The 1,086,604-nt window shown below is 43.0% G+C and overlaps 9 protein-coding genes, 1 long non-coding RNA gene and 1 pseudogene across 12 annotated transcripts; 7 read left to right on the forward strand and 4 right to left on the reverse strand.

Moving 5' to 3' along the window:
* Positions 1 to 138,231: 138,231 nt before the first annotated feature.
* Positions 138,232 to 138,369, reverse strand: LOC132574523 (U2 spliceosomal RNA; annotated as a pseudogene).
* Positions 138,370 to 242,437: 104,068 nt separating this feature from the next.
* Positions 242,438 to 243,161, forward strand: LOC132573382 (uncharacterized). Its single transcript, XR_009555534.1, has 2 exons — positions 242,438 to 242,692; positions 242,970 to 243,161. It is a non-coding gene; the product is annotated as an uncharacterized LOC132573382 (long non-coding RNA).
* Positions 243,162 to 380,311: 137,150 nt separating this feature from the next.
* Positions 380,312 to 952,200, forward strand: GYG1 (glycogenin 1). Of its 2 annotated transcripts, XM_060242323.1 has the most exons (9): positions 380,312 to 380,318; positions 924,400 to 924,430; positions 930,646 to 930,781; positions 935,608 to 935,782; positions 937,760 to 937,922; positions 945,333 to 945,459; positions 949,626 to 949,845; positions 951,093 to 951,143; positions 951,377 to 952,200. In XM_060242323.1, exons 2-9 carry the CDS (start codon positions 924,424 to 924,426, stop codon positions 951,560 to 951,562), a joined length of 1,065 nt encoding a protein of 354 aa, XP_060098306.1. In that variant the 5' UTR covers positions 380,312 to 380,318; positions 924,400 to 924,423; the 3' UTR covers positions 951,563 to 952,200. The 2 variants fall into 2 exon arrangements, with proteins under 2 accessions (XP_060098306.1, XP_060098308.1); XM_060242325.1 differs by lacking the exon at positions 951,093 to 951,143.
* Positions 684,728 to 744,533, forward strand: AGTR1 (angiotensin II receptor type 1). Its single transcript, XM_060242319.1, has 2 exons — positions 684,728 to 684,762; positions 742,595 to 744,533. The coding sequence occupies exon 2, from the start codon at positions 742,644 to 742,646 to the stop codon at positions 743,718 to 743,720; it is 1,077 nt and encodes a 358-aa protein (XP_060098302.1). The 5' UTR covers positions 684,728 to 684,762; positions 742,595 to 742,643; the 3' UTR covers positions 743,721 to 744,533.
* CPB1 (carboxypeptidase B1) lies at positions 788,220 to 829,100 on the forward strand. The gene is made up of 11 exons (XM_060242320.1): positions 788,220 to 788,467; positions 788,556 to 788,631; positions 792,576 to 792,700; positions 796,428 to 796,527; positions 796,774 to 796,875; positions 800,737 to 800,838; positions 803,790 to 803,900; positions 805,114 to 805,204; positions 810,783 to 810,985; positions 827,753 to 827,837; positions 828,874 to 829,100. Exons 1-11 carry the CDS (start codon positions 788,385 to 788,387, stop codon positions 829,059 to 829,061), a joined length of 1,266 nt encoding a protein of 421 aa, XP_060098303.1. The 5' UTR covers positions 788,220 to 788,384; the 3' UTR covers positions 829,062 to 829,100.
* On the forward strand, positions 832,681 to 849,994 carry LOC132574126 (mast cell carboxypeptidase A-like). Its single transcript, XM_060242321.1, has 11 exons — positions 832,681 to 832,768; positions 833,044 to 833,119; positions 834,552 to 834,676; positions 837,416 to 837,518; positions 837,651 to 837,752; positions 838,179 to 838,280; positions 840,860 to 840,970; positions 842,000 to 842,090; positions 844,642 to 844,844; positions 847,838 to 847,922; positions 849,646 to 849,994. Exons 1-11 carry the CDS (start codon positions 832,695 to 832,697, stop codon positions 849,831 to 849,833), a joined length of 1,260 nt encoding a protein of 419 aa, XP_060098304.1. The 5' UTR covers positions 832,681 to 832,694; the 3' UTR covers positions 849,834 to 849,994.
* On the forward strand, positions 853,966 to 871,365 carry LOC132574338 (mast cell carboxypeptidase A-like). The gene is made up of 12 exons (XM_060242701.1): positions 853,966 to 854,093; positions 857,054 to 857,200; positions 857,287 to 857,362; positions 859,268 to 859,392; positions 859,602 to 859,704; positions 861,321 to 861,422; positions 862,056 to 862,157; positions 863,047 to 863,157; positions 865,389 to 865,482; positions 867,975 to 868,177; positions 869,747 to 869,831; positions 871,139 to 871,365. Exons 1-12 carry the CDS (start codon positions 853,966 to 853,968, stop codon positions 871,324 to 871,326), a joined length of 1,464 nt encoding a protein of 487 aa, XP_060098684.1. The 3' UTR covers positions 871,327 to 871,365.
* A 2,778-nt stretch (positions 952,201 to 954,978) lies between the features above and the next one.
* HLTF (helicase like transcription factor) lies at positions 954,979 to 992,630 on the reverse strand. Its single transcript, XM_060242322.1, has 25 exons — positions 992,290 to 992,630; positions 989,202 to 989,391; positions 987,688 to 987,854; positions 987,435 to 987,568; positions 986,577 to 986,674; positions 985,767 to 985,841; positions 985,387 to 985,578; positions 985,208 to 985,300; positions 984,129 to 984,162; positions 982,949 to 983,015; positions 980,042 to 980,127; positions 979,906 to 979,947; positions 976,831 to 976,914; positions 975,923 to 976,017; positions 974,398 to 974,541; positions 972,958 to 973,096; positions 970,369 to 970,504; positions 969,956 to 970,135; positions 968,617 to 968,741; positions 967,807 to 967,985; positions 963,310 to 963,426; positions 958,707 to 958,819; positions 958,311 to 958,491; positions 956,483 to 956,563; positions 954,979 to 955,714 (listed from the first exon to the last, which is right to left on the reverse strand). The coding sequence occupies exons 1-25, from the start codon at positions 992,307 to 992,309 to the stop codon at positions 955,571 to 955,573; spliced, it is 2,916 nt and encodes a 971-aa protein (XP_060098305.1). The 5' UTR covers positions 992,310 to 992,630; the 3' UTR covers positions 954,979 to 955,570.
* Positions 992,631 to 993,684: 1,054 nt separating this feature from the next.
* HPS3 (HPS3 biogenesis of lysosomal organelles complex 2 subunit 1) lies at positions 993,685 to 1,029,102 on the forward strand. The gene is made up of 17 exons (XM_060242328.1): positions 993,685 to 994,089; positions 1,000,926 to 1,001,420; positions 1,002,745 to 1,002,922; positions 1,004,749 to 1,004,837; positions 1,005,379 to 1,005,571; positions 1,006,933 to 1,007,014; positions 1,007,780 to 1,007,934; positions 1,009,703 to 1,009,808; positions 1,009,926 to 1,010,107; positions 1,011,621 to 1,011,801; positions 1,013,009 to 1,013,239; positions 1,017,068 to 1,017,253; positions 1,018,467 to 1,018,655; positions 1,024,418 to 1,024,525; positions 1,025,426 to 1,025,632; positions 1,027,374 to 1,027,464; positions 1,027,694 to 1,029,102. The coding sequence occupies exons 1-17, from the start codon at positions 993,867 to 993,869 to the stop codon at positions 1,027,819 to 1,027,821; spliced, it is 3,024 nt and encodes a 1,007-aa protein (XP_060098311.1). The 5' UTR covers positions 993,685 to 993,866; the 3' UTR covers positions 1,027,822 to 1,029,102.
* Positions 1,028,600 to 1,065,745, reverse strand: CP (ceruloplasmin). 2 transcript variants are annotated; one of them, XM_060242326.1, is made up of 20 exons: positions 1,065,430 to 1,065,745; positions 1,059,291 to 1,059,535; positions 1,058,962 to 1,059,174; positions 1,057,902 to 1,058,075; positions 1,054,979 to 1,055,233; positions 1,053,433 to 1,053,598; positions 1,051,920 to 1,052,059; positions 1,049,988 to 1,050,128; positions 1,049,650 to 1,049,861; positions 1,048,709 to 1,048,862; positions 1,047,036 to 1,047,248; positions 1,042,541 to 1,042,748; positions 1,040,932 to 1,041,071; positions 1,039,383 to 1,039,511; positions 1,036,784 to 1,036,890; positions 1,035,929 to 1,036,145; positions 1,032,800 to 1,032,939; positions 1,030,730 to 1,030,892; positions 1,029,530 to 1,029,606; positions 1,028,600 to 1,028,909 (listed from the first exon to the last, which is right to left on the reverse strand). In XM_060242326.1, exons 1-20 carry the CDS (start codon positions 1,065,582 to 1,065,584, stop codon positions 1,028,868 to 1,028,870), a joined length of 3,291 nt encoding a protein of 1,096 aa, XP_060098309.1. In that variant the 5' UTR covers positions 1,065,585 to 1,065,745; the 3' UTR covers positions 1,028,600 to 1,028,867. The 2 variants fall into 2 exon arrangements, with proteins under 2 accessions (XP_060098309.1, XP_060098310.1); XM_060242327.1 differs by lacking the exon at positions 1,029,530 to 1,029,606.
* A 7,177-nt stretch (positions 1,065,746 to 1,072,922) lies between these two features.
* Positions 1,072,923 to 1,079,608, reverse strand: TM4SF18 (transmembrane 4 L six family member 18). Its single transcript, XM_060242702.1, has 5 exons — positions 1,079,321 to 1,079,608; positions 1,076,985 to 1,077,074; positions 1,075,214 to 1,075,356; positions 1,073,514 to 1,073,694; positions 1,072,923 to 1,072,937 (listed from the first exon to the last, which is right to left on the reverse strand). The coding sequence occupies exons 1-5, from the start codon at positions 1,079,492 to 1,079,494 to the stop codon at positions 1,072,923 to 1,072,925; spliced, it is 603 nt and encodes a 200-aa protein (XP_060098685.1). The 5' UTR covers positions 1,079,495 to 1,079,608.
* Positions 1,079,609 to 1,086,604: the final 6,996 nt, after the last annotated feature.

Here is a 1,086,604-nt window from a genome sequence, read left to right on the forward strand (position 1 = left end):
GCAGAGAACCAGATTGAGCTTTTGTTTTAGTCACTGTACGTGAAATTGCCATGTGGTCTTTTGACATTCATAAAACAGATATCTGAAGAATGTCATCTCTGAGAGCAAGAAGCCATGTGGGAAAAGGGACTGTCCATCTGTCAGCACCCAGCATGTTATGCATAGATATTGTTTAGGGGAAGAATGCCCACATTTTTATCCCCAAATGCAAGAGACAAACTGCTGTGTACAACAGAGACCCTTTTGATATTGCTTGGCAATGGGATTTCTTGACATTAATTTACTCCTGTTCTGAAAGCTATACCAAGGTTTGGAACATGTTCATTGTCACTTTTTGAAAAAAAGAGATATGCAGTAATACAGATATCACTCGGATCAATTATATTTTCAGATTAGGACTGTTCTATTGGGTACAAAATTATTTCAGTTGAACTGGATTGAGGTCTAAACACCTTTGCTGAGGATTGTTTTTCTCCTTTCAGTTCCAGGTGCCTTGTAAAGCTTCATCGTGCCCAGAGGAATGAGCCCTAGAAGCTAAGCCATGGACAAGAGTTTGTGGCCCTTTGGCTCTTAGGCCATGGCTTGTAGCCTGTGCCTTTGGACAAGCTGGCCAGTGAATCCAGGGCTGGCCCAAGATGTACTATAGTTTGTTTTTGTTTGTTTGCTGTGCACTTAGGGTTGCCAGCTCTGAGTTGGGAAATACTTGGAGGTTTTGCAGGTTGTTGTGTATGAGGACTTATATGGGTGAAGATTAATATGGGTGTTCCTGCCTGGGTCATTGGAGCCATTAGAATGAAGCTTGGGGACTTGGGAACAATGGCAGCAGGGTCCAAATCCCTGTTGCCTTGCTCCAATCACGGGCCCCCTGCTGGTTTGAATGACCCAATAATGTGCTTGTATAGGAACCCTGAGTTGTATATAGTTGGATCTTTGGCCCAGTTCTTCAGTCTTGAGTGCAGCCCTATACCGCCGCCCCGAGCCACTTGTTGGGAAGGGCGGGATATAAATAAATAAATAAATAAATAAATAAATAAATAAATAAATAAATAAATAAATAAATAAATACTATGCTGAACCCACTATATTATACAGGTAGAGCCTGCGGAGAGCACAGTTTGGGGAGGGGGAAAAATTTAATGGGATATAATACCATAAAGTCCACCTTCTAATGCAGCTGTTTTCTCCAGGTGAGCTGATCTCTTTCACCAAATATATTTTAGCACGCTGGATTACTCTTTGTAGTACCCCTGACATAAATGAATCCATAAACTAGTGAAAAAAATAATTTTAAGCTATGCTTATTTTGTTTTAGGACTTTTTAGTTATTTAGGATGCTTATATGCTGCCTTTTCAATTCAAATAATTTGCCCATCAACTTTTATCCTCCATTGCAAAAAAAAAAAAAGTCAAATTCAGGTAATTTTTGAGAGAAGTCACTAAACATTATACTTTTGTATGCAATAATGTACAATTATCAATGCAATACTAACAGAACAGACACTTTGCTGCACTATCCATTCAATGCAATCATAGATATTCAAAAGTGATTTTGTTAATGACAAAATTCTTCCAAAGAGAAGCATAAAATATCACTGCTGTTAATCTTGTAGACATCTTTGACTCTGATTGATCACTTTACAATACTGATTCATCATTACATGATACATCTGACATCCCCAGTCCTCAAAGCACTTTTCAACATAAATTGAGCAATTTTCCAGTCTGTGTATACCAGATCTGGATGTCTTATTTGCTGTTTCCCCAGAGTCAACAGCTCCCTGCATGGATTGCCAAATTATACTGCATATATGGGGAGTGTTTACACAAAACTGTTGTTCGTATGTCTTTGGCTTCTCTGAATCATAGCAACTGCAAATAAGGTTGTTGTTTTTTTAAAAAAAAGCTTCAGTTTTGTTTTCCTTATATAATTTTGGAAGGGAGGTTATGAGAGCAGATACATGGTTGGATCCAGCCAGACTTCTCACTTGATCTTGTGCAGTTCTCCTTACTGCCACTCCCAACCCACATGGTGTTTGTCCATGTAGGGACACATTTTTGGCAGTCAGACCTTTCCTTTCTTTTTTCACCAATAGAAAAGCTAGTGGATCCAACCCAGTGATTTCAAGAAACCACCACATTTAGACAGCCAGTTTACTAAGGAATACTTGTTCTTTAAAGGGCCATTTACAATTACACAGCATGACATCCATGGCTATTATTGAGCCTGCCCTCTATGAGAAGCCATAGAAAGTTTAAACTCTTAGCTGTAACCATCATGATGCATATTTGAAACCCAGGATCCTAGTCCCAGGTCAGGCTACCAAGAAGTTGGATGGATTGTAGAAAAGACACAATTACCTACCAAAAGTGTAAGGTTTGTTTTTCATTTTGTGTATGGTATTAAATGTATCATCGAAGCTTTTGGTTACATTAATATGTTTTATTAAATGCATCATACAGAAAACTAGTATATTTTACTCAAATGAAAACAAAACTGGGTCCTGGAAAAGAAAACAGAGGGGGGTAGGTGGGTAGGAACTCCAGGAAATTTGAATACACAGTTACACAGTTCTGTGAATACACAGAGTACACAAAATACAACATACATTTTGTATTGCATTATTGCTTTCAAGACATTAGATATTTTTGCATTTGAAATACCAAGTCCAAATACTACTCCCTTTTAACGACACAGAGAAAAAAGAGGGGAGCAACAAACTGGAGAGCCAGTTTGGTGTAGTGGTTAAGTGTGCGGACTCTTATCTGGGAGAACCGGGTTTGATTCCCCACTCCTCCACTTGCACCTGCTGGAATGGCCTTGGGTCAGCCATAGCTCTGGCAGAGGTTGTCCTTGAGAGGGCAGCTGCTGGGAGAGCCCTCTCCAGCCCCACCCACCTCACAGGGTGTTTGTTGTGGGGGAGGAAGGTAAAGGAGATTGTGAGCCGCTCTGAGACTCTTCGGAGTGGAGGGCGGGATATAAATCCAATATCTTCTTCTTCTTCTTCTTCAAAAACCAAGCTACTCCATGTGATAAGACTCCATTACACAGCATTTTGCTAAGGCCAACCCTATTTCTACCTAATCTACTGCCATATTTTTATCTTTTTAAAAACTTGGTTGGTGGATGTATTATGCAGGCTTCTTTTGTCCATGGTCAACCAGATGTAGAAAATTTATAAGTAACTGAATGGATCTGAAATAATAATCAGTTCTTGGGTGAAGTGAAATATGTTATCCATATTGTTTTGTGTTCCATGCTTCTCTGAGTGGAGAATAGTTCCAGAGATAGCAATGCTTGGACTGGAGAGCACTGAAGGCAAATGTTATTTTTATCATCTGTGAAATTTATATATATATATATATATATATATATATATAAGAGAGAGAGAGAGCACATGTGGAGGAAGAAAGACATTGTTACAGGGCAGTAGATAAACACCTGTGAATTTTATATATATATATATATATATATATATATAGAGAGAGAGAGAGAGAGAGAGAGAGAGAGAGAGAGAGAGAGAGAGAGAGCACATGTGGAGGAAGAAAGATATTATTGCACTGGAGAGCACTGAAGGCAAATGTTATTTTTAATCATCTGTGAATTTTATATATATATATATATATATATATATATATATATATATATATATATATATATAGAGAGAGAGAGAGAGAGAGAGAGAGAGAGAGAGAGAGAGAGAGAGAGAGAGAACATTTGGAGGAAGAAAGATATTGTTACAGGGCAGTAGATAAACACCTCAAAGAGAGAAGCTGCATCCCCTTGGTGCTTTGGCCAACCAGTGGTAGTTGGTTTGCTTCTGTCTTCTCTCTACCATGCACACTGTATGGAGTGGGGGGTCCCCATTGTGTAAAATTGGACTGAAGTCCAATTGGTAAGGACTTGGTAAGGATTTTTCCTCAAATACTGTAGGAATAGTGATGGGGGCCTGGGTACCATGCATCAGTAATCTCAAGGTGGGGTACATTCTGATCAGTATAGGTGGACCTTTCTTGAATACTGCCTAGAATGCAGCATCCAGTTTACTGAAGGAACCCACAGGAAAGAGCCTGCCACCTGGCTAAGAGAGCTTTTCTGGTTTTGAATTAGTTTCTGGGCTCAATCTAAAATCCTGTTTCTTAATCTTGCAGAATGGAAAAGTATTCAATGATTGAAAAAGCTGCATCCATTGACCATGAAGGGAGGACCATTGGATACTTTCAGAAACATAATAAATGTGCATTGCTCAGGCCAGCATTTTCACTGGTAAATTAGCTTTTTTTAAAGTTCTTTTTTATGAGTTTTGGTTTCTTTTTATGGTAGGCCAGTATCTTTCTGTTTCACTGTAATCTGGCTGGCTCTTTTCATGTTTTGTATGGTTTAGCAAAATGTGAGAAAGCAGTCTTAAGATTCCATTTGTAGACTGGATTGTTGGGCTGTAGATTTGTAATTCAACATATTTACAAAATGGGTAGCAATGGAAACTGGCAATAGAGAGGATACATATGGAAAATACTGAGAGGGGAAGAGGTGCCTGTTAAAGAGAGAGCAAAAAATGCAATTATCCTTTATTCCAAAGACTGAATCATTATTATATTTCAGAAAAGTGTAACACTGAATATATGTAAAATGGATACAGTTGACTGCCAGGAAAGTAATGTATTAATGACATCATTGAGATGTGGCTGTGAATATTTATACAAAAAAGAGAATATTAAACCAAATGGTACAACTGAGCATGACCTTGTCAGAAGCATGTCTGAAAATGGAAAATTTGTTGGCAGGAGATGACATTCTCTTGCTGCTTTCCCTCCCTTTTTGCAACTCTTACCAGCTTGAGAGAACCATCCTGTGATTTTGGACAAATGGCTTGCTGCTACCTCTGGTGAGATTTCCGTAGGTTGTTCCAAGATCACTGAAGATCTGGCATCAAGGTGAAGTGGTAGGATGCTTCCCTATAGCTTTTCAAATGGAGCAAGGTCTTGTTATATCTTACGAAACAATCTGCATCCTGACTGTCTTGAGCTGTTGGCTACAGTGATAGTTGGTACCTCATAGTCAGCAATTGCTGGCAGCTTTTTGGGAGAAGGAGGTGTTTCTTCCTTTGTAATCTTGGATTCCTGGCTGCTTTCTCTTCCCTAGGCTATCTGCACAGAACGAGCTCTCATGCAGAGAAGAGCTGGCTTCTGCAGCTAGTAGAACCATGGCTGGGGCTCACTTCGGTGCAAAGAGACCATCTGCTATCACTGTTCTGCACAGGAAATCATCTCTGAATGAAAATAGTTCACACATACACAGTATGCTGCCTCCTGAAGAAAAACGGAGGTACGAGGCAACTGCTGATACACAAGATGCAATATATAATTAAAGATATCCATTGTTCACTTAACAAACAAACAGGTGGGTTGTCCATTGTACAACCATCCTGCAATTTATTTTTAACATATTTTATCTCCCACTTCTCTCTTTTCACACTTAAAATTTTTTGCAACCACATCACCTGAAACATCTAATAAAAGAACCAAGATAACTACTCCAAGAGGAGTAGCAGATACAAGTTATAATGCAGCAGATGCAGAAATGAAATATATTTGTGCTTCAGGTTTAGCCATCTTCTGAAATAAATGAAAAGGTTACAACAAAATGCTAGAAGACAAGGAATGGAGGCTTCTTGGGATGAAGAGAATGGATGAAAAAGCCTTGTCCTGAGTGTCCACCAATCTCACTTTTTGTCATCATGGAAATACAGAGCAGGGTACCAGTGGCTGGTCACAAATCATGGATGAGTTCCTAAGAGTGGAGGTAGTCTTTAAGGTAATGTGATCCTAGCTATCGGGCTTTAAAGGTCTAGAACCAAATTACCACACAATTGATGCAACTGGCATTAGTATAACTGTGACATCCTAGATCCATTGAAGTTTCAAGGCATTCTTCAAAGTTAATGTTATATACTCAAGGTGGAGAGATCTTTTCTGTTCCAGTTGTCTTGTTTTATGTATTTATTTACTTTATTTATAGTCTGTTTCCTCACTGAGATGCAAACTGAATTACATGGTTTAAGTCAACGCAATCAAATGGCATGAAATGTATAATAAGCAATGCCAAAAAGTATTAGAAACAGTGGGTGCTATCACACTGGGAAACTGACATGATAATATCTCGAGGTAAAAAACCCGATTCAGTCAGGTCCGTTTTAGAGGGATCAGATAGCCACTGTTGAAGTGGCAGGATCCCAGCAGCCATCCCTGGTTGCGCATTCACATTGCTAGCATGGCTCAACTACGGACCAATGTGGAAAGGATGTTTAAAAAAAAGAAGTCCCCCGTGTATGTGCTCATGCAGAGAAGTGCACAAGTGCACCTCGGAGAGGGGTTAGGGGGAAAAAAAAACACCCAGCGGTGCTGGAAAAGGCTTGGTGTGATCAAACAACTCTTCCGCTCATGAGTCAAGCCGGGGCATTCAGACAGCAGCCGATTATGCAACCTACATCCAAATCAGGGGGAAGCTACCAGGAAAATCCAGGTAGCTTTTAATGCAGATAGGAGGCGTCTTGGGATGAGGTGAGAAATGGGTGCAGCTCAGAGGGCAGATGTGCTATTGTGATTGTTTAATCCAAATGGAAGGTGTTGCTAGGTTGGCCCAAATCCCTCGTGTGAAAGCACCCAGTATGTCAAACAATGCAGAAAATGATATTGCAAAAGTAGAAAACAATGTAGTAAGAGGAGGATAATACATACAGTAAGAAGACAATACATACTATATGCAGTGGCATAGACTACAGTCTATGGAGACTGTATACGGAGAGCCAGTTTGGTGTAGTGGTTAAGTGTGTGGACTCTTACCTGGGAGAACCGGGTTTGATTCCCCACTCCTCCACTTGCACCTGCTAGCATGGCCTTGGGTCAGCCATCGCTCTGGCAGAGGTTGTCCTTGAAAGGGCAGCGGCTGTGAGAGCCCTCTCCAGCCCCACCCACCTCACAGGGTTTCTGTTGTGGGGGAGGAAGGTAAAGGAGATTGTGAGCTGCTCTGAGACTCTTCGGAGTGGAGGGTGGGATATAAATCCAATATCTTCTTCTTCTTCTACAGTCCTGTTCCCTTCAGAAAAGTGTCTTCCTGAAGTACTACAGAACAACCAGAAACTTGATTCATAAATAAATATATCACCCTGTTCAACTCTGCTCCACGTGTCTCTAAGGACTTCTGGTTTTTCTAGGGCTTAGCAGGAACTGTGCATGTGCATATCATTCATCAGGGATTTGGGATGCCACCAATATTCTCACCCATGCAGAGGTCAGAGCTAGCTTGGACACTAAGTATGACACAAAAAGGTAAAACCACACCAATGGAACTTGTCTAGCTAGTACTCTTCTTCACAGTGGCATAGAGAATAGGCTGCTTTTACTTGATGAGAAAAATATACTGGAAATATGTAATATAAATCTGTGGTCCAAAAGACCTGTATGGAATCACAGATAGCTTGTTTGAAAACTGATGACTTTCCCAAGACTTTTTAATTTTATTTGCCTCCTCCTACTTTTTGTAATGATCATCTTCAAGGTTTATATCTGCAACAAGGTTTCCCCAAGAATGCTGCTGCCATTAAGAAAGTTCAGTTTGTGGTCCTTTTGCTGCTTCTCTACCAGTTATAGGGTTGCCAAATCTGGGTTGGGAAATTCCTGGAGATTTGGGGAGGTTTGCGTTTGGGGAGGGGAGGAGCCTCAGTGGGATATAATGTCATGGAGTCCACCCTCCAAAGCAGCCATTTTCTTCAGGGGGACTAATCTCTGTTGTCTAAAGTTGCCAGCCCCCAGGTCCCAGTGGGTTTCCCCCCACATTTGGGGGCTTTGATCTGCCACTAGCCTGCTGGCTGGCAGGGGGAACCCCACCCCCAAACAGAGATATTGCCACATGATGTCCCCAAAATGATGACATCACTTATTGGTGGCATCATCACACTGGAGGCATCATGCAGTGACACTCTGGTTTTTGGGCAAACTATGATTTTGAAGGTAAAAAACCCATAGAGTTTTGCCCTCCCCCCAAAAAAGCAAAATATTGCATGTGATGTCAACAGTTCCAGATGATGTCATCTGATGTGCAATGTCCTGTCCACACCTGGAGTGCCCCCCACATGACATCAATGTGCCAGACACATCAAGCACTGGCAAAGGTTTTTGGAGGGGGGGAGCCCCCCACTGGCCAGCCCTGAGCAGGTTGGAGGCCCCCAAACTGGGGGAAACGCCATCCCCAATGGGAGGCTGGGAACCCCTTACTTCACTCCCACTTCATTTTGCTGAATGAAGTTACAACATTATAAGTTTCTAGGAGTGTAACTGAAAGAAGCTAAGTGAGATAGTAGATGTCCCCCAGTTTGGGCCAGTAAGCAGCCCATGGTTCCCATGTGCCTCAAAATGTTTTTTTTAAGCTTCTACTCCTAGCTCCAAGATTTATCTACATCACTGGATCCTAACACTTTTTCTTATACTATTAACCCAATTGGGGTAAGAGGATCCTGAAAATCCTCAGAAAAGATAATGCTGCCTTAGGATCCTGTCTTCCTATGGCAATCAGGGGAAATGTTTCAGGCAGTGTGTGTGTTGTGTCTGGCATTCGTCCCGGGAAGTACAGCACAGCACACCTGTGGGTGGTGCCTGGAAGGGACGAATGCAGCTCCGTGGATTAGCCCTGAGATGCGATTTCACGGGGGACCTGAAAGAGACGATCAGTGGTGGGAAGTTTAACTGGCCAGGATTGGACCTGACCAGGAAGAAGGTTGTTCTGGGAAATGTATATAACAGGGGACCCAGCCCCGCCATGTTGTCTTTGTGATGTACTCGCTAATAAAGCATGTTGCCATCTGAACGTCTCCGATATCAGTACATTACACTGGTGATGAGGATGGGATACCGGTGAGCAGAGAACAGCCTCCAGCCACCTGCAAGTCCTGCGATCCGAGCTCTAGTGCTCCTACGGCCGAGGTCATGGCTACTGCTCCCAGGCAAACCCTACCAGCATTCAACGTCACTCGACTTATGGGGATCATGGGTGGACCAGATCAACTACTACATAGAGCTGCACAAAATGGAGGCAGTAGCAGAGAAGAAGGTGCTTCTCCTGATTTCATGTGGGGTGGAGACCATCCAGCTGATGAAGCAACTCATTGCGCCGACCACCCTCGCAAGGACAACCTACGACCAGCTGGTCAAGGCAATGATGAACCACATGGCTCCATAGCCATCCCATCTCACATGTAGGCACGTGTTCTACACGAGACAGCAGAGACAAGCTGAGTCTGCCACCAAGTATTTTGCAGAGCTTGGTGGATTAGCCCTGAGATGCAATTTCACGGGGGACCTGGAAGAGATCCTGCTGGACCGTTTTGCGGTTGGTGTCCGGGAGGAGAAAATGTGCTGAAAGTTGCTAGCATACGAGGACAAAGACATCGACCTCGTGAAAGTGCTCCGATAGGCAACCGCCTTCAAACAGACGCACACCAGCCTTTCTGCGAACCAGGCCACCGCTGCCTTGATCTCGGATGGCTCTGATGAGGAAGGGGCACATCAGCTTCGCTGCCAGCCATGCAGCAGACTGAAAACACAAAACTGATCACGGACAGTGGAGAAGCAGAGCACCAAGTGCGCCAGCTGTGGGGACCCACACGAGTGCCGAGACTGCCCCTACCATAACACGGAATGCAGAAGCTGTGAAAAAGTGGGCCACATGGCCTGAGCTTGCAGGGCCAGACCCAACAGGAGGCCCCAGTCCGCACACCATGACTCGACAGATGCATACACAACAGCCGCAAACAGCATCCAGGTAATGAACTTGCACCAGGACACCCCTGACAAGGTCAAAGTGCAGGTCTTGATTGAGGGGGGTCCCTGCCTGATGGAATTGGACATGGGATCCTCCCTCTCCATTATTTTGGAGGACACCTTCAGTAAACTCTGCCCCCACAACCGGTCGCCCTGTGGCCCGCGGAGTTCATATTGCGGGACTTTCAAAAGAATCCAGTGCAGATTATGGGGTGGGCCAGAGTTAGGGTGGAGTTCAAAAATTTTAAAGGGGACCTGGACATTCTTCTGGTGAAGTGCCAGCTCACAACCCTATTGGGATTGGCTTGGTTTAAGCCCCTGGTCATCAAAATTGTACAATTTCAACCAAGTGTGCCAGGAGTTCCTGGAAGTATTTGATGGGGCTCTGGGAACATACAAGAGGCCACCTATCACATTGCAGCTGGACCCCATGGTTAGGCCCTTAAGACTGAAGGCTCAGTGGGTTCCGTTTGCACTTAAGCCAAAAATCGAAGCCAACCTGGACCACCTCGTGGCCCAGGGGGTGCTAGAGCCTCTCCCATGGCACTTGGGAAACACCCATAGTCACCCCAGTCAAGCCGAATGGGGACGTATGCATCTTTACAGACAACAAATGCACAATTAATAAAGAACTATAGGACCACCCATACCCCGTCCCGGTGGTCAGCCATGTCTTCGCCTCCCTGGCTGGTTTCAAGATTTTTGGCAAGTTGGATTTGGCCCAAGCATACCAACAACTTTCAGTGGATGAGCAAATGGCTAAGGCTCAGACCATCGTTACGCACTGGGGGGCTTTCAAGGTGAGGAGGCTACAATTTGGGGTCAGCGTGGCTCTGGGAATTTTCCAAAGCTTAATGGACTCTCTCCTTAAAGGGATTCCCAGAGAACAACCCTTTTTCGATGATGTTTTGATAGTGGCTCCCGACGCTGCCAGGTTCTGCCACCACCTTCAAAAGGTGCTCCGCCATTTCCAGAATGGGGGTCTCAAGGTGAAGCGGGAGAAGTGCTCGCTTGGGGTGCCAAGGGTGGAGTTCCTGGGGTTTGCAGTGGACGCCACAGGAATTCACCCAACAGTCGACAAGACCAGGACAATAGTACAGGCCTCGGCCCCCACTTGCAGGGCAGAGCTACAGAGTTTTTTGGGACTCCTGAACTTTTACCACTCATTCTTGCCCCACAAAGCAGCCCTGGTTAAACCCCTACACAAACTCCTAGATAAGGGCGCCCCATGGGTCTGGGGAAAATAGCAGGCCGCGGCCTTCCAGATGGTCAAGGACATCTTGGTTTCAGATTAGGTACTTCACCATTTTGACAAATCCCTCCCTGTGATTTTAGCATGTGATCCTTCCCTTATGGAGTGGGTGCTGTCCTGGGCCACCAACTCCCGGCTGGGAGACAGGTCCCCATGGCCTATTACTCTCGCACTTTGACCCAGGCTAAGCGCAACTATGCCAAAATAGATAAGGAAGCATTGGCAATTGTGGCAGGCGCCTACCGTATGGTAGGCGCTTCACGATTGCCACAGACCACAAGCCATTGCTCAGCCTACTCGCCTCAGACCGCCAGACACCGCAGATCCTGTCGCAGCAGGTCCTGCGGTGGAACAGGTCCCTCAACTCATACACCTACAAGCTCGTCTACCACCCCAACAAGGCAATGGGCCACGCAGACGCCCTCAGCCACCTTCCGCTGCTGCAGATGGACCCAGATCCAGCCCTGGCCCACCATGTGATGCTCCTGGAGTCTCTGCCAGAGCGGCCTCTCCATGCAGCGGAGGTAGCCAGGTCCACAGGCAGAGACTGCATCCTTGCACACGTTTCGGACTGGGTGGGGAGGGGTTGGCCCACAGGCAAATTGGATGCTGCATTCAGACCATTTGTTTCCCCCTGGGAAGAACTCTCCTTACACAAAGGGTGTATTCTTTGCGGCAGCAGAGTGGTGGTCCCTCCCCCACTCCGGAAGCAAGTGCTCGAAACCTTGCATGAGACGTACCCAGAGATAGTGCATATGAAAGCTCTGGCTTGGAGCTATGTATGGTGGCTGGGAATGGATTAAGAGATTGAGGGGTGGGTTAGGAGGTGCCTGCCCTGCCAAAAGTCTCAGCCGAATCTGCTCGGTGCCCCCCTTCACTGCTGGGAATCCAATCGGGTGCTGCGGTCCTGGCTACACTTAGACTTTGCAGGGCCATACCGGGGGCAAATACCATATTTGCTGGCGTATAAGACTACTTTTTTGCCCTGAAAAACATGCCTCCAAGTGGGGGGTCGTCTTATACGCCGGGTGCACTTCAGTTGGGATAGACATAGCTGCCCATAGTGGCCTTCCAATGCTCTCCCAGTGCCCATAGTGGCCTCCCGATGCCCGCCCACCTCATTCTACATACCGTCCAGTATCGCACGGTATCCAGCGCAGCCGCAGCGGGTCATCAGCGTGGCTGTGGCGAGCATCAGCAGCGAGACAGGGGTGCCAGCCTTTTCGGCATGACTGGCCTGTTCTGCTCGACGGGAAGCAGCGGTGCTCTGGCCCGCCCCTTTTCTATGCAGAGCTCACACATGCACACTTGTGCACTAGTGCCAGTCACAGGGAGATGCAGGGGTGGGCCGGATGTTCTTTTACCTTTTATTTGGTGTGTGGAAGGTGTGCAGAAGAGGGGGTAGTCTTATACGGTGCGTATATAACAAACTCTATATTTTGAGTGGAAATGTTGGGGGGTCGTCTTATACGACCAGTCGTCTTATACGCCGGCAAATACGGTATTTTTTTTTATTTTGGTGGATGCTTACACGAAGTGGCTGGAGGTCATCCCAGTTGCTTCCACCTCCACCAAGACCACAGTCAGAGCCTTATGGAGGGGTTTTTGCACCCACAGAATCCCTGACACTGTAGTGATGGACAATGGCGCCGTGTTTACCTCCTGGGAGTTCCAGGAATTCCTGAATAGGTACTTCATCCGCCATATACAGTCCACTCCCTTTCACCTGGCCATTAATGGCCAAGCAAAGTGCATGGTTCGCACAACCAAAAAGGCCCTGGGTCGCATAGTCCAAGGGGATTGGGACCACTGACTGTCCGCCTTCCTGTTTGGGAACAGGATCAACCCCAACTCGGCTACGGGCGTAAGCCCTGTCAAGTTACTCATGGGCAGGTGGTTAACCACCCGACTAGATAGGTTACACCCCGACTGGACCCCAGACCTTCACAGCTCCCCCGAGACCAGAGAGGCCACTAGGGGGTTCTTTCCGGGGATCCAGTCTATGCCAAGAACTTTGCGAGTGGGCTGAAGTGGATACCAGCTCATGTGCTGTGGCTCACCAGGTCCCACTCTTATGAGGTCTTGTCGGAAGGGGGGCAGCTCCTCCGCAGACACATAGACCAAATCCGCCACTGCACCCTGCTGGAGGAACCGGCAGGGCCAGGGGAAGTGGGGAACAGGGAGAGAATGGGGCCGCCACAAGAAGCAACCCTGCCAAGCTCACCGGGGTCACTGGCGGAGGAGCCATACAGGGCAGGGGAGGTACCTCCGCAGGGTCAAGACAACGCTCTGCTGACCATGGCCCAAAGTGAGGAACCAGTGGTTACAGAACCCCAGGCAGCAGCCCCAGCTCCCCAGAACGAACCTCAGTGGTCGCTCAGAGAGCAGTGGCCACCCGCTCATTTGAAAGACTATGTATCTTGAACTAGGGGGGAAGGAGTGTTGTGTCTGGCATTCGTCCTGGGAAGTACAGCACAGCGCACTTGTGGGCAGTTCCTGGAAGGGACGAACGCAGCCCCCTTATGACGATCAGTGGCGAGAAGTTTAACTGGCCAGGATTGGACCTGACCAGGAAGAAGGTTGTTCTGGGAAATGTATATAACAGGGGACCCAGCCCCGCCATGTTGTCTTTGTGATGTACTCGCTAATAAAAGCATGTTGCCATCTGAATGTCTCCAATATCAGTACATTACAGTGTGGAACAAACACTCTTTTTACAGCATCCTCACTATCAATGGCAACTAAGAATGTGAATGTGGTGCATGTTCTGGCTGCCATAGCAGAGACTCTCTGGAGAGGTCATTTGCAGCAGCACTTCCATGGCAACCATAACATGTACCAAGAACATGCTCACCTCCAGATTTTTTTTGCTAGAAGTAGTTGCAAGTTGTAAATTGCAACTATAAATGAGTTCTAGCTCCAAGTCACTGGGAATGGGTCATGCAAAATGTGAATTTAGCGCTCAGGTTTCCAAGAAAAGGTATGTGACTGAGAGCTAGTGTCCATACCTCCCCCAAGCACAGGCATCCCTGAAACAGCTGAGTAAATTTAGCTTATTCTTCATGGCAGGTGTGGTATGTTGATCGCCAGGGTATTAAGAAAGATGGGAAGAGTGAGACCCTATTCATGACTGAGATTATTCTGCAGAGAAACCCTAGAAACAACAAAACATAGTAAGAAATCTTAAGTTGCAATAAATATATTTATTTGAAATACCAGCAAAGTCCAGCCAGAAGGATCTGGGGTATGTTTGGTCTCTGAATCATGCATATGTTACAGCAGAGGGTGGGAACTCCACCTGCTCCCAGTCCTGTTCTATTAAAAGCAACTAATCCTCATAAAACTGACCTTTCTGCTTTTTTCCCCCATCTCTAATTTCCTGCATTCCTCACACTCCTCTATTCTCACTTTGCCCCATCCAGTTTGCTTTTGAACGTACTGATTCATAAACAGATGTTATAAATTACCTTTCTTGTCTCTGGTAACTTATCCCACATGCTTATGTCATATTATGAAATAGTTTTCCTTAACCTTGCCATTTGCCTCTGTTTCCCAATGCTCAGAATATACTCTCTTTCTTTCAAGTATTTTTCCCTACATAAAATATAGTACAGATAAATAATGAGAATGTTAATGCAAGCCAGAAGCATGGAAGACCTTGTCCTTCTCCTAGTTATGGGAGCAGAACTTGCCCTCTAGTCAGCCCCATATGAAACATGGAAATATTCAGCTGCAGTGGTCTTTAATCCCTGGAAATATCATAGCCCCTTGTTCTGGATTAAAAGTTGTATATGTGATGAGATCAGACACAGATTTTTTGTAATGAAATGACTATTTTTTTAAACTTTTCAGCAAAAAAAGTCATTTCCTTGTGCAATATTGACATAATTTAGTGGATAACTGTCTCTCTATTGTAAATCATAATTAACTAGTTCCCAACACATCTCTTTGGGACTTAGGGTTGCCAGCCTCCAGGTGGGAGTGCAGAATTCCCAGAATGACAACCGATCACCAGACTACAGATATCAGTTCCCCTGGAAAAAATTGCTTCCTTGGAGGGTAGACGGTATAGCATTATACCCTGTTGAAGTCTCCCCATTCCTCAAGCCCTGCCTTCCCCAGGATCCACCCCCAAATCTCCAGGAATTTCCTAACCCAGAGCTGGCAACCCTCATTTGGATCAAAGTAGATGATTCATTTAAAATTCCACATTTGTAGTTTCTTTGTAAATAGGAACAATCTAGAGAGCTGAACAGGAGAGGGGAGGTGTGAGTTTAATCTTTTTGCCCCTGAGCTGATTTCCTAGCTGCCTTGCAAAGATTGTATTTATTCCATTGGAAAAAAGATACAGGAAAAATACAGAGCACCTTTGTGTTGTCTCTGTGGTACAAACAGAACCATTTCAAGTTAGGGATGCTTGAACACCTGCTGGGTTGGCTCATTTCCCATTCCCCCATGGTGATCAGGTAGCCAATTAATTGACTGTTCACAACCAGTTAGTGTCTATTTGCAGGAACTTACAGCCATCAGAAGTCAACTTCCAGCTGATTAGAGATAAGCTGAAGGTCAGCTTCTCATTACCTTCTGGGGAAATTTTGCTCTATACCAGGGGTGGCCAACAGTAGCTCTCCAGATGTTTTTTGCCTACCACTCATGGCCAATGGCTGGGGCTGATAGGAGTTGTAGGCAAAAAACATCTGGAGAGCTACCATTGGCCACCCCTGCTCTATACCCAACAAATTTTTTAGAACTATGGAATCAGGTCTCAATTCCCAGCTGATCAGGAAGTCTCCCATCCTGAAAACTCTGCTGTCTCCCAGACTTCTTGAGATGCAAGAAATGCAAAGGGGAACAAGTGATTAGAAGCACTGCTGATTGTTCTTCTGTTCTTTTCACTGCAAACTTTCAGTTTATGGTGCTTTCTAGAGTAACAGGATGTCAATTACAGGATTTCCCCAGAAGTAAAGTTAGGTCAGGTGCAACAGCAGCACTTTCTCCCCCCACCCACACTTGACAGTGAAGCAACAGGAAGCATAAATTGCTGGTGGGAGGTCTCTCCCCATAGCAGGAGACCTGGCAACTCTGGTCTCAGCTAATATTTTGATTGCTGCATTCCGTATCAAGAAGGCAAGAGATTACAAGAAATTTGTAGAGCTTTCACTACGAAGTGTGAAGGTCATATTTTCACAGTATTGTACAGGGAGAAGCACCATGACCTCACTACAGATTTAGTATGGAAATCAAAAGAGGTGGTAGGATTAAGAATAATGTAATGTACCAGACTTGGAGACGAGCGTAGGGCAACATAGTTTATTCCATGGTACAATACAAGATGGAGAGGGCGAGCACGCGGGCCGGATCCCGCATATATACAGTTGCCGGACTATTCTCCCTGCTGGCCGGTCCAATGCCGACCAGCCGTATTTCCCGCCACAAGCTGTGATTGGCGGATCGTTGCGCCCAGCGCGGAGGCACCTGGATGTTTCTCAGTTACCTCCGCGGCTGGGGTGGACTGATGTCATTCTGCTGTTGTGGCCATTATGAACTGGTTGCGCTCTGCGAACGCCATACACTACACTCCTCCCCCCTTAGTTAGTGACATAGTCCTGGAGGTAGGCGGGAGGCCGGCGCTCCCGTGTTGAACGCCTAGGAGTTGCTTGTGGTGCCGGGGCTACTTCCGCATCTGGGGTTTCCCTGGGGGTTTGAGCGTTGGTGGGTTGTGGGTCGGGGTCCGAGGGTTGGTCCGCCTCTGCCGGTGTGTGTGGCCGTGGTGCCGGTGCAGGTGTCGTTGGGTGCCCCTCGGACCCTGCCCCCTCCCTCGTTTCCGTGGGTACCTCTGGGAGAGTCCGGCGGCGTAACTGGTCGATGTGCCGGTGTAGGATCTGGCCCCCCTCGGTGGATACCTCGTAGTGGCGGGAGCCCACGACCCGTAGTACCCGCCCGGCTACCCACTCTGGGCCTGAAGCGTAGTTGCGGGCGAACACTGGGTCCCCCGCGAAGAACCCCCTAGCCGCATCTCTGACCTCCGGGGACCCTCGCACGTCGGGGGCTCTGTCGGGGTTTAGCCGATCTAGCCTTGTGGTGAGCTTGCGTCCCATGAGGAGCTCGGCTGGGCTGACCCCGGTGACTGGGTTTGGAATGACCCGGTTGTCGAAGAGGAACGCGGCTAGCCGGTGGTCCCAATCGCCTTGCACTATTCTGCCCAGGGCCTCTTTTGTTGTTCGGACCATCCGCTCGGCCTGGCCGTTGGTGGCCGGGTGGAAGGGAGCTGACTGGATGTGTCTAATGAGGTACCTCTGGAGGAACGCCTGGAAGTCCCCCGAGGTGAACGCTGCCCCGTTGTCCGAGACTATGGTGTCCGGAATACCGTGGGTGCACAGGACCCTGCGTAGTGCTCTAATGGCTGCTGCTGACGAGGTAGACCCTACGGGGATGACCTCTAACCATTTTGTGTATGCATCTACAATGATTAGGAAGATCTGTCCCTGGAACGGCCCGGCAAAATCAATGTGGAGCCGGGACCACGGTTTCCTTGTGGTCTCCCACCGTGTAGCCGGGGCGCTGGGTGGATCCGGCCGCGACTCCTGGCATGTGCTGCATCTCCGGACCCAGTTCTCTATCTCCCCGTCCATCCCCGGCCACCATACGTAGCTCCTGGCCAGGGCCTTCATTCTCACTATGCCTGGGTGTGTTTCGTGGAGTGATTCCAAGACCCGTTTCTGTAGAGGGGGGGGACTACTACCCTGCTCCCCCATAGTAGGCACCCTTTGTGGGCTGCGAGTTCCTCCCTTCGCATTTTGTAGGGTTTGAACTCTTCCCCCATGTCCCCCTCTGGCCACCCCCTCACCACCCAGTCGAGCACCCGTGCTAGGGTTTTGTTTTTTCCGGTGGCTCTAGCCACCTCCGCCGCGTGGAGGGGCTTCTCCGGAAGTGACTCGATCGACATGACCTGGTGTGCTGGGGCTGGATCGGGGCCTGTGTCAGGGAGCGGCAACCGGCTGAGAGCGTCCGCGTGACCCATTGCCTTGCCCGCCCTGTGTACCAGCGTGTAGGTGTACGAGTTGAGGAATTGATTCCACCTCAACACCCTTTGGGACAGGATTTGGGGAGTTTGGCGGTCTGGGGCCAACAGACCCAAAAAGCGGCTTATGGTCTGTCGCTATTGTGAACCGGCGCCCATACAAATAATCGTTGAATTTATGGACCCCCGCTACTATGGCCAGGGCCTCCTTGTCGATTTGTGCATAGTTCCGTTCCGCCGAAGTCAGGGTGCGTGAGTAGTATGCGACCGGGACCTCCCGGCCATCCGGTAACTGGTGCCCCAGGACAGCGCCCACCCCGTACGGCGATGCATTGCATGCCAGGATGACTGGGAGGCGCTCGTCGAAGTGGTGCAGCACCGCGTTGGAGACCAGGACGTCCTTGACTGCCTGGAAGGCGGCGGCTTGCTTCTTCCCCCACACCCATGGAGCTTTTTTGTCCAGTAACCGGTGTAGGGGTTCGGCGAGGGCCGCCTTGTGGGGTATGAACGTGTGGTAGAAATTGAGGACCCCCAAGAAGCTCTGTAGCTCCGCTTTACACGTGGGGGCAGGGGCTTGAACAATGGCCCTAGTCTTTTCCTCGGTCGGGTGGATTCCCTCCGCGTCCACTGCGAATCCCAGGAACTCCACCCGCGGCACCCCCAGCATGCACTTCTCCCTTTTAACTTTTAGTCCAGCGGCTTGAAAACGGCGGAGCACCTCCCGGAGGCGGTTGCGGAACTCCTCGGGGTCCGGGGCGGCGATTAAAACATCGTCGAAAAACGGCTGGACTCCGGGAATCCCTTTAAGGAGAGCATCCATTATACTCTGGAAGATTCCCGGAGCCACGCTGACCCCAAACTGTAACCTGTTCACCCTGAACGCCCCCCTGTGGGTAACTATCGTCTGTGCCTCCGCCGTTTTGGCGTCCACCGGGAGCTGCTGGTAGGCTTGTGCCAGGTCCAACTTCCCGAAAATCTTAGACCCCGCCAGGTCTGCCAGCACGTGGCTGACCACTGGCACCGGGTATGGGTTGTCTTGGAGCGCTTTGTTAATTGTGCACTTGTAATCTGCACATATCCGCACGTCTCCATTTGGTTTGACCGGAGTCACTATGGGGGTCTCCCACATAGCGTAATCGACCGGCTCCAGGACCCCTTGGGCTACTAGGCGGTCCAACTCTGCCTCGATCTTGGGCTTCAAGGCGAAGGGGACCCTCCTTGCCTTGAGCCGGATCGGTCTGACCGTCGGGTCGAGCGGTAGGGAGATGGCCGGGCCCTTGTAACTACCCAGCGACCCATCAAATACGTCGGGGAACTCTCTGCACACCTCCCCGAACCCTCCTGCTGTGGCTGTGCGCGCCACCTCTATTCGGATTCCCAAGGGGCCAAACCATGCAAGACCCAACAGGGTGGTAAGCGGCCGCTTGACCACCAGGATGTCTAGGGGGCCTTTGAAGGACCCCCGCTCCACCAGCACCTGTGCCCACCCCGCTATTTGGACCGGGTTTTGCTGGAAGTCCCGCAATATGAAATTTGCTGGTCGCAGCTGCAGCCCCTGGCCGGGGCGTAGCCTTCTCAGGGTCTCCTCCGCTATTATGGAGATGGAGGAGCCTGAGTCCACTTCCATGGTGCAGGGGGCCCCGTCTATGAGGACCGCCATCGTTATCTTGTTGGGGGTGGTCAGGGGCAAATTCAGTACCTGAAGTAAGGTGGAGGCTGTGGAGTGGGACTCTGCGGCCTCGTGGTGTGCGGTCGGTCGCGGGCGGTTGGGCTTGGCTCGGCAAGCCCGCGCTATGTGGCCGGTCTTCCCGCAGCTTCTGCAGTCCCAGGTCCGGTACTGGCAGTCCCGCCGATCGTGGGGGTCGCCGCAGCTGGCGCATTTCGCCCTTTCGCTGGTGCGCTGACTCGGCCATTCGTGGGCTCGGGGGCGCTGTGGAGCTCGGGCGGCGGGTCCTGCGGCGCGTCACGTCTGGAAGGCTTCTCCCTCGTCCTGGTGCTCGGGGTCCAGCTCCTCGTGGTGGGCGGTCTCGGTCTTGGCCCGGGGAAACGTCCTGGCGGTCCTCTCCCACGCTACCGCCTCGCTGAAGGCGCCCTGGAGGGTGAGCTCTTCTTTGGCGAAGAGCTTCTGCTGGAGCCTTTCGTCGCGGAGGCCCCACGTGAATCGGTCGGCCAGGGTTTCCTCCAGCTGGGGAAAGTTGCAGTTCCCGGCGAGTTTGCGGAGGGCCGCCAAGTAGTCCGCGGCTGACTCTCCTGCGGTCTGGTCCCTTTTGTGAAACATGAATCTGCGAGCCACCCGTGAGGGCTGCGGCAAGAAGTGGCCCGTGAGGAGCCTGATGATCTCCTCGTAGGATTTCTCCGCCAGGCGGGCGGGCGCCCAGAGACCCTTGGCGATCTCGAACGTGGCTGGCCCGCAGACGCTCAGGAGAACATCCCTCTTTGCTCCGGCGTCGGTGATCTTGTTGGCCCGGAGGTAGAACTCGACCCGTTCCGAGTAGGACTCCCAGCCCTCTGGATTTGCAGGGTCGAAGGGCTCGAGGTAGCCGGTGATTCCGCCCTGGTTGGCCATGGTGGCGGCGGCGGTCGTGTCCGGTCGTTCGTTGCCCAAGATCTCCGTCGTAGCCGATGAGGCTAGAATCCCATCCTCGTCGCCACTGTAATGTACCAGACTTGGAGACGAGCGTAGGGCAACATAGTTTATTCCATGGTACAATACAAGATGGAGAGGGCGAGCACGCGGGCCGGATCCCGCATATATACAGTTGCCGGACTATTCTCCCTGCTGGCCGGTCCAATGCCGACCAGCCGTATTTCCCGCCACAAGCTGTGATTGGCGGATCGTTGCGCCCAGCGCGGAGGCACCTGGATGTTTCTCAGTTACCTCCGCGGCTGGGGTGGACTGATGTCATTCTGCTGTTGTGGCCATTATGAACTGGTTGCGCTCTGCGAACGCCATACACTACAAATAAAGTCCAGGCTTTGTGCCTTCTTGACCAGATGGGCAATTATGCTGTCAATAGATACAGAAACCAAGGAAGAATTTGTACATATGGTGGTGCAAAGTCAACAGAACAGGACCACTTGAAGTTCTTTTCTTGGGAGAGGATAGGAGAAAAATGGGGATCTGCAGTGGGAGCAGGGATCAATATAAACCATCTGACTCTTCTGCTGATGAAAAAATACTTTAATTGGTGAAAAATGAAAGTAGCAATCAAGCCAATGAAAGGAAAGCTTGAGAAGAAAAGTTCAGAGTTTGACATACTGAGTTTTGAGATCGCAATGGCACCAGTATTCCCTCTAAACTGAATGAGTTCAAGTTCAAGTTTATTTATATCCCGCCCTTTCCACCGAAGTGGCTCAGGGCGGCTCACAACACATAAAAATCTAACATAATTTGAATTTAAAACATCTTACACAGTTAAAACAGCAGAATAATAAAACATAAAACATATAATGGCGGTCTATCAGAACTACACTCAGCTTCCAATGCCAGTTAATTATAAGCCAGCCGGAAGAGGGCTGTCTTACAGGCCCTGCGGAACTGATCAAGGTCCCACATGAGTTAGTGCACAGATTTTTAGCCTCCAGCTCACACATTTTTTGTCTTTGCTCAGGAAGAATGACCCCAGATCACACTAATTTACGCAGTAGCTCACAACTTTAATGCCAGTAGCTCACAAGACTCTGCTGCTTAGAGGAAACTTTGAATGGCACACCTAAGCAGAAGCTGATCTCATTTTTCATCCAAGATTATTCAGAACCATGTACACCTATGTATACTTTCACCGTTATCTCCTTTTTTGTATTGTTTTGACATATTTTATCTAGCTAGAAAGCCAAATGTTAAATTTTGTTCTTCAGCTGGCAAGCTTGCTTATCATATATTCTTTTCATTGCTTGCTTATCAAATATTCAGTTTAATTGGATTTCACATTAGTTTCCAAGTGGGAATTGCAAAACTGAAGACAGTTTGCAACATAATGTTTCTTTATTAGCTATTCACTTAAGAGTGTATCCCAAGCATATTCTATTAACCTACATTGTCCACCTAATAGTGCACTTTTCTCTTTATGCTGAGTAGAGATAATGGTCACAAAGCAGAGAACTTTTAAACTAGTTTTATTTTGTATAGCAGAGCTTTATATTTCTTTCTCTTGAGAGATGTTTGATTTGTTATAAGGCATGGGTGTTGTATACAATGCAAAATTCAAGGAAGAGTTACAAAGGATACAAAGAAGTATTTGGCCACACTGTGCAAGGAGAGAATGTAGCTCAGTAGTAGACTACAAGTTTTTGCATGCAAAAACCCTCAGATTTGATTTTAGCCTTGTTGGCAAAAGGATCTTGCATAGCAAGGCAAGATAAGGAGTGGCTACCATAATAAGGAGCTGTTACCAACCAGAGCAGACAATGCTGTGCTAGATGGGCCAAAGAGCTGACTCTGTGTAAAACAGCTTCATTTATCAGTACCCTTAAAATAGTTGCCTAGGTGGTCCCTTATATTTGTAGCATGGCTAGTGATTAGTTTCTGGCTATTACAAAAGGCAGCTTTATAACTAGAAAATCCATTAAGCAAAATGACTGAGCCAAAATGTTTGATTAACTAAATTTGTTTCCCTTTTTATTTACCCATATCAGTAAAAATCTCCAAAAACAGGCCTCCCATTTATACATTTAAACATCTACATCATTTTCAACATCAATTTCTAATTAACACATATTCTCCACCCTGTCTTATGGGATAATTTTATGTATAGTTTATAACATTCTTATATCTATATAAGAATATATATATATATATATATATATATATATATATATATATATATATATATATATATATATATATATATATATATATATATATATATATATATATATATATATATATATATATATATTAGGGAGGGACGGTGGCTCAGTGGTAGAGCATCTGCTTGGTAAGCAGAAGGTCCCAGGTTCAATCCCCAGCATTTCCAACTAAAAAGGGTCCAGGCAAATAGGTGTGAAAAACCTCAGCTGGAGACCTTGGAGAGCCGCTGCTAGTCTGAGTAGACAATACTGACTTTGATGGACCGAGGATCTGATTCAGTATAACGCAGCTTTATATATATATATATATATATGCACAGTATAACCTCCAAATAAACTGCACATTAACTGGAACCTAACATTTCCCACTTTTATATTATTTGTTTATTCATTTACACTTCAGGTTTCCTCCCCAATTGGGACTTATGTTATTCCCCTCTTTTCCATTTTATCCTCACAACAGCCCTGTAAATCAGGCTGAGAGTATGACTGGCCTGAAACCACCAGGAAAGCATCCATGGCATAGCAGAGCTTCAAGCTTGGATCTCCCATATCCTTGTCCAGAACTATAACCACTATACAACACTATCTCCCAGGGAGAAAAAAGGCCAAGCCTTCAGTAGATTTGTGCAGAACTGCAGTATGGGGGTGGGGGGAAATGGAAGACTCCCCTCCCAATCCACACAAATTTATTAATCAGTTTGGAGTCATTCTGTATAAGATTGCATTGTCAATTAGATAGATCAAAATGGATAGCTGTGTTAGTCCGTCTATAGCAGGACTAAATTTATGGCAGGATATGAGCTTTCATGAGTCACGCTTCTGGAGAAGTAAACTGTGACTGACAAAAGCTCATACCCTGCCACAAATTTTGTTGTCTTTAAGATGCTAATGGACTCTTGCTCTTTTCTACTGTCAGCCAGGTAAAGGAAGCAACAAAAACATCTCAAAGACCAGCTGGGCTTTTTTGGGAATTTGTTTTTTTTTTTCTCAAGACTTCTCTGTCAAGGAAGGGTAATATCAGCAAAAACACCACCAAGCAGATGTATCTACACTAACAGCTCTCTCTATATACCCACCATGTGTTATATCATATTGTAAAAGGTAGTTAGAGAGTGAAACCTTCTGAAGTTAAGCATGTCTGGAACTGCTCAGCAGAAGACAAGGTTACTAACCTCCATGTTGAGCGTGAAGTTCTCCTGGAACCCCAGAGATCAAATCCTAGGGTTCCAACTCTGGATTGGGAAATTCTTGGAGATTAGTGGTTGGATCCTAGAGATTTCAACCAGCAAGAAGGCGGCTTATAGGTAAGGTTTGACTGGGAGTGTGCAGTTGGTCCCAGGTCACACACCATGCTGTGTGACTGAGTCAAGTTTATGAGCTGGCAGGTTGGATTGGTTCTTTACCAATATTATACAGTACCTATTGCAGGGGTCCCTACACTTTTTGACTGATGGGCACCTTTGGAATTCTAATACACACAAACACAAAATGTCTGCTGCAAGAGACAGAGTAGGGTTGCCAGGTTCCCTCATTGCTCCAGTGGGGGGATTTGAAGGGGTGTTCCAGGAATGGGTGGGGATGTTAAGTGATGTTGTGCAATGCACTGATGTCACTTGAAAATGATGTCATTGCATTGGTAATTTTTGAGCAAAACTCTATGGTAAATTCACCCTCAAACCACAGAGTTTTACCCAAAACCTGGAGCATCCCCACGCAATGTCCCTGACATGATGGCATCACTTTCAGGTGACATCATCATGCTTGGACATTGCACGGCAACACCCCTGCTGGCCAACTGGTTCACAGCAGGTAGAAGCTCCCAAAATTGAGGATCCCCCACTCAGACCTGGGGACTGGCAACCCTAAGATAGAGCCAACTACAAAATGTCAGGGAGTAATGCATAACTCTAATAGTAACACTACAACATTTCAGGCAGAAGCTCTGTTTTACAGGATATCTTTTAAAATGAATGTATTGTTTAACAAAATATTTTCTTGCACAACTTACCTTCAGCCACTCAGTTAAGATCCTTGTGCTGTGGTGGCAGCTACTACTGAAATAAAAATCTGTGCAGGCAATCAGTTCTCCAGTGGCCAGTCAGAAATCCTGCTGGACAAAAGTGTAACCAGGCCACATCCATTTCCTGAAAACACTTGGCAGGCACCAAGAATGCTGTTGGTGGGTGCCATGGCACTCATGGGCACCATATTGGAGACCCCTGGCCTAGTGTTTGTGTTTTATGAATAGTATTAATTCTGCTACTTGACCATTCTGAGAGGAGCAAGCATATTCCAAAAAAATAGCCATTCATGAGGTTATTAGTAAAAGCAAATCTGTGTGTTACAGCCAGGAATGCTTGAACACCTGTCAGTTTGGTTTACATCCTGTTCACCAGTCACATATGGAGATCTGATTTTTCAATGGATGGTTCATCTGTTGGTCAGTCCTTTCAGCAGGTTGCCTTACTGTATTCCTTCCCAACAGTGCAGCACAACATCATTAGCTTTCTGCAGATGCATGTTCTGTTCTCACACAGCACAATTGAGTTCTACTCCCTCCTCCCTTGTTGCTGTTCCACTACTCCTGTAAGCAGAGCATTATTTAAATAGTTAAATCAATCTCAGAACATAGGAAAAAGTCATAAATAAAAGCTGTGTTTAGAAAAAAAAATCTTCCAGGGTTCACCTAAGTAATCTGTAGAGACATTCATGGCTGCAATATGTTTGGACCAGCACTGTTTTTGCATGTGTGGTTTTGGAAATCCCAGGGCAAATCCATTGGGATGGGTTCTGAGTCTTTCAGAGTGAAACAAACACACTGGGTGATCAGCTCATGTCTGATCATCACTGCCAAATACAGTATGATCAACTGCCAAACATGTTTGTGGCAAAATTCATGGCATCCCTAGTTACAGCCACCATGGGCACTCAGCCCATGATGAATTTAACTCCTTTGTTACCCAGCCATGTTAATTAGTACACCACACCAAGCAAGTCAGAGGCATCAGATGATTTTGCCACTCACAGTTCACATCAGAGGCCTTCAGTGGCTGTGCAGCAAAGTTCAAAACATGATTACTCCAGTTCATGCAGTGAGTTTACTGGAGGATGTGGACAGGCAGTGCGAAATCTTACCATGGGGGGTGCTGATTCTGCACAGTGAGGGTAACTTATAAACCAACTAAGTTATTCTCTTTATTGAAACCATTCATTCAAACATAGCAATGATTTTGCAAGGTGAAGACCATATTGTCTCAATATGATTTTACTGTTTTCCTGCCCAATAAATGCAAAAAGTTATTTCACTGGGCCAGTCACATGCCATCATCCTAACCTACCTCACAGGGTTGTACTTAGGATAAAATGGAAGAGAGGAGAACAATGCAAGCCACCTTAGGTCCCCATAGGGAAGAAAACTGGAGTGTAAATGAATTTTTAAAAATCAATACCTTCTCAGTCCACTTTGGTAAATCTGTGTCTCAGCATCCTTTTCCATCTGGAATTTTCCCATTCCACCCTTCCCCCCCCCAAACCCCCCTTCCCCCGCTTTGGTTATCTGGCAGATGTAGAAAGGCGCTGTGTACCAGAAAAACTAACACCATCTGACCAGCCTATTTGCTGAAAATCAGCTGCAGCTGATGTATCTTGGCAGCCTGCTTTATGGTCCAATCTGGGAAAGTGGCTCCTGTTCCACTGTCCCTTAAATGCCACACCTGTCCTATACCAAGGTACTTTTGCCCCAGTGCCAGGTTAGGGGAAGGAGGGAAACGGGATAGGCTGGCAATGGTCCCTTGCAATATTGTGCAGCCTAAACAGAATGATGGTTCTCTCCAGCATCACAATTCTGTGAAAGTCATGGGTGTCTTTGGTGTTTTTGTCAGACAGCAATCTTGCTTTAGTGTCAGCACTGGAAGTCCTTTGACAGGTTTGGACAATCAGCCTCTCCATTAAAAACTGTAACATCATGGAGAGATACCACCATGTAGTGCCTGTTGGCATTAAATGCTGATACGGTAATAGTTGGCATTGTAGCTAGGCACCTATAATCCCATGTTTAGATATTTGCATTTTCCCCCCTTGCAAACAATCTGAATAATGAATCAAATGGTCTCCTCGGTAATTGGATCTTTTTCTGTGTAATTAGCCATTTCCCACCCTGCATTATAATTTTAAGTAGGATGGCTGAATTGAACAACTCACGAAATGAGTCATTATATGAAGGCTTTTAAGGAAGTTATTTCTGGAGGTCTTACTATGGAGGTTCAAATCTGTCTAAATTAAGAGAACTGACAAGCGGCAATCAAGGCTGGAAAATAAAGGTGCTCAGTAAGCAGCCCTATTACAATCAGAGAGAAAGGGGGAAGCAGATCCCTGTCTTGCGCATGGAAGCAGAGGGAATGATGAATACCTTAGGTAACTCGCTCTGTGCAAAATCAATCTTTCACTGTCAATTTTAAATGAACTAATTTGTCTGCAAATCTGCTCAGTCAGTTTGGAAGTATTCTCGGTTCATCCATATTAGCAAATCCTTTAATCTTGACTAGTCCACTGAGTAAGAAATCTAGAAATTTGTTAATATGACTGGACATATGTAGTAGGATAAGAATTGATTCTTTTAATTAGTGTCTACTCAAGTTATAGTGCCTTCTTTTTCCTGAACTATTGACCTACCGATATATAAAAAAGATTACTGTTATGACTAATATACCTTGTGAAGATCAGTTGCTGTTTAACTCTTTCCTGATTGGTCAGCGCTGGACTTTTCCCCCATCACCACCTTTACAGTGATTGTTGAAATGTTGTTTGAACTGCTGATGGTCTCCTGATCATACTGTTTCACCAGCTGGATAGAGATTTCAGTGAATTTGCTTGTAGTCCTTTGATTATGTTTATCAATTATCGCTAAATGCCACTGACCTTCTTTTTGCCCAATTTTATTATTTCTCACTCTTTAAAATTTTTAAGATGATGTATGGTGAATGAATTGGCTGTTATTATGTGTGTTGAAACACTGTTAATATCTTAAAATGCATAATTCCAAGATATTCTTTGTATCTTTTATTTCTTTAGAAGAGTTATATCCTGCACTCTTAAATATTTTCCCCTCAGGATGATTTCTCATCTTACTAGTCAGCAGTAAAACAATCTATCAAAGGATACTAAATGTAAACCAGCATTGATAATTATACTGGATATTTTAAATTGTATCTTCATTTTTAAAAAACTTAAATAATGGCTTTTTTAGAGGCTGCAGCTGAATGAATAATATTTATTTAGTGGTTAGTAGTTTGGACCATGGCTGAGAAGACTAGGATGCCAGGCCAGTGACTGGGTGACTTTGCGAGCTTTAGCTTGGAGAAACGTCGACTGAGGGATGGCACGATAGAGGTTTAAAAGATTATGTATGGGACAGAGAAGGTAGAGAAAGAAGTACATTTCTCCCTTTCTCACTTGTGGACACTCAATGAAATTGCTGAGCAGTAGGGTTAGAATGGATAAAAGGACGTGCTTCTTCACCCAAAGGGTGATTAACACATGGAATTCACTGCCATATGAGGTGATGGTGGCTACAAACATAGCTTCAAGAGGGGATTGGATAAACATATGGTGCAGAGGTCCACCAGTGGCTATTAGTCAGCTTCTATGGTAAAGATCATAAAGATTGGATGGATTCCTTAGGAGCATCACCCAGAAGGGATGTTACATCAAACCCCCCTCAATCTCCACCCAGAAGTGATGTCACATAATCTGCAATGCTCTATGCATTTCCCTGGTCTCTGTGGCTTTTACCATAGAGACTGAGAAGATTACTCTGGTATTGTGGAAAATATGACATCACATCCCCCTAAAACCCTCCTCACCCCAGGCACCCACCCCCAGTTTCCTGGAATTTACTGGCACAGGTCTGGCAACCTGGATGGGGATGGGGAGGTTATTTAACTCTATCACTTTATGCCCTTTTCCTTAGGAAAATTGTTATCTTAAACTGCTCTTTATCTGTATAATTTGCCCAACAGATCAAAGCAGTTTGAAGTTACAGTTTTTGACAGGAAAATGTTGCCACAGAAAAGACCCCAATCCTCTCTCCATGCCCACATTCCACTTGAAATCATAGTCCCAATAGAGGCATTTGTATAAATACACTATTAAGAAAATAATCATGGAACTAGAAAGGAAGTATTCCCTCCACCCAAAGATCATTCCTAAGTAGGGTTGCCAAGCCCAAATCAGGAAATATCTGGGGACTTTGGAGGTAGAGCCAGGAGACTTTGGAGGTGGAGCCAGGAGCAAGGGTATGACAAGCACAATTGAACTCTGAAGGGAGTTTTGGCATTCAGATTTAAAGGGACCATGTTCCTTTTAAATGCCTTCCCTCATTTGTAATAATGAAGGATATGGGCACTTTCCTTGGGGGCTCATAGAATGGACCCCTTGTCAAAAAATTTTAAAACCTGGAGGGTATTTTGAGGAGAGGCACCTGATGCTAGGCTGAAAAATTGGTGTATCTACCTCAAAAAACAGCCCACCCAAAGCCCCAGATACCCACAAATCAATTTTCTACTATACCCTATGGGAATTGGTCTCCATAGGGAACAATGGAGACACAGCAGACATCCCCCCTTGCTTTCTGATGACCCTGAAGTGAGGGAAGGGCCTCCAAACTGGGGGATCCCCTGCCCCCACCTGGTGATTGGCAGCCCTATTCCCAGGCTTGAGGTAGCCTCACATTGTGGTTTGCTAAACTTATGGAAAGGCCAACAGAAGACAGGATAAAGTATAGCACAAGAAGGAACAGAATCTATATCAGGGGGCCAAACTGTGGTTCAGGAGCCACATGTGGCTCTTTTACACATATAGTGTGGCTCTCAAAGCCCGCACCTCCCAGTCACCCACCTTGGAGAAGGCATTTCTCTCTTTAAATCACCTCTCCAAGCCAAGCCAGCCAGTGTGTTAGAGAATGCATTTAAAGTTGCTTTCTTTCCACCTTCCTTCCCCTCCTGGTCTATTTGCCTGTATTCCTTCCTTCCTTCCTTGTGGCTCTCAAAGATCTGACGTTCAAGTCTTGTGGTTCTCAAACATCTGATATTTATTCTATGTGGCTCTTACATTCAGCAAGTTTCGCCACTCCTGATCTATATGAAAGGAGATGAGTTTAGATAATAAAAGCAGTGAGGCTGAGGCATCCTTCAAATACAAGTATATATGAACTCTATTTTTTTGTTCATGTAGAAGATACTTTACAGTTGAGGAACACTGAGACCAAGATCAGCCAGTACATTTGTGACACAGAATTATCAAGCAGAAGTAATAATAGTAAAGTTCCACAGAACATATCTTCAGAGTGCTTTCTCCGCACCAATGGTCAACTGTAGCCTAGGATATTATCATACATTTACAAATAAGGCTTATTTTTTATTTTATTTATTTATTCCGGGATTTATATCCCGCCCTTCCCACGAGTGGCTCAGGGCGGCTTACAACAAACAAATGGTGTATCTCCCAAAGAGATTAAAATGCAAGCACGTCTTATGTATTTAAGCAAATTTATACCCCACCCTCCCCTAACGGGCTCAGGGTGGCTAACAACAGTTAAAAACCACATAGAATATTAAAAAACAATATAAACTAGAATCAATCCACACATTTTAACCTTAAAATTCAAGATGCATGTCAATGTTTCTGAATATCCATATTTGTCCAGTGGGATTGTCAGTGCTGTGAGACATCATCTCCATTCCCTGCTAATGAATGACATCATCTCCATCCCCTGCTACAAAAAAGGATGTGTGCAGTTCACTACTCTCTACACAACAATCGTATCAATTACTTGTTTTCCTCTTCTCTTCCACCAATGCTTCACAAAAACTGAATTGTTCTTTAAAACTTCCCCTGTTCTTGTTATCAAGTTCTCCTTGCCTGATCTCTATTGTCTTTCTAACTTAAGCTGTAGCAAGAAGTCTGTTTCCAACGATAGAACTGCTTTCTGGAACATAAAAATAAAAATACCTCTGAAATGTGTAGAGCAGTTGCCCTTATTATTGCATGCATATTGCAATTTTCTGCCTATGATTCAGGTGAAGGTTGACTGAATATAGGATTGTGCAGTCCTGAATTATTAGGGTTTTGCACACAATGTCTTCCTCCATGTATACAAAATCCACTTCTACTTTCCCCTCCCCTTGCATCTTCCTTGTTGCAACTTCAAAGACACATTTAAAAATTACCAGAACAGTGGAAGAAGGTTCTTTGTGATTTTTAAGTGTTTGTCTTGATGTTTTTTTCAATGTGTGTATCTGAGTCTGGTGTGTGTGAAGCTGAAGAAAGACCTTTCTTTGTCCAGCCCCGTTCTGCCTACATCCTGCATTCATGCAAACTTCTATTGCAGACTCAGCTTACTTCCCCACTTTGTGGTAAAGGAAACAGTGGGTATAATTAAATCTAAACTTGTCTAATTTGCCTGTAACATGGAGGTGTTGGGGAGAAAGAAAACCAGAAGGGGCAAAATCAGCAAATGCAACTGGTTGGCTACTGTGTGAAACGGGATATTGCATTAGATTATTTCCTGGTCTGATCCAGTAGGATCTCTTTTTATGTTCTTGCACTTCATGCTGGTTTGCCCCCCCAGTCGGAATAAAAGGCTGACACAAAATGTTGGGAAACGGGCCACTTTATTAAATTAACAAATTAACGTGGTAAGGGGAACCTAGGACTGGACCAGCCCTGGGGTCTTCCAATGACCCCACCTAGTCCAAACTGGGCAAGCCACCCTGCCCCCAGAATGATCCACATGGATGTGGCTCATGCCGGGCCGGCGAGACCAAACCGTCCTCTCCTCAAACTTCAGCCCAATCACCAGAAAGAGACAAATTTGGGGGCGGCATAAACACGATCAGCATCGTCCAGCATCGAGCCGTAAAGCCCATCTGCCGCCAATGCAGATTGACTTAACTAAACAGGTGCAGAGGCCTGGGTGCTCACCTGCAAGGTATAAACCCCTTGCTCCTTCTGCCACTGACAATGCCAAGCCTCTGCTTAGGCATTGGCGCCCCCGGGTGGCCTAGAGCCGCTCGCAACCCTTGCCGCAGCTCACTTAAAAAGGCCTGATTACCCACATCCGACAGATGGACTCCATCTGGCCGGTACAACTCTCCCATGTCCATCCTAATATCCGAGTGAGGAAGGAAGATACCCAGACCCCCTTCTAAGGCCTTCCGCAGGGCCTGATTCACCTTCTGTCTGGCCCGCTCAATACCCGCAGGGTCCCAGGCGGCCCGCCAGACCCTGCGCGGCAAGATGGCAGACCAAATAAGATGGACCCCCAGCCACCTCCTCACGATGGCCTGGAGATCAGCCACTGACTGCAAGGAAAGGGCCTTCCCCTTCATCAGCCCCAAGTCATTCCCACCAAGGTGAATGACGAGTATGTGGGGCGGAGGACCGACCCTTCCCGAAAACAACAATGGCAGGAGCCCTGGTCACCTCAGCCCCCGATGCCCCTGCCATTCAACCACAGCCCACTCGCTCAGCCCCAACTGGGAACAGCCTGGCGATCTCTTTGCATAATGGGCAGCCCAGAATATCATGCTGTGCCCGCAGATGAGGATCCGCAGCCTCGCCTGCACAGACACCGCACCTGAAATGAGAAAACAGTCAAACACAACTGAACTTCAAATACATGACACACCCCGTCCACCACAACCCCTCTTCTTCTCTAACTCCCTATAAAAAAGACTGAATACATCGACATATTCTCCCCTCAGGATTTTTTCCTGCGTTGCGGGGGTCAAATGATCCCCCAATGGCATTGCTGTCTCTCCAAATGGGAGGGCCAGAAATGGCACAGACCCATAAGGATTCGGGGGTAACTCCAAGCATTCCAACGCATACCGGGCCACCGCGTGGGCTGGGCCATTGACATGTGCCCCCCCATGGGAGCACACCCATTGATGCTGATGATACAGAAGCCCCCTGGGCAGGCTCCGCCCCCAACAATCCAGGGGGGTGGCTGGCCCCAGCCCAACGAGGGGCCCTATGCCCGCCCCGAAACTAAACTACCTGAGGCCCATTATGGCCCGGGCTGTGCCGGGAAAACCCAGTGCCCACCTTGCTTGGTTGGTGTGGTAACCTGCCCCACCCTGCCGGGCCCAGGCAAAGCGCTGTGACCCCATGTTCCCCATGGCCATGTGGGTGCATGCTGTGTCAATGTCGACTTACCATCAACACCTGTCGGTGTCACAGCCACTGCCACTGGTTGAGCGGATTGTTGCCCCTCCTTCACAACCTCCTGCTCCTCACTTCCATCGCCCGTCACCGCATTCTTGCTCGTCCCAGCCACCTGGCTTCGATCGGGTGCCGTCTTCGAACCCGCAGCTTCCTGCAATGTAGAGAGTCTTGCCAGCACCTCGCTTTCAAAAGTAAAGGTGCCCGACCTCCCAGTGGCACTGAGACACCCTGGCCACACTGTGGATGCCCCAGCTGCACCCCCTCTCTCTCTAAGGTGCTTAAACGGTCCATTATTGCCTGGCGCATCTCGCTACCATCCAACTGCTCCTCCCCCGGAGCAGCCGGATGCACCCGTTTTCCAGTACCCTTGGTGAGCTGTTTGCCCTTAGAAGGGCCTTGCCCCTTCTTTGGTCCCATTCCCGCCGCACTCCAGAAACCTACTCCCAGCCGATAAAATGTGAGGCAGGGGGCAGTAGCAGTTAAACCACTCACCCACCCCAAAGAGCCCGCAACACCACCACGGCTCAATAATTTTATATATATATATATATGGGGGGGAGAGGGGGAGGAGAGAAGGTCGTGTGTACCACCTGCCCCACGGCCACCAGCCTCCATGCAACCACCACTGCTGCCGTTCCACCCCACCAGGCAAATGCCCCTACTTCACCCCGCAACCCAGTACCACGCAGGGGCTGCTGCTCTAGGGCAGCCCCCCGCTCTCTCTTTTTACTCCTGCCCCTCCAGGGGCTCACAGCCAACCCTTGCAGCCTCGTGCTGCCCAAAGATGCTCCTTGCCGCGGCTCCACAGGCCGCCGCTGCCACCGAGCGCCCGCTATGCCGCCAAAGGACGATGCTCCCAGACGCCACTCCGCGGCCTGTTGCTGCCGCATGCCTGCCGCCCGAGCCACCAGTCCTCCACTGACGTTGAAGCCTACCCCCGCTCTCAGCCTCAGAAGCCTGATGTGCCGAGAGCCAAAGCAAACTGCACAGTTTGGGCGGAGGCAAGGATATATATAGCCTCCACTCCCCGCCCACTGGCAGGACCCGGATGCCCGGGAAGCTCACTTAGCCTCATCCTTCCGGTGAGGCAAATGCCATCCCCGCGGCGCATAGCCGCTTTTGCGGCCCAGCCAAAGCATGGACAAATTCTCTGTATGCCTCTGCAAACACTCATATAATTATGTCTAACAATATGTAGCATTAAAGAACAGGTGTACATATGGATATTGGAGATAATCGGTGATGCCTATTCTGAGCTTCAGATTTAGTGCCATATTACTATAAAACTGGAGCATGTGGAAGGTCAATTTTTCCCCTGAGACAGGGCTCTCCCAGCAACCACAGGAAAATTGGGGGGGGGGTATGAAAAACAGATATTTTTGATACCTGTTTCAGTCAGAAAATCCCATAACATCTTGAATTGATACATGTATTAAATATATTTCAGATAGATTATCGGCAGTGGGGGGGAGATGGGGAAAAGGCTTCTGAAATGCAGTGGCCAGATTTTAATCTTTGAGCTCATCCTCATTTTCTGACATGTGACAACTGCCCATACTTGATACACCGTTAGTTGAGTCATGCATGACCACTGCAAAACCAAACTGTCTTTAAAATGTAGCAACTGATTGAGTTCTAGCAATAAATTTGTAGCAACAATGCTGATGTAAGGCTGAGGCTTAGTGGTAGAGCATCTTCTGGGTGCTCCAAATGTCCCAGGTACTGTTCTCCAGCATCTTCAGTTAAAAAAGACCAGGCAACAGGGGATGCAGAGCCCCCCCTCCCAATAATTGATTCTATTGTTGAACTGCTCTTACTTGTTAGGAAGTTTCTTCTAATGGCTAATGGGAATCTGCCGTCCTGTAACTTAAACCCATTAGATCTATTCTTGACCCCTGGAGCAGCAGTTTGTTGCCTTTTTTCATGAGACAGCCTTTTGAGTAGCTGAAGAGCACAATCACATCTCCTTTCCATCTCCTCTTCACCAGACTAAACCTACCTGGTTCTTCCAACTTTTCCTTGTATGACTTGTTTGGCAGACCCTTCAGCATCTTGTTGCTTTCTTTTGAACCCATTCCAGTTTATACACTGGACCCAGGTGAGACCAGGCTAGCAGACTAGAGTGTAACGATCATTTCTTTTAATTTGGATACTTTGTGTCTATGAATACAGCTCAAAATAATATTAGTCTGTTGGCAGCTGTATTCAGACTTCCAACTCGTGTTGAGCTTGCATCCAGCTGCAATCCTGAGAATCTTTCCCAGGTGTAATACCACCAAGCCAAGCATCCATCAATATGGATTTATTTTTGTAACATCCGCTACTATTGATACTGGTAAGAGAGGAGAATTTTCAATCACAGAACATACCATGTGGTATTTCGGTATTACTTAGAGCAACGATGGCAACAACAAGCAGCAGCACCGACAGTTTCTAATGTTGGCATTATTGCCAAACCTGCAAACACTCCTCTTGCAGATGGAAGAGCGAACAAAAGATGAATGGCCCACTCTATGAGCTAAGACTTCTTGCTAATTGATCGCATTTCCATTTTAATTAGAAAACGTGCTTGCCGAGTGGGTGGGATCACAAGATGTCATCAGCTCAGCTCTCCTTAATCATCTAAGGTGAATAGAACAGTTGAAGTGCCTGCCCTCTCACCAACTCTGAATGTAGCTTGTTGCTTTGACCCCAGTTTGTTCCATGTACATAGAGAGGTATTTTGTACTACTGCCAAGATGCTTTTAAAATTCTGAGATAAACACATGAAATAAATATTAACCAGCCTGGCGACTTATTTTTTACTGAGCCTCACAGCAAGGCTGTAAGAGCATATCCTCAGAATGCTGCAAAGCACACCCTGATCCACATTGTCTGACCTGCACAAAACTCCACCAATAATGATCTTCTGCCTTTAATTCCATGAAGCATATTGTAGGAGTGTATGTCAATGCAGAGGAAGTGAGCTTGTTTTGGAGAGAAGTATTTCTCTCTCCCTCTCTTCTTCTCCCCAACCCCTTAAAGTGGGCTCCAATGATGGAAAGATGAAGTGGGAGACTGGTAGAGCTCATTCATGATGTTGTGGGAGATGGAGTAGGAAGAAACACAACCCGTTTTCGCACACAGCTTACCACGCGGTCACTTTCCTGTTCTCTCCGCAGCATCCATCGGATTTCCCATTATCTGTGCTGGAGTTACAGGAAGTGCCGCAGCTTTTGTGCAGCAAGCATAAACTGGGTTTTAGCAATTTATGTTTGCTATGTAAAAGCTGCGGCACTTCCTGTAACTTCGGCACAGATAATGGGAAATCCGACGGATGCTGCGGAGAGAACAGGAATGTGACCCCATGGTAAGCTGTGTGCGAAAACGGTCACAATGTCTTCCATGAGGAAAAAATGGAAACTATAAAGTGGCAAACATAATGCCCAAAGCATAATGATATCCTCCTAAACCAACAGAAGTCAGTGGGTTTAGAAAACTACATCTTTGATTAGAATGGCACTGGTATATTCCAAAGTTCCTCTAACAAAGTTTTGGGTTATTGGTCATTCAGCTCTTAGAAGGATATCTAAACAAATAAGAACATTTGATACCTACGCTTTAGATATCAAAATACAGGTATCACATGTTATTGAGAAGTTTCTTGAACGTGTATGAGACTAGCAGATATGAGTTGAGCAATTATTTCCAATGTGATTATTACCAGAGGATGAGGAGAATGTAAAAAATCAAAGCTTTATTTTCATGAGACTGCAATCAATGTCAAGATTCCATTCAACCTGTTTTTATTCCATTCCTCATTGCAGCCCCCCACGTCCACACAGGACCCATGATCCCTGACATAGCATTTTTAGTGGTTAAAAAGGATTTCTTTTGTCAGCCAAAAAGGTAATACTATATGGAAAAACATATTTATGTATATTTGTATGGCTCCCCATTTCTATAACAGGGAGAAAAAAGTTGCTGCAATTTCATGTCAAATGTGCATGGGGCTTCTAAACGTGACCTTTTTACTGTGTGTTCAAATATGTTTTATCAGTATATCTCATTCTCCCATCTGCGGATACTAAAAACCCAGAGACTGGAGCCACAAACACAGATCTTTCTGCAGACATGAGGGGAAAAACCCAGGTTTGGAGAAAAATCTTTTAAAAATTGAGTGGGCATGTTTAAAACCCTCTGTAGCTTTTAAGAAATAAAAGCCCTCACAGTGGCTAGGCAACCTAAGTTGTGTTGCCAAGCTTCAAGCCTTGGTTTTTGTCAGTAAAAGACAGAGGCGAAGGGGCAGAGCTCTTTCCAGGTCTGTTTTGACCTTTGAGGTGGACTCACTGGGTCCAGGCACAGTAGCAACAACCAGGCAACTTGCTACTGTGTGACCTGCATGCTATAGTGATTAGAGTTTCAGATTAGGATCTGGGAGATCCAGTTTCAAATCCTCACTCTGCTGTGAATGCTCACTGGGTGACTTTGGGTCAGTCACACAGTCTCAACCCATCTCACAGGATTGTTGTGAGGAAAAAATGGAGGGGGTAAACTGCTTTAGATCCCCAGTGGGGAGAAAGGCAGGATATAAATGAAATAAATAATAAATATAGCAAAAAAGGGAAATAGTGAGATAAGGGGGATACAGGGGAATGATGTGCCTTCTATAAGCCCTTGATGAGTCTCCACTATGCAACTGGACCTCAGCTCTCTGTCACCAAGTAGCTAGGCCAATATCAGCCAGCACTATGCAACTGTACATGGCTTGGTGACTGCCACAGTGTAATGCTGCCAGAGTTTTCCTGGGGAGAAGATACCAGAGGGATGGAAGCAATGAAAGCTGAAGGGAGTGAAGTAGATGAAGAGATGGGAAGGTGGGAAGAAGAGAATGAAGAGGGAAAACAGAGGGAAGGCTATGGGGATTTTCAGAAAAGGGAAAGAGGAAATAGGAGGAGAGGAGAAAATGAAATTACCCCCAAAAGCCCTTGAAGGTCCCCCACTTGTACATGTATATTTGCTTGTACAGTTGAACTATGGAGTAATTTTCCCCTCAAAAACTTGATACTAAATCATGATGCCTCTTCTGCTCTTCCCTGTCTCTTTCACCTTTACCTGAAATAGAAACTCCCCTGTGATACAGCCCTGTGTGTGTGACTTCCTTTGTGCCTCAGAAGGCATACAAGTAATCGAACACAGTTAGTTACCTTACCAAGAGGAACATCTCTGTCGTAATCAACAAGGATCAGTTTGTTGATATAAACAACACAGAATTACATGTCTTGAGGCTGTTGAAGATTTTGGTCTTTTAGGAACATTTGTCTCTGTTTTATTGAATCAAATGTTTGATTCTCGCCAAGTGTTAACATGAGTTGCTACATGGTTGGAGTCTAGCATCCAAATGGCCTCTATTTGTGGTAGTTATCCAGGTTCCCAGCTAGTTTCCTGCAGGTTTCATCCCAAGCAATCTAAAACCAATTTCCAGTATGGCACCACCACCACAACCTGCATGGGACTGAGATTGGCAAAAAGTGGAGACTTTTCAAAGTGCATCTGCTCTATCCGTGCAGGCTGCCTTGATGGGGCTTGTCAGTACATATTGGCTGTGTGCAGTCAGGCCGAAGATTTCCTACTGGCTGGGGCCCAGTCATTTGCCAGGCTCTCCTTGTCAGGGAGAGTTAAACCAGTCACTGATCCTAATTCTAACACTGTTTGTTGCAGCATTCCAATTTTTAATCGCTACATGACTTGTCAGATTGAATACAAGCTGAATGGATAATTTTTTTTTTTAAAGTCTAATAATAAGTGTGTCCAAAATAGCTTGATCTGTTCCATTACAATTTCCATTACATTTTCATTACTTAAAATGATTATTCAAATATTGTTTGGCTTATTAAAATGTATATGTTGTGTTTGTCCTTCCTGTAACATATATTTATGTTGACTGCTAGGAGCCGGTATGAAGTTTAAATCACAAATAATTTGGGATTTGGGCTATTCCAATGTAGTGGCCTAATTGCTCCACAATCACTCATCTTTACCCTTATATGGACATATGGGCTTGGATCCAACAGTGTTTCTTCAGGTGGGAGGATTTTGACCCATAGGCAGTCACTTTATCAAGTTCAGTTTAGTTTAATTTATTAGATTTATATCGTGCCCTCCCCACCAAAGCAAGCTCAGGGCGGCTAACAAGCCAATAGCCATATAAAAACATACAACATTTTAAAAATAGTAAAACATAAAAAGGTGTTACATAATGATGTTATGATATAGTACAATATTTGATTCCCCACTCCTCCATTTGCAGCTGCTGGAATGGCCTTGGGTCAGCCATAGCTATCGCAGGAGTTGTCCTTGAAAGGGCAGCTACTGTGAGAGCCCTCTCAGCCCCACCTACCTCACAGGGTGTTTGTTGTGGGGAAACTGCTCTGAGTCTCTGATTCAGAGAGAATGGCAGGGTATAAATCTGCAGTCGTTGTGGTATCTAAGATCATCTTCATTTTCACAGTTTCACAGTTTCTTCCAGGGGTCTAGGTGATATTCAATGCAGGCTCTTACTTTGCTGCTCCATCCAGCTCCATGTTCAACAGTTGAATGCAAGATGAAATCAATTCTTCCTCTTGCTGCAGTCCCACATGCACCCTGAAATGCTGCATCTGAGATACAAGGTGGGAAGGTGTTTTCAGCTGCAGTGGGAGGTTGGAGGTGATAAAGTCATACTTTGCAGGCAGAAATGCTCAATTGGATCTGAACCTTAGTCAAGAGGAAGCAGAGGTTCATATATTTTCTTTTTAATCCCTGGGGGATCTTATGAATTCCACCTGCACCATACTACCTGTTGGGTCATATGAAATTCATAGTATAGCTATTTTCATGTCTGTTTAGGTCATTTGAAGCTCAAATCTGTTTTCCCCTTGTCTGTTGTGCTTTTCTGCTTCGTATACCTTTAGTTAAACTTTTCTGTGAAAACTATGAATATTGTTTGACTTCCACTCAATTCTTGTGCTTTCCACAGATCTTGTGAAGGGAAAATATCTACAGACAAGTAAATGACAATAAACTGGTTGAAAAATAGGTAGCAAAGACAGTAACCTGTATAAGGTGAAAAGGGATCTTGAAGGTGTCACCTGCATGAAGCTCTGATGTATGAATGGCCAACAGCAGTTATCATGAGGGCTGCAATTCTGCAGGGCCTGTAAGGTAGAGATGTTCTGCCAGGCTTCAGGTTGAAGACAACAGTGATTCTCTACTGTGGCTGGCACTCTCTCCCTTCCCCCCCCCCCCGCCCAACTTTGATTTGTGTTTTCTCTCTCCTCTGCCCATAAAGTGGCCAGGCAATCCAGAATTTGGGGTGCAAACCTTAGGGACACCATATGTGATCTATTTTTAACTTGTCTTTTTTCAACTTTTATACATTTTGTTATCTGACTTTAATGCTTTTGTATATTTATTTTACAGCTGGATCCCATTGTTGTACATTGCCCAGAGCCTGGCACAAGCTGGGATAGGGCAATTAATAAATCAAATTGTTGATGATGATGATGATGACGACGATGATGATAATTTATAGTTTAGTTTAATTTATTAGATTTATATCGTGCCCTCCCCACCAAAGCAAGCTCAGGGCGGCTAACAAGCCAATAGCCATATAAAAACATACAACATTTTAAAAATAGTAAAACATAAAAAGGTGTTACATAATGATGTTATGATATAGTACAATATTTGATTCCCCACTCCTCCATTTGCAGCTGCTGGAATGGCCTTGGGTCAGCCATAGCTATCGCAGGAGTTGTCCTTGAAAGGGCAGCTACTGTGAGAGCCCTCTCAGCCCCACCTACCTCACAGGGTGTTTGTTGTGGGGAAACTGCTCTGAGTCTCTGATTCAGAGAGAATGGCAGGGTATAAATCTGCAGTCGTTGTGGTATCTAAGATCATCTTCATTTTCACAGTTTCACAGTTTCTTCCAGGGGTCTAGGTGATATTCAATGCAGGCTCTTACTTTGCTGCTCCATCCAGCTCCATGTTCAACAGTTGAATGCAAGATGAAATCAATTCTTCCTCTTGCTGCAGTCCCACATGCACCCTGAAATGCTGCATCTGAGATACAAGGTGGGAAGGTGTTTTCAGCTGCAGTGGGAGGTTGGAGGTGATAAAGTCATACTTTGCAGGCAGAAATGCTCAATTGGATCTGAACCTTAGTCAAGAGGAAGCAGAGGTTCATATATTTTCTTTTTAATCCCTGGGGGATCTTATGAATTCCACCTGCACCATACTACCTGTTGGGTCATATGAAATTCATAGTATAGCTATTTTCATGTCTGTTTAGGTCATTTGAAGCTCAAATCTGTTTTCCCCTTGTCTGTTGTGCTTTTCTGCTTCGTATACCTTTAGTTAAACTTTTCTGTGAAAACTATGAATATTGTTTGACTTCCACTCAATTCTTGTGCTTTCCACAGATCTTGTGAAGGGAAAATATCTACAGACAAGTAAATGACAATAAACTGGTTGAAAAATAGGTAGCAAAGACAGTAACCTGTATAAGGTGAAAAGGGATCTTGAAGGTGTCACCTGCATGAAGCTCTGATGTATGAATGGCCAACAGCAGTTATCATGAGGGCTGCAATTCTGCAGGGCCTGTAAGGTAGAGATGTTCTGCCAGGCTTCAGGTTGAAGACAACAGTGATTCTCTACTGTGGCTGGCACTCTCTCCCTTCCCCCCCCCCCCGCCCAACTTTGATTTGTGTTTTCTCTCTCCTCTGCCCATAAAGTGGCCAGGCAATCCAGAATTTGGGGTGCAAACCTTAGGGACACCATATGTGATCTATTTTTAACTTGTCTTTTTTCAACTTTTATACATTTTGTTATCTGACTTTAATGCTTTTGTATATTTATTTTACAGCTGGATCCCATTGTTGTACATTGCCCAGAGCCTGGCACAAGCTGGGATAGGGCAATTAATAAATCAAATTGTTGATGATGATGATGATGACGACGATGATGATAAATTTTTGGTGGGATTTCAGCCTGATTATTCAAGTGTTTGGGAAGTGACATGGCATGTGATATTTAAATGTGTCTAAAAAAACCACAAGCTCATGACCAGCTGGTGTCACTTCTAACCTAGTTTATCCTAGCCTGCAAACCTCACCCCTTGCCCACTTATGCAGATAAGAGTTTGGCAGATGTAGCCAGCTACCATGGGAGTCTCCTCCACAACTCCACAAACCAATGGGCTGCACCCTTGGGGAATGTGCCTTCTTCATTAGATGCCTCAGTGCTCTTGCCATACCTGCCCCTGCCTATGCACCAGCAACCCTAGTTAGGGCCCTTCCAATCCTTGAGCATAAAGTTTAATTAACTGAGAATATACATGGAAAACAAAATGCCCTCCCTTTCCAAGCCAATTTGAAGGAAGTCCCCCAAATTCCCGTTTCTCCCCCAAATAGTAACTGACTACATGTATGTAAACAGCTGATGAGGTGAACAACTTGAAGAGGGGAGCAATAGGCTTATATATCCACATCTACTTTCTCATTATCAGGGCTAAATAAGGTTCCTGGCTAGGGAGGGATGGGCACAAATTGAAGTACAAATCATGATTTGTGCCTAAAATAGTCAATTTATGGTTCATTCTGAATTGGTTCAGGTACTTGCACTATGCACACCTCGCAAAACAAAGTGGCCTGTTTTTTGGGCGGGTCATCAGTGTTGTTATTGGTGGGGATCCTCATGTGCCATGACATGTCCAGTGTGATGACATCACCTGGAAGTGGCATCATCACACTGGGCATGTTTGTGGCATGCCACTGCTGCCTAGAACTTCCGAACTAAATGAACCAATGAACCGCAATTTGTTCAGAAAATTAAAAGAAAACACAAAATGAACCAAACCACTGATTTGCAAAAACCAATGAACCACAAAATGAAATGAACCATCGTTTTCATGTTCCATGCCCTTCCCTATTCTTAGCATAGCCCTTGGCTTTATGTTACAAGGGCATGGGCAAATATGGCCCAGCTTTTTATTGGAAACAAGCTAGCCACTGTCTTCTGGTGCTTACCCAGAATTACTCCCACTCACACATGATGAGAAAAGCAGCAAATATTCTCTGCCACATGCCCCCCACCACCCCAAACACACACAAGATTATTGGTGTTTTAGTGGCTTCCAGTTTTCCATGCCCATTATCAATAGCAGAGACCAGTGGAACTTTCTATTTTGCAAGTCTCAGCTATGGTCTTTCTCCTCAAGACATTGAATCATGCCCTGGTCTCACTTCAACTTTCTTTTTCTTGTGCTTTGCCTTTCCAGAGGACAAGCAAAAATGAACACAGGCAGGTGAACCATCTGTTGTTTCCCCCCTCTTGTATGCACCTATGAAGTCTCCTGCAGTTGTTTTCTTGACAAAACTGTTAAGTACAACTGTCAGTATGGCAGAGTTGGAGGACCTCTGTTTTACAGTTTGCTGATTTTTGTTCTAGAAAGTGTTGTCTTGGCAATATAAGAACTGAGCATATTACCATTATATTTTAAAATCTTTAATGTCAGACTAGATTATTTAAAAAGTGAAGATTTGTCCCCTTCCAAAATAGCAGCTTGATGCATATGGACTGATGCTCCCATCTACATGACAGAGTGTGGTTAGGGCAGATGTGCCTCATGCGGCAAGTTCCCAGTTGCTGACAAACAGATCAACCTTCAGTAGCCTCTGGGTTCCTGTCTGCAATTGAACTAATTTACAATCCTCATCTGTTGTGTGAATGCAGTGAATTAACATATTGCATGACTCCGGCTTGTGATTGAATGAAGTAAGGGGTAGACACTAAGTTATGGGGAAAGTGTCAATTCACATCACTTACCTTTTTTTTTTCATTATAGTCATGAAAATATCCTCATCCTTTACTTGGAATAAGGAACTCCCCCAGTTTGCTTTGATAGTATCAGAGTTGCTTCATTGTATGAATGTCTCTTAGGAGGATCCTATAATCCCTCCTCCAGCAGTGGCACATCACCTAGCTTCTGGGGGAACTCTGACATAGGAAAAAGGAGTAATTTTGTGGGCTCCATTATCTGTATCTTGTGACATTGCCAGAGGTATGTGTGGGGTCACATATTGTAGTGGCTCCCATGCTGCTAAGGTAATGTTAGAGGGAAGAAGGAGAAGATGAAGAAGATATTGGATTTATATCCCACCCTCCACTCCAAATCTCAGGATCACATTCTGATTCTGCACTCACCTTGGTCCAGGGCAGGCTTATGTTTCTGCGTGGAGCAAGCCGGCGATTTTGCACCAGTTGTTCCACACTGCCATTTTTTTTCAGGTTTACACTGCAGCACAGCAAATCGCGGGTTTGCCCAGTGCAAAATCGCAGTGCAGAGCAACTGGTGCGAAATCACCAGCTTGCTCCACGCGGAAATGGAAGCCTGCTCTGGATGAAGGTGAGTGCAGAATCAGCCTCAAAGTGGCTCACAATCTCCTTTATCTTCCTTCCCCACAACAGACACCCTGTGAGGTGGGTGGGGCTGAGAGGACTCTCACAGCAGCTGCCTTTCAAGGACAACCTCTGTCAGAGCTATGGCTGACCCAAGGCCATCCCACCAGGTGCAGGTGGAGGAGTGGGGAATCAAACCTGGTTCTCCCAGATAAGGGACCGCACACATAACCACTACACCAACTGGAACTCTGACATCCTTCTAAGTGAATGTGCTCAGTGACCTTGGGTCAGTTACAGTTCTCTCAGAGATGTTCTCTCAAGAGCAGTTTCTGTCAGAGCTCTCTCAGCCCCACCTATCTCACAGGGTGTCTTTGTGGGGAGTGGAAAAGAAGGAGATGGTAAGCCTCTTCAAGTGAAGGGTGGTGTATAAATCCAACTTCTTCTTCTTCTTCTGTTTTGTACAGCAGCCACTCTTCTCCCTGATTCCTCCATTCTTCCTGTCTGAGTTGACTAGAAGTTTCTTTAGCCAAGACAGGTATACGCAAAACCATTTTTTTCATCATGGCAGTTCTCTTGCTCAACTTCACCCAGGCAGGCACAGCTTTACCTATTTATTGGAACTAGAGCACATGTAGAAAAAGTGAAAGAAGTCTTTTTGGCCAATAACCCTATTAAAATGGTTACAATGCAGCACCGCAAAAGTATACAAGGTTGCTGTTCAGCGTGAACAGATAGTGAAGCAGGAGAAGTGGTTGCCAGCAACACATGCAGCGCCATTACATTTCCCTCACTGCTTTATCTTCACAGTTAGATATTTCATTTCAGACCACAAACATTGTCTATCCTTCCCCTAGAGCAATTTGAACCACAGTCTCTATGCTGCCCTAAAGTCCTGCTGTTGGTCAAACTTTGATGACCTTGCAGTTGTTTTGATCTTCTTGGCATGGCACTGCCATTTAGACTTGAACTCCCATATCTTGTAGGATGAATCAGAAGCCTGAAGGAAGAAACAGCCCCTGGAGTACTTCTGTCATGCTGCTTCTGTTCATTTCAGTGAGACTCACTGCATTACACCACCACCACCCCCAATTTTCCAGGTATGGATTTAATGGCACCAACACAGGTGAATAAGGGAGAATCAGTAACATCATTTTCTTTGAATAGTGAAATTGAAAGGAATAAGTCCAATTATGTAAGACAGCTCTGGTTACTCTTCCAGGTCAAGCATGGGTTGAGCTGTGGATCAGTTCCCTTGATAGATATGTGCCTCATCCCAACACATCAGAATCAAAATGTGATCTGATGTAGCACTGCAATCAAATACATCAATTAATAACACATTTCAACACATTATATACAATATTTCATATTACACATATAGAACATACATTTCATTTCTAGAGGTGGTGGCAGTAATGAAAAAGTAATATGGCACTGTGATATGGCAAGAGAGGTGCAATCTGGTTGGCTAATACATGAAGGTTTCAAGAGTTACAAATATTTGTGAGAGTATTTGGCAAGATAAATTGGAACAGCTTTTGAAAGCTCCTGAAGAAAGACTTTCAGCCTTATGCTGATGAAATGGAGGGATATTCTGTGGCCTGCAAAGAAGTTTTCTTTCCATGCTGAAATATTCACTATTCACAGTTGGAAGAGAACTGTTTGGGATTGGCGTGAAGGCTAATTTGTATGTGCCGAGGAAGTTAGCAGCAGAGATATAAAGGTAAAGGTAGTCCCCTGTGCAAGCACCAGTCGTTTCCAACCCTGGGGTGACGTCACATCACATCAGTTTCACGGCAGACTTTTTTTAATGGGGTGGTTGGCCATTGCCTTCCCCAGTCATCTACACTTTACCACCAGCAAGATGGGTACTCATTTTACCAACCAAGGAAGGATGGAAGTCTGAGTCAACCTTGAGGCAGCTACCTGAACCCAACTTTCACCAGGATTGAACTCAGGTCGTGAGCAGAGCTTGGACTACAATACTGCAGCTTACTACTCCGAGCCAAGGGGCTCGGAGCAGAGATATACAAGTGACTAAAGGGCCTTCTTTGAACATTTCTAGGATCTTACTTAAAACACACATCTTCTTTCCATGCTTCTATGATCTTGTGCAGAAAGGGAACTTGCACATCTGCACATGATGTGATGATATAGGAGCATTGTATGATCTAAGAAGGTCCATACACTTGTGCATCGTCACTATTTTTATCTTAAACCTCTCACTGTAAGAAGAAAAGGGAATATTAAATAATTTCCTTCCCCCCACCTTGAAGGATGTGTTCTGAGCCTAGATGTATGTGTGTACTGGGAGAGAGAGAGGGAAGGTCTGGTGCTGCTGTGTGTGTCTTTTTTGTGATTTTCCTCTCTATAGAAATTCTAGTATAAATGGAATGTCATGAATACTTCTGCTAATACAGCCATGGTCTGTAAAAACGTTCTTTTATAGTCATACTGAAAACTCTTTGTATATTTGGAAATTATCCATCAAGAAGCAGAAATACCATATGACTTAGATGACTAATCACACAGTATGAACTCCTAATTAGAAGAAGTTTATACTCAAAGTGGCAGTCTCTGTGAACAGCTTCCAAGCAGCCCATATGCTAAAATATGTTTGCATAAACCATCTTATCAAAAACCTTCAGATTATTTTTTTTAAAAAAACCTATGCAAACCCCCACAAGAACAGAAAAAGAAAGTTTTCATTTCAATCAAAGTGAGAACTACAAATAGTTCAACCAGCATTAATTTTATCAAATTACTGGAACATTTCTTAAAATAATCTCTGTTGTTATAAGTTTCTCTCAAAACGGATATTGTCCTCCTTGTCCTGAATCAAAAGCAAGCACACTGGAATTTCCTAAATGAACCGGACAAGTCCTAGGTGAATTAAACATAGATTAATTTCATTACTGAATTTCTTATTTTTGATGTTTTCTGGATCTTACTTTAAATTGAGCCATTTGGTTGTCTGAGTGTTCTTGTTGGATGAAGGACAGACTCTTCCAGGACTGTTCTCCTTTACCATTGTCACTGCCAAAAACCTACATAGCTCTAGTGGTCATTTTCTTTCAGCAATTCATTCCACTCTGTTTACAGAAGTTAGGCACCACAGATGACTATGAAAATGAGTTGAAGGTGGAGCTCTTTCTTTTAAGAAATAGAAAAGGCCCAGCAGGAACTCATTTGCATATTAGGCCACACTCCCTGATGTCACCATTGCTTCACACAGGGCTTTTGTGTAGAAAAAGTCCAGCAGAAACTCATTTGCATATTAGGCCACACCTCCTGACATTGAGCCAGCTGAAACTGCATTCCTGTATGTTCCTGCTAAAAAAAAAGCCCTGGTTGCAGGTAACTGTTTCATTTCAGCCTGTTCAGCTAGGCACACAGATTTCAGTTGATTAATTGGTCATGTTAATAATGTTTTTTTTAAACCCTCTAAAACTGCACCCAATTAATCAGACAGCAGATGTATATATGTTTGTGTGTATTTCTGTGTCATAAAAGCCACAGGTGTAAACATTATCTTGGCGAAGGCATTACTTATATGCGATGTTGGCTGCACATAAGTTCCCAGTAAGAACAAATAACAGCTCCCTGGGGCTATTTCAGTTCATGAAAATGGTCCAGGGGCTGGCTTAAACCCCTTTTTCCATATGTGATATGTTCATAATCAGAAGATGACTTTCATTCCTCTGGAAAGCCTTGAGTATATGTGTGATACAGCCCAGGCTATCCCAATCTGAGCAGATCTCGCAAGCTAACCAAGGTCAGCCCTGGGTTGTACTTGGATGGGAGAACAGAGAGGAATACCAGAGTTGTGATGCAGATCCAGGCAATGGTAAACCACCTTTGAATGTCTCTTGCCTTGAAACCCTACAGGTGTTACTGTAAGTCAGCTAAAACTTGATAGCAACTTGATAGAAAGCCAGTTTCGTGTAGTGGTTAACTGCGTGGACTCTTTTCTGGGAGAACCAGGTTTGATTCCCCACTCCTCCACTTGCACCTGCTGAGATGGCCTTGGGTCAGCCATAGCTTTCATAGAAGCTGTCCTTGAAAGGGCAGCTGCTGTAAAAGCACTCTTAGCCCCACCTACTTCACAGGGTGTTTGTTATGGGGGGGAGGGGAAGGTAGAGGAGATTGTGACTGCTCTGAGACTCTGAGATTCAGAGTATAGGGCGGGATATAAATCCAAAATCTTCTTCTTTTCACCACTAGCACCACCATGTGTGAATCAAAGTGCTTGTGGTCTCATGTGGATTGTCCCATAGTTTATTTGTGCGGCCTTTATCTCATCTTTCACCCAGCACCTCTTCAGCTCACCATGGCAAACCAATTCAGAAGGAAAGGGTAGGCAGAGTTATGCTGTTATTATACAAGATCATACAGTAGTAAGCTATATGAGGAGGAAACAGTGTCTCAGCTGTAGGGTACATGTTTTGCATTTACAACCTCCAGTGTTCTACCTCTGCCATCTTTAACAAGAAGCTTTTGGGAAACTTCCTGAATCTCTGGAGAGCTGCTGTCTCTCAGAGCAGACAGATGAATCTGTAGTCTGACATAGTATGCACTGATGTATTCATAGCTTCTGAAAAGGCATTCACAGAAATTAAGGTTTGGTGATATCTCTTTTGTTTCAGTTTTTCACATACTCTTTTGATCACAGTTGCAGAAGAACTTGGGATAGTACCAGTCTGGGGTTACTTTTGTATTGACTGAGTAACTGAAAATGGATAGGAAAGACTAAAAGAAAAGACTATTAGAGGAATCACTTTTGCCAGTCTCAACACATAACTGCAAGTACCTGAACTTGCCTTAGCTATTCTAGCTCATCTGTTTAACTGTAAAAGAACCCAGGATTAAATGTTCATGCTCAGCAGGGGCTAGAATGGTTCAATGAGAAAAATATTTATTTTATACATTGTGGGTTTGATCTTTTGCTGAGATAAAAAAGAAACCGATCTTACACTCTTTAGCAGTACATTTCCCAGAGTTGCATTACTGCCATCTCTGCGTTTGCAAAAAGCCATAAATTTATATGAACAGTTTGCTGGGCTGTTTTATTAGCTCTTGTGTAAATTAATACATTAAAATGCTAAGATTGTTTCAACTGTTTAGCTTTCATAAAATGCAAGTCAAATCCAAATGGAAATTAACTCTAAGCATTTATGTCTATTTAGCAACACTAGTACCTGCCCAAACACCTTTATCCATCTTGAAGTTGCCGTGGGTTGAGATTGATTATGTCTTTATACAGAAGAGGAGAGGGCATGCCTGGTAAAGGAATGGCTTAATCTTTATTTGCCTAGAGCAGTTGCAAAAATAAGTGAACCAAACAGCCTCCTGTGACTGATTTCTCTTCACTTAAGGCACTTCACCGTTAACACCAAGAATAATTGTTCCCTTTCCCTTTTCAGGCATTGCTTTTCCTTTCACGTGCTACAGCCAAACAATCTTTAAGACAGGAAAAGAAAGGACGATCTGAAACTGCATGCATGGCCAAGCTCTGCCCTAGGATGCAGATTTCAGATCGACTGATGTCAAGGCAAGTTGGCTGAATCAACTGCGAAAAACCATCTTTTCGAAATCTTAACAGGGTGGTTAAAACGCTCCTTGCCATTGAGCACAGGAGAAGAAATTGATTTACTAATTTGTATCTCACCATTTTATTGTCAGAACTACCTCATAAATTAGGTTAGACTGAGACAGAGTGACTGGTCCAAAATTACCCAGTGAGCTTATATATTTCAATTTTATTTTATTTTTCAAATTTATATCCCATCATTCCCACATTGAACGCAGCTTGAGCTGGCTAAAAACAATGTGGAATAACATGATTTAAGCAAGCTAAATACTATATAACACTAACAGCAATGAAGATTAACATAATTTAAAACCAATATAAATAAACAGCAATAAAATCAGTTCAAAATCCTGTAAAAAAGACTGCAATCTGGAGAACCAGGTTTGATCTCCCACTTCTCCACATGAAGTCTGCTGGGTGACCTTGGGCCAGTCAAAGTTTTCTCAGAACTCCCCCAGCCCCACTTACCTCTCAAAGTGACTGTTGTGGGGAGAGGAAGGGAAGGGGATTTTAAATCACTCTGAGACTCTTTAGGGTATAAAAACCAACCCTTCTTCTTCTTCTACAAATTTCTTGGAGATCTGAGCATAAGTCTTCCTGAGTAGGCTGTGGCACACTATCCATTCAAACATGCTAGTTTACAAATTACATGACTAATTTTTGTGAATCATTTGCTTTAATTTCTATTCTGCTTTTCCTAAGGGCTACTTTCATGAAAAACAGTAATATAATTAAAAGAGTAAGAATCCTTGGTTCAATGTGTATGTGCAAAACAGAAATTAAAATTATATGCCACTCATGCTTAATTCTGGTTGTTAAAGGCCAGTCATAACACCAAACTCTTTCTGAACTGCTGGAAAGCACTGTTATTGTGTGAATTTGCCAAGTTGTAACCAAAAAGAGTCGGACTCGACTGTGTGACTGAACAACAACAACCATGGTTGGCATGTAACCATTGTGCTAAGGTGATTGGCCTTGGTGTCAAGGGAACTCTATCAGCTTCCTATACCTGGAAAGCAAAGCACACAAAGAAGCTTTATATTCTTTAAAATTATTGGTCTATCTATATTGAAATTTCAACTTGCAGCAGCTTGCTAAAGTCTCGGACTTAAAAGGGTCTTTTCCCACAACACCTTCTACAGGAACCCCTTAATTATAGATATGATTGAATTTGAAGCCATATGAATTTTTTTAAAATCTGCTTTACAACTGAGTCAATGGTTTTTTTAAAAAAAAAATCAAACATTTTATTCAGAAAATGTTTCAGCATACATATAAGAACCAGTTTAAAATTAATTACCAAGGTAATACAGACGTATTAATAGACATGTTATGAATATTCTATGAAGATATTAGGCACACACATGTAGATTAATGATAAAAGTAAATATCATGGTTTGTAAAGTACAGTGAACGAGAGGAATTTGGTAAGTTGTCAGAAAATGCATTCAACCACACAGGCCACTTGCTCATTAAGCTATTTGTCCTAGATGTTCCTTCATATAGTGAAATCCAATCTGTAACCTTATCAAGGAGTAGTTATATCCATTGAGCTGCATATAGTTCATCAGACCTTTTCTGCTTGACACATGCTACCATTTTGTTCTTCTCAAGACAGTCACCCAAAGCAAGAAGTATATTGAGGCCCTGGTGAGCCAGCATACAAAGATTCTGCACTGTGTTCAGCTGGGTCACAACTTGTGCAGGCATGATCTTAGGGATGTCAGCTTCCAGGTGGGGCCGTCACCTGGGGATCCCCTGGAATTAGATCTCATTTCCAGATTACAAAGATAAATTCTCCTGGAGAACATGGATGCTTTGGAGTGTAGACTCTATGGCATTGCACCTTTCTGGGGCCCCTGTCCTCTCCAGGCTCCATCCCCAAATAACCAGGAGTTTCCCAACCTGGATCTAGTAACTCTACCCCCCACCCCGGTCACTGAAAGACAACCCTACATAAAACTGGGACACTGGTTTAAGTAAACTTTTCAGATGCTTTTTTAAAAAAAGAAAAAAAGCCTAGATGGCACTTAGGGTAGAACTCTGGTGCCCTGCTCAGTGCTTAAAACAGGGAGGGGGAGGTAAAAAGGACAAGGTAACAACTTCTAATATAGCATCCAAAGAAATATCCTCAGTGTTTCTCAGCAGAATTACCTGTTATGAATGCATTTTTATTTCATCAGAACCTAACCTGATAACTGATTTGAGTTAGCAGAACCAAAATGTGAAGAATCCTTGAGCTATGAGAGCTCATCAGTTGTAATAGTGCCTCATCATTTTAGGGTTACATGGAGATAATGAGATAAAAGGGCATTTCTTACTGGCATGCAGTGTGGGAAAGACTTGTTACAATTTGAAAATATGGAACACAGTCAGTCATGCCATCGCTGATTAAAATGTGGAATGAATACAGAAAATTCTTTGAACTCTTTTAGATATCTAAACGAAATGACAGAATGGAACAATAGCTGTAGTTTGTTTCATGGACTGTCAAGATCAATCAATCAATAACCTTTATTGGCATGATATCCAGCATAGCAAGGAACCACTCTATGGCAGGACTGTCAAGATACACACGTGATTATATTATTGTAATATTTAGCATTCTACTATCATTTTGTAGTGTAGGATTCCTGGGAATTGTAGCTCTGCAGACTAGGCATTTTGAGTTCATTCAAGGTCTGTGAAGAGCTGTGGTAGATATGAAGACCTGTATTTGTTCATGCAAATACAAGTCTCTGTATGGAAGAGTTTGGGGTCACTATATTTTGCAGAGGAGGAGTTCATATTTTGAAATACATTCCCCAATGCAAACTTCACTACTCATTGGTGATAAGTAATACAACATTCTGTAAATATCTGTCTGCTTATTTTGCTGAAGAATTATTTGGTGGTTCTGTAGAACTCACTTCACAGACTCTATGGATACAAAACTCATCCCAGGTATCCTGAATGGTAAACTGAGGCACAACCAGAGTAGCAACTGGCCCAATGAAAATAAGGGAGTTTTCTTGTCCTAGCAGAACGATTTGCTCATGGCTACTTGGTTTGTCCAGAGAGGCAAATGAGCCTTCTCAAACATAGCTTGAACATTCTGAGAATATTCAAAATAACTTTCTTAGCTGAAATATTGATATATATGTCAAGGCAGAAACAAAAGTGGAAGGGCTTCTAGCCCCACTTGTGAACCTCCTTTTTTTTTGGCCACTGTGTGACACAGAGTGTTGGACTAGATGGGGCATTGGCCTGATCCAACATGGCTTCTCTTATGTTCTTATGTTTTTAAAACACAGCTATCTCCACACACAGCCCAATAAAGGACAAAACGAGTGGATCATTATTTTGGCTTTGACTGGCAACCAGGCAATGGTAATAGAACCAGAATTAAGAGGGAACAAAATTAAGGGTGATAAGCCCATATTTTCATTCTTCAAGATCATACCAATAGCACTTTTATAATCTGTTTATATGAATCTTGGAAGTTCTCCAAAGAAAGAATTTTTGTGCACTGTGTTTTTCAAGATCTTTCTTCTAGAGAATCTAGAGCAGGGATGACAAACTCATTTATCATGAGGGACAGATTTGACATAAATGAGGAGGCTGGGCCATGTGTGTCATAAAATATAATGCCAGGTAGCACAGATATAAACTTTACAAAGGGCAAAGACAAACACATTTAAATATTTCTAAACTTAAAATAAGACATGCTTAAAACATTAGCACACCTGCAATATTTTGTTTACCAGTCTCTGATAACTGACACCTCTTGCTCTGAAATATTGCATCAAAAACTGGAGACAGTGTCTGAGCTTTAGCAACATTGAGTAAGCTCTTCAGGTGTTGTTCAGGTGTGCATCTGTAAGTTACAGAAATCTCATGATCAATGCTTTGATCCTAAGACCCAGAGGAAAGAAATGGCTGGGCATTGTGAACTTTTATACAAAACTTGCTTCATGTGTTGGTCAAGAACACGTGAAGGCACCATGGCACAGAATGAGGGCTACGTGCTTATTTACAAAACTGTAGTCTTCCCTAGAAAAATAATGGCTGCTCCTATGAGGCAGTGCAGGAACACAGAGACAGCCATGTATAAGTGGTCAATACCAGCCAACTATCTGGGAAGTCTAAGTTCAAAATCCACAATCAATCAAAGGAAAGAAAAATCAAAGGGAATGTGCTGGGTAAACTTGGTCTGGACATACACTCTCAGTCTAATCCTGGCACTGGATCATGAGAGCATGAATATAGAGGAAGGCAAACTCAGTTGCATCCATAGCAAGTCCTACAAAACATACACATTCTGTCCCTCTGTTGCAAGGCAAAAACTCATACCTTGACTAAAACGTTGCTGGTCTTAAAGCTGCTTTCTTTGTATCTCTCCAGTAGAATCTAGGGAACTGGGCAAAGGAGACTCTCCCTCTTTCCCTCCCTCACCAGGGGACAAGGAAGGTAGGAGCCTCAGTCACTAGAAGGAAGAGAGGCTTGGCTCAGTAGCTTTGCAGTGTGATTGATTGAGCCAGACAAACTTAATCACACAGCAGAGCTACAGAGCTGAGCTTCTCTACTGGCTGAGGCTCCTTCTCCCTTTGAGAACAGGGAGGAGGAGGAAGGAAAGAGTGAGGAGAGGCTACTTAGCTCAGCTACCTCATCACAGGAGAGAAAGAAAAAAATGGTGACCAAAAGAAGCAGGCAAGGGAGAAGGAAGCAGACAGTGGCTACTTGCTGATGGGCCTGATTTGAGCCCTTTGGGGAGGGTCGGATCAGGCCCACGGGCCACACGTTTGACACCCCAATCTAAAGAATCAAACTACTTGAACTAGGCTTGGTATGCTAACTACCAGCACATCAAGTATTATAAATACTCCAAGACCTTGAACATAGGAACCACAGGATTCAGGGGTTCTAGAAACTCTACTGCTACTCCAGAACCAAAGCAGAACATGGTTAAGGAATCAAAGATTCAGCAGTTACAACAGAAGTGGGGAGTTTCCATCTTTAAACAGACCTACAGACTAGTTTGTTCAGAAGTTCATTCCTAGAGGACTTGTATGAACTGTCTGGAAATCTGTGGAATTATCTGGAAGCAAGCAGTAAGTAATCTGTGGGTGTCTATGAGGGTCTTTTGACCCCGGAATGTCTGGGAAACTGTGGCACAGTTTATTCAAGGGAATGACTAGAATAGAATGCACAGGAGTAGCTGCTGGCTTGAATCAGCATGCAAAGATAATCTGGAGGAAGGTAATACGGTTCTTGTGAGGCTTACATTTTTATTAATCACTTGTGGTTGCTACTCTGAAGCAGATGTTATAAGTTCTTGTGTCCAAGAGCCTAGTGACCTCTTCATGTACTTGCTGATTCTTTTTTTTTAACCCTTTAAAATCAGACTTTTTTCACATTAGAACTTTGTTTTTATGCTCTCTGGTGCAACAAAAGCAGAGCTAAGCATGACTCTGGGTTAGGTTTCCCAATCCCCAGGTTCCAGCAGGGGATCCCCCAGTAGTACAGGCTTCCCCCCACCTCCACAGTCACCATGTGTTTCTAGAGCTCGGGCAGGTTTAGAAACCTGCAAATAGGTCCATTTTTAAAATGTGTGCTTTTGAAGTTGAGCAGGAAGCAGGAAACAGGAAGCGCTTCATGGGGAAGGGTCAGCAGCAGTTTCGTCAGAGCACAGATCCTCCATTTCTTTTGCTTTCATTGTGATGGCCAGAACACCCTTTGGAGTTCAATTGTACTTGTTCCAACCTTGCTCATGACTCCACCCCAATGTCTCCTGACCCTACCTCCAAAGTCCCCAGATATTTCTTGAATTGGACTTGGCAACCCCACTCTGAGGTTCTTTACTAAAGTGAACAGCTTACTAAATTGAACAGCTTAGTAAGAGTGTTCCTCACTAACGTGAACAGAACCTTATAATAATAATGACAAGAAGAAGAAGAAGAAGAAGAAGAAGAAGAAGAAGAAGAAGAAGAAGAAGAAGAAGAAGAAGAAGAAGAAGAAGAAGAAGAAGAAGAAGATGATGATGATTTAATTTATATCCCGCCCTCCCCGCCAAAGCAGGCTCAGGGCAGCTTACAACATAATATAAAATACAAAGATTACATAATAAAACAACAATCTACAACATTGTACAATTTCCTTAAGATTCCCTTAAAACCATCTAATTAAAACCAACAATTTCCTGTGATCGTACTCGGTGCTACATATAGTTCTCAGCTTGCACCATTACTGTATGTGGGTGAGATATTATAATGTGTTTGCATGGCCTTTACTTGGGCATTTCTTATTGTTAAAAATATAATGGAGTTGGGTTTAACAAACTGGTTCGTTCATGGTTTTGACTTGATCTTACTAAAATCCTGAAAAGAACCTGGGGCATTTTTAACTACTATGAGAAATGGAGTATAGTGTAACACTGGATAGTAATACTATGTGAGCCAGGAGCCTCCTAATTTGGTGTAGTGGTTAAGTGGTTGGACTCTTATCAGAACTGAGTCTGATTCCCCACTTCTCCACATGCAGCTGCTGATGTGACCTTGAATCAGTCACAAGCTCTCACAGAGCTGTTCCTCTCAAGAGCAGAGCTCTCTCAGTGCCACTTACCTCACAGGGTGTCTGTGGTGGGGAGGGGAAGGGAAAGGAGATTGTAAACCACTCTGAGACTCCTTCAGATAGTGAAGGGCAGGGTGTAAATCGAATCTCTCCTCCTCCTCCTCTTACAATTAACAGCCAGCTCACTATGGTGTGCAGGCATCATGCACAGTATTGTATAATGCTAGTGTACATACAGGATACAGCCAAGATGGAGAAAGAAGGGAAGGCCAATGCCTGTCACTTACCATGGAAACTGTTATTTTTAAGGATAGAAACCTATAGAGGAGCAGCTTCATCTATCCATGGGAGTCATGAACTGATCTTAAGTTGCTAGTAACAGTAATTATGAACATAATCAAAGGCCAGAGAAGAAGGCTATGTTGAATTTCAAGCTGATCTCTTTCTACAGTCACAGCTACATTTGCATGGCATCTGTGTAAATATAGTGCAAGTATAATTTTGTTAAATGTAAACCATTTTGAGTTTTTTTGCATTCATGATCGTAATAAAATTATGTTGCGCTAGCCACAGAAAATAGTGTTCAGTTATATTCATGGTAGTTGCTCATCTGCATTCTTTAATAGATGAAAAATTAACTTTCTGTCTATAACTGCATTTTTTTAGTTACAAAGCAGTTCTGAGAGCTGAAAATGAATGTTAATTTAAATTTTCAATTTAGCATTCAGATTAATGAGAGAATACATAAGGGAACAGATAATCCAAGGATATGTATGAAAGGAATACAAAGACGAGAGACAAGGTGTAGACAAGTGTATTGTTCTAGTGAGCCCTGAAAATGAAAATGCTCAAATACAATATGGAAGGAAATGGAAAATCAGAAAAGTGACATACAAATCCAAGAGGTGATATGGTCCTGGTATTGGAAGTTTTATGGTGGGAATGTGCAAGACAGATTGGCGATAATTGGACAGGTAGACTGTTTAGGATGATCAGTGTCTAGTCGGCTTTGAAAGAGAATTACAAGTTCTTTAACAGAAATCTGGCCTTGCTTGTAGGGTTTGTTTTTGTAGGTGGGGATTTAGGAAATCACTTGAGGAGGAAGAACAAACCTACCAAAAAATTAGGTCTGCCAATCACCAATTGAGGGCAGGAGATTTCTTGGTTTGGAAGCCTTCATGGTTATCAGAAAGTGGTGGGGGATGTCCACTGGGCATTCCATTATACCCTATGGAGACAAGCCCCCATAGGGTATAATGGAGAATTGATCTATGTGTATCTGGGACTCTGGGGGGGGGGTTGTTTTTGATGAAGAGGCACCACATGTTCAGCTTAGCATCTGGTGCCTCTCTTCAAACATCTCTCCAAGTTTCAAAAAGATTGGACTAGGAGGTCCAATTCTATGAAACACAAAAGCTTCCATTATTTGTATTTAGGTATTTAAAAGGAATGTGGTCCCTTTAAATGTGATGGCCAGAACTCCCTTTGAAGTTCAGTCATGCTTGTCCCAACCTTGCTCCTGGCTCCACCCCCAAAGTCCCCAGATATTTCCTGAGTCAGATCTGGCAGCCCTACAAGAAGTGGCAATACTCAGAATACAAGCAAACACTGAAGGGAAACTGGAAACCAGGACAAGTTTTTCAATAATGCAATTAATGTTGTTTTACCCCATAGCTGCATAACCATTTGAGAAGGCCTCAGAACAATTTTTGGTTTTCAACTGGAAATGGCAAAAGGAGAACAAAAATAAATAAGTGGTGCTGTGAATGTGCAGTATAAGTGATGCTGAGAAAGAAAAGAAAAATAAACTTGTGCCTAAAAGACAGACAATTATTTCCAAAGGAGAATAGCAACGAAGAAAATACTTGAAAAACTGAAATGTGAAATGAAGAGGAAAGAATGAAGCAATTGTCAAGTAAAAAGTAAAGAAGGTCACAATTAGAAGCTTCAGTACTTAGCAGTGTGAATGGTTGCAGAAAGGAATAAACCATTTGGGATTAATTATGCTCAAACCCCTCTTATTCAGCTCATGTCCTACTTGCTGGTCAAGAGCAGGGAGCCAATTGTTCGGTGAGCTATGTGAACACATCTCAGTGAATTCAGATATGTCTGTTTGCATGATTACACTGATTTCTCACATGATTGGATGACTTTCCCCAACAGCAGGCCCCCTATCCACCTATAAATCCATCTAAAATGTTGCAATCAGTTCTAGTAATCACTTCCTAAATATATACCATGGACAACACAGGCATAAAAAGCATTCTATCCAGAATCAGTCATTGCACCCCCATACGGAATAAAAAGGTAGACAACGTAATTGGGAAAACGGGCCACTTTATTAACTTTAACACAACCTGGCAAGGTAAACTAAAATACGACGAGCCCTGGGGTCACACCTGACCCCGCCAAGTCCTACAAGGGCGAGGCACCCTGCCCCCAGTTGCAGCCATCCAAAATGTGGCTAGAACCGGGCCGGCAGACCAAACATGCCCTCCCTTTACCCCCGCCCCGATACCCAGAAGGGGGCGACCAAAGGGAGGTATGAAACTCGATCCGTATTTCAGGACATTGAGCCGTGAAGCCCATCTGCCTTTCCTGCGGATCGCATGCACAACTCAGGTGCCTAGGCCTGGGTGCTCACTGGCAAGGTCTGAACCCCTTGCAAATTCCGCCAAGTGACCAAATACCTATCTACCTAACAACCACACCACTGCAAGCAGTACAAGGTCGGCGAAAAACACACCACCAACGGCCAATTCAGGTGATAGTGAAAAAATCCCTACCTGGCCCCTAACAAGGCGACCGGTATAATCCTGTACTACTGCGGGGTGGGTGGGCGGGCCAACGACTCCACAAAACTGCGTGGAGAGGGGTGGGGCTGAGGCTTCTTATAGCCCCCGCCCCCGCCCGCACAGAATCCCCGGATGACTGGGAAGGCAGCCCTTTGATCCTGCCGGGGCGGCAAAAGACAGCCCCACGGCGCGCAGCTGTTTTGCGGCGCGGCCAGAGTGGGGCCGAATTGCACCCCCATACGGAATAAAAAGGCAAACAATGTAATTGGGAAAAACGGGCCACTTTATTAACTTTAACACAACCTGGCAAGGTAAACTAAAATAGGACGAGCCCTGGGGTCACACCTGACCCCGCCAAGTCCTACAAGGGCGAGGCACCTTGCCCTTGGTCGCAGCCATCCGAATGTGGCTAGAACCGGGCCGGCAGACCAAACATGCCCTCCCTTTACCCCCACCCCGATACCCAGAAGGGGGCGACCAAAGGGAGGCATGAAACCCAATCCGTATTTCAGGACATTGAGCCGTGAAGCCCATCTGCCTTTCCTGCGGATTGCATGCACAACTCAGGTGCCTAGGCCTGTGTGCTCACTGGCAAGGTCTGAACCCCTTGCAAATTCCGTCACTGCAAACGCCAAGCCTCTGCTTAGGTGTTCGCGACCCCCGGGAGGCCCAAAGCCTCTCGAAGACCTTGCCGCAATTCCAACAAAAAGGCCCGATTTCCCGCATCGGACAGATGCACACCATCTGGCCAATATAACTCAGACCTGTCCACCCTAATATGAGGGTGTGGAAGGAAGGTGCCCAGACCTTCATCCAGGGCCAACCGCAGGGCCCGATTCGCCTTCCTCCTGGCCCGCTTGATCCCAGCCGGGTTCCAAGTGGCACACCAGACTCGGTGAGGCAGAATAGCAAACCAAATGATTCGGACCCTGGGCCACCTCCTCACGATGACCCGCAGGTCCGCGATCACCTGCAAAGACAGGGCCTTCCCCTTCAACAGGCCCAGGTCATTCCCACCGAGGTGGATGACCAATATGTCGGGCGGGGGACAGGTCCTTCCAACAAATAACAATGGCAGCAGCCCAGACCATCTGAGCCTGCGTCGCCCCAGCCAGTCGACCACAGCCCACATGCTCAACCCCAATTGCGAGCTGACCGACAATCTTCTGGCGAAGTGAGCTGCCCAGAAAACCATGCTGCGCCCACATACGAGGATCCTCAGCCTCCCATGACGAGCCACAGCACCTGAGACAACAAAAACATAGTCAGAACAGAACAACAACAAAACCCCTCTTTATGGGAACAACAATGGCCGCACATAGGCCCGATAAGCCATGGACCTCCACCATCCTACCCTTTGAATAGTTGGACCCGGATATCCCATAGTTGCGGCCGTCGACGCCGCCCCAATCCGAAAGGAATGGGTCCCAAACTTAACTCCCCCCAAACCAAGCTTACCCAGTGCATGGGCAGTCACAGTCCAAAATTGGTATTTAGTGAGGGGGGATCCATCCTCATGGCGGAAAAAGGGGCCTTGCGCGGTCCCACGGGCCTTTACATAATCCAATAAGGTTTGAACCGGACACAGCCCAGGTTCTGTACAAGGGCCAAGCCTGATTGTAGTGCCCTTCTGCCGCTGATCCATTTTGGACCGACGTACATGTAGCAAGCCATGCTGTCCTTGAACAAAACGTCATCTCTCTGCAATGTGGTGTCAGATGGGTCACTACACGAAGACTGCACTAGTTCGCTGACCCACAGGGCTCCGAAAAAAGCCGTTAATGCTGCTGCATGGAACAAGACGGCCTCATAATCTGAGCTGCAAACCTCAGGCCAAACACTGCCCAAACCCCTCAAAATAGAAGGAGAAATGGGCTGCCTAGTATCGGCCCTGGCCCCATGTTCCCTATCCCAACCCTCGAGCATCTTCCTGATTCTGAAATTGTCCCCAGCGGCCGGGAAACCCTGGGCCTTACTAAAAAAGGCTAAAGCCGCCAACTGGCCCCGGATAGATTTAACCATCATACACTTAGACTTTTGCAGTACGCAAAACTGCATCAAGTGTGCAACCGGGATGGGCCAAATGTCTCCCAGACCCAAGGAAGTGCGGAATACCTTAAACTGAGAAGCTGTGCAGTCATCAGCCCTCCGAGTGCTTGAGGCCAGTGCTAAGAGGATTGCCCTACCAGCTTTGGCCTGCCAAGCTGCCAACGGTCGGGTGGCATCCGTGACGGGTGAGGCTCTGCCTCCGGGGCCAACAGGCGAAATCGCTCCATCTGCCGGCGAGACAGGGCGTCCACCACCCTGTTATTAACTCCCGGCACATGCTTGGCTAAGAACAATATATTTAACTGGAGGCAACGTAGGGTAAAAACCCTGACCAGGGTCATAACTGGCTTAGATTTAGAAGACAGGGAGTTAACCACATGCACAACGGACAGGTTGTCACACCAAAAATGTACGACCCGGTTAGCCAGCTGTTCCCCCCATATAAAAACTTTCAGTACCATCGGAAAGAATTCAAGGAAGTTCAAATTTCTACAAATGCTGTTGCCCTGCCAGTCTTCAGGCCACTGCTCAGTGCACCACTGTCTCCTAAAAAGGACGCCAAAACCCATGGAGCCGGCAGCATCGGAGGAAATTTGGAGGTCCACTTTGACCTTCATGTCCTCTCTCCAAAAAGACACCCCGTTGAAAACCTCTAAGAACTTCTCCCAAACTTCCAGGTCTCTACGCATGCTCTCAGTTATACGCGCCCTATGGTGCGGCAAACGGAGATTCACCATGGCATCGCAAAGGCGCCGTATAAATGCCCTGCCCGGGGCGACAACTCTGCAGGCGAAGTTTAGATACCCCACCAGCTGCTGCAGCTCAAGGAGTGAAACTTTCCGTTTCGTCTTTAACGCCGCTAACCGCACTCTGAGCTGGTGGACCTTTTCGTCCGGCAACCGGGAGGTCTGCTGCACCGTGTCCAGCTCAATACCTAAAAATGTGATGCAGGTTGCAGGACCCTCCGTCTTCTCATGAGCCAGGGGTACCCCCAGCTCTCCGGCCAGCCGGGTAAAAAGCTCCAGCAGCTGAGCACAGCGCCCCGAACCAGGCGCGCCCGCGAACAAGAAGTCGTCCAAAGAATGCACGACCTCATTGCGGCCCGACTTGTCCCTCACAAGCCACTCCAAAAATGAACTAAAGCGCTCAAAGGCGGCGCAGGACACAGAGCATCCCATTGGCAATGCTCTATCCAAATAAAAATAGCCCTCAAACTGAAAACCTAACAACTCGAAGTCAGCGGGGTGGACCGGCAATAGCCGAAATGCAGACTTGATATCGCATTTTGCCATTTCCGCACCCTGCCCGCAACCCCGTATAACTCTGACCGCCTGATCAAACAATGTGTAATGAACAGAACAGAGGTGGTCGGGGATGCCATCATTCACCGACCCCCCAGAGGGATAAGATAAATGATGGATCAACCTGAACTCCCCCGCGGCCTTTTTAGGAACAACGCCCAATGGGGAGACCGTCAGATTAGGCACTGGCGGGGCTCTGAAAGGACCAAGGACCCGCCCTTCGGCGCATTCCTTCACAATTTTGCTCCTTACCACTTGCTCCATGCCGACAATGGAACGTAAATTGGAGGCCGCGGAGGGGGCCCGAGGCCCCCTGTATGGGATCCGGAAACCAAATGTGAATCCCTCCAACAAATAAATCCTGTCAGCAACCCTTGGATACTTCTCAAGGAATTGCTCAAGAACCCTCAGCCGAATGGGGCTGGGACCCTTTTCCCAGAGGTTGTGAACTGCTGCCACCCCCGGGGCACTTGGGCCCACCTTTCTGCTTTGCCTTGCTGCATGCCGAGAAGGCGTGGGAGCCACCACATAGCAGGCACTCATGTTTAAATTTACATGCCTTCCTAGAACAGACTCCTTGTGAGGTATACTCCCAACACAACAGCCGGGGTTGAACCGGCTGACCCGCCGTGAAGCGGGCTACTGGGGTACTTGTCTGTCTATGAACTAAATGCCTGCTATCCGCCCTGTCCCCGAGGTTGGGCTTAGCCAGGGCCATCAGCTGTAACCACAACTGTTGGTTAATTTGGTCCCACGGCAACAATGGGTTAATGGCCGCCCTCATGCGAAAAGTCTCATCATACTGTAACCAAGCCAGCCCCGCAAAATTGGTATAGGCCCGGTAGATGATGTCACAGTATTGGAACAAGGGGGCGGCCCTACTTGGCTGTGCCCTGGCAATAACCCCTGCGTAGATGAGAAAACCTGGAAGCCAGTTGGCCCAGGTTCTATCTACCTTCCGCCGCCTAAGCTTTTCCTTCTCTTTTTCGTCTAATTCCTCTTTACTCTTCTTTTCAAGCTCCCTGTATAAGAGGCTAAAAACGTCCATGTATTCCCCTCTCAAGATCATCTCCCTTGCTGCAGGAGTGAGGTGGTCCCCCAAAGGCATTGCTGGGTCACCAAACGGGATGGATAACAAGGGGACAGACCCGTATGGGTTGTAAGGATAACCCCACGGGTTGCAAGTCACAGCAGGCCATCCGAATGGATGAGTTACTGGCATTTGGCCACCCCATGGCAGAACTCAGGCGGTTGCCGCTGTTGCTGCAGGCCCCTGAGCGGCCACCGCCCCTCCCGCAACTGGGGGCACCTGACCCCAAGCCATCTGCAAACCCTGCGCTCGCCCCATTGGAAAACTACCCGCCTCCCATGATTGTCCCGGCTGTGCCGGGGGCGGCCACTGCCTGCCCTCGAAGGGCACGGACACTTGTCCAGACCCCCCGGAATGTTGCGGCACACTCGGGCCCCAAACCCCCCAAGGCCAATTTCCTTGATGAGGGGTCCACGCCGCCCTACCTTCTTCCACTGCCGGTGTCACCGCGACGGCCACGGGTTGCGCCGTCTGTTGCTGGTCCTCCCCATCATCCTGGTCGCCGCCCTCGTCACACGGCCCAGCTTCCCTGGCTGCATTGACATCTTGACTATGTGCGTCCCTTGACTTGGCGACCATATTCTCCTGTAAAACAGAAAGCCTAGACAGCAACTCTCTCTCAAAGGTGAGAGTCCCTGACCTTCCGCTGGCACTATGGCACCCAGGCCAGACCGCCTGCGACCCTGACGCACCCTGCTCATCTTCCATCACCCGGACCCTATCTAATATTGCTTGACGCATAATGGTACTATCCAGGTCCTCCCCAGGGGGGGTCAGCATTCCTACGCTTTGCAGCGGCCTTGGTCGGCTGCTTGCCCTTAGAAGGGCCTTGCCCCTTCTTAGGGCCCATAACAAACGCAGGCTGCCCACAGGCAGCTCCCTAGTACTGCACTCTGAGTTGGGGGGGGGGCCGATAGAATCGAACCCCCTATAAACCAACACAGGGGGGGGGGCGTGAAAAAAGAGGGGAAGAGGGGGGTATAAGCACACTCAAATATGAAAACCCACCCTCACTGGTGTCCCTTTTCAAAACCCACGGCCCTCGAACACCCTCGGGTATAGCAGGCCTCAGCCTTTCAAAAAGCCCCACTGGGTCCGCTGCTAACAGCGGTAAAACTCGTCCGCCCTGGCCCCGTAGCCCTGCGAAACGAATCAATGAAAAAAGGGGGGCAGTGCCTGGTCCCCCAGCCGATCCCCGCAAACCCGAACATGCTGTCCCCTGAGGCCTCAGGAGCCGCGCCAAAGCAGGACCACCGCCGCACAGTTCAGGCCGCGGCCGACCGCCTCAACGTCCCAGCTCGCCTTCTAGCCTCGTGGCCAGTCTGCCTCACTCTTCCCGAGCACGCTGGCCTCCGAAGACGCACCAATGCGAGGACCACCGCCGACAAAATGGAATGTGGCCGACAGCCACGCCGTCCCTGCACGCCACCTCAAAGCCTCCCAGCCACACAGGGGCTGACTCAGTCTCCGCCGCCTGTCGAGCCGCCTCCCGGCCCAACCACTGATGACGCAGTTCGTAAGGATCGAGCAGCTGATGCGCTGCTGATCTGCTCCACGACTCCACGAAACTGCGTGGAGAGGGGTGGGGCTGAGGCTTCTTATAGCCCCAGTCCCCGCCCGCACAGAATCCCCGGATGACCGGGAAGGCAGCCCTTTGATCCTGCCAGGGCTGCAAAAGACAGCCCTGCGGCGCGCAGCCGCTTTGCGGCGCGGCCAGAGCGGGGCCGAATTGCATACACATAGTACAGGTGCAAAGACAGGTTTGATTGCTCTATGAAAACTGGCGAATGTAATGACTTGAATGACCATGACACGGGTGGGAAATGCTTCTCCACCTCCTCAGACTGGGCAAAGACAGCCACAAGCTGCAATGACCCACTAGCTATGCAAAAAGCTCTTGCCACACAACTAAACTTCAGAGAAACCTTGCTAGGAAGTCAACCTTGTATAAACAAGGGAGTTTCAACAAGACCTAGTGAGAAGGATCTCAGCAAACATATTTAAGATCAAGAAAATGAAATTACAAATATTTGGGTGACAAAATGGCTGTAAAAACAGTTTCTGGTGTTGTATATTAAAAGGCTTATTACTTCTATGGATAAATTGTTGAAAAAGGATTAGTGGGAACTTTTCCATTGATGAAGTAACAAGAGCAGCATGAATGGAGACAGAAAACAGGAAGTTTTATAGGTTCTGATGGTACACCCATCCTTCCTCTTCCCCCAGAAGATAGTCAGTCTTTCGCAACTATATCAGGTTGTGGACAGCATACTGCTGAATATACCCTGCCTCTAAAAACTTGCTTATTGCATAATTCACATGGTGTACATCTAGACCTGTCTTATGGATTCCTGCAGACCTTGAGTCTTAATACATAAACTGGGTTCAAATCAGGAATTCAATATCACAAGCTAATTATTCTTTGGCAGTTTCTGTTTTGCTGAAAACCAATGAATTATGAACGTCAAAGAACTTCCTGAGCTCAGCAAGCCCCTTAGATCTGACAGTGTGAAAGAAAGAAATTAATGGATCACATGGCAGTGAACTATTTGTTTTTAAATCAAATGAAATAAACAGTGCCTTTTGAATACTTGTTGAATTAAACGGTACAAATCAGAAGCAGAAGTTTTTGTTGTCAAAGGACTTTGATTTCTTTAAAAAGTCACTTTGCATATCATAATAATCAAAGTAGTTACTTCTTGAGTTTGGGTGTGGGAGGAAAAACAAAGAAAGAATTCTTTAGATGTCCACAGTAGGACCTGTTAATTATCTGCCTAGAAAACAGAAGAACCAAACACAGGACACCTGAATTCTTTACCAAAGCTTGAGGGCAAGAATATGAAACTACATCCACTTGAGGAAACCCTTTTCAAACAAACAGGGACAGTACAACAACTGGTACTCAGAAATCCTTAGGCAACCCTGCCTGATAGAAAGATTGGTTAATCCTTCTGACTGGAAGATGCCCCTGTCATGTGCATTGTCCACTGACATTGCAGTACCCTTTTAAGCTTATTAATTTACAGAGCAGCTATACCTTTAAAACAGTGCTATCCTAGGGGGAGGAGCCAATTCATCAGACCTCCCCTTTGTTTAAAGGCACAGGGGAATCCCTTGGATCAGCAAATGGCAATTTTAACAGGTGGCTGACAGACATAGGCGTAAAGTACGTGGGGGTTGGGGGGCTGCAGCCCCCCTTGGATTTTCCCGAGGCTAAGCCCCCGCTGGGCAATCAACACAGGACCTAGGGCTTCAAAGGCATGAATGGGGTGATAAGAGTTGTGTGTGATTTTCCCTCTGAGCTTCAAAGTCAGTGAATGACTTAATGAATGACTTAATGACTTTACAACCCAAGCTCAGCTCCTTAAAAATGCTAATTGAGCTTCTGCTTTTCTTGCCTTGAAAGTTTCATGAGGTGGAAAAGTCAATCAACCAATCAGCCTTGGATAGGGCAGCAATTGTCAAGATAATTGTCAAGATAGGGCAGCAATTGTCAAGATAATAGTGACACTCCTTCCCCCTCCACTTTTAATGCACCAACAGTCAGACTGCAGGCTCTCTTTGGTGGACAGTGTTCCCTCTAAGCTGAGTTAGCATGAGCTAGCTCACAGATTTTTAGCCTCCAGCTCACACATTTTTGTCTTAGCTCAGTAAAAATGGCCCCAGAGCACAATAATTTATGCAGTAACTCACAACTTTAATGCCAGTGTAAGAAAAAGCCCCCTACTTTTCATACACATGGACATCGTGATCACCAGTATGGTTGCCAGGGTGCCTGGAGTTTTGCACACATCTGCTCTAAGAAGTGGACTTTGCCCACAGTTTCTAAGGCTTATGTGGATACTATAAACCTCAGCTTTGCAGCAGCATTCTACATCTCTGGATGGGTGTTAGCCAGAACTACAGACAAGCTTCCAGCTGCTCCTTGTGTGCCCAGTATCGGCCGTTGCAGTGGAAGAAGCCACGCCGCCATGAACTGTACAGGCAAACAGTTTCCAGCCTGTTTCCATGAACCAAAGGCTAACACCACCAGAATCCATCTTGTTTTCCTGACTCCATTACAGCAAAGCAAGAGACTCATGTATCCAACAGCTGCTTCAACTTCTGCTTAAGGCAATCAAGCTTATCTTATGACAGTATCTGTCGCTTTAAGGCTTCTTGGTACTGTTGGCAGGATTATGTAACACTTGCTATACAGGTAATAAAGTGAAAGCATGTGAGTAGCATGTGTAACCCATTAGCCAATAAGGAATGTGATTGGCTGGTGGGGGTATAACAGCAGTAGCCACAATGCTACCTACTGTGGAAAGAACGGAAGGAGAGGAGTGGTATGCTGTTGGATGGACTGATATTGATGGACTGTGTAACTGACTATTCTTTTGGACTGTGTGTACCTGTACTGTTGAACTGGCTGGACTGACTGTAAGTGGACTGACCCCTGGACTGTAACTTGACTTTGCTATTGCCTAAACCCTAATACAATTCTGTTAACTGGCTGTCTGTGAGTGTGTATTCATTAGAACATCAGCTGAGGCTGGGCTGACCAGAATGGTCCTGCGGGACGTTTCCACTACACTCTGTCATCTTAGGCGTGGATCCTGCCAGACCGCCTAAGCCTTTGTCTAACAGAACTCAAGACAAAGACTGGTACCAATAGAAGACTGAAGAGGAGGAAGAACATCTTCACTTAGAGCCAAGTGTCTTTGTATAAACTGGGTGTTGCCTTAGGTAGCAATCTGGCCATCTATTCTCACCTTTTTAGATAAGTTTAATAGTCTTAAGCACATCACCACCCAGTAATTTCCCCCATTCTTTTCCCCAACAGTGATCCTGGAGCCTCCCCCTTGGCTCATTGCTACCTGGACAGCCAATCAGGTAACTAAGGTCAAGTCCACTCATTGGCTAGCTATGAGAGTGCAATCAGGGGTTGCCAATTAACTGGCTATTGGCTACTGCATTAGTCCAGCCCTTGTGGTCACTGCAGAGCCTCCCCTTTTCTGAGGTCATGTACCAGCTGACCACCTGTCATCCACCCCTGTACCTCCCATCCCCTGAGGGTCTAAGGAGGTCTATTTAACCTCTGCCCGAACTTCACTCATGTGTGCATCTAGCAGTACCCCAGTTCCGCTGTCTAGATCCATCCCCAATTCTGGTCACAGTTGAGGGTCCCATTTCCCCCATCCTCTTTCGTCACCATTGGAGCCTTCCTTGAAGACTACAATCGGTAATTATCACCCTGTTTGTCTACCCATGTGTTGTCTCTCTCTCTCTCTCTATTTTTCTTAGGACTGTATGTGTGTTTTGTGAATTTGTGAATTGTCTCTCTCTCTCTCTCTCTCTCTATTTTTCTTAAGACTATGTGTGTTTTGTGAATTACTTGTCTTGTATATAAGCCTATATTTTTCGGGAATAAATTTTAATTGTTTTTACGTAATTAGTGTCCCTGATAAATTTAAGCATTAATTTCTGGACATGGATCCTGTATACATAGGTAAAAAGATCCTGATTAAGCCAGGTGCCCACCTGACAATTCCCCAACCTCGTTTTGAGGGCATTTTGGCTTACACCAGTAGCTCACAACTTTAATGCCAGTAGCTCACAAAGTAGAGTTTTTGCTCACAAGACTCTGCAGCTTATGGAACATTGTTGGTGGCTTCAAAATACTTGCTTGATTCCAATTTATATTTGGGGGGAAAGTAAGATTGAGTGTGGCCATGAAGATCAGAGGCCTTTAAGAACAAAATTTGAGGCCAGTGGCACCTTTAAGAACCAACCAAGTTTTATTCTGGACATCAGCTTTTGTGTGCATGTGCACTGTTTCATTTAGACTGCATGCACACTTATTTTATCTGACATGAGCCTTTTTTTTGCTATTAATCGTTGATCTTATTTATTGTTTTGCTGCTGTTGGTTTTATGATGTGAGCCATTCTGAGCCCATTTTGTGGGTAAGGCAGGATATGTCAAATACATGAAATGAAGAAGAGTCTCAGAGTGGCTCGTAATCTCCTTTACCTTCCTCCCCCACAACAAACACCCTGTGAGGTGGGTGGGGCTGGAGAGAGTTTTCACAGCAGCTGCTCTTTCAAGGACAACCTCTGCCAGAGCTATGGCTGACCCAAGACCATGCTAGCAGGTGCAAGTGGAGGAGTGGGGAATCAAACCTGGTTCTCCCAGATAAGAGTCCGCACACTTAACCACTACATCAAACTGGTTCTCCAGTTTGGCTCTCCAAATGAAAGTTTGATTTCTGTATAAGTGAAAACTGAATGATTTAGGTGTCGAGCCCCGGTATTAGCAGCAGCTTTAAACTGTAGCATATAATGTACTTAACATATAGTTGGTGACAGCCAGTTTGGTGCAGTAGTTAAGTGTGTGGACTCTTATCTGGGAGAACCGGGTTTGATTCCCCACTCCTCCACTTGCAGCTGCTGGAATGGCCTTGGGTCAATCATCACTTTTGTAGGAGTTGTCCTTGAAAGGGCAGCTGCTTTAAGAGCTCTCTTAGCCCAACCTATCTCACAGGGTGTCTGTTGGGGGGGCAGAAGGTAAAGGAGATTGTGCTTAAGGGTCATCAGAAAACAGCAGGGAGAAGGGAAATGTTCCCCTAAAGCTTTTCTGTATTGCCTTTTACTGTCAAATTTGTGACCATTAGTTTGTCCTGTGCACATGATATGTATATTTTCAGATTTTAAAGTGACTATTCTAAAAGTGAATTTCAAAAACAGAACATAGCAGGAGACCTCTGAGATACCACTATTGCCACTGGCCAACTCCCACCTTTTTCTGGGTTTGGCCTGGTCCATGGGCATTGTTGGGTGGGGTGCTCCCCAAATTTATGGGGAGGAAGCTTCTCCATAAATTCATAGGTAGTGATAATGAAGGCCCCTCCCTGTGATGTCACTGACTCCTCCCTATGATGTCACTGGATCAAATGTCTCTGGCAGGGCCCCAATGCCCCCCCCCCCCCGGGGAATTGAAAAGTCTATGCCCCTGCTGACAGAAGGCTCTATCATTCATAGCATTTGGGATGACCACAGCCAGCCTGCTAGAGCAGGCTTGTGTTCTCTGAACTACTGAAAGGGAACAGCAGTGGTCAGGGCAGAAACGTTTTAGGAATGTCACAAAAGGGTTGGGCAGAGAGAAACTAGACCGTGGAGAATGCAAGTGGATGAAGTTGTTGGGTAGGTGGTTAAATGGCTTACACTGTTTGAAGCCAAGGAGAAAAGCACAGAGGTACATATGTTATAAGAAGGATGTGGGAGGAGGTAGTGGTAGAGCAGTGAAGAGAGGGAAATGGTAAAGTCTATTTACTTGCAATTTTTGTAAGGGAGGCCCATGTTTAGGGGAGGGTTGCTTCCCTTTATGGTATTGTGAAATAGCAGCAAGTAGCCCTGAGCTATCCTAGTAATATGAGAAACTAATAATGACAAGCGCTCCAGTGCAACCAAAAAATGTCCCAAGGGGAAAGACAGCAGCACCTTGAGATGGTGGCAGTGCAGTTCTGGAAAGCAAATGTAAGTAGACAACAACCAAAGCAAAGTGGTTCTCTGTAAAGGTCGGTAAGTGCATGTACCAGAGTACAATTAAACTCTTTTGGCCAAAAAAATCCAAAAAACAACGTATTAATTTCAATGGATTTAGAAAGGTACAACTAGTTCGAATTACATTATGAATTACTCTCAGTTGTTTCTGCTGCTTCCCTTTCCTTCTCTTGAACAATACTACAAAAAGGAAACAGCAAGACATCATAATAACAAAAACTTCTGGAGTTTACTAATTGCAAAAAAAGGGGGGGGGGGAGAACAGATGTGAAATATGAACTATAATGATTTAAATTGGATTTCTGTTAGTTAATTTCTTAATGCACATTCCTATTATGCAGCATTCAGATTGATAAAACGTTTCTTTAAAAACATAATTTGGATTTGATTACATGACAAGGCCTCCTTTTGCATTATCAGGTGAATATGTGTGGCATAAATTTAATTCTAGGCCACTGCATGTTGAATCTGCAGTTACTTATATACAAAGAGTATAGTAACATTTTTTTCCCTTTAATACCACCTCTTGTTAACCAAAAGATTCCTGGCTTCTATTCTTTCTTACATTTTCAATGAAATACATCACAAAGCATTGGAAATTGTTGTGAGTTCCATTATTGCCTTTCTCATCAGTGAATTCTTTGGGCCTACAAAAAAAGGCATCATCTGAATGTATTATAGTCAGATTCCTAGCAAATTCTTCAACCCTTTAAAAGAAGTTATCATCTGAATTCATTATACGAAGATTCCAAAAATGTGCACTATTGATGTATTCCTGTATGAGAAGCTTGCAAAGGCACCGCCTGTGCAAAATGCTTGCCCCTTTTTGTCTATAAAGATTCCTGCAGTTTCTTCCCATGGCTTCGGTGACTGCTGGATATTTCTCAAATATCCTACACCATCACAACAATTCTTTCCCAGATTTCTTAGAGATTTCTAATTTGTAACCCTTAGTTACCCAATCCATCCATTATTCTCTTCCTTGGCTCCTCCGCCTTATTTCCACACTAATAGGACGGCTGGAATCCGCCTCTTAAATTAAATCAGTCAAGTCGCCTCCATATAGATTGTTCTGTTCCCACAGATTCTTGATACCTCCCCCCAGAAATTAAGCAGTCCCTTGGACCAAAAATGATCAACATATTATTTTCTCTGATTAAATGAATAATAAGTCTGTCGCTGAACTATTCAGGCTGTTAAACAAATAATAGCAGATGACAAAGCATCTTTTTGTACATACATTAGGGCATTTCTGTTGAAATTGTTTGGAGACTTATTAAAATGTTTCATGTTGCTTTTCCCAGAAGGTAACATCAACAGTTTTTAGCCACTTAAATGTGTCTCTCTTGGATCTTTAATGATTAATAGCAATACAGCTGCAGTTGTTTAAAGCGGCACTGAGTATCTGTGGGGGCACTTGTATTGTCTGGGTGGCTGAATGGCAAAACAAGCTGAAAATCAGACAATATGAAATGAAAACAGACCCACTTCTAGTTCTGCAGTTTGTTACTAACCTCTTGGCCATTTTCAAGTTCTGCCAAATAGTCACGGTTTATCTTTACTCTCAGTGTCTAATGGCACTAATAAGCCATATAATTGCATTAACATCCAAATTTAGAATGCCTGCATCAATACATTTGCCTGTAACTGTGACATTAGATTATCAAAACTCACATCATTTCCCTACTCTCCTGTGCACCAGAAGCCTTTAATAGTCCCAGTCAACTGTACCCTTGATTGAAGAAAGGTACACTCCTTCTATCTGGGATGGTAATCCTTTTCCACCCAGTGCACAGTTTTGGGAAGGACACACATGGAGCTGTGAGGGAGTCGACCCTAGTGATAAATGGGGTGACAGATGTTGCAGCAAGATCGCCCTCACATCCCATAGTCCCAGCCATCTGAACACACATGAAGACACAAAGGCTGGGTACAGACGGGCAGCTCCATGTGTGTGGGAGGCATCGCAAATTGTGTTGCCCCAAAATGGAGCAGACAAATCTCATTCATACACTTCCACATGAGGCATCCGTATATTGTGCGGGGGGGGGGGGGCACTTTGGCATATGCACACAGTTGTTGCCATCCCCTTAGCACAGTTTGGGTTTCCCCCCCCCCCCTTACATTTTAGTGTCCATGTACTTATGTGCTCATGCTCTCCATGGCAGTGATTTCTTTAAAAAAGAATACTGGTGAGTACCTAGAGCAGATCGGCAGATTTACATTGCCAGTCCACCTTGCTTGCAAGCTCCCATGGTCAGATGCCAGGAAACGCAGGAGAGGTGTGGCAGAAGATTTTGCTACCACTTCCCTATTGGTAGCTAATTGATCCATCTCAGAGACGTCAGAGGACAGGGTGAGTGCAAGAGCAGAATGGGCTGCCTGACCTTGACTTTTTAATCCACCTGAAGCAGGGCCTAATTAACAATTAGGCCAAGTAGGTACTGGCCTATGTGCCCCCATGCCTTTAGGGACCCCGGACCAGCTCCCCCTGATTTTCCCCCTGCTTGCAGTCCTCCCAGCCTGCACGTGCAGCCAGCAACTGAGCTGCTCTTTGCCCAACTTGCCTAGTGTGGCTGCTGCTGGCATCATCGCCAAGTTTGCCTCTCTCTGCCTCTCCCCCACAGCTTTGTCAATGGGACTTTTGAGAAGGTGCCTGCAGGCTGCAGTGGGGGCTGTGGGCAGTAGAGTAGGCACTCTGACTCTGAGATAATTTGCAATGCCTCCCCTCGAGATTTTGACTGCCTAGGGGCCTCCACATGGTTTAATCCAGCACTGACCTGAAGAAGGCTTTTCCCCTAGCCCTTCCCTCTTACTTGGTCATTGGTGAAAGACTGATGTGCTTCTGCCTTCCACTGCAAGCACTTTGGCCTGTCAGTCTTCTGGGTCAAGGCCAGGCCACGTGCTTCTTTTCTCTGCTTAGTGGTAGCATCGGTGCCAGTTCAGCCATGCTGGTCTACTTGCCTTCCAACTGGCCTACATGGGGGTCAGTACAGGCACTAGACAATCACTAACCAACTGGGATTTGTCTTGGTGGCTATACTGGCCAATCTGACTATAGTCATAGAATACTTGTGCTGGCAGAGCCTGAAAACTGCTGTTGCTAAGACTATTCTTGCTAGGTCAGTTGAATACATTGTCTAATGGCTTGGTATGGACTTTCTGAATGTGGCCCTATACAGTGATGGCCATGTTAGATGGGGAGAAGCAGACATCAAGCTCCTTTCTCTGCTTGAAATCCATCCAAAACCAACTACTTTTATCACATCCACATGTCACTCATGGGCCTGTAGATTGGAGTAATCCCACCTGCCGGCAAAGTTTATGCTATCACTCTCCTTGGTTGTATAACCTGCAGTTGTTCATCCCTTGAATTCTCCTTCCATGGCTTGCAAATGGAAACATCTTGGCTTTAGCATTATTTAATCCTTTGTGAATGAGTGTCTTTAATGGGTCTCTACATCCAAACCTTTGCAAACATCAGGTTTATTTGCTCTTTTCATCAAAATGTATGTCCCTCATGCATCATGCAGCATCTGAGAGGAATCAGTTGATGCACTGATGTGCCCTTGAATCTCAGAAAGCTTGATATAAAATCCAGAGAATAAGGTAGCATCAGTTTACAGAGAAACTTTCCAGTGGCATTAGTCCAAAACTATGTTATTGGTCAATGAAGCTTATACTTTACTTTCAGGGCCAAGTCTGTCATGCTTGACATGCTGTGTCAGCTGCTTGTTTTTTTTAAAAAAGATGCTGTTGATACAGCTGTGATGAAGCTCTTCTACTCCCCCCCCCCTCATTTCAAGCTTGTATCTAACTGCACAAAAACTGTAGAACTCCCAAAGATGTTTATTGCTTAGCAAACATTGCAAAATAGGTTGAACCTTAAGACTGTGATTTAGGAAGGATGTTTTCCCACAGCTACTCATTCCCTTCCCTGCCCCCATCCTCCTTTATAAAGGGTGGACTATAATGGTTTGGCTTTTCCCTGGCAGATTCATGACTCGATCTTTGCACTGTTTTTAAAAGCTGCTGTTCAGACTCCCTGATCTGATGCAGGTGAGCAGGGGTTTAACTTTTCTACTCCCAGGTGATTTTGCAAATTGAAGCTGTCCTATTTCATGAAGCTTGCATGCTAATGCAAAACAACACCCTCTTCCAAAAAAAGAAGAAGCCATCTTTGCATGTCTTTTTGCCCCCTTTCAAAAATCATTATCAGTGTGGGAGTTTGTTTGCTTTTGATGTAACTGAATGGCGGAATTAGAAGAGTCCAAATACCTTCTTATACCAAACCAGGAGTCTATGTAGCATCCTTTTAAAATACTTTGGTCAAATAAAATTTGACCGTGGAGCTTTCAGTGTCTCTTGGATTTTGACCTCCTTTTGGATCAGCATTATTTTTCTAGAGAACTAAAGAAGAGCCATTCTGGATCAGACCAAAGGCCCATCAAGCCCAGCACTCTGTTCACACAGTGGCCAACCATTGGCATCTAGGAAGTCCACAAGCAGGATGACTGCAGCAGCATGCTCCCCAGCAACTGATATATTCTGCTTCTAGTCCTTGGGGGGTGGGATAGATATGCATCATGACTAGTAGCCATTGTGTCTAGTACCCACTCAGAGTCCCATTCTCTGTGAATATGTCTACTCTCCTTTTAAGTTGGCAGCCATCACCACATCCTGTAAAAGCAAGTTCCACAGCTTGATTATGCACTGTATGAAGAAGGACTTCCTTTTGTCTTTTCTGACTCTCCCTCCTTTCATCCTCAGCTCATGACTTTCAGTTCTAGTATTATGAGAAGAAGAGAAAGGGTTCTCTGTCTGCTTTCTGCACAAAATGGAGCAAAACAGAGAGGAAACAAACATTTGGTGATGTTTCATGCTCTTTGGGTGATACAGGACTGATTCCTGCTCATTCAGAGTTCATTGGTTTTCTTTCTTGTTGCTTCTCATGTTTTTTTTTTCCTTTGATTTTTCCAAGTAACAGCGTAATCCTATGTAGTGATACACCAGTCAAAGTCTGCTGATTTCTGTGAACCCTGCATAGAATTGCACTACACTGAATGTGTGTGTATCCATGAAACCACCAGCTTCCCTATAATTTGGCATGAAAGCAGAAGGGGAAATTGTTCCACCAAGAACAAACATTAAGGATATTCATTCATTCATTCATTCATTCATTCATTCATTCATTCATTCATTCATTCATTCATTCATTCAAGTTTGCTCTATTTTTAAGCAAATTTACAGAAGTAAATACCTCTAACTGCAACATATCTTATTTCCAAGTGTTTGTGTGTGTATAAAATGCTCTCAAGTCATAGCTGATTTATGGCAACCTCAGCAAGGGGCCTTCAAGGCAAATGAGAAGCGGAGATGGTTTGCCATTGCCTTCCTCTACAGAGTCTTTCGTGGTAGTCTCCCTTCCAAATTCCAACCCCGCTTAGCTTCTGAGATCGGATGAGATCAAGTTATACCATGCTGCCTTCCCTTTCTATTTCCAAGTAGGGATGTACATTCTGAAATTCTCAAGCAGAAAATATACATGAAAACCACTCTTTCAGATTGTTACTGTGATTTTCTAGAATAGTAGTACAAATCTGGAATGCTTAGATATTACAACCACCCCTCTCCCCACAACAATTTCATATTGTTTTTTCAGAGTTGGGTGCTTACTGTCATTGCCAGCAGCAGGCATCTTCTTTTACTTCAGTTGTCTTGACTTCCTGAACAATGGCATTGCTCCCTTCCAGATGGATCCTTGTAAGGGACAGGAGACTTCTTTCAGACTGTCACCACTGGAGTCATGTCCCAAAGAAGGAGTTTTTAAGGCGGCCCTCAGATACGGCATTTACCATTGTCCTTTGTTTGTATGTGCCTGCATTGCTGTGTTCCTGCCTGCTTGAAGCATGTGATGTTGCTGTTGATGTTACTCAGAGGCACACTGAACTTTTAGATAGGAATGTATTGAGCTACAGGCTATGGTTTTTTAAGATGGTTTCATTGCCTTCTATATATTATTTTTTTTATTTAATAAGCTTATATTCTGCCTTTTCCCATAAACAGGCTCAAGGCTGATCACAACATATAAAAATAGCAATAAAAACCTACATATATCTTTGGGTCTAGAACTAGTGATCTCACTGTTCCACCCTCTGAATATTTTCCAAAGAATCTTAGGATGATATTTAACAGATTGTACTAATTTTGGGTTTTATATATATATATATATATATACACACTTTCCTGGAAGTAGGACTCATTGACTTGGCTTGAATAGAATTTTGAGTAGGAATCTTCTCTTTCTCTCATTATCTATTCATTTTGTATTTCATGATTCTAGTATTTCAGGCATCAAAGACCACTACAGGCAATGCTGACTTGCCTGGACAACATGTAATCTTCAACCCAAACACTGTCTACCAGCCACAATATCCATTTATGCGATATTTGATATATCCACCCCTTTCCTTTTAAATATAAAAGTGCCTGTAGAATATTGCATACAAAATATGTTTGTGTGGCTACTACAACTATAAGTGCAAGTCATGGAGCTCACTTTTTTCCACCCTCTCCTTTATCCATCTGTTCCCTTTGATTTCCTAAAATCTTATCCTGTAGTCCAGTAGAACAAAGTGGGAGTCCAGTAGCACCTTTAAGACCAACACAGTTTTTATTCAGAAAGTAAGCTTTCCTATGCATGCATACTTCTTCAGACAAAGGAATGAGGTACAGTGAGCAGAACTATATATAGCTGGTGGGCAGTGGTTAAGAATGCAAAGTAGTACAAAGTTAGGATCCAGTGTTCCTGATGGACAAAATGATCATTTGCATAGGAGGCTTCACTAACTAGGGGGGATAATCAGGCAGAAATCCCTCTTCTGCCATCATAGCCTCTTATGTCCATTTGGGAGTGTCCCCTTCCTCACTACATTTCCCCCAGTGCCCCATGGTACCACAAGGCTCCCCAGCATCTGCTTTCAGGGATTCCAAGGGGCCTTCTGAGGGAGGGGGAAAGTAGAGCAATGTTCATTGTCTGTAGGGCATAATACATCAAAAGAAATCAATTTATACTGATCCAGTTTGGTTAAACCATATTTTCAAAACAACACAAAAGAATTTTCACATTTCAAATAAAATTCCTGCCTTCTTTCTCTGTCCAGGACCAAATGAAGTTGTTTGGTTCATGCGGGCATAAAACTGCATATCCTATAACCCCTTTTACTCATACTGATGCTGCACCCATACAGCACCCATTGTGTTGCATATTGACAGCTGCTTGGCTAGTTCATCAGCTTCATAGTGTTGGGATTTAAATTGCCTGAAATCCAAGTGCTTCAATTTACCTGAGGTACAGATCATGTTGACAGTCTAACCATAAGGGTGGAACTAGTCAATTATTATAAACCTTCAGTTTTAAAAGAGGAACAATGAGCATCCTGTAACCTCCTGCCAGGCAAATGGAATTTTTATTATTCAGATAGTGATAACCACACAACTTTCTCAGCAATTCCAAGAATAATAACAAAACAACCACAAGTGCATGATGCTGTCTCTGAGGTGCTTTTAACCTTAATAAGAGCTCCATTAATTTTTCATATTATTGATAAAGCAAATGAAGAAAACTCTATTTTAATGTAAGCTAAACATAAAAAGTCAGCAGATATCAAATGGAAGTAATTTAATCTTGTTTCTGGAGAATGCAATTAAAATAATGCAAATTAGGTTCATGCATAAGTAGGTATGATCAACACAAACATCAACCTCTGTATTGATATTAATATTGACATGCATTTTAATAACCTCTTAGGGGGTTAATTTAATGCCACTATAAAATATTGGTGTTTAATAACATAAAAGCACACAGTGTTACCTCTGGGAGAGACCTCATTCATGAAAATCCTGCAGCCCATTTCAGAGTAATAAACAAGTTGTAGCTTCCCTTCTTCTGCTGTTCAGGAACATTGGTCTCTGTAAATGTCACACAGAAGGGACACACAAACACTGGAAGCTGACTTATACAGAGACGGATCATTGCTTTTGCAAGGGCAATGTTGTCTACTCTGACTGGCAGTTGATCTCAAGGGTCTCAAGCATAGGTCTTTCACATTACCTGCCTACTACTCTTTAACCTGAGATCTGAGGGTTCCACCTGGGACTTTCTGCACTCAAAGCTGATGCTCCAACACTAACTCACAGCCCTGCCCAGCCTCTCTGTAGAAAAGTGAGAGTAAGGAAGTTTAGGGTAGGGACAGAAACTCTACTGTATACTTATGAAATTGTTAACTGTAAACATATATGAAGGTATCTCAACCATGCATTCCCCTGTCACCTGAGGTAACAATTGTCCTAAAGAAAGTGCTGATGTGTTCTATCCATATGCAACAAATACCTAGTCACTTCTGCTTTACAGCCATATGGGTAAACTACTCTATACCAGGGGTGGCCAATGGTAGCTCTCCAGATGTTTTTTGCCTACAACTCCCATCAGCCCCAGTCAGCATGGCCAATGGCTGGGGCTGATGGGAGTTGTAGGCAAAAACATCTGGAGAGCTACTGTTGGCCACCCCTGCTCTATACTATTGCACAATGGGTTAGATCTAATGTATCAACAGAAGGCAGTGATGGTCATGGATCTTTTCCACATTCCTTTCTCCTCAGCATTCCCATACAGTTCCAAAAAATTTGGTTTCTGGAATCACAGGAGCCATGTGGACTAATAGCCATGTGGGAGAGTCAGATGAAGTGTGTGTGTTCGTGGTAGGGGTAATGAAATTGCTCTTCCCATCTCTTTCATCAGCGGAGCTGAAGGATGTGTATGTGATTTGGCCCGTACTCCTTCCTCAGCACAGCCTACCAACACTCATGGCTATTAGTCTATGTGGCTTCTGTAACTCCAGGAATCCACTTTCTCAGGATCAGATGGGGCTACCGAATAAAAGAAAATGTGGGAAAGATTCACAATCCTTGTGTCCAGGGGTAATCTCATCTAACACTTTTTATGCATGGTGCTGGCATAACTGAGTATATAACAGTTTCTTACCCTTACTCCTTTCTTCTTACAACTATTAGCCTTCTGATGCTAAAGTGGTGATGAGGAAGGATGGACTTCATATAACTGGTCCTATATTTAACACTATTATGGTAGTACATTCAGTGCTATCTGACTTCCAGCAAAAACTGACATAGTAGATTTTTATGGCTAAGTGAGGATGAAAACTTTAACAGCATTTCCCCATAGTACAAGGCTGTTATATTCAACGGGCTGCTCTCTGGTACTCTTTTCTAGTCTCAGACAGCCAGTGGCCCTTAAAAGTAGAAGAGAAAGAATGAGTGTGTTCAACAAGGTTCAATCTTCTCCTATTGTACTTTTCAATTTAGTTCTGTTCGGTCCATTTTTTTTTCTGCATTAGGCCCTGTAGTAATCAGCACTGCAAAAAGTTCCCAAGAGCTGACTGGTCTTTTTTTTTCAAAAAATAGATTAACATCTTAGTTCAGTTCCTGGAAACTGACTGATCCCACAATATCTCTTGGTATGGCCATACACAAGAACTTAGCCTAAATCAAACCAATGTGAAATTGTTTAAGAATCGATTTCTGTGATCTTATAGATTGCTGTGAAATCTGAATACAGTAAGTTAGATCCTACCAGCTTTTCTGTTGGTTCAAGATGGAAGAGGAGCTCTTTTCGACCCCACAATTGCTCTGCCAGGGATTGTGGGAACTTCATGGGCAAAATAGCTCACTGGGATGGGGCTGCAGGGAGGAGGAGAATTGAAAGATTGCTCCTCCACCCCCTTGCACAACAGAAGAACTAGTAGAATCCAATACCTATTTATGAATTAACATGTGATTTCTGTATCTCACCTACCCTTAGCTTAAACAATTAGCTTAAACAAATACACTGATTTCCCTGGAAATCCAAGCCTACCAGCTTCTGCTTCAGAGATGCAGCCACATCTATATATTATTTTCCAAGTGTGCATGCTATCTATAGATAGCTAAATCTGCACACTTATTCTACAAACTTGGGTGACCCCCTAGGTTTGCAGAAAAATCTGAAAAGTTTAAAAAAAAATTAAGAAGATTTAAATCCCCCCACCATGCCTTTCTCTTTCCCTTCAAAGCTGTTGGCTGTACCGACATTCTTGTGGCTCTCCAAGCTTGGCCATGGCATCACTGGTGACTGAGAAGCTCTCCAGGCCTAGGGAAGCTCCCAGATGCTGCAGCCGAGACTGGAAGCCTGGATCTCTGAGGCCAGAGTCATGAGGGAAGTCTTGGAGACTGGGAGTTGTGCAGCTCTTGACCTTTGAGGCCGGAGGCAGGGGAGAGAAGCCTCAGAGATTGGGAGTCAAGCAGCTCTCAGTCTCTGAGGCCAGTGTCATGGCCATGAAGGAAGGATTGGAAATCAGGAGCTGTGCAGCTTGCAGTCTCCATGGCCAGTGTGTGTATATGTGTTTGGTGTGAGAAACCTGAGGGATAGGGAGCCAGGCAGCCTCTCAGTCTCCAAGACCAGTTTCATGAGGGATGGCTTGGAGGCTGGGAGCTGCCTGGCTTTCAACCTCCAAAGCCAGTGTTAGAATTACCAATCCCCAGGTGGGGGCAGGGGATCCCCTGGTTTGGAGCCCTCCCCCCACTTCAGGGTCACCAGAAAGCGGGGGTGGGGGAGGGAAATGTCTGCTGGGCACTCCATTGTTCCCTATTGAGACCAATCCCCATAGTTTATAATGGAGAATTGATCTGCAGATATCTGAAGCTCTGGGGGTCTGTTTTTTGAGGTAGAGACACCAAATGTGCAGCATAGCATCCAATGCCTCTCCTCAAAACACTTTCCAAGTTTCAAAAGGATTGGATCAGGGGGTCCAGTTCTATGAGCCCCAAAAAGAAGATGCCTTTATTTTTTATTATTTCCAACAGAGGGAAGGCATTTTAAAGGCGTCTGGTCCCTTTAAATGTGATGGCCAGAAATCCCTTTGGAGTTCAATTATGCTTGTCACAACCTTGCTCTTGGCTCCACTTCGATGTCTCCTGGCCCCACCCCCAAAGTCTCCTAGCTCCATCCCAAAAGTCCCCAGATATTTCTTGAACTGGACCTGGCAACCCCAGCCAGTGTCTGTCTGTGTGTGTGTGTGTGTGTGTGTGTATGTGGATGGGTGTGGGGAGAAGCCTCAGAGCAGCTCTTGATCTCTGAGGCCAGTGTCATGAGGAAAGGCTGGGAAAGTGCAAACTGTATAGCTCTCTCAGTCTCTGAGTCCATGAGAAAACTTATGGTGGTCAGGAACTGTAGAGCTCTAGACTTCCGAGGCCTCTGTGTATGTGTACAAGTTCCTTGCAGGTCTCCACTTTTCTAACATGCGCAAAATGAAAATACTCTACACTTGGCTATTTGTGGGGCTTCTATGATGTTCCTAATTAACTATGGATGTTTTATTTCAAAAAATAGGAATGGCTTTTTATTCTATCTTTTACAGGGATTTGGTAGTTGATTTGGTTGTAATCTACTGTTTCTGTAAATTGACAGCATGCACAACCAACTCTTCAGAAAGAAATGTATGTTGCTTGATATGATGTGAATCTTTAAGAAGCAATATATATAACTAGAGCAATATCCTAAAGGTGTTCATGTCTGAGGCAATGGGTATTAGTAATGACGTGGAATTTTGTAAGAATCTGGCAAATCCTGGATAGCACAGCTGGTAAGTGTGGACATTGCTCATTAGAAGAGTTTTTCTAGCTAATAATATGCCAGAGTCATGACAAAAATACTTATACTTTGTGTCAATCATTTCCCCCCCCCCTTACCAATTTAATAACTCAGATCCATTTGTGAACATTAAATGTAACAAACACAGAAAAAGAACACTTCCATGAAGCTCCAGAAATGTGTGTGGAATGAGAAAGGACATTTTATATATCTTCATTTTTAAGTACTTGGGTCGTGGCTGACGACTGGGGGAGGAGGCAAGGCAATCTGATTCCTTCATTCACCAGAAGTATTCCTTGTTGTAAAGTAATTTATAGACATTACACAAGGATTAAGGGTAGTGGTAAATAGTTGTATGAGAAGAAATATATATTTTTATGAATGAAAGTATGAAAAACTGGGACCCAAGAGAAATTCATGGGGATATTCCTCTACTAATCCTTGTTTCATCTTGTGGCTTCTGGCACATATCTCCAGCCAGCTTTCTCTATCCTTTCCTCCCACTAGGGTTGCCAGCATCCAGGTGGGGCGTAGAGATCTGCTTTTATAACTGATCTCTAGCTGGCAGAGATCAGCTCCCCTGGAAAAAATGGCTGCTTTGAAGGGTGGACTTTATGCATTGTAGCATGCTGAGGCCTCTCCCCTCCCCAAATCTTGCCCTCTCCCAGCTCCAACCCCAAAGTTCCCAGGTATTTTTCAACCCCAACCTGGCAACCCTAGTGTCAGGGTCAGGCCTTCTGTTAGAGATCTGGCCAGCACAGGTGTGGGTGGGAAGCCATTGACACACCAGGAGATATTCAGATACTCTCAAAGGCCATTCCACCAGCCCATGAGGTAAATTAGGCTGAGAATGTGGAACTGGCCCAAGGTCACCCAGTGACTTTCCACATAAGAATGGAAATTTGAGGTTCTAGTCTAAAATTCTAACTATTATACCACAACTTTTCAGAGAGTGATTAAAATGTGGAATTTGCTGCCAGAGGATGTAGTGGTGGCTACAAGAATAAACAGCTTTAAAAGGGATTAGATAGATTCATGGAGGATAAGTCTATCAGTGGCTATTAGCCATGCTGACTGAAGGAAACCTCCACATTCAAAGGACTAAACCTCTGAATCCCAGAGCTAGGAGGTAACATCAGGGGAAGGCCTCAGCCCGTATGCCCTGTTGATGGTAGGGTTGCCAAGTCCCTCCGTTGTTGTGGCAGGGGACTGTTTTCTTCTGGGCGCAAAGCACACAAGGTGCAATGATGTCACTTGGAATAGACACCATCATGCTAGGGATATCATGCCAGGGACACTCAAAAACTCATTATAAAACTCTATGGTACCATAGGGTTTTACCGTGATTCCTAGAGCATTGCACCGGGGAAAGTCTAGGATTCGCAATAAAACTCTATGGTGACATAGAGTTTAATTGCAAGTCCTAGAGAATTTCTGGCATGACATCCCCAGTGTGACGATGTCACTTCCAGGTGACATGATTCTGCCAGGGATGGTGCGCATGATGGGGCTCTTTGGGGGTAGGGATTCCCCACGGCCTGTTCCGTGCTGGCAGGGGCCCTCCAGACTGGGGGATCCCCCGCCCCCAGCGGAAGCTGGCAGCCTTAGTTGTTTGCCCTCCAGAGTAACTGTTTGGTCACTTTGTCAGACAGGATACTGGACTAGATGGACCACTGGTCTTATCCAGCAGGGCTCTTCTTATGTTCTTAATAGCATCTGTGTAGGTGTTTGCTGTTGTTGAATTGTAGCAAGCAGCCAGGCCTATATAAGTCATAGAAGCTGGTGGTTGCGAGTAGTCTAGCAGTTGCCACTGGGCCTAGCCCCAATGTGTCTTCCCTCAAAGGCCAAAATATCCCATAAAAGGTACTCCCCCTCCCTTTTACTGACAGAAACCAAACCTGTTCTTGCTGTCTAGCCACTGAAGAAATATGTTTCTTAAAGCTACAGACACTCTTTTATCATTTGGGAGGGGGTTAAACCCCTCTCGTCTTTTTATTTTTAGATTTCAGATTTTTCTGTAAACCAGAGAGTTCCCCCAAGTTTGGAGAAACAAACCTCTCTTCTTTCCATGTTTCCCCAGTAAAGCTGCCATGTCCTACCTTCTTGTCAGTGGGGGGTGGGAAGAGCTTTCTCAAAGTGCGGAGGCAAGATGACATCATTATGATGTCATGTGGAAGTGACATCATCATGCTGGAGATGTCACTTGGCAATGCTCTGATATTTTGGGTAGAACTCTATGGTAACCAGCTGGCCAGAGGTGGTGAGGAGCATGTGATATCAGGAGATTACCTGCTCCCACCTGGGGGTTTGCAACTCTAGTGCCCAATCTACATATATCAGTATCCACAGATGAGCCCTCATTTGACTATTAGAACACATGATGCTATAAGAGATACTCAAGCAAATGTTGGGCAATTCTGCTCTCAGTTGTGAAGATACACTAGCATTGTGTTTGGGGGAGAGGGGATCTGCTGAGTATAGTAGGTATTTATGCTTTTATTTTAAACATGAATTATAAATAATTCATTTTAGTCATACTTAATATGCACATTATGGCATGGATATTGCCTTACCAATTTGCTATAACTAAGTATGTATTTTGCCGCTTGAGAAAAAAAAAGACTGTTTGGACCCAACAGACAATAATTGAACTTCTCAAGCTTGTGTTAATGCAGCTGCCATGCCCTGAAAATCCATGTGAAATACTGAACATAAATTTAAAAAATGTATGTTGTGTATAATTTGATAGTAGGTTCAAATATTCTTTAAGTAAACAAAGGCACAGGCCTACATTACTCAGTAATGAGCAGAAACATTCCAGATTAGAAATGGAAAAGAGTGCCAACCAGCAGATGTGAGGTTAGTGGCGTTATACCTGAAGATGGGAAGGGTTCAAGTAAGTTTGAGAGTGAGATCAGTCCATTTCTGTAGCTTAATCTAGGCAAAGAGACAAGGCAGGACTCTTAACACCAGCTTTTATTCTTCTTACAGATCCTACTATACTTTCTCCTCCATCTTGCTTTTTCCTCCTTATTCTTCTTTTCCTTTCAGAATTACAAGGGGATTAGACTATACTCCCTAATATGACATACCTCTAAACATCAACACAGAAATAACTTGCAAAACAACTATCAAATACAACACACCCTTATTTAAAATAAAATAAAAAGGAATCACTAACTGCAATAAAATCAGTAACAAAATCCTCAAGTATTTTAGGCAGCCTTCTTTGTATTTTGTGCCTTCTAATCACTGGAGGAACACTGGAGGAAAGAAGGACTGTGAGGTAGGATACAATCAGTATACTGTTTATACTTATCTTGTTTATCTTTAACACATTCAGAAAGAGCTAGATCTGCAGAAAAAAGGAGAGTCTTGGGCAATTAGTTAATCTGGTATTGGCCTTTTATCCTTTTAGAAATTCAAAGGGTAACATACCTGTCATAGAGTGTCAAGTAGTCCTGTAAGCAAATAGTATCTCCTGTAAACTTGCTGGCCATGTTTTTTGCTTGCTTCTTGGCAAGCTGTAGACCAACATAACACCTGTGGGTTCCATGGCTCCTGACAACACCTTTTCTGGAGCCCTTCAATTGTTTTAGAAACTGAACAGAGTCAGATGGGGCTTTTGCCCAGTGGGGCTTCTGATTGGCCACTGCAGATTTGTTAAAAGTTGCTTCAGCACCAGTTGTCATCTCAACGCAAGGATCTTCATTGAAGAAAATATTTTGTACAATATGTTGATTGTAAAAAGGCATCCTGTTAAACAGAGCTTCTATCTGAAATATTGAAGAGTTACTGCTTGAGTTATGTACAACTTGACCCCTTGACATTCTGTGGTTGGACCCACCTCTTATGACAACTATTTTTTAGTTGCATGCACCACCATGATCTGACAAGATTTGGCTTCCCTGGGCTGTCTATGTTAGGACTGCCTTTGCATGTTTTTAAAGAATAAAATGGAGGTCTTTTCTCAGAGTCCACTTGTCTACCATGGACACATTCTGAAGTACATGATTGTATGACTATATGGTTTCTTCTTGTTGCAAGGTGAGCCCTTGATTATGTAAGTCTTCAGTTTATTCAGTGCTTGGCCTTCTGTTATAGATTCTGCTCACTGTGGTTATCTCATCCTCATTGCCAATTTGTTTTGTAGCTTCATGCAGGCAAGGGGACAACACAAGGAAGAATGATTAACATCAGGGTTTATTGTTCAGTTCCTCTTATAGCCCCTGTTCTGATTTCTCTTCCATTTTTATTTTCATCCTCACTCTCTTTCAGTATTGAGGAGCCTAGTCTGCCCCGCAACAGACTACATTCTCTCTAATGGAATACACTCCTAACCATCAACAATTAAATATCTGCTCCCACCATCCTGGCAAGAAGCTCATATGACACTAATATATAAAGATTTTATGCTTCTATGATTCTAATATATGAAAAGAATAATGACCCAATGTTGCCACAATCATATAGACCCATCTCACTGTTAAATGAGAAATATATATATATATATATATATATATATATATATATATATATATATATATATATATATATATATATATTGCTTCAATCATGGCTGATATACTAAAGTAATAAATTTTTAAAGTAATTCATCCTGATCAAAATAGTTTTATACCAAAAAGATATATGAAAGATAACATCAGTTTCATTGTTGATGCATTAGAATTTGTTAAACATAGGGGTAATAAAAAGCAGTCTTTCTTTTCTTAGATGCTAAAAAAAGCCCTCGATAACTTATCTTGGACTTTTCTACAGAAAACACTGCAATACTTTAAGCATGGTTCCAGATTTTTGAATTGGATACAGAACATCTACACTAAATAACATGCAAAAAATGTAATTAATGGGGTTTTGATCAATGGATTTATAATAGAAAAAGGAACCGATCAAGGATGTCATTTTTAGTCATACAGTTAGCAGATCAGCAGTCAGTAAAATAGTTGTGTATCTTTCAATCTTAAGCCCCAATGCATGATGGGAACTGTAGTCCTAGGTCATGTGCTCACAGATGGTTCTGAAACTTACTTGCCCAGGAAAAGCAATTTCCCTTTTTCCAGCAGCAAGCAAGAGGCACAGAGTTAATCTCTTTCTACAGTTAGTCTGATATCCTTTTGTATCCATCATGAATAGGAACTCCTTCATCACCGTCAGGCCTAATGTGAGTTATGGGCAGCCCAATCCAGACATGTGGTGGCCGGCTGCGTCTTAGCTGCCGTGCTGCTAGTAGACTTCCTGAGGACTTTGGCACGCTGGAGCATGGGGAGGGGAGAGGCGTAGCTTGCCATGAGGGAGACGGTTGCCATGGCAACACTGCTGGGAGGCAGCTGGAGGGGAGGGCCAGCCCAACCCCCACATTGGCCAGTCCTGGCGCATGCGCCACAGTCAGGGGTGGGGAGAGGCAGCCCCAGAGCCATTCCCAACCCACACCCAAACAGAGAATGGAGCCAATGATGGGCAGACCATCACAGGCAAAGGAGAGACGTCCCACCAACACAGGGAGGGAACAGGAGTGAGGCTGGGCATGCACACATGAGAAGCCTGGCTTGGTGGCGAGGTGGGGGTGGGGGCAAGACAGGCCCATATGGGACCATGGAGAAGCCATCAATCCCCTCCCACTGTCCCACTGTCAGAGACAAGCAGGCAGACAAGCAAGAAGTACAGAGTGCAGGAGTTTGCTGTCATAGACAGCCACTGGAATGTGTGTCTGGGAGTGAGCAGACCAGCAGCAGACACCCCCCCACCCAGAGACCCCCTGTGTTGCCCTGACACCTCCTGCCATTTCATGGAATACCTCCCCTGGGGGCCGCGGAACTCAGAGTGCGAGTGCATCAGCCGCAGAACTCTGAGTCCACTTCATCAGCCCCCCCTTAGTGCCCTGCACTACCTGTGGGGTCAGGTAGGCTGTCAGCCCAGGCAGGCTAAGGGGAAGCACTCCCCTCCCCTGTCCAGCCACACGGGAGGCAATGTGGTGGCTCATAGACCATTCTCCCCACCCAAAGCAAGTCTGCCCACCCTCTCAGGCATTCCCTCAGAAAGGCCACTGACCGGGGGGGGGGGTTGTCCAGGGAACGAGCAGCAGATGCCAAGCAGGAGAGACCACAGAGGGCACAGCTCAGTCTTTATTTTTCTGGAACAGAGTACAACAGTCTCCCTGACCCATGCTGGGCAGTCTCACTGTGGGCAGGGCTCCATTCCGAGCGGCAAGCAGAAATAGCTGAGGGAGTGGGGGGGGGGGGAGGGCGGTGGAGCAGCACATGTAGAAGCCTCTGTGTTGGAGTCCTACCTGCAAAACGGAGATAGAGATCAAGAGCACCAGCAGGGGTGGCGGCTGGAAGAGCAGGCTGTGTTTCAGCCGGGCACTGTCTTAAAGAGACAGTCTCTGACCCACCTCCCCACAACAGGACAGCTGCCACACACACACACACCATGCCCTGCTGGTTAGGAATGCAGCAGAGGGCAGACCAAGGGTAGGGAGCAGGCGGCAGCACAGGGGAGCGGGATCAGCAAATGCCCCCTGCCGGAGCCCACTGCCTGGTTCAAGTGCCAGAGACGCTCACACACCAAGCAGTTGAGACGCTCACACACCAAGCAGGGGAAGGGAGGCTGAGGGGGCAGTGGAACTTACCCAGGCATGGGTGACAGTCCTTGCATGCAGAGCCTCCGAGAGCCCGGAACCTGTGGAGACCTGAAAACAAGAGCAGTTAGCCCCAGGGGAGAGACCTCTCTCTCCCCCTCACAAGTCAAAGATACTCTCAAAGCAACCGTCCAGTAAATAACCCATCACCAACGTCCCTGCCTGTCCCTCGCTCTAGGTCTGTATGGCCGGAAGCTCGCTGGCAGAACATCCCACCATGCGCTCTTATCCCTAACAACTGAGTTGTGCAAGGCCAGAGTAGAAGTATTTCTAGGAGGGGGGAGACCGCAATTGGGTGCTGCAGAGGGGGCTCATCAGCCCGAGGTGCGAGGAGATTGGCGAGGCAATCATGCCACTCCTTAAGGGGTTTGTGAGCTTCCGCAGCAGCGGAGGCAACCTTTGTTTTTGGTTTCAATGAGTGCCTATGGTTCACACTGCCATTTTTGCCAATGTGAAGTTTCGCCTCTCGGGGGGGGGGGGGGTTGTCATGGGCCAAACTGCTCAGAAAGCTGCCTAAGCCTGGCCACACCCCCAACTCCACACCCCCTCTGCCTGAACTCACTTCCACCCACACTCGGGCGCAGCACTCGGGCGGCCCCCCGCCCATGTACCTCCCCTCCACTGTGGCAGCACTGGTCATACATTGGCGCACACCCTTCCTGTGCCCACGTAGCGGCTTGTCTGCTCCCAAAAGACTTTCTACCCCCCACCCTCTGGATTGTGCTGTGAATCTTGGATGCATGGAGATCAATAAAAAGATGTGAAAATATTAGACTGATTTGTTAGCTGTTAACTTGAAAGAGGTCTAAGCTTTTAAAGATCTCTGCACAGAATATGAAATTTCTGCTTCTAAGGTAAGACAAGATCCTAAAATTGAAGGACTAAAAGTAAAAGGACAAGAGTTGAAAGTAAAGAGTTTAAACTCTTCTCCTGATGATGTGGTCCTTACAATTTCGATCCCCCAACTATCTCTTCAGCATGTAATGGGGCAAATTAACAAATTTGGACTCTTTTCAGATTACAAAATCAACAGGGAAAAAACTAAGATTATTTTAATTTTTTCATTTAAACAAGACAAAGAAGAACAAAATGATACATTATTAAAAGACAATCATATGACAACCTGATCTAAAATACAAAAAGATCTCAAAAGATGGTCTGAACTACAATTATCCTGGCTTGGAAGAATTTCTGCAATAAAACCAATGTATTGCCCCAAATAAACTTTCTGTTACAGATTATTCCAATTTCAATTTCTAAAAAGATTCTGAGACTGGCAAAAACAAATAATGTTAGTGTGGAAAGATAAGGCAAGAATAAGATTTAAAGCACTACAAGATGAGAAGAGAGGTGGTCTAGCAATACCTAATATCAAATTATACTACCAAAGTGCTGGGTTAGTTTGGATATCAGCTTAGATAAAAAATCCCAATGATCCCCAGTTAAACTTTTTGGGTGGTCAAAGAGGACCCATCATTTCCTTTCCACCAACAAAAGAGCTGGTTAGATCCAACTAGGTAGATGATAGATGATGGATGGATGGAAGGACATTCAGACAGTGTCTTCTTAACTGCTTTTGATAGTGAAATACATGGAAGTACCAGCAAGAAAAGTATCAGGCTCTTACTTCCATGTATTTTGAAAGAAAACAGAAACAAAAAAAAATCCATAATTGCTAGCCAAAATGTGGCACACAAATTTGACAGTACCAAATTATGGATGGATTGTATTGCACCTTGAGATCTATATCATTGGTTAGGACTTTTGACACATTTTAAGTTGAACAAATAGTGTTATAAGTTGCAGTGGATCTGACACAGGGCAGAACTGCATTGAAACATAATGGACAAGGCCCACTAAAACAATTTTAGAGCTGAGTGATATGAAGCAGAAAAGCCACAAAGAGAGGAAGAATGCTTTACCCTTTCCCCGCATCCATTGCTTATATTTATGACTCCATTCCAAAGCTGCATTTCTATGGAGTTTTATATGTGCATTTCAAGGGAAGATTATTCATGTGCTTCTTCCTCCTGCTAATAAAGTGTTTTTTTAAACAATTGTTTTGCAGTGCCAGCCTGTGAGGTGAGTTAGTCTGAATCATTTTACAGTGCCAGCAGTTCTGTGAGGTAGGCTAGCTTGTGAGAGAGTGATTGGCCCAAGGACAACCAGCAAGTTTCAATGGCAGAAAGGACTCACAGTAGTAGTTGGATTAGGTCTGGGAGACTCACTCTGGCATTGAAGCTTGCTGGGTGTCCTTGGGCCAATCATTCTCTCACAGGCTAGCCTACCTCACAGAACTGCTGTGAGGATAAAATGGAGAAAAGGGAAATGATTTAAACCATTTTGGTTCCCATTGAGGGGAAAGGCAGAGTACAACTCATCTAAATAAATACATTTCAAATCTCCACTTAATTATCATGCTCACTGAATAGTGTAGTTCTGAGCTTAACTTTAACTATCAAGCCACCAAAAGCCTAGGTCTTCTCCTAACCTATGTCACAGGCTTGTTGTAAGATTAAAATGTTGCTTTCAGCTCTGGAGGATGGAGAAAATGCAATTAAATGAAATGACTGGGGGGAGAATTACATAGTGCTGGGAGAGTATCGGTCATATGAATCTATTCTTAATATTGTTTAATGCTATTATGTTATAGGTATGTTGAACAGTAGTTTCTCATAACCCGCTTCAGGCATGTAATGTAATATGCTCTACATTAACATTCCATTAAGCTGAACAGCATCTTACATTCTTAGCTCTAGCAGATCGAAGGGGAGATGGGCCCTAGGAAACTCAAGCTACCCAGTGGATTTAACCAACAGAACACTGGATCTCAGCCAGATTCTTGAACTCTTTTTTCTCTATGTACTCTGTCTTGTGTTATCTATTTTCTGATAGGTTTGGGGGAAAGTTACATACAGTCACAAGAGATTAACATGAATAAATTCTATGTCCAATGATACTGTAGAATGATTTGAAGACCTTGTTTTGTTGGCATGTAATGCTGACTCTCTCATGAATGAATTATTATATCCTTGTCAAATTTTAAGTATCGTGCTGTTACAAATATTAGTCACACAGAGTGCTATTTAAATGTAACAGAGCAGTAAAGCTTCCTTGTCTATATAAACGTGGATGACCTGATAACATGATACTTAATACTCAGTATCAGTTGGTGTTATGGCAGCCTGTGGAAAAAAGCAGACATATGCAAGTCCAGTAAAAGTTTCCTCAGAGATCGTCAATACCCTGCCAATAGATATACTATGCCTGTCATTTAAGCCAGCTGAGCAGAGTCTTGCTCTCCCTCCCTCCAGTTTTGACATTCCCCCAAGGGGCAGAGCTTTGGAGAACAATCCATTTTAAGTCAAACAGTTATCATGTAAAAGTGAGGATGAGGGGGCGAGAGGAGGGGGTAAGAACATCCATCAGGAAGTGAGTTAAGATCTAGACCCTGAGGTTCAGGAGGGTGAAAGCTACTGAACCAAAGAAATTCTAAAAAGGCACTTTTTTCACTTAAAAATAAGATTAGAAACCAGCTTGTATGAGCCCAACTGTGATTAAAAAAATAAGCCTTTTATAGTTAAGGCAAGGTTTTTTCCCCTCTCTTTTTGTTCTTTGACTTTTCCTCACAGAGAAAGAGGCTATCTTCACTTAATCAGCACGCAAAGAAAGAGTAGCTGAGGCAGCAGCAGCATCATGTGGGTGAAGGTCAGGCCAATTTTCACCCATGTGATGCTGCTTTATCACTCATTGAACAAAGATTAAGGCCTTTCTTTTCTTTATCCTTTTGTGCTTCCCCCCTATTACTTTAACAGATCTGAACAAATCCCAGACATTTCATCCAAAAGTTCTTTTTCCCCCCACTACATTTTGCTCAGATGCTCAGAATTCCACATATGTTGAAATGCTATAACAACATGAGAGGGATATAAAACACCCTATAGACAAGGGAAGAAATGGTGTATAGAAAGATAATAGATGGTAGAACCTGATGCCAACAACCCTGTTTTCATTTAGAAGAAGCAATTCAGGTATTTGAATTGAAATATTAACATACTGCAATGACTGTAAATAGCTCAAAATAAATATAGGGTTGATCTTCTCAAAATGCTACTCCTGCAGTACAGGGGATCCTCAAGAATGGCATGAAGGGCAAATTGGAGGTATGCAGCAGGGAAGGTAAATTGCCAAAAATTACGCCTTCCTCTTCTCTTGGCAGAAAATTTGGTCTGAGTCCAACTCCTGTCTCATTAAGACAATACAGAACAAAAAGGAATGTTCAAGAGATAGTAGATTCTGATGTACTTCTGTTTACAAATGTGTTTAGTAAATTTGGCACATTGCTTATAAACTTGTCTTGCTAAGGATTAGCCCACAGGATTAACTGTGTTGATACCCCAAATCTGTTTTTCTAGAAATAAAACAATAACTGAAATTTGCAGGTCAAGTCCCCCAAGGAAGTGAAAATCTCACCCTCCGTCTCATTGGTGGCTGTAGCTTGCCTCCTCCTTCTGCACATCTCCTCCTCATTTCCTTTTCCTGTTGTCCACCACCACTCTGCTGCCACTTATTCTTCATCATCATCCTTATCTTTGCCACTACCAGTTTTTGATCACCAATTTTGGATTGCTGTAGGGACCAAAATTCTGTCCAAAACTCTGTTGGTGTGGTATTTGTAATATATGTGCATGCACAGCTGTTTCTATGAACTGTGGTTCAAATTAGTTCCTTAGGTCCACATATCACTGAATGACAGTTGTGGCCAACTCATTGCATAAATCTGGCTATCTGTACTGAAGTCAGCCCTCACTAAAGATACAGGGGTGGATCCACCCATCTTCCTAATAGGCTTCCTCCAGGCTAAATAGCCACCCCTAGGACCCAAATCATAGTTTTATTCAGGAACAGAATTATAGATATGGTAATAGAATTCTATTGCCTTTTCACACAACAGTCCATGAAGACTGAATGTGTGTGAGGAACCAGCATTGCACTGGCAAACTTGTCTCCAAGAGATGAGGCTTTACTTGGAAGTGTGTAGAAGTCCTATATGTATGCCATGTGGATGCACCTGTGCTTAGTGAGGGTGGTCTTTAGTGACGCAAAGAATGAAGGCTTGCACACAGCAGTGATAAAACCACTATATACAATTTATTTGTATTTATACAATACTAATTGTTGGGAGCCGCCCTGAGCCACTTGTGGGAAGGGCGGGATATAAATCTTAAATAAATAAAAAATAAATAAAAATTTACACCTCAACTCTCCAAACCGACAGAATGCTCCGCTGCAACTCCACCATACATATTCCACACACAGTAAAGTGTCTCTGTACATTTATACACATCATCCACCCAGGTAACCAATCAGCTTGCTGCTGAGTCATGCTGACATTGTCCAGGCTGATGCAATCTGGCAACCAGCCACCTTCTGTCACTTAGATGATCTACCTGGCAGTTCTGTTACTTTCACTTTTCCCAGCATGTGCATAGAAACTGCTTGGCTTTGATTATAATGGCACCCCTCCTCAGTTTATAAAGCACATAGCTGCAACATATCTAAATATTACATATTACACATGTTCTATAGTAACATTGATACACAGTTTACATTCACATTTGCTTTCATATTTTTACATTGCTTTCAGATATACAATCATCACCATTCAGTTTACTGCCTCTGAGACTCTGTGTTGGCACACATGTTTAGTTCTGTTCTTTAATTACTGTTCCAAGTACATTCTTATCAGTTAGATAGTTTATTAGGATTTGTAGAATCTTTCGGGATCAAGTGCCGTGTTCTACTGGAGAAAGTTTTCCTTCCAGACGTTTCGTTCTCAGCTGCAGAGAACATCCTCAGTGGCGTTGCAGCCGGAGCAGGCGCTCAAACCTTCTTGGCTGCTGTGCATTGAGTGGGGATGCACAGCATCAATGCACAGCAGCCAAGAAGGTCTGAGCGCCTGCTCCGGCTGCAACGCCACTGAGGATGTTCTCCGCAGCTGAGAACGAAATGTCTGGAAGGAAAACTTTCTCCAGTAGAACACGGCACTTGATCCCGAAAGATTCTACAAACCCTAATGATGTTACCAGCCATGAAAACCTGAAACCTTTGAGTTAGATAGTTTACTTAGGTAGCCTCCCCCCGGCTCATCCCTTTTTCTCCTCTAACCGCTCTGCCAGAGCACATACCGTATCATCTGTATTACAGAGGCACACTATTTTTACAGCTTTGAGTTTACACATTGGTTTGACATTCTGAGTTAATTTCTTTAATTAATACATTTGTAGCAGCCAGCATTGTCTTTGGAGCTACATTCTATGCATTAACACTACCGGTCTGCTGGCACATAAAGCCCATTTTCCAGATACCTTATTGAAGCCTCTACCTTTTCAGAACGCTTAGCTTGTGACTCTTCCTCCTCTGTGGAAGAGGTACCATAATCTAGATCCAGTACACTCTGATAACACCTGGGCTCCCCATTAGACAGATAACCTCCATTGGACAGGTAATTTATGTCACTGTCATATCCATACCGTTTAGGTGGTATTCCTTTGTTTTCTCTAGCAGACACTCTGACCTCAGGCGTTTTGCACCTTACAGCTTCAGAGCTTTCCTGCTTTATACTGTCTGAACTGCCAGCACTTTCCTCTCTCTGTTTCAGTGAGGGAGCGTCTCTGTTTACATCACCGTGCCCCTCCTCACTATGTAGAGATAGCTGTAATTCAACACTTTTAGGCATTTTGTTTGCATGGATTCTAGTCCAGTTCTCATCCTCACAGAATGAAGCTGCTCTACTCAGCCTCACCATGCCATGTGAGTCCACAAACCGATATGCTTTCATGCCATTCTGATAGCCCACAAATAATAGCTTTCTGGCTCTGGCTCCCCCTTTCCTCCTCTTGTCCAGAGGAATATTCACCCATGCCTTAGACCCAAAAATCCTAAGGTAGTCAAGGTTTGGCTTTTTTCTATACAGTCCTCTATATGGTATATCATCCAGAGCCTGAGTCCATAATCTAGTAGAGATAAAACAAGCTGTTTTTAATGCTTCTCCCCAATATGCCAATTTCAGTGCACTGTCTGCCAGTAAGGCGTGGCACATGGTTTGGAGGACGCCTCCTCTTCACTCCGCCACGCCGTTTTCAGCTGGAGAGGAGACGTTGGCAACTCTGTGATTAATGCCTTCCTCCTTTAAATAGGTCTCAAAATTTTTACTCAAAAATTCACCTCCCATATCACTTTGGAGAGCTGCTATTTTGCAGTTTAATTGCCTTTGTACCCTTTTTGCCCAATACTGGAAAGTTGGAAATACATCACATTTTTGCTTAATTGCATACCCCCACGCAAAGTGGCTGTAGTCATCTACTATGATTAAACCATATCTATTCTTTGATACACTGGGTGCATATGGCCCCACTACATCTGCATGCACTGATTGGAATGGTCTTACTGACACCCAGTCACTCTTCTTAGCTACTGGAAATGCTTTAGACTTTGCCTCTTTGCATATATTGCAATCAAGGAACACATCACATTTATCAACCTTCTTCCCTTGCAATATAGCCAGTGTTTTATTAATGGTATTGTAGCTTGCGTGTCCCAGACGTCTGTGCAATCGATGAATGCACCTACTGTGGGGTTGCTTATTCCACACTGCCTGTGCCTTTCCCACCGTCTGTTCTAACACATACACATTTTCCTTTAACACACCCTTTGCCAACAGTTTACCTTTTTTCAGTATCTTACAGCCATTAACATCAAAATATACCGTGAAACCAGCTGTTGCTGATATTGAGACGCTTAGCAGGCTCTTCTCCAGAGCTGGCACACAAAGTACATTGTCAAAGGTATAGTTTAGTCCCAGAAAATGCACAGTGCCCTGGCAAAGCATGTCAGCCTCCCAGCCATCAGCTAGGCTTACAGTTTTTTGACTGGCCGGCTTGGTGTCCTGCAACAGCTCCTCCGTGCAGCAAAACATCTGCATTGCTCCAGAGTCTATAATCCACGGCACACTCTGTAGCCCTGAGCCAGTTCTCACTAGAGTTGCTTGCTGTGTCCTTGAAGATGGCTGCCGGCCTCTCCTCTGCTGGGGACAATCCTCCGCAGGTGCCCACCTTGGTTGCAGATATAACATTTTTTCTTTTTCACTTGTAAAGCTCTCTCTGCCTGCCAGCTGGAAACGACTCCCCCAGGTTTCTGCTTCTCCCTGTGGTTGCGGTCAGCCTGCTCTTTGCATTCCAGCTGCCTCTGGTCTTCAGCCAGGAGCTTTCCCATTATATATGGCAAAGTCAGTTTATCTGAATCCTGGCCCTCAAATGCCATTATAAGCATGTCAAATCTCTCATGAAGACAGCTGAGGATTAAGTAGACTTTGTCCTCATCAGGCACAGCTTTCCCCCGCTGCTCTAACTCCTGGAAACACAGAGACATACCATCAAGGTGGTCCCTCATCGACTCCCCGGCCAGCATTCGTTTCCTGCATAGCTTCCGAGTTAGAAATATCAGTGAGCCCGCTGATTTCTGGACATACACGGCCTTGAGGGCTTCCCAAGCCTCCTTCGCTTTCTGGTGCCCGCATACATGCACCAGCTGGTCATCAGACACACTCAAGATGATTGTGGCAAGAGCCTTCTGGTCCTGAATGGTCTCTGCTGGTGTGGGATCCTCGGGAGGAGCAGACACACAGTCCCATAGCCTCTCTCGCTTCAGGAAATGCTCGAGCCTCAACGACCGGGTATTATAGTTGGTGGTAGTCAGTTTATCCACCAGCACAGTAGCTGCTGCTGTAGCCATCCTGCTCAGCCTCGACGTTCAGCCACTACTGGTCCTCTTCTCCAAGACAGCTTCTGGAGCACCTCAGCGTCCTTCTTCACCACCTCTCTCAGAGCTTACAGGTGCGGCAGAAGCGTGCTGGGCCCATAACCCTGTGGATGCACCTGTGCTTAATGAGGGTGGTCTTTAGTGACGCAAAGAATGAAGGCTTGCACACAGCAGTGATAAAACCACTATATACAATTTATTTACACCTCCACTCTCCAAACCGACAGAATGCTCCGCTGCAACTCCACCATACATATCCCACACACATTAAAGTGTCTCTGTACATTTATACACATCATCCACCCAGGTAACCAATCAGCTTGCTGCTGAGTCATGCTGACATTGTCCAGGCTAATGCAATCTGGCAACCAGCCACCTTCTGTCACTTAGATGATCTACCTGGCAGTTCTGTTACTTTCACTTTTCCCAGCATGTGCATAGAAACTGCTTGGCTTTGATTATAATGACATGCCACCACCACCACCCCCCCGTGAGTAATCCTGCATTTTTCCTGACAGCATGGAGAAATGCCTGCATGCATACATTCATAAAGATGAAGCATCTTACACAGCTTTAAGGGGGGGACATGGTGCCTTGGCACTACATTCAGTCGCTATGGAATGTTGTGTGAATAGGGCTACTGTGAAACTATTAAATGTAAGGGTGGCTTTAAAAAAAATACTTGGGAATGCCAGTGGTGTAAACCAGATAAGATTAAGCAATTTTTAAGCTCCACTGAGTAAGAGGTGTTGTGATTTCCTTGTTGCTACTGTAGCTGCCAGTATAGCACAGTGACAATAGGACTTCCACATGGCAGGTTTCCCTGCAGGTTCCCTCATCCCAGTTCTCCATCAGTGACCATTCCCTCTCCTGCATCACCAGAGCCTGTTCAGTTCCTTTTAAATCAACAATTAACTATTATTATAATTAATAATGTAACATTTTGTGTCAGCTTCTCTTCTCAGTTTTTTAAAAAGTAAATTTATGTCTCTGTTTGTAGAGGTGGTATGCTTTCCCCTCTTATATTCACAACAAAATGGTCTCAAGACTTTGGTAAAAAAAAAAATTATGATTGGTTTCAAATGCAACAAATTAAAAGCTTGATGGAAAATGACATAAAATCAGAGGGAATTAGACGAGAACAAACAGAACTGGAAAGGGTCTTGCTAGGTGACAATGAAAAATTGATATCAAAAGTATATAAGTTATTATTGAAATGGTCTACAGAAGAAGTAGTAAAGTCTCAAATGGTCAAATGGGCAATCAGTGTGAACAGAGAAATACAAATGGATGCATGGGAGCACCTCTGGAAGAACTCAATGAAGATATCAACTTGTCAAAGTATTAAAGAGAACTGCTTTAAGATGATGTATAGGTGGTATATGACTCCGAAAAAACTGGCTAAGACAAGTAAGAAAATGTCGGATAGATGTTGGAAATGTAAAAAACATGAAGGTTCTTTCTTCCATATGTGGTGGACATGTGAAAAAGCGAAAGAATTCTGGAAGATGATACAACAAGAAATCTCCAAAATTTTGGGCTATGACTTTAAGAAAACTGCAGAGACGTTTTTACTTGGATTACAATTAGAAAAATTTCCAAAAGAGGACAGGACTCTAATTTGGTACCTCCTATCAGCTGCTAGGACATTATACGCGCAGCTTTGGAAGCAAGAAAAAGTACCAGAGAAATGGGACTGGACCATGAAAGTTTTATCATGGTGTGAAATGGACAAACTAACTAGAACACTAAGAGACTATGATTTAGAGATATTCAAAAGGGAGTGGAGAAAATTTAAAGGATATATGGAGAAAACTTGGAAAGTAAAGAAACATTGGACAATTTTTTAGTAGTAAGAATATATACATTGAACTTTGAGCAGTTAGAAGTGCCTTTAATATTGATTTTTAATTTATAACCTCGGGGAAGTCAACATTGGAGGGAGGGGGGATGGAAATGTCGTATGGGTTAATGCGGGAAAAAAAAATTAAGAAATAGTTAAGTTTTGTAACCATATGCTACCAATAAATTGTTTAAACACAAAGACTTTGGTAAAAAAAAAATGAAAATTCAGGATTCAGAGAATCTGATCCACTGATTGGTGACTCATTATAACAATATAACAGTATCCAGCTGCTGATTTTAAAAGCCCCCTAATGACAGGAGAAAGAAATGGCCACTATGAGAACAGAGGAAGAGAAATAGCTGCCATATGGACAGGACCAGAAATATCCAAACTTTCCCACCCATGTGGCAGTCATCCAGGCTTTCCTGCAATCTTTCCCAAAAATTCATAGTAAAGCAAACTGGGAAGGATCAGAATAAAACAGGGAAATCCCAAGAGGGGTACAAATGTACTTCAAAGCTGTAGAGGAGCAGGAAAACAGCCCCCCTCACAATTGCTTCAAACCCCATGTTGAAGTGTCCATGAAGCGTATGCTTAAATCTCTTCCACGAGGCAGTGACTCTAGGGTCCCAGCCCAAGGCCAGTGCCTCAGCCAAGGGACTACTGCTGCCCCGACACCAGCACTGGCAAGGGCAAGTGCAGCTGCAGCGAGGCTCCTAGTTTCAGCATGTGTGCTACCACTGCCCACCATTGCTCTGCCTCTTGCATCTGTGACGCAAGAGGCAGAGTGACGGCAGGCAGCGGTGTGCAGGCTGAGACTTGGATCCTCACTGCTGCTTCTGAATGGACTATTTCCATCCACTTGGAAGCAAAGGAGAGTGGGAGGGCCCAAACTGGTGCCCTTTCCCCAGCTTGGTACTCCAGGAAGCTGCCTACAGATGCCTAATGGCCTGCTTCTACTGAGACAGAGAAAAAATTCAAAGAGCTTAATTTTTACTAGATAGTGATCATTCCAGGAAATTTAAAATATGGATTTAAAATGATGGATTTATGATAAGGTTTTCAAGTCCCTCCTAGCAACTGTCAGGAGGTGGGGAGAATACTAGCTAGGGTTGCCTGCCTCCAGGTGTGTGTGTGGGGGGGGGGGGGGGGCTGGAGATCCCACTTTTACAACTTATCTCCAGCTAGCAGTGATCAGCTCCCCTGGAGAAAATGGCTGCTTTGAAGGATGGACTCTATGGCTTGTACCATGCCGAGGCTCCTCCCCTCCCTAAACCCTGCCCACTCCCAGAGCTATCCCCAAAGTCTCCCAGTGTTTTCCAACACAGACATGGCAACCCTATTACTGGTAGCGGGGGAGACCTAAGCCAATGTCACAGCAATGTTGCCTGTATTGCAGCAACATCACTTCCAGCACACACCAAAGTGATGACATCACGTTGCTGACAACATGGGATGCTTTGGTACTTGGGCAAAAACTTCATGGTAGACACCTTTTTAATATAGAATTTTTGCCCAAATGTTAGCTTGTCCCATATTAATGGCAACACAATTACCAGTGTGCACCAGAAGTGACATCACTAGTTATGTTACAGTAACATTGCCAGTAAGTCCCTCCCACCAGCTAGCTGATTGGTGTCAGAGGGTGGCTGCTGGAGGCAGGGGTCTGGCATCCCTGATTTATGAGGAAAATATGTTCACATTAGACCACAGGTTTTTTATTATTATTATAAATTTTAACAACATTTCAACCTCAGATTCCAATAGTAATTGTATTTTGGTTTAACAATTCACCAAGCAACTACTTCAAAGCTCTTTTGATTTCAATAGCAGAGACTTAAACACATGCTTCTCTCCCCCATTGAAACCAATTGCTTAAACATGCTCAAAATTGTTTCTAGTGTTTTCATTTAAGAACTACGATTACTGTGTTCACTAACATTATATGAGAGAGTTGCAGGTACAGCTATCAGTTCCAGTATTTATAGGCAGCTCTGTCTTCACATTTACCTGTCTATAGCTGGGTTTTACCCACCTCTTGCCACAATTTCCTATCCCAAGGAACTGAAAAGCAGAAGAAAAAATTGCCTTCACATACTGCTCTAGGAATTTCCCCTAGTCTCTGTGGTAAAGACCATACATACTAGGGACAGCCTACAGAGTTACCTGGAAGTGATATCACATTCTCCCAAAATTTCTTTCTCCCCAGACACCATCCCAAATCATTTGGTGTTTGCTGAGGCAGGAATCCTAGGCACTCTTTATCCACATGAAGGCTGTGATCCTTGCCTTTGTTTATTCCATAGAAATAAAAAGACCCTCCATTACAAGCTAACATTAGGGATAGGCACGAACTGAGAAATAAACTGCAGTTTGAGCATGAATCAGTTTGTTTGGTCGCATCATTCCCAAACCAAAAATGAATTGCATTTTCCCCAAGGTGGTTTTTTGTTTTGTTTTTGTGGTTTTTTCTCCAGACAGCCTGGTACTGATTCAATCAGTTCCTAGGCAATGCTGGGGGTGGATTTGTGAAGAACCTTAGAAACACCCAAAGCAGTTGCTCATGGCTTGATTGGCAGCTCTGTGAGCCAACCAAAGGGCTCCCATTCTGGTCTATGGGAGCAGATTATATACCAGTGTAATATAACACCCTGACTCAGCTGCTTTCACTTTGCAGCACGAAGAGAGAAGAGTTAGTTCAGTAGTTGTTTTCTGCATGGTTGATTTACATGAGGTTTTGAGGGACTCCTTTTCCCTCCCACACATAGTGGGGCAATTTTTTTTAAACACCTCTCTCCAATGGGAAGGAGTTCCTTGCTGTGGTTTCAGGGACCAATATTGAAGCTAGAGCTGAGCTTTCCTGGGAGCACCTGCTTTAGGAGGGGCTATAACTCAGACATCCCAAATTCAATCTTTGCCAAATTTGGAGGGTTAGTGGATGAGCACCTGCTGAAGATGTCCTATGAATTTGGCATCTCTAACTTGCAAGGGAGCTGTTCTACCAAACCAACAAAACTAACCAAACCATGAACCTATTTGAGAAATCAAATTAACCACAAACCATCATGAACCACCATTTTCCCAATTCATGCCCATCTCTAGTTAAGATGTTTTGTGGTCTCTCTCGGCTTGACTTCGCGAACGAAGATTTAAGAAGGGTGCAGTAGTCCACGTCTGCTGCAGGCTCGCTGGTGGCTGACAAGACCAATGCGGGACAGGCAGATCCGGCCACAGTGGCTGCAAGGAAAAGTCTGATATGGGGTTGGTGCTGTAGCAGTGCGATTCTTCCTCAATCTCTTTTTGTCCTCAAGACCAGCTATGCGTGCATTCTCAAAGGAAGAGACAGCCTGGTTCTTCCTCAATCTCCTTTTGTCCTCAAGACCAGCTATGCGTGCGTTCTCAAAGGAAGAGACAGCCTGGTGGATGGTGTGCCTCCATGCTTTGCGATCTGAGGCTAGGTCAGACCACTGGTGATGGTTGATGCGACAGGTGCCAAGGGATTTCTTCAAGGAGTCCTTGTACCTCTTCTTTGGTGCCCCTCTATTTCGATGGCCGGTGGAAGGTTCGCCATACAGAGCAATCTTGGGAATGCGGCGGTTTTCCATCCTAGAAATATGCCCTGCCCAGCACAGCTGCATCTTCAACAGCAGTGCTTCGATGCTTGTAACCTCCGCCCTCTTGAGGACTTCAATGTTGGTCACAAAGTCACTCCAGTGGATGTTGAGGATGGTGCGAAGGCAGCGCTGATGAAAGCACTCAAGGAGTCGCAGGTGATGACGGTATAAAACCCACGATTCGGAGCCGTAGATGAGGGTTGTCATCACAACCGCTTTGTAAACATTGATCTTTGTGCCTTTTTTCAGATGCTTGTTGCTCCACACTCTTTTGTGCAGTCGGCCAAATGCACGATTTGCCTTTGCCAGCCTGTTGTCAATTTCCTTGCCAATCTTGGCATCTGAGGAGATGATGCACCCCAGGTAGCTGAACTGCTGGACTGTCTTCAGAACTGATTCACCCACAGTGATGCAAGGAGGGTGATAGTCTTCCTGGGGTGCAGGCTGGTGGAGAACTTCTGTCTTCTTCAGACTAACTTCTAGGCCGAATAGCTTGGCAGCCTCTGCAAAGCAGGACGTCATATGCTGCAGAGCTGATACCGAGTGGGAGACGAGTGCAGCATCATCAGCAAATAGTAACTCTCGGATGAGTTTTTCCATTGTCTTGGAGTGAGCCTTTAGTCGCCTCAGGTTGAACAGGCTGCCATCAGTGCGCTAGTGGATGTAGACACCATCGTCATCATCTAGATCTACTGTGGCTCTTTGAAGCATCATGCTAAAGAAGATCGTAAAGAGAGTTGGCGCGAGAACGCAGCCTTGCTTTACACCTGTGACTATTGGGAAGGGCTCCGAGAGGTCGTTGCAGTGTCTGACTTGGCCTCGCTGGTCTTCATGTAGCTGGATGATCATGCTGAGGAACCTTGGGGGACATCCTAAACGTTCCAAGATTTGCCACAGGCCTTTCCTGCTAACGGTATCGAAAGCTTTGGTAAGGTCGACAAAAGTCACATATAGACCCTTGTTCTGTTCCCTGCATTTCTCTTGGAGCTGCCTGAGAACAAATACCATGTTGATGGTGCTCCTGTTAGCTCTGAAGCCGCACTGGCTCTCTGGGAGAAGTTCTTCTGCAATGGTGGGCACCAGTCCGTTCAGGAGTATTCTAGCAAGGATTTTGCCTGCGATGGAGAGCAGGGTTATCCCCCGGTAGTTGGAGCAGTCTGACTTTTCTCCTTTGTTCTTGTGTAGAGTGATGATGATTGCATCGCGAAAGTCCTGTGGTAGTTTACCTTGTTCCCAGCAGGTGACAAGTACTTTGTGAAGTGTGCTATGTAGTACTGTGCCCCCATGCTTCCAGATCTCTGGTGGGATTCCATCAACTCCCGCTGCCTTGCCACTTTTCAGTTGCTTGATGGCTTCAACAGTCTCTTCTAGGGTGGGGATCTCATCCAACTCTGTTTTCACTGGTTGAAGTGGGGTGAGGTGGATTGCTGAATTTTGAACTACGCGGTTGGCACTGAAGAGAGCCTGAAAATACTCCGACCACCGGTTCAGTATGGATGCCTTGTCTGTGAGGAGCACTTGGCCGTCTGCACTACGCAAGGGACTCTGAGCCTGATATGATGGGCCATATACTGCCTTCAGGGCTTCGTAGAACCCTCTTAAATCACCAGTGTCTGCACACAGCTGGGTTCTCTCTGCAAGCTTGGTCCACCACTCGTTCTGAATGTCTCGAAGCTTGCGCTGGAGGTTGCTACATGCAGCGCGAAAGATTGCTTTTTTCCCGGGACAGGAGGGCTGAGCAAGATGTGCTTGGTAGGCAGATCTCTTTTTCGTTAGTAATTCTTGGATCTTTTGATTGTTCTCGTCAAACCAGTCCTTGTTTTTCCTTGTGGAGAACCCGAGGACTTCTTCAGAGATCAACAGGATGGTAGTTTTTAGGTGTTCCCAGAGTGCTTCTGGAGAAGGGTCTGTGGGGCAACTGGGGTCCTCAATTCTTGACTGGAGTTCTGCCTGGAAGGCAGCTTTAACTTTGGCTGACTGAAGGCTGCCAACCTGAAGCTTCCTCCGAGGGATACCTCCTCTCCTGGGTGTGGGTTTAAAGTGAAGACGGAGATTGCAGCATACAAGACGATGATCCGTATGACATTCCGCACTGGGCATTACTCGGGTGTGTAAAACATCTCGAAGGTCTCTCTGGCGCACCAGAATGTAGTCGATAAGGTGCCAGTGCTTGGACCGTGGGTGCATCCAGGTTGTCTTCAGGCTGTTCTTCTGCTGAAAGATAGTGTTGGTGATGGTGAGCTGGTGCTCTGTGCAGAATTCTAGCAGGAGGCGCCCGTTATCATTGCAGTTGCCAATGCCGTGTTTGCCAAGTACTCCTTTCCAGGCTTCCGAGTCTTTACCTACTCTGCCATTGAAGTCGCCAAGGATGATCACCTTGTCCTCTGTAGGGGTCTTCCGTACGAGGTTGCGTAGATCAGCATAGAACTTGTTCTTTTCTGCAGGATCTGCTTGAAGGGTTGGGGCATACACACTGAAGAGTGTTGCATGCTGCTTGTTTTGAAGTGGGAGGCGCATGGACATGATGCGATCTGAGTGACCTGTTGGCAGGTTTTCGAGTTTGGAGGCAATGGAGTTCCTGACCATGAAGCCAACGCCAGAAAGGCGGCTCTCAGCCTTTGACTTACCCAACCAGTAGAGGGTATAGCCAGCACCATGTTCTTGAAGACTACCTTCCTCAGGGAAACGGACCTCACTGAGAGCTGCTATGTCAATATTCAACCTGAGAAGTTCGTGGGCAACTAGAGCAGAGCGTCGTTCAGGGCGACCACTGTCTACTGTGTCAAGCATGGTTCTGATGTTCCAACATGCAAGCTTAAGTCTTTGCACACTTTGTGAGGCAGGTGCATGCCTTTTCTTTGTTGTTATTTTTTGACCGCAAGTAAGGATGCCCGTTGACCACGGCTAGCCAACTGGGGTGGGGGAGACAAGCTTTGTTTAGGCCACCTTTTCTAGGCCCCTCTCCATGTGGAGCAAGCAGTGCTGTCCCTAGATAAGGCTGCTTGGTCGTTCAGGGTGCTGCCGAAAGATGCTTTCGTCTCCGGGTCAGCATCAGGCGACCAATACCCTGAACCGCCTACATGCAGGATCGGGACTGTGGCTTCCAGTGGCATCTTCCACCTGCCTTTTCGCCCCTTGCCCATCGCTGCAGGACTTGGTGTGTTGTGGGTTGTGGATGTGGATATGCCCTTCAGGCCTGCGCAGAGGAATTTTTAGGTGAAGCACAGTGTGCGTGGTATTGGCTCCACCCTTTCACCTTGGGGTCATCTGCCATGGCCCAGTAAGCCGGGACGCCGGCAGCGAGTCCTCCAGGTGGTAGGTGTTACATTAACGAGCTCTATCTGCCCGGGTTTGATGTTAGAGTTTTCCTTCTCTTGGCTGGCGAGGTTGGTGAGCCCAGCCTGCCCATCCGGTTATACCGCCGGACATTCAGTCGCACCATGATGTGGCAATCTCTGTGAGAAACGGGGGGGACCAGTGGGAAGGTGTTGCCACGGATGCAGTAATGCAGGAGAGGCCATTGCAGTGACCATATGCCAGGCATAGCCGGACAGTGACCACGCGGCCTTCACTACACCGGGAAGGAGAGGCTACGTATTGCGCATACCCTTTCCCTGGGGGGGGGGCAGGATACCCAAGAGGGAGCCCACCCCTCCCCCCCTTGTGGTGCCACTGCAGTAAACTGAGAGCAGCCAAAATAACTTAAATGAAATGTTTAAAACCAGTTAGCCATGTGTGGAGGTAAATATCATGACTGGCTATTTCACTTGTAACAGTGTCTCCTTATATGATAAAGGCTGGTGCAGAATTGTCAGTGGATCCTACTGACAGACCAATGCTTAACCCACGGACTGGAGTCCAAGTCATTCTTCCAGTGAAAAGATGTTGGTGCATTGGCATAATATCTTTGTATTTGATCCCAAAAGTTGCCACTTCAGCCTAGTGACGGAGAGACTCTGTGCGTTATGTTTTGTATCATGTCTTATCTGACTTTTTTGAGGAATATGGGTCCAGCCTTTGGAAAGCTGAAGGCGTCTAAATGATCCATTGGCCAGCTTTGCTCATGGTTGTATTTCTTATCTAGAAAAGGAGTATGAATCTGAGTAAATCCCATGTGACAGGGTGACTGCTAAGGAATTTTACTTGAGCAGAAGATCAATTAGAAATGACTTAAAGCCAGTCCTTATAGACCATCTTGGCTGGCCCTTCATTAAGCAACAAGACATGACAGGCAGTGCATTTCTGGGCAATTTAGCACACCTCTCAAGGACTTTTAAAGACAAGAGGTTGAAGGTCAAGCAATTTCAGGCACCTGAGAAATGCAAGAACTCTTCAGAAAGGAACTTCCTGAGTTACAAAATTCTATTAACAATGATATTTGTGAATAAAAATAAAACTGCCCTTTAAGGAGTTTTCGTCAGTGCATTGTGACACCATGGACAGTTAATCTCCACAGGCCAAGAGTTCCAAAGCTGTCTTATAAAACTACTATTTTTACACGAGTGACAGGCCTTTTCTGCCAATTGAGGGGTCCCACACTTCTTGTTATGATTTGAGGAACCAAGTTTGTTTAGAACTGTAAACTTTCCCCTCAGGTACATGATGTTCTTAAGGAATAAGCATAAAGGCTTTGGACTTGCTTCAGTGAGGCAAGTTCTGTGATGGGCAAGCAAAACATGGAGATCACTGCAGCTGGGGTTGTTGTAAATAACAAAGAAGATTAATTTATTTACAGGTTGGTTTGAAAGAACAGATCAGCAGCACAGGTCTCTAAATAACCAATAGATAAACTTGGCTAAGGCACATAAATTTAAGCTAATTATGACTTCAGAGCGTGGTTTGCATTCTCTTTAATGCTTACAGGTACAGATAAACTTGCACTGTCTAGCTGCTAGGCTGGATCTTTTCACACACACAAGATTCCACCGACACCAGCCTGCCCTTTCCCAAGAGTCTGACTAAATGGCACAAGGTTTGGTCATCACCAGAGACAGGCCTAACAAACAAGTACCTAAACCTCACCCAAAGGTAGAGCTAATTCACCTTGCCATGTTTCCAGGCACAGCTATCCTTCTAACTCTCTGCTCTTTTGCTGAGGCAAATCCAAACTGTAACTAGCTTCTCCCTGAGACAGATCTGAGTTATGACTGCCCTTTCAACATTCCACCTCTCCTCAAAAGGTAATTGGTTGCTGAAGAAGTACTCACATAGACTCAGAGATGGATGGAACAGCTGAGTGGTTCTTTTTTCCCCCCTTTTGGGGCAGGACAGCTTCCTTTCTGTCACTGCACCATTTTCTACCAAAAGTTTTGGTCACAGTAAGAGATTAGTTCACAATATATGTAAATAGTTGGAATATGTGTCAATGAATTGTTAAAATGAAACCATTTACTTAACCACTATAATGTTGTAAAATGACTTGAAGCCTTTTCTCATAGACTTTGTTTATTTATTTAAAAATATATGCCTTGTCATTCCACAGTTCAATACAGTTTATAGCCAATCAAAATCAGAATATCTGAAAGCTAATAAAGTATATAATCACACAACAGGAAAATGTTTTTAAAAAAATTACTGAATGCCCAATTAAAATCAACAGTCTGAAACAGCAATTAACAGAAATGTAGCTAAAGTAGTTTAACAGAAAACTTGTGAAAATTATGGCAAGTTCATAAAAGGCTAAAGATGCTTCATGTACCTAAACTTCTCAAAAGCGGCATAGGACACTGAGCATCCCATGGGTAGAGCCCTGTCCATGTAAAACTTTCCTTCAAAGGCAAAACCCAAAGGGTCGAAATCATCAGGGTGCACAGGCAAAAGGCGAAAAGCTGGCTTAATGTTGCACTTTGCCATTTCTGCACCCACCACAACCCCGAACCACCTTGACTGCTTGGTCAAAGGAGGTATACCTAACTGAACAGAGAACTTCCGGAATGGAATCGTTCACTGATCCACCCCTGGGGTAAGACAAATGGTGTATCAGGTGGTATTCGCCTGGCGCTTTTTTGGGCACCACCCCTAAGGGAGAAACCCGTAACATGGGCACAGATGGTGTCTCAAAGGGGCCCAAGACCCTTCCCTCTGCACATTCCTTAATTATTTTCTGCTTAACCACGTGCTCCATCCCAACTACCAAACAAAGGTTAGAGGCCATTCAAGGGACCCTAGGTCCCTGATATGTGATCCTAAAACCATAGGTGAAACCATCCATTAAATAGGCCCTATCCGCCAACAGGGAGTAACCCCTCAACAACCACTTAAGTGTCGATGCGCGTAGAGAGACCCAGAGGGTGATGCTTAGCGACGCAAGAATGAAGGCTGTACACAGTAGCTGTAAAACCACTATATACATTTATTTACACCAACTCACTCTCCTGACTGACAATATGCTCCGCTGCACTCCAACTCCTTTAACCCACAATCACCACTGTTACTCTGTACATTTATACATGGGACAGCCAATCAGCAACTTGCTGTGTCATGCTGACTCTGCTTGGCTGATGCAATCCTTCTGGCAGCCAGCCACCAGCTGTCAAGTAGATCATCTACTGCCTCTAGATCTACTTTCTGTTTTGCAGCACATGCTATAAGCTGTCTGTTTACACATAATAGTGACACCCCTCCTCAGGTTATAGCGGTGCTGCCATCCATCCATTACACCATTGTTTATACATATTGATTATTTCTTCACCAATATATTGATTACATAGCTTTCCATATATACATTACAGTTCAGTTACTTTTACAGTTCAGTCGCTTCCATTCTTCCTGGACACACACACATTTTTCTCCGCTTGCCAATTAACCTGCAAGCACATTGTTATCAGTTGGCTCTCTGCCCAGACTGACCATATCTCCTCAGTTGACTCTCTGCCCAGACTGAGCACTCGCCTTATCTTTTTGCTGGCTTGTTTCCCAGACTTGTTCTTAACACAGTACCGTATCTTGTCATTATAAGCGCACATATTTTTTACAGATTTCAGCTTACACATAGCAGTTTTGAAATTGTTACATCTCAGCTCAGTTTTTACAAACAATCATTTTCAGTTACAGCTTAATACATACATTCAAACTGTAAGTTTGTTTAACATTACAGCATTGTTTTTAGCACATATTCATTTGTGCATTGCACCCTTTAATTCAGTTATTGCTTACAGCCTTGCCTTCCAGGCTTTGCTCAGGTGTCTCCTTCCTCTCCAAGACCCATCTCATTCAACAGTTCCAACACACTGGGATATGTTTTAGGGTGGTCATCATACACATAAGTATAACCATTTTCTTCCCTTGTGAAGGAAGTATCCACATGTACCTCTGGTGCACTCACACTGCTTTTTGGCTTTTCATCTGGCAAACTGTTTCCCTTGCCCAGATAATTCACATCAGTATCAAAACCATGTCTTTTGGGCGGCACACCCTTATTTTCCCTTGCAGAGACTCTGACCTCAACCGGCTCCCTTTTTACAGCCTCAGAAGTCTCTTGCTGTTGACTGTTGCCTGCTCTGCTGTCACTGTCTTCCTCCTGCTTCAGTGAGCTTTCTGGCTTTTGCCCCTCCTCACTTGCTAGAGACAGTTGCAGTTTATTTTCCCCAGGCATTTCATTGGCATGAATCTTTGACCAGTTTTCATCCTCGCAAAACGAGGCAGACCTACTCAGCCTTATCAAATCATTATTGTCCACAAACCTCCAGGACTTCATGCCATTTTGGTACCCTATAAACACAAGCTTTCTGGCTTTGGGACCTCCCTTTCTCCTCTTATCCAGAGGGATGTTCACCCAAGCCTTTGAGCCAAATATTCTGAGGTGATCTAGAGATGGCTTTCTCCCATACAGGACCCTGTAGGGTATATCATCTATAGCCTCTGTCCATAAATGGTTGGAAATATAACAGGACACCTTTAAGGCTTCTCCCCAGTACGCCTGCCGTAGACCACTATCTTGCAACAAAGCATGGCAAATACCTTGGAGTACTCCAGCTTTCCGTTCCACAATCCCATTTTCCCACGGAGAGGAAACATTGGCCACCCTGTGCTCTATGCCTTCTTGCCTCAAATAATTGGCAAACTCTTTATTCAGGAACTCACCCCCCTAATCAGTCTGGATTGAGGCAATCTTAGCATTTAACTTTTTCTGCACTCTCTTTGCCCAGTATTTGAAGGTGGCACAGACATCACTTTTGTGTTTAATGGCATATACCCACGCAAACCTGCTGTGGTCATCAACCAAAATTAAGCCAAACCTATTTTTAGAAACACTGGGTGCATACGGCCCCACCAGGTCGGCATGTACTAACTGGAGTGGTCTCTCCGACACACGCACACTCCTTCTGGTTGATGGAACTGCCCTTGATTTGGCTTCTTTACATACATTGCAATCTAAAAAGGCATTGCATTTGTCAACTTTCACTCCCTCTAGTATTTCTAGAGTTTTGTTTATTGTATTATAGCTGGCGTGGCCCAGCCTTCTATGCAGCCTATGAATGCACCTGTTGTGGGGCTGCCTATTCCACACAGTATGAGCTTTTCCCACATTTTGCATGAGCTCATACACATTGGCTCTTAGAGTGCCTTTAGCCAGCTGTTTACCTTGTTTCAAAATTGCACAGCCCTGCTTATCAAATACTACGGTAAACCCAGCTTTTGCCAGAACAGAGACACTTAACAAGTTAGTTTCTAGCTCTGGCACACACAGTACATTTTCAAACCTGTGTTTAAGTCCAGGAAAATAGACTGCACCTTGGCAAAGAACACTAGCTTGCCTCCCATCAGCTAAGCTGACAGTCTTCTGCTCAGCTGGCTTGCAGTCTTCCAGCTCTTCTTCACAGCAGCAGAATATCTGAGTAGCCCCAGAATCCACAACCCAAGGCTGACTCTGCAGTCCCGGACCAGTTCTTACTAGAGTCACCTGGGGAGTCCTTGAAGACTGCTGCCGGCTCTTTCTCTGCTGCTGCTGAGGACAAAATCCTTGTAAATGTCCGAGCTGATTACACCGATAGCAGCGCCTCCTCCGCACCTGCAAGGCTTTTTCCTCCTCTTTGGCTTGCCAGCTGGAACCAGCCCCAACAGACCTCGGCTTCTCTTCTTCCTTGGCTCGAGTCTGCTCTCTCTTGCTTTCCAGCTGCCTCTGCTCTTCAGCCAGGAGTTTGCCGGTCACATAAGGCAAAGTTAGCTTGTCAGCATCCTGCCCTTCAAATGCTAACACCAGCATATCATATCTCTCGTCCAGAGAGCTCAATAAGATGTACACCTTATCTTCGTCAGCCACAGCCTTCCCTCTTGCTTCAAGGACTTGGAAACAATTAGACATACCGTCGAGGTGGTCCCTCATCGACTCCCCGGCCAGCATACATTTCCTGTAGAGCCTCCTCCATAGGGATATCAGCGTGCCGGCTGACTTTTGCACATACACCGCCTTGAGAGCCTCCCAAGCTTCCTTTGCTTTCTGGTGCCCACGGACATGCACCAGCTGGTCGTCTGCAACACTTAGGATGATGTTGGCTAGAGCTTTTTGATCCTTGACGGCCTCTGCCGCTGTGGGATTAGCTGGAGGAGCTGACACACAGTCCCAAAGCCCCTCTTTCTTCAGGAAATGCTCTAACCTCAGCGACCAGGTGTTGTAGTTGGTAGTGGTGAGCTTATCCACCAGCACTGTAGCTGCTGCTGTAGCCATCCTGCTCAGACTCCTTTCAGCCACTGCTGGTCTCACCTCCTAGGCAGCCTCTGGAGCAAGTCAGCTTCCTTTCTTTACCACCTCTCTCTCAGGTCTCAGGTTCTAGGCACAGTGGAAGCGTGCTGGGCCCATAACCCTGTCGATGCGCGTAGAGAGACCCAGAGGGTGATGCTTAGCGACGCAAGAATGAAGGCTGTACACAGTAGCTGTAAAACCACTATATACATTTATTTACACCAACTCACTCTCCTGACTGACAATATGCTCCGCTGCACTCCAACTCCTTTAACCCACAATCACCACTGTTACTCTGTACATTTATACATGGGACAGCCAATCAGCAACTTGCTGTGTCATGCTGACTCTGCTTGGCTGATGCAATCCTTCTGGCAGCCAGCCACCAGCTGTCAAGTAGATCATCTACTGCCTCTAGATCTACTTTCTGTTTTGCAGCACATGCTATAAGCTGTCTGTTTACACATAATAGTGACACCCCTCCTCAGGTTATAGCGGTGCTGCCATCCATCCATTACACCATTGTTTATACATATTGATTATTTCTTCACCAATATATTGATTACATAGCTTTCCATATATACATTACAGTTCAGTTACTTTTACAGTTCAGTCGCTTCCATTCTTCCTGGACACACACACATTTTTCTCCGCTTGCCAATTAACCTGCAAGCACATTGTTATCAGTTGGCTCTCTGCCCAGACTGACCATATCTCCTCAGTTGACTCTCTGCCCAGACTGAGCACTCGCCTTATCTTTTTGCTGGCTTGTTTCCCAGACTTGTTCTTAACACAGTACCGTATCTTGTCATTATAAGCGCACATATTTTTTACAGATTTCAGCTTACACATAGCAGTTTTGAAATTGTTACATCTCAGCTCAGTTTTTACAAACAATCATTTTCAGTTACAGCTTAATACATACATTCAAACTGTAAGTTTGTTTAACATTACAGCATTGTTTTTAGCACATATTCATTTGTGCATTGCACCCTTTAATTCAGTTATTGCTTACAGCCTTGCCTTCCAGGCTTTGCTCAGGTGTCTCCTTCCTCTCCAAGACCCATCTCATTCAACAGTTCCAACACACTGGGATATGTTTTAGGGTGGTCATCATACACATAAGTATAACCATTTTCTTCCCTTGTGAAGGAAGTATCCACATGTACCTCTGGTGCACTCACACTGCTTTTTGGCTTTTCATCTGGCAAACTGTTTCCCTTGCCCAGATAATTCACATCAGTATCAAAACCATGTCTTTTGGGCGGCACACCCTTATTTTCCCTTGCAGAGACTCTGACCTCAACCGGCTCCCTTTTTACAGCCTCAGAAGTCTCTTGCTGTTGACTGTTGCCTGCTCTGCTGTCACTGTCTTCCTCCTGCTTCAGTGAGCTTTCTGGCTTTTGCCCCTCCTCACTTGCTAGAGACAGTTGCAGTTTATTTTCCCCAGGCATTTCATTGGCATGAATCTTTGACCAGTTTTCATCCTCGCAAAACGAGGCAGACCTACTCAGCCTTATCAAATCATTATTGTCCACAAACCTCCAGGACTTCATGCCATTTTGGTACCCTATAAACACAAGCTTTCTGGCTTTGGGACCTCCCTTTCTCCTCTTATCCAGAGGGATGTTCACCCAAGCCTTTGAGCCAAATATTCTGAGGTGATCTAGAGATGGCTTTCTCCCATACAGGACCCTGTAGGGTATATCATCTATAGCCTCTGTCCATAAATGGTTGGAAATATAACAGGACACCTTTAAGGCTTCTCCCCAGTACGCCTGCCGTAGACCACTATCTTGCAACAAAGCATGGCAAATACCTTGGAGTACTCCAGCTTTCCGTTCCACAATCCCATTTTCCCACGGAGAGGAAACATTGGCCACCCTGTGCTCTATGCCTTCTTGCCTCAAATAATTGGCAAACTCTTTATTCAGGAACTCACCCCCCTAATCAGTCTGGATTGAGGCAATCTTAGCATTTAACTTTTTCTGCACTCTCTTTGCCCAGTATTTGAAGGTGGCACAGACATCACTTTTGTGTTTAATGGCATATACCCACGCAAACCTGCTGTGGTCATCAACCAAAATTAAGCCAAACCTATTTTTAGAAACACTGGGTGCATACGGCCCCACCAGGTCGGCATGTACTAACTGGAGTGGTCTCTCCGACACACGCACACTCCTTCTGGTTGATGGAACTGCCCTTGATTTGGCTTCTTTACATACATTGCAATCTAAAAAGGCATTGCATTTGTCAACTTTCACTCCCTCTAGTATTTCTAGAGTTTTGTTTATTGTATTATAGCTGGCGTGGCCCAGCCTTCTATGCAGCCTATGAATGCACCTGTTGTGGGGCTGCCTATTCCACACAGTATGAGCTTTTCCCACATTTTGCATGAGCTCATACACATTGGCTCTTAGAGTGCCTTTAGCCAGCTGTTTACCTTGTTTCAAAATTGCACAGCCCTGCTTATCAAATACTACGGTAAACCCAGCTTTTGCCAGAACAGAGACACTTAACAAGTTAGTTTCTAGCTCTGGCACACACAGTACATTTTCAAACCTGTGTTTAAGTCCAGGAAAATAGACTGCACCTTGGCAAAGAACACTAGCTTGCCTCCCATCAGCTAAGCTGACAGTCTTCTGCTCAGCTGGCTTGCAGTCTTCCAGCTCTTCTTCACAGCAGCAGAATATCTGAGTAGCCCCAGAATCCACAACCCAAGGCTGACTCTGCAGTCCCGGACCAGTTCTTACTAGAGTCACCTGGGGAGTCCTTGAAGACTGCTGCCGGCTCTTTCTCTGCTGCTGCTGAGGACAAAATCCTTGTAAATGTCCGAGCTGATTACACCGATAGCAGCGCCTCCTCCGCACCTGCAAGGCTTTTTCCTCCTCTTTGGCTTGCCAGCTGGAACCAGCCCCAACAGACCTCGGCTTCTCTTCTTCCTTGGCTCGAGTCTGCTCTCTCTTGCTTTCCAGCTGCCTCTGCTCTTCAGCCAGGAGTTTGCCGGTCACATAAGGCAAAGTTAGCTTGTCAGCATCCTGCCCTTCAAATGCTAACACCAGCATATCATATCTCTCGTCCAGAGAGCTCAATAAGATGTACACCTTATCTTCGTCAGCCACAGCCTTCCCTCTTGCTTCAAGGACTTGGAAACAATTAGACATACCGTCGAGGTGGTCCCTCATCGACTCCCCGGCCAGCATACATTTCCTGTAGAGCCTCCTCCATAGGGATATCAGCGTGCCGGCTGACTTTTGCACATACACCGCCTTGAGAGCCTCCCAAGCTTCCTTTGCTTTCTGGTGCCCACGGACATGCACCAGCTGGTCGTCTGCAACACTTAGGATGATGTTGGCTAGAGCTTTTTGATCCTTGACGGCCTCTGCCGCTGTGGGATTAGCTGGAGGAGCTGACACACAGTCCCAAAGCCCCTCTTTCTTCAGGAAATGCTCTAACCTCAGCGACCAGGTGTTGTAGTTGGTAGTGGTGAGCTTATCCACCAGCACTGTAGCTGCTGCTGTAGCCATCCTGCTCAGACTCCTTTCAGCCACTGCTGGTCTCACCTCCTAGGCAGCCTCTGGAGCAAGTCAGCTTCCTTTCTTTACCACCTCTCTCTCAGGTCTCAGGTTCTAGGCACAGTGGAAGCGTGCTGGGCCCATAACCCTGTCGATGCGCGTAGAGAGACCCAGAGGGTGATGCTTAGCGACGCAAGAATGAAGGCTGTACACAGTAGCTGTAAAACCACTATATACATTTATTTACACCAACTCACTCTCCTGACTGACAATATGCTCCGCTGCACTCCAACTCCTTTAACCCACAATCACCACTGTTACTCTGTACATTTATACATGGGACAGCCAATCAGCAACTTGCTGTGTCATGCTGACTCTGCTTGGCTGATGCAATCCTTCTGGCAGCCAGCCACCAGCTGTCAAGTAGATCATCTACTGCCTCTAGATCTACTTTCTGTTTTGCAGCACATGCTATAAGCTGTCTGTTTACACATAATAGTGACACCCCTCCTCAGGTTATAGCGGTGCTGCCATCCATCCATTACACCATTGTTTATACATATTGATTATTTCTTCACCAATATATTGATTACATAGCTTTCCATATATACATTACAGTTCAGTTACTTTTACAGTTCAGTCGCTTCCATTCTTCCTGGACACACACACATTTTTCTCCGCTTGCCAATTAACCTGCAAGCACATTGTTATCAGTTGGCTCTCTGCCCAGACTGACCATATCTCCTCAGTTGACTCTCTGCCCAGACTGAGCACTCGCCTTATCTTTTTGCTGGCTTGTTTCCCAGACTTGTTCTTAACACAGTACCGTATCTTGTCATTATAAGCGCACATATTTTTTACAGATTTCAGCTTACACATAGCAGTTTTGAAATTGTTACATCTCAGCTCAGTTTTTACAAACAATCATTTTCAGTTACAGCTTAATACATACATTCAAACTGTAAGTTTGTTTAACATTACAGCATTGTTTTTAGCACATATTCATTTGTGCATTGCACCCTTTAATTCAGTTATTGCTTACAGCCTTGCCTTCCAGGCTTTGCTCAGGTGTCTCCTTCCTCTCCAAGACCCATCTCATTCAACAGTTCCAACACACTGGGATATGTTTTAGGGTGGTCATCATACACATAAGTATAACCATTTTCTTCCCTTGTGAAGGAAGTATCCACATGTACCTCTGGTGCACTCACACTGCTTTTTGGCTTTTCATCTGGCAAACTGTTTCCCTTGCCCAGATAATTCACATCAGTATCAAAACCATGTCTTTTGGGCGGCACACCCTTATTTTCCCTTGCAGAGACTCTGACCTCAACCGGCTCCCTTTTTACAGCCTCAGAAGTCTCTTGCTGTTGACTGTTGCCTGCTCTGCTGTCACTGTCTTCCTCCTGCTTCAGTGAGCTTTCTGGCTTTTGCCCCTCCTCACTTGCTAGAGACAGTTGCAGTTTATTTTCCCCAGGCATTTCATTGGCATGAATCTTTGACCAGTTTTCATCCTCGCAAAACGAGGCAGACCTACTCAGCCTTATCAAATCATTATTGTCCACAAACCTCCAGGACTTCATGCCATTTTGGTACCCTATAAACACAAGCTTTCTGGCTTTGGGACCTCCCTTTCTCCTCTTATCCAGAGGGATGTTCACCCAAGCCTTTGAGCCAAATATTCTGAGGTGATCTAGAGATGGCTTTCTCCCATACAGGACCCTGTAGGGTATATCATCTATAGCCTCTGTCCATAAATGGTTGGAAATATAACAGGACACCTTTAAGGCTTCTCCCCAGTACGCCTGCCGTAGACCACTATCTTGCAACAAAGCATGGCAAATACCTTGGAGTACTCCAGCTTTCCGTTCCACAATCCCATTTTCCCACGGAGAGGAAACATTGGCCACCCTGTGCTCTATGCCTTCTTGCCTCAAATAATTGGCAAACTCTTTATTCAGGAACTCACCCCCCTAATCAGTCTGGATTGAGGCAATCTTAGCATTTAACTTTTTCTGCACTCTCTTTGCCCAGTATTTGAAGGTGGCACAGACATCACTTTTGTGTTTAATGGCATATACCCACGCAAACCTGCTGTGGTCATCAACCAAAATTAAGCCAAACCTATTTTTAGAAACACTGGGTGCATACGGCCCCACCAGGTCGGCATGTACTAACTGGAGTGGTCTCTCCGACACACGCACACTCCTTCTGGTTGATGGAACTGCCCTTGATTTGGCTTCTTTACATACATTGCAATCTAAAAAGGCATTGCATTTGTCAACTTTCACTCCCTCTAGTATTTCTAGAGTTTTGTTTATTGTATTATAGCTGGCGTGGCCCAGCCTTCTATGCAGCCTATGAATGCACCTGTTGTGGGGCTGCCTATTCCACACAGTATGAGCTTTTCCCACATTTTGCATGAGCTCATACACATTGGCTCTTAGAGTGCCTTTAGCCAGCTGTTTACCTTGTTTCAAAATTGCACAGCCCTGCTTATCAAATACTACGGTAAACCCAGCTTTTGCCAGAACAGAGACACTTAACAAGTTAGTTTCTAGCTCTGGCACACACAGTACATTTTCAAACCTGTGTTTAAGTCCAGGAAAATAGACTGCACCTTGGCAAAGAACACTAGCTTGCCTCCCATCAGCTAAGCTGACAGTCTTCTGCTCAGCTGGCTTGCAGTCTTCCAGCTCTTCTTCACAGCAGCAGAATATCTGAGTAGCCCCAGAATCCACAACCCAAGGCTGACTCTGCAGTCCCGGACCAGTTCTTACTAGAGTCACCTGGGGAGTCCTTGAAGACTGCTGCCGGCTCTTTCTCTGCTGCTGCTGAGGACAAAATCCTTGTAAATGTCCGAGCTGATTACACCGATAGCAGCGCCTCCTCCGCACCTGCAAGGCTTTTTCCTCCTCTTTGGCTTGCCAGCTGGAACCAGCCCCAACAGACCTCGGCTTCTCTTCTTCCTTGGCTCGAGTCTGCTCTCTCTTGCTTTCCAGCTGCCTCTGCTCTTCAGCCAGGAGTTTGCCGGTCACATAAGGCAAAGTTAGCTTGTCAGCATCCTGCCCTTCAAATGCTAACACCAGCATATCATATCTCTCGTCCAGAGAGCTCAATAAGATGTACACCTTATCTTCGTCAGCCACAGCCTTCCCTCTTGCTTCAAGGACTTGGAAACAATTAGACATACCGTCGAGGTGGTCCCTCATCGACTCCCCGGCCAGCATACATTTCCTGTAGAGCCTCCTCCATAGGGATATCAGCGTGCCGGCTGACTTTTGCACATACACCGCCTTGAGAGCCTCCCAAGCTTCCTTTGCTTTCTGGTGCCCACGGACATGCACCAGCTGGTCGTCTGCAACACTTAGGATGATGTTGGCTAGAGCTTTTTGATCCTTGACGGCCTCTGCCGCTGTGGGATTAGCTGGAGGAGCTGACACACAGTCCCAAAGCCCCTCTTTCTTCAGGAAATGCTCTAACCTCAGCGACCAGGTGTTGTAGTTGGTAGTGGTGAGCTTATCCACCAGCACTGTAGCTGCTGCTGTAGCCATCCTGCTCAGACTCCTTTCAGCCACTGCTGGTCTCACCTCCTAGGCAGCCTCTGGAGCAAGTCAGCTTCCTTTCTTTACCACCTCTCTCTCAGGTCTCAGGTTCTAGGCACAGTGGAAGCGTGCTGGGCCCATAACCCTGTCGATGCGCGTAGAGAGACCCAGAGGGTGATGCTTAGCGACGCAAGAATGAAGGCTGTACACAGTAGCTGTAAAACCACTATATACATTTATTTACACCAACTCACTCTCCTGACTGACAATATGCTCCGCTGCACTCCAACTCCTTTAACCCACAATCACCACTGTTACTCTGTACATTTATACATGGGACAGCCAATCAGCAACTTGCTGTGTCATGCTGACTCTGCTTGGCTGATGCAATCCTTCTGGCAGCCAGCCACCAGCTGTCAAGTAGATCATCTACTGCCTCTAGATCTACTTTCTGTTTTGCAGCACATGCTATAAGCTGTCTGTTTACACATAATAGTGACACCCCTCCTCAGGTTATAGCGGTGCTGCCATCCATCCATTACACCATTGTTTATACATATTGATTATTTCTTCACCAATATATTGATTACATAGCTTTCCATATATACATTACAGTTCAGTTACTTTTACAGTTCAGTCGCTTCCATTCTTCCTGGACACACACACATTTTTCTCCGCTTGCCAATTAACCTGCAAGCACATTGTTATCAGTTGGCTCTCTGCCCAGACTGACCATATCTCCTCAGTTGACTCTCTGCCCAGACTGAGCACTCGCCTTATCTTTTTGCTGGCTTGTTTCCCAGACTTGTTCTTAACACAGTACCGTATCTTGTCATTATAAGCGCACATATTTTTTACAGATTTCAGCTTACACATAGCAGTTTTGAAATTGTTACATCTCAGCTCAGTTTTTACAAACAATCATTTTCAGTTACAGCTTAATACATACATTCAAACTGTAAGTTTGTTTAACATTACAGCATTGTTTTTAGCACATATTCATTTGTGCATTGCACCCTTTAATTCAGTTATTGCTTACAGCCTTGCCTTCCAGGCTTTGCTCAGGTGTCTCCTTCCTCTCCAAGACCCATCTCATTCAACAGTTCCAACACACTGGGATATGTTTTAGGGTGGTCATCATACACATAAGTATAACCATTTTCTTCCCTTGTGAAGGAAGTATCCACATGTACCTCTGGTGCACTCACACTGCTTTTTGGCTTTTCATCTGGCAAACTGTTTCCCTTGCCCAGATAATTCACATCAGTATCAAAACCATGTCTTTTGGGCGGCACACCCTTATTTTCCCTTGCAGAGACTCTGACCTCAACCGGCTCCCTTTTTACAGCCTCAGAAGTCTCTTGCTGTTGACTGTTGCCTGCTCTGCTGTCACTGTCTTCCTCCTGCTTCAGTGAGCTTTCTGGCTTTTGCCCCTCCTCACTTGCTAGAGACAGTTGCAGTTTATTTTCCCCAGGCATTTCATTGGCATGAATCTTTGACCAGTTTTCATCCTCGCAAAACGAGGCAGACCTACTCAGCCTTATCAAATCATTATTGTCCACAAACCTCCAGGACTTCATGCCATTTTGGTACCCTATAAACACAAGCTTTCTGGCTTTGGGACCTCCCTTTCTCCTCTTATCCAGAGGGATGTTCACCCAAGCCTTTGAGCCAAATATTCTGAGGTGATCTAGAGATGGCTTTCTCCCATACAGGACCCTGTAGGGTATATCATCTATAGCCTCTGTCCATAAATGGTTGGAAATATAACAGGACACCTTTAAGGCTTCTCCCCAGTACGCCTGCCGTAGACCACTATCTTGCAACAAAGCATGGCAAATACCTTGGAGTACTCCAGCTTTCCGTTCCACAATCCCATTTTCCCACGGAGAGGAAACATTGGCCACCCTGTGCTCTATGCCTTCTTGCCTCAAATAATTGGCAAACTCTTTATTCAGGAACTCACCCCCCTAATCAGTCTGGATTGAGGCAATCTTAGCATTTAACTTTTTCTGCACTCTCTTTGCCCAGTATTTGAAGGTGGCACAGACATCACTTTTGTGTTTAATGGCATATACCCACGCAAACCTGCTGTGGTCATCAACCAAAATTAAGCCAAACCTATTTTTAGAAACACTGGGTGCATACGGCCCCACCAGGTCGGCATGTACTAACTGGAGTGGTCTCTCCGACACACGCACACTCCTTCTGGTTGATGGAACTGCCCTTGATTTGGCTTCTTTACATACATTGCAATCTAAAAAGGCATTGCATTTGTCAACTTTCACTCCCTCTAGTATTTCTAGAGTTTTGTTTATTGTATTATAGCTGGCGTGGCCCAGCCTTCTATGCAGCCTATGAATGCACCTGTTGTGGGGCTGCCTATTCCACACAGTATGAGCTTTTCCCACATTTTGCATGAGCTCATACACATTGGCTCTTAGAGTGCCTTTAGCCAGCTGTTTACCTTGTTTCAAAATTGCACAGCCCTGCTTATCAAATACTACGGTAAACCCAGCTTTTGCCAGAACAGAGACACTTAACAAGTTAGTTTCTAGCTCTGGCACACACAGTACATTTTCAAACCTGTGTTTAAGTCCAGGAAAATAGACTGCACCTTGGCAAAGAACACTAGCTTGCCTCCCATCAGCTAAGCTGACAGTCTTCTGCTCAGCTGGCTTGCAGTCTTCCAGCTCTTCTTCACAGCAGCAGAATATCTGAGTAGCCCCAGAATCCACAACCCAAGGCTGACTCTGCAGTCCCGGACCAGTTCTTACTAGAGTCACCTGGGGAGTCCTTGAAGACTGCTGCCGGCTCTTTCTCTGCTGCTGCTGAGGACAAAATCCTTGTAAATGTCCGAGCTGATTACACCGATAGCAGCGCCTCCTCCGCACCTGCAAGGCTTTTTCCTCCTCTTTGGCTTGCCAGCTGGAACCAGCCCCAACAGACCTCGGCTTCTCTTCTTCCTTGGCTCGAGTCTGCTCTCTCTTGCTTTCCAGCTGCCTCTGCTCTTCAGCCAGGAGTTTGCCGGTCACATAAGGCAAAGTTAGCTTGTCAGCATCCTGCCCTTCAAATGCTAACACCAGCATATCATATCTCTCGTCCAGAGAGCTCAATAAGATGTACACCTTATCTTCGTCAGCCACAGCCTTCCCTCTTGCTTCAAGGACTTGGAAACAATTAGACATACCGTCGAGGTGGTCCCTCATCGACTCCCCGGCCAGCATACATTTCCTGTAGAGCCTCCTCCATAGGGATATCAGCGTGCCGGCTGACTTTTGCACATACACCGCCTTGAGAGCCTCCCAAGCTTCCTTTGCTTTCTGGTGCCCACGGACATGCACCAGCTGGTCGTCTGCAACACTTAGGATGATGTTGGCTAGAGCTTTTTGATCCTTGACGGCCTCTGCCGCTGTGGGATTAGCTGGAGGAGCTGACACACAGTCCCAAAGCCCCTCTTTCTTCAGGAAATGCTCTAACCTCAGCGACCAGGTGTTGTAGTTGGTAGTGGTGAGCTTATCCACCAGCACTGTAGCTGCTGCTGTAGCCATCCTGCTCAGACTCCTTTCAGCCACTGCTGGTCTCACCTCCTAGGCAGCCTCTGGAGCAAGTCAGCTTCCTTTCTTTACCACCTCTCTCTCAGGTCTCAGGTTCTAGGCACAGTGGAAGCGTGCTGGGCCCATAACCCTGTCGATGCGCGTAGAGAGACCCAGAGGGTGATGCTTAGCGACGCAAGAATGAAGGCTGTACACAGTAGCTGTAAAACCACTATATACATTTATTTACACCAACTCACTCTCCTGACTGACAATATGCTCCGCTGCACTCCAACTCCTTTAACCCACAATCACCACTGTTACTCTGTACATTTATACATGGGACAGCCAATCAGCAACTTGCTGTGTCATGCTGACTCTGCTTGGCTGATGCAATCCTTCTGGCAGCCAGCCACCAGCTGTCAAGTAGATCATCTACTGCCTCTAGATCTACTTTCTGTTTTGCAGCACATGCTATAAGCTGTCTGTTTACACATAATAGTGACATTAAGAACCCTCAGTTGTATTGGACTGGGTCCCTTTTCCAGGGGGCTGTTGGTTACCTCCCCCCCCCCCCGCAGGGCACCTCGACCCCAGTTTGGCTTTGGACTTACTACAAGCTGAGAAGGCATGCGACCCCCCACAGAGCGGGCACCCGTGCTTAAATTTGCAGGCCTTCCTGGAACACACGTCTTTAGATGTAAATTCCCAGCATAACAGCCAGGGTTGAACTGACTAGCCCGCAACACTGCGGGCACTTGCGCTATTCTGTTGCCTCTGTACAAGGTGCCCACTGTCAGCTCTATCTCCCAAATTGGGCTTAGCCGGCGACATCAGCTGAAGCCAAAGCTGTTGGTTAATCTGGTCCCACGGAAGCCCTGGGTTAACCGCCACCCTCATCCTAAAGGCCTCATCATACTGCAGCCATGCCGCACCAGCAAAATCAGTATATGCGCGGTGTGCTATATCGCAATATTGAAACAAGGCTGCAGCCCGTAAAGGCTGTACCCTAGCAATTACCCCCACATATATCAAGAAACCTGACAGCCAATTGGACCAAGTCCTATCCACCTTCCTCCGCTTCAGCTTCTCCTTTTCCTTGTCGTCAAGGTCCTCCTTATCCTTCTTTTCCACTTCTCTAAAGAGAAGGCTGAACACATCTACATATTCACCCCTCAAAATCTTATCCCGGGTCGCCACTGCAAGGTGATCACCCAATGGCAACGCCGTATCACCATATGGAAGGATATGGAAGGGGGTGGCTCCATAAGGATTTGGAGGATAATGCCATGTACTCCACTGATAGCCCGGCCAAGCTGCCTGCTGTAACCCCTGTTGCTGCCCCCCCAAGGTAGCACACCTGGGGATGCCTGAGCAACAGCAGTGCCCTGTGATGAGGGCACGGCAACTGTCGGTGATGGGGACTGAGCAGCAGGCCCCACCACACTTGTACCCTGTGACAACGCATAAGGCAACCCCCAGGTCCATGAAGGACCTGCCTGCCCGGGCTGCCCAAAGGCCCCACCTGCCCTGTCTGTGTCACCACTGAACCCGCTGTATTAAGGGGGGCCATCGACTGGACGTGATCCCATGGCCATGCCGGCAACTGGGATTGCACTGGAGACTTACCCGCTCCCAGGGGGGGTTGACAGCCACTGCCACAGCCGGGGCAGGCTGTGCCACTTTCCCTACAGGTCCGTGAGTCACAAGCTCCCCTCCAGCTACATCGCCGGTGTCACCGTTCTCCTCCTGGTCCGGTGCCTGCCGCATGTCCATGCCCACAGTTCCACCCTGCAAAGCAGAAAGACGAGCCAGAACCTCTTTCTCAAAAGTTAACTTGGACGACCGAACTGATGCCCTGCGGCGCCCCTCCCAAGTAGGGGCGCCTGCTGTGCCCCTCTGTTGTTCTAAAGCATCTAACTGGCCAATAATGGCCTGCCGCAGCTGGGCTTCTTCCCCCAAAACCTCTGGGGAACCAGGTTGCTGTGCCCGCTTCTTTGGCTGTTTACCCTTGGAGGGGCCCTGACCCTACTTGGGAGCCATGCCCTAATGGAATACCAGGTCCACTCAAACTGCACCCTGGGTATGGCAAACTTAGCCCGCCTGTGCCTAGCAACTTATGCCCCCCAATAAAATACTGCACACCCGGGGGCAGGAGTCCCAAGCCCAAAGCACCCAGCACCCTGTGCCACTGCCTCATTCCCTCGCCCATGAGCCTGCAAGCAGGAAGAAAAGGGGGGGGGGGAAGGGTTAACAAAGCCCAACCTGAACGGACTGCCCCCAAAGGCCCACCACAACATGGAAGAACCGCGGGGGGGGGGCGAGCCCGATATCCTCAGGTGCCCTCTGACACAGGCACTCCAAAGCCCCCCACTCTTTGCCTAATAAACCATGTGACACAGCAAAAACCGTCGGCGAAAGCCGTCGCCGCCGCAGTCCACTGCCGAAGGAAGCTCCTCGCCCTGATGAACAGCTGATCCGCGCCTCCCCCGGCCGTGCTATAGTTTCACTAACAACGTGGCTCTCCGTCCGAGAGCCGATCAAAGCTACCGAGCCCAGGGAGGGAATGGGGCTTTATAAGCCCCAGTGCTCCTCCCTTGTACACCACTCAGGCTGGGAAACGAAAGTCAGACATCCCTCCTTCCAGGCGGGCAAAGGACGGCCCCCAGCCTAATGCCGGCCTCGCTAGTCCGGCTGGGGAGGGGCCGAAAAGTCCTTACATATGTATTTTCACCTTTTACTGTATTTCTTTTTTGAAATAGTACTTTGGAACAGTGATTGTAATGTAATGCAATATATTTCCCCAACATAACACTGCACCCTACCTCTAAGAAAAGGATGCTGTTAATCCGATGCTTGAGAGGAGATCAATGGAGCATAACAGAGTCTCAGTTTATTATTCTCAACAATTAAGGATAATTTTACACTTTTTACTCCTGTTTTGACATATTTATTGCTATACTCCCCCCCCCCCGCCAATTATATCTAAACTAATGGTGATCTGGTGACCTTATAAACCTAACTTCATATTGCTCTTTGACCTTTGCATATGTCAAAACATCTTCATTAAATTGTATGCTAATTTACTCTTCACCTATGTAGAGGCATCTATCTATATATATGACCTTAACTTCCATTTCAATGTATCTGAGGAAGTGTGTGTGCATATGAAAGCTCATACCATGAATAAAACTTTGATGGTCTTAAAGATGGCACTGGGCTGTAACTTTGTTCAACTATAGTTGTAATTCAGTTGGTGATGGAAGGGCATTCCATATGTGTTCAGTGGCATTTTGTTCTTTCTGATGAGTTTTGATATATAAATTAAGTTGATTCTCTACTGGTTGCTGTTTCTGTTACCTTCACACATTAGGAAGGATAGTGAAGGCAAAGACAAAGGAGATAATCAGCTTTCCTGCCCCAAACATGTCTGTTGCCAATGCATGTGGCAACCTAGCTCCATTCCCTCACTCAGATACAGAATTTTCCCTCCATTTTTTCTTCCTTTCTGACTGAGCAGCCCCTTTATTTTTTTTCTTATCTGAAGATATATGGCTGTCTTACCCTTTCACAATATTGTATTCTAATGCTGGCTCAGCCCAGGAATTTTGAGGGAAGAAACAAGGTCATCCTTTTAATTTAAAGTTCGAAAAATGGCACCTGGGAGACTTTAGAATGTTCAAAAATAAACAAGATATTTTATTCAACATAGAGGGGGGAAAGGTCAGGTGGAATAATGAGGTAAATCATTAATGAACTCTCAGGTAATTTAGTAATTTTGCATTCATATATTTCCAGTGAGTTTAAAGCTTTCCATGAAGTCTTACAATCTTAGATATAAGAGGATTTGATTTCAGTATCTGCTCAAAACTCCAGTTCACTTTCTTGAGTTTAACTGACTCTTCAGGTTTCAGAAGGCAGGTGTATGCTACCAAGTACCCAAATTCCTTCTCTGAACACACCAGGGATCGCCCCACACTTTAGAGCTATCTCCCTTTCAACTGGGCAGGGAATCTCTTCTCTAACTGGAGGATCTGTTTGCCTGGCCCAAGTGGAGGTCTTTACTGATCCATCCACTCCTCCCTGCCAACCTTCCCAGTTCTCTGCAAGTATGAAACTTTCAAATCAGAGCTAAACTTTCCTCAAACAGAGTTAAACTTCCCACAATCAGGGCTGAACTCAAACTGAGTTCTCTTCAGCAGTCAGTTCCCAAGTCTTTCTTCTCAACTTACACTAACCAATCAAATTTCTTTGATTAGTCTGTCACTCAAGGCTCTGTGAGGCATCAACCCTTCACAATCCATTACATGTTTGTACAGCAGTTATGAGTGTTTAAAGTGCAGTCCATCACAGCATACTACAGGGACACACACAAAAGGGGAAAATATGCTTTAAAGTTACTAACAGGAAAGCTGTTGAATAAGTGTCAGCTCTCTTCATAATGCTTCCAAACTTACTGAGTGTGTCAGAGCTTGATTTCAAGCTACAGAGTATCTTCTTTAATTGTTTCTGCTGAAGAATTTTCTGTCATGGTCTCACTGATTCAGATAAAGATATTGCTGCGCCTCAGTGTTCTTTACAGGGCTAAAAGGTGCCCTTTGAGTGCCACAACATTAATATCAAGCATATGTGTAAAATATATGTGTGACTTGCCTTATTTCCCCATGGTTTGCCTCACTGTTTGCATCAACCAGAGCCAATTATTTGCATGCAGCTTTACTTCCTACTTTTACCTAGTAGCATACTTGAGACTGGATTGCATTGTCCTTCCCATTTTCCAACAGACGACAGCCACACATTCGCAGTTTTCAGCTGTGACAAGCTGGAGCAGGCCTATAGCCAGAAAATTCTCAAGAGCGGCACTGGGAGAACTGGTGCGGCATGACATCACAAAATTAAAAATACAGATCCCAGCAGCTTTCATCCCCCCATGGCTGGGTGAGCAAAAGTGATTCTCCAAGCTCAGCCTACAAAAGACAGCTGTCACTGCAAGCAATGTGGTGCACTGGACTGGGGAGATTTGAGAAGTTTTTAAAAAATGCCAGTGGTTTTGACCAACAGACTAGATCGCAGACAGCAAAAGCTCTACCAACCCAGACTTTGGGTCTTTCTGCACAGCCTCCTGGAGCTGCACTTTGGGTGGAGAGCTCCACGCCAGCCCTGCAAGTGACTGGAGTGGCAGAGCGCTTGCACTTTAGACTGGCCCATAAACAAAGGCTTCACCACTCAGCAGCCACTAGCTGAGACTTCACATTTTCTGGACTTGACAGGGGGAGATAGGATTAGTTCCACCCATCATGGCAGCAGACAGCTGCAAGGAGCAGCCTCGATGAGGCACATGCAGTGGCAGCACCATATCTCATAAACAGTCCTCCTCCTTCAAAAAGGAGACCTCTTTCTCCCTCTGCTCAGGTGGAGAAAGAGTTGCTAGTACTTAACCCTAATCTTGTGGGTGGGGGCTTCTTCTGAAAGCCCCCCTGCTTTCAAGAACAGAAAGTCCCCAACAGCCATCTCAGCTTTCACCACAAGACTGACTGGAAAACATGTTATCTGTGATATAAACTTGTGGGGCATGGTTGTAAATGAAGGAGACATGGCCATGAAATGCCCTGCCATGGCTAAGGGCCTGCGCTGAAGGATATGAAGTCATCATCACCATTCCTATAACAAAGAACTCCTTGCTCAGCTCCACTTCACAAAATTTAAGGAGAAAGGTTCTCCTAAAGCTGGGAGATGAGATGAACAGCTTGACTGGCCACTCTGGCCAAGGTGTTTCATCATTATGATTCCATTTATTGAAAAAGTGATAATACCATACAATATCACCTCCTGAGAAAATGGACCTTAAAGCAGTGAATATTTTGGCATTCGGAAAAGTTGATGTAGACAAAGGTTCTCCCATAGGCAGCCGGATGCAAGCAATTTAGGCTTTGTGAAATTAATTCATTCTTAGCAACTTGTTTATATGTAAGTGCTACTGATGCTCATGACCCTTGCTTGGAGACAACTGCATTGGGAAAAAACAGGACATTCCTGGATGCTGCTTTCTTTTAATCACAGTCATGGCCAAATAAGTCCATTAAGTAGAGAAATCTGAAAACACAAATGTAACACAATCCTACAATTTCCTCCCTTTTGTAAAAAGTAAAAACTTAGAAAAGTGTTTTTTTTTTCAAAAATCTAAAAATGTTTAGTTTGGTGAAAGTTCAGTAAATATTGGATAGCAAGAGATAACTAATGAGCACTCATGTATACTAATACAATATAAGGCATTTCTAACTGCTGTTGTATTCTAAACTTGGTCTATTTTTACCTTGAAAACAGGTATAAAAAAATGAAAAGTCTGAATTGGTTAAAAATGAGCATTTTGGTCTTTATTCATTAAGAATTTCAAAAGCATGCTACTAAAGTAACATTTACTTTGGAGGTGTGTAATTTAGTCTCAGCATGCTGCAAGCTGAAGCCTTTGATGTTAGCCAAAGTTGTTTATGAACTGAAAATCCAATATCTTCCAGCAAAATTCTTAAACATGTTGGGTCTCTTTTTGCTCTCTCTGTGAGTAAAAGTGTGTGTGAGAGAGAGATGAGAGGGAGCTATAGCTGAATAGTTTTTAAGTGTTCAGAATAAAAGGCCCAATCATCTATGCAAACAGATACATTTTCCATTGCAATGAAGTAAGATTTTGAAATGGAAAAGCCTCCAAGTAGTAAATTCATGCTACTTCCGCACTGGCCTTCATCTCTGGAATTTTCACCACTGGTCTACTCTTGAGTCTTCATTGCATGTCACTTCCTTGCAGTCACAGGCACTGGCAAGGAATACTGAAATGTCGGGCTTTTTTTGTAGCAGGAACTTCTTTGCATATTAGGCTGCACCCCCCTGATGTAGCCAATCCTCCAAGAGCTTATAGTAGGACCTGTAAGAAGAGTCCTGTAAGCTCTTGGAGGATTGGCTGCATCAGGAGGGTGTAGCCTAATATGCAAAGGAGTTTCTGCCACAAAAAAAGCCTTGGAAAATGCAGTCTGGTTATGTCACAGAAGAGGAAAGTAAATCTGAAGACTGAAGGGAAGAAGAAGAATGTTAATGTTAACATTTGGATGCAGCTGGAAGCTCTTTTCGAGCATCTGAAGGGCTGTTGTGAGAAGGGGAGAGAGCTGTTCCAGTGGGTGGTAGGATAGGTGAGGATAGGACTCACAATAATGGGTTTAAATTACATATGGGAAGATATTGTAGGAATATTAGGGGGGTGGGACTTTTTAACAATAAGGGCAGTTCAGTGGTGGAATCAGTTGCCCAAAGATGTGGTGAGTAAATATTTCTCTTTGATGGTTTCTCAGTGGAGGCTGGATGACCATTTGTCAGGATGCTTTAGGTTACCTTGCATTGTACAGTGGATCATCAGTAGGCCCCTTCTAACTTTTTAATTCTGTGATTCTAGCTAGCATAGTATCTAGTTTCACCCTAACATTCTTAGTAGAATTTTCCAATTTTTTTGGTCCTCTCATTTTATTATCCAAATGCTAAGCCTAACTGATCATGATTTCTTTCATTTCTCCAAGTCTTGCAAAGATTTCTTCTTTTTTTGCTGTGAACTAGTACAGTGCTCTAGTTGTTTTTTTCTTTAAATATATATTTTATTGTTATTATTGATTGTCCATTTCTCTTACACTCTTCTTCTCATTCCATTTAACATATTTCCCCCCATCCCACCCCCCTTAGTCTATACGTCGTCTTCCAGCCAGGGACAAAGGACTCGAAGCTTCCACTGAATGTCTGCCTTCTTTTCTTCTTTTGCCCACTTCAGGTAGATCAGCCACTTCTCCTTAATCCTTGTTCTTCTTTCCTCCCATGACCCTTCTTGAGTCATTATGGCGGCTATGTCTGACTGAACAAAATCAAAAAGATAATCATACCAAATTCTTTCCTTCCATTTACTTTTATCCTCTAGTTGTTGACCCCCTTGCTCTAGTTGTTGACCCCCTTGTTGTTGTTGTTCAGTCACACAGTTGAGTCCGACTCTTTGCGACCCCATGGACAAAGTCACGCCAGACCCTCCTGCCTCACCTCAAATTCATCAGGTGATCAAAGCTCCCTCTAAGTCTTGCAAACAAAAATTCTACTTCATGAGCTACTGGCATTAAAGTTGTGAGCTACTGCATAAATTAGTTTGCTCTGGGGCCATTTTTCCCGAGCTAGGACAAAAAAGACTCAGCTTAGTGGAAACACTGCTGGTGACTACCTATTATCATTTAGGTGCCAGATAAAGTCAGGTCTAGTCACCTAGGCTTTTAATGTCTAATGGAGCCACTCTAAGCAAAGCTACATCCTTTGAAGTTCACTTGTATATCAGTTACTGCTCTGATATTTGTAAAAACAAGACACATTTTAAAATATGAACCATTCTTGGTGTGGAGGCATTTTTGTTGAGCTAGTTGATAACTCCAACTTTATGCATTTTCTTCTCTCCCACTTCAGTGCCATTTCTGTGACTGTCCCTTCTCCCTCTTCAGTAAACTTCTACCTTTTCATCTGTGTCTATTTCCTTGCTTTCTAAAAATAAGTTTGAACACCAGTGCAGCTATCTATACATGTACAGGGCTGAGTGGGTGGAATCTGTTTTGTGGATCTCCCCAAATTCCTTCTCTCTTCTTCACAATAGCTGCAGCTATGGCAATAGCTGTAAGAAGTGGTAGGTGGGTAAAGTAGCCCAGATATCACCATTGCTGCAGGAAAATGGAAAGGGAAACTTGGCTAAAGAACATTGTGTTGATTAAGTGTTCATCTTGCTCTTTCTGGTCTTTCTTGCCTTCCTAGGCTTAGGTTCTTTGACACCCATTGGTCTATGAAGCTTGGTACTAGGGATGGGCATGAACCTGCTGATGAACTAAAGTTCATCATGAATTTTTGGCCAGTTCATGCTTCACAAAGTGGCGGTCATGAACTGAAGAACTGCCATGAACTTCCAAAAATTTTGATGCAGTTCATGAAGAGCAGAAAGCATGAAAAACATTTCAGAGTATAGGGTGGGATATAAATTATTATTATTGTGGTTATTTGTTTGTTTGTTTATATTCTGCCCATTCCCCCATTGGAGCTCCAATATCATCATCATCATCATCATCATCATCATCTTCTTCTTCTTCTTCTTCTTCTTCTTCTTCTTCTTCTTGAACATATGAAGCTGCCTTCTACTGAATCAGACCCTCGGTCCATCAAAGTCAGTATTGTCTACTCAAACTGGCAGCGGCTCTCCAGGGTCTCAAGCTGAGGTTTTTCACACCTCTTTGCCTGGACCCTTTTTAGTTGGAGATGCCAGGGATTGAACCTGGGACCTTCTGCTTACCAAGCAGATGCTCTACCACTGAGCCACCGTCCCTCCCCTTCTTCTTCTTCTAAAGGCTGTGAGGAGCAGAAAGCAAGGGTTTAAATTTTAAATGACTTATGAACCCATATGAACTAGGTCAATTCATGAACTGACCTCCTAGTTTGTTTGGGTTCATGGCTCAGTTCGTGGTTCAGCCATAAACCACAAACTGAACTGCAAAAAATGTTATTCATGCCCATTTCTACTTGATACTGTCTTTAATGATTAACAATACCTGCCTGATGTCTCAATAAGAGGTCTTTCACATTACCTACTACCTGAACTTTTAAGTGGAGATGTCAAGGACTACTCCTTGGACCTCCTACCTACAAAACAGGTGACATCACTAAACCACAGTTCCTCCCTCTAAACAAGTTTTGCAGGGCCTGTAAGAGAACTCTCCTGCCAGGCTTTTAATTGATCCAGCGGGTGTCCCCTGAAATCATTGTTTCCTCCAGCACCTTACTACCTAGGTGCTTAAGTTATGCTGAATACTATCAGCCTATATGTGGCTTTATGACTTGTTGCCAGTGACATGGATCATGGTTTTGATCTAATTTAATAATTTTGTAATCATGATAGTGTTTAGGTTGGATGAGGTTTATTTAATCTTGCTGTAAAGTTTTTAATGTTGTAAACCACCCTGAGTCCGCTTGCGGGATAGGGTGGGGTATAAATAAAAAAATAAATTAAATTATATTAAACAAAAGGGGGTAGGAAGACACCACAGGGAAACAAACCCAAGGACTCTTACTTACAATTCAGGGCTTTTGCCACCTAAGCTATGTTGTCCTGGGAAGTAATTGCTGCCTAATAGCCTTTGTCCCACCACCCAGGACTGAGATCTTTTAGCTGATATAAAGGGGTGAGGTGGTGGGGACAGAATTCTAATGAAAAGAATCGGAAATCAGCTTTCTCACTAGGTAGAAAAAGAAGTCACAAAATATCACAAGCATTTACATTAGTTTTACCACCGTGCTATGATATTAGACCCTCCCCCGTCATTATGTGGTCTCTCTGGGATGATGTGTCATGCAGTTTAAAGAACTGCATCTGGATAGAAAAAAAACTGAAAATCTGCAGAGAATAAGGATGTCCCTGTGTACCAATAGAAGTGTTTCTATCTGCATTAGAGGCACTCAAGATTCAAACTAATGTCTGTATTGGTAGATAAGTGTTCAGACACTTCCTTCATACATCTATTCAATCAAAAAACATTATATCTAGAGATATGAATTCAGTGCCCATACATGTTCTTTTCCAGTATTTCTCAATGATGCTTTCAAGTATCCAATTTTTTATTTTTAAAATGCTAATTTACTCATATCTAAAACCATTTGTTAATTACAAGTGCTTTACCTAACTTTCATTTACTAGCAACATTCAATCTGACAATTTATAATTAAGTTTCCAGCTAATTCTTTATGGATACTGTTAACATGCTCTTTTAATAAACCCAACACATATACTGTAGGCAAAAGCAGGAGCTCATACCCCATCATTTCAGAAATATAGCTACAAGAGCTGGATGTGTTAATGACACCATTTTTGATTCATGGTCTACAAAGAACCATCTTCACATCAGCAAGCAGTGCTCAGGATAGACATTTAATTTGATAATCATTCTCAGTTTGCTCATTAAAAATGCTGATATGCTCAGCCATTTCCTGTCTAATCTTTTTCCCCCCTCCAATTTAACCGAGATAGTGCAACTTCACTATAATCTTCTCTGCTGCTTGCTTCATCACATCACTGACACTGTTGTCACAGATTGGTAAGTTTTCTGTTATTGAATGTTTTCATGCCATGTGTCATCTGTGAAAAATATGGAAGAATTGTTAACTTCAATCAAACATTTTGCATAATATTTTGCTATCAGGAACTTGTCTGGAAACAAGTTTGCTCTTCTGGAGTTCAGCGATATCACTGCAGGATCTTTTTTGTTTAGACCCAAAGTTTTAAGTTTCTGTAATAGACTGCAAGATGTTTCTGAATATTTGCAGGGGGAAAGCACCCATCTGCTTCTGTGGATTTTATCCATCCTCAGAATGGTTTGCTATTATTTTGCCCTTTTTATTGTTTCTTCCAGATTTCTATTGCAGCGCCTTGTGCTGCTTTTATGCTCTGGCATGTTCTTTTAATGGCTTGTTAATTATTTTGGCTTGTTTTTTTAGTGACATGTTCTAATAGCTTTATTTTGTTTTTTAATGTCCATGTTTCAATGGTTTAATTTTTATTGTTTTAATTGTGAGCTATTTCAAGCAGGTCAGTGAAAAGTTGGCATATGATTGGTCCAGCTTAAAGAAACAAATATCTATTATTGTAGCACTTAAATTCTGCAGGCATCTTTCAAAGTATTGGTCCTGACTAAGAAAGTCCCAAATAGTTTGAGACTTGGATTAACTTTTCCTATGTGAAGTTATTCCTATGTCTACCTTCTCAGTTGTTAAGATCTTGGTTGCCTGGTTCTACATGTCTCCAGCTTCTGGGGTGAGAAGGATGGCCATGAGAATCTTCTCTGGTGATTTGGGAAATGACCTAAAAAGCCAGCATAGCAATAAAAACCAAAACTAAAACCAGCATAAGAATAGCACACAGGTAAATCAATGGAAAGAAATATGAAAAGGGACTGGGTCAAAGACATAAATCTTCACAGTGTCAAAAAGCTGAGTCATCTCAGCTGTGGTGAGAGATACCTAGAGTCAAGTAACCAGCACTTCCTCATAAATGCCATATCAATGTGTAGTTTCTTCTCCTCAGAAATTCAAAGCCAATGTCTGACATTTTTGATATGCAGTCATAAAATACAAAGACCAGAATCCCAAATGCTCTGTGTGCTCATGGATGGGGGAAGGAAATTTCTGATGATCACTAAGCTCCTTTCTCTGCTGCAACCCCACATTCCTGATTGCTCCCAATTCTGGAGAGATCCTTGATCCCCTCCCCCGTGGGGCTGCACTGGAAATGAGGTTGGAAAAGTCCCATAGTATGAACAAAACTCCACAAGTGGTTCTTTAGATTCATGTCAATGTATTTGATATAAGTCAAGTGCTATATAAGAAAAAAATGTATGCAAATGTGTCAAATTATTCACAGAATAATTTGGTACCATATCACTGTTACTTCAGTCCAAATTTTTCAGTCCAAGGCAAATCATTATGACTATGCAAAAGCTCTTAAAAGCAGTATTAATTATAGCCATCTCCAGACACCTCTGCAGTGGCACAAATTGCTACTGAAGTAATGTTCTGATTATCAAAACTGTTTTTCCATAGGTGGTTTGACAAATGGTACTATGATGTTATTTTTCCATCTTAGGCGGGCTAGGCAGCTGGCTCCCTTCCTGGAACGCGACGATCTAGCAACGGTGATCCATGCTACGGTCACCTCGAGGTTGGACTACTGCAATGCCCTCTACATGGGGCTGCCCCTGTGTCGAACCCGGAAATTGCAGCTGGTGCAGAACGCCGCCGCCCGGCTGTTATTGGGGCTCCCAAGGTGGGAGCACATTCAGCCGGGACTTCGGGCGCTGCACTGGCTGCCAATATCCTACCGAGTTCGATACAAGGTGCTGGTTATTACCTTTAAAGCCCTATATGGTCTAGGACCTGCCTACCTGAGGGACCGTCTCTCCCCGCATGTTCCCCAGAGAGCACTGAGATCGGGATCTCAAAATCTTTTGGTTGTCCCCGGGCCAAAGGAGGCCCGCTTGAAGATCACAAGAGACCGGGCCTTCTCTGTAATGGCTCCATTTTGGTGGAACCAGCTGCCGGAGGAGGTAAGGGCCCTGCGGGATCTCACCCAATTCCGCAGGGCCTGTAAGACAGTCCTCTTCCGGCTGGCCCACAACTAACGGCCCTGTATACCGACTACCGAATGCTGTATATTGTATACTGAATTTTTACCTGAAGCTGAATGGAGTGTAGCTTTACGACTGCTGGCTGTTTTAATTATGTATAGTTATAACAAATGTTTTATTTTAATTATATATTGTGAATTGTTAATTTAAAGTGTAATTTTATACTTTTATGTTAGTTTTATATATGTTGTAAGCCGCCCTGAGCCACTCGATGGGAAGGGCGGGATATAAATCCCAGATAAATAAATAAATAAATAAATAAATAAAATTTGTGAAATGGATTAATGTAGGTTCCCAAATATGTTGCAGTTATATGTTGTATACTGTAAGATGTACAGAAGCTGAAATATAGATCTGGCTTAGCAATTTTATATATTTTTATTTGCAAGCATTATCCAGCAATATTCAGTACTTCGAAGTCCTGTTGATCTCAGCTAAATGGAATTATTAGCACCATTTCAATGTATGTTTATCCAGCTCTTAACAGTCAATTCTCCTAAAAAAAAAAAAAGGCAAGTCAGGTTTGACTTAACTGCTGAAATGTAATGCTTGCAGTTAGACCTTATTGGATGTTGTAGCTTGGACCATTGGTGCTGTGGAATCAGCATTTTCTGTTTTATCCTTTCTCCAACTCTGGATTTGAAAATAAAATGATCTTTATAAGAACTCCATACAACAACAACAATGCATGCACACAAAAGCTTACATTCTGAATAAAACTTTTGTTGATCTTCACTTGATCTTAGCCAAAAGGCCAAGAAGCGATCTTAAAGGTGCTACTGGACTCCAACATAAGATCATGTTCATGTTCCTTCAAAGAAATATAACTGTCTTTATTTGCCTCCTAAGGATTGGGTGGAGGGGCAGATGCAAATCCCTTGGGAGGTTGTTATATAATTGCAGGGTGGCCACAGAAAAGTCTGCTTCTTGTGTATCTACCAAATGAGCATCAGGAGGTCATCTCCCTGTGATCTTAAATCAATTGCAGGAACATATGGGAAAAGATGATCCTTCAGATACCACAGTCTCAAGACATATAGGGCTTTAAAGGACAAAACCAACACCTTGAATTGGGCTCAGGAGTAGATCAGTAGCCAGTGTAATTGCTGAAGTGTTCAGGGATCTATGCTTTGGCTAGCTGGCCCCATTTAGCAATCTAGTCACAGCATTCTGCACTAGCTGTAGCTTCCAAACACTCTTCAAGGATAACACCAAGCAGAGCACATTGCAGTAGTCCAGTTTAGATGTAACTAAAGCATGGATCACTGTGGATGAAGTTGATGCACCAGTGGGAATAGGACAAATGCACTCCAAGCTACAGTAGGCACCTGGTTTTGTAAGGTAACCGCTGTGTCAAGCAGCATTCTTGGCTTTTCAAGAGACATATAACCCCATCCAAGACAGAGGAGATCTGTCTCTGGCCTGCCTTTCTACTAAGCCAGAGAATCTCTATCTTGTCAGGATTAAGTTTTAGCTTGTTCACCCTCATCCAGCCTATTACTGATTCCAAGCACTGGTTCAAAACATCAACAGCATCCTTGGAATTAGGTGGAGAAGAAAGGTAGAGCTGGATATCATTTACATATTGGTGACATCACATTCTATACCTCCTGAAGACCCTTCCCAGTGGCTTCATATAGATATTAAGTAGCATGGGGGATAATGGCCATGGGACACAACAGGAATCCCCCAACACTTTCTAACACACCCCGCCCCGGACTTTAAACACCATAATGTGGTGTCCCTTAGCCCCAGTGCTGAGAGGCAGTTCAGTAGGACGCTATGGTCAATAGTATCAAAGGCCACTGAGAGATCCTGCAGAACTAGCAGGATCATATCCCCCACAACTAGTTCTCAGTAGGGATCATAAACTAAGGCAACCAAAGCACTCTCTGTTCCAAATTCTGGCCTGAAGCAGAAAATCAGTCTCTTCCAGGAACCCCTGGAGCTGAGACCTTAACTACAAACATGTTCTGCACACTAAAATCCTGCTACAGCAACTGGTGCACGTGGTTCCACAAACAAGACAATCAGCACTACTGGAAAGGGGGATTCATCCTAGCTGCTCTGACTCTCTGGATAAGTGATTCTAAGGATATGCATGATGGCTGCTGATAGAGACTTTTTAACTGTATTTGCAATCTTTGGACCCAAGTCTTAATCTGAAGTACAGAAGTACAGCCCCTAAGATATATTCTGGTATTTTTTAAAGTAAGCAGGAAAGATTTATAAAAGTAAGCACTCCATGTATTTATTTGAACAATACAATTGGCAAGTACAGAACACATGTTTACTGAGTCCAATGTACCTTTGATGGTTTATTTCTGTAACACTTGGCAGACATGTTCTTCCTGAGTGCTGGCAAGATTCATTGGACTGGAAAATAAATAACCATACATCTTTCCGCCAATTTCTCTTAAAGTTAAAACAAGCATTAAAAATTATTCCTCTTCTTACACTAATTGACTTTTCACTGCGTTATATAATCTGAACTAATGATCAAATGTTATATGAAGCAACTTAAATTTCCTATTGATTCAAGGCTAATTCCCATGGTCCTCTTAGCCCACAGCAAATGCTAAATACCAAGCTGGTTGTGTGGAAGCTGACACTAAATTTGGAACAAACCAGGTTTAGATGCCCAAATGTAATTGTCCAGAGTGCTGTGCTTGCACTAACTGGGCGCCCAAATATTACCCATGCAAATTGCAGTGGTTGTTGCAGCTAAACACTAGCTTAGCCCTAACGTTATGGCAGACAACAACAAACATCTGTCCATTTTATGAAGATTCTCTACAGAGCATTTGGTGTTTGTCATGATTTGCAAGAAAAAAGATCATAGAATCAAAAAGTTGGAAGGCACATCCATTTCAACATCTTGCACTAGGATGACCTAAAGCACCCATGACCAGGGCTTTTTTTTAATCAGAAACACACAGGAATGCAGTTCCAGCTGGCTTGATGTCAGGGGGTGAGGCCTAACATGCAAATGAGTTCCTGCTGAGCTTTTTCTACAAAAAAGCCCTATGTGAAACAATGGTGAAATCAGGGAGGTTGGCCTAATATGCAAATGAGTTCCTGCTGAGCATTTTCTACAACAAAAGCCCTGCCCATGACAAATAATCATATAATCTCTGATTAAACACGTTTAAGAAGGGAGAACCCATAGCATCCCTGGACTAATTATTCCACCACTGAACTGCTCTTATTGTTGAAAAGTTTTTCCTAATATGCTGCTGATATCTCTCATAATTTGAACCCATTGTGAGTCCTATCCTTCCCTACCAGCTGAAATAGCAACCTACACTCCTCTAAATAACAGCCCTTCAAATATGTAAAAAGTAATGATATCCTCAATGTCCTCCAGGGTAAACATTCCCAATTCCAGCAGCCTTACGTCATTTAAACCCCTTATCATCCTTGTTGCTCTCCTCTGTACTCACTCTAGAATGTCTATGTTCTTCCTATTAAATAGCTTCCAAAACTGGGCACAGTACTCCAATTGAGGTCTGACCAGTGAAGTATACAATGGTACTATAACATCTTGTGTCCTAGGTGCTATGAATCTGTTGGTATACCCCCTAAAATCAGATTTGCCTTATTCACTGCCAGATCATATAAGCTATTCATACTCAATTTGCAATCTACCAAAATAACAAGATCTCATTCACATACTGTGCTACCCAGAACAGCATGTGTGCACAGCATTTTTACTACCCAGATCCAAAATCTTACGTTTATCTCTATTAAATCACATATTGTTCACATCTGCCCATTTTTTCCAGTGTATCCAAGTCTAATTATATTCTATCTCTATCTTCTGGAGTATTATCTGTCCCACCTAATTTGGTGTCATCTGCAACTTGAGTCCCTTGTCTCAATCTCGTCTAGATCATTGATAAAAAAAAATATTTAAAAGCACTGGGCCCAATATCAAGTCCTGCAGGACCTCACTAAATATTACCCTCCAATGAGACAAGGAGCCATAACTACTACTCTTTGGGTGCAATTATTCAGCCAGCTCCTTATCCATCTAACCATTCTAAAATCTAATCCACACCCCACCAACATGTATTCAAAACATCAGGGGGAACCTTATAAAATACTTACTAAAATCCAAATATGCACTATCCGGTGCATCCCCACAATCTACCATACCAGTTACCCAATCAAAAAAGAAAATGAGATTAGTCTGACAAGACCTATTAGGTCTTGCTAACTACTTCCAGTTTGGTGTAATGGATAAATATGCGGACTCTTATCTGAAAGAACCGGGTTTGATTCCCCATGCCTCCACTTGCACCTGCTGGAATGGCCTTGGGTTAGGGTTGCCAATCCCCAGGTGGGGGCAGGGGATCCCCCTGTTTGGAGACCCTCCCCCCCGCTTCAGGGTCATCAGAAAGCGGGGGGGGGGAGGGAAATGTCTGCTGGGAACTCTATTATTCTCTATGAAGATTTATTCCCACAGAAAATCATGGAGAATTGATCTGCGGGTATCTGGGGCTCTTGGGGGGGGGGCTATTTTTTGGGGTAGAGGCACCAAATTTTCAGTATAGCATCCAGTGCCTCTCCTCAAAATACCCTCAAGTTTCAAAAAGATTGGACCAGGGGGTCCAATTCTATGAGCCCCAAAGGAAGGTGCCCCTATCCTTCATTATTTCCTATGGAAGGAAGGAATTGAAAAGGTGTGCCGTCCCTTTAAATGTGATGGCCAGAACTCCCTTTGTTCAATTATGCTTGTCACAGCCTTGATCTTGGCTCCACCCCAATGTCTCCTGGCTCCACCTCCAAAGTCTCCTGGCTTCACTCCCGAAGTCCCCAGATATTTCTTGAATTGGACTTGGCAACCCTACCTTGGGTTCACCATAGCTCTGGCAGAGGTTGTCCTTGAAAGGGCAGCTGCTGTAAGAGTCCTCTCAGCCCCATCCACCTCACAGGGTGTCTGTTGTTGGGGTGGAAGATAAAGGAGATTGTGAGCCACTCTGAGATTCGGAGATTCGGAGTGGAGGGAGGGATATAAATCCAATGTCATCTTCCTCTTCTAGTTTCAGAGAGCAGCTATGTTGGCCTGCCGCAGAACAGCTAGATTCCAGTCCAGTAGCAACTTAGAGACCAACAAAATTTTTATGATATAAACTTTCAAGAGTCAAAGCTCCTTTCATGAGATATGAGTTGGCATGGAGTTCTCAGAGTTCTTATATCCCAGTCAGATGGTGGGAGGGGTGTTATCAAAATCTCTATGGGTTTACCATAGAGTTTTAGCCAATTCCAAGAGAAGCCCAATCACCAATGTCCCACTAGAGTTGCCAGGTCCAACTTAGAAATTGTCTGGTGACTTTGGGGATGCAGCCAGGAGACTTTCCCATTCCCTAAAAAAAATAAAAATACAGCAGTGCAGTTCTCCTCATTACAGTTTTAATTTCCTGATCCCTCATCAGCTAAACTTCCACTAAATGAAAGTAAACACACACACTCTCACAAAGCAGCCAAAAAAAAAAACAAATTAGCAAGCACACATTTTTGTGATCTCATTGTTTCTGAATATAACCATCTGTTTGTTTTCCTCCAAACAAACAGAGGGACTGAGAGCTTTGACTGCTCGCCCCACCCGCTGCAGCTTTCCTCTTGATGAAATTTAAAGGCACACACATATTTAAAAACACGAACAGTTACAAAGCTCTTCTAAACTTGCCAAGGTTTAAAGGAACATGGTGGCTGTTGGGCCAGGGCTTCTCCCACTGGCCAGCTGGCTGGCAGCAGAAAGGAACCTGAAAAAACTGAGGGATCCCTGCTCAGACTTGGGGACAGGCAAGCCTCAGGTAACAGATACTACCCCCACTTCTCCCACTGGTTCCCAGGCCAGGCCTGGCAACTTTATTGAGGGCAGGCAAGAAGATACTGCCTTGACTTCTGAACATGCTCAGTGCCTTTTTCCTTATGAGAACTCAGGAACTGTTTTTTCTTTTCCTTCTGATCATTGAAACCAGATGAATAAAAATAAGGTTCTTCCCAAAATAAAAATAAGGTTCTTCCAAAAGGAATGTGGGCTCCTTAATGTCATCTAGGCTTCCCAAACCTCCTGCTCTGGCGGGAGACTTCTGGGTTCCCAGCTTCATCTCCCGCTCTCCAAAAATTGGGAAGTGGGGGGGGAGGGGGGGAGAACATACCTGTAGGCTTCATGCTGTTAGCTCCTGAGCAGTTTGTAAAATGTCTGCCCCTTTAAGGCTGGGCAGGAAACAGGAAGGGCTTTGGAAAAGGCCCCTCCCTTTCTTTGCTTTCGTTTTCACAGCAGGTAGAGTTCTCCGGAAGAAGACCCAGTAAGTATTTGTGTGTGTGAGAGAGGGAGGGGGCAGGGAGGGGGGATTCCCTGGTATGGAGGCTCTCCCCCCCTTTAGAAAGCGTGTGGGGGGAGGGAAATGTCTACTAGGCACTCTGTTATTCCCTATGGAGAACGATTCCCATAGGGAATAATAGGGAATTGATCCGTGGGTATTGGGGGCTCTGGGGGGGGCTATTTTTTGAGGTAGAGGCACCAGATTTTTAGTATAGCATCTAGTGCCTCTCCCCAAAATACCCCCCAAGTTTCAAAACGATTGGACCAGAGGGTCCAATTCTATGAGCCCCAAAGACGGTGCCCCTATCCTTAATTATTTCCTATGGAAGAAAGGCATTTTAAAAGGTGAGCTGTCCCTTTAAATGTGATGGCCAGAACTCCCTTGGAGTTCAATTATGCTTGTCACATCCTTGTTCCTGGCTCCACCCCCAATGTCTCCTGGCCCCACCCCCAAAGTCTCCTGGCTCCACCCCCAAAGTCCCCAGATTTTTCTTTAATTGGACTTGGCAACCCTAATGTCATCACTGAAGACAGTGAAATACGGTTTAGAATGAGCCTCAGCTTTCTGTCTACCCTCTTAGCCATTGTTTCCCTCTTAATACATCCATCTTTTCACAGCTTGACAAATTTGCACATGTGAGGAAAAAGCAGAGGAAAGGGCCTGGCTGCTAAGAAAGCTGGTGCTAACTTAAAGCTGAGTTGAAATTCAGAAAGGTTAGGCTTTGCTCAGAATGAACTGAAAATTTCCAGACTCAGGGAGTTTATAATCCTACCTGATCTGTCTCCATCAGTAGTGTGTGGATGTTTAATTGGGAGACTTCATGTTCCAATAAAATAATTGAAAACTGTGGTTTCAGAAGGGAGCTGTGTTGCCTGCCATAGAATAACTAGACATGAGTCCAGTAGAACCCTAGAGACCGATAAGGTTTTCCCAGGATTTGCTTTTGAGAGTCAATGATCCCTTTGTCAAATACTCCCTTCTGATGAAGGGAGCAGTGACACTTAAAAGGTTATACCCCTCAAGCCTTGTTGGTCTCTAGGGTGCTACTGGTCTCAAAATCTAATTGAAACCTGGAAACTCAGTACAGTAGCACAGGTGTGCACTGCACAGCTTATGGCCCAGTAAAATGAACTCAGCCTGTCAGCTATGTATGGTGATCCAGTAGGGTGTATCCCTGGGACTCCAACATGGAACAGGCACGGGCCAAATGCTTGGTAAGCCACAATACATGGTGCGTATGGTTCAAATGGATTACAAGTCACTCCAAGCTGCTTGAGGACATATGTTCAGCATCCCATAGGATTGCACCTCAAAGTCTGAGAAGCAAAGACTTTAGTAGCTGTTCTTCTGTTACATATTCTTGAGCCACCCAAAAATATTTCAGGCTTTTTCAGTAATTAAATGCACGCTTGGTGTCTCACTGCCACCACTTCTTTTCTTTTCTTACACATAGGCAGGATATTCACATTGACAAGGCCTTTTCTTTCTGAAGTAGAGACAATTTAAATATCCTGCTTCTAATCATCCACAGATACTGTGGGTGTGAGTGATGTATATCTGAGATGCTTGTTCACATTTGATGGGCTTCATTGTGCGAGCGAAAATAAAAGCTTAGTTTTAGGACACTAAGGTTTGAGACAGGCACAGGAATTATTCACATTGAATCCCTGAAATATTTATCCTGCTGATGTCCTGTTTAGTATCCACTACTGATGAAAGTGAGTCACAATATACATTTTTCTCCATGATACAATCCATATTCTGTTCCTCCATGTTTTTAATATTTTAAAGCACACCTATCTGAAGATAAAAACATGTCTGCTTTTCCAGGGGAGGGGGGGAGTCCACATCAAAGAAGCCATCAGATAAAGTTGGAAAGCACAGCATTAGCTGCTCTAAGGATAGAACATTCTTCACTCCTGAATCCCTAAACAAAATTAAATAAAATCCAGGATTCCGTCTTGTTTCCAGTGTTGTCAGTAGGAAAACTCCCACTGACTCCAATGTGTGCATGATAAGACCTCAAGGCTTTACAACACTAACAGATACTGTTCAGAGGGATCTCTATGAGACTCCAGACAATTAAAAAGAGAAATTTGCACAGCAGACTCATAAAAGACAGAGAATTGCGGTCCCTAGCTTTTGAAAAAAGAAAATAATGAGCAGATGAAACGTACTTAGAAGATGATTGCCATAAAGATGGAGAGAACTGAGAGGTACTTAGCCAATGCTGATTCTGATATTGCAGAATTTATTCTTTTTTTAAAAAGTTACTTTATTATCAATTACTAATTTAGGGATCTCATTCAACTTAAAAGTATTATTTTAATAATATTATTATTTACTTGGGAGGGGGGAGGTATTTGATAATAAATGTTCCAAGTTCTGAACTCTGCATGCAATGAAGGACTAATAAGGACTTCTTTTCTCCTTCCTGGATAGATACAGGACCCAAACACTGTTCATGGGACTCATACAAACAAGCCCATAACACAGGATTCTGCCTCCCCTTCCCTACACACACATGGTTCTATCCCATGCAAATAATTATATGCCATAAAAGAAAAAAATCTATTTCATTTCCAAAATGACATAAATAAACATAATCATGGCAATGGACTTGCAGCCTCCTTTAGAATTCCAGGCCTTGTTAAATTTCTCCTCCCCATGCATCAATACAAGTCGATGGGGTGTGAACTGGCAGAGACTGACCAAGAGAGAGATCTTGGGGTCATGGTAGATAACTCACTGAAAATGTCAAGACAGTGTGCGATTGCAATAAAAAAGTCCAACACCATGCTGGGAATTATTAGGAAGGGAATTGAAAACAAATCAGCCAGTATCATAATGCCCCTGTATAAATCGATGGTGCAGTCTCATTTGGAATACTGTGTACAATTCTGGTCACTGCACCTCAAAAAGGATATTATAGCACTGGAAAAAGTGCAGAAAAGGGCAACTAGAATGATTACAGGTTTGGAACACTTTCCCTATGAAGAAAGGTTAAAACGCTTGGGGCTCTTTAGCTTGGAGAAACGTCGACTGCGGGGTGACATGATAGAGGTTTACAAGATTATGCATGGGATGGAGAAGGTAGAGAAAGAAGTACTTTTCTCCCTTTCTCACAATACAAGAACTCATGGGCATTCAATGAAATTGCTGAGCAGTCGGGTTAGAATGGATAAAAGGAGGTACTTCTTCACCCAAAGAGTGATTGACATGTGGAATTCACTGCCACAGGAGGTGGTGGCGGCTACAAGCATAGCCAGCTTCAAGAGGAAGTTAGATAAAAATATGGAGCAGAGGTCCATCAGTGGCTATTAGCCACAGTGTGTATATATATAAATTATATATATAAATATATTATATATATATATATATATATATATATATATATATATATATATATATATATATATATATATATATATATATATATATAAATTTTTGACCACTGTGTGGTACAGAGTGTTGGACTGGGTGGGCCATTGGCCTGATCCAACATGGCTTCTCTTATGTTCTTAAGTTCTTATGTTGTGTCTTGACTAGTAATATATACTAGTCAATGAAGGTACACATGGTGGACATGCCACAGACACCTCTTTATTTATCATGTATCAAGAAGTGTCATCTGAAAGTTATGTTCATCCATAACTTGATGCATGGTTGTATGAGCAGTCTGTGGTTATGTGATGTGTCTGCCACAAGCCAAGGGCAGATGGATAGGGTTGCCAAGTCCAATTCAAGAAATATCTGGGGACTTTGGGAGTGGGGCCAGGAGACTTTGGGTGTGGGGCCAGGAGCAAGGTTGGAACAAGTACAATTGAACTCCAAAGGGAGTTCTGGCCATCACATTGAAAGGGACTGCACACCTTTTCAATGCCTTCCCTGCATTAGAAAAAATGAAGGATAGGAGCACCTTCTTTGGGGGCTCATAGAATTGGCTCTCCTACTCCAATCCTTTTGAAACTTTGAGGGTGTTTTGAGAAAAGGCACCAGATGCTAAGCTGCAAATTTGATTCCTCTACCTCAAAGAACATCCCCCCAGAGCCCCAGATACCTGCAGATCAATTCCCCATTATTCCCTATGAGAATCATTCTCCATAGGGAATAATAGAGTGCTCAGTAGACATTTCCCTCTCCCCTGCTTTCTAAAGTGGGGGAGGGCCTCCAAACCGGGGAATCCCCTGCCCCCTCCCTCCCTCTCTCTGGTTCCTCCACAACTTTACTTGCTCTGAAAACAAAAGCAAAACAAATGGAGGGTCTGTGCTCTGATGAAACTGCTGCTGACCCTTCCCCATGAAGCGCTTTCTGTTTCCTGCTCAACTTTAAAGGCACACATTTTAAAAACAGACCTGTTTGCAGGTTTCGGAACCTACCGGAGCTCTAGAGGTACGTGGTGACTGTGGGTACGGGGCTTCTCCCCGCCAGCCAGCTGGCTGGGGGTGGGGGAAAGCCTATAAAACCAGGGGATCCCCCACTGGGACCTGGGGATTGGGAAGCCTATGGATGTTATGTGTATGGCTCCTGAAGCATACTAAAGGCACCCCATTAGTATTGCCAGATCTACTGTTATTACCACAGGAGAAGGGGTTTCAATGTAGAGTCAAAGCAGACAGAATACCAATGAAAAACAATGAGTATACTTCAATCCTTATATATGATTTTTTCTATATACAACTTTAAACCAATGTTTGCTAATATCAGCATCAATTTCTAATTTCTTCCCTCCAGAAAAATTTACAAATTATTAATAAACAATTAGTTCTAATACTTTTCAATAGAGGGATTTTCAGAAATCCTTCTTCCAATAAACAAATTTCATAATGCAGTCCATAACTTCTTGTGAAATTATTTCAAATGGAGGGGCCAAGAAATCCTTGCACCCTTCATAAGACGTCTCCTCTAGATTTCAAGACGTTTCAATACTGGTCTTCTTCAGTTAATCAAGCTGTTAAAATGGGGCCCGATTTCAATAATTTTTACACAGACTCAAAGTTCAAAGCTAAAACAGAACCCAATGATTCTGGAGGGAAGAAAGTGGAAATTGATGTTGATATTTGTATATACTGGCTTAAAGTTATATATAGGATAAATCATATATAAGGATTGAAATATACTCATTCTTTTTCAGTGGTATTCTATCTGCTAGGTCTACTGTTATGGCAGGAGATATTCTGTTGACAGCTCTCACTCCCTACCATCACTCCATTGGCCACCATGAGAAAAAATAAATTTAAAAATCACTGTCAGTGCAATGGTGTTACACCTTGTCCAGGGAAAACCCAGAAGCTACATCTGGCAAGTCCCAGAGTAATGTGACATTATATCTGGGTTTTCCCTGGACATAACACCATCATACTGGCAGCAACTCCTATGTTCTTCAGAGTCCCACCAGTTGCCAATCTCTACACCCTATTAGGCTTGCCAGCTGCAAGTTGGAAGTACCTGGATATCCTGGGGGTGGAGCCTGGAGAGAGCAGTGTTTGGAGAGGGGAGGGACCTCAACTGGGTACAATGTCATACAGTCCACATTACAAAAAAGCCGTTTCTTCAGGGGAACTTATCTTGGTCACCTGAAGATCGATTGTAATAGCTGGGGGTTTCCATGTGCCATCTGGAGGCTAGCAACTCTGCCCATGCTATGTAAAATCTTCTTTCAGGAGCTGCCCATGAACTAAATCTAAATTATTCTGCTGGCAAATAAACAAACTCCCTCAGTTTCTTCTAATTTGCTAGAAAATGAAATTCACTATTACTTTCAATAGAACTTAGAAGTCCTACCATTCATACTACAGTTAATTAAAAGCTGAATTTGTATAAAATATGTAATTTCATGTTTGAGTGATCCTCTTATATCTAAACATACCAGAGACCTTCTTGGCTCCATATCAGTACATTAATAGTACAACCTCCAATAAAGTCACATCCATCTAAGGGCACTTAGAAGCATGCAACTCTGCTTAGGGCTGCACTGTAAGTAAAGTTATATTGTAAGTTATGGTCTGGTCTGCACAGGTTATAAACATATTTTCCCCACAGGAGCGTTTAATGAGCTACCCATTTATCAGTTAATTTTAAAGAAGAACAAGAAGATATATGAGAACCCTGTCTTTAAAATATTTCAGGCTTTATGCCTTTTCTTTTAAAGCTTGGTGTAAAAGAAACTACATACAGTTTGGAGGAAACAGAATTCCTTCACTCTGACATTTTAATCTTCTGCTTTAAATAACATTGTCGCCTGTCCCATCTGAGAACTTATACTTGTCCCAGCATTTTGAGTTATGTTTTTATATGTAGCTGAAAATGATTGGAGCTGGATCACTAAGTGTTCTGGCTTTAAACCAAGCCTGTCATCTAGTGGAGTGCTATGCTATTCCAACTTTAATCCAGAGAACCAGCATGCATTAAAATAAGGCAACACAAATGTAATGCAGCTGTAACTACTCTCACAGAGTTAAAATGCTTAGCAGTATTTCATGGCTGTAATACAACTCTTCTTACTTAATGGGAGGGGGAGATTCCTATGCGTAAAAAGTGTGACAATCAGATTGCCTTTGATAAGACTGGATATAAAAATGACATTGATCGAGTATTTACAACCCCTCCAGGTTATAATAAAATGCTTCCTATGTTATTACTGGATTCCACATCAAAATTGCTATAAAGTTTTGAATCCCACTTAACTAATATCTTGTTTGACACAAGTACAACAAGCAGAGCTCACAGCTGAGAATAGGTTAATGGTTTACAACCATCCTAATTATGCAAGTTTCACATCATGGTGTTTTGTTGTGCAATCTAAATGTCCTCTGAATAGCACGTCTTATGCCCACTGTGTATTGTCTTATATGTATTCAGATTTTCAAAGCAAGAGGCAGCATTGTAAAATAAATAAATGGCATGTGATTCAAATGCCTTTGTCAATAATGCATTGATTATAATGCTCTATAGCATACTTAGAAATCTAATAAATAAAAAAAATGCCAGCTGGATAACTAGAATAATGGTAGGTTAAGTTATTGCACTTGAGGCGAATACATTTAACCTTATTTATGCTGTTGGATTAAGGACATTTTCCCCTGAGGGGGAAAGTATGCTTTATGTCTACACCATCAATGACTGTGTGCATTTCAAGAAAGAAATCAGCTCTGAATACAAATTAAAAAGGAATAGAGAAAACAATTCCCTGGGGACAATTTACATGAATGTTGTTGTTTTCTCTGCAGTACACTTACTTCTATGCAGTCCTCAAGTGGCAGAGATCCACATGGAAATGGAAACATCCATCATTGTCCAAATGTTCACTCTTGTGAATGTGCTTGCCATGTGCCCTGTCATCATGTGGCATCAGGTAAAGCACTGGATCACATGGGCTGGGCTCAGCAACATAGAGCATGGTAAACCTCTTCACAAGGATGAAGTTCATGTAAGTATCTGCCATGGGATGATTGCTCTCTGTCTTTGAAAGAAGTTATGAAATCAATCCACAAGTTAAGATCAGGAGCAATCAGCAGGACTCTGATTGGTTTATGTGCTTTAGATTTCACTAAGCACCTATTCAAATATGTGATTTATGAAACTCTGCTAGAAAACTTAAGCGTCGATGCATTTTTATTTTTTTTTATCAAAAACCAATAGACTGCATGTGCATGTACAGCCTCCAATGGAACATATAATGCTCTCTAGGATTCAGGTTGCGAAAATAACATGGAGGGCAGCTGAAGCCCTTCTGTCTCCTAATAATAGTCCTTATCTGAACTGGGCCCCTGAAGTCCTTGGAAAATTAGTTTCCAGCAGCTGCTATCTGAATGAAGGGAATGAGAGTTGGGTAGGATGGTATCTAGACCCACCTCATTTTTTAAAAAAACTTAACATCTAGCTTGGCCCTGAGTAGCTAAATGGGGATTTGAATCCCAAATCAAGCCTAGCACTTCAAACAATACTGTCACTGGTTTTCCTGAAGAAATAAGGCAACACACTACTTCTTACTTCACTTCCCCATAACATTTTCTGTATTTTTAAGAGTGGGTAATCTCTCATTAAATGCTATTTTCATAGCCCCAGCAGTGCATATGATTACTTTAATAAAAAAGTTAAAAAAACAAACAAACCAGGTCCCAGTTCAAGGATTTGGGGATGGAGATATAGTTTCCCTTTTCTCTCTGAAAAACAGCCTGAGGATTTGCAAGTGGTACTAACAGTACAATCCTAAACAGGCCTACGCCTGCCAAAGCACACTAGAATTTTACTAGAAGACAAAAAACCCAGGGGGAAAACCCAACAGATGGTCTCATGATTTGGTTTCATATGGTGTCTGGATTCATCCAGACTGATGTGAGAATATGGGGAACTGTGGTTAGCTCCCAACAGCCCTCCTCTCATGCATTAGAAAGCATGGGCATGTTAAATTAAGACTCCTTCTGTAAACTGTGTCATAGCGGCAGCAAAGATTTTTTCAGTCTTATATATATTGTGGTCACTTATGACTTAGCAGTTTAAATACAGACAGGTCTTTTTTATAAAAAAAAAAAAACCCTTCATATACTACAGAGTTTGTAATAAAGCCATAATTCTGATTTCTGGTGTCCAAAGGCCACCATATACAAGAATCTCATGATCTGATTCTACTCAGCATCTCTCTCTCTCTCTCCCTCTCTCTCGGCTTGACTTCGCGAACGAAGATTTAAGAAGGGTGCAGTAGTCCACGTCTGCTGCAGGCTCGCTGGTGGCTGACAAGACCAATGCGGGACAGGCAGATCCGGCCATAGTGGCTGCAGGGAAAAGTCTGATTTGGGGTTGGTGCTGTAGCAGTGCGATTCTTCCTCAAATAGGATCATATTAAAAAGGTAACTGGAAGTCTCAGTTTGTTTATTTTTATTTATTCTCTTTTATTTGTATTCTACCCTACCTGTAGAGTGGGCTCAGGGTAGATTAGGAGCTAAAAATATTGTGATAAGCAGGGCTTTTTTTGTAGAAAAAGCCCAGCAGGAACTCATTTGCAAATCTGACCATGCCCCTTGATGTCACCATTGTTTCACACAAGGCTCTTTTGGTAGAAAAAGCCCATCAGGAACTGATTTGCATATTAGGACACACACCCTGACACCAAGCCAGCTGGAATTGCGTTCCTATGTGTTCCTGCTCAAAAAAAGCACTGGTGATAAGAATATAATAGAGTTTAAAATCCATAATTAAAACCAGAATAAGTTTCCATGATAGTAACATGCAGATAAATTTAAAAAACTTCTGAGCAGTATCATAAGATGTTGGGTTCTCAGCTCCAGGACTGGGCTTACAGCAGGGGAGGCCAATGGATGGAGGTTTGGGCACCCCACTGTCTCAACTGAAAGCTGACAGAACAGCTTCATTTTACAGGCCCTGTGGAGTTGCAATAAATCCCACAGGGTCCTGATCTCAAGCAGGAGCTTGTTCCACCAGACTGGGGCCAGGCTCTTGTTGAGGCTAGTCAGACATCCTTCAGGGCAGGGATAGCCAGAAGACGTTAAACAGTTGAACGTAGAGCTCTGCAGGGCACATACAGGAAGAGACAGTCCCTGAGATATGCACTTCCCTGGCTGCATAGGGCTATAAAAGTTGGCACTAGAACTAAGGTTGCCAATCCTCACGCTTTAGGGTCATCAGAAAGTGGGGGGGGGGATGTATGCTGGGCACTCATTATTCCCTATGGAGACCGATTCCATAGGGAATAATAAATTGATCTCTGGGTATCTGGGGCTCTGGGGGGGGGGCTGTTGTTTGAGGTAGAGGCATTGAATTTGCAGCAGAGCATCCAACACCTCTCCTCAAAAGACCCTCCAAGGTTCAGAAAGATTGGACCATACAGTAAAATCCAGTTGGAAAGTGGATTGAAAGTGCATTATTTAGTGCGTGTGATCACAGCATAAGTCAGGTTCAAGAGCAGCCCTGCATAGAACAAGTTACAATAATCAAGCCTGGTAGTGACCATTGTGTGGATCACTGTAGCAAGGAGCTGGGAAGTGAGATAGGGAACTAGTTATTTGACCAGCCAAATGATAAAACGCTGATCTTGCAACTGTAGTAATCTGGGCCTCCATAGAGAGGGGGGGGCAGGCTCTTCATCAGTGTTTCTGGCACCAAAGGTGCCCAATTGTGGGTTGAGAGCCAAATTCCCAATCCCCATGACCCAGGTACAGGACCTCCATCTTTGTTTCTTGTAACTTTTAAAACAAAAAACCTCAATGAGATCAGAAGGGGGAAAGCAATGTTAGCTACTATTAAGCAAGAGACCTTCCATAAGGTTGCCAGCCTCCAGGAAACTTGCTGCTTTGAAGGGTGGTCTCTATGGCATTGTGCCATGCCATGCTGAGGCTTCTCCTCTCCCAAACCCCACCGTCTCCCAGATACACTCCCAAAGTCTCCAGGTATTTTCCAACACAGACCTGGCAACTCTATCTATATCATATTTCATATTGAAAGGACAAATCATCCATATTTTATGAGCTGAATTGTTGTGGTTTTAGCAAACATATGGTCCCCTCATGCACCTGTCAGCTTTTTCCTCTCCTCACTCTGGCTTCACTAGCTATTACTTTTAAAACATTTTAACACTTCTCTATCTGCTGAATAAATGAGAACGATATAACTTTGTAACTCTGAAGCTATGCAAGGGATTTTCATCAAACCAATACAAGAAACACTTCAATGGAACACTTGCATTTAAAAATATTTTAACCTCATTGTGTTAGGTTATTTACCAGCAGGACAGGTGAAACAAAGCATAATTCATTCCTCTAGCCAAACTTATGCTAACTCAACCATTTTCTTCCAGTTTTTTCTTCAAACTGGTTGGACATATAGACATATGAAGCTGCCTTATACGGAATCAGACCCTTGGTCCATCAAAGTCAGTATTGCCTACTCAGACTGGCAGCGGCTCTCCAGGGTCTCAAACTGAGGTTTTTCACACCTATTTGCCTGGACCCTTTTTTGGAGATGCCAGGGATTGAACCCTGCACCTTCTGCTTACCAAGCAGATGCTCTACCACTGAGCCACCGTCCCTCCCCATAGTAATAGTGATAGGGTAAAAAGATGTAAGTTTTATATGGATTTTCCCAACTTCAGGATTTATTATGGCAGAAGACATACCCTGGTCAGATATGGCACTCCAATCAACTGTTATCCATGATCCTTCCAATACCGATGGTTACAGTGTTGTGCAAAAAAGGCATATATATTTCCATGTGCTTGTAGTTTCAGTACATGCAAACATGGCTCTTCAAAAATCTGGTTTTCAATTTGCACAGTGGTTTTTTTTAAAGGGTACAGGTACTCATATGTAAGATTGCACCCATTTCCATCAATTCTCACCTCAGGACTTGGGCAAGCCCCTCCCAAAGGGTCCAGTGACTCCCACTACAAAAAAGCGCCTTCTGTTTGCATGCATTGAAGCTATATATGCATGGAAAATACATACATTGCTCATTTTCACACAACATGGCAACCATACAAAGAGATTCGTGGAAAGTGTGCACTTCCAAGGAAGCCTCCAAAGTGTGTAGTTTTTTAAAGGCACCTAGATCTAGCCCCGTTTGCATGCTGGGCTCCTCTCAGGGAACCCGGCGAGCAAACGCCCAACCCTGCTCCACCTCCCTGTGGCGTGGGGAGGTGAAGCAGGGCTGGATCTGGCCCCATTTGCATGCGAGGCTCCTTTGGGGAGCCCGGCGTGCAAACGCCCTGCTCCACCTCCCCATAGCATGGGGATGCGAAACAGGGCTGGATTTGATCCCGTTTGCATGCCAGGCTCTTTTCAGGGAGCCCGAGGTGCAAACGCCAGGCTGCTCCGCCTCCCCACAGCGCGGGGAAGCTGAGCGGGCCCGCTGTCATGTGAGGAGGGATGCCTAGAGGTGCCCCATAGGCCATGCAGCACCCTAGGCAGTCGCCTACATGGCCTACTTCCACACGCCAGTCCTGCTCCCACTACACATGGCTGGTGTGCCAAAATCCAGTATCTAAACAGAGCTATAGATATGTGGTCATATTTAATTATACCTCTAAGAGTGGTGTGTTCTTCCAGCAAAAGGAACCCTCCTGACACAAGGAGGGTAGTAGTAGTAGAAGAAGAAGAAGAAGAAGAAGAAGAAGAAGAAGAAGAAGAAGAAGAAGAAGAAGAAGAAGAAGAAGAAGAAGAAGAAGAAGAAGAAGAAGAAGAAGAAGAAGAAGATTGGATTTGTACCCCACCCTTCACTCGGAATCGGCTTAAATCTACTTTCTCTTCCCCCTCTCCACAACAGACACCCTGTGAGATAGGTGGGGCTTCGAGAGCTCTTTCAAGAGCTCTTTCAAGAACTACTCTTGAGAGAACAGCTCTTTCAAGAACTGTGACTGATCCAAGATCACTCAGCAGGTGCATGGGGAAGAGTAGGGAATCAAACCTGGTTCTCCCAGATTAGATTCCATGCACTTAGCTAGTACACCAAACTGGCTCTTTGCTGGAAGAACACACTATTCTTAGCCTGAATTCAGATGACCAATTTGAGCCAACATAGGCAAAGTTCCCAGGTGGATTAAAAAAGCAAGGTCAGACAGGCACAGCTGGCTACCCATCCCACTCTCACACTATCTCCATCCTCCAATGTCTCTGAGGCAGATCAAATTCTTCTGCCACACTCCATCCATCTTTCTGAGTGTCTGAACATGGAAGCATACAAGCAAGGCAAATTGGCAGTGTGAACCCACCAATCCACTCAAGGCTCTCACTGGTATTTTTTTTTAATAACTGCAGAGAGTGCATGAGCACATGTCCACATGAGTACATGAACGCATGGCTGCTAAAAATGCAAGGGAAAAAGAGAGACCCAAACTGCACTAAGGGTATGGCAAGCAACCACCATGTGAACGTGCCAAAGTGCCTCCTGCGTGATATAAGGGTGCATTGCTTAGGAACATCTGATCAAGATTTGGCCACTCCATTTTTGGGCGGCATAGTTTGGGACGTCTCTGGTGTGAACAAAGCTGTCTGTACCCAGACAGAGAAGCAGAATCTTATATATATATATATATATATATATATATATATATATATATATATATATATATATATATATATATATATATATATATATATAATTCCCTAATGGTAGTGGCCAAATGGAGCTCTCCTATTGGCTTAGGGGTGCATTCCATGCACTCTATAAACCATTAGCCCATCATGGTTCAGTCAGTGTCTCTGAAGAAGATATTGGATTTATACCTCACCATTCACTTTGAAATTCAGAATCTCAGAGTGGCTTGCAATCTCCTTTACCTTCCTCCCCCACAAAAGACACCCTTTGAGATGGGTGAGGCTGACAGAGCTCTCACAGAAGCTGCCCTTTCAAGGACAACTCTGCGAGAGCTATGGCTAACCTAAGGCCATTCCAGCAGCTGCGAGTGGAGGAGTGGGGAATTAAACCCGATTATCTCAGATAAGAGTCCACACACTTAACCACTACCAAATTGGCTCTCTCTGGCCTCCCATTGGCTGACTCCCCTGCCCCCACCTACTGCAGGTCCAGGAATGTTGAACAAACCACCAAAGCAGTCTTGCTTCAGAAACAGACACATCTCCAATGCTTCTCTGGGTCCTTTCTGTCAACCAGTTTCAGAAAGGGCTGCCACTCTACTACAACTTCACAAAAGGCATTATGGCCACAGACATCTACCACCCCATCAACAGCCCACACAGATAGCCTCCTAGCACATGCAGCCTCCAAAGACCACCAAAATAGCCAGGGAGTCACTGCTGCCACCACAATGCTACTAGGCAGCAAAGCCTGGCCCTACTAGGCAGCAAAGCCTGGCCCTGCCAGGAGTGTTTCCTCAGAGGCCATGGTGGCTGCCTCTTTCCTGTCACTCCCTCTCTTCCTCCTCCCCTCTGCCTTGCCCTAGGACAGATGAGGACTGGGTGAGGCCCTTGCTAGGCAGTAAAGGGAGGACTCTCAGCTGAATATAATGTCATAGAGTCCAGCCTTCAAGGCAGTTATTTTCTCCAGGATGGGGAGAGAAATCTGGAGTTCAGTTGTGATTCCAGGAGATTTTCAGGCTCCACCTGGAGCTTGGCTACCCTAAGCCTGGCAGCATCCTTTGAGTGATTTGATGCCACCTGACTGCCATGACTTAAGTAGATCTGACTGCTTGCTCCTGTTCAGCAGTAACTCCCCCCCATGACGGCCAGTGTGATTTAGCAGTTGCTAACTCCAGGTTGGCAAATTCCTGGTGATTTGAAGGGTGGGACCTCAGACTGGTACCACCCTCTAAATCATGCAATAGACACCACCCTCTAAATCAGCCAATAGGGAACTAATTTTGTCAATCTCCAGGGAAGGGTTGGAGATCACTCAGAATTGTGACTGCTCTTCAGATGGTTTCCCTTGAGCTGAGGGGGGGGTGTGAATGCCTTCACTTGGATGGATGGGAAGACAGCAAGGGAGGCACTTGCCCAGGGCCTCTTTCTAGAGCTCGTTGCTTTTTTCTTCACAACGGGCCTTATTCCTAGTCATAGAATAAGGCCCTATGTACTTTACTCCTGTTGCTGATTATTATGTCATTGGACACAACTGAGCAAAACTCAATCATGTCCAAGTCCTTTTGAAAGTAATAGGTCTTAAATCAGTTTTTTAATGTATCCCAATCAGCTGGGACATAATTAAGTTGTGCCCAATGTATTTAAATACATCCTCTGATAAGAACATAAGAACATAAGAGAAGCCATGTTGGATCAGGCCAATGGCCCATCCAGTCCAACACTCTGTGTCACACAGTGGCAAAAAATTTTATATATACACACACACTGTGGCTAATAGCCACTGATGGACCTGTGCTCCATATTTTTATCTAAACCCCTCTTGAAGGTGGCTATACTTGTGGCCGCCATCACCTCCTGTGGCAGTGAATTCCACATTTTAATTACCCGTTGGGTGAAGAAGTACTTCCTTTTATCCGTTTTAACCTGTCTGCTCAGCAATTTCATCGAATGCCCACGAGTTCTTGTATTGTGAGAAAAGGAGAAAAGTACTTCTTTCTCTACTTTCTCCATCCCATGCATTATCTTGTAAACCTCTATCATGTCACCCCGCAGTCGACGTTTCTCCAAGCTAAAGAGTCCCAAGCGTTTCAACCTTTCTTCATAGGGAAAGTGCTCCAGCCCTTTAATCATTCTAGTTGCCCTTCTCTGGACTTTCTCCAATGCTATAATATCCTTTTTGAGGTGCGGCGACCAGAACTGCACACAGTACTCCAAATGAGACCGCACCATCGATTTATACAGGGGCATTATGATACTGGCTGATTTGTTTTCAATTCCCTTCCTAATAATTCCCAGCATGGCGTTGGCCTTTTTTATTGCAAACGCACACTCTCTTGACATTTTCAGTGAGTTATCTACCACGACCCCAAGATCTCTCTCTTGGTCAGTCTCCGCCAATTCACACCCCATCAACTTGTATTTGTAGCTGGGATTCTTGGCCCCAATGTGCATTACTTTGCACTTGGCCACATTGAACCACATCTGCCACGTTGACGCCCACTCAGCCAGCCTCAACAGATCCCTTTGGAGTTCCTCACAACCCTCTGTGGTTCTCACCAGCCTGAACAATTTAGTGTCATCTGCAAACTTGGCCACTTCACTGCTCACTCCCAACTCTAAATCATTTATGATAAACAGGATCAACAAAGGCCTCTTGCATCATTGTTAAACATGATGCTACTCAGTGTCAGAGGGAATATCCCAATCTGCATTACTGAAAGTGAGGAAGGAGTTTCCCCTTATCAGTGAGCACCGGGAGGCAGTGACGGGTCTGTTGAACTCCTGCTGCAGCTACTGACTGGCTAATGGAAACCGACGTGAGCATGGCGGAGTGATGATGTCACTTGCTGGCACCAGATCCCACTGCCACTCAGAAGCTGTGCATTTGCAATATGCTGCAGCCACTGAAGCTCTGTCATCTCCAGTATTCCCTGTGGCCCATCCTGTGAGCCACTGCTACAATGACAACAACTGAGCATTAACATTATTACATTTTCATACACCTACAGAACAGATTTTCAGATGGCTAACAAATTATGCATAATTCCAACTGGTGCTTTGCTTTTGTTTTCAGTTGTCGCTCAGCCATTCAGACAAATATAACAAAAGAATAGTTGCATTAAAAGATAAGTGAACAATGAAATTGAATACATGTTCCAAGACAGCTGGCAAGTCCCACTCTGTGGTTGCTCAAACTCCAAACAGGAATTCTGATGACAGTAGACAATAAGGCTATCATGTACAGGATGTATCTTAATGCTCAAGAGGAACAGTGTGCTCCTGACACCTCAGTGAAAACAAACTTGTTTCATTTAGATGCTGTTAATTACCATAATGTATACAATCATCATAGACATCTGTTTTCTCTTTTTATCTCTGGCTGACTTCCCCTCCCCTTCGTAGCCAATCAAAATTTAGGGTGAGGGTGAACAACCACATTGCACTTTTTTTTTCTGTGATGGTTCTGAAACACATTTGATCATCAGCTTACCTGAATGAATAATTCTCAGTACATATTTAGGGAGTTGTAAAGTGAACTTTTAACCAACTGCTCTATGGTTCAGAAGAGGGGGGTTATTAAACTGGGAATGCTATTTCCCCCCCACACGGCCTGTGTCTGGTTTGAAAGAGTCAGGGACTGTACTTTGTGACACATGCACTCAGTCAAATTCAGCTGTTTTTTCTCTCCAGATTTTATATTGACTACAAAATATATGTGTCCAAAAGAACAAAGGAGGCAAAAGAAACTCACTTTTCTGCTGGATGGAGGTGTGTGTGGGGGGGGGGGAAGAGGGCTCCTTTTGACTGCTGGAAAGACTGTACTGGGGATTAGGCAAACCTGCATTGACAGGGTCTACAGCGAGGATAGAAATCAGGTGAAACTGATCAGAAAAACTGGTAGGATTTCATCCTAGATATTGACACTATGCAAAATTATACTTCCTTGAAACCATTTGCTGATCTTAGAACACCATACATGGTAGATGCCTTTGCTCTCTTCCACAATTATGAGTGGGTTGCAAAGGGATTGTAATTTTGTGCTTAACAATAACCTGCGAAGTTATAGATTTTTCTTTATGGGGTTTTCCCCTCAGCCATGTTGTCATCTACACCCACCTTTAGCTCTGTTTTTGTCTAAGCGTGGCAGAGTTTGTTTGCATGTGTGAATCAGAAACAATGGCAAAAGAAAAGGAAACTCACAAGGTAGGCAGCAGAGTTCTAGTGCTCTGCTCTTAGATTCAGCTGTAAATCTCTGATATGCGTCAAAAGCACAAAGATGGCAGAATTTGAAGTGATCCCAAGTCCTTAGTACATTAATAATGGCAAGCAAGGCATGCAAGAGCCAAAGGAGATACATATATTTTAATTTAATGTCCCTGCTGAGTCCAACTATGGAAGCACAGCTCATTTCATGTTAATCCATGGCCCATAGCTTCAGGGGGCTTAGATTATTTTTTCATACAGATATCTTTTCTACTACTGCACAGAAAATAAAATAAAAATAATCTGCAACTAATTTATGCTCCACAAGGCTCAACCCACTCAAAGGTAAGGATATAGAAAAGGAGAGGATGAAATGAATGTGTCTGAGCTGTTGTCTATGACCAGGCTCTCTTATCAATACCCAATACCCCAAACCAGATTACAACCATTTAAATCCAGAGCAATTTGCAGGAAAGTCAAAGGAGTTTGGTCAGCAGAAGTGGAGAACAGGATTTGCTCTCACAATGCTAAACTTTGTTCATGCTAAGATAATATTCATAGATCTTTAATAATAATAATAATAATAATAATAATAATAATAATAATAATAATAATAATAATAATAATAATAATAATAATAATAATAATATCATCATCAAAGTGCTTTCTCTGGTTCATGAAACACTGCCGCCTTTAAAAGCAGAGATTTTAATCTTCTGGCCCTTGGTTAACCTTTTACTTCTCTGCTACTTTCTCATTATCCAGGTGTCCTCTTATGGATCCAGGAAAACAGGTTGGGCCTAGTTTTAAGTGTGAAGTAATCCTGTTGCTTCTATATCTGAGAGTGAATGAGCACCAGATTAGATCAGATAAAACACACTTGAGATAAAGTGCACAAGGTGGATTAAACAGGAAAAGAGGATTTAGTGAAGAACATATCCACAACTTTTTTGTTAACATTAAGAATGGTGTCTTTTGTAAGCAACATTTATGGAAACTCAACTGGAGCTTTAAAAGCTATGCCTTTTGTTGCACATTTCTCTGCATACATTTGCTTTGTAGTCTGTAGCTTTAACTTTGGGAGCCATGCTGGGCCATGACTCCTGTTCATTTTGTTTAATGAAAAGCCAGAGATGTACTTTTGCCCACATATCCCTGTTTTTGTTTTCTTTGAAGTTTATTAAGCTATCCAGTAAGATGTGAAGCTCATTAGGCTTTTATTATCCTGAGCAAAAATTAAGCATCTGTTCCCTGGGGAGTGATAAACTGTAAGTGGATATCTGGACTATATCTCCCTATTATTGAAATATTGACTCAATTTGTAATTTACAGTTTCTTGCAAACAGTGACACCATCTACCTACCAAATCTGACAGAAGGTTTGATTTTACTAGTCAGGCAACTGATACCCCAAACATGTGACCTACACTCTGCTGACTGGCTCTTTTTATTCCTAATGGCTCTTTAATTTGATCAGCCAAATTAAATATGAAGCTGTTTTTTGGAGGGGATGACAGATTGACAGGCATGTGGAAAACTCACTGTACAAAGGTGAATCAAGAAAACGCAGAATTGAAATCATTTTAAATGGCCTACATTCTGAAGTGCCACTTGATATTATCAAACTCTTTGATTTTCTTTTCATGTTCTCAAAACATGTGTACTTGCCAGTTCCAACTAAGGGTTTTCAAAGTCTGAAGAGTATGTCTGAAATTGTGCTGAAGGTCAGGAAATAAACACATTCTGGGAATTCATTGGAGAGAAAACAGTTCTTTTTTCTAAAATACAGCTGATCATTCAATAAAGAGGGTAGAGTACACCTTTTAAATTTGGGTTGCCATATGATGATTCTTTAGTTTAAAAGGGCATCTGATTTTTATTTTATAATGCAGCTTCATGGATATAGAAAATATAGTGGGCATGTTCCTGATTTCTGAACTCCACATTCATCACTGCATACTGTAGGAAACCATTAATTCACATGTTTTATCCACATGTTTAAGATCAACCCTGTAACAAGATATAGAACTGTACTTCTTGGCTGATGCATTGCTGCTGCTTGCACATTATCTCCTCTTCCCACAGTATCTCGTCAAGCAACATTTGTTTATTTGATGTTATTTATAGTCTTCCTTTCTCACATGGACATTTATCCAAGTAAGTTTGTGAAACCATTTTGTGCTGTGCAGCTTTATTGCCTGCACATATATGTATGATATGACAGTGTTGCACTGTGAGTTCTCACACCTCTCACACATGTGTACACAGTCGCCATTTGTGTGCATATGTGTGTGGCTGGTCAGTTGCGGGGACCTCACAATGTGATGACATCATGTGGTGCTTCTTGCTATACTAAATATTATGGCAGGCGGGGGAAGAAGATGCTATTGTTTCAGAGGCAACCAAGCCTGGTTGTAATGTGTAGTTTGGGTTCTTATTGCAAATATTCAGAGCTTTTTTTGTAGAAAAAGCCCAGCAGGAACTCATTTGCATATTATGCCACACCCCCAGTGGCAAGCCAGCCGGAACTGCGTTCCTGTGTGTTCCTGCTCAAAAAAAAGCCCTGCAAATGTTAATGTTCAAACTTTCAGGAAACTGTTACATGAATGAACAAATAAGTTATCTCAAGCAAGAATGTTTTAAAAGACCCAATAACAAAATGCGAGTTTAAATTGATTTTAGTAAAAAGCCCTTTAATCAGGCATATAGTTAAATTGGTACTTGTTACTCTTCATTAACAATTAACTGTACTTTCTCAGGAGAAGACTACAAGGGATGGGGGCCACATCTCCATCCTGTGGCTGCTGACACCATTTCAGGAGCATTTGTAGTTTTTTTTTAAAAAAATGCCATGAAGCATCAGTCCAGATCAGGCACGTGGCACAGTGGCCCTGGAAGCATTTGTCCCCCACCCCACACCTTTTTCACATGGTGAAACAGCCATGGGAGCCTGGACCCAAGCCTGCAGTCACTGGTAGCCTGGCTGTTATTCAAGGGGATTCTTATTCTAGTGGATGTGCCATTTTGAATATCTAAATCCAGGTCCTCGACACAAACTGTTGATTGGCTATATTGCTGAACTACAGTTGGATCATCTTGGTAGTGTGTGTAGTAATCTATTTCCACTCACACTTGACCCTTCAGTGGGACCGGACAAGATCATCGATATTTCCAAGATGTAATACATTGCACATTTGTATGCAGCAATTTTTGAACTCTCATAAACATCAATAACATAAAGAGCAAAATTTACCCTACAAATCTGCTAGAAAAGTCCTACAACATCACTTAAAGATCCTAATTTGTGATGATATACTGACATGATAGTCATTCTCCTGCATCCTAACATGAATTTCATGCTGCATCAAGTGTTACGATAGGGTCAGTTTTGTGGAGATGAGAAAATTCCTAATTCCTAATAACTTTCCTTGGGCAAAACTGAGCCAAGAAAGTTAATAACACAAAAATAATGGAATCAATTTGCTGTGTAAGCATGTAGGTATGTCAATAAAACAATGGTTTTCTACAGGGTATTGTTGGAATCATATGTGGAATTTTGAGAAGATGCTGCCAATATATTCCAGCGGATGCATTTGGTCAGTTTATTACTGCTAATGAAAATATATCCTTACCTTCTATGAAAATATACATTCCAGCACATTATGTGTTGTAAACAATATGTCCCAAGGCTATTCCTGACCTTTAACCAATGGGAATGGTATGTCTAGTTGATCTCATCTAAATACACAGCAGGTACAAAGAGATAAATCCATTAGGTTTCAACCTACCACCACACACACCATCAAACTATGCTTCCCTACAGGGAATACTTAACATGTTTGTAGTCTATGATTACATTTACCCAGTGACAAAAATAAAATAAGAGAATGGCACTCACCATTGTGGAACCTTATTTAAAAAAAACTTGTGATGTTGAACAGCTTTTAAAAGTTGCCAATACAAACTGCTACATCAAAGGGGGAAATAAATAATCCACCCTGTTCTATTGCTTGTAAAGTCAGAAGAGGAATTAAATAATTGGCAGGGGTGATCTTAAAATATTTGCAACAATTTCAGTGTCAAAGGTGATTAAATAGGGCTGGCATAGAACATAACATTTTGGCAATTTTAAAGGTACTTAGGGGTTCAATAACAGTTACAAAATTGTTCTGAATTAAGATCACAATTTACTTTTTTTTTCAGTGATGGCCATAGGCCACAGATGTAGTATAGTATGCTAATTCACAATCCTGTTATTTTAATTCAGTAAATCAGGGGGGAAAATACTTCCATGTCAGACAGGTTTTGCTTTTAAAAGTGTTTTTGCACTTGCCTCAGAAAATAGGAGGTCCATCTGCTACTGTCCACAGCCACAATGCTGTATCTGACTGTTGTGTGCCTTGATGTCCTGGAATTAGGACTGGATTGAGCCTCAGTCCTCTGCTAAACCTGTTACTTTAATTTCTATAGTAAATTAGCCTCTACAGCTGAGTCTTTGGTTCTGTTTCCCAAGATGCTTTGGGGCTCAGTTAGTGCTTTAGCCTCTGTGATACAGATTCCCTGGTACATGGCTTTTGCCTTAGAGGATGTTTATATATTCCAGGAGCAGAGCTGGCACTAAGGAGCCAGCGCAAGGGTGGCACCCCAGGCCAGGCACCCCCCCTTGCTTCCTCAGCGAGGGTGAGCTTGGCAGTGGCCACAGCAGGACTTCTGTCATCAGCATGCAAGCACGGTGTCACTCTGCTCCTCGCATCTGTGTTTGGAAGCACAGAAGTGAAGGATGGAGCAACAGCGAGTGAGCAGCATGCATGCACGCTGAGGCTGGAAGGTCTGCAACAGCCACAAAGCATGCTATTTCCCTCACTGAGGAAGCGAGGGCAGGCAGGAGCATTGAAACTGATGCTGTCCTCCCAGAGCCGCACTCCAGGCAGCCGCTTCATGCTGCCTAATGGATGTGTTGGCTCTGTCCAGGTGTGAGTGGTGCCATTCTTGAAGTCTCAACATATAGTTTATCAGTGTTATCCTGACTTTTGTGAAACAATAACTTTAGCCAGGAGTCACAAGTCAGAAAGCAAAATTCCCCCTTGCCAAGCAATGGAATAGTCTGATTTTGGTAAGAGCTCATTCCATTTCTGATTGACAGCCTCTTTGGATCCTAAAGGTATATATCATTATTGGCTGTTTTTCAGAGCTCTTCTTGGCCAACAGCCCCCTTGAGGCCTTAGGGGAGAGCTGGAATATATTCCTGATAAACTTATTCACAAGTGCACTAATTTCCTCTTATATGAGGAATTAGATTTTGAATTAATGTTGTATGCTACATACTAGATTCTTATATATTTAGAAGATTTTTACATTATGATTTTAATTTTTAATAAACAGTTTTAACATTGGAAAAGCCAGGACCAGCACGTGGGAGTCAGCGAGGTAGGCGGCCACCTGTGGTGCCACCTCACTGCGGGGGTGGAGAGTGGGGGCAGGCACCCCTCCCCACTCGTGCCAAGGGAGCTGGCTGGGCAGTGGCTGCATGCTTCTTCCTTCATTCTGAATTACATGGGCAGCCGCTGCCCAGCAAGAACGCTCAGCCTGTCCCTCGCCCAGCCCTCTGCCTCTTCAGAAGGAGCTGGCTGGGCAGCAGCCGCCCACATGCTTCTTCCTTTGTTTCAATTTGGAACAAAGGAAGAAGCACATGGGTGGCTGCTGTCCAGCCAGGTCCTTCTGAAGTGGAGGAGAGGGTTGGGTGAGGGGCGGCCCGAGCGAGAACACTTAGCCCGCCCCTTGCCCAGCCCTCTCCCCCCTTCAGAGGGAGCTGGCTGGGCCAGTAGAGTGCACCATCATGATGACATCACTTTTAGGTGACGTCATCATGCTGTGCGCACTTTATGCATGCGATTAGAGTCCTGGAGGGGCGCAGGATTCTGCCTGGGGTAGTAGAACCCCTAGCACCAGGCCTGGGAACAGTGCTCTCTCAGTCTCTCTCTCTCTCGCTCTCTCCCCCCTCTCTCTCTGGAACTATATTGTCACTGCCAGTCACCTCCCTCCATTTCCGAACCTGGTGGGAATGGGAGCCCTAGGTACTCCTAGGTGTCTTGTACTCCTAAATTCTCTAATGGCTGGACACCAAAAACTGTGGTATTACATTGGAATGAAACTGTGGTATTACATTGGCCTTTCAGCAAGGCCACATTCTCCAATAGTATATAAGGAACAGTGCCACCCCAGGGCATTTTTTTAGCAGGAACACAGTTCCAGCTGGCTTGGCATCAGGGGGTGTGGCCTAATATGCAAATGAGTTCCTGCTGGCTTTTTCTAAAAAAAAGCCCTATGCCACCCTATGCAGAGTTATGTCCATCCAAGTCCTATGAAGTCAATATACTGCTATTCAAGGTGTTACTCTGCTTAGCAATGCACAGTTAAATATTTTGCTAGAAATGTGGATATTATGATTCTGGCTAAATAACCATATCAAATGTTACCCAGGCTCTCCATATTAGAATGTTTACAAAAGAAACAACTGAGTTATGAATTCCATTTTGCATAATTACATGTTTCCATGGGAGTAATTTTAAGTCTTATTTCATACAAGCAACTTCATCAAACACATACCTGCACATGAAAATTACCATGTGAAGGATATGGGAAGTTCAGGTGAGCAGGGAAGTTTTTAATATGCAGAACATTCAGGTTTACAGTCCCCCATCTGCATTGTAAAGTCCTGGAAGAATTTCAACATGTTCTTGAAATAGAATTTATGGTGTGGAACCATCAAGAAGCATTTTGCTGGCCAACCGGATGGGTTGTAGCTATGCTCATTGGTATTTCAGGCTACATGGATTTCACCTTGGGACTTGCGGTGTCTCTGTTGAATGATGCTCCCAATTGTTTCTTTCTCGGTTCCAATTTGGAAGATATGACTATCATAGGGAAGCCTAACTGTTCCCAGAGTAATGGGTGCTATGGTAATGTTGTGGCCGAATAGCTTGGCAGCCTCTGCAAAGCAGGACGTCATATGCTGCAGAGCTGATACCGAGTGGGAGACGAGTGCAGCATCATCAGCAAACAGTAGCTCTCGGATGAGTTTTTCCATTGTCTTGGAGTGGGTACATAGTACATAGATTTGTACATAAGACTTCAGGCTATCTTTTGAAGAAGATAATTAATTTACTATGGTTTAAAGATACATTTATTTACCTGCATCATACAATATGTGAGCAAATACAGTATACTCAATGGGTACAGTATATCAATGGTTTCCTCTCACTATAGTTCTGGTTTTGTCACCTGTACAATGTCCAAGTTGCCACAGTAACCCTAAGAAGTTTTGAAGGGTAGAATGCCTTATGTAAAAAACTTGGGAGCTGATAACTCAAATAGTAGATGAATTTAAACTGCATATGGTCTAAGTGTAAGTAATTTGAGAAACTGACTTTGATAGAGTTGCCATTTTACTATGAAGGATATTCGTTTATAATCTATGTGTATTTTAAAAACTACTGCATGTTCTGTCATAAGTGGTGGGAATTGTTGTTGAGAGAGCATTAGATTGGCATCCTTGTAAAGACCCACCAACCAATTTCTTGATAGAACTGGTGGATATAATTCTAGAGAAGAACTATTTTCAATATTTAGTCAATTTTTATTTTCAAATTAAAGGGCTGTCATGGGATCCAGCTTTGCCCCAAGTGTGATAAATCTTTTTTATGGAATGGTGTACAACATTGCCAATATCATGAGAAAACACTGGCATGTCATCAATGACATACCAGGGTGTGAGCAAGCTCCTGTTATTGGAATAAGGAAAACTAACAATATAAAAGATAGAATAGTTAGCTCTAGAATGGATGAAGGAATGCAGGAAGGTATGCAGGGGAACTTCCCATGTAAGAGATGTTTGGTGTGCACACAATCTCTAGAAATCCAAGAATTTGACTTTCAAGATGGACGTCCACCCTTCATTGTAAAACATTATTCCACCTGTGCTACTAAAAAATGTTATATATTTAATTATTTGTGGATGTGGCCTCTTCTACGTAAGCAACATGAGTTGGTCCCTTAGAGTTTGTATACTTGAACATCGTAGTCGAATTAAAAACAAAGTGGTTGATGCACCTCTCGTAAATCATTTTCTAGAGAAAAATCATGGAATTACTGATTTTCATTTTTTTTGTGTTGTACAAATATGTACAGGGACCCACTAAAGAAGATGTGTAGATTTTCAAGCTGGAACGGGTCCAGAGGGGGATGACGAAGATGGTTAGGGGTCTGGAGACCAGGTCCTATAAAGAAAGATTGAAAGAACTGGGCATGTTTAGCCTGGAGAGGAGGCGGCTGAGAGGTGATATGATCAACATCTTCAAGTACTTGAAGGGCTGTCGTATAGAGGATTGTGTTGAATTATTTTCTGTGGCCACAGAAGGTAGGACCAGAACCAATGGGTTGAAAGTAAATCAAAAGAGTTTCCAGCACAACATTAGAGTGTTTTTGGATTCATAGGCTGAATAGTGTAATCTCGAATGGACTTAATGCAGCATTGGACTTCTCATGTTACTTGTAACAGCATGGTTAAGCTGTCCCTTTAAATGCAGCACCTATTTTTGGATGTTTAAACCATCTTTTTTACAAAATGTATGAATTGAAAAGTGTATGGATAAAACAGTGCATGGATAAAAACATTACTTGTTACAATGCTATAAGTGTTACTTGTAACAGTGTGGTCAAATTGTCCCTTGAAATGTAGCACCTATTTTTGCATGTTTGAAACTGTCAGGGGTGGAATTTTAGCAGGAGCTCCTTTGCATATTAGGCCACACACCCCTAATGTAGCCAATCCTGGAGCTTAAAAAAGAGCCTTGTAAGCTCTTGGAGGACTGGCTACATCAGGTATGTGTGTCCTAATATGCAAAGGAGCTCCTGCTAAAATCCCACCCCTGGAAACTTTTTTTTAAAAAGTGCATGAAATTTAAAAATTGTATGGATAAAAATGACCATTTAAAGAATATTTATACTGATGGTGAATGCATTTAGGAAGTTTTATATTATGCCCTCCTTTTTGTATGCTTTATAAGTGGATGTGCACTTTAATTTTACAACAGGTATTCTTGTTTAAAACCTTAAAATAGCAATGTTTGAGTTGGGTAGATTGCTGTAAACCCAACCAAGTTTTTGTGCTGGTTTGAAAGAACTTTTGGAGACCTATGGGTCCCTTTGTAAAGGAGAATGAGATTGTGTCTTGACTGACTTTGTAATATGTGAGTAAATTTGTATGGTGGGTGTTTAATTATATGTATTTATGTAAGGTGGTGATGGTATTGATGAGTTGATTATTTATTCACAGTTTGATAAATCCCAAGCCTGAAGAAATCTTCATATGAAACAGGAAATTGAAGTTAACAAACCTATCATAACTTTTTTCTGGGATTTGAAGATGATTTTCTACTGTGAAGTTGTCTATGAAGCTTTTTATATTTAGGGTTGCCAATCCCTAGGTGGGGACAGGGGATCCCCTGGTTTGGAGGCCCTCCCCCGACTTCAGGGTCATCAGAAAGCAGGGTGGTGGGGGGGAAATGTCTGCTGGGCACTCCATTATTCCTTATGGAGACCAATTCTCATAGGGAATAATACAGAATTGATCTGCGGGGCTCTGGAGGAGCTGTTTTTTGAGGTAGAAGCACCATATTTTCAGCATAGTATTCAATGCCTCTTCTTAAAACACCCTCCAAGCTTCAAAATGATTGGACCAGGGGGTCCAATTATATGATCCCCCAAAGAAGGTTCGATGGTATAAATCGATGGTGCGGTCTCATTTGGAGTACTGTGTGCAGTTCTGGTCGCCGCACCTCAAAAAGGATATTATAGCATTGGAGAAAGTCCAGAAAAGGGCAACTAGAATGTTTAAAGGGCTGGAACACTTTCCCTATGAAGAAAGGTTGAAACGCTTGGGGCTCTTTAGCTTGGAGAAACGTCGACTGCAGGGTGACATGATAGAGGTTTACAAGATAATGCATGGGATGGAGAAAGTAGAGAAAGAAATACTTTTCTCCCTTTCTCACAATACAAGAACTTGTGGGCATTCGATGAAATTGCTGAGCAGAAAGGTTAAAACGGATAAAAGGAAGTACTTCTTCACCCAAAGGGTGATTAACATGTGGAATTCACTGCCACAGGAGGTGGTGGCGGCCACAAGCATAGCCACCTTCAAGAGGAGGTTAGATAAAAATATGGAGCAGAGGTCCATCAGTGGCTATTAGCCACAGTGTGTGTGTGTGTATATATATATATATAGATATATATATTTGGCCGCTGTGTGACACAGAATGTTGGACTGGATGGGCCATTGGCCTGATCTAACATGGCTTCTCTTATGTTCTTATGTTCCCCTATCCTTTATCATTTCCAGTGGAAGGAAGGCATTTAAAAGGTATGCAGCTTTTTTAAATGTGATGGGCACAACTCCCTTTGGAGTTCAATCATGCTTGTCACAGCCTTGCTCCTGGATCCACCCCAATGTCTCCTGGCTCCACCCCCAAAGTCTCCAGATATTTCTAGAACTGGACTTGGCAACCCTATTTATATTATGTATATTGATTTATAGACACTCTTAGATTAAATTTCTTCTGTTGTTTGTTAATGGCACTTAGTAATTTTTAATCACAGTAGCCTGTTCAGATCATTGGTTGCTCAATCTCTAGGTGGTGGCTGGAAATCTCCTTGGATAGCAGTTGATGTCCAGGAAACCTTTGGAGAAAATGGCTGGTTTGGAAGGTGGACCATATGCCATTATACTCTACTGAAGTCCCTTCCTTCTCAAACCCTGCCATCCTCAAGTTCCACCTCCCCCCTCAAAAAAATCTCCAGGTATTTCCTAGCCCAGAGCTAGTGACCCTATCATGAAATCTTGTAATGACAGTATGACCAATTTTGAGGGTAAAGCCATGAAAATTTCCTCTAGGCCCAAACACGGTCATCTGCTATATAAGTGCTATCAATTTTTCCATCCAAGATTTGTTCTAAAGGTTCTTCTTTTAACTATTTTGAACATTTACCAGCATACACTGTGATGGTGATCTGAAAAATGGAGTACAATATAAATATTTATATATATTGTTTGTTTCAAGAATACAGATACTCTTTCTAATTTAAACTCTTAAAATTATTATAGTAACTAGTTAAAATGGTTTTCTATTTATGCAATATGCTCCTAGTAACATCACTGAAATTGAGCAGACAATCGGCTTCTAATAATGTATGTTTACTTCATGAATTTGTGTGCAATTGCATTGTAATTATGTCTTCCTAGCTGCTTTTTTTGCTGACATATAGAGCACCAGTGCCTTTTTAAATGTAATTGCCATTCTCAGTACCATTTAGCAAAGCTGAACTATTGTTATTGGTTGGCAAATTACTTACACTTAGACCACAGGTAACTGGATAAATCAAGAGACTCTGTCAGAAATATTACAACATACAATGGTACTGAGCAGAAATTGAAAGCAGATGTTTTTCTACTGTAGTCACTTTTATTATATAACATTTTAGGGAACTGAAGGGAGGAAATGCCAGTTTTTAAATGACACCTGATGAATACATAACATGGAAGGGTTTTGTACAGCTTTCAAGAGAGCAGAGATATTCATTCCTACTTCTGTGTCTGCCCTTTGATAATCTGAGGTATGTTGCTAATCTCACACTCCCAGTCTATCTAGTTGGCAACAAGTGAGATGTGGCCATTACTGGCCTTGCACTCCCATCTGCATCCAAAGACGCACTCAGGCATTTAACCAGTGGAGCCCACATGACCTTTGTAATGTGGATGTTAATGCACATTTAGAATCAGATCTTATATGCATAAACATAAATCTGCTTTTACATGTGGGTCTCCCTTGCTGAATCAGGGTATATTACTAGACATTGTGTGATAACTTGACCAATGGATTTCTAGTGGATATATTATTCTACTTATAGTACAGGGTTTATACAATGATATATACAGTGAAGGACTTGGCTGAAGAAAGTTTTGTCCTTTTCCTATAATACTTGGATGCAGGTTCAGCCAATTACACAGATTTAGACAGATTCAGATAGACTGGAAAAAAGTACTTTTTATATTGCATGGTTAATGCTTGCAACTCACTGTCACAAGGTGAGGTGATTGCCACTAGTATAGAAGCTTTAAGAGAATAAAACAAATTTATGGTAGATATGACCACAGTCACAGAACGGCAAAAGATGAGATAGCTGGACAGCGTTACTAATGTAACTAACACGAATTTGAGCAGACTTTGGAGGATGGTGGAAGACAGGAGGACCTGGCATGACATTGTCCATGAGGTAGCAAAGAGTTGGACTTGACTGTGTGACTGAACAACAACAACATGACCACAGTGCCATAAAGGAAATCCTATGTTCAGAGATACTGTATATCTTAGGGCTGCCAAACCCCCGGTCCAGGTGGTGGTTCCCCCACCCGGGAGGTTCTCAACTGCTGGCCTAATGTGGGCCGGCAGGGAGAACCTCTGCTCACATCACTGGAGCAATGACGTAACCTGGAAGTGACATCATAAAAATGGTGGTGTGCACGTGGAGCCGCTCTAGGCATTTTCAGGAAAGCTCTATGATTTTCCCAGATGCTCTAGCCATTTGAGAAAGAAAACTCTATGGTACAATATGTACCATAGAGTTTTTGTCTCCCAAATGGCTAGTGTGTCCAGGAAAACCATAGAGTTTTCCCAGAAACACCTAGAGCAGCCCTGCACACGTGCCACCATTTTGATGACATCACTTCCGGGTGACGTCATTGTGTCGCATGTGCTTCGTGCATGTGCGAAAGTCCCCCGCTATGGGAAGCAGGGGACTTGGTAACCCTAGTATATCTAAACATTAGTGGTTAAGGGAAAATGGAAGGGAAGGGCTATTTGATTGGTCGCTGAGGAATACAGAACACTGGACTGAATGGAACTACAGCAGTGTTCACCTACAAAGAGCCAGTTCCAAAGATATTATTTCTAAAAATGAGAGTAAGGTTTTCATTTAAGCCAGGCTGTACCATTGTCATTTGAGCAACTAGGTACTGGTGGGCTATGAAAAAAGCTTGACTTCACCAAATGCATAACTGTTAAACTACTCCACTTTATCAAGCAAATATATGTCATCCTACAGGGCTTGAGGGGATAGTGATCATTATACATAAAGAAATGTGTGTTTCACTTGCAAAACCAGTGCCCCACAGAGGTGACCATTCTAGGAAGACCAGCAGCATCACTTCAGTAAATTAATTTTGAAAGTTCTGTCCTGTCACTTCATGCCTCTAGGCCAATCACTCATTAGTGGAGATATGCTAGTTTAGATTAAACCAGATCAACCATGCAAACTGTAGCTGCTGTGCAGGGGAATGAGCATCTAGGATTGACAGCTCCCAGATCCTGGTTATACAAACAACTAGTCTGCTGACATCATATCTTGGAAATAGACTCTGAGTGGCATTTGGGGATAGCTCAGTCTATAAATCTGCATGAGAAATAAACATGATTTGGTCTTACTCACATAAGGGTATAAATTAGGAATCATGGGGTGGATACCAGTGGAGTTACACGAGTAAGGATTTACTAAAAGTCAGACCATGATCAACCATGTGACAGCTTGCAAAATTAGAACATGAATTTCTATGTTATGTTATTCTTTTTGTCAGTTCTAAGCAAATGGGAAATGCTGTTTCATATTTTATAGATGAAAGAAGCCTAAGGTTCCGGCTCATTAGTTGTTGACTTTCTACAATATCCCTTCAGTTTAAGTGAAAAACGGTGAAGTCAGAAACCTCCCTGAATAGTTTGAACAAAAACACTCCTAACTCTGAACCATTATTTTAAAACTGGTAAAGCATATTCAGAATAATCATGTAGTGTAACACTGTTGGAGCCGTTCTTCTTCTGTCTGCAGGTGTGGGAATGCATGTTTAAACGTTCTAGTGAGTAAAACAATTCCTATCCAAACCTGATGGGCTACACAACTTCTCTTTTTCACATGCAGTCTGTTTGTTTTTACATTAAGGAACTACAGACACATGACACAACACAAACCAACCAAGATTTTTTTTTCACAAAATCCTTGTGAACAGTTACTCTTTTCATCCAATTTCAGCTCTAAACAGTAAAGAAAATGGTAAGAGAATGTGCAATGGTAATGAAGGTGTAATCATGCAATGAGGATTTCCAATCACAGAGATTATTTTTATTGATTGTTTTTGGTCCATCTCAAAAGGGTTACTTTGAGTTCAGTTTACACCGGGTCCAAATTTCTACTTTAAGACCCAGCCTACATGCCTTGCTCTGCTGCTGCAAGTGCATCCTGGTACTACTTTTTATTTCCCAGAAGTGACGTCTCAAGCAAGGGGGGGGGGGCAGAAACAGAGGCCTCAGGCTTCCTAAGGTTGTCAGCCAGCTATTGGCAACTGGCAGTAGTCTACAGAATGGGGGAAATGCAGAGTTTCCAGTGATTCCAAGAGAGGCATGGCATCACTGCTGGGGTTTTCCTGAAACTGACATAACACGAGTTGTCTGATGGTGACTTAAATAATAAAATCCCTCCTACTGACCACCAGAGTGCCAGCGGACAATGGAAGCCAAGGGCAGGAGATCTCCTATCTGCAGTGGGCAAATGGTATGCCTAGGTTTTACTGAATACTTCATAATGGCAGTGGACACTCCTGGGAATTTTCAGGGGCATATCTAGGCATTAAATAGGGCTGCCAATCTCCAGTGGAGTCTGGAGCTCTCCTAGAGTTACAACTGATCTCCAGACTAAGATCCCCCTGGAGCAAAAGGCTGTTTTAGAGGGTGACTCTGTAGTTCTTTCTCCCAGAAATGACATCACACCACCCCATGTCCTCACCACCTGTCTCCCACCAGGCCTGGCAACCCTAGATCCAACTCTAGATGTGAGATTAGAGACATACCAAAAAAATCTCCTGTGTGTTTATAAAGTTAAAAGAAACTGCAGGGGAGGATAAACTGATTGTGCCCACAATACGGAGCAAGAGGGGGGATTGCTCCTTTCCACTGTCACCCTATGGCATTTTTTTAAAATTTAAATTGGTTGTCCAAAGGTGTTCTTTTCTTTTGTTGTATGCAGTGCAGTAATTTATATTCTATTGCAGAAACATAGTAAATAATGTAATTTAAAGGCCAGTTGTTGGTTTTTCTTCCAATCTGACATTTGTCACACACACCGCAATAGTTGACACTATAAAGCCTTTTCTTCTCCTTCTGTGAAAACATACTTAGCAGCTTTCACCATTTGTGTACTGAATACAGAAGACTTTTCAGGAAATGTCAGGCATGCGAACTGTTATCCCTTTAAATGGATTATATTCAATTACTGCAATTATGCAGTTACTGTAAAAATGTAACTTTTAATCTGAAGGGGGAAAGGAGGAAAGAACCCAACTCTGAACTTTAATTGCCACATTCACCAACTATTTTCAGGCTCAACGGCTACTCACAAATACAATGTGCTTAGAAGGAAAAAAAACAGCAACAATGCAGAGGAATCCAGTATTTTGGAACTCTTTCCAAATTCTGTTGTTAAAGAAAGGATTTTTACATCTGCCTAATGACCTTGTGGAGAACGGAGATCACAGATATTTGCTTGAATAGATGAGACACTATACACCATCCAAAGTTGCACAACATTGTGCAAATATGAACATAAGCATGATCCCATGCCAGTTAAATCTGACATGGTTAAATTTGTTCTTAACTCTTTCCTTCTTGAATATTTGAATTCTAACAAAGTTTAATGGCAAGACTGAACTTATCTGAAGGAGGCAAGCTTTATGAAATAAGGTCCCCATTTAGGTGATATTTCGGACATTGCACAAAACAATAAAAAGGTTCTATATACCTAATGGGAAAAGTACAGGAAGCATTGGTCACATTTGAATTTGTTTTGTTCTCTTCTCACCCAAATCTGATTGGCTGCATGGTGATACATTTTCATATTGAAAACATTCAGTACTCTGTCCCTTTTTAGACATGATTAACTTTGCCTGCATCATGGCTTTTTTTCATGACTGAGTGCTTTTCTCACAAATTCAATGTCTTAATCACTCCTTATGTATTTTAAAAACATTTTGAATATGAACCAGCAAACATGAGGCACTTTTAAATGTCTTTGATTTAAATGGCAGAGAATTATAAGAGCATGACTAATTATCCCATTGAAATAAATGTAACTTAAAAGAGCTTCACTTTGCTAAGCCATGCCTATTGTCTGCAAGATCTTGATGAGTTGACATTTAGACAATGCATTTGAATATGTATTTAAATATGCTTAATTGAATCTTCAGTTACAGTTTATTTTTTTAGTTTATTTTGAATCTAATTCTCTATAGTGCTTACTGCAGGAGTCCCCAACTTTGTTCAGTCTGCAGACACTTGGGTACTTTAGAGAAAGGGTGGCATGTACCACCACAAAATGGCTGCCACAGGCAGGATCAGTCACAAAACAGCCACCACAGAATAGGGCCAATCACAAAATGCTGGGATGACCTACAAAATATTGAAGGCATTTTCTTCTGAATGAGCAGTTCCTACAGATGCAAAGGCAATACCACCTGGGCTCTTCTAAAGAACCTTCTGTGTTGAAGAAGCAGAAGGAAATTGAAATGGCTCTTCACTAGAAGAAAGAGACTATTTGTTTTCAGTTTCCAAACTCTTTGGTTTTCAGTTTACAAGGAAAGGGAGTGTGTCACAGGGACAGGTTTGCCCAGAGACACAGGAAAACCTATGGTCAAGGAAATGGTACATGTAGGGTTGCCTGGTTCAAGTCAGGAAATACCTGGGGACTTTGGGAGTGGAGCCAGGAGACTTTCCCAAAATAAATAAACATGGCAGTGCAGTTCCCCTGAACAGAGTTGTCATTTTCTCATCCTCTTTTTTTTAATCTTCAAAGGCTTCCCCAGCAGCTGCACTTCCATTAAATGAGAGTGAAATTTGTCATACCCCCACAAGTTCCTTGCCATGACTTTCTTAAGAGACACAACACATACACACACTTACAAAGCAGCCAAAATAAACACAGTTTGCAATCTCACATTTTTGTGATCTCACTGGAGCAATTTACTCACAATTTACCCAAAGGCTCATGGGGATGCTTTTGAAAGACTCACCAGGACCTAAGTGGTATACAGCAGAACTGGGCTAGCAGAAAGGGGGATGATTGGAGAAGTGCTGAAGGTACTAATCTTGAGTGCCTTTCTAAGTTTTCTTGCCCTGTGGAAGAGAACTCAAAGGGCATTTAAATGCCCTCCGAGCTGTCTTTTCCTAGGAACTGACATGCTTGTTGCACTGTCTCTTGATTGCCTCCTCAGCAGTCTTGGAGAGCTGACTTACTTACAGCCATTCACTTTTGGAGTGTGAATGGAAAGTTGGGGACATGGCCACAGGATTCTCCACTGTGGCTATGGACTAGGACCCCACCTAATCATCACACAGCTTAAGACAATATGCCTATTCCTAAAACCACATCTGTGTTACATATAACATCTGGAAAGAGGCAACAGCAAACTGTTGAAAGAAAATGTCCAGGATTAGTGTGAAATACAGAGTATTGCAGAGTATTTGGTGCAGAGGTACAAGAGATCTTCTTCCTTTGGCTATAGCACTGAAACTTTTTCATGATTTTGGTAGCATGTGAAACAAAAATGTATTTTTTTTCTAGTTGCAGCTTTTTGGCAATGCATAGTAGTTCAGCATCTACATCTGACAATGTTTGCAACCCAGGAGAGAGTGACTGTTACTGTTAGAATATATGTCCTGGAGGCGTTTTCTGTCAGAGGAAATGATGGTAACTTTCTCCATGCAGATTAAGCTGATGTTTACAGATTTGCCTTGGGTGTGCGTTTTCATCCAGCTGTGATCAAGTAACACTGGCTGATGAGTGCCAGACAGATTTTTTGCTACACAAGCCCTGCGTGCCAGTTCTGCCTAATGGGAACATGGCCCTAATGTGGACACAGTGTCAGAGATCACTTAATGTACACTGCCCAGTTTCCTTTTCATACATCAAGCTATAGTGTTCAACATGGAGCTGATAGTGCCACACATGCCTATTGCAGTTCACATACAGGTACCATGTGGTAGTCAGCCTGCCTTTTTACATGCTGCAGCTAGTGACATTCAGTCTGAACTTCTCGTAACAAATTATAGAGCAATTATGATCTTTTAGTATATCTGCAAGTAGAATCAACAATGTTCTGGTTTGTTTTTATACCTCTGCAGGATGAATTAGTGCACCATCAACTGATTGATTTATTTTTGGATATTTATAGATATTACTTATTTAGATATTTATGCATATTTATATCCTGCTCTTCTCCTCATTTGGATCCCTTATTTATTTTATTCTTCTTTATTTTGCCCTTTATCTTTCATTTTATCCTCCCAATAATCCTGAGAAGTAGGTTACACTGTACAAGGGAGAATGGCCCAATGAGCTTCCATTGGAGAGTGGACATTTGAACCTAGGTCTCTCAGCACTACACTCGCTCTCATAATTAGCAGGCAGGCAGAGAACAGTTGTTTCCCCCTTTTGTCATTGTCCCAACTGACTTATGACAATGTTCAGAGGTGGTTTGCTATTGTCTTCTCCTGCATAGTGACCTTTTTTATTTCTTTATGGTCTCCCATCCAAATACAGACCAAAGTCAACCCTGCTTAGCTTCCTGAACTATCCAGATCAGGGCAGTTTTTAGCCATGTAGAATTATGCGGGGAATGGCAGCCTAGGCACTGATTTGTGCTTGGGCTTTGTAAATATAAAAATGCAAATGTAAACTGCTATTGCAGTTTGTGAGACCAGATCAGGACTTATACTATCCAACCAGCAATGGTTCAGTGAAGAATCCAGCAAAATTACAACTAAAATCTATTTGGGAAATTAGGTTACTTCCTTCATGATTAAAATAAATATATTTTTAAATGTCTTATGAATTTATTGTGGAATAAGCTTTTGGAAGCCCAGAGCCCACATCACTAAACTTTATGCCACAATACATTTGTTCATCTTTAAGTTATCACAAAATACTTCATTACTCTGATTGCAGCAGACTAGGATGATTATGCCCTTGGAGTTTCTTCTCATAGCTGAAACTGTATTCTCTTGTCATTTAATGACACTGTCTTTTTTTTTAAGCAGCTGTTAAAAATAGCTCAGCTTAGTGTTTAACTGTCACAACCCAGAATGGTAAATGAGATTTCTTCTTCTTTTAAATTATAATGTGTAATTTTTGGTACTTTGGAAGCAATGATTTACAGAGAATGTTGAGGCATGCCCACTGGTGATTTCAGAGCAACAACAGAAATTGAGTTGTTACAGTTCTTGTCCCTAGAAGCATGCAACCTTAATGCACATAGCAAAAGTGTGAGGTCAAAAGGATGAGTGCCCTGCAGGACCTGGAGTCATGGCTTATTTAAGCACCACTTGTTAATTTTGTCCCACTTGCCATTGTCAAGTTACTGACAGGAGAATCTATAGAGGAGTGTCCATACTTCTGCTTAACACATTCTATAAATTTGAACCTGGCTCCAAATCTTTGCTTTTCCAGGAAAACTCATTGATTGCCCTGGGCCAAATTACTAATTAAATAGTATTTCACACTCTCTTCTTTAAATGACTCAGTAATTATCTGCTCCACAATATAAGTCTGTTGATAGCCATTAGCCAATGTATGTAGGCAAAGGTAATTAATATATTCAACAGGTGACCTGTATTGTCCAGCCCCCAGTTAAGGTCCTCTTCTCTAGCCCTGTTCTACCATGCCCCACCTGCAAATAGGAGGAGAGTGACAAGAGGCAGTGCTTATCAATAGCAGAGCCTCATTTTTGTGATGTCATAACCCTTCAGTTTGCTAGTGCTTACCTTATTTTTTCTTGAGGTACCGGCACAAAACATTTTTCCCCCAGCCATTGAATGAAGGGATTTTATCTTTATTTTAAGTGGTTTTATATTTGGTTTCTGACTTGAGGACTATTTTATCAATGCCATTTTAGGCATAGATTATAAGTGGATCTATAAAATAGTCCTCTGCCAAGTGTACTTCCTGCACACCAGCACTTCTATTTGTGCTAGATCAATAGTCTTTGCTGGCAAATAGAAGTACTTGCACAAGAGGTAGCATGCTCCATGGGAGAGATTATCTAGTGCATGTGAAGCTTGTTCATAAAGATCCACACCTATGTTACTGACTCGCATTCTACAAAGTGCAGATTTATTATGTATAACAACATCCTTGCTTGACTAATAATGGTCTTCATTCCCCTAAACTACTTCAGAAAAACTAGTATATGGAATCATTATTAGTCTCTCACTCTCCTTAGGTCATCAATAAAGCTGTGCCCCCTCTTAGGTAATTCTCATGTTATGTAGTGGAAACAGTTTTCCTTCTTTTGAACTTGTGTTTCAAGTAGTACATGGTGTCAGGAAAGCACAAGAAATATTAGGCAGCAAGAGGAAAGAATTCCTGCCCTATCTAAGCTCAGAGTTTAATAAAACATTAAAAGTCCATACTATCCACATCATATTTATAGCACATACATGTTACAGCCAATACTAAAATTAATTTAAACAGTGGACTAACATACTCACTTCCCTTGAACTCGTGTAAATCAGACTGAGTGTATTTTTAAAAATAACATTGGTTACATGATCAGCTAACAAGAAAAACTGTCAAATGTTTCCCAGTTTAATTTAATTGTTACAGTACATTATCAAATTTTATTCGTGAAAGGGCAGTGTTTTAAGTCTCTCCCACTGTTTAATTTCTATTTGTTCAAAAGAGGTATTCTGTTGAATAAAAAAAAGAGGTATTCTGTAGAATAAAAAAGTAGAGAGAATCTGCATGAAATATTTCTTTCTTTCTTTTTCATGTATATGCAAGACAATTGTTACAATAATGGTGAAAGATATTCAGTCAGACTTGGACATTATAATAATTTCTTTGAATGAAGGTGATGATTCATAACAACCGTCATGTTGAGGCTGATTCAATGCTCATACCTTTGCTTCTTTCCTGACATTTAATTAATCGAACCATGTCATGCTGGAGAACAAGATGGCTCAGGGGAGTATTATTGGTTATAAAACCTTTCACCTTTAGGTCACAGGTTTTGTGTCCAGACAGGTCCCTGTTGATGCAAAGACCTAGACCTCTGATGGATTTCTAATGACTTCTATGCAAAATAGTGATGGGCTCTATATAATATTTCTGGACAGGTATCCTCATCATAAAATCTACCAGATATATATATATATTGAGATACAGTAAACTTACATCCTCCTCAGCAATCAAAGGTCAGAAAGACAGAACTGTGATTGAATAACCGTTGATTTCATTTTCACTAGAAGAGAACCCAGATGAATTTTTATATAAGTCATCTGCTGTTGTGTAAGTATTGTAAATAAAAAAGAATGAGAACTCAGTTTGGTATTATATGTCTCATGATATTCATCACAGGACACTATGAACTAGTAAAGTAAGAAAGTAAAAACAGTCTGTGGTGCTTTCAAGGCTGGCATCTGGGATGGATGCTCATGGTCTCCTCAAAAGTAGCACTCCTCAAAAGCAGCATATACATTTGCATTTTAAGCAATGCTCCCTCTAAGATGTGGAGTCCTGCAAGCAAAAATTGTACTCCATGAGCTACTAGCATTAAAGTTGTGAGAGAGCCATTTAGCTACTGCATAAATTAGTTTGCTCTGAGGCCACCCTTCCTGAGCTAAGACAAAAATGTGTGTGTTGGAAGCTAAAAAACTGTGATCTAGCTCCCACTAACTCAGCTTAGAGGGAACACTGATTTTAAGTATGCATTACCATCTAAAAGGAGATGTCAAAAGATAATTAAATCCACAGTCTAAAATTACTTCAGTCAGATCTCGGAAGCTAAGCAGGGTTGACTCTGGCTAGTATTTGGATGGGCAACCTCCAAAGAATACCAGGGGCATGACACAGAGGCAGGCAATGATAAACCACCTCTGAAACATCTCTTGCCTTAAAAACAGGTTTAGTTCACCACCTAGTGGTGCATAACTAGTGGTGCTAAAAGAGCTTGAATTTATGACTGCCATACAATCTTAGGATCTCCTAGGCTATACTACACACATGGTAATATAATAATTATTGATTATTAGTACACCACTGGAAGTAGTAGCTGTGCTGCTTGTTGCTAATTGCTGACTGCCCACAATATTTCTTGATCTGTTAATCATGGAGACTGTCTTCTTCACTATGAGGTTGGGTGTGTTCTAGGCAAGGAAATTGCCAGCCTGACTGTGTCCCAGAAAATCTGGACCTGGTGCTGCAAGTGGCTCAGGCTGAGTCATCTGAAGCTGAACTCAATGAAAACAGAGGTCCTTGCCTGAGTCGCGGCAGTCCTGGAAAGGAGATTCCCCTGCCGGCCTTTGTGAAGGTGCCCAAGGTCAGAAGCCTAAAGGTGCTACTGGAGCCTTTTTTAACTATGGAGCCCAGATAGCAGCCACTGCTAAATCTGCCTTATATTACCTTAGGCTGGTAAGGCAGTTGGTACCCTTCCTCAAATGCTGCAACCTGGCAACTGTGATCCATGCTACTGTCACCTCGAGCCTGGACTACTGTAATGTCCTCTATAAAGTTTAACTGAATGCTGCTACTTACATTACTTATTTAATCTTACTGAATGGTATGAAAATTAGCACCGATTATTTTACTTAATTTTTGTTATTGATTTTATTATGATTACATGTTGTGAGCTGAACTGAGCCCGCTTGTTGGGGAGGCCATGATACAAATTGAATAAACTAAACTAAACTAAAACATTAAATCAATAAAAATGTCATGGTTGAATCTGGATATTAGTTCCATTTCCCTATAGAGAATGGCTAGTGTCTGATCAAATGAGCCACCCAACCCTGAGATGGCTTTTAAAATTTGGGTTTAATCTCTCCATTGTCTGACTTCACCGCATGGTAGAACTGCCCTTAAATAAAACTTTCCATTTAAAAAAAAAGGTTAGTACAGCTGGTCAAAAAAATGTGCTTAAAGTTTAGAATCACATATCATTGTTTATACAGATGACTGTTTGGGAGAGACTTCAATAGAAGCTGACTTTACGAGCAAAGGAGTAGGCTTTGGCAATAACACTGGGTGATCAGCAACTGCGACTCATATTTTCCAACTGAGATCAATGTCGACTCTAATCCATTAAATGCAGACCTAAATATCACCCAGCAGATATGAATAGATGACAGTGGAAATGGAAGGAAAGAAACGTATGGAGTCGTCAAATTGAAGAGCCTTGTTTCATATGGCAATCCATTTTAGTACTCAACAGGAAATCAGTCTGATTCCAGATTTTCAATTAACATATCCCAGATATGGAGAGAAAATACTTCTTTTCTTGTAAACACAAATGTTTTTTGTTCAGCTGTGTTTAGCCTCTGTTCACAGAATTCTTTCTTTCTTTCTTTCTTTCTTTCTTTCTTTCTTTCTTTCTTTCTTTCTTTCTTTCTTTCTTTCTTTCTTTCTTTCTTTCTTTCTTTCTTCCTTCCTTCCTTCCTTCCTTCCTTCCTTCCTTCCTTCCTTCCTTCAAAAACAGACCCTGGAAGCATGTTAAGAAAGCATCTCCTTTTGAAATGTCAAGGAATGGTTTTGTGAGGTACCGAAAGTGGCCAGCAATCATTTGACTCATTCAGATGCCAATTTAGATATTTAAATACTAATGCCAGATGGAGGAAAGGGGGCAGGGGAAGGAGGGGAATAAGGTGGAGAAAACAGCATGTACTCAACCAAACTAGGAACTGTGATGATGGATGTTCTCTGCAAGCAGACTTGGTGGTCAGAAAACAATGGTACCCGCTAGTTCCAAAGCAGTATTTTTAATAAGACTGCTTCTGCTTGTCACTATAAATTGGCAGAGAATCCCTGTTTTCCAAACAAGCACAAGGTCATCATGAATTAATTATTCATTATTAATACTTACTATATTACGTCATATTACATTTTATATAATTTTATACACACCGAAAATTATATTTGATACATTGTCCTATAAAGTGATTTTGCTTCTTTCTATCCAAAATTTATTGAATCCATTATGCATGACACACCTGACATAGACCCGTACACATAACATCCTGTTCCACTGGGGTTTTTTTATCCCACAAAAATGTCATGGGAGCCAATGTGATATGGTGGTTAAATTCTCAAACTAGGATCTGGGAGACCCTGGTTTGAATCCTTATGCTGCCACAGAAACTCACTTGAGCTATTGGCATTCTTTTAGCATAATTTATGTCACAGGATTCTTGTGAGGATAAAAGACAGGATAGGAGACTGATGTAAGCCACTTGGGTTCCTGTTGAGGAAAAAGGTATGTAACAAATAATGTAAATCAATATATCTCACATAAAACAAATCAATTCTCAATGTGACCTCATCCGCAGCCGCGTTCCACCATTGACTGTCCCCTCACAGCAGTGAGGAGAAGTACAAACAGTTGGCCTGAGTGTCAGGACAAAGGAGGGGGCAGGCAGAGCACTGGAGTGGAAGGGGGAAAGATGGACAGAGGGAAATAGCAAAGGTAGGGAAGTGGGCAGGCTAGATATGATAGTGATACAATCAGGCAAGCAGAAAGTTCAGGAGCCCCTGCTGCCCCTACTGCTGCATCAGTCACTCTGGCAGAGGAAACAGCACAGGTGGGTGAGATGCTGGCCAGCCAGTGAATGGTTAGGCAAAGCAGTGGGATGGCAGGGATGGTCAAAAAAATGGCCAACAGAGCCAAATTATAGAGAATGGGAACATGGGGAGAAGAAGTCTCAACAGAAATCATTGCAGGGGATTAACAGAAAAGGAGCAGAAGTATCCAGGGGGAAGTACAAGCAAGAAAAGGTAGTGCAGGTGGGTTAAAATGGAAGGGTTCTTCCCACACATCTTGTGGGTCCCTGCCTGTAAATAAATAAATATATCAAACTGCCTTATACTGAATCAGAACAGTGATCTCTCAAGTTCAACCTGGGTTACTCTGATTGGTAACAGCTCTCCAGGGTCTCAAGTGGAGTTATTTCTGATCACTTACTACCTGGTCCTTTTAACCAGAGACTCCATGGATTGAATATGGGACCTTCTATATTAAAAACAGATGCTCTCCCACTAAGCCATAACCTCTCTCCAACATTCTCCCATGGTATACATGGTTCTCACCTCAGAATTTTATCTTTGCAACTATACTGTGACCAATACTCCCTCTAAGCTGTGAAATCTTGTGAGCAAAAATTCTACTCTGTGAGCTACTGGCATTAAAGTTGTGAGCTACTGCATAAATTAGTTTGTTTTGGGGCCATTTTTCCTGAGCTCAGACCAAAATGTGTGAGCCGGAGGCTAAAAAACTGTGAGTTAGCTCACACTAACTCAGCTTAGAGGGAATACTGACTGTGACATTGGTTAGACTAAAAGAAAGTGACTGGCTCAAGGTCATTCAAGGCAAGAGTGGGGATTTGAACATGGGTCTTTCAAGCCATAATGTAACACTCTTAACTACTACATCATTGATATGTTTATTGTATTCACCTTTCAAATCTTTTTCATACTAAGGTTCAGGACACTTAGGAAGACCTTAGGACCATGTCACCATCTATGAGTTACAGAGTTCAAGCAGAGGCTGGATGACCATCTGTCATATATGCTGTGGGTGCATTAAGGTGACTGGATCCATGGTTGACAGGCCCGCATCTGGAGTGGGAGATCCCCTGCACCCAGGGCCAGATTTAGGGGGGGCAATAGGGGGTGCCTGCCTCTGGTGCTATCCAGGGGGCGCCATATTGGCCACCCCATTCATGCTTTTCTCCTCCCTCGGTCTATGTACACAGACCGGGAGAGGAGAAAGTAAGGGTGTCCCAGTGGTGTTTGTGCCATCCTTGGAGCTGAGGAGGACACAAACTCTACCCCTTTCTCCTCTCCCCCACTCTGTGTACACAGACTGGGGGAAGAGAAAGTAAGGGCATCCTGGTGGCATTTGCGCCATCCTCAGAGCTGAGGATGGTGCAAATGCTGCCCCAGCCCCTTTCTCCTCCCTCGGTCTGTGTGCACAGACCTGGGGAGGAGAAAGCAAGGGCATCCCGGCGGTGTTTGCACCATCCTTGAAGCCAAGGCCGGCGCACACTGCTCCCCGCTTTCTCCTCCTTGGGTCTGTGTGCACAGACCCAGGGAGGAGAAAGCCAGGGCATTCCCATGTTGTTTGTGCCATCCTTGGAGACGAGGACGGTGCAAACACCACTCTCCCCACCCCTTTCTCCTCCTTGGGTCTGTGTGCCAGGGAGAAGAAAGCAAGGGCATCCTGGTGGTGTTTGCGCCTTCCATGAAGCTGAGGATGGGGAGTCCTTCTCCTCCCTGGGTCTGTGTGCACAGACTCAGGGAGGAGAAATTGACAGCATCCCGGAGGCATTTGTGCTGCCTCCCCCCCCTTTTTCCTTTGGATCTGTGCACAGACCTGGGGGGTGGAAAACTGGGCCTGCTTTGTGAGTGCGGGGGGTGTCTTGCCTGGGGCAACAAGCACACCCCCACACACCATTTTTTGAGTGGGGGGCACCATTTTTTAGTTTTGCTCTCGCTCAAAAAATGGGTAGATTCGGCCCTGCCGGCACCAGGACCACTCTCACAAGTACCAATCAGCTGGCCTGCAGGGGACCAAGAATAGGAGGCCCAAGCCTGCATTGCTGGCAATACAGCTATGTCACTTCTGGCACTCACCAGAACTGACATTGCTGGCAATACAAGGATGCTCTGGTATTTGGGCAAAAACTCTATGGTAAAAATAACTTCTTCCATAGAGATTTGCCCAAATACCAGAGCATTCACATATCTCCAGTGACATGATGACATCACTTCTAGTGCATGTCTGGATATAGAAGAACAGTCTTCTCTTTGCTTCCAATAATTCCTCCTACGCTTTACCCCCCCAGTGGTTGCCAGAGAGTACCTGGGAACCCTAACTGGGCTACATGACTTCCATGATCCTTTCTGTGATAACTCATCATCACCCACTCATATGGAAATGGGGAGAAATCCTACCAGGGTTATAAGGATTTGTGGGGGGGAACAATTTTTTTTTTCTTGTGGGGCATTCATCATGCTTATATTTATATTTTAAATAAATAAATACTAAACACATGTCATTTATCACTCAAACATTAACTGTTTATTTTACTTTAAAAAAAAAAACAATTCTGAGCCAGACCCTTCAGACAGGGCTTCATCGAAATGGTGGAGCACATTATTGGATACAAGGAGCCCCTTGACTGTCTGAAAAGCGGCTGCCTGCTTCTTTCCCCAGACCCACAGAGCGTTTTTGTCTAGGAGCCTATGGAGGGGTTCTGCTATGGCTGCTTTGTGGGGCAAAATGAATGATAAAATGAATGATAAAAATTTAATAACTCCAAGAAACTTTGTAGCTCCGCCTTGCCCGTGGGGGCCGGGGCATCCACTATGGCCTTGGTCTTGTCAGCTGTTGGGTGGATCCCTGCAGCGTCCACTGCAAACCCCAAGAACTCCACCCTTGGCACCCCGAGGGGACACTTTTCCCGCTTGACTTTCAGTCCGGCCGCCTGGAATTGGCGGAGTACCTCTCGTAGATGGTTGCCGAACTCCTCCGGGTCTGGTGCGGCGATCAAAACGTCATCGAAAAATGGTTGCACCCTGGGGATCCCTTTGAGGAGAGAATCCATCAGGCTCTGAAAGACCCCCGGAGCCACACTCACCCCAAATTGCAACCGCCGCACCCTAAACGCTCCCCTGTGGGTCACTATGGTCTAGGCTTCCGCTGTCTCAGCATCCACTGGGAGCTGCTGGTACGCCTGGGCCAAGTCCAGCTTCCCAAAAATTTTAGACCCCGCTAGTGCTGCCAAAACGTGGCTGACTACTGGAATGGGGTATGGGTTGTCTTGTAGTGCCTTGTTTATGGTGCACTTGTAATCGGTGCATATGCTCACGTCCCCATTTGGCTTCACCAGGGTAACTATCGGGGTTTCCCATGTGGTGTAGAAAACCAGCTCTAGCACTCCCTGGGCTGTGAGACGGTCCAGCTCTGTCTCAATTTTGGGCTTCAGAGCGAACGGGACCTGCCTGGCCTTTAGCCATATCAGTCGCACATGGGGTCAAGGGGTAAGGATATGGGAGGGCCCTTGTAGCACCCTAGGGCCCCATCAAACACCTCTGGGAATTCCCGGCACACGTGCTCGAACCCCTGCGTCCCCAGCTGCTGCACCCCCACGATCTGAATCCCCAACGGTCGAAACCAGGCCAGGCCCAGCAGTGTGGTGAGCTGGCGTTTGAGCACAAGTATATCTAGTTTCCCCCTAAAGCTCATAAACTCCACCCTCACCATGGCCCATCCCAGAATCTGTACCTGGTTCTTTTGGAAGTCCCGTAGTATGAAGCCAGCCGATCGCAGCCTGGGCCGCCCATGTGGGCACAATTTTCTTAGAGACTCCTCCGAAATTATGGAGATGGAGGAGCCCGAGTCCCGTTCCATCAGGCAGGGGCTGTCCTCGATCCTGATTGATACTTTGACCTTGTCGGGGGTATTGCTGGGCAAGTTCATTACCTGCAGGCTGATCGAGGTGGTCAAGTAGTCCTCGGTCAAGTCTTGGTTGGTGGACTGGCATCTGCGGGTGGCCTTGGCTCGGCAAGCTCGTGTGATGTGGCCCATTTTCCCGCAGTTCCTGCAGTCCACGTTGCGATAGGGGCAGTCCCGACGCTCGTGTGGGTCCCCGCAGCTGGCGCACTTGGTGGTGGCTGGTTTCTCAGTCGCTCGTGGCTGCTGGGTCGCTCTCAGCCCTATCCCTGGTTGGTGGCATAGCTGGTGTGTCTCCTCCTCCTCTGGGTGGCTCTGCGCCATCTCCTCCTGGTGGACGGCTTCTGTCCACAGGTTGTGGAAAGCGTTAGTGGCTCTCTCGAATGCGGCAGCCTCGTTGAAGGCACCTTGGAGGGTGAGCTCTTCCTTTTCAAAGAGCTTTTGTTGTAGTCTTTCGTCCCTCAGGCCCCAGGCAAAACGGTCCCTCAGGGACTCCTCTAGCTTGTCGAAGCTACAGTTTCCCGCAATTTGGCGGAGAGCAGCCAGGTATTCGGATGCCGTCTCTCCTGCCTCTTGGTCCCTCTTGTGGAAGAGGAATTGGCGGGCGATGATTGAGGGTTGGGGTAAGAAGTGCCCAGTGAGGAGTCGGACTATCTCCTCGTACGTCTTTTCCGTGATCCTCGTGGGGGCCGAGAGACCCTTGGCAATCTTGAATGTGGCCTCTACGCAGATGCTCAGGAGCACGTCTCTCTTACGGCTGTCATTCGTTATCATGTTTGCTTGAAGGTAGCAATCAACCCGTTCCGTGTAAGTCTCCCACCTCTCCGGTTTAGCAGGGTAGAACTCTTCGAGACGACCCATCGTTCCGCCTTGGTTAGCCATGGTGGCTGGGGTGGCGAGTGCTTCCGTCTCCCTAGATGGTGTGCCTTCTTTGTCTCCGGCCAGGTCTGCGAAGTCCCTCTTCGGGAGTTACCTGGCTAGGATCCCATCCTCGTCTCCACTGTAATGTACTGAGTGATGAGACGTGTTGAAGGCAACATGCTTTATTTGGTGATACATTACAAGAGAGAGAATACGCGGGCCGGGTGCCGCTTATATACATTCCCTGGAACTTCCCCCCAGTCTGACCAGTCCAATCCTGGCCAGTCAAGCTTCCTGCCACAGATCTTGATGGGCGGAGCGTCTAGCGAGCTACATCCGGGGACCAGTGGGTTTCCCTTGGTTGCCTCTGTAGCGATTGCCATGCAGTATATTAGCTTACATTTCAAGACATAACACCACCCATGCAGCTTTCCTCACAAGGAGATTTAAAGGCACACACACTCTCTCCTCAAATGCAAAACAAAAGCAAGGACTCTATTCTCTCCATTGCTGTTGATTCCACACAAACACCCCAATCCCCCACTGAGTAAACTTTCCTCACAAGGAGATTGAAAGGCACACACACTCTTCAAATGCAAGACAAAAGCAAGGACTCTGTTCTCTCTGTCACTGCTGAGGCTGACACACCCAGCAATAAGAGAAAGAAGTGTAATAGATAAAATTTAAGCAAATGGAATTTGGGTGGCCTGAGACGGATAGGATGTCAGAAAGCCTTGGCAGTAAGTTGGGGACTAGGCCCCAAGGGGCCCCGCTGTAACTATGGGCCTGAACCATACCATTTAGTAAATATCCCACAGAGAAGAATGCATGACAAAACCCCCAAAAAGGACACCTAAATTTTACTAATGCAAATGATCAGGCCACCATGTAGTAAAAGCTTCTAAAATACAGTAAGCTAGTCCTCTATCCATTGTTATTTCATGACAGAGCACCAAAGAATCAAAACATGAGAAAGTGGAGTTGTACTATCTGCTATGTATTCTTGAAAATAATCAAACTGTTCAAGTGAAAAAGAGAAAAATGTTTGGGTTGGTTGTATAAATATTTGACCTGATAGTACATTCCTTCTGTTGTCAGCCTTTGAAGTACAGGACAAAAGTCAAAATTTAAATCTTTGCACTTAATCTCTAATTAATAAACTCAAAAACATGAATGAACATCTCCCTTGGAATGCATTTATTGTTGCTTTCCATATGTTGTTTTCCTTTAAAAATGTGTGGATCTGATTGTGTAAGCCAGGGGTGGCCAACGGTAGCTCTCCAGATGTTTTTTGCCTACAACTCTCATAAACTCCAGCCACTGGCCTTGCTGGCTGGGGCTGATGGAAGTTGTAGGCAAAAAAATCTGGAGAGCTACCGTTGGCCACCCCTGGTGTAAGCCATTTATGGTTTATCAAATAATATAACTTTGCTCTTTTTCAAGTTTTATTATCAACAAGCCCTAGTTTCTTTTTACACGTTCAAAAATGCCGAAAGCATTTTAGATGGATAGTAACAAATTCAGCCCTGCATTTTCTTGAGAGTTAGCCAATGACTAATTGTTCTGAAATGGTGGTCTCCTTTCTGATCTGGAGTTAATTTATTTTCACTGCCACATATCCTGTCTTAGAAGTAGCTACTATTAATTGACCCTTTACAAAGCTTCCAGACTTATGCCTTTCCCATATGGGTTATCTGCTCTGGGTCACTGCTGTACAGAAGCCTTTTTTCCTCTCTTGCTTCCCCACAGCACTGTCATGCATTATGCACTTCTCTAGGTTTTACCAAGTTTCCTCAGATCTGTTTTGCTCTGAAGTTTTAGGAAAGACTGCAGTGAAAACAGGGTGGCCAAGACCAACTGCAGGTCCTAAGGCAAAGATTCCATCAGAGGCCCCCATATAACCCTGATCCAAAGCATGTGTCTAATTATATAATTCTATATTTGTATACACATGCATACATGTACTGATATAGGACGCACTTCTTATATTTGATGAACTGGGCTGCAATTCACAAAAACTTCATATCACAATAAATATTTAGTAAGCCAGTAAAATATATATTTCAGTTTACCCTTGTGCCTTTACATAGCACAAATGTAGGGGCAAATTGATTATGTAGCCATGCTGTTGTGGCGGGATTTATTTTGGGTTGGCCCTCTTTATGATCTTAAACATACTCTTTATGAAACTGGCTGCAAGAACTCTTTCTGAAAGTTGAACAATGCAGGAGTCAAGTCACACCTTTAAGACCAACCAATTTTTATTTAGAACGTAAGTTTGCATGTGCTCTTAAGCACACTTCAACAGATGAGGAATCCAGCACAGTGAGCAAAGCCATAGATAGCTGAGCAGAGCCATACATAGCTGGTAGGCTGTGGACCAGGTAATGTAACATGGTACAGATTTAAGAACCAATGACAGTGAAGTAAAATTATCTGGTAGGCAGTGGTTTAGAATGTAAAATAGTACAATGACAGAATAGTAAAATTAACAAATTGAGCATACCTTTGATCTGAGTAGCATGAGCATGCGAAAGCAACAAAACAGCAGTATGCAGTAAAATTAACAAATTGAGCAAACCTTTGAACTGAGTAGCATGAGCAACAAAACAAAACAACAAAACAAAAATGTGAGATTGTCTGTCAATGACAACAGGAGATGGGTTCAATATATGTAATGGGATAAGCAACCAAAGTCCCTGTTTGAGTGTGTCAATACAGCTAAAAGAGAAATACATTGGATAGTGATGTTCTTGTCCACCTAATTTACTTTTTAACATGTAAACATAATTCTAGTTTGCCATAGGAAAAAGGAATGCAATAAAATATAGTGAAAATGGGTAAAGCATATGTAATGAGATATACAGCCAATATCCCTATTTTGAGTATGTCAATACAAATAATTATACTAATACACAATTCTAAAAGAGAAACACATTGGAATACTGTGGATGTATAGCTATACCCACTGAGAGTGGGTATAGCATCTGTAATGAGATAAAAAACCAATATCCCTGTTCAGTCCTGGGGAGATGTTTGTTCCAAGTTTCATAATAATTTGTAATTCAGCAATTTCTCTCCATTCTGTTCTTGAAGTTCCTTTGCAGTAAAACAGCTACCTTGAGGTCACCCATTGAATGCTTTGGAAGGTTAAAGTGTTCTCCCACAGATTTCTCAGTTCTGTGATTCCTAATGTCAGATTTGTGTCCATTTATCCTTTGGCAAAGGGTTTGTCCTGTTTGTCCTGTGTAGAGGACTGAAGGGCCTTGTTGGCATTTAATGGCATATATAATGTTGGAAGATGAACAAGTGAATGAGCCTGAGATGGTATAGTTAATGTTGTTAGGCCCAGTGATTGTGTTGCCTGGGTGTATGCGGCAGCAAAGTTGGCACTTGGGTTTATTCCAAGCTTTGGTACCTGTGTCCATGCTCAGATGAGATGCTGTATTGTTGTGGGTGAGGAGTTGTTTGAGATTGGGGGGCTGTCTGTGTGCAAGAAAAGGTTTACCCCCCAGTGCTTTTGAAAGAGTGCTGTCACTGTCCAAAAGAGATTGTAAATTGTTGATGATACGTTGAACTGTTTTGAGAGTTGTGTGTGACCACTAGTGGTATTCTGTTATTTTCTCTTTTGGGTCTGTCTTTTAACAGGTTTTCTCTGGGTATCATTCTGGCTTTGTTGATCTGTGTCCTGACTTCATCAGGTGGGTACTTTAGTTCCAAAAAGGTTTGTTGTAGATCTCTCAGGTGAGAATCTCTGTCAGCAGGATTGGAGCAAATGTGGCTGTAGCATAGAGCCTGACTGTATATAATGGATGGTTTGGTGTGTTTGGGATGGTAGCTGGAGGCATGCAGGTATGTTGGTCGATCGGTAGGTTTCCGGTATAAAGTGGTGTCATTGTTTAGTTTTACAGTGGTGTCCAGAAAATGTATTTCTTCCATAGACTGGTTCATTGTCAGGTTGATGGTAGGGTGAAAGTCATTGAAAGCCTGATGGAATGCATCCAGGGCTTCTTTACCATGTGTCCAGACTATAAAGATGTCGTCAATGTAACAAAGGATAAGGTAGGTATGAGTGGGTGGGAGTCTAGGAAGTGCTGCTCTAAGTCAGCCATAAAGATGTTAGCATATTGTGGGGCCATGCAGGTGCCCATGATCTGTAAGAAAAGTTCATTGCCAAATCTGAAGTAGTTATGGGTGAGAACAAAATGGCACAGTTTGGTAGCAAAGTCAGGTATGTTTCTATCAGAGATTATATTACTTACAGTTTGTAATCCATCTCGGTGTGGGATGTTGGTATACAAAGATTCCACATCCATGGTGGCTAAAATAATATTCTCTGGAAGGTTGTTCAAAGATTGTATTTTCCTCAGAAAATCTGTAGCGTCACGAACATAACTGGGGGCACTGTTGGCATAGGGTCTTAGAATAGAGTCCATATACCAGATACCCCCTCAGTGATGGTACCTATCCCTGACACAATGGGACGTCCCGGGTTACCTGGTTTATGTATTTTGGGTAGAAGATTAAAAAGTACCTGGTCGAGCTTACAAGTACAAATGAAATAAAAAAAATAATAAACCATAATAGAGTATCAATATTAAAGGAAACACTAAAAACAAGCCATTAAAAGCATCATAAAAACCCACTGAGCACCAGCACAATTAGTTATGGGTTCAGCCCACACTCTGTGTGACACTAGGGACCTCCTACAATGTGTAAGGGAAATATTGATCAGGGCTGTGGTACAAGGCAAAAGTTTAATGTTTCTCCTCAATAACACCTTTGTTGTTGTTGTTCAGTCGCATAGTCGAGTCCGACAAAGTCATGCCAGGCCCTGCTGTCTTCCACCATCCTCCGAAGTCTGCTCAAATTCGTGTTTGTTACATCAGTAATGCAGTCCAGCCATCTCATCTTTTGCTGTCCCCTTCTTCTTTTGCCTTCTGGCTTTCCTGGCATCAGGATCTTCTCAAGGAGTGCTCCCTTCTCATTTGATGGCCAAACTATTTGAACTTCAGCTTCATCATCTGACCTTCCAGGGAACAGTCTGGGTTGATTTCCCTGAGGACTGACTGATTTGATCTTCTTGCAGTCCAAGGGACTCTCGAGATTCTTCTCCAGTACCATATCTCAAAAGCATCTATTCCTCCGCGCTCGGCCTTCCTTATGGTCCAGCTCTCACAGCCATACATTACTACTAGGAATACCATCGCTTTGACTATATGGACTTTTGTTGGCAGACTGATGTCTCTACTTTTTATTATACTGCCCAGGTTCGCCATAGCTGTCCTCCCAAGGAGCAAACATCTTTTAATTTCATGGCTAGTCGCCATCTTCAGTGATCTTGGATCCTAGAAATGTGAAGTCTGTCCCTACTTCCATGTCTTCCCCTTCTATTTGTCAAGGAGTGATGGGTCCAGATGCCATGATCTTAGTTTTTTTGATGTTGAGTTTCAAGCTTACTTTTGTGCTCTCCACTTTCACCCTCAACAAGAGGTTCTTTAGGTCCTTCTCACTTTCTGCCATTAGAGTGGTGTCATCTGCATATCTGAGGTTGTTGATGTTTCCCCGGCGATCTTAATTCATGTTTCTGCTTCATCCAGGCCAGCATTCTGCATGATGTATTCTGCGTATAAATTAAATAAGCAGGGTGACAATATACATCCTTAGCGTAGCTTTAGCATAGTCAATGAAGCAGAAATAGACGTTTTTCTGATACTCCCGTGTTTTCTCCATAATCCAGCGAATGCTGGCAATTTGATCTCTAGTTCCTCTACCTCTCTGAAACCCAGCTTGATCTTCTGGTAGTTCCCAATCAACATACTGCTGAAGCCTAGCTTGTAGGATCTTTAACATGATCTTGCTGGCGTGTGAAATGAGTGCAATGTTGTGATTCTTTGGCATTACCCTTCTTTGAGATTGGAATATAAACTGACCTTTTCCAATCCTGTGGCCACTGTTGCATTTTCAAAATTTGTTGACATAATGTGTGCATCACTTTAACAGCATCATCTTTTAGGACTTTGAATATCACAATTGGGATACTGTCATTTCTGCTTGCTTTGTTGTTAGTAATGCTTTCTAAGGCCCATTTGACTTCACACTTTAGGATGTCTGGCTCAAGGTCAGCGATTTCACTGTCATGATTGTCAAGGTCATTGAGATCCTTCTTGTATAATTCTTCTTTGTATTCTTGCCACCTCTTCCTGATCTCTTCTGCTTCTGTTAGGTCCCTACCATTTTTGTCCTTTATCATGGCCATCTTTGCATGAAACATTCCCTTGATTTCTCTAATTTTCTTGAAGAGATCTCTTGTCCTTCCCATTCTATTATTTTCCTCTATTGCTTTGCATTGTCTTTCAGGAAAGCTTCCTTATCTCTCCTTACTGTTCTCTAAAAACTAATAAGACACCAGGTCTGGATGGCTTACATCCAAGAGTTCTGAAAGAACTAAAGTTGAACTTGTGGATCTTCTGACAAAAATATGTAATCTTTCATTGAAATCTGCCTCTGTTCCTGAGGACTGGAAGGTAGCAAATGTCACCCCCATCTTTAAAAAGGGTTCCAGAGGAGATCCGGGAAATTACAGGCCAGTCAGTCTGACTTCAATACCGGGAAAGTTGGTAGAAACCATTACCAAGGACAGAATGAGTAGGCACATTGATGAACACAAGTTATTGAGGAAGACTCAGCATGGGTTCTGTAAGGGAAAATCTTGCCTCACTAACCTGTTACATTTCTTTGAGGGGGTGAACAAACATGTGGACAAAGGGGACCCAATAGATGTTGTTTACCTTGACTTCCAGAAAGCTTTTGATAAAGTTCCTCATCAAAGGCTCCTTAGTAAGCTCAATAATCATGGAGTAAAAGGATGGGTCCTCTTGTGGATCAAAAAATGGCTAATTAATAGGAAGCAGAGAATGGGTATTTCTAGTTCAGAAAACAGCACAGGACAGGGAGAATTCTAAAATTCCCTCCTCTAGCACCATGGCCCTCTTCCCTACTGTTCTGGTTATCATATCGCAAAAAGGATATTGTAGATCTGAGAAAAGTACAGAAGAGGGCAAAATAATAATAATGCAGTTGGAGCATCTTTCCTATAAGAAAAAGATGAAGAATCTGGGACTTCTCATTTTAGAGAAAAGGCAGTTAAGGGTGGGTATAACAGAGGTATATAATATTATGCATGGATTGGAGAAAGGGAATAGAGTTTTTTCTCTCTTTCCCATAATACTAGAACATGGGGGGAGGGCACCCAATGAAAGTTGACAGGCAATAGGTTCAGGACAGGCAAAGGAAATACTTTATTAGTCAATCAGTAATATAATTCTGGAGTGAATATGTTGATTGTCAGTGAATATGTTGATGGCTGTAAGCATGGATGGCTTTAAAGGATGGCTAGACAGATTCATGGAAGGTAACACCACCAGTGCTAAACTACATGGACCACTGCTGTGATTTGGAACAGCTGGACTTACATAAAAATGATGCCAGACACCCATTCTGAGGAAGAGTTAAAAGAGCTATTATATTTCTGCATGCAAATATCCCACCAGGTTTAGAAGTGTTTGAAGTAAAATTGGTGAATTGGAATGTTTAGTGTTGGGAGAAAACATAGACATTGTGGGAATTTCAGAAACTTGGTGGAATGAGGAGAATCAGTGGGACATGGTGATTCCTGGATATAAGCTATATCGGAAGGATAGGGAGGGAAGGGTTGGAGGTGGGGTGGCTCTGTATGTCAGAGAGAATATACGGTCCAGTAAGACTGAGGTCAGAGAATTAGATTCACTTTTAGAAATGCTTTGGGTTGAAATAGAGGGCCCAAAAGGAAATTTAACTATGGAAGTTTGTTATCGCCCACCAAATCAAAAGAGAGAGGACAATTATAATATGATGGAAGGCTTAAAGATAGCGGCTAAACGTAAAAACTGTGTCGTAATAGGTGATTTTAACTACCCGCAGATTGATTGGGTCAATATGTTTTCTGGTCGAGAGAAAGAGATTGAGTTTCTTGATGCTCTCAATGACTGTGCTATGGAGCAGATGGTCTCAGAACCTACCAGGGGTGGGCCGATCCTGGATTTGGTTCTAAGTAATGCCCAAGACTTGGTGAGAGATGTAAAAGTGATTGCGCTGCTTGGGAACAGTGACCATAATGTTATTGATTTCACCGTTTGTATAAATAGGGAGTTATCCAAAAAGACCGCCACAACCACGTTTAACTTTAAAAGGGGTAAATACACTGAGATGAGGAGGCATGTGCGGAGGAAACTGAAAGGAAAGGTACATATGGTCAAAACCCTTGGGGAAGCTTGGAGACTATTTAAAACTATAATCCTAGAAGCTCAGATAAAATACATACCACAAGTTAGGAAAGGCACAAACAGGCATAAGAAAAGGCCTGCATGGTTAACAAACAAAGTAATGGAAGCTGTAAAAGGTAAGAAGGACTCCTTTAAGTGGTGGAAAACCAGTCCAAGTGAGATTAGTAAAAGGGAACACAGGCTGTGGCAAATCAAATGCAAGACTGTGATCAGGCATGCAAAAAGGGACTATTGCAAAAAACATAAAAACCAACAATAAAAATTTCTTCAAATATATTAGAAGTAGGAAACCAGCCAGGGAGGCAGTGGGGCCCTTGGATGACCATGGGGTAAAAGGATTACTGAAGGAGGATAGGGAAATGGCTGGGAAGCTAAATGAATTTTTTGCCTCTGTCTTCACTGTGGAAGATGAGAACTTTTTGCCTGCCCCAGAACCACTAATTTTGGAAGGGGTGCTGAAAGACCTGAGTCAGATTGAGGTGACAAAAGAGGAGGTCCTACAACTGATAGACAAATTAAAAACTAATAAGTTACCGGGTCCGGATGGCATACATCTGAGAGTTCTGAAAGAACGCAAAGTTCAGCTTGTGGATCTTCTAACAAAAATCTGTAATCTTTCATTGAAATCTGCCTCCGTTCCTGAGGACTGAAAGGTAGCAAATGTCATCCCCATTTTTAAAAAGGGTTCCAGAGGAGATCCGGGAAATTACAGGCCAGTCAGTCTGACTTCAATACCGAGAAAGTTGGTACAAACCATTAACAAGGACAGAATGAGTAGGCACATTGATGAACACGGGTTATTGAGGAAGACTCAGCATGGGTTCTGTAAGGGAAAATCTTGCCTCACTAACCTGTTACATTTCTTTGAGGGGGTGAACAAACATGTGGACAAAGGAGACCCGATAGATTTTGTTTACCTTGACTTCCAGAAAGCTTTTGATAAAGTTCCTCATCAAAGGCTGCTTAGAAAGCTTGAGAGTCATGGAGTAAAAGGACAGGTCCTCTTGTGGATCAAAAACTGGCTGAGTAATAGGAAGCAGAGAGTGAGTATAAATGGGCAGTCTTTGCAGTGGAGGACGATAAGCAGTGGGGTGCCGCAGGGCTCGGTACTGGGTCCCATGCTCTTTAACTTGTTCATAAATGATTTAGAGTTGGGAGTGAGCAGTGAAGTGGCCAAGTTTGCGGATGACACTAAATTGTTCAGGGTGGTGAGAACCAGAGAGGATTGTGAAGAACTCCAAAGGGATCTGTTGAGGCTGGGTGAGTGGGCGTCAACGCGGCAGATGCGGTTCAATGTGGCCAAGTGCAAAGTAATGCACATTGGGGCCAAGAATCCCAGCTACAAATACAAGTTGATGGGGTGTGAACTGGCAGAGACTGACCAAGAGAGAGATCTTGGGGTCATGGTAAATAACTCACTAAAAATGTCAAGACAGTGTGCGTTTGCAAAAAAAAAGGCCAACACCATGCTGGGAATTATTAGGAAGGGAATTGAAAACAAATCAGCCAGTATCATAATGCCCCTGTATAAATCGATGGTGCGGTCTCATTTGGAGTACTGTGTGCAGTTCTGGTCACCACACATCAAAAAGGATATTATAGCATTGGAGAAAGTCCAGAAAAGGGCAACTAGAATGATTAAAAGGCTGGAACACTTTCCCTATGAAGAAAGGTTGAAACACTTGGGACTCTTTAGCTTGGAGAAACGTCGACTGCGGGGTGACATGATAGAGGTTTACAAGATAATGCATGGGATGGAGAAAGTAGAGAAAGAAGTACTTTTCTCCCTTTCTCACAATACAACAACTCGTGGGCATTCGATGAAATTGCTGAGCAGACAGGTTAAAACGGATAAAAGGAAGTACTTCTTCACCCAAAGGGTGATTAATATGTGGAATTCACTGCCACAGGAGGTGGTAGCGGCCACAAGCATAGCCACCTTCAAGAAGGGGTTAGATAAAAATATGGAGCAGAGGTCCATCAGTGGCTATTAGCCACAGTGTGTGTGTGTGTGTGTGTGTATAAATTTTTTTTGCCACTGTGTGACACAGAGTGTTGCACTGGATGGGCCATTGGCCTGATCTAATATGGCTTCTCTTATGTTCTTACCTTTAAACAGACTGCAATATGAAACACAAGAGTGCATGCTGGCAAGGAACAGATCAGGGTAAGGAGGCTCTGAGACCCCTCATGATGACCTACTAGAGCTGGACTCCAGTGGGATGGTAGGATCTGTTTGGTGCCCAGGAACAGGGGTCTGTGGTATGCAGGATGTGGAGGACTTCTTCCACCCAAGACAAGCACTGTTTGCACCCATTTTCACCCTCGTGGCATGCAGAGGTGTTCAGGGATTTGAAGCAAACAGAGGAGTGGCTTTTTAACATAGACCATATTCTGTAGTTCAAAAGTCATTCCTCTGATTTTTTTGCTCATGTGGTGTGGCTAGGGTGCCTACCAAGCTGTCATGGAGTTACTTTGTGGAGCCCACTGGAATTCTGGGAGAAAGTCTGCCTTTCTGTCCTTCAGAATCTGCCTTTGAAGACTTGGGAGCGGGAGCTGCAAAAATAAGGGGGATGCTTGCCTTGCTTCCAGTGTCTAGTCAGGGGTGAGGTCTGCCCAGGTGAAGTTTCCCTGTGAGTTTGGTGTCACTGACTTGTTCCTGAGCCATTCCATAAATTCCTCTGTCTGCAGTTGTCTTTTCCAGAGAGATCACTGGGGAGACCTTTTAGGGTGACCATAACTAAGACCTAGAAATGTAATCTGCCCCAACTTGGAGAGAATGTAGAGGAGTGGGTGGCAGGGTAAGGTTCCCTTTGTGTCTGGTGTATGTAGCTGGGGGGGGGGGGGTCAATTTTATACACTTTTGAACCTGTGCCTGATATTTTTCCCAAAATCACTTTTCTGGCTTGACCTTAGTACTGTTGGATACAGTGCCATATTGGCATTGGTTCTGCTGGGCACAATACACTGTTTCTGCTGGGACTGCAAGAATGCCCCTTCACTTTCAATTTTTACTCTATAGATTCTCTAGGACTTTGATTCTGTTCTGTGGGGCTTCTGTCACCCTTGTTATTTTTGCTGTTTTTTTCCTCTCCATCAGAAACATTGGAGGATAGGACACCTTCTTTGGAGGCCTGTAACTTACCCCGTAAATCCAATCTTCACCAAACTTGGAGGACAGGTAGAGTAGAGTCCAGAGATACCTTGTGAATTTGGTGTCTCTAGAACACTGGGGCGGGGGGCTGTTCTACCACATCATGAACATCACAAACCAAAACAGTTTATTTTGTACCAAAAAGTTCATTATGGTCCATGGTTCATGAATCAGGCATGCCCCAAACCACAAACCAAACTGCATTTTCCTATTTTGTGCCCATCCCTATTCAAGAGAGCAGAAACCTTGCAATTGGGATATAGTAGCTGAAGCATAATATTCCTATGGAGAGTCCCCTTGATATTCAATTAGTCCAGCTGCTATTCAGTTATCTCAATGGACAAATGCTCATGGGAATCTCTTTCTGGTAAAGATTCATTTGTATTTCATGAGGTGATAAAACACACGTGCGCGCACACACACACACTTGTATCATATATTATTTTTTTTAAAAAAAACATATTAAAGGTAAGTTGACCACAATAGATAAGGGAATCTGGATGAAATGAACAAAGAGATAACCAGCAGGGAATTTATTGTAGCAAATACCTGTTAACACCTATGAATAAAAGCTTTAGAATCATCCCTTTACTTAAAAACAAAGTTTAACATGGAAAAGAAAGAAAGACAGAGAAGAAGTGCAAAAAGAAGAGAAACTATTCACCATTAAAAGAAATGGGATTTTTATCCATTTGTACAGCTTCTAGTTTCTGAGGGTAACTTAAAGGAGTGCTGTATAAGAATCTTTTTCTGTAGACTTTATTTCCAAAACTTTACATCAGAAAATGCACACATTATAATAGATGTGTTAATTTGCACTATATAATCAATGGCTTATCTGAAAAGCATCAGTGAAACCTAAAACATATACACTAGAAGCGGGGCGGGGGGGGGGGGCAGCTTTAGATCACTCAGTTTAGGCCAGATTTACATTTTATTTGAATGGAGTTTATTATGTAAAGAACATTCAAAGCTGGATTTTATTATCTGCAGGCCCCAAGTGGTACAGTCTATTCTACCCCGTCATTTTGTGGTGTATATAAACCAGATCGCATTCAAGATTTGTGAGATGAGTCTCAAGTAATATCTTAGGCTGCTTTTATGTATGTATCTATGGATTTATATCCCACTTGTCCTCCAAGATGATAACCATAGCTATAAGCAGGGCTTTTTTGTAGCAGGAACTCCTTTGCATATTAGACCAAATCCTCCTGATGTAGCCAATCCTCCTGGAGCTTAGTTTACAGTAGGCCCTGTAAGCTCTTGTTGGATTGGCTACATCAGGGGGTGTGGCCTAATATGCAAAGGAGTTCCTGTTAAAAAAAAGGCCTGGCTATAAGGTTATCCATCCTACAAAAGCACATTGAGGGGCTGTTCAGACGCACAGTATAATCAGTTGTCGCTGCTGTTTCATACTGGATTAAAAGTGGCTGATCAGACAGCAACATCTGCCTCTCGGTATTAACTTGTAGTAGCCCCCCCCCCCCCCCCCGCAAATCCTTCTTGGAACCAGAGTATTTTGTTACCTGCTCCTTTGCAGTGTTTTTTGAGTTCTTTGTTTTCACCTTGTAGTTTCCCCATCTGGATAGTTTTCAACCAACTTCCGGATGTCTGAAGGCTGTCTCGGAGCAAAAGGAGCCTCAGACATCCGGTTTACGGTCTTCTTTTTTTTTTACTACTTACCTATATGCGCATAACTGCATAACCACATAATGTATCGACCTATGTGCATGTGCACATAATGCACATGCGTAATGTGCACATGCGCATAAAAGTGGAGAAAAAAGAACTGCATGGTGTCATCGTGTGGATGGCAGAAGACGGTTTCACCGCAGAGTGATTCAAATTGCAGTATGACAGTCTGATCAATAATATCCAGAATAAAGCTATTCGGAACAGAACTTGGTCAGTTTAACACGGACTCAATACGCTGTGTGAACAGGGCCTCAGTTTCTTAATGAATGTAAGTGCATATATATTTAATAAGTTTATCTTCATAACAGTCCTGTGTAGTGTTCCCAGTGTCCAGGTGGCACCTGGAGATCACCCAGAGTTACAACTGGTCTCCAGGTTATAGATATCAGTTCCCAAGGAGAAAATGACTGCTTTGGAAGGTGAACTCTGGTTCCTTCCCCCCCCCCAAAAAAAAACCCCTTCCTTCCCCAAGTTCTAGTCCCCAAATCTCCAGGAATTTCCCAACCAAGATCTGATAATCCTACCCTGTGAAATAAGATTTTGCTGAGAGATAGCAATTGGTCTGAAGTTATTCAGAAAGTATTATGCCAAGCAAGCATTTGTATTTGTGTTTCCCTTATCCAAAGCCGACACTTTTAACTGCCATAATAGATTTGTTCTCCATATGCATCCAAAGAAACAAAATGAAACCATTTTCATTAGAGCCAGTTTGGTGTGTGTGTGTGTGTGTGTGTTTTTAAGTGTGTGGATTATTATCTTGCAGTACCAGTTTTGATTCCCCACTCCTTCACATGCAACTGCTGGAGTGACCTTGGGTCAGTCATAACTCTCTTAGAGCTTTTCTGCTCAAGAGCAGTTTCTGTCAGAGCTCTCTCAGCCCCACCTACCTCACAGAGTGTCTGTTGTGGGGAGGGGAAGGGAAAGGAGATTGTAAGCCACTCTGAGACTCTTAGTGAAGGGTGGGGTATGAATCCAGTCTCCTCCTCCTCCTTCTCTTCTTCTTCGATTCAACATGCATGCATTCATTCTGGACATGCATGTCCAGAATGAACCTTACATTGGTTTCAATGAGACAGTTAAAAACATGTATCTGATTTCAATAAATGGGATTTTTAAAATAACTTCTCTTTGGCTGTATCATGTTCTAAGTTTGCAGCCTGACCACCAGGCTTGGAAGCCCCACCATTGGTGTTTACAGAATCAATTTCTGCATGGCTTGTAGATCAGGATGGTTGTCCAATTGTACACAGTGTAAATAACCAATAAACACTACTTTTAAGAAGTGAAAGAGAGTGAAAGGAATAGTCCAGGGCAGCGGTCATATCCACAAGCTCTCTCTGCCACCTGGTTGGTAGGGTTGCCAGTCTCCAGCTGGGGCCTGGATATATCCTGGAATTACAACTGATCTCTTAGAGAAAACGGCTGCTTTGGGGGGTGAATTGTACAATATTATACCCCACTGAGGTCCGTCTCCTTCCCACACCCTGCCCTCTCCAGGCTCTACCCCAAATCTCCAAGAATATTTCAACCTGGAGTTGGCAACCACACAAGTGGTTAGTAATATGGAAAGGGACATTCTTCAGGGAACTTTATTTGGCCCAGGAGTCAAAATAGAAGACTCATCAAGCTCCACATGAAAAATAAATACAATATAAACGCTTAAAGTGCAGTATCAACTTGTATGTGTTGATCATTTACATTGAGGACCAGCATGGTGTACTGGTTAGAGTGTCAGACTTGGATCTGGGAAGCCTCTGTTCAAATCCCCATTCTGCCATGGGAGCTTGCTGGTGGACTTTGGGCCAGTCCCACACTCTCTCAGCCTCACCTACATCACAAGGTTGTTGTGAAGATAAAATGGAGGAGACGATAATGATGTAAGCTACTTTGGGCCCCATCAGGAAGTCAAGTGGAATATAAATAGATGAATAAATAAAAAAAAATTCAAGGTTTTTCTTTTACATACACAGTAGCATTTCCAGTAAATGAGGCTATGCTCTGAATACCTGTGTTAAAAATATGAAAATAAGCCAGAGAAATATGAAGATAAGTAAAAAAAATCTGCTTATAATTACACTATTTCTTTTTCTCCAAGTATCGACTATTAACTCGTGTCAGCTTAGTTCTCATTATCTTTCCCTTGAATGATTTCTTCTCCATGGGGTGGGTGGGACCACTTCCAGTTGTCCCCTGCTGGGTGTCAATTGTTTCAGACTAGGTTGTCACTTAAGGCTCCAGTGAGTGAATCAGCACATCCTGAAGCCAAGAAACATCCATTCCTGGCACAACTAGGTCAGCCCAAGTTACAGCAGATGTTTTGTCATTTTTACAGGTGGGTAGCAAAGTTAAAATGCAATTCCACTTGTGCCTTCTCAGACAATTCTAATGGCCAGGTTGTACTTTGGCTCTTAAGCACCACTTTATATATTCAAGCCTTTTTACCTCCTCCTGAACAAAACTAAATTCCTTTCTTTAAATATGTGTAGCTTCTATTATCTTACTGGTGTTGAACATATCTGCATCACAAGTGGGAACCCACAAAGACTTGCAGGGGAATCTCATTTCTCCCTCCTCCACAGTTTCCTCTTTCTCTTCCTACTTCTCCCCTTTTTCTGCTTCTTTCTCTGCTTCCTATCCAGCAGCCAACCTACCTTTATTTGCCCCTCTGCCTTCAGCTCCCCCCAGCCCCAGCAGCTTCTACCTAGAAAAACTATGGTCCAATTGTATGGTGCCAGAAGCTGGGCCAGGCTCACTTGCTTGGTAGAGAAATTTCAAAGACTTTAGAAGAGGGAACATCACTTACACCTATAGCCCCCTTTCCCTTCTTCTGGCCACCCCATACCATCTCCCTTTTCCCTGCCTTATTCTTTCCTTCTCAGTCATCTAGTGGGGTGTGTGTGTGTGTGAATGACTGAGAAGGAGAGAATGAGGCAGGGAAAGGGGAGACAATATGGAGGTTGCTAGGAGATGGGAAAGGGAGGTATAGGTGTAAGTGATATACTCCAGGTCTTACCGGTTGCTGACAGGGGACCACAGTCTTCTTCCTGGGATTTTTCAGCATGCATGCAAAGTGCATGCACCACGATAATGTCACCCAGATATGATGCCATCACGCTGTCCATGCCGTGCATTTGAGGGGGAAACTCCATGTCACCACAGAGTTTTTATCCAAATACTAGAGCATCCCCCCATGCAATATGCCCAGCACAATGACATCATCTTTGGGAGCTGTTATTGCACAAGGCACATCAGGCACACTGGAGTTTTTCAGGGGTGGGACATCCCCATAAGCCAGCTCCATGATGGCAGACTGGAAGCCCAAAAAGTGGGGGGAACCCTGCCCCCATTGAAGGGATGAGAACCCTATTTATCTTCCTCCTATTTGCCCAGACCTGGATAACCCAAGCTAGCCTTATTTTGTCAGATTTTGGAAGCTAAGCAGGGTCAGCCTCAGTTGGTATTTGCATGGGAGACCAGCAAGGAATACTAGGGCCAATACACCGAGGCAGTCAATGGCAAACCTATGCCATCCAGGTGAGGGTATGCTTGCACCCATATGCAGGAGCCAAGAGGACTGAAGGAGTTGGGCCCTTTGACAGTCACTTAACTGCACCCAGAAACAGACTAAGAGAAGGAGCAGCCTTAGACATGAAAACAGCTCTGAGCAAACTAAGCCATGTGGCCCCTGTGTTGCTTGACTTGTACTTGGGCAGCAATGACAGCAAGGAATATAGGTTAGAACGGATGCCCAGAGTATTTATTTCAGTGGCCTTGGTCCATGCTGAGTGGCTCCTATAATTCTGCTGCATGGCTTAGCTTGCTTTTGGCTGCTACTGGCTCTCTAGGGTTGTGGCCTAATAGGAAGTTTGAAAAAGTAAACAAAAGGGCTGCACCAGTCACCAAAATGAAAGAAGGCAAGACCAAATGTTGATAATGTAGTGGGAAGTTCCCCACTATATGAAAGGGACAGTCTGTACTAAGTAAGATTATGAGCAGCCTAAAGCCTGTGGGATAAAAAGGCCTGAATATGTATAACATAACAGAGGTGTATGACTCATTTGTTGCAAGGATCAAAACTGACATCTAATGCCTAAAATCTAATGTCAGGTATTGGAGATACCAACTTTATAAAGGACACAGGCAAACCCAATTAACAATATTATTTTTTTACTCAAAATATAAACAAAAGCAATTGATTCCTAGCAGTGAGAGCAATTGATTTACTGGGGAAGCTGCAAAAGCCCCAATAAATGTATTTAATCATTTACAAGACTATGTTTTTTCCAATGAATATCATGAGGGAGAGGGGGGGGGTCTCTTACATTTCCATACAAATTACTTTTTGTATATAAAGCACTTTAGGAGACAAGTCCTCTTTTTTGCAAGCAAATACATTAGTTTTTCAGAACCCCCTCCCCATACATCCAGTTTCAGGAGCCAAGCATGGCTATGATCCATCTCTCATTCTTTCTCTCTTCCTCTGTCCTACCTCTGAGGATCTCGAGTAGGCATGCCGGACTCCACCTCCCCACCAACACTGTGAAGTAGGCTGGCCTGAACAACCAGCCCCAGGTAACTGACTCTGATGACAGGGTCATGGATCAGGAGGGGGAATGTCTGAAACAGGCTTTCCCAGATCCATCCCCCCCACACCAGTTCGCATCCTTTCTGCATTTCCCACAGAAGTGGTTGGGCTGAGGGGAAGGCTTGATAGAGAGTCTTCCAAAACCTGAAGGGGGTGCTTTTTTTGTCCTTCCATGACCCCTTTTCCCTCACAGGCTAAGAACAGGTGGGGAGGATAAGAGAGATTGCTGTTTCCCACTTCCCTCAGTCTCCCTCTTGACTTGTGACAGTAGCACCTCTCTTTCCCTTCCCTCCTCCACTCTCTTTTGAGGCTGGGATATCTTTCTCCTCAGAGTGGCATGCACAAGACAGCCCAGTTGCCTCCCAATCCACAAGCCAGCCTTCCTCCTCTTGCTCCTGCTGGCCTCATCCCCTCATCGGCAAACTGGTATTCCATGCCTGCTCTCACCAACCCCTCTCACAGTTGCCATTTGGAAAAAAAAAAACACCATGAAGCTGGCTGGTACAGCAATGGCAGTTCTGGCTGTTTGGCTCTGCCCACCCCCTTTGCCAATCCTCACTGAGCTCCGGTTGGAGGAGGTAGGGGGAAAAACACACCTCCTCTTCATTGCCATTCCCCCCACCGTATTTTACCTCAGCCTCTTAGCCCTGTCCCCAGACATTTTTTTTTTATTATTTTTGATACCTTTGGCCACACACACCTCACAGTGCGTGCCTGCCCATCTCCTCCAGCATCCTTCTGCTGTCCCTCACTTGAGCATTTTGCTTGTGGGCCAGATAAGAGCTCTGTACAGGCCGGTTCTCTCCCATGGGCAATATGTTTGATACCCCTGACCTTACATATAAGGATGCCAGCCCTTGGCTAAGAATTGTTATGATACTGAGACACGTTGAACAATGAAAGTACCTTATTGTTTTTATCTTCCCCTAAATATGAGAAGCTAGTTCTCAATGAGTCTAACAGGAAGGAAAGAAATTGTCTTTCCATGCCACAATAGAGATTTCACATCAGTGAACTGCAGTATGCCATATGGTATAGAAACAGTTATCTTTCTTTTTGAAGGGATGTCAAGATATAGCTGTAATACTACTTCTGGAAATCCTGCTCAGGATCCTAACTGGTTTCTGAAGACTCTTTAGGGCATTGTCCTTATACCTTCATGACTGTATTCTTAGCCTCAAAAACTAGAATCCTGTGCCTGTTTTATTGGAAGTGAATCTCTTCAGGTGCAGTGGGGCTTACTAAGGTAACAATCTTATGCACTCTTACATGGGAGTAAGTCCTGCTGAAATTGTTGGCTTACTTCAGACTATACCTGGATAATAGTCAGCTGCAAAACACTTAGGATGGTAAATTTTGTGCCAAGGGTCAATCTGTACCCAAACCTAGCCCACAAGTGAAATCCGGGGGGATATTTTCTTAATCTTAAAAATAATGTGTTTTGTTTTCATTTTTGGACCCCAAAACCCAAATAATCTGGATACACAGATTCAAACAGTAAAGTTTTCCTAATGATTTTTCCTACTGGCTACCAAACAGCTACACTTTTCCTATTTCATCATCAAACATATATCCACTTTAACAGAAAGTACCAAAATATAATTCAAATAATTTGTACTGGAGTAAGAGTAGGATGGGGAATATAAAGGGATCACTATTATTATAAAATATATTCTACTTCTTTGGTTACCTTGACTATACATTTTGAAAACTAAATTTTTTTTAAAAAAAAACAGCACTTGAAAATGAATAAGCTTGACACAGTTCTATGAGCAAAACAGACACCAAATTCCTTCACTTTCATTCCCTATTTTCCTAATGAAAACCACTGGAAAATTCTGAGTTTATCATCAGATCTCTCAATTTTGACTTACAGGACTGTTCATTGAGATCTGCATGAGGCTCAAGAAAGAAAATGCTTGCAGACTCAAGGTTTAAACCAGCCCCTCAGTCATATGGTTGTGCTCTAAAAATGTTTTCCTGATTATCAGTGACGTTGGTAATCTGATTTAAATTAGGCAAGGCTGTCCACATATTGGGAATTGGTATTCTGTGCTGACATATCTATTTTGAAGACAGCACCTCTTTTAGTTCCTGAGATAAAAGGGTATAAACTGGCCATTCTCCACTTGATGTAACTTCACTATGCAGTGATTTCCATCAATGTATAATTAAAAGTGGATTTCCTTTCCCCCACTCTTTAACTGAAGGTGCGGGGAGGGGGAGGATCTGCTTAAACCTGGCCGACTTGAAGCGAACAAAGGGAACTTTCATGGGTTCTCATGCAAACAGTCTATCAGTTACAATTCTTAGTTGTTCACGCTGCCTTGCTGTTCAAAAGAAATGCTTTAAAAAAGTCAAGCAGGGGGTCCAAGAAAAATTCAACCCGCATGCCAACGAAGGGAAAGAAAGAGCAGGCGGGGGGGGGTACCCCTCCCAACCCTTTTGCTTTTGTTGTAAGAAGAACTAATGAAGCTGCTGTTAGAACTGTCCTCAGTGACACAACAAGTCCTCACACCCACACACATTGTGAAAATGCTCCCAATAATGAGAGAAGTAGAAAAGACTGGCAACAGGGGAAGGGGATACATTGCCCTAATGGTTTAATTGGGGGGAAGTGCAAAACTAGCACTCAAGAACTTGTGCTAAATGTTGCCAACCAAGCCACAAAGCAATGTGTACCAGTTGGTCTCCATGTATCTATTTTTTCACAGGCAAGATGAACTGGTGGGGGGTAAAATTCCATTTTCATTATCAATTGCTAATTAAATAATTATCAATTAGATGGGCAAACTGACTCTTTCTAATGAATTCCTGAGAGACCCTTGAGTAAAACAGTGATTTTTTTAAAAAAAATTAAAGCCATCCTTCCTGCCTACAGGCACAAAACAATGAGCAGAATCAGCTGGGAAGTTCTGCTCCACATGCTCTTGGGAAGGTCTCATTCACATCAGTGGGGGTTGCACTACAGAACTTCTGAAGGGCTGGGCTGAATGTGGGGTGCTGGTAGGCCCCAGGTTGGAGGACCATGTCACGTGTATCATTTCAGAATTCAGGGGAGCACACTGACTTACTAATCAAATAAAGATTTTTTTAAAAAATATATTCACAGAGTTAGATAAGACATGTTAAAATAATTAGATAATACAAGCTATTTCCTAATATTAAAGTTTTCAGACTTCCTAATCAGAGAAAGAGAGAGAGAGATTTTCCTGTGAGGAACCGTGTATTGGGTGTGTGTGTTTAAACTGTTTAAGCTTTTCTGGTGCTGATAGTTAAAGTGCATTTGTTAACCTGTGCACATACATAATGGAGTATTGAACACAGACATGCAATGGATAACTCAGATGAATTTGTGAACTTATTGCATTGAAAAGTGTGGTGTTTTAAGGGAGGGGGAGACCGTAAGTAAAGGTAGTATGAAAGTCCATTCACACAAGCAAGTCACCATGTGGTGCTGAGATCATGAAATAACAAAGCTGGCTGCATGTGTTAAACCATGTCATTATTTAGAACAAATGTGTCTGTCAAACTGTGAGAGAAAAGGATTCAAAAGTTGTTTCCATTATTTACTAAGCGGTTGTTATTTTTCAACTAGGTACTCTTTTGGTCTCAGATGACTTTTTCAAAAGTTTAAAATAGTAATAACCTTTCTCACAAAATTGTTATGATGGAAACAAGAAAAAGAGGATTAAGTAGTTTTACCTTCAAACATTAATTTTTATTTTACTTCATGTATACTCTTCCAACTGGAACACAAAGTGACTTACATTGCTTCCTTCTCATCTGTTTTATCCTCACAAAAACCCTGTGAGGTATTTTGGGTTGAAAGTGTATGAACTGGTCCAAAGTCACGCAGTAAGCTTCCATGGCACAATAGGAATTTGAACCTGGGTCTCCTAGTCACAGTTTAACCACTATACAAAACTGTCTCTCACTGATGAATGACAATAACATAAAATGAAAATAATGTTCTCATATGCTTAAACGATAATAATTTACAAGGTGGTTTATGGTATCAAGGTATGCAGGACCTTTTTTTGAGCAGGAATGCACAGGAATGCAGTTACGGCTGGCTTGGTGTCAGGGGGTGTGGCTTTATATGCAAATTATTTCCTGCTGGGCTTCTTCTACAAAAAGCCCCTTGTGAAACAGTGGTGATGTCAGTGGATGTGGTCTAATATGCAAATGAGTTCCTGCTGGACTTTTTCTACAAAAAAGCCCTGAAGGTATGCAAAAAAACCATTCTTGATGACTGCTGAATCCAATTGTGCACTGAGTATTTTGTTATAATTTGGCCAACTACAGGCCAAATTCTGCAACATACTAAAGTAATTATGGTTGTTTTACACTTGACTTGCACATACAAGTAAGGAAAAAATGCAAACAACACTTGTGAAAATTGTAGGTGTTTCTCTTTTGACAGCAGCTTCCAAACACAAGTATATTATCTGTTCCTCTAATACCAATCTGACAGCTAGATGACCATCAGCAGGCCAGCAAAATGGGGCTATGCAGATAAACCAGCGCTTACTCATGGGAGCCCCCTAGGAATACAAAAAAAATGGACTTTGGAAAAGAAAAAAAAAGAGTGAGGTCTGAGCATGCTCATTACTCGCCCATTTTTTTTGGGGGGGCGGGTGTTTTACGTGTGTGCATGTGTGTTTTTCTGCGCCTGGAAGTCCCTCTGGTGACCGGCCCCTACTGGGGGCCTGGAGGGTATTCAGAGAGGTGACTGAATAAAGCCTGCCCCTGTCCTCTTGATTGCTGGTATTTCAAGAAGGTCTCCCATCCAAGTACTTGCCAGAGTTGACACTGCTTAGTTTCTAAAATCTGATGAGATCAGGCTTGCCTGGGCTATCTAGCTCAGGGCATTACTCACTCAATGTTGATAACAGTTTTATAAAGAGGAAAAGGGGGCAACAGAAAGAGGTGGGGAAATTGGCCTGTTCAAACCTTTGGAAGTTTATTGCCTCAGAACTCTGGAACGGACTTGCAGTGGCAGTACAAGCAGCACTCCTCTCCCTCTCTCCCACCTTTGCGAAATGGTTTTTAGTCAGGAAAGCATTTAACAGATGAAGGTTTTAAGGATCTTGGCTTTTATATTGTCATTTTTTTATGCTTGGAAAACATATAATAAACTGCTATAGGACTCCAGATTTGTGCCATTGTTTTATTTGTAAACTACCTTAATGGGGTTTTTTATTTAAAAGAAAATTAGTACAGAATATTTTAAAACAAAATAAATATCCTGGAAAGCCCAATTCCTCATAGTCCTGCAGCCTGTATATTTTCACACAGTATCACACACTCTTCTCTTTATCACAGGAATAACTATTTCTTTATTGAAAGCATTTATTAGCAACCTTTCTGCCTTGTGGAACTGAAAGCAGCTTACCATATAAACAAAACAGTATAAAAATAATTAAAAAATTATAAAACCTCATAAAATTCACAATTTAAAAACACCATCACTGATTCCGCAGTCACTGTTGCTCTACCCCCGGGCTTCTGCTTTTGTTGAATCAAGCAATCAATTCCCCACCAGTTGCTGGGTGGGCGCATTTTGACATGCAGCTCCCTTTCCAATCTCTAAAAAAAACAAGATTGGGAAGGTGCAGGGAGAACTGAAGGAAGCCAAGGGTCAAAATGTGCCCGCACAGCAACTGATAGGAAATCCATGGCTTGACCTGACAAAAGCAGAAGCCTAGGAGCAGTGCTAGAGCTACTGTGGAATAGGTACATCTTTTATTTATTTTAAACATTTATTAGCAGCCTTTCTCTCTTGCGGAACTCATAATTTGTCAAGTAATCATACCATCTATCAGACACATTATCTATCATATTTGGGAACCCTACCTTGGGGATCCTATTTGGATGAAAAGGCAGCATATAAATATTTTAAATAAATAAATACATCTTTATATTGCCCATCATTGTAGGGTTGCCAATTTCCAGGTGGGGCCTGTTGTCCAGGCTACAGGGATCACTCCCCCAGGACGAAATAGTTCCCCAGGAGTTCAGAGGATGAACTCTGTGGCACAATATCCCTGTTGAGCTTCCTCCCTCTCCAAACTTTGCCCTCTCTAGGTGTTTCCTTCAAATCTCCAGAAATCCTGGGGGATGGAATTGGCAACTCTAATTGTCTCAGCATCCATAATTGTCTCCCCATGATTACCTTTTGTCCTAATAACAGCCCAGTGAGATCAATAGACAGAAAGTGACTGGCCTGTGGTCATCCAGGGAGCTTCATGACAGAGTAAAGATTTAAACCCAGGTCTTCCCAGTCCTTGACCCTTTCTGCAACTTTTGTGTTTCTGCTGTTTCCCAGAGAGTTGAATCACCAGCTGATGCTCTGACTTTGCAGATCCTCTTCTGCAAAAGGGCATTTATTTCAGGGAAATGTTTTTCTTGAATTTGGATCTGATCCTCCCCAGTGTTTTGCACTTCTTTTGAAAAAAGGGGTTTGCAGCCATGTTGTCATGTACCAACTTATGTGACAGAACATCCCTCTTGTTCTTGTTGTGGTTGCATGTGCAGTAATGTTTATAACATCATAACATTGTGGAAAAGGGCTGGATGTATCATGGGGAACAAGTTGGTTGCTGCCATTTCAAAGGTTCCTGCTCCTCCTTAGTCACCAACATTGTTTTTTTTTTTTTTTTAAGTCTGTATATACTGCAGGGAACAACATGGTTGTTGCCATTTCAAAGGTCCCCTGCTCCTCCTTAGTCACCCACTAAGAAAATGGCTGGCAATCATCAAACTGGATACACCAATTCATAACAATTATGTAATTACAAAGCATGCTAAATATGTTGTCACGTATGGAACCTCCATTTTGCATATGTAAACAAAAAAGAAAGGAAAACACACTGGGGGCTATAAGGAAAGAGGGGGAGAATATAGAAACAACACAATCATGTGACATCATAACCTACCCCCCCCCCCCCCACACACACACACACAAAAGAAAGGAACTTCATGGGTAATTGCACAGAGAAGGCTACATGAACCCTTGCAGTCCATTTTGTCCCATTATAACTTTGCTATATTGTAATGGGGGGGGGGGGAATCATGTCATGATGCAATCAGTATTATGCTTTAAAAAAAAAAGAGCAAATTGCTCAGGGGGCAACCTGAGGAGGGCAGGAGGGGAAGTGAACATGCAACACTGATCACACAAAACGGCACTATGAAACAAAATTAGAAATTCCTCACTGGAAAGCTACAAGTTCAGATCCATGGGGGGTGGGGGGTGGAATGTGTCACAGAAAAGTGGATTCAGAAAACGTGGGATAATGGGCATTAAATTTGGATCTACTCCTGGAGAGGCAAAAAATAATGTGGAAAATTTTACAAACTTAGATTATTTAAGAATGCCAATGCATAGGTTTGGATGTGTGAAAACTTTGCTTGTCTCATTAGGTAGATAATTCCCTCACAGTTCAGGTGTGCCCTGCCTTCTCAGTGGGAAGAAAGAAACCATGCAAATATTCAATATGCAGATTTGGCTGCAACCAGATTACAGAAAACAAGCACCAACAAAAACCAGAACAGGCAAGGTAACATGAAAGTTCCAAATGTAATGCCAAAGCAAGCTTCATTTGCATATGAATGTGGTTTTTCAGCAGCCCTTTTCTATATGTAGATCAGTGATCTTTTGTTGAGAAATATGAAACTCTCTGGAGGTCTTTTTGTTGCTTTCATTGTTAAGGGTAGGAGCCTGAAAGAAGTTGCAAAGCTTGTTTCAACTTCAAAAAGCATCACAGTGTGGCTAGGGAGAACTAAATGCTGCTAAATGCATGAAATATCAATGAAAGAAAGAAAAGAAAACTTTTTTGGGGGGGAGGCAAATTTCATCTGCCTCTGGATAAAATAAGAGAGAATTTCAGTCATGAAAGGAGTGGGGTCAACAGAAGAATCTACTCCTATTCAAGCCTAACTTTACAGCGGAAGGGGGAGCAGAGATGTGTGCATATGTGAAATTGTGATTCTAGGGTGCTAGCCTCCAGGTGAGACCTGAGGATCCCCTGGAATTACAGCTCAAATCCAAACTACAGAGATCAGTTCCACTGGAGAAAATGGCCACTTTGGACTTGATTGCATTTTACCCTGCTGAGGTCCTTCCCCTCCCCAAACGCCAGCCTCCCCAGGTTCCACCCGCCCCCGAATATCCAGATATTTCCCCTCCCAGACCTAGCAAGCTTAGTGTATGTAAGTGAGGAAAGTTAAATCCCCCTTCTGTCCCCTTGTCTGAATCAGGACTCCCTGAAGGTGCCTCCCATTTCTTGCAGTTATTGTACAGTCATATTTTTTCTGCACACACTGGGAAACCTCTTGAGTAAATAGGCCTACCTGGCCTGTTTTGACTGCTTTCATCATCATCATGAGGGGAAGACAGTTCATTATTAGGTACTGTGATTCTCATCAATGGGTCAGGATGGATTCACTTGAGTTTTTGAGCAGAGAGTAGTTTTTTAGAGTCACACAGCATGAGATGTCCCATCAATAAGAGTGACGACAGGCATAATATTTGAAGTGCAGAACTAAGTATTATTATTACTCCATGGTCAAAAGTGATGTAGCTGGCATTTAGATGCCCATAAAAAAGATCTCTGTTGATGAGATGCCATTTTGTGTGCCAGCAGTAATGTCAGCATGATTACCTAAAACATATAGCCAATTAGTATATTAGCAGAACTATAATATTCCATTAATATGAACTATTGTTGCAGGAGCTGTTTAAAAGGGGGAAAAGAACTTGCTTTCTTTCAAATGTGCCCTTTTAATGATATATTGAAATACTAACAGTCCAGTGTGACAAAAATTAATCAATTTCATATATTTCTACTAGTTTATGATTGAATGCTTATATATGTTCCTATTTTTCTTGTATCTTTTAATTTATTTTTTAAAAAGTAATGAAATTCACTCTTCTAGCAAAAAAACAAAAAAACATTCCTAAGTAACTAATAGCCTCTGTTTCATACAAACATACAATATAAATCAGGGATGGCCAACGGTAGCTCTCCAGATGTTTTGGCTGGGGCTGATGGGAGTTGAAGGCAAAAAACATCTGGAGAGCTACCGTTGGTCACCCCTTATATAAATTAAGGAAGTTATAATGGATATTTCATTTATAAAGGTCCAGCAGTCACCATGCCTGGTACTGCACTCAGGAACTGGGTTGCCAGCCTCCAGGTGATGGCTGGAAATCTCCTGATATTACAGTTGATCTCCAGCTAGTAGAGATAAGTTCATCTGGAGAAAATGGATGGAATGTCTTTAATCTGTTCTTTAGAATTGTTCTGCATTAGCACAGAGGGTATGGTGTTAGCTGTGAACTCCTTAGATAGGGTTGCTGGCCTCCAAATGGTAGCTAGAGATCTCCCAATATTATAACTGATCTCTAGGCAGCAGAGATCAGTTCTCCTGGAAAGAATGCCACTTTGGAGAGTGGACTATGACATTATACTCCACTGAGGTCCCTCCCATCCCCAAAGTTTGCCCTCCTCAGCCTCCACCCCCAAAATCTTTAGGAATTTTCAATCCTGGAGTTGGCAACCTACCTAAGGAGACTGTCTTATAATCTTTCTTGTAGGGAGCAGAATGAAAGTGGAAACTGTATTTAGACAACATGCTACGTTCCTTTGGAAGCACAGTACCTCAGTATTAGAATATCTGCTTTGTTTTTTAAAGGTCCATATTTCAGTCCCTGGCATCTCCAGTTATAAAGGACAGTCAGAAAACCTCTGCCAGAAACCCTGCAGAACCACTGCCAGTCAAGGTAGACAATAATGACCTTGATAGATAGATCAATGGTCTGATTCAGTATATGGCATGCTCATGTGTTCCTTCTTCCAAATGATGGAAGATATTCACAGTGCTGATCAGGCCTTGAATTCAGCAGGAGCTCGCAGGAGCACAGCTCCTGAACCTTTCTGAGGGTTCCCTCTTCTCCTCCCCACCTACCTACCTTGTCCATTGAATAGTAGGTGCAGCTGCATAACAATCCCTGGATGAGCTGCACCACCTATTTTTCTACAAAATGACTGGTGCTGATCATATATTCTGTGGGAAAAAGAGGAAAGGGACACTCACTCTGGGGGATACAATCGTATCCTTTCTCAGCTCAGGCCTCATTTGACTGATGCTGCCCACCCCCCAAAACTTCTCACAGCACATGCCTGTCACTGAAGGTTTACTGAAATTGTTATAGCTGTTTGATGTGCACTGTGCAGTGAAGTTGCTTAATGCATTTCCTGCTATGGAAAACCGACTACTCAACAGCAAATATGCATGTGGAACTGTCATAGTCAGTGTGCTTGCAGAAGAAAGAAAAACAAGTTGCCTGTACCTTCTGGATGACAGGAATACAGACATGCTCATGCTTAGTAGATGTGGGAGATCAAGGAAAATGTTTTCCCTACCCATGAAAGGCAGGACTACACCAGACATGATGCAAGAAATTTGTGACAGGCAAGCATCTGAGATCTTTTTATGTGAGGATGACATTTCTGAGGCTTCTCAACACTTTTAATTTCATGTTAAAAATACACTGTTTCAAAAATAAATTCCTGTCCCAGCTGCTATTAGGCCTCATGTGACAGGGAAACAGGACAATTCCTATTTATTTGGATAGAAAGTTGGTGATGGTAGAGAGCACCAAGGCAAGAAGATGATGAAGAAGAAGATGATATTGGATTTATACCCCGCCCTCCACTCCGAAGAGTCTCAGAGCGGCTCACAATCTCCTTTACCTTCCCCCCCCACAACAGACACCCTGTGAGGTGCGTGGGGCTGGAGAGGGCTCTCACAGCAGCTGCCCTTTCAAGGACAACCTCTGCCAGAGCTATGGCTGACCCAAGGCCATGCTAGCAGGTGCAAGTGGAGGAGTGGGGAATCAAACCCGGTTCTCCCAGATAAGAGTCCGCACACTTAACCACTACACCAAACTGGCTCTCCAGTTTGGAGGAGATAAAAACTCTCCCTTCTTTTTGCAGAATGATAAAATAAACTGAGCACAGCAAGGTAAGTTGGGCAGCTGCTAGTTCCGTTTGCTTGCAGTTTTTCTTTTAAATATAAAAGGATATTTTTAAAAACACTTAAAATACACATATACATAAAGCAACAATTAAAAACATAAACAGGAATTTGGGTTGGTAAAAGAATTCTTAACAAAACAAAAAGATTGTTGCATGCTGGCAGAAGACAATGATAGAGAAATCACCCCAGGCAGAGAAGGATCAAGACTGAGAATACCTTTTTTTGAGTTGATGATGGAAGTTCAGATGATGGAAGAAACCAAAGCAATCTGTAAGCATTTGAGGGAACACTTGATGATCCTGGAAAGTCAGCACAGGTCCTGCCAGAACAACCTTGTTTCCTTCTTTGATGAAGTGATGAGGTTATCAATGTTATTTACCTAGATTTCAGTAAAATTTTTGACAAGGTTCCCCAAGATTCAGAGAGAACTCCAGTTTTCCGGGTTACATCTCTGAGGATGCCAGTCACAGTTGCTGGCGAAATGTCAGGTCTCACAAGCCAAGACCATGGGCCACACAGCCTGGAAAATCTTCAACAACCAATGGACTCTGGCCGTGAAAGCCTTCAACAACATATTGTTCCCCATAATGTTCTGATGGGTAATTGCGGATTGGGATTTAGGATAGTTAAGTGGATAGGGAACTGGCTGGCAAACTACACCCAAAGAGTAGTTGTCAATGGTATTTCATCTGATTGGAGGGAAGTATCCAGTGGGATGCCACAGAACTCAATTCTGGGTAGAGACAGAACAGATTATCATAATATATTGGGTTCAACATAGTCCAGACCTCCAGACGACAGAACCCAGTGATTTCATATACATGTTAAAAAGCATGAGGAACCAGATGGAACCTTGCAGGACCCCACAGGTCAGAGACCAAAGGGCAAATCAGCAGTCCCCCAGCACTGTCTTCTGAAACCTATTTTCTGTGTAGAACTGAAACCCCTGCAAAACAGTGTTTACCGCTCTCAATCCCAAAAGGTGCTTCAGAAGAATATCACGATCAATGTTATCCATTGCCACTGAAAGGTTCAGAGGGATGAACAAGGTCACACTGTCTTCATCCATCCTCCAGCACAGGCCATCTACTAGGGAAAATGAGTTGTTTCAGCCTCCTAACCAGGGCTGAAAATAGATTGGAAAGGATCCAAACAATCTCCTTCATTCAGGAATCCTTGAAGAATCACATTTCCACCTGTTCAGTTCCTCATTTGCCCAACCTGATGCTCTCAAGCAGGGAAAAACTCAGTTGTGTGCCTGTGTTGTCATACCTTCATCTGCTCATTCAGGGAGTAGGAATATTAATATTCTACAAAAAAAAAAAGTATCTTTTTTCTGCTATCTTCCTTAAGGTGAGATGTACTCACCGGAAATTCCATCCCTATTAGGAGGCAAACAAAATAAGTTTCAAACAGAAATGGAGTTACATTTGAGACCAATGGAATCCAGCACTGAATATAACAAAACATCCAAACAGGTGCAATAACAAAGACAGAGAATGATTATTTAAAACCAAAACAAGATAAAACAAAGATGAACGAACTCAAATTTCAGTGTATATCCATTATATATATATAAAACACAATCTGAATATAATATAAAAGGTGAAGGAAAAACCATGTCAAAGTCTACTGGAAATTATTAAAAAAAATTGCTGGGATCGGTACCAGCTAATTTGCTTATAGGCTAAGTAAACTTGACTATTTGTTCACCTCGTTTTTAAAAAGTTTGGATACAATGTGAAGTAAAACAACATTTCTTTTATGCGGAAAACTATTGGTTTGGGGAAGCATGAATATGTAAGACATGGCCAAGGGAATTAAAACATTCTCATGTGCTCATTTAATATGCTAAATATTGGAACATATTATCTTCAATTGAAAGTGATGAATGACTTTTAAAACACCAGATTTAAACCAAAAATACTCTGGACAGTCTCTCTTAATTGAGTTGTAATCAGTTAGTATTGATCATTAAGCTTTTCCTTTTTTATGGGCATAATGATGGTAATGATGATAATGATGGTGTTAGTGATGATGAGGATGAGGATGCAGAAGAGGAGGATTCAGTGTGCAGCATTGAAGATGTAAAGAAAAGATGAAGATCTGCTGCAAAGTCATTCTGCCATACTGAATTACGGCACTAGCTATGTAGTAAAGCAATATAGATAAATTAATTTCCAGCTACATTATATGTATGTTTATACAGAAAATCTTGTGTCTTTATATACATACACATCTGCACATGGTTGTGTGTGTTTGAGTATATGGATGGTGGATGGATCAGTCATATCTTAAAGTGAATGCAAATCTGAAAATGGTTGACATTCACATGGAATGGTGACATGTCTGGATCACTGTTGTATTTGCTCAGGGGAACAAAAGAGGCTGCAGCACTTTCCTGGGAGTAAGCCTTGTTGAATAAAATGAATTTTACTTTTGAATAGACCTGCTTTGAAGAGCTCCCATACTTCCCTACTTATCAGACACACAAGCAAACACTGATAAACTCCATTTAAGTGAAAGTTTTGCCAGTATTCAAAAATTTCCTCTTAAATTTTTGAAAATTCTCAATTTGTTATTCCGGGGATTGTCAGCATTCACATATGAGTCATGACAGTCAATTACAGACATTAAATGTGACATACTAAAAATGGAATGGATGTCAGGGAGATACATATGTGCATGCACATACATACATACATACATAGCAATGCTTCTTAATTATTTCTTACTGCATCAGTTAGTAATTCTTTAATATTTGAATGCTGTACTACATTTGGTCAAGGCCAGTGGTCCCATCCCTATTGCTGATTCCACATTAACACAAAATCACATATCACAGGGGTGGCCAATGGTAGCTCTCCAGATGTTTTTTGCCTACAACTCCCATCAGCCCCAGCCATTGGCCATGCTGGCTGGGGCTGATGGGAGCTGTAGGCAAAAAATATCTGGAGAGCTACTGTTGGCCACCCCTGACATATCATTTGAATAAATTACCACATTTTGTGGCAAAAAATATAATTCCGAGAAAAGAGCAATAAACAGGAAAAGCAATTTAAACTGTGCATATTTTACAAGAAAGTGAGGGATGGGTGGGTCAGTACTCCAAACTGTCATGTACATGACAGCTCAGCTAATTTGATGGGCCGTGATGTTAATTTAGGATTTGGTTTAATTTACAAATATCTGAGGGTTTTTACACCCACTTAATAAGGCAAACCAAAGGAACTTTCAGCCAGCATTGCCAGGTTGTATTGGAAGATATTTTGGCTTCTCCAGTCAGAGAGCATGATTGTTTTTATTTCCAGAAGGAGATAATAACACAAAAACAATAAGAAAAAGAGAGGGGGGGGGAGGATAGAGTCAAGACAGCTTGTACAGGCTGCAGCACAGGAAGTTCACAGCCAGAGACTTAATTTCCCACACAATGTACTGTGCAATGGGCCTATTAACATAGATGAATAGGCTCTTTAAGGATGTCCCCCCCCCCTTTCCAGATATGCAGCTGCCTCTGAATAGTAATATGTTAATAAGGTACTCACATGCCTATTCTTCAGGTACTCCCCAGCATTCTCTACCTAGGTAATCTCCATATAGGAAAAGCTATTTGGTGATTGTAGTTGCTACCACACCTTTAATTATATTCACACCTGCACAGATAATCCACACAAGGTAAACTAGTAGGGGGTCTGCAGCCTAAGGACTTCCCCTCTTTTCTCCCCAAAGTCCTCTCTCAGGCCAAAGAGATTTGAGGGGGGGGAGAGAAGACAGGAGGGGGAGTATATTTTTTAAAAGTAAAGTGACTTCTATTACACACCAGTGGGAACACTGAGGGGGGGGGGCAGCTTTCATGCATAGGAAATTGTTATTTCTTCAAACAACTGACAGCCTGTAGAGGAAACTCTAATGGAAACCCCCGCTCCTACATTGTTATGCATGGCCCTCATATAGATACATGGGGGTGGATTAAGTTCGCTTCCAAAGGCCCTATTGTCTGCAGTGTTAATTTGCAGTGCTCTTGACAGTCTGAAGGTTTTACAACCTTTCTGTTTACTTAGATGCAATGTGTCCTCCTAGGTTTGTTTATTTCCTCCAGCAGCCCCTTTAGGCCTGGTAAAAGTTATATTTATCTTTATAAATGACGGCCAGGCTAGCTAAAAGTGGCAGAGGAGAAAATAATGACAAACACTTGTGGCAATTTTAAATTTGGCAGCTTTTGCTCTTTCCAGTCACCACATATTGTTCTGAATACAGTTTATCATTTCCCACAATTATATTTTATGTTAGATGCCCATCAAATAAAATCTGTTTTAAAAATGTGAACATAACTGTACTAATTTCATGCTGAATATATATATGTACAGGTTATATATATATGTACAGGTTATTTCAGTTCTGTTGTCTTCAGTTGCTGCAACTTCTAGTTTCAGAATATTGTTTTGGGACCCTACTTTTGGTTAGCTTCCTGTCATCTTTAGATAGTCATCTTTTCCTTATTGCCTTTTCCATATTTCATCCCTCTCTTTTCTGCAACACAGATTTCCACCTCTAAATATTACTTTCATCAAGATGTATTTACTAGCCATTGTGTTGTTGATTCCCTGTAGGAATTAAATATACACCGAAGATGGGCATTTACATAAAACTCAGCTTCCCAGTGAGATCTAAGCTCAAGAGAGTCTAATGGCTTTTTATTTTAACTTGTCAAAGATGTTGAGAAGTGTTAGTTTTCCAAGAGTGAAGGACTCAAAGTAACATTCATGCTATAGAAAAGGCTTGATCCTAATCTGAAGTAAAGGGCACAATTGAATAAAAATACCTTATGCTTGAGTTACTCAGCCTCTCCACCTCCCTTTACATGAAAGTCAGCCAACTGTATACATCATATTATAATAACACAAAAAGGGTATCATAAAGCATCAGATATGCTGTACTTCAGTCTATATTAGTATTGCCACCTGAACAATTGACTAAAATCTATATTGGTTAAATGTAGATGGAAAATAAATGGGGATAGCTACAGGAAACACTGAGGGCATTGTTGTGGAAAATGTTGTTACCACTTGATTTGTATGTGGTTAATCAGAGAAATCTCCTTTAAATTGCAGTAGGCACAGTGATAGCTGTCTTTGACTAGCATAGCCATGTCTTCTATCTTGTCTTTGTTGTCAAAGGAAACAAATGGAAGTTCTTCCCTCTGAAGCAGTAAATTTGTGGAATTCACTGCTCCAGGATGTAGTGATGGCCTCTAAACATAAACATCTTTCAAAGGCAAACTCATGGAGGAGAAGTGCACCAGTGGATAGTCATCTTATTGGTTAAGCCCCAGCCCCACCCACCTCACAGGGCGTCTGTTGTGGGGGAAGAAGGTAAAGGAGATTGTGAGCCGCTCTGAGACTCTTCGGAGTGGAGGGCGGGATATAAATCCAGTATCTTCTAAGCAGAAGTCATGTTCTCATGACTCAGCAGCTCACTACAGGGAAATTCCAGGACTATTTCTTGGTCATTCATTTCCATTTTTAGAGGTGGCAATGGGGTAGCTGAGTTAATCTTTCCCAGAGGAAGCAAGGATCATGTGCGACCTCAAAGACACATACATTTATTGCAACATAAGACTTTGTGGGCTTAGATTGACTTTCACGGAGAACAGTGAAATGCATCCTAATCTGCTAGATTTTTTTAAAGGCAGAGAAGGAAAAGGGGAGGTATGAACATTGTATGCAAAGGTTTGATTATGGCATTTTATAGATAGTGACCTGTGGCTGAGGTGCTTGCCCACACAATGTGTCTATGCTGATATCTAAATTGGAGCCATAATTTTTGCAGTATTGTTCTCGGCTCACCCCGCTTCCCTGTGGTGCAGTGGGAGGTGAGGAAGGCAGGTGGAATTTTTCCACTTTATGAAGGAAAGTGAGGAGGGCTAGCTCTGGGCACCCCTGCCTGATAAAGGTAGAGGTAGTCCCTTGGCCAAGCACCAGTCATTTCCAATGAAATGACGTTTTTGCTTTGAAATATTATCAAATGTGTTTGTTTGATTGCATATATTTATAGACTTTTCATCAAAACAGTTCCCATGGTGTTAACAGTAACATTCTGAACACTGCCAGGTATCTACTGGAATTTTGAACCAGACTTGGAACCAGAGCTGGCACGTGGGAGTCGGCAAACTAGACAACAACCTGGGGCACCGGTTTCCAAAGGGGTACAGGCGGGGGTGGGCGACCCCTCCCCATCCCTGCTCGTGCTATCCCTGAGTCTTTCTTGGCTCTGAGGGGTCGGAGGAGCTCCCCCGATCCCTCAGAGCTGAGTTAGAACATGGCTTCCCCTGCCCAGCGTGCTCAGAACTCAAAGCATGCTGGGCAGGGGGAGGCACCCAGTGTTCTTTTTGGGGTCCCCAACCCCTGTCGCCCCCTCCCTCCCCTTCCTGTCCCTTCCACTTCACCTCCTCCCCCACGTGATCAGAGCGTACCGCGTCTCTGCCCCACTGGCTGCAATCCGGCATGCATCTTATCCTTCTTCTAAGAATGTGCTGGAAGAGGCTTGGCTCCCCTTCCCTTCCAGTTCCGGAACGGAGCGGGGAGGAGTGTCCTCCAGCATGTTCTTAGAAGAAGGATAAGCTGCAAGCAATGTTGCAGCCGGTGGGGCTGAGGTGTGGTGAACTGTGATTGCACCGGGTGGGGAGGCAGAGCGGAAGGGCTGAGACACATCACAGTCAGGGTGATGTCACTGTCGCATGCATGTGCTTTGCACACACAAATGAACACTGGAGAGGGGGGGCACACTGGCACAGGGTTCTGCCTTGGGCGGCAAAAACCCTACTACTGGGCCTGCTTGGAAACTCACCACTGGCTGGTGCAGACAGGGACCTGCTTTTGTCAAGATGCATGCAGTGTAGTAAACTGTCTTCAACACAACCCTTCATAACATTGTAGTGATTTTATCCCAGCCCCATAGCCAGAAAAATGTGTATGAAGGGGCCTGGGAGATAAAAATAATTGTTAGGGGGGCTGTGGGGCTTGGCTGCTGCTTCCCTCCAGTGGCCAGCCCTCTCTGTCCCAGCTCTCTTTCACCCAAAAAAAAAGAAAAAAGGGGGGAGGGGGAGAGTTGTCATTATGTGCTTGACATCTTAGTAAATAAAAAATGGGGTGAGAGGGTGGGGCGTTATTTTACAGTGTGTCTTACAGTCGCTGTTTTCTCTCTCTCTCTCTCTCTGCTGCTCTCTTTCTGTCCCCTTTGCAGTCACTCTCTCTCTCTCTGTGTGTGCTTCTCTCTCTCGCTGTTTTCTCTCTCTCTCTGCTTCTCTCTCTCGCTGTTTTCTCTCTCTCTCTGCTGCTCTCTCCCTGTCCCATTGCGGTCGCACTCTCTCTCTTGCTCTGCCTCTCTCTCATGCTGTTTTTCTCTCTCTCTCTCGATGCTGCTTTCTCTCTGTCCCTGTTGCAGTTGCACTCTCTCTCTGCTGCTCTGTCTCCCTGTTTCTCTCTCTCTCTCTGCTGCTCTCTTCCTGTTCCTCTTGCAGTCACTCTCTCGCTCTCTGCTGCTCTCTCTCTGTTTTCTCTTTTTCTGTGCTATTCTCTCCCTGTCACCCTTGCAGTCACTTTCTCTCTTGCTCTGCTGCTCTCTCTCACTGTTTTCTCTGCTGCTCCCTCCTTGTCTCGTTGCAGTCGTGCGCTCTCTCTGTCTTGTTATGCCTCTCTCTCACGTGCTTTTTTCCCTCTCTCCCTCCCTCTGTGCTGCTATCTCTCTGTCCCCATTGCAGTTGCACTCTCTCTCTCTCTCCTGCTCTCTCACTGTCTCCCTTGCAGTCGCACTCTCTCTCTTGCTCTGTCGCTCTCTCTCACTGTTTCTCTCACATGCTCTCTCTCTCCCTCCCTTTTCCTCAGGTCCAACAGAGAGGCCCTACAGAGGGAATGAGGGTTAAATCAGTTGGCCTGGCGCTCCCCGCCCTGCTGTAGCTACAAGCCTGTTTTATCTCCAAGAGCACAAATGGCATTGAGGACTAGGTCCTTGTTAATGAGTTAGTCATCATGTATAGAGACATCTGCTATACTGATTCAGTCTGAATGCTCTTGTTACCTCAAGATATCTACCTCTTCTTTAGGACGAACCGAGAACAAAAGCAGGCAGCTACAACAGGACAATTTACAATTTTTTTAAAATTTTACTTTTGCAACTGTGAAAACATCATCATTATCATCAGTCACTGATCTAATTCCAAGAATGGTTGACAGAATTTGTTGGTCTACTGACAACAAAACCTTCACTGGCACATGAGGCTGTCTCCTGTCTGTATATTTTCCTAGCATTAACATATACTGTATGTGTGTATATTTCTCTAGCAGAGGGAGTATTTATGTAATGGGTGAGTTATGAACTTACTGTATGTTAAATCCCATTCTGACTAAGAACTGCCAAACTCCTGCAGCCCACCACACAGGAAGACAAAAGATCAAGAGAAACACCATGGAGAGTGGAATAATAGCCTGCTTTTTACATTACTGGTTCATTATTATTCTCTATAATGCATATTTATTACATAGTAAAAATGAATTCACCTAAATTCAGCAAAGGTGATCCACATGTGAAGTGGAGCCCACATATAAAAGAGGGTAGTGCACAGTGAACAGCATGGGCTACACATGTATGTAGAATGTTCTTGGGGATCTGGGCACCCACATGAACATACAATGCCCAGGATAGTCATCATCAGTTCTGACAGTTTAACACAGTTTGGTGACTTCAGGCATTCCTTCCTTTCCAATGGGCCAGCAGCACTGCCAAAGCCCCAGTCATCAGATGGGGAGGGCAAAATTTGTGTGCAGAAACATATGTACAGCATGCAACAGTGTGCATATCTCTGGATCAAGGATACTTTATGGGATCTACCCTGTTCAGCTCCTATTGTGTGGCATCAGCAGAGTAGCTCTCTAGAGCATGAGGTGGCTGCCTGAGTGCAGCTCTGAGGGAAGGGCACCAGTCTTGGCACTCCCACCTGCCCTCGCTTCCTCAGCGAGGGAAATAGAGAGCTCAGCGGTTGCCATGGGGCTTCCAGCCTCAGCATGCATGCATGCATGCCACTCGCTGCTGCTTCATCCCTGATGTCTGTGCTTACAAGCACAAATGCGAGGAGCTGAGTGATGGTGTTTGTGTGTGTGTGCATGCTAATGGCGGAAGCCTCGCTGCAGCCGCCGCCACCAAGCTCACAGCAAGGAAGTGAGGGGCAGCAGGGGGCACCTTGTCTGGGGTGCCAGCCTTGCACCAGCTTCCCAGAGCTGGCACTGCTCTAGCGTTACTTTCGTTGACAGCAAAACTCACTTCATTAATGGACAATAACAGCTACATGCTTGGTGCACAATTAGAAGAAGACCTGATTTTAGAACAGTGATAAGATGCCAAATTAAGCATGGGTTCAGTTGGAGCTAAAAGTAGGAAGCTCACACAGTGATATACATGAGGATGTAAGAAGGATACAGTGTCCTACAGCAAGTTTCAATGTTCGGAACTAGTAAGTGAAACAAACCTGCCCCTCAATCTTACACTGTTTGTTTTGCTTAGGTAGTGATTCCAGACAGAGCACTTCACCTACCTCCATTTTTGCTTCTGTTGCCACCATCAGCACTTTCCTTTAAACCAAGGGTTCTCAACCTTTCTCTTTTTTTTAAATTTTTGCTCATAGCCCCCTTCTGAGCTTCATTTACCTTTGTGCCCCCATAGCTGCTGTTAGCTAGAAAACAGGTACTTTATCATCTGCACTGTTTATTAATCTAAGTTGTATCATATAAAGACAAAGAATTAGTAGTAGTTAACAAAAACGACTTATTCTATGCAGATATAATTGAGTAAGAGCAAACAAAATTCTTAAGGACATAAGATGTCTAGCAGCAGCAAAAGGCCTGCAAACAGAAAAGATTATTTTTTGTTTAAAACAATTTTATTAATTTGCAATATATTGTTATAATAATCTTTAAAAGAAATTAAAAATAATACAAAATACAAACAATACATCACTTTTCCCCCCTCCTCACCTCCCCTTTTCTTGACCCCGTCGGTGTTTACTTAAAATTAAAAAATAGGACATGGTAACTAACAAATCAAGAATCTCCATTTTAAAACCTTATAGCAATACGAAAGAAATAAAAACAAAACTTAAAAAAGGTTAACTCCATAAGTTCATCCTCATTTTTCAGTAAAAAGATTTTCCCTTTATAAATTCTAGTCCACCATTCCACCCCATTCAGCTTTTATCAAAAATCACTAAGTAGCCCCTTACTTTCCATTGTTTTTCAACATAATTTTGAAATTTCTCCCATTCTTTACTGAACTTCTCCAAATCATAGTCTTTTAGGATTCTTGTAAGTTTGTCCATTTCACTCCACAACATAACTTTTGAAATCCAGTCCAATTTTCCTGGTATTTTATCTTGCTTCCTTAGCTGTGCATACAATGTCCTTGCAGCTAAAAGCAGATGCCACACCTATGTTCTATCTTTCTTCGGAAAATTTTCAATTTGTAATCCCAACAAAAAAGAGTCTGGAGACCTCCTAATGTCATAACCTAAAATTTTTGACATTTCTTTTTGAACCATTTGCCAAAATTGTTTCACCTTTTCACAAGTCTACCACATATGGTAGAAAGATCCTTCATGATTTTTACATTTCCAACATCTGTCTGACACCTGATTGTTCATTTTTGTCAGTTTTTTGGGTGTCATCATCATTTTATTTATATCCCGCCCTCCCCGCCGAAGCAGGCTCAGGGCGGCTACCATCTGTACATGTCATGTACCATCTGTACAGCATTTTAAAACAGTTTTCTTTAATGTTATAACATGTCGATATCTTCATAGAGTTCTTCCATAAATATTAGTAGTAGATAGGGGGCCCCTATAATCATCAAGCCGCATTCCAAAGTGACAGCTGCCCCGCCCACACATGCGCGTGCACACACAAAAACTAACGCTGTATGTTTTCTCATGGGGGAGTGATGCAACAGTCCCCAAGGGGGTGGCTAGGGATCCTCCCCCCCCCAAGGAATGCTGGCTGTTTCCTAAGGGGGAAAGGAGGGTCAGCCACTGGTGTAGCAGGCTTCATATTGTTTGGGGGGAAAACGTGTTTTGCAACACAGACATTTTTTAGAGAATTGTGGAGATGCAACGGTTCTAAGCAGCCATAGTTTGGAGAGGAGACATACCCAACAGATAAAATGATGGCTTTAAAACTGAGCACGGCTAACCTTATACGTGTAACACGTCCCTTTAACATCAGGTTGCATTAGGTTGCATGTCAATACAACTCTCTGGGGACTCAGTAACGCCAAAGAGTTTTGCACGAATCCTAGATCCTTGGTTTGTCAGCCCCCCCCCCCCAACAGTTATTTGTTGAGAGGATGCAGTTGTGTGTGTGTAAAATGGTAGCTATTTTTGCACCAGTTTGTGTTTGCAATGTGGGGGGAGGGGAAGCTTTTCAAAAACAGACGCTTTGCATTTGGACCCCCTAAGTCAATAGTTTATAGGTGGGAAGTGCAGGCGCCAGAAATGTCATTGAACAATATATCTGAAATGCTGCTGGCTGCCCCTGGTTGTCAAAGGGCGTGTCCCCTGCAACATTTAAACATACCAATGAGTGTCAGTGGTGCTTTCCCATGAAACTCTTTAAAATAGGGGAGACCCCCCCCACCCCCCACTCCATGGCATGTGTTTGTTGCTTTTGGTTTCCCGGCTCTGTTGAACCATCATTTTATGAAGAAATGAATGCTGTGGAGGCTGATGGGGTTCCGGCTTTGGAACAGGCTGTTCATGATGATATGAACCCAGTGAGACCGATGGGGGGAAAGCCGATGCTGGCAAGGAACCTGTTTACGAGGAGATGATGCATCTTTCATCCAAAAGCGATGGCAAGGGGTCTGGACATGATGAAGGAAAAGATGAAGCAGAGGATGAGGAAGAAGAGGAATGGGCGCAGTGTGTTCAGAATTGGAAAGAGGATGTAAGTAGCACGTTGGGCTGTTTCAGAGGTTCTAAATAACACAGCCTGTGGAAATCTTCACCATCCTCCAGCTTCCCACCACATTGTCTACAGACCCTCCCATGACACTCTTCAAACAGGCGCGTAACGTCCTTGTAAGAACTGCATTTTGTACACCATGCCCTGGAGGGACATGCTGTTTCATCTTGGGCCGCCAGCTCACCAAGCCTCTTAAAACAAAAGTCGCTGCTACAATACATGCTGCAGTTGGGACATTTCTTAGGTGCTCCTAGGATCATTTTACATTCTGCGATGGAACACATTCTACAAAATTGAGAACAATTATAGTGATGGTTGTATAGGGTGTGACAATACCTGCAATAATTCCTAGACCCAAAAAAACTCTTAATGTGAAGAATGCCATAAAAATGATCACTCTATAAAAGCATAAAATGGGTCTCAGGATATTTTAGGGGCTGCGTTTTACATATACTCCATCCCTTATCAGAACACAACACAACATGAATGTTCACTTTTAAATGTTCCTCAACTGTTGATATGTCACAGAGACCCACCTTTTTCTGATCAGACCATCCTAATTTGCTGTGTAATTTTCTAGCTGCCTGTAACAGGATTGCGTCAGAAGGATTCCTCGCTCTTTTCATTTCATGAGCCCCGCTGCGAAGCATAGGTAGTTGTTATAATCTGAAAAATCTACCAAAAATGCCATTTTTTTCAATTATTGAACTGTAAGGAATAGACTTGATTTTACAACGAGCACCGCCTCTCGGGGGCTTTGAAACAGTCACAATTAAGCACAGTGTGTCGGTGCTGAGTATTTCCCTATTGCTTTGCAGCATATTTTTCACAAACTCCAGAAACTCATCAGCGTTGAGATGGTCTTTCTTTTTCTTAAATGAAAATAACGGTTTTTGTAGACCTTCCCCCTGTAGGCGCATTTGAACAAAATCTCCCTCATCTATGCCACTATTAATCTCATCCAGAACATCCTGGATCCCCCTTGTTAGCACCTCCTTGTTAGCACCTCCAAGGCATGTGCAAAGGAACGCACGTATTCTAAATTTACAAAGTGAAATTCCTTGCTGGTTACCAAAAGACCTAAATCTTTCATAGGGCCTCTGCCACCCCCTCACACGTTCCACATAGACTTCGGGAGGTTGTGGGGAGGCATTTGGACCCCCCCAGCACCGCCTTTACCTCCTCCACACCATTGGGGCTGATGGAGAGGTTGCACATCTCTCTGCTGCTCCCTCCCCAACCCTATTGGTGCTAGCAGAACATGCTTCCCCATCCTCCTCTCCCCCCACCTCATCAGCTTGAACAGACATCAAGTCTGGGGAGCCCCTTACCCCTTCAGAGACATTGTAGGGTAGAGCCCCCCCCCCATACTGTATAGCGCTATCAGCACACACTGGGTACTTTGCATAATTTTTAATCAATTCGGTCTCATAGTTGTCAAACAGCTTGGAGATCTTGTTGGAGACAACATCACAAGCCTCCTTGGCTTTCTTAATAAGATTATCTTTCTCTTTCAATTGTTGAGTGAGTTTGAAAAGAGATTCAGTGAATTCCATCCACTTTTTAGGTTGATCACCATCGCTTATTACACCCCCTTCATTGGTTCTTGCACTGTCAGTTTTTCTCTTTTTCGGCTTAGGCCCCTTCTGGCTGTTGGTAGACACAGAACGTTTCTTTTGAGGCGGACCATCACCCTGCAACGGCATAGCAGCTTGTGATGTTCCAGGTACAGCTTCTAGAAAATAAACATACATAGATGTAGACCAAAAAAACATGCTGTAATCATGTAAAACTGTGCAATTGTATTGGACAAAAGTACATTAAACTTGTACAGAAAGTTTTAAAAGTTTTATGACGTTTAAACTAAATTATTTTTGTTAAATATGACTTCACAAAAAACCCTACAAGAATTGTAACCAATTGATAATACATATGGGATATACATAAGGGGAGTGACGTAGCTCAGTCGTAGAGCATCTGCTTGGTAAGCAGAAGGTCTCAGGTTCAATCCCCTGCATCTCAAACTAAAAAGGGACCAGGCAAGTAGGTGTGAAAAACCTCAGCTTCAGACCCTGGAGAGCCACTGCCAGTCTGAGTAGACAATACTGACTTTGATGGACCAAGGGTCTGATTCAGTATAAGGCAGCTTCATATGTTCATATATGTATGTTGGTTTATGGTAATTAATGCTGGGATAATTTTGCCAAACAGTGGAAAAAGTTGGAAGCCCCAACTATAGAAAATACTTGAAACGGCTGAAATAGACATCGTGACAGTGGTTCTAAATGTTGAACCTATGCAGGAAATGTTGGAGAGTTGGGCTCCTTTCTATGAATGGGCCTTTTTCACAAGTATTAAGGGATGTCAAAATGTTATTCAAAAACCCCCTAAAAACTGTTGATAAAACCTTCTACAAGTCTCGTGCCAGCATTGCAATGTTGTTAAAACTAAGACGGCTATGCTTGTAGCCTCCACCACCTCCTGCGGCGGTGAATTCCACATGTTAATCACCACACATTGCCAATCTTAAAAAGTGATCAAGTAATTAACAGTGACTTTAAGCGTGCACCAAGTTATGAAACACAAGTTGCAGATTATGATAAGAATGTAAGAGAAGCCGTGTTGGATCAGGCCAACACTCTGTGTCACACAGTGCCCAATATATGTGTGTGTGTACATACACGCACACATACATATATATAAACTGTGGCTAATAGCCACTGTTGGACCTCTGCTCCATATTTTTATCCAATCCCCTCTTAAAGCAGGCTATGCTTGTAGCTGCCACCACCTCCTGTGGCGGAGAATTCCACATGTTAATCACCCTTTGGGTGAAGAAGTACTTCCTTTTATTTGTTTTAACCTGCCTAATCAGCAATTTCATTGAATGCCCACAAGTTCTTGTATTGTGAGAAAGGGAGAAAAGTACCTCTTTCTCTGCTTTCTCCATCCCATGCATAATCTTGTAAACTTCTATCGTGTCACCCCGCAGTTGACGTTTCTCCGAGCTAAAGAGCCCTAGTGTTTTAACCTTTCTTCATAGGGAAAGTGTTCCAAACCTTTAATCATTCTAGTTGCCCTTTTCTACACTTTTTTCCAATGTTATAATACCTTTTTGAGGTGTGGTGACCAGAACTGTACACAGTATTCCAAATGAGACCGCACCATTGATTTATACAGGGGGGCATTATGATACCAGCTGCTTTGTTTTCAATCCCCTTCCTAATAATTCCCAGCGTGGCGTTGGCCTTTTTTATTGCAATCACACACTGTCTTGACATTTTTTTCAGTGAGTTATCTACCACAACCCCAAGATCTCTCTCTCTCTCTTGGTCAGTCTCTACCTGTTCACACCCCCATCAACTTGTATTTGTAGCAGGGATTCTTGGCCTCGATGTGCATTATTTTGCACTTGGCCACGTTGAACCTCATCTGCCACGTTGTTGCCCCACTCACCCAGCCTCAACAGACCCCTTTGGAGTGCCTCACAATCCTCTCTGGTTCTCACCACCCTGAACATTTTAGTGTCATCTGCAAACTTGGCCACTTTGCTGCTTACTCCCGACTTCGGATCATTAATGAACAAGTTAAAGAGCATGAGTTGTATCGACTCGCAACCTGATGCAACCTGATGTTAAAGGGACGTGTTACATGTATAAGATTAGCCGTGCTCAGTTTTAAAGCAATCATTTTATCCGTTGGGTATGTCTCCTCTCCAAACTATGGCCGCTTAGAACAGTTGCATCTCCACAATTCAAAACACGCTTTCCCCCAAAACAATATGAAGCCTGCTACACAAGTGGCTGACCCTCCTTTCCCCCTTAGGAAACAGCCAGCATTCTTGGGGGGGGGGGCAGATCCCTAGCCTCGGGAACTGTTGCGTCACTCCCCCATGAGAAAACATACAGCGTTCATTTTTGTGTGTGCGCGCGCATGTGTGGGCGGGGCAGCTGTCACTTTGGAATGTGGCTTGATGATGATAGGGGCCCCTATCTACTACTAATATTCCCAAGATTCCATTTGCATTTCTTTATTAAAATTGATTGCCCATTTTATCATTTGAGATTTAACAACTACTTCTTCTGTAGACCACTTCAATAATAGTTTATAAGTCCTTGAAATCAACTTTTCATTATTACCCAACAGCATTTTTTCCAATTCTGTTTGCTCCTGTCTTATACCTTCATTTTTAATGTCCTGCTCCACCAAGCTCTTAATTTGTTGTAATTGAAACCAATTATATTTATATTGCAATTCTTCAGCCGATTTTAATTCCACCTTTCCTCCATGTATTTTTAATAGTTGATTATATGTTAACCACATCCCTTCATTTGTTTCTGAGGATAATTTTATTACTTCAGTTGGCACAATCATCACCATATTTTTTATATTTTGACCAAGTACTTAACAAATTTCTTCTTATATAATGGTGTGAGAAAAAACCATCCATCTTATTTTTCCCATACAACATATAAGCATGCCAACCAAAAGTATTCCCATGGCCTTCTAAAACCAACAGTTTCTTATTTAATAATGTCATCCATTCTTTAATCCATACCAAACACACTGCATCATGATACAATTTTAAGTCCGGTAACTGAAAACCTCCCCTTTCTTTTGCATCAGTCAAAATTTTCATTTTAATCCTTGGTTTCCTTCCAGCCCATACAAATTCTGAAACTTTTATTTGCCATTTAGTAAATTGCTTATTGTCCTTCACAATTGGAATTGTTTGAAATAAAAACATAATTCTTGGTAGAACATTCATTTTAATTGCAGCGATTCTGCCCAGCATAGATAAGTTCAATTTGTTCCATTTTATCAGAGCTTCAATTTTCCGCCAAAGCTTTTCATAATTATTCTTATACAAATCTATATTTTTTCATGGTAATTTCCACACCTAAATATTTTACTTTTGAAGTGACCTCACACTCTGTTGCACTTTGCAATTCCTCCTGTTGAATTTTTGATTTTTCTTTATTTATATAAAAGCCTGCCAATTCTCCATACTCCTGAATTTTACAAAGCAGCAACGGTGTCACAGATAAGGGATTTTCATTAATAAACATTACATCGTCAGCAAACGTTCTGTATTTATAAGAAAAACCTTTCCGTTTCAACCCCTCTATCTCTTTGTGTTCTTGTATTTGCCTAAAGAATATCTCTAATGTCATTATAAATATCAATGTAGATAAAGGGCAACCTTGCCTCGTTCCTTTACCAACGATCATTTTCTCCATCAAATCTGCATTTATACAGAGTCTTGCTTGTTGTTCAGTATATATCGCCTTAACCATTCTTATAAAATCTTCTCCTAGTCCCAATTTCTCCATCACTGCAAACATAAAATCCCAATTCAAATTGTCAAAAGCCTTCTCTGCATCTGCAAAAAAGAATGCCACTTCTTTTTCAGGATGTTTCTCATAATATTCAACAATGTCTATAACAGTTCTGATATTATCTCTGATTTGTCTCCTGGGAAGAAATCCTGTTTGTTCTTCTTTAATAAAATTATTCAAATGCTGTTTGAGTCGTTCTGCTAGTATCCTAGCATATATTTTGTAGTCATTGTTAAGTAATTAAATTGGTCTATAATTTTTTACATTTGTTGTATCTCTATCTTCTTTTGGTATCAATGAAATTGTAGCTTCCTTCCATGTATTTGGTATTATCCCATCAATCCTTATTATATTCATCAATTTCTTGAGTTTCGGTACTAATGTCTGCGAGGACTTTATAAAATTTTGCTGTAAAACCATCTGCACCTGGCGCCTTTCCCATTTTCATTGAATTTATAGCTGCTTCAACCTCAATTCTTTCAATTGGTTCATGTAGTACCTTTTCCATATTTTCTGTTAAGGGATTTACTTGAATTTTCTGTAAATACGCATCTATTTTTCTTTTCTTTACCTTTTGAGTTTGAAATAAATTAGCATAATATTTAAAAGAATTCCCTTTTAATTCCTGCTTGGTCAACAATTTCTTTACCTCCTGATACAATTTTATTCACAAATTTGTTTTTCCTTTTTTTTTTTCATTTGCCAAGCCAGGTATTTTCCAGGCTTATTTGCGCCTTCAAAAGTTTTCTTTTGGAGTCTCGTAAGTTTCCATTCTACTTCTTTATTTAGCAGATGTCTCAATTGATTCTGCAATATTGTAATTTCCCTTATTAATTTTTTTTCCCTGATCTTTTTTTAAGTTCCTTTTTTTTCTTCCCAATCTCTTTTTGAATGTCCAACATTTGTTTCTCTTTGGCCCTTTTATCTTTATTTTTCATTGTAACTAAAATACCTCTTATTACTGCTTTATACGCATTCCACACAGTTTGAAATTGAATGTCCTCCTTTTCATTTATTTGGAAGAAGGCTTTAGTTTCTTTTTCTAGAGACACCACTGTCTCAATTTTCTGTAGCAAATCTTCATTTATTCTCCACCTCCTAGTCTTTTTCACACATTTCGCCAACCACATCAATGGATTGTGATCAGTCCCAACTTTAGGAAGAATCTCTACATTTTTCATCATAAGTCCAAGATTTTTTGTCATTCATAACATATCGATACTTGAGAAAGAGTTATGCCTAGCTGAAAAAGAAGGTATAATCACGCACTTTAGGATTAAATTTCCTTGATATATCTTCTAAACTTTCTTGTTTCACTAAATCAAAAAAAAAAACTTTGGTAACTTCCCCTCCTTATTTTTCCCCCTGATCTGTCCAAATTATTAACAATTGTTCATTAAAATCTCCCATTACCTTTATTTGTTCATAAGTCACTTGGTCTAATTGTTGCACAATATCTTTAAAGAAGGAATCTTTTGCCCCCAAACAGAAAAGATTCTAATAACTATTACTTTATTTCTAAGTAGTAAATATATGACAGAAGCATAAGACATACTAACAACAAGTATTTTTATAATTGGCATTTTATTTAGAGTGATGGTGGTTTTCAATATATGGCTGTGGGACTGTTAGTGACAAAGATCACCTCTTTCCACACTATCAAGGCTGTTATTAGCTTTTGATAGTAGGTAAACCATCTGACTAAAACCAGATTCCACAAGATAAGTGGGAAAAGCAATAAAGCACAACTTTGCTTTGTCCCAGAGCGCTGGATACTTTCTAACCATTTCACTGCTTATGTATAAATTTTGAATTTGAATCTAGTTTGAGCTGATATATCACTCTGTAACTCAATGAAACTTTCTTGTAATGTAATGTCAACATCAACTGCATTTACTCCAAATGGATCACTCAATCTGGAGTATTCATTTCTAGCAAGCAATTGAACTGAACTTTCATTAAAATGTTTATTGTAAAGTGTAGTCCTTTTCAATGTTTATGGTGCTGAAATTGGCACAGAAAATGAGATGTGAGAAATATGACAACCTGATCATAAACTTGTGTCATGGGTGAGAGCGCTGGGGGATGTCCACAGGCTGCTACCACTCAGGTAAGGGTTTATCCAAGGATAGCTCAGAACACCCTCCCTACTGCCTCTTCAGGCTAAGATGGCCTTCTGAATGTTTCAGTAAGATGATAGGACCCAACAGAATAACAAAAAATATGGTTTATTAAACAAATCAGGTAATAACAGAGATGGATTAAATTAGAGTAGGTAAAATACAAGGCAATGAACAGGAGCTGGCAACAAAACAACAAAAATCCCCAACAAGACTATTTTTTATACTTCCCATTGTACAGGCTCAAAGCTCATTGGCTGTAGGGTTGCCAGGTTCAACTCAGAAAATATCTGGGGACTTTGGAAGTGGAGCCAGGAGACTTTCCCATTCCCTGAAATAAATAAATAAAAATACAGCAGTGCAGTTCTCCTGAATACAGTCTTCATTTCCTCATTCCCCAGCAGCTGCAGTTCTACTAAATGAAATAAAGCAAACACACACAAAGCAGCAAAAATAAACAGTTTGCAAACATACACTTTTGTGATCTCATTGGGGCAATTTACTCACAGGAATTGCTAGATGTAACCATCTGCTATATTTCAACCAACTTCTTCAGACTAACAGGAAAATGAAAGGAGAGCAGCCCAGGGGATGGAGTTTTCCTCCATCCCATAATCACGTTCTAGTGAACTCCATTTTACTATATGCACAACTTCTGAAATGAATGCAAAACAAACAGAAGGACTGTAGTGGCTTCTCTTCCTTTCTCAGGTGGTTCACACCCTCACAAGGAAGAGCTTGCCCCACCCATGCGGCTTTCCTCCTGCTGAGATTTAAAAGCACACACAAAGTCCAAAACACAAGCAATTTGCAAGGTTATTTTAATCCTGCTGTAGTTTAAACACACATCATGGCTGTTGGGGCGGGGCTTCCCCCTACAAGCCAGCTGGCTGGTGGTGAGGAGAACCTGCAAAATCAAGGACCTGAGGGCTGGCAAGCCTAACCTCCTGCAGCAGCTTCTCTTCAGCTCTGCCTTGAAGACTGAATACTTTCCCTTCTGTTGCAAGGCCTTTTATGCTTTTTGCCCAATAGGGTTGCCAAATCTCCGGTGGGGCAGGTAAAAAGGTAACAGGAACCTCCATGAAAACCAGCCTCCAAAAGCAAAAAATAAAGAACACTAAACTACTACAAATATTTAAGGATTATTTCACACAAAAAATTGTTTACAAGAAAAATACATAAGTCCACCCCACACCCAAAGTCAGAAACAAATTAATGCCCAGAATTCCTTAACAGATGGGTGCAGGCAGTAATTCCAATGGTAACGTTGTCCACAGAGATCTGTGCTCCAAAGAATTTCTTCTGTACAGCAAGGCACAAGAAATGATATGCGACATGGTAGTACTCTATCCCATGTTTCGCGTTTGCTTCTACGGGCTTAGACAAAGTTTTTATACAATTCAAACCCTGATGCTAACAGTTACTTCTATCCAATATGCTTGTAATTGCTTCTATCCAATATGGCCAATATGGCCAATTTCCTGGTATGGTCAGTGTGGTCAAGCTTCCAGGGGATCCCCTGGTTTGGAGGTCCCCCACTTCAGGGTCATCAGAAAGTGGGGGGGGGGGAAATGTCTGCTGGGCACTCCATTATTCCCCATGGAGACTGATTCCCATAGGGTATAATGGAGAATTGATCTGTGGGTATCTGAGGCTCAGGAGGGATGGTTTTTGAGGTAGAGGCACCAAATTTGTAGCATAGGATCCAAAGTCTCTCCTCAAAACACCCTCCAAGTTTCAAAAGGTTTGGCCCAGGGGGTTCAGTTCTATGAGCCCCAAAAGAAGGTGCCCCTATTTATTATTTCCAATGGAAGGAAGGCATTTAAAAGGTTTGCGGTCCCTTTATTGTCATGGCCAGAACTCCCTTTGGAGTTCAATTATGCTTGTAACAACCTCTCTATTGGCTCCACCCCAATGTTTCCTGGCTTCACTCCCAAGTCTCCTGGCTCCACCCCCAAAGTCCTCAGATTTTTCTTGAATTGGACTTGGCAACCCTTTTGCCTAGGAACCACCTCTTCACCCATTATTGGCTTCAGATTTCCTTCAATTTCTCTCCTGCCCAGTCACAAGACATAGAAGGTGACTGGGGACTGAAGATCCACAGCCTAATCTATCTGAGGCTTTCTGGGGCCTGCAAGCCTCAATCTGCCTCAGCCTAGGCCCAGGATCATGACAACCTGGCAGTTAATTTTGTCCCCCAAAATATATTTGTGCCCCCCTAAAATATGGCACTTGCTGTGGCTTCCAAGATATATATGATATGGTCCTCTGGGGGACCATATGGCCCACGTTGAGAACTACTGCTTTGAATAGGGTTGCCAAGTCCCTCTGGCATGCAGGAGGCCCCTGGTTTCTGGCACTCTCACTGTTGCCAGCTAACTGTTTGAGAATGGGGTGGTAACAATCAGGAATGTTACCACCCCAAACACAATGTGCCTACATCACTCAGAAATGACGTTTTTGGTGACATTGAGGGGCAAAGCACTGATTTTTGGGCAAAACTCTATAGTAGAATTCACTTCAAACAATGTTTCCCCAATATCCTCAACCCCAGCATTCCTACATCACTTCCAGGTGACATTTCTGCATCTCTTCCGGGTCACATCACCTGGATAGTCCTGTTAAGTGCCTCACCAGTTTATCATTTGGGCCTGGCAACCAAAGATGACATCAGATAATCTGAAAAAAGCATCTTCCAATCAACAAGTCTTCCTGCTGAAGAGGATTATCCCTATAGTTATCTCTGTTTATAGTGTTTCCACATTCTGCCTGTGATAAATAAGCAAAGAGTTCTACTGGATTCTGATTTATGAAGTACCACTGCTACAGAACTACATGCATCCCATCACCTTGCTGAGAGTATTCCCCCCAACAGTTGCAATATGTTCCTTACCCAGCACTTAAGTCAGCCACAGGTGAGCAAATGCCACTGTTCCTTCTTCCTCCAGTCACCTGGTTGCTGAGCTCTCTCACTTCACCATTTACCAGCACTAGCATCTGTTTCAGCTGTGCTTAAATCCTTCTCCCAGTCCCTCATGGATAGGGGTTTGACTCCTCTCCATGACCACTTCATGCACTCTCACACTGCCCATCATTGCACATCTCTGCTGGTTTGGGGAAGACTAGCTTGATTCTGTATAACTGAAGCGACCACTGCTTGCTTGCTGTTTCATATTGTGTTCTGGTGATGCAACTCTCTGTATGCAAGGTGGTTGACCAAATAAAATGGGGAGGGAGAACCAGGCATTCTGTCCTGATTTTTTAAAAAAGAAGCATGAGATAAAAGATTATGGAAAGACCTAAATTTCCATCCTTTTGTGCCCTTATTATTACCCTCTTAATGTTTCTATCACCTCAAGGCCACAAACATGGATTCTGCGGTTCAGGAAAGTTTTGGCTTTTCATTGGGTACTTCCCATCAGCAATGGAGGAGAGTTCATTAACTTTTGTCAGCACAGGAAAGTTTGATGTACCCTATAAAGCAAAGCAGAACAGAACACTTCCCAGGGTCCATTTGCCAAGGAGGGCTATAATAGATTGGCTCTCTGAAAAATTGCAGCAGCTTCACATTACCAGAAGAAGAGCTGTCCGGATCCCTCCAGCATATGACCCTAGCAACTGAAGCTGGCTTGTCTGACACTCTCTGCTGCTCCTGCTGGCAGCTTGAAACAGCAAGTTTTTAGTGCTGTGCAGCTGGGAGAGAGTGCTGACTTCCTTGGTAACCGCTCTGATCTGCACATAGGCAAATACAAGAAACAGTGGCAGGTTGAACAGGAAGCAAAGGTAATTTAAAATATATATATATATACATGGATCTGGTGTTTAAGGAGGGGGGAGGATGGAGACATGGACTGCTAAAGATTAAGGATGCAGATTAAGGAGGAAATAGAAGCAAATACATAAGTGGGGGAGAATATATTCTTTCAAAGACAAAGGGCTCGAAATACTGAATGTAAATTCAGGTAGGAAATAGGAAGCTCAGTGCCAAGGGATTGACTTTAAAGTTTGGGGGTGAAACTGAATTTGTTTTAATTTCTTTTTCTCTCTTCTTTTACACTAGGTGCAAAATGTTGGAAAGAATATCTGTATTGAAAATGATTGGAAAGGATTGTGTTCCCAGATGAAAATTATTAATCTGTGACTATTTTTCTCTCCTAAGGGGGGAAATCTCTCAGCTGATATATTCTTGTATTCTCTAGCTGCAACAATTTAATCAAATCTAGAGAGTCTAATAAATGATTTTCTTATTTTCTTATTTCATTTTCTTTACTTGAAAATGTTATATTATACCTACTTGTTTCAATTTGTCTTTATTATACAAGAAATGCATTCTCTCCCCCCACACACAGACACTCCTGGGCAACACATTGTCTGAATTAGATTTAAAGAATCAAAATGTGATGGGGAGGAAGAAATAGACATGGCATGGTGCATGAATCGCATGAGCCTTCCACTGGCAGTCAATGCATGCTACACATGATATAGTCTTCCATAAATCATCCTTATGGTTCATATCCCAGCCATCAGTGGCCAGTATTGGCAAAACCTGATGAGTGATTTCATATTCTTAAGATACCAGTCGAAGGTCAGATGGGATACTGTGAATTAAAAGGTAACATTTGGGATATGCGACAGTCAAGCATGTCCATTCATCCAGATGCTGCTAAGCATTACTTAAGCATTGCTTAATGTTCTAAGGTGTGGGATGTGCTACTGCAGCTCACAGGGACTCTTCAGTCAATTAGTAACTGACATTAGATGATCATTCATGTGACTTAAGCATTTCAGATGCATTCTTTATATGTTTGGGGGCTGACTGACAGGTTTTATAGTTAGGATTTTTGGCCCCAATGTGCATTACTATGCACTTGGCCATGTTGAACCTCATTTGCCACATTAAAGCCCACTCACCCAGCCTTGACAGAACCCTTTGGAGTGCCTCACAATCCTCTCTGGTCCTCACCACCCTGAACAATTTAGTGTCATTTGCAAACTTATCCACTTCACTGCTTACTCCCAACTCCAGATCATTAATCTTCATAATGCCACTCAGTTCATCATGCTATACTCAATGCTGGGAAGTTTAACAAACTCCACCCCCACCCTCACCCCTCATTATAGGCTTGATCTATAGCAAGCTGAAGTCCATTGGAGTCATTGCCTATCTAACAACAACATAAATAGCTTCATGCTTTTAGAAAAACAACATTTCCATTGATAGGAGAACCCTTTTTCTTCTAGGGGTGCCCCTCCAAATTTGTTGCTTTGGCTAGTTCAAGCAAAAAAGGCAGAGGAATTAAATTATAAAATGAAAGCTGAGAAAGGGAAAGGACATATAAAAGCCCAATTACTTTGTGCTTTTTGTTTGTTTGTTTGTTTGTTTGTTTTTGGATTATGACAGGTTATGCTTAATGACAGGGGTAATTTTGTAGAAAAAGAAGTGCCAGAGCTCATTATCACAACTCATTTGCATATGCCACACACCCCTGACATCACCGGAAGGTGTACTAAATTCTATCAGCTCAGCATCTACCTTAAAATGCTTCTTGAATTATAATTGTCAAATAAAACCTTACTTCCATCATACTTTGTAAATTACTTTCCCCTATGTAATCACAGTGGCCATCTGTCTCCTTTATATGTTTTTGGTTATTTTTCCATTTTTTGTGGGGAAAATTATTAGAAAGTTTGTCAAACCCTATTCAGCAAAATTCTCCACAGGGATTTTGAACAATGGAGCCCAAAATCAAGGGTTTTTTGTTTGCTTGTTTGTTTGTTTTTTGAGGGGGGGGGGGTGCTAAGAAAGAAAGAGCATAATAAAATTTAGAGGTTCCAGAGTTCTGCTCCTGTGAGCTCCTGCCCCAAATGGGGCCTGCTTAATGATATAATAGCTGATTGTTAGTTCTGCATTTTTTTCATCATGGACAGAACAGAACGGACACTCGGTAAGTATTACTTGGGCACCAAACCACAGATTGTCACAAAATGAGTGACATTCTTAGAACAACACTTAGCCGATACTTAGCAACTTAACCAATTTGACTGGATTCTATCCGATCCCCAGCTATGTGCCAGTCACAGAATTAACTTACTCTTTTTGTTTAAAGCACATCTGTGAATCTAGAATTGTTAATACAAGCACACATTGCTTTTAGAGTGTTCAGAGAACTTCACATACATTATTTTCTCAAATCTCATAAAAATCAATATTATTACTACACCACCACCACCCCATTACAGACAGGTGGAATTGAGATGGAAAGAACTGAGATCAGATGACACATTTACCCAATACTCCACAGTGTATGGAGGTCATTCCTTATCTGTTTGTCCTACCTAGCATGCCTGCTTTACCTCTATAACATCTGTGCAGGTAGGCTAACTATTTAAATCTGGTATACGCATCACATGGTGACTTGAGTTTCCTAAAACAAATCCAGGAATTGATTGGATCAGGTATACTTGTAAACAAAATAGGAACACCCTAAAAAGAATGCAAAATATACCAAGATATATTTTTTTCCACATTATGGACTCAGGTAGTATTTTATTTGTAGTTTACTATACAGCCTAATCTTTTTGTACTTTTGTTCATCATATACATGTGTACCCTTGATTCAAGTATTAAGCACCCTCATGGATGTTCACGGGCAAAGCAAGGTAAGGCAATTCACTTGCCTTTGGTAGGGGAGTAATTAGCAAAGCTATTGTCCAGGCCAGCCCTGAGAGAATGACTTGCCTGTGACCATCTGATGAAAAATCAAAATGCATAAAGGGCACTGAGCCAACATTTAATGTTCTGCCTCACAGACATTGCAGCTTGGTCTGTTGGTGAATAACTAGTCCAAGTATGACTTGGAGAAGATACAATTAGATGGTGGCTTTATTCAGATCACCACTATGAAGTTGTCTTATACTGAATCAGACTCTTGGCCATCAAGGTCAGTATTGTTTGCTCAAGATAGCAGGGGCTCAATAGGTGGTGGCTTTATTCAGACCACACTATGAAGTTGCCTTATGCTGAATCAGACTCTTGGTCCATCAAGGTCAGTATTGTTTACTCAAGATAGTAGGGGCTGCTATCTGATTCTTTAACTGGAGATTCCAGGGGTGGACCCTGGGACTTTCTTTATGCAAAAAGATGCTCTATTACTGAACCACAGCCCTTTCCTACCAATGACCAAGGAAACATTTGGAGGACATTAACATTATTAAAGATATCTATCTATCTATCTATCTATCTATCTATCTATCTATCTATCTATCTATCTATCTATCTATCTATCTATCTATCTATCTATCATCTGTCAGTCTTTTGTATTTTTGTGTGGAAGTCATGGTGACCTCTGGTGACTGACCCTTGCTGGGGGCCTGGAGGATATTCAGAAAGGTGGCTGAATAAAGCCTGCCCTTGCCTCCCAACTCCAAGGAGGTCTCTCATCCAAGTACTTGCTGCAATTGATCCTGCTTAGCTTCTGAGATTAGACAAGAACAGGCTTGCCTATCAGGGCCATGACTTCTTATCTCTTGACGCAGTAGCCGCTGTGAAAAATATAGCCAGCTTTGTCACATTTCACTGGGGAAACATCCATCGATAAGGTAATAGAAGAATGAGCAGGAAAATATCTCAACTAGATGTATAGAGGACCTTCAGGTACAGTTTCTCATCCCCCTTTTCTTTATTTCTGTGCTGCTTCCTTATTTCTTCAGCAACAAAGGCAGAAAGAGAGATTGTTAGAGCATCTTCTATGCTGACAGTACCTGAAACTACTGGTAAAATAGATTTGAGTAAGGGACAGGATAGAGAGTTGACGTAGACAGAAAAAGTATGCCACATATGATTGCACACTACAGATAAGGAGAGAAGATGTTCAATGAAATGTGTAGTAGCATGGCAAATGTACAGGTGGAGAAAGCCGTCTGAGGAATTCAGAGCAGAAAACCAACAGGAAATCAGGTGGAAGGAAACCATAGATCAATAGGCCAAACTGGAAAATAGAGACTGTGAAGGCAATGGAGATGTAAGGTTGGATAGCATGAACCATGAACAGGATCTCTACCCCTTCCCCTCTGGCTCCCAAAGCCTCTTGTGCCTCCCCCCAAAACTGCTGCAACAGATTGGGGCACTCACATGAAAGTGGGTGCAAAGGGTACTCACCACAAGTGAAAGAAGTTCTCCACTCCATGATCAGATGCAGCAGAGGGTGGGTGCCATGGCAAGGAGATAATCAGAAATCTTTAAATATGTGCCATGTGAACACTTGCTGTCTGTGTAGAAAAGTTAAGGCAGTGGAGGGGTCATTTCTGTCAATTTCTGTCAATTTCTCTCCATTCTGTTTCCTTCTTTGCTCTCTTGGGTCTCCCAAGTCTCAAGAGCAACTTTTGGGAGACTGTAGGTGGAAAAAGCCAGATACATTCAGAAAAGTCCTTCCATTCAGACTTTGTCAGATCCAATCCTGTAAGTTAGATCAGCATTATTGATCATTTCCCTCTTGCAGATATGAGTAGGGATGGGCACAAACTGAGAAAATGTGATTTGTATTGGTTTGTGGCATGTATGGGTTAGAAGCCACAAACTGTCACTAACTTTTATGTGACAGACAAAATGGTTTGGTTTGTGATGTGGTAGAATGCCATGCCCCAGAATGCTAGAGACACTGATGTCACTGGGGAACTCTGATGGACTTTCCTCTACCTGCCCTCCAAATCTAGTGAGGACTGGATTTACGAGGATTGAATTATGGCCCGCCCAATGAAGATGCTCCCAGGAAAATGCTTTCTGGGAAAATGACAGTGGAGGATCAGGAGTGTAAAGAGCATACCCTGTGTGGGCTAGAGACATTAATCCCACAGGGAACCTCTCCCTGATGCTCCTCTGCATGCCCTCTAAGTTATGTGCATATTGGACTTTGGGGGTCTGAATCATGACACACACACACACCAAGAAGATGCTCTAGGAAAATGTTAAACACATGTTCAAACCTCTGCAAGCTACACACATTAAATGCCCAGGGGACCTCACCCTGTCACCTGCTTCTCTACAATCTCTCAATCATTGCTGTCAGAGTCCTCCTCTCTAAAGAGTGTTAGCAACTGCTGGTGTCTCTGGGCAGTGCTAACAACTCTTTTGCCTTTATGGAGAGCCTCAGGAACAGATCAGGGGAATGGGGCTTCAAGTCCCCTGGTGATGCCCTGCTTAGGTCAGGTTCAAATGGGCTGGCATGATGAGTTTGGTCCCCAGGAATGGAGGCCGGTGGTATGCATGGAGTGGAGGATTCCTTCCCCCCCTTTTGCACCCACTTTCACCCTCATGGCAAAAACAGGTGTTCACAACAGGAGGGATAAGAGGATATAAATGTGGTCCTCAACCAAGGTACTCAGTAACTAAGCCCCTCTGCTCACTGTGAACAAAGAGACAGGGTGGCTCAGAGCCCTGAGTCCACTTAACACCCAAACCCCACCAGGTGAAGGTGTTCACAGGAGGGGTGGGAAGATATAAAATGTAGGTCCTTAGCTGAGGCATTGAGTAACTAATCCCCACTGCTCAGTGTGAGCAGAGAGAAAGAGTGGTTCTGAGTCCACCTAAAACTCAACCCCCAACAGGGTAGATGTTAACAATCAGGAATAAATGAATGGGCTCTGCTTTTAACAAGTTCCCTGCCTCTCTGTCTAACTGCCAACACCCAACAGAGGAGAGGGTGCAGAGCTGAACTGAGGGTATATATAGCATTCTGATCCCACATAGCAGAATAGGTACTCTGTTATTATCAGCCAGCATTACCTGTTAAGTTTTGGAGGGCCCCTATTAGTGTTTCCAAGGCTGACGAATTTTGCCTCCCCTGTCACTTTGAAGTTTGGTAAACATTTTGATTGAGTGGAGACAGTCTGTCTGGAAATGTATCCATATGAACTGTTTGAAACTTCATAGAATCATAGAGTTGGAAGGGTCCTACAGAGTCATCTAGACCAACCCCCTGCACAATGCAGAAAATTCACAAATGCCTCATCCCCATATACACCTGCAGTGACCCCTGCTCCAAGCCCAGAAGGTGGCAGAAACCCTCCAGGATCCCTCCTGGAGAAAAATTGCTGCCTGACAGGAAACTGGAAACCAGCATTTTCCTGTACGGGTAAGTGGAAAATTCATTCCAGATGACCCGCCTCAGTTTCTGAACCATGAACTGCCCAAAATTCATCATAAACTTTAGTTCATTAGCTGGTTTTTATCCATTTCTAGATGTGAGAATGAAGATGTTGATTATAAGATTTGTGTTAGTATGTGTATGTGTGACATAAGACATGGTCTTATAGACAAAGTGGAAAGGGCTTAAATTCAGTTGGTTTCAGTTGGAAAAAGCACATGCTGAACTCTGAGAACAATCCTTCTAAATAGTTCTACTCAGAATCCTATTTAGGTCTATTCAATAGGGTTTAACAGAAAAGTGTTCTTAGGATTGCACTGTTACTGGAATTAATGGGGTTCAAAAGGCTTAACTTTGACTGGACTCTGTAGCTGTCATGAAAGCAACTTCGGTGGTGGAAAGTACTGTCAAGTTGCAGTTGACTTATAGTAACCCCATAGAATTTCATCATTTGAAAAATGATATTACAGGAGCATTTTATGTATATCATGGACTGCCGAAAAAGAAAAATAGATCAAGCCTGAACTCTTCCTAGAAGCTGGAATGAGTAAGCTAATGCTATTGTACTTTGCTCACAGTATAAGAAGACAAGAGTCGTTGGAAAATACAATAACTCTAGGAAAAGTTGAAGGCAGTGGGAAAAGACGAAGATCCAGCACACTGGGGGAGTGCTGGGATTTTTGCTGCCCCAGGCCACCCCCACATCTGCACCCCCATCCATGGTCAGAATGAGGCCATGTCTCTTTCACCCACCCATGGGGTTCGGAGTGAGGCCGCACTGCCTCTTTTACCCACCCGGGTCCCGGGCAGGAGAAAAGGGTGGCAAGGCTGTTCTGCCTCACTCCATGGCTGCCTCCCCTACAAGGCGTGCCATCCCACCAGGTCTATGACTGGGAAGCTGAAAGCTGCAGAGCTATGGGAGGGGGTGCCTGAAGGTGCCCTGTAGGTAAGGTGGCACCCCAAGCAGCTGCCTGGCTCACCTACTCCTATGCCAACACAAGATGGATCGACTCTATCAAGGAAGCCACAGCCCTCAGTTTGCAAGACCTAATCAAGCCTGTTAATGATAGGAGATTTTGGAGGACATTAATGCATAGGGTTGCCATAAATCAAAAGAGACTTGATGGCACTTACACACAGAGAGAGAGGGGGCTTTCAAGCAAGAGATGAACAGAGGATGCTTGCCATTGCCTGCCTTTGTGTACCAACCCCAGACTTCCTTGGTGGTCTCCCATCCAAGTACTAACCAGGGCCATCCTGTACCATCCAGGTCAGGGCTGCATTCTATCTAGCTTTCATGGAAACAATTTTCTATGTAAAAAACTAGAAAGAGGAATTGGTATTGCTGGGAATAATGACCATTCCTGTTTATTCTTGTAAGAAACCTGACTATCAAATCAAATTGTCTTCTGTGGGGGGAAAATATCTTATTAATAAACATATTTTAACTTCCCATGAGCAGTTACTGTAAACTAGTCTGTGGCAAATCAGACCCTTTCCTTCCACAAGATAATCCATCTTCAAAGCTATAAATCCCAGTGCCTTCAGCAAATCAAGATGCCTAATTGGTTGAACATTTACAAACACTTGATAATTAAATTTGTGTTAAACTATGGAAAAGGATTTATGTTCCACTTCATCCAGATTGTTTCCTCATTCTTTCATTTTGCAAGAGTGAACAGCTTCCTTTGAAATTCTTTCTGCCTGATGCATCATTCAGGTGGTTAGATGCATCGCATTATGTCAGCAATGTCACATTAGTAGCTCATTCCATTATAATGTGCTTGACACATCATTGAGAAAGTACATAAGGCTCCCCAAAATGCAGACAGCCATGTTTGCTTGACAAGCAAGTCTTTAATGCGGTGTGTTTTAATTAGATTATTTTCTTTAACAATAGCTTAAAACTTTATAATTGTGTTTAAAAGAACCTCAGTTTTTTTGGCCTTTTAAAAAATGGATCCATGCTGGGTACTATATAAGTTTGAAATAAATTTTACTATGTACCTCAATAGGTTTAGAGTGGCCTACTCTCTATATAAATTTATGGCTAGCCTATCAGCACTTTTCAAGACCCATTGATTTCAAATAAAAAAGAAAAAGGAAAAGTTATGCTTCTGCTCATTTTCCCCTTTGGAATTCAAGGAAATTAAAATTAATTAACTTTGGCTGGATCATAAAAGATTTTCATTTATTTTATGCAGGGCCTTTTTTTGTAGAAAAAGCCCAGCAGGAACTCATTTTAATATTAGGCCACACACCCTGACATCATCATTATTTAGCATAGGGCTTTTTTGTAGAAAAAGCCCAGCAGGAGCTCATTTGCTTAATAGGCCGCACCCCCTGATGCAAAGCCAGCCGGAACTGCGTACACAGCTCAAATGTTGCAATATCTATTAATCTACCACATTTTTATCTCACCCTTCTTTCAAGGAGTTTATGGCAGTATACAAGGTATTCCTTTCCCCCAGTTTATCATCACAGCTGCATGGGGTGGGTCAGTTTCAGGGAGAATGATGACACCAATGTCAGCCAGAGAGCTTTATAGCCAAGTGTGGACATAACCCAAGCTCCGGTTTGATAAACCAGCCATTGAAAAGAACCTCTACATTCAGAGGCAGTAAACTTCCAAATACCAAAGCTAAGAGGCAACATCTTGGCCTTTGTGCTTTCTTGTTTGTCCTCCAGGGCAACAGCTTGACCACTGTGTGAATCAGGATGCCTTGGAACTAGATGGAACCAGCAGGATACTTCTTACATTCATTCTTGCTTTACACCAGTTCCAAAGGGTGTGCAGCTCACTTGTGGATCCTTACTTCACGTTTATGGTTAATGGGCAAAGTGGAAGTCATAGTCCTCTCTCGTCTTCCTCCAAGGAGCTTAGTGGAGCATACATAAGTCTCTCTGTCCATTTTACAATTATTTCATTAACTAGGTTATACTGAGAGGGAACCCCCGGTCCAAGGTCACCCAGTGAGTTTAATCACTAAGTGATTAATCCAGTCCTGTCCTGACAGGCTATACCAGACCAGCTTTTGCCATGTTGGATTCAGAGCAGGATTGCACGTCATTTTTAAAACTTGAGTTGAATTAATTTTTAAAACTGTGCCCCAAACATTATACCCTTGCCTCCAACTTGCTGGTCCAGAAACTATGAGTTTGGATTCTACTTTGGTATCAGTGAGAACACCGTTCCAGTAACTTCTCCTCTTCCATCTAGATGAAATTCTCAAGGATCACATTTCCTGAAACAAGGGAGGCTTCTTTCCAAATATTAGCCAGAGAAGAGAAACCCTTATTCTATAAGTGACTAAATTTATGACACATTGAGAGATGTGAATTCTTTCTCCTTTCCTGGGAATCTCGTGCAGGTAGGGGTGGGTCTGCCCCCCCCAACCCATGTGCTCTAGACTTTATTAAAAAACAGACCCTTCTAAAATTTCTACCAGAAATTTTACTATTGTGGTTTGCTGCAACAGACTTATCAGATTACTCTTCTAGAATTGCAAGGATTTAGTTTCATTAGCTGCTGTGTAATGATGACTATCAGTTAGCTATTATCAAATTACCAAGTACAAATTACCAAGGATGACTATCAGCTATTACTAAATTACCAGTTATCAATTGCTAATTTATGAAATTATCCCTAAGTATTCCTTATCATCACTTGCTAATGTTATCAGTCATTTTATTTACATCTGAAAGAATAATGTCTGATTTAAACATGACAGTGGTGGGGCAAAAGGAGTTGTGCACCACCCCAGCTAATACCCCATGCAAAGCAGCTGCACTTGCTTAATTATTAACTGTACAGCACCTGCCTGGGAGTTGGACCTCCTGCACACTAACTAAGCATGCATAGCTGCTTTGCACAGGTAGTCAGCTGGTGTAAATGAGATGCTGTAACAAGAGCTTAGGCTGAACCAGTGTCATGTTTAAATTAGGGCAGAAATAATACACAGAAATAATTAAAGCACACCATAGTTGTAGCTTTCTATACATGGAAAGGAAAGGTCCTCTGTGCAAACACCAGTTGTTTCCGACTCTGGGGTGATGCTGTTTTCACAACGTTTTCATGGCAAACTTTTTATGGGGTGGTTTGCCATTGCCTTCCCCAATCATCTATGCTTTCCCCCCAGCAAGCTGGGTACTCATTTTACTGACCTCAGAAGGATGGAAGGCTGAGTCAACCTCAAGCCGGCTATCTGAAAACCCAGCTTCCACCAGGGATCGAACTCAGGTCGTGAGCAGAGCTTGGGACTGCAGTACTGCAGCTTTAACACTCTGTGCCACAGGGCTGTTTCTATACATGACCCCTCCATATGTTCATTTAACTAATATAGAAGCAAAACACAGAAAGGATAGGGTTTCTCTGAGCAGAGATGGTAGAAAAATTAAAATGCTGCTGGTCTTTATGCTGGTACATCATTTCTAGGTATAACCAGAATGGGTAGCTCTAGGAATTGGTGGAAATGCTATGATTTTACTGCAGAGTTTTGGACAATTCTTAGAGCTACCCATTGTACCTAGAAGCTCATCAATGTCCCTGCCTCACCAACCCTCCTACTGGTTGCCAAGCTCAACCTAGGGAAGGAGCCAGTGCTCTCATGCCTGCTTCCTCTTTTCAGTGACTGATTCATTGCAGTTCTAGAAAAGGATAGAAGGCCACACTCTTTTTCTCTTAGTGATAAATGCACCATCAACAATAATCTTGCTCTTTTTAAGGGGACAGATCAAAACATTCGCAAACACTTGCAAACATTTGCAGATCTCTGAACAGTAAGACTAAAGTCAATAGATAATCTGTATTCTCTTGGAATGTGAAAGTTGGAGGAATGAAAACCTGCACAAAGGTTCTGTTTTCCCAGTTCATTTATATGACACTGCAGAGAATATCAAAGAGAGTAATTTCTCCAAATCAGGAGACAGTGGTGTCAACCTACCACCTGAATGGAACAGTAATTGAAATGTTCTCACAGAAAATGACATTTAGAACTTAATGCAGAATTTTGTTTTACACCAGCAATGTATCTCTGAAGTATAATAAAAACCAGAACATAACAATCTAGAAAGTTGACCGGCAGAGTTTTCCCCCTCCCTTCTTTTTTTTGTTAAACCAGCTTTCATGTTGACCTCTATGCTCCACAAACTTAAAATCTGTTTCACATCAGGAGCTGCGGGGACACAACAGTACATGGGAAATGAACAGGGATGGAAGTTTATAGAGGACCAGTTCAGTTTTTTTAAATCCAGTGGGATTCATGACATAACCAAAGAGCAACAAACAGCAGGTGATAGCAAAGATTCAAATAAAAACATGAATACTTTGAACTCAGATGCTTCCATTGATTGTCTGCATATTTTTCCAGCCAAAGGGTATGGGTTGTTTAAAAAAATTGAAAAGAAAACACATAAATAAAACTCCAAAAAAGTTATAGTTATACAGATATGGAAGAGAATGAAATCAGAAGAAAATGCATTCCCAAAATGTTTTAGGATGCAAATACCTACATTATATTTGAATTATGAAAGTAACAGAGTTACCATTAATGAATTTGTATACATTTTAACAGTAACATTGTGTACATAAAAGTACTTGAAACAAGATAACAAAGTGATCAAAGCATCCCAGAAACCTAATAAAATATGTTAGCAGGGAAGATCATAAGAAGTGCACAAAACATCCACCATTTACATCTAACAGTGCATTTCTATACCAAAATATTCCAGTTTACAACAATTGATTTTAATTAGCTCAAACTAAAATACCTTTGTATAGGAATGCATTATAAATCTTTCTGATTTCAGTCAGACATTAAAGCACAACTGTTTGGCTGGATTCTGCCCACAAACAGCTACCAATGTCAAACCCTAAAAAGCAGAAGCAAGTCCACAAAAAAATCATCTCAGTCAGCAGCAATTTTGTTTAACAATGATAATCTATTCTTCTTAATCAAAAATCGAAATTGAAAATATAAATTTGTGAAAGATCTGAAACTGTATGGTAAGCAAACCTCCCAAAATATGTTTGTCTTTCCTGTTCCTAGGATAAATCAGTTCAAAGGAGCTTCAATGCATTGGAAAATGTTAAAAAGTGAGTTTGATGCAGTGGAGTTCAACGCAGGACATGCTTTATTACTTCTACATACTAAAAGACAATATGGTGGGGCCAAGACCCCTCTTATAAAACATGCAATGAACCACCCCCCAGAATCCCATACCAAATCACTGCAGTCAAGTTTCGCGCCCTAACCAGTCATTGGCTTAAGCTTGGAGTTCAAATCCCTCAATTCCTCAGTTCCCTGCAGTCACTCAGAGGCGTGCAAGGCTGTTGTAAAGCCTTAAATTCAGTACACAATACCAAGAAACAGCTTTTTTATGGTTTGCACTGGTACAATAAAAGCAACATAAATTATCAATGTGCCTGTGGTAAGTGCTGTCTAGTAGCTTTGGACTTATGATGACCCTAAGATCTCCAAAACATCCTATCATTAACAGTCTTGCTCAGGTCTTACAAACTGAGGGCCATGCTTTATCAATACAAGCCATTAAAACCATTGATTGTGCATTCGAACAACACAAAACAATTGGCATCGGATGGAACTCACCCTCCACAAACCTTTAGTCCTCTTCTATTCCTCTCCACAGATTTGCTGTAGCTGCTGTTAATTCTATGTGCCACTGGCATCCACAGAATGTTGTGCACAGAAGAAGGTAGGAGTCCCTTGTATGAGTGATGCAATGGCCTTTTTTGGGAAGGGATGCAGAAGGAGCATCCGCACAGCAAAAGGAGCTGTTGCCCAAGACTTAGTTCAAGCAAATGTGTCAAGATGGTACAAAGCATTCCTTTGTCTGATGTTGGGACCTTTACATATCCTACCAGCTACTATTTCAGTCCTGAGGCTCAAGGATTCCAGCCATAAAAGCAGTTGTTTTTACTTGTCTAATGTTATTTGATAGAGATAAAACTTCTAATGCTTAATATTTCCCAGGAGAATTATTGTTCTCTAACAAATTTCCTATGAAATACAAAGGTTAGAGTCCTTTGGATGGATCTAGAAGACCATGGGGATTAGGGGACTTCCAGGATTTGGAGAATGCTGAGCTGACCTGCCTCTCTAAGGGGGGCAGACTGGAGCTTCTGTTCGGGGTAGTAAAGGGCAAATTTTTGCCTTCTGCCTACTTTTCTCAGTGAGAGATTAGTCCAAGATATGCACAGGAAACTTTGAGGTGATTTACCTTGGCTAAAAGGGAGTCCCAGGGGGGGCTCCTTTGAGGCTTTGAGGGATCCCCGGAGAAGAGTTGCATATTCATCTCTGCAGAAGCTTACAGAGTCATTTATTTGACACAAGCTTGACAAGATCCTAATCTTCTTTGATATGGCTAAACATCTGATGCTGTACGAGACCAGTGTTGATTTGGATAACCTTAGAAAAAGGTAAGGTTGCTATCTACCATTCTGGGACTATTTTAAAGCAAACAAAATAATATTAGAATGTGGGAAAGAGAAAGTTTGAAAGCTTGGAAGAACAAGAGGAGAAGGGGTGAATTTTGGTCTTTGTTAAATTAAGGACAGTGTTAAAAATTGGAAAGGAATTTATTGTTTTGTCTACCTCCGGTCATGGAGTGAAAGCACCATCGTCAGAGATCTGCAGTTTCTACAGTCAACACAGGAAATATGTCAAGTATCGTGAGACTTTGTTACCAGTGAGAACGTGACTTGGGGCAAGCAAAGCAGGAAGTAACTATTGAAGAAGTGGACCTACTCTAGGATTGTTTTACCACAGAAAAACATCAGTGGCCATTACTGGGAGGCTAAATTTTTAAAAAATTAATATCTGAGCCTGGGAAGGTTGGAGGATGGCGAAATTAGGCTCATTTGAAAGGGCAAGTTCTAATCTATCAAACCTGATAGTTGAAATTTAATTTGGTGATATCCAATTTTTTGCTGTTTTTTTAATGTCAGAGTCAAAGGTAACCCGTGCAAGGGCTGCCTCATTGGAGAAGATACAAGATCAGTTGGAAGCAATGGAAGCTAGGATGATGAAAGGGGTGGAAAAGATGATAAATGCTTGCAAAAAAGAACTTTAAAAAGATATTGAGGACTTTAAAAAAGAAATGGAAGATCTTAGAAAGGAAACAGTGGTGGTGTCAAAAAAAGTGCAGGAGGTAGAAGGGAAAGTTGAACTCCAGGATTCCACCTTATTAAAAATGCAAGAAAAAATAACAATCCATGACTGTATATTGATGGAGACACAAATACGTCTGAGAGGAGTACCTGAAGAAGAAGGGACAGACTTAAAAGAACATGTAATAAAAATAATTGCTGGTTTCTTGGAGGAAGATCCTGAAGGGACTAGAAATATGTATGATTATATGTATAGAGTGAATTCATCATATGCCAAGAAAAATAATTTACCAAGAGATGTGGTTATTAGATATATGACAAAAAGGAATGGTGGGGGAAATCTTGAATAAAAATTTTGAAAAGACATTGATAGTGGGAGGAAGCAGAGTAAGAATAATGAAAGAATTGCCAAGACAAGTGATAAATGAATGGAGAACATATAAGAAATTAACAGAAAAACTACGTGACAATGGAATGAGGTATAGATGGATAATACCTGAAGGTCTGAGCTTTGAGCTACAAGGAAGAAGGATTACAATTACAAATACACAGGAGCTGCGTAAATTTTATGAAGAGAATAAAAAATTTGCACCATGATGGATTATAAATTATTATCTTGGAATATAAATGGACTAAATTCACCACAAAAAAGAAAGGCAATATTTCCTTGGATTAAAAAACAAAACTGTAATATAATTTGCTTACAAGAAGTTCATATTAAACAAAAGGATTATAAATTTTTATGGAATAAACAATTGGGACTGGAATTTTTTTTCATTGGCTGAACAGAAGAAAAGGGGTGTGATTTTTTATATTAAACAAGAATTGGAACCAAAAATAATATTTAAAAATAAAGATGGAAGATTTGTGGCAATGGAAGTAATAATAAATGCGAAAAAACCCTTATTATTAGGACTGTATGCACCAAATGGTGCAAAAGATCTTTTTTTTAAAAGACATTATAAAACAACTTGATGAAGTGACATATGACCAGGTCATGATTATGGGAGAATTTAATGAAACAATTCAGAATACATTGGACAGATCTGGGGGAAAAATAACTATAAAGAAGGAAAATTGCCAAAATCCTTCTTTGAACTGGTTAAAGAAGAAAACTTGGAAGACATATAGAGAAAATTTAATCCTGAAGTACGAGATTATACATTTTTTTCAGCAAGACATAATACTTTTTCCAGAATTGACATGTTATGGGGCACAAAGGACTTAGGCCTTATAACTAAGAAAATAGAGATCTTACCGAAGATAGGTGCAGATCATAACCTAATATTATGGATTACACCCTACTTACTATAAATTGCAGAAATTCACAGAACAACCAGCACATTCCACAGAACAATCAGCACAGTCAACAACCATCTTCCTTTTCTTCACACCTCTTCCAACCCTCCCAGCAATTAACACAAAACAATGGTCACATTCAACAGCCAGTTTCCTTATCACTACCCTTCCAGGAAGCCCCACCAAACAATGGGCACATCCACAAACCTATTGCCCTTTCACCACACCCCCTCCAGCCTAGAAATAGCAGCTCTCCAGCAGCCCTGGCCTCAATGCACAGCAGCCAAGAAGATCAGAGTGCCTGCTCCGGCTGCAACGCCACTGAGGATGTTCTCCGCAGCCGAGAACGAAATGTCTGGAAGAAAAACTTTCTCCAGTAGAACACGGCACTTGAGCCCGAAAGATTCTACAAATCCTAATGATTACAAAATTGTCTAAAAAAGTGAGAAGATGGAGATTAAATGAAGATTTACTACAAAATAAAGAATTAGTGACATCTCTAGAAAATGAAACTAAAGCTTTCTTCCAAATAAATGATAAAGATGATATAGAATTTCATCTGGGATGCTTATAAAGCTGTAATGAGAAGAATATTGATTACATTAAACAATAAGGACAAAAGGGCAAAAGAAAAACAGATGTTGGACATTCAAAATGAAATAAAGAAAAAAGAAGGGGAACTGAGGAAAAGGCCAGGAAAAAAGAAAATTACAAGGGAGATTACAATACTACAAGCACAAATGAGACATTTGTTAAATAAGGAATTGGAATGGAATTTGAAAAAATTACAACAACAACATAAAGTTCCTCATCAAAGTCTCCTTAGAAAGCTTGAGAGTCATGGAGTAAAAGGACAGGTCCTCTTGTGGATCAAAAATTGGCTGAGTAATAGGAAGCAGAGAGTGAATATAAATGGGCAGTCTTCGCAGTGAAGGATGGTAAGCAGTGGGGTGCCGCAGGGCTCGGTACTGGGTCCCATGCTCTTTAACTTGTTCATAAATGATTTAGAGTTGGGAGTGAGCAGTGAAGTGGCCAAGTTTGCGGATGACACTAAATTGTTCAGGGTGGTGAAAACCACAGAGGATTGTGAGGAACTCCAAAGGGATCTGTTGAGGCTGGGTGAGGGGGTGTCAACGCGGCAGATGCGGTTCAATGTGGCCAAGTGCAAAGTAATGCACATTGGGGCCAAGAATCCCAGCTACAAATACAAGTTGATGGGGTGTGAACTGGCAGAGACTGACCAAGAGAGAGATCTTGGGGTCATGGTAGATAACTCACTGAAAATGTCAAGACAGTGTGCGTTTGCAATAAAAAAGGCCAACGCCATGCTGGGAATTATTGGGAAGGGAATTGAAAACAAATCAGCCAGTATCATAATGCCCCTGTATAAATCGATGGTGCGGTCTCATTTGGAGTACTGTGTGCAGTTCTGGTCGCCACACCTCAAAAAAGATATTATAGCATTGGAGAAAGTCCAGAAAAGGGCAACTAGAATGATTAAAGGGCTGGAACACTTTCCCTATGAAGAAAGATTGAAACGCTTGGGACTCTTTAGCTTGGAGAAATGTCAACTGCTGGGTGACATGATAGAGGGATGGAGAAAGTAGAGAAAGAAGTAATGCATGGGATGGAGAAAGTAGAGAAAGAAGTACTTTTCTCCCTTTCTCACAATACAAGAACTCAAGGGCATTCGATGAAATTGCTGAGCAGACAGGTTAAAACGGATAAAAGGAAGTACTTCTTCACCCAAAGGGTGATTAACATGTGGAATTCACTGCCACAGGAGGTGGTGGTGGCCACAAGTATAGCCACCTTCAAGAGGGGTTTAGATAAAAATATGGAGCAGAGGTCCATCAGTGGCTATTAGCCACAGTGTGTGTGTATATATAAAAAATTTTGCCACTGTGTGACACAGAGTGTTGGACTGGATGGGCCATTGGCCTGATCCAACATGGCTTTTCTTATGTTCTTAAGTCCTTTGAGGGAGCAAATAAACCTGAAAAGTATTTGGCCTGGCAACTGAAGAAAAAGTGAGAAAGTAAAATTATTAATAAAATTGTGGTTGATGGAAGAGAGATGGTAGGTCAAGAAGGAATAAAGAGAGAATTTTTCAGGCACTATGCTAAATTATTTAAAGGTGCTAAAGTAAAGAAGGGAAGGAAGGAAGCGTATTTGCAAAAGATTAAAATAGCACCCTTAACTGAATATATGAAAAAAAAAATTGAATGATCCAATTGAAAAAATCGAAATTGAAGCAGCAATTAATGCAATGAAAATTGGAAGAGCACCTGAGCCAGATGGATATATGGCAAAATTTTAAAAATTTTTTAAAGAAGAATTAGTACCAAAACTTCAAAAATTGATGAATATGATAAGAATAAAAGGGAAAATACCAAATACATGGAAGGAAGCTGTAATTTCTTTGATTCCTAAGGAAGATAGAGATGTCACGAATGTAAAGAACTATAGACCAATTTCATTACTATATAATGACTATAAGATATATACAAGAATTTTGGCAGAATGACTTAAACAATATTTGATAAATTTCATAAAGGAAGACCAAGCGGGATTTCTCCCTAAAAGGCAAATAAGAGACAATATTAGAAGAGACAATATTAGATAATATTGTAGAATATTATGAACGACATCCAGAGAAGGAAGTTGCATTATTCTTTGTGGATGCAGAGAAAGCTTTTGACAATTTGAACTGGTACTTTATGTTTGCAGTAATGGAGAAAATAGAGTTGGGGGAAAACTTTATAAGAATGATAAAGGCAATATATACTGAACAACGTGCAAGGTTATGTATAAATGCAGATCTTACAGATGAAATGATAATCAGCAAAGGTACAAGACAAGGTTGTCCGCTTTCACCTTTGTTGTTTATAATGATTCTTGAAATTTTATTGATGCAGATACAAGATGATAAAGAAATAGAAGGGTTGAGAGTTAAAGGATTTATTTACAAATATAGAGCATTTGCAGATGATATAATGTTTATAAATCAAAATACTACACAAGTAACACCTTTGTTGTTAGCTAAAATACAAGAATATGGAAAACTGGTGGGATTTTATGTTAATAAAGAAAAATCAAAAATTTTTATGTAAAATATGCAAGTAAATAAACAAAAGGAGTTGCAGAGACTAACAGGATGTGAAGTTACCTCTAAAGTAAAATATTTGGGTGTGGAAATAACAATTAAGAATATTGACCTGTTCAAAAATAACTATGAGAAGCTATGGCGTAAAATGAATGAAGATATGATAAAATGGAATAAGCTTAACTCATCATTGCTTGGAAGAATAGCTGCAATTAAGATGAATATTTTGCCAAGAATAATGTATTTGTTTCAAACTATTCCAATTGTGAAAGACAGTAAACAATTTAACAAATGGCAAAGGAAGATTTCGGAATTTGTATGGGCTGGAAAGAAACAAAGGATTGAAATGAAAGTTTTAATAGATGCTAAAGAAAGAGGATTCCAATTACCAGATTTAAGATTATATCATGAAGCAGTTTGTTTAGTGTGGATAAAAGATTGGGTGATGCTGTTGAATAAAAAACTTTTAGTGTTGGAAGGTCATGGAAATAAATTTGGCTGGCATGCTTATATGTATTATGGGAAGAAAAAGATGGATAGCTTTTTCTCTCACCATTATATAAGAAATAATTTGTTGGATACCTGGATGAAATATAAGAAATATGGTGATGAAAGAAAACCATTATGGATAGTGCCAGCAGAAGTGATAAAAATAACAGCTGAGGAAGGTGAGGAAAAATGGCTGTCATACAATCAACTATCAAAAATACAAAGTAGCAAAATAGAATTGAAAACTGCTGTGGAGTTGAATAACAAATATGATTGGTTTCAAATGCAACAAATAAAGAGTTTGGTGGAAAATGATATTAAAACTGAAGGAATAAGACAAGATCAAACAAAAATGGAAAAAGTTCTGCTTGGAGATAATGAAAAATTAATTTCAAAAACTTATAAGTTACTTTTAAAATGGTCTACAGAAGATGAAGTAGTGAAATCTCAAATGATCAAATGGGCAATAAATGTAAATAAAGAAATACAGATGGATACATGGGAATATTTATGGAAGAACTCTATGAAACTTTCAACATGTCAGAGTATTAAAGAGACTTGTTTTAAAATGATGTATAGATGGTATATGACTCCTAAAAAATTGGCAAAGATGAATAACAAGATGCCAGACAGATGTTGGAAATGCAAAAAACATGAAGGTTCTTTCTACCATATGTGGTGGACTTGTGAAAGAGCAAAAAAGTATTGGCAGATTATTCAACAAGAAATTTCTAGGATCTTGGGATATGAATTCAAGAAAGCTGCAGAGACTTTTCTGTTGGGATTACAAATGGAAAAATTTCCAAAAGAAGATAGAACTATAATTTGGTACTTGCTTTCAGCTGCTAGGGCACTATATGTGCAGTTATGGAAGCAAGAAAAAATACCAGAAAAATGGGATTGGATTGTAAAAGTTATGACATGGAGTGAGATGGACAAATTAACAAGAACTTTAAGATATTATGATTTAGAAGATTTTAAAAGGGAATGGAAAAAATTTAGAAGTTATGTTGAAGATGAGTGAAAAGTAAAAGGACTTTGGACAATTTTTGATAATGATTAAACTTTAGAAGAAAGAAGAATATTAATTTTAGTTCTTAGTAATTAATGGTACCTTTTAATGTTAGTATTTTGAGTAAATAACACTGGCGGGGGTCAAGTAACAGGGGGAGGGGTGATTAGAAAGAAGCATATGGGATAGATGAAAAGAAGTTATTAACGGAAATTGTTACCATATGTTATCAATAAAATTGTTTAAATCATAGAAGAGGATGGGGATTAGAGAGGAGTCCCAGCATTGTATAATGTCCAGCCTTCAAAAGCAGTCTGAAAAAAGCTGAAGTCGAAGACCGCCGCTTTAAGTTATAATGTATGCTTTTACAAGTTGTAAAATTTTGGATTTAGTGGGTACAGAATCATCATCGTAGAAGTCATTGCCAGTAGGCACAACATGCTAACTGTAAATTTTATTATTTCCTGTCAATAAAAACTTGGTGAATCTGGTTTAGTTTTCTTTCAGATTTTTATTCTTTTCTTCCTAAGATATGATTTCGACGGTCCCTTACTGATTTATTTTCAAAACGGCAGTCTTTGCCAGCAGTGATTCAACACATCATTGCCATCTGCAATGAGGTGATAAGACCTGTATTTATATCTGCCAGGGGACCTACAATGGATGATAAAAAGAGTCACCATCAAAAAGTATAATTCTTTGCCATGGGGTGTGTATCAGCATTTTTCTTGATTATTTCTGACAGTGTATCTATTGCATTGTGAGCTTTCACAAGTGACAAAAATAACTGAAAAAGATGGTTTATGAGCCACAACCAGCAAAATACATTTCCTGTTAGTTATTCCCATTAGAAATCTTGAAAATCTTTACAGAGCAAAGAAAAAGAGGAAGATTTAACATTTATCTATTTTGATGTAATGGTCATCTTCAGGATAAAAAATATATATGTTGCAGCTGAGAAAAAAACTATTCCTTTGATTGTGGGACTGGAAACTCATGCAGTTCATGAGGGGAAAGGCCTTTTTTGTAAGCAAGAGTGCAGACACAGATAACTTTTTTGGGCCATATGCCAAACTCCTGCAACATTTACCTGGGAACTTGTTAATGTGCCAACAAACAAAAGCAGAGGAAACATTGAAGACTGTACTTGGCCAGGTGCCCTGGAAGCAAGCTGTGTTCCAGTAGTATTCCCAGGGCCACAGGAACTTGTCTTGGTCCCTAGGATGGAGAACAATAATAACTGAAATCCAGCACTAAAAACCCAGCCCAGCATAAAAACAGACCATAAGTAAAATAGCATTTAAAAGATCAACTCAATTAAAATAGCATTTAAAAGATCAACTCAATTAAAAGCCTGAGTGAACAGGGACATTTCAGCCTGGCACCTAAAAGAAAACTATGTCCCAGAGGAATACTAACTGGGGGAACATGTATGCCCTGGGATATAAGGTCACAACACCCCCCACCCCCCAACGGATAATTGCAGGCTGGGATGAGGAGGTTCAAGCCCCCCCACAATCGTTATCCAAATTAGGCACCACATGTGCAGGAATTAAGGTGAACCCACAAGTCACATTTGACTATCAACTATGACCCTCAGCTCTGTGTACTCAATAATGTGCAAACTGATATTCTGTACAAATGCACGGCAGAAGTAAAATTTGAACAGGGAGTCTCTTATATTGCAGCTCTTTAGCTTAACTAATATGATGCTAGATTGGCCAAGAAAAGAATGCTGGTGCTTGAGGAGGGGGGTAGAAATGTGAATTTGGAAATCCTACATAGGTGAATCCATGTTAAGCACTCAGTGTATGCAAAACCAAAAAGCGACTCACATGCACCTGGGAACCCAAACAACCATGGTCAGCCACTGACAGAACTTTCATATCTCTTTACTTCACATGCAATGAAGGCATGTTACATGTCCAGCTGAGAGTTATCAAGGACTAAACAAATGATTAGCATTTATGCATGGGTTGCCTGTTTCTTCAGATATTTCTACAGCAGATAGTTAATACAGCTGCCGGCTGTCTTGCTGCTGGCTCAGCTTACCCACCCACACTTCACACATAATTTGAAAATGGAGCCCGTATATCATGAGGTAGCAAGGCAATGGTTGGCTGCTTGTTTTTGGCCTTCTGATTGGCCATGATGGTTTGTTTATTGCACGCACTTTCTAACACTGGATTGCTGAAATGCTGGTATGCATTTTTTTTTTTAAAGGAATCCTCGCCACCCCACTCTAAATGGTGGGGCAGGCAGAGCATTGCAGAATGGCACAGATCTCTCTGACTGACAAACATCTGAAACCAAGCCATTTTAGGGGGGGGGGGAAAGGGAAAACACATTTCAGAAAGAATGAGTAAAAAACATAGAAAAACAGGGCAGCAAGGAGTTGCTAATGAAGCTGTGTAGAAACAAGAGGAGGGAAATGTAACAAACAGAAATTAAACTGGAACGTTAATCTGTCTGGAAGATACCAGGATCTATGAAAGCTACCACTTGTGCTTTGGATCCCTATCCATCCTGGTTGCTGGAATCATGTAAGGATCACATTAACAAATCTTTGGTGTCTTCTATGCCAGTAAAGGTATTTGGAATTTGGAAAGTCTTTGGTGTCCATCACTGAATCAGAGTCTTATCCCTTGGCAACTCCATGAGGCAGTTTATCTATGTCCTGCTTAAAAAAAATTCCTACAGAAAAATGATGTGATCAGTTATCACTCAGTGTTTCTGGGCAAAGGGGAAGAAGGAGGAGGAGGAGGTCATTGTGCCCTGCTTTTCTCTACCTGAAGGAGTCTCAAAGTGGCTTTCAATCACCTTTCATTCCTCTCCCCACAACAGATGCCTTGTGATCTAGGTGGGGCTGAGAGAGTGCTAAGAGAACTGTGACTGGTCCAAGATCAGACTTCATGTTGAGGTACCAAGGGATGTGCTTTGAACTAAGAGTTCACTGCTCTTAACCATTACACTACCTTGATTGAGAGGATAGTAGCAAATCAACTCCTGGTTTTTGTGGATAACTCATGTCTTCCAGACCCTTTTCACTCTAGAGTACCAGATCAGATTTAAGGTTATGGTACTGACTTTTAAAGCCTTAATGGGCAGGGACTTATGTACCTCCCAGACTGCTACTCCTGGTATATCCCAGAAGAGTGTTATGCTTGAAAGATCAGAATGTATCAACTGATCAATGAAAGCCTTGAGAGCTACACGCTAAGGAGTCAGATTTCTGCCTGGACTGAGCTGAGTCTGATTTCAGCTCCAGATGAGGAGCGTTGAGTACTGACAGTTTCAGAATTCAGCCCTGACTGACAGCAGTTTAACACAGTCAGGAGAACTAGGGGAAGTTGGCAAGGATGAGTAGGTAGTTAGATGGAGACTCCCATTTTGGCTAAAGAAAGGGGATAGATCTTCTAGTGAGAGGAAAATCCCCCTACCCAGTCAAACAGGGAGTTAGTGCTGAAGAATGCAGAGATTCCTGGGATAGTATGGTTAAAAGCTGCTATTAGAGACCTTAAAAGGTAAAAGTAGTCCCCTGTGCAAGCACCAGTCGTTTTCGACTCTGGGGTGACGTTGCTTTCACAATGGCCGTTTTCCCACTAGCGTTTGCTCCGGCGTAGCGCCCCATTTACCTCCGGATCTTCTCTTGGATTTCGCACATGTTGCTCCGGCGCTGCGCTTTGCTCCGGCGCTTCAGGGATTTTACGCCGGAGTATGTTTTTCAGCAAGTTGCCGGAGTTTCCGAAAACCTCCGGATCCACTCAGGATCCACTCAGCGGAGTTCCCTGTGCGAAATCCATCCACGCCGGATCGACTGCTTTGGGGGCGTCACCCTCTCCCTTTCCGTCCTCCCACCCCATCCACCTGCTTGGCCAATCATCAGCATTTCGCGGCGCTTCCCCAAAGTGCCGGCACGGCCATTTTTTTTTTTTAAACTTCACAGTTTTGCGTAATAGCGATATTTCGAAATTAACAAATAGAAAAAAAAAACCCTCCTGGAATAGCCTCAATTGGCACTTCAATTGGTTTCGTTAGAATTTTTTTTTATTATTGACTTCAGTTGCGTTATTCCGCTGTTGCATTATCTCGATAATGCGAAAACGACCATTGCTGGGGGGGGGGGAATGTAGTGCCGGTGCGGGCCAAAGCGTCCATGTGTGTGTGTTTTAAGAAGGGAATGCCTCCCTCAGCTGTGCCACCAGGATTTCTGGACCTGCACAAAATCGCCATGTATAAAATGGGAAGTTGGAGTCCTGCATTCTTCTCCCTGGCTACATTCCACTCGGTTAGAAAGTAGACGCGACCGAGCTCCTCACACGCGCCACAGAAGGGGAAGGAGAGAATGGAGCGGGGGGGGGGGAGCTCTGGCAGCAGGAATCAGTCAGGTCCCCGTTGCAAGCGCCAGCCGGGGAGGGGAAAGAGAGCGGAGGAAATTTTGGGGGGGGGATCTAGTGCTTCAGAATTTGGGGGGGGGGAATCTAGTGCTAGGATTCTCCACTGTGAATGCTTCCGTTAATACATAAAGGGCTGTGGAGGATTCTACAGCTGCAGCCAATCCATAAGCAGCAGCAGCACACGTGATGCGGTTTGTCCAAGAAATGAAGGGGAGGCAGCAGCTCGATGTTACGTTAGTACGTTAGTACGTCATTACGCAACCAGACTTGCGCTTAAAAAAAAAATGATTGACAGGGCATCGGACTCAAGCCGATGCCAGTGGGAAAACGATTTGAGCCGGGGCTTCAGGGAAGGCGACTCCGCAAAGAGTCACTAGTGGGAAAACGAGAAAAATGCTCTGGACATAATTGCGCCGCGGAAAAAGGGGAGCAAACGCTAAGTGCGAAAACGGCCAATGTTTTCATGGCAGACTTTTTATGGGATGTTTGCCATTGCCTTCCCCAGTCATCTACACTTCTCCCCCAGCAAGCTGGGTACTCATTTTACCGACCTCAGAAGGATGGAAGGCTGAGTCAACCTGGAGCCGGCTACTTGAACCAGCTTCCTCTGGGATCGAACTCAGGTCGTGAGCAGAGGGCTCCGACTGCAGTACTGCAGCTTTACCACTATATTGGTGTTTAAAGAGAAGGGGTTTGGGTACTGGAAAAAGTGTGCCTGCCTTCTGGAAATGAAAGAATCAGAGATTGCTCAAAAAAAGTGTGCTGGAGTGTTTGGAAAACACTGGAACAAAAGTCTTTCAACAAAGATTTTAATTAACTGTGAATAGCTTAAGAAACTCTCATTAGTCTGAAACATAAGAACTAAAGTCTGTGCATGTACTGGTTTTACCTAAGAAATTTCAGCCCCTGATTTCACTTGTCCTTTCCCCTCTATGTTGAATAAAATATTTTATTAATTTGGAATATAAAATTGTCTTGAGTGCCATTAAAGTTAAAGGGGACTCCCAATCCTTCCCTCAGGTTCCTGGACTGAACAAACAGTCAAAATATTAAACTTTGACTAGGAAGGACAGCCAGAGTTCTTCAGGAAACAAGAATACATTACTAGGGTGGCTCAGTCACACTGGGAAAAGAAAAAAATGGATGGAAGATCTTGCCTCTGAGGGGAGGGAGGTAGACTAGGGTGTCATAGGGTTAGGGTTAGAGTGTCATCATTTTGCTCAACATATCACTATCGAGATCTCCTGGGATTGCAGTAGAGGTCTTGATCCACTGCCTGACCATTATGGTTAAATGGCTTAGAGAGAATAAACTGAAATTGTTGCCAATTTTCACTGTACAACCTGCTCTGAATCTCAGTGAGAAAGGCAGACTATAAATATGGTAAATTAAAAATACATAAAATAAAAGGCGACATTTCCAATAGTCAACTGAAAATGGCCATTGACTTTCACTGACTATGGATGCACAATGGTGTCAGCCTATGTCTTAAATGACAACATTCTCATTGGAAAATAGAGTGAAATTCTGCTCAATTTTGCACTAGAAATAACTATGACAACTGTATTAATGCTGTGGCTTTGGGGTGCTACTCAGCCAAAGTTCCAGAAACCAATCAGGATATTTTCTGACTAGTTATCTGAGGAGATCTGGAACCTAGGTGATAACAGAGCATAACCTCCACTTAGGATTGTCAATTCTGTGTGAGAAAATACCTGGAGATGTTGGAGATGGAGCCTAGTAAGAGCAGGTTTGGGGAGAGTCCTCAGCAGGGTACAATGCCATAGGGTCCATCCTTTATGGCAGCCATTTTCTCTAGGGAAACTGATTTGTGTTTCTGGAGATCAATTGTAATAGCAGGAGATCTCCAGGCTCCACCTGGAGGACTGCAACTCTTCTACCCCTTCCCTATTTATCTAAATGCTTTTGAAAAATCCGTTTCTGGGTAAACAATACTGCCTTGAAGTGAAATATGCCACAAAATGCCAAAGGACAGTCCTTTGCCAATGTGTCCTGTGGGAATATTTAACTTCAGTGTGTTTGGAGCCATTGGAGAAGCTGGGAAAACAGAAAAGAGGCTGTTTTGTACTGAGAAGACAAGGAGTTGGGGTTGTTTTCATTGCTGGTTTTTATCTGTATAGATGCCCTTGAGGGCCCATACAGCATAGCAGGCATTCTCCATATCTCTTCAATCCCAATTCCCTGCAGATACAGACCCATCCGGTAGTTAGACAAATACCACCTAGTTAGACCTCTGATGATGCTTGAGGATGTGGACACATGCCTCATGGGATATATACAGGAACTATAAAGTAACTGTTCTATGCTGTCAGGTTTGAGAAACACACTTGATAAAATAAAATCCTTTTAGATTTTGCTACAGTAAATGGCAATTTTTCTCTTGCTATCTGCTGAAAAAATATACAGCCTGAAGAAAAAGTGTGTGTGTGGGGGGGGATCTAACAAAACTCCCAGTGAGAAAACTTCTACTTAAATGAAATTTACTTATCTTTTACACAATCGAAACATAAGCTTTTTAAATTATTGCTTATTGTGTAAGAATGTGTTCCACAGTCCTGAAGATTTAAGCTAAACAAATGCAGTTCCGAGAAAACCTCAGTTCGTTACCAGCAGTAAAAATAAAAGCCCTTAAATATCATAGCAAAAACAAATCATAAAAAGCATTAAGTAGAGAATACTTCCCCAGGGGAAGGGGGAGAGTGGATTTCTGTGCGTTTTGAAGACACAGCCACCAAACTATGAAACACACAGCTGAAACATTTGGGATTGGCTGGGGCGGGGGGAAAGTGACATGTTCCCTTGTTAAATTATGCTCTAAGGCAGTCTCAAGCATATGAATAGTTCTTTCACAGGTCACAGATTCTATTCAGTTCTTGGACACTGTTATTATCCAACAGAAACAGACAGTCCTAATTAATATTCTATACATACCTGGGAGAACTTTTTTAAAGGAATCCATCCTCCAGTGGCTTAGATTTTTTTAAAAAAACAAACAAACAAATGGCAGACAGTAAAAATTGTGACTAGTTAATGTACTGTAAACACAATGATACTATTAAAAGTTTAATTTAATAAAGGCACTACCACTCAATAGACTTGTTTACCCCAGCTCCCTTGCCTTTTACTACCCAGCAGTTCTATGGTGTATATTAAAGTTGAACTGTGAAGTCATTTTGCAAGTAATTATATTCTTGGCACTTTTCTGAACATAATATAACAATTACCACAGCAACTGCATTTTTATTAGGCTTCTCTGAGGAAAATGCAGATTACTATCAGGGACAGAAGGCACTTTGAGATGATGTTAATATTTGTTCAGACTCAGATGGAGCCAGCAGCAGTCTGGTATAAAACCGGTACCATGTTCGTAAAACAGGCCATGAGACTGCTGTGGGATTCCTAGAAGGAATGGCTTGGACGGATAATACACTTTCAGAAATATAGAGGCACTTTGGCCCCAACCTGAATAATCCAGGCTAGCTTGATCTCATCAGACCCTGGATCAGCCCTGGCTAGTATATGGAGGCAAACCACCTCTGTTCATGTCTTGCCTTGAAAATTCTGCAGGGATGCTATAAGTCAACTGTGACTTGATGGGGAAAAAGAGGTATTTAGGAAGAGTCCAAGACTTATTATCCTTCTGCAGCCACTTGAGCTCATCAATTGCTAGTAACAGAGAAAGGGCCAGTCCCTTAAAAAAAGGACCCTGGCCCCGAAGAAAGGAGAAAGAGCCTATCCATCAGCCCTATATGACTCAGTCAGGCATCTCTTGTGGTGAGGGGCTCAGTGGGACTGCATGTTCTCTTCTCTGCCTGGCATAGGGTGAGCACTGCTGGTTTACAGCAGCTGCCACTGCCCTGATTGGGGTCAGGGCTGCCCTCACTTGGGGATGAGGTGGCCTGGTGAAGGAGAAGCCCTCTAGGCTATCAGCCCACTAGTACTTTTCCTGGTGGTCCTAATGGATAATCCCCCTCTGAACTTGCACACTAGATCACAGATCACAAACCTTACATGCATTCAGTTGTTCGGAATGAGTAGTTCAGAGTATTTTAGAGGCATCTTTTTTTAAAAAGCCCTCTTTTTATAAACTGTACGTTATTGTCCACTCTGTGATTCAGAAAAGATGAAGGTATAAAACAGGACAAGGTATAAAACAGCTTAATCAATAGATTCACTATTAATCCAAGTAGGGGCAACCTTCGGCTGTGGGACAATAATCGGCTCTCCACGTGACTGTTTCAGAGAACTTTGAATTCAGAGCACTATTGTATCACAGTGCCTGACTGTTGTTCTCATCTCACATTTCTATATATTGTGCATAAATGAATGACAGCGTATGACTAATTATCACATCCCCTTTCCATGCATGCATGGGGGCAGTATCGGGGAGGGTGACTCCTACACATAAGCCCTCCATTGTCAATGGCAGGCTAGACATTATTTTAATCTACAGTATGGAACTCCTTCATCAGAGTAATAAGCCACAGCTGAGAAGCAGTAGCAATTAATAGAAAGGGAAATATCAAACTATCTGCCTGCTAAAATATTTCAGTGTGTGGCAGTTCGACTGAGTGATTACAGCCTGAAAATAGCTGTCAAGTGTTTACTGTTAACACACTAATATGGCAAAATGCATTAAAAAACCCCAAATCCCATCAAAATAAATAGGGCCATTTATTTACAAGATGTGGAGGGAAACCAAGTTTCTTTGTCCTGCCACTTTAGAGTCCCTTGAAAGCATTTTCCTCCATTTTATTGTCTTTTAGATGCAGATCCTCCACTGCTTAAGTATCACAAAAGCTACTGGTAACAAACTCCTAAATATATAACAGATGCGTAAGTGCATCCTGGGATAAATACATTAAAGACAATTAACTGCCATCATACTCCTGAATTACAATTTCACCCGCTCCTGTACTGTACACCTGTGGCTTGTTAGCAATGCAGTGCATCTTTTAAAGCAGCGGGAAGGTTCAAAGGTCCTTGTGCAAAATCTGTTCCCTGTGCTTCTCAAATATTCTTCACATAAATGCACAAACAAACAAACAAAAAGAATAAATACATGAGTTATTATCTAGTCTTTTCAAAAGAAATGTGGGGCAGGAATAGAAAGGCTGAGCTGGAAAAGTCATCTATGCACTAAAGTCATTTATGTGCATGCCACAAAAGACAACAGCAAACAGGAACAGAGGGGCCCTCAGGCCTGGTTGATTGAAGCCAAGGCTGGTTTTTGGCACAAACCACACAAATCGCCACTTGGAGCTGCATGGCAAGAGGAGCACTGCCCAGAAAAGGGCATTGTTCCTGGCTCCTTTCCCCTCTGGGTGCGAATTGGCAAGAGTTTAATGGGGTGGGGGCATTCAAATAGGAGGTACTGATATCGAAATCACAACATTGCTGTGACGCTATTTCTGGTGCAGTCCTGGAGCACATTAGCATGATGCTCTAGGATTCCACCAAATTTCTATGATTTTACCATACAGTTCTGGTGGAATCCTAGAGCGCAACGCTGGCAATACTGTACCATTGCCACAATGTTAATTGCTTTCCAATGTTAATTGCTTTCCATTCCCCCCCACTGCTGCCCAGTGCTTTCCATATATATAATTTGTAGTCTCACAGATTATAGTGTTACTATCTACTCCCTTCAAAGATCACAGATGTAACAGAGGCATGCAAAGAAAATGGCATAAAATAAATTCTTTCAAATAAATATGCAGATTGAACTTTCCTCCCTGATGCTTTAGTGATGAATATCAACTAGGGGTGCCAACCTCTAGGTGGCACCCAGATATCTCCCACTATTACAATTGATCTTCAGACAGTCAAGATCAATTTCCCTTGGGGAAATTACATCTTTTCCCTGCTGAGGTCCCTCCCCAGACCCTGCCCTATCCAGGCTTCACCTGAAAATCTCCAGGTATTTCCCAATCCAAAACTGGCAATTCTAATGCAGATGTTCTTACTATTGGTTACTTTATGATCCAAAAGAATCCAGCCAAGGGCTGCAATGGAAGTTTGTAAGGATGGGAGTGCAAGACAGGAGGACTTTGTCTAAGGAAAGGGGTTTTTTTTTTTCAAACTCTGTGCTCATCAAAGCATCAAATCCAATATTTAAAGATCACCCATTCTGCTAAAGAAAACCTGTTTGCTAGGCATCTTTTGCCTTGTTTCCAAATTTCTAATTGTTTTGCTGCTGTTTTTCCTTGTCCAATAAAATGCACTAAACCACCAGTAGCTTCTGGTCTAGTCAATTCCACTATAAGGCAAACCCTTTAACATTAGAAAAGGATATATACAGAAATAAAAGTGAGCTTTAAATAAAGTTATTTCACATCAGTTTCAAAACAGGCAGAACAAAAGCCAGCACAAGTCAGGTCCTGAACTGGTTCATGGAGATTCATCATAATTTTTATGGCCATTTATTTTAAGACTAGAAGAATAATCCAGGAGTTACCAATGGTACAAAACGTTATTTGAGCAGTACTCTGTAATGCACATCATTTTTAATTCCCAACGTTGGGAATTCATTAGAGGCCTGACTAAAAATGGCATGGATCTGTGCAAAAGTACAATTAAGCCTCTGGCTTTATGAAATGGATGTTTATATAAGTTAAAGAAACTACTGGAGAGCTGTTCTATAATCACACTTAAAGCTGTAATGGTTCCTGGAAGGATTATTCTTTATTAAATATGCAATTGCCTTTTTTCAGTAAGCTCCAAATGGGAATTTGATAGAAGTCTCTGTAAAGAAATGGGGAAATATATGACAAATAAAAAACATTGGACAAATGGTGCTGTATCTAATTTCAAATGAAGAAAATCTAGCATTAAAATTGTACTTCCTGGTTAACAGAGCAGAGGCATTAATGTTATTGAGTCGTCACTATGCTTGATTTATTCATTAACATATATCTTATACTATCAAATGTCCAAATCCCTCAAATCCTATTTCTACTTCTTTTCCATGAGACAATTGTAACATCCATAAATTAAGTCACTGTTATCTGACACTGTAATTATCCAGGGTTCTGTCATATGAAAGCCATTCTCATTTAGCCAAACTTCTCTCTCCCTCAATATACAGACAAGTTTCTGTTGATTTTTCACATTTGGAAATGTATGCTAGCATAGCCCAGAGCAAACATATCTCTGGCACAGAGTCCATTGGTAGATTTGCCAGGTCAGTGTTGGAAAATATCTGGAGACTTTGGGAATGGATCCAGGAGATGGCAGGGTTTGGGGAGGGGAGGAGCCTCAGCATGGCACAATGCTATAGAGCCCCCCTTTCAAAGCAGCCATTTTCTCTATGGGAGCAGATCTCTGTCAGCTGGAGATCAACTGTAAAAGCGGGAGATCTCCAGACCCCACCTGGAGGCTGGCAACCCTATCCATTGGGTGAGGTGGGATGGTTATCCCAGAATCTCCAGTAGTAGGGCAGTGCTACTGTGACTTTTGCTATTGACCACTCTTACTTTAGATTTCTTTGTGTAATTCCCATCACGATTGGAATAGCAGCAGCCCTACAGTGACTCTTCCGCAGCACTAGGGGTACTGTGGTGCAATCGTGGCTCCCTAAAGGCCAGATTACATGTTGGAATTTTTTTAAAGAGTTGAGTCTGGATTCTGGCTTTTAAAACAAAGAGCCCAAATGGTCTCAGAATTCTTCTGTAAGAGGAGAAAGGGCACTTGCCTCCTCACCCAAGCATATTTTTCCTGTTCTGAAAAAGCAGAGGTGAGGTTATTTCCCTGTTTTTGCTGTTCTGCATTGAGTATTACACTTTTTGTTCACTTCAAGATCGTCACTTAAAGCAACACTGGGAAGGGATGTTTTGATGCTGTCATGCCATTTCCCTGATTTAAATCCCCTTCCCCAAACTGTTATGAATTACACAGCAAATGCCATGTGATGCTCTCAAGGCACTGGGGTAGGGGTGAGATTTAGTCACATATACAACCTCAGCCACACATCTGCCAAGATCAATTACTCATCTCCCAACAGGAGAGATGCTGCAGCTCATTGTTTGAACACGTTTCCTGGTTGGAGCAGAGGTGCTATGGTTGGGATGGTTGTATCCAGAACCAGTTGCACAGAGCCAAGTATGGAAATCTATATATGGAAACAGGTTTCTGCATGTCCACATCACATTTCTTTCAAAAGAACTGGGAGTCAGATACAAAACTGTCCTCGATCATAGGCTTTCAGTGGACTGCACATTCTTGAACAGCATCCAAATCCTATGATCGAGGACAGTTTTGTATCTGACTCCCAGTTCTTTTGAAAGAAATGTGATGTGGATAGGTAGCATCCAGGCATATATGCAAATTTGCAAGAAGAGCAACCTCTGGTTTCTGATTCAGGAAAATATATGTATACAGAAATCTACATCTGCATTTAGATCTTGCTAACCGGATCAAAGCAAAGCCAGCTTGGTAGAGCTGGGAAGAGATTCTGAAAGAAGGAACAATTTTGACCTTTGTTCTGTGACCATCTTTTCTTCTTTCTTTTTTCTAGGGTTGCCAAGTCCAACCCCAGAAATATCTGGGGACTTTGGGGGTGGAGCCAGGAGACACTGGGGTGGAGCTAGGGGGGAGGCGGGGAAACGGCGAGCTGCCCGGTCTCGGAGCAGGCGATGCCGCTGCGCAGCTGCTGCCTCTTCTCTGCTCGCCGTGGCTGCTCCTCCGAGATGGGCTCAGCCTGAGCCCATCTCGGAGGAGCAGCCACAGCAAGCGGAGAAGAGGCGGCAGCGGTGCGGCAGCCTCGCCCGCTTTGCCTCTGGGGTGGAATCGGAGGGAGGGTGGAGGCGGGCTGGGGGCGTGGCGAGCCGCGAGTCCGGGTCCTAGAAGGGCCCGGATTCGCAGCTCACCATGCTCCTGGCCTGCCTCGCCCTCCCCTTCTCTGGTTTTGCTTGCGCTGCTTTTGGCTGCTCCTCCGAGATGGGCTCAGCCTGGCCCCATCTCGGAGGAGCAGCTGCGGTGGGCGGGGAGGGGACGGCGTGGCGTGGCGGCCTCGCCCACTCCAGGATTGGGCAGCTCACCATGCTCCCCGGCGCCGTTTCCCCCCCTCGCCCCACTTCCGTTTTTTGGGGGAGCGGGGGAAGAGGGTGGAAATCCTGGGGTCCCCCGCCAGGGCGGGAGGGTTGGGAAGCCTACTTTTTTCCCCTCCATGGATCCCATTTTTACAATATAAATTTAATACTTTAAGTTCCATAGTGTTGGATATAATACAATAGTAAAGATAAACTAAATGCTATGTTTTTTGAAACTTCTTCACTTGTCATTTAGGGATGAAGCATTTGTGAATGGGCATGTGGGAAACTATGACTATCTTCATGATGGAACAGGACTCTGAAGAGGCAGCATAGAAACATCTTATATAAACAAACAAATAAATGAGACATTTTAGGCAAAGCAAAATGCTTAAATGAAGAATATGTAGAAAAAAAATAGATTGCAAATCTTGTAACAGATTTCATAATTGATGGAGTTTATTGATTTAAATAAGATCAATTAACTCTTTGTGATTGTTTACTGTACTGATTGGCTCTGAATGATATAAATTTTATTGGCAATTAATTTGAGGGTGGTTGGGAGGGATCTATAGTCAATTATTGCCACTGATTTAACTTATGTGTCTTACCAATTAATGTACAAGGGGAGATTTGGGTTGGGCTTGAACGGGTTGATTTGGAATGGGGAACTAGTGGGTGGAGTAGATTGGAGGGAGATTTGGGGGTAGTGCTAGCCGGCATTAGAGGCGATGGCTATGACAACGGTCCCACCAGCAGAGATGATTGACCCAGGGATTCCAGTGCTCCTGGGGAGGGGGAGGTATGGCGGTGGGAACAGGCGATGATATAGGGGAAGGGGGCTGAGACCAGTCAGCGCTCGACCACCTTCCTGTCTGTATCCTATCCCAACAGTGACAGGTAGTGGGGCCAGTTTGGATGACCTGCCTCCGTCATTGGTGTTATGCAATTCTAGGTCCATTAATAATAAGACCTCTGTCCTCCGAGAGTTTATACTCGAGCAGGACATGGACCTGGCTTGCATGACTGAGACCTGGGTTCGAGAGGGAGATACGGTGGCCCTCACACAAACAGCTCCCCCGGGTTACTCAGTCTTTCACCAATCACGGACTAGCGGGCGGGGGGGAGGAGTGGCGTTGTTCATACGAGAGGCTTACTCCTTTAGAGCGCTCCCGGCCCCAAAGATCGAAGATATTGAATGTGCCGGTCTGGCGTGGGAAGTTGGAGGGGGTTTGGCGATCTGGCTGGTGTACCGTTCACCTAGCGCACCAGCCGGCGCCTTACCGTCCCTGCTCGAGGTTGTAGCAGGCTGGGCGTTGGAGCACCCAAGGCTGGTGATCCTGGGTGACTTCAACGTCCATGAGGATGACCCGGCCTCCAGCTCGGCGATGGACCTAGTGTCATCCATGGCGACGCTAAGACTCTCTCAATTCGTTACATCTCCCACACATCAGGCCGGGCACACGTTAGACCTGATCTTTGCGGAAGGGGTTATGGTGGATGATATAACTGCAAAAGCAGTGCCATGGTCGGACCACCTCGCCCTTAGGGCTTGTGTGGAGGCTCCATGCCAAACCTGTCTAGGCGACGAGCGTATTATGGCTCGCCCGCGAAGCCAGATGGACCCGGAACGGTTCCAAATGGCCCTGCGGGATCCCTGGCCCTCTGGCAATTCCCTCAATGACCTGGTTGAGACCTGGCATAGCCGGCTTTCCAGGGCCATTGATGAGATTGCACCCCGATGCCCTCTGCGACCCCGGACTAGGCTGGCGCCGTGGTATACCCCGGAACTACGCCAGCTGAAACAAGGCCTCAGACGGCTAGAGAGGCAATGGCGGCATACTCACGACGAAGCGGCTAGAGCATCTTATAGAGAGTTTATGAGGTCCTATGAGATAGCAGTCAAAGCCACAAAGAAAATATACTTTGGGGCTAAGATTGCGTCTGCAAATTCACGCCAGGCACAATTATTTAAGATAATTTGGAACCTTACTACATTGCCTCAAGGCAAACCAAATGTTAAGGAATTAGAGACAGGCTGTGAGGCATTCGCGAAATTCTTTGCAGACAAAGTCCAATCGCTCCGCCATGACTGCCCCGCCATATTAGATACAGTATGTGAACTTGAGGCTCCGTGCCTGTCTTCTGGTTTGATCCTGGACCATTTCGACCCGCTCGACCTAGAGGAGGTTGACAGGATCCTCTCTACTGCACGCCCTACAACTTGCGATCTAGACCTGTGCCCCTCCTGGCTAATTAAAGCTTGCCAGGAGGAGCTGAGATGTCCTATATGGGACATCATAAATAGATCTCTTTCAGAGGGTTCTTTTCCAACTCCTCTGAAGGAGGCAGTGGTCCACCCCCTCCTGAAAAAAGCTACATCAGACCCGGCCGAATTGGCTCATTACCGGCCAGTCTCAAACTTGCCCTTTTTGGGCAAGCTTATAGAGAGGGCTGTGGCATTGCAGTTACAGAGCTTCCTGGATGATGCTTCCACTTTAGATCCATTCCAGTCCAGCTTCCACCCGGGCCATGGAACAGAGACGGTTCTGGTCGCCCTCGTGGATGATCTCCGGCGACACCTGGATCGAGGCAGTATGGCAGTATTGCTGTTGTTAGACCTTTCGGCCGCGTTCGATATGGTCGACCACCGGCTGCTGGCCCGCCGCCTCGCTGACGCAGGGATTCAGGGATTAGCCTTGCGATGGCTTTCCTCTTTCCTGGACGGTCGGGGACAAAGGGTGGCAATTGGGGAGGAGCTGTCTCAGAGACACTCACTTAACTGTGGGGTTCCTCAGGGAGCAGTTCTCTCCCTGATGTTATTTAACATCTACATGCACCCCCTTGCCCAGATTGCCCGGAGATATGGGCTGGGTTGTCACCAGTATGAGGATGACACCCAGCTCTTTCTATTGATGGACGGCTGGGCCGCCGATGTTCCTATAAACTTGGACCGGGCGCTGCAAGCTTAAATAAATAAATAAAATAAAATTAAATCTTAAATAAATAAATAAAATAAATAAATAAAGCCGTGGCAGACTGGATCAGGTTGAGTGGGCTGAAACTGAATCCAGCGAAGCCATCAGGCCAATGGCCCATCCAGTCCAATACTCTGTGTCAAACAGTGGCCAAAAAAACCCCCAACCCCAAGTGCCATCAGGGGTTCACAAGTAGGTCTAGAAGCCTTTCCACTTTGCCCCTCCCCAAGCACCAAGAATACAGAGCATCACTGCCCCAGACAGTTCCAGTAATATACTGTGGCTAATAGCCACTGATGGACCTCAGCTCCGTATTTTTATCCAATCCCCTCTTGAAGCTGGCTATGCCTGTAGCCGCCACCACTTCCTGTGGCAGTGAATTCCACATGTTAATCACCGTTTGGGTGAAGAAGCACTTCCTTTTATCTGTTTTAACACAACTGCTCAGCAATTTCATTGAATGAATGCCCACAAGTTCTTGTATTGCGAGAAAGGGAGAAAAGTATTTCTTTCTCTACTTTTTCCATCCCATGCATAATCTTGTAAACTTCTATCATGTCACGCCGCAGTTGACGTTTCTCCAAGCTAAAGAGCCCCAAGCGTTTTAACCTTTCTTCATAGGGAAAGTGTTCCAAACCTTTAATCATTCTAGTTGCCCTTTTCTGGACTTTTTCCAATGCTATAATATCCTTTTTGAGGCACAGTGACCAAAATTGTACACAGTATTTTATTTATTTATTTTTTATTTATTTTATTCGATTTATATCCCGCCCTCCCCACCGAGGCGGGCTCAGGGCGGCTTACAACAGAAAAAACTAACAAAATCAATTTAAATACGTTAATAATTATACAATAAAATACATAAAAACCTAAAAATACATAAAACTCGCATCGATATACACTATGCTACGTTTCCTTAAATCAGTCTTTCAAATTTTTCAGTATTCAATAATCTGATGTTCGAGATTTAATATTTGGCATTCCAATCACAATTAATTATATGCCAACCGGAAGAGGGTTGTTTTACAGGCCCTGCGGAACTGTTCAAGGTTCCGCAGGGCCCTCACCTCCTCCGGGAGCTGATTCCACCAACCGAGAGCTGCAATTGAGAAGGCCCTGTCCCTGGTCGCTTTCAGACGGGCCTCCTTTGGCCCAGGGATTGTAAGGAGGTTCTGAGACCCCGACCTCAGCACTCTCTGGGGAACATGTGGGGAGAGACGGTCCCTAAGGTAGGCAGGTCCCAGACCATAAAGGGCTTTAAAGGTCATGACCAGCACCTTGTACCGAACTCGGTATGTTATCGGCAGCCAGTGCAGTCCCCGAAGTCCCGGCTGAATGTGCTCCCATCTAGGGAGCCCTAACAACAGCCGGGCAGCAGCATTCTGCACTAGCTGCAACTTCTGGGTTCGGCACAGGGGCAGCCCCATGTAGAGGGCATTGCAGTAGTCCAGCCTTGAGGTGACCGTTGCATGGATCACTATTGCCAGGTCGCCGTCCTCCAGGAAAGGGGCCAACTGCCTTGCCCGCCTGAGATGAAAAAATGCGGACTTGGCAGTGGCTGCTATCTAGGCCTCCAACTGAGACCGCACCATCGATTTATACAGGGGCATTATGATATTGGATGATTTATTTTCATTTCCCTTCCTAATAATTCCCAGCATGGCGGCCTTTTTTATTGCAATTGCACACTGCCTTGACATTTTCAGTGAGTTATATACCATGACCCCAAGATCTCTCTCTTGGTCAGTCTCTGCCAGTTCACACCCATCAACTTGTATTTGTGGCTGGGATTTTTGGCCCCAATGTGCATTACTTTGCACTTGGCCACATTGAACCTCATCTGCCACGTTGACGCACACTCACCCAGCCTCAACAGATCCCTTTGGAGTGCCTCACAATCCTCTCTGGTTCTCACCACCCTGAACAATTCAGTATCATCTGCAAACTTGGCCACTTCACTGCTTACTCCCAACTCCAAATCATTAATGAACAAGTTAAAGAGCATGGGACCCAGTACTGAGCCCTGAGGCTCCCCACTGTTTACCATCCTCCACTGCGAAGACTGCCCGTTTATACTCACTCTCTGCTTCCTATTAATTAGCCAGTTTTTGATCCACAAGAGGACCTGTCCTTTTTACTCCATGACTCTCGAGCTTACTAAGGAGCCTTTGATGAAGAGCTTTATCAAAAGCTTTCTGGAAGTCAAGGTAAACAACATCTATTGGGTCGCCTTTGTCCACATGTTTGTTCACCCCCTCAAAGAACTGTAACAGATTAGTGAGTCAAAATCTTCCCTTACAGAATCCATGCTGAGTCTTCCTCAATAACTTGTGTTCATCAATGTACCTACTCATTCTGTCCTTGATAATGGTTTCTACCAACTTTCCTGGTATTGAAGTCGGACTGACTGGCCTGTAATTTCCTGTATCTCCTCTGGAACCCTTTTTAAAGATGGGGGTGACATTTGCTACCTTCCAGTCCTCAGGAACGGAGGCAGATTTCAATGAAAGATTGCATATTTTTGTCAGAAGATCCAGAAGTTCACCTTTGAGTTCTTTCAGAACTCTTGGATGTATGCCACCCGGACCTGGTAATTTATTAGTTTTTAATTCATCAGTCAGTTGTAGGACCTCTTCTCTTGTCACCTCAATCTGACTCATGTCTTTCAACACCCCTTCCAAAATTAGTGGTTCTGGAGCGGGCAAACACTTCTCATCTTCCACAGTGAAGACGGAGGCAAAAAATGCATTCAACTTCTCAGCCATTTCCCTATCCTCCTTCAGTAATCTTTTTTACCCCTTGGTCATCCAAGGGCCCCACTGCCTCCCTGGCTGGCTTCCTGTTTCTAATATATTTGAAGAAATTTTTATTGTTGGTCTTTATGTTTTTTGCAATATGCTCCTCATAGTCCCTTTTTGCCTGCCTGATCACAATCTTGCATTTGATTTGCCACAGCTTGTGTTCCCTTTTATTAATCTCACTTAGACTAGCTTTCCACTGCTTAAAGGAATCCTTCTTATCTTTTTCAGCTTCCATTACTTTGTTTGTTAGCCATGCAGGCCTTTTCTTGTGCCTTTCCTAACTTGTGATATATATTTTATCTTAGCTTCTAGGATTGTAGTTTTAAATAGCCTCCAAGCTTCCCCAAGGGTTTTGACTGTATTTACCTTTCCTTTCAGTTTCCTCTTCACATGCCTCCTCATCTCAGAGAATTTACCCCTTTTAAAGTTAAACATGGTTGTGCTGGTCTTTTGGGGCAACTCCCTATTTATACAAATGGTGAAATCAATAACGTTATGGTCACTGCTCCCAAGGAGTGCAATCACTTTTACATCTCTCACCAAGTCTTGAGCATTACTTAGGACCAAATCCAGGATAGCCCCACCCCTGGTAGGTTCTATGACCATCTGCTCCATAGCACAGTCATTGAGAGCATCTAGAAACTCAATCTCTTTCTCTCGACCTGAACACATATTGACCCAATCAATCTGCAGGTAGTTAAAATCACCTATTACGACACAGTTTTTATGTTTAGCCACTATCTTTAATCCTTCCATCATATTATAATCATCCTCTATCTTTTGATTTGGTGGGCAATAATAAACTCCCATAGTTAAATTTCCTTTTGGGGCCTCTATTTTGACCAAAGCATTTCTAGAAGGGAATCTAATTCTCTGACCTCAATCTTTCTAAACTGTATACCCTCTCTAACATACAGAGGCACCCCACCTCCAACCCTTCCGTCCCTGTCCTTCCGATATAAATTATATCCAGGAATCACCGTGTCCCAATGATTCTCCTCATTCCTCAGCATGGTACAATGCCATAAAGCCCATCCTTCAAAGCAGCCATTTAGTTCAGTGGAACTGTAGCTGATCTCTGCCAGTTGTAAAAGCAGGAGACCCCCAGGCCCCACCTGGAGGCTGGAAACACTAGAAAAACTGATGCAAGGTCATCCAACAAACTTCCGTAGAAAATTGGAGATTTCAGCCTAGAACTTTCTAACTACCACACCGCACTGATCTCATCAGACTTCCGTTGTTTTAACTTCCTTGTTTTGAAAGTTTTGGCCTACCTGTAAAATGGTGCTGTTAATGGTGAAAAAAAAAATTGACCCCCCCCCCAAAAAAAAGTTTTAAAAACTTTGCTACTTACAGTTGCTAAATACATAAAATTTGAGCCTTCCACAGAAGGTGCCACTACTTCTTCTCCATAGTGATCCTGTAGAGTGCCTAGCTTGAAGTGCCAGATAAAAGCTTCTCTGTTTTTTGTCAGATTCTGGTTGATTGCTGCTTTTTAATGGTCTCATTCTCTTTTAATACTCCATGGAGATTTAATTCTATTTGGGGACGTGACATTGCAGAAAATTTAAACTGTTTTTCATTGTTTTGCTGCTGGTTTTTGTGCTTCTGGATTCTGTTTTGATAGATTATATTGGGAGGTGCCTTCCTAGCCTTATTCTGAGATATATATATATATATATATATATATATATATATATATATATATATATATATATATATATATATATATATAATCAACATTGGCAGAGAAACCTCTGTTTGAACTATTTATAATTCTTTTTATGAAACTGCCATAACCATGCTAATGTGTCTTGGGATGTCTTTTCCATATTGACGATTAAGAGGCATCATTTGAGTATCTATTGTCTCAGTGATTCTATTGAGGAGATGAACAAATTAACACCACTGGCATTTACATAGTTGTGTTCGTAGAAAAAAAAAAGGCCTGGGTTGAAATCTCATAATAAACTCTGAGTACATTTGCTGTTTATACTTCCTGCTCTGCAACTGAGGTGGTCCCTAAAGAGGGAGCAGGTTGAAGATTGGTTGGACAACTCTATAAGGGAAGTCTCAAGACTCATGTCAACCTCGCTGTCTAAATTACTTAAGCAGGACTCAAAGGGATTTAAAGGGGACAAACGACATGACAAACAATTATATTCTAACGCACTATTTATAACAATGCCCTTTCAGATTATTGTTCCACCCAGACTGACACATCACTGTAATCCAAGGGATGGATCTAGGGATTTACAAGTTAGATCGTGCACAGCTTGTAGGCATTTTAAAAAAAATAGAAATAAAGAGCTGACATTCAGGAAATATAGAGCATCTCAAGGATAAATTCTGCTGGGATGAGCTTAATTTATCAATGTCAATAACAACGGTGAACACATCGCAAGAATGCATGCATATTAATTGAAAATAATTCAGATTAAATCACTGCAGTTTGACATTTTGAGATAGGCACTTTATCTTTTCAAGAAAGAGAGCACTATAAAATCTTTAATCTGAAAACACATCTTAATTGCATGTTATCACCTCCTAATTGCTTCTATATTATATTAAACATTTTGCTAATTACTAGCCTGATCATGGTGTAAATAGCTCCAGGCTATGGTTTTACAGCCAGCTGCAGAAAAAACTGGGCACAATGAGGCCCAAAACAAGACTTGATGATTTGGTTTTGAATCATGGGTTTACAATCATTATCAGTAGCTATCACTCTCCTTCAAGTTCCCTTATAAAATCAAGAAAAGGAGGCAGCCACAGAGATCAGAAGTTGGGTTACTTTGGAGATATATGGTTTATTTCTTGTTTCTCCCTTCTATGTACTTGGAAGAAAAAAATAGTATCAACTCTTCAGGAGAACATTCAACATCAGAGCAAAATATTTGCTGCAGGAAACTGGGCATCCAGTTGAAAATCTGTTGGCATCTGGTGTTTTTCATATATTCCTCACATCACTATTCATAGCTGATGTGGGATGATAGTTATTCATTTTATTTAAAAATTTTATACACTCACCTTTTTCTGGTGCATCTCAAGACCCAAGGTGGGTAATAACAATATAAAAATAATATAAAGTAAAACAATTAGATAAAACCATAAACACAGCCTATATAAAATACATTAAAACATATTTAAAAACTGTTTAAAACTAATGTGATGTACTAGCAAGATATCTTCTCTTTGTCCAGGGTCCAGCCATGTCCATAGCTCTCCATAATAACTCCATTTTGTAGCCTTATCAGAAAGTAGAAGTCCCCTGACCTCTTAAAGAAGTCCGTATAAATATGGGGAAGCCACTAAAAAAGAAAATGCTGTCAAATCACAGTTGGCTCATGGCAACCCTATAGGGTTTTCAAAGCAAGAGACATCTCGAGGTTATTTGCCATTGCCTGCCTCAATGTCATGACCCCAAGTATTCCTTGGAGGGTCTCCCATTCAAATATTAGCCAGGGCCAACCCTGCTTAGCTTCCAAGATCTGACAGGATCAGTCTAGCCTGGGCTATCCAGGTCAAGGCAACCAGTGTGGACTAGTTATTAAGACACCTTGCATGAAGATTTACTGAGTATGTGATCCTATCGGTAGTACCTCATCATTCGCTATTTGAGTCGCCATTTTAAAATGTTTCTTGGTCTGTTATTTTTAAACACTCATAGTGTGGAACACAACCACCTGGAAGGCTTGCAGGAAACACTCTATCAGAGGAAAATATCACTGAGAATAAACCCTGCTGCCCCAGATGGCAGTAGCTTTAATATACTTTCTCTCCCAATTAAGTTTGCTGGTGAACTTTAAATAGACAACATATTGGGAAGTGAAGCAAAGTAAAGGTGCTACTAGAGCAAGGGACCAGAAAAATAAAGATACAGCAGCAAGGCAATCTTAAAGTCATGCTGAAGACAAATTCTACAATATTTCCTTGTTCATGCTACCCTATTCAGATTTAAAGATGTTATCACAACAGATAGTAATTCATAATATAAATGCTGCTGAAACAGCAAAGTATGGCCCATTAACTCATTGGAGGAGTATCTACAATTTATGTGGTGATTAAAATAATAATATAAATTATATTAAGTATGTGCAGCAACAAAGGCTAATGCCTACTGAACAGAAAGAATTTTCCCTTGGAGAGCTGTGATTAGTCTGTTTTTACTAATGAAGCTTCCACAATACTCAAAACTGTCCCCTACCCCCCTACCCCCAAGTTATGAAGCAGTTTATGATTCTTTTAGAAAACTGGGAGCTAATGACCATTAAGTTTGGGAACTCTCTTTTGAACTGAAATGTTGTCTAGAAAACTCGGTGCAAGCATGAGTAAGCAAAATGTGTCTTCCTTTCATGAAAATGAATAGGGCGTTTGTCTCTTTTTGACAACTGCAATGGAAACCCCTATTAGGAGAAGTAATTGGCCAACTGGTATGACTTGTGAAAGACCCAGGTGTCACTGTAGACCAGTCAGTGGCAACTTCTAGTTCTCACACATGACTGGTGGAAAACAAAACAAAAATGTTTTCATTCATTATAGGAAAAGCACAATGTGGAGAATGGGATGGGGAAAGATCATACATGGAGATTCTGTGTTAGTTAGCTGAAAGCAGCTTTGCTTGACTGGTTACCAACCTTTGATGTCAATGTGGTTATTCCTTCAAGCAATCCTGTCTCTATATAAGGCTGAGAATTTTATTATCAGCTCTGAATACACAGTGAGATTAAGAAAACATACGTGAATTAAACCATCCCATATTTTCACAACTAGAATAGGTAGATTAGGTTTGGTGATTGGTTCAAGACTATCATGCTCAATGATGATGACCTGAAGTAATCTGAATCCAGCATATCATCCATTACACCATATTGCCTCTAGTTCTTAGTATTCTGTCTCTTGTCTGCTAGCCTTCACAGATATTCCCAACCCCCCTTTTACTATGAACAGTTTGTGATGTTTCACTGAAATGAACTGGAGTTGTTCAAGAGCACAGTGCAATATTTTCTCTTACGTCAGCAGTATAGAGCCTGGATGACAGTTAAATAGCTATGTTGATGCTATAGTATACACTTAAGTAACAAATATGCCAGATGTAGCTCCATCCTCATTTCCTGTCATGTAATTTGTATCTTTTTTTGCTAGAGATCTTGTGGGAGATCTTGTTTCTTGGAAACAAATGTACATGGCAACAATAAGTACTACACAAGAGCACACTTCTGCAAGAGCACCCATGCTCTTGTTCATCTCTTGTTCATTTCCCTGAAACATGCAAAGGGAGAACTATGAGGTGGACTTTGCACTTTCATAGCCAAACCTATTGGAACCTCAGAATACATAAATTGGTTTTCAGGCACTCCAAAACCATTACTATATGCTAATGGCAAAAATGAAGAGCCAAACATTGTCTTCATAAGCCTTCCTGATGTAGGCCACCTGTTTTTGCTTTCATTAACCTATTGTTCATTCAATCCATAATTTATATGTGTTGCATTAAATACTGCTGAAAGCGGAGGTTTAAATATAGTACACTTTGGAGCTTGTCATACCCCCCCCCCCAAAGTAAGTACATGGAAAGATTAACTCAATTCTAAACATTCACAAGGAAGACTTTCCTGATCACAAGTTTGTTAATGACAAACTTATCATGTCTCTGTGCATTTTACCTAACCATACACTGGTGCTTATGAAACCTGGAGCCCTCCACACAATATAGAATACCTAACTAATTTTGAAAATCCTTGCTTAAAAACCTAATTGAAGGGGAAACCCTCTCAACCGTACAAAAGGCATTATTGCCGGAGATTAAACTGCTTGATGCTATGTATTGTTCTAGCAGCAGTCAGGAGGGAATATTAATTGAGATGTGCCATGGATTACAGTGTGTATTCCACAGTGGTTCACATGTTTCCTGGTGGTCTTTCCAATAGGAACAGCACAAATGAGGAGAGTAAGAGGAATCATTTGAAACCGTATGAGCTAGGTCATTGTTCTGCTTTGCACAAAAAGGTAATGCTTGGTTGATTTGCTTTATTTCTCTGTTGTTCTGGGTCCCCCCCCCCCCCTTCTTCCAGTGCTCACCCTAATCTCTGCCATTTCCTCTGTGAGTCAGAAGCAGCTGGACCCAGTAAGACCACAGGAACTGACTCTTGGTAAAGAGCTCGAATGCAGCTATTACACAAGTTCAACCCTTTGTAAACTTAATCAGACTGCTGAATCACATGGATGCAGAACAGACAATAATGTTATGTCACACTGTTTGAGTCATAAGAATGCCTTTAAATATGCACTCTCTCACACACATTTGTATATAGCATTTTTAATTTAGGTATGTGTGTATATTTTATGTTTATAATATTAACATATGCATAAATCCTAATTTACTGATCTCACACATAGGCTAAGGCCTAATTTACTTAATGAATAAAAGTTTCAAAATTGCTTCCCTGTAAACTAGAACTGTGAACTTTGATACATATTAAGTCCAAGAGAACCTGATTACAAGGAATGTGTGAATATGGCACAGTTGTACAGTTCTTTCAAAAACAAGGATACTCCAGGTGAATAACATACTTCCATGCCACCCAGAAAGCTGTAAGTGTATATATGAAACTCAATAATTACTAGACTCAGTACAATAACAGAGGCTGCATTCTAGTACACAGTAAGCAAAGTCACCTGTTTGCTGGAATGTACGGATTGGCTAGGAGCTGGCTTTGGAGGGCTTGAGGGAAACACACAGAAGGGGTACACATTTTTTTCTGCTTTATTTAGAATTGCAAAGATATGTATGCCTACAATATGTAAAACCGTAATGAACAGCATTATATGAACAGAAATCCCACTGAAATATGGAATCATGTGCACACTGAACATATGTATATGGAAGCAGAACTGCACCTGCTGGTGCCATCTTAGGGTTGCCAACTTCCAGGTGGTGGCTGGAGTTGTCCTGCTATTATAATTCATTTCCAGAAGACAAAGATCAGTTCATTTGGAGAAAATGGCCACTGTAAAGGTGGATTATATAGCATTATACCCCACTGAAGTCCTTCCCCTTAGCCCACCTTCCTCTGGCTCTACCAGATTAGAACTGAACTCACTTAAATATGGACCAGATACCTCAAGAGAGTGAACCAAGTCACAAACTATAACTGATATGCATTATACAGTCAAGTGTATATAAAACACTCTTTTTTATTAAAATCCTTATTCATTTTAGAACAGGGGACGTTACACTAAAGTCTGAGAAATGATAGTAAGCAAAGTCTTTTCTCTTTTTAAATATGCTTTGTTATAAATTCAGTTAGGGCACATAAATCCCAAAACAACACAAAGGCTTTTTCTCCCTTCCAACAGATACTGAGGAAAAATAAACAGAATGAAGTTTTTTGCATTCATGTCCAATGTTCCCTCTAAACTGCAGAGTCTTGTGAGCAGAACTTCTACTTTGTGAGCTACTGGCATTAAAGTTGTGAGCTACTGGCTTTAAAGTTGTGAGCTACTGCATAAATTATTGTGCTCTGGGGCCATTTTTCTTGAGCTCAGACAAAAATGAGGGTGCCAACAACTGGGGAACACAAAGCAGATGCATGTCTGATTGTGCACTTTAAATCTGGAAGGGAATAGCAGCAATACTGGATTAAACTGCTGTCTGACCACAGCCTTAGGGAACACTCCAAAATAAGTCCTAAGTAAGTCCACTCAGGAACCTACTCGCATCTGTTCAACAGGGCTTATTCCCAGGACAGTATTGTTAGAATTGAACTATAACTCAATGATGGACAAGGTAAAAGTGGAATTCAAACCCCCAAATGCCAGACTAATTTTTTGCCTATTTTTCTCCATTAGATCAACCAGGGTAGTTGGTTCCTCTCTCCTCTTTGCTTCCCATTTTTTAAAAAATGCAGACAAAAAAGAGACAATGAAATGCAACCAACTGAAAAAGAAATTATCAGAAGAAGCAGGTATTGACACCAGAGTTCATTCATACTTAGGGTTAACAACTCTGGTTTGAAAAATTCCTGGAGATTTGGAGATAGCACTTAGAAAGGTCAAAGTTGGGGATAGGAGGGCACTCAATGGGGATGTGATGGTATTAGGATTGCCAGGTCCAACTCAAGAAATGTCTGGGGACTTTGAGGGTGGAGCTAGAAGACTTTGGGAGTGGAATCACCCTGCTGGATCATAAGAATAGTCCTGCTGGATCAGAACAGTGGTCCATTTAGTCCAACATCTTGTCTCACACAGTGGTCAACCAGTTCCTCCAGAAGGCCAACAACAGGGCGCAGAGGCCAAGACCTTCCCCTGATGTTGCCTCCCAGCTCTGGAATTCAGAGGTTAGGATCTGAATGTGATGCGCAGTTGTGGAAGCAAGAAAAAATACCAGAGAAATGGGATTGGATTGTTAAAGTTATGACATGGAGTGAAATGGATAAGTTAACAAGATCTTTAAGAGACTATGATTTAGAAGTATTTAAGACGGAGTGGAAGAAGTTCAGAAGATACGTAGAAAAAGAATGGAAAATAAAAGGACATTGGACAATCTTTGATAATGATTAAGTATAAGTGGGGGGAAGATATGAACTTTGGTTCTTATTAATTAGGGGTACCCTTTAAAATGATATTTTGAATTTAGTACACTGGTGGGGGTCAAGTAAAGGGGGGAGGGGTAGGTAGAAAGTAATATATGGGATTTAAAAAAGTAGTTATTAATGATATAAGAAATTGAATATATTGCCATATGTTACTAATAAAAATTGTTTGAAGCAGAGGTTAGGATCTGAATGTGGAAGTTTCTCTTGATCAACATAGTTAGTAGGTACTGATAGGCCTATTCTCTATCTAATCTATCTAATTCCTTTTTAATGTTGTTTATTCCTGTGGCCATCACTACATCCTCTGGCAAAAAATTCCACATTTCAATCACTCTCTGTGTAAAGAAGTATTTCCTTTTGTCTGTCTTGAATCTACTGCCTTTCAGCTTCATTGGATGCTCTTGAGTTCTAGTATTTTGGGAGAGGGAGAGGAATTTCTCTTTAAATCTCTACCCCATGCATAATTTTATAAATCTCTATCATGTTCTCTCTTAGTTGTCTGTTTTCTAAACTGAAAGTCCCAGACACTTAGCCTTTCCTTACTGGGAAGGTGCTCCAACCCTCTAATCATTTTGGTTACCCTCTTCTGTACTTTTTCCAGCTCTTCAATGTCCCCTTGGAGATACAATGACCAGAAATGTACAAATATTCCAAATGAGTCTGCACCACAGATCTATACAGGGGACGGAGTGGATGAACCGTAGTATCTCCAGGTGCATATCTTTGCCAACAGGGCTCCACAGGGGAGGGGCAGAGAAGGGGGTCTGGCATCTTCCCAGGGTGGGCTGATACCTCCAAAAGCCCCCCTCATGGCAACGGGGCTGATTGCCTCCTTAAGAAGATAATCCAGAATGACTTAGTGAAAGCAGCTTTTGTGTTAGAATAGGAAGAAAACAATGCCCCTTATTTGCTGGTAGCCTGCTGGAGGGAGTAGAAAAGAGCAAGAGTCCAGTAGCACCTTCAAGACTAACAAAATGTGTGGTAGGGTATGAACTTTTGTGAGTTACTGCTCACTTCTTCAGGAAGGGTTTAACTACATAAGCTGTTCAAATGCCCTCAGAGGGCTCCTATGAGCAAAACCTCTATTTTCTTCATTGGCTGAGGCTTGGGGAGGAGTGGGGGAGGCAGAGCTTGTTTTCCCAGGCTCTCTCAATTGCACAGCAGAGCTACTGAGCCAAGCCTCTCTTCCTTCTATTGGCTGAGGCTCCCCCCAATCCCCTGGGGAAGGAAGGATGGAGCCACAGCTTCCTTTGACTGGTTCCTTGGATTCCCATGGGAGAAATACAAAGAAAGCACCCTTAAGACCAATGAGTGCTAATATTTTAAGCATGTAAGTTTATATCTCTGCTCCCTAATCTTAAATAGGTACACACATGGCCCCTTGAGACATGGCCCAGCCCAACCCAACCCAACATGGCCCAGCCCAACAAGGTATCATTTATGTCAGATCTGTTCCTCATAACAAATGAGTTCAACACCCCTGACTTACGGTCTCTACAAAACCTGGTCATTAGCAGCTGAATATGTGTGAATTAACTCCATTCCGAGCATTGGGTTTGGCAAGGTATTTTTAAACTCTCACCAATGTTGTTATCAGGCTAACCTGATCTCAACAGATCTTCAAAGCTAAGCAGGGTTGACCCTAGTTAGTATTTGATGGGCGATCATCAAGGAACACCAAGGCAACAGCAAACCACCTCTGAATGTCTTTTGCCTTGAAAAAACCCTGCCCTACAGGGTTCCATAAGTCAATTGACAGGGAAAATAAAAATGTTATCAGCTCTAAAATCTCCCAAAAAGCTAAAATGACTAAACTGAAGCCATCATCCTTTTGTCACATTATGAGACAACAAGAGTCTCTGGAAAAGACAACAATGCTAGGAAAAGTTGAAGGCAGCAGGGAAAAAGGAAGACCCAACATGAGAGTGATTGATGCAGTCAAGGTAGCCATGGTCCTCAATGTGCAAGATCTTGGCAAGGCTGTTAGCAATAGGACATTGGGGAGGACACTAATTCATAGGATCGCTATAAGTTGGAAGTAACTTGATGGCATTTAATAAACACACAATGTTGTTATGGTCCAGTCACACATTTGCAAGTCACAATTTGATAGTGAAGGCCAGCCATGTGTGAACCAGAATTACAAGAAAACATGAGAAGCATACATCTGTGAACCAGCCATAACTCAGACTGACATAGGATTGTCAGAAGGCAGTGCTCAGTGGACTGTACCCAGAGTCAGCAGATATCTCTGTAATGTCTCCAGTGGCCAAAGAAAAGGGCTGATTCATGCTGCCACCCATGCCTGTATTGTTATCTAAGGTCACCTTGTATTTGCAGAGCACTGAATGTATTATCGTAAGTATTTATGATGGCATCAAAAACAGAGCAGCTGCAAATTGTTCTAAACATTTCTTAAGAACAAGAAACACTCTTCCATTACAAAACAAATAAAGTGCTTTGAACTGGGAGGGAACTGGAAGCCCTCTCGGTTGAACCTGACATCTTCTGTGTTTGATAGCTGGAAACTTGTCAGATGTCTAATTTTGCAATGCTATAAGGTACTGCACAGATAAAAGCTAAAACATGTGGGGGGAATCTCTGCAGTTCATGCTGGAACAAAAATCAACAACAATCTGGAATGAAGCTGAAACAGAATACTTAAAAGATTTCTAATTCTTTCCAAAGAGTATAAATGCAGTAGAATCACAAAGCACTGGATGAATTTGAGTTGATGGTCTCAGGAAATTGCTCTGTTAGATGGTGTTCAAATACAGACAAGCCTCTCAGATGGTCTGGATATTCAAAAGATGTGGACTATATCTGAGATACAGCTGTTCAAGCAGGAGAACATGTTATTCTGCACTGCCTTGTAGTCCCAAAGTGCCAGTGACAACATTTACAGCCTTACATCTTTGGGCCAAACTGTCATGTGATGTTGGAGTTTGGTGTCCAGGACTCCAGACAGTGATTTGCTCCCCAAAATGCCCTCATATAATATAGGTACTGCATGATGATGATGACTACGACAACAACGGTGATGATTAATTGTCACAGCAGATATTTGACTGGTAGATGCTGTTCTGCCCTTCAAAATCTTGCAGTTTTTGAGAATTTCAGACAGGGCCAGACCTGCCACTAGGCAAACTAGGTGATTGCCTAGAGCGCCTGCCTTCTGGAGTTACCAAATTGGGTGGCCCTGTGTGTCTCAGTGATGCTATCGGGGAGTGGGGGCACCAGAAGTTCACCTTGCCTAGGGTGCCAGACAGTCTAGGGCTGGCCCTGATTGCAGATGTGTCTTCACAGGATTCTTGCTGTTCCAAGGAACACTGTCTCCTGGAGCTAAGCTGGTGTTATTTGTTCAATGTCCAGAATGTCCAGGTGTTTCTTGAGACTTCTAGGTGCTGCATTACCACTGAAGGATCTATAATTTCTCATAATTCTAATATATGATCCATCACTGGAACCCAGAATTCTGTAATGCTCTGGTCTGCTTAGGCAAGAAGAATCTCCCAATGAGTGAGTTGTACAGTTCCAAGCCTAGCCTAGCCTAGCTAGTTGATTGACAGGGCCTTTAAAACACCTGGGAGGTCAGCACCTGCTCCTGGGTGCTCTCCCAATCATGTGGGCAGTGGTTGCTCCTAAGCATCCTCCCAGGCAACTTAAATCACCCGGGAGGGAGGGGGCGGCTCTCGCCCTCCCAGACTAGGCACCAGCCCTGTCTCTAATTTATCTATTTATTTGTTTACTTCATTTATATCCCCCTTTTCTTCCCAGTGGGGCCCAAAATGGTGCACAACATTCTCCCTTTCTCTGTTTTTATCCTAAATAACAACCCAGTGAAATAAATTAAGCAGAGTATGTGTGAGTGGCCCCATATAACTTAACAAGGTTCCATGGAAGAGTGGGGATTCAAGCCTGGGATATGAAATGGATCAACATCCCACCCCACACACATATATACACTTTTTCAACTAGATGGGATTCTTTCAACAAATGTTGTGTGGCTTTCTGGCCATTGAGGTATTCTATTTTATCATGGTTAGGAAAGTAGCTTTGGATTGGGTCAACTGAGATTTTAAAATAGACCACTGCTTAGCAGAATATAAAATCCAATATTGAATGCAAAAAGCAGGTTCTCTCCCACCCCCCCCCACCCCCCCACCCCCGCAAACACACACCATTGAGAAACCTTTTTAGATGATTCGGGCCAACAAAGGAAAGATAACAAGGACAAAGTGTTTGGCTTACTAATTGTAACCAACTATGGGCCATTCCATCAGAACATTCTCAAGAGAATGTGTTAAAGGCTGTCTTCTTAAGCCGGTATCTTGTGTTATCCCTTTTATTGAAATGAAAGAAGAGGCTCATATGAAAATGGCATCAGAAGGACCCTATTAGAAGTGAAAATACATCTCTAATTGATCTTTGAAAATAAAGCTTTGGAGTTGCATTGTTAATTTGCCTCAGCTGTGCCTCAGATGTTCCTGGCAACAGAACACTGTCAGAATGAAATGATATCAACCTTTTAAAAACAAGAGCACGTTTCCAAAACAGAAAAAGGGCACTCTCCGTTGCTTCACTTCTCTTTGTATGGTCAGACAAGAGAGGTTGTAGGATGTGTTTGAAATCTATCTCTCCCAGTGCTTCATTCCAAAGAAAGCAAATATTCAATACCTGATTATAATGCTATTAGCTGACCCAAGTACAAAAACTGTGTTGTCCTAACACAGAGAACTCTATAAGCTTCTGAGGTTCTTTCCTCCCATTTCAAGCAGCTCATGTTAAGCAATACCAACTGCTAAAGGCATTATCATTTTAATGATAAAATACACTGAGGTTCTACGATGTTGTTTTAAACTAGGTGGTTAGTATCAGCCTATGAAACACTGATAGTCTCATTCTTGAGAAAACAGAAGACATCTAAACAGAGAGATAAAAAAATAAGTATTTTATTCTTGCAACCAAGGAGTAGCTATATCTCTGAAAAGGACCATATGGCAAGTGCTCAGGTTACCTGATGAGTCAGAGATCAAATGAATTTTTACTTATATTAAAAATTCCCTCACTTTCTTCAGTTATGGCAATGAAACTTAGCTATGAAGTCAGTTCAGTTTTCAAATTCAGTTTCCGGCTCAACATTAGGAAGAACTTCCTGACAGAGCAGTTCCTCAGTGGAATAGGCTTCCTCAGGAGGTGGTGGGTTCTCCTTCCTTGGAGGTTTTTAAACAGAGAGGCTAGATGGTCATCTGACAGCAATGATGATCCTGTTAATTTAGGAGGAGATATTTGTGAATTTCTTGCATTGTGCAGGGAGTTGGACTAGATGACCTTGGGGGTCCCTTCCAACTCTATGATTCTATGAATCTTCCTTTTAGATGTGGATTAAGACTCCATCCCTAATGCACGTGAGTAGGCTTGTTCCACCATTGTAGGGATATGTAAATATTTCATTTCTTTTTATATTCATTTGTATGGTTGTCAGAAGTTTTGGCTATCCACTTTGCCACATTGGTTTTGGAGATTAATTTGTACTGTGTAGATATGTCGTGTGGGTCTTATATGCAATTTATATGATATGTGTGGGTGGGTGTGCAAGCATATAAAGTGTGAACAGGTCACAGCCAATTTATGGTGACCCCAGCGAGGAGCTTCCAAGGCAAATGAAAAGCAGAAAGTAGTTTGCCATTGCCTTCCCCTTTGGATTGACAGGTCTGTGTTGGAAAATACCTGGAGATTTGGGGGGTGGATCCAGGAGAGGGACAGGTTTGGGGAGGGTAGAAGACATAGCATGGTACAATGCCATAGAGTCCCACCCTTCAAAGCAGCCATTTTATCCAGGGGAGCTGATCTTTGCCAGCAGAAGATCAATTGGAAAATCAAATCTCCAGACCCTGCCTGGAAGCTGGCAACCCTACGTCCCCTGTAGAATCTTCATTAGAGATCTCCCTTCCAAGTCCTGACCCTGCTTGGCTTCTGAAATCTAACTGCCCTGACCAAATCATTTGTATATGTTCAGACAATACTTAGACAGAATATTCCATCATTTAAAGTTGTTTTTATTGTCCTATAGCCCAAGGACTGTTTTGTGGATATTAGTTTAGGTTGTTAAATGTTATTTTTATGGGTTTGAATATTGCTAATTTTGTTTTTAATAACTGTATCATTTTTGGCATTACTCCTGTGGTTAAGCTGTCCTCCAGAATAATAAAACTTCCACTGGTGAAGCTTCATTTTATTGGCATAAGAGGCCCTGCGATCTCCCATGTGACTAATTCAGGAAGCCATGACCCCACATTCAATAGTCTTCAGCTGCCACCAGTGACATCATCATATAGGCAAATCTGATTAGCTGTGTAAGTTTTTTAAAAAAGAGCATCCTGTTTGCTGTCAAGCGATCAGTCTTAAGTAGGTGTACTCAGAATCCTGCTTAGGTCTATTCTGCAGGGTTTACTTCCAGGAAACATTTGAAGAATTGCATTGCTAATTTACTGGGGTTGCTCATGTGATTAAATAACAAATAATTGTTTTTGGTAATTTGAATTTAAAAAAAATTGTTCTGAACAGGTGGAATTCTAGCAGGAATTCTTTTGCATGTTAGGCCACACACCCCCTGATGTAGCCAATCTTCCAAAAGCTTATAGGGCTCCTAGTACAGCTCTTAGTACAAGGCCTCCAGGAAAATTAGTTGCATCAGGGGTGTGTGGCCTAATATGCAAAGGAGCTCCTGCTAGAATTCCACCCCTGGTCCTGAAGCAATGGGAAACAATGGCTGCAAACAGACTTTTTACAAAGAAGAATAAGAACTGCAGATTTATACCCCGTCCTTCTCTCTGAATCAGAGACTCAGAGTGGCTTACAATCTCCTATATCTTCTCCCCCCACAACAAACAACCTGTGAGGTAGGTGGGGCTGAGAGGACTTTCACAGCAGCTGCCCTTTCAAGGACAACCTCTGCCAGAGCTATGGTTAACCCAAGGCCATTCCAGCAGGTGCAAGTGGAGGAGTGGGGAATCAAACCCAATTCTTCCAGATAAGAGTTCACACACTTAACTACTACACCAAAACTATTACAGAGTCACACACTTAACCACTACACCAAAGGTGGACATTTCTGATGTTATTTGGAAATCATTTGCTGCTCCTCCTGAGCTTTGCTTTTGGAACCAAAGTAAAAGTGGTCAAACACTGAAACAGCCCTAAGTTTACCTTTTGTACTAAAGAAACTTCTCCATAGCCTGTGTCAAAGCAACCCAGGCTTTATGGAACAAAATGTCAGACCTGACATTCATAATAAGTATGGGAATTGTGCAAAGTATAACTTGCTTTATGTAACATTACTCAGTTTGAAAGCTTTGCTCTGAACTTGGTAGCTGACTTTTAATGGAATTTGGTGGGAGGCTGCTTTTATGTTTTTCAAGGAATGGTGTACAGCAGGAAGAACATTGAGGGATAATAAAGATGTGTGGGTACAAGAATGAGCCTGGAAATGTATGGAAAGTACAGAAGCGGCACACCACCTCGTCTAGAGATGGCCAACTAACAATGCAATCCTAAATAGAATTAAATCCTTCTAAGTCCTCTGAACACCTCATACCCAGCAACTGAAGTCACATGTGCCATATTGCTGTGCCAGATGTTCAAAGCGTTCAGTATTTGGTGCAAAATTTACTATTGGAATGTAAGTGAGGAATCTTTATGTATAACCAGCTGAAATTGACTAAAAGTGCACCAGATTCATATGCAACCCTTCCCCAAATGGCATGACTTGTTTGGGTGTTGTGAAAGTTCAAATATCAATTTACTGTGGGTGGTGCAGAATAAAGTGCAACAAGGAGCCAGTCAAAAAAATTCCTCCTAGACTGCAGCAAATACTTGTACCATCACACATATATTTAAAATCTGCTGAAGTGCAGACCAGTGATATCATCAGTCTGCACCACTGGCCACTCTACATGCACAATACCCGCAATGGGCAGCACAGGAAATCTCTGGCCTGCTTCCATCTATGCAGCTCTGCATGAATTGTATACAAGTGAAATGTACAAGGTACCTCACCTCTATTTTTACTCAATACCAGACAAGACTTTTAAAATGGTAAAACTATAAATAAGTACACCATTGCAACAAATAAACACACACACAGTCATTGAAACAGTCCTGGAATTAGTGCAGTTTATTGTTAGTAGCAACTAGATGCACTTTTATCCCCTGTCCCCTCATGCTGACTGAGTTGTCTATAGGGTGCATCCCAAGGGAGCTGGGTAAAAGTTTTCCATTCCTCCTCCCTACAGTAGTTCAATGTAAGTACTGTCATATGGCATCATTATGTCCTATTAAGAGACACCCTAACAGTAGGAGCTGGTGAGGTACTTTGCTGGCCAATATCTGGTCATTGCTGCAGGATGATCAAGAGTGAATGGAACTCCTGCCGTGGTCTGAAGCAGTAGAACAAAGTTTGAGTCCAGTGACACCTTGACGTTTTTTTCAAGTTTCGCATGTAGGCACACTTCTTCAGATGCATGCACACAAAAGTTTATATCCTGTATAAAACTTTGTTGGCCTTAAAGGTGCCACTGGACTCCAACTTTATCCTGTTGTTTGAAACAATTTTCAGTTTATTCGATATGGATCCTTAGAGGTTTGAGGCAAACCACCTGCTTGTATGACCTATGCCCTTCCTGGGTGCTTGAATCTGCTGAGGAGTGGGACTGGCTGAGGAGTAGGACTGACTGAGGAGTTGGACTGGCCAAAGTAGTAGTTAATGCTTCTTTGAGAGAGGGTGTGGTCACCACAGCCTTAAAAAAGGCCATGGTACATCCTCTACAAAAGAAATCTACCCCAAACCTGAGTGATCTGAATAATTATCAACATGTCTCTGGAGTGCCATTCTTGAGCAAGGTAACTGAACAGAAGTGGTGCTGACTGGACAACTCCAGTATCCTGGGTGAGTGGACTATCTGGATCCTTTTCAGTATGGCTTCAAGCCTGGATATGAGGCAGAAGCAGCTTTAAGTTGCCCTGGTGGATGACCTATACCAGAAGATGGAAAGGGAGAGTGTGAATCTGTTGTCCTGAATCCCTCAGCATTTTTTTGATAGCCTTCTGGATCACCTTTTGGAGTTGAGACTGGGAAACAATATTTTGTAGTAGTTTACCTGGGGGGGGGCAGGTCTAAGCTTCCCACATTCCTGATTTGAGTGGGGCATCCACTGCCCCTAGTGGGCCCTACTCACCACTATTTTGCTGGGTAGTGGGAGAAAAATGAAGGAATAAATAAGGGTGATGGCCATGATTCTGACATGCTGCTGTCAAGTCCCATACAACCAGAAGTGATGTCATTGCATTGCTGGTCATGCTGTAGCATATTGGCAAAAGTCATAGAGTTTTGCTCAAATACAAAAGTGTCCTGGCAATGTGCTGATGTCATTTATGATCACATAGCTGATGACATGAGCAGATCACCAGTGATCCCATGATGTCACTAATGAGGGCTCCCACTGCTTTGTTGAGTCTCTCACTGGTTGCCAGCATTTTGTTGGCAACCCAAGGAAGATCTCAGAAGGTAGTGAATACTGCTCAGCCACTGGATGACAGCTAATAATCCCAACTGTTGAGCAGAAGGACTGACCTGGGTTTTGAGGTGTCTCCTACTCTGCATGGGGTTGTACTACCCTTGAAGGAGCAGGTCTGTATCTTAGAGATGTTCTTGGACCCAAACTTACTGCTTGCTAAACAGGTGGTGGTGTCCAGCAGTATCTTTTACCAACTATGACTGGTTAGCCAGCTGCAGCCTTTCCTAGACAGAAAAAGATCTGGCCACTGTGGTGCATGCCCAGGTTGCCTCTGGATTAAATTACTGCAATGTGCTCTACATGGGGCTGATCCTTAAAAGTATTTGGAAGCTTCTATTTGTACAGAATGCCACAGCCCCAGGAGTTGATTGGAGTGGGAAATAACCATATCTCTCCAGTCTTGGTCCACCTACACTGGCTCCCAAGGTGCTAGAGTTGACCTTTAAAACCCTATTCCATTTGAGCCCACATACTTTAAGGACTGCCTACTACCATACCCACTTCTACGGTAACCCTCTATGGCCTTGTTTTGGGTGCCCCTGCTTTCTGAGGCTAAACAGATGGCAACCTGAGAGAGTGCCTTCTCAGTCAGAGTGCCAAAATTATGGAACTCCCTCTTTAGGTATGTCTGTCTCCTTCTATCTCACTGGTATTCCTTCCATGGTCCTTTGTTCTATGGCCTTGTTTTGGGTGCCCCTGCTTTCTGAGGCTAGACAGGGGGCAACCTGAGAGAGTGCCTTCTCAGTCAGAGTGCCAAAATTATGGAACTCCCTCTTTAGGTATGTCTGTCTCCTTCTATCTCACTGGTATTCCTTCCATGGTCCTTTGTTTTGTTTGTCAAAGTAAATAAAGAAGGAAGCAGTGGGGATGGGGGTGGTGATAATGGTGGGGTGTAAGTCAGAACTGTGATTGTTGACTGGACAGTTGCCCGTGGCAAATTTTGCTGATGCCAGCAAAAGAAGCTGTTGGTTCATGGTATGATCATATAATGTAAAAGAAGGCTTCATGGCACCTTGTTTGTTTGGATTTGGCTGTTTGATGATGTCATTAAAGTTTTCACATTCCCCTCCCTCTGAATTTTGCTGTGTTAAAAGTGCTCTTCTCAGGAAGAAGCAGTGGGTCATGTTAGGAGCAGGATCATTCTGATAATGGAAAAGGAAAGTTCCCTGTTGCTGAAGCAAGCAGGCACATGTTTCCTCACCCCAACCCACCTGTTTCCCAACTGTAGCAGAATGGGGCTGACAAGGTCGCATCCCATTAGAAGTAACAGAGAGTACCAAGATCTGCAGTGGGAAATCCAAATGATTATTCCCATCCACAGTTTATTGCAACTGGGCAATGCAATTAGATCAAGCTGAGGATGCTTTAGTGTGGCGTATGAATAGGGACTAGGGATGGGCATGAACTAAAGTGTGTCATTAATTTGGGCTGGTTTGCAGTCTTGCAAAACCATGTTTGTGAACTGACGAACCACAATGAACTTCCACAAATTTTGATGCAGTTCATGATGCTTCATGAAGAGCAGAAAATAGAGCCTTGCCCTTGCTTTCTGCTCTTCACAAAAACAGCTCAGCTGTTTGGTTTTAAATGCCCAGACCCATTTAAACCACTGCTTTCTGCTCCTTGCAAAAAGCCAGGGGGAGCAGAAAGCTGTGGTTTCCAAATAGCTGAATGGCAGGACCTCAACTCAGTTGTTTGGTTTAAATGGCTCAGAGCCATTTAAACCAAACAGCTTCTTTCTGCTCCCCACAAAAAGCTGAATAGAGCAGAAAGAAGGGTTTAAATTGCTTGAAGCCAATTAAACAAAACAGTTGAGCAGTGGTCCCTGCCACTCAGCTGTTTGGAATCCTCCACTTTCTGCTCCATGTGAAAAGCCGCAGGGAGCAGAAAGCAGGAATGTAAACCTTAAGTGGCTCACAAACTGGTTCAGTTCACAAAGTGGCATATCAGTTCATGATTAATTTTTTGTGTGTGTACCCTCCATTTTCATGTAGGATGTTTTATTATTATGTTTCACATACTTGAAGGTTCCTCATTTCATATTCTTCATTGAAGCAAGAATTCTATGATATTCAGAGTCCTACAGAAATAGTTTTGATCTGCAAGAGTTTGCATCCCTTGAGTTTCCTTTTGAATTTGGAATCTGAAAGAAACTTCAAAACTCAAAGTAAAATTCAGTCCAAAGTGTTCAAATCTACACAGTTGGGTTTTTTTTTTAATAATAATAAAAAAGAAAGAGCATCTAACAGTTTTTCTACAGCTCTACCTCACAGCGATTCTTAGTTGGAAATTGTTTTTCCTGTTTGCCACTTTTGCAAAGACTTATATATGTCTGTGTAATATTATGTAAGAACTTTGTGAAACATCTATTATCTCAGAGCTGGAAGGCTTTCTTAGTATTCTGCAAAGCAGGAAGGAGAACACATTTGCAGAAAATAGGAAAAGCTTTTCTCTTTTTTTTCACAAAATCATTTCAGCCCTTATTCAGCAAACTGTAACCTGGGACAAGATTGGAGTTTGAGCAAACTCCCAGCCAGAGCTCTGTGGAGGAGAGTGGCAGCTGAATATGAAAAAGGAAGCATGCAGGTCTCCCACTAGATAATTTCTGTGGACAGGGAGAGAGAAAGCAGCTTGTCTCTGTCTCTATAGTGGTTCTATGTGCAGCTATCCAATGCCAGGAAGGATTGCTCCTTTGGTGGAACTCAAGAGCTATGTAGTGCAAACTTAACATGACAACTAAGGCTCTACAGAATTGTCACTTCTAAGAGCTACAGTTACCGATGCAAAATTGCAATGGTGTCTCTCACTGCCAGTCTGCTAATAATAGTGCCTGTCTTCAGTACATCAGTGGAGAAAACGTAAGTTCAGCTAAACATGAAATCCATGAACAAAAAAGTTATACTTTCTGAAATGACGTTTATTCCCCAACAATTGCAAATAGATGAAAACATGTTATCAAGTTTGGGCAGTTCTTGACTTTTCAATCTGAGATTTAAGATTTGTCAACAGAATTTTGAGCAGGTAGATATGGTTGCAGCTCTAGTTGCACCCAGCAACAAATACTCCCATGTGCAACTCATTTTCACATACATTAAAAACTGAAACCAGCCAACTCAGTAAGACCTTGATAGTCTTTGTGGTCCAGCAGGTGCCTCAAAACTAAAAACTGTCTGGAGAGGAAGGGATTCAATCTTATCGTCTCTTGCCAAGCACCTCTTCCTCAGCAGCAGGAGAGAAGCCTGGCCCATCTCTCTTGATTCAACTAGTGCCTGACTTTTATAGGAGAAGTAGTGGGTGGGACAGCTGAGGGGTAAGGCAGGGCTCTGTGGGGAATGGGTGGGATTGGATCTCTGGCATGGTCACTTTCCTCTTAGCTGCACTCTCCACCGGTGTCTTAAGAGTTTGCTCTCCTGGCTGTCATGGGTGTAAGAGGGCCTAAGAGGGTCAGGGAAAGAGCCATCTTTAGCTGTAGTGGTTTCAGTGAGTGCAGCTTGGTTGTAGAATCTTGCCCCCTTGCTAGGCAGAATGACAGGCATGGCTGGTTCTGGGAGCAGTATGACTGCACTGGCATTCTGTTGCAGGACTACATAGCTGCTGGCTGGTGGTTTTATGCTTAGGCTCAACCTGGTCTGTAAGACACACAATGTAAGACACACAATGTGTCAATGTAAGACACACAATGTGTCCCCAAGGTCCAGATGTATATGTGGGCTGGACTGTGATCATTGAGTGATGATAGAAATTGGCATGAGTGTGGAATCAGTCTGTTTCTTATGATTGATTTCCACATTTCAGACCACAGCAAAAAGACCCCAGGAAGCAGTGATGGTATCTTGAAGACACAAAATTAGCCCTTTTTATTTCATAGATTTACAGGGCAATCCTAAAGAGAGTGATACCCTTCTAAACCCATTGTCTTAAAGGGTGTAACTCTGTTTAGGATTGCCCTGGGCTATACTTTCTTGAATAGCAAAATCAGCTTTGGCAGTAACCAATGATAGGTAGGACTGAAAATTGTGGTGGTGGAAAGTGCCATCGAGTCACAGCTGACTCATGGTGACTCTGTAGGGTTTTCAAGGCAAAATACAAGGTGGTTTGCCATTGCCTCCCCCCATGTCATGCCCCCAGAATTCAATGGAGGTCTCCCATCCAATTACTAGCCAAGGCCTGCCCTGCTTAACTTCCAAGTTCTGATGAGATCAGGCTAGCCTGGGCCATCCAGGTCAGTGCTAGGACTGAAAATACACCTCCTCAGAACCCTTTAATCCCTTTCCAATCATTTTATGTTCTTTGCACTGAAAAGGACTGAGGAAATGATTTGACATCTTCATATAACATGCAACTGAATGATTAGCAAAAGGTTGTCTTTGTGACAGGTTTTAATACACTTTCAAAGTATTAACTACCTGCCCCGCTAACACAGCCCATCAGTTAAATATGCATTTTTCATAATCCACATTTTACAGACAGGGAAAATTGAGTCTCAAAAGCAGCATGACTGAAAAATGACAACTCTCTTGTCTCTGGGGATGGAATTCAGTGTCCAACTTTTTAAACTCTGCAAACATCTCAGAATTTACAGAACTGAATGACAAACATACCTAGAATGAAATAACGAATGGGCTAAACAAGCATCAGTCATATTTCTCTAGCAACTGATTTTAAGACCAAATCAAATACTAAAGGCAGTGTTTATGCTCCCTGGCAAAGCAGAGTTGTGTTTTTGGGGTTTTTATTATTATTTACCAATATGTGTTTATGCCTGGGGTGGGGGGTGAGGATGTGTCCCAAGAATCCACTTTCATTCTACTGCAATTAGTTGTAGTTCAGGCACAACTCTGGATGCTGCATCCCATAATATAACACAGTGCTGAGAAGTCATAGCACATGACCACACAAGGAGCTGGTGGGTCATTCCATGTTCTCCTGTCTGTGTCTGCTTTGCCAGACTTTGATGTGGAGGACAGTGGAGAAATAAGCACACACATATCTCAACCAGTGTTTCTTAACAGGAGCCAAGCTACAAACTGCGGGCAGGGGGAGAAATTTAGAACTTTGCAGGCAACTGGGGCATTTGGGATTTTAAATTGTCCTCCCTCCATCCTTGTCAAGGTTTCTGACAGCTGGAAGGGGGAGAGTTCATCCTATGTAGCAAATAGGAATCAGCTTTAACATTTGGGTTAGCTGATGGCCATCAGTAACAAAGAGTTCATTGAGTGTATGCCTGATATGTCTGTATTGTATGTATATACCATAGATAAATAAACAAAGTTAACTTGTTTGAAGTGCTTCTGTTTATGTCCTGTTTTTTTTTTTTCTACTTGTGAGTTGGGGGACTCATAATATTGCATACTTGGAGAGCAGTTGTGGATTGCCATTGGTTTAGAGCAGTCCCAATATTGCATCTGTGAGTGAGTCCCTTATTTTCAAGAACAACCCATAGTCATCCAAGTCCTGCATGCTCCAAATTCAAACCAAAAAATATTAGCAGAAAGGTCTCTAGAAAGTCAGTGAGGAAGGCAGGACAATGTTCACAAAAGTAGCAAGTTTTTCGTGATCAAAGACAATGAAGCAAAAACTCAGATCTTGGTGTATCAGTAAGAATATCAAACACAGATAAATGGTAGAGACTGGAGGACCTCTGTGTGCTTGTGTGCATGCATGCATGTGTGGGAAAGACAAAAAGATGGTACTGACAGCCACCGCCCAACTCATTAATGTTTGGGTTGATTCCTATTTGTCATGAGTCATTTTTAAGGGCCTGGTGGAGAAATCTAGGATCTTGGATTTTATCCTAAGGCTGTGATGAACAGTATAACACAAGTCTATTCATCTGGCTGTCAGATGTAGAAAATAACCATATAGATATGTGAAAGACTATAAGAACTACATTTCTCAGCATATGATTTTTGGGAGGTTGGCAGGCTATAGTATCAAGATATTATCTATATAAGGAATTTACATGTCAACCCTCCATAGCTCTGCACAAGGCAGCTTGCCAGAAAAAAATTGTAGGAACTATAAAACAATAAAAACATCCATTATTGATATAAAGAAAACAAAACCAGAGGTTTAAAAACAGCAGAGAACAACTATTTGGCAGCCTAAAAGAATACCCATGAAATGGATTGTAGGCTCGAAAAAGACCATAAGACTGCTGCTTAGTTAAAAGTCTGGGTAAAATATATATATTCTTGCCTGGCACTGAAAAGACATTAAAGTAGGTGTCAATCAAGCCTCAGGTTGCCAATTGGCCTGGAGATAAAGGTCTGGATCTTTCATAGAGGATCACTAAAAATGCCCTGTCTCTAGTCACCACATCATTGCTGTTGTTATTTTGCATTCACTTTACTGACTAACAGAACCAAAATACAGGTGCCTGTCTTGGTGGAATAGGGGTCCAAGTAAGACAGTCAAAAGCAGCAAGAACAGTTACTGGCACATCATCTGGGAATGGGGATTGAGTTAAGCCAAGGGTTTAAGGGAAGAGGTTGTTTTGGAGCTGTGGTCCGAAAGAAGAGAGACAGAACACCACATATATTTTAGGTGCTTAAATATTATGATTAATAATTACACTTTATCCCTACCTTTGTCAGCATATGTGGTTTTTCCCTTCCTAGGGTTGCGGCCTGGCTGCCAGCAGGAGACCGGTGTGTGAGTGTGCATGCTTGGCCGGTATTCTTCAGTGATGGGGCTATGTAAAACCTGGAAGTGACATTGAGCCTCTCTAGGAATTGCTGGAAACTTTATGGTAAAGCCACAGAGTTTCTGATGATTCTTATGAATGCATGGCATCACTTCCAGGGAAAACATGCAAGTGATTTCACACTGTTAGCCCAGTGGCTATTTATTTATTTTTTTCCAAGTACAACTCAGAGTGGCAGAAGAAATGAGAGTCAGGGGTAGGGATCACCCATCCCCACTTGGGGGCCTGGCAACCTACCTCATACCCTCACAATTCCGCCCCCCCCCTCACAATAATGTGCTGGGTATATTAGGCCAAGAAGCAGTGACAGGCCTCAGATCTCCAACTGAGCTTGTGGCTGAGCAGAAGTCCCAATCCCAACCTGGCTTTCCCCCCTGTGCTACAGACACATTAGTCTGAAAGTATTTGTGTTGAGCAAGGCCAGCTCATCACAATGCAAACTCAGTTAGGGGTCCCAAATCCCCCGCTAGGCCTGGAGACCCCCGATTTGGAGCCTCCTCCTCCCGCTGGCCATAAAAGGGAAAGCGGGGGGGGAGGGGGAGAACGGCAGCCCTTCACACCCAGCCCCGATCGCAGCAGCCAGAGCTCTTCCGTTTTCTCAGGCTGCTTCCCGCCCCCAGTCAGCTGGCCAGTGAAGGGAGGGGAGCCCAGCCACGCCCCCAAAGGACCATGTGCCTTTGCACCTCCGGAGGTGAGTGAGTTCTGTCTCCTGCATCAGATTTCCCAGAAAGGGGGGGGGGGAGGGGGGTGGAGAGGGAAACGTCTTCTCATAGGGTATAATGGGGAATTGATCTGGAGGTTTCGGGGGCTCTGCGGGAGCTGTTTTTTGAGGTAGAGGCACCAAATTTTCAATATAGTATCTAGTGCCTCTCCCCAAAGTATCCCCCAAATTTCAAAACGATTGGACCAGGGGGACCAATTCTATGAGCCCCAAAAGAAGGTGCCCTTATCCTTCATTATTTCCTATGGAAGGAAGACATTTAAAAAGGTGTGCTGTCCCTTTAAATGTGATGGCCAGAACTCTCTTGGAGTTCAATTATGCTTGTCACACTCTTGTTCCTGGCTCCGCCCCAATGTCTCCTGGCTCCACCCCCAAAGTCTCCTGGCTCCACCCCCAAAGTCCCCAGATATTTCTTGAATTGGACTTGGCAACCCTAAACTCAGTAGATGCAGCTCAGTAAAAGTCAGTACTCAGTAGAAGGCAGCCTTCTCCACGCCTCAACACTCATCCATTATATGGACCAATAATCTGTGGCCTATATTACAAAGTTGTTTTGAGGACAAACAAGCTGATGTGCTATCGCAGGTTTCAAGCATTTACCAAATCAGCCATATCAACACAAAGCAGTCTCATTTGAAATAAAGGTTGGGCAAAAGGAAAGGGGATCATCGTTGTTGCATCAGCAATACTTCCACCACCAGAAACAACCAGAACACTGCAAAGTACCCAATTATCCTTCTGTATGGAGCAGAATACTGCTTTCCATACTTCACTCCCAAAGATCTTCCACACATCCCTATGATGATTAATGTGCTATTTTCCTAAAGGTATGCAAATGTTTGAAACTCCAGTAATCATAAGGACTCTCATTACTTAATTTCCTGCTAACCTTTGTGTCAAAATCAGTAAGGCTAGGCCACATTGTTTAATGAATATCTAAGCTGAGAGATCACTCTTCTTTTTTTCTTTTTTTTTTAAAAAAAAAGGAATTTCTGATAAAAGAGACATGTTCCTTCCCCTCCTCCCCTCCTAGATGAACATAAATATAAAACAGAAAGGCTGTGGAACAGAAAAGCTATGGATGGGTTCCTTTTTTGTACTGGATAGGTTCTGGTTGAATGAGATCTGGGACATGTGCCAAATTAATTGGGGGCGGGGGAGAGTCTCTTTTCTTCTCCAATAGCCACAATGTTCATTATTAAGAAAAGCATATGAACGCAGGATAACACCAATGTCTTCATTAATCTGTACTTTCCATTTAGCCTCATTATGGAGAAAATGCTGAGTTAATGCAGCACCTATTATTGTTGGGCTTTCACAGGGGGGACACACACACACCACCATCGAAAGAGAAACCCTTGTTCTCCTTTCTTTTATAATTCATTTAAGGAGTATCAGGTGTGGATGTCATATTTTTTTTAAAGGCTGGCTGTTGCTTTACTTTAGGTCTTACTTTAGGTCTCCTTTAGAAACAATCAGGAAAGAATGAAAAGAGGTGTTTGTGTGTGTGTGTGTGTGTGGAACATTTGAATTAAACACTGTATTTCTTTCAGCAGGGATGTGTGTTTTTGAGGTTTGTCATGTCAAGGATCCTCTTACCATCACCTGCAAGTGAGCTGATCTCTCCTTGGAGGCCTTCCCTCAGCTGCTTCTAAATCAAGAGCCACCCCCCCCACACACACACACACACCAAATAACCACGTCCGTTTTTTTGTATCTGCCCAGCAAATAGCAGCCTTTTGTCCCGCACAAGTTCCTAAACAAACTTAATCTCACTAACACTGTGACAGATGACATTTAGATGTCCTTGTTCCCCTTAAAATGAGTTTTATTGACAATCAGAGAACAAAAAGAAGGTCTGGAGAAAGCCCAATGTTTTATAGGCCCTCCTAAACAACATCTCCATTCTTCTCAGTGCAGAGGGCGGAGAGAGAGAGCTTGAAGTTGCCCCCCCTTCCCCATTTCCCCCTGCTTTGCAATATCACCATGACAACAGATATAGAAATCACTTAGTGACTCCTAGAAAGAAAACACACTGACACAGTCCCCCCCCCCACCCTTGTATGGCGAATCAAACTAAAGCCTTCATTCAAATGGCTATTGAGCTTGGGCATTCATGTAGAGGCTGGGGTGGATTTTACACAGGTAGCTACAACAGAAAGGCCAGCCTGAACTCCAGCCACAGCATATGGTAAAGTCTCTGCTTAATTAATGCATCCTCAATAGAATTTATCCATTTTAAATTTGTTTTCTTTTACTTGAAACATCATTAATGTAAAGGGCAACATTAATCAACATCTTGCAACTTAAAGGGCATTAAAGAGTGATCTTTTCTCTTTCTCTTTCTCCCCCCTCCCTCTGTCTCTCCCCCTTATGTAAGAGAATCTTTCAAGTAGTTCAGCAAACAGCATATGATTCCCGGCACATTAGGAAGGTCCTCTGTCATAAGGTTCATCTAAGGAGGCCTCTACTGGCCAGACTAGTGCAGTGCAGGCCTTAATTGATTGGAAATGGGGATGGCAAGGGAAACAGAAAAATGGCTTTGAGTTGGTTGGTTTGTTTTAATTGAAAAGTTGCACACAGGCCAGATAACTGATTCATCTGTATTTTTTATATCTATCTATCCTGTACAAAGAGAGAAGCTATTTTGAACAGCCTTCAAATATGTCAGAAAGTTGCTTGTTCTTTTAAAAAAGCAAAAAGAAACCTAGAGTGTGTGATATTTGCCTCTACTTTAAGAGTATATGATTCAACAATACTTGTTCTTTGTGGTGCATGTCTTCCATATATAACTTTGGACTTTAAGACCAGTATACAAGAAAACTGTTGCTATATGTATGATGTAAATGTTTCTCCACCTCTTAGAGTAAAAACAAAAGGAATATTAAATCAATGGCATTGATAATAGAATCCTATTCCCCCCTCTTTACAGAAAAAAGGGGGAAAACCTTGAAACTATCTGTTGTCATACCTGCCTTTAAAACTACAGATAGCCCCCTCTCTTTTATGTTATTGCAATAACCCCCTTTCATTGGCTAGCCATTAACCTTCCTTCCTTCTAAACAGAATCTAAACCTGGAGTAATACCTTCTTTGATAATTATTTTAAAATGCTGTTCAGAATACAATAGACAATGCAAATTATGTGTGAAGTGAACACATAACATGCCTCAAACAACTATTTTCTGATGAAGTTGTAAGAGTAAGGAAGGAGTCCTTTACAGTCCTTATCTGCTATTGACATCTTGAAATTCTAAGAGGTTATTTTGTATCATGTGATGTATGATTTAAAAAAATCAATTATGAAAACCTAGAGGACTTTTTTGGGGGGAAGCAGGACATAGCAAACTTAAGATTTATTCTCAAATGAGTGTACATAGAGTTTGGGTTGGTGTTAATGACTGGAGATGCAAACTTTGAAATGAGACAATAACAGAAAGGAACTACTAAATGTTGCAAGTGTACAAGAACTGTTGACAACTTTTAGACAATTTTAAGGTACAAAACTAACTTTCCCAGTTCTGCTCCTCCCCATTACATTCTCTGTTTCCACACAGAATGCCATAACGTGGTCTGCTTCAATTAGATCTGCTTGTGCCATGTTCTTTGCACCTTTGTTTATACAAATTGCCAGGCCATTTTATCTTTGATCACATTAATAGTGTCACCTCTCTTGAGTTCCACAGATGTGGGTGGAGAATGAGCTGTGTGATATTGGAATGATTTCAGTTTAATATTGCACTGCTAGAATATCTTTTAAGAACATGAACTGCTGGTTTTAAAATTACCACCTTGCAGTCACAACAGTGACACCTACTGGGGAAAACAGGAATTGGGAAATGCACTCTGGATAAGAATGGAAACCTTGCTTAGCTTGTTTGTTTGCTTATTTATTTATTTACTTAGTTATTGAGATACAAAACAAGCACGGGTACTTCAAAACAAGCCCCCCCCCCCATGCTATAATGCAATATGCATTCTAAACAGCAGTCTTACATTTTCTTTGGGGATTTGTTTTTCTGTGGTAAAGCTGTGTTGGTGCCAAATAGAGAAAGAAATACTGCAAAGCCTCCCTTGAATAATTTTGGAAAGCGAAGCTGTTAATCATAAGAATAGAAGCCATAATACCATACTCTAGTGCTACCTGTCTAAAAAAAGAAAGGTAATAGAAAGTGATGGACTAAATAGATCAGATCTGGGGATTGCCAAATATTCTCCAGGTTGTTTTAAGAAGCCTGAAAACTTGCGAAGTATTTTAATGCATCTATAAAACCAAATACAGAGAACACAGGCATCTACAATGTCATAGTTTTTAATCAATTGTCTTGTTTTTAGCTAACTATGTGTTATATTGAAAGTACCTTAAGCAGTGCCATCTTAAACAGAGTTATACTCTCCTAAATCCATTTACTTCAGTGGTCTTAGATGGGTGTAACTGTTTAGGATGGCACTTTGATTCATGGAAACTGCAGCATTATCTACTAAAACTGCAGAAGGTCCAAGGCTTTCCAGTACCATCTTACCTACTATCAAAGAATGTACACAGAATGCTTATAACTTACACCAGTTTGATTAATGAACTAACCAGTACAGTGAGCATTCTATATGTTTAAGCATTTTAGCCTAACAACATCATGTTGTGTCTGTTATCAGACACATTTACTATAGCTTTTGAGCCAATGCAATAAAATATTTGAGTGGTATTATCGGACACTGCAGTAATAGCTTAGAGAGCCATGTGCTTGCTTGCTTGCTTGCATGAAGGAAGGGTCAAACAGGGAAGGTTCAGCAGCATCAAGTTCCCAGCCATATGCTTAAGCACATTCTGGGAGTAAGTCCCATTGACTATAATGGGACTTACTTCTGAGTAGACATCCTCAGGATTTCCTCTTTTGAGAGAAAGACAGAAGGAGATGCAACACTCTAAGATTTCTATCTTAAATATGATAATAGGTGTGCAGGAGGTTGGAAATGATCACTTGGTGAGAGTTCTTGATTTTCCAGTTATGAGAGATACCTTGGAGTAGAATTGATCTGTATGCCTGCATGTCTGCAGCCCTGGGATGGAACCATGTGCAAATTAATCCAGGTAGTAGCCAAAATGGAGATGGTTTAAGCACTCTGTATTTGAAGGATTCATAGGTTTGTGATTTTAGTGACCGAGTATTCTAATAATTTCCTGGCAAAAAAATAAAATTACTTATTTATTACAGCAAGATGGAGGTTTCATTTTGGAGTTTGATATTCAGGTTTACATCGAAGTAGTTTCATTAGCTTTGCTTTTATGAAGTCTGTATATTATTGCACAGTGTACACTAGTGATGAAATATATGTTGTGTAAATTCTAGGGGATGGGTCTACATAGTATGAAAAATGCAAAAGTTATTTATGTCAAAGTAAACTTCACATGTGATCTCAGACTTCTCCAGTATCTGCCAGATGGAGACTGCATGCAAAACTGCATAAGGGACTGCCTAAGGAATTATTTAGGCTCACTTTCTAGGTATAGTTGGGGTTTCTGTTGTTATGAGAGAACCGATGTCATTGACTTATTAAAAGATTTAGTAATGCAGAGTTAAGCACCTAGAGAAAGTTGATCATGATTCAAGATTTTTTAAAAAAAAAATCAATACCAGTTAGAGATTAAATTGACTACAAACCAATGTAAAGAATATATACCTTCCAGTTTTAAAGAAATAATGAAAATGATTTGGAGGAAGCATTTAATCACCTTTTGTTTTATGGGAAATTATTTTCGCTGGTTGCTAAAAAAAATTAACCGTATTTGAACCCTGCATCCCCTGGAACATTAATAATACTGCTGTGAAAGATAGCCATACTGTAGATTTTTTTATAATGGCGCAGTATCAAATATTGCCAATATTTGTTACATTGGTGGTCAGGATTTAATCTTTACCCTTGTGATTGACAATGGGCTATAGAACAGGCAGAGTAGGAAAATTGTGATATGTGTGACATCTGTTGTTTATGGAGAAGATATATAGGCAGATTGTATATGGTATTGCGTTACAGGATTATACCTCAGGTGGCTGAATGGAAACAAAAATAAATGCACAATAAAGTGGCAGCAGTAGCTACCGGTCGGTTTCGTGACTGCTCATTCCACCCATTGTTATTCAGGACAAGAAAAATTGGCCCACAGATTTTTAGTTTACTGGTTTTTTAATTTCTTCACCAACTGTCAGAGGATGAGATGTTACTCAAAAGAACTGACTGCCAAAAGCCCACTTTTCAATTAGGGGAAGAACTGATCTCCAGGCTGTACCACTTCAGACCATGGATGGCAGCTCACATGTCTGAATGCATCCCTGGGCAAAATGGTTCTATTAGCACAGAACATTTTATGTTCTAGTCTCATAATCACTCTTCAACCTAGTTTTTGTGTGGAGAGATTTTTTTTTAAATGGCACAGTAGGGCATTCTGTCATGTGAGATCCAACATGCAGACAGAAGTGGTTTGGGCCAAACATATAGTTTCCACCAGACTTAGGCCAAAGACAAGAGGTATGCAACAGCCCAAGGAAGCACCCTAACTGAAAGCAAAGCCAAACTGAAGGACAAAGGGGGAAAGTCCAAGTCAGTTCTGTTGCTCACAAAACCTGCCAAGCCATTGGGTGATGAATGTGGTAAAACCCTTCTCAAAAATCTGAGCTCCCACAATGCTAGTTATTTTGCAGAGGCAGATTCAGACAGGAGACAGAATGTATGCAACCTGCAAATTACTTACTTTGACAATGTTTGCATTTAAACCAGTTTATTTGCTCCTGTTTCATCCTACTTGTGGATGATGCTGAATCCTTGGGAGACACTAATGGAATGATTGCAGGAATGGCTTCAAATAATAATTTTCTTCTACATAAATAATTTTAAATGAGTTCCTCTTTCTTTTTAAGGTGTAAACCACTTTTAAAAAGTACCTGGTATGCTTACATTAATCAATTTTTGCTAATATTGGTATGGTATATTGCACAACAGATTGTCAAAAATGTACATATTTACTGATTAAAAAATAGTTTAGGAGGGTGCATTATGGATCCCTGACAATCAAGGGTAAAAAAATTTGGCAGCCTCCAATGTTAGGGAAATACTTGTGATGTTACTTTGGATGACTGGTGGCATTGGCTTTATGACAATATAGGGTTAAACAACTATGGTGTGCATACAATGAGAGGAAAGTTACCAGGTAAAAACATTCTATTTATTATTTATACAGTACTATGGTGCACACAGCACTTTACAGAGTATTATTAACAAAAAAAGATAGGTCAGTACCCCTAAGAAGGGCAAAGATTACAAACAATGGACTAGTAGTTTTACCTGATTCCCTCCCATTAAACTTACTGATTAAATGAAGATGATTATAAGAAGTGTATCAGAATGCTCTGAAAGAATCATAACAATTTTTCTAAACCAATTTTTGCTCAGCTGTTACAGACCCCACAGAAAATGGCTGGTTCTGTATGCTTGTTTATAGGTGGTCTGTACTGTGGTCACTTTCTAAGGGCATACCAGAAAAATTATTCTACAGAGGTTAATCAGCAATGGGAAAGGAATTAAATAGTGGCGTTCCTGTGGAATGAACCAGACAATATGGACCCCCAATTACATTTTTAAAAATTCTAAGTAGGGGACAATCAAACTTCAGTATGGGTTAGGGACTATGGGAAGGCTGGTTAAGTTAATGATAGTCATTATTATATCTGTTCTCATATAAGCACAGGGATCCCACATGATGCTTAAAAATATACCCTCATTTGTTCCAATGTCAATAATACTGAAAAGTTGTTCCATCTCTTTTCTTTCATTAGATAGGCCTCAGTTGTGAAGTCAACATGGTTCTAAGTCATACAGGAAATGTCAGCTTTAGGCAACCTGTTTTGGAAAGACAAAATATCAGCTTAAAAGGAAAATGTTGCTTTGGGTTTTCTTTAAAGGAAATTATCATTTCAAATCAAATCATTTTCATCATTAGTGATATTGTTAATGCAATCTTACCTTTAGTGTAAGTATATGGAATAGAATATTATTATAACTTTAGTCCAGTGGGAAACAGAAAAGAGAGGCATTAATGCAATTGAATATACCAAGTGATGCTATGCATTTTTTTTTATATCCATTAAACTGTAAAACAAACTGCCATATAAAACATGCTTAAAAGGTGAAAGGTCAGAACAGACTAATTCATGGGAAAACACTCTGGCATCATACTTTTAGAACAAACATTATATATTTTAAAAAGAGGTACCATAAAAATGTAAACATGCACCACTGTTTTACTTTTATAATCTGAAATATTGGTTATTTCAAGCTGTGATGATTTTTCCATCATTCTAACTTTTAAAATTTTATTTCAGCTTTATTTTCACTGATTCTGTGCCAAAGTTTGTTTACATTCTTTTTAAAGAAATAAGCTTATTTTTCCTTGGTACCATTATATAAATATTTCCTGCATATGCAGGAGTGGGCAGCTCAGGTTCCCCCCTCCCAACCATATATATATGTGTGTGTTGTTTTTAGGGGAAACAGTAGTTGAAACATTCTGCAATAATGCTGTACATGAAGCAATTGTTCCATAAATTTGTCACAGCCTAAATGTTGACTTTTCATAGAAATTCAGTTTTGGGGGGGAAAACCTGATCTTGAAATGAATAAGAACAAATAAAGAGGATGATTTTTTCCCCCCTACTCTCTCAAATGCATGCATCTGTTCAGCACTACGAGTATGCATTTAAAGAGACAGATATTTGCTTCCTTTTAAAAGAGACCAGTGAAACTGTACAGGAGTAGTTAGCTGTACATCCTGTATTCTCCAGGAGAACTGTCCAAATTGTATTAGGGTTTGCTTTTAATGATGTTATATGATATCCAGGTTGTGATACCTGCACATGTGGAGAATTTAATATTGATTTACTGTATCTTTTTGTGTATCTTTGAACAGCATAGATAGCCATTACAGCTGCTGGTGGTATCTATTTTATCTTTTCATAATTGTCATTTTTAGGTCTGCTTAAGATTAAAATATGAAAATTGCATCACGTGGGCATAAAAAGTGCATTAGCCAGGTTATCAGCAATTTCCTGGCACAGCCACCAATCTGTTCCTGTTCACTCCAATTTTATTTATGAAAACTGCATAGTGTATTAGAAACTTTTTTTAAAAAGTTGGAATGAGGCAACAAAATGAGCTCTTGTTATATAAAGTTGCCAAGCAGGTGAATATTGCTCCTCCATCCTGGCTTTTATAACTAGCAACTACGTAATTTTATTCCATATTCTGGAATGGTTGTGTCGAAGGCTGAGGTTGGTTGGATTCAAATGAAAGGAAATATTTTCTTTGAAAAGTTATTTATCTGTACCTGCCTTCTAGTAATGAATTATTTCATTGACTGTTGGTTAAGAATAAGGCAATATTGATGTTCACATAGCTTGGATCTCATCTAGCAGATACCTAAAGGGGTATGAATATGAAAAGCAGATGGCTCGTGCTCATTGGTCAGGAATCATATGCATCAGTTATGCACAGAAATATTTCCTGCATATGCAAGAGCAGGCAGCTCAGGTTTTTTCCCCTGACCATTTGAACATGTTCCTCATTCATTCATTTAAAGCCACAAGGAGTTAGTCAACAGGGCAAAAAGAAGACCTTTTCAAGGGCCAATAGTCCCACACTCTCTTTGCAATCTGTTCATGCACAAGTCCTGCAGATAAAAAAACAGAGTAACCACTGCAAGAAAATATCCTTGGAAGCAACCTTCATTATCTACTTGTCCTCCCTAATAACACTTTTTTTTTTTACAAAATGCTGGTGCAAATAATTTTTAAAGGATCTTGGTTAAAAAAAAAGAAGAAGAAATTAAGATATACCTCTGGCTAATATTCAGTCCATTGCTGACAGACTGTGTTTAATTATATCCCTAAACTATTGTGTAGCATCTGTTAATTAATGTATAGGTATCCCAAAGAATGCCTTCTTTCTTATGAAAGTTGAGAGGAGTTTTTGTGGTTGTTGTTGTTGCCATCCAGCTAATAAAAGCTTTCTTTTCTTTTTTCTTTTTTTTTTTTTTACACAGCAGCATTTTTGACAGGGTTGACTCCAGACGGCTTTCCAGCTGGGCCCTGGGGCCTGGGTGAACCTTCAAAATTTTCCCATTTCAGCAGCATCAAAGTGAAGGAAATTCAAGGATCACTAACGTCTCAGATGGTAGCACTTGCCCTAACAACCAAGGTTCAGGAATTCTTTGGAGCAGGCTGAGGTCATTTTTCTCCCCTTTTTCTCCTAATGCTTTTCTCTATTAATCAGAGCTCACCGCTCAGATTGGTCCTCAACTTCCTCCCAATCCTTGCTAAGCCTGTCATTTCTAGCTATTATTTACTTTAATGGACTTTGGCTGATCCCTTATGAAGCTTTGGATCTGAGAATAATACGGCTGGAGAGTAACGGGCGCGGGCCTGGGTGTGGGTTTGCCTGCAGATTAACCATGGCAGATGGGCTTTACTGCGGTTTCCTGTGTGCCGAGTGTTGATTGAGAGGGTATAATGAGGGAGGTGGTGTCAACACAATGGCCGCAGCCACTTCATTGCACCTTGCGTCTAAACAACCCTTTTTTCCCTAAATCTTTGGGTTGTGAAATTTTAGGAAGTCAGAGCACAAGAACAAGCACAAAAACAACTGTAAATAACCATGAATGTTAATCCAATGCTAATTGGTTCTTTCTTTCATTCTAGGTGCATTTTACTCAGTTGTTTTTTTTTAAAGCAAATTAATGATATGGACAGTTATATATAATTGGACTTTTATATCAGCTTAAATGCTAATGTAACCATGTAGCAAACTTAATTATTATTATCTCATTAATTTCCTGGATGAATGTTCACAACAAAAGCTTGCCTCCAAATCATCTTGTTATGTTCTACATTTTTTGATACCTAGGGGATATATATATATATATTTAAGGGGGAGAAAATCAATTACCTATTATGTGGAGAACACACACACACACACAAATGACAGCAGCAAAATTGCTTAATTTCTGGCATAACATGTCACAATCATCTTTCATTCATAAAGAAAGCCCAAGAAGCCAAATAAAGTGATTTAGCAGGGCAGTCATAAACTATATATCATGTAAAAAATACTTTTTTACACAATCCTTACTTTAAAGATTTCACTTAATTCCTCCTTTTCATTGATGGATTAAAATCACAACTATTGATTCCTTTATTCCTTTGGGACTTTACCCATCTGTCTTATCTCTTTCATCCTAGCACCCCTTGGGTTGAGAGAAGGGTTGTACAAATGAACTGAGGAAAATCTGGAGAAGATTCTAGGTCAAGTTTGTGTACAAGAGTTGAAATTTTTAGTGACAGTCTTCCCTCACCAACAAGCAAAAGTTTCCACACAGTGTTGCACAAACGAGCCCAATTATCCTCCTCCTTTGAAAACCATTATCAAGGTTTTTTTCAAAACTTCTTTCATTTCACTGTTGTCATTCAATGAAAAGGAAACTAACCACCATGTCAAGACAACTCGGCTGCCTAGCAACCGAGGGCCACGTTTTAATTCTGACTTGCTTCTAGTCTTGGCTAATGGAAAGTGACTATGTTAAGCCAGTCAGAAGAGTTGTTTGTCACTTGTGAAATGCAAACAAAACAACATTGTTGTCTAAAGTACCAGGCGTGATTGATGTAAAGATTTACAGTAACATCATTCATTTTCTCTTGTGTTTTAGTGGGATGGATGTCATATCTTTTCATGCTTTATTAAATGCATTATAAGACCGAATAAACATGATGCTTTTTGTCCCCAAAGAGTCTAAAGAGGCGTTTTTGTCTTATTCTAGTGACCTAGAACTTGTGAATTGTAATGAATCTATTCAACATGCCTTTGCCACTTCAGTAAATAATTTAATAATGGGAAGCATCAGCCATGGAGGGGGGAACAAAACATACAAGCAAAAATATCAGAGGGAGCAGAGCAGATGAAAATTAACAGCAAAGGAGAGAGAAGAAATGTGTTAGACTATTATTTGTAAAGATGTAAACTTAGACCAAACTTTCCCACACTTGAACAATTGTATATTTGAGATGGGGGGGGAATACATTGCCCTTTCAACAGCAGATTTTAAAAAAAAAAAAAACTTGCAGACAGAAATCAAAAGACCTTTGCCTGTTGCAATGCAACAACTGTTATTATTAATGCTGTTTCTCTTCAGCGTAGGGGTGCATTAGATGCTGGAAAATGTTAAAAGTGGCATAGCTGTTATCTTGCTATCTTGAAATATAGTTATAAGGGTAACTGAAATCTAACCAATTTTAAATACTCTACTCAGAGAGAATCAAAAGTCATATTTGCTGCTTTGTTTTAAAGGGGAAACTGATCAGACCAAGTCTTGGATCCTGCCAAAAATAACTGCTGACTGGGGATTCCCATCAGCAGAGTGCAACTTCGCTAAGTCTCCCTTCTCTCTGAAGCTGAAATGGCCCCTTCCTGCGGCTCCTGTAGGAAGGAGGATTGCCCCAAGCCTTCCTGCAGCACGGGGGGAGGATTTGGAGGTCTGCAGCAGGAGGGGGAAGCAGCAAAAGCCATCCCACTTCTGCCCATGGACATTTTAGGTAGGATCCACCCCTCATACTTCTTACCATCCCTCTAGCCTGGTGTTCCTTTTCATGACCATTACCGAGCAGTTGACTCTAGAACCTCACAAGCAAAACATGGAGTTGGTGACCTCTTGCCATTCTTCTGTTTGCTTTCAGCATTTTACAATAGAGGTATACTGCCTTGGTAAAAGAGACCTTTCCCCCAGTTCCATGGGCTTCGTATGACCTACAACAGTGGAGGGGGAATCCTCACACAGTGTTCATATTCTGGTTCTTTTAATTCGTATTCCACAGTATTCGTATTACACACATCATACATAGTGTATAATTTTCAATGTTGTAACAAGGAAAATATTCTGCCTGAAAACAACACAGAACCTTAATCTGCTAGCACAAATAATCTTTTTCTTCTTCTTCATGCAATCCTTTCTTCAGTATATTTAGAAGGCTACAATTCTGTTCAGGATTGCATTGCTTCAGTCCAATAATTCTTTGAGGCAATATAAATATCTTGCTGATAACTGGACACTGACTTTTATAAATACGCTTTAAGTCAGCTACAATGGTATGCTGTGCATGTATTCTAGAAAAATGGTGCACCCAGTGAGGTAGGTAGATTATTCTTTCTGGGCTCCTTGTGTAATAACCATTGTTAGAAATCAATATCTTTGCAAATGGTAAAGGAGCATTTCATATTGAAAGCAAGCCTTCCTGCCTTCCTTTAGAAAGCTAATATGATACATGGGGTTATCTTCTATTATCCTCACAGCAACCTTATAAGGTAGCTTAGGCTGAGGGATAGTGACTTGCAAAAGGCCATTGTCACAGCTGGAAGGTGAACCTGGCAGCCTTCAGCTGGCATATAGATCAAAAAAGTAACCTAAATATTGCCTAGACCATTAACCACTGGCAAACTGTGATGCCTGGTTTGTCCAGGACCAAACCAAGTGAAGCAGCCCCTTTAGCACTGTGAACAAACACTGCAAGGGCCACTCAGTTCTGACCTAACCAGTGGCTCTGCTTGCTTCTGGCTGCCAGTGACCCACCAAGGTAGTGAGTGGCCCATAAGGAACTTTCCTGGTAAGTTATATTGTCAGTCCTCCTCTTCTGTTCATCTCAGACAGGTGACTAAAGCCAATAAAATCACCTCCAGTGTTCCAATTTGAACCAACTAAATTGGATCTCATGGCTTATCCAGTGAAACAATGATGTCTGGCTGCACTCTGCTGCTTGCCTCCATTCCCTTGTACTGCCTCCAAATTTCCATTTGCCTGGAGTGGTGAGGAGGAGGAAAAGGTTAGTGTGGGTAGAGGGTGAGTCAGCAGATGTGTGCCTCATAGGCACACCATTCAACTAGAACACTGAGTCTCTGTTCTTTTTGCACAACATCAACTCTGATTGCTGTTTCTGTGTACAGCATTTCCTCTGATAACTTTGATGGCTCCCTGATGCAAGGAGGGCTTTCATTTCAAAGAGGCAGAGGTGTTACCTTATCTGAGCCGTTTCACTAGTCTGATGATGAGGTAGAAGGCAAGGTAGAAGAAATAGAGGGTCAGGTTCAGCCTTATTAATTCTCTCACCCAGTCAGGAACATGGACCTTCCATAAATTGAAAAGGATGCACATAAGAAGGAGTCACAGCCCTAAAAGCTGAATAAAATAACCAAAAAACTGACTAGGCATAAAACCATAGAAAAGTCAACCTAACAATATGCCATCATTATTATATTCAAAACTACTCATATATGCATACTTATAAACACAGTCACACTGTACTAAGGAGGTTTACAGAAGGTACACAAGGTGCTCAGATAGAAATATCATGCAGTCCTCAGTTCATTTTTAGTTCATAAACAAAATGGACATATGGACATATGAAGCTGCCTTATACTGAATCAGACCCCTGGTCCATCAATGTCAGTATTGTCTACTCAGACTGGTAGCAGCTCTCCAGGGTCTCAAGCTGAGGTTTTTCACACCTATTTGCCTGGACCCTTTTTTGGGGGGGAGATGCCAGGGATTGAACCTGGGACCTTCTACTTACCAAGCAGATGCTCTACCACTGAGCCACCGTCCCTCCCCTATGTGCCCAGAAAAGCCTTAAAAATCTAAAAGGGCTCCAGCAGGTATAGGCAAATAGTCTGAAGACAATTCTTCAAAGTTATCGGAATACTAGTCCCAGTATGTAGCGTCTGGATTCAAGCAATGCATTTGGCCACATTAGTTTTCTTCAGCTGTAAGCAAAATGGAGTTGCCAATGCAGGTAAGTATCAGGGAATCTCGAAAGTTAAGGTACAGTCATTTACAAATTTATTTTCCAATTTCTTTGGCTAAATGTTCCTTCCCTGTTTGAGGAGTTTTCTCTACTGCTTGACAGTCATAGCATTTTGATGGTTTAAGTCAGGGATGACCAAACTGCAGCTTGGGAGCCTCACGTGGCTCTTTCACACATATTGTGTGGCTTTTGAAACCCCCCTCACCACCTCCTCATCAGCCAGCTTGGAGAAAGTATTTGTCTCTTTAATCACTTCTCCAAGCTAGCAGAGAATGCATTTAAAATTGCTTTCTTTACACCTCTCCCTTCCTCCCCCATTTATTTGCTTTCCTTGCTTCCTTCCTTCCTTCCTTCCTTCCTTCCCTTCATCCATTCATCATGTCTTGCAGCTCTCGGAAGTCTGACATTGATTCAATGTGGCTCTTTTATTAAGCAAGTTTGGCCACCCCTGGTTTAAGTGAATACCACTGTTTTAACAGTATTTTTTAAGAAAATCTTTTACTGCTTTTAATGCTTTTTAACATTTTTTCCCATGGATTTTTAATCTGTTTATGTAATTTTATACAGAAATGGAAGTTTGTAGGCTGATTCAAGAATGTGTTACTGAAAGAGTGGGATATAAGTAAACAAATCTTAATCTGGTTATCACATTTGTGTGGCAACGTCACTTGACACAAAATGGGTAACTTGGTGATATTTTAAAGTCATAGCCATCTTCTTTAAAAAGAATAACAAAAAAACCCACAGTGATATTAAGTTCTACCTAGATTTATACTCTACCATGCTGACTGTGCAATGTGTTTCTAGGTTCCTACCAGAAATCAAGGTCCACCCAGTTTGAAACAGTCTAGTCTAGTCTGAATGGCAGCAGCTCTCTAGGGTTTTAAGCAGAGAAAGCTCTTTTCTACTATCTGTATCTTTAAATGGAGAGGCAAAGGTTTGAACTGGGGACTTCATGGTATGTGCTGTACTGTTGAATCACACAGCACCTTCAGAAAGCTCCAATGCACACGTGACAGTTCTGTGCTGAAACAGACTCTTTATTTATTTCAGCTAAAGAAGCACATTCATATCCATTCTTTTGCATGGCCATATAAGGCTTTCCACTGAGTAATGGGCAACTGGAATATGTCTTTGGATAAAGGTAATCAACTTTATAGCAATATTCCATATTGATCTCAACAATCCTTCTGGGATAAGTAATATATTGTCATCCCTCTGACATCTTTTTCTGAGTATCATCATTAGAAGATTCTTCCCTCCTGCTATTTCCATAGGTCACCAATTGCATTCTGGGTTCTTTCTTTGCCATTCATTCCCCCACCCCGCCTTTTTTGTGGAATTATAGTTGGTAGAAAGAAATAGGGTACTACATTTTTCCTTCCATACTTTCCCCTTTAATCTGTAGGATTCAAGCATAGCTTATTTTCTGGAGAAGTCCTGTAAAGAGGGAAGGTGGCCTGTGAAGATTCCAGCCCCACTTCCCCTCATTTTAAAACTTCCTTCTATCTCATTTTGAGCAGCTATTTCTCTTTATACTGCACAGCAGAGGGCAGCATCATATGCTTCATCTTTACTATTTAATAGGTAGAAGACCTATTTTGTCCCTTTTATATACCAATTACCAGAATACACCCCATCTGTGAGTAATTCTAGAGCATCCCTTCTATCTGCTCTACTTGACTGGCAATTGAATCCTGCTAGTATATACTTAATGTAATGAACATCGGGGTGAAAGGGACTTTGTTCTTTATGCATGCTGGAAAAAAATCCATTTGTAAATCTAAATTTATTTTAACAGTCTCTTTATGTGGTTTATTTCCCATAGAGCAGGGGTGTCTACTCATATGTTATGAGAGTCAGATTGGACATAAATGAGACCTTGTCGGGCTGGGCCCTGTGTGTCATAAAATGCAATGCCAGGTAGCTGAGATATAAACTTTATAAAGGGCACAGACAATCACAATTAATTTTTAACTTAAAATAAAACATACTTAAAACATTAGCATGCTTGCAATATTTTGTTTAACAGCTTCTGAAAACTGACACCTCTTGTGCTGTAGCAATCTTGAGTATGCTGTTCAGGTATGCATCTGTAAACTGCAAACCTACATTTGATTTATTGCATTCATTCTAGAAATTTCATGGTCAGTGCTTTGATTTTTTGACATTCATTCTAGAAATCTCATGGTCAGTGCTTTGAGCCTAAGACCCAGAGGAAAACATGAAATGGCTGGACATTGTGAGCTTTTGTATATAAATTGCTTCATGTACTGCTCAAGAACATATGAAAGCACCATGACACAGACTGAGGGCTATGTGTTTGTCTACAAAACTATAGTCTTCTCCAGAAAAATAACTACAACTCCTTTGTGGCAGTGCAAGAATACAGAGTGTATAGTTGTCAGTATCAGCCTACTATCTGGGAAGTCTTAAGTTCAAAATCCCCAATCAATCAAAGGAAATAAAAGGAAAATGAGAAATGTGAAAGAAAAATCAAAGGAAATGTGCTGGGTGAACTTGGTCTGGACACACGCTCTCAACCTAATCCTGGTTGTTGTTATTCCTCTTTTGAATCATGAAGGCATGAATACAGTAAAAAGGGGGAGACAAATCCAGTTGCACCCAGGAGATCCCTAGCATCAACAAAATTCTCTCTATCTCTTGGCAAAAAGTTCATACCTTGAATAAAACATTGCTGGTTTTAAAAGTCCTTTCTTTATATCTCTCCTATGTGATCGATGGAGGGAACTGGGGAAAGGAAACTCTCTCTCTTTTCTTCCCTCCTTCCCCAGGGTATGAGAAGGGGGAGGAGCCTCAGCCAACAGAAAGGAAGCTTGGCTCAGGAGCTCTACAGTAAGATTGAAAGAAGAAGAAGAACAAGACAATGACATTGGATTTATATTATGCCCTTCACTCAGAGTCTCAGAGCAGCTCACAATCTCCTTTATCTTCCTCCCCCACACCCTGTGAAGTAGATGGGGCTGTGAGAGCTCTCTCAGAAGCTGCCCTTTCAAGGACAAGCTCTGTGATAGCTATGGCTGACCCAAGGTCATTCCAGCAGCTGCAAGTGGAGGAGTGGGGAATCAAACCCTGTTCTCTCAGATAAGAGTCTGTGCACTTAGCCACTACACTGAACCAGCAACCCAGGCTATCTCAGTCACACAGCAGAGCTACAGAGCCAACCTCAGGTCCATAGCCATGGGGGCCCCCTGAAGGCCCTGCCCCCTGATTTCTGGCAGAGGCCCCCAACCTGAGCAGGACAGAAGGAAAGAGGTAGCATTTCCCATGCTTTTGCATCCAGATTTAAAGCTGAATTTTTAGTGCCCCCCCCAAAAAAATGTTTAAAAAGCCCCCTGACCTAAAAGAAAATCCTGGCTACACCCCTGGCCAAACTCCTCCATTTGCCGAGACTCCTCTTCCCTTTGGGAAGAGGGATGGAGAAGACGGGAAGAGTGAGAGAGTGCTTTGCTTGACTGTCTCATCACAGGGGAGAATTAAAAATGGCAACCAAAGGAAGCAGGCAAGGGAGAAGGAAGCAGGTGATGACCATGATATGGCAGGCATCATCTTAAAAGAAGCATTCCCCACTTTCCTTTATGTGGGTCCTGGACAGAGGGCCTGATTGGAATCCTGATTGGAGCCCACTAGGTGGTGGATTAGACCCGCAGGCTGGACATTTGACAACCTTACCATAGGGATCTCTTGCTCATGTTAGTTTTTTGCAGGTACCCAACTTTCACAATTAGCAGATGAGCTTCTACTACTGTTAAAAACAAACTATATTTGGAAAAATATGTCAGAAAGAAGGCCCAGATTGAACCCTTCTCTGATATCTTAAATTCCGTGGAACAGCATTTAAATTATGTGAGCCTACACTAGAAATTTGAAGTGGTACATTCACATAAAATGATTTGCTTTATGTAACTTCTGCACATGTACTGATGTCACAGGTAAAGTTTTAGGGACTGTTTGCTTGAAAATAAAAATTTAAGACATTCAGATTTTCTGTGAACCTGGGACTGCATGGATATGAATGTACTATAAGTACATATAAAAACTGACATGGTGCCCTGACCTGGATAGCCCAGGCAAACCCCATCTTGGAAGCTAAGTAGGGCCAACCTTGGCAAATACTTGGATGAGAAACCTCCTTGGAATACCAGGAGTGGGAGGCAGAGCCAAGCTGTATCAAGCCACTCACTCCTCTGAATGCCCTCCATGTTCCAGTAGGAGGCACCAGAAGTCACCATGACTTCCAGGCATGCTTGTGCATATGCGCACACACACCACACACACACACAAATACAACCCCCCTCCCAAATAAAACCTGTCATGGCAGGCATCATCTTAAAAGAAGCATTCTCCACTTTCCTTTATGTGGGTCCTGGACAGACAAGAAAGATCTTTCTACAAATATGAAAGAGCCCCAGATTTGTAGAAAAATCTGTAATCTTTTAAAAAAATACATTGTGGGGGTTAAAATATCCAAAATGATAACTGTACTTTAAGAAATGTATTCCTTTAGTGATCATTGCTGGCTACCAGAACAGTATTGCCATCTTTCAAGCCTTGGTTTCTCTCAGTAAAAGAAAGGGGGAGAGGGCAGGCCCCTTTCTAGGGCTAATTTGGCTTTTTAGGGAGGACTCATTGGGGCCAGGCCAGGCTACATCAGGGTGTGTGGCCTAATATGCAAACAGTACTGGTGCGTCCATTAGGCAGCCTGAGGCAGCTGCCTGGAGCATAGCTCTGGGGGGAGAGCGCCGGTTCAACCCTGCTGCCCATCCTTGCCTCTGAGGCGAGGGAGATCACTAGATCAGCAGCAATTGCCATGGGGCTTCCAGCTTCACTGTGCATGCTTGCTGCTTGCTCACCATTGCTCCATTCCTCACGTATGTGCTGATGGAGATGGAAAGCTGGTGCATACATGCACGCACTAAGCCTGGAAGCTCCGTGGCTGAGCTCACCCTCACTGAGGAGGCGAGGGGTGGTGCAGGTGCCTAGCCTGGGGTGGCAGCCTTGCGCAGGCTTTCTAGCCCCAATGCTGTATGCAAAGGCATTCCTGCTAGAATTCCACCCCTGCTAGTTGAGAGAATGAGATAAAAAACAGGGAAAGGAGGGGTAGTTATGGAGGTTTTCAGGGAAAGGAAAATGAGATGCCCCATGCAAGTACTTGAAGATCTCCTCTCTCTCTCTCTCCCTCTCTCTCTCTCTCTCTCTCTCTCTCTCTCTCTGTGTCTATCTCTCTCTGTATGCTGCTTTATTTATTTTAATTTATTCATGGTTCAGTCCACAATGTTCAGCAGTATTCCTTAATGCATACACCCTTACAGTCACAAGTTGTGTTACAAATAAAACACTGAACCTGAGAGATAGTGAACTGAGAGTAGAATTTTGAAAATAAGCATACACACATAGATTTGCATTCCCTTATCTGCTGATCTGATAGAATTCACTTTTGAATTTATTAACCACTTTGGAGGCTATTCCTCCCCCACTACATGCGCAAGTGATTGTCACTGTGTGCATGAGGTAATTTAGTAAAAGAAGTACATTCCGCCCTGAGTCCTGGATGCAAGAATTCATACTTAAAAATATAGCCTTCATTTACATGTGTGTTTCAGAAATTTCTCAATCTTAATATCCCTTACTGGGTCAAGGAGAACTTTGTTAATTAGCTAGAGACTGAATGTGATCTAAGAATGGCTAATAAAAGACAGCTAGTATAGGGGTTTGTTGGTTAGTGGTAGATGCTTCTTTGTCTTGTCATCCCTCGCTGCCAGATGTTTTGGTATGGAACTCCTATATAAGGGAACTATTCGCTTTTCAATTGGGCCATGTGCAAGGGCCATTAGGAGTAATGGGAATTATGTGTGTGCAATGAGGGGAGACTATAGGCCATAATGGCCATTGTGTAGTGTTAGTTTTTCTTTACCCACAACCTTCCAGCATGCAAAAAAATCTTCCTATTTCCATTGTTCAGGCTCTGTCAAAGAGGCAAAATGTTAGCCTGTGCCCCGGAACAAACCCTGTGTTTTTAATTAAGTGCTCATTTGCAGCAGTTTGACATTTAAAAAAAGAGAGAGAGAGAGCATGGAAACATGTGAAACTTTAAAAAAAATGGGAAGAGGAATTTCAAAGGCTGTTGTGTCTTCAGAAAAAGAAGCAATTTTAGTAAAGCCCATTTTGCTACTATAAATAGCTCCACCTGTTTAGTAACTGCCTTGCCGAATTCAAAACTTCATTTTACTATCAATTTTCTGATACAGCTGAAGAAGTTCATTATCTATTAAATTGAAGGCAAGCCTCCCACAGAGGAATGCTGTCTCAAGATGGATGTGTTTGTGGGTAGGATAGCCTTTCTTAGCCGTTCATCAAAGAGACATTCTTAAGACTCCCCCCTCCACTCTTAAACTGTAAATCAAAAAAGTGCATGGAAGGAATACTATTTTAGTTTCATCGTTCCTTTTTAATTTTGTCTTCATTAATTCCAGTTTGGCCTAAAATCCAAAGTTAGGAGGCTTTTCGTATTGTTGTGAGCAATATCACCATCTGGTTTTAATGAATATCTGGGGTCCATTTGGAAGGGGGGGAGGGGGGAGTGATGCTTTCCTTTACAGTGTTTGTGTGTTGTTTTCCCCAAGCTATCTGCATAATTGCTTAAAGATTTTGCTGCAAAATTAATAACCTTACTGTGAACAAGGGAGAAGGGCAAAACCCAGAAAGACAAAGGCTGAAATGAGGGGAAAGGCAGATTCAATTTTTCCTTGCACCATAGAAACCTCGTCAAGACTAGCTTTATCTGGTAATCCACTTTTAAACTTTAACCTGTAGGGGGGCTCTTTGTGTTAGTTAATGTAAGCATAAAAAGAGCCGGAACACTAATCAGATTAATCATATTTTGTGAGACTCAAAAGGTTCATTAAAAGAACCTCGTTTCCAAGCTACACATTTCATACAGAAAGAAAAGTTTGCTATTAAAGGGAGTGACACAGAAGTATACAAAGAAGCAAATCTAATCCTTATGTGACCTCAGCAAAAAGCCAGAATGCCACACAACCTTTTCCCTAAAATAAGTCTAAAGAGAGAAAAAGATCAAGCAGTTTTCTAAAAGTGCCCCAGTTTCTCCTGGATTTCAAAAGTTTTAGTTGAATAATATTAAATAAGGCAATACCCTGCACCATTGTATTTTTTTCTTGTCTTCAGTCCCACCAAAAGCTATGGTGATAACTTAATATGTAGTCAATTTCACATTTATAAGCATCAAATTAGACTTCATGTATGCAAATCTCACAAAAACTGTAAGTGGGAAATACAATTCAAGTTTTGAATATCAACACCTGTTTGGAAGGAATATAATACTTTTTTTCCCCTGTCCCAATGGTAACCCCTATTTTCATCACACACATTCATTTCAATATGTGGAAATTTATTCTTACAGACTTTTACTTGCAAGGTTTGATTTGTGCATTTGAATTTATATTCATTTTAATTGTAGTAACATTTGATTCAATCCAGCCCTGTTCCGTATAAACTGATCAGTAGTTCCACTCATCTGAGAAGGTGAGGGAGTCTGCTAATTCCCTCTGCAGCAGGTTGTTGTGTTACATCCCACACTGTTTCTGCTGGCCACAAACCTCCAGTGAATGGCTTTTGAGGAATGCAGGGGGCTTCAGAGTAAAATCATGGTGTCAAAGATCCATACTAAGAGCAGAGTTTGCTTAAATTCTTGACTTCTAAACCATCAACTAGAGTAGCATTTGTTGTGAAATGAATTACACTGAAGTTAAAATGTGGCTTAATTTTCCAGAGATGAAGATAATACTATGCTAGTGCAAAGCCTGAAGTTAAAATGTGGCTTAATTTTCCAGAGATGAAGATAATACTATGCTAGTGCAAAGCCTGAAAGCTATCGCCCCCTTATTGTGCTAGAAGATGATTTTGGATGCAGTCCACAATGAACCAACCTCTTAAATCTCATGATAAAGTTGATTATTATATTTGTGAATGATTGTACGGTAATGGAAATCTTGTCACAAATCCTTTCAAGTTTTCTCCCTCCCCTGAAAATAACTAACTTATCCAGGTTTTGGTGTGCTGTGTGCAATATTATTAAAGCATCTGGAGATAAAGAGCTGACTTAAGATGAATGAAGAGTGGAATGTATCTTTTGAGATAGCTACTGTTTAAGTATTTCCCCAGGCAACTATAATTTATTGGGAGAAGCCATGCTGTGTAATAGAGTGGAGAATGGTTTCACCACAAAGGGAGCCCATGAAGTAGACATTCTGAAGGGCATGTGAAGAACTATTGCTAACGTGGTGCCAACATCCAATAAATAAGGAGGTGAGACACCATCTTAATGGGTTAAATCAGGTGACAACTTTATTAACACAGAGAAATTACAAGAGACTTCTCAAGCAGGTCTCTGAAGATGCAGCATACTAGGGATGCCAGCCTACAGGAAGGATCTGAGGACCACCCGCCGCATCAGCTGTCCTCCAGACTACAGAGATCAGTTGCACTATTTAAAATGGATGCTTTGAGGGATGTACTCTACTAAGATCCTTGACTTCCCCAGACTCCATCCCCAAATCTCCAGGTCTTTCCCAACCTGGATCTGGCAATCCTACATACCAAAAGAAGACTTTGCTAAGCCGCTGCCCTCTCTGAGCCCCTTATCTCTGAGAAGACAAAAAAGCCAAGCTCCAAATCAAGGCCTGCCAATAGACTTAAAAATTCTGAAAATCTGGTCTAAGAAGAGCAAGATTTGAGTCCAGTATCATCTTAAAAACCAACAAGGTCCTCAGCGGATAAGCTTTCCAGAGTCAAAGCTCCCTTCATCAGATACCCTTTGTCAGGAGCTACTGTAGTTGAATCTTGCTCTGGGAGCCATCTTAGTGTAGTGGTTAAGAGCAACTCTAATTTAGAGAACCAGGTTTGATTCCCCACTCCTTCACGTTCAGCCAGCTGGATGATCTTGGGTCAGTCATAGCTCTCTGAGAGCTCTCTCAGCCCCACCTACTTCACAGGTTGTCTGTTGTGGAAATGGGAAGGGAAGGTGTCAACTTCCCTTTTATCTGCATTGTACCCACTCATTGTAGCCTATTTAAATTCTGATTTATCCATCGCAAGGATCTCAGCCTCTTTGAATCTTGCAGAATAAAATGGAACAGCAAGCATCAGTTTGCCCCATATCTGTCCGCTGGTTGTAAACTTCAACCGTTTCACACACAGCTCACCTTGCAGTCACAATCCTGTTCCCTCCGCAGTGTCTGGTCAGATTTCCCACCATCTGCACCGAAGTTACAGGAAGTGCCGCAGCTTTTGCGTAGCAAACGTAAACCGCTAAAACCCAGTTTACATTTGCTACGCAAAAGCCACAGCACTTCCTGTAACTCCGGTGCAGATGGTGGGAAATCCAACAGACACTGCGGAGGGAACAGGATTGTGACTGTGAGGTAAGCTGTGTGCGAAAACGGTCATAGCCTGTTCAAGAGCAGTTTGAACCTGTTCATCAGGTGACTTTTTGCATATTCAGACATTATATTGCAATCAGCAATGAGTATTTTCACATGGTGACTGTTTGCAAGTGGATTTGCCATTTTTACACAGTAATAATCCAGCTGCAAAGCATGTTATTTAGTGTGTGTGAATACTTCACACATGGGCATGGCCCAATGGTAGTCATAATCTGACCCCACAGGCATCCAAGCAGATAAATAGGCAGTGAGAAATCAATCATCCAGTGACTATAAACACTCACTGTCTTTAAAAAAAAAACCCTTACCCATTGGTGTTTCTACATGTCTGTGTTATCGTTATATTGCATGTGCATGTTTTTACACAGCCTAATGAGATTCATAGTACATCCACACTGTTTAATCATGTGATCTGACCATTCATGACTCTGCGGGAAAATTGATTTCACCTAATGTGCAGATGCAAAAAAAAAAAAAAGTCTTACAAAGCAGAAAGCAATGAAACTCCACCATAACAAGTGCTGGACAGCTACTAACCCATTTGGCAGTTTGAAGCTGACAATGGACAGGTGAACATATCTGACGTTCACAGATGATTGAAATGGCCAATCATGGCATGTTCATGTCTTTATTTCTAATGCATAGATCTATTCTTAATGCTGTAGTTTCAAAACATACTAAACCTAAATTTAGCACCACCTTCATCATTGTACTGTAATGGTGGGAGTATGGAAGCTTTCTGGGCTTCCTTGAGTGAATCACACCCTCTCCATCTAACCTACCTTGCAGGGTTGTTGTGAGGATAAAAGGGAGGAGTGGAGAAAGATGTAGACTGCTTTATGTCCCCATTGGTGCAAAAGGAAGGGATAAATAAAGTTAATATAGAAATAAATCATCCATTCCCCCTGAAGATGCTACTATGTATTGATGGTGTTCCTGGAATGATTTTGCTATACCACCTCCCAGAATCAGTTGGGAATTGAACCAGAAGCCTCTTTGTTTATGTACATTGGTGTTCCTTACAGACAGCCATTTGGTGCTACAGAATAGAAGGAAGAGACAACTGTCTTCACTACCCAGGCAATCTATTGTTTCTGCCTGCAGCTGGGCTATAAGTACTTCCAGGACAGTTTTTTTGTATTAGCAACAGCCATATTCTGGTCTTGCCTTTGTGTCTTTCTCATCTTTTCCCACCTTTGTGACTTCTCATCAGCTTCCGTTTCACCTTCTGCCTGCCTGTTTTATTCTAGTCTGTTTAGAAAGCTACCTGCTGCTTTTCTGACTCCCTGTTTAAGGGTTATTTTAGGTCAGGAAGATACCTTGGAAGGTTCACACACAAATTTACAGACATGAGCTGGGTCCTATGTGCCTACTCTTTTTTAAAAAAGTTTGAGAGTTCCAGAAATAAAATTCTTGGTTATAAGTGGATTGGCCCTCAGTTATAAGGACTTTCATTTTAAACACCAGCACATTGCAATTGGTTAAGTTTCTGGATCAGGGATGCCAGCTCACTACCATGTTCTGGATTGACCCTGCTGTATCTCTGCCCAAGCTGTATCAATGACAACTCAGTGTTAGGAAAGGCCTGAAAATCAGAGGAGAGATTGGAGCCTGGGGAGAGCAGGGTTTGGAGGAGGGCAGGGAAGCAACATCAGTGAATTATAATGCCATAAAGTCGACCCTCCAAAGCAGCCAATTATCTCCATGGGAATTGATCTCTGTAATGAGAAGATCAGTTGTATTTCCAGGTTCAGATACTCTCAGGCCCCACCTTGGAGGCTGGCAACCATCCATTCAACCCCTGATCTTGACAGAGCTCATAGTTCATTGTTTTCTTAGATAAAACTCAGTAAACAATGGATCTAAGGCCCAATCCTCAGACATTGTTCTGGCAGGAGGGCAAACTATCATCATAGTTTTACTTTTCCATGTCAGCAGGAGAGATTATTTCTGTATTGGAATGAATACATGGCTTGCTTGTCTGCCTAGCCAAAAATTTTGCCTCTGAATATCAGATACAGAGAAAGAATGTTGTCTTTATGCCCTGCTCATGGGTTTTCTTGAGGTACCATCTGGAAAGAAAGATACTAAACAACTCTGGTTCTGATCTGGCAGTCTCTTATGTTGTTATGGTCTTATTTTGCTTTTCAACATCATGTTAGCTGCATTTGCATCTAAGCTTATGGCTGAATTTAATGACTGTATTGTATAAAAGCTGACATAGTAAAGGAGACTTAATCCAAGCTCTCATGAAAGTGTGAAAGTTAAAATTGGATGAGTATAATTAGCTTATTGATGGAAATACTTTATCCAGCCTGTGTGTTTAGAAACATTACTGAACTAGCATTTTTTTGTGATGCAGCAAAATTAAATTGGAGTATAATATGTTCAGACACTGACCCTACAGAATCATTAATCCCACAAAGATAATAGTTTTAAAAGGCGGGGTATGTGTGTGTGTGGGGGGGGGGAATATAAAGCTAGAGGGAAAGGCCAAAGCATACTCTCGTTTCTTGAAATCAATGGTGATAAGGTTAGAAAGGAAATTGCCATATTCAAGCTTCTTATTTCTTGATAGAATAATTTTTTTAAAAAAAATGGACATTTTTCAAAAGACAGTATCAGCAGATTATGTTCAGAATTCCTCCTGTATCTTAAAAAAACCAAATATATAAAATTATAAATGTGCAGACCTGATCCCTCAACTGAGAAATGTTTTTAGTCTCCCTGAAATTTCTTTTGAGTTCCCTCAAAATTGCTGAGATGTTCTACCTAAGGAGAAACTTCCACATTCAAATTATACCATGGGTGAAATCCAACAAAAACAGTGATAGACTCCCTGAGAAGTGCACTCCGGGGAAAGTGTTTGACAAAGGGGCACTTTAAGATAAATCCACCGGATCCTGATTTTCAAAGTATGCTTACTATTCTGGCTGTGTCTGTCCTGAAAAGCTATTCTAATAAGATATATTAGCAAGCCCTTTTGCTCTGACAATGGCACTGATCCTTAGAAAGTGTTAGTTGGAATATACTTTTGTATACCTTTCATATGGGGCCTTCAAACTAGGGTTCCCAGGTCTAACCTGGTTCCTGATTGCGGATCTTCTTATCTATTAAATGCAATAAAATAAATAAATGCTGCATTAAAAAAAAAACCCTGCAATTCAGGATTAATCTAAATTGTCCTTGGCAACATTAATGGCTGTCAGACTGCACCAACAGCATTTATGTTCATGTGCAAGTTTGAAAATACCTGATGCATGCATGTTTCTGCCCAAATACTGGCAGGTGTGTTTTTGCACCCATATCCATGCCTCCACAGAACCTGAGGCACCAGACATGTGGAGTGCAGGGAAAAGGAAAGACTAGTTTGGGTAGTTCAGCCAATGAATTGTCTGAGTTTGGGAGTCTATTCAAAGCAGTTCCCTCTGCATTGGTTGCTTTTTTGCCATGTGGCTCCCCACTTTTCACTGGGTGTTTTCGCACTTACCTTTTACTGGCGTGACCATCCTCCTGACGCCGGCGAATCTGCAGGGATTTCGCACCAGAAGTGCCGGCGCACCCAGAAGCGCCGGCAACTTCCGTCGCTAAGCCAGCGCAAACGGAAATCGCAAAGATGCAGGAAAACGTTTGCGCTGGCTTAGCGACGGAAGTTGCCGGAGCTTCTGGGTGCGCCAGCGCTTCTGGTGCGAAATCCCTGCAGATTCGCCGGCGTCAGGAGGGTACTCGCGCCAGTAAAAGGTAAGTGCGAAAACACCCACTGTGACAACAGAATGGGACTAGCGGTTGCTTCAGGGTTGAGCAGGATATTTGGGTTTCCCTATCTGATGGGCTGAAATAATGGTGGTTCCTGCCCCACCTACTTCATCTTTTGTTATTGGAGGGTTGAGTCATTCACATTGGCCTGATGCTGTGAGACTGATGAGGCCTAACTGGGGCTGGCAGGATTTGTGCAGGGTGAAGAGCTTTGTTTGTCTTACTTCTGCTGATGGCTGCATAGTCCCAGATGGCTATGATCCCTCAGTGCTGCACATTAGTGCCTGAACCGTTGCACTGTATGGTGTGAGGGTTTTGGGGTATATTTCTCTACACCAGTGGGGTGCAGGTGAGGAAAAGTAGAGGTGTGGCATGTGACAGTGTTGAACTCGGGGCCAGGGATGGTTGCCAAGACTGGTAAATTCAATTGGGCAGCTTCTTAGGGAACCTGAACAATAAAGACAATGAACTTAGTTATTTTGGCAATTCAGATTGCAATTAATAAACCCCATCTTAACCCATGTTGGTTTAATTTTGGATTATGGAGGAAAACTAATATCAGTTGATGTTCGAGTCATTCCATGTTGAACCAAACGGAGCCAGTGATCAATTGTGTCTGATCTTCACAGTCAAACATGTCAAGTTCATCTGTCCAAGACCTTCAAGTTCAGCATCCTTACTTATGCCACCCCATTCTCACACCCAGGCATTCACCCTTTCACAGAATTACACACTGCTCAGGATTCTACATCTGCTCTCCTATATTGTATTGGTTTACCTTTGTGTTGGTTTACTTGGATCTTACTGATAAACAAACAAACAAGGGCTGCAATCACATACACTAAATTGATGCAGTTTCAGTCCCTTTTCGATGCACTTTCTGCTGTGCGAAATGGGAAAAACTAGTTGGAGAGTACATTGAAAGTGGATTGAAAGTGCATTATTTAGTGTGTGTGATCACAGCAAAAAAAATGTTTGAAAAAATCTAGCTCTTCTACAAAACATTTAGTCTTCTTCATTTCTCTGTCCTCTTTAACCCTAGCTCTGTTTCTCTCCATCTCCACCTTCCTCCTTTCCAGGTGTTATCTCCCCTTTCTTATTTTTTTTAATATTTTACATTCCTTGAGTTAGATATCTTCTTTACCTTGAAGACACTGTGTGTGTATGTGTGCGTGTGTGTGTATATATAAAACTGTTCAAAATATACTACAGTGGCTGTAGTTTTCCACTAGCAGGCTATGTATGGCATGAAGACTGTGCATGTGTTTATGTGGATCAGGGCAGCAGGACTAACCTTTGTAGATATGACAACTCCAACAATTCACACCAATAAAATTTTAACAAGGCATCTCCAAATAGCAAACACTGGGCTCAAATAAGGACAGTGGAAGATATGAACATTGGAGCACATGAAAGAGAAGCAAGACTTTGCTGAAATGGTGGAATGTGCAACAATTAGTGCAATAAAGTGCAATAAAGGAATCAAGTAATACCATAATTAGTATAATCCCGAAGTCTGTGTATTGTGTCTGAAGAATGCGCTGTATCATCCTATGCAGTCACACCCTTCTAAACACATTGAAGCCAATGCCACTGTTGGGGTAACCATAAATTGATGGAAGCATGCTCAAAGGAAATCACAAGGTGAGACAATCAAAAGTTTGAATGACGCTTCAGGCCTTTTCTCCATCAAAACAGTGAAGAACACAATGAAGAGAATAACACTTCATTCTTAAGGAAAGAAATCTTAGTAGAAAAGCATCGTTCAGATTCTTTGTTCTACTTTGTTTCCGTATCTCATTCCAGGTTCTAAGCCACACCAAGGTGGCCCTTTCAGCAATGCCATCAATGTGTAACAGTCTAGGATTGGTTCAAACATGTGAATGACCTTCATGCAATTCTCACTCACTGTTCTTCAGGTAAAGAAACCGTGTAGTGTAAAGAAGAGCATGTTAATGTCTTCATGTCATCACTGGGGGTTTTTTCCTCCTGATTATCTGCTGAGACCTTTTGTTTCTCTGGTCTTCTGTTCTCCTCTTTGGGAGGATCCTATTCAAAACTTCCATAAATGGAAACATGATTTCTGGTCTCCCACATCCCACAGCACTCCAAAATGCCCCGTCATGCTGTTCCAAGAGCAGCATGTGGGGGGGGGGCATCAGAGATAAACACACCCCAGCATTATGTGTATGTATCTGTTTGATGGGATTCAACCATTTTGACTTTATTTTTTAGATTTCTTTCCACAAAAGTGTGTGTGTGTGATACCATATTTCATAAATGTTTAGTCAAATGAACACTGCAGTCTTCCATTATTCTTTGAAACTGTGCATTTGTATTGGGGGTTGTGGAAAGATGCATTTTCCATTGGAGGTTTGCACTGAACAAAATCTTCACCTTTAGTTTTTAGAAAAGTTTTTGCATCTCCCTCTTGGGAGAGAACAGGCAAGGGTGGGAAAGTAAATTCAGTTGCTTTCCAAAAGCCTCATCTCACCCAGCAAGGCTTCAGAAATGCAAATGGAAGGCTTGGCCAGATATAGTGAGATACCAGGCTTCCCCCCACTCCAGTTAGAATGATGCCTAAAGAGAGTTTAAAAGGCTAGAAGCATCTTTTCAAGGAGATTTCAGGAAGGACGGACCCCTTCCCGCAGAAGGGGTAGGGCAAACAGAGATGATAAAACATTCTATGTGTCATCTAATGCATAGACTACATTTCTCCGTGCAGTCCCTGTACTCCACCAACACCCTGCAGCTGTTGGAAGAATCATTTTCATGTGTGAATCAGTCAACAGTTTACCAAACTGAAACTTGAACATAACTTGGAATCATTGCTCAGACTTTAATTTACCCTAATTTTGGTTCTGAGGACAGCAAACAATAAAGGAAGGCTGATGAATTAATTGTATAATTGTACTGAAAATGAATGATGCATTTAAAAAAAATACTATTACTCATCTCAGACCATCAGAACATCATGGTGGATAGGCAAATAAATAAATAAACAAGATGGGTGCAATTAGAATTTCCAGATGTTTTGTGTTTTCAGATGGGATTCTATTTATTATTGAGTGTTTCTCATATACTCCTGTAACTCTTGTACCATGAATCGAGCTAAATTGTTATGATTACTAGTTAAGAACCAAGCACACCAGCATTTTTATGTCTTCCTTCCTGTTACTATATAAATAAGTACTTCAAATGACTAAATTCCCCCCAAAGAAATGGGAATTATGTTAAAAGTACCCCGGTGCTGTTATAAGGTTCCTATTGCAGCAGCTCCTGCTGTTTTATCTGGCCTACAGAAATATCAGTCCTGCTTCTGAACTTTTATTTCAAATTGTCATTCTCAGAAGAAGAAAAATACTTTTCTGCATTCAAGCCTTTTGTGTGCAGATGATGTGAGAAATGCAATGGGGAAATTTAAAATCTCCCCTTCCATTTTTCTGCACCAGCAATGAAGAAACAGCCTATGTTTATTATATCTTTGCTGCTGAATCTTAAAGGTTCAATGCAAATTGCAATATATTGTTATCTTAGGGACAGATGGATGGTAACATCTGTAGAATGGTAGAAGTGGTTTAGAAATATCTACATTTGGTTAAGCATGTTTTTTTTTCTTCTTTAAAAGAAAGCTAATTCTGCAGCTTTTAAAAATCTTCCAGTTTCATCTGGGGGAAAGCTAGAACTGGATAGTACTGATTGGTTGGAATCTGTAACATCACCCACATGTACTCATAATCTCCACAGCAGTTTTGCAACTTGCTGTAAAATGCTCACCTGTGTTGTTGTTTTCAAATGAGAGGGATGGTGAACATATAAGCACTTATGTGCTACTTTATAAAATGAAGACAGTCGGCAGTCTGACTTAAATTTGAGGAATGTGTGTAAGAAGAACTCCACCATTGCTAAAGTTGCTGTCTGGCTGGATGGCTGTCTGTCTGTCTGGCTGTCTGTCTGTCTGTCTGTCTATCTGTCTGTCTGTCTGTCTGTCTGTCATCTGCCAGACAAGATGAAAAGATTAACTGAAGTCAGGTTCACATATCATGGATAAAAAGAATGAATGTTCACAGCTAAAATTCCATGATTGTCTGAAGTTCATTTTATCTTAGAACTATAATGTTATTGAGATTGACCATGGCTGACTGGTGACTTTTATGATTGAACCTGAGATTGATCCTGGGTTTTCCATATCTGTAGATGATTTCTTATTATCAGAATGTTGATTGTTTATTGCATGATACCTGCATTGCCATGTGCCAATATAACACCTTTTTTTTGAAGGGGGGGGACTTCTACATAAATCCACCCAAAGTTTACACAGTGCAAAAAGCAGCTTTAAGAAATTATGAAACAGAGAACTAAAGTTGTCTCCTTTGTCATTAGTCATCTTATTTGCTTTGATGCAGTAGCCTTTGAAATACATAAATTTATGCAAACAAGATGCACTTATTTTTCTTCATACGATTGGGATGTCAGCAGAACTTTCCTTTACTATTAAGAGGAGAAAAAGAAAGAGGCAAACTTTTGGATACATGCATGTACTGTAGGTTTACAAGCTGATCCTATAATGGATGCAATCTGAACATCAGTGATAATATATTGACTCTCTTCCTTCAGCATCAGTATTGATACTAGTATTCATAAAAGTGCTTTAGAATGAAAACACATTAGTAAAATGATGGCTCTTTGCAACAGGTTCATGACTGTGAGTTAGATTCTACAGCTCTGCTAATAGTGTGGCTTTCTTCTGCAAAAAGTCTTAGATTACCATGCACCAAAGGAAAGTGCAGCTATTAGATCTGTGAGTTCCAGCCCCATTTCATCACTCTGGATATTGATGAACAACTAAAGACAGGTTGATGTGGATAAACATAAACCATAAGTGCAGCACATTTTAAAAAGTTGCAAAATCAACCTACCCAAATGCTAAATGATGCCTAATCATTTCAGTTTCTGGAAAAGGAAACTAAAGTTTCCTTTCAATACAATGCATTTTCTATTCCATGCATGTTCCCTATCTCATCATATACACACCATCATAAAATTGGTATAGTCATGTGTTCACCAACAGTCTGTGTGCCCATGCATTCAGGAAATGGGCAGACCAATACAACATGCAATAACAACAGGCCATGGCTTTATTTGAGTGTTGTACAAACCTGGTAGCCAGATAGCAGAAAGTCAAGCAAGGTATCCATTCCTGACTAAGTGCACCAGACCTCTCTTTTCTTCGGTGGCTTAGGGATAGGCCTGAGTGAAGCAATTTAGGGAGAGATTTAGGGCTAAGGGGCCCAGCCAGTCTTGGTACATGCCTGTCATGGGATATACAGTTCACAATTATCCAGTCAACAGTGACATCCTAAGGACACTTACATCATAAGCATTCTATTGGTCAATGGCTTTAGAACGCTGTAACTGTTTTTTAGGATTGTACTGGTAGGTGAGCAATACTGGCCTGCATAGCCAGAGTTGTGTTCATCTCAAAGGAAAATTTACAATGACAGTGCCCTTTGAACAACACTGTACATGTGAATAATTGTAATGCCCTCAGTACCATAAAAATAATCAGATAACCATAAGATTAGTGTGTTCTGCTTATATATGGCAGGAATTAATGCAAATTTAAAGATTCCAGAATGCACATTTATCATGTAACAGGACCAAATCATGCATACAAAAATTAATCAAGGTTGTCTAATCGGTTACAAATGTAATATTTATTCACATACTTATCTCACTTATATGCTGCCTTTCCTCCCAAAGGGGGCCCACTAAAGCTTATGTCATTCTCTTCTCCATTTTATCCTCGCAATGACCCCTTGGAATATGGTAGGCTGAAGGATTTTGATTGGCCAAGGTCATCCTGCAAACTTCCATGGTAGAGAATGGATCTGAACCTGGATCTCTGTTACACCACCCTGGTGAAGTATTCAGAAGTTGAACAGATGGGGAGGGACACTAAAGATGCTCCTGTCCTGGGATGCTTGGGCTGGCTCTGAGGAGTTCCTGCTTTAAGAACATAAAAGAAGTCATGTTGGATCAGGCCAATGGCCCATCCAGTCCAACACTCTGTGTCACACAGTGACCAAAAAAAAAAAACCAGGCACCATCAGGAGGTCCATCAGTGGGGTCAGGACACTAGAAGCCCTCCCACTGAGCCCCCCCCCCCAAGCACCAAGAATACAGACACAGAGTTCTAACAATACACTGTGGTTAATAGCCGCTGCTCCATATGTTTATCCAATCTCCTCTTGAAGCTGTCTGTGCTTGCTTTGCTGAATATATGCATGTACCACCGGTCTGTCTAGCTCAGCTTTCCTCACTTTGACTTGAGGAAAGTCTTCAGGATCTCACGCAAATAAAAGTCTTTCCTAACACCTACTATCCTGGCTAACAGTAGGTATTCTGTGAATTTCACTGTGAGCCTGTTTGATGGCCATATTTTCTGTGTTCTTAGGTGGCAATCTAAAGTGAGCCAATCACAGAGTCTGTTCGGTTTATGCTGAGCAGCTGTGAATGCCTGCCGAACCAGTTTGCATCAGGCTTTCCTAAAACTGTGTTATGTGCAAAGATGTTGATGATTCAATCTGATTGCACAAGCACCAAAACACTGATTAAATTACTAAGACCAATATTTGGTCCAATAAGACCAAAAATGGCTAATAGGCAGCCATTAGCTTTACTAAAGACTACTTAGCCAATTACTTATGGATAGAATTTTATTGAAATGTAGTGTTTTGTTGATAATTGATTTATATGATTTGGGAGTGATCTAATTGTCTATTTAAACAATTGCCTGTTAAGTGGAGCAGTTATAGAATAAGTATGGGGGAGGTACTAGAACTCAGTTGGGGTGTCTGAGATTGTCCATTCTCAAAAAGCCAAGTGTGCTGTGCTGCACGATTAGAAGAGAATACAGTCAAGCAACCTGTCAAACACTTATAAACAAAATGATGAACTATTGGACTGATTGTTGAAAATTCAGTGTATAAATGAAGCCAACCAGCAGTGCAAAACAAAAATTACTTTATGAAAGACTACTGTATGTAGTGCAATCATATGGAGACTTACTCCAGTCTAAGCCCATTGATTGCAGTTCACTCAGAGCAGAGGTAGCTCTGCATAGAATAAGTGACTTGAATTGTGCCCATTATGCAGTAGTGTTCATTTCTTAACCTGGCCTATTATATTGGATTTCACTTCAGCTTAGGTATTTGTAAAAGTATAATCGTTGCAACTACTTCTAATGTATGTTTGGATAATAAACATTTGAATAACAGTCACAGGGGCTCTTGATTAATCAAATCCTGAATCTGGACACACTAGATCTCTAACTGATTTGTTGAGCTATTGTGAAGCATTGAGAGAGATCAAAAAGACAATAATCAAACTTGATAGAATTAGTACAGAGTTTCAAGCTCATTGTGTTGTGCCCCACCCTAGCCATTGGACTCCATCCTCTCTAAGTCTCTCTCCATATTTATCTTACTGCTCCTTATTGTCACACATTTATGCTAGGTAGACTGAATGCTCTGGCCACAGCAGATATGAAGGGGTGATTTGCTAATATTCTGTTCTCTGAATACCTCTGTTGTTGTGCTTCTGGTATGATTGAGGCCATTGATCTTGTTTGGTTATTCTGAGACCAATTGTTCTCATTGCAAGAACGATGGATTTCTCCCACTTTAAGCAAATATCAACTTGCTATTGAACCACAGGTAGTTTCCTTTTTGCTTTCTGACACTAGACCTGCAGTTACATGATCTGAGGTCAAATTCTTGTCTATGATAATATCCTTGCAACAATCTCCAGCTAAGTATTAATCTGACAATTGTGTAATCTTTTAGGGGCACAATCAGTATGTAATCTTTCTTGTATCTTCATGTATCACCATGCATTGTAACTGTTCTTGATATCTGTGATTTTATTGTATGGCTCAAGAACTCCTGTTGAAGGGATTTATTACTAATAAAAGGAAGGACTTCCAAGAGTGGTGTCCCACAAATATGTGCAAAACATATATATGGTTAACCCCCACCTAGTGCAGTACCCATTGGAACAGAGTCTGCTGACTGAGTGCAAAATGTAGTTGGCCCTATGACAATATTCACATACATACCCCAGCCAAAAGGCACAGCATCTCCCACAGGACTTCTATGCATGTATGTGCACAGCACCCTTATACCCTTATCTTTCTCATGCAGTTAGAGTCTTGTCACATACAAGCACATTGTTCGGTCAGTGCCTAGCAAAGGGAATAGAAAGGAACATTCTGGAGTTTTCCAAAAGGAGAAGCTTATAGGTACATCAGACGTTTGCCAGATATAGCCAGTCTCTTTATACAGAGACGCGGATGCAGCGCTGTTGTTTCTTCAAAGAGGTAGCCTAGCCTCCTCAACAACATAAAGATATTCACGTTTTCAAACATAGTGAAATATTTTCTAATCTGAACATCCGTTAAAAAGAGGTAAAAATCAATAAGTGGATGGAAAAAAACACTTCAAAGAGGGACCTCCTGTCAATGACAGAGGTTCTTCAGCAGCGTAAAGTCTTTGAAGAAAGACTCCCAGTGCTGGGAAAGCTTTGAAGTGACAGAAAGCAGGCATTTATAATTACAGAAAGGTGTGGTGTCCAGCAGAGATAGTAAAAAGATATAACTGGGTTATGCATAGGGGAAAGTTGAGAGGTGGCACGGGCACTGCCTGACCCTGCTCACCAGTTGCCTAAAAAAACTGCAAGGTCAACTCCATATCCATATGAAAGAGGTAATTTGGGAAAGGGGAGAGGATGGCTCAGGTTTGGAAACCAAATGATATTTCTAACACATGTTTATTAAGCAAGTCAAGTTTCCCTTTTCTTTAGTACTTGAAAGCAGTCACTGCACACATAGAATCCTTTTTCTTAATCTTCTGGTTGCTTTTGTGGAAACAAATTTAGATATCTCTATTTCAGTTGCATGTTGTATAGGTAAGTACTTTCACCTTGATAGTATAAACTGGGTTATCCCTAGTTGGTGGGAGGGGGGAATGCTTTAGATACCAAGAGGAGTAGTATCCCCATTTCCAGTATTCAAGGGACCCCTGTTTCCAGTGTTTGGCTGGGGGGGGGTGTATCCCTCTGGTTTTGGTGTCACTGAGCAGTCTTATAAATACAACAGAGAGAGCACTGGGAAGAGGGGTTTTTTGGAGGGGTCCATAACTGGGGCTCCAGAAATGTAATCCATTCCCAACTTGGAGAGATTGTAGAGGAGTGGGAAGCAGGCTGAATGGACCACCTGGTGTGTGTAGCTTGCAGGTAGTCCATTCTATACATTTTTGAACCTGTGCCTGACATTTTCCCCAAAAGCATTTTCTGGTTTGACCTTAGTCCTGTTGAGTTTACAGTGTCACAACAGCACTGATTCTGCTGGGCACATTGCACTGGTTCTACTGGGTTTGCAAAAATGCCCCTCCTTCAGGTTCTACTGGGAGATCCTCTGGTTTGACCTTAGTCCTTTGGAAACAATGGAAGATGGGGGCACCTTCTTTGGGGGGCTGTAACACAGACCCCATAAATCCAATCACCACCAAACTTGGTGAGCAGGTAGAGGAGAGTCAGCTGGACATCCCCTGGGGGTGCTCTAGCATGTCATGAATATCATAAACTAAACCTGTTCCCCTAGCAGCAAAAAGTTTGTGACAGTCCGTGGTTTGCAAACCACACACTTCACAAACTGAACCACATTTTCTCAGTTCATGCCCATCCCTACCCAGAACCTGTCTATGTGAGCAGACATATGGCTGCCAATTCTGGCTTGGGAAATTCCTGGACATTTGGGAATGGTGCCTGGGGAAGCTCGAGTTTGGTGAGGGAAGAAAACTCATCAGGGATGTGAAGCCATAGAGTCAGCCTTCTGAAACTGCCATTTCCTCTGGGGGATCTGATCTCTGCAGTCCTCTGGGGGATCTGATCTGATCTCTGCAGTCTGAAGATGAATTGTAATTCCAAGAGAACTCTACACCCCACCTGGAGGCTGGCAACCTTGGGGTGGAGATGGTTCTTTGGGTGCCTTGGACATAAAGACGTTAAGGTCCCTTCGAGTAAGTGTGCATTGCAGCCCTCGGGGTTTTATATAATGAGCATAAAAGACATTCTGATGCTCAGAACTTCCTAAAGGTATATTTAAACCTTTTCTTTCTGTCTTTAAGTGAGTCTTCTGTGGAACTCAAAGCAAAACCTGTAGTGGTAATACACAAAAGATGCATCAATACTTTAATAAGTACAAATCAAAGTAAAAGTAACCCCTTGTCAAGGGATAATTTCTAAAGGCATGTTACAATTCATGCACTTGTCAATAGGGCTGAAATCAATGGGACTTAAAAGGGTATAATAATGGATTGGAGCCAAAAAGAAAACCTGTATTAACAGTGCTTCTAAGGAAGAAATATTAGGAATATTTTCAAGCTGTTTTCCAGTTGGAGGAGAAGGGTTAAAATGAATCTATCTTGCATACTATTGAGCCCCAGCCTTCCAGAAGGCAGAGTTTTCTTTTTAACCTGACACTGAAATACTGACCAGAAGTGTGTCTTCTGAAGTCCTTCCTGCAGCACCATTGATGCGAGGATGAATAAGTTGCACTAGGTGTTGCTGTCTTTCCTCCTCCATCTTGCACCCTACTCCAGGTGGCACATTGGCCAGCCTGTACACCCTCACTTACATTTTTTTAAAAAATGTTCTTCATCATATTAATGTAATAATGCAATGGGAAAGATCAAATAACACAATGTCAAAAGAAGTAACACAGGTGGGGAACCAAAAAAGACCACTCCTCTGCAATGACTTTATATAACTTTATCTTACTTTATTTTTTATCAGGTCTCTCAGGAGATGGCATATGATTGTTTTAAGCAAAATAAATAATATTGCCCCCCCAGGCGGAATGACGAGACATACACCAGATTGGATTAAAGGGCCACTTTATTAAACACAACGGCAAGGGCAAACATGGGGAAGCAGGTAAAGCCAGGGGTCAACGCGACCACCTCCTAGACCTGAAACTGGGCGAGCCCCCTGAGCCCCGGGTATGAGCCAGCTAAACGGCTCAGACCCGGCCAGCCCGGCAACATGATCACCGCACCTGAGTTCCGCCATCCCCAGAGTCTTGCAGCCTAGGATGCGGACACTCACCGCGTGCCGGGATCCCAAGACCTCCTGGGGCAACCTTGGGCCGTACAGCTTGCAGTTCCCCAGGGAAGCCATGCACCAAAACGGCGCGATGCAACGGGAGCTCACCAATCCCCAAAACATAACCCAACACAAACTGCCAGTGACCAACCTATAACGGCTCCGCCAATCCAATTGCCAGCACCGAACATCAGCAGTGCAAGGTAGGCAAAAACACCCCCAGACAAGGCCAATACGTCCGAGGGCGAAAAATTCCTACCCGGCCCCCTAAATGAGCGACCAGCCTCTGCCTGCACTGCTTGACGGGTGGGCGGGCGGGCCGACAACAGAAATAAAACTGCGTGCTCGGGGGCGGGAGCAGCCTTATAAGGCTGCTCCTCGCCCCCACCCTTGGAAAGAACCATTGCCTCTCCTCCGCACGGGGAGGCAATGGGCGGCCCCCAGCCTCAGCGGTCCATGGACCGCCCGGCTGGGGAAGGGCCGAATTGCCCCCCCAGGCGGAATGACGAGACATACACCAGATTGGATTAAAGGGCCACTTTATTAAACACAACGGCAAGGGCAAACATGGGGAAGCAGGTAAAGCCAGGGGTCAACGCGACCACCTCCTAGACCTGAAACTCAGGCGAGCCCCCTGAGCCCCGGGTATGAGCCAACTAAACGGCTCAGACCCGGCCAGCCCGGCAACATGATCACCGCACCTGAGTTCCGCCATCCCCAGAGTCTTGCAGCCTAGGATGCGGACACTCACTGCGTGCTGGGATCCCAAGACCTCCTGGGGCAACCTTGGGCCGTACAGCTTGCAGTTCCCCAGGGAAGCCATGCACCAAAACGGCGCGATGCAACGGGAGCTCACCAATCCCCAAAACATAACCCAACACAAACTGCCATGGACAGCGCCAAGCCTCTGCTTAGGCCGCTGTACCCCAAACTACAGAACCCGAAGAAGCCCTTGCCGTAAGTCAGCCAAAAATAGCTCATTGCCCTTTGCAGACAGATGAACACCGTCATCCCGGTATAATTCCGGGATGTCGGATAAAATCGAAGGATGGGGCACATAACCCCCAAGACCCGAACAAAGGGCTTTGCGCAGGGCCCTATTGGCCTTAATCCGGGCACGTTCCAATCCAGTAGGGTCCCAAGCCGTCTGCCAAACGCGGCGCGGCAGCATGGCCGACCATAAAATAAGGACCCCCGGCCACCGTCTGCTTATTAAGGCCAAGTCAGTCTGGGCCTGGATCGAAAGGGCCCTCCCTTTGATCAGCCCCAAATCGTTCTCCGCCAAATGAATTACCAAAATCTGCGGAGGGAGGCCGCTTAAGTCCCTAAACAAAAGGGGGAGAAGACCGGGCCATCTCATACCACGACGGCCCTGCCAAGTGATGACAGCTCTGTTGCTCAGGCCCAGCTGCGAACCGATCGGACTCCTCCGGGCCTGATGCGCCACCCAAAAAACAATGCTGTGGCCGCATATAAGGATCCTTTTCCTCTGGTCACCAACCACAGCACCTAGAAGAAAAAACTATTAGACTGCAGAAAAAGAGGGGGGGGGGAACCAACTTGGCAAAACATTCTAAGACCGCAAAGGCCGGATGTAGGAACGGTATGCCCCCGACTTCCAACGCCCCACTCGCCGGATGTCTTCGTCCCCATAGCCTAGTGCAGCAGCAGTAGAGGCTGCCCCAATTCTAAATGAATGGGTACCAAATTTGCGCCCCCCAAGGCCCAAAAGCTGCAAAGCCCTACTTGTGATGGCCCAAAACTGGTACTTCGTCAAAGGGGCCTCGTTGGCGTGGCGGAAGAGGGGGCCGTCCGATGACCCACGCAGTTCCATGTAATGCCTGATAGCGGCAACAGGGCATAACTCACTTTCCGCGCACGAACCCACCGTCACAGTGCAGCCATGCTGCTTCTGATCTGTCTTAGAACGGCGGACCCGGAACGACACCTGGTCGCTAAATAAACAAACGTCCCCAAACTGCAGGGCCCTGGCCGAACTATCATTGCGAGAAAGTGTTACAAGCTCCGATACCCTAAAGGCCCCAAAAAAGGCCGTTAATGCGGCACTGTGAAAAAGCGCCTCCTCGAAAGGGGAACCACAAACCAGAGCCCAGGAGGCATGAAGCCCCTTTAGGATGGAAGGTGAAATAGGTTGCCGACAATCCGCACGGGGTCCAGACTCACGGGACCAACCCTCTAACATCTTCTGTATGCGGAAATCCTTGGTATCATCACGTTGCCCCCTGGCCTTGCACATGAAAGCCAGTCCCGCGAGTTGGCCCCGGATGGATTTCACCGATAGGCCCTTATGCCGCTGATGCACGCAAAACTGCAACAACTGGTCAACAGGAATGGGCCAAACCTCAGGTAAACCGGCCCCATTTCGAAAACCCACAAATTGGCTAGCAGCCCGGTCATATGACCTTTGAGTGCTGGGCGCAATCGCCAGATGGATCACCTGGCTTACTTCCTCCTTCCAATCAGCCATAGTTCTGCCGGGATGCGCTCTGGCAACAGGTCGGCCTCTGGGGCTAATTGGCGGAAACGGTCCATCTGTTGGCGAGACAGAGCGTCCGCCACCCCGTTACAGATGCCGGGAACATGCTTAGCCAAAAACAAGATATTCAATTGTAAACAACGTAACGTAAACGCCCCGACGAGCCGCATAACAGCGGGGGACTTGGAGGTCAAACCATTAACCACATGAACAACCGCCATGTTGTCGCACCAAAAGTGTACCGAACAGTTAGCCAAAGCCTCTCCCCACAGAAAAATAGCAACAACGATCGGGAAGAATTTGAGGAAAGTCAAATTCCGGCACAGCTCGGAACCTAACCAATCCTGCGGCCACTGCTCTGCACACCAGTGCCCGCGGAAATAGACACCGAAACCGGTAGAACCAGCGGCGTCAGAGACTATCTGCAACTCGGCTTCCAGCTGCATGTCGGCCCGCCAAAAGGAAATGCCATTAAAGTCCCTTAAGAATGTTTCCCAAACAGCAAGGTCCTCCTGCATCTCCCTCGTAACTCGGGTGAAATGATGCGGTGAGCGCAGGTTAGCCATCCCGTCGCAGAAGTGCCTCAAAAAGGCTCTACCTGGGGCAACCACCTTACAGGCGAAGTTCAAATGACCCACCAACTGTTGTAACTCAAGCAAGGTGACCTTGCGCTTACCCAACACCGCTCGCACCCGAGCAAGCAAGCTAACTTGCTTGTCTTCGGGCAGTCTGGAAAACTGACGCACCGTATCCAACTCGATGCCTAAAAAGGTGAGAACCGTAGTTGGACCCTCGGTTTTCTCTGTAGCCAACGGAACTCCCAGCTCTTCGGTTAGATCCACAAAGGCGGTCAACAACGAAAGGCACTGCCCAGAACCCGCGGGGCCCACGAAAAGAAAATCATCTAAGTAATGGGCCGTGTCGCGTAAGCCCGTTCTAAAACGCAAAGCCCATTCTAAAAAAGTGCTAAAGCGCTCAAACGCGGCGCAAGAAACTGAACAACCCATAGGCAAAGCCCTATCAACATAATAACTACCTTCGAAAGCAAAACCTAGAAGATCAAAATCCTTGGGGTGAACCGGTAGAAGGTGGAAAGCCGGTTTTATATCGCACTTCGCCAGCTCCGCGCCCCTGCCGCACCGCCGGACAATATGCACTGCCCGGTCGAAGGAAGTATACCTCACCGAACAAAGCTCCGGGGGGACTGCATCGTTTACCGAACCGCCCCTGGGGTAAGAAAGGTGGTGGATTAACCTAAATTCACCTACAGCCTTCTTGGGGACAACCCCCAGGGGGGAAACCCTAAGGTTAGGCAGGGGAGGGGACTTGAACGGGCCTAACACCCGACCCTCGGAACACTCTTTCTTGATCTTCTCCCTCACAATACACTCGAAGCCCTTAATCGAACGCAAATTGGCAGCAAAAAACGGCGTCCGGGGGCCCTGAAATGGAATTCTAAAACCAAAAGAGAATCCTTCTAACAGGTAACGCGCATCGCAGGAAAGGTGTACAAGCACAACAGCTGCTTAAGAACCATCAGCCGAATGGGGCTGGGACCCTTTTCCAGGGGGCTGCCCGGGCCCGCCGCCCGTCCGCTTGCCGGGCCACCGCTGCTTGGACCTGGTGCAGGCGGTGTAAGCATGAGGGCCTCCACAGATAGGGCACTCGTGTTTGTATTTACAGCCCTTCCTGGCGCACGAGTCTTGGGAGGTGAACTCCCAGCAAAGCAGCCGTGGCTGAACCGACTGCCCCGCGACAGCGCGGGCACCAGTAAAGGATGTAGCCGATGTCTTCTGGACCAAATGGCCACTATCGGATCGTTCCCCAGCGTTTGGTTTTGCTGGGGCCATAAGCTGCAGCCAAAGCTGCTGATTAATCTGATTCCACTGGAGACAAGGATTGACCGCTGCCCGCATCCGAAACTGCTCGTCGTACTGGAGCCAAGCGCCCTCAGCGAAATCATTATATGCCCGATATATAATGTCGCAGTACTGGAACAGTGGTGCGGCTCTCCAAGGATGGGCCCTAGCGATAACACCCGCATAGATGAGGAAGCCGGGCAGCCAGTTAGCCCAGGTTCTATCCACCTTACGGCGCTTGAGCTTCTCCTTGTCCTTTTCATCAAGCTCATCTTTGGATTTTTTCTCCAGTTCCCTATACAGTAGGCTAAATACGTCAACGTATTCGCCTTTTAGAATCTTTTCCCGAGTAGCGGCGGTAAGATGGTCGCCCAAGGGCATGGCAGGGTCCCCAAATGGGACAGCGTGAAATTCCAATGCGCTGTAAGGAACTGGTGGATGGGGTGGAAACCCCCAGAAACCAGCCTGCTGCCCAGCCCACGACAAAGGCGTGGAAGAGGACTGCTGCCATCCCCAGGGCAATACACTCACCGCCGGCCCCTGACTAGGGGCCCCTAAGCCGGCGCCAAAACCACTGGTACCGGGGGCCACACCCCATGGCGCCCAGGAAACTCCAGGAACCGACGTCGAGGAAGAAGTGCCCGACTGAGCAAGGGAACTTTGTGTTGCCTGCTGCCCGAAAGAAGGCGATGGACACGAATAATTAGGACCAGAAACTAGGGGACCAACCCCCGTTTTGCGTCCCACTACTAAACTGGGCCCCCACGGGCCCCATGGCCAAGCTACACCCTGTTGTGCAACAGGCAGCTTACCTTCACTAGCCGGCGGCACCACCACGACAGCCTCGGGTTCCTCTCGCGGCTCGTCATCAGGAGGGAGTCCTGGGTTCACCGCAGCACCACTTGCCTCCGTACCCTGCAACACAGACAATCTGGCCAGCACCTCCTTTTGAAAGGACATGGTAGCCGCCCTATCAGGGCCCAACAAGCCAGTAACCCTGCGAGAGGGACCAGGCAAACCCATGGCCTCCTCTAAGGCGGCCAATTGATCAATAATGGCCTGCCTGGTCCGTGCCTCCTCCGTCTCTTCGGGCGGAGGCAGCTCAGGTTGGGGTCGCTTTGAAGGGCGCTTGGCGGGCTGCTTGCCCTTCTTATTACCTTGGCCTTTCTTAGGCCCCATTGTGTTGTTGTCCTTTTTTTTTTTTTTTAAACCCCACCCTAAGCAAATCAAATAGGTGGGTGAATGAGTGCCTCTCCTTTAACCTTCCTCCTCTTCTCTCTACTTCTTCTTCTCCTTTTTTTTTTTTTATGCAAAAGGAGAGGGGAGGGAGTGAACCACGCAATTCCCCCCTAAACCAATGGGGCAGAAAGAAGAGGCAGCCTGCCTGAATCAGGCCAGACCCCAACACACCTAGGCAGCTCAGGAAAACACGCCAGCCAGCCCACAAACTGACCTACCGGGCCCAACTCGTGAGAGGAGGGGGGGGAGAGTTGCATCCTAAAAACCCCCCAAGGCCCGCTAGCCAACTCCCCGCGGCCCGTGCGGCCTGACCAGGCCTAATAGGGAGCCTCCCGACCCACTACCGGCCCCACACGCAACCCGCTTTAAAGCAGCCGAAAAAGGGGGAGGGGGGGAGGGCTTGCCGCGAAGCCTCGCGGCGTCCCGATAGCCTCACGCCACTCAACACAATCCAACAGCCCGCAGGACAGCTGTGCCGGCAGCAAACGCCCCGACCGCGCGGAGTCCTCGGGCTGAGACGCAGCTCCTCCAGCGACGCGCTGCGACGCCCGCTCTTCGGGAGCCTCCCGGGCTCGCAAACAGCCACGCGGCCTCGCTCCCTTCGGCCGAAAGCGCAGCGAGACTGCGCCAGGCCGACAACAGAAATAAAACTGCGTGCTCGGGGGCGGGAGCAGCCTTATAAGGCCGCTCCTCGCCCCCACCCTTGGAAAGAACCATTGCCTCTCCTCCGCACGGGGAGGCAATGGGCGGCCCCCAGCCTCAGCGGTCCATGGACCGCCCGGCTGGGGAAGGGCCGAATAACATCAGGTCAGTGAGTCAATGCAGCTAGTAGCCTGTAAATACTCAGATTAATATTATCTACTCAAAACACTAATATATTAATTTTTAGTTTTCATGTATTTGCCTACATGTGTATGAGCACACACACACACACAAACACAGATCTCCAGTGCTGCCTTAAATTTTTCCTGATATTACTATCTTGTCGAGTGACTCTTGACTTCACATACTGTGATCAAAGTACAATAGCCTCAGCTTAGTCATTTTAGCTTCTAGGGAGAGTTCAGGCTTGCTGCAGAACCCACTAGTTTATCATTTTGGTGGCCCACCATAACCATAACATTCTCCTCCAACACCACATTCAACTGAATCAATTTTCTTTCTGTCAGCTTTTTTCCTTGTCCAACATTCACACCTATACATAGTAATGGGGAATATTATAGCATGTATTAACTTGACCTTGGCTGCCAGTGACACATCCTTACACTGAAGGGTCTTTTCTAGTTTCTTCATGGCTGCCCCTCCCAGTCTCAGTCTCCTTCTGGTTTATTGGTTGCAGTCTCCCTTTTCGTTGATGATGGAGCCAACAAACAGAAAATCTTTAAACATTTCAGTTTCTTCACCATCAACCTTAAAGTTATGTAATTCCCCTATGGTTATTACTGTTGTCTTCTTGATTTTCAGCTGTAATGTAATCCTGCTTTGGCACTTCGTGCTTTAACCTTCATAAGGAGTCAGTTCATGTCTTCACAGTTTTCTGTCTGTAATGCTCTATCATCTGCATATCTCAAATTGTTAATTTTCCTTCCTACAGTTTTCACTTCACTTCATCCAAATCTAAACCAGCTGTCTTTTTGGGGGGAGGGTATTTTTTGCATTGTGTGTGTGTGTGTTTATGCCACTGTGTCTGGAAGTCATGGAAACCTCTGGCAACTCCTGCTGAGGCATGGAGGACATACAGAGAAGTGGCTTGATAGCCCGCCTTTGCCTCCCAAATCTGGTATTCTTTGGAGGTCCATCCAGATACTTGACAGGGCTATCCAGGTCAGGGCAAACCAGCAGTCTTTGACATCTCCTTTTTGGGAAATGAAATGTACACTGAGCATTTCCAGTCTGTGGAAATTGGGGTCCCCCCCGCTATTTGTTAGCATATTCTTGTTAAGATTTTGATCAACTCTGTTTCTGTGACTTGGAATAGCTCTATTGATGTCCCATCTATTTCTGGTGATTTGTTTCTTCCAACTGTTCTCAGTGCAGCTTTCATTTCACTTTCTAAAACTGTTAGTTCTTCTTCGAAAGTTTATTGTTTCAAGGAATCTATCATCCTTTTATTTCTTTTGTATAGTTCTTCAGTGTATGGTTCCCATCTTTTCTTTATTTTGTCCTGTTCAGTTAATGTATTGCCATGTTCATTTTTCAGCATTCCTAATTATGTTTCAATTTCCCTTTGATTTCTTGGATCTTATGGAGTAGGTCTTTTGTGTTATTCTTTTTTTATTATTCTCTATTTATTTACACTGGTTAATAGTTCTCTTTGTCTCTACATGCAAGTCACTGGAATGCTGCATTAGACCTTTGCTTCTCAGATCTGGGAAGATCTTCTCAGATCTGCCTTGTTGTGAGAATAAAATGAAGGAGAGGATAATGATGTAAGTGGCTTGAAGTCTCCATTGTGGAGAAAGGCATGGTATAAATGAAATAAAACAAATATATGCAGTCATTACAATAAAAAGTGGCTTCTTCCGTTGAATTCATTCACAACAGCATTCTGGGAACAGAGTGCTTGGTGTGTCAATGCCCACCTTTAACTGGCTTGTTCCAGAGCATTGCCTGTCACGGGGTTTCATTAAGAGACTAGTGAACATTAGTGAGCACTGACAGTCATGGGGTTTCATTAAGATACAAAAAAAAAGTTTGGTAGCATTCCTGCTAACCTAGGATGCTAATTTAAGGCCCATTAATGCTATGTAGTACCTGAAAGACTGAATATCCAGTGGAAAATTCTCTGTGTAAGCAACAAAGCAACAGGCAAAGCAGTTCAGCTAATAAAGGGAACTACTTGCTCCGTCAAATGTTGTCACTCAGATGATTCTCCCTGGTAGTTCTTCCCCATTTTCAGCAAGAAGGTTGTGAGGCCACACAGCAGGTGTCTTCAATTCAGTAGTTACCTAAGCTAATCAAATTAGCTTTAATTAAAACAACAATTAAGTTTTATACTTACATAGTGCTGCACATGCTTATCACATTTTAGAGCTACTAGGCAACAGGATTTTCCAACACCCATGTGCAGTGGTATCTTCATCTTTCATAGAATGAAAGGGATCCATTCATTGGTTTCCTAAGCCTCTTCAGTCCCAGACACATGCCTGCAGCTGGCACAATTTTTATGCCCCTCCCCCCCCAAAGCTGATTTATGGTGATCCAATGGGGTTTTCAAGGCAAGAGACATTTAGAGGTGGTTTGCCATTGCCTGCCTCTGGGTAGCAACTCCAGACTTCTTTGGTAGTCTCCCATTCAAAGTACTAACCAGGGATGACCCAGCTTAGCTTCCAAGATCTGACACAATTAGACTAGCTACCAAAAACCTTGGTTTTGGAGTGAAAAATCCAAGTGTTGGCATTGGGATCCTAGCACTGACCTGCGTATGACCCACAGGTAGGTTAGGAATTGAAGGTACAGGATATTTTTTTTACCATTGATCATTAATGTTTCTACTTGATAAAAAGCATTAAACGAACTGACAATGATGACAACCTGAAGGAGTAATGTAGTTAGAGGGAAGATGTAGTAAGAACATATAATGAAATTTGACAGAAATGCAGGCTTCAATAATGTGGTATTGGCTTCTGAAACTGCTGGATGTGATAGTTATCACAATACCTGTAATAGATAACTTGTATTACATATACTCAGGGGTGGTATTCTAGCAGGAGCTCCTTTGCATATTAGGCCACACCCCCTGATGTAGCCAATACTCTAAGAGCTTACATAAAAGAGCCTTGTAAGCTCTTCGAGGATCGGCTACATCAGGGGTGTATGGCCTAATATGCAAAGGAGCTCCTGCTAGAATTCTGCCCCTGCATATACTGTGATAAGTATCAAATTAATCACTTATTTCAGAAATTATACCTGCAAGAAAGGGGGAGCTGATCTATATAATGCTTGCAACTTCTTACTTACAGATTTTGCACAGTCTATAAGTAATACCTTTATTGGGATCTACTAATGTTCATAAAGCAGCTCACAAAGTTTGGCATCTTATTGGTCAGTTTTAATTAAAGCATGACCTATCCGAAAGTTTGTGGTCCTTTTAAAGTCAGTTTAACAGAGTAAAACACATGCTAAACCTTCCAGTTGTGAAATTAGTAGGATGAGTGATCCTAAGAATGCTTCTTCAGAAATGGCAAAAGAAATCAAGCAGACAGCTTGTCTGAGAGATCTGGAATTTCTTTTTATTCCAGGTCTTTTACCTTTCCATAAAATTCATGCTGTGCCTCAGGAAGGGGTAATTTGATTGAATATGAATGAAACAGAACAAAAAAAGACCAATTCATTTTCTTTTTCCTTGAATATCAAACCAATGAACTTACCCCCTCACCATTTTCCTAGGAAATAAAATTTCTGGCTGTAACTTCATTGTTCTCTTTAACAAAAAAAAGTGATCAAGCTTGTCCAACCAAAAACAAACATGAGAGAGTCACCTGGTTATTTTTTAAAACTGGGACTCTTAAAAAAGTCACATCTAGGAATCTCTTTATCCTATTACCATGACATAAATCGATATTTGTATCACCAAAGAGATTATTACATATACAGGAAGTATCCAAAGTCATCAAAGTAAACAGGAAGTATTCTATCAGTTATCAAAGCAAAACTGACCTTTTATTTCTGGTGTGTGGTCAAAGGCAGAATGTTTGTAGGGAGAGTGTGAGTTATATGAAACTGAAATTATGATTTGCCAAATCCTAAAAACATATTTTATTTTTGGCATGTTTTGTTTTCAGCTTAGAACTCTTCTCCTGTCTACCTAAAATATGATTGGGAAAAATCCTTTTTGTATGTAAAGTATCATTGAGTTACAGCCAACTTATGATGACCACAACAAGAGGCTTTCAAGAAAGACATTTTCAGAAAGAAATGTCAAAGGTGGATTTTTTTAAGGTGTGTGAGAGAATGTGTGTGTGTACCTAGAAGTCATGGCAGCCTTTGGTGACTGTCCCCTACTTGGGGCACAGAGGATATTCAGAAAGATGGCTGAATAAAGCCTGCCCCCACCTTCCTGACTACTGGTATTCCAAGGAGGTTTTTCATCCAAGTGTTTGTTTGTTTATTTAGTCTTCTATCCCACCCTCTCCGCAAGCGGACTCAGGGCAGCTGACAGTCAATTCAAAAACATTTACAATTACAATTTAAAGTGATAAAATAACTATTACAATACATTTTAAGGTGCTGTTCAACTTCAGTATAGGTGGGATCTTTTTTTCTTCTGACAGTGATCCTATAATGATTGTAATTCCTCAGCAGTGTAGGGTAGCAGTCCTCTCCTGGTTTAGGTGTTGAAGGCCTATTGAAAAGTACATGCCAGAGTTGAACCTGCTTAGCTTCTGAGATCTGATGAGATCAGGTTTGCCTGTGCTATCCAGGTCAGGGCAGAAGCCTCCATTTTTCAAGGGGAGAGAGAAATGTTTAGTATTATTACTTACTATTCTCTGATGGAATGGTCCAGGAAAGACTGAGGTGCAGTTGCCAATTCCAACCTGGGAAAATCATAGACATTTTGGGCAGTGCCTGGAGATTACACAGATTCAGGAGGGAAGGGAGTTCACAGTATTGTGATGCCATAGAGTCAGCCCTCCAAAGCTGACATTTTCCCCAAGAGAACTGATCTCTAGTCTGTAATTCCAGGATGACTCCATGATCCACATGGAGATTGGTAGCCCTAGCAGAGAAGCTGTTTCAGGACTGCAAAGTCAGCCTGTCCTGGACAGGAGGTGCTGTGGATCCTGGCCTATGGTTGGAGCTTCAGGCTTCTTCTTTGGCACATAGCTCCTTTTATCAGCTTTTGGCTGATATGCCAGCCAGAGTTCCCTCTAAACTGAGTTGGTGTGAGCTAGCTCACAATATTTTATTCTCCAGCTCACACATTTTTATCTTATCTCAAGCAAAATGGCCCAAAAGCAAACAAATTTATGTAATAACTCACAACTTTAATGCCAGGGCTTTTTTTTGTAGCAGGAACTCCTTTGCATATTAGGCCACACACCCCTGATGTAGCCAACCCTCCAAGAGCTTACAGGGTTCTTAGTACAAGGCCTACTGTAAGCTCCAGGAAGGTTGGATGCATTAGGGGTGTGTGGCCTAATATGCAAAGGAGTTCCTGCTGCAAAAAAAAAAAGCCCTGCCAGTAGGGTTGCCAAGTCCAATTCAAGAAATATCTGGGGACTTTGGGGGTGGAGCCAGGAGACTTTGGGGGTGGAGCCAGGAGACATCGGGGCGAAGCCAGGAACAAGGGTGTGACAAGCATAATTGAACTCCAAGGGAGTTCTGGCCATCACATTTAAAGGAACCGCACACCTTTTTAAATGTCTTCCTTCCATAGGAAATAATGAAGGATAGGGGCACCTTCTTTTGGGGCTCATAGAATGGGACCCCCTGGTCCAATCGTTTTGAAACTTGGGAGATATTTTTGGGAGAGTCACTAGATACTATACTGAAAATTTGGTGCCTCTACCTCAAAAAACAGCTCCCCCAGAGCCCCGAAACCTCTAGATCAATTTCACATTGTACCCTATGAGAATCAATCTCCACATAGAGAATAATGCTCAGCAGATGTGAGAGGATGCAAGGACTACAAGTCCCAGCATGCACCTTGTGAAGGGAGGCCACACTGGAGCGAATAGCAGGCCGGTGGTGGGTGGGTCTTTGTAACTCGGAGGAAGGGAGAAGCCTGAAGCCAGGCAGGGAAAGAGACACGACGCCGTTCCACCCCCCATCCCCGCTATCAGATTTTTAGGGAGCGGGGGATTAGGCTGCTAATTCAGGGGTCCCCTGGCAGGGGGGGGGGGTGGGAAGCCTACCTGCCAGTAGCTCACAAAGTAGAATTTTTGCTCACAAGACACCACAGTTTAAAGAGAGCAGCTACATTCATTCTTCAAAAATGATCTGGCTGCAGTGAGCCATGCTCTGAAAACATCCAAGTTAGATCACTGTAATTCGCTCTTATGCGGAGCTACCTTTGTAAAGATCTGAAACCTTCATTTGGTCCAAATGGTGGTAGACAGGCTACTGTCAGAAATTGCTTTACTGGGACCAATTTCGTACTCCGCTTACTCCATGGTCACGTTCCTCTTCTCTGCACAGCATCCATTGGATTTCCCACTATGTGCGCCAGAGTTACAGGAAGCATTGCGGCTTTCGCGCAGCAAACAGAAACTGCTAAAAACCGGTTTCTGTTTGCTTTGCGAAAGCTGCAACACTTCTTGAACCTCCAGCGCAGATAGTGGGAAATCCGATGGATGCTGCGCAGGGAAGAGGAACGTGACCATGGGGTAAGCTGAGTGCTAAATCGGTCTAGGACTGTATTATCCCTCTGCAAAAAGATCTGTACTGGCTGCTGCCTGCTTCCAGGCAGAATCCAAAGTGCTGGCTCTTATCTTTAAGGCCCTAAATAGATTGGGACCAGGGTATATGAAGGACCATTTCATTTCATGCTGTCTAGCCCACCAGTTAAGATCTGCCTTTCAATTCCTGCTATGCCCCAGCCTGGACCGGTAAGGTAGGTAGTGATTAGAGGTAGGGAATTTTCTGTGATGGCCTCTCATCTTTTGAGCACACACCTGCTTGAGACTTACCCGGTGCTTATTTTACTTTCATTAGGTGCCAGATCAAAACATAAACTCCCTAAATAAAAGTCTGGGAGGAATGTATCTTTCCAACTTTTTAATGGTCCAATTCTGGTCTGCAATCTGTTTTATGAATAGTTTAATGTTTTTTGTCTCTGGGCTTGTTTTAATGGCATGTTGTTTTCATAGTGATAATATTTCATTTGTAAGCCACCTTAAGCAGGACTCTGATGAGGTGGCACAGAATTCTCCTAAATAAATAAATATTTTGGCCCAGACAGGTTTTATGGACTAATCAATTAAAAATTCTAATTTTAGTTGACACAATATTAACAAGGCTCTCATAATTCCTGTAAAACTCTTAACATACTAGAAAGAGCCCTCTCTCTGAGAATTCTTATAAGTGTAAATGATCTAGACATGTTAAATGAAATATTTCAAAGAAAAGGCAGAACCTTAAAGTAAGGGTAGATGTTTTGGCCAGGGATGGTCCTTTCCATTTATCAAACATCTCCATCAACCAGTTTCTAGACCAAAAGACAATCTGTTAAGTACTTTGAAATATATATGAGCAGGGGTCATCTTGTAGAAAAATAGGTGGTGGAGCTCATCCAGGGATTGTTATGCAGCTGCACCTACTATTCAATGGACAAGGTGGGAAGAAGGAGGTGGAATGCTCAGAAAGGTTCAGGAGCTGCACTCCTGTGAGCTTCCGCTGAATCTGAGGCCTGTATATGAATATTATGAAGGCATTTGGGTTTATTGATGACATAGAACTGCCACCCCCCAACTGGAATCTGGAGATTTCCCAGAGTTCCAACTGATTTCCAGATGGCAGAGATCAAATCCCCTGGAAAAAAATGGCAGTTTTGAAGGGTGGAAAATATGGCATTATATCCTGCCGAGGTCCTTCCCCTCTCCAAATCTCACCCATCACAGGCTCCACCCCTCCAAATCTCCTGGAATTTCTCAGACTGAAACTGGCAACCCTAGGAGGACACAAGTATGGGAATGAACTTTATCTGGAAATAACTACAATAAGATTGAAGGGGAATCCTACATTCCCTTCCTCTTTTCACTATCAGCACTAGCATCCCTTTCTCCTTACTGGATGTTTGGCTTGCCTCTGGCAATGCAGTTCATATCTGTAGCTTTTCTGGCTCTGGTGGACTCCAGCTTGACTTCCCTTCTCCTTGCATCCCTCTCCTGATGGCTACTGTCAACCAATTTTTAATGTTCTTCTGTCACCATTCAAAAAGGCAATCCAAAGTTTAGTTTTTGTTCATGCACAAATGCTGCTATTAAACATTGGCTCATCCCCTCCCCCCTACACACACTAGTTTGTTTTAGAGAAAGATTTTTATGCCAATCTGGGATTTTCCTCCAGTTTATAGAACCTCATATGGTATCTGGCTAGCTGTCTTGTGTGGGTTTGACTATCTGCGCAGGCAGCAAATCTTGGCAGTTTGATGGAGTGATATGTCATTAACAAAAACATATCAAGAAAGGATATTTCTGTCACAGAATCACTTTGGTTAATAGAAATTATTCCCAGAAAAAATGCACAGGTTAGAAACCTGTGATCATTTGCACTCTTATCAAGGTTTCTGGGCATTGTTTCTGCTAAATATCTCTAAGACTCTAAATCTATTGGCTGGATCATGCAAAGAGAGAGAGAGAGAGAGAGAGAATACGAAACTAGGTTTGTCAGTCCCCAGATGGGGGCAGGGGATCCTCCAGTTTGGAGGCCCTCCCCTGCTTCAGGGTCATCAGAAAGCCAGGTTGTGGGGGGGGGGGGGAGGAATGTCTGCTGGGCATTCCATTATTCCCTATGGAGTCCAATTTCCATAGGGTATAATGGAGAATTGATCTGTGGGTATCTGGGGCTCTGGGGGAGGGTTTTGGGTTTTTTTAGGTAGAGGTACCAAATCCGGTGCCTCTCCTCAAAATACCCTCCTAGTTTCAAAAGGATTGGACCAGGGGGTCAAATTCTATTATCCCCCAAAGAAGGTGCCCCTATTCTTCATTATTTCCAGTGAAGGAACACACCATTGTTCACACCAGACACTGAAGCTGGGGGTCTTCTATATGCAAACCTACCACTGAGCCACTATATTTCCAAAAATATTTGGCTTAATTTGTGAATGTATTTGGTCAAATAAGCAGACCAAAAGCAGTTTTGGCCAACTCACATGACAGGTTTTTTTAGATCAATTTATGCAAATGCAAAGATATAAAGGAGCACACCATTTCTGCACATTATCTAGAAAATGATTCAAACAGGGACTCATAAAAGTTTTTTTTTTGGGGGGGGGGGAGGATAAGATTCTGAAAACAACAACAACAAAGGAAACTGTGTGAATGAGAAAGGGGATTTCAGTGTGACCCAAGCTTTCAAACCTAGACAATATTTTCAGCTTTCCCATATTAATAATAAAAGTTCTGTGAGCTTGCCAACATGTCATCTTTGTCAGATTCCTTTTTGCTATTTTTTTTCTATTTTGCTAGAGAACACAAGAAGCAGCGTTATGAAAAATGTATGCTGTTGTCAAGTACATACAAGTACTTTCTGTGAAGTGTTAACTAAGAAGGACTTAGCTGCCAAAATTTTAAGTATACATTTGTTTTTAAGCACTTTTTATATTCATTCTTCTGTACGAATTATCAAAATATGATAATATGGCTCTTCAGATTCTCAACTTCAAATGTAATAATCCAACTCAGAGCAGACCAATCCTGCAAACTAGGTATTTTTTCCCCTTGTATCCATTGAATTTCAGCTGCCTCCTGAAATTCTAAATTTGTTTCAGATACTGCTGATACCTTGTAAAGAAAGTGAGTTCATTCCCCCCTCCCCTCTTAAAACTCAGTTCAGGTGGTAATTAATTTGAGTCTTTCAATTCTTTAACTTTGTTGTTTTTAAGGTATGAGAAACTCTGAGCTATTGTTGAAAGGATACACTTGGAACCATTGTAGGGATAGGGATACCAGGCTTTCTGGCTCATTGGAGGGATAGGGATACCTGGCTTTCTGGCTCATTGTAGGGGTAGGGATACAAGGCTTTCTGGCTCATTGTAGGGGTAGGGATACAAGGCTTTCTGGCTCATTGTAGGGGTAGGGATACAAGGCTTTCTGGCTCATTGCCTGCCGGCACCTAAGATGCTGGTGGGAGGTGATGAGGGGCATCAGTGCATTGACTTGATGCCAGCATGCCAGGTCCCACCCCCAATTCCTTTAGGAGGAGGGTGCCAGCTGCAGCCTGGCCACTCTAAACAGTGGTCGGCATCCTTTTAAAGATTCAAACTATATTAAAGTTGAGAGCAAGAACAAACAGCCATTATTTTTAAAAAGTCCATTTGCATCATTGAAAATATACAGTTTTGAAGGATTATTTGGTTAGCAGAGTGCTCAAGGAACATAATGCAGCAGAGTCTTTCTGTTTTGTGTGTGCTGACGAGAAACACGTGTATCCTCTTTTTCATTGCAAAACTAATATGAGTCCTTTATTGAAAAGAACTGCATTCTAGTCAGGGTAGAGTAGAGCTAGGATTCTAATCTAGTCTTACTAGCTAGGATTGATAGAGATGCAGGAGGCATGTCCTGCCCTCATGGTGCCAAGATGCAGAAGGCTAGCTTAGTGTAGAGAGATGGTGTCAGACCAGAATAAAGGCATAGTCCCTGAGAGTAGCAATCTATACATCAAAGGGATAGCATCAGAGAGTAAGGAAAGGGTGATTGGTGTCCTGGCCTCCCAGTCTCTCTGACTCTCTTATAAACCCTCTCTGTAAGTCAACAGACTTATAAAGAGCTTAACATTACTGATGAGACCTTCTCCACAAGCTCTGCTCTCTGTGCCCCCACTTGCGAAGGTGAAACAGGGTTTTTCAGTAGTGACACCTTCATGGTGGCATGGTCTCTTCTTTGATACCTACCCTATTCTCTTTTAGCTCTTTTACCCTGACTATTGTGAGGATAGCTTAGACTGTCAAATGTTTTATGCTCAGTGCTTTTATGTATGTGTTTTTATGCCACTTCTGAACATCTATGTGCTTTTATGCTCCTTGGTTTTATTAGCTGGTTTTTAATGGGAGATAATTTTAATGATTTTAGGTTTTAGGGTTTTATTTCTTATTTTCTATGAGCCACCTAGAGCATATTTCTCAAGATGCAACATATAAATGTTTTGATACATAAACCTCAGTTGTTGAAAATGGCCATTGAGTCATGGACAAAGACAACTGTTTATACATTGAGCATGTCCAGATATGATAATGATCTTCTTCAAAAGCTAGGCTTATGGCTAAGATTTCAGAATATAAAAGTAGATATATATCATATAATCTTTATTTATCTGAATTAGAATAATCTTGGACAAATACTTAACATTAAGTCCTTTTAAAGCTTGCTACACTTTTTCAAGGGCAAGATTTGATGAGTCTTTTCATCCAGCACTCTTTTCATTCAAACAAGCAGTCTAGTAATGGTAAGCAGGTTATACTAGCTTTTCTCAATTTAGTGAAAAGCTGACTTTGTAGTAAGTGGACATGATCGCATTCAAGGCAACCAAGTTGTGGCTTTCAATAATTACATGAAAAGTATACCCATTGCCCATGTAAGCCAAGCATTACTATAATTCAAGAAAATAACCAGAGAAATAACCAGAGAAATGTAGCCTGGGCTACATTCCAACCAGCTTTTCTGTCGGTGAAAGAGGAAGGAAAGGTCCCTTTGGACTGCTCCCAAAAGGCTACGCAGGGGATGCTAGATAATATTGAATGAAGAAGTTGGCTGGATCCAACCTGTTTGTGGCTATAATTTTCTGAATATGTATTGTGCATGTTAATTCAGATCTTAGTTAACAGTTTATTGGCTGATGGATTTGCCCCATCACTTAGAATAAAAGATTGTGTCACGTAGCCCCTTAAATGCTAACCAACTCACAATCAAGCACAGAAAAAACTATTGTTGTCCCCTTACCAGTTTGGTATACTGGCACACATTAACCACAAAATTATTTTGCTCTAGCTCAGGTCAATATTTCCCTTCTGGACTGTATGTTAGGACTACTCTTTCCTAATAAGGGGTCTATTACTTTCCAAGCAAACCATGGATTTAGAACACTGCTGTCTTTCCAGTCCTCAGCAAATGTGCTCCAGATTTAGCAATGCAAATTTTTTTCCCTTTAAATTTCTCCTCTATTACTGTATATTGTACACTAGTTGGTGGTAAATTGTAAATACGGCTACAACCTGCAGAGATCTTTTTTAAAAGTGTTTAAAAAGCAATTTAAGATTTCAGTCAATGGATTATTAATTTACTTCAGAGTTTGTGGCTTATAATGTTCTTTGGAGTAACATAATGTGTGTGTGTGTGTGTGTGTGTGTTCCTTTATACTCATACTGAGGCAAGTGGACTATTTTTCCTGGGTTTTTTTAAACCATTGGTTGCTACACATTTCTTGCACTACACACCCCAATTTGTAAAAGCATTTTGTTGCTTACAAATGGGCAGCAATTTGAGGTTTTTTCCCCCCTCTTTCTGTTTCTTAATGTGTCTGCTGAATGCTGTGACTATGTAGTGTATAATAATATAGTGAGAAGATTAGGAAAATAAAGAGCATATGTGCAGAGGCTTATTTCTCAAAAACTCACTCATTAACTCACAAGATCATAAACATAAAATACCTATGATCTGATCCAGCAAGAGTAAAGCTGGCATGGTAAGAAGCATCTGTGCAGGCACTCTCTTTGTGAATTTGTCCCTGTGGATGAAAGTGGGCCACAAGGCAAATTAGGCATCAGGCTGGAGAGGCATCAAATTGGGCCCTCACCCCAGCCCAGTGCCATAGGCAAATGCCTCCACTGTGCCGGCCGCCACCCTCCTTCATGGCACCCATACCCTTCTGCCGCGGGCAAAACTGTAGGAGGGTGGTTGAACAGACCATTCAAAAATCTTGCTTGCCCCCAAAGCAAACCTGCATGGCTTGCTCACTGATTGAGGGTCAACCAACTTTGCCTGCCAACAGCCTCCCCCTAATTGGTTCCACTGCACACAGCAGCTCAACCAATCACAGAGCTGAATGTCCCCATTTAAATGGGTGCAGAGAAAAAGAATGACTCCTGAGTCCAAAAAGGATGGGAACCAAGCACGTGATTTAATTCAGTCTGTGTTTCCATATATAAACCAGTATGATCGTAGTCCTGTTGGCAGATTAATGGAGTCTTGGGTTAATTATATGGACAATGCTTCCTGTGTAAACCAGTCCTGAAGATAAGAGGGAGTGTGTTTGTATGTATAGCACAAGCTCTGACTTGGATAGCCTAGGCTAGTCTGATCTTTTATCATCTCAGAAGCTAAGCAGGATTGGCCCTAGTTATTTTTTGGATGGGAGACAGAGTCAGGCAATGGCAAGACACCTCTGAACTTATCTTGCATACAAGGAATGGCAAAATGTGCGTAGATTCTCCTACAAGAACAAGAGAAAACAAGGAAACAGTATCCTAGCCAAAGATCTTTCTTGCAAAACCTATATGGAACTCTCTCATTCAGCCATAATTTTCATATTAGTCTTTGCAGAAGGGCATTGCACTGGAACCAGTCAAAAGACAATTTTTTTCCATCAGAGAAAGAATTCCTTGTGTAAGTATCCAAGCCTAGCTCTAGGTGGCTATGCCTTCAGAAGTTAGTCAGGAGATGACTAGAGTTTGCCCATCTCAGTAGTGGCCCTTCAGCTGCAGAATAGCCACTTCAGGAAAATGTACTTGATGCCTTCTTTTAATATTGTTCAGAGGATAAGTGATGGTGATTTGAATTGCCCGTTCTTTTAACAACTGAGTTATCCCCGCTGTGTGAGACAGGATGTTGGACTACATGGACCTCTGATTCTGATCCAGCAGGGCTCTTCTTACGTTATTGATTTTAATTTTTGAATGTCTTCTGGTTTTTGTTAGTAATTAGATATTGATGTTCTTAATTACCTTCCATGTACTTAAAGATGATAGGTACAATATAAATATTTTAAATAAAAAAGTGTGGGTTTTGGAGGGGGGCTTAAAGTAAATTTTTCTTGTTTTGCAATCTCCTAAACTACTTTTTAGCTTCACTTTATACCAGCAATGTTTGTTGTAATGGTCTTTGCTTTGATTGTGAACCCTTTCACTGACATAATTAATAAAACAAGAGTAAACAAGAGTAATAGAGTGTTGAAGGCTAAGACAAATAGATTTAAGGGCAGCTTCTATCCAAGTGCTGTGGTTAGGCTAAATACAGGGCTATGAATGGTTATTTGTTTTAGATGTAGGCTAAATGTAGGGTTATGAATGGTTATTTGTTTTAGATGTATTTAAATGGTTTATGTATATGTCTTTTCTTTAGTGTTGATGTGTTGGTATGTTTGTGGAAGAGCACCTCATTTTGTTGCTCTCATTTTCCTTTTTTGAGAACAATGACAATAAATTTATCATCTATCTATCTATCTATCTATCATCTATCTATCTATCTATCTATCTATCTATCTATCTATCTATCTATCTATCTATCTATCTATCTATCTATCTATCATCTATCATCTATCTATCATCTATCTATCTATCTATCTATCTATCTATCTATCTATCTATCTATCTATCTATCTATCTATCTATCTATCTATCTATCTATCTATCTATCCATCTATCTAAACAGATGCCCCAATTGCTAATGGGATAATTCAGGTGGTGACTGTTATGTAGTTCACTATTGTTTCAGAGGCTCTTTAATCCAGGTTCAAGCATTTATGTTGCTGAGCCACAGATTGATAACAGTCAGAAATTCTTGATCAGTGTTGGGTCATTATCAAGAATTGCTTCAAACCAATAGATCTTGTAGCTTCACTGCTACATTTTTCAAAATAATATCCAAGTTAATATCCATACATCCATAAGTTACTTATCATGAGATGAAACACAAACTAAGAAACTGTAATTAACCAATAAAAATATCTCCTCTGTACATGACAGCATACAAATATAGTAAACAAAATGAGAGGCTGAAGACAGTAAAAGAACAGTCATCTTGGGTTCACCAACTTTTAAAAGTTCTAAATAGAAGAACTGGAACCAAGGAACCTTAAGTAGGAATTCTATTCATGGAACGAATCTACCTGCCTCCACTAGTACCCACACCACCCCAAAGCTGCTCCTGAGGGTTGAATGAGCCATGGGAGCAGCATAGGAAACCATGTGGGAGAAAAATGCATACATCTACAAATTCCCATCCTCCTTTGTATATGCAAGTACATATTGGGATCTAGTCCAATATGTGTTTTTTCATTAATTTTCTCTCACAACTTGTATGTTCTCCAGTTTCTCAGACACTAGCTCATAACAGAAGGGCAAACCTATTGAAGTTCCTTTATCTTATTCCTGATATTCTATAAACCATATATTCAACTTTTTCTTTCTTTGTTTTTACTCCAGGCTTTTGTTGACATAGATGGAACAGGAATCTTACATGTCAGCATAGATGACACCCTCCACTCCCTTGACCCTTTCCATACCAATACAGCTCCAAGAACAAAGAAATTAACAACATTCCACAAAAATAAGCAATGTTTTAAAGGATATTTAAAAGGCTTTATGTGAAGCCAAGTGTGAAACAGCAAATACTAGTTTTTAAAGTGTTTTAAATGATGGATGTGAAGTATCATAATTCAGCAGCATGGAATGGGACCTCTTACTGGGAGAGACTAAAGAGGGAAACTGAACCAGTACAAAGGGAACCCCCTCCAGGGAAGAAGTCAGACATTTGGTCCTGGATTCCAGTTAGTGAGGGCCAAAACCTGATACTTTTATCTCCAACCTTTGACCCCAACATCTGGAAACATAGTTTGACTCAAACAGAAGGAAGTTTTCTTTTCTGTTTCAAATGCTTCACTGGAGAAAACTTCAAGTCATTTACAGTTAGCTAAGCTGGTTCAGAGCACTGTTATTTGTGCACTTGTAGTGAATTCTGAAATACAGAATGTTTATGCAGAAAATGCATGTGTTGCAACTTATGTTTAGAGCAGTCTCAGAAGAGATGCTAATTTGGTGAAACTAGAAGATTGCTGGATGCATGTATGGGATCCAGGTAAAAGTTCAGATAAACATCTTGAAAGGAGTGTTAAACAGCAGAAATATTCCAATTCCTTTGATGTTCTTTGGATGGTCTCATTTCAGAGGCATCAGACCTGGTGCCAGAAATAACATTTAAACATCCTGCATACCAACACAAATTAAATTCATTTAGCTTAACTTGCATTTCCGACATCCATTGAAACATTAAGTGTGATATAAGTCATGCTCTTCATGGCAGTTATTTTCATTGTTATGTTTATTACTCATTTACGAGACTCTTCTATGAGTTAGGGAGGGGGATTACTGAATTTAGACTATGCATTAAAACATCAAACGGTCTGGTTTTAAATAAGCCTGTTTGAGCTACAGAAGATTTTCTTTCCTTATAGTACATTAAATAGCAATGTCAGAAAAACCTTTCTTTTCAGCCTTGTATTTTCTAGTGTACTGAAAACTTAGATGTAATGTGAATTTATCATATATAAAAAGATGCTTGAGTCTCTTTCATGGGTATATCAAACACTGTTCAAGGACTCCCACAACAGACAGAAGGATTTAATTTGCTATACATCATAGGTTAAGGCACTGACCGGTCTGAAGTGGCGGCTTTTAGAATGCTGACACTCTATGCATAATGTACATAAGCAGTAATGGAGCAAACCCCCCTCCATTCAAATCACAAGTTGATCGCAAGTTGCAAAGAGCATCTTCCAGCACTTGAGAAATTGTTCACTTTTTTTGAGTGCACAAAATGGTTCTAAATTGGATTATTATTTATTAATTAATTTATTACATTACATTTATATCCTGCCCATTCTGTGAGGACTCAAGGCAGCTAACATAAAATAAACAAAGGCAGCATTAGTAAACTGTATTAAAACCATAACAATAAAACCATCAAATAGAATCACAGTGATGCTACTACATCTATTGTAGGCAAGTTATTATACTGTCATCCTCTCCCCAAGGCCATTGAGTCCTAGGCAGTTGGTATTGATACAAGATAAGTCCAGGTGGGGTGGCAGCCCTCTCCCATTTAGATGTCATATGCCATCTGGAACAATTCAGTCTTACAGGCCCTGTGGAACTGTGATAAGTCCCGTGGGCCCTGATGGCTTCTGGGAGGTTGTTCCAGATTATTGGGGCTCCCGCAAAGAAGGCTCTTGCTCTGGTGGAATTTAGCCTAGCCTCTTTTAGCCTAGGAACAACCAAAAGATTTTTAGAACTTGATCTAAGTGCTGTCTGGGGAACATTACAAAGCCTTCATGTACATACGTGTTCTTGCACTGCTTTCCTGTTCCTATCCCAAACTCCTCCCACCATTTTCCATCCACCCAATCTACCAGACAGGAAAAAAAATGAGAATTTGCAAAAGAACTGCCATTCTTGGCTGTCATCAGCTCAGGTAGGCAACAGAAGAAGGCACGTGTAACATAGGTTAAGAGTTTGGGTGTGCTCATGAACCCAGTTTGCAGTTTGCAGGTTGGTGTAGAAGCCACAAGTGCCCTTTATCAGCTGCATTTGGTTCACCAACCCTCTTGTTTCTGTCCATGCTTATCTACGTTTTTGTAACTTCATAACAGAATGACAGCTATGTGCTGTAAATTTATGGCAGCAGGCAAGGTTTGGGGCACAGCCTGGAACTTGAAACACAGGGCTCACACCAGTGAACCAGCTGAATCAGAGAGACTGCTCTCCCAGGCCTCAGCTTAAATAGACTGAGAGGTAATTGATGCCAGCTGTATTATAGGCAGTTGCTGAGCTCCTGAAGTTGTATTGTGCTCTGGCCAGGATCTGACCAGAGAATACTATCAGTGCTGTATACTCTTTCCATGGTTGGGTGGCATGCAGCCGGTATGACACTGGGCTTTTTGCTGTGGCCTTTGCTGTGGAGGCTGGAGGGCTTTATCCATAGCCATAAGTGAGGTTTCCGGTGCAGGTTCCAGCAGGGTTGGTGCTGGTGGTATATTATCCACAGGTGCCTCTGCAGTTTTGGGATCTTTAAATCATGATTCTATTCATGTCCTAGGACCCACATATCTAAAGGGAAACCTCTTCTTATAGGTCCTTATGTATGAAGTATGATCTTCAGGCTACCACCTTCTGGCTGTTCCTCCACTGAAGATAGCCCACATGGTATCAATCAGACTTCATGCCTTTTTAATCAGATTTCTCACTTTGTTGAATGAGGTGTCTGAGGAAGTGAGAAGGACACATGTCTGTAGCTACAATGGGGCCTCTTGGGTCCCAGCCCCCTGACGTATTGCCAAGCCCCCCTCCCCAATTTCCCACCCAGCCTAGGCCCGCCAACTTTTTTTTTTAATTTTTACTTTTATTTATCATGTTCATTGCCACTGCGGTCCCAGTCCTAAGCATCACCCCCAGCTCACCAAGCCAGGCCCCTTTGGGCTGCCATCCAATGGGAGTAGCCTCTTTCTCCATTCCGGTATGTGGGAGACCTGCAGATTGGCAGAGGATTGACAGCATGGGAACTGTACTCACTGGCATACTCCCATGCTGAAAGCTTCTTCTTCAAAACAACCCCTTCTTTGCACACTGACCAAGGGCAGGCAGGAACCAGCTGGGGCAGGGACCAGCCAAAATGAATTATGTTTTTATTTTATTATTTTTATTTATGTGATGTCAGTACACATCTGGGGATTTTTTTGCAAGCTAGTAAATTTTGGGCCACATAAACAGCTGCTAGCTGGCCAGCTGCCCTGTTGAACTCCACCACTGTACAAACACACTGTACAAACTAAAAATGCTGCTCATTTTAAATTGTGAACAAAGTTTATCAATCTGGTCATATATGTTGTTCAACTGGGGGGCAGTCAGCATTGCAAAGAAGCAGAATTTGATTTATTTGCAAAAATCAGATCAGCACATAGTATTCCAGCAATGAGCTACTGAAACACCACAAGGACTACTTCTTCACACATGTAAAATATGTCATGAACTGCCTGAGCCCACTTGTGAAGTAGGGCAGGATATAAATTGCAAGAAACAAATACAACAGTCTTGGATAGGGCAGGAGGACTTCTACTGGAATCTTCCAGTGTAAGTCTGACAACTCGTCAAGACATGCTTGTGACAAAGTGGAAGTTCCTCCTTCATTTTGATCTAGGGTTGCCAACCTCTAGGGGGTCTAAAGATCTTCTGGAACTGCAACTGATCTTCAGATTACGGAGGTCAGTTCCCTTGGAGAAAATGACTGCTTTGGAGGGTTATGGACTCAATGCCATTATACTTCACTGAAGTCCCTCCTTTCTCCAAACCCCAAACCCCACCCTTCTGGACCCTACTTCCTATATCTCTTGGAATTTCCCATCCTAGAGCTGGCAACCTTACTTTGATCATCTTTTCTAATTGGGAGTGATGGGAGTGTTTGCAGAAGCAGTCCAAGAATGTATCTCTGGTTGCAGATTGTAAGTTATATTTGCTAGTATTTGTATGTATACACATACATATACATGCATATCTCCTTAGCTATTGCATGATCCTATATAGATCAAAGGAATTTCTATCAGTGCAGTGCTATGCATCTTTACTCAGAAATAAGTCCCACTTTATTCAAGACATAGGATTTCTGCACAGGATGCCAGGAAGAAATGAGGAAGATCTGGTTGGCTTGTTGGTACCAAGCTAGCCACAGCTGAGTTACATCTGAGCTAAGTAGAGATGCCAGGTCAGACTCAAGAAATATCTGGGGACTTTGGGGGTGGAGCCAGGAGCAAGGGTGTGACAAGCGTGATTGAATTCTAAAGAGAATTCTGGCCATCACAATTAAAGGGACCATGCTCCTTTAAATTCCTTTCCCTCCATTGGAAATAAGGGAAGATAGGGGCACCTTCTTTCAAGGTTCAGAGAATTGGATGCCCTGGTCCAATCTTTTTGAAACTTTGCGGCTGTTTTGAAGAGAGGCACTGGATGCTATGTTGAAGATTTTGTGTATTACCTCAAAAAACAGCCCCCCCTTGAGCCCCAGATACCCACAGAACAATTCTCCATTATACCCTATGGAAGTCAGTCTCCATGGGGTATTATGGAGTGCCCTTCAGACATTTCCCTTTCTCCCCCACTTTCTGATAACCCTGAAACAGGGGGAGGCCTCCAAACCCCTGCCCTCAACTGTGGATTGCCTGGATGGCCCTAGAAATAGAAGCCAAAGGCTAGGAGAAAAGTGTGTCTTGGCCCTTTGCTTTTAGCCCTATGACACATGGGGAGAGCCAATTTGGTGTAGTGGTTAAGTGTGTGGACTCTTATCTGGAAGAACCGGGTTTGATTCCCCACTTCTCCACTTTCACCAGCTGGAATGGCCTTGGATTAGCCATAGTTCTCACAAAGTTGTCCTTGAAAGGGCAGCTTCTGTGAAAGCTCTCTCAGCCCCACCCACCTCACAGGGTGTCTGTTGTGGGGGGAGAAGATATAGGAGATTGTAAGCCGCTCTGAGTCTCTCATTCAGGGAGAAGGGCGGGGTATAAATCTGCAATTCTTCTTCTTCTTCTTCTTCTTCTGATTCCCATGTTACTCAGCCTCATCAATGAAGACCAATCACAGATATGTTTGTTTTCTTCTTTTTGTTTAATTGTATTCTTCATTTGAATTTGCTTTTCAGTATTCTTTTGTGAGCAGATTTGATCCCATTCAAGAGAAAAAAGGAGCAGGTACACAATACCATAAATAGATAGATATATCACCCAGTTTTCCAAATCTCACAAAAAGGAGCAGGTACACAATACCATAAATAGATAGATATATCACCCAGTTTTCCAAACCCATGAGAATCTGATGCTCTCCTGAGCTCCCAAAAGGTCTAAAAAACAAATCATTGTGCCATTGACCCAGCTTCCCCATGGGCAAGAATCTTCTACTCAAGCTAACTCTCAGCCACACCTCAAGTTTTTGACAGCTTTTCTGCAATAACAGACCCAAGGCCTTGCCTGTACCAAGTGACCCCCATCACAAGCAAGAAGGAATAGATTAAGAAAAATAAGAAATGAACTTTAGACACAGGATATCTGATAAAAAACCCATTAACAAAGCAAATTCGAGCCTGACAGCAAAGCAAAGTTTCCAGAGACCTAAGAGGCAGGGAATGTCGCGTTCATTGTGAATTCCAAAAATCATCTGGTCTCATGAGAGTACACAATCTTCATCTTAGCTTGCAAAAGGCTTTGGACATTACAATTATGCATGCTGTACATTTCCTTATGTTACACATTTCATGGCTGCCAACTGCAGATGGTGCTGTGTAGTTATATAGCTGATGGCTCAGTGTTTCACAACTCTCTCAAAACAATTCCCACAATTCCTTTATGTTTCTTCCATGGGGGGTTTCCATTCATCTACAATGCCACAATGTACATGGTTGAATGAGGAACTTTAAAAAACAATTCTGTACTGTCTTCCTCTTTTTATTACCCTGTACACACATCATCCAGAAACCCCAAACCATTCTTTTATGTTTAGTGTGATCACTTTGGGTCTGATCAGTGATTGATAGGTTTTGATATGTTTTGTGAATCATTAACAAAATGACAGTCAGACTGAAAAGAAAGGGGGGGAAATTACCAACAGTTAATGAAGCATGCATCAAAATGCACAAGCAAAAATGGAAGCAATCTCTTTCATGCTGAAAGCATCCACTGCTGAAGCAAGAGACTGGACCAGAAAGGTCCATCAATTTTAAACAAAATGACCACAGTACTATGAAACATGAAGAATTTTATATGTGAGTTAACACATTTATTGCAAGTGCTTAATTATGAAATTGGTTTAAATGGGACATTTCCCAGGGAACCAAATTAAGCCTAATGATACTTAATGGCAAGGACTGCTGCTTAATTGGGGTGGTAATTCCATCTAATTGGGATTCCTGCAGGTGAGAAATGGTACACAAACAGGTATAAATTGTATGGTCTTTCTGACATTCTAATTCTAATGGCACTTCATCTTTTTCACAATAACCTCTTGGCCAGTCCTGGACTGCAAAGAAAAACAGGCCCAGGAGTGCTAAACTTGGAAACAACTGTCTGAACTAAACTTTTCGCACTTGGACTTGGAGGGCAGTTCCATGCAATGCTCTTGGGCATCCCTGATTATTCATTTCAACAGATTTAATGTATGAATGGAGAAAAATGTTAATACAGTCTGCAACACTGTAGACTACAGTATTTATTATTACATTTGTATCCTCCCTTTCTTCCATCAATTTCCACAACAGACATAGGCTTTCTGTCATCAGTCAAGTTGCTATATTACATGCCATCTAGCTACTCATTGGTATCCATGAAATATCAGTAAGAATATTGTGTATATAGGGTATGCCTGAAATACCAAACATATTTTAAAAATAGCAACATACAGAATTCCAGGAAATGTGGGTTATGAGCTCCAGGTTGGGAAATTCCTGGAGATTTGAGGATGCACCCTTGGAAAGGTGGAGTTTAGGGAAAGCAGGGACCTCAGTTGAGTATAATGCCATAGAGTCTCCCCTCCAAGGCAGTTATTTTCTCTGGGAGGATTCATATCTGAAGATCAGTCATAATTCTGGGAGACCTCCAAGTCCCACCTAATGTTGGCAGCTCTACAATGTATAATTACAGTGTAAACATTTTCATAGTTTACACACTGTTATGCTGTAATGGATTGAATTCTGGACTAAATGCTTCCAAATAATTAGAAGTTCTAAACTAAGACTAGGTATTTTTAAGACATTTAGGTTTGAGCCTAGTTGCTCAAAACCAAGAAATATTGTTTTTATAAGAAGAATCTAACTGGATGAATCTTGGAAGAAGGCAAAGGAATGGACATTCAGAGTGGCCTTAGAAGAGGAAGGAAATGACTATCAACTTGGACTGAAGTGAAGTTGCCTCTTGGCTCAGGATATTTCAGAATAATAGACAGCCAGTTTGGTATCGTAGCTAGGAACACAGACTGCCTGTCTGCCTGTCTGTCTATCTATCTATTTACAGTATGTCACAGAAGTGAGTACACCCCCTCACATTTTGTAAATATTTAAGTATATCTTTTCATGTGACAACACTGAAGAAATGACACTTTACAGCTTGTATAACAGTGTAAATGTGCTGTCCCCTCAAAATTATGCAACATACGGCCATTAATGTTTAAACTGTTGGCAGCAAAAGTGAGTACACCCCTAAGTGATAATGTCCAAATGGAGTCCAAGTAGCCGTTTTCCCTCCCTGGTGTCAAACGGTTTGCTGCAGACAAGCAGACATAAGAACATAAGAGAAGCCATGTTGGATCAGGCCAATGGCCCATCCAGTCCAACACTTTGTGTCACACAGTGGCCAAAAAAAAAAAGAGGAGGTTCACAAGTGGGGCTAGAAGCCCTTCTACTTTGCACACACACACACACCCCGCCGCCAACAAGCACCAAGAATACAGAGCATCACAGCCGCAGACAGTTCCAATAATATGCTGTGGCTAATCGCCACTGATGGACCTCTGCTCCATATTTTTTATCCAAACCCCTCTTGAAGTTGGCTATGCTTGTAGCTGCCACCACATCCTGTGACAGTGAATTCCACATGTTAACCACCCTTTGCGTGAAGAAGTACTTCCTTTTATCTGTTCTAACCCTACTAAGGACATGGATTTCTGGAACCATGTCCTGTGGTCTGATGAGACCAAGATAAACTTATTTGGTTCAGATGGTATCAAGCGTGTGTGGTGGCAACCAAGTGAGGAGTATGAAGACAAGTGTGTCTTGCCTACAGTCAAGCATGGTGGTGGGAATGTCATGGTCTGGGGCTGCATGAGTGCTGCCGGCACTGGGGAACTACAGTTCATTGAGGGATCTATCTATCTATCTATCTATCTATCTATCTATCTATCTATCTATCTATCTATCTATCTATCTATCATCTATCTATCTATCTTCCCCAGAGAGCACTGAGATCTAGCTCCCAAAACCTCTTAAAAATCCCTGGGCCAAGAGAGGCTAGACTGAAGACAACCAGGGAGCAAGCCTTTTCAGCAATGGCCCCCCGATGGTGGAATCAACTTCCAGAGATGGTGCGAGCCCTGCGGGACCTGAACCAGTTCCGCAGGGCTTGCAAAACCTCTCTGTTTCAGCTTGCCTTTGGGACAGAACCTGGTTAAACGGATCTATAGCCATCCCGCCATCCTGTATATGATCGCGATCTACTGCACTTTATAGCACCGTTTTATCCATCTAATTAATTATGTGATTGAATTTGTAACTGAATTGTATTTTAAAATTGTTTGTTTTATATTGTATTTTATTTATATCACGGTGTTCCGTGTCTGTGAGCCGCCCTGAGCCCGCCATTGGCAGGGGAGGGCAGGATATAAAAATAAATTTATCTTATCTTATCTTATCTTATCTTATCTTATCATCTTATCTTATCTTATCTATCTATCTATCATCTAGTACTGCTTATACAGCTATTGCTTTAAGCAGAAGTTAGAATCAAAAATTATTTTTAAAAACCTTACTCAGTATTATTTCTCTTGAACTTCATTATTGCACCTATGAATTTTGCCACTGAGAAGGTGACACAATAATTTGTATTCAACAGCATCCATGACACCTGAGCCTTTCCAAGGAATGCAGACTCTAATCTGGGAGAACCAGGTTTGATTCTTCACTCCTCCACATGCAGCTGCTGATATGACCTTGGGTCAGTCACAAGTTCTCGGAGAGCTGTTCTCTCTCAAGAGCAGCTCTCCAAGAGCTCTCTGAGCCCCACCTACCTCATAGGGTGTCTGTTATGGGAAGAAGAAGAGAAGGCAATTGTAAACTGCTCTGAAACTCTAAGTGAAGGGCAGGGTATAAATCCAAATGAACTACACTACTAAGACTGCTTTTCTATGCCACATGACTTATAACTGTAGTGCAAAAAATGAGCCAAAGGGAAAAGGAGAAATGCTACTTTGAAATAGGATAATTCTTTATGTTGTATGGAACCTTGGTATCGGGTGCATAAAAGACTGACAGCCCAGCATTCCAGTTGCCCAATGCTGGATCAATCAAACTCCACCACTGCTGGAACATTCAGTGATCAAACCAATGCTGAGTAAGTGTTCTCTTATCTTTCAGGTCAAGGTGGAATATGGCAAGAGTAGGTGAGTATATTTTCTCAGTTCTTTAAAGAGCATGAAATGATGTAAAAAAGGTAATGTGTTCTTCTGCCCCCCCTACCCCAAGTTACATTTTCATTGTCTACATCTTTGCTGGGGAGAGGACATGGATTACCATACCTTTATGATGGTCATTCTTTCTAAGGTCTGTGCTTAACATCCTGAGTGAATATGTTCTTTGAGGGCTTCTCTGTTATTCTGTTTGCTGCACTTTTCATTAGCAATATAATTTATCATAGTAGTTGACTTTTACATTATGCATCACTATGCTAACATTTTGCACCTGATATTTATTTATTTCTCAAATTTATGTCCCACCCTCCCCGCCATAGCAGGCTCAGGGCGGCTAACAACAGTCAACTTAAAACAATAAAACAGTAAGCAACAATTAAAATTTTAACAATAATCAATACCGATTAAATCATTTTAAAACAATTTAAAATGATTTAAAACAATTTTGTGCTAGCTTTGATTCCATTAAATTCAGCAATGTTGGGCATCATACTGTAATTCAACTAAAGGCAAGTCGAAATAGAGCTGTTTTACAGGCCTTGCGGAACTGAGCTAGTTATTAATTTCATTGCTGTCTGATCTATCACAGTGTTCAGCTTTTGAAGAAAGACAAATAGAAGATAATTTTTGTGTTGTTCTGAGAATGCTGACATAAAACATTTCCCAGAAATAATTAGATGTTGAATACAACTGCATTTTCTATAGCAGAGATAGTCTGTTGACTCAAAATTATATTTTAAATTATCCAACACTGTTTGTCGACCACTTACCTGCATTGTACTATGTCTTGCTAAAGGATGACATTGTTGTTGTTGTTTTTTCCCTTGACAAGGAATGAAACTACTTTGTGCTGACATTTTCTGAGTAATAATAATGTTAGGACCTGCTAGTAAGACACAATTGCAGCTAATATGGCCATTTTTAGCATTGTTGAATTTTCAATAGCAGATAATTTAGAGTGCATATTATACCGGAGTCCACTGAGTAGAGCATGAGAGAGAGAGAAGAAGAAAATTAGTTTATTCTTTAAAATCTTTCTTGGGTTCCTGTTTATCAAGTGGTCTGACAGAAGCTTTGTGAGTTTCTAACGAATTCCCAAGGAACTGAGCTGCTAATTATTAAATAGGAAATGGCTCACCTCGAGTTTAACCTGATTTTTAAAACTTTTTTCTTGAGAAGAGTCTACATGCATAGGTGCTTCAATTGAGTTTGCAATAAGGATGTCCTTTTTGCCAGCCATGAGAAGAGAGCCAATATTTTGGCAGACAGTTCATTTGTCTGACAACCCCTTTACAACTGTTTAGCCAGTTGCTTTATTGTATTTCTTCCTAACCATATAATACGGTGCAGGGGATGTTTTATGCATGTACATTCTCACATCGGAGCCTCCGGCAGCCCGCCGCATCGCGGCGTGGCTGCCGGGGAGATTTTGCCCCACCCGGAGGGAGAGCGGACTGTGAGGCACGCTTTCAGCGCGTCTTGGAGGGGCGGGGCTTCCGCGCTTGCTTGGAAGCCTCCGCTTCTGCCCTTGCAGTCCTCTTCGGGTGCTTGGAGTGAGAGGGAGCGTGCGTCTGAGCTCCTGCTGGCACCTGAGGGGGATTAGGCTTGTGAGCGTCGGGTGAGGCCGTTTTTTGGCTGCGTGCGGCTTGAGAGCGGCGAGAGTGGCGTGGGATCAGTGTCTCACAGTCACTCGTTTGTATAGGGGCTGCTGGCCTCATGCTTCAGCCCAGCAGAGTGTAGTGCTTGCCCAATTAGGAGGAATATTGGGAGTATTTAGATATTGAGTGGTAGTGGGGCTGAAGCGATTTTCGGGGGGGGGGGTCGCCTTGTTGATAAAGGGTGGCCATTGTCTACCTGCTTGTCCTGCTTTTGGGGGTTGGGTGCTCCCTTGCAGTGGCAGGGTTAACCCTTGGGATATCAGATTGGTGATTAGTGGGAGAGGCGGCCATCTTGTGGGTGCCTGGGAGGTTGTCCTTTTGCCTGGTTTGGGCGGCCATTTTTGGTGGGGTTTCTTCTCCCTTCTTCTCGGCGGCCATTTTAGGTCTAGAGAGGCGGCGGCCATTTTAACTACAAGTGGGGCAGCGGCCATTTTAAGGAATTAGGCCCTCTTCCCCCCCCCCCTCTTTTCTGGTGTGATAATTGTAGGCTCTGGTGGGGTTTTTTTTCCTTTTGCAGCTCACCTTTGTGGGTCAGAGTGATTGCTGGGGTTGCAGCAGTTCCTATTTTCTCTTTAATTGAGCTTTGGGCTGTGCTCTTTGGCGATCATGTCTGGGCGTAAAGGTGGTGCTAAATCTAAGGGGAAGAAGCCTGCTCCTAGGGCACCTAGACCACCTCCAAAGCGTCCTCCACCCCCCTCGTCACCGGATGAAGGGGTGGAGGATGAGGTGAATGCAGTCATTTTTCAGAGACTGCAGGCCTTGGAGCAGGCATTGGGGTTTCCACCTTCTCAGATGCCTGAGAAGGGGCGGGTTCCTAAGCGGGCTTTGCAAGCGGATATATTGTCCCGTTTATCTATTTTGGAGAGCAGGTCATCGGCATCTTCGACTGGAGGAGCTGTAGGGCTTGTTGGCTCTGATGTGGGAGCGGGTCCGTCGTCTGGGGTACTCGGTGCCGGGTCTGTGTTGGTGCCAGCTCTGCCTCAGGGTAAGTCGGGGGATAACTCGCTGCCTTATACTGGGCCTGTGTGGCCCTGGGGGGCCCTGGGATCTGCGGTTCCTAATGGGGTAGGAGCTACTCCGGGTAGAAGGACAAGGAGGAGTTGGATGATAAAGAGAAGGAGAAGCTGAAGAAAAGGAAGGTTGATAGGACCTGCACCAATTGGCTTCCGGGGTTTTTCATATATGCGGGAGTGATAGCGCATGCGCAGCCCTGGCGGGCCGCTGCACTGATTCAATATATGGACATCATATACAAGGGGTATACGATGTTCAGCGGCCCGGCCTGGATCCAATATGACCAGGAGTTCAGGATGAGGGCTGCTTTGTACCCTTCACTCCCTTGGGATCAGATTCACCAGCAGTTGTGGCTGCAGGTGATGTCACCCGCTCGGCCCAATTTGGGGGACCGATCCGACAGTGGTCACCTTGTGATTCCCCTTCTTCTTCCAGTGCATCAGCATCCTCCAGCAGTGCTGCGGGGCAGGCGTCTCAGCACTGCTTGCTCTGCTGGGAGTTTGGGGCCCAGGGGGCGTGCAGTCGTAAAGCTTGCCAGTTCAAGCACGAATGCCCCCTGTGCGCTGGCCCACACTCTTTCAACAACTGCCTGAGAGTCCGGCCACGCAAGGGTCAGAAAGGATCGGGGGGAGGGCCTTCTCAATCTGGAGAAGGGCCTCAGCCCGATGTAGGTGGGTCCTCTTGAGGTAGGGCTTCGCAGGTACCCACGAAAGGGGGACAGTTTATATTTGTTAAAAAGTTTGGTTTCAGGTAAGGATGTTCAGTTATCAGGGGGTAAGGTAGCTCTGTGGTTGTGAAGGGTTGTTGTTCTGCCATTTGAGTGTAGCCCTCTGGCATGACATCAATTTTGGGGTTATGCGGAGTAAGGTTTTGTATCCATTTCTTTGACTCGGCATGGCATTTTCAGCTGCTGCCCAGGGTTCTCCTACTTTTCCATTCAGCCTTGGCCGGTGGCAGTCTCAGGCTTACAAAAGTTTTATTCGCCCTTTGCTCCACTGGTAGTTTTTATTAGGAGCGGGGGAGTAGTTTAAGTTTGGGTTTTATAACTTGTCTGTTTTTTCCTTTTAGATGCTGCTGTTCCTGGCCGGAGGAGCAGAGTTCTCATCTGCGGGCACAGTCAAGCTCGGAGAACTGCTGTTGGCTCTCAGCTGGGGCTCAGCAAATAAAATATGTTACGGTGGAATTGCGGGGGCGCAGGGGTCTTCAGTGGCCTGGCTGGCTCCCCCCCCCCTTGTTAATTCATGAGTGTTTGGGCCCTCCTCCGCAGGTATTAATTGTTTACCTGGGAGGGAGAGGATTTCAAGTACTTAAGGAACAGATGGCCTGGTACCATTATGGTTTGGTCGGCCATGATTCCGCGCTTGTGTGGCGCAGTGCTTGGAATTCAGCTGCGTTAGTAGGGGCTCGTTACAGAGTGAATATGGAGATTCGCAAGGTTTTGGAGGGTGGTTGGGCCACTATTTGCCCCATCCGGATATGTCTAAGGAATGTCCTGACCTTTACAGAGGGGATGGGGTACATCTCTCGGAAAAGGGTAATATGCCTTTCCGGAGGGATTTGCGGCAAGGGCTTGTGTTGGCGCTGGGCCTTTGGGTGGGTGCTAAGACCTAAGTAGAGACTTGGCCTTAGTTGTGGCAGGTTTTACGGGGTTTATGGCACCATGCGGCCTGGGGAGGACCGCTTAGCCTCCCCCGTTTGGGGAGTTGGGGGTCTGGCAGGATCAACCTTTGGTGTGGCCCGATGTTAGGGAAACTGCTCTCAAAATGAGATTGGGGAATTAGATTGAGAGACAGTTAGCCCCAAAAAGGAATCTTTGTTATCAATTGTATACCAGGCTCAACCGTTCAGATAGTCAATGCTCAATAAGAGACTCTAATTTAGTAAAAATCAATTGTAATTTATTTAGAATAATATTTCTTTCATACAAGGTAAAAATACAAAACACTCACACATTCACACAGGTCTAGGAAATATAGATAGATCAATAGGGGAACATATATGGATAAACAGACAGGGTAATATTTACCATCGTAGTCTTCCAGGAAGGTTTCCAATGGCGACTTAAGAGGACAGGGGAAATGGACCCAACACTGTGGCCAGAATTGGGGATGGATCTAGACAGCGGGTAATAGGGGTTGCTGAATAGAAAGCACACATGAGTGGAGTTGGGTCAGAGGTTAAATAGGCTTCCTCAGACCCTTAGGGACTGGGAGGTCCAAGGGAGGAGAGATGGGAGGTTCAAGAAGGCTGGACATTCCTTACTGACACCTAATTGGATGCCTGCTTTGGCCAATGAACTTCACCTTAGTCCAGTGAACCTGGAAATTTCCAAGCTGCAATGTTGCCTGGGTTGGCCCCAAGGTATTAGACTGGGGTAAGAATGGGAATGACTGGATACTTAAGTTTAAATGGGATTAACTAGGAGGGTGACAATAGGTAATCAAATGCTGGCCTAGGTACCACCCGAGTTAGACAAAAGACTTGATGAAGACAGGAGATGTCCTTCCTCTTTCTCATCTTCTGCTGGGCAAGATTTATTGTTCTGGTATTGCTGAGCAATTAGGATCAACAGTAGAGCTATTAATCCATTCTTAAAACAGATGGGTTGCTTGCAGGCTCAGGGTGTGTACGTGTGACTTTCCCACTAAGAAGGAATGAGTTCAGCCTGGCAGGGTAAGCTTGGGTCAGGAAAGCAAGCTGGATTCTGCTGTTGTTAGCTCTAGGTCCATGGAGCCAGGCTGGAAACATGGTGGCTTCTTCCACTGCAGTGGCCAAGACTGGGCACACAAGGAGCAGCTGGAGCATGTCTGTATTTCTGGCTCACACCCTTCAGAGATGTAGAATGCAAAGCTGCCATATAAGCCTTAGAAAGTGTAAGCAAAGTCCACTTCTTAGAGCAGATGTGTGAGAGTCAAATCTCCAGGCACCCTGGCAACCATGCTGGTGATCATGATGTTCACATGTATGAAAAGTAGGGGGCTTTTCCTCACAGTTCCCCCCCTCAAGACCTATGTCACCATCTGGTGGCGAGGTCTTGCAATAACACAATGTCCATATCTGTAGTTGACAGGCGGCGAGTCCACGTAGCTTCAGGGGTCTACCGGGGTGTACCGTCTATCTAAAAAGGTTGGAGCCACTATCTTAACTACTCAAAAATCAATTTGGAAAAATATCCCAATAGGCCAAAGGTTCCTTCCTTTGAATACTACGATGCAGGGGTAACAGGCATTGGCAACATTGTAGGGCATACAGTATTAAAACACAGGGTTACAATCATTGAAATAAAAGTTGAGTTCATAAAATCATTACTGCTATTTAAACCAGATAAATAACAAGAATTGATCTATAAATCACACACGATCATGACAATAATTGATTAGGAAAACACACAGGTACATTAGAGTTTTTGGTTACAAGTGAATCCATATCTTAATCTTGAGTCTTCTTTTCTTCTTCTCCCCCCCTTGATAAGCTTCTTATACTGGGGTTTGAAGAGGATCTTCTTCCATGTACCTATTGGGTATGTGAAAGCCCTAGTGGAGGGTGAACTAAAGAGTCTTCCCACCCCCCCTAGCACCCAGCGAACTCTGTCTTTATTGTTGCTAAAAGGGAATTCTTCCTGTAACCCAGCATGGACTTGGCAATGGTGCTTTTATGCCAAAAAGGAACCAAAAACATTCACACATGACAACATGGGGGATGATTCTGTACCAGAGTAGGGAGCAGTGAAAGCAGATCAAAAATGCATACATTCAACCATGAAGAAAGGAATCTTAAAAAGCTATTAGTGAAGTGTCCTCCTGTCCAGAGTGTGGTGACCAGTGAGCTTTTACGTCACAAGCTTACATATGTCATGTTAGGGGCCTGCATTGGGCAGGTTTGCCTATTACACTAATCATTCAGGACTTTAGGAGGCTTTTTCCTTGTCAAGGAAGGGAAGTAACATACACAATTCAGAAAACACAACCCCAAATATACTTTGTTGCAACATAAAACTTAAAATAAAACATTGTGCACAATCCAGGAAAATGACCATAGTTTGGGGCGTCCCCCATATGATGAAAATAGTTCCATAAAGAAGAGACAAAAGAAAACCTTTGCTATAGCTTTGGAATATAATAAATTGTCAAAACAATATAACAACTTCAAAAACAAAAACTGAGGCCTCAATAGAAAAATGCTAGCTAGCTTTATATGAGAGGTGAGCTAGATCAGAGAAATTAAAAACCTGGACATAAGTGAGGTGATCAGGTCCCACTAAATCCAGTTTTTCTCTAGGCTAGTTCAGCTAAAATGATCTCACATGTGAGCACAGATTTCAACAAAAACTTAACAAAACAAGAATTCTGAAAAGCAACACAATGGTTACACATACATAAAACAATTCTTAACAGGACTATCAACAACTCTTAAAACTACTGAGCATGCATTAGATTTGATTTGCAGGTCCAGATTCCCTGCACATCTATATTGAAAGAAAAGGTGAGCAAACTTATCAAAACAGTTACAACATCCTAGAAATCAAATCATGGTTAATTCACCCTGACAAACACATTAAAACAATTCATAAAAAGAGAAAAGATGGGGGCAGGGCATCTGTAGTACCAAGAGAAAATGCTGAGTAGTTGCAAGGACAAGTCAAAAGAAAGACTTGAAGCACGAAAGCATATCCCTTGAAGAAGAAACCTTTTATGGAGTAAAAGGCAAAACTAGGATGATGGCACAATGCTCCAGGTTTAAGGCTTGTGCCAGAGAACGATTTTCCTCTGTGCATACACAGAGTGCAAAGAATGTGTTGCTGGAAGGCAATATGCTGTCAGGAATACCAAATAGACCAAAATTTGAGCATAATACAACAAGACTTAATTTGGAAAACCTTGATAGGCTCAGCCAACTGGTTATAGATGCCAAAAATAACACAAAAGGATATTTAGTAGCAAGAAGAAAATCATGATTAGAAATGAACCCTGAGGAATCTATGTTAAGAATCTAACAGGTTATTGCTCATTTCCTTGAGAACATGGAAAATAGAAAAGGGTTTTCACTCAGAAAGAGTCTAGTTCTAACAAGATATAGGTGGAGGCAGAACCATCCATTGGTCATTCTATTACTTAAGACCAAACAAAGATACTGAGCCCACAAGTTGGGGCCTCTTAAGAACATGTGGATACCTCTTTCCACAGGCAGACTGGATTAAACTACAATTAAAACTCAAGATTCACCAAATAACTAAAAGGGAAGATTGATGATGCAAATGGCATTCAGAGAGAAAATTAAGATATCAATAGTTGAAGTACATTTGAGGAATCCAGATTTCTAATGGAGACCAAGAACTTTCAGGAATTCTGCCAAAACAAGAGTATTAGTTCTTGAGGCTTAAGAGAGAAAAAGCACAGGGAGAGGGTAATTTTACCCCAAGGAAGTGTACAGATGTCCTATACTTCTTGTAGGAACCAAAATTTGTGAGATAAAATTTTCTTAGCTCTAATGCCCAGCAAAGGGCCCATAGATTGCAAAGCACTTTCCTTTTACTACAAAGCACTGGGAATGCCCAATAGACTTTGAGGAGCAATTTCCTAAAAGTGTTTCCCTTAAAATTAAGGCTACAAAATCTAAGTATAGGAGAGATTGGTACCAGTCACTAGAAAAAATATTTTAAGACCTAAAAGGTACAGCAAAAATAACAGAAAGAAAGCTTCTAATCTAGGAGAACTCCTAGTATTAGGGCAGTTTACAGGCAGAGGATTTTCTCTAGCAGAGAAGGATTGGCTGTAAGTAGAACTTTGGGATGCCAGCTCCAGGCTGGAGATTTCTAGAAATTTGGGTCAAATTTGAAAATCACAAGGCATGCAGTCCATTTCCTTGGACACTTATTTCCTCCAGAGGCTTAGCCTCAATGTACTGGGGAAAAGGCTATGATTTTGGGAGAGGCCTCCAGGTCCCACCTGGAGACTGGCGACCTTACAAAAACACAGTAGTATGCACATCTTCCACCCAGGTATTCTCTGGCTGGGAAGAGGCTGTCTCTGTGAGAGACTGCAATATAAAAAAAGTTTGGTAATGAAAAACTTTTGAAATTATATCTTTTTAGACCCAAAATCAGAAGATGAGAATTCAAAACAGCACAAAATATTTCAACTGTATTTCCACCCCCCCTAGATGAAGAAGGTGGGGAGGGTTTTAACAGACAAACCAAAATTCCTTCCCTCTTGGATAGTGAGGGCTTAGCTTTAACAAAAGGCTAAAACAGACACAATGGATTTGGCCAGTACTCTTATCTGACCCTGATAAGTTTTTACAAAGAAAGGTGGAGAAGGAAAATAATGAGCTTTCTGCCTGGGTGGGGCTCAAAATTGTAACTCTTTTCCAGTTTCTTTAACTCAAGCTGGATTTGGCTGAGTTTATTTCAAGAGGGTCTGCATGAGATTTGCCAATCAGTACTACATTAGTTGTTGCTGCTCCTGCAGCTGGAGGTTCTACTTTCTGTACTTTCAAATTTAAATGACAGACTTGCCCATTTGAGGTTAGCTGTCCTGTGTTGCTGTGACCTTTGAGAAGGAGAGGCAACACTTCTTATAAGACAATGAGGCTCTCTCTCTCAAAGACACTGAGTTGCTTATACCTTAAGAAGACCTGAGATAAACAAAAATTTAATTTCTCAGGGCAATGCATTTAAAACTCTATTCCTTTGCCTTAGTTACTTATCAAATCTTTACTGCTATAGATTTCCATTGAGCAAGAGGGAGAACTATTAGCATTTTTTTTTTTCCTGATGGCAGGAGTGCTGAGCATTTGCAATACTTTAGCCAGCTCTATTTGGGTTAATCTGCAGGCACTCTGTACAAGCTCAGAGGCTATACCATTTAAAATTCATAGAACTGAGGCAATAAATATTTTCTGACTTTATAAGCAAGAGAGAGAAAGATGAACTTGTGAGTTTGACAGAATTTCATTCAGCCCATTTGAAAGTTAAAAATGGTCAGTTTCTTACATTTTGCTCTAAATGTTTTGAATTAACAAAAACCAGTTCAATCTCTCTTACTCAGGTACTTGATGCTGGCATTTTTAAAGGGTTAAACTGAATATATATATTACATCAAGCTCCCATTACCCTGCAGAGAAAACTAACTCTGCAGGCTGGAACCCTTGCTGGGATTCCAGGAGATCTCCAGGCCTCACCTGGAGAAATGGCCTGGTCTGATTGTAGTCCAAGTCATTGCTTGTATGTTTTCTTATTTAGTCAAGGGAAAAGGTGCCCTTGTTACCTTTAAACCCTACAAAACCAGGTTTCTCTGTATTAAGAGGCATTCAAGCCTAGGAGTTAGATTTTCCTTTGGGTGGGGGGAGGTTCAGAGAAAAAGGAACCTTGCCTGCCCATGTGGGACTACCATTCTCTGAAGTTCCACAGAATTCTGGCTTTCAAATTCCCCAAATGGGATGAGCTAAAGACAGTAAATTTCTAGCCAGAAGGGCTGAGACTTGCTCATGTAGGAGTGTCTGGAGCAAGTCCTTGCTAAAATGAATACCTTGTGCCATGATTGTGGAACTCTGCATAGGCTCAGAGACCACATTTCCTTCATGATTCTGGGGTAAGAGAACTGAAATAGGGACTGTTTTCTCATTTTCATGGGGGAAAGAAGTCTGGGGCTGCACAGCTGGGTTTGCCCCGCCATATTTCCTTTTATCCTGCACTTCCAGAATTTCCAATCTCCTCTCTGTGGCCCTGCAAGACTCCAGGACATGTTGCAGGAGACTGGCAGTTTCCTTTTCTTTCCTACTAGCTTCTAACTTTTGAGGAAGTTCCTGGTTTTTCTCAGCAAGCTTTTGGATTTCTAAATCTTTTTCCTGAGTAGGATTTGTAAGTTTCCCTACCCTTTCCTTATTAGGGAAATCTTCCACAGCAGTAGCTTTGGGGAGGCTATCTCCATTTTCTGCAAACCCTGGGGCTTTGGGAACCGTGTGCCCTGGTGGCTTCATGGCATCTGAAAGGGCAGCAAGTAGCACATGTGTGGGCTGCTTATCAAACTGCCTCATGTCTGCTCCAGTGGCTCTAAGCTGGGACCAAGCTGCCATTCTGACTTTGTCTCGAGGAGTCCGCTGAGGCCAGGGTTGCCCAGAGGCTGACTGTGTCTGCCTAGGAGCATAAGCCTGCTTGTGAAGGGGAACCTTTGGGGCAAGCTGGGGATGGCAAGAAGAGCTGGAACCAAAGCCAGTGTTTTGGAACTTCCAGTTCTGGCTTTCTTTTCCATGCCCGTCCTGTTCCTGATTCCAGTAAACAGGGTACTGGCCTTTTCTATTTAATTGTGCTTGAGTGAGCTGTGTTTCTAAAACAGCAGCCTTCTTCTCAGATTCTTGGGCATGCTTTAAAGCATTCTCCAGTCTCCATTTGGCCTCATGGAGAGAGTGGGTTAAATTTTGTTTGTCTATTAGGTACTCATATCTCTCAGCCCTGAACCTTTCTACCTCCTTCTCATAAGTTTTTAACCTAGCTTCTGTCTTTCTAAGCTCAGAGGATACCTGTTTTTGCTGTTCTTCTCTCAATCTTGTCCTTTCTTCCTCACGAGTTTCCAGCATTTGCTTTACTTTGGCCTCATGACTCATGAGAATCTGCTCTTTCTCTGCTGCATAGGCCTGGAGCATGAGTTCCTTCTCTGCCACATGGCTTTGAAACTCCTGCTTCAGCACTGATGCATGGCTTTTAAGAGTTTGTTCTAGTTCTTGTTCCTTTAATTCTAACTGTTGCTCTTGTTTCTTAACTTGTTCCCTAAGCTGTCTGTTCACATTGGAGCTTTCCTGCAAGGCTAGGAACAGACCCCATGATGCGAAAAGATCTCTTTTTCCTGGCTTGATCTTTTTCTGAGCACATTGGTCCTCAAACGTGTCTCGAAAGAATTGGAGGGGGTCAGGGTTCTTAAAAACTCCTGCTTTCCAAGGGTTGTCTCCCTTCTTCACAAGCCACTTCTCTAGCTTGGGAAGCTCCTGTTCTTTCTTGGCCAATGCCATAGCTTACACTTTAGTTCCTCTCAAAGTCCTAACTTTACTTGCAGGGCTGGTTTTCCTGCACTGTTAGGTGCCTAACCACAGGCCACCAAAATTAACTGATGCAGGAGCCTTCCCTGGCACTTTTCCTGCTTATTGGGGAGCAAAGAACTTGCAGGACACCTCTGTGTGCCTCACAAGTAAAGGAGGGAGTTGCAGGACCTTCCTTAGTTCTCTGCAACACTAACAAATGTTTGTGGCATGGGCTTATGGCCTTGCACACATTGTTGAGCTCCTCAGGAGGGGCTTTTCTCTAGCCTCTGCCTCCAAACAAATCAAAAGTTTTAAAAGTCTCAGAGCCTGAGCTTTTCCTCTGTTGGCCCTAAGCAAAAGGGAAATTTTTCGGCTGGGAAGATTGCCTATCTCCTCAGACCCGGGACAAATTTTTTTTTAACCCTAAAGGAGAGCTTCTTGCTCCTTCCAGTAAATTCTCTTAAAGGCACAGCCAAGTGAAAGAACTAGCAGCATATTTCCAGATGCTTTCTGGCTCCTATGTGCTATTTTAACACTTGGGTTGGTTTCTTAAGTTCCCTTTTTGTTTTGCCTACTGCCAATCTCTGATTGCGCTTCGGCTTGGGTTTAGGGGGCAGTGAGCCAATCCTATGATTGCGTCTCGGCCAGAAAAGGGAGCCACGAGCCGACCCAACGATCGCGTCTCGGGCGAAAGGGAGCCACGAGCCGACCCAACGATCGCGTCTCGGGCAAACAAAATAAAAAGTTGCCCAGCAGTCAGATTGCAGCGGTCCTACGACCCACCTGCCTTCTTGACTGTCGGGTGCCTTAGACTAGCCTTGGCCTAGACTCGTGTAAGGACTTGGGTGCGTGTGTGCAAGTGTCTGAGTGTGTATGTAGTGTGTGTGCGTGTGTGCACTAAGCTCTAAAGAAAAGGGAGAAGGGAAGGGCGCTCTTTCCAGGTCTTAAACAATCCTAGCCTGTCCTGACATTCCCTCCCACGATAGACGCGTTTAGAAGGCCTCCGGACGGCGGCCAGGCTTCACGGGACTTCCCCCTTGCGTTCTATCGGGCTCAGTCCTCTTTCGAGGGGTCTGGCCTCCTAGGGGCGGCTGAGAAGTCCAACGCTGAATGATAGAAATGGGAGTAGCCCAACCCACAATTATATAGAGATGCTCGCTAGAGCCGTTCACACAGAACTCATTCACTCAATCACTCACACAATAGCCTCCCTAGCAAGACTGTTTGAACGGTGCAACCCTACGTCTGTCTGTATGAAGACACGCGTGTCGGCTCGCGTGTGTTCCTACAAACAGGATAATGCCAACGCTTTCTCCACCAATTTCTGTTAGGGAAACTGCTCTCAAAATGAGATTGGGGAATTAGATTGAGAGACAGTTAGCCCCAAAAAGGAATCTTTGTTATCAATTGTATACCAGGCTCAACCGTTCAGATAGTCAATGCTCAATAAGAGACTCTAATTTAGTAAAAATCAATTGTAATTTATTTAGAATAATATTTCTTTCATACAAGGTAAAAATACAAAACACTCACACATTCACACAGGTCTAGGAAATATAGATAGATCAATAGGGGAACATATATGGATAAACAGACAGGGTAATATTTACCATCGTAGTCTTCCAGGAAGGTTTCCAATGGCGACTTAAGAGGACAGGGGAAATGGACCCAACACTGTGGCCAGAATTGGGGATGGATCTAGACAGCGGGTAATAGGGGTTGCTGAATAGAAAGCACACATGAGTGGAGTTGGGTCAGAGGTTAAATAGGCTTCCTCAGACCCTTAGGGACTGGGAGGTCCAAGGGAGGAGAGATGGGAGGTTCAAGAAGGCTGGACATTCCTTACTGACACCTAATTGGATGCCTGCTTTGGCCAATGAACTTCACCTTAGTCCAGTGAACCTGGAAATTTCCAAGCTGCAATGTTGCCTGGGTTGGCCCCAAGGTATTAGACTGGGGTAAGAATGGGAATGACTGGATACTTAAGTTTAAATGGGATTAACTAGGAGGGTGACAATAGGTAATCAAATGCTGGCCTAGGTACCACCCGAGTTAGACAAAAGACTTGATGAAGACAGGAGATGTCCTTCCTCTTTCTCATCTTCTGCTGGGCAAGATTTATTGTTCTGGTATTGCTGAGCAATTAGGATCAACAGTAGAGCTATTAATCCATTCTTAAAACAGATGGGTTGCTTGCAGGCTCAGGGTGTGTACGTGTGACTTTCCCACTAAGAAGGAATGAGTTCAGCCTGGCAGGGTAAGCTTGGGTCAGGAAAGCAAGCTGGATTCTGCTGTTGTTAGCTCTAGGTCCATGGAGCCAGGCTGGAAACATGGTGGCTTCTTCCACTGCAGTGGCCAAGACTGGGCACACAAGGAGCAGCTGGAGCATGTCTGTATTTCTGGCTCACACCCTTCAGAGATGTAGAATGCAAAGCTGCCATATAAGCCTTAGAAAGTGTAAGCAAAGTCCACTTCTTAGAGCAGATGTGTGAGAGTCAAATCTCCAGGCACCCTGGCAACCATGCTGGTGATCATGATGTTCACCTGTATGAAAAGTAGGGGGCTTTTCCTCACACCGAGGTGTGTGAATGCAGACTGTCCTGGAGACTCTATTGGATGGGTGCCTTTCGCTGAGACTCACGTCTGGTGTTTGGGCCCTCTGGTGCGAGCCTCCCTGCTGGGCCTGCCTGACGGGAGCTGTGACACACAGCTCCGGCCAGGGAGCCGGGTCTCTCGCCCGCTGAAAAAGGCAGGGGAGCGGTCTGAGGAGACCCCTGGCCCTGACCTGGCCGCAGTTAGGTTGCCCTTGCCATTTGCAGTGTTATTCAATAAAAGTGGCCCATATTTTCACCAATATAATTGTGTCCGCCTCTTTATTCCGACTTGGGGGGCAAAGCCCAATTGTGTTCCTTTCTCCTCCTCTTTGCTCCACTGCTGATCCACTTGGCAAGTGAATAAACTAAAATCACATATCAGCCAGAGAGGGGGGTGTTAAAAAATATCCTGCCATTTGATGTTCACCTAAGAAGTCATTAACAACGTTAATGGCTGTTGATTTGTTTGGACTGGCAGCATTTTTGTTTATGTGCAGTTTTGCAAAAACCCACTTGCAAACCTGTTCAGAAGGCTTTTGAGTTGTTTGCTGCTGAAACAAACAGAACTTGTGAACAGCTTACATATGATCATTATATCAAACATGGTATGTTCAACCACCAAACAAATTTGCTGTGAAATTCATGGCGTCCCCAGATTGCACTTATATCAAAGTGGTCATGATCATAAACAGTTCCATACAGGCACATATTTAAATTTTGAAACAAGCCCATTTCATGTTCACAAAGTTTGGGATGTCAACAATGTCCATCCTCGTTTCTGAATGGAAACCTGGGGTTCTTATGGGACCAAAGTTGAGCCAGATGTTTTAGGCAGCTAAACCAAAGGGAAGAGGCAACAGAGCAGTTGCTCTGCCTTTTCCTTGCAAGTATGTGTTGCAAACCAGCATGCCAACCTACCTTTGGAATAACATGGAATGGCTTTGCTCTGGAAATAAAAGCTTCAGAGTGGCTCCCTTGTATGCTTCCAGTCAGGTTTAAGGGGAGAGCATGGTAGGTCACAGAAAAAGGGGTGCCAGGTCTGACTCAAGAAATATCTGGGGACTCTGGGGGTGGAGTCAGGAGGCTTTGGGGGTGGAACAAGGGTATGACAAGCATGATTGAACTCCAAAGGGAGTTATGGCAATCACATTTAAAGGGACTTTGCTCCTTTTAAATGTCTTCCCTCCATTTAGCATAATAAAGGATGAGACATCTTCTTTTGGGACTCATAGAATTGGACCCCCTGGTGCCTCTTCCTCAAAAAACAGCCCCCCGAGCCCCAGATACCCAGATCAATACTCCATTATACCCTATGGGAATCAGTTTCTGATGACCCTGAAGTGGGGGGAGAACCTCTAAACCAACGTATCCCCTGCCCTCAACTGGGGATTGGCAACCCTAGCACATAACTATATGGCAATAGGAAATGGGAGGAGGTTTCATCTTCTCTTGTATGGCCTTGCTGGAAGTGATGTCAGAATGCCATTGTCAATGTCATTGCATTGCTGGCAATGCCCCTCTCATGTCCCTCCATTTACCACCCTTGTGCTGGCAACCTGAGCTGGCAGTAAGCTTCTGATGGCTGCGACTTACCTGTTCTTCTGAATTGACATAAACAGACTGAAAACAGGTGAACAGCCTGTTGATTAATCAACAGCCGGATTGCCACTGGTGAAATGAGCCAAACCAGCAAGCATTTGAGCATCCCTAGTGTCAAATGGCTTTGCTATGAGACAGTGGCTCTGGCATTGCAGTTTCGTTTCTTTCTGCCTTACATGTCACTTTTGCCTCTCTGCAGTAGGCAAAATTTATGCTCTCTCAAGGTCATGGATGGTCAGGTCAGGTCCTTAACTGATGTCAGGAGGTACTATGACTCCTGTAAGCACAAAGTAATCTTAATGATAATACAGATTTAAACAAGCATCAAGATGTTAAAAAAACCCAGTATTTTTAATAACTGGCTGACTGATTAATTTGCTCACTCTTTATACAGGCACAAGGGTGGGAGGCAGTACAGCTTGGGCTTTTCTTCAGCCAAGTGGTGTCAAGTCTAGAGGCTATTTAAGGCTGTCTCACCTTATAAACCATGTGTTTTGCTCTGACACTTCGTCTTTCCTTCTGTTTCTCCCAGGGCTTTTTTTGTAGAAAAAGCCCAGCAGAAACTCATTTTCATATTAGGCCACACCCCCTGATGCCAAGCCAGCCAGTATGTTCCTGCTCAAAAAAAGCCCTAGCTTCTCCTATCAATGAGGTATTAGGCAGTCACTTATGGCAGCTGAGCAGGAATTTTCTGGATAGTAGAGGGATCTTTAAACACATACACACACCTGCTTCACATTTTGTTTTTATTTATGTATAAAACTTACATGTGCTTTTCTACTCTCATCTTGCCACTAGTTACAGATTTAAACATACATAATAAAAACATGTCTTAAAATCATTAAAATTAAAGAAATACACATAATAACAAAGTTAAAATAAAAAAACCATAAAAGCAAGAATGAAAACTTAAGGGTGGAAAGAGGTATCCCTGAAAGAGTGTCAGATAAAACAAACAAACAAAAACATTACCTGATGGCAGAAGATGGCAACAGAAGAGGATAGACAAGTCTTTTCGGGTGCCACCTATCTAATCTCAAACTGTGGGGGCACCCAAGCTGGGCCTTGGATAATGACTACAGTGGTTAAGTAGGTTCATAAGGAAGTAGGCAGTTTTTTCAGGTATGTTGGTTCCAAGCCATATAGAGTGTTAAAGTTGAACACTAGCACCTTGAATTGTGCCCAGAAACAGATTTGGAGCCACTGATGATGGGCCAAGATCGGGTTGATATGGTCCCTATGACCTCGCTTCAGTCATCATCTTGACTGCTGCTTTCTATACCAAATGAAATTCCAAACAGTTTTCAAGGGCAGTCCCATCTAGAGTGCATTAGAGGAATTTAATCCAGATGTAACCTGGGCACATTCCACAATGGCCAGAACTTCTACTTGGGAATGACTGCAGCTGGCTAGCTAACCATTAGAAGATGGTGTAAGGCACTCCTAGTCACAACTGTCACCTGCATATCCAGCAGTAGGTCTGGACCCAAGAGCACCTCCCAACTATGGACCTTTTTCTTCAAGGGCACTGCAGCCTCAGTCCAGATAGGGTGACCTTAAATTCCAGGTCAGACTTTCTGTTCACCACTTGGACTTTAGTCTTGTCAGGATTATTACTCTGCATCCACTCCAAATCTGCTAATATTGATTGATTGGAGTGAGTCTGGCCTGTGAAGGCTAGTTAGGCTCTAGGCTGGCAGGAATTGTGTGGCTTAGGTGATAGAATTACAGGTCATCTCCAGACTATAGAGATGAGTTCCCCAGAAGAAAACAGATGCTTTGCAGGGTGTGCTCTATGGGATTGTATCCCACTGAGGTCTCTGTCATCCCCAGACTCCAGCCACAAATCTCCAGGAGTTTCCCATCCTGGAGCTATCAACCCTGCACCCCATCCCATGCTGGTGGCTGGAAGGGACCTGGCAACCCTGGTTGGGTGCTTGTTTATGACTAAGGCTGCATTCACACACACTAACCGGGCGTTACAGGCTGTGGCTGAGTGGCTCAGGCTGAGCGGGCTCAGGCTAAATCCGGCGAAGACAGAGGTCCTTTGCTTGGGCCGCTGGGGTCCGGGAAGGGAAATCCCCCTACCGGTTTTTGACGGTGCGCCGCTAATTGCGACGCAGAAGGTCAAGAGCCTGGGGGTGCTACTGGAACCTTCATTAACCATGGAGGCCCAGATAGCAGCCACTGCCAAGTCCGCATTCTTCCATCTTAGGCGGGCAAGGCAGTTGGCCCCCTTCCTGGAGCGTGACGACCTAGCAATGGTGATCCATGCAACGGTCACCTCGAGGCTCGACTACTGCAATGCCCTCTACATGGGGCTGCCCCTGTGCCGAACCCGGAAATTGCAGTTGGTGCAGAACGCTGCTGCCCGGTTGTTATTGGGGCTCCCAAGACGGGAGCACATTCAGCCAGGACTCCGGGCTCTGCACTGGCTGCCAATACTTTACCGAGTTTGGTACAAGGTGCTGGTTATTACCTTTAAAGCCCTATATGGCCTAGGACCTGCATACTTGAAGGACCGTCTCTCCCCACAGGTTCCCCGGAGAGTACTGAGATCGGGAACTCAAAATCTCCTGATTGTCCCCGGGCCAAAGGAAGCCCGTTTGAAAACTACAAGAGATAGGGCCTTCTCAGTAATGGCACCCTCCTGGTGGAACCAGCTGCTGGAAGAGGTAAGGGCCCTGCGGGACCTTGTTCAATTCTGCAGGGCCTGTAAGACAGTCCTCTTCCGGCTGGCTTACAACCAACTAGAACTAACCAGCACTGAAATACTGAAACGCTGAAACATGGGAATTTGAAACTGAGTGTAGCTGTAAGACCGCCGTATGTCTTGAATGTTTTGAGTACATAATTATGTGAATGTCTAGATTTTAATTATGTAAATTTGGAATGTTAATTTTTATGCATAATTTTATATTTTATGTTAGTTTTTATATGTTGTAAGCCGCCCTGAGCCACCTGGTGGGAAGGGCAGGATATAAATCTCAAATAAATAAATAAACTAAATAATGCAGTTTCAATCCACTTTCCAACTAGATTGTACTGTCTGAACTGGCAAAATTTCCAGCTGAAAAGTGCATTGAAAGTCCATTATTGTGTGAGTGTCCTTGATTTCGGCCTTAGACTGGAAACATTTTAGAATAGGGGAGGTGCCCAAACCTTATCAGGGGCTGGACAGGGAGTTAAATCCCTTGGTGCTGTGCATCATCTTTTGAAATCTTTAGCCTGTAAGGAGTAAGGGGATGGGGTAAATGGGAAGACTTAAGTAACACTGGTTTGCAAGATGATAAAGATGGAAAATGCATCAGGACTGAGTCTGTAAGATTTAATAAGGCTCCTCCTTTGAAATGGAGACGTCTTTTTGTGTCCTTTCATCATTATTTAAGAATTTTCTGCCACAGTCTTGGGTTTAGATAGAAGAGAATCAAATTTGGTCTCCTGCTGCTGTTGCTAGGCTTTGGTTTGTCCCACCTGTGGGACAGGTATGGACATTTAGTCATGGTCACACCCACAGCTTCATTCAAAATAAATAGACACCTGAATTTAACACTCTCTGTCCTGATCACACAGTATGTTCCAATAAATCTGAGAAAAGCTACATGTTTCTTGCTTTGTACATACCAGGAAAATAAAATCCCTCTGTGCTAAAGTGCAAATAACTTTTATCTTCCATTTGAGGGGGAATTTTCCCTCCAGTGTGATTTTTTTTAAAAAAAATTATTTGGTTAATGTCATCTTCTGCAGCTAACTGCACTTCAGGCCTGCCTTTCTCTTGTTTGTTTTGCATTTATTTTATTTTGTAAAGCTCATCTGGGACTATCAGATTAGCAGTGTGAAAGTCATATCTAACACTACAGAACACCTTCCATTTCTACCTTTCATTTCTACTGTCCTCATACAGAGAGTCCCACAGTTCTTCAGTTTGACTTTTTGTTTTTAGCATGTGTGATGTCTCTTTTTAAATTCATCCCCATTCTGTGTTCAGTATAAGGGGCTGCCCTTATACCGAACACGGAAACTTCAGGTAGTGCAGAACGTGGCAGCCAGGCTGTTGGTGGGACTACCCCGGTGGAAACACATGCAGCCTGGGCTGCGGGACCTGCACTGGCTGCCGGTTGTGTACCGTGTTCGCTATAAGGTGCTGGTTATTACCTTTAAAGCCCTATATGGCCGAGGACCTGCCTACCTTAGGGACCGCCTCTCCCCATATGTTCCCCAGAGAGCACTGAGATCTAGTTCTCAAAACCTCTTAAAAATCCCTGGGCCAAGAGAGGCTAGATTGAAGACAACCAGGGAGCAAGCCTTTTCAGCAATGGCCCCCCAATGGTGGAATCAACTTCCAGAGATGGTGCGAGCCCTGCGGGATTTGAATCAGTTCCGCAGGGCTTGCAAAACCATTCTCTTTCAGCTTGCTTTTAAGACAGAACCCGGCTAAACTGACCTGTAGCCACCTAGTCGTCCTATGTACGATTGTGAACTATAGCACCTTAACTCAATTTTAATTCATAATAGCTGTTTTATCTATTTAATTAACTTATGTAACCGAATTGTATTTTAATTTGCCTTGTCTTGATTGTATTTTATTCAAATCATGGTATTCCATGTCTGCGAGCCGCCCTGAGCCTGCCTCTGGCGGGGGAGGGCGGGATATAAAAATAAATTTACTTTACTTTACTTATCTGCTATTTAAGGGGCATCAGATCCTGTTTTTAAAGTCCCAGGATTCAAACTCATGTCTCCAGTGGGCCCATATGGCAACTGGAAGAATCCTTCATGTGCTCACATCAGATCCATGTATTGCACTTGGAAAGCAGTGTTCACCAATGACAACTGTATCACCAAACTGAACACTTGATTCAAGGAACTCTGTCAATAGTTAATCCCAACCCTAACTGTCTAAAGATATCAAGGGTGGCATCTGTAAACATGTAAAAGATTTCTAGGATCAACATATTGTTTTTCTCTAAATGTTCTGGTTTCCCTATGTCAGCAATCAGGACCTTAAACTCATGAAAGTAGCTTTGCATTCATTATCTACCCCCCCCCCCCAAGATAAGACAAAATACATATTTTAGAAAAACACCGTCTTCAGTCTTGTGTCAGACATTTGACTTCAGCAACCCCCTCCCACTGTGCATGTTCTTTCAAAACTGTATCCACCAGGACTTCTGATCTTGCCAATTTGCATATTATTTTTCTAGCCCTCCCCCAATCAATAATACTTATCTTTTATAATTTTTAATCCACCCTGCAGGTTCCCCCCACCCTCAGTCTTGGATGTGCTCTGATTCTTAAAGCTTGTCATCTTTCAACGTGTTCCAAATGATTATTTGACTTCTCATAAATCCATAAGCAGTTCTGGAAAAGTTGCATTAAAAATAAACCTCTAATTTTCATCTTCCTTCAAAACTACTGTTAATTATTACCATGGAAAATGTTATTTAATGACTTAGTGCCTGATAGTCTCTCATTTGAATGAACTGGAAAAAACTCATGGGTTTACAGGTACAACAGGACTGAGTTAGGATTTAACCTTTAATTTCCAAAGGCTTACTATGAGCAGATTTTGCACAGCACCTCTGCACATTTTTTTTTGCTTAATCTAGATATTCTTTTTAGGGATCTAATGCAAATACTTAACAGTGATGAAGTAAAATCAGATATGGAAACAGAAATGCTAGTTGTAGTAATTTCTAATTTTGCAGTGGTTGCAAATGTAGTATGCCTCTTTTTTCTTCCTACAACCATCTCTAGTGAAACAGAGAAGAAAGGGCAATGTTTTAAGACAGCTGATCACACACCCTACCATCACTTTGATCTTGAGAAATGTATGTGTATATTTCTGAGAGAGAGAGGTATAGTGGTTAAGAGAAATGGTCTCTGATCTGGAGAACCGGTTTTGATTCCCCACTTCTCCACATGAAGCCGGCTGGTTGACGCCGGACCAGTCAGAGTTCTCTCAAAACTCTCTCAGCCCATTCTACCATACAAGATGCCTGTTTGCAGGGAGATGAAGGGAATGTGATAGTAAGCCACTTTGAGACTCATTATGGTAGAGCAAAGTGGATATAAAAACCAATTCTTCTTATTCCATATTTAATCTGATATTTCCAAAGGCTTACTATGGGAACTGCATAGATTCTTCTTATTCCATATTTAATCTGATATTTGCAAAATCTACTGATTATATAGTAAACCTTTAGAATTTTAGAGTAGATGCAACTCTGATGGTGATGGAGAAATCCCTCAATTGAATTTTAATATTGTATTGCCATTAGATCTGAGGACCCATTATTGGATATTTGCTGATTTCCTGGCCCCTCTTTGTGTAATTTGTGTAATTTAAAATATTGTTATTTCCAAGCGGCAACCTTTTTCTTCAAAGTCTCATAGGTAAATATAAAGAGTCCAAGAATATACAAAGAGCTTATGATCAATACCAGACATTTTCTGAAGTGGGTCTAACTTTGTGGAACAGCTTTTCCAAGACTGTTACAAAGACATTGACTTATCTCTTGCCTAAAATGCCCCATGGTTGGGTCACTTTGAGTTGATTGTAATTCAGTGGCATCTTCCTCTTCTTTTTTTTTAGTTCAAACAATTTTTATTAGTAACATATGGTAGTATATTCAATTTCTTATATCATTAATAACTACTTTTTCCCTCTCACCCATATATTACTTTCTAACCACCCCTCCCCCATTACTTGATCGCCACCGGTGTACTAAAATATTAATATTAAAGGTACCCTTAATTAATAAGAACCAAAATTCATATCCTCCTCCCTCTTATACTTAGTCATTATCAAAAATTGTCCAATGTCCTTTTATTTTCCACTCTTTTCTATGTATCTTCTGAACTTTTTCCACTCCATCTTAAATACTTCTACATCATAGTCTCTTAAGGTTCTTGTTAACTTGTCCATTTCACTCCATGTCATAACTTTTACAATCCAATCCCATTTCTCTGGTATTTTTTCTTGCTTCCACAACTGTGCATACAGTGTCCTAGCAGCTGAGAGCAAGTACCAGATTAAAGTCCTATCTTCTTTTGGAAATTTTTCCATTTGTAATCCCAACAGAAAAGTCTGTTGTGTAATATTTCTAAAGAAAATGTCCTTTGCACCATTTGGAGCATAAAGTCACAACAATGAAGTCTTTGTAGCATTCAATAAAATTTCCACTGCTATGTATCTTCCATCTTTATCTTTAAAAAACAATTTCGGGTCTAATTCATTTTTAATATAAAAAAATTACTCTTCTCTTCTTCTGTTCAACCAATGTATAAAATTCTAGCCCCAATTGCTTATTCCATAAAAATTTATAATCCTTTTGTCTAATATGCACTTCTTGTAAACAAACTATATTACAATGTTGTTTTTTTATCCAATGAAATGTTGCCCTTTTTTGTGATGAATTTAGTCCATTTACATTCAAAGCTATCAATTTGTAATCCATCATGGTGCAAATTCTTTATTTTCTCCATAAAATCTACACAGTTCCTATGTGTTTGTGATTATAATCCTTTTCCCTTGAAGTTCAAAGCTCAAACCTTCAGGTATTATCCATCTGCATCTCATTCCATTGTCACGTAGTTTTTCTGTCAATTTTTTATATGCATTCCTGACAGTTAACACTTGTCTTGGTAACTCTTTCATAATTCTTATTCTGCTACCTCCCACTATCAATGTCTTTTCAAAATGTTTATTCATGATTTTTCCCACCATTTCTCTTGTCATAAATCTTATAACCACATCTCTTGGCAGATTGTTCTTTGATAGGAATCAGTTCTAAAATGACTGAACTGACTCCATCTTAGTACTAGTAATGTTGTTTCTGCAAGTCATGCTGAGGCATGCAGCAGGTGCTTCTTGTTACTGTTGTAAGGTGGAATGACCTCACCTGTGATTAGGTTTTGTGCTGACTCACAAAGGCTGATGCAACCTCTGTATAGATTGCATGATTGGTGTGTGTATTAAAGGAAGGCCAGTGAGCTTGCTCTTCCTGCCTGTAAGAATTGTTGGTACTGCGTTACTTACTTTCCGGGTAGCAGCAAATACTGCTGGTGTTAATCTTAGCTACTGTGCTTGGATTATTCTCTGTGTACTTGCTGATAGTACTGTTATCTACTGTGTTTTGGACTGCTTACTGTGTATGACCCTGGCTTGGCAACGACTTTGAATATTGGATGCTGTCCTGGTAAATATATTCACTGTGCATAACTGTTTTGTCTCTTGTCTGATAATTCCTGTGTTCCCCATACCTTTCCTTCAACAGACCCTTCAGAGAACTGCGTATAAATTCTCTGTCATTCTTTTTTGCATAGAGTGAGTTCACTCTATACATATAATCATACATATTTCTATTCCCTTCGGGATCCTCCTCCAAAAATTCTGCAATTATTTTTATTATGTATTCTTTCAAATCAGATTCTTCATCTTCTGGTACACTTCTCAGACAAATCTGTGTCTCCTTCAACTTACAGTCATGTATTATCACCTTTTCTTGTAATTTTAACAAGGTGGAATAATGTGTTTTCACTCTCTCTTCCACCTCTTGTGCTTTTTTTATTACTAGTCTCATTTCTGAGATTCTCTATCTCTTTTTTTAGTTCTTTTTTTGAGTCCTCAATGTCCTCTCTTATTTCATTTTTAGAGGCAGTTATCATTTCTTTCACCCCCTTCATTATCCTGGCTTCCATTGCATCTAATTGGGCTTGCATTTTCTCCATTGAAGAAGACCTAGTATGAATTTGCTTCGGATCTGACATATTTATTTATTTATTTATTTATTTCATTCGATTTATATCCCGTCCTACCCCACCGAAGCGGGCTCAGGGCGACTCACAACATAAAAATTCCAACAATAAAATTAAGAATTAAAATACATTTAATCATTTACACAATATATAAGTAAGGCAGTGGTTTAATTTCAGTTGTTACCCAACTGGGGATTGGGGACCCTCCACACAAAGTAGAAGGCCTGAGTTTGTCTGTCACCCCAACGCCGCCGCCATCTTGTTTAGGTCCGTCACCCTAGCAACGCCGCCGCGGCCATCTTGTTTCAGCCCCGTCTCCCTAGCAACGCCGCCGCCATCTCGTTGGGCTCCGTCTCCAAGGCAACCATTCCCCAGCCGGCCGGGCCGCGGGAGCCGCCATGGCGGCGGTGTCTGGCCTGGAGGACCTGGAGCTGTCGGGCAAGGAGGTGGAGCGGCTGCGGCGGGCCTTCGCGGACGAGGAGTTCCGGCGCCTGTGGGGCGAGTATGCGGCCGAGCTGGCAGACCCGGCGCAGCGGGCCATCTACGAGGCTGAGGTGGTGGCGCTGGAGCGGCAGCGGGGCGTCGAGGCCCACTTCCTCCACCCGGAGCCCGGCTGGGTGCTGCAGACCAGCCAGGCCGGCGCCCGCCGCTGCTACCTCAACATATTAAAAAGTTCCAAAATTTTTATCTCACCAAATTAAATTTGAACCATCAGGTTTAATAAAGTGAAGCTTGCCCTTTCCAATGAACCAAATTTCACCATCCTCTTGGCCTCCCAGGCTCAGATATTAATGTTTAAAGTTTTTATTTTCCCCAAAATGACGGTCACAACTTTTGATTCACTTTAAAAAATTTTCCTTCCATTCCCTTTATCCAATTCAGATCTTCTTCACCACTGTCCAATAGTCCTTATTTTAAAATTACCAACTCAATTAACGCCACCAATTTTTATTGTCCCAGTCACTTTAAAAACGTTGTTAAAACTTTTGTCCTCCTAGCAATGGCTGCTGATGTTTCTCTCTAATATTATCATCCTAGAGTAGGCTGTTTACTTCTCTTACTTCCTTTTTCTTCCTCTGGTACTTCCTGCTTTTCCTGCCGCCAAGTCTTGTTTCACTGGTAGAGAAATCTCGCAATGTCTGACGTACTTCCTGTATTGACTGTGAACGCTGCAGATCTATGATGATGGGACTACTTCCTCAACCACAGATAGACTAAACAATAAATTCCTTTCTCCTTTTATCACTGTCTTTTATTTATCTGGGATTTATTTATTTATTTATCTGGGATTTATATCCCGCCCTTCCCACCGAGTGGCTCAGGGCGGCTTACAACATATATAAAACTAACATAAAAATATAAAATTACACTTTAAATTAGCATTTCACAATATATAATTAAAATCAGACATTTGTTATAACTATACATCATTAAAACAGCCAGCAGTCGTGGAGCTACACTCTATTCAGCTTCAGATAAAAATTCAGTATACAATATACAGCATTCAGTAGTCGGTATACAGGGCCGTTAGTTGTGGGCCAGCCGGAAGAGGACTGTCTTACAGGCCCTGCGGAATTGGGTGAGATCCCGCAGGGCCCTTACCTCCTCCGGCAGCTGGTTCCACCAAAATGGAGCCATTACAGAGAAGGCCCGGTCTCTTGTGATCTTCAAGCGGGCCTCCTTTGGCCCGGGGACAACCAAAAGATTTTGAGATCCCGATCTCAGTGCTCTCTGGGGAACATGCGGGGAGAGACGGTCCCTCAGGTAGGCAGGTCCTAGACTTACAAAGTTCAAATTTAGCCCCTTTTCTTCTCCTCCTTTCAGGCTTCCATTATATCCAACTTCCACCTTTTAATTTTGTTTTGTTTAGCTTTAATTAGTCCTGGAGTGAAAAGATAGCGATCAGTACCTTTTATTTTTTTGTAGTTTATCCAAATCGACACCAGTCTTTTGTAGATTAGATGTTTAAAGCTGTAAAAAAAGACTCGGATCCTGTCATGCTTAAGTCAAATAAATGACTCTGGAAACTTCTGTAGATGATGAATATACAACTTCTCTCCGGAGATTCCTCAAAGCCTCAAAGGAGCCCCCTCCGGGACACCCTTTCAGCCAAGGTAAGTCTCCTCAAAGTATCTGTGCATATCTTGGACAATTATCTAGCTGAGAAAAGTAGGCAGAAGACATTAGCTTGCCTTTAACTACCCCGAACAGAAGTGCCAGCCTGCCCCCATTAAGGAAAGCAGCTCAGCTCGCCATTTTCCGCCACTGATTGCCAATGATGGACTCTTAGCCACTGTCAAGGAATGGGGTGGGGGTAGGGTTCCAACATTGAAAAATGTGGGGAAACTGTGGGGAGATTTGGGGATGGATCCTGGGGAGGACAGGGATAGGGATGTGCAAAAAAAAATTCGGTTTTACACGGATTCGGAAGTATACGGGGGGGGGGGGATTCGGAATCCCCGTATACTCCTGAATACCGCATTTGGAATAGCCGCATATACGGTAGATGCGCGGCTATTACCGAATATACGGCCCTATTATACCCTATGGGCCATTGAAATCAATGGCAAATAGGGTATATTTGAAGCCGCATGGAGGGGAGGGAGTTTGAGGGAGAGCCCCCAAATTTGCAGGGGACTCTCCCCTCCAACCTCCCCAAGTCCCAAAAAGATTGGGCCAGGGGATCCCATTCCAGGGGCACCCAAAGACGGTGCCCCTATTCCATCATTATACCCCATGGGCCATTGAAATCAATGAACCCTGCAGGCCTGGAAGCAATATAAACCCAGTTGCCAACGTCACTGCCACACAAAACACAATCTGCTCAAGGTCTGCTCTGCAGACCTGGCTGCAGCAAACCCAGATGCCAGCTCTCCAGCCCTGCCCCAAACAACACGGAGAGAGCTGGCCAACCACAACAAGCCTGCTGGTTCTGGGTCTCTCACCCAGGTGCCAGCTTCCCTGCCACAGAACACATAATCTACTCTATAAAAACAAGAAAGTGACCCAGCCCACACACACCCTTGCCAACCCCGACACCAACCAGAGGTAATTTTAAAAAACCAAAACAAAACCAGCAGAATCACGAAAGGCCAAGTGTTAAAAAAGTGGCCTTTTCACCAACAAGAAAGCTCAGGCCAAAGTCAACAACACCCCCCCCCCCTAAAACCAGAACCAGGAAAAGGGGGACAAAAGTGGCCTTTTAAACAATGAAAATTAGGCCAAACAGCACCCCCCCCCCAAGAACCCGAAGAGAAGAGTAACAGCAGCAGCACAACACAGCAGCAACAAATCAAACACTGAATACTTTTAAAACAGTAAAAAATTAACTTTTAACAATACAGAAACTTTGCCAACCCCTCCCCCCCAAAAAACTCCTTCACCCTAACCCCAAGAAACCCAAGCCACCCAAATCAGGAGAAGTAAAAGGACACTGCACTTTTAAAAGTCCTCTCACTAAATTAAGATATGGGCAAATTGGCAAAACCCCCCACACCCCAGGCCCCCTCCCCAAGCAAAAACCCCTAACCCCCTAACCCCAAATAAGCTACCCCACCACCACCACCACCCAAATCTGGATAAGTAAAGGGACTCTAAGTCTTAAAAAGTCCTTTTACCAACAATAACTAAAAACAAGAACCCCAAGACTATCTTACCTTGTCTTCTCTAGTCCAGGGGAAGTCTGGTAAGGCTGAGTGAGAGAGCAGCAGGCAGCAGCTGAAGCCAAGGGCCAGCCAGCAGCAGCACAATCTCTCACACACAGCAGCAATGGAGGAGTCCAGCCAGGAAGGAAGACTCCTTAAAAAGCCCTGCAAAGCATGCATTTGCAATGCATTTTGCAAATGCATGCTTTGGATTGGCTGCTGGGGCTCCTCTTCCCCCTCCCCCCTTCCCTGATCCCACGGAGGCTATGGGAGAGGCGGGAAAAGGCAACTAAAGGCGGGAAAGTAGGCAAGCAGCTCCTTTGAGGCTGCAGAAGCTACTTTCCCACCTTTTGAATTGACAGCCGTATACTTCCGAATAGCCATTCGTAAGTATACGGCGAGCCGTATTCGGCTGCCGTATAATGGGCACCTATGGGGATCGGCTGCAGCCTATTCCGTATACAGCCGAATCAGTGGTGATTCGGCTGTAAATACGGTTCGACCGAACCGAATGCACATCCCTAGACAGGGACCTCAGTGTTGTACAGTGTCATAGAGTCAATCTTCCAAAGCAGCCATTTTCTCCAGTCTGATCTCTGTAGTCTGAAGATAAGCTGTAATTCTAGGGGATCCCTTGATCCCACTAAGAGGCTGGAATCCCTAGCTGGCAAACCTGCAAAACAGAACATGTAATCACAGTTCCACTGAAGAACTTGATTGTTCCATCTCCGCAGTCTACCATCATTTACTGTAAATGTTCCAAAGAGGTAGATGAATGATGGCACAACCTCCAGTTACGTGGGGGAGGAGAGAATGGCAGCTAAGGGGGCTGGGATGAGAAAAACAATGCCAATCTGGGGAGGACTTACAAACTGTTTACCTTCCTGTTCACAATGTCTGTGCACATGCTTTGACCATGATCTTTCTCCCAAGATAATGTAAAATCAGATTTGGGAAGGATTGTAGCAAAGCAGGAGAAAACCTGGATAATGGATAGGTATGGATAATTAAACTGCTGAACAGTAGGGTTAGAATTGATAAAAGGAAGTACTTTTTCACACATGGAATGCACTGCCACATGAGGTGGTGATGGATGCCAGCATAGACAGCTTCAAGAGGGGATTGGATAAACATATGGAGCAGAGGTCCATCAGTGGCTATTAGCCACAGCGTATTGTTGGAACTCTCTGTCTGGGGCAGTGATACTCTGTATTCTTGGTGCTTGGGGGGGCACAGTGGGAGGGCTTCTAGGGCCTTGGTCCCACTGATGGACCTCCTGATGGCACCTGGTTTTTTGGCCACTGTGACACAGAGCATTGGACTAGATGGGCCGTTGGCCTAATCCAACGTGATTTCTCTTATGTTCTTATGGGATGACATCCAGTGGATGTGCAGCAGACAAAACACACAAACACACTTCAGTTCGAATACCAAAACGGACCCAAACCTCCATCTAGAGCCTCAACAACCATGGCAAAGAAGCCTTAACTTGTCTTTTATTCTCCTTTTGGTCCATTCCCAGTTTGGCTAAATTCTCCACTATGTTTTAAGAGTCTTTCAGAAGTTCACATACTTTCATTTTAGAATTAAGCAACAAGGAGAACTGAAATACAGCAGAGCTCTGATAAATCAGTTAGTTTGGTGAAGCATTATTGGCAAATTGGCAATCATTATTGGAGATTGCCACTTACAGGCATCCCTTTAAAACAAACTGCCGAAAGTGCAATTATTTCCTAGCAGCTGGGCTTTAGCAGCAATATCAAACAATCTAGTAATTACAAAATCTAGAATAAATATGGGGAGTGCCAGTCGGTGATAATAATTAGGATACATTCTTTTCTCAATAGTATAATATTTATTTGGGTGTCATTTCAATTCAAATGAGAGAAGGGGAGGGGAGAGGGACCTCAAGTCCCCTGCCATGCAACACTGAAAAACAGCCACAAATTTTGCTTTGTTTTCTTACCTACTATTGTTTCCTGTCTCTTTTTTTTCACACAACGCTCCCCCACTTCCTCCCACCAAATGTTGCTTTACTGGTTTAAAAAGTAAAGCCAGGAATTATGCGAAGTTGGGACTGTTGAATAATTCATGAGTTCTGATTGAATGGGATCATTATCTCCAGCCTTACAAGCTAATAAATACTGTCTATTGCCTAGATATTGTTTTGATCTAATAATGTCAAGAGGAAAAAAACTGTCTCCCCTTCCCACCCGATGCACCCTACATTAGGGAGGAGCTCCCTGATGAATTCATAGCTGAAATGTGTTTGTTTTCTTCCCACTGACTTCTAGGGCTCTGCTACTGACTTCAGTGTTTTCTTTCTTTGGAAAGGGACAGAGTATTATTGACAGATAAAGTTCCTTTAAAAAAAATCTTCCCATCTATGGCTATGCTATGCTTTCCTCCTGGAATTTCCCTTTATTCGTCCCCATTGAATATATTTTAATTCTGGTTTTGGTTTTTTTTACTCTACAGTGCCATTCTATGAAGTAATGAGTCATGCTTTTCCAAGTCTACTGAAGTCAATAGTCTTAGAAGAATGCTTAGGGTAGCACTTCCACAACACATGATGCATAAGAACACAGATTATTATTATCTTTTACTGTCCTTTAGAAATCAGACTACAGTTTGGTGTAGTGGTTAAGAGTGGTGGACTCTAATGTGGAGAACCAGGTTTGATTCCCCACTCTTCCACATGCACCTGTTGGGTGACCTTGGGTCAACCACAGTTTTTGCAGAGTTGTTTTCTCATGAACAGTTCTCAAAATAGCTCTCTCAGCCCCACTTACCTCACAGGGTGTTTGTTGTGGGGAATGGGAGGGGGATTATAAACTGCTCTGAGACTCCAAGTGAAGGGCGGGGTATAAATCCAATCCTTCTTCTCTTCTACTACACCTTCAAAGCGATTAAAAATTTTTAACTTGGGCAACAAACTTTTGAGGCCAGACAGAATTGCACAGAGATCCTCAAGCACAACCGAAGTTAGAAGGTCATTTTTTGCAAAGGAGACCTGAGAAAGCTGCTGTCTATTGAAACAGACAGTATACTGCTGGAGGGGCCAGAATTTAATCTGCTTTTCTTCTCAATTAGCATATTCTGGAAAATGAGTGATGAGGTGGTACAAATTCTGAAGCCCCAGACATCCACTTCAGGTTACTAGTAGCACCATGAGGGCTGCCTATCTTAGCCTGTCATTGTTTATTATAATATTCTCTCTATATTGCCACCATAATTTGGGCTGTTGAAAAATATTGCCAACACAATTTGGTTCATTGCAATAACAGGACATTTTACAAATTATCTCCAATTTTAATATGAATACATACAAGAAATTTGGCTAGGGTTGGAAGCTATGTGTTAAGGAATGTGCGACATCTATAATATGCCATAGATCTTAAATGCTGATATTCAGAGTTTAGAATACAAATTTGTCATCATAATTCTAAAAGTTGACATATTTTGATTGGTAAAATGTAAAATTTACTAAATTATAATAAACACCATCTATTACATGCTGGTTGCTACTGCATGTCAGTTGACAGATATTGTCAGGCTGTTATAAAACCTTTGAATGGCAAATGCTGGCACTGAACACAAAATGTTTGCCATCAAAATTCACAAAAAAAAATTTGCAAATAATTTTTTGAAGCAAATTATTTTCAGGTCTGCATTTGTGAATCTATGAATGCAGTCAACAGAACATTTGCAAACATGCATTTAATAACAAAGAACAGATGTGGTTTAACAGTCACCTCTGAAATCTCATTTATAATTGCAATGAATCTCCAGATGAATCTACATTCTAACATGTATTTGCTGATTTAAATATTGGCTTGATTACATATTGGCGCTTTACCAGATTTTTCTGTGTACGATGCCAACCAATTAGAATTTGAGAGAATTACACTCCTGCACTAAAATAACAACCAAAGCGCCTAGAGGCAGTGTGGCTTGTGACTGCTAGTTCTCTGCATGGTGTATGCCAAGATAGACCAAAATGAGAGGTGATTGCACAGACTGTGATTGTGAGATGACTTAGCAAAATCCATGATGCTGTCTTAATTGCCTCCTGCTGAGGGGAGCAGGGGTAATTGTCTGTCATGGAAGAAAATACGTCCCTAGAAAGACATTCTCAGCAACCCAAGTAACTACGTGGAAAAGAAGCAGGCAGGAAATAGAAGGGGAGGGAAGGCCATTGGCATTGCACTGGGGGGCAAGAATAGTGAACCCACCTAGCTGTTTATCCAGTGGGCATAAACCTAAAAGACAGATTAATATCAGGGAGATAATTCATAATTTTTCAGTGAAAAGGTCCAGAAAAATATTTTTTTGGGCGTTGGCATATTTATAGAAGTTCAGCAGCACCTTCAAAACTACTAAAATATACTGCAATGTGCTTCTGATGTATCCCCTCCGGAATTACTGGCCTATTTAAAAGAGTTTGCAGTCACATTAGTCCATAAGAAAAAAAAATCACAAAATCAACAGGGTGAATATTTTAAGACTATACTGGATATTACAAAATAGTCAACATGCTTTGTAATAATAATCTTCAGGATGGATAGTCTGTTAAGCAAAAACAGCAGAAAGGAAAAGGGCAGTGTGCCGGTGTGGGGGTGGAGCAGACATAATTTCAAAATTAAAACCTGAAACTTTTCCTCCATGACTCATGACATTATATTATGGCATGGCATTGTGGTTTGTGTACAGAAGAGAGTCTGTGCTACAAATTTGTTCTGCCCCTCCCCCCCCCCGCATGCCTTTTGGTCCCCCAAAAGCAGAAGAGGAGGAAAAACTTAAGTATTGTCTGTTCCTCAAGCTTCTTCACTGCAAATTGTGCCCGCCCATCCCTATTTGCATGGAATGGCATAGGACTTGCCATATGGGAAGCGGAACTCATTAAATAACTCTTGGGCTGACATGGAAGGCAGATTAGAACATTCTTATGACTTCATTCAGTTAGTCTTGGAAGTTCATCTTTTATGTTTATGGGTTTATTGTTCCTTGTCTGTTATTATTACCCAAGATTTGCATGTTAACTATATGTGCCAGAGTCTCTGGGACATATATTTAGCATGCTTTATTTATAAAATTTCATAATTATTAATTTTATAATTAATAACATTTAGGATCTATATAGCACTTTTTGTGTCCAAAGCACTTCACATACATTATTTTGTAACCCTTATAACACCTATGTAATTTAGGCCAGTATTTTTAATCCCCAGATTGGGTTCTGAGTCTACAATAGAGTAGCTTTCCCAAATCACAGCTTGTCCTCTGAGTCTGGGACCTCCCAAATCACAGCTTGTTCTTATTTATTTATTTATTTATATTAAGATTTATACCCCGCCCTTCTCACCTAGGTGTCTCAGGGCGGCTTACAACACAATAATTAAAACAATTTCAGTTTAAACAATTAAAATACCATTAAACCATAATTTAGTAAAAAACAAAATAGAGTAAAAAAAAAGTCTGCTTCCTCTTGTTGAGTTTTCCCCATTTTTTTTGTTTCATTATTATTTGGGGGTTGCCTTTGCTCTACTTTTTTGTTAGTTGCTTCTCATTGGCCTAACTTTTTTCCAAGCGATATTATCCTTTGATTATTAAGGATGTTTTAATACAACCTGTGAAAAACCTGCAGTTAATAATGTGTTTAAATTACGCAACAGGTTGTCAGAGTTTAATGAGTTTCAACCAGGAGATGTCTGAGCTGCCACCAGTACTGCTGCATAGAGGAGGAGGAGGGTGGATTTATACCCCACCCTTTCAATCAGAGTCTCAGAGCAGCTTACAATTTCCTTCCCTTCCCCACAACATACATCCTGTGAAGTAGGTGGGACTGAGAGAGCTCTGAGAGAACAGCTCTGAAAGAACTGTGACTGACCAAAAGTCATGCAGCAGGTGCATGTGGAGGAGTCAGGACTCAAACCCAGTTCTCCAGCTTAGAGTCTACCACTTTTAACCACTACATCAAACTGGCTCTCAGAAGGGAATAACAAGAGCTCCAGCAGGACATTCACACCTCATCCTCTTTCATTGGCAAGTCAGGTGACATTGGGGGGAGGGCTAATTTTGTGCCAGTCACTAAGAAGGCTGATGGAAAGGAGGCGTGACTCTAATTAGTTAATTAATTTATTCTTCATGGCATTCTCATATCAAACAGTTTGACTGTTGTAAGACATTTATAATATATAATTTAGAATAATAATTCAGAAGTACAACATCCTAGACCAAGCACCCAAAGAGTACTCATGCTGTTATGGTGATCTGAAAGTGTGCATGTCTATCCAATAAATTCTGAATGGAAAAAAAAATCAACTGATATTTCAATGAAAACTAACTAGGGATTGGAACAAACTGGCACATGAGGTAAAGTTCATCATGAATTTTGGCTGGTTTGTGATTTGTGAAGTGATATTCATGGAAAGGTGACCAGCATAAACATTCCACAAACTTTGGGGCTGTTCATGGCGATTTGTGGTAGTTTGTGAATGGGTACATTTCCAGACAGACTGTCTCTCATCAGTTAAATGGTTTACAAAACTCAAAAGCAATGGAGAAGCAGAATTCTCCGCCCTTGGAAACACCAATAGGAGCCCTCCAAAGCTGAGAGCCAGTTTGATGTAGCGGTTAAGTGTGCGGACTCTTATCTGGGAGAACCAGGTTTGATTCCCCACTCCTCCACTTGCACTTGCTGGAATGGCCTTGGGTCAGCCATAACTCTGGCAGAGGTTGTCCTTGAAAGAGCTGCTGTGAAAGTCCTCTCAGCTCCACCCACCTCACAGGGTGTCTGTTGTTGGGGAGGAAGATAAAAGAGATTGTGAGCCGCTCTAAGACTCTTTTGGAGTGGAGGGCAGGATATAAATCCAATATCTTCTTCTTCAGCACTGCTGGCTTCTAATAACAGAGTTTCCATTCTGCTCTATGGAATCAGAATGCTATATATCAGCTCAGCTCTGCAGCCTCTCCTCTGTTGGCTGTTGGCAGTTAAACAGAGAGGCAGGGAACTTGCTAAAAGCAAAGCACATTTATCATTTATTTCTGATTGTGAAAATCTCTCCCCTACTGGGGTTTGGGCATTAGGTGGACTCAGGGCTCTGAGCCACCCCATCTCTCTGCCCACACCAAGCAGAAAGACTTAGCTACTGGGTTCCTTGGCTAAGTGATGATCCAGATTTTATAACCTCCTGATTGTGAACATCTCTCCCCAACTGGGTTTGGGTGGGGGTTAGGTGGAAACAGGGCTCTGAGCTGCATCATCTTTCTGCTCACACTGAGTGCTTCAGCTGAGGACCCATGATTTATACCCTCCTGATTGTGAACTTCTCTCCCCTGCTGGGGTTTGGATGTTAAATGGACTGAGGGCTCATGGCCATGCAAGAGTGGTCAGACCAAGTGACAGATGTGCGTGACTAGTACTCCAGGGGATCAGTATCAGCAAGTTCAGGGGACTTGGCAAGGTACTATCTCAGTGTCATCTCTGCCAAATCCTCTGCCATTGTGCTCCTGATATCCCCACCACTGCTGACCTCCCAGTTCATTACTGATGATCAGTAGTGGGGCTTCTCCCGGTAGAATCTTTGAGGCAGAGGTGCTGGGCTGAGCCATTTCCACTTGTTTTTCACTTTGGCCATGTCTGTTGGCCAGTATCCTTCACACTTCCACTGCAAGAGCTCTGCATTCAGGAGAACAATGCTGCCATTTATCTGAGGGTCACAGATATAGGCCAGCTTGTACTCCCCTTTATTGAGAGGGTATAACCTGGTGGCAATGCCAATCTGCAACCTCTCTGCCAATGCCCTGACCCATGGGAGAACAGCCAGTTCCAGTGCAGAGGCCTAGTCCAGCTCTTAAAGCAGATGGCTGATTTGCTCCAGGTTGACCATATGGGTGCACAGCATGTTGGTGGTGTCCTGGAAGGACTTGAGGACATGCATCATTTGAGAGAGGGTCAGCCAGTCATTGGGCTGATCCTGATATCTTCTTCCCCATGCAGAATGGTCATGGAGCAGATGACATTCTAAGCTGCAGGAAATGACATCTTCTGCTTCAACAAATGCATGGTCATGGTGTAGGTGGAATTCCTCATCTCCTTCCCCCTGCCTCTCATGTAACAGATGGGCAGACTTGATGCTGCCTGAGAAGTGGGTGGCCTGTACAGTAGCAGCCCAACACCCCATGGTGCCCTAGGCAGACTCGCTGCCTGGCGCCCCCCAAGCACCCCTGCTCTTCCCCCCACCACACCCCCATCCTCCCACACGGCTCCTCCTCCCTCCCGTTGGAGTTTGGACCCTCCCCCCCCCATATCATTTTCAACACCAGAACTGGCTCTAGCACCGCGTTCTGGCTCTTTAAAGCCCCCCTTCCCCGGACAAACACTCGAAACATGGCTAAAACTGCACTGCGAGGGCGGGGCATGCTCACCGGCTCTCAGGAAGAGCATGCTGAAAGGATGACCCCCACTGCTACTGACTCCTCGGCAACTGGTTTTTTTGTGGTGAATTCTGTTCTGACTCTTATAAATTTTAATTTGTTACGTTTTACTTTGATGCAGCTTGGTTGTATTTTGGGGTATCTTTGTGGCTGTTAAAACTGATGGGACATTATAGACATTAGATAAATAACTATGAAGACAAGAATCCAACACACATTTCCATCATTGGTAGGGACATCAGTGAAAATAAGGATTAGAAAGGAAGCGAAGAAGAGTCTTTCTCCAGGCTGACTGCAGCTTTCCCAAAATGTGTTGCTGTTCTGCCAAGGGCGGGGGGGACCCTCACAGTTTAAGCTCCACTATGAGCTGTTACTGCTGTGCTCTCAATTTTAGATCCACATTTTTCAAATTGTTGAAGATACTTGAACTTTTGCCTCCTGCTTCTTAGCACGATGAAGTCACAGAATTTTAGGTCAAGAACACTCATTGCAACTTACACGTTTATTTGAATTGTGTGCCATTTTACCTGTAGGGCTCCCTCTGATCTTATTACGAGAGCTAAACTTTGAATGGGACACTGTATGCTGTCACAAAAAGGGATTATCAAGGTTACACCACTCAGCGGGGTGCCTCTTCCTGACCTTATCTTACTGTTTCTCTTGTTGGTGTATTTCCCTTAATGGCAGATACATGACAGACAACTGTCTGATTTACTGTGGCCCACACGTTCCTCGGTGCTTTCCCCTCCTCCCTTTCAGTTGCTGTTTCCCATATACAGTAATATTTTTAATCTCTCCCTCAAATGGCCAAGGGGAGGGGTGAGCCAATGACGGTCAATGACAAAAGTAATAGCAAAAGCATCAAACAACATAAACAGCTGCCTGTCTAGACATATTAACAATATCCACACCAGCAGTTGTTTGGTTATCTTAGAGGATTTGAGTGGAGTGAGTTGAAACAAGTTGCCTTATATTGACACTTGACATGTTTGGGTATGGTTCTGACAGCTATCACAGAACGTATTAGTCATGTCCCTCTGCTTTTTGTCTAGCAGTGTTGTTAAAAGTGAAGATGTCTTGAAGACAGCAGTCCCCCTTTAGGTAAACTAATTGAATGTGTTGTCTAGTCTAACTTGACTTTTGGCCTGATCTCCAGACCGGGACTGTTTTAGAGGATCCTATTGGTGATCCTCATCTGATACAAGAAGAAATGATACTCTCCCTGGCCCAGTTTTAGCATCTTTTGATATACTGTACCAGGGGTAGCCAAACTGTGGCTTGGGAGCGACATGTGGCTTTTTCACACTTATTGTGTGGCTCTTGAAGCCCTCATCAGCCATGTTGGCCGGTGGCTTGGAGAATGCATTTAAAGTTAAAATTGCTTTATTTCCCCCTCCCCATCTATTTCCTTCCTTCCTTCCCTCCCTCCCTCCTTCCTCTCAAACATCTGACATTTATGTCTTGTTGCTCCCCAACACCTGATATTTATTTCATGTGGCACTTACATTAAGCAAGTTTGGCCAATCCTGTTTACTATACCAGAGATGGCTGTAGGATAGCATATGCCAGGTTGAAAAATCTTTTTTTGCATGTTTATTCCCTCCTTTGAACTCATCCTTTTTTCCCCTGGGACCTTTCTTATGGTGCTCCTTAGGGTTCAGAGTTACCTTACTTTTATTTAACATTACAAAAATAAAGTTATTAGGAAAGAAAGTCTAGTGGTCTGAACAGCATCATCATCAGTATGTTGAAAACTTTCTACTCAGATTTCATTCCCAGTGCAGCACTCAAAATTCTGAACCAGGGTTATGAAGGAAAGGGCAATGGCTTGACAAACCCCCCTGCCCGGATTTCATCTATAGTCTTAGAAGGGAGGCTTCCAACCTTCCTGTACTTTGACCTAGGTAAGAATGCTGAGGATGTGCTGACCTTTTCACCTCTTTCCTGGAATACGCATTTGGGATAACAAGCTAAAGTAAACATCAGTTGTATCAGTTGTTTCATCTTGCACGTAGTTAGTGAATGATTGTGTAAAGAATAATGTATAAAAATAAAGCAATGCAACCACTGCCACAGACAGGATGGACAGACTGGTGTGAGAACCTCATCTCTGAATCATGTGACATTACTACATGTGGCGCAGCGAGCAGGGACCCTTCTCACAAAACATCTGGAACAGCCCCCTTTTGAGTGCACTCCGTCGTTCTCAAATGACCCCTTCATTTGTGAGTATGGGAGGAAAGTTCTAGCAAACCGAGCAGAAACACTTGGAGGAGCTGTGGTTCTTCATTCAGAAGTCTGGCGGGTCCGTGCCTTCTGGGCAACTTCAGACTCTCTTACAAGAGGTCAGTAAGCAATGCCCCTGGTATCTAGAGGAAGGTTCTCTTAAACTTCGGGACTGGGAGAAGATAGGGAAGACCTTTCACACAGGGCCTTAAGCTTCTGTTGAACTGCTTCATGCTTGGCATCAATGTAGGCATGCAGTAGAGAAATTTATGCCTGTTTTTAACACAAGCCAGCTCTCCAAAGGGTGTCCCCCAAAAAACACTGGTGTCCAACTTGTGCCTCCTGCCCCTCCTTTTCCTCCTCCTCTGCCAATGGCTCCACCCATGGGACCACCATCTAACACCCTGGGACGAATGGTCCGTGAAGTTTTGGAAAAGGAACTTGGTCAGGCTAAATTGGAGGATGTCCCAGAATTGGCAGAGATGTTGTCTATTTGCCCTGTACATTTGACAGATCAGGTTGACAACCAAGGTATACGCATTGTGGAGTATAAGCTCCTATCTTACCCAATGCTTCCTGAACTTTGAAAAGCCATTAGGGACATGGGGATTAGCAGCACTTATGTGCAAGGCATGCTAGAAGCTGCCATGAGAAATCATACCTTGGTCCCAGAGGATTCAAAAAACACTGTTCGCATGCTTTTAACACCTGCGCAATATGTGGTATGGGACAGTGAATTTTGCCATCAATGCATGCTCAGAGGAACTAATTCGGGGGGAGCTTATACAGCTGAGCAACTTTACAGAGCAGGTAACTTTTCTGCTACTGATAATCAGATAGTCTTGCCGGCTGCTACATTACAGGTTTCCTCAGAGCGTGCCTTTTGAGCATTTCAGCGGGTGCCCTCATCTGGCAAACCTGTTCAGACTTTTTCTAACATTCATCAAAAGGCAACAGAGCCCTATGCTGATTTTATTAGCCATCTGCAGGAGGCTCTCAAAAGACAAATTGACAACCCCGATGCACAGAGCGAGTTACTTATGAAGCTTGCCAAAGAAAATGCTACTGCTGAGTGCCACAGGGCAATCATTAGGTTAGGGAAAGATCTGGATCTTGCAGACATGCTTAAAGCTTGCCAGGGCGTGGGAACCCCATTCACCAGGCTTCTCTGCTTGCCGCCGCTCTCCATCAAGGGGGGTAGCCAGCAGGCAGTTGCTTTAACTGTGGGAAGCCTGGTCATTTTAAAGCCAAATGTCGAGGCCCGGGTGGGAGAGCCCAGAAAGGAGCCTCAAAACCCCAAGGTGGTAACCGAGGAAAGCCTCGAACTAAGTGTCCAAAATGTGGGAAAGGATTTCACTGGGCCAGTGAGTGCCGTTCGAGAAACTCTCAAATGGGCCTGTCTCTAGCCCCAGTCCAGATACAGGCTGTCAGCACATAAATCCCCCATCTACTGTAATGAATACTCCCAGTGCTACGACAGGTAGTGCTGGTATGGATTTAACCTTACAGCAAGATGTAAAATTTGAGTTTCCAGGGGAGGTCCAAGTAGCTCTATCACAAATGATTGGGCCTCTTCCTGATGGTCATGTGGGTTTAATTTTGCCCCGTTCTTCTAGTGGAAAGTGGGGTGTCTTTGTGATTCCAGGTGTAATAGATTCAGATTATATGGGCGTTCTTCAACTGCAATTGTGGACAAATCTCCCTCAGGTGCTGCCTAAAGGCATGGCCCCTGCTAAACTTTTGTCACACCCTGTAAGCCGCCCTGAGCCTGCCCCGGTGGGGAGGGCGGGGTATAAATAAAATTTTATTATTATTATTATTATTATTATTATTATTATTATTATTATTATTATTATTATTATTATTATTATTATTATTATTATTATTATTATTATTATTCTCATTCCCTATCTGTTGCCCGCAGGGGGGACAGATCGGGGGTGTGGAACTGGCGGTTTTGGGTCTACTGAGCCTTCCAGCCCAGTGGTGGGAATCACCTCCACTATTACACGAAAGCGGCCAACTCAAAGCGTCATTATTCAGGGTAAGCACTTTGAAGGGATTATTGATACTGGGGCGGACGTTACTGTAATCAGCCACCTTCAATGGCCCACCAAATGGCCACTGGAAAGCTGCCTTAGCGTGTGGGGTGTGGGAGGAAAGCAGGGAGCTTGCCAAAGTTCAGGATTTTTGTCTGCTTCCTTACCAGATTCACAATATCAGGTACAATTTTGGCCCTATGTATTAAATATTCATGTAAATCTTTGGGGCCGAGATCTTCTTGGTCAGTTTGATACCACCTTGAGTATTGAAGTGCCATGTCTTTAACAGCATTGCCCTTGACTTGGCTAACTGACGAGCCTGTGTGGGTCGATCAGTGGCCCTTGCCTGCTGAAAAGATTCAGGCATTGCACTCTTTGGTCCAAGAGCAACTTCATGCTGGTCATATTGAGCCGACAACCAGCCCTTGTAATACCCCTGTCTTTGTGATAAAAAAGAAAAGTGGAAAGTAGAGAATGTTACATGATCTCAGAGCTGTAAATTCCTGCATCCAGCCCATGGGTCCTCTTCAATGTGGTATTCCCAATCCAAATTTGGTGCCCCATGATTTCCAAATGTTTATTGCGGATCTTAAGGATTGCTTTTTTACAATCTCTCTCAGTGAAGCTGACCATCCATGGTTTGCTTTTACAGTTCCCGTAGTTAATCATCAAGCCCCCACACAATGTTACCACTGGAAGGTTTTACCCCAAGGTATGCTTAATAGCCCAACTCTTTGCCAACATTTTGTGGATCAGGTTTTAAGTCCCTTTCGGAAACTGCACCCTAATGCCTTAATTTATCATTATATGGATGATATCCTTATGGCTGCCCCCCAAATTTCCCCAGAATGGCTTGGTGAGCTAATCCAATCCCTCCAGCCTTTCAGTCTCAGGGTGGCTCCTGAAAAGGTGCAGATGGCAGAACCTTATCTCTATTTGGGTCATTGAATGCTGCAATCCTTTGCAGCCCCGGTGGTCCCCCGTTTGCAGTTCCCTTCTCCCTTGACCCTAGTCACTCTACAACAATTGCTGGGAACCTTAAATTGGATCCAACCCTATTTTTCGTTGTCCACCAGCCTGTTGAGCCCATTATTTTTATTGTTAACCACTGCTCATCATCCAAGTGATGTGGTTGTGGTGCCCCCAGCAGGGCATCAGGCCTTACAAGACATTAACCATGTCTTAGGGCAGCAGTGTGTGGATCACTTGCCCTCTAACGTCAAAGGCCTGTCTCTTTTAATCCTTCCCATGCCTCAGACCCCTACTGGTGTTTTGGCTGCCCTTGAAGGGCCTCAAGTGTTTTTGTTTGAATGGCTTTATCTCTCCCATGGGTTTCATCGAAATATCCTCCCATATCCACAAGCAATTGCTGATCTGTGTGCCCAAGCCCAAGAAAGATCTCTGGAACGAATTGGCAGTGATTTGCTGTCAATCACTATGCCTTTCCCAAAAGCAGAGTTTGACCAGTTAATGCACATGTCCCGGCCTTTCCAAATTGCTTTGGCTGATTTTGTTGGAGAAATTAGGTATCACCTTCCAAAAAATCCCCGACTGTCTTTAGTGCAGTCTGCTCCTATGTTTCTTAAGCCCATGCAATCTCTGATCCCTCTGTGATCGGCTGTCACAGTATTTTCTGATGGTGGCTGCAGTCGAGGGGCCATTGTTTACCAAAAGGATTCACAATGGATTACTAAATACTCTGCTGTTCAAGCATCTCCATAGTTCTCAGAACTCGCGGCTGTGATTTTGGCTTTCCAATCTTTTTCTGATCAGCCTTTTAATCTCATCTCTGATTCACACTATGTTTGTCACCTGGTAAATAATTTACCAGGAGCCTATCTTGCCCCTCACATTGATTCTAATTTAATGGCATTATTTCTCACATTGCAAATACTTTTGGAGCAACACAAGCATGAGTTCTTTATTGCTCACATTCGCAGCCACAGCTCTCTGCCTGGAACTTTGGCCGACGGTAATCAGTGTGCTGATCAGGACGTACATTCCCTTTTCTCTGACCCAGTATCTAGTCATCAGTTTTTCCAACAGAATGCCAGAGGGCTAACTAAAGCCTTTGACATTCCCCTTTCGCAAGCCCAAGCCATTGTTTCTGCTTGCCCACATTGTGCAGGGTTTTCCCACATCTCTGAAGGTGGGGTGAACCCTAGGGGTTTGAGGCCTAATGAACTGTGGCAAATGGATGCCACACATGTTCCCTCATTGGCCCCTTGGAAATTTGTTCATGTGTCTGTAGACACCTATTCAGGTGTCTCATGGGCCACTCCTCAAAGAGGGGAGTCTGCCACACATGTTATTGCTCATCTAATTGCTGCCATCACTGTCCTGGGCAAACCTCAAAAACTCAAGACAGACAATGGCCCTGCCTACTGTTCTGCTGGTTTCCAAGAATTTTGTATAGAATGGGACATTAGTTTCAATCATGGTATTCCTTATAATTCTACAGATCAAGCAATTGTGGAAATTGTGTATTTTTCCAAAACACTTTTGGAAAAACAAATAAAATGGGAAATTCCAGACCCCTAATTTGGTTTCCATAACACAAGTCCATAAAGTTTTATTTACTTACTTTTAATCAATTAAATTTTTCCTCAATCCCAGGTTTGGGAACTTCTCTTTCAGGTTTGGCATCACCCTATGATCGACACTTCTGTGCTCGACCATTACTCCCCCAGCCATTGGTGTTTTATCAAGCCCTGCCTGATCGCACTTGGCTGGGACCTGTGCCTCTTATCACCTGGGGACGTGGTTTTGCTTCTGTTCTTACCCCTACAAGTCCTTTGTGGGTACCGGCTAAGTGTGTTCATCCTGCTCATGGCGTGGCATCAGGCAGCTCCCAATCCGGTGCCCGAAATGGAAACGGTCAGCCTGGAGAAAGCTCAGCAACCATTCCACCCCCTTCCGAGGAAACCCAGAGCTCCGCTGGTGACATGGGGGGCTGTGAAACGGACCACCAGCAAAGCACAACAGGTGCTACGGGCCAGCCAGAAATGCCTGAGAACCTGTGTGCTGCCATCTTTGCGATTATCACTGCCAATTCACTTCTCTCTTTTTGTGTGCTGTGTTGTTTCGTGATTCAGGGGGAAGCAGCCCCAGTAGGGATGGCCTCCCTTGAATCTCAGTTGCAGTATAATCTGTGGGAATATCTGGCTGAGCAAGCAAATGCTTCCTCTTTCTGTTTAAAGGAGTCCAGTGATATGCATATGTTAGCTACTTGTTTAATTCCTGTTTGCACCCCTCCCTTGCTCATAAAAAACTACACATTGTTCAGAAATTTCAATGAAAGCATGGTTTATCAACAGTCTCCTAACTGGGGAAGCACTGGTTATCAACTTCCCCTGAATGCAGCCTCCTTTTTTACCCCTTTTGTTGCTGCAGGGAATAACACGGCATGTGCCCATGTTGCCAATTGTAGTAGTCATCCCTCCAAGCCCCATTGTGTGCCTACTGGTCCAACTAATTTCAATTGTTCATCTATAGACAATATAACCTTTAATTATGGTCATGTCTTCCTACCCCCAGGATGATTTTTTACCTGTGGCTCACGTACATTTAATTACATTCCTGCCAACCTGTCAGAAACCACTTGTTGCCTGAGCCGTTTAACCATTGTCCTCCCCACAAAGAAGGAGGTGGCTGGAGAGCCTGCCTCTTGGGGGAGACGGGACTCCTCTGCCACATTGGACTCTTCTTGTGATTCCAGTGTTCAGCTCCTCAGCCAAGCTGAATACGTGTCCCTTGCTGCTTCCCTTGTTGGGGTGCCAGCCTTAGCTGTTATTAATCACAAAACATTAAGTAAAATTGCTTGCAGCTTAGCAAAAACTATCAACTCTACCTCCACCGCCTTGGCCGCTTTGAATGCAGAACAGGTGGAACTGCGACATGCTGTTTTAGACAACTGTGCAGCTATAGACTATCTGCTCCTTCTTCACCACCAAGGATGTGAGTCATTGCAGAATATGTGCTGCTTCAATATCACTGACAATTCTCAAAGAATAAACCATCAGCTCAATAACCTACAGCAGCTGGCTGCTTCTATTCATAAGGACATTCTGCCATCCTGGTGGGAAGCACTATGGTCCTGGCTGCCTACAGGGTTGTTGGGCACTTGGTGTCAGTGGGGTTTGGTAATGATAGCATTATCTGTAGTGGTGTGCTGCTTTGTACAATGTTTGCCTTCCTTATGTGTCTTGTGTAAAAGAATATGTAAACCGTCAAGAGAAGAATATACCTCGCACGCCAATCATGCATATGTATTAGCGAAGCAACTGGAACAATATGCTCCTTTAATACAAGCTATTCCAGAGAGTGATGGGGAGGGGTCAGAATGTTTTTAATACCCCTTAAAAACAGGAGATGAAGGAAGGATCAACAGTCTGGCACACCAGCCTTGGTCCGACTTCATCTATAGACTCAGAGGGCAGTTTTTAAATTAAAAATAAAAACAAAAAAGAGTGAGATGAAGGAAAGGTCAACGGCTTGACAAACCCCCCTGCCTGGATTTCATCTATAGTCTTAGGAGGGAGGCTTCCAACTTTCCTGTACTTTGACCTAGGCAAGAATGCTGAGGATGTGCTGACCTTTTCACCTCCTTCCTGGAATACGCATTTGGGATAACAAGCTAAAGTAAACATCAGTTGTATCATTCTGCACGTAGTTAGTGAATGATTGTGTAAAGAATAATGTATAAAAAAAAAGCAACGCAACCACTGCCACAGACAGGATGGACAGACTGGTGCGAGAACCTCATCTCTGAATCGTGTGACATTACTACAGGGTTATAATAAAGAAATAGAAATTTTAATTAAGAAACAAAGTGATCATTGTTGGTATGGTTGTCAAAGACTGGAGAGGGAAAGAGCGCCACTGTTAATGGACTGTTGCTTGGCAGGTGGGAGGGAAGGCATGATTACATCATCTGATGTTGTCAGATCTCAGAAACTAAGCAGGGTCAGTACTTGGATGATAGTCTACCAAGGAAGGCTCTGTAGAAGATGGCAATGGAAAACCACCTCTGCTTCTCATGGGCCTTCAAAGTCCTTTGGTGGGGTTGCCATCCGTTGTGACAATGGCACAGACATAACATACATTGCTAGCCATTTGGTATTTATGAAATAATCCTTCAGTTGTTTGTCTTGTAATAAATCCTATTCAGAGGGATGGTGTTTAGCCATACAAGCTGTGCCAAGAGCTAGAATGTGCCCACTAGTTGCCTTCTATAGAAGTAGACACAGGGCCAGCCCTAGACTGTATGGCACACTAGGCAAAGCTAACTTCTGATGCCCCACCCTGCACTGATAACATCACTGAGTCAAATGGGGGGTGCCTAATTTGGCACCCTTAGAAGGTCAGCACCCTAGGCAATCTAGCCTGACTTATGTGGGCCTATTTTCTGTTCTATAGTGCAGGGGTGGCCAATGGTAGCTCTCCAGATGTTTTTTCCCTACAACTTCCATCAACCCCAGCCATTGGCCATGCTGGCTGGGGCTGATGGGAGTTGTAGGCAAAAAGCATCTGGAGAACTACTGTTGGCCACTCCTGCTATAGTGTACTTGCTATATGTGTACCAGTCTTATAAAATCCATCACAGAGGCCTTACTGCATGCCCCCTAACATTTTCTGAGGCACAATATTTCGTGGAACCAGCCCTCCTCAGCAATGGCACTGAAGTTGTAAAACCCTTTTCTGAGGGAAGCTGATTTTTGCTCTTCCATTTTGGCCTCTATATACTACTCAAAGGCATTTTTTGTATTGGGAGATTCATGGGAGTAACTATTATTGCTGCTTTTGTTTTATGCATATTTATGTTGATTTTAATTCTCATACTATGGATAATAACAACAAACTGAGACCCACAGGGAATCATAGGAGGAAAATGGTTTGGAAATCCTGTCCCCCATTCCCACCCCCCCGTATCCCATGTCTGAGATTCTCTGAGCTTTCACAATAGGCTGAGCACCTTCCAGTTCTCCACTTTTCCTTTAACTACTTCTCTGCTGCTGTCAGCATTATAGGCTCCTGAAGCATATTCAGTTTTCACTAAACTCTTTTGTATTTTAATATGGTTACTTTACAAACTCTTATGTTTATGCACACCCTCTTGAGTATGTAGAAACCCTTAGATTGTCAGCAGGTGGCTGCATTGTGCAGATTTTATCAATACTAAGGTAGACAATTTGTTATTAGACATGACACACAGCATGATCATACATAGATTGATCTATGGAGGTTTGGTGTGTAGATGTTCTCATTCTAACAGGGATTGGTCGTATTTAGTCAGCTCTCTAATTCTGCTCTGTCAATATTGGCTTTTCCAGGACAACCTACATTCACTCATGGGCAAGAGTTTATTAGGACCTTGGGTTGCCATGTACCCTGGTGGAGGCAGGGTTCCACGCTGCCAGGGCCTGCCCCCAGCCACAGATCAGCTGGCTGGCAGGAGGGTTTACCAGAAGAAAGAACAAAAGCCTAGGCTGCATTGCTGGTGTCACACGGGAAGTGACATCATCATGCCATCAACTTGCGGGCAGCACTCTGGCATTTGGGCAAAAGCTCTTTCCTTTGTTTTCGTTTGTCCAATGAAAGTTCTATGGCTCAGTGCCTTGAGCAGTATAACAATCTGAAATTTCATTTATACTCTCTATATAAGGAGTGGTCAAACTGTGGCTCGGGAGCCATAGGTGGCTCTTTTACATATATTATGTAGCTCTTGAAGCCCACCACCATCCTGTCGGCCAATTTAGAGAAGGCATTTCTTTCTTTAAATCACTTCTCCAATCCAAGCAAGCCAGCAGCTTCGAAAATGCATTTAAAGTTAGTTGCTTTCTTTCCACCTCTCACTCTGTCCTCCCTCCTCCATCTATTTGCCTTCCTTCCTTCCGACGCTCAAACACCTGACATTCATGTCTTGTGGCTCTCAAACAGTTGATGTTCATGCCTTGCTGTTCTCAAACATCTGACATTTGTTCTATGTGGCTCTTATGTTAAGCATGTTTGGCCACCCCTGCTCTATATATTTCCCAAAAGACAAAAGGAATAACTAAAAAATTGTGACATCCACAGTTATATTAGTGGCAAAAGCTCTGTGGTAGAAGCCAGTTTTACCAAAGAGTTTTTGGCCAAATACCAGTCACCTTGAACATCCTGGCATGATTACTGTTACTTCTTGGGTGACACAACATGGCCTAGGCCTTCTTTTTACTGGTCCGTCCATTCCATCTCCCACTAGTTGCCAAGAGGGACCTGGCAACTTTATTAGGAGCCCATACAATTCTTCACAGACAAGTCAGAAAATAAATATTATTGAATAAATGTATTCACTTGGTGTGAAAAATAGTGATTGTTTCCCCAAACATATTATTTAAAATATGTCTACATTTTGAGATGTTATTAATACAATCAACTTGAACTGTACTATCTCACCCAGAAGTTTGGAATTATAGAAAATTTCTCATGTCACTAGCAATACCAGCACATGCTTCTTGATTCAGTGAAATCTTGCTAATGCAATAATGACTGGAAACCCCACTGAGAGCTACTGAATTTTGTGAATTAGCGTGTAACTGGATAAACAATACAAAAAGCAAAGATAATACATCACAAATACATCACCTTTAGGGTGCTAATCTTCCTTTAGGCAGTCTTTGGCAAGGGAAAAAGCATAATCTGAACCACCCCTGGTGCAACCCCATGCGGCTCTGTAGCCTAGAGCCATGGATCCTTCTTTTTTTAAAAAAAAATAATAATAATTAGTGATGAGTATTTTGTGGGCAATTTGTTGCAAACCACCTAGCTAGCACTTTAGTACAGGGGTGTTGAACTCATTTGTTTTATATATATATATAAGCCCCAAAAGAACTGGGAACTGGGCAAAGGAAGCTCTGTTCTGCCAGTCTGGATAAAAACAAGATCTGCCATCCCCTCTTCCTCTCCAAGGGAGAAAATAGAGGTTTTGCTCTCTAGCTCTTGTGCGATTAAGCAAGCCTTGCAAAGCAGGCTGTTATGCAGAAGGAAGCAAGACATAGGGAGAAGGAAGCAGATGATAGCCAGTTGCTCGGGGCCCTAATAGGAGCCGTCTGGGGGCCTGATTCGCCCCCCCAGGCCACATGTTTGACACCCCTGCTATAGTACATTCCAGGGTATTGTATGAAGGAGTTCAACAGGAAAGTACTCGATTTATTTATGACCCAATTGTTGGCAACATCTCTTGACCACCTATTGATTATTTATCCAGTTTCAGGACCTGTAGCAGAAAAAGGGTTGCCAAGTTCAATTCAAGAAATATCTGGGGACTCTGGGTGTGGAGCCATGATCAAGGGTGTGACAAGCACAACTGGACTTCGAAGGAAGTTCTAGCCATTGCACTTAAAGGGACTGCACACCTTTTAAATGCCTTCCCTCCATTTGGAAATAATGAAGGATAGAGGCACCTTCTTTGGGGGCTCATAGAATTGGACCCCCTGGTCCAAGCTTTTTGAAACTTGGAGGGTGATTTGAGGAGAGGCACTGGCTGCTATGCTGAAAAATTGGTGGCTCTACCTCAAATAACAGCTTATGCCAGAGCCCTAGATACCTGCAGATCTGTTCTCCATTATACCCTATGGTCTCCATAGAGTGCCCAGCAGACGTTTCCCTCCCCTTCCCACTTTCTGATGACCCTGAAGCAGGCAGAGGGTCTCCAAACCAGGGGATTCCCTGTTCCCAACTGGGGATTGGCAACCCTAAGCAGAAATGGGCCCTTGTTTGGACTGGGCCATTGGGAATATGTGACTTAATGGCTATATCTACAATGTTGTAGGTACAACTCAATTAGAGATTTCTGAGTACTGGTGCAAAGGATTGAACTGTCATGCTCTGAAAAAAGAGAGATCATGATGGCAACCATTTACAATCTCTACCCATGCTTGCATACCATTCAAAGAGCAGGAGCGAGTCCACGTGTTCAGTTGCTTGCCTTTGGTTGACTATGAAATATTTATATGTGCACATTCCTCAGAAGTTATCCAAATTAGCTAGAGAAAATAAAATCTGGCTACCAAGAGAAAGAAAGTGCAATTATTATCCTGTCTAACAGGTGCATATTCAATTATAATTATTCAAATTGATCTGGATTGTGCTGTTATGAATCAGATGATATTGTTTTCTATGTACACTGTCCAATCCAACTGGGATGATATTTGCAGAGTTTAATTAATGAATTATCTTCACATTGTCCTCCTATCTCATAGAGGCTCAAGTCAAATTACAAAAATTAAAAGGGAACAAGAAATACAATAAAATTATATAATTTCAGTCTACATTAGAAACTACAATACCCCCCTTTCTAGAAATGCCATCCCAACAAAATCCATTTTATACATTCTGTGGAATGATAAAAATGTGAGATTCTTCCTGACCTCATAAGGCAGGTTATACTTCCACTACATGGTAGCCACCACAGAAAATGCATGCAATGGGCTGCTGTTGATCTTACCTATTTTATTTATTTACAAATTGTATATCCCACTTGTCTGCCCAGTCAGGGTCATTAAAGTGGTATGTGCAGGGCTGACCTTTAAATGACCTTCCTCAGATGAGTGAAATCATTTATTGTGCACATTGTCATACTTCAATTAGCATTGCCAACTCTGGCTCAGGACATTCCTCCAGACTGGGGGGCAATGCCTGGAGAGGTGGACTTTGGGAAGAAGTGGGAGCTCAGCAGAAATTTAATCTCTTTGGTACACCGCATAATCTACTTTCTGACGTCTCCATTTCCTCTAAGGAAACACATCTCTGAGGTCTGGGGATCAATTGTAATTCTAGAAAAGTCAGCAGCCCTATCCAAATGTTATACAAGCCATGTTGATTGGTTCCATGCTTACTGTCAGATATTAACCAAGATCATGGGCTTCTTCAGTTATCTGGACCTCACTTGTCCATCCACCCTTAGACTTCCAATATATGCACTGTAAGTGCAGCTGCCTTTCTGGAATACCACATGCTACTCAGCAGATTTTAATAAAAACCTTGGCTTCCTTGATAGAGGCTCTGTGTTTGTGTGTGTGTGATTGGATTCTCTGCAGCTCACAGGAGGGAAAAAGCCATTCCATCTGCTGCTTCCTTATCAAGGCTTAGTGCGTACAGTATGAAAGGCTCCCTGATCTAAAGATAATCAAGATCACGTGCCTAGAGAATCAGCCAATTGTAGGCAGATATGCGCTCCATCAGTGTAAGGTTAATGCATTCCTTGTTGAAAGCATATCATCATTTTGAAGTATCTGCTGTGTGTGTGTGTGTGTGTTTCAAATAACGTTTTTAAAAAAGCAGAGCCTAATTTTATGTGCCCGGGAGTAACTATCTAAGCTTCAGGCAATACAAACGTTGCTATTACTGGGGAGTAAAAGCTCTGCATAATTAACGAACATCATCATCCTTACAGTTCCTGTAGAATGTGGTAAGTTCCTTGCCTGAAGGCTGCTCTCATCTTACTCTGTTTACCCTGTCCAAGATTAGATTAGTTTAATTATTATGAAAAAGACTGCTAAGATCTTACAGCCTAATTATGCAAATGTTTTTAAATGTTCACAAAAGTAATTTATTTATTTGGGAGATAAATGAATCTGTTTTGTCATAAAACAGATTGCAGTCCTGACGATGTACAAGCTGGGTTATGTGCCCTTAGGCAGATCTTTCACCACACATATCAGTGGGATCTCTAGATTACAACATTCTATAAATACATAAATGATCTTCTTTCTTTTTTTTCCAAAGGCAGGTTTTATTGTTTCTGCAAATTATCATAATCCCAGAAAGAACGATTACAGGTTTAATATGCAACCAACCTTGTTATGAAAACAGGACCTCTCAGCCAGAATCATTTATAAAATGCTAACAGCTAAAACATTCCTGGTAGACCTATTAAGGTGCACCTGTTTTATGAGGCTTTGGATCAAATCTCTTTCCAAGAGTTCTTTCACATGTAGTGCTGTGAGAACAATTGCTTCAGAAATAGTCCCTTCTTAAAAATAAAAAATAGAGTATCTTTTTGAAGCTTTCAGCAATGAAGCAATGGCATGAAAGGCTATGATGTAGTTCTCTTATCTCTGGATATAAGCAGGCAGCTACATCTGTACAGAGAGGTTTTTTTAAAACAAAAAATTCACATGGGTATCCCACTTGCCCTTCTACCATACTATTTGAAGTAGCATACATGGAGTTATCTCATTCCTGCCCCCCCCCCCCGCCATTAACCCTGCATGGTAGGCTAGGTTGGCAGCTACTGATGAATGGAATCAGCTTTGTGGCTGAGCAAGGATCTGGTGACAGGAGAAAATGAACTAGTGTAAAATAATAGTTACTATATTGGGGGAAATTTGGAAGAAAATCTGCCTTAAAATGTAATTAGAGTTTCTTTAGGGTTGCTGCCATGTCCAATTCAAAAAATATCTGGGGACTTTGGGGGTGGAGCCAAAATACTTTCCCATTCCCTAAAATAAATAATTAACATACAGCAGCGCAGTTCCCCTGAATACAAAGCAGCCAAAATAAACACAGCACACTGAGGAATTTTGTTATCTCACTGGGGAACTTTACTCATGGGAGTTACTGAAAATAACCATATGTAGCAGAATTTATTTTGGGTTGGCCCTCTTTATGATCCTAACCATATTCTTTATGGTCTTAAACATACTCTTTATGAAATTGGCAACAAGAGTCCTAAGCTTTTCAGCAATATTAGGTATTCATATTTCTCTAAACAGCAATAATTGCTCCCAGCAGCTCTAAGGTGTTGATATCTGATGCAGTTATAGCATTTGGCCAACAGAGGTTCTGTCTTTCAGAAACAGAACCAAGCTATCTAAAAGCTTAAGTAGGTTATTAGGTATAAGGTCAACCACTATGGCAGCCATTGGCATAAACCCAGCAACTAGGAGTAGGGAAATGGTTGCCTGAGGCATTTCCAGCCATTATTGTTTATTGTTTATTTGGCTGCAAAATTGTTCTGCTGAATGACACAAGTAGCTGTGTGTATGAGGTCACTAGAAGCCTTTATAAGCCCTCCTTTATAAGCCTTTTGAGCAAAAGCTGCAGACTGTATCAGAGGCAGGGACCTCTTTGCCAGTCTAGCCCAGAAATTAACAATCTTTGTTAATTTCTGTTTGAGGCCTCAAACATTGAACACAGAGCATAGCTCTGATAGAATGGGATTTGGGACTTAGATTTTAAATGGGAAAATCTAGACTAATAAGGCTAAATCCTGTTGGGATTTTTCAGTATTGTATTGTATGCTGTATTAGATTTTCAGTATTGTATTGTATGCTTTATGCTCTAACTGTGTAAACTGTTTTCTGTTCTGCCTTTCTGTCCATATATTTTAAGCCTTCTAAAGGAGTGTTCTTAAGTCTAAAGGAACTGTAAGAGCAACTGTACTAATGTAATCTCTGTTCTGTCTTTCAGTCCATATATCTGAAGCCTTCTGTTTAAAGAAGAAACTGAAATGTACTAATGGTATCTAAACTGTTTGCCTTCTGTCTAAAGAGAAACTTGGAGTCTAATAAGATATTTTTGCTTTGAGAAGCCTGGAGTCAGATAAAGTTTATCTACGAGGTCTTACAATTTATTAACTACCACAGGACTTTCGCAATGCAATCATCATTACTCTACATAAGAACAAAGGGGAAAAGTCAGATTGCTCCAACTACCAGGGGATAACCCTGCTCTCCATCGCAGGCAAAATCCTTGCTAGAATACTCCTGAACAGACTGGTGCCCACCATTGCAGAAGAACTCCTCCCAGAGAGCCAGTGTGGCTTCAGAGCTAACAGGAGCACCACCGACATGGTATTTGTTCTCAGGCAGCTCCAAGAGAAATGCAGGGAACAGAACAAGGGTCTATATGTGACTTTTGTTGACCTTACCAAAGCTTTTGATACCGTTAGCAGGAACGGCCTATGGCAAATCTTGGAACGTTTAGGATGTCCCCCAAGGTTCCTCAGTATGGTCATCCAGCTACATGAAGACCAGCGAGGCCAAGTTAGACACTGCAACGATCTCTCGGAGCCCTTCCCAATAGGCACAGGTGTAAAGCAAGGCTGTGTTCTCGTGCCAACTCTCTTTACGATCTTCTTTAACATGATGCTTCAAAGAGCCGCAGTAGATTTAGATGATGATGATGGTGTCTACATCCGCTATCGCACCGATGGCAGCCTGTTCAACCTGAGGCAACTAAAAGCCCCACTCCAAGACAATGGAAAAACTTATCCGAGAGCTACTGTTTGCTGATGATGCTGCACTTGTCTCCCACTCGGTATCAGCTCTGCAGCATATGACATCCTGCTTTGCAGAGGCTGCCAAACTATTCGGCCTAGAAGTTAGTCTGAAGAAGACAGAAGTTCTCCACCAGCCTGCACCCCAGGAAGATTATCACCCTCCTTGCATCACTGTGGGTGAATCAATTTTGAAGACAGTCTAGCAATTCAGCTACCTGGGGTGCATCATCCCCTCAGACGCCAAGATCGACAAGGAGATTGACAATAGACTGGCAAAGGCAAACCGTGCATTTGGCCGACTGCATAAAAGAGTGTGGAGCAACAAGCATCTGAAAAAAGGCACAAAGATCAATGTTTACAAAGCGGTTATGATGACAACCCTCATCTACGGCTCTGAATCGTGGGTTTTATACCGTCATCACCTGCAACTCCTTGAGCACTTTCATCAGTGCTGCCTTCGCACCATCCTCAACATCCACTGGAGTGACTTTGTGACCAACACTGAAGTCCTCAAGCGGGCGGAGGTTACAAGCATCGAGGCATTGCTGTTGAAGACACAGCTGCGCTGGGCAGGGCATATCTCCAAGATGGAAAACCACCGCCTTCCCAAGATTGCCCTGTATGGCGAACTTTCCACCGGCCATCGAAATAGAGGGGCACCAAAGAAGAGGTACAAGGACTCCTTGAAGAAATCTCTTGGTACCTGTTGCATTAACCATCACCAGTGGTCTGACCTAGCCTCAGATCACAAAGCATGGAGGCACACCATCCACCAGACTGTCTCTTCCTTTGAGAACGCACACATAGCTGGTCTTGAGGACAAAAGGAGATTGAGGAAGAATCGTACTGCTACTGCACCAACCCCAAATCAGACTTTTCCCTGCAGCCACTGTGGCCGGACCTGCCTGTCCCGCATCGGTCTTGTCAGCCACCAGCGAGCCTGCAGCAGACATGGACTACTGCACCTTTCTTAAATCTTTGTTTGCGAAGTCAAGCCAAGAGAGACAATTTATTAGTGTGTATGTATTAGCCTTCTGATAACTGCAGGTTGTTTTAGTTCCTGCAGGTTTAGAATTTGGTGTTTTATATTGTGGGGGATACAATAGAAATCCCCCAACACCATATACAGTATTTCAACCAACTTCTTTTGAGCAACAGGAAAACAAAAGCAGAGCAGACTAGGAGTTAGAGTTTTTCTTCAAACAAACATAGGGACTCTGATACCTTCTCTTCCTTTCTCACGTTTCACACACTCTCCAGGAAGATCTAGGTGGCTCTGCCTGCTCACCCCACCCATTCAGCTTCCCTCTTGCTGAAATTTAAAAGCACACACACAGTCCAAAACACAAGGAGTTTCTAAGTTTCTTCTAAGCCAGAAAGGCACATTGCAGCTGTTGGGACAGGGTTCCCCCACCCCCAGCCAGCTGACTTGCGGAAGGGAAGAGCCTTCAAAACTGAGGGGTTCCCTGCTGGGACCTGCAGGCTGGGAAGCTCAAATTTCTTCCTTTCTTTTTTTACAGTTCTAGAGAACAACTTTGTTTTCCTGTGCTGCCTCTGCATACAGCATGTTCAAGGAAGAAACAACAATTCAGGAGGAAATAGTCATGGGAGTAGGTAACACAATTGTCTGAGATTAATTCATACAGGAGCAGGTGCCCAGTGAAGGGCCTAGAGGACCCCACTGTTTCTAGACCAAACTGGATCCAATGTAGTTGTGTTAATATAGATTTGATATACCAGGGGTGGCCAACAGTAGCTCTCCAGATGTTTTTTCCTACAACTCCCATCAGCCCCAGCCATTGGCCATGCTGGCTGGGGCTGATGGGAGTTGTAGGCAAAAAGCATCTGGAGAGCTACCGTTGGCCATCCCTGTAATATACTATAGTAATATAATATGCAAAAGCCCCGTAGTGCAGAGTGGTAAAGCTGCAGTACTGCAGTCTGAGCTCCCTGCTCATGACCTGAGTTCGATCCCGGTGGAAGCTGGGTTCAGGTAGCCAGTTCCAGGTTGACTCAGCCTTCCATCCTTCTGAGGTCGGTAAAATGAGTACCCTGCTTGCTAGGGGGAAAGTGTAGATGACTGGGGAAGGAAATGGCAAACCACCCTGTAAAAAGTCTGCCATGAAAATGTTGTGAAAGCAACATCACCCCAGAGTCGGAAATGAATGATGCTTGCACAGGGGACTACCTTTACCTTTAATATAACATGAGCATGCTCTGCTGACTAGTCAGAAGGCAGTATTCCTTACTAGCTTTTAATAAAGCAGTCCAGCATAAATCACATTACAGTAATTGCATTGAGAGGTCACTAAGGGCCAGACTGGAAGTTCTTTGATTCTCCCCACCCTGTTAAAATCAAGTCTATGGTATTTTGGTTCAAGACCAGGGAAACTATTTTTCCAGCCTCAAACCATTTCCCATGGCAGCACATATATGAGTCCTGGTGAGAACAACATAAGGTTTTGAATGCGTCCATTACAGACAAATAGCAGCTTCAAGGGCTCTGCTCTCTACCAGGGCTGCCAACTCCAAGTGGGACCTGGAGATATCTTGTTATTACGATTGATGTCCAGATGACAGAGATCAATTACTCAGAAGAAAATGGCTGCTTTGGAGGGTGGACTATGGCATTGTACCCTCCTAAAGTCCCTCCCCTCCCCAACTCTCCAAAATGTCATGGTATTTCCCCACCCAGAGCTGCCACCCCTACTTTCAGGTCATGAAAATCCCCCTCACTCCTTCACTATGGTTCTACTATGAAGTAGTCCCTCCACACCTGCATTTTAAAATAAAAAAAAAACTATTTGGAAGTTCATTCATGACCACTGTATCTGATTTGGCTCTAAGATATGATCTACATTACTCAGGCAACACAAGTAAGTTTAAATAGGTTTGTGGCCTTTTTCAGACATTACATACAATGATGGTACAATAGTTTCCTATGATCTTTTAGACACTTCCTAAGAAGTGCTTAGGTTGTCAGAAAGCTCTAGAATTGCCTGTTGGTTGGTTGTGCTGATTAAATTGTCCTACAGATTCACTGCCACCTGTTTGCCACATCCTCAGCAGAAATAATAATATTTTAATCTTTTTGAAACTCTGTCCTTTATGCTTTATATCATAAATCACCTGGAAGTCCCACTTAGGACCAGCATGGAATAAATATTTGAAAAATAAACACAGAAACAGGGGGGAAAGTACAGAATTGGCTACAGTCAAATAATGGTCTAGTACAAGATATTAAACTTATTTTAGAAATGACTCAAAATGTAACAAGTAGTCTGGAGGTCATTCTAAATATTTGGCTAATACTTAAATGTTTCAGTCAACAAGTATGTTACTTAGACAAGGTTATGCGGACCTAAATTACATAGGCGAAATCCATAACAGGGAAATCAGTTTCATATGGCAGGAGATTCAACCAATGCTTCTGAGTGCATTTGTATGGTCCAAAGGGACCTGTTATATTCTAACTCATAAACATGGGAGATATTGTGGTTCTGTGGTACAGCATTGTGCACAGCAGGTCCCAAGTTTAGTTTCTGCCATCTCCAGTTAAAAGGATCCATTAGTATGTGATGTGGAAGACCCTACTTGACATCCTGGTGAGCCACTGTCAGAATAAGTAATACTGACCTTGATTGACCAATAGTATACAGTGGATTTATATGTTTATTTTGCACACTTTCTTTTACATAAACTGCCCCAAAAATAACTGCCCCAATATAACTGCCCCAATATAACTCCCAAATTTTTTATAAGGGCCCTCCCCGCCAAGCGATTAGGGGACTTAATATTGGGGGAGGGGGTGTTAAAAGGGAAAACAATCAAGAAAAGAACATGTGGAACCTTTGTGACAAATTTCTTAAGGAAATACTTCCTTTCACTCTGGAGCAGGGGTGACCAAATTTGCTTAACTTTAAGAGCCACATAGAATAAATGTCAGATGTTTGAGAGCCACAAGACATGAATGTCAGATGTTTTGGGGAAGGAAGGCAGGCAGGCAGGCAGGCAGGGAGGGAGGGAGGAGGGGGAGGGGGAAACAAAGCAACTATAACTTTAAATGCATTCTTCAAGCTGCCAGCTGGCTTGGCAAAGTGATTTAAAGAGGCAAATGCCTTCTCCAAGCTGGCGAATGAGACAGTGGAAGCTTCACTGAACCTGCTGGAATGGCCTTGGGTTAGCCATAGCTCTGGCAGAGGTGGTCCTTGAAAGAGCAACTGCTGTGAGAGTCCTCTCAGCCCCTCCCACCTCACAAGGTGTCTGTTGTGGGGGAGATAAAGGAGATTGTGAGCCGCTCTGAGATTCGGAGTGAAGGGCAGGATATAAATCCAATATCTTCCTCTTCTTCTTCTAGAGTCACACAATATGTGTGAAAGAGCCACATGTGGCTCCTGAGCCACAGTTTGGCCATGCTTGCTCTAGAGTGCTGTTGCCACTTTGGCTTGAGAATGCCCAGGAGAACAAGTGGTTAGATTTAGGACAAGAATATTTCCCATGGCAGCACTGGATATTCTTTGTAGCTGCTTCTGTCCACATATGTTACTGGATCCCAGATAAATTAAGATTATGGAAAATGAAAAGAAGCTAAATAAGCCAACCATTTCTGATTACAAAACAACAACAAAAGACATGAAACATGGTACATAATGTTAAAAAAACACCACTTTTTCCAGTTAATCCTCTCCCTTATCCTGTTTATAAGAACTGATCACAAGTTCACATCCAATGTTAATGTCACAGTGATTCATTAATGTCTTTTACAGTCAATGTTTATTTCCCCATTTTGGTTGATGCACTTCATTAGAAATATATTGCACTAAGAACAATGCAGCCTGTCTCCTTGATTTGTATATAAATTAACTGTTTTTTAAATAGGCAGGACAATGGTTCTGCATGGAGATTATACCTAGAGTTCTCTTGTGTATTAAATGGAGGATGTGAGCGATGGTATTAACTGGCTGCTATGACATCACCATTATCATGGATATTCAAGACATTAGAAGCTGCAGGCTGTCATTTAAATGAACACATCTCAAGTGCACCTGCTTTATAATTACTTGTTTGGAGTGAGATCATTAACATATTCCTTAAGTCATTTACAGGCAATTTGGTTCTACATTAATGCTTTTTAAAAATTCTTTGTAACAATTAACGATAGGTATATATAAGGCATGGGTGCAGTATATCAGAGTTCTTATCATAGTTTTTGGATGATGAAGGTTTCCAGGGTGCACAGTTTTCTTATGCCAGCTACATCAAGTTGCTTTTTCAGTACTTTCCAGATGAGCTAGATAGTATATAGTAACTGTGTTTAACATTTATGATATTCAGCCAAATAAGCAATCCACCAAATTTATTTGTACACCACTGATCTTCAAAACAGGGGAAGCGGAAATGTCTAGAAAGGAGTGATCCACCTCAGAATCAAATGGGACATAACTCTGGGACATTCAATAAGAGGTCTTCCAAGTGTATGTTGAATGACACCAAGAACAACTCAAGCCCCTCATTCTGATCAGGTGTTTGGCCCTATGTTGGAGCAGAGACAGGTAGGAAAAGGTCAACTCCAGCTGCCAGGATGTTAAGAATCAGGAGGAGAGAAATCCCAGAATTTCCTTTTCATGTAGATAGATCCAAGTAGGCAGCCGTGTTGGTCTGAAGTAGTAGAACAAAATAGGAGCTGATTGCACCTTTAAGACCAACTTAGTTTTATTCAGAACATAAGCTTTCATGTGCATGCACCCTCACCTCGTTAAAACACTCCCCCATTAACTACCTTTCCAACTTGACCCTGCCCCAACTGCCACAGTTGAAGACAGCTGTGGCCCAGATTAATTTATGCAGAGAAGGCCAGAAAAGGGAGGTGGCTGAGACTCAGAAAAAAATCACTTTGACACAGCCAGGGCTTTATTGTAGCAGGAACTCCTTTGCATATTAGCCCACACACCCCTGATGTAGCCAATCCTCCTGGAGCTTACAGGGCTTTTAGTATAGGGCCGACTGTAAGCTCCAGGAGGATTGGCTACATCAGGGGTGTGTGGTCTAATATGCAAAGGAGTTCCTGCTACAAAAAAGCCCTGGACACAGACAAGTCAGGCAGAGATGGGGAGGGGTGTGGTCAGTCTTGGACTTCAGGAAGGCCAGTATGGGAGAGGGTACTAGGCAACTCTGAACTTCAAGGGGAAAGAGAAGGGCAGGGGAACAGACAGCATGGAAAAGAGGCAGTAAAGGCTTCCCATTCCTTTTATAGGCTCTGATGGAGCAGGTGGAAGGAAATTAGAGAGGCAAAGTGGGGGTTGGGCCAGGGTATCCAATAAAAGGGAAGGCATCACACCTGATCAGAGAGGTAGGAGAAGACAGAGCTCAGATCAGGGAAGAGAGAAAGTATGTAGAGAGCCAGTCTGGGGAAGGAAGAGGAGCTGGGTGCTGGAACCCCCTCCCCCAGACTTTTTTTTCTATCAGCAATGGCTGCACCTGCTTCTTCAACCATTATTAAACCCTAAAGCCCCACTAACATGACATTTGAAGCCCAAGCAGCACTAGAAAATGTAGTCTGACAGACTTCTGGATCTTTAATGGGAACTCAGCCACTTCAGCTAGAATTTTTTTTTATGGAAATAAAAGCAGAGAAGTGTTGCCTGGGTTCCACCCCCCCCCCTTGAGTCTGTCCAAAATTCAATGACATTTTTGCTCACAAAGTACCAAATTGTACCAAGGTGATTTTCAAATCAAAAGGTGAAAGGGAGGAAAGGTCTGTATGTGCACACCTCCCCCATTCCAAACCTGGGCAAAATTGTGATATTTGAATATTGAGAAATACTTCAATATAGTTGGATGAGCTTTCAGTTCAATCTAGGCTTACCAACTTGCCAGTTTTCCACTGACATCACTAGTCTTTCCCCCCACCCCTGCTTCTCTGGTTGCCAGATGGTACTTTTGTGGGTTTGGCCCTCTGCTGAAATTTACATGGGGAGGTATTTTGTCCCTGAGAGGGAGCTGTGGGAGTGGTTTGAAGGGAAAAAAAATTTGAGGGGGAAGAAATTTCTGAGAGAGGAGGGGAGAAACAAGCCATCTGGGTCCAGTGAGGAGAACAGCTTAGTTTGAGGAGGAGATTCAAAAGAGCTGAAGCCTCTGGATTAGGGATGGATATGAACTGGAATAATGGTGATTCATGGTGGTTCATTTGATTGCACGAATCATGAATTTACATGAACTTTTTAATTTCTCAAACTGGTTCATGGTTCATTTGGTTTGAGAAGCGGTAGAACAGCTGTCTCATGAATTGGAGATGCCAGACTCACAGGGTGTCTTCAGCAGGCTCTCTTCCACTTGCCCTCCAAGTTTGGCAAAGATTGTATTTGGGATGTTTGTGTTATAGCCCCCCAAAGCAGGTGCCCCAGGAAAGATCAGCTCTAGCTTCAGGTTTGGTCTCTGAAACCACAGCAAGGAACACCTTCTCAACTGGGGGAGGTGTTTAAAAAAATTGTCCCACCGGAGGGGGGGCAGGAGTCCTTCAAAGCCTTTCCTAAATCAGCCACACAGCAAACAATTCTTCTGCTCTCATGTCAACTAACTTTTCTCTTCATGCTGCAAAGTGAAAGCAGCTGAATCAGGGTGTGGTATTATACTGATAAACTCTGCTCCCATAGAGCAGAATGGGAGCTTCATGGTTGTCTCCCAGAGCTACCAATCAAGCTATGGACAACTGTGTTGGGTTTTTCTAGGGCTCTCCACAAGCTCACCTTCAGTGTTGCCTAGGAATTGACTGAATTAGTGCCAAGTTGTATGGGGAATGAACTGCAAAAATGAACCACCTGAACTGCCATGGGAGACAAAGGCAGTTCATTTTTGGGTTTGGGAACAACACAACCAAACAAACCAGTTTGAAATGAACCAGCCCAGGCTTGAACCCTGGTTTCTTTTTCAGTTCCTGCCCATCCCTACTCTGGAGATCTGCTGCTGTATCAACACCACATTGAACTGGAGTGTGAGACTTGGAGAAGATCTCTGAGTCACAGTCTCTGTGGTTCTAACTTTGTTTTGCCCAAATCAGATATATATATATATATATATATATATATATATATAAGGACTTGCAAGGTTCATTTAATTTCATTTCCCCTTTTATCCCCTTTCATACATTATTTCCTCATTCCCTTCTTCTGGTAGCTTCTATATCATTTCTCCTTTTCCCACTTTCTTGTTTTCTTTCTATTTAACCAACTAACCTTGTTTTTATATTCCCCCCCCCCCCAATTTTCAGCTTTATTAATTTATTTGCTTCATTTATACCCCACCTGCCTTCTCATGAGAGATTGAAAGCTGCTTACATCATTCCCTTCTCCTCCATTTTATCTTCACAAAAACTCTGTGTAGTGTATTAGGCTGAGGGAGAGCGACTGATCATAGGTTACCCAGCAAACTTCCATGCCACAGTATAGATCTGAAACTGAGTTTCCCAGATCCTAGTCTAACAGTAGCCACTGCATCACACTGGCTTAGCTTTACCTCCTTCCCTTTCCCTGGCAGCCTCTCTGCCTAGGGAAAGACTGGCCAAATTGTAAAAGTCATGTGGTGGTAAGTTGCACTGGTGAATTGTGTCACTGCCAGGTTGGAGCAAGTCATGCAAGTCATCCAGGTGAGTTGCATGGCATCAAGTCACAGCCTGTGTAAATTGCATGGTAGTAAGCTGTGTGGTGGTTGCTGCTGGCCCTGGTTCTGATGAATCCTCCTACCAAGGCAAGAACATGGAGCAGCAGTAGACTGGTAGGCCAAAATAACCCTGTAAAGGGTGTTGTCCCCGCTCCCCTCATGCCTTTTATTAACAGAAACCTAGGTTGAAACTTGGAAGGTTGGCAATATTGTTAAGGTTGTCTAGAAACCCCAGTAATCCATTTAGGTACAATACTGTTTCTACTATTTGGGGGGATTAATCCCCCTTTTTTCCTTTATTTTGAATACCCATAAAATCATTTTATTTAAACCAATAAAATGAATTTTAACAGGAATAAATGTAAAGTTCTGCATTTAAGTAAGAAAATCCCATGCATGGTTATAGGAAAGGGGAGACTTGTCTGGGCAGTAGTATATGCAAAAAGGATCTAGGGGTCTTAGTGGACCATACACTGAACATGAGTCAACAACGTGATGTGGTGGCTAAAAAGGCAAATGCAATATTGGGCTGTATCAACAGAAGTATATTGTCCAGATCATATGAAGTGATGGTATCACTTTGCTCTGTTCTGGTAAGACCTCATCTTGAGTATTGCGTTCAGTTTTGGGTACCACATTTTAAGAAGGGTATAGACAAGCTGGTATGGGTCCAGAAAAGGCAACAAAGATGGTGAGGGGTCTGGAGACCAGGTCCTATGATAAAAGGTTGAAGGAGTTGGGCATGTTTAGCCTGGAGAGGAGGCAGCTGAGAGGTGATATGATCACCATCTTCCACACATTTCCACACCATCAAGTACTTGAAGGGCTGTCATATAGAGAATGGTGTGGAATTGTTTTCTGTGGCCCCAGAAGATAGGACCAGAACCAACAGGTTGAAATTAAATCAAGAGTTTCAGGCTCAACATTAGGAAGAACTTCCTGACCATTAGAGCAGTTCCTCAGTGGAACAGGCTTCCTCAGGAGGTGGTGGGCTCTCCTTTTTTGGAGATTTTTAAACAGAAGCTGGATGGCCATCTGACAGCAATGCTGATCCTGTGAATTTTTTGGGGGGGAGAGTATTTGAGAATCCTGCACTGTGCAGGGGGTTGGACTAGATGACTCTGGAGATCCCTTCCAACTCTATGATTCTATTATTCTATCCCTCCTTGATTCATAGCAGTGGAAACCAGTGGACTGAAGATACTGCTACTTTACTTTTTTAATGCACATCCTTCCAATAACCAACCCATATCCCATAATTTATCCCCTCAATTCAGGTTGATGGGAGAAACTACAGTTATGCTTATAATGGAGACAATAGGAGTTTTTGTCTCTTTTGTGCCTTTTAAATGAATTTGTTGTGCTGTACCTTTAAAACTTGTACAGCACCAAGCTTGCAGCCAATTTTAACTTGCATTTTTAACTCTTTCTTTTCTGTGCCCCCAAGGCAGCTTGTCTAAACACTGCAGCTGCCTTTTCTGCTTCCTTTTCATTTCTGATACCTTCTTAGCCAGAGACAAAGAGAGATCACTGTGCCCCTTGGATGAATTAGTATTTTTTGCTGGCTCTGCCCTCAGGCTGCTCAGCTCTGTCATTGAGTATGGCACATGTGCTCTACATTGCGCCAACGTTTCCTACCCCAGGATGCATGAGCTGGTCCTGAGCTGGACTCTACTTCTTGCCAGATTTGTGCCTTCCAAGTACTGCCAACCTTGCTTGCATCATCCTATACTGGGGGCAACTTCTGGAAGGGATCTCTTGGAGACCTTGCCCTTCAGCAATTGCCTCTCATTCTTCTGTATAAAATGACAAAGGACAGCCAATACCATCATTGTCTGTGGAGTGCATGCACCTCCTATTTTAATATATATGGTTTTGTAATATATATATTACAAAAATGCAAGAGTATAACAATATATAATTAGAGAGTTCCAAACTGAAAAATTAAGAAAAAGAAAACTCTCTGCAAAGTATATCCAATTTAACATTTTTTTAACAATCTCTGACTGAAAGTTTTGGTTCCAGTATTCAGCAGTTGGAACCTGGCATTGAATTAATAAGTTTTGCACTTGAGCCTTCTTTTAAATATCCTACAAAAATCATATTAACATAAAATGCCACAGTTTATGTGCTGAAATCTCTGTCTTTGGAAGTGTATGCTGTTTCCAGTTCTGTGCTAATATAATTCTAGCTATAACTACTAAAATAGCAGGTGCGACTGATTTTTAGGTAATTGATCTATATTATACCCCAACAAATGTGGAGTATATTTCTATAGGTATTATTCTATGTATTTCATTTTGTATATTATCTCAGAATTCTTTGACAACATTGCTTTCCCACCACCAGTGAAAAAGGTGCCTATTTTCTGTCTTCATCTTGAACACTTATTTGTGGTATCGGCACACATTTTAAATAATCTAGTTGGAGAAGAGTACCATCAGTAAATGACTTTAACACTCATCCTATTATTACCACGCTGTGTAGATCTTGCACATTTTTAGCAGCTTTCCACAAAGCTTGTTATATCAGAGACAACTAGAGGACAAAATAAATGGCTGCATATACTAGGGCAACAATGGCTCTATGTTCTTCATCTCTCTTAAAAGATGTTGCCTCATACAGCAAGCACTTCAAGAAGGTTAACTGAGAAGATATTCATGAAATCTAAAACTGTACTAAATCCAATGTTTCATTATTTGTGTCTTTCAACCCCCACCATTCCCTACCGCAACCACTGAATTATGCATTTAAGAAGTTTTGGTTCAACTGAAGGTATCATTTCAGTTCAGAGAGAGAAGAGTAATAACTTGCCAATATTACGGCTGATTTCATTTTCAAATCTACATTATCACATCATTACAGATTTGTCAGTTTTATGGAACAATTATTCAGCTGGTTTATTTCAATTTCCAATTATTTCAGATTCCACAATTCACTAAGAATACATTCTCGTTAACTTTCTTTAATTGGATGTTTCTTTCATAATAACTTCTTTAAACCATGAGGGAAAAGCACGTGGCTAGAAATTGTTAAAGTACAGTTCACAAATTTCATTGTGGATGACAACATTCATTTAATTCAGATAATCCAAGTAAAATGATTGCATGTCAGGTGGCTGAAGTGAAAACAAAATATAATAAAGTCATTTTATAAAAAAAAAAATCATTCAGCATAACATATATTTTATATGTGTGAGTGTTTAAAAATTTCTAAATTCTCCCACCAGTGGAATTTAAAAGACTTCAATGCTACTTCTCCAAAGCAGGCAAGGATTCAGTCTTGGTATGTGTAAACTGCTACAGTACACAATCAATATACTTGAGTTTGCTTTACACTTGTGAGTCAAGTTTCTCAGTGTAAAGGTCCAGTAGCACCTTAAAGACTAATGAAGTTTTATTTAAGGTATAAGCTTTTTTGTGTTACACATGTTACACATACACTTAGTTCTTCACAAACTTAAACGCATCCATTCATTCTTTGAGCACAGCCCAGCTATTTTCAAATTAACCACTGGGTGGCAATACTTGTAACTTGAATACCTGTGATCTTTTTTGTTTTGAGATCAGAATTTTAATAAGCATTTACCGCTTGTGTTCACCTAACCACATTCCTATCTAATCAGCTACATGCAGCACAGCCAGGCCACCTTCTTACTTGGTCAGTCAACAGTTTTCTAACTGTAAGTTTTCTAATTAGTTCTAATTGTAACTGATGATTATGGATGACTTCATGTGACAAAAAGATGCATCCAGCCAATGCAGATATGAATCAGTCATGTGCAATTGCTGTGTACAAACAAAACTGCTTTTTGCACATTGTTCTTCCTGAATAGGAGTACGTGAAGGTCCAGTAGCCATGACTAGTTGAGAACTGATGCATGCTGCTTTATCAGCACCAACCAAAATGTGACAGACAGAGGGAAGTGATCTTCAGATAGAAACTTAACTGAGTTTTGCTTCTCTCATTAGACATTCCCCTCACAAGCAAGAATCATATAGCCTATAATCTGGCACATTGTGCTAAAATAGATGGTGCAGTGGAAGGAAAAATACTGGGTAACTATGTAATGATGTGATATGGGTTTTGGATGTAAATAGACCTGCTGGAGTTTGGATGTGGCCAAAGGAAAAAAAAAGAATGGTATGATAATAATAATAAACCGTTGCACTCCTTCAGTTTGCATATTTGACAAAGACGCTAGATTAGAACAACCTGAGCAATCAGAGAGCTCCAAGTGGATGTGAAATCTCCAAGTCCAACTTGTTGTTGTTGTTAGTAAATCTGTTCCCATAAGCCTTAGTCCCCCATCTACATAACAGAAATAACATGGACCTAGGGAAAAACACCAGGGAGAGGGCAGGAACGCACAGGAACACAGTTCCAGCTGGCTTGGTGACAGGGGGTATGGCCTAATATCCAAATGAGTTTCTCCTGGGCTTTTTCTACAAAAAAAGTCCAGCATATGATTGACTGTTCATTCCTCACTTACACAGCTGGAGGCAGTGCACAGTGAAGCAGCAGCAGTAGGTGGGGTGATTCATGTGCACTGCATATGTGCTGAAAGTAACCCTTGAGCTGCTCACAAGCATCTTGAACTTCCACCAAGATGGGTGTGCAGGACCTGAGCTGAGCCACTGACTACTCCAGCATTCTTAATGATTAATGAACTTTACAAGTTAAAAATACCATGTTCACCAGAGTGGTTGATAGCTTGGATAGAATTCAACCTCCTGAGAATCCTAGTGCTTTTTTATGTTTGGGAGGGTGAGTCATTTTAGTCTGTTGCAGCTCAGCAAAAATATGAGTAGTACCTCCAGGTGGCAGCCATGCTGGTCTGAAGCAATAGAGCAGAGTCCAGTGGCACCTTTAAGACCAACAAAGTTTTACTCAAGGTATGAGCTTTTATATGCACACATCATGCATGTGTACATGTTTACATAGAAATGAAATGGAAGCCTCTGTCTATAAGTTTGAATGGTTATCTTCCATTTCTATGTATCTGAGGAAATGTGCCTGCTCACGAAAGCTCCTTCCTTGAAAAAAAAAAATTGTTGGTCTTAAAGGTGGCACTGGACTTAAAAATTTGTTCTATGAGTGGTACCTTTAAGACTAACCATTTATTGTGGCGCAAGCTTTTGTGAGCCCAAGCTAGAGATGAGTCGGTTTGGCTATTTTTTATTTCCTTTTGATTTAGGATGTTGTCATTACCACCAGCTTCCCTCAGTTCTGTTGATTCTCTCTTAACTATTTGGGGGGAAATGTCCTATTTTTACATCCTGTCCTATGTCATTTATAAACAGCCAATGAAAATGTAATAGCAAAACCACATTCATTTTAAGCAGGGACAATACAATGGGGATATTCCAACAAAGCTAGTCATTTTTGTGTGAGAGAACTGGTCCAATTCCTAGCTCAAGCTCAGTATGTTTTAAAAATTGTTGTTGACATTTTGTCCCCACAACAATTCCCATAATACTCTTGTCTTCCACCAGTAATTCCTATAGGACTGTAGGTATTCTATGAACATCTCAAGATTTCATCTTCTCACAAAGAGTTTTATCCTCCTTATGTTCAAGTGACTTTTTTCTCTGTCTGTAAAACTGGATGAAGAGATATTTACTGCAAATGGTTTGAGAGGTGTTGCCAGAGCCACTGAGGGAGTGACGTGGGGTGGGTGGAGTGTATCAGGACCCATGTGTACTAGATTCTCTGAATTCCCAGTGTTCCTGGGATATGCCTTTCCTCCTACATGTCTGCAATATGGGGAATTTAGTTTGTGCTTCTCTCTGATTTTCCTTTTCTATTCAGCATCTTTACATTGTTGTGAGCTTCCTTTTTATGTTTTGGGGAAACAAATATTTTAAATAATTTTTAGTTGAGTATTTTCTGAGAGAGACTGATATCTCACTTCATTCAATGTGGCTTATACCCAAGTAACTTGTGTCCAATAATCCCTCTAAACTGTGGAGTCTTGTGAAAAAAAAATCTACTTTGTGAGCTACTGACATTGAAGTTGTGAGTGAGCAATTTAGCTACTGTATAAATTAATTTGCTCTGGGGCCATCCTTCCTGAGCTAAAACCAAAATGTGTGAGCCAGAGGCTAAAAAACTGTAAGCTAGCTCACACTAACTCAGCTTAGAGGAAACACTGCCTGTGTCTCATCTGTCTTCACTGGTCTTCAGTATTTTGGCTAGGGCCCTTGGCTGGGGAGTCTTTCTGATTACACTTTCTAAGGTTGGTTTGTTTATTTGCACCATATCATATTGCAAACTGCTCAGAACAAATAATAAATTAAATAAAATCAATTATTTAATAATCCCGTCCTTTTTCTTTTACTGTTTTTTACTAATGAACAATTATTGTTCTGTTCATTGTATCAGAAAGTCAAGTGATTATTATAATATTTGGTTTCATTCTGGGTCCCAATGTCTTTCTGAGTCACCGAGAGATTGTTGGAAGCTGCTCTGCAAAGTGGCTGGAATCTGGATAGTGGCAAGTGAGCCATATATCTCCATGTATTTTCATGAAGTGCTTCTGAGTTTTCATAGTATTAGAATAATTGGCAGAGGGTCCAGGGATCAAGAGTTAAGCAATTAGAAAGCTATCAGGAATGTGGATTTTGAAAGTGGGATACTGAAAACTGACAGCTGCAAATTCAAAAACTGGGTGAGCAGTTTAGTTCAGTTCTAGTTTGCATTGTTCTCTCATGTTGTGACAGGTAACAGCTTTTAATGTTTGCTGTAGTCAGAGTAAAATGCACATTTATTCAACTGAAAGCACTAAAAGAATGGAAGGGAATCATTTTCATCTGCATAAAACTCCAAGATATGTCACATGTTTACCCTTCCCTCCCTCTATTCAAAGAGCTGAGAGCAGCATGCCTGTTCCACCTTGAACTATTGCCCTTTTCAGATATTGCATTTCTGCCACTCCAGTCCTATAGACTAGGATACATACTGGCCATTTAGTCTGAAAGCAGCAATGTGTATACCAAAGATTGCAGGTTTTCACAGCTGGTAACATCATTAGGGTTTGTAGAATCTTTCGGGATCAAGTGCCGTGTTCTACTGGAGAAAGTTTTCCTTCCAGACGTTTCGTTCTCAGCTGCGGAGAACATCCTCAGTTGCAGAGAACATCCTCAGGAGCGCCTGCTCCGGATGCAACGCCACTGAGGATGTTCTCCGCAGATGAGAACGAAACGTCTGGAAGGAAAACTTTCTCCAGTAGAACACGGCACTTGATCCTGAAAGATTCTACAAACCCTAATAGCAATGTGTATATTTTGCAGCTTCAATACTCGCAGTTCCAAATTGAGTTTTTGGAAGTACACGTTTGCTAATACTGAAATTGCAAAACATGTATGTTGCCCTTTTCAGACAGCTAGGTGATCTTGCACACATCAAGATGATCATGAACACCAAGCTCTGCCAGTATGCAGGAGTAGAGTGCCAGAAATGTAATGCATGAAAAGGTCTTATTTTATCCTCACAACCCAGTGTAGATTAAATTGAAGCCAGATTAAGGTTGGGGAGATCTGTTCTCCCATTCAGTCATGAAACTCCCTGGGTGACCTTGGGATAGTCTCTCCGTTATGCCATACTGCTCCTGTAAAAGTTCATTTTCCATTTGTAAAAAAAAAAATCAAATCCAGGGAGTCCCAGATGATCCCTTGATTGTGAACCTGCAGAAAAGGGAGGAAATCGCTGATGTGATGTTGCTCTCAGTGACAACCCTTTTCACTCATCTGAGAAGACAGATTTATTGAAATACTAAAGCAACATTCCTGCATCACTTCTTAACTTGTGTATATACACAGATTATAACATGTGCACACACTCACATAAACATTGTACTAAACTCTCACAAATGAAACCCATCATTACAATCTACTATTATCACAACAAGGTTCCTGCATCTTTTTCTGTGACTGTGCCATTAGTTTGCTGCTGAAAATCTAAAAATACTAAACTCATGAGACGAAGGCTTCTCTCTCTTTCTACTTCTCACTTTTCTCCCAGTGCTCCCCCCTTCCCCACAGACCTCTGCCTAGGGGAAGAAAAATAAGGACCAATCAGGAACTAAGAGGAAGCTGCCCATTTTGGAAAAGTCTGAGTGCCTCCAAATGGAAGTGAAGAGACTTACCTAACTGCATTAGGGCAAGCATTTTGGTAACCAAGTACCACCTACTGTGCTTATTACATAGACTACAAATAGGGCAGATAGTTTGGGATGATTATAGGAGAACTCTCTGACTTATATAACTCTATTGTACTGGCACATCTAAAAAAAACCCCTCTTTCTCTGAGCCATGAACCTTCTGTGAGTTGTTAACATCCCCAGCAACCCTTTTACAGCTATCTGGTTTATTCACCACCACCCCAACCCCCAATGGATAAAGCAGTATTTTGTCTAAAACAATGGTGTGTGCATTTTCTGTATTTTAAGTTCAATATGAAACTTGAGGAATATGTCATAATGAAAGAAATCATTCCATTACAAATTACTACTTAATCCTCCTTTGTATACCCACATGACAATAGCATCACATCATCAGTATAGCATTTTCTAGTATTCAGAGCAACTCACATACATTATCTTGTAATCATGACAACAACTTTTTATGGTAGAGAAGTATTATTACCCCCAAATTATGGAGAAAGGGGTGGGTGAGGGATTAAGATAACAGTAACATGTTTAAGATTAATTAATGAATGTTCTGATTCATATTACAGTCTCTTAACTATCATGCCTTTCAGATTAAACATTGAAAGACCACTTATGTTTGACTAATATGCTGTATTTAGATTGGACACAGGATAAATACTTCTGATCCCCCATTCTTCATTTCAGACTTCATTCTCAAAAGATAGCTGCAAGGAATATGGTTAATATTTATCATGACAGGATAACTATGATATGGAATTAGCCACCTACCCCTCCTCCCTCAGAGGCTGCATTTCAGGAGGAGGAGAAAGAAGAAGAAGAAGAAGAAGAAGAAGAAGAAGAAGAAGAAGAAGAAGAAGAAGAAGAAGAAGAAGAAGAAGAAGAAGAAGAAGAAGAAGAAGATGTCCTTTTTGTTTTCTGCATGATGCTTAGTTTGACTTTTCAGGAACTTTCCCATAACATAATGCTTAGAGGTTGTACAGCACCGAACCTTGCACTATAATGTCTATAAGATATGTCAGGGGTGGCTAACGGTAGCTCTCCAGATGTTTTTTTTGCCTACAACTCCCATCAGCCCCAGCCAGCATGGCCAATGGCTGGGGCTGATGGGAGTTGTAGGGGGAAACATCTGGAGAGCTACCGTTGGCCACCCCTGAGATATGTCTATGTGTACAGAGATATGGTAAGCATGGTGCCTTTGGTGTCCTTAACACATATTATTGAGCAAGTAGGTATAATGTGGCCCTACCACCTAAACTCATATACTGTATCACCCTAAGGTTGCCAACTAGGTTCAAAAATATCTGTAGATTTGAGGTTGGAGCCTGGGCGAGTAGGGTTTAGAGACCTTGACCATGCAGTCCATCTTTCAACGCAGCCATTTTCTCCAAGAGAAGTGGAATAAATGTTTTGAATAACTAATAAAGTGATTTATGTAATCAGGAGATTAGTTGTAATTCCAGGAGTTTCCCAGCCCCCACCTGGAAGTTGGCAATCCTGATTACCCTTCTGACATCCCTCCCTCCATCCATCCATCTATCTATCATGTGATCAGAAAAAGTGGAGTCCTAAATACTGAGTTGTGGTCTCTTCAGGGCTTTGCACTTTCTCTGTCTAACCTACTCAGTTTTTTTCCCATTAATCAATCACTAACTAACTTTTGTTTGGGAAAATTCAAGTTCAAAAGGGTTGGATTTGATCATCTTCTTCTTCAGTTTATGGGGTTTCTTGCCTGCTCATGATGAACACTAATGTCAAAGCTCGAAATCTCCCCACCCCACTTTTTAAACATCCAGATGATGCACAGTTCTGGAGAATGAAGTTCCCAACCTGTTGGCCTGGGGTACTGATTTGTGGCAGTCCCAATTTTAAGTAAGGTATGAGAGAACTAGTGCCTCCTGATGAGCCATTTCCTCCTTTGTGCAGAACAGCCAATCCTAAAGGGCTTGGAGAAGCCATTGGACTCTGCATTGATTTCTGCAGCCGGATTATGCTGCGAGTTGGGTCAGCCTCCCTCCCTCTGGAGACTGTGGGTGTAACTGGCCACCTTTTGATGGGCAGAGCAGGAATTTTTGGGCCTCCCTCAAACTGGCTGAGAAGGGGTCCTTTTTTGCCTGCTCCACAGTATCCGGGGTAGTGGTGTTATTTTCGGATCCTGGTTTTGTGAATACTAAAAACAGAAATAAAACAAGTGCAAATTTTGTTTTAAAATGATATTTGAGTAAGAATATTAACCAAAAAAAAAAGCCTTGGAGACTTTGTAGTTTGGTTAATTAATATATACATTCAAAATCATACTTATTTCCACATACTTAATTCAATGCTTATAATGAACAAGAATGATAAGCATTGTATAACACCTTGCCCTACACCACAAACAACAAGCTGCAGGTGCTATCTATATTTCGGTTGCATTTAAAGACTCCAAATTTGCTGAAATGATTTGCATTATCAATAAGTCCTTGAAACATTATAGCATGCAAACACTATTTATGTGCTTATTTTCTCAAAGAGTCATACTGAGTTCAACAGGGCTCACTCCCAAAGATGCATAGGATTTAAGCTTTTATTTACTGGAGTTCTTCATTAAACATACAATTCTAATGCTGAGGTTAGACAAGTTCCTTTTTACTATTCAGTTGTCTAGCCCCACTGTGATATTGCTGAAGCTCTACCAATGACAGCCTAAGAACTCCATGACATTCAGAATGGCAATGGCATTTCTGCCTGTTCAGTCTGTATTGTAATACACAGAATCTCTGCTTTTCCACTTTTTCTTTTGATCATGCAATGGCATTCATTTAGGTGTGATAAGAAAGATGACAAATGTTTTCCTTATACATGACTGGCAACTGTTGATTTGTCCTCTGCTATATGGGTGATCAGACAGTAGTCAATAGTTTAAATAGGAGCCCTTGCCCGGTCTTTACTTCATAACAAAGGTATTGTTTGGAGCTATTAGTTTGGATAGAGCCATATAACTGCAAAATGTGATCTACTTGTGGAAAATCCCATCTCTGCCCTTCCTACTATCACTTTCAGCCCTTCTCAAAATAGAATTGGAAGAAAATTATGAACATAGTGAGAGTCTAAACTGAGAATATGGAATCAGCAACAACAAAAATTACTCCTTCCAGGAACGAGAACCAGAGAATCCAACCTATCTCACAATGTTTCATCTCTCAATGATTTAGAATGTTCATGCACGTAGTCAAGAACTGTCTGTTTTGATTGGCAGTGTTTCTCCAAGATCCACAGCAGAGGTCCCTGCTACCTAATAGCAGCTACTTCAGTTCCTTAGCTGAAGGGGAAAAAACCTGAGGCCATGTTCATTCAAAAGGTTAGATACTGCCATGGAGTTACAGCATCTCCTCTGAGATACCTTCAGTTACTTCGAACACCTCTGTCATATTAATAAGTTTATTGGACAAACCTCATGCTGGAAAGGCAACCGCATGTGAGCAGTTTTATTAAATAATGATAAAAAGCATGTTTAGTCCATTTGAACTCTAGAGAGAGCTGTAATGCATTCCACAACTGTCCAGAGCTTACTGAATGCTCCTTTTGTTTTTTCCCCTGCCTGTTTTTCCTCTCTGCCAGTGAGTAAGTTCTTCTGTCCCGAAAGCGTCTCTGCTGTTGGGAGGCTTACAGTGAATCAACTTTTTTTTTACTTTTACAAATCCTGTTGTTGCTATAAACTTTATCAAAAGCAACTCTACATGCATGGGATTGGATGATGTCCCCAGGTTTGCTAAAAATCCACCTCAATCATCATCTGCCCTAGCTTGCAAATGTTCTTTTTTCTTACCATAGTCTCCTCAATTCCTATAGGAGAGCTTTTTTCTCTTAAAGCAACAAAGATGCATACACGAGTGATGCATACCCTCTGTGACATCACAGCAGATCAGTAATTGGTTACAAGGTATTTTCCAGCCCAAGGACATTTCAATATGTCAATATTTTAGTAATGGGGGGCAGGGGGGAGCAAAATAGAAAGATTTAACTTTGTCTCATTTGAGCTGTTCTGGGGAAACTTTGCACAATCCCTTTCCGGCTAGCTTTGCCAGGTCCTCCTGGCCACTGGCGAGGGATTGGAGATAAGTGCTATCAGATCCAGGTTGGGAAACTCCTGGAGATTTGGGGATATAGCCTGGAAAGGACAGGGATCTCGGTAGGGTAAAATGCCACAGAGTCCACCCTCCAAAGCATCCATGTTCTTCAGGGGAACTGCTCTCTGTAATGTAGAGATGAACTGTAATACCAGGGGATCCTCAGATTCCACCGGGAGGCTAGCATCCCTATTTCCAACAGAAAGACGTCACTGATGATTCAAGGGCTGCGCTGTATGGTTTTTTGTACAAACCTAAACAAATTTTACTCGAAACTGTTATACTGGATTCATATTCTCAAATATTCTAAAAAAGGCATATAGTGAAAACAAGCCCCACATATGTGCTTTCATTGGGCATAACCCCAACAAAAACCCTGCTTATCTTTTCCCAACAAACTAGAGAGGCTTTTGAAGGAGTGTCTTCATGTTAGACCAGCTTCCAAGGGCAGTCTGTGAAAGATCACTAAAAGTAATTGATTTAGTGTGCTGGAGTTCTACTGAAGAAAAACAAGACAAACATTTTGCTTGCAATCATCTTCCCCTTATTTGCATAACATCCTCTCCCCCCCTTATCAGTCCTCATTTTAATGCAAAACATGGTTGCCTATTTTCTATGGTCAGTGGACACTCTATTTTAATTACTTCAAAAGGAAATGCATTTTGAAGGTGTTTGGTTCCAATTTCAGGCAAGGAAGAACAAATTAATATAATGATCACATAAGGATATAGCAAAATCATCAAAGATGAGCAGCATGCAACAGAAAAAAAAGATGAATGCACTTGCAATCTGTTTGCTTCTTGGTATCTTTGGGCTCCTCTCTAGCAATGAAATATGCAAATTGCAGAATCCTATCAGTGGTGATCAGCAAGTTACATAGAATACTATATTTTGTGCTGCTGCAGTTATAAGTAATGGAGCATGTGACACTTTAATGTTTACTTCATCTTTCTTACACCAATTTCCAGCTAATTCTTTGGTAGGTCTACTTGGAAGTAAGTCCAAGTTTTACTCAGGAAAGTATTCTTAGACTGCAGTCTCTGGGTCCAATTTAGATACAGATACATTCACCAGGACAGGCACAAGATGGGACACAGAGAGTAAGTTACACCCTAACCTATCTCATAGGGTTTTGCGCAAATCAAATAGAAAAGGGTAGAGCCATAGCTCTTGGGGAAACAGTGGGATGAGAACATTTTAGTTATATAGAGATAGTAGCTCTCAGCTGAGTTAGTCCCCTCTCCTCTGAATATCCCAGTCAAAGAGTGTGGCTTCTGGTCAGACCGAGTCCCTGCAGTTCTTGTTTTAAGAAAGAACAATTAGTTGTCATTACTAAATTGTACCTTACTCTGTGCTCACACCTGTGACTCTTCCTGTTTACCAACACTCTAATTTTATTCAAGAGTATATTTTTTAAAAGGATCACTGCATGTAGGCTTTAATTGAATTACACAACAAATTAATATCAATCCCCAAGATATTGCAAGGTCACCCTGCCAACTCAGAATACAAATGAAAAATACACCCAGTCTCCCACTGGAACACTTTTTACAACTTCCAAGCCAATGACATTCTGTTCAATAGGTAAGAGTAACTGAGGCAATTTAAATATGCTCAGATCACAGCAATGCATGCCCAGGGTATGTTGGCCTCTTTGTTGAAACCCGTTCTTTCGGAAAATCGTTTTCTTTACCCATTGGACGACAAGAATGCATTGTCAAGAAATTTTATAGCAATAATTATAAAAGATGTCCATTTGAACCCATTGAGGTCTCACTGATTTTATCACACCCAGCAGACCTCTCTGCAGGAGGACACTATATTTATGTTAGCAATATATGCGAGAATTGAGATCGTAAAATTAAATGACCACATAGAACTGTCATTTATGTGATGAGCGTCTACATATGTGGAGGCCAGTTTATTTTGCAACCTACCATATACTAAATGGTCTCCTCTCTGAGAATGTTCTTAATCACGCATTTCTTCACTCTTTCTGCAATATTACACTTGAAGGACTAGTAAGGGCAGTTTGCTGTAAAATGGTAAATGGCTACCGACAGTACAAGGCTGACAGAAGAGCTCACTAAAATAGAAGTACAGTACATCTTGTATGCAATTGTTTTATGAGAAACATTATGGTTACTAGAATAACATTTCACCATTACCAACTGCTGAGAGAAAAGTCATTAAGATATTTGGCAAGCCAGTGTAATTTTTCAACAGAGCTATAGTACAAGACCTCAGAATAGCTTTTGCAAGAAGGAGGGGGGGAAATCCTAGCTGTCGCGAGGAAACAACTTAAGCCTTCTGTGTCATTTTATTCACAGGGGTTTATTTTCACATTCCAATGAGAGAAAGTTATTGCTTCTAGAGAGTGAACAATTGAGCCTTAACCCTTATTATAACAGTGCAATTTCTGAGCTACTACAATAAATCTTATGGCAGTCTTTACATTAAAAAATCATGCTTTTCTCAGGCACTTGGATAGTCAATAGTGTCACTCAGATGCTTTTATACCAGATTTCTAAATGGCCGCTTTAAAACAAAAAGGAATTAAAAAACCCTGCATTTAAGTACACTTTCAAGACAGAGCTGCAAACTGAAAATAATAATTCAAGTAAGCACTTGGAACTCATTTCTTTCTTATTTTGTTGATCCTGGGAAATGGAATGGGAGGAGGAGGGGGCGGAAGGCAAAGAGTTGAGTTGAGGAGGGGAAAATTACAGTTCTCTCTTCTGCTCTTGTTCAACAAAGCAACAGGACAAAATTCAGGCAGTCTTTCTTGCATGTATAGCAATTTGCCCTGTAATTCTGGTATTGTTTAATCTTCCATTAAAATATTTGAATTTAAACTGGAGCTGTCAGCGGATGACACCCAGCTCCTGCTGATCCCAATAAATAAGATATTTTCAACCTTCATAGGATTGTACTATAATGAAGCGACAAAACATTGTAGCTGCAAGGTACAAGCACGCCACTGAAAACAAGCTCTAGTGCATCACTTACATTTTTCCGTAACAAGTACAGTAATGACCTATTACAGTAATATCATGAGGTAACAAAACAGAGAGTAATGAGACCCAATGCAACCTAACTATTCCCGTTGTCGATGTTGCCAGCGACAACAATGACTTCTGGTTAACGTTGTATGACAAAAATCTCATAGAGGCCTTGTAAATGATGCGATCCAGCACTAAATGAGATGCTATTTCATTCCTGTTTCTTGCAGAAAGTTTTTAAAGAAACCATTTCCAAAGGAGAGAGGCTCAGACTGCAGCTACAATTTATCCATTGCGTATTTGAGAAAACCCAGGTGCTTTTCACTTTCCATCTCAGTTGAACATCATGTCCTACCCTTTATACCCTCTGAGAGGCATCAAAGCAACAAAAGGGCAAGATCAAGTATGTGATCAATGAAGAGTCTAATTCTCATGAAAATGGAAAATGTGACTATCAGTCATAAACCATTGAGAGATGGAATATTGTACCTGCACTGACAAGAACCACTGAGTGACCTTGGGCTCGCTTGATTTCACATTTGTACAATAGGAATAATAGTTAACAACAAGGAATGGGGCCCTGTCCTGGATGGCCTCAAATAGCTTGCTTTCATCAGTTCTTGGAAGCTGAGCAGGGTCAGTCCTAGTTAGTATTTGGGAGACCACCAAGGAAGTCAAGGGCTGCTACACAGAGGCATGGAATGATAAACCACCTCTGAACATCTTTTGCCTTCAAAACCCTGTGGGGTTGGTTGCCATAAGTCTACTGTGGTTTGATGGTGCTTTCCACCACCACCACCACCACCACCAAAATGAATGGAAGTGTAATTAAACTTGTTCACACTCTACCTTTACACTAGTTTTTGTTGTTGTTCCCACACAAGGATAATCTTTGACCTTAAGTGAAAAACCAGTATTCACTAAGCTTATTGTGGGGGTGGGGGGGAGTCAGGAACTGGTTGAATTCAGCATTTCTGGTTCCTGTGGCACACATCTTTTGGTCAAGGAGAATTTGCAGCAAAACTGAAAAACTATACCTGAGATATATTCTACATCATATAGGTTGTGTAGAGTATTTTAAAAGCTTTGTGGTGCATTCCTATGAAAAGTTCCTCCATTCTAAGTCTACTGAGGCCAATGCACTCAGATAGAAATAAGCCTGGATAGGATTGTACTGCAGGTGGATTGTGCATTTGTGTATCCAGTTTTTCAACCATAAGATCCTCAAAGAAAGGTTCTCTTCAGAAATAGCCATATAGTTTAAGAGTTAAGACTTGCATAATAAAACTATTTAAAATTGTGATATTCTCTCAATGGCTTGGGAGCCACATATGGCTCTCCTCCAGTGTGGCACCCTTCCCATGTTCCAGAAAAGTGGGCATGGTCATTGTCTGATAGAGCGTGTGGTTGGCATGTGGTTCCTACCATAAAATAGCCACAGCTAAGGGAACTGGAGCATGGGTAAACTGTGAGCCTCCCTGAGCTGTGAGATTTGTTCCAGGGGTGGAAGCAAAGGACCTGTCCTTTCCAGCCCCCCCCCCCCCACTTCTCTACAGCCTCTGTGATTTCATCAGGGCAACTGGTGGGAAGAGAGCAAGCTGGCTGCAGAGAAGAGAGAATAAAATCACCACAGCAACCACTTAAGAAAAGAGTAAGCTAGTTATAGTGAGTTGTTGGGTTTACTCTCCTTTTGCCACAGCTGGCTGGTCCTCTGGGCACTTTGGCAATCTCACTCTTACCCAACCTGCTTTGGCTCATGCTGAGATAAGAGCAGGAAGAAAGCGGGGGAAGCCTTCCCCTCATTTCAAATATGCAAGAGCTGGCTGAGGTTCAACAATGATGTAGAGAGACCCTCACCTTGCCATTTGCCCCCTGCAGGTGGACAATCCATTTTTCCATCCAGGCTGTGGGGGTCAGAAATGATGTTGTGTGATGTGTCAATGTCCCATCCAGGTGAAAACTCAAACATGAGAGTGCAACAGCTGGGAAGTCCAGAATGTTGGCTGACTCACTGATATCATATCCAGGTTTTCACCCAGACATGAAATTGATGCATCACATGACATCATGCCCATCCTTTGTCCTGTTCCCAATGTCAGGGCCATATTAACAATTAGGCCAAGTAGGCACTGGCCTATGGGCCCCCATACCTTTAGGGGCCCCAGGCTGGCTCCCCCTCCAGTTTTCCCCCCTGCTTGTAGCCCTCCCAGCCTGCACATACAGCCAGCAACTGAACTGCTCTTTGCCCAACTTGCTTGGTGCATCTGCTGCTGGCATCATTGCCTAGTTTGCCTCTCTGCCTCTCCCCTGCAGTTTTGTCAAATGGGCTTTTGAGAAGGTACCTGCAGGCTGCAGCAAGGGCCACAGGCAGTGGGGCATTCAATCCGACTCTGAGATAATTTGCGATGGGGCCCCCAAGATTTTGACTGCCTAGGTGCCTCCACCGGTTGACTGCCTAGGTGCCTCCACAGGCACTGCCCAAAGTTCTTGCGGTACTGGGTGATAGCTTGGCAACCTTATCTAATCCTAGCCCACAGGTTAAAGGGATCATGCCTTTGGCAGCATTCCATTTTCACCACAAGTCATGGCTTGTTAAAATATTAGTCTATATTGATACACATAGCGACTACATTCTGAAAATACAGTTTCTTCTCCAGCTTAGCTCCACTGCTGTCTCCAAGCAGAATTCCTGGATGTTATCCTGAGTGACCTTGCCAGTGCAGTGGAGCTAAGCTGGAGAAGAAACTGTATTTTCAGAATGTAGTTGCTATGTGTATCAGACTAATGTTTTAATATAGACTAATGTTTTAACAAGCCATGGCTTGCGGTGAAAATGGAATGCTGCCAAAGGCATGTCACCACTAGTAACCAGGGAAGAGATGGAAAAGAGGAGCAGACCTGAAATGCAAGCAAACCTTCCTGAGAGATCTATGAATGGCCCTCAGACAAACTGATTGTCACCTAACCTCCAGTCATTTATCTTTGCCCTTCTTTCTGCCATGTCGGTGGATCCCTACTCGTGTGGCACATTTGGAATCCAACAATCCAGCCACAGAATGCACAACATAGACACAGCTTTATTGTTCTTTATTCATTATTAATTCCCTTGAATAGATTTGGTTTTCTCACATTTCAAAAACAAATAGATAACTGAAATTTTGCAAAAGAAGCAGTCATGAATTTTGGATGTCTGATCAATTCACTTCAAACTGTAATGCTTGCCACAGATGCCATGTATTCCATGACTACCCAGAGCATTTCCAGTATTTAGAAACAAATAGACAATTCAGCCTTAATAGTGAATTGCCTCGAAGATATAGCACTGAATAGCAACGGTTATGAGAAAAATTAGCAAAATAAACACTGCAGTAAAAATAAAAGCTCACATAATTTGTAGGGTAAACAGGATTACTTTCAAAAAAAGATTCAAAGGCTGTTGGCTGGCAAAGCACACTAAATTAAAGCCAGCAAATAGAGGAAAGCACAGAAAAATTAAGCAATAAAACTAGTCTGAGTCAAAATATGAAATATTAACAGATTAGTGTCTGTGAGGTTGTTTTATGAATATTCTATTTCCTTGTCCACAGCATTCCTTTGGGTCACATTTCTATCCTTTTTATCCTTCTTAGTTACTGGTAAAACTCAGGTCATGCGGGGGGGGGGGGGGAGGGAATGGAAATGACGGTGTAGGGAGAGGTAAGCAATAGACCAGAGTGAGTTAATCAAAACTCTTATGGACCAATATGCCCTAGCCCAGAAAGTAAGAAATGGCATAACAGCATAGATAACCAAGCTTTGCTGCACATTTTTGTCAACTCCCACTGCTGGGCAATGAAGCCACAAGACACACTCTCCATTTGCTCTCACCCTTCCTTCTCCCTCCTCCACTTCCATTCCACAAAGGGTGACACTAGGTGGTAAGGTTGAACTCTCAGAAGGTATTGAACTGCTGGTATCTGATGGGATGCCCCTGATTCTCTCCCTGAGAGAATCTTAGCTGTCCCTAAGAGCAACCAGTGAACACTGATAGAATGTGGGGTGGGGGGGAGACTGTTGGCAAACAGCAGTTGGGAGTTGGCTGCTAGGGAGCTGGGAAGGAAAACAGGGTGTCTGGCTGAGTGAAACTGTGGAAAAGAACCATTTAGAGATGGCTGAAAATAGTCAATTTGTAACAAAGGCTCCCAATTGCTGAAATAGGACTACAGTTCATAAGTTATACGGAAGTGATCTATCTGTCATCTATCTAAAATCTATCAATCATCAAAATGAATTAATGGTGTCAACAAGTGACTGGAACATTGTCCAAACCTCAATCAAATAATAGTATGTAAGTGAAGGCGTATTATTAAAGGGGATTGGGCTACTTTGTCTGCTGATGTCTCTGTAAGTGAAGAAGAAAAAGAAGAGATTGGATTTATACCCTGCCCTTTACTACCCAAAGGAGTCTCAGAGTGGCTTACAATCTCCTTCCTCTTCCCCTACCTACAATGGACACCCTGTGAGATAGGTGGGGCTGAGAGAGCTCTGAGAGAACTTGTGGCTGACCCATGGTCACATCAGCAGGCACATGTGGAAGAGTGGGGAATCAAACCCAGTTCTCCCAGCTAAGAGTCCATGCACTTAACCCCCTCATCAAACTGACTCTCTAAGGGTGCGGTCACACTCACCATTAAATCCATCTGCAACGTGCCTCTATTATAATCTGCACAACTAATTTCCCAATCAGTCAACAGCCAGGCTCCTGTTCTACCCCATGTGGGTCCCGTCGCTGGTCGATCAGAGCGCTCTACCGGACCTCATTTCATGAGACATCAATCTGCATTAGCGCAGGCGCAGTGATGCCCGCTATCGCACTTTGCTTTTTAAAAAAGAATTAATCAGCATTTCAGCACATGCGCGTTTGCACTGGTGCGTTCAATGTGCATTTCAAATTGCTAGTCCGTTGGCACGACTTTTCCAGCATCAGCACTACGTGTGCAGAAAAAAACACAGGAATTCAAATCAGTTCACATCTAGTTTCAAAAGTGAGTTTTGTTTCTGGACATAGGGGTGGGTAAACAATTTATTGAGCCAACATTCGCTCGCTCATTCACTGGCGCAGTGATATCACTTGCAGGGGGCTTTGGGCGTGAAGCGGTGGTGCGCTTCCGACGAGTCGCCAACAATGGAACGTCCAAACAGAGAAATTCTGCTCAGGAACCGTCACCTGCTTTGACAGTGTAGTAAGGGTCAGTTAAGTTGTATGTCTTCATTTAAATGGGATTTCTATACATGTTTATTATGTAAGCTGCTGTGAGTTCTTAGTGTGGGAGAAAATAAATGACGATTCCAAACAACTATGGTTTATGCAGCCTCTGAAAAACCAATAGCATGGGGTCTTCCTAATATTCTCAGGAAGGCTGTTCCAACAGTTAAGGACTACTATTGCAATTGCAATTTTGAGTTGTATCAACAGAAGTATAGTGTCCAGATAATGTGAAGAGATGGTATCGATTTACTCTGCTCTGGTAAGCCCTCATCTGGAGTACTGTGTTCAGTTTTGGGTACCACATTTTAAAAAGGATGTAGACAAGCTGCAATGGGTCCAGAGGAGGGCGACAAAGATGGTGAAGGGTCTGGGGACCAAGTCCTATGAGAAAGGTTGAAGGAGCTGGGCATGTTTAGCCTGGAGAGGAGGTGGCTGAGAGGTGATATGATACCCTACCTCAGCCCTAAAGTCTTCAAACTGCCGTACAGCATGTTCATAAGACTTCCTGGTGCTAGGTGCAATGGCTAAGCCTATCGCTCTGCAGGCCTCAGCTCTCCAATCAGCCATAGCTCCTGGGGCATTGGCGCCACATCCAGATCGGCGTCCAGGGCCAGCTGACGAAACCTCTCCATCTGTTTACGAGAGAGAGCGTCAGCCACCCCATTATTCACCCCAGGAACATGCTTGGCCAAAAACAAAATGTTAAGCCACAGGCAACGCAGAGTGAAGGCCCTCACCAACCTCATAACCCGCTGCGATTTGGACGAAAGGGAATTAATAACATGAACAACCGCCATGTTATCGCACCAAAAATGAACAGTGCGATTGACCATATCGCTCCCCCACAGCCAAACCGCAACCAAAATGGGAAAAAATTCCAAAAATGTGAGGTCCCGGCTCAAACCGGCCTGCACCCACGACTCTGGCCACACCTCCATGCGTCAGTGTCCACGGAAGTAAACCCTAAAACCTAATGACTCAGCAGCATCGGACATGACCTGAAGCTCAGCCTCAAGCCTCATGTCTTCCCTCCAAAAAGAAATCCCATTAAAGGATTCCAAAAACTCCGGCCACATCCACAGGTCCTCCCTCATGCTGCTGGTAACCCTGGTCCTATGCTGTGGCAAGCGAAGGCCCGCCATAGCGTCACAGAACCTGCAAAGAAAAGGCCTACCCGGGGCAACAATTTTGCAGGCAAAGTTAAGATGCCCAACCAACTGCTGCAACTCAAGCAGCGTAACCTTCTTTTTGTGAAGGAAAGAACTAAACCTTTCTTTCAAGTCCTGCAGCTTCTGACAAGGAATCCTAGATGACCGCTCTAAAGTATCTAGCTCGATCCCCCAAAACACCAGGCAATGAGCCAGGCCCTCAGTTTTTTCCTCAGCCAACTGCAGACCCAACTCAGCGGCCAACTCAATAAAGCCGGCTAGCAGCTGAGCACAGCGTCCAGAACCAGCGGGGCCCACAAACAGTAGTCGTCCAAATAATGAACGACATCCTGTAAACCCACTTTCTCATGCACAGCCCATTCCAAAAAGGTGCTGAAACACTTGAAAGCGGCACACGATACAGAGCAACCCATAGGCAATGCCCTGTCCATATAAAATTGCCCTGCAAACGAGAAGCCCAAAAGCTCAAAATGATCCGGGTGGACAGGGAGGAGGAGAAATGCAGATTTGATATCGCATTTTGCCAACTCAGCCTCCTGACCACAGCGTCGAAAGACGCCTACGGCCTGATCAAATGAGGTGTACCTAATGGAGCATAGCTCCTCAGGTATGCCATCATTGACAGAAGAACCCCTGGAATAAGAAAGATGGTGAATCAAATGAAATTCACCCAGTGCCTTCTTCGGCACCACCCCCAACGGTGAAACCCTAAGATTAACCACAGGAGGACTAGCGAATGGGCCCAAAATCCTGCCCTTCGCCAACTCCTTGGCAATCTTAGCCTCCACTATGTGCTCTAAACCCTCAACTGAACTAAGGTTTCTGGACCAAGTTGGTACCCGAGAATCTTGAAAAGGAATTCTAAAACCCAACGTAAAACCGTTCAACAAATATAAACTGTCTTCCCTACGTGGGTACCTGCAAAGCCATTCTTCAAGATGACCCAACTTTATCGGGCTGGGGGCCTTTTCCAGTTTGAAAAGGACCCCCATCTGATCTTTTCTGACCCTTGCACGGCTGAACTCTCAGGCAGTTGTTGAACGAGTGTGGGCCAGCACACAGGGGGCATTCGTGCTTGAACTGGCAAGCTTTACAACTGCACGCCCCCTGTGACCCAAACTCCCAGCAAAGCAAGTGGGGTTGAACTGCCTGCCCCGCAAAACTCCGGGAGGAGGAGGATGCACTAGAAGGAGAAGAGGAAGCCCTAGTTACCAGGTGACCACTGTCCGATCGGTCCCCCAAATTGGGCCGCGCAGGTGACATCACCTGCAGCCACAACTGTTGGTGAATCCGATCCCAAGGGAGTGAAGGGTACAAAGCAGCCCTCATCCTGAACTCCTGGTCATATTGGATCCAGGCCGGGCCACTGAACATCGTATACCCTTTGTATATGATGTCCATATATTGAATCAACGCAGCAGCCAGCCAGGAAGCCAATTGGCCCAGGTCCGATCAACCTTCCTCTTCCTAAACTTCTCCTTCTCTTTATCATCCAGTTCCTCCTTGTCCTTCTTCTCCAGTTCGCCAAATAAAAGGGAGAATATGTCAACATATTCCCCTTTTAAGATTTTTTCCCTCATGGTAGGCAGCAGGTGATCGCCCAAAGGTAAGGCCACCTTCCCAAAAGGCATAGCACTAAAGGGGACCGCCCCGTAAGGAGATGGCAAACTCCAGCCGCCACGCCAAGCTGCTGCTGACACCTGCTGCCCCACCCTGGGCCAATTACCAAATGGACCGAACTGACCCTGCGGCCACATCCAATTGCTCTGCTGCTCTAAGCCTAAGGTTAAAGGAGCCCCTGAACCACGTGACTGAGCACCAGCCCCACAAGGACCAGCAGACCCCCAAGGCCACACAGGCCCAGTGTGAGGCAAAGAGCCATCCCCAGACTTACCAGGAGGTAAAGCAGGCACCAATGCTGACCCAGCACCAACCACACCGGACGACGGGCCCGCACCAACATCTGAGCCAACAAGCCCTACAGCTCCTCCAGCAGCAGTCGCAGCAGATCTACCCTCTAAAAGAGACAAGCGTGTCTATATATCTGCCTGCAAAGCCCACTTAGGAACCCATCCCTTCTTGGGCATCTGAGAAGGTGGAAACCCCGATGCCTGCTCTAACACCTGCAGTCGCTGAAAAATGACTGCGTTCACTTCATCGTCCCCTTCCTCATCAGAAGACGAGGGGGGCGGAGGATGCTTCGGGGGAAGCTTAGGAGCCTTAGGGGCAGGCTGCTTCTCCTTTGCTTTTCCACTACCTTTACGCCCCGACATACTCGCTAAAAAGCACAGCACAAGCCAAAATTAAAGGGAGAATGGGCTGCTGTAAAGCAGCTAACCCCTCTAAGCTACAAAAGGTGAGTCAACAAAACCCACCAACCCCCTCAATTAACTTAACAGAAAAAAGGGGGGGCAAAGTCTATCTCTAAAATGGCCGCCACCCTACTAAACCTCAAAATGGCCACAGCCCCACTGCACTTTAAAATGGCTGCCACCTCACCACCTCCTAAAATGGCCACCCAAGAACAAGGTGCAATGAAGAAGAGGCGAGCCAAAAATGGCCGCCAGGCCCAGAGGGAAGGCAAAGCACAACCACCCCAGTGCCTATACAAAATGGCCACCTATACAAATGGCTGACCCACCTGACAACCACTTAAGCCCTGCTCAAAAGGCCACCCACGACCACAGACAAATAATCTGCCCCACAAAGAAGCGGTGGCAACCGGGGCCCTTATAAAAAGGAAACCCCCCACCACCCAAGTGACGCTCCCCTGCCAATAAAATTATGGGGCAGAGACAAATCCCGAGGGCACTAATATAAAAATAGCCCTCAGGAAACACAGGGCCAAACGACCCAACCAGACATCAAAGCAGGTCCCACGATGCTCCGATGCTTCCCGCTGCAATCCGCCGACGCACAGGCCTCCCGGCCTGAATCCCCTCCCCTGCTTAAACTACGAGCGTGCAAGCACGCTCCCTCTAGCCCAAGCACGAGGAAGAACTGAAGGGACGGGGAGTGGAGGCTTCAGTATAACCACTGAAGCCCCGCCCCCTCCAGATGCGCTGAAAGTGCACCCAAAAATCCGCTCTCCCTCGGGGGGGGGCAAAATCTCCCCTGCAGCCACGCCGCAATGCAGCGGGCTGCCGGAGGCTCCGTTGTCTCATTGTTGTGAGGCCATTTCAGGCTTGTTCTTGTTCTGCCAGCACAGGGCCACAGGCCAAGGGCCCTTTGACACTTGCCCTTCAATTTGCACTACAGGTACCAGCCTCTGGCAATCTTGGGATTCACAGAAAGAGAGGGCCAAATGCTCTGCTGTCTCAGGTGTTTTCATTTCCCTCTTACAGAGAACTGGGGCTTTTTGATGTTCTAACTTGTACAACACTGGATATCTCTGCATTATTGTGGGCTGTTTTCCCACTTACCTTACCCCGGAGCAACGTCCCTCTTCACCGCGCTGCGTCTGCGTGGATTTCGTACAAACTGCTACGCAGCACCAGGAAGAGCCGCATAGTCCCGGGGCTTTTGCGTCGCAAATGTAAACTGCTTTTTTGGCGATTTACATTTGCGACACAAGAGCCCCGGGACTACGCGGCTCTTCCTGGTGCTGCGCAGCAGTTTGTGCGAAATCCGCGCAGACGCAGCGCGGTGAAGAGGGATGTCGCTCCGGGGTAAGGTAAGTGGGAAAACGGCCGGGGTTTTAATCAGCTATAACCAGCTTAGAGTCCTTTTTTGGGGAAAGATGGGATAGAATTGCTACAAATTAACAAATAGAGGAGGAGGAGATTCAGAGTCTCAAAGCAGTTTACCATCTCCTTCTCTTCCTTTCCCCTCAAAAGACATCCTGTGAGGTAGGTGGGGCTGATAGAGCTCTTTCAAGAACTGCTCTTGAGAGAACAGCCTCTGAGAGAAGTTTGACTGACCCACAGTCACTCAGCTGGCTGCATGTGAAGTTGTGGGGAATCAAACCCATTTCCCCAGATTAGTTTGCCACTCTTAATCACTACACCAAACTGGCTCTCAATAAGAAAATACTACCTAAAGAGACAGAATCAGAGAATGGGTAGTGGAATATTTGATTCTGCAAATGTTGTAAATTATGAAAATAGGCAGTGGAGGTGTGCAATAGAAGAACTTTATTTAAACTATAGTAGATTATATAAAACGGCTGCTGCCTCATTTTTTATTTGGTGCCCCCCTCCCATGTCCATTCTTTCCTGACCCATAATCCTAATGGGCAATGAACATATATAAATATCAAAGCCCCTGGTTGAATCCAGAGAATGGTCCTCATCACCCTGAGAGCACAGAAAGATACATCTATCAACAATAACAATGAAATTGTTACCCTCTTTTCAAGGTACAACAGCCAGTTCGCAACTCTAGTCTGAGGCTGGATCCTGAGTGATGTCCCCACCCTTCTTTGGGGGAATTAGGCTGTGGGGAGATGATGTCTGTTATGCTGTTTCCCTTGCTGACTCCCCATCTCCTGCTCTTTCTGCATCTCTTTGAGACAATGAGAATTGCATTTGGTATTCCAAATGCTGTACCTCAAAGAACTGTAGTGAATATAAACAGTGGACAGTTGTTTAGTCAACTGTGCACTAATGTTGTAACTTTGCACTCAAATTCAGTTTATGTTACTTCAGAGAACTCAAGATGTTCCATGAAAGTCAGAATCACCCATGAATGTGTATTCTAAGGAGAGATGCAGTAGATTTATAAACTTGTCCAAATCTTTTAGCCATTTAGTAAATCCAAATTAGGTAACTTTGTCCTTGTTCTCTTGAAGGGGGATAGTGGGGGCTTTTTTTGAGCAGGAACACAGTTCTAGCTGGCTTGGCATCAGGGGGTGTGACCTCATATGCAAATGAGTTCCTGTTGGGCTTTTTCTACAAAAAAAAAGCCCTGGGGAAAGCCAAATGTGAAACAAGTGGGGGGAAAGGACAATGGCAGGATTGTATGACACCAAAGGTTCTTAGAAAAATACCCCCCCCTCCCAGTATCTCATCAAAATAGTTCTGTTTAATGTACACCAATTGTTCCAGGCAGACATCATAGCAACAAACAAACTCTGACCTTCTGTCTTTAAATAGCCCTTCCAGTGCCAAATATCTTCCTTCTGATGTTTTAATGGAAAAGGGGAAAAGGCTATTTTTGTATGGTGTCCATAGAGCTTCTTTTTCATAGGATTATGAGAAAAGTGGGCCTGTTCACTCCAGGCTTCCAAGAACATAAAGGAAAACTTTTAGGACAAGTTGTTTGCCTGTTATCTGTGTGATCTGCTCTTTTACATTTCCATCCTCTAATAGTTCTAAGAAACGTTTTTGTTGACACTGACTGCACGTAGAGTACATATATTAGCTAAAGCAGCTATAGGTGGAAGGAGGCAGAATGTAATAGAGGCTTAATGAGCTGTATATGAACTCTTGACATATTTCACATTATAGAGATATAAAAAAGTTGATAATGATATGTAATCATATAATTTGATGAGAATTGAGATTTAAGCAAAAAAGACAGCAAAAAAATCCTTTTTTTTTTTGCTTGTCAGTTCTTCTCCCCTGTTCCTGTAAATTTTCTTACTCAAAGCCTCAATGATGAATGCAAACTGCATGTGTTTTTGTTTTGTTTTTGGTTTTTTTTGGGGGGGGGGGTTACTATTGGCCAGTTTTGACTGCTTCTCCACATCCAATGAGAAATGAAGACTGGTGTATTGAAAGCACTTTGTAATTGCTCTGGAAATAAGATCGCGTAAATCAGAACTCCAAGAATCTATGGAGAAATTTTTGTAAGCAATGCTGATTTTTTTTCCTTACATCAACATTCATTATTAAGAAAAAAATTAATTTGTAGATTTCTGCAAGCCTTTGCAAAAGCTCTGAGCAATATGGGTAACGTGGAAAGTGGGGGAGGGGTGAGATTAACACAGCAATTTCAGATAATGGCAATTGATTAAATTGGTTGGCAGTGGAAATATTTTTTAAAAGTATTATTTAAGACAAAAACATCAAAGAACACTATTTAAATGAATTACCCAGAAAGGCTCCACATTCAACTGAACAAAGTATTAGACTTAAATTATTCGCTTCTAGTGACCCCTGAAAAAGGGCTTATATTTGTTGTCCGAATATAAAAAGCTTAGAAATGTTAATCATTCCATCTGGAAATCAAAATCATAAACTGTTAGATTAATGAATTCTTCCAGTTAACTTTCACGTGCTGCATTGTAAAGACTTTGTTAGCCATTTGCCTGAACAAAAAACAATTAGAGCTTTTTATTGTTCCAGCTTTTGCTATACTGAGAATTAGGAAATGAAATATGTTTGAAGTTTAACTCAGTAATGCACAAATCTTTATTAATACACAATTAAGTTTAATTGCATGACACTACAAAGCAAAGGAATAAATCAGCAGAACCTTTCCACATTTATACACTGAAAGGCAGATGATGCCTCATTGGTCTGGCTTGTAGATTATGTATTTAATTCTTATCTTAGTGGTTTGGTTTTAACTATTTTATTGCTAAAATGCAACAATTCAAGTGTTTCTTACTATCTCTCATATGAATTAAAAGAACATTTAAATCATCAGGACTATCAAACTGGTCTGCCTGTGAAGACTTGTGGATCTGACTGCTTTCCACAATGCACTCAGGGGTTTTAGGATCCCAAATGACAGCTCAGGCAGTGGTGGGAGCCTGCACTGAGAAACTCTAGGAAGCTATAGACTTGGCTGCCCTTCTTCTACCTCTCCTGCCCTCAAGGCACAAGCTGACATCTTGGGTCACTAGGGAGCAGCCTAGCCTGAAGGGAGACATCTAGAGCAGCACTGGCAGAAAACTCAAACTGAATCTGGCACAGTATACTATAGAGCTCATTGAAAACCCTATAAGGCAGCTGAGACAGCAGCAAAGAGATCCTACTTCTCTGCTACCATTGTAGTGGTTAATTGATGTCCAATTCAATTGTTTAAAGTATTTCAGCACGTTGATTCCTGTCATGGGTCAGCCCGAGTTGCCAGCTCAGATCACACAGAAAGTGACAAAGGAACAGCAGAAGAGGACCTCAGCTCACAACCAGCCAACAACAGTGGGTTCCCTGAAGCTGAGGAATTATCAGCTGAGGACAATGCTCCAACAATCCCAATTCAGGACTGAGGACCAGGCAGGGTCCCCTGGGCTGCCTTGCTCCTCTGTCCCCAGTGCTGGGCAAGGCACAAGCTACTCAAGAGGAGACAAACTGTGTGCCTAGCAGCCTGGAGATACCTGGAGCTAATGAGTCAGGATGATTGTCCACACACTGGCCTAATGCAGCCCAGCTGTAAGTGAAATATAAATGAAGAGGCAGAAGATGGACTGGGCATGGAAGCAACAAGTTGTTTTAGTTCTGACCCTACACCCTCTGCATCCAACCCTGTCTTGTTACCTTGCAATCACTGGACTGGATTTTGTTCTACTGCTGTAACCAAAGGCATAGACTTTCCAATTTCCCCAGGGGTGGAGCTGGGGCTGGACCAGAGGCATTGCTATGCTAGGTCCTTAAAAGAAGTGGGGCCAAGAGACATCATAGAAAGGAGCCATGACATCACAGGGAGTGACCTCCATTGTCACTATCTATGGAGGCAGGACCATGGGTATTTAAGGAAATTTAGGGGGAGGGGTGGGCTCCCTCTTGGGTATCCTGCCCCCCCCCTGGGAAAGTGTATGCGCAATACGTAGCCTCTCCTTTCCCGGTGTAGTGAACGCTGCGTGGTCACTGTCCGGCTATGCCTGGCAGATGGTCACTGCAATGGCCTATCCTGCATTACTGCATCCGTGGCAACACCTTCCCGCTGGTCCCCCCCCCCCCCCGTTTCTCACAGAGTTTGCCACGTCATGGTGTGACCAGATGTCTGGCGGTATAACCGGATGGGCAGGCTGGGCTCACCAACCTCGCCAGCCAAGAGAAGGAAAACTCTAACATCAAACCCGGGCAGATAGAGCTCGTTAATGTAACACCTACCACCTGGAGGACTCGCTGCCGGCGTCCTGGCTTACTGGGCCATGGCAGATGACCCCAAGGTGAAAGGGTGGAGCCAGTACCGCGCACACTGTGCTTCACCTAAAAATTCCTCTGCGCAGGCCCGAAGGGCATATCCACATCCACAACCCACAACACACCAAGTCCTGCGGCGATGGGCAAGGGGCGAAACGGCAGGTGGAAGATGCCACTGGAAGCTGCAGTCCCGATCCTGCATGTAGGCGGTTAAGGGTATTGGTCGCCTGATGCTGACCCAGAGACGAAAGCATTTGTCCGCAGCACCCTGAACGACCAAGCAGCCTTATCTAGGGACAGCACTGCTTGCTCCACACGGAGAGGGGCCTAGAAAAGGTGGCCTAAACAAAGAGCTCGTCTCCCCCACCCCAGCTGGCTAGCCGCGGTCAACGGGCATCCTTACTTGCGGTCAAAAAATAACAACAAAGAAAAGGCATGCACCTGCCTCACAAAGTGTGCAAAGACTTAAGCTTGCGTGTTGGAACATCAGAACCATGCTTGACACAGTAGACAGTGGTCACCCTGAATGACGCTCTGCTCTAGTTGCCCACGAACTTCTCAGGTTGAATATTGACATAGCAGCTCTCAGTGAGGTCCGTTTCCCTGAGGAAGGTAATCTTCAAGAACATGGTGCTGGCTATACCCTCTACTGGTCGGGTAAGTCAAAGGCTGAGAGCCGCCTTTCTGGCGTTGGCTTCATGGTCAGGAACTCCATTGCCTCCAAACTCGAAAACCTGCCAACAGGTCACTCAGATCGCATCATGTCCATGCGCCTCCCACTTCAAAACAAGCAGCATGCAACACTCTTCAGTGTGTATGCCCCAACCCTTCAAGCAGATCCTGCAGAAAAGAACAAGTTCTATGCTGATCTATGCAACCTCGCATGGAAGACCCCTACAGAGGACAAGGTGATCATCCTTGGCGACTTCAATGCCAGAGTAGGTAAAGACTCGAAAGCCTGGAAAGGAGTACTTGGCAAACACGGCATTGGCAACTGCAATGATAACGGGCGCTTCCTGCTAGAATTCTGCACGGAACACCAGCTCACCATCACCATCACTATCTTTCAGCAGAAGAACAGCCTGAAGACAACCTGGATGCACCCACGGTCCAAGCACTGGCACCTTATCGACTACATTCTGGTGCACCAGAGAGACCTTCGAGATGTCTTACACACCTGAGTAATGCCCAGTGCGGAATGTCATCCGGATCATCGTCTTGTACGCTGCAATCTCCGTCTTCACTTTAAACCCACACCCAGGAGAGGAGGTATCCCTCGGAGGAAGCTTCAGGTTGGCAGCCTTCAGTCAGCCGACGTTAAAGCTGCCTTCCAGGCAAAACTCCAGTCAAGAATTGAGGACCCCAGTTGCCCCACAGACCCTTCTCCAGAAGCACTCTGGGAACACCTAAAAACTACCATCCTGTTGATCTCTGAAGAAGTCCTCGGGTTCTCCGCAAGGAAGAACAAGGACTGGTTTGACAAGAACAATCAAGAGATCCAAGAATTACTAGCGAAAAAGAGATCTGCCTACCAAGCACATCTTGCTCAGCCCTCCTGTCCCGGGGAAAAAGCAATCTTTCGCGCTGCATGTAGCAACCTCCAGCGCAAGCTTCGAGACATTCAGAACGAGTGGTGGACCAAGCTTGCTGAGAGAACCCAGCTGTGTGCAGACACTGGTGATTTAAGAGGGTTCTACGAAGCCCTGAAGGCAGTATATGGCCCATCATATCAGGCTCAGAGTCCCTTGCGTAGTGCAGACGGCCAAGTGCTCTTCACAGACAAGGCATCCATACTGAACCGGTGGTCGGAGTATTTTCAGGTTCTCTTCAGTGCCAACCACGTACTTCAAGATTCAGCAATCCACCTCACCCCACTTTAACCAGTGAAAACAGAGTTGGATGAGATCCCCACCCTAGAAGAGACTGTTAAAGCCATCAAGCAACTGAAAAGTGGCAAGGCAGCGGGAGTTGATGGAATCCCACCAGAGATCTGGAAGCATGGGGGCACAGTACTACATAGCACACTTCACAAAGTACTTGTCACCTGCTGGGAACAAGGCAAACTACCACAGGACTTTTGCGATGCAATCATCATCACTCTACACAAGAACAAAGGAGAAAAGTCAGACTGCTCCAACTACCGGGGGATAACCGTGCTCTCCATTGCAGGCAAAATCCTTGCCAGAATACTCCTAAACAGACTGGTGCCCACCATTGCAGAAGAACTCCTCCCAGAGAGCCAGTGCGGCTTCAGAGCTAACAGGAGCACCACCGACATGGTATTTGTTCTCAGGTAGCTCCAAGAGAAATGCAGGGAACAGAACAAGGGCCTATATGTGACTTTTGTCGACCTTACCAAAGCTTTCGATACCATTAGCAGGAAAGGCCTGTGGCAAATCTTGGAACGTTTAGGATGTCCCCCAAGGTTCCTCAGCATGATCATCCAGCTACATGAAGACCAGCAAGGCCAAGTCAGACACTGCAACGACCTCTCGGAGCCCTTCCCAATAGGCACAGGTGTAAAGCAAGGCTGCGTTCTCGCACCAGCTCTCTTTACAATCTTCTTTAGCATGATGCTTCAAAGAGCCGCAGTAGATCTAGATGATGACGATGGTGTCTACATCTGCTATTGCACTGATGGCAGCCTGTTCAACCTGAGGCGACTGAAGGCTCACTCCAAGACAATGGAAAAACTTATCCGAGAGCTACTGTTTGCTGATGCTGCTGCACTCGTCTCCCACTCGGTATCAGCTCTGCAGCATATGACGTCCTGCTTTGCAGAGGCTGCCAAGCTATTCGGCCTAGAATAGGGCTAAAGAAGACAGAAGTTCTCCACCAGCCTGCACCCCAGGAAGATTATCACCCTCCCTGCATCACTGTGGGTGAATCAGTTCTGAAGACAGTCCAGCAGTTCAGCTACCTGGGGTGCATCATCTCCTCAGATGCCAAGATCGACAAGGAGATTGACAACAGGCTGGCAAAGGCAAACCGTGCATTTGGCCGACTGCACAAAAGAGTGTGGAGCAACAAGCATCTGAAAAAAGGCACTGAATCATGGGTTTTATACCGTCATCACCTGCGACTCCTTGAGCGCTTTCATCAGCGCTGCCTTTGCACCATCCTCAACATCCACTGGAGTGACTTTGTGACCAACACTGAAGTCCTCAAGAGGGCGGAGGTTACAAGCATCGAGGCACTGCTGTTGAAGACGCAGCTGTGCTGGGCAGGGCATATTTCTAGTATGGAAAACCACCGCCTTCCCAAGATTGCTCTGTATGGCGAACTTTCCACCGGCCATCAAAATAGAGGGGCACCAAAGAAGAGGTACAAGGACTCCTTGAAGAAATCCCTTAGCACCTGTCGCATCAACCATCACCAGTGGTCTGACCTAGCCTCAGATCGCAAAGCATGGAGGCACACCATCCACCAGGCTGTCTCTTCCTTTGAGAATGCACGCATAGCTGGTCTTGAGGACAAAAGAAGATTGAGGAAGAATTGCACTGCTACAGCACCAACCCCAAATCAGACTTTTCCCTGCAGCCACTGTGGCCGGATCTGCCTGTCCCACATTGGTCTTGTCAGCCACCAGCAAGCCTGCAGCAGACATGGACTACTGCACCCTTCTTAAATCTTCGTTTGCGAAGTCAAGGCGAGCGAGAGAGAGGGGGACCTGGAAACCCCCCTAACAATGCCTCTGGGCTGGGCCAAACCCAGTTCCTTATTCAAATCTCCTTTGAAATAAAGGCTTCTCTGTGGTTTTCTAAAGAGAAGCTTGTGGTCAGAACCACTGTTTGGATGGAGGACCACTGTATGTCCTCCTGCAGAGGACAGATGCTCATAGCCAGAAATGCTTTGGTAAGGGGACAATTTTTTTTGCTGTTGTTAAGGAGGCCAGTCTCCCCCATCCACTGCTCTCAGCAGTTTGTCAGGAATTGCTCCAGATGATCTTTCCTTCCCTGCCCCACAGGCTTGTACAACTCTGGGTGAGTCGCTTGGTAGGATTGTCAGCCTCCAGATGGGGCCTGGAGATCTTCCACTTTTATAACTGATCTTCAGATAGCAGAGATCAGTTCCAATGGAGAAAATAGATGCTTTGAAGGATGAACTCTATGACATACCCTCTTGCCCTCTCCCGGATCCACCCCCAAAATCCCCAGGTATTTTCCAACACAGACCTGGCAACCTTAACACTTGGCTAGCCCACCCAGAACAATTCCAGGCTAGCCAGCAATGGAGGGGAGGGAAGGTCAATTGGCTCACCAAGAGCAACCAGCCCACCTCCCCTCCCTTCCCTTTCTTTACTGTCTTGCTTGGATGTGTGACGTGTGGTGGTCCAACCCTAATTGCAGCGTACAGAAGGCATGCAGTTGTTCCAGTTCCATATTCAAATGTTCTTTGAAACACTTTATAGTTCTCCAGATAGAAGCTTGTGGTGCCAAACCTTATTCTGGTGGTACTGTATGGTGGTCCAAACCTTATTTTGGTATTCAGAGCTTTTAAACTGTCCAAATTGTTTTCTGGCTGAATTCATGAATAAGTCACAAAAAAGCAACAAATAAAGAACTGGGAACCAAATTCAGCCTCCTGACATTGCAACAGGTTCCCCTCCCCCCCACACCCGCCGCCATCACAATTTTCACCACCAGAGCTGAGGAGTTCTGGTCTGCCTCCAGCAACACCGATGTCAAGCAGAAACCAGAGAGGAGGTGCTTGGGGAGGTGGGAGATTGAAGAAGCCTCTGGGGCCCCCTGTGGGCCATCAACAGCTATAGAGGTGACCAGTGGAATCAAGCATAGGTTTGCTAAAGGACTGCAGTCAGGGCCGACTCACCCACTAGGCAAACTAGGTGGTTGTCTAGGGTGCTGGGATGTCCCAAATTGGGCTCCCCTCCTCCCGGTGCCCCAGGCAAGCACCTAGTTTGCCTGCCTCCTCCACCCACAGCTAGCGTGGTCGCTGAAGAACCCTCTTTTCTCTTCCATTCCCATTGTCCCCCAGGTGGCCCACTCCTTTCCTTTGCACCCTCCCAACACTCCGCACACTGTCCATGCCTCCTCCACCGGCCTGCCAGTGCTACCACCACCTCCTTTCCTTTCCCTTCCCTTTCCTTTCACACCACCCCAGCACGCTGCTCACCCACCACCCATGTCTTCTTTGCTGGCCTGCCACTACTACCACCATCTGCGTATTCTTTCATTTCCTTTCCCTTCCCTTCCCATCACCTCCCCCCCCCCCCCGATCACAGTGAGCTGCACCTGAGCCCTGCCATCTGCAGTGTGGCTTGCGGTGTGATCGCACTGGGGGGGAGGTGAAGGAAAGGGAAAGGAGGGGTGGGTAGTGCTGGTAGTGGGTGGTGGCAGGCTGGTGGAGGAGGCATGGGTGGCGGGCAGTGCACTGGGGGGTGCAACAGAGCATGGCGCTACATTGCAGCGCTGCAGGAGGTGGCAGGGGGCGCCTGCCTAAGGCACCATGCGCCATTGGGCCGGTGCTGACTGCAGTAGATGCCGCACAGGTGGTAGGCAGTGTGCTGGGGGGGGGTGCAACAGAGCATGGCGTTGCATTGCAGCACTGCAGGAGGTGGTGGGGGGCACCTGCCTAGGACACCACACACCATTGGGCTGTCGCTGACTGAAATAGATGCCAAACCAGCACATCTACTACATCAAATACCTTGTCCCTGGTTTGCACATCAAAGACTTTACCCCACAGGGCAGCTGGTTTGAGTCCTTAAAAAAGAGGGATATGGAGTATATCTGTACCCCCATCTTATGGCTTATAATATTTAATACTTTTCCTTTCCATTTTCACCAAAACTTTGCAAGGCTGGGGGTGTGGCTTCAATCACTGGCCAACCAGCAGCCATTATCTGCCCTAACTTCTCACTCTTAAATCAACTCTAATTCACTATTCTAAAACAAACTAGACTTTAAATATGCCACCTAAAGCCTCCAAGGGTAATCAAAAGCAAAAGAAGACTGGGGGAGCTCCCTCATTAACGGAAGGGGTTTTTTTGTCTTGGCTGAAGTAGCTAGCACCTCCTCGGCTCCTTCGAGCCATGGAGATACAAACACTGCTGACTCTCTTCTAATGACAACATTTGTACTAGAAGCGTTGGGAAATCAACATCAAGAGTTAAGATATGATGGATATGATAACTCTTTTAGCTCAATATATGGACAAATTGGAGACTCAACATAAGTAAATAGCCTTGTGAGAAGATAAGCAACTGCCTTGTGAGAAGATAAGTCTCACTGGAAAAGACAAATGGTGTTAGGAACAATCGAAGGCAGTAGGAAAAGAAGACCCAACCTGAGATGCGTTGACTTCATTAAGGAAGCCATGGCTTTCAGTTTGCAAGATCTGAGCAAGACTGTTAACAATAAGACATTTTGGAGGTCATTAATTCATAGGGTCACCATAAGTCAAAAGTGAATTGATAGCACTTAACACATACACACAATCTGCCTTCAATCGCAGTGAGAAAAATGAACTATAAACAAAATAATAAAATAAAATACGTACAGTTTGATTTTTCACCCAACCCAAAAGCATTTGGACATAAGGTGTATTGCAGTGCAATCCTAAATACATTTTCCTAGAAGTAAACTCCACTTCAGTAGGATTCTTCTGAGTAGACCTGTTTGGGATTCCCCTGAAAATAACTTTTGAGTTAATGAAATAGACTTTTATACAGAAACATTCCTATTTTTGTCTACTTAAAAATCAGTGTTCCTTTAGGCTGAATAACTTGGACAAGGCTGTTTACACTGTAATAGATCATATATGATGTTGATATTGAAATTTGTGGTTTGCCTCTGAGAGAGAGAGAGTATGCCATTAAAAATAATGGGATTTATTAAGCATAATTCCATTCTCCCCACATTTTCCCTCCAATATGATTGGTTATTAATTATAAAGCCTTCTTGTCTTTGCTTCTGTGGGGCTGCAGAATGGTTCACAGGCATATCATAATGGTTCACCCAAGGTGCTAAGCAGTTTTCAGCCTAGTTGCTGGCCAGATGGAAACTAGTAAGCTCTTGTCTGTCTCTCTGATCGTTTGATTATCAGTTAGTCTCAGTGATTCTCCAGGGTCTATCCTCGCTTCCATAGTTTCCTAGGCTGAAATGAAAAACCTGGACATCAACTTACAATTTACATCTTGTTGCCAGTTTCAAACAACTTCAGATTTTTCTGAATGACAGTTGAATACCTTGGTTTTTTAGTGTCACCTGGGAAACATAAGCTCCATTTTACCTGTAAAGCTGATATGAAGGATATAAAGGTGCTCTTGCATTCTTTATCAGCAATACATTGTGTACAACTAACTTACCTCTTCAGGCATGCCTGCACTATTGTATCATACACTTTTGATGTGGCTTTCACTTGTATATGTATCTACCACTTCTGTGCCAGGAGTCACTCACATAAGTATTCTCTTAATCCAGCATTCATGTTGCATTCACCAGCATGGGCCCTCACTTTGAAGCCTTATTCACAAATGAGATTAACCCTAGATGTGCTGCACCATTCCTCTGAAGATAATCACAAGCTCTCTCGCTCTCTCTCATTCTGAATCCACCATTCTTCTTATACCACTACTGGAAAAACTGTATGATGGATATTAAATACTATTTACTGTCTCCAAACTACACATGTAATGCCAAAAATATTTTTTTTTTGGGGGGGGGCTAACAGTCCACCAGAAGAATTGTTTCAGATGTTTAGCCGCAAATATCAAAGTACTAACATGTGAGCATGTGGAGGACTGGAGTGAGGGGGGAATTAAAAGCTTTTATATATCATTGATTGAGAAACAGAGAAAAACATAATTTAAAGGCATTTTAAATTTCCATTCTTTCCATTTGATACTAAATTTCTATTTGTTTTGTGGCATGCAGCTGGTGAAATGATGACAAAGTAGCTTGCAATTATCCGAGTGACATTAGAATCCATCTGAAATGGACACTAAAGGAAGAACCCAGCATCCCCCATTTGCAATTCCAGCTTCCTTTGGCACTGAACCAACTTCACAGATATGCATTCCTTTTTTCCCCCCAGTAAATCCCATGGCCAATGAATGCTGCTATGGCAACGAAAGCCTGGAAAGCCAGGGGGGCTTGGATATAAACAGTTGTTTTTTAAAAAATGTTCTGGACGAATTGGGCTGTAGAGTCGCATTATACTGCAGAATTGATGACAACCTACAGGTTTACAAGAGATGGTTTATCAAAAGGATGTGCAGATCTGTGCCATGGATTTGGGCTTCGAAATGTGTCAGTTTCTTAATTACCATGTTGAGTTTTTATTATCAATTACAGTATGGTTCATTCAAGTCATGCAGGTACATCACCACTGGTTGTACAAGGCTTTCTAAAAATAGACTTTCCAAGGCAGAACACAACCTTCATAACAAATATTGTTGCACACCCACACCCCAAATCTATTTCTGAGACAGCTCTAAAAGTAAAAGTTCTATTCTTAGATTAGCACAATAAATAGTTCATGCCAGTTTAGTAAATCAAATATTCCATACTGCTAGCTTAATAAGATGGGGAGTCATGCATGAAATGACTGCCAGGTTAATGACACAGGCAGGCATGTGTGGTGTGCATTTGCATTAAAAAGCATCGAATGTGCTCCTAAATCCTTTAAATTAGTCATCAACTCTTAAATAGCCATTTAACTAAGTCTTTGCCGAGAATCAGACAGGAAGAAAAGAACCACATTTTATAAAAGTAGCCATGTAAGAGAGTTAAAACCAGAATATTGTGTGTTTTTAAAATTTCTATTTTATAAAGCTTGAAAATGAAAAGAGTGGCAGAGTAAACCAATCAACAAACAAGTGATGCTAGTCTTCTTGTGATTCTTAATGAAATGCAGGGAGATTTCTGATCAGGTGAACTGCTCAGGAAACATAAAAGCAAGCTTGGAGCCAAACTTCAAAGCGACCAAGGCTGCAAACCTAGATACACTTACTAAGAAAGTAAGCCTCAGTGAACTCAGTGGGACTTGTGAGTAAACAAGTTTAGATTGCACTGATGCACTCCAGTCCCACTAGGATGCCTGGACATTATTTAAAACTACACTAATTTATGCCCAAGTACCAGTCGTTTCCGACTCTGGGGTGATGGCGCAACACGACATTTTCATGGTAGACTTTTTACGGAGTGGTTTGCTTTTGCCTTCCCCAGCCATCTACACTTTCCCCCCAGCAAACCAGGTACTCATTTACCAACAACCTTGAGCCAGCTACTTAAACCCAGCTTCTGCTGGGATCAAACTCAGGTCGTGAGCAGAGAGCTTGGACTGCAGCACAGCACCTTTACCACTGTGCACCACCGGGCTGATATATAGATACAGATATAGATGATATAGATATAGATATACATAATAGTGCCAATACACTGAGGAAAAGAGAATTTGAGGAACTGACTGCTGGAACCACTGTTTTCCAGACGGTGAAGGACTGAGACAAATTGAGCTGATAAGAGAGATGATATTCTATTACTGGTGATGGTGGTGGTAGGTGTCTTCAAGTCCCCACTGACTTATGGCAATCCTGAGGGGTTTTCAAGGCAAGAGACATTCAGAGGTGGTTTGCCATTGCCTGCCTTTGCATCAGAACCCTAGTATTCTTTGGAAGACTCCCATTCAAATACTGACCACGGCTGACCTTGCTTAGCTTCCATGATCTGACAAGATCAGGCTAGATAGCAAAACTGAAAATTAATAAGGCTGAAGGTTCAAGTGGCATACAATCATTATGTTCAACTTTCTGCATCATATAATATTTGTGGCAGCATTTCTTTTAGGTTGGCCCTCTTTATGAAATTGGCTACAGCAGCTTTTTATGAAAGTGGCAACAATTCTAAGCTCTAAGGAACTTCAGCATTCATATTTGCTCTCAGAGAAAAGCATAAGTGGAGAATCAAGGTCAGTGTGTGACAGTTCATAGCTGTCTCAGGGCAGGAATTGCCTTATTTGGTATGGTCCTTATATAGTACTGGCAGGAAGCAAGAGAACTAGCCATTTATAAAATTAGGTTAAAGGTAAAAGTGAACTGAGGGCAATCATAGCCTCAAATGTTTTCATTTGGCAGTGTGATTGTTGACATTAAAATGCAGTTGGAATGCATAACATCAGATACTATCTGATAAGAGATGGGTTCAAGCCTTTATAAGCCCTGGACTTTTGTGCAAAAGGGGCTGATGGCATGAGAGGCAGGGACCTCTATGCTGCTCAGCTCAGAAATTAACAAGTCTTTGTTAATTTCAAGCCTGATCTGAATAGAGACAGGAGACTGTCCCTAGGCTGGTCAGGTCAAACAAATGGGACTTGGGACTTAGATTTTAAATGGGAAAATGTAACTAATAGGGTGAAGTTCCTGTTGGGACTTATATTTTTCATAATGCTCTCTGCTTTATTGTAGAACTATGCTTTACACTTGACTGAATTCCAACTGTGTAACTGTTTTGTGAAAGTTATCTAAACTGTTTTCTGTTTTGCTTTTCTATCCATATATTTTAAGCCTTCTGTCTAAAAAAGAAACTTGGAGTCTAATAAAGCCTACCTGTTATTAAGTGTGTATTTATCTGTTATTAAGTGTGTATTAGCCTTCGGTTAACTGCAGGTTGTTTTGGTTTTGTGTTGCTGGGGGTACAAAATAAATCCCCCAACTCATAATTCTCAAGCTGTGAAGGCTAACGTTGCACAAAAAATTCACTTTAATAATGCTGTGCTTACAATTTACTCTTCATCCTCTGCCTTATATGTATGGCTAAGTTTCATTCCAGTTTATCTGAGGAAGTGTGCCTGCACAGGAAAGCTTACACCCTGAATAAAACTTTGTTGGTCTTAAAGGTGACATGGGACTCTAACTTCATTCTGTTTATACTGTGAAACTTTTTATTAGTCATTTTGAATAATATGTATTGAAAAATAGCAAAAGAATCATTTTTATACACAGGAACACAGACTTTCCAATTTCCTGGGGGGGGGGAGCTGGGGCTGGGCCAGAGACATTGCTATGCTAGGTCCTTAAAAGAATTGGGCCCAGTGATATCATAAGGAGGAGCCAGGGACATCACAGGCCATTGTCACTATTTATGGAGGTGGAGGCCTGTGGGATTTAGAAAGGGGTTGGGAGGGGGGCTGGGAGCCCACCTAGCAATGCCCCTGGGCTGGGCTAAACCCTGGAAAAAGTGGGAGTTGGCTGGGAAGACATAGTGGAGATTCCTCCATGCCTCTCATTCAGGTCTATACTTCAAGATGTTGTAGGTGTACAATAGTAATCTTCCTTATCGGAACAGATTTCCTCTTTCTAATTACAAACTTGTCCATGGCAAATTGAATTGAGTAGTGGACTAAAAACAATTCAAAGGAAAATATAAAGATCCTGGAGAAGAAATTACCTATAAAAAAAGGAGGGATAGCCATATTAATAATAATTTAATCCCTGCAGTTTCTAAATTTGTGAATGATAGAAATAGGCTCAGATCTCTGAGACTAGAATGACAGCTTCCAGAGTGGAATGATGGTATCTAGGAAGATAACTGGTGCTCTTGGACTGGAATGACAGGTTGCAGAGTGGGATGACAGCCCCTGGGAGTAGCAGAAGTGTTCCAGGACTGGAATGACAACCCCCGGAATAGAATGACAACCCCTGGAATTAACAGAAATGTTCTGGGACTAGCATTCCACTCTGAGGGCTGTTGTTCCAGTCACAAAGCATTGAGCCTCTTCCCAGGGGCTGCCATTCCACTATGTAACCTGTCATTCCAGCCTCAGAGCACAAATTCTATTGGTAGGGACTGTTATTCCAATCTGGGGGCTGTCATTCCAGTTCCATAATAGACTATATGGGCCCGAAGACCTTGATGGAAAAACCATTCCACATTTTCTTTGCAACTTTTTTTGTGCTGTAATGTATTTCAGTGGAGTCCAAGCAAGTCAATTGGCATCCCTGGCTCCCATTATTTCCAGTGGGCCTTCAAGCCTCTCCCATTGTTTCCAATAGGCAATCCTGTCACTCCTTTTAGCACATCCCTGTTGGTTGCCCCCTTTGAAACTGTACCATACCACTTCAAGTAATGACAAAATAAAGAGCATGAACATGTATAGAGTGTACATTCCTTGCCAATGTACTCTCTGGACTGCACAAAAGGCAAAAGGAAATTTTAAAAGACCTCTAATCTGCATGCCTCCCCCCAGCCTTGTTCATCAGGTGGGTTTATCATTTAAAAATGAAATGGAAATTGAAAGAAGTGTTTAAGAATGGCTGAAGTAGCCCCCTTCCCCAATCAGTACCATGAAAAAAGCAACTGTTCTCAGTCAAGGATATATAGACCAAAGTAAAATAAAATAGAGAAAAAAATGTCCCCCAAAATGTAAGTTGGAACCAAGAAAGTATGTTGGGCCTAACAGAGGCTTTGCAGTCTGACTGTTGCTACATTGAAAGTGGATGATTTTGGGGGGAGGGGTCAAACAGCTGATCTCAGGATAATCAAAACCTTCCAGATCCTTCAGACAATCTATTTCCATAAGGACTCTGCGCCATTAGATGACTGGGGAGAAAAGCCTTTTGGTGAATCATTCCCTATTTTCATTGTTGGAACAGATTCTTAGATACTTTCCTAATATGTGGCCAAAAGTAAGAAACAATAAATCAATTGATGTCTGTAGGACCTTTCCTCATTTCAGAAAACTCTGAGAGAGAGTGGATAAGGAGTGCTATAAGGGTGAGGTTTGGCTTTCTAAACAGCTGGCAAAGTTGCTGAGAATTTCTGAGTTTGTGTGACTGTGTGATTGCTGGGGAACTGCTGTTTGTTTGGTTTGAGTGGGCTGAAGGTGATTGTTGCTAATTGATTAGGAATGGTTGTGTTCTTGGGGCAGACTGAGGCCCTACCCTCTTTGCATTATTAAGCTGCACCTTGCCAGAGGCATGAGCCTTTGGTGCGAGCCGAAGGGCGAGAGCTAAAGGGCTCTTGGCCTGTGGGTCTTAGCCTGGGGGCCGTGTAAGGACCAGGAACCCAGATCCCTATTTTCCTTGTGTTCCCAATAAGGTAAGTAGACCCTCCAGAAGAAGAATCACATAAACAAACAGGGTTTAAAAGGGAACTGTATATTTTTTAAAAAGCTATCATGAAGGTAGAATGCCAGCAGGGAGGTGGAGGCTTTCCAGTATTTTGCACTGAGTGTCACATGTATGACTATCTGCCCACAGGACAGAAGTCTTGGGTGGTGTGCTCGATGCATGGAGCTCCTGGTCCTCAGGAAACAAGTTTGTACTCTTGAGGCCAAGGTGACTGACCTGGAGAAGCAGAGACAGTCAGTTAGCCACTCAGAGAAGACTCTCGGGGACGTATTAGATGAACCCCACTGTGAACATGGCAGCCCTGCTGCCAGGGCACATGAGGGTCGAGAGGGAACAGGGCACCGTACTGAGGATTAGGGGAATGCGCCCTCAGAAGGGACCTCTTCTTCAGTTGGTGAGCGGGTATCCTTTCGTGCCAAGGAACCATCCCTGGGCAGGGAGAGAGGGGGGGTCTTGGTAGTTGGTGATTCAATCCTTAGGCAAGTAGACAGCTGGGGGCAAAACCGCATACTGACCGTATGGTGACTTGCCTGCCTGCTGCAAAGGTAGCGGACATTATGCGTGTTGTAGATAAGCTGATAGACAGTGCTGGGGAGGAGCCAGTGGTCATAGTGCGTGTTGGCACCAATGATGTGGGGAAATGCAGTCGTGAGGTCCTGGAGGAAAAATTTAGGCTGCTAGGCAGGAGACTTAAGAACAGAACCTCCAAGGTAGCCTTCTCAGAAGTGCTACCTGTTCCATGTGCAGGGCCTGAGAGACAGGCACAAATTAGATGTCTCAATGTGTGGATGAGACGATGGTGTAGGGAGGAAGGGTTTAAGTTTGTTAGGCACTAGGATGCTTTCTGGAACAAGCGGGAGCTGTACAAAAGAGATGGTTGTCCACTTGTCCCCAGATGGAACCAGGCTGCTGGCGCTTAAAATCAAAAAGGTGGCAGAGCAGTTTTTAAACTAAACCTTGGGGGAAAGCTGACAAAAGATTAAATGTCTCTGGTTCAGGAGGACTCATCTCAAAGAGATGAAGGGTTAGCTGTTACTTTTCTATCGCCCACCAAATCAAAAGATAAAGGACGATTATAATATGATGGAAGGATTAAAGATAGTGGCTAAACATAAAAACAGTGTCGTAATAGGTGATTTTAACTACCTGCAGATTGGTTGGGTCAATATGTGTTCTGATTGAGAGAAAGAGATTGAGTTTCTAGACGCTCTCAATGACTGTGCTATGGAGCAGATGGTCTCAGAACCTACCAAGGGTGGGGCAATCCTGGATTTGGTCCTAAGTAATGCCCAAGACTTGGTGAGTGATGTAAAAGTGATTGCACTGCTTGGGAGCAGTGACCATAACATTATTGATTTCACCATTTGTATAAATAGGGAGTTGCCCCAAAAGACCAGCACAACCACATTTAACTTCTCTGAGATAAGGAGGCATGTGAAGAAGAAACTGAAAGGAATGATAAATACAGTCAAAATCCTTGGGGAAGCTTGGAGACTATTTAAAACTGCAATCCTAGAAGCTCAGATAAAATATATACCACAAGTTAGGAAAGACGCAAACAGGTATAAGAAAAGGCCTGCATGGTTAACAAACAAAGTTACGGAAGCTGTAAAAGGTAAGAAGGATTCCTTTAAGCAGTGGAAAGCTAGTCCAAGTGAGATTAATAAAAGGGAGCACAGGCTGTGGCAAATCAAATGCAAGACTGTGATCAGGCAGAGACTATGAGGAGCATATTACAAAAAACATAAAGACCAACAATAAAAATTTCTTCAAATATATTTGAAGCAGGAAACCAGCCAGGGAGGCAGTGGGACCCTTGGATGACCAAGAGGTAAAAGGATTACTGAAAGAGGATAGGGAAATGGCTGAGAAGCTGAATGAATTTTTTGCTTCCATCTTCACTGTGGATGAGAAATGTTTGCCCGCTCCAGAACCACTAATTTTGGAAGGGGTGTTGAAAGACCTGAGTCAGACTGAGGTGACAAGGGAGGAGATCCTACAACTGATTGATGAATTAAAAACTAATAAGTCACCAGGTCTGGATGGCATACATCCAAGGGTTCTGAAAGAACTCAAAGGTGGTCTGGATCTCCTGACAAAAATATGTAATCTTTCATTGAAATCTGCCTCCGTTCCTGAGGACTGAAAGGTAGCAAATGTCACCCCCATCTTTAAAAAGGGTTCCAGAGGAGATCCAGAAAATTACAGGCCAGTCAGTCTGACTTCAATACCAGGAAAGTTGGTAGAAACTATTATCAAGGACAGAATGAGTAGGCACATTGATGAACATAAGTTATTGAGGAAGACTCAGCATGGGTTCTGTAAGGGAAGATCTTGCCTCATTAACCTGTTATAGTTCTTTGAGGGGGTGAACAAACATGTGGACAAAGGAGACCCAATAGATGTTGTTTACCTTGACTTCCAGAAAGCTTTTGATAAAGTTCCTCATCAAAGGCTCCTTAGTAAGCTCAAGAGTCATGGAGTAAAAGGACAGGTCCTCTTGTGGATCAAAAACTGGCTAATTAATAGGAAGCAGAGAGTGAGTATAAATGGGCAGTCTTGGAAGTGGAGGACGGTAAGCAGTGGGGTGCTGCAGGGCTCAGTACTGGGTCCCATGCTCTTTAACTTGTTCATTCATGATTTGGAATTGGGAGTAAGCAGTGAAGTGGCCAAGTTTGCAGATGACACTAAATTGTTCAGGGTGATGAAAACCAGAGAGAATTAAGAGGCACTCCAAAGGGATCTGTTGAGGCTGGGTGAGTGGGCGTCAACGTGGCAGATGAGGTTCAATGTGGCTGAATAGGCAGTATTGCATCCAGCTATTTCTTTATTCCATCTAATTCTACGGCAACAGTGGGGAGTTTGGATGTTGTTGTCTACTGCAACATGGAAATATAAAACTCACTTGTGAGTAATTTTATGTATTCCACTATTGATTTGAGTGCAGGGTAGTGTTTCACAATTCCAGTGGGTAGCCTTCACATAATTGCTTTTCTTGTTTTATATGACTGTTTTATGTAACTGAGATTCTTCAAAACCATCATAAAAATCCCTGAGAAGTAAAAGCTTTGGGATATAATAGAGAAATTATAACATAATTTAAAATATTTCAGAAGACTGGAGGGTTTTTTTTAATTCCATGGATTTGGGGGGAAAGAAGACTTATTCACACACATTACTTTTCAAATAATTCAAGAGATAAATTTGCCCAAGAAAACCATTATTAAATGGGGGAAACTATGAGCCATTCCCGGTGGGAAAACTTCTTCTTGGAAGCAGAAGCTCTCATCCTTTTATATTGTGTATCTAGGGCACAGCATGCTTCAGCAAAGTATGGAAAGTTAAGGATGGAACTGAGCCAATCTGTGTGCAAAAATGCTCTAAATTCATTACTCTCAATTAAAATGAACGAGGTTAAGAATTGCATCAATCAGAGAAAGCACTTGCAGCAGGAAAACAGGAGACAAGGTGTGTACACTGAGAAATTAACTCGACTATTAGCAAAATATATGCAAACTAATCTATGTAGACTTGTAAATGCAGGGCTTTTGGGGGGCAGGAGTGCACAAGAGCGGCACTCCACCTGAGCTGGCCAGGGCTCTGGTTGGCATGCTGGGGAAGGAGCAGAGAGGCATCTTTAAACACTCCCCACACTCAGAAAGGCATGGTGTTGGTTTTTTTTAACCACCCTGTAACACAGAGTGTTGGACTGAATGGGTCATTGGCTTGATCCAACATAGCTTCTCTTACGTTCTTATAGGGGAGCTCCTGCCAAGCTTTTTCTACAAAAAAATGCCCTTTGTAAATGTGTTACTCACCTTGCATGTGAATATTTAGAAATGATAGCCACTGCTCTTAACAAGGTAGTGCTTGTGTTTTAAATGTTAATTTTACTATTCCTAAGAAGCACAGACAGAAACCACTGGTTTGTTGGAAGGTCACGGAAATAAATTTGGCTGGCACGCATATTTGTATTATGGAAAAAAGAAGATGGACTTTTTTTCTTTCACCATTATATAAGAAGTAATTTATTAAATACATGGATGAAATACAAGAAATATGGAGATGAGAGAAGACCGTTATGGATAGTGCCAACTGAAGTAATAAAAATAACGGCTGAGATAGGTGAAGAAAAGTGGCTGCCATATAATCAATTATTAAAAATACAAAGTGGAAAAATAGAACTGAAAATTGCTTAAGAGTTGAATCATAAATATGATTGGTTTCAAATGCAACAAATAAAGAGCATGGTAGAGAATGATATTAAAACTGAAGGAATAAGGAAAGAGCAAACAGAAATGGAAAAAGTTCTGCTTAGAGACAATGATAAATTAATTTCAAAAGTATATAAATTACTTCTACAATGGTCTACAGAAGATGAAGTAGTGAAATCTCAAATGATCAAATGGGCAATTAATGTAAATAAAGAAATAAAGATGGAATCTTGGGAATATCTGTGGAAGAACTCTATGAAACTCACAACATGTCAAAGTATTAACGAAAATTGTTTTAAGATGATGTATAGATGGTATATGACTTCTAAAAAATTAGCAAAGATGAATAACAAGATGCCAGACAGATGTTGGAAATGTAAAAAGCATGAAGGTTCTTTCTACCATATGTGGTGGACTTGTGAAAGAGCAAAACAGTATTGGCAAATGATTGAACAAGAAATTTCTAAGATATTGGGATATGAAGTAATGAAAGTTGCAGAGACTTTCTTATTGGGATTACAAATGGAAAAATTTCCAAAAGAAGATAGAACTTTAATCTGGTACTTGCTTTCAGCTGCTATGACATTGTATACGCAGTTGTGGAAGCAAGAAAAAATACCAGAGAAATGGGATTGGATTATAAAAGTTATGACATGGAGTGAAATGGACAAATTAACAAGAATATTAAGAGACTATGATTTAGAAGCTTTTAAGAAGGAGTGGAAAAAGTTTAGAAGATATGTAGAAAAAGAGTGGAAAATGAAAGGACACTGGATAATTTTTGATAATGATTAAGTTTTAAAAAGAAGAATATAAATTTTTGTTTTAATAGTTAAGGGTACCTTTAATATTTGTTTTTTTAAGTAAATAACACTGGCGGGGGTCAAGTTACGGGGGGGAGGGGTGGGTGAAAAGTTATATATGGGGTAGATTAATTTTTTTTAAGTTGTAAGATATAGATATAGATTTATTACCATATGTTACCAATAAAAATTGTATCACAAAGAAACCACTGGTTTGTTACAAATGCCAATCTATTGGTTTTCAAACCACACATAGAGGATATGATTGACAGAGCTGTAAACTGGAGCTAAGGATAGACCAGGGGGGTTTCTTTACAAAGCTCTAGGGAAGCCAAGGGTTTCAGAAAAATTTTAAATCTAAAAACATACATTGAAGAATTTAAAAAGAAACCCAAATTACAGAAAGAAGACAAATTACGGAAAGAAGACATAGAAGTACCTAACCCATTGTTTTAAGAAAAGAATGCCTACTGAACTCTCAGTGGCTGCTGGGGATTGCTAGGCAACCAAAACAATACTGCCCAGCCTTTCAAGCCTTGATTTCTGTAAAACAAAGCTGGGGGATCAGGAGTAGACTGGGCACTTGAAACAGCCTTGGAGAAGGTCCCTCCCATTGTCATGTCCACTGACCTAGAAAGACTCACTGGGGACAGTCCCAATGGGAACTACCAAAAACTACCTACCTATACAATGGCCTGGCCCAGTGAAGGCAGTCACCATACAACTCAGTATAGCCCAGCACGATGGTAGACACTTCACTACTGAGCCTGGCCACCACGTAACTTAGCAGCCATCTTGTTATTGGATCTAGCCCAGCTCATTAGTGTTGTTCTGCATAATTGGGCCCACCCAATGCTAGCAGCAGCCACTGTGCAACCGGACTTGCTCAGCACAGGCAGCCAACACACAACTCAGCCTGACTTTTCCCAGTGGTCAACCCCCCTCCCCGACCTTACTCCATGGTCTCCTGCTGGTTGTCTGAGGAGAAGCATTCAGAGTAAGGAAGACGAAAAGGTTGGTTGTGGGAAAGGGGCAGATAAAGGTAAATTGGCTGGTTGGTGGGAAAGAGAGAATGAAACAAGAAAAAAGGAGAGGCTATAAGGGCTGTCGTGGAAGGGGAAAAGGTAATATTTGGGGCAGGGATACAGTGGAAAATCAGATGCCCCTGGCAAGTCATTGAAGGTCCTCAGTTTGTATTACTGTATCTCTCTCTCTCTCCCTCTCTCTCTCCCTCTCTCTCTCTATATATATATAACACACACACAATTGGTTCAACAAACAAAGTTATTTACTTACTTTTTCCAGCCCTATGTGGGAGATTTAACTAGAATTTCCAACTCTTACAACAGGAGAAAATAAAGAACTAAACGTTATTCTGCTAAGTTATTTTATTAGTTGTGCAGTTTAATGATCTGAAAATACTGATACTACCATTGTGTTGTATTGGCCATGGGCCTTTAAAAAAAGTTTTTGGCCATATTGTGGCTTGTGGTCAGCATGGAGGAAAGCAGGGGTTATAAATATTTTGAAATAATAACCAACAAATTTCATTAATAATGCTTAGGCTTCCCAACCCTCCCACCCTGGCGGGGGTCCCCTGGATTTGCAGCGTCTTCCCCCGCTCTCCAAAAATCTGGAAGCGGGGGGAGGGCGGCGGAAATGGCGCCAAGGAGCATGACAAGCCACGAGTCCGGGTCCTTCTGAGACCATCTCGGAGGAGCAGCCTCTAAATAAATCCAAGTGGGCAGCCCTGTTGGTCTGAATCCTACTTTGTTCCTCCGGCCTTGGATCGCTCCTATATTGTAGGAAAGACCGCGAATGTGTTCGCGGCAGACCAGGCAGGTTGGACTCTCTTTCAGTTGCGCTCGTTTCCCCCACACACACATGATCAGGCTGGGCGGGGCGCAGGCACGTTGCAGGGCTGGGCAGCAGCAGGCACTGAAATTCAAATCTGAAGGGTGGTTGATAGCCACTCTCGCCTCAGAGGGACGCAGCGAAGGGAGAGTGAGCGCCATAGCGGTGCCTGTTGCAGACATGGACCCTCTCACTGAGGTAAACGGCTGCTCGCTGATGGGCCAGTTCTGTTAGTGGAGAGGGAGCTTTGTATGGGTGGGAGGGATGCTGACGGAGGGAAGCCTTTGCGTGTGTGGGGTGAGGAGGAAGGTTCCTTTGTGTGGCGGCGGCGACGACGACAACCTGCTCGTCTTCAGAGCTCGTTTCTTTAGAGGGAGCCCCGTGACTGTCGGGTACACCGGCCTCTGTGCAAACGGGCATGCGGACTGGCCATGGTGTCAGCTTATGGGTGGGAGGGATGCTGACGGAGGGAAGCCTTTGCGTGTGTGGGGTGAGGAGGAAGGTTCCTTTGTGTGGCGGCGGCGACGACGACAACCTGCTCGTCTTCAGAGCTCGTTTCTTTAGAGGGAGCCCCGTGACTGTCGGGTACACCGGCCTCTGTGCAAACGGGCATGCGGACTGGCCATGGTGTCAGCTTAGAGTTGCCAATCCCCAGGTGGGGGCAGGCAATTCTGTCACTCAGGGAGCATTTTTGAGGGGAGAGTAATAACAAAGTATTGAGCCTTCAGGAGTACAAGCTGCCATGTTGAGCATTTGTCTCATGCCTGCACTGGAAAGGGTCTGTATACCCACTGCTTAATATGAACAACATTATTGGCTGGGTAAGCATGTGGATTGTCCCAAATGCTTCTACAGAGTCTTGACATTTCATAAGAAGACATCTTATATAACTTGACCGAACAATTTGGTGAGGGCAGCCTTACAAAGCATATAGAACTTGTTGAAACTACAAATTCTGTTCTGTTCCTCATTTTGATGTATTGTACAAGCCTGAGCTTTACCACTGTTGCATGATAATCCCCTAGGGGAATCATTACCAATTTTGCCTTTGGTGTGGCTTGACATCTTTCTAGTGATTTCATTGTGAATGCAATGTGGTCTGTTACTAGTCAACAGGGATAATGAAAAAGTTCGCTGGGAATACAACAACTTGACCTCATTTAAAATGCGGATGTGTGACATCCTTCACATATATTTCTATTTTCCTATAGGTTCTGCTTGTAGTGATTTTTTTATTATAGTATAAAGCAGAGTTCCAGTATGTGTGAAGCATCTGTGGCCTTGACCTCTAATGAAGATGATAAACAAAGCAATGTTTTCAAAAACAAGTGTAATACTGCAGGTGATTATATATCCAGACACTAGGAAGAATCAGAAGACAGCTTGCATTTGTGGGAAAAGAAGAAATAAAGAGTGAATTCTTCCCATAGAAAAACTGTGAACTAATGCTAAAAATCCCAGAGGAATATAGATCAGTTATCATCACATGTTGGTCATCCATTCGGAACGTTCCCTGACCAGTTTTTTGACATGGAAAATAACCAGTTATATCTACAGACATAAGAATCAGCATAATCTGTTCAAAGATCTATGCCTTACAAAAATCTATGCTCTCAAGTTAGAGAATCAAACTTAGCTGTGAAGAAAACTTTTTAATAAATTAAATATTGGTGAACTGCAGTAATGTTAAATGTCATTGCCTCTTACAGTTCAGGAAGCCTATTGTTTGAGGGCCAAACTGCACAATATATTTCACGGGAGGGTCCCCAGTCCCAACCAGCTGCCAGGAATATCATTTTGAAAAATTGACTTAGAACTGCATCGGGGGGGGGGGGTGTATCCTACCCTGCCCCTACATGCCATTTTCCTGAGCCAAAACAGTCCCAGAAGGAAGTTATTTGCATCATTTTGGAACTGGCCGAACTCTCTCCCCCCAAAATTCATATTGAGTGGTTTGGCCCACATTTATGTGAATAGAATATAGTAGCTCCTATCCTATGAACTTTTCCAATAGTCATCTGCTTTTCTCAACTGTCTTATTTTTTCTTTATTTTGCAGTCCCATCTACTTATTCATCCCTCAGGTACCTGTTTTTTCAGTGAATACTGTATATTCTGCCCCTGCCTTTCTTTTCCTCTCCTAGGATCTACTGAACTTTAAAGCTCTCAGCTTGCTGAACACATTTCTTCCTGGTCCTAGGTTCAATGAGAAGATTTTATACCATGAAAGCAAGCTTTCAGCTCTGTCATGTAAGACTGTGTACACTCTGTTTCAGACTTCTTAATCCCCTGAGCATAGAATTCATGGGCATTCATAGAATTCATGGCCATTCTATGACATCATACTGGTTCAATTAATGCTTAGAGGCTTCATTGCCACAAAATTGCAATATCATTGTTAAAAATCCTAAACAAGACTTTGCAGTGGGGTGGTAAGTAATCACCGCAAAATATCTGTAAAATTTGTTTCTACAGAATGAGTAGCTGATTTTGTCAAAATGAAGACAGTTGTGTATGTGTGACTTTATGTTTGGTGTGAGTTGTTAGTTCCTGCTTGGCTCATTAGAGCCTTTAGGACTGAGCTTGGGGACATGGGAACAATGGGAAGCAGGATCCAAATTGCTGCTTCCCACGACCAATCACCAGCCCCCTGCTGATTCAAATGACCCAATGGCGTTTTAGCGTGGGAACTTTGAGTGTATATAGTTGGCCCCGTTGGCCCAGTACAGGTTTATTAGTCTGCCTATTACAATGCTGTAATCGCAAATAAAGAGCTGTGATCAACTGCAACTAAGTCTCTTCATGAATCGAACCCACTATTTAGGAACTATAATGGTAACACTGCTACCTGGGAAGACAGGAAGGCAACCTCCTGTATTCCCCCCAGCATGTTTTGAAACTACTTTCAAAACATCTGATCAGGGATGAAATAAACTTAAATTTCTTACCTGCAGCATCTCTATTGGAATTTGAAACAGAAGATGGGAAGTACCACTTCAATTGCTTTTTATCTGGTACTCTGGATTACTTCCCCCCCCCCTGCATCTGACACATTGTGCCCTAGTGTATCCTGTGGAATCTAGTGCTCATTGGCTTGGATACCCCCTCCCCCAATTTCAGTGGTTACAAGCAGAGGTGTTATTTTTGCTGATCCATCCCTCCTATAGCAGCTGCTAAACATCCCAAAATGCTGTTGCTTGGCAACAGGACCCAAAGAAATAGCTCAAAGGAGGCATCTCCCATGTGTGGGGAGATCAGCTAAAACTGTCCTTCTTGTGCCCACAGAAATGTAGGTAGGATTTAAAGCAGTGTCTGCCTTACATTATAGATAGATCCAAGTAATCAGCCGTGTTGGTCTGAAGTAGTAGAACAAAATAGGAGTCAAGTTGTACCTTTAAGACCAACTTTTTCATCCATTATGTCATACATTATGTCCATACATTATGTCAGGCACCATGAGGACTACATTCCCTAGAGGGCACTACTGTGCAACCAACACCATGTACTCATTAGAAACAGTATATGATTCTCTTCCCCACCTGCTTGACTCCTGGACAAGCAGTTAGCATGAGTGTGTTTGTAGTGAGTGAAAGGAGAAAGTCAAGCGGACTGAAGACATTTTTAAATTCATTTTTTAACCTCTCTAGGACCAAACAAACAAAAGGGAATGTATTGAGCCTTTTCATTTCATTGTGGGGTTTTTTTGTAATTCATTTGATGACAAGTACAGATCCCTAACAAACACTTATCTGAATAGCAGCTATAGCATGTGAATTGACTCCCAGACGACCCTCCCTCTGGCTTATTGAGCTATTTAGTGATAACTGAACTAATTGAGGGGTTAATTGAAAGATATTTGTAGTTGATGTATATATTTGTCACACCATTTCTTTTTTATTATTATTATTTTTAGCAGGTCAGACATAAAAGACTGGCTGCCTAATGCCAAGTGAGGGATACATACTCCCTCCTGTGTAAAAGTATAATGAAGATACTTAGCCATAAGAAGGTTTAATTATCGTAGTCCATATTCATATTATAGTCCCTAGATACCTTGTACAAACATTACACCACTGTCAAAACAAGAGACAGTTAATTAGCTGAATGTCAAGTAGAAGTGTTGAGTCTTATAGACCCATCCAAAGAAAAAGAGAAGCTGTTCCCTTCAGTCCCAATAGGAGAGGTATTTCCCAACACATTATGCTACAAATTTGCCCATAACAAATTTGTTTTAGCAGCTCTACATGGAAAGCCTGTCAGTTATCTAATTCACTTAGGTGCCTTCTGGTTCTTACCAAGGGGAATATTCTGACCCAGGCTCACTTCCCACATTCATAGTTGCATGACTTGTTATGCAAAATGATCTGAGGCTCATATGCATAGGTGTCCCCACAAATATGCACCCCATTTTGGGTTCTAGAGACTGTTTTAGTCCCAAGCAAAAGACATCAATTGATCAGTGGCAGTTCAAAGTAGCTATAGTAAAAATCTCAATCCTATTCTCTTTTAACAGTAATGTTCCATTCATCCCTGATTCACTTTTAGGGGATCCAACCAAGGAAAAGGAATGCATGATAGGACCTGGCAGGGACCAAGAGAAAGGAGCTTGGTCCCTGGTGGGAAAAGTTATTTTGTCCCACATCAATTCACAGCTGACTTATGGCAGCCTCATAGCATTTTCAAGGCAAAAGATGTTCAGAAGTGGTTTGCCATTGCCTGTCTCCATGTCTTGACCCTGGTATTCCTTGGAGATCTCCAGTCCAAATACTAGCAAGCTTAGCTTCCAAGATCTGATGAGATCAAGCTAGTCTGGGCTATCCAGTTGAGGGCAGAAATTGATGAGGAATAGAAAATGCCTATTCCAGAGGGCTGTTACTTAAGGAAGATGTGAATAATGGGAGCAAGGGGAAGTTTCTGGGTTCCAAAAGGGGAGAACTGTAGCAAGATAGAAAGGGAGGGAATGAGAGAAACTGCAGCAGGATGTTGTAGTGGGATGCCATTTGGTGGGAGGCTGTTGGGCTAGAATAGATGCAGTAGTAGAAAGGAAGGGCAGAGTGCACAGAGAGAGAGATTTATCTTTAGGATAAAACTTCTTGCAAAGAGCACCTGAAAATCTTCACATTGCTTACAGATTTTAGTTGGCAGCTTATTTCCTTGTCAAACTAATAATCTGATCAACACTGCTTCTCCCCCTGGCCTTTTGGCCTCTATGCTCTGGGACTGAAAGTGATTTTTTTTTGGGGGGGGGGGTGTCTAAATGGCCCCTTCCCCATGTTGCATGGCATCATCAGTTGCTAGAAGTCTGGGGTTTCTGGTAGTAACAATGTCACAGTATCAAATTAAGGATAATTTCAAATCTTATCCTTGCTATTTAACTTCTAAATGACTGTTTCAGTTTTACATCCCTCTTGCTGGAGTAGATCAGGTTTTTAAAATAAGTGCAAAGTCTTAATTCTGACCAGGGTGGCACAATGTTGAGCAGCATAACTTACACCTGTTGTCCTTGCAGCCTTTGGGTGGATCCAAGCTGAATGGCATCTACAGCACAATCAGTCCTTGACTTGGGTAGCTCCTGGCTGCCAGCATTCCTCCAGAACATTGGCTGACCAGGAATTTTCCTAGTAAATTTAAAGTTCAATCTGCCCCTACTGTCTTGGAAAGAAAAAGCAGCCTATACTGAGTTAGACCTTTGGTCTATCTAAGGCAGTATTGTCTACTCTGATTGGCAGTGGTTCTCCAGAGTCTCAGGTAGAGGTCTCTCATATCATGTCCTACCTGATCCTTTAATTTATAATTGCCAGGGATTAAACCTGGGACCTTCTGCATGCCAGGCATGCCTTCTGTGGAAAATGACCAAGTGATCCTTTTAAAAAAATGCCATTTCTGTTTCCTCCCACTGAAGTCCCTCTATATTTTTCTAGCATTATTTGTGCATAAATAAATCAGTGTTACACATTATATGCATAATGTATATATAATGTACATAAATAAATTGTATCTAAAACTCACACATCATGAATATACAACCCAAACAAAATCAACACAAAAAGTGGAAACCCAGAGCAGTTAACATATTGATGCAGACTTGGACTCATCAAAACCATGGCCATGGGTCAATCATGACAAAAGAAAACATGTATTAACAGTTGTAGACATCTTTTCAATCGACATTAATTGTTAGGAGATGTCTCTGGTCAAGTGCTCATCATTGCTTAGAAGGGGTAATCTTCCTTTTCAGCTAATGAAGGGGTCAGATCTGTATCTATGTGGGGAAAGCCATTGAGATGCTAGCAGAGTCACAAACAGGAGCAGACAGAATTCACTGAATTGCCTGAAACATCTCAGTGGTACAGGATTTCTCTTTCTCTAGGGGTCTAGTGTGGGGTAGCAGATATGGTGCCTGTTAAAATGTCTGTTTGCCTCCACCTGTGCTCTTCTTGTATATATATAAACTGTAAGTTTCCAGTGCTCTGAACCAACAAGAGTAAACGCTAGTCCCTGGAATGTCTTGCTGCTTGGAGAAGTGGAGCATGCATAACAATACAGGCAAATGTAAAAAGTAATAAAATAGGGCAGATTCACTCATCCCTACTCAATGTAAGGTCTGTGGACTGAGAACACTGTTTCAGTTGTGACATTTGCAATGAAAAGCACTATTATAATATGTACCCATCTATTATTATCCATCAACCTGGTCATGAACATTGATCTCCATCCTCCAAATCAAGCCTTACAAACTTCTGAAGGGCGAGCTTCATGGGGCAGCTGCTAACGTTGCTTGAGCATCCTGGACCTGACTATTTCCCCTGCAGTAGCAAACAAGTAATTGCATTTACCTGCTGTAGGCTACCACGATTAATACTCACTGACATGACATATCACCTGGGAAATTCAAAAAAACTTGTTTTTTCATCTTAGAGATGGCAGAAACTGCAGCTTTAAAGGGGAAAGACACAAAGATTTTTGTTATACTTTACCACCTGCAGAACAGCTGCTCGAGATTTCAGCTGGATATTTCACACAGAGAGCTCATGGTGTGAGTACTCCAGATCCAGCTTTGAACACCAGCACATGTTCTAAGCCTCATTAGAAAGGCAGGGGGTATAAAATTGTGCAGGATCTCTGTCTGCCCCAGTTTTCTTCCCCAGATCATTAAAACATGATTGCACTGATCCAGTGTTGACACACACACACACACACATGAACACTCCCTATTTGTTTGAGAGCTACACAGGGTGGTGTTTCTGCACAGCAGACTCAAAATTAATTTTAGGCCAATTCTGACTTTTCACCCTCAAAATGAAATGTTCCCCAAAAATGCCTTAACAGCATATCTTTCTTATTGCTTTTCACACTGACTGGCAGGTCTTTCTGCTGCTTTAGTGCCATTTTTCCTCAGGCTTTCTTCTTCTTTCACTGATTCCAGCAGGTTTCTGAGGCAACCATCAAGCACTGGCAAGGCAGGGGCCTCAGCCCAATTGCTTCAGAAGTGATCATGCCTACCCCCCCCCCCCAACACACACTCACACAAACAATTTTTCATCCACGGTTCCCCATCAAAGTAGCCAATAGGCAGGTACTTTCTGGAGTGTTTGTCCCATTAGGGCTCATCCCTTATAAATATATCTTTTTATGTTAATGTATCCTATAAACCTAATTTTGTATATTAATTCCTAATTCATCCATGCAACTAAAGAGGAACCTAATAAATATAAGCAGTATCACATAATTTAATCTCCCTTGAGTTCTATGTGGATCTTTACAAAATTTCCCATGTTAATCTGAATCTGCAACTTGATTTTATATGCCTTTTAAAGCTCATCACCATTCTTGCAAACATGAACCTTGCATGTGTATAATATCACCATGAAAAAAAGTTCTTTTTTGTTTCTGAGATATTATTTTTAATTTTATTTTACAAAATTTGTACTCTACCTTTCTTTTCTCATAAAGGCCACCAAGTTGGCTAACAAATTAAAACATACATAATAAAAGCACAGATTTAAAAACAACAAAGTCACTAAAACAAGCTAAACTAGAGCTAATATACATAATAAATAAATACAATATATAATATATAAAATATAAAATAATACACAGTGAAACCACACATTAAAACATTTTAAAAAGCAACAAAACCATAAAAACAGTTACAACACTGGACAGGAGGGAAGAATCATTGAGGATACTAAATGAAGCAAAAAGAAAGTCTTCACCCACTGGTGAAAGTTGACTACAAAAGGGGACAGATGAGTCTCTCAGGGGAGAGAGTTTCTGAATTTTGGTGCCACTACCAAGAAGACCCTCTGCTGGGTTGTCAACCACTTAATCTCAGAAGGCAGGGGAACCCCAAGCAGGGCCTCCAAAGAATGACCATAATGGTCCAGTAGCTTCTTAGTGATATATTTCCAACCCATGGATGGTAATAAGCATCTGAGGCCTGGCTAAAGTACCCACCCACTCTCCAAGATTCTAGTGTTCAGTTTTCAGCCATGACCCTTTGTGGTCCAACCCTAATGACAGTGTTTCTGCAGGGGATACACTATGTACAGTGTGTGTGTGTCTCTCTCTCTCGGCTTGATTTCGCGAACGAAGATTTAAGAAAGGTGCAGTAGTCCACGTCTGCTGCAGGCTCGCTGGTGGCTGACAAGACCAATGCGGGACAGGCAGGTCCGGCCACAGTGGCTGCAGGGAAAAGTCTGATTTGGGGTTGGTGCTGTAGCAGTACGATTCTTCCTCAATCTCCTTTTGTCCTCAAGACCAGCTATGCGTGCGTTCTCAAAGGAAGAGACAGCCTGGTGGATGGTGTGCCTCCATGCTTTGCGATCTGAGGCTAGGTCAGACCACTGGTGATGGTTAATGCAACAGGTACCAAGGGATTTCTTCAAGGAGTCCTTGTACCTCTTCTTTGGTGCCCCTCTATTTCAATGGCCGGTGGAAAGTTCGCCATACAGGGCAATCTTGGGAAGGTGGTGGTTTTCCATCCTGGAGATATGCCCTGCCCAGCACAGCTGCGTCTTCAACAGCAATGCCTCGATGCTTATAACCTCCGCCCGCTTGAGGACTTCAGTGTTGGTCACAAAGTCACTCCAGTGGATGTTGAGGATGGTGTGAAGGCAGCGCTGATGAAAACGCTCAAGGAGTCGCAGATGATGACGGTATAAAAACCCACGATTCGGAGCCGTAGATGAGGGTTGTCATCACAATCGCTTTGTAAACATTGATCTTTGTGCCTTTTTTCAGATCCTTGTTGCTCCACACCCTTTTATGCAGTCGGCCAAATGCATGGTTTGCCTTTGCCAGTCTATTGTCAATCTCCTTGTCGATCTTGGCGTCTGAAGAGATGATGCACCCCAGGTAGCTGAACTGCTGGACTGTCTTCACTGATTCACCCACAGTGATGCAAGGAGGGTGATAATCTTCCTGGGGTGCAGGCTGGTAGAGAACTTCTGTCTTCTTCAGACCAACTTCTAGGCCGAATAGCTTGGCAGCCTCTGCAAAGCAGGACATCATATGCTGTACGTCATATGTACAGTGTGTACATACCACACAAATACACATTGTACCCAACAGGAGTTCCTGCAATATACAAGCCCAGGTCAGTACACATCCCTCCTATTACAATGATGGGCATTTTGTTAGTTTGTAAAGCTATAACTTAGAGCCCCGTGGTGCAGAATGGTAAGCTGCAGCATTGCTCTGCTCATGACTTGAGTTCCATCTCGGCAGAAGCTGGGTTCAGGTAGCTGACTCAAAGTTGACTCAGTCTTCCATCCTTCCAAGGTTGGTAAAATGAGTTGTTAGCTCAGTGCGGCTAACAACAAGAATTTAATATACATTATACAATACAACATTTTAACTACAATTAACTAAAATCAATTAAAATTCTAAAAACAGTAAAATTAATATTTTTGTGCTATTACCTAGATGGCAAACTTTACTTAGCAGTTCTAATCAGCAAAGGCCATTTGAAACAAGATGGTCTTGCAGGCCCTGCGGAACTGTTCAAAGTCCCGCAGGGCCCGCATTTCTTCTGGAAGTTGATTCCATAATTGTGGAGCCATAACAGAGAAAGCCCAAGTGCAGGTACTTTGGAGTTTTACCTCTTTCGGCCCAGGGATGGTCAGCAGGTTCTTCCCTGCTGACCTCAGTGCTCTCTGGGGTACGTGTGGGGAGAGACGGTTCCTAAGGTAGGCAGGTCCTCGGCCATATAGGGCTTTAAAGGTAATGACTAACACTTTGTAACGAATCCGGTAAATAACTGGCAGCCAGTGCAGTTCACGCAGCCCCGGCTGTATGTGCTCCCATTTTGGGAGCCCCAGCAACAGTCTAGCAGCCGCGTTCTGCACTAGCTGCAGCTTCCGGGTTCGGCACAGAGGCAGCCCCATGTAGAGGGCATTACAGTAATCTAATCTCAAGGTGACCGTTGCATGGATCACTGTTGCCAGGTCCCGACGCTCTAGGAAGGGAGCCAACTGCCTCGCCCGCCTCAGGTGAAAGAAGGCTGACTTGGCAGTGGCTGCTATCTGGGCCTCCATTGATAATGAAGGCTCCAGTAGAACTCCCAGGCTCTTGACCCGGCGCGCCGCTTTCAGCGGCGCCCCGTCAAAGACCAGGAGAGGTATTTCCCCTCCAAGAGTGCCCCGGCCCAAGCAAAGGACCTCTGTCTTCACTGGATTCAATTTCAGCCCACTCAGTCTTAACCAAGTTGCCACGGCCTGCAGTGCCAGGTCCAAATTCTCTGGGACGCATCCAGGCCGGCCATCCTTTAGCAGATAGAGCTGGGTGTCATCTGCATATTGGTGACACCCAAGTCCATATCTCCTGGAAATCTGGGCAAGGGGACGCATATAGATATTAAATAGCATCGGCGATAGGGCTGCTCCCTGAGGCACCCCACAATGTAGTGTGCGTCTCTGGGAGAGCTAACCCCCGATTACCACCCTTTGTCCCCGATCCTCGAGGAAGGAGGAGAGCCATTGTAGGGCCAACCCTACAATGTCTGCCATGAAAACGTCATGATCCAACATCACCCCAGAGTCAGAAACAACTGGTGCCCTCCTTTAGGACTGTTGGTATAGCAACAACCAGGTTGCGGCCTTTCTCCATAGTGAGTTCAGTCTTTTGGAACATTCTACCAGAGTGGTTGACCTTCAGAACAGCCAGGAAATGAGATAAAATAACTTTTGTACAAAAGTTAACAGGATAACATTCATTTCCAGCTGTCTACAGAAGTTGTAACTATCTGGTAGAAAAATGCTGTCCTGTTAATTTTAAAAAGAGTGGGGAAGTGCAATAGACCCTAGCGAATCCCAAAGCAAAGATGAAGGAGAGCCACCACATCTAGGAAGGCATGTAAAACAATCTTATTCCAGAGAATGTAGAATGGAAGGTAAACTATTTGGCAGATTTTCTGTGTATATGTGTGTATTTAAATTCTGTGCTGTTTTAATAGTGTGATTTTAATTATGGACATTTTAAAAAAATCTATATGCTGTTCAGTCTATAATTTGTGCATTTTTAATCTTCTTTAATTGTACTGTTATGTCTTGTTTCTTTGCAGCCTAACGTTGCATCATTTTGAGCCTGAAGACATAGGCAAGATATACATGTTTTAAATAAACAAATGCTTGAAATTTTAACTGATCACAATTTCATAAATCCTAGAAGAGCTTAATTTTTCATGATTCCTTTTTGCATTAATTGTGGGAAGTTGTTTTTTTAAGTTAGAATGAAACATCTTCATAACACAAAGCATTCATTTCCGCCGCATAGGTGAGAAAACTGAACTGTGATCCAGAAGTTTATGCTGGATGTCGTAAATTCAGAAGAACACTAGGGGGCAATAAATACTGTCTGATTATTATTATTATTATTATTATTATTATTATTATTATTATTATTATTATTATTAGTCTAGGATATTTAGTTTCAATGTTCAAGTTATAATAGATCAGTTCATATTCTTTGGACAGCTGCATAAGCTCCTGTTGCTTCTGAATAAATGCCTGCTTTTAACCTCAAAACTAGACTTCCTTAAGGGATTTTCTTTCAGATTTCTGAAGCTTTCATAGCTGCACATAGAGGAAATCTTTGATATACCAGTCAAGGCACATTTTTATCAAAGGAGACTGCAGCTGGTGCACACTAGTTAGATGAAGTTACAGCAGCAGACTTAAAACTCAGTAAACTTTGGGTGCTGTGGTTTGTGTTGACCTTGCATTTGTGGAGACCTGAGATCAAATTCCTTTTCAGTCATGAAGTTCATTCAATGATCCTGGGTTAATGTCCATCACTTAGATAAATCCATCCTTACAGAATAGATGTTAACATAAAACAAAATAGCCAATGCAGTGTGAATGTGATCTTTCCCTACATTATAACTGTTTTAATTTCTTAATCTGTTTTAACTGTTCAACTGCTCTGTTGTTTACCTGTTTTATTGTTGGTTTTTAATTGTTTTTACCATGTTGGAATCTTCTGTGAGCCCACTATGGGAAAGGGCGGACCATAAATTTACAGAAATAAATAAATCATTCTGAAAGTTTGCAAAGGAAAAAAATGTGAATGCGCAGTCAGAAATCACAGGCTATAATATATACTGAAAACTCCTAGCTCTCACTAAACCAGAAGATATTACACTGAAGTCAAGATTTAAGGATGAAAAAACAGAAATATGCTAATATAGCAATAAAACCATTGGCTACATGTGCAGGGACACCTTCATGGTTTCTAGCTGAACCAAATCAGAGTTGAAGAACTTCACCATTTTCTCCTCTTTAGACATACTACCCTTCCCATCATTTTCCTTTCGTGCATTTTGAGGAGGGAAGTACACAACATGAAACTATATTTCCTCTTGATGCTCCTCAATGTGTGACAAAGAAGGCCAAAGATTTTGAAGCTCAGTTCAACCAACTAGTTTTTATTTAATTGCTAAGCCATGAATATGAACAAATGAGAGCATTACTTGTATAGGGGTGACAAGGGGAATGCTCAGTTCAAAAAGTCAGTATCAGTATTCTGGATAATTGGTGACACATGGCAAGAAATGGGAGCTGAGGACAGTCCCCTGGTAAGTGATCATTAATTTTAGCTATTGAAAATTGTGATGTACATGGTTGCACCAGTAAATCTCCTTTATTAATTCATCTCCCAAAAGTACACCTAAAATAGCAGGAAATTCCCAAGCACAGGATAGCATCTAGCTGTGAAGCACTATGGCATTGCATCCTACAACAACATTAAAATATTTTCATCAGTGCTTTTTTTGTAGGAAAAGCGCAGCAGGAACTCATTTGCATATTTGGTCCCACCTCCTGACACCAAGCCTGCTGGAACTGTGTTCCTGTGCGTTCCTGCTAAAAAAAAAAAAAAGCCCTGATTCTCACCATTGTCTTCTTGGTTAGCAAAGATGTAGCATGTTGTTTAGCCAGAAGAAAGAAAGAAAGAAAGAAAGAAAGAAAGAAAGAAAGAAAGAAAGAAAGAAAGAAAGAAAGAAAGAAAGAAAGAAAGAAAGAAAGAAAGAAAGAAAGAAAGAAAGAAAGAAAGAAAGAAAGAAAGAAAGAAAGAAAGAAAGAGACTTTAAATAGCTATAGAGCATTCTTTTCTATGTGACAGTGGCTCAAACCTGCTCTCCTTCCCCTTCCCCCCCCCCCTCAAGAATGTCAGATTCTGCTTTAGGAAACCCATGTTTCCCTCAGTCAGGAATTATTGCCTTATAGAGACATCTGCTGGTGAAGCAGAATGCTGTGAAAGTACATGAATTTCTCCCTCCAGTCAATACAGTGATCCTCACAGTACATTTGCATGCTGAAATCTTGTTTTGCCTTCCCAGGAATGTGTCACAATCCTTAAGAAAACTACCTTCATTCCACATGGGTGGTGAGTGGATGGGGGAATCAGCATAGGTGGGTCCTGCCAGAAGCAGCTGCCCCATCTCAGAGTATGCTGATGCTGGCCGTAGGCAAGATTCATCTGTATATATTGAATGCACATTCTTAGAATAAGCCCAGCTGCACATTCCTAGAATAAGTCTGACTTCTCCTTCCCTGTATTTTGAAGCAAGTTCAGCCAGATCTCTTTCCTATACAGAGCCAAGTTAGCATACACAATACTCTGTGGGTTCTCTGACTGTAATTTGTGATTCCTTCCAACATCCCCTTTTTTACTTGCCAATATATTAGATAGGAAAGGAAAGGTCCCCTGTGCAAGCATCAGTCATTTCCGACTCTGGGATGACGTTGCTTTCACAACATTTTCACGGCAGACTTTTTACAGGGTGGTTTGCCATTGCCTTCCCCAGTCATCTACACTTCCCCCCCAGCAAGCTGGGTACTCATTTTACCGACCTCAGAAGGATGGAAGGCTGAGTCAACCTTGAGCCGGCTACCTGAAAACCCAGCTACCACCGGGGATCAAACTCAGGTTGTGAGCAGAGTTTAGGACTGCAGTACTGCAGCTTTAACACTCTGCACCACGGGACTCTTTCTAATATATTAGATAGGAAAGGAAAGGTCCCCTGTGCAAGCACCAGTCGTTTTCAACTCTGGGGTGACGCTGCTTTCACATTTTCACGGCAGACTTTTTATGGAGTGGTTTGCCATTGACTTCCCCGGCCATTACACTTCCCCCTCCCCAGCAAGCTGGGTACTCATTTTACCGACCTTGGAAGGATGGAAGGCTGAGTCAACCTCGAGCCGGCTACCTGCACCATGGGGCTCTTAATATACTAGATAACACAAGAATAAAATGCTAAAACTACCATTTTGCTTTTTTTCCATGATGGCAATTCTGTTATAAGAACATAAGAAAAGCTATGTTGGATCAGGCCAGTGGCCCATCCAGTTCAACACTCTGTGTCACACAGTGGCCAAAAAAAACCAGGTGCAGGAGGTCCATCAGTGGGACCAAGACACTAGAAACCCTCACACTGTTGCCCCTCCCAAGCTCCAAGAATACAGAGCATCACTTGCCCCAGACAGAGAGTTCCAACAATATGCCAGGCTAATAGCCACTGATGGACCTCGACTCCATATGTTTATCCAATCCCCTCTTGAAGCTGGCTATGCGTGTAGCCACCACCACCTCCTGTAGCCACTTGTTAATCACCTTTTGGGTGAAGTACTTCGTTTTATCCATTCTAACACAACTGCTCAGCAATTTCATTGAGTGCCCACAAGTTCTTGTATTGTGAGAAAGGGAGAAAAGTACTTCTTTCTCTACCTTCTCTATCCCATGCATAATCTTGTAAACCTCTATCGTGTCACCCCTCAGTTGACGTTTCTCCAAGCTAAAGAGCCCCGAGCATTTTAACCTTTCTTCATGGAGTTAAAATGCTTGGGACTCTTTTTTGTTTTTTCTTTATAAACAATTTTTTTCCAAATAAATTCTACGCTCTGTTAAGTAGGGGATTCTACATAACCTTTTATCTCCATGTTATCATGGGGAGCAGGTGGTTACATGAACAGCTCCCTTTACATGGGTGCAGCCTTACTATGCACACCTACAGACTCATAGCTTTTGGGAGCTTTAAGCCAGTATACGAACGGTCAAACTTGATGCCATATGTTCCAGAAATGGAAGGAGGCAAAAGACTGTTAATAATACACTTTTAATTAGACTAAAAGAGACAACATAAAACAGAAGCAGAGAGAGAGAGAGAGCAAATCCAAAACTAAGCAGCCAGTCCAGTAGAGAAGAAGAAGAAGATATTGGATTTATATCCTGCCCTCCACTCCGAAGAGTCTCAGAGCAGCTCATGCTCTCCTTTACCTTCCTCCCCCACAACAGACATCCTGTGAAGTGGGTGGGGCTGAGAGGGCTCTCACAGCAGATGCCCTTTCAAGGACAACCTCTGCCAGAGCTAAGGCTGACCCAAGGCCATTCCAGCAGCTGCAAGTGGAGGAGTGGGGAATCAAACCCGGTTCTCCCAGATAAGAGTCTGCACACTTAACCACTACACCAAACTGGCTCTCAAGGCTAGAGTGCTATATAGTCCTGTATAACAGGGGTGAGGATGATGCTAGCTCAGGAGGGGGAAAAGAAAAAAAAACAAAATATATATTTACCTGTCTGATGACAAGGGGCAGGGCCATCTGGTCTGTGATTCTTTTAAGATGGTCATTTGTGAAGACAGAGTATCCTCTCTAGGTTCCCAAGGGTACCCAAATCCAAGTTGCTGGGTAGGGGGCCCCTTTCTATATAAATGGTCTTCTGGACCTTTGCGGCCTGATCTTGGGGCTGTTAAATCTAGTTTTTAAGGTACCAGGGCTGCTGATTGGCTGTGAGGCACTTGATTAAGTTAAAGCATATGGACAAAGAACTAGCTTGTGTGGTGGTAGGAATGACATAATTAATGTCCCCCTTCCCTGGGTGACTCAGGATACCTATTATCATTTGGGATGAAACTGATTTCTGGAGAGGTGGGATGCAGCATTGTTTATTTATTTATAAATCTGGTTTATAAACAGTCCACCCCTGGGGGGAAAAAAGGCTCAGAGCAGTGAACAACAGTTTCAATAAACACATCCAAATGAAGTTAAATAATTAAAACAGTAACAACAATTCCTGATGGCGTTAAAATACATCAGTTTTATCACTACCCCATGGGTGGGAGTGGGGAAGAGAAAAAGGGAGAAGCCAGGCAAGGTGGAAACTGTTGCTGTTCTCCACTAGGCTTGGGAGAACATCTCTGCCTTATAGGCTCTGTAAAACTGCATTAGGTCCAGCAGGGCACAAATGTCATTCAACAGAGTGTTAACCAGTTCAGAAATTCTCCTCTCCTGCATACTCAGTGACATTTGTTTCTGCCTTCCATTCCTCCATATGCTTTCTCTCCATCTCCCCCATCCTTGTCACAGTCACTGGATCAGGACTCCACTTTTGTTGTTATGAAGCTCTGTGAATCATCTTATACACTAATGTCATAAAAGTTGTAATTATGTATTTATTAAATTAACAATAATAGTAACATAAAAACAACCTCTATTGAAAGCTGATGAAAATCTGAACTGAACTGCTGAATCAGATCAAGATTCTCTGTACTCTAGCCCTGTGTTTCCAATACACCTGTTAAATTTTCTAAGAGCTCACAAACAGGGCCTTCACCTGTGTCAGTTTGTCAGTGTATTCAGAAGTATTCTGAACAATTATTCCCAATCATTGTTTGACCAGCACAGAACAACTTGTGGGTGAAAACTCACATATAACCCATTTCAGATGCCTGCACAGTTTTATAGGCACATTTTTATTCTTTGTATAGAGGCAGCGTCAGTAAATCTAAGCAACCTGGAAATGCACTTTGACTTTGATGCAATATTCCCCAGCAGTCCTTATATGACCTCAAGTAGAAATTTGCTGAGTGATATATCGAAAGGAGCAGATATTATGGCAGCTGCTTCAGAATAGCTACTGCATTTTCTACTCTTTCCAAAACCTCCTTGTGTGACCAGGAAAAACCTTGCCTCCTACACTCTTCACTAGTCATCACAAATGAATATTTCTAACTGCAAAACGAAAATGGCATCAATGATGTAATAATATTTTAAATGGCAACCACAGAAACAATTTGCATTTTAAGCTGCTGAACCCATCACTGTCATCTATTTTTCTATTATCTCAGTGAAACTGTAAGACAAACTTGACAATTCTCAGATACATAGAAAAGATCAAAAAGAGACCTACCTGCCACCTCTGATACCATCAGAGGGAGGCGAAACAGCAGGCAAACATCCCTCCGTCTTGCTTCTTGAATGGCATTGAAACATTTGAACACCCTGACACAAGTGCTCAAACCAGGACCAGAAGCAAGGGAGGGGATAGAGGTAAGTCTGCCTTGACCAATCTCCATTTCTGATGATCTAGCAGGATCCAAGGAATGGATGCCAAAGTTAACACTAATGACTATAAATCTTAGATTGTCCTCATATATTTTTGTTCTGTTTTGTTTTTAGTTCAGCAATACCCTATAGTGCTGCAATATACTTGTGCTGTAGCAGCTACAGTTCGTGTTGCAGTAAAAGAGCTTAGACTGTGTTCAGAAATTCTTACCTTTGTACTTGACCACATTTCCCAAGCAAAAGCTTAAGGCTCCTGGCTGGACTAGTTTGGATAATAGGCAGGCGAAAGTTAAATAGGAGCTGGAAACATCACACACCCTATTTACACACATGAATCCATACCTATTCCTCAAGCCACAGGTAGATAGCTAAAAAGGCAGCACATGGATGGTGCCATCTAGAGCCAGTTTGGTGTAGTGGTTAAGTGTGCAGACTCTTATCTGGGAGAACCGGGTTTGATTCCCCACTCCTCCACTTACAGCTGCTGGAATGGCCTTGGGTAAGCCATAGCTATCGCAGGAGTTGTCCTTGAAAGGGCAGCTGCTGTGAGAGCCCTCTCAGCCCCACCCACCTCAAAGGGTGTCTGTTGTGGGGGGAGAAGATATAGGAGATTGTAAGCCACTCTCTGATTCAGAGAGAAGGGCGGAGTACTAAATGTGCAGTCTTCTTCTTCTAGTTTGATTACATCTAGGGTTTCTTATGTACTATTACAATAACTGATCAGTAATTTTTAACCTTCTGAAATCTGTGCATTTTCATGATGTGGTTTGTTCTCTCCTTTCACAAATTCCTCTCTTCTTTCTCTCCTTTCACAGCTTTCTTTTCAGAAAAAAATACCGTCCCCCATCATTGAAATCTTTTAAAATAGTTTGGATTTTCCAAAAAAATAAAAGTTCCTGTGTGTGTGAGATTTCATGTGATAAATCAATTATCCTGTTACTATGGGACACATGTTTTCATGGTGGACATCCACCTTAGAGGTACCTTAATTCTTTACTACTGCTTTTTAAGGAATTACTGGTGAGTGGGAGCTCTCATTCTTCTAAAAATGTCATACTGCTCAAAGCAGGAGCCATGGGCCTTAAAAACTTCTTATCTTGGGCTTGTTGCCATGGTGATTTGCCGGGAGAACTTCTGATTCCTTGCAAGGATCCAGTTGGAAAGGAGAAGTGCCATTGTCCAGGATATCAGGAGACTCAAAGAAAAACAAGACTCCTCTTGCTGCTGACAACATTAAACATCCAAAAAGAGAGAGAGAACCTTTTCAGGGGTTTTTTTTTGTAAGGGCTAAAAATCTTAAATTTCTGTTTACAGTTATGAAAATCACAGTAAGGACCAGAAACAGCAATTTTTGTGTGTGTTTTTGGTCTGGGGATTTGGGATACACACTCCTATCTGCCAATATATTTGGATAGACAGGTTTCCATGCATATTCAGTTTTGAATAAAACCCAACACAAATCTGTTCAGGAAGTATTTAAAATGTTTGGTGTTGAACCAAACAGACCTAGAGACTGGCTCATGTCTATTAATTACAGTTGAACAATGTAAACTGAATTGTTAAACAAGTTTTATGCAAAATTTGTGATATCCCTATTCTTATTTTCTGTGAGTTTTTTTCAGACTTGTGACATTTTAATTGTTGTATCTCTTCATGTGAACTGCTTTGAGAATATGTGAGTTGATATAAACAACATAAATAAACAAACAAGAGACCATCTACTCCATATCCAGTGCTAGCTACCCAGATGTTTTTGTATCTGCTAATTCAGAGTATATTGCCTATAAATATGGAGGTATGAATCCTGAGAATAGCCTTGAAAAACATATTTTTCATGATTTAAAAGTAATGTGATAGGGTCTATCACAATGCCTTATGACAGTGAACTCTACAAGTTAATTCTGTGTCATTTGAGGAAATTCTGGCAAAACACTTCCATTGGATGACCCCATAATCAACTGTTTTCAGAGAACAATTTCTTGCCCTCTTGAAGGATAAAAGCTTTAAATTGAACAGCCATCATAAGAACCTTCATTTCTTCAAACATTTCTGTACTTTCTCTAACCATATTTTTTCTAACATAAGAATATTATTATATTTGATGTTTTGTTTTCATTCCTTCTCTAATAATTCCTCACATTGAATTTTCTTTTCACTGGTGCAGCATACTGAGATGATAGCATCAATTAATTTCCTGCTGTGACCCCAAGATCTCTTGGTGTAGTTAGAAATAATTTAGATTTCATCACTAAATATGAGAAGTTTAAGATAGTTTTGTCCCAGAATCAGTGTACTTTCTTAATGTAAACTCTTATGTACCATTCTATATATTTTCCAGGTCCATCTGTTTAGCTACCTTAAGGTAGTCCTTGAACTGGTGGCTAAACAGCTGCAGATCATTCTAAAAATCATTGGTGCTCAAAATCATTGGTGCTCAAAATCACTGGTTCTCAAAATCATTGGTATGGTCTGGTTGCTTGCAACCTCCTCCCACTTCATGGATACCCAAGATTCTTCATGCAGTGTTGTCCTGAAACAATAATCCTTGCTCATAATAAATGAAGGATAGATCAATATAAACAGCTGTGAGTCTCTATTGGAGAGCAAAGCGGGGATTCATGGCAGACTAGCCATGAATTGTGACTAGCACAGAGCTCTGAGACAGAGTTCCTGTCTGCTAATTTTATAATCACTGGTTTAATAAGCAGTGAACAAATTTACCCTTGTGAGAACTTAAGCAATCTTGGAAGAACATTTCTGAGTTGGTGGTGGACCAAATGTGAGGCTGGGAAGAGAAGGAGAGTGTGTTGGAAGCTCTCCCACTGGAAAGAGAGGTCTGCTGGATTCTGCTGGGCACTTTGTGATTGCATTGGTACTGCAAGGCACTTTATACTGACTAGTAGGCCTGGAGAATCTGGTACCAGAAGTCAGGCAAGGCAAAGTCATTCAGTCCAAAGATCAGGGTTCCAGAAAGTCTGCTAACTCAGAACTGACTACACAGGGCTCCTCTTCTTCTGAAGTGTCCTCTTCTCTTGAGGAGTCCTAGCTATCACTAAGCCCTGGCTGATTCATGACATATTCTGTACATTGTACTGGTTCTGCTGGGCTTGCAAAAATGCCCCTCTTGCTTGGATTGTGATTTAGCTGGCATTGCCACATTGGCACTGGGTTCTGTTGGGCACTCTGTGATTGCACTGGCACTTTCCTCTCCAGGCTAAACATACCCAGTTTCTTCAGCCTTTCCTCATAAGACTTGGTCTCCAGACCCCCCACCATCTTAGTTGCCCTCCTCTGGACATGTCCCAGCTTGTTTATATCCTTCTTAAATTGTGGTGACCAAAACTGAACACAACACTCTAGGTAAGGTCAAACCAGAGCAGAGTAAAGCAAAACCATCACCTTGCATGATCTGGACACTATACTTCTGTTGATACAGCCTAAAATCACAGTTCCCTTTTTAGCTACCACATCACAGTGCTGATTTGTGTTCAGTGTATGGTCCACTAAGACCCCTAGATCCTTTTCACACAAACTACTGCCAAGACAAATCTCCACTATCTTATAATTATTCCTTTGATTTTTCCTGCCTAAATATAGAACTTTACATTTATCCCCATTAAAAATCATTTCATTTGTTTTAGCCCAGTTTTCCAGCCTGTCAAGATCATGTTGTATTCTGATTCTGTCTTCTACTGTATTTGCTACCCCTCCCAATTTAGTAGCATCTGCAATTTTAATAAGCATTCCCTCTATTCCTTCATCCAAATCATTTATAAAGATATTAAACAAAACAGGCACTCCAATTGTCACTCCTCTCCCAGAGGATGAGGAACCATTAATGAGCACTCTTTGGGTGCAATCTGTCAACCACTTACAGATCCACCGAATGGTAATATGATCCAAACCACCTTCTACCATTTTGTCAACAGCAATCCCCTGATCCAGCAAATAGTAACTTTCTCAAAAACAAAAAGAGAGAGATAAGGTTAATCTGATACAACTTTTTTTTTAAAGAGATTTTTTTAGAAAAATGCAATTAACCTATAAGTACAGGAAATGATAACCACTTTCATCTAGTGCACCCATCCACTGATGAACCTATTCAAAAATTTGGCACTGAAAAGGGTCTGTCCTAAATATCTGGCTGCCAGAAGTATGAAAGTGGCAAGAGATGAAGCCAAGCCTTTCCAGGTAATATGTGTTCATATCGAAAGTCATCCAAGATCACTGCAGATGGTAACTGTAGCCATGAAATTAAAAGATGTTTGCTCCTTGGGAGGACAGCTATGGTAAACCTGGGCAATATAATAAAAAGTAGAGACATCACCCTGCCAACAAAAGTCCGTATAGTCAAAGCGATGGTATTCCCAGTAGTTATTTATGGCTGTGAGAGCTGGACCATAAGGAAGGCCGAGCACAGAAGAATAGATGCTTTTGAGATGTGGTGCTGGAGAAGACTCTTGCGAGTCCCTTGGACTGCAAGAAGATCAAATCCTATGGGAAATCAACTCAGTCTGTTCCCTGGAAGGTCAGATGCTGAAGCTGAAGCTGAAATACTTTGGCCACCAAATGAGAAGGGAGCACTCCCTGGAGAAGATCCTGATGCTAGGAAAGACAAAAAGCAAAAGAAGAAAGGGACGGCAAAAGATGAGATGGCTGGACAGTGTTACTGATGTAACAAACATGAATTTGAGCAGATTTCGGAGGATGGTGGAAGACAGGAGGGCCTGGCGTGACTTTGTCCATGGGGTCGCAAAGAGTCGGACTCGACTGTGCAACTGAACAACATCAAATCCCTGTTTGGGGCATTGTAGATCAAAATGAGCACTTTGAACTGGGCCTGAAATGGAAGTGGGTCTGGAAACTAATTAAACGTAAGTCAGGTTGGATCAAGACTTACTAGTTTGATAAGCCTATCAGCAAAAGAACGTCATAAAACTCACCATTTACCACAAAATAACAGAATATATTAGCAGAATCCAATCTGAAAGTCACAAAGGCATGCATTGCTGTGATCAGGTCAGAGTGCTATTGTTTGGAAAATAGTTCTGTTTGTCTTGAAGGTTTTCAAGTGCAGCTGATTTTAAAAACAGTGACATGCAGTGGATAATCATATCTATGCTGATTGAAAGCACAATTTGTACATTTTAATAATACTGACATGCAGTGGATAATCATATCTATGCCAGGGCCATAGCCAAGATTTGGAAGATCAGGGGGCATTTACATTTTTCAGGGGGCACTGATGCCCCCCAGTGCCCCACAAGACCTTCCCTCTAGTTTTTCTCCCTCTCTGACACCCTCCCCCTCAAGGAAGGGAGGGTGGTGATGAGAGTGACAGGCTCCTGCAACGATCGGGGCTGGGAGCGATGGGAAGGAGGCAAGAAGGCGGCGATCAGGGCTGGGAGGGAGGGGAAGAGGCCAGGAGAAGCCAGCGATCAGGGCTGGGACTGGGAGAGAGGGGAAGGAGGTGGGGAGAAGACGACGATTGGAGCTTGGAAGGGAGGGAGGGAAACTGGGAAAGAGGCCAGAAAAAGTCGGCGATCCAGGCAGAAACAGCCCCCCACCTCCCCACCAGTTAAAGGGCCCGATGATCAGCTGTTTTGCGGGCCCTTCAACTAGCACGGGGGCTGGGGCTGCTTCTGCCTCCAGCCCCGCAGTGCTATTTTAATGGCGGTGAAGGGAGGGTGGTGGTGAGGAGCAGGCAAGGAAGAGCTTCCCTTCCCTCCTCTCCTCTCCCTGCTGCTTTCCCCGCCACCACCCTTCCTTCCTTCCCACCATTAAAATAGTGCATAGGGCTGGAGGCAGAAGCAGACCCAGCCCCTGTGCTAGTTAAAGGGCCTGCAAAACAGCTGATCGGGGGCCCTTTAACTCACGTGGGAGACCCAAACTGTTTCTGACCTCGCCTGCCAATGTTCATGGGGCCAGCAGCAGACCCCAGAACCATGGCAGAGGCCCTGGGGGCTGCTTGGGGCCTCCAATCTGGAGGCCTCACCCAGAAGTCAGGGGGCTGTGCCCCGCAGGCCCCCTCGTAGCTATGGGCCTGATCTATGCTTACTGAAAGCACAATTTGTACATCTGATTAAGTGGCCTTTAGGTCATGAAAACATGCCATGAGAGACTTGCCAGTCTTGAAAATGCCACCAAATTATTTCTTACTTTTAGACAGAGGACTGTGGTCTGGGTTTAGATTTGAATCTTTTTTCCATACCCAAATGAAATTATTCTCATAATACTCTTTGAAAATCTAGACTAGCTGCTTTATAGAGGCAGTTAAAGGTACACGGAAATGGGTAATCCTTGTGAATAAATGACATAGCTGTAGCGCTTTCGAGGATATTAGTAATGCAAACTCCAAGAAAAGATTTTAAATTATTTACCTTTCTACTTCAGCACAAGTGTCCTGTAGCCAATTATCATGAGATACTGCCTGGAAATTAGCCAGTCACATTGCATTCTCTCTCCAGATTTACAATTAGTAATGCTATTAATGTTGTTCCTGTACTTAGTGTTACTAATTATATTGCTATGAACTAATGGTGTTAAAAATAGCAATAGCCATCAACTACCAATTAATGCTTAATGAGAGCATATAAACCCTGGCATTTAATGAATATCCAGATTATTATTCCTTTTGTTTTCCCTTTGAATTCTGCAAAAAACAGGTACAACCAATGCAAAGTAGGGCAATGATTCACTTTATGACAGAGGATAACAACAGTGCAATCCTAAACAGATTAACTCCCTTCTAAACTCATTGACTTCAATGGATTTAGAAAGGTGTGGCTCTGTTTAGGATAGCACTGTGAGTCTGGAAAAGATGTATATCTTGAGCCTCTGTGTGTTTACTTAGAGAAACATCCCATTTGCCTCAACCTGGATAGCTCAGGCTAGCCTAATCTCATTAGATCTTTGAAGCTAAGCAGGATTGGCCCTGGTTAATATTTAGATGAGTGAACACCAAGGAGTACCAGCATCATGATACAGAGGCTGGCAATGGCAACCACATCAGAATGTGTCTTATCTTGAAAACTCTACAAGGTTGTATAACTCCATATGTACTTAGAGACTTCCTTGGCAATTTTTATATAGAACTCTTATTGGTGTCCTATCAAGAAAGTGGTCAGGTCCACACCTTCTTGGCTTACGAAACCAGAAATCATTGCCCTACTTTGCATTGGTTGTACTTGTTTTTTAGCAGAATTCAAAGGGAAATCAGGTGACTAATTATGAAACTAAACCATATCCATCAAGGCTAATCAAAATAATCCATTCTGAGATTTCCAAATATTTTTGCCTGACTTTGCTTGGCTACATTGTCAAATCATGAGGACCAGCATTTCTTTGATCTAATGGTATAAGATAGTTGTACCTGTCATCAATAAAATTCAACTTTCTCGGGTAACCAAAATTTGAAACTGAGAAATTTGTAAATTTGCTGGTAGATATGGAATCCCATGTTCTGATGTTAGCCGGGAGTTCAGAGCTTACCATTAATTCCATCTCATCAGGCTACACCCTGTTGATCAGTTGTGGGCTTGGGGACCACCATGACTTTATAAATTCATAAGTATTATCAGGAAGTGACAACACACAGCATACAAGTCCATGAAGGAATTTAAAGGTACACACTAGCCAGGGACAGCTCCATCATTAGGAGAGTGGAGACTGTCATCTTGGGCAGCATTCTGGAGGGCAGAAGTTCTTTGCATAACAAAATAGATGGTAAAGAGTAAACTAGAACCTGATTGTGGGATGGAGGAAAACTCCACCTCTTAGACTGCTTTGTTCCTTACTTTTGTTTTCCTGTGTTAGTCTGAAGAAGTTGGTTGAAATACAGCAGATTGTTACATTCAGCAATTCCAGTGAGTAAATTGCCCCAGTGAGATCACAAAAGTGTGGACTTGCAAACTGTTTATTTTGGCTGCTTTGTGAGTGTGTGTGTGTGTCCTTTAATAACACCATGGCAAGGGACTTGTGAAGGTATGACAAATTTCATTTTCATTTAGTGGAAATGCAGCTGCAGGGAAAGCCTTTGAAGGTAAAAAAAGAGGATGAGGAAATGAAGATGCATTCAGAGGAACTGCATTGTTGTATTTTTATTTATTTATTTTGATGGGAATGGGAGAATCTCCTGGCTCCACCCCCAAATTCTCCAGGCTCCACCCCCAAAGTCCTCAGGTATTTCCTGAGTTGGACTTTGCAACCCTAGATGTCTTTTTAAAGTATGCATACTGTTTTGTTTTTGTTGGTTGATCCTAATAAAAGGTATTATGTGGATTATGTTCTGGCTTTCTGTCCTTAAAAGCCACTCTTAACTTTGGTTAGTGCAAAATGCTGCAGTTTGTTGTCCCTGATTATACTCATCAGGGCTTGAATTCAGCAGCTCATAGGAGTGCAGACCAGCCAGGGTCTTCATGCAGTGGGAAGGTCTCTCCCCGCAGCACACAGATCCCGGGAGATATGCAAATGAGATATGCTACTGAGCTCCTGCACCTTTTCTCCCTACAAAACGACCCCTGATACTCATAATTCACCTATTCTGAGAGAATGATATTAGCTTCCTGTGTGTTTATCATCTTCCATTAAGATGCTGCTTTGTGACCAGGAATCCACATATTTTAATGACCACCTCTCCCAGGGTATTCCTCTCAGTAAATCTTTTCTAGCAATTCCTGTATGTTTGCATTAGCCAGAGAATTTTTGGTCATAGGTCTAGCACTTCAAAATGGGCTCCCATTGGAAGTACAAAATGTATCCTTAGTTCTGTTTTTAAGGCAAGCTGGAAAATAGTTCCGTTTAAAGGAATTTTTGAGAACTCATAAGGGTTAGCTTATTGGTCATGTTGTGACTGTTTAACTGACTATAGTTATGAGGGAATTTAATAATCTTTTTGTTGTGATGTATTTCAGATAGTACCTTCTCAAATCCTCTTTAAACATAACTTGGCAAGCTATGCATTCCCGTTGGGGCTTTCTAGATCCTTGCCGGTTCTGTCTAAGCCATCACAATAATTGGCAGTGTTGTCAGGGCAACCAAAATGAGGATGACTGATCAAGAGGAAGAAATATCTTGTGAGAATTCTGGAAACCTTACAGGCTTGCCATATTGCATTTCAAGAGTCCTGGGAACCATGGAGGTATGGCGCATTAGCTGTCCTTTCTCTGCAATGGGGGCAAATGGCCAGCATAAGGATAAGAGAAAGATGGCGGAAGCAGAGATTCATCATAATCCCTTCCCTGAGGCCACCACCTTCATTAAACATCAAGTCCTGCATATCAAGTGAGTCAACAATAACTTAAAGAAGAAGAAGACTGCAGATTTATACCCCACCCTTCACTCTGAATCAGAAACTCAGAGCAGTTTACAATCTCCTTTATCTTCTTCCCCCACAACAGACACCCTGTGAGGTGGGTGGAGCTGAGAGAGCTCTCACAGACGCTGCCCTGTCAAGAACAAATCCTATGAGAGCTATGAAGTTTGTTTATATTTATGTTTATTGTATATATTTATGTTAAAGAAGTTTGTATATATTTATGTTCATCATATGAGATTAAAAGCTTCCATATTTTAACAATATATGTTCTTTTTGCATTATATGGTTTTGCCACTACCAGTTAATAGGTATTCAATTGTACATAGATTTTGGGGTTTGGTGATAAGGCCAGAAGCATTGACTGTTTATAAGGAAATGATTTATTTCTCTGGTGATTATAAAACTATATAAAACTGGAATGCTGGCCCTGATTATATGCTGCTTTATTTTTAAAAAAAATAAGGACGATCTTTCCTTGCTGTCTTCAAAAATATGACAGCCTCATCAGAGAATAACTAAGGCCAGGTCACTAAACGTTCTCTAGAAGGATATAATCACAGATTTGTATATAACTGTTATAGAATAGGCATTGGGTGGTATTTATGATAAAATTTTGACTGTCTTGACAGCCCCTGGTGTAAACATGCCAAAAACTAGCTGCTGAGAATTCTTCCCCCTTTCCCCCCAAAGAAGAGCTTTGAAGAGTTGTTTGACACTTTATCAGACTTGTCAAATGCACCAAGAACAGACCAGCAAAGATATCTGCCATCCAAAAATTTCTAGAAGCTACTTACATGGGGGGTATGAATCTTTGAGGTAATATGAACCTTTGACAGGGGTGGAATTCTAGCGGGAGCGCCTTTGCGTATTAGACCACACACCCCTGATGTTGCCAATCCTCCAAGAGCTTACAAAAAAAGAGTCTTGTAAACTCTTAGAAGACACTCTCATGAGTATTCATCTCTGGAGTGCTCGAAGACGTGCTCTATGAAGACTGACAAGAGGAGGAGGTGAGAAAATGACCCCTGTGGCCGACAGTCTCCTGCTGGAGAATTGGGTTCCTTTAAATCTCTTTGTGGAGATGAGAGAGAAAAAGAGAAGAATAGTAGGAGAATTTAGAAGGAAATGAGAAGATTAGGTAAGATGGAGTTCTAAAAAAAAAGAAAATAGTGAAAAATAGCTGAATAGGTGAGATAGCACCTATTTTATACTGCTCTCCCTGTTGAGGCAAGAAAAGATCCCATCAAGGAGACACAGAGTGGAAAACTTTGTCTCTGCCTCCCTGAATGGACCGTGGGAATCACCCACCAAGAGGTCCCCTGCCTCAGAGGGAGAATATCTGCTCCTCCTTATATGTGCTGCTGCTTTCAGAAATTGCCTAGACTGTGCCACTTATCTTTGCCTTTTTGTACACTGCAAATCTAGAAATATCACCTTGGCCTTTATTGGACCATTCCACTATTCTCTGGTCTCTCAACTGGCTAATGGTTTGTTTCTTCCTAACCATGGAGGCTCTGATATTGGGATGCTGGGTCACTTGGGCCATTAACCAACCAAAGAGCTTAATAAGCTTCCTCTTTTTGCTGTCTGTCCTGAGCAGAAAATGAGGGAGTCATGGATCATAAAGCACCTGATAGGCCATAATATACCTTTTAAGTTGTGTTTCACTTGGCATATCACACATTATGCAGACATTATATCATCTAGAAAAGCAAAATGTCACAAACCAAGTAGTCATATCACCTATTTTGCACTTGAAATAAAGGTACCATTTTTTAATCATTGGATTGGATGCCACAAATTTGTTCTATTAACTGTGGTGCTTTCCACTGCTGTAAGATGACTTCCCTTGACATATGAGACTTAAAAGAAAAGCATCACCAATAATGTGGTTCTACAGAACCCAGTATTGTTTCACCAAAATGTTATATTTTTAAAGAACTGATAACTGCTAGGACTGGTGAAAATATCATCTACATGCCCTCAATATATTCTATTGAATCAAGCATCAGCTTTTCCACATAAAATGCCCTATATCTACTTCAAAGTTTTATTTATATTTTTTATTTAAAACATTTTATACCACCTTTCCACCTAATCAGACCTGCAGAAGTCACAGGGGAAAATCTCATTCCCATAAACTTTCTTGCCAGGCCTGCTGCAGCTCCTGGGCTCTCCTGCAGCCTCAGTGGGGCTGTTGAGGCTCCTGTGATGTTTTAATACTGCTGCCAGGATCCCTGTGGCTCTTAAGTGGTTTCACCAATGGCCAGCACAGTAGGCTCAGTGGCAGTTTAGCAGTCCAGGAGCCATAAAGGGCCTGGTGGCAGTTGCAGGAAAACCCAGAAGCTGCAGTTGTCCTGGTGAGAAAGTTGGTGGAATGGGATCTCCCTAGGGTTGCCAGGTCCAACTCAGAAAATATCTGGAGACTTTGAAAGTAAAGCCAGAAGACTTTCCCATAAATAAATAAATAAATAATACAGCAGTGCAGTTCCCCTGAATACCATCTTCATTTCCTCATTCGCCCTGAGCCTGCCCTGGCGGGGAGGGCGGGATACAAATAAAAAGTATTATTATTATTATTATTATTATTATTCCCCAGCAGTTGTACTTCCACTAAATGAAAGTGAACACACACACACACTCATTCACAAAGCAGCTAAAATAAACAATTTGCAAGTAGGCACTTTTGTGATCTCACTAGGCAGTTTACTCACAGGAGTTGCTGAATGGAACCATCTGCTGTATTCCAACCAACTTCTTCAGACTAACAGGAAATTGAAAGGAGAGCAACCTAGGGGATGGAGTTTTCCTCCATTCCATACTTAGGTTCTAGTTAATTCCATTTTACTATACACACAACTCTGAAACCAATGCAAAATAAACAGAGGGACTGTACCAGCTTCACTTCATTTCTCGCATGGTTCACACACTCACCAGAAAGAGCCATGTGGCTCTGCTTGCTTGCCCCACCCATGCAGCTTTGCTCCTGCTTATATTTAAAGGCACACACAGTCCAAAACAAAAGCAGTTTGTGAGGTTCTTTTATGCCTGCCAAGGTTTAAAGGCACATGGTGGCTGTTGGGGTGGGGCTTCCCCTGCCAGCCAGTTGGCTGGCGACAGGGAGGAGCCTGAAAAACTGGGGGATTCCCTGCTGAGACCTTGAGGCTGACAAGTCTAGATCCCCACACACATGAGTCTGTGGCCTGTTGCAGCTCTCTGGCTTCTTCTTTGCCACTGCCAGGTCCACTGTGGTTCCTGAACTCTAAAGCAGCTGCTTCAGATCCCAGCCTCCACCGCAGCCAATGCTGGGACCAGCGTGGGTAGTGAAATCCACCTCAACCACCAACCCTGGTCTGTGGATTGAGATATTCATAGATGGGGGTCACATATTGCTAATATTATCACATATACAGATGACATCAGAACCAGGGAGGAGGGCCAATAATGATATCGAGGGTATGCCAAATGAAACACAAAACTTTGCATGCACTGGCAGAAGACATCAATAGATGGAGACAGTCAGATCTCCCTGGGGAGGGAGTTCCAAAGTTTTGGTGTCAAGACTGATATAACCCTTTCTCTGGTTGCCACTTGTCTAGTCTAAGACAGCGGGGGCAACTGAAGCAGGGTCTCTGAAGATGACCTGATTTAACAGATAGTTTCACATGGGAATAGGTGGTATAACCCTTGGTATAAATGGTATACTTCTAATATAACCCTTGTTCTGTTCAAGGTTTCATCATAAAGTGAACCTCCTGATGGCACCTGTTTTTTTGTTGCTTTGTTTTTTGCCACTGTGTGTCAGAGTGTTGGCATGGCTGGGCCATTGGCCTGATCCAACATGACTTCTATTATGTTCTTATGTTGATTGTACGCCAAGTTATTTTTAATCTGTTCTGGATCAACCCTGACAAATGTTGCCACGTTATCCAGCAAAGGGATTGCAATGCTGATGCTAATAGGCCCGCAGGGGTGGCCAACGGTAGCTCTCCAGATGTTTTTGCCTACATCTCCCATCAGCCCCAGCCAGCATGGCCAATGGCTGGGGCTGATGGGAGTTATACACAAAAAACATCTGGAGAGCTACTGTTGGCCACCCCCGTTAATATACCTTTTATGAAAAGACCTGGTCAATCCAAAAATGGTGGGTTTGCCACTAAACAGACTTTTCTAGGTTATGGCAAAATGTCCTCAAGTGGAAACTCCATGCCAGCAGAATCACTGTGATGAGAATTAAATATGGCAGCCACCAGAACTGATGGGCAACTTCTAAAGAATTGCCCCTAACAGCCCATTTGCTCCTGAAAGGGTTTAAAAGTAGCTAGAGAAAAGCCCTGTGGCGCAGAGTGATAAAGCTGCAGTACTGCAGTCAGAGCCCTCTGCTCACGACCTGAGTTCAATCCCAGCAGAAGCTGGTTCAGGTAGCCGGCTCCAGGTTGACTCAGCCTTCCATCCTTCCGAGGTCAGTAAAATGAGTACCCAGCTTGCTGGGGGAAAAGCATAGATGACTGGGGAAGGCAAAGGCAAACCAGCCCATAAAAAGTCTGCCGTGAAAACGTTGTGAAAGCAACGTCACCCCAGAGTCGAAAATGACTGGTGCTTGCACAGGGGACTACCTTTACCTTTAGAGAAGAGCAAACAGTTGGTGTGGTGCCAGAAGAAGGCATGCTTCCAGAGACACAAAACACTGGTAGATTTGTGGAAGAGCTCATCTAGAGCTGGGGTAAGTGAACAAAGAAAGACCAGCTGCAGTGAGGGAGGCTGCCAAGATCTGTGAGAAAAAGCAAATAAGACTTTAGCATAACAACATTTATGAACCCAGAAAAGCATTAGACAAAGGCCTGTGATGAGCTAACACCCCGCTGACTGTTATCAAACATTTGTTCTCTGAACCCCAGGGAGGGACTGAAAATAAAAACCCTCTCAGGCCACAAAAAGGAACTACAAGAGGAAAAAGTCATGCTTACTTAAATCTGGGGCCAGAAAGACAGGATCAGTTTGCTGTGAAGGTCTAAGACCAGCACTACTAAAGAGGCCTCAGGCAAATGCTGAAATTGTGCAGTGGACAGTGGTCACAACAATGCGTTCTTTTGTTGTCGTTAAATATCTCATCCAGGTTTATTTTGGCAGCTCTGATATTTTGCCTGTTCTGCTTTGATCCCCCCTTTCCCCACTGTATCCTAAGCATAAAAATGATTCTCAATCAGCTTCTATTTAGATTTGGTTACATGGAAAAGCTCTTGATCTACAGGCCTTGCCAAGGTGTAGTGACTTATCAACACAAGATGGTGCTCTATTCTTATAAAACAGCAATTTTGCTTGTCTGATGAAAACAAAGGTCAGATATTCCTAGAACTCTGTCCATTTAAAAGAAGAAGAGTGGCTGCTTTACTCTCAGCTTCAACAGCAATAGCTTAAGCAACACTGATGACATTTTTTTTTTCAGATAACTTTTTGTCTCTTATTGTGTTTGTCAGCTCTTGTTTTGACAGCAGCTGGCTCTGGATTCCTTATTGATGGCTCCTACCTTCTCTCTCAGTATGAGTTGCCTTTTGATACATTTGTCTCCTCCCTACCAGCTGGATGTCAGCAGGACCCTGGTGTCCAGCTGGAAGAGAACAACAAATGTCTCTCTCTCTCTCTTTCTGATGCTGCCAAAAAGAAAAACTCTATTGAGTGGAAGGGTATCAAGGAGTAACTGAAAAACACAGTCAAGAATCAGCCTCTTCCTCCTGCTCCACCTCCTCCCAGAAGTTATGTGTTTTATATCTTTGTGGTACACCTGGACTCAACCAGTGCAAAGCTATGGTGTTCCTGCTAAACTATAAATCTAAGCCTTAAGCAAGCAGAGCGTGGCACAACTGTTGTTGCCCTGGAGCAGTTAGTTGCCATTCATTAAATTAAATTAATAAATAATAATTGTTTTAACATTAAGGTTCATCACATTTTTTTAATAAAAGAGAAGGCAATATAAAAGTTGTATCCCTGCAATATCATTGCCACTATTAAATCTGAACATTTGTTTTACCAGTTAGGTTGTTTAAAAACAATGTCTTTTGAATGTCCAGAACTGTAAGAACTGGCATCAGGTCCATTTATTTGTGTACCTGATCCAGACACACTTTCTTTTCTCATTAGTGGTAAGTCTACAAAACTTCACTTCTGCCTTCAAGAAAGCTCTCTTTAAATGTCCAGCTGCCCTATTTACTCTGAAGTTTCATATGATAAATCAGGGGTCCTCAACCTACGGCCCGCGGGCCAGATGCGGCCCGCTGAGGACGTTTATGCGGCCCGCCGGGTTATGGCAAAATCAGACCGGAAGTGACGTTCGACCTAAACTCGCATTAGCAACGCACACTTCCGGCACTGGGCTGAGGCGGCGGAGTCAGAGTGTGAGGTGATACCGAGGTGAGGTGAGTTCCCAGGCCGGGGTGTGTGGTGTGGGGAAGGGAGAGAGATGCAGAAGACGGAGAACTGATGGCCCGCGGCCTTGTACAGTAACGGCAGTCCGGCCCTCCAACAGTCTGAGGGACAGTGAACTGGCCCCCTATTTAAAAAGTTTGAGGACCCCTGTGATAAATCATTCTTGTAGGCGGTAGTGAGAAACTACTAACTATAAGGAAGCGGAAGTACGGTCAAAGAAGAGTGTGAGATCAGTGAATGCCAGGATCATTAGAGGGAAAATTAATATTGTACGGGTTAGTATAAACAACTTGTAAGAAACTAGCCAAAGTTGTAGCTCCCACATTCTGAGGACCCCTCCAAGAGCCTAAACTATTAAGAAATTTGTTATTTTCAACCCTGAAGATTATCCAAGATATTTCCTACTTTTGCATCCCAAAAAAATGGATACAGATGGGAATGTAGTGAACAGGAGAAAATGATACTGATATTTGCATCATCCTTCTGTATACCACAAGCCTGGAAGTTAATCCCATACTTGGCATGAAGATAAGCCACTGAAGGAATAACACAAGAAGATTTACTAGATTCAAGTCCACTAGTGCCTTACCGACCAACAAGATTTGGGAGTTATGCGCTTTCAAAACGCAAAGCTTTCTTTATCAGATGTGTCAGACTCCTCTTCCAGCAGAAGAGGCGCTACAAATGCCAGTGTTTCTGCCAGGCTCTCCTAAACCAACAGAGCACAGAAAGAGGAAAGAGCAGCTCTAGAGAGAAGATGAAGTGCTCACCTTACTGCCCAGCAACAATCAGTGTTAATTCCTGGAGCGATCCTTGTAGGATCAGGACTGACAAGCTGAGACAGTAAAGACCTGTGCCTGTAGGAAGGTGAATGTGACCATGGCCAAGGTCAGACGCACATAAACTGATGAGATGGGCATGGATGAAAGCCAGATGCATGTCGCATTTTATGCGATTATCCAAACATCAGCATCTGGCAATGGTCGTTGGCTCGTTCATGTCCCGAACTGCCATGGCTGAGAAGCGGACTTTTTTGATAGTACATTAAATCCGGAATAAGAATGCTTCCAACGACTCCTGTGCGTACTTTCTATGTTTGAATGCTCCATTGTAGCCGACTTGTCGCAAGCGCACATCCGCTTCCCTGCGAGAGCCCACTCCAAATGATATCATTGCGCCAGCAACTGTTGACTCAGCCTTCCAACCTTCCGAGGTCGGTAAAATATGTACCCAGCTTGCTGAGGGGGGAAGTATAGATGACTGGGGAAGGCAATGGCAAACCACCCCATAAAAGGTCTGCCATGAAAACTTTGTGAAAGCAGCGTCACCCCAGAGTTGAAAACGACTGGTGCTTGCACAGGAGACCTTTCCTAAATGGGGGGGAGGCAGATCACCCACCTTTGCTGTCTCCCTGCCAGGGGAGGAAGATGACCTACCTTTGCTGTCTCCCCGCTAGGCGGAGAGACAGCAAAGAGAGTTGCCGTGCTCCCCCCCATTTAAACACCACAGCGGGGTGTTCAAATGGGGGGGAGGAAGATCTCCCACCTTTGCTGTCTCCCCGCCAGGCGGAGAGACAGCAAAGAGAGTTGACATGCTCCCCCCCCATTTAAACACCACAGCGGGGTGTTCAAATGGGGGGGGGGAGGAAGATCACCCACCTTTACTGTCTCCCTGCCAGGCAGAGAGACAGCAAAGAGAGCTCCTGGGCTTCCCCTTCCTTTCTGGGTGTTTAAATGGGGAGGGGCAAATCACCCACCTTTTCTGGCACCTTTTAAAAAAAAAAGCCAAGCAAAATATCCCACGTACTGCGCTTGTGCAAGTGTGGAATGCCATCTCAAAAAATGAGGTCCGGTTGAGACCTCTGATCAACCAACGACGGGACCAACGCTGCTTAGAACTGAAGGATGGAGGGATGTCTGATCAGGAAATTCATTGTAAAAAAGCTCCAGGGTATAATAGCGATGGGTTAGGGATGGATTTAATGGTGAGTGCGACCGCGGTCTATAAAGAGCAACATCTGGGCTGAGCCTCAGGAAATGAGTCAGCAAAGAAGACAGATAAGAACACACTGAGCAAGTCTCAGTGTGGAAGCAACCTTGCTTGCCACATCTCTGTGAAGCTGACCTACTTAGCAAACAGCTGTCTTGCTGGCTTGTACTTTGTTGCTGGTAACTTGCTTGCTCCCACAGCCTGAGTGACTTGCTGGTTGCTGGTGACTTGCTTGCACCCACAGCCTGAGACCCTGGCCCTGAATCCTACCCCTGTTCTCCAGCCCTGGAACTGGATCCTTGGCCCTCCTTGCCTTTACCCTTGGACTGGACCTGCAAACTCTGAAACCTTGCCTCTGTATCTATTGTTGTGCTTATTTTATTTGTGTATCCCAGAGACACTGGGTAGAGCAACAGCGGCAGGCTTGGCCTTGATCACAAGAGCAGGGATTTAACCCCTGCTTTCTGCTCCCTGCCAAAAGCAGTGGGGAGTAGAAGGCAGGGGTTTAAATGGCTCAGATCTTAAATGGTTCAGAGCCATTTAAACCCCTGCTTTCAGCTCTTCACAAACCACCACTAACTGCCATGAACTGGCTTAAAATTTATGAAAGTTCATGGTGGCGCTTTAGTTTGCAAACATAGCTTTGCAAACCACAAACTGGCCAAAATTTGTGATAAACTTTAGTTCATGAGCCTGTTCAAGCCCATCACTACTTCATGTACAAATGCCTGCATACCCATTTGCTGCTAGTGGGTCTACATCAGTAAAACACAGTAATTTAGCATGAGCCAATGGGTCTTCAGAATATATATTGACCAAAGAACTGAAATGTACCACAGTTTGAGCCAAGGTCCAAATGTTCATTTTAAACCATTCTGCTCTGCCTACCGTGACATTGTAAATTTTGTTAATTGTAAAACAAACAAACAAACAAACCAGGAAGGAATGTGGCATGGTATAACCTGATCTCATCAGATCTGGTACCTTGGATAGGAGACTATTAGGGAAGGCTTTGCAGGGAAAAACAATGGCAATGGCAAACCTCTACTTCTTGTTTGCCTTGAATGCTTGCTGGGTTCATCATAATTCAGTTGCAATTCGATGTCACATACATATGTAATATAATCCCCTAATATTGTATAGTGGGTTCTATGGATCAATGAGTCGTGGTATGAGTGATAACAAGCTCTTTATTTGGTACAGTATGGTATAGGGCTGCATAATCAAGACTGGGAACTAGGCCAATGGAGCCAAACTTATATACATCCCTGGGTTCCCGCGCAAGCATGTTATTGGGTCATTCAAATCAGTGGGGGCTTGTGATTGGTCCAGGGCAGCAGAGATTTGGATCCTGCAGCCCATTGTTCCCAAGTCCCCAAGCTCAGTCCGTATGGCTCCAATGAGCCAGGCAGGAACACCCAGTCTTCACTTGAGTCCATACACATAACACCTAATAAGATTTGATGTCCAGGAATAAGGCTGGAAATTTCCTCTTGAAGACAACCCAGTTTGAATATGAACAATTTTCTTACCAGGAGCAATTCTGTATATAAAGTCATAACAAGAGTCTTGATCATGAAAAACATTTTTAAAATAGATTGCTTAATGTGCCATCTATATGGATGCACATGGTAAAATATCCGCTTACCAAAACTAGTGAAACTTTCTTAAGCAAGTTTTAAAACCAGCTCCTTAATTAGCTTAGTTGAATGCCATGCAATTGTCACATGCTCCATTTCCTCAAAGAACATGTTGTCCAGTTACTATAGCATTTGTATTTGAACTAATTAGAAACGGAAATGGGAATAAATTATATTTGAAGCAGAATGCACTTGGTAAGCAGACTGATAATCACTACATTACTATTGACTGGCTGCTCTGACGTGTAAAGAAACTAAGCTATCTTCATAATTAAATGGAATAGTACTGCATGTTCTTGGGCCAAAGTAAGGGGGGGTGTTACCATGCAGCTATTTCTCTGCCACCAAGCCAATTACTTGACCTTTCTTAGATTATTTTAATTAACCATATTGCATAACTGCTTATGTCAAGAAGAGTACTTATATTTTTAAATGACTCTTGGCCTGTTCTACCTATTCCATTGTCTGCTGTTGAACCAAATCTCCCACTGAGTTCAAGTTGGCAGTAGATGAAATCGGGACCTGAAGACTCTTGACTTAGGTTACAACCCCATATGTCCTCTTGTTTAGGCCATAATCATTTTTGTTTCTTTGTAGAAACAAAATCTTTTTTGTTTCTTTGTATAAACCCTTTCCTGAATGCTCCTGTTCTATTCCTTTACAATTCTGAGAATAATGTTTTTTAAGTGTGGTTTTACTCAAGATAAATCAATATATCTGAGGTGTGTTAAGTGTGAGAAGACCCAATTAGCTGCCCTCAAGCAGAAGGAATTAGTATTTCAGCTACCTACCTAGCTGTGTACCTGACCTGGTTGGCACAGGCTAGCCATATCTCATCGGATCTCAAAATCTAAGTAGGGTAAGCCTTAACTAGTATTTGGTTGGGAGACCTTCAAGGAATACCAGGGTCATCACATGGAGGCAAGCAATGACAAATCACTTCTGAATCTCTTGCCTTGAAAACCCTACAGGGTCACCATAAGTCAGTTTTGATTTGATGGCACTTTTGCCTAGGTGTGTGGTGCTGCATACCTGACTGGTATTATGAATAAGTGAATATTTGTCAGAAAGAACTCAGTATACCACAGACCAAGAACTCATCTCTCAACTCTAGGCTTCATGTTTTATATTTAGCAGATGAACAGCAATGATCAGGTGCATTGAGTTGATTGCTCTCTTGGGGCTTACCTCTATCACTTATGCATGAAACCTGGTATTATTACCCAATATTTGAAATCAAATATGACCTTTCTGAGGGAAAAGGTTTTTTTAAAAAAATGTTATTTGTCTGATATCCATTCAAGAAGCATACTATTTTAACCCAATAAAATGAAGCAATAGCAGCAAGCTCACCTCCGGTTTAAAAAAAAAAAAATTAGCAGCAACAGAAACTTCTGTACCTCTGTTTCCAGATTTGAGAAAATAGAGTTTTACCTTCCATAAAATTTCTTCTAAGTGAAGGGGATAACTAAACAATCATGGACAGAATTTGAAAAAACTTGTGAAACTAGTTTCACATGCGCAAGGGCAGTTGAATGTTAAACATTTCAAATAGCACCCTTCAAGACATACAAGAAACTTGCTAAAAATAAGATGTGTCTCGAAAACAACTTGTGCCATGGAAAGTAGATCTATTATTCAAAGGAAAAATGTTGATAACTTCCCTGGGCATGTTAAAGCTCCTTGGACTCACCTAAAAGAGTCTTTTGAATCCAAGACTCTGAATAAAGGTAACAATTGAATATTTATCAAAGCATTAGAATATCTCAGTAATTTCTGGCAACAAGGTTTTGGTGTTCAGTGGTCATGGTTAGTTCTGTAATCCTGCTTTTTAACCAGCATTCCAAAGAAGCTCACAACATTTGCAGGAGAAAATGGTTCCATTAAAAACCTCAGATTTAAAAAATGAAGACCGTTCAGGAAAAGGGATATATAGGAGGAGAGAAGGCAGGAAGGTGAGTGGGAAAGAACAGGTTGGAAAAACAGACTTCTAAACTGAAATACAAAAAAAAAAAAAAAAGGAAGGCCAAATCAGTGGAAGGCCTTGACCTTTATGCCCATTTGTTGGCCTTTCAGGATGACTGGTTGGCTGCCATTCTGATCCACCATGGCATTGTTTATGTTCTTTTGAATGTAAAAATCTGGGGCATTTGGATCTTCAAAACTGAGAGAACATAATGGCAAAAAGGGTGACTGGGTGCAGGAGAACAGACAGGATTTGCCAGCCTGCCCTTCTCCCTTGGTTCTATCTCTTGTTCAGGTGGTATCTTTCTCTAATTAATATTAGTAGAGAAATACAAACTGTTAAAAAAAATTCCAAACTCTTTTTTTGAAGATGGAGATTTCCATTGTCTAGCAATTATAACAGTCTTAATCCACTTATGTTAAACCTAGAAGGCTTAGTACACAGTAAACTCATTTGACCATCCTTGTTTTTCTGCCTCAATGCATTCGCCATCATGATCTTTTATCCTTAGATACCTGGGTGAGGGATTGAGGACAAGGGTGACTGTTTTATGACACAGGTACACTGTAAATCATTTGTTTTCTGAGGTGATTGCACTTCAGAGATGAAGCTTTGCTTCTATAGATGCTTTTTCCATATCAATAAAATTGGAAATATCCCCTATTAGAGCTTTGTTTTTTTCCCTTGTACATCAAGATATAAAATTTAAAGCTTTTGAGAGAGAAAAATATGGCACCTGGCTTACGCTCTCTAAAATACTGAAACACACCTAAATGCTTGTCAGAAAAGGTATAGCTTTATGCCACAGCTATCATAAGGTGATATGCCTGGCTAAAAACAGTTCCAATGTATAATGATCATTTCAGCATCTTTGGATCTTTAAGAGAGCCAGTTTGGTGTAGCGGTTAAGTGTGTGGACTCTTATCTGGGAGAACGGGGTTTGATTCCCAACTCCTTCATTTGCAGCTGATGGAATGGCCTTGGGCTAGCCATAGCTATTGCAGGAGTTGTCCTTGAAAGGGCAGCTGCTGTGAGAGTCCTCTCAGCCCCACCCACCTCACAGGGTGTCTGTTGTGGGGGGAGAAGATATAGGAGATTGTAAGCCGCTCTGATTCAGAGAGAAGGGCGGGGTATAAATCTGCAGTCGTCATCGCAACAATTAAAAGTCACAAACCAAGATATACCTATACTAGATATTTCTGTATTCTTCATGGGCCAGTGGAAGATACCACTGAAAGGGAGATCTTGATTAATCCATCTCTGGAAAAAATCTGTTTTTAATAAAAAATCTCTAAAGATACTGAAATGGAAACAAAAATAGTATATCTGGAATCTATCCCACAGCTGAACAACACATATTAGACATAACTGATTTCTAAAACTGAATTTCACAGCATTTAGTTGCCCACATTTGACCTGCATGTGTGAACTACTGAAAAGCAATTTTTAGTCAACGTTGAATGCTATGCAATGTGTAAGTTTGGTGTAACATCTACAATGGATTATTCACACAAATGCACACCTGTAAACTAGTGATGTTTGAATATTTGCAATGAGTAAGATCTACAATGGATTATTCACACAAATCCACACCTGTAAATTAATGATGCTTGAATATTTGCAATGAATGCATTTGAAAATCCAATTTACCATGCTCACAATGCTTGATGTTTTTCTCATTTAATTAAAAACTAGCAGCATTTTGAATGGTTTCACATCTGTGCCACTATTGGTGTATGCTCACAATTCCCTGGAATGCTTGGATTATATACACACTAACATCATTATGGGCAGATCATTCATCATTTTTTAAAAGGTATATTTTGAGTGCATGCCTTGCTTTTGTGCCTAGGCAGTCATCAATCTGTGGCATTTATCTAATGTTCAGAATTTACTAGATTGAACAATACTTTCTAGGTATGAGAATAGATGAACATTTGCACTATTTCATGAGCACACTCATTTTTGGGAATCACACAAGCAAAATGGGCAAAGCTGGAATACTCTTCTAGAAGTGAATGCAAGAACTGATCACATGATTATATCAATTATATCGATTCATGGGTAAACAGACACCAAAGGTACACAGAAACATCTAGGTAATAAGTCTCAAATCAAAAATATCAAATTGATTATTTTTTACTGTTTTACTTTTAACAGTGTGTCTTTTACTTATTGAGGTGGAGGCAGCCAATGGAGGGTAGGAGCTGCAATATTGCAAACTAAGTGTAGATATCAGTCTAATCATACAAGAAAGCATTTTAATCATTCAATTGGACACAACTGAATTCATGTGGACATATCCAAACAACTCAGCAAATAATCATCTCTCTGAGTATAATCAGTGACCAGGGCAGGAGGCAAACTAGTGGGTGATAGAGCATAACTAATCACTAGTGTCAAAGTGAAAATCAGGAGAACCTTTGACACGACTTTTTTTCTCTTGCCTCCTCCTGTATTTTTTTAGATTAATCACACATTACTCTCTTAAAGAAGGTTGGTGAACAGAAGCTAAAAATTATCTTTAAAAGGTAGGCAAAGGATGAAAGCTATGCATTTTCATCTTTAAAGTTCTTCAGGTTCTATGACATTTTGCTGGTATACATGTGCAATCTTCAGATTTAAAAAAAAATCAATTTATATCTATTGTACATAAATGACATGTTCACATTTACTAAACTCCATATACACTTCAATTGTCCTCCTTAATTCCATGGGTTTAGTTAAGCAATTAGTGTAAGTAGATGTAATTATATATTTGAGACATGTGATTATGTAATAATTAAGATGTGCAAAGCAATTCAATAATTAGAGTATGTAAATACACAGGGTCATATTGTGTAAATGATTTTCACAGTTCCTGCCTTACTCAAATATAAACTTTTGTTCAACTTTTGATGCCACAAATTTGCTTTATTGGAAGTCATTGTGGGGCAAATTACATTTAATTAGAAACCATGATTAATTGTGAAGTTCAGTGTTTAGGTCTGCTGTGATCAGTAGCCTAAATGGATAGCATAAACTGCGTACATATGGGATCCCATATATGAAGCTAATTCTTTAAGCTAAAGTGTTTTTTTAACTTATTTTTCTTAAATTATCAACTCCCCCACCCCATATCCAAAGCAGACTGAGGTGCATTGCAAAAGCTGATTTCAATACAGCATAGGAGTCATTACAAAAATCCTGAAATTCCACTGGGGAAGGGAGAAACATTTCCTTTACATTAGCCTTAAACACTTATCTGGAGTCAGTCATAATATTTGCTAGTGAAAGTGCAGTCAAGCGGTTTGGTTAAATTTCCTCCAGAAGAGAACCATGGGTACAATCCAGCCAAACTTCTCAGTCTGTCCCTTGGATGAGACAATTTCCATTGGCATTGGTTCTTTTGCTCCCCAAGGACAGAATAAAGAGTCAGACACAGAGTATTGGTATAAAATTGGGCCACTTTATTCAATATTCTAATAAACAGCAAGGGTACGCCACCAGCGGCCTGACCAGGGCTAGGGCGACCGCTCCCCTACTATTAACGGGTGAGAGACCCAGCCCCCCAGCCAGAGCTGAGTGTTACTCAGCTCCCTCCAGGCAGGCCTAGCAGGGAGGCACGCACCAGAGGGCCCAAACCCAGATGCACGTCTCGCCAGAAAGGCACCCTCTAGCCGAGCCTCCCGGACAGTCTGCATTCTCCAAACCCGGGTCTTCAAACCCGAAGGCTGATTATGCCAGACCCCAAAAGGCACCATCCCATATGTTGAGGGTGCCCCCATAAAGGAACCGGCCATGCCAGGATGCCCTGCACCCGGGTACACACTAGGAACGCCTTGCCCACATGGCCAAGCCCAATTCTGAAACACACCCAATGCGGAGGAGGCAGGCGCCCCCGCGCTTGACATGGAAGCGACCTGCCCGGCCGCTGAAGCAGGCCCCCATGCTCCCTATGGCCAAACCTGCCCAGGCCCCACCTGTAAATTATCACCCGACCTACCTCCGAATCCAGCAGGAACCAATGGCAAACCGACCCCTGATGATCCAGCCGCCATCAAACCCACATCCAGACCGCAACAGCCAGCGTCCCTGCCAGGCACAACTCCACCAGACCTGCCCTCAAGAATAGACAGCCTGGCGAGAATACTCGCCTGCTTACCCTTCTTAGATTGCCTCACACCATCCTCCCCACCTGGAGAAAGGATGCTCGCTGCCTGTTCCAATGCTCTCAATCTACAAGCAATATTGGCATCAACCACCATATCACCCTCCTCATCAGAAGAGGATAACAGCGGTGGTGGCCTTTTCGCAGGAGCTTTGGGCGCCTTAGGCAGTGGCTTTTTTCCTTTGGGCTTGCCTGACCCTTTTCCACCAGCCATCTAAATAGCAAGCACAAGACCACAACATGGCCTCCTGCAGCTCCACTCTAAAATGGCTTCCCCCTGGAAGAAGAAAGGGAACTCAAATGGCCACAAAAGCCTCTGCTGCACACCAATGTCTCCAGTAGAAGAAAAATGGGGGGGAGGGGGAGGCTCTCCAAAATGGTCACCTGCCAACCTCAAAGGCAATAATAAAAAAAACCAGGTTGCCCCACAGGCCCACACCCTCAAAAATTAAAAGGGGAAAGACCAACCCCTGGGCTCTACAACCCCTGCCCCAGCAGACCCCAAATCCTAGGCAGCCTCAGCCAACAAGAAGGCCAACGCCGCATCCTCCGCCACCTCCAATACTGCCGCCAGCCTGCAGCACTGCAGCCGCTGCTCCAGCCAACACCGATGCTCCAGCCAACGCTTCACCCACCGCTGCCCAGTCGACTGCCCAAACAAACCCCGATGTCCAACAAAAACCAAAAGAAAAGCCTCAGCCTCAGCCAATCGTCTGCCAAGACGAAGGAGCCGACGAGGAGCCTTTTTCTCTGTGTGCCTAAACGGGTGCCCCCTGACTCTTCCCATCCAAGGAAGCAAACTCTGCTCATGCAGCCTAGCAGCTACGCTGCAGTCTGCAAGCATAAGAGTCTTTTAAAAATTAATTTTTATCAATGGATTTAAGGGGTGGGGGGAGAAAGGAAAACATCAACAATGCATGTAAATGTTGATTTTTAAAATCTGGTTTACCATTTGATTCCAAATATCAATGTTTTGAAATAAGCCATCAGTTTGATCATACAGAACATGTGGCTTAGTTATCCAACCATTCTATTTTACTTAGGAGGAGATTTTTTCCCAGTATGTGGCATATACAGGCCCTGTTCACACAGCATGTTGAGTCCATGTTAAACTGACTCAGTTCTGTTCTGAATATCTTTGTTCTGGATATTATCGATCAGACTGCCATACTGCAATTTGAATCACTCCATGGTGAAACCGTCTTCTGCCGTCCACATGACAGCACCATGCAGTTCTTTTTTCTCCACTATTATGCACATGTGCGCATTATGTGCATGCACACACTATGTGCATATGTGCACATGCGCATAGGCTAAAACATTACGTGGTTATGCGGTTATGCGCATATCGCTAAGCAGTAACAAAACTGGTGACCGTAAACCGGATGTCTGAGGCTCCTTTTGCTCTGGGACAGCCTTCAGACATCCAGAAGTTGGTTCATATCGCAGCAGAACTATTCAGACAGAGAAAACTACAAGGTGAGACTGGAGAACTCAAAAAACACCGCAAAGGAGCAGGTAACAAAATAATCCGGTTCCGAGAAGGATTGGGGGGGCTACCATGAGTTAATACCAGAAGGCAGATGCTGCTGTCTGATCAGCCACTTTAAATCCGGAAGGAAACAGTAGCAACATCTAATTATACTGTGCATCTGAACAGGGCCACAATATGAACATTTGTGACTGCATATAGAACTAATTGTTGGCAATGAGATGGGATTCTGACTACATAAATAATCAATAATAATTCTGGCATATAACCTGAAACCAATGCCAACAGAGATGCAACAATCATTTTCAAATATTTTATAGCTCATAAGCCCCCCACCCCCACCCCAGCACATGTAAAAGAAAGTGACATTGTTACTGCCACAGTACCAGCAGTGCTTTGTAGTTCTTTATATTTTAGTAAGTCTATTTTGTGACAGTTTCAGAGGCTAGCCATGTTGGTCTGCAATAGAACAGCCAGATTTGAGTCCAGCAGCACCTTAGAGACAACAAGGTGGTATGAGCTTTCATGAGTCAAAACTTTCTGACAAAAGGGAAATCAATAATTTGCTATTTCAATTATGTTTTCTCTTAAAGATAGTTTCACAGATATAGTTGATCCTCTTGTAACCAAAGCAGCCCTATGGCACAGAGTGGTAAAGCAGCAGTACTGCAGTACTGTGGTCTGAACTCTCTGCTCACGTCCTGAGTTCAATTCCGGCAGAAGCTGGATTCAGGTAGCTGGCCCAAGGTTGACTCAGTCCTTCCGAGGTCGGTAAAATGAGTACCCAGCTTGCTAGGGGGAACGTGTAAAAGACTGAGGAAGACAATGGCAAACCACCCCGTAAAAAGTCTGCCGTGAAAACGTTGTGACAGCAACGTCACCCCAGAGTCGGAAACGACTGAATGAATGCATGAACTTTTTATTACGGTCATAGACCAATATAAAAACTATAACACATCATGTAAAAACCCTCCTAAACTACATAAAATACAATAAAATACATAAAACTTTTCTGCACCTATACCAGTCGGGGATAACTATAATATAATTTAACCAATTTTCAAATCCAGAATCAGTTAAAGTTAATATAAAATCCTTTAAAACAGAATATATAAAATTGTTTATAACCTAAATTTCAAACAGATCATACAAAACCTACAATTTCTTGTTTCTTAGTATGGAACTTCACAAGGTAATGGCAGAATATAGCTATCTGTCTAGAGATAGATGGACTTGCATCCACCAAAAGTTTTTCCAAACACGCCCTGTCCTCATCTGCTATTGGTTTGACTACAAACGGGGAAACAAACCTGTCCCAATATGCTTGGTGGAATGGGCATCGAAAAAACAATCCAAATATATATAAAACAGAAGTCTGGCAAGCTACATTGAGTTCTCATCTTAGCTAGGTGTAAGCTAGCCGGAAGAGGGTTGTCTTACAGGTCCTGCGGAACTGAACAAGGTCGCGCAGGACCCTCACCTCCTCCGGCAGCTGATTCCACCATGTAGGGGCCATAACAGAGAAAGCCCTTTCTCTGGTGGATTTCAAGCGGGCTTCTTTTGGCCCAGGGATAGTAAGGAGATTTTGTGTTCCCAACCTCAGTACTCTCTGGGGAACATGTGGGGAGAGACGGTCCTTCAGGTAGACAGGTCCCAGGCCATATAGGGCTTTAAAGGTAATAACCAGCACCTTGTACCGGACTCGGTATATCACTGGAAGCCAGTGCAGGGTCCGAAGACCCGGCCGAATGTGTCCCCACTTTGGGAGACCCAGTAACAGCCAGGCCGCGGCATTCTGCACCAGCTGCAATTTCCGAGTTCGGGACAGGGGCAGCCCCATGTAGAGGGCATTACAGTAGTCCAACCTCAAGGTGACCGTAGCATGGATCACTGTTGCTAGGTCGTCCAGGAAGGGGGCCAGCTGCCTTGCCCACCTAAGGTAAAAAAACGCGGACTTGGCAGCGGCTGCTATCTGAGCCTCCATCTTTAGGGAAGGCTCCAATAGCACCCCCAAGCTCCTGACCCTGTCCGCCGCTGTCAGCGGCACACCGTCAAAAACTGGTAGGGGGATTTCCCCTCCCGGGCCGCGGCGACCCAAGCAAAGGACCTCTGTCTTCGCAGGATTTAGCCTCAGCCCACTCAGTCTGAGCCACTCAGCCACGGCATGTAGTGCCCGATCTAGGTTTTCCGGGGTGCAGACCGGCTGGCCGTCCATCAGTAAATAGAGCTGGGTGTCATCAGCGTACTGGTGACACCCTATGTCATGGGTGCTGGGGACCCTGCAGAGGAAGTTGAGTCTGACGAGGAAACTGTGCCCCTGCCACCTGCACCAGTGCCCCTGCCTCCTGCTGGAGAAGATCCCAGCCCCCCTGCCTCGCCCTCTCGGGTGGCTCGTGTGCGTGACCGCCTCCGGCAGGACCTCAGGGATCGGAGGAGGGCGGCACGCTCACAAGCAAGACGCTCCCTGAGCCCTGAGTTCTGAGAGGATTCTGGCCCTCCTAAGAGCAAGGATGCTTGAGTTATGACAGGATCCTGGCTGCCTCCCTGAGCCAGCAATTAGCCCAAACGGGCAACAGCCAGCAGAGGGCTATATAGCTGTGGGCTTTGGGAGGAGGCTTTGTGGAAGCAACTAGTCATCTCCCTGACATCCTAGCATCCACTCCGGCTTGACTTTGGTTCCTGACTCCCTGACTTTGGCTTTTGACTTCTGGACTCCCTGACCTCGGCTTCTGGACCTCGGACCTGCGATACTTGTACACTGATTTGGATTTGGCGCCTCAGACCCTCCTGCTTACTGGCTACAGACCTCGGACTGCCTCTGGACTTTGCCTGACCCGGCCCCAGCCGTGACAGATTGCTTCCACCAGACAAACACCCACTCCACAGGATGGATGCTGAAGCAAGTGAAACCACAGAACTACTGGCTGCGCTCCAAGCCCAGGTACAGCAGCTAACACAGGCAGTAGTGCACTTGCAGCAACAACCTGCGGCCAGTGCTACAGCCAAGTGCCCAGTTTCCCCACCTGACAGATTTGGGGGTGCCGTGGAAGAATTTCCTGCCTTCCTAGCACAGTGTCGGCTGTACTTTGAACTGAGAGCACGGGACTTCCTCAATGACAAGACAAAGGTGTGTTTCATCATCAGTCTGTTAAAGGGGCAGGCGGCCAAATGGGCCACACCCTTGCTGGTCGCATCCTCTCCCCTACTAACTAATTACCAAGGGTTTGAGGCCCACCTGTCTGCTGCTTTCTCTAGCCCAGTCCAAGCAGCCACAGCCAACCGGAAGATCAGGGCACTGAAACAAGGCAAATCCTCGGTGGCTCAGTATGCCACCGAATTCAAGCTCCTGGCCCAAGACTTGGCGTGGAATGAGGCTGCCCAGATGGACCAGTTTACCGAGGGGTTGGCAGAGGAGGTCCTGGATGAACTGGCCAGAGTGGAGCCACCACCCACGCTTCAACAACTTATCACCCTCTGCCTCCGCATCGATGGCCGCCTGGAAAGTCGCCGCCAAGCCAAGACCAGAGGGCGCCAGCTCCCTGCGCCGTGCCACTTGGCTCCTCGCCCATCCTCAGCTCGTACCAGCGCCGAGGACGAGCCTATGCGGCTTGGAGCTGCTCGACCCTGCCTGACCCCAGAGGAAAAGGCCAGACGCCGCACACAGAATCTGTGCCTCTACTGCGGCATGGCAGGCCACTATGCCTCTGGCTGCCCTGCTAAGCATCAGATACCCGGGCCTTCACCGCCACCGCCGCCAAAAGGGCAGCCCCAGGCGTAAGTGGACCCCCCAGCCTGGGGCGACTAGCTGGGTCCTCCGAACAGCGGGCTGATACCCCGGGCCCGTTCCTGCTACCAGTCAAACTCCGTCTGCCTGACGAACGCTGGCTGTTCGTGTATGCCATGCTGGACTCGGGAGCAGCCCACTGTTTTATAGATGCCGCCTTTGTAAAACAGCACCAGATCCCGGTGCAGACAAAAGAGACTCCGTCGCTGGTGGAGGCTATTGACGGGCGCCTCCTCCGTTCTGGGCCTGTCACCCAGGAGACCTGTCCCATCACCTTCCACGTCCAGCAGCACCAAGAACAGCTGCAGTTTAATGTCGCCCGCATGCCTCGCTTCCCACTGATTCTGGGCCTTTCCTGGCTGAAGCTGCACAACCCCATCGTGGACTGGGCCCAGCAGGAACTACGTTTCCAAGACCCATGCCCCCATCTGACTCCTCCCACCACTCTGGCAGCTGGCATCCCGAGTGGTGGTCCTCAGCTCCCTCAGAAGTATGCGGATTTCGCCGATGTCTTCGAAGAGACGGGAGCGGATCAGCTTCCCCCTCACCGGCCCTATGACTGTGCCATTGACTTGGTACCTGGGGCACCACTCCCGGTGGGGCGTCTGTACCCAATGTCGGAGCCTGAGTTGGCCGCTCTGCGAGACTTCCTAGATAAGAACCTGAAACGCGGCTTCATCCGACCCTCAACCTCTCCCCTGTCTGCTCCAGTCCTCTTCGTGAAGAAGAAAAGTGGGGAGCTCCGGCTGTGCAATGATTACCGGGCCCTGAACAAGATCACCATCCGCGACCGGTACCCTCTACCACTGATCCCTGAACTCTTGGATCGCTTAAAGGGGGCCCAAATCTATACCAAGCTGGACCTCCATGGAGCGTACAATTTGGTGCGCATACGACCTGGAGACGAATGGAAGACCGCATTTGGGACCCGGTACGGGCAGTACGAGCACCTGGTGATGCCCTTCGGATTGACCAACGCCCCCGCTGTCTTCCAGAGGTTCATGAACGACATATTCCGGGACCTGCTCGACCGCTTCGCAATCATATATCTAGATGACATCCTAATTTACTCCCGCAATCCTGCCCAGCACGCCGAGCACGTCCGCCAGGTCCTGCAGCGCCTACGAACCCATGGCCTCTACGCCAAGCTGGAGAAGTGCGACTTCGACCTGCGCTCTGTCGAGTTCCTCGGTCACATTGTGTCCCCGCAAGGGATCCTCATGGACCCGAAAAAAGTAGAAGCGGTCCTGACCTGGCAGGCTCCTCAGAATCGCAAAGACCTGCAGCGATTCCTTGGTTTTGCCAACTACTATCGGCAATTCATCCCGGCCTATGCCTCCCTGACAACACCCCTGACTCAACTACTCCGCCCCAAAGAACCCTTCTGCTGGTCCCCAGAGGCCGATAACGCCTTCTCCACCCTGAAGACCCGTTTTGCCACCGGGCCACTCCTGAGATACCCTGACCCCCAGCCTCCCTTTACGGTGGAAGCTGATGCCTCCAACGTGGCCCTGGGAGCAGTGCTGTCCCAGCGCGAGGAGCCGTCTCAGCCACTCCAGCCCTGCGCCTATTACTCGCGCCAGCTCACAGCTGCGGAAAGGAACTATACCATCTGGGAGAGGGAGTTGCTCGCGATCAAGGCGGCTTTTGAGGTTTGGAGGCACTACCTCGAAGGGGCTCGCCACCCTGTTCAAGTGCTCACTGACCACCGGAACCTAGAGCACCTCCAGACCACCCGCCGTCTCAACCAGCGCCAGATCCGGTGGTCCCTATTCTTCTCTCGCTTTGACTTCCGGATCTCCTACATCCCCCATACCCAGAACCGGAAAGCAGACGCGCTGTCCCGGAAACCGGAATACGCCCCTGCTTCAACTGAGGCCGCGCCCGCTGCTCCCATCCTGCCGCCCTCAGTATTTGCAGCCACCTCCACTTCACCCACACTCGTGGAGGACATTCGTGCTAGCCAGGCCAACGATCCCTGGGTCCAGCAACACCTCCAGGCACTCCAAGACGACTCAGCAGGCGAGTTCACGACTTGAGGCGGTCTCTTGCTACACCGCGAACGCCTCTATGTGCCGCCCGGGCCCTTGCGGGCAGAAGTGCTACGCCTGACTCATGACTCGTTACCCGCCGGGCACTTTGGACAGCATAAGACCACCCACTTGCTGATGCGAGAATTCTGGTGGCCACGAGTGCGCTCCGATGTTGCCCGCTATGTCAGCTCCTGTGATGTCTGTCGGCGGGCCAAAGACGTCCCGGCCAAACCCTCGGGGTTGTTACAGCCCTTGCCCGCACCCTCAGGACCCTGGGACACCATCTCGATGGACTTCATTACAGAACTCCCACGATCCAAAGGTCAGACTTGCATCTTGGTGGTCGTCGACCTATTTACCAAGATGGCCCACTTCATTCCGTGTCCGAAACTTCCCACAGCTCAGGAGACAGCCCAGCTCTACCTGCAACACATCTTTCGTCTGCACGGACTCCCAGCCCACCTGATCTCAGACCGGGGCCCCCAGTTCTCCTCTCGGTTCTGGCAAGCCCTCCATTCCAGCCTGGGTACTCGAGTGCACCTGTCCTCAGCCTACCACCCACAGACTGATGGTCAGACAGAGCGCACCAATGCCACGCTAGAGCAATATCTCCGCTGTTACACCTGCTACCAGCAGGATGACTGGACCAGTCTGTTGCCTCTAGCGGAGTTTGCATACAACAACGCGGTCCACTCGTCCACCCAAATGACCCCGTTTGCTGCAACCTACGGGTACCACCCTCGGTTCTTCCCGGCGATCCTGCCACCCACGAATGTCCCCGCCGTCGAGGCCTACCTGCAAGAACTCTGCGCCAGCCAAGACTTGCTCCGGGAGCAGCTACAGCGGGCCAAGGAAGCCTATAAACTGGCTGCGGACCGGAAGAGGCAGGAAGGCCCCCCAATCCAGCCAGGGGATCAGGTGTGGCTCTCAACTCGCTACCTGCGCCGGCCTGGTCGGTCTCACAAGCTGGATGCGCGGTTCATTGGACCCTACCCCGTCACGGACCAAATAAACCCCGTCGCCTTCAGGCTCCAGTTGCCACCCCACCTCCGCATTCACCCTGTGTTCCATCGCTCCCTCCTTTTTCCAGCTGCACCCCCTGACCCAGCTCGGCCTCCTTGCCCACCGCCGCCACCACCGGTGTTGGTGGATGACGAGGAAGAATATGAGGTGCGCCAGATCCTGGACTCCCGGTACCATCGTGGAGGCCTCCAATACCTGGTGGACTGGGAGGGATATGGCCCAGAAGACCGGTCTTGGGAGCCCGAGGACAATCTTCATGCCCCGGACTTGGTGCACCGGTTCCACAACGACCACCCCGACCTTCCAGGTCCCTCGACGGAGGGGGGCCCTGGGGGGGGGATAGTGTCATGGGTGCTGGGGACCCTGCAGAGGAAGTTGAGTCTGACGAGGAAACTGTGCCCCTGCCACCTGCACCAGTGCCCCTGCCTCCTGCTGGAGAAGATCCCAGCCCCCCTGCCTCGCCCTCTCGGGTGGCTCGTGTGCATGACCGCCTCCGGCAGGACCTCAGGGATCGGAGGAGGGCGGCACGCTCACAAGCAAGACGCTCCCTGAGCCCTGAGTTCTGAGAGGATTCTGGCCCTCCTAAGAGCAAGGATGCTTGAGTTATGACAGGATCCTGGCTGCCTCCCTGAGCCAGCAATTAGCCCAAACGGGCAACAGCCAGCAGAGGGCTATATAGCTGTGGGCTTTGGGAGGAGGCTTTGTGGAAGCAACTAGTCATCTCCCTGACATCCTAGCATCCACTCCGGCTTGACTTTGGTTCCTGACTCCCTGACTTTGGCTTTTGACTTCTGGACTCCCTGACCTCGGCTTCTGGACCTCGGACCTGCGATACTTGTACACTGATTTGGATTTGGCGCCTCAGACCCTCCTGCTTACTGGCTACAGACCTCGGACTGCCTCTGGACTTTGCCTGACCCGGCCCCAGCCGTGACACCCTAGCCCATACCTTCGGGCAATCTGGGCAAGAGGCCGCATATAGATGTTAAATAACATCGGGGAGAGAATCGGCCCGCTGGGGCACACCACAATCGAGTGTGCACCTACGGGATAGCTCCCCCCCAATTGCGACCCTTTGTCCCCGACCTTCCAGGAAAGAGGAAAGCCACTGTAAGGCCAACCCCTGAATCCCCACATCGGTGAGGCGACACATCAGTAGCCAATGGTCGACCGTGTCGAACGCCGCCGACAGGTCTAACAGCATCAGCACCGCCGAGCCACCCCGATCCAGATGCCATTGAAGGTCATCCACTAGGGCAACCAACACCGTCTCCGTCCCATGTCCCGGGCGAAAGCCGGACTGAAATGGGTCAAGGATGGAAGTGTCCTCCAGGAAAGTCTGTAACTGCATCGCCACTGCCCTCTCAATAAGTTTGCCCAAAAAGGGCAGATTTGAGACCGGCCGATAATGTGCCAATTGGGCCGGATCTAAAGATGGTTTTTTTAGGAGGGGATGGACCACAGCCTCTTTGAGCGGCGTTGGAAAATGCCCTTCCATCAGGGATCTATTTATGATATCCCATACAGGATATCTGAGATCCCCCTGGCAGGATTTAATAAGCCAGGAAGGGCATGGGTCCAATTTACAAGTTGTTGGGCGAGCCGAGGTATTCAAGGTATTAAAAGCATGCCCATTGGTAAGATACCTTTGACATTTGGGGGAACTATATAAATGCTTAATATAGATCAGTAAATAAGTAAATAAAATATTTAATAGGAAAATAAGAACATTGTTTTCTGTCCTCTTCACTTTCCAGTGGGGGGGGGGTGGAACTTGGTAAAAAGAGATTTAAAAAATTGAGCCTTGTTTATGCCCTATGGCATTCACATGACCAGTTGAAATAGTTAAACAATTCAGGGAATTTCATGTTCAGATAAACTGTTATGCAGTCCTAAATCAGCTTTTTTGATAACAAATATATCCCTGTTAACAAACAAAAGTGTAATCATCAGAATAAAAGAATAAGAATAAAAGAAGTGTCTTCTTGGATCAACGCAATGGTCTCTCTAGTCTAGTTTCCTATCTCATGCAGTGGCCACAAAGCAGATGTACCTAGAAGGCCAACAAGCAAGACAAGAAGACCAAGATTTCACCTAGCTATTGCCCTCTCCACTTGTATTTAGAAGGCTGTTGCTTCTGAACACTGAGGGCTTCTGTCTCTCAGTGCAGTTTTATTAAAATGGCATAGCAGATGTTTGCCCACCCAGTCGAAATAAGACACAGAAACAAAGTATTGGGTTTAAACCGGGCCGCTTTTATTGAAATCAATTAACTTATGAACTCGGCAGGGATAAAGCCTAACCAGACAAGCCCCTGGGGTCACCCACGGACCCCGCCTTGTCCAAAGGGCGAGCAACCCTGCCCCCAGCACAAACCCGCCGTATTCGGGTTGTAACTGAGCGGCCAGGCCTCCAGCCTTTCTCCACCTGGGCTAGCATCGATCCCCCATGGAAAGATCCGCCCCAGGTGAGGCTCCCCGTGATCTGCATTCCCCGCACTGAGCCGTTTAGCCCATCTGCGGTTCATACAGACCACACGCACCAAAGGTGCTAGGCCATAGGTGCTCCCCTGAAACACTGTGGCCAACCCATCCCCGGCCAGCGACCAACTACAATCCACCCAACAACCTAACACTATAAGGCAGTACAAGGTAGGCGAAAAACAACTCCACATGAGCCAATTACGCGGAGCTGAAAAAATTCCTACCTGGCCCCCAACAAGGCGACCGGTTGAAACCTGTACTGTCAAGGGAGGGTGGGTGGGCAGAGAGCCAAGAAGACAGCCGCACTGAGTGGGGCGGGGCCAGGGCTTATATAGCCCTGGCGCCACGCCCCGCTCAAGCCCCGGATGGGCTGTCGCTGTCATCGCCTGCCCTCATTCTTCCGGGCGGGCAAATGCGGCCCCCAGCCTAACGCCGGCGTTGCCGGCTTGGCTGGGAAGGGCCGAGCCTTGCCCACCCAGTCGAAATAAGACACAGACACAAAGTATTGGGTTTAAACCGGGCCGCTTTTATTGAAATCAATTAACTTATGAACTCGGCAGGGATAAAGCCTAACCAGACAAGCCCCTGGGGTCACCCACGGACCCCGCCTTGTCCAAAGGGCGAGCAACCCTGCCCCCAGCACAAACCCGCCGTATTCGGGTTGTAACTGAGCGGCCAGGCCTCCAGCCTTTCTCCACCTGGGCTAGCATCGATCCCCCATGGAAAGATCCGCCCCAGGTGAGGCTCCCCGTGATCTGCATTCCCCGCACTGAGCCGTTTAGCCCATCTGCGGTTCATACAGACCACACGCACCAAAGGTGCTAGGCCATAGGTGCTCCCCTGAAACACTGTGGCCAACCCATCCCCGGCCACCGCCAATGCCAAGCCTCTGCTTAGGCATTAGCGCCCCAACGGGCGGCCCAGAGCCGACCGCACACCCTGCCGAATCTCGTCCAAAAAGGCCCGGTTACCCAACTCTGACAGATGGACCCCATCCGACCGATACAGGTCAGCATCATCGACCCGTATGGCCGGATGAGGAAGGAAAATTCCCAATCCCCCATCCATGGCTTTTTGTATTGCCCTATTCGCCTTGCGCCTAGCGCGCTCAATCCCACCAGGAGAAAGGGCATACCTCCACACCCTGCGTGGCAGCATTGCTGACCACACCAAGGTCACCCCAGGCCATCTCCGTTTAATTTCACGGAGATCCGCCAGCGCCTGCTGCGAGAGCGCCTTCCCTCGCAGCAACCCCAGGTCGTTACCACCTAAGTGAACAACCAGTATGTGTGGAGGCGGACCAGCCCTTTCCCTGAACAATAAGGGCATAATACCGGGCCACCGAAGGCCCCGCCTACCAAGCCATTCCACGACCGCCCATGCACTGAGGCCCAACTGGGTGCCAACTGACGACCGCCGAGCCTGATGGGCGGCCCAGAACACCATGCTGTGGCCGCAGATGAGAATACGCCGCCTCTCACCACGAGCCACAGCACCTGTAAGACAAAAAAGAGTCAGGCCGGTGAACTTAACAAAACAACAACAACCGCGCTTGACCCCCAGCCCCCTAAGGCCCCAATGGGCGGACGTACGCCTTAAAAGCCGCCGACCGCCAGCGCCCAATGCGCTGTATAGAGGCTGGTGTGTAACCCATTGCGGCCGCAGTGGAGGCAGCTCCAATGCGGAACGAATGGGTACCGAATTTGACTCCTTTCAAGCCGATGGCAGCCAGAGCCCGACTCGTCACCGCCCAGAACTGGTACTTGGTGAGGGGTGAGGCGTCCTCATGCCTAAAGAAGGGTCCCTCCCCAGAGCCCCTAAGCTGAGCATACTGTCTAACAGCCAAAACCGGGCACCACACATGAACCGCACACTGTCCAAGAGTGATGACGGACCCTTTACTCCCTTGATCGGTCTTGGACCTCCTTATCATCAGAACTACCTGTCCCTGACCAAGTTTCACGTCTCCCAACTGGAGAGCCCGCATTGACACGTCCGTCTTGGACTGCATCACCAGTTCACTAATCCTTAGAGCACCGAAAAAGGCCACCAACGAAGCCGCGTGAAACAACGCGGCCTCGAAGGGGGAAGAACAAATGGCCGGCCAGCTGCCAAACAACCCCTTCAAAACAGATGGGGAAATGGGCTGCCGGTCATCAACGCGCGGGCCGCGCTCCCTGGCCCAACCCTCCAGCATCTTCCTGATCCTAAAATCAGCAGTGCTGTCCACAAACCCCTGGGCCTTGCTAATAAAGGCCAACGCCGCCAGTTGGCCTCTAATAGTCTTTAACCCCAGACCCCTCTGCTTCTGATACACGCTGAATTGCATAATATGGGCCGTGGGAAGCGGCCAGCAATCCTTCAGCGCGGCAGCCCTCCTGAATTCCCGAAACTGAGAGGCCGCCCTATCATAAGCCCTTCTCGTGCTGGGCGCTAAAGCCAACTGAATGGCCCTACCGGCTTCATCTTCCCAAGCCGCCATAGGTCCAAGGGCATCAGCTCCGGCCACAAGTCCGCTTCTGGGGCGAGCTGCCGAAAACGCTCCATCTGTTGGCGAGATAGAGCGTCCGCCACCTCGTTGCAGACCCCAGGTACATGCCTAGCCGTGAACAAAATGTTCAACCGTAGGCAACGCAGCGTAAAACATCTAACCAGGTTCATGACCAGCAGAGACTTTGAAGTTAAGGAGTTGATAACATGTACTACTGCCATGTTATCGCACCAAAAAATTACAGAATGGTTGGCAAGCTGCTCCCCCCAGAGCCAAACCGCCACTAGGATAGGGAAAAATTCCAGAAATGTCAAATCCCTATTGAGCCCACTATCCAACCACTCTGTAGGCCATTGCTCTGCACACCAATGCCCCCTGAAGTACACACCAAACCCGGTAGATCCGGAGGCGTCGGAGGAGATCTGAAGTTCGGCTTCGATCTTCAACTCCTCCCTCCAAAAAGAGACCCCATTGAAAGCCTCCAAAAACAACTCCCATACTTCTAGGTCCGCCCGCATTCCAGCAGTGATGCGGGCACGATGATGTGGGGAACGTAACTGGCGCATAGCGTCACAGAGACGCCGCAAGAAAGCCCTACCTGGTGCCACCACTTTGCACGCAAAGTTAAGGTGACCCACCAACTGTTGCAACTCCAGCAACGTAACCTTGCGCCGGCCTTTCAATGTAGACAGCCGGGCTCTGAGATCCCGTACCTTAGCTTCTGGCAGCCGAGACGACTGTTCGTGGGTGTCCAGCTCAATACCCAAAAAAGTGAGTACCGAACTGGGTCCCTCAGTCTTCTCCTGCGCCAACGGGACCCCGATTTCCGCAGCCAAGTCTTGGAAGGCCCTCAACAACTTAGCGCATTGGCCAGTGCCTGAAGGACCAACCAGAAGGTAGTCATCCAGGTAATGTGCCGTGTCATTGCACCCCGTCCTATCCCGCAGCACCCACTCCATAAAGGAGCTAAAACGCTCAAATGCTGCACAGGATACCGAGCAACCCATGGGAAGGGCACGGTCCATGTAGAATTTGCCCTCAAAGCAAAACCCCAGGAGCTCGAAATCCTGTGGGTGCACCGGCAAGAGGCGAAATGCTGACTTGATGTCACATTTCGCCATCTCTGCCCCAATGCCGCAACCCCGCACTACCTTGACCGCCTGGTCAAATGAAGTGTAGCGCACCGAACAAAGTTCATCAGGGATGGCGTCATTAACCGATGCACCCTTAGGATAAGACAGGTGATGAATGAGACGAAACTCCCCTGGAGCCTTCTTAGGCACAACACCCAATGGGGATACCCTCAACGTAGGAACCGGAGGCGCCTCAAAGGGGCCGAGGACCCTGCCCTCCTGGCACTCCTTGGCAATCTTGGCTCGAACGATGTGTTCGAGACCCACCACTGATTTAAGGTTAGGAGACAAACAAGGGGCCCTAGGCCCCTGGTACGGAATCCTAAACCCAACAGAAAACCCTTCCCACAGATACTGCCCGTCGGCCTTACGCGGGTAATTCCTCAATAATTTATTGAGGACCCTCAGTCGAATGGGGCTGGGCCCCTTTTCCAGGAGGCTGCTGACCGCTGCCCCCGCCCCCGGGGCGTTTTCCCCATGTCTTGGGCTTAGATCTGCTGCATGCGGATTGGGCATGAGGCCCGCTGCACAGCGGGCACTCGTGCTTGAACTTACATTGCTTCCTGGGGCACACCCCCTTGGAAGCAAACTCCCAACATAGCAGCCGGGATTGAACCGGCTGGCCCGCCGACTGGCGGGCACCTGTCGTGAGCTGCTGCTGATGTTTTTGAACCAGATGCCCGCTGTCTGACCTGTCCCCAGGATTGGGCTTTGCTGGGGACATCAGCTGCAGCCAAAGCTGCTGGCTGACCTGGTCCCACGGCAACCCCGGGTGAACAGCTGCCCTCATTCGGAAAGCTTCGTCGTATTGCAGCCATGCTGCACCGACGAAGTCCGAATATGCTCGATAAATAATATCGATGTATTGAAAGAGGGCAGCCGCCCGGGCAGGCTGTGCCCTGGAAATAACCCCAGCGTATATCAAAAAGCCTGGCAGCCAATTCGCCCAGGTCCTATCGACCTTCCGGCGCTTCAGCTTCTCCTTGTCCTTCTCATCAAGCTCGTCTTTGTTTTTCTTCTCGAGCTCTCTATAGAGAAGGCTGAAAACATCCACATATTCCCCGCGTAAAATCTTTTCCCGGGTAGCTGCTGTCAAGTGGTCCCCCAATGGCAACGAGGTGTCGCCATATGGAAACGCGTGGATTGGGATATTAGTATAAGGGTTAGGTGGATAAAACCACCCCCCTGCCAGGCCGCTGGGACCCATTCCAAACATCTGGGCAGCTTGCAATCCCCCCCAGGGCAGCACACCTTGGGGGGGAGTTGTAGCAGGAACTGCTGGAGTTGTCACTACAGGAGTAGTTGCCACAGCCGGTAAAACAGCAGCCTGCACCCCGGCACTACCTTCACCTGCTCCAGATGCGACAGGGCTCTGTGTAGCCCAAGGCCAGGGTAGCCCCGTCCCCCATTGAATAGCGGGTACCGCAGGAAGCCCTGTGCCCCAATTACCGCTCCCTAAACTTGGGGGGTGAACTGGGTTCCGGATGGGTCCCCAAGGCCACCCAGGCATTAGCTGACCCAAGGACTTACCCCCAGCATCACCAGAAGCTCCACCTGCATCGGGAGTCAGCAGAGGACCGCCTCCAATTCCGCCTCCACTTGGCTGTCCGCCAGATGGTCCCTCGCCAGGGTCCTCCTCGTCCTCCGGCTCCAGCTGTGGTGCAGGCGCTGACACTCCGCCCTGTAATGCAGACAGTCGTGCCAGCATCTCCGCCTCAAATGTAAGGCGCGTCGACCGCCCAGAAGCACGGCGACGCCCCTGCCAAATAGGAGCCCCAACAGCCATCCTCTGCTGTTCTAAAGCCTCAACCTGTCGAAGCAGGGCCAAACGGACCTGCTCCCCCTGACCGTTCTCGCCACCTGGCCGCACACGAGGTGGCCTTGCAGGCTGTTTTCCCTTGCCTTTGTCCTGACCCTTCCTAGGAGCCATAGTGACAATTCAAACCTTTAATGAGGACGTCAGTTAAAAGACTGCTTTCCCGGACTTCCCCCACTTAGATATACAGACCCAGAAAAACCCCTGGAACCTCAGGGGGGCGAATGGCTCACTGGGCAAGGGCTTATTCCAGGGCCTGTTGCTAATGCCAATGGCTCTTAAAATGGCCGCTGTGACAGGCCTAGAAAATGGCTGCCGCTGCTACCAGCAGCCCCGTCCAAGCAGCCTGGAATCCCTCCACTCGATGTACCAAGAAGGGGGGGGGAAGGGTGAGAGGGGGTGGTGTGCCCCGCACGCGCCTGTACTCTGCCAACGCACGCGCCTCCTTTTTTTTTTTTTTTTTTTTTTAATATATATATATCACCCAATAGTTCAAAAAGATGGCCGCCGCACGCGCTTACCAGCAGAGCGGGACGACCGTTGCCTCAAAATGGCCGCCGCATTCACCTCGTGCTATGCACGGTGTATTTAGGGCCCGATCAGGAGGGGCCGACTAGCGTTGACCACTGCAAGGTTCGCCGATCTCCCGGGACAGCCCAACACCAACAGCCCTCCCACAGGCCTTAGGAATTCCGCCCAGCCTGTAGCTCGCCCTTCCAGCCCCCAACTCCAACCACAAACCGCGCTCCAAACCGCCACCGGCCGCTCGCCGCGCTCCAAACCGCCACCGGCCGCTCGCGCTCCCGACCGCCACCGCCGCTCGCGCTCCAGACCGCCACCGGCCGCTCGCGCTGCCGATCCGGCCCTCCGACGCTTCTAAACGATCGCCCGGCCTGGAGGACGCTGCACACGAGGCTCTCCAAACAGAGAGCCAAGAAGACAGCCGCACTGAGTGGGGCGGGGCCAGGGCTTATATAGCCCTGGCGCCACGCCCCGCTCAAGCCCCGGATGGGCTGTCGCTGTCATCGCCTGCCCTCATTCTTCCGGGCGGGCAAATGCGGCCCCCAGCCTAACGCCGGCGTTGCCGGCTTGGCTGGGAAGGGCCGAGCCTACTCATTGCTGTTGGGGCAGAGGTGTGACATTTGCCTCTTTCTGCTAATCTGTCACTACTGCTCTGCCTGCTGGTTTGCTATCATAAGCAAGCAAAACATTTGCCTTAGTCTGAATAGCAGGTAAAGAGAAGCCACTGTGCTTATATGGAATCAAAGCAAAACATTATCCTTAAGTCAGGGAGCCAGCAATGTGACTAATGACAATAGTACTTTGGAAAGACAAACCTACCAGCACAATCTTCTCTAGTGTCAAGCTCTGTGCATAGCTCTGTTTTCCTCTTATGTGTATGGCCGTTTTCCCACTGACCTTACTCCGGAGCGACATCCCTCTTCACCGCGCAGCGTCTGCGCAGATTTCCCACCAACTGCTGCGCACAACCAGGAAGAGCCGCGGCTTTTGCGTCGCAGATGTAAACTGGTTTTTAGTGGTTTACATCTGCGATGCAAAAGCCGCGGCACTTCCTGGTTGTGCGCAGCAGTTGGTGGGAAATCCGCGCAGATGCTGCGCAGTGAAGAGGGATGTCGCTCCGGAGTAAGGACAGTGGGAAAACGGCCAGAGTCTTCTGAATCACTCTCTGCCTTCACCTTGATCCTTTGGAACTCTAACCCAGACAGTCAGTTGCCAGAATAATGGCCAAATCTAGTGCCTCCAATGCCAGCCTATGTTTAGAAACTGGATTGATTAGATTAGAGGCTAGGGTAACTCTGGCCTCTATAAATGACTGGCTGGGGCTATGCCATAAGTCCTCACCCTAATCCTTAGAGATAATTGTTCAGTGTAGTTTAGGGCAGTATATCAAAGGCTTTCTCTACTCAGGTTTTCATTTGAGTCCCTGTAAATAATGCCATTAGAACAGGCTAGGGCTAGTCAAACAAAGAATATATGATATAGGGTGCAGCCAGACGTACCATTAGTGGCGCTACAGCTCCATCTCGCTGACGGATTAAATGTGTTCGTTCAGACATCCACATCTGGCAATCGAGCGTATTCCAGTGTTATCCCGGCTTGCTACGCATCTATGGCGCATTAATTTGACAGCACATAATGTCCGGTCCTTTTTCAAAAAAGCTGCACAAGATCGGCTTTTTCCTGTTTGGACAGCTCACGCGCAATACTGCCTCTCACCTTTTTTAAAAAAAAAAAAGCCCCGGCAGACATGCGCATTGCCAGATCATCCGGGAATCTGAGGTGATGCTTCTACTTCTCCAATCAACACAGGATCGGAGGGGGGTGGGGAAACGTTATCCCACTATTTAGAACAGGAAAAAGTCTCTTTTTTTCAATGTGGAGGATTTCTGGAAACTTCCCCCCCCCCTGAAGTAACGTTTGATTTCCCACCTCCAAACAGTTGGGTGCATGTTCAATGGACCCCCCCCCCCCCCCGAAATCACCACCTGATCACGCATGCTCCAAGAAAAGAGCGTGATAGTATTGGATGTCTGAACGCTCAGCAACAGAATGAGTCGCATTCTTGGATGCTCATCTGAATGGCCCTGCATCAAATCAATATTCAGCTGTTCAAATTTGAGCGCTACACACACACTTTTAATGTGAGGTGTGACCGCACCCATAGAAAAGCAGAAGGATATTGCAAAGGCTCTGTGCTACCTGGCCTCAATGAAAATTAAATATATAGTAGCCCCTGCAACATATTTATCACTTTTAGAGATTCCATCACACCACAGAGCGTTTTCAATGGTAAAATGTACCATCTTCCCCTTATGATTTTATTGTATTGTATTGCATTTACACGTTGTGAGCCGCCCTGAGCCTGCTTGTGCGGGGAGGGCGGGATACAAATAAAAAGTATTATTATTATTATTATATTATTATTAGCAGTAACAGAAAGCCGGTATAAAATGATACCACTGACTGAGTGGTTCTGCCCTTGTGGTTCATTGATTTAATATATACTATTACATTGTGAATCACAGAATCATAGAGTTGGAAGAGACCCTCAGGGACATCTAGTCCAAACCCCTGCACAATGCAGGAACTTCACAAATACCTCCCCCACATACATATATCCCTAGTGACTCTTGGTCCATGCCCAGAAGATGGCAAAAACCTCCAGGATCACTTCCAAAATGGCCTGAAGAAAAATTGCTACCTGATCCCAAAGTGGCAATCAGCATTTCCCTGGGCATGTAAGAACAGAGCCTCCTGCAGCCCGACGCGTCGCAGCTTGGCTGCAGGGGGAATTTTGCCCCCCTGGAGGAGAGCAGACGTTTCGGCGCACTTCCAAGCGCGTTTGGAGGAGGCGGGGCTTTTGCGGCTGTTCTGAAGCCTCCGCACCCCATCTCCTCAGTCCTCTCGTCAAGCTTGGACAGCAGGGAGCGTGCTAGCACGCTCTCAGCTTGAGCAAGGGAGGGGATTAGGCTTTGAGGCCGGTGCGTCGGAGGATCGCAGTTTTGAAGAGCGGAGCGACGTGGGATGTGGCTGGCTGTATTATTGTGTCACGGTGGCCCAGTGTTTCATGAGGGGCGGTTTTTAGTTACCTGCACTCAGGAATTTTATCTGCCCATATTTTAGTTGGCAGGGGAGTGTCATTGGGGTTGTGGGAGGCTTTCTTCTTCTAGGGGCCCCAGTTGCCTGCACTTCTTTATTGGGGGCAGATCATTGTTTTGAGTGGCCTGTGGTTTTTGAGGCCATTTGAGCTTTGTATGGTGCCCTGGGGAATTAGTTGGCACAGGGGCATTATTTGGGTGGTAGGAGGCTACCTTTTCATGTGGGCCCTGGTTGCCAGCGCTTCTTTGAGGGAAGGGGCCCTGGCCCAGGGGTAGAGCATCTGCTTTTCAGGCAGAAGTCCCTGGTTTTTGTCCCCAGCATCACCAGTTAAAAAGCTTAGTCAGAAGGTGATTTTAAAAGACCTCTACCTGAGACTCTGGAAATAAGGGTTAAAAAGTTGGGGGCAGATCAATTTTTTGGTTTGCCCTTGGTTTGGGTGGTTACTTGAGCAGGGTGAAGTGGCTGTCGGGGTGGGTCAGCCATTTTATAGGCGGTTATTTGTCATAAGGCACTGGGGTGGTTGTGCTGTTTCTGCCCTCTTGTGCTTGGCAGCCATTTTAGGCTTCCTTCTTCTTATTCATTCCTTGCTCTTTGGCGGCCATTTTTATGAGGTGGTGAGGCAGCAGACAATTGAGAGTACATTGGGGCAGTGGCCATTTTAAGGTCTAGTTGGGCGGCAGCCATTTTAGAGGTAGGCTTTTGCCCTCCTCTCCCCCCCCCTTTTTCTGTCAAGATAGTTGAGGAGTTTTGGGGTTTTGGTGCCTCCCCCCTTTTTGGTGTAGTGTAGCTAGCTGCTTTACACCAGGCCTTTCTCCCTCTAATTGGGACGGGTGCAGTGCTCTTTAGTGAACATGGCAGGGGGTAAAGGTACTGGCAAATCAAAGGGGAAGCAGCCCGCTTCTAAGGCGCCCCCGAAACGTCCTCCGCCCCCTTCGTCTCCTGATGAGGAAGGGGACGATGAAGTGAACGCAGTCATTTTCCAGCGACTGCAGGCCTTGGAGCAGGCATCGGGGCTTCCACCTTCTCAGATGCCTAAGAAAGGGCAGGTTTATAAGCGTGTTTTGCAGGCAGATATATTGACCCGCTTGTCTCTTTTGGAGGGCAGATCTGCAGCTGCTGCTGGAGGAGCTGTGGGGCTTATTGGCTCGGTTGTTGGTGCTGGCCCGTCGTCCAGTGCGGTTGGGGCCGGGTCAGCATTGGTGCCTGCTTTACCTTCCGGTAAGTCTGGGGATGGTTCATTGCCTCACTCTGGGCCTGTGTGGCCTTGGGGGGTTGCTGGCCCTAGTGGGGCTGGGGCTCTGTCTGGGGTTTTTCCAACTTTAGGCTTTGAGCAGCCAAGCAATTGGAGGTGGTCGCAGGGTCAGTGTGGTCCATTTGGACATTGGCCTGGGGTAGGACAGCAGGGGTCAGCAGCGGCTTGGCCTGGTGGCTGGGGTTTCCCATCTCCTTATGGGGCAGTCCCCTTTGGCGCTATGCCTTTTGGTGACATCGCCTTACCTTTGGGCGATCACCTACTGCCTGCCACAAGGGAGAAAATCTTAAAAGGGGAATATGTGGACGTATTCTCCCTTTTATTTAGAGAATTGGAAAAGAAGGACAAGGAGGAACTGGATGATAAAGAGAAGGAGAAGCTTAGGAAGAGGAAGGTTGACTAGACCTGGGCCAATTGGCTTCCGGGGTTTTTTATATGTGCGGAAGTGATAGCGCGTGCACAGCCCTAGCGGGCCGCCACCTTAATTCAATATATAGACATCATATACAAGGGGTATACGAAGTTCAGCGGCCCAGCCTGGATCCAATATGACCAGGAGTTCAGGATGAGGGCCGCTTTATACCCTTCACTCCCGTGGGATCAGATTCACCAACAGTTGTGGCTGCAGGTTATGTCACCTGCGTGGCCCAATTTGGGGGACCGATCCGACAGTGGTCACCTTGTATCCAAGGATTCCTCTTTTTCTTCCGGTGCTTCAGTATCTTTCTGCAGTGCTGCGGGGCAGGCGGTTCATCCTCGCCTGCTCTGCTGGGAGTTTGGGTCCCAGGGGGCGTGCAGTCGTAAAGCTTGCCTGTTCAAGCACGAATGCCCCCTGTGCGCTGGCCCACACTCTTTTAACAACTGCCCGAGAGTCCGGCCGCACAAGGGTCAGAAAGGAGCAGGGGGGGTCCTTCTCAATCTGGGGATAGGCCCCAGCCCAATGAAGGTGGGTCCTCTTGAGGAATGGCTTCGCAGGTACCCATGAAGGGGGGACAGTTTATATTTGTTAAAAGTTATATTTGTTAAAAGTTTTAGTTTCAGGTAGGGATATTAAGTTATCAGGGGGTAACTTTAGGATCGGCGCAGCCTCTACGGCTGCTGCCCTGGGTTATCCTACTTCGTCCATTCAGCCTTGGCCGTTGGCGGTCTCAGGCTTACAAAAGTTCTATTCGCCCTTTGCTCCGCTAGTAGTTTTTACTAGGAGCGGGGGGTAGTTTAAGTTAGGGTTTTATAACTTGTCTGTTTCTTCCTTTTAGATGCTGTTGTTCCTGGCCTGAGGAGCAGAGTTCTCATCTGCGAGCGCAGTTATGTGTTTTGGGCAGCACATCAAGCTCGGAGAACTGCTGTTGGCTCTCAGCTGGGGCTCAGCAAACATGTTATGATAGAATGGAGGGGGCGCAGGGGTCTTCAGTGGCCTGGCTTGCTCCCCCCTTTTATTTTATGGGTGTTTGGGCCCTCCTCCACAGGTATTAATTGTTCACCTGGGAGGGAATGATCTCAGGCTGATTAAGGACAAGGTGTTGATCTTGCAGGCCCAAGATGATTTCAAGTACATAAGGAACAGATGGCCTGGTACCATTATAGTTTGGTCGGCCATGATTCCGCGCTTGGTGTGGCGCAGACTGTCCTGGAGACTCGATTGGATGGGTGCCTTTCGCTGAGACTCGCGTCTGGTGTTTGGGCCCTCCGGTGCGAGCCTCCCTGCTGGGCCTGCCTAACGGGGCCTAACGGCTGGGGGGGCGGGTCTCTCGCCCGCTGAAAAAGGCAGGGGAGCGGTCTGAGGAGACCCCTGGCCCTGACCTGGCCGCAGTTCAGTTGCCCTTGCCGTTGCTGTGTTATTTAATAAAGTGGCCCATAGTTTCACCAATCTAATTGTGTCCGTCTCTTTATTCCAACATGGGGGGCAAAGGGCCACACGAACTAAACACTGATGCAACCTTTCCTGCCCTCCTTCTCATGATCTGCTTAATTCACAGAATCAGCATTGCTGTCAAATGGCCATCTAGCCTGTTTAGAATATCAAGGAATGATATTATGAAGATAGCAGAGAAAAGATCATCCACCCATTATTAAAGATGTTTCATAGGTTTTCAGACACAAAAGTAGGCCAGAAATTATTATTTGCTCCTAATCTCCAGTTCATATTAAAGTGTGCTAAATTTTTAGCTATAGCTCATAATATTGGCAAAGATAAATCCAGGTGTAATTTGAAGTGGTTTAATGAAGTTTAGGCTCCATATGAGTGGGTTTAGAATTGTGTTCTTAATGTTCTTAATATAAACATCACAAACTGAACTTGTAAACCTTTGTACTAAGATGGTACCCACAGTGTTACCATAATTTCAACACAGAGATTTTGCTGGTTATATACTGAATAAACATTTGATTTGATTTACTGATCACTGATTTCCAATGTGGGCTCAATAGATACGCATTCAAGGGTTAAAAATTGAATATATGCTGTTTGTACTTTGAGTAGATGAATGGCCAGATGTATATTCCAGTGCATATCATAGGTGTAAAACTGATTCAGCACATGCATCCCATTTTGTCCAACACTAACTAGCAGTCACAAGTAGTATGGGTGTCAAGTCACTGCATTCTATATGCATGTAATATTGTCACATGGAATTGAATTAGTTGGCCTCTTGTGGGTAATATGAAATTAGCTCTAAGCAAGAAGTAATTCATTATTAGCACTCCCTATAGTGTATAAGAGACATCAAATTGTTTATTTATAATTTGGATTTATATATTTATTTATAATTTAGATTTATATTCACAGAACTCAGTGCAGTTAACAACAAAGTACAACAATTTAAAAATCTGAAGTTAAAATAATATCAGAATGGCACCAGATAGGTTCCATGCAATGTATATTACTGTCCCACAATAAGAAGGGGAAAATACAGAGTGGGGAGAAGGGAAGAAAGTGCCAGGTAAGGCTGTCCACAAACAAACGCCGAGTGGAACATCTCTGCCTTGGAAGCACTGTGGAACTGCATGAGGTCCTGCAGGGTGCAGATGTTACCCTGCAGGACCAGTGCTCAATTATCAATCTATACATTCAAATATTTGGTAGGCTACCATTGTGGCTCAGTATATAAAAGGGAGATACCATGTGAATTGGTTTGTAGTGGACAAACTAGAAGCAATTTCAGAAAAAATGACAAATCTGAAATTATTGACTGCTACAATGGTTATAAGCCTGACCATGATCTCTGTGCTGTGGGAAAGTTCAGTACTGGACTGAAAGTAGAGATAATACTCACTTGGGCTACATTCTTGAAGTAAAGATATCCTGTCTTATTATGTGCTTTTAAAGAGGATGTTTACTAAAACAAAATAAGAAAATGGGTCAACATATAATTAGATTCAAAATTGTTAGGTGACTGATCCATGACTCAATGGGGAAAAGTAACTATAAATATTTATTGGGCACTTGTAGAATACATGTAGTACTCATAATCATAAGGAATGCTAAAAAGAGAAATTTGATTCACCAGATAAGTTTTTGCAATGGTCTGGAAGACTTTGATGACATCTCCAGTTTCCTTCCATTAAGGGCTTTGATCTCTGTTCTTATTCAGTGGTATACAGTTTCAGAAGTTGGGGAATTTGAGAATCCTCCAGCAAGCTTCCACAACATATTATAGATCAATAATCTCCAAATGCAGCACTGGAACACATTAGGATACTATGAAAAAGCTATCATGAAACAATAATTAAATAATTAAAAACATTCTAATGTCCTGTGGATCCAACTTTTTTTGGTCCACCAACAATGGAAAGGGACAGTTGTAATTCTCCATGCTCTTGACTTTACCTCCTCATCTCCTTTTCACAAATTTTCTTTTTTTTCATGTATGTGCCTTTTAACAGTTAGCAGATGAGAGAGGTTGAGACCGATTCCCATAGGGTATAATGGAGAATCAATCTGTAGGTATCTGGGGCTCTGGGGGGGGCTGTTTTTTGAGGTAGAAGCACCAAATTTGCAGCATGGCATCCAATGCCTCTCCTCAAAATACCCTCCAAGTTTCAAAAAGATTGTACTAAAGGGTCCCATTCTATGAGCCCCAAAAGAAGGTGCCCTTATCCATTATTTCCAGTGGAGAGAAGGCATTTAAAAGGTGTGTGGTCCTTTTAAATGTGATGGCCAGAACTCCCTCTGGAGTTCGATTACGCTTGTCACAACCTTGCTCCTAGCACCACCCCCAAAGTCTCCTGGCGCCACCCCCAAAGTCCCCAGGTATTTCTTGAATTGTACTTGGCAACCCTAACACCTATGCACAAGGGTAAAAAACAAAAAAAAATCATGTTGATGGGTTCTCCTTTATATCTTGTTTGTTTTCTTATATTTATAACTAATGATGATTTTATGGCATTGTTTTTACTTGGAAGCCACCTCAAACAGGCCTCTGGAAAGATGGCAGACAGAATGCTCTCCCCCTTGAAGATCACCCAGTGCCTACCACGCAGCCTTGCAGGCATCAGGCCAAAATGTCTTCGCCTAGGCTTTTAGCTTAGGATTTGAAAAATTACTTGTTTTAGCTCTGTTATGGACTGTAATCTGTTTTATGGATTCTTAAATATTTCATGTCTATGGAGTCTCCTTTATGGCTTGTTTGTTTTCTTATACTGATAACAAATGATTATTTTATGGCATTGTTTTTATTTGGAAGCCATCTCAAGCAGGCATTATAATCCTAAATAAATAATAGATAATAGATTTGGGGTGAGGATAAGAAGAGAAGAAAAGATTGGATTTATACCCTGTCCTTCACTTTTAGTCTCAGAGTGGTTTACAATCTCCTTTCCCTTCCTCTCCCCATAACAGACACCCTGTGAGGTAGGTGGGACTGAGAGAGCTCTTTCAAGAACTGCTCTTGAGAGAACAGCTCTTTCAGGAACTGTGACTGACCCAAGATTACTCAGCAAGTGCATGTGAAGGAGTGGGGAATCAGACCCAGTTCTCCCAGATTAGAATCCACACATTTAACCACTATACAAAACTGGCTCAAGAACTGATTTAATGGATACTGTTGTCAAAGTCACTAATAGCTCTCTAAAGAAAAGAAGGGTCTTGATATTCCTAAGGAGAAAGGACCATTTGGGATTTCTCTCCCACGTGAAATGTTTCTGGCTCCACAAAGGAGACTTATTACCTTCCCTTTTCCCTCAGCTTTCCTGTGGTGCTTGCCTCCATGTAAGCTCACAAAACAATTTGAGTAGAGATAATAAACAGCAAGACTCAAAAAACTGTGGGGCATTGTTATGCAGGTGATGTCCCTGGAAAGAAAATATTGAAGTGAACTGGAATGAAAGATATTGGTCATCTTGCCTCAACAGCTCTCTTTTCTATGTGGTTGCTCTTTAATTCTAATTGCTGAAATTAGCTCTCTCACTACTGATACTATAGATGTCTCAGTCACTGGGCTGGTTTCAGTTACTTTTAGAACTGCTCACTAGAACTCGGTGGGAGAAAGGAGGGAAGTACTTTTGTATGTTTTAAATTTGACACCACCATCAAGATCTATTCAATTAAGGTGTCATGTCTCATCTCAAGTGGAAAAACAAAGGTAAAAAGCCAACTGATTCAGTAGCATTTAACAGCTGATAATAGTGTTTCTGCCTGATTTAGTCTAATTACACAGATTGCCACGCTCCCTGTTACAGGCAACCATGAATTATCTGTTCCCTAACCCAAGTATATATTTTCCCTCTGATTTTTGTGGTTAAGGTCCAAATGAAATTGCTGCATGCAAAAGTTAACCTCCTTGAAAGTGAACAACTTCTAATTGTGTTATAGTCTTGAAATTCAAGACTATAATGTTTAAGGGTATTTCCATAACCTTCTATAACATAATATAAAACCAAATATTCAAGCAAATCAAAATTCAAACTAAACAGTACTATTGCTTCCTAAAATATCACATTTTCTCAGATATTTGCAGAAATATTGGAGACCTGAATTCCATAAGAAAAAACAGTTCCAAAATTCAAGAGAGAGACTGGAGCCCAGAAAAAAATTGGGATGAAAATAAGTGACATTAGAAGCTATCCTAAACAAATCAACGTGGAAGTACATCCCATTTTATTAAGTGGAGCTTACTCCCAGAACAGTGTTCTTAGGATTGTATACATTATTGTACTTAATACTGACCTTGGAATATGCTCTAATACCTGTTTCATATGGCCTCAAAATGTCCCTGTAATTGGTCAAATTTCAAAACTTTCATGGGGGCTTGCAGCACCCAAGCCCCCAGTTGTGGTTTTTGCTATGTTTTATTTCATCATTTTATGATGCATCCTGAATATATATAACATTTCCCTAATTTTCATTCCCTGTAACTTGACAACTATAAGGCATAGTCTAGTCTTTTATTTATGCAAGTGACTTTGGGATGTGAGATAACTCAGTACAGCACTATCTTTCTCTGTCCATCATGTCTCTCCCCTCATCCTATAATAGTGGCTAATTTTTCTAGAATATGTAAGATTTCCAACATGGTCTAAGCAAATGGCAGAAGATCTGAAAAGGACAGAGTCTGGGAAGGACATGATATCTCTTTCAGCTAATGTGATAAGGCTGCTTCCCCTAGCTTCCAGTATCTTTACCATAGAAATTATGGAAAATCCTTAGGGCATCATTACACAGGCAGAAAATTGGGGCTAGGGACTGGTAATTCCCTACCCCAAGTAGATAAATGGGAGGCCTAGGGATTTGAGGTGTGGGAAAGCAAGAAAAATAAGCCACTACAGAGGAATATGCAAAGACTAGGAGTAAGGTCTGTTGTAAAATAAAATACAATGGGCTCTAGAAAGAGGCTCTGGGCAAGTGCCCCCCCCTTGCTGTCTTCTCACCTACCTACCCAAGTCAAGGCAGTCAGTCCCCCACCACCTCCAGGTGAACTTAAGTCTGTCATCTAGAGAGCAGCTGTAACTCTGAGTGGTCTCCAGCACTCACCTAGAGGTTGGCAAAAACAGAGGGTGGAGTCTATGGCATTGTATTTTTCTGAGGTCCCATCCTTCCTCAAACCCCCACCCTCTCCAGGCTCCACCCCTCAAATCCCCAGGAATTTCCAACTGCTAAGTCACCCTGGCTGTCATAGGGGGACTGCTGTTGAACAGGAACAAGTAGCCAGGCCTAGTTAAGTCATGCCAGTCAGAAAAATAATTATGGGGTGTGCAGGGGGACATAACAACAGTCACACAAATGCTGAAACTCAGCATTCCTTTTGTTTGCAGTGCATTGTTGCTGCCTTTCCCTGTCATATTCAGCCTTGTGGCATTTGGCATCAGTGTGAGCTTGCAGCATGATGGGTTTTTTTTTCCTTCCCTAGCCTGGTTGTGTTATGCTATACCATAGAGTAGGGAAATTGATCTGACTTCAGCTTTTCATATACTACCCCCTCCCTGCAGACTTTACCTAGGAAAAGTACAGTCTTTCTCCACAGTGGGGACCAATCCAGATGACAAACATAGGCTCCTCTGGAGGTTGGCGGGGCTGAATGCCTTCACTTGGGTGGGAAGACAGCAAGAAAATGACTTCAGAGTCCATCCTGCAAAGCAGCCATTGTTTCCAGGGAAGCTGATCTCTGCCATCTGGACAGCAGTTGTAATTCTGAGTGATCTCCAGCCCTCACCTTGAGATTGGCAACAGTAGTTCCTCAGGAGGAAATGGCTAGCTAGGGGCAAGGCTGATGGGAGGAGGAAGAGAGGGAGTGACAGGAAAAGTGGCAGCCATGCCTCTGAGAAAACACTCGCAGCAGGGCGAGGTCTTGCTGTCTAGTCACATTATGGCAGTAACAGCTCCCTGGCTATTTCTGCAGCCTTCAGAAGCTGCATGTGCTGGGAGGCCATCTGTGTGGGCCACTGATGGGGTGGCAGAGGTCTGTTACCAGTAACGCCTTTTGTGAGGCCAGTTGACAAAGAGGACACCGCAAAGAGTTGGAGATGTGGCTGTCTCTGAGGTAAGACTGTTTTGATGGTTTGTTCAACACTCCTCAGGCTGCAGTAGATGAGGACAGGGGAGTCAGCCAATGGGAGGCCAGAGACTTTGATTGAGCCATGAGCCAGTGGTTTGTGGAATGCATGGAATGTACCCCTAAGCCAATGGTAGAGCTCTAGTTTGCCAACATTGTTAGCAAATTATATAAATAAACAAAGAGCCCATCAAGCTCTTCTTTCTATGTATATTTGCTTCAGTTCTTCTCCATTTCTCTATTGGTTAGGTAGGGTAACTCTTTGAATTCTCAAAAGACAAGCTGGGCTCTTCTCACATGATGAGTGCAATCTGTAGACCAGAAAAATCTAAATGTCTTTTTGCATTTACCTAAGCCAAAGGTAAATTGGTAAAGGTAAAGGAGAGCCAGTTTGGTGTAGTGGTTAAGTGTGCGGACTCTTATCTGGGAGAACCGGGTTTGATTCCCCACTCCTCCACTTGCACCTGCTAGCATGGCCTTGGGTCAGCCATAGCTCTGGCAGAGGTTGTCCTTGAAAGGGCAGCTGCTGTGAGAGCCCTCTCCAGCCCCACCCACCTCACAGGGTGTCTGTTGTGGGGGAGGAAGGTAAAGGAGATTGTGAGCCGCTCTGAGACTCTTCGGAGTGGAGGGCGGGATATAAATCCAATATCTTCTTCTTCTTCTTCAAAGAATGCATGTTGCCCTAGAGACACAAAATGGTGTCCATATCCTGCAATGGAGGATTGCAGTTGGCACACACTCCGGCTGTGTGTGGTTCGAATGTCAAAAGTGAATTACTGACACAGATAAGAAACACACTGTCTAAAAAAAATAGAGAAGAACTGAGAGAAATATGCATGGAAGGAAGAGCTTGCTAGGCTGTTTTGTAGAAAAAGTCCAACCAGAAGTCATTTGTATATTAAGCCAACCTCTTGACCCCAACCCAGCTGGAACTGCGTTCCTGTGCATTCTTGCTCAAAAAAAGCTCTGATTTTGGCTGTCATCTACCCTAAAGAATTCTAAATAAAATAAGCATGATACTTCAGTTTTATTGTTCTTCAGTTTTTTGTTGTTTATGTGCCTCTTACAAATACATTTGTTCAGAGTAAACATTTTAGGTGAAAAACAACTCCAGTGAGTAGTCAAGGGAATTTCTTAGCCTCACTGTGGATACAGACCTCCCCCCCCCCACCCTTCTGTTACCCATTATATTGTGGCACAGCAACAAACTCCCATCAATATTCCTAGTTGGTATATCCTCTAGGGACTCCCCTGCGTGAATTTCCTCCTGTTGATTGTATTCCCGTATAGATTTAGCATGAGAGCCAGCACTATTTAAATAGTCCTTTGGGTACAGAAGTATTGCTGATTCGTTTATTGCTTTGTAACAATTCTCTGCATAAAAAAAGAGAGAGGATCCCTGGGGGGGGGGGGGCGCTTTCTGCATTTTTTTGCCTTCATATTACATTTGGAAAACTTCTCCTTCCCACAATTAGTTATTAACACTGCATTCCAGATGAACCCAGACATTTGCCACCACACACTACAAATAAAAATGCTAAACAATAATAATGCAAATTAACGTAAAGTTTATTAATGTTAACACAACTCAACTGCAATTTATTCAAACTTCATAAGAACTTCATCCCCCCCCCCCCCAAGGGGCCACTCAGTGTGCTCACCTAGGGTTGCCAAGACCCCTTCATTCTGGAGCGTGGGACTCTCACAGACATGTGAAGCGTGCACGAGATGCAATGACATCACCCAGAAGTGACGTCATTGCACTGGTGACGTCATGCACGCCTGCTAGGGTTGCCAAGTCCAATTGAAGAAATACCTGGGAACTTTGGGGGTGGAGCCAGGAGACTTTGGGGGTGGAGCCAGGGGATGTTAGGGGTGGAGCCAAGATCAAGGCTGTGACAAGCGCCGCAGCCGCAGGTTCCCGCGCCGCAGCCGCCGCCTGAGGAGGAAGCTGTCCCTTCCTCCTCCTCCCGCTCGTCCTCCCCGCCCCTCGGCCCTGCCTGAGGCTGGAAGCCTGGGTGAAGCAGGGCGGTGGCGCGGGCATGGAGAGCGGGGCCGGGGGCTCGGGGCCTCCTCCTCGGCCTCCGGCGCTGCCGCGCTGGTGCTGGCGGGGCTGTGCTGCCAACGCCGGAGGCCGAGGAGCTGCCTCCGGCGCTGCCGAGGTGCTGCTTCCGGCGCTGCCGCGCTGGTGCTGGCGGGGCTGTGCTGGTGGGGCTGTGCTGCCAACGCCGCCAGCCAGCGAGGCCCTCGGCTGACAGCTCCTCCGCCACCGCCGCCTCCTCCTGCTGCTGGGCGCCGGCGGGCCCGCCGCCTGCGGCCTCACTGGGCGGGAAGGGGGCGGCAGCGGCGCGGCGGCCTCGCACGCTCCGGGATGGGGCGGCTCGCCATTTCCCCCCTCTCCCCCCGCTTCCATTTTTTGGGGGAGCAGGGGAAGAGGGGGGAAATCCTGGGGTCCCCCGCCAGGGCGGGAGGGTTGGGACCCCTAATGCCTGCTCTAGGTGTTTCTGAGAAAATTCTATGGTTTTTCCAGACGCTCAAAGCCATTTGGAGGGGAAAACTCTATGGTACCAATGTGGGCCAGCAGGTTGTGAACCTCTCGGGCAGGGGAAACCCCTCCAGAACCGGGGGCTTGGTAGCCCTATGCCCACCAGTGGTTGGGCAGAACTGCCATGACTCCAAGCTTGGAGCTCTCTCTGTTGTTTCTACACCAAGAATTTGCCAGGAAGCCCTGCTGATCAAGACCATTCTTCAGCTCATCAGCATGAAGATTCAGAGTATGATGTTCCCTCCCCTGGCACCTGGATGGCTTATTCATCCCACAGTATCTGAGTTGGTTAGTTGCTCCCCTGCACAGAAGGGTTAGAGTTGAATGCCAGATGAATACCAGATGAAAACTGGCAACAAGCAGTAGCCTATGGTGGGTGCCTGAGGGCCCGCTGAGTTGTATATTGTCATTTATATGTGAATTATTTGTGCATTTTACTTTATGAGCTGCTTTGAGCCCCCCATATCAGTAAAGAGCGAGATAACACATTTAAATTTTAAAAAATGATAATAAATAGATTTCCTAAGATCGCAGGATACCATCTGCTCAACAATTGTCCTGTTTTTGAAGTTCCAAGAAAGTAGCAAGCAAACAAACAGGAGGTTTATTGAGTTACTGGTTGGCCACCATGCCCGCCTTGCAGGCTGCCTCCTGCTTCATGGGTCACAGTGAACGTCTGTCTCAACAGGTTAAACAGTCTGGGACTTTTATTAGGCTTTTATTTTGTTCTGGAAGTTCTGATTAACGCATAATGGAATATGCATAGAGAAATGTATCTGGATCCTAGCAACCAATCAGAACAATTAAAAGACTGCTGCCTGTAGAGGAACACACCAGGAACACAAAACAAGTCATTTATTGCATCCTCACAGGAGTTATTAAACAGAATATAAAAAGGAAAAGCGCCGCTCTGCACTTCAGGAGGGAAATGCACTTCCTTGAACCAAAAGGAACTGGATAAGGAGGGAAACTTTTATTTCCGGCAGTTAGAATGGACCAGGAGTGCTGACACTCTAATTAAATGTCATAGTATTGCCATATTGGGAAATTTCTAGATTTGGTGGTTGGGTCCTCCTGGGGAAGGCACATTTAATTATGAGAGGGACCTCAGAAAAGCTATTTTCTCCAAGGGAGCTGACCTCTGTAGCCTGAAGTTCAGCTGAAATTCTTGGGGGGGGGGTTGTCCAGGCCCCCACCTGATAGTTTACAACAATAGATTTCCAGGCGCTATCACCTGTTCTCTATTTGTAAAGGTTTTTTTTAAATAAAGTATTCAAAGCATGGGACTTCAGTGGGGTGAAGTGCCATAGAGTCCATCTTCCAAAGCAGCTATTTTTTTCTCTCCTAATTTCCTCTGGTGAAGAAGAAGAAGAATTGAATTTATACTCTTCATTCAGTGCCTCAGAGCAGTTTACAATCTTCTTCCCTTCCTCTCCCCACAACAGATACCCTGTGAGGTAGGTAGGACTGAGAGAGCTCTGAGAGAACAGCTGTTGAGAGAACTGCTCTTGAGAGAACAGCTCTGGAAGAGCTGTGACTGATCCAAGGTCATCCAGCTGCTGCTTGTGGAGGAGTAGGGAATCAAATCTGGTTCTCCAGATTAGAATCCATCACTCTTAACTGCCGTAACAAAAGAAGGCTCCAGCACCAGTTGTAACAAATTATGCTAGTCTGCTGGAGGGGATCTTCAAGAGACTCTGCTCAGATGAACAGAGCTGATCCAGTGGAATGTAATGGGAGAAGTGGTCCTGTAGATATGTAGGTTCCTGTTCTGAAGTGACTTATGAGGTAATAGTCAGAACCTTGAATTGAACCTGGAAATTTATTGGCAGCCAATGAACTGAGACCTAAATTAGTAAATTCTAATCACTCCGCTGTGCTCCCAGCAACAATCCAGCTACAGCATTTTGCACAAGCTGAATTTTCTATGGTATGCCCCTTTTTTTCTTCCATCCAAGAAAAAGGAACTTAGGTGCCCAGTGAGCTTCATGCCAAAGACTAGAGTGTACTCTTTGAAGGAAGATGAAGGTTGCCCATTACAAGCCAATTTTAAGCATTCATCACATGCTTATAAGATAAAAAAGATATCTTCTAAGAATATTAGTCACTAGTAGGGAGAAATGTCACATACTGTAAGCATGTGAATAATGGCTAGCCACTGGACGTGTTAGAAAGTGCTACTGTTGAGACACTCCTGTGCATGAGTTCCTTGTTGGTGCCTAGTCTAGAGTTCAGCAGTCCAGTGGACAGGTCTAGGAGAATAATTTGGCAGGGAATTGTGGCTCAGGGGGTAGGGCCATTACAATCCATTCTACAAATACGCCACAAGGGGGGGAGAGACAGGAGTTAATAAAGTGGGCTGAGTTCAGTTCATTTATTGTAATTTACCATTGGCTGTTACAAATCTACAAAAATCTCAAGAAAAAGGAAAGTAGACTAAAAGTTAAAACATACGAAGTATCGTGTAAAGTATAACAAGGGTATAACAACAGATGCAATACAATGGCAATAACAATAAAGATGTAGACATAAATCTAAAAGTTATCCCTTCACATTGCCTCCTTGATACGTATTTTCTTTGCTGCAAGGGCAAAGACTGAAACTTTCTGGGAGATATAAGCATCAGTATCAGATAAAAGAAATACTATTTTTTTCCTCCACTGAATAAACACCTAGGCCTGACAGAATTCCATCTAAAAATTTAGTCCTTGGACTGGAATAGAGCAAACAGAAAAGTAAGTAGTAAGGTAAGTCCTCAATTGCATGAGAACAGCAAATGCATAAATGTTGGGCCACTGGAGTTTGGTTAAAACGACCTTCCATGACTGCTGTAGTCATTGACTAGAATCATAAGGAGGTAAAATTCTCTCTAAGAACATGATTAGAAATGTTAACTAAGTATGGAGATCTTGCATGTTCCAGTTTAATTAATTTGTACCGTGGTGCTGTTTTTGATTTTAATATTAAGGTACGATCTAGTAAAATATCCATTTTCTAAGATGGGATTTTTCAGTTGTGGGTCCCAAGAGGTCATCAGGGATAAGTTATCTAGAGCGTATGCTATTCATAAACTCAAGGCACTGAGGGTCGTTAGCTAACAGAAGATTGAAAGACTGATGGCTAATGAAATTAGATCTTGAGTTTTCAACCCTTTTCCAATATCTAATTATTATTAAGTGCGCCTGAGCCATAAGAGAAGGAATACCAGTTTCAGATCTCATCAAAGCAGCATACTAAAGTAGGCAGAAAGCACATGCCCTCCCAAAGGCAAGCCACAGATCACAAGGCAACAGATTAGCAATGTCTGAAATCTTCCTCCAGCCTAAGGAGACTTCCACCAACATAAGTGGCCTTTCCTCCAACAGAAGAGCCTCTAGTTGGACAAAGTTCCAGAGGGTAGCTATGTCACTATTATGTGTAAAGAGACAGCTTATGGCATGTGCTGCAGAACTGAAAGTAGATCTAGAGGCTTAGAGATCTACATGACAGCAGGTGGCTGGCTGCCAGAAGGATTGCATCAGCCAGCAGAGTCAGCATGACACAGCAAGTTGCTGATTGGCTGTCCACTGTATAAATGTACAGAGCAACTGTGGTGATTGTGGGTTAAAGGAGTTGGAGTGCAGCGGAGCATATTGTCAGTCAGGAGAGTGAGTGGTATTGTAAATAAATGTATATAGTGGTTTTACAGCTACTGTGTACAGCCTTCATTCTTGCGTCGCTAAGAATCACCCTCTTGGTCTCTAAGCGCATCGACAAGCTATGCTGGTCTGCAGTAGAACAGCTAGATTTGAGTCAAGTAGCATCTTAGAGAATAAGCTTTCGAGAGTCAAAGTTTCCTTTGTCAGGTGTAATTATCATCAGATATGGTATCTCACAAAGCTGTGACTCTCAGAAGCTTATACCTCACAAAATCTTGTTGGTTTCTGAGGTGCCACTCAACTCAGATCTAGCTGGACAAAGGCTTCCTCCAGTCTACAGTAGGAATCATGCCACTCTGTCTATGATACATATACATAAACACTACATAGTTAATTCAGGTGGGTAACCATGTTGGTTTGAAGCAGCAGAGCAAAGTTTGAGTCCAGCTGCACCATTTTTTGGGTTAAAACAATTTTATTTGGTAACATATGGTAACAAATTATATTTCTTGCATCATTAATAACTTCTTTTATCTATCCCATATATTACTTTCTACCCACCCCTCCCCCCGTTGACCCCCACCGGTATTATTTACTTAAAGTACTAATGTTTAAAGGTACCCTTAGCTAATAAAAACAAAAATGAATATTCTTTTTTTCTAAGACTTAATCGTTATCAAAAATTGTCCAATGTCCTTTTATTTTCTACTCTTTTTCTACATATCTTCTGAACTTTTTCCACTCCATCTTAAAAACTTCTAAATAATAGTCTCTTAAAATTGCTTTTTCCGGGATCAAACTCAGGTTGTGAGCAGAGAGCCTCTGACTGCAATACTGCAGTTTTACCACTCTGCACAACGGGGCTCTTTTTGAGACTAACAAAGTTTTATTCAAGGTATAGGCCTATGTGTGCAAGCATACTTCTTCAGATACCTTGAAGGTGCCTCTGGACTCAAACTTTGTTCTATATGGTTAAGAAATTTAAGAATTTTTAACACTCAGAAGAATGATTGTGCATGTAAGTTGTATGTGTGTACAGTCTGTGCACAGAAACCCAATTCATATACAGAGGATAGAGAAGAGAATGGCAGGTAAGATCCTACTACCGCTTCACTCATTTGATATTATACAGTTTCTTGTCTGCTTCCTCTGTAAGTCTGTATGTTCTATGTATGTGGAGGAAAATGAGAGACAAGAGGTCATGATAACCTGGAGCTGGCCCTGTTTTATTAAGCTGGTATGACTCTATGATGCCTTAATGCATGAGATGCTGTTTTTATTTCTCTTGCGTAATGGAATGCACAAATCCCCATCTAGACATGCCTTGACCTGCTTTTACTTAGTTATTATTGCTATCTTGGATGCCAATTCTGATATTTTAACCAGAGTAATTCTACTAATCATTTCCATCAACTTGCAGAATTTTTAAAGCAATAAAGCTTCACAGATGTTCGGAGCAAACAAAGCCTCCCTTCTATAGTCAAGAGCCACTTCTAATGTCACAATATGACAACGAATTAAAATGGTAAAAATGGTATTGTTAATTATTATTGGCTCTCAGAATGAATGGTGCTATTATTATATTTTGACTAATGGGGGTACTCAACAGTAAAAAAGAACCTAGATAGTTCTTAATGACCTGGAATCTATCGGTGCGTGTGTGTGCAGAGTGAGGAATAGAGAACCGTACAATAGTAAGCTCTGGAAGGAAGGTGAGCCACACACCAGCACCTAGTATTAAACCAGTGTATTTACAAGATATATACAAAGCTACTAGTGCGGTGCGGTGACAAACATAGATCTGAGCGACAAAGTGCTCCGCCAGCATCCACCTCTCGAGTGAGAGAACTACATACAGGCAATGCAGTCCTTATATATATACACCAGCCAATCAAGGCAGTCCATATACTTGCTGACTCCAGCAAGTACTTTCCCTTAGTCATTGTCCAGCCAGAACCGGCTTGCTGACAAGGTTACTCTGACCTGACCTGTCAGATAGATCCACCTGCTTCTTCCTTGCTGCTGTCAGGCTATGGAAGGAGGACTCCACACACCGACAGAATCTATCACCGATCTTTTGAATGACTGACTGTAAGAATTTCAAGGAGGCACAGAGTATTACAAGAAAGTTTTGAAATGGAGAGTTCATTATATTAAATGTACAAGTCTGATGTCATCACATACATTACAGTCATTTCCAGGAAGTGAGAACTTGGCAAATCACCTGGTGGGTGCTGTGTGGAAAAGTCCTATCTACACACCTGGGATTCTTGAGAAAGGCAGGCATAAAAATAGTTTAAAGAAATTGTATTGGTAGTATTATATCTTTAGGAAGGGAAAGGATTTGTGCTGTGTTTAATGGAACACAGCACCTGACTAATAGAACAGGCCATAACTAGAACTCAGTAACTCTAAGGCTGCAGTCAAACATGCAGTTTGATCCGATGTTGCTGTTCCAGATTTATAGTGCACGATCAGACAGCAACATCTACCTCCCATTCCACAGTCATTGGTATACCATTCTGACTCAATTTTGAATCGGAGTTCTTAGGCAGGTCTTTACAGATGTCAGTCTTTACAGATGTCGGTGCTTTCACCCTGCATTTCCAGATGCTTCTCCCCTGTTGCAGACTCAAGCCAGTCAAAAAGTGTGAACCTTCTATTTTACCACTTTAAAAAAAAATCAGGTAGTGATGTGTGCATAAGTGGATCTTTTCCACAGGGTTTTGAATCACCACTTGTGCATTTCTGCACCCAACACTTTATCACAGGGATGGCCGATGGTAGCTCTCCAGATGTGTTTTGCCTACAACTCCCATCAGCCCCAGCCATTGGCCATGCTGACTGGGGCTGATGGGAGTTGTAGGCAAAAAAACATCTGGAGAGTTACCGTTGGCCACCCCTGCTCTATCAGGATTGGCAGCCTCCAGGGGAGTTGTTTTTGAGCAACAATTCCCCCCTGAGAAAAAACCCTGTTTCTTGGGATTGGAAAGCCTTAGTTAGGCTCCTATATTGGCAGAGAACCTGGGGAGGCTGGCAACCCTACGCCCCATCCCACTTTCCCCCATGCAAACTGTATTAGCAGGAAAAGAGTTGCTGTTTGAGAACATTCCATGATTGACATAAGAGTAAATTAACTTAAGTCAGTGGGGGTACTTTCATGTAAATCTGCATGATGCTTTCCCCCATATACTCCCCCCCCCCGTCCATGTATTCAAAGGAAGAGAGGCAAAGGGAAGGAGGCTGAGAGGGACTGCAGTACTTGGTGAAGGGACTGCAGAGCTGTCCTAAAGGATCTGAAGCTTTGGATACACGCTTATGCGCATACATGAAATATATTTTTTCAAAGGATGCCACAACAATCTGAATTATTGACCATGGGGTGAGTGCACAGTGAAGCCACTTTAGAGTGGGATGTCTGATCAAAACTTCCAGTTACAAAATAAAATGGTTTAATTGGAGGCACAGCCAGATTGTGCCAAGTCTGCAGTCTGACCACAGCTTAACTCCTCCTCCAGGTATGGTCACAAGACGTGAGCTTTTCCTTCTGAGAAAACTGCTGGGAGTTGTTCTTAAAGCAACAGTACTAATATACCACTGGTAGCATAGCCCTCAAATTTGCCCTTGAGGCATTTGGACTGTACTAGTAAACTAGTAACTGTAGTTTACTAAGTAACTCTTAGTAAATCTAAGTAACTCTTACACAAAGTAGAAACTTATTAAGATTTTAATAAACCTTTGATAAAACTTGCTTAAACAGACATTTCATTGAAATCAGAATGAATGAATGAATGAATGATCAAGGAGAGCAAGACTAAATAGTCTCTTCAATGCAGTTTGCTTCCTCTTGTGCTACTACTTTGGTTTCCCCAAAGGCTCACTGAAAACTGTTCATTCATGCAAATGTAACAACTAGCAGAAGAGGGAGTGTGCTACACAATAGAGACTAGCATGTAATGTGTTCATCAAATCTGAGCCAATATGAGGTTTCTGTTTAGAAAACGTGGATATGTACGATGGAGCTTACCTCCAAATCTATTTCATTTGTTCCCTCTTTGCCTACCTCCCCACATTTTTAATTTAATTTTTTCTGTGCAGCCAAATGGAGCTTAAATGATAAGAAGTAGAATCCCAGATGCTAGATGTACTCAGTTGTTAAGTCTTCATACCATCAAAATGGTATTGTTGTTTCCAAATTGATGGACATTTTAATTATTCTGCAGCTGGAAGTGTTAATTACACTAAAAAAAAACTAAGGTGATAATTCACATGTGCTCAAAGCTATCACTGTAGCTCTGCAAGCCAAAGTTGGATGTCATTTACTCACTTATAAAATACACATGCACTTTGCAAATGCTCTCAAAACCAGAGATGAAGCAGGAGTGTGGCTCAAATAATGGCTGCAATCATATGAACAAAGCACAGTGCTCCATCCTTCATTAGGGATGCTACAAGAACGATTGCCTCAGTTCTGTACTGTTATCACATTAAAGGAAAGCAAAAGAAGAAAATATTGCAGACAAATTTGTGGGGAAATTGATTTTATTTATAAATTCATTGGGTGAGTAAATTTCAAGACAACATCCACTTTGTTTGTATTCCTTCCTTGCTATCAGGAGTCCAAGGTGGCAAGGTGTCATCTGTTCCCCATTTTATCCTTAAAACAGTCATGTGAGCTCTGACCTGAATAGTCCAGGCTAGCCCAATATCATTACCTCAGAAGTAAAGTAGGGTCAGCCCAGGTTAGTGCTTGAACAGGAGACCACCAAGGGAGGTCCAGGGTTTCTATGTAGAGGCAGGCAATGGCCTCTGTTAGTTTCTTGCCTTGTAAACCATGCGGGATCTCTGTAATTTGTCTGCAACTTGATGAGATAAAGTAGAAACTTGCCCAGGGCCACCCAATAAGTTTCCTGGCTGAATGGGCACTTGAACCATTTTTTTTCTTCAGGCCAATACCAATGAACTACCTGCTTTACCAAACTATTAACAGTTTAAATAATCTTTGTATTCTTTTGACTTCATAAATTACACCATTTCAATTGTATTCTGTAGCTCTTTTAAAATAAATGAAAAAAAGTTTGAATTCACAACAATGGCTTGTATTTCTGAAATATTTTCCATGTGGTATAGTGTTTTAAGAGTGTTGGGCTAGTATCTGGGAGACCCAGGATTGAATCTCCACTTGTGCCATGAAAACTCACTGGGAAATCATGGGCCAGTTACACTCTCTCAGCCTAACTTATCTCACAGGGATGTTGTTAAGACAGAATGGAGGAGAGGATGATGATGTAACGCACTTTGGTTTGCCATTGGGCAAAAAGGTGGAGCATAAATTCATTAAATAAATAAATTGCCAATATAAGCCACCTGAAGGTACATTCATACCACAAAGCAGCCATCTTAGAGTTACTTAGACTACCAAAACAATCCCAGCATCAGTGTGAAATAAAGTTTTGATGATTCTCTAAATACACTAAATTCCAAAGAAGTGAACAGTGACTCATGAAAGCTCATGTCCTGCCACAAATTTTGTTAGTCTTTAAGGCGCTACTGAACTCTTGTTCTTTTTTACTTCTAAATAACATGTTTCCTGTACAAATACATGCACTATTTTGTTTTCCCACTATCATTTCAATAATCTAAAACAAGGAAGGACAGAATATGTTTCTGAGAACGACTTACTTTATAAAGAGGCTTGGTATGTACTTGTCACAAAATGATGGCTTGGGTGGAGTCAGCCACAAAATGGTAGCTTGTACAAAAATTACAGCACTTAAGCACAGGTCTGCAGTGCTTTTCTCTGCTGCCTTCCCTAAGCAAACCATCACCACCCCGTTGTAACTTGCCCTACATGGGAGAAAGATGCAGTTACCACCATGGTTTCCCTGGAGAAGGGAATTACAGCTTTGGTGTTATCTTATGCAGGAGAAAAGAGTCAATAGAATAGTCTTTTCCCATCCAGAGAAAGTATGTGTGTGTGCGCATACACATGAGCATGTGCAAATGATGAAGGAAAAGCAGATAGGAAACACTGCTTATCACTATTGTTTTCCCATCCAGAATCAAGGGGGTGTAGGTAAGTGTGCGTGTTCCCATCCAGAATCAAAGGGGTGTAGGTAGGTATGCGTGTGCACTTTAAAGTGGTGTGGTAGCTTTAAAGGGAAGAACAAGAAAGTAATTGTAGCAGTGTGGGAGGAGTGGCAGAGAACTACTGTTAATAGCTTGGAGAGGGTCCCATAAGTCCTGCATGACCTGCACAGTCCAGTTCCAAAAGTGTGCTACAGGAACTGCTATCCATTAAGCTTTCAGAAGAACCCTAAAGCAAGCCAACCACCTTTTTCTGGAAAATCAGTTGGCAAGATCTACAATTAAGCCTACTATGGCCAGAAAATTGATATATTCCGTTACATTGATTTGATTCTACAGTAATTTGTTCACTTATTTTGATCTACTCAGTAATGACTGATTCAATGTGGTTCAGCAGTTCCACATTCAGCGGAAAATATGTGTAAGCATTTTAAAAATCATGCTGCAGTGTAATATAATACAGATTGAGTGAAAACAAGTAGAACTCTGTCAATGGTAAAAAAAAGACCTTCAATTAAAACTGTGAAAATTTTAAAAAGGAAATATTGTGCCACCACCTAAAATTAAGACATGAGATACCAAATGTCTGGATTAAACTCCCTTTGTCCCATGTGCTGCACAACCCACCTAGCTATAAATGCCAATGGTCAGCTAGCTGGTGAATGGCTTTTCATCCTTATAAGTTTCAGGACACTCACCCATTAGCCCAGCACAGTGCAGCATTTTGAGTGTTGGACTAAGATCTGTGAGTCCCAGGTTCAAATCCACACTCTGCCATGGCAGCTTGCTGAATGACTTTGACCCAGTCACACACTTTCAGCCTAGGCCACCTCACAGGATTGTTGTGCGGATAAAATGGAGGTGAAGGAAGGCGAATGATGGAAGCATCTTTGGGTCCCCACTGGGAAGAAAACTGGAGTATAAATGAATAAAATAAAATAAATATATAAGCTCCAGCAATTTACACTATTCTGTCATTCCTAGTTATAACTTAATCAGTATAAAGACCAAGCCTGATTATAATAACTAAACCAACCCCTTGAACAATGACAAGCAATCAAGAAAAGTCTCTTTCTAGGCCAATTTGAAGGGGAACCTAAAGCATCCTGCTCAGCTTCCCAAGGGGGACCACTTAATCCCACACTATCCCATGGACCAATTTGCCACAAAAGCCCACCACAGGGAGTGGAAGTCAGTTCAAACAGTTCCTTCCAAGTGCCTTTCCCATTGACTAGAGCACAGGGGAGATACAATCCCTCCTAAAACCAATCAGAGATTTGTGTCGCATTTAAAATAAAAGCTGGCATAAAGTTTAATAAACTGGGGACTAGATTTATTGACTATTTAACTGACATACATGGTTGATAGTTTTTGATCAATAGCTTTGAAGAGTGATGAAGTAATCTGAAAACGGATTGTGAATGTCTAGTGTAACTATGTCCAATGGATAAAAGAATTTTATTTAAAACTCTGGCAGTCTCAAAAATATCATCCATTGGTTACTCCTAAAGTTCTGGTGTAAAGGCAGTTAGGCATTATCCCTTTCTTTTGGCCTGGCCCTGAAAATTTTGGAGACATCAGAAGGAAATCTTCAGACCAGTAATAAATTAATTAGACTCCCTCCACAAAAGATTGGGGTGGAAAAGACAATAAATGTCTAGAGGGGTAGAAAGGAGTTTTTCAAGCAGCAGAAATCAAAAAAGGCAGAATGTACAAAAGGAGAAGAAGAAAAGCATAATACAAAGAAAACATGCAGTGCACCATGGAGGGAGGCAGTGAAATAGAATCTTTAAAATAATAACACAAAGGACACTAGAGAAAGAATTCGGAACTTTAAAGGCTTAGAAGAAAAAGAATTAAAACAAAGAGAAAGCTACAGAAATTTCAGAGGGTAGAAAAGGGAACATAAAAAGGCGCCAGGTTTGGCTGTTAGCCAATTACACCAGCAAGCCCCGATCTTTAACTTGGGAAGACTTTGAAGACATAGAGCTCAAAGATACTGATCAACAGGCAACAAATTACAGCTGTGGAGCACCAAGGCATTGTGTTGAAGGATGGTGTACATAAATAATGCATCTGAAATATAGGTCAGTGTGCCTGGGCTTGAACAGGATCAATAATTTAAAACAGAGGCAATTAATTCCATTAGTATACAGCAATTGTTGGTGATGGGTTCTTAAAACTCTACTGTTTCAAGAAAGAATGAAGAGCAAAGCATCCCCTGTGGTTGGTTTTCCTTTTCAGACTCATATTTGTGTTAGAATATTGAACAATGAAATCAGGATGTTTATTCACAATAGACTTCTTTCTTTCCCTCCTTCCCCACCTCTCTTTCTCATCAGTATGATTCTTTATTGGTAACCGCAGTAGAAACAATTTTTGTTCATTTTTAAGACTGAATCTGCATTGAACAATCTATGCTAGAAAAGATACAAAGCCGGGGCAAGAAAGTTGATTCTACTGGATCTCCGAATTGCCTTGTGAAAAGAGAACTTAGGATCTGTGCCTTGGTGATTTCATTCCCATTTTGTGAAACTATTCCAGAATGCAGTGCTGGGAAGGTTCTCCACTATCCCATGGCATCTAAATATTATGAAGTGTCACAAGGATCCATGTTATCAACATGAAACCACTGGTCATCTAGATAGAAGATTTAGAGTGACTTCCACCAATATACTGATAACACCCAGCTCTAGTTTTCCCTTCCATCTTGTCTAGGTGAGATAGTGCATATTTTGTGGGGGTGCCTGGATTCAATAACGGTCTGGTGTCCAATTAACTGAAACAAACTCATGGCAGTTTGGAAGTTTCTGTTGTTATGAATGGGGCAGCACAGGGAACATATCTCACCAAGTTGTTGTAGTTTAAAAATGACATCAACTTTAGTCTGCTTCTGGGCCAATTTCAAAATGCTGGTTATTATCCTGAAAAGTCATGAATTACTCTGTTTTAATGTTTTAACTGCTTAAATTATTTAACTGTTTTATATTTGAAATTGTTTACTTTTAAGTTTGATTAATTGTTGGAAGCCGCCCTGAGCCATTCGTGGGAAGGGCGGGATATAAATCCCAAATAAATAAATAAATAAAACCCTAAACCATTCATTCATTCATTTGGACTTTTATTATTTGCAAGCAGGGTCAGGCCAGCTTACATAAAAATAAAACACAACAATATTGTTAAATCAACAGTATAAAGCAAATCCAAGGTGCTGATTAATTTGGATAGAAGTAAAGCTCTGTCCAAAACTTCTAATGACAGGTGCTATGTGATTGTGGAAGAAAGGAAGTAGAAAGCATTGAGCATATTCTTCTGTATTGTGATTATTACTCTGACATTCGTGTTAAGCATTTAGATCAGTTGTTAGTGGATTTAATAGGTCAGTCCAATAATTATAAATCCCTTTTTCTTCTTTCCTCAAAAAACACTGTAACTATTGAAATGGTGGCAATTTTTTTGTATCTGGCTTCAAAAAGGCCCTGTGGCACAGAGTGGTAAAGCTGCAGTACTGCAGTCGGAGCCCTCTGCTCACAACCTGAGTTCGATCCCAGCGGAAGCTGGTTCACGTAGCTGGCTCAAGATTCACCCAGCCTTCCATCCTTCCGAGGTTGGTAAAATTAGTACCCAGCTTGCTTGGGGAAAACTGTAATGACCGGGGAAGGCAATGGCAAACCACGCCGTAAAAAGGTCTGCCATGAAAACGTTGTGAAAGCAGCGTCATCCCAGAGTCGGAAACGACTGGTGCTTGCACAGGGGACCTTTCCTTTTTTCAAAAAGTCATGATTTGCTTTAATTTTATTAAGTACTCCTTCTCTCCTGTATACTTCCTGCTGTAAAACACCATTAAAGATTATTGTTGTTGTTGTAATGGCAGGCAAGGGGATGGGGGACCCAGTGCCAGACTACTTGCTATCATGTTGCTGTAGGGTTGCCAAGTTCAATTCAAGAAATATCTGGAGACTTTGGGGGTGGAGCCAGGAGACATTGGGGATGGAGTCAGGGGCAAGGGAGTTCTGGCCATCACATTTAAAGGGACTGCACACCTTTTAAAATGGTTTCCTTCCATAGGAAATAATGAAGGATAGGGAAACTTTCTTTTGGGGCTTATAGAATTGGACCCCCTGGTACAATCGTTTTGAAACTTGGGGGGGGGGGCATTTTGGGAAGAAGCACTAGATGCTATACTGAAAAACTGGTGCCTCTACCTCAAAAAACAGCCCCCCAGAGCCCCCGATACTTCCAGATCAATTCCCCATTATATCCTATGAGAATTGATCTCCACATAGGTGTCAAGCATTGTATAATCCTTCTATATTGCTGGAGTCAGACCTTAGAATTGTTATTCTTATGTTAGAGAATTTAGATGGTAGAAATGTTACTAACCCAAAGTTAAAATGTGAGCACATCAAAGTAGCAACCCCCACCTTTCTTCTTTCGCTTTTACTAACAGATGCAGGAATGTCCTCTTTGAAGATAAGATCTCCTGGGACTTGTTCCCAGGCCTAGGAAGGCCTGAACCCAGGATGCGATAGCTGCAATAGAGATAAGGAACCCAGAGTGTGAATTTCACATGTGAATGTAGAATTGTTTATAGAACCTTGATGTGCCATTTTAAAGCTTGTATTCTAGTGTTACAAAGTATCAGTCCCAATCTTCAGCTCGAATGAGCCACAAGGATTATCAATAAACCTAACTTTGTTTCAAAATCCAAGGACTGGTTATTTTGAAATCTCATGCTTGACAATAGGGAATAATTAAGTGCCCAGCAGACATTTCCCCCCCCCCCCCCCGCCATTTCTGGCTACTCTGAAGCGAGGGATCAGCGTCTTTACTCCTGAGTTGCTGCCAACTTCTTCAAAGTAACACAGACACAACATCCCAAGAGGAAGCCTTTCAATCGGAGACTGAAGCCTCCTGAGGTGGAAAGTCACATGGTGGCTGTGGGGGCAGGGCTTCCCCCACCGGTCAGCTGACTGGGGGCGGGAAGGAGCCTGGGAAAGTGGGAGACCTGGGGATTGGCAAGCCTATGTTGCTGTCCTGAACCAAAGGCTTGACAGAATATCTCTGTCTCACAGGCCCTGTAAATCCTTACAAGCCCTGTAATAAATCCTGCAGGGACTGGATATTATCCCAAACGTACCTATGGGCAACATGGTACCCACCAATGGGTTTCCTGGTATCTATTTGCTCCCACCCCACAAAGCAAACAGCCCATCCTACATTTCCTTTTCCACAATGGAACAGGAAGTGCTTCAGAAGAACATGGAGGAAATCACCTTTGCATTTACAGAGAGCTCTTATTTAAAAATAGCTGATACAACATAGGTTGTAACATTGCAAGCAGGGGTTGGTCTTAGCGATTCTGAGGGCCTAGACAAAAGTCCGGGTTAGACTTTCCTATACCCCTTTTATTCTTCTATTTAAAAAAAAAATTGCTCCATTTGGATTATTTTCATTGTGTTGCTTCTGGTTAACTTTGCCTAGGTAGGCTATAACATAATCTTAATTAGACTAATGACATGTTGGCAGCATTTAACAAAAACAAACATTTGAGCATAAGTGGAACAGCTCATTTGCAAAAGGCGGGTAGATATCTAGAACTACTTGCTGTTGAAATTTTTCACTATCAGGTAAAATTTAAACAGATGAAAACACTATCAGATTTTGCATTCTATACACTGGATGATACAGATTCCTCAGTAAATTATATAGAATTACACCACCAATGGTTGTCAGCCTCCAACCTCAGCACAGAGACATGGCTAAGACCTCAACCCCTGCTCCCAATATTTTGTGACTGGTCTAGTTTGGTGGCAGCCATTTTGCAGTGGTACCTACTCCCAGATCCCAGAATTCTGAAAGTACCCACAGGTTCAATTGCAGACATCTAATCTAAATTGATTGTAACCTAGGGGTGGGGACACTTGAGCCCATTCAAGCCTACTGGTCAGTTGAAATAATCTTTGAACATTCTGCTCTGTTCCTGAAGGATATTTCAGTATCTCAGTAGAGGGGGGGAATCGTGCTCCAAGAATAGAATTGCTTGTGCCCCCATAAGCATTTATCTAAATCCAACCTCTAGTCTTTCATTTAGAGACATCAGATCTATGGGAAAGCTTGGCATGATCTTCTCAGTAGTCGTCATGCTAATGTGGAATTGGCTTTTCAATGAAACTCATCCTAGAGACATACCTGCTATAATATCACTCAGTTCTATCACACAAAGCTAATAGTTAGCCATTAATTAACATACTGCTTCATTTCATTTGATTTCTAGCTCTGGTTTAGTTGTTTCAGCTGTGTGTTCTTTAATATATTGATTTTATTACATTTATTTTGCTGGTAAGCTACTCTGAATTCATAGCTAAAATAGAAAGACTGTTTAATAATTCAGTCATTTATGAGTGAATGCACACTTAAACCATAGTGATCTGTTATTGAGAAGGGATGCTGTAAACCTTGTTAAGAGTTTACCGTTAGATTTTATGTTGCTTGAGATATTGTAGTTAAGTAATAATAAAAAAGCATGGACTTTAATCTGTCAAACGAAGCTGTGGATGTTCTCATTATCTATACATGCCTAATCCTCTTAAGCTTTGGTAATGTTACGTGTTCTTCTTAGATCCCAGATGATTACCTGCTGCACAGTGTTACCTTTAGCTCCCTTTTCACTTGCTGCCTCTTAGCTTCATCGGATGTTTTTTGGTCTATGTAATATACTAAAGGGTAAAGAGGAATTTTTAGATTTATTTTCCATGATATCCCAGACCACTGGGCTGCCTCTACTTCTAGTGGAAAAAAATTCTAGCAACTTCTGAAAATGTTATTCTGTTTCAAAACCTTGTTTGAAGCAGGCATCTGTCTATACAGATTATTCATTTATTTATTGTTTTTACTATTTAATTTTAATATGGTGTTTTAACTTTGATTTGTAGCCTTTTATTGTTATTATATGTTGTGATCCACCTTGAGCCTGTTCACGGGAAAGGGCGGAATATAAGCCTACTAAATTTAATAAATAAATATACGTTATATTCAGAATTGTTAAATTGGGCTAATTCTTGTTAAATTGGGTAATTAAAATTCAAAGCTAAACATCTTTTCAGTCCTATTGATATCAGTGGAAGCAATTTAAGCATTTGTTGATTCCCATTTTAAACTAAGGGATTATTTGACAGGATCATGGCATTGTATTCATATTACGTATATATATGCAGCTGATGTAAATGGGATTTAAAGAATTAGAAAGGCAGCCAGTGCGGTGCAGTAATTTTATTTATTTATTATTCAAATTTATATTCTGCCCTCCTCGTGTGTGGGCTCAGGGCAGATCACAACCTAAAATAGACATATAAAAGCAATCAATGTAAATAACAATTCAATTCAGTAAACCAATAAACATCATTTAAAAAACAGCGTTTTTAGCTTGACTCAATTTGTCTTCAACTTTGTGAATTGGGCTGCATACAGTATGTATACTTAAAAATAATATCAGTGGTGTCAGCAGCACAGAGGGTGGGGGCACTAAGATCTTCAGGACGCCAAAAGTTTTAGTGGTTGAAAAGCTTAGAGAAACTCAGGTTGTACCGTCCAGTTGTCACTGTAAAGAAACCTTCACTGTGTGATCCTGGGTCAGTTATTCTCTAGCCAAACATGCATCACTAGATTGTTGTGATTAATAAAATGGAGGCGTGGAGAACCATGTATACCCTAAGCTATTTTGACGTAGAGCAGGTATAAATATGAAGTAAATTATATTATTATGAGCATACTACCAGATACAGTTCCACTCACCTCCTTTCCTTGCACAGAGTGAGGACAAGGGTGCGAGATTTGCTGGCAGTCCATGGAGGGGAACTGGTAAGCATAGCCATGCCCCATGTAGGCAGGCGCACACACAGTGTAGGGAGCAGCACAGGAGGGGGTTACTTGGACTGTAGTCAGACCTAGATAAGTGTCTCTGCTTGGTGAGTTTGAATAACACTACACTTAAATTTTATGTTTTTTCTTTAAATAAATGTTTTTATTTAAATAAATCCACCAGTATTGGTTTCTTAACTTAAAGCAAAAACTGTGTAGTTTGTGAGATAGTGTGGTAACCACTGACTAGGCCACACTGCTGTGCTGAAGCTCAGAAGGAGCACTCTGCTAAGGACAGCTGCCTGACCAGTCCAGCCATCCTCAGGGCTTTTTTGTAGGAAAAGCCCAGCAGGAACTCATTTGTATATTAGGTCACATCCCTTGACATCACCATGGTTTCATGCAGGGTTTTTTTTAAGAAAAAGACCATCAGGGACACATTTGCATATTAGGCCATACCCTCTGATGCCAGGCCAGCCAGAACTGCATTCTTGTGCATTCCTGCTCAAAAAAAGCCCTTCCATCCTAAACCAGACCCAACAGTAGGTACATCTTGGCATAGCTGCTCTTCTGTCCACTGATTCTAATCAGGAGAGGAAGAAATGTAGCTTTGCCAAGTCCTACCTTAGCTTCGGTGGGGGAATTTTCTCATGCACACAAAAGGATTATAAATACAAAGGTTTATGATGAATACTATAGACATAACAAGATTTGAAAATGTGGTTGAACAAATTTGAGGCCCTTAAAAGGAAAAGGCACAGTTGAACGAGTTAAACCTCATTCCTAACCATTCATCTTTAAAGAATCATGGCCTTAATTAATACAAAGCAACATACAAAATGAAAAATTGATTTCCAACTAACAGCAAATGCCAGCATTGTGCTTACCACAGAAAAGTACAATGCATTTGGGACCTATGATGTTGTTAACTGGCTGCTCCAAGGTCAGCACAGTACAATCTTCTTGTATTTCTCAAAAAAAAAGTGTGTGTGATCATTTCAGATTTATACTTCAGTGCTAAAGCAGGCAACATTGTATATTTGAAAATCAGCTGAAGATTAAAGAAAGCCATCCAGGAGGAGGAAATCTCACCCCAAGAGAAAAAGGATTAAGTACAGGCTGACACCCTATAGGTCAGTAACTGCCCTTTTTTGTTATCTACACTTTGCATGGCTCTCAACATTCCAAATGATAACAGCAGCCAACCAGAACATGTATACAAAAGTTTACTTTTGGCCGCAGGGTTTATGATTGGACTGTAAACAAACCGTTTTCCCCTGAGGAAAAAAATGCCAATTATTTCAATACTGTGTCATGCCTCTTACATTGTTATACTTTGCAGATATCAGCTGCAACTATTTAAATATTACAGGTTGAGTCCATTAAAATCAATTAACATACAATGCCTTCTGCCTAGCAAACCATCTAGCATAGTACTGTCTTTTGTGATTGGCAGTGGTGAATCACGGTCAAATTAGTTCTGAGCTTCATCAAATGCTTCTTGGTCCTTCTATCATGTGCCCTAGCCATGTATTTCTGCTAGGCCATAATGAAAAGATCACAAACCTACTTCTGTGTCTTTCTGCAATGAATATGAATATGCAGGGCTGTCAAATGCATTTTCCTGATTAATGTACACAGAGGAATTTATTAAGATTATTTAATATAAATTGTTTTCCTAATGGTAAATAGTTTTAACATGACATTAGAGCAGGGATGTCAAACTCATTTGTTATAAGAGCCAAATCTGACACATAGGACTTTGTGGGGCCAAGCATTGTGTGTCATAAAATATAATGCCAGGCAGCAGAGATAAAAACTTTATAAAGGATAGAGACAGACACAATTAAAGATATTATTATAAACTTAAAATACAAACATGCTTAAAACTCTTGTGATATTTTGTTTAAAATTGAAAGGTGGGGGATGGTGGGATTTGGCAATGCGATTTTTAAAATAAAACATGAAGAAAAAGTACAAGGATCACAGCAGAAACTAAAAATGTAAAATGCTCTGAGTCTAGGAAACATGAAATGGCTGGGCATTGCAAGCTTCTTTCCCCACTCCTGCAGAGTCTACTCAGATTCACAATTGCTCTCCAATGTAATATGGCTGTGGGTTCCCAGGTTAGAGTACTCACTAGGCACCAGTTCTCAGGTCCATTCAGCATAGACAAGCTGGCTCAAGGTATCAACCCTTTATTTGCAAACAGCTTCAACTGGCCATAAGCACTGCAAAAAGTGAAACTGCCTTACCTCCACTTCATTGAAATACATTGCAACACAAAGTTGCAACGATTTTCCATTAAGGTCTCTGGGTGCAGTTGTTTGTTACCATGTGTAGGGTTCCATTCCATATTATCTACTATAAGCCTCAGCCTTCAGATACAAGTTCAGAAATCTGCAAAAAAATGTGTGCCACTTGCATGGAATTGTAATAAATTCTTAAATTTCCTCCACATATGATAGCTGATTAAGAAGCACTTGTGTAGAAGAAAAAGACATTTAGAAAGAAATAGCAACATTTTTGAACAAAAGAGATAAAGCATGAAGCAATAAATATCCTAATCTTTGCCATCTGTGACTTTCTTAGAAAATCTGTGAAGAGCATATGGTTATGATTTTCTGTCATCTGCTGAAATTTCGGCTCTGAATCCTGTGTCACTATTTCAGCGGCTGGCTGGCTGATTGCTGATTTAAAAGGGGAGCATAATGCCAAACTTATCCTCAAGCCAAGTCAGTGGGAGTAGCTGGATTTATTTGCTGAAAAACAAATTGGTTATCACAAACATCAATGACTGTGTTGCACTGATGTGCTAACTCCCTGCCATGTGCCTTGCCTGCTGTGTACATAAGGCTCTAGTTTTTCTACAGTGGATGCCAGTGGTTCATGCCTATTGCAGGGGAATCAGATCATTGCAAAAGGTTGCAGCTCCTAGCCACCTGCAGTTGTTCTGACAAGTCACAGCTACTGTTGTATGTTCAGGGACTATGAGCTATCAGCAGCTTCCATATGCATTACCACATTAAGGTTAGTGGATCACATTCTGATCCACAATCTGTGTAAGAGGATTCTTTAAGGAGTAGCAATCTCTTAAAAGACACATGCACTGCACACACAAAAAAACAAATAACCAAACCACTAATATTTTAATTAGTGTGGGGGGTTTTTGTATCGCATGTGTCCTTTGAGGGATTGCTATTCCTCAAAGAATTTAGGGGTCACTGAACAGTGCAGAAGCATATTTATATTGGCTCCTTTTAATTAAATAATGGCAGAAACCCAAAGACAGTGATCTTGACAACTCAGTGTTATAGCATTAAGACTATTATGGTGGATGACTGCATACAGTCAGAGTAAATCAAAGCCAATGAACAGCAAACATGCCTCTTTTCATTTAAATGTAAACAAAAAAGCACCAAAACAACCATTTTAAAAACTGATGGAAAAACTGAAACTGGGGTTAACCTTAGGTGTCATATAGTGTGGCTTTATCTTATGTTATATATTCTTTTTAATTTTTAATTATTTTAAAATACTTATATCTGTCTTTCCTTAGCAACACAAAGCTGCTTACAAAAAACATAAAAACATCATAAGATTTATTTATTTATTTATTTGACTTATATCCCACCCTCCCTGCTGAAGCAGGCTCAGGGCAGCTCACATTGAAAGGTTATAAAAGCCAATATTAGTAAACCATAACAAAAATATAAAATACATCATAAATAAAAACATATAAAACAATATCATAAAACAATGTCACAAAACAATGTCAAGTGTTATTATAATCTAACAGTGGAATATGTTGATGTATTAGTAATGGCGGGTAGTTACCAATTCCATCGATGTTAAGTGTTATTATTTGGCTATCACTGCTAGATGTCTTGTTAAAAGAAAGGTCCAGGACACAGTAGAGTGTTCGAGGTGGACCTTTATTTCTTATTTATTTATTACTTTACATTTATATCCCGTCCTCTCCGCAAGCAGACTCAGGGCGGCTTACAATATCATAAAAACAATCAATTCCATAAAACATATAAAACCATAATACACTTATCAGTTTAAAACTATTTGCGCTGTCTCAATCCAGTCTGGCGGTAGTGGGTTCTGACTATGATCGCCAGCTTCTGCAGGATGTCTGGTGGCAGCCCATTTTCAGTCAACCAGAAAAGCCTGTCTGAACAGTTCGGTCTTACAGGCCCTGCGGAACGCCGACAAATCCCGCAGGGCCCTTATAGCTTCTGGGAGGGAGTTCCAAAGTTCTGGTGCTGCCACCGAGAAAGCCCTGGATCTTGTTGCGCATAGCCTGGCTTCTTTTGGGCCAGGGGCAGACAGCAGATTTTTTGTCCCTGATCGCAGTGCTCTCTGGGGGATATGTGGGGAAAGGCGGTCCCGTAGATAGGCAGGTCCCTGACCATAAAGGGCTTTAAAGGTTAGTACCAACACCTTGAAGCGAACTCGGAACACAACAGGCAACCAGTGCAGCTTTCTCAGCACTGGCTGAATGTGCTCCCGTCGTGGTAGCCCCATTAACAGCCGTGCTGCAGCGTTCTGCACTAGTTGTAGTCTCCGGGTTAGCGTCAGGGGTAGCCCCATGTAGAGAGCATTACAGTGATCTATTCTTGAGGTGACCGTAGCATGGATTACTGTCGCTAGGTCGCTGCGCTCCAGGTAAGGGGCCAGCTGCCGTGCTTGCCGAAGATGGAAAAAGGCAGATCTAACAGTGGCTGCCACCTGAGCCTCCATTGTAAGGGAGGACTCAAGGAACACGCCTAAGCTCTTGACCTTGGGGACCGGTATCAGTGGCACCCCGTCAAGGGCCGGCAGCTGGATCTCTCTCCCTGGACCGCCCCGACCCAGGTAGAGAACCTCCGTCTTCGTCGGATTCAATTTCAGCCGACTCAGTCTGAGCCAAGAGGCCACGGCTTGTAATGCCAGGTCTAGATTTTCCAGGGTACAGTCAGACTGGCCACCCATCATTAGGTAGAGCTGGGTGTAATCCGCATATTGATGGCAACCCAGTCTTATTGGGCCAGATGATTTAATTCAAAAATGCCTGGCGGAAGAGCACCATTTTGCAGGCCCTGCGGAACTGTGAGAGCTCTCACAGGGCCCTAACCTTCTCCAGAAGCTCGTTCCACCAGCAAGGGGTCGCAACAGAGAAGGCCCTCACTTTGGTCATTTTGAGCCTGGCCACTGGGGTTTGAGAACAGGTTTTGTGACCCAGACTAAAGAGCTCTCTGGGGTACATGCAGGGAAAGGTGGTCCCTAAGTAGGGTTGCCAATCCCCAGGTGGGGGCAGGGGATCTCCCGGTTTGGAGACCCTCCCCCCGCTTCATGGTCATCAGAAAGCAGGGGGAGGGGAGGGAAATGTCTGCTGGGAACTCTATTATTCCCTATGGAGATTTATTCCCATAGAATATCATGGAGAATTGATCCGTGGGTATCTGGGGCTCTGGAGGGGCTGTTTTTTGGGGTAGAGGCACCAAATTTTCAGTATAGCATCTAGTGCCTCTTCCCAAAATACCCCCCAAGTTTCAAAAAGATTGTATCAGGGGGTCCAATTCTATGAGCCCCAAAAGAAGGTGCCCCTATACTTCATTATTTCCTATGGAAGGAAGGAATTGAAAGGTGTGCCATCCCTTTAAATATAATGGCCAGAACTCTCTTTGGAGTTCAATTATGCTTGTCACAGCCTTGATCTTGGCTCCACCCCTAATGTTTCCTGGCTCCACCCCCAAACTCTCCTGGCTCCATCCCCAAAGCCCCCAGATATTTCTTGAATTGGACTTGGCAACCCTATCCCTAAGGTATGTAGGTCCCTGGCCATAAAGGGCTTTAAATAGGGTTGCCAAGTCCAATTAAAGAAAAATCTGGGGACTTTGGGGGCGGAGCCAGGAGACTTTGGGGGGTGGAGCCAGGAGACATTGGGGTGGAGCCAGGAACAAGGATGTGACAAGCATAATTGAACTCCAAGGGAGTTCTGGCCATCACATTTAAAGGGACAGCTCACCTTTTTAAATGCCTTTCTTCCATAGGAAATAATTAAGGATAGGGGCACCATCTTTTGGGGCTCATAGAATTGGACCCTCTGGTCCAATCGTTTTGAAACTTGGGGGGTATTTTGGGGAGAGGCACTAGATGCTATACTATAAATTTGGTGCCTCTACCTCAAAAAAATAGCCCCCCCCAGAGCCCCCAATACCCACGGATCAATTCCCTATTATTCCCTATGGGAATTGTTCTCCATAGGGAATAATAGAGTGCCTAGTAGACATTTCCCTCCCCCCCACACACACGCTTTCTAAAGGGGGGGGAGGGCCTCCATACCAGGGAATCCCCCCTCCCTGCCCCCTCCCTCTCTCACACACACAAATACTTACCTGGTCTTCTTCCCTCTGCCTGCTGTGAAAACGAAAGCAAAGAAAGGGAGGGGCCATTCTCCGAAGCCCTTCCTATTTCCTCCTTCCTGCCCAGCCTTAAAGGGGCAGACATTTTACAAACTGCTACACCAATATGAACCCTACAGGTATGTTCTCCCCCCCTCCACCCCCCCACCACCCCCCGCTTCCTGATTTCTGGAGTCCGGGGGATGAAGCTGCGAACCCAGAAGTCTCCCACCAAAGCGGGGGGGGGGGGGTTGGGAAGGTAATAACTATGATATAGATGTGGATATAGCTTAGCTTAGATATAAATTGTATGTCACCTTGGTTACATTATGGGAAGAGAAGAGTGAATGCAAAAGACAATAACACAAAGAAAAGGTGAAAGCAGCAGGAACAGTAGAAGACCCAACATGATATGGATTGACTCTATCATGGAAGCCACGGCCCTCAGTTTGTGAGACCTGAACAAGGCTGTTAACTATAGGACATTTTGGAGGTCATTAATTCATAGGGTCACCATAAGTTGGAAGTGACTTGATGGCACTTAACACACACATAGTTTTCAAAAACTTTGCAACGGTAGTTCCCAAGTAGAGCATGCTATCTGGAGGTCCCTGGGACATAAAACATGATTTCTATAAATAATGTTCTAAAATGTTGTGTACACATAGATCTTAATAGGTGATTTTCAAGCAGGTTGGCTGGGAATGGGAAAAGGGGAACGTGTGTTTGTAAGAATGGAAGGACGTTGAAAGGATCTTTCTACTGAAACAGCCATTGGTCCAACTGTTCATGGAGGTTCTGGCAACAAAAATTACAGTTCACCCTCCTGAGCATTGTGAATTGACACAGGCTCAAAATTGATTTTGTGATGCCCTTACTTTTTTTTTTTACTTGATGTGGCTGAATAGAAAGCATCAATTATTGCAATTGTTTCTATTTGCAATATTTTCTATGTTTTGTAATCTGCTTTCTCAGAAAAACAGGCGATAAATTAGGTATGTTTGGGTTAAATGCTGTCAAGTCACTTACAACTTATGGCAGCCCAATGAATAAATGATCACCAAAATGTCCTATTGTGAATAGCCTTGCTTGGGTCTTGCAAACTGGAGACTATGGCTTCCTTGATGGAGTCAATCCATTGTTTTAAGATATTTATCTCCCTTCCAGGATATTTATATGCCATCTATTAGCTTCGATTGGTTGCTGTTATTTTAGTGTTGTTAAATTATTAAAAATTTAACTGAATGGAATTGTTTTATGAATGTTGTTACCTGAGCCTTATTATACAGTTGAGGGAGGGCTATAAATCAAATGGATGGATAAACAAGGCAAATAAATAAATGTATCATTCTTAATTGTTAATTGTGGTAAGAGTGAGAACAATAGTGCTAACAGGAAAAAAATAGGAGTCTAGTGGCACCTTAAAGACTAACAACACCCCTGCATAAACTTTCCTGAGTCAGAGCTCGTTTCATCCAGTGCGGGTGTACATCCAGCAGAGATGTAGATCCATGGGACAGATGTCTATGCTTAAAGTTACAAGCAACTGAAAGGTGGGAGTAAGAAACAATAACCTATCAAAGAGAATTCAATTCATTCAGAGCAGGGGAGGACTCTGCCCAACTGTGGATAGATGGCAGAGTGGGATAAATATAAATTCAGTTCTAGTAAAGGAAGATGCTGTGTAAGCAGAAGAAATTAGGATAGGTAAAGGGTAGGTCACATGTCTCCTGACAATATATCTAGTACAGTGAAATAATAGTAAATCAATCAGTTTGTCATGGAAGCATAGCTTGGACATGCTTAGTAGCTTGGACATGAAGAGAGGAGAACAATGTCACTTTCAGTTCCTGCTGGGGATAAAGGCAGGGTGTGAGTGAAGTAAATAAATAATAGAATCATCGAGTTAGAAGGGATCTCCAGGGTCATTTAGTCCAACTTCCTGTACAATGCAGGAACTTTATAAAATACCTCCCACCACACATGCACTCTACCTGACCTCCTTCTCATGATCTGCCAAATTCTCATGATCTGGGAATAATCAATGTTTAAGGCCTGGATATGCACAGAGGCATGACCAGGGCTTTTTTTGTAGCAGGAACTCCTTTGCATTTTAGGCCACACACCCCTGATGTAGCCAATCCTCCAAGAGCTTACAGGCCTCTTAGTACAGGGCCTACTGTAAGCTCCAAGAGGACTGGCTACATCAGGGGGTGTGGTCTAATATGCAAAGGAGTTCCTGCTACAAAAAAGCCCTGGGCATAAGCATAGGACTCTAGTCTTTCACCCAAATGTTGCCATCTTGAGCTGGCAAATGGATCATTCAGAAGAAAGAGAAAGACTTGCTGTCTGTACAGAATAGGCTTCCCAATCCCCAGGTCCCAGCAGGGGATCCCCCATTTTGACAGGCTTCTCCCCGCCCCCAGCCAGCTGGCCGGCGGGGGAATCCCCGTCCCCACAGTCATCCTGTAGTGTTAGAGCTCCTGCAGGTTTAGAAACCTGCAAACAGTTTTTAAAATGTGTGCCTTTAAGGCTGAGCAGGAAGTAGGAAACAGGAAGGGCTTCATGGGAAAGGATCAGTAACTGTTTCCACAGAGAACGGCCCCTCCCTTTCTTTTGCTTTCGTTTTCAGAGCAAGTAAAGTTCTGCAGGAACAATACCCAGTAAGTATTTGTGTGTGAGAGAGAGGGAGGGGGCAGGGGATTCCCTGGTTTGGAGGCCCTTCCCCCCCTCTTTAGAAAGTGTGAGGGGGGAGGGAAATGTCTACTGGGCACTCTTATTCCCTATGGAGAACGATTCCCATAGGGAATAATGGGGAATTGATCCGTGGGTATTGGGGGCTCTGGGGGGGGCTATTTTTTGAGGTAGAGGCACCAAATTTTTAGTATAGCATCTAGTGCCTCTCCCCAAAATACCCCCCAAGTTTCAAAACGGTTGGACCAAGGGGTCCAGTTCTATGAGCCCCAAAATATGGTGCCCCTATCCATTATTTCCTATGGAAGAAAGGCATTTGAAAAGGTGTGCTGCCCCTTTAAATGTGATGGCCAGAACTCCCTTGGAGTTCAATTATGCTTGTCACACCCTTGTTCCTGGCTCCACCCCAATGTCTTCTGGCTCCACCCCCAAAGTCCTCAGATATTTCTTGAATTGGACTTGGCAACCCTAATACAGAAACATCCTTTCCCACCTTCTCTTGTTAATTTCTACTGCATTTTCTATATTGTATGATAAGCTACTTTGGGAGAAAACTGAGATGCAAATAATTAAACAAAAAAAATAAATACACCACCACCTAGACTTGTAACCTACCCAAAGCAATTAGCTGCACCCCCAAAACAATTCCAGGCAATATAAAGTTGGAGCTGCAGAGCCTTGATCTAAGGAACTCTCTGAAGCAGACCTTGTCTGGCTAAGTTCCTGCCCAACCCTTTCCAGCTCATACATCCTGCTGCCAGCTTCTGGATACCTGACCTTTGCCTGCCTTGGATTGCATCACAGCTCTGGACTTTCTGACCTTTGGTTGCTACTTCTGGAACTTAACATCTGCATGTTCCAATGCATGCTAGTCTCTTCCGGTCTCTTGACAGCCAGATCTCCAAGGAGCATAAAACCAGATTGCTCAGGGGGGGAGGGCAGGTTTGCAAGATCATTAGAGGATAGGATGCCAGTTGCCATGAGAAGAGGACAAACAAACTGTAATGGATGAACAAGGGTAAAGCCATAATCCTAGAAAATGGAAGTAATGTTTAAGAATAGTAAAGTGACACCATTGTCTTGCAGCATTTCACAACATTATAAAACCAAAATATGCTAAATTTGGCTAGGGTGTTTATACCAGTCCACTGTTTACCTTATTTTCAGCCATTCAGTCATTCCTTTCCTCATTGTCCATCTACAATGCTCAACTACAAAGCTGCTACAGTTGCAATCTCATGCACATTTAGGAGGGGAAGAATTCCTGCTGTGGTCCACAGAATTTACTCTCGGGAAAATATGCAAAGAACCGGACTGCGCAAAACCTTCAACTGCAATTTCTATTTTATTATGATGACTATGGAAAACATTGCACACACATGGTAAAGCTTAATCCTCTTGACAAAGCCTATGAAATCTCGCCTCCCAGCAATGCCAAGATGAAGAAACACAGAAGTGTATCAAGGGTTGTATTTGTAAGACAAGAATCAGCAACAAAGTTGAGAAATAGTCTGTTCCATTTTAGCCTTTAATGCATTACTGGCAGAATCCAGTCTGGGGATATTTTTGTGACACTCCAAATGTGTTCTCACTCTCCAACAACATATAACAATAGTTTTATGGAACTAGTTCTTTTTTAATGTTGCATTTACACTGGTTGAGTCCGCTGATATCAGTAGAGCTGCTTACTGTTTGCACCAGTGGATTCAAAGGAATCCTGGTAATGTATTTGTTGTTAGCCATGAATCCTCTCTTCTGTCTTCAACACAGGAGAAGAAAATCAATATTCTGTTGATCCATCTCCAAGTACCAGATATTTACAAAGGCTATTGATACAGTTCTGGAGATACGTTTGTGTGATGTTTCAGGAGTGTTTATCCCATTCCCCATTCAAAATGGATCCATTGAATTAATCTGTCCTATGATGTATACTGGGTTTTATGAAGTGGTATGGTGCAGTGGCACAGCCACAAGGCTTCAGTGGGTAGAAATCAGAGCTGAGCATAAATGAAAATGCAATTTCCAGAAATATTTCCGTTATCTTTTCCCCATGTGTCTTGGCAAAAGAGCACAAAGTTCTCCCACTTTGGGTAATGAAAGTAAAGCCATTCAAAGGATCAACATTCAAACATATATTCAGTAACTCAGGAGGTATGGTGGACTAATACATGCACAGAGATGTAGTAGGCGAAGGATGTATGGAGTTTCAGATCTGTGTGGAATTCATGCATCACACATATTTAAATACTTTTTTGTAGGATTGCAGTAATCTGGGACATATGCCTTGTCCATTTAATACAAACCTGTGTTTTGGTCCCACTTATTCTTATGTCGTAAGCAGCTTGGTGAGGAAGAAGAGTGGTGTGGAAGAAATGTAAAATGACCAATGCCATTCTTTTTCTTTAAACTTAAAAGTTTGACTTTGAGAACAGACCAAACTGAGTCATTGCATTTCAGCATGAACAGTAAACATGCCCCCCCAGCACCTTATGATTTAACATAGGGCCTTCTGATGACATTCTTAGTCCTAGTAATATAATTTTGTGATAACTGCATGTACACTTCCTGCTCAAATGCCAAGTGTTAGATTTGGGAACAGTGTAATCTTGTGAGGCTGTTCTTCTTCAGCTAAGGAACCAAAGTATAGCTCTTTCCTCAAAACATAAAGAAATACTTTGTGAGAAATTCATCTTGTGACCTTTGTTAAGCCCCGGTTTGTCCCATGAGATTTCCATTTTCCAACATGAATCAGGTTATGTGCTGAGGCAAAGGGAGTCCTGTCCTATATTTTTTCCTGAAAATAATGTTTGTGTGGGACCATTTATTCTTTATATTATTATAGCCAAGGAACACAGAGTTCTGGAGAGAGACAAGAAGATCTGGATGAATTCTCTAAGTGAAGAGCAAAACAACCGGATGAGAAACTGACCTAATAAAAGTACATTTGGATAGATTGCACACCTATAACTCATAGTTCAATGTTATGTAAGAGGAAATTTATGTGAAGTGGTGGCAGGATATTTGTCATAGTTTGGGTAACTTGGTATCCACTATGGAGATCCACATGAAAGTCCAGAGTCAGAGGGCCCCAGTGGGAATGAACCATTACTCTAAGGCAGTAGCTATCAAAGATTTCAGGTTTTCACGGCTGGTAACATCATTAGGGTTTGTAGAATCTTTCGGGCTCAAGTGCCGTGTTCTACTGGAGAAAGTTTTCCTTCCAGACGTTTCGTTCTCAGCTGCGGAGAACATCCTCAGTGGCATTGCAGCCGGAGCAGGACTCAATGCACAGCAGCCAAGAAGGTCAGAGTCCTGCTCCGGCTGCAATGCCACTGAGGATGTTCTCCGCAGCTGAGAACGAAACGTCTGGAAGGAAAACTTTCTCCAGTAGAACACGGCACTTGAGCCCGAAAGATTCTACAAACCCTAATGAGTAGCTATCAACATTGTATCTTATCAGTTTCTTTCCATTGAATTTCAAAGGAAGAAGCTTCTGTAACATTCCAAAGCAGACTATTGCATCAGTTTGTAAAACCTTGATAATATTTGTATCCCACCTTTCTTCCAAGGAGTTTGGGGGACATACATGGTTCTCCTTCTTCCATTACAACCTTATAAGATTAGACAGAAGAGGGAGTGACTGGCTCAAGGCTACCCAATGAGCTTCTTGTCAGAGTACAGATGTGAACTAGGTCTCCTTTGGCACTCTGACCACTACACCAGTCCTCTACTTACATACCTTTCGCTTTCACTTGATTGATCCTCAACAAAATTAATTAGCCACACACTTGCATGATCACCAATTATTTCTATGCATGCATGTTGTTACTTCACTTAATAAAGGTAAAAGGTAAAGGTAGTCCCCTGTGCAAAAACCAAGTAATTACCGACCCAGGGGTGATGTCACATCAGGATGTTTTCTTGGCAGACTTTTTATGGGGTGATTTGCCATTGCCTTCCCCAGTCATCTACACTTTACCCCCAGCAAGCTGGGCACTCATTTTACAGACCTTGGAAGTGTGGAAGGCTGAGTCAACCTTGAGCCGGCTACCTGAACCCAGCTTCTGCCGGGATGGAACTCAGGTCGTGAGCAGAGCTTGGACTGCAGTACTGCAACTTTACCACTCTGTGCCAGAAGGATCATCCACTACATTTAATAGACTTTCATATGTGTGTGTGTGTGTGTGGTTAGACCTAAAAAAAATGTAGCCATGTTTTCTTTAGTGCACACTGGACCAGGCAAAAGAATTCCAAGCTTTCTCTGAGAAATCCATGAGCTCTAATGTAATCTTTATTTGAGATGAACAAGCTCCATGATGCTATGGATATATCTTGCATTGTTTTTCCCTGCTCATTATTGTCTTTCAATAACATCATTAATCTTTCTGCCCCAACTTTTCCTGTTTACTGTCTTTATTATCTTCCTGTGCCCTCTTAGGGGAAGGTATACCTAGACTAACTGTTCAAACAGGTTGGAAGCCAGAATGTAGTAATATACAGGTGAGACCAAGTGGCTTTCCATAAACAAGCTGCCCATATTTAAAAAGTCATCAGATATGGAAATCTTAAAATCCCTCTGTAACATCTTCAGCATTTTCAGGCCAGGTGGTTGTATGGCTTGCTGTGAAATTCCTAGCTAGAGTAGTGACCAGTTCTTTCTTCTGACCAGAAAGTGGGGAAGTGTAAATGTCTGCTATACAGGTTCCCCAGATTTCAGTGTCTTCCAGGCATATGGGTCACAGACAATATTCCCTGTAAGCTATGGTGTCTTGTGAGCAAAAATTCTACTTTGTGAGCTATTGGCCTTCGAGTTGTGAGCTGCCGTATAAATTAGTTTGCTTTGGGGCCATTTTTCCTGAGCTAAGACAAAAATGCATGAGCTGGAGGCCAAAGAACTGTGAGCTAGCTCACACTAACTCAGCTTAGAGGGAACACTGGTCACAGATACAGTTATTTTTAATTATTGAAATTCAGTTAGATTTCAGAAATATGGATGGAAAAATATTTCTGCCAGTGATTTTTTGGCAGATATTTCAGCCTCCAGATGTGAACAAAACTTTACAGATCAGGCCTTGTTTATGGAGTGACATTTTGCTATGTCAAGGTACCAGACTGAAGCTTTCCCACTGGTGAAAATGAGATGAAGGTCCCTTTGGATCAGACAAAAAGGCTATGTTGAAGGTCATGGGATCTACAAGTAGAAAAGCCAACTGGGACAGTAGGAAAGAGAAGAATTAGGCCAAACTGAGACAAAAAAAAAAATGGTTGCATCCAACCCAGTACTCTTTTACTGAATAAACTATCCACCACTGAAACCGTAGGCTTTTTGGCTGGTCCTTCTCTTTTCATTAATAACAAATGCCTATTTCTTTCTTTCTTTCTTAGTTTATAAATTGCACATTTCCCAAATGGATGAAAGTCCAAATGGCACTTTTCAGTTGCGAACATTTTCTATTGTGCATTTAAAAGAAAGTCACACTTGAGTCATGCCTGGATTTTTATTTCCCCTCTTAGAGAGTTATTCAGGTGTACTAGCACTTAGAGGCGATGATTAATACTGGTATACAATTAATGTCCATGAAAGCTGTGAGTACACCACCTGTAGAGATGCCATTCGTCATCAAGTTAACCCAAATGTTACACCTTTTCCATTTTTCTGGTACAATTTTGTCTTCAAGTTGCAGGAATTGAATGTACTGATGAGCTTGGATGTTAAACACCAGAAGAACAATCTTCCATCTGAGCAGATTTATGGGCTGCAATTAAAAATTCAGTATTTTCCTTGATATAGCAAATACATTGTTTAAAATATTACACTGGGTGCTGGACTTGCTAAGAAATCTATAGATTTCACACTCTGGCTTGTTTATGAGTTTGCCACAAATACCTAGATGAGTCTTTTCCACTTGCTAACTACTCATCAGAAAATTGGACTCAGTAGAATCAAATCTATACTGAGTTTTTAGTATTCAAAACTTATTATTTTCTGCTATGTTGGGTTATAATAATGTTTTTACCAACAATTTTTTTCAACTTTATTCTAGCAGAAATTAAATTTGTTATTAATATATTTATTAAAATATTTCTACCCTATCTCGGATCTCTTTATCTATCTAGTAAATTTTGTGCTCAAAACAACTGTTTGAACTACATTAGAGAGTTAACTGGCCCAAGATCACATAGCAAACTTTATAGCAGACAGGGATTTTAACACACATCTCAGATCCTGATTCAACACACAAAACACCACACCACACTGCCATACTGGAGGCTGGTGGTCTCTGGGTAGCATTGGAAATAATTAAATATCAACAAGGCTGTCAACATTCAATTGCCATGTGATTATATCATGTGGCAGGCATAACATATGGGACAGCCATATGAATGCAGTACTGAATGCCATATTCTATGACTCCAGTAAAAGATGGTTTAGCATTCCAGTAATTTCTGCCAGTCTACAAGTTAAGACATTTTAAACATTGGGTTGCATTCTAGTACTCCACTCAGTGACCTGTTTCTTCGATTAAAACAATTTTTATTGAGTAACATATGGTAACAATATCTATTTCTTGCATCATTAATAGCTTCGTTTTATCTATCCCATATAATACTTTCTAACCACGCCTCCCCCCGTTACTTAACCTCCGCCGGTGTTATTTACTTCAAATACTAATATTTAAAGGTGCCCTTAACTAATAAAAACAAAGATTAATATCCTTCTTCCTTCTAATACTTAATCATTATCAAAAATTGTCCAATGTCCTTTTACTTTCCACTCTTTTTCTACATATCTTCTAAACTTTTTCCACTCCATTTTAAAAACTTCTAAATCATAGTCTCTTAAAATTCTTGTTAATTTGTCCATTTCACTCCATGTCATAACTTTTCCAATCCAATCCCATTTCTCTGGTATTTTTTCTTGCTTCGACAACTGTGCATACAATGTCCTAGCATCTGAAAGCAAGTACCAAATTATAGTTCTATCTTCTTTTGGAAATTTTTCCATTTGTAATCCCAACAGAAAAGTCTCTGCAACTTTCTTAAATTCATATCCCAAGATCCTAGAAATTTCTTGTTGGATCATCTGCCAATACTTTTTCGCTCTTTCACAAGTCCACCACATATGGTAGAAAGAACCTTCATGTTTTTTACATTTCCAACATCTATCTGGCATCTTATTGTTCATCTTTGCCAACTTTTTAGGAGTCATGTACCATCTATACATCATTTTAAAACAGTTCTCTTTAATACTATGACATGTCGAAAGCTTAATAGAATTCTTTCACAAATATTCCCAAGTCTCCATCTGTATTTATTTACATTAATTGCCCACTTTAACATTGGAGATTTCACTACTTCATCTTCTGTAGACCATTTTAAAAGTAATTTATATAATTTTGAAATTAATTTTTCATTATCTCCAAGTAGAGCTCTTTCCATTTCTGTTTGCTCTTTTCTTATTCCTTCAGTTTTAATATCCTTTTCCACCAAGCTCTTTATTTGTTGCATTTGAAACCAATCATATTTATTATTCAGTTCTTCAGCAGTTTTCAATTCTATTTTGCCACTTTGTATTTTTAATACAATAGTTGGTTATATGACAACCATTTTTCTTCACCCATCTGTAAGCCGCCCTGAGTCCGCTTGCGGAGAGGGCGGGATATAAATGTAAAGTAATAAATAAATAAATAAATAAATAATATCTCAGCTGTTATTTTTATTACTTCTGCTGGCACTATCCATAACGGCTTACTCTCATCCCCATATTTCTTATATTTCATCTACATATTTAACAAGTTGTTTCTTATATAATGGTGAGAAAAAAAACCATCCATCTTTTTTTCCCCATAATACATATAAGCGTGCCAGCCAAATTTATTTCCATGACCTTCCAACGCTAAGAGTTTTTTGTTTAACAGCATCATCCATTCTTTTATCCACACTAAACAAACTGCTTCATGATATAATTTTAAGTCTGGTAATTGGAATCCACCTCTCTCTTTTGCATCTGTTAAAAATTTCATTTTAATCCTTCGTTTCTTCCCAGCCCACACAAACTCTGAGATTTTTCTTTGCCATCTATTAAATTGTTTACTGTCTTTCACAATCAGAATAGTTTGAAACAAATACATTATTCTTGGCAGAATATTCATTTTAATTGCAGCTATTCTGCCCAGCAATGACAAATTAAGTTTATTCCATTTTATCATATCTTCATCCATTTTACGCCATAGCTTCTCATAATTTTTTTAAACAAATCAATATTCTTCATTGTTATCTCCACACCCAAATATTTTACCTTAGAGGTAACTTCACAGCCCATTAGCTTCTGCAATTCCTTTTGTTTATTTACTTGCATATTTTTACATAGAAGTTTTGATTTTTCTTTATTAATATAAAGTCCCGCCAATTCTCCATATTCTTGTATTTTATCTAACAACAAAAGTGTTACTTTTATGGGATTTTCATTTATAAACATTATATCATCTGCAAATGCTCTATATTTATAAGTAAATCCTTTTACTTTTAATCCTCCTATTTCTTTGTCTTCTTGGATTTGCATCAGTAAAATTTCAAGAGTCATTATAAACAACAGTGGGGAAAGTAGACAGCCTTGTCTTGTACCTTTGCTAATTATCATATCTTCTGTAAAATCTGCATTTATACATAGCCTTGCACGTTGTTCAGTATATATTGCTTTTATCATCCTTATAAAGTTTTCCCCCAACTCCATTTTCTCCATTACTGCAAACATAAAGTCCCAATTTAAATTATCAAATGCTTTCTCTGCATCCCCAAAGAATAATGCTACTTCCTTTTCTGGATGTCTTTCATAATATTTTACAATATTTACAACAGTTCTAATATTGTCTCTTATTTGCCTTTTGGGGAGAAACCCCGCTTGATTCTCCTTTATAAAATTTGCCAGATGTTGTTTAAGCCGTTCTGCCAATTTTCTTGTATATATTTTATAATCATTATTTAATAGTGAGATTGGTCTATAATTTTTTTATATTCGTAACATCTCTATCTTCTTTTGGAATCAACGAAATAACAGCTTCCTTCCATGTATGTGGTATTTTCCCTTTTATTCTTATCATGTTCAGCAATTTCTGAAGTTTCGGTATTAACTCCCCTTTGAAGGTTTTAAAAAATTTAGCTGTATATCCATCTGGCCCAGGTGCCTTTCCATTTTTCATTGCATTAATCGCTGCTTCAATGTCTATTTTTTCAATTGGATCATTCAAAACTTTTCTCATATTTTCTGTTAAGGGTGCTATTTTAATATTTTGTAAATACGCTTCTATCTTTTCTTTCTTTATTTTAACACCCTTAAATAATTTAGCATAATACTTAAAGAATTCTCTTTTTATTCCTTCTTGATCTACCACCTCTTTTCCATCAACCACAATTTTATTAATAATTTTGCTTTCTCTCTTTTTCTTCAGTTGCCAGGCCAAATATTTTCCAGGTTTATTTGCTCCTTCGAAAGATTTCTGCTGTAATCTTTTCAGATTCCATTCCAGTTCTTTATTTAACAAATGTCTCATTTGCGTTTGTAATATTGCAATCTTCCTCATAATTTTCTTTTTCCCTGGCCTTTTTCTCAGTTCTCCTTTTTTCTTTATTTCATTTTGAATGTCCAACATCTGTTTTTCTTTTGCCCTCTTGTCTTTATTATTCAATGTAATCAATATTCCTCTCATTACTGCTTTATAATCATCCTACACCGTCTGAAATTCTATATCTTCTTTATCGTTTATTTGGAAGAAAGCTTTAGTTTCGTTTTCTAGAGATGTCACTATTTCTTTATTCTGTAGTAAATCTTCATTCAATCTCCATCTTCTCAACTTCTTAGACAATTTTGTAATCCACATTATTGGGTTATGATCAGCCCCTATTTTAGCAAAATCTCTATTTTCTTTGTTATAAGGCCTAAATCCTTAGTGCCCCACAACATGTCAATTCTGGAAAAAGTGTTATGTCTCGCTGAAAAAAAGGTATAGTCCTGCACTTCAGGGTTAAATTTTCTCCATCTATCTTCCAGGTTTTCTTGTTTGACCAATTCAAAAAAGACTGGCAATTTTCCTTCATTATTATTTTTTTCCCCAGACCTATTCAGTGTATTCTTTTTTTTTTTTTTTTTTGAATTTAAAGCATTTATTAGAATCTTCTCATATACACGTCTATTAACAACATATAAAAAAAAACTTCATTAACAAAAAAAAACAACGAAGAAAAAAGGAAAAAAAAAATCATACATGATTATTTCTTAGACATTCTCCCTCCTTCCCCCAATAATTCTTAATTCCTATATGGAGTGAGGACTGTGGTCTATACATCAACCATCGCCAATTATTATTCTAACCATTCAAATAAAATTAGATTGAAATTCGTCTTAATTATATCATAATATTAATTATTTTCTAACCATAAATATAATTTTTCCCATCTTTCTTTAGCTTTCTCTTTCGAATTGCCCTTGATCATGTTAGCTAAAATATCTGTTTCTACCATAATCATAATTTTTTTAATTATCTCCTCTCTCGTCGGGAGCGTTTTAGCTTTCCAATACTGAGCAAATAAGATTCTTGCCACCGTTATGATGTATATTGCAATAAATTCGTCTTCCCGCGGAATTGTATCTCTCACTAACGATAACAACATAAATTCTGGCTTCAAAACAAAATTAACCTTGAGTATTTCCACCAAAATTTTATAAATTTCCTTCCAGAATTTTTTTGACACCTTACAGGACCACCATAAATGATAATAAGTTCCTGTTTCCCTTTCACATTTCCAACATAAAGGTGGTATAACTTTATTAATTTTATTTAGTATGACCGGTGTTATGTGCCACCTATAAAAAAGCTTTATAAAATTTTCTCGAAGGTTAATTGGTTTGATTATCTTAAAGTTGTTCCTCCATAGGAGCTCCCATTGTTCTAATGTAATAGAGTACTTCAAGTTCTTTGCCCACATAATCATTACATGTTTGACAATCTCCTCTTCGAGTTTCATGTGTAAGAGATAGTTATATACTTTCTTAATCAGTTTTCCGGTTTTTGCTGTTAATATTCTATCAAAATCAAAGTTTGATTTTGTGAATCCCTTACTCTTATCCAGACCAAATTTAGCTAAGATTTGCGTCATTATCCACCAGTCTATATATAAACCACTTAACTCTAAATCCTCCTTTTTTCTTATTTTATCATTCTCATCTAAAAGATCTGTGTATCTTACCATCCTCTCTGGTGACCACAATTGCGGTCGCATTGTGGCCTCCATTGGAGATATCCATCTTGGAGTTTTGTCATATATTTTTCTTTTAATTTTTATCCACACTTTGAATAATGATTTTCGTATTAGATGACTTTGAAAATACTTTTGGGGTTTTTGGATATACCACATATTTGCATGCCAACCGGCCTGCAAATCGGCGCCTTCAATTGTAAGTACTCGTTTATCTTCTAGAGTAACCCAGTCAGTCAACCATACTGCTGAACAAGCCGTGTGATAAATCTCAAAATCGGGGAGACCAAGACCTCCGTTTTCCTTTTTATCAGTTAGGTTTTTCCAACTTATTCTTGGTTTTTTCCCCTGCCATACAAAATTTTTAATCATTGCCTTAAGCCTAACAAAAAAAACATCCCTCACGGCAAAGTTTGCCGTTTGAAACAAAAACAAAACTTTAGGGAGTATTACCATTTTAATTAACGACATTCGCCCCATAAAAGATACTTTAAGATTAGCCCATTTCTTGAATAATATGTCTATTTCTTTCAATAAAGGTTCGTAATTGTCTTCATAGATTGTACTGCATCTTTCTGATATGACTAATCCTAAGTATCTTATTTTTCTAACTCTTTGAAAACCTGTTCTCCTTTCTAGTTCTGAAATCGCGTGAATGGTCATATTTTTCGTTATAAATTTCGATTTATTTATGTTAATCTTTAAGCCGGCAACTCTTCCGTACTCTCGTAGGTGATTTAAAACTAGCTCCATCGATTCCAAGGGGTTTTTAAGAACAAAAACCATATCATCCGCATAACTTAAAATTTTATATTTTTCCCCTCTAACCTGTATGCCTTCCACCTTGTTGTCTTTCCTGATTGTGTCCATTAGAACTTCTAAAGTAAAAATAAACAACAACGGTGACAGAGGGCAACCTTGCCTTGTACCTTTACTTAGAGATATTTCCTCTGTCAAGTCGCCATTGATTATTAACCTAGCATATTGTTTATCGTAAATCGCTCTGATGTTACTTACAAATTTTTCACCAAAGTTAAAGTTCTCTAGAAGTGCCAACATAAAACTCCAATCTGCATTATCAAATGCTTTCTCCGCGTCGAGAAATAAAAATGCCAGTTGTTTTTGGCTGTTTTGCTCCGCGTACTCTAAAAAATTGAATAACATCCTGGTATTCGTACGAAGGTATCTCCTTGGTAAAAACCCAGTTTGGTCAGAGTGTATGATTTCCCTTAATATCATCTTGAGTCTATTAGAGAGAATCGTCGCAAATATTTTATAATCAATGTTTAGTAATGAAATAGGACGATAATTCCCAATATCATCCACTTCTTTCCCAGGTTTTGGAATTAGGACCACATTACTGTGGCGCCAAGACTCTGGAATTATGGCCCTATCCCAAACCTCATCCATTAACCCTTTAAATGGATCTAACAGATTCTCTTTAAAAGTTATATAATATTCCGGGGGTATGCCATCCGGACCGGCTGCCTTGTTACCTTTAATTTTATTCCAGGCTTCCACTATTTCAACCATTGTAATCAAGTCCGACAGTACTTTTCTCTGGTCATCCGTTATTTTTCTCCCAATCTTTTTCAAAAGATATTCTCTCTGTTCGTCCTCATTTCTCTCCTCTTTGCTATATAGTCTCTTGTAAAAATCTTGGACTATTACTTTCATTTCTTCCAAAATAGAGGTATTCCGACCATTTTTATCCTTTAATGTTTTGATTATTTTCTTTTCCCTCTCTTTTCTTATCCTGTATGCTAACCATTTACCTGGTTTATTAGCATTTTCAAAAAAATATGCTTTAGCATAGGCAATCTTTTTTTCCATCTGATCCAAATAAGCTAATTGTACTTTGTGTTGTAAATTTCTGATCTCAGCCCTAAGTTCCTTAAGTGTGGGATTTGCTTTAAACAACATTTCTTTACTTTTTATTAGATCGGTCCATTTTGCAAGATTATAACTCTCCTCCCGCCTCTTTTTAGCACTATAACTAATGACCAGACCCCTGAAATAAGCTTTACTGGCTTCCCATACTGTTATCTTTGATATGTCTTTCTGCACGTTTATCCGAAAATAAGATTTCATTTCCTCCTCTATATATCTAATGAACTTTTTATCCTTCATTATATTTGAGTTCATTCTCCATCCCGCTTTCTTCCTAATATTGTTTAATGTTAACATAATAGGGGAGTGGTCGGCAATTGTGGAGGGCATAATTTCCGTTTCACATACCTCTTTCATTAACCCTAACGTTATCCATATTGAATCAATCCTCGACCAAGATGCGTGTCTACTAGAATAATATGTATAATCTCGCGTCTTAGGGTTAAGAGTACGCCACACATCGACTAAAGCATATTCTTCCACTAATCTCAGAAACATTTCTGGGAGAATATTACTCCTGTTTTTACTCCTTGACTTCTTATTCTGTTTTATCGAATTTCTATCCATTTCTGGGTTTTCCACCGCATTAAAGTCTCCTATGATACAAAAATTATCATACTGCACCTCACTGACCTTAACATATAATTCTTTATAAAAAACTTTTTGATTCTGATTCGGGGCATAAACATTAATCAAAAGAAACTTTTTTGCATCTTTTATTATTTCAATTCCTTGTATTCTCGCTTCTTTACCCTCAAAAATTAATTTCGCTTGTATACCCTCTTTTACGTAAGTTACCAACCCTCTCTTTCTCTTATCTTCCTCTGATGTGATATATGCCTTGCCTAACTTTTTGTTAAGCAATAACATCTCATCCTTTTTCCGCATATGGGTTTCTTGAATACATAAAATATCAGCTTTGAGTTTACTTAACTGTAGAAAGATTCGTTTCCTTTTTCTGGGGGAATTTAGACCATTAACATTGGCCGAAATAATCTTTAAGTTATTCATTATAGAATTTTTCATTAAATAATTTTTCTTAACCTGACTATTGAATTCTTTTTTTTTTTTGTAGTCTTGTTTCCCTTTTTATGTCTTCTGTTTGCGGTACTTCTCCTTCTTCTCGATCCTCTAAATCTAGCAGCTGATATTCTTTTTGTGGGTCAGTTAATATTAACTGACTCTCTCTTTCGCTTGTTTTGCCGCCCTTATCATTGCCTTTATGCCAATTACTGCTGTAAGTTCTGGTAAACTCCTCCAACTTCATCATGGAATCTATTCTGAATCTGTTATTAACATACATAAACGAGAGACCCTCTGGGACTAACCACCTATAGGGAATACCTTTTTTCTGGAGTGCCAAAGCCAAGTGCATATATTCTTTCCTTCTCATCCTGACCATCCACGGTACATCTTTCATCACCTTTATTTTAACCCCTTTTATAGTTAGCTGCTGATCTCTCGCTTCCTTCCATACTTTTTCTTTTACCAACTTGCGGACAAATTTTAGTTGGACCTCCCTACTAAGTCCGTTCCTTCTAGCATAAGTAGTATTTACTCTATGAACCCAATCCAGTTCTTTTTCAACCTCCGTCTGGTCCACTGACAACAGTTCCGCAAGCGCCTCACTCATGACATTAACCAAATTCTCACTCTTTTCCTCAGGTATGTTTAAAAACCTCAAAACATAATCTGCTTGACTCACTTCCATTTGTATAGTTTTTGTCTCAAGTTTTTCCTGACTTGTTTCTAATTCTTCCATTTTACCTTCCAACATTCTAAATTTACCTTCTATTGATTTTGTCACTTTAACCACCTCGTTTATATCCTTCTTTGTTTCGGCAAATTTGTTATCAAGATCTCCCATTTTAACTGCAAGCCCTTCTATCTGTTTTGTTAAATCTTCCTTCATTTGGTTAAGTGCCTCTAAATAGTTTGCTTGCATGTCTTTCAGTGTGTCTTGTGATAATGTTGCCCCAACAGCCTTGGGTTGACCTGGTGAAAATTTTGTTTTCCCTATTTGGGACATTGTTTTCACTCTTATACGGACTTAGTATTAAAATTATTAGTATTGTTATTAATTCTCTTAATGTTGTTCTTAATTTCTTATTTCTGTGTCTAACAATGAATAGACATATATATCTATCTTACACTGAGCCAACCTTGAAAGTTATTATGCCACTACACAATTATTTTCCTTGACCAACATAACTCTCTACTTAACCAAAAGCACAATACACACAGCTTCTCCCTCTCTTCTTCTCTTCCCAAAGTTTCTAGTAAGACCCCCAGGTCCGTCAAGTATCTACTGTCTTTCAATTTTCCGATCTTGCTTTTCTCTTCCTTGCTAGTGTTTTCAGTCTTCTGTCTTTATCTTGTCTGTTTCACCTGATTCCGTTCCATACAGCGCCGTTTAGCCACTCAGCCTTTTCGCCTCCTCTCCCGTCGGTGTGCGTCAGTATGCGTCAGTATGCGTCAGCACGCCGCTCGTCGTTACGACGTTACGTCGCCTTCATGAGAGTCAGTTTTTCTTTCCGGTTCCGGCGGAGCGGAGCGGTAGCGTTTTGAGGGAGCTCCTCGAGACAAACCGTAATTTCAACCTTATTGGGGGGCCCTAGGGTCCGCACAAACTCCTGTTGGTGGAGGAAGTGTGTAAAAAGAGCGAGGAGAATAGTGGGGGCGCGGAGTGCTGCCTCCAAGTGTTCTACCTCAGTCCTTTACACCGAGGTTGAAATCGCTGCATGGCGAATTAGCCCCAGCCACCGGAGAACGGGGGTGAACTGTGGTGGGCGGTGGAGGAGAAACTGACAGAGATAGAGCTGTTTGTTTTTCGGCTTACCCGATATTCGGGGAAGATTTCTGTTGAATCCGCGGTGTTGGAGTCTCCCGGAGGTGCTGTAGGAGGGCCACGGACTAGGAGGAGACGCGGCGCAGCGGAGGCGTGGTTAGAAGACGGTTGACCCAGACGTTTGAAGCAGACGCCCGAGGAGGACTGGTATTGCGGAGCCGGGGGAAGTGGGCCTGTTCACCGGGGGGAGAGAGGCGGTGGAGTGTCGGAATTTGCCCAACTTTGAACAACTTTTGAGTTCCTTGACTAGATAAGACCATAAAGGGTTAAAAAAAAAAAAGGACAGTGTATTCTTAATTGTTCCATTAAAGTCCCCCATTATCAAAACTTGATCATATGTCACTTCATGTTGTATAATGTCTTTTAAAAAAGCATCCTTTGCTCCATTTGGTGCATACAGTCCCAATAACAATGGGTTTTTTGCATTTAATATTATTTCTACCGCTACAAATCTTCCATCTTTATCTTTAAACACTAATTTCGGGTCCAATTCTTGTTTAATATAAAAAATCACTCCCCTTTTCTTCTGTTCAGCCAATGAATGAAATTCTAGTCCCAATTGCTTATTCCATAAAAATTGTAATCCTTTTGTTTGATATGCACTTCTTGTAAACAAACTATATTACAATTTTGCTTTTTAATCCAATGAAACGTTGCCTTTCTTTTTTGTGGTGAATTTAGTCCATTTATATTCCAAGATAATAATTTGTAATCCATCATGGTGCAAATTCTTTATGTTATTCACCAAATCTACGCAATTCCTGTGTGTTTGTAATTGTAATCCTTTTTCCTTGAAGTTCAAAGCTCAAACCTTCAGGTATTATCCATCTATACCTCATTTCATCATCCTGTAATTTTTCTGTCAGTTTCTTATATGCTCTTCTGTCATTTATCACTTGTCTTGGCAACTCCTTCATAATTCTTACTCTGCTGCCTCCCACTATCAATGTCTTTTCAAAATTTTTATTCATAATTTTTCTCACTATTTCTTTTGTCATATATCTTATAACCACATCTCTTGGTAGATTATATTTTTTAGCATAAAGTGAATTCACTCTATACATATAGTCATACATGTTTCTAGTCCCTTCAGGATCTTCCTCCAAAAATTCTGGAATTATTTTTATTATATATTCTTTCAAGTCAGTTTCTTCATCCTCAGGTACTCCTCTCAGACGTATCTGAGTCTCCATCAAATTGCAGTCATGAATTGCCAATTTTTCTTTTTAACAAGGTGGAATCATGTACTTTCACTCCTTCCTCCACCTCTTGCACTTTCTTTGATGTTACCACAGTCTCATTTCTGAGATCCTCTATATCTTTTTTTAGCTTTTCAATATCTTTTCTAATTTCTTTTTTGGAAGCAGTTATCATCTCCTTAATCCCTTTCATTATCCTGGCTTCCATTGCATCCAATTGGTCCTGCATTTTCTCCAGTGAAGCAGTCCTTGCACGGGTTTGCTTGTGGTCTGACATGTAAAAACATCGAAAAAATTGACCTCACCAAATTAAATTTCAGCTATCAGGTTTAAAAGAGTGAAGCTTGCTTTCTTCAATAAGCCTAATTTCGTAGTCCTCGGAGCCTTCTGGGCTCAGATATTTATTTTTAAAGTTTTTATTTTCTCCAAAATGGCGGTTGCAACTTTCTGCCTCACTTTATTTTTTTTTCCTTTTTCCTCTAGAGGCTTCTAAAATAGTTATTAGCAATAATGTCCAATAGCATTTACCTTATAGTCGTCACCTCTGTCGGCTCCACCAATTTTTAAAGTCCTGAACAGTTTAAAAGTTTTATTTAAATTTTGGCCTCCTTGCAATGGCCACCGATGTTTTTCTATGATATTATAGTCCTAGAGTAGGCTGGCTGCTTCAATGATTTCCCTTTTTCATCCAATGCTTCCTGCTTTACTTGCCACCAAATCCCATTTTCGCTGGTAGAGAGATCTCACGATGCTTGACGTATTTCCTGTGTTGACTGTGGGAGCTGCAGTTCTATGACGATGGGGCTTTTTCTCAAAAACCACAAGTAGACTAAACAATAAATTCCTTTCCAGTTTTTAACACTGTCCTTTAAATTTACAAAGTCCAAATTTCGCCCCTTCTCCCCTTCTTCTTCCAAGCTTTCTAGATTTCAATTTCCCAGCTTCTGATTTTATTTGGTTTAACTTTAATTAGTCCCGGAATGAAAGACAGCAATCTGTACCTTTTCTGTAGTTATCCAGATCAACACTGGTCTTGTATAGCTTTAGATGTTTAGTAGTATCAAAGAAGATTAGGATCCTGTCGAGCTTAAGTCAAATAAATGACTCTGGAAACTTCTGCAGATGATGAAAATGAAACTCGTCTCCAGAGACCCTTCAAAGCCTCAAAGGACCCCCCCCCCCCGGGACTCCCTTTTAGCCAAAGTAAATCTCCTCAAAGTTTCCTGTGCATATCTTGGACTAATCTCTGACTGAGAAAAGTAGGCAGTAGGCATTAGATTGCCTTCCACTACCCCGAACAGAAGTTCCAGCCTGCTCCCCTTCTGAGAACCAGTTCAGCTCGGCATTTTCCAACCCCGGAAGTCCAGTGACCTGTTTCTTCAGCACAAGCCTTCCTCCTATGCCAAAGCCTCTCTGGAGAATACTCTCCTGTATATGAACAAGGCAGCTTATGCTGAAGGAATGAACTATTTTCAGCTAAACATAATAAAACCCATCATGTCCACCATCTGCACAGCATCAATTAAATAAATGCTTCCTAGTGGCAACCATGTTATGACAGTCATGTAAAATCAGGCCTTATGTCAGAATGCAAAGGCCAGACACAGCAGTGTATTAGGGAGGAGTCATGACTTAGACTCAGAAGCAGCGTATCTGCTTTCATGCAGAAGGCCCCAACTTTAATCTCTAGTGGGTAAAATGTGATGTGGAAAAGCTCCTCCTAAGGTTCTGGAGAGCCACTGGCACTCAGAGGAGATAGCCCAGTGGTCTGGTTTAGAATAAGGCATTTTCTTCTGTTCTTGTGTCCGCTGTACTTCACAATCTCTGACTGAGAAAAGTAGGCAGTAGGCATTAGATTGCCTTCCACTACCCCGAACAGAAGTTCCAGCTAAACATAGCCCTATATGGTCTAGGACCTGCCTACCTGAGGGACCGTCTCTCCCCGCATGTTCCCCAGAGAGCACTGAGATCGGGATCTCAAAATCTTTTGGTTGTCCCCGGGCCAAAGGAGGCCCGCTTGAAGATCACAAGAGACCGGGCCTTCTCTGTAATGGCTCCATTTTGGTGGAACCAGCTGCCGGAGGAGGTAAGGGCCCTGCGGGATCTCACCCAATTCCGCAGGGCCTGTAAGACAGTCCTCTTCCGGCTGGCCCACAACTAACGGCCCTGTATACCGACTACTGAATGCTGTATATTGTATACTGAATTTTTACCTGAAGCTGAATGGAGTGTAGCTTTACGACTGCTGGCTGTTTTAATTATGTATAGTTATAACAAATGTTTTATTTTAATTATATATTGTGAATTGTTAATTTAAAGTGTAATTTTATACTTTTATGTTAGTTTTATATATGTTGTAAGCCGCCCTGAGCCACTCGATGGGAAGGGCGGGATATAAATCCCAGATAAATAAATAAATAAATAAATAAATTGTACTTCACAGAGAAAGCATTCCTACAGAGACACTTCTGACTCTAACACATCTCAAGGAATTTTTATAAGTTAAATCTCAGTTCATTGTATCTGATTTCAGTTACTCAATACAGGGACAGATGGTCTTCATTATGTTACATAATGAAATTGTAACCAACAGGGCAAAATTGCACAAAACTCATTGTCTATTATACTACATTCTGGATAAAATTTCTTGTTATGAAGAAGATTCTTAATGCCCATCAGGGCTTGTTTGTAGACAAAGCCCAGCAGGAACTCATTTGCATATTAGGTCACACCTCTGATGCCAAGCCAGCCAGAACTGCATTCCTGTGCATTCCTGCTCAAAAAAAGCCCTGATGCCAGTCATCTCAGTTATTTCTCCAGTTGCTTTTAGGGATGGTTTAAACTAAGGTTTATCTATATAGTAGATATTTTATCTGTCTTTGAACTTTTCCTGTTCATTATCTCTGATTTTCACTATTTATATCATAGTTATGGAAACAACACCAAAGTACCTTGAAAATATCCAAGAGAGAATGTTATGAGTCAATTTAGAATTAGTTCACACAATCCAGTGCCCAATAACTACATATAACTGTATCCGATGAGTCACTTGGAGAATGGGAAATATCACCAAGGAAAATTAACAATGTTCTTTCTGATCTCAGTAATTCTCTTCAGCCTGTTCTGTGCACAGAGCAAAATAATGTGTCTTGAGGAAGTACAATGGACTTTCCTACTCCAGACTACAGGTGAGGGAATATATCATTCAATATTTCCTATATTAATATTCCCCAGAAAATGGCAACTCAGAGCAGCAAACAAAAAACAGATCAGAGTCTTTTCTCCTTGATGTCTTTCTACAGGTTTGTTTTTAACATGGGGAAATGCTAAAAATGCATTCAAAATGTAATCTCCCCCACCTGCAGTCTGAATTGATACAGTTCACTCTGTTATTATGACATGTGGCCATCTATTATAAAAAAGGTGCAAGTTTGTTCCTATTTTGCTTTGTACAAATACAATGTTTAGGAAGTCTGTAGATTTCCTTGGGGTTGCAAAGAGTCAAACTCGACTGTGCGACTAAACAACAGATTACAAATTCTGTTATGTTCTATACTGAACACACCTAAACACACATGAAGCTGACTGATACTTGGTCCCTCCTGAGTTCTTCTTTGCTTGTCTACACAGATTGGCAGCAGCTCTGAGGGTTCTCAGGGAGAGGTCTTGTACATCATCTACTGCCTGGTCCTTTTAACACAAGGTGCCAGGGATTTAACCTTGGACCTTCTGCATTCAAGGCATATGCCCTGCCACTGAGCTATAGCCGCTTGTAATATTAAACACTTGGAAGCAAGCTCCCTGCACATACACACTGCACTTAATAAACCTGCCTTGGATATGCATAAAACCCTTTGGAGGGTATTGCTTTTGATTCCCCTTGTTTGAAACTATCAGCATTATGCTCATTCAAAGCATCTTGCTTGAGTATCTGAGTCTTCTTGTCAGAACTAAATTTACAGGAAGAAAAATTGTTTATAGCCGAGCAAAAGGTGTGGGGGGGGGGGGGGGAGGAAACTGTCCTCTAAAATCTGGTAGAATAAAGGTTGGTTCTTATGAGGTTTAAGTCAGGATGTTCTTTTACTTTCTTTTTTGGTACCTAGCTGTACTCTCATAGACCGAACACCACAAAAAATGGGAATTATACCATTGTTAACTTCAGGTAACTGACACATGCACACATCCCAGATGGATGTTCTAAAATCTAAATCCTGAAGATGATCAACTTCAAAGGCAGTTTAGGATCTTCCTTAAATGCATCCAAATGAAATTTCTAATGCTCCTAATTTTATCACCATCAACATGATAATCTAGGTAGACATGAGAATGTCATCATATTTTTATTCTACTATTCTCCCTAGGGTCCCAAGAAATACAGAGGGAGCCAAGGTTTTTATCCCTTACTCTCCAAATAGATCAGAAAGAAAAGTTCCAGATACTCTACATTCATTGCAAAGAAAAGAATCCCTGCCCTATTTTTCCAATTGCTAATATTTTTAAAGCAAAACTGGCCTCATGCCCTGGCAATAAAAAAGAAGAAAATTTTATTAACAAATAGCTAGCAAATGTATTAACACATAACTAATATTGGTGGTGGAAAGTGTCATCAAGTCACATAGGCAAGAGACATTCAGAGGTGGTTTGCCATTGCCTGCCTCCATGTCACACGCCTGGTATTCCTTAGAGATGTCCCATCCAAATACTAGCCAGGATTGATCCTGCTTACCCTTCTAAACTCTGATCAATTCCAGCTAGCCTAGACTATACATGTCAGAGATTAACACTCACTTATAACTAACAAGAGTTTTTCTTTGCTAGAGACAATATGACTTAGTTGGGCGGTGGGGGGGGGATCAATTAATCTATGGACAGAACTGATAGGATATGTACTAATGTGTTGAATTGGTTTGGTTTTAAATAACAAGGGAGTGGTACTGTTCAGAGGGTCTTTGAAGCAGAAGCCAAGATACATGGACATTTTCCCCTAGGGCTCAGCTGGTTGCCAGTACGTCATCTTGCATGATGAAGGCGGCTTTAGCAGAAGTCACCAGGTAACCTTGTATATAATATCCCTTAACTGTATTAACAATTTGACCTCTGTTCCATCAATCTGAACCAAATCAATGTAAGCTGCCAGGAAACTGCTGGAGGAGGGGCAGTCATGTGTTAAATACTATCTGGATTTTATAAAGTATGTGGAATGTTCAAAATGAAGTGTCACTGGATATTATGGAATCTGTGCTTCAGATATGGGACAAGAGTTCAATGAGTCATGTTAGCAAACATGACCAAGTGAATAATGTGGGTTTTGGGAACTTTGAATCCCAATCAGTGAAGCAGCTGCTAACCACAGTCTTGTTTACATTTTGCAGGGTTCAGTATTCTGTGGAGGGAAAACACTTTGGTTGTTACAAACAAGTGGATCCTAACAAATGAGGGATAATGAGGAATCACTCATTCATAATAACAGTAGCACTGGGCCTAACAATTATTTTATTTATTTATTATTTATTACTTTGCATTTATATCCCGCCCTCTCCGCAAGCGGACCCTTCTGTCAGGTGAGAAGTCTTGTTCTGGGGAAAACAAGACCCTTCCCTGACCAAGACTCCTTCTAGATTAAGACTCTCCATTTAGGGGAAGGACCCACTACCAAAATGACACCAATAGTATTAATAAAATACCATCAAAGATGTCTCCCAAAGATGCCCACTTTGCAAGAGGTGTGGGTCAATTCTGCTGGGATTCAGGATGGTCCAGGGCACAGGGTGGCATTGATTCTGAGTCCCTCCCTACCCTGGATTTTTGCCCAGGACCCCAGAATCACTAAAACCTGTTCTAGCTGATAATTGTTAAAGGCCATGCTTCCTTCCTTGACATTCGAAAGGGCAATTCTGAGCAATTCTAAAAACCCCATCTGCAAAGATTGCCAGTGCACTGTTGGCACAGGGTTCCAACTGGGTATGCCACAGTCCTCCATATGATAGAGGGTCCTGTGTTGCCTTCAGCCCCTTCTTTGCTGTAACTTGTGTAAGGATGGGGCACAGGGTGATGTCACCAAAGGATGCTGACATTGCAGTTTGCTGTTTGGGTCTTCCCATATATAGCTGGCATGAGGGCATTGCTGGCAAGCTGTTCCATGATTGACACATGTTGGTAGTGTCATGGTAGATGCCAGGTCAGTTGTTCTGTTCTTGGCTACTTTGAGTTGTGTCTTTTAACTGTTGTTTTTTTTCCCTTGCTGAGAACGTTCAGAATACCGACTTAAGTGGAAGTGTATTAATGCTGCCCAACTCCTTTCCTCATTTGCTATGACAAATGATGTACCAGATTCATAACACGGTAGACGATGTGGATGTTGCTGTCAAATATGGAGCATCATTGTTGTGATAACTTCATTTCTGTTTGATCTTTTTTAAACTGTGGGAAGAAGCTTCTGTTTCAAGCTTTGCTGATATTTGCAGTCCAAAATACATTTCACTTTGAAGTGCATCCCACTGAAGTCAGTGGATCATTGTGATTAGGACTGCAGCCTCAGATAATGTGCAACAACCTTTAAAAAGCTAATCAAGGGCAAACAGATTGGTTTGTACATTTGATTCACTTAAAGAAAGTTTTTTTTAAAAAAAATCAACAGACAGCTGCTTTAACTTCTTATTTCCCAGAAGCCTCTATCTGTTTCCCTCCAATATGCTTTTGTGCTGTTTTGTTCTTGCTCTCTATATATTTGTTTAGTTAGTTTCTCACACAGCATTTTTATATGATATGCTTCAAAGTTTAAACAATGAACACAAACCCAGTCTCACACCCAAAGCCCCCAAAAACAAAGTGGCAAGGGGAGAATTTGGTTGCCAGCCTCCAGGTGGGACCTGGAGATTTCCTGCTTTTACAACTGATCAGCTAGCAGAGATCAGATCCCCTGGAGAAAATGGCAGTTTCCAAGGGTGGTCTCTATGGCATTGTACCATGCTGACGCCCTTCTCCTCCCCAACCCCCCCTTTCCTGGATCCAGCCCCAAAGTCTCCAGGTATTTTCCAATACAGATCTGGCAACCCTAGAAGAAACAGGAAACAAATAGGATAGAATTCTGTAGGAAGGAATGTAAGCCAAAATGCCCTCAAAACGAGGTTGGGGAATTGTCAGGTGGGCACCTGGCTTAGTCAGGATCTTTTACCTGTGTATACAGGATTTCACATTCAGAAAGTAATGCTTAAAAATATTAAGTAAAACAATAATTAAGTAAATTATTAACAATAATTAAGTAAAACAATTAAAATTTATTCAGAAAAATATAGGCTTTCATACGAGATAAAATACTCATAAAATCATACACACAGTCCTAGGAAAAAATTTAGAGAGCTAGGGGAACACATGGGTAGACAAACGGTGATATTTACTGATCATAGTCTTCAAGGAAGGCTCCAATGGCGACGAGCGAGGGAGTGGGAGAGGGGACCTGAAACTGATCAGGAATCAGGGATGGATCTATGCAGCGGAAGTTGGGATACTGCTAGAAGCACACCTGTGGGTAGCTAGTCCACAGATTATAAGGACTCTCTTGAGCCCTTAGGGGATGGGAGGTACGAGGGAGGAGGAAGGTGGTCAGCTGGTGCATGACCTCATGAAAAGGGGAGGTTTCGCAGTAACCATAAGGGCTGGACTACTGCGATAACCATTCGAAAGTTCATTGGTGTCACCTAATTGGGTGCTTGCTCTTGACCAATGGACTTGCCTGGATCCTGGATACCTGAGTGAACTTTCAGGTTGAAACAGACCAGGGGGAGGCTCCAAAATGACAGTTGGGAAGAATAGAACGATTACTTGGGTGGGGAGATACTTAGGACACTTGGACTTATCTAAAAGGGTGACAATAGAGAGTCAAATCATGGCCTAGGTAACACCCAGTTTGTACAAAGGAACTTGGCTCTGGCTGAAGATGATCTTCCTCTTCTTCTGTCTTCTTCTGGGCACCAGTCTTTGTCCTGAGTTCCGTCAAACAAAGAAAGTGGCGGTTGGACGATTAACCACTCCTGGGGTGGGTATGTTGCTTGCAGGCATAGGTGACATCTGGTGTGTACGTGAGCCGTCCACTTCGCTGGAATGGAGTCAAGCCTGGTAGGAAGACGGCTGCGTGTGGTGTTAGCCCTCCACAGTGGATTCCATGGTCAGGACTTCAAAACCATTCACCTGGATAGCTCCTGGCGGTGCAGTTTCCTCCACTTCATGGCTGGGATGGACGACATACGAAACGACGGGAAACCATCCGTTCTCCTAGTGGGCACTCTTGTACCGGTTTAGAGTGCCTTAGTAGCGTTAGTACTGCATAAGTCCCTTTTGCCCCTGGATAGGTTTACCCACACTCTCTGGCCAGACGTGTGTGAGTCGCTTCTCCAGGTGCTCTGGCAACCAAGTTGGTAATCACGATGTTCTGTAAGGGGGGTTTTCCTCACAGGAAAGGCAAATGAATTAGTGGGAAGTATAGTATATGATTCTGTGTAATCCACTTTGAGTTCCAGCAAGAAGGCTTCTCCCAGATAAGAGTCCGCACACTTAACCACTACACCAAACTGGCTCTTTGTTTGCAGACTATGTGACAAGGGACAGGGAGGTCATCAGCATGGTATGGTGTAGAGGTTAGGCTAGTGCCAAATCCCACTCTACCATAAAGCTTATTGGGTGACTTAAGGGAGTCACAGAATCTCACAGGATTATTATAAGGGTAACATGGCAGAAAGGAAAGCTTCTTAGATGTAGAGTGGGATAAAAATGTGAGAGAGATGAACTAAGATCTGGGGGAAAGTTAAGATCAACACTCTGCCGTGAAGTTTGCAGGGGTAGCTGAGTTGCTGTCTGTCAACATAACCTTCTTGATAAAGATGTGGGGATAAAATGGAGGAGGGAACATAAGAGAAACTATGCTCAATCAAGCCAATGGCCCATCCAGTTCATAACTCTATGTTACACAGTAGCCAAAACACAGTGCCATCTGGGGGGTCAGAAAGAATAATGTGCAGAACTCAGAACTCTGAGCTTGTTGGGGGAAGGATAGGATAGAAATGTTATAAATAAATAAAGATAAGTAGGTAGGTAGATAGATAGGTGAAATGCAATAGTCTTTACTATGTTACCTTCATTTGACTGAATGGTTTTGTTCACAGATCAGTTAGAGCCCATGAATGGAAATGAAATGTTTGGTAGATCTTGTCTGTTCATGCACACTTTCATCGATATGAACTCCAGTAGTCCATGTTGAGCTGTGCAATGAATGCCTTGGCCCAGAATGCCCAAGGTTTTGTGGGAAAATGCTTTAGCTGATGTTTGGGAAGTGAACTAAGGCAAAAGGCCACAGGGAGTGGCCACAGAAAGCTATAGCAAATTGGAACAAAACCATGTGGGTACAAAATCCGGCCCTGGGAACCGAAGGAGCAGCAGAGATATTTGGAAAACCTTCTATAAAGTTGAGAAGAATGCTCTTAAGCAAAATCTAAAACTAGAGGAGAAAATCCCCCTTGACTCTTTGCCAGGGACGCTGCTTGATTTGAAGTACATAGAGGTTTTCTGAAAAAATGTGGACCGCTTGTGGATCATTTGAAAAGTCGGGGTAATTGAAGCTTAAAATTTTGGGCAAAGTATCCTGTCTAAACACTGTCAGTTGTCCCTGCAATGGAGAATGTGATTGGAATATTTTCCTTAGCACTTCTGCTAAAACTAGAAGATTCAGATCACAACAGAAGTGTTTGTACAGAAGCAATGAGGATTTTTTTTTTGTCTCTCTATCCCTGCAGACATGCAGAAAGTCAATCATTTGTGGAGGCAAAACTGGCCTACTCAGGTGTTGCCCTATTATAGAATCCTCTCTTTCAGTGAATCTATATAGCTTCAGCCCCCCAATCCAAGCTCCAATGTATTTTAATTAATTTTAATGGACTGCATTTTATTTGATGTTCTTTCATCATGCACGACTTAATGATTAACAACAACAATTTAAAGTAAAGATAGAAATATAGAAAGCAAATATCTTCCTCTTTCTTTCAGGAGAGGTTAGTTAATTGCCATGTAGGCTGGAGAATCCAACATGTATGATATGCCCAATCTTTCAGATAAAATTTGTGTAGTTTGATCATATGATATTAAGAATTATATCTTTTTCCTTGTTACTAGCTATTTCCAGCAAATAGAACCATGAAAAGCTGTGTCTGCTTTTCAGCATTCTATAGTTTAGGTGGGTAGCCAAGTTGGTCTGAAGCTGCAGAACAAAGTTTGAGTCCAGTGGCATTTTAAATACCAAACAAGTTTAATTCAAGATATAAGTTTTCATGTGTAAGTGCACCGTATCTGAAGAGGTGTGCTTACACAAAAACGTTTATACCTTAAATAAAACTTCATTGGTCTTAAAGGTGCCAATGGAATCAAACTTTGTTCTGCATTCCATCATTGTAATGGTTTAATATATTTTAAGAAATAATACATATAATTGCACAGTATAAATAATACATATACTCAATGCACAGCAGCCAAGAAGGTCTGAGCGCCTGCTCCGGCTGCAACGCCACTGAGGATGTTCTCCGCAGCTGAGAACGAAACTTCTGGAAGGAAAACTTTCTCCAGTAGAACATGGAACTTGATCCCAAAAGATTCTACAAACCCTAATACATATAATTAATAATCATGTTGCCATATGAGAAGGTAAAGGTTTTTTTCCCAAAAAAAATAGAAGAAAGGTAGCTGAACAAAAGGCTCCATAGAAATCAGAAGGGGACACAACCCTGCTACATTCAAGATCATGGTAAACACAGAATCTAATAGATCAGATCTACAAGCAGTTTTGTAAGGGAACAAATGTTTATTACAAACCAATGTGCATGTTGGGGAGGGAAGGCAGCATTGTATAGCCCAGTCTCATCAGATCTCGGAAGCTAAGCAGGGTCAGTACTGGGATGAGAGACCACCAAGCAAGATTCTGCAGAAGAACGCAATGGCAAACCACCTCTGCTTCTCACTTTCAATAAAAGTCCCTTGCTGGGGTTACCATGTCTCATTTGAAATTTAACAGTGCATGTAGGTATATAATGTCTGTGTTGGAGGCCATGTGATTATATATTTGGAACACATATATGCCACCACTTCAGAGACTTTCTCTAGTCTTCTCATACAATTAATATAATAAAATCCTAAGCAGTTTTCAGGCTGACCTGAGGATTGATCCCTTAGTTATTTTAGCTAGTTCAGAGAGAAACAAAAGCTGTTCCATTGACCTTAAGAGTAGCATGGTTCATCCTTGTGACCTTTCTCATCTCTAAAGAGCATTTACACTATCCTTTAAGAAACGCTCCTTCTTCTCCTGTCTGCAGTCTCTTCAAAAACAATTTTGATTGCATTTAGCCATTTAACCAAAACAAGTTGTATTTATCACCCCAGGAGGGAGAACAACGTCAACCCAACCTTAGAATCTCACAAGCAAACAGTTTGACAATTGGCTCAACCTGCCACTTTAAAACTGCCTATTTTCTCCAAGTCTGACTCCTAAAACAATACCTGCTCATCCTGAACATCTGTCTCCTGAATAAAACATACAGGTGCTAGCAGTGGTTTGGGAGGTAGATGAGCCAGACAGCTATGATAGACAGCATGAGGACACAGACTTCAAATACTTGTGGTCAGGGATGAAAATTAAAGCACAACAGATATACACAACTTGTTTCAGCATAGTTAAATAAATATAAGGATCTGCCCTGATATATTTCTTTCATGTATTTATAGTTACCATCAGATACAACAGTGAATCTATTTGGCAGTTTTTCACATGATCTAAAATTAAGAATCATGCAATGAGATGGAAAGTCAGTATGACAACTGCAGATCTACTACCATTTTGTGCCCCACTTTTTGGGGTTGCCAAATAAATCTAGGAAATCCATTTGGCAGTTTTTCATATGATCTAATGTTTAAAATCATGCAATGAGATAGCAAGTCAGTATGACATCTCCAAGAGCCCCATGGCACAGAGTGGTAAAGCTGCAGTACTGCAATCAGAGCCCTCTGCTCACAACCTGAGTTCGATCCCAGCGGAAGCTGGTTCAGGTAACCGGCTGCAAGTTGACTCAGCCTTCCATCCTTCTGAGGTCGGTAAAATGAGTACCCAGCTTGCTGGGGGAAAACTGGGGAAGGCAACCACCCTGTAAAAAGTCTGCCGTGAAAACGTTGTGAAAGCAATGTCACCCCAGAGTCGAAAACAACTGGTGCTTGCACGGGGGACTACCTTTACCTTTTTATGACATCTCCAGATCTACTACCATTTTGTGCTCTACTTCTTGGGGTTGCTTTTTGGTTTGCAAATACTTGGATCTTATTGAAAAGGCATTAGAAGTCCTGTGCATCACCTGAAGAGAAGTCTTCTTGATCTGTCTTTCTCCCAACCAAAAAGGCTAGAAGATGCTGTTAGCACATGGCTGCAGAAAGGGGGAACAAAGAGGAGAAACAGCCAGGGGAGCACAAGGCTGAGGGATATCCAAGTATTGGTTCACATTGCCTAAAGTTAGTGGAGAAAATTGCGCCTGTCTGATCTTTCACCTTTGATCTTCAGGGTCGTAGATCACAGAGTCAAATAAGAAGTCTGGTGTAATGGTAGGAGTGTTGGACTAGGATCTAGGAGACCCAGGTTTGAAGCCGCACTCTGCCATGAAAGCTTACTGGGTTACCTTAGGCTAATCACACTCTCAGCCTAACATATTTCCCAGGGTTACTATGAAGAAAAACTGGAGGAGAGAAGAACTACAGTATTTTTTGCACCATAAGACTCACTTTCCCCCCCCAAAAAAGTGGAGGGAAAAGTGTGTGCGTCTTAAGGAGCGAATACTGCAAAAAATTCACACAAATGCCTCTAAATTCACACAAACGGCTCTAAAAACTAGGTGCGTCTTATGCTCAGGTGCGTCTTATGGAGCGAAAAATACGGTATATAAAATAGTTTTGGGTCCCCATTAGGGATGCCATTTCTCATTCGGGAGCAGTGGATCCCCTAATTTTCAGCCCTCTTTTATGCACCATCCAGCTTGCCAGCAGGGGGAGGGGGGAATCCCGCCCCCAAAGACAACACAATGCCATCATGCAGAAGTGACATCATGTTGGCAATGACACACGGCAACACTCTAGTATTTTGGTCCAAAACACCAGACTGTCACTGTGTGGCATCACTGACATGATGACATTTTATTTTTATTTATTTTATTTAGAGGATTTATATTCTGCCCTACCCTGTGTGATGTCATTCTACATGACAGCATTATGTTGGGCACACATCACATGCTCCCCCACACATCCCATGTGACGTCATTATGTTGGGAACATATTGCGCACTCCCCTCCACACTCTGGGAAAGTCTTTCCCCTGTCAACAGTTTAATCCAACCTGGTAACCCTAATCCCCTTTGGGGAGAAAGGCAAGATATAAATGAAGTAAACAAATGAATAATTATTTGCCTAACTAGTGAACAGGAATTCCTTTTTATTAATGAATTTATCACTACACATTAAATCATATAATTTGTATATTTATTATGGTGATATCCCATATATATGCTGTGTTAGCTATTAACATTTGAGGGCCCAAAAGCTACACTTTGGTTCAGACTCCAAGTTACCTCTCTGCAGTTCTGGCTCTTAGAATCCCTTCTTAAATGTTTCTCATCTTGGAGAGGGACTGTCATGAGCCCTGACGAGGAGGAGCTGGAAGGGTTAACAGACCTGGAAAAGTTGCCAGCCAGTTCCTCAGCTGAACAAACAGCAGCTGGCCCATTAATCACTCTCCAGGCACCAATGTCAGCTGTTGACGATCAATCTCCTCCAAGCTCTCCTCCTCCCATCTCAACCATTCGAAGCAGGCTCCGGAAAGAACTTTCAGAGAGAAGACACGAGGCACGCCAATGCTTCAGATCTCTCAGCCCTGAGTTCTAGCAGAGTCACTGCCATCCAGGGAGCAGGCTGATTGAGACTCCCATATAGCTCCCACCCTGGACCTGGTAACCTTGTGGAAGCAACAAATCTATTCTCCGGCTTGCATCCATGCTCCTTCCTGATCTTGACCTGCTTGATTTCCTTGGCACCCGGCCTTTTGGCTTTTGGACATTGACTTTTGATTCTGGTTTGTGATTCTGCATTGGTGACTTGGCTCCTGCTTGACTTCCTGGACTTTGACCTTGGACTCCTGCCTGCCTGCATCCTGAGAACGTGACAGGGACAAGAAAGGCTCAGAGCAAGGGGTGTCTGGGATTATATTTGTGCTCTTGTTCTTGATTTATTCACATTTTATTTCTAATTCTTCTAACTTTCGTTAACCCTCCCTACCTCTTCCATCATGCCCAATCCTGGCTATATCAATCTGATTTTAACTGAAAAATACCCAACTTGTTTTATCCATTTTTCCAGTTGCTCTTGTCCATATCCACTTCCATTTCTAAAGCTGTGAAATTTGGCCTAAGGGCAAATTTGATGTTATGTGACACATTAATGGTATGACTGTCAGGTTTTACTTTAAAACAGCCACAGGGACTGTGATTTTGATAAGAACAGAGAAGCTAAGGGAAGGAGAGGCAATCTCCATTCCCCTTTCTCAGTCTAAATTACTCTGTGACTCTTCAGGTAAAAAAAATATACAGGCCCAATTATATGGCACTACTGCAGCCAATCTAATAAGCCATGAGACATTTTTATTTTATTTTTTTTAACTCGCATCCATTTTGACCCTAAGAGCAGAAACACTCAACATGGGCTTAGCTGAACCCATGAAAGAAAAAACCTTAACTGAAAGGCTGATTAAGTACAGAATACTACAAAAATCTAGAGGTATGATGAAAATTGTATGCTAAGTGCAAGCAGGCCATGAAATTCAGTGTGCCCTGATTCAGATTAAACCTTCTTTCTCCTTTTCTTCCTCCAACCATGGTAGTGATATAATGTCAGCACTTTCAACACATTTAAAATGTTGATTTTTAGCAAATTGGTTTTCTTCTTAACAGAAAATTATCTAGATCCATCAGAATTTCACCCACTGTTGTCTCTTTTTTTCTTGTTTGGCCCAAGGAAGGAAGATTACCATCTCCATCTTTCAAAGAGGTAACATCAACTACTCTGGTGCTGCATAACTTTGTAAGCTTGATTCCTGCAAAAAAAAAAAAAGTTAGATTGGTGTTTCAATAGTAACAGTCATTTGCTTCTGCAGCAAGAATAGTTTTGTTTCCTCTTAAGGTCTTGTTTGTAACCAGCTAGTAATTTTGATGAAACTTTTTGATATGCTATTATATTTGCAGCAATAAGTAATGAAAGTCAGTGTGGTGTAATAGTTAGAATGGCAGACTGGGATCTAGGAGACCCAAGTCTGATTTTCCACTTTGCCATGAAAGTTTGAAGAATGACCTTGGACTGCTCATATACTCTCACAGCATACCTCACAGCAGGGCTGTTAAGAGGGTAAACTGGAGATGTGAAGACCCCACCCCCTCCTCCAGCAGAGACCCCTTTGGTTAGTGAGGTCCCCCTCTTAATTTGGACTGAGTTGCTTTAATAGGCACCACTTTTTACAACCTATGTGGCAAGGAGATCTGAAACCTGGGGAGTCTCATAAAGGCATCTAGGTACAGTTATGGCATTAGAAAATCCCAGGGAAGAAGGAGGATGTGCTGGCATTATGAATTAGTTAAATGTAATCTCCGCCTACTCAGTGGTATATTGTTCTCATTAATAAAAGACTTCTCAACACTGGCAGCATCACCCAGTCACCAGTATCCCAGAGGCATCTGCCCAGCTCAAGGAAGTTGCTATTACAATAATAAATGCATGGTTCCTCTTTTTCCTTTTTTTTTTTTTACTCAATAAAGAAAGGCAAACAAGCCATTAGTTTATTCTCCATCTGGTTTCAGGAGCTATCTTGACTCACAAAAAATTGTGTCAATGCAGATATAGCTCACTTCAACCTAAGTAAAGTGTGTTAATCGTTGCCTCACCCAGGCTCTTTGTGTCTATGCAGATTTGGCTCACAGTAACCCAATCAAGGTATTTTTCCCACATTCTCCTGCTAAAGTTTGATAGCAGTTAACCTTAATCCAGCCAGTTAGATTCAAACTTTTTGTCTTGACCCAATCCAAAATCAGAATGGCCCAAATCCCATCTACCCTGGGGATCTTATGTCCATAAAAGAAGGACACCATGCCATAACAAATGGTTCCTCAAATCCCTGATCTAGTTCTAGCTCTTTTAGCATTATGCACCACAAGGTGTTGAGCTAGACTTGCTCTTAAGGCAAGAGGTGGTTTGTCATTGCCTGCCCTGGTATTTACTTGGAGGTCTCCCATCCAAATACTAGCCAGGGTTGACCCTGCTTAGCTTCCAAGATCTGACAAGATTGAGCTAGTCTGGGGTATCCAGGTCAGGGCTTTTTTCTTTAGCAACCCTTTTATTTCTTAGTCATCCAAGACCCCACTGGTTCTCTGGGTGGTTTCCTGCTCCAGATATATTTAAATAAATGTGTGTTGATTTTCTTAATCATTTTAGTAATTTGTTCCTCAAATTCACTTTTCACATGCCTAATCATTAACTTATATGTCTTTTGCCAGATCCTGTGGTCCCCTTCCGTTCCCTTCATTGGGACAGACTTTTCACTTTTTAAAAGAAGCTTTTTTTGCTTTCTATAGCTTCTTTGACTTGCATTGTTAACCATGCAGACATTCTTTTAGACCTGACAGAACCTTTCCTCACCTGTGGAACGCATTCTATTTGGGCTTCAAGTAGTTTGATATTAAATAGCTTTCAAGCATCCTCTAGGAATCTGACCCTCTTGTATTTCCCTTCCAGCTTCTTTTTAACCATTTCTCTTATTTTTGTAAAGTCCTCTCTTTTGAAATCATATGTAACTGTATCTTGAGTTCCACTCAGAATGGAGGCTCTCCTTTTTCCACACCTTCAATGAGTCCAAGATCTCTGTCCCTCAGGTTGGCTCTGTGACAACCTGTTTCAGTCCACAGTCATTTATGATGTCTAGGAATCTCATTTCTGCAGCATGACTCAAGCACATGTTTACCCAGTCAATGTACGGGTACTTGAAATCACCCAGTATCAAAACATTATCTGCTTTAGTCATCTCTCTTATTTCCTTCTTCATCTCGAGATCAGCTTCAAGAGTTTGATCAGATGCGCAACAGTATACCACCACTTTTAAGTTACCCTTAGGGCCCAGTATTTCCACCTATATCATTTCTGTTGGGCAGCTCATTCCTCTAATGTTTTCTGACATTAATTCTATGCCCTCTTTGATGTACAATGCAACATCTCCACCAACATGTCCCTCCCTGTCCTGCCTATAGAGTTTATACCCAGAAATGCCCATATCCCACTGGTTTCCCCTATTCTATCATGTTTCCTATTTATTTATTTAAGTAGATTTCTATTCCGCCCTCCCAGTGAACAGGCTCAGGACAAAGCACAATGCCATTTAGCACCAATCCCTCCAGCTCCCCAGTCTTGGTTTGGATGCTTCTTGCATTGGCATATGCATACCTATACCACATTTCCCTCTTCAACAACCCTCACCTCCCTCAGCCTCTATGTCACTGCACATGGACTTCCTTTACTATCCTACCTCATCCCCAAGTTCTGTTGTGCTCCTGTCTACATTACCCTGAGTGTTTACACTACCATTTACACTATCATCTCTTTGAGTGGACTTGTCCTGAGCTGGAGGGCCCTCTCTAGCTCCTGTCAGCTTGCACCCTGGGATTAGTTTAAAAGCATCTGTGATACCTTTTTTATATTGTCAGCTATGCGGTTCCCTTTTGGTTCAACTAAAGCCCATGTCTTTTGCATAGGTTTAGCTTGTCTGTTTGTTTAGTTTAGTATTTTAAACTGGCAAGCCTAATGGATACTACTGGGGTGTACAAGGCAAATTCTATGGAAATTTTAATGTCCTCCAAAGCGATATAAATGGTACTGATGGTTTGCTTGTACCCTGCGATGCTGTTGTTTACATTAAGCATTCCCCTGGTATTGGCTTATATGATATAGGACCTCTGTCTTCCTCAATCTAAACCATGTCATTGACCTTTAATACTTATGGGGAAAGAAAGAGGAAGTTGTCCATCAGCAGAGTCTCCTTCAATGACCAAGCAAAAAAGGTCAATTTTTTATAAATAAAAATAGCATTCAAAATTAAGAATGTATTTCCTGTTCACTGTGGGAAATGTAATTAGAGGTAATACATGGACTTTGGTTTATTTCCATTTACTTTTCACTGTTTCATACAGTCAGACAGTTTTATATTTCATTGTGTGTGCAGAGTGCTGTCAAATCACAGCTAAGTTATGGAGACCTCATAGGGTTTTCAAGGCAAGAGATATCCAGAGGTGACTGGCCATTGCCTACCTCTGTATAGCAACCCTAGACTTTCTTGGTCTCCCATCCAGGTACTAACCAAGGCTGACCTTGCTTAGTTTCCAAGATCTGACAAGATCAGGCTAGCTTGGGTCATCCAGGTCAGGGCAATATTTTAATACTGCCAGTTTAAAGGGCATTACACTTTTCAGTAAAATCACTTTTCTTCAAGGGGGGGGGGCACAATTTGCTATGGAATGTTGGCATTCTGACCTGGAAAGAATTTAGCTTGTCTTTCCATTTCTGAATAAAATAGCTCATTGTATAACATAGTCCTTTGGCAAATAATTTCTTATGGCAATTTGTGGGTACAAGAAATGTCCACAAGTTTGGAGAGAGAGACAGAGAGAGAGAGAGAGAGAGAGAGAGAGGAAGGAAGGAAGGAAGGAAGGAAGGAAGGAAGGAAGGAAGGAAGGAAGGAAGGAAGGAAGGAAGGAAGGAAGGAAGGAAGGAAGGAAGGAAGGAAGGAAGGAAGGAAGGAAGGGAGGGAGGGAGGGAGGGAGGGAGTCGGAGGGAGGGAGTCGGAGGAGAAGAGGGAGGGGAGGGAGGGAGAGGGAGGGAGGGATATGAGTAAGACCAAGTAGCTTTGTCTTTCATGATATATGTTAATGAAAGACAAAGCAAAGAACACAAGAAACCTATCTGAAGAGAGACCAGAAGAAAAATCAATAGAGCCTCTCACAGTTCAGAACTGCTCTGTAAATTGCCTCCAATCCCCCCTTTTGTATTCAGTTAGCATCTACTTCCAGTTTTCTGTAAGTTTAGTTTATTACATTTATATCTATAGAAGAAGAAGAAGAAGAAGACTGCAGATTTACACCTTGCCCTTCTCTCTGAATCAGAGACTCAGAGTGGCTTACAATCTCCAATATCTTCTCCCCTACAACAGACACCCTGTGAGGTGGGTGCAGCTGAGAGGGCTCTCACAGCAGCTGCCCTTTCAAGGACAATTCCTGTGATAGCTATGGCTAACCCAAGGACATTCCAGCTGCTGTAAGTGGAGGAGTGGGGAATCAAACCCGGTTCTCCCAGATAAGAGTCCACACACTTGACCACTACACTAAACTGTGCTGCATAAGAAATTATTGTTGCGGTTGAATACAAATCCTTCCTTGTCCTTCATATATGGTGGTTTGGCATAGACATCAAACAAATCATGATTAAAGAGCTTAACTATGGCTTGTTGTATCTGTATTGCCAAACCATTATTTGAAATTGGTTGGAAAATAAGCATCTGTGACTACTATTAAAAGTGCATTTTCAGCCCTTACTTTCAAATTGTGTAGTGAGTTATTATGTAGTGAGATATCCATATTGCCAAACCATAGTTATGCTTCCAGCAGCTAATGCACCTAAAGACAGGAACATTGAATGGATTGACAATAAAGTAGACAAGCAGTTAAAAACCATGGTTTGTGTGCATCAGTTGACTCCCTAAATCCTTTTTGCCTCCTCAAGAACCTTGTAATAAGCTTTATACATCAAAAAAGCCATTTTGCTAAGTATTTACACAAAAATCAGTTCCACATTCCAGCTCTAGATCATGAAGAGCTTGCAAAGTCCTTCTACCCTGTAGGATTCACCATCCAAAGCAAGGCTCTGGAAGCCATCACACATATCTGTGCCCTTCTGCACCTCACTTGCTTCTGCAGAGATCGCTGTTAAGAGAAACGCTATGTCCCATTAGAGAAAAGAAGATGTCTTCCTTTCCCAACACAGCACAGACCACCCTACATATTTCAGACAAATCTTGCCCTTGGGACATATAACTTTCTAGGAAAGGAAGCAAAAATGTGGCTAGAAACCAAAACATTCCCTTAAAAACTGAATACCACATTGCTAATTATTGCAGAAGCCAGTTTAGTCATACAGATAGAATGTTCAACTGAGATTTAAGAGATTAAAAACTAATTTAGCTGGAGATTCACTGTACAACATTGGACAAATCATTCAACTTCAATCTCCATCTGAAGAATGCTGATAAATAACTGTGCTCCTCACAGCACAGTTACCAGGACAAAAGAGACTGGCACTGAAAGTCTCTATTTCAAGAACTTAAGAACAGTGGTCATGAAAGATGAGAGGGACACATTTTCAAATATACTTTTGAAGCAGATTCAGCTTCAGTTAGACAGGTTCAGCTTCAATGAGACAGACAGACAGACAGTAACATTCATGGCACGTGTCTGTTACTGAGAAATAAAAAACACAAATATTTGAAAAGGCAGGAGACTGTCAAAATTGAAACGTATTTCTAGCTCAAGTCAAAGGGTAGATGGCAGTCATGATCATTATTCATCTGCAGTGTCAGATTGGTAAACTACCAATTTAAAGAGAAAAGTGTTTCCACAGAGAGAATCCGGCGCTCTCACATTTTCTGAAGTAATTGACTGGGACATGTGTTTGAAGAAGTACATTAAAGACTTGTTGTGTCTGAAAAGGCTGACATCTAGGAATTAAGCTATTAGTTACTTCCTTCTCTTTCTACCCAAGAAGCTCAACAATGCCAAAATGTCAGGAACAGTTTACTGGTGTTACCCTCAAGAGGGTGCATTAAAAAAAACACTACAACACCCAGCTGTTATATATTCATTGTTTTTATATGATTAATGTTGTAAAAATTGTAACTCCCTCTTGAAATTTTAATGAAGCATTGCTTAGAAGGAACAGCTTGTAGCAGTTTCACAGCTGTTTACATACTCATTACCCCAAGGTAGCTGTAGACTTTGGAAATTAAGCTTCATTTCACCTTCATGTATGTTTTTGTAATCCCAATAAAGCCATTAGGCTCCATGAGTTTCCCACACAGTCGTAACTGGGAATTGGAGGATATTCCCCATGTTTCATGATAAAACTGGCCTTACTGAGTAAAGGTACCATCTTCATTTCATTTTTTATTTCTCAGAATGCATTTGTCCCCATACTCAGACAGATAGCAACATGTGAAAATGTATATAAAACATGTCCAGTCAATTTACTCCTGCCAATATTATAATGCCCAGCCTTTGGTTCAAAACTTTATGCAAATAATCCCTAGTCTCCATATGAAGAATATTTGTATATAAAGATGTTACATCTAAGGACATTCATAGAATCACAGAATCACAGCATTGGAAGGGGCCTATGGGGTCATCTAGTCCAACCCCCACACAATACAGGAACTTCATAAATACCTCCCACACACACATACATCCCCAGTGAGTCATGCTCCACACCCAAAAGATGAAAAAACCTCCAGGATCCCTTGCCAAACTGGTTTGGAGAAAAATTGCTGACTTACCCTGAAGTGTCAATCAGCATTTCCCTGGGCATATTAGAAAGGGCCACAAAAATTAAGCATCGATGCAACCTTTCCACCTTCCTTCTCACAGAATCATTGTGAATTAGGCATTATGAACCCTGTGTATAGTCCCTATTGAATATGTAAACACATATCAAATTATGCAATCATATAAGTACATCAGCATCCATTCTATAAGAAATTAATATCACAAATAGAATCAGCATTCCTATCAGATGGCCATCTAGCCTCTGCTTAAAAACCTCCAAGGAAGGAGAGCCCACCATCTTCTGAGGAAGCCTTTTTCACCAAGGAACCACTATAACTGTCAGGAAGTTCTTCCTAATGTTTAGCCGGAAACTCTTTTGATTTAATTTCAACCTATTGGCTCTGGTCCGACCTTCTAGAGCAACAGAAAACAACTCTGCACCATCCTCTATACAACAGCCCTTCAAGTACTTGAAGATGGTGATCATATCACCTCTCAGTTGTCTCCTCTCCAGACTAAACATACCCAGCTTCTTCAACTTTTCCTCATAGGACTCGGGCTCCAGCCCCATCACCGTCTTTGTTGTTCTCCTCTGGATATGTTCCAGCTTGTCTATATCCTTCTTAAATTGTAGTGCCCAAAACTGAACACAATACTCTAGGTGAAGTCTAACCAGAGCAGAGTAAAGCAATATCATCACATCACATCATTTGGACACTATACTTCTGTTGATACAGCTGAAAATTGAAATTGCCTTTTTAGCCACCGCATCACACTACTAACTCATGTTCAGTGTATGGTGCACTAAGACCTCTAGATCCTTTTCACACATACTGCAAAGACAAGTCTCCCCCACTCGATAGTTATGCATTTGATTTCTCCTACTTAAATGCAGAACTTTACATTGATCCCCATTAATTTTATTTGTTTTAGCCCAGTTTTACAGCCTATCAAGATTATCCTCTATCCTGTGTCTGTCTTCTACTGTATTTGTGACCCCTATCAATTTAGTATCATCTGCAAATTCAATAAGCATTACCTCCATTCATTCTTCTATTCAATCATCCAAACCATTTAATATGACAATATGATGCCTAATTCTCTACTGGTTTGATAAAATCTGTAATATCTTTTAATATGAAGGAATAGTCACCACAAAAGGTTGCAAAAATGAATCCACATACTTAGACAGTGGTTCAAGTATGGAGTTATACCGTAAAATTATTGGCTGATTGAGAGGTAGCATCCCAGGTTTTTGTACCTTTGGTAAAACATAAAAGACTGATGCTCTAGGAAACTTGTTAATCAAAAATTGTGTCACTTTCTAATAGAGGTAATATAGTGCAAGGGCTTCATTAACAGTTGTTCTTATAATCCTCACAATTTGTTCTGTCAGGTCATGGTTGATAGGTGAATAAAAATTAATATCCAGCAATTGTCTCTAACTTCTCCAACATAATCCTTAAAATCGAACAACACTATGCCACTTCCTTTATCAGCTTCCTTGATGACTAATTATCTGTCCTTTGTTAAATTATTTAAAATCTTTAATTCTTCTCTGGTCAGATTGTATTTAGCCTGAGGTCTATAGCTCTCAAATTCAGCAATGTCTTGTAATGCTAGCCTTTCAAAGACATGCATGGAAGGTGTAGTGACATTAGGTACAAAATGCGACAAATGAAATTATAATCCTCTTTGTTTATTGCTTCACCAAAATGTTTCCTCAATTTAAGTAATCAAATCAATTTAAATATACCCACTTGAGTCTGAAAAGGGTTGTATGATGGTGTTGAAACAAAGCATAATCCTAAATCAAGGATACATTTCTCAATTACAGAAAATTCTCTAGAGGATAAATTGATAATTAGGTTTTCTTCATTTGTATGTAAAATAATGGGATAAAAAAATCTCCTTCACTTGTCTTTTAGTCTTTCTATCCAAAATGGGTTGATAAGATGGACCCTCATCACCTGAAGTAGTGGTAGAATCCTCCACTTCTGTTGTTTCATAATCATATGGTAAGGGAACTGATGAGAGTCAGCTTAAGTGACCCTACGTGTCCTGTTGGTATTCATAGAAAACCATTTATAGACCCAGGACTGAGCATAGTCCTTGTAGTCCCTCTCAAAATTTTAAATTTTAATCTCATTGGTCTTTTTCTCAAATGCTCTAAATTCCTCTTGTAGGCCCCTTATGCATGTGTCATAAGTATCTGAGGGGAGAGTGTTAATACCACACTTGTACCTCTTTAACTCTAGCCACTCAAAGTTTGCTACTTTTCCCACACCTGTCAAAACATACAACTGTTCTAAAAGAGGCTCACACTCTTGCTTTGGCAAATCTCCAGGGAAAGGAATTCTGGTAGCTTGCAACAGGAAAGTCATTTCCTCTGCTTGGTTGTGTTATTCAGAGATATAGGCTGCAGTCACACCACAGGCTTGGCACAATCTGGCTGCACCTCTAATTACACCATTTTATTTTGTAAGAGGGATTTTTGATCATACATCCCACCCTGAACCAGCCTCACAACATACTCACCTTATGGTTGATCATTCATATTGTTGCAGCACCTTTTTTCCCACTCATGCACATAAGCATGTATCTGAGGCTTCAGCACCTTTTTGACAGCTCCACAGTCCTTCTGTCAAGTACTCTGGCCACTCTAAGCCTCCTTCCCTTTAACTCTCTCCCTTAGAATACATGGGGGAGTAAAATGCAGATTTACATTAGAGTAGTCCAATTTATTTCAGTACATGTACTCTTGTGTCAGTCATGGGATGCTGTCACATAACAACTGACACAAAAACAGGAGGGAGGGATTTTTTTTTTTGGGGGGGGGATTTGTAGTTTAAAAACAACTGCCCCAGGGGGCTCCCAATCCAGAATGACTATGAGGCCACTTGGACGTACAAGTGGTGATTTACAATGCCAGCGGTGATTATTCACTTATACACACATTGCTTCCTGATTTTTTTAAAAAAGAGGCAAAAATAGAAGGGAAGGTTCAGACTTCTCAAACGACTTGACTTAGCAAAAGTGAAGTTCAGATAGCCAGAAATGCAGCATAAAAGTGCCGACATCGATAAAGTCTGACTTTCTCCAGTGCCTAACAACTCTGCTTTGAAGGCAGGTCAGAATGGGGTGCCAACAACTGGGAAATAGGAGGCAGATGTCGCTGTCTGATTGTGCACTTTTAAATCCAGAGGGAAACAGCAAATATATCAGATAAAACTGCTCATGTCACTGCAACCATAGAATCATTTGCTCATTATCAAACTTCACTACATCTTTCGATCTAAAGAAAATGTGCACAAATAAAGCCTGTTAAACATTTTTTTTATTTACTCCCTATTTATTTTCTTATTACCTGCTGCCTAAACCATTTCTCAGAAACATAAATACCTATATGTAAACTTTATGTAGACAAATAGCATAGGTTAAAAATTATAGTTTTCTTTTACTCGTAATGACTAAAAGCAATCAAGCTTTGACGTTCCCATTCTGACTAAGTTATGACAGGAATCAACATCCTAACTCAGAGAATCATGAATTGCTTACTTTTCCAGTATGTATTCATTCACGATTTTTAATATGCATGAAAAGCACCTTACAAGGGTTGCTATAGCACAGGCAACATTGCTGTCATCAAATGCCTCATCAAGAGACTCCATATCAAAAGTCATTTTTACATTGAACATTACTCACTCTCTTTGCTCCACACCACCTCCTTCCCCATTTGTAAATGAAAATGTGATTGCACAACGTGACTATACCATACTTTGGAGGTGAGAGCAAACATTCTGAAGTGTAAAATAAATGTGGCAGAAACAGGCACAGGTTTCTGTATTCCTAATGGTTGCTTGGAAGTAAAAATATGTGTATGCAACAGTACGCATAATTTTTTACCTCAGAGCTAAGAACTTCCTATCTGCACTCAAGACCATCATCATGCTGTAAAGCATAGCCAGAATGGTATAGTGGTCAGATTGTGAGAAGACCCAGGTTCAAGTCCCTGCTCTGCTGCAGAAGCTGGCTTGGTGATGTTAGGCCATTCTCAGTCTCTCTCAGGCTCAACAGGGTTATTATGAGGATAAAATGGAGGAGGGGAGTACACTGTTGTCAGGAACTTTGAGTTCTCATTGAGGACAAAAGCACAGCATAAATAATAATAAATAAAATAAAGCTTGAAACAAGGAACCCACCCAGAGAGATCTCCACTTGTGCTGCTCAATAGCAATGCCTTCCTAAATTAAGGCAGTACTATTCTTCCCAGGGTAGGGTGCATAGAAGCTGAGCAACAGCTCTTCAACTTACAACTGAGCTAATACTTGTCCACTTACAACTGAGCTAATTCTTCTAGTTCTTGGATAATGTGCATCACCACTAAGCAGCACCAGCTGTCTACCAGAATGTGCTCTACATAAAATGGGCCACAAAATAATAGATGCTCTAATAGTGCCACAATTACTGTCTCCTCAGAGTAAGCTCCATTGAATAGAATTGGTGAGGGTTTTGAGTAGACCTGCTTAGGATTGTTCTCTTTGCTACAGAATTAGGGTTACTTGGCCAAAAAGTTTACTCAATGAGATTTTCTCATTGCCTTATGAAACTGAGAGCAAGCTTTGATCGAGCTAATTCAGCAAAGGTAGAAAAGAGATTTAGGACACCTCAGGCCTTGATGATCCTTTTGTACACAAACCAACAACAGCCAAAGATTTTTGATATAGTCTGGAATTTACTTTGGGATATGGGATATTCAAGCCTCTAGTACTTCACCAGCATTTGTTGTAACCTTAAATTATTAAAAAAAAGTTCTAGTTAGATTAAATGTATTCTTTAGGGTTTTCTTCCCCCGTTTTCTAAGAGCCGTATTTCAAAAGAAAACTCAGATAAGAAAAAATTGCAAATCACTGTCTTTGTCAGAAAATACAATGATTGTTCAGTCGGATAAAACTATACTTTACCCAGGGTAGATGTGAGTAAGTACTAAGACACTTTTGAAGTCCCATATGAATCAGAATCCCTGATAAGAATTGGGCTTTGAACACAGGGCGTTCTTTAGCCAGAGATTCTCTCCTTTAGTCTGCATTGCTGATTTTCCAAGCTACAAATACACACACACACACCTGGCCAGTTATCTTCATGGCTGTCTCTTCTGGAAGCTACAGTATTAGTGGCAGTAACAACAAAAGGAGAAATTAGTTTCCCCAAAATATTCATCCTGGAGGGTTCTTATGAATCAATCTAAAAACACAGCATAGTATAGAGGGTCAGATGCATTTATTCTGTGTTGCCTTTCTTTTCTCTAACAAAGCATCATCAAATAACCCACACTATCCTCAGAAAAGCCTAATTCACTTCCAGTCACATTAATTATATATTTTTTAAAAAAAAAACTGCATTACTTCCATTTCAGAAGAATGCAGATATCTACTCTCACAGATTTGTTACCTGTCCATAATAAAAGCAGATCCTTTCGACTCCATTTCAGGAAATCTTTTCCCTCCTCATCATGACTACATCTTGCAATTTCCACCCAGCATGTGGTCTGAGGGAACCCCTTTCCTAATTTTCATGCAGTTTCTGGAAGGGATTTGGCCAGAAAAGTGTGTAGTACTTCATAAAAATGTGTTTGATTGATGCCACACATCATAATGTACAGCCCTTGTTTTATGCTGCATTTTGGAAGACACTCAAGAAATGAAAAGTTGTATATAGAGCTTATTACAGCTAGTTAGTAAATTGGGAGGGAGGCCATGGCTCAGTAGCAGCATGCAGAAGGCCCCAGATTCAATCTCTGACATTTATTTATTTAAACTTGTCTATGCTGCCTTTCCTCTTGGCTCAATGGAGTTTACAATAACAGTTAAAAACATCCCCAGCTAAAACCAAAGATAAAACAGAAAATCCCAAATCCCACCCTTAAAAGATGCCTTCCATTTAAATCTGCTCAAAAGCCCTGGCAAACAGGCAGGCCTTGAAGCAGCTTCTGAAGATCTTCCTACTCTCCGCATTAAGGAGCCCATTCCACAGAGACAGACCCACAGTGGAAAACACCTAAGCTCTGGTTGATGCCAGACAGACCACCTGAGTGCTAGAATAGCCAACAGATGGCTTAGAAGCCAATTTGAGCCCACTTGCGGGATAGGGCAGGGTATAAATCAAAAACTAAATTAAATTAAATTAAATTAGGGTTGCCAGCTCCGGGTTGGGAAACTCCTAGAGATTTAGAGATGGAGCCTGGGGAGGACAGGGACCTCAGTGGGGTATAATGCCATAGAGTCCACTCTCCAGAGCATCCATTTTCTCTACAGGAACTAGTCTCTGTAGTCTGGAGATGAGCTGTAGTTCAGGGGGGCCCTCAGGTCCCACCTGAAGGCTCGCATCCCTAAGATTTTTTATTTATTTATTTATTTGGGATTTATATCCCGCCCTTCCCACGGATGGCTCAGGGCGGCTTCCAACAATTAATCAGACTTAAAAATAAACAATTTCAAATGTAAAACAATTAAATAATTTAAACAGTTAAAACATTAAAACAGAGTAATGCAGTTTCCTATGAACAGATGGCTGGCCAGTTTCCTCAGGTTGTTATCCTAGCTAAATGTAGGCTAGGTATAGGCTAGCCGGAAGAGGGTCGTCTTACAGGCCCTGCGGAACTGCGCTAAGTCCCGCAGGGCCCTCACCTCTTCCGGCAGCTGATTCCACCATACGGGGGCCATAACGGAGAAAGCCCTTTCCCTGGTGGCTTTCAGGCGGGCTTCTTTTGGCCCGGGGATAGTGAGGAGATTTTGTGTTCCTGACCTCAGTGCTCTCTGGGGAACATGTGGGGAGAGACGGTCCTTCAGGTAGGCAGGTCCCAGGCCATATAGGGCTTTAAAGGTAATAACCAGCACCTTGTACCGGACTCGGTATATCACTGGAAGCCAGTGCAGGGTCCGAAGACCCGGCTGAATGTGTTCCCACTTTGGGAGACCCAATAACAGCCGGGCCGCGGCATTCTGCACCAGCTGCAGTTTCCGGGTCCGAGACAAGGGCAGCCCCATGTAGAGGGCATTGCAGTAGTCCAACCTTGAGGTGACCGTAGCATGGATCACTGTTGCTAGGTCGTCGCGCTCCAGAAAGGGGGCCAGCTGCCTTGCCCGTCTAAGATGAAAAAATGCGGACTTGGCAGCGGCTGCTATCTGAGCCTCCATCTTTAAAGAAGGCTCCAATAGCACCCCCAAGCTCCTGACCCTGTCCGCCGCCATAAGCGGCGCACCATCAAAAGCCGGCAGGGGGATCCCCCTCCCCGGGCCGCGGCGGCCCAAGCAAAGGACCTCTGTCTTCGTAGGATTTAACTTCAGCCCACTCAGTCTGAGCCACTCAGCCACGGCCCGTAGTGCCTGGTCAAGGTTTTCCGGGGCGCAGACAGGCTGGCCATCCATCAGCAGATAGAGCTGGGTGTCATCAGCATACTGGTGACACCCCAACCCATACCTTCGGGCAATCTAGGCAAGGGGCTGCATGTAGATGTTAAATAACATCGGGGAGAGAACCGCCCCTTGGGGCACACCACAATCAAGTGGGCGCCTCCAAGACAGCTCCCCCCCAATTGCGACCCTTTGTCCCCGACCTTCCAGGAAAGAGGAAAGCCACTGTAAGGCCAACCCCTGAATCCCTGCGTCGGCGAGGCGGCACGTCAGTAGCCGATGGTCGACCGTGTCGAACGCCGCCGACAAGTCTAACAACATCAACACCGCCGAGCCACCCCGATCCAGATGCCGTTGAAGGTCATCCACTAAGGCAACCAACACTGTCTCCGTCCCGTGTCCCGGGCGAAAGCCGGACTGAAATGGGTCGAGGACGGAAGTGTCATCCAGGAAGGTCTGTAACTGCTTCGCCACTGCCCTCTCAATAAGTTTACCCAGAAAGGGCAAATTTGAAACCGGCCGATAGTGTGTCAATTGGGCCGGATCTAGAGATGGCTTTTTTAAGAGGGGTCGGACCACAGCCTCTTTAAGTGGCGTTGGAAAGTGCCCTTCCGTTAGGGATCTATTTATGATATCCCGCACGGGATATCTAAGGTCCCCCTTGCAAGATTTAATAAGCCAGGAAGGGCATGGGTCTAATTTACAAGTTGTTGGGCGAGCAGATACAAGAATCCTGTCAACTTCCTCCAGACTGAGGGGGTCAAAGCCATCCAGTATATAATCCGAGGACAGGCTCGGGGCCTCAGGTTCGCTAACTGTCTCCAAACTGACAGGGGAGTCGGGGCGGAGTGATGCGACTTTATCCGCAAAAAATTCGCATCCGCAAAAAATTATCCGCAAAAAATTCGCAAAAAACAGCCTATTTCCAATTCAGTAGAATTTAACCTGCCTTGCGGCAGCGTAGTAAGTCCTCTAATTACGTCAAATAATTGTGCCGGGCGTGAAGTTGCGGATGCAATCTTAGCCGCAAAGAATGCCCTCTTTGCGGATTTGATTGCCATCTCATAGGCCTTCAAACTCTCTCTATAAGATGCTCGGGTCACTTCGTCTCGAGTACGCCGCCATTGCCTCTCTAGTCGTCTGAGCCCCCGCTTTTGTTGCCGCAGCTCCCGGTTAAACCAGGGCGACGGTTTCGGGCGGGGGCGCAGAGGGCGCCTGGGTGCGATCTCCTCGATGGCCCTGGAGAGCCCATTGTTCCAGGACTCTACCAGACCATCCAGGGAATCACCAGTGGGCCAGGTATCCCGTAGAGCCGTTAGGAACCGTTCCGGGTCCATCAAAGGCCATCATAGCCATCATAAGATGGCTGCCTGGTGACCATAGTTGGCACACAGAATCATATAATGGGAGATGGTTCTTCTCTAGTTAAAACAGTCTCTAGTTTAAAAGATCAGGCTAAAGGCAAGGGCCTCCAGGATTGCAGGTTGTTAAATAAGTCCAGAAGGCCCTCAAGGTTATGATCACTCTCAAACAGTGGAGGAGGACATGCCATAGATTGGGAGGCAGGAGTAGCAAAGAGCCTCCCTTGAGTCCCAGCCAACCCAATTTTGATTAAGGAACAATCCTTGTATGGATCTCAAATCCTGAGTCAGACAATCCAGGTGGAGAGACAGTCCAGGTAGTCTCAACTCAGACCATTTAGGCTTTTATACATCAAGTTTAGAATAAACATTTTATTTACTGGGCATTACAAATAACTAAAAATAAAAATAAAGTCTCCAGAAGCCCTTCCTTTTCCTCTATGGTCCCCACAGAAGACCAGAGACAACAGATATGGAGATTCTAGTAGCCATTTAATGCTAAACTTCCCTTTAAGCCAGTAGAGGAGGTTCTTCTCCCTTTTTGGTGCCCGTCAAAATCTGGCACACTAGGCAATTACCTAAGTTTTACCTAGTGATCAGACTGTCTCTGCCTATCATATGTGGTGGAGAAAGGATGAGTTAGGGATCATTGAAAGATATGACAAAATGATAATGTGAACTAGAACAGCCAGTCAGCAGTTCTATGTAATATATCTGCGGCAGGAGAAGACCAAGTTATAAATTGGGTATGTTCTCCACATTGTAGATTTTGTTACCAGTGAAGAGAGTTTTCTGGCAGTCTTTCTAGTTTGCAGGTTGTATGTTGGATCTAAGAAGCACATGCTGATAAGGGACTTGGAGGGCAGGAAAGTGGCCATGAATACAGCAGGAGCTGTTCTAGATGTAAGAAGGATGTAGAGAAAAGCATGGAGCTGGGATGGGAGAATAAAATTAAGATGATTGCCAAGAAGTGAGCCTAAATGGAGCAGAGGCAATGAGAAGGGCTGTAAAGGGAAAGCCAGATATATTCAGAACATAATAATTTATTAAGAAATACAGAAGCCACAGTGAATAATATCTGAGGAACAATTTACTGAGACATCTGAAGACACATACATGCATACCCATGTAACAATAGTGTATCCTATCCCCCATGCTCCAGTTGCTTTCTTCAGTAAAAGCCCATTCCTTTGAAACTTTTTGAAATATACAGATAATCTGCTTTATTAATATTGCAACATATTTTTTTGCAACTCACAGCTGTAATGTATTTGAGACCCACCACCGTTTGAAAGCTATTTTGTAAACATAGCAAAAACATTGCTTAAAGTAATTAGGGTGGCTTTTTTTCCCAGTCTCTCTTTTCACTTCTCCTAATTAAATTTTAGAGATCTCTGTAAATAATGCACTTTCCAGGAAACCCAAAATGCTTATCAAAAAATAAAATGTGTAAATTTATAATAGAATCTGATCCCTCCTTGCAGCTTCATTAAAAATATTAAAATGCCTGGTACATTCAGGGCTTTTTTTGAGCAGGAACGCACAGGAATGCAGTTCTGGTTGGCTTGGTACCAGGGGGTGTAACCTAATATGCAAACGAGTTCCTGCTGGGCTTTTTCTACCAAAAAAGACCTGTGTACATATATGATAATGTCCCCCTAGGTCAGGAAAAAGGGCAGAGCTGGGTGATAGAATGGAGGTAGTGGTAGCAAAAGGAAGCTATAGGAGCAAGAAGAGAAATGGCAATGTTCTGGAAACAGATTTTTGGTCTTCAGTATTGTGCAGATGGCAGTTTCAGGAACAAACCTCAGGTGCTCCTCACAAATGGGATGCAATCTCCAACACAAACAACAGTCTAAGGTTGCTTGCTGTAGCAAGGGGTAGCCAGGCTCCAGGTTCAATCCCCAGCATCTCCGTTAAAAGGGTCAGGTAGTAAGTGATATGAAAGTCTTTGAGATCTTTGAAAGTCTCATCAAGTCAGTAGCTTCATGAGATCTTTGAAAGTCTCATCAAGTCAGTAGCTTCATGTGTAATGACCTTGATAAAGCTAAGCATGTCTGGAACTTGTCATTTTCTGGATGAGACTGAGAGGGCAGCCTGATTGGATCCTCTCAATCAAAGGTATGAGGCACTTTTGGATGTGAGGGCAATCTGGTTGCAACATCTGTCACCCCATTGATCACCAGGGTTGATTTGGCTGATATGACTGGCAGAAGTGCCTCAGCTGCAGTAGAAGAAGCTGTTTGGATCTAGAGCAGAGCTGCTGGTAAGGTGAGTGAGACTTGATTTGCTTTTCTAAAACTGCTGGGGAGCATTACCTAGGGTTGCTGTGGGAGGTAACTGTGGAGTGCTTGGTGCCTGCTGGAGAGGAGTTTCTGATGGCTTTTGTGTGTCTTTTGTGTAGCTGTTAGTGAGTGAGAAGAGCTTGTTTGCCTGGGGGTAATTGCTGGCCCTACCCTCTGCTGTTGCTCTGGCTTTTGAGTCACAGGTGGGTGGGGGCTTGAGCCTTTAATTTCAAGGCTCCTCCTTGCCAGAGGCTTGAGCCGAAGGGCTCTTAGCCTGGGAGTCTAGCCTAGGGGTTCTGTAGAAAGGTGGGTAGTTACTCAAAAGTAGTTTCAAGTGGCAGTTGGTAATGAGATTTAAAGAGAAGTGAAGATAAAGAAATTTTTGAAATGAATTGCAGCAGTATAACTGGTGAGGGAGCAGAGGCAGTGACGTGTAAAGACTGTGGGATGTTTGTATTTCTACCTGAGAGTAGCACGAATTACACTTGCAGCAAGTGTAAGTTAGTGGCTCTGCTGGAGGAAAAGATACAAGGACTGGAGGCACGATTGTCCACACTGCAGTGTATAAAGGAAGATGAGGATTTCCTTGACAAAACGTATGAGGTGCTCTTGAAAGGACAAGAGGAGGGAGAGGAAATGGTATCTTAGCAATTAGAAGAGGACCCAACAAAGGAGGAGGGTTCCTGGAAAAATGTAACCCGAAGGAGAAAGAAAATCAGGAGATGTTCTGAGCCCCTGCTGCTCAGCAATGGGTTCCAGGATCTCCCCACAGTAACTGATTCTGAGCCATTGGAACAAGGGCTACTTCCCCAGCCTCCATGAAGCTTGAAGAAAGTTTCTCAGGATCATGTGGATAAGAAGCCTGGAGCTTCTGCTCCCCAATATAGGAAGAGGAAGGTGGTGGTGATTGGAGACTCCTTGCTCAGAGGGGTGGAGCCCAAAGTGTGCTGACTGGACTTGTCATCCCGAGAGGTCTGCTGTCTGCCGGGTGCATGCATCCAGCACGTGACATAAAGGATTGGAAGACTTATCAAGCCCACGGATTATTATCCTTTCATCCTGATCCTTGTGGGAACGAACGATATTACCTGTCATAGCCCTGAACGTATTAGAAAGGACTATGTGGCTCTTGGTCAGAAGGTGAAGAAGCTGGGCGCACAGGTTGCGTTCTCATCAGTGCTTCCTGTTGAAGGCTGTGGCTTAGGACAAGAAAGAAGAATACTTCAAATAAACGACTGGCTACATCAAAGGTGTTGTCAGGAAAGATTTGGATTTCTGGACCATGGTTTACGCTTTCGAGATGGTGGTCTTCTATCAGGAGATGGTTTGCACCTTATGGCGGTAGGGAAAAGGGTGTTTGGTAACAGTCTTGCTAACCTAATAAGGAAGGCTTTAAATTAAATTGTATGGGGGAGCGAGACAATAATTCAAAGCCTCTTATGATGCCAGAAATTAGGGATAAGAACACTAAAGATTTGCAAAGAGTGGTGCATACACTAGGTAATGTTAACTTGCAGGCCTGTATGGAAACCAAACCCTCGGGATGCATAAAACGTGGATTCTGATGTCTCTACACTAATGCACAGAGGATGGGAAACAAACAGGAGGAACTGGAAGTCCTAATAAAGGAAGCAGACTATGACATAATAGGCCTTACTGAAACTTGGAGGGATGACACTCACAATTGGAATATTAGGATTCAGGGGTACAACTTATTTAAAAGGGCCAGGCAAAGGAGAAAGGGCAGAGGTGTAGCAGTATATGTGAAGGGGGTATATACTTGTGAGGAAATATGGGAATCGGAGCATGGCAGCTCAGTTGAGAGTCTCTGAATAAAAATAAAAGTGTAAGAAATAACAGTGATATTATTGTGGGGGTCTGCTATAGACCACCAAGTCAGTCAGAGGGCTTGGATGAGATACTTCTACAGCAGATTGCAAAGTTCTCCAAGAGCAGGGATACAATGATCATGGGAGATTTCAGTTACCCAGACATCTGTTGGAAGTCCAACTCTGCTAAAAATGAAAAGTCAAATAAATTCCTGAATTGCCTTGCTGACAACTTCCTTTTCCAGAAAGTGAAGAAAGAAACAAGGGGATCTGCTGTCTTGGATTTGATTCTCACCAACAAAAAAGAATTGATTGAAGAAGTAGAAATGGTGGGCACCCTGGGCAGGAGTGACCATGTGATTTTGGAATTTACAGTCTTAGGGAAGAGAAAAGCTATACGTAGTCAGACTTATAGGTTGGACTTCAGAAAGGCAAACTTTGATAAACTTAGAACTATGCTGGGTAAAACCCCATGGTCAGAAATACTTAGGAGGAAGGGGGTTCAGGAGGGGTGGGAGTTCCTTAAAAGCAAAATACTGAAAGCACAAACACAGACAATTCCTATGAGAAGAAAAAACAGAAAAAGCCTAAAGAAGCCAAAGTGGCTCCATAAACAGCTCTCTAAAGACTTGAGAAATAAAAAAGACTCGTTTAAGAATTGGAAGGAGGGCCTTATAACCAAGGATGAATATAAACAAATCACCAGTGCTTGTAGAGAAAAAGTTAGGAAAGCTAAAGCTCAGTATGAGCTTAGGATGGCCAAAAATGCTAAAAACAACAAAAAAGGGTTCTTTTCTTATGTTCAGAGTAAGAAAAAGAGCAAGGACATGATAGGCCCATTACGAGGGCAAGAAAGTGAAATTGTAACAGGTAATGAAGAGAGGTTGGAACTGCTCAATTCCTACTTTTCCTCAGTTCTCTTCTGAGGGAAATGGTGCTCAACATGGCAAAAACAGAACATATAAGGAGGGTATGAAGTTCCAACCTAGGATCAGCATAGTGGTAGCACATAAACACCTAGTTTATTTAAATGAAACTAAGTCCTCAGGGCCAGATGAATTGCATCCAAGGGTTCTAAAAGAGCTTGCGGATGTAATTTCTGAGCCTCTGGCTATTATTTTTGAGAATTCTTGGAGAACAGGAGAGGTGCCGGAAGTTTGGAGGAGGGCGAATGTTGTCCCCATCTTCAAGAAGGGGAAAAAAGACGATCCGGTCAGCTTGACATCTATACCTGGAAAAGTTTTAGAACAAATCATCAAACAGTCAGTCCTGGAACATTGAGAAAGAATAGATGTGATTACTAAGAGCCAGCATGGTTTTCTCAAGAACAAGTCATGTCAGACTAACCTGATCTCTTTTTTTTGAGAAAGTGACTACCTTGCTGGATCGGTGGAATGCTGTAAACATCATTTATCTTGATTTCAGTAAGGCTTTTGATAAAGTTCCACATACTATCCTTGTTGACAAGTTGATAAAATGTGGTTTGGGTCCTGTTACCATTAGGTGGATCTGTAACTGGTTGACAGATCGCACCCAAAGAGTGCTTGTGAATGGTTTCTCATCCTCTTGGAGAGGAGTGACAAGTGGAGTGCCTCAAGGATCTGTCCTGGGACCTGTTTTGTTCAACATCTTTATCAATGATTTTGATGAAGGAATAGAGGGAATGCTTATTAAATTTGCAGGTGATACGAAATTGGGAGGGGTTGCAAACACAGAAGAAGACAGAAACAGGATACAGAATGACCTTGACACGCTAGAAAATTGGGCTAAAATCAATAAAATGAATTTTAACAGGGATAAATGTAAAGTTCTGCATTTAGATAGGAAAAATCCAATGCATGGTTATAGGATGGGGGAGACTTGTCTTAGCAGTAGTATGTGCGAAAAGGATCTAGGGGTCTTAGTGGATCATATGCTGAACATGAGTCAACAGTGTGATGCGGTGGCTAAAAAGGCAAATGCAATTTTGGGCTGTATCAACAGAAGTATAGTGTCCAGATCACATGATGTGATGTTATCATTTTACTCTGCTCTGGTAAGACCTCACTTGGAGTATTGTGTTCAGTTTTGGGCACCACATTTTAAGAAGGATATAGACAAGCTGGAACGGGTCCAGAGGAGGGCGACAAAGATGGTGCGGGGTCTGGAGACCGAGTCCTATTAGGAAAGGTTGAATGAGCTGGGGATGTTTAGCCTGGAGAGGAGGCGGCTGAGAGGTGATATGCTCACCATCTTCAAGCACTTGAAGGGCTGTCATATAGAGGATGGTGTGGAATTGTTTTCTGTGGCCCCAAAAGGTAGGACCAGAACCAATGGGTTGCAATTAAATCAAAAGAGTTTCTGGCTAAACATTAGGAAGAACTTCCTGACCGTAAGAGAGATTCCTCCATGGAACAGGCTTCCTCGGGAGGTGGTGGGTTCTCCTTCCTTGGAGGTTTTTAAACAGAGGCTAGATGGCCATCTGACAGCAATGAAGATCTTGTGAATTTAGGGGGAAGTGTTTGTGAGTTTCTTGCATTGTGCAGGGGGTTGGACTAGATGACCCTAGAGGTCCCTTCCAACTCTATGATTCTGATTCTAGGTGGGTGTCCCCTACCTCCCTCACCGCTCCATGGGCATCCTTCCTGAAGCTGCATGCTCGGTGGAAAAGGACAACCATCTCAGATAGAAGGAGTGTACTATTCTTCGGTCAAGGGTATAAGGCACTCACATAAGTGGATTTTCCTTCTGTTTCTGTCTTTCAGCACACCCTGCAGCACTGGAAAAGGCTGCCTGGCTCTTGTAGTTAGGGTACCAGAATGTAGTAATGGCCACAGGCATAGATGCTGTTAAAAGAGTATTAGACAGATTAATGAGGAGAGGTCTGTTTTGACTACTAGTAATGGTGACTAAAGAAAACCTCCACATTTTAATATAATGAGCCAGGAGGCAGCATCAGTGAAAGGTCTCAGCCTCTATGCACTATTGTTGGACCTCCAGATTAACTGGTTAGCTGTTATGTGAGGCAGGATGCTGGACCAGATGGACAACCAGTCTGATGATCCAGCAGGGCTCTTATATTCTTAAGGACTGTAACAGTGATGAACAAAAATAAGATCAAACAGCTTTGCATTGCCTCTTCTATGCCCATAGTGATTCATTGCCCATCAGTGAAACCAGTGCCGGAACAATGCTAGCATGGTGTATCCTGTGCCACTGATGGCTCATTCCACCTCTTCCATTTCCTGTTGTGATGAAGCAGGAGCAAAAAATGTAAACATGCCCTAACGTGGTTATGACCCCTTCCTCAGGTCTTTGTTTAAAGTGAAGGCACCCATCAACAGATAAAGTTACTTTTTCCAAGGAAAGGTAAAAGTCCATTAGGGCACTCACATATGAGGAGAACAAACACATTACAAGTCAGGCAATTTACTGTATGCCAGCATTTCTCACTTTTCCTTCTGCTAAGGCTACTACTAAGGACACAAAGGTTGTTGAGGTTCTGACAACCCACTGTTAGCCTGTCTTGAATGCATCTCAGAAGCAGGTGTTTTGTGTGTGTGTGTTTGTTTAAGCAGGAAAGCACAGGAATGCAGCTTCAGCTGGCTTGGTGTCAGGGGGTGTGTCCTAATATACCAATAAGTTCCTGTTGGGCTTTTTCTACAAAAAAAAAGGCCCGTGAGAAACAATGCAACATCGGGGCTGTGGCCTAATATGCAAATAAGTTCCTGGTGGGCTTTTTCTACCAAAAAAAGCCCTGCTCAAAAGTATGATGGGTTTAGTAAATGAGCTCTTTAACTGAGAAAAAAATAAATCAGAGAGGATAGTGAAGAAAAGTGGTAGCACTGATCAACAAGTTTGTTTAAGCTGCCAGAATCTGACCAATCCTCTTCTGGTACTCTGGGGTGCAGTTTTTGATAGCAAAAAAGTAGGGAGTGTGAAAGCATAAAAAGAAAATGCTCATAAAGCTTACCTGACTCCCAAATTATAACAAATGGTCACCATTTTAATGCAGGACAAACATAATTACATATAGACACACCCTTCTCTTTTGTGTGTTTGGATACAAGTAGATGCTTGCATGGGTAGAGGAGAGGAAACGGTTAGGCTTCCCAACCCTCCTGCCCTGGCAGGGGACCCCAGAATTTACAGCCTCTTCCCCCGCTCTCCAAAAAAACAGAAGCGGAGGGAGGGGGGAAACGGCACCAAGGAGCGTGGTGAGCCGCCCCATCTCGGAGGAGCAGCTAAGGTGAACCGGAGAACAGGCGGCAGCAGCATAGTGGCATCGCCCACTCTGCTCCGCCTCTGAGGTAAAATCAGAGAAGGGGAGGGTGGAGGCAGGCCAGGAGCGTGGTGAGCCGTGAATCTGGGTCCTTCTAGGACCCGGAGTGCACACTTCCCATGAACGCGCCTCCCGCCCCTCCCCCCCCGCTTCCCCAGAGCGGAGGAAGACAATGGTAGCGGCGGCAGAGCCTAGGTATGATAACGTATCAGCGCCGGGGTGCGTGCTTACGTGTATACATAAGGGGAGGAGGGAGGAAGAGAAGTCGGGCTTCCTTTCCCCTTCCCTCGCTTCTCTTCAGACAGCTGTTTAAAACGACATGCATGTCACTCAAGCCCCGCCCACTCCAACCGAATCCATACCGAGAAGAGGCAGGGACAACGGCGCAGGCGCGTGCCGATGTCTCTCAGTGTTACCTCAGTCAAGCACTTTTTCTTTTTTGCCCTTTGCCTCAAGCGGGGCTTCGTTCGCGTGCGCGCGCACGCTATTAGATTGGCTCTTTCTCCTCATTGCTTTTTTTTTTTAATAGGCATAAGAACGTAAAGAGCGTTCGCCGCCTTTGGCCGTCTCAGTGAACAAGAACGCGCACGCTCTCTTGCAGCCCCTTCACTCCAGCACTCTCGCACGCTTCCTCCTTAGTCTCTTAAACTGACCCACCTGCGAAAGGCATTTAAAAACCAGAAGTAGCTCCGCTCTTGCTGGCCTCCTCCTAGGGTTGCCAAGTCCGGTGGTGGAGAAGAGGCGGCAGCGCAGCGGCGTCACCCGCTCCGCCTCTGAGGTGAAATCAGAGAAGGGGAGGGTGGAGGGAAGGAAGACATTTAAAAAGGTGTGCCGTCCCTTGAAATGCGATGGCCAAAACTCCCGTTGGGGTTCAGTGATGCTTGTCACACCCTTGCTCCTAGCTCCACCCCAGTGTCTCCCAGAGTCTCCTGGCTCCACCCCCAAAGTCCCCAGAGATTTCTTGAATTGGACTCGGCAACCCTAGAAACGGTATAGCCCAGTGTTATCATACCTTGGAAACTAAGCAGGGTTAGTACCTAGAAGGGAAACCACCAAGGAAAACTATGCAGAGGAAGGCAATGGCAGCCACCTCTACTTCTCACTTGCGTTGAAAGTCCCTTGCTGGAGTTGCCACAAGTCAGCTGTGACTTGATGGCACTTTTCAGAGAGACATTTGTATACTGCTATGTTTGTGGTGTATTAAAATGGTTCCCTTTTGTTAAAATGTGGGATTCAGCACACTTTACTAGTACTCTTTGTTTATGTGTGGAAGTGATTCTCATAGGAATATTTGGCTGGGGGCAGGGATTTTCTGCAAGTGCACAAAAATGTTCCATTTTGTGTAAGAATTAAACAAAGTCTGTTCTGATCCAATAAGTAATTGAATATCGCATTCATACAAATAAGATATAGATATGGGGATCTGGATAATTGGGGATTGATATGCTATTTAAATATGCACAGAAGACCAAAATAATTGCTTTTGTCCTCCTGAGCCCTGTATTAAGGGAACTGACTATAACACCTTTAGCAGAAAATATCTAAATCAATTATTTCCTGGTACAGCTTCCTCAAAGGGATCATTTTAATTAGGGTACCAACATTAGTAGAGATTGCAGATTGTATTTCATTTTAACTTTTTAACATTATAAATACCTTTTGGATATTATGTTTGTTCTGTGTTCCTGCTTTCCTCCATTTTGCGGAGTATTTTAAAAATCTGACTTATTAAAATGTTCTGTGTTCAATACTGATTGTGGTGCATCTAATGCTTCCACAATGTCAGATTTAATGAAGAGCATCTGTTTCAGACCTTTAAGTACATTAATTGTGTTTTCCACTATGACTAGATGAATTTTTTCAAAACCGTTTCTGGGCTATATTCCACAGAGCTTCTAATGTGAATTAAGGATTGCTGAAATGTAAAGTTAATTGGCAAAAAAATTATAATAATCATTTTTAACAAACAGTAAAACACTTAAGTAAAGAGCAAACAAAATCATCTGCTGAGCAAGAGGCACATGGGGGATGCAGGGTGAAGGCAAGGGCAGAACTAAGTCAACTTTAAAAACACAAGAAAATACCCTCCTGAATCTCCCTCCCAGCATCTTATTTCCTGCAGTAGCTAGATAGATGCCTCTGTGGAAAATGCAAGAAAACTGTAACAGGGCTACCTTATACAATCTCATACCCCCTGCCCTAACAAAAGTTATTAAACTATCTTCCCCCCACCCCAAGCAATTTTATCCAGTTAAATAAGAGTTTAGGAGTATTCCTGGACTCATCTATCCTGGAGTTGTGTGTGGTTACCAATTCTGGCTTGGGAAATTGTGGGAGACTTAGGGGAGTTACCTGGGGAGGGTGGAGTTTGGGGGGACAGTCATGGGAATGTGATGCCATAGAGATTGACCTCTGAAGCTGCCATTTTCTCCAAGGGAACTGATCTTTATAGTGTGAAGACTAGCTGTAATTTTGGAAGGATTCCCACCACCCCCAAGCAGGTGGGCAGCCCTAAGGAAGGGGAATTTTTGATCATCTGTTTTTAGTTCCTAAATTGTCATTTCTCACATCTGTTGAACTGGCCCCACTGACCCATGATTCTGTAACTTCAAGACTGGATTACTGTCTGGCCTGTGTTGGCTGCCTGATCCTACAATAAAGACCAAAACAGCCCTGGAAAGCTCCCCACACCTGACAGAAACTGAGGCTTGAAGGCTGACAATGCCATTGTAGTTGCCTAGAAATATCCACTGAGGCTAATTGTTTCTTAAAGCTGTAGTCACTGCTTCTATTTGCCTGGAGGGTTAAAACCACCAATTTATTATTTTTGTTGCTGTTGTTAAAGATTATTAAAGATGGGGCTTTTCTCTGGTTTGTAGAAAGATCTGACTCGTCCATCCATTACTCTAGTATCTGGATTTAAGTATTCACAAATTAGGCCATGTTAATATTACGTGATATATTTCATCCACAGCAGCTTGGTACATTATTACCGCATTTCATTGCTTTCAGAGCACTATAGCTTTGTCTAAGTATCTCTTCTCCCACTTTTAAATTTTTTGTCTGCAGCTGGTATCAAGGTGGATAAAGTTTAAGGATATATCTCCACCCTAAGGCCAGAGAAAATAATCATTGCCTGTCATTAGCAGCCTCAGCTCTATCCCTTTCACTGTGACACAACACAGAGCATAGTATGCCAGCTGCTTGCCTTAAGCATCAATGATATGTTTATAATCACTCCATTTCATAACAACGGAATAGTTTAATCTAATTTTTGCCTTTCAAATCCAGTGGCAACATTGCCACTAGGCAACAATTCAACATTTTTTGGCCACTAGGCATCTGGCATCTGAAAAACCCACATTTATAATTACATCTCAGGATCAATCAATGGAGCAATTTGTTAACATCCCAAGACTGAAGTGCTTAAATGTTTGTTTGTCTCTCGGGGCTGTCTTCAAGTTGAAGTCTTTTTCTAGTTAGGAACATATGTGTATTGAGCAGCTTTCTGTGCATATTTGCCTGCCTGAACAAAGACCTACACATGCAAAAAGATTTTTTTAATTAATTTATTTATTTTATTCTATTTTTAGCCTGTCCTTCCCATAGAACAGGCTCAGGGCAGGTTACATCATAAAAACAATCAACAGTTAAAAACCAATTAAAAAAATATAAAATCTAAAATTACATACTAACAGTAGCGACTAAAATGGCAAATGAAACAATGTGATTTTTCTTCCCAGGCCCATGGATTATGATTGTTAGTGCAATGGTGAATGTTGCAAGATAGTACTAGGAGAAAGCTTGCAAAGACTTCATTTTTGGATTATGTGTCTGTGTCTTTAAGGCTGCTCCCAGTAGCTGTGAAAGCAGCCCAGACCCTCTGTTTGTTGTACAAGCTTTTCAGAGGTCATTTGCATGGTAAAGGGTAAACTTGAACCTTTGGTTTCCCTGTGTTATTGGAAGTTCAGCAATTTGTGAGTAAATTGCCCCAGTGAGACCACAAGAGTGTGAAATTGCAAACTTTTTATTTTTGTTTCTGTGTGTGAGTGAGTGAGAGAGGGAGAGAGAGAGAGGGAGAGAGAGAGATGATTTGCAGCTGCTTGGGTGAGGAAATGAAGACTCTATTCAGGGGAACTGTACTGCTGTATTTTTATTTACTTATTTTAGGAAAAGTCTCCTGGCTCCACCCCCAAAGTCTCCCAGCCCCACCCCCAAAGTCTCCAGATATTGTCTGAGTTAGACTTGGCAGCCGTACTTCTGAAGATGCAAAAGTGACACTTCTTCAGCTATTTCAACTGGTGAGCAACATGGTACCCATGAGGGCCACATCATTGACTCAGAAAGATATAACTCAGCTTTGTGACATAAACACAACAAGGCAGAAGTTGTAATTTAAAAAGAGACAGCTTATGCCCTCTATATTTAAAATAGAGAGCCAGTTTGGTATAGTGGTTAAGAGTGTGGACTCTTATCTGGGAGAACCGGGTTTGATTCCCCACTCCTCCACTTGCACCTGCTGGCATGGCCTTGGGTCAGCCATAGCTCTGGCAGAGGTTGTCCTTGAAAGGGCAGCTGCTGTGAGAGCCCTCTCCAGCCCCACCCACCTCACAGGGTGTCTGTTGTGGGGGAGGAAGGTAAAGGAGATTGTGAGCCCCTCTGAAACTCTTCGGAGTGGAGGGCGGGATATAAATCCAATATCTTCTTCTTCTTCTTCCTCTTGCTGGCAAGAGTAGAATACAACTACAGAGAAACTATTTGGTGTAGTATGCTTAAACAACCAGTTCCATGAGAACAATTACAAAATTAACAGAAAAGGGAAGCAGAAAAGGAAAATGGCTGGATTGTGATGAGGCTTTCATATCCGCAGTCTGGCCTACTCAGAATCAGTCCCACTTGTTTATTTTATTCTGATAGTCCACCTGGTGTGCCCAGAATAAAAGTATCCTCTCTACATCAGGGATAATTATCTCACACAACCAAGGTAGTTCTATCCATAATAAACTGCTTGCCTGGGAAAAGAATTTCCATGACGTCAAAATAAGCTTGCCCATCAGACTTAGAAGTACCCAAGCAGCCTGTGACCAAGAAACATGTTGTCTGTTTCATTCCCTTGTTCCTCACTCCTCTAGGAGTATGAAATTCCAGCAGCAGTTTTACATGGTCAATTTTGTTATAGGGAAAGAATGCTGGAAATAGTTTGATTTTTTTTTTGTAATCTCCAGCTACACCATGTGTTCTCCTATACAGATTTCAAAGTGGTTTGGGGAAAGAACAGAACTATGCCAGCCTTCCCCCACACACACACACACACAAAAAGAGTTAAAAATGCTTTTTTCAGTCATTCTCTACCATTGTTTTTCAAAGCTTCTGTTCATTGAACATAATTTTTCCCTCTTCTAATTACTTCTGCTTCTTCCTAGATGAGTCCCTTGGACCATCCCAGGCAATCAGGGATCATTAGTGAGCAGGACACAGTGCAGCTGATCTGATTTCATTTGGGGCTGATGTTGCTGAGTGCAAAAGTGAGAGTGAGGGCAATCCTTGAAAATATCCAGGTGGACCTAAGGGGAAGCAAGCATACATTCAGGCAGCCCTCAAGTAACCTCCATGCAGCATCTCTGAACAACTGGAGAGTACTAGTCCAAGGAAGACATTAATAATACATTAGAATCTAGTTAACATGATTTAAAAGTTGTATAACAAAACTCGCCACTTTGTTCAGTAATATTCTATGTAATGACTTGGATCCCATATTGATCTCCATGGGTGCAAGGAGGGAGATGATTTTTTTTATTATTTCCTGCTCCTACGGCAGCCCACATTGCCCACAGACAGTGCCAGATTAAACCCTGTGGAGACCCCTAGGCAGTCGAAATCTTGTGGGTGGGGGGGGGCCTTGCAAATTATCTGAGTCTGAGCGCCCACCCCACTGCTGCCTGCAGGCACCTTCTTAAAAGCCCCTTTTACTAAACTGCAGGGGAGAGGCAGAGAGAGGCAAACTTGGCAACACCAGCAACAGCTGTACCAGGCAAGTCAGGCAAAGAGCAGCTCTGTTGCTGGCTGCACATGCAGGCGGGAAACTGGAGGGGAAAGCCGGCCTGGGGCCCCTAAAGGTGTGGAGGTCCATAGACCAGTGCCTACTTGGCCTAATTGTTAATCCGGCTCTGCCCACACAAATGGTACTCCTGGCCGAAGGAATATTAGAAGAAAAGAACTGTGCAGTGTTCATTGTACAGACTATATGGGCACTTTATGAAAGGGTAATAGAGCTTGCAAGGCTAGATAGGTCAACTGAACATTCATGAAGCCACATTACACTGAATCAATCCATAACAATCCACTGAGGTCAAGCCACAGCTTTCCAGGGTCTCAGGCAGAGGTCTTCACATCACCTATTGCATGATCCTTTTACCTGGAGATGCTGGGGATTAAACCTGGGAACTTCTGCAAGCAAATCAGAGGGCCTTCCACTGAGCCACAGTCCTTCCCCATGCATCTTTCCTGTTTTGTCTCCACTACTGCTTTCCCAAAATGCTACTGTAAGGATTCTTCCCTTCTGGCTACTATCTCCCTAGCCACCATGAGGACTGAATGTGCTCTCAGCAGTCTCTCCCCATCCTAGTTTAAAGAGACAGATCTCTTTCCCTATCTCAGTATGGAGTTCTTCTACAATAAAGAACTTCTGTTTATTTTCTAAAGCAGCAAGCCTCATGTGAACTTCATTCCTGACATAGCTTTCCTTTCCACAGAGCACACTAAGTTTACCAACTCTGCCAACATGGGAGACCCCTGGAAATAGCTTGGGAAAAATAACTTGGGGGTGAATCCAAGATTTCCCTAACAGAGATCAGGGAAAATCCCTGGTCCTCCTTGCACCTGCAGGAAGCTATGGAGGAAGTTCTACGCTGCAAAAATGTGATGGGTATTCCTTTCCCTCCTTTCTGCACATGGTTTCTGTTGTTGGTACTGAACTGGGTGTCATGCTGGGAGTGTCTGCAGCTACTAATGGGGATCAGCTGAGAATTTTGATGGGTTATTTTTTTTTTTCAGGTAGTGAAGAGCTGTTAAATGTTTCTCAGTTCTGGCCTTTAAAAATGCCTGGACTTGGGAAAACTCCTGCATCCATCCGTTCAAAAGTGCAGTGATAGACTGTCCTTAAAACAATGCTAGTGGACCTGGAGAAAATTGTCCTGTGCCTTTAACAGAACTGTAAGGTGTGGAAATGGGCAGATGAAGCTTTTCATGGCATGGGGTTAAATTGCATCTCCTGGTAAATAACATCCCATCAAGCCTATTGAAGGAAAGGACTTTTTTTTCTCCAGGCACCTGGCAACCCTGCATCCTTAGATCCTTCTCCTTTTCATGCTGATACGTGAGCCATTGGACAAAGGATGCCAGACATATTTGTTTTATTTCCTGCTTTTCAACATTCAGACCCATGAAGTGACTAAGAGGAAAACTGCAGTAATGGAGGACCAGACTCAAATTCCAACATCTTAGCTAGATTAACTCCTTCCTATAAAGAACTGTTGTTACAGTTCTGAATCAATATTCCCCTCCAACAACAGCCAAAACAGACTAACCACATAATCAAAGATTTTAGGTTTTCACGGCTGGTAACATCATTAGGGTTTGTAGAATCTTTCGGGCTCAAGTGCTGTGTTCTACTGGAGAAAGTTTTTCTTCCAGACGTTTCGTTCTCAGCTGCGGAGAACATCCTCAGTGGCGTTGCAGCCGGAGCAGGCGCTCTGACCTTCTTGGCTGCTGTGCATTGAGTCATGTGCATTGAGTCATGCACAGCAGCCAAGAAGGTCAGAGCGCCTGCTCCGGCTGCAACGCCACTGAGGATGTTCTCCGCAGCTGAGAACGAAACGTCTGGAAGAAAAACTTTCTCCAGTAGAACACGGCACTTGAGCCCGAAAGATTCTACAAACCCTAATAACCACATAATGTTCACATATTCTGATGTAACTAAGAAAGCAGTCCTGAGCAGGTCTTCTGAGAATCCATCTCAAACCTATTCAGTGGAACTCACTACCAGGAAAGTGTTCTTCGGATGGCACAGTACATAAGGATCAGGATATTTCTTGTTTTGCAAAAAGCGAAGAATATCTCTTTCAAAAGAAAAATCCAGTTAGGACCATCATGCTGCAAAGGCTAATATAACCCTGTTATCATTTTCTCCCCCACCCCCAAGCTGTTATTGGATCTTTCAGAGAAATATACATGGTGGTCCTGACCTGGATAGCTCAGGCTAGCCTGGTCTCATAAGATCCCGGAAGCTAAACTGACTTGGCCCTGATCAGTATTTGGTGGGAGATCACCCAGGAATGCAGAGGCAATGGCAAACCACTTCTGAACATTTCTTGCCTTTGAAACCCTGCAGGGGTCATCAAGTTGGCTGCAATTTGACAACTGAATTTTAAAAATGGAACATATATGTTTTCCTCAATAAGACAAAGAGCATCTCTAAGGGGGTATTTATATTGTGAAAATGGCCACAAGGAGAAAGGTAGGAGCCCAGATTGCATGGGGGTCCCAAATCTCATCAGCTATTAATTGCATGCATATATGCTGTTGCCAGCTGACGTGTGGGAAAATGTCCCTTTGTTAAAGGTGTAATGAGTGGAAATGGGCAGGTGAAGCTTTTCATGGCATGGAGGAAAATAACATCTGTAATGTATCAGCAACAACATGCGCCCGCGCGGAGGCAACTGGGCTGTCCCAGAAGCCTCCAGCGCAGGGCGCGGAATCACCCGCCAATCAACAGCTGCGGCGGGTAGTTCAACAGGTCAGGATTGGCCTGACCGACCCAGTAGGCTGTACCGGGAATTGTATATAAGCGGGGCCCGGCCCGCGTGCTCTCTCTCTTGCAACGTGCTCCTAATAAACGATGTTGCCCTACTCTCGTCTCCGCTTCGAGTACGTTACACTGGCGACGAGGATGGGATCATAGCCTCAGCGGCTAACACGGAGATCTAGGGCAACCACGAGTCCTGACCGCCGCCGCCATGGCCACACAGAACGGAACCACCGGCTACATCGAGACGTTCGACCCCGCCAATCCCGAGGGCTGGGAGTCCTACGCGGAGAGGGTCGAGTTCTACCTCAGGGCCAACAAGGTCACCGACGCAGGCACAAAGAGGGACGTTCTCCTGAGCGTCTGCGGGCCAGCCACGTTCGAGATCGCCAAGGGTCTCTCGGCTCCCGCCCGCCTCACGGAGAAGTCCTACGAGGAGATCATCAGACTCCTCACCAGCCATTTCTCACCACAACCTTCGCGGGTGGCCCGTCGGTTCCTGTTCCACAGAAGGGACCAGGCCGTGGGGGAATCAGCCGCCGACTACCTGGCGGCTCTCCGCAAGATCGCCGGGAACTGCAACTTCCCCCAGCTGGAAGACACCCTGACCGACCGATTTACGTGGGGCCTCCGCGACGAGAGGCTCCAGCAGAAGCTTTTCGCCAAAGAAGAGCTCACCCTCCAGAGCGCCTTCAGCGAGGCGGTGGCGTTCGAGAGGACCTCCAGGACCTTCCCCAAGGCCCGGACAGAAGCCGCCCACCACGAGGAGCTGGACCATGACTGCCCAGAGGAGGAAGAAGCCCACCAGCTGCGCCGCCCAGCCGGGCCACCCAGCAGAGCCGCCCAACGCCCCCGAGCGGCCGAACGACCCCCAGCGATGGAGAGGGTCCCGGCCACCAAGTGCGCCAGCTGCGGCGACCCCCACGACAGGCGGGACTGCCGATACCGGACCTGGGACTGCCGGAGCTGCGGAAAAACGGGCCACATTGCGAGGGCTTGCCGAGCCAAGCCCAACCGCCGGAGGCCGACCACGCATCACAAGTCGGCGGAGTTCCACTCCACGGACTCCACGTCCCTGCAGGTACTGAACTTGCCCCTCTCCACCCCCGATAAAATCAAAATGGCGGTCCTCATCGAGGGGAACCCCTGCCAAATGGAAGTGGACTCTGGTTCCTCCATCTCCATTATAGCGGAGGAAACCCTGAGGAAGCTGTGCCCCCCCCAGCGGCTGCAACTAAGGCTGGCGAACTTCGTACTCCGGGACTTTCAGAAGAATCCGGTGCAAATCGCGGGGTGGGCGCGGGTGCAAGTCGAGCGGGGGTCCTTCTACGGCCCGCTGGACATCCTGGTGGTAAAGCGCCAGCTTGCCACCCTGCTAGGACTGGTGTGGTTCAAACCCTTGGGGATCCGGGTGGAAGGGGTGGGGCAAACCCTAACACCCAGGGGGTTCGGGGAGATATGCCAGGAGTTCCCTGACGTGTTCGATGGTTCTCTAGGGAGCTACAAAGGGCCGGCCATCTCCCTACCGCTAGACCCCACGGTCAGGCCGATTCGGCTCAAGGCGAGGAGGGTCCCGTTCGCTTTAAAGCCAAAAATAGAGGCCGAACTAGACCGCCTCACAGCCCAGGGAGTCCTGGAGCCTGTGGACTACGCCACCTGGGAGACCCCCATCGTAACCCCTATCAAGCCAAACGGGGAGGTGCGGATCTGTGCAGACTATAAATGCACGATAAACAAGGCACTGCAGGATAACCCCTACCCAGTGCCGGTGGTGAGCCACGTTCTGGCTGCCCTAGCGGGGTCCAAGATCTTCGGGAAGCTGGACCTGGCACAGGCCTACCAACAGCTCCCGGTAGATGCTAAGACGGCGGAAGCCCAAACGATAGTGACACACAGGGGGGCCTTCCGGGTGAGGAGGCTTCAATTCGGGGTTAGCGTCGCTCCCGGGATCTTCCAGAGTATAATGGACGCTCTCCTGAAAGGGATCCCGGGAGTCCAGCCGTTTTTTGATGGCGTGCTAGTCGCCGCCCCGGACCCCGAAGAATTCGGCAACCGCCTAAGAGAGGTACTCCGCCGGTTCCAGGCAGCGGGGCTCAAAGTCAAGAGGGAGAAATGCCTGTTGGGGGTCCCACGGGTGGAGTTCCTGGGGTTCGCTGTAGACGCAGCGGGAATCCACCCAACGGAAGAGAAGACCCGAGCCATTGTGAAGGCGCCAGCCCCCACCTGCAAAGCGGAGCTACAAAGCTTCTTGGGGGTGCTTAACTTTTACCATTCATTTCTCCCCCACAAAGCGGCCCTAGCAGAGCCCCTGCACCGCCTGCTGGACAAAAAAGCCCCTTGGGTTTGGGGCAAACGCCAAGCAGCCGCGTTTCAGGCAGTCAAGGATGTTTTGGTGTCTAACGCGGTGCTCCACCATTTTGACGAGGGCCTCCCCGTCATCCTGGCTTGCGATGCGTCGCCATACGGGGTGGGAGCAGTCCTGGGGCACCAACTCCCCGACGGGAGGGAGGTACCGGTCGCATACTACTCCCGCACACTGACACCAGCCGAGCGCAACTACGCGCAAATAGACAAGGAGGCTCTGGCAATCGTGGCGGGGGTCCGCAAGTTCCATGAATACCTGTATGGGCGGAGGTTCACCATAGCCACGGACCACAAGCCCCTCTTAGGCCTGCTGGCCCCCGACCATCAAACCCCCCAAATACTGTCGCAGCGCGTGTTGAGGTGGAACCAATTCCTCAACTCCTACACTTACACACTGGTACACAGGGCCGGCAAGGCTATGGGTCATGCGGACGCACTCAGCCGCTTGCCGCTTCCGGAGACGGGTCCAGACCCCGCCCCCGCACACCAGGTCATGCTAATGGAGAGCCTCCCGGAGCCGCCCCTACATGCAGCAGAGGTCGCCAAGGCCACCCGGAAACACAGGACACTAGCACGGGTGCTAGACTGGGTGGTGAGGGGCTGGCCGGAGGGGAACATGGGGGAAGAATTCAAGCCATATAAGACCAGGAGGGAGGAACTAGCAGCCCACAAGGGGTGCCTGTTATGGGGTAGTAGGGTGGTGATTCCGCCCCCGCTGCAAAAGCGTGTCCTAGAATCCTTACACGAGACCCATCCCGGCATAGTCCGAATGAAGGCCTTGGCCAGAAGCTACGTCTGGTGGCCGGGGATGGATGAGGAGATAGAGAGCTGGGTCCGACGGTGCCAAATGTGTCAAGAGTCACGGCCCGAGCCCCCCAGCGCCCCCGCCACTAGGTGGGAGTCAACCCGGAAACCATGGTCGAGACTCCACCTCGATTTCGCGGGGCCACTCCAGGGGCAGATCTTCATGATAATAGTGGACGCCTACACCAAGTGGTTGGAGGTCATCCCCGTAGGGTCCACCTCATCCGCCGCCGCAACCCGAGCGCTGCGCAGGGTCTTTTGCACACAAGGTATCCCGGACACCATAGTCTCAGACAACAGGGCCGCGTTCACGTCTGCAGACTTCCAGGCGTTCCTCCATAGATACCTGATTAGGCACATAAGATCTGCCCCCTTCCACCCAGCCACCAACGGCCAGGCGGAGCGGATGGTCCGCACCACGAAAGAAGCCCTGGGCCGAATTGTGCAGGGGGACTGGGACCACCAATTAGCGGCATTCCTTTTCGACAATAGGGTCACCCCCAACCCGGTCACAGGGGTGAGCCCGGCAGAGCTCCTAATGGGTCGCAAGCTGACAACCCGACTGGACAGACTACACCCCGACCAGGCGTCAGACACCCGCGAGAGCCCCGAGGTTCGGGACGCAGTCAGGGGGTTCTTTGCAAGTGACCCAGTTTACGCCCGGAACTACGCAAGGGGCCCTGAGTGGGTGGCGGGCCGAGTGCTACGAGTGACGGGGTCCCGCCACTACGACATATCCACCGAGGGGGGCCAGGTATTACGGCGGCACATAGACCAGTTGTGCCGCCGCACGCGACCGGTGGAGCTGGCGGACGCAGAAGAGGCGTGGTCCGGGGAGGGGCCAACCGAGAGCCGACCCGTGGACGAGGCCCCGACGCCCATCACGCCGACACAGCGAACACCAGAACGGTCCGAGCCCGAAAGACCCGCGGAACCAGCTCCGCCGCCTTCGGCCACACCACGGGTCGCCGAAGCACCAACCGCGGAAGCAGCGCCTCCCCCACCGGACCTCCCCAGGCGCTCCACCCGGGAGCGCCGACCTCCCGCGTATCTCAAGGACTATGTTCCTTAACTAGGGGGGGAGGGGTGTAATGTATCAGCAACAACATGCGCCCGCGCGGAGGCAACTGGGCTGTCCCAGAAGCCTCCAGCGCAGGGCGCGGAATCACCCCCCAATCAACAGCTGCGGCGGGTAGTTCAACAGGTCAGGATTGGCCTGACCGACCCAGTAGGCTGTACCGGGAATTGTATATAAGCGGGGCCCGGCCCGCGTGCTCTCTCTCTTGCAACGTGCTCCTAATAAACGATGTTGCCCTACTCTCGTCTCCGCTTCGAGTACGTTACAACATCACCTGGTAAAGCTGTGTTAAAGTGAGAGGGCATTTTCCACCACTAGGCATAAGAGACACTAATTACACAGATTCCATATGTCATCTAGCTTGATCCTGAAAGTCATCCAAGAACACCTGTCACTGCAGTGCAGTATTTCCTGTGTTGTACTACCAACTTTATTTCATAGCTGAGTTGTGGCTATATTTGTGGCTCCAAAAGGAATTGTGAATGGTCATGCTAGTCTATCTGGGGTGGAGCAGCAAAACTACTATCAATTATTCACCTGACAGAAGAAGTGGTCCAGCTGATGATGTGCTATTTCGTGGTTTTAAAGGCAACCGCTCCTTCACTACATTGAAAGAAACAGGTGCCTGGGACCTGCAGTTCTTCTCCACAGTAACACAGGATCACCGTGCATGCAAAACAGTTAAAGAGTAATACAAGCCAGTCACATTTTGTTCTCCTCTGTAATAGTACTACACTAAAAACAAAATAAATCTTCCATTACTGAGCATAACTGGTTGCTTGGTTTATTTGGTAATCCAGACTGTAGAGTTTATTATACCAGATCACTTTTGCTCTATGAGTCTGCGATTATTTTCCCACAGTACTGCTATGATCTGTTTAACAGAAATCAAGATTTCTCTCAATGAAGCAGTTTGCTTGTTTTAACCTCGACTGCCAAAAATAGGGATGCCAATATTTTTCCTACTGCATTAATACAAATCGTGGCAGTGGGGAAAGAACATCTTGAAGCTTTTTCATACAGTTGAAACAGTTCATAGCTATTTAACCTCTACATGCCCAGTGCAAAAGTTCTCTGCTAATTGCTCACCAGTTTTATTTTAGAGTAGGATGGGGCACAACTAGCAGAGAACCAAGTGGCTAGAGTTCTTGGACAGTTGCCTCCTGGCCCCCCAAGAGCAGCAGCAAATCCAAAAAATACCTACAGGCTGTAGACCAGGGTTTTGAAGAGAGTTCAACCCCATCCAACAAAAATGCAGCCCTCACTCCCAGATCAATCAGGTTTTCAACTAGGGTTATCTTTATCTTCTCTGGATGCTCTTATGCCATTCTCCTGGGTAGGTAGAAACTGCTATGTACTTATCTCACCTAGACCTCATCCTATCATATCAGTCCAGCTCCCACAAAATAGGATAGCTATTAGACTTGTGCTGTTGATAAAGAAGAAGAAGAAATATTCTATAATTATCGTAATGAATATGAAAATGAAACAAATTCACCTTGTAACAGCCTTTTGCAGCCACTTTACCTGTTTCACCTTTACAAGACAGCCAGCATTTTCCTAATAAAGGTGCAGAGACAGCCCAATGTTCTTAGGGGGATGGGGAAGATTGGGTATTTTTGATTCACTGAAAGATGAAGCCACTAGGGTTACATACACATGTCAGATATCCCAATACAGGGTGGGACTCTGCTTTCACCTCTCCTTCCAATGCTTCAGCTCTCATAGTATCATAGAGTTAGAAGGGGCTATACAGGCCATCAAGACCAACCGCCTGCTCAGTGCAAGATCAGCCTAAAATATCCCTGACAAGTATTAATCTAGCCACTACTTGAAGACTGCCAGTGAAGGGGAGCTCAATACCTCCCTAGGCAGCTGATTCCACTGTTCAAATCTCCAACCTAGGACTTGGAGATTTTGTGAGTGGAGACTGAGAAGGAAAGGGTTAGGGGAGGGGAGGGGAGGAAACTCAGTGGGGTATAATGTCACAGAGTCCATCTTCTAAAGCAGCCATTTCTAGGAATGGGCATGAACCAGCTCATGAACAAATTTTGGGCAATTCATGATGAATTCTGAGCAGTTTATGAACATATATGAACATACGAAGCTGCCTTATACTGAATCAGACCCTTGGTCTATCAAAGTCAGTATTGTCTACTCAGCCTGGTAGTGGCTCTCCAGGGTCTCAAGCTGAGATTTTCCACACCTATTTGCCTGGACCCTTTTTAGTTGGAGATGCCAGGAATTGATCCTGTAACCTTCTGCTTACCAAGCAAATGCTTTACCACTGAGCCACCATCCCTCTCCACCTTCAGTGGTCTGTGAACTAAAGGGCCACGGTGAACTTCCACAAATTTTAAGGTAGAAAAACAACTGAGGGGCAGGAAACAGAAAGCAGGGGTTTAAATACATCTTCAGAGAGCAGAAAGCAGGGATCATGAACCATTTGGGTTCATGAACTAACATCCCAGTTCATATTGGTTCATGGTCTGGTTTGTGCCCATCCCTGGCCATTTATCTGGATGAACTGATCTCTGTTGCCTGGAGATCAGTTGTTAATACCTGGATAGGGTTGCCAGGTCTGTGTAGGAACAAAAAAACTGGATACTTTGGGGGTGGATCCAGGAGAGGTTTGGGGAGGGGAGGGGCCTTTGCATGGTACAGTGCCATAGAGTCCACCCTTCAAAGCAGCCATTTTCTCCAGGGAGGATGACAACCTTAGCTGAACTACTCTTGTCATTAAAAAAATCCTAATATCAAGCTAGTACCTTTCCACCCTAGTTTAAACCCATTATTGCAAGTTCTATCCCCTGTTACCAACAGGAACAGCTCCCAGCCCTTCTCTAAATGACAGTCCTTCAAATACCTAAGGAGAGCAATCATGATTCAAAACCTTATACCCTACCCATGCAAATCTACCTGAACATCCACCTCCTTCTGCCACCAAATGTCCTTACCTTGTAAATCTGTCTCTTCCTTGCACTACTGTTCTTCACCTTAAGTGGCTGTCTGTGTGACTATTTGGACTCTTTCCTATCATTTCCTATGCAGTTTAATGTTATGCATTTAATTACCTCAAAAAGCCGCCCCCCCCCCCTTATTCTGTTTGTATGAAATTTGGTAACATGTATATTCTCAGGGAAGACTACAATCCATCTGAGATTTGTCTAATTTGAATAGCAAACCACAAAGGTACAAACCCAAGAAAAGGGGAGTGCGGTCTTACCTTGAAACCAATGAGAAAGAATAAAACAGAATTATGGAAATGAAACACCAATGATACACTCACACACAAAAAAAATTAGGAAACAATCCACTAATGGAACAGTCACTTCTGGAATTAATAACAGAAATGAAAGAAACAAAGTAAGCTCCCATGCACAAGTCTTAGCTATAGGCTTCCCTTCAGGGCAAGCCTAATTTTGTCGCAGGTCACTGGTACTCACAAATTATTATGTAAACACATATGGAACAGTATATGCTTTTTCTTTCCTTGCAAGCAATTTAGAAGACCACTCAAACTCAAGATGTTTCTGTCACTTTGTAATGTCTCATAGCCAGCCCAGACTTTCCCATGCACAAAGTCACAAAGACTTGCATTTGGAGATACGCTCTGTAGCTAGCTACCTTAATTAGAAGCTTATTACTTTCCTGGAATGGATTTATTTTTAAGGACAACAAATTCTAAGCTCTCCTCCTTCTTGGTATTTATATGCAACAGAGTCCTTAGAAACATTTCATAAAAGCAAATGCCTAACTAACTGCATGCTTTTCTTACCAGTTTGTGTTACTGCTTATATGTAATCAGTTGTTAACAACAGAGTTCTCTGTGTGTAATGAACCCAGTGTCATCATAGAGAAACTAGGAGCCTTTAAATTGAACAAATTACTTTTTATGATATTTGCTTAAAGTTGTGTTCTTCCACTTTTCATGTCATGACGTATTTCTGCTGCATCCTTCTGCAATGAAACTGATGTTTTAGAGAGAAAGGAAGTTTAAAGAAATTGCGCATCTAAACTCTAACCCATAAGAACATAAGAGAAACCATGTTGGATCAGGCCAACGGCCCATGTAGTCCAACACTCTGTGTCACGCAGTGGCCAAAAAAACCCAAATGCCATCAGGATTTCCACCAGTGGGGCCAGGACACTGGAAGTCCTCCCACTGTGCCCCCCAAGCACCCAAAATACAGAGCATCCCTGCCTCAGACAGAGTTCCAACGATAAGCTGTGGCTAATAGCCACTGATGGACCTCTGCTCCATACACTTATCCAATCCCCTCTAGAAGCTGGCTATGCATGCTACCGCTACCACCTCCTTTGGCAGTGAATCCCGTGTGTTAATCACTTTGGGTGAAGAAATACTTCCTTTTATCAGTTCTAACCCGACTGCTCAGCAATTTCATTGAATTTTTATTTCATTTAATGTTCTCGTATTGTGAGGGAGAAAAGTACTTCTTTCTCTATCACATGCATAATCTTGTAAACCTCTTTCATGTCACCCCTAAGTTGACATGATAGAGGTTTACAAGTGGTTTTCCCCGCTGTTGCAAACCTGCAGCAATTCAGAAATTTCTCCTGCTCCCCCCTTACGTCCCTTGCTTTCTCGGCCTCTCTAGCAAACACTTTTGTCCCATTAAGCCTTTCAATGGTAGACAAATTAAAATGTTTCTAATCCTGTTTCCAGACCTAAAGGGACAGACCGGACTTCAACCCAAAGAGACAGAGCAGACCCAAATTCCATTCACTGCAGTTCTGTAAACTTCTAGGGACATTGGCAGACAAATTTACCACACCCTCCCCTAATACAACCATTTCTGTTTTCTGATTCTTTAAGGCTGCTTTCCACAATTGCAACATTCTCTAAAACTGATGATGCAATTACATACAATTGCATACATCTGCATTTTGTAAATCTAGTAAATCCATGTGGGGTTGATAATCACCTGATTGACAGGCATGTTTAAACCACATTTGCACACACCCTGTAGATACAAATGTCTGCCACTGGTGTGACGCAGCCCTTGTTTGCAATGAATAGGACTGAAGCGTGTAACTGCAGACTTCAGCGACACTAACTTCAATCAGATGTAGTCACACCCAACTTTCTCTGGACTGAGCCCCCTTCACAACAGCTGCATTTGTAAATGGACCATTGATTGTGCAAGTGAACACAATGTTTTTAGCTCATGCCATGTTGCTCTGTTAGGTCAAAAGGCAAATAAATCCTCCTTTGTTTTTAAATTCGTTGGGGGGGTTAACCTTGGAAGGAAAATTTTATACAGTGATGCTAATAAATCAAATGCAGTTCCATATTCCCTAAAATTTGTTTTAAAATATGTTCTAATTTTCCTTTCCATATTTCATTATGAAGTCTTTCCAAGAATTTTACATAACTCAGAAATACAAAATATGAATCCCAAATGGGTCTTCATTTCATTTCATTTCATTTTTCTTATTTCCTCCCCCCCCCCCCCAAAAAAACAACAACTAAAGGCTGGACTAGATGATGCAATGGGTCTCTCCTGATCCAGGACTTCTGCCGTGCTATGCAATCCTGTTCTGTTCTGCCCCCTTCCTATAATGCCTCAGTTACCATTTGCAGGTATTTTGCAAACAGTGATTAGAAACTGGATTAAAGTGGCTCATCCATCATAAACCTTTTGTCCCCAAAGAAACCAAAATATCAAATGGTGGTTAAGGGCTTCATAAAACTTCACAAGCACATATGTATAATGAAGCAAACGTTTACAAAACGTCACTTACAGAGCAAACCTAAGCAGAGGTGCACTCTTTTTAAGCACATTAACTTCAATGGATTTAAAAAAAGCATAACTCTGTTTAGGATTTCACTTGAAAGGGAAAAGGTGATTGAGAATAGGGATGGAAGAAGAGAGAGAGAATGCCTAACCAATCCCCTCCCCATACAAGCACACCAGTTTTTTCACCGCCTTTACCACTGCCACTGCCTTTCACTACCACCACCAAATTTCTGGAGGAATGTTTGTGAGGAAAAGAGTTTGGGAAAGAAGGTAGCTGGAATTTCGGGAGGGAAAGGGTTAAGTACACACACAGTCCCTAGAGTGTCTGCCTATTATAGCATCCTTAGTCATATGAAACACTTGCGCTCCCAAGGCCAAACATTTATTTCTTAACACAGACATGGGCATCAGTCTGATTTGCTACTGCCTCTTCAGGGGACCCTGCTGCTGGCCTGGGATCTCATGACTAGTCCTTTCTGCCTTCCCTACCTCTGAGGCAGAGCAGTTGTTTCAATGTTCTTAGTATGGTTCAGATCCCAGCAAGAGCATTGTGCCAGTCTGGGATTAATTGCTGTAAAGAGGAAATTGACATGCTGGATGGGTTTCAGTGGAGAGTGGGGAATATGGCGGCGGTAGATGTTACAATGTGGTTCGTTTAGAGTTGAAAATGCTGAGGAAGAAAAGATGCAAACTAACTGGTAATCTGCTATTGACAGTAATCCCTGGGGGTGCAACAAGAAATAGGTAAGGCCAAAATGATATGATCTTGGCAAACAAAAAGTTAAGTTCTGAAAACTGTGGATTTAGCATCATTACAAGGCAGTGATTCTTTCAAATGAAGGAAATCAGTGTGATCTCAAACTTTTAACTTTGTATCACTCATAAACCCTTTCTCAGCATTTATATATATGCCTTTTCTCAGCTTTTAATCAAGTTGAATAAACATCTGTTAGGGAACATTAGTCTTGCCAAGCAGGAATTACCGAGATTTTTAAAAATCCATATTCTTTACCTAAACCTAAAATTTGTGAATTGAGAGCATTATACTGCCTTATCTCATGTGGTTTTTCAACTGCAGTGCAAATAGATGAACAGAAGTGATCATTCACAGATGTGCATATCTTGCCTTATCTCATGTGGCCTAGATACTGGCCATGGATACTGTTTCTCAAATGGAACTATTGTACATTCGTGAGATTTGTGCTAGGGCAAAAACAGACCTGATACAGGATTCACCCGTATTTATACATGTGCCCATACCCATTCATATTTAAGATCAATCCGGTAAGTAATAACTATGGTCAGCATGTTTGATTGCCTTCATTTTTGGCACTGCAGTTCCCATAATCATCTCAAACTTGTCAGCCAATTTTTAAATGTTTAGATATAATTTCTGATTAGTTATGCTTGCCACAAACAGACAGCCTTAGCTTCAGTTGCAAATAGCTGGGGGGAGGAGAGTATGGAGATAACCTGGGCCAAGATGCACTGATTGGCTTGATTTTTTTGGCACTGCAATCCCCATGATTGTCCCAAAACTGGCAGCGAGTTTTGAGGCTCCTAGCTTTATTTTCTGGTGTGTTATCTCTGTCATGGATAGACAGACAGATGGATTGCCAGACAGACAGATGCTTCCATTTATCATCATAGATACTGGGGGGCCAGGCAATTTACTATCGATACATCTAATTTTCACCATGGCTAAATTTGTGGATACTTAAATCCAGAAATTGAAGCCATGCACAGACTAAACAGATCTTATTACAAATCTGAAAAAAGAGCACCAGATTTTCAGAAAAATCTAGTCTATAAAATGGGGGGAGGGGGTGTTTGATAGAAGCAGCATTGGTACTTTAAGAAACAAATACCCTCTGCCTTAATTATAGTACGGGTTGATAGGCAACCACAACAGTATTGCCAGTCTTCAAACACTGGTTTCTGTCATCAACAGCACAATCGGAGGGGGGGGGAGTACTTTGGGAGTGGACTTACCGATACGTTGGTGGAAGTGGCACATACGCCAGTGGAAGAGTGGCGGCGCCACAGCGGAGGAGAGTTACGTGAGCACAGCTCCGCTTTGCCACCCCACCTGAGTGCAGCGGCGCCTGAGGGCTGTGCCTGAGTGAAGGCATAAGTCTGGCGGAGCGGGCCGCAATGGCAGAAGAGGGGGAGAAGTCAGGGGCATGGCCAAGCTTAGGCAGCTCCCTAAGAACTTTGAGCTATGACATGCCCTAATCAAGCGGTGTAAAGTTACGCCCGCGAAAACGGCGGTGTATCCCATAGGCACTCATTGAAACCGAAAACAAAGGTTGTCCCCGCCGCCGCGGGAGCTCGCAAACCCCTTAGGGAGCGGTGTAATTGCCTCACCAATCCCCTCACACCCCAAGCCGGCGAGCCTCCTCCTCAGCAGCCAATCGCAATCCTAGAAATACTTTTGCTCAGCCTCACGTGTCATGAGCCCTGACGAGGAGGAGCTGGAAGGGTTAACAGACCTGGAAGAGCTGCCAGCCAGTTCCTCAGCTGAACAAACAGCAGCTGGCCCATCAATCACTCTCCAGGCACCAGTGTCAGCTGTTGACAATCATTCTCCTCCAAGTTTTCCTCCTCCTATCTCAACAGTTCGAAGCAGGCTCCGGAAACAACTTTCAGAGCGAACACATGATGCACGCCGATGCTTCAGATCTCTCAGCCCTGAGTTCTAGCAGAGTCACCGCCACCCAGGGAACAGGCTGATTGAGATTCCCATATAGCTCCCACCCAGGACCTGGTAACCTTGTGCAAGCAACAAGTCTGTTCTCTGACTTGCTTCCACGCTCCTTCCTGATCCTGACCTACTTGATTTTCTTGGCACCCTGACCTTTTGGCTTTTGGACATTGACTTCTGATTCCGGTTTGTGATTCTGCATTGGTGACTTGGCTCCTGCTTGACTTCCTGGACTTTGACCTTGGACTGGCTTCGGACTCCTGTCTGCCTGCACCCTGAGAACGTGACAGATTGCTTCCACCACACACTCACTCCACAAGATGGACGAGGAGGCAAGCAGAGGCTCTGCGCAGCCAGCAGCCATGCTCACTCAGGTACAGTGCCTTACTCAAATGGTGGCTCACCTGCAACAGTGAAATTAACAAATTGAGCAAACCTTTGATCTGAGTAGCATAAGAAAGCAACAAAACAGTAGTATGTCAAAATGTGAGAGTGTCTGTTAATGGCTCTATTGTTATTGTTCTTTTTGGTCCAGGTTTATAACAATAGAGTCATTAACAGACACTCACATTTTGACATACTACTGTTTTGTTACTTTCGCATGCTCATGCTACTCAGATCAAAGGTTTGCTCAATTTGTTAATTTTACTATTCTGTTATTGGATCTTATATTTGCACCATTTTACATTCTAAACCCCTGCCTACCAGATAATTCTACTATTCTGTCATTGGATCTTAAATCTGTACCATTTTGCATTCTGAGCCACTGCCTACCAGCTACGTGTGGCTCTGCTCACTGTGCCGGATTCCTCGTCTGATGAAGTGTACTTAGAGCACACAAAAGCTTACGTTCTGAATAAAACTAAGTTTGTCTTAAAGGTGCAATTGACTCCTATTTAATTTATGCAGTAGCTCACAAAGTAGAATTGTTGATAATGTTGACGATAGCTCGTATGACGATTGCTAAAAATTGGAAACCCCCACATACCCCCACGTTTGAAATGTGGTATGATAATTATGGGACCAGTTGTAATGGGTAAGACAATGGATAATCCTTTCTTTTAAAATGATACTGATTTGGCTATAAATTATGATTTCCTTTGGGCCCTGGTTTTGGAATTATTTGGGAATATTTCCTTTTTGCCTAATAGAATGAATTGGAGGCTATTTCTTAATTCTTAATACTTAGCATATCATGTATTGTTTTTGTAAATTGTTTGTTATATGCATCCAATGATCTAAATTGGATTGTTGTATGTTAGATTTATTTCCCTATGTTCCCTTTGTATTGGATTAGATTCAATAAAATAAAATCTATTATTTTAAAAAAAACAAAGTAGAATTTTTGCTCACAAGACTCCACAGCTTAGAGCAGGGATGTCGAACTCATTTGTTATGAGGGCCAGATCTGACATAAATGAAACCTTGATGGGCCATGTCAGGCTGGGCCATGTGTGTACCTATTTAAGATTAGATAGCAGAGGACATAGACAAACATGATTAAAGTTTTTTTTAAAGAATTAAAAAAAAACATGTCATGTTTACATTGTTATGTGTAGGTTCTTCTGTCAAACTAGTGAGAGAGGATAGACCTACATATAGAATCATACCACTCCAAGCCAGGGCCAACCCAAGGGTTTTGGCCCCATAGGCAAATGACTTTGCTCTCCCCCCACCTCCCTAACTCAGACCACCCTCAGTGGGGCTGGGGCTTGTTATGGTGCCCCCCTCACTGATCCTGAAAAGAGGGGAAGGTCTTGCATGCTACCTGAGTGCCTTGGCATGGATGCACCTGGCAGGGAAGGCCTTGTCCAGACACCTCAGTGTGGCATCAATCCTTTGACATCACAGGGTCTGGATTACAGTCCCTTAAATTCTGGGGGTTACATGGAAGACATATAGGCAAGTTGTCCAACAAATAGTGATCTCACACATTGTGAACTTTATCCTTTAGGAAGAAATATTTAACCATACATTGGTTAAGTCTTCTTTGTCTTCTTCTAATTACATCCATCTAAGTCCACTGGCCTCACCTGACTTAGAAAGTGTGGTAACAAGATGGCATTATCAGTCCAACACTTTGAGCATTGTACAATATTAGTTCAACAAATAGGAAGTACACCACAAATAAGATGTTTATTGTTGCAAATTGATTCTTATGATTAGCATTGTTTCATTGAGCCATTGGGCTGACAAAGACCAACTGAGCTGAGACAGAATGGCAGTCATTCCATTTGCACTAACAGAGTTCCATCCAGCATTAATTTATCCCACTATTGTTTACCAATGAAGTACATCCTATTTAATTATGAAATAACATTGTGAACCATACCAACCACAGTGAGGTACAAAGAAATAATTATGAAAATCATCCCCTTCCTCAAGATGTGCTAAAATAAAGGTTGGAGAAATTATCTACAACTTAGATTTATACCAATCCTAGGAAAAATACTCAAAGTAATGAACAGAAAATTGGTTTGGAAGAAAAGAGAAGAGAACATCATAATTGGTTTAATGCAGCAAGTTTTCAATATCAGGTGGTCTAAATATAGGATACAGTTCAGCCAAAGACAAACACTTTTAAGCCACCACTATGTTCAGTGGGAGAGTAGAATACGTGCTTTGATTTTTCCCATTCAAATTGTTGGGATATAGACAACTTTGGCCAAGCATTTCATGTAAAAAATACTAGAGAAAAAAGGCATGCAGTTTCTGTGCCCACCCTATTAGGACTGAGACAACTGAGGAAAACATCTCATTTGTGGGTTAATTTTTTTATGAGTTCATTGAGTGGATGGAGCGGATGCGAGAACCTATGTTCACAAAGTATTAATGGTCTGGATCCAAACACTCCCATGAATGAACACTGAAACAGCTAGGCAAATCACGGAAGAATAGAACAGAGAGAGAAGCTATACAGCTTTCACTCCTACCCACACTCACTCCAGCAGAATCAAGACACCACTTTTGTAATTTGTTAGTAATGAAATATATTTGGCAGCTGCCAGGGGATGAGGTACAGTTAGGGGGAAACCAGTGTATGAAAGCTCACAAGGCAAAACATCAGAACAATTCTGAACATTTGATCAAAAGCAAAGTTTTTTCAAGTTGTTTGCCATTCTCAGTTTGTGATTGAATTATAAATATGAAGAGTAGTTACTCTTCAAATTCAAATTGGACTTTCCAGGGCATGTTTGGTTTCTGTTTAGGATGGTTTCTTCTCATCAAATGATGTAAATATTAATACAGTTTTCACTCTCTCAGCCCACTTTTAGCTGATATAATACCTAAAGGAAGTAAGAATATCAAGGACGTTCTACTGGTAGTAATACTTATCATTGCAGTAACAACTTGAAGATATTTGGATGGCTCCACTTATCTGTTTCTTGCAGCATAAACAATTCTTAGGAAAATGATGAACATCCTCTTTAAATCTCTTTAGCTGTGAGGGGTTTTTTTCCTGAGATCTGGACCAGGTATGAAGTGTGAAAGCCAATCAAACAAAAATCCAGCATATTTACTTCTCCTTAATAGCATCTTCAATATATCTAATTCTCAACAATGATAAATCTGTGGATATTTACATCTGGAGGCTGGCACCATGAACAGACAAAACATAATTCTACAAACCAGCGGGTTTGCAGAAAAATCTAAGCAGGAATACACTGGGAGGTTAACCCATCCCCCAATGAGAAATGAAATGTCTCATAGCTTCAAGATATGGATGTCATTACTGGTCATTGCCTTGCCTTCAAGTCTTGGTTTCTGATAGTACAAAAGAGGGGAAGGGGCAAGGCCACTTCCAGGGTTGATTTGGCCTTTGAGGGAGAACTCATGGGGCCAGGTCTGACAACAACTATCCGATGACTTGATACAACCTGACATGCAAGATTCAGTCAGGACTGGCTGCTTTCTACTATTCAACAGCATCTACTTTATGAAAGCTAGGGTGGTGCAGTAGTTAGAGCTTCAGAGTAGGATCTGAGAAACCTCAGTTTGGATAATTATTCTGCCATGAAAGCTCACTGAGTGATCTTGGGCCAGTCACAAAATCTCAGCCTAACATTCCTCACCAGGTTGTTGTGAGGATAAAATGGAGGAGACGAGAATGGCGTAAGTTGCTTTGGAGCTCTGTTATGGGAAAATGTATCGTATAAGTTCTGGAAGACCTGTAAAATGGAGCTCTTCCACCAGACCTTTAGATGAGGCAGTGGGCATCTCCTATCAGACCTCCCCCTAAGGAACTAGGGACCATCTGTCTCTGTTGAGGCATTGACTGTTGTTGTATTGTTCTGAATTTTAGATATTTTTAATCTGTACTTTTAAATGCTGTAATTTTAAATGTTGTTGAGTTGTGATGGAACCCACCATGAGCCCACTCATGAGAATAGTGGGATACAGATCCAATAAATAAATAAATATTAGTGAAGTAAATAAATAATAACTATAATTTAAGATCTCCCGGAATTACAACTGATCTTCAGACTACAGAGATCAGTTTCCCTGGAGAATATGGCTGCTTTGAGAATAAATTCCATTAAAAGGGATCCAAATCTTTTTGAGCCTTCAAGCAACTTTGGAACTTTGACACAGCATAGTGTGTCAATTGCAAAATAGCTGCCACAAAAGGTGAAGCCAACCACTAAATATCAAGTAGTGACATCATGCATAACCATAATGCTGATTCTTCAACATGTCAGGCAGCCGCTCTGTTTAACAGGATAACTTTTTAAATAAATATATTCTTTTTAAGACCCTTGTGCTATGGTTGCACATCTTGCCAAAGCATTTAAAACAAAAAAACCCTACTCTGCCAATTAAATCTCCAATGGGCAAAACCCTCATCTTGCCACACTCACTGTCTTAAAACACTTGGCAGGCAGCAGAAAAGGTGTTGGGGGTACCACACTAGAGACCATTGCTCTAGAGCATTATACTACACTGAGGCCCCTCCCCTCTCCCCATTCCCTGTCCTCCAAGCTCTGCACCCAAATCTCCAGGAATTTCTCAACCCAGAGTTAGCAACTCTACATCAGGGCAGATAAAATATAGGTGGGTGGCTAAGTGAGGAGAGATGTAGGTAGGGAAAGAAGAGAGGAGATGGAGGCTGCCAGGATGAGGGAAAAGGGGATACAGGCAGGGCTCTTCTTGTAGAAAAAGCCCAGCAGGAACTTATTTGCATATTAGGCCACACTCCCTGACATCACCATTGTTTCACATAGGGCTTTTTGTAGAAAATGCCCAGTAAGGACTCATTTGCATATTAGGCCACACCCCCTCATGCCAAGCCAGCCGGAACTGTGTTCCTGTACGTTCCTGCTAAAAAAAAAAGCCCTGGATAAAGGGGAAGGTTAGGTGCCCCTCACAAATCCTTGGAGATTCCTTATGGTACAACTGGACTAATGACTAGCACTGCACAATTGAGCCATAGTTTTCCCTATTTTGTGCAGTTCCTGCATTGTGCAGGGGTTTGGACTTGATGATCCTGGAGGTCCCTTCCCACTCTATGATTCTATGATTCCCAGGCTGAGGCTGCCAGGGACAAGTAGGAAAGAGGAAAAGCTAAAAGCAGTGGAGTAGATAAAGCAGGTTGGCTTTCAGGTGGGAAGGAGAAGGAAGCAGAAAAAATGGAGATTGTATGAGGGCTTTGAGGGAAGAGTAAGAGGAAATACTAGGGGAAATGAGATACCTCCCAGAAATCCTTGCCAGTCCCCTGGTGGTGGGGGGTGGTTTCTATGATATTAAAGGTTTCTTGGAAGATTTTAGAATTCCATGACAACATAATCCAGGGACTACATTACATCAAGATTACAAATGATATTTACTTTAGCATTTGACATTTTTATGTTCCATCCTTTCTATTCTGCCCTATATTGTCCCTGTGTTAGTTCCAAAATCTAGAGAAAATACATTCCAATAGTCTGGTAAGCCTAACAGATAAAAGGACCAAAAACTTCTGTGGCTGTGATACGAATGCCAAGTGTACAGTGTAGAATTCTATCCACAAAAAAGTATGCTATTTTCCATATCAGATGTCTAAACTGAGGTCAATCCCATGTAAAATGGGCTCTGTATTTCATGCTACAGGAAGATGTCTTTTCAAAATAGCACTGGTTCGGCTATGTTGTGCCTTGTGATATAAACTGCTGATTCCCCAGTGTTACTACTTAGAGGGATCTGAAAGATCAACATGGTTAGCCACTGAAGAGAGGCTGAATTTATATACCTTATGGAGTAATTATTGGTCCCAGAAGGGGAGTAGAAAAGATTCCATCCCCTAAACACCCCTACAGTAGCTTGTGATGTTGTTTGGGAGATGCCACAACATTTATAAGCTGTTTAAATAGTTAAGACTTTTACTGCTCATAAGATAAACACCTTGGCATGGTCTCTTGGACTCAAGAGGAGAAGCAACAGAGTTGCAAGGGATAATAGATGGGCACTTTTTTCAGTCAAGTTGTATTAGCATTTGAAGTAACTAAATGTCTGTTGGTATTGGTATAAGCCTCAATCATAAGCCCTTGATCCTCAGACCACACATAAGGGAAGATCTGCAGCCCTCTCAATATGCTTGGTCATCAATTTATATAAATAGAACAAAGTGCATGGTGTGGCTTCTGCTTTTTCAGTTTTAGCATGTGCAAACACATACCCTAAATAAATCTAGATATCTGATTGTGTGTACTGGAAATGAAAAATACATATGCTATCTTTTTCACACACTACTTATTTCATGTATCAAGAGGCTCAGAGGTAGTGTGATCCCTTCTTATGCATACTTGGAGCACCAAAATTGTAATTACTGAAAAGGAGTTTAGTAAATAATGCATATACTATAAAACATAAGGAGGTTGCTATCAACCCAGCGAGCTCTCATGGCACAAGTGGGGATTTGAACCTGGGTCTTCTAGATACTAGTCTGACAACCACTACACCAGACTTTCAGTTTTTTCACACCCCAGAAATATTATTCTTAAGCTACTTTGGAACCATATTTTCAAGAGGAAAAATGGGGTACAATTTTTTTAACAAAAATGAAATTGTGCCTCTGTATTTAGAACCACTTTTTTCATGTGTGCATACCAATTCCGGCTGAATGGCTGACTAATAACTAATAGAAAAGTTAACTTATCAGTTATGATAAATGGACAGTTAGTCACTATCTGGTTAATTCATTAAAATTGGTTAATATTCTTATTTTAGGTTAATGAAAGCCCCTACATTGTTAGACCTAGTTCAAAAGTGAATTCTTTTTGAGTGGATGCTTTGACTAGTTATCGGAATTGTCAGTTTCAGTCCTAAGCAGAATGATAGCCTTCTAAGTCATGATTTTGCCTTCACATTTCTAAAGCAGTCTTTTTCAGTGAATACGTGACACTTCCCCAGATATTGGAGTGGGAAAGCCCTAGTTCAAACAGAGATTCTTGCGGATTTCAACCATGTGGGGCTCTGGTTTACAACAGGATTTTCCTGGGATTTATAGAAATTGCTTGTTCATAGGATTTTTCATTGGCAGCAGAAACTCAGCTTTTCTTTTGATACCTTCACACTATAATATGGATAGCTTTCAATATTCAAAGTTTATCCCAAGTAATGAAACATTGTTATAAAGAATACACAACCATTTTTCTGCAAATTTGACAGCATGCAAAATTTGGGTTAAATCAGGTTAGCACAGTCTAAATTTACTGTAGAAATCCATCCCTGTATGGTGTCCAAAATCCAGAAGACAGTCATCCAATTCTGCTAGATCTCACATATGACAGTAAATACAATGCTAAATACAGTACAAAGGGGTAACATGAGGAATTTAATGTAAATGGTTGTTTGCAGTACCTTGTGGAAATCTACTGCACTCAAATATGGATTGTGACAGACTGTTGGAAGGTGACAGACTGCTAGAGATGACTCTGTCACTTGATAGGCTAAATCTGCCTCCCAAGCCAATGGATTTGGCACTAGAATGGGAGATTTTGAGCACAGTCCATCAGAATTCTCTTATATAGTTGCCATTTTTTTCCAAAGGTACCTTAGAACTTCCCTGAAAATTGTGTTTCCTGTTAATTAGGAAAGTGCCATCTGAATATTCAAGTATTAAATACATCTTATGCAGCATTTCTCCTTTGGTCTAATCAAGCTGATTATAATATGAATATACCTTTGCATCCTGAGTTCCTTCTTTACAACGCCCCTCCCACCTCCTGACTGAGGTGAAAAGACACAGAGATCTCCATTCCTACTCATATCTGGCAAAGAGAGCTTTCACTCTCAAAACTTATACTCCAAAAATCGGAGTGATCTTCAAAATGCTACTGGCCTCGAATCTGACTGTTCTACTGCAGACCAGCATGCCTTACCCTCTGAAACTATTAATGGGATTCATGATTATGGATCAAGCACAGCCCTAGAGGCTGGCTAGTTGTTCTCACTTAATTCGATGATCAAAAGAATTTCCAAGCAAGAATCTACAACTTCATCCTTTCCTTTTCTTTCCTTCTCTCTCCTTCAGTATATACCAAATGTGCCTTTAAGTATGAGAATGCTGTTCATGCAAATTTGCCCTAAGGGGGGAAAAAAAGAACACTGGCATTCTTGTCTTCATTCCATTGATATCTCTGACAAGAAGAACTTCAACTACATCCTCTGCTCTAGATAAACATGGCTTTAATAAATACAAATTACTTTTGTGACCAGCTAGTTAATACATTCAAAATGAATCTTCTGAGCATTACACATTTTAAACAGAGAAAGGCCTCTTTGCCTTTCTCAACAAAGTCCTGGTAGAAATATGTTATTTTCCCTTCTTGTTAAATAAGAAATACTACATCTACGTTATGTTTAACAGAAGTTAAGCGTGCCTTCAAATCCATTGCTAACTGAATCACTGCTTGCAGGAAATTTATCTTGTGTAAAACAACTCTTAATGTATTCCAGCTTTCCAGAGCACCAAAGTTTCTAAAACACTCCTAGTGACACAAACGCAGAAACTCCTAATCTGCAACCTACGAACATGTGAAGTCCATAATACCTCTTTTCAAATCTCCAAGTAGCCCGTTTACTACTTTAAAACACCTATGATACTCCTTGGAAGAGGTCCTAAATTGCATTTGAATTTCTGAGTTAGCAAACAAATGTGTGTAACATGCTGCCAGACTACTCCCATTGAATATACATGAACATCTGCTAAGGAACATATGTCATTCTGGCTTGAACAATAATGAAGAACTGGGCTGTTATGCCTTATATTAACTTAGAACTCAACCTCACAGCCCCCATGATCATCATTATTTAAAGCTTCTACAAATAATTAAGGTTTGATCAAAGATATGTAGTATGGTGGCTAAGGATAAGACACTGAGTACATTCCTGCAACACTTACTTAGAAGCAAGTCCAGGATCAAGTAAATTTATATTATTTCAAATGAAGATACCTAGGCCCAGGTTGCAGGCCCCATTTTTGGGTGTTCTGTGTGTTTATATGTTTTATTGAATTATTTTAGATATATTTTGTTTTTAATGCTGACATGTTTTAGCGTTTGATGTACACCACCTTGAGAACCTATTTGGGTGGAAAGCTGCCACAGAAATGTTTTAAATGAATTTAAAAATAAATATGCCTTGGGGAGTGGGTAAGGAGACAACATTAATATAAGACTTGGGTTAATCCTGGATGAGGGACACCAAGCTTCTGTTTGCAAAAAAGCAAATTAGCAATTAAATATCCAGAAAGAACAGGACAATATCAATCATGTGAGGTTCTTTCAATTGAACAAAATTAGATTAAGGTAGGTTAAAATTGGATAAACAAATGGAAATGTTTTCCTTTGAAAGGTACAGTTATGGCTCTACCTTTCAATTAATGTCATAAACTTGTATGGTGGGGAGTGTGCAACAAGTCACGTACAACTTGTGTGCAACTAAACTTATACTCATGGCCTGGGAGGTAAAGCATTTTGTACATGACCCATTGCTCTTCATTATATTTCTTTGTTAGACAGAGTTTTGGGCAGAATTTGTAGATAAATACTTAACAGGAGGGGCTCTGAAACTTCATTATCTTCTTGCTGGTAAGGACAAACATATGACTTAAAGGGAGCTCTACATTACAATAACTTTACTTCATAAAAGGTGGCTGGAAGTGGTGGGAACAATCTTGTCAAATCATGTATAAACTAGTCAGCCATGAAATGATCTTATTTTTCATAGTCTGTTTCACTATGTAAACTTTATCACTGACTTGATGCTCTAATTTTTATTTGCTGCATTGCAAGCCAGGCATTTGTTTCCCTGGTTTTCTAAATGTCACTGCACTGGGTTGTATCCGCTGATTCTCTTCCTCTAAGTGAGGAATCCTCTTCCCAGTACAAATAGCCTGGTGCTGTTAGAGGAATGCTTGCTCAGTTGGAGGAAGGCTCTCCTTGCTTAGTTGGAAGGAGTCCAGCCCACTGGTTGCCAGCAAATAAATTTTAAAAAGCAGTGGCAAGGGAATATATTTATAAGGAGTGACAAAAACATCACAAAGTAGTGAGCAAAGTTTCAAGTTCATTAGAACTCTTCTTAAGACTTTATAAGGAGCAAACATATAAGGCATTATATAATAAGACATAAAAACATAATAAGCATTATGTTTCTGGCACACCTCTCATATTCTGTGAGAATACAGAATCATAGAATTGGAAGGAACCTCCAGGGTCATCTAGTCCAACCCCCTGCACAATGCAGGAAACCCACAAATACCTACCCCAAATTCACAGGATCTTCATCGCAGTCAGATGACCATCTAGCCTCTGTTTAAAAATCTCCAAGGAAGGAGAGCCCACCACCGCTTGAGAAAGCCTGTATATGCTGTATTTAATCCTCTTGAATAGGTGAGATGACCATTTTTGTGTGTGTGAAATGGGCAGTGTGTATTCCAGACATGGTAGATGCTACCAAAACCCTAGATCTTTGGGGATATGCACTGACACATACTGAAGCTGCAGAACATGCATGTCTCCCTTTTAAAATTAAACAGCAGTCACATGTACCAAGACTGTCATGCAAAGTACACTCTCCTGTTAAGCAAGATAGGAGCATGTAGAAATATAACACCTGAAAAGAGCTATATCCTGATTTTTTGTTGTTTCAAAATGGAACAGAGGGGGTGTGGTGCAGGCTTTATTAAGTTAGAGTCTTGAAGAATCTAAGAGATTTCACTTCCCAAATGGACAGCAGCCTATCTGGAATTCCAGGGCACAGTGCTCCTAAATATGGAGATTCTGTTTAATGATTAAGATTACTTTCCATTCTACCACATTAACATTTCACTCATGCACACATTAGTGTCTGTGAAAACATCCCTGGCACATCAAGGAAAGCTTCCATTAAACATAGGAGTTAGGGTTGGCCGGTCCACCACAAGAAATATCTGGGAACTTTGAGGCATGGAGCCAGGAGACTTTCCCATTCCCTAATATAAATAAATAAAAATATAGCAGTGCTGTTCCCTTGAATACAGTCGTCATTTCCTCTTCCTCTTTTTTGCATTCAAATGGTTCCACAGCAGCTGCACTTCCACTAAAATGAAAGTGATCTCACATGCACACAAAGCAGCCAAAATAAACAGTTTGCATGCCCACACTTTTGTGATCTCTCTGAGGCAATAGTATAGATAACTTTACTCACCAGAGTTGCTGAATAATCTGCTGTATTTAAACCAATTTATGGAGAAAGAGGTCTAGGGGGTGAAGTTATTCTCTATCCCATACTTAGGTTCTGGTTAACTCTTTACTATCCCTTTTACTATGCAAACAGCAAAGAGAGCCAGTTTGGTGTAGTGGTTAAGTGCGTGGACTCTTATCTGGGAGAACCAGGTTTGATTCCCCACTCCTCCACTTGCACCTGCTAGAATGGCATTGGGTTAGCCATAGCTCTGGCAGAGGTTGTCCTTGAAAGGGCAGCTGCTGTGAGAGCCCTCTCAGCCCCACCCACCTCACAGGGTGTCTGTTGTGGGGGGAGAAGATATGAGAGATTGTAAGCCGCTCTGAGTCTCTGATTCAGAGAGAAGGGCAGGGTATAAATCTGCAATTCTTCTTCTTCTGAAAGGAATGCAAAACCAACAGAGGGATTGGACTCTCTCACACACACATACACAGAGAGAGATACGCACACACACACATGGCTCTTCCTCCCTGCCCCCTCTAATAGCATTAGTCTTGCTGAGACTTCCTCATAGGCTCCTCCTAGGCAGAAGCACAAACTTGCTGAGATTGAGAGAGAGCTTGCTGAGAATTTGTGAGATTGAAAGGGAAAAATATCTTGAGGATGTAGTGAACAGCTCAATGAAAGTGTCAACCCAGTGTGCTGCAGCAGTGAAAAATGCAAACTCTGTGTTGGGGATTATTAGGAAACGGATCGAGAATATAATGGCCAATATTTTAATGACCCTGTGGGTGTGGCCTCATTTGGAATACTGTGCACAGTTTTGGTCACCGTATCTCAAAAAGGACAATGCAGAGTGGAAAAAGTACAGAGGAGGGTGACCAAAATAATTAGGGGGTTGAAGCCTTTTCCCTATGAGGAAGGGCTGAAGAGTCTGGGACTTTTCAGTTTAGAAAAGAGATGCCAAAGGGGGGACATGATAGAGGTTTACAAAATTATGTATGGGACAGAGAGAGCTGACAAAGAGAACTTTTTCTCCCTCTCCTAAAATACTAGAATTTGAGGGCGTCCAATCAAGCTGATGGGCAGTAGGTTCAGGACAGACAAAAGGAAATATTACTTTACATAGTGAGTGATTAAAATATTGAATTTACTTCCAGAGGATGTAGTGATGACCATGGCCACAAGAATAAACAGCTTTAAAAGAGGATTGGAGAGATTCATGGAGAATAAGCTACTAGCCATTGTGACTGAGGGAAACCTCCATATTCAGAGGCACTAAACTTCTGAATCCCAGAGCCAGGAGACAACATCAGGGGAAGGTCTCAGCCTCTATGCCCTGTTGTTGGTCATTCAGAGGAACTGGTTGGCCACTGTGTGAGACAGGATGCTGGCCTAAGTGGACTACTGGTCTGATCCAGCAGAGCTCTTCTTATGTACTTATGCTGATCAAAAAAATTGAATCTAATTCCTTTTTTAAAACCCTATAACCCCCTCCCTTATTGCCTGACTTTATGTCAGTCGTTGGGGATCAGTGAAGGAACACAGATGTTCTTGACTTGTGAATCTCTCCCCCCTTGCTGTTTAGGAATTTCAGGGGCTGTGGACAGGTTAGGAAAGGGAGAGGTAGTGAAATACTCTGCCTATCGCATTTCATGGGGAAGGGCCAGCTCAGTGGTTGACTCTGCCTCTCAAACCTAACTTGGCTTTCTTGAGATGCTCAGCTGACACTGATAGAGGCAGTTTATAGTCTCTCTCTTTTTAAGATGCTACTGGTCTCTTGCTGGTTTTTACTAGTACAGACAAACTAACCGGGCTAGAGTTCCTTGGTGCTGGGGGGTTGTAGAAATACAAGTGTTTCATTCAAGAAGGTCTGGATTTCCTTACCTGCAAACTGAACCAAACTCCAACAAGTTGCAGGAAACCACTCCTAAGAGCATAGATTCCAAACGCTGCAGAACCCATCCTTGGGGCTTTAAAGAGCATTCTGTCTGTCTCTCCCTCTCCCCTCCAGTTGAATTCATCTTTTTCTCCCTCCCCGCTCCCGGTAATGGAGGCAAAGGACCAAAAGTTCCGTGATTCAAATAAGGATGATCAAAAGAGGAAATGAAACTTTTTTTAAAAAAAAAAAGTACCATTGGCTGATTGATCGTTTCCCTGCTGCGACAGAAACCCAAAGCAAGAGCCTGAGGCTACCAGCAAGAGACAGGCGAGTGTCAATCATGAGCGATTTGATTAAGGGCAGTTGGGGGGGGGGGGCGGTGTTGCGTCCGTGTGTTCTGACTGAGTCATGTGCTGGGAGGGGAAACAGGGCGGGAGGAGAGGAGATGGCCAGAAGGGGTCTCCCAGGAGGGATTGGGGCGGGTGGAGTGAGTGAGATGGGAAAGAAACCGTGTAGCGAGCAGCGTCCTTTGCTATAAATCCAGGAGGGAAGTCAAGCGAAGCCAAGCCTATGACAGTCCGGCGCGCCTCACCCAAGGGACTGGGCTGAGCTCGAGGGGGCTGCTGCTGCCTGCTAGGAAGGTCCAGAGTTTGGCTTACCCAGGTCCTTCGGCTAATTGATGCCGTTGCTTAGCCGAGCAGACAGAGAGACAGAGAGCAGCTTTCCAGCATCTGTAAGTTGCACAACCGCCTCCGGCTCCAGGCGCAGACTGGCTTGTAAGTTTCTCCTCTTTTCTTGTAAGTTTCCTTTGCCTTCGGCGTGTTTTGTTTCCTGCCCTCCCAAATACGTTTGTAACTTACATAAAGTTGACTTTTCTCACCCACCCCATTCCCGCAGGTTATCACCCCTTTTTTCCCCTCCCCATTTGTTCCAAAGTTTTGAAAGTTGCTGCTAGACAGGCAGGTCTTGGTTCCCATTGCTGGAACTTGCTAAAGGAAATACTGGGGGGGCAGAAGAGAAGCCACAGTCTGTTTGCTGCAGAATATAGAATTCTGATTACTGTTTATATAGCTCACATTCCTCACCACTTTGGTTTGTGTGAGAAGGCAGATTTTTGGATATAAACATAATCCAGCCCAAGTAAGCCCCACTGACTTCAATTAAAAGCAATTCACCTTCCCACCGAAGTGAATGGAGTTTTAAATATGCTGACCTTGGTCCGAATCATGCACTTAAAAAAAAAAAAACATAAGAAAGTTGATAACTGCATTTAGTGTATTTTAATTTGCTGAACTATTGCATAGCATTAAAGTTTGTACCTTGGTGGAGTCTGTCTTGTAAACACACTTCCCCAAGTCTATTAAAGACCAGAAAGTGTTTGTGCCTTTCCAAACTTGAAAAGAGGTGGTAGGTGGAGCGTGTGCTTTGTTTCTGTCATGTTGGAAGTGAATCTCTTTATTTTATTTGACTGCCAAAACAATCCTTTTACTGACAAGAGGCCACAGTGGAGACAGCTTGGTTGTCCCAAGGCCAGCTCCTTGAAATCATGACACAGATTTATGCGCCTGGAGGAGATAGAGAGGGCCGGGGCTCATGGGCTTATCATGTGAACCCTCTCCTATTTCTTGTCAACAGGTCTGAGGCACCACTTCACGAAAGTGACAGACCCATAACAAGGCATGAACTTTCCAACTTTGCTGCAACTGTTAATATATAGGATAACCTCAAGCATAATTTTGACTGGAGAAATCAGTTTAAAGGATGTCAGTCTGCTCTGTCATATTTTCATTGCATTTGTTTGCTTGTTTCTTGTCTTTGTTTGTACCCAGCGTTTCTCCCTAAAGGGGGGGGGGGGGTGTTCTAAAGCAGTTTGCATTGTTTTCCACTCCTCCATTTTATACTCACAACAATTGTGCGACTTAGGTTAGGATGAGAGAGAGTGACTGGTCCAAGGTCACTCAGCATTTAAGACAAATGGTCAAGGTCATGGTCCCATGTAAAGCTAAGCACGCTTGCATCACTGATCTCAACAGATATGAATGCATTTAATTCAGGTGTGGATTGTAGGCAAGGGCTGCAATCCTGCGCATTCTAGGCTGGATAACTGTTTGTATGTTTGTGGTTCTTTTTAGGAGCTTGAATTCCTCCTTCCCTTCCAAGAGGTATCAAAAACTGATACGACTAGTTGTAGGTTATTGGCTAATGTGGTTTATAAGAACTGTCTCCTGGTAAACACTGCAGCGAACTCTAGTCTTAGGCTGAAGATCAATATTTGTAAAATCTGAAAAAAAAGGACTTTTACCCCAGGCCATCAAGATTTGGTTGTTTTGCCTGTAATTTTGATTTCTTTGCTTGACACACCTTTCTAAGATTATTGACACTAGTAGGTTTAGATGGGTTTGACTCTGTTTAGGACAGCACTGAAGCCTATTGATGTATGTTTCTGAAAGTAGAAGAAGAAGAAGAAGAAGATATTGGATTTATATCCCGCCCTCCACTCCGAAGAGTCTCAGAGCGGTTCACAATCTCCTTTACCTTCCTCCCCCACAACAAACACCCTGTGAGGTGGGTGGGGCTGGAGAGGGCTCTCACAGCTGCTGCCCTTTCAAGGACAACCTCTGCCAGAGCTATGGCTGACCCAAGGCCATTCCAGCAGGTGCAAGTGGAGGAGTGGGGAATCAAACCCGGTTCTCCCAGATAAGAGTCTGCACACTTAACCACTACACCAAACTGGCTCACCAGAAATTAAATGTTTACTATTCTTTCTGTTTGTAAATACTATTTCTGCATATGGAGAGTAAAAAGGGAGGGCAGGATGAAACTTGGTAAAGAATGTGGATGGCAGGATATAACAAGGTCTCTGGTGATCATAAAATTATAGATGTCCTACTCTTACAGAAAAACAACCTACCCACAAGCTCAAGATTGGGCCCTGGGCCCAGAATTAGACTCAACATGTTGGTTCTAGACTTGGACCAAGAGGGAGTTACACTGGATCAGTAAGGAATGGCCAATGGTTGCTTCATACATGGCCAAAGTAAGAAGCTACTCAATGTGTTCTCTGCCTGTGGCTGCTTTGTAAGCTAAGAAGGGCTTAGCCTCTCCCTTTAGTATTGACATGACCACAGACTGGAAGAGGGAATGGGGCTACAGGACAGCACACCATTTGGCACATTGAGTTGAAACTCAGATCCCTCCTGCACATGACCCCTCCACATGTTAATCACAGGGAGGGGCAGTGGGCAGGATTCCTCTAACCCTGTCCCCCTGCTTCCACGCAATCTCTAGGATGTCTCCTTGCTGTGAACATGCATACAAAGGGGACCGCTCATATCCCCATCATCAGGCGCTGCTTGCCAAATGTTGCTGATCGTGGAGACAGAGTATGCATGTGGATACTTCCTCTGCTTGTAGTCCCCACACTCATGAGCTGAGCTGGGCCACCCCATGGTGCCTGCTCATCCTTGGAGAGGTTATGTGTATAGGGCTACAATTGCTTTAGATATAAAACCCTTCAGTGTGCTGAACTGAGAGCCCGTGGGTACAATCCTTTCTTCTGCCTAGCAGTTACAACAAAGATGAGGGAAGGATTAAAGAAAACAAAAACAAAATTGTATTTTAAAAGAACGCAAGTATTCTTTCTGTTACATAGACATGCCCACCCTGCAAGGCAGCCTTTGAGAGTGCATTATAGCTGCCAGAGAAAACAGAGAATTAACGTAATGCATCAACGGAAAATTGCCCTAATTGGGAATTCATGATTAACTGAGAAATCAATATGATCAGCAATAGTTTTCCGTATAATTTTCTGTTAGACTAATTGAACCAGTAAAGTCAGATAAATTGTGCCTGTAAAGAAGCAGAGCTGTATGGAGTTTAAGCACATTTTAAGGACGTTGCTTAATATGAACATATAAAACATGAAAAAATAGCGTGATGAGTCACAAATTTGCAGTTTGGAGCCTTGCAGACATGTTGATCCATAGTGTGGGTCTAAGCAAGTTTATTGAAAAATATATCCCATGAAGTTCCAGGATATTTGTTTATATGTTATTTGTTATACATGTCATTTAAGGGAATACGGAATTGGAAAGGGGTAAAAGGGAAAATAAAGAACATAAAGCATCATTTGTTAAACACATTTTAAGGATATTGCTTAATATGAAAATATAAAACATGAAAAAATAGCATGGCGAGTCACAAATTTGTAGTAAAAACAATCTATACTTCCACATATTTCCATTATCTCCTATCTATAGGCTAAATAAAAAGGCATGTAAGGAAGGAACTAAAGAGAAGGAAAGAAGGAAAAACATTCTCAACTTTATGTAAGATTTTATACTATCATGTAATTAATAGATATAGGACTATGAAAAGTTAATGAGAACAACAAAAGTATTATTATATAATTTTGACTATTAATCAGTTTAAATCTCTTAATAATTTAATGTTATGTGTAACTGTGCATTAGACTGCAGTTTTATTTGAGCTACAGTTTTGGAATTTGTCTTTCTGTCTTTGGGACTACATATGATGCTTCCTTGTACTGAGTCAAATCATTGGTCTGTTAGGGTTGTCAATAACCAGTTGGGGTTCAGAAGCCCTCCCCTGCTTCAGGCTTATCAGAAAGCAGGGAGGGGGGAGGGAAATATCTGCTGGGCACTCCTTGATACCCTATGGAGACTGGAGACCATAGGGTATAATGGAGACTCAATCTGTGGGTATCTGGGGGGCTGGTTTTTGAGGTAGGAGCACCAAATTTTCAGCATAGCATCCAGTGCCTCTCCTCAAAACACCCTCCATATTTCAAAAATATTGAACCAGGAGGTCCAATTTTTTGAGCCCCCAAAGAAGGTGCTCCTACCTTCATTCTTTCCAAATGGAGGGAAAGCATTTAAAAGGTGCACGGCCCCTTTAAAAGTGATGGCCAGATGCTAGTAACACTCTGGCTCCTTACTCCACCCTGAAAACTCCTGGCTCCACCCCCAAAGTCCCCAGATATGTCTTGAGTCAGACCTGGCAGCCCTGGTCTATCTAGCTTAGTACTGTATACTCTGATTGGGAGAGGTTTTCTGGGAAGAGGTACTACCAGGTCTTTTTATCTGGAGATGCCAGAAGTTTGGACCTACAAAGTAGATTGACCATTGAGTCATGACTCCTCCCCAAATATGGAACAGCAATAAAATCTAAATTTTCTTAGATAAATATTTCAAAGCAGATGTCTAGTGCTGGGCCACGTGCCAGCTCTACAACTTATAGTTGCCTTAGCCATACCATTGGTTTATCAAGATCAGTATTGTCTACTCTGACTGGCAGTGGCTCTCCAGGGTCTCAGGCAGAGATCTTGTTTTGCAACATCTGTTACCTAATGGTTTTAAACTGAGAGGCCAGCAATAAAAACTAGACTTTCTATGATAGATATTTCATATTTTTAGTTTGTATAATCCATTTCATTTGCTGTCATCATTGCATATTTAACTATCAGAACTTGCCCAAGATATTTGCTCCTAAGCACACTAATCACATCTTTTAAATGATTCCTTTTCAGTAGGTTTTCTAACTAGATTGAAAATTAATACTGTATAACCACAACTTTATGAAGTTTAAAACTTATTCAGTCGCCTCCTGCAGGGCTAAGACCATTACAGATCTTCTGAGCTTCTTTACTGAAAGGGAAAAATTCTTTTCAGAATGTTGGGGATTGAGGGCCTAATTTTCTTCTCCCATTCAGAAATATGATTGGCTGGAACTGATAACACATGCTAGTGTAAGGCAAGAGATAATCCATGTGACTTGGAAGAGTGCCCTGCAATCTGTGTTCAAGTCTGCCAAACTCCTGCAGGTTTTTATGGAAATTATGACAGCTCAAAGGGTTTGTAGCCATAGCAATAAAAAGTAACACACATGGTTGCAAGGCTACCATGTTCCCCCTTTATGTATTGCTTAAATCTCTTATACTTTGTTTTTCTACTGTGTGTAATTTCATTGTGGTGATAATGTTTATGCAGTTGCCTTAAAACAGTAATGTTGAAGGATTAAATCCTGGTGACACTTTCCTGAGAGTAAGCCCCATTCAGTTACATAGGGTTTACTTCCAAGTAGACCTGCTGTGGGTTACCCACCAGATTTTTATGGGTATGAAGCTATGCCAGTTATTATGGTAGAAATTCATATTTGTCCAACCTGCTCCATGCAGCATAATAGCCATGCTCTCGATTACTGGAGAGCCCATTTGATGTAGTGGTTAAGTGCATGGACTCTCATCTGGGAGAACTGGGTTTGATTCCCCACTTCTCCACATGCACCTGCTGATGTGACCTTGAGTCAGTCACAAATTCTCATAGAGCTGTTTTGTTCAAGAGCAGTTCTGGGAGAGCTCTCTCAGCCCCACCTACTGTACAGGGTACCTGTTGTGGAGAGGGGAAGGGAAAGGAGATTGCAAGCTGCTCGGAGACTCCTTTAGGTAGTGAAGGGCAGGGTATAAATTCAATCTGTCCTTCTCCTCCTACTTTCTTCTTCCTCAGTATATTAGCACATGACCAATTGGAGAGAACTATCACTATGATGTAATCCTACCTGTTGATTCCTAAGAGTTACCCATGTTGTTCTGTTACTCAGTGGGAAGGGCTTAGGCTCAGGATAGCACTACACATTATTTGCATGCAAGGGGGCACACTTTCACTCACTGGCATCTTCAGTTAAAAGCATTTTGGCTGTTTTTGAAATATTGTGTATTTTAGCTGCTTTTATATTAAAAAGGGTTGATATTGTTTTATTGTTGAATCTTGATGGAACCCACCCTGAGCCTAATAGCGGAGAGGGAAAGATATATAAACCTAATAAAATAAATTCTAGAACCATAGAGTTGGAAGGGACCTCCAGGGTCATCTAGTCCAACCCCCCCTGCACAATGTAGGAAACTTACAAATATCTCTCCCTAAATTCACAGGATAAATAAACATTGATAGTAGTTGCTAGGGTTAAAACTTTCTTTACTGAGAATCTGCCTTAACCACTGTTAATTACAGTAGATGATACTCGGCTGGATGGTCTGACTCCATGTAAGGCAGCATGGGATCATGCTCCAAGTACCATTATTTTGAAATAATGTGTAAAATCTTTATTACTCTGGAGATAAGAGCTTGTTTACTCATTCAATATTCAAATGTTATCTCCGGGTTATTAATTTGAGATAGCATTTGCTGCACCTAATAATGTCAAGTTGGTCAACTACAACCTATTTTTACTATGAGATTCTGTATCTGGCTATTCTACCTCTCCTGGTCTTGAAATCTAAGCATAATTAATTTTCTGCTTAATTTTGAGGGAACAAAGTCAAATGAAATTAATCTCTCCTTCTAATATTACTCTACTATGGCTATGAAGATAACTCTAATGCACTCAGGGTTCCTTTAGATTCTTAGTATTACTGTGGGGGGCTCCCTTTGAGTCTGGTGCTGTAAGTTTCAGGGCGTAGCCTTGTTAGTCTATAGTAGAGCCAGATCTGAGTCAAGCAGCACCTTAAAGATCCACAAGAGTTTCAGGGTAAACTTTCATATATAAACCTAATAAAATAAATCACAGAATCATAGAGTAGGAAGGGACCTCCAGGGTCATCTAGTCCAACCCCTGCACAATGCAGGAAACTCAAAATACCTCCCCCAAAATTCACAGGATAAATAAACATAGATAGCAGTTGCTAGGGTAAAACGATAATCTTGTTCTCTAAGGTGTTGCTGGATTCAAATCTCAGTGGATCAGTAAGTGTGCCCGGCATATGTCAGCAAACAATCAGAAGTAAATCTGTGGTGAAATATTTGTTTTTCCTTGAGAAAATCAAGGGAAGGTTAACTATTCCCAGATCTTACTTGTGGTTTGGGAAGCATGCCCTTACATTGATCCACTTGTTATTAATCACTTCTTGTACCAGAAAGCTTTATAGTTTTTCAGCAAAGCTGATCATCATGATAATTCTGTGAAGTAAATCAGCATGGATCTTTTTTACTGGTAATTGAGAGCCCTTCTATTGTAAAAACTGGAGTTCAGGACTAGGACCAAGGAGATCCAGTTTTAAATCCTTGTGCTGTCATAAAACTTAATGAATGCCTTTGGGTCGGTTGTGTGTGCTTTCTGTGTGTGCCAGTTTACTTCACAGAATTTCTGTAAGAATACAAATGGTGAATTAGAACTGTGTACGCTGTCCCAAGCTCCTTGAAGGACATGTCAGATAAGGTTACCAGCCTCCCAGTGGCGCCTGGAGATCTCCCACTCTTACAACTGATCTCCAGCTGGCAGAGATCAGCTCCCCTGGAGAAAATGGCTGTTTTGAAGGATGGACTCCATGGCATTGTACCACACTGAGGCCCCTCCCCTCCTCAGACCCCACTCTTTCCTAGATCCACCCCCAAAAGTCTCCAGGTATTTTCCAGCCCTAATGTCGGATAAAAATCTAATTAACAAATGAATGCAGTTTATATACTATACAGGGCTATGGTGAGACTTGAATTTATGCTGTAGACCAGGGGTGGCCAAGCTGCAGCTTGGGAGCCACATGCAGCTCTTTTACACATATTGTGTGGCTCTTGAAGCCCCCACCACCCCGTCAGTCAGCTTGGAGGAGGCATTTCTCTCTTTAAATCACACCTCGAAGCCAACCAGCTGGTAGCTTGGAGAATGCATGTAAAGTTAAAGTTGCTTTCCTTCCTTCCTCTCCAGCCCCATCCACCTCACAGGGTGTCTGTTGTGGGGGAGGAGAGTAAAGGAGATTGCGAGCCGCTCTGAGTCTCTTTGGAGTGGAGGGCGGGATATAAATCCGATATCTTCTTCTCCTTCCTTCCCTCAAACAGACGTTCATGTCTTGCAACTCGCAAACATCTGATGCTTATTCTGTGTGACTAGTTAGGCAAATTCAGCAACCCCTGCTGTAGAACAACTTTCTCTGATGTGCATAGGAGGAAGCAGGACTATGTCAGCAATGTCCTCCCCAACCTACATGTTAACTGGAATGTATGTAAGGAGGCTATTCATGAGCATGCAAACTTAAAAGCATACGACTTTCTCTGCTCAGTCACCAGAGATCCCTGTGCCCATGCTCTTCTGTGCTTGTAGGCTGTATGCAGTCATTCTGATGAACATTCCAAGGTGACTCTAGGCTACCACACTTCCTTCCATGGGCATCCATTGTACAAACTTAGAACTTATAAAATAAGCCATATGCAATCACAGTACACATGACACCCTGGATACGCAATTATACATGCAAGTAGATAAGAATCTAGCACACTGGTCTCATCCCCTGTCTCTGTGGACACAGCATCTGTACACATAAAAACTGTACATGTGAAGGCTCCATTACAGGAAGATTTGAAAAGCAGCATTTGCAGATTTTGTAAGAAGTATGTAAATAAGCAAGAATGGGTTGGCACACTCAGTTTCTTTTCCCCTCTCTTACACAGGTTGTGTACAGAGCTACAAATGATCAAAAAGTGTGGATTTGCAAGAGCATGCAAAAAAGCTTAACTCTGCATGTGAAGGCCGATCACAATGGTATAATATGCAATTTCAGTTAGCCTCTCTGAGTTAGATAGCGAGTTAGATAGCTTAGTGAATCCATCATTGTATAAAATAATATTATCAAAAGACAATCTCTCAGGGTTCTTGAAAATGAATGAGATAATCCTTGTAATGCATTCTCCACACCAAAGTGGTTATTAGAAGGGTAACGAAGAATTTATTTTCTTAAATCATATTTCACCAATTCAGTGGACTTAGTTACAGTTTAAATACCACTAAGCTGAGGCCCAGAATCAAGTTCTGTTGGTCTTAAAGGTGTCACTGGCCTCCAACTTCAGACCAACATGGTTACCTCACTTGAAAAGAGATCAGTGATTTCTGGATTGCACCTAGCACATGAGTGTCTGTGTAAAGGTCTGTTTGTATCCTGAAAAGTTAAAGCTGTATGCTATCTGGAGTGGGGGAGGCCTTATGAAGTACTAATTCTGCCTTTCTTCTGCTACAGGCAGTGCTGTGATTTTGAGGGAGGAAAGAAGGAAGAAAGACTGCCCTGATTATTTTATACTGTAGGGGGCAGTTGCTTGGGAATCCCACTTGTGCTGCTCAGAGGCCTACCTTTCTTCAATGAATGACTAATTGGGTAAGAGAAACAGTGAGCAATATTAGCTGTGCTTCTCACCTGCCAACAAGATCCCTACCTATTGTTACTACAAGCTGACTGAGGTAAAAATACAGTGTGTTGCTGAAATTTTCATCCAGAAAAAAACTGAGCCCCAAGTACAAATGGTTTGTGAATCATTCGCATAGACTAATTACCTACTTAGGCATAGAGCTGCAAGAATGGGAAGGTCCTTATCTACTGTTCCTGTTCTATAAATAATAGTGTGGTGAGTGCTTGAGAGAAGAAATGTCCATTCAAATGAACAGTTGGTCCAGTGATAAGAAATGTGCATTCAAATGAACAGTTGGTCCAGTGATTTACCAATTAGGCAATAGTGTAGAAGGCGTTTACAATAAGCTTTTAGCTGGCTTATAGGTACAGGGAAAACAGGATGACTGACCCATGGATTTTTGTCAGGAAATCAGTTATACATTTATTTAAATACTTTGCACATTCCATGGAATATGGGGATGTATTCTAGATTACACAGTTTACAAAAGTCTGTGTAATTGGTTATACTTGGCAGTGCAAACTGGGCTACAGCAGGAGGGGAGATATGGAAGTCCCCCTTTGCAATTACCACAGATTGTTGGAATCACATCTAATAATTCAAATTTTGGTTACCAATGATTTTGGAAGGGGTGGAGGGAATGTGCTTGCTCAAGTGATCTTTAAATAAGACATGAATTAGGACTTTACAGAAATAATGAGCTAAACTCGTAACATTTAGACAAATACAATCTAGTCAGCAAGTTGCAAACATCCTCTCCATCCAAGTTCTCTGTGCCTAGTCTTTATGTTTGGCAGGCTCCGAGAACTTGTTCCTCCCCTCACAGATTTTCTGGCCTATGCAGTGAATATATCAGAGAATATATCAGGTGGTTCTTTATTTTGAACTGGATTTTGGGGGATCCAAATTCAGTGAGATAGGCTTGAGCATTCCTGCAAATCCAGAAGGAAATGAGACAGAACTTCATTCTGGTGCTTTGGCTTAGATAGAAGAAAACATCCTCATACAATAACTGAAGGTATCCAGACAGTACACAGCCTCAGAAGTACCACATAAAAGGAGAATCAGTTCATGAATACTTCTTTGTCTAAAGCAATTTTAAAACCTGCATCTATTCACTATTCATGATCTATTCATGTGTAATTTGTTGCTTGTCATTTTCAAGCTTGTTATTTTCTATTTTCATTTTCATTTGTCTTTAGTCTTTCACAGTATCAATATTTAATCAGTCTTCTCAGTCCATATTGCTATCATATGACTGGGCCTACAAAATAACAAACTGCAAGGGGCTTAATTATCAATGGCAAATTATGACGAAAGTTAATTAGTCAAAGTTGAAGTTGTTTAGGATGCTTAATAGATGAGGATTCAATATTCATCAAAGGTAATGATTGCACTAATTTGCTTTAACAATTTCCAGGGAGGTAGCAGAGGGTGTAAGTCTGTTGAAGCAAAAGCAACAATTGAGTGGCATATGAAAGATTATCAATCAGTCTGTTGCCTTTGAAGTTATTGCAAGGTTCATTGCATTATTTAATTCAGCTAAAATAATTTTTAAACACTAATACAAGTTCAAGATTGGGTGTGCAAAAAATGGTATTTTTTGGGTTCAGGTACACTGAACCCCCAGAATATTGGTATTTTCTGTTATTCCTGAATCCCAATATATGTATGTGAGATTTTTCAAAAGTCATGCATTTTTTTTGGTCAATGGTCCCCATAGGATATAATGGAGAATCAATTCAGGGATCTGAAGGGGCTGTTTTTGAGGTAGAGGCACCAAATTTGCAGCACAGCTGCTGGTGCCGCTCCTCAACCTCCTCACCCCACCCCCAAGAAGGAACCCATTGCTCAGTTGGTTTCAACGGAGGGCAAAAAGACATTTAAAGGTACTGCAGTCCATTTGAATGCTTTTAGCAAGTTATGAGTGAACTCTGATGGCATTTAAAGGGCTCACAGTTCCTTTAAACACCTTATCCAAGTGATGAGTTTATGCGAAAGGCATTTAAATTGACTGTGATTCCTTTAAATGCCCATTAACTTTGGCTATCTGGTGGTCCCAAAAAATTCCCATATATTTTCAGGACTTTCGGGGTTCAGTTGTTTAAGATAGCAGGAGAAAAAACCTCAGATCTCTATCTGGCTGAAAGAACAGCACTTTTTTTTTTTGCTTGGATATAGCTGAATCCCTATTCAGGATTCTCTTTGTACATTGTTATTGGCCATTTTGATATCAGTGTTTGTAGAATTGGATCCAAGCCAGCTTTTCTGCTGATGATAAAAGGGAAAGGGGGGGGGGCTATGGTACCAGGATGGAGAGGGGAAATTTTCTTACAGTTTTAAATATTTGAACAGCCAAAAGCTTATCTTGCCTTTTAAAAATCCCAACATTTAATTAACTAATTCTGCTATGTAAATTTGTGGAGGAGTGATTTCATCTTCTCTCCTCACTGCAACCCATGACAAAGTTCATCTGCATGGGTCCTGCCGTCACTGGATTAATCTTCAAAGGAGTCAAAAAGGACCATGGAGAATGAGAACATGGGGGGGAATCTGTATTCCAGTGGCTTTCATGGAATACCAGCCTAGATCTTTAAAGCAAGATATTGTTATTTATTTATGACTTTAAATTTCTATCCCGCCCCCTCCGCAAGCAGTCTCAGGGCTGCTAACAGTCAGTTCAGACATTTAAATTAGTTTAAAACCAATAAAATACAATTACAATTAAAAACATTCTATGGTGCTATACAAACTTCATTACAGTACAAGGGGGAGACTTGCACAGACTTGTAGAGGGTATCTCATTTCCTCATCCCTTCTATTTCCTCTTTCCCTTCCCTGAAAACCCCCATTGCCTCTTCCCATTTCTTACTTCCTTTTTTCACTCCCACCCACTAGCCAACCTTTCTATCTGCCCCCCTTTAGCTTCCCTTTAGCTTTCCTTCCGTCCCTGGCAACCTTTCCCCTGGAAGACTCTGGCTTAATGCCAGCAGCCAGGACAGGACAGGTCCAGTTGTATGGTTCTCTTTGTACTTAGGCTTTTGAAACCTCTTGTGGGCACCTTCCCATACTGTTTCTTCTTTCCTTCCCCGTCGCAGCAACCATATCCTCAGTTTTCTCTGCTTCCTTCTGCCTTTTTACCCCTAACCAACCTATCTTTTATCTGCCACACATCTTCAGCTACATTTATTATGTAGTTACTTCATTTATACTGCTCTTTTTTCAATGTGAACCCAAAGCAGCTTACATCATTCTCTTCTCCATTTTATTCTCACAATAATTTGGGCTTACAATGCATGACTGGCCCAGAGTCAGCTCCCATGACTGAGTGGAGACTTAAATCTCCCAGATCTTAAACTCTAAGCACTACTCCACATTGTCTATCAAGGGGGGGGGGGCTGAAAATTGCCCACTAGCAAGTTGATTGGTGGAAAGAAGTTCTCCTCAAAAGCCAAAACAAGGCAGGAAAAGGCTCTGCCCCTCCCCCTACCTTTTACTGACAGAAACCAAGGCTTGAAGGCTGACAGTATTGTTGGGATTATCTAGCAACCCCGCACAAAGGCCTCTGAGAGCCCATTCATTTCTTAAGAAGATGATGATGATATTGGATTTATATCCTGCCCTATACTCTGAATCTCAGAGCAGTCACAACCTCCTTTACCTCCCCCCCACACACACACGCAACAGACACCATGTGAGGTAGGTGGGGTTGAGAAAGCTCTTACAGCAGCTGCCCTTTCAAGGACAACTCTTACAAGAGTTATGGCTGACCCAAGGTGATTCCAGCAGCTGCAAGTGGAGGAATGGGGATTCAAACCCAGTTCTCCCACTTAACCACTACACAAAAGTGGCTCTGGGTGCTGCTTCTGTCATTTCAGAGGGTTTTAATCCCCCCATGTACTTTTTATTTATTTTTAGACTTAAGATTTTTCTACAAACCTGAAGCTTTTCTCAGGTTTGTAGAAAGATCTGGCCATGACCTCAGTCTCCAGATTTAAGTATCCACAGATGGCGCCACTTTGAGAATTAGATATATATCAATATTTTACCTACAAATTAAAATGTTCCAGTTGATGATCTGAATTGAAATGTGTGTCTTTCATGAAAAAGCCAATGGAAAAATAGCTGTTGATATCATATTGCAATATTTATACATATTCACAACATGGTATTAACCATGAAATTATATTCATCATAATAATGGGGGGAAGGGTTATTATAACCAGACATATTGGAGTTTGTAGAAAATACTTTAATCATCACTGAGTCTAGGTAATCAGGTTCTCTGAGTTCCCAGTTTTCATTATTTTTCTAAGCCCTTTTGTTGCAGAGATATACGAGGAAAGGCATCTCTCTGCAGCAAAAGACTTACTTTTAAAAAGAAAGAAAGCTGGGAATCCTGAAAAACTGATATGATATTACATTTAGGGTTGCCAGGTCCTACCTTGCTCTGGGTGGGATATTCTTCTCACACACACTTTGAACATGCCGTGCGATGACTCACCCAGAAGTGACACTATCATGCTGAGCACTTTGCCGCAGGATGCTCTATTGCGTAGGAAAAAGCTATGATAATCATAGAGTTTTTTCCTAAGTGATAAGAGTGTCCTCCTGGCAATGTACCTGGAGTGAGAGCATCATTTCTGGGTGATGTCATCATGTTGGGGATGTCGCAGCATACTAGTTCTCTTCAGGAGTGGGGCTCGCCTGACAGCCAGCTCCATGAATGTGGGTTGGGGGCCTGAAATTGGGGGGAAACCCACTCCTGTAGGAGGTTGGGAAGCCTAATTTCTTCGCTGCTTTTCTTTTTAGGTCCCCCAGTGGCAGGGGCAAATGGCCACTACAGGGAAAATCAAACTTTCTCACTACAGTGGCAGGGAAAATCCAAACGTTTGCACTCACGTGACATCTGACTAGGCTTTGCTCCAGTCCTTCCCAAAACTTCACAAAGGGTTTAGAAGAGCCTTCTCTCTGGCAAGGTGCTCTGCCCTCCTTTCTGCTGTACTTGAAGGGAAATATTAGAATATTCCTTTCACAGAAAGGCTCTGTACCTGCCTGTTAATGGAGGATGACACTACAGACCACATGTTTTTCACATGCCTGTATTATAAGGTGGCACATAAGGTGATCATCACCCCCACTGATTGAAAAAAATTTAGGCCTTCCAGAAAAAGCTAAACTTGAGTTTCTTCTATCTGATAGGTACCCCAAGATTACCTACCAAGTAGCCAGATTCTGTATGGCAATACTTGGGTTATAGAAATTGCATGGTAGTTAGCTAGTAGCTGGTTATGGCAAGTAGGTATTAGATGAAATTTTTAAAACTGTTTTAAATGTTTTTAAAGCATTTTAAAATCTTGGAACCATGCCTATCTGTATTTTCCTTCAGTATGACTGTTCTGAAGACCGCTATAATAATATATATACATACATCAAAGCCATAGCCATAGATGGCTCATCATCTATGGCTCCGAATCGTGGGTTTTATACCGTCATCACCTGCGACTCCTTGAGCGCTTTCATCAGCGCTGCCTTCGCACCATCCTCAACATCCACTGGAGTGACTTTGTGACCAACACTGAAGTCCTCAAGCGGGCAGAGGTTACCAGCATCGAGGCACTGCTGTTGAAGACGCAGCTGCGCTGGGCAGGGCATATTTCTAGGATGGAAAACCACCGCCTTCCCAAGATTGCCCTGTATGGCGAACTCTCCACCGGCCATCGAAATAGAGGGGCACCAAAGAAGAGGTACAAGGACTCCTTGAAGAAATCCCTAGGCACCTGTCACATCAACCATCACCAGTGGCCTGACCTAGCCTCAGATCGCAAAGCATGGAGGCACACCATCCACCAGGCTGTCTCTTCCTTTGAGAACACACGCATAGCTGGTCTTGAGGACAAAAGGAGATTGAGGAAGAATCGCACTGCTACAGGACCAACCCTAAATCAGACTTTTCCCTGCAGCCGCTGTGGCCGGACCTGCCTGTCCCACATTGGTCTTGTCAGCCACCAGCGAGCCTGCAGCAAACGTGGACTATTGCACCCTTCTTAAATCTTCGTTCGCGAAGCCAAGCCGAGAGAGAGAGAGAGAGAGAGAGAGAGAGAGACATCAAAGCAAGTTTGGGAAAGATCAGAGAAAAGCTTGGGAAGCCTGGGAGGTATATGAATGTAATACAATGTTCTGGACGGGGGTGGGGGGAGGACATATTTGCCAACAGGATCAAACTCAGGACATATAACCCACCTGGAAAAGGACACAGCAGCAGAGCTAGGAAAGCTGCCATTGGGTACTCAGCGCTTGGCTGCAGAGACCACTGGCCTGATTTGGCATAAGGCAGGCAGCTTCCTCTGTTCTTCAGGTCCAAGTAGCAGATCCACACTTAGCTGGAGTGCTGAGATTTGGGGGGGGGGGGGGGGGAATCTCACCTTGTTGCCTCTGTAGTTTTCTTTCTACATAACTAGGCCACTATTTCTTTTCTTTCTCCTCTTTGGCTTCCTCCTATGGTCATAATGAGGGAGTCATTAATCAGCTTCCATGCTGATTCTATGGCTCTTAATCTTTTACCTTTTTGCTTCAGGCTGTTTCTAACATCCTTTACTTTTTTATCATCTCCTTTTCTTGAAGTGTTATATTTTAGTAAGGTCCCTCCAACTGTGATGCTGTCTAATGTAATTACATTAAAGTCATAGTTACCAAGAGGTTAGACTACGTACTTTCTGAACCAACTCCTGTTCTTCAGCACCAAGTGAAGAACTACATGGCGGGGAGGGGAGGGGAGAGATCACAGAAGGAAAAATTTTTAAAAATCATATGAAATGGTCAATCCTGGTCATCAGAAAACCGTGAATCTGAATGTGTGGACAGTTAAGACCGTCTTCCGGCACAATTTTGTCCTAAAACCATATTACAACTAATATAATTTAGTTCTGTTAAGATTTAGCAATCTGTAGTAAACAAAACTGAAGGTCTGATTAGTCTTTGATTTGTTGACAATGTAGTTTTATAATCTAAATGTTTCTTGGTTCTGTGAACACACTGGTTATATCTTAAAGAAAGAACACTGGCCTTGTAAGTACACAATGGCTTGATGTTATTTGTATACCAATGCATAGGATTCTGACTTTATTATTATTATTACTTATTTGATTTGATTAATTGCCCCATCCCAATGCAGGCCAGGTTCTGGGCAATGTACATCGGATCAAAATACAATATTCAATTTAATACAGCAAAACAATAACAATAAAAGTACCAATCCACGATGGCATTTTGCTAATAGTTCATTTTCTACCGGGTGTACCGGGGGGTGCGGTGGGGACACTTTAGAAATACAAGCATGACATCAGGGATAACCAGCGTCTATTTCAGGGGTGCTGTATCTTCCAGTCCCGGTCTCAGGACTGTCCATTTAAAATTACTTTTAAAAAACCAATTGGGTCTGCACATTTGTGTTTGACTTACCTCACCTGAAGGATTCTCTGAGAGAAATCCAGTCAAGACACACTTACCTGAAAGTAAGCCCCCCTAAACATGGTGAAACTTACAAGTAAGCATACAAGGGCTCTTCATGCATCAGGCCTCTTCAGACAGTTTAATGTCACTTGCACTTAACCAACAACTCAACACGTGGGAATATGCTGTCTGTTAAAATTCTAACTGTCGTTTTGATGCTTTCTTTTTCTGTGTCTACCTTGAGCATGTGATCACTTATGCATAAGTGATTCTGCTTCTAACTAGACATTAAACCTAGGCAAGATAGTGAAAATGGACCAAATTTCTGCTTCATCTCCACCTTGTTTTTGAGATTTCTTCAGGAATTGCCTACAGGCTTTCAGACCGAATTGAACAGGCAGGCATGTGTGTAAGAAAACAAAGGGGGAAATGATATATAATCAGACTTCTGCAACACCAACACTTTAATTTTTTAAACTATTGTTTTAATAATTTCCTGTGCCAGTGTTTGCAGGGGAGGCTTAATGACTTTAGGGGGCTGGCCTCTGGGGAATATCCCAACCCTCCTTTTTATCCCTCTCTTCTTTCAAGGATAAACATATGGAACAGGGGTCCATCCATGGCTATTAGCCACAGTGTATTGATGGAACTCTGGGGCACTGATGCTCTGTATTCTTGGTGCTTGGGGGAGGTGAGACAGTGGGAGGGCATTTAGTGTCCTGGCCCCATTGATGGACCTCCTGATGAAGCCTTGGCTTTTTTTGGCCACTGTGTGACACAGTGTTGGACTGGATGGGCCATTGGCCTGATCCAACATGGCTTCTCTTATGTTCTTAAATTCTTAAGCACATGTACAGTGTTCTTCCCTCTTCCATAGGGTTGGCAATAAGCCATGTGGAGATTTCCACATGGCGAGCAGAAACATCTATTAACATTTCATTAAGAGTCTACGAAGTGGCTGTGCCAAAAAACATACAAGTTGAATAATAATATATATATTATAGAGATGTTTTGGGATTATAGCTGATCTCCAGACAACAGAGATCAGTCCCCCTGGAGTAAATTGTGCCTTGGAGAGTGAACTCTATAGCATTATATTCTGCTGAGGTTCCTCCCCTCTCCAAACCCTACTCTCTGCAGGATCCACCCCCAAATCTCCAGGTATTTCCCAAATCGGAGATGGCAACCAGGGATGTGGGGGCTTGCCCAAGGCTCCAAAATAACTAAGATCACCTCTGGAAACATTGTCACAGACAATTATTAAAACAACTTGGAGAAAATTCAGTTGCCAGTGGTACAGAAATTGGATTATGTCCTCTAGCACAGAATTCACAAAGTCCTGGTTACGCAATGCAGGTGTGATGGACTGTACTTTTTAAGAGGCTTAGAAGTGCTGTACCAACAACTGTGAAGGGATAATTCTTCACAGAACCAGAGAGCCTTGGGTGACAGATTGCTCTAAGCAGGGGCAGCCCGACACCCCATGGTGCCCTAGGCCGACTCACTGCCCGGCAACCCCCCCCCCACTCCGCAGCCTCCCCAGGTGCCTCCTCCTCCTCCCTCCCTCCCTTCCCCAAAGCATGTTAATTTCAAAGCCGGAATGGGCTCCAGTGCTGCGTTCCAGCTATCTAAAGCCCCCTCCCACCTCCTTCTCCTTCTTCCCTTCCCAACTGCATGTTAATTTCAAACCCCCCCGCCAGCGATCGGAAAAACCACAATGCAGGGCTGCACTCCCAGTCTGTCAGGAGCAGCGTCCTCAAAGGGTGGTCCCGCAGCTGCTAAGCTGACTCCTCTCGATCCAGGAAGTGGGGAGGAATCAGCCGCCGCGGGACCACCCTTTCAGGACGCTGCTCCTGACAGACTGGGAGTGCAGCCCTGCATTGTGGTTTTTCTGATTGCTGGGAGGGGGGGGGCTTTGAAATTAACAAGCAGTTGGGAAGGGAAGGAGGAGGCGGGAGGGGGCTTTAGATAGCCGGAACATGGCACTAGAATCCATTCCACTTTGAAATTAACATGCTGTGGGGAAGGGAGGGAGGAGGAGGAGGCGCTGCAGGGGGCAAACTAGGAGGATGCGGGGGGGGGGTCGATTTTGCTGCCCCTGTCCTGCCGGTGCCCTAGGCAACCACCTAGTTTGCTTAGCGGGGGAGCCGGCCCTGACTCTAAGCAATCTGATTGATTAGCATCTGCTGAGCAGAAAAAGTCTTCAGAGAGCTGGATGCTGAGGAGATTCAGTCAGATTCCTGCCTTAACAGAGAAGAAATGTGTACTGAGACTATCTGAGACAAGCCCTGACAGGAACTTAGCCCTGACTTAGTGGGCTGAGGCTAAATCCGGCGAAGACAGAGGTCCTTTGCTTGGGCCGTCAGGGTCCGGGAAGGGAAATACCCCTTCCGGTTTTTGACGGTGCGCCGCTGATTGCGACGCATAGAGTCAGGAGCCTGGGGGTACTTCTGGAGCCTTCCTTAACAATGGAGGCCCAGATAGCAGCCACTGCCAAGTCCGCATTCTTCCATCTTAGGCGGGCAAGGCAGCTGGCTCCCTTCCTGGAGCGCGTCGATCTAGCAACGGTGATCCATGCTACGGTCACCTCGAGGTTGGACTACTGCAATGCCCTCTACATGGGGCTGCCCCTGTGCCAAACCCGGAAATTGCAGCTGGTGCAGAACGCCGCCGCCCGGTTGTTATTGGGGCTCCCAAGGTGGGAGCACATTTAGCCGGGACTTCGGGCTCTGCACTGGCTGCCAATATCCTACCGAGTTCGGTACAAGGTGCTGGTTATTATCTTTAAAGCCCTATATGGCCTAGGACCTGCCTACCTGAGGGACCGTCTCTTCCCACACGTTCCCCAGCGAGCACTGAGATCGGGAACTCAAAACCTCCTGGTTGTCCCCAGGCCAAAAGAAGCCCGTTTGAAAGCTACAAGGGACAGGGCCTTCTCCATAATGGCTCCATCTTGGTGGAACCAGCTGCTGGAAGAGGTAAGGGCCCTGCGGGATCTTACCCAATTCCGCAGGGCCTGTAAGACAGCCCTCTTCTGGCTGGCCTTCAACTGACTGGCACTGAGTACTGAACACTGAACATCGAATTTGAACTGAGCGTAACTTAAGACCACTGAATGATTTTAATGTTTTATGTATATAACAAATGTTTAGATTTTTAATTATAAATTATGTAATGTTAATTTTAATGCTTAATTTTATATTTTATGTTAGTTTTACATGTTGTAAGCCGCCCTGAGCCACCTAGTGGGAAGGGCGGGATATAAATCTCAGATAGATAGATAGATAGATAGATAGATAGATAGATAGATAGATAGATAGATAGATAGATAGATAGATAAAACTTTAGTGCTGACAGAGTCAGATTTCTACCTTCACTGAATTGAGTCTTAATTCAGCATTGACTGAGAACAGTTTGAACAGAGAACTGGAGGGAAGTTTGCCAAGGGTTTGGGTAATAGAGAACTCCATTCAGGCCAAAGGAAATGGGATAGATCTTCTTGAGAGAGAAGATTCCCTACCCAGTCAAACAGGAAGTGTTATCTCTGAGGAATACAGAATTCCCAGGTCCATTATGATTAGAAACTGCCTGTAGAGACCTTAAGAGACAGCGAACAACTCAGGAATAATACTTGTATTCCAAGAGGAAGGGTTTGGTTACTGGGTAGAGTGTACCAGACTTCTGGGCACCAAAAAAGTTAGAGAAAACTCAAAGTGTATCAGTGTTTGGGAAAAAACTGGAGCAAAAGCCTCTCAACATAAAGATCTAAGTAATGATGGATAAGTTAAGAACTTTTTAGCCTGATATATAAGCTCAAAAGTCTGTGCTTGTACTAGTTTTACCTCAGTAATTTCAACCCCTGATTTCACCTGACTTTTCCCCTCAATGTTAAATAAAATCTTTTGTTATTTTTAAATTTTAAAGTGGCTCAAGTGCCATTTTCAAGGGGTTAAGTTAAAGTGTGATCCTATCCCTTCTCTCAGGTTTCTGGACTGAGCAAATAACCAAAATACATCTTACTGACAAGGTGGGACAGCCAGGGTTTCTTTTAAGGAGATGAAAATATGTTACCAGGGCTGCTCAGTCAGAAGAGACAGAAAAACAGGGGGGAAATCTATCCTCTGAGGGAGTGAAGTGGATGGGGTGTATCATAGCAAGAGTTAATCATGTTGCATTAAAAAAAATCTTAAGGGATTCACAGCGTGTCATTTCATTATGAAATGTCTGTATTTACTCACTACTTCCAAATGGTCAATCATGTATATAGTTGAGAATAACAGTAATTTGAGAAATGTTTTAGCATAGTATATTTCCTTGTTTTATGGAACATTTGTGTTACAGTAAAATACTAATTATCCCTCGAACTACTGCTCATAAGCAGCTTTATAGCTCCTTTATCATGAAACTTGGTTCACAGCGTAAGCTAGGCTGCACCAGAGTCCATCAGAAAAAGCTTTCCTGTGATTTTATAAGTTCACAAAAACGCTTAAATATATATTTACCAAGTTCTGTATAATCACTTCTCTGTTCAAAACATCATCATTAAACAATCAGGGAAAACAGAATCGAATTTGCTGATGTGTTGTGGTTCAGCTGTGTGCTGGCATACATGCACACAAACTAGGGGAACCATGAGGACTCACAAAGGAATTTTGTTTTCCCCCTGTATCCTCTCCCATACTATTTTCACTCCTCCTTCCCCTTTCAGCCACCACAGCCTCCACCATTCCACCAAAACCTCTACCCTTTTTCTTTTCACCCACCGGCCTTTTTTTCTAAACATTTTATTAGAGAGTAAACTCAAAATGAAATCTTTTTTTCTGTTCTCTCCCCTTCAGCCTTAGCTTTTCTATCTCCCCGTTTCTGTGCTTCTTTCCCTCCCATCTTTTTTTTTTCCACTCCCCCCCCCCCACACACACAGTAGTAGCCAAGACATGAAAGTCACAGCAATATTGTTGTGCTTAAACATAAGAGAAGCCATATTGGATCAGGCCAATGGCCCATTCCGTCCAACACTCTGTGTCACACAGAGGCCAAAAAAATTAGGTGCCATCAGGAGGTACATCAGTGGGGCCAAGACACTAGAAGTCCTCCCACTGTTGCCCCCCAAGCACCCAAAATGCAGAGCATCATTGCCCCAGACAGAGAGTTCCATCAATACCCTGTGACTAATAGCCACTGAGGGACCTCTGCTCCATATGTTTATCTAATCGTCTCTTGAAGCTATCTAAGCTTGTCGCTGCCACCACCTCCTGTGGCAGTGAATTCTATGTGTTAATCAAAGAGACTCCCCAAATGGCTACTGATATCTTACAATTAGGATTGCCTACCTACAGGTACAGCTTAGAGTTCTCCAGACTACAGAGATCAGTCCTGGAGAACATGGCTGCTCCAGTGGGTGGACTATATGACATCACATCCCAGCTGAGCTCCCTCCACTCGCCAAACTCTGCCCTCAAATCTCCATGAATTTCCAAACCTAGAGCTGACAACTCTACTCACAAGTTCATGGTGGACTAGGGTTGCCAAGTCCCTTCACCGGTTTCAGGGAGGGATTTGGGGAGGGTGTTCTGGGGTTGGCAGGGATGTCACGTGATGTCTCCAAAGTGATGTTATTGTGCTGAGGACATTGCAGGGAACACTCTGGTTTTTGAGCTAACTCTATGGTTAAATTGGGTTTAAACTATAGAGTTTGCGCAAATGCCAGAGCGTCACCTGCACAATGTCCCCAGTACAATGACATCATTTCTGAGTAATCTCATTATGTTGGGAACATTGTGCAGTGATGTCGCTGTTTAGGGGAGGGATTTCCCCTGTTGGCCAGCTCATCTGGAGTGGGGAGAAGCTCCTGAAATTGGAGAACCCCCCACTGGGACCGGGGGGATGACCACCCAATGGTGGGCATTCACTTATTAGATGTTGCTTTTCTTATTTTATTCTCCCCTCCTCCATTAATCCTCTCAATATGTACGTGGTGCCATTGTATCATTGTGTTTTTGTTCCACAATCTGGAGATATTGTTCAGATTTAGGTATAATGGATAATATGAACACTATAAACAAACAGATTATATCAGCCTACTCAGAATAACATTCATGCACCTAATGAAGTGGGAAGTAGCCCCCAAAATCTTATAGCACAATATGTAAATCATTAATAAGTCACGTTGAGGTTGGATTGTATCATCTTTTCCACTGGCACAAGAAGGAAAGGCCCATTTTGACCTCTTAGAAGGATATGGTAGGGAATAATAGGATCAATGTAGTAAAAAAAAAAAAAAAGCCATATTGGAGGAGGTTGCAGTGAAGAGGGGAATAAGGTGAGCTTGAGTCTCCTCTCCTTTGCCTGTGGAAAAGCTGGTGAGATCCAACTTTTTCTAGGGTTCCCCAGAAAAGGGTTTGGTAAGATTTAATGTGGTCCATCTGTTAGCTCTGTCTCTGGCTACAAAGGAATAATAAAATATATAAATGTTCTTAAATTATGCCCCAGTTTCAACCCACTAAAGTAGCATTGGCAAATAAAGTGCTTGACTAGTATGTGGTGGGTATTCTTAACACATTTAGTCTGCATAGCTGATATGAACCCATTAATCTTCTCATCACTTTTAGTTCAAGTGCCTTCACTAGAAGTACACGATTGACACTGAGGTAAATAAATCAGAAATGATGCGAAGTCTTTATACCTGGGTATTGCTTTTCTGCTATAGGAGAAGAGGTTGCTCTGAGAAGATTTAGATCTATGCCAATAAACAGACAATAAATAGACTAGGATGATATATCTTGTGGTGCAACTGCAAAAAACTAGAGAGTTTTAGAGCTATTTAAAAACTTCTTTAGCCAACAATGATTACCACAAAAAATTAAAATGTATTTACTACATCTGGTGAGATGATTAAATAGCATTTAAAACCATTCTGGCAAATCCACCCTCCCAACAAACACACATACACAATTCAATGAAGATGAACATCTTAATTTCAGTAAAGGACCAAAGCATATGATGTTTATTCGTAGAACTCATGGATCTGGAATGCTATTTTGATGTCCAGGCAAAATTGGCACAGTGTAGGTTTTTTTTTCCTGGTGGACGCAGATGACAGTGACCAGTGCAGGACCAGTCTAGGTTGTGCAGTTCTGTAGGACTCGCAAAAGGCAAGTCTAGATTAAGACACACTGAGGCTAGGAGATTCACTATCCTGAGAGGATAGCTTTGTCATCAGCATCTTGAAGTTGCTGGAGAAGTGGTGATATCACTTCTGGCGCAATCCAAAAGTGACATCATCATGTCACTGGGGACACTTTACTAGTTTAACCAAGAGTTTTGGATGAATAAAAGCGAGTCACCCAAAGTAATGATGTCAGTTCTGGGTCATGCCAGAACAAAGTTCATTGTTCCCACCATTTTACCCTGCGGAGTAGTCTAGAGATGAGTTTTAGGGTAAATGATGAGGAAGCATCTCTTCTAGGTCCAAACATGAAAATTAAAAAAGAAAGGGATGAAAGTATTTTTACCTTTCCCTCCCTATGCAGAACAGGACAATTTGGGACTGAGGGATTCAGCATGCCTCTTGCCTTGCTCAGTAGTTTAAAATCGTTGGTGCTCAAGCAAAATAGTTTCCCTTTCCTCTGTTTTCTTCACCTTTCTCAAAGTAAAACCATGTTCTGTGTGCATGCTCAAAGAACAGTATTTTCTACCTACTTTCTGTATGGCAAAGCATTCCCAGGGCTGTGGCGGGCCCAGTGGAGGCAGCAGCAAAGCAGCTTGGAGGCAACTAGAGTTGCCAGGTATTACTGTGCCTGGACTGGGGGACTTTGGTGGGTGTTCCAGGGACATTGCACAATGTCCCTAGTGCAATGACATCACCCAAAAGTGATGTCATCATGCCAGGAATGCTCTGGTATTTGGGCAAACTGTTAATTTTTTGGCCTCAACCATAGAGTTTGTCCAAATACTGAGCATTCCTGGCATGATGTAACTATTTTGGGGTGAACTTTCACCACCAACTTGGCTGGCAGTGGACTGTAGCCCTGATATTTGGAGGTTTCCCCACCACTGCCGGGGGAATGGCAGCCCTAGAGGCAGCTGGAGGAGAGGCAGGGGGCCAGACTGTACCTGACATTGGTGAAGAATCAGCCTGGGGGCTACATGCCACTATGGTGGCAGCCGTGCAGGCCAGGAGCCCTGCGGGGCCCAGCAGTAGCTGCTGCACAGCCCAGGAGCCCCACTGAGTCTTATAGATGCAGCACAACCCAAGAGCCCCACTGGTCCTGCCACCACCAGCAGCATAGCCCCTCAGTCGTGCTGGGCCCAGCAAGAAATGGGGGGAGGGAATTCCCCCTGCAAGTATTATGGCCCCACACTTGTAAACAGTCTAAAATTTTATATAACTCTAATCCTAACACACAGACACACACCCCAAATTTAAATAGTCACTTAGGGCCAATGTACATGTGCTGCTGAGGACCTGTGGTCAAATCCCCAGCTCTATAATTTACTTTAAAAGCAAATTTAAAAGCACTGTCCAAACAATATGGTTTGGGGCTGCAGCACTGACGATGGTGGATTAACTTTGTGTCCCACTCAATTTCCAATTTCAAAAATTGATCCCAGGCTGTTTTAAGCCCCATTCAGGAAAATATAAAGGTTCTTTTGGATCTTAAAGTAGCTTGAGGTTATATGCAATTAGGAAACTCTCATGGGACAAAGAATGAACTCCTCTTCTTAAGCAGTGTGACCTCCCACCATCTCTATTGGGAGGGGCTTATGCAACTACATACAGGAACTCTGTAAGCTCCCACTCATGCAGAGTGGATCTTATGTGCATAGACTTGTCTGTGTATAGGTTCTCTGCAGGCATGCTACTGCATGTACATAGGTTAGGGACAGAACTTTTCACTGTGACCTTGCTACCCCACATATGCATTCGTTATGCCCAACGAGAACATCTGAGAAGAGCTACAGAGAACTTCAGAGAAGACAGGAAATATTTCTTTGCTTTCTCATCAATGCTCAATGCTGTTTGGGTCCAAAGTAAAAACACGCTGGCTCTCAGATATGGATCTAGCCCTACTTGTTTCATCTTTGTACCATATTATTGTATCATGTGATATGAGTGGGGGTGTGCAGGGAAGGAAGTTCTCAGTTTGAGTTGTTTGTGGGAAGTGGGTCTTTGAGCATAACTTTCATCACCTTCTTCAGTGCTACAGCCCCAAACCATATAGTTTGGACAGTGGCTTTTATAGCAAATGACAGAGCTGGGGATTTGACCATAGGCCCTCAGCAGTACACATATATTGTGACTATTTAAACTGGGGTGGGGGGTTAGGACTAGGGTTATTTAAAATTTTAGACTGTTTACAAGTGTAGACCCAGGATACTTGCAAGGGGGAATCTCCCCCCCCCCCCCCCCCCAATTTCTTGCTGGGCCCAGCACAGAGCTTTCACTTTGTAAGGCTCCAAACATACAGAAGTTTTGTAAATATATTACCACAAGAGAAGGGACTGGCTTTTTCCCTATCAGCAACATACACTGGACAACTCAAACTGTTTCTCTTACAGACTGGAAGGCAAAAGCACTAGCATGTATATCTATTTTTATTATCAATTAAGAAACAGTTGGTGCAGGAACCAGAATAGTAATTTATGGATTTAAATAGAACTAGTGGAAATCCACTAGTCCTCTTATCATACTCATCAGTCATCAAATTAGATTGCCATTTGAAACACAATGAAGAAGAAGAATGATCATTGGTCTTAGGCCTCCACCCACTATGGGTGCAAGATTGCATACCAAATTTTCTGAAAAATTGGCAAAGCTAGGCTGGTAGAGAGACTTTGCAGTCTTCTGACTCAAGAGGAATCATTCAAGAAGATGCTACTAGCTGCTTATTCATTTCTTACAAATCTGATCCTGCACTGTCAACTTATGCAGGTTTGTGAATTGGCTCACACACTCACAAAGCTATAAAAATGCAGCACAATACATATTTAAAATTAAATAATTAACAACCCAGACATCAGTTAAAAATCACAACCTGTGGCCACATACCCTCAGTTAAAAAATGAAAAGTTTAAAACAAACCCAATCCCAGTCTCCAGGTGGGAGCTGGGGATCCTGTGGAATTATACCTTATCTCCAGACAACAAAGATCAGTTCCCTTGGAAAAAAATGGATGCTTTAGAGGGTGGACTCTGTGGCATTGTCCTCCCTGTCCTCTCCAGGCTCCATTGCCCAATTTCCATGTGTTTCCCATCCTGGAACTGACAATGCTATCTCCATCCCTCACTGGTGGCCGGGGGGAAGGCGGGGAGGTCTTGCAACCCTATGCCAAAATTTGCATGGCTGTTTGCTATATACACCTTGAAGTGGGAGAAATGTTCCATAACTGAGGTGACTCCACAAAAAATATCCTCTTATTTGTAGCCATTCACTTTATGCCAAAAGAGATTGTCCAGAAGACCTTAATTGTTGAGCAAGAACATACTTAGAATCCTGGTAGAGTCACAGACACTTATTCCCTTAATTGGACATCACACTGACCAGTCTGCTGAAGATGCCTCTTCTTCCCTTCTGAAGTTCCAGGTAAGTGTACCATCTTCCCGCTTATGGTGGGAGATCTCCCACTTCTTCCTCTTGCTCAACTGGGAGGCAGGAGGAAACTGCTTGGCAAAATGGGGAGGCTGCAATCATCATGTATCTTCCAATGTAACCAAGCACTTGCCTTAACTCTAAGGTTTCCATAGGGTTTTGAGTGAGTGCTAAAGGGTTGCCCTGGGCATGATCATGTCACTTCTGGGTCATGCTGAAAGCAGCATCAAGAATGGTGATTGTACACACACCCATGATAAATCTCACTTTCTCCCTCTCCTGATAGTTGCCAGACTATGCCTGGCATGCAACCCTATTTTCCAGGGGTGACCATGGGATCTTTGGCAATCTCCTCAGTGAACTTCTTGGTAGATCCAGTCTCTGATCTTGGCTCATGCTAATTGGCCATCTGACTTTCTGGCCTGACAGCCAGGGCTGGCTGCAGTTCCTCTGAGAGCCCCTGGTAGTTGGAACACCTAGGAACTGCAGGGCCTTCCAGGAGTTTGACTTTTGTGGGATCAGCTACAGTGACATTCTCATCCTCCCATGTGGAGTCCTCACACTGCCAGGCAGGTGCCTTTGCATTAAAAGCAGCACAGTCTCCATGCCATGGAATTCCCCATTCTTTTCCATCATACCCACCATTTCTAGCCCCAAGGCATTTTTGCTTGTTTCAGTCCATATTTTATACATTGCTACCACATTTTAACATAGCTTTATATTTACTACCAATATTTTAAAAACTGACAAAAAGCCAACTAAGCTTAGAGGAATGATGGGTAGCAGGGGACAACGGCACCAGATTTGGTGCTGGATGTAGGCAGGCATGTATGAAAACCTGCATCTTCCCTTCTACAGTTTCCCAAACCTACTTTGGGTATGATCTTTTTAGGATAGATCAATCTGTTAGGTTTAAAGAAAGTCACAGAGGAGCTAGGGGAACCTAGGAGGGATATGACTGGACAACGATGCTGTATGGAAGCCCCAGCTGCAGTTGGGGGAGGCAAAGGGAAGCAAGAGCTCCATTTGGGAGCAGTGATCAAAAAAGAACCCATGGGGTCCAACAAAAATAGAGAAAGAAGCACCTGTAAGTTCCCGAAGTGTTGATGCTGTCCAGTGACACAAGTGAATCACTGGAAGCAAACAACATAACTGTACTCTCATGTGGAGCAACAGAAAAGAATAACTACAGAAGGTAGCCATTTTTTTTTCAGTATTGCTCCCTAGGAAGCCTTAATTGGTTATAATAGTCTGACAGAGGGGGAATGATATCGTGATTTGAAATGGGCTCTATTCCAAAAAGAAACAAGAATCCTGAGGTATAATTTTTTCTGTGAGAAAGAAAACCAATGTTTCCAGCCAGCCTCAAGTCCCTGAGTGAGGGCTGTTGATGCAGGGCAAACAGGAACTGTCATCAGAGACCAACACTTGGTACTGGACAGCCAGTGATCGGTAAAAGATTACTAGAAATTCTTGCACATATCTTGGGAAAGACCTTCCAAATCTGCCAAGTTTCTGGAGTGAGAAGAGATTGCAAAATCAGGGTGGCCGTGACAAATAAATAGAAGGGAATGGAAATATAGGATAATGATGCAGAGCAGGAACCACCAAGAGGTGATAGTTTTGAAAAGGTATGAGTCAATAAATGGCAAAAAGGAATCTGCAAGGGGAAAAAACGTTAAGAGAAACTTTATAAAGCATAGAGGCAGCCCCACAGATCTCTGTGGTATGCATAACGTGGAAAGTAGCTCTGCAAGAGCCAACAACTCAATCATGTTGCAAGACTTTGCAACCAGAACAGCATGTTCAACACACAAACAGATGGTTCACGCTTTACACAGGGACGAAGGCATTAATTGTACCAGGAGGTTCCTACTTGGCTGTTGCTCTGCAGCTGAATCTTTCATGACCGCATGAAATATTTGAAGTTATGGGAGGAACTACAGGATGCACAGAACAACACTGAGGGAAATGTCATGGGAAACACTACCGAGGAACAAAATCTTGACTGGGAAAAGTACTACAGTGAAGCCAAATAGCGAAGCTAAGACTGAAGAAGCAGGAGCATAAAGCCAGACTTAAAACTATGACAACCTCATCCAGACCAGATTCTGGGCTTTCCTCAATTTGCTTTTAATTAAGAGAGAGAGAGAGAGATGTCAGAAGTTGCTACTGTGCCACCTACTTAAGGAAGCAAGACCTGATCTGATGTTAGATTTGAATGCTGAAGAAAAAGAATACTGGCTACAATGCAGTCAAATTTAAGTATTTCCCCCACACACACACACACACACACTGGATTTATGTGGGAGAGAGTTAAGAGTGTACTCGCAGTGTTTCTGTCTGATCATACATATCTTTTCTTTGCCTCCTAGGGTGTTAGGAATTCTTAACTCTCCCACCAAAGTCAATGGTATTTAAAAGTGCTTTACTTTTGGCTCTGTGAAGCACTCTCCAAGGGCTTGGAAGGAGTGGCAATGGGACAGACACAAAGGAGCAAGTTCTCTCTGTTTTTTTCTGTGCACTCCGTACTTCTCCATCTTTATCTTTCCATACCCCTTCTTTCCATTCTTGTTTATCTCTTTCTATGAAGTCTCATGAATACATGTGTCTCTTTATATCATAAAATATATGTTATGCCTGAAACATCTGTTTCTCTGCGTCCATTATATCCCAAGCCCATTGGTGGGCAGATATGTGTCCCTCGGTATGCCCATTATATATGCTGTACTTTCTCCATGTTTCTTTCTCTACTCAGTACCATTTGTGTGCATTAGGGTTGTCAACTCTGGGTTGGGAAATACTTGGGGATTTTGGGGGTAGAGTCAGAGGAAGGTGGGGTTGGGGAAGGGGAGAGGAGGGGCCTCATTGGTATATAATACACTCTCCTAAACAGCCATTTTCTCCAAGGGAGCTGATCTCTGTTGTCTGGGGATCAGTTTTAATAGTGGGGGAATCTCCAGGCAGCACATGGAGGTTGGCGACCCTAGCATGTGTTCCACCTCTTTTTATGGGGGGGAGGTGTCAGAGAGAGGGGGAGAGATAAGGAACTATATAAAGGGATGGTTATACAAAACATTTTGATTTCACTGACTGCTTTGGGCATGTCATCTCTGAGCCTGTGTACTTTCCAGCTCTACAATAAGACAAATGTTTTCTAGAGTGTTCCTTGAATACTCTAAATTATCAATTGAATCACAGTATGGTACATACATGTTTATTTTCCTTGGGGGGGGGGGTTCCCTTTCATGTTTCTTCCACCCTCCCCGCAACTGGGCGCAGGGCAGATCACAATAATGAAACACACACAAAAAAACCCTAATACAATAATTACAATTAAAAAAACAATATGAATTAAACAGGCAGCACTATCAATAAGTGCAAATCTCAGAAGTTAGAGCCACTGGGCATTGAAACTGCTCAAGCTGGGTCACATAAGATAGACTTCAGCAAGCGAGGCCGCCTTAATTAGACACCCGCTGCCTCATCCAAAGGCCTGATGGAATAGTTCAATTTCACAAGCTCTGCAGAATGGTAGAAGGTCCAGCAGGGCGCTGATCTCAAGTGAGAGCATGTTCCACCAGGGACAGGGCAGAAAATGCCGTGACCCTAGTTGAGGCTAAGCAGATGTCCTTTGGGCTGAGGAAAGCCAACAAGTGTTGATTAGCCAAGAGTAAGGCTCTTCAGGGTACATATGGAGAAAGATATGTTGGTCTCAGGCCATGCAGGGCTTTAAAGGTCAGTACCAACACCTTGAACCAGATCCAGTACTTAATTGGTGGCCAGAGCAATTGGCATAGTACTGGCCAAATACAAGCCTGCACAGGAGATACATTCAGTAGGTGCGCCAACACATTTCACACTATCTGGAGTTTTCAAATTAGCCCCAAGGGCAAGCCTATGTAAAATGAGTTACAGTAATCATGCCTGAAAGTGAGTATTGCAGGAGTCACTATAGCCAAGTCCTGGGGGAGAGGTAGGGTGACAGTTGCCTGATCTGCCAAAGATAATAAAAGACAAACCTGGCAACTGTTGTGACCTGGGCCTCCATAGAAAGTGAGGCAGCCAGGATCACCTTATGAGCTGGCACAAGTGATGTGCAGTCCAGGATTGGGAGCCTGATACCTGACTCAACTCCACCCCAACTCAGGTACAGGACCTCTGCCTTCACTAGATTAAGCTTCAACCAGCTCTGTTGCAGCCATCCAGCCATGGCCTCCAAGCCATGGTCAAGTTCTCTGGGGGTAGACTCCAGGCCAACAGCAGATAAAAGTTGAGTGTCATCTTAGGTTTACGAAGTCCCTCGGCACCTCTGGCGGGGGACTTACCTCACACACGTGGCGTGATGACATCACCCACAAGTGACGTCATCACGCCGGCGACATCACACAGCAGCCACTCTGGGCATTTCCAGGATAACTCTATGGTTTTCCCAGATGCTCTAGCCATTTGGGAGGGAAAAACTTTATGGTACCTATTGTACCATAGAGTTTTCCCTCCCAAATGGCTAGAGCATCCGGGAAAACCATAGAGTTTTCCCAGAAACGCCTACATTGGCTGCCGCATGACATCACAGGCACGATGACATCACTTCTGGGTGATGTCATCACACCAGTGATGTTGGGGGAGGTTCCCCCCTGCAAGTTGGGAACCTCCAGGGTGGGGGATTCCTTGCCCAGACTGGGGGTTTGGCAGCCCTGTGTCATCTGCATATTGGTGACAAACCATCCCAAATCCCCGGACCAACTGAGCAAGATACAGATATTAAACAACATTGGCAAGAGGATTGCCCTGCATCACTCATTCAGGGCATGCTATTTGGCTTCTGGCACTATAAATTGGAGTGTGCATGATGTTTGCCATCTGATCATCAGGCTGTGCTTCCTCTAAGACAAGCAAGGATTTAAAGTGTTAAAAGTTTGCCCAAGTTTAGAACTCTTAAGGATCCCATTTTATTTTCAGCTATCACACACCTGTAATTTAATATCTTAGTATGGAAATCTATTGAAATTATGTGAATTCAGTACCAATCTAGACAAGATGTGGAAGATCTGGGAGCAGAACTCTACACAAAGTTACTTTCCTTTAAAAGCCATTGGAGGAGATGGGCCAGTTTGAAGAGGGCCTGGGCTGCAGCATATACTGAGGGGATCTAAACTCCCCCCCCCCCCATCATTTCCCAGATATGAGGTATCTGGGTAAGATACCCAGGTAAGTCTGGGTAAGATACCCAGGTGAGGTAAGTCCTCTTCCCGAGCTACTGATAGTCTTAAGATGAAGAAAGAACCTATTTTTTTTTTCTCTTGCAAGGTTTAGCAGTAACTTTCTATGTGGGAATTGACACTAAGAGAAAGGGTTGACCCTCCTGTGCCATGCTGTGGTTTTCATCCAAATCCCACTCCCCATGGCTGCTTTTTTTAAAAAAAAGTTGATTGCAGATCTTTTATGTCTAATTTTGCCCTTAGATCCAGTAACGCTATATAGGATCAAGCTATTCATTGGATTTGTAAGGGAACTATAACTTTAAAGTTTGTGATTAATTAATAATTACAACTGTCCTCTCCTGCTAGCCTTTCCATAGTGCTATGCATGGCTTCAGCTAACCAAGAACAAAATCCCAACTCTTCTAGCCTTAGCTAAAGCATCTTAAGCCCCAAAGAGCTAAATCTTACATCATTCTGAAGTGGGGGGGGGGCAGCATTATTATGTACACATGCAATTTCACAGCTATACATCAAGATTTCTGTACTAGAACTATGTACAAAACACATATGGGACATTTCCATTTATATTTTTCAACATTTACAACATTGCTCAAGATGAAGAAATACAAAGATGGAGTGACATGAGGTGAACTGAACATGTGTTTTCACCCTACTTTTTGCTGATGATACAATTTCTGCATATGACATTGCCACACTGCAGTTTGCCTTTTAAATGGTGTCAGAAACTTGGCATCTTGACACTATACAGAGGCTTAATTAAATTTTATTGTTGATTGTAATTGTAGCAGGATGTTGGCCTCCCAAACTGAAGCATTTCTGTGTTAAAGAAGTTCTTGGATATCTGTTTGAAGGAGCCGCAATTGATTGAATTATGGAGAAGGAAAGAAGGGAGGGAGGTTGCATAATTACTGCTTTTTCTGACTCAGCTATAAGCAATTTTCAGCTATCTTTGGTTCTCAGGTACTAGGGTTGCCAAGTCCAATTCAAGAAATATCTGGGGACTTTGGGGGTGGAGCCAGGAGACTTTGGGGGTGGGGCCAAGATCAAGACTGTGACAAGCATAATTGAACTCCAAAGGGAGTTCTGGCCATCACATTTAAAGGGACGGCCGGGAGGCTGGCAACTTTGGGACCCAGGCAGCGTGGCTTGGAGAGGGCTGGGCCGCAGCTGCTGGCTGAGCATCGGAACACCTCCCCCCACTCCCTGGCCGCCTCATCAGGCCGCCCCAGGAGAACCGGCCCTGCTGCTGCGCTCCTCATCCCGGCAGGCAGGGGCTGCATTCACCGCACCCCCCCAAACTCCATACCTCCTCCTCCTGCTGCTGCTTTCAAGCTGGAGTCCGGCTTGCAAATGCAAAAGTGTGGGGCCCAGCCTGCAAATGCAAAGGATCGCAGGATTCTCCATGACACCTGGAGCCCCTCCAGCCGCCTCTCCTGCTTCCTGGCTCGGGAAGGGGCGGCCTCTCCCCACATTGGTCGGCCGGGAGGCAGGGGCCGGCGTTTGACAAGTGCCGGGAAGGGAAGGGGAGGCTCGGTGTGCTTTTGCAAGAGGAGGCGGAGACAGAGGGAGGGAGGGGAAGGACGCTTGGCTTGGGATTGGTGCGGGGCAGGGAGACAGCCCAAGTGTTACCCGGAGCGCAGGAGGCCAGGCCAGGTGGCAGAAATGTCAGCAGAAAGTTTGGGCTGCAATTTTACCTCAGAGGCGGAGCCGTCCAAATGCCCCAAGAGTGCTGCGAGTGGCACCAAAATTGGCGCCATTTCCCCCTCGCTTCCAGATTTTTGGAGAGCGGGGGAAGAGGCTGCAAATCCAGGGGTTCCCCGCCAGGGCGGGAGGGTTGGGAAGCCTATCAGGTACACACTTTATTAGGGGCACAGCCTCAGCCACTACATTCAGTCCTCACATTCTCTGTGCTAGTCTTTACTCTGTCAGAACTGCAGGGCCTAACTGCAACCTGGGGTAAGACAAATTCTTGTAGATAAATCTTGGGGATTCCATGTAAACTACAGCAAAGAAAGGTCCAAGCCATTTTGAAGTCTTTGATATAGAAGGTGATACACTTACAGGGAGTCCTAAGATGAATCACACCTTTCTAAATCCCCTAAAACCAGTAGGTTTAGAAGGGAGTGATTTTGCTTAGGACTGAACTGTTGATCAAGGAATTTGTTTTGTTCAGAGATATAAGGTGACTCTCTGTTCCTGTCCTACAATCACTGTTTGCCCCTTCCCAAAGGATGAGTTTAGCTGTGCTCGCTTCGGCAGCACATATACTAAAATTGGAACAATACCAAAGGATGAGTTTAGAGAACAGTTTATAAACTATGATCCACTTCCTATCTCTTTGGGATTGGATCCAATGGCTCTCTTTAATTAGGAGGAAAATTTGCTTCTTACTTATCAGAAGGATCCATCTATTAATAAAGCATCCTTCCACAGGGCGTGTAGGCTGCCTGTCACCTGTTGTGTTGCCAGCTCCAGCTTGGAAAATTCCTGGTTTGGGAGTAGTGCCTACTGGGATTGATCTCTGATAGGATGTGACACTTTAAAGTACACCTTCTGAAGCTTCCATTTCCTCCAAAGGAACTGATCTCTTTTGTCTGGAGATCAGTTATATCAATCAATCAATCAATCGAGATCAGTTATAATTCAGGAAGCACTGATCAGCATGCTCGTGTAAGCCCTCCATCTGCTGGTTTTAAAAGAACAATCCTAACCTAGTCTACTCAGGCCTATTGTATTCACTGGGGCTTAATCACAGGAAGTAGTTTTTAGGACTGCAGCCTTAATATTTCTGGCTTTTGAGCTTAGGGTAGCCTGTAATACCAAGGAAAACAGAAATGCTTCTGTTTCTGGTTCAGTACATCTGCATGGTTTTATTTTTCAACTTAATGAAGACCTTTATTGCATGCTACTGCACTCTAAACATCAAGGAACAAAATTGGCCAAAGGCAGCTTGTACCGTATCATAAATACTCCTTTAGGAAATAAACATTGGCCAGGAATACAGGTTGTTCCTCATTTATGCCTTCAAATCCTCTTCCTAATGCAGTATCTTGCAAGCTCATAAGAGAGTACAGGGTTGAGAAAGAGTCTGTAGAATAGGGCCCATGTGGAGCTTGTTCCTGTGTGCTGAAACATAAGGGTTTTTCACAATGGGTTCGATCTTGCCAGCTTTCGGGTCTATCCTTCCCTCCCTCCTGCAGTCCCCTGTGGTGCCTAAAAATTCACAAGTGGGGAACCAGAGATTCTCTGAAATAAATCCACTGTAAAGCCAAAGGGCTCTAGTAAGGAAAAGGAATTGAGTGAAATTGTCTACTTCCTTCTTGCATCAGAAAGCCAGCATTCTTAAGTCTATGACAAAATGTCTGCAGGTCTGTGACCTACTGTCCTTAAGCTAATGTCCTCAAGCTTTTGAGCAAAGTAAATTTTGTGTCTATTTTCCCCGTTTGGGATCTTTATATAGAAATTTCACTCAATAAATATGTTCTAGCACAGAAAGGTTAGAGGCCAAGTAAGAGAAAATTCCATTTCTAAAGATGGGAAAAAATGTCTTCCATCATCATTGGTTCAGTAACCACTTCTGCTGCTTTGTGTCAAGTGATATCACTTTTGAATGCTTTGGGAAATCCATGTTTTACTTCTCTCACCATTATTTTCTCAGTAACTGGGGAAGTGTCCATGTTTGAGTTTCAAATCCCTTCTTGCATTTTTCCCAACCATAAGCTAGTTACACCCCTTCATGTCCCTCCATTTTCCTATATTTTTTTTCAAAATATGCCTGTTTTTACTGGCTCTGCAAGAAAGCCTCTTGGTACTTACACCATTTTTTTCTAAGTACAAATCTCCTGAAAGTGCAACTGTTTATTGGCTGACACCACATAGGTTCCAGAATTAATACAAATATGGCACATAGTGATGAAAATTAGGAACAACCCGTTTATATCTGGTTGACAGGCATGGAGTAACAACATTCACTTATGGTCCATTTTCTGTTCCTCTGCGCATTGGCTAGACCCCAAACCCTCTAAAAATAATAAACACTCTTGTAATAATACTCTTCACAGTACTGGGATTTTTTCCTACAGAGTGAAGGAGAAGCATGTGCAATGCATAAGGTGGGGGGGACCCTCTGAAATGCTTATAATTTAGTCTTACTGAAGAACAGTCATATCTGACTGAGAAATAGGCCAAGAGACTGTTTTAGTAGCTATGACACAGCCCTATTATTTAGACATAAAAATCTCATTCTTGCTTTCCCCTTCTGGGGACAAAAAGAATAGGCTCATGCAGGGCTTTTTTTGTAGAAAAAGTTGAGCAGGAACTCATTTATATATTACACCACACCCCCTAACACCACCGGAAGTGACATCTACTGTCCAGTAGGTTACTTTCCACATATTGATATAGAAGAGTACAGTCCCAACAGCAGCATTTCATGGATGTGTGTTCTCACACAGCCCAATGAGAGACCCTGTTTCACCCCCCATAAAAACACCACCAGATAGAGAGCCATGTGCAGCAGAGTAGGCAGCAGCAGGCTCAGCACTTGCGGGCAGCTCCGCATCTCTTGCTCTTTTCGCAAGGCCATTGGAGGCTGGAGGCAGCAGAGAGGACAGAGTGCACGGTCTGGGAGCACGTGACTGCCTAGTGCCTTCCCTCTCTGGAGAACTTTTTTTTTAAGCTGGAGCCCTGGCCAAGCTAGCTGGAACTGCATTCCTGCTCAAAAAAAAGCCCTGGGCTCATGATACATAAAAACAACAAAGAAACCAAAGAAGGCAGATTTTTACATCCCTACTAATATAGCACAAGAATGGATCCTGATGTGGTAGAATTGGTTGCTGTGGTGATCAAGAAGAAGAACTTGGTCAAATAACTTCTTGAAGGTGTCCAGCAGAATTTCATTAATGAAGATGAGCAAATAATGGCTAGGACCGCATGATGCTTGCCCAGTAAGGGAAATGTCCTTAGCACAGTTTCACTTGCACAAGTAATAGCTCACAGAGTGCAGCAATACATAGCACTACTATAATTTGTTAACACTGTGTATGTGGAGCAGTGGATTGTACAACAGCTGGTCTACGTGCTTGAAGATTTATTTGAAACTGTATCTGAAGCAATCCCTTCTGCTATGTCTGTCTGCATGCAGAAAAGATAGTAAAGATATATAACTGCTTTCACAGTGCCTTCAGACAGCAAGGAATAATGTCAGCACTTCCACAAGGAGTGTTCCACATATATAAATCTTCCAACCCATCAGCTGACCAATATGTAGTTGGAAATCACCAAGAAGTCTTACCTAATCTGAGCTCCTAATATAATAAATAAGCAAAAGCTCTCACATGCTGACAGCTGTTACTGATAATAAAAAAGTAATATAGACTACCTCTATTACCAGTATCTTAGCAAATCAAAGCAATATCATATGTAAAAGCAAAAAACAAAAACGAACCCACAGGCAATTATAGTATTTGCGTCTGAAACTGACAAAGCTTCAGGCAACTGGATATGATCCTTGACTCCAGCTTTGGACTGGTTTGTATGCTATTCTGAAGGATGCATGTTGGTCAAAGCACAATTCTGTGAAGTTTAAGACTGGCTAGATCAGAGAAGTTGCCAAGTCTTATGTCTTTTCTTTGATCTTTTACTCGTACAGAAGATGTCTTAAAACTTAAGATGTACTTTGTTGTTAAAAACCAATAGAAGATCAACTGGATCATTGCCTCGAGGGATGCATCACATAGAGTTTGGGTTATAATTTTTAAAAAATGTCTAAGAAGATAAATTTTCTGGATCAAAAGCATTTTAGACATAAGAATTAATACCACTTAAGAATCAGAAATTTTTCATCCATTAACCACCACTGAAATAATAAAAAAGAATGAATAAAATAGCCTTTACATTAACTATAAATACTTTCCTTCTAGTATGGGAATGAACCATGTGGTTGATTAAAATGAACATTAAATGGGTGCTTAAAACATACAACATTGTTCATTTGCAGCATTACAGATATATATTCCCTGTTTTTTTAAATGTAGGGCTTTTCCTGCTGTGGCAATACAGGGTTTTTTTCCTTAATTGGGATCACAATATTTGTGGATTGCAACCTCTCTGTGGCCTTATAGCAACAGATGTCAAGATCTTCAGATAAGATTTACTAGAGCAGGATATTAGGTTAAATGTCAGGAAATCAAGAATATACTAAAATAACAGCAATTGGAGAAGGAAAAGAAGCATTAGGCCTTCCAATCTGCCCCTGGATGAACGTATATTTTCCCTCCTATACTTCATACTATTGTTAGTTTTGTGCTATGAAGAGATTCTTTAATACCACAAATATTAGAACCAAGCAATGATCATTGCATTTTAAAAGGAGACATTTGCTCTTCTTAAAAATATGAAATACAGACCTCTAGTGGCCAAAGTAATGTATTTGAAAGAAAGCAGATTTTGGACAAATTGAAAACTATTTCTCAGTGCTTTATAGTATTATCCATTTTCCCCACTGAGTTTTGTACTCTGAAAAAAAAAATGGAAATGTGGCTCAAGTTACCTTCATTACACATCCTTTCAGTTTCACTTCAAAGAATTTAAAATAACCACTCATTTTGCTTGTGATAGGTTTCACTAATGCTACTTATCTCGGGATATGAACTTGTTCTGATGGTCATGCCCAACAGCATTACAAATTGAGAAAAATGTCTCTCCAAAGTTCTTGTTTGGCTCCATTTCTCCTTGGCACTTTTAATAAATACTGCAAAGAATCTTGTGGCACCTTAAATTTTCTGGAAAATAGATCATTTTGCCAAGCCCAGTTCCAAGTCTAGCTGAACAAGTTTGCCAATGGACAAACTGGGATATTTTCCAACAAATTTCCAAGAAAAATGGAAAGTACCATGAACATCCTTGACTACACACTATTTTTAGAGGGGTTCTCTCCTATTGAGAGGGCTGTGTGCTCCAAAAGCCACAAACCCCCAAAGATCAGAGCATCTCAGGAACAGCATCTCATGGGACAGTATGGGCTGCCACTAGAAGTAAAAATCTGTATGTCCATGCAGAATGCAGAGGAACTCTGTATCTTGCGCATGGACTTCTGTGGATCTCAGACAACATTCATCTCTTAAAAACAGACCAAAAATGAACTTACAATCCTGTTACCTTATGATACCAGGGAAAGACATTCACTATGACTTGCCATTTTTGTTACCTATGTTCCCAAACTAGTCATGCAAGTTTCTAACATCAGGTTTCTTTGTCTTCTTACATTAAAGCCCATCAAACATGGTAGCTCTTGATATGTGACATAATGGTTTTGGTGCTCGTCAGTGCCTTTCTGTAGTGGGAACAGGGGCAGGACAAGCCATTACATGAGCTCTGGTGCAATAACTGAAAAAGAGAAGGAAATAGAGAATCTGAAAAGTCAGTTTCGAAATATATCACTGTAGAGCTGGGGTGGCCAACAGTAGCTCTCCAGATGTTTTTTGCCTACAACTCCCATCAGCCCCAGCCATTGGCCATGCTGCCTGGGGCTGATGGGAGTTGTAGGCAAAAAACATCTGGAGAGCTACCGTTGGCCACCCCTGCTGTAGAGTAAAATGCCTGCTTCCTAAACGATATTAATGGCAATCACCACAGGTGTTATGGTTTGCTAAAAGTAACCTACTTCACCAGAGACTTCCTTAGGTGTACCATTATGAAAATTGTCAGGTACCACAGATAGAACTGTGTCCTTAATTTGGCATTAAAATTGGGCGAAATCTCAGGTTCTTCATTTCTTGTTTTGGCTGGGCTGTACTTTGTGTTTTGTTTGCAGCTTGCCAGTCTTTAATAGGGAACATATTAGTCAGAAAGTCAGAGAGATGTTCTACAATCCAAACACTCATTTAAACCATTCTTGAATTTCTTACAAACATCTAATATGGTCTTAGTTTGATTTAGATCACTGGACTGTTTAGATCAGCCTTGTAACTCCTGACTAGCATCTGTTCTTCAGGATCTGGCAAATTCTTTCTCTGCCCTGTTGTATGAACATTGGGTCCCTTTATCTGGAGGACAATGCTTGATATGAGGATCTTTGGCACACAAACATTGTACTCATTGTGATTAAGACTTTTAAAATCGGGCCTCCACACTCAGTTCAGTGTGGATGGAGTCAACAGAGATGGCCAAACATGAACCTTCCCTAGACCAACTGTCAGGGCCCAGGGTTTCTGGTGGGTTCCATGGCAGCCTCCCTCTGTCATTGTCCATTGCCCCCTTTTCCACACAGGGCTAAATGGGAGACACTTCCTTCTCCCTTCCCCATACCCCTCCCCACTCTGCCGTCTCCCTGCTTGTTCACAAGCCCTCCCTCCACCTGCAGTCCCAGCTTCACACTTTTGCCGGTACCATCAGGGGATGGGCTTGTAGACCATCCATGCAGCTGGGAGCTCAGGTAGAGAGGACTCATATAAGTGAGATGATGAATTCATGGGCAGGTTGTGGAGGAGAACAACACAGCTGCTTGCACAGAGAAAGTAGCATAAAGGCAGGCAGGGAAGGGCCCCCTGGCACTTTCTTCAAGGGACCCCCACAACATAGAACTGGCTTTGAGTTGAACAATTCCATAGAGCCCATTCAGCAATATATGTGTGAATAATTGCAGGAGAGGGGGGACTGTGGAGAAGGGAAGGGAGGGGCAGGATTGTTGTTTTGCTTTGGGATGGCTTTCATTGTATTAATTGTTCATCCAGTTATGCTTCAATAGTAAAGAAGCCTAAGTACCTACTTGTGAAAAAAAACAAGTATGCCAAAGAGGAGCTGAGATACGCAATGTCTGATTTGTGAGTCATTGAGCAGAGGGCATATTGAAAATAACAGCTACAGTCTGTCATGTTTAAAGAATATTTGAATGTGTTGTTGTTCAGTCCAACTCTTTGTGACCCCATGGACAAAGTCACGCCAGGCCCTCCTGTCTTCCACCATCCTCCGAAGTCTGCTCAAATTTGTGTTTGTTACATTAGTAACACTGTCCAGCCATCTCATCTTTTGCCATCCCCTTCTTCTTTTGCCTTCTGTCTTTCCTAGCATCAGGATCTTCTCCAGTGAGTGCTCCCTTCTCATTTGGTGGCCAAAGTATTTGAGCTTCAGCTTCAGCATCTGACCTTCCAGTGAACAGTCAGGGTTGATTTCCCTTAGGACTGATTGATTTGATCTTCTTGCAGTCCAAGGGACTCTCAAGAGTCTTCTCCAGCACCACATCTCAAAAGCATCTATTCTTCTGCGCTCAGCCTTCCTTAAGCTCTCACAGCCATACATAACTACTGGGAATACCATCACTTTGACTATACAGACTTTTGTTAGCAGAGTGATGTCTCTACTTTTTATTATACTGCCCACGTTCACCATAGCTGTCCTCCCAAGGAGCAAACGTCTTTTCATTTCATGGCTATGGTCACCATCTGCAGTGATCTTGGATCCCAGAAATGTGAAGTCTGTCACTACTTCCATGTCTTCCCCTTCTATTTGCCAAGGTGTGATGGGGCCAGATGCCATGATCTTAGTTTTTTTGATATTGAGTTTCAAGCCTACTTTTGTGCTCTCCTCTTTAACCCTCAACAAGAGGTTCTTTAGGTCCTCCTCACTTTCTGCCATTAGAGTGGTATCATCTGCATATCTGAGGTTGTTGATGTTTTTTCCCGGCAATCTTAATTCTGGCTTCTGCTTCATCCAGGCCAGCATTCCACATGATGTACTCTGAATATAAATTAAATAAGCAGGGTGACAATATACATCCTTGCCGAACTCCTTTTCCTATTCTAAACCAATCAGTTGTTCCATATCCCATTCTGATAGTCACTTCTTGATCCTTATACAGGTTTCTCAGGAGATATGTGAGGTGATCTGGTACTCCCATCTCTTTAAGGACTTGCCACAGTTTGTTGTGATCCACACAATCAAAGGCTTTAGTGTAGTCAATGAAACAGAAATAGACGTTTTTCTAATACTCCCGTGCTTTCTCCATAATCCATCGAAAGTTCCTCTTTCTCTCCGAAACCCAGCTTCTAGTAGTTCCCAATCGACTGAAGCCTAGCTTGTAGGATCTTTAACATGACCTTCATGGCATGTGAAATGAGTGCAATGGTGTGATAGTTTGAACATTCCTTGAAATACTCTTCTTTGGGATTGGAATATAAACTGATCTTTTCCAATCCTGTGGCCACTGTTGTGTTTTCCAAATTTGTTGACATAATGTGTGCATCACTTTAACAGCATCATCTTTTAGGACTTCGAATAGCTCAACTGGGATACCATCATCTCCACTCGCTTTGTTGTTAGTAATGCTTTCTAAGACCCATTTGACTTCACACTTCAAGATGTCTGGCTCAAGGTCAGCGATTTCACTGTCATGGTTGTCCAGTTAATGTAGCAACAGTTTAAATGCCCTATATCAGATTTCTTGTTGTTAAAAGTCAACACTTTGTCTGCATCTCCCTCATATGATGATAAACTTGGTATAACGCCTTAGAAGATATGAATGTCTACCATAGGAATTCCCAAACTTTTTGAACTTGTGGACACCTTTGGAATTCTGACATTGTGGTGGGCACAGGCACAGAATGGCTGTCACAAAATGTCTGCTGCAGGAGGTGGATCCTGCCACAAAATGGCTGCCATAGTTTACATTCAGTCACACAATGAAGATCTTTGTGCTGTGGTGGCAGCTGCTGCCAAAGGAAACATTTTTAAAAATTATACAACCAGTCAAATCTCCAATGGCTAATCAAAAACCTTACTGGGCAAAAGCCATACCTGGTCCCATCTGCTTTCTTAAACACTCAGTGGGCACCATAGAGGTTTCAACAAGCACCATGGCAGCCATAGGCACTATGTTGGGGACTCCTGGTCTAACAATTTAAGTTGCTTGTACTTTTATAAATGTCAGTTGCTGTTGTCAGAGGAAGGCTTCTATATGTTCTTCTTGGTCCTTGATTGATCCCCTCTCCAAAGCTTTGAAAAACCAAGCCAAAATGTTCTCTTTGGCATGATTTTTTCTCACATACCTTAAAAAAAAACACCTCTTCCACCTACCAATGCATTCTTGCATCCTGTTCCATGTGTGGCTGTTAGGTCTTTAGCTTTGGTTATTCCAAGCCCATACAAAAGCTATGGGGAAAGCACTCATACAATGAAATGCCAGATTTAAAAAAAAAAGAAAAAAAATGAAAAGTGAAAGTAAGGGTTCATCAGCCAGAAGTATTACCAAAGTGATCCTTATCAACTATATGTTCTCGCCTTCTCTATACAAAAGTTGCCTCTGAATGAAATGGGATATGAAGAGGGTGTGTGGGAGTGTGTGTGTGTGTGAGAGAGAGAGAAACGTGTACAGCAATGTGTTATCAGATTCATGAGAACACTGGCACTTCTGTGCAGGAAATGAGGATGACCTTAGGGGGATATGAGGTACCAAAAATGTAAAAACTTAGTAAGCGCAGAAATAACTATTCTGTCTGTGCTGCATTACTACAATAAACAGTGAAAACAGAAGCAAAAAGGAAATTAGATCTATAGTCATCTTATAACAACAAATGCCAGTCAGGAAAAAAAGATACAAATGATACAACTATTGGGATTTGAAAAATTATTATTATCCCCAAAACATAGTACACCAAAATAATTGCTGAGTGAAGTTTTCCAGTTTCCATTTCTGCACCCAGTTTTCCAATCTTTCTATGGTCATCTTAAGAACATAAGAATTTAAGAAGAGCCCTGCTGGATCAGACCAGCTAGTCCACCATCCTGTCTCACACAGTGGCCAGCCAATTCTTCTGGAGGGCCAACAACAGGGCATTAGAGGCCTTCCCCCGAGCTTCCCCCCTGGCTCTGGAATTCAGAGGTTTAGTCCCTCTGAATGTGGAGGTTCCCCTCAGTCACTATGTCTAGTAGCCATTGTTAGAATTATCCTCCATGGATCTATCTAATCCCCTTTAAAAGCTATTTATTCTTGTGGCCATCATTACATCCTATGGCACTGAACTCTACATGTTAATCATTCTGAGGGAAGTAGTGTTTCCTTTTGTGCATCCTGAAACTATGTCCTTCAGCTTCACTGGATGACCATGAGCACAAGTATTTTGGGAAGGGAGAAAAAATTCTAATCTCTCTCCACCCTGTGTATAATTTTATAAACCTCTATCATGCCCCCCCTTAGTAATTTCTTTTCTAAAGGTTGTCCTCTACTTTTTCTGGCTCTGCAGGGCCCCTTTTGATATATGGTGACCAGAACTGTACACAGTATTCCAAATGAGGCCACACCATAGATCGATATAGAGGTATTACAATATTGGCTGCTTTATTCTCAATCTCGCTCCTAATAATCCCTAACATAGTATTTGCCTTTTTCGTGGCTTCAGCACATTGGGTTGACACTTTCATTGAGCTATCCACTACAACACCAGGATCTTTTTCTCTCTCAGTCTCAGTAATAGGGTTGCCAAGTCAGTGTTGGGAGTGGATCCGGGAGAGAGCAGGGTTTGGGGAGGGGAAGGGCCTCAGCATGGTATAATGCTATAGAGTTCAACCTTCCAAGCAGCCATTTTCTCAAGGAGAGCTGATCTCTGCCAGCTGGAGATCAGTTGTAAAAGCAGGAGATATCCAGGCTCCACCTGGAGGCTGGCAACCCTTCTCAGTGAGCTCAGACCTCATTAGTCCATTACTGAAATTGGAATTTGGGGGGGGGGGGGTTAATATGCATCACCTTGCACTTACCAACAGCGAATTTCATTTGCCATATTGTCACCCACTCGCCCAATCTGTGGAGGTCCTCTTGGAGCTCTTTACAGACAGCCTTGGCTTTCATCAAGCTGAATAATGTTATGCCATCTGCAAACTTGGCCACTATATTACTCATCCCGAGTTCCGGATCATAAATTAAATAGTATTAGCCCCAATACCGATCCCTGTGGGACCTCACTGCTTATTTCTCTCCAATTGTTAAAAATGCCTATTGATTTCTACTCTTTGCTTCCAGTCATTTAATCAGTTTTTAAAACATAAGAGAACCCATCCTCTTATTCTATGACTGCCAAGTTTACTCAGGAGGAGTCTTTGCTGAGGTACTTTGACAAAAGCCATCTTTTAGAGCCATCATTTTTGCCACTGTTTTCCATCTCTGCTGCTGCTTTGGCAGCCGTTATTGGTTTCATTCTTACTCAAAAGATCCCAGACAAGCAGGGATTGCTTACTTGACCTGATGTGGCACAACAGTATGTAGACAATTATTTTTAGCTATGTCCTGGCACCATTGAAGGCACGAGAAGTCCATTGCAGCAGGGCAGTGCTTTAAGTACTTGTCTATCAGGGATCACTCTGAAAGTCATATAGTTTCTCAACCATTCCACAATGTTGTTGGGCTTGAAGAAGCAAGCTCACTGGTATTTCAAAATCTTTTCCATTGTTTTTAAGGAAAATGTGGATTAAGGTCAGCATATGCATTCTGAACTGTTTTCTACAAAAAGTAAGTATACCCACAAATATTTGTGTTCCCAGTCCATTTACAAGACAGGAATAATCTTAACACCAGGCAATGAGATAGTCAATTCCACATTGACAGCCATATAACCTTTTTAGGGGACAGTATGCCTGTTTCCTATCTAGAAAGGTCTTGTGGGAAGACAAACACTGCCAGTTTATGTTAGCTTTAAACCTGACTTGTGGTTTCTGGTTACATGAGTATTGTTAATGAAGTTCTCACAAGAAGCTGCCACCACCCAGTATCTCATCATATTTTTCATTCAACAGAGTACTGTTTACCTTGTAGAGGCCCAACATCTTTCTCAGTTATCTCAGGCAGTTTAATTAGAAGGCACGACCATCCAACATAGGAAATGAGTAGAGTGCTAAATGATAGTTGGTAGAGCAGTCTGAAGCACTGCATTCTCATCAGTGACTTTTTATAATCATTATAATTTTTAAAAAAATAAAAGGTCAAACAGGATGGTCATGTATAACAGGGATTAGCAGCTCCCCAGATAATCTGTTGAAAAACTAAGCCTCCAGCATCCACCCACACACCATTTATAGTCCCTTGAATTTTTTGCCTATTGAAAAATGCTACCCATATTATATGGTTACCAGAGTTCCAGCTGGAACTGAGCCTGTGGAATTAATTTGCACTAATCAAATGTATTAGTCAAAGGTACGACAGCAGAACAGGAACAGTTTGGCATCTATAATTGTGATGGCTGTGATACTGTTGTTTAACTCAATGTTTAGATTTTCAGAAATCATACTTAAGAAGTTGAGCTGAGACAATGTATTATTTGACCATTCACAAAAGATAGGATGAGCAAGGAGGAAACTGGCACTGGTCACATAAAACTGCTACCTTTTTTGTTTCTTTCCTTGAGTAAAGCAAGAAATGGTTTTAATTAACTGGCACATAGTTTTACTACAGGTTTTTGGAATAGTTTTACTACAGGTTTTTTTAAAAAAAAATTATTGTAACTTAATTGGCACATTAGCAGCCCTATGGCACAGAGTGGTAAAGCTGCAGTACTGCAGTCGAAGCTCACTGCTCATGACCTGAGTTCAATCCCAGCGGAAGCTGGGTTCAGGTAGCTGGCTCAAGGTTGATTCAGCCTTCCATCCTTCCAAGGTTGGTAAAATGAGTACCCAGCTTGCTGAGGGGAAAGTGTAGATGACTGGGGAAGGCAATGGCAAACCACCCCATGAAAAAGTCTGCCATGAAAATGTGATGTGACATCACCCCAGAGTTGGAAACAACTGGTGCTTGCACAGAGGACTACCTTTACCTTTTTAATTGTTAATCATACTATCTGGAGGATAGAAAAGGTGTCCTTAGAGCTACAGCTCCTAAAGGTGACTGTTTGTTCATAGTGCATAATTAAATTTGGAAGTGTCGTGTAAAGTAATGTGGGAAATCCATTGTTTGCAATGCTATACCAAGTGGTAATGGCAGTTTCACCTACTAGAGAAGTAAAGTGAATCCATAGTTATTTGATAGAATGTTACAGACCTACTAAGTGGTAACATGAACACTGTAGCGGGTTCCCACTCAGTAGACAGATAAGGCCATCGCTTTCAGTCTAAGACACTGAGTTCAGGTGTAGGAAGCCATAGCCCTCAGTTTGCAAGACCTGAGGGTAGCTGTTAACAATAGGACATTTTGGAGGACATGAACGCATTGAATCACCAAAAGTTTGAAGCAGCTTGATGGCACATAATACACACTCAGGCGTAGAAGATGGATCTCCATCTGTGTTGTATTAGATGACTCTTGTAGCTAGCATAGAAGAATGAGGTTGGGGGAGAATAGGGCTCATTTTGTAGAAGGAGCTTCTTTGAATATTAGGCCACACACCCCTGATGTAGCCACTCCTTCTCACAGCAGATGCTCTAATAAGAGCCCTGTACACTCCTGGAGGATTGGCTACATCAGGGGTTTGTAGCTTAATATGCAAAGGAGCTCCTGCTACAAAATGAATCCGGGGGGGGGGGGGGAGGAATAGCTACATTTTGCTAGCATTCAAAACGTGAAGGTTGTTGTACCATGGCAAATCACTAGAGTTGCCAATCCCCAGATGAGGTAAACACAAGTGAGACTTCCGGATGGATTAATGCTGCCTTCATGGTTTGCAGTCCACCTCACACTGGGAATGTGGATGCCAGACCTGAAAGAAAAAGAAAAAAAGGAGTTACCCATTGAACTACTTATGGACTGAAATATTTAGTAGGCTGTGTCCTCTTCCAGTTTACTGCTTTGTTTCAGTGGTTTTCTATGTTCTATAGTTGCACTAATAAGGAAACTAGATATTTTGCTAATTTGATGTTTTATATCTTTATTCCTTTAAGAAATCTGTTCAGACAGTTTACATCACTTTTGATCTCCTTCCACAATCCCCAGATGAGGGCAGGGGCTCTCCCAGTTTGGAGGCTCTCCCCCCTCTTCATGGTTATCAGAAAGTGGGGCAGGGGGAGGGAAATATCTGCTTGGCACTCCATTATAACCTATGGAAAGCAGTTCCCATTGGGGATATGGGAAAATTGATCCACAGGTATCTGGAGCTCTAGGGGGCTGTTCTTTGAAGCAAAGGCACCAACATTTCAGCATAACATCTACTGCCTCTCCTCAAAACACCCCCCAAGTTTCAAAAAGATTGGACCAGGGGTCCAATTCTATGGGTCCCAAAAGAAGGTGCCCTTATCCTCTAGTATTTCCAAATGGAGAGAAGGCATTTAAAAGACATGTGGTCCCTTTAAATGCGATGGCCAGATATTCTTAGTTACTTTCTACACTAACATGATAATTCAGATCTTCAGCAATCTTTCAGTTAATTTTGCATTAACCAACTGCAGAATGATATATTAAAGCACAGATAAAAGTACCTGATCTGGCAAAAAAGTGCCAGCTTATATTATCCTTTCTACATTTACTAAATATGAAAAAGCCTTGTTATGGGCATTGATAAGTTCAATGAAAAACATAACACTCATTAGGTTATTTTAGAGGGACCAGGCTGAATTCCAGACAGACAGATCTGTGCTGATCTATTTTGGATAATCTCCGATTGAAACTGATGTGCAAAATGCAGACATATCGTTTGTGATCATCTGACAGGTTCTTAGGGAAAAATGCTTTTCCAGGTTTAAAAATCATTTCCTGCAGTAGCTAAAAAAATTTCACACCTGCCATAGATTAATGATGACATAAATGAAATGCATAAGAATGTCTTTACTGTAGTTTTTTATAGATAAATCTATGTTTTTTGGCAAAGGGAATAATTCAGTGCAACCATAGGTGTGTTCAGAACTATCATGCTCTATATCACATTAGATGTGGCCTGCCATCTTGATTTTACACTTCAGGCAGAATGTAATTTTCCTTTAGATGTCAAGCTTTTTTAGTTGTGTTCAGGCCTTCAGACCACTGCAATGGCTATGAATCTTCCAAGTAGCAAATTTCATTGGTGCTACCTTTGGAAGTGTTAACAGGTTCTTTAACTGTGAAAAAATCCAATTTGGATCTTAGCAATGCCTTCCCAGGGCAGCTTAAATATTCAGCCACTTGGCAATTGCACCTCAAACTATCATAAAACCTCAAATAGATAGCTGGCAAGGTCCTACAGGTGATAAGCTTACAGATGTATTTTGCTATTATCTTATCAATGAGAAAGCTATACAGCTGTTACTTCCCAAGAATTTATGGTGCTAAAAATAATTCTTAATCAATAAGCAGCAAATTGCAGGCAGTATTTTTTGTGCAAATAAACATGTGACAGGATTCTTGTATGTATTTTTAGTTCTGCCAGCTTCTAAACTTCCAAAGTCAGGTTATAGGCAAAGTGCTCCAAAGTAGAAAATCAACAATTTTTTTCAGAATTTTATCCCTCTTTCTTTGTTTGGAGGGCTAGCTGCACAATGCAAGGGATTTCATCACTCCATCTCTAAAGAATAATTGACCCTGTGAAATACCCATTAGTCTAACTGTAGAAAAGGATAATACTGGCTGGCAGGGCTGAAACCTGCCAGATAGCCCCACACAAAATCCAAAACAAGAACCAAAATCCATGTAAATCTTTTAATGGGGCCAATGCAAATGATACTGATTGCTGTGAAATCTTTCTAGCTTACTGGAACTATCCATCAGGACCAATGTTATAAATAAAGCAACTGGGGGGCGGGGGGGGATTTTTTTCCAGGCCATGAGTGTAAGACCTGATGTTGCCAGCATTTGATGTGATATGCTGTGCAGGCTTTTGAACTGCTGCTGGTGCTTGCTGGTCTCTTGGCTGTAATAAACTTGATTGATTGATTGATTGATTGATTGCTGCTGGTGTTACACTACAGCACTTGCATCCTGGGAAGAAGTAAACTACAATGGAGAGCCATCTCACTGTAAAAATAAAGGCCAGCAAAGTCCTAATGCCATTCTAAACATAAGCTAGAAGCACTGGGAAGGTTGAGAGCAGAAGGAATCATATGAGAGTCTTTATATTAACAATGTTTGAGAGGGACTACTCTCATGAAGGAACATCATGATGTAGGGCTAACAAAAGGGAGACACTAGATAGGGTTGCCAACCTCCAGGCATGGCCTGGGGATCTCCCAGAATGACCGTTTATCTTCAGACTACAAAGATTAGTTCCCCTGGAGAAAATGGCTGCTTTGAGGGGTGAACTGGAAAATACCTGGAGACTTTGGGAGTGGATATAGGAGAGGGTGAGTTTTGGGGAGGGGCCTCAGCATGGTACAATGCCATAGAGTCCTTCAAAGCAGCCATTTTCTCCAGTTTGGCCAGGGATCCTGGAGAGTTGTTTTGCCAACTTCTGAGCATGGAGCAGGAGTCACTGGGGGAGGGGGTGGGGGCTGGAGGTAGTTGTGAATTTCCTGCATTGTGCAGGAGGTTGTACTAGATGACCTTGGAGGTCTCTTCCCTTTGAACTCTATGATTCTATGATATTCCTTCAGCTTGAGCTTCATATCCTTGGAATAGACTGCTTTCCCACCGGCTTCTGCCCCTGTACCCAAAGTAAAGTAGAACCTACCTAAAACCCCTCTGGGCTCTGTCCTTCGAGCTCTGCCCCCAGAGAATCTCCTTCTCTTATTTTTTTTATTTATTTATTTATTTCAAAAGTGGTTAAGCTCTAGGGTGCAGTTGGGGAAACATCCAAAGTGATGAACTGCTGGGAAATTGCAGCCATCAGACCCACACACATTAAGTTAGCCATCATTTTAAAAGAGGCAAAGAATGTGTCAGAAATAAAAGGCTACATGTTGCCAACTGCTGAGTCCCAGATGGACAACAAGGAATGATTTGCAGAATACGATACATACTAAGCAGGGAGGGTATGGTGCCAAATGAGAGCCAAAAATAATTTGCAGAAAAACATCCAAGTGTCACATAAAATAGATTTTTTAAAAAAAAAATTGGTCTTTATCTACGATACTAAAAATGAAGAAATTACAAATAGGCATTTTAAGATGCAGTTATTTGTCCAATAATTATTTAAAATAATCATATTAATTAAATATTTAATAACATCCAATCAAATTTCTGGTAATCACTGCTATAACCTCTATCCCTTTAAAATAAAGAAGTGTGTTTTAAATTAAAAAAAGGGGCCATGTTCATCATAGGACCATCACAGATAAAAGTCAGACAAATGTGCCAAACAACATCCAAAGAAACAACAGCTCTAGGAAAGGCTGGTTGGAATTTCACAACTTGGTCAGAGCCGAAAGCTAGAAGGAAACTGGACGTTGGGGGTGAATCCTGCAAGTAGGGATTCCAGCCCCCAGTAGACCCTGAGGATCCTCCAGAATTACAGCTCATCTCCAGACTACAAAGATCAGGTCCCCTAGAGAAAATGGATGCTTTGGAGGATGGACTCCTTGGCATTGTACCCCACTGAAGTCCCTGTAGAAGAAGAAGAAGAAGACTGCAGATTTGTACCCCGTCCTTCTCTCTGAATCAGAGACTCAGAGCAGCTTACAATCTCCTATATCTTCTCCCCCCACAACAGACACCCTGCGAGGTGGGTGGGGCTGAGAGGACTCTCACAGCAGCTGCCCTTTCAAGGACAACTCCTGCCATAGCTATGGCTAACCCAAGGCCAGCAGCTGTAAGTGGAGGAGTGGGGAATCAAACCCGGTTCCCCCAGATAAGAGTCCACACACTTAACCACTACACCAAACTGTACTCCCCAGGCTCCATCCCCAAATCTCCAGGAATTTCCCAACCCAGATCTGGTGACCCTACCTGCAAGTCTTGGTTGGTTACTCATTATTCTATCTGCATTTATTTTATTTAAAAAAGGGTATTGCCTCCCCCGAACCATAAAACAGTGATACCAACTTTACTGCAAATATTTGGTTATTCAGGAAAAAAGGAGAAAGTGCTCCCCCCTGCCACGTGGAAATTATGTCTGTGGAAAGTAGAAACTGCAGGGAGGGCTTGCTTTTCCTCTGCAGGCATTTCCTGCATATCTGAACACTGAGCTGGATCCAGCCATCTTTTTCACCCCATCTTGCCCAGTTTTTTTTCTTATTACAGCTTGTATTCCATGTGCCTTTACTACATGCAAGCCCCATTATCCTCATCACAGAATTTTTTTTAAAAAGGCCAAAGGGGAGTCAATAGAAAAGTTGGTTGGATCCAACCCATGACTTTAATCCCTTTATACATATTTTCCTAATGCAAAATGTTCTTATTAGTTCTGTGGTAACCGACAATAAACAGGGTGCATACAATTCCTTCAAGCCATTATTTTGTTAGGTTTCACATACATTTGCATTGATTTTGATCCATATTTGTTTTAATGATGGAGCATGTCCACATTTGTTTGAAGCATTAAGCCAACATGCCTGTTAATCAAACACCAATTAGCTTTTGGCAACAGACCTGCAAGAGTTCAGATTGGCAAATTTATGAACACTGAGGTTTTGTTTTCATTAATAGCTTGTACATCTCAGTGATCCAAGATGACCTCTTAAGTGATTCACTAAAAACACATGCAATCCCATTGTTTGTCTTGGTCTCCAAAGAGCAGCCAAAACATATCCTGGGAAAGAAAGCTAGGCAGATGCTTACCATTTTTACTCATAATGTAACCAAATCTGAAAACTTTATCTAGTACCTAGCATTCAGAGTATATTTAGAATTTACACTGATAAGATAATGCGATGGAAAGAACAACATTTCATGTATTCTAAACAGTGTAATTTCCCATGGGGGACAGCTTTTTTTCCTATGTAAGTCCAAGAAAAACATTTACACCTACATGCAAGATGTGGCAATTTTATAATATTTTATTACATTTATGTCTAATGAAAGGCTTAGCCTATACTCTGCTGCATTTATTTGCTTGCTTGCTTGCTTGTCTGTTTATTTGTTTAAGATCTCAGGCAGTCTGTATATAACAGATTAAATACAATGTATTTATTTATTTTATTTATTTATTCTATGACTTATATCCCGCCCTTCCCATAAAATGGCTCAGGGCGGCTCACAACAAATGATAAAACAATAAACAAAGTGCAAAATTATTACAATTAAAAAGTCAAAGCATTTAAAAACCATAAAATCTTAACATTAAAACTATACCGTATATTTCACTAAGGTCTGATAAGCTACATTAATCTAGTCAGGCGTAGGCTAGCCGGAAGAGGCTTGTCTTACAGGCCCTGCGGAACTGAGTAAGATCCCGCAGGGCCCTCACCTCTTCCGGCAGCTGGTTCCACCATGTGGGGGCCATTGTGGAAAAGGCCCTGTCTCTGGTTGTCTTGAGACGGACTTCTTTGGGCCCGGGGATGGTGAGAAGGTTTTGCGTCCCAGACCTCAGTACTCTCTGGGGAACATGTGGGGAGAGACGGTCCTTCAGGTAGGCAGGTCCCAGGCCATATAGGGCTTTAAAGGTAATGACCAGCACCTTGTACCGGACCCGGTATATTATTGGAAGCCAGTGCAGAGCCCGAAGACCCGGCCGAATGTGCCCCCACCTTGGGAGGCCCAATAACAGCCGGGCCGCGGCATTCTGCACCAGCTGCAATTTCCGGGTCCGGCACAGGGGCAGCCCCATGTAGAGGGCATTGCAGTAATCCAACCTCGAGGTGACCGTAGCATGGATCACTGTTGCTAGGTCGTCGCGGTCCAGGAAGGGGGCCAACTGCCTTGCCCGCCTAAGATGAAAAAACGCGGACTTGGCAGTGGTTGCTATCTGAGCCTCCATCTTTAGGGACGGCTCCAGTAGCACCCCCAGGCTTTTGACCCTGTCCGCCGCCATCAGCGGCGCACCGTCAAAAGCTGGTAGGGGGATTTCCCCCCCTGGACCACGACGGCCCAAACAAAGGACCTCTGTCTTCGCAGGATTCAGTCTTAGTCCACTCAGTCTGAGCCACTCAGCCACGGCCTGTAGTGCCCGGTCCAGATTTTCTGGGGCGCAGACCGGTCGGCCGTCCATAAGTAGATAGAGCTGGGTGTCATCTGCATACTGGTGACACCCCAGCCCATACCTTCGGGCAATCTGGGCAAGAGGTCGCATATAGATGTTAAATAACATCGGGGAGAGAACTGCTCCCTGGGGCACTCCACAATTAAGTGTGTGCCTCCGGGATAGCTCCCCCCCAATTGCGACCCTTTGTCCCCGACCTTCAAGGAAAGAGGAAAGCCACTGCAAGGCCAACCCCTGAATCCCCGCGTCGGCGAGGCGGCAAGTCAGTAACCGATGGTCGACCGTATCGAACGCCGCCGATAGGTCCAACAGCATCAGCACTGCCGAGCCACCCCGATCCAGATGCCGTTGAAGGTCATCCAGATGCCGTTGAAGGTCATGTAGCACCCCTTGGTGCTCTAGCTGATGGCAAAAGTCAAAGTAACCTTGATCTCCCCACTGCAGTCCCTGGGCAACTGGATGATCTGGTTTCTCCAGGGAGGGGAGATGCAAGCTTGCAATAAATTCGCAGAATATCTAATCATGAAGTTTACTTTTGGAGGAAACAAGGCCATGAGGAACCATGGATAAAATATTTGAACATTTCTCCCACATATCCCCAGAATTATGCTTGAGGAAGGCAATTTCCCATCTACTCTGTTAATTTAACTGGCACTTGATTGCTGTCAACAGTCTGTGCTTTCTAAAGCATATGCATTCTTGAGGCCATGTTGTTGGTTTCTTTTATAGGACAACCAGTTTGGTGTAGGGGTTAGGAGCTCAGGCTCTAATCTGAGAGAACCGGATTTGATTCACTACTCCTCCACATCCAGCCAGCTGGGTGACCTTGGTCACTCACAGGTTGTCTCAGAGCTGTTATTTCAAGAGCAGCTCTCTCAGCCCCACCTACTTCACAGGGTGTCAGTTGTGGGGAGGGGAAGGGAAAGAAAATTGTAAGTTGCTCTGAGACTCCAAGTGAAGGGCAGGGTAGAAATCCAATTTCTTCTTCCTCCTCCTCTTCTTCCTAATTTGCCATGCCTGGGAACTTTGCCCAGTGTTTGTGGAAACAACTATCTTGTCTGTCTGGGTGGCCTGTTTTCTCCTGTACAGAGTTCTGAATGGAGGAGGAGGTTGCCCTGCTGATGGAGGACACAGGAGACTTATTTGTGCAATCTTGTACAGAGAAATTTTTCATAGGATTGCATAGTAAGTCAATAAATATCTAAAGCATGAGGTTATCTTCACTAGTATTTGGGGAGAAATTATGAACGGTGACTTTAGGGCTGCAAATCAGCTGTGTCTTTGTTCCATAATGTAGGGACAAAGGGTTCTGTCTCAATGAACTCTTTTAGACTGCTGGTCTCCAAATGGCTTCTCTCCCAAAATTATAACTGATCTCCAGACTACAGAGTTCAGATCCCCTGGAGAAAATGGCTGCTTTGGAGGTAGAGTTGCACTTAACCATGGTGGCTCAGTGGTAGAGCATCTGCTTGGTAAGCAGAAGGTCCCAGGTTCAGTCCCTGGCATCTCCAAAAAAGGGTCCAGGCAAATAGATGTGAAAAACCTCCACTTGAGACCCTGGAGAACCGCTGCCAGTCTGAGTAGACAATACTGACTTTGATGGACCAAAGGTCTGGTTCAGTAGAAGGCAGCTTCATATGTTCATATATGTTCAAACAATGCCTCCTGCCAGTAATGTACACTTTCCACCACCTCTCCTTTGGGCAGTGGGAGAAACATCTTTTTAAATTATTTAATTGCTATTATCAATTGTCAAAACTCCAATGTTTATTCATTGTTTTATTGTTTTAGTCTTGACTGTTGTGAGCCGCCCTGAGCCTGCTTCAGCGGGGAGGGCGGGATATAAATCCAAGGAATAAATAAATAAATAATCATAGGTGTCACACTCAGTGTGATGTCACTTCCGGGAAAACCCCAGAAGTGGTGCCATGTCACTCCAGAAATCCTACAGTGACATGACTTCACTTCCAGTTTCTCCAAAAGTGATGTCACCTAACATGCAATGATAGCACCTCCATGTCCCCACCCCTCATAACTGCTGGGTGGTAGCCACTGTCTGGCAACTGTATCTGGAAGGTAGACTCTTTGGCATTACACCTCATCGAGATCTCTCTGCTTCCCAAACCCTACCCTCCCCAGGCTCCGCTTCCAAATCTCCAGGAATTTCCCAACTCTAGACTATGGATGATGCATGTGTGCTGTGTGTCATTCATTAGTACCTGAATATCAAATAATATGCCAAGAGGGACTTGGCAGCATTCCTATTTCCTAGAGCTCTGTGATATTTCCCAGCCCTAAGAGACTTCCATCATTATAACCCCTTGGACTACTCAGCCATAGGGGTTGAAATAGGAAAACCTCCCTTAGCCACCTTGATGCCTCAGAATGCCTAGCAGCAGGGCTTTTTTGTGGCAGGAACTCCTTTGCATATTAGGCCACATACCTCTGATGTAGCCAATCCTCCAAGAGTTTACAGGGCTATTAGTACAGGGCCTACTGTAAATTCCAGGAGGATTAGCTACATCAGGGGTGTGTGGCCTAATTTGCAAAGGAGTTCCTGCTACAAAAAAAGCCTTGCTTAGCAGTAATCCTGTGCTTTACCCCCCTATTCTTGCAAACTAGTTGGGCAAACTGAGCAAACTGGTTATCATTAGGATGGCTAATGATAACCGCCATCCTAAAAGAACAGTATTAGCACTTTTATTAACTTAATTAACTAATTTTTAAACCTAATCAGAATTTTAATGCTTAAATGTAATTTTGTGGTTTTTGCTTTCTTTGTATAATTGAAATTTGTATGATGTTGTTAGCCGCCCTGAGCCTGCTTCAGCGGGGAGGGCGGGATACAAATAAAATTATCTATCTATCTATCTATCTATCTATCTATCTATCTATCTATCTATCTATCTATCTAGTTATCACTTCCTTGAGAAGTGCAGAGCAAGTGAAAAGGGCCATATTCCCAAATCTTGCTTGGTTCCAAGTGACCATCTAGTTCTACTCTCAAATTGGGGGGTGGGAGGGTGGGATCCATGATTAGGAGTGTCATCACTCAGACTTCAGTGGAATCCAGAATCAATCCATGAAACACAGTGACATCACAGTATTTTAAAACACTCGCTGTGACTGGCATCAACTTTTCTTGGGCAAAGAACTCTTGGATGAGCGATCAGTTCTTTCGAACATGCTGGCAATTTAAAAATATTCACTTTATCATTTTTCTTCCTCAGGTGAACTTGGCATCAGATTTCCGAGTATCCTTCGTCTGAACTGATCAAGATGACCATGAATGTGTCCAGTGAAGAGCAATATAAAAGAATCCCAGTTGAATGCTCCCAGTCAGGAAGGCATGAATTCATATACATCATGGTTCCAACTGTGTACACCATCATTTTCATCATCGGTATATTTGGAAACAGCTTGGTAGTGATTATCATTTACTGCTACATGAAATTAAAAACTGTGGCAAGTGTTTTCCTGCTGAATTTAGCTCTGGCTGATTTGTGTTTCCTAATGACCTTGCCCTTGTGGGCTGCCTATACTGCCATGCAGTACCAGTGGCCTTTTGGCAATTGCTTATGTAAATTAACTTCAGCTGCAGCCACCTTCAACCTGTATGCCAGTGTGTTTCTCTTGACGTGCCTTAGCATTGACCGTTATTTGGCAATAGTTCATCCAATGAAGGCCCGACTTAAGCGTACAATGTTCATTGCTCAAATAACATGCATCATAATCTGGCTATTGGCAGCCCTTGCAAGTTTACCTGTTGTCATTCATCGAGGTGTATATGTCATTAACGAAACCAATGTGACGGTATGTGCTTTCTGGTATAAGACCAACAACACCACTCTAAAAGTTGGATTAGGTTTATCCAAAAACATGTTGGGATTCTTGATCCCCTTTGTAATCATTTTAACAAGCTACACATTAATCTGGAAGACGCTGAAAAAGGCTTATCAGATTCAGAAGAACAAGCCAAGAGGAGATGATATTTTTAAGATGATTATTGCCATTGTTCTTTTCTTCTTCTTTTCTTGGATTCCTCATCAAATATTCACATTTTTGGATGTCCTGATTCAGCTTGGTGTGATTGTGGATTGTTCCACTATGGATGTTGTGGATACAGGTATGCCCTTCACCATCTGCCTAGCTTACTTTAACAACTGTCTGAATCCTGTATTTTATGGCTTTTTTGGGAAAAAATTTAGAAAATACTTCCTTCAGCTTCTCAAATATATCCCCCCAAATGTCAGAAACTCCAGTCTAACAACAAAGATGAGTACTCTTTCCTACCGACCTTCAGAAAACTTAATCCTATCTGTCAGGAAAAATGGTGAGCTCTTGGACATTGAGTGATGGTTTTACAAGACGGGTCTTCTCTTCTGCAACAAGATGGCAAGCGTGATGATTCTCTTGCTCCCAGCCACCAGAGCTTAACATATTAAACTACCTGAGGCATCATCCAGCAGAAACTGAGCAATGTCCTTTTGTTTCATATTGCTAAAAGGATTGTTGTTTACACACAAGCACTAACTAACATGAATAGTGACCATCAATATTCTGCCTTAGAATTCTGAAATGTATAGCTGGAAAGATTTCAATATGTGCCAGAAAGTGTGATCAAATTGTCTATTTCATTCTAGCTATGCAATGAAATTGGCTTTGAACATTTGGGAACAGTTCCAGTCTACATAACAGTTGCATAGAAGGCTTGTCTTCAAAGTGCTGAAAAGAAAGGAAAAGCCATGCAATTTTGCAAGGAATGTCAACATTGTTTATTATTCAATACTCAAATGTAATCAAGATGGACCTGTAACACATAGGTATATATAATATATACATAACACAAAGTTCATTCCAATATCAGCAGGAAATTTAAGGCTGTCAAAATTGTGCCTGAATATACTGGTAGTATTAGCAAAATTATTTATGGCCAAAATGTATATATAAAGCAAATGAACATGCATTATGTAAAATATTTCCATTTCTGCCATGACTTTTTGATAAATATATTGCTAAACACAAATCAGTGCCACAAATTCAGAAAATACCACTGATTGAAGGAAATGGTTGCTTCCATAAATGTAGTTTTCTTAGAGCTATTAAGAAAATATATATTTGGGAAGTGAAAATTAAAGGTGTTATTTATATATATATTGAATCATATTTCAGAAGTATTTCTTTGTCATTCTTCCCAATAATATGTTGCCCTAGATGAGATTTATGAGAACAGAAGTCACTCGTTTGGAGGAATACAGAGATAAACAGGTGATTGATGTTATCAAAGTGCTACCCATTGTAATATGTTGTACATACTGACTTAGTGCAACATATCATATCCTAGGTGATGTTAGTAGTATCTTTTTGCATATGTAGGATACAATCTAGTAAGGGGATCTACACAAAGAAACGCATGAAATTCACTCTCACTGGGAAATGATTCCTCCTAGAGCAGTTTTTAGTGTTCCAGTTTGGACACTTGTGCCCTTGACTTTCTTCACAGAGCTCAGAGGGCATGTAGATGGGTCCCAGATGGTTTCCAGTACAAACAGAATGAAGCCGCCATTTCAGCAATAGAATTATGTCATGTAGGTCTAACTATTCCTTCAGTGTGGGCGCACTTACACTAGTTGACATAGAATCTTTGTACCTGGGGTTGCCAAACTGCATCCATTGGCCAGATCTCTCCAGATTGCAACTGATCTCCTGATCAGTCCTCTTGGAGAAAATGACTGCTTTGGAGGTGGACTCTATGGCCTTATGCACCTCACATGTAATGACAGCACTTCCATGTTGCCACCCCCATCTCCTACTGGTGCCAGCCATTGGCTGGCATCTGTATCCAGAGTGTGGACTTTATGGCATTACACTTCTCTGAGATCTCTCCCCTTCCCAACCCACCCAGTTCATACCTAAAACTTTGGGAATTTCACAAACCAGAGCTGGCAACCCTAATTTTACACTCCCATCCTGGGATAGAATTTAATGAATTCTTTACTAGTTTGTTAACTAATAAAGCCAGGCAGGATGTGTTGTTGCTGGCATAGAGGAAGGACCAAGCAGCAAGCATAACTAAGGTGTGTTGTTCACACATGGATTTGGAATCACATCACCTCAGCCTCTAGCAAAACTTCATGCAAGTGTTTTCCATCAGAATTTAATTTTGTTTCTTCTATTATATACCATGAATTTTATGCACAGTCATTCTTTTTTCCTCCTAAGCACCTATTTGCAGTTCTGTGGAGAAAGTTGTTGTGTTCAACAAGTGAATGGACAACTAGCTGTCTGTGTGATCCCAGCTGCTGGAAAAATTGCAGCCACAATCATGGAAATAGCTGGAGTATATTGATATAAAATTGCATGAAGTTCTACACTGTAAACAACCCCCCTTAGCCAACTCCTGGAATGCATCCATTGGCCACAACCAGAATTATATACTCATATTACCTCCTTATGATTAAATCATGTTTTGGATTTTGAATCCCCACCGCCACCACACACACAAATACTTCTAGAGAACATATCTACTTAAAGCAAAATGCAAGCAGCACATGCAACATTTGTTTGTTTGTCTTAACCTTAAAGTTATTGTTGACATTAAGAGATGCCCTACCTATCAAACAGGATAATACAGATTTGAATTAATGCAGGAATGACTTTTCCTGTTCATTGCTACCTATGACATAGAATGCAGTTATTTTTCTGCTGGCAGAGTTCTTTAAGTGTTAGCTTGCTGAAATTGTAAATAAATATATTTATTTCTATTTATTAAATAATAAAACTTCATTTTCCCCATCTTGGATTTAATGATCATAAATGTATATACCATAAAATAGGGATGTGCACAAAATATTAATTCTCATTTTAAATGAAAACTGTTTCATCTTCATTAGTAGCCAATTTTTTTAAAAAATGTATTCTTTGTTCATTATTTGTTTTATTCCCCAGTTTTCCTTCCTTCTTCTCACTTATTATACAGCCAGGTAGAAACCAGCATGTACTGGCAAGGATTGAGAAACTTCTCATCCCTGTCCACCCACCTCCAAATCACCAGGGAAAAGATGGTTCATGTTGATCTGTGGTTTGCTTGTCTTTACAAACCATGAACTTGCGAACCATGAACTTACACAAACTTTTACATTTCCCAAATTGGTTTGTAGTTTGTTCGGTTCATTTGATTTGTGAGGTGGTCAAACACTCCTCTCATGAATTAGAGACGCCAAACTCATAGGGAGTCTTCAGCAGGCTCTCCTCCACCCACCCTCCAAGTGTGGCAAAGATTGGATTTGGGATGTCTGAGTTATAGCCCCCCAAAGCAGGTGCCCCCAGGAAAGCTCAGCTCTAGCTTCAGGTTTGGTCCCTGAAACCACAGCAAGAAACACCTTCCCAGGCAGGACAAGTGCTTTAAAAAAGTCCCACTATGTGGGGAGAAAGGAGTCCCTCAAAGTCTCCCCTAAATCGGCCATGCAACAAACAATGTTTCTTCTGCTTTCATGCCAGCTAACTCTTTTTGCTGCAAAGTGAAAGCAGCTGAGTCAGGGTGTGATATTATACTGGTATATGCTTTGCTCGCATAGAGCAGGATGGGAGCTCCATGGTTGGCTCCCAGGGCTGCCAATCAAGTTTTGGACAATTGCTTTTGTGTTTCTAGGGCTCTCCACGTCCACCCCCAGCATTACCTAGGAATTGACTGAATCAGTGCCAGGCTGTCTGGAGAACAAACCATTAAAATGAACCATCCAAACCATTAAAACGAACCATCCAAAAAAGGTGGTTCACATTTTTGGTTCAGGAATGATGCGAACAAACTAACTGCTTCAAAACTAACAAGCCCAGTTTATGCTCAGACCATGGTTCCTTTTTTGGTTCCTGCCCATTCCTACTCTTTCCTATATGTCTGAGATGCCATGCCTCAGTGCACCCTGAGCAAAGTAGTCCCAGGGTGCCTACTATTAATGAGTCACACACACACTTTCCCAGTGTGCACAATGGTACAAAGTCTAGATCAAAAGAGCATTCAATACATCAGAGGAATTAGCTGGAGGACAGAAATACTTGGCCCACATCTGTTCTTTCTGATCACTTTCTGGTTACTCAGCAGTTGCATCAGCAATGGCCCCAGCTCCTCTCACACCAGCACTATCACCAGGCTACACAATTAATGAGTAGGAAATATTAAATGCCAGCTGCATTATCTTCTTTCCCTTTTCCCTCTTTTCTGATCAAACTAGACAGCTAGGTACCAGAATTACAAAGAGATCCAACTGTTAACTAATATCAATGTTAGGTTCAAGTCCAGTAGAATCTCAGAGACCAAAAAGAATTTTCAGGTCTAAGCTTTCAAGAATCAAAGCTCCTTTTCCTGATGAAGGGATTTTGACTCTTGAAAGCTTATACCACAAAAAATTTGTTTGATCTCTAAGGTGCTAGTGAACTTAATCTAACTCTTGTTCAGCAGACCAACAAGACTGCCTGAAATTAATATAAATGTTGTTAACTTTACTTTTTAAAAATGACATTAATTAAAATGGCTTTTATTTTTTTATTAATAGCTGCATGAACATCCCTAGTGTAAAATGTGTATATATGTGTGTATATAAGTAGACAATACTATAAACATTCAGCAATGGCGATACAGGGAACACTGTGCTCCCCCAAAATGTATTATCATTTTGTGAGTGTTTCTATCACAATGCATATTTTCAAGCAGCTGAAATTGGTAGTGTGACTGCTACAGATGTAGACAAATTTCCCATGGAATTTACCTCTCCTTTGATAGTTTCATCTACATATACCGCCAATAGGAACTATAAAAGTTCATTGTAGCCAAAGATGATCTTTTTTATTTGATGAATGTGTCAGCAAAACAGTACAATGTGCTAATATATGTAATTTGTTTTATGTTATATATTTTGTTGTATAGTATATTAGAACACTATAAAACCTACCTATAATATAGATTTAATGTCTATAAAAGCTGTGAAAGACCTTGTCTTTATTATATTATACCATCCCAAGATTTCATCAGAATTGTTCTTCTATCTGTTGGATTTCTGTATCATTGTGTATATGAACCCCAAAGCCCACAGTATCTGCTGGAATATGCTGTCTGTGATTGTTTGGCAACATAACTAAAAAAAATTGACAGTACCATCTGAAGCAGAGTTATGCTCTTCAATGGACTAGCATATAACTCTGTTTAGGATTCTACTGTCAGAGTCTTGTATTAATACATACATGGAAGTCCTCCATTTGCTTCTGGTTTTCATTCACTTTGGGATGGCAACTTTATATCGAGTATAGCAAACATTAATCCAGGAGTTCACAAATCCATGCACGCACAAATACTAGCAAAACATGAGCTTTTCTCACCATCCTTAAGACTTTTTAAAGTCCCATTCTTTCTCCAAAGCTTATGTAGATGAGATGATCTCCCTTGTTTTTTTCTTCCTCACAACCACTGTGTGAAGCTAGTTAGGCTGGGATTGGCAGTCACCTATTGAGTTTCCTGGCCCAGGCAGAGTTCTAATTGCAGGTCTTCCCAGTCCAGGCCTAACACTCTAGTACATTACACTGTCATTAATAGTGCTTTTGGAGTGTCAGTTTGCTGTAGTGGTTAAAAGCAGCAGACTCTAATCTGGAGAACCGGGTTTGATCTTCCACTCCTCCACATGCATCTGCTGAGTGACCTTGGTTCAGTCAGTTCTCTCAAGAGCAGTTCTCTTAGAGCTTTCTCAGCCCCACCTACCTCACAGGGTGCCTGTTGTAGGGAGAGGATGGGAAGGAGATTGTAAACTGCTCTGAGACTCCAGGTGAAGGGTATGGTATGAATCCAACTCTTCTTCTTTTTCTTCTTCTTCTTGGCATGGAGCAGGGGTCACTGGGGATATATGTGGGGGAGGTATTTGTGTGGGGGGTTGGACTAGATGACTGGAGGTCCCTTCCAACTCTATGATTCTATTCTTATTCTTCCCCTTAAGATAAAAAAAATAATGTGCCAAGATCACGTTTGGATTTTGTGCACTGATAGAGATGCCATCAGTAAGATTTCTCCCCTGCTCCCTCTGACTCCAGCTCAAAATGCTTGCCAAATGCTCTTCCTGCAGGTCCCTCAGGAAAAAAATCATGAGAATAGAGTTAAAGGACTGTCGTAGGAGGTGAGGTGTTACCAAAAATTATCCCCTTTCTGTCAGCAGAAAGTTTCCACTAGATCCACCTTAAAAGATTTAGAAAAATGTTTTAGTGAAAAACACTGAGTTGGATATTCATGCCCATCTTTGTTTCAGTACTAGGACAAAGCATTGACACTGGGCTAGCCTTTCCAGACTCACTTGTCTCCTCTTTACTATAGCCCCATATCACATGGGGACCTCCTCCCCTGTATTTCTGAGCCATTACAGAAATCAATCATATAATTAGCCAAGCATATTGAAGTGACTCTGTTATATACATGTTTGATCAGCAACATGAATAAAATGTCTTCTGGAGTATATATTCTCTGTGTGTACGTTGTAAATTGTATAACATGCTAATTGTTATGTTGTTTTATGAGTCATAGTATGTTTCTTGAGAACTATTCTGTTCAGTGTACTGTACCAATTGTGACATATTTGGCAGTTTTGTTTGGATCATTCATAAAAATATACACAGTAGTCATAAACACCAAAGCTTTTCAGTGTATAGCATCAACACTGAAATTATCCCCTACTGAAAATAGCAGATAGTATCAATGTTAGCGTTAAAATGTATAAATTGTAGAGCGGAACATGAAGAGGAGGTCCAATGAAAGCTGAGCTATTTGTCATGAAAATCTGGACTTTTTCTCCTACACTGAGACTTAAATTTATATTTTTTGTTATCAGATGAGATTACAAATTAGTTTTCTTACTCAGAATGCAATATGTCATGTTACGACTTTCAGCATCCAGTGACAAAATACAGGGTTTCCCAGCCATATTTTGATTAAATGCCTCTACCAAGCTGAACACAGGCCATCAGCCACTTTTGTGGCCTAGTTCATGACCACTCTGTTCTTAGAATCCGCAATCTTATGTACACATACAGCAAAATGAGGTGGAAATAAGGTTCTAAAGGTCTGCTGTGGAAGAAGGACTTCTTCTTAAGGAGTACTACATTAGACTGCAGATGAAAGATGATATTGTTCAGTGTTCCTCAACATTAAGAATTCCCTGTAAGTAGAAATGTAGCATAAAATACAAACATTTTCTTCTAAAAATGTGCCCCATCACCTGCAGGAGTTCAACCTGTTCTACCACACCAAAATTCGACTATCTCATTCTGCTACATGTGTCAGCCTCAAATGCAGGCCTCAAGGACATCAGTCTGCAATACATGGTTGCAGAGCAGTGTTTGGCTTATTACAAGGCAATGAAACTACCTCAGGAGTAAGTTTATAAATAACCCATCCTCAGAAAAAAAAAAAACCTATATTGTCCCATGGATTAGCCTCTAGTACTTTCAATAAATCTCTTCATGCCAGGTCTCTTGCTGCCTGCCCTGATACTTCCTTCTAGCAATCTGTGCTTCTTGTTCCCTCTCCTTTGGGAGGCAAAATTTTTATTGCTTTACCATAGTTTCCAGCAACTCCTAGAGTGACACGACATCACTCCTGGTTTCCCCAGAAATATCATTGCATTATGTGCACCGATGGCACCATCCAATCTCCCAACCAGGTACCAGCCCAATGCCATCCATCTACTGGCAACCCTATTTCAAAATGCCATGGAAATGATCTGGGGTAGCACATAATCACAGAATGTTATTGTAGCTGATTATATGGAGGGCTTGAGTTGGATCTAACCAGCTTTCTATTGAGGAAAAAGGAAGGAGAGGGTTCTTTTTGATCACTAAAAAGCTATGCAGGAGATCATGAGACCTGCATGGATCAAAGCCATCTGGAACAGGGGTTATCATAAGCTGGGGAATTGGCAAACTTGAGCAAAAAAATCAGGCTGGACCCAACCCCTTGTATAGGATCTCCAATGGTGCGTTCACACTACACTACATAATGCATTTAACATCTGGATTTTTACTGTGTGAGAATAGCAAAAATCCGGATGTAAAACACATTTAGTGTAGTGTGAACACACCACAAATGTAGCAGACTCCTCAAGAATGCATTTGGATGCAGTCATCATATGATGACTGCTTCAAAGGAAGTAGGCCTAAGAAGTTCACTTTGGCCTTTCATTCATCCTCTTTCGCTATCAAGTTTTTCAGTTTTTGTATTTGGCCCCAGTCTTTGATGACTATATTAACAAAGTAGACAGCTGATATTTTCCCTTAAATTCTGTTATTTTTCCTAACACAAGAAGTGCTTTATTCTAGTAAATTCCCTTAAGCTGAAGAGAATGGAGCAGAATGATGTTCTTTTTCACTGTTTATCCGCATTGTGGCTATACTAATGCTTCATGTTTCTTAGAATGTAACTCTTCACTGTGAAAATATAAAGCAGGTTAACATTTAAAGCCCTTCAGCTCCTACTATGGTACTGCCAGCTTACTGAGAAAGAATGTATATTGTTTGCATAGTAGACTTCAGTGATACAGTGTAAGCGTAAATTTCATATTTTATATGAGTTGCAGATTTATTGAAATAAAACACTGCTTATTTTGACTCTAATCAAGCCTTCTCAAGGGATTTTTATTATTACATCTATAAATCATAAGGAACAGCATCGTCATACATTGTATTTACAGAAGTGTTCTATCCATTGGTGGTCTTTGATATTTCAAAACAAATGGAAAGTGGAAAGTCAGAATAGTGCTCCATGCTCTGTATTACAACTCATCTCTAATGAAAGACACAAGTTCTGAGGAGACATTGAACAATGAACCCTTCCTTTCCAGCGCTGCAGACTTGATACATATTGGGCCACCTCATGGCCGCATGGTGCTGCTAAATTTTATTTCGGGGGTATTTGATCACGGATCCTCAACGTCATATGTAGTTTTACCCTCAAACTGTCATGGTTGTCTTTACAAATTTCAGAGCAATGCTTTTTCAAAGGCATGTTCTCCAAAGGTACATCTGAATCCAACAACCATACCATTATCTTTATCTTGAAGTCTTTCAGTGAAGATGTTGACCCACACACATACACACAAAGGCACATGTCTCCTAGAGACACCTTTGAGCATAGACAAGAATAAGCTGGAAACATTTTTATCCCAAACCCAGAGGGGGGAAAATTCATAGAAGCTTAAAAACTTTTTTATTGGCACTTAAGCATATTTTTCCCTGATTGAAGCAGAATTCATGAACCAATTACAAGTCCATGACAAAGCCTGCTAATGATCAGCCTTCAAGAACCGCTGTTGTTTTCTGACAGTTCAGAAGCTGTTTTTGTTTATTTCAGGAAAAAGGAAGCATCAAATCTTTTATGGACTATCCAAACTGAAGAGACAGAATAGTGGCTGCTAATTATCCATTGCCATCATTTCACTAAAGCTCCCACTGTAGAACAGAAGACTTTACGTAACAATTTAGAATTCTAATTAATTCTTGTCAGCAAGGAAGACTTCTTTGAAGCAATAACATGCACTTTACGACTCAACGCTGGTATTATGTCACACAAAGGTGGCAAACATATAGCCCAATTATAGGGAAAAGATTATAAGGGGGCAGCAGATGTGAAACAATTTTATTAACGAAAGCCAAAAGAAATTATGACACAAAAAGAAAAATGTGAGTAAGACAAAGGTCAGTAGCATCAGAGCCTGTTTTACATTAGCTGCTCCTGCCATTTTACATTTCCATAGCTGCCAAAACTAACAATGTAGAATCAGCTTTTCATCCCAAAATGAATTGTTCCTTGAGATAGAAGAAGCATGTATTATTATTTTTCTTTAAAATAGCACACATTTTCAGTCGAGAGATTACAAGCAAACCGCCTCTTCTTCAAAGCTCTATACAGTGATCACCTCATAGCATCTGGAAATTATCTCAGGATGCAGCAGGAACTAGAAAGGGAGAAACATTGATCTGCAACTTGGAATCATCACAGGTTTTCCTCCCTTCTATCATGCACCTAAAGTAGAATAAGATGTGAGTCCTTTCCATAAATAATGCTGACCGGCAGCAGCTTTCCAGATACTCAGATAGAGGCCTTCCACAGCATCTTCTTCCAGATCCTTTTTTTAATGGAAGAGATGCAGCAACTGAATTGGTGCTTCTTTCTATGGAATGTTCTGCCACTGAGCCATAGCTCTTCCCAGGCATCACACATCCCCACACCACACATCCAGCACATAAATAAGAACATTATCCAGATGGGTGTATGAAATGGACTTACATTTTCTTCAAAGTGCCCCAGTTTTTATCTACTGTTTTTGCCCAAATTCCAGATAAATTCCAGATTTATCTACCATGTCATCATAACTGATCTCTTGAAAACATATTTCATATATAAGGGATGGGCATACTCTTTCTTAAGCACATTTCATACACATTAACATTTGATGCATTTTATAATTCTATGTGGAATCTGAAAGCTGGCTGATTAGGGTTGCAAGGATCTTCTTGGCAACTGGTAGGGGGGACTTACCAGGAGCACTGGCCAGTCAATGTTGCAACCAAATGGTTTTGTCGCTTCTGACCCAAAAGTGACTCAGATACAGTAATGTCAAGGCAAAGCTCTGGTATCTGGGCAAAAATTCTATGGTAAATTTGACTTCTACCAGAGAGTTTTTGCCCAAATTGCAGAGTGTTGCCCCAACATTGCCAACATGATGTCAGTTCCAGGTCATGTCAGAAGTGATGTAGACACTGCTGTACATCAGCTGGGCTTAGGGTTGCCAGGTCTGACTCAGAAAATATCTGGGGACTTTGGGAATGGAGCTGGAAGACTTTCCCATTCCCTAAATAATCAAACAAATAAATAATACAGCAGTGCAGTTCCCCTGAATACAGTCTTCATTTCCTCATCTTTCTTTGCCTACCCTGGCAGCTCACTTCCACTAAATGAAAGTGAGATTTGTCCTACCCCCACAAGTCCCCTTGTCAGACTTTGGAAGCATTTCCAAGCATGACTTTTTTAAGGGACACACACACACATTCACAAAGCAGCCCAAATAAAGAGAGTTTGCAAGCCCACGCAAACTCTGTCTGATCTCACTGGGGCAATTTACTCATGAGAGTTGCTGAATATAACAAGCTGCTGTATTTCAACCAGCTTCTTCAGACAGAAACAGGAAAGAAGAGCAGCCTTGGGGGTAGAGTTTTCCTCCATCCCATAATCAGGTTCTAGCTCTTTCCTATCCATTTTCCTATGGAAACAACTTCTGAAGCGAATGCAAAACAAAGTAACTCTGCTCTCTGCCTTTCTCACAGATTCACATACTGGTGGCTCTGCTTGCGCACCCCACCCCCTGCTTTCCTGCTGCTGAGATTTAATGGCATGCACACATTCCAAAACACAAACAATTGCATTTCCTAAGCCTGCCAAGGTTTAAATGCACATGGTGACTGTTGGGGAGAAGTGTTCCCCCACCAGCCAGCTGGCTGAAGGTGGGAAGAAGTCTGCAAAACTGGGAGATTCCCCACTGGGACCTGGGGACTGGCAAGCCTAGCTGGGTTTTGCTCTTTTGGGGGGTAAGTCCTGCTGCTGGCTAACTTATCAGCAACAGGGGGGTGGGGACTGGTGGCAGGGGATCCCTGCCTCTACCAGAGGGTCTGGCAACTTTATCTGGAAGAAGATTGTGCATTTGATATTTAGGATGTGCAGGTGAACATAATCTAAATAAAACCCAAACCAAATACCATTCACCTGTGGAGTCCCCTGGGAAGCTACATTGTCTCCCAGGCTTTCCAATATCTATAATGCTACTAAGAAAGGTCATCTGAGGTTTTAGAGTAGGTTGTCATCAGTATATAGATAGTATATTCTACTGAAGACAGTAGTGGTCTGAATAAAGGTGAATACATTGAAACTCAATTATGGCAATTTGAAATTGTTTGTAATGGATAGTGCTAGAACTGGCAAAGTAGTACAAATGCCTAGATAGAGTCATGAATAACGATATAAATGTGCCATCAAGTCACAACTGACTTATATGGGTATCTTCCAAATTTTAATGCTTATAGTTTGGAAGTGTTCTTGGAGATAGGCCCTGATATTGGATGGTCCAATACTAGCTAAGAACACAATTTATTTTTCATTTCAGTGAACTCACCAGTTTTTCCCCATCTTAGGATATGCATGAACAACCTGTTAACTGGACTGCTCTAACATTAGGGTTGCCAGGTCTCCCACTATGGGAGACATCCCAGCAACAGCCCTCAACCTTTGCTATCATTCAGTAGAATGGTTGTGCGGAAAACAAAACATCAACATTGCATCAATAGCATGACATCATTTCCATGGTGACATCACATCATTGGCACAAATAAAGCCATAAAATGTCTAGTGAATCCTAGATCATGGTGCCAACAGTGTGACAGCACTTACAAGCGATTCCTCTTCATCTACTACTAACAGCCAGTTATGAGTGAGCATTCTTTATCTGGGCTCCAGGCTATAAAATCATGAGATTCATAAGCATGAAGATTTATGCTCTGAGTATGAGATTCATGCTGTAAGTAAACCTTAAAGTCTCATCAATTTATTTTGGGGGGTTTTTTTCTTGGGCAAGTTTTTTTTTTTTTGCTGACCTGTTCTGTGTTAAATGTGTTAGTGATTGTGTTGTTTTATTGTTTTACGATATTTTTGCCACACATGTCAAGAATTTCTTATGTTGAAAAATAATCTAAACAAATAAAACAATTAGTGCATTCAATATATCACAACCCTTATAGGTGATCTACTGGTTTTGCAAGGAGAATAAGCTGCATATGGGACTGCAGTTCTATATATGTTATATGTGATGGATATTTGGAGTATTAATAAGGATTATTAAATTTCATTACACTCTCTTGTTTCCGGTTTGTGGCATGAATTTCCCCCACTTAGAAAGAAACTACTGTTAGGTGCTTGTGTGTATTTGCAGACCATGTTAAGGAAATTCAGTAGAATTAATTCTGTTTATTCCATTAATATTGGTATCTTTTTCTACATATGAAACAAACAAATTGAGAATACCAGCAAAAAAATGAGCCAAAAAAACCTGGTAATGACAACATATAAAAACAGAATGCAACAAAAAGGGAATAATTGTATATCTTTAATAATGACAACAACAAAACATGTATAGGCATCTCTTTGTGGCAGGATAGATCTATAAATGAATTGCTACGGATAGGATAGCCATGTGGATCTGCAGTAGAAGAGCACTGAGTCCAGAAGCAGTTTAAAGACCAATAAGATTTCTCAGATCTCCAAACAAAGGATTCTTTGACTCTCAAAAGTTTATACTCTGAAAAACTTGTTTGCTACTAAGAAGAAGAAAATTTACAGGTTGCCAGCCAAAGAAGCCATATTGTATGGTCTGCTAACTGGTGTTAGAGAAATTGCCCTAAAAATAGGGTTTGGGGGAATTTAGAGCGGTGGGCAATCAGCCTTTCAGCAAGATCTAAAACCTGTTTATACAGAAGCCGTCTTCTTTGGAAGTTACCCAGTAACGAGGCAATATGATCTAATAATCAAGGGGGGGTTATTATAAAATACAGGCAAACGTACAAGGGTATAAAATCACACAACACACATACAGTCCTAATAAATATAGGGTTGAAATAGACAGGGGTAAACACAAGGGTTGATAAACAGGGCAATAATTACCTATCGTAGTCTTCAAGGAAGGCTCCAATGGTGATGAAAAAGGAGATGGAGGATGGACCCTCAACTGATCAGGTATCGGGGCGTATCTAACAGCGGGGTATGTGATACTGTCAGATGCACACATGTGTGATGTAGGGTCAGAGCTTATAAGGTCTTCCTTAAGCCCTTAGGGGGTAGGAGGGCAAAGGATTGTGACACTGGGTCAGATGGGGCATGATGTGGTATCACATTGTGTATTACCTCAGGAAAAGGGGAGTCTGCAGAATGACAGTTAAAGCATGACATGGGTGGAGGTGATTAAACAAGCTATCCAAACTTATCTAAAGGTGACAATAGAGGGCCAAATTGGTACCTAAGGTGACACCCAATTTACACAAACTTCTGGCTCTGGGTGAGACTGGTCTTCCTCTTCTTGCTCTTCTGGCTAGCATCATCCATTGTCTACAGTTTCGTTTGACAAAGGCTTGGGCGGTCTGGCAGGATCCACACCTAAGCTAGGCTTGATTGCCTTATGCAGATGTTTGAAACAGCTGTTGAATACATGAGCCTCTTGCTTCTCTGTCATGGAGTCTGGCACTGCAGGAAGATGGTCACTGGTGATGTTAGCCTACCAACATGGCTTTTCTGGACAAGGCTGGAAACTGCTTGCCTGGACAGTTCCTGGCGATGCGACTTCTTCCACTGCAACGGCCGAGATGGTGCACGCACGGAGCAGCTGGAAATCCATCTGTACTTCTGGCTAACACTTTTCCAGAGATATAGAGTGCTGTTGTAATGCTGTGTATTTACAAAAGTCTCTTTTAAAATGGTAGATAAAACTCACGACTCGCAGCAGATGCATGTGAGTTGAATCTCCAGGCACCCTGGCAACCAAATGGGTGATTACGATGTCTGTATATAACTGAAATTAGGGGTCTCTTGCTCACACTGGTTCAATGGATACTGATGTATAAAGTGTCACCAGAGCCAGTTTGATATAGCAGTTAAGTGCTTGGACTATAATCTGGGAGAACCAGGTTTAATTCCCCACTCCTCCACATGCAACTGCCAGTATGACCTTGGATCAGTCACGACTATCAGAGCTGTTCTCTCAAGAGCAGTTTATCTCAGAGTTCTATCAGTCCCACCTACCTCACAGGGTGTCTGTTGTGGGGAGGGGAAGGGAAAGGAGATTGTAAACTGCTCTGAGACTTCTTCTTCTTCTTCCTGAAAGCAGTGGAAGGAGATAAAAGGCAAAGAAATATCTGGGTAGAAATAGGGAACGAAGCCATGAAAAGTCCAAAATTTGGTTGCATTTTGCTTGAATAAGACAAATGCTGAAAACATGCATATTTCTGACAGAAATACAACTGGCTAACCCTGGCAACTGAGGTCTGTGACTGGCTATACTTGAAGAAGGTAGGAGATAAGCATGACAGGGAAGGTGCACTCATAGCAAGGCTAGTGGCAATGCACTGCAGGCAAATCAAACAGGAACTACTGAAACTGGCTTGCTCCGTTTAGCTTTGGCGATCCTGTCCTCAGCCATGCAGCTTGCTTGGTGGGGTATGACAGAAGGATCATCAATTAAGTTTATAAAGGTTCAAATATAAGAGCTATCAAGAGCTCCATGGACCAAAATATAATCACTGTTATTGGCAGTGACAAAAATTTGCCTAAGCAACCATTGTTGAAGAGCCAGGTATCCTTTTATGGGAGTGACCTCAGTGCAAAAAAGCAGCTGTGTTACATGGACTCATCCTACTGCTGAAAACAAGTGCCATGCAATGGGACATCGATGACATCTGTAATTTGATGAATCCATTCCTGCATACAATATATTATCCTATGAACAAAAAAGCAACATTTTTAATACTATCATTTAAAACTCCCTGATAAGGGGTTGCCATCTCACAACTTATACACAGCTGCAAAATGAGAATGGACATGCCAGTTACTACAGCCCTGCGGAAGTGATCTGGAGAAAATTATGGATTTTGAGTATTTCATTGTCTTTGTTCTGTGCTGATAGACAAATTCATATGAAGATGACGCTGATGCAAACATGGGAAGAGATCTGTCTCAGCTCTTCATTGCTGGTACCATTTGTTTTCTCTAGACACCAGGCAAAATGAGTACTTACAGAAAAAATAGGAAACTTTCCATTCTGCACCTTCTTAAGTAGTTATTTTGCCTCCCCAAGTAAGCAAGGATGTATGCACCACATGCTAGATGAGCACTTGTTATTGTTGAGAGGCTCAGAACACATCTTATATGCAGAAAGCCCCTCATTCATCCTCTAGCATCTCCAGTTAGAAGCTCTATCACTGGTAGAGTAGTAGTAGGCGCCAGAAAAGATTTTTCTGTGCCTGATACCATAGAGACCTGCTGCCAGTTAGTCTGTCTGTACCAATAGAAAAGAGCAAGAGTCCAGCAGCACCTTAGGTTAACAAAATTTGTGTCACTGCTGCTCACTTCTTATTTAACACTTCTAATAGGTGTCTGAAGAAATGTGCAGTGACTCATAAAAGCTCATACTCTGCCACAAATTTTATGTAGACTAAGACTGTGGTACAGGATTATTGCTTTTTTCTATGAGTCCACTTCAGGACTTAGTATGGGCAGGAACAAGGAGAATGGAACCTCCGGCAGCCTGCCGGAGATTTTGCCCCTCCCGGTGGAAAGAGCGGGCGATTTAGTGCGCTTTAGCCGCATCTTCAGGGGGTGGGACTTCAGCGTGCCTTCTGAAGCCTCCACTCCCCTCTTGTCAGTCCTCCTGCGGTGCTTGGTGGAGCGTGCTGTCACGCTCTTAGCTGGCATCGGGGGGGGGGAATTAGGCCTTGAAGGGCCATTCGGCGCGGAGTGTGGTGCAGCATTAAGCTCCAACCTCGTCGTGGGACTGATGCAGGGAGTCATTTTAGTGCGGCGGGGCATCCTTCATCTGGCTGTCGGTCCCTTAACAAGGCCTGTGCAGCATGGTTCTGTGTCAGGACCTTCCCTTTTTCCCCTCGTGGTTGGCGTTTTTTGGGGGGGGGTTGCAGGGGCGCTTCATAGGGCGGCAAGGGGCTGCATTATTTGGAAGGCCTTATTCTGTTAAGCCCCTCATTTCTCAGTGGGTCTCCCTCTTAGGGCCTGGTGGCCTTGGCGACCATTTTAAGTGGGCCTGAGGCGGCAGCCAGCAGGTGGGTGAGCGTCAGCCATTTTATGAGGCACTGGAGTTGCTTTCTTCTCTCTTGCTTCTTGTCCCTGGTGGCCATTTTGTGCCTGCTTTTTGCCTTGCCTCTTGTCCTTGGTGGCCATTTTAGGTGATTTTGAGGTGGCGGCCATTTTAGGGGTGGCTTTTGGCCTTTTTTCTGAGTGAGGAAATTGAGTGGTTTTGGGGGGTTGTGAAACTTAGCCCTGGGGCAGAGTGGTAAAGCTGCAGTACTGCAGTTTAAACTCTCTTTCATTTTTGTTTGGTGCCGTAATCCCTTTGGGTGGCAAACATGTCAGGGCGGAAAGGCAGTGGAAAATCAAAGGGTAAGCAGCCTGCTCGTAAGGCTCCTAAGCCACCCCAGAAGTGTCCTCTGCCCCCCCTCGTCTTCAGATGAGGAGGGAGAGGACGAGGTGAACGCAGTCATTTTTCAGAGGCTGCAGGCCCTGGAATGGGCATCTGGCTTCCAGATGCCAGGGAAAGGGCGGGTTCCTAAGCTGTCTTTGCAGGCGGATATACTGACCCGTTTGTCTATTTTGGAGGGCAGGTCTGCTGCGACTACTAATGGAGGAGCTGTTGGGCTGGTCGGCTTGGATGCTGGATCTGGCCCATCGTCCGGTGCGGTTGGTGCGGGAACAGCATTGGTGTACCTCCTGGTAAGTTGGGGGGTAGTTCTTTGCCCTACACTGGGCCTGTGTGGCCCTGGGGGTCCTGGGGATCTGCCGCACCTAATGGGGCTGGTGCTGCTTTAGGTGGTTCCAGGACTCCTTCAACTTCGGGTGTGGGACAACAGAATAACTGAATGTGGCCACATGATCAGTTTGGCCCCTTCAGTAATTGGCCTGGGGTCGGGCAGCAGGGGGCAGCTGCGGCTTTAACTGGCGGATGGGGTTTCCCATCTCCTTACGGGGCAGTCCCGTTTGGTGCTATGCCTTTTGGTGAGGTTGCCTTACCTTTGGGTGATCACCTGCTGCCCACCACAAGAGACAAAATCCTTAAGGGGGAATATGTTGACATATTCTCCCTTTTATTTAGGGAATTAGAAAAAAGGATAAGGAAGAGCTTGATGATAAAGAGAAGGAGAAGCTTAAGAAGAGAAAGGTCGATCGGACCTGGGCCAATTGGCTTCCAGGGTTTTTTATATATGCTTGAGTAATAGTGCGTGCTCAGCCCTGGCGGGCGGCAGCGCTGATTCAGTACATGGACATCATATACAAAGGGTATATGATGTTCAGTGGCCCGACCTGGATTCAATATGACCAGGAATTCAGGATGAGGGCCGCATTGTATCCTTCTCTCCCTTGGGATCAGATTCACCAACAGTTGTGGCTGCAGGTGATGTCACCTGCGCGGCCCAATCTGAGGGACCGCTCTGACAGCGGTCACTTAGTTCCTAAGGGTTCCTCTTCTCCTTCCAGTTCATCATCATCTTCCCGCAGTTCTGCAGGGCAGGCGGTTCAACCCCGCTTGCTTTTCTGGGAGTTTGGGTCGCAGGGGGCGTGCAGTCGAAAAGCTTGTCAGTTCAAGCATGAATGCCCCCTGTGTGCTGGTCCACACTCGTTTAACAACTGTCCAAGAGTTCGGCCACGCAAGGGTCAGAAAAGACCGGGTGGGGGTCCTTCCCAAACTGGAAAAGGGCCCCAGTCCGATAAAGGTGGGACCTCTTGAGCAATGGCTTCATAGGTACCCACATAAGGCTGACAGTTTATATTTGTTGAACAGTTTTACGTTAGATTTTAGAATTCCTTTTCAGGGTTCTCGGGTACCAACTTGGTCTCGGAACCTCAGTTCAGTTAAGGGTTTGGAGCATGTAGTGGAGGCTAAGATTGCCAAAAAGCTGGCGGAGGGCAGGATTTTAGGCCCATTTGCTAGTCCTCCAGTGGTTAACCTTAGGGTTTCCCCTTTAGGGGTGGTGCCAAAGAAGGCGCCTGGTGAATTTCGTTTGATTCACCACCTTTCTTACCCCAAGGGTTCTTCTGTTAATGATGGGATACCTGAGGAACTATGCTCAGTTAGGTATACTAACTTTGATCAGGCCGTGGGCGTCGTTCAACGCTGTGGTCAGGGGGCTGAGTTTGCTAAATGAGATATCAAATCTGCATTTCACCTTCTCCCTGTCCATCTGGATGATTTTGAGCTTTTGGGTTTCTCTTTTACAGGGCAATTTTACATGGACAGGGCGTTGCCTATGGGCTGCTCTGTATCGTGTGCTGCTTTCGAGTGTTTCAGCACATTTCTTGAATGAGCTGTGCGCGAGAAAGTGGATTTACAGGATGTTGTTCATTATTTGGATGACTACCTGTTTGTGGGCCCTGTAGGTTCTGGATGCTGCACTCAGTTGTTGTCCAGCTTTATTGAGCTGGCCGCTGAGTTGGGTATGCCATTGGGCAAGGAAAAAACAGAGGGCCCGGCCCATTGCCTTGTGTTTTTGGGGATTGAGCTGGACACTGTAGTGCAATCGTCCAGGATTCCTTGCCAGAAGCTGGAGGATTTGAAGGAAAGGATTAATACTTTCCTCCTCAAAAAGAAGGTTACGCTTCTTGAGCTGCAGCAGTTAGTTGGGCATCTTAACTTTGCTTGCAAAGTGGTTGCCCCAGATAGGGCTTTTCTTTGCAGGTTCTGTGATGCTATGGCGGGCCTTTACTTGCCCCAGCACAGGACCAGGGTTACTAGCAACATGAGGGAGGACTTGCGGGTGTGGCAGGAGTTTTTGGGATCCTTTAATGGGATTTCTTTTTGGAGAGAGGACATGAGGCTTGAGGTGGAGCTTCAGGTCATGTCTGATGCTGCTGGGTCATTAGGCTTTGGGGTCTACTTCCGTGGACACTGGTGCATGGAGGTGTGGCCGGATTCATGGGTGCAGGCCGGTTTGAGCCGGGATCTCACATTTTTGGAATTTTTTCCCATTTTGGTTGCGGTTTGGCTGTGGGGGAGCGATATGGTCGATTGCACTGTTCATTTTTGGTGCGACAACATGGCTGTTGTTCATGTTATTAATTCCCTTTCATCCAAATCGCAACGGGTTATAAGGTTGGTGAGGGTCTTCACTCTGCTTTGCCTGCGGCTTAACATTTTGTTTTGGCCAAACATGTTCCTGGGGTGAATAACGGGGTGGCTGACGCTCTCTCTCGTAATCAGATGGAGAGGTTTCATCAGCTGGCCCTGGATGCCGAGCTGGAGGCAGTGCCAATGCCCCAGGAGCTATGGCTGATTGGAGAGCCGAGGCCTGCAGAGCGATAGGCCTAGCCATTGCGCCTAGCACCAGGAAGTCTTACAAACGTGCTGTGCAGCAGTTTGAAGACTTTAGGGCCGAGGTAGGGTATCGCATTGTTTGGCCCCTCCCGGTGGAGCAGTTGCTCCATTATTGTGTTTCCTTAAAAGGTAAGGGATTGGCCGTGCGATCAATTAGGGGACGCATGTCTGCGCTGGCCTTTGCTAGCAAGGTGTTAGGGTATAAGGAGGAAACAGCAGATTTTCATATTCGAAAGATGCTGGAAGGGTGGTCCAGAGAGGTTGGGCCTAAGCCTGATACCAGGAACCCTATGTCTCCTGAGATTCTTAGGGGTTTGAAAGGGTCGTGGAGAGCAGTTTGTGTGTCTCATTTTGAGGCTGTTTTGTTTCATGCAGCCTCTTTGGTGGCCTTCTTTGGGGTGCTGAGGAATAGTGAATTGGTGGCAAGCTCCAGGAATGATGTTTCTGGCAGGGCTTTGTCACTAAGGGATATTAGGTTAACAGGGGGTAAGGCGGCTCTTACCATTCGCCGATCCAAGACGGATCAAGAGGGCACTGGGACTGTGTTGGAGTTGGGTCTGTGTTCAGAGGTGGAGCTTTGCCCAGTTTCCACATTGTCTGATTATTTGGCCGTGCGGGGAGGCTGCGAAGGGTTGTTGTTTTGTCATTTTGGAGGCAGCCCTCTGACAAAATATCAGTTTTGGGCAGTGATGTCTAGGGCTTTAGCTTTGTTGGGGTTGTCTGGAGTGAGGTTTGGTACTCACTCTTTGAGCATTTTCACACTCACCTTCAGCCGGCGCGACGCCCCTCTTCACCACGCAGGATCTGCGCGGATTTCGCACTTAAAGCCTCGGAGCAGCCGAAAGAGTTGGAAACTCCCGGCGCAAAAGCCGCGCAAACGGAAACTGCTTTTTGGCGGTTTACGTTTGTGCCGCAAAAGCGCCGGGAGTTTCCGGCTGCTCCGCGGCTTTACGTGCAAAATCCGCGCAGATGCTGCGCGGTGAAGAGGGGGGTCGTGCCGGCTGAAGATGAGTGCGAAAATACCCTTTTAGAATTGGGGCGGCCTCTACAGCCGTGGCCTTGGGTTATTCTTCTTCATCCATCCAGTGCCTTGGCCGTTGGCGGTCTCAGGCTTATAAAGGTTATATTCGCCCTTTGCTCCATTCTTAGCATTGTTATTCGGAGCTGGAAGTAGTTTAAGGCTGGGTTTTATAACTTGTCTGTTTCTCTTTTTAGATGCTGTTGTTCCTGGCCGGAGGAGCCGAGTTCTCATCTGTGGGCACAGATACGTGTTTTGGGCTGCACATCAAGCTCAGAGAACTGCCGTTGGTTCTCAGCTGAGGCTCAGCAAATATGTTACAGTTGAATAGCGGAGGCGCCAGGGTCTTCAGTGGCCTGGCTTGCTACCGCTTTTATTTCCTGGGTTTGTGGGCCCTCCTCTTCAGGTTTTAATTATTCACCTGGGGGGAATGATCTCGGGCTGATTAAAGGCAAGGCTTTGATCTTGCAAGCTCGAGATTATTTCAAGTACATTAGGAAGAGATGGCCTGGTACCATTATAGTTTGGTCGGCCATGATTCCACGCTTGGTGTGGCACTGTGCTTGGAATCCAGCGGGGATAGAGAGGGCTCGTTACAGAGTGAATAAGGAGATTCGCAAGGCACTGGAGGGCGGTTTGGGCCACTATTTGCCTCATCCGGATATTTCTTCGGAATGTCTTGACCTCTACAGACCACTTTTCTTGAGATGCACAGTCACCTATACATTTTGCATTTAAATAATATGCTTTATAATTTTCTGTTAGATTTTGACATGCACATTTTCAATTTATACTTTATATTTTATCTTTAAAAATTAAAAGTATGCATATCCAACAACTATGTCACACTATTTAAATTGGATTATGTCACAGTATTTAAATTGCAAGATTCATAATTTATATTCTAGGAGTTTCCCCCAAATGATCCTGTTTTGTATTGACAGTTATTTAATTCAAGAAACAAGAAAGCTAACCTGTTCCTGTTTCTCACTTCCTGCAGAAAATAAAGTAATATCAAACTGCACTTGAAGCAGAGAGGAATGCCCTCCCAGTTCTTTGCAAGCAGATTTAAAACTATCCAGCTTCTTCAGTGGATGACACAGGATCACATCACTATCACCAAATGTTAGGCAACAGGTTGGATCCACCTAGCTTTTTCAGTCAGTCTTGCCCAATTCCATTCCATCTTACAGTACTAGTCCCATGTGGCTTTCATTCATGCAGGTTCCAAGATCACCTGTATAGCTTTTTAGATAGTTGAATGGGAGCCTTTCTTTCCTCTCTTTTCCACCAACAGGAAAACTGGCTGGGTCCACCTCGTATGTTCTTTAGACTTCACTGATAGAAACTCTATTGCTGGCAATGAATGATAACTGACTGCAAAAATTCCAAAGTGTGAATACCCTTAATAGCCTAATAGCAAATAGTTTGCACCACAAGTGATATGCCTAAAGATGTTAGATGGTTTTTGAGCTAGAATGAATTGGGATAAAGTTGGAACAAACCATACTCTTCTTTTTTCTCTCTCTTTTTCACATCAAGCACTGACATCAAAGGAATACTCTTCTTGCTTTCAGCCTCACCCTAAGCAAGTTTATGCTAAAGAAAGGAAGTCCCACTGAGTTCAATAGGATTTACTTCCTAGTCGATCTGCTTTGTCCTACTAGACAAGATAGAAACTATGAGCCAGGGAAAAATGCTCAGGCTTTCTCATGTGGATAAACCAAAACCAGATGCTGTGGTATAAGAACACAGGATTCAAACAGTTGCACGTCCACTGGTCTCAAGAGGAACATCTGTTTCACTTGCATTCATCAAAGACCTCATATTCAATAAGCCAAACTCTGATCTCATTTTTTGCTGGTGCATCTCCAGTGAATTGTGATTTTTTAAAACATGTGCAATTTAGATCACAGTCTGGCTAGAGACAGTCCCTCCACAGTTTGTTGATCAGACCATCTCATATCTTAACATACAATGTCACTCTCAGCCTTATGGGCTTGTGCTGTGGTTGGCTCTGCAAGGCAAGAAGTTGCAAGAGTCAGGTGCGAAGCTCTGTCATTAGAATATTTGAGATATCTGGAGTATTACACCATTGCAGCAAGACACCGCAGAAGCTATTCCAGTGCTTCAGAACAGTATAGTCCAACTGCATCAATATAATACTGCAAGTATAGAACATTGGGATAAAACATTTAACTTCATTTTATTTCATTTATACTCTCCTTTTCTCCCCAATAGGGACCCAAAGTGGCTTACAACCTTCTTCTCCTCTCCATTGTATTCTCACAACCCTATGAGTTAAATTAGGCTCAGGCTGTATGGCTGGCCAGAGGTCACCCAGCAAGCTTCCATAGCAAAGCTGCAATTCTAACCTGGGATCTGGGAGATTCCAGATCAACACTTGAACCACTACACCATGCCGGGGCACAAAATGTCTGCTGGGACTATTGCCCACAGTGGGCTACATTTAGGGTTGCCAGGTCCAATTCATGAAATATCTGGGGACTTTGGGGGTGGAGCTAGGAGATTTGGGGGTGGAGCCAGGAGACATTAGGGGTGGAGTCAGAAGCAAGGTTGTGATAAGCATGATTGAACTCCAAAGGGAGTTCTAGCCATCACATTTAAAGGGAACACATACTTTTTAAATGCCTTCCCTTCATTGGAAGTAATGAAGGATAAAGGCACCATCTTTTGGGGTTCATAGAACTGGACTCCCTGGTCCAATCTTTTTGAAACTTAGAGGGTGTTTTGAGGAGAAGCACTGGCTGTTATGCTGAAAATTGATGCCTCTATCTCAAACGACAGCCCCACCCCCAGAGTCCCAAATACTCACAGATAAATTCTCCATTATACCCTACGGGAATCGGTCTCCATAGGGAACAATAGAGTGTCCAGCAGACATTTCCCTCCCCCACTTTTTGATGACCCTGAAGCAGGGGGAAGGCCTCCAAACCAGGAGACCCCCTGCCCTCACCTGGGGATTGGCGACCCTAGCTACATTTCAGATTGGTTAAACCACTTTCCTACTTTCCAAAGGGCCCAAAACACTTTTGTTCTGTGAGCAGGGTAGGGTTGCCTAGAAATATGTGTGATACTTTCAAATCTCATGCTACATGGATGACAGACACCAACACAATCTTCTGGATAAAGAGGACAATTGAAAACTTCCTGGTTTGGGAAGGCTCCAATCAAACCTTTATCTGCCATGGCTTCTGAATAGGAACCTTGGCAAATCAGAGTCTGAATGCTCCCCAACACATGAAGGTTGCCAGCCTCCAGGTGGGCCCTGGAGACCACCCAGAATTACAACTGACCTACAGATTACGCTGGAGAAAATGGCTGCTTGGGAGGGTCATCTCTATAGCATTACCCCTCTGAACTCCATCCAATTCCCAACCTTGACCTCCACAGTCTCTCTCTCTCCCCCCTCTCTCTCTCTGTCTTTCTCACACACACAAAAATCAGGATTGTAAATTTGTTTTACTTATCCTCATGTATTTAAAGGTGTCCCACTGCAGGGTACAACACATACATATCTCTGTCATTTTTTCCTTCCTTCAGGTTCAAAAAATTATAGTGTGTGTTTTTGCAGGTTGGCACCCTACATTTATAAAATCGGGGAGGAGAAGGGTTGCCAACTCCATGCTGGGAAATTCCTGGAAATTTGGGAGCAGAGCCTGGGGAGGGTGGAATTTGGGTGTGGGAGAGAGTTCAGTGCGGATGTGATGCCCTTGAGTCCTCCCTCTGAAGCTGCCATCTTCTCTAGTGAAACTGATTTTTTTTAGTCTGGAGTAGGGTTGCCAGGTCCAATGATTGTGCTGGTGGGGGAAGGGGAGGGACTTTCCAGGAGTGGGGGCAGAGCACTGCAACATTCTGACATGACATCATGTCAACAATATCATGTGGCAACAGTCTAGTTTTGGGGCAAAACTCTATGGTAAAAACAGCCTCAAACCACAGAGTTTTGCCCAAAAACCAGAGCATTGCTAAAGAGCCTTAAAAACCAGGGGTCCCCACCCCCAACTGGGGAATGGCATCCCTAATCTGGAGATCCATTGGAATTCTGTGAGAACTCCATCCTTCACCAGGAGGCTGGCAACCATATGGAAATCAAGCATGTTTATTCAGAATTCTAATCAGGTCTATTAAATGGGACTTATTCCCAAAGAAGTCTTAAGATTGCACTGCTCTGCTAAATCCTAGCAAAAAGATTTTTTAAAAATCTGAAGTCCCAGGAACATGAAGCTGTTCCTATTATAACAGAGAAAAGTTGACCTCTGGCAGCTGGAAGTCATCTTAGGGGATCACAAGGGAAAGAAGTTTATGATAAAATCCATCTCCATGGAGTGAAAAACAATTTTTTTCACTTCTAGTTAAATGACCCATTGCCATTCTTCTCCCCTTTTAAGCTCAAGAATTCACTATTGGAAGACAAGCTATTAAAAATGTGATCAGGGAGGAAAAAAAGGAAGTCATTAGTCCCTTGAGACATAAAAGATGGAGCTTTATTTTGGCAGCTGAATGTTACTTGGAGTTTGTGGCAGCAGGAGGAAGTATTTAATTGAAATGGCAATACTGAAGGAATGGCTTTGATTAAAAGAACATCAAACTGAGCCGAGCAAGCAAACAAAACATTTTGTTTTTCAGCCTTCTGTCCATTTGACATGGTTCTGAATCCTGGTTGTGGGAAAGAAGCAAACTTCAGTTTGCCCAGTCAACTGCATTCACACACATCTAAGCAAACTGGAGTTTGATGGTAGATCTTGCAAATCACAAAGCTTTCAGGCGTGCTCTACCCAAAAGAGGGAGGGAGGGGGAAGGTAGGAGGACATACCAGAGCATGAGAGCAAGCTCTATTCCCACCTACAACAAATAAGCAGAAGCTGATCATGATCTCTGAATACATGGTAGAACTGACATTAACCAGACCTTATTTTCTCCCACTTCAGCGAGGGAAATCCCCATCTTGGATTGGGCTCTGTACATACTTTAGTAGTATGACCAAATTTTCAAAGCTGGCCATTTGCACTACCAACTAATCAGAAATCTGTGAGACATGGAAATAAACGACACATTTGTCAGGGCTGAAGTCAGAATTAGCGCAGAGAAGAGCCAACTGGTACATGACAGGAAAAGTTTGAAACAAAGATGTTGCATTAAGGAAGCTGGTAAGCTCTTCAACAGGTGACAGGCAAACTAAGCTTCCTTGGCCACACCCTCAGTTCCAGACAACCTCTTGAAGGCACAGTCTTCAAAGGACAGTGAGAAAATTTGAGCCTAGACAAGCAACTCAGTATAACTGCAATGTTTTGTGTGCATCTGCAAAGCTCACCTGACTGGAGAATTCCCTTGGTGCAAGAGAAGTACCTGCGATAGAATATATTATAGAAATCTGGGGAACCATTCCCAAATGATTGGGTTTGACACAGGGCTATGCTGTGCTTTAAAGCAGTCATGTGGTTCAGTACTATAAGCACAGAGATCTCCATGCCACTGTCCAAGGAACTCGGGTTTGCATCTCTGTTATCTGATGGTTCATTCCTCCAACAGATGATCTTTCAGGCCAGCTCATGACAAAGAGGCAAGATGTAGATGACTGGAGAAGGCAATGGCAAACCATCCCGTAAAAAGTCTGCCATGAAAACGTTGCAAAAGCAATGTCACCCCATAGTCAGAAACGACTGGTGCTTGCACAGGGGAGCTTTCCTTTTTTTTCCATGACAAAGTACTAGGGCTCCTTTTCATATAAGATGGCTCAGCTAAAGCTCCTTACCTCCCAATATGTACTCAAGAGAACCTTTCTGTTGCTGTGTTTTTAGTCATTGGTTCTCTTCTCACACCTGTTGTGAGGCAAACTTAAAGTTCTGGTTGTTTCACATGAACAGATATTAACACATGGAACTGCTCTATGCAGAATCAGACCTTTGATCTATTAAGGTCAGTATGGTCTAATCTGACAGGCGGCTTCCAGAGTCTCAGCAGAAGTCTTTCACATTACCTGCTACCTTTTCATTTTTAACTGGAGACACCAGGGACTGAACCTGGCACCTTCTCCATGTGAAGCAGATGCCCTGAGTTGCACACATACACACCACACACACAGAGTTCTACAAACATGGGGAAAAATGATTCTAGGAAAGAATAAAGTAAATGGAATCCTTCCTGCTGTTATTAGTAGCATCAAATACGCCAGAGACTGCCCAGATGTGAACCTGGTAAATCCAGTTTGCCTAATCAATCAATGACTTTAAAAACAGTCTTGTATCTATTGTGTGGTCAGTTCTTTGGCAACAACTGTTAGACATTTGTCTTACCCATATGCTTCTGATATAGTGTGCCTGAAACAGCTGCATCAACTTGGAACTACTTTAGAAAACAATATTTAGAGGGAAGGAAATGACCTATAACACTTTAACTACAATGCATCTTACATGATGATTTCCCACCAGTCCATGTTAAAAGTACTATCAGCTGAGTTGTTTGTCATATTGCACACTGGTTCTTGTTGATTGCGATTACTCAGGCTTCCCATTAGCCTTCTAAACACTGTGCTCACCTTTGGTTCCAAGCCCCAAGGTGATTAAATGTTTGTTATTTTCAATATTCCCTCAATAGCATTGGCAATGCCTATGGACAAAACAGAGGCAACCTTCAGTTGTGGAGTTGTCCGGAAGGACCAGGAAATGAAATATGAAAAACATGCATTTTTCTTTACCATAAGGAAGTGAATCAAGAAAATCATTACTTTATAATGGTTAGAGCAAAAGCAATACAATAAATCATTATTCCACAAGAAAAACAGCCCCAATATTTGATATGAATCAGCACAGTACAGTTTTAACACTAAGTGTGGAATTTCCAAATAACAATTTGGAGAAGTGAGGCCATTTTTAACTCCCACTAATTTTTTTTTTTAAAACCTCTACACATTGTGTACTTCTAGGACACTACATTAGTATTACTCTACTATGATTACCAGCCAACTACTGGCAACTGGCAGGAGGTGGACAGAGGCATATAATAATGTGGCGTTATGGTGCCACAACATCACTTCCATGCCTTAGACGAGTCTGAGGGATGATATAATTTCTAGGCTCACATCAGAAGTAATGTTGCAGCAACAGAACACCATGTCTTTCCCCCCACCCACATTTCCCCCTGCCTCTCTGCCATGTGACAGTGAGCAACCAAAGCTGCTAGTGGGAGATTTCCCCCACCATAATGGGGATACTTGGGCTGCAATCACACACACACACACACACACACACACAATAATGCACTTTCAAGCCACTTTCCAACTGGATTTTGGCAGTTCACACAGTAAAATCCAGTTGGAAAGTGCGCTGAAAGTGGATTGAAAGTGCATTATTGTGAATGTGTGATCACAGCCCTGGTAGCTCTATACTGTCCTGGTACTGAGCTAGGAAATGCCTTCCATCCTTTTGCTCCTGTTACTGAACTCACTACGGTGTGTCTAAATATGCACTAATTAGTTGCTCCCCAGCAACTGGGCTTGCTGGACTTTCTCTCTATGTTCATCTAAGTCCCAGATTTATTATATGTTCATTTTCCTCCATAAGGCCAATAGCTGCTGAAGGTTCAGTCTGATTTGCACCACAAAAAAAGTAATACCCCAGAAAGGGTTAACCCCCTGTTACTGGCCTTGATCTGAAGTGGAGGGCACAGCTACTTTTAAATATCATAATGCCCCTGTATAAATCAATGGTGCGGTCTCATTTGGAATACTGTGTACAATTCTGGTCACCGCACCTCAAAAAGGATATTATAGCATTGGAAAAAGTGCAGAAAAGGGCAACTAGAATGATTAAAGATTTGGAACACTTTCCCTATGAAGAAAGGTTAAAACGCTTGGGGCTTTTTAGCTTGGAGAAACGTCAACTGCGGGGTGACATGATAGAGGTTTACAAGATTATGCATGGGATGGAGAAGGTAGAGAAAGAAGTACTTTTCTCCCTTTCTCACAATACAAGAACTCGTGGGCATTCAATGAAATTGCTGAGCAGTCACGTTAGAACGGATGAAAGGAGGTACTTCTTCACCCAAAGGGTGATTAACATGTAGAATTCACTGCCACAGGAGGTGGTGGTGGCTACAAGCATAGCAGCTTCAAGAGAGGGTTAGATAAAAATATGGAACAGAGGTCCATCAGTGGCTATTAGCCACAGTGTGTGTGTGTGTGTATATATATATATATATATATATATATATATACACACACACACATACACACAAATTTTGGCCACTGTGTGATACAGAGTGTTGGACTGGATGGGTCATTGGCGTGATCCAACATGGCTTCTCTTATGTTCTTATGTTCTAAACCTACGAGAGCAATCCTAAGCAGGTCTATTCTGAATTCTACTAAGGTCTATTCAATGGGGCTTACTCTCAGGAAAGCTCATTTAGGATTGCACTGTAAATCACCCATGAATCTGACCATCACATCTAGCTGAGCCCTTGAAGAGATCTGGCCATAAGGTTACATTCACAATTTCTTCTCTTGGACTTCAGCTGGAGACTGGAGAGGACACAATTTGGGAATGAGAGGAATCTCAGAGGAATGCAACACCATAGAGTCCATTTTCCAAAACAGCCATTTTCTCCAAGGGAAATCTCTGTAACCTGGAGATCAGTTGTAATACTGAGAGAGCTCCAGCGATCAACTGGAGATTAGCAACCCTGCTTTAGACACATTATGTTTTTAAAAGTGATTAATATTGTAAAGAAATATAGTATAACAGTGTTGTATAACAGTGTTATGTTCTGTAGGACTAGAAACCCATGGACCTTAGTCCCAGATATTTAGGACAAGGCCCATAATTATATTATTCAGTGTAGGATTACCTGAACTCTGCACATGCTCAGATGTATTTACTATAGTTTCACCTGCCCCAGTGGTGAAACCTAGAATTCAGGAAAACGTCTAAGGATTTTCCTGCTATTACTGGAATAAACCCTACCTTAAAATGGCCCCCTGTTCTTAGATGTTATATCCTTAGCACCTCCAGTGATATCAAATAAGATTACTGTAGCATACTGGTTCTCTGCTTGTTCTACTAATGCTGAAATTTAGCATCTTAGCAACAGCAGATTCACTCTACAGTTCAGTTTGGCTCTGGCTAGCAGCCAGTCCATTTCAAGATTTCCTTCTGATGTGTCTCTGCAGTTACAACAAAGTTTGCTGTTACCTATGAACCCTCTGTGTGGCCATCTCTCTGTGCTTTTTCTCCTAAACTAAATTAGCCAAAAATATGTGCATTCTCTTTTCCAAAAGTTGAGCTCATCTTAAGGAATTCCAGATCTAAAGGTCTGACATGTTTGCTTTGCTTTTTAATACATCCATCTTGTTCCCTCTAATAATGTCTTAGCACCATACACTTTCTTTTTTTTATTATCATTTCAAACTCACTGTTATTGTTTATCTGCAAGTCATACATCAGTAATTCTTTATGGTCTAGCTTCTTTACTTAACCAACTTTGGTTTTGTCTCTCAGAAGAAGACAATATGGGCAATAGCTGCCATCTTTAGAAACGATCATTCAAATTAAGTCCTGGCCACTAGAATCGAATCAAGTTTTGAGTTTTTGAAACTTCACCAGGTCTGTGTATTTGATCTGTGAAGCTATAAACCAATCCTTTTAAGTCCTTGAAGAATTGAGACATCTCCCCACCACAGAAAAAGAAAACCCGGAGAGATGGAGATAACTACATGGGGATGGCATGCAGGAGAGTTGCCAGAAGCATACCTGCAACCCCCCAGGAGACTTCTTTTTTTCCCATTCCCCACCACTACCACTCATTCAACAGCAGTGAGGGCCAGGAGATGGCAGCAGGAGATCCCCCACCATAGCAGCTGTGTTGTCAAGCCTACATGTAGGGACGTTGGTAGCAGGCTACATCTCAAACCTCACACATTCATACATTTCTCCCCTTCAAAGAGTGGACTGTATGACATCACAGCTCAGCTGAGCTCCATTCCCTCCTGAAACATTGTCCTCTCAAGGGACTTATGACAGAGAATCCTGTCATATGTGCATATGTATATACTCTGTATGTGTACAACTTTTTTGATCTGGCCATGAAACGCTGAACCGTACAAAAAGTAATGTCCCTAGCAGTGATAGGCAGACTTATGTTCATACAGCTGTGTACATGTAGCTTGTTTTCAAATAAGCCTCTGAATACATGGACAGTGGTATGATACAAGAAGGGCATGGAACATTGTTACTGCATTGAGGTCTCTTTGCTGCTTTGCAGCTGACAAATTACAGCAAAAGTCTCTAGATCACATTAATAATGTGGGTGGAATACAGTGTGCTCTTTGAAAGTGGTGAATTGCAGAAAGGTGGGACAAGAGAAGCATCCACAACGCCAGTCATAAAGATGGCACACGTATTTACTGCAGCAGTTTTAGGATGAACCACTTTGTCCAAGATAGTGTATTCCTGAAACAATGACCTGAGGGCACCTATACATCATGCATGTGTCCAACACCATCTACAGGAGCTTCTCTCCCTTCCCCAACACTGTTAACGTGAGGGACAGGTATTTGGATGGGCCTAATTTGAGAGTGCAAGAGGACCTTGACTAGATGGGAATGTGATGCCTGTGGCCTCTCAAAAATAGATTCGTACCATTGTAAGAATAACAAAAGCATCCAATGAACATTGGGACGTTGTTTCAGGACAGAAATACTATTTTTATTCAATGAGTATTTAAACTGTGGTATTAACTGCCAGTGGAAGTAGTGGTGATCACAGATTCATGGAGGATAGGTCCATCAATGGCTACTAGCCATGATGAATAAGGGAACCAAGGTAACAAGCTTCAGTACTAGGAGGCAGCATTGGGGAAGGCCATGGCCCCTTGGCCCTGTTTGGTGTAGTGGTTAAATGTGCAGACTCTTATCTGAGAGAACCGGGTTTGATTCCCCACTCCTCCACTTCCGCCTGCTGGAATGGCCTTGGGTTAGCCATAGCTCTGGCAGAGGTTGTCCTTGAAAGGGCAGCTGCTGTGAGAGCCCTCTCAGCCCCACCCACCTCCCAGGGTGTCTGTTGTGGGGGGAGACAATATAGGAGATTGTAAGTCGCTCTGAGTCTCTGATTCAGAGAGAAGGGCGGGATATAAATCTGCAGTCTTCTTCTTCTTCTGTTTTTGGCCCTCCAGGGCAACTGGCTGGCTGTTATGTGAAACAGTAGACTGCACTAGATGCACCAGGTGTCTGAGCCAGCAGACTCTACTTATGTTATTGCGCTCCTAAAATGTATTATGCTGGGGTATATTTTTTGCAATTATGAGTGTTTGCCACAATGACTATATTCATGATGCAGTGCAATCTGTGCAACTCTGGGTATTCTGGAGGATTATTGTCAGGAAAGGTAAAAGGCAACATGAATTCTACAAAGCAAAGTCCTAAATGTGTTTACTTTTCTTGTACTCTGTCTTTTATGGTAACATCAGATCCTTTGAGAATGACTTTTTCAAATTCTAGCACAACGTGTTTTCATAATGAAATGATACAAATGCCAGGCAAATATCGTTGATTTTCCTGGAATTATTCAGAACTATGATTGCAAGTTCCTTTTTATCATTGTGTATTAATGATTGGGGAAGGCAATGGCAAACCACCCCATAAAAAAGTCTTCTGTGAAAACATTGTGATGTAATGTCACCCCGGAGTCGGAAATGACTGGTGCTTGCATAGGTGACTATCTTTACCTTTTTTTATTTATGAACAATTAAATTAAAATTATTTATTTTAATATACTAATTGGTTGCTTTCAAAGCTATCTGATGAACACATTTCACTAATTAAGGTAGGAGAACTGTTTGAAATGGAACATAAGAGGAGCCATGTTGGATCAGGCCAGTGGCCCATCCAGTCCAACATTCTGGTTACACACAGTGGCCAAAACTTTATGTAATTAGATGTATATACTTATGGATAACTTACTTAACAATTAGTTTCTTATAAATTTGCAAATGGAAAGGATTTGAAGGGCATTTTTGGTTATTACTGTGTATTATCTAAGTTTCTTTTGTGTTTCAGTATGATAATATGTATAATTTACATGTGATATAAGAGACAGCACACTACTCTCTTTGGCAAGAGAAACTGCCTTATACTGCATCATACCACTGCTCCATCAAGTTCAGCATTGTCTATTCAGACTGGCAGACAGACTCCAGAGTCTCAGGCAGAGGTGTTTCACATCACCTATTACCTGGTCCTTTTCAACTGGAGGTGCTGGGGATTGAACCTAAGACTTCCTGTATGCCAAACAGAAGCTTTTCAACTGACCCTTAGTAACCAGCATTCTTATAATTTCTGTAGTTGGGGGTGCGGTGTACAAATATAGTAGTCTTCATAATTAACGTATTGTCTCAAAATCTGATGTCAATAAATGGGTAGATAGATGGGAGACAGACTGACAAGGTTAAGTTCAACCTTTGTCTGACTCCAAGTACATGAATTTCTATGCAGTTCAGTACAGTGGGCTGTATTTTACACCCATCATAATTTCCTTTGAAGTTTGTATTTAGTTTGTATTGCACAATCCGACAACTTTTTTCTTCTTTTTTTTGCTGTCAACACACCGCCAACTTATAGCAATCTTTTAGGGGTTTCAAAGCAAAAGATGTTCAGAGGTTGTTTGCCATTGTCTGCCTCTGTGTAACAACCCTCAGTTTACTTAGAGGTCTCCCATCTAAGTACTAGCTAGGGCTGGCCTTGCCTAGTTTTCAAGATTTGACAAGCTCAGTCTAGCCTGGCCTTTCCAGGTAAGTGCCATTGGGTTGCAACTAAGTCATGATGGCTCCATGAAGTTTCACATCACGGCTGAAACTAAACAGGCCTTTGTGTGGTCATTGCCTGACTGGGATCTTTATGCATGCCATGTTGGATTCCATGATAGAAAGGAAGGAAGGCTATCAATGTCACAGTACTGACATCTCTACTTTTCTTGCATCATGGTACTCAGTACAGTGTACCCAGGCTTCTTGGGAAGTCTACAATTAAGGTACCAACCAGACCCAAATGTGCTCAACTTCAGCAAGCATCATGTATCTTCCACTGATAGTCTGGATCTAGATATGATTCACCAGAAAATATGCCTCTACTTACAAGGCAATAAGTTTCAGGAGAGTTTCAGGTGAGATAATTTTCCCATGGGTTGGACCCACTGTCTCAGTGAACTCTTTCATTTCTAATGAGTGTACATCCTTTAAAAGAACAAACTCCCTTATAAACAGTGTCTTATACTAGCGGCCTAACAATTGATGGTTTAACTAGAGAATGGGCTCTAGCAAAAGGTCATCCACCACATGTTAAAACTTTCTGGAGTTGAAGGTAACCCCTGTACTTTAAACTTTATCATGCTGAAGGATCACAAATAGATAGAGAAGAAGAAGGGAACTGTCATGATTTACATCATCTGTGAAGGTCAGCTTACATGAAAAGCAAAACAGAACTGTAAATTACTGTGAACCAGATAGGGGGAAAATATATTAGCAGTTCACCTTTCTCCTCTCTGAGCTCAAGTCTGTCTGTAAATGTGCTGATCCATTTAAGGCCCAGCTTCATAAAATTTCAAGAAGCTTGTTAACAAGAGAGCTAGAGAAAACAGAGAGAAGAATGCTGTCCTTTTGTCAGACTACTGACCAAACTTCCAAGTGTAGTCATCAAATGAGTGGCTTAGAACATCTGGTCTTGCTTATAACTCACAGCCTCTGAAATCAGTTGATAGAAAGGTTCTAGTTGCAATCAGAAAGCCAAAGAAAATGTTAGGGTATCATGGCAAAATGCAACTTGTTACCAACTGAAAAATTTCAGTCTTGGTGTGCCCAGTACGGGGAGGGGGAGAGTTCCTGGCTCATTCTTGACATGAAGACAGTCATACAAAGATATTATGGTGGTGCTTTATCCAAGCATTGCAGTAGCCTATCAGTCACTAGTATCAGGAATGTGCAGGTCCACCTAGCAAATCCAATATGCACAGTTCCATAATGTGTGGATTGGAACAATGTGAGTACAGTTGATTTTCCAGGTTCACAACTGGAAGTTCTATCTGCATGGAAAATCCATGCACTGCCCAAGTTGCACATTGTGGGATTGTACATATCATGTGCATGGCTGGCAGGCTTCTACAACACATGAATAGAATGCCACTATAACGCCTGCAGAGGGTCTTTGCAATGTCTTGAATACATTCTTTGTCCGACTTCAGAGCCAAGATAGGTGTCAAATTATATATGAATCGGTCTTCACCCTGTCATGCTACAAGGATTGAGCTGTGAAGATCATGTTGCTGTGTTCTGAAGAGTATATATTTCTATGTGCTGCTATATTTTATATATTGGTGCATGATTGTAAATGTAAGTTTGGGAAAGAGTTATGGAATGTGGATTGGATAATTAGGGTTTGGTAATTAGGCATACTTAGGAGCAAGATGTGGCTCAGTCAGGGGCCACTGTTGGTGATCTTGTGGTAGAAAGTGCCTGCTCTGGCCTGTAGACCTTATTCTACCCTGCTCTCCTAGGTTTTGACAACACCTGGAGAGGCTGTTCTTTCACTGTTGAGTAGCCCGCTGTCACCACCTGACCTTTGTAAGGACTTGCCCACTGAGAGGGCCAGGATTCCCAGCTTCCTTTCCAAGTTCTGAGGCCTTGCCTCTGTGTCTCTTGCTGCCCAGCACCTGGTCACCACAAGGACAGTTTAGTGCATTGAGCATCCCTGGAGGAATAGCCACTTGCCAACTTACTGCCTTCTGTCTGGAACTCCTTTTAAAATAGCATGTCGAAAATGGTGGAGGTCTATGTGCTACAGAGAATGACTGCCGGTATCAAAAATTATAATTGCCCTGATCTGGATAATCCAGGCAAGCCCGATTTTGTCAGAGCTTGGAAGTTAAGCAGGGTCAATCTGACAAGTACCTGGATGGGAGACCTCCTTGAAATACTAGCATTGGGAGGACAGGGGCAGATTTTATTCAGCCACCTCTCTAAATATCCTCCAGGCCCCCAGTAGAGGTCAGTCACCATGACTTCCAGGTGCAGATACACACAAAAATACACTTCCAAAATGTTATAAAGTATTTATTAAAAGAAAATGTTCACAAGCATGCTTTTAGCATAGCACCAGACTGAGCAAGGGATAGGCTTGCCAGTCCCCAGGTCCGGGAGGGGATCCCCTGGTTTTTCTGGTTCCACCCTGCTGCCAGTCAGCTGGCCAGCAGGGGAAAACCCCGCCCCAACAGCCACCATGTGCCTTCAAACCTCTGCAGGTTTAGAAGAGGCTTGCAACTGTTTGTGTTTCTGAATGTGCGTGTGCCTTTAAATCTCATCAAGAGGAAAGTTGCAAGCGGGCAGGATGAGCTCTCAGTCCCTCTGTTTGGAGGAAAACTCTACTTCCTAGGCTGTTCTTTCATTTTCCTATTAGTCTGAGAAAGTTGGTTGAAATACAGCAGCTGGTTATATTCAGCAACGTGAGTAAATTGCCCCTGTGTGATCACAAAAGTGTGTGCTTGTTGTTTATTTTGGCTGCTTTGTGAGAGTGTGTTCACTTTCATTTAGTGGAAGTTTAGCTGCAGGGGGATGAGGAAACCAAGACTCTATTCAGGGGAACTGGTCTGTGGTATTTTTATTTATTTTAGGGAATGGGAAAGTCTCCTGGCTCCACTCCCAAAGTCTCCCAGCTCCACCCCACAAAGTCCCCAGATGTTTTCTGAGTTGGACCTGGCAACCCTAGCAAGGGATCCATACATCCTCTCTCTACACATGCCCTACCAAATGTTAAAATATAAGACAGGCTCTTTATCTTAGGGGTTCTAGATCACTACAGAGTTCCATTACCTTGAAGATCTCTCCAGCTCTTGAAACAAGCACATGGTCAACGGTTGCCCTCCCAGTGGAGAGGTCTGTGTTCTCTCCTGGACTCAGCACCCAAGAAAAAGAGACCGCTTTCTTCCTGCAAGTTTTTATCACATCAGTTTCTTCACCTGCTGACCAGATCATGCTAGGTCAAAGAGGCTTTTCAAAGAGATCTCCAGAACATTTCATTCCTGGAGTCCCTCTAGCATTTTATTCCTCCAAATCTCTGCTCTCTGTTTGGAGAAGGGGAAGAGCTTGACCCACCCATTATCTCTCCTGCTAGATCTATGAAGAAGAAGACTGCATATTTATACCCTACCCTTCTCTCTGAATCAGAATCTCAGAGCGGTTTACAATCTCCTTTCTCTTCTTGCGCCACAACAGACACCCTGTGAGGTGGGTGGGGTTGAGAGAGCTCTCCCAGAAGCTGCCCTCTTAAGGACAACTGTGCGAGAGCTATGGTTAACCCAAGGCCATTCCAGCAGCTGCAAGTGGAGGAGTGGAGAATCAAACCCAGTTCTCCCAGATAAGAGTCCACGCACTTAGCCACTACCCCAAACTGGCTCTCATTTGACTTCTCCTCCCCTGCCTGTTCTCTGCCCAAATGGAAGAAACTTTTAATATGCAAAGTCAAGGTTTTGCTTCTTTCAAACCTTCCAAAACAAAAAAAGCACCACCTTGACTGTGTGATAGATTTTTATTTGTTTATTAAAACATGTATATCCTGCCTTTCCTCTTGGTTCAAGGCAGCATACCATAAAAGTTAAAACATCTCCAGCTAAAGCCAAAGATAAAATAGCAAGCCCCAATTCCATCACCAGGTGTGTGTATAAAGTGCTATCAGGTCACAGCTGACTTGTAGATACCCAAGCAAGGGGCTTTGAAGGCAAATGTAAAGCAGAGGTAGTTTGCCATTGCCTTTTTCTGCAGAGTCTTCCATGGATGTCTCACTTGCAAGTACCAACCCTGCTTAGCTTCTGACAAGACTGGGCTACACCATGCTGCCTTCCCTCCAAATCCATTACCATAAACCAAACCAACCCATCAGCATCTTGTCTCAAGAATTAGTTTCCCTGAAAAAGAAGTGATTTGCCTTACAAAATGGGAGACCAGCTTTTCTAATGAGAGAAAGAGACCGCTAGATGGCCTTGAATTAATCAGAGTCTTAAAGCCAACACCATGGATTTGGGGGTAGTATTAGCAGAGTTGTAAATATAATTTATATGTCATTTATTTCCCCATGAAAAGAACTTGAGGTAGTTACTAGCGATGTGGCAATAAATTGTGCCAGATGCTAGGTATGTTTTAACAGCATTTTGCACTGCATCTCTCATCCAAGGAAGGTCTTGTTTTTAACTTGGAAGTAATTTCAGAGTTTTTTTTTCCCTTGTGCATCCAGGAAAGGGCGAAAGAAGAATGTCTGACATCCCCTTTCCCCCAACCCCTGCTTACAGTCCCTTGTGAGTTCTTAGAATCTATTTGGCTTCTGTGACTCAGTTCCACTAGGAGTTCCAGAGAGACATGAGAGAGGCCAAGCTTTTCTTTTTCCCCCCTCAGAAGCACTGGCAATGCTCTGCAGCCACAGACAAAGTTAATTAAATTTTGCAGGTGCCGAATATAGCATTTTCACCTTTGTCTATTCCCAGGCTCCCTACTGCCAGTAAGGAAGCAACAGACACCAAATGTCTAATCAGATCCATTTTAACTCATTAACCATTCTGTTGCCATGTTAGATGAATTCAAAAACACCGAGCAACTGCTTGCTTCAGCAGAAGTAGCGCATGGTGGTGATCTAAATCAATGATCTTCAACCTTTTCAGACTGAGAACCCATTTTTAAAACCCTCAGGCAGCAGCCTAGGACATACTGAGATATCACAGCCACCTGACAGGAAGAAGTGGGGCTCAAGCTATAACCACTGGTTTGATGTAGCCCCAAGTTAGCGGAGATAAGAAACACAAGTCAACCACCAGGAACTGTAGCGATCAATAAGCCAAGGGTCAAAGCCACAGAGGCTCAACTATAACCCCCCTAAGTTGGAGTTATTTGGGGGGGGGGGGTTAACAGGATATTTTCATCCTTCAGGCTTAGGGTTGCCCACCTCCAGGTAGAGTCTGAAGTTCTACAGGAATTCCAGTGGATCTCCAGAAAACAAAGGTCAGCTCCCCAGGCGGAACAACAGGGCCCAATTAGGACTGGGACTGCTGTGCAGGAGAAAGAAGAATTCCTTCCTTCTCCCCTGTGCAGCTTTTGGTAGCAGGGAAAGCATTATTTGCTCTGCTGAGAGCCAGCACATGCACTGAAAGCTCACACTCGGTAAATGCTTAGGAGGGTCCAATTTGGACTGGAACTGCTACGCAGAAGGAGGAATTCTTGCCTTCTCCCTTGTGCTGTTTTCAGTAGCTGAAGCAGCTCAGGGACTGCGGGGGAAGCATTAAGTTCCACTGGGAGCCAGCACATGCACTTAGGGTTGCCAAGTCCAATTCAAGAAGTATCTGGGGACTTAGGGGCCGGAGCCAGGAGACTTTGGGGGTGGAGCCAGGAACAAGGGTGTGACAAGCATAATTGAACTCCAAGGGAGTTCTGCCCATCACATTTAAAGGGACAGCACACCTTTTTAAATGCCTTTCTTCCATAGGAAATAATGAAGGATAGGGGCACCACTTTTGGGGGCTCAAAGAACTGGACCCCCTGGTCCAATCATTTTGAAACTTGGGGGGTATTTTGGGGAGAGGCACTAGATGCTATACTAAAAATTTGGTGCCTCTACCTAAAAAACACAGCCCCCTCCCAGAGCCCCCAATACCCACGGATCAATTCCCCATTATTCCCTATGGGAATCATTCTCCATAGGGAATAATAGAGTGCCCAGTAGACATTTCCCTCCCCACCACACTTTCTAAAGTGGGGGGAGGGCCTCCAAACCAGGGAATCCTCTGCCCCCTCCCTCTCTCACACACACAAATACTTACTGACTCTTGTTCCTGCAGAACTTTACTTGATCTGAAAACGAAAGCAAAACAAAGGGAGGGGCCGTTCTTCGAAGCCCTTCCTGTTTTCTGCTCAGCCTTAAAGGCACATATTTTAAAAACGGACCTGTAGGAGCTCTAAAACTACATGGTGATTGTGGGGGGCTGCTCTTCCCCCGCCGGCCAGCTGGCTGGGGGAGGGGAGAAGCCTGTAAAAACGGGGGATCCCCCACTGGGACCTGGGGATTGGGAAGCCTACATGCACTGAATGCTTGCAACTAGTGGCTCCCCACAGAGGAAATAATGCTTCCAGACACAGCCCCTGAGCTGAGCATTTACTCATAAGTGGCCACCAGGAATTAGCAGCTATAGTCTACTTGCAAGTCCCTGTCATGAACACTTGAAGTTTGTAATGTCTAGCTGGCTTTCAGCTGCCCTTAAAGAATGATGTCAAGTGCTGCATCATACAATATCAGCTAGAAAAGATGGAGGAGATCAATTTCATTAAAAAAAAAAAATTGCAGGGGGCATGAACGGGAGTTGCAGCACAGCCCCCCTCCCCAAACAGCTACTTCAGACTTTTTAAATAGGGTTGCCGAATGGCTGAAGAAAAAAAAATGTCCTGTTCTTTTAACAGGGCCATAAGGGGATATTGTTTGCTAGGTGGTGTAATTTGCCTCCATGCCATGATGAAAGGTCCATTTTACACTCTCTCTATTCCAGAATTTCTGAGTTCTGGTTTCATCTCATTTTATTTAGCATTAAACACTACCATTCTGCATGAAAGTGTCCCATTAAGGTTTTCCTGATTCCAAGAGCAAATTGTTTACTCTGCATACCATGTTGAAAGCGCTGAGATTTTCTGCCATTGAGAAGGGAGAAAAGCAGCCAGCATGCACCCACCCCATAGCATGGCTTCCATCTCCTTTGTGTTTTCTCCCCTCCCTCTTGCCATCCCAGTGCAGAGTGTGTTTGAAACATAGCTGAGCTCAGCTGCCAGTGAGGGGGCAGAAAAGCAGCCAGCGTGCACCCACCCCATCCCCACTGCATTTTCTCTCCACCGCCCCTTGCTTTTGCCATTCCAGCACAGAGTGGGTTGGAAACATAGCTGGAACTCAGCTGCCAATGAGTGGGGAGAAAAGCAGCCAATGTGCAATCTGCATAATTCTTGGGGAAAGGTTTGCTGGAGATAAGTGTGGATAGTGGAGCGGGCATACAGTAACCCACTTGAGTTCATCAATTAACTTGTATTGATGAACAAAAATCTTACTTTAAAAAAGGGGGGAGTGAGGCTGCTGCCTGGTGTCAGATCGGCCTTTTGCGAATTGCAGAAGGGTGAGTGACTGGAGGAGGAGGAGCTTCACAGGAGATTGGCTGAGAACCAAGGGGCATGAAAGAAGCGGAAACATCATGTTTGCCTCCAGCGATCTTGAAGTGGAGGAACAGTTTAATTCATCGTTAAAGCACTCTTGCTTAACCCGCATAAAACAGGGGTAGAGGGTGAGTTTTATGCTAAATCTGAAAGAGGCAGGGATTTTTTTGAGCAGGAACACACAGGAACATAGTTCCAGCTGGTTTGGCATCCAGGGGTGTGACCTAATATGCAAATGATTTCCTGCTGGGATTTTTCTACAAAAAGTCCTGTGTGAAACAATGGTGATATCAGGAGTTGTGGCCTAATATGCAAATGAGTTCCTGCTGGGCCTTTTCTACCAAAAAAGCCCTGGAAAGAGGAATGCAGAACTCTGCAAGACAGGTGGATTGACAGTGGCATGAGATGCAGAACCACTGAATAAACCCAAGGGAACTTCAACTAGAATGCAATGTAAAGTACCAATGCAAAATGAGCCAATAGCTTCAGCTGCCCATTAAGCCTTTGTTAAAAGGACAGTATTTTTCTCCTCCAAGACCCCTGGCAACCCTACTCCCCCCATACTGCAATTCTCATCCAGTTCCCCACCCCAGCCGATTAAATTTTATGGATCTTCTGTACTTTGACAATTATGACCTTCAAAGTAAATATTTTCAGGTGATGTGTCTAATTCAGGCAAAAAAAAAGTGCTTTTAAACCCTTGTCCCCACCTAAGTTGTTATTTTCCCTGCAGGAAAAACATACAATATCTGTTCTCTCTCAAGAACATACAGCTTCAATAGAAGGGGGATTTAAATGGGATATATATATATATAGCACAGGGGAGAATTTGTCCTCTCCCCACAGCTGCTTTTAACTTCAAATACAGAGTAGAGATCCCTACCATGAAACTCCTCCATGACACCTAGCTCAATTCTCAAAATAATTATTTTCAGGTATGTACAGAAGTCTCTTTAATTTTAATGTGGAGAAAAAGCTGGCTCAGCTACCGGAAACACTGTTCAAGAAGTAATTTTGACCTGTGTTATATCTTCTGTTTGGTTGGGATGGGTTTTTAGTCAGTTCAATCATAGCAAGAGCTGTTGACAAGGTAATATTCTGCCACTTATTTTGCAAGATGTTGCTCTGGAATACACTCTTGGGGCCTCAGAGAGCCCTTTGAAGAGGTTGCTCGCTGCTGGGTCTGCCCTAAGCCATATGTGCCACACTTTGGGAAGACCTTATCTCCATTTATATATTATTAATATTGCATCCTTTCACTTCAGATCAAAGGCTTTACATTTTCCCAGCTTCATTGTTTGGGGACCAAGCTAGTTTTTCCTTAGTAGGTTCCTAGAGACACCTTCTGTTGCTCAGCATGTTGTATAGTGATATTCCAGGCTGCACTGGGACTAGACTTAGTCTCTGCAAGCTCCACCCTGTTCTCCTCCAGTAATACCCTCACAGAGGGTGATGCTAGGGCTTCTGCTGTGCCACAATTGGACAAGGACTGAGAAATTCCTCCCACTTCATTACTGCCTGTCAGAAGACTGATGCTTTGGTTCAAACCAGCAACTTATTTAACAGTTTACATATTTTGTAATCACTAGCCCAGGTCCATAGGCTCAATGCATGAATACAGTATCTATTTAAAAGATCATGAAATATGTAAATCCAGCTCCACATTGGTGATAAATACCATCACCTTACACCAGCCTAAATAAATTCTTGCAATACTTGCGAGGGAAGTCTTGGTTCTTTCAGTTGTAAGCTTCCTACCCTGGGAAGTGCATTCATAATCTTGCATATTTTTTCCTAACCTTTCTGTATCAAGCTAGAATTTGCTAACAGTTGCATTCATTTTTAAGTTTATGCAGGGAGCACCATGCGTATCCTTGGCCAGCAGATAGGCTGCAGGCTGAGAGTCATAAAACGGGAAGAGCAGATGGCCTCCCCAAATTTAATTTGCTATTTTATTATCTCTACACTGGCCCTTTATCATACTTACATTTTTCTATTGCAGTTACGAGGGGGGAGAGAAGGGAGAAAAACATGTGAAGAGCTGCTTTTGAGACAGCTCACCATATAGCTGTCAATCCTTGGATTTGGAAAAATGAATCACCAATGGAAAGCCATGTTGCCTAGTGTTTCCAAACTAATCTTTGCTGGCACCGTGACTGTCATCAGAAATTTACAATATTTCATATAGCTTGGCATCTCAGTAGTTACCAGCGGGCTAATGATGCGTTGTAGATTGTTTTTCAAAAACGGTCTCCAACTGCTTGTAAAAGCACAAAGAATTCTTTAAAAGTGCATTCAAACGCGGAGAAACCTGACAATCTTCTGTCTTCCAGCTTCTCAACAGGGAATGATGATATATACAATTTGTTTGATTACTCCTTTTGATCTTTTATTTATTGTGAGTTCTGGGTTTGATCACTCTGCATTATTGTCTTTGCCCTGCTTGGGAGCCTGTAGAATTGTATCAAATATTGCGGATTTCATTATAGTCAGATTAAATGTTCTGACGTCTTGGAACTGGTGTTTTGGTAGGACAGCTCCTGCAGTTACCTTGCTTAGTATACCTGATTCCAAGCAGAGCGTTGAGGAAACTGAAGCAGCATGCCCCTCGCCCCCCCCCAAAAAAATTAGGTCAATTTAATTATAAGTGTTGTTCAGGTCTGTTTTATTGTGGTAGAAATGACTACCTTTTATATTAGCTAATATAGAATCCGTTTCAAGTTATAAAAGGATTACATTCAATTTAGCCATTTAACAATCTACTTTTTGCATATTCAGTCAGATTTTAGGATACATTTGTCTGTATGCTGAGGACACTATGGGATGTATTTCAGAAATAATAGGCATGTCCCAATACAGAGCTTTCTTCTTTAGGATTTTCCCAGTGATTGGTGATTCCCAGGATCAAGGATGCTGGTTTGTGAAGATTATGATATCAGATTACAGTTTAATTGCCAACATTGTCACTCCATCTCATCCAATTCCCTACTTACAATAGCCCCCATCCCATCTGACTTTTGACCATGTAAGGGGCATTTGGGCAGCAGGCAGAGGGAGGAGGCAAGAAAATCACACTCTATGGGTTGAAATCCTCCTGTTCATGGAAACATTCCGGTGGATCCACATCCATGGCTTGCCATAGCTTGTAACCATACAAAACAATGGTCAGTGAAGAAGCAGCAGACAGAACGCATGAGTGATTGCTGAAAACTGTATGCACGTGGGCTCAGCTAAGACCTTTATTTCACATATTCAGTTCAGAAGTGGACTGGCAGACATGCTCTCTCCCTTACACAAACACATTTAAGAGCTGTTGCTAACTGAGGCAAAAAGAGTGGGAATAATATGAAACACTCCATCAGGAATGGAAATAGAATTGTTTACCATCTTTCCTTTTGTAATCCATTAGCAACCCGTGAGATTTTCTTTCCTGTTTCCACAGGTGAGCAATACAAAGATGACAAATAGTTTGCAAACAAAACAAGGCCAGGAGAGTAATCAATCAATGTGCAAGTGGACAGAATTGATGGTTTCATCAATCAAAACTAAAAGGACCCGTAAATTATAAAAGCAGGTGAGAGAATAATCTGGTCTGGTGCCTTGTAATTGCAAATGAAAATAAGGATGTGGGTATTATTGCTTTTGATAGGTACTCTGTCTGCCTTTGCAGAAGCATCAGTGCAGACCTTTGAAGGGTAAGAAAATATTCATCACTTGCATGTTTCGGAACACATGCACATGAGATCTCTGATGCACATAATTACTCTCCACCATTTTCTTTAGGGAGAAAGTGTTTCGTGTAACGCCTCACGATGAAGAACAGGTAGAAGTCCTCACTACCTTGGCCAGTAATTTGCAGGTAAGCTTAATTTCTGAAGTGATAGTAATGAAACGTAATATTCTATTGGGAGCATGTCTTAATGCTAAATTTGTTCCACTGCTACCAAAACATAGTTGTCTTATTTGGGAAAGGAAACAATGGAGCTCAACAGAGAGCCAACATGATGTAATGTTTTAGAGCATCAGATTAGGATCAGGAAGACTCAGGTTCAAATCCTCATTCTACCATGGAAGTTCACTAGGTGATCTTTGGCCATACAAACTCTTTCAGCCTAGCCTAGTTCCCAGGATTGTTGTTGTGATGAAAAATGGAGGAGAGGAAGAATGATCTCCCAGCTGGGGAGAAAAGCAAGGTGTATGTCTATAAACTATTAACTTAATTTTAAGAAGGCTTGGAGAAATGGAAGTCAGAATGGGTTATAGGGTTTTTTTCAACAGGATGATTTGAACTAGGGGATCTCATAGTGTTCATAGTATTGGACTAGGTAAACTTAGAGGCCTCCCTTAATGCTATGCTTCTAAAATAACATCATGAAGAGACTGGATCCGAGGAACCTTCCACTGATGGAGCAAGGCTCTATCCACTGGAGAAAGGCCCCTCACTCAGCAGACTGAAGTCCTTTAATCCAATTCAGTCTTGCTCCACCTATATGTTGCCTTTGGTTTAACCTTTAGGCATTGGCTCCTAACTGAAACAAAAGTAAAAAACATATAATGCTCCTAAGCTAACATATTATCCCTGCTTCTCTTTTCCTCCTATCCCTTTCTGTAGTTACCCTTATTGTAAAAAATGCATTGTAGCCCATCAAGGCAAGGACCTGCCTGATTTGCTTATGTTGCTGAACTTCTGTGTACATTCATTGTACTGTAGCAATAGAGTTTCCAGCTCTGGGTTGGGAAATACCTGCAGATTTTGGGGTGAAGCCCGGGGAGGGAAAGGACTTCAGCATGATACAACTCCATGGAGTCCACCCTCCAAAGAAGCCATTTTTCTCCCAGAGGAACTGATTATTACAAGATCAATTGTAATAGCGGGAGATCTCCATGTGCCATCCAGAAGCTGGCAACCTTATTATCAAAAATTAAAGGCTGAGACCAAATTTTAAAAAATACCTTCCTTGGGAACTTGGTAGCAAAATCACTATACATAGTTTCTTTCATGATTAATGCAACAGACTGTTGTAATTAATTATAATCCTGAACTTTAGGATTTCATTCTGAAGAGGTTCGGTTAAATGCTTAAGAGGTTGCATGCTAAGTGTTTGGACATGATCTTTACTCTCTCTTTTCTTTCTTAAAAAAGTGTCATTCTTTTTCCTATGTGTCTTCTCTGAATGTTCTCTAAACTTCTCTTCCAAGTTTGTGTTTTGTGACCTTGATGCAGATATATTATGGCATGAGACAAAACAACCCAAGACAGCAGATCTGTTCTCAATATTTGTGTATAGCTTTGATGTTGAGAAACAGCCACAAAAAGACAATGAAAATTGCTATAATCTGTACTGTGAGATATAGAATTTCCGGTTATATATTGATGCAGAAGGGCTTTTCTTGGACTATAGGCCATTGTCAGATGTGGGTATTATTGCTTTTGATAGGTACTCTGTCTCCCACGTCCGCCTATGTTCTTCGGTATGTTCCATGTCTATTCTAACAAATGGGAGTTCTGTCATTCTTTTTCATGAAACCAGGCATTCAGCCATGTTATACCGCATTCTTAGCTTGCCAGAAGCAATTGTTGTGGCTTTGTACTGGGAAACCTAGATCTGAAAAAGACAACCACACCCTGATACAAAACAGTAACACATATATTAGCCTATGCTATCCAAACTACAATTCTAAAATGGCTTTCACTCCTTTTAATAGAAAAGTGGTTTCCCCTGTCTAATCACACAAAGAGCAACACTAGACCACCCATAGACCAAGCAGGGAGTTCTACATACTTGGGAGATTCCCCGGGTATATAGAAAAATATAACTTTGTAAATTAACCCCATACCCCACCCCCAACACACACATACTAAGAGAGATATCTCGATGAGGACTGGGTAGATCCTAAATGTTGAGAGCGTTGAGAAATAGTTAAAGGGGAATGGGGAGGAGGGGGCATTTACCTGCTCAAGTTTGACAATTTATCTGATTTGAAATGGAAGATGGGGGGGAGGGGATTCAAGCTGCTATTTTCCCTTTGTGATTCCTTGAGGATCACTGAGAGTCCTCAGTCTGTATAATCCCTTAGGCTTAATCCCCAAGCATATATTTTAAATATGTTGTATTTCAGAGCAACAGACAGGTGGTAGTCATGTTGGTGTAATGTTTCAGACTAGGGTTCAACTAGAATCTGTGAGGCTCAGATTCAGATCTTCACACTGCCATTCAACTTAGTGAATGACATGAAGTCAGTTATGTTGTTTAGCTTAACCTACCTCACAAGGTCTGCATTTAATTGAGAGTAAGTACTACTGAATACACCTGGTATTGATTCTAAGTAAACATTCATCCTATTGGGCTATTAGTCATTTTCTGTTCCATAGTGTGATTGCTCCTGCATATGAAACACATCTCAGGTTAACTGACTTCTCTCTTCTCTGCTACCAAGCCTCGGCCAGGAAAGATGCAGAAAGCAAGGTTTAGATTCTGTTAAATAAATGTTCGGGATAAACAGGTCCCCTTATGCACTTCCATCATTTAAAAAAAAGAGAGAGAGATTCAGTACATTCTCCAAAGCTACTTCCATTAATCCTCCACAAAGAGAACATTAGCTTATTCTTGCCACCAAGTTGTTCCGAAAATGAATTGTCAGTAGCCTCCATTTAAGGAATGGTATGACACAAATGCATGTGGAGTAGGAAAGAAAAGATTAAATAAATAAAACAAGGCCACAACAAAAACAAGGAAGGAGGCATAGTTATTTTTAATTGTAATGAAAAGACAGTTATATATGACCTAAGAAGAAAATTCCAATTTATCATGGTATATTTAGATGATAGCTTTCTCTGTTTATAGGGCTGTAATCCCTGAGGTAATAATATTTAGTTACTACTTAGATACCAACACAGTAGGCACCTTTTAGAAGAATCCCTACAGACTGTTTTGGCTCATCCAAGAAAAATTAGGCCACAAGTTCGTGTCTTAAGAAGTCAGGTAAATGCCCCTGTGAGATCATACACTATGAGTTGTTTCTCTTAAGTGATGGTGCTAATCTGCCTGTTTGGGGAAGGTAAGGAATTTAGCAGGGTAATGCCATAGATTCCATACTCTAAAGTAGTCATTTTCTCCAGGGAATCTAATCTCTATGGTCTCTGAAATTCAGAGAAATTTCCAGGTTCCCCCTGGAGGTTGGCAACTCTAGCTCATGGTCAGACAAGCATGTATAGGATGGGGCAGGACCAGTGTGCTAAAGATCAGGGGCAGGACCAGGTCAATGGACTCATTCCCAAACCTCTCTGAGCACATAGATGTACTGTGTGCTAAAGACAAAACAGTTGAGGGTGGTCACCCATTATGCATTCTTAAGCAAAGTCCACCAAAAATAAGAATAAATATGGTTACTTGTGAGTAGGGCAGATTTCCATTGCTGGATTAGGACAATTTGATTTAGGGTCACATTGTATACGTTTGAGACATTTTATTGTAATAATTTAATTTTATGTTGTTTTAATTGTTGTTAGCCGCCCTGAGCCCGTCAGGGGAGGGCGGGATACAAATATAATAATAAATAAATAATAAATTGTTAGCTTACTGACTTCCAACAAGGTTTCTCTCCTGTAAGAGGTCCATGACTCTTTCCATAGATATTTTTGTGTTGACCTTTCTTTGATGAACTCAATGTAGATGGATAAAGAGCAGTGATTTTTAATAAGGTCAAGAAGTGGCATGAGCCGTCCAAATCCACACATGCATATAGATCGAGAAACTGCTACATGTCAGGTTTTATGGGCATCTTTGCTTGGTTCCTATTCAGGTTGATTTCTGGCACCCAGATTCTGTGGCACTAGTGAAGACAGGCATGACAGTTGACTTTCGAGTTGAAGCAGATTTATGTTCTGAAGCTGAGAAACTTCTGCAACAGAATGGACTGAATTATGAGTATGTTTTTTCCCTTCTTGTGTTTGCTCCATTAATATATGTGTGTTAAATAGGGTTCCCCACCTTGGGTGGAAAAGTAGCTTAAAATGTTTTAAATAAAAATAAATGCTGTGGAGCTTGGCATTTAGAGAATAACTTTAATTAAAGAAAAACATGGTAACATGGGGTTCAGATTGAAGAAGTTCAGACACAGGCTGTTGAATATGAACTGCCATGCATGTGTTTGTAGATGGAGACAGAAGTAGGTAGTGGAACTAGTGATGCCAAGAAACCAGGCAAAGAGGTACAGGAAGGAATAGACACCTTGAGTTGCATATGGTGAGTACTTTATACAGTGAAGCTTGCTAACAGAAAGGAGTTCTATAGGATCAGACAAGGGCAGTAGCACTTGGGAAGGGGCAGTGTAAAGCAAGCAGTCAGCAAAACTGCCTGGATCCTTAAGACTGGCCTAGGATTTTCCTCAGAGATATAATAGCTCAAGGATCAGGGCTTCCAGCAAATACCCCAGAAGGGAGTGATAATTAAGACTGATTCCGCAGTCACTATTGCTCCACCCCCGGGCTTCTGCTTTAGTCGAATCGAGCAATAGATTCTTTACCAGTGGCTGCACAGGCACATCTTGACCCACGGCTCCCTCCAGTTCTCCCCACACCTTCTCAATCTTGTTTTTTAGAGATTAGGAAGGCATGGGGAGAACTGGAGGGAGATGTGGGTCAAAATGCATCCATGCAGCAACTGGTGATAAATCCTTGGCTTGATTTGATGAAAGCAGAAGCCTGGGGGCAGAGCAATAGCAACTGCAGAATCGGTATAAAACAGGACAGAATATGCGACTTTGCCACTTAGGAGTGATTAAGGCTACAAAAATTGCAACTTTTTATATAAAATGAGGATCTTTAATCTTTTAACATTCTTTGCTCCCCATTATTAGATCTAAACATCTCATTTAATCATGGCTCCTACTCCTATGCCTCTATTTCTTTGGGTTTTTTAAAAGATTGATACCTAGTCTTTCCATGACCTGGATAGTTCAGGCTAGCCTGATCTCAGCAGATCTCAGAAACTAAGCAGCGGCAGCTGTGGTTGGTATTTGGAAGGGGGATCACCTAGGAATATCAGGGTCACAGTGCAAGGGAAAACAATGGCAAACCGCCACTGAAGGTATCTTGCCTTGAAAACCTCACAGGGTCACCATGTGAGTTATGACCTGATGGCAAAAACCCAACAACAATAGAAAAAAATTCTAGTCTTGGAATATGTTTGACTCTGAGGTAGTATACAATAGATTAAAACAGCCAGTTTGGTGTAGTGGTTAAGTGTGCGGACTCTTGTCTGAGGAGAACCGGGTTTGATTCCCCACTCCTCTACTTGCGCCTGCTGGAATAGCCTTGGGTTAGCCATAGCTCTGGCAAAGGTTGTCCTTGAAAGGGCAGCTGCTGCAAGAGCTCTCTCAGCTCCACCCACCTCACAGGGTGTCTGTTTTGGGGGGCAGGCGGGGTGAAGGAGATTGTGACCACTCTGAGACTCTGAGATTCAGAGTATAGGCAGAATATAAATTCAATATCTTCTTCTTCTTCTTCTTCTTCTTCTTCTTCTTCTTCTTCTTCTTCTTCTTCTTCTTCTTCTTCTTCTTCAATAAAATGGGACTTTAGATAGAACATAGTTCCAAATTTATTTCTTGGTGAGCATCTGAGAGGTGCCTGATGTCAAAGCCTCTCCTCAGCTGTCTGGTGTTCCTGCTGCTGTCCTTGTGGGAGCCAAACTGAGCCCAGAGGTAATAGCTCCTCCAAGAAGTATAATGTCAAGCAGCACCTGTTGCAACTCTCTCTTCTGCTGTACTGGTTCTCATAACCCCAATCTGGGGTTCATATTTCCTTATGAGACTGGAAACCTTTAGATATTAGAAACCACTTGAAGCAAGTGATAGTTCCCAAACATGACATATTCAAGAACACGTTGACCACTTAATGCCCTGAAGAATGAGGTTATATGTGTTCAAGCCCATGGCAAGTACATCAAGAGGCCATCCATTTTTACATTTCTTTTCACTGCCATCCATCACTGCCAATACTTAAATGCTCTACAGCAGATAGTTTACAACACAAACCTGTTCCAGATATGCAGCCTTTTAGCATCCTTGCCTCAGTGGCAAAGGAAGAGTTACTCTGCCATGTGTCAAAAATAGCCCCTGCTAATAATGAATTTACACAAGTTCCTGCACCAGTATGTATGTCTGCAAGGCTGTCCCTGACAAGACTTCAGTGACACGTCCTTGTGAGAGCAAGCCTTTGATGTGCAGCTGCAGTGCCCTGACATCATGGCAATGCAACCCATTAAAGTGCTCATTCTGAAGGCTGGGAGTGAATTGTAAATTGCCCTCTCTTACTCTCTAATCCAGTGGTCAAGGTCATCCTATCTGCACATTTCTTTGTCTAGTTATTTTACTTGGATTGAGAGGAGAGAGAGAAAGAGGAGCTACCAGCCAATATGTATGGAGATAGTCCTAGAGCAGGGGTGGCCGAACTTGCTTAACAGAGCCACATAGAATAAACATCAAATGTTTGAGAGCCACAAGACTATAAATGTCAGATGTCTGAGAGCTGCAAAACATGAATGTCAGATGTTTGAGAGCTGGAAGGAGGGAAGAACAGGAAGAGAGAGATGGAAAGAAAGCAACTTTAACTTTAAATGCATCCTCCAAGCCGCTGGCTGGCTTGGCTTGAATGTGATTTAAAGGGAGAAATGCCTTCTCCAAGCTGGCCAATGGGGCGGTGGGGGCTTCAAGAGCCACATAGTATGTGTGAAAGAGCTACATGTGGCTCCTGAGCCACAGTTTGGACACCCCTGTTCTAGAGACGAGATTAGTTGCTCTAGGGTAGGAAGTCAATAATATTTTTTAAGACTGGGATTTGATTTTGCTTCCTATGGTGTGCATACATAATCTACTGCTGTCTCTATGTAAACTGGCAATTTCCCCCATGTTTTGGAAACAATATAAAAACCTGCAAAAACTGTTTTTCTGGAATTGAAAATGCAGTGTGTGTATATACCATGATCAGCACTCTGTCTTGCAAACCCATTTCAGTTTACTGAGGGGACAAAAACTGCTTTAGCCTGGGAAGTTTGTTTATTTATTTAAAACATTTGTATGCTGCCTTTCCACACAAATTAGGGTCCCCAAGAAGAAGGAAGAGGAGGAGGAGAATTGCAGATTTATACCCCGCCCTTCTCCCTGAATCAGAGACTCAGAGCGGCTTACAATCTCCTATATCTTTTCCGCCCACAACAGACACCCTGTGAGGTGGGTGGGGCTGAAAGGGCTCTCACAGCAGCTGCCCTTTCAAGGACAACCTCTGCCAGAGCTATGGCTAATCCAAGGCCATTCCAGCAGGTGCAAGTGGAGGAGTGTGGAATCAAACCCAGTTCTCCCAGATAAGAGTCCACACACTTAACCACTACACCAAACTGGCTCTCAGGTGGTAAACAATGGAAACCACATTAAAATACAGATAGATATATAAGAAATATTGGAAACAAATATAACATATCAATGCAGAGATAGGAAGAGAGTGCATTACTGTGGTGCGTAGATATTGCACTTGAGGGCAGAAGAGAAAGAAATTACCACTATACACACAGCAATGATTTGCCTGAGGATCAGAAGGCCTGGGGCCAGAAGAAAATTGAAAAGTACCATTTTGACTCATTCTTGTTGGGTTTATTGCAGAGTTTTGATTGACAACCTTCAGATGGTACTTGACAGGCAGTTTGACAGCCATGTTCGTGCTGCTGGACACCAGTATGAAAAATATAACAACTGGGAAACGGTAAACTATTATTTGTATGCTAAAATCATCCTCCATTTTTCACTTGCTTGGTGGTAGTTGCTTCTATAACTCAACTTTGTTGAAGCCACAGACTGTATCTCTGGTATCTCTGATCTGACACCACAGACAGCTGCTGCCCATCAAAGTGCACAGTGATGAGATGGACCATTGGCCTGATTCAGTGTGAGATTTTTTTTTTAAATGCCATGAAATGCCCATATGTGCATATTTGTTTTAATTCAACAGATAGCCGCTTGGACAGCTGACATTGCCAATCAGAACCCAGCTCTCGTTTCTCGGTCACAGATAGGAACAACCTTTGAGGGACGTCCAATGTATCTCCTTAAGGTATTTGCTCTTGAGTTTCACAGCCAATCTGTTCTATTGTCTCTTGGCATGTAGGAAATAAAATTTATTAAGCCCTTGAAAATTCCAGATCTGTATTTTTAATAAACGCTTTAGGAAACCAAGCAGGTTTTGTGAATTCCATTATGGTGACATTTTTATCCTTTTGATTTATAGCAAAGGTTTTCTCAATCACACAGACTATAATAAGAGCTTTGACAGTTTGCACATATAAATTTAACCATGTTCCTGTAAGCAAGGTAAATGGTAATCCACCTTTGTGTAATTGAGAACTCCATCTGTTGTTTGTAAACATATTTGTTATGAAGCAATCTATAAACTTCAGAACTTTCTTTTGACTGTCTGAAGCAAACAATTTATCAAGTTTTCCCCCTCCTTCTCAAATAGTTTCCATCATGCATTTCTTATGAACAAAAGGAAATAGTTTAAACACACTCTTATTTTGGACAAAAAAAAAATCTCTATCAGATCTCTGCAATTCAAGCACATGTAGTGTTTCAGTCCATGTGAAAGCAGTTGGAGCCAGAGGCGTCACTAGGGTGGGTTGCACCCTGAGGTGTAACTGATTCAAGTCACCCCCCCATTGGGCATCACCCCTTTTGGAGGGCTGCGTCACCCCCTCCGCGCACAACCCCGCCCATTTCACATGGCCCCTCCCTCATCCATAATCCAAGATACCAGTTTTGCAGCATTTAAGTTTCCCCCACTCACCCACACGCTTTTAGCTGAGCCGGCGGCAGCGTGGCCCCGGTTTCAGAATCCCAGCCAGCCCACATACAGCAGCAGCATTCTAGTCCCAGTGCCAGCCCCTTCCTGTTGGGGGGGACCATGGGTCAGTGCCTGGGGCCAATGAGAATGCTCTGGGGGAGGGCCGATGGCCCCCTTGGCCCCGCCCTAGTGACGCCGCTGGTTGGAGCTATGGCGTTTGCATGGCCAGCCTTCACTTGTGAGCACAGACAGGTCCTAAAAGAAAGGGAGCCTTCCTTCCTACATACCCATTACGAGCTACACAACCAGGCCAAAATTAAAGGAAGCTTCCATTTGGACTTAACATACAGAATTGGAAACCAGTGTGTAGAGACACTCTCCTGTGTGGCCATCAGGGGAACCTCCTGTGGTTCACTCCTATAAATAAAATCATAATTCAGGAAATATTAAAATTTGTATGCCAATGAGTAAGAGCCTGGTCTTCATGAAATCAAGTACTGGCTCACTTAGCATCTTCTCTGAGATCCAACTGAGGAGACACGTTCCAGGATGCAGCAGCTCCATGCTGATCTTCAGACGCTTCTCTTTGTGTTGAGCCCATAGCACCATGACAGGCCAAATGTAATCCAGTTTCTGCTTTTGCACCATTTAAATGGTGCAAAGTCTGTCTATGGCTCCACATGTCATGACTGACTAAGTACTGGCTTATGTGGAAAATGCTACAAAGGTAGAGTTGCCAAGTCCAATTCAAGAAATATCTGGGGACTTTGGGGGTGGAGCCAGGAGACTTTGGGGGTAGAGCCAGGAGACATTAAGGGTGGAGCCAAGATCAAGGCTGTGACAAGCATCATTGAACTCCAAAGGGAGTTCTGGCCATCACATTTAAAGGGACAGCACAATTCCTTCAATTCCTTCCTTCCATAGGAAATAATGGATAGGGGCACCTTCCTTTGAGGCTCATAGAACTGGACCCCTGGTCCAAACTTTTTGAAACTTGGGGGGTATTTTGGGGAGAGGCACTAGATGCTGTACTGAGAATTTGGTGCCTCTAACTCAAAAAGCAGCCCCCCCCGAACCCCAGATACCTGCAGATCAATTCTCCATTATTTTCTATGGGAATAAATCTCCATAGGGAATAACAGAATTCCCAGCAGACATTTCTGTCCCCTCCCCCCGCTTTCTGACGACCCTGAAGTGGGGGGAGGGCCTCCAAACCAGGGGATCTCCTGCCCCCACCTAGGGATTGGCCACCCTATACAAAGGTTAGTCTTTTAATTGTGGTTGCCATAGAACAGGCCATAAGAACAGGGCCTGTTGTTATAATTATGATTATAATCTCAGTTTCAGGACCAAATTGCATGCCTCATAGGGTTGCCAGCCTCCAAATGATAGCTGGAGATATCCTGGGATTACAAATGATCTCCAGGAGCTAGACATCAGTTCACCTGGAGAAAATGGCTGCTTAGATGGGTGGGCCCTATGGCATAATGCCCCAATAAAGTCTCTCAGTTGCCCAAACCCCACCCTCCTCAGGCTTTACCCCCAAAATCTCCAAGAATTTCCAAACCTGGAACTGGCAACCCTAGTCACATGGGAAACAACCTCTATCACCCAGTGATGGTGCTAAACATTCCACACTAGATTTTGTGTAGTTATGGCTACACAACTCCTGCAAAAATGAATGGATGAGTCACAGCATCAGTGGTCTGTCCTCTTAGGGCCAACCCAAACCTTCTGTGAGAAGTCAGAGATCTCTGGACTAAAAAGAGGGGAAGTTTCGATCAAAGTGTGGGGAGAAGTCAATCACAGCCTGTTTGAAAAACTCAGTGTTAATTTCATAATGTGTGAAGGTACAGCAAAACAACAGAGAGGCTAAATGCATTGGCAAGGTGACCAAATAGAAAGAACAGAGTTTGTGAGCCTTTCAGTGATGAGTAGGATTTTTAAAAACTGCTTCATCTTTTCTCAGGCCATAACAACATGTTACTTTTTTCTACAAAGGTCTCTAGGTTGGGTGCAGAGATGTGATGTGAAGTTCCTACTTCTTAGACATACACAGGCTTGATTTGGAACAGAACTGGGGGGGTGCCGAGATGGGAGGTCATGACCTCCCTCCTGGACCATTTTCCCAACCTGAAATGGCCCCAGGGTTGCCTCACAGAGGTATGCCTGTGTACTGTTACATAGGGTTGCCAGGTCTGTGTTGGAAACTACCTGGAGACTTTTGTGGATGGAGCTGGGAGAGGGTGGGGTTTAGGGAGTGGAGGAGCCTAAACATGGTACAATGCCATAGAGTCTACTCTTCAAAGCAGCCATTTTCTCCAGGGGAACTGATCTCTGCCAGCTGGAGATCAGTTGTAAAATGGGAGATCTCCAGGCCCCACCTGGAGGCTGGCAACCCTAATTAGTTACATGTTACATTTCTACAATAGAGCAACCATTTCAGGGTAGCAAACAGAATATGAAGGGGAGGTCTAAACCTGCTCTCTGTCAGCCATGACCCCAATCCAAATCAAACATGCATCTACCTAGAGAGCATGCAACTTCAGAATATGCCTTTCCACCCTACCTAAGGATGTTCCAGTGGAAAACATAATGCTTAGTTAGCAGGGTTGTCAGTCTCCAAGTGGTAGCTGGGGATTTCCTGGAATTATAACTGGTCTCCAGGTTACAGAGACCAGTTTCCCTGGAGAAAATAGCTGCTTTGGAAAGTGGACTCTATCACATGGTCTAATTGGCATTATGACCATGTTGAAGTCCTTCCCCTTCCCAAAGCCTACCCTCTCCAGGCTCCACCCCCAAAAATCTCCAGGAATTTCCTATTCCAGAGCTGGCAACCCTAGTTGTTAGGCCATTCCTGCATCAGAAACGTTATTTGACAAAATTCTTCCTGCACACAGATAAAGAAACTGTCCTGGTTTGCATCTGATGATTCTGTGTTTATATAAAAGGTGTGGTCTCACTCTTTTTCTCTGTATATTATTTTCTGGAGGTAAGAATATACTGCCAGCACTGGGCTTCAGTCCTATTCATTGAGCTCTTTGACTTCAAATGAGGCAGCAATCTAAAGACAGAAAATTAACTGTGTGCCATACAGATTGCTTCTTCCTTCTTACATTATTTTTATCAGTGCAGGTGGGGAAGCAGGGTGCAAACAAGAAGGCCATCTTTATGGATTGTGGCTTCCATGCTAGAGAGTGGATCTCACCTGCATTCTGCCAATGGTTTGTAAGACAGGTTGGTTAACTAAGTATATCTTCTGAGCTCATTGATTCAGCTGGAAGCAGATTTTTATTTAAACACTCTCTTTAGAAAAATCTCATTCTTGATTTTCTAAAACTATCCTCCTCAAATTTCCAGGTATCAGGGTACATAATACCACAGCTGTTACTATTAAGAGCTAGACGGGCATGCATAATACACAAGTTCTGCAGTTACCAATTAGTTGCTGGGTTCAATTTAGAGCACTGGTTCAGTTCAAGGCATCTATAAAGTGCTTCATGGTCTAGGTCCCCCATATCAGCATGACTATCACCTCTCCTGACACACTGCAAAGCTTTTTGAAGCTGCCAACCCGCCAAGGAGTAAGATCAACAGTTGCCTGTACCTGAGCATTCTCCGGCTTGACTCCCAGTTGGTGGATCAGCCAGCCTGAGAAGGTCAGGAAAGCTCCCATACTTTGATCATGTCACAGAATGTGCAAAATAGCATTCTGCAGTTGGGTACTTTTCATAAAGTGAATGGAGTTGTAGCTTTAATGTCTGTGAAAAGAACTGAGACAGTTTAATTGCGCCATTTAGTGCATGGATTATACTGTTTGTATGTACTATACTGCTCTATTGCACTGCTTTTAATATTGCCAATCGCCTTGAGATTCAGAAAGAAAGGTGGACTACAGATGTAGAAATTAATAAGGTTGACAGAAGTGGAACAGCACATGCACCACTATGTAGAAAACAGTGCTCCCTCTAACACTAAATTAGTGTGAGCTAGCTCACCGTTTTTAAGCTTCCAGATCACACATTTTTGTCTTAGCTCAGGAAGGATGTCCCCAGAGCAAACTAATTTATGCAGTAGCTCACAACTTTAATGCCAGTAGCTCATGAAGTAAAATCTTTGCTCACAAGACTCCACAGTTTAGAGGGAGCATTGGGAGGAAGCTAATAGGGACACAGCCAGGGAAGGATTCTCATGTCCCTCAATAAGACATAAGTGTGTATTCAGGGAGGAGTCCCCTCATGTTTTTGCAACTGTGACTCCCAATGAGCTGGGAGAAGGAGAATGAGCTGCATATGTGATATGAAACCTCTTTCCCCCAATCTAACGCAACCTCTGCTGTCCTTGTTGACAACATCCATTTCAGACAAATGCTACCTTTCCCCCTTCTTGACAGACCTGACTCATTGCCAGTTTCATTAATTCTCAGAGGCAGCCAACCAGCAGCCCTTGAGAAGGGGGTGTATTATCAGCAACTCCATTCCTGTGATATTTACAGCTGCAACAGTCAACTGCATTTGCCTTTATCAGAATAACCTTAAAAAACAACTTCCAGCTGCTTCGTTCTCATCCTTAGTAGAGGTTCCTATGCTGAAGGTTAAAAAACAAACAAACCTGAAGCGGCATCAGGCAGTGAAAATCTAAACCAAGAGAGTGAAATTATTTGACTTGAGAGCCTTGGCAGAGACCCAGCAGTGAGAAGGCCTCCCCCTCCTGTCCACTCAGATATGTGTGGGGAAGCAGCCTTGGAAACTGAAAATGACACCCTAGTCACGCCTTTGCAAATGTGATCTCCTTATCACTCTCACTAATTCAGCAGAGAATATAATGTGTTACCTTATTTAGCAGCTCAGGTTGCTGCAGCAATCACTCACCCTTTGGAACAGTCAGTCCCGGACCTTACCTCACTGGGACTGGTGCCATATTTAAGACATAGCCTGAATAGCAGGGCTGAAATCTGGCACACGCATGCCATGGTTTTAATGGGATTTCTTTGCAAATCTGTTGGATTGCAACCAAGAATTTCTCATTTTATACCTAATTCAGTCTGGGGCATCTGTAGTACTTCAGTGGATTTCCCAGTTGCTTAATCCAAACCATTAAAATATCATTGTTTACAACATAATCTTACAAGTTCCAGTGAGAATGACTTCCTGGAAGTATTGCAGCTTAAAACACAAAGCCATCACTTGCACCTTTCATCCAAAATCAGCCTTTACCTGATTTCTATGGCAAAAGATCTCTTTAGGGTGGCATTAAACTGCTGTCATGAATTAAGAAAGCTCCTGTATTCAATACAATTTAGCACCATTTCTAGAATACTTTGAGATGACAGACTTATGCCTAACCCAAATAGCCCAAACTAGCCCAATCTCATCAGATCTCAGAAGTTAAGGAGGGCTGTCAATATTTTGATGGGAGACCTCCAAGGCATACCAGGGTTGCGACGCAGAGGTAGGCAATGGTAAACCACCTCTAAACATCTCTTGCCTTGGAAACCTCATGGTGTCTCCATAAGTCAGCTACGACTTGATGGCACTTTCCATCACCACCAAACTAGTACACTAAGTTAAGCCCTGAGTTTTAATACCACAAGTCAATGTTCCAGTAAGAGAACATGATGCACATTTTGCATTATTTCACATAAATCATTTTCACAAAAGTATCAGGTACAGGGCTGCACCAAAAATTCTGGAATTTAGAAATTAGAAATTATCATCTTCAGTGCTGCTAAATCAGTATCTGAAAAACAGATTTACAACACCAAACATCTGTGTTTTTGTTATTCTCTTTGGTATCTTGTTTCCCTGGATGCCACCACTTCTCTGCACCATTTTTTCCCACTTTCTTGTGCTCCTTTTATCTTCATTAGTGTTCAATCAGATGAACCATGGGACCTGCACAATATTATTTACTGCTGCATGCGTCATCAGCATGTCAAAATTAACAGCAGCTACAAAATCACGTAATAGTCATTCACATTTAGGTGCAGTGAGAGCAAACAAGGGCCTGGGTAGTGAAGTGGGGAAAATAAATACCCAAAGGTGAAAAGTATTGAATAGCATACAACCATTTTCACAACAAATGACAATTGCCCAAATGTGGAAGAACTATTCAACAGTCAATAAGCCCCAAACTAGGTAAGCAGTTTGGCTCATCCTAACTGTTTTAACTGTTTACCCTGTACCCAGGCTGTTAGAACCTATGGAACAGAAACCATCATGACCAACCTTCTGGACCATCTAGATTTCTATGTCTTGCCTGTCTTCAACATTGATGGCTATGTCTATACTTGGACTAAGGTAAGTAATTTACTTGTTACCTAAATCAAAAGCTCAAACATACATGTATCATGTATAGAATTGCCAGGTCCAATTCAAGAAATATCTGGGACTTTGGGAGAAGAGCCAGGGGACTTTGGGGGTGAAGACATTAGGGGTGGAGCCGGGAGCAAGGTTGCAACAAGCATAATTGAACTCCAAAAAGAGTTCTTGCCATCACATTTAAAGGGACAGCACACCTTTTAAATGCCTTTCCTTCTGGAAATAATGAAGGATGTGGCACCTTTTGGGGGGGCTCATAGAATTGGACCCCCTGGTCCAATCTTTTTGAAACTTGGAGGTTGTTTTGAGAAGAGACACTGAATGCTATGCTGAAAATTTGGTGCCTCTACCTCAAAAAGAGCCCTCCCAGAGTCCCAGTTACCCATGGATCAATTCTCCATTATATCCTATGGAAATTAGTCTCCATAGGGAATAATGGAGCACCCATCAGATATTTCTCCCCCACAATTTAAATTTGTATTAGACAGATTGACTTTTGACTTATTTTTGTACAGATTTTAGACCCTTTTAGAATGCCCTTTTGTCTTGACTCATGGTGACATGTTTTATCTATTTGCATGCATATGTGTGTACATCTATTTTTCCCCTCTCTTTTATCCCTCCTTTAATGCCAATAAAGGTACCTGAACAGGTGTGACCTAATATGTAGATTACAAAAAAGCTCTGAACTGAATGATTATAGCTATATTGGATTGTACTTTTCACTCAGTTACTTATACATCTTGACTCTAACTAGCTCTTCCTGCCAACTAACTCCCACCACCACCTAAGACTTGAGGAAGTGTGTTTCAATGTATCTTTTGTGTATGCATACACAAAAGCTTACACCCAGAATTAAACTCTTGTGGGTCTGAAAGGTGCCACTGGACTCAAACTTGGTTCTGTTGCTTTAGACCAACCCAGCTGCCCACCAATGTTCCCTCTAAGCTGTGGGGTCTTGTGAGCAGAAATTCTACTTTGTGAGCTCCTGGAATTAAAGTTGTGAGCTATTGCATAAATGAATGTGATCTGGGGCCATTGTTCCTGAGCTGAGACAAAAATGTGTGAGCTGGAGGCTAAAAAATTGTGAGCCAGCTCACACTAACTCAGCTTAGAGGGAACACTGCTGCCCACCTGGATCCATCACAGATGTCCTTCAAGGTTTACATGTACTAATTACACTCCTTTTCAGTCTCGCATGTGGAGGAAGACCCGTTCTACAAATGTGGGTAGCAGCTGCATTGGAACAGATCCCAACAGAAACTTCAATGCTGGGTGGTGCAGTAAGTATGTTTTCTCCTGTTATAACAAGTGTATCCATGTTCCTATTTATCCTGCCAAGGGAGGCAAGGTAAAAATGATGGAAATGATTGGATGGGGGTTGAACTGGCTTACAGTGCAATCCTAAAGAGAATTTCACCTTCCTGGAATCATTGAAGGTAATGGGCTTAAAAGGGTGTAACTCTGTTGAGGATGGCACTATTAAGTCTTATCTCTCCAAGTCGAAGGGTGCCACCTGTAGTCCAATGCCAGTCACACTACAGGGGAGAAAAAAAAACAGATGAAGAGCAACAACAGGTAGACAGAGCCTCTAAGCATATAGAACAAGGTTTTCTTTTTTTAAAAAAATTATCCCAATGGAAATAATCTTCAACACGTGGCTGGATGATTCTCAGAGATGCTTTAGGCTGATCCTGCACGGAGCAGGGGGTTGGACTAGATGGTCTGTATGGCCTCTTCCAACTCTATGATTCTATGATTCTAATTCTATAACTATATTTTGTGTGAAATTAAGTCCCTCAGAGAAGGACGATATTTATTTATTTGTGATTTCTATTTCTAGTCCCTCTCTTCCCCCACACAGCAAAATATTCCCATGCTACTTTCAGCACCCAATGTGCCTCCAAAGCACTTTACAAAAACCACAAAACCAGTAAGGCATAAATAAAATGTTCAACTGTTCAGCAGCAGAATTTCTTAAAAGGAGCCTATTAAAATACCACCATCACCGCCCCAAGAAAAGATCAAAATATAGCCTTGCCAATTATGGTTTGGAGTTCATACGGCTTACTGCCTATAATGAAGCACATATTTTATTCTGCCAGCAAGATGCAGAAATTGTCCTTCCCTTCTCACCAGGCCAGCTTATCAGTTACAGAAAGCTGTGTGTTTACAAGCAATTCACAAAGTTACGGTCTTTTGTCTTCATTGTGAAGCCACATACATTTTCTTGGGAAATGGAGTTGTCTTTCCAGTGAGCAGCCAATTTCATTGAACCTGCATCCACATCTTCCATATGCTGCATAGAACAATCATTTGCTTTCTAGATTGTCTTAACCACACAGGAAAATAGTGCAACAACCATGCTATGTCCTGCCATGTGTGGATATAGCATCTCAGGCTGAGATATGTTTAGTTCACACCAAACATATTGCATGGCTGGCACTGTTGCAGTGTTGATATTATACTGATTCATATACTCAGCACAAACAAACATATGGTACAGTCTAAGATTAAACCAGACATCTAAACCTGACTTATGGTGCCCATCTACTATGGTCTATTCTAGGGCTTTTTTTTTTAGCAGGAAGAATGCAGTTCCAGCTGGCTTGGTGAAAGGGGGGGGGGGGTGTTGCCTAATATGCAAATGAGTTCCTGCTGGGCTTTTTCTACAAAAAAAAGCCCTGGTCTATTCTCTCTGGCAACCAGAGATCTCTCCACATTCTTGGGGAGAGGTTTTTCCCCATACATGCTGCCTTGAAAACTCTCAACTGGAGGTCTCAGGCATTGGTTAAATACAACACAAAACATGAATAGACCTCCTGAGCAAGTGGGCTGGCAACCCTAGTCTTGTAGCATCTTAGATGGATTGTGGCATAAACTGTTGGTGATCTAGAGTTTATTTTCTCAGATGTATGAAGTGTTATATGCAATGGGCAAAAAGAAACATACACCCCCCCCCCAAATGAAGAGTGGGGAGACAGGAGGAGCATTAGAAAGTGAGAGGAATAAGCACAGCAATTCAAGACATAAGACTGTCATATGGCTTTGAACAGCTCTGTTGGAAGCAAGATCCTGTCCTGCAATGGGTTTCTTTCTGACCCTTTAGGCTGCTTTCAGTGCAATCTCATACAGTTATATATTATGCACACTGATTCCCATTGGCTTCAATTGGAGCAACTCTGCATAGAACTGTGCACTGTTTATCTTCCAGGAACTGTGTGAGCATGCCAGGCCTGTTTTCTTTCTCCTTTCCCTAATCTCATTTCATCACAAAGAGGCTGACTACACATTCTATACAGACATATATAATGCAGCCCTGGTGTCATTTGTTGTTAAACTTTCTCTTGGAGGAATTTTGTGTGCAAAGGGAGAGTGTAAATGCGCATTTTGAACTCCATGAGGAAAAAGATACAGGGGGAAGGGAAATTTAGAATGGAGACTTCTGGAAAAGCCATCTCTGTATAAACGGAAAGGGCATTTTTTGTAAAGGGACTAGGATAGTCATTTAAATGTCTGTGGGCAAGGTTGGTGGGGTTTTTTAGTGCATTGTTAATTGTATGTAGTACACTTCCCCTCCTAATTTTGTGATTCATTTGCAGTGTTATATGTATTATTTTATTGCATGGTTCTGATAGTTGAATTTCAGCAAGAAAGGAGGACTAGAAATGAAGTAAATAAATACATAGCTTTTAATAGCTCAGAACATGTAATTAGGTCATTTGGTGACTTGCAAATGGGCCCAGGCCAGGGTTGCCGAGCGACACGTGCCCCCCCTGCCCCCAATATGACCCTGATCCAAAGCAAATATCATAACAAATTGCTCTGGTTGCTGTTACCATGAATCTATAGGAATGGATAGTTCAGGTTAGCCCAAGCTCATCTGATCTCGGAAGCTAAGTGGGGTCAGCCCTGGGTGGTATTGGGAAAGGAGACCACCAAGGAATGGTGATGCAGAGGCAGGCAATGGCAAACCACCTCTAAATGTCTTGTGCCTTGAAACTCTATGGGTCACCATAAGTCAGCTGTGACTTGACAGCAGCGACAACAGCAGCAGTAGCAGTAGCAGTAACAAAAGAATTGGCCTGTCTGTCCAGCTTTCCATTTATGGCAAGTATAATTCATCAGAGAATAAAACTAGGAGATTTGAAATTGGCCACCAGCTTCAGGATGACTGTGGGAGTTCTAGAGCCAAAACTGAAAGTTCAGCATGAGAATATTGTGGCTCAGGTGAGACATCTCCCTCCCATGCTATTTGCAATGGAAGCTATGGATCTCCATGTTTGGCAAGCATAACATCAAATAATGTCGTACCGGCCACCAACCCCAGAATGACAATGGAAGTTGCAGTGCTGATAATTAAGGGAATTAGAACACTCCTGAACCAGGTTATCTTCACAACACACAATACATAATAAGAGAGCTTTTCAGCAACCGGCTATCATATGTCTCTAATACGCAGGTTGCTGGGCCTACCTCACAGGGTTGTTGTGGAGATAAATTGGAGGACAGGAGAACAGTGCAGCTTTGGGTTCCTTGGGGAGAAAGACTGGGCATGACATTTGTTATAAATGTAGTTTTAATGACATTACAAAGATTTTGTCATTTGTCATATAGCAAAGAAGTCTTTACAAAGGGCTCCTAGACTTTCCACCAACACAATACTAGATCTTCCACCAACACAATGATAATGATAACAACCCAGTGGCTGAACTGGGAGTTCTAATTTCTGCTCCACATGTTTGACCACAAATACAGATTAATGTTCTGTTACCATACCTATGAAAGGTGGGGGAAGGGAAAGCATCTTTTTACTACTTTGTTAGATCATGCTGAGAGCGAGTTTGGTGTAGTGGTTAAGTGTGTGGACTCTTATCTGGGAGAACCGGGTTTGATTCTCCACTCCTCCACTTGCATCTGCTGGAATGGCCTTGGGTTAGCCATAGCTTTCACAGGAGTTGTCCTTGAAAGGGCAGCTGCTGTGAGAGCCCTCTCAGCCCCACCCACCTCACAGGGTGTCTGTTGTGGGGGGAGAAGATATGGGAGATTGTAAGCCACTGAGTCTCTCAGAGAGAAGGGTGGGGTATAAATCTGCAATTCTTCTTCATACTACCCCCTTCTGTACATAATAATAATATGTTTGCTACTATACTACTATCACATACAGTCTGTTGGCAAGCAGGACACAGAGGTGGAGGGAGAGAGAAATTAATGAGACAAGAACAGAAAAGAGAGAGAGAAATTAAGGAATTATCTTACTGCAACACACTAATTACTGCTTTGTAAGATCTGGCTGAGCTGGGTTTAAGGAATGGTAGAGAAAAAGGCTGAAGTTTTGGAGAAAACGAAGTTTGAATCTAGTAGGACCTTTAACACCAACAATGTTTTATTCTGGGTATAAACTTTCATGTGCATGCACAGTTCTTCAGAAATAGGTATCTTAAGAAGTGTGCATGCACACAAAAGCTTATGCCCAGAACAAAACTCTGTTGGTCTTAAAGATGTCACTGGACTCAAACTTTGTCCTGCTGCTTCAGACCAACACAGCTACCCACCTGAGTCTATTGAAGAAAATGGCCTTGTTAGGAGGCTGCAGGCTGGCAATTAGTGTAGCAGCCATCAGCATGCTCTCTTGTCTTGTTGGATTGGTTGATGGGTTTAGCATGATCTGTTAAGCAAGTTTGCTTCAATCTTTTCTCTTTTCTCTCATGCTCCCATCTAGAGGGACCAGGCTCCCCAATAGACTGACAGGAGCATATTGAGATATAAATGTTCAGCTCAGCATTAAGGGAGCCATGTTTGCCTGCTGTGGAACGTTTGTTCGCGCTGTAAGAAGCAGAAGTATGGATTTGTGCTTAAAATAGCTTATCTAAAGGAAGCTAGTGAGCAAATGTCAGGGTTAATAATTATTTCTAAAACTACTGTGAAAACCCAAGATGTTGCAGAACACAGACTATTCCCTGAATTATGCAACTGACAGCAGTAAAATTTATGTAGACTCTTAGGTATAGAAAGAGAAAAAACCCAACTTCTTGTACAGGCTCAGATACTATATAACCAATGCCTATAATTGTCTAGCCTACCCTCAGATGGGTGTGATCATTTTCAGACTTGTTTCTGTGATCACCTTTGCCTGGCAAATAAAAAAAAAGTTTTTAAACCTCTTACCCTGTTTGTCTACTTCATGGGACCCTAGCAGCCAACAAATCCAATGGACTTCAATGATAATTTGAGGAGTGAATTAGTATCCCCACCCCCATATCACAATGCCACTTCCGGAACTCTAACATTCACCCAAAACTCTATGGTAAAAGTAATGACACCAGGGGGCACCACAAATAGTAGGTTTGTATCCCCCCCACCCCAAGTTTCCTTCTAGTAGCGAACCTTAGACAGGAAACCATACCCTCATCACATTTACAACTTTGAACATTTCTATTAATCACTGTAGGCAAGAAGTACATCTTCCATGGCAATTCACAGAAGATTTGGGGGATGGTTTTGATGAGTGAAACAGCATGGAGAGGGGGGGTGTTAAACTTCTGCTGCACATTGTCATAGCACCAATCAAATTCAGCTTCGCTCTACTGACAAATACTTGGGAGATCTGGTTATAGAAGCCTTATCTAGCATGTAGTTTGACTCTTATTCTAAGCAATTAAGAGCTGCAGTCCTAAGGACATTTTCTTGGGAGTAATTCTAATTTAATAACACGGAACTTAAATCTAAGGAGACGTAGCTAGATTTGCTCCCAGGAGGCTAAAATTATAAGCTTTGCTGCCATTTAGGCCCAAGCTGTGAGACGTAGTCATTGTTTGTTTTCTTCTTACCATTTATGGTTTCTCTTCATTTGGCATGTAGCCGCTGGTGCTTCCAGAAGGCCATGTGATGATACTTACTGTGGCAGTGCACCTGAATCTGAAAAGGAGACAAAGGCCTTGGTTAATTTCATTCGTAACAATATCTCAACCATCAAAGCTTACTTGACTATTCACTCTTACTCCCAGATGCTTCTGTATCCATATTCTTATACTTATGATCTAACAAAGGACAACGTGGAACTGGTAAGTAGAAACACAATGGTGGTACCTGTTCTAAAGATAAAATGGTTGAGAACTTGCCCCTCTGGCTATAATACACAGGCTGGCTTCTTTTTTGCTTGAAAAACCTAATTCTTATATGAGGTCCTTACTTTCCCAGTTTTGCGCACTTAAGAGGGCTGAAACCTGCAATCAGGCAGACAACATTTGGAATTTAGGACTGCCTGCCAACCTTCAGATGGTGCTAGAGATGTAACAGAATTACAAATGATCCCCAGATTACAGAGATCAGTTCCCCAGTAGAAAATGATGCCATACAGTTCGAAAAACAGTCATAAGAACATAACAGAAGCCATGTTGGATCAGGCAAATGGCCCATCCAGTCCAACACTCTGTGTCACACAGTGGCCAAAAAACCAGGCACCATCAGGAAGTCCATCAGTGGGGTCAGGACACTAGAAGCCCTCACACTGTGCCCCACCCCAAGCACCAAGAATACAGAGCATCACTGCCCCAGACAGAGAGTTCCAACAATACGCTGTGGCTAATTGCCACTGGTGGATCTCTGCTCCATATGTTGTCCAATCCCCTCTCGAAGCTGTCTATGCTGGCAGCTGTCACCACCTCATGTGGCAGTGAATTCCATGTGTTCATCACCCTTTGCGTGAAGAAGTACTTCATATATCTGCTTCACTCCTTCCCCTCCCCAGTACCACCCTCCCCAGACTTCACCCCCCAAATCTTCAGGAATTTCCCAACCTGTAAGACTTGTACATAAAGTGATCAACAGCTCCTTCCATTCATTTTTTTTTTCATTTACATTCCCTTATACTGAAGGCAAGGAAAGAAGCAGATTATTTATACAGAAAGGAACTCTTTGGTTCAAGTGACATTTTCTTCCACAGTCATATTAACAGGGTTCCCCACCCCCACCCCGCCTTTTTCAAATGCAACTGCGGGGGCTGTTTTTATCAATTGGAAGAACAGGGGAAGCTTCTTAACCCTTTTTTCCATTCCCTTTTCCTTGCTAAAAATAAAAAGTCTACCACCACCCCATGCTTGTACTCTTGCTGAGAAATATTAAAATATCTGTAAATTTTTCCCATTTGGGAGGAGAGGCAGGTCACGGTGACATTTCTGATTGGGGGGAAATGACAGGGAAGGAAATAATTAAAGACCAACTGTCTCTCTTGAAAAGGCAACCACGACTGCATCTGGCAAAGAAAGTGAATGTCTTTAAAATGATCACAAAAGAAAATGGAACATGTCCCTTTGACTGTCTGATGACTAGTTTACACGTTTCATGGACCATATGTAAACAATGCACTACACCCCATCATAGTTAAATGCATTTACCATACGCACATCCTAGATGATGTGCTAATGCTATAGATGTCTGATCTCATCTTTGAAATGAGGGAGATGAGACACCACTCACTGGTCTACTAACACTTCAAATGGACCAAAGGTACATAAAAACATAAGAAGAGCCCTGCTAGATCAGACCAGTGGTCCATCTAGGTCAGCATTCTGTCTCACACAGTGACCAACCATTTCCTTTGGTGGGTCAACAACCGGGTATAGAGACCAAGGTCTTCCCCTGATATTGCCTCCTAGCGCTGTTTTTCAGAAGCTGATTGTCTCTGAACAGTTCCTTTAGTCACCATGCCTAGTAGCCACTCATAGACTTATCATCCATGAATCTCTCTAATCTCTCTAATGCCTTTTTAAAGCTTTCTATGCCTGTGACCATTACTGAATCCTCTAGCAGTGAATTCTGCATTTTAATAATCACTCTGTGTAAAGAAGTATTTCCTTTGGTTCATCCTGAATCTATTCCCCAGCAGCTTCATTGGGGTCTAGAATTTGGTATTTAAATATATGTTAAATACATTTAAATGTGGCATGCATCAAGGGATGGTCAGCCTTCAGGTTGGACCTGGGAATCCCCCAGAATTACAGCTCATCTCCACACTGCAGGGATCAGTTCCCGTGGAAAAAATGTAATCTTTGGAGAGTGGACTCTGGGGCATCTTACCCCACTCAAGTCCCCTGTTCTCCCCAGGCTCCTGGATCTGGCAAATCTATCACTCCCTATTCCCCGCCAGTGACTGCGGGTGGGGGTAGGGATAACCTGGCAACTCTACATGCATGTGTGGCATGTGTACACAGTAAAGTGCTTTGCATCATATGTGGAATGGAACAATAAAATGAAGTAACAAAGTACAGTGTTTCTAGGGATACATCAAATATTTGCTCTTTAAAAGCCAGTCAACAGGGTAGAAAGTGAAGAAAGTGAAATGAGGGGAGATGAGATCAGACGTCAGATAAAGACAGGTAATTTGCTATTGTAATCCCATGTGATTCAGGTACAATGATGTATAAAAAAACATGGTTTTGCTCTCACTCTGGTTTTAGTATGACGCTTTCAGTATATTACAATCGCAGTGTCCAAATCAGTGATTTCCTGTGCAACATCTACTATTCGTTTTCCTTCACTCAACCTCTTCAACCACAGTTAGCTGTAAAACCATAGTGAAGAGGCAAATTATTAAGTACTGAGTACTTAGGGGCATGACAGCTTCATTCCATCGTATTTTTACATACAGTTTTCTGAGGTTTACTTTATATTGTATTTAAGGTCAGGGCTTCTCAACCTTTTTTGTTCATGACCCCCTTCTGAGCTACTGTTACCTTTGTGCCCCCCCTCAGAACTGCCGTTAGCTAGGAAAAGGGAACTTTACCTTCTGTACTATTTATTTATCTAACCAAGGAAGGCTCAGAACATCCCCCCTTAGGGTTGCCTGCAAGGTCCGACTACGGAAATACCTGGGGACTTAAAGGGTGCAGCCAGGAGACTTTGAGGGTGATGTCAGAAGCAAGGTTGTGACAAGCACAATCAAGCTCCAAAGGGAGTTCTGACCATCACATTTACAGGGACTGTGCTCCTATTCAATGCTTCCCTTCAGTGGAAATAATGGAAGATCGGGACACCTTTGTTTGGGGCTCATAGAATTAGACCCCCGGTCCAATCTTTTTTTGAAACCTGGGGGTTTTCTTGAGGAGAGGCACCAGCTGCTATGCAGAAGGTGCATCTACCCCAAGAAACAGCCCCCCAAAGCCCCAGATTCCCACAAATCAATTCTCCAAACTCATCTCCATAAGGTATAATGGAATATCCCGCAGATATTCAACCCCCTCCCCCAAATAGGGGAGGGCCTCCAAACCAGGGGATCACCTATCCCCAGTTGGGGATTGGCAACCCTACCTTCCCTACTTTCTCTTCAGGCTGCAGTGGCCTTCTGAATGGTCTAATGAGGTATGATGACCCAGCACAGTAATAAAAATATGGTTTATTAAACAATTTTGGTAATGACAGGGATGGATTAGATTAGGAAAAATACAAGGCAACAAATGAGCTGGCAACAAAACAATAACAAAATCCCTAATGTGCCCACCTTTTTACTTCCCATTACACTAGGCTCAAGGCCACACTGGGTGAAGGATCAGTCTGCCTACAGTACCTTCTCTCCAGCTCTCCCTCCAACAGTGAATACTCTCTAGGGTTGTGTGGTCCGTCTGAGATGCCAGTAGGGGTGGGGGATGTTCTGGAAGTAAGAAGCATTGTCCCCAACATGCTGATGTCACCAGAGGTGCCCCTGTCATGCCCATGTCACTTCTGGGTGATGTAGGTACATCACACAACATTGCTGTTGGGGGGGAGAGGATTTCCTCCTGCTGGCCAGATGGCTGGCAGCAGGCAGGATCCTGCAAAACCAGGGGATCTCCAACCCCAACTGGGGATAGGGTTGCCAGCCTCCAGATGAAATCAAACAAAGGGAGAATCACGGCGAGGTTGAAAACAAGAAAATACTATGACATAATAACGAAAACGCTAATGACAATTTTCAAATGCAACTGAGCACACAAAAAGCCTTATCTGGAATTTATTTCCAATAAAGTGCAAAGAAGTGCTTGTATAATAAATTTGGTATACAGTTCCAAAATTCAAAGTCCTTGTCACAGAAGACTCCACCAAAACCACCTCTAACGGAGCCCAGTGCCGGCTGGTGATTTGCCACACCGTTTCAATTCTCTTTGTCAAAGAGGGGGTATTTTGAAGTTCTTCTAAGTTATTTCACATAGTCAAAGTATACAGAAGCTCATACAAGCACAAGCAGGAAACCTTTCAAAACCTTTAGAGGTGGTTTTGGCTATAAAAAAAAAGAAGTGGTTTTGGTGGAGTCTTCTGTGACAAGGACTTTGAAGTCTGGAACTGTATACTAAATTTATTATACAAGCACTTCTTTGCACTTTGCACTTTATTGGAAATGAATTCCAGATAAGGCTTTTTGTGTGCTCAGATGCATTTGAAAATTGTTGTATGAAATTCTTACCCAATGCTTAATTACGATATCTATCTATCTATCTATCTATCTATCTATCTATCTATCTATCTATCTATCTATCTATCTATCTATCTATCTATCTATCTAATGCGTTGATATCACTTTATTCAGAGCTGATAAATTTTGTATAATTTTTTTACTAATTGTCATTAGTGTTTTCGTTATCACATCACGGTATTTTCTTGTTTTCAGTCTCCAGATGAAGCCTGGAGATCTCCCATTTTATAGCTGATCTCCAGCTAGCAGAGATAAGCTCCCCTTGAGAAAACGGCTGCTCTGAAGGGTGGACTCTATGGCATTGTGTCATGCTGAGGCCCCTCCCTTTCCCAAACCCCACCTTCTTCATGCTCTACCCCCAAAGTCTCCTGGTATTTTCCAGCATAGACCTGCCAACTCTAACTGGGGAATGGCAAGCCTAATATCCTCCCCCTTGCTGCAAGGCCTTTTATGCTTTTTGCCCAGGTACTACCTCTTCGCTCGTGATTGTCTTCATTTGTCCCTCAATTTCTCCCTCCCTTAATCACAAGGCACAGAGGATGCCTGGGAACTGTGAACCCACAGCCTAATCTAGCTAAGGTTTTCTGGGGCCAGATCATGACAACCTGTCAGTTAAGTTAGGTGGCAGCCTCAGAAGTTTATTTTGTGCCCCCCCCTCCCAAAAATGTGGCACTTACTGTTGCCCCATAGAAATATGCCATGCCCCTCTTGGGGGTGGAATACGGCCCGCATTGAGAATGACTGTTATAAATAATGGTTTGACTGTTTGACACAGGGTTGCTATAAGCAGAGTAAGTGCAAGCAACACATGGAAATGATGGGAGTTTTAGTTCCATTTATTCTTTCCAAGATTCTATCACTCTGATAATATTAAAGGACACCCTGAGAGATGGAATTTGTTCTCTGACTTACTTGGCCAACACATTTGAATAACAATGGGTATTTTATTTCTAAATCATGCTTGAAAAACACATCTTTGAAATACTCTAAACCTAGGAACATGACACAATTTGATTGTTAAAAAGCATATTTCTCTTCTTTAATAGTTTATTATCTTATCCATTTTTTTTTCCAAAAGAGCAATACATTTCTCAGAAGAAAATTACTTCAGTGCTATGGAATATTAATGATTAGATGTTGCTGGCACTAAACACACCACAACAAACAACACATTTTTTAACAATCAACAGTATTTTAATTTTCTCTTTCAGCTGCCAGAAGTCTAAGGTCGAAACAAAAAGTTGGCCCTAGAATTCTGACAGATTTATGATGTCTCCCAAGTGCAAATATCAGTAATCTGAGGCAGAAAAGAAGAGAAAGGGCAGCTTAATGGCTTTGCTGTGGACATCTGGCAACATAATCCTCTCTTTTTTCCATTTTAAAATGGATTTTTGTTTTGTTTCATTATGCTAGACTACATTATTCCTCCAGCCAAGGAGTTTTGTTGTGATTATTCTAGAGAACTGGAATTGTCCCTCTGTTTTCTTGTTTGCCTTTGATTCTTACAAACTGTTTCTAACTTCACACATTGTCATTTGGTCTAAATCAAAAGCAAAATACAGGCAGGGATCCAGAAAGCTACTTTAGGCTCACTCAAGGACTTGGGTAGGGTGAGTAGTATTTTTCATTTTGTTTTTGTTCCCTGAACACCAGTTCCTAATGTCATATCTAAAACTGCTATTGAAATTCCACACAGTTTCAAAAGTGGTTTGTCACGTGACATGATATCAGAGAACACAAGCCTAGTGCCCTTTGGGGGTGTATAAAAGTTGTTTTACAGTCCTTAAGATAGCATCTATGCCTGGTGTATTCTTTTACACACCTTTTTGGATTGTGTCATGATGTGGCTGAATATATTGCTTCTAAGCCTGGGGATTGTTTGTATGTTATGGTTGTCATGCATAGACCTTTTTAAATCTTACCATAGAGTGGGTTTTCCTTTTGGTTTGTAAAAGCAGACATTGGTTTTTCTAGTAGACATTGTAAAACTGTCATTTATTTAGCACTTGGGGATATATCTCTTCTTTCAGGAGCTTTAAAAGTACCTCCATTGAGGTTTTGCAAGTATCTATAAATTTACATTAATTTATAATTCAGATTTATAAACTGCCCTTCTCTGAGTACACAGAGCTCAGAACGGTTAATAGTAAAAAAAAAAAAAAATCCATACATTGATTTAAAAAAAAAAACAACTCCAGCAAATAAATAAAAATAATTAAACATTCTCAGATGGCACTGAAACTTCAAAGTTCCAAACTGTATCACTGTCTCATGGGAGGGAAGCAGGATGGAGGGGAGGAAGGGAGTGCCAGATAAGATGGTCCTCATCGCTGTCCTCAACCAAAAGCCTGGTGGAACATAAGAACATAACAGAAGCCATGTTGGATCAGGCCAATGCCTCCTCCAGTCCGTGTCACACAGTGGCTAAAAAACCAGGTGCCATCAGGAGGTCCATCAGTGAGGCCAGCACACTAGAAGCCCTCCCATCTTTGCCTTGCTAGCCCTGCAGAACTGCATGGCATGCATGTTATTTGGCAGAGAGTTCCATTAGGTGACAGCCAGGACCAAAAAGGTCCTGGCCCTGGTTGAAGATGATGTCTTTTAATATTGATCAGTAGAAAGCCAGACAGTTAAAGGTTTAATTAGCCCAACTTACTTACTTCAAAATAGGAATAATAAAAAGTTAACACATTCCTGACCTATGTCAATCAATCAGAATCTTGCCATTGGCTTCACTAACGCATGGGTCTCATAAGGTTTTTATTTATTAATTTGATGCAGAGTATGAATTGTAAAATGTTATTCTGCTTAGGATGGTACTGTAAATCCTATCACAGTGTCATGCTGAGCAGAATTACACCCTTCTAAGTCCTTTCAGAGGATGTGGAATTGTATGGTGTAACCTGATCTCAGAAGCTAAGCAGGGTCAGAACTTGAAAGGGAGACCACTAAAGAAGACTCTGCAGAGGAAAGCAAAGGTAAACCACCTCTGCTTCTCACCTGCTTTGAGAATCCCTTTCTGGGGTTACCATAAATTGGCTGTGACGACAGCACTTCACACATACAATTGTGCTTAGGATGGTACTGTAAGTCCTGTTAAACAATATGGGACTTACAGGGTCATGTTGAGCAGAATTAAACCCTTCTAAGTGCATTCAGGGTGTGTGGAATGGTATAGTTTATTTAGTTTAGTTTATTTATGATTTATATCCTGCCCTTCCCACCAAGTGGCTCAGGGCGGCTCAATGTTATTAGGAGTGCGCATTTGGTTCGGCTGAACTTAATACAACCCAAAAAAACAGCTGATTCAGCTGTATTCAGGCCTTAAGCAGCTGAATCAGATTCTCTGATCTGATTCAGTTGGCGAATTCAGCAGCCCCATATAGCCGCTGAAATTTGGCAGCTACTTGGCTCCATCATATCCTATGGGCCACTGAAGTCAATAGCAAAATAGGGTATAATCGAGAGGGGCTGGAGCAGAGGCGGTTTGCGGGAGTGGCACCAAATTTGCATGGCAGCTGCAGGAGTCTGTCCTCCACAGAAACGCTAATTTCCAAAAAGATTGGACCAGGGGGTCCAGTTCTAGGGGCACCCAAAGAGGGTGCCCCCATTCCCCATACTTTCCTATGGCAGGGGGAAAGGTGTCACTTTCCCCATGGTGGGAAAACTGTCACTGGGGAGAATGGGGTTTGAGAGAGAGGCACCAAATTTACAGTGTAGCTGTAGGAGTCTCTTCCCAATGGAACTCCTGAGTTCCAAAAAGATTGGATCAGGAGTTCCCATTCTGTGGGGTCCCAAAGTGGCTACCCCCCCCCTTTTCCATTGTCTCCTATGATGGGGAAAACTTGCAAACACAGGCATGTCAGATTCTCACAGAGAATCTCTGCAGTAGAAAATCAACTGGGGTGAGGATACTTATTTGCAAGGAGCATAACAGTGCTAAGTGCCCAGCAGAACAAATACCACTGTGGCAGTGCCAATGCTATACACAGAACTAATTTGCAATTAGTTCAAATCGAAGAATCTCTTTGAATTGCAAGCCTGGGGGGGGGGTGCTTTCTGCAAGGACTGTAGCACAGAAACAGTGAATTGAATGCACTGGTTGAATTCAATTGAATGAATTGAATGCACTGCTAAGCAGCACAGCCCTGTGCCAACCTAATAGTGACCAGCCCAGTAGCACAACTCTACGAACTACTGCCCAGCAGCTCAACCCAGTGCCCTTGTGCCCTGAATGTCAAAAGATGAATGGACACATATCTGAAATCAAGATTCACAAAGCTGAGCAATCTGTTTCACTGCAATATCATTTCAAAAACAGACTGGAACAGGAAAGGAGGGCAGCAAGAGGAAGAGGAAGATTGATCAAAGTCCAATCTTAGATGGCTATTATTATACTGACACTAAACAACTTATAGGATATCATTTTATCTTTTTTCCATGTGATAAAATATGTGGTCAAACATGGCTGTTAACATCTTTCTGGACTGAATAATTCTTTGCGTATCTGGAGAAGCAGTTGTCAGAATCAGATGCCTCTAAGGGTACGGGATGTCCTCTCTGGGAGGATTTTTTAAAAAGAAGACTACACGAGCCTCCATTGATTATGGTTCAAATCTTGAGGATGTATTCATCAGAACATAAAAGCTGCCATGCTAGATCAGACAATTGAGCCTTTAGTCCAGCATCCTGTTTCACACAGTGTACAACCAAATGCCCCCAAGAGGTTTATCAGCACAGCATGGAAGCCAAAGCCTCCCCTTGTCGTTGTGCCCCAGCACTGGTTTTCAAAGGTATTCTGAACACAGAGATGCTGTTTAGTCAATAAATGACCTCTCTGTGAATTTGTCAAATCCCCTTTAGAATTGCCAGCCTCCACATGGGATCTGGAGATCTCCTGGAATTACAACTGATCTCCAGGCAACCCTACCTTTCAAAGCTAACTAGTGGATAACACTGCATCCTCAGGTATTAGATTCTATCATTCATTCCCCTTTTTTTTAAATGAAGTACTTCCTTTTGTCTGTTCTGAATCTACTAGCCATCAGCTCCTTAGGATGCTTGCAATTTCTAGAATTCTGGGAGAAGTTCTCTGTATCTACCTTCTCCATCTCATTGATAATTCTATGAAACTCTATCATGCCCCCCAGCCATCTTTTTTAAAAGCAGAAAGCACCAAGCTCTTTAGCATTTCCTTCTAAGGAAGGCGTTCCAGACAACTCATCATTTTGGCTGTCCTTTCTCCACCTTTTCCAGTGCTATAATATTTTTTAAAAAAAAATATTCAGAGAACTGGATACACTATTCCAAAGACAGTTACATCATAAATCTGTAGCATGGCCGTTTTGTTTTCAATCTTTTTTCCTAATAATCCCTAGCACAGAAGTTGTTTCTTCATGATTGCCACACACTGAGTGAACATTTTTATTGATCTGCCCACCACAGAACCAAAAATCTCTTGCCTTGTCAGTTGCTGTACGTTCAGAACTCATCCGCAGTGCTTGTTTCTCTTTGAGCTTAAAAATTCTGTTCTTAATAACAGTTGCCACCAATTTGCCTGGAACATTAGGCCTGTAATTTCCAGGATTTCCTTTGGATTCTTATTTAAAGATGGCATTATAGTTGCTACCTTCCAGTCCTCAAGAAGAGAAACCAATTCTAGCGGCATGTTGCATATTTTTCTAAGAGCAAAAAAAATGTAGTTTAGTGCCTTAAGAATCTTCAGATGTATGTCATCAGATTTATGTTTTAAATTTAACCCTAGAACTTCTCCACCCGTGTGACTCAGTTCTTCCGTCATCCTGTCCTTAAAAATGGCAACAGTAAGGATAACCACCCCATATTTTTTGCAGTGTAAACTGATGGAAAAAATTCAATCTCCCTATCTTTCTGGAGCAATCCTATCATTGGTTTGCTGTCCATGGGCCCCACTGCCTCCTTAGAGCTGGTTTCCTACTTCAAATGTATTTCAAGCAGTTCTTACTGTTTGTCATCAAGTTTTTAGTAATATGCTCCACACATTCCCATGTTGTTAGTAACACAGTCTCCTTATCCTCATCTTGCATTTGTTTAGCCTGAACCAGTGCTCCGTTTTGTTCACTTCATTTGGGTAGGACTTCCTGTTTTTGAACTTTCTTTCTTGCCTTTTCTGGCTTTCTTGTCTTCATTTGTTAACAGCCTTGGCATCTTTTTAGATTGGTATAACCTTTCTTATCGTACATTAAGTTGCTTATCATATGCTTATGCTGCAGTGGTGGTTCAATTGTAAGACTAGTGCTGCCAATACTGAACACCACTGAAGGGCAGAGATATTTGACAGGATCACAGGAAGGTACCAGGAGATAATGCTGCGGTTGTCCTTATGAGTGAATATGACATCCAGCACAGGAACAGGCAACTGTGCCCTTGGCAGAGTTGAATGCTGCTATCCAGTCTGTAGCTTAGTGTTTGAGTAGCACCGTGAGAACAGCCCAGCACTTCCATCACCACCTCTTGACACCTGCTAGTAAGGGTATGAAAAAGCCCTTTCCCTAGTGATGCTCAACCTGACTTGGGTATCCTAAGGTAGCCCAGTCTCATCAGCTCTTGGAAGCTAAGCAGGGTGGACCCTGGATGGGAGACCACTAAGGTAGTCAAGGATTACTATGCAGAGGTAGGCAATGGCAAACCACTTCTGAACATCTCTTGCCTTGAAAAATCAAGTTGCAACTTGACAGCAAAAAGAAAGAAAAGCAATGCTCACCAGCAGTAGCTATAATGCTCTCAACAATCCTCTGAATGAGCCATCCATATTCTCAACCTAATCTAAATTCCACTAAATCTGCCCTAGTTGCCAGAATGAAGATGGGAAAAAAACCCAATGTATGTTCTAGTATCTTCAAATTCTCTCAAAGGAACCATGAATCATGTCTGTGTCCTTCCAGTAAACATTCACACATCTAACAAATCCTTCTTTAAAAAAAAAATCTTTCATGCATATTTCTCCTGGAAGGAACTATGTTCCTATCAAGCATTTTCTTTTATGGTTTGAATAACAAAGATAATGGCACCCCCTAGGCAGGAGAAATTGGGTCTACTCTATAATTCTCACAGCTGTTACACAATAGTCTCTGGGTAATTTCTTGGAAGCAATGTATCTTTTACAAAAAGTACCTTGCCAAGGTTTTACAACTCCTTCCACTTAATTTATTTTATTGCACCCCTGATGGTTGTATTCACGTGTGTGCATGCACATACACACAATGTATGATCTCCAACTATTGTGTGTTTTTTAAATTATAACAGCTAAAGCAACTTCTCTTCCTGCAATATTAGAATAATTCCCTTTGGTTGGGACCAACTGCTTTTTGTCTCTACAACCAGACTTCTTCCCAGCTTTCTCTTCATATTTATACTGAGCCAGTAAAAGGCTGTGTATATTTAATCTCTTTTTTTAAAGAAACATTTCAGGCTGTATTTTGAATTTGCTCATACTTTGGCCTGGGTTGTTGATTAGATCATCTTATATTCCCACTAGCAAAAACAAGTCCAACCTGTTCAGCCCTTATATGTTCTTTAAAAAAAAAACTTGGAAACTGGTAGTATGGTGAATACCCTGTTTGAAAATGTCAGAAGTCTGACAATAAACTGCCAGAGTTCTCTATATAAACTCAGAGCTCAGGAAGTTCCTGGTGAAATCACTTCTAGAACTAAAAAAAAAAAATCCTGACCTATTTGTTCTGGCTACATAAACAATTTTGTTCAGGTTTAGTTGTTTTTAGCTTTGTTAATATCCAGATTTCTTTTTCAACAGTTCTTATATTAAGGAAGTTTTGTTTACTTTCAACAGGCCTTTTTTTGTAGAAAAAGCCTATCAGGAACTAATTTGCATATTAGGCCACACCCTCTGACATCACCATTGGGTCACACAGGTTTTTTTGTAGAAAAGGCCCAGCAGGGACTTATTTGCATATTAAACCACACCCCCTGACACCAAGCCAGCCAGAACTGCATTCCTGTGCGCTCCTGCTCAAACAAAGCCCTGATTTCTACCCATCTTGTCTAGGAATATATATTGCAATTAAAACTGCCATATTTTTATGGGTTTTGCTTAGGAACAGTACTCAAAAATATGGTAAAATATGGCTTAAAGAAATTAGTGTTGTAACAGATATCTGCTGTGTGTTGAAAGGTTTATTAAGGCCAAAACAAGTGTGACAAAGCCCACAAATCCCCATCTGTCTGTAAAAGGAAAACGGCACATACATTCAGCCCCTTTTTGGTTTCAGTAATCCAAACTAATTTCCCTGCATTGTTGTTAGCATTTTAAAGGAGGAAAAGTATGTTTCAAAAGCCCACCTTTCCCCCTTTGAAATGCTAACAACATCAAGCAGAGCCTAGTTTTGATTAGTGAAACCAAGCAGGAGTTGAATGCATTCCTTTTCTCTTACGCATATAGCTCTGAACCAAACGGAATGTGCACATGCAATTTAGCTTTTAGATAGATGAAGATCCAGGATCTGTGATCACTGTGTGTTTCTTCTGGCCACTATTGTCCAGGAAGCCCAATATGTAGAATAGAACTTCCATGAACAGAAGCAGTATATCTTATCAGATGCCAAAGACACCCCTTAGGAATGTTCTTCTCTGCATGATAATCCTCCAGCTGCCTTGATGGCCAAGACAGTACTGGACAAGATGAAAATAGTCTAGCAAGGTAACTCTAACGTCCCTGATATTCACACTGGTATACCTAATGAGTATATACCAGGGGTGGCCAAACTTGCTTAATGTAAGAGCCACATAAAATAAATGGGAAGGAAGGAAGGAAGGAAGGAAGGAAGGAAGGAAGGAAGGAAGGAAGGAAGGAAGGAAGGAAGGAAGGAAGGAAGGAAGGAAGGAAGGAAGGAAGGAAGGGAGGGAGGGAGGGAGGGAGGGAGGGAGGGAGGGAGGGAGGGAGGGAGGGAGAGGGGGTAGGGAGAGGTAGAAAAAAACCCTGAGTTTAAATGCATTCTCCAAGCCACCTGCTGGAGAAGATTTAAAGAGACAAATGCCTGCTCTAAGTCGGCAGATGGGGTGATGGTGGCTTTGAGAGCCACACAATATGTGTGAAAGAGCCACATGTGACTCCCAAGCTGCAGTTTGGTCACCCTTGGTGTATACTATGGGAATCAGCTGTAAAGTAAACTTCAGAAGATTAGCAAAATGAAATTATGAAGGTGGCATGAAAAATTCATATAGTACAGCTTTTAGGGATCCACAGATGGAGGAGAGATCCCATGATCTGATTACTGGTTCCAGTAAGTATATCAGTGGGATCAATTGGGATCAATGAAGTTTTCAGATATCGATACTGGACTTGAAAAGCTTAATTTACCTCCATCATCAAAACCTGTGTATATGTATGTATGTGCCATCAAGTTGCAAGCAATTTATGGCAAGCCCAGCTTTAATAGCTTTGTTCAAGCAGCCCCAAATATAAGACTTATTTTAAGCAGAAGCAGCCCTGTTAAGATAAACGTGAATTGAGCAAGCATGCAGAAGCTGCTTCCCATAATCTCTCAACTGTCAAAAGACATGTGCCTTGCTATACTATCCTATAAGTGCAAACCTCAGACTTTGATTAAGGATGGTAGGAGCATGTGAGTTTCAGTCCTTTACTATCTGTACATCTGAGCTTCAGCAGAATGATTTTTAAAAAATGCAGCAGTCAATGAATATACATAGAACTGTGGCACTTCAGAAAGAGTACTTTCTTATCACCATCTCTCTCTGCCCCCCACTTCTCACATCTGCTCCCAGCCCCTTCACAGCTCACCACCCTCATTCTGCCACCTGCCTGCTTCTCAACTGATGCCCAAGAACCCTCCTTCTCTTAGGATTGCCAGTCCCCAGGTCATCACCCAGAAGTTACATCATAGACTAAGGGATGTCCTGGAATTCCCCCCCCCCCCCCCCAATTCCTCTGCTGAAGCAACAAGGGGACCTGGCAACATTAAGTTCTCTCCTTTTTCCACATAAGTCCACAGACAGCACAGCATGCTGCAGATGCCCAATGGGATTTTCCAAACTTTTGAGATCACAAAACTTCAGGAAACCCTGTTGGGCAGGTGCTGCTGTGGTGACATTAAAGGCATTTGGAGAACTGGAAGAAGAATGTAAGACTCTCCAGCGCCTGATTGGATAGGAGGGTGGAGGAGGTTGTTGTCTACCAAAATTTGCCACCTGAAGCCCTACCTCACTTCACATCAATGTACATCTCAACTGACTCTCCTTCACCTTCTGTTTGCCTGGACACCAACATCTTCTTGGATACACGGACATTTTTCAATACACAGACCAAAAGGGCTGCCAGTCCGTGGCCTACATCATAATCCTCTAAAATCATTATTCCCAGAATGGCATCTCCCTAAACACATAGCCCCAAGTTACAGGAAACCCTGGTTCCATTATGCTCAAATAGAATTCTGCTGAGAAGGTTCAGAATGGCTGTGTTCTCTGTATTCTCATAGCCTTTTAGAAGATACTGGATTTATATCCCATGCTTTGGTCTCAGAGCAGTTACAATCTCCTTTACCTCTCCCCCCCCCACACACACACACACACATAACACACATAACACACATAACAGAGCTATGATTATTATATGATCACCATCAGGAAAAAGAACCTGCCTATATTGAAGACAGCACTATAGAATGTATTAGAATGTTTTAATTGTAATTGTATTTTATTGGTTTTTAAACGGTTTTTATACCTGTGAGGTAGGTGGGGATGAGAGAGCTCTCATAGATGCTGCCTTTTCAAGGACAACTTCTATGAGAGCTATGGCTGATCCAAGGTCATTCCAGCAGGTGCAAGTGGAGGAGTGGGGAATCAAACCCAGTTCTCCCAGATAAGAGTCCACGCACTTAACCGCGCACTTAACACCAAACTGGCTCTCTGTTAGTTAAAACATTATTTGCTTGTGTGTTTGTTGAAAGTATTTATGTGTCACTTTTTGGACAGGCACTTAAGGCAGTTTCCAGGGATACAGATAAAACCATAAACATTACAACCAACAATAGATGAAAACAATCAGCTAGGATTGCCTGGCCACTAGCGAAGGATAGGGTGGTAGGGTTGCTAGATCCAGACTGGGAAACTCCTGGGGATTTGAGGATGGAGCCAGGGGCCTTTGTGGGGTATGATGCCATTGAGTCCGACCTCCAAAGCATCCATTTTTTCCAGCCTCTGCAGTCTGGAGATAGTTGTAATTCCAAGGCATCCCCAGGTCCTTTCTGGGGGCTGGCTTCCCTACAATCAGCATAACAGTAATTCAGTTCTAGGGGCCCTTGTAAATAATTCAGCCTTACATCTTTTTTTCTGGAGATTGCCACTTGCAGGATTTCTATTGCACCATTCCTTTTCCCACCCACAAAATGTCTGTAGGCAGGGCCCCTTTTATATCCCCTTTCTCCTAGGATTAGAAACATCTCTAAAGAGCTATGATTATTATATGATCACCATCAGGAAAAAGAACCTGCCTATATTGAAGACAGCACTATAGAATGCTTTAGAATGTTTTAATTGTAATTGTATTTTATTGGTTTTTAAATGGAAAGTGTAAATGTCTGAGCTGACTGTTAGCCGCCCTGAGTCCGCTTGCGGAGAGGATGGGATAGAAATTTAAGGTAAATAAATAAATAAATACTAGGATTAGAAATCTTAGGGAGTATGCAAAGCTTTAGAGCTAAGCTAGAAGTTTGGTAGCTGACTCTGATCTGTGAAAATAGGTTTCCATTACTATTGGAAATTTATTTATTTTTTTTGCCCAACTATATGAGGGTGTGTGCATATGGGTATGTGCACAATTGCACAAGACAGGCTGCCTTAAATTATCATCATGGGGTACAGTTATTTGTTAACATAGATACAGATGTTTGTCTTCTGTGCTACCTAAATGCAAGGTAGACATCAGTTGGCATCTACATCATGTGAACAGGAACGAATCTAGGGGGGGCAGAGGGGGGTGCTTGCCCCAGGCGCTGAGAGGGGGGAGGCGCCAAATTGGGTATTGAGTCTATTGTATTCGATGGGACCATAAGATAGAATGGCCCATAAGGGGGTGCCATTTTTCAGTTTTGCCCCCACCCCACCCCAGAAAACATGTAGATCTGGGTCCTGCATGTGAATATGAGATTTGCAAACAGGCCAGTTTACATTATCATCTTCCTCCTGGTACCTCCACTGACATTAGTAGAATTACTCTGAAGTTAAAGGGGCCCAAAACTTTTGATGTACCAAAAAAGGCACATTTCTTGTAGATCAAACAACACCCTTGAGCATACACAACAAATAGCTAGCTGGATTGGGTTCTGTGAGTAAAACTGCTGCATATCTGACCTTACCTACTTTCTCCCTGTAGACTACCCTTGCTAAAGCTACTGTTAAAGAACTAGCTACTGTGCACGGCACAAAATACACATACGGTCCAGGAGCCACAACTATATGTAAGTATTACCATAAAGCTCAGACATAACTGTAATTCAACATAATTGGGTTTACATCTGTAGTGTACCCTCTGTACTGCAGATTCCAACATTCCTGAATCAGTGCTTTAGCACTAAACAACAACAGGCTGGATTTCTTGTGCTAAAATCAATTTTTTTGCTTGTGAATGTTGCATTCTTCTGACAGCCCCTCTCATTCCCCCACTCCATCTCTACTGCACTGCTATGCCAGTATTGAGCATCAAATATGCTAAACAAGTGCATATCATAATCCAAAGTTTCCCCAGAGAGAGAAGTTACCTTTACTTTCCCTATCATTCACTCATTGCTGAAATCGCCACTCTTTGCAAATGTACCAAGTTGTGCAATAGATAAGCAATGCGCTGACTTGCTCAGTCATACTAGTTTTGATCTCAGGGCCTAGACACTGGTTACAAAGTCCTTGGGATGTGTCCAGGTCCTCCATGAGGGCTTTCAACCAGACAGAAGTTGCAAGGTCTCTACTAGGGACCTTGCCACTTTCATGATCTGAAACAGTCCTGTGGGTGCTATTTGTCCTCTTGAGGGCTCCCAGTGGGGCAAATAGCACAGTCAAGGGCCTCCTCCTTTTTTTGGTCAGAAAATGATATGTGGGGAGTCATAGGCCCCTTCTTTCTGCAGGCCACAGTCCTAGCCTGAATTGCATGCCTACATACCTGGGAACTTAGTGTGTAGTTAGTTAAGTCCTCACCTTCCTGAACTGAGGAAAGGTGAACACAACATTTTTCCCAAATGATAATTTACCATGCAGTGCATATAACCATTTGATCACCACAATTATCACCTGTAACATCATGCCAAGTGGTTAGTTGGGTTTTACTACACATCTGCACCCAATTAGAATCCCAAGGGTAAAATTCTCCTAACCATTTAAGAAGGAGACATCAGCAGTCCCAGTGGCAGTGATGTGGTGAAAATATAATAAACGCTTGATGTTATGCTTCATTTGCCTATGCTCTAGTTTTCCAAGGATTTCTGTCCTCTTTCATCCTTGTAGATCCGGCAGCTGGAGGATCTGATGACTGGGCTTATGACCAAGGCATCAAGTATTCCTTCACCTTCGAGCTTCGTGACACAGGGCGATATGGCTTTGCTCTTCCTGAATCTCAGATAAAGCCAACTTGTGAAGAAACCCTGATAGCCATTAAATATATTGCCAGCTACGTCCTTGATCATCTGTATTAAAACAGAAGCCCAGAATTATTAAAGAGAACTTGGTTCACAGTTTCTTTCTCATTTTTTGTTATGTCCTGTTAGGGAAAGCTAAGGGGTCAACAGATTCTCAAATCCTTCTCTTATATTTAGGCTAATGGATAATTGCCATTCTGTGGGAATCTTGAGACACACTGTGGCTCAGTGGTAGAGCATGTGCTCAGCATGTAGAAAGTCCCAGATTCAATTCAAGGCATCTCAAGTTTAAAAGACCAAGTAATAAGGGATGCAAAAGACCACTGCCCTACCTAAGATAGATCCTGGAAAGCTGCAGTTAGTCAGAAGAGACAACACTGGCCTTGAAAGACCAATGGTTTGATTCAGTATACAGCAGCTTTATGTGTTTGCAAGTTAAGACCCACAATACTTGCACGGGGGAATCCCTCTCCCATGGCTGCAGATTCTCTCCTTAGAGCTCAGTGGAGGGGCTGGGAGACTCACATAATTACTATATGTAGTTCATTCTTAATTTTGATAACTTTAAGTGAGAAGCATGCTAGCTAGGCTCAGAGTTTTATCCTATAAACACCAGGGAGTTTTTGATGTGGGAAATTATTCAAATATGATTTCCTACCTGAATTCAGATATGATATCATTCAGGGGGCGGGGGGGGGGATATACCACATTCCCTTCTGAAAAGGCAAATTGATCCCATGACAGTGATTTGTGGGCTACAAAAATTCTACAATGATCTTTTAATCAGCAGACAGGAGTTGCAAAAATGTTTAGCATAGCTTTGTTCCAATGCCCTAAAATGTGCAAGAGCAACCTCACGTTAGAGCAGCACATTAGAGTGGCAATCAGTAACTCATTCCAGCAGGTGGCAGCCAAGGGATGGGGACCTGCTATTCCAAATGCTGCTCTATTGACGGAGGTGCTGCTAAGCCCTTCCCAGCTCCTTGGGCAGTGAGACGTTAATGCGAAAGTGTTTTGATCCTTTTGGAAGACAGAGTGCTGTTGAGACTTATGATGCCTTTGTATTTGTATTGACAAATACATAAGCAGAATGGTTTAGGATGTGGGAACTGATTCCCTTCCAAGGAAGAAATAGTCTTGGTTAGGTTCCCCCAAAAGAAAAATGGCCCACCAAAGATGCTCTAATTTCAATCAGCTCAGCTAAGACAGTGCAGTTGTTATTTATTATTCATTCATTTATTTATTTATTTACTTATTTTTTTCATTTATACTCCCTCCTTTCTCCTCACCTGGGATCCAAAGGGAAAAAAAGGAAAGGTCCCCTGTGCAAGCACCAGTCGTTTCCGCCTCTGGGGTGACGTTGCTTTCACAACGTTTTCACAGCAGACTTTTTATGGGGTGGTTTGCCATTGCCTTCCCCAGTCATCTACACTTTCCCCCCAGCAAGCTGGGTACTCATTAGGACTGCAGTACTGCAGCTTTAAGACCCAAAGAGGCATACATAATTCTCCTCTCCTCCATTTTATCCTTGCATTTTATCTGTGAGGGAGGTTAGGCTGAGAGTGTGTGACTGGCCCAAGGTCACCCTGTAAGCTCCTACAGCCGAATGGGGATTTGAACCTGGTTCTTGCAGATGCTAATTCAGGGTTCTAGCCACTGCACATCACTGTGGTGACTCAGTACAATTTGACAAACTGTCCCTCAGTTCTTTACTCAAACATGGGAGTGGATTATATTCCAAAGGATACAGTCATCAAGAGAAAGTCAGCCCTCTAGAAAAATAGTAGCGATGGGACCATTTCAGTAATCAGCTGTCAAGGGGCTTAGAGGGCTGTGACTCTATTTAGGATGGCAATGCAAAACAGCCCCCATGCCTTCTGACCCTGCCCAAATGGCATACACTATGCAATTATTCATTTAGACTTTATTTTTTAAGTCACACTTTTTCCCACAGTGGAAAGCAGCTTTAAAAATACAATTTAAATAGACACACACACAAAAAAATACAAGGCATTATACAAAAGGATACAGTAATAGGATTCCCAGGCACTTTCCCCAGTCCCTGCAATGCATCACAGTCCAGCAGGAGAAAATGGGGAGTGCACCAGTGTTGCACTAGCATACAACGTCACTTCCAGTACCAAACCGTAAGCAATGTCATTGTTCTGGATGAGGGGGGGATACTTTAGGTTAGAGTTTGGGATGAGCCCTAGGCTGCTGCCCTGGCACGATAATGTCACTTCTGTTTGAAACTCAAAGCGGCATTGCATGCCAGCCCAAAGCTGGTGCACCTGTCCCTCCCCCCCATCCAGGCTGTAGCTGACAACCCTATATACTAAAGTCTACCATGTGTTATAATTAAATACTGATCCTGAATCCACTGGACTGACTCAGTCGAGGTCACATGCTGCAAACTGTGGGCTATAAACTAATGTCCAAGACACCATTGATTCTTGCTGAAAGGTCCGTGCCTCTGGCCAAACCCAAACTTAGATGCCTGCAAACAGGAAGGGAAACAGAAACTCAGCCTATTTCTTAGTAACTGGTAGGCCAGTTTTCAAGAATTCCCTTCCCTTTTAGGCTGAAATTGTGCAATTTAAGTTTTAAGAAACAAATTTCTTTCTAACAGAAAAAGGGATATTAATAGAACCCATAAGGTTTGGGTTTTTTGTTTGCTGTCAAGCTACAGGAGAACTTATGGGAAACCCATAGGGTTTTCAAAGCAAGAGACAAAGAGTAGTGGTTTGCCATTGCCTGCCTCTGCATCAGGGCCCTGGTATTGCTGGGTGGTCTCCCATCCAAATGCTAGCTAGGGCTGACCCTGCTTAATTTACTAGATCTGACAAGATCAGGCAAGCCTGGGCTATCCAGGTCAAGGCATGTTCTCAAGGGTTGCCACCCCTTAAGGCTGCAGTTTTGCAATGTATGTCTTAAGAAACAAATTTCTTACTAACAGAAGTGGATAATCTAGTAGCACATGGATCTACACCTTCCTTATTACTTTCAGAGGTTCTTTTTACTCTCTTTGGACATCCTCTACTGTTTATATCTCTCCTGTTTCTTTTGCTCATTTAGAAGGAACCAGGCAACCATTCTGGCTTCATTTACTCATAGGCTGCTCAGTTATGGCAGGAGGAGTTACAACACATATAGCCTTCCCAACCCCCCATTGACTTGTTTCATGCCAGACAGATATTTTAGCCAGATTGGCTAGTAAGTGGCACAGTGCTTTTCAAAGCTGCATCAATTTAGAGCAGTTGTTGTGGATTTTGCTGCCAATCTGATACAACATAATGGTGATTTTAAAAAAAGAGAGAATAAAGGCATCAGAACCTCAGATGTTGGTGCTCAGATCTTTTGCTGAATGAATAGCCCTGTCTGATTATGACACCAATTCTGTTATTTGTTTAAGCACTTAAGCATTCTATAGAGTTGCTTATCTCATTCATCTTTTCCAGATGATGTCTAGCCTATGCAAGTTTCTGTCCCCTTTAGGTTATCTTTATTATCATATTTTGCAGTCCTGAGGTTCTTGTAGAACTGAAAATTCAGTTAAGGTTTTTTTAAAAAAATAAATAAATAAAGACAGTATCCAATGAAAACACAAGAGGAAGTCAGCTGGGTGACAGTAGTGTATGAAAGGTGGGTATATAAATGATAGAGATGAGGGGTTATGTCCAAAGCAGAATCATGATGTTTATGGTTTTATTTTTAGGGCTCCTTGTGAGGCCTCAGGCTGTTTCTCTCACTCGTCGCTTTGACAGGTAGATAGTTCTCAGAGCAGTACACTGTTGGCAAAAAAGAAAAGTTGCCACAGAGCAGGTTTTTGGGTTTGGGGCCTTATTGTACTTAAACACAAGTGTACAATCCACTTGTCAGTTCTCCTGAAATGAATGGGGTGATCCACAACACCACAATTCAAACTGCTTTACTTCAAAGAAATGGAGGTTGGATTTTTAAAAAATGTAAGGGTTGGGGAGGGAAATGCCAGAATACGCCTTACTATAATCAAGTAATTCTTCCTGTTTGATTATTGAAGTGAAAAAGTGTTTCGTGTGGCACTTCAGAATGATACTCAAGTGAACCTTCTGAAGGAACTGGCTTCTGCTGTACAGGTAAGATTATTCTATATGTGTACTATATTTTCATTTTTCTGTTCTTCCTTCTCCTCCCCCCACAGAGTTTTTTTGCAATCACTTTTAATTTCAGAAATACAAGCTTGTTTATAATAGATACAGTGAATAATAATATCATTTCAAGATATGGGAATGTTTGAAGAGATGTTTACAGTGGTTTAGCTTACAGAATCTCCTCACAGCAAGAGGAACAAAGAACTCCATATGGCCAAAACAATTTTTACCACTCAAAGTTGGAATGTGTAGATTCAGTTTGTCATTCAAACTTGCTTTTGAGTTGTGAGATTCTATCTCCACAAATCCATCAGACTCCTTGACATTTCTTGGCTGCTTCAGTATTCAAACAAATTGGTGTAGAGGGTAACAGAATCTTTAATAATTGTACAGCCCCTATGTGTTTCGCATGCAGCTTCGTCAGGGGGAATCTTTCAGATTCTTTGTTCAAAGTGTTTATGTATGAGAATGGAACCAAAAAGAATCTGAAAGATTCCTCCAACAAAGTTGCATGCAAAACACATAGGGGTTGTGCAGTTATTAAAGATTCTATTGCCCTCTGCGCCAATTTCTTTTGTTTTGCTTTGGTGTGGCCCCCTTTTCTCCTCACTGCTTCAGTACTGGCAATTACCAACTAGGAAGTCATGAATTGCCAGCTGTAAAGTACTAATACTTTTGCAAATACATTCAAATACAAAATACTGAGGCATTTTGGCCATGAAATGCTGTTAGATGTCAATATTGATATCAAATATTATCTGACAGTTTCTTGAAATATATATAGACAGTTTCTTGAAATCAGAATGTATATATTATCTCACCATTCCTCCAAGGACTATGAAACAGACTATCTGGTTTTGCACTCTTCCATATAGTCCTTACAACAAACAATGTTGTGAGGTAGTCTAGGCTGGTACACAGCAACTAGCCCAAGCTAATGAGCACCATGGCTGAGAAGGGGGCTAAAGTTAGGTCTTTCAGAATTGGCACTCTGTCCTCTATGTCACACTGCCTGTCTTGTTCTTGTATCTCAAGAAGTCTGGAGAATAATGTTTGGGAAGATTCTTATATCTGTGAAGATGAGAGAAAAAGTACAATCAACAATCACTAAGACACAATGTACAAAAAGGAGGGGGACATTAAGAAACAATCCTTCCTACCTAATTTACTCTGCCTTATTATTAGACAGCAGTGGCCACAGATTTTCCATCAGCATTGCTTTTCTTCTATAGGCATCACATTTGCTGTAAGTTTCCTGTTCTTGCACACCTAGGGGAGGAAAGGAGACAATTGATACATTTGTGCGGGAGAGGGAAAACAGTTCTCTCTCCAGTGGTTGGAAATAAGTCTCTCTACCATTCCATCGACATAAACTCACCCATGCTTAATGACAGCCTATCCACATTTTTCTGCTCAGCTTGACTTCTGGCATCCCGATTCAGTTCATCACATTGTCATTGGGACAGACGTGGATTTCCAAGTCAGTTCATATCTGGCAAGCTATGTTCAGATGAAGCTGGAGCAGAATGAGCTACCGTATAAGTAAGTGATATTTTATAACCTAATGGAGGCTCAGGAGCATTGTGGATTCCCTGGGTTATAATGATCTACACAAGCTATTTGGAGAGAAAGTAGTGGCAGTTTAATTCAATATGTGAATGACATCCAAACTGCATTAAACTGAGACAGGCATTCTTCTCTGGAAGGGAGCTCTCCAGTAAATAAAACAAAAACATCTATATACTGTTTTCCAAGTGTGCCCACTCTGTGGATATCTAAATTGGCAGATCAGGGCCACACCCACAACAGATTTTTCTACAAATTTGGGAGACCCCCAAGTCTGCAGAAAAATCTTAAATTTTAAAAAATGCACAGCGGTAGATCCTCCCAAAATAATGGAGCAGCATGCACAGACAATACAGTCAAATTTGAGGGCCCCAGCTGCTCCTGTGGCTTCAATGGTAGCAGAGCCTAGTGGCAGCTGCTGTAACATTGAAGCCTGGCTGTGGTAGAGCTCAGGAGCTGCCACCAGGCTTGGCCATGGTGGACATTGGAAGCCACGATCAGTCCAAGAGAAGCACCAGGGGCAAAAAGCATAGGCATTTTCACGCAGCAAACAGAAACTGCTAAAACCAGTTTCTGTTTGCTGCTAAAACCAGTTTCTGTTTGCTGTGTGAAAATGCTGACACTTGCTGCAGCCTCGGGGCAGATAGTGTGAAATTGGAAGGAAGCTGCACTGAAAAGACAATCATGAGAGCGGCGTAAGGTGAGTGGGAAATCGGTCTCAATTTCTGTTAGGAAGATATAGACCAATTTCACACTAGGGCTTGTTCTAGGTGGAGAGCCCTTTTGTCCCTGGTGCTTCTCTTGGACCAGTTTTGCACTAGGGCTTGTTCTGAGTGGAGAGCCCTTTCGATCCCAGCGCTGGTCTCCATTTTCACACAAGTTGCCCCAGAGCTGTGAATTGGCTCGCCATTCTCCTGTGGCAAGCAGAAACTGCTTGGAAGAGGATGCTGCTTGCTGTGGAAGAGTGCCACGCCAACTCACAGCTCCGGGGCAACTTGAAGCAAAAGCCCCGGGAGCAAAAGGGCTCTCCACCTGAAACAAGCCTTGTGTGAAATTGGTCTCTGTTTTTGCGCAAGCTGCCCTGGAACTGCGAGTTGGCACACTGCTTTTCCATGGCAAGCAGAAAATGCTTGTAAGAGGATCTTGCTTGCTGCGGAAAAGCGACATACCAATTCGCAGCTCTGGGGCAGCTTGTGTGAAAACCAAGAGAAGCGCCAGGAGCAAAAGGGATCTCCATCTGGAACAAGCCTAGTGCGAAATCAGTCACAGTTGTGTCATGCAGACTTAGAAAAATGTAAGTTGCCGCTATATTAAACAAATGATTTCATCTTTTTTTTTTAATATATGCTCATCATTATACAGCCTCATTGTCTAAGATCAGATTTGTTTTAAGTTTTGCAAATTCTCTCCTGCACCCCCTTCTGGCCATTATTTTTCCAAAACATGCCAAATTGTATGTTAGAATGCAGCTGTTTCAAAACCCACAAAATATAATATTGAATGAAAATAACAAACTGGTATTTGAGCAAAAACTCTACGGTAGAAGCCAGTTTTACCACAGAGCTTTTGCCCAATACCAGAACACAACCCAGATGTCACTGGCATAATGATGTCACTTCCTTTGCGATGAAGCCTAGGTCTTTCAGTCCTCCCCTGCCAGTTGCCAGGAAGTCCCTGGCAACCCTTTAACAACCTTCTGAGGTTGCGTAGGCTGAGAAAATGTCACTGGTCCAAGGTCACCCAGAAAGCAAGTGGGATTCAAAACCGAGTCTCTCATATCCTAGTTCAGCACTCTAACCACTACACTATGCTGGCTCTTCAGATGGCCTGTAAATCAGTTATCATATATGGGATTGTGCAGGGATACAAGGATGCTGTGACATTCTCATCATTCTAGAATTTGTCATAAAATTTGCAAACCATAAATAATCCACATATTTCTTTCTTTTATACCATCACTATCCATAATGCTTTATAGAGATATGAGGGCAAAACAGAAGAGTCCTGCCCTCAAGTGGGAGACCACAGGGGGAAGGCAGGGCAAGGAAAGACAGGACAGTAAGGAATGGATATGCACAGTTCTGACTATCTGAATATGAACAGGTGTAAATCTTTTATTCCATGCTTCCTCCAAGGAGCTTCACATAGCATAGATCATTCTCTTCCCACCCTGCCCTTATTTTGTTTTCATAACAATTTTAAATGGTAGTTTAGTCTGAGAAATGGTGTGTGGCCCCAAATCACCAAGTGATTTTATGGCAGCCTGGGCACTTGAGTCTCCCAGATGGGGTTACCAATCTTAAAGTGAGGCCCAGAGTTCTCTCAGAATTATAACTAGTCTCGAGACTACAGAGATCGGTTCCCCTGAAGGATGTCAGCTTTGGAGGGCAGAGTATATGATATACCATATAATCTGGGAGAAACAAAAGTCCTAGAGTAACATCACAACCTCACTGAGCTCCCTCCCCTTCCCAAAACTTTGCATCCCCTACACCACCCCCAGATCCCCAGGAATTTCCCAAACTGGACTTCCAACTCTACTCTCAGATCCCAGTCCAGCCCTCTAACCACTACCCCACACTAGTTCTCATTTCATTAACATCATGCGTACTTACTCTTTGCTTTATGATGAAGTCAATGATTCATGAAGTATATAAGTCCTGAAGGACAATTGGAAGGATCTAAACATTCTGTGTGTTTTTCTCCTTGTAACAGAATTTTATTCCACAATCTACAAGAAGAGATTGAAAAACAATTTGATGGAGGGAGTTATTTCCACAAGAAGCACAGCTACCTAAAATACAATGACTGGGATAAGGTAAGGCAGTGCAGTTGGGTTGTTTTGTTAGTTTTTCATTGCATACAAGCAATAGAAACATTGCTTAAATTACATTTAATTATTTCAAATACCTCAACCATGAATTCTTTACTATTATTCGACAACCTCTAGATTGTTGCATGGACTGAAAGAATTACTAGAAATAATCCCAAAATGGTCTCCCAAATCCAGATTGGAAAGACCTATGAAGGGCGACCCATGTATCTTCTTAAGGTATGAAGTCAAATACTTTAAAAATTAGCCCACTTACATCAAGGAAGTAGTTTAAGAAACTTCCATATTATCTTCTTGTGATGGATACAGTTAGGATGATTAAATCTATACCTTATATTTATGTCTACTTTGTAGATATATGTATGGAGAGGTGAGATACAGGTATTTAAAATAAATGAATAAAAATAAATCTGTACTGAAATACAAGGGATGTATTATTGGAACAATAATTTACAGATACTCTCCAAGTACACCAGCTAGTTGCTTACAGTGTCCATAGGTAACCCAGTCCTTCCATTTGGGCCAAAAAGTGACACCTTCTGAAGTCATCATGTCCATCATGTCCTTCATGAACATTAAAAAGTTATCCTTGTGCGTAGTGAATATAATAAAAATGTCTAAAAAGCAAATGTTTTGTGGAAATAGGTTGGGAAGGAGACTGGCAGAAAGAAGGCCATCTTCATGGAATGTGGCATTCATGCACGAGAGTGGATCTCACCAGCTTTCTGCCAATGGTTTGTGAAACAGGTTGGTTATATGTATGCAAATGCTCTCTTGTCAATCTTCTCTGCAACTCACTCACCCAATATTAGGTGTCTTTTATATATAAAGATTTCTGCTGCACTATAAATTCTTAGGTTGTCAACCGGCCAGCGGAAAAAATGTCATGTCTCTTTAACCAAGGTATAATAGTGAGAAATGGGCAGTCAAAGCTTCTCATTGTCTGGAGCTAAATAGGTCCTTAAGGATCCCCTGCTCCCTTAAGAACCTACCCAACCACTGTGGTAATTTTCTGAGGCCCTGCTTCTTGCACCTGCAGCTTCTGAGGTTAGATGGTAGCAGCTCTAGAGAGCACCTTCTCACTCATGGCACCAAGATTGTGGAACACCCTCCTGAAGGACCTTTGTCAGTCCCGTTCTATCACTGCTTTCTGCCAGTGGATGATTTTTTTGTTTCCTTTGACATTCTCTTTATAATCCCTCCTTTTTGACCTCTGTTTTTAATTGATGTTTGCATGTTCTATAGGGTGTGTGTGGGTTTAGTTGCTCTTAACTGGTTTTATTATGTATATTTATACTCCTCTGTTTTTAGTTGTCAACTCTGGTGACCCCAAGAGGGCTGCGAGGTGGGATATAAATCTTGTAAATACATAACATCATCTGATATAACTGAAGATCAAACTAAAGGACAGATAGCACCCTTTTGGACTGGTGATATGTTCTCCAAAAACCACTCACTTACTTTGTTCACTGCTATCCACAGACTGTTTCCCAATCATTTTTCATTTGAATCTGGAGCTGCCTTTTCTTCTGAGATGATCCCAGTTAATCAGAGATCACATAAATCAGTGTGGCGCCATCACAGTTCCACACAGCTAATCAGATCTGGCTGATTACGAAGCCAAAAAATAGTAAGGTCAATGTTTTCTTCCCTCCCTTCTGAATAGACAGATCCGTTTGCCTGTTCACAGGCTCCTCTGAAAGGCTGCCAAATGGATGGGGACTTTACACAACTGACAAAAGCTTTCATGCAAAATGTCCCCTTTCAACTCAGCAGTAATTAATATCAAAAGGTTTTCTGCTGAGCTCAAATGCCGACAAGGACCAGCTTTTAAAGCTAAGCTGTTACACCTGTAGTGAAGTGTAGTGATTGGGGTTTCCTAATTTCACTCATTCCAACTCAGAAGGGGCCCTGTAAAGGAAAGAAAAAGAAGCTATTGGCAGGCTAGTTGACTACTTTTCTTGTAGGACCATGTAGAAATATCACAAAGCGCTTTCTGTCATTGGACCTCAGACTCTTCTTATGAAACCTTCCATTAACACATTTACTTGTTCCTAGATATGTGTTTTCGCATGTTTGTGTGTGCCATTACAGCCAATTTATGGCAACCCCAGGAAAGGGCTTTCAAGGCCAGTGAGAAGCAGATGTGGTTTGCCACTGCCTTTGTCTTCCATGATGGTCTACAATCCAAATAGTGACCCTGCTTTGCTTCCAAGACCTGATGAGATCAGGCTATACCATGTCACCTTCCCTCATGTTCCTATATCTCACCTGCTTACTCCTTACAAGGAGTAACACCTTACAAGGGCTAGATCGTTTTTAATGAAAGCTGAGAATTCAGAAGAACTGGTAGTAGAAATAGACCATTGCATAAGATATTATGCAAACAATCTTCTGGTTAGTATAAGACAAAAGCATTAGCTATTTCACAAGATGTCGCACAAGAAGTACTGAACTATTTAGGTCTCTGATTGCACATTACTGGATTCAAGTTAACAGTGCCATCATAAGCAGGGTTGCACCATTCTAAGTCTATTGAAGTCAAGGGGCTAAGAAGACAGTGATTGTCAGCATCTCATGGAATTACAACTATCTCCAGGCTACAGAAGGACAGTTCCCCTGGAGAAAATGGCAGCTTTGGAGGGTGGGCTCCATGGTGTTATACCCTGCTGAGGTTCCTTTCTTCTCCGAACCCTGCCCTCCCCAGGTTCCATCGCCAAATCTCCAGAAATTTTCCAACTCAGCATTGGTAGCCTTAGCTATAACAGTGTTTAGGACAGCACTGTCACTATCAAAAGGAATGGATACTTATCAGTGGAAAGTAGGTTGCCTTGGAAGATATACCATGACAATGGATGCCTATTCATAGAAATTGCAGGACTTTGTTAGCCCAGAGGATTTAAAGAGGAATGATAAGAGACTGTCAAAGTAATCCTAACCCAGGAAAAAATTGACAAGTTATTTTTCTTCAAATCTTAACAAACCATTGCAGAAGGGCTTTACAACCACCTCTAAATTGAACCCACAAAATGGTTGTTAACCATAACTGCCGAACTGTACATCTGTCATGATTCATGATTCCAAAGCCTTCAAGGCTGGACAAAGAATATTTATTTATTTATAATACAGCCTTTAAAAATACAATTTACAGAAAAGATAAGAAATAAATGTAAATCAGTGGAAAGGCAATAGGAAAACAAAAATGAACCCTATTCAGTTGCAGAGTATAGCAACAATATATATTTTAATAATACATATTCTAAGAATATAGATGCTTATCAGCAGATTTGGAAAGAAATGGTATAAAATGTGTTTGTCTCTTATAGGCTACCAGTACCTATGGAAAGGACAAGGACATGACTAAACTACTGGACAGCATGAACTTCTATGTTCTTCCTGTGTTGAACGTTGATGGCTATGTCTGGACATGGACTGAAGTACTGCTTGCATTTCTAGCTTCTCTAGTGAATTTGGTTTACTAAAATTATTTAATGTGACCCAAAAATTCTGAAGGGGAATGGTGGGTTGAGGAAAAACAATGAGACTGGATTTGATTTTCATAGATAAACGCAAGCATGATATAGTTCCAGGTGGACAGGTGTGTTGGTCCAAAGCAGTAGAACGAATTTTGACTTCAGTGGCACCTTTAAGACTAACAAAAGTGTATTTGATCTGTATCTGAGGAAGTGTGCCTGCATGTGAAAACTCATACCTTGAATTAACTTCTGTTGGTGTTGGTCTTAAAGGTGCCACTGGGCTTGAAATGTATTCTGTTAACATATGTACACTGTTAAACTATATCAGTGCATACACTTATTTATTTTTAATATTTATATGCTCAGCTTTCTCCCAAGCATCAAGGTCCAAAGGCTGACATAGTCCCAGATCCTGAAGGCCACAGACTTGAATAACTTTTGCAGAATACAGATCTTTGCCAGCTTCCCTTGCCCACCACAGCCCATGCAAGGATGGGGGCTGATTTCTGCCAGTCAGTCCTTCCTAATGCGTAGTTCTCCACCAATTCATATTGAACATCATTCCCATATACTCAAGGAGTTTAGAAAAATGAATTTTCAGGGGATGCAAAGTGGTGCAATGGATAGAGTGAATTGGCAAAGAACTGTTCTTCATTCCATATTCTCTGGACCCAAACCATACTGCAATACCCACAAATGTAAACTGCCCCCCTTGCAATTCTTATTCCTGACTCTTTCAGGTTTCTGTGAATGCATGTCATTTGCACATATGTCCCACAGGTAAAGTCAAGGTAAGTTCAAGGGCAGGGAAATGGAAGCAAGCCTGGCCTGGAATCAGGGTGGGATTGGAACAATCCTTACAACTCAGTGTTCAGCAGCTGTACAGAGTTTTTGCTAACAGATGAATAAGACCTTTAAACTTTTTAAAATTAATATTAAGTCAAAGTGCGTAGAAAAAGAGAAGATAACTTCAACCACATTGTCCTACAGGATCGCATGTGGAGAAAGAATCGTTCCAATAACTCTAATAGTGACTGCATTGGCACAGACTTAAACAGGAATTTCAATGCTGCTTGGGGCAGTAAGTATAATATATTTTGTACCAAAAGGAAATATCACATGGCCTGGAATGTAATCAGCAACTCAAAGCATTAGCAATAAAGCATGGCTGGTGTGTCTCATTTAATTGTCATCCTCGAACTGTTTATTCCAGAATACCTTTTCTGCCCTGGAGGGAGGGGAGAGAAGTTTGCAAAGTGGCACATAGAGGATTTAATGTAAAGTAATAATGTATTACCGGTTTCACACACAGCTTACCCCGCGGTCACGTTCCTGTTCTCTGCGCAGCGTCTGTCGGATTTCCCACTATCTGCACCGGAGTTACAGGAAGTGCCGTGGCTTTTGCGTAGCAAACATAAACTGGGATTTAGCGGTTTACATTTGCTATGCAAAAGCCGCAACACTTCCTGTAACTCCGGTGCAGATAGTGGGAAATCCGACGGACGCTGCACAGAGAACAGGAACGTGACCACGGGGTAAGCTGTGTGCGAAAGCTGTCTATGTTAGCACACTTTTAAGAGGTTCAGGTGGCCCAGCAATGCTTAGACAATCTCTGCAGCCCACATATGCTCAGAATTCAGGTGATGCATTTACAAAACCCATTCTCAACCTGTTTGTGTAATGAAGAATTCATTGCAACGAGGTCTTCTCTTCCCTGAAAAATGCAGCTTCTCTATTTAGAATGAACATCCTCACTAGTATTTTCGTACATGCGGTTTAAATGGCCTTATTGTATACCATTCACCCAGGGATCTGAATCTTTCTTAACTGAGTGGCATTAATGAGCACTCTGGACAACCGCATAGAGTTTATATTTGTAGCAAAACATTTTCCCTTCTAAATTTAAGCTTGGTCTTAAGCTAAGGTGCTCAGAAGGATAACACTGGGAGAAGGATGCAATTCAGTTTTATTAATTTTTGTGCTGTATAAGAAATAATTATGAAATGATTTAATCAATACAAAACAAAAAGGTGGTGGTGGTGAAGGAAAGTGCTGTCAAGCCACAGGTGAGTTATGGTGACCCCATAAGGTTTTCAAGGCAAGAGATGTTCAGAGGTGGTTTGCCATTGCCTGCCTCTGCATCACGTCCTTGGTATGCCTTGAAGGTCTCCCATCCTAATACTAGCCAGAGCCAATCTTGCTTAGTTTTGACAAGATCAGGCTAACCTGACCTATTCAGGTCAAGGCTACAAAGCAAAATACATCTAACCAGTGTTCCCTCTAAGCTGAGTTAGTGTGAGCTAGCTCACAGATTTTTAGCCTCCAGCTCACACATTTGTGTCTTAGCTCAGGAAAAATGGCCCCAGAGAACAATAATATATGCAGTAGTTCACAACTTTAATTCCAGTAGCTCACAAAGTAGAATTGTTGCTCACAAGACTCTGCAGCTTTGAGGGAACATTGCACCTAACACGAAACTATAAAGATCCTACACTCTATTTACATAATCACTTAACAGAATTAGATTAGGGTTTTTTATATACATAAAGGTATTCATCTGTATTATGTGGTTCCTATTTCAGATAATGAAAGCATCTCACTGCTCAGAAGTATCCTGGCTATGGAATCTTCAGACACAAATTCCCTCTGGGCATTCTAATCTTCCCAGTTAGAAGCCCCAAATCCAATTTGAAATTTGCTTTTATCCCTTTGGATATTGGCAAATGCAGCATTTTCCCTCTCCAATTATTTTTCATTGACTCAACTGTACTTTTGTCCAGATTTCAAGTTTCACCTGAACAACTTATGATGTTGTGCCTTTTTGTAAAAGTATGTTGTTTTATTCCCACAACCTCTCTGAGGCCACTCCCTGCTTCCTTCTTTGTACTTGCTGTGTTCTTGTTTTCTTACATTCATGCCTTATACAGAACAAAGTATTAAAGCAGTGCTAGAAACTCAATTTTCACAGCTAACCTTAGTAATCTAGTTTAGGAAAGTTTTTAATGTAATTTCAATAAAGGTTATTTCTTCCCTTGTCAGGCTTTCTTGCAAAGCTTTGACCTGCTTCATATTCCATAGCACACTACTGTAAAATTAATATAGGGAAGGAAGACAAGAAGCTAAACTATAGTCCTTACAAATCCATTGCAGCAATGAAGGCTCAAAATCTCATGGGAAGGATGGCAGTTGCATTTACTCAGCTACTTGGGAGTCACATATGGCTCTTTGACACACCACTTGTGGCTGTTCCCAAATGGGTCACCTGCTCCATGTTTTAGGAAAGTGGACAAGGCCCTAGCCAGGTGGGGTATGTAGTTGGCAGGTGGTTTTCACAGTAAAATAGCTGCCATTGAAGCAACAGGTAAACTGCAAGCCCCCCGTGGCTTTTTTGATTGATTGTAATTGGGAATGTGGCTCTCTGCAAACCATGGAGTGAATACCAGTACTTTAAGCCAAGATACTTTAAATTACCTGTGTATCCCTCCATTCATTACAATCATGCCATGAAAAGCAGACTCCAAGCCATGCAAGTCAACCCTGAGTCCTAAAGAATAAGTACTGTCTTGACAAAGGTGCTTTGGAATACAACTTTGTTCAGTATTAACATTAGGTCTATAAATTTTCCCTGGCAGCAAAAGGTTCTTCTGATGAGCCTTGTGAAGAGATCTACTGTGGATCCTCTGCAGAATCTGAACAAGAAACTAAAGCTGTTGCAAGCTTCATTCAGGACAACCTTGACATTCTCAAAGGCTACATAAGCTTCCATTCCTACTCCCAGTTGCTGATGTTTCCATATGGCTATACATACACGAAGGCACCCAACCAAGATGAACTGGTATGTGGAAAAGGGAATTCATTTCCATAGGTCTGCAATAAGAACTATTTTCTCTGCAAAATGCATGCAGTTTCAAGAGCTAATTCACTTTAATAGAAAAATAGTTTTCTTATTCCTGATTCTCAAATATTGAGTCGCTTGTGCAGGTTTCTCTGTTGCCTGTGAGATGTAAGAACTGTGTTAAAAAATCAGGTCAGATATCTTGTATCTACAGGGTTGTTAAACTATGACGAATTTCCCACTCACCTTACCCTGCTCTCACGTTTGTCTTCTCAGCGGGGCTTCCTTCCGATTTCACACTATCTGCCCCAGGGCTGCAGCAAGCGTTGGTATTTTTGCACAGCAAATGGAAACCGCTAAAAGTCAGTTTCTATTTGCTGTGCGAAAACACCGATGTTTGCTGCAGCCCCAGGGCAGATAGTGTGAAATCAGAAGGAAGCCGCACTGAGAAGATGAATGTGAGAGCAGCATAAGGTGAGTTGGAAATCGGTCTAATTCACTCTGAACAGATCTGCATTCAGGTTAGTTTAGGAATTAGAGGACTTTCGTCCTCTACTCATCCTTATTCTGTGGTTGCTTTCAAGGAATACTGTGTACAATTAGAAAGGATGACCCATTTCACACTCAGCTTACCCCGGGGTCACGTTCCTCTTCTCTGTGCAGTGTCCATTGGATTTCCCACTATCTGTGCCGGAGTTACAGGAAGTGTCACGGCTCTCATGCAGCAAACGGAAACCGCTAAAAACCAGTTTCCATTTGCTACGCGAAAGCCGCGACACTTCCTGTAACTCCAGCGCAGATAGTGAGAAATCTGATGGACGCTGCGCAGAAAAGAGGAACGTGACCCCGGGGTAAACTGAGTGTGAAATCAGTCTAAGTGTGCCCAAATTAGTTGTCCTTTCACAGTTGTCTTCAAATCTCTGCTGCCCAAAGAATGTAGCTTTCTAGTTGTTCTGGGAACAGGTTAATTCAATCATAGGAAATAGTCCTGAATTCAACAAAATGTATAAACTGAGAATGTGCATAAAAGAATGATTATTGCATTTAGGGGGGGAAGCTAGCTGTCCCATCCCATTCCATCCCCAGACATAGCCTATTGCCCTAATCAACAGATAGCATCATGCAGGGGACTGGATTTGGCTTAGAGGCTGCCAGTTGATGGCCCTTAGCTAGGCTTGCCAGTCTCCAGATCATGGCTGGAGATTTCCCACTATTACAACTGATCTCCAGGTGACAGAGATCCATTCACCTGGAGATGGTTGCTTTGGAAGGTGGAGTCTATGGCTTTATACCTCACTGAAGTCCCTCCCCCCAAGCCCCACCTTATTTAGGCTCCACCTCCAAAATCTACAGGTATTTCCCAAACCAGAGCTGGCAACCCTCCCCCTAGCCTATGGGGGGGGGGGGGTTCAGTCCTTTTCAGCTTGTTAGGTCTTACCACATTGTCAAAGATGATGAAATACTAGAAAGTGAGGGCACTGCAAAACAAAAAAATAGTATGACCAGTGGTGTGCCATGGATGATGTAGCAAGCAGTTAGACATAAAGTGACTCAAGGCATTAAAAAATTCAATTAGAATCGATGTCTTATCTGCACTGTTCAGAATTCAGACTCATCGATAAAGCTATTGCTTCAACAATCCATGTGAAACTGCCATTTAAAAAAACAAAAAAACCCCCACAGGAACAGGAAATTGTGATTCCACTGCTGTATGGTAGACCCTACTTTTTTTGTCTTTTTCCAAATGCATTAGCAAATCTTAGTAAATGTCCTTTTCCCTAAATGCAGCTTGACCCTTGCTTTGATAATAGAAGAAAGACATTATGGAAAACAGTTTTCCTATTGGAAAACCAGCTTTTAAATTTTGTAGAAGTTTAAAGATAAATGTAGCTATAACAATGCTGCCCCCTTGTGTACACAGAGAAATGCAGGTTCCTAAATTTGGGCTCCTGTCTCCACATTACATTTTTTAAAAGCTAGATCCTTATATATACATACACACACACAACCCATGTGTGTGTGTATCCTGTACTTTAACCCACAAAGCATGAAACTGAAAGACCACACCCATTGATTTGTGTTGCCCGGCTGCCATCAAAATAAAATTGAGAACTCTGGAAGAGACAGTGTTATAAAAGTCATCACTCCAGCTTCCCAGCAGAGTGCATATTCTAACTTTTGAACAGTCTGCACTTTGGCAATCATTTTGCTGCTTGCATTTAAAATGGGATGCTTTTTCTTTATAGAAACCAATTTGAATTGTTCTCATATCCAATACAACCAGATGCCAACAAGTAGCATTCTCCACTCACTGTCTGGTGAGAGACTATCAAAGTGTAAAGAAACTTAGACTTGGAGACTATTGCAAACATAGCCGGAGGCACTAAGATACCCCAATGATGATCAGACTCACATTTTAAAACAGAACAGCCAGAATAACCATATTGTACATTTCTGATCCAGGACATGGGATTCCTTTGGATTGGTCCACAGTGTTCACATGTAGCAAAAAAGCAGAAGGCATGACTGAAAAGCATAATCATTTGCCTATAAGAACAGACATGCCCTATTGCCCAGTGCCCATAAGCAAAGATCAAATGCAAATAAGCCTCAAAGACACACAGTGAAGCCAGCTGCTCGCAGTCACTGGGACGAAACATAACCATCCTTGTGAAAGTAGCAAACTCCAGTCTAAAATGCATCAGTCAGCTTACAGCAGAATGTGATGAACACTTCCAAAGGAACAATGCCTGAGGGACTGGGAGTGTTGCTTAATTTTTGCTGGTGTCCTAAGCACATTTGTTCAGTAAATAATGAAACACACACATATATAATGCATAATATGATGTATTCAAGAATTTAGATACGTATATTTTACACCGTTTTACCTGCAGAAGATGTTGTTTTAGGGGTATAAGCTGAAATTGAAATATCACTGAATGCACATGGATTTAAGGGCTTTGGGAAGTAAATTATCGCTTTTTTATATACAGAATAAAGTGGCAAAGGGAGCAGTGGCTGCTTTATCTACTCTCTATGGTACAAAATACACATATGGCCCAATAGCGGAAACAATATGTAAGTATGTTTCAATTACCTAGAGATATACAGAACGTATCCACCAATGAAGGACTTTTTAATCTTATCCAATCTTCCTTTTATGTTCCTCAAAATTGCATGGATGTTTTGCTCAAGAAGTAAACCTGCTTTGACACTTCACTTCAAGTAAAACTCAGTGGCAACCTGAGAATGGGCAGCTGTCACTATGTAATTAATCTTTAATTCATATCAATTTGATCTTTTTTGTCTCCTTTGAAATCCCTCAAATGTTTTGCCTCAGCAGGAATTTCTGAATTCACCTGAGGATATTGCCTGAAAGGGGGGGGGGGGGATGCAATTCCACAATTTTCCTTTAGACATTGATCTTTCAATACTAGTTGTAGCTTACCTCCAAAAAGTCAGATTGTCACTTATAAAGCTACTTTATACAATCAGACTATTGATCCATCTAGCTGTATATTGTTTTCTATGGAGCATCTCTCCAAGGTTTTGGGCTGAGGTTTTCCCCAATCCAACGCCCTGAGATTCTTAAACTGGGAGCACTGGAGACGGAATCTGGCTCTATCACTGCTCTATAGTTCTTCTCTGACATAAATGGATACCTGATGCAAATTAAAGTGGAGATGTACCCATTTGCATTCTTATCCATAACACTACACCATCATTTTCCTAACCATGGTTACATCTGGCTCATCTGCTACCTTAAAGTTAGTCTAGAAGATGTTACTTTTTCCTGATTCCCAGCTGCTTCCCTGTGAAGTGCCACCACCAACAAAGAAAACCATGTGGCATAGCTTCCCAATCCTTCCAGTAGCCACAGTCAACGAGGAACAGGAACTCACTGTGCAATGAACCACTTCACATGTTTGCTTTATACTAGAGAACAGAAAGCTCATTGTGCTGAAGTGGATGACAGGAAAGACCATCACCACTGAGACCAGTGCTCAATCTAAGGTGTCTAAATTTCAGAAAATGTGAGGATCATTTAATGTGCTTGCTTCCATCAGTCAGAGTACTGAATTAACTAGACATAAGGAGAACTCAACTTTCCTATGTCAGTCACCACCACAACTGGTCCTTCTCCTTAACCAAAGGAAAAGATTTGTTGATGACTGTAGTATCAAACTGCAATTTCAACAGTTTCTTTATTGTAACTTTGCAAGAGAAAAGTGGCTTTCCATTTCAGCATGTTTGTTAGTATGACCTGAAGGAGCTTCTGAAGTAAGCTTGGCCACAAATTAAGCTAGACAAAACTAAGTGATTGCCTCATGTATCCTTTCCAAGTATTTTGTCTGGACCATGTGATACATTTGGGAGGGTCACTTAGACTGATTTTGCACTAGCCTTACTTCGCTCTCACTCTCTTCTTCTCTGTGGGGCTTCTGTTGGATTTCACACTATCTGCCCCAGGGCTACAACTCGCTCCACCTTTTTCGCGCAGCAAACAAGATCCTCTAAAACCCAGTTTCTGTTTGCCATGTGAAAAAGGCGAAGCTAGTTGCAGCCCCGGGGCAGATAGTGTGAAATCCAACAGAAGCCCCTCAGAGAAGAGAAGCATGAAAGCGGTATAAGGCTAGTGGGAAATTGTTATTATAGTTTAAGTGCCAAAGCAATTGTTGTTCTTCCATTCCCATAACCAATAATTATCTGTTGTCTGCAGTAGCAGCCTATCACAGCAGGTCTTCTATTTTTACCATGTACCATTTTCTTTAACACAGCCATTGTCTTCCCTGTTTTGCAGACCTTGCCTCTGGTGCTTCCCTTGATTGGGCTTACGATGCGGGCATTAAGTATGCCTATGTCTTTGAGCTTAGGGACCATGGTCGCTATGGCTTTCTGCTCCCTGAATCAAAAATAAGGCCAACCTGCAAGGAGACGATGCTGGCAGTGAAATATATCAGCAGTCATATCCTCGCTTCTGCTCCATGATGATGTATTCACACACATTTCCTAAAGGAATTCTCTTTTCCTCTCCTGCCTTCTTTCTTCTATGGTTAATTTTTATCTACTGCTTTCTGACTATTTTGTTGAGGCTTGATTGCCTTCTGCAGAAACCAGGTGTCTTCAGAGCCCTGTATGCCACTCAAACCCAGTCAGCCATCTTGTTTCTCCTTGAAGCTTCACGCTGGTAAAGATATAGAGCAGAGGTGGGGAACAGTGGCTCTCCAGATGTTTTTTGCCTACAACTCCCATCAGCCCCAGCCAGCATGGCCAATGGCTGGGGCTGATGGGAGTTGTAGGCAAAAAACATCCGGAGAGCCACTGTTCCCCACCCCTGATATAGGGGGTTGATAATTACAGAAGCATAAATCAGGAATCTGTTGAGTTGCAATGGAATGTAAGTTAGCCAGGGCTTTTTTTGTAGTAGGAACTGCTTTGCATATTAGGCTACAGACCCCAATGTAGCCAATTCTCAAAGAGTTTCCAGGGCTTTTCTTCCAGGGCCTACTGTATGCTCTCGGAGGATTGGCTACATCAGGGGTGTGTAGCCTAATATGCAAAGGAGTTCCTTCTACAAAAAAAGCCCTGGTTGATACCGTTTTGGGGGCATAATGAGAACTTGCGTGGACTATATCCCATCCTCATCTACTTATCTAGAAATGGGCATAGTTGAGTACATGTCATGTATAATGCATACAGTCCATTATCATGCAGCAGTGGCTCTTGGGGTGAGTCACAAGAAATATCCCAGCCCCCATCCATGAGCATTGCTGGAGGAGGACAAGGCAGCAGCACTCTGATGGGTATCAGGAGGCAGCAACAGAACTGCCAGTGTCTTGGCAGCAGCAATAACGTTTTAAAGAGATATCCTTAGAACACTTTTCCCCCCCTTTAAAATGCTAATAATAAAGTCATGAATTCAGTTTGTTTTGGGTTAAATGTAAAAAAATAATAAAAAATCATTGACTTAGAAGCACAGAAGCTTTATGCAGTATTCCCGATCCTCCACATGACCCAGTTAAGGGGGAAATGCTGTTCAAACAAATTACAAAGATGATGTGACTTTCAATGTTAACAAGAAATAAATTTTACCTACAAAAACAGAAGCATATTTTACATGATATAGTCATATAGGTACATTTAATTTATGTGAACAGATTAACTTCAAAAGGGTTAATTTGCTACAGCTCCGAACCCAGATTAGACAGAGAGGTCCTATATAAGAAGGCAAGCAATGGCCAAAGATGAGAGGGTAGGGCCAACTGTCAAATGTACCTGAGAGAGAATTCTCTTAACTCTTTCCTTCTAGCATGCAGAGTATTTACTACAAAACCAAGCAGAAGTTGAAAGATTAAACCAACTCTTTTCCTTACTGCATTATCCCAAGGCAAATTGAGCTTGCAATTTGCATTTTATGGATGGAAGAAGAGGCGTGATCTTTGTCTCATCTGTTTGAACCCTAAGTTAGACCCTTTTCACACAGATATGATCCACATATGAACTACTTACTTGTGTTGTTAGGTCATGCAGCTGTGGTGTGTGTGTGGGGTGGGGGAGGAGATTCAAACAATCAGCCCTCATGATATGAACGGGAAATTTGCAAATATAATGCAGGTGCATGAAAGTGGTTCCCACACAGCTTGGGACATGGGTGAAGAGAACTTTATCTTTGATTATGACATTTGGATAACTTTCTTCCCTGATTCTGATATTAAAAAAACATTGAGTCCTCTAATTCTGATAATAAAAACATTGAGTCCTCTAGACCTGCCCCAATACTGGATCCAGTTCCTGACAACAACACTTTATGTTATCACAAGTCTGTTATAACTGATTTAACACCTGCCCAAGTTGCAGCTCACCTATATATTTAGTGTACCACCGCAGTCCACGATCCCATAAAAGCAGATCAATATTAGTTTAACTGGAAGAAATGCACTCAATTGTAGTAAAAACAAATCTATGGGTCCTCTTTCTCTTGACCCAAAATACTTAGCAGAAATAACAACTGGTGAAAGTCCCTTGAAACCTTGTTTTTGATGTGGCTATGCTTTCCCAGCTGTCCCTCAGAAACATTTTTATATGGTTGCCATTTAACTGAGTAGCAAAAGAAACTCTGACATTTAACACTGAATGCATCTTTTAATAAAATCTGAGCATCAACCTAAAGACTTTTTCTGAAATGTTCTGAACAGAACAATCCCACAATGAACAAATGCTTTGCACTACTACTTTGAAAGTATCTTTTCAACCATGGTAGAGAAATAGAACTGATGTTAATTTAAAGCTATAATTGCTTCAAAAATGGGTCTGCATGCATCTGTACAGCTTCAGTCAAAATTACTGTCATAACGCCACAAGGCAAGGATAGCCCACCCAGGCATCCAGAAGCCTATGTATGCCCATTTCAGTCCAGCTGTGTTTTCATAATCCAAATATATTCCAACATGAGAAGTCTACTTTATGTTGCATAATGGTGAAGAATCTGAACTGCAAGTTGTGAAAATCTCTGGCTCGCACAATAGATCAGCTATGAACACAGTTTGTGGTCTCAGGCAATCCTCCAATTCCACAATATGGAAATAACATTAATGGGATACTGGGCAGGATAACTGTAAAGATTACTGGTGTAGTGCCTATGAAGTAACAATAAATCAAGGTCATTTAATGAACGTTGGCAGCTGAAGATTGTCATATTAAAGTGCTTCAAAGACAACAAAAATTACAGCTTCTGGAATTCTGCCTTCTACATACTTATTAATGAGACAGTTCAGTTTATTGGTCAACAAAAATGACTATAACCAAATGATTAAGACAACAGAGCTAGGTCTTGTGTTGGTTCCAATCAATCTACTTATTTGTAGCATAGCACCGAAGCAGAAGAAACAGAAGCTGCCATAGATATATATTGTTCGCAAAATCAATATTAAATAAAGCATGTGGTTAAATTCTCCTGCTAGAACTATAACTCCTGGAGAATGTGTGAAAGTACATCTTAAGAAGTGAAGCTGCAAGAAAGACATGTCTTGTACAATGTTCCCTCTAAGTTGCAGAGTCCTGTGAGCAAAAATTCTATTTTGTGAGCAACTGGCATTCAAGTTGTGAGCTGCTGCATCAATTAGTGTGCTCTGGGGTCATCCTTCCTGAGCTAAGACCAAAATAAGAACATAAGAGAAGCCATGTTGGATCAGGCCAATGGCCCATCCAGTCCAACACTTTGTGTCACACGGTGACAAACCCCCCCCCCCCAAGTGCCATCAGGAGATTCACATGGGGCTAGAAGCCCTTCCACTTTGCCACCCCACCCCCCAAGCACCAAGAATACAGAGCATCACTGCCCCAGACAGTTCCAACAATATGCTGTGGCTAATAGCCTCTGCTCCATATATTTATAAAATGTGTGAGCAGGAGGCTAAAAATCTGTGAGCTAGCTCACACAAACTCAGCTTAGAGGGAATACTGGTCTTGTAGATGCTGGGCAATTACAGCACAAAGTAGACCACCCAGAGAGAATGACTTGGGTGAATACAGACTATTTACCCTGTTCTTATCACAGTGTGCCTGTAACCTTGTAGAATGTTGCAGACTTCCTACCAAGTGATGAATAAGAGGCTATTACCGTACTATTCTGCTTCCTAGGTTTCTGATCAGGAATGGAAGTGTGTTAACATTCTCCTCTCCTTTTGGTAGGATAATATTGGCCACCAGCTTGCCAACTGGTTAGCAGCCATCTGAATTCTCTGAGCTGTCACAGCTGTTTAAGGATCAGTAATGTATGTGTGTATAGAATCTTACTTAAGTATTCTCTGGTTGCCATAGCACCCACTTAGATGTATACCACTATAAATTAAAATGGCTCTTCTTCCTGGACCGGCACAAGAACATTCAAAAGTTATAGAATTGATTTCCTAATGAGATTCCATACATTTCAGACTATGATGAGGAAGACAGAGAATGTAACATGAGGGTTCTAAGGAAACACAATTACTCTCATTGTTGCCTGGCTTTTTGAGAAAATATTTCATCCTTATTGTTTGTGAAGATACTTGAAGAGAATCAAAAGAGAAGGGAGCCCACATCTCCACAGGATGTTTAGCTGAAAAGGAGGAACCTGCACCTAATGACTGAAGACAATAAACAGAAATTGAGAAGAAAATCAAGGCTGGTGCATTTTCAAGGGACCTTGACAGTATCAGTCATCCTTGTTCTCTTAGGATGCATTAATACATATCCTATAGCTCAACAGAGGTAAATTAGCCCAATACTTGATCCATGCTTAGCTGATAAAAACCTTTTGATTGACTAGCAAAGGTGTTCCTGATCAGGTGCCAAATGTTAAAAATGTTAGAAGAAAAAACTGCTTATAATACAAGAACTTATAAAGACTGCGAGGTAGTAGGCATCTAAGAGGCACTGCCTTCTCTCACAGATATATGGGGATGCATCTTCTAAGAGCCAAGGGAATGTGCAAGTTTTTTATTCAGAATTACTTTATTCATACATACCTTCATGCATGTTTTATTGATTCACTCAATCCTTAAAAGTAACATTACAGAATATATTTTTTAAAAAAAATGTTTGTTAGCTTTAGTGTTTGTTAGCTATTATGTACTGACGAGCAGGAACCCACAAGGACTTGTGAAGTGAATTCCCCCCTCCGCCTGCCCCCCCTGCCCCCAAACAGACTATTTCCTCTTTTTCTTTCTGGAAAGGCACCATAGCCTCTTCCACTTTCCTGCCTCATCTCCTTCCCATCAATCAGCAGCCTACCATTATCTTCTTCCCATCTTCAGTTTTCTGCTCTACTCTACTCCTGGCACCCTCGACCGAGGGAACTATGGCCCAGTTACTTAAGTGGGAAACCTGCAAGGAATTGCAAAGGCTACCTATTTTCCTGTCTTAACTTCTTCACACTATTTTCCTTTTTCCCTCCACCTGGCAGCCCTCATATCCTCAACCTTCTCTGCTTCCTGCCCACCTTTTATCTGTCCCTCTATCTTCAGCCATATTTGTTTATTTCATTTATATCTAACATTTCTCCACAACAGGGACTAAAAGCAGCATACTTTATTTCCTCCATTTTATTCTCAGACAGACCCTTTGAGCACAGGCAAACTGAGAGTGAAAAACTCTGGGAAATGACCCACCCCTAATGGACAAAATGCTTTACAACTTCAACAATTTTGCCAAGCAAATAATTAATATTCTAAGTTTATAGATGGAAATTGGGTTTTTGAAAACATGGTACTGTCAGGTGACCCAATGTTAAAATCGCATACATGGGTTTGATTTTTTTTTTCTCATTGAAGGCCTTGTTTAAAAAAAAAGAACAAAGAACTGGGCTAAGCACAAATCTAGGCCAACAAAACCCAAAGGCTCTTGTATCCAAGCCTAAACACTACCCTGTAGGCCACAATAAGCAGAATAATTTGAAGTGGAGACCCTCAGTAAATGACAGAAAGATAACTTCTGTGGTAAAACTGACTGTACAAAGGAAGTGTCAGTTATAAAACAATATGTTGATAAGAAAGGAAGTGGTTGCTAAATAAAGAAAGCAGCACATTGAGAGAAAGATTAAATTCTGTGTGCACATTTATGATTTTAAAAAAGAATAAAGATAAAATGGATGCTAAACAACGCCCTGGAGGAGGAGGTTAAACTTTGGGCCCTGTACTTGGAGGCTTCCTTCAGTGCCAGTGGGTGAGGTGGGCTGTGGGCAGCATGCATGGATTGGTTACTTTCTGACCTGTACAGAGGAAAACTGCAAAGCCAAAGACAGGAATCCTTCAGCCCAAAATAATTGAAAGGGGAGCAATCAATAGTGTGAGGATAGGTTGCCAGTACAAAGATTTCAATGGTGGAACCACAGAATTTCTGGCAATTCTTAGAACTACCACTGTCACTTCTCAATTTCCCCTGGAAGCAATATCATCTTGCTCCATCTGTGTGGGTTTTTCCCCCTCCATCACTTGGAGTGGAGGCTGGCAACAGTACCTCCAGGCAGGGAATCCCCTGCCCTGATCAGGGGCTTGACAACCCTGTATGGAGGGGTCCTTGTTGGGTGTAGAGAAGGAGAGCCAAGGCAAGGAATCAAGGAACACAGAAGGAATAATTAACCCCTTGCATCCATGGTCTATCACAAGAGGCTGGGATGAGCAAAACAAGATTAAAAAGTGATAGTTTCATCATTTTGTGATAGTTTACAGATTCTCAAGTATTTATTTAGTCCATTTAGACCCTGCCTTTCTCTCTGTGAAGTAGGTTAGGCTGAGTGTGTGCAATTGACCCAAAGTCACCCATCAAGCTTCTATCGCAGAGTGGGGATTTGAACCTATGTCTCCTAGATACTAGTCCAACATTCCAGCCACTGGCTCCCCACTATATGTGGTACATTCTCTTAGCTTACAACATAGACTGCATCCTATATCCAAACCCAGAAATTAAGCTGGCATAAGAACATAAGAGAAGCCATGTTAGATCAGGCCAATGGCCCATCCAGTCCAACACTCTGTGTCACACAGTGGCCAAACACACACACACACACTGTGGCTAATAGCCACTGATGGACCTCTGCTCCATATTTGTATCTAACCCCCTCTTGAAGGTGGCTATGCTTGTGGCCGCCACCACAGTGTCCAGACGCTTGCTGCTGTTCAGTGTTTTCATCTAGTGAATGCATCATACAGCTGCTATACTTAATCATCTTCCTATGTGGACCTGCATGATTGTGCAATAGGTTTCCTTCTCCACCATGGCTACTAGGATTGGTATGCCCCAGCATATGAAAACATTTCTTAGTAGCAACCACAACACTGCTAGAATGTATGTAGAGCTGGCCTTAGATCCACAAGGATGTGGTCAAGATACCTGCATCAACTTGCTCAGTAGCTACAGTTCTGGCACATTCCCCCATTGACTGGGAAGTACGGATGAAGAAAAATGGCCATACATAAGCAAGGTTAGTACGTTTTCTTCAAAAGCAATAGCCTAAGCACAAATCCAGGCCAGTGAAATTAAAGCATATCTCATGAACTCCACAGGTGTTCTCTTCATTATGTTTGACTGACAACATCATAGGACAATTGTACGTAGCCACTGTTGTTGCAAAAGTGGCCACCCCAGTTAGTTTAAAGGCACTAATAGGTTTTGTAATTTCATTAAATACGAGCGTGGGCATAACAGCAGAAACCTCACATCACCCCATGAAGACTCCTGAGGAAGTCATATGATCACAAAGCAGAAAATAAAGATGACAGAGATCAATTGCAGCAGAAGAAAAGAAATCTGAAGTCCCTTCTGGCTTTGGGCTTGATTGCCAATGCGTTTGTTCTCAGTTCTGCACAGAGTTTTGACAGGTAGAGCTTTCTCACTTAAAACTAAATCAGGGAAGGGTTATTCATGTCCTGATGTTCTGCTCATCTTTTGACTTTATGTTCTGAAGTGCGAAAGTGTTTCGTGCGAAGCCTGATAATGAAAAGCAAGTGAACGTCATGAAGTATTTGGCCAGCATTTTACAGGTGAGACACTTGCTCTTCTTTCTTATGGTCTGAATCTTTATATAAAGTCTTGTCTGTTTTTAAATAAATAAGACTTGGATCTAGACAAGATGGTTTCACAGGTACAAGCATCTTTGCATATAGAATGCAGTTTCCATGCTTCCTCCATCTTCCAGCAGGAGGGGGTATGGGGGTGTAGGGGGCATTTTTGAAGTGCTACCAGAGAGAAGAGCAGCATGAAAATGTCACTCTGTGGGCAAAAATCCTTGCACCCAAGGAAATGTTAGTTTGGAACTAACCAATTGTTTATTAAAGACATGAAAAGTCTGAGCAGCACTTAGCCTTTCATCAGGCATCACTAACTAAAATGTCATGAAGTGGGGCATAATAAGGTGAATCCATACAAGATGTCTGTAATCAATAAAGGATTAGTGTAATTAGAACCCAGTTTGGTGAGGTGGCTAAGAACATGGACTCTAATCTGGAGAACCAGGTCTGATTCCCAGCTCCTCCAGATGCAGATGCTGGTATGACCTTGGGTCAGCCACAAGTTCTCTCAATGCTGTTCTCTCAAGAGCAGTTCTTGAAGAACTCTCTCATCCTCACCTACCTCAAAGGGTCTCTGTTGTAAAGATGGGGAAGGGAAGGAGATTGTAAGCCACTCTGAGACTCCAAGTGAAGGGCAGGGTATGAAAAAGTTCCTGTAGACTGGTAAAAGCAATTAACCAGAATCCTAAAGATCAAAAGAGGACGAGGGGGAGGTTGGATTTATATCCCACCTTTCACTTGGAGTCTCAGAGTGGTTTACAATTTCCTTTCCCTCCCCCTCTCCACAATAGACCATAACTGTTCCTTTAAACACCTTCTCCAAGTAGCTAGTCCACCCAAAAGGTATTTGAAATGATTACAATCCCTTTAAATACTCTTTAACTTTGACTACCCAGTGGTCCTGGAAAATCTCAAATATTTGGGGGATTTCTCAGGACTGGCCATTTTAGATAGCAAAAAAATGGCCAAAACTATATCCAACTGGAAGAATATCTGGAAAATACCAATAAGATATTTTGGATTTTTTTGGCTCTGATTTAGTCAAATGTACACCCCTACTTGCATTCGATATATATATTCAACTAAATCAGAGCCAAAAAAATCCAAAATATCCTATTGGTATTTTCCAGATACTCTTTCAGCTGGCTATAGTTTTAGCCATTTTTTTTTTTTTTTGCTATCTAAAATGGCCAGTCCTGAAAAGAAAAAGAAAAAAACAGGAGCCCTGTGACACAGAGTGGTAAAGCTGTAGTACTGTAGTCCAAGCTCTCTGCTCACAACCTGAGTTCAATCCCAGCAGAAGCTGGGTTCAGGTAGCTGGCTCAAGATTGACTCAGCCTTCCATCCTTCTGAGGTCTGAAAAATGAGTACCCAGCTTGCTAGGGGGAAAGAGTAGATGACTGGGGAAAGCAATGGCAAACCACCCGTAAAAAGTCTGCCGTGAAAACATTGTGATGTGACATCCCCCCAGAGTCTGAAATCACTGGTGCTTGCACAGGACTACCTTTACCTTTTTTTACCTTTACATCTCTACTTAAAATTCTCAGTTGATTCTCATTTAAGTGTTGTGCAGAATTTGCCTACTCTCTACCTACAAAATAGGAGCTTTGGTTTTCCTGTTTTATAGAAGATATTCTCCTGAAATTCAGCCTATGCTTATATCAACTATGCTAACAGCAGAGAACCATTTTGTATGTCAGTGGTTTTTTTGTTTTTTAAAAAAGCATAAACTCAGTAATTCAAAGTGGTTCTGTAATGTTCTCAAAAATAGATCAGAAAAGAAACAAGTATCAAAAATGTCCAACATCCATGCCTTTTGATGGGATTTTCAACATGTATTTCAACAATATTCAACATGTTTTTTTTCTTCCCTTGCAGCTCAACTTTTGGTACCCAGACTCAGAGTTGCATATTGTCCACCAGAAAGAAGTAGATTTCCATGTCAGCGCTGTTCAGTCCAACATTGTGCAGACTCTCATGGAGAAGAATAAAATACAGTATGAGTAGGTTTCCCTTAGCTAGTTAAAACCGTGTGTTGTGCATGTGTTGTATGTATCATATGATCTATGGCATGTGTATAATGTATGACATATTTGACACTATTGGTGCAATCAATGGGTTTAGCCCAGAGTGACTCTGCATAGGACTGTATGTGCATGACTTATTTTCTTACAGCCTTTGTAATAGTTTCTTGTGATTTTGTACCACACAGAATTTTGTTTCCAAACCTGCAAGAAATCATTGAAAAACAGGTTGGCAAGGAGAAAAATTCCACCAACAGACACAGTTACACAAAATATAATGAATGGCACAAGGTACAGAAGAAATGTTATTGTCTGGAAAGTAAATGTTTTTTAGTGCATAAAGTACCACTGGCTGAACTGGGTGGGGTTTGTGTGACCAGTTCTTATTTGGTCTTTTGGTGCAGTCAAATAGGCATGCTCCTACTGAAGATACCCACATACCCTGTAACATATAATGGGTACATGTGTGTGTTTATTGTGCTACTTTTCATTCTGTCCTATTTATCAGTAGTGGCTACAGTCAGGCTTGGATCAGCTCCCCCCCCCCATTAATTTTAAGATAGGTACATTGAAAAATACATGTAATACTTTGTACTTGATAAAACATGCATGTGTGTAATTTAGTATGTGTAATCTGATTTTTAAAAGTCAAATGAAAATTAGTTCACAAGTAGAACAGAAGCAAGATCATTCCCAGTGGTTTTTCCTCCATGAATATGAGTTCATGATGGGGGAGGTCACTGGAAGAATCTAAAATGAAAGACTCAGAAAGTGTTGTGGAGAAAGAGCATATAGCTTTACCTACTTTCTTCCACATGGCTATATATAGAAATAACTGGAGTCCAGCTATCTGGGCAACAGAAGAGGGGGAGAGAGAAGTAATTACAATTGCAAAGCCATTGCAATCTGCATTCTGCTTCAGATAAAGGTAGAGTTGCCATTTAATTAGTTCTGTGCCTTTAATTAGTTCTCAGGGGTGTCGAACTCATTTGTTATGAGGGTTGGATCTGATATAAATGAGACCTTTTCGGGCTGGGCCATGTCAGGTTGGGCCAGGCCATGTTGGGCCAGGCCAGCAACAACAAACAATGATATAAACTGTATAAAGGACACAGAGAAACATAATTAAATATTTTAAAAAACAAAAACAAAAAAAACCCTTAAAACATGCTTAAAATGTTAGCACTTGTTGGTATTAAAGGTCTTTCTTTGTATCTCTCCCACGGGATCCAATGAACTGGGCAAAGGAAGCTCTGGGTCTTTCCTTCCTTCCCCAGGGACCAGGAGGAGGAAGGAAAAGAGCCTTGGCTCAGTAGCTCTGCTGTGCAATTAAGAGAGTCTGGAATAAAAGCTCTGCCTTCCTCCCCAAGGGAGGAGCCTCAACCAATGGAGAAAATAGAGGTTTTGCTCTGCAGCTCCTGTGTGATTCAGCAAGCCTTGCAAAGCAAGCTGTTATGCAGAGGGAAGCAAGAGATAGAGAGAAGAAAGGCAATAACAGGCAGTTGCTCCAGGGCCTGATAGGAGCCCTCCTGGGGTCTGATTCAGCCCCTGGGCCACATGTTTGACACCCCTGATCTAGAATATGAAGCCATTCACAGGCAATGATACCTATTTCCATGCTACAAAAAATGTTACTTGCTCATTTCTGCAGATCAAGCTACTGCACAAGAACAAAGCAGACCACTTTTCTTATCACCTGGCATCCTTAGGAAGTACAAAAAAGCTGAGGATGTCACAATTGGTGCCAGAAGTTATTGGACCACTTGCTAGTGATCAGCACATAGTTTATTGCTACAGTATCATGAGCAGCAATCAATAAATCATATATAGTAAATCATATGCAGATTTCAGTGTTTAACGCTTAATACTATACTAGGTGAACAATGATACATTATTCTTTACTTCAGATTTCTGCATGGACTGCTAGAATTGCAAAAAAGTATCCCAAGCTGGTTTCCCGCATAAAGATTGGAAATACCTTTGAAAAGCGACCCATGTATCTCCTTAAGGTATAAAATTCTTTCCAGGATAATATTCAACAAACAGATAAAATACTAATAGTGTAATCCAATGCAGAGTCACTCTGACCTAAACCCACTTACCAGTTTGGTGTAGTGGTTAAGTGTGCGGACTCTTATCTGGGAGAACCGGGTTTGATTCCCCACTCCTCCACCTGCACCTGCTGGAATGGCCTTAGGTCAGCCATAGCTATTGCAGGAGTTGTCCTTGAAAGGGCAGCTGCTGTGAGAGCTCTCTCAGCCCCACCCACCTCACAGGGTGTCTGTTGTGGGGGGAGAAGACACAGGAGATTGTAAGCCACTCTGAGTCTCTGATTCAGGGAGAAGGGCAGGGTATAAATCTGCAATTCTTCTTCTTCTTCTTCTTCTTCTTCTTCTTCTTCTTCTTCTTCTTCTACTTTAGATGCTCAAATATTCCAAAGAGTTCAGTTGGATTTACTCCCAAATAAGTGTGCATAGGATTGCAATTCTAACAAACTGTGCAAAGATTTGCCCAACTGCATAACTATTTAAAGGTCAAAATCTATTTCTGTAAAGATCTCAGAATGGAGCCAAAGGTTCAACATTTAACTAACTGTACCTCCTTTAAAATTGCTTCCAACCATAAACAATTTTTGAAAACAGGTTGGAAAAGAAAGTGGAAGGGAAAAGGCCATTTTCATGGACTGTGGAATTCATGCACGAGAGTGGATTTCACCTGCTTTCTGCCAGTGGTTTCTGAAAGAGGTTAGTTGAAGACCCTCTTTTCCTTCCAATGTAATAGGCCTGATTCATACATGCTGGGGACAAGAGTGGCAAGGTGGTGGTAGAATGCTAAGGCAGATGAATGAACACCTCCATTTCAGACTGCGAGTGATGAGTTCTAGCTCTGAATTGCATGACAAACAACAGTGGGGCAACATTTCTGTTTTCCGTCTTTGATTACTGAACTGTTTCTATTTGCAAGGAGTTTTTAGCATAGGGGATCATTCCAAACTGTTATCCTCCATGACTTGCTATGCTATATAGATCTTTCTATCCCCTCTGTGTTCTATCCCCACTTCTCCTGCATGCTTAAACCAGAGAATTTATCAAACATACGAACAGAGATTAATTCCCACATAATCAATTTGCTACTAATAACTTGCAACATCAGACTTCTTAGGAGAAGTGATGACTTCTGTACCCACCAAACAAATTAAATCTACCTAAGTTCTGCTAAGAGCCTGTGGTGCAGAGTGGTAAAGCTGTAGTACTGCAGTCGGAGCCCTCTGCTCACGACCTGAGTTCGATCCCAGCGGAAGCTGGTTCAGGTAGCCGACTCCAGGTTGACTCAGCCTTCCATCCTTCCAAGGTCGGTAAAATGAGTACCCAGCTTGCTGGGGGGGAAGTGTAGAGACTGGGGAAGGCAATGGCAAACCACCCTGTTAAAAGTCTGCCGTGAAAAAGTTGTGAAAGCAATGTCACCCCAGAGTCGAAAATGACTGGTGCTTGCACAGGAGACTACCCTTACCTTTAAGTTCTCTTTAAGGATAGCTGACAGATTCCTACAGCAGGTCTATTACGATGATGCATGATGAAATAATTCACTTAAAATAATTCTTAAACCAACTTGATTCTGAGCTGTCATTGACAGGCCATCCAGACATATGGAAAGGACCAGAATATGACAAATATACTGGACAATATGCACTTCTATATTCTTCCTGTATTCAACATAGATGGCTACATTTGGAGCTGGACCCAGGTGCCATGCAAAGTTGCCTTATTTTTCTATAGTGCTCCTGACTTGGTAATAAAAAACAGAACTGAGAATAAATTATAAATACTAGTTACAACAAAACATACACATTAGATCTTTAATTACATTCATATGTAGTCAGATGATTCTCTGAAACAATATTTCAAGAACTATGAATGGCATAGTTTCCATGCTGAAACTGAAGTCTGGTTTCAGTTACCAAAATCCTACTTTAAAAATTAAACCAAAGTCCAGTGGCATCTTAAAGGCTAACAAATGTTATGCCAGCATAGGCATAATTCATGATTTAGAGTTCACTTCATCAATTGGTGCCACTGGACTAGGGGTGCCACCCTCCAAGTGGAACCTGGAGATCTCCTGGAATTACAGCTCATCTCCAGACTACAAAGATCAGTTCCTCTGGAAGAAATGGATGCTCTGGCATTGTACTTCACTGAGGTCTCTGTTCTCCCAGACTCCATCCCCAAATCTCCAGGAGTTTCCCAACCTGAATATGGCAACCCTACTCCCCCATCCCACTCCAGTGATCATGGGGGACCTGGCAACCCTACTCTGGACTTAATTTTGTCACTGTTGTAAACTGCTCCGAGCCCACTTGCGGGATAGGGCAGGATATAAATAAAAAATAAATTAAATTTTGCTGCAACAGACTGGCACGGCTATCCTTCTGGGTTCAAAATCTTACTCTGAAGTTTGAAAGCTCTCATCAGCACACAAATACCTTTCTTCATGGGTCCCTAATGAAGGTAAAATAGAAGGTGAGTGGGTAATTAGATATATTGTCGGCAGTTTTGCCACATGTGTGACCCCTGGGTGGAACCTATAACATAGTTCAAGGAATACTAGATCCACACATGCTCAAATGTAATTGCCCTAGCTACAAGTGCAAAAAGAGCCCTCGTTCTTTACAGTTTATAAGCCATGGGAAGCTGTTAGGCAGTAGACTGAAAAGATCAACAAACCAGTTGGTTATTAATGAAGCTGCAGGACCCAATGCAAATGGATACTAAGGGTTCAGCAGATGCTTAGCCTGTCTTCCTTGCTCTTTTCTCACAAGCTTGCAACCGCATATAGATCATCACATGTCAATCACCTATGCCTTTTAAACGTATATATTCTTTTGGCCCCAATGGCCCATACCCTCTGAAATAGTCTTATATGAGAGTCTACATGAGGTGATCTACTGGTGTTGCCAGGTCCCTCCAGCCACTGGCAGAAGATGGGGGGGGGGGCGGGGAATAGGGTTGCCATATCCAAGTTAGGAAACTCCTGGAGATTTGGGAATGGAGCGTAGGGAGGGCATGGAGCTCAGTGGGGCACAGTGCCATAGAGTCTACCCTTAAAGGCATCTATTTTCTCCAAGGGAACTTATCTCTGTAGTCTGGAGATCAGTTTTAATTATGGATCCCCTGGTCCCACATGGAGACTAGCATCCCTACATGTGGGTTGTATGCTTCATTATACCTACATCCAAGTGCTTTCCATGTAGAAAATTCCTGACATTTTGAAGAAAGAGAGGAGAGACCAAGTTATGGAGAAGAAGATAAACAGACAACAGCATAATCTTCAGTTCCCCAAGTTGGAGACTCCCAGTAAAGGGACAGCAACAAATCAAAACTCCAAACCTAATTATGGCTTTTTTAAAAAATATGCACCTAACATGAATGTTGTCCAACCAGGTATTCTTGCCAAGGAGGATTATGCTGATTGGCATTTTGGTGTAAACATTTCTGTTTCCTCAAACCACTGCATGATCTCAGGTGAATTTTAAAAAGTGTGCATATTCCTGGAGAAAATGACCAAACACAGGGCAGACTGAAACTAAGGTATATCTTGCAGTTCCTGAATGTATTTCAGTTTTGATTACTAATTTGGTATGAATATAAGTGATATATGCCTAAAGCAGTTCTACTTGGAAGTAAATTCCAAGTAAATTGCTCCCAAGATATTTACTTCCAAGTTTTTGCTTTATGCACATATCCCTGTAACCTGAGTTTCCTAAGGCAGACCCTAAAATCCAAGAGACAATGAAGGAAAGTAACTTTCCCGATTATGAAATTCTCTGTAGGTACAGGGTGTGGAGAAGATTTGCATAATAAACATGAATCTGTCAAAGATGGGTTGACTATCTGTGGGCATGAGGTATAAAGATGACATAAGGAAACAATGAACTGCCATATACTGATTTTAAGATTCTCTATCATTATGTTAAGCAGAATCGCTTGTGGAGAAAGAGTCGTTCCAAGACATCCAACAATAGTGACTGTGTCGGTGTTGACCTAAACAGGAACTTTGGTGTTGCATGGGGCAGTAAGTAACTTTTTAAAGGCCATAGGTGACTTGCAGTGCAATCCTAAATAGAGTTACTCCAGTCTAAACCAACTGATATCAATAGGCTTAAACTATAGTAACCAGGGCTTTTCTTGAGCCAGAACACACCAGAACACCGTTCCGGCTGGTCCAGGCAGCATTCCAGCTCGGCCTCATCGACTTCCCCCGCTGCCTGGCGGGGCTCAGGGAGGCCAGCTGCACTTGCATGGGGGCCTCCTGATGTCTGGGTGTCTGGCGGGGCTCGGGGAGGCCTGCCGCACTTGCATGGGGGCCTCCCAATATCGCGCTATCCAGCGGGGCTCGGGGAGGCCTGCCACACTTGTAAGGGGGCCTCCCGATGTCGTGCTGTCCAGTGGGGCTTGGAGAGGCCTGCCACGCTTGCGCGGGAGCCTCCTGATGTGCAGGTGTCCAGCAGGAGGCCTGCACCCCTTGCGTGGGGGCCTCCCGAGGTCACGCTGCCCAGCAGGGCTCGAGGGACCAAGCTACAGAGCCACGGCTTTGTGGGAGTCAGCACTTTTACAGGTGAATTGCTTGCATCCCCTTTCTTTCAGTCACTTTATTTTTTCCTTTCTTTTCTCTTTCTTTCTTGCTTTTTTCCCTCTCTTTCTTTCATTCCTTCCCTCCCTTTTCCTTTCTTCCTATTTCATTTCTCTTTCTTTCTTTTTTTCTCTGTTTCCAACTGTCTCCCCCTCCCTCCCTCCCTTTCATTCATTCATTATTTCTTTCTTTTTGTCAGTCTTTCTTTCTTTCTTTCTTTCCAACTCTCTCCTCCCTTTCATTCATTCATTCTTTCTTTCTGTCAATCCCTTTCATTCATTCATTATTTCTTTCTTTTTGGCAGTGTTCTTTCTTTCTTTCTCCCCCCTTTCATGCATTCATTTTTTCTTTCAGTCAGTCTTTCTTTTTCTCTGTCTATTTGCTTTATTTTCCACTCCCTCACTCTTTCTTTCTGTCAATATTTCTTTTTCCCTGTTTGCCTTATTTCCCACTACCCCCTCCCTCTCTCTCTCTCCTTCTCTCTTTCCAACTCTCTCCCCCCTTTCATTCATTCAGTCAGTCTTTTCTCCTGTCTTTTGCTTTATTTCTCTTTCTTTCTTTAAGCACTACACCATGCTGGCTTTGTAGTAGTGTGTTGGAATTTGATTTTTTTTCCTCACACCCCAAAAAAGACATTATACACTTTTGGTGATGTCAGAGGTGTGGCCGAGTATGCAAATGATGGTGATGTCAGAGGTGTGGCCTAGTATGCAAATGACAGTGCTGTCAGGGGTGTGGCCTAGTATGCAAATGACGATGCTGTCAGAGGTGCGGCCTCACATACTAATGAGTTCCTTTATAGCAGATTCCTCCTGTAGCAGAAGAGAACCTTTAGCTCCAGCTCATGGTAAACTATCTCTCAAAGTCAGGCTGCCTGTCCAATCTTCTTCCAACTCAGCTTGAGAAGGTCCTGCAGGGCCTCAAAATGAAGAAGGTAGGGGTTATACCCAAGTTCCTTCTACTGTCCATGATTTCTGGTGCTCCAGGGTCAAATACTGGGTCATCATCAATTTACATCCCAGTCTGATCCTGGGCCCTCCCTTAGTAGGCTCTTTCTAACTCCACACCCTTATGGCTACTTCTCTGCTCTTCCTCACCCAACCCCATTACTGCTGCAGGGTTGGAGCCAAGGCTCAGCAAGCCCTGAAGGCAACACGTTCCTGTTCCCAGTCCCCATGGGCACTTGTTCTCCTGGCTACTTGCTGGCTTGTCCCCTACAGGGCTATTGACTTTGCTGGGCTAGACTGCTCCCTGCAGCCCAGCTTTGCATCTCCCCAGCCTTGACTGTCACCAGCATGCATGGTACATTCCCAGCTTCAGCTGAGACTGGATGAGTTGGGGCAGTTCCTGGGGCAGTTCCTGGAGCTGCTGACATCAGCAATGCATGCCCATTCTCCATGGCCAGAAGCTACCCTGGGGCAACTCTAGCAGGAACCTGTATCAGCTTGCTGCTGTCACCACTCCCATATTCTGGCAACTTTCCAGGGTGGGGGATAATCACTGGACTATAATCATATTTTTGCTGGCTGGCTTTCAAATTACTATGCCAGACACTACACTTGAGTATAAATGCAAGCTTACTGACAGAGCTCAAGACCACCACTGGGTTAGATACAAGAATACTGTGAACAGCTCTGCTTTATATTTCTGTCTTTTAAAAGCACAGCAACCCTGTTCTAGCCACTTAGTCTTTGCTTAAGTAAGGGCAACAATTCATTGCCAAATTCATTGTTCAGTGCTTGTCTATATGATGTTAAATAGTGTGTTGGTACCCCAAGAACGGTCTGTTAGGTGACCCCTTGCTTTCATCTCACAATAGCTACTTCTGTGGATACAGTCTCTGAATTGTCTTTACAGTGATCTAATTCATTCTGTTACCATGAATCACATTACAAGTATCATTAATTGAATGCAAATATTCTTTTTATCAACAGCTGTGGATTCTTCCAAAAATCCATGTAAGGAAACCTACTGCGGGTCTTCTGCAGAGTCAGAGCCAGAAACGAAAGCAATGACAACTTTTATCCGTAACCACCTTTCTTCAATCAAGGCCTACCTAACTGTGCATTCTTACTCTCAGATGTTGCTCTTCCCCTATGGCTATACATATGACAATGCGCCTGACCACAATGAGCTGGTATACTGAAAACACAAATGATTCTGCTTTTCTAAAACCTTTATAATGACTTTATAACCTTTAAAAATCTGATAAATAATGTGCATGAGGCCATCCTTGCTTGATGGGACTGCTATATTTCCACTGGTATTTCAAAGTGTGGGAAGGAGGAGGAAAATCAGTGGTAGCCAATAGAAATGTCTATTGTCCTTTCATCATGTGCAAGTGACTGTAGTATTTGTGTGAGTGTAAAAGTGTAGAAGTTTCATGTTGCTCCCTTTGAACATTCTTTTGTGATCCTAACCAATGGATTACATCCTGACATCTGCTAATGACAGGCTTTGCTATTAGAGAAACATGGTAGAACAAGTGGGGGAGGGAGCAGTTTAGCCTGATTGGTGGTGGAAAGTGTGTCAAGTTGCAACTGAGTTGTGGTGACCCCTTCATGTGGCTTCAAGGCAAGAGACAAACAGGTGGTTTGCCATTGCTTGCCTCTGCACAGCAACCCTAGACCTCTTTGGCTTCCATCAAATACTGACCAGAGCCAGTCTTGTTTAGCTGTTGAGATCTGATGAGATCAGGCAAGACTGGGCTATCCAGGTCCTGGCTTTGCCTGATTTCCTCATTACAGAACTTGTGGCATTTTGTATCTGCCTTGTGGCATTTTACCTATGAAGCTCTCTCAGATCTTAGTGGGTTAAGGGGCTGCTATGGGAAAAGAAAAGTAGAGAAAGAGTCACTGCTGTGAGCACTCCCCCTTGTGGTTTGAAATTAAAGGTAGACTTTTTTTAGTATTACTTCAAGTATTACTCTGCCTGTGGCGCAGAGTGGTAAAGCTGCAGTACTGCAGTTGAAGCCCTCTGCTCATAACCTGAGTTGGATCCCAGCGAAAGCTGGTTCAAGTAGCCAACTCCAGGTTGACTCAGCCTTCCATCCTTCCGAGGTCGGTAAAATGAGTATCCAGCTTGCTGGGGGGAAAGTGTAGATGACTGGAGAAGGCAATGGCAAACCACCCCGTAAAAAGTCTGCTGTGAAAACGTTGTGAAAGCAATGCCACCCCAGAGTCGGAAATGATTGGTGCTTGCACAGGGGACCTTTCCTTTTTCCAAGATTATAAAGACCCTGGAGAAATTCATCGGGAATTGGGGGAAATTATGGTTTATCAGAGCTGCTCATGTCGGATAAGTTTTATGTTTGTTTGTTTTTTTTTCCCAGTGGATGCTATCATACTAAAAGTGACAGGTTTTCAAACTAGATTTAGGTGGTATGAATCAGTGCTTCATATGGGGCAGTGCATCCACTGGCACCATTCTGCCTGTACCCCTCATGTAAATTCAAAAGGGGGAGGTAGTCAGTAGCCCTACAAAGTGGAGACCCTGCTCAGGGGTGGCATGTTTCTCTACAAAGCTTGGGTAATGTGCTTCTCTGTAAATCTTAAAGGAGACCTTGAAAGGGGTTTTTGTAAGCTATTCCTAAACCCTCCACTACAATGGCAAAAGCTATTATGCTGTCCAAACAAAGATATAGTTATTTGCTCTTATGTATTTTGACTTATAAGAAAAAAAGTTTGCTTTGTTTGTTTGAAATCAGAATGAAGTTGCAAAGGCAGCCGTCAAAGCCATATCCAGTCTGTATGGTGAAGAATATAAGTATGGACCATCAGCAATTACAATATGTAAGAGTTTCTCATTTTTCTGGTAAAGATGTCACTGCATCAATTTAAAAATGCAACCAGTTCTGAAGAAATGTACTCAATAGCATCAGGAGGTTTCTATGCATATGTGTAAAAGAAGGACACGGATACAGTGATGGGGACACACAGTTAAAAGCACAGAAGCCCTGTTATTAAAGGGCTGGCATTTGGCAACTCCATTCTATGTTCCCTAAGAACAGTCAGTGTCTATAAAATAGTGGGTTCGACGCAATGAAGAGGCAAGGTGGTAGTGATCATAGCTCTTTATTCCAGCACAGCATAGTATAGGGCTGCACTCTAAGAACTGGGTAACTGGGCCAACTTATATACACTTCAAGGTTCCCACACTAGCACGCCATTGGATCATTCAAGCCAGCAGGGGGCCCTTGATTGGAGCAGGGCAGCAGGTATCTGGATCCTGCTGCCCATTGTTCCTGAGTCCCCAAGCTCAGTCCTTGAGGCTCCAATGAGCCAGGCAGGAACACACATAATAGTCTTCACATTGGTCCGCATACACAACAGTGCCCAAAAGCCTCTGTTGGACCCACACTCATCAGTTTACTTCTGGTCTCCTCTGTACCTATTGAGAGATTGGCTGATGAAGCACTGGAGTTCCAGCATTAGACTTCCTAAATTTCCTTCCTAGCCAAACCTGCAGTTAGCTCCATGGTAAGGAGGATTCATGCATTTGTCTTCCACCTGCTCTGGAGCTAACAGCAGCTCCAAGAGAGGAAAGGGTAAATATCTTTTTCCCCATTACCACCAAACTGTTTCAAAGGAAAAATTAAAAAGTAAAACTAGCCCACAGTCACCATGCAAGCTTCAGTGGTAGAGTGGGGATTCGCACAAGTCTCTTATACCCTATTCTGACATTCTGACCACTATACCAAACTGTATCTCATGTGCTCTTAAAAACAAACTTGAGCTTTGATTTACTGGGAAGTTATCTTCAAAGAGGATTTGAATAGCATGACTAGGCCCTGAGATGGACGAAGCAATTATTTTTTTCCAGATATCTTCTGACCATATGCGAGATGAGATGTGTTTCCTTAATTGTGTGCTGAGTGATTATGTGGGATTCAATAACCAAGGCTAAACTAAGTTAGAAATTATGATTCTAACTTAAACTATGTTGGACCCTGTGAGTTCTCTGCTAATTTTCCTTCAAGGGAGAAAAACTCCCCTCAATGGAGGATGATTTGGGGGAAGGGAGTCAGAAGGTCCAACTCATTGCTTCCTGGACATCACCTCTGTAGCACCACCTAATTTGGCAATCATTGCTTTTACAGATCCCTCATCAGGTTGCTCTGAAGACTGGGCCTACAGACAAGGCATCAAATACTCCTTCGCCTTTGAGCTTCGTGACAAGGGCAGATATGGCTTTCTCCTTCCTGAATCCCAGATCAAGCCAACTTGTCAAGAGATTGTGCTGGCAGTCAAGTTCATTGCCAATTATGTCCTCAACCAAGCTTTGTAATTTGGACAACTGCTTCCCTGACTTTCTGAAGAGATCTGGAAAAGAATAAACATCACATATTTACAGAGAAAGACTTCAGAGTCTATTATTCCTGACATCACCTCAGAGTCGGAAACGACCAGTGCTTGCACAGGGGAATACCTTTACCTTTTTTATGAGAGTTCTTCAGTTTGGGTACAGCCAAGTAGTTATACCTGATCCAGATTTAAGTAAAAGAAGAAGCTTTGGGGAGGGGTAGATCATTTTTCTAAAATACTATTAACAAATGTATGTTGAACAGATATAGTATATACTATTTTTGCTACCATGCTGTTCTGGAAATCCAGTTACCATAAATGAAAAAAAAATAATTCTTAGGTAGAATTTCCAGCTGTCTCCGCTGCCTGAGAGGAACAAGAATATCTCTGTGAACCTCAACACTGCCTCATGGTAGCTGCTTCAGTGCCACTCTGTCAAGACTTCTAAGGTCCTTATTACATGAGACACGTGATGTGAGTCAGCTGGTATTCCCTGGCTTGACTTGCAGTCACACATATGATGGGGGGGCACTTTAAAAAGTGCTTTGGGAGCAATTCTTCTCCAAAGTGAAGCACAGCAAAAGTGGCTGAAGGGGGCTGTTTGTCCTGCTGCCAAGGTCCACATTGTCCTGGGATCATGTGACTCTTTCCTTCCCTCCAATTTGCATTAGGCTTGGACCTAAACTGGGAAATGAAATAAAGTCTCTTAAGAACCTACCAATGCCATCCTAAACAGAGCCACACACTTCTAAGTGCATTGACTACAATGCAAGGCTGCTTAGGGCTGCACTTCCAAAGGAATACACTACCTTTGTCTTCTGTTGTCTGGCATCTTTTTTCAGACAATCAAGGCAGAAAAACCCGTTAGCCTCTGTAGTCTCAGAGGAGAATGCTGAAACTGTAACAGAATGCTCCAAGGGTTGAAGTATATGTTGTAAGGGACATGGGCTGCCCCTCCAAAACCAGATTAAGAACATTAGAGAAACCATGTTGCATCAGGTCAACAGCTCATCCTGTCCAACACTTTGTGTCACAGTGGCCAAAACCCAGGTGCCATCAGGAGATCCACCAGTGGGGCCAGAACTCCAAAAGTCCTCCCACTGTTGCCCCTGAAGTACCAAAAATGCAGAGCATCTGAATCTTGTCAACATCCAAAAATTTAAAATCAATGGGTTTATGATGCTTTTTCACAAAATGGGCTGCTGCAATTCCTGATTTTACTGCAATGTTTAGAACAGTATTTCTGTTTCTCAAAGGACATGTAGCTGCACCCACATATAAGAGATTGCTGGGGAAAATTAGAATATAAATATTTAAAATAAGTTCTGCCCTCATTTCAGTCTATGTCAATGAGATATTTTATTTTGTATGTTCTGCTAGCCCTTTAAAGGATGGGCACCCAACCCATATATAAGTTTGGCTGATGCAACTGACTCTTATTTCGGCCTCAGACTGCATGTGCAAATTTGCATTTCTGGCTTTTTGGACCCATGCTGTGAGTTTATCCTGGTCCTGCCCTAATTTAGAGCCGTATGACATATGGTGCTTAAGCAGACCTCCTGTGTTCTGAAATTTGCCCTATCTTTTTCACCTTTTTATTTTATACTGCTTTTATCAGAAGTGTTATTGTTTACCTCTTTCATCAATTACACTATATTTACTGATTTTCCTAAATTTGTTGTAAGCTGCTTTGAACATGTTACATAGAGAAGTGGCTAACAAATAAATAATCTGAATAAGTATGGTATGTTGCAGTTCTTTTCTGCAAAGCTTGCATGCTTAGAACTAAGTCAACAGTGGCATCTGGTGGAAAATATGTAGAACAATCTGATATGTTGCTTGAGAAACCTCTTATTCTATCTATCTGCCTGGGACTGCCAAACCAGGACCATTTCCCCATTCCAGAGTTACTCCTGATTTTCCTGGGAGTCAATCCACAAGCACTATAATTGGTTAGGGCATTGCTTTTCGGCATGTCTGCCCTCCCGGCGTATTTTTGCAATTCTGGAGTCAGTTTATTTTCTTCCATATATGGCTTAAATAGTTATTTTCAAGGGAGGGTACTGTCATCATTGATGGCATTATCAGTGACATTGCATAACCCACCTTATTTGTTTAAAGAACCTAAGATATCAATATAATGTTGTAGCATTCTAATGATAGTTTAAGCAGGTTCTCGGAATCCTCAGGGGGGGGGGTTTAATGTAAGTCTTTAGCCATCTCCCTTGGAGAGATAAAAGTGAAAAGGCATGAAGGAAGCAGCTAGAGACTTACTTTATAAAAAAAATGAAAGTGATTTAGAGGCCCTACTTAAACTATAATTACAACAATGCAGTGTTATATCAATATTTTAGGGACCTTGGGCTTCTTTAGAAAATTGAAATCTCTGTTTGCGGGGTGGGGGGGAGTGAGGTAGTGGTTTAATGATGCTGACAGTCCATGCATTGAAAAGTGGACTGGAGGTGGATGAGAGTGAGTGGGTCAAAAAAACAATAGAAACATTATGCACTAGGAAAAACCTAAATCAAAATTGGCTTGCAGAAAGACGTCAGGATAAAAGCAGTCTCAAAAGAACCATGAAGAAAACACAGGAGGGGAGAGAAGTGAGAATTAAGGACACAAAAATACATAAGGAAATTGGGATGAACCAAAACATTATGTGACCAGAATCGACCAGAAGAGGGAAAACCACACGGAAAAGCCCCAGTTGTTAAGCATTTGGCAGGCCACAATCTATGGCTAGTGGTCTGCATTTGTCTTAGTAGATCACAAGCTGCAGGATCTAATTTGTTTAATGCTTTTAGCACTAGATAAATATGAAAGTGGATGGTTTAAATAGTATATAACTATATCTTTTCCAGCTCTGGAGAATGATGGATACTATAGCTTTGCTAGATCTACAAACCAGCATGTCCTGTTTCAGAGCTTCCAACAAATTCAAGGATCATGCAATTCTAAACTAGATTTGGAAGATATTATCTCATGCTTCAGATTATTCATTTACAGTAAACATTTATATTCCATCCTTCAATCACAAAACTAACTAAGAACGTAAGAACAGCCTGCTGTCAGAACTTGTATCTTTGCTGCTGGTCCCCTATAATGTGACCAATGCTGTATGGTAGTTTAACTGTGCCTTAAAGCTGTATTGTAACTGAACCAAACTGACTCCATGTTGTAACCTCTGCTTAACCCAGAGTGCCTGAATAGTAATTAACCTTGCCCCACTGGTATCCAAAATATTTGGGGCTGTAGAATGAATTATGTCTTGTCTCTGCACATTCTCACACTGGGACCCTTTGAAGCCGAACAGCATGGCCTTCGAAGTAGGGAGGCATCCTCTCTACTGATAGTGATGGTGGGAAGACAGCTGCGCCCTGAGATGTGAATTGTGGCTTTGTGAGATGTTTGCTTTACGTGTATAAAATCAAGCTGATGCTGGCTCTCGCCATTACTGTTATCTTGCCTTTTCCAGCACCTAGTTCTCTTCAATAAAATCCTAGCTTTGTAACTAAGTATGGGATCCGTTTGACGTTCTTGAGTTCTGACATTATAACAGTAATCCCATTGTTCGTGGCTTATCTGTACTGGAGGCTTGGCCCGATGGCGGCAAAAGTACCAGACGACGGAGAGCCCACCACCCCATCAGAGGACCCGCCGCTCGACCCAAACGTGACGGGGGTCCGACGCAAAATTAAGGTTCCAGCGCCCTTCTCGGTCGACGCCGCTTTCCCGGCTCCGCGAACCTGGAGCCCACGGAAGTCCACGGCAGCCATCGACGCCGCGGAGCAGCGGTACCGAAGCATGTTGGGCGAAGGAGGGGCAGGAGATGACGACGAGGGCCAGGCGGAGGGCGCGGAGCCCCGAGGGGGGGAGGACCCGATCCGGACCCTCCGCAACGAATTATTCGATTGGGTGCGGGAGATCCACGGCGATGTGCACCGCTCCCGCGTGACGATGGCCGAGGAGATGCAGCAGAACCTGGGCGCTATCCACGACCAGCTCCGCACCTTGCAAACCGCGGTCCTGGGGATTCCGTATGGAGTGTTGCCACTGGGGCAGCCGCCCGTCGCCCCACCGGCCCCCGCCCCGCAAGCTCCGGCCGCCCCGGCGCCGCCGGCCCCGGTGGGCCCAGCAGCCCCGGCACCTCCGGCCCCGCCGGCTCCGGCACCACCAGCGCCACCTGCACCAGGGGCCCCGGCCGTCCCGGCGCCGCCCGCGCCACCCGTCCCGATCCCGCCGGCCATACCGGGCCCAGCGCCGCCGCCTGGGGCGCCGCGAGCGCCAGGTGGGGCCGAGGGACGGGGAAGAGAGTTGAAGATTACGTTCGATGGGAATCCGGAGGACGTGGAATACTTTACTATCCAGTGCGACACGTTCTTCACCCACTGGGGTGCCGATTACCCGACCGAAGCCAGCCGAGTGTACCACATTGCGTCTCGACTGAGAGGGGCGGCCCGCAAGTGGTACGTGGGGCTCTTCATGGGAAGAAAGCCCGAATTAGCTACCGTGGCAGGGTTCCTGCACGCGATGCTCCGCCAGTATGGAGATCCCTTACGGGAGGAGAAGGCGGTCGCTGCCCTCCAACGCATCGAACAGGGCAACCGCTCCACCCGCGAGTACGCCACCGAATTCCTGGGGTACTGCGCGGCAGCAAGGGGATGGAACGAGGTCATGAAATACACCGCGTTCATCAACGGGTTGAATCCGAGCATCCTCGACCGCTGTTACAGTCAGGGAAGGCCCGATACGTTGGTCGGCTGGATCCAACTGGCCGGGGAGGTGGAGACCAACCTCCAACACGTGGGGATGAGGAGACAGCAACTAGCGAGAAAGGCAGCCAAACACACCCCAACTAAATCTGAAGGGAAGAAGGCCCCGACGACCTCCACCCCGTCTCCCGCCCGCAAATGCTTCCAATGCGGGGACCCAAATCATCTTGCTGCTAACTGCCCTGGGAAAGCGGGATCCACGCCACCCACGGCGCGGCCAACCACCCCGGGCCCGAAGAAGAAGGAGAGCAGCCGGTCGAAGGAGCCCAGTCGGGGCTCCGTCGCCACTTCCTTGGCGACTGACGAGGATTTTACCACCAGCCTGGCGGCAGTCGAGGAGTCAACCGAGGAGTCGGATGACACCGAGTCGGCGGGAAACGACAGCGACCTGCTTTAATGGGTGCCGCAAAGCAGGTCCAGCAACAGCCGGCACTCCTCACGGTGAGAGCAACTGGGGGTTTACTTTTTATGGCCGTTACCCTCCTAAACCCGAACCTAAAGAGATTCATGCACGCCCGAGTCCTAATCGACTCAGGGTGTAACAGGGACTTGATCACCCCCCGCCTAGTTGAGGCGCTGGGATTAGCCACCTCGCCCCTGCCACAACCGATGCAGTTTCAGCAAATGGACGGGGGGCCCATGAGGGGGGAACCATGTGTTTTAGAAACTCAGGCGGTCCCGGTAGGGACCGAGGAGCATTGGGGAATTGAAACTTTCGTAATTGCCCCCTCCTGCTCCTTCGACGTGGTAGTTGGCTCAGCCTGGCTCGCCCGCCACCAACCCGACATAAGGTGGGAGGAACAGATCGTCCGGTTCCCAGATTGGAGGTGCGAGCATCACCACTGGCGCCCCGAGTGGGGGCCGCACGCCCCCCCCCAAAACATGCGGGCGTGCCTCACACTTGAGGAAGTCGCCTCCATCCCCAAGGAGTACCGAGACCTAAAACTGGCATTTAGCGAGAAGCAAGCGGATGAACTACCGCCCCACCGCCCTACAGACTGCGCCATTGAGCTAATCCCCGGGCAGCAGCTTCCCAAAGCGAAACTGTACTCCATGGGTTGGGCGGAGAAGGCGGAACTCCGAAAGTTTTTGGACAAAAATCTAAAGCGTGGTTTTATTCGACCGGCCACAGCCCCCCATGCCGCCCCCGTCCTATTCCGAAAGAAAAAGGACGGGTCGCTTAGACTTTGCACAGATTTTCGTGCGATAAACGGGATTTCCATGTCCAACGCCTACCCGATCCCGTTGATAAAGGACTTGTTAAACACTGTAGCAAAGGGGAAAATCTTTACCAAACTCGACCTCCGGGACGCGTACTTCCGCGTCCGCATCAAAGAGGGGGACGAATGGAAAACAGCCTTCAACACCCCACTGGGACAATTTGAGTACCTTGTCATGCCGTTCGGGCTACAGGGAGCCCCGGGCGTTTTTATGAACTTTATCAATGAAGTGCTGCGGGACTTCCTGTTCAAGGGGGTGGTGGTGTACCTTGATGACATCATTATCTATTCACAAGATCTAAAGTCTCATGTGCCTTTGGTCAGAAAAGTGTTAAGCACCCTTTGTAAACACAAACTGTATGCCAAACTGTCGAAATGTGAATTCCACAAGACCGAACTTGATTATTTGGGCTTCCGGGTGTCGGGGGAGGGATTGTCCATGGACCCCGCAAAGGTCCAAGCGGTGTTAGACTGGGAACCCCCTCGAACCCGCAAGCAGTTACAAAGTTTTATCGGGTTCGCTAACTTTTACCGCGACTTCATAAAGGGGTTCGCCACGGTCATGCTCCCCCTTACAGAACTCCTCAAAACCAAAGGGAAAGGTGACGAGGCTAAAAAACCCGGCGCACGCCTAACGTGGACGCCGGACTGTCAAAAAGCTTTCACTGAGCTAAAACGCCTCTTCACCTCCGAACCCGTGCTAGCGCACCCTGACGAACTAAAGCCCTTCGTGGTCCAATGCGACGCCTCCGACGCCGCTGTAGGAGCCATATTAATGCAGAGGGGGGAGGATGGGGCGCTCCGACCATGTGCCTATATTTCCAGGAAATTTTCCAATGAACAAAGAAACTGGTCAGTCTGGGACAAAGAAGCGTTTGCAGTCATGTTTGCCTTAAAGACCTGGCGCTCCTGGCTTGAAGGAGCGAGAGTCCCCTTCGAAATTTGGACCGATCACAAAAACCTGGAAGCCCTCACTGGGCGTCGCAAAATGACTGCAAAACAGATCCGGTGGGCAGGCTTCTTTGCAAAGTTTGACTTTGTGCTGAAACACATCCCAGGCTCAAAGAACTTTTTAGCGGACGCCCTTTCCCGCCTGCCCCAACATGACAGTCTTAGGGAGGAAGTGGTGGACTCGCTAATTTCCCCCTCAGCCATCGCGGGGGGGGTCACCACCCGCTCCGGCAAACAGACCGACCCTCCGGACTTAGAATTACTTTCTCGATTCCTCTCGGAGTACAAACAAGAGGTTGACCGCCCCCCCCAACTTGGTCAAAGCCGAGAACGGGCTCTGGTTACATAATGAAAAAATCTATGTGCCCGATCCGCTCAGGAAAGAGGTTTTGGACCGCTGCCACTCAAGTCGCTTGGCCGGCCACTTTGGCTATGTTAAAACGCTCAACTTGCTCACCCGCCAATTTTGGTGGCCAAAAATGAAAAAAGATGTTTCAGAGTTTGTACTCTCATGTCCTACGTGCCTCATGGCAAAGCGGAGGGGGGGCAAACCTCCGGGCCACCTAGTCCCCCTCCCTACGGCCACCCGCCCTTGGTCGGTAGTCTCCATGGACTTCATTGTGGAGCTCCCGCCTTCGCAGGGCAAAACAGTCATCTTGGTCGTAGTCGATACCTTTTCAAAGCAGGCTCACTTCATTCCTTGCAAACAATTACCTACCGCTAAAAAACTCGCCCAGCTCTTTTTCACTCACATTGTACGCCTACACTCATTCCCAGACAAGGTCATTAGTGACCGCGGAACACAGTTCGTTGCCAACTTCTGGCGGGAGTTCTGCAAACTGGCTGGTATTGAGCAGGGATTGAGTTCTGCCTACCACCCCCAGTCGGACGGACAGACGGAGAGGGTTAATGGCCTTCTTGAGCAATACCTCCGCTGCTTCATTAATTTCCAACAGTCCAACTGGGTAGACCTCCTCCCCTTTGCAGAATACGGCTACAACAATAGCCTCCATAGCTCAACCAAAACCTCCCCTTTTCAAATCATCAATGGTTACGAGGGCAAGCCGTTCCCCACGCTCGCCCTCCCAGCTAGCCCATCCCAGCCCACGTCGTGCCAACAGTGGTGGGAGGGACTTCGTGAAGGCTGGAAGGGAATTCAGGAAAACCTGGAAGAAGCGAAAAAAGCATACAAAAAGCAATTTGACAAAAAACACTCTCCGGAGTGGGACCTAAAGGTGGGGGATACAGTTTTCCTGTCAACAAAAAACCTCCCCCTTCCTCAGTCCTGTCGCAAACTGGCCCTGAAGTTCCTCGGACCTTTCAAAATCAAGAGGGTAATAAATAAAGTAACGGTAGAACTCGAACTACCCAAGTCTCTAAGTAAGATCCATCCTGTTTTTCATTGCAGCTTGCTTCGGAAAGACCCTGGTGCTACGTCCTTCCATCCCAGGGCCCCACCGCCCCCTCCGACGACAGTGAGGGGTCAGAGTCACCATGAAGTCCAGGAGATCCTGGACTCCAGAGTCAAACGGGGGAAACTGTATTATTTGATCAGGTGGAAACACTTCCCCCCGAGCTGTGACGAGTGGGTCGAATCTCAGAACGTAGTGGCTCCGCAACTGCTGAAAAAGTTTCACCTACTGTACCCGCACAAGCCCAAAGTCGGTCCCGCGGGAGGGGGCGCTTAGGGGGGGCAGTATGTCAGAACTTGTATCTTTGCTGCTGGTCCCCTATAATGTGACCAATGCTGTATGGTAGTTTAACTGTGCCTTAAAGCTGTATTGTAACTGAACCAAACTGACTCCATGTTGTAACCTCTGCTTAACCCAGAGTGCCTGAATAGTAATTAACCTTGCCCCACTGGTATCCAAAATATTTGGGGCTGTAGAATGAATTATGTCTTGTCTCTGCACATTCTCACACTGGGACCCTTTGAAGCCGAACAGCATGGCCTTCGAAGTAGGGAGGCATCCTCTCTACTGATAGTGATGGTGGGAAGACAGCTGCGCCCTGAGATGTGAATTGTGGCTTTGTGAGATGTTTGCTTTACGTGTATAAAATCAAGCTGATGCTGGCTCTCGCCATTACTGTTATCTTGCCTTTTCCAGCACCTAGTTCTCTTCAATAAAATCCTAGCTTTGTAACTAAGTATGGGATCCGTTTGACGTTCTTGAGTTCTGACACCTGCTATTATCAGAACACTGGTCCATCTAGTCCTGCATACCATTTTACACAGCGGCCAACTAGTTGCCCTGAAGGTTCAAATAGACAGGGCACAGAGGTTGAAGCCCTCCCCTTCTGCTGCCATCCAGAACCAGTATTCAAAGAGCTGCTGCCTCTGTGGATGGAGGCTTCCTACAAGTCACCATATCTAGTAGCCATTGATGAACCTCTCCTCCATGAATCCATCTAATCCCTTTTTAAAGCCTTCTCTGTTCGTGCCATTACTATCTTCATAGATAGTGAATTTCACAATTCAATCACTCATCATGTAAAGAAAAATTTACTTCTGTCTATCCTGGCTCTGTTTCTCAACAATTTCACTGGGTGCCCATTAGGGGTGTATGCTCTGTATATGTTCAGCTGAATAAATACCAAATAAATTATACAATCTGATTCAGCTACCAAAATAGCCATGCTCAAATAAAAGCCAATATTATTTGGTTGTAATTTGGGCATGGTTAGAAGGCATTTCAAGAGATCACGGGCTCTTTAAAAACTTCTGAACTTGCTGAGTTGTGCCACCACAGCGGCACAACTCAGCAAGTAAACTGAGAAGACATTTAAACTTTTAAAAACTTTCCAAGTTCACTTGTCAAGTTGCACTGCTGTAGTGGCACAACTTGGCAAGTTTAAAAGGCAATTAAAGTTTAAATGAACTCCAGTATATCTTATGGAGATGGTCCCCATAGGGTGCAATGAAGCCAGATAAATTCAGGTTTCCTGAATATTTACACAGATCCCAATACAATACTGATACTGGGATTTGGGAATTATCAGGAATACTGATATTTTTGGGGTCCAATAGACCCAAATCAGAAAAATACTGAATTTTTTTTTTCACATGCCTAGTGCCCATGAGTTCTGGTGTTATGGAAGAGTGAGAAAAACCTTCCAAGGTGACTGATAACAGATTAAGATAAAATCACAATAACACAAAAATAAAAATTCAGTTTACAAAATATAAAACGATAGCAAAAATAATAAGCAACAAAAGACATCATTGAAATAATCTCTCAATCAGCAAAACTAAAATCTATGTTTTAAACCAGAAGCAGCAGCATCAACAATCAATCCATAGTATGGGAATAAATAATACAAATCTCATCTAAAAGCACAGGGGAATCAGTCTTCACCTGACACTAGAAAGACAGTAGATCTGGTGCTAGGCAAGTGTCCTAGGAGAGGGCATTCCATAGCTGCTTGGAGTGCCATTACAGAAGATGCCCTGTTCCCAGGAGCAACCTAGGTCACCTTCATGAAAGGACAGAGGCAGAGCAGGGACCCAGACAACAGCCCCAGAGGACCATGTGGGAGAAGATTCTGTAGCTCAAGAACCCACAAAACTACTAATAGCACAGGTACCAAAGAATTTCCTCCAGATTCCTCTCTCCATATAGCAAAAAGTCTTGTTAGAAAAAAAATACCTGTTTACAATCTATAACTTTTCCTGCTTCCTGTCTCCTGATACAGATAAGAGGACCAGCTCATCCATCAAGGATGGCCTTCTCCTCCTCCTTGTGAAAGCATAACACAGTAATATTGCTTTGTTCATGTATTCAATCAGAATTCTGCTCTTTGCCTATTTGATGTTAAAGCAGCAGAGGGCACTAGCACATCACACTGATTCTCTGACTATGAATGAACAAAGAAACTGCCGAAGCCTCCTCATGGGATTTACAGCTACGTAAGAGCTCTTCCAGATGGTGTGCCATGGACAAATTGACTCAGCATGCCAAACAACACCCACAGTTCATAGGGGCAGAATCCAGAAATCAGTCTCATGCAGTCCAGCAGGATCAAGGTAGCCTTATCATTGTGTGTTTATTGCTTCATTTATACCCCACCTTTCTCCCCAGTGGGTATACCCCACCTTTCTCCCATACTGGCTTACCTTGTTCTTCTCTCTTGCATTTTATCCTCTTAACAGCCCTGTGAGGTAGGTTAGGCTGACAGTACATGGCTGGCCCAAAGTCACCAAGCAAGCTTCCACAGCAATGTAGGGACTTGAATCTGAGTCTCCCAGATCCCCCTCTGACCTCCTACCACCACATGGCCCTACATGAGTGTAAGCCATTTCTAGCAGCCAGCAGCTACGCTGCTAGGCTGTGGGAACGTATTTGCCTCCCTGGAAGGGAAGGGAGGACTTTTGCAGCCTGTTTGGGCATGCTCTGGAGGGGGCGGGGCTTTGCCGTACTAACAGCAGGACCATCCGCCCTCTATCTCAGTCCACAGCAGAAGCTAGGCCCTCCCGCCTGGCCTGTTTGTTATGTAGGCAAGTGCTGGTCGCCTCATAGTTTGGGGGGCCGGGTAGGAATTTTTTGCTCTCCAGCTGACTGGCTGTTGCTGGGGTGTTTTTTCGCCTACCCTACATAGCAGGTCAGTGGATTGTGGATTTGGCAATCAGGAGGTGCTGCTAAATAGGTTGGTCACTTTAGTTTGGCAGGTTTTACTGGGTTTATGGTACTATGTGGCGAGGGGAGGACCAGAAAGCATCCCGCTTTTGGGGATTTAGGGGTCTGGCAGGATCAGCCCTTGAGTTTGATGACCCTGGGTGGGAGAATGCAGACTGTCCTGGAGGCTCAGCTAGAGGCTGCCTTCCATTGAGATGTGCGTCTGGTGGTTGGGCCCTCTGGGGCTTGCCTCCTTGCTGGGCTGGCCTGGCGGAAGCTGTGACATACAGCTCCGGCTGGCGGCTGAATCTCTCGCCTGCTAATGGCTGGGGAGTGGTCTGTTGAGACCCCTGGCCCTGACCAGGCCACAGTTCTGGTTGCCCTTGCCATTTATTATTATACTTAATAATAGGGTTGCCAATCCCCAGGTGGGGGCAGGAGATCCCCCTGTTTGGAGGCCCTCCCCCCACTTCAGAGTCATCAGAAAGCGGGGGGAGGAGAGGGAAATGTCTGCTGGGCACTTCATTATTCCCTATGGAGATTTATTCCCATAGAAAATCATGGAGAATTGATCTGCGGGTATCTGGGGCTCTGGGGGAGGCTGTTTTTTGGGGTAGAGGCACCAAATTTTCAGTATAGCATCTAGTGCCTCTCCCCAAAATACCCCCCCAAGTTTCAAAAAGCTTGGACCAGGGGGTCCAATTCTATGAGCCCCAAAAGAAGGTGCCCTTATCCTTCATTATTTCCTATGGAAGGAAGGAATTGAAAAGGTGTGCCGTCCCTTTAAATGTGATGGCCAGAACTCCCTTTGGAGTTCAATTATGCTTGCCACAGCCTTGATCTTGGCTCCACCCCTAATGTCTCCTGGCTCCACCCCCAAAGTCCCCAGATATTTCTTGAATTGGACTTGGCAACCCTACTTAATAAAGTGGCCCTTAGTTATACCAATACCTTGTGTCCAACTTTTCATTTCGACTTGGGGGGCAAATGTGTGCAATCATAATTTCAAGCAGTTTGCTACAATCCTACCTTTCACAGCATAAGGAGTTGTGGTTCCTGTGTTCACTGCACATCATCTGTGGCTCCCCAGTATACTCTCTTTTTCTCCATGTGTACCAAGAAAAAGCCTTGCACAGTACAGTCACATCTGTGCCAAAACACTGAAGCAACACTTAACCTCTTATGCTCAGAGCCCACACATTATGGGATGCAGAGGGAGAAATTGATATTTTTTAGGGGCTAGGAATCTTCGTATAGGGTTGTCAACCGCTAGATGGGGCTGGGAGATCTCCTGGAATTACAGTGATCTCCAGACTAAAGAGCTCCATTTCTGTGAAGGAAATGGCAGCTTCAAAGGGCGTTGCATCCCTGCTGAACTCCCTGCTGTTCCTAATCTCCACCCTCCTCAGGCTCCACCCTCAAATCTCCAGGAATTTGTCCACCTGGAGCTAGGCCGGTCCAAACATGGGGAAAACCTATTCCCATGTGCCCATTTATTTATGACATTTCAAAAATAAAATATGGACTTTTCTTCTGTTCCTCATAAGATTGTATTACGGGATGGTGGTGTGAGGCAATCCCATGTTACGAATTTGTATCAAGCCCTGTGTGTTTTAAGGAAATAATTTATGGTTGAATTTAGAATGGGTCATATCTTACCCCGAATTCAGTGTTAAAGACAGATATTAGAATTTTTTTACATTTTAATGGAGCTACAGAAAAAACAAAAATAGGGAAAGGGAGAAAAGCATTATTAGGCAACCTTCTTTATAATTTCATAATATATGGGCAGTTATACAAGTACTAAGGATATTTCTTAAACAATGTATGAATAAGTTGGGAAAATATATAGCAATTAGTTTAACAGTGCAATGTATTAGCATATTAATGTAAGAGTATTTCATACTGATATATACGTATATATACATATATATATATATATATATATATATATATGATAATATACAAATGGCACAATATCATATGATGATTTAGGATAGCCACCTATTAGAACCTCTATAATCTATAATATTCTCATGCTTTCTAGTTTATTCTACTATATGATATAATATAGATAACCTTAGATGAACCATTACCAACCAACCATTCACATATCTAACTACAAGACTTGGTTATAGTAATCATAAAAGACTCTCCAGTTGTTTTTGAATTCACCTTTTGGTCTTTGGTTGATATGATTTGTCAGTTTTGCCATGACTGCTTTATTACTGGCTGCCAGGGGGCACCTTAGCAAAACTGAAATGTCAAAGGACTCTTTGTTATTTAGCAACAGGACTTCCAAAGTCACCCCAGATAAATATTCCATCTGCTCCCCCCATATGACCCTGATCCAAACCAAATATCACAACAAAACAAATCACTTGACTTGCTGTTACCACACACCTATAGTAATAAAAGAATCCACCTCTCAGTCCATCTTTTATTTATTTACTATATTTATTTACATTATTTATGATGTAATCTTTTTTATCATTAAAAATTAGATTTATAACAAAAATCATGTCCAGTCGTTCTCCTCAGTGGGAAGCCAAAGCAGCTTACATTGTTCTCTCTTCCATTTTAACCTCACCACAACCTTATGAGATAGGTCAAGCTGCAACTGTGTGACTGGCCCAAGGTTTCCCTGCATACTTCCACTGCAAAGTGGAGATCTGAACCTGGGTTGCCCAGATTCTCCTCTGACACTTTAACCACTATACCATGCCGGCAGGCATAACTCATCAGAGAATAAAGCTGGGAGAGTCAAAACTGGCCACCAGCTTTAGAAAGATTGTGGGAATTTGATGGCCAAAATTGAAAGGCATGGGAAAATCCTGGCCCAGGTGAGATGAACCACCACCACCCTGTGCTATTTGCAATGGAAGCTAACAGTCTGTTTGTGGCAGGCATAGTGCAGAAAATAATTCTATATGTTTGAAAACTAGTCACCAGCCCCAAAATGATGATGGAAGCTGCAGTGCCAAAAATGAAATAATTTGTAACATCCTGAAATGGCAGGAGTCAAGTTGCACCTTTAAGACCAACCAATTTTAAAGCTTTTGTGTGTTCTTAAGCACACTTCATCAGACGAGAAATCCAGCAAAGTGAGCAAAGCCATACATAGCTGAGCAGAGCCATACATAGCTGGTAGGCAGTGGCCCAGAATGCAACGTGGTACAGATTTAAGAACCAATGACAGTGAAGAAAAATTATCTGGTAGGCAGTGGTTTAAAGTGTAAAATGGTACAATGACAGAATAGTAAAATTAACAAATTGAGCAAACTTTTGATCTGAATAGCTTGGATCTATCCTGTAATGGGTTATCTTCACAATCGGCAACATGTAATAAGAGAGTTTTTAAGCAATGTGTCACGAGTCTTTAATACTCAGGTCCCCAGCCTGCCATGGAAGGCTGCTGGGTGCCACACTCTCAGCCAGACCTACCTCACAAGGTTGTTGTGGGGATAAACTGGAGGGCAGGAGAACAGTGCAGCTTTGAGTCCTCACTGAGAAGAAAGACTGGATACACTATTTGTTATCAATCTATTTTTAATTATATTTAAAAGACTGTATCATTTGTCATATAGCAAAATAATCTTTTTAAAAGAACTATTAGATCTTCTACCAACACAATAATGATAACAATCCAGTGCCTGAACTGGGAATTATAACTTCTGTTCATCATGGATAGCCATTAAAACAGATCAATGTTTCATTACCATGTATGGAAAGGGCAGAGAAGAGGGGAAGCATCCTTTTACTTACGCAGAAATCTTAACTTCCTCTTGCTTCTTGTCATAATATTAATATAGGTTTGCTGCTCTACTACTATTAAGTACACTCTGTTGTCAAGTAGGACCAAGAATTGAAAATAAATTGGGGGGGGGGGGCGGGTTGTGGAAAAATAGGTGGAGGGAACGAGAAAGTGAATGAGAAAGGTATGGAAAAGGTTGTTTTATTTTGCTGCAACATGCTAGCATTTTGCAAGATCTGGCTGAGCTGAGTGCAAGGTAAAGAGAAGAGAGAAAGTCTAGGTTATTATAGAAAATGACCTTGTTAGCAGGCTTCAGGCTAACAATTACTGTAGCAGCCGTCAGTTTGCTGTCCTATGTTCCTCCAGTGCTGGCTTGGTTGATGGGCTTAGCATGATCTGTTAGGCAAGTTTGCTTCAGTGTTGGAGAAAGCCAAGTCTAAAGGACTGGGCCTTTTTTGTAGAAAAAGCCCAGCAGGAACTCATTCACATATTAGGCCACACCCCCTGATGTCACCATTGTTTCACACAAAAAAGCCCAGCAAGGATATTGTTTCTACAAAAAGCCCACTGGACTCATTTACATATTATGCTACACTCCCTGACACCAAGCTAACCAGAACTGCATTCCTGTGTGTTCCCACTGTGCTTAGATTTTCCTGCGCTCCTAGTGGCTGCAGCCAGAACTGCATTAAAAATGGAAAGATATTTGGCTGAATGCAGCAGGATGCTGCCTTCAAAAGCCCTCCAGTTGATTTGGAGCCCCTGAATTTTGTCCCCCATCCCATCCCATCCCGCCTGTTGGTGACCCTGGCTAGCAAGCTGTGGGAGCCAGCCCCTGAAGTCATCTGATCTGGCCCTTTGCAGACTCTGCCAAGTTTCAACCTGAATGTGGTAAAAAAAAAACCTGACTCACCATTTAACAGGAAAGACACAAACTGCAACATTTTACTCTTGGTTTCTATTTATCAGATAAATTGTTAAGCTGAAAGAGCTGTCAAGGCAGGGAAACTGCAAAGTGTGTCTTTAATTATCTTGAAGGGCCTCTTTATTTCTCCTGTATAAGAGTTTCAGGGTATAAACTTTCAAGAGTCAAAGCTCCCTTTGTCAGGTAGGAAGAGAAAAGTTTATACCCTGAAACTAACTAATTAATCCCCTGAAACTAACTAAACAAATCTAACTGTTCAGTTGCAGACCAACAGAACTGCCCTCTCAACCTATTTACAGAATCACATTTCACTTGGTACTTCCTGCCTAGCTTGACTCTTTGATCCTGATGTTTATCCTTGTTGTATTCCAAACCTCCTGCTCAAAATGAAGATCCACTCCTAGCAACTGAAGGAGTGAGCTAGAGTAGATGCTGGAATACAACTTTGGTTAGTCACTGGGGTGCTACAGGTCTCCTGTGTATCCTTTACCAGTGAAGTGCTGAAATCCAGCTTCACAGTGAAACCGGAGTAAGGTTGCCAAGAGGCCTGAAGGAAGATGTCCAGTTCCATTAACAGAGGGTTAACATGTAGAAGTAGACAGCTGAAGCTTTTCAGGGCATAGAGATAAATAACATCACCTGGTAAATAGTAAAAGGTAAAGGTAGTCCCCTGTGCAAGCACCAGTCGTTTTCGACTCTGGGGGTGATGTCGCATCATGATGTTTTCACAGCAGACTTTTTTACAGGGTGGTTTGCCACTGCCTTCCCCACTCATCTTCACTTTACCTCTAGCAAGCTGGGTATTCATTTTACCGACCTTGGAAGGATGAAAGGCTGAGTCAACCATGAGCCGGCTACCTGAACCCAGCTTCCGCTGGGATCGACCTTAGGACGTGAGCAGAGCCTGGACTGCAGTACTGCAGCTTACCACACTGCACCACAGGGCTCTTCACCTGTTAAATATCATCCCATTAAACCTCTATTAAAGGAACAGGATTTTTTTTCTCTCTCCAGGCAGTTGGCAGTCTTAGTCTGGAGTTGGAGGGCTTGTTCCTTACTTAATCCCCGCCCCCTGCTCTAGCCCCATATTGTAATTTCTATACATGACTGAATGTCAGTATTTGTTCATTTAAGGAGCTGCATTATTGGTCCCAAGCTTCAGAAACCAAAATGTAGCTCTTTAACTACCAAAGCCTCAGTCTTCAGCTTAAGAGTGCTATGGGAAGATGGCCTAAAGAGTTCTTGTTTGACGGCATGAGGGAGGTAGCAGCTTGCCCCTCACATTCCCCATCTCAAAGGAGACCTATAGACAAATAGCCCACAGCATGCCCACGTCACAGGAAGAGCTACTGTCTGAGGAAGAAAAAGTCCTGTCCCTTTAACAGAGGGTTAGTGGGATATCATTAACCAGGTAAAAAGTCTGGGGAAATGACATACCAAGTGGGGGGGGGGAGCGGTCTGCCTTGAGTGCAAACAATAAGGGGATACATTGTCCCTTCATTCAAAAAAGGTAGGTCTCAATGTGTGTGATGTTTGCAGAGCCCTTGCAGAGTGCAAAGTACAGCCCCAGGAACTCCATCTTTAGGGGTTGAGAGCAGGCACCCCCGGCTCTGCCAGGGGAACTCCATCGCATCCCCAAACTTGTGAAGCACAGCTGCTCACTCGCAAGTGACACAGTCACTCCCCCCACCACCACCCCCGCCTCTCTGTAGCCAGCCTGACATTCACATGCCAAATGGTTGTGTTTTCATAGGAAAGCTCAGGAGCCATAGGTTGGACAGGAAACTTCGAGGAGAGCTCATTGACTTCAGCACTGCTTCTTCCCCTGCAGGTGAGTTCACAATGGAATGAACATTCTTAAGAAGTAATGACCACACCACATAGACATACCAGTTCAGGAGCTGAGTGAGTCATGAGAGATGGCCTAGGCACAGTAGATCAGGAGCACTGCATTGTTGAGCCTGTGAGTGAAAACTGGAATTTGGAAGGCCACAGAAAGAGGTGGGGGCTCTAGACACCCAGGTAAGAGGAGTAGAGTTGTAGAAAACTTCATCAGGTGTCCTCTGCTTTCTTCTGTCCTTTCCCTTTACACCAAATGGATCATCTTTGAATCGCACTGCTACAGCACCAACCCTAAATCAGACTTTTCCCTGCAGCCACTGTGGCCGGACCTGCCTGTCCCGCATTGGTCTTGTCAGCCACCAGCGAGCCTGCAGCAGACGTGGACTATTGCACCCTTCCTAAATCTTCGTTCGCGAAGCCAAGCCGAGAGAGAGAAATGGATCATCTTTTCTTCTGGCATTTGCTTCCAAGGTTGGTGTTGAAGTAACCAAGGTCCATAGTGCACTTTAGGCCCAGACAAGTGGCGCGAGGGGAGTGTTAAAAGTGATCCACACAATGTGTCAAATATGTTTGTTATGTCACTGATCTGGGGACTTCCCCAAGTTTGCAGAACTCTGCCTAATCATTGTGGATAGCCCTATGGAGCATATTTGGCAATTCACATTAGGTCAACTATTTACTATTTATAATAATGATCCAACCACCCATGAATAGGCTTGTTCTGTAACAGTACAATGTGAAGCAGACTTATCTGGAAGAAAACTCAGTTGAATACTGTGGGACTTATTTCTGAGAAAAACCTGCATAGACTTGTGAAGTAAGAAAAACACTTCTAGGTGGCATAAACATCATTGTAAAGATTGGTAGGGTTATTTGTGAGAAGTCAACTTATGCTACAAAACAGCAGGTATGCTACCAAACTGTGTTATCCTACTGTTTCAACTGAGTTCTGCATTTTGATTTCTATTCTCCCTCTCATGATTTGAACCCACAAGTCTTTACTTTCACACGATCCTCTGGTCACTCCTGCTGAATTTATTCCAGCAAATAGTAAAAACTAATTTGCATCAACATATAAATTTCATATAAACATAGAAGTATAAAAGGCATATAGAAATGGCCAGGCCTCATTTTGGGCAGGGAGCTCACAGGAACAGGGCTCTGGAACCTCTAAATTCTATTGTGCTCTTCCTTTCTTACCCCTGCCCCCCCAAAAATACTTGCTTATGGGCTCCATTGTTCAAACCCCCTGTGAGAATTTTGCTGAACTCTGATTTGACAAACTTTCTAATATTTTCCCTCACAAAAAAATGGGAAAATAACCAAAACCTATAAAGCAGACAGATGGAAATTTTCATCATGCCACTGTGGCCACAAAGGAGAAAGTAATTTAAAAAGTATGATGGGAGTAAAGTTTTAGTAGGACAATTATGATTCAAGAAGCATTTTAAGGTAGATGCTGAGCTGATATAATTTAGTACAACTTCCAGTAATGTCATCGGTGTGTGGTATATGCAAATGAGTTATGCTAATGAGCCCCGGCACCTCTTTTTCTACAAAACGATCCTTGGAAATGGCATAAAAGAAACAACAAATCAGGAACACCAGCAAGGAAAATGGGGAAAATGAAAAGGCTCATGACAGCAACATATGAAAACAGGGCAAAGGAACTTAGTTATATATTGGTACAAATAAACCTTGTGAACTCCACCTTGGACCACTGACTGGAGAATATAATGAATACAGAGACTGGTCATTCCAATTCTAAAACACATCACCAAGGTGTCCATTTCATACCAGAGTTTAGACATATTGTTTGTTCCAAACTATACTGAGATAGTTTCATCCTTGTATAAACTACTGGACAGTGTCCAATTCCACATCACTAGATGCAGAGAATGTATGCCATTTAGCATACAGGACTATAAGTAGGGTCCGTCTCCAGGAAGACTGAACAGCTTCCTCCAACATTTTTATGACTCCAGAATCGGTGGCTACTAGGAGACAAGATTCCTAAAAGCAAATTACCTGGAGACTTACAAAGCAAAATAAGGTTCTACAGCACTGCCATAAATCTCTTCAAGACTGTGAGGATCGATTAAATTGTTTTCCATAATAATTAATTGATATTAATTTGGGGCCCACCAAATGCCAATTTGCATGCCCAAGAAACTGTTCAAGCCCCTGCCATTGTCTCTGGTGAGAACATTCACATATTCAAAAAGTTTTACTTTCACAATGATATTATCTCCAATTCTGCCTGCTCATTTTTCTTGTCTCAAAATTCAATAGCCAATCTTGGCTTTCTTCCTCCTCAGTAGAGCAGAATATGCTTCAGAAGGACCCAGGAGGCATCGCCCTTCTGTCTACAGAGAGCACCCATTCAAAGACTTAGTCATAGAAGGATAGCTGGCTAGCATCCTTTCATTATTTTATGACTGGCCCCAGTGCCACCCCCCATCACAGCCATTTTGTAGCTACCCTCCCTATTCTCAAAATTCCCAGTGTGCTAGGGTTGCCAAGTTCAATACAAAAAGAGGGCAGAGCCAGGAGACTTTGGGAGTGGAGCCAGGAGCAAGGGTGTGAGAAGCATAACTGAACTCCAAAGGGAGTTCTGGCCATCACATTTAAAGGGAAAGCACAACTTTCAAATGCCTTCTCTCCATTGGAAGTAATGAAGAATAGGGGCACATATGAACGTATGAAGCTGCCTTATACTGAATCAGACCCTCGGTCCATCAAAATCAGTATTGTCTACTCAGACTGGCAGCAGTTCTCCAGGGTCTCAAGCTGAGGTTTTTAATACCTATTTGCCTGGACCCTTTTTAGTTGGAGATGCCAAGGACTGAACATGGGACCTTCTACTTACCAAGCAAATGCTCTACCACTAAGCCACCGTCCCTCCCCACCTTCTTTTGGGGCTCATAGAATTGAATCCCCTAATCCAATCCTTTTGAAACTTGGAGGGTATTTTGGGGAGATGCACTGGATGCTCTGCTGCAAATCCGGTGCCTCTACCTCAAACAACAGCCCCCCCCCCCCCAAGAGCCCCAGCAGGGGGAAGACCTCCAAACCAGGGGATCTCCTTCCCCCACCTGGGGATTGGCAATCCTACAATATGCTCACAAGATCAGCAAGACTAGAAACCCTTGATCAAGCCCATATCTCTATCTAGCACATTTTATCATGTCTTTCTTCCAAGGAACTGTCAGGACAACATTCATGGTTGTCCCTTCCTCCCAATTTTCTCCTTGCAACACCCCTGTGAGGTAAGGTACCCTGAGATTACGTGCTTGACCTAAGCATACCCAGCAAGCTTTGTGACTCACTGGGGAGCTGAATCTTGATCTCCCAGATCCCAGACCAACATTCTACCTGCCAAACCACATTGGCTAACCGCAAGGCATATTCTTACATACTCTCAGCTTCTCAGAGTGGTCAAAAGTTCCAGGAGGAGGTCAAGGCACCAGAAGATAAGACAAGATGGTGGAAGATCTCTAATTGATTTCCTGTGCATATTCAGGCCTCAGATTCAGCGGGAGCTCACAGGAGCGCAGCTCCTGAACCTTTCTGACAGTTCCGCCTCCTCCTTCCCACCTTGTCCATTGAATAGTAGGTGCAGCTGCATAACAATCCCTAGATGAGCTCCACCACCTTTTTTTCTACAAAACTACCCCTGTACATATTTATTCCTAAATAGCAAATGCAGAAGGTGGGGAGGATTCCGATCAAGGCTACAGCATGGGGAGGGGGTTCTAGTAGAGCCAGTTTGGTGTAGCAGTTAAGTGTGTGGACTCTAATCTGGGAGAACTGGGTTTGATTCCCCACACTTCCACTTGCAGCTGCTGGAATGGCCTTGGGTCAGCCATAGCTCTCATAGAGGTGCAGGGCAGCTTCTGGGAGAGCTCTCTCAGCCCCACCCACCTCACAGGGTGTCTGTTGTAGGGGAGGAAGGTAAAGGAGATTGTGAGCCTCTCTGAGACTCTGCGATTAAGAGTGGAGGGCAGGATATAAATTCAATATCTTCTTCTTCTAACTCCTGCCAGTACCATTTTTCTAATCCTACCAAACAGCTCTTCAGAGCTGTTTTTGCTTCATAAGGGAAAGTATGTAGAAAACCAATGAGAAAACTGCCATTTAAAGTCCAGGAAATGGTGCAAAGGGATTGAGCTCCCTTCCCCTCATACCAGGCCCCCTGTTGGAATAAGGATGCCCTCAGCTGCTGTGGAGCAATAAAGTCGTGCTGGAGATATGTTCTCCAATCATTCACCATCTTATCTAGTTTGATCTTTAGTTTCATTTGAAAGAGAGAGAGGGGGGGCACTGCAGACAGAAGTCTTTGCACTGTTTTAAGAGATACAAACACAGCAAGGTTTTCTGCAGATGCCCAACTGCCATCCCATTCATGCCATGCATAATGTCTGCAAAGGATCCATAAGTAAACATGAGCTTTCACATCAAAGAGTTACATGGGACCTACCCAAAATTCCATCCACCTCCATCTAGCAATTCTCAACTCTTGGTCAAACGACGCATTGTTTGGGAAATGCACTATCTCCCAACCTTTTTTTTAAATCATTAAGCTGTCATGTTGAAGGGGTGTCACCTCTGCAAGACTCTTATGAGTATGTCATTAGAAGACACCAAATGGTTTCCAATTATTAGAAGATTGCCTTGTTCCTTATTGTGGGCTCCCACTGAGGAAACTCAACCAGCAATCCTAGATTATTAATCAGCAAATCTGACTAACAAAGCAATAGTCAGTCAGCAGTCACAAAACTGCTTTATTCGAGAAGTTCACTTAAGTAGCTGGGAAAAATTATTTCTCTACCTAAGCTGCTAGTGAGATCTGGCCTTAGAATTCATTTCTAGACACAGGAATAGGCCATGGAAACAGACTTTTTGTCCTTATCTGTTAATATTTTTTCTGTTTATTCAGGCTTGATAGAGAACAAAGCCACTTAAGGTCACCAGCCCTTCTTCCCCTTTTAACTTCTGCAGCTTGAATTGCCAGCTCTGGGTTGTGAAATTCCTGGAGATCAGGAGTAGATCATGGGGAGGGCAGAGTTTGTAGAGGGAGCTCAGCAGGGATGTGATGTCACAGAATCGATCCTTCAAAGCTGCCATTTTCTCCAGGTGAACTGATCCCAGATCAGTTGTGATTCTGGGGGATCTCCAGGCCTCACCTGGAAGGTGGCAACCCCTGGTACAACTAAGGCAGATGATGAAGCTTTTCCCAAATCAGAGGCCAAGTGTCAGGGAAATCATCACTTGCTGGAATCTTCTGCAGGCAGAGCAGTGAGCATGTACCATCATTCATAGACACGCTCCTGTGTGGTATCCAGGACTTTTTTGTAGCAGGAACTCAGAGGATGGCTGAAGTAAGGATGAAATGAAGCTGCTTTAGGTCCCCATCAGGGCAGAAGTGGGATACAGACATTTTAAGAAGTTGTTGCGGCTGCTCCTCACCTGGGGAGTTCTCTTCCATGTTTCCCAACAACAATCAAGTAGGAATATGTGGGTTTTGGTGGCCAAGAAGCTAAGCTGTTTTTGGGACAATAAGCTGCTACTGGGACAGAATTTTAACCATTCATAGGTTTAATCTATTTAACGCTAAGAGCCTTTAAAAAAAAAAAAAACCCAAGGCATTTATCATATTGTTATTCTTTGTGAGTTCTGAGGATGATGCTTGCTACAATAACGGATCTTTGTGCCAAATTATTTGGCTCTCCGGTGTGGAACACTGCTAGAAAACAAACTTCCTGACTTCAATATAACTGAAGTAAATTCAGTTTTCACTGAATATTACCCAACTCATGGTGGAAACTACGTAAGGCAGGGGTGGGCAATGGTAGCTCTCCAAATGTTTTTTTTGCCTACAACTCCCATCAGCCCCAGCCAGCACGGCCAATGGCTGGGGCTGATGGGAGTTGCAGGCAAAAAACATCTGGAGAGCTACTGTTGGCCACCCCTGACATAAGGCATTTGGTTCTTGAAAGACAGCCTTCTTGAAAAGCAAAGCCTGTCTGTCAACAGGGGTGATTGAGACTCACAATTCTGCCTGATAGGACTTGAGCAGGCGCTGTTTCAGGTCAAAGTCTTACAATGCAATCCTAAGCAGCATTTCACCATTATAAACTCAGTTACTTCAATGGACTTAGAAAAGTGTAACGCTGTTTAGGATTACATTGCTAGTACATGCAATAAAAATTAATGTACTGCCAGCCTTTCTGTTCCTCATATTCTCAGCTGATACGCACGGATGAATTTGAAGGGGGGGGGGGAACCTCTGTGGTCAGTTTCAGCTGGAATAAGAGCACTCCTGTCCCAAACAGCTCTGAAGCAATCCTCAGTTATTTTTGAGAATGACCCCTATTCATTCACTATGAGTTGCTGGCTGCAGTGGGTGAAATCTAATCTGAGCTTGTAGTCAGGAAGGGGTGGGAAAGAGAGTTATTAAAAGTTCTGCTGAAACAACCCACAGTGCCATTCAAAGAGCAATCAGGTCTAAAGGAACCCTAGTGCTGCAGTTCAATAACCCACAGAATCTCTGTGGACCTATACCAGGTTAGGTTGCTGTCATAACTTGCTGCCCACATCTGGACCCAAATGCACAGCAGGAAGTCACGGAAGAACTATATAGTTCAGTGGCCCAGTCTGGGAAGAACAGAGAAAGGGAAATCCAGATCCCTCAACTCAACTCAAGAGAACAACATGAATCTCACAATACAGATATACCATTCACTTCAGTTTCATAAACGGTCTTTTAAAAAATCTATTAGCAGCAAAAGTGATTTTAATAAATTATGTCAGGTAGGATCCACATGTTTTGAATTAAGTCCTTCCTCAATGTTATTTCAAATACTCACCAGATGTTGGACACAGTGGCCCTTTTATTATAATTATAGAGAGGACAGTACACTATACTGGAATGCTCATTTATATCTACCTAGAGGGTGAGAAATTGTCTCCTGAGGGAGACTTTGAATGTTTTTACTTTCAATGGAATTCAACTTGAAGCTGTTCATTAAAACAAGCTTTTGCACTTACTGGCCTCTACCTCTTCTAGTTTCCTGTGCTGTAGATGAAGCTTTCTTTTTGACCCTATTAAGCCAGTTATATAGGGTTGCCAAATCCAACCCCAGAAATATCTGGGGACTTTGGGGGTGGAGCCAGGAGACTTTGGGGGTGGAGCCAGGAGACACTGGGGTGGAGCTAGGGGGAGGGGGGAAACGGCGCCGGGGAGCGTGGCGAGCCGCCCCGCAGCTGCCGTCTCTGCTCCGCTCACCGTGGCTGCTCCTCCGAGATGGGCTCAGCCTGAGCCCATCTTGGAGAAGCAGCCACGGCGAGCAGAGTACAGGCGGCAGCGGTGCGGCAGCCTCTTCTCCGCTCGCCGTGGCTGCTCCTCCGAGATGGGCTCAGCCTGAGCCCATCTTGGAGGAGCAGCCACGGCGAGCAGAGTAGAGGCGGCGCGGCAGCCTCGCCCGCTCCGCCTCTGGGATGAAAGCGGAGGGGGGGGGAGACGGGCCGGGATCGTGGCGAGCCGCAAGTCCGGGTCCTAGAAGGGCCCGGATTCGCGGCTCGCCATGCTCCTGGCCTGCCTCGCCCTCCCCTGCGCTGCTGTCGCCTCTTGGCTGCTCCTCCGAGATGGGCTCAGCCTAGGACCATCTCGGAGGAGAAACTGCGGTGGGCGGGGAGGGGGCAGCAGCGGCACGGCGACCTCGCCGGCTCCAGGATCCGGCGGCTCGGCGCCGTTTCCCCCCTCTCCCCCAGCTTCCATTTTTGGGGGGAGCGGGGGAAGAGGGTGGAAATCCTGGGGTCCCCCGCCAGGGCGGAGGGTTGGGAAGCCTACAGTTATACCATCTGTTTCTCGGCTCAATACAAAGTGCTGGCTTTAAAGCACTAAATGGCTTAGGTCAAGAATACCTGAAGAATCATTCCTTCCTGTGTCCACTAGCCATAGACTTTAGGTCAGTCCACAAGGCCTTCATGAAGGAACCAGGCTGAGTAGAGGTTCAGCTGGTGAGAACCCACAAGTTGGTTTTTTTCAGCAGCTGCCTCCCACCTTTGGAACTCTCTCTTTCAGGACATGAAAACTAAATGCCTTCCAGTTGAGGGTGGGTTTGAAGATCTGTTTTTTTCCAGGAAGCCTTTAAACTGGCCAGTAAGAAATGGTGTGGCAGGGGGAAGGCACTATTTAGATTTTACTGTATTTTTACTGATTTATTTTAACTGAATTTAACTGTACCTTTTCTTGCTTTTATTGTGTATTGCTGCTTTGTAAACAACCTTGGCTACTGTCAGTTGAAAGACCATATGTATGTGAGCTGACACAGCTGTGTAGATGTGTTCTTAAAATCATAACCACGTGAGACTTTGGGGGTGGAGCCAGGAGACTTTGGGGGTGGAGCAATAAGCAAAGTTGTGACAAGCACAATTGAACTCCAAAGGGAGTTCTGGCCATCACATTTAAAGGAACCACACACTTTTTAAATGCCTTCCCTACATTAGAAATAGTGAAGGATAGGAGCACCTTCTTTTGGGGCTCATAGAATTGGACCCCCTGGTCCAATCCTTTTGAAACTTGGAGAGCATTTTGAGGAGAGTCATCAGCTGCTATGTTGAAAATTTGGCACCTCTACCTCAAACAGCCCCTCCAGAGCCCCAGATACCCCCAAATCAATTCTCCATTATACCCTATGGGAATCGATCTCCATAGGGAATAATGAAGTGCCCAGCAGACATTTCCCTCCCTCTGCCCCCCCCCCGTTTCTGATGACTCTGAAGTGGGGGAGGGCCTGCTCCCCCCTTGGGATTGGCATCTCTACTCACGAGTTGCTGAACTTCCAACTTCTTCAAAGTAACACAGAGCAACCAAAGGTTCAAGTTTACCTATCCTATGCAAACGGCCTTTGAAAAGATTGTGCAACTAACGGAGGGTCTGGGCTGATTTCACAGCCACTGGGAGCAGCCATGTTGTTCTGCCTACTCCCCCCTCCCTGCCTCCATTCAGCCTTAAAGACACAGACACACCATCCCAAGAGGAAACCTTTCCAAGTGGAGTCTGGAGGTGGAAAGGCACATGGTGGCTGTGGGGGTGGGGTTTCCCCTGCCGGCCAGTTGACTGGGAGCGGGAAGGAGCCTGGAAAAGCTGGAGAACCCCCACTGAGGCCTGGGGATTGGCAAGGCTAGTTTCAACTTTTAACCAAGTGCAGGAAGTATCTGTTTAGTTCATCTTATTCCAAGCTTCCCCCAAGAAACTCAGGGTAGAATGCATAGGGATGCATCCTATGCAAGATCTCCACCGATGCATGTCCCTTACAGGAATGTAACTTTCTTGCTTGCCCCATCTTGCTGCAGCCCAAAAATATCCCCCAGAATGCTACTCCTGGGGGACAGTCAACCCCCCCACACACACACACAGAGTACAGATCACCTGCTTCGCAAGATGAAATTCTAGGGGGAATAGGAGGATGATCAGGAGATTTACTCCAAAGTACAGACTATAGCCTCCAACATCACATGGAAACATCACTTCCAGCATGACTCAGCAAGAGCCCCAACATGCAGTAAGTCTCCCACCGGGCTGGCAACCTGTCCAGGAACAGCATGAGGGGGGAAGTCAGAAATCAGCCCCAAGAGAGGAGGATTTCCTCTCTTTCAGTCAGCAGAAATTTCCATTGGATCCAACCCATAGCTTTCCCCTACCTATTTTCTCTTCACAACAGCCCAGTGAGGCAGGTTAGTCTGAGAGAACATGACACTCTAACCATCATACTGGAGGAGTCAAATTTTAAGGAATTTTCCTTATATGGTAGAAATTTAAAACATGTGAATTTAGTATGTAATTTAAAACATGTGAATTTAAAACATGTGAATTTAGTATGTAAGCTACATCCCACAAATGTATAGTATGAAAGGAACCGCCCCAACCCCCCCCCCCCCCACACACACACACTGGATAATATTAAGCTTCCGGATACACTCTAATTCAGGTTTCACACTTCGTTTTGAAGTTCTTTTGTTGAAGAATGGTGACCTTAAGGTCAGACAGAGATACTGAAGTTATGCTGAAACAAGCATCCAGAGCTCTCTGATAGACCAAGGTCTGTTGTTGCAACCCTGACAGACTGAATTGTATTTGGAGTTACTTAATGGGGAGGAGGAAAGTAATACGGTCAGGAATGATGCTACAGAGGCTATGGCCATTGCAATAAACAAATCCCTCCAAATGTTTTTATGAACTACAACAGCACACTGTCGAAAGAAGTGAGGCCAGGAATCAGGAGGACTGGCAAACAAGTTATTTAAAATGGCTGTGGTTGCCGCTGTTCCCTGTCTAACTTGCAGGCTTGCTACACCCAATGGTAGAGTAAAGGAGGGTATAGTAAGAACCCAGCCACTGGAAGTTACAGCTGGATGGTGAAATAATAAAGGAGATCCAGCTCACATTCCATCTGGAGATGCCCTTGCCATCTGTTGTTGTTATTGCTGTTGTTGTCAGTGACCAGATCCAACTAAGAAAAACATTATCAGGTATACAGATATTCAAGTTAAACTCCAGTTAAAATAAAAATATAAAATGTAACGAAAAACTATATAAAATTACATAATAGAAAGAGAATAAAATATAAAATACATAAAATAACATCTTAGATAACTGTATTTAAAATTTGAATCTGGGATCTAAAAATTGAGAACTATATAGTAGACCTTGTGATGAAGTTTAAGTCAAGGCTCAAAAGGGCAGGACTGAAGTGTATTGCACATTTTGATTGCCGCTGCCCTTGTCATCAAAGGCTGCATAAGGAGCAAAGGAACCACATCGTTTACACTTATGTTAGCCCTACTTACTGTCTGGCTAGGATTTGTACTAGACAAAGTGCCATGTAATATTTATTGTGTTTGCTTTCAGAACACTCCCATGATGTAAGACACTATAATGCCCATTTTACAGATAACATTTAGCCCCCAGATCACCCGTAAGATGACGCGATAACATCACCTAGAAGTGCCATCATCATGCTGCTGACATTGCATGGTGATGCTTTAGTTTTTTCACAAACCTCTATGGTAAAATCTGTTATAAACCATAGAGTTTTCCCCAAAAACTACAGCATCACCCACTCTGACATTGTTGGTTAAATGAATCTATCTTAACCCAGGTTGACAGCTCTGTAATGACAGCTGGTGATCTAGCCAGCATGATAGGTCACAGTGACCTTATCAGCAGGCTGGTTTGAGCCGGCTGAAGACAAGAGAAGGAACCTGCTGAGTCAGCATGACGATGCACGGCCAGGATTGGCTGACTGGACTATAAATGAACTGTGTGTGTAATGCACAGGTCTCTTTCTGAGAATTGACTTGCTGGCGGAGCATTCTGTTCCTGTGATCAATATATTGGACTGCACTAGTGAGCACGTATTGTATATAATGTAAATACACTACTTTGGCACTAGCTGCAGGTGTCTGGCTGATTTCTTTCCTGGAGCTCTGTGTCGGGCTCATCACATCGCTCCCTCTGCTAGCGTCCGCACCGACAGACATCAGCAATGTGATGATGTCACTTCCAGGTGACATCATCATGTCATGCATGCTTCATACACATGGCAGAAGATCCCCCCACCAGCTCCCAGGTAGGACCCGGCAACCCTACTACAAACACATCTTGCAGTCACAGGATCCTTCCTACAAGATATCTAGTTCACTGTTAACAGTGGCAGTATGGCTTTGTATAGACACATATTGAGACAGCCTTATACCTAACCACAGCACTTTACTTTTTTCCATGAGATTAGATTCACTCAGGGCTTTTTTTGTAGAAAAAGCCCAGCAGGAACTCATTTGCATATTAGGCCACTCCCCCTGTATTCCCATTGTTTTGCGCGGGGCCGACGCAGGGATTCAGGGGTTAGCCTTGCAATGGCTTTCCTCTTTCCTGGAGGGTCGGGGACAAAGGGTGGCAATTGGGGGGGAGCTGTCCCAGAGACACTCACTTAACTGTGGGGTTCCTCAGGGAGCAGTTCTCTCCCCGATGTTATTTAACATCTACATGCGCCCCCTTGCCCAGATTGCCCGGAGATATGGGCTGGGTTGCCACCAGTATGCGGATGACACCCAGCTCTATCTATTGATGAACGGCCGGGCCGCCGACGTTCCTATAAATTTGGACCGGGCGCTGCAAGCCGTGGCAGACTGGATCAGGTCGAGTGGGCTGAAACTGAATCCAGCGAAGACAGAGGTCCTTTGTCTAGGACGTGGTGGTCCAGAGGGAGGGATCTCCCTTCCAGCTTTTGACGGTGCGTCACTGGTACCAGTGTGCAGGGTCAGGAGCTTGGGAGTGTTACTGGAGTCTTCCTTGACAATGGAGGCCCAGATAGCAGCCACTGCCAAATCCGCCTTTTTCTACCTTAGGCGGGCGAGGCAGTTGGCTCCCTTCCTGGAGCGCAATGACCTGGCAACAGTGATCCATGCAACGGTCACCTCGAGGCTAGACTACTGTAATGCCCTCTACATGGGGCTGCCCCTGTGCCGAACTCGGAAGCTGCAGCTAGTGCAGAATGCAGCAGCCAGACTGCTATTGGGCCTACCTCGGTGGGAACATGTGCAGGCTGGGCTGCGAGAGCTGCATTGGCTGCCATTTATTTACCGAGTTCGTTACAAGGTGCTGGTTATTACCTTTAAAGCCCTACATGGCCGAGGACCTGTTTACCTTAGGGACCGCCTCTCTCCATATGTTCCCCAGAGAGCACTGCGATCCAGCTCACAAAACCTTCTGGAAGTACCTGGGCCAAAGGAGGCCAAACTAAAAACAACTAGAGAACAGGCCTTCTCTATAAAAGCACCCCAATGGTGGAACCAACTGCCAGAAGAGGTGCAGGCCCTACGGGATATTAACCAATTCCGTAGGGCCTGCAAAACCGCCCTCTTCCGGCTAGCCTTCCAAGATGGAACCTGAAATGAACACCATGCCATCACTAACATCAGCAATCAAGATAGGAAAATGATGAGATTATTTTAGATTGATTTTAGACTTTATATTATGTAAATTGAATGGTAAATTTTAAATGCTATTGAAATGTATAACTGTTTTATTGTTTTAACATGGCTTTTGCCACATTCTGTAAGCCGCCCTGAGCCTGCCCCGGCGGGGAGGGCAGGGTATAAATAAATTTTTATTATTATTATTATTATTATTAGTAGTAGTAGTAGTAGTAGTAGTAGTATATTTTTATAGAAAAAGCCCAGCAGGGACTCATTTGCATATTGGACCACACCCCTTGATGCCAAGCCAGCTGGAACTGTGTTCCTCTGCGTTCCTGTTCCAAAAAAAAGCCCTGGATTCACTTATCTTGGGGGAAGTAAAGGAACACACTGGAGGGAAGGCAGCATGGCATAACCCAATGTTATCAAATCTTGGAAGCTAAGTAGGGTCAGTACTTGGATGGGGAACCATCAAGGAAGACTCTGCAAGGGGGGTGCAAAATGGCAAACCGCCTCTGCTTCTCACTTGCCTTGAACGCCCCTTGCTGGGGTGGCTATAAGTTGGTTCTGACTTGATGGCATTTAATGTACATAAAGGGATGCATATGATGTATGGAGAAGACATTGCCCCATCTCAGCTGTATGTGAGGTTATTCCTTATTTACTTTGTTCCAGTGAGAACCAAGTCTGTTCTCATCAGTGTATCCTCCTCCATCTGCATTTGGGAGTTTCCCCCTCCCAAATGTTTAGAGCATCTGGGAAAACCATAGAGCAGCCTCGAATGCCAGTGCCAGTGCGATGACGTCACTTCCGGGTGATGTCTTTGCGTCATGTATGCTTCTCGCGTGCATGAAAGTCCCCCGCCAGAGAGCGGAAGGGACTTGGCAACCCTACCCCTGCTGGATGAAATCACCATCAATATCTCCAAACTTTGTTCTGTTGCTTCAGACCAACACAGCTATCCATATGAATCTATCTCCAAAGTAACCATTCAGGATTTGGGCCAGTTTGAGCAGGCCGGTATGTTTATATAACTTGTCCTTGTTAGCTGTGGAACCATTCTGACTGTTCTCTTCCCTGATTTGTTTATGCTTTGTGGTTTTGTATTGTGTTTAATTTTTTGAGCTGTCCCTTGCTTTGGTTGTTTTACTGAACAATCAGCAACACATTTTTCCAAACTAAACAAACTAATAAATAGATTAACATGCAGCCATTTTCAAAACCTGTGGCAAATTATGTGCATATTAGTGCAACTTGTGCGAACTCAGCAAGGCTTGAATGCCCATCTTGAAATTGTATATTTCGCTCCCAAGTGATTACCTTAATCCTTAAACAGTTCTTTCAGCACAAGCCCCATTAGTTCAAGCAGAAATGGCATCAGAAGACCCATTTGTGAAGATCAGAGAAGGCACCAATACATCTCCAGTCATAAAACCCAAATTTATTCCTGTTGTAATTCCCCTGTACAGTTATAAACACTAAGTCACCAAGGAAATATAAATTTCTCTTTTTATAAAAAGTAAAACCGGCACTACATTCTATCACAACTCCAGAATTGCTTTCTATAAACACCACAAGTATACACCGTGACCACTGCATCAATGACACCCTTGATCCTTCCAAGAAAAACATTACTCAAATAAAAATATCTATTTATTTTTATATTTTCCAAAAGGACAGAGAGGCACTCAGTTGGGAAGAACATGCTTCATTGCTTCACCCCTCAATCAATAGTAGAAGCCTTCTCCATTACTAAACACAAAAATGTGTGTCTCATACTGATGCTTTGTACACTTCTTTCGAGGCTTTCTACTTATGAATCTTCTGTGTGTCCCAGGGTGTTTTTTTAAATAGCAGATGATAAAATGTCTGTACACTGAAGAAAAATTCTGAACAACAGCATGACTGAATATTTCATATCTTTTCTTACATTTTGAAAGCACATCTGAACATCCACACATTAGGAAATTGTACACAGTAATTTAAACTCAGCTCTGACTCTTCAAATACCATATGGTTTCTACCCACTTTAAAAATGTATCATCCATTAGGAAATGTATGAAACCTGGATCCCTATTAAGAAAGATAATAAAAGTACATTCAGCAAGTGAGCTCCAGTATTCCATTGTGGAAACTAGAGCGATACTGTGATAACACTTAGGCTATCTAGTGATGAAATGGTAACAATACAGATACTGTACCTATTACGTAGGTAAAGTGAAGAGCTGGAACTGCATGAGAATTGTTTTGCTGAACTAAATCGATGGTTAATTAACTGTGCCTATTAGCATTGTCTTGTCATTGGTTTCACCCACAGGGTTCCTTCAGACACATAATCCCACAGCAATATGGAATCACATTACAAGCAGTGGTTCCCATGTTATCGTAGATAAGCATGAATACACCATAAGGTAGTCAGCTAGCCAAACAGCCAGCTGATTCAGGGAAACATTCAAGCAGGCCACGGGCTGCAGTCAGACAAGCACTTTGATCCAAAGCAGGTCTTTTTTTGAGTAGGAATGCCCAGGAACTCAGTTTTGACTGGCTTGGTGTCAGGGGGGTGGTGCCTAATATGCAAATGAGTTCCTGCTGGGTTTTTTCCTACAAAAAAGCCCTGTGATAAACAATGGTTGCATCAGGGGGTGTGGCCTAATATGCAAATGATTCCTACTAGGCTTTTTCTACAAAAAAAGCTCTGATTCAAAGTCATTGCTGTTCCCTTCTGGATTTAAAGTGCACAACCAGACAATGATATCTACCTCCCATTCCCATGTCATTGGCATCACATTCTGACCTGCCTTTGAAGCAAAATTTGCAGGCACAGGGGAAAGTCCAGTCCATACATATGTCAGCACTTTCATCCTGCATTTCTGGATGTCTGAACTCCCCTGTTGTGAACTGAAGCTAGTTAGGAAGTGTAAATCTTCCTGTCCATTTCTCCCCACCCTTCTGAATAAGTAAGGATGTGCACATAAGCGCATAATCACCCTTGGGTCATCAATCACCACTTGTGTGTTTATTGTTTACTGTTTACAGACATCTTTCTCTGTCTGTCTGTCTCTCCCAGGAGCTTCTCAAGAAGACTGTGGATTTTTTAAAAGACAACCTCCAAGGCACAGTTTCAAAAACATTTTCCCCACACTGAACTACATATCCCAGTGGCATTATCCTGCCAGGAGTTTGAAGCACTGCTTCCCAAAAGTTTTTATGTGCCATGCTCAGAGGACAAATGATTAAAGAAAGCTGCCTGACTGCTCACTCCAGTTGCAGCAGTAATCTGATCGATCAACCATGGAGTGAGCGTATGCTGAGGTGGGTTACGGTGAGATATTTGATCAAAACTCTCAGTTACAAAAAAAACCCTAGATTAATTAGAGGTAGGACCAGATCATGCTAAATCTGTTATCTGACCCCAGTCCATGTTTTGTTTGCCCAAATAATTGGTTTTTAGGGGAATACTACCTTTGAGTATTGAGGTTCTTTTTAGCTTTTGCGGCTAGTGACTGTTGGTAGATCAACCCTCCAGGAAAGAGAAACCCCAATGACATTGCTATCTGTAGTGCTTTTTTGGTAGAAAAAGCCCAGCAGGAGCTCATTTGCATACTAGGCCACACCACCTTGCCTGGGAGCACATGCCTGCCACATGGCAGGTTGGGCCAGCTGGAGCCTGGCCAGCCCAGGTGGAGCTCCACTCCTGTAGGCTCCAGCAGAAAAAAAAAGCCCTGGCTATCTGTAACATTCTGCAGAACAGCACATAACATTGAATTTATTGCAGAAGAAGGTCTGGTTCTCAGCAGTAGAGCTCATGCTTTGTGTATATAGAAGGGTTGAAGTTCAATATCTCCTCCAGTCAAAGGAACTTAAGTAGCAGGTACATGAATAAATGAAGCTGCCTTATACTGAACCAGACAACTGGTCCATCAACATCAGTATGATCTACTCAGACTGGCAGCTACTTTCCAGGGTCTCAGGAGAAAGCCTTTCTCATCACCAGCCTCCAGGTGTTTTTAACTGGAGCTTATGGGGATTGAACCAGAGACCTTCTGTGTACCAAGCAGATGCTTTGCTACTGAGCCACAGTCCCTTCATGGGTGTTAAGTACGAGCCTTTTCTGTTGGAGACCTACAATCAGTCAGAGTCATCATTACTGAGAGAGATGGACCAATATTCTGATATGATATCAGTCCACTTTATAGCTTAATATGAAACTGTGTGTGTAATTTTGCTAAGAAGATTCTTGTGAGCTGGTCCCTAACATTCTATAGAGCACCAGAATCCAAATAGTACACAATAAACAATCTATGTTCATCTATATTTCAAACATTAAAAAAATCAAAGTACAAAGATAACATCCATTCAAGATAATATGGAAGCCTTCTTACATGATCTTTAATAGGCCATCAAAGGCACTCTCAAAAGATTACCTGCCTTTCAGCTCCACTGCTTTCCCATCCATCCTACATAAATAAGTGGCTCCAAATTGTAGTCTAGTTCTTGGAAACAAATCTACTAATGAGTAGAATGTAATTGAAACATTAAGAGCAGATGCTTGCCAAGTGTAAACTAGTAGACTTCCATTAGCATCAATGGAACCAGGCAGGGCCTCTCTAGCCAAGCAGCTGAAATCCCATATTGCATTCTGTTGTGCTTGCTTCATCTGTCAAAATCAATGCCCTCACAGAACCCCAGATAACAAAAATATTATGCATTTTGGTCTACTGTTCATTTTTAAAGAAGCAGATTTTGCCTCCTCAGACCAACCCTTTCCCATACATATCATAAGACTCAACTCTTGGAGTCCTCAGAACCCTTCTGTGACAGGGTACAATTTTACAACCTGTAAAGTCACATGTCAATAAAAGTGATGACCACTTTCAGACACATGTTGAATAATTCACTTTCAATCCATGTTCATTGAACTTTGCAACTTAATCTTACTGTGTGGAATGGCAAAATCCTATTACAACACTCGCTAAAGTGCATTGCAAGTGGATTGAAAGTGCATTATTCAGCATGTGTGAAAGTGCTAATTATGAATGTCCAGCTCAGTATCTAAAAGAACAAAGCCCCCATCTTCTCCCTACCTAAAGACTGCAAGCTACTTATCTGAGAAGATTTTGAGGCCTGAAAGGTAAAAACAACTAAATTTTTAAAGACAAAATAAACAACGAGAGCTCCACTAAATATTAAGTCTCACAAGGAGTACACAGAGAAACAGACCAGCAGTATCATAATATAACAGACAATTTTCAGTTCTATCGACAAACATTAAAATACCTTCTCCATGAAAACTATAACCACTAAAGCAGTGGTTTTTGTTGTTCAGTTATTGGTCAAATAATTAATTGCTGACACTGAAATCTGAAATTGGAGGCAAGGGCAACTCATATCACTAGACTTAATGCATAACCTATGTGGAAGGACATTCTGATTTCAAAGTTTTTTCTTTTCATCTTAGTTTCTCATAAGCATAATGAAACAGATTCAGAAAATCTAAGAAAGAGGAGGGGGAAAGCACATGACAGTCTGTCAAAATAGTTTATTTATTTTATTTTATTTACATTAGACTTTTATCCCACCCTCTCTGCAAGCAGACTCAGGGCAGCTTACAACAGTCGTTTACACGATTTAAAACAATTAGTCAATAAAATCTATAAAACATTAATACAATTAAAATTTAAAAACTATTCCACGGTGCTGCACCATTACTATGTTGGCGGTTCTGCTTTTCAGACGGTTGGTCACTAGGAACTCTAGCTGATGTCAGGTGGCAGCCCCCTCTCAGTTTAAGCATCGAAGGCCTGTCGAAACAATTCGGTCTTACAGGCCCTGCAGAATGTAGGAAGGTTGCACAGGGCCCTTATGGCCTCTGGGAGAGCATTCCATAACTCTGGTGCTGCCACCGAGAAGGCCCTGGCTCGTGTCAAACGCAACCTGGCCTCCTTTGGGCCAGGGGTGGACAGCAGATTTTTTGTCCCTGAACGCAGTGCTCTCTGGGGGATATATGGGGAAAGGCGGTCCCGCAGATAAACAGGTCCATGACCATAAAGGGCTTTAAATGTCAATACCATCACCTTGAAATGGATTCGGAACACAATAGGTAGCCAGTGCAGCTCTTTCAGCACTGGTTGAATGTGCTCCCATCGAGGGAGCCTCATTAACAGCCATGTCGCAGCGTTCTGCACTAACTGTAGTTTCCGAGTCAGTGTCAAGGGTAGCCCCTTGTAGAGAGCATTACAGTGATCTATTCTTGAGGTGACCGTAGCATGGATCACCATTGCTAAGTCATTGTGCTCCAGAAAAGGAGCCAGCTGCCGCACCCGCCGAAGATGAAAAAAGGCGGATCTAATAGTGGCTGTTACCTGGGCCTCCATTGTAAGGGAGGACTCAAGGAGCACGCTCAATCTCTTGACCTTAGGGGCCGGTATCAATGGCACCCCGTCTAGAGCCGGCAGCTGGACCCCTCCCCTTGGACCACCCCGGCTTAGATAGAGAACCTCTGTCTTCGTTGGATTCAATTTCAGCTGACTCAGCCTGAGCCAGGATGCTACGACTTGAAGAGCCAAGTCCAGATTTTACGGGGTACAGTTGGACTGGCCACCCATCAATAGATAGAGCTGGGTGTCGTCTGCGTATTGGTGACAACCCAGTCCATACCTCCTGACAATCTGGGCAAGGGGGCAGATATAGATGTTAAATAACATTGGGGACAAAACTGCACCCTGAGGCACACCACATGTGAGTGAGTGCCTCTGGGATGACTCCTCCCCTATCACCACCCTTTGTCCCTGATCTTGGAGAAAGGAGGTCAACCACTGTAAGGCAGACCCCTGAATCCCCACGTCGGCAAGGTGGCCAGTCAGTAACTGATGATCAACCATATCAAAAGCGGGTCCAATAATAGCAGCACTGCTGAGCCGCCCTGATCCAGATGTCGCAAGAGGTCATCCATGAGAGTGACCAGAACCGTCTCCATCCTGTGACCTGGTCGAAAGCTGGACTGGAATGGATCCAGTTCGGAAGTGTCCTCCAGAAATCCCTGTAGCTGAATTGCCACTGCCAGCTCTATAACCTTACCCAAAAAGGGAAGGTTTGATACCGGCTGATAGTTTGCCAATACGGCCAGATCTGCAGATGGTTTTTTCAAGAGGGGACAGACCACAGCCTCTTTAAAGGGCGTGGGAAAGATCCCTTCTATCAGGGATCTATTGATGATACCTTGCAGTGGTTCACCTAGCATCGCCTGGCTAGCTTTTATAAGCCAGGACGGGCACGGATCCAACCTACAAGTCATAGGGCTTACAGCTAAAAGGATCCTGTCGACTTCCTCCAGGCTGAGTGGACTGAAGGAATCCAGAACTGGAGCAGAAGACATGCTCGGTGCCCCAAGTTCTTTCACTGTATCAAGTATGGTGGGAAGGTCGTGTCGGAGCGACAAGACTTTATCTGTGAAAAAGCTCGCAAAAGCCTCACAGCCTATTTCCAATTCTCTAATATTTTGTTTACCATGCGGTAAAATTGTTAGTGACCAAATTATACTAAACAATTGTGCTGGGTGTGAGGTCGCAGATGCAATCCGGGATGCAAAGTAATTCTTCTTTGTGACCTGGACTGCCATCTCATAGGTCCGCATAAATGACCTATAAGATGTTCTCGTAGCTTCGTCACGAGTATGTCTCCATTGTCTCTCTAGTTGTCTTAATTGCCATTTCATTGATCGCAGCTCCAGGGTATACCATGGAGCGGCTCATGAATGTGGATGAAGAGGACATCAGGGAGAAATCTCGTCGATGGCCATGGATAGCTGGCTATTCCAGTTCTCCACCAGTTCATCCAACAAGTCGCCAGAGGGCCAGGGATCCCGCATAGCCGTTTGAAGCCACAAAGGGTCCATCTGGCTACGTGGGCAAGCTAAAACTTGCTCACCGCCTAGACGGGGTAGAGGTGGCATATTCACACGAGCCCTCAGGGCATAGTGGTCAGACCATGGCACCACCTCAGCAGAAATCTGATCCACTCCAACTCCCACTGCAAAGATCAGGTTTAATGTATGCCCAGCCTGGTGCATGGGCGCTGTTACATATTGGGAGAGTCCCAGTGCTGCCATGGAAAGCACTAGGTCCGTCGCCCGAGTGGAAGCTGCGTCCTCGGCATGGACATTGAAGTCACCCAAAACTATAAGCCGAGGGTGCTCCAATGCCCAGCCTGCTACAGCCTCCATCAGGGACGGTAGGGCACTGGCTGGTGCGCTAGGCCGACGATACACCAGCCAGATTGCTAAACTCTCCCCTACATCCCACACCAGGCCAATACATTCTATGCCTACAATCTTTGGTGGAGGGAGCGCCTTGAAGGAGCAATCCTCCCGTATGAAAATAGCCACCCCTCCCTCCCCCCCCCACCCGCTAGTCCAAACCTGATGAAGAACGGAGAACCCAGGAGGACAAGAGTCAGAGATAATAAAGGAGGAGGAAATTGGATTTATCCTCCACCCTTCACTTGGAGTCTCAGAGTGGCTTACAATCTCCTTCCCCTTTCTCTCCCCACAACAGACACCCTGTGAGGTAGGTGGAGCTGAGACAGCTCTCCCATAACTGCTCTTGAGCAGAACAGGTCTGAGAGAGTTATGACTGACCCAAGGTCACTCCAGCAGGTTCATGTTGAGGAGTGCAGAATCAAGCCCAGTTCTCCCAGATAAGAGTCCACACACTTAACCACTATACCAAATTGGCTCTCTGATACAGGGTTAGAATTAAAAAAAAAAAAAAACAGATGCAAATAACATTCACTTGGTAGTAGAAACAAGTGTAAGATGACAGTGTATAAAGTCTAGGCATTTTAAAATTCTATTTCAAATCCTTGATCAACTCTGAAATTTACTGTTGACCTTGAAGCAGCTGTTTTCTTCAGCCTAGTCCAGGGGTGGCCAAACTTACTCAACGTAAGAGCCGCATACAATAAACATCAGATGTTTGAGAGCCGCCAGACATGAACATCAGATGCTTGAGGGAGGGAAGAAGGAAGGAAATCAGGCAAATAGATAAGGGGAAAAAGGGAGAGAGTTGGAGAGAAAGCAATTTTAACTTTAAATGCATTCTTCAAGCTGCCATCTGGCTTGGGTTGGCAAAGTGACTTAAAGAGAGAAATGCCTTCTCCAAAATGGCCTGATGGGGCAGTGGGGGCTTTGAGAGCCACACAATATGTATGAAAGAGCCACATGTGACTCCTGAGCTGCAGTTTGGTCACCCCTGGCCTAGTCCATCTCACACTATAATTATGAAGCTAAAATTCAGCTTCGCACTCCTTGGAGATAAGGCACATTACAAACAACCTAGATAATAATATGAAAAACTGTAGTCAAAGTAGAAAACCTGTTTGAAAAGATAGTGAATCTGTTCTTGTTTATATGTTTGACCAATTGTCACTTGTTTGTTGAAGAGCACTGAGAAATATGTCTCTTTCACTGGCAGAAAAACTGTGTGCATTGGCAGGAGGCTCTGTTTGCAGAATGGAGTCATAGTATCCCACCCAGTCTCCAAAAACTACGGAGAAGCTTAGCTACAAACAAGGACCTTCATGCACATAACAGTGCAAGTTTGACTCAGGACAGTTTAGGACTGAACTGAAATTTTGGGGAGTGCTCAACATAGAAACAGTTGAAGGGCCTTGTATTTAATGTACCACAGCAAGGGCAAAAAGAAAGTTGTGGTTTCCCCCCATTGTTCTCTGTCAACTGTTAATGAACATCTTTCGTTCATTCATAGATTAAGTGAAAGCAATCTGAAATAATTCTCGGGGGGGGGGGGGAGTAAAGGACAAACCATATGTAATTTGTACAGGCTCCATAGCCCAGTGTCTTGAGAGTCCCTTGGACTGCAAGAAGATCAAATCAGTCAGTCCTAAGGGAAATCAACCCAGACTGTTCCCTGGAAGGTCAGATGCTGAAGCTGAAGCTCAAATACTTTGGCCACCAAGTGAGAAGGGAGCACTCACTGGAGAAGATCCTGATGCTGGGAAAGACAGAAGGCAAAAGAAGAAGGGGACGGCAAAAGATGAGGTGGCTGGGCAGCGTTACTAATGTAACAAACACAAATTTGAACAGACTTCGGAGGATGGTGGAAGACAGGAGGCATGACTTTGTCCATGGAGTTGCAAAGAGTCGGTCTCAACTGTGCGACTGAACAACAACATATCTCAGACTTCATTACTCCTGCTTGTTTGCTGCAAGCACCTGAGATGCCTAAAAAACAAATGGGGAAGTGGAATGGAGTGCACACCATCATTGTGCCAGCAGTGATGTTGTGGACTTTAAAATTTAAAAACATTGCATGGTAAAACCATAAGGTTTTTGTGCGTTCTAGTGTCTAATGACTAGAAGCACAAACTAGAAGTGACAGTGAGCTGCTGGGGTTGCCAGGCCACCCCTGGCCACCAGCTGTGGATGGGAGGGGGGGGACAGTTGCCAGATCCAGGCTGGGAAACTCCTGGAGATTTTAGGATAGAGCTTGGGGAGGACAAGGACTTCAGTGGGGTCCAGTGCCACAGGTACACCCGCCAGAGCTTCCACTTTCTTCGGGGGAACTGAACTCTGTAATCTGGAGATGAGCTGTAGTTTTATTTATTCATTCATTCATTCAATTTCTATCCTGCCCTCCCCATCAATGCAGGCTCAGGGTGAGTTACAATGTATTTTATTTTTTATTTATTAGATTTATATTCTGCTCTCCCCACCAAAGTGGGCTCATAAGGGTTTATATAGTAAACTATGTCTTAAATTTAAAATACATCAGTTAAAACCAGTAAACAACACTGAGATGGCATTCTAAAATCATGTTACCCTGGGTGCGTTTCACATTAAATTTCAGGGGATCCCAAGGTCCCACCTGGAGGCTGGCATCCTTATCGCTGGCCTGACATCAACATGCCAGGCCCCACCCACCCCCAATTTCTCCCAGGGATTGCCAGCTGCAGCCTGCAACCCTCCTCCAATGCCCATGCAGTTCAAACATTAGCTATGGTTACATTTCAAATCCTGGTCAGCATCCATTTCTGTGACTTTCAGTGAGCTCAATTCATGCCCTGAATTTCATCAAAGCTTCTAGATTGATCATCAGATTTCCAGTAAATTCAATGGCAATTTTCACAAGCATCCATCCAGGCCAATGGATCTCAATCCTTAATACAAGGAATATCTCCCTATAGCACAGTAGTACATTATCCTTCTTAGCACAGCGTCTCATTCAAAGACATTGATGGGCTCATGCAGAGTCAAGATCAGCCATATGTTTCTGTTTTGTCCAGATGGCTGCTTTCTGAACTCTTTGGCCCTGCAGCAATCAGCTGAGGCGTCCTGAGCAACACCAGTGATGCCTTTCCCCTACAATGACAATGGCTTAGGAAAACTGCACATTTTCCCCTCTTGATTAAGGCCGTACTTTTTATGTGGAACAGTGAAAGATCACTAAATCTCAGAATCAACATTTGATCTTTTCAGATAAGCCTGAAAACAAATGGGAATTTGTGGGTATGATGCTGGACTTGGACAAAAATGACCAGACCTTAATTACCTAATTAACCTTGACGTTGGCCTAGTCATTACGTCTCAAGCTAACCAATTTCACAGGATTGTTGTTAGGGTTGCCAGTACTTGGTTGGAAAATTTCCAGATTTTGGTGGTGGAGTCTGGATTTCGGGGGAGAGGGGGGACCTTGGGGTATAACACCATGGAATCCGCCTTCCAATGCAGCCATTTTCTCCAGGGGAACAGATCTCTGTAACCAGGAGACCAGCTGTGATTCCAGGAGATATCCAGTTACCACCTGGAAACTGGCAACCATAGTTGTTGTGAAGATAAAATAGGATGATCCCATGGACATCAAATATTTGGAGGAAGGATATACTTGGAATGATAATAAGAAAACTTACGTAATGAACAAGAACCTTCTAGGAATTTCACAATCCTTTCTTAGCACTTCTCCAGCATCAAAAACATGGTAGATAGGACACAGGATAGGACCTTTTCCACAACTGAATGGTTAACAATACCTAGGCCCCTAGTGCTAGCTTTTTGGTATAACATGAATGCAATGGAGATGATATACTTCTGTCTGCTTTAGTTTTATTTTGTAGCGGGCAAGGCAGTTATACGCTGGCTGTTTGCTGCACTTTTTGTATCACAAGTGCAATGATTTTGCTGTAAAATTATTTTATTCTGAGTCGTCACTGGATGGAATGACAAGGTATAAATGTTTTTAATAAATAACGATACCTGCTTCTCTGGAATGATTGTTTGTGTTGATACGTGAGGCTCTTCCTCCCATTTTTCCTCTTCGGCGCAAAGTGTTCCCCAGCTTCCATGGCTACGTAAGCGATGCTCTGTTGTTACTCAAATGGCCTTCCTGAATATAAGCCATATTGGCATTAAGTACTTAATACAATACAGGTTGGCGTCTATTGTCTCCCTTAACAGATCTATTAACATTTCATGAAACAACTTTAAGGTCATCTTTAAATGTTTTTTGAACTACAACAGCACTATGCATTATCCAGGCAGTAGGGGCTATATAAAACACATTCCATATAAAAAAAAAATTTCCGGATCACTCTGAAATTTCTTTTTCAGGGGGCGGGGTGGGGGGGAAGTAGCAAAGTCCAGGATTTCTAAAGAAGACTGCTTGACTTGACTAAGATACATTATCATATGGACTTTTGTTTGTGTACCCTTGCCAGGAAAGTCCAAAGTCCTATAGCGACCTTTACAAACATCTTCTATACAGAGGATTTGTGCACACTTAAGACAACAGAATGATTTAGACTTGCTTAGGGCTGGAGACAGACTGTTTTTAAGGATGCTAAAGGTGAGATGGTACAGATGTTGTTGCATAGGATTATTGTGCTGAACTATTATACAAACCTACAAAACTTGGGAACAGAGATAATGAGTATGCACACTGTATGAAATGATGCTTTATCACACCAACAGAAACTCTTGTTTTGTTTAGATACTTATATCCCATTACTTCCCAGTGAAGACCCAAAGGTGCTTACAACATCATTTTCTCCTCCTCCATATTATCTTCACAAAAACCCTGTAAGGTAGGTTAAGCTGACATGGAGTGATAGGCCCCAAGTCACCCTGCAATTTTCCATGGCAGAGTGGAACTTTGAAACTGGGTCTCACAGATCCAGCACTCTAACCATTACACCACACAGCTCACTTTCTCCATCCTAACAAGTGTTTTCAGTGAGATAAATGTAAGTTCCTATTTTATACAATGCAAAATTGCCGGAAAAGGGAATTTATTTTCTATGATTGCTTACAAAAGCTGTTTTTCACGTTGCACTGATATGATACATGAGCAACTCTACATGCCATTCCCATGTTGGAAAAAAACACAAGAGAAAATTTTAAACAGATGTTTATGTCTATGATTTATAGGTATTATGTTTCTGCATAGAAAATAGGTTCTGGATCTGAGCCAGTATAAACTATAGATCAGTCTTCTGAAGAGAGCTCATCAATTTGCAGGTGATCAGCAGACGGGATTACAGGTTTTGGACTGCATGTTAATCTCCATTTAACCTTTTACTGACAGTAAACTTTACTGAAATCAGTAAAAAACCTCACACTGCACAGCAGTTGAACATATGAAGCTGCTGTATACCAAGCTGGACCACTGCTCCATCTAGCATTGTATTGTCCACTCTGAGTGACAGCTAGTCTTCAGAATCTCAACAGGAAAATCTGATGCCTCAGATCCTTTAACTGGAGATGACTAGGATTGAATTTGTAACCAAATTACATGCTTGCTACCATTACACTAAGAGCCTCGTGGTGCAGAGTGGTAAAGCTGCAGTCCGAGCACTCTGTTTACAACCTGAGTTCGATCACAGCAGAAGCTGGGTTCAGGTAGCCCGCTCAAGGTTGACTCAGCATTTCATCCTTCCAAGGTCGGTAAAATGAGGACCCAGCTTGCTGAGGGAAAAGTGTAGATGACTGGGGAAGGCAATGGCAAACCACCCCGTAAAAATGTCATGTGCCATGAAAATGTCATGATGCAATGTCACCCCAGAGTCAGAAATGACTGGTGCTTGCACAGGGGACTACCTTTACCGTTACCATTACCCTAACAATGCCAGTCCTAAAAACCCTTTCCTGGGAGTAAGGTCCACTGAATACTCATGAGTAGGATTCCAAGTATCCTGACTTTGATGGCTCAGGCTAGTTTGAGCTTATCAGATCTCAGAAGCTAAGCAGGACCAGCCCTAATTAGTACTTGGACAGAAGACCACCAAAGATGTCCAGGGTTGCTACACAAAGGCAGACAATAGCAAACCACCTCTGTTCATCTCTTGCCTTGAAAACTCTACATGGTTACCATAAGTCAGCTGCAACTTGACAGCACTTTCCACAACCAGGATTGAGTAGACCCACTTAGGATTGCTTTAGGAGAGCTAGTCTAGTGTAGTGGTTAAGTGTGCAGACACTTATCTGGGAGAACCGGGTTTGATTCCCCACTCCTCCACTTGCACCTGCTGGAGTGGCCTTGGGTCAGCCATAGCTCTGGCAGAGGTTGTCCTTGAAAGGGCAGCTGCTGTGAGAGCCCTCTCAGCCCCACCTACCTCACAGGATGTCTGTTTGCGGGGAGAAGACATAGGAGATTGTAAGCTGCTCTGAGTCTTTGATTCAGGGAGAAGGGCGGTGTATAAATCTACAATTTTTCTTCTTCTTTCTGAAGCCCCTGGTTGTTTGCCTACATATATTACTGCAGATCTTCAAACAGATCATATATTACTGCAGATCATTATTACGTCTCCATCATCTGAGACCAAAGGTTGACATTTTGAAGTGCTGTAGTGCTATGTGGTTTTAATTTAGTGTACATTTTGCCTGCAACATTACATACTAGAAATAATCAGGAATCAGTACCGTTACTGAGTTAGCTATAGCAAAAAAAAAAAATCTTTGTGGGTTGAAGACAGCAAAACTGAATACTTTAATTGTAAATGTTAAAAAATACTGACTGTTACAAACGTTGACAGTAATTCTTTACATTATGTCCTCTCTGTGATTATGACTTGTAGAGAAAGGATACAGCAGAAGCAGCAACAAGTTTCTTAACTTAATTCCCTATTTTCCAAAGAATCTCTGCAAGCCCCTGTAGAAGTCCTATAGGGGTTTATAATGGAATTCTCTGCCAAATTATTCCAGTCCAAACCCATTGATTTCAATGGGTGTAGACTGAAGGAACTCTGCGTAGAATGGCATTATGGGATACAGCTCACAAAGCTTTGCATGGCACAGGTTCAGCCGATTAAAAAAAATGTGAACAGTTAATGAAGCTGAGGTATTTAAAGTGATGAAGCTGAGACGTGAAAGATGTTTGGCATTGCTGTCTGGAAGATATAAAATGTAACATACTAGCAATACAGAGTCCAAACCAAGTGAGAGAAGTTATGCAATGCAAAAAAAAATAAATCTAATTTTAATCTGGTTTAGGAAAGAAATTTTTGGTGCTTGTACTGACCAGACTACCTCATCAAATGGTTTTCTGTGTGGTGTTTACTTCTGGATCATAAACTTAGAACACTGGGAAAGTTCCTGTCAGCTAGTATATAAAAGTAGATTGTATTAAAGGCTGTGATTTAAACTACTATGCCAGGGCTGTGTTGATGACAAGAAGGATTTCTCTGCTTCCCAGTCATTAGTTATGATTACCAGTTTCTGTTGCGTACCATCACACAGTCTTACTCTGGGCAGGCCTTGCTGCCAAAAAGGCATCGTTGAAAATGTGCATAAGGCAGAGAAGAGGCAAACGGCACGGGGTCCAGCACACAAGTCTCTAGGGAAGGAGCTAGCTAGTGATCCCCAAGATGGTACCCAGCAGTGATGTGGGTTTTCTTGAATAATTTGAATCAGAAAATTAAATGTTACATTCAAAGAAATGAAAAGGTTTGTGCAGAAATCATTTTTATTGGAATCATGATTGTAAAAAAAAATTGATATAGCATGTACTTCCCTTTGGTTTTGAGATGACCTGCCCTGTTGATCAACTGAATTTGTTACTTTTTTAAAAGAACTGATTATATGTATTTGTGGTTTAGCCCCACCCCTTGCCAGTTTACAAATTAAGAAAACATATATGTGGTCTCTCATACAAGCACGAGGGATAATCTCCTGAAATACACTGATTATAACATTGCAGCTGCCAAGCTTGTTTAATAATGTATTGACACCTAGTTCTTTCCCTGGCACCCCTGAAACTTTTCAGAAAGTAAGCAGTAAATAACTAGGGCTTGTTATTGGCTCCCTTATTCAATGGAAAGGCTTCTCTGTCGCTACAAAAGCAATCTCAGCCACTGAAAGATAGGGAGGGTTGGTAAGTACTCAAATTTGTGGTTCCACTCCCCCGTCAGGCATTCTTTCATTTTATTCCCCCTTCTATTCATGGTTTGCCCCAATTCTGCAGGGGCAAACTCTTCAGATGATCAGGAGTCCCTCCCATGCCCTGAGATCTCGGAGGCACAGGCCTCTCTGAGTACTCGTGGACCCCTTGATACTGCCACAGTAACCAGTTGTGTACCACACACCAATAAGTCAACAGACCATGAAACACATGGAAAGCCCAGCTCCCCACTAGCACTTTCCAGTGACGTGAAACTACTGCAAGAGCCCTGTCAAGTTCCCAAGCCTGTAGAGGTCTCCCCCAAACCTTGAAATGGGAGATGAAAGAAGACCAGGACAGAAGTAGGAACTCAAAAAAGAAACTTATGATGAGCAGCCCAGGATTTGCCTCTCTCCAGTCTTTTCCAGCAAAGAGATGAGGGGCAGCAGCTCTTGACAGGAGCAAAGACTTTTAATAGGGCATCAGAAAGGGCAGGGATCCCAGCTTCTTAGATAAGATTGTAGAAACTTGGAAGCTTTGCTGGTTTTACAGCTCTCCAAAGGCTTGCTGTCATTGCCTTGATTTCTGCCTGACCGACACTTGCTTGATTTCATATCCTGCCTCTTATGCCTGTCTGCCTGCTCATCCTGACTCCTGTCTGCCTGCCTGCCTGCCATCCTCAGGAAGACTATCTTCCAACTGCAAATGAGGCTGCCAGCTCTGAGCTGGGAAATATCTGGAGATGGTAGGATTTGGGGAGAGGAGGGATCTCAGCAGGGTACAATGTCAATGCAATAGCCCCCAAAGCAGCCATTTTCACCTGGAGGTTGGCAACACTCACTGCAAAGCAGGACATTTCTTTCTTTCTTCTGTCCTTTTGGGGTTTTCTTCAGTTCTTTTTATTCCCTTTCTGTGATTCCTTTGCAAGACAAGGAGGCATTGCATCCAGCTCCAACTCTCATGGAAGCTGTTATGAGACCATACTCACCACCACCTCAAAATTATCAAGGTGCCCATAGGGTCAAAAAGTTTGGGGAGCTCTGGTATTGGAAATAGTATCCACTCATTGTTATTAATTGTATGAAATCCTTAGAAATGTAAATAATTCTGCAAAAGAATAAAGTTCCTGTTTCCATCCTACATCTCTGATGCCCACGGGTGCCATGGTGCCTGAGTTCCTGGTGCCAATTTACTTCTTCCTTAGAGCCAACAGCCAATCCTGGCTTTCCTCCACCTCATTGGAGCAACTGTTCCAGAAGAACTCAGAGACTATCACCTTTGTGTCTGCAGGGAACGCCCATTCAGAAACAGCAGCCTCCATCATAGGATGATGCTTGGTGTGCAACTGCCCAATGTTTTGTGTTTTACCCCAATACCTATGGCAGCCATTTTGTGATTGACTTGGTCCTCCTAACAGGTATTTTCTCTGTTCTCAAAATTCCAAAAGTGTCCACAGGTTCGTCAAGACTAAACATGGCTGGCTGAGACAAGTTACAGCTAAGTAAGAGGACTTTAAAAATAATGCCCATTTTCTCCAGAGTCACCTTTGAGTAATCTTGGTTTTATGCTACTGCCTCTGAATGAACCTACAGAAACTCCCTCTCCTTCCTGTTTGAGAGCATTAATACAGTGTACAAAACATAACACAGATAGGATAGTTTCCCACAGAACACCCGAGGCTTTCCAGTATGGTACAAAGATGAACGTACTTCTTCCATTAAGCTCATCTATAATGAGTACAGCCTTGAAAATAGGGCTTCTTACATTCCAGTTCTGGTGTGTCACTGTCAGGCTCCTTCATATCAAGCAGGATGGATGGGATCAATGCTGCATTACTCTGAGCGTGGAGTCAATTAATACTGGACAGGATCCAGAGATCCAAGAACCTGGTTCTGAGCACCAAGCAGGGTAGAGCCTGGAGTTTTCTTGAGAAGCAGCAAGCCCTGCCACCTATCATAAATACCACACCACTTAAACTGAGAAGAGTTTCAAAATGATAATATTAGGGTGCCACCGGGGGGATCCATGCTGAAGCTCTTTGAATCCTAGCTGTTAGTTCCAAGAAAGCATCACTGGGTCTATATGCTGGAACAAATAGCAACATTGGCATCTTGTTGCTCCAGGACAGTATGGACAGGGATGTTAAAATAATCCTGGAATAGGCTAAACCAAGTTGTGTTTACAGTGTTGGCTACTCAGCTAAGACCTGGGATACAGCAATGATGACAAAGGGTGTAGGCTCACCCACATAACCTAGACCTGTTGACATTGTTGATGCAGTCAATGTCTGGCTCAAACAACCTCTGCAGCATTGCCCATACAGCCAGAGGCATTTGGCTCCTAGAACAGCATGCCTCCTAGAACAGCAGCTCACAAAGAACTTTCCCAACAAGGTGAAGGGCCAGTCCATCCATCCTAGGCTACAGAAAGACAAGTGGAAATACTGTCAGAGAATGGTGAGCGTTTGTGTGACTTGAACACATGAAGCTGTCTTATAATAAGTAAGGCCTCTAGTCCATTCAGGCCAGTATTGTTAATTCTGACAGGCTAGAGCTCACATCACCAGCTGCCTGGTTCTTTGACATATGTGGTCTCTGGTTTACACATGAATTCACACAAGGAACTGAATTATGTCCCAAGGCAGAATGATGGTTCCTAATGACTATCATTGATGAGTGAGGGCTCCTCAGTTTATACAGAATTGATTTAAAACCATTCCTAGGAGCTTCATTATTTGAGAGATTCATACACAACCTGTTGGACCTGAAAAAGATATTTTATATTGATACTATTACAGTTTTACATGTGTGTTAGTACAATTTTGACCACTGACTCTTTCGGCTGAAACACATTGGGTTCTTTATTCAACATACGTATGTAACCATTATTGTGATTCTTTATTACTGGACATGCAACTTCACTTGCATGCTAAGTAGTGCACTTTCAATCCTCTTTCAAGGCACTTTCCAACTGGATTTTGCTGTGTGAAATGGCACTTTTACTGTGTGAAAATCCACTTTCAAAAAGTTTTTGAAATGGATTGAAACTGCAGTTTGGTGTAGTGGTTAAGTGCGTGGACTCTTATCTGGGAGAACCGGGTTTGATTTCGCACTCCTCCACTTGCAGCTGCTGAGATGGCCTTGGGCTAGCCACAGCTCTGGCAGAGGTTGTCCTTGAAAGGGCAGCTGCTATGAGAGCCCTCTCAGCCCCTCCCACCTCACAGGGTGTCTGTTGTGGGGGAAAAGATATAGGAGATTGTAAGCCGCTCTGAGTCTCTGATTCAGAGGGAAGGGCGGGGTATAAATCTGCAATTCTTATTCTTCTTCTTCTTCTTTAGCATGTATGACGAGACCCCTTGTTGTATATTATGGTTTGAGTTTTTAATGGTAGCCTATTTATGTCATGTTTAATCCTGTGCACTGCATAATAAATACTTGCATTTTATTTTATTTTCAAGTAGCTAAACCTTTTGGTTCCTGACTTGATTTTCAGGTTGCATTTCCCCCCTTTTGTCTCCCCCATCCCTTTGTCTTTCCCTTTAGCTGGAAATGCAGGGATTGAATCTGGGACTGTCTGCATGCAAAGCAGATGCTTTACTATTGAGCCACACCAACTCCCAAATGACAAAATGGGAGCTGTGATGTTGTTCCCCCCCTTCCCCATTCTCTCGTTCATTTAAAAGCATAAGCTGGTCTTATTAAATATGTAGAGCATATAAGAAAATCAGATTTCACAGAGAAGGGGAAGTTGATTCAGATGAGGTTCAAACACACAAACAGAACACTACATAAACCCTGCAAAATTACAAAACATCAACAATGAAATAGAATACATTCATGTTACTCAGCCCCCACATAACACAAAAATACCATCTCAACACTCCTATAGTAGATTTAAGAAAAGTGTAGCTCTGCTTAGGATAGCACTGTTAATGATTTGATAAAAATAGGTACAGGCCAAGAAGCCAAAACACAGCAAACAAAAGCTTCAATAGAGGACCAGAAGGACTATAGAAAGTTAACTAGACGTCAAGACAAAATTCTCAATCAGGGGATGCTTAATGGGAATGGAAAAACTGCGTACTGACTGAGGGGACTGATGTGATTTTTCTTAAACTTCCAACAGGAAATCAAAAGTGCCACACCTTCATAGGATCTGAGATTCATTTCCAGATCATCAGGTTTTAGAATGATAAATGCAGTTATTACTCATGGTATTTTGCACATCTTTCATCAAGACTGCAGTCTTATGTCTCTTCACCTTTTCACCCTCTTTTATTACTATTCTAGACAATCACAGAAAAGTTGAAATGGGACTGCTGTCTAGATAAGGGGAGGGACGGTGGCTCAGTGGTAGAGCATCTGCTTGGGAAGCAGAAGGTCCCAGGTTCAATCCCTGGCATCTCCAAAAAAGGGTCCAGGCAAATAGGTGTGAAAAACCTCAGCTTGAGACCCTGGAGAGCCGCTGCCAGTCTGAGAAGACAACACTGACTTTGATGGACCAAGGGTCTGATTCAGTATAAGGCAGCTTCATATGTTCATATGTTCATAGATAGACCCTAGATAGACCATCTATGAACATATGAAGCTGCCTTATACTGAACCAGACCCTTGGTCCACCAAAGTCAGTATTGTCTCCTCAGACTGGCAGCAGCTCTCCAGGGTCTCAAGCTGAGGTTTTTCTCACCTATTTGCCTGGACCCTTTTTTGGAGATGCCAGGGATTGAACCTTGGACCTTCTGCTTCTCAAGCAGATACTCTACCACTGAGCCACCGCCCCTCTAGATAGACCCTTCATGATGCCAGACAAGGAATACAGTGCCTTTATTGTATAGATAAGCAGGAGGAAAGACTAAGAAGCCCAGGCCTGGATGCCTTGTCATTTCAGATCACCGAAACTAAACAGAGTTGGCCCTGGTTAGTGTTTGGATAGGAGACCACCAGGGAATTCCAGAGTAGCTACGCAGAGAGGCATCTCTGAGCATCTCCTGCCTTGAAAACCCTATGAGGTCGCCATAAACCACCACTTTCCTCCTTCACCATCAAAGGCTAAGGAAATGTTATTCTACCAAAAACGAATACTTAGCCATGAAAGCTTTAAGGTGCCAAAAGACGACTGTTCATTTTTGTTGCTGTTGACTAAACCGCTACCCGCTTTGGAAGGATTATTATTGTCGGTTTAGCCGTCTCTTCAGCACCTCTGTCATCTTTCCGAGTTCACTCCCTTAGCCTCTCAAATTACGGTATTCCTCGAGGACAACCTGCCTAGGGCGACCTGATTCTTTGTCATAGGAGCGCTCCAAGGGGCAGGAATACCACAGGCGCAGATTCCTCAGCCCTGGCGTTCCCTCCCTGCTCGGGCTTCCCCTGACGAGCGCTACCCAGCCGAAGCTCTTAAAGAGACACGTTCCCTACCACGGGCCTCGTCTGGCGCCTCCTTAGGCCGCTCTGGCCCTCTCTCCACCCCGCCCTCCTGTTAGTCTGTGGCCATTCCCTTTTTGGTCAGCCCTGGAGGCCCCTCCCCTCCGCTTAGGCTCCGCCTGCCCCTATATAAGGCGGTGGGGGCTCGGGGCAGGGAGCGAGTGTAGTTGCAATAGCTGTATCTGCCGAGAAGCTCCGCGTAGCTGCCGGCACCATGGCAGGTAAGGCGCTTCCCTGGAGAGGAGTGTCCGTGGCGCCCTTCTGCGTCTTCGCTCGCTCGCGCGCAGCGAAGCGCTGGCGGCCGCTTGGGCTGGCTCTGGCGACGGTGCCGCGGCCCCCCGTTGCCTTGGGCCAGGCGTTCCCTTCCCGTTAGAAGGGTGCCGGGTGGCGAGAGCCGCCGCTTCAGCCTCTTCCGTGTTGCCGTCGCCTCCCTTGTTCCGCGAGTAGGAAGCGAAAGCGGCGCCCGGCGGCCCAGCCCGTGCGTGCTTGGTCTGCCCAGGGAGACCCCAGCTGCTCCCTCCTCGCTCATGGCGGCTCCTATTTTTAGGCGAGCTTGTGAGCCCGGCTGGCGCGTGAGCCTGCGTGGGTCGGGGCGCTCCTTGACCACAACACTGCCCCCCCTGGGGCTGCTTTGGGTGGCAAAGGTCGCCGTGGGGAAGGAGACCGCCTCAGTTGCCCCGTCCCCTTCAGCAAGTGGCAGGTGGGACTGGCGAACCTCTGCCCGGTCTTGCGCCTTAGAAAGGGAGGAGAGGGAGACCGTGTGATGAGCGGTATCTGCAATGGTGGGCCCGGCATACTGTGGGTTTTTGTTTTGGTTTTTTTTGGGGGGGGGGGGCTGGTTGCTTGTGTTTACCTTTTAGATCTTTTTAGCATCTCAGCTTGTGTTGATTTTGCAGTGATGCTTTTAGGAAGGACTGGCCAGCTGGTTGTATCAGGTGCTTCCTGATCAAAAGCTTGCTCGCCTTCTTGGTGGGACTTTTGTAGCTGCTCACCTAACTACTCTTAAAAGATCTATGTCCTGATGGGAACGCTAGTATTGTAAACGTTTGTAACTTGGATATCTGTCTTTGCTTGGGGCCAGCTAACTTATTTTATTTTGTTAAAAAAAATAAACTCCTTTAAAAATTAAAACACATTGTCTGCATACAGGTGTGCCGCTCACCCAAATGACAGTGGGAAGACAAGTGCTTACCCTTGTTGGGGTAATATGGGCAGGGGATTTCAAAATGAGCCTCTGATGTGTAGAGGGTGCTATTGCTATTTCTGATAGCATTCAGTAGGAATCAGGACACTTAAAAGGCAGAAAACAGATGTAAAAGTAGGCAGTTAACATACAAAAATGTTTATCAGAGTTTCCCAAATATAGATTTGGAGGATAAATTGACCGATAATGGAAATGCTCAGAACCATTATATTGGCTTTTGAAGACTTGCAAACTAAGAGAAAGAAATGTCTAATAGAAACGTCTAGTAGTCTAGTGTTCATGTACACATGGTTCTCCTTTTCTCTCTTTTCTTCACAACTACCCTGTGAGGTAGGTTAGACTGATAGTGACTGGTCAGAGATCATTCAGCAAGTTTTGTGGCAGAGTGAGGCTTTGAATGCTGCTGCCCTAGATGCTAGTTAGTATACCAAACAGGCTTTCTTTCTCTCCATAACTTTTTGTGTGTGTGGTTAGTATTGAGCCAGAACAAGTTGCTTTAACTGTCCAAATTTCAGTTTATGAAAGCTACATGTAGGACAGCTCTTGGACCACAGCATTTACACTTTAATTAAATTTGGTTAACTTTTTACTGAACCGCAACACTTCAAGATATGCTTTTGGGAATCATAAAAGTAGCTCATGTCTGGTAGGTGGATGTAAGAAGGTAAGAGAACTTGATAATGAATTTTGGGACAAGTCTAAATTCCTGAGGGTGCTTACTCCACAAGCATGGCACTAGCTTGTTTTCTGCCCTTTTCAAACTTTAATATGGCCGTAAACAAAGCAGGCTTTATTTTTAGACCTACTATTGTGGGTCCTAATAATGACTCACTCAAATAGCACTGTGAATACTGAAATTTCATGGGGTAATATTCTAGTACTCTGATGCATGTGTTCAGAAGCTTGCTGCTTCCCATTGAAATCCTATCTGGAAAGGTCCAACCTGCTAACAAAAAATTCTAGGCAAGAAAAAGGATGGAACAGGCAGCAAAGTTGCTATAGACATATCTCAACTTGTTCTTTAATTTAAACTGGCTGGGTTTGGCCACAAAACTGTTAAGGAAATGCTGTCAGATCATTCTGCCCTTTCAGGAAACAGTGACCCCTTTATGTGATAGTCATTGGTCTTGAGCTTTTCTTGTAAAGAGTGTGGTCTGGCAAAAGACTTCTCAAGCAATTGCTTCTATGTGTTAATTTCCTATTGCCTTCTTACTCAAGTTGCCTCTTAAGGAACCACACTCATGGCTAGTAAACTCCCCCTAATCAGCTATTACAGAGAATGTCTGATAGCACAGCCAAGGTGACTGGATATGGATTAACTCTTGCATCTGTTCTCAAAATGAGGCAAATATTGTTTGTTTGTTCTGGAGTCACAAATGACACCTAGAAAGTACCTGGTTATTACAGAATAAAGACGTGCAATGAGGATGGTGGTGTATATGCAGCCTAAAGAGGTTTGCATGGTGGCTTCTCCTTTTAGTCAGATTACTTTCAGATAGCTTCATGGAGAGAAGCTCCCCTGAGGATTGGGCAGGATTGGTTTGTATGCCACAACAGATTAGAAAAGATTCAAGCAATGTTGCTGAAACTGCATCTCTTTGCTTACAAACTGGCCATCGTTATTTGGAGAGGGCAAGCCTCATTCAAGGCTGGATACTTGTGTATCCTTCAAATGTCTTTATTTTTTGAACTCAGCAATTTAAGACATATAGCTACTTGTGTATGGTTCCAAGTTATGATTGCCAGCCTCCAGATGGGTCCTGGAGATCTCCTGGAATTACAGTTGATCTGTGAATGATAGATCAGATTCCCTGGAGAAAATAGCTGGTTTGGAGGGTGGTATTGAGGTCCTTACTCTCTCTCACCCTCAAGTTTCACACACACCCCGTCTCCAGAAATTCCCAGTCTAGTGTTGGCAGCTCTAGTCCCAGTATAGCATGGATTCCTTTCTGCAGTCTTCTTTCCAAAGAATTCCATCCAAGTGAGACAGGCTTTACTGAAACATGAATGGCTTCTGTTGCCCCTTTCCAGTGCTTGTTTGACCTTCTGACCTTGTGTAGTGATACTAAGCAGGAGACCTCTGACAACTTAATGCTCTTGCTTTTGAAAGTGCTTGCTCTTTCCTTATGTGGAGGTTCAAGAAGAAAGTAGTAGTGTTGTTCCTCTCGCAACCCCAGGCCTAAGACAAGTAAGCAGGACGTTTCTAAGCTTATATTAACCTACAAGAATGAGCATGTTGAAGTGCCCCCAAGTGAAAGCACTTATGTGGCTGTGCTGTGTGAAAACTGAGAATGAACAGCCCCATAATACTGTCAACTCACACTGTCATTTGGCTTGTACTTGGAGGCTTGAACATCATTTAGAAGTTTGTCATTCAAGAATTGCCAATAAAGTTCTTAATGAAATCTGTGTAATTTCGTTCTGACTTGTCACTCAGCCTTAATCTGCATTCGTAGTTTAAATAAGATAATTTACTTAGAGGAAAAGAAAGCCTGATTTGTGTCTGTCCTACAAATTATACCTGTAGACTAGAAATAACCTTAAACTTGCTATCCCAACTCATAGGTCTGGTCTGAACCATAGTTTTCCAGTTCAAATGCAAACTGTGGTCTGCTTGAAAACCAGGCAGTAGCTTGCAGTGTATTTGAGGGGAGGAGGAGTTGGGGAAAAAAGCAAATCTGAGGTTCTCTGGTTTTTAGTCTAAATCAAACCAAGATTGGACATTGTGTATCTGAACCACACCTGAAGATACAAATATAGTAGTGGAGGCAAACTAAATGTTGTTAATGGGTATTCAGTTCCACTTTCTCTAGACCAGCAGATCATTTCGCTTCAGTCGCCTGGCCATTCACTACCTTGCTTGATGAAGGGAATCTTTGTTGAGTTTATGCCTCTTCTGTCCAATCCTTCTCCATTGGCAGTTTATAATTTTGCCCAGAGTATCCTCTTTCATAGAAGTGGGAGAGTTCACAGATAAACCTTGTAGCAGTGTCCTAGAGTTGTACCAAGAGCTGTTTATATTAGCTTATTGAACAGTTGGAAGCACTCAAAATTAGCTTGGCAGTTGTGTCGCCAATACCTCATGACTCTTTGGACTGGCATCCTTCAGAAGGTCCAAAAATTGCAATCAATATACTATAATGTAGGGCTTGAAGTAACATGGGTATTCTGTTTTTTCAGGGCCCAAAAACCCTTTTAACTAACAGGTCTTCGAGAATACTAAAGTTTCAAATTCAGCTTCTTGCCTCTGATCTGATATAGTTTATGCTAATTGAATTGCTTGGGGAAAAGACCCTTGCTTTGTTCCGATGGGGAAATATATGAATTACTACTAAGCTTGATGCCTTTGAGGGTATACAGCAGGGGTGGCCAATGGTAGCTCTCCAGATTTTTTTTGCCTACAACTCCCATCAGCCCCAGCCATTGGCCATGCTGGCTGGGGCTGATGGAAGTTGTAGGCAAAAAAAATCTGGAGAGCTACCATTGGCCACCCCTGGCATACAGGATCTATATATACATGACCAAGTATCACCTGAAGAGACTCCTGTACATGGTTTAGTGGGATGTGCATATCTCGCTGTTAAAGTCCTCAGACTTTACTAGTTTGAAGTTGTGTTTTATGGTTTCATCCTATATTAACCATAGTGGTACAATTAAAATAGAAAGGGAAATGTTGCTGGGCTTATGTGTCTGTGTATAAGATACAATTTTAGCCTACCTTACTACTGATATTATGGAGAGATAATAACATTGATTAAACTGGGCCTTGAGTCTCACAGGAAAGGCATTCTAGGAGCAAACACTGGATTAGTAACTATAAGCATTTGCTAAAAACTCTGGTGCAGCTCCACATAGACTATAATAGTGATTCAACTTTAGCTATTCTTTCTCTCCCCCCTCTCCAAAAAAAACCCCCTATAGATTTAAAACTTCAGCTTGCCTGACAGACTGTAGTAAAGATATAGGGTACTGATTCATATTTTCAAAAGGTATATTTTTGAATTTTCCAGTTTTATGATCAGGCCAGTGTACTTTTATTAGTACCATATATATCATTATACCATGTTAGCAATTGACATCAGACATGTTGAACTGAAACTCTGGGTACTACTGGACTGAACTTCTGATTGTATTTTGTGCTGGGAATTAATACATGCCTGTTATACTTCACTGTTTTGTTTTGTTTTTCAGTACAGAAGATAACCTTTTTGCCTCTGGCAAACAAGAGTTCACTTTTTTTGCTCATTGAATTGAATTCCTTCTGTGCATTCTAGAATCTTAATGTTGGAATTGACCATCCAGAATAAACTGGTGGAATAATTTTTTTGCATCTGTTATGCCCTGACCTATATGGCCCAGGCTAGCCTGCTCTTGTCAGATCTCAAAAGCTAAGCAGTGTTGGCTCTGGTTCCCATTTGAATGAGAGACCACTGATGAAATAGCAGCATTGCTATGCAGAGGCAGCCAGTGACAAACCACATCTGTTTGCCTCTTGCCTTGAAAACCCTACAAGTCAGTTGCAACTTGACAGCACTTTCCACCACCACATCTTGATGCTGCTACATAGCATGCCTGGGGAAGAGGGGATTACTATTTCCATGGCCATTGCAGATCATTTAGAGTAAACATCTACCAATGGCTTAGTCACTCACCTGCCCTCTAAAAAGGGTCTTCATTGTGTGTTTCCTCTGATTTTGAGCTGCATGTTGCAGTTGAAAAGGTAGCATGGGAATTTCAATGAATAGAACATAGAGAATAAACATACAAAAGTGTCCTGCTCGATCACATCAAATGTCTGGTTTCCTAGGGACTTAGTCGTAAAAGCCAGGTAAGAATGCAACATACCTTTTTGCTGCTGGTATTTATAAGTAGCATATCTCTGAACAGGTTTAACTGCAAGATCAGGTTCTGCCAAATCATTGACATGGTTTGATTCTATATGAAAAACTTAAAAAGGCAGACTTGGAATCACTTGTTTGTTTCCTCGTGCACTGCGAACCTAACTGTATCTGGGTTGTATTGTGTGTTTTTGCAAGCATCTTGCCTTTTCATTAAAACTGGCAAATACCTTGCAAAAAGCAGTAACTAACTACCTTATGGTGTACTAATGAAGAATGTCAGTTGGTGCCCATCTGTGGTTTGGCATTGCATCTGAACAATGGCTGCCCTTGTAATTTACTGTATTCTCACGTAGTCAACACTAATATGACTTGTATATCTCCTTTCCTTAAGATCAGTCTTTTGTGACACTAGCTACCAACGATTCTTACGTGAAAGGAGCGCTTGTATTGGGGTCGTCTCTACGGAACTCCAGGACGACAAAGAGGCTGACAGTACTTATAACTCCTCATGTCTCTGATCCAATGAGGTAAGAGGTGAGACAAGTGTGTTCTGTAAGCAACCCAATTGACCATTTAATAGCTGACGGTGGTGCCGATTCTATATGAGCAAAAATGTGCTTGGTTACAAGTGAGGTGAAACAGTGTTGCATACATATATTTACTTCAAAGGCATAGATTATAGCAGGGGTCCCCACCACAGTACCATGGGCCTGTGGCACCCAATGACACATTCCTGCTGCTTGCCAAGAGTTTTTAAAATGTGGGTAGAGCTAAGTGATGCTTTTGCCCAGCAGGGCCATGGGAGACCTGATTGACTGTGCATAGTTTTAAAAAGTTGCTTTAGGAACAGCTGTCACTACAGCAGAAGAATCTTCACTGTTACTGTGCATATATTTTAAATGTGTTCCTTTAAAAAACCATTCTGTTAATGGTTTCTGCCTGAGATTTTGAAGAGTTGCTTAGACCTATACATAATCTCACTTCTTGACATTTTGTGGTCAGCTCCTTCTCCTGCAGTGGCTATTTTGTGGTTATGCCCACGCATCCCCTTTTGTTAGAATTCGAACGGTACCTGCAGACTTGAAAAGTCTGGGGACTCCTGGATTACAGCGTTGATTCCATCTGAGTTTGATGGAAGGAAATGGAACTAGCTGAGCTTTTGTTGTATAGAAATAATGGTTCTTCAGTTTAGAGTGGCAAACTCCATATCTGTTGGAAAGGGTTCATGGTTCTCCAGTTTAGAGAGCCAGACTCCATATCTGTTGGAATGGGTTGTCAAACAACCAAGCTGATTACCCCATAAAGAAAGAATGCCCTTCCTAATAACTGTTAAAGAGAAACTGCATTGATGCAATTTCCCTTTGGAGTAAGGAAAGGGGAAGGTGCATCAGTTCACACAATGCTGAATTTGCACAGTTCTGTAACTACTCAGAGCATGCCAAATAAGCTGCAGTGAGTACCTTCATGTCTCACATCTCCTAGTTATTGACTGTAGAACAGAATCTGCCAGTAAAGGCGCACTGTGCTAGCACACTTGCCCAGCTCCCTGCACCAGCATTTTAGGGCTAAAGCAGTGTAGGAAGAAAGACCTGCATAAAATCTACTTGAGGGATGCAGATGGGTTCTGCATGGTGCTGCATGTTTAGCCATATTGGCAAATATGTGCTGTTGAAATTTTTCTGTGGTCTTGTGACACGTGCAGTGGGTATCACATGCCTCCCAAAAAAATACAGCACATGCAGATGAGCACTAGGTCACACATAACCTACAAATAGCTAGCTGGAATAACACATCATTAAACCTTAGGCCTTTGTCTTTTAATTGAGGTGTCTAACTAGAGAACAGGATAGAAGGCAGACAGTTAAGAGGCAATGATTCTTAACTGAGTAGAAATTCAGAACTGCTGTATAAGAAATGAATGAGACAGCTGTTAAAGGAAATTACTGTGGCATAACACATCAAGCACTTTTCCTTGTGGAACTGCATTCTTGTGTGGAAAACTTAACAGCATTCCTCATGCCCTATTGTAGAAATGTTGTGATTTAAAGCACATCCACAAAGTTCCAATAGGTTAAGAAGCTTTCAATATATATCACAATTCAACATGTATAGTCATATTTAGGGGTGTCAAATGTCCGGCCCGTGGGTCAGAACCCACCTACCCAGGGCTTTAATCAGGCCCATGGGGCTCTTTTCTCCCCCTTCCCTCCCGTCCTTACCCTTTGAGGCTCTGAGGCTGCCAGAGTTCCCATCTCCTTATTCCTTGTCTTTGCAGGCTGAAGCAGGATTCAATTCTGGGCTTGCAAAGTTGCAAAGAAAATGCAAAATGGACTTTCCATTAAGGTCTCTATACCCAGACTACTTTGGGAGTACTGTCTGGGCACAGAGACATTATTGGAAAATCCATTCCAAGTTTTCCTTGCAGTTATGTCTGTGCTACAATGTATTTTAATGGAGTGGAGCTCAGTTTCACTTTTCAATGTTTATATGGCCAGTTAGGTTATTCCTTGGAGTTGTGTGACCTTGGAAATAAAGAGTTGGTGTTTTGAGCCAGCATGTCTCTACTGAATGGACCTTAGAACTGGTGCCTAGCGAGTGTTCTAACCTGGGAACCCACAGCCAAAGGGGGATATTACACTGAAGAGCCATTGCCAATCTAAGTAGATCTGGGGGCAAGGGGAGAAGCTTGCAATGCCCAGCCATTTCATGTTTTCCTAAGTCCAGAGCATTCTATATTTTTGGTTTATATTTTTAGTTTCTGCTATGATTCTTGTGCTCTTCCTTGATGATTTATTTTTAAAATTGCATTGCCAAATCCCACTATTCCCCCACCTTTCGATTTTAAACAAAACATCACAAGAGTTTTAAGCCTGTTTGTATTTTAAGTAAAAAAAATATGTCTTTAATTGTGTTTCTCTGTCCTTTCTAAAGTTTATCTTCTACCTGGCATTACATTTTATGTTATGTGTGGCCTGACATCCCATTTATGTCAGATCCGGCCCTCGTAACAAATGAGTTCAACACCCCTGGTCATATTCCTTTATGCTATACAACATCTTGTCTGACAATAAAGTATCATCCAACATATGCTTCATTTCAGCTTCTCATTCCCAATAAAATTTTCAATATTCTTTAAAGGTAAACAATCCAAATTTTCTTCAGTAACAATAAAATATTACTACCAAAGGAAATCAATCCCTATGTTGTTTCCAGTGTCTGAAAATGCAGTCCACAATCTATAGGGACAGTCGCTTCTTTGTAGAAATGAATATTTACATGAATCTCCAAGTATGCTCCCATGTTTAGAAATTCATCAGTTCTTCAGAGAATCTTCTACTGTCACATTATTGAAAACTGCCAACGTATCTCAAAGATTTCAGTTACAAAAATGAGTTTGTTCATTTGAAGGGTCCAATCTCAGTGTGAACCAAACTTTAACTCACAGTCTAATATTGCTGCTCTCTGTATTTTACTGTGGTTTGCCATGTCCTGTCATGGCAGGCTGGGTAGTTCAGCTGGTACACTAAACTTGAATGCTGGAAACCCTCATTAAAATGGGAGGTCAGGTGGGTGAAATACTATGGAATTTTCTTGCCCACACTGTAGTGCTTTCATTTCAGTAGGATTGGCACATAATTGCATGTCCTAGAGTTCTGTTTGGTTAGCACTAGTAGTAATGCCCCTTGTATTCCAAAGTGGGGCATGACACCCAAACTCTTGTGCTAAAGATTAGGATTAGTTCTGCAATATTCAGCTTCCTGGTAAGCAGTTTTCTTGGTGGACCACACAGCATTGAAGTTCCTCTTATGTTACCTTTCGTAAAGCATCAATATAACCTTGCAGGCCTGTGGCAATGCAGAATATCCTATGCTGTGGCTCCTCTCCATACCAGCATCACTCCTCTGCAGAACCACTATAGTGCTGGCATAGGGAGTGGCAACAGGAAAGCTACTGCCTCTGCCACATCTGGCCCCACTGTCACTGTACAAAAGAAGTCCTGCTACTGTGGCTTTCACCTGGGACTGTCTTCATTCTCTGCAGGAGAAAAAAATCCCTAACACAGTGCAACTACTGGGATACCATCTTTTTAAAAAACAAAAAAAAACAAAACCACGTCTGCATGCTAACAGCTGCTCAGGATGAAGACCAGGTCATAGATTCTTAAGCACTAGCAGTTAAATAACTACTGCAGAGACATTAAAGTTAAGCCACTTTGGGGAAGAACTTAACAGAAGTTGAATGAGTAGAATATGTAGCTTTTAAGTATCTTTGAGAAGATCAGTGCTTGAATGTCATGCACCAGTGTTTGCCAGATTGTCACACTGGGGTTAGAAAGCTGTATGAGCTTTCATTTTTTTAAAATTGAATCAGCGTTCTTACAGCGTTTAGTATATTGGGTGGTCTGTAACCATCAGGGGATCCTAGAAACACATTGGAAGCTCTGCAACAACTTCTGGACACACAGCTAAGAGGTCCTTCTTCCTTAGCTATAGCTTAAAATAGCCAGCTGGCTTATCGAAGACTGTTCTTAGGATTTTCTGACCTGTATGCCTGTGTGGGTGTATGCAATTCGTAGGCAAGTTGTGACATCCCTTCAATGTTACTAATCCACTACCTTCAAGCGTATTATCTGAGGTCAACATTCTTGTGCTCGAATTTTGCTGCAGGGATAGGAAATGGCTGCAATATGCATTCTGAGCAAACTTCTGAAGGCTCTGCCTAAATAAAACCTGGTGTTCAAAGCTGCTTCCTCATAGAAATGTAAAATGGTTGGCAGATACAATTGGGAACACATTTGAAGCATGGAATGTGGGCATTTTTTAAACTGAATCAGCGTTCTTACAGTGTTTAGCATATATGTGTGGTCTGTAATCATCAGGGGATCCTAGAAACACATTGGAAGCTCTGCAACAACTTCTGGACACACAACAACTTCTGGACACACAACAACTTCTGGACACACAACAACTTCTGGACACACAACAACTTCTGGACACACTGGGGGCATTCAATAAAATTGCTGAGCAGTCAGGTTAAAACAGATAAAAGTACTTCTTCACCCAAAGGGTGATTAACATGTGGAATTCACTGCCACAGGAGGTGGTGGCGGCTACAAGCATAGACAGCTTCAAGAGGAGGTTAGATAAAAATATGGAGCAGAGGTCCATCAGTAGCTATTAGCCACAGTGTGTGTGTATGTGTGTGTCTGTGTGTGTGTATATATATATATATATATAAAAAAAATTTGGCCACTGAGTGACAGAGTGTTGGACTGGATGGGTCATTGGCCTGATCCAACATGGCTTCTCTTATGTTCTTATGTGAATGTAAAATGTGTAACTCTTTTCATTAGGCAAGTATTGGAAAAAGTCTTTGATGAAGTAAAGCTAGTGGATGTATTGGACAGCGGAGACTCCGCCCATCTTGCGCTACTCAAAAGGCCTGAGCTTGGTGTTACATTGACAAAACTTCACTGCTGGGAACTGACGCATTATTCAAAGTGTGTGTTCATGGATGCTGATACAATGGTATGTCTTAACTGCTGCTTAAAATACAACTTAGCTGGATCCTATTGATTTAGGTACTGTTTAAAATGGTAGCATTTCTAGGACATTATAGTGCTTGCATGGAAATGTTTTGTGTTGTAATTGCTTTGGTACACAAATTCTGCAAGGTTTGAGGAATTCCCATGGCGAGCTTGGAACCATCCAACCAGTAAATGTCTTGCTGACAGCCTGAAGTCACCAGTTTTTGGATTCATATTCCAGTGAATGGTCAGTAGCCTTGAATCACTACTTTGCCAATACACAGAGGAAGATGTATGAGGATTTTCTGATGCAGACTACAGTACAGTAGATGAAAGAGAATTCTAGAAGCATTGCTCTTGTCCAGAAAGGAATATGGTTCCTCTGCTTACCTGGGGGTTCAGTCTCCTGGCATATGTAATGTAATGTAATGTAATGTAAAATTTTATTTATATCCCGCCCTCCCCCGCCAGAGCAGGCTCTGGGTGGCTTACAACATTTAAAATGAACAATACAATAATAAAACATTAAGAACACATTAAAACCAATCAGTGATTAAAACATTCCTAGACTAACAGTGGCGGTAAGCATTATTAATTTAGCAGTAAACATTGGTACCATCATTAGTGAACGCCTGTTTGAAGAGGGCGGTCTTGCAGGCCCTGCGGAACTGATCTAAGTTCCGCAGGGCCCGCACCTCCTCTGGGAGCTGGTTCCAGAGTTGTGGGGCTGCGGCGGAAAAGGCCCTAGTGCGGGTGCTTTGCAGTTTTACTTCTTTTGGCCCAGGGATATTCAGTTTGTTTTTACCTACTGACCTCAGTGCTCTCTGGGGCTCATATGGGGAGAGACGGTCCCTCAGGTAGGTCGGTCCTTGGCCATATAGGGCTTTAAAGGTTATGACCAGCACTTTGTACCGGATCCGGTATACAATCGGCAGCCAGTGCAGTCCGCGCAGCCCCGGCCGTATATGCCTCCATCTTGGAAGACCAAGTAGCAGCCTGGCTGCCGCATTCTGCACTAGCTCTAGCTCCCGGGTCCGGTATAGAGGCAGCCCCATGTAGAGAGCGTTACAGTAGTCCAGTCTTGAGGTGACCGTCGCATGGATCACCATCGCTAGGTCCTGCCGTTCTAGGAAAGGGGCCAACTGCCTCGCCCGCCTCAGATGAAAGAATGCTGACTTGGCAGTGGCTGTTATCTGGGCCTCCATTGATAATGAAGGCTCCAGTAAAACACCCAGGCTCTTTACCCGTTGCGCCGTCTTCAGTGGCGCCCCGTCAAAGGCCGGGAGAGATATTTCCTTCCCCAGAGTGCCACGGCCCACCTGGAGAACCTCTGTCTTCGCTGGATTCAACTTCAGCCCGCTCAGTCTGAGCCACGTTGCAACAGCCTGCAAAGCCCGGTCCAGGTTCCCCGGGGCAGATGCGGGCCGGCCATCCATTAGTAGATAGAGCTGGGTGTCATCTGCATATTGATGGCAACCCAGCCCAAATCTCCGGGCAATCTGGGCGAGGGGGCGCATATAGATGTTGAATAACATCGGGGAGAGAACTGCTCCCTGGGGCACCCCACAATCTAGTGTGCGCCTCTGGGATCGCTCACCCCCAATCGCCACCCTCTGTCCCCGACCCATGAGGAAGGAGGAAAGCCATTGTAAGGCCAGCCCCTCTACCCCTATGTTGGCGAGGCGGTGAATCAGTAGCTGATGGTCGACTGTATCAAATGCAGCCGACAGGTCTAATAACATCAGTATTGCCGCACCGCCTCGATCCAGTTGCCCGCTCTAACTGGACTCTTTCAAAGAGGATGCTGCTATCCTAGAAGCTGGTTGAAATTAGAAACCACACAATCTGAGGAACTGGGTATCAAATTTAAGGAATACGATGCTATCCTTGGAGAGGGTGACCTGTACCATTGCATTCTTATAATACATATTTTAACTGTTCTCCAAAATAAATTTGTAACTTCCAAATCTTTAACCAGGTGTTGTCCAATATTGATGAACTGTTTGAAAGAGAAGAGCTTTCTGCAGCACCAGATCCTGGCTGGCCAGACTGTTTTAATTCTGGAGTCTTTGTCTTCCGACCTTCCATTGAAACATTCAACCAGCTGTTACAACTTGCTACAGAAAAGGGCAGCTTTGATGGTACGTATTGGCCTGGGCTATGCATCCTGAGTGGGGTGAGAAAGCTCCTGTGAAGAAGGCTCTAGGGAGGCTGATTCATATGAACCAAAAACAATGTGCAGGAAATGTTTGATGCTTTATAGGAATCTATGCTGTTATAAGCTTTCTATAGATTTGGGTTGTACTTTGGTGGAACTGGAGTGCATAAAACATTAATAAGATTGTCTTATAAATTGGCTGAAATTCAATAGAGCAGAGCAGGAGTATCTACTGATAATCAGATGCCTACATGTGATCATTTAAAATGCTCAAAGCCAAAGTTTCACTGGGCTCTTCTCCCTCTAGCCAGAGAGCTTGATGTAACATAAGTGATTCCTGTATTGTAGTGGAGTTCAGACTGTTGTTATAAAGTGAATACTGTTCTGCTTTCTAGCTGTGTTGACTTTATTCTCTAGGCTCACCTAATTTTTAGGGTTGTGAAACAGGCAAGTTCTTTCGTTACTATGGTTTAAGAGTACTCATTTACATGTAATTGTGCGTAACAGCCCAGTCAATCCTACAGTGGTTCCAAAACATGTTAGGGCTTCAAGTATTCACGGGAAGAGAATTCCCATGCTGTTCACTTAGCTACCCAAATTCCTTTACCACCTGAGAATGTAGATATCAGTAAGGGGAAACCCTTGAGCATTCCCAAGTTAACTTTCTTCACTGGGTTGAGAGAATAACATGGAGAAGAGAACAAATATATTGTAAACAATGTTAGGTAATAAAGCACAGTATAAATACTGAATTCCTGGTTTGGTCATAGTTTTCTTGTAGGCACATGAGTAGAGGTGGTCCTGCAAATAAAGGATCCTGGATCATGAAGGACCTTAAAACAAGAGCCAAACTAGAAATTACATCTTTTAGTTGAGTCTGGGTTTTCTAGGCTCAACACTTTCTGCAGCCACACAGCAGCAGCTTGGATTGTCTCCTTAAAGAATAAAGGAGAAGCTGATCGAGCTTGAAATCTGATGTTGGGAGAAGGGACTCTTTCCTCCCCCTTCCAGTTTTTCCTGAGCAGAAATGGTTTGGGGTGGCATTTCCCCCTTTTTGGCTGCTTGATCTACATGAGCAGAATACAGCACATGATACAGCCAGTAAGTCGTCTTCCAGATCACTTTGGGTTGGGAAAAGAGCATGGAGGTGAAGCTCATCTTCCCACATGACCCAGTTCCAAGCTCAATTGGGCTTTTCTTTATAAAGGAGCCACTGGACTCAGACTTTATTCTATTGCTTCAGTCCAACATTGCTACCCACCCAAATCTTTTTAACAAACAGCCCAGTCAGCTGCTGTATGGCTGAAGGGAGAGAGTTTGGGGTCCAGTGAACCTGAACTTTTCTCTAAAAGATTTAACTTCTAATTTGGCCCTTAGAAAAGAGCTTTACATTGTAGGCCAACTAGTTCTCCAAAGGCATGACGATGAGACTGACTAGAAGCATCCTTTGGAATGGGAACCAAAGGATTACCTAAGCTAACTGGCTGCCCAGTGAATGCAACACTCATGCTTTGCTTATGCAGCCTAGTTTACCATCATTGCTCAACTCCACTGCTCATGGCAGAAATCCATCTTCCTCATCTCCTGTCCTCCCTCCTTTACTCCAAATGGAAATATGCTATTCCTCTGCTCTGTTAAAATCCAAGTATATACACAACTTTAGTCTAGACAGGCAGCTCTCAACTAGAAATCCATTTCCTTGCAGTAAGTTGCTGTTCCATCTTTGCCCATTGGCCTTCCTTTCTTATAAAATTCACATACAGGCTGGATAATGATGCACTGCATATCATTAACTAAGTTCAGTGTTATGAGGATGCCGAGTTCAGCTTCTTAACAAAGAGTATTCCATATGAACATATTGTTGGGTTATGCTTGCTCTTAAAGGTGGTTGTTGTTCAGTCGCACAGTCGAGTCCAACTGTTTGCGACCCCATGGACAGAGTCACGCCAAGCCCTCCTGTCTTCCTCCATCCTCCGAAGTCTGCTCAAATTCGTGTTCATTACATCAGTAACACTGTCCAGCCATCTCATTCTTTTGCCTTCTGTCTTTCCCAGCATCAGTGATTGCTCCCTTCTCATTTGATGGCCAAAGTATTTGATCTTCAGTTTCAGCATCTGACCTTCCCGGGAACAGTCTGGGTTGATATCCCTTAGGACTGACTGATTGGATCTTCTTGCAGTCCAAGGGACTCTCAAGATTCTTTAGCACCACAGCTCAAAAGCATCTATTCTTCTGCACTCGGCCTTCCTTATGGTCCAGCTCTCACAGCCATACATTACTACTGGGATTATCATCACTTTGACTATAAGGATTTTTGTTGGCAGGGTGATGTCTCTACTTTTTATTATACTGCCCAGGTTCGCCATAGCTGTCCTCCCAAGGAGCAAACTTCTTTTAATTTCATGGCTACAGTCACCATCTGCAGTGATCTTGATCCCAGAAATGTGAAATCTGTCACTGCTTCCATGTCTTCCCCTTCTATCTGCCATGGTGTGATGGGGCCGGATGCCATGATCTTAGGGTTTTTTGATGTTGAGTTTCAAGCCTACTTTTGTGCTCTCCTCTTTCACCCTCAACAAGAGGTTCTTTAGATCCTCCTCACTTTCTGCCATTAGTGTGGTAATAATAATAATAATTTTATTCTTATATCCCGCCCTCCCCCGCCAAAGGCGGGCTCAGGGCGGCTCACAGACATGGCAATTCCATGATTCAATAAAACAATGCAAACAGTCTCAAATACAATCAATTACACAATAAATTATTTAAAATAGATAAAATATATAAAATGAGTGCTAAAATACTGTAAGTCATAATATCCCCAAGATGGCTAGGTGGCCGCACGTCAAGTTAATCAGGTTCTGTTTCAAAAGCAAGCTGGAAAAGAAATGTTTTGCAAGCCCTGCGGAATTGATTCAGGTCCCGCAGGGCTCGTAATAATAATAATAATAAATTTTATTTGTACCCCGCCCTCCCCCGCCGAAGCAGGCTCAGGGCGGCTAACAACACAGTGACCAATGGTACATTAATAAATAAAACATTAATAAACAACATAGTAACCAATGGTGCATTAATTAAAACCACCTCGTACCATCTCTGGAAGGTGGTTCCACCAACGCGGGGCCATTACTGAGAAGGCTTGCTCCCTAGTAGCCTTCAACCTAGCTTCTCTTGGCCCAGGGACTGTTAGAAGGTTCTGAGAGCTAGATCTCAGTGCTCTCTGGGGAACATATGGGGAGAGGCGGTCCCTTAGGTAGGCAGGTCCTCAGCCATATAGGGCTTTAAAGGTGATAACCAGCACTTTATAGCGAACACGGTACACAACCGGCAGCCAATGCAGATCCCGCAGCCCAGGCCGCACATGTTCCCACCGTGGTAGTCCCTCTAGCAGCCTGGCCGCCGCGTTCTGGACTACCTGAAGTTTCCGTGTTCGGTATAAGGGCAGCCCCATGTAGAGGGCATTGCAGTAGTCTAATCTCGAAGTGACCGTTGCGTGGATCACAGTTGCTAGGTCGCTGCGCTCCAAGAAGGGAGCCAACTGCCCCGCCCTCTTGAGATGAAAGAAGGCGGATCTAGCAGTGGCAGCTATCTGGGCCTCCATTGATAAAGAGGATTCCAGTAGCACTCCCAGGCTCTTGACTTTGCGCACTGGTGTCAGTGGCACACCGTCAAAAGCCGGTAAGGTAATCTCCCCTCCCGGGCCGCCGCGGCCCACGCAAAGGACCTCAGTCTTCACCGGATTCAACTTCAGCCCGCTCAGCCTGAGCCAGTCAGCCACGGCTTGTAATGCCCAGTCCAGATTTATAGGGACATCACCAGCCCGGCCATCCATCAATAGATAGAGCTGGGTGTCATCTGCATATTGATGACAACCCAGCCCATACCTCCGTACGATCTGGGCAAGGGGGCGCATAAAGATGTTAAACAACATCGGGGAGAGAACTGCTCCCTGGGGCACGCCACAGTGAAGTGGGTGCCTCTGAGACAGCCCCCCCCCAATTGCCACCCTTTGTCCCCGACCTTCAAGAAAGGAGGAGAGCCACTGTAAGGCTAGCCCCCAAATTCCTGCATCGGCGAGGCGGCGGGTCAGCAGCCGATGGTCGACCATATCGAACGCAGCCGATAGGTCTAGCAGCAGCAGTACTGCCGAACCGCCTCGATCCAGTTGGTATCATCTACGTATCTGAGGTTGTTGTTTTCCCCGGCAATCTTCTGCTTCATCCAGGCTAGCATTCCGCATGATGTACCCTGCATATAAATTAAATAAGCAGAGTGACAATATACATCCTTGTCGAACTTCTTTTCCTATTCTAAACCAATCAGTTCCATATCCCGTTCTGACTGTTGCTTCTTGACCCTTATACAGGTTTCTAAGGAGACATGTGAAGTGGTCTGGTACTCCCATCTCTTTAAGGACTTGCCGCAGCTTGTTGTGATCTGCACAATCAAAGGCTTTAGCATAGTCAATGAAGCAGAAATAGACGTTTTTTTGATACTCCCATGCTTTCTCCATAATCCATCAAATGTTGGCAATTTGATCTCTAGTTCCTCTACCTCTCCAAAACCCAGCTTCAACTACCTCTCCAAAACCCAGCTTGAACCAATCTACAAACTGCTGAAGCATAGCTTGTAGGATCTTTAACATGACCTTGCTGGCATGTGAAATGAGTGCAATGGTGCGATAGTTTGAACATTCCTTGGCATTACCCTTCTTTGGGATTGGGATATAAACTGACCATTTCCAATACTGTGGCCACTGTTGTGTTTTCCAAATTTGTTGTCATAATGTGTATATCACTTTAACAGCATCATCTTTTAGGATTTTGAATACCTCAACTGGGATACCATCATCTCCGCTCGCTTTGTTAATAATTCTTAAAGTTTACTCCAGCTTTAAAGGCTTCTTCAGTTGCTAGTCAATGGAGACGTCCCTTAGAACAGCGCTGCTCCTTGTTGGTGTTGGTCTCATTTTCATTTGATGTCCAACAGCTAAAGGGACTGCAAAATAAAGTAACAATGTCAAATAGCAAGAGTTATTTAAGACTACTGTTAGGTTTTTTTGCTATCTGCAGTAATTGGTGCCAGTTAAACTGGCACAGATACCAGAAAGCTTGGAGTAGAACAATGAGATTTCATGAGCCTTTGTCTTGAACAGAAATAAGCTGAAATTTTGTGGTCTGTTCATGACTGCACTTTACTCAGTGTAGATTTAATTAGTTGGCCTAATAGTGCTACTAATGTATATACTCTGAAGATAATGTTGAAGCATAAAGCTCAAGCATTGACTCTTGGTAATTTACTTATTTCATTTATACACTGCCATTTTCCCTAATGGGAACAAAAAAGGGTACATTCTACTGTCTCCTATTTTATCCTAAGAACAACTCTGAGTTTAGAGTGTGTGACTAGCCAAGGTCACCCAGAAAGCTTCCATGGCAGTATGAGAATTCAAACCTGGCTCTCCCAGCTCCTAGGACAGCAGTAACCACCACTCCACACTGGCTCTCAGTATTGAAAAGGAGTAGCAACAAGCTTGCTGGGGGTAAAGTGTAAATGACTGGGGAAGGCATTGGCAGACCACCCCATAAAGTCTGCCGTGAAAACATTCTGAAAGCAACGCCACCCCAGAGTCGGAAATGACTGGTGCTTGCACAGAAACCATGTGATACCTTTAAAACTAACCACACCTATTCCAGCATAGGTTTTCAGGACCTCACTATTTCAGAGGTATGGTGCACAAGAGTTATGCTGGAATAAGCTTGGTTAGTCTTACAGGTGGTGTTTTACCATAAAAATATGTGTAATTGAATTAAGGGTAATTTATCAGTACTTGCTCTACTGACTGAGTACAAATTCCCATGTCTAGCTTGCATGCAAAAGTAGTACATTGTCCAATAAGGTGCCTGCACAGAATGCTGTAAAGTCTGTTTTCCCAGCTTTGAACATGAACAAAATTTGATAATATGCGATCTGTAGATGCTTAAAGAAAATATGCTGACTGTAAGACTTTAAATTCTGAATCCGAAAGTGTGCTGGCTGCCACTTGGAATACAGAAGTTTGCAACAGGCTTGTGGTCAAAGTATTGTGAGCTATTAGGGCTTTGAAGGACTAAGGAGTTAACTGGGTGAACCTGGTTTGTATAACTTTTATCACTAACTTCTTTGCTGTGCAGTTTCAAAGAACAGTCTGTCCTTGTGGGACTATATCAACCCAGGGACACAATTTCATGTATTCTTTTCATTCTGTGTGTTCTAGAATACAGTGGCTCCAAAGCCAGCCTTTATCTAGGGTTCCTGGTATCTTTAACTGAAATGGATCTCAGCATTTGCCAATAGAGGACAATAGTACAAAGTGTCACTTGTAAGAAATTTCAGAACTGGAACATCAAGCTTCATGCAGTTCTGGCTAGAGGAAAGCTACAGAACAGAGGCTCAAGTGGCACTAAATTCTCACTTATATTGGTCTAACCAAAGATTTTTCACTTCAGCCTTAACAAAATCTGGGCTTGCCAGTATTTTCTCACTGTTCTGTTAGGTAACATTTGAGGTCTCTAAAGCTGGTGCTGCGGAAGATGATCTGCCGGGTTCTACATATAGCCCACCAAAGCCTAGCCTTGCACCTGCCTCCTGACAGGTACTGTTATGGCTTAGCCTCATCTAGTCCACCCAACCCTTGCTGTGTTACTGGAGGAAGTGTACTTCATTAGCCATTCTTCATAGCTGGAAGTTGCAATCTGATTTAAGACTGTGAAGCAACATCTGGGCACTATCATTGCTGTCTTCCCCTTTTAGCCAAGCTGAATGACAACAGAGCCTAGTCTGACCTGCATGGTCACCGTTCAACTTGACATTTATTTCCTTCCTAGAAGGCCAAATAGCTTGAAGGTCTGCAGTACAACAGAACACACACAGCCCCTTCTCAGGTCACTGGAGCAAAAGCAGAAGGCAAGATGCCAGTGCTTCAGAAGCAGAAATATTACATATACTCTGAGTCATTGGCATGTGGGTAGAGGATGTAGCTTAGTGGTACAGCACTTGCAGTATGTAGAAGAAGGTCCTGGGTTCAGTCCTCACCAACTCCAGCTGAAAGGATCAGGTAGTAGGTTGATGTGAAAGACCTGCAACCTTAGACGCTGGAGAGCCGCTGCTAGTTATGGTAGACAGTATTGACCTTGATAGAGGAATGGTCTCATACGGTAGAAGGCAGCTTTGTGAGCATGTAGGCATTAAATCAGAAGTGTCTTGAAAATCTCTGGCTGACCAGGCATCATTTCTGGTTATCACAGTAAACAGTCCTCTTTTGAGATCTTAAACAGAGGTTGACTCCCTCAGTTAGCTGTGTGAAGATATTAAGTTCTCCATACTGTGTCTTCCAATCATCTTTTTCTTTTTTAAGGTGGGGACCAGGGATTATTAAACACTTTTTTCAGCAACTGGGCAACTACGGACATCAGCAAGCATCTGCCTTTTATTTATAACCTAAGCAGTATTTCAATCTACTCCTACCTCCCAGCATTTAAAGCGTAAGTCGTACTCATGATTAACTTTCATTTAGCAACACTTATGTGGGCGTGGGTGGGTGCTCATGCTACTTCGACTGCATTCAAGAGCTGGATTTTCATTTAGGCTAGCTGCACTAACACCCTTGGTTGCTTTCACATTAGTAGAAAGAACTCTGTAGCCTAGGTCTGAACGAAGCAGTCAAGCCTGGTGTATTGAACTTTGGGGTTGGCAGGTAGACTGTAAAAAGTGCTTGCTGCAGTCTTAATTGCTGCATATGAACCCTGTGGGTCATGTGAGCTGAAATACATGGGTGGTTCTGCATTGTGGCTCAGCCACTTGAATGAAATGTTGGAAATCTCGGCCTTGTGGGAAGAGTCTATAATGTGGCTATCATGTAGTTCATAGGTTCTGATTCATGATGCTGCCTTGGGTCTCAATGCCTAATGGAGTTTTGCATGTCTCTGAGGTCATGCTCATTCTGTCCTGCTAGAAGAAAAATGGGCTGTTCCAAAATGATTCTCTCTGACAGCCATGCAACTGCAGGTGCCCGTGAAAAGAACTTTGCTATTATATCTCCTACATAGGCATTTGTGCTAGCATATAGTAATATGCTTTGGGCAGAGGGAGGAAGGGGGCAGCCTTCAGTTCACGGCTTAAGTCACCTAGGGCAACCATGTTTTATGAGCAAGAATCTTATTATGAACTGTTAAAGAAGAGCATTTGAAATTCTAAACATGCATGGTCATGGTAGCTTTGGCTGCCTCCTTGTCTGTCTTTTTTCATGCTGCCACTTTCTCTGCACAAAAAAGTTATGTATGGTCCAATTATAGCCTTATATTTACCTTCTACAACTTTTTCCACACACAAGCTTTGGAACTGAACCTCTTAGTTCATTGTAAACATTCACTGAATTGTCTGCTGCCATACAGGACAAATACAGTTGGCTTTTTGGGAAACTCAAATGAACCTTACATAAATTTGGCTGGACAGTTCTCAGGAATTTGAGTAAAAGTGGGTCTCAAAGCATGCTGCTCATACAAGCAGAAGTAAATTATGAGCAACCGATGTTGCTTAGAGACTGTAGGTAGTTAACACAAACTGCTAAGAGTTTAATGGAGCAGCTAACGTAAGCAGTGCTGGTCATGGCTCAAGTTCAAGCTACGTCTTGTGATCTCAGCATCATATGAAGTACTGTCAGGTTAAAATTAGAACACTTATTTTTGGAAGTCAATGTAAATGGGAATGAATACCTAGTATTAAGTCTCTAGTGGAGAATATCTGGCCTGGTGAATGGTATTGTGATATATATTGGAAAGGAGGGCTAATATCAACCTAGCTAACATAGCTTCCATAACTTGCCTTGCTGTTGATTTGAGGTTGTCATATGTTATCTCAGGCTGTGACAGACCAGGGCTGCCCTTCTCTAGGCAAGCACTGGAAGTTACAGATTGAGGGCATGATGCTTCATGCTAGCTGTTCCAAAAACAAGCCATTCTAAGACATGCCAAACAGCCATGCTCATGGAATGGACTAAATCATAGACCCTATTATGAACACATCTAATCTGTTGGCTCTTTTAGAGTGGAAGAAGGGATTTACTGGAAACAGGTGTGACGTTCAGCCTGTAAGCAAAAAACAAAAACAGAGGCCTGTGAGACACCCTTTATCTAACGTAGCTTTTTACTCGGAAGACGCAGTCTGAAGTGAACAAATGAGATCAAACGATTATGTAACAAGCCTAGAATGCCTGGCACTTGGCAAATAGTCCCCTAACACTCTAATGGGTATCAAATCCACTTACTAGCTCACCACACGATACTGATGGATCTTCTCGAAACAGCATCCATTCTGGCTCGGTTCCTCCATTGCTCTGAGCTTGCTGTCAGCTACTCTGTTCACATAGTCATGGCTGTGATTGATTTCAGCAGAATTCACTATTTCTGGGATTGGTACTATGTATGCCAACCAACTAGATAGGTTCTAGCTCCATTTTCTCCCCTCCCCCCACTCATTCCTTCCCTTGTAAAATTTGACTCACCCCAGCAATACATGCCAACAGGGCTTTACAGTACCCTTTTGGTTCAGTATGTGAAGCACTGACTAAATGTGCTATATAAAAGTTAATAAGGGAGGGGGATAGAGCAATAGGAAGTCCACAATCTGTTGTAGTCTGGATCCCTAGAGATAGAGGTAACTCAAAAGTAAATGAGGCTTCTTGGGAGTCTTATATAGTAAAAGAGCCTGCTTTGGTGGGGAGGGCAGAATATAAATGCGAGAAATAAATAAAATAAACTCTGAAGGCATAGTTGGCAACTTGTTGGTTACTGCTGTGTAGTATAAAATAGGAATGTACCACTTACAGATGAGGAGATGCACCTGTAGCCTTTAAAGAAATCTGTGTGATTTGAGTCTGCCTCAAATAATGGCTCTTAATGCTTTAGATTGCAGAAATCCCCCATGTGGTGCCATGGTGCTCACAAGTACTTCCCTTGGTACCCTTCAAACTTTTCAGAAGGTATGTGGCTGTCTATCAGGAGATTGTAAGCACTTGGCCTTTCCTTACACCATATGTGGTTCCATTCCTTCCTCAGGCTTTCTTCACAGAAGATGTGAAAAGGAAAGTGTTCTATTCTGTTCCACCTTCTGTAGGCAGCCATTTTGAGCTGGTGTTCACCATTCCCTTTCAAAATTCCAAGGTGCCTGTAGTCCTAGGAGGGTTGGGAGACTCCTGCTTTATAGATTTTTAACAGTGTGATCAGTGATAACCAATATTTTTCTTGATTAGCAGTTGCTATTGTATGGTCAATGCATTTTTTAAAAAGGGTATGTCAGTATGTACTCTCTCCACCATATCTAATAAACTGCTTTGTACAGAGATGTTGGTAAGAGCACAAGAGTCTAGATCTGAATGAAATAATCTTACTTACACTTGGACATACACAATCAGCAAAACATGATTTTTCTAAACTCAGTATTCTAGGAACATGTTGGACATGTGCATTGAAGACTTGTATATGTGACCTCTAAAATGCCTGTTGTCCATGGGCCAATGTTATCCTGAGTTCAAACACCATAGCTGTGGGTACTTGCATCCTAGAGCAACCTTCCTCACCAGCTTGGTACCCCAGTGATTTTGAAAAGTGGTATCAGTGTTTTTGGGTACTAATAAGCAGTAAAACATTGAATTTTTCAAAGCATTCCCAAGGCATTCATATATATTCGGTGGAGACAGAATAATACAACTTTGGCCACTACGGATCATTTTCTGTACACATACTAACTCACAGGGTTGTTGTGAGGAAAAAAAGGAGACGAGAACAATGTAAACTGCTTTGGGTCCCCACTAGGGAGACAAGGGGATATAAATGAAGTAAATACTATATAGTAGACTAGTGACATCTTCATTCTGTGATGGTGCACAATAGTATGTGGCACAGTTGTGTGCAAGGAAAAGTACAGAGCTTTGCACTGAATAGAGTTCAGAATTATGCATATCTATGACAGTTTCCAAAAATCTGCAAGTTTTGGGACTTGGCATGTGCTTTGCAGAGCTATGCTGGACAAACTGGTACACAAAATTTCATACAGGTCACAGAACTTGGGTTTTTCTTTAGCTAGATGTAAAACATTGACAATGGATCGTCTTTGGATAGTAATTCCTACTGGCGAAACTTCCTCTGGTGGATTCTCAAATTAATTTGTATTGAGGCTTTAATTATCTTGTGCTTAGGTTTTCATTTTGGTGGTTTATACAAACGTATTGTGCACATATGCAACTCTGGTTTACATTTGTGTGCTCTCAAATAAAAGCTTGCATGCCTTTTCCAAATGAAAAATAAACTCTGCCTGAATATGCCCTTCACAACCAAGTAAAAATTTAAATGGAGTTGCTGTTCTGCAGAGCTGGACCATTAATCCATCTAGCTCAGTATAGCCACTCAGCCTAGCAATGGCTCCCCAAGATCCAGAGGCCTTTCCCAGCACTTAATGCCTGAAATGCTTTATTGGCATTGCTGGAGGCTGTACCTGGGATCTTCTGCAGGCAGAGCAAAGCTCCTCCCAAAGATTCAGCTTGTACGTACCAATTAAACTAAACTTCTCATCTAACATGAAAGCTTACATTCTGAATAAAACTAAGTTGGTCTTAAAGGTGCAATTGACTCCCTATTTTGTTCTCATCTAACAGGTTTGGGACAAATGCAAAAGTGGTGCACTTCCTGGGAAGAATGAAACCATGGAACTACTCCTATGACTTCAAAGCAAAAACTGTCAAAGAAGATGCTCATGACCCCACAATGGTTCATCCAGAGTTCCTTGACATGTGGTGGGATACCTTCATCACAAACATCTTCCCATTACTACAGCAGCATGGTGCCATTAAAGACACAGCCACTGGTGTAAAGGCGGTATGTCTTATCCTTTGCTTTGATTGGGATGTGGGATGTTGCTTGCTGACCAACTAGATGAGTTTCTTTACACCAAGCAGTCGAGCAATGGTGATCTGCAGCTGGCATGCCTCCTTATTAAAAAAAAAAAACAGCTTGCAAGCTCGCACTGACAAGACTACTGAATGAACTGAAAACAGGAGACAATGGCTGCAGCCCGAAGGAGGTTGGTTTAAAAGTGGTAGCCTGGCTCAGGTCTGCAACAGTATCTGTTGTGGTTAAAGCACTTAGTTCCATCTCTGGGCTGTGCTAGCTAGAGATCAACAGCAGCAGAGTTTGATAGCTACTGCAAAATGGAGAGAATGGGTGAACTAAACTGCAGCATGCACAGACTGAAGGGGGGTGCTGAAGCCTCCGTTCTTCTACCCCAGCTGTGTACCTCCCAATGTAGTTTACTTCTGTCCTGTTTTCCCAAAGGGGATAGAAATGCATGTTCCTCGTTAAATACCTTGTTGGGCTATATTGCTTGAGGATGAAATGGAGAAAGGAGTACTTGCATGATCAATAACCAAGCAAGTTGGAACACAAAGAAGTGTTTGGTCATGCAACCCACTCTTCATTCAGTAGTGTTTCAGCCCCAGGCGGACTATGACTAGGGATCCGAATGTGGCAATATGAGAACTTGCAAGATTGACTACTTCAAGTAACACTTAAACCTTGAAAAAATCTGCTAACTTATAATAATTCATGTTACGTACGCTGTTCTCTTAACTTTGGAGTCTGACAGTTGGCCGTGGTCTTAGGGTAAAAGGGCCATTTGTGGTTTCTGTGTACCAGTTGACTACTTCTAACTTCAGTGCTGGTAGCTCTGAAATCACAAATTGGTTTAAAAATGACTGCCTTTAGTGGATCCCAGCACGATTGGGGACTACATATGGAGTAACTTTATTTGTAGTTTTTTTTTTCTAAAAGAGCCTATGGGTGCATGCCTGAAAGTACTGTCTCACAAAAAGATCTGCCTTGAGCTCGTGCACTGTAACACATCTTTTATCACTGAACTGGAATTGCCATGACTTCTGGTCCCTTCCTGTTAAGGCTAGCTAAATGAACATGGCTGTAGTCTCATTCACTGTAATGATACTCATGGCGTAGTTTGGGCATACAGGAAAATGAAGTTCTTAGACCTTTCTGAAACCAGAGGTACTGATCTGTTCTTGAGCTGTGCTTTCTCTTGTTTCTATTTCACCTTTCTAATGAACTATTTGCAGCTATCGGGCTTGGTCTATTCACTGGCTTTCTCTTGTGGCTTCTGCAGAGAGGTATGAAGAACTTAACACCTGTTGCTAACTACCTGTCTGCTGTTCTCCATTGACTTGAATATGCTCTTGTTCTTTGTTTTGTTTTGTTTACAGCATCTTCATTTTGCAAATGGTGCTTGCTGCTTTGCATGAAAGCATCTCATTGGCTTTCTTAAACCATGGCCCTGCTCGATGCCTACTCCTTCTTGACATACACAGCAGTCTTACTTGCTTGCACTCTTTTCTCTTTCTAGGAAGAGGTAGCGGAGGCAGTGTCCCACCTGTCACTTTCCTCTGCGGCACTTACAGCTTCACCGCCATCGCCACCAGCCATGTCTTCAGAAGAAAGAAAAGAGCGGTGGGAGCAGGGCCAGGCTGACTACATGGGAGCAGACAGCTTTGATAATATTCAGAAAAAACTTGACACCTACCTCCAGTAGAGGACTTGTATCTGCTCCGTAGACATCAGCAATACAAGGACTTGTTCCAGAGCTGTAACAAGGAAAACTCTGATGGGGGGGTCAGGTAAACCTGTTAGCAGCTCTGCCACTGCTCATCTGAAAGCTGTGCACTACCACATGTAAGAACTGAACAAATGCTTGTTTAAGTATCAGTCGTTGTGCCAATATGTGTGCCCAACAGCCATATCTTTCCCTCTTGCACCAAACCTTATGCTGAACACGCTGTAAAGAACTCGTTGGGAACAAGGCACTTGACTGGCTTGAAACATACTACTTAGACCTATAGGACTGTGCTTTACCTCTTTTTTCCCCCTCCCCAGAAAACCATATATTTTTGCTTGCTGTTAAAAAAAAAAATGGCTAGAAGTTAAGGCAGCTACAGTGGAGGGCGGAAGCTTACAGAAAGGTCAAAATATGCAACATCTTATAAGGACACTGCTGTTTGCTCTGCCAGTTCCAGCCATACTGAAGATTCAGACCAGATTTCTATGCACAGTTCCTACAGCATGGCAAAATGCTCTTGTTCAGTTCTGTGTACATCTTGGGACTAGTAAAAAGTTGCTGAACTGTTACCTGTAACTACACTGAAAATGCGAAATAAAAAAAATCATGGTAAACATTGGTTCTCAAAATTTGTCAAAGGGCAGTAGTATATATGGTCTGTCAAACTCTGCTTTCCACTAAACTTTGAGCAGTTGACTATTAAGTTTTTAAGTGCACTTATTACCCATGATATTACAGAGAAACTGAAGCAAATATTTCACTATTTCAAAGGTGGGTTTGAACTTCTAGGCTCTGCAGTCTGTATTTAGACGTTTCTTTTTAGTGCTATCAAGCCAGGATATACATAGCCCTGGGATCTCTGCTTCCATTGTGGGGAAGATTCCAGCTGGGCATGCAAATAGTTTAACTGAAGTGAGTTGGTTTTCCAGTTAACCCATGCATCTGCATTCCAACAATTTGGTGTCAATTTCTGAAACCACAAATCTTAATAAGCCATGCTCATGTATGTCTTAGTTTAATGACAAATGCAGCCTGCATGATGTGCCTTTGAAAGCATCCATTGCTTGTAGCATTTCTAAGTCACAACTTTATGAGCTATTGTGGGGGAAAATTTAATGTGTAGGTTTAGCTCTTAAGGTTAAGTCAATATATTTAAATGAATGCCTTACTGGAACTTTGAGATTCAATATGAGAATCAGACTGCTCTCAAACAATATTAAAACTACCAGCTAAGCACTGAATTGAACCATTTTCATATTCCAGGGGTCCTTGACTTTACCACATCTGTACGCACTTCTAGAAACTTGTGGCCCTGTTCCTGTGGCAGCTATTTTGTCAGTCATTAGTGTTGGAAGGTTCCAAGCTAAGTATCCTCTAGTAATGGCAGGTGCTTTCAAGCAAGCAGAAAATCAATGTGTTCTGTACTCTTCTGGAGCATCTCCCCCACTGAGGAAGCAGAAGATTGCTGGGATTGAGACATTGTTGGGGAAGACATTTCTGATTTTTAAAGAGTATTATACCTTAAATAGCCACAGGCAAAAGTGGTGTAGTTAAGAAGGTGGATTCTAATCTGGAGAATCATGTTTGATTCTCCACTCTTCCATGTTAAGCCCACTGGGTGACCTTGGGCCAGTCACAGTTCTCTCAGAACTCACTCCCACCATCCTCAGGTGGCTGTTGTGGAGGAAAGGGAAGGCAATTGTAAGATGCTTTGAGACTCCCTGAGGTAGAGAAAAGCAAGGTATAAAAGCTAACTTTTTACTGTCCCAGAAAAAAGTGCATTTAAAACTGTGGCTGTGCTTTTTTTTTGTCTAATTCAAGTCCCTTTGGATTTTACTGAGATATAAGTTTAGCAACAGAAGAAAATATATTTGGGGACTTAAAGCAGCTCACCTTTCCCCACCTCATGGATTTTATCCTATCAACCCCTTTCAGGATAGGTGTTCAGAACCATCTTGCAAAGCAGAACTAGCTAGTTTGATTTCTGGCTTCCAACCAAGAATTGGGAAGGCATACCAGAGTTTAATTAGGTATTGGTTCCTAACAATAGCATATGAAAAAATAATTACCTCCTCAGATAACCTAAGTGGTCACAGTCTTGCAGATATGAGGGACCAAGGCTACCATGAACTGAGCTCACTAATTGATGGGCAGCTGATGAAATGACTGCAGAACAAGTGTAATGTGCATGTTCACCCAGTTATAAAAAGCAAAGCTGCAGCATTCTGCTCTGAGTCTGAGCTGAGACCTAAAGAATGCAGTACAGTAGTCTACATTACCATGGCATAGATCTCTGTGGCCAGATCAGCTGAGTCAAGGCAGGAGCCATCTTCCAGTCTAACACACAGTTGGACAGAAGTGTTTAAGTTTGGTTTTTGTTTTGTTTTGTTTTTGGGGGCGGGTTGCAAGTTGCATCAACTTCCTTGTCCAGCTGTAAGGCTGACTCTATAATCCAATCAGTAAGGAACAGCAGCACCCCATCAAAAGTGGGAAGTACAATTCTCAGTCAGCATCACTGCTTTCTTGCTTGATTTGTTTGCTCACTTTGATCTATTTAACCACAGCAGTCAGGCAACTGCTCAAGACCTTTTACTACATCAACAGGGGACTTGCATAGAGATAAAAGTTGGGTATCATCAACATATCGAACATCAATCCTAAAAGTATGAATAATTTTCTTCTAAAGGCTTCTGGTTGAACATAGAGGTAAGACTGTACCACGTGAAACCCCACATTGAAGATAACTGGTCTTCCACAGCAACCCTTTGAGTCCGATCCATAAGGAATAATTTTAATCAGTCCAAGGGCACATCTTCAACGGGATGACTCGTTCTGTAATGAAGGCTGTAAGCAGATCTAGTAGCAGCGCAAAAAAGTATACCTGTTACATTAAAATGGAGGTCATAAACCTGAAGTTTGTCCACTGCTGCACTCACAATCACTTTGTACAGGAAGAGCAAATTAGAGACCAGGGAGTAACTGGCTTCATTTTTCTGTAGGGATGGTTTTTTTAAGCAGTGAAATGATAAAACTGCCTCTGAATGGCTGAGGGATGGGGCCATGAGTTATTGACTGATTTCTGATGCACACAGAAGGCTAGTTAATGGAGTTCTTATATGCTTTTAGCACCCAAAATGCACAAGAAAGTAGCACGGTCTTCATAGATCCCAATATCCTGGGTAAATCACTGACAATGTATTAGGAATTTCTTTCATATGATCTATATTACAGTCAGTGTCACTCCAGGTAAGAGCACAATGATATCATTTGCTGTTTTAACCATAAGCCAGGTCTGTAGATGTGGCATACAGATTTTCTAAATAAATAAGATTTGGGGGGAAAAGTTGTTTCTTCAAAGGATTGGTTTTCAACATGAGAATAGAGACAGAAAATAAAGACAAATGTTTACTTATACAAATCAAGATTCTAGCTATGCAGTATAGCAAAAGGTACACAGCATACATTAAATTCCAGTATTCAGGGTGTTAACATCATGACCTCAACCAAAATATTGCTGCAGGTAAAACAAATAAAATGCTATACTTTCAAAATTGGATTAAGTCCAACCTAAGAATTCAAAATGTTTTGCTCCCATTCTTTATGTCCCTCATCTTCCCTGATATAGTTTAGCAAACAATTGAGATGGTTGCGAAAGTACAACTTGGTCATCTAAATGCTACTTGACAAAAGTATTTTAGCATTTGCTACTGCTATTCAACATCTGCTTAACACACATGAAATTAGATGCTATTATTATCAAGGATTCAAAAGATAATTCTCTTAGTCATGCTGTTTAAAGTCCCTGATAGAAACTCTCCCAATGTCTAATTTCAAGAAGTCTGATGAAATGTAACCCATTATCTGTAACTTTATTGTACAATACAGCTACCACCCAAAGATGACAGAGCAATTCAAAATGCTTATATGCATGCTGACTTAACAGTTACCAATGTGTCAGCCTCCACTCTGGTCCCAACATAACAATTATAAATCCATCAAAGTTTTAATTTCGTTAATTTTGGTTTCACTAGAGGAAGGCTTTTTGGTGCCGAAGGCTCCGGCTGCAAGCTCTCTCTTCTTGTTCTGAATTTTCAGCATATTTTCTTCCACTGAGTGCTTCACAATGAACTAAAATGAAAATGTAAAAGTATGGTCAAACAGAAAGGAAACGAGCCACAGCTTTTTAAAAATATATACGCTATTGAAAATTCACTGGTTTGACTCCTATAACTCCCGTTCTCTCAGTGAGGAGTCTTGCTCCAACAGAAAAAGCTTTTTCCATCAGAAAAGATTAGCATAAAGGAATGCCAAGATTCAACCCATTATCTTTAAGTATGAAATGTTAACTTGCCCAACGTAAGACAAAATTTGGACCAAGCAGAAGCCAATGGAAAAAAATTATTCCCCTTAAACTTAGTAGTATCCCAGTATAGCAACACACTTCCATATATGTATTCCCCTTCCCTATCATTCAGTGACTGTGGCTCAGCAGTAGAGCATCTGCTTGGTAAGCAAAAGTCCCAGGTTCAATCCCCGGCATCTCCAACTAAAAAGGGTCCAGGCAAGAAGGTGTAAAAAAACCTCAGCTTGAGACCCTGGAGAGCCACTGCCAGTCTGAGTAGACAATACTGACTTTCATGGACTGAGGGTCTGATTCAGTAGAAAGCAGCTTTGTATGTTCATATGCCCATACAAAGCTTTTTTAAAAACTTCAGATCTTCCCCATCTGTTTCAAAGGAGGAGCATGGAGCTGGATTCAGATCCTCACCCCATCTGCTTTTTACCACTCAAAAGCTAGTAAGTAAGGTTTCATTTTTTAAAAAAGGGATTGAAACACACAGCCCAGGGCTGCTCAATACACACTGTCTACTGCACTGGAGTCAGCTGACAGCTCACCTTTGTGATGATCACATCCTGTTTCTGCCCAAGTCTATGACATCTGTCAAAACACTGGTCCTCTGCAGCAGGATTCCAAGCCTAGAGATATTAAACATTCCAATTAAGCTTTGCTGTAAGTAATGTATTTTCAAACATAATATTTCTTAAAAATATAGAAAAGGACTTTACATATAATTTTATCTAAAGATTCAGAGTCTTCCACCAGTGTAATTTTTAGCATTAGAACTCCCAGAGACACTCACTCAACTGTGGGGTGCCTCAGGGAGCAGTTCTCTCCCCGATGTTATTTAACATCTACATGTGCCCCCTTGCCCAGATTGCCCGGAGATATGGGCTGGGTTGTCACCAGTACGCAGATGACACCCAGCTCTATCTATTGATGGACGGCTGGGCCGCCGATGTTCCTATAAATCTGGACCGGGCGCTGCAAGCCGTGGCAGACTGGATCAGGTCGAGTGGGCTGAAACTGAATCCAGCGAAGACAGAGGTCCTTTGTCTAGGGCGTGTTGGTCCGGAGGGAGGGATCTCCCTTCCAGCTTTTGACGGTGCGTCACTGGTACCAGTGCGCAGGGTCAGGAGCTTGGGAGTGCTACTGGAGTCTTCCTTGACAATGGAGGCCCAGATAGCAGCCACTGCCAAATCCGCCTTTTTCCATCTTAGGCGGGCGAGGCAGTTGGCTCCCTTCCTGGAGCGCAATGACCTGGCAACAGTGATCCATGCAACGGTCACCTCGAGGCTAGACTACTGTAATGCCCTCTACATGGGGCTGCCCCTGTGCCGAACCCAGAAGCTGCAACTAGTGCAGAATGCAGCAGCCAGACTGCTATTGGGCGTACCTCGGTGGGAACATGTGCGGGCTGGGCTGCGGGAACTGCATTGGCTGCCAGTTATTTACCGAGTTCCTTACAAGGTGCTGGTTATTACCTTTAAAGCCCTATATGGCCGAGGACCTGCTTACCTTAGGGACTGCCTCTCTCCATATGTTCCCCAGAGAGCACTGCGATCCAGCTCACAAAACCTTCTGGAAATACCTGGGCCAAAGGAGGCCAAACTAAAAACAACTAGAGAACAGGCCTTCTCTATAAAAGCACCCCAATGGTGGAACCAGCTGCCGGAAGAGGTGCGGGCCCTACAGGACATTAGCCAATTCCGTAGGGCGTGCAAAACTGCCCTCTTCCGGCTAGCCTTCCAAGATGGAACCTGAAATGAACACCATGCCATCACTAACATCAACAATTGAGATAGCAATAAGATGAGATTATTTTAGATTGATTTTAGACTTTTATATTATGTAAACTTAATGGTACATTTTAAATGGTATAGAAATGTATAATTGTTTTATTGTTTAACATGGCTTTTGCCACACCCTCCCGGCAGGGAGGGCGGGATATAAATAAAATTTTATTATTATTATTATTATTATTATTATTATTATTATTATTATTATTATTATTATTATTATTATTTATTAAAACATTTTTACCCCACCTTTCTGGGTGCAGACATAAGACAGGCATACAAAGCCAGACACAGACAGCTCATTTCTCCATTTCGTCTTATTATGATAGTCTCACGGGGAGGAGGAAGTTCATTGGCAAACAATTCTGGACAACCATTTTTTCTGGCTTCTAACTTAGGAGCTACCAGGAACCCAACAGCTGATGACATAAGCACCCAATCTAAGAGTCAAACCAGAGTATAATACCCCAACTCCTGGTATATGTCACCAATCATTCACATTGCCACCTGCCCAAGCAACCAAATTGGGCTGATATTTTACACATCATAAAGTTTTAGAAAGTAGTAGTAAGTAGACAATACTTACTGGATCCATTAAAAAGACTCGTGAAGCTGCTGTCAGATTCAAGCCAACACCACCTGCTTTTAGAGATAACAGCATTACAGTTGGGGATCCAGCTTCAGTGCTCTGGAACTGCTGAATGGCCTCTACTCTTTTCTTCTGTCTCAGTGTCCCATCCAAACGAGTGAAGACAAAACCAGATTTTCTGTAGCAGAAAAAAAGTGATGTGATTAGGCAATCTATTTAGTGCTCTTACCAAGAGAATGACGGCCTGATTGGGGAGGGGTTTTTTCTAGGTGTGAAAAGCTACTACCACAAGGAGGACAAAACAGAGCAATGGAATGGCATCTGCTATCGTCTAGTGATTTAAGTGACATTTTAAACAAGCTTAATTTTACTCAAGCATGTATTCCTGCTTACCTCAGTGGTACCTCTATTAGAGAGAGGAATTTCGTGAACTGAGAAACAATTATACTCTTAATAGCTGGATTTTGCTTTCTTAGATCTAGCAAAGCATGCATTAGGGCATTGACCTGAAACACACAAGACAATTTATTTTCAGTTTACAAATAAATTTCTTTTTTTAATTTTTCTAGGTTATTCTTATGATTAAAGGAAGAAAAAAACCTACGCATTTTCAGAATGGCGTGTATTAAAGTGACCAGTTTTTTCTCCGCATCTTGTTGCCACATACCAAAAATTCTTTTCCTCAGGCAGATGAAAGTAAGCTCAACACGCAAAGAATGAGGAAGAAATAAACTGGTGTCTTATGTAACAAAAATTCTTGCAACACCTTAAACATGCTCTCCTATAAACCTCCATGAGCCAGAGATCACTTCATCAGATGCTTAATCACAAAAAACTGCTAACCAGTCCACATGGTTTACCCTTCCTCTAGTCTTAAGCATATTCTTTCAGATTGCAGACCTCAACTATAAAGTTAACTTAACTTGTCAATGTTAACATTTACTCCTTTTTAGAAAGAAGTAAAGTTGTTACATTTAAAAAGGGAATAAAATCCAAGAAAAGCACAGGAAGATTTCAGGAATTCACAACATTGAGAAATGGAGTTTATTCATGTGTTACAATTCTTGCCTCTGCCACACTTTCAGAGACCACTGTACTAACCACTCCATGTTTTTCCTTCTAGAATTCTTCCCACCCTATCCCAAAACATAACTGTGACTCTTAGTGACTGTGACAAGTCAGGGCACATAAGAGAAGAGTGAATCTTACATAAATGTTCCTAAAATACAGCAGTGTCTCCCTCTGCTCCAGCAAGATGGCCCTTCTAGGTTATCACCATCAAAATAAGCACAAGGGAAATACTCCAACTTGAGACTTAAGTACTACATGAAAGGAAATAATCTATAGGGAGCAATGTGAATTGTTAAAAGCCCAACAAGGGAACAGAAGGGGAAAGGTGTGCACAGCATCAAAATAAGGGGAAGAAAATAGGTCCAGGATGGTAAAAGTTAGCTACACACAAAAAGACTGAGAAGTCATACAGCCAGCCCTCTTTGTTACTTTCTTTTTATTAAGCAGAATCCACATACCAAACTAGAGGTTCAGACTGGCTGCAGCACAAACTATTCAAGGCAACACAAACCAAAGCATGGATGAATGCCTAACCTACTCAAGCCAGAAGACAAGCATGTTGGCAAGACAGGCTGAATGGCTGCCAAGCAGTTTAGAAGCCTTTGTGCCACCCTGAAGAGCAGTCTGCTTATGTAGCAGAGTTTCACTACATACATTTGGAAGTGACTATTAATGTTTCAAGAGTGTTCACTTAGAAGTTTTCCCTTGAAGTATTTAACAAGAACAACAGATAGGATTTTTTCCGACACTGAAATTTTTGGCTGGACTCAAACAAACCACCAACTTTCCCCTAACTCACTTTCTGCTTATAGTACCTTGCACCCCAGAAGCTGCTCCAATAGTAAGACAAACTTCAGGAATTGTGTGGGCACAGAATATTGTAGAGCAGCAATCAGGGAGGGGGGGGGGGGGGAGAGGATCAGTATGCTTCTATTTTCAAAAAAACAGGCTTGAACCAAAACCCGTTATAATCCCTCCTACATTACTTTGAGGCCTGAATTCAGAATCTGAACAATTTCTCTAGCTTATAGATGATTTTGGATTTATATCCCGCCCTATACTGTGAATCTCAGAGCGGTCACAATCTCCTCTACCTTCCCCCCACCACAACAAACACCTTATGAGGTAGGTGGGGCTGAGAGTGCTTTTACAGCACCTGCCCTTTCAAGGACAGCTTCTATGAAAGCTATGGCTGACCCAAGGCCATCTCAACAGGTGCAAGTGGAGGAGTGGGGAATCAAACCCGGTTCTCCCAGATAAGAGTCCACGCACTTATCCACTACACCAAAATATATAGGTATATTTTGTTTGCAATGAACTAAAAACCTCCCCGGATAAAGGGGATATAAACTATGTATGCCTCTTTAGTTTGCTCTTAGGGTGTTTTCTGTTGAGCAGTAGCTTTACTGTTTGGTGTAGTGGTTAAGTGTGCAGACTCTTATCTGGGAGAACCGGGTTTGATTCCCCACTCTTCCACTTGCAGCTGCTGGAATGGCCTTGGGTCAGTTTGCCATAGTTCTGGCAGAGGTTGTCCTTGAAAGGGCAGCTGCTGTGAGAGTCCTCTCAGCCCCACCCACCTCACAGGGTGTCTGTTGTTGGGGAGGAAGCTAAAGGAGATTGTGAGCCACTCAGACTTTGAGATGGACAGCGGGATATAAATCCAATATCATCATCTTCTTGCAGATACCTCCTGAGTTAGAGCGATCTGACGTCTTCAGATTTACAACTTTGAGTGGGGGTTGGACTAGATGGGGGTTGGATTGAGCAGGGGGCTGGACCAGATAGCCTAAATAGCCCCTTCCAACTCTGATTCTAATTTGCTCTCAGCTGTGTTTCATGGCCTGACCTCCTCCACTTCTTAAGATTTATGGATACGATTATCTACAGTCAAATAAATATTTTCTTGAAGACAAAAAGAGAACCCCTGCTAAAGTAATCTCTCACGGGATTATAAAAACTTCTAAACAACTTTTTGAAACAATAACTCTGAGAATAAATTTAATTAAGAAAGGAACGCAAGAAATGAAATTGTAAAAGCTAACTGGATGAGGAATTTATTATTTTCCCCATCCTTTAAGCTTTAATTTTATTCTCAGTGAAAATGTGCATGGATAAAAGCTTTTTGGCTGTGAAGACAAATCTGCCGTCAGACTGTTCTTATATTTACCTTAGAAGTTTGCTTGTTTGTTAAATATACATAATAGAAGATAAGACTCTGAGATACTCTGGGACTATCTGACCTCTGTTGTCATGGTGAAAAGAATACAAATGGCTGACAGCCAAAAATGAAACTTTAAAAAAATTGTTGGTGAAAAAACACAGTTAAACACAAACAGCTAAAAGTGAAATTATTTGATTCAAAAATGTTCTATAACAGGTGCCAGAATGAACCTGTCACATCAGATATGATGCAGCAACCACTCAAACAAATGGGATACAGAATAGAGTAAAATAGAGAATCTGGAAAGAGACTTTGAGAAAAGAATCAGAATCCTGGGAAATTTAAACATGAAATGAAAGATGATGAGAAAGAACTTGAAGTAGAGAGGGACTGTGGCTCAGTGGTAGAGACCATGTCGTTATGGTTAAGCAGAAGGTCCCAGGTTCAATCCCCGGCATCTCCAACTAAAAGGGTCCAGGCAAAGAGGTGTGAAAAACCTCACCTTGAGACCCTGGAGAGCCGCTGCCAGTTTGAGTAGACAATACTGACTTTGATGGACAGAGGATCTGATTCAGTATAAGGCAGCTTATGTTCATATGAAGTTAAGCAAATCAATTAAAAAGTGGTTGCTGTAGAAAATAAAATAGAAGAGACTGAGAAAGACCTCAGGAGGCATGCGGGTTTATTAGTTCTTATGGACTTGAGAGAAAAGGAGTACGGTCTGAAATTGACAACTATGCAAGAAGAAACAGATAAAGATTTCAAAGAGTATTATATCACTTTTGGCCAATTTTCTGCAAAGGGAATTTGCAGAAGATTCTGAAGTGTAAGATACAGTTGAAGCCAGAGTCCTTTTTCTTAGGTCTTATGAACAATCAGTTGGAAAGAAGTTATGGACTTCTCTTCTTATATTTGACAACAGTGAAAATGTTACATGCATAGAAATGGAAATACCCAAAAACACCTATAGTAAAAGAATGGCTAGAGAAGCTGCCGGACCATGTCGTTATGGTTAAATTTATGGTATTGGTTAGGGAAATGATAATTATTTTATTTACTAGAGATTGGCTTTTTAAACGAAGGATGGTTTGATGTGGGTTTTTTAAATAAGAAATTTATTTAAGGGGAAACAGAAAGTTCTTGTTTTTATATATAGACAAAAAGTTTTTATATATAAACAAGAAAAAAATTGTAATCAAAAGTATATTTGTTGTAAAGAAGATTGGAAGCCTTTTATGTTCCATCCTTTTTATTTTTCTTCTCCTTTGTTTTCTTCTTTTGTTTTTAGTCTTCATGTTGTATCTTGTTGATGTTGTGTATGGTTTCAATTTTCCTCTTTCTGTATGTTTGCTAGTTTTATTAATTTAATAAAATTAAAATCTCAATATTAAAAAAGAAAAGAGAGAATGAATTTATACCCCACTCTTCACTACCCAAAAGAGTCTCAGAGCAGAATACAATCTCCTTTCCATTTCCCTCCCCACAACATATACCCTGTGAGGTAGGTGGAGCTGAGAGCTGACAGAAACTGCTATTGAGAGAAACAGCTCTGTGAGAACTTGTGACTGACTCAAGGTCACATCAGCAGGTGCGTATGGAAGAATGGTGTATCAACCAGATAAGAGTCCGTGAACTTAAAAGCTACAACAAGCTGGCTCTCAGAAGGGTTATAATCTTTCTGCATGTTTTCTAGTTTTTTAAAAAAGAAAATTCTAATGCACCATAGTTTAAAAAAAAAAAAGAAAATTCTAGTGCATCATTTACCTTTGAACTTGATACCCATTCTTGATCAAACTTTGTATCATCAGAATCTTCCAAAGGACATTCTACAAGTTGCTCTAATCCAACCTCTTTCCTGCAAAGAGGGCATTTAGCATTTGGCTGTAAAACATTAACAGTGTTCATTGGTAGTGTGTTCTGTAAATACATGCATATTGTCCGTTTCATGTTACATATCAATAACAGTTCAGTATCTTCAATTTAGAACTGCAAGCAACTTCACAAAATGGGAGGGGGCTGTTTTAATAAGGAACTACCAAGGAATGTTAATACTACAGAGGAATATCATTTTTCTTTGGGGGTAATATATCTGCTACATACGATAACATGAACACCCCTTAACATTATTGCCAGGCAACCTTCTACAATAACCAGGTAACACTGTACTACAAATGAATCCACATAACATTTCTTTCACAAAAACAGTCCCAATGAATTAATATATGCATGTACTTTCTTCTCTAGAAACCCTGCATAACATAACTTCAGCTTTTTTTTCTGGTAGGCACAGCAGTTATCCAATTAACTGTCATTCCCTACCTAATTACTAGGCAATATCACATAGGTTATCTTACAATAGCTGTTGGTTTTTTTTTTTTTGCATTGTCCAGTCACAGCTATCTTGTGACAACCCTGTGGGGTTTTCAAGGCAAGGGACATTCAGAAGCGGCTCACCATTGCCTGCCCCCGCATCATAGCCCTGGTATTCCTTGGAGGTCTCCCATCCAAACACTAGCCAGGGCCCACCCTACTTTGCTTCCAAGATCTGATGAGATCATGCAAGCCTTGGCTATCCAAGTCAGGGCTAGTTTGAATAACACTTTAATAATCTTTTCAAATGGCTCAAGAGGCTCAAAACACCTCAAGTCTCAATGAGAAAAGTAGAGTTTAAAGAACATAAAGAAACACTGACTTCTGATCCCATTTAAGGTTTGACTGATTACCAAATATGAAGCTCCCAACAAATATCCCTCAAGATAGGGGGAGCAGCTTTTGACTGCCTCCATTTTGCTTTGTAGCTATCCAATTCTACTTGTAGCAAACAAGTCCTTGCGTGCTACAGTCTATGACAGACTTAGAAAGCTGCTACTCTCAAATCTGAAATAAGGCAGGTAAATAAGAATCCCGCTTCATTCAAAGGTGGATTAACAAGCAGTTTAACCAGAATTCAAACCTCATGAATTCTGATTCCCAGCCTAACAGACTATCTACCAGTGTTCCCTCTAGACTGTGTTAGTATGAACTGGCTCACAGTTTTTCAGTCTCCAAATAACACATTTTTGTCTTAGCTCAGGAAGGATGGCCCCAGAGCAAACCAAATAAAATCAAATAAAACCAGTAGCCACTCACAACTTTAATGTCAGTAGCTCACGAAGTAAAATTTTTGCACACAAGACTCCACAGCTTAGAGAAAGCACTGCTATCTACTGCTGTCCCCTAACTCTTGATCTATGCATCAATGGTTTTTAATTAAAAACATTTCTATACTGCCTGTCCAGGAATCCCTTTCTTCCAACTTTGCTTGAAGAACCAAAAAGCTTTATAAACACCATGAAGCAGAACCTTTTAGATTATTCTCAGGTGTCCACATAAAGTCATAAGGCACCATAACCACAGGAGAAGGACCAGTTGTTGTAGAATAATGTCCAGTCTCAATGTGAGCCTGTTATGTTGTAGCCAGTGTTCCCTCTAAGCTGAGTTAGTGTGAGCTAGCTCACAGATTTTTAGTCTCTAGTTCACACATTTTTGTTTTAGCTCAGGAAAGTTGACCCCAGAGCACACTAATTTATGCAGCAGCTCACAACTTTAATGCCAGTAGCTCACAAAATAGAATTTTTGCTCTCAAGACTCTGCAACTTAGAGGGAACATTGGTTGTAGCCTTGCCCATATAGAAGAAAAGTTGCAAGAGCCAATGGGTTAGATCCTATGCATCTTTTCTGCTCTTGCAAGTTTTCTTTTAGAAAAAGCCGAGGCAAAAGCAGAATGGACAATTTGTTCACTTCCTGCTCATTCTCTGCAGCTGTCCATGTTCTGTGTCCCCCCAACTCTGGAGTCATCTTTTCAGTGTCCACAAGTACAGGAAGGGTGGCTACAAGTAGAAGGGTGTTCTACAGGAATGGTGGGCTAAAAATCAAATCAAAACAAAAAACCTCAACTGATAACAATTTTAACAAGAGAACAGGTAGTAGTTATAGTTGATCTAGTGAAATACCTTTTATTCACACGTACAAACTGAATAAGTTACAAGAAATTTTATACTATGGACACTGGCCATATTGGGGTTAAATTCCCTTTTCCCCCCCAAAGAGGTGTTTTGGTCAGTGTCAACATTATAATTCTACTGCTCGACACTGGATTAATGTGAAGATGCACTAATTGCTCCACTTGTAAATTCTTTTCTCCAGCTCTGCTGATGAGCTCTACATGAAAAATTCTGGTTACATAACAGCAGAATAGAAGTGCTTTGTTTTCACTGAAGAACTCTCAACTATATAAACAGAGGATCAACTATTATTCATTCTTTGCTTTTTAAAAAGAGGTGAAGCTCTAAATACACAATACAAACACACCCCGAGACAATTTATACTAACATGACGAATGGATAACAAATAAAAACAAACACCACTTCAGTATACAGTCTGAAGTGCTGATGCAGATTTAACCTCAACACAACGCAAATATCATGGCCTGTCTGTATCAGAAATGCTCTGAATCCAAACTCAATTTCCAACCTTTGAGTGGGCAGAAGTCTTCTATAATCTGACTATCATGCTAGAAATTCAGTAACTTAATTTCCCAAGGAACAGAAGGGGTGGCACAAACAATGGGAAAACTAACTCCACATCAACAACATGGTATTGAAAAGGATGCTGGGAACATCCTGATAAAGCCAAAGGTAGGAGAACACAGATAAGGAGCCACCTTTTGAATACAATATAACTGTTATGCTGTAAAGTATTTTCAATCAGGATCCCCTTAAGAGTCTTCTTTTTGTGTGAAAAAGACTCTTTGGAGTATAGGAATTACTTATTGGGAGAGTTACCCTTTGATTAAGTCAACCTACCTGAAGAAGGGCTCCGTTCTTGAAATGCAGTTATCCGGAAAGTATTATATACGACATTTGATCTATAGTACATCTTCAACAAGAGAGAATGGAATGCTGAGCTACAAAGAAAACTGTGTGCTATTGCCTTGAGGACTTGACTGCTTGGACATTTGCACCTATTATGCCAACATAACACTTACGGAGGAGTCTTTCTAGCACTTTATATTTCTTGATATATTGTTTGTTTAAGTGTGGAATACTTCTTTGAATATAATTATTTGCATAATTTAAGTGTAGTGTCTTTTAGAACACAGTTATATTGTATTCAAAACGGAACATCCTGATAGGCATTTCTGTGCTATGCATTTTTGCTCTCCACTGATTGCTGGACCATTTCACAGGCTTTGGAAGAGCTTTCCAATTCTATATAATCACAGGTCCTTGTTGTATAAGCTGTTTCTTTACCAGGGACTATGCATCCTGGGGAAACACTATTCATGTCTGTCCTGCCTGCCAGCATGTACCAAGGGACAGAAGCTATGCAGAATGTGACACAAAGGTCTTTGCTTGTACCTGCTGGCATGCAACCAGGGCTGCAGAGACCACAGAAGGAGAATCTAGGGCAAATATCAGGGCTTAGTAGTCCTCTTTTCTCCAGAATTAAGCAAGGAACTATTTATTTAATGTAGTTATGTACTGCACTCTCAATATAGTCAAAGGCTTCCATCAATGAATACAGAGACAAATCAGACAACATAGGACTGATCAGTGAGGAGAAAAGATCACATCACATCTCTATAAGAGAACTGCTGCTTTTGGAACATTAAGTAGCTGTACCTTCCCCATCACCAACACGATACAGTTACCAGTTACCCAGTCATTCCTATAGGAAAAACAAAGGCAATTCCTCTAAACATAAAAAAATTGGAGGTGAGGATGTATTTGCTATGCCAGTGAGAATTTTTATTACCTACAGAATGAGAACACTTTTTTTCCCTATCTGCCTGAAACATTGCAAGCATGATTCCCCGGTTGAAAGGTACAATACTGAAAAAATGTCACTGGGGGCAGCAGGGTTGGAGGAAATACCCACTAACAGAAACTACCAGATTGTTCTCCAAATAAATCTGGCTTTACTTCAGATACTGAAGAAAACTCAGGTTTTTTAAATTCTACCCATCCCAAATAAACTCTTTCCCAGAACACCCAGAACCAGTACAATGGCAGATCAGCATCAAATGGACAGCAAAGCAAATCTGATGTTCAAACAGAATCAGCAGATGAGACATCCTGAATTCACAGCAGCAGCAAATTCAAAGAGGTTATAAAGGAATTTAACTGGTTTATAAACACAACACAATAATCTTTCAGTTGCCAAAGACTAACAAACATCACTTTAGAATAGTTAATGACTAGACTAAGGGCAGTAACTAACCTTCTCCCTTTGGATGACTTCACAAATGCATGGCTTACAGTACACATGAGCACAGTGGGTTATCACAGGAATACTGAGAGAGTCTAAGCAAATAGCGCATTCTTCATCAGAACCAGAGCTTAGAACTAGCTTCATCTTTTCTATTAATTTTGCACGCAGTTCTTCAGGAGTATCATTACCTGCCCACAGGAAAAAAAAAAACACATTAAAGACAAAACATGACTGGGTACATTACTACCTGGGTATTACAGCTGTCACTTACTGAGAACCATTAACTTTTAACACGAGTACTGAACACATACTCCTCAGACAAAATTACTTTGAAAATCGGGGGGTGGGGGAGAAAAGAATCCAAAACTGAAAGACTGAGGGCTAGTTCAGGCCCTCCATGTGCCAAGTGGCTGTCAGGATGAAGGCAAGCAAGTGACAGCTGATGTCCCTCCCTACACACTGCTATGGCATCTTTCTCCTTCATGTGGTAAAGAGTCCTTTGTGGGTGGTAAAGTGCAAACAGATGATCACATCTGTTCCTTAGTTAACTATACCAAAAAGGCTCTAAAAGGGTTGGAGATTCTAAAGCATTAAAAGGTGGTGAGAAAAAAAAGGAGCTGCTGTTCTCCAACTCATCATATGCTTTACTCTCTAAGCATATTTGCTTGCTGAGGATGTAACCACACAGATCTGAGTTCTAACAAACCATTACAAGCAAGGTAATAAATGTATGTATAACAAAATCAAGTATTTCATCTGTTTTTTTCAGTACCTGTGATCAAAGCATTGTTATATTTTAATAGGAATGAATTTACTGACCTTCTTCAAAGGTAGATGAAGGTGCACTTGCACAGAGATGGGGATGACAACACAACTGTCTCAATCTAAGCAGTGCACCCAGAACATCTGCATAGTGGGTCAAAACAGTTCCCTCATTGAAATACCTGAAAAATAGAGCAAAATGTGGTTTACCACTTCAGTAGCCACTCAAGCCGTGTAAATCCTCCAGGCTTGCAATATAAATTGTGCATATTATTATTTCATTAGATTTATTAGGCTGCTCTTCCCTGCAGACAGGGCTCAGAGCATCTTACAACAGAAGACAAATATAATAAGTAATAAAACTTTAAAAAAAAACAATTTAAAACAATTTACTTTGCCTACTCTGTCACTCCAGCACACAATGGCTGCAAACTGCAGTTTTGTGTTACCCAAAAATCATCAAATGTTTTGGATTTAGCTTACAATCCAAATAATTTTCACATGTGACTATAATCAGGGCCACCAACAGAAAAGGACTGGGGGGGGATCAGCTGGGGTACCCCTGAAGCCATCATTTCATCCTGAAGCTAGTGGCCGATTTTGAATCTCCTGGCTTTATTCTCAGATGAGTTATACCTGCCACTGTGGTGTAGTGGTTAAAGGGTCAAACTGGGTACTGGAAAATCCAGGTTCAAATCTCCACTCTTCCATGAAAGCTTGGGCCAGTATCACACTCTCAGCCTAACCTATGCTCACAGGGTTGTTGTAAGGATAAAATGGAGGATGTGAGATTGATGTAAGCTGCTGTGAAGGTCCCTATTGGGGAGAAAGGTGGGTATAAAGAAAGTAAACATACAAAAATGGTTGCAAATGGAATCTTTGTCCAGGGCCCATGGTGGCTCTCAGCAGCCCTAACTGTAGTCCTCTGATAAGTTTTGTATGTTCAAGACTGAGGAGCCATCTGGCTAAAACCTCTTGCAACATTTCAAACACAGCACAGTGTTTACCAAGGCAAATTGCTTTGCATATGATTATAACAGACCAAGCTGGAATTAACAGCTGCAGGTGTTACTCCATTTCCACCATGCTGCCTTCTTTATAAATCACACTGCCATTTCTGATTCTGTCATTCGTGCAAGATAATATTATGAACATTTCATCAAGTAGCACTAGTATAAAGATTGCAGTCAAGCACAGCTAGTGTTACAACTACTGGAAACAAGTGCTCAGTGTCACACTTAAGTTGTCCTAACTTTATACTTTTACTCTGCTTTCCAGTTTTTTAAAACCACATATACTAAGACAATAAGATACTGTTGTAAATCAGACTGTAAAAACAATTTAAATGCAACGTAATGGAATTTTCTTTCTCCACTTATAAGTTGGCACTATTTACCTGCTAATAGCAACTGTGCTCTCATTCTTCACTGAATGATAAATTAGTTTCTCTTCATCTGTAAGAGTAATATGCTGAATAAATACTTTACGTTCTGGAAGCTTCAAAACTGGCTTCCCTTTAACTTTGCTTGTTTTCGTTCTTCGAAGAGTAATGCTCTTAATCAGGGACTGTAAACGCCTAGCAAAACAAAGGAAGTGCCCATGAGACAGGTTGTATTAATACTTAAACAAATTTTATATTTCATTGCATTGCTAAGTATTGCAAATGAAGCTAGGCAATGTTGCATTTTCCTATAGTAATGAGAAAAGAATTATGTTTATTGGATGATTTTAACATCCGTATTCTTCATGGCAACAAAAATATTATTTGTACATCATGCTTTACTAAGAGATACAGGAAGCATTTCATACTTAAGCCCGCCTTGATCTCCCATAGTGACAGGACGCTGGATTGTTCGGTGCCACCATTCTCTGTCTGTAAACGGTTTCAGCTTTAAAAAGGAAAGAAGAGACCACAAATCCTTCAAGGAATTCTGAATAGGTGTGCCTAAAAAGAAGGGGGGGAACCCACACATGTTAACACCATGCTCAGTTAACAGAAAATGATAAAATAAACGTCAAAACTAGTAAGCAAACCTCAAACAAACAAAACCCTACAAAGCTTAAACCTTACCACAGAATTTCTTCTGAATATAACCACTGTCAGTTTTATTATGTAAAATTAACCAAACATATTTTGCATGTTATTAAAATTATCTCAAGAAATTACTACTGTATATTAAAATTCTATTTCCCAGACAAGACTACCTGAAACCACTTTCACATACTTTAAACATTTATTAGCTGCTCATAAAGTCAGAAATGTAAGTACGGTCAGGGCTGAAAGGCTGGTTTGTAGATGGGAACCCACAGACTTATGAGGCAATACATCAATATTCAGAACACCACATGCAGGAGACGTGGCAATCAATCTTGACATTTTAATTCACTGATTTAAAAAATGAATGCTTAAAAACAGCAGCTTTTTGAAAAGAAGAAAGCCTTCCTATAATGAAATATAACTATCTGAGCATCTACTGAGATGTGCTATAGTGAGGGATCTTTTAGTCTGGTACAGATGTACCTCATAAGTCCTTGCCTTTCAGGACTGGGAGGGCACTGTTTTGCAGTGGGTTCAGTCATCCTGCCTTGGAGGTAGGTATCAGACTGTGCGTTCTATAAGGCTCTATCTTGTCCCCCACACCTTTCAACATCTGTATAAATAAAGCTGCTGGGAGAGGACTTCCAAACATTTAGGCTGAGTTGTCAGCAATGTGCGGATGACTCGGCTCTACCTCATATTTCCAGCAGATCCCAGAAAAGCTCTGGAAAGTGGGAATGAGTGCCTGGGGGCAGTTTTGGATTGGATGAGAACTAACAAACTGAAATTTAATCCTAACACAACGGAGGTGTTACTAGTGCAAGGAAGGTTTGACCCAGGAATGAATATAGCTCTTTTTTTGGATGAAGTTACTCTCCTCCTAAAGCAGTAGGTTTCCAGGTGCTGCTGGAGCTGGACATCCTGAGGGATAAGCAGATGGCAGAGCAGGGGTGCCTATCATCAGCGCTGGCTGGTGATTTGGCTGCAGTTTTTCTTGAAGGAAAGATCCTGTCATCATGGTGCATGTCACGATAACATTCAGATTACATTAATGCAATGTGCTCTACAGCGGCTGCACTTGAAGACTGTCTGAAGCTACAGCTGGTAAGGAATACTGCAGCCAAAATGTTGGCTAGAGTGGGTCACAGAGACTATATCACTCCAGCCTTGTTCCATTTACACTGGATCCCAATTTGTTTCCAGTCCCAATCCAAGGTCCTCAATTCAAAGTCCTATACATATTGGAGCCGATATATCTTAGGGATCACCTTTTCCCATATGAATCTACCTGTCTGGTCATCTTTGGAGGTCTTGCTTTGGGTTCCCCTGCCATCAGAGACTAGACAGGTGGTAACTGGAGAAAGCACATTCTCAGTTGCACACCAAAACTTTCAAACTCCCTCCACAGGCAGATTCATGTCGCTCTCTCTCTCTCTGTATTTTGCCAGCAGGTGAAGACTTTTTTGTTTCACTTGGCATACCCCTGGTTGTGTGTCTGTATGTCTGCATATACTTATTGTACGTTTTAATGCTTTATGTTTGCCACCTTGGGGACTATTTTGGTGGAAAGGCAGATTATACATGTTTTCAATAAAGGTAGATAATCCCCTGTGCAAGCACCAGTCATTGCTGACTCTGGGGTGACGTTGCTTTCACAACATTTTCATGGCAGACTTTTTACGGGGTGGTTTGCCATTGCCTTCCCCAGTCATTTACACTTTCCCCCCAGCAAGCTGGGTCCTCATTTTACTGACATCGGAAGGATGGAAGGCTTTTTTATTTATTTATTTTTATTTATTTGTAATTTATATCCCGCTCTTCCCACCAAGTGGCTCAGGGCGGCTTACAACATATAAAATCTAACATTAAAATATAAAGTTTAAACATTTCATAAAATTAACATGGATTAAAATTAAACAATTAAGACAGTTCAAGCAATTTACAGATTAAAATTATTAAAACAACTATGAGTCGACTACCTGAACCCAGCTTCCGCCGGGATCAAACTCAGGTCATAAGCAGTGCTTGGACTGCAGTACTGCAGCTTACCACTCTGCGCCTTTTTCAATACATACATAAACCCAATAGTATGTTCTCGGAAGAAAATTAAAAAAATCTATAACCCTTTTGGCTGTGTTACACTGACAGTGAGAAAAGGACATGGTCATTTCTTCTATTAATTGTGGCCAGTTTGTGGTCATATTGTAAGACAGCAACAGCAAAGCTGTTCTGTCCCACCAAGGCAGCATTTGTAGCCAAACAAGCATCAAGTACTACAACTGTAGTCTCTAGCTAGCAGAAGTCACTCACCGCAGCGAGTTAACAGAGAGGCTGCTGTGCACAGCCTATGACATAAGTACCTGTCAAAATCCATCTTCTTCGGGCATCCAGATCTAGTACAGCCTTAGTTTGCTGAGCATTTGGGTTCCGTATTGTGTGCCCTTCATCCAACACCACTCTCAGCCACTTAACTTTGTGCAGAGGACTATCATTTTTTGCCTTGAACAAAATAAGAACTATTCTGATATTTTTGAACACACATTTTATCTTGCAGAAAAAGCTTCGTGAATTTAACATAAGAACAACAAAGGAAATCAGCTGCATCAAATATTCTGCATTCCTTGAATACAGACCACTCACGCCAAGTACAGTGAAACTGTATGCATGTATGCAAGTAGAGGCCAAACTTTCATTTTAGTACTCCCCAAATTATGGTAATTTAAATACATACTCTGTATTTGCATTTAAAGTAAACTCTACAGAAATATATATATATTGAACTACTGTCAGTCATCTATCATTTTAAGAAAAAATAATCAAGGTACCAGTTTCAAAACCAATAAAATAGCAGTTAAATAACAGTTTTTCTTAAAGGACCAATATCCACTACAAAGCAAGTGTATTAGTACTTCCATGGAGGGATGAGGATAGCCTAGACTCCACTTGGTTCTAAAAAGCAAGCACCCACATTGAGATACAATATAATACCAGAGATTTAAGGATTTTCCCATCCTACTCACAAATGGAAATAAGCCACTAATGGACCAAAACATTAGTCAATTCATGTAGCACCTTCACACAGTATACTAACACAGTTACTCTTCAGTTTAAACCACATGTCCCTCCCCACACTTCCAACTGCCCTCATATCTCCTAAGTAACAAAAAGCAATTGCTACTTGATGGAAAATACTTCATGTATTTGAAAAGAACTTAACCCACTTTTAACTCATAATATAGCCCCCTAAACTGAAGTTGTACCAAAAACACAGATGAAACTGTTTTAAATGACTTACTGACATTTATCAAGGTAAACTTAAACTTCCTCCCCCCAAAAAATTACTAATCCAGGAGTTTTCATGGAACAGTAAAGAACAGAACAAGTCAACCCAAATGAAAAACTTTCAGGGTTTCTATGATGAGGAATGTCAAGTGTCTTGAGGACTCCTTCTATACCAGCCCATTTAGAAAATCATCTGGGTAAGTTCCAAGCCCAGCTTTACAATCATGTGAATACTTCAATGCCGAGCAGATTAAAACTCAATAGCTGCGGTATTATCCCTATTTTTGCCATTGGATTACACTGAAATTGTAGCAACTGAACATTAAGTAATCTTGATATTTTGCTTCCTTAAAAAAACACTGGTGCAAAGAATCACTTCCATAGAAGGCCTGGAAAAATATTAGTACTAAAAAGTACTGAACTTTTATACACAAAAGTCCTGTTCCTATAACTTATACACTTTTTGCCCTCTAAGATGAAAGGGGCCACTCTTTTACAAAAATGTCTTATTTACTTACACTGTAGTCACTAGATAAAACACTGTACGTTGTTAACACGATATCCTGTCTTGAAAGGATTGCTGGATCTTTGGTGCGCTCTGAACCATAGTAAACGTAAGTGTTCAGATGAACATCTGGATCAATATGTTCCTCTAGCTGATCCTGAAATTAAAGTTGATAGAAGAGAACTATGTCCAACTGACAGCTATCAATTATTGCCAACAGTAGATTTTCTTCAAACAATAGCCATGGTGAAACTACACTACAGTTACTGGTGAAACTACGCTAAAATAAGGAGATAATACAATTAACTAACTTTATTTTTGCAACTTTGAGGGAAGCAGTCCTTGAGCAAGGTCAAGGAAGTCACAATCCCAACTTGTATTCAGGCTTGTTGCCTAATAGAACAGACCTTTACTGCCACCATTCTCAAGTTATGGAAGGATCTCCCCAATGAGGTTCACACTTATGTTTCCTGTGGCATTTTGATTGAAATAAAAAAACCCCTTTTTACAAAGTGACTGCACTTTTTTTGCAGTTGTTGACTGAGTATTAATGGAGCTCTATAACCTGCTGTTACAACATGCATTGATTTTTGCAGGGCTGTATTTTTGGTTATATTTATTGTTTATTTTGCTGGAAAGCACCTCAAGACTTGGACTAATCATATACACTCCCCCCACTTCAGGTCTACTAGGAAATGAGAGGAAAAGGATGCTGGACTCTCCCCCCACCAAGCCCAGAAGCAGGGGGAGAAGAAGCAGGAAATAAACACAACATGCTTATGTCACCCAGAAGTGATGTAGGTATGCCAGTCATGCTGGGGATGTGCTCTGGTTTTTGGGAAAACTAAAGTTTGAAGCCAATTTTACCATAGAGTTGTGCTCAAAAACCACAGTATCACTCCCAACCAATGTTCCCTCTAAACTGTGGAGTCTTATGAGCAAAAATTCTACTTTGTGAGCAACTGGCAATAAAGTTGCGAGATACTGCATAAATTAGTTTGCTCTAGAGGGCCATTTTTCCTGAGCTGAGACAAAAATGTGTGAGCTGGAGGCTAAAAAATTGTGAGCTAGCTCACACTAACTCAGCTTAGAGGGAACACTGCTCCCAATATACCTATATTACTTCTGAGTGATGTAGACATTGTGTTTATTTCCAGGTATGTCACTTTTCACTCTCGGAAAACTCCCTCCATCCCCGCCCACAAGTCCAACAGACCTAGCAACCCTAGACATCAGTCTCTATAACAAGAGGTATTATTGCTATAATTTCAATGTGGTTCCATCCAATAACTCCTTTCAAATATTCCTTAATGGAATATTTGTCTGAAGAATATTCCTTAATGGAATATTCCTTTATTGGATCCAGTCCACTGCCTTTTCCTGCATGAAAACTGAGAACACAAACAAAAACTACTAAATTTCAAAGACTAGAAAAACCAAATTAGACATTTCAACAGCATTCTACTGAAGGAATAATGCAAGTCCCCTATTCAAAGAAGCTATAGTAGAAAAGACGATGATTAAAAATCAAAACTTACAGTCCAGTTGCTAAGAACAGAAAGTGGACAGATGATCAGCGTTGCTCTAAGATTCTCCTCAGCTTCAGTATTATTAGACTGCACGACAGTACCACCTTAAAGGAGAGGGGGAAAACACACCACTAGAAATGCACACACAACAATGTTCTCTTGTAGTGCATGGAGAAATGAAACATAATAAATTCTATGCACTGTCCATGTGCTAACATTTTTGCTAACTTTCAATTATTGTAGAACAAAATAGGAGTCAATTGCACCTTTAAGACCAACGTAGTTTTATTCAGAACGTAAGCTTCCGTGTGCATTCACACTTCTTCAGACAAGGAATAAGGTACAGTAAGCAATGTACAGTAAGCATAGCGGGGTTTGGAATGCCAAGTGGTACAAAGTTAAAAACCAATAGCAGAATAGTAAAATTAACAAATTCAGAAAACCTTTGATCTGGGTTGCATTAGCGTGGGAAACCATAAACAGTAACATGTCAGAATGTGAGAATGCCTGTTAATTATTCTATTGCTAATAAACTTGGGACAAAAAGAAGGCATTTGCTCAAAACTTTAATGCCAGTTCTCACATTCTGACATGTTACTACTGTTTATGGTTTTCCACACTAATGCAACCCAGATCAAAGGTTTTCTGAATTTGTTACTATTGGTTTTTAACTTGGTACTACGTTAGTCTTAAAGGTGCAGTTGACTCCTATTTTGTTCTACTACTTCAGACCAACACGGCTGCCTATTTGGATCTTTCAATTATTGTGTTTACTACTGCAAAGGAATTCCTACATGTGTCTTGCAGATATAAATGTTCCAGATATTTCGCCTTCCCATCTACAAACTTACTATTGTATTGTGAGCATTTCACTTTTGAGTGATATAACAGGAATAAAGTGACTGTGGGCTCAATACCTTTTTTCTTTGCCTTCTTTGAAGAAACGGCTGGTTTCCCAAGAGCAGAGGCAAATGCATTATCCTCCACATCACAAGAAGCTCCTGTCAAAAACACAGATTTTAGAACCAATTGTTTGTGTAGACGTTTCACTTTGTAATCTTTCTGCTCCATAGAACAGGTAAGTCGTTTAAAATGTATTATTTCAAGGAGACAGCTTATAAATATTCAGTCAGGTTAGTGCTTAGCCATATGTGTATTCAGTATTCTTAGTACAACTAAAAGAGATGGAAACTAAAATTCATCCACTACAACTTCATAAAAGAATCTCCACTCCCTTTTTCCTTTTAACTGAGTCTCAGCTTCTCTCAATATTCTTTCCCTTTGGATGTTTAATCCTCACCAGGCCAGGTTTTTTTATTTACTTCCCTTTCCCATTTAGTTAATTTACAAAGTCATATTTTTCTACATACCTGAAAAGTTCTTCAAGTATCAGCCCCTAGCTTGACTGTGGGTTTTGCTGCTCGAGTTATCCATACAAGGACTAGCCAGTTAACCATTAGATAATAATTCTTCCTAGCTTAGACCAGGGGTAGCCAACGGTAGCTCTCCAGAAGTTTTTTGCCTACAACTTCCATCAGCCCCAGCCAGCATGGCCAATGGCTGGGGCTGATGGGAGTTGTAGGCAAAAAAACATCTGGAGAACTACAGTTGGCCACCCCTGGCTTAGACCCATACCCAATTCAGACAAGGTATATATTTGGCCTAGAAACTTCCTCCATGAATGTGATGGGGAAGCATAAATGCTTTCACCACACCTATAGCATAAAATATGATGTGATAGTAGATCTGGACTACTAATGAAAAGCCACAACATGCATTCATATATTGGTAGGGCTTAATATAAATGGCCATGCCAGTTCAGTATCTGACAGAAAGGGACATTCCAGGGACTCAGACAGAAAATGGTCTTTCTAATTCCCAATACCAAAATTCCTCTAACTAGAGATGTAAGAGACTGAATGCAGAACCTCACGACTAACAGAGGTCTCCAGAGGCTCTGGCTGAAGTTTTTTCAAGCCTTGCTACCAAACATTCCATTCACAGATGAGATACATAAGACTGAACATGAGAATTCTGCATTCAAAACATATGTACTACTACCGCACACGTGAAATATTGCACCATACAAATGATGAGAACAGAGTTGGCCAATTCTAGCAAAGAGGCCGCTGCATCTTTGGTTCTTTAAATTCATTCCCAGTGCCCCTACCCTGTAAAAACATTCAGAATAACCACTTGCATGACCCACTAAGGAAGACAAAAAAAATTTAATTGGTACAAGTGCACAGTTATTCAAAATCCAATTAAAACATTTTATTCAACAAAATTGATTAACATGATCCAGAGATATCAGCGTTTCAAAGCCTGATAGTTATTTAGAAACTACTTTGCTGTTTAGTAAATTCTTAATGCAATGGATGGACTTGATAAAGTGATACCGGTTTCCCAATGTCTAGTTTAGAGACACTTAGCAGGAGTCTTAAATCACCACCTTTAGTAATCTGGATTCAATTTCTTTGCAGATAAGCTGGATGACTAAACTAAAACCACATTCTGCCAAACATGTTAGATATGCAATGAGCCTCTTAACCACTGCAGCGCAGGACAGAGAACAGAAATTTGTTTCTGTAACCAAAATTCTTATTACAATTCCTTAAACTGTGGCTTCAGCTCAATGTTATTTTTGCATCTTAATTGGATAACTGACAGAAAAATTAGGATAATAAAAATTCTGGTAATCAGGTGACAAATTATGCTATGTACGTATAAATACTGGAGGAAAAAATGGGAATTTTAGGAAAATCAATATGCATATTAAAGAGAGCAATCCAAATAAGTCTAATCAGAATTTTCTCAGGTCTATTTAGGGGCTTACTTCTAAGACAGCATTCTTCAGGATTGCACTGTAGAATTTTTATAAAGTTCATTCACCCACAAAATAATGCTTGACTGGGAATATGGGTCTCTGTTTCTGAAAATACAAAAAAAAAAAAACTATAAATGGATACTGGATAATTCATAAAACATAAAAGTTCTTGGAAGTCAAAAATCAATTAAGGAAAATACTGGCTTGAACTCAAAGGAATAAAAGGCTGGTTTTAATTTATTCCTCCTTTTAATACTTTTATTAGGTTTTTTTATTATTTTACTACTGCAATTTGAAATACAGTAATATTATCTTTACAAAGGTGTGGCTGCAAAAAATTATCTTTTGCAAAAAAACCCCACCAAATTTCCCTCCAGTATTTATTTTTACTCTAATTTTACCCTTATTACCAGAATTTTTAAAATTATTTATACCGCGTTTTCCATCAGTTACCAATGCTTTCCTTCTACCCAAACTTTTTTTCTTAAAATAATTTTTCCCTTTTTCAAAAAAGTCATTGAGAAATCTTAAATTCTTACATAACCTAGAAATATTAACATTGGATGGGCTATGATAAAAAATTAACAAAAAAGAACACTCTGTAATCAACAGGTTCAGTAACCAAGGACACAATTATGTTAAAAATTTACCAGCTAAAAACTTGAAAATGACAGACAAAAACACACATGAGATAAGTTTCTCAAAACACAATATACTGGTCATAGAGCTCTAGTGGTGTATTTACTAAAAATCCTGATAGTTTCCACCAGGTTTCACTACTGTGCAGCAGCAGCATAAATGGAAGTGCATACCCAGTCAATTAAAAGTGAACAAAGCAGCTGAAGGGACCCACTTCCAGCTCCCTCCCTGCCAACTCCTTACTTTGTGCCCCGTTTGGTAATCCAACCTTCCCTCCCGAGAGCAGTACTGCCCACTTTGGGAACCACTGTTCTAGACAAACAATGAATGAACTTAATATAATTAAAAATTACAATTACTTGCAACATTATTCTGATGCATAATTATAATTATCAAAAGCATCAGCAGAATACTATTAACTTTTTAGGGTGCAAAACTACCATGGTATTTTGTAAGGGTCTCACTACGCAATTCTAACATAAACTCACTGATTTCAATATAAGTTTAAATGCTGAGAGTCTCATACCTTTTCTTTTTCTTGCTCCTCGCTGTGTTCTTTTTGCTTTAGCTAATAAAACAGGGGAGGGAGAGAATGTCAAACTGTTAACTAAATGAATAAAAGTATTAAGAAAATATCAAGAAATAAATTTAACAAAGCTCACAATTTGTTTTTGTGTGTGTTATCTTCTCGTCAGACTCTGAGTTGCTGCTGTCTTTATATGTCAGTTTCTTGCCTCTTCTTCTGCCTCTAAACAATCAAAAACAAATACTGTATTTGAAACTGTTGGGACAGCCCATCCAGAGATTTGAAGTGAGATGTCACCTATATGAAGATTACATCCAGCTTTATTTCTCCTTAACAGCTAAATCAAGTGGGTCTGTGGCAGTCCTAAATAACTGCCTGGAGAAGGTAATAGAGCAGATGAGTGCCAATAAACTGAAGACTGAGGTACTGTTGATCAACGGAAAACCTGCTCAGGGACTGTGACGGGAGCTGAAATCCCTTTGAAGGAGATTTGTAGCTTGGGGGAGCCACAGGATCCTGATCTATGTATGACTCTGCGACATGTGCTGTTATCAGTTTTGCCTAGTATACCAGTTACAACCATTCTTCAAAAAGCATGACCTGGCCATGGTGATCCATGCTCTGATCTCATCCAAACTAGATTACTGTAATGTGCTCTAAGTGGGGCTGCCTTTGAAAATGGTCCAGAAACTTCAACTGGTCCAAAACTGCAGTGACCAGGCTTGTTAGGAGGGTTGGTTACGGGGTATGTTATCTCTGTTCTGAAATATGTGTATTACCAATCTGTTTCCAGGTGCAATTCAAAGTGCTGGTTCTTACTTTTAAGGCCCTAAACAGTTTGGAGCCAGGGTACCTGAAAGGACCATCTCCTTCCATACTATCCAGTCTGCTTATTAAGATCTGCCTCTCAAGCTCTACTCTACGCCTGTCCTCAGACATTAGGCAGGAGGTGACTAGAGACAGGACATCTCCCATGGCAGCACCTTACCTTAGGAATGCCCTTTTCCTTGAGGCTCAATTGGCACTTACATTACTGGATTTTTTAGGCATCACACTTGTGTGTGCGTGTGTGTGTCTGTGTATGTATGTGTCTGTGTTTTTTAACCTGGATCTTTAGCCGTTTTATCTTACCAGCTTTTTAAAATGGTCTGCTTCTGGTCTATTTTACATATAGTTTTTATGCCGTTCATAAAATTATAACAGCTTGCTGTTTTACATGATCATCAATATATCTAATTCTCAACCTGGTCAAATCTTAAATTCAGAGACAAGACAGATCTTTCTTTGTTGTTGTTCAGTCGCACAGTCGAGTCAGACTCTTTATGACCCCACGGACAAAGTCACGCCAGGCCCTCCTGTCTTCCACCATCCGGCTCAAATTTGTGTTTGTTACATCAGTAACACTGTCCAGCCATCTCATCTTTTGCCGTCCCCTCTTTCTTTTGCCTTCTGTCTTTTCTAGCATCAGGATCTTCTCCAAGGAGTGCTCCCTTCTCATTTGGTGGCCAAAATATTTCAGCTTCAGCATCTGACCTTCCAGGGAACAGTCGGGGTTGATTTCCCTTAGGACTGACTGATTTGATCTTCTTGCAGTCCAAGGGACTCTCAAGAGTCTTCTTCAGCACGACAGCTCAAAAGCATCTATTCTTCTGCGCTCGGCCTTCGTTATGGTCCAGCTCTCACAGCCACACATTACTACTGGGAATACCATCGCTTTGACTATATTGTTTATTGGCAGGGTGATGTCTCTACTTTTTATTATACTGCCCAAGTTCACCATAGCTGTCCTCCCAAGGAGCAAACGTCTTTTAATTTCATGGCTACAATCACCATCTGCTGTGATCTTGGATCCCAGAAACGTGAAGTCTGTTACTACTTCCATGTCTTCCCCTTCTATTTGCCAAGGTGTGATGGGGCCGGATACCAGTATCCTAGTTTTTTTTATGTTGAGCTTCAAGCCTACTTTTGTGCTCTCCTCTTTCACTCTCAACAAAAGGTTCCACTTGCAGCTGCTGGACTGGCCTTGGGTCAGCTATAGCTCTCACAGAGTTGTCCTTGAAAGGGCAGCTTCTGGGAAAAGCGCTCTCAGCCCCACCCACCTCACAGGGTGTCTGTTGTGCGGGAGGAAGATGAAGGAGATTGTGAGCCACTTTGAGATGCAGAGTGGAGGGTAGGATATCTTACTATTATTATATTGTAATATATAATGAAATAATTATACAACTCATGGCCCAGTTGCTAACAGCCACGGACCGATACTGGTCCACGGCCCAGGGACTGGAGACCCCTGATCTAGAGTTCCAGGCTTCATGGCTCCTTCAAGTCTGGAAAACATGAGACTCAGAGGACACCTTCAAACATGTCCAGGCTTATCCTGCTGGGGGATAAAACAACCCCATTTCCAAAACTGCAGTACAGTTCAATTTGAGCTTTTCCATGTGGCTATGGATATGAGGGAAGCATTGACAGAGTACAAACGCAGGGGCTTTTACTCACTCCTACTATGTACTCAACAATTCAGGTTGCAAAGGTTGGTTTCCTTGGGGGTCACTGAAACCTCCAATTCCAAAAGCAGTGTAAAACCTCAAAGCCAATAAATGTCTATAGATATAAATTACAATTTTTTTTCTTTTCACTGCTTGCTCCACCTTTTAATAAAATGGAGAAAATAAGTGTTGGTCCATCTATTTAAACATGGGAACATTTTTTCAGTATTTGTTGGGGGTAAATAGAAACCCCAGTAATGATTATGCAGAGTGCTTTCATTTTCAACCCAAGTCTCTTGAGGGCCAGATGAACCCCTTTTACCATTTTGATGAACCTAAAAATAAAAAAGGCAGTGGGGTGGCGAGAAAGGGCAGTGCAGTTCAAGAGAAGGCTCAGCAGAGTTTAGTGCCTGTAGAAAGCTTTAAATGGGTAAACCCATTTTTTCCATGACTTCCTGGATTAAAAAACCTGATTGCTTGTAAGGGTTAAACTGTTTTTCCCTGCATCTATTTTATTCAAAGGCCCATGGGTAAATAGGACTTTTTCAAATTCCTACCTTTTTGGACAAGATGACTGCGGCAGAACAGAATCATTTTCTTCCTTCATATCTGAAGCAGCAGGTACTTTAAAAAGAATTATGCAACAAGAGAAAGTCAAACTTTTTCAAGGGAACTATATATAAGGGGTCCCCAACAGTATGTCTGAGGGCACCACAGCCCCAAGTGTTTTTAGAAAGTGGGTGGGATCAGGTGGAACTTTTGCCCAACAGGGCTTCTTACTGGTCACTGGAGATGCGATGTGGAGATGTGCAGGTTTTAAAAAACACATTGCTCTGGCAACAGTTACCACCTCAACACAAAGATCTTCACTACATGACTGAAGATTAGTGTGTAAGCAAATGTTTTAAACAATATTCATTTTAAAAAGCATCTTGTTAAGAAAAGCTCCTGCCTGAAATGTTGAAGAGTTACTACTAGAATTGTGTATAACCTCCCTACCTGACATTTTATCATTGGCTCCAACACTCTCATGGCAGCTATTTTATTGTTCTGCCTATCACCATGTGTCAGAAATTTAAAGGTGCCCACAGGCTCAAAAAGGCTGGGGACCCCTGCTTTATATAAATTAGAAATATCCAAAATTAACTGCCACAACTGGGGAATTCACAATGTCTCATCTCATTCTGTTCTTGGCATTCCCCACCCCCCATTTCTTCTTTATCCTTCCCAGGCATCCTTGGTACTCAAATCTACAGAAGTTGCTTCTATTACTGGGAGGGAGGTTAACCCCTATTATAGGCAAGGTTAACTCAAACTGGTTTTCTGCAAACCTGGATCTTCCACCAGACTTGAGAGGGAGGGGGAATCTGTGTCCCTGATCCCACAATGAGGTCAAAATTAAATATAATGATTTGACAAGGTAGTAGAAGGACTGAATTTATACCCCACCCTTCGCTACCCGAAGGAGTCTCATAGTGGCTTACAATCTCCTTTCTCTTCCCCTCCCCACAACAGACACCTTGTGAGGTAAAGTAGGGCTGAGAGAGCTCTGACAGAAACTGCTCGAGCAGAATAGCTCTGACAGAGTTATGACTGACCTAAGGTCACTCCAGTAGTTGCATGTGGAGGCATAGGGAATCAAACCCAGTTCTCCCAGATAAGAATCTGCACACTTAACCACTACACCAAACTGGCTCTTACATGTTTCTAAAGTAGTGCAAATCTCAAACAAATTACCTTTTATGTCTGTTTTCATAGTAGAAACACATTCCTAAAAAACAAAAAATCACAAATTTTTTAGGACGTTCCTCCCATCATCACTGTTATTTAGAAAAGAAATTGTTGCCTCACCAGAGGACCTTCCAGTCAGTTTACAAAATAAACCATAAAAAATAAAATATTAGCTAAAACCCAGCATTAAAAATACAGCCAAAGCACAAAAACATAAGACCATTAAGTGACTTAAAACAACAATTTTCAAACTAAAGGCATACTTGAATTATATCAAAATATCAACCCCTTAATTAAAATGTTTTGGCCTGGCACCCAAAAGAAACAATGTACGCAGCTAGTGACATTCAAGCAGTAGGGCATTCTACAACTGATGAGCCACTACTGGAAAAGTCCTGTCTTTGGTTGCCACCCACCTCACTTCTGAGCCTGCAAAACAGACTTTAACTGAGCTCACCTCTCAGCTGGGCTTGCAAAACAGATTTCAGCTAGCAGGCTGGACAACACAGGAGAAGGCAGCCCTTCAGGTACTGTGATCACAAGCCATTTAGGACTTTAAAGTTAAGAACCAGCACTTTGAATAGTGCCTGGAAACAAATGTACAACCAGTGCAGATCTTTAGCTCCGAGGTGATATACAATCCCAGTACCCTGCCCTGACAGTAGCCTGCCATTCTGAACCAACTGAGATTACTGGACTGTTTTCAAAGTCAGTCATATTTAACTGCCCACACCACAACAATCTAACCTAATCAAGACATGCCTCATCATGGGCAAATCACTTTTTGAGGAATGGCTATAGCTGGTGTATCAGCCACAGCTGATAAAAGATGCTACATGCTTCAGAGAAGACCTGGACCTCCACCTGTAAGCCAGGATCCAGTAGTACCGGCATACTATAAACCTGTTCTATCAGGGGAAGTGCAAGTCCTTTAAGGATAGGCTGACTTGTGAGTCCCTGAGCCATTGTATCACTGAGTAACAGCACCTCAGTCTTGTCTAGACTGAGCTTTAACTCTCCTTCAAAGAATCAAGAGAACTGTCCTGACGTTAAATGATATGAAATCAAGAATACACATGTCTCACCTCCTTCAACTGATTTATTTTCTTTTCAAGAGGAAGCGGTTTGCCACCATGAAAATTGGTTAGGATGACTGCAATAGCGGTAAGTGTTTTACCCTGAGAAACACAAGCACAATGGAAGTCAGTATTTTTTTTTTTCACAAATCAACTATGCCACCACCCTGTGTAACATATATCATTACCAATCCCATGTCATCTGCCAATATTCCTCCAAGAACATTTTCAGGTCGCTTTTTTTCAGCAAAGTTTGTAATCGTATTGTAGAAGTAGTTATCCCTCTCTTCCCAAAATGGAGGCAACTCCTTATTGTTTTCACGTGAAATCATCCATGCTAAAGCCTGCTTCTGATGTGGAAGTAATGATGTTACAACAGCCTGGAAAAAAAATCAAGATGATTGCATTATATACTTCATACGAATGCCATGGTAAATAGAAGTTTTTGGACTTATTTCTATCTTTTTTTTCTGATACCGCATGACTCTCCTTGTATTTAACATCCATCAATATACTTTTATTTTATCAAGAATATAAACCAATATGCTATATTCAAAAGAATGTATACCCCTGCTGCTTCCATTTCACATGTTTTATCATCTTCTTTCAGATCTTCAAACAGTTTGTCAAACTCAGTCTTCAGCTACAACAGATGAACAAAATAAGTTACTTTACAGAATAAGTGTCAGATGGCAATGGCTAATATAAAACAGATACTTCAAAATAACATCCTAAGGTTATAAAACAAGTGACCATATCTGTGCCCCAAGTCTTTGGAACCTATACTGTTCTAACACAAAATTACACATGCAATTACTTGATGAGCAACTCTGTGAGTTACTTACACATGAGATTCAGTGATAAATTGCCATAGTTAAGACAAAAAATATAATGAAAGTAGTTCCTCACGTGATTTTATGTCAAAAAGAGAAGTTAACAAGCCCATGGTTTGTTTGAAATCCATACATCAATTCTGCATTCTAACTTTAAACAATACAACCCTTGCATTCCTCACACAGAACTGTTCTCTGTAAGCTGACAATCGGCACAAAAAATCTGCAATATGGGAATATCTCTGCAATAGACTCACATCTGACTAAACATGGATGATAAGTAACTAGGAACTACAAAGTTCCTGCCCAGTTCAAACACATGTGAGAGAACTACAAAACCTCACCATGATAGGTCAACATGACTGTTTCACTGTCACAATATTACAAATGAAAATTTAAGACTGGGGCATTTTGATTTTTATCTCTAAAGAACATAAACAAAATATTGAGCTCATATGAATTGATTTCAGTACTTAAAACTAAATTTAAGCTTTTAAACTAGAAACAACTCACATTCTTGGAGGGGGGGACGACATTATTTATACCTGTTCAGTTGTCATTTGTACAGCAGCATGAACTGGAGCACTGTAACTTGTTCCAGCTCTTCCTGATGTCCCACTATATCCAAAACCCAAGCCCAAGGCTGTAATTTGAAAGGGGGGCAGGGGGAGAGAGAGACAATTTATACCTGTAATACCCAGCATATTCTCTCCTGCACTAAGAAAGAAACTTATCTCCATATATATAGTTATATAATGTAAAATAAACTGTTCAATTCTATTCATAAATATACATAATGTATAATATACTGTGTTGGTACATATTTCATATGAGGAAAGGCTGAAGAGTCTGAGACTTCTCAGTTTGGAAAAAAATGGCCAAGGGGGGACCATGATAAAGATATATAAAATTAGGTTTGAGGCAGACAAAGTTGACAAAGAAAACTTTCTCTCTCTCTCCAAATACCAGAACTTGAGGGCATCCAATGAAGCTGATGGGCAGCAGATTCAGGATGGACAAAAAAAATTTCTTTACTCAGCAACAATAAAAATGGGGAATTGGCTGCCAAAGCATGCATGGTCACAGGCACAGACAACTTTAAAAAGGGATTAGACTCATGGCAAATGTGTATCAATGGCTACTAGCCATGGTGACTAAGGAGAACCTCTACATTCAGAGGAAGTAGACCTCTGAATCCCAGTGCCAGGAGGCAACATCAGGGCCTCAGCCTCTGTACCCTGTTGTTGTACCTTCAGAGGAACTGGTTGGCCACTGTCTGAGACAGGATACTGGAGTAAATGGACCACTGGTCTGATCAGCAGGATTCTTATGCCAAGCTCTTCATGGTTTAAATTGATTAAATGCATTGCTACTAATCTCAAACACTAAATAAACTAACTTACATTTTCCTGGAGGAGCCAACTTAAAGTTATACAGCTTCAGATGGTTTAGAATCACATCTTTATTCTCTGGTTTCCCCCAAAAACTCAGCTGTACTGGCATAGTGAAAGCATTATTTGCTCCATAAGGAACAACCCTAGATGAGGAAAAATGAACACTGTATAAACTGTAAAAATAAGTTATCACTAAGTTGCTATTCAAGGACAATTTGCCTTACAATATTAGTATGTTTAAAAGGGGAGAGGAACATCTTACCCTTCTATTAGAGCCAATTTGTTGTCCATGATGTGTGCCAAACACTCAGCCAGTTCTTTTTTAATGTGGCCAACTTGCTCTCCATTCACATTGTTCACTTTTATAGCATGCACATCATATCGGTTGTTGGGCTCTCGCTGAAGCGCCACCATTTCATTATTATTGACCTGTACAAACAGCTAGATTTGCCTATTGAAGCATACTAAGCATATCATAAAACATTCAGCATCAAGGAAAGGAAAGGTCCCCTGTAAAAAGCACCAGTCGTTTCTGACTCTGGGGTGACGTTGCTTTCACAACGTTTTCACAGCAGACTTTTTTATGGGATGGTTTGCCATTGCCTTCCCCAGTCTTTTACACTTCCCCCCAGCAAGCTGGGTACTCATTTTACCGAAGGATGGAAGGCTGAGTCAACCTTGGGCCAGCTACCTGAATCCAGCTTCTGCCGGAATCGAACTCAGGTCGTGAGCAGAGAGTTCAGACCACAGTACCGCAGCTTTACCACTCTGCGCCACGGGACCGCATCAACCTGCACATTATTCAAGACATTTTTAACAAAAACTGAGCTTATACTATACTTTTAACTATAATGCTTTCTATGCAAATATTAAACACAATGAAGTAGTACAGGCAATAGTTATTCTCCTCTAGATGTTCACAAAGAAGCTTGCCCTTATAAAATACTATAATACCCATCCTCAGATTAAGCCAGAGTTCAAGTGAATGTAGAAACAGTTCTATTTTGAAATAAATGCAAAAGCCCAAGATAAAATATAAGGCGCATTTTAAACAGAAGCATCATATACTTTTCTAATGACACTTCTAAATTCTTAAATTTGAGCTCTTAATTTTGAACTAAATATTAACCATTTAGTTTTTAACCTCAGTATCAACATGTAAATAATATTTGAAAATTAACAGTGTTTTACTGAAACTAAACAAAACAAAGCTCTTGTTTATCAGATTGGAGTTTTTAAAACAGTTTTATCACCTATCATAGGCGTACAACTAAAGTGTGTCTGTCCCATGTATGTATGAATAGGAGTAGACATTGAAATTTAAAGGATCAAAACAAAAAAGTATTATTTCCCTCCTCTAACTTTTCCTCTCCGGAATCCCTCCTGGGATGGGTTTTGTTTTTTTCAAGTGAAGACCAGCTAAGGAAGCAGACCCTGAGGCTAAATACAGAAACTTAGAACTGGTTCTGAAGCTTCCCGCACCTAGTCCCCAGGCAGCCCTGCATTTTAACACTCAGGTCTACCACCATCTCATACTATGGCAATATTTCCAATAAAGGAATTCCTTTTTAAAATATGCAGCCTCACATTGTATGCGCTTACCTCTGACTTCAAAGGAAAATGCTCAGATTATTAAAATGTTGATAGCAACCGCTGATATATCTTAAATTACGTATTAGCAGTGATTACAATATTCTAAGATACCTAAACATTTTATATCAAAAACAATGCTTGTTTTTTAATCTAGTTCTCCATGCCACCATTTCTTCTACTTACCACCCCTGTATAGTAGCGCAATCCAACCACAGTGCCACGCAAAGTTCCAAATAAGACACTTGAATCTATATCTTCATCTGTCATTGCAACACCACCTATCTCAAACAAGTCGTCTATGACAAGAGAACGAGTAAAGGGGTTGTATAGACTATGTCCATACAAACTAGTATCCCATTCCATGGACAAGTCTCTGCAAAACAAATTAAGGGGGGGGGGACTTCAGTTAAAACATTGACCTTTTTTACTTTCAAGAGCAAATATTATATTATTTTATTCCGCATTTTCTTTCAATTAAGCAGTCTGTTTGATGATTTGGACAGTCTGGGGTTTGTCTTTTGTATGCAAAAGACAAACCCCAGACTGTCCAAATCATCAAACATTGGGAAAGAGGTAGACCAGTCATATCACTTTTAATGAATCTGAAAGGGCAACTTAAGTCCTGATAACAAACCTAAAAGACTTGTGGTACAAACCTGTGTAGAGTAACTCTTTTCTAAATCCATTGATTTCAACTGGCTTAGTCTAAAGTAACTGCACAGAATTGTACTGCACAAATCCTAACAACCTGACAAGATAACAAAGTAATCTGCAGGACTGCCTCTCCCACAATGTCCATTGAAGAGCGCTGCACTCATCAAATCAACATCTGATGGTGGTCCCCAGGCCAAACAACATCCGCTGGCCCAAAGAACATCAGATCAACATCTGCTGGTGGTCCTCAGCCCAAAGGAGATCCGCTTAGCCTTGATGAGAGCCAGTTTTCTTGGCTCTGGTTCCAGCTTGGTGGAATACTTTCCCAAGTGAGATCAGGGCCCTGCGGGATCTTCAATTCCACAGGGTCTGTAAAATGGAAATGTTTTGCCAAGCCTTTGGTTGAGGTGATGGGTGTCCCGTTATATTGGTCTCCCCCACTTCACCATGCTCTGGCCTGGAATGATATCTGATCAGAGATTACCAGTGGTAATTGCCCAACATCCAGCTGGCCACCCCTGTTGTATAAGATGAGGGGAGGAGTAAACAGGACAGCTGTCCGCCTGTTATATACTGGACTGCACATCTGGCAGACCTCCCAGGTGGACTGGACAGCTGCTATGGCTTCTTCAAGAGCTACTTTGAATGTGAGCTCTTTTTTTGCAAATAGCCACCATTGTAGTTTCTCGTCCTACAGCCCACACATTAAACAGTCTCGGAGGGTGGTTTCAAGATCTGTAAAGTTGCAATGATGAGGCTGCTTGCCACAGGGCAGTTACAAAAGCCATCACCAATTCACCATGGGCCTGATCTGTCTTGGAGAAGGCACGTCGGCAGGCAATCTCCAATGGTTGCAGCGAGAAGTGGTCTCTGAGCTTGTCTGCAATTGTGTTGAAAGGTGCGTCCTTGAGTTGAGTAGGTGCCACCAGTACTTGAGCAACTTCAAAAGTGGGTCACCCACAGACGCTGAAGAAGGTAGCCTTCAGCTCCGTCTCGGTGACTCCGTTGGCTGTGAGGTAGCACTTGAACTGGGCAGAGGTGGCATTCTAACAGGAGCTCCTTTGCATATTAGGCCAAACACCCCTGATGTAGCCAATCCTTACAAGGCTTTTTTGTAAGCTCTTGGAGGATTGGCTACATCAAGGGTTTGTAGCCTAATATGCAAAGGAGCTCCTGCTAGAATTCCATCCCTGGAACTGGGCAATGTATGATCCCCAGTCTTCTGCTGATGAATCAAATGGCTTGATGTGGCCCTTAGCAGCCATATTCTCTAAACAGAGCGAAAGCTTGGCTGCATGCTGCGTCCTGGTCAGCTGGGGCAACAAGTCCTCAACAGCCATAGAGACCCAGCTAACTTCCTCCAACTGCCTACCCTGTATAACATCCCCTCCTCATTGCCAGTGTTATGAGTGGGCCCAGGCAGCTCTTTTTCAACAAGAATGTGTTTATTGAGGAGCAGTCGCACATACAACTACAGTGAACAAATATACACAGTAAGAACACAGAAAACCACACCCCCTCAGGCAGGCACTCACCAATCCCACTATACCCCCTAGGAGCCTTGATTAGCATTTCCTTCCAAATTGCCTCATTTTCTGATTGGCCCAACATTTGCTTCAGCTTAGGCATTATATTAACTTAGTACATAACCAGGGCCAGCCCTAGACTGCCTGGCACCCTAGGCAAGGCTAACTTCTGGCATCCCTCCCTGCACGGATAATGTCACCAAGGCACGTGGAGGTACCCAATTCGGTGCCCCCAGAAGGCCAGAGCCCTAGGCAATCACCTAGTTTCCCTAGTGGCGGGGCCAGCCCTGTACATATCACACTACTCCCTTTCACTCTTAAATCAATGCTAACAAGGAAGCATACTTAGGTGAGGAAAGCAGGAGAAAGAAAAGTGAAAGAGCATATGGAGAAGTAAATGGGGAAATGTAAAACACTCCATTATTTTCATCCATAAAGCAGTTGTCTGTAGTCTTGAACTCAGACCCACTTCATTTTCAATTGGAACAGTCCACACTTTTAACTCGATCCTAAAATGCAAACTAGTCACACAGCCAAAAAGACCCGGACAGGGCTTTTTTTTGTGGCAGGAACTCCTTTGCATATTAGGCTATACCTGCCTGATGTAGCCAATCCGCCACGAGCTTACACTAGGCCCTGTAAACTCTTGAAGGATTAGCTACATGGGGGGGAGGAGGTGTAGCCTAATATGCAAAGGAGTTCCTGCTACAAAAAAAAGGCCTGGACCTGGCATAGAAATTAGGAGACAAGGGTCCATTTAGTCGAACACCCATTTTTCATGCTAGTGGTGCCAAACAGATCTGTCCTGCAAGGCCCACAAAGCTCCCTCACTTTTACACACAGACACAACCCGGCCTCAGCCACGAAGCGGAAGGAGACTGTAGCCGCTTCTCCTAGCTCCCTGGCAACCACCAGGGAGAAAAGAGACTGGCTGACACGGAGACGCTGAGCTCTAAAAGTTCAAGGCACCTGCAGGCCACAACTAGAGAACGCCAGCGAGCCCTGAGACAGGAGAAAAGCCGGCACCCTAGGCCTCACTCGCCCAGACCCAGCGAGGGGTTCTCGCAGCCCTTCCGGCCTCTCCAATTTACCTCAGGAACTTCCAAGCCATGACGCCGCCGGGGAGCTGCGCAGCCTTCACACCCTCTTCGAGCCAGTAGACTGCGCGCTACGCAGACAGATTCCGAGCTTCAGTCTCGTTCAGAGAGCCACAATCTCCACCCGGTTCAAACTTAAATGGCGTCTACCGTTCCCAGTCACAGAGAGGCTCTTGTAAGAGTTCAACCAATAAGATGCCGAGGCGGAACAGGAACCTGCTCCCGTTGGCTTATTTTAACGCCCTTTATAGTATTATTTTTGAGCGCCAAGAGTGACGAGAAAGGTCGGGGAACCTTATTAGCACACGTGGGCGTGCCTGTTGTGTGCGCTTTCCGAGTGGAGCAGCCTCGGCGAGCTTTTGTACTCTTTGAGCCTGAGGCACGCGGGATGTTTTTATCCCGATCGAAAGCTGGTTTCCTCAGCAGTAAGATCCACTGACTTCAGGGGGGCTTACCCTCAAGGAAGTAATGCTCAAATATATGCCAAATGGCTTTACCCTACTCCATGACAGTTCGCGACGCTAGGAGGCTGCACGGTCTTCAGCGCCATTACGTAGGGTTGCCAGTCCCCAGGCAGGAGCAGGAGATACCCCGGGCTGGAGGCCCTCCCCCCGCTTTAGGGTCATCAGAAAGCGGGGCGAGGGAGAAAAATGTTTACTGAGCACTCTTATTATTCCCTATGGAGAACGATTCCCATAGGAAATAATGGAGAATTAATCTGCGGGTATCTGGGGCTCCCGGTGGGCTGTTTTTTTTAGGTAGAGGCACCAATGTTTCAGCATAGCATCCGGTGCCTCTCATCAAAATATCCTCCAGTTTTCAAAAGGATTGGACCAGGGGGTTCAATTCTGTGAGCCCCAAAAGGTGTCCCTATCCATTGTTTCCAATGGAGAGAAGGCATATAAAAGGTGTGCTGTCCCTTTAAATTTGATGGCCAGAATTCCCTTTGGAGTTCAATTATGCTTTGTTCCAATCTTGCTCCTGGTTCCACCCCCAATGTCTCATGCCTCCACCCCCAAAGTCCCCAGATATTTCTTGAATTGGACTTGGCAACCCTAATTACCAGGGAGGAAACTAGAATTCAAACAATGAGTTTGACTTCTGAGAAAAATCTGCAGATGCTCTCGCAGATGCTTCTTTTAATAGTGCCACCAAGCTCCCCTGTCTTTCTGCTTCGGTCGCCCAGATTTGCCGTGTAGACCTAGGCATTTAAGGCGTAGCTCTCTTTAGGATTTCGCTGCAAGCAACTCAGTTCTGCGCACAGCGACCCCGTTGAAGTGATCACTGCATCCATTCCACTCTCGAGTAAGCGTGCGCCGATTTACAGCCGGATTTTACCACAGCCTCTCCAGCATGCAGCCAAGGACATCGTATTGCACCCCGAGCATTAGTAGAAGCGAAGCTCTTGCTCCTTAATTGGAGCAAACCTGCCCCCGCGTGGCCAGAATGCTGCAGCTGAGGGATGCAGCCTCCTGCGTCCAAGCCAGCGGCTGGCGCCTCCTTCCAGTTGATTGGCTCGGGGCGGTGCCCTCTGCGGAAGCTGCAGACGAAGTGAGGGGCTAGCGGGCGCCATGGTCCAGCTCTACAACTTGCACCCCTTCGGTTCTCAGCAGGTCGTGCCGTGCAAGCAGGAGCCGGAGCTCTTCTGCTGCGGCCGGGATGCACTCTTGGTGGCCTGCGCGCCGAGCGCCTGCAGGGTGGAAGTCTTCCCGGTGGGCCGCTCCGAGCTGTGCCAGCCGCTCGGCTCTTTCAATACTTTGGGCCGGGTGCTGCGGATGGCGTACAGCGAGGCCGGTGAGTGCGCGCTGAGCTCTGGGGAAATCGCGGGCGAAGAAGTGGCACTTCCTTTAGACATAACCCGCTGCTTTATTTTCCTTCCGTGCACGCGAGCTCGGCATAGGATGGCATTTCGTGTGCACTGGACGAACACGGGAGCCAGTCCTCGAGCGGCAGTGTAGCAGCTGGAGTCAGTGGTGTAGGGAGGGGGGGGCGGGGGTGGCGGATCGCCCCAAGTCTGCGGGGTCTGGGGGGCCCCTTGGGGGCCCCTCAGAAGCCGGCTGCACTCGCCGCCTTCCCCGACCGCACACGGGGCCGGGCGGCGGCCGGGAAGCAGCGGAGAGGCCAAGGGGCCCCTCAGAAGCCGGCTGCACTCGCCGCCTTCCCCGACCGCGCGCGGGGGCCGGGCGGCGGCGGCGGCCGGGAAGCAGCGGAGAGGCCAAGCGGCCCCTCAGAAGCCGGCTGCACTCGCCGCCTTCCCCGACCGCGCGCGGGGCCGGGCGGCGGCGGCCCCTCAGAAGCCGGCTGCACTCGCCGCCTTCCCCGACCGCGCGCGGGGGCCGGGCGGCGGCGGCTGGGAAGCAGCGGAGAGGCCAAGCGGCCCCTCAGAAGCCGGCTGCACTCGCCGCCTTCCCCGACCGCGCACGGGGCCGGGCGGCGGCCCCTCAGAAGCCGGCTGCACTCGCCGCCTTCCCCGATCGCGCGCGGGGCCGGGCGGCGGCGGCGGCCGGGAAGCAGCGGAGAGGCCAAGGGGCCCCTCAGAAGCCGGCTGCACTCACCGCCTTCCCCGACCGCGCGCGGGGCCGGGCGGCGGCGGCCCCTCAGAAGCCGGCTGCACTCGCCGCCTTCCCCGACCGCGCGCGGGGCCGGGCGGCGGCGGCGGCCGGGAAGCAGCGGAGAGGCCAAGCGGCCCCTCAGAAGCCGGCTGCACTCGCCGCCTTCCCCGACCGCGCGCGGGGCCGGGCGGCGGCGGCCCCTCAGAAGCCGGCTGCACTCGCCGCCTTCCCCGACCGCGCGCGGGGCCGGGCGGCGGCCGGGAAGCAGCGGAGAGGCCAAGGGGCCCCTCAGAAGCCGGCTGCACTCGCCGCCTTCCCCGACCGCGCGCGGGGCCGGGCGGCGGCCGGGAAGCAGCGGAGAGGCCAAGCGGCCCCTCAGAAGCCGGCTGCACTCGCCGCCTTCCCCGACCGCGCGCGGGGCCGGGCGGTGGCGGCGGCTGGGAAGCAGCGGAGAGGCCAAGCGGCCCCTCAGAAGCCGGCTGCACTCGCCGCCTTCCCCGACCGCGCACGGGGCCGGGCGGCGGCGGCCGGGAAGCAGCGGAGAGGCCAAGGGGCCCCTCAGAAGCCGGCTGCACTTGCCGCCTTCCCCGACCGCGCGCGGGGCCGGGCGGCGGCCCCTCAGAAGCCGGCTGCACTTGCCGCCTTCCCCGACCGCGCGCGGGGCCGGGCGGCAGCGGCGGCCGGGAAGCAGCGGAGAGGCCAAGGGGCCCCTCAGAAGCCGGCTGCACTCGCCGCCTTCCCCGACCGCGCGCGGGGGCCGGGCGGCGGCGGCTGGGAAGCAGCGGAGAGGCCAAGCGGCCCCTCAGAAGCCGGCTGCACTCGCCGCCTTCCCCGACCGCGCGCGGGGCCGGGCGGCGGCCCCTCAGAAGCCGGCTGCACTCGCCGCCTTCCCCGACCGCGCGCGGGGCCGGGCGGCGGCCGGGAAGCAGCGGAGAGGCCAAGGGGCCCCTCAGAAGCCGGCTGCACTCACCGCCTTCCCCGACCGCGCGCGGGGCCGGGCGGCGGCGGCCCCTCAGAAGCCGGCTGCACTCGCCGCCTTCCCCGACCGCGCGCGGGGCCGGGCGGCGGCGGCAGCTGGGAAGCAGCGGAGAGGCCAAGCGGCCCCTCAGAAGCCGGCTGCACTCGCCGCCTTCCCCGACCGCGCGCGGGGCCGGGCGGCGGCGGCCCCTCAGAAGCCGGCTGCACTCGCCGCCTTCCCCGATCGCGCGCGGGGCCGGGCGGCGGCGGCGGCCGGGAAGCAGCGGAGAGGCCAAGGGGCCCCTCAGAAGCCGGCTGCACTCGCCGCCTTCCCCGACCGCGCGCGGGGCCGGGCGGCGGCGGCCGGGAAGCAGCGGAGAGGCCAAGGGGCCCCTCAGAAGCCGGCTGCACTCGCCGCCTTCCCCGACCGCGCGCGGGGGCCGGGCGGCGGCGGCCGGGAAGCAGCGGAGAGGCCAAGCGGCCCCTCAGAAGCCGGCTGCACTCGCCGCCTTCCCCGACCGCGCACGGGGCCGGGCGGCGGCGGCCGGGAAGCAGCGGAGAGGCCAAGCGGCCCCTCAGAAGCCGGCTGCACTCGCCGCCTTCCCCGACCGCGCACGGGGCCGGGCGGCGGCGGCGGCCGGGAAGCAGCGGAGAGGCCAAGCGGCCCCTCAGAAGCCGGCGAGCAGCGCCGCCTTCCCCGCCCGCGCGCGGGGCCCGGCGGCGGCGGAGGCCGGGAAGCGGCGGAGAGGCCGGCGCAGGTCGCTGGAGGGCCTCCAGCGACCAGCGCCGTCCTCTCCGACGCCTCCCCGGCCTCTCCGCCTCGTCGTGGGGCCAGCTGTGGGCCTGCTTCAGCAGAACTGACAAACTCCTGCCTGGCTCCAAATGCCAGACATCCCATTGCCTGGTTCAGCAGGGCCTGCATCAACTCACTCCGAATGGATGCTGCCCCGCATGGCAGCTTAGAGGTGAGGAAGGGGTTCTTCCAGGGCTGGGAAGGGGTTGATGCGTGGGAGCTTGCCAAGCCCTTCAATACAAGCAGCTGCCATCTGATTGCACATTGTGAGGGGAGGATTAGCAAGGGGTCCATGTGGGCAGGGGCTTCCATCTCTGGGTGGATGTTGTGGGGTGCATGTAAACATAGGATCCTTCTTCCCTTGCAGATGCCTGAAACAGGCTGGAAAGGCATGATTCAGGTATTAATTCATCTTGGAAATACTGAATGCACATCCCTTCTCACCAGTTCAGCTCACTATCTGCTTGCTTGTTGAAGCAGGGAGTTGATCTAGTGCCAGGCAGTTCAGCCATTCAAGAGCATCTCAAGACTACTGGCCAGGCAAGTTTTTGCATATTCAAACAGCACAGGGCAATTGGCAACATTTCACACATCTTGATGGGCGGGGCTTTTTTGTAGCAGGATCTCCTTTGCATCTTAGGCCACACACCCCTGCTGTAGCCAATCCTCCAAGAGCTTTCAGGGCTCTTCATGCAGGGCCTAACTGAAAGCTCTTGGAGGATTGGCTGCATCGGGTGGGGGTGGGAGGTGGCCTAATATTCAAAGGAGTTCTTGCTGCAATAAAAGCCCTGCTGATAGGAATCCTGCCTCCCCCTGAAAGATCTGCGATCTCTGCTGGCTGCTCAACAGCTGCTCTTAAAAATGAACACAGAGGAAATTGGTCGGTCAGTCAGTGATTATAACTAAATGCTGTTTAAAGAAAAAAAGTCTAAACAGTTTGTGTTCATTTAAGCGTATGTTATCATGGAGATTTTTGTGCATGTACAAGTTTGCCTCTCATTATGGGAGTTGAAGAATCATCTGCACGTGATTTGTCTGGAGAAGCCTCAGTTTCAACGTCTGGGCAAATGCCAAAGCAGCTTGACAGGAGTAATCAGCAACTGCGGAACCTACCTGGTCTCTTCCCCTGCTCAATCTCTTCATCCCTAGCCCTGGGATGGGGACAGAGAATTTCACTTGAGAGTATCCAGGGAACCAACTCCTAAATTGGTGCAACTGGAAGAGTTTGGTGAGCCATGATCGCTGGAGCTCGGTGGGTCAATCTCTGATGTCTCCTGGCTGCATTATGACTCTGGTAAGTGAGTGGAGACGTTTCCTGTCCCAGAAGAGGGGAGCAGACTATCTCCAGAGGAAATGTCTCTGTTACATCCGAGGGGCCTGCAGCTGAAATCAAGCCTCCGGGGTGCCGTGCGGCACGCTGAAGCAGCCTGTCGGTCACTTCCGGGTTCCTGTCCTGCATCTCGACCTGTGTTATTAGTGACAGGCTGCTTCGGTGGGCCGCTGCGCCGCCCCCCTGGGTCCCACAACGATGGGACCGATGCCACAGGGACGGGCTCGAAACACTCTATAACCCCTCAAAAGAACAGCAGTCTAGCTCGCTTCCCCCAAGCCCTGCCGCCATAAGCCTCAAGGGGGCTCATTTTGCGGCATCTCCCGGCGGGGGGGTGGCACCCGCACGGGACACATATCAAATGAAAGAGGGGGCGTAGGGCTATCAGAAACAGCCGGCGGAGGGAGTCGGGAGCCCACCCCACTGGGGGATCCACACCCCGAAAGTGATGAAGGTGGCGCAGATAGAGCCAACAGAGCAAACAGGACAAAATAAATAGGCTGCATTATGCAGCACAGTTGAGAAAATGCCTTACCCCATATACTGATGAAGTATATACAGGATTTGAGAACAAAATTGTTTCCGGCGGTGATATTTGGGGGATTTTTGGGGACGTCACAGGAAGTGCTGTGAAGTCACTTCCTGCTTCCGGCAGGTGGCGCGGGGGAAATGATGTCACACGAAGTGATGTCACTTCCCGTTTCTGGCAGGTTGCACGGGGGAAATGATGTCACAGGAAGTGATGTCACTTCCTGTTTCCGGCGGTGGCATGATGTCACCAGAAGTGACGTCGCCGGAAGTGACGTCACTTCCTGTTTCCGGTGGCGTGCACACACGTAGGGGGGCCCACATAAATCTTGGGCCCCGGGCCCCCAAAGCCCTAGCTACGCCCCTGGCTGGAGTATCCTAGGCCTGCTTCAAATCCTTGCTCAGCTAGCACTGTGTGACTTTCTGATAAGTCTTCTTTAGCCTAATCTACTTTACAGGGTTGTTGTGAGAATTAAAAGAGAAATGAACCATATACATGACCATGAATTCTGTGAAGGAAAGATGGGATAAAACAGATGGCTGGATATAGCCCAGTTGACTGCAAACGTGAAAAGACTGCTAGGGCAGTGCCCGAAAGTCAGTTACTACAGAGTGTTGTTCAGTGGAGTCCGACTCTTTGCAACCCCATGAACAAAGTCATGCCAGGCCCTTCTGTCTTCCACCATCCTACGAAGTCTGCTCAAATTTGTGTTTGTTACATCAGTAACGCTGTCCAGCCATCTCATCTTTTGCCGTCCACTTCTTCTTTTGCCTTCTGTTTTTCCCAGCATCAGGATCTTCTTCTTACTACAGAGGAAGGCCCATTGACTACAAGGGGATATATTTCAGAGTAAGCATTTTAGAGCTGTGTTGCACAGTGCTTTGAGTGGGGTTGAGTCTTTATAAAGCCAGTGTTAGGTCTCCCAGATCCTGGCCTGACAGTTAACCCTGTGCAAGCACCAGCTGTTTCCAACTCTGGGGTGACATCGCATTGCGACGTTTTCATGGCAGACTTTCTACAGGGTGGTTTGCCATTGCCTTCCCCAGTCATCTGCGCTTTACCCCCAGCAAGCTGGGTCCTCATTTTATTGACCTCGGAAAGATGGAAGGCTGAGTCAACCTGAACCCAGCTTCCGCTGGCATCGAGCTCAGAGCATGAGCAGAGCTTGGACTGCAGTACTGCAGCTTACCACTCTGCACCATTGGGCTCCTAGTTTATCAAGTACACTATTTCCTGTTTCTTGTGCCAGTCAAAAAGATGCAACCTGGGTTTAAGAGTACCTAAAATAATTGTAATGATACCCAACCATCTTCAGCTATGCTACCACAAAAAGATGTATGACGTTAGATCCTTTTCAAGCAACTGCTGATTATAACAGGTATAAACACTTTGTTTTCTTTGCAACCTGGTATAAATGAGAAAGATGCAAAAATGGTTATTTATTTAACAAAATTTGTACCATGCCTTTTTTCTATCGTAAGGGCCATCAGTGCCTTGAAGAGAGCCATAGTTCATGTGGTTATCTCAACAAATGTAAGATGATTGTGACCAAGTAATAGGCAATGTCATTGTCAAAATCAGTTTCTTTTTGAACTCCGATATCTTTACAGACCTTCATGCTTTCTTTTGTTAACATGAAAAGATGGAGGAAAAAGTCAATTGAGAAATCAGATTAGTAGTGATTTTGAGTAATCTAACACTGAATAGTTTCCTAGTGCCCCGGATTATCTGTGATTGCTTTTTTATAATCTCTGAGCTGGTTTAATTTTTTAATAGTGAGTGTAAATAAATTAGTGTGTTTGAGGAGGTTACATACAAGATCCCCATGGAGTTAACCAGAATACCTGCTTCATGATTAGTGCTGAAACTAGAGATTTTCAGTGGCATTTTCAGTTTATTCAGTAAATTTATTAATTCGTTTGGAAACCCTTCTGCTTACGTATTGCCATGGATCCAGACTAAACTGGCAGTTTACACTGATTCTCTGTTCCCACTTGTGTCCCCTCCCATGTAATTCCTCAGTCTCCTGTCCCACAGGAGAGGCGTTTTGTGGAGATCAGCTGACTGCTGTGGAAGTGAAGGGGGAGGAGCAGGAAAGTCCCATTCCACCATTGGAAAATGCAGTTTGGATCCAGTTTGATGTAGTGGTTAATTGTGCGGACTCTTATCCGGGAGAACCGGGTTTGATTCCCCACTCCTCTACTTGAACCTGCTGGAATGTTCTTGGGTCAGCCATAGCTCTTGTAGGAGTTGTCCTTGAAAGGGCAGCTTCTGTGAGAGTTCTCTCAGCCCCACCTACATCACAGGGTCTCTGTTGTCAGAGGGGGGAGGTAAAGGAGATTGTGACTGCTCTGAGGTTTAGCGTATAGGGTGGGAAATAAATCCAATATCATCATCTTCATGGTATACATTGGGTCTGCTCTGCAATCCTGTGATTTCAAAATGTTCCTTTCTCCCCCGCCTCCCCAGGTGACTATGTGGTTACTATTGAGGAGAAGAACAAGGCCATCTTCTTGCGAGCTTACGTGAACTGGAGGTGTCTGTCAGCTGGGAGCTCTCGGGTGTGCGTGCGGATGTTGGGCCATAATCCCCATGCCTCCTACCCTGAAGCTTCGAAAGAGCAGATGTCCATTATAGAGATGCCTCTTTCGGATCCTCCCTTGTGCTTCTCTTGTTGCCCTCTCAAGGGAGATCTCCTTGTTGGCTGCAAGAATAAGCTGGTCTTGTTCTGCTTGAAGCAGTTGGTGGTGAGCCAGGATCTGACCATATTGGACTTTGAACGCTCCTTAATTCTGCACATACAAAATGTCACCCCTGCAGACATTGCCTTTTGTGCTGGGTATGTAGCCATAACAGCAGAACTAGAAGTCCTAATTCTCAAACTGGAATCAAGTGAAAAGGTGGCTGGCAGTACTAGACAGCATCACTATGAATCCAAAGGACCAGAAGAGGTTGCTAATGAAAGTAAGTGTGGCATTCAGGATTTCTGGATTGAGGCTGCTTAGTGTGTGGCTTCTGAGATTTTCTGGTGTTAGGGAATAGAAGGGAGAGGGGCAGCTTGTAATACCTTTGCTTCACTAAGTTTCTAGCCCACATGGTAGAAGGAAATGTCTCACTGACAGACAGACTGCTCACTAGGGATGGGCATGAACTGGAGAAATGCAAACCAAACTGAACCAGGAGGTTCATTCATGAACCAACCTGGTTTGTAGTTCGTGGCCCTGCAAACCCCATTTAAAGGGTCTCTTTAAACAGGGTTTGCAGAAATTCCAAAAAAAGTTGGGGACAGGGTTTCCTAGTTTGAATTTGGTTACAAACATTTAATTTTATAGGCCTCTTGCTCAATGCTGTGTTTTTCTCATTCCTAGTTGGGAACTGTGTTAATTTTTTTGTGTTTCAAAACACAAGTCATAATGATATTGATTTTAACAAACTGATATTGCAACATTCCTTCAGAGTTGAATTTCAAAAGTGAAATTGGGGAGAAGAGGTTTGTGGTGATAACTCCCATATTCTTAAATTTGTGCAAAACGTTTAATCTGCTCTACTTCTAAACAGATTGCTGAAAAACGAAGATACTGCTAGGTTCCCCACCACCACCACCACTAATACTTTATGTTGATTGATTCTGATGAGGATTAATTATTTCATTGTTAAAGAGAACAAGAGAAAGATAAGGACATTCTCTAAATACTCAGTCTTCAGAAGTAAGAAGGAGGGCATGATAGGGGTTTATAAAATTATGCATGCAGTGGAGAAAGAGGATAGAAGGAATTTCCTGCTCCCCTATAATTCTAGAATGTGAGGACACCCATGAAGATGGCAGGCAATAGATTCAGGATGGACAAAAGAAAGTACAATGGTAATTTGCTGCCATTGGTCATAGTGGCAGTCATAAGCACTGATAGCTTTAGAAGGAGCTTAGATAGATTCATGGAGGATGGACCTATTGATGGCTACTTGCCATAGTGACTAAAGGGAACTCCACATTAACTGGCAGTAAACCTCTAAATACCAGTGCTTTGAAGCAGCATCAGGAGACTTTGAATTCTGTTACCTGTTTATTGGTCTTCCGGGACAACTGCTTGGCTATTGTTTGAGACTGTATGCTGGATTAGGTGACCTACTGCTCTCATCCACTAAGGCTGCTCTTATGAACTAAGCTTATAGTCTTATCTAATACTGATGGTTGTTTACACAGAACTAATTGTAGTTCAACAGAGCAGTATCTTTTTTATTTTTACGGCAGACCACCTTAAGAAACTGGCATTTTATTTCATTATTTAAGGTGTGTTGGAAGAAGCCGATTCATCTCAACAGCCTGACTGCGATGACTTTGTTATCTGTCAGCAGCCTGTGGAGCTTCTTGGGGATGAAAGTGAGTTGTGCGGAATACCAGTTACTCTGGAGTCAACAGGTTTAGTCAGTGAGAATCCACACTTTCAAATGCAGTACCTTCTGTACAGGTAATAGTAATACCACTGTTTATAGAAATATGCGTGTATAGTTAATTCACAAAACATGGCTCCACCTGGTTTCTTTTCCAGTCCATCTGTTCTGAACCTGTAGCAGAGCTTATTTACTTTTATTATATTCAAGGAGGATGAATAAAGTCGTGAATAAAGTAGTGACACTTACTCTCAGGAGCCCCAAATGGCTCCTTCACATACTTGTGTCTAGTTTGGTGTCGTGTTTAAGTGCGTGGACTCTTACCTGGGAGAACCAGGTTTGATTCCCCCCTCCTCTACTTGCAGCTGCTGGAATGGGTTAGCCATAGCTCTCACAGAGCTGTCCTTGAAAGGGCAGCTTCTGTGAGAATTCTCTCAGCCCCACCTACTTCACAGGGTGTCTGTTGTGGGGGAGGAAAATAAAGGTGATTGTGAGCTGCTCTGAGATTCAGAGTGAAAGGTGGGATATAAATCCAATGTCTTTCTTCTCTTCTGAGCACTGTAGCCCAATGTGGCACCTGCCACGTGCTTCAGAAAAGTGGGCAAGGACCTTGCCCTGTGGTGTTTGTGGTTAGCAGGTGGTTTCCACTTTTGAACAGCTGCTTTGAGCCTCCTTGGAGTGTAAGCCTCATGCCAGCAATGGAAATAAATGTGGCTTATTTTGATAGATGGTAAGGCTCTCCAACAGCCATGAAGTGTAAGTACCACTGAATCAGAGTGTTAGACTAGGATCTGGGATACCTAGGTTTGAAATCCTCATGAGAGCTCACTTGGTGACCTTGGGGTAGTCATTCTTTCTCAGCGTGACCCTCACAGGGTGGTTGTTGTAAGGACAAAATGGAGGAGAGGAGAAACAGTGCATTAAGCCACTGTGGGTCCTTACTGGGGAGAAAAGTGTGGTTTAAATATAATTTAGTTGTGTCTGATTTCCCCCACACACCCATTTAATCTTCAAATTAAAAATAAAGTAAGAAGAGGGGGCATGATAGAGGTTTATAAAATTATGCATGTAGTGGAGAAAGAGAGAATTTCCTGCTTCTTTATAATTCTAGAATGTGAGGATATCCAATGTGTACTCTAGGCACACATTCTTCTTGTTTGGACTTAGGGGTAACCTTCACTTTATTGCAGTTTCAGCATGAAAAGGAGCTGTAAATTCATGGCTTCTTCCAGACTTGATTTTTCTTTTAAGAAAAGGGCAAAGCACCCCATAAAAAGTCTGTCGTGAAAACGTTGTGAAAGCAACATCACCCTAGAGTTGGAAATGACTGGTGCTTGCACAGAGGACTACCTTTACCTTTTTATAGTACCAAAGGGTGCAGGGGGATAATAGTGCAGTTTGCTATGGTTTTTGGTTCTCATTTTGTTCTCTAGATTGGTTAAGGAAATAGAAAATTCATATGCCTGTATGAATTTTGTGTTTAAATTGTAGGTGGAGCATTCTCCTATGCAGAAACTGTAGGGCAATGAAAGCAAGTAACGTACTGGAGAAAGAAACACCCAACTGCACAGTTGTATGTGTGTTTTGCAAGCTTGTCTCCAGTTCCCAGCATCTCTAATGGCAGGACAGGAGGATACTTTTCCTTGACACTGTGAAGAGCCACTGCCAGCTCAGCTAGACTGTGCTAGGCTAGATGACCCAGTGATCCGCTTCACCCACAGAGAGGAGGGACAGAGATAGGTAGATAATAGATACAAACTTTCACCACAGTGGCATTTCTTTGGACCTTTAAACTTTTTGTCTTAAATTCCCCATTTTTAATCTGTGTCTTGTGTGCTTTCCTGGATAATGGTTGTGTGTTGGTTTAATGTGTTTTTTCCTCACTCTTCAAATTGTTTTATAGGCGGTTTAGTCCAGATCTGTCTTCATTTGTCTTCTCTTCTGAAGAATCCAAACTTCATTCTCTTCAGCTGCTACCCATGTACAAGTTGGGTATGTGTTAGAACATACAGTCAACTTGTCTTGAATGTGTTTATTCTGAGCTTAATGTGTATCATTTAATGAAACATTGAGGCGCGGGGGGCGGACTTGTGGAACAAATTTTATTACCAGAGTTCTTTATTGCTTTTCAGTTAAATTTACTTCTAATCTTACAAGAGTATTAAACTGCCTCTGGTTGGAAGTTTATCTGTATATTAAATGAGATTAATTTCTCAGGTACAGAAGAAGCATTAAAAAAAAGCACCTGTGCTCATCTGTTGCCTTGAAAACCCCATGAGTGGTCACCATAAGTTGGATGCAACTTGATGGCACTTTCCATCACACCATAGCAGACCTCTGTCTCTGCCTCCCCCCCACATGCACAGTTATTCCTTGTGGGTTCCCTAGAAGCAGCATTTTGGAGTGGAGGGGATCCAGGCCAATCAGATTAAGCTGAGTGTTGCACAAGATTCGGTTGATATTGATTCCTGATTACAGAAATTGGATGGCGTGACAGTAGATGCCTCTCTAAAATCACTCTTTTGTCTTCTAGGGAGCTCCATGAAAGCTGAGGGAAGAGAGACAGCCAAGCGAGAACTGCTAAGTCTTTTCTGTTTTTTCTCTCTGCCTCATGTTGGGTACCTCTATGCAGTTGGCAACCTGATAGAGCTGATTTCTACTTACCAGTATTCAGAGAAGTCCCAGCAGGCGGTTCTGACACCCCAGTTCCTACATGTCATCACAAGGTGGGAAGATCCACAGTTGGTATTCTCCACAGTCTTCCCTTAACTAGTCAAGGATACCACTGACAATGCAATCTTCATGTCATGAATGCCAGCAAAAGGTTCCTTAACGCTTTCTGGAATTGAAGAAGCTACCTGCAGTGGGACCATTGTGGGAGGAATAGGGATTCCCAGAAGGAAAAAAAAAGTCCTCTAGGTTTTCTAGACGAGGGCTTCTGTGAATGGAGCTTAGCTTATCCATTCCATTGTTTAGGATGTGGACATGTACTAAACTCCAGTAACACTTTGGCATGCAGATGGTTGCTTGTTCAATTAAATATTTGAATGAACAACAACACTAGTGGCTAATCATCATCTGCCCCACTGAGCCCTTGTTTTCTAGCATCTGGGTGGAATCAAAGCCTTTGGTTCTTGCAGCTGGGGCTGTAGCTCAGTGCTGGAGTATATGCTTGACATGCAGAAGGTCCCAGGTTTCCTGGGATCTTCATGTTAAAGCATTTAGTATAACATGATGTGAAAGACCCTTGCCTGAGTCCCTGGAAAGCTGCTGCCAGCTTGACAGACGGATGGTCTGTCTCAGTATAACACTGCTTTGTGTTGATAGATCAAGATAGGTAGCCATGTTAGTCTGTCTGTAGCAGCAGAAAAGAGCCAGAGTCCAGTAGCACCTTAAAAACTAACAAAATTTGCGTCAGGACATGAGCTTTTGTGAGTCACTGTTCACTTCCACAGATAGAGCTAGAATGTGAGTCCACCTGTCCTTATATCTTGGAGAGCGGAGTGATTTCAGATGCCATATGATACCTGATTGGATTCGGCATGATATGCAAAGGGGCAGTATGCATGGAGAAATAAGTATGGGTTCCCGTCAATTCCCAGGCATGCTAAGCCCAATTTGGATCACAACTGTGGCCTGCATGAAAAGATTTCAGCCATTGCTCCCATTTTTCTGGCCTGAAACAAACCAGAAGTGGAGTCCTGTTTGGCCTTTGGGCAAAATTCACAAATGTACCACAGGGTTTCCTCTGCAAGTCAAGTAGTGCATTCCCACAGGCATTGCAGCTTGGGGGAGGGGGAGACTGAATGCCCTGCCCTTCCATATGAACCACAGAAATAATCCAAGTTGGGCATTACATGATCAGGAGTTGAGAAAAGGCTACAAGTCATGTGTGGTTGTTAAACAGAACATAGAGTGTGGGCCTGGACCAGCTGTGGCCTTGTCTTCTCTTTAATGTGTGAAAAGACATCCTGAGATGTGCAGAAAGTATGAGGGGGCTGGAAAAGCATATAGGCACATGGCAGCATCATTGTGCCTCCAAGCTCCATTACAATGTGTGCTATCTCTTCCTCCCCCCACTCCTTAGCAACAACTTGCAGTGCTTTACAGTAAGATGCAGTGCAGCAGCAGCTCGTGATGACGATCCATACATTGATACAACCCTCAAGGTGGGTTTCTGGGCAAGCTTCAGACTTGGTTGTGTTGTGGTTTTTTCTTTTCCTTCCCTCATCCTTCCTTCAAAGGGCTCAGGGCAACCTACTCAATTCTGCCCTCTTCCGTTTCATCCTTCAACAAAAACCTTGTGAGGTAGGGTTAATCTGAAAGACTGGGACTAGCCCAATATCAGCTATTGAGCTGAGTGGGGAGTAGAAATCAGGTACCCCAGGCCTAAACCAACTCTTTACTGCCAATACACAAACCCTATAGCCACACCAATGTGAAACAATTAATTTGGACTGTCTGATCAGTCATGCCCTGCTAACCAAAATTGTGACCAGCTTTGTGCATGCCTTGGTCCACTGAAGCATTTCTACTTGGCATTCTGGGCTGCGTCAGGTGCAGGAAAGTGGGAAGTGTGCCACGGGAAGAAATCCATCTGCAGAAATGCTTCAGCAGATCCAAGCCATTGCTGGCTTCACACGCTGTTCATGGAGCTGCAGACATATTGGTGGCAAAAGACTGTTTTGGGCTGTATGTATACAAAGTCTGTGGTAATTCAGCTCTTAGTTTTCCCACCCTTATGAGATGGGCATGTGATAATTGTTCCTAGAGACAAAGCAACCCAGGATAAACATATTTGGCAATCAAGACTACAAAGTGTTGATAAATGAATTTTGGGGAGCATCTTTAAGCCAGTAATTAAAATTGTGCTCCTTTACCCTATACTTATTACCCAGTATACTTATTAACACAAATGAATTCTTTCTTCATAGGCTTGTCCCCCAGTGCAATTAGATGTTTGTACCTTGAGAATGCAGCTCTTTATAGGGCTGAAAGCTATTTCTCATTTCAAGAACCATGTAATAGTTCTGACAAAGGCAGACACTGAGGACCATACAGAGAAGAAAAAGCCTTCAAGAAGATTCCTGTAAGTGCAGTAGTTTCTGTGGTTGTGTGAAGACTGGTTTGTGACATGAGGGGCAGAGGTAGGCTTGTCAGCAGAGGTTGCCTCCAGTCCTCTGTTTTAGTTAAAGTCTGCTTTGGGTGAAGCAGTAAAATGCAGGCTTGAGTAGGAACTTTGCCACTCAGGTCCACAACTGGTGTCAGTCACCAAATACATCAACAGGCAGAGCTGCAAGACCCATACAACCCAAAAGCTGTGACTGCTGCACTGTTTGGTTTTCAGACCTCTTCCCAATCACTCCACTCATTTTGGGTTGTAATAATTTTGTGGTGTGATCCCATTCTCCAGTTTGCTGTGACTAACCACTGGCTTCTGTGAATTGCAGACCAAGAATGGATTTTTCAGGAAGGCTCAGATTCATCTTGGGGTTCGGGAGGGGGTGGGGGTGTTCTGCTTGCTACTGTAGACAGCCGACTGACAAGCATGCATGTTGAATTACTTCTGCCAAAGGTTGCAAGCCACAAGCTAGCAGCCAAGGGCCAAAAGCCACTTGGCTCTTGCCCTTTGGCTTGTGCAAAAGGCCCACTCCTCTAGCCATGCCCAGACTTTAATACCTCAAACAGGAAGGGAAAGAATTCAGCCTTGATCTTCTACTGCTTCCCCTTTCCTGCTAACTTTCCTGCTAATATGTTTCCCCTTTCCTGCTAACTTTTTAAATAGCTTTCAAGGGCAACAGGAATGTGTTGCCAGGAAAGATTATCTCCATTCATTTATTTATTTGATTTATATTCCGCCCTTTCCCATACGGGCTCAGGGCGGGTCACAGTCATGGTAAAACAGTTAAAATACAACAATGTCAATAACGTATGAATAAAACATAACTCAGAAATATACACAGACAGGCAGGCAGGGTCATATTTCAGGTGAAAGCATAATTTTTCAGCTCATTGTAGCTTTTCAGCCCGTTGTGGGGGAGGGCAATAGATGGTACAGACAGTAGAATGAGGGGACGTCCATTTGCCTCCACAAAAGACCTGGCAAAACAGCTTCGTCTTGCAGGCCCTACGGAATGGAAACAAATCCAGTAGGGCCCAGATCTCCACAGGGAACTGATTCCACCAGGCCGGGGCCAGGGCTGAAAAAGCCCTGGCCCTGGTCGAGACACGCCAGACATCCCTTGGGCCAGGGGTGGCCAGAAAGTGCTGATTGGCCGATCGCAGCAGTCTTCGGGGCTCGTATAAGGAGAGGCGGTCCCGCAAGTATGTCGATCCCAAGCCGCGTAAGGCTTTAAATGTCAGTACTAAAATCTTGAAGCAGATTCAGTACTCAATCGGTAACCAGTGCAATTTGCACAGCATCGGCCGACTGCTTGCCCGATCATGTTGGTGTGCTACCCTTACCAACTAGAAGAATGATTCCATTTCTCTTGTAATGAAGGGACACTGAAAGAGTCCACATGATCTTTGCACCAACTATTTTCTGTTTGTTGTTCTTATAAGCAGACCAATTTCATGTTCCATAGCTATTTTGATTCAGTAAAGCACAGATTAGTTATCGCTGAACTTTAGATGTTTACATCATCCCCAACTCTCCTTGGTTCCACTTGGGTTGCAAAAGACCTTGCATTCAAGACAAATGCTTTTCAAATTAATTCTTACATCAACAAAATTACAGCAAAAAGAGTTTTTTATTCATACTGTTGTAGAAATGACTCAGGCAACTTCAGTGCTCAAGATGATATTTGTAGGTTAAATGTATATGACTGGAGGGTTTTTTGTTTTGTTGTTTCTAGCTCAAGAAAGGCCAATAACCAGTCCAAGGTTCCACCAGAATCTGAACCAGGCTGGAATCTATACATTGTGAAAACAGCTTCAATTCTTCAACTTTATAGAGAAATGGTATTGTAACTTTGCTTTGTTGATTGATTTTGGAATCATATTTGTCTGGGTGCGTTTGTGAATAGCACACAAGTGTGTCTTGTCTTGGCTGAACATTGTCCTGTGGTTCTATCTTAGGTCGACTACTGTAAAACCTACGAAAATGTGAGAACAGAGAGTTGCATCCATCTTCTCAGCGAGGCTCACTTGTTAGTCAGGACAGCTTTAATGGACTTTGACTTGAAAGAATTGAAAGAGAAGGAAGACCTCCTTGCAGCATTTCAGGAAAGCTGTGCTCTCCTAGGAGATTGTTACAGCAGGTTTGCATTTGACAAGCGGTATTACTAACATTTGGTCTCTTCAAACACTCCTTAAGCAGAAATGATGGGAAACATACCAAGTGGTCGAATACTTGTGTCTCCCAGAGTAAGCATATAGGTGCATGATTGATTTGTAAACCAAGTTAAACTTTCCTGATGGGTGAGCGTGAAAAAGTAATAACCTCTACTCATATTCCAGCTTTGCAGGCCAGTAATCTGAACAAAGTGAGTCAGAGTGACTGCATTACAACTGGAAAGGCCCCCCGCAAAGAATAAAGGAGATGCTTACTCTCCCAAGGCACTGGCAATGCACCAATCAGATGGTGCTTCATTTGCTTACAAGACAGACGCAACAGTTACTGGGGTTCCACTGTTTCCAGTAACACCAGATAATTCCCTTGTTCAATGAAAACTATACACAGAGCAATACACAGAGCCCAAAAATGATCAATCTATATTACAAAAGGAGATGAAATGTTATATAAATAAATGTATTGTAAATATAATGTAACAAACACATTTGTTTCAATAATTGCAAAGAGTATCCATATACAAAAATACCGAAATACGATACAAATCCAAGCTCCCAAGGAAAATATTGTGCACAATGTTCAGCACCCACATGTACATGAATATAAATTCTCCAGATGTGCATAATGGTAAATTCTCAATGGAATTTTGATTGTTATACTTCCCATTTCGATAAGTGTCTTTATCAAGAGATGCACGTGTAAACAACCTGAGAATGTAAAAATACTCAAACAACATGGGTAGAAGTATCAGAATCTGACTAGAATGGAGATACTTCAAAAGAGCAGAAAATACATGCTGCAAAACTATACTCAAGCCTTAGTGTTGAAACTCTCATGGTTATACATCAAATACAAATTATTTTTAATGTCTAAATGCTTCTGTATTTGGAGCCATGCAGCCTCTATAACATTCACAACACAATGGATATACTGTTCCACTGGGCTGAGAGCTCTCAACAAAAGCTGTCTCCCCCCCCCACCCCCCACTTCATATAGTATCAATGTAACACAAGTGCTTAAAGCAGGCAGGCAAATCTTAAAGGAGCAATATCTAAGTTGCAAGTCTTAAAGGGGCAATGTCAAAGTTACAAAAAGCCAGACAAGTCATTTTGTTGGTTAAGGCTTCTTGGTTCTAATGAACTAAACGTGGATAAACCTAGCTTGTTGCAGAACTACCTTTCATTAACTTTCATTGCAGCTGCAGTTGTTGAATGATCCATGAGGCTAACCACCATCAGGCAGACCCCAAGGACTTGCTGTTCACCTTGTTGAGGAAATCTGAATTGGGCTGCTGCATGTCTGAAAACTGCCTAAAAATACCTCTGTATTCAGTGTTTCAAAAACTTAGTTCAGGGTTCAGTAGCTTGAACATTATGAGAATGTGTTGGATACTTAGAAGCCTCTTTATGCATCACTTGCTTTTGTAACAAAAGTACTTTGCTGTCTTATCTCTATTTGTTCACTGACTTCTGTACTTCCAGGTTCGATACCAAAGATTTCCACCTTGCACTGCCTTACTACAAGATGTCTGGTCTGTCCATGGCTGAAGTTTTGGAAAGGGTAGATTTGAGCTCTCAGAATGAAATGCACACGTATGGAAAGGGATTTATATTTTACTTGCATCATGTCCTTTATGAAGACACCAATGAGGAGCTGAGTGAAGTAAGCAGATGCATTTTCTTTTCTCTGTGTGTTTTCCCTCATGAGAAGTGGCCTGCTTGCATTCCACTACTTTCTCCATTCGAGAGTGGCCCATTTGTGTGATCATTCATGTGACTCAGAAGCTCAGGGCTGTGTTATCTTTCTCACAGTCTGTCTCCAGAGTGCAGCTTACATAACGAGCATGAAGCTCCTTGCAGCTGGGTGTGTTTCACAGGAATGAATTCACTTTGTGACTATGAAAGTTATCCAAATATTTCTGATCCGATTTTTGTTTAAATCTAGGAAACTTGCATTTGTACCTATGAAGATTTTATATTTGTTTCACCCCTTTTCTTCCTTACAAGACAGTTAAAGAAGTTTCAGTCTATTCCCCTGGACTGATCTAAATGTTTAAAATACTACAGTACATAGACCCCTTCCCTGACCTGGATGGTTCAGTCTAGCGCGATTTTATCAGATCTCAGAAGCTAAGCAGGGTCAGCCCTGGTTAGTATGTGGATGGGAGACCACAAAGTAAGTCCTGAACAAAGGAAGGCAATGGCAAACCAGCTCTGAATGTCTCTTGCCTTGAAAACCCCTATAGGGTTGCCATAAATAGGCTGTGGCTTGGCACGTAGAGGTGCCGATTTATTACACAGTACTTCTAGTAGTTCACGTTTCATGCATTACACAATTCTAAAGACCCCCATTCAAAATCTCTTCTGTGTTATGAATTGGAAGAGTGTAGGATGGCTTAAGTAAGCCTGTCCTAGTTGTAAAATGGTGATAATAGTACCATCCTACTATAAAGACAGTGAAAATAATCTGTGTGGGTTGCTTTGAGCAGTTAAGCATAAAAGATTTATAACTGTTAGATACTGTACACGCAGAAAGGGTTACTGCACCATAGCCTGTAAAACTGAGAGTGACTCCCCAGTAACTAGATGATGAAAGCAGGCTTTCAAGCAAGAGTATCCCATTTTAAAGTTGTTCTTTTTCCTGGTAACCCCCAGCTCTAATGAGCTTTAATACATGGGCTCATTTGCTTCTATATTTTTGAATGTGCATGTGTCTTTTGTTTTGTTGCCTGTTGCTACTCTTTGCTGCACGGGTGCAACCCCTGAAGAGTTTTGGTTGAATTGCTCAGAATATTTAGAGGAGAGGGTGCTTGTGTTCAAAACAAAAAGATTGTTGGTGTTAACTTTCAGTGTTGCTTTATTTTTACCAGGACTTGGCAGTGAAAGTGCTCCAAATATTCTACCTTGCTGAGCCTAACCAGATGCCCCACGTCATCTGCAGCCCATGCACCAAAAACGTATGTCCTGAAATGGCGATGGACTACCTGGAGAAGGTGGAAGTGGTAGTGCCATCAGTGGTGGTGACCCTCTGCAAGGCTTCTCTGGCTCTGAAAATGGGTGATCAAATCAGATGCCAAGAGGAGCTGGACAACTATGCAGAGGTAGGGGCAGCTGATCGAACTGTTCACCATTTTCAATTGAGACTTGAGCCTTCCATGCAAAGTGATTCCCAACAGAGGGAGCCAGTGCTTGTGTCTTGGAAGCGTTCTGTTACCGCTTCACTGTTAAGAGTTCTTGGAAGCGTTTTTGTTTTTAGCCTCCAGCCACTTTTCTCCTGCAACATTGTCTGGGTATTGTGCTGTTGATCTGTGACTCATTGAATCTGCCTTTCTGTATCCCTTCCAGAGGTCTGCTTCTGTAGGCAATGAAATGGGAAGCAAGTGAAGGGCATAAGCTAGTGGGGGTGGTGAAATTGGTGGGAACATCCAAAAGTTCTCAGTTTTGTTTAATGGAAAGTAACCAAGGTATTGGCATGCGGAGCAACTGCATCTTGTTGCTACTATCCTGTTCTATAGCCAGAAATGTCATTCTGGTAATCTTCACTTACCAGTATTCGTTTGGCTTTACTCACTTCTGGCTGTCTGTAGGTTATGTCTCCAAGATCACTCTATGGAACTGGAAGCTCTTATGTGTCATGGGTGCTGGGGACCCTTCAGAGGAAGTTGAGTCTGATGAGGAAACTGTGCCCCTGCCACCTGCACCAGTGCCCCTGCCTCCTGCTGGAGAAGATCCCAGCCCCCCTGCCTCGCCCTCTCGGGTGGCTCGTGTGCGTGACCGCCTCCGGCAGGACCTCAGGGATCGGAGGAGGGCGGCACGCTCACAAGCAAGACGCTCCCTGAGCCCTGAGTTCTGAGAGGATTCTGGCCCTTCTAAGAGCAAGGATGCTTGAGTGGTAACAGGATCCTGGCTGCCTCCCTGAGCCAGCAATTAGCCCAAACGGGCAACAGCCAGCAGAGGGCTATATAGCTGTGGGCTTTGGGAGGAAGCTTTGTGGAAGCAACTAGTCATCTCCCTGACATTCTAGCATCCACTCCGGCTTGACTTTGGTTCCTGACTCCCTGACTTTGGCTTTGGACTTCTGGACTCCCTGACCTCGGCTTCTGGACCTCAGACCTGCGATACTTCTACAGTGATTCGGATTTGGCGCCTCGGACCCTCCTGCTTACTGGCTACAGACCTCGGACTGCCTCTGGACTTTGCCTGACCCGGCCCCAGCCGTGACATTATGCATGTGCTGAAGGCTTGGTAGAGTGCTGACTTAGTATCATAATAAGGGCAGGGCTGGTGTAGTTGAGACATTTCCATTAACTATGGCTAAGCAAGCAAACAAGCCATGGGATTCTCCCCCCAATGTATGCATGCACACACTACAGCATGAATTCCTTCAGTGGATGTAATCATAGTTTACCAACTTTACTTATGGGCAGAGAAGCTTCATGTTTCAGATCCTGGGTGAAATGTGAACGCTGCTTAGCTCTAACTATATTAGCAATACAGGACCACAGTTAACAGGGTTGTTTCAGAAGGTAGCCATGTTAGACTGCAGTAGAACAGCTAGATTCGAGTCCGCTAGTCCCTTGGAGACCAACAAGGTTTTCAAGGCATATGGTTTTGAAAGCCAAAGCTCCCTTCATCAGACACAAATAGACATGGGGGTCTCTTGAAACTTTTTATCCCAGTTAGAAGTGGAAGGGGTATGGTGAAGAATGCTTGTAAAGTTAATTCACAAGTTCAGAACAGTGCAAAAAGAGCTCGTGGTGCAGAGTATTAAAGCTGCAGTACTGCATTCCTAAGCTTTGCTCATGACCTGAGTTCGATCTCCAGTGTGAGCTGGGTTTTCAGGTAGCCGACTCGAGGTTAACTCAGCCTTCCATCCTTCCGAGGTCGGTATGAGTATCCAGCTTGCTGGGGGGAAAGCGTAGATGACTGGAGAAGGCAATGGCAAACCACCCCGTAAAAAGTCTGCCGTGAAAACGTTGTGAAAGCAACGTCACCCCAGAGTCAGAAATGACTGGTGCTTGCACAGGAGACCTTTCCTTTTTAGAACAGTGGATTCTCCCCGCCCCCCCCTCCATTAATGGAGATCTAGGATTCTAATGTCATTACAGAAGCTAATTTCCTGCCCCCAAGCGTTTCCCCTCTGCTCTAATCAAGCTAATTACTATGTACATTGTACCTTCACATCTTTTATAGGCATTTGTTGTAACACAACTCCTGACTGGGATAAAAATATTCAGATAACTCCATTCCTACTTGTATCTGATGAAGAGAGTTTCACTCTTGAAAGCTTACACCGTAACACTTCTGTTGATCTCTTAAGTTGCTACTGGACTGAAATCTTATAGTGAGCAGGGGAAGTACTGCTCCAAAGGGAGAAGAGAGCTACACAGACCTACTCCTGATGTGTGCTTAAGAAATAAGGGAGGTTTCATCTCTGCTGACCTACAACCCTGATCCTATTTCACTGTTTATTGAATGTCCCATCTGGTTGAGCAAATAGTCATGACTCCTTTTCAGGGCTGATTGCTCTATGTTAAGTAGATCTGCGGTTGCTTAGGAACATAAGAGATACCTTGATGAATAAGAACATAAGAGAAGCCATGTTGGATCAGGCCAATGGCCCATCCAGTCCAACATACTGTGTCACACAGTGGCCAAAAAATCCAGCTGCCATCAGAAGGTCCATCAGTGGGGCCAGGACACTAGAAACCCTCCCACTGTTACCCCTCCCAAGCGCCAAGAATACAGAGCATCACTGCCCCAGACAGAGAGTTCCAACAGTACACAGTGGCTAATAGCCACTGATGGACCTCTGCTCCATATTTTTATCCAATCCCCTTTTTAAGCTGGCTATGCTTGTAGCCACCACCACCTTCTGTGGCAGTGAATTCCATGTGTTAATCACCCTTTGGTTGAAGAAGTACTTCCTTTTATCCATTCTAACCCAACTGCTCAGCAATTTCATTGAGTGCCCACAAGTTCTCGTATTGTGAGAAAGGGAGAAAAGTACTTCTTTCTCTACCTTCTCTATCCCGTGCACAATCTTTTAAATCTTGATCATGTCACCCCTCAGCCGATGTTTCTCCAAGCTAAAGACCCCAAGCATTTTAACCTTTCTTCATAGGGAAAGTGTTCCAACCCTTTAATCATTCTAGTTGCCCTTTTCTGGACTTTTTCCAATGCTGTATTTTTTTTGAGGTGCGGTAACCAGAATTGTACACAGTACTCCAAAAGGGCAGAATCAGACCATCCTCCACAGTCCAGCCTTCTTTTCAAGAACTGAAGCAACCAGCCAGTGCTCAGTGGTCTATAGTGAAAACTAGCCATTTTTCACCGCTAGCTGACTTTGGCTTCTTTTCTATCTACTTCTGCTGCTGCTAGCTTAATCCAGGAAAGTATGTGGGGAGAACCCCACACATAGAAAAGCTCCTTTGTATCTTCCCCAAACAGCCCCTGTCATGCACCGCTCCACACATAGGGGGTTTCTGGATGAGCGGCTGCTACGGGTAAAGAGTTCTGAATCAAGGCACTGATAACAAGGGAATGTAGGAAAGTATACTTGAAAAGACATCAGATTCTCAAGGAATGTAAACAGTCTTAATGTTGATTGTGGTGATAAACTCAGGGTTGACTGACCCTTGGCTCTTTTAAGCTTGTTTTGAGAATACCAGTGGCCAAATAAATGTGTTGCATTTCTTATGAATTGAATTGATTCCCTGCAATGGGCATAGAAATGGGAGTCCTTTCCAGGTTTTTATTTACATATTTATTGAAAGGAAATCAGGCATTAGGTGTTTCACACCCCATGCATTTATTTCCCTTGGGTGGTTTTGGGGTGGACTTCAAATCAGCATTCATTCAAAGTGAAACAAGGAAGAAGCAAAAATCTAGGTCAACTTATTACTTTTGTTGTTGTTGTGTGTCTGCAGATGATCCAGGTGTGTGGTTTTATTGTGGAACCAAGACTCCTGAGACAGCAAATTAAAGGGCAGATTAGTCCAACTGAACTTGCTGTCTACCTGCGGGAGACGAGACCTGGATTTCTCGTGGCTTCGGTACTGGCTTTACATGAGAACAGTAAAATGGAATTGGAAGAAGCAGACTCTTACATCAAGGTCAGCCACTAGGCATTTTTGCTGCTTTTATAGTTGGAACTTCCAAAATAGCGCAGTTCCCATTCCTTGACTTCATAATTAGAGGGCAAGAAACGACATTAAAAAGTTTGAGTCATTCTTCTCATACAAGTCCTGAAACAGCAAGAGGGTAACTTCAGTGAATGCAGTTAACTCTTTTTTGGAATTTAAGCAGAAGAGCTAACTTTCTGTTATAGTGATTCTCAAGCTTTAGCAACACAGGGAAAACCTACCTTTTGGGGCAGATTCCATGCTTCAAGCACTGCTATATTTACCTAACACAGGACCCAAGATCTAGTGACTTGGAACAGTAAGCACTGTGGTACTTCTCTCAGGACAAGCTCTGCCTAACTATTCTTTAGTATGTCCTCATGAGCATGTATACCCAATACATGAATGGCGTGTTTGTGGTTCTGGTGGGAGCCATTCCCATGATTGCCATCACCATTATGAGAGTTGTGTTTGACCTGGTTTGCATGTTAATGTGGTCTATGCAGATTCATATTTGGCATAAGTTGGGGCTTCTTTTCTCTGGGCTGTGCTCAGTACATTTATGCAAGTGTGTAATTAAGCACTCTCTGGAGATCCAAATATAATGGGAGCCATTTGCATAATCAAGATCTGCTAAGCATCAAAAGACAAGCAACCACAGTTGATATAAGAGACAAAAAACAAACAGGAGCAGGAGACAAAAACTCTATTCCAAATTGCCAATCCCATTTCATTTCAGTCTTTATCTCATGAAAGAACTGATAACAGCACTTTTGCAACAGTCTACCCCAGGGGGTTATATTCCCGTTAGAATTATTCAGACTGCACCGATCATTCCCATGAGCAAAGGTGGGGGTGTAGCCAATTCATCCCTCCTCCAGTTTCCCTTTTCTGCTGTTCCAGGTATGTGCATCCTCTGTCTCTCAGGAACAGCATTTTGAAGGGTCTTTTGCACTGCATGCAGCAGGAGGGGGTGCACTGCTGACAGAAATCCTTCTGTGGAGATTTGTATCAGGACCCAAGCCACTGGAATAAATCCATCTGTATCCTGCACTTGTTAGATTTCTTTGTGTGTCCCCCCCCCCTTCCTGTTTTGTGGTATGCTATTGCTGTGCTCTGTTTTATTTACAAGAACAGTTTAAATGTTCTTCTGGGAGTAGCTCCTTGATGTATTTTTCCTTCTTTCTACTACTTGGGAAAGTAGATGCTGAGTGCCAAGGAGGGAGATGGTGTTCCCCAGCTCTTAGTGGACTTCTGGGAAGCTCTCCTTGTAGCCTGCTTCCAGGAAGAAGTGGTGCGGGAACTGCATTTTAAACTTGCTTCCCAGTACATTTGGAGGCTGTGTAGGAAGGAGTTTCCCGATACGAAGCCGCTGAAAACCACAGAAGATCTGGTAAGGTGCCATTTGTATTGAAGTACCTGCAGAATGCTTACCGAAAGCGGTAGAGCTCTTATTCATGCCCCTCCTGCACTGATGCTCACATCTGCCCTGACCCATGCTGTCATCTGAAACAGTCTACAAGTGCATCAGCTTCCTTTAGATAGAGAAAAAAACCTGGATATTTAAACAAACACTTAAAAAGCTCTCCAAATTCTTTGTCAAGGAAAATTGAATTCTATAAAACGAATCCTGCAAATTGTGATTGCATGCAGGAGGGGCTACTGGCAGGGCTAAGGGCAGGGGTGGCCAAACTTGCTTAGCGTAAGAGCCTCATAGAATAAATGTCAAATGTTTGAGAGCCACAAGACATGAATGTCAGATGGAAGGAAGGCAAATAGATGGGGGAGGGAAAGGTAGAAAGAAAGCAACTTTAAATGCATTCTCCAAGCCACTGGCTAGCTTGGCTTGGAGAAGTGATTTTTTGTTTAATTTTATTGTTATATATTCCAACACCACTACACCTCTGTGAGAGTCCCAGGCCATAGATACATTATAATATTCCATATATTGATAATTATTAACATTTCATCCAAATACAACTCCATCCCTCTATTTAAACTTCTTATCCATTCATTTCCTTATTAACCAACCAATCGTCTTAAATTGTTTAAACTTTTCCAGATACCTCACCATCTTTCTAAACCAGCCCTCCTCTTGTTTCCTAACCTTTAATCCATTCATTCTTCGAATCTTCATCCTTAAATACTCCAATATTATTATATTATTCATTTTGTCCATCCAGTGATTAATTGTCAGTTCCTCAGCTTCTTTCCAATTCCTTGCTGCTACTAACATCAAATTAATCCATTTACTATCCTCTTTTGATCCTAATCCCACACCATCCAAATTAATAATTGCCATTGCTTTAGATATACTTATTTTCCTTCCCATAATCTTTGTCATCTCTATGCCAACCTGAACCCAGAATTTTTGCACTAAGGGACAATCCCACCACATGTGACTGAAAGTTCCAATTTCTCCACATTTCCTCCAACAATTTTTACTCCCTGATTTAGAAATATAATACATCTTAATGGGTGTATAATACCATTTCTGTATCATCTTCAATCCCTGCTCCTGCATGTTGTAACAAAGGGAGGTAATCTAAAAATTTTCTCCCAATCTTCATCTAAAATTTTATCTTCAATATCTGTTTCCCAATATTCCTTCAAAAATTCTCTTGAGGATTTCCCTGTACCTAATAAAATCTTATACAATTTTGAAACTATTTTTGACTTATCTTCTCCATACTCTTTCACCAATTTTTCAAAGGGAGTATTAATTCTTTTACCAATATTTTTAAGTTCTTCCTCCTTCAACAATGAGGAGATTTGACTTTTTAACAACCAATTAATATTATTCAAAATATTATACTCCTCTTTTTTCACCCCATCAGTATCCTAAACCTCTTTCAATTCTCGAATCGTAATCCTCTTCAGTTTATCTCCTACTTCCTTTGATAGTGATCCCCTTAATGGAGCAAATTTATCATAATACCACATTTTAGTAATAGATGATATCTCCGGAGCGAGTTCTTTTGTCCACTTCTCCCATACCCTACTGGGCCCCATAAAGGTTGATAATTTATCACCTATCTTCTTCCTCCTTTTCGTTCTATCAAATAAACTTTCCTTTCCTCCTACTACCTCTAAATTTTCCTTTTCTATCCCATTCAGCTCTTCTCCTAACTCTCCCTCCAACCAAGTCATTAAGTGCCTTAATTGATATGCATCATAATAGTAAATTATATTGGGACTCCCCCATCTTTAATACCATAATATCTATACCTACTAGCTGTCATAAGAACATAAGAGAAGCCATGTTGGATCAGGCCAACGGCCCATCAAGTCCAACACTCTGTGTCACACAGTGGCAAAAAATGTTATATACACACATACACTGTGGCTAATAGCCACTGATGGACCTGTGCTCCATATTTTTATCTAAACCCCTCTTGAAGGTGGCTATACTTGTGGCCGCCACCACCTCCTGTGGCAGTGAATTCCACATGTTAATCACCCTTTGGGTGAAGAAGTACTTCCTTTTATCCGTCTTAACCTGTCTGCTCAGCAATTTCATCGAATGCCCACGAGTTCTTGTATTGTGAGAAAGGGAGAAAAGTACTTCTTTCTCTACTTTCTCCATTCCATGCATTATCTTGTAAACCTCTATCATGTCACCCCGCAGTCGACGTTTCTCCAAGCTAAAGAGTCCCAAGCGATTCAACCTTTCTTCATAGGGAAAGTGCTCCAGCCCTTTAATCATTCTAGTTGCCCTTCTCTGCACCTTCTCTAAAGCTATAATATCCTTTTTGAGGTGCGGCGACCAGAACTGCACACAGTACTCCAAATGAGACCGCACCATCGATTTATACAGGGGCATTATAATACTGGCTGATTTGTTTTCAATTCCCTTCCTAATAATTCCCAGCATGGCATTGGCCTTTTTTATTGCAAACGCACACTGTCTTGACACTTTCAGTGAGTTATCTATCATGACCCCAAGATCTCTCTCTTGATCAGTCTCTGCCAGTTCACACCCCATCAACTTGTATTTGTAGCTGGGATTCTTAGCCCCAATGTGCATTACTTTGCACTTGGCCACATTGAACCGCATCTGCCACATTGACGCCCACTCACCCAGCCTCAACAGATCCCTTTGGAGTTCCTCACAATCCTCTCTGGTTCTCACCACCCTGAACAATTTAGTGTCATCCGCAAACTTGGCCACTTCACTGCTCACTCCCAACTCTAAATCATTTATGAACAAGTTAAAGAGCATGGGACCCAGTACCGAGCCCTGCGGCACCCCACTGCTTACCGTCCTCCACTGCGAAGACTGCCCATTTATACTCACTCTCTGCTTCCTATTACTCAGCCAGTTTTTGATCCACAAGAGGACCTGTCCTTTTACTCCATGATTCTCAAGCTTTCTAAGGAGCCTTTGATGAGGAACTTTATCAAAAGCTTTCTGGAAGTCAAGGTAAACAACATCTATCGGGTCTCCTTTGTCCACATGTTTGTTCACCCCCTTGGTTTCTTTGATGCAAAAACAAATCTATCTATATCTCCTTGCCACCTCTTCAGTACATGTTCTGGTATATGCCAAGGCAATACATAAAATAAGTCAACCTAGGAACTAGAAACATTTTAACCATAGCATTCTTAGTACTAATTGATTCTTTCCTCTTCCTCCAGTCTCTCATTTTAACTTGAATTCCACTCCATATTCTTTTATAATTATACTCAAATATTTTTTTAATATTCCTAGGAATATTTACCCCTAGATATTTCACCATTTTATTTGCTATGGGAATACCCAAAATTTTTGAAGCTGCTAATTGTAACCCTGGTTTTACATTAACACACACCATCGAAGATTTTGAAAAATTCACTTTTAACCCTGACACTTCCTCAAATTCCTGTAATATCTTTTTTAAAGGTGCCACTGCGGGCTCCACATCCTTAATTGTCACCATCATGTCATCTGCATACATTGTTAAGAGATTCCCATCTATTTTCCCTTTACCTGGAACTTCAAAGCCTATAATTCTTTTATCCTTTTTTAATTTATTCACTAACGGTTCCAATGCTAAATAAATAACATAGGGGATAAAGGGCATCCCTGCTTCGTACCACTCATTACCTGAACATATCCCTCTACTGATCCACCAACTCCTATCAATGCCTTGGATTTAGAATATATTGCCTCAATCATATTTTGAAATTTCTCCCCAAACCTATACTTTTGAAATATAATCTTCATGTACGTCCAATCCACAGAATCAAAGGCCTTATAAATATCCAACGCCAAAAGCGTAAGCGGCAAATCCTGATTTTCAGCTAAATAAACCATACCCATCACCTTCCTAACTGCCTCTACTAAATACTTTTGAGGCATAAACCCAAATTGATCTTTCCCTATCAATTGTGTTATACATTTTTTAAGTCTCATTGCCATAACCTTGGCAAATATTCGATAATCCATATTGGTGATAGAAATTGGCCTATATGAATCCCTTAAAGTCTGATCTTTCCCAGGTGTCGGAATTAACACCAATCTCGACTCCAACCATGTAGGCGGTGTAGGAGATCCATCCAAAATTCCTTGAAACAATTCAGTCACATGAGGCACCAATATATCCTTAAAATGCTTATAAAATACCTTTTATAGGCTTGGAGAAGTGATTTAAAGAGGGAAATGCCTTCTCCAAGCTTGCTGATGGGCAGTGGGGGCTTCAAGAGCCGCACAATGTGTGTGAAAGAGCCACATGTGACTCCCAAGCCACAGTTTGGCCATCCCTGGTTTAAGGGAATACATTCCCCAGCCCTCCTTGACAGAGGTCAAAGGCCTGCATGCATTTCCCACATGTAGTCCCCTTTCCCTGCTTCCCCTTTCCCTGCTTCTCTCCAGAGCGCCATATGAGGGTAACCATCTCAGGTTGCAAAGAAAGTGGCAGAAACCAGAATATGCTCATTTTTATGTCACATCTGTTTCTTATGATGATGAAGAGAGATAAAAGATTTGTGTCTCCTAGATTTGTGTCCTTGCTCATGCAAATACTGCTTTGCTTGCATTTAGGATTTGACTAAATACATTGACACCAGGCATTGCTCATATTTTTATTGTTGTTTTTGTTATTGTAGTTTTCAGGCTTGATTTTACAGACCTCAGGGGCTAGAATATTGCTTTTATCTGACTGCAAGCTACGATCGAAAGAAGCGCAAAGTTGCTCAGTCCTATATTTTGTGTTATATATATTCAGAAGCACAGCTTACACAGAGCCTTTGTCCTTGATGCTTGTGCATGTAAAGGACAAAACCCCCAATGAACAATTCTAATACAGGTTTCTCCCCACCACCACCTTATTGTACCTTTACAAAGGAACGAAGGAAAGTGAGGGTTTTTTTAATATTCTCAATACAAATCACAGCTAACCTGGAGGGCTGAGCAGTGTAAACAGCATTACTACACCTTAAATTTACTTTTGCATAGCTTGGGAATTGAAGTGGAAGTTGAACCAAAACCTTAATCTGTGTTAGCTTCATTTTTGGTCTGCCTTTCTTGCAGAGACTCAGAGTAGCCTACTGTTTTTACTTGTGTTGGAGACAGATCAAGATTGTGTTGGAGATAGATCAAGTCAAGCAAGTTTGTCTGTAGCGGTAGAGAAGAACAAGAGTCCAGTAGGTATCTGAAGAAGTGAGCAGTGACTCACGAAAGCTCATACCCTGCCACAAATTTTGTTAGCCTTTAAGGTGCTTCTGGACTCTTGCTCTTTTCTACTACTTGTACTGGGTTTAGAATTCAAAATGGCCAGAGCCAATACTGGCATTTGCTTCACTAGTCCCCACTGCCCCTGTAAAAAGAAGTCCACCTCTAGGGTGGGACACTCTGCAGCTGTCCTCATACTTGCCACTGGAGATCAAATCATCTAGATGCTGTTAAGAAACAAGGTGGCTCATTTTCAGAGTACAGTATAAAAGGTCGATTTCAAGAGTGCTTGGTTTTCATCCCAAGACTTTCATCCCCACTGAATTTCTTCAGAAACTTTTCTGACTCACATCAAACTTTAGACAACAGTTCTTGTTTTATTGTCTTCAATTTAATTTGCTTTATTGGAATATTTTTAGGGGGATTTGGAGATAAAATTTCAAATTACATATAATACAGAAAAGTTTCTGTATGTTTCTTTTATCCTTCTCCCTTCCACACAGGTAAACTCCTGTAGTCATTATGGACTTATTTTTCCTTGGATTTCATTCATGATGTCATTAGCACCTCCTTCGGAGCAGAACTCTTCTGAAGATCTTTCAAAATTACAGGTATGACTGCTTTCTTCCATCTTCTCTGCAATTTATCCTCTCAACCACCACACTGTGTGTGGTGTGTTTATGACTGTGTTTATGTGCGTTAAGTTTTGTTTTTGGCAAGACACCATACCTCACCTATCATGCTTTGCAGTCACACAGCACCTGGTTTAAACTGAGCTACTTCCCATCTGAAGCAAGCATGCGTGTTTGGCACACAAATGTAATATCCAGGGCTTTTTTTGTATCAGGAAATCCTTTGCCTATTATGTCACACACCCCTGATGTAGCCAATCCTCCATGAGCTTACAGGGCTCTTGGTATAGGGCTGACTGTAAGCTCCAGGAGGATTGGCTACATCGGAGGGGTGTGGCCTAATCTGCAAAGGAGTTCCTGCTACAAAAAAAGCCCTGGTAATACCTGCCTTGGCTGCAGACCTTTGGGGTGCTTACTATGCACCTTTAAGTCTCACAGTTGTTTTTTTCTTTGAATCAGGCCCCAGTGTCTGCAAGATAGAGGGATGGGATTGTCTTGTGTAGCATGAAAGTAGACACACAACTGGGAGAACCAGGAGTGGTGGAGGCGGATATGGTGGCTATGAATTTCCTGCCTTGTCCTTTGAATTGGACTAGAGGATCATTGGGAACCAGCTGTATGTTTTCTGTGGAGCCGAAGCAGGAATTTTAAGTGTCTTCTTAAGTGCAGCTCCCTAAAAATAAGACCCAGGGGAAAATATCTGACTAACTTCCACTTAAGCAGGCCTATCTGTTTTACAGCTTAAAACTGATTACTTTTTCTTTTGGTGATTACTGCATTGTAATTTTTAAACAGCAGGTATATTGTTACTTCTAAAGCTCTGTAATTTTTTCTCCCTCATGTCACATATGCCTGGTCATTTTTTCTACCTTTTTTCAGTCTCTCCTATGCAGCCCACACATCGATGTAACTTCTATCCTGTCATTTCTGGAAACCCTTCCTGACAACACCATTTCCGGTCTAAGCATCCATATTCTTTGCAATACACAGTTAAGGCAGTATGAGACGGCCATAGACAGACTCTTGGAGAGGTGCCCTGAAGCAGTCATTCCTTATGCCCAGCATGAGTTGAAAGATGAGCATCAGGTGAGCTGTAGTACTTGATTTAAGCCTTTGCTTTGTTCTCCATTGCCTTTGTTGATTAACCTGTACCCAAGGACCACAGGAAGTCTGTGCTCTGAGAAAGAGAGCAAGTTACTTCTGGGCATTTAACAAACTTGTGCTTTCCGGAGATATACACCTACTTTTTCAGGTTTTTTCTGAATTATCATTGGCAATGTTCCCTCTAAGCTGCAGAGTCTTGTGAGCAAAAAATTCTATTTTGTGAGCTACTGGCATGAAAGTTGTGAGCTACTGCATAAATTATTGTGTTCTGGGGTCAATTTTCTTGACCTAAGACAAAAATGTGTAAGCTGGAGGCTAAGAATCTGTGAGCTAGCTAATGCTAACTCAGCTTAGAGGGAACACTGATCACTGGTATGAAAGATGCACTGAATGTTGTTTGAAATATTCCTCTTTGTTGTGAGGTTGAAATAGGTATACTTTCTAGTCTTGAAGCCAGTCTTGCTTCTACAAAAATGGAATGAAAGTGGACAAAAGCATACACCACAGTCGGCCAGTGAAGGCAGGAGTTGATGTCCCCTGGAAACAAGTTTGGGGACCTGAGTTTCAGCTAAATAGCCACACAGAGGCATGGAAGGGAGCACATGTGTTCGTCATATCACAAGGGAATGCAGCTGGTGAGGAGCTTGACTCCAGGAATAAAGAGAAAGGCTAGAACCAGATGCTGTTGTGTGTTGCACTGTTCAAAGCTTTGAGTGGCACTTGATGCCCTCTTTGCACAGCACATTTGATTCTGACTTCATTTATCAAGGTGCCACAGCATTTTGTTTGTTTGTTTTAAAGCCAATACCACTCCTGCTGTCTTGGAAAGGGACGCAGTTCACATATGTGCCAACTGTTGCCTTTTTTGTTGATGGGTGCTCCATCTGCACCACTGATGGCCAGCCTACATGTATACATTGCACAGCTGTGAGATTCAGTAGCTGAATGTTGAATTTGGCATCCTAAATGTAAGGGTAGGAAGCAGGTTTTTAAACTCTCAAAACTAAGAACAGGTGTTGGTAACATCTGTTGATCTCAGCAGTGTTAGTGGAGTAAGCTTTCCAGCAGTCATTAATCTGTGCAGGTCTTAGAAGCCAGCTTTCCTTGTCTGTCTTTAATTCTTTAGACTTATATCCCACCCTTCCTGTGAACAAGCTCAAGACGGGTCACATCAATCTATTAAAATTGTTCATTAAACAATTCTGCCATTTCTGGTCTTGCTTTTTTCCCTCTGGAATCTATAGTGGCATTAGAGAGGCAGCATGATGCAGTTGTTAGCATGTCAAACCGGGATCTGAGAGACCCACCATTGTTCCATAGAAGCTTCCTGGGTGACCTTGGGCCAGTCACATTCTCAGCCTGATTTACCTTGCAGGATGTTATGAGGATTAAATGGAGCTGAATTATGTAAGGGTCCCCTTTGGGGCAGAAGGCAGGGTATGAATGAAGTAAATATTCATTTCAGTTGCATAATTTAAAGAACAGTCTTGTCATAGGATATGAACAACTACAAAAATATTCTGGGACATTCAAGACTCTTCTGTTTAAGATTCTAGTTTTTACTAGGTCGGTTTGTTGTTTTTTGATTGTGTACTAAGCAGTAAAGAAATTTCATATGCAATATGTATACTTTCAAAGCAACTCATGTACGAATATTTTTCCGAGTAACCACATATAGAATTGCAAGTGTTCAGAACTTTTTGTGTGTGTGTGTGTGACTTAGGCTCTGTGGTGGAAAAAGCTCCTTCCTGAGCTCTGCAGAAGAATCAGATATCCTGGAGACAACTATCCTGTCCTCCTGTCTTCTCTGAAAGGTAAGGAATGTTTGTTTGTTTTCAGCTTTATTTATGTGATGGTGTTCTGCTGTGCACTTAAAGGCTCTTTGAAGAGGGATGCTGCAGATGACTGGAACTTCCAATTATTCTGAATTATAGGATGCTGGGTTTGTACGCATGATATTTTTGGGGAAACAATTATTAGAAGCTTAGTAGGAGTGAATCTTCATGGTAATGTGTTAACCAGGCTGGGGTCTATTTCTTACAGAAACATTATCCGTCCTCGCTTTGGAACTGGAACTGAGGGACTTCCTAAATGTTCTGCCCGAAGATGGTAATGCAGCTTTTTTCCTGCCACACCTCCTTCAGTGCAGCAGAAGAAGACCGGTGACCTGAACACCGTGAAAAGCACTGTGTGACCTCCAATAACTTTGGCAAGAACACCTTCTAGAAAATGGACCAAATGGCCTTTCCTTCACAAGGCAGTTATGAATAAAAAGGCCTGTGATGCTCAAAGTCACTTATGTTGGAGGAAGCCTTCCAACATCGTTGAGGATGCAGGCTCAATATGAAGGGTATTACTCTAACATATCCTTGTGGATATTGGAAGAATATAGGGTTCACTCTTGGCCTTGATCACGTGTGGCTTGAAATTCACATGAAGGACACTCATAACCTTGATGATTTGTAAAGCGTCCTTATTTCTACTGATTGTGGTTACTACTTTCCAGTGTTTTTTAGAATTCTATTTACACTGTGTGCAGAAAGCAGGACAAAATCCTTCAGTAAGTAGGTGGTCCAAATACACTCTCATACTAGGGATACAATTCCAAACAAACCTGTCTTTCTGAGCCATCAGTGTGTGGTGTAGTTATATCCAACCACCAAAACTTCTGAATAGCTCAGTGGCATCAACGAGACATTTTTCTGTACCCAAGGACCAGTAAGTTGCTGAAAATGCAGCTCTGATTTGCAGTATCTGAGCTGGATGAGCGTGCAGCAGATTGTATCCAATAGCAGCTTGTTCCTGCTTCAAGAATTATTTCTAAGGAGGCTGTCTCTCGTTCAGTCGCAAGAACCAGCCAGTATAAGCATTATTAGGCCAGACCTCTTTGATTCCTCTTCCTCCTGACAATCACTTGAACACAGAGTATTGCACAGATTTTTCCACAAATGGTGGCAAATGTGATTGTTTTATTCTGCCTTCAGTCTCTGTCCTGTACATAAGGAAGCATCTTTAAAGGTGGTTTATTGTTCAGCATTTTTAAGCATACTACCTACCAGAGGTGTTGCAATTCTCAGAGGCTGGGAGCACCATTTGTATTGTACTTTTTAAAAATCACTTGGCATTGGATGTTTTTATAGCATATTCTACCCAGCCATTGGGCTTTAGTTTTTATCAGTTTTTCGGTGAGAGAACAATAGTGGAAGTAGCGGCATCCTTAGTTGCATTGTAGCACTACCTGAGAACAAATGGTGAGTATCTGCAAACAAGAAAAAGTAAAGTCCAAACAGGAGTTCTGATAATCGTGTGTTATAAGAAATGTATTAAAACATGCATTATATCACAATTGTAACACATTGGTTAGTATTTAATTGGTTTAGTCATTTTGGCCAGATTGAAAAACAGAAGTTGACCACCTTGTTTGAATGCTTTAAAAACATTAATCTCATATTGCGGGGGAGGGGAATCTGAAGTGTGGTTTTTATGGCCAGGCCACACTAGCTCCCATTGTACATGTGCATGCATTGGGGCACCCATATTAGCATACTGAGTTCAGTGAGCAATACTAAGCCCATTCATAAAATAGTATTAGAACTGCGAATTCGTGTGACATCCCTATCCATGGCACTGACTTCTGGGTGACTTCTGACCCAGCTTAATCATTCCTGAATATTGTATTGCATTACTGCAATAAAGCCTCCAGCTGTGGGATTCATTGTGACCACAGATGCTGTTGCACCAATACAGCACTGTGTTGCATTCTCCTTTTTCAATGAAGGGACTGAGTCTACCGACTCCCCATCTATAAAACCATGCAGAAACTATGTTTTGTACTTAAAAGATAGCAGGTGACATGGCTGCATATCTGAGTCAACTTACCAAGCCCAGGATGCCACTGAAGCTAGAGTGATGGAAACTACTTTGTCCATTGTGTGGATCTTTCTCATTTAAAGAGCCTGGTGCAAAAGAAAGTCTTTTTTAAAAGGCACCCACTTTGAGCCTGTCAGGTGCCAACTTTTGTGCAGTCACAATTTGAAAACCCAACTCCATCTGCAAGTCTGTCATGACAAATGATAGCACCAGGCAGGCTGCTGATGAGCACAAGTACGGTTTGGTACACAGCCCTGTGCTTACTCATGTCTGCTGCTAAACAAATGCCTAGTGCTGTCAGAGCTGTTACTCTGAGAATATAGCCAGCTCAAGGGGTGGGCATAGTCGCTCTATAAGCCCTCATGCCTTTCCCTGACCATAAGCTACTGAATAATGCCCTGTGTGCTGGAAAAGGTCTTTCCAGTGTCTATTTCCAAGCATTTATACATTTGAGTCCCATTCTAATCCCTTGCCTATGTATTTTCTTAATCCTTCCCATATTTCACATTCACAGATCAGAATGTAGATGACTAGCTTTGGTTTAGGCCTCTTTGGGGGTATATCAGGTTTAAGGGATAAGGTTTGTTCACTTTTCCTAGACACCGGCCACATTTACTGAACCCTCAGCACGGGCAGTAGGGACTGGCCATCAGGCTGCTGGAAACCGTTTTTAAAAGCAGTTTGCCTTGTTTATAGCATGTTTCCTATTGGCCTTACTGGAATTCGAAATATGCAGATACTCTGATATTTGTTTTTCTAAACCAAGTTCTTCTTCGTTTTGGAAAAACCCTTTCATGGATTTATTTAAGATATTTCTATCCCACCTTATCTCCTGGAACTCAAGGCAGCAAACAAGGTAGCAGCTAAATCGCAAAGACATAAATCATAATCCAATTAAAAATGTAAGCAGATTAAAATACCCCATCTAAAAGCATTCAGAGTTAAAACACAGCAGATCCACAAACTCACGGCCAAGTCTGCTGGAAAAATTTGCCCATGGGACTATTACAATACAAAGTATTTACAAACATAATAAAATTAAGGGTTCTTAATCTGAGGTTAGAAACTGTACCAGTTTGCTTATATGAACATAACCCCCCCCCCCCCCATTTAAAAGCTATGATCTCTTACCACCTTTTCCCAATTCAGTGGAATGGGGATACTACTATGAATGTAACATTTTCTCTTCAACCACTGGTTATTTCTCACCTTCTTTGGGGAGCACTGTGTAGGTAGTCTCCATCCCTGCATGGATATGATCAGTCACATGGCAGTGCAATAACCATGTCCCAGGAATCTTTGGAAACATTTCAACAGTTTGAAATGTCCCAGGGAAAAGATCAAAGACATCTGCTCGGTAAGTCCTGGTTTGCTTTTAAGGCAAAACAAAAAATCCTGTGTCAGTGATAATTCAAGTAGGTAAATTGCTGATGAATTGCAACAGCTAAACCTAATAAAATGGTCTGGATTATTTTTATGAATATTTATTGTGTGAATGATAATATATAAAATTGCCAATAAAAAGAGATACTAATGAACTTTTTGCCTTTTCATAATTTATTACGTTTCATATTCAGTCATCTGTATTAGGGGTCAGTCTCACTTGTCAGTCCAAAGGTGAAAACAATGTAGCGGGAATGTGATAACAGGATTGTCATAGAAACACTTTGGAAAATGGGGTTGAAGACCATGGTCCTTCATCTGTGCCTCTGTATTGCTTTCCCACCCCTATAGGTACTGAGCAACAATTGCTACTCTAGTTCCAGGCCAACAAACCTGTTCCCCGCCTCCACCCCGGGGAACCTGGACTGGGCTTTACGGGCTGTTGCAACATGGCTTAGACTGAGTGGGCTGAAGTTAAACCCAACGAAGACAGAGGTTCTCTATGTGGGTCGTGGCACTCTGGGGAAGGAAATATCTCTCCCGACCTTCGACGGTGCGCCGCTAAAGGCGGCGCAGCGGGTGAAGAGTCTGGGTGTTTTACTGGAGCCTTCACTATCAATGGAGGCCCAGATAACAGCCACTGCCAAGTCATCATTCTTCCATCTGAGGCAGGCGAGGCAGTTGGCCCCTTTCCTAGAGCACCAGGACCTAGCAATGGTGATCCATGCGATGGTCACCTCAAGATTGGACTACTGTAACGCCCTCTACATGGGGCTGCCTCTGTGCCGGACCCGGAAGTTACAACTAGTGCAGAACGCGGCGGCCAGACTGCTGCTTGGTCTCCCAAGATGGGAACATATACGGCCGGGGCTACGCGAACTGCACTGGCTACCGATTGTATACCGGGTCCAGTACAAAGTGCTGGTCATTATCTTTAAAGCCCTATATGGCTGAGGACCGGCCTACCTGAAGGACCATCTCTCCCCGTACGAGCCCCAGAGAGCACTGAGGTCAGTAGGAAAAAACAGATTGACTACTCCTGGGCCAAAAGAAATCAAACTCCAGAACACCCGCACATGGGCCTTTTCTTCTGCGGCCCCATATCTTTGGAATCAGCTCCCAGAGGAGGTGCGGGCCCTGCGGAACCTCGATCAGTTCCGCAGGGCCTGCAAGACCACCCTCTTTGAACTGGCGTTTCCGAATAGCTGAATCACAAGTGCACAACAAGGAAATTCGCCATTGATACCAACTGATAGATAGCGTCAACGACAATAATATGGTTAGATTTAATTAATGTAACTTAGTTTAATGTAATCAGATTAACAATGGTTTTTAATTAATGTATTAACTGGTTTTTAAGATTAATTTAATGTGTAGTAATGTAATGGTTTACTAATGTATTGTTGTCTTTTGTTGTTGTTAGCCGCCCTGAGCCTGCTTGGCGGGGGAGGGCGGGATACAAATAAAATTTTACTTACTTTACTTACTTACTATAAATAGGATATCAAGGCACTTAACAGTCACATGGTCATACTGTGCTGAGAGAGAAGCAATGGGTCAAAAGTTGCCTCAGAAGTCACAAGACCAATGAGGATGCTTGTTTAGGGAAGGCTTATAGCTTAGTCAACAACTTAGAAGGATAGGTCCTAAGGATAGAGCTCATGCTGTTTGTTAAGGCCTTGGGCCCGATTGCCACTTAAATGGATTTTGGAGAGCCTGTTCAAGGAAAGTCTCTTGCCTAAACCTCTCAACAGCTGTTGCTAATCAGATGACATGGGCCAGTGGTTTGGACAGTGTAGGAAAGCTTCCTCCATTCAATTGACTTGGAGTCAACATCAGCATCCAAAATGTTCATGTTCTAGTTATATAACAGAAAGCAGGAATGCTGGTGTTTACCTTGTAATCAAAGCTGTGGCCGTGAAAATGTGCAGTGTGCATATCCACTTCATTGCCCATTCCCAGCAAGTACCAGCTGACTTCATCTCCAACGTGCATATCAAGACCATGCAAGTTTCCAAACAGCCGTCCGTTAATGGCTAAGGAAAGAAATGTTCATTGTCATAGAACTTGTTTTTCAACTAAAGAAATTCTAAATGAACTGCCTCTCTCCTGCTACCTCCCTATTATATTCAGTAGCAGCTAATTCTAAAATTTAAAGCAATTTGAAATCCTTACCCCCATTAGCACCTACCAACTGAGAATTCCTTCCCCAGCTGTGGATAAGCCAGTCTACCCAGATCTTGGAAGCTAAGCAAGGTAGGCCCTGCTTAGTACTTGGATGGGAGACCACCAAGGAATACCAAGGTTGCTATGCAGATGCAAGCCATGGCAAACCACCTCGGAAGGTTGCCTTAAAAACCCTATGGGGCTGTTGTAAGTAGGCTTAGACTTGGTGGCAAAAGTGAATCCAATGGTTCTTACAAACACTGACTGACTGACAGTTCTTACAACTCTCTGGCTGCTCTTGACTGAGCACAGTCCAAGCACAATTCAATCTCTATTCTTTTGGGATTATTTTCATGTCTCCTGGTCTATTTAGAAAGGCAAGAATGATGTATGAATATGTGGAACTTTGATTTTTTTTTCTCCCCCAGCCAGAATTAGTAGGGATCAACTCACAGATTCATGGCCTTGGATCAAATTTTGTTGACATTCCCTTCACCTTGGAGATTTCTATAATGAAGGTCATTCAGACTGAAACATTAAAAAGCCCACTTGTCTAAATCTGCATCATGAGCTGATGGGCTATGCTTAAACAAGCCTGAGTAAGAGGGCTTCTGATCCTGTTCCAGTGCTAGCAAAGAAGCTAGCCATAACAGCTCCTCCTGTCTCTACCATTTCCAAACAGCAGCTGTGTCACCGCTGAAGGGTTTGAGGCAGCTATGCTAAGAAGTCCACACTGTCAGACTTTATGCAGTAGATAGGCTAGTGCATGGTAATCAATATGTCTACAATTCCTGACTTTGTCTATTAAAGCTAAAAAAATTAAAACAGTCCTATAGCACCTTCAATATAAGCTTTTTTGGTTTGGAGCCCACTTCACTGCATGCATGAAACTCCTTCATGGGGGATACAGACACACTCCAGCATCCATAACATTTCTGCATAAGGCTCAGCTATATACAAAATAAGCACAGTGATCACAATCGCAATAATTGGTGCTAAATTTTGCTGGAGGAATGGTGCTGCTGATTATAATAGGGAGCTTTGCACAGAAATGCTACAGAGCACAGACTCTTGCACTTTGTTGTGTCCTAGGCTCAAATAGGAGAACTGTTACTTTTGGAGGGAAGCCGAACAAGCAAGAGCTTGAACTCCACACCAGGGTTCCAGAGAAGGCCTAAGCGTGCCCAATCAGGGGAAGGATTGAAACATAAGTAGCCAATCAACATCCAGGCTCATACTGTACCCTGATAGGCCCTTAGGGCCCTGTAAATAGCCAATCCATGTAGATAGTTAAGGACCAATCAGAAGGGGGGAAGAATTGTATAAAGGAGCGGGAAGTTTGAACAGAGCTCAGTCTGTGTGTGTGTGTTCCTGAAGTAAAGCTTGCTGAAATCACTCTCCGACTCTGGTCTCTTACTGCGCCGATCCCAGTACATTACACACTTCATGGCCTTTTGTTTGTGCTGTTTACCATTTCTTCTTTAGACACATATCTACATATATCTCTCAACAGAAGATAACTTTCCATAGATCTGGTAAACTGCACTGTAGTCCATTAAAGCTTCTGCATCAATAAATCTGTTAGTCTTTAAAGTGTCACAAACAGGGCTAGCCCTAGACCAGGGGTGTCAAACATGCAGCACAGGGGCTGAATCAGGCCCCCGGAAGCTCCTGTTAGGCCCCTGAACAACTGGCTGTCGTCTGCTTCCTTCTCCCTCTCTCTTGCTTCCTTCTGCATCACAGCTTACTTTGCCAGGCTTGCTCAATCGCACAGGAGCTACAGAGCAAAGCCTCTATTTTCTTCATTGAATGAGGCTCTTCCCTTGTGGGGGGGGAAGAGCTTTTTTTGCCAGGCTTGCTCAGTAGCACAAGAGCTACAGAGCAAAGTCTCTGTTGTCTCTATTGGCTGAGGCTCCTCCCTTGAGGATGAAGGGAGGGAGGCAGAGTTTGCTTTGCACTTGCAAAGCAAGTGCTCTGTCAATTGCACAGCAGAGTTACTGAGCCAGCCCCTCTTCCTTCTATTGGCTGAGGCTCCTCCTGGTCCCCTGGGGAAGGAAGGAAAGAGTCAGAGTTTGCTTTGCCCGATTCCCTGGATCCCATGGGAGAAATACAAAGAAAGCGCCTTTAAGACCAACGAGTGCTAACGTTTTAAGCATGTTTTATGGGGGATTTTTAAACAAATCTTTAGTCGTGTTTGTCTGTGTTCTTTATAAAGTTTATATCTCTGCTACCTAATCTTAAATAGGCACATACATGGTCTGGCCCAACATGGCCTGACCTGACAAGGTCTCATGTCAGATCCGTCCCTCATAACAAATGAGTTCGACACCCCTGCCCTAGATCATCTGGCACCATAAGCAAGGCTAACTTCTGGCACACACACCCTCCACTGATAACATCACTAAGCCACATGAAGGGCACCCATTTTGGCACCCCCATAAGGCCGGTACCTTAGGAAATTGCCTAGTTTACCTAGTGGCAGGGCTGGCCCTGACCACAAATCTCTCTTCAGTTATACAGCCTAGTGAAGCCTCTGTTGATGGGCCAATCTGATTTGTTGCACGCTATGTAAATTCCCCGGCCAATTGGGAACAGTGGTTTTCAGGTCATTTTCTGTCAAAGTTGGGATGCTTGTATCTTTCTAATAACCCACGAATGGCAATCCTACCTGAAACCAAGGTTGTGCTTTATATGAACAGCATTACAAAAGTATAGCAGATACTTAAAAACTCTTTTACAGATTATGAGAAATCAAATTGATTGCTGCAGTTGTGAGAATCTTTGTTATTTTTCCAAGGGACAGATGCACAGTTTGTAATTTTGAATGCTAGGAATACTCAGTGTGTTCTCAAAACTTACCATGCATTTTATTGCTTTCAATAAACTCCTCGTCTTCTTTATTCACTACTTCTGGCTTGGCAGAGTATGTTTGGATATTTTCATCCAAATACCAAGACTCATTTTCATCCAGCACCAAAAAAAGAAGAGCAAATTGCACCCTCTTTTGTGGGGGCAAGGTGGGCAAAGGTTGCTTACGACAGACTAGGAGTGTCCCTATTAACCCACTGTAGAGGTCCTGGAAGAACAAAGAGTGCTATTACCACAGGTCTTTAATAATGAACAAAACAGCATACGATGAAATATTGGCCCATGTCAAACAATGTAGTACACTGAATTTTACCTCATTTACATCCATTATAGACAACTGTTGACTTGTAGTAGACATCTCTAAACCAAAGATATGCTTCAGAGAAATTTTCAGTCTCTTAGGGACTTGTTACACTTACAACCATTCTCCCTTCCCTCAGGAAGAACTGATTAACCATTCTAGAAGCACCAGGGTGTACAAGGCCAACACAGTTGTCTTTGTCAGTTCACAAGATCATTCCATTGCATTTTTTCCTTTAAAAGAAGTTTATTTATAATTGAAAGCATTTACAAAGCAATTAAAATAATTAAAATTGATATCTAGTAAGAGATTAATCTGAGCCTAGCTAAGTGACATGTGCTCTAGAAGGAAAAGGGTCGGCCTCTGTGATTCCCTTCCACAAAGATGGATCCTGTGACAGTCTTCTGTTAAGTCTTCCTTCAAAGGAGAAAGACTTCCTCCAAAGAAGAATGGATGTTTCTATGACTTCCTTGGTTGGATGAAGGCTTTATTGAAGGGAACCATAGGATCCAACCCTAAGTCACTATCTGTCATCAAGAACTTACCTTAACTTTATCCACAGTTGAGTAGTATGCCCAAGGGATGCACTGAGAATCACTTTCCTGAGGACCAGATCTCACTAGGATTTTCCAAATATATTCTGACTTTGCACCTGAGTAAAGCAGATATTCATATTTTCACGACATGCACAACATTGGTTTTATTTTCTAGATTTTATTTTAACTTTTTCTCATTTACTGTTTTTAGGGAAATGGCATAGGCTTTGCTGGGGGGTGGGGTGTCCTTTTATACTAGAAGCCCACTAATGATAGCAAATACCCTAGGGCACAAAAAAACACTAAAACAAAAGGTGAGTGCCATATATTCTACTTATGTTTTCCATATAACAAAACTGCCACAGAGTCGCTTGTTTTAAAAGTGACCATGAGATTTAGAACATGCTTACCTCATAGACAGATCTTAGCTGCAGCATGTCAATCGTTACCTGTACCATAACTGCTAATGTGGCTGGGCCAATCCACATTTGCTTGGACTAAAGCTACAGAATGATTACAAGATTTTCTGTTGTCACCATTGAAGTACACTAGTAATAAGCTTCTAGTGTTTGCAAATAAATAGCACACTATTAATTAGTAATGCTATAAAAAGATAATGGAGCAACTATTCACTGTGACTGTATGAAAAGAAACAAATTCAGCATAGCAAATCTCTGCAATCATAATGCCAATTAGAATGACAGATTAGCGGTATCGGCAATCATATGGCCATCTGCAAGAACTGCTGTTCATGCTCCATTAGGCTCTTTAGCCCATAAAGCTAGGATAAAATATGCACTGACCACATCCAATATGATGGTGCATAACTGTATCATTGTCAGTCCCTGCTTTATAGCAGTCATTCCCCCTCTTCCTGCTGAGGGGCAGTTTATAGCTAGAAAACCATAAACATCCTTCCTACAATATCATCTCAAATATCATAAGTGCAATACACTGCCAGGCCCAGAATGACACAAAATGGATGCCAGCCAGAGACAAGCCTGAACATGCAGTTTATAAGTGTGAGTAAGAGTGGCTGGCTATCTAACAACCTGCTTCCCGCCCAAGAGAGATGCATAATTTAGGACAATTAGAACCTATTGTCTCACTTCCCCTTACCCATTTCCCATATTTAAGTAACACTTAACAATATTCACCAAACCTGGCAGCTTTTTCCATTCGGTACTTACAGGGTCATCAAGCACTGTTTGCACCTATAGTCAGGGCCGGTGCTAGGCTTTCTGGTGCCCTAGACGAGTCACCCACTAGTGCCCCCCTATTATTTAAAAAAATATAGGGAAAATGAAAGCGTCAAACTTGAAACTTTTCACATTTTTAACTTGCTGGTTTTTAATTTTATTTTTTTTAAAAAAATGTGATAAGTTATAAAAAATGGTGAGAATAAGTGCTCGCCAGCCATGCCAGGAAGGAGGGTGACCAAGTCACACATTGGGGAGGGGGGATGGCTTGGCTTTGTTGAGGGCAGCTTGGTGGTGGGAGAAGATGAGGTGACAGCGGTCAGGAGCCAGCATCACGCGTCAGGGAGGGGGAGCCCAGCAGTGCCCCCTAGGCCAGGTGGTGCCCTAGGTAAGTGCCTACTTTGCCTACTTCTATGCACCGGCCCTGCCTATAGTCCACCTCAGGTAAACCCTTCAAGCTGCTCCCAACTCATTGTCTACCTTAAGTTATTGTGTTGGGGGCTAAGATGTCAGCTTGTCCCAGGGAGCATTTTGCCCTATAAATTATGCCATCCTGCTCCATAGCAGTTTGTGTTCTTGGATCCATGTATCACACCTCAAAATCCATTTTGGTCTTCTATCTGTGAAACACTGGTTGTTTTGCTGCTGCCTCCGCAGACCTCTTTCTTCAAGACTGGTAATTATAGCCTTCATCAAAATTATTTTCCCCCCTCTCATCCCTGATTTCCTCTTAGATAGTCTTGCATGTGTTTTCACTGTGTTAGCATGCAAGAATTATCCTTTTATTCTCTTTTAATTAAAAAAAAATCTTTCTGGATGAACATCTGCCTGGTTTATTGGAAAGTTCTCTAAAAGGGGGGAAATCCTGATATACATAGGTGGAGAATCCCAGTTACCCCTTCTCACTTTGTCTCCTTTCAAGCTAATTTCCCCCAATTAAGTAAGAGGCTACTTCTTACAGTGACAGCTTTCCCCTTCCAAATAGTCTAGTCTATTCCCTTGACAGTGTACCAAACACCAAATCCGAATATCTTCCAAACAACACTGTTTTGGCTAACATTTGATGACACGGAGTTAAGTAATTTCAAAGTTTTACTAGTGCAGCATTTTAATATGTTTTATTGCTCTTTCTTCATATTATCAAACCCACAACTCTCAGAAAATGGAGCTCTTCCACCAGACTTTTAATTAATCCAGCGGGCATCTTTTGAAAGTCATCACTTCCCCCAGCATTTCACCATTATGGTGTTATGTTACATGGTTAGCCATCAGCCACATGCTGTTGAGTGGTTTTGCCACCTATGTATTTAAGATTGTGTACTGTGCTGCTTGCAGGATAGGGCGGGATATAAATCCTAAAATTAAATTAAATTAAGAAGGAAAGATGAAAACAATAGAAATGTAATTACCTGGAGCAGTTGCCATTACAGCCGGGGAGTCAGTTTTCACTCCATGTGCATGAATTGAATAAGGCCTTGAGGCATTATTTTTAAAAACAATTCTGACTTTATCTCCAACATGTGCAACAAGTAGGGGGCCTTGAATGGAGAGGGAGGAAAAGATGCTTTTAAAGACACAGCACAATAGGAAATAGGAGCATAAAAACACAAAACACAATCAGTATAAAGGAAGCATACTTAAGGGCCATTAAAAATATTAGGGTATAACCGTTTTAGTATATGCTTAAATGTACTTGATTTATGTGTAAGCACAATTACCTTCTTCTTAAACTCCATCTATGCCAAAGCCTTCCCATTTTTGATGTGCACATAGCTTCACCTTAAGAGAGGAACTGCCTCCTTCACCTCAGTAGGGTGCCTCAGGCTCCCATAAAGTCCAGCTATTAATTGAAGATGCCACATGCATGCTGAATGTACTCTGTGCTCATCCAAAACTACTAAGGGGTTCCGATCAATGACCATATCTGAAGTCTGTCTATCATCTATCTGTCATCTTTCTATCATCTATCTATCCATCTATCTATTGGCGCACATGAGTGTAGATATAATAAATGTAGACATCTCTGTGCTTGGTGTTCTGGACTGTGGAACCTCCATGCATGCAAATAATGTCTATTTTGACCTATTGGCTGAAGTCTCTTGAAGAGATCCTCAAACATGGCGAACCTATGGGCATTAATGGAATTTTGAAAATAGGTAGTAGGCACCACCATAAAATTACTTGCATAGTAGCTTAGGGTCAGTAACAAAATGTTGGAAGATTCCAAGCACAGCATCCTCTCTTTAATGGAGGTAGCTGTTTCTGAATGTGTGCTCCCCACAGACAGAAGCACCCTCTGCTGCAGTGAGGTGGTGGAAATCCAGGGTTGGCTCTTTGCTTTGGGGGAGAACACATGAAGCTGCCGTATACTGAATCAGACTACTGGTCCATCAAAGTTGGTATTGTCTACTCAGGCATCAGCTCTCCAGCATCTCCAGTGGAGGTCTTTCACATCACCTACCATGTGATCCTTTTAGCTGGAGATAGGGACTGAACCTGGGGCCTTCTGCATGTCAAGCATATGCTCTACCACTGTACCACAGTCCCTTCTCAGAAGAAAGCAAGTGCCAGAAAACACATCAGTGGGAACAACAGTGCACTTCATTGAAAATCGATTCAGGTAGTTAGCTATGTTGGTCTGAAGCAATAGCACCAAGTTTGAGTCCAGTGGTACCTTTAAGACCAACAAAGTTTAATTCTGGGTACAAGCTTTTATGTATATCTGATGAAGTGTGTATGCACATGAAGACTTATACCCAGAATTAAACTTTGTTGGTCTTAAAGGTGCCACTGGACTCAAATGTTGTATTGTTGAGTATCGTTGCACTACACAAACTCGTTGCATGATCAACTATTCATCTATAAAATGCAATTCATGTCACCATAACACTGATATCTACAACAATGGTAACTGTAACATTGCTATTCTTTCAAGCATTTATGTCACAGAGACAATACCTAGAATTCCCAGATGTTCTTCTACTTTCTTCCTTTCTTTGGGTGTGCTGAAAGTGCTGTCTGTATACTCCCGATAAACCACTTTTTTGTATTTTGAGCCAATGAACTTATCTTCTTTATTTAAGAATGGATTCCCTGGGCTGAAGAATACAGTATAATACTGATGAGAGTTATTTAAAAAAAAATTGATTTCAAGCATTTAAAGTTACCTGGCCCTTAACAGGACAAGGCTAGGTTTTTTTTTCTGTTGTATCTCATATAGTGCTTCTCCCACCTTAGTTAAAGGAAAGAACTAGCGTAGCAACACACTACTTAGGGGTAGGTAATTTCCATGTCATGACACAGCAATGCTGTGGAAATAAAGATGGTGTGTTTAGGAATGATGTGGGATCCTGGCATTGAGAAGGAGATGCATAGAACTCAGGATTAAAGCCAGGAAGGAAGCAGAGGCTGGGGAGAGTCCAATCACAGACCAACAGATAATGTCAGAGAGGAGTTACATGTCTGAAATTGCAGAGGCTGAACTTGGTTGAGATGCCTTCCTCCTACATTCTCCCTCACCTACCTTATCTGTTGAATTGCAGACCAGAGGACTGAGCTGACTGGCATGGAGGGATGGGTACTTAGAGGACCTGTGGAATGCTGGGGATTGAAACTAACTGTGCAATCCTAGACAGAATTTCACCCTTCTGATCCCATTGACGTAAGAATATCACCCTTCTGACACTTCTGGATTTAGAAGGCCTTAACTCTCTTATGATTGCACTCCATGCATACATTGTTGGCTAACTTCAGGAAAAAATCTGTAACTGTAATGCAAATTTAAAATGGGGTCCCTCTGTAAAGATACACGGATGTGTTAAGACCTACAGGTCTTTCATCAGCCATGCACAACATGAATTTGACTTTGTCAGTATGTGTTAACCAAAAGGTCAGTATGACAAGGCACAGTAGTGTGTTATCCCAGCCATGAAGTCCTGAGGTAATTTTTAAAAAGATATAGAAGGACAATGCTTCTCCCTCTGGAGTATGCTGATTGAAGCACTTGTTTCATCTTATTTTACAGGAAAGCCATCCCAGATGCTTGAGGGAGAGACACAGCTTTGTTCAGCCACTGTTGCCCTCCACAAATTCCATTCCACATCTGATACAGGAGAATCACATTATTTATATGTACCCATCTCTTTCCACAGGAACTTAGACACACATCCATAACAAATGACAGAAAAGGCTGGTCTGTGTATTTAGCCAGTGTGTCAAACTGGGATATGGGAGACCCAGGTTCAGGTCCCCATTCTGCTCAAGCTCGCTGGATGACCTTGGGCTTGTCTCCCTCTCTCTTTCCCTAATCTTCCTCACAGCATTGTTATAAGGATGAGACAGAGAATTAGGTAGCTTTTAAGTATGCTTCTTAGGGGTTTTGTTTACTGGGTCTGCTTTACCCAGGGGTCATTTTGTAGAAAAACAGGTGGTGGAGCTCATCCAGGGATTGTTATGCAGCCACACATACTATTCAATGGACAAGGTGGGAAGGAGAAGATGGAACTCTTAGAAAGGTTCAGGAGCTGTGCTCCTGTGAGCTCCCACTGAATCTGAGGCCAGGATTTACCTTTCATCATGAAACTGATGTTTCTCCTCTTCCCATGTCCTGTTAGGAGAATAGTCCCATTCAGTCTCCACAGCTGCAATGTAGTAAGTCTTCTCATGGACATTCACCTCATTGTCTTCTGTCGACAAACCACACTTCCTCACCACATACCTCTGTTTCATACCTCCCATGTAATGATCTGTTGTCAGGCATTCCACTTCAAAAGTACCTGAAGAAACAAAAGGAAGTAGACAGCTGAAAACAAACCAACTACATCCAGCTGGTATGATGCCCAGCCTGAATGTATGTATGTATTTATTTGTTTGTTTGTTTGTTTATCACATTTATATCTTGCCCTCCCCACTGAAGCAGGCTCAGGGCAGCTAACAACATCATAATATCAACAGTAAAACAATAAAACAATCACAATCAGTTAAAAAATTAAAACAGGTTACAATTTTAAATTATTAGTACAGTTTTATAACAACAGTTTGGTGCTAACATCATGCCATTCTTCAGTGGTGTTGGGCACCTACACACTTTGGTTGAAGGCCATTCGAAATAATGTTGTTTTGCAGGCCTTGCGGAACTGGACAAGGCCCTGCAAGGCTCTAACATCATCTGGGATTTGGTTCCATCAGTGGGGGGCCGCAATAGAGAAGGCTCTTTCTCTAGTAGCCTTCAATCTCGCCTCCCTCAGCCCGGGAATTACTAATAGGTTGTGCAATCCAAATCTAAGTACCCTCTGGGGAATATATGGGGAGAGATGGTCCCTAAGAGAGGCAGGTCCTCGGCCATATAGGACTTTAAAGGTGATAACCAGCACCTTGTAGCGAATCCGGAATACTATCGGCAGCCAGTGCAGTCTCCCCAGCCCCGGCTGTATATGGTCCCAACTAGGGAGGCCCAGTAACAGCCTGGCTGCCACATTCTGCACCAGCTGCAGCTTCTGAATTCGAGACATGGGCAGCCCCATGTAGAGGGCATTACAGTAGTCTAATCTCGAGGTGACCATCGCATGAATCACTGTTGCTAAATCGCCGTGCTTTAGAAAGGGGACCGTCGTGCCCGCCTAAGGTGGAAAAAGGCGGATCTCGCAGTGGCTGCTATCTGGGCCTCCATGGCCAATGTGGGCTCCAGTAGCACCCCCAAGCTCTTGACTGTGGGCGCCAGTATCAGTGGCGCCCCATCAAAGGCTGGTAGAGGGATTTCCCTTCCCAGACCACCGAGGCTCAGACAAAGGACTTCTGTCTTCATTGGATTCAGCTTCAGACGACTCAGCCTGAGCCACCCTGCCACGGCTTGTAATGCCAGGGCCAGATTTTCTGGGGCAGAGGCAGGCCGGCCATCCATCAGCAGATAGAGCTGGGTGTCATCAGCGTACTAATGGCAACCCAGTCCAAATCTCCGGAGAATCTGGAAAAGGGGGCACATATAGATATTAAACAACATGGGGGAAAGCACCGCCCCCTGAGGCACGCCACAATTAAGCAGATGCCTCTGGGATGACTGTCCCCTGATCGCCACCCTTTGTCCCCGACCACAGAGGAAAGAGGAAAGCCATTGCAAGGCCAACCCCTGAATCCCCGCGTCGGCGAGGCGATGAACCAGCAGCTGGTGATCGACCATGTTGAATGCCGCCAACAGGTCCAACAACAACAGTACTGCTGACCCGCCTCGATCCAGTTGTTGCTGGAGATCATCCACTAAGGCAACCAGCTCTGTCTCCGTCCCATGACCCGGGCAAAAGCCGGACTGGTGTGGGACTAGAACGGAAGCGTCCTCCAGAAAACTCTGCAACTGCAGCGCTACTGCCCTCTCGATGATTTTACCCAGAAGGGGTAAATTTGATACCGGCCGATAGTGTGCCAATTCGGCCGGATCTAGAGTTGGTTTTTTCAAGAGGGGATGGGCTATCGCCTCTTTGAGAGGCTCTGGGAAAAGCCCATCCGAGAGGGACCTATTTTCAATATCCCGTATAGGATATTGAAGCTCCATCCGGCATGCTTTAATCAGCCAGGATGGGCAGGGGTCCAAATCGCATGTTGTTGGGCATGGAGTTGCGAGGATGCTGTCAACTTCCTCCAAGCTGAGTGTTATAAAACAGTCTAGAGCCGATCCCGAAAACAGGCACGGTGCCTCAAGTTCACTTACTGTTTCAATTGTGGCAGGGAGGTCGCAGCGGAGCAATGAGACTTTATCCATGAAAAATGTTGCAAAGGCCTCACAGCCAATCTCCAGTTCCCTATAATTTGGTCTGCCTTATGACAGAGTTGTAAGAGTCCGAATAATTGTGCCGGGAGTGAATTCGTGGATGCAATCTTGGCCACAAAGTAAACTTTCTTTGTGGCTTTGATTGACATCTCATACGATCTCATATACTCTCTATAAGATGTTCTGGTTGCTTCATCGTGAGTCCACCGCCACTGCCTGTCCAGTCGTCTGAGCCTCCGTTTCATCAACCGCAAGTCCGTGTTATACCACGGTGCCATCTGAGCGGGGGCGCAAAGGGCGCCGAGGAACAATCTCATCAATGACCATGGTGAGCCAATTTTGCCATAGCTCAACCATGTCCTCGAGCGAGTCGCCAGGGGGCCAGGGATCCCGCAGTTCCCTGTGGAACCGTATTGGGTCTATTATGTTCCTTGGGCAAGCTAAAATGCGCTCGTCGCCTAAACGGGTTTGGGGTGATATATCCATACGGGCCTTCAGGACATAGTGGTCCAACCATGGCACTGCATCAGCAGTAATTCGGGTCACTGTAACCTCTGACGCAAAGATCAAATCCAGCATGTGCCTGGCCTGATGTGTTGGTGTAGTTACAAATTGAGAGAGTCCTAGTGTAACCATGGATGACACTAGGTCCATCGCCCGATTGGAGTTTGCGTCATCGGCATGGATGTTGAAATCACCCAGGATTAAAAACCTTGGGTGTTCCAATGCCCAGCCTGTTACAGCCTCCATCAGGGACGATAAGGCGCTGGCTGGTGCGTTAGGTGATCGGTACACCAGCCAGATCGCCAAACCCTCTCCTACATCCCACTTCAGACCAGCACATTCAGTGCCATCGATCTCTGGTGTTGGCAGAGCCCGGAAGGAATAAGCCTCCCATATGAATAGTGCCACTCCTCCCCCCCACCCACTAGTCCGTGACTGGTGAAAGACCGAGTATCCTGGGGGGGCTACTTGGGAGAGGGCTACCGTCTCCCCATCGCGCACCCAGGTCTCAGTCACGCATGCCAGGTCCATATCCTGTTCACACAGGCAATCTCAAAGGATTGAGGTCTTATTATTTATGGACCTGGCATTGCATAACACCAGTGACCAGAGGTAAGAATACCTCTGTACAAATGAAGATATAAGATGATTAGGTACAGTGGGGCACTTTTCAGTGTAATTAGGATTCTGTTGCAAGGATAACCAAAATAATAAACAAACATAAGTGTCCAGACAAACAAGGGAAGGAACAGAATACTGTGTTTGGAGGTTCTCAAAGGAAGCAAAACCAGTTGCAAGCTTCAGCAAAACTAAGAAGAGTTGGTTTTTATATTCCACTTATCTCTACCCAAAGGAGTCTCAAAGTGGCTTACAATCACATTCCCTTCTTCCCCTTATAACAGGCACCTTGCAGGGGTAGGTCAAGCTGAGAGAGTTCTGAGAAATCAGTGACTGGCCCAGGATTACCCAGCAGGCTTCATGTGAAGAAGTGGGGAATCAAACGCAGTTCTCCAGATTAGAGTCCACCAATCTTAATCACTACGCCATGCTGGCTTTCTCAAAGCTACTGCTGTATTATCCTTAGTGATAAAGTGTGCAGGGTTCCTTTCTGTGTTTTGGCATCACGATGAAAGTTTGGGAGATGTTCTGGGAAGAGTGTAATGTGATATGGGAGAGTCCTGTGCCAGCATAAGGACACAACATGCAATTCTGCAATGGTACACATTGTTTGAATGAGTGGCAGAGCAGACTGGGCTCAGGTGGGGGCAGATGCACAATTCTGATATGCTAGAATGATGAACATATCTGATACCTGGGAAAAGGCCCATGGGAGCTGACCCTCGGCTGAGACTGAGCTTTCTAAAGAACTATGGAAAGCAAAGAAGAAGAAGAGAAGAAGAGACTGGATGTATACCCCGCCCTTTACTACCCAAAGGAGTCTCAGAGCAGCTTACAATCTCCTTTCCCTTCTCCTCCCCACAACAGACCCTGTGGGATAGGTGGAGCTGAGAGAGCTCTCCCAGAACTGCTCTTGAATTGAGCAGAACAGCTCTGAGAGAACTTGTGACTGACTCATATGAGCAGGAGAAGTGGGGAATCAAGCCAGTTCTCCCCAATAAGAGCCCACGCACTTAATCACTACACCAAACTGGCTATCAAAGGGGAGGGCTGTATTTTAAATCTAGCATTTGGAACTTCTGCCTGAAAAAACACAAGTACTGAAATGTATATGTTGATGTCTTTACTACAATATCCAAATAAGTGTTTCCAGTTAGCAAATATGGTTTTCTTTACTCACCTTCTGAGTCAGGCTTCATAATAGCTGTAACAGAGGAATGTGGAAATAGGTTGACTGTATCCTGCCTTTTCCCTTGACTCAAAAGAGTATTTCCTGAGAAATATATTCCATGGATATCAACTTCTGATCCCAAGCCAATCAAATGCCAAGAAATGGTATTTCCTCCACACATCTCGAGGCCCTCCTGGTTTCCATACATGTATCCATTTATGGCTGCAAGATAATAATTAATACTTAAGCATATTTTATACCAAAATTGCTCGACTAATAGCATATATGTCAAATGCAGCATTGATACCAGAACAGGCTAAATACATATATTATATTCTGTCAGTTCACCAAATCAGAGACCCACCCAGCAGCAGAACGATACAAGGGAACACAGCACCCTTTGTTGTAGGGGTGACTGTGATGTGCTTTTTCTCTAGAACATCCATGACCAAAGTCCCCTATCTAAGTTTGAAGTGTATATGGCAGGAGGCCAGAGAGTTATTAGCCCCAAGCAGCATAAAGCAGCAGCTGTGCACCTGCATGTTGTAGCCATGCCCTCTCCACTTCCATCATCACCTCCTGACACTCTCCAATATGGTTGTCCCTCCCTCTATTGTGGAGCTTAGAGGAGATAGCTGGAATATTTCCTATGACTCAAACTGTGAGCTACTGCTGACCACATTCCCTGTCATTTGAGATGTAGGCATCCTAGCTGCAGTTCACATAATACTTAAGAAAGCTGTGACTGGCTGAAAACTCAATATCATAAGCTGCATCATGGATGTATCAGCATGGGGGGCAGAGAGGGAAAGCAGACAGGGAGTTGTTTTGCACTCTCATGAATTAAATGGAAATGTTAACAGGTATGCCTGCTTTTGGTCTGGTGCGGGGGGGGGGGGGAGCTTAAGATGGGAACTAAAGCCTGCTTTTTCCTTGCCCACCCCAGATGCTTCCCATTTCTGGTCCTTATGGCAGAGGCACATTTGGCAGCACCAGGTTTACACTGGTGGAGCTTTGATGCAGTGTCCTATCAACATATTTCCAAATGCACCAGTGTATCTCCAAGCTGAGAGACAAAGAGGCATAGTTGAAATCCTAAAGGAGTTTCTAAAATAGCGTTAGGATGGTGTTGTTGATCACTGACATCTCTATATGGAGGACCACCCTGCATTTCTAGGACTAAATTATGGCTGTGTATGGGAATTGGGCACAATGGGGCTGTGATTCAGCTATGGTTTAGTCATGATGAGAACCTACTGAAAGCAAATAGGGGTAACTAATTTCTTTCATTGGTCAATATGTGTAGCATAACAAAGTGGCAGAATCCACAGACTGCAGGTGGGAAACAGTCCCTCAGTTTTAAAGGTTCTTGTACATCAGGCAGAAAGATTCTATCCTTCTTGATGTGCTCGTTTTATGTGTCCAAGAAGTTTTACAAGGAAACATCCAAAAATGACACCCCCACCTATAATCCAAAGTAGTACAGCCATACTATTGGTCCAGAACTCAATCAGCTCATCCTCCCATTATTCAACTGCAAATGTATGCCAAGGCTTGGTCAGATATAGTTTTAGGTGAGCTGGAGCTCTCAGTGCCAAGTTCAGGAATAGTAAAAGCAACTTTTTTCCTGTAAAGAATTAGCTTCACGTAACTCAGGAAATTAGTCAAAGGGAAGCCCTTACAGTGCATCTTGTTGGATTCCTGAAAGTCTTCGTCCTCCTTATCAATCTCATCCGGGGATGTTCTTGTAAAGTACTGAATATTGTCATCTAGGTACCAGCTCAGATTCTCATCAAACACTGTAGCTAGGAGGAAGAATTCCTTGTCTACATCCTTCTGTGAAGGAAGAAGAAAAGGTTTAAAAGTGAAGTTGCCAGCCCTGAATTGGGAAATACTTGGAGATTTTAGTGGGGAAACCTGGAGAGGGCAGGGTTTGGAGAGGGGTGGGCGTCCAACCCTCCATATCACCATTTTCTCCAGGGGAACTGATCTCTGAAGTCTGGTGATCAGTTGTAAAAACAGGAGATCTTTAGGCCCCACCTAGAGGTTGGTAACACTATTTAAAAGCAAATAAACAGTGAAAAATATCGCAAACTAGAAGCTGAGAAAAGAGATACCTATATGTTCAACAAATTTTGAAATCGGATTAATAAAAGGTCTTCACACATATAAGGTTCTGTAGGATTCTGGGGATAATTTTTTAAAACCTGGAAGCGACATCACACCTCTCTAGGAATCACCTCCCCTGCCCACCCCCTCTTGCTAGTTGTCAGTCCAGGCTTGGCAACCTTAAACTATACCACTGACTCATCAAACCAAATATAACCTCCTAGGCATGTTTTGTAGCCTGCTAGACATTAGAATCCCAGCTAGGCAGAAAAGAAAGGTATCATACCATTTTTTAAAATGCACATGGTTTGACAGATGTTTTTGGCTTGGTGGGTCACAAACTGTACAGCCTCACATTCAAGCACTACAACAGGTTATCTGACATCATCTCAATATCACGTGCTACAACATTCTTTCAAAGCACAACCAGGATACTCTTTGAAGGATAACTTATGACAGAAAACAGAAGAATCAGAAATGATGCAATGGACAGTATTAATTATTAAAGAGCTACCTGTCTCCCTGATGGAAGGAGAGTCCCTTTCTTGCACACCAAGAGTGGGCCCACCAAGCCAGAACTGGTGTCCTTGATTTCATCTGATGCTGAATAGTAAAGCCACGTTAAACAATCTGGATCTTCCTGTGCAGGACTTGAAGCTTCTGACACCTTCCATTCATAAATAAATGTAGTTCCAGGGTTCACATGTGAGGATGGAGCTGCAGTGCCTGCAGAGGACCATAAGCAAATACCCAGATAGTCAGAGGACACTAATTATTCACCCTCAGAAAAATATCAAGAAACATTATTTCCTCCAGTGACTGTGACCCAAGATTTAACGAAAAGATATTCACCTCCAGAGACAGTGTTGTAAAATGAACCCTCATTGTCCTTGTTGTAACTCACACCATGTGGCTGAATGCTGAACGGGTGACTGCCATTGTTTTGAAAGGTCACATGGATGATGTCACCAACTTCTGCTCTGATGACAGGTCCTAGTTTTTTAAATGCATATTTAAAACACTATATCAAAGTACCTGCTGGAATGAACATGAAATGAATAATGTATACATCAAGATTAGAATGTAACAAAAGTCCTTCTGGATTAGACCCAAGGTCCCTATAGTCCAATAACCTGTTTCTCACAGCAGCCACTCAAACGACCCTAAAGGTCTAGAAGCAGAACATGGAGGAGGCCGCAGCTTTCTTCTACAATTGGTTTTCAGAGGTCGTCTGTTGCTGATTGTAAAATTTCATTTTAGCCCTCATAGCTAATAGCTATTGATAGACCTATTCTCCATGAAACTGCGTAATCTCTTTTTTAAATGCATCTAAATTTGTGATAGTGAATTCCATGTTACTTGGAATGTTACTTGTGCACAGAATGAAGAAATTTTTATCTTTCTTGTGTCCTGAATTTATTACCTATCAACCTACTCCCTTATGAACCTGCAGTCATCTTCTCCATGCATTGCCTCATCTTCTGAGGCTCTGCTTTTGAGATTAGGTGAGTGTAGGGTTGCCAATTCCTGTAGATTTGGAGGCAGAGCCTGGGGAGAGAAGGGTTCAGGTAATCCATTCCCCATGATCAGGAATGTTTGGAAACCAGTGTCCCTGATCACAGGGAGGCAACACATACACACGTTTCTCCAAACATAGAGCCAGTGCTGACGGTGCTGATGGGCCAGTGATGGGGCAGAGGCAGCAATCTCATGCCTACTCTTCCTCTCCATGCATTGACTGAGCACATGAAGGGATTGTACTCTTGGAGCTATGGCTGCTACTGTCTCTTAGTCTTTTTCTTTGCTTTTCCCCTTTTTTTGTAATCTGAGACGCCACAACCTCATAAGGAAGTTCTCCAGCCCCATAACTATTCTGGCTGACCTTTTCATTTGCCCCTACTCAAAATTTCAGCTATATGGTATCCTTTTCTGAGATGGAGTTACTAGAAGAGTACACAGTATTTAACGTTGCCAGGATCCTACTGGCAACCAGTGGGGGCTGGAGGGAACTTACAAGGAGAAAGAGAAAGATCTAGGCCTCATCACTGGGGTCACATAGGAAGTGATGCCATCATGCCAATGACATCCAGGCAATGCTCTGGTATTTGGGCAAAAACTTTACGTTAAACCAGCTTTTACCACAGAATTTTTGCCTAAATACCAGAGTGTTGTCTTGATGTCACTGGTGTCATCACTACCTGTGCCACGCCAGCAATGAGGCCTAGACCTCCTTTCTCCTAGTAAGACCCTCCTTCCAGCCAGCTGATTGGTATCTGGGAGTAGGGCCTGGGGGCAGGAAACCCCTGCCTTCACTAGGAGGTCTGGCAACTCTAACAGTATTCCAGATACAACTGCATCATAGGTAGGATTGCCGATCTCCAGGTGGTGGTTAGAGATCTCCTGGGATTATAACTGATCTCCAGGCAACAGAGATCTCTTCACCTTAAAAAAAAAGTGGCCATTTTGGAAACTGGACTGTATGGCATTATACTCCATTGCCATCCATCCCCTCCCCAAACCCTTCCCCCATCACCCTCAAAATCTCCAGATATTTCCCAACCCAGAGCTAGCAACCCTAACCACAGAATTATACAAAAGTGATTATGATACTGGGTATTTTATTTCAATACCTTTCATAATAAACCCTAGCATAGAACCGGCCTTTTCCCACTACTGGTACACACAGAGGACATTTTTGTTACATTTATCCACATTATCCTCAGATCTCTTTACAGGCCAGAAAATGCTTAAAAGCAGATTTCCAGGGGTTTAAAGCAATCTCACCCAAAAGTCCAAGATGTTCTTCCTCAGGAAGCCTCTCCTTGAGCTTTGTAAAGGTACCATCAACATACTCACGGAAAACAGCCTTTTTATAAGTTCCCCCGATCCTTCTTTCATTTTGTTCAAAAAAGGCCTCTGACTCCCTGTGCAGCAAAGCAAATTATGTCCACAGTTAACTTTAGACTCAGCAAAAGGAAAAGCAATTCTACGACTGCCTTCCTCCCAACCTTCTTTTATAACTTGACTGATAAGATTTTGGACCCGATCAGACAGAAGGTTGGTTAGGTACAGTTTCACATGAGCAACTCTGCAGGTATCACTAGCCACATTGAAGATATTTCAAATGGAAGCAGGACAGTGTGGCATCGTGGTTAAGAGTGTCAAATTAGTATCTGAGAGACCCAGGTTCCAATCCTCACTTGTGCCATGGAAGCTAGCAGGTTACCATGGGCCAGTCACACGCTCTCAGCATAATGTACCTCAGAGGGTTGTTGTGAGAATAAAATAGAAGAGAGGAGAACCCTGTAAGCCACTTTGGGTCCTACAAATGAATGAATTAAATAAATAATTGCAATTTATTTCTCTCTAAGGAGCTAAGGACGAAATACATAGTTCCTCCTTCCCTTTTTTTTTTTCATCACAACATGGTGAACTACATTAGCCTGAAAGATAACCTGTTGGCTCAGACATCTTGCAAAACCGTAGTTTAGCTAAGCTAAATATGACTAGCCTGATTGTCCTAACACAGGTCACTCCACTTCCCTACAGTTAGTTAGGGTACATCAAATCTGAAATCATGGCCTGAAGTTGATGATATAGTTATTTAACTTAGGTTTTGCCAGACAAATTAATGTGGACCCCCTAGTTCATTCCCTGGTGTCGCCATTGTACATTTCTTATTTACACAGATGCCTCACTAGAGTGAAGGTGATGTAACCGTCACTTGTTTAAGCAAGTGTGTGCTGAATCCTAGCTTCACAGTTAGAATAAATCATGGTTTTGCTTTATGTCTGGCCTGGTCACCCTGTAAGTTTTGTGGCTAAGCAGGGATATTGACCTGGAACTTCCTGGTCTGATTTTTAATGGACATGTCTAACACACTGTTCAACACTGGTTCTTTAAATGCAACTATGTTCCAGTTTTCTTCCTAGGGGTGCTCTTGAAAATAATCTTCTCACAATTCCATAGGAGAGCTCCATAAAGTACCATAAAACTAATCAAGCTCAAAACTCTGGTCTCTTATTACTATGTTTACTTTATGAAACTAGGATTCAGCTCACAAACAATCACTCAAAGTCTTGTTTGCCTTGACAAAGGCTGGTTTCATTTTCTTTCTCACTGTTGCCTGGGAGGATGTCTCCAGATTATGCCAAGATGTCTTGCATTCAGACATGATGTGAAACCACAGAAGACTGCTAATAAATCAACTTCAGCTCCTGGCTTGATTCTGTCTTCAGGGTGTATCACACAGCCACTTTGTCACTGTTTGACTGATCATTTAAAAGGCAGTATTTACCCATCACTAATTAATTCTTCTCCTGTGAAGTTATTTATGCCTGATGGGGCATAGTTCCAAAGGATTTCTTCTGCGGCAATATAATAGTGTCTTACGTTGGAAGTTCCCTTGGAAGAGGGAGCAGGACTTTGACAATTCTTCACTTCAAAAATGGCCTGCATGCCACCTGAATTTTAAAAACAACAACACAGATGTAGATCTGAGACCACTGTTTGTTTGCTGATCACTAAGATTGCAGGAAACTCCATGAACTGGATGGCCTTTGGCTATCCCATTCCTGCTCCCACCCCAACAAGTTAATGGTAATACCTGTCTATTGTAGATAATTGTGCAAAACATACAAAGTACATGAAGCACTTGGAGCATTTAAGGAGGAATTCTATATGACATAAGCAGACATAGCACTCAGCTGGGAGGGTTTTTCCTCCTTTGTTGGGTTTTTCCACATTTGCATTTTCCTTGTTTGTATATATGCCATGAAAACATCATGATGCGACATCACCCCAGAGTTGGAAATGACTGGTGCTGACTACCTTTACCTTTTTAATATTCCTGTTGCTTGGGGAGGGGGGGGGAGCCTGTCCTGCACATTTTTGCTCTCTAGTGTTGATTCAATATTACATTGTTGAATGTCTAGCATAAAAACCTGCGGTTTAAATCTGCAGGGACATATGCAAGATGTAAATTGATCTCTAAAGGGGTTAAAACATGCAGAACGGTGGGGGGGGGGGGCGGACCTGAAGCAACAGGAGCACTTGAACAAGAAAATGAAGAACAAATGAGGAAAAACCCATTGTGGTTAAGGATAGTCCAAATCACTATATCATTATTAAAGATTGGATAGGAGATACATCCATGGTTTGAAGTGGATTCATTGTGGATAAGCATTTGAACTGAACACAGCGTGGTTAAGGCAGTTACCCCCTGCTCCAGTCCCTCTAGCCTTTGTTAATACTTATGTATATTTCTCATCATATATGGATAAGCCATCTTTCTGTACAATACAAATTGACCTGTAGCTATTGTGGCTTTTGTCCAACATATCATGTGACTGAATTCAAGGCAGTAAAAGCCAGCTTCCTCATAGGAATCCAAAACCAAGGAAATTGAGATTTTGGAATCACTGGGTTTGCACAACTGTAGCAAAGCTGCCCAAGGTAAACAGGTGCTGTTGTACCTTATGGCCCATGGAAACTTTTACACCTGTTATTACCCATGAAGAAAATCAATGTGCAACTTGAGAAGGTGACTGGTATGATTCTCTGATGTTATGAGATAAATATATCTGAGAAAATAGCAATTTTTTCCTGTTCTTTTGGACAAAGTCCTCTTAAATAATTTTTTCCTTATTTCATTTAAAGACTCTGTGTCTGTCTTTGTAGGGGTTTCTCCCCCACAACCCATGATGAAGAAACCCTGGGCTGTCAATCAGCAGCTTGGGCACTAGTCCATAAAAGAATGTGTTTTTTCCCCAACACTTTTAATACTCAAAATTAAGTTTGGGATACTCTAGGGTAAAAAAAAAAGACTCCGGTTTATTTGATACCTTCTATGTGATCATTGACTTGGCAGCTAAGCAGCCATTCCCCCTCATTCTTTGCCACCATAAGAGCATCTACAAATGTAGCTGGGAAGAGGTTGATTGTGTCCTTTCGATGTCTCCTTTCTGTCAATATTTGCCCATGAAAATAAGCCGAATGGATGTCAGCTTCATTCCCCATGCCAAAAAGATGCCATCTCACTTTCTCTTCTGCACACATTGTGAGGTTGGGAAGATATCCATACATATATCCATTAATTGCTAGAAAAGAAAAGAAATAGAATATTTAAAACATGGCTATTTGTTTTTGCCATTTTGACCTGCTTTGCTCCAAAATAGGGCTCAAGGTGAATTGCAATATTAATTAGACACCTAATGAAAGGAAAATAAAGCAGAAATACCAATAACACTATCTATAAAGACAGACTCCTCTGCTTAGGGCATACTGATAACCAGATCTTAACATAAATAGTCTGGCTTTGCAGAGTGCCTTCTTCTGCTGCTTAATTCCACAACAAAAGTCATAAACAATGAGCCATCACATCCTGAAAGGGAACCCCAAGATTTGCTACCCAGAATTACAATGTGATTCTACTAAAGCCACCAAAAATTTAGCCACGCACAAAGTTATTTGATAATCTTCATCTCTCAGTAGCCCTTAAGACTTAACTTCTAAAGTAAAGAATCCTGCTTAAGCCAAGAGAAAATCAGTCCATCTCTCAAACCTGAAAATGCAGAGCAATCCAAAATAATATGATCTAAGTCAATTCAGTTATTGCCACTCCACAGAGCCTACTGGAGTATGGAATGCCATTATATTTCCCTAACAACACCACCAATGGCAAAGCTTTGAAATACACAAGCATAAATGCCCTTCGATACTTTGGAAATCATTCAAACATATAGTTTGGCATTTTTATCAGGGGAAGAATGCCAACTGAAAAGAATGAACATACTCTGCATGCTCTGATCATTATACCCTTATAATCAAAACCTCTCAAATGTATTTCAGTTGACTGACTCAATTCACAACTACTTATAGTTTCTTGTCAGGGCTTTTTTTGAGCAGGAATGCACAGGAATGCAGTTCAGACCGGCTTGGTGTCAGGGGTGTGGCCTAATATGCAAATGAGTTCCTGTCATTGGTAATGCCCAGGCATAATAATTAAATCCCAAGTATTTGTCCTAGTTAACAGCTGATGATCCAATATAACTAAATCAAGAAGAGCTGATTCTAGATTAAATGTCAACATCCTAATTTTCAGACTAAACTCCATCAAGCCTTTGCTTTAAACGACATCCCCCCAATCTCAGAACTATTCCTGCCACACATCTCTGAATTCCCAGAACATTGCGTAAAAAATTTAGTAATGGATGCAGAGCATTTGAATAATCATCAGTTGTGATGAGATGGGAAACAGCAAAACTCCATACATGAAAACCCTTTGAATTTGGACAGGGATTTCCGTTTTTTAATGGAACTTATTTGAGAAGTGATGTTATAGATTTTCTTTGATTATTATGCTCATATTTCATCCTTTCTGCAGAAAGCTCAGGGTGACGTACATGATGCTGCCAAGCCAACTTTCTCACATTCATGCCCGTTTTCAGAAACCGAAGACAGGGCTGCCTTGGCTCACTGGGAGAGGGTCTGTTTTGCATGCTGAAGGTCCTAGGTTCAATCCCTAGTGTTTCCAGTTAAAAGAATCATATTGTTGGTGATATGAAGACATTTACCTGAGACTCTGTAGATCTGCTGTCAGTCAGAGTACAAAACAGACTAATAGACCTTGATAGACCAATAGTCTGCGTATGAGGCAGTCTCATGTGTTCACAATGCTATGGCATTAGGCATTCCCAGAATGTACTCAAAAAAGAAATCTACAGTCCAGTTTTGGTGGGCATGTTGTGCAGAGAGGCCTTCATGCAGAAGCTAGACGACCATCTGTTGGGAATGTCCTAGATGTGGATTTTGCACACTAAGCATGGATTAGGACAGATGGTTTTGAAGAATCCCTCCCAACCCCAAGGCTCTGAAATAATGTAAAATAGTTCACTATGTTCCAAAAAAGGAGAGGCCCACCAGATCACATCAAAAATGTAAATTCCTCACAAATTGCTTATCTGGCTGAATCTTAATCTTGTTAAACATTTTCTGGATTGGTGAGTAAATACATTTTAATATTATTCCAATTTTGATGAAATCTTCATTATCCAGTAGGGTTGCCAGGTCTGGGTTGGAAAACACCTGAAGACTTTGGGGGTGAATCTAGAAGAGGGCAGGGTTTGGGGAGGGGAGGGGCCTCAGCAGTGTTCTCTCTAAGCTGAGTTAGTGTGAGCTAGCTCACAGTTTTTTAGCCTCTGCCTCACACATTTTTGTCTTAGCTCAGGAAAAATGATCCCAAAGCAAACTTCTATGCAGTAGCTCACAACTTTAATGCCAGTAGCTCATGAAATAGAATTTTTGTTCACAAGACTCCACAGCTTAGAAGGAGCATTGGGCCTCAGCATGGTATGCCATAGAGACAACCCTTCAAAGCAGCCAGGGAAGCTGATCTCTGCCAGCTGGAGATCAGTTGTGAAAGCAGGCGATCCTCAGGCCCCACCTGGAGGCTGGCAACCCTATGACCAGCAAGGTTCTTAAGAACATAATAAAAGCCTCACTGAATCTGACCCAGGGCCCATCTAATCCTGTATCTGGTTTCCCATAGCTGACAACCAAATACTTCTGAAAGCAGATAAGCAGAGTGAAAAAAGCTCTTCCTTGCCATTTTCCATTCCGAAACCAGAGATCTTGTGGAGAATTTAAAACATCTTGTTTGAGTTGTGGATTTCTATGAAACTTACAGATTGTTCATTGCACATGCATCAGTCTTACCAACAAGGGACTTAAAGTGATTCAGCTAACAGTTCTGAAAGATGTTCTTACAGTGCATTTTATTGCTCTCTTGGAAGTCCTCATTCTCTTTGTCGACTTTGATGGGGTCAGAGCAGTATGTCTGGATGTTCTCATCTAAATACCAGCTGAAGTTTTCATCCATTACAGTGAACAACAGGATAAATTCTTGATCAATGTCTTTATCTTTTCCATTTTTCAATGAGCCTAAGGAAAAATGAAAACATGTCAGAAGATGCTGACATTTTCTTGTCTCCCCATTATTCCTATTATTATGGTGGGTCAAGTATTTATTTGTAGCGCAAAAAGCCTATATAACAGAAAGAGACACATTGCATACTCCCATTGGTAGTGGCCAAGCAACCTACTGTTCAATCACCATGCACTTTATTTCTGCTCATGAGGACAGCACTGGGCAATAGCTAAATCTTCCCCTTTTCCTGAAGGTCTCTTGCCTTGAAAACAGTGTTCCCTCAGTAAGCTGAGTTAGCTAGCTCACAGTCAGGGCATCTTTAGCCTTTGGTCACACATTTCTGTCTTAGCTCAGGAAAAATGGCCCCAGAGCAAACTAATTCATGCAGTAGCTCACAACTTTAATCAGGCCTCGGATTCAGCAGGAGCTCACAGGAGCACAGCTCCTGAATCTTTCTGAGGGTTCCCCCTCCTCCTCCCCACCTTGTACATTGACTAGTAGGTGCAACTGCATAACAATCCCTGGATGAGCTCCACCACCTATTTTTCTACAAAGTGACCCCTGACTTTAATGCCCGTAGCTCTCGAAATAGAATTTTTACTTGCAAGACTCTACAGCTTAGAGGGAGCATTGCTTGGAAACCCTATGGGGGCACCAGAGTTGGCTTCAACTTGGCAGCACTTTACACCATCCACAATGCACCTTGAATCTCAGCCAGAAAGGCAGACTATAAATGAAAGAAGGATAGAAAGAAATAAACAAACATTTCCCAATTACTCTACATTAAGAGCCAGATAAAACTTGATCAAGACAATTTGTGAACAAACTTTTTCTGTCTCTTATTTTCTGGGACCAGCATGGTTCCCAAGTCCAGATGCTATCTTTAGTAACACCTTTTACCTTTCCTGCAAATGATGAGGGGTCCAACGAGCCCAGAAGCAACATCCTTAGGTGGGTCTATATGCGAGTGATAAACCCTGGTCAAACAATTATTATCTCCTTCTGCCGGGCCATGATCTTCAGTTACAACCCACTTATATTCATACTGCTCTCCAGGTTGCACACTGTCATCTGCTTTGTGCAAGCCTGATGTATTGTCAGGGTAAAAAGCACCTAGGAAATACAATAACCAATGTTATATACAAAGTCTATTGAATCAAAAGAGAATTTTTTTTTCATTCTCCCCTGGAAGCATCATAAATGGTAGACTTGTCAGAATACAAACACACCTTCATTTCTTTTGGTGTATTTGACACCATGTGGGTGGAGAGTGTAAGGTCTTGCAGCAAAATTTTTTAAGTGGACAATAATGGAATCTCCAACTTCTGCTTTGATAATGGGGCCTATGAAGCCCAGCCAAAGAGGTTTTTCAACAGTTGCATTATATGAACTATCTGTGAACTGTGTGTATACAGCTTTCTTATATATTCTTCCTATTCGGTCTGGGCCATGTTGGAGAAAGACACTCGCTTGTCTGAAAGGACAATACAAAGCAAATAATGTCAGGATATGCTCCTCTTGAAAAGTATAATACTTAACTTTCAAATTAATTCATGCAGTATTTATGCTTCACACAGTAAAATCCAACAACAACCTTTATTGGCATTATACACTAAGAAGTACACAGGAGATAAGGAGTACTTAATACAATTATACAATTCTTGCCTTTTTGAAGCTAGATATAAAAAAAATGCCACCATTTCAATAGTTAAAGCATTTTTCGAGGAAAGAAATTCTTGTTAAATTAACATATAACTCTGTCCCTAAAGTCAAAAGTCTAAGATAGTGATCTGTCCACTGTGATTTCTGTGCTTTGATATGAGGCTGTGAAGCAAGTTAATGCTTAAATAAGGACGCGAGGCATACCACAAATTACTGAAGAATAGGGCTGATGGGTCTCAGGGCTTGACCCAAAGTTTCAGTAGTTCAGCTTTGTGCTCAGAGTCTCCAGGCACAGGAGTAAACTCTCAAGAGGAAGGTACTGGGTGTAAGTGGGATATTTTCCATGAATCCATCCCTGTGCTTTTTCATTGTAGTAAAGAATAAGATGCCCTGACCTGGATAGGCCAGGCTAGCCTGATCTCATCAGATTTTGGAAGCTAAGCACAGTTGGTCCTGATCAGTATTTGGAAGGTAGACTACCAAGGAGCACTAGAGTCATCACGATGCAGAGGCAGGTAATGGCAAGCCACATTTAAAAGTCTTTTGACTTGAAAACCCCATGAGAGGTTACCATAAGTCAGCTGTGACTTGACAGCAAGATGATGATGGTGCTGGTGGTGGTTTTGTAAAGCACACTGGCCCTGAACATCCACCAAAATCACATATTGATGATATCACCTTATTGTGAGCTTTCATTGCTGACTTCAATGGTCTGCCAAGCTTTATCTAGCCTGAACCTCAACTCTACATCTCAACTTTAGGAAATCAGGCCTGTCTATTAGATATGTATCCCATTCTTCATTCAGAGAGCCCAGCAGGAAGTATGTACCACTGAGTCGTGAATGTTATAGAGGCTGAAAGGCTCCAGAGAGAAGCAGCATTAAAATAAATATTGTAAATTTGATACACAGCTTGAGAGCCTCAGTGTAAGTCTTAAGTTGTTTATATGTGCATCTCTTGATAAAGATATTTATCAAAACGGGAAGTATAACAATTGAAATTCCGTTGAGAACCTACTTTATGCACATTTGGAGAATTGACATTCATATTACTCTTGAGCATTGAACATTCTTTACATACTCCTTGGAAGCCTGGAATAGTATTGGAACTTGGTGGTTTGGTTTTTGTTATTCAGATTAATGTAATTATTGGCAACAGTGTGTGTGTTATAACATTTTGACTTTTTTCCCGCAAGTATTACTAGTGTTTTGTGTATTTTTCATGTGTTTGGCAGTCATCCCAGCAGGAGAATTGGGAGTGTGGGAATAAGCCATTTGTTTAACCATAGAGTTGAGAGTGAATCCTAGAGCATCACACTGCCACAATGACATAACTTCTGGTTTCATGTCAGAAATGATGTTGTGAGTTGGTGCAACACCCCTCTTATGCAGTCAATCCTTCAAGAGCTTACAGTGCTATTCTTACAGGGCCTACTGTAAGTTCTTGAAAGATTGGCTACGTCAGGGGGGTGTAGCCTAATATGCAAAGAAGTTCCTGCTACAAAAAAAGGCTTGGTTGTTGTTAAGATAAAATGGAGAAGAGGAGATTTTCAGGGATTGTATAATTTCAGAGACCAGTGCTTTAAATGTTCAATTAACATATTTTTCCCCAGAAAGTTGTACAAACCACAAATAAAATCAAAGGTGCATGCCTTGACTCTTGTTGTAGTCTACAAATAATTCATATTTAATTATAAGCCTTCCTATTGACAGAGACTTTGTGTCTTTCTCTGCTGATAGACTTTGTTTTTTTGAGGGGGGGACATTTTGCCTCCTATCTAAGATTCCCCAAAGCTAACAAGTTTTCAATAGAGGTTAAAAGTGAAACATCAAGCCCCCGAAGCCAAACCTAGCTGTAATGTTCTGAGTGACGAGATGTGTTGAAGGCAACATACTTTATTGGCGAGTACATCACAAGGGGAGGACATGCGGGCCGGGTCCCAATTATATACATACCCCGGAACAACCCTCCGTCTGGCTAGGTCCAATCCTGGCCAGTTAAACTTCCCACTACAGATTTTGATTGGCGGAGTGTATTAGCGAGCTACATCCAGGGACCCGTGGGCTTCCACTGGTTGCCTCTGTAGCGTTCGCTGTGTTGTAACATTAAGACTGAAATGCAAGACATAACACTCCTCCCCCCTCAGGGCACAAAGTCTTTCAAGTAGGCTGGCGCCCTGTGTTCCCTGGTCGACCTCCTCGGGGTTATTTGGAGAGTTGGAGCGGCCGCCGTGGCTGGCAGGGCAGCTGGTTCCTCGAGCTGGGGTGACACTGGAAGGGGACTGTCCACCGCTTGTTGCTCTTTCAGAATCCCCCCTCTAGGGGGGTCACTTCCACCGCTGTGGTGCTCTTCTGCCCATATAGTCTTTGCGGCCGGCATGGGCTGGGTAGCTTCCGGGGGTGTTGCTGTCAGTTCTCCCCCACTCCCCCCTCCCCCAATTTCTGTCAGTTCCTCTGGCAAAGTGCGGCGGCGCAACTGGTGGATATGCCTCCTTAGGATCTGGCCCCCCTCCTACAAGACCTCATAGGAGCGGGACCCACAGCACCCAGGCAGCTAACCACTCCAGGTCACTTGCAAAGTTCTTAGCATACACCAGATCCCCAGGAAAGAACCCCCTAGCGGCTTCCCTGGTTTTGGGGGAACTGCGGAGGTCCGTGGCCCGGTCAGGATGCAGCCTGTCTAGCCTCATGATCAACTTCCTCCCCATTAGTAAATCGGCAGGGCTTAACCCAGTGACGGGGTTGGGGGTGATTCTGTTATCAAATAGGAAGGCTGCCAGGCGGTGGTCCCAATCTCCCTGTACAATGCGCCCCAGGGCCTCTTTAGTGATGCGCACCATGCACTCTGCTTGGCTGTTGGTGGCCGGATGGAAGGAAGCAGATCGAATGTGCTGAATGAGGTATCTGTTCAAGAACTCCCAGAACTCCTGGGAGGTGAAAGCAGTCCCATTGTCCGTGACGAGGGTATCGGGAATCCCATGCATGCAAAAGACCCTATGCAAGGCTCTGACCACCACCGCAGTGGAGGTTGAAGCTACGGGAATAACTTCCAACCACTTGGTGTATGCATCTACAAGAATAAAGAATATTTAGCCCTGATATGGCCCCGCAAAGTCTAGGTGTAACCAGGACCATGGCCTCCTATTGGACTCCCAGTGATGGACAGGGGCACTGGGCGGATCAGGCCGGGACTCTTGGCAGGGTCGGCACCTTCAAACCCACCCTTCAATCTCTTCGTCCATTCCCAGCCACCATACATAGCTGCGTGCCAGGGCCTTCATCCGCACTATTCCCGGATGTGTTTTGTGTAGAGCTTCCAGCACTTGTTTCTGCAATGTGGGGGGGACCACCACCCTGCTTCCCCAGAGAAGGCACCCCTTGTGCATGGACAGTTCTTCTCTGTGTGATGCGAATGCCCTGAATTCTGTGTCTTGTTTGCCCGTGGGCCATCCTCTTCCCACCCAGTCTAAAACAAGGGCGAGGATGTGGTCTCTACCCGTGGCTGGACTGCTTACAATAAACTTGCATCAAGAAGGAATTTGACCCAGAGCCTCTGGAATTTCTCAGTGAAAGAACAGAACAGCCAGCCTCCAAGGTCAGGGAAGGTCTGTTACATGTCTTCTTTCAGCACCACCCAGGCTATCCTCTTTAGCCATGCTTTGTATATAACATTGTTACTGCTATCCAGGAGGGCATTTTATGCTTTAAAATCTTTGGGTTGCTTTGGGCTGAGTCCAGTGGCACCTTTAAGACCAATGAAGTTTTATTCTGGGCATAAGCTTTCGTGTGCATGCACACTTCTTCAGCTAAATTGAAAAAGAATTCACCAACCATTAAATACAGGTAGTAGGTGAGGAGGATGTTGCCAGGAAGGTCTTACAAACTGTTTTAATTCAGTCTTGGCTCTTAATCCAATCTCAGTCCTTCCTGACAACCCTCCTCACCCACTATCTATATGTAATGGTTGGTGAATTCTGTCTCAATGTATCTGAAGAAGTGTGGATGCATATGAAAGCTTATACCCCGAATAAAACTGTTGGTCTTAAAGGTGCCACTGGACTCACTTTGTTCTATTGTTATAGGTGTGATTGTCCTGCCTGCTGTTACCCTCTGGTATCTTTATGCATTCCAGCTGAGATATGCTTTGAGGAAGTATTAATGAATTTCCCCCTTGTCAGTGTTTTGCTTTAACTTCCTTGTCCACATTTCTTCAACATGGATTGCTGCCTGTTCATTGAGGCTTTTCTCTAATGCAATGTCAGCCAGTCACAGTTCAAGAGGTTCACTCAACCCCTGCCACCCATCCTCCAAGGACCAAAGAAATGTTCTCCCTTCCCTATTTTATCCTCACAAGAGCCCTGTGAAGAGGTTAGGCTCAGCGAGAGTGACTGACTCCAGGTCATCCAGGCAGGCTATGTGTAGGGTTGCCACTTAACAGGGAGGATATGGGGAACTCCTGCCCCCATTACACAACATCACCCTGGCGAGCAGTGGGCAGGCAAATTGAGGGGCTGGAATGTCATCATGTGAAGTCACAACATCATTTCCAGCCATGTAAAAAGAGGTGACATCACCATGCTGTAAAATACTATAGAATTCACCCAAAACTCTTATGATTTTACCAGAGTGACTCCGAAAGTGTCCCATGAGACAGTGACATCATTTGCTGTAACAGCCAGAAATGACATCATGACCTTGTGCAATGCCATTGCAGTGACTCTCTGTTCCCAAACATCCTCTCCAAAAAAAAGTAAAATACGGAGCCAAACAAGCTTTGCTGGTATCTTTGGTACTACCACCAAGAAGATCTTGTTTAGCATAGTCATCTGGCAGCAGGCAAATACCTTACAAGGTTTCTCCAGATGACCTCAGCTTAATAGGAGGTTCATGAGGGAGAAAGCAGGGGCAAAAGTAAATGATCAGGATTCTTCTGTGTCTTTGATACTGCTGTACAAGGCAGAATATTGGTAGGCACAGCAAGGGCTTTTAAAAGGAAAGCATGGAACTGTACAATGGTATGTGATTATAATTCATGCCCGTTGATTATAATTCATGCTACTACAACATTCCTGTGGAGTCTGCAGTGAGGATTGTTGGCACGGGAGGAGAAATGGCTATACTTGATCAGGATCTGTTATTTTAAAGGAGCCTGATTTTTTTTTTCATATTGTTATTGGTCACTATTTACACCAACAGACATCTTCAAAACCTTGACAACATTTTTGAACTGCACAAACATCCATTTGGAACTGCTGATTCTGTATCTGGTTGCAAATTTGCTACAAAAAAGGGGGGGGGCATAACTCTTGAAATTCCATTTTCTACATCCACTCCAAATGGATTGATTACTTTTGACACTGTTTTAAACTGGTTGCTCTTTGTAGCATCTCTTCTGCTTTCTATTGACTTATAAATGAACCTCATGCATTTGCTGAAATGAGCTCTGATTCACAAAACCTTTGCTGGAATATACTTTGTTAACTTTGAAATTTCTCTGGACTCCTGTTTACTTTGCTGCTACAAACTAACACAGCTACTGCATCTGAAATTGTGCCTTTCACAGGAACTGGATATAATCCTTTGCACTCGGTCATATGGGAATAAAGGTTTGATTGAAAACCCATTGAAATCAAGAGAGCTGAAGAGTTTCTGCTGCAGCACAAAAGCTTATTTGCAGTACAGTTAGTGAAACAATATTATGACTTACTCATCTTCTGAAAAGAGCTTCCCTGATATTATGTTCTTCGTTCCGGGTGCATAATTCCAAGCAGTTTCTGTAATCCCAATGTAGTAGACTCTATTTTCTGCTTGGGCTCTTGAGAAGCAGCAAGCTAGCAAGCAATTTAGTAAGAGGAACTTCATTTTCTAGTCCTTTTTAGTGCAATGGAATCAAAAAAATGCATGTTCCCTTTATAACATCAGTATTTCCTCCCTTGCCTGTACAAAAAAAAAAAGCCTTGCACAATGCTCCTGAAAACAAACACAGCCCCGTCTGATGCCAGTAAATCAGGCAGCACACTAACAAAACTGTTCTCTTTTGATTTCTCTTAATCTCCTTCAAATGCCTGTCAGGTTTCAGATTTCACTGTGTGTGTTTGGGAAATTTGCAAAATCCAGAGGATTAAAGGTTAAAGAGTCCTTATTCAGGTGCAAATATTTGACATTTCCCAGTGGGAAGGCAGTGACCAGCTTGTACCTTGGAACTGGTGCAACTGAAATCTCCAACATTTCACAATATGCTCCACTTTTTCTGGCAACTATGAGGTCATTCAGAGAAAAATAATAATAATAATAATTTTAGCTACTAGCCATCAGAAAAGTATGACTGCCAATCACCTGGATCCCTTTTTGGCACATAATAGGGGAAGGAATTTTTTAAAATGTTTTTCCATGCTCCATTATAGCCTATAGGAATCACTACATTCAACGGGCCCTTAGGGTTAGGGTTACAGTTTGGATTAGGGTTACACTTAGGTTGGGGTTACACTCATTGTTAGTGTTAGGGTTTGGTTAAAAGTAGCTTACATAACATGCGGAAAAGCATAGTAGGGATGGAAAAAATTGGATAGGAAATTTTTTTGAAGTTTTTCCTTCTCCATTATTTATTTATTTATTATTTATTCATTACATTATTTATTATTTATTTATTACATTATTATTATTTATTTATTACATGGTAATCATGACAGTCAATGGACCCTTAGGGTTAGGGTTAGGGTTACCATATTTGGATTACACTTGGGTTGGTGTTGAGGATATTGTTAGTGTTAGGGTTAGGTTAAAAGTAGTTTACATATCATTCACAAAAGCATAATAGGGATGTGGGGAAAATTTAATGTTTTTTTCACCTCCATTATAGCTTATGGGAGGAATTACATTCAGTGGGCCCCTAGGGTTAGGGTTAGGGTTAGGGTTACAGTAAGGGTTACACTTAGGTTTGGATTACACTCATTTTTAGTATTACAGTTACATTAAAAGTAGCTTGTATATCAATCAAAAAAGCATAGTAGGGATTGGAAGATTTTTTGGATGTTTTTCCCTGCTCCATGATAATCTCAACAGTCAATGGGCCCTTAGGGGTAGGGGTAGGGTTACACACAGGGTTACATTTGGGTTGAGGTTAAAGTTATAATTAGTGTTTGAGTTAGGTTAAAAGTAGTTTACATACCATTTACATAAAATTCAGCAAAGCAAAATAGGGATGGGGAAATAAATTGATGTTTTTCCCTGTTCCATTATATCCTATGGGAGTCACTACATTCAATGGTCCCTTCGGGTTAGGGTTACAGTTGGAGTTTCACTTATGTTTGGGTTACTCTTATTTTTAATGTTAAGTGTTAAGTTTTGGTTAAAAGTAGCTTACATATCATTCAGAAAAGCATCGTAGGGATGGGATTTTTAAAAAAGGATTTTGCCTTCTTCATTAGAGCCTATGGAAATCATGACAGTTTATTGGCTCTTAAGGTTAGGGTTATGATTTGGGTTGGCTAATACCATTTCAGGGGTTGTTATCAAGAATGTCTGTACATGGCTGTTGGTAGAATGTGAAAAGTTTTTAACAAGAAAAAGGAAAGCAAGTTCAAGCCACAGGTTTGCCAGCTTTGAAATGAAGGCTGAAGAGCTCCCACTACTATAACTTGTCTCCAGGTGACACAGATCAGTTCACCTGGAGAAATTGGCTGCTTTGGAAGGTAGACTGTATGGTATCATACCACATTGTATCTGCCTCCCAAGCCCTGCCCTCCTCAGGGTCCACCCTCCAAAGTTGCCAGATATTTCTCTACCTGGAGCTGGCCACCCTAAGCTGAATGCTTCTCAGAGCTTGATGCTCTGGTGTGAATAGGAATGTGTATGCATACGGGTCTGTTAATGTTGCCAGCTCTGGCTTGGAAAATACCAGGATATTTTGGGAGTGGAACTTGGGGAGGATGGCAGACCTCATTGGGGTACAATGCTATACAATCCATCTTCCAAAGCAGCCATTTTCTCCAGAGGAACCAATCTTGGTCATCTGGATATCAATTGTAATAGCAGGAGATCGCCCAGTGCCACCTAGAGGTTGGCAAATATATCAGGAAGGCAAAAGCCTGACATTTCAGTTTCAGTTTCTTCATTAAGACAATTTCAAAGAGTAGCAGTGTGGGTCTGCAACAGAACAGATTCAAGTCTAGTGGCACCTTAGAGACCAATAAAATTTGGGAGACAGGAACTTTTGTGAGTGAAAGCTCCCTTTGCCAGATACGAAGGGAGCTTTCCCTTTTGAAAGCTTATACCCCATAAATCTTGTTGGTCTCTAAGTGCTGCTGGACTCATATCTGGTTTTCCATTGTCACCCTTAAAGTTGTTAAAAGATTTTCTGTTCCTTGGCTCCATCATCTACCAAAAGGGAGACTGCAACCAAGAAATCAGAAGAAGACTGAGCCTGGGAAGGGCAGCCATGAAGAAACTAGAAAAGGCCCTTCAGTGTAAGTATGTGACACTGGTACCTATGATCAAGATGATTCATACTATAGTATTCCCCATTGCTATGCATGGGTGTGAAAGTTGCACAGTGAAGAAAGTTGATTAAGATGGGCTTTTTTGTAGCAGGAACTTATTTGCATATTAGGCCACACACCCCTGATGTAGCCAATCCTCCTGGAGTTTATAGAAGGCCCTGTACTAAGAGCTTTGTAAGCTCTAGGAGGATTGGCTACTTCAGGGGTGTGTGGCCTAATATGCAAAGGAGTTCCTGTGCCCTGATTAAGAACATAAGAACAGTTATGCTGGATCAAACCAAAGGCCCTTCTGAGATTTCTGTTAACACCGTGGCCAACCAGCTACCTCTAGGAAGTCCACAGGCAGGAAGACTGCAACAACATCATCCTGCCTGTGCTCCCCGGCAAGAGGAATACTACCTCTGGTTAGCATTGCCAGCTCTGGGTCGAGAAATAACTGGAGATTTTGAGGGTGGAGCCACAGGAAAGTGGGGTTTAGGGAGGGTTTTTTGGTTCTTATTGTCAAGATTTCAAATTTAGACAAGTGAAGGGGTTCCAAATGCGGGCATGCTATGCACTTTAGTATGCCGTATATTACATGCTGTGGTATGACTAAGGTGGAGTGATTAGGTTACCTACCAGTTTGGCAAAGATGGCTCAGATATTTGGGTTATGTTGAGGTTGGGGCATGGTGGAAGTTTGGCCAGGTTGGGAGGCTTGTTTATTGTCCTGCAAGCTTGAGTCCATTGTTCACAACCAGGGCACGAGGGAGAACTAGAGTCTTGAAATAAAAGATGTACCTCATAAAGCATTCCAGCAGGAATTTCTTTTTTGAGTGTCCAGGGCAACTCCTAGAATCATAGAATCATAGAGTTGGAAGGGACCTCCAGGGTCATCTAGTCCAACCCCCTACACAATGCAGGAAACTCACAAATACCTACCCCAAATTCATAGGGACCATTTTCACACACAGCTTACCTCACAGTCACAATCCTGTTCCCTCCGCAGCGTCTGGTCAGATTTCCCACCATCTGCGCCGAAGTTACAGGAAGTGCCGCAGCTTTTGCATAGGAAACATAAACTGCTAAAATCCAGTTTATGTTTGCTACGCAAAAGCCATGGCACTTCCTGTAACTCCAGCGCAGATAGTGGGAAATCCGACAGATGCTGCAGAGGGAACAGGATTGTGACTGTGAGGTAAGCTGTGTGCGAAAACGGTAAGGATCTTCATCGCTGTCAGATGGCCATCTAGCCTCTGTTTAAAAACCTCCAAAGAAGGAGAGCCCACCACCTCCCAAGGAAGCCTGTTCCACTGAGGAATCGCTCTAACGGTCAGGAAGTTCTTCCTAATGTTGAGCTGGAAACGTATAATTTCAGCCCATTGGTTCTGGTCCTACCTTCTGGGGCCACAGAAAACAATTTCACACCATCCTCTATATGGCAGCCCTTCAAGTACTTGAAGATGGTGATCATATCACCTCTCAGCTGCCTCCTCTCCAGGCCTCTCCTGTCAGTTTCAGTAATATCAAGCTGGATATTTTATCCAAGTCTCTGGCCAGAAGACCTTTAGAAGATAACAAGGCTTCTGTTTTTTTTGTAGCAGGAACTCCTTTGCATATGAGGTCACACAGCCCTGATGTAGCCAATCCTTCTGGAACTTTCATTAGGCCCTGTACTAAGAGCCCTGTAAACTCTTGGAGAATTGGCTACATTAGGGGTGTGTGGACTAATGTGCAAAGGAGTTCCTGCTACAAAAAAAGCCCTGGAGGATAACAACTTTGGAGGTACCCATATGGGGGGAGTCTTCTAGGTATTAGTAGGTTAGAGAAAGAGAGATTGGCCCAAGGTCATCCAGCAAGCTTCCATAGCATAGTGGAAATTCCATCCAGCATCTCCCAGATCCTAGGCAAAATCTTTTGGGATCGCAGCATGGAAGGTGGGGCTTCAGCCCTCCTTCCCTTGCTATTTTCCCAATCTGAAACAGCCCCAGAAGTATAATTTGCCCCATTTTGCCAAATTTGGTCTTTGATATTATTCTAGACACAGACCTGACTCATTAAAAAATATCTAGTTTGGCACAAAGAAAAGCATAACTTGTAGTTTGGCTCAGTGACAATATAAATATGTAGAATATCCTATAGTGATTAGAATGTCAGGGTCTTGAAGAGCCAGGTTTTAAGCTCACTGCCATGGAAGCTTGCTGGGCGACTTAACATACCTCACAGAGTTTTTGTGAGAATAAAAGGAAGAAGAGAAACATGCCACTTGCAGCTTCCTGCAAGGGTGTGGGGGGGGAACGTGCTAAATAAACAAATAAGTCTGCATCAGCGTCCAATGAAAATACACAGTGAATTACTGTTTTATATTGTATCACTCGTCTCTCACATTAGTCAGGGAATGGCATTAAGGCAGGAATCTCTCAGGCCACAATATTCTGATCAAACAAAAACATTCCTTCATACTATGCTGCATCAGGGCTTTTTTGAACAGGAACACACAGGAACGCAGCTGGCTTTGTGTTGGGGGTGTGGCCTAATATGCAAATGAGTTCCTGCTGGGCCTTTTCTTTAAAAAAAAGCCCTGCACTGCATCATCTTTCAATACCTTCTAAATTTGTGTCCTTGTATTGTCAGCATGTAAAGTAAATGAACTGGCTGGCTGTGAGGAAGAAAAGAAAAGACTTACACACTCTTTCCACAGTTTTGTTTTATAATCAATTCCTGAAACAGGGTTTTTGCTTTGAATATTCAATTATTTGCTGCAAATGATTCTTACAAACTTCACATTCAGGTCTTCTTCATCAAGCTCCATGTGCCTGTCGAGATAAGCCCCTATTCTCTGCTTTGCTCTAATTTAAATTTGAGCAGAAACTCTTCCTGTTGATTTGGTTTCTTTGGACACAAAGCAGCTATTCATGGGTGGAGGTTGAGCAATGTCAGGGGATTTTTGCTTTAGATGATTCCCAGTCATGTCAGCTGACAGGTCAGCCAAAGAGCTCCTCTGCTTCATTCAGTCCCTCGCCTACCCGCTTGTGGAGTGGCATGTCGGTCATTGGCATCGCAAACAATGAGGGGGGCATTCTCCGGTCACAGCACTTGCCTGTATGAAGGGGACTGCAGCTCTGCTACCCCACACCTGTTCCCACAAAAGGAGACAGCCTGCACCCCCCAAGTGACTTCAGCTAACTTCACTCAGTGACTGTCCCCTTCTCTGTCCCTTCCAAAATCTAACTGCTCTGTTCCTTTCACAGAGAAAAACACCTGTCCAACTTCTGCTCCATTTCCTAAGCTCAGGTGAATGCTTAGATAGAGCCATTAGATAACTATTAAGGCCTTTCATGGAAACATCCACAATCATTACCTCTCGTTTGTTATGGGCTCTGCCCCACTCCCCATTTGTGCCATTTAAAGTCAAGCCCATAGCATAGACACAAGATTCCAAAACCACAAGACTCTTTTATAGGGCTGCAGGTGTTGAGATAACCTTAGTTATATGTGCCATTGGTATTTGTTTTAAGTATCACTGTGAAAAGGTTAATTTTTAGGATGTTGTTAAAGGACAGAGCATCCCAATGCTCATAACATATTATTTATTTATGTATTTATTCCTCCCTCCCTCCCCAATTATGGCAGCCCCCATAGGGTTTTCAAGGCAAGAGACTTTGGAATCAATTCCCCACTAACCTTGTCCCAGTCTCATGCTCCTCTTCTCCACAGGGCTTCCTTCCAATTTCACTCAAGCTGCCCCGGGGCTGCAACTCGCTCCACCTCTTTCATACAGCAAGCAAGATTCTCTAAGAACCAGTTTCTGCTTGCTGCGTGAAAGAGGTAGAGTGAGTTGCATCCCCAGGGCAGCTTGTGCAAAATAGGATGGAAGCCCCACACAGAAGAGGAGCGTGAGACCACAACAAGGCTAGTGGGGAATCAGTCTGAGAGGTGATTTCTCACAATCTCAATGGCCTTTACCATAGAGATTGGGTAGTTTTTCAGATCAGGGTCTGTGACATCACTTCAGGGCAATCACCTGGAAACATGTGTACTGCTCCTTTCCCCCACCAGCCCCTACCCTCAGAAACTCCTGGGAGTGCCAGGCAGATCCTATTTCCTGCAGCCCTGTTGAACACAACACCCCAATTTGGGGGTTCAGCAAGAGAACTGTCATGCTGTCCAAAACAGGAGGCCATGCCACCATTCAGCACAAATTCTCGGGTTGCCCATCTGTGGCATGGGTGCTTTTTAACATACCAGTACTAGAGATCCCTGCCCTGAGGGTTCAAAGTTTAAATAGACAAGAATCACAAGAAAGGAAAAGGACAGAAATAGGGAGCGAACCACCCCACAGATAACACAAAAAAATTGCACTTGCTTAGAATGATGTGGAATTTTTTTGTGTGTTATCTGTGGGGGTGGTTCGCTCCCTGTTTCTGTCCTTTCCCTTTCTTGTGATTCTTGTAAACCACTGAAAACGTCATGATGCAATGTCACCCCAGAGTCAGAAACAACTGGTGTTAACACAGGGGACTACCTTTACTTTTAGTTTTTTTTAAAGAATGATGTGGATCATTGTGAGTTGCAAAATATGGACATTACTTTCTGTGTGACTCAAAAGAAATAAGTCAATGTGGAATGGAATCAGAAGCCCTTTTTAAAAAAAAATAAAAGACATAATGATGAGAAATTTAGTGGTCTCTTGGCAGGACTTGATGAGTCTTTCCTTGTGACTGTCAGATCAACCCAGGCTATAGAAAAGGAGATAAAAAGACCAGAGAGTTTTATTTGTAATTCACAGGAGTTGAGATGTATGAATCTTTCACAAGTTCTTGAATCTGGCACTTAAATGCAATAAATCTACACCTCTGCAGCTGAGCAGAATCCATTCCCAAGTTTATCAATGTTAGGGGAACATGTGGAACATTACTAGTATTCATTATAAACAGGCCTCAGATTCAGTGGGAGCTCACAGGAGCGCAGCTTTCTGAGCGTTCCTCCTCCTCCTTCTGAGCGTTCCTCCTCCTTGTCAATTGAATAGTATTACAGCTGCATAACAATCCCTGGATTAGCTCCACCACCTATTTTTCTACAAAATGACCCCTGATTATAAATCTCCTAATATTATAGCATGGACATGGGCAGAGTTGAGGAGATCACTAACAGATCCTTTGATGGTTGCACCTATGCAGAATAGCACTCATTATGTGGGCAGGAGAATGGAAGACAGAGTTCAGAAATTATTGTGTGGGGAAAAGAACAATATCAGACAGATGGCTAAGGCTTGAACAAGTGTTTTTCCCCCAAAATGAGAATGTAGCTGTTACCTGAATAAAGACAGGATAAGTTCCACACAGTATCCTCTTTAACTCTGCGATCACTTTCAGAAAGCAAATCAGCATCTGAAGGCCACAGAGAACGATCAGAACAGAAAACAAAATGATGTTCCACTCTACTACATGAGCTGGCTCTGAGCATTCAGCCCAGGTAGTGTGATCCATGAGGTAGCTATCGGAGAAACAAAAGCATAAAGAAATTAGAAGTAAAACAGCTAAAGGTCTAGCAGGCTGATAGGTAACAGAGATCCAATTCTTTACACAACCCTATTTCCCATTCAGATTTTCCACGCTGCTCCCTATCACCCCATCCCTTCTCCAAGGTCATTGCTGCAGATGACAGGGCTGCATTTCAACCCAACCCCCAAACCGAACAAAGCAGGTACAGTAATTTATCCCAGCTGCAAGCCTTGGGCATGAGCTAAAGGGAAAGGGCCAAAGGGCACTTGGCTCACAGACTGTGACCTGGCCTGCGTGAACCATACTGCTAGAGCTAGCATAAGCTAGGGGCAACTTTATATTCTACTGTCTGCTGGCAGAGTGCCTTCAGTGCCTGTTTCTATGCCTGTTTAAGCCATAGATTTGCTTCGTATATTTTGGTATAAGCAGCTCTGAGTCCTCAGTACAGGAGACAAAGTTAGGTAAAAATGTTCAAACACATAAAGAAAGCATTTGTATTGCACCCTTCTCTCCTCTCTCTCCTGACTTTAGTGGTTCTGTGGGGGAGGGACAAGTGTCAGACATGCTAGCCCTAAAATCCTGGAACTGTACTTTTTTGGGTTTGATTTTTTGGTTCAGGAAGCAGCTTTTGAAACGGCAAGATTCAGCAGAGGCCCCTGGGAAACTGGGAAGAGAAGGTGATGAACCTTTTCCTTTCTAGAGACTTTTTCACTCCAAATCTGTCCCTTTCCATCCACAGTGGGAGGAAAGCGAGGGAAGTAATTTTGAAAAATAGACAGAAGCACTGAATTAGAGTTTGGGAGATCAAAGTTCAAATCCCCACTAAACCACACAGCTCACTGGGTAACCTTGGCCCAGTTACTATCTCTCAGTCAAACCTACCTCACAAGGCTGATACAAAGATAAAATGTAGGAGGTGAGACGTATGTATGTAACTCTGAGCCCCTCAGACACAGGGTGGGATAAAATGTGGGACTGCCAACCTCCAGGTAGGGCCAGGAACCAGAACTTATTTCCAGGCTACAGGGATCAGACAGACAGACAGAGAGATTGCCTGGTTTTCAAGGGTGAAGCACAATGCTTTAACCGCAGATGGGAGATTTTTCCCACTTGTACTGTAATCTTCTACTCAGGTCAGCAGGCAACAAGTACACACTTGAAAACCTAGGAAAGACCAGGCACCTGGAAAGGTGACAAACACTAGGCTGTGGACAATGAGCCCATTATCCTGTATAGACAGGATTAGCTGCTGGAATAGCCCAGACTAGCCAAAACTTGTCAGAGCTTGGAATTTAAGCAGACTGGCCACGGTAACAACTTGGATGGGACATAGGAAAATGGAAGGAAATTGGTTGAATGCAGGACCTACAGAAGTGGGGGAAGAGACAAAGGGTAGCTGTTGTGAGCATCAAAAACCACAGGTTTAATAAAGTGAATAAAGTGAGTTGGTCAAACCCAAAGCTAAAGATAGGAGGATGCCCACAGAATATTTGGCTAATCATGTTTCTTACCTGCCTGCAGTGTCTTTGAAAATATATTCCCAGCCAGCTGGGGTTTTGCAGTATGGGCCCTGCACTAAGCCCAAGGCTGATATGATGAGGCTGTAGCCAGAGAAAGCAATTCCCAGCAACGAAAGCACCACTGAAATGACGCTCTGTGTTTAAGAGAGAGCACAGAGTTATCAAAATGAGGGTATGGGAATTCTGTTTCATTCACATCAAACTAGACAGTATTGCATCCTCAAGTTTACCACAGAGATGTGCCTTATTTTAGAGTTTGTTTTTTAGCTTTCCAAAATGCCGTTCCTGCTGGAGACAGTGGCATGGGAGGAATGAGAGTCTCTTCTTTCTCTCCCCTTGCCCCACTTTCAAGAGCCCTGAAGCATTTTTAAAAATTACAAACAAACAAAAAAAATCTAAAATGATGCCACTACCCAAGGTTGCCAACCTCCAGGCTTATTTTTGGACCAAACATTGGTAGTTCCAGTCATGAAACTCCACCATAATTTGGCCCTAACTGTGAGGCATGTGGCTGTGGCTCAGGTCTTAGCTAGAAGTGACAGTGTTCACCATGTGGACACTGGGATGCTGCCAGCATTTTGAGGCTGAGATTATCTTCTTTCAAAAGGAGGTCCAATCCTGAAAACCAACCTGAGGGTGCTGTCACTGGGCAGAGACCCTGGCAATCTCCCCCTGGCTAAAGAAGCTTGAAAATAATGCAGGGAGGAGTCAGGAGCCCTGGTGGCAGCAGAGGTGAGGGGTCAGCAAGCATCATCCCTCACCTCCACTGCTGCAGTGGCTCTTGTCTCCTCCACACATGCCATTCTGTAGCCTGTTCAGCTAGAGGAAGATTGCCTGGGTATCTGCCCAGCTGGGTTACCATTTCTGAAAGAAGACAATCCCAGCCTAATATTGGCAGCAACATCTCCATCTAATTGAGTCCTTAGTAGTGTAGATGCAGAAGGTCCCAAGTTCAGTTCTCAGCATCTCCAGTTAAAAAGATCAACAAGCAGCTGATGTGAAACTCTTCTGCCTGAGACTCTGGTGAGGCCTTGCCAGTCTGAGTAGACAATACTGACCTTGACAGACCAATGGTCTGATTCAAAGTAAGGCTTCATATGTATTCACGTGGATCATGCAACAACCATGTGGATCATCATCTGACAGGGGTTTTTTTGTAGCAGGAACTCCTTTGCATATTAAGCCACACACCCTTGATGTAGCCAATCCTCCTAGAGCTTACAGTAGGCTCTGGAATAAGAGCCCTGTAAACTCTTGGAGGATTGGCTACATCACAGTTGTGTGGCCTAATATGTGAAGGAGTTCCTGCTACCAAAAAAGCCCTAGAACTTGCTCTGGTGGATGTGAGGATCTCAAGATTTATGACTGAGCCATACGGTTATTTGTTGAAACATAGGGTGTGCACTATGTAAATCTTCCATCTCTGATGTGCACTGTGTAAATCTTCCATCTCATTGCTTACTCCTAGGACTGTGGCTGAGAAAAAGGCCCATCTTGCAGGAATGGGGTATTAGAAGAAGTTGGCAAGGTTCCCAGAGCATCTCTGTTGATAATGTCACATGCAAAAGACAAAAAGTTTCCGTCTATTGGAGAGCAAGGGTAGCAAGTCATCCTGTTTCCCCCCTCTAAGATTAGCTGTTGAGATAAATATTCTCTCCCCCCCCCTCTCCAAAAACAAGGAAGGAACCAGCAACACACGAGGTCAGAAGGGCAGTGCCGGGTCTCAGTATCAGTTCACTGTATGCAAAAAGAAATGACTCACCCTGTATGTTTTGGTGCAGCTTTCACTCTGGCAGCACCGAGGGAAAATTTCTTGATCCAAAATGATCAGAAGTGCTGCTAGCAGAAGCATCTGGAAGGGCAGGGGTGGTGGTTTTATTAATAGTTGGATAATGTTAAACTCTGATCAGATTTCCTTCTGATGATCCGTACAGAACAGAATTGTGCCGCTGTTCAAAGGTATGGCACAAGCATGATTCATTAATAAATACGTGGTGCAAAATACTATAAGAGCTAGAATTTCTGGCTGCCAGATAATATCTCCTGGCTATACTACACACACTGCCATCTGATAATTAATTAAGTTAATGCATGTACTTCATTGTATAACCTTTTTACATTGCAATCATGTGATGACCTCATTCCATAATCATAAACCAAAAGAAAACGGGCACAAATATTTCAGTTCTTGTGCTGCATACTACAACTGGTTTAAATTTCCCCCAAATTGAAATAGCATAACTATCCCTCCCTCTCTGTGAAGAAAAAGAGCAGAAACAATGTTCTAAGGTATGAACATTATCATTTTAAAAGAATCCCATAAAGACTGTAAAGATGGGTCCACTCTTTACACAGAGATATCCTCAGACCACTTCTCATCAGCAGACGTAGGATTCAAAATGGCATAATATCTCATGTCAACTGGCTCACTTTAAGGAGGGGAATACATCTCTGTGATTGCAGGGATTCTAATGCATGCACAATTGTATAAGCTGTTTCATCCACTGAGAAATAAGAACATAAGAGAAACCATGTTGGATCAGGCCAATAGCCCATCCAGTCCAACACTAGGTCACACAGTGGCAAAAATAAACCCCAGGTGCCATCAGGAGGTCCATCAGTGGGGCCAGGACACTAGAAGCCCTCCCATTGCCCCCCCCTCAAAGCAGCAAGAATACAGAGCATCACTGCTGCAGACAGAGAGTCCCAACAATACGCTGTGGCTAATAGCCACTGATGAACCTCTGTTCCATATGTTTATCCAATCCCCTCTTGAAGCTGTCTATGTTCATAGCTGCCACCACGTTCTGTGGCAGTGAATTCCATGTGTTAATCACCCTTTGGGTGAAGAAGTACTTCCTTTTATCTGTTCCAACCTGACTGCTCAGCAATTTCATTGAATGTCCACAAGGTCTCATGTTGTGAGAAAGGGAGAAAAGTACTTCTTTCTCTACGTTCTCTATCCCATGCATAATCTTGTAAATCTCTTATCATGTCACCCTTCAGTCGATGTTTCTTCAAGCTAAAGAGCCCCAAGCATTTTAACCTTTCTTCATAGGGAAAGTGTTCTAACCCTTTAATCATTTTAGTTGCCCTTTTCAGCACATTTGGGGAAGACTGCTTGGGTTTCCTTAGAATATACATGGGTCTTGGGCTTCCTAGTAATTTTAGTTTAGCAATTGTTGTAGATTGCTTATACCACTCCCCACACCCCACTGCAAGCTATTAGTACTTCTTGTATGTTATTAGCTAATAGTATGTTTTACAACTCTAGCAAAAAACAAAATTGAACACTAAAAAGGGGACACTGTGTTAAGAACATAAGAGAAGCCATGTTAGATCAGGCCAATGGCCCATCCAGTCCAACACTCTGTGTCACACAGTGGCCAAAATTTATATATATATATATATATATAGACACACACACACACTGTGGCTAATAGCCACTGATGGACCTCTGCTCCATATTTTTATCTAAACCCCTCTTGAAGGTGGCCATGCTTGTGGCCGCCACCACATCCTGTGGCAGTGAATTCCACATGTTAATCACCCTTTGGGTGAAGAAGTACTTCCTTTTATCCGTTTTAACCTGTCTGCTCAGCAATTTCATTGTTAGTTATTTTTCACACCACTCGGTTAGCCTTGCAATCTGTTCCAATGTCAGGACTCAGCAACATATGAAGTAATAACTTTTAAAAAAGTCAGAATATGTATGGATTTAGATAGTTGTAACTCCGCTTAGAATGGCACTGCCACTGTGGTTGGTACAATTGCTTGCATGAGTTAGTGAGAATGCTCATGACTCCAAGATTGCAAACCAAACAAACACATTTATAGCACAATCTAGGCTATATATATAGTACAATCTAGAGTAAACACGGTTGCATGTTATAGTTTTAAGCTGGAGAGAAGTATAGATGATAAGGCCAACACTAAAAAATCTTCCCCCACCAACTTGATTTTATTGCCTCTGAAATCAAGCATTTCTTCTTTGCTATTCCTGTTACCTCCTGTTTCTTAAACTGCAAGATCGGACCATCATAACACCTTGCTGCAGGGATAACTAGAAGCAATAAACCACAGAAGCCATACACTTACCATAATGCCAGAGAAACAGATTCCTTCAAAATGCCACACATAGTTGAGATTGTTGCTGAAGGCATACCATGTTTTCCCATCAGGAAAATATAATAGGACATTTATAACAATGCTCCAAAGTGCGAGGGGTATTAAAAGGCAGCTTAAACAACCCCCAAACTTCTGTAACCCCATCTCAGTGAGCCAGAGAAGATGGAGGCCACTTTGCTTTCAGTTTCTATCAAATGCTACCAGTTTCTTGCTTCCAATGAGTCATTTTGCACATTCAAGGACTGTTTTTCAGGAGCTGCTGAAGGAAGACATTGCTGGTAATAGAACAAAAGACAAATGACTGTGGTGAAGTTCTTGTCCTGTCCTTGAAAGATGGGGGAGGGGGTGTTCCTCTGAGGCATTTCACCTCTTAAGAAAATTCCTGGCTGACTTTACTCATTCCATGTTAGGAAGAATCCATGAGTTTGAAAGGAAAAACAGGATCTGATTATGTCATCCGGAGCTTGCAGATGGTTAGTTTGACCGTCTCACAGTGGCAGAATGTTTGGTTCCTGCACAACTGAAAGGTGCCCAATAGAAATAATGTATTGTGACCCAAAAGATCATCCGTCTTAGCCCAAACATGCAGAGGCTAGCTGTACATATACAGGGCCCAGCTAAATATAACCGGTGATTAGGATTTATTATTCATTTTACTTGGTGTGTTTTCATCTTGCACTTCCTCTAAGGTGCTAAGAGTGACATGCATTGTTCTCTGCTTGTACATTTGATCCTCAAAACAACTCTGTGAGGTAGGTTAGGCCAAAGGCCAGTGAAGTTCTCAAGTTGTAGTCTTCTATTTTTTAAAATTTAAAAGCAGTTGCAGAGGGAAAGGGCCAGTTCTAGTTACAGCCAAGGCACTGGAAGAAGAGAAAAAAAATTAAAGCATTTTTAACTATAAACATATAGGAACAAACTTAGGAGGATGGGATGGAACTGGATGTGATTCTGAAAGGGAATATTTTCTAACTGGTTGCTAAGCAACGGCCTTTTGACAGGAGATGTGAAAGATTAAGTAAATGAATACTGTCATTAACTAGTTGCAGTTATATTTTGGTAAGCCAGTGTGTGTTTAGAATAACAAGTTTTTACTTCTCAAGCAAAAAGGAGATGGCAACCAAGAAATCAGAAGACTGACACTTGGACAGGTGGCTGTGAAGAAATTAGAAAAGATCTTGGAGAGTAAATAAGTGACACTGGAGACTAAAATCGAAGAGTGCTTGTGAAGGTTCCTCATCCTCTTGGAGAGAAGTGACGTGGAGTCCCTCAAGAATCTGTCCTGGAACCTGTTTTGTTCAACATCTTTATAAATGATTTGGATAAAAGAATAGAGGGAATACTTATTAAATTTGCAGATGATACTAAATTGGTAGGGGTTGCAAATACAGTAGAAGATAGAAACAGGATACAGGATGATCTTCACAGGCTGGAAAACTGAGCTAAAACCAATAAAATGAATTTTAGCAGGGATAAAGGTAAAGCTCTGCATTTAGGTAGGAAAAATCCAATGCATGGTTATAGGATGGGAGAGACTTGTCTTAGCAGTAGTATGTGCAAAAAGGATCTAGGGGTCTTAGTGGACCATACGCTGAACATGAGTCAACAGTGTGATGTGGTGGGTAAAAAGGCAAATGCAATTTTGGGCTGTATTAACAGAAGTATAGTGTCCAGAGCACATGAAGTGATGGTATTGCTTTACTCTGCTCTGGTAAGACTTCACCTGGAGTATTGTGTTCAGTTTTGGGCACCACATTTTAAGAAGGATATAGACAAACTGGGTCCTGAGGAAGGCGATGAAGATGGTGAGGGGCAGGACCGTAGCCAGAAAATTTCTGGTGGAGGGGCCCCAGAGAAAAAAAATTGGTGGAGGGCCCGCAAAAGGAGCAGCAGGGAGATCAGGTGGGGACAGGAGCGGCTCTAGGACGAATAGCGCCCTAGTCAGGTGCCCCCACCGCAGCCTCACCCCACTCGCTCGCCCCCCTCGCCCGAGGCAGTGCTGGTGCCAGAGGAGCGACCCCCAGCAGCTCTCTGGCAGTGTCACTGGCTCCTCCTGCCACGGAGCAGCGATGGGCTTGAGGGGGGGGTTGCGGATGACTCCAGAGAGAAAGACAGAGAGACTGGGGGGGGTGTCGGGAAGGGAGGGAGGGAGGGAAAAAAGCCCACTCGCTCATGCTCACACTTGGGAAAGGGAGGGAGACTGGCAGCACGAGCATCTCCTCATTTAACTGCCGCTGGTGGAGGAACAACCCAAGTGACAACTGAGGAGAAGGCAGCTTTTTCCCTCAGCGAGCTCATCTGGGCAAGGTCCCTTAAAGCCGGGGTCCCTCCTCATGCTCCCTCCATTGCCCGCCCCACCGCGCTCCCCTCCCCCGCTCCCCCCCCCCCCCCGGTGACTAAAACTAAGCCTTGCTGCTGGCTCCTTCAACAAAACAAGCAGGCACGGGCTGCAAGAAGAAGCCGGCAGCAGGGCTTAGTTTTAGTTGCTGCGAGTGAGGAAGGGAGGCGAGCGGAGCACCACCACAGGGACGGCGCTAGTGGCAGGGGGGCAGCGGCGAGCTGGAGGGGGGCAGCAGCTGGTGGGAGAAGGAAGGGCCATACACGCTGATGGGGGCTTTGGGTGGAGGGGCCAGGCTCCCCTGTGGCTACAGGACTGGTGAGGGGTCTGGAGACAAAGTCCTATGAAGAAAGGTTGAAGGAGCTGGGCATGTTTAGCCTGGAGAGGAGGATGCTGAGAGGTGATATGATCACCATCTTCAAGTACTTGAAGGGCTGTCATATAGAGGATGGGGTGGAATTGTTTTCTGTGGCCCTAGAAGGTAGGACCAGAACCAATGGGTTGAAATTAAATCAAAAGAGTTTCCAGCTCAACATTAGGAAGAACTTCCTGACGGTTAGAGCAGTTCCTCAATGGAACAGGCTTCCTCGGAGGTGGTGGGTTCTCCTTCCTTGGAGGTTTTTAAACAGAGGCTAGATGGCCATCTGACCTCAATGAAGATCCTGTGAATTTAGGGAGAGGTATTTGTGAGTTTCCTGCATTGTGCAGGGAGTTGGACTTGATGACCCTGGAGGTCCCTTCCAACTTTATGATTCTATGATTCTGATTCTATGATCAAGATAATTCATACTGGTTGTGATCAGACAATGTACTTTTCATGTACTGATCACACCTCTAATTTCATCTGTTTTGTGTGGTTTTTTTGTTCCGGAGAGTCTCATTCAAACATCTCCCCTGTTACCTGCCTTGCCATGCACTGACTTAGTGGTTGATCATCTGGACTTTCACTGCAGAGCAACCATGGAGTGGAAAATTAGGGTTTAAAAAAAAGTTCTTGGCTTGTGCATATGCATAAACACATAAACAAATCCTGGGGATTTTTGTTGTTGTTTGCATAAATGAATAAATGCCTAGTTGAAGTGGTTACTGAGATCCCTGGAGGTAGTTATACATCTATCACTTCTGAGAGGAAGAAAGCTGATTCATTTGAAATATGGTGTTGGAGGAGTTTTACAAATACCATGGACTGACAAAAAAGACAAATAAGTGAGTTCTAGATCAAAACAAGCCCGAATGCTCCCTAGAAGATAAAATAACTTAACTGAAGAAAGAAGATGAAGGTTTGATTTTATACCCCACCTTTCACTACTCAAAGGAGTCTTGGAGTGGCTTACAATCACCTTCCCTTCCTCTCCCCACAACAGACACCCTGTGAGGTAGGTGGGGCTGAGAGAGCTCTCAGATAGCTATGACCAACCCAAAGTCACCCAGCCGGCTTCATGTGGAGGAGTGGGGAATCAAACACAGTTCTCCAGATTAGAGTTCACTGATATCATAGTATGAGAAGACAAAACTTGCTGGAAAATACAATAATTCTAGCAAAAGTTGAGGTAAAGAGGAAGACCTAACATGAGATGGGTTGACTCTATCAAGGAAGCCACAGCCCTCAGTTTACAAAACCCAAGCAAGCCTGTTCACAATAGGATGTTTTGAAGGTCATTAATTCATAGGGCTGCCATAAGTCATGAATGACTCAATAGCACATACCATGCACAACAGTGATGTTAAGAGAGCTGAAACACAAAAGGCATATTACCCCTACTAACTTATGACTTCCCTATCACAAATCCTGGGAACTACAGATTGTTAGATATCCCTAGCTTGCTCCCACTGAATTGCAGTTAACAACTCTTCTTGGTCACAGGAAATGTCTATTATGATGTTAGTCTTTAATCTGTATGGTATAGAAATACACTCAAAGAGTCAAGAGCTAGAAGAGAAAGAATATCAGCACCAAAAGCAGAAGTGAACTCCTCTGTAAAAGGGGATGTGAGAGAAAAAACATAGATCATATGGACAGAGCAGCTTGTACATCTGTGAAGGCAAGTGAGGGCTTGGGTTGCATATGAACTATGGAGACTGAATGTTGGTTATGATAGGTACAGTTCCTTTGGGAAGCAAAAAGAATCAATATGAAGAACATTGCGAGAAACAGAACACAAAAATGGAAGTGTTGGATTTTTTATTTGGTTGTAATCGCACATTTCTTCATTTCAGAATCAAATTTTCCTTCATCTATAGGCTCTCACTTGTCTGTCTCCCCATTCCTACCCACCTTCTACCTGTCTCTTTAAAGGAAGCTATAATGAGCTCCAATCAGACACAATGAAAACATCATTTATTCTGACAACAGCTAGTTTGTGAAACCAGGATTCAGCTTGCAGCTGATCACTCAAATCCTGGTTTTTCTTGACAAATGCTGGTTCCACACCTTTACTCTACACGGATGTCTCTGTAGCCGGGGAATGAATGGGAATGGTGCTGGAGAACAATACAGTATTCAGACAGTATGTCTGCATTCATAAATCACATGAAACCATAGTGAGTCTTAACTATGCTTTATAAACCAACTTCCAACCATGGCTTCAAATCCTGGTTTAATGGATTCTAGTTAACTGAGAGCAGAGAAGTGGACTGTGTTCAATCATGCTAAACCATATGTCCAAACAGCCACAGTATTCTAGGAAGTGATTCAAAGTCCATTGCATTTCCCCAAACATTCAAAAATCCAGAGACGACTGACATTCCTCAATGATGGATCTCTGATGTGTCTGGATCAAGACACGCTGGAAGTTTTCCTAGTAGAATCTGCAGTTACTGCTCCTAGCATCTAGCACAATAACACTTTCATGGGGGGGAAATCAGTTTATATAGGAAAATATACCACGTTACACAAAGTATAATATTAAATGAATCACTGGCTGTTTGCATTATGCTACTAAGAATACAGTTAACTTCATGTATATTAACCATAAGGAAAATGGTCTTAATGGGGAGATCAAATCGTTAAATATGTCTTTAAACCAAATCTTTAAATATGAGTTTTGACCTCCCCATTAAGTCAAATCTTTTAATATGAGTCTTGACAACTGTTTAGTTCAAGAAGAATCCTGCACAAGATTTGGTAGATAGATCGGCATTAGGCTTACCAGGTGCCCAGTTGTATAGCCTTTGTAACTCCATCCATAATTCCAATAAAAATAAATAAATAAATGTGTTACAGGCTGGTGCTTAATCTTTAGGTGCCTTGAGTTTTTTGAGGGGATAGTCTGCAGACTGCTCCCAAGAGAATAGGCTTATTAGCAGCTCTTAATTTCAGAACCTGATTTCTTTCCACTCATCAACAGAAGCCAGATGCAAGCTGGCCTGGCTCAGTATTTAGGAATAACGTAATGGTTTCTTGATACCATTACCCAGGGCTTTTTTTGAGCAGGAACGCACAGGAACTCAGTTCTGGCTGGCTTGGCATCAGGGGGTGTGGCCTAACATGCAAATAAGTCTCTGCTGGGCTTTTTGTGGAAAACAATGATGATATCAGGGGGCATGGCCTAATATACAAATGAGTTCCTGCTGGGCTTTTTCTACAAAAAAAAGGCCTGCCATTATCATCTATAGGCTATGCATCTTGACTCAACGTCTGGTTAAGTTTCACTCTATGTGTGTGTGTGTGTGTTCAAGTCTCAGCAGATGGGAGCGCAGCCTGCTATTTCTGCAAGTTTGATTACTGGTTATTAAAATCTCCTTGTAAGCAAACCTGGATCTTGCATATCATTTCTTTGGGATTTCTGCCACTAATATCACTAATGGTGGGCAAATTCCTGGTAATTCTTTCTTATGACCACCAATACTCCTCTGGTGGGCTGGTGAAAGCTGGCTGGCAAAACAGGGGGTAGCGATCTTCCCTCAGGCACAATGATGTCATTTCTGGTGTGACTCGAAAGCACTGGCATTACACCAGGGTGACACTCTAGCTCTTGGCCAGAAACTTATGGAATCCATAAAGTTTCTGGGCAAGTGATAATCGTTCACCCCAATGCAATGCCAGCACTTCCAGGTCATGCTAGAAGTGAGGTCACTGCATTCATACAATAATCACTGCCCCCACCCCGCCCCACAGTAAGTACCTGCCTCCCCCTATCTCCGACAAGTTTCCAGGCTATCCCTTACAATGCTAATCATTGTACAGTTATCTTCTAAATTCAAATTGATAGTGCTGTTGGGGAATTTTTACAAAACATGAGAAAAATATTGTCTTCATAACAGTTGACAGCATATGCCATATAAAACATGTCACAATAATAAAAAGTGTTGAGAATTCTGGTGATGCTCTCAATGACTGTCAAGCCCAAATATTCTAACAAGGGTTTTTCTGCAAAAGAAAGAAGATGTACATTTGGTAAATACTAGACAGTGAAATTCCATAACCTAAAGTTTTTTCCACTTGTCCAATGAAAGCAGGACATTTCAGATATTCCATAGATTTTCCAAAGAACTTCAGTGGATCATTACCCACTGATTCTATCTTATTTTAGCGTATAAGCACAGATTTTTCAATTGTATAGCAAAACAAGCAAACAAATAAAGACAAACCCAGATTGTTTGACCAAAGCCAGTACCACGAAGTTGACCAGGTAGTCTTGGGCAAGTCACTTCCTTTCTGCCTGATGTATCTCACAGGTTTGTTGAGTTCATGTCTAGCACATTTTCTGTACAGTGGTCCAGTGGCAGTCCCAACACCCCCATACTTAAAAAAAAAAGATGAAAGGGAGAGAGCCAGCTGGAGTAGCCTGGCAGGAGCATACACACAGGATAGGTTGGCCCTGCCCCTGCCAGTTGTCACAGTGGGGTGGTCTGCCCTGCAGGTGGCAGGCTCATTGAAGCCAAGAGGCCAGCAGCATGCCCAGCACTACAGGCAGGGC

Source organism: Heteronotia binoei, chromosome 6, assembly GCF_032191835.1.
Source record: "Heteronotia binoei isolate CCM8104 ecotype False Entrance Well chromosome 6, APGP_CSIRO_Hbin_v1, whole genome shotgun sequence".
NCBI classification, from domain to species: domain Eukaryota; kingdom Metazoa; phylum Chordata; class Lepidosauria; order Squamata; family Gekkonidae; genus Heteronotia; species Heteronotia binoei.

Bases quoted from the DNA above. Each gene is read 5' to 3' on its own strand.
- CP (XM_060242326.1), bottom strand. From the start codon at position 1,065,584: ATGAAGTTCCTCTTACTAAATTGCTTGCTAGCTTGCTGCTTCTCAAGA. The intron at 1,059,175-1,059,290 runs GTGTGTTTGTAT...TGTATTTCCTAG, and splicing joins ATACACCAAAAGAAATGAAG to GTGCTTTTTACCCTGACAAT. The intron at 1,039,512-1,040,931 runs GTATTGTCTCTG...TCTCCATTCAAG, and splicing joins AGAACATCTGGGAATTCTAG to GCCCCCTACTTGTTGCACAT.
- AGTR1 (XM_060242319.1), top strand. From the start codon at position 742,644: ATGACCATGAATGTGTCCAGTGAAGAGCAATATAAAAGAATCCCAGTT.
- CPB1 (XM_060242320.1), top strand. From the start codon at position 788,385: ATGAAAATAAGGATGTGGGTATTATTGCTTTTGATAGGTACTCTGTCT. The intron at 792,701-796,427 runs GTATGTTTTTTC...GGTTTATTGCAG, and splicing joins CAGAATGGACTGAATTATGA to AGTTTTGATTGACAACCTTC. The intron at 796,876-800,736 runs GTATTTGCTCTT...TTATCAGTGCAG, and splicing joins GTCCAATGTATCTCCTTAAG to GTGGGGAAGCAGGGTGCAAA.
- TM4SF18 (XM_060242702.1), bottom strand. From the start codon at position 1,079,494: ATGGGGTTACAGAAGTTTGGGGGTTGTTTAAGCTGCCTTTTAATACCC. The intron at 1,075,357-1,076,984 runs GTGAGTCATTTC...TCTTAAACACAG, and splicing joins GCTGCACCAAAACATACAGG to AGCGTCATTTCAGTGGTGCT. The intron at 1,073,695-1,075,213 runs GTAAGAAACATG...TTTCTCCGATAG, and splicing joins TTCAAAGACACTGCAGGCAG to CTACCTCATGGATCACACTA.
- LOC132574126 (XM_060242321.1), top strand. From the start codon at position 832,695: ATGATGTTTATGGTTTTATTTTTAGGGCTCCTTGTGAGGCCTCAGGCT. The intron at 833,120-834,551 runs GTAAGATTATTC...TTTTCTGCTCAG, and splicing joins AACTGGCTTCTGCTGTACAG to CTTGACTTCTGGCATCCCGA. The intron at 844,845-847,837 runs GTATGTGGAAAA...TTTTATATACAG, and splicing joins CACCCAACCAAGATGAACTG to AATAAAGTGGCAAAGGGAGC.
- LOC132574338 (XM_060242701.1), top strand. From the start codon at position 853,966: ATGACTGAAGACAATAAACAGAAATTGAGAAGAAAATCAAGGCTGGTG. The intron at 857,363-859,267 runs GTGAGACACTTG...CTTCCCTTGCAG, and splicing joins ATTTGGCCAGCATTTTACAG to CTCAACTTTTGGTACCCAGA. The intron at 868,178-869,746 runs GTATACTGAAAA...GTTTGAAATCAG, and splicing joins CGCCTGACCACAATGAGCTG to AATGAAGTTGCAAAGGCAGC.
- GYG1 (XM_060242323.1), top strand. The intron at 945,460-949,625 runs GTAAGTCGTACT...CTCATCTAACAG, and splicing joins TACCTCCCAGCATTTAAAGC to GTTTGGGACAAATGCAAAAG. The intron at 949,846-951,092 runs GTATGTCTTATC...AACTATTTGCAG, and splicing joins CAGCCACTGGTGTAAAGGCG to CTATCGGGCTTGGTCTATTC.
- HLTF (XM_060242322.1), bottom strand. From the start codon at position 992,309: ATGGCTTGGAAGTTCCTGAG. The intron at 986,675-987,434 runs GTAAGTTAGTTT...TTCAAATTACAG, and splicing joins GTTGGCTCCTCCAGGAAAAT to CCTTGGGCTTGGGTTTTGGA. The intron at 955,715-956,482 runs GTGAGCTGTCAG...TTTTCATTTTAG, and splicing joins AGGATGTGATCATCACAAAG to TTCATTGTGAAGCACTCAGT.
- HPS3 (XM_060242328.1), top strand. From the start codon at position 993,867: ATGGTCCAGCTCTACAACTTGCACCCCTTCGGTTCTCAGCAGGTCGTG. The intron at 1,004,838-1,005,378 runs GTATGTGTTAGA...TTTGTCTTCTAG, and splicing joins GCTACCCATGTACAAGTTGG to GGAGCTCCATGAAAGCTGAG. The intron at 1,009,809-1,009,925 runs GTATTGTAACTT...GTTCTATCTTAG, and splicing joins TTCAACTTTATAGAGAAATG to GTCGACTACTGTAAAACCTA.